The sequence below is a fragment of the Bubalus bubalis genome, chromosome 4, assembly GCF_019923935.1.
Source record: "Bubalus bubalis isolate 160015118507 breed Murrah chromosome 4, NDDB_SH_1, whole genome shotgun sequence".
Classification (NCBI taxonomy): domain Eukaryota; kingdom Metazoa; phylum Chordata; class Mammalia; order Artiodactyla; family Bovidae; genus Bubalus; species Bubalus bubalis.
The window spans coordinates 109,457,569-110,512,206 of NC_059160.1; the positions used below are offsets into that span (position 1 = coordinate 109,457,569).

General features: G+C 38.5%; 6 protein-coding genes, 5 long non-coding RNA genes and 1 other non-coding gene across 21 annotated transcripts; 6 read left to right on the forward strand and 6 right to left on the reverse strand.

Moving 5' to 3' along the window:
- Window positions 1–2,025: 2,025 nt before the first annotated feature.
- Window positions 2,026–24,598, reverse strand: LOC123333350. Its single transcript, XR_006550683.2, has 3 exons — window positions 24,417–24,598; window positions 2,790–2,880; window positions 2,026–2,085 (listed from the first exon to the last, which is right to left on the reverse strand). It is a non-coding gene; the product is annotated as an uncharacterized LOC123333350 (long non-coding RNA).
- LIN7A (lin-7 homolog A, crumbs cell polarity complex component) lies at window positions 23,037–339,683 on the forward strand. Of its 3 annotated transcripts, none has more exons than XM_025284407.2 (6): window positions 23,249–23,650; window positions 73,605–73,723; window positions 121,022–121,093; window positions 123,620–123,829; window positions 167,246–167,464; window positions 339,335–339,683. In XM_025284407.2, exons 1-5 carry the CDS (start codon window positions 23,569–23,571, stop codon window positions 167,462–167,464), a joined length of 702 nt encoding a protein of 233 aa, XP_025140192.1. In that variant the 5' UTR covers window positions 23,249–23,568; the 3' UTR covers window positions 339,335–339,683. The 3 variants fall into 3 exon arrangements, with proteins under 3 accessions (XP_045021429.1, XP_025140192.1, XP_006075212.1); XM_006075150.4 differs by lacking the exon at window positions 339,335–339,683 and adding an exon at window positions 173,969–179,127 and having other exon boundaries at window positions 23,251–23,650; XM_045165494.1 differs by lacking the exons at window positions 73,605–73,723; window positions 121,022–121,093; window positions 123,620–123,829; window positions 167,246–167,464; window positions 339,335–339,683 and adding an exon at window positions 24,594–25,418 and having other exon boundaries at window positions 23,037–23,650.
- LOC123333351 lies at window positions 78,212–82,612 on the forward strand. Its single transcript, XR_006550684.2, has 2 exons — window positions 78,212–79,018; window positions 81,173–82,612. It is a non-coding gene; the product is annotated as an uncharacterized LOC123333351 (long non-coding RNA).
- Window positions 241,699–243,723, reverse strand: MYF5 (myogenic factor 5). The gene is given in 3 exon segments (NM_001290842.1): window positions 241,699–241,889; window positions 242,297–242,372; window positions 243,223–243,723. Coding segments are annotated over 3 exon segments (768 nt in total).
- Window positions 251,593–252,947, reverse strand: MYF6 (myogenic factor 6). Its single transcript, NM_001290960.1, has 3 exons — window positions 252,391–252,947; window positions 252,008–252,098; window positions 251,593–251,792 (listed from the first exon to the last, which is right to left on the reverse strand). Exons 1-3 carry the CDS (start codon window positions 252,907–252,909, stop codon window positions 251,674–251,676), a joined length of 729 nt encoding a protein of 242 aa, NP_001277889.1. The 5' UTR covers window positions 252,910–252,947; the 3' UTR covers window positions 251,593–251,673.
- PTPRQ (protein tyrosine phosphatase receptor type Q) lies at window positions 276,691–559,978 on the reverse strand. Of its 2 annotated transcripts, XM_025284400.3 has the most exons (52): window positions 558,542–559,977; window positions 553,499–553,629; window positions 553,128–553,257; window positions 551,760–551,910; window positions 551,232–551,338; window positions 544,897–544,994; window positions 523,973–524,138; window positions 522,715–522,975; window positions 512,844–513,004; window positions 511,926–512,037; window positions 511,019–511,245; window positions 508,291–508,360; window positions 502,989–503,188; window positions 501,662–501,911; window positions 499,363–499,491; window positions 496,771–496,917; window positions 490,581–490,753; window positions 480,302–480,485; window positions 478,732–478,893; window positions 478,454–478,633; window positions 477,757–477,864; window positions 477,342–477,623; window positions 464,950–465,132; window positions 464,499–464,600; window positions 451,832–451,952; window positions 438,241–438,401; window positions 437,107–437,252; window positions 432,795–432,960; window positions 431,059–431,349; window positions 430,514–430,789; window positions 429,997–430,148; window positions 425,696–425,837; window positions 422,181–422,450; window positions 387,802–388,125; window positions 360,380–360,501; window positions 353,535–353,721; window positions 349,871–350,115; window positions 346,552–346,618; window positions 343,623–343,781; window positions 342,872–343,094; window positions 341,168–341,241; window positions 329,485–329,584; window positions 327,035–327,163; window positions 309,975–310,056; window positions 306,841–306,931; window positions 301,699–301,775; window positions 292,836–292,970; window positions 292,278–292,403; window positions 291,195–291,343; window positions 287,586–287,721; window positions 278,185–278,308; window positions 276,691–277,938 (listed from the first exon to the last, which is right to left on the reverse strand). In XM_025284400.3, exons 1-52 carry the CDS (start codon window positions 558,864–558,866, stop codon window positions 277,901–277,903), a joined length of 8,352 nt encoding a protein of 2,783 aa, XP_025140185.3. In that variant the 5' UTR covers window positions 558,867–559,977; the 3' UTR covers window positions 276,691–277,900. The 2 variants fall into 2 exon arrangements, with proteins under 2 accessions (XP_025140185.3, XP_044797832.2); XM_044941897.2 differs by lacking the exon at window positions 276,691–277,938 and having other exon boundaries at window positions 278,091–278,308; window positions 558,542–559,978.
- LOC112584782 lies at window positions 300,204–300,308 on the forward strand. The gene has a single exon (XR_003109186.1). It is a non-coding gene; the product is annotated as a U6 spliceosomal RNA (small nuclear RNA).
- On the forward strand, window positions 394,584–419,992 carry LOC123333349. The gene is made up of 3 exons (XR_006550682.2): window positions 394,584–394,642; window positions 395,030–395,141; window positions 419,536–419,992. It is a non-coding gene; the product is annotated as an uncharacterized LOC123333349 (long non-coding RNA).
- On the forward strand, window positions 424,270–445,156 carry LOC123465699. Its single transcript, XR_006640971.1, has 2 exons — window positions 424,270–427,258; window positions 443,533–445,156. It is a non-coding gene; the product is annotated as an uncharacterized LOC123465699 (long non-coding RNA).
- A 1,469-nt stretch (window positions 559,979–561,447) lies between the features above and the next one.
- On the reverse strand, window positions 561,448–586,848 carry LOC123333348 (tenascin-R). 7 transcript variants are annotated; one of them, XM_044941901.2, is made up of 11 exons: window positions 585,292–585,577; window positions 583,204–583,251; window positions 581,355–581,489; window positions 580,823–580,982; window positions 580,099–580,353; window positions 577,625–577,839; window positions 573,730–573,919; window positions 573,318–573,623; window positions 571,533–571,808; window positions 566,204–566,451; window positions 561,448–561,642 (listed from the first exon to the last, which is right to left on the reverse strand). In XM_044941901.2, the coding sequence occupies exons 1-11, from the start codon at window positions 585,439–585,441 to the stop codon at window positions 561,466–561,468; spliced, it is 2,160 nt and encodes a 719-aa protein (XP_044797836.2). In that variant the 5' UTR covers window positions 585,442–585,577; the 3' UTR covers window positions 561,448–561,465. The 7 variants fall into 7 exon arrangements, with proteins under 7 accessions (XP_044797836.2, XP_044797843.2, XP_044797840.2 ...); XM_044941908.2 differs by having other exon boundaries at window positions 566,182–566,451; window positions 585,292–585,549; XM_044941905.2 differs by lacking the exons at window positions 561,448–561,642; window positions 585,292–585,577 and adding exons at window positions 562,840–563,160; window positions 586,775–586,848.
- Window positions 586,849–590,167: 3,319 nt separating this feature from the next.
- On the forward strand, window positions 590,168–594,583 carry LOC123333111. The gene is made up of 3 exons (XR_006550263.2): window positions 590,168–591,110; window positions 592,091–592,138; window positions 594,409–594,583. It is a non-coding gene; the product is annotated as an uncharacterized LOC123333111 (long non-coding RNA).
- Window positions 594,584–609,776: 15,193 nt separating this feature from the next.
- Window positions 609,777–808,239, reverse strand: OTOGL (otogelin like). The gene is made up of 58 exons (XM_045165523.1): window positions 808,203–808,239; window positions 807,691–807,817; window positions 785,322–785,370; window positions 779,045–779,111; window positions 777,290–777,388; window positions 772,284–772,438; window positions 766,782–766,903; window positions 762,874–763,079; window positions 756,592–756,719; window positions 756,125–756,231; window positions 748,321–748,427; window positions 747,461–747,586; window positions 746,030–746,138; window positions 744,908–744,954; window positions 744,284–744,429; window positions 743,062–743,185; window positions 739,420–739,597; window positions 735,714–735,838; window positions 732,269–732,478; window positions 728,921–729,086; window positions 728,067–728,141; window positions 725,517–725,569; window positions 723,530–723,692; window positions 709,795–709,902; window positions 708,896–709,034; window positions 697,061–697,195; window positions 691,683–691,832; window positions 690,625–690,744; window positions 685,240–685,356; window positions 684,240–684,396; window positions 683,557–683,583; window positions 676,183–676,350; window positions 674,157–674,435; window positions 671,806–671,923; window positions 666,806–666,885; window positions 666,086–666,127; window positions 661,311–661,384; window positions 655,806–655,983; window positions 655,436–655,578; window positions 655,156–655,179; window positions 654,970–655,062; window positions 648,883–649,072; window positions 646,382–646,596; window positions 639,925–640,066; window positions 637,237–637,422; window positions 635,625–635,837; window positions 635,047–635,151; window positions 633,972–634,079; window positions 630,317–630,418; window positions 629,393–629,497; window positions 629,267–629,307; window positions 624,269–624,332; window positions 622,972–623,150; window positions 622,285–622,389; window positions 619,953–620,072; window positions 618,524–618,569; window positions 612,523–612,602; window positions 609,777–611,629 (listed from the first exon to the last, which is right to left on the reverse strand). Exons 1-58 carry the CDS (start codon window positions 808,237–808,239, stop codon window positions 611,429–611,431), a joined length of 7,080 nt encoding a protein of 2,359 aa, XP_045021458.1. The 3' UTR covers window positions 609,777–611,428.
- Between the last annotated feature and the right edge of the window lie 246,399 nt (window positions 808,240–1,054,638).

Here is a 1,054,638-nt window from a genome sequence, read left to right on the forward strand (position 1 = left end):
ACCACAACTACTGAGCCCACGTACCACAACTGCTGAAACCCAGGTGCCCTAGAGCCTGGGCTCAGCAGCAAAAGAAGCCACCGCAGTGAGAAGCCATACACTGCAATGAAGAGTAGCCCCCGTCTGCCGCAACTAGAAAAAGCCCACAGGCAGCAATATATATATAAATAATTTCTATATTAAAATATATTATATTTTATTTAAAAAAATATAAGGATAGTGTTTGCCAGTAAAAAGGAATTAAGTACTTGTGCTATAACATGGATGAACCTTGAAACACCATGTTAAGTGAATAAAACCAAACATAAAAATGCATATATTGTGTGATTCCATTTATATTATATGTCCAGGTTAGTATATCTAGAGAGGTAAAAGTTTAGTGGTTGCTAGGGGCTAGAAAGGTGGTAATGGAGAGTCGTGATGAACATACTCTAAAATTATATAGAGAAAATGAAAGTGCTAGTCACCCAGTCGTGTCCGACTCTTTGTGACCACCTGGACTGTAGCCCACCAGGCTCCTCTGTCCATAGAATTCTCCAGGCAAGAATACTAGAGTGGGTTGCCATTCTCTTCTCCAGGGGATCTTCCCAACCTAAGGATCGAACCCAGGTCTCTCACATTGCAGGCAGATTCTTTACCATCTGAGCCACCAGGGAAGCCCAAAGTTATATAGTAGAGATGGCTGTACAACTTTATGAATGTGCGTAATTGAATACTTTAAATGGGTAAATTTTAAGGCATATGAATTATATCTCAATGAAACTATTATAAAAAAATTTCACATTGAGGAAATAAAAAAAAATACAAAAAAAAAGGATGAAATTATAAACTTGACTGTTTGGCATTTACAGGACAGATAATTTGACTGCAAGTTAAAAAGTTTTCTGTTAACTATTTTTGATATGTTGATACATAAAATTTCATAATTGTCTTAGTTCATTCAGACTGGTAATAGAATATCAGAGACTGGGTGACATATTTAGAAATATATTTCTCACAGTCCTGGAGTCTGGGAAGTCCAAGATCAAGGTGCTAGCAGATTCTATCTGTGGTGAGGGCCCTCTTTCTTGTTCTCAGATTGCCGTGTTCTCTCTGTATCCTCACATGGTGGAGGGAAAGAGGGAGCTTTCTAGGATTTCCTTTATAATGGTGTGGCTCTCATTCATGAGGTCTCCATCCTCATGACCTAATCACTTCCCAAAGGCCCCACATCCAAATGCCATCATATTGGGGGTTAAGATTTAAATACATGTTGAATTCATTCAGTGCATTCATAACAATAATGAAGTTACAGAGTACAATGTTTAAAAGAATATGACAGTAAAGATTTCAAATAAAATTGATATAAATGCAAAAAAAAATAAGGTAGGAGAGATATGAATAAGGGATTTTATGAGGAAATAGTTTTAGAGAACATCTTGGAGATATTACATCTATGTCCCTGCTTTATACTGGTTTAAAGCTATTACGTTAGAGAACATAAATATGACAAAAGTTACTTTGAATCCAGACAAGAAATATTAAGATAGAAGGAGCCAGCTAAGAAAATTAAAGCATCTGGTCCTTTGCTAAACTTTTCAAAGCAATTTGGGTAACAGAACAAAGCATAAAGACAGAGCAAAAACTAAAGGAAGTCATTCACAGTAGTTGAAATAGCTGAATGTAAAATGCAAATAATTTTTAAGGCATTGGTTCTGCATTTTGAGAATACTTGAAGGTTTTGCAACAGAAGCTAGAAGATGGACACTGTTTAAATGAGTAAAGAGATAGAAATGTAAAAGAAACAAGATTTTCCTCCATCTATGTGGTGCATTCAAACCGCTAGGCAATTCTTAGGACGAATTATATACATCTTTGATGGTGGTGGTGGTGGTTGTTTAGTCACTAAGTAATGTCCAACTCTTGTGAGTCCATGGACTGCAGCCCAGGCTCCTCTGTCCATGGGATTTCCCAGGCAAGAATATTGGAGTGACTGTCATTTCCTCTCCAGAGGATCTTCCCGACCCAGGGATCAAATTCAGGTCTCCTGCATTGCAGGTAGATTCTTTACCAACCAGGGAAGCCCAGGTACATCTGTAACAAAAGCTAAGAAAAACATTTTTGAGAGTGTTAGTTTTCCACAAGTAATACACTGTAGCATCAAATAAATCAATCTCCTCACTGATTTACATTGTTATATAATTACAGGGTCTCTATCTGCTTTGTCCACATTAGAGTCTTATTCAAAAAAGTGTTTATATCAATTCAGATCCTCTTGGCCAGGCAACCTGCGGGCATTTAAATAATTGCCAACCTTGAATATTAATATCAGAACTATCAACATGAAACAGACTGGGATGGCAATAGATAAATTAGTTTTTGAATAGTGGTGAAAAGTTGATATGGTCCATAGCCAGTCTTTAAATGTCATTTTTGGAGGGGGGGACAGGTAATGCAGAATGAGAAAAGGTAAGCTTTGAAATCAGGCTCATGATAAAGCCTGGTTATCTTCCTTAGCTTTTATGGGTATTGATTTTATTATCTGTAAATAAAGAATAATTATATCTTCTTCCTAGAGATTCAGCAAAGATTAAATGAAAAATAGTTACTATTTGTGTGTCCCTGCCACATAATGTGCCCGCAGTCACTATCACTATCATTATATCTGTTATTTTGGAACCTTACTTTATAACTAAAAAGCATCAGTTAAAAGAGAAACACTTTGTGATGTTATAAGATGTCCAGATATTTATAAAAAATCATGATCAGCTTTGGCCAACAGTTCCATATCCTAAAAACTTGGCTCCTACCTGCATGAGAAAAAGTGAGGAAAAAATAATATCTCTATTCAAATAGGCCAGAGGTACAGTGTCCATGAAACAGTGTCTTCTTCATTTTCTCCTTCAAAACAAAAAAGAAATCAGATCAGATCAGATCAGTTGCTCAGTCGTGTCCAACTCTTTGCGACCCCATGAATTGCAGCATGCCAGGCCTCCCTGTCCATCACCAACTCCTGGAGTTCACTCAGACTCACGTCCATCAAGTCAGTGATGCCATCGAGCCATCTCATCCTCTGTCGTACCCTTTTCCTCCTGCACCCAATCCCTCCCAGCATCAGAGTCTTTTCCAATGAGTCAACTCTTCGCATGAGGTGGCCAAAGGACTGGAGTTTCAGCTTTAGCATCATTCTTTCCAAAGAAATCCCAGGGCTGATCTCCTTCAGAATGGACTGGTTGGATCTCCTTGCAGTCCAAGGGACTCTCAAGAGTCTTCTCCAACACCACAGTTCAAAAGCATCAATTCTTCGGCACTCAGCCTTCTTCACAGTCCAACTCTCACATCCATACATGACCACTGGAAAAACCATAGCCTTGACTAGACGAACCTTTGTTGGCAAAGTAATGTCTCTGCTTTTGAATATGCTATCTAGGTTGGTCATAACTTTCCTTCCAAGGAGTAAGTGTCTTTTAATTTCATGGCTGCAGTCACCATCTGCAGTGATTTTGGAGCCCAGAAAAATAAAGTCTGACACTGTTTCCATGGTTTCCCCATCTATTTCCCATGAAGTGACGGGATCAGATGCCATGATCTTAGTTTTCTGAATGTTGAGCTTTAAGCCAACTTTTTCATTCTCCTCTTTCACTTTCATCAAGAGGCTTTTGAGTTCCTCTTCACTTTCTGCCATAAGGGTGGTGTCATCTGCATATCTGAGGTTATTGATATTTCTCCTGGCAATCTTGATTCCAGCTTGTGTTTCTTCCAGTCCAGCGTTTCTCCTGATGTACTCTGCATATAAGTTAAATAAACAGGGTGACAATACACAGCCTTGATGTACTCCTTTTCCTATTTGGAACCAGTCTGTTGTTCCATGTCCAGTTCTTCCTGACCTGCATACAAATTTCTCAAGAGGCAGATCAGGTGGTCTGGAATTCCCATCTCTTGAAGAATTTTCCACAGTTTATTGTGATCCACACAGTCAAAGGCTTTGGCATAGTCAATAAAGCAGAAATAGATGTTTTTCTGGAACTCTCTTGCTTTTTCTATGATCCAGTGGATGTTGGCAATTTGATCTCTGGTTCCTCTGCCTTTTCTAAAACCATCTTGAACATCAGGAAGTTCATAGTTCACATATTGCTGAAGCCTGGCTTGGAAAATTTTGAGCATTACTTTACTAGCGTGTGAGATGAGTGAAATTGTGCGGTAGTTTGAGCATTCTTTGGCATTGCCTTTCTTTGGGATTGGAATGAAAACTGACCTTTTCCAGTCCTGTGGCCACTGCTAAGTTTTCCAAATTTGCTGGCATATTGAGTGCAGCACTTTCACAGCATCATCTTTCATGATTTGGAATAGCTCAACTGGAATTCCATCACCTCCACTAGCTTTGTTCGTAGTGATGCTTTCTAAGGCCCACTTGACTTCACATTCCAGGATGTCTGGCTCTAGGTCAGTGTTCACACCATCATGATTATCTGGGTTGTGAAGATCTTTTTTGTACAGTTCTATAGCCACCCCAAATGAGATCATATAACAACTGGTAGAATGAGAAAAAACTCAAACTGTTTTGGACCTTCTCTTCTTCATAGATGAAAAGTGGAATGCAGAAAAATGTTGATTTTTCAAATGACTACACTTGCCACTCAAATACAAATAGTGCCTATATCAGAATACTCACAAGTATTTCATAATTATGCAGGATGTATTCCAGTCTTGCTATCCTACAAAAGAAAGTTAGCTAAAGCTTTGCTTTGATGACATATATTATGGCAAATTGTCACTAATATAATTTTCATTCTTTCTTCCCAGCTCAAAGGTGCCATGAGATCAGTGTACCTTCTTCACCTATCAGTGTCCTAAGTGTACCATATCATCCCTGGTGTGCTGCCATACTGTCTTAATACTGGTTGAATGAATGAAATATTCAGACTAGGTATGCAAGGAACACATCTGCTACCGTGTTTCAGGAGGAAAAGATACAGGTTGTCCTTATACACATGCAAAGGCAGCACTCCTCAGGGAAAAGCTCAGTGGAGGTGATATGACAAAGGGGTAGAAGTCTGGGCTTCCTAGGTGGCGCTAGTGGTAAAGAATCTGCCTGCAAGTGCAGAAGACTCAAGAGATGAGGATTCAATCCCCAGATTGGGCAGATCTCCTGAAGGAGGACATGGCAACCCACTTCAATATTGTTGCCTGGAGAATCTTGTGGACAGAGCAGCCTGGAGGGTCACAGCCATAGGGCTGCAAAGAGTCTGACACGACCGAAGCTTAAGAAACTACAGTTACAGAGGGTGTGTGTGTGTGTGTGTGTGTGTGTGTGTGTGTGTGTCTGTGTTAGGTAGGGAGGTGCAGAGTAGATAATGGAACCAGAGACTTTAAAGGCAGAACACCTAGAGAAAACATTTTTTGGAATTCTAGCTGGGGCTAATATGTGATTGAAACTTGGCCAGGTTGTAATGGTAGAGGAGGCTCTTTGGTCAAGTAGCCAAAAAAAATATATGGAGGAGTGAACTGGTACATTTTAGTGCAGAAGAGTTATATTAATAGGAATACAACTTTTGAGTAGGATTTAGAACCTAACCCTCATTTAATTTGCATTTAATGCCTAAGCACATGAGACTGATTCCTGTTCAGTGAGGCCTCAATAGGTACTGACAGTCTGGAAAGACAGATGTAAGCTGTCAAGGTCATCGCCCTATCTTTTTCAAAAATGGTATGCATGTCCAACCGCTCACATGCAAAATTTTGGTTAAAATCCAGTGAGCGTTGCCTACTGTGTGCCAATGACACTTTATTTTGTTACTTCCTCCTAAGACACATTTATTTACATTCATTAAGTTTACAGAGGCTGATTTATTAAAACAGAATGGAGTAAATCCTTCAGGCAAACAAAAACATTTTATAATTCTCATCCATCATTTGTTCTCTATTAGGAATTTTATAGTTGTCATAAAGTCAGGAAGAATAGCAAACACACTTACTGCATGCCAGACTATTTCAGTTTACACAGATTATCTCACTTGACCTTCATAACAACCTATTAGGTTCATAACAACCTATTAGGTAATCCAGTTTTGCAGATGTGGAAACAGAGCAAGACATACTGTCATTTAGCCAAGGTCACACAGGTTCTAATCACTGGACCTAGGATTCACACAGCAGGCTGGTATCAAAGCAGAGACTCTTAATCTTGAAGCCATCCTCTCACTGAGCACTGAGTCATTCACTCCTGAGGGTTTCAACTTTGTTTTGACTTAAGTTTAGCACAGTACTCCTAAAATTTAAATGCATTTAAGAACTACAGTATCAGGGTGAAAGTGTGTTAGTCACTCAGTTGAGTCTGACCCCATGGACTGTAACCTGCCAGGCTCCTCTGTCCATGGAATTATATAGGCAAGAATACTGGAGTGGGTAGCCATTCTTTTCTCAGGGGATTTTCCTGACCCAGCAATCAGGCCCGGGTCTCCTGCATTGCAGGCAGATTCTTTACTGTTCTGAGCCACCAGGGAGGCCCACTATATAAGGATATAGACCCCAAATCAAGTTTTATAGATGATAGAAAGGATTTTTTCAAGGGCATTTTTTGCCTTAGTAGCTGACTTTAGAACTTAACCCTAGAAAGAAGCAATCTCACTGTAATTTGCAAGATCACTGCCAGCCTGTGAAGAAAATGAAACATAAGTGGAAGTCAGTCCTCCCTAATAGGGTGCTGGGATATGCCAATTACAGATAACTTATCTATTCATTGGGGCTCAGAAGTTTTTAGGTAACACTAGTCTACTTGCTGTATTGCACTTAGTGTATATTTAAGATATAAAAGAAATACTTAGAAATATTTTTATTAGCAGTGTTGCCTTTTCAGACAAGTTTTGATCACTCTTCATTTGTTTGTTCATTCATTTGTCCCTTTCCTCTTTTCCTTCCTTTATCTATTTATTATTCATTCACTACTATATGTTAGGTATGCGGACAAATTAAAACAAAAGAAAATGAAACTCAAACGTGGTCTTGTCCATGTTCAACTTATGTCCTTTAAAAGAATAAGGAGCTTTCATATTTTTCAGCATTGGCTTAACTCTTAGAAACATGCCTAGTGTTCATTAATGGAACTGGATCCTTTGCCTAAAACCACAGAAAAATTTTAAATGCATAGGATTATGCTTTCATATTAATATTTTAGAACTCTGATGGGTAAAAACCACAGAAAAATTTTAAATGCATAGAATTATGCTTTCATATTAATATTTTAGAACTCTAATGGGTAAAATTCTGGTACAAGATAAGGATTATAAGAATCTTATTTGAATTTGGTAAATGTATTTGTCTGTCATCACAATATTTTCTTTTAATTCTAGATAGTAGAAATAATGTGTTTAGCCCTAAAAATGTCCATCTTTTATCAAGCTAGGGAAATTAGTTTCAGTTGTCTATATTCTGTTTTTATATTTCTACATTTAAAATTTTCTTAATAAAAATTCCTGGATTTTAGCTTCTAAACTGTTCCAATGATACAAATAAAATCAGACAAGTTTGATGCCCAAATGCTACCATGTACAAGTGAAAATTTCTAGGACATGAGTGACATGAGTAACATTAGAATATTATTAAATAAACTCTGTAGGAGATGGAGATTCTAGACCAATAAGATGAGGAAGTTCAACCTACATCTCATTCTGGAGGAAACACAATTACAGTTCTTCAATGCCATAAAGTAACGCCCATCTGAGAAGATCTCATTTAATGGAGGTGTTGCCAAGTTTTAGAAAGACATCTTAACATATTTAATTTGTTTAAATTTTACAATGAGCTTATATGTTGTATATCCAGGAAAACGAATGTATGACTTATGGATTCTATGAAGTTAAAAGAAAAATGAAAGTCACCGATAAGCCAGTGACACAAATACAACCCTTTTTACAATAAAATACATTCAGGTTTGTTAAAATTAAAAGACAATTTTCATTGATATTTTAAAAATCAAAATAGACTTTTTCTGTCAAAAACTTAAATTGTGTGATAAGCAAGGTAATGATAAATTTATACACATGTGCATTTAATGCTTAAAGCTAACAAACTTGGTTTGTGTGATTGTTTCACTAAATTACACAATAAAATTTGTAACTTGATGGAAAGTTGTTTTCCAGAGCTCTCTTTGAAAGGTGAAGGCACAAAATAAAGTTTTGTTTATTCTTCTTTAAGAGGACTTTTTGCATTTAATAAGCATGACAACTTAACAGTCCATAAAAGGTTTTATATTTCTTTCTGATACCTTCAGTTCTCTCAGGATTTGTATAAATGTTTTCCAAATTTAGCAATGGAATATCTCAAAAAATTTTCGAAAGACAGTATTCATATTGGTAAAATAACCTGAGTGAAAATAAAAGCAAACACAGAAGTCGAAAATTTGAAGAGTGAGAAGAATAAAATGATACTCAAGAAGACAAGACGCAAAATACAGGCATTCTTAATCTACACAAATGTTAACTTTCTACATTAACAAAGTAGTGAAAGAACACTGATAACAATTTAAAGTCTCAAATGTGAAGACAATTGCTACCTGGAGCTGGTGATAATTAGGCAGTAGTATCCTTGACACATTATTGTACTATAACCCAGCTCTAAATCACACTGTGAAGATGAGAGGTCAGGGAATACAGAGGCCGAGTTCCTGAGGCTGCATATTTGGAGTCAGAGGTTCTTTCCTTACATAGAAGAAACTAATAGTCATTGAGAAGGTGGATCCCAAAGGACTAGAAAACTACTAAAAAAGAAAAATGACCTGTTGGATTATAATTAAAATACCTGCAGGCCTACCAGTGACGGCATACCGCAGTCCCTCGCTTGCCAGAGAGGCATGTAGGAAAATACCTCTTTCCTCCCAAAATCTACTTTTCAATCAGATTACTTGGCAATATTTTCTGAGGAACTATATTTCCAACACTGTATTGAAAATGAATCGATGACTGGCATTTTCTTTATTTTTAAAACACCTTGAAAGTCAACTTTATGGACAGTATTTCTTCAATAACCTAAAGGAGTCAAGGGAGGAAAAACTTCAGACATGGGAAATAAATAATAACGAGTGAAGAAAACACAAGTATAGAGATGAAGGAAAATTGAAGGGCAGAAATATAAATGCTGCAATTTTATCTCCACTTTTTCTCCTGAATGATGTTGAATGCAACAATTAACCTGGCTCTAACCCCCACCCACACCTCCCATTGACTCAGTGGGAGCTCTTCACAGAGCTACAATTATGAGCTGCACATAACACAAAATTCTTAACTTGCTCATTTACCATCTCCCCTATTCCCTAAATATTTTATCTCATCTCCTACTGTAAAAGTTCCACTGATATCAAATACAGATACTTTAAGTCTTAAGAGTTATAACATTTATATATACCTCATATGAAAATGGAGAAGGCAATGGCAACCCACTCCAGTACTCTTGCCTGAAAATCCCATGGACGGAGGGGCCTGGTGGGCTGCAGTCCATGGGGTCACTAGGAGTCGGACATGACTGAGCAACTTCACTTTCACTTTTCACTTTCATGCATTGGAGAAGGAAATGGCAACCCACTCCAGTGTTCTTGCCTGGAGAATCCCAGGGACGGCGGAGCCTGGTGGGCTGCTGTCTATGGGGTCGCACAGAGTCAGACACGACTGAAGTGACTTAGCAGCAGTAGCAGCATATGAAAATAGAAGATTAAAAATCTCATATCTATGCTTAAAATATGTCTTACACACCTATGAATCTTAATTTTCTATGACAACTAATCTGGATAAAAATGCCAGTCACTATACACTAACACTATGACGCTGAAAATCAAGGGTGGGAATGTTGTTCAAAAAGACTTGGGGTAAAGAAAGGAAGATACCTCCCACCTGATGTTATAATTTCTACAGGCTCAGTGACATATTCCATATTTTTCTTCAGGGTTTGTCTCTAATTTTAAAACTGGTGTTAATAATCATTACAATGGACATAAATGCCAGTATAGACACCACCATTTAAATCCCTATAACTGCTCCCTGTCCTCATCTAGTTCATTTCTTCAAAACATCTCAACTCAATGAGCGTATTATTACTTCAAAACTTATATTGGAATGAACAAGTTTCCTGAATTAGTCCCTAAAATCTGTCCTAATGAATATCTTCTTATTGATGTAATAGCAGTATCTGCATCACATTCTATCTATAACAAAATCTCTCATATTTTTTCCTGTTACTTCATTGTTCTTTTTAGACTACTTGAAGATAAGCTAGTTAGTCAGATCAGATCAGATCAGATCAGTCGCTCAGTCGTGTCCGACTCTTTGCGACCCCATGAATCCCAGCACGCCAGGCCTCCCTGTCCATCACCAACTCCCAGAGTTCACTCAGACTCACGTCCATCAAGTCAGTGATGCCATCCAGCCATCTCATCCTCTGTCGTCCCCTTCTCCTCTTGCCCCCAACCCCTCCCAGCATCAGAGTCTTTGCCAATGAGTCAACTCTTTGCATGAGGTGGCCAAAGTACTGGAGTTTCAGCTTTAGCATCATTCCTTCCAAAGAAATCCCAGGGCTGATCTCCTTCAGAATGGACTGGTTGGATCTCCCTGCAGTCTAAGGGACTCTCAAGAGTCTTCTCCAACACCACAGTTCCAAAGTATCAATTCTTCGGCACTCAGCCTTCTTCACAGTCCAACTCTCACATCCATACATGACCACAGGAAAAACCGTAGCCTTGACTAGACGAACCTTTGTTGGCAAAGTAATGTCTCTGCTTTTGAATATGCTGTCTAGGTTGGTCATAACTTTCCTTCCAAGGAGTAAGCGTCTTTTAATTTCATGGCTGCAGTCACCATCTGTAGTGATTTTGGAGCCCAGAAAAATAAAGTCTGAGACTGTTTTCACTGTTTCCCCATCTATTTCCCATGAAGTGACGGGACCAGATGCCATGATCTTAGTTTTCTGAATGTTGAGCTTTAAGCCAACTTTTTCACTCTCCTCTTTCACTTTCATCAAGAGGCTTTTGAGTTCCTCTTCACTTTCTGCCATAAGGGTGGTGTCATCTGCATATCTGAGGTTATTGATATTTCTCCTGGCAATCTTGATTCCAGCTTGTGTTTCTTCCAGTCCAGCATTTCTCATGATGTACTCTGCATATAAGTTAAATAAATAGGGTGACAATATACAGCCTTGATGTACTCCTTTTCCTATTTGGAACCAGTCTGTTGTTCCATGTCCAGTTCTAACTGTTGCTTTCTGACCTGCATACAGATTTCTCAAGAGGCAGATCAGGTGGTCTGGTATTCCCATCTCTTGAAGAATTTTCCACAGTTTATTGTGATCCACACAGTCAAAGGCTTTGGCATAGTCAAAGTTCATAAAAGAGCAGAGAGTTAATTGGGGTATAAACAGTGATGTTTTAGGAAAGATGTGTGGTGTTAAGAAATCCGGAGTCCTCAGAATTTCAAATTTAAGCCACTGATCACTTTTCCTTTGTATACCAGCATTACTTCTATTTTTTGTTGTTGTTTAGTTGCTCAGTCAAGTTCAATTCTTTTGAGACCGTGTGGACTCTAGCCCATGAGGCTCCTCTGCCCACAGGATTATCCAGGCAAGCATACCAGAGCGGGCTGCCGATCTGCCACGATGACAATGAAAAAGATGGCACTGAGCGCTCTCCAACCATTCCACCAAGCTATAGTTCTGTGTGAAGGCCTGTCTGTGTGACCTCAGAATGGATCTGTTCTCTTTATATGTGACTAGAACATCATCAGTTGATATGGATAGTTTTGACTTTCTGCTACTCTATTCAGCCTTCCCTGGTGGCTCAGACGGTAAAGCGTCTGCCTACAATGTGGGAGACCCGGGTTCGATCCCTGGGTCAGGAAGATCCCCTGGAGAAGGAAATGGCAACCTACTCCAGTATTCTTGCCTGGAAAATCCCATGGATGGAGGAGCTTGGTTGGCTACTGTCCATGGGGTCACAAAGAGTTGGACACGACTGAGCAACTTCACTATCACTATCACTTTTCAGCATTTATAATCATTTTTCTATAATAAATTTTAATATACTATTTCAAGAAGAACCTCATACCACCTGCCTGCTTAAAAAGCTTTAATGGCTTTCTGAACACATTCTGAATTTTTTTGAGTGACTTCACAAGCCCTCCAGGGTACCTGCCATTCCTTTTCCCTACCAGCTTCTTCCTGATTTTACTATTTTGCTACTTCCTTCACGTCTTCATACTGTTTCAATAATAATCTACATGCCATTGCTTTCTGATGCATACATTTATACATTCTGTTCAGTTCAACCGAAAGTCTATTCAGTTCTACCTCCACCTAAGAAATGCTTTTGTTGGGATTTCCTTGGTGGTCCAGTGGCTAAGACCCTGCCCTCCTAATGCAGGGGACCTGACTTCAATCTGTGGTCAAGGAGTAAGATGCTACATGCCACAGCTAAGAAATCCCACATACAACTAAGACCTGAGGCTGCCAAATATACAATTTTTTTTAAAGAAGGCCTTTTGTTTTTAAAGACCCAGGATAAATGCCTTCTCTTTCACGATGCCAACCATGTTCCATGAAATCCTTTGTTCATGTTTTACTGTTCTGGCATTTATCAAGCCTTACATTTCTCAGGAGAGACAGAGCCAAAGCAAAAACAACACCCAGTTGTGGATGTGACTGGTGATGGAAGCAAGGTCTGATGCTGTAGAGAGCAGTATTGCATAGGAACCTGGAATGTTAGGTCCATGAATCAAGGCAAATTAGAAGTGGTGAAACAGGAGATGGCAAGAGTGAACGTCAATATTCTAGGAATCGGCAAACTAAAATGGACTGGAATGGGTGAATTTAACTCACATGACCATTATATCTACTACTGCAGGCATGAATCCCTGAGAAGAAATGCAGTAGCCATGATAGTCAACAAAAGAGTCTGAAATGCAGTACTTGGATGCAATCTCAAGAATGACAGAATGATCTCTGTTCGTCTCCAAGGCCAACTGTTCAATACTGTGGTAATCGAAGTCAATGCCCTGACTAGTAATGCTGAAGAAGCTGAATGGTTCTATGAAGATCTATAAGACCTTCTATAACTAACACCCCCAAAAGATATCCTTTTCATTACAAGGGACTGGAATGTAGAAGTAGGAAGTCAAGAAACGCCTGGAGTAACAGGCAAATTTGGCCTTGGAATACAGAATGAAGCAGGGCAAAGGCTAATAATAGAGTTTTGCCAAGAGAACGCACTGGTTGTAGCAAACACCCTCTTCCAACAACACAGGAGAAGACTCTACACATGGACATCACCAGATGGTCAACATTGAAATCAGATTGATTATATTCTTTGCAGCCAAAGATGAAGAAGCTCTATACAGTCAACAAAAACAAGACCAGGAGCTGACTGTGGCTCAGATCATGAACTCCTTATTGCCAAATTCAGACTTAAATTTAAGAAAGTAGGGAAAACCACTAGACTATTCAGATATGACCTAAATCAAATCCCTTATGATTATACAGTAGAAGTGAAAAATAGATTCAAAGGATTAGATCTGATAGACAGAGTGCCTGAAGAACTATGGACAAAGGTTCATGACACTGTACAAGATACAATGATCAAGACCATCCCCATGGAAAAGAAATGCAAACAAGCAAACTGGCTGTCTGAGGAGGCCTTACAAATAGCTGAGAAAAGAAGAGAAGCAAAGAGCAAAGGTGAAAAGGAAAGATATACTCAATTGAATGCAGAATTCCAAAGAAGAGCAAGGAGAGATAAGAAAGCCTTCCTCAGTGATGAATGCAAAGAAATAGAGGAAAACAATAGAATGGGAAAGACTAGTGATCTCTTCAAGAAAATGAGAGATACCAAGGGAACATTTCATGCAAATATGGGCACAATAAAGGACAGAAATGGTAGGGACCTAAGGAAGATAGTAAGAAGAGGTGGCAAGGATATACAGAAGAACTATACAAAAAAATCTTCATGACCCTGATAACCACGATGGTGTGATCACTGACCTAGAGCCAGACATCCTGGAATGTGAAGTCAAGTGGGCCTTAGAAAGCATCACTACGAACAAAGCTAGTGGAGGTGATGGAATTCCAGTTGAGCTATTTCAAATCCTGAAAGATGCTGCTGTGAAAGTGCTGCACTCAATATGCCAGCAAATTTGGAAAACTCAGCAGTGGCCACAGGACTGGAAAAGGTCAGTTTTCATTCCAGTCCCAAAGAAGGGCAACACCAAAGAATGCTCAAACTACCACACAGTTGCACTCATCTCACACGCTAGTAAAGTAATGCTCAAAATTCTGCAAGCCAGGCTTCAACAGTACGTGAACCGTGAACTTCCAGATGTTCAAGCTGGATTTAGAAAAGGCAGAGGAACCAAAGATCAAATTGCCAACATATGTTGGATCATTGAAAAGGCAGGAGAGTTCTTGAAAAACATCTATTTCTATTTTATTGACTATGCCAAAGCCTTTGACTGTGTGGATCACAATAAACTGTGGGAAATTCTTCAAGATATGGGAATACCAGACCACCTGATGTGCCTCCTGAGAGATATGTATGCAGGTCAAGAAGTAACAGTTAGAACTTGACATGGAACAATAGACTGGCTCCAAATAGGGAAAGGAGTATGTCAGTTCATTTCAGTTCCTCAGTCATGTCCGACACTTTGCGACCCCATGGACTGCAGCACTCCAGGCCTCCCTGTCCATCACCAACTCCTGGAGTTTACTCAAACTCATGCCCATTGAGTTGGTGATGCCATCCAACCATGTCATCCTCTGTTGTCCCCTTCTCCTCCTGCCTTCAATCTTACCCAGCATTGGGGTCTTTTGAAATGAGCCATATCTTTGCATCAGGTGGCCAAAGTATTGGAGTTTCAGCTTTAGCATCAGTCCTTCCAATGGATATTCAGGACTGATTTCCTTTAGGATGGACTGGTTGGATCTCCTGCAGTGCAAGGGACTCTCAAGAGTCTTCTCCAACACCACAGTTCAAAAGCATCAATTATTTGGCACTCAATTTTCTCAGTAGTCCAATCCTCACATCCATACATGACTACTAGGAAAACCATAGCCTTGACTAAACAGACCTTTGTTGACAAAGTAATGTCTCTGCTTTTGAATATGCTGTCTAGATTGCTCATAACTTTCCTTCCAAGGAGTAAGCGTCTTTTAATTTCATGGCTGCAGTCACCATCAGCAGTGATTTTTGAGCCCCCCAAAATAAAGTCTGTCACTGTTTCCACTGTTTCCCCATCTATTTGCCAGGAAGTGATGGGACCAGATGCCATGATCTTAGTTTTTGGAATGTTGAGCTTTAACCCAAGTTTTTCACTCTCCTCTCAAGGCTGCATATTGTCACCCTGTTTATTTGACTTATATGCAGAGTACATCATGTGGAATGCCAGTCTGGATGAAGCACAAGCAGGAATCAAGATTTCTGGGAAAATATCAATAAACTCAGATAAGCAGATGACACCACCCTTATGGCAGAAAGCGAAGAAGAACTAAAGAGCCTCTTGATGAACGTGAAAGAGGAGAGTGAAAAAGTTGGCTTAAATCTCAACATTCAGAAGACTAAGCCATGAAATGAAAAGATACTTGCTCCTTGGAAGGAATGTTATGATCAACCTAGGCAGCATATTAAAAAGCAGAGACATTACTTTGCCAACAAAGGTCCGTCTAGACTTTGCCAACAAAGGTCCGTCTAGGCAAAGCTATGATTTTTCCAGTAGTCAAGTATGGATGTGAGAGTTGGACTATAAAGAAAGCTGAGCATTGAAGAATTGATGCTTTTGAACTGTGGTGTTGGAGAAGACTCTTGAGAGTCCCTTGGACTGCAAGGAGATCCAACCAGTGTATCCTAAAGGAAATGAGTTCTGAATATTCATTGGAAGGACTAATGCTTAAGCTGAAACTCCAATACTTTGGCCACCTCATGTGAAGAACTGACTCACTGGAAAAGACCCTGATGCTCTGAAGGATTGAAGGTGGGAGGAGTAGGGGACGACAGAGGATAAGATGGTTGGATGGCATCACTGACTCTTGATGGACATGAATTTTAGTAAGCTCCAGGAGTTGGTGATGCACAGGGAGGCCTAGTGTGCTGCAGTCCATGGGGTCTGCAAAGAGTCTGACACGACTGTGTGATTGAACTGAACTGATGCAAGTCAATGCTTTGAGCAAGAAGTAAAATTAAAAATCTCTGAAAGAGGAAATTTCTCAGGGATGGTATTTCAGTAAGTGGATCTACCTTGCATAACCGTGGACTCAGGGAATGGCACAATAAGACTATAGGCAACAGAAAGATTCACCTGCATGAGAAAGGGGATGAGAGTTATTCAAGGACCAGGAAAGGAGGGAAGACAGAGAAGCAGAGAATTGGGCATTTAGTTTAATAAAAGCATAATCTCACCCTACTGAGAAGTTTAGGAAATTGATCTTTATGCTTCAGTTTGAGCCCCAGAAAGATCATATTAAACCAATTAAATTTGTAATCATTTTTGCTTAGAGCATTGGAGGATAAAAACAAGAGTTTATAACTCTCTCCTGAACATGCTGTCCATGCTAATGTTGCATTTTGCTCTCAAGCTTGCTAATTCCTGGCAGTATGGCCCTCAGCACACCTACAGTAAATTCTGTTACTGCCTTAATTACTGTACACTGTCACAATCTGGGAAGAACTTGAAGATGCCCTTTTCATCTGTTCCTACTATTTCTAACTAATTCCATAATACCAGAATTTGAGAGAAATGAATAAGTTGGGCAGGATTAAGAAAAAAAACGAAAATCAGGAATTAAGTTAAAAAGAAAAAGCCATCGAAACCATATTTTAAACAAAGCCAAAGTCCGAAACAACTAAGCCTTAACCATCCTTAGTGTCCTTTTAAGGGTCAAGGCAATAGAGTTCTCCCCTCACCATGGTAAGATTCTCTAGCAACAAAGACACTCAATTATAATAATCATGTCCCTCCTTTTCTTTAGTTCTCAGAAAATCCTGTAGAAGATCCTGGTCCACTTGTTTAGCAATCTTTTGATTCAAAATCGCACAGTGTAGCTTTCTCCTCAAAGATGTGACATTTTATTATCTGCATACAGGAGAGAAAATACCTCCAAGTTTCCTCTAAAAGTGCTTGTAAACTGCCTCCAGGAAGCATTCAAAGAATCTGGACTTTCCTTTGATTCTGTATGCCTTTAACACATAGAGATTTATACTACCATTTATTCTTGTTGATATATCATTGTGTAATTAAATCTTTGATTTTCCATTGATGCTTCTATTTTCTTTCCAAATATTTTGTAATTCCTCAAAAATAACCTGAATGTCTCCTATTTCTTCTAATTCCATCCCAGGTCCAGCATCCTAGTCAATACTCCATCAAATACTGGATGGATATGTTATTTTTGAAAATTTTCTATCAAGCACAATGTGACTTATTTTCTGATCATTCTAATGTTGCCTTTTCCCTGCTGCATATTTCATCACAACTTTCTATTTTATTTTCTTTGTGGACTTTATGGTATGCTGGTAAATATTTAACAACCAGCTTTCCAGAAGAAAGAAAGCAAGCTAAATACTCCTACCTTGGCCAGATTAAAGACACCAATGTGATGTCACAAAAAATGATATTGGGACAAGAGGCACACATTATGGGCCTTACATAACAGTGTAAACAGGCATGCCACTGTTTCTGGTTCTTACCATTGCCTAAAATTATCTTGTTTATTGTTTACTTATGTTTTATCTGTTTCCTTCATAAAAACTAAGCTCCATAAGGAAAGGCATTCCCTGCGTTTATCATTGAACATAGAACAGTGTCTGTTATATACCAGGTGCATCATAAACATTTGCTGGATAAAAGCATAACTATAGACTCAAAATTGAATATACTAAAATTTTTTAATGTATTGATAATAAAAATATTTTTAAAAAACCATTAAAATTTGTGGGTTCTAAAAGTTCAGAAATATCTCCTGAGTAGATGTGAGAAAGAGATGGGTCCAGTATCACCTTTGAAAGTCATTTTATCTTGCCTCTCTGTGTCTATTAGGCTTTCCCAAAGGTGGAAATATGAGGATAGAATGCATAAAGAAAATGAAGAAAATGATAAGCTTTGAATTTAAATTCATTATAAAATAGCAATCATAACTTCTAACTGTGAAGGTAGAAAAATGTTCATTTCAAAATGAAACAAAAACATCATTTTATATTTTATGAGTTAAACAGGCATAAGTAAAACATTTTATTACCAGGAAGCCTTTGCACTTATTATATGTGGTATTGCCTACAGAAGAATTAGAGCAAACATTATTATATTCATTATTTGTATAACAGATAATGTAAAATGATGCAAATAAGACCCTCAAGTGAAGATTAATTATTCAGATTTCATATTTCTTTCAGAGTTTTAAAAAATTTCTTTTGAAGGAAATGAAAAATAATTAACATTGACATTTTATATTTTTATTGCATCTTCAGTTTTCTAACATCCAACACTGAATTAGTAACTCATTCTGATGTTAGTAATTTTTAATCTAGATGCTACAACACAATTCTTTCCTTCTTAGCCTAGATGGTCTTTGTACGTTTCATTGTATGATGGGCACAAAGCAATTCATGAAAGGTTCATTACATTTCTGTTAATTACATTATCTGTCACAACCTGACTCTCCATGGCCCTCTCTAGGCTCGTTTCTTATGCTCCAAATTGAACTGGCTGCTTTGCCCAAGCATACACCATGTCCGCTTTTCCATCCCTGGCTTTTCTCTCCTGTTTCTCAGAATGCCCCTTTCCCTTATCTCTGTCTTTTGTAATCCTGACATTTTTCTAGATTTAATTCAATCTTTATTCATTCTTTGCACAACACATAGTCACTAATTAATCTCTTTCTTGTTTGTTTCTTAGTTTGTTTATTGTCTTTCTCCCCTTATAGAATATAAGCCATGTGAGAACAGGGCCTTTTCGTGTTCGCTACAATATAGCAGTGCCTAGAACAGCATCTGCGACATAGTAAGTAGAGTATTTACTGAATGAACAAACAGATAATAGTTATTAAACAAGTCTAAGATTCAGATATTTTGCCATGAACATATTTGCCACTCAGTTTTAAAAAAGTCTAAGGAAAAATAAATATAATAAGATTCTCAATGATTATTTAAAAAACACACACAAACATTTATATTCCAAAGTATAGGTTGGCACTTCATCTTAATCTAGCACTATTTTGACTAAGCTGTGAGAATTAAAGAAGATAACGTGATATCTTGAATCAGTCAAAAATAATTTCTAACACCCAAGGCTGAAAGAATTCCAGTTTGAAGGTGCTATTTTCTTCATATGAAACTGTGCTTATTATACTACATTTATAGTCTAACTAAACACATTTTCTTAGTATGCTAATGCTTTATGCAAACCTTCTCTTGATTTTGTCATATAATTCACAAAGATTCAAATAAGTGAAACAGACCTTAACGTAACTTTGAATGAATTTTTTAACAAGAACAGATTTTATATTCAAAGCAGATAGTCATTTTAATATTAACCTGTATTTATATAAAATGCAACCAGTATTGTAGTTCTTTCGTTTGACCTAAATTTCCTCCATGCATTTCTCTCTTTGAGTATATCTCAAGCATAACATGAAAAGATAAAGGATACACACACACACACACATATGCACACACTCTGAAATAAAAGGCTGAAATCACTAAATCTTGAATAGTGCAAGATGAAGTGTGTTTTTCAGTAGAACAAACAGGGGCTCTTGAATACAGGTGCCACTATTTTTAAGCAAGTTGCTTAGCCTTTCTGAGTCTCAGTTTATTTATCTATAAAATGGGATAATAATACCTAATCCTCTAGGCTGAAAAGATAAGGAAAGAGAAACCAACCTAGCCCCAAGCCTGGCACACAGAAAGTGTTCAGTAAGTATTTCTGAATTAATGAATTTCATTGAAAATAAATATGCCACAGAAGTATATATATGCTACATATAATTTATTCATATGTATAATTTATTTATAATTAATTAATTTATAATTATATGCTACATATAATTTAATGAAAAAGTGCATTGACTGTGTAACCAAATAGCTAAGATAAAAGTATAATCACAGGTGTCTTTGATAATTTCCTAATTAATACACAATCAGCAAAGCATATTCAGTATACTTGAATAGATCAAGTGTACTGACGTTGATGAAACACTGTGGCTGGTACAGGAGTGATCCAGACAGTTATTCAAGCAACCTAAGTATGGCTTCCCTGGTGGCTCAGACGGTAAAGAATCCCCCTGCAATGCAGGAGACCTGGGTTTGACCCCTGGGTTGGGAAAATCCCCTGGAGGAGGGCATGGCAACCACTCCAGCAGTCCTGCCTAGAGAATCCCCATGGACAGAGGAGCCTGACCAGCTACAGTCCATGGGGTTGCAAAGAGTTGGACACGACTGAGTGACTAAGCACAGCACAGCACACAGCACAAGAATGGTAATTATCTACCAAAGCAATAAAAGAGATTAAGGACTTTTTTAAAATGTTTATACATATCTCAAATCAGTTCAGTTCAGTTGCTCAGTCGTGTCGGACTCTTTGCAATCCCATGGTCTGCAGCATACCAGGCTTACCTGTCCATCACCAACTCCTGGAGCTTGCTCAAACTCATGTCCATTGAGTTGGTGATGCCTTCAAAACATTTCATCCTCTGTCATTCCCTTCTCCTGCCTTCAATCTTTCCCAGCATCAGGGTCTTTTCCAGTGAGTCAGTTCTTCACATCAGGTGGCCAAAGTATTGGAGTTTCAACTTCAGCATTAGTCGTTCCAATGAATATTCAGGACTGATTTCCTTTAGGATACACTGGTTGGATCTCCTTGCAGTCTAAGGGATTCTCAAGAGTCTCCTCCAACACCACAGTTCAAAAGCATCAATTCTTCAATGCTCAGCTTTCTTTATAATCCAACTCTCACTACTGGAAAAACCACAGCTTTGACTAGATGGACCTTCGTTGGCAAAGTAATGTCTCTGCTTTTTAATATGCTGTCTACGTTGGTCATAGCTTTTCTTCCATGACTGAGTGACTTTCACTTTACATTTATACATATCTCAAATAGAAATTCACAAATGTTATTGGAGAGACAGTAGCTACTCATCCTTCATAACAGATAATAAATTATTTACTATTCATTTTCTACACCTGTGCAGACATAAGCTAAAAGCATTGAATTTGCCACTACTAGAAACAACAATGAAAATGTCCAACTCTTTGCAAAGATACATGGTGATTTGTTCTTCCTCTTACTTTCTCTTTCAATTCTTAAAAGAACTCTCCAGAGTCAACACAGAGGGAGAATGGTAGAATAAATTTTCAATTAGGGAGCTCAAAGCCTAAGTCCAGAAACATGCTATTAAATATTTGGTGCTGAGAATACATCAGGAAACCAAAAGACAAAAAGCCAACTTTCTTGGACTTCACAGTCTGGGATTTGCATTGAAATGGCTTTTAGAATTATGAATCAAGCCACTCAAATACATATTCATGATACCATACGTTTTTAAGAACTACTCAAGTGGCCAAAGTATCTGTATTTTCACCCTAAATGATTGAATGAGGTTTGATATTTTGTGCAAAGCCCTGGCACATACTCTGTTGCTATTGTCCAACTATTCAACTTCTTTCTATTGTTTGATTTAGGGGATGTGAATAATGATAATCAGGCAGAATTGTTGCTTCTTCTCTCTCTCCCAGTATAGCCTTTCCATGGTGCTTAGAGTACTTACTGCTCTCATTTTTGCTCAGAGCTTACTCATATTCTCACAGCCTGCTCATTATTTGTCTCCCAACTTGTACTGAGCACTGTCTAGAAAAAGGGCCATGTCTTATTCATCTTTGTTTGGCTAGCACCTAGCACAGTGCTTGCCATACAGTTCAGGTGGGATGTGTGTTTGTTGTATGCATATATTTGTATATATTTTACTGTTTTCAAAGCACATACATGTGCATGATCTCATTAGACCCTCACAAAACTCAGTAAGCTTGCAGGCAAGAATTAATTCCCTCATTTTACAGACTCTCAATAAGCTTGAAGATTAAAAGTGTCCTTGTTTGACAGATGAAGAAACTGGGGATCAGTGAGAGATTATGTGGTTTCTGGAGAGCATATAACTAAGACTTGAATTTCAAGATCAGGGTTCTTTCTAGACACTAAATGAAAATATAAGCACGCTATTATAAGCAAGAACTATTATTTTAGGTATGTCTTTAAGGTCTGTTAGGGTTTGACCAATCATCTTTGACTTTCTCAAATCACTCGTGACATCTTGTTTGTTTGTTTTTTCAAACATAAACCATGAGATGGGAAAGGTCTTCAGAAACCATCCATATTGTAATCAGAAGACAATGATGTAGATTATGTGCAAATATTTTGCTATAAAACAGTGTCTGTCTTCAGGAGTATACTGCTAGCCAAAACAATTCTGCTCTGTCATAATGACAGGGAAGGAGGCAGCTTTGTCATTTTCAATCCTGAACTCATAGTCATCACCATTTTGGTTACATAAGATATCTATATCTTAGTTTCTTGATCAAAATGAGAGTCCCCATGTGGCAAGACAGTGAAAGCAATCTGTTAGGTGAAGGGGTCACAACCAATATTTGAAAGTTCTAGTCATTGAATCTTGATTGACTGACTCTAAAGTCACCCTTTTAAAAACATCCTCTCCCACTAGATAGCTGGCTACTGGAAGGCAGGGACTGTACTGAATTCCCCAATTCCTGTCAAATATGTTAATTAACCAGCAAGTGGCAACTCTGAGTAACCACTGGCTATAGAACAAGCTGGAAAAGTGCTAGGTACGTGTCTTTCAAACTTTGTGATAGAAACTTCTCTTTGCGATTTTTAATTTAAAACCATTTTAAAGAAGTTTACTTGTAAAATAAGTTGTTTTCTAGGCAATATACTCAGGTCCTTAATGGAGACCTAGTGGTGATGGAACCCTGGCTTTACGTCAGTTATCTTGTGTACTGTTAAGAGTCAACGTTCCAAAATAAACTTTAACAGAAATTAACAGCAACCACAATTAAAACCCAACATTTCTGAACTAGAAGCATTTTCTCTCTAGGGGGATGGGATTACATCCCCTCGATTACAACTAGAGGATTGACAAACTCTCTTAATTTAAAAAAAAAAAAAAAAAAAACCCAAAACCCATCTCTCTGCCTCCCTCCCCTCTATCCCCTTTCATTCTTCTCCTTTCCCCCGAACGCCCGCACGCCGTTACCATTTTATTCGAGTGGAAAGTTGAAAGAAAGCAACACACTAGCTACACCCATCCGGCGCTCCTCGGGTGGAACAGCAAAGTTCCTTTCCAGAGCCAGCGAGGCATTCGCTCTCCGATACCTGCTCAGCTTCACGCCGCATCTGAAGGTCTGCCCGCCGCGGAACAGTTGCGTCTCCATCTGGCTGCCAACCCACCCAGGCTCTCTTCTCCTCCACCACCACCACCACCTTCCCTCCTCCCCCTCCTTTCCGTCTTCCCTCACCACCCCCGCCCCCAATCTCCTCCTCTTTTTCTCACTACAAGCGGTTGCTGATGCTGAAGCCGAGCGTCACTTCGGCTCCCACGGCAGACATGGCGACATTGACAGTGGTCCAGCCGCTCACTCTGGACAGAGGTAAGGGAGCGGCTCGCCCTCCAGGCCGCTGCGTCCCCCGCCAGCCTCCTCCTCTGGCGCCTCCAACTCCCACCCGGACCGCAAGGCAGCGCTCGGGCAGGGGGAGCAGGGCAGCGAGGATCAGCCTCGGAGAGGGCTTTCGCGCCGAGAGCAGGACACTTTCTTCCCCTTTCTCGCCCGCCACGTCCCCGCTGCCCCTTCGCGCTACCATCGCCCGGCCCAGGGGTGCCTCTGCGGGGCTCTTGCAGCCCACTGCGCCCCTCTCAGCCCCTCGGCGGCTCGCCTCCGGCCGCCGGCTTTGTTGGAGCGGAGGCGCGGGGACCGCTAGGCGCTCGCCCGGGGCTCGGGGTTGGAGAGGGGCAGGGAGGAAAGCTCGCACTGCCGGGCGAGGGCGCCTGCAGCCGGAGCCCAGGGAAGCCTGCAGAGGGAGCCGCCTGGCAGCCTGCGCGGCTGGGGGCCCAGGACGAAGGAAGTTTGTCCCGGCGCCGGGGGGCGAGGGTCGGTCCGGCTGCGGAGAACCTGGCAGCCTCCCGGGAGCGGGCCAGGCGTACCCCGGGGCGGCCGGTGCCGGGGCGTACGGCGGCTGGGCTGCGGCGGCTGGGAGCTGCCCTCCGTGGAAAGGGCGAAGCGAAGCGCGGGCAGCGGGGCCGGGGCCGGGGCGCAGCGTCGCGGCAGCCGCGCCCCGCTCTCCCGGCTTCACGCTCGGACGGCGGCGGGGGTCGCGTCTGCCCTCGCCGGGGGCGGCTCTCCGGTTGTGGCAACTCACAGTTTCTCCTGCCCCAGCCAGCCTTGTTCTCTCCTAGCCCGGTGCCACGGCGATACCCGGGCTGCGGAAGGCGCTGGGACGTAGCGCTGGCTGGGTTGCAATTCAACTTCTGACCTGCGACCCTGTGCGTCCTGCTTTCTGACTTGACTGGGAAAGCAGCGTTTGCTTCCTTTCTAGGACCTCCCCAAGCCCAAGGATGGAATCCTTCGCTGCGATCGCGGCCTCTCCCGCGCACGGGTGCGGGGTTATACCTGTCCTTGAGTGTTCGACTTTTCTTTCTGGCTTTCCGACGTCCAGTTATGAATGCTCAGGAGTCCCACGACTCTGCTGCGGAGGACACCTGCTCGTCCTGGTCCGCAGCGGCCGGATTTAGGACCCTGTGCGGCCATTTGGAAATGGTGTGCTCAGATGAAAATGATTCAATCCGATGTGCCTCTAAAAATATTCTTTCTGGAGGATTAAACCGGACTGTGGGGCAAGGCAAAAGAGCATCCTGCTGCGAGAACAGTGAAAAAGCCAGTGCAAAGTTAGGGAGGTTTTTTAATTTGGAGAGATTGTGGGGTGACTTTAACGCAATCTGTTGGCGCCAGAAGAAATGTTATGTGGTGCCCATAGCAACCTTACTCGGGGTACGAGTTGAAAGACAAAAAATAATTGACTTTATGTTGGGAAATGTTGGTTTGCCAGCTAGTAAATTAATAATATAGTTAAAGAGTTCAGAAATCTATTGCATAATCCATGATTTCTCCCCAGTATCATCATCTCCACTAAGCAGGATAAATCCACTGCCTCTAAGAACCTAACAGATGGCAAGCTATTAGAAATTATGGACTCCCAAGTATTTCTGTTTTAATGTAATGAGATCTTATATTGTCCCATTCCTATATCACCGTTTTTAAACATCCCAAGTAAAAGGACTACATTAGGAAAGAAAGGGGGAAAAAAAAAAAAGCAAGCAAACTCCAAGAAAATTGCATACCTGAGCAATTTTATATACTACTACTACTAAAAACATTTCACTTTGAAGGGCTTACCTTAAATGCCTGATCAATTGTGGAGAGGAAGTGCAATCAGATTAAGATCTGTTCTTAAAGTTTGTTCTTGTTCACAGCCAGACTGTACCTGTCCTTCCCAGTTGCGATTCAGTAGCTCAAGAGGCAAGTTGGGTGAGACTGAATGTACCTGAATAAATTCACCAGCAGCTTACTTTGAGGTCTTGTAATTTATGGATGGTGGGTTATTGACGTCATTACTGTGTATGAAGTCAATATATATCCATAATTTCCCCTCTAAGTTGTTTTAAAGTATGATTGTTAATTATATAATAAAATTGATAAAATAAACTGATGAGAAATTTCCTACAAAAAGTAAAAAAATCTCTGAAAAGATAGTACTTATCTGGTTTCTGGGCGTAACTCTGATACTCACTTTGGAGGAGTTGGCCCACTCTTTGGGGAGCAGTTTTCCTTTTTGGCACATAAGGAGTTTGGAGTGAAGGATTCAGACAATGTGCAACTCTAAGAGCCTAGAATTCGGTGAATTAAAATTAGGACTCAGTTTCTGGTCACCTACTGGAGGATTTCACAGATGACTTCCTCGCCCACCTCTTCCAGGTGTTCTTTGACGTGCTCTGAGGTCACCCACTACTTTGGCTTCATCCAAGCATTTCTCAAACTGTTGTATCTATCTCCTTTCAAACGGAACTCTCTGAGGGAAGGGACCATTTCTAAATTCATCTCTGTATTCTCAAAGCCTTCCATAGTCCCTGATCACAGTAGAAAAAAAAAAAAAATATACGTGAACTAAAGGATTGCAACAACTTAAGCACTGTTAAAATACAGGGATTTCATAGTGAACAGAAAAGTACAGGTCATAGATTCACAACATTTTAACCCTGGGAAGAAAGGCAGGAAGAACACAGGCCAATGATTCTTAAGCTTTCTTTCCTCCCATGCTCTTGACAGATTTCCATCAGCAACCAGAGCTCTGTGATTATTGAGCAAGGAGGGTCATGGCAGGTGGGCGAAGGAGAGAAAGAGAAGAAGATGCCTTATAAAGCCCCCTTCCTAGGCATCTTATCAAGCAAACCCAAATACATAATCAATGTGTATTCTGCAGGTTCTTTTCTAGCATCTTCATTTTTCAGGTGAAAAACATGAAAGAAGCAATGATAAAGAGATGTTTTCAAGGTTACTCTGCTAGTCAGTGGGAGATTTTATGCTAAAATCTAATTTTTCTTGTTTGATGCCCTTTGGCATTATCCACAGATTCATCTGGAATCTTTAGGGCAGCAGTTTTAAGCAATCAGATCACAGCTAGAGCTTGAAATTAAGATGGAACACCCCCAGAATTCCAAAGATATCATCTGAAAGTAAAGCTCAGTAGTCTGCACTAGCTTCCTGGGTCTTGTCCGGGAAGCAAGCCCTTGCCGGAACCTGGATGGCCCCTGAAAGGGCAAACAGGATGGCTTCACATTTTCACTACTCTGTGTATATCCTAAACTCTTTTCCTTCTGTGACTAAGACCTCAGATTAACTCTGTGGGGGCCTCTTGGTGGCTTTGGTCATAGTAAGTTCCTGTTCCTCCTTGCCCCTGTCCTTAGGATTACTCATTGAGTACTTACAGCAAATCAGACCCTACTGTGGGATTGCTGCATATTGGTGAGCTGAACAGAATACCTCATGGTCTTCATGGTAGTTAGAATCTAAGGAGGGAAAGAGATTTAACACACACACACACGCTCATGTAAATCATTCATTCATTCATTGAATAAATATTCATTTATCACCTTCTGTATACAAGATGTTACAGGAATGCCAGAGACAAAGTTTCCGCTTTTATGGTCCTTAAGAATCTAGTCATGGAAATATATCAGTAAGAAATTCATTCATTCCACAACTAAGTATTGACTGTCAGCCTTTTGGAAAGCACTGTTTTAAGCAATGTGGTGGTCCTAATGAACAAAGTAGATAAAGGCTAATGGAGTTGACATACCAATGAGAGCCACACACTGAACACGTAGGTATATGAGTGCTAGTGAGAAGAACTAAGACTGGGTCAAAGAGAGGGATGTGGTGCTACTTGAAACTTGATAGTCAAGAATTGGTGCCATGGGAGGAGAGACCTGAGGAAAGTAAGGAAGCAAAATTTACAGATATCTGGAGGAATGTGCTCGAGAGAAGGACTTCACGCGTGCGTCCTGGGAGCATCAAGAAAGTCAGTGTGAAAATGTGAACACAGGGAAGAGTGGCAAAAAGCCAAAAAAAAAAAAACCAAAAAAAAACCCAGCAGAGGGTTTGTGAACTGGCCAGGGGCCAGATGATGTAATTTATAATTAGGATTTTAGGTTAGTTGAAAATATGATGCGCTTGGAAAACAATGAACATGACACAAAGATAGAGAATAATGAGGAAGGACCTACTTAGATGGCTCACTGAGAAAGTAAAATCTAATCTGAGTTCTGATGTGTTAATAAGACCCTTAGGAAAAACATTATGAATAGAGCAAAGAATACATGAAAGAGCAGTTCTACATCTGCAACTTGGCCACCATCCCATGAGTACATCCATAACCAAGCAAATGATCGGAAAGAAAAACCACCAAGAAATAACAACACTAAGGATGTATTTGGAGTAGGCATTTGGTTATAAGTATACCTCCAGGCAAGAACACTGGAGTGGGTTGCGATTTCCTTCTCCAATGCATGAAAGTGAAAAGTGAAAGTGAAGTCACTCAGTTGTGTCCGACTCCTAGCAACCCCATGGACTGCAGACCACTGGGCTCCCCCGTCCATGGGATTCTCCAGGCAAGAACACTGGAGCGGGTTGCCATTTCCTTCTCTGATACCAAGAAAATCTATAGAGCAACTGGTTGCTTCTTATTGCTAGACTAAAGCACTGTATATTATAATTAGATTTTCAAAGATATCCTGAACATTATAATGTACATGTCACTATGTGTAGATTTACATGTGGAACCCAAGTGGTGATGAGATATATTCATTTTCAGTGTAATATTTTATATTAGACTGTGATGTAGAAAGTAGTAGCTGTAATTTACCCTTGTGGCAAAGAGAAGATGCTGATAAGGAGATTAGTATGAATAGTCTCTTCCAGAATAATGTTCAGTGTAATTCCTACACCTTTGCCCAGATTTTAATCTCTACACCAGGAATGACCTTCAACTAAAATCAAGGGAATAAGCAGTGTCCAATCCATGTACTTAATACCATCATAGCAAAGAACATAGGAATACCTCAATGTCTTAAGAATTGCATGGATTCAGGCACTTTTCTTAAGTCCAGTAGCTCTAACTCTCCTTCACTTTCCATCTCAAGGTCAGAAAAGATAATACAGTGGAATTCTTCAAAATTTTACTTCAGCTTATCTTTTTACCCTTATTTTTAAGCAGAATTTTTTTTTAATCATGACTTATAAGGAAGTGTTTACATGACTTATAAAGTAGACTCAAAAAATGAACTCTTGGAGAAAAATGGATAATTAAAATAGTTTCCAAGAGTAATTGAAGTTGTGTAATATTCAATACTTGAGACCTTATAACATGATCAGTGGTTTACAGTCTGCATTTAGGCACCAGTATAAAATAAAATGCTGGTGTTACAGCCACCAAACTTTTCCGTGAGTTAAATTCAACTTGGATACCTTGCAAAAATGTAAGTATAAATCTTGATTTCTTGAATTCTAAAATAAGTTGTAATCTAAAATATTGATTAAACAAATTTTGATGTGTTTTTTCTGTAAGAAATTAAAACTTTTGTCCTTTAAAAATTCTAATAGAAAACCAAGAGCTTTTATTTTGTGGGTTTCAACCTTATGAAAAAGAAATGAGTGCAAAAGTTGACTGCAAATGAAAATCCCATGAGTGCCACACTTTTCATAAAATTTGTGATACATTAAACTTTTTCTGTCTTCCCTTTTCCCTTTCCAAGGCAAGCAGAGCTTATTACTTTATGTATTTCCCAATTCAAGCCTTGGGCAATTTCTAATCAGCTATATTCACCAGTTTATATAAAATCTGTATTTGCCTGAAAATTACTTTTGTTCACAGTCCCATGGACTTTCCTCTTCCCTTTCTCTCTTTGTTTTTTATTTATTTAGTATGAGGCGAGATTAAGGAAGAAGGAAAGTAAAAATTAAACTAGTCTTTATGTTGTTTTAAGGTTGTATGTCCTGATAGTTGTGGTGGGGAGGACAGAAAGAGGGTTTAACTATATTTTCTGACTCTTGTCCTAAAACCTTTTTACAGCCAGGTATATTTCAGTCTACAAACATTAAGTATTTGCACTCTTTCTCCTGTTTTCCATGTTTCACTAAACACTTTAAATATATACATGTATTGAATTTTCTTTGGAAATCAATATTTGAGTTTCTTTTTCCACTATACTTAGAGAATATTTTCCAGGAATCAGAATTGTTCATATTCATCTTTTCTTTTTGTCTGATATGAAAAGTTGGAAAGAGAAGGGACCAAACTTCTAAAAAGTCTTGATTATTGAAAAAGGTATTTTCAATTTAATGAGAATTTTAGAATTGAAATTGAAAATTAAGGATCAAACTTCCAGAAAAAGAAACAGAAATTTGGTGAATACCTTCTAGTTTCCTACACCAGCCATCTAAGCTCTGAGGTGTATTTGGTGCACGCTGGTCATTTACGAAAGTAATGCTTTTGCTTTTGGAGTACTTTTTCAGAATTGCTAGGTAGAGTTTAGCTATTTATTAGGGAATAGAGAATATTTGGAGAGTAGTATCAAATTGGAAGATATATACTGAGTTTTAGGGGCGCTGTTATAAGCTTTCTCTTGGAGAAAGCTCTTTACTTAGTTCTGACACTTGTCTATTAGGATGAAGTCTTCATTAGGTCAGAGACTATCCTGAATTTGTTTGAATAGAGCTCAATGCATCGTCTGGTACATGGTTGGTGCACTCTTCATATTGATTGATTGAATAAATGGATGAATGAAATTGACTTAGTTGGACTAGCTAGCTTAGAGTCATTCTTAATGCTAAAAAAAAAAAAAAAAAAAAAAGCCTTCCAACCTGTAATAATGTAAAAGTGGTAGCTACCATCCTTAATCATGTTGCTGTGTGTGTGTGTGTGTGTGTGTGTAGCAGACCTAAATGTGGAATGCTTTCCAGGGCCAAGAAGGGATGTGAGTTACCATTGTTGAGGCTTGTAGCCCTACCTCCATTGCCGACATCCACCTGCCATCTTAACTTGTTAATTTAACCAGACAAGTTAATGCCAGAAGACAACTGAAAGGGTTAGAAAAAGAGACAGGATGAGAGCCAAGCAGAATCCACCTCTTCCCCTACCCTCAACCCCAAACACACATGTAAACTATACTGCCCTATTTTTCTTTTAACCACAAGTGGATGAATGATAGAGCTGTGTCCTGATAAGTTAGAATGGCTTTAATTTGAAATCACTCTGGGTTGGCAAATGAAAACACAACCTTTAAGTCATGTTGATTACATCAGTGTTACCAAAGGTAACTCTGGTCTAGGTGATAGAGTTGTTTTTTATTCCCCATGACTGAGTTTTACTACCTAATGTGCTAGCTGAATTTGAAGATTTGCCTATTAAAAGTAAATATGCCCAAAGACTACTTGAAAAAAGTTATGCTGAACTGAAACTTAAACTGAAGTTATACTCAGATGGTATCTATCTTGGAAAACAAGGGCTTCTAAATTAAACTGGTGGTTACTTCCCTGGTGGCTCAGATGGTAAAGTGTCTGTCTATAATGTGGGAGACCTGGGTTCGATCCCTGGGTTGGGAAGATTCCCTGGAGAAGGAAATGGCAACCCACTGCACTACTCTTGCCTAGAAAATCCCATGGACGGAGGAGCCTGGTGCAGGCTACTGTCCATGGGGTTGCAAAGAGTCGGACGTGACTGAGTGACTTCACTTTCACTTTCAAGTTCCTCTAGAAACACAGTAGCTATTTCAAGTCCAACTGGTTCTGCTATATTTGTTTATTTGCCTATTGTGGTGATAGTTAATGAAATTGCAGTATGATCTGTTTTTTTTTTTTTTCTATCCAAGAATCATCTTTCACCAAAAGAAGGGAAGGGGATAGAGCAATGGGAATTACAAATGGCAATAATATTTAAACTCAAGTTAGATGGACTTTAAATGAGTTAATATGTGCAAAATACTTAAAACAGGCCTGACACATGGGAACCATTTAACAATGATAGTTATTTTTTCTGAGTCCTCAAAGTCCAGAAAGGCATCCTTTGATATCCGCAGGGCATTGATTCTAGGACTGCCTGCAGATAACAAAATCCTTGGGTGTTCTAGTCCCTTATATAAAAAGGTGTGGTACAGTTGATCATTTGTATCCTTAGGCCCTTATGTTCTGCATTCCTAGATTCAAGCAACTCATCTGTGATTCAACCCAGCTGAATCCACAGACGCTGAACCCCCAAATATGGAGGGTCAACTGTACTCCTGCCATACTGCCAGGAGACAGGGGCAGATAAGGTTTGTTATCTTCAAGTGTACGGTACCAAGAGGCAGTTGTTGTTCAGTTGCCGAGTCGTTTCCTAATCTTTGTGACCCCATGGACTACAACATGCCAGGCTTCCTTGTCCATGGATGGTTCTCCATGCTATCTCCTGGAGTTTGCTCAAACTCATGTCCATTGAGTCAGTGATACCATCCAGCCATCCCATCCTCTGTCAGCCCTTTCTCCTCATGCCCTCAGTCTTTCCCAGCATCAAGGTCTTATTTACAATGAGTTGGCTCTTCTCATCAGGTGGCCAAGGTATTGGAGTTTCCGCTTCAGCATGAGTCCTTCCAATGAACATTCAGGGTTGATTTCCTTTAGGATTGACGGTTTGATCTCCTCACTGTCCAAGGGACTCTCAAGAGTCTTCTTCAGTGCCATAGTATTTCAAAAGCATCAATTCTTAGGCATTCACCCTTCTTTATGGTCCAACTCTCACATCTGTATATGACTATTGGAAAAACCATAGCTTTGACTATATGGACCTTTGTTGGAAAAGTGATGTCTCTGCTTTCTAATATGCTGTCTAGATTTGTCATAGCTTTTCTTCCAAGGAGCAAGCATCTTTTCTTTTCATGGCTGCAGTCACTGTCCACAGTGATTTTAAGAAAATAGTCTGTCACTGTTTCCATTTTTTCCCTATTTGCCATGAAGTGATGGGACTGCATGCCATGACCTTCATTTTTTGAATGTTCAGTTTTAAGCCAGCTTTTTCACTTTCACCTTCATCAAGAAGCTCTTTAGTTCCTCTTCCCTTTCTGCCATAAGGGTGGTATCTACATTTCTGAGCTTATTGATATTTCTCCTGGCAATCTTGATTCCAGCTTGTGCCTCATCCAGCCCAGCGTTTTGCATTTTGTACTCTGCATATAAGTTAAATAAGCAGGGTGACAATATACAGCCTCGATGTACTCCTTTTCCTATTTGGAACCAGTCTGTTGTTCCATGTCTGATTCTGACTCTTGTTTCTTGACCTGCATGCAGGTTTCTCAGGAGGCAGATAAGGTGGTCTGGTATTTCCATCTCTTTAAGACGTTTCCACAGTTGTGATCCATGCAGTTACAGGCTTTAGTGTAGTCAATGAAGTGGTGGATTTTTTTCTGGAATTCTCTTGCTTTTTCTATGATACAACAGATGTTGCCAATTTGATCTCTGGTTCCTCTGCCTCATCTGAATCCAGCTTGTACATCTGGAAGTTCTCAGTTCACATATTGTTGAAGCCTAGCTTGAAGGATTTTGAGTACTACCTTGCTAGCATGGGAAATGAATACAATTGTATGATGGTTTGTACATTTTTTGGCATTGCCCTTCTTTGGGATTGGAATGAAAACGGACCTTTTCCAGTCCTGTGGTCATTGCTGAGTTTTCCAAATTTACTGGCATATTGAGTGCATCACTTTAACAGCATCATCTTTAAGATTTGAAATAGCTCAGCTGGTATTCTAGCACCTCCACTATCTTTGTTCATAGTAATGCTTCCTAAGGCCCACTTGACTTCACACTCCAGGATGTCTGACTCTAGGTGAGTAACACACCATTGTGGTTGTGTGGGTCATTGAGACTTTTTTGTACAGTTCTCCTGTGTGTTCTTGCCACCTCTTCTTAATCTCTTCTACTTCTGTTAGATCCTTACCATTTCTTTCCTTTATTGTACCCATTTTTGCGTGAAATGTTCCCTTAGTATCTCTAATTTTCTTGAAGAGATCACTAGTCTTTCCCATTCCATTGTTTTGCTCATTTCTTTGCATTATTCACTTACGAGGCAGAGACCATGTTTATTTTGGTATTCTGTAGAAGCAAGGAGCACTTGGAGATGCCTGGAGGTCAAAATAAAAAGTTTCCTGTACAATTACTAATTTGTCAGCTACCTCTTTCCCCAAATCAGTTCTTTCTTGATGCTTCTGTTACATTATTTTTTCATAACTGTACCACACAATATAGAAAAATTTCATCTATGCTACTGTTGCCCTAGCAGCATAAGTTATTTATATTCATCTTTGTGTATGTGTTGCCTATCACAGTGCCTGAAAGATAAGTGCTCAAAGGTGTGCTGAATAAATTAATTTTTTTTCATTCAAATACCGCATAGCTTCAGGGGATAAACCTAGGTAAGTTACCAAAGGATACAGGATGACAGAATTTTTATTCAAGAAAAAATTTCCTGCATTTATTCTGTTTAAAATTAGAACAGGTGCCTTCCGGGAATTCATGAACATCCTATTACTGGATTACTGGAAAAGTACAGGCAAAAGTTGAATGACAAATTGGAAAAGTTGTTATAGATGGACTTTTAAGATTCAGTAATTGTTAAGGACATGGACCAGAATTTATGTAGATGTTTGGGGGTTTTCTTTTATTCTATTTATCTGCAGATATCAAAAGTGTACTAACATAGATGGACCATGAGATTGTCATACTGAGTGAAGTCAGATAGAGAAGGAGAAGTATCGTATGACATCCCTTATATGTGGAAACTCAAAAGAAATGATACAAACGCACTTATTTACAAGACAAAAACAGATTCACAGACTCAGAGAACAAACTTATGGTTTCCAGGGGAGAAGAATGGGATGAAGGGGTAGTTAGGAAGTTTGGGTTGGACAGGTACGCAGTGCTGTGTTTAAAATGGATAACCAACAAGGTCCCACTGTATAGCACATGAAACTCTGCTCAATAGTATGTGACAGCCTGGATGGGAGGGGAATTTGGAGGAGAATGGATATATGTACATGTATGGGCGAGTCCCTTTGCTGTTCACCTGAACCTATCAACACATTGTTAATCAGCTGTACTCCAATCAGCTATTTTTAAAAAGTTAAAAATAAATAATTAAACAGTTGACTGTGGAATATATAACCAAGAGTGACTCTCTGACTCTTGTTTAGTGCAGTTTAATTGTGAAGCATCCCATGATGCTGAGAGAGGCATACAGGTGCCAGTCAGGGGTGCGAGCACTAGATCCAGACATCTGGGTTCAAATTCTACCTATACCTGCCCCTTCCTTTGCTCTGTAATCTTAGCCTGTTAAAATCTTCTCTTTCCTTTCCTTTTCATCTATAAAGTTGCAAATAATAGTAGTCTCTTCCTCCTAAATTTACTGTAAAAGTGAGAAAATGTATTTAAGTGCTTAGAACACCACCAAGTTCATACTATTAAATAAGCTGCTCAATATTGATTGATTATTCCCCACCCCCTTCTCCCCAGGGCATGGATTTTTCCCAGTGCAATAAATGTGAAGTGCACAAGCTTCAGATTTAGACAGATATGGATTTGAATTGCAGTTCTGCCACTTACTATCTGTGGGAGCTTAGAATGCTGCTTACTTTCTCCGCATTCTATTTCTTTCAGCCTTAATATAGCAATAGCGATGCCCACTTTGTATGGTGATGCATTCCTTTGGTTCTTCCCTCTCTTAGCCATGCAAGACAGAAGGAGAATCTGCCATGTGCCAGGCACAGAGTCCAAGGCTAGGGGTAAAGCGTGCAGCCCAGGGTAGACAGACATTATCAGATAATTTATGATAACATAATTTGAGTATTTTAGCAACAGCTCACACATGTTGAGTATTTATTGCACACCAGGCATTGTGCTTAGAGGTTCTCATATTTGATTTCAGTCAGTCCTGAAGACAAACCTCTGGTGTTGGTGCTGTTAGTATTTTGAAGACGTAGGAATTGAGGCAGAAAAAGGCTAAATAAAGGGATTGGAACTCAGGCTGGTTGGTATTGAGGCCTTGAGCTTAATCTCTGTGCTACACTGCAGAGAGCAAGTACACGGGCCTATAACAGGGTCTGTAACAAGCCTTGGGGAACTTGAACTTGTAAGGCATGGCAGGCACAGAGGTGCTTGCAGAGGCTTCAAAGAGCAGACAGACGGGTAGGAGGTACCACCAGGAGAATCCGTTGTCCAGACAGAAGGGAAAGTCAAAGCTTACAGAAGGGACATATACTGATGTTGGTAAAGACTAATTGTGATGTATTTTAAAAGTCTAGCACAATTATTTGAAAAGAGCACGTGTTTCATACACGGTTGTGCTTACTCTTAATCATGTTTATTACTTTCTTAGTACAAAAGATGAGAATGCCAGTATATGAAATTATAAGAAAGTACTAGCCGCATTCTGGCCCTTCTTTCCATGCTGGGCCAATGAACCAAGAGATAATGACTGTGACATTTGGATTTTCTTTCACTGATCTGTCATGCACAGGTGAAACTTCTTCACAGACTTGGAGTGTTGGCAGGCTCACAGAGGGAGCTGAAAAAGTGATAACAGGGCCCCAGGTCCCTTTCCCTACAATCTTTTCCTTTAAGTGGAACAAGTGCGGCACAACCTGACTTTTCAGGCACAAAGAGAAAAATTGTGACTTCTTTTTCTTCCTTCAAGATTGGCTCTAAATATCCTGAAGGGTATAAACACACTATGCTTACCCATGATCATTAAACTAAATGCCTTGGGGTTTTAACGTGTTTCAGCGGCCCAAGCTATGCCATATTTGTCTACCACCTAAGCAAACCTCCTGTGAGGCAACTGAAAATTACTCCTTTAGGCCAAAATTGTTAATTTTTTAACCATTTTTCACCTGAAAATAAAGGATTTATTTCCTTCTCTTTTCTGGGTACAGAAAATGTTCTCTGGAAAATGAAGTTTTTGTAAAAATATAGTGGAAGATAAAATAAGTAAAGCAGTACACCAGTGCATGTTACTAAAGGAATGATGAGGTTTTATTTGCATGGCTCAAAGGGAGATTCTGCATCCCACTAGCTTTTCAGACTTGTTTTAGTCCGTTGAGGTTGACAGATACACACCTCTGGATACATAAGGTATTCTAGATCATGTAGACACTCATTTCTTCTGATGACTTACATTTTCTAAGTATTCACAGTTTGGCATCAAATGATAACTTCGTGTAGCAAAATATTAAGATTGTATATGCTATGGACTGCAGGCTTTTGTCTCTCCCTTTCCCATTCATATGTTGAAGTCCTAAGCCCCAGTATCATTTGGACGTGGCGCCTTCAAGCAATAATTAGGGCTAGATGAGGTCATGAGGGTGGAGGTCATGATGTGACTGTTGTCGTTCAGTTGCCAAGTCGCGTCCAACTCTTTGTGACTCCATGGACTGTAGCACACCAGACTCCTCTGTCTTCCACTGTCTCCCAGAGTTTGGTCAAATTCATGTCCATTGAGTCGGTGATACTGTCTAACCACCTCTAGAGCGCTAGGGCTCTCCCTATCCTTGCCGTGTGAGTGTGTATACATCCGGGAGGCAGATGGCTGTCAGCTGGGAAGGGATTCTCACCAGAAGCTGAATTTGCCGGCACCTTGATCTTGAACTCCCCAGACACCAGAACTGTGAGAAAAAAAAGGTCTGTGTTTTAAGCCACCTAGGCTATGGCAGGAGAAGGCAATGGCAACCCACTCCAGTACTCTTGCCTGGAAAATCCCATGGATGGAGGAGCCTGGTAGGCTGCAGTCCATGGGGTTGCTAGGAGTCGGACACGACTGAGCGACTTCACTTTCACTTTTCACTTTCATGCATTGGAGAAGGAAATGGCAACCCGCTCCAGTGTTCTTGCCTGGAGGATCCCAGGGACGGGGGAGCCTGGTGGGTTGCCGTCTCTGGAGTCGCACAGAGTCGGACACGACTGAAGCGACTTAGCAGCAGCAGCAGCAGCAGGCTGTGGTGGTTTGTTATAGCAATTTAGGCTAGGACATTGTAGCACTCATCACATGATCTTGGCCTCAGCAACCCTCTATCCTAAGTAGCTGAATAAATTAGCAGTGGGTAAGATTAGCTGTACACAGATATACACTGAAGAATGCATGATTTCCTGCTTAGTTTCATTTCTCCCCTCGGTGGGTTTAGAAATCTTTGTCTTGAGACTTGCCTGGCAGTCCAGTAGTTAGGACTTGAGCTTCCAGCACAGGGGATGCAGGTTTGATCCTTTGTCACGGAACTAAGATCCCACATGCCACACAGAACAGCCAAAAGGAAAGAAATCTTTGTCTTACAAGTTCTAACATGTTTTCAAAGCTTCTTTTCTTGGATTTTTCTCCATTGTTTTCAAATACATTTAATTATTTAAATACATTTAATTATTTTTTTCTTACAGGTTTCTCCTGGGTATCTTTCAAGGTGAAATTTTCTGTTTGTAAATTATGCCTTTTCCAAATGTAAAGGAGCTGTAACTAAGCATATTACATTCAAATAATATTTTACTGATCTAATATTTATATAAGCCTTTGCTTATTTTGGGCTTCCCTAATAGCTCAGTTGGTAAAGAATCTGCCTGCAATGCAGGAGACTCCGGTTCAATTTCTGAATCAGGAATATCTGCTGGAGAAGGGATAGGCTACCCACTCCAGTATTCTTGGGCTTCCCTTGTGGCTCAGATGGTAAAGAATCTGCCTACAATGTGGGAGACCTGGGTTGATCCCTGGGTTGGGAAGATCCCCTGGAGAAGGGCAAGGCTTTTTGCTGTAAGTCTTTCTTTTAATGTTGGGGGTAGAGTTTATGGTATTTGTCTTTAACTTGTCACAGCCTTCCTTAATATATTTCTGGCTGCTCCCTCTTGGTTTTTATGCTATTGCTATTTCTGTGTCATAAATGCAAAAGTCAATGCTACTAATCGTGCTTTAAACCAGGGCTTGGTTATAGACCCGAAACCAAATTCAGCCTGTGAGCTAAAAATGATTTTTTTTTACATTATTTTAAAATGGTTGGAAATATAAAAAAGAAAAATATTTTGTGATACATGACAACTGTTTTAAATTCAAATCTCCATGTTTATAAGTAAAGTTTTATTGGAACACAGCCATGCTCATTCGTCTATGGCTGCTTTTCGGCTACAGGGGCAGAGTTGAATAATTGCAACAGAGGCCATTTGGTCTGTAAAGCGAATACTATTTACTCTCAGGCTCTTTACAGACAATGCCTGCCAACCTTTCAGAGCATTAAAGAAATAGGAAAGAGAGAATGGCTTTTAAGTTTGCATTCAGTTTAACCATTTGAGTTGCTTGAAACTCAGCTTGCAGTCTTCCTTGTACAGTGTCCCAGATGGCTCTTGCTCTTTGCTCTCTCCAGTCCCCCAGAGGTAGACTACTGTTGCTCAAGTCTTGGTACTTGCTAGCCCGGTGGTGGGAGACAAAGGAGCTTCTCTGTTGTCCCAGCCCAGCCTTGGTCTCAGGAAGACCCTGTTCCTGCGTTTCAGGAATGGGTTTTCTCAGTGATCCTCTCTCTTCCTGGTCTACCAGACTAAACCTTTCCCTCATCCTTGGAGGGTCTTGGTGGGAGAGCTCCCTGTCCCTTCTTCAGTGGTAGAGGACTGCTAATAATACCGGTATAAGATCGCAGAGTTAGCACTCTTTCCTGCCTCCCTCTCATTCCGCCTGGGGTGGGTGCATGTATGCATGCTCAGATGTGTCCAACTCCTTGAGACCCCATGAACTATAGCCAGCCAGCCTCCTCTGTCCATGGGATTTCCCAGGCAAGAATACTGGAGTATACTGGGGGAATACTGCCATTTCCTCCTCCAGGGGATCAGGATTCTTTATCACTGAGCCACCTGGGAAGCCCCCACCTTGGGGTAGAAGTGTTTTATCTGTCTCCTAGCTGTAATGGGTTTTTACTTTTACTCTTAACTGTGATCCATTCTTTCTCATCAGCTCCTAGTAAAAGTTTGTGAAAAAAGCATGTGAAAGACTTCCCTGGTGGTCCAATGGTTGAGATTTTGCCTTCCAAAGCGGGGGTTGCCAATTTGATCCCTGGTCAGGGACCTAAGATCCCACATGCCTCGCAGCCAAAAAAACCAAAACATAAAATAGAAATATTATTGTAACAAATTCAATAAAGACTTGAAAAATGGCCCACATTTAAAAAAAAAAATCTTGAAAAAAAGAAGGTCTGGAATTATTTGCCACTCCCAGAGGTTTTATATTGTCATGTTAGCTCATGTTTGGACTCTCCTCAGTCAGTTAAACATTTTAGCTAATTCTCTTCCCCACCTTGTATGGCACCTAGTGTCTCTCCTGCTGTGCTAGGTGTGAGCCTGGCTCACCTTCCCTCTCCGCTTGGATGGGTTTCTATACCTTTTACTATTACTGTTGTGCAAAGTTAACTCATCCTTATGTGAGCTGTAATTCACACTAACCTAATTGAGTAAGAAAGTGTATTCCCAGTTGGGGAAATAGACTTTGAAAGCATTTTTGCAGCCTGGCTAATATTTGGTATTTATTTGCACTTCTGAGCAACTATTTGGTTAGGCAGACTGTCTTTATGTTGTTGCTCACATTTCAAATTAAAGTTCTATTTAGAGACTAATTTGAGTGAATCCGTAGTATGGCAGACTGAGCTAACATAGAACCTCTCCGATTACAAACATCAAGATGTGCCAGATAAAAATCTAACAATTAAAAAACTCTCTATAGTTTGGATTGCAAGTAAGAAAGCGTAATCTCCAGGTGCCAGGAATGAAAGGCTATGTGAGGCTGTAATGGAATTGATATCGAGCTGACATCTTGGCAGGTGAGGACAGAGGGAGATGAAGTGGATGCCAAGTGGTCATAGACTGAGAAATAAGCCCATGGCTAGGGACAAAGCAGGTAGTGGAGGAAATATGTTAAATTTTCATTATGCCCGTACCCTAAACTGTATTACTTAGCTTGGAGTCTGAATATATACCACTGAGTTAGTTCAGAACACTTTCTCTCGAGGAACTTAGATAAAATGAATCTAAGCCTAGGACAGACTAGAGGAAGTAAAATGAAAGCACTCTTAAGAAACATCCAGTCACACTGGTTTCTCATCAAAGAAATAATCCCTGCCAAATGGGAGCTCACAAATAAACATTAGAAACAAATGAGGAGAACATAGGAATGAGTCAGTGCTGACAAGTCAGGGGGTGAGTGAGTTCTGTGTTTTGTGCAGAAGGAACAGAAATTCATAGAGAAGAATGGGAAATATAGAAGAAATCAGAAAGAGACCATAAACATATTTATAATGATTTAAAAGTGTACTCTAAGAAATAGAACTTATAAGGAAAGAATATGACACTGAAAAATAGTAAGTATGCTAAGAAAGAAGACTTTTAAAAAATAAAATGACATTAAATTATATTCAAGTTTTGAAAAACTTGAGAACTTCTATTTATAAGACCATTTAAACAATTTACATATAGGAAAATTAGCACTGTTTTGCTTTATCTGATACTATAGGCTTATATTAGAAATGACTGTGGAACCTGAATAGAAGCTATTGTCGGTTAAGTATCAAAACAACCAGGAACTGGGGGTTAGCTTTATGTTTAGTTTTGATTTTCTGAAATGTGAAAGTGATCATGTCACTCTTTGCATTAAACTCTTTGGTGGCTTATCATTTTCCAACATTTTAAATATATCTTAATATGTTCTTAATTTTATGAACTGACCATATGCTGAAAATAATTTATGTATGGCCTTTCCTTTTTACTATGTATGTCCCAAATGCCTAGAACACAGCCTGGCACATTGCAGGTGTTTAATGAATGTTCGTTGAATAAACAAACTCAGAGTCTTAGCCCTGTTCTCTTTGTGAGGAGAAACTTTCCCTTCTTCTTCCTCCCTTTTCTTGGCAAATTCCTATTTGTCTTTTTAGCATTTGGGTTTCAGATTCCACAGTCTTTTCTTGTTCTCTAAGACTAGTTTGGTTCCCTCTGTTTTATGCTTCCTTAGCAGTTTATAATGCCCTTTTGTGTGTGTGTGTGTTCAGTCACTCAGTTGTGTCTGACTCATTGTGGCCCCATGGACTGTAGCCTTCCAGGCTCCTCTGTCCATGGGCTTTTCCAGGCAACACTGGAGTGGGTTGCCATTTCCTACTCCAGGGGATCTTCCCGACCCAGGAATTGAACCCACGTCTATTGCATCTCCTGCATTGGCAGGATTCTTTACATTTGAGATATCTGGTGAGCCCACCCTTTTGTACATTCACTCAGATACTCACCCCAGTATTTCTTGAGTGCTTACTAAGTCTTAACTCCTGTTCTAGGTCCTGGGGATTCAGCAGTTAACACAGACATAATTTCAATTCTTGTGAAGCATATATTCTAGTGAGGTGAGGGTGGAGGGCGCACAAGACAAACAAGTGAGTACATAGTACTTTCTATAATTTTAAGTCATCTGGAGAAACATAGGGCAAGGAAAGTAGGGGTGGATCTGAGGAAGTCCTCCTGCATTAGATATTAGTAAATAAGGAGTTTTCCCTGAGGATAAGTGGAGAAAAGTGGCCCAGGGGAAACAGCAAGGGTAAAGGCCTTGAATGAATAATATTCTGAAAGTATTTTAGGAAAAGCACTGAGGCCTGGTATGCCTGGGGCAGTCAACAATGGGAAGGGTAGAAGTCCATGAAGATAAAGAGACTTTTGGGTCTCCAGTTTTTTTTGGAGGGGGCGGGGGATAAGGGGTCTTCCCTGGTGGCTCAGATGGTAAAGAATCTGCCTGTAATGCAAGAGACCTGGGTTGCATCCTGGGGTGGGAAAGGTGCCCTGGAGGAGGAAATGGCAACCCACTCCAGTATTCTTGCCTGGAGAATCCCATGGACAGAAGAGCTGGCGGGTCACAGCCCATGGGGTCGCAGAGTCGGACACGACTGAGCACGAACTCGCACTCGGACAAGTGGTGTCGTTTTAGTTGTCAGTTACGTCTGAGACGGGCAGGGCGGAGGGGGAAGGCGCAGGGTGTGGGTGGGCTCTGCACGGGGAGTCCTCGGAAAGCCAGGTGCAGCCCCAGGAGCAGCCGCGAGGCGGCGCCAGGCCGCTCCCGGAAGTGCGGCCCGAGGCTGGGATCCGGGATTGTCGGCGCCGGCAGGCCTAGCCTCCCGGCGGGTGGGCCCGCAGACGGACCAGAGGGGCTTCGCGTTGGTCGGGGGTCCGGGGCCTAGCCTGGTGGCGCCCATCTGTCTGAGGGACAGTTTGGTTGTCCCAGCCCAGCCTAGCCCCCGCGGCTGAAGGTCTGCACGCAGCAGTTTTCAGAGCTGCCAGCGTGGTTGGGGCAGGGTCCCAGGCCGCCCGGTCAGCACGCAGGTGCTGTAGGTAACCCGCCGCCATGCGGGGTGACTGCGGCCGCTGAGGCCCGTTTGCCGCCTCAGGTTAGACTGTGGCGTGGACGAGCGAGCTCCGGAGCGAGCGTGCAGGTAGGCCACGGGCCCTCCGCCCCGCGGAGCCTGAGGTAGGCCACGGGCCCTCCGCCCAGCGGAGCCTGACGCCTGCTGTTTTGAGGACTTTGACTTTTATTCTTAAGATGATAAAGCTACAGGCGGTAGGGTTTTTAGTTTGAACGGGCTCTCGCAGCTGCGTTGACAGTAAGGGTAAAAGGTAGACGGGGAGATTAGAAAGTAATTAAAAGAATCCGTCCATATCAAAGATGATGGGGGTTCAGAGCTGGGTAGTAACAGGAAAGGTAGTGATAAGTGGTCAAATTCTGGACTTGCTAGGAAGACTTAGCCAGCAGGATTTGATGAAGGCTTGATTGAGTATAAGGTGTAGGAGAAACAAAGCGGTTAATAGGGAATCAGGTCTTTGGTTTGAGAATCAGACAAGATGCCATTTCACCTGATATTGAAAAGACTCCAAAAGAACATAGAAGGGAAGGGGTTACATCCAGGAGAAATACCGAGTTTGGACTTGTAGAGATATCTATTAGACACTCCAGTGGAGAGTTTGAATTGGCAGATGTATATAAAACTCTGGAGCTCAAGAGAAGAGGCCAGGATGGATATACAAATATGGGAATTATCAACATATAGATGGTATTTTGCCTTGAGAATCCAGGGATGGGGGAGCCTGGTGGGCTGCCGTCTATGGGGTCACACAGAGTCGCACACGACTGAAGCGACTTAGCAGCAACAGCAGCAGATGGTATTTAAAGCTGTCTGGGATCCGTCTCGTCAAGGCTATGGTTTTTCCAGTAGTCATGTATGGATGTGAGAGTTGGACTATAAAAAAAGCTGAGCACCAAAGAATTGATGCTTTTGAACTATGGTGTTGGAGAAGACTCTTGAGAGTCCCTTGGACTGCAAGGAGATCCAACCAGTACATCCTAAAGGAAGTCAGTCCTGAATATTCATTTGAAGGACTGATGTTAAAGCTGAAACTCCAATACTTTGGCCACATGATGTGAAGAACTAACTCATTTTAAAAGACCCTGATGCGGGGAAAGATTGAAGGCGGGAGGAGAAGGGACCGACAGAGGATGAGATGGTTGGATGGCATCACCGATCAGTGGACATGAGTTTGAGTAAGCTCCAGGAGTTGGTGATGGACAGGGAAGCCTGGTGTGCTGCAGTCCATGGGGTCACAAAGAGTTGGACACAACTGAGCAACTGAACTGAACTGAAAGGCATATGGAGAATGCAAAGATGTGATGTTTGACTCAGCTCTGGGTAATTATAACACTTAAAGGTTGAGAAGATGTGGAAGCAACAGCCAGGGAGGAAAACTAGAGACAGGTGATCAGAAGCCAAGTAAATAAAATCTTTTTAAGAAGATGGGAAGATTTATCTATATGAAATGGTATTAATAACAGGTGAAGTAAGACATTGTCTGGGAATTGACCATTGTGGTTAGCAGTGTGAAGGTCAATGATGGTCCTGACACTTGTTTGAAATAGTGGTTGAAATAGTGGTAAAAGCTTCATTGGTATTGGCTCAAGAGAGAATAAGAAGAGAGATGTTAGTGACAGTATGGACAACTTTTTTGGATAACTTTTGCTTTCAGAGAAATAGTATAGTAGTAGCTAGAAGGAGATAAAATACTCAGCATGCCTGGAACTCCTGTGTCTGTAAGAATGGTAAGAACTACACTGATAACAACTGCATCTATTTTATTGACTGCTTTTTGCCTGGTACCAATGCCTGACCAAAAGCAAAAGTACAACTAATTATTTCTTGAACAATAAGTACCATTTTGGTTAAAATTGTAATTAAAATTTTGTAAGGTTTAGAAGTATTTTCAGGAGATGTTACTTTTTTTAAATTGGATAAGAATATGTATTTTGACACTGGTTAAGAAATGAAGTGATCACAGATAATGTGATCATTCCACATCTACTTACCAATTTCCCATCTGGCTTAGTTAATGCTAAGTACCACATACCACCTTTATTTTAGGAAAACAGTGCAATAATGACAAATTAATTTGCTAAAAATATTCAGTGCAGGTACTTTGGCCACCTCATGCAAAGAGTTGACTCATTTGAAAAGACTCTGATGCTGGGAGGGATTGGAGGCAGGAGAACGGGACGACAGAGGATGAGATGGCTGGATGGCATCACTGACTCGATGGACGTGAGTCTGAGTGAACTCCGGGAGTTGGTGATGGACAGGGAGGCCTGGTGTGCTGCGATTCATGGGGTCGCAAAGAGTCAGACACGACTGAGCGACTAAACTGAACTTTATCTAGAGTATAGTTTTTTTAAATCATGGAGACAAGAAAGGAAATACATTTTTCTTTAGCATAGTAGCTGCTGCTGCTGCTAAGTCACTTCAGTCGTGTCCGACTCTGTGTGACCCCATGGACAGCAGCCCACCAGGCTCCGCCATCCCTGGGATTCTCCAGGCAAGAACACTAGAGTGGGTTGCCATTTCCTTCTCCAGTGCATGAAAGTGAAAAGTGAAAGTGATGTCGCTCAGTCGTGTCTGACTCTCAGCGACCCCATGGACTGCAGCCTACTAGGCTCCTCCATCCGTGGAATTTGCGAGGCAAGAGTACTGGAGTGGGATGCCATCACCTTCTCCGTAGCATAGTAGAGAAACCATTAAGTCTTTAAAGAGATGTTCATAGTATCAGAGTTGTGTGTGAAAGGTTGATTTGTTGCTAAATGATGGTATGCATTTATTTGATGAAACACATTTATTTGGTTTGAAGATGAGCAGTTATAGTACAGTAGATCCTAGGCTTGACATACGGTGAACTACAGAGATGAGTGAAGTCATGGAAGATAAGATTAAACATGTAGGTTGCAGTGAGAGGCGCTTAGCTTTGTTTGATGGGTAATCTAGAGCAAGGAAAATTAAAAAAAATTTTTTTAAACTTTTGAGCAGGGAAGTGAAATCATCTGAGCTTATATTATTATCATATTTGTTGGTTAGTTTGAAAATTGGCTGCAAGATTTAATATATGGGGAAGATGAATGCTTTACAAACATAACTGGAAGATTTTATTGGATGCCCTTTGAAAAACTTTCCATGGTAAAATGAATTAGGAAATACTGGGTTTCCCAAACATCAGACTAAACAAACTGAAAAATGTTTCTTTAATGTGTAGCCTTTAAGATACTTTGTGAATCTGCAAGTTGTATGGAATATGCAGATCATGGAACTCTTTATTCCAGGAACCCTGTTGTTCTTTGAAACAGTTGACAATTTTGGACTATCGTCATATAACCGTTGTAATCTGAATGAGCTTACATGAATTTGACAAGGAGTTTTGAGAATGGAAAAGAAGGAAGAGATAATGATAGGCATGCCTTATTGACTAATAGGTGGTAAAAATGGGAGAGGAAAAAGTCAAAGGGAAAATGTGGGTCCACAGCTTTGATGAGCTTAGCTTAGCACCTAGTAAACTTTAAGATGCTGGAAGACAACCAAGAGTAAATTAGGGTTCCTCTCCCCCGAGAATACGTTTATTGTCTGAAACCATAGGTTCATGATTGTAATGAAAAAACGTAGCAATACACTATGCAGCACACTTGAAACCGATATAATATTGTAAATCAACAATTAAATTAGGGCTTTAACCTGGAAGGCTTGATTCAAGGCTGGAAACAAGTTTTAGGAGCGCAGATACCATGTAGCATATAGTGCACGAGGATAATCTTGAAATGAGTAGAGCATGAATTAGGGATACTGAAGAAGTATAGCTGCAGGTTTTCTTTCTTTCTTTTTTTTTTTTAGAAAAATAACGTGGGGTACGGCCAAAGACTAGTTTTAGAAAAAATGCGGCAGCAGGTACTTGAAAGTAAGCATCATTTTCAGTATTTAGACTGAGATATAAAAAGATAACCTATGTAAAATCTGTTTTTATTCTTAGCATATTAATTCCCCATGTCAATAAAGTGTGATGCTTCTTTCAGAAATCCGGAAGGATGTCAGTTAAAATCCTCTGCATTCTTGGGTAGTCGGTATATTGTGATAAGCTGGAAACTCCTCACTTTTTCAGCTTTGTCATCTGTCCATTGTGTCAGTATGAGTACTGTCCTAGGTTTATGGCCCCTTTCCTTGACGTTCTCACGGGTCTGCCTTTGGGCCTCCTTGTGAGCCTCTCAAAGAAACACTTGTTCTCTAGAACTATGCTGTCGGTACTTACAGGTGTATCATGGAAAGTCTAGGAATTTATAAAATGGTTGTGAAAGGCTGAAAAAGTATCAAATAAAACCTTTAAAAACTCAGAAAATTGAGATTAAATAAACTACAAAACACAGTATGTCCTTTGTTGTATTAATATCCTTTGCATAATTGCATCTGCCTGCATTTATGTTCAGAAGGAGGTGCACATAGCAAAACATGTAGATGTACTTTCAAGGTCAGAATGTGGAGTTTGGAAGAAAAATATGGAGCAGACGGTAAGCTCATAGGAAAATTAAGTCAGCCAGCTCTCCCCAGATGGTCATCTTTATACTGGTTTTTTCTTGTAGTTTGCGAATTAGGCACCTGTGTTTTCTTCAACTTACTCTGTGCCATGTGAATTCTTACATTTGACATTTTAATTGCAAATAAAAACAATAAGTTCTGATTTTTTCCACCAAAACCCCCATATTTTTAATTTTTTTTCTTGAAATGAAATAACACTTATTCATATTTTGGAATTCCTAAAATGCTTATTTGAATTTTACAGTTTATTGCCTGGTATGATAGTGGTTCAACTCACATAAATCATTTCTTTTTGCACTTCTCAGGACACTGGCTTGAGTAACTTTTAAGAACTGTTCAATTGTGTATGTATATGTAATTTTTTTTTCTGTAGAATATATTTTTAAAGGAAATCTGTACTGATTTCATATCTAATTTAGTTTAAAATGTTCCTGGATTGTGACAGTCTGATGTTAAGTACATCAGACTGTCTCATATATAAGAAGAACATAATGCCTTTAGATACACAATGATTTTCAGGTAAACAATATGTTTTTCTCAGCCACTGCTTTCAGACTTCTATGGCATTTGAACTGGCATGCTGTTATTGAAATGTCAGATAAAAATAGTAACACTACCTCTATCCAAGCTTAATAAACCAACACAATTTCCTCTTTCTTTTGCTTCATTTATATGCAGTAATAAGTGTTGACATTGAGATGCATGTAGGAGAAAAGGATTCCTAAGAGAGACATGTTTATCTTTTTCCTTTCCCATTAAAGATATCCTTGATAAATGTCACGAGAGTAAGTTTGTTTAAAGCATTAAAAGAATGTGATGATGTTCTTGCACCTGAGTTAAGGTATTCAGTGTATGTATAATTAAAGATAAAATAAAACTACTCAGGAAATTATGGCAGGTGTGGCTTATGTTAATGACACTTGAAAAATAATGCCTTTCAAATTAAACTTTTTAATGTAAGAGTAGCTTGTTTTGCATTAAAACATGTGAATTCATACTCAGATTTAAGTATTGGCATATTATCTTATTCAAAAGATAAAACAAAGCTAAGCTTATTTAATTTTCTCTGAAATAGAACAAAACCCAGCTATTTCCTATAAATTCAAGACCTTGTTGAGCAAGTCATTTCAAGTTTATTGCATTTGTCTGTTTGTTTTGAGGTCAATTAGATCCTAATGACTCATGAAGTAGAAAAGGTACAGGTATAATTTTAAGGGCATCTAACGGTCTAATGGTCTATGGAGAAGGAAATGGCAACCCACTCCAGTGTTCTTGCCTGGAGAATCCCAGGGACAGGACAGCCTGGTGGGCTGCCGTCTATGGGGTCGCACAGAGTTGGACACGACTGAAGTGACTTAGCAATGGTCTATGGGATTAATTTTTTTCATCTGACAAGAAAATATTGTTATTTTAGTCTAATATGAAGTTGCAGCATCTGTTTTTATCCAATTAAATGTTTTATTTGTGAATTTTAAATTTAACTCCTCATGCTTAGAGTCTGCATCCCAACCTCCAAATTCCATCTCCTAGAACTTCCTTAGAATTGTGGTTGAAAACTGTTTCTGATACATTTTCATGCATACAGCAGTTAAATTATGGTTACAGAGTCAGTGGAACAGTCTGTTTGTGCAGTGTGTTGAATAGCATTATATAAGTCACCCCTACTCCAAAATGTTTCCTCCATCTCTGGACATGTATTTTCTTTGGGCTCATTTGTTTATTCAGTAAGTATTTAATGAGTACCTACCTTGTTAACAGCCTTCAACTGGGCATGGACAGCAAAGAAGAACAGAAACAATCATGGTTCTTGTTTTCCTGAAGGTTACAATCTACAGGAGAGGAGTAGTGGTCAAATAATCCTGGAGATAAACATAAAATTATAATAATGATAAGTACTAGGAAACAAAGATGGACTATGAAAGAACCATGGCACAGAGTAGGCATTTAATAGTAGGTACTTCATATTTGTTGGCTGGATTAATGAAAAATAATTGAATGAAAGGGATAACATGGAGAATTATCCTAGAGAAAGCTTCCCCTAGGAAGTTATATTTGACCTGAGATCTGAAGCATGAATAATCACTCAGTTGGTAAATAGTATAGGAAAAAGAGTTTCAAACAAAGAGAAAAACAAGGTTTTGTGGCAAGATGGACCATGGCAAATAAGAGAGTGAGCCTATAATCAGTTCAGTTTAGTTACTCAGTCGCGTCGGACTCTGCGACCTCATGAATCGCAGCACGCAGGCCTCCCTGTCCATCACCAACTCCCGGAGTTCACTCAGACTCACGTCCATCGACTTAGTGATGCCATCCAGCCATCTCATCCTCTGTCGTCCCCTTCTCCTCCTGCCCCCAATCCCTCCCAGCATCAGAGTCTTTTCCAATGAGTCAACTCTTTGCATGAGGTGGCCAAAAGACTGGAGTTTCAGCTTTAGCATCATTCCTTCCAAAGAAATCCCAGGGCTGATCTCCTTCAGAATGGACTGGTTGGATCTCCTTGCAGTCCAAGGGACTCTCAAGAGTCTTCTCCAAACCCACAGTTCAAAAGCATCAATTCTTCGGCACTCAGCCTTCTTCACAGTCCAACTCTCACATCCATACATGACCACAGGAAAAACCATAGCCTTGACTAGACGGACCTTTGTTGGCAAAGTAATGTCTCTGCTTTTGAATATGCTGGATCATGGTAAGAGTTCAAAATAGAACATGGTGCCAGAAGACACTGGAATGATTAGTCTTCATTCACAGACAAAATGATTGTCTGTGTAAAAAATCCTACATGTATGCATGCTGTCACTTAAGTGGTGTCCGACTCTTTGTGACTTTATGGACTAACTATACAGCCCACCAGGCTCTTCTGTCCATGGAATTCTCCAGGCAAGAAGACTGGAGTAGGTTGCCATATCCTCTTCCAGAGATCTTCCTGACCCGGGAATTGATTGAACCCATGTCTCATGTCTCCTGCATTGACAGGCAAGTTCTTTACCACTAGTGCCACCAAGGAAGCCCCCTAAAATGAATAGATGACTTTAGTAGGTGAGAAGATGTAAGGTTACCAGGAAAATATCAATTGTATTTCTATATAACAGCAGTGAGCAACTGAAAACTAAAATTCAAAAACAATAATATTTATGATAGCATCAAAATCATGAAATACTTAGAGTCAAATTTAACACAATTTGTGTAAGAACTGGATTCTAAAACATACAAAATGTTGCTCAGAGAACATAAAGATTTAAATAGAATGGTATACGATGCTCGTGTGGTTAGGGATTCAACACTTTAAAGATGTCATTTTTCCCCAAATTGTTACACAGTTGTAACACAATCCCAGTTAAAATGTTAGTGATTTTTTTAATTGATAATTTAATTGTAAGATATATATGAAAATAAAGACAGGATAGACCAGGTTTGATGCACGATACTGGATGCTTGGGGCTGGTGCACTGTGACGACCCAGAGGGATGGAATGGGGAGGGAGGAGGGAGGAGGGTTCAGGATGGGGAGCACATGTATACCTGTAGCAGATTCATTTCGATATTTGGCAAAACTAATACAATATTGTAAAGTTTAAAAATAAAATTAAAAAATAAAAAAAAGAAAATAAAGACAGGATAGAATAGCAAAATTGAAAACCAAGAACAAAGTTGGAAGGTTAATGTTGCTACTTCATATCATAACTTGCTATAAAGATATAGTAACCAAGATGATGTTAGTGTAAGTATTGATATGCCGAGCAATGAAATATAGGATAGAGGTCAGAAATAGGCTCACAAGTGTGTGGCCAACTGATATTCAATAGTGGTGCTGGGGAAACTCAGTGGAGAAAGGCTAGTCCTTTTAGTAAGTGGTACTATAAGAATTTGATACTCTATGCAAAAAATCAAACCTGACGCTTCCTATCATACTCAAAACTCACACTCAAAACTCAATTCAAAAATGCACCATAATTCTAAATGTAAGAGCTAAATTATTATACTCTTTTAAAATATAGAAGAAAATGCTTGAGAGCTTGGGTTAATCCAAGATTTCCTAGACTGAATGTAAAATGCATGAATGATAGTAGAAAATGATAATAAATTTTAAGTTGTTGGTATTGTCAAGAAAGGTATTGTTAAAGAAATTTTCAATTAAAAGGTATTGTTAAGAGAATTAAAAACAAACTCAAGAACCAGGAGAAAATATTCACACAATATATCTGTTAAAGGATTTGTATCCAGAATAGCTCAGATGGTAAAGAATCTGCCTGCAATGCAGAAGACCCAGGTTCGATCCCTGGGTCGGGAAGATGCCCTGGAGAAACAAATTGCAACCCACTCCTGTATTCTTACCTAGGAAATCCCTGAGAATTGAATGAAATGAAATCCCTTTTCATCTACTGAGAAGACTGGCAGGTTATAGTCTCTGGGGTCGCAAAGAGTCAGACACCACTGAGTGACTAACACTTTCACTTTAACCCCAAATATATAAAGAACTCTTAAAACTCAATAATTTAAATAAATGACCTAGTTAAAAAACCCCACAAAATTTAGATAGACACCCCAGAAAAGAAGACGTACAGATGGCAGGTAAACATATGAAAGGATGTAGCAGATATGAGAATATTGATTTCAAAAATGTTGCAGTCATTTTCATGAATTGTACAGATTTGCATATACCTGTAAGCTATTTTTAATTAGGACCAAGTGACGAAGGCAAGTCTGAACAATTTCAGTGAAATATTGAGTAGTGTAGTGGATAAAGATCAGGCCTGGGGTTCAGAGTATGTTACTCCTAATTCTGAGTTCATCATTGACATGTCAGACTACAGAGAAAATAGCAAATGTAGCTGAACCATCACATCCAGTGGCAAAGCATCCCTCTTCCTCCTTGCTGAAGTGGCCATTCTTCAGGTACTTGCATACCTAGTCCTGGAAATAGACTTTTAGTATTAGAAACTGTATTCACTGATGAATGGGAATGCCTGTTTGATTATGGAAGTATAATACCATTTAATCTGAATCCTAAAGTTAAATATGAAGTGGAAACAAAAAAATCACCCACTCTTTGAGGACAATTTTTATAAAGGCACCTATGTCAGAAAATTACTCAGAAAATAGAGTTAATAGAATAAGCAATACATGCTTTAACAAGTATCAGAATATCAAGAAAATAATAAGCTGATATGAAAAACAGTCATAAAGAGAAAATTTGGAAATAAGGAGATGGAGAATGCCATACCAGGGAAAAGTTAGAACAAAAATAGGCAGAATGATAATAGAATTCAAGCCAAAACTAATTATGACAAAGGATGATATTTAGTAGAGAAACATTAGTAAGAATCTATTAGAATCCTAAACCTAGCATCAATTTAGAAGTATATGTGTATGAGTCAGAAACTGTTAGTGGAAAAAAATCAGCAACTCAACACAATTTTCTCAGAGATTGACAGCTAATAGACAATAAAAAGACTATTTGAAATCTCAGTAAAACATTTAACAAGCTCAAGCACACATTTTATATGTCTGTATCTGTATTATCTCTTATTTTCAACCATCTGTGACGTATTTACCATGTATTACTCCAAAAATTTGTTAAAATGTGAAATGAGAACTCACACAAGTAATTTTCTCTGATCAATATATGATGCAATCAAAAAATAAAGAGTAAAGTACAATTCTCTTAAAAGCGTTCCCTTGAAAACAGTCATTTTTCTGTTAAGTGTTCATTTTAATAAATCAAATGGTGGGCTACAAAGAAATGATCTGTCAAAAGAAGCAAGATATTGGTATAATGGGATTCTGAGAAAAAAGTAGGGTCATTAAAACACACAGATTCCCTGGTGTCTCAGACTCACCTCTAATGCAGGAGACCTGAGTTCAGTCCCTGGGTTGGGAAGATCCTCTGGAGAATGGGAATTAAAACACACACACACACACACACACACATTAATAAATCTAAGCAAATGATAAAGAAGGAAGCTATATAGATAAAAGCAGATATTACTAAATGGTGATGAAACAAAATATGTTTTATAAAATCAAATGCTGGATCTTTGAAAAGACCAGAAAATGAATAAATATATTGCCATGTTTGATCAAGGAAAAGAGCAATGTTATAAATAACTTTGAAATAAGAATTAGAACATAGCTGTAGATATTGAGTTTTTTTTCTTAAGTATCAAGCGGTGTATACAATCTTAGAGCAAAAAAAAAAAAGAAAATTAAGATGAAATATATATATATTGTAGGGGGACTTCCCATGTGACTCAGTGGTAAAGATCCACCTGCCAAAGCAGGAGACACAGGTTTGATCCCTGGGTCAAAAAGATCCCCTGGAGAAAGAAATGGGAGCCCACTCCAGTATTCTTGCCTGGAAAATACTACGGACAGAGGAGCTTGGTGGGGTATAGTACACGGGGTTGCAAAAGAGTCAGACACAACTTAGTCACCAAACAACAACAATCAATACCTTGTAGGACCATAAAAATTCTTTACATTGACCATGAAGTAATAGAAAATCATAACAGCCCAATAACAGAAAAAATTGAAAAAATAAAACTTATCTGTAAGAAAGGCCACAGGTCCTGATGAATTTACAAAGATATTTTTCAAATAACAGAAAAATACTGTAACTATTCCAAAGTATATGTTAAAATTAATGGAAAATATTTGGTAACTCAGTAAGTAAAATACTAGATAGAATTCTATTATATAAAGGATGATCTGAATATAAAGAAAATGATTATCATAGAACTAAAATTTTAAAGAAATGAAATCGCCATATACCCATGATTAAAAGTCTTTGTAAAATAATGAATTTGGGGGCTTAGAGAAAAATAAAAAAGCTACTTCAATCTTAAGCTACAGTTATTCACTTAAATTATTTTGAATCATCTTTGAAAGTTTTAATTTTAGAAGGATTAGTGATAGTCTTGATAACATAATAAACATTTTACACATTTTTTAAAAATACCTAAAGCCTAGGACTAAAATTCATATTTACTTGTAAACCACCCTGAGAAGTGAATTATTTTGTAATTAGAGGGAAAAGTAGCCATTTGTTTCTTGTCATCTTTAAATTTATTCAATAGATCGTGTAACTATCAGTTCAGTTCAGTCACTCAGTCGTGTCTGACTCTTTGTGACCCCATGAATTGCACGCCAGGCCTTCCTGTCCATCACCAACTCCCGGAGTTCACCCAAACTCATGTCCATCGAATCAGTGATGCCATCCAGCCATCTCATCCTCTGTTGTCCCCTTCTCCTCCTGCCCCCAATCCCTCCCAGCTTCAGAGTCTTTTTCCAATGAGTCAACTCTTTGCATGAGGTGGACAAAGTACTGGAGTTTCAGCTTTAGCATCAGTCCTTCCAAAGAACACCCAGGACTGATCTTTAGAATGGACTGGTTGGATCTCCTTGCAGTCCAAGGGACTCTCAAGAGTCTTCTCCAACACCACAGTTCAAAGGCATCAATTATTCAGCGCTCAGCTTTCTTCACAGTCCAACTCTCACATCCATACATGACCACTGGAAAAACCATAGCCTTGACTATATTCATGACCAAATAGCACTTTATTAGTTACTATTAGTTTGCTATGCAAATACAGTAAGTTACTCAACAATTATTTTTCCTCGTCCTCCATTCCCAAGATTTGTTTTAGAAAAGAAATATCTATGAAAAGTCTGACAAAGCAGCCACAGGGAGTCTAACATAATGAGGAAGAACTCATTATTTCATCATTTTTAGTTGGAATTTTAAGTCCTCTTTTGTACAGCCTGATAGTAATCACGTTCTCAATAACTATTCATTCACCATAGCAATTGCTGCAAACACCAAGCTTCACTTTGTCCTCTAATCATCTTTTAAAGACGAAGATAGCACCACACTAACCTCACCATACAATTCTCAAAGTATCTAAATATCCGAGTGACAGTATGATATAGTAGTGATACTGTAACAGAGGAAACATATTATTAAGTAGCTTGATAGCAGAAGAATATATCAGAGTGTCAGTTTAGATAAAAACATTCATCTGTTCTCTAGGAGATATTTGAGGACATGAAAAGTTAAATTTGTAAGATTTCTTTATAATGAGCTCTTTGAAAACACCCAGCTTGATTGGGTGTCTCTCCAGCAATTTCGTGATAAAATTTTTCCCTTCCAACTTCCTGAGCACTTTAAAAAGGGGAATTGGAATGTACTAGTAATACTTACCAGGAAAAAAATCCAGTTTTACCATATACACAGGGGGAATCAGGCTTCTCAGGTGGTGCTAGTGGTAAAGAACCTGCCTCCCAATGCTGGAGACCTGAGAGACACAGGTTCGATCCCTGGTTTAGGATGATCCCCTGGAGAAGAGCATGGCAATCCACTCCAATATTCTTGCCTGGAGAATCCCATGGACAAAGGAGCCTGGCAGGCTATGGTCCATAGGGTCACAGAGAGTTGAATACGACTGAAGGGAGTTAGTACTCCTGTCTCCTTCATTGCCAGTTACTTCAGGTGGAATCACTACCAATGTAAAAGCTTGGTAATTTTTGATGTACTATGCTGGAGATATATTAAAACTCATAGAGCCTAAGGATCCATATCTTTTTTGTGTCTAGTATTTTAAGATTTGCTATTCAGTTCCTCAGTCCTGTCCAACTCTTTGCAACCCCATGGACTGTAGCACGTCAGGCTTCCCTGTCCTTCACTATCTCCTGGAGTTTGCTCAAACCCATGTCCATTGAGTCGGTGATGCCATCCAACCATCCTCTGTTGCCCCCTTCTCCTCCTGCCCTTAATCTTTCTCAGCAGCAGGGTCTTTTCCAATAAGTTGGCTGTTTGTATCAGGTGGCCAAAGTATTAGAACTTCGGCATCAGTCCTTCTAATGAATACTCAGAACTGATTTCCTTTAGGATTGACTGGTTTAATCTCCTTGCTGTCTAAGGGACTCTCAAGAGCCTTCTCCAGCACCACATTTTGAAAGCATCAGTTCTTTGGTTCTCAGTGTTCTTTATGGTGCAACTCTCACACCTGTACATGACCACTGGAAAAACCATAGCTTTGACTATACAGACCTTTGTTGGCAAAGTAATGTGTCTGCTTTTTAATATGCTGTCTAGTTCTTCCAAGGAGCAAGCATCTTTTAATTTCATGGCTGGAGTCACCATCTACAGTGACTTTGGAGCCCAAGAAAACAAAGTCTGTCACTGTTTCCATTGTTCCCCATCTATTTGCCATGAAGTAATGTGACTGGATGCCATGATCTTAGCTTTTTGAATGCTGAGTTTTAAGCCAGCTTTTTCACTCTCCTCTTTCACCTTCACCCAGAGGCTCTATAGTTCCTCTTCATTTTCTGCCATTAGGATGGTGTTATCTACGTATCTGAGATTATTGATATTTCTCCTGGCAGTCTTGATTCCAGCTTGTGATTCATACAGCCCAGGATTTCTCATGATGTACCTTGCATGTAAGTTAAATAAGCAGCGTGACAATATACAGTATTTTGAGATGTTGGACAATAATGATTTAACTTTTTATTGAGAAACATTAGGTAAAGAGTTATGAAAGCTTTATGAAAAGTTCAATTTAAAGCTTTTTGAAAAGTGTTTTTGTTCTTTCATCCAATAGCATCTGAAGTCAGTTGAGGTCTTAGATGAAATATAAATAAGGGATAGTGGATGGACAGGCTGGTTAGCTGTGATGCACTATTGAGGTATCATCTTGCTAATCTGTATGTGCTAGTTGTATTCCTGAAACTATACTCCCAGTACTTAATTGGCTAATGAAGAAACACGCATTATATTCATTTTTAAAGAAATTTCAGAAACAATTTGTCTGTATATACAATGTAGTTTTGACAAAGTATTTTAAAATACCTCCCAGAGAGTTAAAAATAAGGCTTCTCTAAAAATTTTCACAAGTTCTAAAATAAACTCTGATCTACTTTCCAAGTCATCCCCATGGTTCTTACTCCTCCCATTTGTAGAAGGTTAAATTTGATCTTTATAAAAAGATGGAGTCTACTCCCTTAAATCCTAATTTTCTCCAAATTCACATTTTGTAAAAAAATCTAAATCTTGTCAAATCGGGCTTGATATAGTATCATTGTTAACTAGTGAGGACAAATACTTATATAATATTAAAAATATATAATATATACTACTTATCTCACAACAACATCTAATTCCTCACAATCAGTCTTATTCAGCAACCAGTTTTTAAGCGCCTACAATTATCATGATTCTGTAGTGGATACAACAGAGCATACAGAAATTAGTAGGACCCTGGTGTTCTAGTATTTAGTGTGAAAAAGGGCTGTAGATTGTCCTGCTTCTTTTAGACATGCAAGAATAGATTACATTTTGGCCAGGTCTAAGTCCTCATATATTTCCCCAATACAGTCAAATCAGGTGTTCATTTTTGTAGCTGCCAAGAAGGCTGGAAACAAGAGAAAATGAGATGAGCTAATTTCACCGTCATTAGAAGTTAAGGTTATAAGTTGGCTTTCATTATGTGAAGACATGGAGGCAAGATTAAAAAGAAAAGTGAGGTGAAAATATAGAAAAAAGGGAAAGACATCACATATAGTAGAGATAAAGCTCAAACAGAAAAGGAAGTTGAAACTTTTGATTTCCTGAGGTTTCAGGTAATGGTAGGCAAATTAAGCTTCAATTTTAGCTGCCTGGGAAAGTTAGATGAATTTTTTTTTGAAGGAAGAAAAGAGAAGAAATATAGCTGAATCGAATATAGTTCCTGGAAAAACTGGCAACATGTTGTTCATTCAGACCATGTAACAGGGATTGTTTGACAAAGAAAGCTGTATCTTAAGCTTTGTATACCTAAAGATTTGTTTATTGAGTAAGCAGTCACTTTCAAATGAAACAGGTACCTACTACTTCAGAGAATCGCTTGGTAACTACAGCTTTTCATTTTGTTACATAAAGTGTTCCTCTGATTGCAGTAGGTTTGGCACACACTTTGAGCAGAGTCTGGACCAGGGTTTTTCACTCTATAAATTCATGATTTTAAGATTCTAGTATTGTCAGACTTCTTTGTGGTGGCACTTCAGTGTCGTCCCAAATCCTGGGAAGAGAATTCATTCAGCTTTTGATAATAAATATAAAGTGGGATTATTTTTTAACAGCATACTAAGTAAGGTTTTTAATTTGAGCACATTTAAATTGAGCTAGTTCATCCTGCTGCTGCTGCTAAGTTGCTTCAGTCGTGTCTGACTCTGTGCGACCCCATAGACGGCAGCCCACCAGGCTCCCGCGTCCCTGGGATTCTCCAGGCAAGAACACTGGAGTGGGTTGCCATTTCCTTCTCCAATGCATGAAAGGGAAAAGTGAAAGTGAAGTTGCTCAGTCGTGTCCAACTCTTTACGACCCCATGGACTGCGGCCCACCAGGCTCTTCCATCCATGGGATTTTCTAGGCAAGAGTACTGGAATGGGGTGTCATTGCCTTCTCCGCTAGTTCATCCTAAGGTTTACCAAATTGTCTGCATTTAAAAAACATGGCAAGTTGTGAGTAGATCCAAACAGAGATGAGTGTCAGATGAGAAGGACCCACTGGTTGTCATGTCTCATTTATAACTTGTAAATTGGCAGAGTTGCTTTCCATATCAGAGCAATGCAAGTGCAAAGCATTATTATCCACATATATTAATTCGTTGGTACACATGCTTTGTTGTACAGCATTAGATTTTTGAACTGGATGTTCTTTGATCCAATTTTTGGGTACTTCATAAAGCTAATAATCAGTCAGTGTTTCGTGTACACTATTTAAAACGTAGACTTAATAATGACTTCTCTAATACTGTACATGAAATACTAATGTATGGCTAAATTTAGTTGTTCAAAGCCATCTTATTTACACTCTGTTGGTCAGATATGGGTATGTCTTTAAAAAGAGGACATCTACTCACCTTTTCAAAGGAAATTTGAGTAGCATAATTTCATTCCTATAATTTAACATTTCCTCTTCAAACATTTCCACTAAATAGAACAGGAAGTGAGAACTCATAGAAAGAAAGGGTTAGAAGTATAGATCTCATATATATAGCTCGTGTGCCAGGCACTCTCTATGAAAATCTCATAATTATATTCTCTTTCAGACTTCATAATAGCTATATGATCAGTTATACCACATTTTATAGTTCTCAGGTCTCTGACTTTTGGGTTTACATCCATATTCTCCAACTGCTTGGTGCAGTGATAAAACATTTTACATAATCCCTAACTGACCCTCAGTGGAGGGATCTTATATGGACAGGAAGAGGCTAAGCCGGAGAGAAAATGCCACCCTGTTATTAATGTCTATTTAAAATAATTTTGTCTTCAGGGTTCTGATACTTCTCTTCTACCTTGTTACTCTTGTTACTTGTGAAGTTTGTTGACACCATTTGCTCATGGGTAAAGCAGCAGGCATAATTATTGATGAAGTAGGCTAACATGTATGACTGTATTCACTAATAAATCCTTTTCTGATAAAGAGACATTTTTTTGAGACCTCATCATACAGATGTGCATCCCCTTGGGGCTCTGATTATTCTCCCTTCCTGTGCTGTCCATGTCTTGCTGTCCCCGCTGCCACCATTTAATCTAAGTTTTCACCATTTCTTGCCAACGCCACAGTTATAGCCTTCTTTCTAACTGGTTTTCTTTGTATACCATTGATCTGCTATAACTATAGCTATATCTATATATAGATATAACTATATAACTATATCTGTATATAGATATAACTATATAACTATAGTTATATCTGCTATAACTATAATTTCAAACAGTAATCATAATATTTATTAAACATGAATCAAATTATATCATTCTTCTGCCAAAAATTCTTCAATGACTTTTTTTAGTAATTACATGAAAATAAAATCTTATTATTAGATCTTTGCATAAAGTCTAACCTCTGTTTCCTATACAGTGGTGTGTTGGAATTGGTACTTTCTGCCTTGTGAGAGCTGATTGTTAAGTAGTCAAGAATTCTTTAAGCCAATGTTAACATGTCAGTAGTTTGAAATTGGTCATGGTAAGAGTATTTGCACTACAGAGATCAGTTGTTGTTGGAGAGTCCCTCAGTCATGTCTGACTCTATGATCCCATGGACTGCAGCACACCAGTCTTCTCTGTCCTTCACCATCTCCCAGAGCTTGCTCAAATTCATGCCCATTGAGTCAGTGATGCCATCCAACCATCTCATCCTCTGTTATCCCCTTCTCCTCCTGCCTTCAGTCTTTCCCAGCATCAGGGTCTTTTCCAATGAGTCAGCTCTTTTCATTAGGTGGCCAAAGTACTGGAGCTTCAGCATCAGTCCTTTAAATGAGTATCCAGGACTGGTTTCCTTTAGGATTGACTGGTTTGATCTCCTTGCAGTCCAAGGGACTCTCAAGAGTCTTCTGCAACACCACAGTTCAAAAGCATCAATTCTTCAGCACTCAGCCTTTTTTATGGTCCAACTCTCACATCTGTGCATGACTGCTGGAAAAGCCATAGCTTTGACTATATGGACCTTTGTTGGCAAAGTAATGTCCCTGCTTTTTAATATGCTGCCTAGGTTGTCATGGCTTTTCTTTTCTTTTTTTTTTTTATTTATTTATTTTTTAAATTTTATTTTATTTTTAAAATTTACATAATTGTATTAGTTTTGCCAAATATCAAAATGAATCTGCCACAGGTATACATGTGTTCCCCATCCTGAACCCTCCTCCCTCCTCCCTCCCCATACCATCCCTCTGGGTCGTCCCAGTGCACCAAGGAGCAAGTGTCTTTAAATTTCATGGCTGCAGTCAGCATCTGCAGTGATTTTGGAATGCAAGAAAATAAAGTCTCTCACTGTTTCCATTGCTTCCCCGTCTATTTGCCATGAAGTGATGTGACTGGGTACCATGATCTTCATTTTTTGAGTGAGAACCCCATGAACAGAAATCAGAACGTGCTACAAATAAGAACTTTTTCTGTTTCGTGTTTTAGAGAACTGGTGGTTAATCATTTACCAGCATACCATTGTGGCTGTTGCTTCCTCCTGTCTCACATAGCGCTCCGCTGACACTGGTTTTATCTATTCTAATATGTAGGCTTGTTCCCTTCAGTTCAGGGTCTTTACTTGCTCTTCTTGTCTGAATATTCCTCCTTTGGATTTTCATATGGCTGGCTCCTTGTCACTATTCAAGTCTCAGTCTGGTGTCACCTTCTCAGAGAGGCTTTCCATGACCATATTTTTTAAAGAATATATTTATTTGGCTGTGTCAGGTCTTGGTCGAGGCATGCGGTGTCTGTAGTTGTCGCATGTGGGCTTAGTTGCTTTGCAGCATGTGGGATCTTAGTTCTCAGACCAGGAATCAAACCCATATTTTCTGCATTGCAAGGCAGATTCTTAACCACTGGGCCACCAGGGAAGCCCCTCCGTGACTATCTTAATCAAAGGACCACCATCCATGTTTGACCACAGTTTCTGAATAACATCAACCTTATTCCTGCTAGAATAATGCCTTTAAAGTCATTTCATTTGGTAGTAGTTTGTATTTGGCTGCAGGTCACAGAGAACCAAATAGTTAAGCATGTATTTTTCGCATAGACAAGAATCATGGGGTTGCACAGTTCAAGGCCAGTGCACAGCTTGGTGATGACATCAAGGGCTTGGTCCCATCCTTCTTCATACCCCACCTTCCTCAGCACATGATAGTATTTTCATGATCACAAAATAGCCGGTTCACATCTCAGCAGATTTGAGCCTGGCAAGAGATGGGGAAAGAGTAAGGGTGCAAAGACCAAAATGCTGAAGCATATGCCAGCATTTTATCCATTTAAGAAGCCTTCCTGGAAGCCAGACCCAGTGACTTTACCACTTATAACAACTTGGCCAAATGACAGAAGAGTCTGGAAAGAAAAGTGTGTTTGCTTTCCAGCTTTTGTAGTAGAAGAAGGCAAGGAACATGAGGGTTTGGATGACTTTGGGGTAAATAATTCATGTTGTTTGCCATAGTACTCAATAAATTTTTATGAAATTTGTGATGATATGTCTTAAATGACCCAGCTCCATCTTCATCCAAGTTCCAGATGCAAATGAGTCATGGTTAAATTCTGCAGTCTAAATGTTAGCAAAGTTAATAAAAAGTCATCATTAAGGAAAGAGAAGATGATAATTGAAGTATTCCAGATGACTGGAAGCTCCTCCCACTTAAGTTTCAATATTTTGTTTTTGGTTATGATATTCAATTATTTTAAAGGAAGTTTTTCAAGAACATGTTATCTTACTATCATCAGGCAGTTGATGATGATTTGATCATTTTTGATGGTTAAAACATGTTATCAATATGAGCACATTGATTATCAGTTCAGTTCGGTCACTCAGTCATGTCTGACTCTTTGTGACCCCATGGACTGCAGCATGCCAGGCCTCCCTCTCCATCACCAACTCCCAGAGTTCACTCAAACTCATGTCCATAGAGTCGGTGATGCCATCCGCCATCTCATCCTCTGTCGTCCCCTTCTCCTCCTGCCCCAATCCCTCCCAGCACCAGGGTCTTTTCAAATGAGTCAGTTCTTCACATCTGGTGGCCAAAGTATTGGAGTTGCAGCTTCAACATCAGTCCTTCCAAAGAATATTCAGGACTGATTTCCTTTAGGATGGACTGGTTGGATCTCTTCTCTAACACCACAATTCAAAAGCATCAATTCTTTGGCACTCAGCTTTCTTTATGGTCCAACTCTCACATCCATACATGACAACTGGAAAATGAAAAGCTTTGAGTAGATGGACCTTTGTTGGCAAAGTAATGTCTCTACTTTTTAATATGCTGTCAAGGTTGGTCATAACTTTTCTTCCAAGGAGTAAGCATCTTTTAATTTCATGGCTGCAATCACCATCTGCAGTCATTTTGGCGCCCAAAAACATAAAGTCTGTCACAGTTTCCACTGTTTCCCCATCTATTTGACATGAAGTTATGGGACTGGATGCCATGATCTTAGTTTCTGAATGTTGAGCTTTAAGCCAACTTTTTCACTCTCCTCTTTCACTTTCAACAAGAGACTCTTTAGTTCTTTGCTTTCTGCCATGGTATCATCTGTATATCTGAGGTTATTGATATTTCTCCCAGCAATCTTCATTCCAGTTTATGCTTCATTCAGCCCAGCGTTTCTCATGATGTACTCTGCATATAAGTTAAATAAGCAGGGTGACAATATGCAGCCTTGACGTACTCCTTTTCCTATTTGGAACCAGTCTGTTGTTCCATGTCCAGTTCTGTTTCCTGACCTGCATACAGGTTTCTCAAGAGGCAGGTCAGGTGGTCTGGGATTCCCATATCTTTAAGAATTTTTCACAGTGTTTTGTGATCCACACAGTCAAAGGCTTTGGCATAGTCAATAAAGCAGAAATAGATGTTTTTCTGGAACTCTCTTGCTTTTTCCATGATCCAGCGGATGTTGGCAATTTGATCTCTGGTTCCTCTGCCTTTTCTAAAACCAGCTTGAACATCTGGAAGTTCATGGTTCTCGTATTGCTGAAGCCTGGCTTGGAGAATTTTGAACGTTACTTTACTAGCATGTGAGATGAGTGCAATTGTGCGTTAGTTTGAGCATTCTTTGGCATTGCCTTTCTTTGGGATTGGAATGAAAGCTGACCTTTTCCAGTCCTGTGGCCACTGCTGAGTTTTCCAAATTTGCTGGCATATTGAGTGCAGCACTTTCACAGCATCATCTTTAAGGATTTGAAATAGCTCAACAGGAATTCCATCACCTCCGCTAGCTTTATTTGTAGTGATGCTGCCTAAGGCCCACTTGACTTCACATTCCAGGATGTTTGGCTTTAGGTGAGAGATCAAGCCATCGTGATCATCTGGGTCATGAAAATCTTTTTTGTGTAGTTCTTCTGTGTATTCTTGCCACCTCTTCTTAATATCTTCTGCTTCTGTTAGGTCCATACCATTTCTGTCCTTTATTGAGCCCATCTTTGCATGAAATGTTCCTTTGGTATATCTAATTTTCTTGAAGAGATCTTTAGTCTTTCCCATTCTGTTATTTTCCTCTATTTCTTTGCATTGATTCCTGAGGAAGGCTTTCTTATCTCTCCTTGTTATTCCTTGGAACTCTGCATTCATATTCGTGTATCTTTCCTTTTCTGTTTTGTTTTGCGCTTCTCTTCTTTTCACAGCTATTTGTAAGGCCTCCTCAGACAGCCAGTTTGCTTTTTTGCATTTTTTTTTCTTGAGGACAGTCTTGATCCCTATTTCCTGTACAATGTCATGAACCTCCGCCCATAGTTCATCAGGCACTCTATCAGATCTAGTCCCTTAAATCTATTTCCCATTTCCACTGTATAATTGTAAGAGATTTGATTTAGGTCATACCTGAATGGTCTCCTGGTTTTCCCTACTTCCTTCAACTGAAGTCTGAATTTGGCAATGAGTTCATGATCTGAGCCACAGTCAGCTCCCAGTCTTGTTCTTGCTGACTGTATAGAGCTTCTTCGTCTTTGGCTGCAAAGAATATAATCAACCTGATTTCAGTATTGACCATCTGGTGATGTCCATGTGTAGAGTCTTCTCTTGTATTGTTGGAAGAGGGTGTTTTCTATGATCAGTGCATTCTCTTGGCAAAACTCTATGAGCCTTTGCTCTGCTTCATTCCATACTCCAAGGCCAAATTTGCCTGTTACTCCAGGTGTTTCTTGACTTCCTACTTCTGTATTCCAGTCCCCTGTAATGAAAAGGATATCTTTTTTGGGTGTTAGTTCTAAAAGGTCTTGTAAGTCTTCATAGAATCGTTCAACTTTAGCTTCTTCAGCATTACTGGTCGGGGCATAGACTTGGATTACCATGATATTGAATGGTTTGTGTTGGAAACGAACAGAGATCACTCTGTCGTTTTTAGATTGCATCTGAGTACTGCATTTCAGACTCTTGTTAACTATGATGGCTACTTCATTTCTTCTAAGGAATTCTTGCCCACAGTAGTATATATGATGTTTATCTGAGTTAAATTCACCCATTCCAGTCCATTTTAGTTCGCTGATTCCTAAAATGTTGATGTTCACTCTTGCCATCTCCTGTTTGACCACTTCCAATTTGCCTTGATTCATGGACCTAACATTCCAGGTTCCTATGCACTATCCATTTACAGCATCAGACCTTGCTTCCATCACCAGTCACATCCACAACTGGGTGTTGTTTTTGCTTTTGCTCTGTCTCTGTATTCTTTCTGAAGTTATTTCTCCACTGACCTCCAGCAGTATATTGGGCTCCTACCGACCTGGGGAGTTCCATCTTTCAGTATCCTATCTTTTTGCCTTTTCATACTATTCATGGGGTTCTCAAGGCAAGAATACATTGATATACTGTAATGTATTGAAGGGTTATCTTCCAGGACTTTGAGCAGTGTTATGTCTGTTTGCCTCAGTTTGCAATGATGCTGTATTTAAAAAATAAATTTGCAATACCTTTATTGTTTTATTTCTAATCCTTTTTAATGGCAGGATAGAAAAATAAGTAAGCATGGGCACTGGAGTCAGACGCATCTGATCTTGAATCCTGATTCTACCATTTCCTAGCTGTGTAGCCTTGAGCCAGATAATTTTTCTTTCTCAGCCTTAGCTATTTTTTAAAATATTTCTTTAACTATTCAATGAGGACAGTAGTAAGTAATCCTTTTACATGTTTTTGAGGTTTTTATAAGATGATCTAAGTAAGGCAAATAAAAGTGAATGATGGTCTTTAGCTCACCTTTTTCTGGATCACATATTAAACTATCATTAACCTACAAAGTGCATTTGTGGACCACTTTCTGCATCAGCACCACCCACAATGACTACTAAAAGAGAAAATTTCAAAGTTTACCTGTCAGTCTCTTTTTTAAAAAAATCTTAATTTTTAATAAATGGTACAAGGTTAATTTTTTGTTGTTGTTGACTAAAATTTGAGAACCACTGATTTCAGTCCCAAGCAAGGATTTATTGATCAGATTAGCTTAATCTCTGTTAACAGGCTTGGATAAGAAGTGCTGGGAATGATTTTAAGAATATGCTTTCCTGAGCCATGTCTTAAATGTAGTCCAGATTCTAGAGCCATACTGCCAGGATTCAAATCCTAACTTGACAACTTACTAGCTGTTTCTTCAGAGAAGTAATTTTAACTCTATGGGTCTCAGTTTCCTTTCCTGTAAAATGGAGATAATATTACATACCTCATAGTGCTCAGAGAAGGAAAATGTTGAACATTCATGCTATACCAAAGTCTATACATGACAGCAATTAGTATTATAAGTAACATTGTTTTTAGAACCCATAGGATGCACCTTAGAGGACATATCAGTGATTCTCAACACAGCCACACATTATATCACTGGGGAGCTCTGAAGATTCTGATGCCCAGGCCATACCCAAGAACAATGAAATCAGAAATAACATGTAGCTAGGATCTATGTATCTGGTTTTTGTTTGTATGTTTGTTTATTTTCAGTTCCTGCAGGTGATTCCAGTGGGTAGCAAAGGCTGATAAAAATTCTTCCCTCTCATTGAAAAGCTCTCCAGGGAATTCCTGGAAGTTCAGTGGTTAGAACTCAGTGTTTTCATTGTCAGGACCTGGGTTCAGTCCCTGGTCAGGGATCTAAGATCCTGTAAGCCAAAATAAATAAATGAATTAAATAAAAGCTCTCCAGATAATTCTGATGATCACTGAATATTCCTTGAGAGAGGTATACTGGTAAATGAATTAGAGGTTAGTTTTTATTGAGAAAGGGAAAATAAGAGCTCAGCCTCTGACCAAGAAAGCCTGCAGGACACAGGGCTTATAAAAGTATTGAATGTTGAAGGAAAAAGCCTCTAAAAGAAAATCTATTACTGGAATAAAAATAAAGGGCACAGGGTCTGGAATCACTTAGATCCAGACTCCAAACCCAGGTCTCCTGTTTGTTAATGAAATACTTAATATCACTATAAGCCTCAATGTTCTCATTGTAAAATGTGAATATTTACTACCATGTAAAGTTGTTACATGGAGAAGGAAATGGCAACCCACTCCAGTGTTCTTGCCTGGAGAATCCCAGGGACGGGGGAGCCTGGTGGGCTGCCGTCTGTGGGGTCACACAGAGTTGGACACGACTGAAGCGACTTAGCAGCAGCAGCAGCAGCAAGGTTGTTACGGGCTTTCCAGGTGGCTCAGTGATAAAGAACCCTTCTACCAATGCAGGAGACGTAAAAGACAGGGTTCAATTCCTGGGTTTAGAAGATCCCCTGGAAGAGGACATGGAAGCCCACTCTAGTATTCTTGTTTGGAGAATCCCATGGACAGAGGAGTCTGGCAGGCTACAGTCCATGGGGTCACAGAGTCAGACATGACTGAAGTGACTTAGCAAGCATGCAGCACACAAGGTTGTTAGAAGGATACAGTGGGTAAAGAGATGGAAAGCTCTTGGCTAGTAATGACTCCTACTCCATAGATATTAAATAAAGGTTTATTGTTATGGTTGCTTTTTGAAGTGAGATTAATGGGATCCAGAGTGTGAAGGAGAGTGAGGAGGGGCAAAGGCTATGCCCAAGTACTGTGCTTAGATAATAGGATAGATAATGGAGGTGTGAACCTGAGAGTTGGTAGACAAGAGGAGGAGTTCATTTCAGGAAAAACTTCTGAGATCTTCTTGCTTGCTTAGTGTTTATCAAGCAGCCTCCCCAGTCCTTTTCTAATATTCCTTCCAATGTGAGCTATCCTGGTAAACCCAGACTTCTGTGTTAGTAACCAAATTTTGTATAAAATTTCATAAAGTGAATGTAAGGAAGTTCTTAGCAAGAACCTTAAGGGGACTTGTAAATAAACTACACACAATTTATTGTAGTTGTTTTAAGAACAATTATTTCACTTATTGAAAGGTTTATTTGACTTCCGTATAGATCTTGGGTCTTGCAGGTTTCTGGTACTTTTATAGAGCTAAAGGGAATCAGAATTAATTTTAAACTCCATTTAAACTGCATTTTAACATCCAATTTGTCAGTCACCACATCTTTGCAGCACCAGTCAGACCTAGGCTGCAAGGACCCGATCTCTGCCATTCTTAGTCTCGGGGCTTCTTTTGGCTTTTACCAACTGCCGTATAACCCCATGACCTCACATTGCTAGACTCGCTGGGTGTGTGCCAGCGAGTTGGCTCTGGTGCCAGTGCTCGCCACGTCTCCGCCTCTGACCAGATGGGCAGGGGCAGGCAGATCACCTGAGCGACCAGGAAAGCAGTTGTCTCCCTCTGCAGGCGACCCCCAATGCCTGCAGGAGCACTCCTTGCTTGGCTCATTGGAGAGAAGACCTAATATTTTGTCCAAAATTAATGAGTCAACAATTCTTCATACATTTTTTTTTTCATCTCACAGTTACCTCTTCATACATACTGGAAAAGGCCTATGGTATAATGTAACAGAACTGGCCCAGCTTTTAGTAATTTTTGGTGGAGTGAAGGGTGACTAGTTTCTTTGATAGCTCATTTTTGAACAGTACGTCTCAATTTTGAATTGGAATTTTGAATTTGTCACAGGAATCATCTGGAATCTTAAAGAACCTGATGACCAAATCTCATACGCAGAGATTGTGAATACAATTATACAAGTTTGGGGAGCAGGCTGACTTTACGACTCCACAGAGGTCAGGGTGACCAGCCTTTGCTAGGAGCAGTGTTGCAGAATAGGGTAGATACTTGATACTACTTACTTTCATTTATGCACTTTTATCAATAATTGCAGACTCTCAAAAGAATCCCATTCAGTATCCTGTTATAGAGGGTGTCAAAGAATAATAAAAAGTGCAGGAGTTTTGGGAATGCTGGGACGAAAGGAAACCTGAACTATCGTTCATATCTCTTTGAAACAGGATCTATGAAACAACAACTTTAGACTCACTTGAATCTTGGGATTGACATATACACACTACTCCACAGAAAACAGGTAACTGAGAAGAACCTACTGTATAGCACAGGGAACTCTACTTAATACTCAGTAATTACCTATATGGGAAAAGAATCTTGGAGTGGATATATGTTTATGTGTAACTGATTCACTTTGCTGTACAGCAGAAACTAATACAACATTTTAAATCAACCATACACTAATAAATTTTTTTTATAAAAGCTAAAACTAAAAAAAAAAATCACTTGAATAATTTTAAAATTCCTGAGCCTTATCCTCATGTGTCTTTAGTCAATGTCCCTCAAGTGGCAGTGGGGGGGGGAATGTCAAGAACCTATATTTTAATACATTTCCCCAGGTGATACTTAGGCACCATTCATTTCTAGCAGAGGTTCTCAACACACACATTTGAATCACATAGGGCTATAAAAACACCTGTGCCAACTAACCCAGGAGTTCTCAAACATGGCTTTTATCAACCATTGGCATCACCTTGAAGGCTTCCAAAAGCCCTTGCTCAGGCCCCACCCTATGCCAGTCACACTGGAATCTCTCTGTGAGACCCAGGCATCCATGGTTGTCGAAGCTGTCCACGTGGTTCCATTCTGAAGCCAGGATTGAGAACCACTATACCATATATTCTGGTTTAATTCATTTGGGGTGAGTCTCAGGCATTAAAAACTTATTGTGGCAATCATTTTGCAATATACACATATCAAATAATTATGTTGTACATTTAAACTAACACAATGTTCTGTGTTGACTATGTCTCAATGAAACTGAGGGGAAAATAAATAATTTCTAAATGTACCCCAGGTAATTTTAAAGTGCAGCGCAAGATAAGAACTCCTAAATAGTCATTTTCAGCTTTCTGAATTTCCAGTTCAGTCACTTGATACCCTTCAGCCTACACATTCAGGCTTTCATCCTTCCTGCACATCAGACCCAACCCAGTCTTGACCAAAGCTGATAGTGATCTGGAGACTTATTCTCATGAGAAGTTAGTTATATGTCTACCTAGACATAGGCCTTGACCCCCTTCTTTTCTAGTCTCATCAACTAATCTATCATTCATTCAACAAATATAAACGCCCAGTATTTGTCAAGGACTCTTCACTGAACTGTAGATACGATGATAAATAATACACTGCTCCTGACCTCTCAAAAACCTTATGTATTTGCAGGGTGAATGAGGGAGACATACATACAAAAAGAGCAATAGCAGAGAGTAGTAATTATTACAATGGATAAGTGAACAAAGGACTGTGGGAATACCAATATGATAGCAACTAAATCTGCCTTGGAGAGTCAGGGAAGACATGTCTAAGGAGAGGCTATCTAGGCCAAGTCTTCCCTGCATGACCTGTCACACCCTCCATGATGTGATTCCTCTCTACTGCATTTCTTGCTACTCTTGACCTGGTTTCAACTTCGATTACATTAAACTCTCAGTTCTTTGAATGCCCCACACTCTCTTGATAAAACTTCAGTAGTCTGTGTTTGTTTGCCTGGAATTTTTTCTCCTTTTCCTCATCTGTACCTCCTACCCAGGGCTCAGCTTAGCTGTTATTTTCACAAAGAGCCCCTCACTGACCTCCTGGATGATGATACATGTCCTGGTTAGACATCCGTGTACTAGCCTATAGAGCTGCTTTTATAGCTCATGCCCACTTTATTAGGTATCTGTGATCCTTCAGACCTGTGAATGCCATGAGAGCAAGAGCAACCGGTGGTCTCTACTGCCAGTGTCTCTCATGCCTGGCACTACTGGATGAATAAATTATTGCATTCCGGGAACGGGATGATATGTTCAAAATCACAGAGACACGGTGTACTGTGTTATGTTCTAGAATAGCAAAAACTTTGGATAATCAATGTATAGGTTCGCCAGGAGGAGGTTTTTAGAGATGAGTCAGAAGAGGTTGATTGTTAGGGGCTTTGTATGTATTCCTAAATGGTCTGAACTTCACCCTGTGCAACAGGAAGCCAGAAATAGGTTTTATGCAGGGGAGTATAATAATGAGGTTTATCACTCTACGAGCAGTGTGGAGAGTGGACTGAAAAAGAAAAGCCATTTAAAGAACATTAGGAGATATTCTAGTCCCTAGGTGAAAAATAATAAAGGCTTCCCTGAAGCAATAAAGCACAGGGTTTCCATTCAAAAGGCACTTTGGGATTGAACCTATAGCACTTGCTGACTAATTACATGTGGGGGTGAATGTAAAAGATGATGCCATGGTCTAGCTTGGAAGACAGGCTGGGTGGAGATGCTGTTAATGGAAATACGGCTGGGTGGAGATGCTATTAATGGAAATACGGAGTGTAAGAAGAGAAGAGCTACTTTCAGGAAAAAATATAACAAGAACAGTTTTAAACATGTTGAGAGTTCCAAGTGCCTATTGAAATCTAGAGAGTCTTTCATGTAGTTAGAAGTGCATACAGTTCTTAGCTTGGTATCTTATTGATTGTGGATGCAACTGGTTTTGTCCAACTGACTATACTGACTTTCAGTTAATGTACAAAAAGACAGATTTTTGAAACTGGCAGTGTCTTACTGATTTCATTATTTGTGCTTCCTTGGGCCACAATTGGCAATACTTCAAGGGAGTCTCCATTAAAATTACTTTTTGGTTCTTGTCTTTGATTACATACATAAACCTATGCCAACCCCACCTGAATTTTTAGGTGGTAGCAATGCTCCCCTGATAGCTCAGTTGATAAAGAATCTGCCTGCAATGCAAGAGACCCCAGTTCGATTCCTGGGTTGGGAAGATCCCCTGGAGAAAGGATAGGCTACCCACTCCAGTATTCTTGGGCTTCCCTTGTGGCTCAGCTGGTAAAGAATATGCCTGCAATGCAGGAGACTTGGTTTCAATCCCTGGGTTGGGTAGATCCCCTGGAGAAGGGAAAGGCTACCCACTCCAGTATTCTGGCCTAGACAATTCCACAGACTGTGTAGTCCATGGGGTCACAGAGATTCAGACACGACTGAGTGACTTTCACTTTCAGTCTTATTATGGGTGACTATACTGTTATATTTTTTTCCCTCATCTGACTGTGTGTTCAGAAAAGAAGCATGTCTTATTATTCTTGTCAGTCTTAGTGCCAAGTATACAAAGTGATGGATGGATGGCTGAATTATTTATTTAATTAATTAATAATCTGATGGCAGGGATATGGGTACTTCCTGGAGTTAATCACGTAGGAATTGAAAATCTCTGTATGTAACGTCTCAGTGTCTTTTCAGTGAGTTATTGGCCATAGCAACAGAGGTAGAAGAGATCACTGTAAATATTTTTTAAATGGCCTTCATCTTATCATTTTCTCTTGACAGTACAAAACCGTCCTGGGAATTTTAAAGCTATGGTTATAAACGACTGTGTTTCTTGATATATATCATCAGGTGAAAGAGAAGCATTTAAGCTAACTGTTGTTGAAAAACATATTTGGTGCTAAGAGACGGCTAGGTGGGTACATGATCAGATTTTTATTTTCAGAAGATAACTTCATGGATCATATGAAGTGGCTGGAAGAGAATAAATGATTCCAGTTGGACAGAGGACAGAGCATGTTGAGGGTCTGCATTAATGCAGTGGCAGTAAAATGGAGCGTGCTCGTTCATTCATTCATAAATATGAAGTATTTATTTACTGTTTTACACCAGACTCTGAGGATGCAGTGGTGAATAAGCCCAATTAAATTCTTACCCTCAAGGAGATTATAGACAAGTAGAGAAGATGCACATAAATCAGATCATCATACTAATAAATGTAAAAATGCAGGTTTGATAAATTTGGAATGAGAAAAGAAAAACTGAAAAAAAGCCTCTCAGAGGTAAAATGGACAGAACTCATTTCGTTATTGGGGTATCAGAATATACAAAAGACCTGCTTCCTGCTCTTCTTTTTTGAAAGAATAGTCAGACTAATTTGTGTAACAGAAATAACATATGAGAAATACCATTGAGGAAGATGTATTATGTGACAAATGGTGTGGAACAGATTTAAATGACCTTTTACCAAAAGATGAGATCAAAAGACTACGAATTGTAAATTCTGATTTTGCAATAAATTCCACTTACTTTTCATAGTCACTGTTTAATTGGAATAATGGTACTTTTTGATACGATACAGTTTACTCCATGTCTCTCTCCATTTTGATTTTTTTTTTTTTTTATTCAGATGTTGCCAGAGCAATTGAATTACTGGAAAAACTGCAGGAATCTGGAGAAGTACCAGTGCACAAGCTACAATCCCTCAAAAAAGTGCTTCAGAGTGAGTTTTGTACTGCTATTCGAGAGGTATGGGACTAATATTTTTATAACTATATTCTGCTCTATGCCTTCTGAATAGAAAGCATGGTCTTTTCCACACAAACAGTTGAACTAGTTAAGAATGTAACTGCATCTTAAGCTTCCTGTTTTTAACTGCTTAGACAGATGATAAAATATAATTTAGTCTGCTGAATTCCAGAATTAGATCCAGTTAGGATTTATGCATTCATGTAAAAGCAAATGTTGAGCTTATGGTACCCATGAAGTGACTACTTCAGTGGGGACTCTGACACATAGTCTAAACTTTTTAGTAGTCACTTGAAGTCATCTGGAAATTCAGGTGGAAGTAGTCATCATGAATGGGGACTGAGCTTTTCTTAAAAGAACACTCGACTAAATCTTTCCCAGGTAAATCTGAAAGAGTAGCTCACTACTGACTAAAGTTATAGTTATCTGAAAATTACTGTCTAGTGAAGTAATGGGAACAGGCTGATATGCTCTTCAACAAATCTTTGTAATGCTTTCCTGTTAATGGTTTCAAAAAGCCTGGGGTAGAATAAGTGTGTTCAAAATGACCGTTTGAATGTTTTATTAATTTGTGGTGAAACTGACTCGTCAGTTAATGAATTTCACTGGTTATAAGATAGTTCACTTAAGGTATATACTCTACAACGCTTTCTTCAGTAAGCCCATCACCTCTTCTGCATTTAATTAGCACCTAAAGTGCATATATCCAGCGTTATTTATCCTGCCCGAAGGCCTCAATAGTAAATTACGTACCGTCATCCTTTCCAAAGTCAGTTGAACCCAATGGCTGCCAAGAGGGTCTGTGTAGCAGAGGGCATGGATCTCTCAGAGACACTTGTATCAACCTTCCTCTTTAAAAAAAAAAAAAAAATTTTACATAAATGCATTGCTATATTTATTTATTATTTATATATTTATTTTTGGCTGCACTGAGTCTTTGTTGCTGGTGGACTTTCTCTAGTTGTGGAGAGCGGGCTCTACTCTCTAGCTGTGGTTTGCGGGCTTCTCTTGTTTGTAGTGACTTCTTGTAGTGACTTTTCTTGATTGTAGTGACTTCTCTTGTTGTGAAACATAAGTTCTAAGGGTGCCGGCCTCAGGAGTTGCAGACAAGGGCTCAGTAGTGTGACTTGCTGCCCCGCTGTGGGCTTCAGCAGCTGTGGCACAAGGGTTCACAAGTTGTGGCTCGCGGGCCCTAGAGAGCGCAGGCTCCAGTAATCATGGCGTGCAGGCTCAGTGGCTGTGACTTGCAGGCTCTTGTGCGCCAGCCAGTAGTGGCACATGGGCTTCGTTGCTCCATAGCATGTGGGATCTTCCCAAACTGGGGATTGAACCTGCATCCCCTGCATTGGCAGGCAGCTTCTTATGCACTGTACCATGAAGGAAGTCCTCAGCCTCGCACTTTGCGACTGTACTTGTGGTGAATGCATGTGCTCCGCCTGAACAGCGCTAGTTTCTGAGTGGTCGTTCAGTAGAAAGCCCCATGTGACATTAAAATACACAAAACCTGTCTCACTGCATATTTAAGCCATGCCTACCCAATGAGGTTGGTATTTGAATTTTGCTAGGATTTTACTTAGACGGTGCTTGTGCTAAATCTTTTTTTTTTATTTTTTTTTTTGTGCTAAATCTTTACTACGTGAGGTTGTAAACTACTTAGTGTTTACAGTGAATGCAGTTTAAGGAAGTAGCCATAATTCTATCTCTAAATTTTAATCTGTAAATTGTACCAAAGACTAAAAGAAAATTTCTCCAAGTGTATGAATTCTCGGCCATCCACTGCTCAGTGCAAAAGGTATAAGATACATAGAAACCCCACGGGCCTCCTGCAGTCACTCTGTAGACTAAGGCTACATCCCCTATACACTCTTTTCTTCCTTCACAGAGTGCTACTCCCCTGTGATTTGGTGGCTGACTTTTCATCTTATTCTGTCCCCTTTCTACTTTCTACAGAATTAAGTAAAGAATAGTATCCATTAAATATATGTCTCTGCTCACTGGGAATTTGGCTTGTGATCCATGTAAAGTCTCTACTTTTACGGAACTTAAATTCCAGTGCAAGAATGATGATTAATAAATATATAATACAATGTCAGAAAATGGCACTATGGAGAGAAGTGAAGCAGGATTAGGGGAGTACAGGTAGGACTCTTAAATTAGAGTGGTCAGAGTATAACTTAAGTCATGGAACAAATCACACAGGTATTGGAGGGGATAGTGTTCCAAGTAGAGCAAACCACAAGTGAAAAAGCCCAGAGACAAGAATTATCTTAATCCATGGAAGCAACAGTCCAAAAGCCAGCTATGCCTTCAGTGAAATAAGAAAGGTAGGCTTCCTAGAGGCAGCTGCTGCTGCTAAGTCGCTTCAGTCGTGTCCGACTCTGTGCGGCCCCATAGACGGCAGCCTGCCAGGCTTCCCCGCCCCTGGGCCTGGGAGCAGGAAACACAAGGCCTCACAGGCCATGGTTAGAACACTGGATTCTATCCTAAGCATGATAGGAAGCCCTTGGAGCATTTGGACCTCACCTGCTCAACTTTTTAAAAATGTTTTTCTGACTGCTGCGAATACATGGGTCTGTGCAAGAGTAGAAACAAAGAGATCAGTAATAAGGTAACGAGCAGTTCAGGAGCTGAGATGATGGCAGCCCGGATGAGGGTGGCGACAGAGCAAGTTGTAGGGAGTTGTCAGATTCAATATATATGGTTTTGAGAATAAAGACAGTAGGAATCGACATACAGAGTATATCAGTGAGAGAAGTCTCAACGGATTCTTACATTTGGACCTGAACAATTGGATCAATGTGATGTAACGAGATGGGAATCCTCGGGGGTGGACGAGGTTTGGAGTCGACTATACAAGCACTCTCTTCTGGATATAGCAAACTGGTGATTCTTTTCAGAAATCCACCTAGAGATGTCTGGTAGACATCTAAGTCTGAAGCTTAGGGGAGAAGCTGATGCTCGAGGTGTAAATGAAGTGTCGATACCTGTTCAAATAAACACACAGGTCTTTTTCTTTAAAGAGTTTGCTAAGGAAAGAAGATTCGAGTGAAAAAAAAATGTAAAGAAATGTGGAGCTATTGTATAGATATTATAAACACATCTTACAAACTCTGTCGTAAAGTACGCTATCATTAGTGGTCCTTGGAATTTATAACTGATGTATAACCAGTTCAGAAGTTTTCCAAGGGAGAAAAAAGATGATATAATTTCTCTACCTTATATTTTATAAATTTCACTAATAAAGTTAGTTTATATTCACATTACTGTCCTTAGTAATAATTTTAAAGGCAATACAAAGTCAAGGCTATGGTTTTTCCTGTGGTCATGTATGGATGTGAGAGTTGGACTGTGAAGAAGGCTGAGCGCCGAGGAATTGATGCTTTTGAACTGTGGTGTCGGAGAAGACTCTTGAGAGTCCCTTGGACTGCAAGGAGATCCAACCAGTCCATTCTGAAGGAGACCAGTCCTGGGATTTCTTTGGAAGGAATGATGCTAAAGCTGAAACTCCAGTACTTTGGCCACCTCATGCAAAGAGTTGACTCATTGGCAAAGACTCTGATGCTGGGAGGGATTGGGGGCAGGAGGAGAAGGGGACGACAGAGGATGAGATGGCTGGATGGCATCACTGACCCGATGGACGTGAGTCTGAGAGTTGGTGATGGACAGGGAGGCCTGGTGTGCTGTGATTCATGGGGTCGCAAAGAATCGGACACGACTGAGCGACTGATCTGATCTGATCTGATCTGATGTTATATAAACATTGATTTGGTCCCTTCATCTCAGCTAATATTTCATAGTAGTTGCATGGTGTTGTTTATATTTAAGTTTGGAATTTTTAGTATCCTCATAGTATTTTTATGTTAACCGTATGAAGTAATGATAAAAGTAGCCAATGTGTATACAACAATTCTGATTCATAGAATAACATTGTGACCTCATCTAGTGAAAGTTCTTCAGTAAAATATAAGATATGAATGCATGTTGATGGATAGGTAAATCCACAAGCCAGTAAAGTAAAGTACAACTAAGAAGTTATGATGTAAGATGCTAACTACCTGAAAATTAGCTTTAATTTTACTCCTGGTCTCTTCAGTTTTGACTGTACGCTGGAGTGAAACCACTGAAGTGTGGGTTTCTTATTCGTAATAGGAATAATACTCAGAGTCTCTCTGATTAAATTATTTGAGTTTTCAGAAATATTTGCCAGTTAATACTTTCCAGTGTGAAAGTTATAAATGTTGTCATCACAGGAGGAGAAAGAACTAGAACTATAGAGGCATCATTCTTTTTTAAAATGTATTTGTTTATGTTTCCGTTGTGTCGGGGTTCTGCTGCTGTGTGCGGGTTTTCTCTAGTTGCAGTGAGTGGAAGCTCCTCTTTCTTATGGTAGACGGGCTTCTCATTGTGGTGGCTTCTCGTTGTGGAGCACAGACTCTAGGCTTCAGTAGTTGTGGGTTGCAGGCTCTAGAGTGTGGGCTCAGTAGTTGTGGTACAGGGGCTTAATTGCTCTGTGGTATGTGGATTTTCCTGGACCAGGGATCGAACCCACACTTCTTGCACTGGCAGGTGGATTCCTGTCTGTTGTGCCACCAGGGAAGTCTGAGGCATCATTCTTAGTTGCATTCACTGGAGCAAAAATAGGTACAGGTCATACCATTGCCAACAAGACTGTAAAACCCAAATTATGCTTAAAAAGAAAGCAGAACAACCTATTGCAGTTTTTTATAGGGTTTTTTTTTCCCCCATACATAAGTGTTAATAGTAATTATTATTTTATGTTGAGGCAATCCCATATTTTGCTTTACCATCAGATAAAGCCACTGAATCAGCTTCTGGCATATGTGCAGCAATTATATGGGGAGGATAATTTAATGAAATTTAATTTTTTTTATGAAAATGGATGATTAAAAGAGATTACATGTTTTCTCTGCTTAACTAATTTTATTTAGTCTGTAAAAAAGACTGAAAAGGTTTTGTTGTGATCAGTACTGAAATAAGACCATCTGTATATACAACAAATAAAGCACTGATCTATTAATAAATGAGTTACACTTGAATGACAGTGCATGCAGAGCTTTATTCATAGAATACAGATAGTGGTTGGCAATACTTAATCTTGATTGTGTTTTTTTGCTCAGTGATTTTAAAAGGACTGATTGATAATTTGCTTGTACCTATTCAGGACAGGTAATTTTGGAGTACATGACAGAAAACTGGAGTGACGGGTGATGCTGCTTTTCCAAAGTGAAAGGCACTGGCACACAAAGAAAGTTCATACGAAGTTTAGAATGAGAGGTGAAATTTATAAATTTATTCTCCTTACATTCCCAGCAAAAACTATTTCTGTGACTTTAAGTGGCTTTCTCAAGTTTTAGTTCATCCCTGTGTTAATTAACTTGAGTGATCCAAACTTATAAATTAAAATATAGGTGAATATAAGGATTGAAATAAAAGGATTATTAAATGTTGATTTTTTGATAAGAGAATTTCCCAAGATAATTGCAATGCAGTTTGAATAGTTCAATTGGCAAGATATGGACTTTCCCCCAACACTTTGTATTCTTTGTGCCTCAGAGTAAGAAATCAATAGTATCAGTTTAGTTCAGTTCAGTCACTCAGCCGTGTCCGACTCTTTGTGACCCCATGAATCGCAGCACACCAGGCCTCCCTGTCCATCACCAACTACCGGAGTTCACTCAAACTCATGTCCACTGAGTCAGTGATGCCATCCAGCCATCTCATCCTCTGTCGTCCCCTTCTCCTCCTGCCCCCAATCCCTCCCAGCATCAGGGTCTTTTCCAATGAGTCAACTCTTTGCATGAGGTGGCCAAAGTACTGGAGTTTCAGCTTTTGCATCAGTCCTTCCAGTGAACACCCAAGACTAATCTTCTTTAGAATGGACTGGTTGGATCTCCTTGCAGTCCAAGGGACTCTCAAGAGTCTTCTCCAACACCACAGTTCAAAAGCATCAGTTCTTCGGCACTCAGCCTTCTTCACAGTCCAACTCTCACATCCATACATGACTACGGGAAAAACCATAGCCTTGACTAGACGGACCTTTGTTGGCAAAGTAATGTCTCTGCTTTTGAATATGCTATCTAGGTTGGTCATAACTTTGCTTCCAAGGAGTAAGTGTCTTTTAATTTTATGGCTGCAATCACCATCTACAGTGATTTTGGAGCACCCAAGAATAAAGTCTGAAGCTGTTTCCACTGTTTCCCCATCTATTTCCCATGAAGTGATGGGACCAGATGCCATGATCTTTGTTTTCTGAATGTTGAGCTTTAAGCCAACTTTTTCACTCTCCTCTTTTACTTTCATCAAGAGTATAGGAATGGTCATATTTTAAGAGGACATCCAATTTCTGCAACAGAATACCAAAAATTTCTTTCTGAAACTAAAATGATTTAAAAAAACAGAATTAGCCGTCTATTTGCTACCATTATCTTCCAAGTTTTAAAGCATTTAGGCTTCCTGCTCTTCAGAGTCATGTGCTTATTGACCTGGTGTATGCAGACTGTGGTGAGCACTCACTTCCACTATTATGCCTGTCACTTGCTTATTTGCACCAAATACACAGAACTGAATGACATAGTCACCAAAGACTGCCTTCCTTGGGCGATCACCAGATGGTATGCGTTAGTAACGTCTAATGTAGTAGAACTATAGAATAAGAAAATAAAACCGAGTATACATAGCAGCTATCCTTCTGTGATGGTGGATCTTAGCCCATGATGCAGCTGGACTTCCCCATCCTCCTTTAAGCTCCATGGGGTTATGGGAACCGCTTTGGCTGAGGAAATGTGAGTAGAAGTTACGTATGCCATTTCCTCATGGAAGCCTTTGAGTCAGTGCAGTATTTGCTCTGTCCCCTTCCCTTTTCAATGTGACCTAATGGACATGAGTCTGAGCAAACTCTGGGAGATAGTGAAGGATAGGGAAACTTGATGTGCTGCAGTTCCTGGGTTTGCATAGAGTTGGACACAACTTAGTGACTGAACAACAACAAAGTGATGTTTTATGCGATAATCAATCATCCTGGGTTACAGAGTGAGAAAACCAGAAATACAGGTTTAGCCAACTCTTAATGAACATATCGGCTCAGCAAAAACATAAATCTTTGCTACTATACGCCCCCACGACATTGGGGTTATCATTACCACAGCAATACCCAGCTATCCTGATTGATACTAAAACAGTTACAAAGCCAAATTTACCTTGGCAAAAGGTTATAAGCTTTTATCAACCCTTTCACTGCTATAAAACAAAGTTAATTTTTAAAAGCTAGGTTGTATGTTTAGTGAGCAGTGATAAATTGTTTTGAAACTATGTAAAATTGGTATCTGATATAAGGACCAGTGCACATTAGGTGTCTCATACATTTGGTCATATTTTGTTTGCTTCTAGCTCCCATTTGCTCTTACACTCTTTTTTTTTTTTCTTCCTTAGGATGGAGCTTACTAACCTTCCAGCACCACCTCCCACCCCATCTAACTCCCACTGCCATGTATTAAATTGAGCCATTGCATCCTAATTCCACAATCATATGGGTCATAGCATTATGACACAAGTGCTTGTTCTATCCTCTTTTGTTCATCTTAATTTACTGTGTGGATGAAAGCACAAACAGCAAACGTAATTACCTTTATGAGAAGGCTAATGATTGGTCATCTAATAGCATATACATTTCTAATTATCTTAAGAAAACATATCCTCACATCAATAGTGACAAGATGAGATGAAACAAGGATACACAGAAGGAGAAAGAAGAGTTGGAGAAAGGGAGAGTGAGAGGAATGAAGGAAGAAAGGCAAGGAGGGAGGCCGGTTGATGTTAATCATGGCATAGTGTGCTATAATGGAAAGACCAAAGGAACATTGCATGGAGTCAGAACATTGACAATGCATTCAGACAACCTGGATTCAAATCCTTGCTTGGCCACTTAACTGTGTGATCTTGGGCAAGTTACTTAAACTCTGTGTCTTGGGTTTGTTTAGCTTTTCTTTCTTTCTTTTTTTTTTATATATAAAATAAGGTAACTTCCTAGGACTGTTGGGAGGATTAGATCAAATAAGATTAAAAAAAAAACAAAAAACTCCAAAATACCTTGACTAATATACCTAGCTAAAAGAGGAAGTAGTTAGGAAATGGTGCTTATTTTGGTGAAAAGTTTAGTGGTTTTAGTGATAATACAAAACTTTAATATGTTTTAATAGAAACATTATTTACAAATATAGAGAATAATAGTTCTATAGTTATCAATCATCCAAATGTAGAATTTTTTTTCCTTAGGAGGAGGATCCACATTTTAAGTTAAATGTTGACAGTCTAGTAGTGTTAGAATAAACAAATATAGTAAGGAATCTGGAAACCTTGCCGTATGATGAGAAGTTAATAACAACAGGGGTTATTTGGTCATATTTCAGGTTGCTTTAGAACAAGAGTTTTTAACTTAATGTAATATATAGACCCTGGTGGCTCAGAGGGTAAAGAATCTGCCTGCAGTTCAGGAGACCCAGTTTTGATCCCTGGGTCAGGAAGATCCCCTGGAGAAGGGAATGGCAACCCTCTCCAGTATTATTGCCTGGAAAATCCTATGGACTGAGGAGCCTGGCAAGCCACAGTCCATTCTGTTGTAAAGAGCTGGACACAGCTGAATGACTAATACACACCATATATAGGCTTCATGTTGTAGATGAAGAACAACTATATATTTTTTTATTTCTTTCCTTTTATTGGCAAAAATTTTATGGCAAAATATGTTTTTAAAGTTTTACTTCAAATATAAATAGAGTGGCATGGATTCATTGTATAAATTTATCATCCTTGTTATATAATGGCATCTTGAATAGCATTACACTCATCAGAATTAAAAATGTATCTGAAATTATGTTTATGCATATCTTTTGTTTGTATTGAACTTAGCAAAAGTTGGCAGATGACAAAAAAAAGAAAGCTTGGTCGCTCTTACATTTCCTTTGATTTTGTTTGCATTGCTAAATATGATGGGGCACAGAAGTCAACCTTTCTTTTGTGATAAGTTTCCTGCCAATGAGAGCATGAAGTCAAGGAAGCTTATTTCTGAGCATCTTGAAAGTACATTACACATTATAGAATTTTTCCTTTTTTTACAGAAAAAGCTCAGCTTTTAAAAACTGAAAATTTAACTAAGACTTCTATTTTTCCCAGTGTATCTTGACACATTTCCAAGCAAAAAGAAACCACTGAATAATTGGAAAAAGCTTGATCAAATCATGTACTCTAGAAATGTTTGAACTGGTGGGTTGCTCAGAAAAACAACAAAAAAATGTAAAGAGTGTCTGTGTTCACTTCACCTAATTCTGAACTTTGACACTTTGCTAATATTTTGTAGCCAGTTATGGTGAAAATAATAGCTGTATGTTTCCATTTGGCATGCAGTTGGGTGAAAACTATGATTGCTTCAGTGAAGTTCTGATTTTGATCTGTCTCGTGAATGCTGATACCCTAATGTGTGTGTGTGTGTTATACCCCGTGAATATTTTCAAGGCCAGTTGTTCCAACAGTGAAAAGCTTCTTTGTCAAGCAGAATTTCTAATGGGAGAAAACTCTTTGATACTGTGTGCACATGTGGAGTTCATATGGAGTTTCTGGGTCCAGCAACCAGCTTGCTTGCTCTGGTAAAGATAGGCATTCCCACTTTATTCATAGAGACTTACTTCTTTTAACATCAGGGTAAATTAGTGTCACAGACTCCGATAATTATCCTAAAAGATGCCTGGCCTTCCCTGCTCTGTGGAAAGTGGTCCAGTAATTTCACAGCTCTAGCCTGGAATGTATATTTTCAAGTTTTTATTTAGGAATGGAGCAAAATGTTTTCTTTTTATTTGACAAAAGATTCTTGGCTTTCCAGAAGATAAGTGTTAATATGCTTGGTTGCACTTGGGTCAGAAATTTCAGTGTTTATTTTTCTAAGTAAAGGATTGCTATATCTTAGCAAAGTGTGACAGAAGACGCTCATTCATGGCTGGATTTTCTTGTAGCAATATTAGGGCATAAGAAGGAGGCTGTGGTCCCTAGATTCCAGGTTTGCTGATCTTATTGTGGTTACTGTTGGAAACAGCTGCCATTTTGGCGGGAGAGATTTAGAGCTGAAAATTCGTGATGTTTCCAGTGCTAAAAGGGTATCTGTGAGGGGAAGGGAGTTGAAAAGGAGAAAGCCTTGTCAGTGTATCCACAGGGAAGATCTGCAACAACTGGAAAGCCTGCAAAACTCTTGTAAAGGTTATTTCTACTTAGATTTAAATGAAAAAAGGATTCAAATGTCATTCTTTGCTGACAGAAGCCTCCTTGCTGATGCCAGCCTTTCCAAAGCTAACATCACTTGACCTGATGATAAAGGCTTTGCTTTGCTAGAACCTGATTCAACCTGAAGTGTGTTAGAGAAAGCTCAGGTGTCAGTAGAAGTCCTACTCTGCCCTGATGAAGAATTTAACCCACTGCTGTTGAAACTGATCTGAACCGAAGCTTTGAGCACTTGCTGCTATGAGAACAGACACTAATGGATTGGAAATTAAAAATGACCTAAATATTTGTAAAAGATGAGTCCAAATTTTCCCTTTTTCTAAACAAATAAAGCAGTCTTCTTATTGAAGCATACTTTAAGTAGACACAAAGTTTTCCTATTTTATATGAATTGTTTAATTTGGAATTATTATATTTTTCAGGAAATGATTAATTTTTACAAAAAAAAAGTCATAGTATCGTTTGTGAAGTGATTCAATGTTAAAGGCAAAACAATATCATTAACATTTATTTACACGTCTGTTTTTCTTGGGATAACACCATATACTTCATTAGACTCTCAAAAGAGCCCATGATATGTCCTCCCACCTCACTCCTCAAAAAAATGAAGAAAACTCCCTAATAGAGGGTGATGGTATCAGTTGAGAAATACTACATGACTGGTTCATCTGACTTAAGGTCCCTCTAATTCTATGAATCCATACATAGTTATGTAGCAAGTAATTAATGTTTTCCTTGGTGTAGATTATATGGAATTATGTAAAGTTGGGCATGTATATATGGTAGGAATATGAGACTATGTGAGACTCTGTATCAATTAGATATGGGAAAGACAGATACCATGAAGATTTTTAAACTGATAAAAAGAATAACATGTGTCCTCATTTGATTGAGTTTTTTTGGAGAACCTAATCTATTAATATCATTTTATCACAGGAAATTACAAAAGCAATGAGAACAGAATTTGTAAACTACAGTTATAGTTCTATTCCTGTTGCTTTTTCAGAGAGAAGACACATTTTAAACAATGTGAAGAGTGTTTATAGCATCAACATGTCACTTTCTGGTGGCAAGAACAGGGTCTGTGTGGCCGGAACCATTTTAGACTTTAATTGCACTAATGGGTCATTGATCTTACAGATATCTAAACAGACCCTTACAAATCATCTGTAATGACTCTGAAGGCTGTTAGCCTCAAATACTCAGCTCCATCCTTTCTATTTGCTGCTACAAATGATAAAATAAACAGTACATATTTCCCAAAACTTGTAATTACATGTAATACTTACACAGTAGTTCAAAATAATAGAGTCTTCAGAGAAGTTGTGTTTTATATCAGTCAGATAAAGTGAGCATTTCTGTCTTCTGTTGAGATCATAGGACTGGAAATCAGAACTTCTATTTTTGGCACCAGTGATGATAAAGTTTTTTTTTTTTTCTCAGTGAGCAAATCATTTAACCTTTCCTTGCTTCAATATTGCCAACACATGTGGAGACAAGTCCATTTGTACAAGCCATCTAAAATGAATGTTAAGTTACAATTCGTGTTTTTAACAAGATTGCTGTTATCCCTGAGTGTGATTTGCACGCAGAAAAGGGAATGAAATTAGTATCACTTATAATTCAAATATATGCAAGGCAATTACTAACTTCCTCCCTCTCTTCTTTTTTCCCTTCTTCCTTCTTCTTTTTTTTTCTTTCATACAAGATTTAGGGCTGAAAACTGACCACTGCATCTTGTATGCATAATTTCCTTGATTTTTATATAGTCTGAGTGCTTGTGTTTAATTCTGAAGCACATTTATTTTAATTTTATGTGTTTAAAATGTTATAAAAAGGTATCATGCTGATGAAATCTTTAGGAATATATTCTTCTCCACTTAAAGTGAAAGTGTTAGTCACTCAGTCATGTCCAACTCTTTGCAAATCCATGGACTGTAGCCTGCCAGGCTCCTCTGTCCATGGAATTCTCCAGGCAAAAATACTGGAGTGGGTTGCCATTCCCTTCTCCAGGGAATAATATTATAGGGCTTAAGTTCAAACTTTTTTGTGTATATTGCTGTGATTCACTTGTTTTGACTATTGTGTGATAGTCCATTGTGTAAATGTTTATTCACTCTCTCCTTGATGAGGATGTGAGTTGTTCCTACTTTTTCACTTATGATCATTGGTGCTGCTATTAACATACATGTATTTATTAGATGATTAAGACTTTTCATGGACATATATGTAGATATAGAATTTCTGGATCATAAGGTATAAAATGTTCAACTTTTTATGAGATAACACCAGTTTTTAAACTTGGTTGCTCTAATTTATGCCCCAAATGCAATATAGAAACTGTGTACTCACATTACCTCTAATCCTTGGCATATGAAACATTTGAATTTTTACCAACTGAATATACTAAAATGGGATCTCATTGCAGTCATCATTTGCATTTAATTGATCATTAAATTGTTGAGTGTCCCTTCATTGGTGATGTATGTTTCTTTATCTGTGAAACATCGGTTTATATATTTTCATATTAGTTTGTGTTTTTATATATGTATGTATATATACATATATATTTAGTATATTCTTGTCTTCAATTCTTTACTGGTATATATAGTGAATATATTCTGCTACTTTGTATCTTATCTTTAAGATGTCTTACAATTGTTAATTTTTAAATATTCATGTTGATCATTTTTTAGATAATCAGTGCTTTTTTGGTATATCACCTCAGATATCTGGTATCTCACCCCAGGTTCTAAAAGATATTGCACCTGTATTTTCTATTAAAAGTAAAACTTTTATTTTTAAAATCTGTGTCCTTAGTATGAGGTAGGAATCCAGTGTTTTTAATATGTAAAGATGACTTTATTTTCAGCTCTATTTATTAAATAATTCATGGTTTCCTCTGATTTAGTGCATCATTATATAGCAAAAACTATACACATGGATCTGTTTCTGGTTTTTCTGATTCGTTGGTCAGTTTACATTATTTCCCTGTTTGCTCATTGGGAGATCCAAGGCAATAAATATGGAGGTGGGGAGAACAGGGAATGAGGAATAGTTTCAATTCTATCTAGTTTTGATCCTAGCTTTTGTGTGTGTGTGTAAAAGTAAATTAATAAGAGCAAGCCATTCATGGATCAGAGGACAATGATGAGTATATGCCATAAATTAAAGGTTATGATAATTCCAATTCTGGTCTTTGCATCTGAGGTCCAAGGAGGGAAGAAAGCAAGCAAGCACACAGCCAAATGGTCTCAGAGAATAGTTTCACACTCAGGATTTGTGGGTCTCTTTCTGTTTCTTTCATCAAGGTTAATTAAAGTTTTAACTAAAGTCTTACTAGAATGAAGTAAGAGAATGTCCGTTTCAATCATCACAGTACAGTTAGCATCTAGTATATAATGTGTGCCAAATAATGAGTATTTATAATTATTTGTTGAGTGCATGAAGAAATTCATTAAGATGGCTTCGATAAACATATATTTTATTTTCATAAGTCTTAAATTTCAAATAGGACTCTGAGTTCTTACAAATCCCAGCTAAAACATGTGTTTCTTACCTTTAGGAAGTTATAAACTTCTTTGTGATTCTGATGATTGTGAATCTGGTAAAATATATGTGCGATTTTTTCCCAGAATATGTAAATGTACAATTTTTTTTTTTTTTTTTTTTTTTTTAGTTCAGAGGCTGATAAATCCTCTATAACTGATCCATTTGGGGTCTTTATCTTTTTAAATCTCTTAATTTTACAGATGAGAAAATAAGATCTGTAAAGTTTACATTGTCTTTCAAGCTAATTAGAGCCTGAATTAGTATAGAATCAAATTTCATGATTCCTAGTCTAATCTGGTTTCACTTGTGAACAGTGGCAGAAACAGAATATTCTGAAATGTGGAAACAGTGAAACATTTGTTTCACTACTTATTGGTAATGAGCTAAAATAATTGGAAAATTGCATCATGCATGATTCCATTTCCATAATTCCTCTTCATATCATGTTCCATGTATGCCAACATCATTATTTAAAAATTTTGTTTCCAGTTATTTTCTTTGCTTCATTTAGCATGAGACAATGCATGGTGTTTTCATAATGTATTATATCATATATTTATTATACAAATTTCCAGAAGGCAGTGTAAAAATTTAGTTACTAATCATGGCATAATTGGCATTATATCACCAAAGCAGTTATGACATTCCCAGAAAATTTGAGTCCCTTCTGGAATAACTTAGGGTTTTGGGGGAACCATAGCTGATTTATAATAATATTAGTTTCAGGTGCACAACATAGTGATTTGATATTTTTATAGATTATACTCCAAAGTTATAAAATATTGGCTATATTCCCAGTGCTATATATTGCATACTACATTCTTATAACTTATTTACTTTATGCCTTCTATAAAACTGTATATCTTAATCCCCTTCACCTATACTGTACCTTACCCAACCTCTCTACCTTCTGGTAACCACTAATTTGTTTTCTAGATCTGTGAGTCTGCTTCTGTTTTAATTTAGTTTTTAAGATCAAGCTTTAGAAAGTCTTTAAGGATATATCACACATATGCATGTCTATTCAAATGTGTCCCTGCTGCTGCTGCGAAGTCGCTTCAGTCATGTCCAACTCTGTGCGACCCCATAGACGGCAGCCCACCAGGCTTCCCCATCCCTGGGATTCTCCAGGCAAGAACACTGGAGTGGGTTGCCATTTCCTTCTCCAATGCATGAAAGTGAAAAGTGAAAGTGAAGTCGCTCAGTCGTGTCCGACTCTTAGCGACCCCATGGACTGCAGCCTACCAGGCTCCTCCATCCATGGGATTTTCCAGGCAAGAGTACTGAAATGGGTTGCCATTGCCTTCTCCGAATGTGTCCATAGTCCTTTTCTAAGTTAGCTCTATGCATGCATGTGTGTGCTAAGTTGCTTCAGTCGTGTCTACTCTTTTGTAACCCTATGGACTGTAGCCCACCAGGCTCCTCTGCCCATGGGATTCTCCAGGCAAGAATACTGGAGTGGGTTGCCATGCCTCCTATAGGGGATTTTCCTGACCCAGGGATTGAACCTGTGTCTCCTGCGGCTCCTGCATTGCAGACAGATTCTTTACTGCTGAACCACTGAGGAAGCCTCAGCTCTACCTACAGGGAAGCCATTTCAACCAATAGCCACAACTTTAGGGAGAAGGCTTGCTTTCCTAGATAAAGAGAAAAGAAACCTGTTACCGGTAATCTTATCTTCCAGAACTACATTGTATCCTCATGTGTGCCTGTTAATCATAAGAGACCCCTAATATTTATTAAGCCTGATACTTGAAAACTTTTGAATTGCATTTTCTCTCTGGTGCTGTTTCCCATAAATCAGCAGTAGCACATCCCAGACTTGGCTGACTGGCTAAAGTCCAGCCAAAAATTCCTTTGCTCTCCATTCCCAAATTGCCAGCAACTGGAGGTGAAAACACAGCATCTAGTCCTACCAGTTAATAAGCAAGAAACAGCAGTCATATTAATTAGTTAGTTAATTATTTTTATTGAAGCATAGTTGCTTTACAATGTTGATGTTTCAGCTGTGCAACAAAATGATTCCATTATATGTACATAGATATCTATTTTTTTCCTATTCATTTCCCTTGTAGATTATTATAAAACACTGAGTATAGTTCCCTGTGCTATAGAGTAGATGCTTGTTGGTTATCTATTTTCCATCAAGTAGTGTATATAATTTAACCCCAAACTCCTAATTTATCCCTCCCCTGGCCCGTTCCCCTTTGGTAGCCATAAGTTTGTTTTCTCTGTCTCTGGGTCTGTTTCTGATGGCAGTCTTTTTTTGACAACAGTCATTTTTAAAGGCATCTTTCCAAGTTTCTCAGGGGCTATGCAAAGACATACACAAATATAAAAATCAAATAAACAAAGAACTAACTAGACTACAGCAAAAACAACTCAGTAAACCATTAAGGCCTTGCTGTCACACACTCTCTTCCTCTCCTGTCTTGCTACTGGAAAGATGGGACTTGCCAGAAATACCAGTAATGAAAAACCATGGACTTCTGGATAGCTTACAAAAGCATCACTTTGATGATAGTGGACAGATGTGTACCTTCTGCACTAAATATAATAATGTTCCTCTTTCTTTAAGGTCAAGAAAAGAAAGGGAAATTAGCCTCTCTGGAACACCCAGTAGAATGGATTATTTCTCTTTCACTGATTTCTTGATATCATTTTCTCTACACACCTTGATATACAATTTTTAGATCCTGTCCACTTGGAAATATCAGTAGGCATGCAATTGCACAAAGATGACGGGGCTGTACCATGTATTTCTTAAAGAATATGCAGGGCTAACTATTCTGAGAACTACAAACTCATATGGAGTCAACGTGGGAAAGGTTACTGGCTGTGTAGTGAAATTAAAGAATACTACCTCCTGAAGTTTCTGATTGAAAGAGTATTCTGTTAAATTTACTCTGTGACTACTTACTTAACTGCCAGATACTTTTGAATCCTTATTTCAGAAAGTGAATTATAACTGGATTCTATTAAAAATTTCTTTGAAAACCATTCAATTTCCTTACAGATGGGACAGCAGTTACTTTTGTGTCTAGGATAGAGATTAAATAACTATCACTGCACATTGAGAGAATTGGTATTGCCAGACATTAGCTAAGTAAATTAGACTTGTGTCAACAAGCTATAAAATATGTCCTTCCTCCAGATATGACAAAGACTCATGTCACTTATATTTCAATAAATAATATATCCAAAAATTAAGTTGGAAGAAATTAAAGGACTTAGAAAATTATAGAAGCCCTATAATAGTTTGGTAGAATTTATCAATAATAAATACTTTAAATGTTCGAAGATAGTCCCATGAGAGGTCAGTAATGTATTAATTACTGTGGTTGAAGAGTTTGTAATCATGAGTATGATTTAAATCCCACTGTTGATACTTCATGCAAAATACCTTGTCAAGAATAGGCAATTATTCAAACAATAGTTAAAGAAGAAATCCATTTAGAATGTTATTTTGCCTTGATTAATTGTATCACAGAACTACAGCTGAGGGAGGAATTATCAAGATTTCTATGACTTAAGGACTTAAAAGTAATAGAATTGCTGAATCATACCTGTTGCCAAAATCTTGGCTGTCTGTGGGCCAATGCCAAATAGAAATATAGAGGCAGAGTTACGGAGGAGAAGGAAAGAGTGGCTTGATTACTTTACCAGGCAAGGAGGAAACACAGTAAGTAGACTAGCGCCTCAAGAACTGTTCCGTTCCTCCCCCCACCTCCTGAGAGTTTATATAGTCTGGGGAGGAGTATGTGAAAAGGATCAAGGCAGTAAGACTCTTGTATTTTTTCTTCTGCAAAGTTTCAAAATGGTGAGGTTGCTGACAAGAACAGGGTGTGTGCAGGGTCTTAGGTGATCAGCCTCCTAATCTTGGTGAGATTATCTGGTCCTTTAGTCTTGCCTCAGATGGTTTCCTGGCTGCTTCTCCTTTGATTAGGAGCTGTTCTGCCCTTTGGAACTTGGGTCCTGAAGTCTAGAGTCTTGCCTATAAGAAATGGGGGACAAAAAGACCTTCATGTGTAGGAGCCCCACAGGGCCCTGCTCTGCATCATACCTGATGTTCAGATTTTCATCTTACAAAGAATAAACTTGGGTAATAAAGAATCCATATAAAATATGATTTAGTCATCATGGTATAAAAATAAAAGCAAATGAAATTGACTGTTATTATAATTACTTTAATAGTATTTGCATTGCCAAATACAAAGACAGATTGAAGTGTCCAAATATTTGAACATATGACTACACACATGAATTTCCCCAATTTGAACTTCTGTATAATTAAAATTAGACCCTGTGATGTTAATAGCTTAAAAAAAATTCCCATAACATTTATTCTATCTTTAGTTAGCTAGTTGTAATGATCTAATAGTGAGAAAAATAAATATTGACTATGTGATTATATTTCTTAAAATACTTGCATTCTGTAGAAGATAAAATGTTTTTCAGTCATTGAACTTCTAGTGATTTAAATGTTTACATTTGTTCATTTATTATAAGATTCCAGAAAGTTTCTGACCATCAAATACTTATATATAATTTTGAGAAATGTTTTACAATGGATGCTTAATTAGATATGAGTTTACAGGCAAAAGACTTAAAAGTTAATCATTTATCTGGCTATTTATTTATTTAATGTTAAATGTTCAGATGTTTACAAATATTGGTTTCCTTTGAGGAAAGCAGTATTTTCAATTACTAGAAAAACACATGCTTATTGAACTATATTTCAATGTGTTTGGTATCAATGTACATTGTTTTGGTTTTCAGTTGCTAAGTTGTGTCTGACCCTCTGCGACCCCATGGACTGTGTAGCCCACCAGGCTCCTCTGTCCGTGAGATTTCCCAGGCAAGAATACTGGAGTGGGTTGCCATTTCCTTCTTCAGGGAATCTTCCTGACCCAGGGGTCGAACACACATATCCTTTGTCTGCTGAATTCCAGGCAGATTCTTTATCACTGCTTTGGAGAAGGAAATGGCAACCAGTCCAGCATTCTTGCCTGGAAAATCCCATGGACAGAGAAGCCTGGCGGGCTACAGTCCATGGGGTTGCGAAGGGTTGCACACGACTGAAAGACTGACACACACACCAATCTTTATCACTGAGCCACCTGGGAAGTATGTCAATGTACGTATTAGCAAAGAAGCAAAAAGAGAGTTTTCCTCAAGTCAATGGCTAATTTGAATATATAAAACTATTTAACTGGATTCAGAAGTAGTTGCCTGGTAATTAAGCTTGTTGATTTACTTAATAATTCCTCTATTATTCCTACTAGAGGAATAACCTTTTAGAGATATCATTTCAGATGCTTCAATTCAACATGTGTAATTTTATATTAATGGAGCAAGTTATTTAGGAAATAAATAACATAAACTATATGCTGTGTTAACTCTGAGGGACATTTCCTGTTTCCCACTCTTCTCCACTTCTCCATTCACTTGGCTTCTGAAAGCCTAGAAACCACTGATATATTCTCTTTACCTTCCATCCTCCCAAAGCCTTTCCTGTTAGTGTCTGGAAGAGGGAAACAAACAGAATGAGATGGGTGCACTCCCCTCCAGCCCACCTCCACTCTGTTTTTACCTAAGGTTCTTTAATTCTGTGTATGATAGTGGTTCCTCCTCTTCTTTTTTAATGTAGCAGTCCTGCTTTTCTGACCTTGGGGCTTAGATCATTTTTTATATGAATGCTTTCTCCATTTATAGCTGAATTTTCCATTGACCTTTCCTAAAGTATACACGTAATTCCTTAGAATCCTTATTTGATGCCTAAAATGATACAGACATATTACATTTACACTTTTCATATACAACAGTAATTTAGGCTCAAGATTAGTGAATCTGAATGTGCCTATGATAGTGCAAGAAAAATATTATACCCTATGCAAAGGAATACTAACTTTCAGTATGCAGCTAGTAGCTGGAGGCGCTCTTGGTGTGAAGTTCATAACGCATCTCTACACAGCCTGACCATAGTCTTGGCTCAGTTGAAACTTGGAGAGTTACCTCCTGCTCACAATGTCTAGTTACAGAAGGGCTTTGTCTTCCTTTGTGGCCTCCCAGTAGGCCATGGATGATGGTGCCAAGCGTGGTAGGTGTTTGTGATGATAGCTATAATTTAGTGCACCTTTAGAACATTTCTTGAGTCCTCTATGTTTGCTGTGCTCCCCACTTCTGCTTATTGTGCAGCAACTGCTTGTCCTTTGCCTTCTGCCCAGTACTTCTGGGCACCTTTTGTATGTAATGTCAGTTGTTACAGGATAGCAGGATTCACCCTTCTTTTTATTGAAAAGGAGAGTATATTTACATTAGTAAGTCTCCTGAACATGGTACTGTCAAGAGTACCATGTAAAAATGTGCACTGAACTTTTTAGGTGCACCATTCAATTTTGTGGTTGTCCTGAATTTAAATATCATTACAATTTCCTGGCAGATGGCTGTGTCTTGAGGAAGGGCCAGCTATTTCTAATAGGCACAGAAGCACCAATTGCGCTAAGAATAGGACTGGATTTCTCGTAACATTTTCTTTGTCTTGTTGTGCATTTATCACAAAGAGGCAATACTATGTACATTGACGTTCTAAGAGAGACCCCAAATTAGGGTTTCGCAGTTCTTGGGGCCTTGAAACAGGCAAGTTTCCTCTTCCTGATTTAAACATCATTTCTTTTAACTTTCCCCTTACAGCATGGTGTCCCTTCCTTTAAATCATCTAGTTATTTATTCTCCATGAAGAACTCCAAAGTTTATGAGAAATGCTTACTGGAAACATTTGATTCTATAATTTTCTATTTTGTATGATTGTTTTATGTACAGCACAGTTATATAATTCACGTCCACTTACTCTCAGTAACCCACGGGCCAGATTTAAGAGTATTCAAATAAGACCTTCTCTTAGACTGAAGAAAAGAAAATTTGTAAAAAAAATAATAATAATAATTGCATAAGGAATAATTCAATTGAGTTAGGCTCTTAGTAGCTGTATAGTTGTTTAAATTTATAGCAATACATATATTGTTTGGAGCTTCTCAGGTGGTGCATTGGTAAAGAATCCACATGCTAGCGCAGGATGCGTGAGTTCCATCCCTGGGTTGGGAAGATTCCCTGGAGAAGGAAATGGCAACCCTTTCCAGTATCCTTGCCTGGGAAATCCCATAGACAGAGGAGTCTGGTGGGCTACAACCATGGAGTCACAAAAGAGCCAGACATGCTTTAGCAACTAAACAACAACAAAATACTATTGTATGGCTATCAACTTCTTAGAATCTTCCAAAGTGTGTTATGCAGTGAAATCACACAGCAGTTTTAAAATTAAGGATATGGCTATTTGAGGATACTTGAAAGGTGAATTAAAAAAAATAAAAAGGTGTCAGCAGATTTGGTTTTTGACCTAAACTTCTGAGACCCTTCACCAAGCATATCCCATGTTGCTCTTACGGAGTACAGTGCCTTCTACCTGAGGATGACTCTATACACAGCACACTAAACACTCTGACCATTCTGACTGAATTGGGTATAAAGGGTGGACAATCCAGATGTCCACAGAATGGCCTCCACTGAGGAATCCTCTAATCAGATTGGATGCTCTGTTTATGTGGGACCAGAAAACATATGCATTGCTGAATGCCAGCATCCTTTCTCTACCTAAGCCACAATTTAGGCCACCTCCAGTTCTCCTTATGCTTCACCTTGCAGCTTTTTGCTGGGAATTGTGTCATTGTTTAGATTGGGTATCACACCCGTATCAGTCTTCCTAAGTTGTCAAGTGCAGAGCAGTTGAGATACAGTGAGTAGGTTTTTTACCCTGGAGACAGTGTCTTCTCTAGGGTTTCCTAAAGGGTGTGCGTGTCCTGTGACTTGATAGCCATTATGGTTGATCGGAGCCCCTCGTGAAGCCAGCCCAGAGGCAGGTGCTGCCTCCAGGGATCTCATCCAGTAGGTTGTATATGCTCACTTAGTAAACTAAAGCTCAGCAGTGGGTCTGCTGAGCGCTGTGGCGGGTAACATTTCTGATCTGTCTTGTCAGAGGACAGTTCAATGAGATACTACTAGCCACTTTTTTAGTTTCTGAATCTGTTAGTTCCTGGCAACTTTGACCCCAAATGATACCAAAAGACAAATAACACACAGTTGTGTAACTCCGTCAGTTTCTGTCATTATCAGCAGGGCTAGTGTGTCTTTATCCTTGAGTAGACAAAACACTGACATGTTGGAATAACTTTGTGAATGATTACCTTGCTCCTAGGCGAATGGCCTCCCATAATTATTATTACAATCTTGTGGGAGGCAACTTCAGCATTATCAGAGGGAAGAAAAGTTACCAAGGTGCAGTCAAGTTGCTAACCATCCATAATTTCACCACACGGGGCTTAAAATAGCTGTTTCCAGCTTTCCCTTGCTCTGCTCTCAGTGTAGTAACACTTCAGAGATAAGTATTTTCATGTGGACTGTAAATCTGAAGTATGCTTAAGAGAAAGTTGAAATACTACTAATATGTTAAGTTGGCAATATAAGATGCATGCAGCGAAAGTGTTTTACACATTTCTGGGTGTGAAGAGGGTAGGTTGCAAGTACTAGAAAAGTGTAAACTGAAAAGAATGAAAAATTACTATAATAAGCCTTCTATCACGGAAGCATTTTTTGAGAATGAGACGTTCTAGGTGGTATTCCTCTGAGCCCTGACGTCTTTCTGATTTCTCATGTTTATGGAGCACACTATTCATAGAAAGAAAGGAGTGTAAGGGAAAAGTGCACAGAAGTCTTGCATAAGAGGAAACCAGTCGAGGTAGATGGCATGCTGTGAAGTAGAAAATGGAAAAAAGGAGCCCAGCAGATCCTCCAGGCTTCCTACCAAACAACTTCCCTCACTTCTCTCTAACTGGCAGAAATACAGTTTCCTTCCGGTGCTGCACCCCTACCTGTTTACTCCTGGCCCAAGAAGGACTCAGGAAAGAGGGATCCAAGCCCCAACTAGAAGGGTCAATACAAGGCAGATGCCACAGGGGTATCCCTTGTGAGCGATTAGTTTAGCAAGGCAGTAAAGTGAAGTCGCTCAATCGTGTTCAGCTGTTTGCAGCCTCATGGACTGTAGTCTACTAGGATCCTCCGTCCACGGGATTTTCCAAGCGAGAGTGCTGAAGTGGGTTGCCATTTCCTTCTCCAGGGGATCTTCCCAACCTAGGGATCAAACCCAGGTCTCCCGCATCATAGGCAGTTGCTTTACTTTCTGAGCTACCAGGGAAGTCCAGCAAGATGGGAAAGTGACCCTAATCTAGCCGAAGTGGCATGAGTCAAAGTCCAGCAACGAGATTCTGAGAAAGGTATCAATGCTATTAAAAAGAGACATCCGAGCAAGTAATTCCCTCTTTTCTACTGGATACTATCCTGTCTGGATATAATTTTTGAAACTATAACAGTCATTTGAGGATTACCAAGAGAACAGGCCTCCAAAAGACAAAGCTGACATTCTGAGCATGCCAGAGGAGTAAAAACCTGGGTCTCTGATGACAAGATGAAGACTCTGTACTGTCTAGATTCACCTTACCTTGAAATTTCTTCTTACTAGATATTCTCAGTGCTTAAGTCCATGGTTGCCAAATTTCACTGCACAATGAGAATTACCTGGAGCACTTAAAAAAATCCTAATGCCCGGCTCTCACCCCACCGAAGTTTGATCAGAGTGTTGGGTAGGAAGCCAGACATGAGTATATTTTAAGGATTCCCCGGTGATTCCATCATGCAGCACCATTTGGGAACCATCTGGTTTGAGCCATTTTGAATTACTTCTTTTGTTATTTCCACCTGAGTGCTCCCTAACTGAAACAACAGAATTTAAACTAAAAAAAGTTTAAAAACATAATTTGTATGAATAACTATACTGGATTACAAAAAAAGGAACAACAGTAAGAAAACTATAATAAAAAGTCAGAAAAATGCTTTAATAGTTTTCAAAAGGAACTTAGCGAAAGGAATTGCAAAGTCAGTTACTTAGCAATCTAATTGAACTATATTCAAATGTAATTAAGTACCTACAACTCTTGATAGAGTAGTCTAACTGATTATTTCCTATTTTATAAGGCTTTGTATCTGTTTGATAACCTGAAGTTTAATTTATGTAAAAATAATTAAAAGTGAGAGAATCCTTTCATCTTTATTACATTTAGTCTTTGAAGAATATGTCTACATAATAGAAACAAATATGGGCTTTTATTATATGTAATTTCAAGAAAGGTAGATTTATTTTTCTTGTCAGCTGTTACCAATCTCCTCAACCACACACACACACACACACACACATACATACACATACTTTTATTTGACACTGGTGAATTAGATTAAGACTGTATGATATCTTCTTACCTGGCCCATGCTTATCATAATATTGAATTTAGAGAGCATCTAAGAAATGGTCCACTGTGACTCATGCCCCATGTCGGGAGACACAGGCAGCAATCCTAACAGCTCAAGGTGAATCGTGGCCACAGTTTTGTGACTCAACCACTTTATAGAAGAAACATTTTCCACTCTCTGGAAGGCTGCACTTCCTCTTATATTGAGGAGGGTAGTTTCTTGTCACCTGCCTTTACAGGGTGGAGATCACAGAGGAATAACTCTTTCAGTTCATCTCCGTATCTAAGAGCCAGAGAACAGCAGCCTGTTTCTCTTCTCACACTTCCATAAAACACTATGCTTTGAACTCCGAATCTTGCTGAGAATTCAGTGTCACCTTGTTGTGTGGGAGTAGGTATTTTGGGCGCTCTTCATCCTGACCATGTATGTGATAACACCACATCATGATCAAATATGACAGCTGCCAGAGCAAACTTCTGGTTTCTTCAAAGATGTTCTTGATATCCCACAGCTAACATTGACTCCATCCTTCTTTTCCACTGCTCAGTCACTGTACTGGGGTTTTGATTTCTTTGTCTTCATGTAAGATAATAAAAACTATATAGATATTATATAATAAGTAAGCATCTCTAGTCTCATTAGACAGCAGAGAATACACCATTCAATTTAAAAAAATAAGCCTGGTAAATTGACAGGTATATGGGCTTTTCATTTTATTAGTCATATTAATGTAAAATTTCTTTAATTTTATAGTGCATAGTGATAATTTGCTTAACAGAGGACAGAAGTGACTACACAACCTTATTCTTTAAATACTTTTAAAAATATACATTTATATAGGCAGTAAGAAAATAAAGAGGACACTACTGAGTTTGAACCAGGCATGGATTCAGGTTGTTTTCCTCTGATGCTCAGTTATGCTGACAATTATCTCTGATAAAAATGAACAAACAATGTGATGGGAATAATCAGTGGCTGAGAAAGAGATTCTTCGCATCACCTGATTAAAGGTAGATAGCAATGAAGCACTTCAGCCTAAATAAAACTTTCTGAGCATTTCCACCCCGCCCTCCTTTCAAGAGTTAGATTCTTATAGGATTTAATTTGAAGGATATGAAGATACAAAAGCAGGTTTTTGTCATGCCTAAGGACAGGTTAATTATGCATTCAGATTCAACTCATCTTCCACATTGATAAAATTGACCTACTTTTTCTTTTCGAGAGAAAATGCCTTATGAAATATTTTCACATAAAAAATATTGCATTTTGGTGTCTTTCTTCTTACATTCTATAATTAAACCTGGCATATCACTCCCAAAAGTTAAATGAATTTCAGTTCATTTTTCAGGTCTGGGCTTTTTAATGAGTTAGCATCTCTGCTGCCTGAGACAAGTGGCCTTCACTGCTTTGCATGCCATAGAGTTTTTCTGACAGAAGTGGTAATGATGCAGATGTTTGTCTTTGTGGGAATGTTCCAACAATATCCATAATGAAAATGCATGCCTACTTCCTGGCAAATAAAAACATACCATTTTTTCAAAACAGGAAAATTCAGATGCCTTTATCCTAAGATGGCAAATGTAAACAGTCCATTACTTTCTCCACATCATTTTTGCTGTATTCTGCTGTAGCCATAAAGTCATTTTCTGAAACTTCTCTTTCTGGTGTTGATATGGAACCAAATTCTCCAAAATCTTATGTAGTTTCCAAGTGGAGTGGGAATATTTATAGAGCCGTAAGGTTATAATGTGGATGTGACTGGTGATAGAAGCAAGGTCCAATGCTTAAGAGCAATAGTGCATATGAACCTGGAATGGTAGGTTCATGAATCCAGGCAAATTGGAAGTGGTCCAACAGCAGATGGCAAGAGTGAACGTCAACATTCTAGGAATCAGCAAACTAAAATGGACTGGAATTTATCTCAGATGACCATTATATCTACTACTGTGGGCAGAAAGACCATCCCCATGGAAAAGAAATGCAAAAAAGCAAAATGGCTGTCTGAGGAGGCCTTACAAATAGCTGTGGAAAGAAGAGAAGCAAAAAACAAAGGAGAAAAGGAAAGATACAAGCATCTGAATGCAGAGTTCCAAAGAATAGCAAGGAGAGATGAGAAAGCCTTCCTCAGTGATCAGTGCAAAGAAATAGAGGAAAACAACAGAATGGGAAAGACTAGAGATCTCTTCAAGAAAATTAGAGATACCAAGGGAACATTTCATGCAAAGATGGGCTTGATAAAGGACAGAAATGGTATGGACCTAACAGAAGCAGAAGATATTAAGAAGAGGTGGCAAGAATACTCAGAAGAACTGTACAAAAAAGATCTTCATGACCCATATAATCACGATGGTGTGATCACTCACCTAGAGCCAGACATCCTAGAGTGTGAAATCAAGTGGGCCTTAGGAAGCATCACTATGAACAAAGCTAGTGGAGGTGATAGAATTCCAGTTGAGCTGTTTCAAACCCTGAAAGATGATGCTGTGAAAGTGTTGCACTCAATATGCCAGCAAATGTGGAAAACTCAGCAATGGCCACAGGACTGGAAAAGGTCAGTTTTCATTCCAATCCCAAAGAAAGGCAATGCCAAAGAATGCTCAAACTACTGCACAATTGCGCTCATCTCACACGCTAATAGGAGAAGGAAATGGCAACCCACTCCAGTATTCTTGCCTGGAGAATCTCAGGGACAGAGGAACCTAGTGGGCTGCCGTCTATGGGGTCGCACAGAGTCGGACACAACTGAAGTGACTTAGCAGCAGCAGCAGCACATGCTAGTAAAGTAATGCTCAAAATTCTCCAAGCCAGGCTTCAATAATACATGAACCGTGAACTTCCAGATGTTCAAGCTGGTTTTAGAAAAGGCAGAGGAACCAGAGATGAAATTACCAACATCCACTGGATCATCGAAAAAGCAAGAAAGTTCAAAAAAACATCTATTTCTGCTTTATTGACTATGCCAAAGCCTTTGACTGTGTGGATCACAATAAACTGTGGAAAATTCTGAAAGAGATGGGAGTACCAGACCACCTGACCTGCCTCTTGAGAAACCTATATGCAGGTCAGGAAGCAACAGTTAGAACTGGACATGGAACAACAGACTGGTTCCAAATAGGAAAAGGAGTACATCAAGGCTGTATATTGTCACCCTGCTTATTTAACTTATATGCAGAGTACATCATGAGAAATGCTGGGCTGGATGAAGCACAAGCTGGAATCAAGATTGCCAGGGGAGAAATATCAACAACCTCAGATACACAGATGACACCACCCTTATGGCAGAAAGTGAAGAGGAACTAAAAAGCCTCTTGATGAAAGTGAAAGTGGAGAGTGAAAAAGTTGGCTTAAAGCTCAACATTCAGAAAACAAAGATCATGGCATCTGGTCCCATCACTTCATGGGAAATAGATGGGGAAACAGTGGAAACAGCTTCAGACTTTATTCTTGGGTGCTCCAAAATCACTGTAGATGGTGATTGCAGCCATAAAATTAAAAGACGCTTACTCCTTGAAAGGAAAGTTATGAACAACCTAGATAGCTTATTAAAAAAGCAGAGACATTACTTTGCCAACAAAGGTCCATCTAGTCAAGGCTATGGTTTTTCCAGTGGTCATATATGGATGTGAGAGTTGGACTGTGAAGAAAGCTGAGCACCAAAGAATTGATGCTTTTGAACTGTGGTGTTGGAGAAGACTCTTGAGAGTCCCTTGAACTGCAACGAGATCCAACCAGTCCATCCTAAAGGAGATTCAGTCCTGGGTGTTCATTGAAAGGACTGATACTGAAGCTGAAACTCCAATACTTTGGCCACCTCATGCAAAGAGTTGACTCATTGGAAAAGACCCTGATGCTGGGAGGGGTTGGGGGCAGGAGGAGTAGGGGACGACTGAGGATGAGATGGCAGGATGGCATCACTGACTCGATGGACATGAGTTTGCGTAAACTCTGGGAGTTGGTGATGGACAGGGAGGCCTGGCATACTGTGATTCATGGGGTCGCGAAGAGTCAGACAGGACTGAGCGACTGAACTGAAATGAACTGAAGGTTATAATTAGAGCATGGCATCAATCTTTGGGAATTGAGTCTTGAAATTGATTTGTCATGCTATCTTGAGCCTTATGTATAGGTAAGCTCATTTGGTTTCAATAAAGAAATAAATACAGTTACTCTTAGTATTATATCCTTAAACTTAAGAGTGTAACTTTGTCTTTAGAGATTTGCAGAGATGGAAATAATGAAAGATCTATGTAAATAATCTTAAATAACTTTTTTTAAATTAAAGTATAATTGATGTATAATTTAACAAATCTTTTTTATTTTTTAAAAATCTGAAATTTTGCAAAAATGCAACTGAGATTTTTCCAGGCTAAACTCTAGATATATTTTGGTATTTAAGTGAATGTTTGCTGTTGCCCTATCCTCAGAGGAGCATTTTGAAGTGTTCTCCCAAAAGTTAAGTGAAGTGAAGTTTATTTTCAGGTCTAGGCTTTTTAATGAGAACTTGGAATTCCTATACAGTGTTAGTGTGTTAGTGAGAATGCAAAATGGTGCACTTGCTATGAAAGACAATATGGAGCTTCCTCAAAAAATTAAAAATAAACTACCATATGACCGAGAAGCCCATCTTCTGCATATTTATCCAAAAGAATTGAAATCAGAATCTTGAAGCGGTATTAGCACTTATCCTATTCATAAGCATTGTGCACGCCTGAAAGTCATTATAGCTTTATTCCTGATCATCACCATAAGCCTGACCAGACCCCCAGATGGGGTACAGGATGGATGAGCACCAGAGATGTGCATTATACCCACTGTTTGGTCATTTTTTAAAAAAATAGTGTTTTCTATTTACTTATCTATGTTATAAGATTATGTCAAAATGGACATCAGATGGGCTGCATGAAAATATTCTCATTTTCAAGACTCATTTGCTGCCAGGGGGTTATTCTGAGCCTTCTTTCTCCTTCGTTGTTGACAGCGCAATCATAGTCATCAGGACATATTACATAAAGAGCTCATCAGAGTAGAATGGGAAAGAATGGGAAGGGACCTGAGCAGCCTGGATAACTCAAGTCAAATGAAATCTGCCATCAGTAGCAGCTTGGTGAAATTCATGTGCATCTATGGGTAGCTGCTGTCCAGTGTTCTTAAGGACAAAAGCTATGAGGTAGCTTTCACAGAGAATGTTCTTGCTAGATTAACTTTGTTTAGGCATGAGTTATAGTGCTGTTAGCCTTGAGTTTGATATTAACGATCAACAGTATGTATCAAATAAGGTGTCTTTAAACAAAAACTCACATAAAAAGACTAATAATTGCTTGATGGAAATGTAACCAGAGGCTTGTAGGATCCCAATTCTGAATTTTCCATAGGAGCAGTGGTAGAGCATAAGTTCAGCCATGAAATTAAAAGACGCTTGCTCCTTGGAAGAAAAGCTATGACCAACCTAGACTGCATATTAAAAACCAGAGACATTACTTTGTCAACAAAGGTCCATCTAGTCAAAGCTATGGTTTTCAGTGATCATATATGGATGTGAGAGTTGGCCTATAAAGAAAGCTGAGCACCAAAGAATTGGTGTTTTAGAACTGTGGTGTTGGAGAAGACTCTTGGAGTCCCTTGGACTGCAAGGGGATCCAACCAGTCCATCCTAAAGGAAATTAGTCCTGAGTGTTCATTGAAAGGACTGATGCTGAAGCTGAAACTCCCAATACTTTGGCTACCTGATGCGACTCATTAGAAAAGACCCTGATGCTAAAAAAGATTGATGGCGAGAGGAGAAGGGGACGACAGAGGATGAGATGGTTGGATGGCATCACAGACTCGAAGGACATAAGTTTGAGCAAGCTCTGGGAGTTGGTGATGGACAGGGAGGCCTGGTGTGCTGCAGTCCTGGGTTCTCAAAGAGTCAGACATGACTGAGCAATTGGACTGAACTGAGTGGTTCAGTATTTGCTAATTCAGTGTTTCCATAGACTTTATAGACTAGAAATATTGCAACTAAAGGAATCAGTGGTGCTCATTTTCAATATAATCAATCCAAGAAGAGAGATCAAACCTAGGAAAGCAGTTGTATAATATAAAGAATCATAATTCATAATTCTCCAGATAGCTGGACATTGTGAAACATGATTACGCTATTTTTGTAAGGTCCACAGAGATTACCAAAATGTGCCTCACTGTAGGGTTAGTGCACGCTGAAGGATTTGGTCACAACCGAGACAGTTATAGCTTCTGCCTGATAACTTATTTGGAAAAGGACTAAATCTTCTGCTTCTCTGTTTTAAAGATCTACTTTGAAGGCTACACAACTACTGTCTAAAAAGTGTTTAAGTGGTGAGTTAGCACATGTTTTAAAAACACTTTCTAAATAGTAGGAGAATCTGTAGAACCTTTGGAAAGTTTAAGTGATGATGAAATCATTTGGTATTAAAATCCAGACCAGAAGTCAGTATTCTTTTTTACTCATTTTCAACATGATAACCTCTTCCACTCTGAAGCTTTATTTATTAGATAGTCTTTCTTTGTACTGACCTCATTTCAGAAATAATATGTTTTAGTAATTTTCAGCATTTAATTGTTACAGAAAAATTTATCTATCACGAGCATTGCTTCCTGTGTAAGTATATAAGAACTTTGTTCCTATGTACACATAATTTGGCAGAAAATCAGATAGGGAATTACTTGAACTATAATTTGTTAATATCTTCTCTTCTTATTGACCTGTCCATAACTCCGTTTTAACTTCATTTAACTTTCAAGTAATCAAAATAGAAAAAAAAGCAAAACAAAAATAATTAGTAGTTTATAAAATAAGTCACACAAGCTGATTCTAATAATTGGGGGTGGGTGGGTTAGGCTTAAAATTCTGTAGTTTAAAAATCTATGTCTGTCTTCAGTAGGGTTTTTCCTAATTCACATTTTCTTATGACTATCAGAAGAAATCATATCATATCAGTCATATTTTCTTATGACTATTAGCATGTCTGTGCCATTAGGATTCTGATGAGTAATGCTTAGAGATAGAATTTGGTTTTACTTTTTAATGATCTGGCTCTGATCTAATTGGTGAAATACTGAGTTAAATTATATAGTGTATACTTTTACGCTCAGGAGTTAATATAAATTTGGCAGTGAATATGCTAAAGTAGATCAGAAAATAATTATGAATACTGTTTCTCTTTTTTATCAGTCCCATCCCATTCTTTCATTTTTTATCAGGCTTCTAGTTACCACTAGTAAATGGGCCTGTATTTGCTTTAGTCTGTCAGAACACAAGACAGAGGTAGGAATAACCGAGTACGAAGTATATAAACTATGGTAAAGGGGTAATTGATGAATGAACAGATCTCCCACATAAACAGATGATAAGATCTACACATAGACCGTCTTTCGTTTTTCAGTCGCTTTCATAAATACACGTGGCACATATGTAAGATTAAATATGATGGCACCTTAAAATAATATAGAAGAATATTTAATACATGGGGAAAATGTTTCCAGTATTTTAAGTGAAAAATCAGATTATAAAAGATACTCAGTGACTGACTTGGTACTGATTTCTTAAAATCAATAAATAGAACAGACTAGAAATAAATCCCCCAGAATGTTAATGGTGGTTATACCCTGATACGGAATTATGAATAATTTTAGTTTCTTGTACAGTTGTATTGTACAAATTTTCTGTAGTGTATATTGATTACTTTTACTGTCAAATCACTTTTTAAAGATTTATCTCTTGATATTCCCTTTTTCCTGAATATATTTTGAAAAAGGTAAATATATGAGTTATTTAAAGTCAAAAAGAAGCCTTGACTCTATAGGTTAAATATAAGACTAAGGCTTAGTATAAATTACATAAATAGAAGTTGGATCCCTCAAGACCCTCACATCTTCTGACTCTAAGTTTCTCTCAGAGGATAACATATACACTAAGGACTTCACTTACCAACTAACTAAATAGATAACTCACAGATTATATCTTACAGCCCATATTCTTCCTCTGGTCTTCAGACCTACATATAACTGTCTACTGAGCATCTCTTGGAGATGACACAGTGATTTAAACTCATTATCCTGCATCCATGCCCATGCCACCAAACTAGACCCTCTTCCATCTTTTCTTACCCGTAGGCTTCCAACACCCAGTTCTGTTTGGTTTACTCCTTAATTGCATTTAGCATCCTGCTCTGAAGTATATCCAGCATCTCATGCTTGCCAGAAAATAATAGTCTCATTTTCAACCATAATCCGTTTACAACAACTTAAATATTGCACAGAACATACTTTAACTAAAATTTTATTCATTGTTTATCTGAAAATCCAGTCTAATGAGGCATCCTGTATTTTCACTTTTACCTCTGGCAACTTTATTATGAGCTATAATAATTTTATTCCAATCAACTGAATAATCAGGCTGGCTTTTACTGGGTTAAGTTTTTCTTTACTATTCGTTCGATTAGCTGAAATGACTCATATGACAATGACAGTATATACCTAATTGATCCAAAATGTACAGTTCATTTTCCTGATAAATGCATAATTTAAAAAGTAGAAATTGATTTTACAAATCTTGCAGACTTGTAAGTACACTGGTAAATTTCAAGTCTGCTTAGCCAATATCCTAGAATTTTGGGATCCTTAATGAGATTTCACATTGTCTTAATTCAATCAGAAAAAAAGATTTTAAGCCCGAAACTTTATTTGAATTTTACCCAAAATAAGCACATAGAGATTATCCAGTGCCTTTGAATGGTGCTATACTAATCGGAAATGACATCTTCCCAAAATTTTGTTCAGGCGTTTCCTGTCACAGGGGACTCTGGCTGTGTAACAAGGACAGTATGGGAACAGCTGCCTTAAGGGATTTCTTTTTTAGACAACAGTAAGGAAGGATATTTCTCCCTGGTGGCTTGGCCACCTGTCATGTGGACCCTGTGGAAATTCTCCATTGTGATTTCATTTTTTCCTTAAAGTTACTAAATAATTTGTACAAAATATTTAATTTGTTCAACCTTATGAAAGTTCTGTGTGTTAAGAAACCACTAGGAAATATAAACCAATTATAAAAATAAATAGAGACGTTAATAGTTAACGGCATAGTTTTTAAAATTATAATCATCCTTCACTTTTATAGTTTCACAACTAATGCTTCTGCTTTTTATAACAGAATAATTATAATTGGTTTTGAAACTATAAAACTGAACAAAATATCATCTGTTCCTTTTGGAAAATTTAAGTATATTCAGAATCATTTTAATTCACTTACAACAAATGATATAACTAACTTATGGTAATTTTAAAAATGATGGAGATTCTGAAGACTGTGATATGTAACTTAAACCAATAGTTCTATGCCTCCCTACTGAGTCCCTCCAGAATTAAAACAAGAAAAAAATACAATATGCCATCTAATTACCATCAGGGATGAGAAGGCATTTAATCCTCTTTAGGAAGTGATCCAGCATTACCCTCCTTGAGGGTCCTCTCATCCTTGCCACATCATTTGGGAAGTAGAGTGCTAGAGAACTTTCTTAATGTGTACTTCTCATTAGAATTAGCCCATGAATAACATTTTAGAAAAAGTTCCCATCCCTTTAAAACTTGCCTAGGAGGATGGATAGGTGTTTAAAGCCATCAATTTTACCTTCATCTATATCTAAGCATTGATGATCACTTGCAATTTGAGACTGTATTTTCCTTAAGCCTGGTAATACCGTTTTCATAAATTCACTGTAACGCACGAGTTAGGTCACAAATTATGGACCATTTTAATCTGGCTTTTCTGCTGTTGTAGCCTCCTTGTATCCTTTAAAGCAAATCGCAAATGGCTTGTATCACATTGCAGCAGAAAGTCTTGAGTTACGAAGTTGAGTTTTGAAATGAGATTTGAAATGAGAACCATGAGAAGTAGACTTGAGATTTCAGTGCTATTAAGATGATAGCATCCTGGAGAAGGAAATGGCAACCCACTCCAGGACTCTTGCCTAGAGAATCCCATGGACACAGGAGCCTGGCAGGCTACAATCCATGGTGTCACAACAGCTGGGCACGACTTAGTGACTAAACCACCACCACAAGATGGTATCATAGCCAGTGGTCCAGGAGTGCTCAAATCCTCTCCTGCATTCCATCCATCTTCTTAAAGGGGTACCAACCCAGGTGAAAGACTCAAATAGAAAACAAATGACCACTTTGTTATTGGCATGGAAAGCACCCAAATCCTCTCTCTAGCGTGTCTCTTTCCGGTAAAAGGTAGATTGGAGAATGAAGTCTGGGCCTAGATATCCAAATGAATTCCACATTTCCTCCAGTCTGAATCTGAGATGTCAGGTTTGGCTTAAGAAGGTAGAATAGAAAATGAGAGGAACAGGTCCATCTTCTCCAAGCCAGCTGCCCCTACCTGAGTTCCCATGACATGGGTGCAAAAAGAGCAGAAGATGGGTCTCATGGCTCCTGACCTTTTAGAGACTCTATCAGTAACCATAACCTAATAATAGTTGACCAGTCACATGAGCAGACAGGTCTTTCCCTGGGGATATTGAGGCAATAAGTAGACAGTTGTACAGAAGCTAACATGTGGAAGGGAAGGACCAGAAACATTTAGTTCCCCCACATGTCACATTTGTTTTCAATCTTCAAATTCAGCATTTATTATTTTGGTTTTGTTTATAAGTAATGCCACGATTTCTGGCAGGAATGTCAGTTGACATATTGATTTTACCATCAAACATGTGCTTTAATGACTGAACCCTGTTTTTAAATCATTTCAACCTAATAGAGGTGTATTATCTCTTGCTTCTCTATACCTGTCAATATTTTTCTTGTCCAAAAGGGTGGTATGTTTTCATCAAAGTTGATAGTCCTAGAGAGATGTAGCGTCCCCACTCCAGTACTCTTGCCTGGAAAATTCCATGGATGGAGGAGCCTGGTAGGCTGCAGTCCATGGGGTCCCTAAGAGTCGGACACGACTGAGCGACATCACTTTGACTTTTCACTTTCATGCATTGGAGAAGGAAATGGCAACCCACTCCAGTGTTCTTGCCTGGAGAATCCCAGGGACGGGGGAGCCTGGTGGGCTGCTGTCTATGGGGTCACACAGTCGGACACGACTGAAGTGACTTAGCAGTAGCCGTCCAACTCTTTGCAACCCTTTGGACTATAACCTGTCAGGCTCCTCTGTCCATGGGATTTTTCAGGCAGAGTCCTGGAGTGGGTTGCCATTTCCTCCTCCAGGGGATCTTCCTGACTCAGGGATTGATCCTGTATCTCCTGCATTGTAAGCGGATTCTTTACCCACTGACCCATCTGGAAAAAGACATTACTCAAGAATTTTTTTCACAGGATTGGTTTGACCCTTGATCTTACTGTAGTAGACATGACTTGTAACCAGTGTGTGCTTTTTTCTTTTCTTTTGAAAAAGTGGTTGGTTCTAGACATTAAATTTTATACCCTAAATTTGTGGTTTATAGGAATTCTAACACTGTGATTTTAAACAGAACATTACCACGGTTAGAAAAGCATATGGGGACTGTATCTATACATGGATAGCTATAGATTTAAATGTGTACAATTTAATTACAGCTACTGTTTTTCCAAAATGAAAGAAAAAATTCTAGACAAAAATTAGATATTTAAAAAAAATCTCCTCCTTAATAGATGGGCCACTTTCAATTGACCTGAAATTACTTCTACAAAACCTCCTAAAATAAGTAGACTGTGTATTTGGTGACATTATTTCTATTTCTATTTTATTCTAGTCACATCTAGTACAGTATACTTATTCACATCAGGGCACTTGATTTCTGCATGCATGGACTCCATTAAATGCAATTAAATTTAGAGCCACACAAATTGGTTTTATATATTAATACCTCCCTTGGCCTAAAATTTACTAAAATAAAAACTGCTGAGTTTATATTTCGATAAGTACACTGGCTTAGCATTGTGAATGTTGTCCAAAAACCTAGGTGACCTTTAATTATATAAGAACATGAGATATCTCAACCTTCACTTTTAATGTTATGAAAGTATTTAATGTTTTAAAATCAGAGTCCACATCAAATAATTTTTCTTTATTCAACTCTTATCTGAGTTTCCAATTCTGAAAAATCAAGAAATTCATTTAAAAATTATAGATAGCTGTAGATATAAGTATCAGTCTCAGTACTCACATGGCATTTTTTTTTCCTGCTTGCTTTTTAATAAAAGCTTACATTTAACAAGCTTTAATGAACACGATAATATGGTAGGAATTTGGGCCGTGTAATTTTCCCATTTAGACTTTTTTCATTCGTTTTCTGTAATCCGATCTCATGTCTTCTTGCTTTTCTCCCTCTTGAAGTTTAATGTCATTTTCATTTTTCACAATGTTGCTGTAAGTTTTCTTTCTTTTTTCCAGTCACTGATATGGAGGAGTTTATTTAATCTTGACTATAATTCTATTGACATTTTAGTAGATAGCTTGTCTGTAATCAGGCACTGGAGTATTCTATGTTTGACAGAGATATTACCATTCATTAAAGTATGCCTTGCTTTCCACATTTATAAATTTTGAAGAATGGGGACTAATGTCATCTTCTTCTTATAATAAATACTTTCTTAAATATATGTAGGGCTTCCCTGGTGGCTCAGACGGTGAAGAATCCGCTTGCAATGTGGGAGACCTGGATTTGATCCCTGGGTTGGGAAGATCCCCTAAAGAAAGGAATGGCTACCCACTCCAGTATTCTGGCCTGGAGAATTCTATGGACTGTATATGTATAGTCCATTGGGTTGCAAAGAGTTGGACATGACTGAGTGACTTTCACTTTAAATATATGTAGGTTTTTGTGTTTTGAAGTTTTTATTTTTAGTTTCCAAAATAAAAGTTAAGTTTCTGAATATTTTCATCTCTTAAGAAATATTTTCTGCCTTTTTAAAAATCAGGCTTATAATTGCCATAAAGTGATACTTCCCCTTTTCAGTGTAAACTTTCAGAGCTTTAATAATCCCATGTAGTCATCTTAACCATAACCTATATCAAGGTATTAGAACAGTTCTAACAACCCCCCCCCCCCAATTTTCTCATGCCTGGTAGTCAATCTATTCCCACCCCCAACTACTGACAACCTTCGATCTGTTTTCTGACCTTGTTTATTATTTTGCCTTTCCCTGAGTGTCATATAAATGAAATCATTAGAGAGTCTGGCTTCTTTCACTGAGCAGCATGCAGTTGAGATTCATCCACACGGTTGCATGTATGAATAGCTTGCTCCTTTTTATTGCCCAGCAGTATTCCATTGTATGGATGTGCTTCCATTTGATTATGCATCTACCTTTGAAGGCTATTGAGTTGATACCAGTTTGTGGTGATTATGAATAAAGCATGCTTGCATCTCATTTTTATATGAATTTACATTTTTATTTATCTTGAATAAATAGCTAAATGTAGGCAATGAATCTTACAAGATTAGGTTTAAATTTATAGAAAGCTATTGTTTTCTCAGGAGGATGTGGCATTTTCCATTCCCACTAGCCATGTACAAGATTTCTAGTTATTTAACACTCTTGCCATACTATTTAGGAGAAGGCAATGGCACCCCACTCCAGTACTCTTGCCTGGAAAATCCCACGGACGGAGAAGCCTGGTGGGCTGCAGTCCATGGGGTCGCTAAGAGTTGGACACGACTGAGTGATTTCACTTTGACTTCTCACTTTCATGCATTGGAGAAGGAAATGGCAATCCATCCAGTGTTCTTGCCTGGAGAATCCTAAGGACGGCAGAGCCTGATGGGCTGCTGTCTATGGGGTCGCATGGAGTCGGACACGACTAAAGCAACTTAGCAGCAGCCGCAGCCATACTAGTTATTGTCAGGATTTTTTGAAATCTCAACATTTTAGTAAGTGTGTACATGGATCTAACTATGGTTTTAATTTGAATTTCCTAGTGATTAATGATGTTGACTATGTTTTCATAGTTGCCACCCATGTATCTTCCTTGATGACATGCCTGTTCAGATACTTTACCCTTTTTGGTTTTTTTTGGACTTGCTGGGAGGCTTATGGAATCTCAGTTCCCCAACCAAGGATTGAATCTGGGCTACAGCAGTGAAAGTCTGGCATCCTAACCAAAACTCTCTCTATTTTACCCAGTTTTTAATTGGATTGTTTTCTTGTTATTGACTTTGGAGAGCTCTTTATATATTCTGGATAGGAGGCCATTTTTAGCTATGTATTTGCAAACATTTCCTCTCAGTCAGCTTGTCTTTTCATTTTCCTAGTTATTTTCTGCATTTTTAACTATATTTTTATTCTTTACTCTTAGTTTCTAAACCCTCATATTAACAAATTTACTTTGATTTCTAACAAAACTTGCAACTTTTGGAATTGGAAGAGGCTAGAAGAAAACAGACTCCAAATATAGCATAGTTACATATAACATTTACTTGAATAATATAGCAATGAGGAATTCTCTTGGCTGAAAATAGCATAAAATCCAACTTGAGTGGCTTAGACAAATAAGACTGTTTTTCTTCATTACAAGAAGTTGAGAGTAGGCAGCTGATCACAGAGATTCAGGAGTCCCATGTGATCAGAGCTGATGTCTATAGGTTTTGTTGGCCTTTCTGTTGTAGTTAAAGGTTGCTATCACAGCTGATAATATTCACTCAAATAAGAAACAGAGGGAGAAAAAAGGACAGTACTTGTACCAAGACAGCAACACTTTCACAGAAACCTCTCATCTACTTCCGGCTGAATTCTCACTGGACAGAACTGGGTCGTGTGTCTAGTCAGGGCTGGGAGGAGGGGGTTGAAAATAGGGCTGGCATAAGGCAAGCCTTTCTTGTGTCTATCTCATGCAACAACTTTAATATAACACCCAAATGCACAAGTCAATAAAACTGTCTGCAAGAGCAGAAGATAACAATCAGAATCTAGTTTTGAACTCAAAAGTTTTTTTTCTATACTTGCTGGCCAAGCAGCTAAACTCTAATGGCATCTTTCCAACTGAATCTTAGACATGCATGTAATAGTAATAATAAAAATATGGCAGCTATTATAATAAAAGTATAAGAATAAGATGTCATGGTTCATGAGGCCACATAACTTTTTCTTCTTTGGCTAACTCTTGAAGATAGTGTTTTACATAGTAGAAAAGTAAGATTCATAGATAATACATTCCTTAAAGTCACATTGAAAAGGGACTGAGAACAAGAAACTCATGATATAGAGTGGTCATCCCTTTCCTATATCTCTGTACCAATCAGAGTTTTCAAGATCAAGAACAATGATTCAATGTAAAGTTCATATTGATACTGTCTACATAGTCTATGACGGAGAAGGCAATGGCACCCCACTCCAGTACTCTTGCCTGGAAAATCCCATGGATAGAGGAGCCTAGTAGGCTGCAGTCCATGAGGTCGCTAAGAGTTGGACACAACTGAGCGACTTCACTTTGACTTTTCACTTTCATGCATTGGAGAAGGAAATGGCAACCCACTCCAGTGTTTTTGCCTGAAGAATCCCGGGGACGGGGGAGCCTGGTGGGCTGCCGTCTATGGGGTCGCACAGAGTCGGACATGACTGAAGCGACTTAGCAACAGCAACAGCAACATAGTCTATGATAAATGAAAGCTCAGAGGCAAACCTCTTGCACTTGAATTTTAGCTATTTGTTTTAACTCTATCTAAATGGGAACTATAAACTTGGTACACAAGAGAAGTTTTTGCTATGTTTGCATTTGTTATTCTCTCAGAGACATTGTTTCTCTCCAGAAAAAGTAAACTATCTGCTTTTAAATATAAAGAAAAAGTAAAATTTAAACTTTTCACTTAAAATATTTTAAAATAGCCCCTCTATGGTAAACATTAATATTAGCTCAAAGTTTTAGAAGCAGCCAGTATTTTTTTTTTTCATATTTTGGCCCATATGCCTAACATACTGAGTAGAATAGCCTATAAGTGAATATTAGCTGAATGAATTAATGAATGAATCTTTTTGAACCAACTCACTACACTTCCAATGCTTTTATTGAATTAATCTGTATTTGTTGATTTTCAGTATGTTAGAATAGATTCTGGGCTTTCCTGATGACTCTGCCTGCAATGTGGGAGACTTGGGTTCAATCCCTGGGTTGGGAAGATCCCCTGGAGGAGGGCATGGCAACCCACTCCAATATTCTGGCCTGGAGAATCCCATGGACAGAGGAGCCTGGTGGGCTACAGTCCATGGGGTTGCACAGAGTCAGACACAACTGAGCAACTAAGCAGCTGTGCTCACGACTGAGCACAGCACGGCAGAATAGGTTCTAAATACACAAAATGCGTGTTGAATTTGTGGGATTTACTCAAGGTTACGGAATTATTGATTAAAATGTAAAGTAAAACCCTGTAGGAAGAGTTTCTATAAATTATTTTTTTCACTAGGAATTAAATGTATCATATCCAATAGAATATGCTTAGAAATAGTGTAGGTAAAGTTTGCCAAACGTCTGGGGACCCAGAAGATTCCGAGGACCATAAGCCCCATCCCACTGTCCCTTCAAGAAGCCCATAAAAGGGTTTTTTGTTTCCCCTTCAGAAACTTTCTCAGGGTATCTGGAAAGTACTTGAGCTTTCCATAACAACTTTCTTCAAAAATTTATACTTTTACAGTTGTCCTTGAAAAGTAAGATAGGCAGGGATAGGCTTTGCCCCTTAGGACATAAAAGGCTAAGAAATGTTCATAAGATGACACAGCTAATGAAAAGATAATTAATGTCTCCAGGCTTTGACTTAGAGCATGACCTTTATAGCTCACTTTTGAAAGCCAAGTAATCAGAATCTATTGTATTTTATAGGATGAAAGCTGACAATAATACTGGATTTCACTTTGTATGTTATAACCAGAAAAGAGGATTAAAATGCTGTTTCACGTTCATTTGGAGTGATATATTTGTTGATTTCAGAACCATATTGTAAGTTTACAGCTACCTCTTGTTTAGTGGTATAAACATAAAAAATTCAGAAACTTTTATTCTGAATATAAGAACTCGTGACAGCTGCACGTCTGTTTCAACACATGCTGTCAAAATAGCAGTGGTCTGATGTTGTCTCAATATAAGAAAACTGATGTGGTTAAAAGAGGAAATATTTGGGAGGCAGTGAGATATGAATTTCTGTACCAAACTGACCACTGACTAGCTGTGTGATTGTGGGCATGTTGCCATCTCCATGGCTGTTTTCTTGTGTGCAGAATGCCTGAACCACAAGTTGTGAGAATGAAATGAACTCATGAATATAAAATGCTTAGCACTACACTTGGCCTATACTTGATATTTGACTCCAAAAATTATTTATTGAACATTTAGAAGACCTTTTACTCAGTGCTATACAAGTTACATTTTCCAGCTCACAAATTATTACATATCAAAAGAAAATAGGTATCTCTGTTTATTAGTTCAGGGTTTTCCAATCTCAGCTTCATTGACATTTTGGTAGGTAATTCATTATTGGAGTGGGGGCAGGCTACCCTGACCATTGTAGGCTGTTTAGCAGCATCCCAGGCCTCTACATACTAGAGGCCAGCAACACCATCACTCTCCCCATTTGTAACAACCCAAGATGTCTCCAGACATTGCTCAGTGTCTCCCGGAGGTGGGGGCAAAATTGTCCCTTGTCGAGAACCACAGTCTTGATCAGTTCTTCCTAAAAGTGTTCACAGCCTCCTATGGGTCCTAGAAGATTCTTCCTCAAAGTTCCCAGGGTCAAATACATTGGGAAACATTAAATAGTAATAATAGTAATTAATTTCTTATGCGTTTACTATATCCCATGGACAGCTCTTATCTCACTGAATCTTCACAACAGAAGAACTACAAGTTAGTTGCTGCTTTAAGCACATTTTTCAAATTAAAAATTGAGCCCAGAGAAATCAAGTAACTGATCAAGGCTTAGGGTTTGTTTCCTCCAGAGTCCATGCAGTTATCTATACACACTACTTTTCTTATAGAGCCCGTTTTTAAATTCACAATTCAAACTGGGGTGTTAAGGATAATTATTCTTAATTTGTATGTATCTCAGACTCTTAGAAAATTATTTTTTGCTTTTGTGCTTCAATTTTCCTCCTTTTATTTTTTATTGAAATATAATGGACATATATTAGTTTCAAATGTACAACATAGCAATTCAATATTTGTCTATACTGTGAAATAATCACCACAGTAAGTCGTTAGCATCCATAACTGTGAATAGTTACAAATTTTTTTCTTCTTTTCCTTGTGAGGAGGACTTTTATGATCTACTCTGTTAGCAACTTTCAAATGTACAATACATAGCTCCATGGCGTCACAGTGAGTCAGACATGACTAAGCACGCATGTATACACAGTACTGTTACCTGCAGTGACCTCGCTGTCCACTGTATTCCCATGACTGGTTTTATAACTGACGTTTGTACCTTGTTGCCCACCCCAACCCCCCTCTCTGGCAACTACCAATCTGTTTTCTGTATATATGAGCTTGGTTCTATTTGTTTGCTTGTTTTTTTTTTTTTTTTTTTTTTTTTACATGCCACATATAAGTGAGATCATATGGTATTTATCTTTCTCTGTCTGACTTATTTTAGTTAGCATAATGCCTTCAGGATCCATATACTTTATTACAAATTGCAAGATTTTATTCTTTGGCTGACTGGTATTCCATTGCCTGTTTATCCATCGATGTCTACTTAGTTTGTTTCTAGACCTTCAGTTCAGTTCAGTTCAGTCGCTCAGTCGTGTCCGACTCTGCGACCCCATGAGTCACAGCATGCCAAGCCTTGGCTCTCCTAAATAATGCTGCATTGAACATGGTGTGTGCATATATCTTTTTGAGTCAGTGTTTTCATTTTCTTTGGGTAAATACCCAGAAGTGCAATTACTGGATCATAATATAGTTCTATTTTTAATTTTTTGAGGAAATTCCACAATATTTTCCATAGTGGTTACACTAATGGGACTTCCCTGGTGGCTCAGGCAGTAAAGCGTCTGCCTACAGTGCGAGAGACCCAGGTTCGATCCCTGGGTCGGGAAGATCCTCTGGCGAAGGCAATGGCAACCCACCCCAGTACTCTTGCCTGGAAAATCCCATGGATAGAGGAACCTGGTAGGCTACAGTCCGTGGGGTCACAAAGAGTCAGACACAACTGAGCGACTTCACTTTCACTTTACACTAATTTACAATTGCATCAACAGTGCATGGGGGTTTTCTTTTCTCCACATCCTCTCCAACTCTTGCTTTCTTCTCTTTTTGGTAATAGCCATTCTAACAGATGTGAGATGATATCTCATTATGGTTTTGATTTGCATCCCCTGATGATTAGTGATGTGTTAGTGACGTTGAGCTTCTTTTCATGTGCCTGTTGGCCATCTGTACGTCTTCTCTGGAAAAATGTCTATTCAGATACCCTGTCCATTTTTTAAATTAGATTGTTTTGTTTTTGCTGTTGAGTTGTATGAGTTCATATATTTTGAATATTATCCTCTTATCAGATATGTGATTTGCAAATATTTTCTCCCTTTCAGTAAGTTGCTTTTTCATTTTGTTGATGGCTTCCCTTGCTGTGCAGAAGCTTTTTAATTTGATGTAGTCTCATTTGTTCATCGGAGAAGGCGATGGCACCCCACTCCAGTACTCTTGCCTGGAAAATCCCATGGATGGAGGAGCCTGGTAGGCTGCAGTCCATGGGGTCACAAAAAGTTGGACACGTCTGAGCAACTTCACTTTCACTTTTCACTTTCATGCATTGGAGAAGGAAATAGCAACCGACTCCAGTGTTCTTGCCTGGAGAATCCTAGGGACGGGGGAGCCTATTGGGCTACCGTCTATGGGGTCACACAGAGTCGGACACGACTGAAGTGACTTAGCAGCAGCAGCAGCAGCAGCAGTAGCAGCATTTGTTTATTTTTGCTTCTGTTACCTTTGCTTTTAGAGTCAGATCCAAAAAATTATCTCTGAGATCACTATCAAGAAGCTTACCACCTATGTTTTCTTCTATGAGTTTTACAGTTTGAGGTCTAATATTCAAGTGTTTAATCTATTTTGAATAAATTTGTGCGTATGGTCTAAGATAATTGTTTAGTTTCATCCTTTTGCATGTGGCTGTCCAGTTTTCTCAACAGTGTTTATTTGTAAGACTGTCCTTTCCCTATTGTGTATTCTTATTTCCATTATCATAAATTAATTGACCATACACTACAGGTTTATTTCTGGGCTCTCCATTCTGTCACATTGATCTATGTCTGTTTTTATGTCAACACCATACAGTTTTGGTCACTACAGCTTTGTAATATAGTTGGAAACCAAGGTGGATGATGCCTCCAGCTTTGTTCTCCTTTTTCAAGATTGCTTTGTCTATTCAAGGTCTTTTGTGGTTCCATATAAATTTTAGGATTATGTTCTATTTTTATGAAAAATGTCTTTGGAATTTTGATAAGAATTGCATTGAATCTGTTGATTGTGTTAAACTTAGATGAGAGTCTTCCTGATGGAAGGGCATTCCAAACAGAACACACAGCATGTGCAAAGGCCTGAACAACTCAGAGGGTGTGATATGTTTGGTTAATGCTCAGAGAGGAGGAAAGGAAGTACGAAAACAAGACTAAGAGAACAGACTGGGTTCTGCATTGTTTTGCTAGCCGGACTTTTGTAAGCATTTGACTTTGCAACCTTTACTGTAAGGGCAACAGGCAGCCAGGAGCACCGAAGCAGCATGGTCTGGTTGATGATGATAACTAAAGTCCATAGTGCTTTGTTGGTGGAAAGACCCAGTTGACATTAATGCAGTGCTTTGAGCAACAGATAGTAAGTCAGGATGGAGCAAAGGGGTCAAATGTGAGAGAGTTTTAACAAGTGAAACAGGCTAGAGAAAATCTTCCTCTTAAATAGGCTGTAAGAGCAAATAAGTGGCATTTGTGGAAGGGCTATTTCTAAAAAACAAAATGATGTACTGTCTAGGAAGTAGCATGGAAACATGTATAGCAGCTATTTTGATAATCTGAAGAATTTGCATTAACAGGTCCCAGTTCCACAAAATGTTCTTCAGAAAACTGTACTCCTCCCTGTTTAGATTTTCTACAGAAATTGGATACCATGGTTATTTAGTGGAAGTACAAGATAAAAGGTAGATTCTGAGTAGTCCTCCTGCCCTTCTAGTCCAGACTGTTTTATCTTTCTTCTCCTTAAATATGCTACCTGGGGAAGATGAATCAGCATTAGTGGGGAATTCAACCAAATCTATTTGAGAAAGGAGCCAATAAAAAAATGTTGGGAAATTAGTCCCAGACACTCAATGAATGGTTGTTGAATTAATCAACTTTTGAATTGACCTTAATAACTTTTAACTTAAGCATATAACGTATGATTAATAGAAAAGAAAAGAAATCTTCAATTTAAATTTTCCTATTTTATCTTTTATTGGTATAGTTTATGGGTCACTCCTGAAATATACTCCAGTATAATACCAAATGGACTTTTACCTTTGTGGTTTGCTGTGCTGTGCTTAGTCGCTCAGTCATATCCAACTCTTTGCAACTCCATGGACTGTAGCCTGCCAGGCTCCTCTGTCCATGGGATTTGCCAGGCAATAATACTGGAGTGGGTTGCCATTTCCTTCTCCAGGGGATCTTCCTGACTCAGGGATCAAACTCGGGTCTCCTGCTTCGCAGGCAGATTCTTTACTATCTGAACCACCATGGGAAGAGGGAGGTGCCACTTTGAGGACACTGAATCCAGGAACAGACCTAAGCTGGGAGTATGAGAAAGACAGGACTCTTACTTTAGCAACTTAAATGAGAGGCTTGATGTAGCATGCATGATCAGTTCCCACTCTGGGAAGATTTATTATTTAAATCTTCAAAATGAGCATATAATCAAGCATATTTAATCATGTTATTTTTCAAAACATCTTCTTCAAACTGTCCTTTAAAAGTTATCTTCTACACTTCAGTTTATTTAAAATTAAGCAATATATTTTAGCAACTGATTTCCTAACCCCATCCTTGGTAGTTTAGAGGAAAAACAATATTTCTGTTATGTTTCAACAGTCTCTATAGTTGTGTCTCAGTTCAGTTCAGTTCAGTCGCTCAGTCGTGTCCGACTCTTTGCGACCCCATGAATTGCAGCACACCAGGCCTCCCTGTCCATCACCAACTCCCGGAGTTCACTCAGACTCACGTCCATCGAGTCAGTGATGCCATCCAGCCATCTCATATAGTTGTGTCTAGAATCATACTTAGTAATAATATGTTCTGTCTAAGAAGTAACCTGTTGGGGTTGGCATTCTGAGAGTGTTATTTCAGTAAAAGGATCCATACAAAATAATTATTATTTACTCATTTTTCAGATGGACAAAAAGAATCAAAGTGGTAAAGTGGTTCAACCAAGACCTCATAGTTCCCAAATTATATTAAAAGGCTCAAACACAGGTCCACTAGTCAGCAAAACCTGTATGCTTACTGTAACATCATTCTAGACTCAGATTTTACCCTCCATTCTTTCCGTTTCACCTAAGTGTTAACATGAACCTGTAGTGGATATGTTGTTCTGTATACCAGTTCCGAGAATCTCTTACTTTACTTGTCTTTGCTCTTGAATCTTTGTAGTTACAAATTATGACTGTGTATCAGTAACACATTCCAACATGCATACCTTCCAGTGTTCAAAGAAAAGATATTGTAATCTCAGTGTTGTGGAATATTAATTTTGAAAACTGTTTTTAAAGTATCACCTAGATTCAGGAAATAACTATATACATCATTTTTATTACATATTTGAGAGCTAGAACTGTAAATAATGGTAAACATTTTTACCAAAGGGTTTTTTATAAAACCAGATATAGAAGTTTTATTACTTGATAAACAAGGAATGCCAAATTTAAAACTTCTGAATAAAAATGATTGCCTTATCTTTTCTACAGCAACCTCCTCCAACCCATCCAAAAAAATAGGAGGGATTTTTAGATCAAATCATCAGGATAATCGATCCAGACCTGTTTCACTTTGTGATAGGGAACTTCTGTCTTAACAATGAAAATTTATTGTCCTATCTGCAATGAAAGAATTGATATTCTTAATGTTCTTACACATTCTTTTTTTATGTGAACATTTTAGGTGTATCAATATATGCATGAAACGATAACTGTTAATGGCTGTCCCGAATTCCGTGCCAGGGCCACAGCAAAGGTAAGACTTGAGTAACTTTAAAAATATACTTAACCCCAGTGATCTAGTAATTGATTGTGCGCGTGTGTGTTTCAGGTATTCTCGTGTGTACACTGTAAGAGAATTTAGACATCAGTGGCAGCCCAGAGTCTAGAACCAGTACTACTTCCCAGGTAAAAATCCTAATGGAAAAATTGAACGTTTCTGCTGCTTCTGTAGCTTAAGAAAGGAGAATGATTTCATTAAACTCACTAAATGTTCATTTGGCACAAGCAAATCTACTGGTTCATCGTATGAAATACTTCTTGGTTTTTTGACACCTTCTTCTGATCCAAAAGAACCTGTTCACTATTCAATGCATGGAAATTTATTTGCACAAGTCCAAAGGTTTGACTCAAGCTAGACATGGCAAGAACTCACCCGATACCCACTGATGCAGGATTTTTCCATGTACTACTCAGCAGAGCAGCTGAACGAATATGATATTGACCTAAAGGGAAGGCTTGTCGGCTATTGTGGTAGAGACTACATTTGCTCTTGAAAAACTCCAATCCAGAGATTGCAGAGACCCTACGAATGAAAATGTTACAGCAGTAGGATCGTGAGATTATATGAAAATAGACCATAGGAAATAACAGTTTTAACCTAAAATTACTACTGCAGTTCTTATTTTATAAGTGCAGAAATGTTATAGTAGATATACATTTGCTTTTTAAAAGCTTTTCTCTTTCTAATAATACATACGAAATAACTGTTGGGAATAATCAGAATTTTCCATTTAATTCTTTTGTGTTACATCACCTCTTACTTGGTTTCTTTCCTGACTTTTAAGTTTTCATTCTGTAACTGAACACTGTAGACTTGTGACTATTTTTTTCGTGTTTTTTTTTTTTTTTTAACCCAGGCACAAAAAGGGTATTATTATCATTACATCATGCTTTGCTTGTACTGAAGTGAAACACACACAGAAAAATGATCCCTACATGGTTTAATTAAGGGGAAAGTGAATTATGTAGTATTTTACCATTCTCATTTCTTATTCATGTAGAACAGCAGGATAGCAGCATAATGTTGCAATAGCACAATATTTTCTGGTTGTTTCTGGGCTGTCTGCATTGCATCCATGTCAGCCATTAAAACCTATGCATGACAACAGGGTTTGCATGAGCAAATGCATGTAGCTAAAAACAAGCCATTATTTCCATTTCATTCACTATCTTTCACTAAATGCAGACAGTAGCATAATGCTAAGTTGATGTGTTAACGCTGTGTGTGAAAAAGAATGTACAGATGTTGGGAATCAGTATTTTCACAGTGTTGAGTAAATCGCTTTATAATAGACATCTAACCAGCTGTGGTTAAGGCAGGTTACTGGAGGTGGAAAATAAGAAGCAGGCAATATTCTTACTTTATTTCCATGGAAGGGAGGGGGTGAAAACTAATGGTAAGTTGTTTCTTTAACTTATTTTTTAAAACTAATATATATGAGTTTTAAAATAAACTTATGTCCATGTTAAATTATATTTTGTACATCTAGGTATAAAACCATGGACTTCTCATTTTAACTACATTGCTAAAGTAGTTGCAATATTAATTTTAAATATAGGGGGAAAAAACCTGTGCCAGATAAGAGGACCTCTCATAATAATATGGAATACTGATGTGAAATAATTATAATCTGTTTGAATCTATTATTTTGTTTTAGCTTTTTTTCTTTTAGGCATTTTCAATTTAGGAAAAAAGTACTAAATTTGCTAAGCCAGTGGTTTTGCAATAGCAAAATTCTAGATCTATTCACCAGGATACATGTATATGTATATATATGTATGTGTGTGTGTGTATATATATATATATATAAGTGCTCCTTGGTGTATTGAGTAAATATTTATGAACATTTATCAGGTGTTGCTAGTGGTAAAGGAACCGGCCACCAATTCAGGAGACATAAGAGATGCAGGTTCGATCCCTGGATCAGGAAGATCCTCTGGAAAAGGGCATGGCAATCCACTCCAGTATTCTTGCCTAGAGAACCCCATGTGTGACCCCATGTGTGACCATAGGGTCACAGAGTCAGACACAATTGAAGCTACTTCATGCATGCACTAGCACCAAGTTAGACTGTGTAATACAAAAAAGTGGAAGCCACAATCTCAGCCCTTAAGGTGCTGGTGATCAGCATGTATATAATATATGCAATAATTATAGTTTATGTACTGTATGTAGGTATTATATGCACCAAAGCTATTTGGAATCCAAGGACAGGAGGAATTGCATCTAACCAAGGTCTCTGGGAAAGATTTTTATGAAAAAGGGAAAACTTTGTCATAATGGGTAAGATGTAGAAAGGTGGAAATAGTTGGGCTGAGCTTTGCCAAAGAAAGGAATTATAAAGGACATCTAAATGAAGAAAGCCCCCTCCCTTTTGTATTCTTTCTTTCACAGGAGAATGCTATAAAATAGGAGGAGTTGCCTGGTCTACGCACTGCAAATCGTGTGAATAGCCTTATTTCCCTCGTTTTATCACCAAATGATCATCTTTTCTTTCAGGCTACAGTTGCAGCTTTTGCAGCTAGTGAAGGCCATTCCCACCCTCGGGTAGTCGAACTGCCAAAGACAGATGAAGGCCTTGGTTTTAACGTGATGGGAGGAAAGGAGCAAAATTCTCCCATTTATATCTCTCGCATCATTCCTGGAGGGGTGGCTGAAAGACACGGAGGCCTCAAGAGAGGAGACCAGCTGCTATCAGTGAATGGAGTGGTATGTTCATAACATAATCAGAGGTTTTTCACTCTGAGTACATCTTCCCCTCCCCCCAACGCTGTTATTGAATCAGTATTGAAATCCTAGAGCAAATCTTTATATTGTGTCCAAACAACTTCCTAAGCATTGATGGATATCAAACCTACAAAAGAGATAATTTTATAGCTTTGATTTCTCATTTTGTCTTATTCAGGGATAATAAAGAGGACCTCCTGGGAAAATCATCCCAAGATATTATTCCAGCTAGTAGAATTTTCCCCACATAATACTCTAATTGAATTAATACTTAAAAGAACATAATTTCAAGTTACTTTTATTCAAAGTTTGTTGTTGTTCAGTCACTGAGTTGTGTCTGACTCTTTGCAACTCCATGGACTGCAGCATACCAGACTCTCCTATCCTTCATCAGAGATATGAATGAATTTCCTCAAATTCATCTTTAATCTCAGAATTTGCTCAAATTCATGTCCATTGAGTTATTCAAAGTTACTGTAGGCAAATATACACATTTAAAAAATAAAGCTAGAACTTTTACCCTATTTATTTTTCATTTTAATTATAGAAAAAGGATGCCTTTAATATGTATAATAACAACATACATGGAAAAGGCTAATGCACAGGTAATTCTTTAAGCCAAGTAAACAGCTACAGTAAAATAAAAATATATTAGCCCCTTTCCTGAAAAAAAAAAAAAGTGGGGGATTATCTATTCATTATATTTATCTTAGTTTTCACATGAAGTGAAAAGTATGAACATATATTTTTTTCATATCTCATATTCTTTGGATGCCATTACCTTTACATGTAATAATGAGTTGTTAATGAAATGGCTTCATGTGAAATGCATAATTCTTCCCTTCTACTTAAATCAAAAATAATAACCCAAAAGCAAAAATTTCAAAAGTATGAATAGAAACATATCAAAGCTTACTTTTCTTTTCACCTTGGATCTGTCTTCTAAGAACTTAAGGTTTAAACAAATAAATTAGATTTGTGTTCTTTGTGGTCATAGTGATTTCTGCTAAGGACATAATATCCAAAATAAATGCATTTGAAACGTGATATTTTGTTTATAGCCATGGAATAAATTCTTCTGTATTTATATCTTGCATTTTTTTTGGCATGACTACTAGTTTTATAGAACCCCAAATTATTCAACTCTGCAGATCTCTCATGTACATCAAAATCACCAATCCATGAATATTTTATTTCCCTTCAGCATTCCAATTCTAAAATTACCATTTCATTTACTTTTTTCTATGCAACAATGCTTTAAAATGAGCTTTTTATTGACCTTTAGATAACTAGGACTTTTTCAAAGCATGTTTCAACTGATAATTTCATAGTTAAGTTTTCTAGGGGAGGACTCTAAATCTAGGTCATGCAATTATGTCACAAAGTAATCTGTGCCTCACTGTGTGAATTTATGATTTCTCTGAATGTATTGGGTAGATCAAAGGAAGAGTATATATATTTTTAAAAGAACCAAAAATATATTCGTAGTAAGTGTATTTATGTAAAGCTACAGAAAATTTATATTAAATCAATATTTGGTTGACTTTATTTAAGCTATCTGTCAAAAGGGCAAAAGAACCTTTGTTTAACCCATAAGTTTGTAGGGAACAGAGCTGTTGGCATTTAATAATCACTCCACTATTCCTTGCAATGATCTGGGACTTTATCTGGCAGATTGCGGGTGCAATGGAATCAGACACATCAGACTCTACCTCTCAATATCCATGGATTTGATAGATTGTTGTTGTTGTTGTTCAGTCACCCAATCATGTCCAACTCTTTGCGACCCCATGGACTGCACCATGCCAGGCCTCCCTGGCCCTCACCATCTCCCAGAGTTTGCCCAGGTTCATGTCCATTGCGTCAGTGATGCCATCCAGCCATCTCATTCTCTGACATCCTCTTCTTCTGCTTTCAATCTTTCCCAGCATCAGGGACTTTTCCAGTGAGTTGGCTGTTTGCATCAGGTAACCAAAATACTGGAGCTTCAGCTTCAGCATCAGTCCTTCCAATGAATATTCAGGGTTGATTTCCCTTAAGATTGACAGGTTTGATATCCTTGCTGTCCAAGGAACCCTCATGAGCCTTCCTAGTTTGCAACCATCAATTCTATGGCACTCTGCCTTCTTTACAGTCCAGCTCTCACAACCTTACATTACTACTGGGAAGACCATAGCCTTGACTATACAGAGCACACTAAGTTTGTCGTAGCTTTCCTGCTGAGAAGCGGTCGTCTTCTCATTTCATGGCTGCAGTCACCATCTGCAGTGATTTTAGAGCCCCAGATAGGAAATCTGTCACTACTTCCACCTTTTCCCCTTCTGTTTGCCATGAAGTAATGGGGCCAGATGCCATGATCTTAGTTTTTTTAATATTTAGTTTTAAGCCAACTCTTTCACTCTCCTCCTTCACCCTCATCAAGAGACTCTTTAGTTTCTCTTCGCTTTATGCCATTAGAGTACTATGATCTGCATATCTAAGGTTGTTGATGTTTCTCCTGCCTATTTTGATTCCAGCTTGTGACTCATCCAGGCTAGCATTTCTCATGACGTGCTCAGTGTGTGTTAGTCGCTCAGTCGTGTCCAACTCTTTACAACCCCATGGTCTGTAGCCCGCCAGGCTCCTATGTTCATGGAATTCTCCAGTCAAGAATGGTGGAGTAGATTGCCATTCCCTTCTCCAGGGGATATTCCCGACCCAGGGATTGAACCCAGGTATCCCATATTGCATCCTGAGCCACCAGGGAAGCTCAGTGTGTAGGTTAAATAAACAGGATGACAGCAGGCAGGCCTGCCGTGCTCCTTTCTCAGTCCTGAGCCAGTCAGTTGTTCCATACAGAGTTCTAACTGTTGCTTCTTAACTCACATACAGGTTTCTCAGGAGACAGGTAAGATGGTCTGGTATTCCCATCTCTTTAAGAGCTTTCTGCAGTTTGTTATGATCCACAGTCAAAGGCTTCAGCATAGTCAATGAAACAAGGTAGATGTTTTTCTGGAATTCCCTTGGTTTTTCTATAATCCAACAAATGTTGGCAATTTGATCTCTGGTTCTTCTGCCTTTTCGAAACCCAGCTTGGGCATCTGGAAGTTCTTGGTTCATGTAATGCTGAAACCTAGCACACAAGATTTTAAGCACGACCTTACTAGCATGGGAGGTGAGTCCAATTGTCCAATGGTTAGAACATTCAAGTACTACCCTTCTTGGGAACTGGGATGAAGATTGACCTCTTCCAGTCAGTAGAAAAGGATTTAGTTAATGGATTAATAACCCCTAAACTGAATTTCCTAATCTGAATAAGGCGAGCAGGGACTAATTTTAAGAGGTCGAATGAAAATTAAAATGAGGCAAAATGTCTGTTGAGAACTATCCTGTGATAATTTGGTCACACACAAATTAAGTGTGTAAGTGTGGTTAGTGAAGAAACTTGAAGAGAGTTAGCAGTCCCCCTATGATATTGCTAATGCTAGTTATGTAACTTTTAAAGCAAAGTCTGCTGTCCATAAAAGCATATTTTAGCAAACATTTATTAGCAAAAAGGCATTAATAGACTCATACAACCTCTTCTGTTAAGTTTGATAACATCCTAGTTTGGTCCAGTCAGATGTTCCAAACCCTGAAACCTTGAAACCTTGAAAAAAGAGTTTATTTGAGGCAGATGAAACAACATTCCAGAGCCAAGATTTTTGTTATAGTCAGCATCAGAGAACCAGAAATTCTATTAAACTGGCAGTTGGAAATAAGAAGCTTTAGTGATCAAACTTATGCCACTAATCCTTTGGTGCAAGCTGTGAGCCTCCTTAAGATTTTTGCAACCTGGTCATGCAAAGGTGGGAAATATCTCCAGAATCTTTAGTATTCCACTTATATTTAAAACCTTTAATTTTGTTGATTAAGTTCTATTTAACATGCTAATTCGTAAGTCACTAATTTTGCCAGTAAGAATCCATTTCTGACAAACTGTTGCTAATAAACAAAACATCCTTAAGATGGGTATAACAAAAGCTTTTGTAGTGCGACCAGCCTCTGGAGTACCTCTCTGATGTAATGTTTGCTGACCACCTAGACTGATTTAGGCTTCTCAATTTGTAATGTAAAATATTGCATATCTATAAAATCAAACTATGCATTATAAACTACCTATTTTAAAGTACCTAAAGGTAAGTTATATACATTTTAACAGCACCTAGTATTTATCAGGTATTCATCGAAAGGTAGTTTTCGTTCTGTAAGTGAGAGATTTCATGACCCAGTGGGTTTCCAATTGTCAGCCAAAGTAGTTAATCCAATGCAATAACCCTGGGCTGCTAACACTGAATCCACAAGTCTTCTCAATATAAATAATTCCAGGCAGATAGCAGTATTTAATGGAAAAAAAAATTGTTCTGTAATGGAAGGACCACAAAAGAGAAAATGTTAGCAAATGATCAAGTTTACACTTTAAAATAAAGTACCATTTGGGAAAATTAATATGGAATATTTTCAGAACATACCATCCTAAACTGAGAACAAATTTTGTAAGAGTGATTTGAAGAGATGAAGCAAACCTTAATACTTCAGTACAAGTCTTCTTGAGAAGATTTCCTACTGCCCTACTTAAAAAGTAAGGAAATTGTTGCATGGAACTTTTAAACATCTGAAAAGACACCTGAAAAGATGTCTTAATTATGTATGTTTGTATTTATGCTCTACCTGCATTTAGGAAGGATATATCATGATTATCTGGGCTTCTGTGGTGGCTCAGATAGTAAAGGATCCTCCTGAAGTGCAGGAGACCTGGGTTTGATCTGGATACCCACTCCACTGTTCTTACCTAGAGAATTCCATAGACAGAGGAGGCTACAGTCCAAGGGATTGCAAGAGTTGGACATGATTGAACAACTATTTTTTTTTATCATGATATCAGTAATCCAAATCCATAAATGCCCCAACCAGTAACACTGAAGAAGCTGAAGTTGAACGGTTCTATGAAGACCTACAAGACCTTTTAGAACTAGCACCCAAAAAAGATGTTCTTTTCATTATAGGGGACTGGAATGCAAAAGTAGGAAGTCAAGAAACACCTGAGGTAACAGGCAAATTTGGCCTTGGAATACAGAATGAAGCAGGGCAAAGACTAATAGAGTTTTGCCAAGAAAATGCACTGGTCATAGCAAACACCCTCTTCCAACAACTCAAGAGAAGACTCTACACATGGACATCACCAGATGGTCAACACCGAAATCAGATTGATTATATTCTTTGCAGCCTAAGATGGAGAAGCTCTATACAGTCAACAAAAACAAGACCAGGAGCTGACTGTGCCTCAGATCATGAACTCCTTATTGCCAAATTCAGACTGAAATTGAAGAAAGTAGGGAAACCACTAGACCATTCAGGTATGACCTAAATTAAATCCCTTATGATTATACAGTGGAAGTGGGAAATAGATTTAAGGGCCTAGATCTGATAGATAGAGTGCCTGATGAACTATGGAATGAGCTCAGTTCGTGACATTGTACAGGAGACAGGGATCAAGACCATCCCCATGGAAAAGAAATGCAAAAAAGCAAAATGGCTGTCTAGGGAGGCCTTACAAATAGCTGTGAAAAGAAGAGAAGCAAAAAGCAAAGGAGAAAAGGAAAGATATAAGCATCTGAATGCAGAGTTCCAAAGAATAGCAAGAAGAGATAAGAAAGCCTTCCTCAGCAATCAATGCAAAGAAATAGGGGAAAACAACAGAACTGGAAAGGCTAGCGATCTCTTCAAGAAAATTAGAGATACCAAGGGGACATTTCATGCAAAGATGGGCTTCATAAAGGACAGAAATGGTATGGACCTAACAGAAGCAGAAGATATTAAGAAGAGGTGGCAAGAATACACAGAAGAACTGTACAAAAAAGATCTTCACGACCCAGATATTCATGATGGTGTGATCACTGACCTAAAGCCAGACATCCTGGAATGTGACGTCAAGTGGGCCTTAGAAAGCATCACTACAAACAAAGCTAGTGGAGGTGATGGAATTCCAGTTGAGCTATTTCAAATCCTGAAAGATGCTGCTGTGAAAGTGCTGCACTCAATATGCCAGCAAATTTGGAAAACTCAGCAGTGGCCACAGGACTGGAAAAGGGCAGTTTACATTCCAATCCCAAAGAAAGGCAATGCCAAAGAATGCTCAAACTACCGCACAATGGCACTCATCTCACATACTAGTAAAGTAATGCTCAAAATTCTCCAAGCCAGGCTTCAGCAATACGTGAACCATGAAATTCCTGATGTTCAAGCTGGTTTTAGAAAAGGCAGAGGAACCAGAGATCAAATTGCCAACATCCACTGGATCATGGAAAAAGCAAGAGAGTTCCAGAAAAGCATCTATTTCTGCTTTATTGACTATGCTAAAGCCTTTGACTGTGTGGATCACAAGAAACTGTGGAAAATTCTGAAAGAGATGGGAATACCAGACCACCTGACCTGCCTCTTGAGAAACCTGTATGCAGGTCAGGAAGCAACAGTTAGAACTGGACAAGGAACAACAGACTGGTTCCAAATAGGAAAAGGAGTACATCAAGGCTGTATATTGTCACCCTGCTTATTTAACTTATATGCAGAGTACATCATGAGAAACGCTGGACTGGAAGAAACACAAGCTGGAATCAAGATTGCTGGGAGAAATATCAATAACCTCAGATATGCAGATGACACCACCCTTATGGCAGAAAGTGAAGAGGAACTAAAAAGCCTCTTGATGAAAGTGAAAGTGGAGAGTGAAAAAGTTGGCTTAAAGCTCAACATTCAGAAAACGAAGATCATAGCATCCGGTCCCATCACTTCATGGGAAATAGATGGGGAAACAGTGGAAACCGTGTCAGACTTTCTTTTTTTGGGCTCCAAAATCACTGCAGATGGTGACTGCAGCCATGAAATTAAAAGACGCTTACTCCTTGGAAGGAAAGTTATGACCAACCTAGATAGCATATTCAAAAGCAGAGACATTACTTTGCCAACAAAGGTCTGTCTAGTCAAGGCTATGGTTTTTCCTGTGGTCATGTATAGATGTGAGAGTTGGACTGTGAAGAAGGCTGAGTGCCAAAGAATTGATGCTTTTGAACTGTGGTGTTGGAGAAGACTCTTGAGAGTCCCTTGGACTGCAAGGAGATCCAACCAGTCCATTCTGAAGGAGATCAGCCCTGGGATTTCTTTGGAAGGAATGATGCTGAAGCTGAAACTCCAGTACTTTGGCCACCTCATGCGAAGAGTTGACTCATTGGAAAAGACTCTGATGCTGGGAGGGATTGGGGGCAGGAGGAGAAGGGGACGACAGAGGATGAGATGGCTGGATGGCGTCACTGACTCTATGGACGTGAGTCTGAGTGAACTCCAGGAATTGGTGATGGACAGGTAGGCCTGGCGTGCTGCGATTCATGGGGTTGCAAAGAGTCGGACACGATTGAGCGACTGAACTGAACTGAACTGATCTGATAAAAAGTAAAATGTGTTAATGAAGAATTATTAACATGGCATGTTAGGGAAAAAATCAATAAGTATAAATTTTTAAAAGATACAGCAACAGAGCAAGTAATATTTTTTTCTCTTAGTGTCTTAGAAATCAAAACAGAAGGAGACTTATACCAGCTCAGCCATCATTGGTAGAGACTTTTTTTCTGTCCCTGAGCTCCAGAGAAACTTCCCCTGGGATTTTTACAAATGAGATATTGAATTACCTAATACAATTTTATGGAAAATGCAGAGGCCTTTTGCGCTGGGCTACTTCTTAGGTCAAGCCTCAATAAAAACTTAGAACTGAATGTTCAATTAAACTTAAAGTTAACAGGAAGTCAAAATGTTACAGTTAGAATTTATAGCTTTCTAATGATCTCCTTTTTACTCTTTTATACCCAAGTGTTTCATCAGCAATTTCAAGAAGGAACTAAAGGGCCATATATAAAGGTTGCAGCCAGCAGGAACAGTAAATACATTTAGTGATTGGGTCTGGATATATATATATTTTTTAAATGCCAATGGAATGGTACAATAAGCTGAATTCAGGAAGAATCTATGTGAAGTCCTGCCCATTTGCCAAACATTCTACCTTTGTGCAGAATCAGCAAGTGTGTCAGTAGTTCCGTTGTGTACAACTCTTTCCCATGGACTGTAGCCCACTAGGCTTCTGTGTCCATGGAATTCTCCAGGCAAGAATACTGGAGTGGGTAACCATTTCCAGGGGCTCTTCCCAGCGCAGGGACTGAACCCGGGTCTCCTGCACTGCAGGCAGACTCCTTACAGTCTGAGTCACCAAGGAATCAGGCAGGGAAAACCAAAATTAGGCAGAATCAGGAAGGAATGGTTAAATATCAAAACCTGAAGGAAAAAAACAAAAAACCTGAAGCAAAAAACAGTCTAGGGGGTTTCAATTGATTTCCAGAGAAATCTGAAGCAAGTCAAGGGGAAAAAATATGTCATTATAGGGGCCATTAATACAAATATGTATGAACATGGAAGGAAGAAGAAATTGGTTCAGCTCTGAACGGGCTGTTTGGCTCATACCCCACTGTGCTCTGATCCTGATTCCATCTTTGCAAAGAACAGTGAGCTTGTCCGGAGTCGAGCAGTCTTGTACAGGAAGAAGGACTTGACTTGCTTGGGACAGAGAAGAGGCTCAGGGCAGCGATGGCTGCCTTCACGTGTCCTCCACTGTGTGAGGCAGCAGGTGGCAGAGCCCAGGCCGTTGGGCAAAGCCACAGGGAAGGGCTTCTGGTGAGAAAGAGCCATTAGACACATAGGGAAGGACGTAATCATAAGTCATAGTGTGCCCATCATTTGAAGTTTTAATCAAAGATTAGAGGACCAACTGGCAAGAATATTTCAGATTATGAGTACAATATAGAGGGCTACAACAGTTGACCCAAGGTCCCTTCTAACTGTGACTCTGTGTTTCCAGATGGTATTTTGCTGAGGCTCCTGTATACCCCTCCACACACGCAAACACACACACTCTCCTTATACACGTAAGGAGGCTCTCTGTGTACCTTCCTAATGAGAAATTTTTCTTAAACAGAAGTATTAGACATGGGCTACAATATAATTGTTTTTTAATTTAGTACTTTACAGTTTATGAACAGTATTTACCTAAGATTCTCTCATCTGTTCCTCAAAAAAGTCTTACGAATGGATAGGGCCAGAGTTTGTTTTCTCTCTTTCTCTTTTACACATACATACATGCACGCACACACAGAGATACACACAGAGAAATGTGTACACCTTTGCACACCAAAGCCCACACCAAATACATACATAAACAGTGAATTTCAGCGTTTATTATGACCGTAACTGATGCTTACCAAGTGTAATAATTGGTTACTGAAAAAGTAAACCCCAGTGAAATCTGAGTGAGCTCCAGGACTGTGCCATGATTTTAATACTATACAGTTGTTTTTCACAAGATGTTTCTATTGAGGAAAGCTGGCTAAAGTGTCCACAGGGTCTCCTTGTACATTTTTTTTTCAACTTCCTCTGACCTAATAATTATTTCCTAGAAATATTTTAAAAGGGAGAAAGTCCAAAATAATCAGTATGATAGACTCCCATACTGACGGGAGAGAAGGCAGGTGGGGAACAGGGAGGCTCAGGATAGAAAGATAAAATAAAAGCACAAGAAATTTAAAACTATGTCATAGTGAAAAAGAGACCTTCATTAGCTCCTGAAATCCAGGCATTGTTTTTGAGCATCATTGGTGGGGAAATTGCAGTTAAATTTGCCCAGCTCTATAGTTAATCCTAAATAAAGCTTTCGATACAGTGTATGATCAGTGCTAATTGATTTTTAAGCATAACAAATGAATGAGTAAAAGTTGAGGGATGGAACAGAATAAATTGTTTTCCTGGAACCTGGCTTTTCTCCCATTTTATAAATACTTCTGCCAAGTTAAGGGTGAGTACTCATAGCCCATATTATTTATGCAGAAAGGCTGTCAGATGTGGAATGAGGATGAAACAAAAATTAGAACTCTCTAGATTTGAGCTTTGTGAAACTACAGAGTCCAGATGAGAAATCTATGTTAAATCTTATTTATCTATTATCTGAACAAAGAGAAAATACAAAGATGCTTTTAAATTACTGTGAAATGCACTATAAGGTTTCTGTGAAAATTTAAGCGCTACATTGAAACGCGTGTCCCACTGATAGCAATGGTTTTGTTCACTGCTTCTCTGCAGTCTTAGTGCAGCATGCAGGTGTGCTCAGTCGTGTCTGACTCTTTGCTACCCCGTGGACCATAGTCTGCCAGGCTCCTCTGTCCATGGGATTCTCCAGGCAAGAATACTGGAGTGGGTTGCCACTTCCTTCTCCAGGAGATCTTCCTGACCCCGGGATCGAACTCGCATCTCCTTTTGGCAGGCATCTTCTTCACCACTGAGCCGAAGCCCGCTTAGAACAGCAGCTATCTATATAGTCAAAGCTCCATATGTATTTACCTCCAGGCAACGTTCTGAGCACTTTACATATTGAATTAATTGTTTCCTCATAATGCTCTTTTGTGTTAAGTGTTCTTATTGTCACTCTCATGAATGAGGGAACTGAGGAAGAGAGAGACCAAGTGACTTGCCCAAGGTTGTATGGCCAACTGAATGGCAGAGCTGGAGAGTCTAATCTGGGCAGTCTGGCCTTATTCATCCTAATTTAAGGGTCAATCTCTTAGTCCTTTAAAGACTAGTGTTTTCCTGTATGGTATAGAAAAGATCAAGGTTTTTTCACTTTTATAGGTTTGCATAAGCAGTTTTGGTTGGGTTGAGTATTGTTTTTCTGTTTCTTATAAAGGGCTTTGACTTTTAAAAAGTGGAGAACCATTCCTAAAAATAGTCACATTTTGGAAAAGGAGACATTTACCTTAGTATTTCTGAGGTATGCTTGTGTACATATAAATGTATATGAAACTGTTGACATAACCACCACTTATCCCAGCATAAAGGAAAGTCTCCCAGAGATTCAGTTCAGTTCCATGCTGATCATAGTAATGAGATTTTTGCTCCATGTGTGTATTAGTTTCTTATGGCTGCTGTAACAAATTACCATATACTTGATGGTTTAATTAACAGAATTTATTCTCTCATAGTTCTGGAGACTGGAAGTTAGAAATCAGCTTGAATGACCCCAAACCAGGCTGTCAGCCAGGGCTATACTCCCTCCAGAGGCTCTGGTAGACAGTTCTCTTCTTGTGACTTCTGTGTGGAATCTCCCCTGGCTTCCCAGGTGGTGCTAGTGGTAAAGAACCCACTTGCCAGAGTAGGAAACATAAGAGACGTGGGTTCAGTCCCTGGGTTGGGAAGATCTCCTGGACTAGGGCCCGGCAACCCACTCCATTATTCTTGCCTGGAGAATCCCATCGACAGAGGGGCCACAGTCCATAGGGTTGCAAAGAGTCCCATCAGGACTGAAGTGTCTTAGCATTTAAATAAGGTGGGATAATCTCCTTATCTCAAGATCAAGATTCTTAAGTTAATTACATCTGCAAAGACTCTTTTCCATACAAGGCAACGTTTACAAGTTCCAGTGAATAAGACTTGGTCATGGAAAACCGTTATTCTAAATTCAGAGGACTTGTGAGCTTCCAGGACAGTCGAAAGGGATCAGTTGTCCACAGCCCATGAGCACACTGGTTTTTCTACCCTCAGGATAGTATGTGCTGAGTATTTTCCACTCTACTCCTGGTTCTGACAATGCAACTTCCTTTTCCCCCTCCCACTTTGAGTACTTTTCTGCTTTTACTTCTGCCTGTACAGTCAGTGAAGCTTGTCCTCCTTCTCTTCCTCCTTGCCCCAACCCCAGCCTTCACCTAGCCTTTAGATAATGGGGGGAAAATGCAACTCTCTCCTTCTGCCTCAGCTAGGTTTGAGTTCTGTTTGTTCCTAGGTGTGGGCTGACAGAAGCAAAAGGGGCGGGGAAGTACATAAAAAACCCACAGATTTATACTTCATAGTATAACACTGCCTCATAATTAAATACTATAAGAAGTGTTAAAGGGGGAAAAGGAGAAGAAAACAAGGTGCCATGTAAAAGAATAAGAGCAGCTCCTTTTGATAGTGTTAGGAATGGCCTCTTTTAGAGGAGACATTTAAGCTGATACTAAAGGCAAGGACAGGGCTTCCCAGATGGCTCAGGTAAAGAATCTGCTTGCCAATTCAGGAGACGCAGGTTTGATCCCTGGGTTGAGAAAGACCCCCTGGAGGAGGAAATGGCAACCCACTCCAATATTCTTGCCTGGGAAATCCCATGGACAGACGATCCTGGTGGGCTATAGTCCATGGGGTTGCAAAGAGTCGGATATGACTTAGTGACTAAAAGCAAAAAGGGCAAGGAAGAGTCAGTCATCATCATAAGAGCTGGTGTGAAGTTACAGGTAAGAAAGCCTATGACTTTCGTGTAGGACTGTTACCAACCAGGATTCTTGGCCTTCCTTACTACAGATTGATAAGAAGCAAGAGAAGAAATCCAGGAAAGCCTTCACTGGGGCCTTCGCTGCAGCAGTGGGGTGGTGGGTGTGAAAACAAGTAACAGGTTCCCTCGCTCACTCCCCCAGGCGGCGAGTAAAGCCAGCTCCTTATATAAGGTGAGGGCAGGGGTCAGGCCAGAGGGGTGGATCAGGGGGTTTGGCCACCTGTCCTCATGATGTTGAGTGCAGGGTTCATGCTCAGGACCCTGTTTTTAGCTCCCAGCAGCTTGTTTTTGCTCCTGGCTCTTCAAAAGTGGCAGTGTGTTTTTGGTCTTTTTATAGTTAGTTGTCCATAGTCTGCCCCAGTTGTTCACGCACACAGTTATTTTTAGTCCTTTATAGTTTCTTTGTGTTTTGTTGCTGGAGGAGACATTTGTCCATTTGCGAGACTGAAGCAAGGGGTCCCAGGTCCCAGGTTGTCTCAGCCTTGGCTGAAAGAAGAGCGGGGGGGTGGGTCATGGAGAGACGGACAAAAGGAGCTGAGGAGTGGTGGGAGCCAGACAGGTCTGATTCTTAGAGGTGCTACCAGAAAGGTTATGTTTTATTTTAAGGGCACTAGGAATCTCTGTGTTGTCCATCAATCCTAAAATCTGGTCATGTGCCAAGAGTTTCTGATACCTACCGTGGCCGGTCGTGCTGCAATCCATGGGGTTGCGGAGACATGACTTACAGACTGAGCAACAACAACTATGGCTAGTCACTACAAAATGAAATGTATTATAGATTTTCTGTTTTAGTATAGTATTATTATTTTTTCTATATTGAAATTTTCTTTATAAACCCTTAAACCACTTGAATAAGATCTAGTGTCTGATAACAACTTTACAAGTCATTTTCTTTCTATTTCTACTTTCAATGAAAATTAGAAAGCCTTATTGTCAATTGCTATTTTCAAATTTTCAAATGTTGTTACATTTAAAGTTTTTGAAGAGTTTGAGGTTAGTCTAACTATAATATGACTATTTACAATTTGGGGACTCTATTTCATCATCTGTAGAACAGATAATAATATCTTTCTCTCATGGCTGATCTGAAGGTTATATAAAAGAAAGTATGTGAAAGTATCTGCCACTGTGGCAGATAACTTTTATAAACTCAATAGCTGCTGCTGCTGCTGCTGCTAAGTCGCTTCAGTCGTGTCTGACTCTGTGCGACCCCATAGACGGCAGCCTACCAGGCTCCCCCGTCCCTGGGATTCTCCAGGCAGGAACACTGGAGTGGGTTGCCATTTCCTTCTTCAATGCATGAAAGTGAAAAGTGAAAGTGAAGTCGCTCAGTCGTGTCCGACTCTAGCGACCCCATGGACTGCAGCCCACCAGGCTCCTCCATCCATGGGATTTTCTAGGCAAAAGTACTGGAGTGGGGTGCCATTGCCCTCTCCGCAATAGCTGCTAACTATTAGTTATTATTAACTGTTAATGTAAATTTCTTTTCTGTAAGGAGGTAATAGTCTCCTTCCTATCTTACAATTTTGTCTGCATGTAGATTTAAACTTTTAGCTCAGACTAAGTGATTTCCTCTGCTCTCTGTTTATTTTCAAGAGACAATAAAAGTCTCCCATTAAAGATTCTAATTTCAGAGGCAGTTGGCTCCCACTTGTGTGCTGTTGATTATTGGCAAGTCATTGAAATTTTGGATGTCCTTACATCTGCAAAACTGATGTAATGACACCTGTTCTAACTACCTTTCCTAATGAATATAAAAGGGAATTGATAAATATAGCACTGGAAAAAACATATGACTTTCTCTTTCCACAAAAATAAAGCATTATTGCTGTATATCATTATAAACAGCCTTTTCATAAAATCCCCAGTCTTTGTATCTTTTGTGGCAGCAGAGTCTTAATTTTCAAAAGCAGAAAATGTAAACAGAGCAAGGACCGTTCTGTTGGCTGAGAAACAGGCAGTTCAGTGTGAAGGAATACAGGGTTTGCCCTCAAGTTTTGTGCTAGGTCACTTTCTGGCATCATTTATTCTTTATGGAACTCACTAAACCCAATTATCAGTTGTTGTTTTAACCATTATTGGAGAAGCCAATTTCTGTTGCCTAAAAGCTGTTCTTTATGATTCGATTTAAGCCCAACTTGCTTGAGAAGGACCATTCTTCTAACTTAACTAAATATTGGCCTGGAGACTACTGGTACCAGCCTAAAGCAAAGTTGGAAAATTTTTAATAGCCATAGCTCCATAGGTCTACCCAATAAAATTCAAACCAAGTTAATCTCAGAGTTTGTACAGTTTTCTAGAATGGATTTTGATCTTCTCTTGTTCTCGAAGAAACAAGAACTTCCTTCTCTTGTACTCAAAGAGAGATGACACCGATACAGATGGGACTCACATAGCACTGCATGAGTGATCACACTACATGTGATCACTGAGAGGCTCACGCCTAAGCTTTAAGTCAGATGTTAGTTGCTGAGTCTCAGACATGGGAACCTCAGTGAGAGAGTCTTGGAAGTTGTGGTACCAGAACCACACCTTTCTAAGTTCAGTCATGGGGTGTGGACAGTCTTAATACAGTTGCAAAGTGTGTCATATTGAACCATAAGCCTTCCCTCCTTGGTTTGCTCTCTCTTCTCTCATGGAGGCAGAATCATCCGTTGGTAATTTTATCACTGTTGACTTTACTCTGAAATGTAGATTACATTGTAGGTCTTCAGTGGCATCTAAAGGCTTCTCAGAAATCTTGTTTCTATTCATAGGTGTGTCCGGCATCACCAGCAACTATGCAAATGTAAGGTAGCTTAAGATTTAAGAATGTAACTTTGAATATGAAGCAAGGCTTGAAGCTTTTACATCCTGGAGTTAGAGTCTGAATATGTTGCAGTTACGTTTTTGATGAAATAGGAACTTAAATCTTTCTTTGATTGGTATACACAAGATTTGATCTCCTAGCATCGGCCTGAGCCTAGTTCATCACCCAGCACCAGCGTCTCAACTCAGTTTTTTGTTCTGAGCTCATCACCACTATGCAGCAGTCAGTCCATATTCAGAAATTTAGTAAACTGTGACATTAGAAAACTTGAGGCTTCTAGGCCGTCACTGAGCTTCTACCTCTGAAAGCCAATGGAGCGTGATGCACTAGTAGACTTGGTTTTGTAAGAGTACGTTTGGCTTCCTTGAAGTAGAAGTAGGAGTGATAAATGTAACCACAGTGAGGACCAAGAGGAGATTATGTACATAAATGGGGATGACCAAGTGGGAGCTGCGGCAGTCCGGAGAGGAAATGCCCCATCACAGTTCCAGCGAGTCATTGTCATTGGACAACATGGACAGGGTTGGCTAATAGTTCAGAATTCCTGAAAACAAAAAAAACACCTTCTGGCTTTGTAGAAGAGATGATATATAAATAAAATCTTAAAAGGATAAATAGTAGTTTTCATTCCAATCCCAAAGAAAGGCAATGCCAAAGAATGCTCAAACTACTGCACAATTGCACTCATCTCACACGCTAGTAAAGTAATGCTCAAAATTCTCCAAGCCAGGCTTCAGCAATACGTGAACCGTGAACTTCCAGATGTTCAAGCTGGTTTTATAAAAGGCAGAGGAACCAGACATCAAATTGCCAACATCCGCTGGATCATCGAAAAAGCAAGAGAGTTCCAGAAAAAAACATCTATTTCTGCTTTCTTGACTATGCCAAAGCCTTTGACTGTGTGGATCACAATAAACTGTGGAAAATCCTGAAAGAGATGGGAATACCAGACCACCTGACCTGCCTCTTGAGAAACCTATATGCAGGTCAGGAAGCAATAGTTAGAACTGGACATGGAACAACAGACTGGTTCCAAACAGGAAAAGGAGTATGTCAAGGTTGTATATTGTCACCCTGTTTTATGTAACTTATATGCAGAGTACATCATGAGAAATGCTGGGCTGGAAGAAGCACAAGCTGGAATCAAGATTGCCGGGAGAAATACCAATAATCTCAGATATGCAGATGACACCACCCTTATGGCAGAAAGTGAAGAGGAACTAAAAAGCCTCTGATGAAAGTGAAAGTGGAGAGTGAAAAAGTTGGCTTAAAGCTCAACATTCAGTAAACGAAGATCATAGCATCCGGTCCCATCACTTCATGGGAAATAGATGGGGAAACAGTGGAAACAATGTCAGACTTTATTTTTTTGGGCTCCAAAATCACTGCAGATGGTGACTGCAGCCATGAAATTAAAAGACGCTTACTCCTTGGAAGGAAAGTTTTGACCAACCTAGATAGCATATTGAAAAGCAGAGACATTACTCTGCCAACAAAGGTCCGTCTAGTCAAGGCTATGGTGTTTCCAGTAGTCATGTATGGATGTGAGAGTTGGACTGTGAAGAAAGCTGAGGGCCAAAGAATTGATGCTTTTGAACTGTGGTGTTGGAGAAGACTCTTGAGAGTCCCTTGGACTGCAAGGAGATCCAACCAGTCCATTCTAAAGGAGATCAGTCCTGGTGTTCATTGGAAGGACTGATGCTAAAACTGAAACTCCAATACTTTGGGCACCTCATGCGAAGAGTTGACTCATTGGAAAAGACTCTGATGCTGGGAGGGATTGGGGGCAGGAGGAGAAGGGGACGACAGAGCATGAGATGGCTGGATGGCATCACTGACTCGATGGACGTGAGTCTGAGTGAACTCTGGGAGTTGATGATGGACAGGGAGGCCTGGCGTGCTGCAATTTATGGGGTCGAAAAGAGTCAGACATGACTGAGCGACTGCACTGAACTGAACTGATAGAAATGTCAGAGTGAGTAGGATGATGGAGGGTTAATCCAGGAAGAGGAGAAAACCTATGTACAAACATATAAGGAACAGCATGATGTTTGCAGTTAAAGAGTAAGGCACAGTGTGGTGGGATTGGTCTTGGAGGGATGGGCCAGGGCTATGTTGTCGTGTGCCCCATAAGCCACGATAAAGAGCCTGGACTTGTCATTTGAAGGTTGTAGAAAATGGCCAGCATCACATGCTTTTATCTGCATTTAGATAATTGTTCTGGCAACTGCCAGCATGTGACTGTGGGAGTGTGTGAAGGAGTGGAGAAAAGCTGGATGTGAGGAGATCAACTAGAGAACTCCTATGAGATAATGGTACTATAAGCAAGACCTGGTGGTTGACTGGATGTGAGAGATAAAGGAGAGGGAATTACCAAGGAAGTCCCAAGCTTCTGGCATGGATCCTGCCTCCTCCTGGTACAGGAGAAAAGATGTTTCATCCTGAGCTCTCAGTGGCCTCGGATCAGAGGCAGGAACCCACAGGCATCAAGGACAGATGTAAAGAAAACTGCATTTCCAGGCTAAGAGTACCTTTCCACTTGTTGATGATCCAAAATGTGTTCTGGTGACTTGGCAATTAAAAAGAAAGATGTTTCAGGTAAGAAAGTGAGAAGCCCAGTACTCAGAAACTGTGGTATCTGTGGGTCATCAATGTGAAAGTGTACAAAATAGAATGAGTCATCTGGTTTTGGAGAAGGATATAGATTTTGGGCCATGGGTAATTTTAAATGCAGTAACTGAGTTCTAGCAAACTGGCAGCATTTTAAAGTAGAAAACTTTATTTTTTAAAAATTCTACTCTGTAAAGTTTTCTCTAAATTTGCCTTAATCAGAGTTTCTCAGCCTTTGAACAGTTGAGGTTTTAAACTGGGTAAGTCTTTGTTGGAGAGGCTGTGCTGTCTATTGTAGGATGTTTGGCAGCTCCCTTGGCCACACTCCGCTTTCCAATGGTGACCATTGAAAGAGTCTCAGACATTGCCAGCTCTCCTCAGAGCGGTCAGGTCATGCCTAGCTGAGAACCATTTCCTTAAACTAAACTGGTACAATTTCCTGGAGACTGATAAAAACCAAATATTAGCTGCACCGTTAAAATCTAAATTGCGTACATTATACACTGTATGCTGTATGCGAATAGAATGGACTTCTCCCAAATCACAGCACGCAGGGGATTCCACAAATGACTGCAATTCTTGCAAAGAGACTTTATCCAAGGCTTGTCTCTGAACTGAGGATCTGTGAGGAAGAACCCTGCAGTTGATCCTAATTACTGTCTATAACAAAGGCAAGGAGATTGACAGCCCAACATTATTGAACCTGTCTCTACAGGCAAACAGTACTTTAAGAATACCATTTTAAAGGCTTCATTCAGACTGCCAAAAAAAGAATTATTAACCACATGCCATGTGCTTGGCACTGGGAAGGGACAGTTTAATAAAACATACATCATACCTTAAAGGAGCTCACTTTTATTGAATTCTCCTAAAACCTCAATTTAAATTTTTCATAAATAGAGATGACCATATTACTCATAATTGGCCTGAGCTGTAGCTTTGGGTGATTTGTAGAAATTCTGTGTCAATATGTCATAAACAGAAATATAAGCCCTCACTACTTTTCTGCTTAAGTCTAGAAGGCACAGTATCTATCTGACTACTCAGTAAAGCCAAAAGTGAAGTTTACAGGGAGCCTATGAGCCCTCTGAGTTTTACAATGGATCTGAAATAAGGCAGGCCACAAGGCTAGGAGGGAGACATCTTCTAGTCCTGAAATTCTCTGTATTTTGGTGCCCATAATCTGTTTAAATTATTTTACAGCTTATATGAAATGATCACTATTATATTGCTCTTCACTCTTACACAACCTTAGAAACAGTTTGAAATATTACTGACCAGTCTGTAGCAATTCCCAGCTAATTACCACAGGGACCTACTATGCATACCTCTTTTGTTGGGTGCAACTGGCAGAAGGAATAATGCAAGAACGTTCTGATGCTGGTTATCAGATCTCACATCATTTTATGGTGTCAACATCTACAGGTATTAAAATGTAATTTCTCCCAGTTGCATTGAATATAATTTTGCACATATTTTGAGTGTTCCACAAAGTCACCAACCACTTTAACCTTCTTCACCTCTAATAAACTTATTTAATTTTTAAGGAAATTATCAGGGTTTAATTATGTTCAATTTTTAGTAAGCATGTTCTATTCTATGAAGAAAACAAGTCAAATATAATCATTAAAATTCCCTTTGACACAGTTTTTATTACTGATACTTATAGGACCATGGGTAACCTATGTTGAACTTTTAGCTTTACCTTTCTTGGTTGTGTTATTCTTCCTAGATCAAAGCTTGAGCACCTGCTCAGCTATTTACCAAACCCTAAGTCTCAGAGCTACTGAATAGGGCAGTATGTTGACAAAATATACATAAATACCCTGTTTCAGGAGCACATATGTAGCCAAATGAGGTTATACAACATTGCCTGGACATAGGCAATATTCATCCATTCATTCAAAAAGTATTTATTATCAATTACACTTCAATTAAAATAATCCTCCCCAAAAAGGCCATTGAAAAAAATTTATTAGGCATCTCAGTGTACCAGGCATTACTTGAGGCAATCTGGATTCTTCAGTGAAAAAGAAAAAAAGAGATAAATCCTTTCTTTCTTGGAGTCTACATTTCAGTAGAGTAGAAAGCAATAAACATGTAAATAATAAGTGTGTGTATAATATATATATAGTATATATACATACTATAGATATATATATAAAATGTTTGATGGTGGCAAGTACTAAGAAAAAAGAGAAATCAGCACATATGAAGGAGGGCAAGGAGTGACAGGGTAGAGAGGGGAGGATGTGATGCTGGGCAGAGTAGCCTCAGTGAGAAGGAGATATTTGAGAAGAAGAATCAAGATGAAGGAGGGCAGGGAGTCATGTGAGTATCTAGGGAGAAACGTTCCAGGCAGTGGGAGGAATCAGTGCAAAGACACTCAGATGGAAGAGCACTGGCATGTTGGAGAAGCGCCAAGGAAGCTAGAGATGAGTTCAGCAGTAGCAGCTCACATTTTTCATTTTTAAAGTTTTTTCTAATTAAAAAAAAAATGCAACTTTTAAAATATGTATCTTCTACTCAATATATATGCCACATTTAGCATCGTAGTTTGAAGATCCCCAAAAATTAGATTTAGAAATAAAGCAGGCAGACCCAAAGTGTAGTAACAAAGCTGATAACAGAAGTAACAGAAAAGAGTTCCTCTGAGAGCTTACAGGCCAGGCATTCGCTCAGCACTCTAAATGCACTGGGCAGTCTAAGTCTCATAAACGAATTCAGTGTAATTTATGAAATTTGAGGAACAATCTGGTAACCTCTCTAAACCTTAGTTTCCTCCCTGCTAAGAGATGATAGTAAGAGTGGCTACCTTGTTTGTATGCTTTGGGGGTTACGTGACATAATATAGTTCCTGACCCATAGTAGGTACTATGTAAGTTAGTTGTATTGACTGTCACGAGTTCATAATTAAGGGAGTAGCCACTGGTTTAAATTAGAAATCATTATGTTTTCTCAGAGAAGTGACAACATAGTTAACTTACAAGCTTGTTGATGAGATTTAATCCATAAAACTTAGATATGGATTCATTGATTCATTTGGCAAAGTATTATTGGGCCTGGTATTGTTTTAGTCACTGGTGAAATAAAAAAATAAATACCCCTGATTTCACCCTTACAAGTATGAGGAGAAATACGCAGGGAAGAAGATTATCTTTGCAACATTGGTTATTTTGTAAATAAGGTTAAGTATAGGGTTCCACGGGAGATCATAAAAGAGGCATCTCACCTAGGCACGGGAGGGCCAGAGATGGTTTATTCTGTGAAGAAAATTGACAGGCAAGTAGCTGTTGGTTAGGGGAATGGAGGCAGTAAGTAAGGTGAAAGAGCCATGTCAGAGCAAACAATCCTAGAGTCCAGACATGAGGAAATTGCCAGTTCATCTCTTTGGACCCTTTAGAGTTGGCCAGTGAGGCTAAAAATATAAGCAGGGACCAGATCATAATACAAAGCAAACTGGACTGCAACCCTGGGGCTGTATCTGAGCAATATGGAGATTTGGAGGCTTAGTCTCTCAGTGGTGTCCAATTCTTCATAACCCCATGGACTGCAGCCCATCAGGCTCCTCTGTCTGTGGGATTTCCCAGGCAAGAAGACTGGAATGAGTTGCCATTTTCTTCCTCTAGGGGATCTTTCCAACCCAGGGATCAAACCCGTGTCTCCTGTGTCTCCTGCATTGCAGACTGATTCTTTACCCACTGAGCCATCGGGGAAGCCATATGGGGATTAGAAGAATTGTAAGCAAGAGAATGACATGATCACATTTGCATTTTAGAAAGATTACTGTGAATACAGTCTGAGCAGTGGTCTAGAAGAGGCTGGAATTTGAAGCAGGGTAATCGGAGAAGGCAATGGCAACCCACTCCAGTATTCTTACCTGGAAAATCCCATGGATGGAGCAGCCTGGTAGGCTGCAGTCCATGGGGTTGCTAGGAGTCGGATACGACTGAGTGACTTCACATTCACTTTTCACTTTTATGCACTGGAGAAGGAAATGGCAACCCACTCCAGTGTTCTTGCCTGGAGAATCCCAGGGATGGAGGAGCCTGGTGGGCTGCCGTCTATGGGGTCACACAGAGCCGGACACGACTGAAGTGACTTAGCAGCAACAGCAGCAACCCAGGGATAGATGTAACTTAATGTTGAATGAGAGAAGAAACAGATATTATGAACCTGTTATGTAGGTAACAGCTATATTTATTTGTTGCAACCCATTGTTATTTGGGGAAATGGGAGGAGAGGATCAGAGATAATCATACCAAAGAAAAAATATAAAACCAACTCCTTTCATTTTCAAAAGAATTTCTAGGTCAACTGATTTGTAACTCACTCTGGGATCTCACATCCATCAAGCTTAAAGTCACTGTAGTTTTTCATTTCAGGAGTCATTAGTGAGAAACAAAAACTTGGCCGTGCAGTATTTCATAATCCTTCCTCACCATCTCTCGTCACACGTCACCCTGGATTTATAGATTCACACTTAAGCATAGTGATGTAGCAAGCCATACAACTGAAGCTAGCATGGACAGATAAACTACCAAGAGGAAATGGAGGGAAGGGAAAACTCAGGGTTCAACAAATTAACAGTGATGCCAGAAGAGAAAGCATTCAGTCATGACTGTTTGAATGGGATCTCAGTGGCATTCCCTTACAATTGGGGTTTTGAAGCTCCCACAAACCACTCTTCTGTGTCTATTATCTCTGAGGTAATGTCATAAAAACCCCTTCATTTCACCTAAATTGCCCAGGCAATTGCAGGTAGAATTTACTTTTTGCTCAAATTACTTCAAAGCTGTGCCTCAAAGCACTTTTAAAATTACCCTTTGTCCCGCCTTCTTCAGTTTATCCTAGAATGCCTTTCCCTCTCACTTTCCTCATGATGATTCTGGGATACTGTATCCGAACAAATTATACAAGAAATATGTTGAATGAATCCTTATAAATTTCCAAAGAATTCAATGTTAAAACACTAAAATCTGATTTTTTAAAAGCCTCCTTAACCATTTTCCTTTCCGTCACTCCATTCCTGTTCCTTTCCCCCATGAGGAAACACTGTGTGATGTGGGTATTTATTCAAGTGTTTTCCTTGGTACTCAAGTCCACACGCACAGACACACACAGTCAATTGTTCATTTCTAGATATGAAATGTAAAAGACAATACAGAGCCATAAGTAAGGCCAGGCTTGGCGACACATTTATTATCCTCTAATGGTGTGCCCATGGAAACTCACTGTGCTCCCGTTTCTTCATGTATAAAATTGGGAGGACAACATTACATACCTTACCAGGTTGTTAGGAAGAGTAACTGTTTTGATAAATTTAAATCACTTAGAAAAGTACTTGATAGAAGTCACTCTTCTATCGAGAATATTCTTACTATTTTAAGTTTTAAAAATACACGAATATGTCCATATGTACTTTGCTATGGCTTGCTTTTTCAGTTAGAACTACCTTGGATATCTTGTCTTCTTATTACATACTCAGTGTTTTCTAATCTGCTGTAGAGTATTCCATGGTATGTGGGTAGCAGAATTAATTCAACCATCCCCCTGTTGATGGACATTTAGCTTGCTACCCAACTGAGTTTTTTTGTTTTGATTTGTTTCATTTTGTTACTGTAAACACTGCTTCAGTGAAAATCTTCCTGTGAATGACTGTCTTCGGCTAAATAGGTGGCAAACCAGGTAAGGAGAATATGGACACACTTTAATAGATACTGCCAAATTGGCCTCCAACTTATATTTCAGTTGTAGGAGAATACGAATTTCACCAAATCCTCAGCAGTACCTTATCGATTTTTTAAAATACGTGAACAATTTTTATTCCATTCTGGATTTAATCTGGATCTCCCTAACTAATAGTAAAGTCAAACATCTTTTATCTGAGAATTTTATGAGAGGGAGCTAGTCACACAAAATCCTGGCAGGAATGAACCAGGCATGTACAATACAAAAAAGAACTCCAGTTTAATTTGGAGTTTGAATGAGGGGAAAGAAAGTCTTAGAAGGTAGAATTGGAGAGGCCAGTTGGGAGTGGAGAATGAAGGTCCTTACAGGCTGTCATAATATGGTTACACTACTTTGAGCAAGAAAATACCATATTAGAGAGTAAGTGCTATTTGGAATGGACTTTGAATGATTAGTGGAGGTTTACTAAGACAGGAGAAGGAGGCAGAACAATCGAGTCTGAGGAAATAAAATGAGAGATTATAGAAACACAAAAATATGTAGTGAACTCAAGAGCATGGTGCTCAGGCTCATGTTGAAGCTGAGTATAAGGAAATACGAGTTGGGCATGCCTGTGTGATGGAAGTGCTTTGCATGCAGCAGGATATTTTTATTTTCACTTCCAGAAAATGGAGAAATATTCATGGGGTAAGGCAAGGGTCCTGACCCATGGGCCGTGGACCAGTACTGGGCCGTGGCTTGTTAGGAATTGGGCTGCACAGCAGGAACTGAGTGGTTGTCTTTCACAAAACTGGTCCCTGGTGCCAAGAAGGTTGAGGACCACTGGGGTAAGGGGACCCGCATTTGTTGGTGCATTCTGTGGGCCAGGTATGTAGCACTTGGCACTTTACATGGGTGGTTGATTAAATCTTAAATGACATGTTTAAAGGCAGTGTTATTCACATTGTTTTGCATGTTGGGAACTGAAGTTCAGGAAATAACTTGCCTGTCTTGAAGTACAGCTGGTAATCTTTGGGCCTAAGCTTCAAAGCCAGTGCTCCCCAGACTGGTTGGGGACTATGCGGTGTGCTGAGTTCTGGGGAGAAACAGTCAGTGTAGATCAGTCCCTGCCTTCAAGGACAGAGTCCACCAGAGCTGTATTCTTTCTGCCCTAACCCTAACCCTAACCCTAACCCTAATATATTCTTTGAAATTCCAAACAACTGAGTATTTTTTTTTTCTTAAAGAGTGGGAACCGGATCATGGTAAGTTTGCTCTATAACAGCGGGAAGACCAAGTGACTCAGGCTAGAATCTGGAGAATTTAGACGAGAGAGAAACTGAAGGATGTATTAAAATCATAAGAAATAAGAGGGAGGAGAAGAAGAGATGAGATGGTAAATGGGGAATAAACATCAACCAGTATCCGCGGTTAACTGTGTGTGGGTGGAGGGGAGCGTTAACAGCGCCCCCTGGAAGCCTGGTTTGGGTGGCTGCAAGGTAAGTGATGGGCTTCCTTGAACTCTGCAGTAAAGAATCCGCCTGCCAATGCAGGAGACACAAGTTCCATCCCTGGGTTAGGAAGATCCTCTGGAGGAGGAAATGGTAACCTGCTCCAGTATTCTTGCCTGAAAAACCCCATGAACAGAGGAGACTGGTGGGATCCAGTCCATGGAGACGCAAAAGACTTGGACATGACTGAGGGACAGGGCACAACTGTTCAAAAAGAGAGGTTTGGTTAATTATCATTTATCCACACAATGAAATGCCATATAGCAAAATCATGTTGAACTGTGATTGCAAATTATTTTTAGTAAGTAATTGGCTAGTGACAACAGGAGTCAGAGGGGAGGGGTAAAAATAATCTTTGGAGGATAGACCTAGTTAGAGCATTTAAAATCAGTAAAGTTGTATTTTTTGGAGTTACCTAAAAAACTTTAAACCTGAAATATCCCTTAAATTTTCACTCCTCCTCTTGCAAGAAGGCATCTGTAATTAGATTAAGCTATAATGCTTAATTATAGCTAAATTATAGCTAATTATAGCTATTGTTAATGTTTATTATTCATGATTCACTTCAGTTCAGTCACTCAGTCGTGTCAGACTCTTTGTGACCCTATGAACTGCAGCAGGCCAGGCCTCCTTGGAATTCCATCACCAACTCCCGGAGTCCACCCAAACCCGTGTCCATGGAGTCGGTGATGCCATCTAACCATCTCATCCTCTGTTGTCCCCTTCTCCTCCTGTCCTCAATCTTTCCCAGCATTAGGGTCTTTTCCAATGAGTCAGCTCTTCACATAAGGTGGCCAAAGTATTGGAGTTTCAGCTTCAACATCAGTCCTTCAAATAAACACCCAGAACTGATCTCCTTTAGGATAGACTGGTTGGGTCTGCTCGCAGTGCAAGGGACTCTCAAGAGTCTTCTCCAATACCACAGTTCAGAAGCATCAATTCCTTGGCACTCAGCTTTCTTTGTACTCCAACTCTCACATCCATACATGACTACTGGAAAAACCATACCCTTGACTAGATAGACCTTTGTTGACAAAGTAATGTCTCTGCTTTTTAATATGCTATCTAGGTTGGTCATAACTTTCCTTCTAAGGAGTAAGTGGTCTTTTAATTTCATGGCTGCAGTCACCATCTGCAGGGATTTTGGAGCCCCAAAAAATAAAGTCAGCCACTGTTTCCACTGCTTCCCCATCTATTTGCCATGAAATGATGGGACCAGATGCCATGATCTTAGTTTTCTGAGTGCTGAGCTTTAAGCCAACTTTTTCACTCTCGTCTTTCACTTTCATCAAGAAGCTCTTTAGTTCTTCTTCACTTTCTGCCATAAGGGTGGTGTCATCTGCATATCTGAGGTTATTGATATTTCTCCTGGCTCTTGATTCCAGCATGTGCTTCTTCCAGCCCAGCTTTTCATGATGTACTCTGCATATAAGTTAAATAAGCAGGGTAACAATGTATAGCCTTGACGTACTCCTTTTCCTATTTGGAATGAGTCTGTTGTTCCATGTCCAGTTCTAACTGTTGCTTCCTGACCCACATACAGATTTCTCAAGAGGCAGGTGAGATGGCCTGGTATTCCCATCTCTTTAAGAATTTTCCACAGTTTATTGTGATCCACACAGTCAAAGACTTTGGAGTAGTCAATAAAGCAGAAATATATGCTTTTCTGGAACTCTCTTGCTTTTTCCATGATCCAGTGGGTGTTGGCAATTTGATCTCTGGTTCCTCTGTGTTTTCTAAAACCAACTTGAACATCTGGAAGTTCACGGTTCACATATTGCTGAAGCCTGGCTTGGAGAATTTTGAGCATTACTTTACTAGCGTGTGAGATGAGTGCAATTGTGCGGTAGTTTGAGCATTCTTTGGCATTGCCTTTCTTTGGGATTGGAATGAAAACTGACCTTTTCCAGTCCTGTGGCCATTGCTGAGTTTTCCAAATTTGCTGGCATATTGAGTGCAGCACTTTCACAGCATCATCTTTCGGGATTTGAAATAGCTCAACTCGAATTCCATTACCTCTACTAGCTTTGTTCATAGTGATGCTTTCTAAGACCCACTTGACTTCACATTCCAGGATGTCTGACTCTAGGTGAGCGATGACACCATCGTGATTATCTGGGTCATGAAGATCTTTTCTGTACCTAGCAACATCAAAGTCCCTGCTGTCTTACACTGTACAAGAAACACATTGGACAGCTCTGGATTCAGGCAACTTCTGTGTAGATTTGTTGTATTTCTCCTTTATGCTTTATATAATTGGTAGGGCCTTTAGGATTCTGGAACAGGTTTGGTAGTAAAGGGCACCCTTTGATGAGTTTGTTGAATAATTTCAGGTACCTGTTATTGTCTCCATGATACCCCTTAGAAAACAATGGTGTCTGTGAAATCACTAGAATAAGATACTGAAGGAAAAAAGAAAGCTATTCTGCTTGACAGAATCCTGATACAGTTGACATCTAGGGAGAGAAGATGGCATGATGTATGCCATACTTAGTGAAAATTCCCAAAACTTGTGATAGGCTAAGCTTTTGTCTAGGTTGCAAACTCTGTCAAAGAACCTTCCAGCGTTAGTCCTGTCTCCAGCACATCAGAACACACCTGCCATAAAAAACAATGGAATCCATCTGAGGGATGGGCTTTGTCCTTTGTCCTTGGGGATCCAGCCTGTGTCCAGCATGCCGCCCTGATTCAGCAACATTTAGCGAAGCTGAATCTGGGTACTTCTTCTAAACTAGCTTTGCCATTTAAACCAGACACCCCGGGATTTAAACCATTATCCCCGGGATCCTGCACTACCAGAAGGTGAGGATGCTCCACGGTATTAGTTCTGTCTTTAAGGTGTTTGCAGAATTTCAGAGTAAACAAAAATGACTCATCTGCCCTTGAACCTATTCTTCCAAACCTTTCTTTTATCTCGGATCTCTCCTTCCCTTTCTTCATACTACCTACCCTTTGGGGTTCAATAGACCCTTCCTTCTTTAATAAAACTGCTCCCCTTCACATCTATTGAAAACTCAAATGCCACAAGGGAAACTGTAAAGACAACATTTATTGAAGAAATAGCATGTACCATGCATGGTTATGCATCCTTCAATCATTACAGCCTGTGTCTTAATCAGTGACCCACTGTTTAGGCTTGCCCAGGACCAAGGCATTTTGGGGGACTTTCAGTAGTAAACTAGGACAATGTCCATCTGAGACCCGAAACACAAAGACGAGAGGTCATTTTCTAAAGGTCACACTCTTCAACAGTGACCTGTTATGACTCAAACCCCCGGCCTTTGGGGCCTGTCACACTCTCACACTGGCTGTACTGAGGGCTGGTCTGATGATTTGATTAAGGAGTCACACTTGATTTTAGTGACTGAGATGTATTTGCAGGTCTAAGTGGAGCTGTAATAGCGCCAAGTATGAGTATGAGGGAGGTAGTTTTAGGTGGGTATGTTATCACCACCCCCAAAACCCCGCTCTTATGCCAAACCAGTTCAGCTCAGTCAGTTCAGTCACACAATCATGTCTGACTCCTTGTGACCCCATGGACTGCAGCACGCCAGGCCTCCTTGTCCATCATTCTGTGATTGTGGTTTTCAGTCTGTCTGTCCTCTGATGGAAAAGAATAAGAGTCTTATAGAAGCATCCTGATGGAAGAGACTGACTGAGGGGGAAACTGGGTCTTGTTCTGATGGGCGGGGCCATGCTCAGTAAATCTTTAACCCAATTTTCTGTTGATGGGTGGATCTGTGTTCCCTCCCTGCTATTTACCTGGGCCAAACTATGCTGGAGGTAATAAAGATAATGGCTACCTCCTTACAAAGATCACATGTATGTACTGCTACACTCACTGCCCCCAACCCTGCAGTACACCACTGGCCCACCCTTCTGTTGGAGACTACTGGACACTCCTAGCAAGTCCTTTTCATTATAGGGGGCTGGAATGCAAAAGTAGAAAGTCAAGAAATACCTGGAGTAACAGGCAAACTTGGCCTTGGAGTACACAATGAAGCAAAGGCTAATAGACTTTTGCCAAGAAAATGCACTGGTCATAGCAAACACCCTCTTCCAACAACACAAGAGAAGGCTCTACACATGGACATCACCAGACGGTCAATACCGAAATCAGATTGATTATATTCTTTGCAGCCAAAGATGGAGAAGCTCTATACAGTCAGCAATAACAAGACTGGGAGCTGACTGTGGCTCAGATCATGAACTCCTTATTGCCAAATTCAGACTTCAATTGAAGAAAGTAGGGAAAATCACTAGACCATTCATGTATGACCTAAATCAAATCCCTTATGATTATACAGTGGAAGTCAAAAATAGATTCAAGGGATTAGATCTGATATACAGAAGGCCTGAAAAACTATGGACATGACTATGAACATGATGAATTATGATATAGGACAGTAGGCAGTGAACAAGGCCACCCCCAGGAAAAAGAAATGCAAACAGGCAAAATGGCTGTCTAAGGAGGCATTACAAATAGCTGTGGAAAGAAGAGAAGCAAAGACCAAAGGAGAAAAGGAAAGATATAAGCATCTAAATGCAGAGCTCCAAAGAATAGCAAGGAGAGATAAGAAAGCCTTCCTCAGTGATCAATGCAAAGAAATAGAGGAAAACAATAGAATGGGAAAGACTAGAGATCTCTTTAAGAAAATTAGAGATACCAAGGGAACATTTCATGCAAAGATGGGCTCAATAAAGGACAGAAATGGTATGGACCTAACAGAAGCAGAAGAGATTAAGAAGAGGTGGCAAGAATACATAGAAGAACTATACAAAAAAGATCTTCATGACCCAGATGATCATGATAGTATGATTACTCACCTAGAGCCAGACATCCTGGAATGTGAAGTCAAGTGGGCCTTAGAAAGCATCACTAGGAACAAAGCTAGTGGAGGTAATGGAATTCCAGTTGAGTTTTTCAAATCCTAAAAGATGATGCTGTGAAAATGCTGCACTCAAATGCCAGCAAATTTGGAAAACTCAGCAGTGGCCACAGGATTGGAAAAGGTGAGTTTTCATTTCAATCCCAAAGAAAGGCAATGCCAAAGAATGCTTAAACTACCACACACTTGCACTCATCTCACACGCTAGTAAAGTAATGTTCAAAATTCTCCAAACCAGGCTTCAGCAATACGTGAACTGTGAACTTCCAGATGTTCAAGCTGGTTTTATAAAAGGCAGAGGACCCAGAGATGAAATTACCAACATCCGCTGGATCATGGAAAAAGCAAGAGAGTTACAGAAAAATATCTATTTCTGCTTTCTTGACTATGCCAAAGTCTTTGACTGTGTGGATCAAAATAAACTGTGGAAAATTCTTAAAGAGATGGGAATACCAGACCACCTGACCTGCCTCTTGAGAAATCTGTGTGCAGGTCAGGAAGCAACAGTTAGAACTGGACATGGAACAACAGACTCGTTCCAAATAGGAAAAGGAGTATGTCAAGGCTATATATTGTCACCCTGTTTATTTAACTTATATGCAGAGTACATCATGCGAAATGCCGGGCTGGAAGAAGCACAAACTGGAATCAAGATTGCTGGGAGAAATATCAATAATCTCAGATATGCAGATGACACCACCATTATGGCAGAAAGTGAAGAAGAACTAAAGAGTCTCTTGTTGAAAGTGAAAGAGGAGAGTGAAAAAGCTGGCTTAAAGCTCAACATTCAGAAAACTAAGATCATGGCATCTGGTCCATCACTTCATGGCAAATAGATGGGGAAACAGTGGCAACAGTGACAGACTTTATTTTTTTGGGCTCCAAAATCACTGCAGATGTTGACTGTAGCCATGAAATTAAAAGACGCTTACTCCTTGGAAGAAATGTTATGACCAACCTAGACAGCATATTAAAAAGCAGAGACATTACTTTGCCAACAAAGGTCTGTCTAGTCAAGACTATGGTTTTTCCAGCAGTCATGTATGGATGTGAGAGTTGGAATATAAAGAAAGCTGAGTACCAAAGAATTGATGCTTCTGAACCATGGTGTTGGATAAGACTCTTGAGAGCCCATTGGACTGCAAGAATATCCAACCAGTCCATTCAAAAGGAGATCAGTCCTGGGTGTTCATTGGAAGAACTGATGTTATAGCTGAAACTCCAATAATTTGGCCACTTGCCGCGAAGAATTGAAAAATTTGAAAAATCCCTGATGGTGGGAAAGATTGAAGGTGGGAGGAGAAGGGGACGATGGAGGATGAGATGCTTGGATGGCAAATGAAACTATGAGCCATGCCATGTAGGGCCATCCAAGATGGATGGTTCATGATGAAGAGTTCTGACAAAATGTGGTCCACTGAAGAAGGGACTGGCAAACCAATTCAGTATTCTTGCCTTGAGAACCCCATGAACAGCATGAAAAGGCAAAAAGATAGGACACTGAAAGATGAACTCCCCAGGTCGATAGGTGCCCAATTTGCTACTGGAGATCAGTGGAAAAATAACTCCAGAAAGAATGAAGAGACAAGAGCCAAAGCAAGAATGACACCCAATTGTGGATGTGACTGTTGACAGAAGCAAAGTCCAGTGCTGTAAAGAGAAATATTGCATAGGAACCTGGAATGTTAGGTCTATGGATCAAGGTAAATTGGAAGTGGTCAAACAGGAGATGGCAAAAGTGAACGTCAACTTTCTAGGAATCAGTGAACCAAAATGGACTGGAATGGGTGAATTTAACTCAGATGACCATTATATCTACTACTGTGAGCAAGAATCCCTTAGAAGAAATGGAGTAGCCATTATAGTCAACAAAAGTCTGAAATACAGTACTTGGATGCAATCTCAAAAATGACAGGGTGATCTCTATTCGTTTCCAAGGCAAATCATTCAATATCACAGTCATCCGAGTCTATGCCCTGACCAGTAATGCTGAAGAAGCTGAAGTTGAACAGTTCTATGAAGACCTACAAGACCTTCTAGAACTAACACCCCCCAAAAAGATACCAAACCAGACCTGGAAGCAAATATTGAGAGTCAGCAGTTTTGATGTCCCTGCTTCTGAACATTTGCAAAAGGCTCTGCTTGGGGTTGGTGTCATGGCTTGGGAGAGTGTAGGTGGGCAGACTGTGTATTTTGGAAGTACGAATCAGTATGAATCATGATTGGTAGGGTTCCTTGTAATTTTGACTTCCCACATGAAGCCTACACTCAAAAATTAACAGACTGATTTAAAGATCTCATTTTCTAGGAATATTTTTCCAGACAGCTTTGTTCTGGTTTCACATCTCTAGTGTTCACATTTGTACTCTTGAAGATGGCTATAGGTATGTGCATGTATGTGTATGCATGTGTGTATATGTGTGCGTGTGTGTATATGTGTGCCTGTGTGTGTGCTCAGTCATCTCTGACTCCTTGCGACCCCATGGACTGTACCCCCTCAGGCTCCTCTGTCCATGGAATTTCCAAGCAAGGATACTGTAGTTGGTTACAATTTTCTGCTCCAGGGGATCTTCCCGACCCAGGGATTGAACCTGTGTGTCCTGAGTCTCTTGGTTGGGAGGCAGATTCTTTAACACTGAGACACCTGGGAAGCCATTTATATGTTTTGTTGTTGTTCAGTCGCTCAGTCATGTCTAACTCTTTGTGGACTGCAGCATGCCAGGCTTCTCTGTTCTTCACCATCTCCCAAAGTTTACTCAAACTCATGTGCATTGAGTCAGTGATGCCATCCAACCATCTCATCCTCTGTCATTCTTTTCTCCTCCTGCATACAATTTTTACCAGTATCAGGGTCTTTTCTAATGAGTCAGCTCTTCGCATCAGGTGGCCATATTATCGGAGCTTCAGCGTTAGTCCTTCCATTGAATATTCAGAACTGATTTCCTTTAAGATTGACTGGTTTGATCTCCTTGCAGTCCAAGGGACTTTCAAGAGTCTTCTCCAGCACCACAGTTTGAAAGCATTAATTCTTTGATATTTAGACTTCTTTATGGTCCACCTCTCATATCTGTACATGACTCTTGGAAAACCCATAGCTTGGACTATACACAACTTTGTTGGCAAAGTGATATCACTGCTTTTTAGTATGCTGTCTAGGTGTGTCATAGCTTTTCCAAGGAGCAAGTGTCTTGATTTCGTGGCTGCAGACACCATCTACAGTGATTTTGGAGCCCAAGAAAATGACTTCTGTTACTATTTCCACTTTTTCCCCATCTGTTTCCCATGAAGTGATGTGATCAGATGCCATGATATTCATGCTTTGAATGTTGAGTTTTAGGCCAACTTTTTCACTCTCCTCTTTCACTTTCAAGAGGCTCTTTAGTTCCTCTTTTGCTTTCTGCCGTAAAGGTAGTGTCATCTGCATATCTGAGGTTATTGATATTTCTCCCAGCAGTCTTGATTCTAGCTTGAGCTTCATCCAGACCCGCATTTCGCATGATGCACTCTGCATAGAAGTTAAATAAATAGGTGACAATATACAGCCTTGATGTACTCCTTTCCCAATTTTGAACCAGTCCATTGTTCCTTGTCTTGTTCAAAGTGTTGCTTCTTGACCTGCATACAAATTTCTTAGGAGGCAGGTCTGGTGGTCTGATATTCCCATCCCTTCAACAAGCCTCCACAGTTTGTTGAGATCCACACAGTAAAAGGGTTTAAATGTAGTCAATGAAGGAAAAGTAGATTTTTTTCTGGAATTTCCTTGCTTTTTCTGTGATCCAGCGGATGTTGACTATTCGATCTCTGGATCCTCTGCCTTTGCTAAATCCAGCTTATACTTCTGGAAGTTATCAGTTCATGAACTGTTGGAGCATAGCTTGAAGGATTTTGAGCATTACCTTGCTAACATGTGAAATGAGTGCAATTGTCCGGTAGTTTGAACATTCTTTGGCACTGCCCATCTTTGGGATTGGAATGAAAACTGACTTTTTCCAGTCCTGTGGCCATTGCCAAGTTTTCCAAATTTGCTGGCACACTGAGTGCAGCATTTTAACAGCCTCAGCTTTTAGGATTTGAAATAGCTTAACTGGAATTTCACCACCTCCGCTAGCTTTGTTCATAGCAATGCTTCTTAAGGCTCACTGGACTTCACGCTCCAGGATGTCTGGCTCTAAGCGAGTAATCACGTTGCTCTCTTGCAGTGTTTGGTTCTTTAATAGTTCTCCCCTCTCAGGTTTGCTCACGTTATGCACCCTCCTATCAGGTGAATCTCTAGCACACTCTTTCTTTCCCTAACAAAGTGTGGCACTGTGGAGGGACTGAGAGAGCAGTTTTTCATGAATTTTCATTTTTAATTAGCATAACAGTTGTTATGTAGGGAACTGGTGCTTCTAAATTGACTGTGATTAGAAGCAGTTGATTTATGTAAGTAGTTTTAAACCTGTTTCCAACAAATTCCGTATATTATTTATTAATCTAGTAAATACATTTTTTTTACTTCCTAGAAAATATAAAAGAAAATTCTACCTATTCCAAAGGCAAATTATATTTTGTTACTTCTGTTGTCCTTGAATTCCTGAAGCCCTACAGTAACATGATCGCACAGGAAACAGTTCAGCAAAGAGCCAATGTTTGTTGGACCCTTTTAAAATGCGGGCTTTCTTCCAGGTGCTTTGTGTATGTTAAATGTAAATGATTCTATAAAGTAGATACTCTCTGACACCCCTTTTACAGATGAGAAAATTGAGACTCAGGGATGCTAAGCAGTTTGTCTGAGCTCACAAAGCTGCTATGTGAAGAAGCTCAAATTCAAACCTAGGTGGTACTGGCTCCTTAGCTTAATAGGAAATATATATGTGTGTATGTATGACTTATTCATTGACTAAGTATTTATTGAGCACACAATAGATGCTGCACAGAGATAAATAAGACTCATCCTGCTTTAGGATGGTCTGGTGTCAGCAGAATGATTATAAACTGATGAATTACAGTGTACTGAAATAGATATTAGCATTTGGGCAGGAACAAAGTACTATGGGAGAGAATTAGCATGTATTTTCCAAAGGCTAAATGTAATACTTTTTATACTTGCCACTTTTCTTCAGGAAAAAAGAATACATTTAGAAAGGATATTAACCTATTTGAGGAAAGGAGAGGATCAGAGAGTCATAAAAGTGTTTTTTTTTTTTTTTTTCCTGAATATATCCTATAACTTATGTGGGGATATTCTGTTCTTAATTAAACATCCAATCAATATGCCTTTTTTAAATGACCAAAAATACTGACTACACCAAGACAATATTATAAGATTTCCCTCACCTACCCAGACCTCTCTCCTGGAGTAACATAGTAAAGGAACTGTTAAAGAGGACATTTACTATTCGAGGTAGTTATAGTCAAGGGCACCGTGTCTAAACACTAATCTTCACATCAATGACTAGCTGGCTGTATCAGAGTTTTATGATGTCACACATTCCTAGGTCATACTGCTGTGGATCTTGATATGGCAAGTCTAGGGTACAGCCTAGGTCTTTGTATTTTATAAGTGCTTAAATTGATTTCTGTGTACATTCAAGTTCAACTGATCTGAAAGTACCCATGAAAAGGAGAGCCACTGATATGATATTTACTTTCTATTATCTTGTTCAAGGTTATGGATTAGTCAGTAAGAGTCTGGTCTCTGAAAACAGATCTCAGTAAGTTCAATCTGTTTCACTGACTAGTTGGGGACCTGGGACAAATTTCTTAAGCTCTGTATTGCCTTTCTTATAGTGTTATAAGGATTAGATATAATGCACACAAAGCAGCTAGCAGGGCCTTGCACTGAGTACATACTCAATGAATGTTAGAATACACACACACACACATACAGGCTAACATACACACAGGCTCACACACATATACCCATGTTTATTATGTATAAATGATCATTTCATTTCAAATGAAATAATTTTCCACAATTTCCATTGTAGGAAAGAAGTAGGTCTGTGGCCATAGAGGGCCTTTTCAATGTTGAGAATTATAATCCACTAATAGTGAGCATGTAGTTTCTTAGTGCTTCTTCGCTAGCCAACTTTATATGCTTTAGAGCTGGGAGTGGACACATCTTATACTTGTCATTAATTCCTATCCTTCACATCCTGTAAAAACTGACCCACCACAATCTGAATTAGTTAATCCTGAAAAGCAGAATGATATTGTTAAAAGAGCTGTCATCAAAGATAATGAGTTCTAATCCAGCATTGAAACTAACAAATTTATAAAATGGGCCAGCTCACGGCCACTCTTAAGTCTTTATTTTCATATGTATTAAGATGCAAGGAGACAAATGAGGTGGTTTCTAAGGGCCTTTACAGCTAGAAGGTTCTGGGTTTCTGAGATGCTTAATTGTACCAAATATCGTAACCCAATATCCTTGATATCATCTCTTTCTTGATGACATCATTTGGCCTTTAATCCAAAAGAGTGGCTGATGTATTTAGGAGCCTAAACATGAACTTGGCTGTAGATATTCCTACAGTAACTGAGAGGTATAGCCAACTCTTGGTTATCCAACAGAGTGTTTAAACAGCTCATCAGCAAGCTGGGTCAGGATTGTGTCCGTGTAATCCTCACAGAGAAAGAACTCCATGGAGTCCTGGGTGCCTCTCATTTGGCAGTTGATTGTGCTCAGATAATGAGGTCCCTTTCCAGGCAGGCATCTCTTCCACTGGAGGTCTGAGATCAAAATTTAGCAGCTAGTTTCTCTATAGCAGGGAAGAGAGAAGAGAGTGCCTCTCATGAGCAAGTATGCAATGTAATCCAGAGCTCCCTCTTTTTAAGATTCTTAATCAGTCAGGACACTGAGGGTACCAAGAAATAGCAGCCATTTTGATAACTCACAATGTGTGGAAATAAAAACTAGTGAAAAATCGGAACATGACCATGTTGAAAAGTTGGTTCATTCACCATCTACTGATTTGTTTTTTTGTTTTCAGTCAGATTAACTTTAAAGCTTTCCAGAGCTCTCTACTGCTGCATGAGATTACTAATGAAACAAATATGCATCTCGTTACTTACTGAGCTAATTTTTCTCACATTCCTGAATGAAAATATATTCCTTTATATATTAACATTATAGAAGATCCAGTTCTTAAGCCTTTGGAAATGGTAATAAAACCATTTGAACTCTCCTTTTCATATTGATTTCTACGTGTACTTTCTAAACGTTAGCAAGGGAAAGAAGTATTTTCAAGATGGGAATGTCCATCCCTTCTTGTGCACTTCGATTCAGTGAAGGCCCATGTCCAGACTAGGTGCTTCTGTGGGGTAGGTAATATTTTGGGGGGCTTTTCTCTTTTTGGACCACTTCTCTTTGGTCTGAATATTTCCTGGATACCTAGTTTACCCCATGCCTTCCTCACCACCCCTCACCTCCTTCATGACATACATCTTTTATCAGATGTCTGTTGGAAAGCTTTGTTAACTTAATCCATTCTAATGACTTCCTCAGATTGCAGTAGGTACAACAGAACTCTTAAAGCAAGAGGATGAAATCTAAAATTGCAAAATTTGTTTTAGAAAGTATGGAAAGTTCTTATGGAAAGTATGCAATTTTGGGTTTTTTAATGGAGGAGGGGATTCCACTTTAAAATCAGAAGTTTTCCTAGGTCTCCTCAAATCACATAAGGGCCACGTTTTCATCCTTTGTGAAAAGCTAGTGCTACAGGTTTTCAGTGACTTCTCAAACTGGGCTAATTTTTATAAAGGACAATTCCTGAATCAGGAGAGGGTGGTGTGTATGTATCTGTGTGTGTGTGTGTGTGTGTGTGTGTGTGTGTGTGTATAAAATATCTGTGATAGAAAGACAGCTCAACTGTTTTACAAATAAACTATCATATTTCAAAACATGTTTTAAATACTTAGCTTGAAATAAGGCTTAGTTTTATGAAGAGTGAGAAAAAGACAAAGTCAAAATTAGGAATAAATGATAAACTGTCAGGGCTAGGGAAACCTATTGACGGGTGTTTTTTCCTCAGCATGTGTATCCTAACAGAGCAGACAGCTTGACCTTTTCTTAATTCATGGAACAGGAACTCCATTGAAAGGTTGCCTGCTTTTTTGTTCTTACTTTAAAAGGGAAAGAAAGGAGAGAAAACTGCCTTATTCTTATTACGAAGTTATACTGATGGACTGAAAGCACTTCAGAGATAAATTTTAGATTAAGAAGACAAACATATGCCCTTAAAAATATTAATAAAGTAGACAAAGCCAGTGGAAAAGGAGAGACACCCAGAACAGTCTTCTAGATCCAGATTTTCTGAAAACAGTTTAAACAACAAAGTTAACAAGTGTTTGAAATGATACATTCTACAAAGATGCTTATACTTCTTCAAGTCTCTGAGTGACATCTTGGTTTCTATTATACTGCTTAATCATGTAATGTATATTATTTTTAACATAGCATTTTTAGTAGTGGAAATGTTGAAGCGTGACACTCTGACCATGTGGATTCTGTGCCCTGGTGGAGAAGACAGTGAAAGGTACATTCAGACCAAGAGACCCCTTAACTCTGCTGAGCCCCCAAAAATCAGAGTCACTATCTGAGCCAAAGATAGAGCATTGAGACAAAAAAAAAACAAACTCTGGATTCAAAGAACATTGGAGTCTGCCTTTTATCAATTGCTAAGTGTGTGGTGGAGAGCAGATGGCACTAGTGGTAAAGAACCTGCCTGCCAGTGCCCATGCAGGAGATGTAAGAAACGGGGTTTGATCCCCAGGTGGGAGATCCCTGGAAAAGGAAATGGCAACCCTCTCCAGTGTTCTTGCCTGGAAAATCTTTGGACAGAGGAGCCTGGCAGGTAGCCAGGCTAGTCCTTGGACTACCAGGTAGGTAGTCCTTGGGATCGCAGAGTCGGACATGACTGAAGTGACTTAGTATGCAACCACGCACGCGTGGTGGAGAACAGGGCTGAGGGTGAGTGGGGTAGCCTTGCCAGTTCTGCAGGGCGGAGTATGAAACCCCAGCCATAGTTCTCTCAGCCATCCACTGTGGTGAGAGCCTGATGGCTCCATGTATTAATCCCACAGCCCTCTGGGGGCAACTCTAAACTGTAGGCAGAGTGCCTACCCGGGGATAATGAGCATCTAAAGGTCTGACCTAGAATTTCCAACCTTATTAAATGAAAGCAAATAGGACAAAAGCCAAAAAGAAGTCTGGAGACTAATCATCTGGCCTAGAAAACAGATGAAGCATTGTTATTAAAACATAGAACTTGTTAGTTTTAATATTAAAAGAGAAATTAGGGAAGGGTATGAACAAGCAAATCATCCAGTTTTCCTTTTAAAGGGGAATTCCATACATTAACAGTTCACCTTGGGGCAAATTACAAAGAAATTTCAAGTACACTGAAAGAGAATTTATACTGTACAAAGTTGTCAAAGTTTTCCCCTGTGCATGTTCTTCCAAAGAACTTAGTAGAGTATAAGTAGTGAAATAAATGCTTAATAAACATCGGTTGAATGACCAAGTCAATGACTGAGTGAATAGTTAAATGAATAAATTAATCAGTGAATACGTCTATTTTCCTAGGCTTCAGCCACAGATGAAAATTCACTCTGCTCAACAGCTATTTATTACCCCCTGCTCTCTAGTTAGTCCAGACTTGGCAAAGGAGTGGTTATATAAGTTGCCTCCAGGGCTCTCCACAGTCATTTCTTAAGTCCTTTAGTATCTGCCTGGCTCCCAGACAGATGACTGAAGGCTACCGATGACATTGTTTAACTCAAAGGTTTTTTTTTTCTCCTCAGTCCACGTCCACCTTGCTGAAGCAAATGATAGAATGGAACACAATTTCTTAAATCTTCAAATATGTATGATAGTTATAATTATGAATCTCAAGATATAACTTGTGTGCTTAAAATGAAAATTATTTTTTGGTAACTCAGTGTAATAGTCGAGGCTCCCTTCTGCTTGGGCTGTGAAAATGTAACCTAAACCAATTTTGGGGCGGCCTTTTCTGCCACTTCAGTGCCACTCTTCAGTGTTCTGGCAGTATTTAAGCCTGTCTTGATCCCTATCCGTCACATCACACACATATCTGTGAGCTTTACCTGGGAAACAAGTCAAAAAAGGCCTTTGTACATTGATCCTATAAATAGAGGTTATGTCATCTGCCCTGGGGGTCAGCTGAGAAGAAAGCACTGTCTCCTCTTCTCAGGGTTCTATGATGTCTGATTATAATTTTCTTCTGTTTTATTTCTCCCTAATCCCTTGCAGCTTAGTCAGTAAAGAATCTGCCTGCAGTGCAGGAGACTTAGGTTCGATTCCTGAGTCGGGATGATCCCCTGGAGAAGGAAATGGCAATCCACTCCAGTATTCTTTCCTGGAGAATCCCATGGACGGAGGACCTTGGCAAGCTATAGTCCATGGGGTTGCAAGAGTCGAACACAACTTAGCGATTAAACCATCAATCCCAACCTAGAGATACTTTTGAAGCTCTGGGAGAAGCCTCTTGGTGTTTACTTACAGTAAACTTACTTACCCCAACTGTTGTTTATGCCATTATGTTCAAAAGAGTATTTTGAGATTCAAAAACTGAGAATTACTTTTTGTTTTGTCTTCTGTCATATCATATCTGTCTTACAGTTATGTGTGTATGTATGTATGTATGATTTTATCCTTAGTACATTTCTCTAAAGTAAAATTCTTTATTTATAAAGGGTTTTATCCATTGCATAACAACAGTGCCCAGCAGAAAAGCTGTACTAGTTTTTGTCACAATATTACCAGTGTATGAGTACCTCTTCCCTACATCCTTGTCAATACACCATATTTTAAAATACATCTTCACCATTTTTAAATTAAAAACAAAATATTTTTTCATCTGCATTTGTTTGATTATGAGGGAGGTTGGGCATTTTTTTTCATAGATTCATTGACCATTTTAAAAAATTATTATTTGTCCAAGAGCTCACTTGGCTCATTTTGCTTAGATCTTTATTGACTTCTAAGATCTCTTCCATTGGTTCATTGAAAAAGCAAGAGAATTCCAGAAAAACATCTACTTCTGCTTTATTGACTATGCCAAAGCCTTTGACTATATGGATCACAACAAACTGTGAAAATTTTTTAAAGTGGTGGAAATACCAGACCATCTTGCCTGCCTCCTGAGAAATCTGTACGCACATCAAGAAGCAACACTTAGAACCAGACATGGAACAATGAATTGGTTACAAATTGGGAAAGGAGTACATCAAGGCTGTATATCGTCACCCTGTTTATTTAACTTACATGCAGAGTGCATCATGTGAAATGTGGGGCTGGATGAAGCACATGCTGGAATCAAAATTGCCGGGAGAAATATCCATTACCTCAGATGTGCAGATGATACCACCCTTATGGCAGAAAGCAAAAGAGGAACTAAAGAGCCTCCTGATGAAAGAGGAGAGTGAAAAAGCTGGCTTAAAACTCAACATTCAAAAAACTAAGATCATAGCATCTGGTCACATCACTTCCTGACAAATGGACGGGGAAACAGTGGGAACAGTGAGAGATTTTATTTTTTGGGGCTCCAAAATCACTGCAGATGGTGACTGCAGCCATGAAATTAAAAGGTACTTGCTCCTTGGAAGAAAAGCTATGACCAACCTAGACAGCATATTAAAAAGCAAAGACATCACTTTGCCAACAAAGATCCATCTAGTCAAAGGTATGGTTTTTCCAGTAGTCATGTATGAATGTGAGAGTTGGACTGTGAAGAAAGCTGAGTGCCAAAGAATTGATGCTTTTGAACTGTGGTGTTGGAGAAGACTCTTGAGAGTCCCTTGGACTGCAAGGAGATCCAACCAGTCCATCCTAAAGGAACTCAGTCCTGAATGTTCATTGGAAGGACTGATGCTGAAGCTGAAACTCTAATACTTTGGCCACCTCATGCGAAGAGTTGACTCATTGGAAAAGACTGTGATGCTGGGAGGGATTGGGGGCAGGAGGAGAAGGGGACGACAGAGGATGAGATGGTTGGATGGCATCACCGACTCAATGGACATGAGTTTGAGTAAACTCCGGGAGTTGGTGATGGACATGGTGGCCTGGCATGCTGCGATTCATGGGGTTGCAAATAGTCAGACATGACTGAGTGACTGAACTCAACTGAACTGATAGTGTGTGAGACATATAAACTTACATTTTTTTAAAAAAAGCTTTTTATTTTATATTGAAATATAGCCAATTAAAAATGTGGTGATTTCAGGTGCACAGCAGACACAGGCGTACATATACATGTATCCATTCTCCCCCAGACTCCTCTCCCATCGAGGCTGCCACATAACATTGAACAGAATTCTCCGTGATGTACAATAGGTCCTTGTTGGTTATCCATTTTAAATACAGCACTGTGCACATATTCAGAAAAGGCAATGGCACCCCACTCCAGTATTCTTGCCTGGAGAATCCCATGGATGGAGGAGTCTGGTAGGCTGCGGTCCATGGGGTCGCTAAGAGTCGGACATGACTGAACGACTTCCCTTTCATTTTTCACTTTCATGCATTGGAGAAGGAAATGGCAACCCACTCTAGTGTTCTTGCCTGGAGAATCCCAGAGAAGGGGGAGCCTGGTGGGCTGCCATCTATGGGGTCGCACAGAGTCGGACACGACTGAAGTGACTTAGCAGTGCACATGTTGATCTTCAACTCCCTAACTACCCCTTCCTCCCACAAGTCCCCCCTGGTAACCATAAGTTTTTTCTCTTCAGTCTAAAAACTTCCAATTTTTAAATCTGATTTTGTGGCGTGTCTTTTTTGGTATTTTTACTTAAGAATTACTTTTACATTGCAAGATGATGAACACTGACCTATGCTTTATTTTAGTTGTTTAATGGTTTTATTTTTACATTGAAATTGTTAATCACTCTGCTATATGTAGCATAGACTGTGAGACTGGAATCCACATTCTTTTGTATCATTTAATTATTATCTGTTCCAGCATCATTGTTTAACAATCCTTTCTTCCTTTAGTCTGAATTTCAGATTTATCATGTAACATATGTTTTATGTGGTTGATCCGCTTCTAGATTCTGTCTTGTTCTCCTCTTACTACATCAGTAAGACACTACTTTAAGCATTGTAGATTCTTTTTAAGTGCTAATACCAGATAGGAATTCTTTTTTGTTATCCCTCTTCATTATTCGTTTTAAACTTTTCCTAAGGTTTCTGGACCAGTGAAATTACTCTGCCAGGTGAAATTTAGAAGTCCTGTTCTAAATGTTAGTGTTATCTTTCAGGTCTTCATTATCTGTCCTCCTCCTGTCCTGACCCTCCATTCCATCCATCCTGTATCTAGTGCAGCTAACCTGCTCGTGGTTCAACTACAAATGCACTAAATGATAACGTTGAGGGCATAAATCTGCCATCCCTTCTTTCAATTTCCAGTTGTTAGAGGTTGTACTATAATACTCATTTTGCATTTCGCTCCAGAGAAAAGAACATGGAAACTCTCCCCTTATGAGATATCATTGTTGTTTCAGAGTGTGGAAGGAGAACACCATGAAAAAGCCGTAGAACTGCTTAAGGCTGCTAAGGACAGCGTCAAGCTGGTGGTGCGATACACCCCGAAAGTCCTAGAAGAAATGGAGGCTCGCTTTGAAAAGCTACGGACAGCCCGGCGTCGGCAACAGCAGCAGTTGCTAATTCAGCAGCAACAACAGCAGCAGCAGCAACAAACACAGCAAAACCACATGTCATAGGTAAGAGGTGCCCTCTACACAAGGAAAGCCCCATACGCACAGAATTTGGTTTTTTAAAAAGTATAGTTTCTTAGACAGCTGGAATGTAATCATTAGATTTAATAATCCAAAAAAATTAATCAAACAAAAAACAGTGACCTCAGAAAATGTTAATGAGACAGTTGCTTATATTATGTTTCATTTAGCCATATTCCCTGGAAATGTACGCTATTTTGAAAAAATTATATACTTGAGGAGGACAGGTACAGACGATACGATGCCTTTGTGCAGATTACAGAACTGCGGCATCTGTGCAGACGCACATCCTCTGGCACACGTCTTCATGACAAGAGTGTGGGCCACATTCCAGCCCCGCTTGCCTCCCTGGCTAGTTGCCTTTGCACAGTCTACAAACTAATCAACCATATAGTGCTAGTCCTGGGGAGATCCCCTCTACCATACTGAAACCGTTTACTAGAAGACTGCTCCAGTGAAGAGGACGAAGTAGAGACCTGCCAGTGTTTAATTATGCTCTGAGATTTTGGAATTCTCTTTGGGTCTTCATTAAAATGTGTCTCAGGTATACCTGTCTTTCTAAATTCCACTTTGTGACAAGGGTAAGTCAGGTTTTGCTTCATGTTTTTAGAAAAATTCAAAAAAAAAAAAAAAAAAAAAGAGAGAGAAAATTCAGGAAAAATTGTTAAAGAGTCACCATCTCTGAAGTGCCTGCTGTGTGCTAGGCCCTTCTCACGTGTTATCCCTAATCCTCAAAAAACCCTTCACAGCAAGTATCACTGAAACACCATTTTTTCAGATGAATGATATGAAGCTGCCATAGTTTGAATGAATTCCCCACAGCCACACTTACAAGTAGCAAAGAATTATTTCTCCTTCTTACTCTGCCAAGTAATTCATCTGCCAACATTAGGAATTCTGGAGTTACATACATTTTCCTTGCTATCTTTTGGAAGAGACAGTTTGAATCTTTGATACCTCTATACTATAATGTCTGCAAATGTGTATTTAAAATGAGGTTTAAACATTCTTGGGAAGATGACAGTGGGTAATGGTGGTTTTAACCCATTCAATATCAGATTACTATTTGCACAACAAGAAACACTGGATATGAGAAGAGATTTTCAATTTTTGGTGACACTCATGAAAAGAAGCTACATGAGGAAGTTAAATAGAGTATGGGACTTGTTCTCAGAGGGTCCTGGGAATTCAACTATCTTTCTTTTATAACCTGCTAGTTTTATTACAGATACCATAGTTTGGTGTCTTTGTCTGAAATTACATTCCATTCCAAAAACTACATTTACTCAACAATAAATATCTATTTGTTACTGGGAAGGGCCAGGCACTATTTAATGGGCTTTGGAAGCAGCATGAAGAAATCACAGTCCTTGCTATCCAGGTGCTTACATTATGGTTGGAGGGGATAGTTAATTAACAAGTAGGTAAAAATATCCTATTGAGACCAGTACTTGGTAGAATCAAAATAGTGTGTTTTAATAGAGACTGGCCAGGTGATGACTTTCTGGGAGGTGATCAGGCAAGACGTCTCCAAGGAGGCGACACTGAAGCTGAGGTTGAATGACAAGGAGAAGCCAGGACACAGGCGTCAGAAGAGAAGGAAACAGGCCAGTGCACTAGCTCTGTGGCAGATACGAGGCTATTTGATGTTTGAGGAATAGAAAGAAAGCAGAGCTAGTGAGGCGATAAAGAGTGAGGGGGATGGTGAGACGGACAAAAGCCAGGTTACAGAGAGCTTTCCAAACCACTGAGGGAAGTTGGATTTTATTGCAGTAGAAACCACTGAAGGTTTTTAAGCAAAAGAGCGACATGATTTATGTGTTAAAAGAGATCACTCTGGGTGCTATAGGGAGAATAGATTATTGCAGGATAAGAGTGAAAGTAGAGACAGTTAGGATACTATTATATAATAGGCAAGAGATATGGTGGTTTGGACTGGGGTGGTGGAATGATTTGGATGCATACAGACAAGTCATTTTGTCCATCTCCTCCTCCTCTCTAATCCATTTCAAATATAAAGGTACTGAACATTTGTACTTCCAGAATCCTTTCAAATGTCTTTTTGCTAGTAATAACAATTCACTATTCTTCGGCCAAACATTGGCATTCTTTTCCTGAACTCGTTTTTTCTTCCATTCTCAATAACACGGACTTGTAGCAATTCTCCTAACTGTTTTACCACACTGGCCCTTAGTAAAATTGTTTAAAAGTGTTTTGAAAGAAGTATGTGCCATTCAGACTTCTAAGATCTTACTAAAAGCTTCCTCTTATGCTCATTCAGTCATCTTTGGAAGTATACAACTTGGCCATAAATACTGATGGACCATTTCTCTGTCCCATCAGTGTTCATGAAATCACTTGAGAATTTCCTACTGTCTCATTATCAAAGACTAACAGTTTTAATAAAAAGCATTTAAAACCATGTTTTTTTGTTACACAGGATAGGGTAAAGTTCTATTTAAGAGAACAAGAAATTTATATTGCCAATTTATATTGAAATTTATACCTGCCAAGGTAGCACTTGCAATATACGATATAATGGCCCCTTGAAATGAAGCTAGTGTCCATTTCAAGTACAAGCAAAGTACAACTAAGTCATATCATCCATGGATTTTATGGTGGATTCAGTCAAAGAGACTTACATTAGCTCTTATTCAACTTTTAATTAATTAGATTTTTAGGGATTAAATGGGATTCGTTACACTTGCTAACTCGTATTCTGGTTGCTTTTGAGAAGAGATCTGAAACTGTTTACTCTGAATAGATTGCTAATTTTTTTTTAAATTTTGACAAGTCAAGCAAAGACCAGGTAAAGCAAAATTGTCAGATACTATCTTATTTTTATCGCATGAAATATAATTTCTATTCTGTAAATTAGAAATAATATTTTTATATGAGATGGTAGAAGTTATGAAATAACTAGCAATGGTCAGTGGTGCACACAGATGGAAAACAGGTTTAATGCAAGTAGTGTGTGGACAATGCGTCTTATGCCTACTTTTAATTTTAAATTCCCCTGAAGTACATTTCACTTGTCTTTTCCCTAACTTCTATCTTTGTTTATCTGGAAGAATAGATTACATTTTCTAAAATGTAGTAAGTATGATCACTTTATAATTATATTATAGAAACCTATGAATATAGGATTTTTTAAAAAAAATACTATAACCACTTTTTTTGAGAAGCAGTATTATATTTCTTTAAGCATTTTTTTTTAATTGAAGTGTGGTTGACTTTGATTATTAGTTTCAAGCAAACAACATAGTGATTTAACATTTATAATACATTACAAATTGATCATCACAATAAGTCTAGTTACCACCCATCCTCATACAGCCTTATTATAGTATTACTGACTATGCTTCCTGTGCTGTACATTATATCCCATGATTTATTTATTTTATAACTGGAAGTTTGTACCTGTTAATCCCCTTCACCTATTTTGCTTTCCATCCCATAAGCATCTCATTTTTAAAAGTGTGAATCTATGTAAATCCATATTTCACTCAGATTCTCAAAGAATAAATGTGAGAAGAACAGAGAAATTCTTTTCGAGATGTCAGCATTCTGAGGAAGTCAAGACCAAAAGCTTGTTTAATGTCCCTGACCTTCTGCTGGCAGATCCAGAGTTCATTTACATTCAAATACAGGCAGCTTCTTAGCAAATCTGTTAACACACAGCAGCTGACCATTGGCAGTAGCCTCACTGACTCTTGCTCCTCCTGCTCTTCAGGCCCCCGCTTCCCTTATTGTACCCACTACTTCCTGTTCTGTACCTTCCTCTGCCACAGTCACGGGCCTTGTGGTCTGATCCTGGGAACCACTGCCAGAACTGCCAGCCCACTTATTGAGAGGTCCCAAAGGATGACTCTGATAAACACTGAATTTAAGGAACCCAGACTCATCAAGCAGAAAACTGAACCAGGACATAATCATAATGCTGGGTAAAATTTGTTAAGGAATCAGGGTACACCAAGAACTTTTCTGAATGTTTCATATATGCAAAATTACTTAACCTTTACAATAATTCTTTGAGTATTAGGTACTATTTTAAATCTCATTTTAAAGAAGGAAACTGAGTCATGTAGGATTTTTTTTAAAGTCTACTGATTTCACAGGTAGGAAGTTATAGGGCCATGATTCAAATTCAGAGATATGGGCTACAAAGCCTCTTTCTTTTCACAACTGTGCTGTTCTACCTCTTTATTCAGTGACACCTGCCCTTACGTGTCCCATCCCTCATTGTAGACACGTTTGTATGACCTTTCCAGGAATTCAGTCTCACACTGCTCCTAGCTGACATTAACCCTCACCAGTTGCCTCTAAAATAGTACCTTATACTTCAAAGTACTTCATCATCACAGGTCTGTTAGTTTCCTATTGCTGCCCCCCAAATCACTACAAACTTAATGGCTTAAAACAGGGGTCCCCAACCCCTGGGCTGTGGACCAGTACCAGTCCATGGCCTGTTAGGAACCAGGCCACACAGCAGGAGGTGAGCAGTGGGGTGAGTAAGGGAAGCTTCATCTGCTGCTCCCTATAGCTCCCCATCACTCACATCACCACCTGAACCACTCCCCACCCCCGTGTGTGGAAAAGCTGTCTTCCGTGAAGCTGGTTCCCCGTGCCAAAAACGTTGGGGACTGCTGGCTTTAAAGAATACAAATTAGTTTTCTAGCAGTCTTATAAGACAGAAGCCCAGCACAGTCTCACTGGGCTTTCAGAGACTCCAGAGAAGATCCATTTCTTGCCTTTTCCAGTTTCTAGGGGCTGCCTGCACTCTTTACCTCCTGGTTCCATTCCCCATCCTCCAAACCAGCAGTGACAGGAGAGTCCTCACATTGTACCCACTCTCACCTCTGCTTCTACCATCACCTCCCCTTCCCTGACTTTCTTCTCTCACTTTCTTCCACTTCTAATTACAAGGTATGGACCCACCCGGACAGCTCAGGACACTCTCCCTATTTTAACATCAACTGTCTAGCAACCTTACTTCCATCTACAACTTTAATTTCCCTCTACCATGGAATCTTAACACATTCACAGGTTCTGGGGTTTTGAACATCGACATATTTCAGAGGTCATTATCCTGCCTACTATAATGGCTCATTCAAAAATTGGAAAGCAATTTGATCAATAAAAATTTAAACTGTGTGGGAAAGGCATTTTTTTTTAAAGAATCATTAATCTGTTCAATTATAAATCAGGAGAATGAGGGAAATAGAGAACATTCTGTGCAGGTGGTTCTTCCCAGTGGGTATTTCAGTGATGCACCCTTCAGAGGCCCAGCGTTCTCTCGGCTGCTGGCATATCCCATTGGCCTGCTTCCCCTCTGGGTAGATGAAGAGACCCAAGCCTCTTACTAAAATTCATCTGCTGAGTCCCATTCCCTTGGGACATGTAACTCTATGATAAGTTAAGTAATTAAAAACTCAATCATTTGGTAGCTCTGTCACTTGGAAGCTAAGGGACTCGGAGGAAGTTATTCAATGTAAGATTCATTAAAATGGCCTCTTAAGGAAATTAAATAAGAAAAAATAGGCAAAACTTAAAATATGTGGCAATTGATGAGCACTCAAGAGTAACAGTAGTCGTGTTGGTATAATAGTCGCAATATTAATGGCAGATATTTTTATGCAATATCTTGTTAAGTGATTCCTGAAGAAGTACAGGGGCCTCATGCTCGACTTTCAGTTCCACTCTGTAGGCCCAGGGTGCTTTTGGGCATTTCTCTAGAAGGCTTCGAGCTGGAGAGTGCTGATGCAGAGGAGGCAGATTGCAAACCTACACCCAGCGTACACTTTCACATCAACCCAACCAATTCCTTAATTTTTTGTTTTAATACAGTGTTCTGCATTCATTGAAAGAAAAATATCCACAGCTTTAAAAACAAAGATTGAAGCCACTATTTCTGAAAGAAATGGTCCATGACAGTGGGAAGGTGACAGGTCTGGGGGCGTGTTCGGGGAGGCTGCTCCCGCAGGTCTGACCACCTGGGGCATCTGCCTCCTCTGCTCCACTCTGTGTCAGGCTGACCTCTTGGGAGGAGAAGCAGGCCCGGGGGCTGCGTCACAGGAGGGCTATTGGTAGGATCGGCCTGTCAGAGAGAGGCTGTGCTTGCGTGTACCTCAGCAGGGGCGCCACTCAGAGTCAGAACATATAAAGCGTATCTCTCCTCTGCCTTCGTGAGGAAAAACAGAGTCATCTGGAATTGAGAGGAAAAAATGTTTTACTTTTGAGATGTTTCCAAACTGATTTTTTAAGAATTTAATCTTAGGGAATAACTGTGTCTTTTCCATCCTCATTTGATAATTGCTTCCTTTGCAAACATCAATTTTTTTGCCTGTGGAAGACTGCATGAATGATAGCGCCTAAAATACTCCTTGCTGTTCTCATAAAGCAGGTGCTCCTTTGATATTTTTAGCATATTGTAGTTGACAAATGGATACTAATCACTGGTCTCTCTTCACTCTCCCTCCACCCTTTCAGGTCCTTGACGCTCCTTGATCAAACACTCGATTGTCACAAATTTGAAACCGTGCTTCAGAATCCCAGCACATAGTAAAGGAAAAGACAACACTAATTATACCTGTCAAGAAACTGTGAACACGTGGTGTATAAATTCTTTACCAAGACAACTCGACACCTTCTTTCTCTGGGGCTGAACCCCCGCCGCTCACGTGCTCTTTCCACACACCGACCTTCCATTCACGGCAGTGAGAATTCTCAGTGTGTGAAGGGAGAGGTTTTCCAGTCTGCAGACGGAAACAGTACAAGAAGAATAAAGTCTGTGACTTTCACATAAATCACCAAGGCCAGGGTTAAGTGAATCTTGGGTCTATAGCTTTTCCAGAGATTAATAAATCCCTTAGTAGGCTATAGTTCAAACTGCATCAGTTCAAGGTTGTCGCTACTTAAAAGAAAGCTACACATTGCCCCTCACCTAGACCTGTTCCGCATCTGTAATGCTGAGTTGTCCGAATGAGAATTCCAGTTAATTGCAAATTCAACCTCTGTTCCCTCCTGAAAATGGCAAGTTATTATACTGTATTTATAATCTATTCAGGTTCTAGAATCAATTGGCTTTTTATTTTCCATTTCCATGAATTTTATTATGCATTAATAGGCAATTTCAGCTCAACTTTTAGTTTGTTAGAAGCAAGGATAGAAAATGCTAGTACTACTTGTTTTTTTATTTAAGTTTTGTATCCTTATTAGTTCTAACAAGATAATGTTTATTTATTCCACAAAGTAAATATTATCAGAGTATATTTGCTACAAAATTAGGTCTTTTCTTACCAAGTATTATGAATCTGGCAAGAGAATACAAACAAGGATGAACGGATCCTCATATAATATTTATATATAACCCTTCTCTAAATATTTTTTGTTAACTTTATATTTTTGACTGATAAACCGAAGAAATCTCAACTCTTTTTACCTACACCGATATTTTAAAGCCTAGGGCTTTACAAAACTAAATTATAGATGTGCATATATATACAGAAATACATCATACAAAATCTAGATCAGTTTTCTCAAATATACAATGGATATTTTTGGCAATATAAGATCAAAAGTGTAATTCCTTTTCAAATTAGGCATATAGAAACCAGTGATATTAATATTGTGAGTGAAAAGTTACTGCTGCTTCCAGGGTGAAGATATACCTACTTCATTACACATGTTCATGTAGGTGAATGGATAGTGAGACATCTTCTTTCAGAAAGTATCATATACTGGAAAATTACCTGTTGGAGGCACCTATACTGATCATAACTTTTAACTTGTGAATCTAGGCACATAAGTCTGATTTTACTTTATGGCATTAGCAGGAAGCAATAATTATTTGGGCACTTAAATACCTGAGCCACACACATGTACCCGAAGAAAGAATAAATGTCCAGTTGAAACATTCTAGAGAGATCATTAACACGGAGGGAAATATTTGAATATTCCTTTTCCTCAAATGCAGCCATTGACTCCCCAAGAGACAATTATATTTCACATTTCAGATAGTCCCCCAAATTAGAAATTTAAGCAGCTCAGTTTAGGAACTGTTTTCTTGAAAATAAAACCAGTTGGAACCACCACACATGTTTCATTTTGCCCTTTCCGGTGGTCATTACAGTCAGTATCAAATTCTCCTATTCATAGTCCATCACTCAGCAGAGGACAGACAGTAAGGAAACCAGGAGGTGAGCCTATTTCAGCAGTGTCCTGCCATGGTAACAGATTCCCATCCCTGCACACATAGCATTTTTTACTAGAGAGAATGGAGCTGGGGGAGTGGGGGGAGGGGGGCAAGGGTGAGGACCCTGAATGTTATGTAAAATAGGTTTACAAAAGAGATAAGCATGACTAAAGGGAATGAATGGAGAATATGTGAGTAGTATTCAGTTTGAAAGAGGTAGTTCTCATTTTTATAAGAAAAATTTAATAAAACATATATTTTAGTTATCATTTAACAGAAAAATATTAAAGTTATTCAGGCTATGCCACATACTCTCATAAAGGGAAATCATTGCACCCTTATAATGAGGAAATGGTCATTTCAACACATCTCAGTACATTGTATAAATTTGGAGCTTAAGGTATATTTTCATTTAGCTGTAAGTGGTTGGTTAATATTAAATTATCATGTGTTTTCACATCAGCATAAATATTGTCATGGTGTTACAGAAGCAACTGTCAAATGAGCAGATAGCTTACATTGGTGTTTTTAGAAGTCTTTGTATTTTATGCTTCATTTGCATAATATTAAGTGCTAATAAATGTATGCCAAGTCATCTAAGTGAAGGGGTAGTCCGTCACACCTAAGGCATCTAAGGGCACATTACATGTCACATTGGTTCTGCTTACAAATGACCAGCCAAATGGCCAGTTTTCTTTAGTAAGATCTAGTTGTTGAAATGTAAGCCTTCCTGTGAAGTTTACATCAAAAGTAGCCATCCCTAAGACTTAGAGAGATCCCTTGTGGTTCCCTAAAGGTTCACTGAAGCCAGAGGGAAAAGGAAAAAAATTACTACAACTTGTATTAATGCTTTTTATTATTACTGATCACATTAGAGCCACTGAGATGTCCAAAACCATATCAAAATAAAGACATAGGTTGCTCCTATATGAAGCTCAAACTTTAATATCATAAACAAATGAGGTATTAAAAGGGTGAAAATGTTTTGTAACTATTCATCAGTGAAATTTAGTGCTTTCCCTTGACCTGGTTGGTAGCCAGATTTTTCTAAACTCTTTCCTGCTATAATTTTTGAAGGCAAAATACACAAAGCATAGTTCACTGAAAGAATCCTCAAACCTTTTCATTGAGGCATTTACATTTTGATTCTGTTGCTATTTGAAATAGAACATCCACAGGGAGATAATGGGCTGAAATTACAATTGACTTTGGAAAGAATAACAGATTTTGTGCTTCCTCAATCATATAATCAATAGGGAATTCTCTAGTTATGTGAACTACCACTATCTTTTAAGACAATGCTGAGATCTAAATGCAAAATCTATCATTCAGGAGCCTTTTAAGAATTCAAGGCTGTCTCTGAGGAACTTAGCTAGAGATGGATTACACTAATTACAAATGCAGTTTTCAACCGTGACAAATCAAAGTGATCTGATCTCAGTTCATTTTACTAAGCTGTGCCCATAGGACTCTGAGATATTGAGCTATTTTGTCTACATTATTTTTTAACATCTATAGGTATTTGTGGATATGTCAATAATGTCTGCATTTCTCATCTTTTGGCTAGTTTGGATTTATCATGAACACAGGTTTTTAGTAAGACCAGCTTTCATAGCATCATGAAGTAGAAATCAATGCTCCAGAGATTCAGGGAGACCAACATAAGGGAAAATCTCCCAAAACATGGAGGTAGTCTTGCCCATCTCATCCCTCTCTAGATTATAAAATCTCTGAGAAAGGGCTGTGACTGCCTTGTGGACTGCTGTCTCCTATCATCTGGAAAAATGCCCAGCACAATAGAGGCACTCAGTTAATATTTATTGAATGAATAAACAATTACATAAATGAATGAAATTAAATGAGTTTTACCTTTTGATAATTTGAAAAAAATCACCAATTTATTTTATACTGATGGGCATTATAATTTCTGAATTACATAATTAGAACCAGAATTGACTCTTCATACTTTTTAGATATATGAATTTGAAATCAGTTACTTCCAAGGGTTCAAGGGTTTGAGAACACTTAGATAGGCATGTTTGCATATTCAGAGTTTTTACAATGAATAAAACTCAGCCTTTCTTGTTATTTTTGAAAGCTCCCTGAGTTATGATCCATACATGGAACTCCATTTATAAACTTTGTAAAATATAATATTTTAATTTTTAAAAAAGAAAATTTAAATTATCAAGCATATTATTAATAATATGTCCTTCAATGTTCATGAACAACTTTTCTCTAAGGCAATTCATTGATTAGAGACACCATCTCTAAATCTCCTGCTTTCAAAAAAATCACTTTTCCTTTCTCATTTGATCCTTAGAATATATATGAGCTAAAGATTAATCACATAGCAATTAAGACTTTTCCATGTGTTTATTCATCTAACAAACATTTATTGTGTGCCTACTATATGCTAGGTTTTGGATGTAAAATGGCAAACAAGACAGATCTAGCCACCCCTTGGAGTTTGCTGTGAGGAACTCAACACTTGGTCTAGCAGTTAACTAGAGTTTACCATCTCATGGTTCCTTCTTCACAGCTGATAGGAGAAATGAAATCCCTTATGCCATGGAAATCATAAAAGGCTCTCTGCACATATTTATGTAAGCTTGTTTTTCTAAAATACCACACAAATATGCTGCTCAAGGAATCCAAAACCATAGTTAGATGCCACTGAGGTAGGTACTAATTTATTCATGACTGACACATAGCTCTTAACTAAGTTCTGTGCTCAGGACACTCACAGACTCTCTCACTGAATCCCTTCAACAACTCTCTTTAGTAGGTTCCATTTTATCGACAAGAAAACTAAAGCACAGGTATGTGACCTGTCCAAGGTCACACAGCAGATGGAACTGGGATTTGAACCCACACAGTGTAACACAAGAGCTCATATGTCTTCGCATTTTCTGTGGCTTGGGGGATACCATTACATTAAAATAAATGTGTCACTGTATATAAGAAGTACTTTGAAATTGTAGTATACAAAGAGATTAGTGAAGTGTGATCAGCAAACCACAGCAGTGGCAGAAACAGAGTGGGAACTCAATCTTATGTTGCAGCTTACTCTCATGAAGGATATATCAAGCCAGGGAAATGGATAAACATACAGATTCAGACAGTTTCTGACATGCGATAAATATTGCAATGACTTTTCAGAATTATTTATTGTTAGCCACTGTGTCTATTTGGTGCTACAAAAAAACCTGAAAGAAACAAAATCCCTTGCTATAAGGGCTTATCATAAATACACAGTGTGGAGATGAGTCAAGGATGTTTCACATTTATGGGGAAAGATTGGGCGATAGTAATACTATTTTCTCACCATTGCATGTGATTGTGTCTTTCTAATTGTTTTCATTATTTTTCTGAAAGAGCTGCAAAATTGTGCAGTGGTTCAACCTGACCAAAGTGGTATTATGCTGCTGGGAAGTAAAAGTACTAGATACCAGATTGGAAGTACTGTCTTCATTATCAAATTTAAATTCTTTTAAAGCATGAAGATAGAGGGATTTTTAAATGCTCCAGACGTCTACCTGATTATTTGGATGTTAAGTTTTTCATGTTTCTCCTTTACAGACCACACTGTGAGATCATGCTACTGAGGGGTTAGGTTCTAAAACCAATGTGAAAGGCAGAAATTGAGATTGGGCTAACATTATTACCACAATCATGTAGATCAGTGTCCATACTTCGCGAGGTGAGCAAGAACTGACGCCTTTGGGAAAAGTAAACTCACAGCTCCCATCTCAGTCATCAAACAAGAGGAATCATATTCATTATTTAAATTTGTTCTCTCTCTGGCCACTCACAGTTAAATGAGCATGTGATGCAACTTAAATGCTGGTTCCTATTTGTGGAAGCAAGGAGTCTTCTTATGAAGATTTTTTATTATCTCCTCATTCTTTCCTATTACCAACTAATTACTCCTTTAAATAATTAAAATTTTGGAAAGTTTAATTTCACATGTAATACAGCACTAAGGAAACTCATAAGCCTTTTGTCTAAAGCCATACTTTATTTCTACTTCTCTCAACACCTTTATTTTTACTGGAGATACTGCTATTCTCTGTACAGATTTACTGATCTTCCTTATTTGTCATTCACATCAGTTCTTAGATTCTTTAGATTTTTACTTTGGGAAAGTCTCCAACTGTCTTCTCTTACACATTTTTTAATATTCCTACCTATGAATGGGATTCCCTGGTGGCTCAGATGGTAAAGCGTCTGCCTGCAATGCAGGAGACCTGGGTTCGATCCCTGGGTTGGGAAGATCCCCTGGAGAAGGAAATGGCAACCCACTCTTTTGTGAGCTTTAAACTCTTTTCCCAATTAGCATGTATACCCATATATATTTCCCTATATCTTGATGCTTGATAACCCCCCCTGCATTTATTCCTTTGCTCAAAATCCTCTAAGGGGGCCCTCAAAAAAAAATGTAAGATTTCTACTCAAGACTCTAAACCAAAATACTAACATGATGATGGAAAAGAACTTTATAGTGTCATCCCTTCACAAAGGTAAAACATAGAACATGAAATGTGATGGTATGAAAATCTGGTACATGGTCTATGAAATACCATCATGGGGGTTCTATGACACTGAAAAATATTGCAAGTTTTTCTTCAAGATGAAATCAAATGCAATGAGAGACTACCAGTGTTCTGTGGTGAAGATACAGGACTATATTAGATTATGACCTAAAAATTCCAAAATATTTGCTTGTGGTGGTGATGGTTGTATGTGAGAGAGAGAGAGAGAGAGAGAGAGAGAGAGCGCGCGCGCATGCAGGGTTGGGCTAAGATGCTAACCTTTGTTCAGTTGCTAAGTCATGTCTGACTTGCTTTGACCCCATGGACTGTGGCACAGCAGACTTCACAGCGTTCTCCAGGCAAGAATACTGGAGTGGGTTGCCATTTCCTTCTTCAGGGGATCTTCCTGGATCAGGGGTCAAAGCCTCCTACATTGGCAGGCTGATTCTTTAACTCTGAGCCACTAAGGAAGCCCTATGCTAACTTTTTTTTTTTTTTTTAAGTCGCTCAGTCATGTCTGACTCTTAGCAACAATTCTCCAGGCCAGAATACTGGTGTGGGTAGACTTTCCCTTCTCCAGGGGATCTTCCCAACCCAGGAATTGAACCCAGGTCTCCCACATTGCAGGCGGATTCTTTACCAGCTGAGCCACAAGGGAAGCCCAAGGATACTGAAGTGGGTAGCCTATCCCTTCTCCAGCAGATCTTCCTGACCCAGGAATCGAACTGGAGTCTCCTGCATTGCAGTTGGATTCTTTACCAACTGAGCTATGAAGGAAACCCCATGCTGCAAGACAGAGAATGGGTAAAAGCGGTATCTAGTTGGGAAATACGCATCTCAAACCATACTTGGGCCTAATGCATGGTTTGAGATGCGTATTTCCTGACTATATTGCACTGTTTTTACCCATTCTCTGTCTTGCCATCCAAGTTGACCACTACCTATTCCTGGAAACTCCCGAACGTTTCTTCCCCTGAGCTTCTGATTATTTCTGAAATGCCTCTCCTTCCCCTGAAAAACAATCCTCAACTTTCATGGCCCATTTCAGATGGTGCTTCATCCACGAAGCTTTTTCTAATTTTTCCAGGTCTGATGTTATCTTCTCCATCATCAAATCTCATTGTGGTGTCTGCGCCCCTCCTTAGTGGTTTTCTTTGCTTGTCTTACGTATATCCATTTGTGTCTTTATATCTCGATTTCCCCTGAAATGACTAATTACGTATGGCATGGGTGCTTAATATTTCATAAAAGAAATTTCCTTTCACTCGTCAACTTCACAGAGTTGCTTCCAGATTATTTTGGGGGCTTATCTCAATTCTCAGTAGCTCACTCATGAAGTACATGTGAACTGAGAACTCGACACCAGAACTTTTAAAGAGAAAAAAGTCTTAATTATTGAGAAATTTTTATTTTTTTTAAATAGAACATAAATATAAAAACAGAGGCATCACTTTGCCAACCATCACTAAAGGTCTGTATAGTCAAAGCTATGGTTTTCCCAGTAGTATGTACAGACGTGAGAGTTGGACCATAAAGAACTAAGCACTGAAGAATTGATGCTTTCAAACTGTGGTGCTGGAGAAGACTCTTAAGAGTCCCCTGGACTGCAAAGGGATCAAACCAGTCAATTCTAAAGGAAATCAACCCTGAATATTCACTGGAAGGACTGATGCTGAAGCTGTACCTGATGCTGATACTGGCCACCTGATGCAAACAACCACCTCACTGGAAAAAACCCTGAATCTGGAGGTTGATGTAAACAATGTAGATGACCATCACCTCCACCAATCCCTCGGCACACGTACACAATGTTTTATTGCTGGCTTATCCCCACATATTTGGTTGCTTATTCCATGGGAGAAATGATGAAGGCTAAAACTGGGTTTAAAGTCAACAGCCAAACAAGATGGGCACCATGGTACCACTTCCAACTGGACTCTAGTCCTATATTAATGGTCCTCTCCATGGCTGCTTTCCAAAGGAACACAGAACTACCTACTATTTGTTAGTCCTTCTACACCTCCAGACTCTCCCAAATCACTGCATTTGGAATGGGGGTTAGAGAGAATAATTAGTATTGTCTCAACTGCTTTCAGTTCAGTTCAGTTCAGTCGCTCAGTCGTGTCTGATTCTTTGTGACCCCATGAACCGCAGCACGCCAGGCCTCCCTGTCCATCACCAACTCCCGGAGTTCACTCAGACTCATGTCCATCGAGTCGGTGATGCCATCCAGCCATCTCATCCTCTGTCGTCCCCTTCTCCTCCTGCCCCCAATCCCTCCCAGCATCAGAGTCTTTTCCAATAAGTCAACTCTTCGCATGAGGTGGCCAAAGTACTGGAGTTTCAGCTTTAGCATCATTCCTTCCAAAGAAATCCCAGGGCTGATCTCCTTCAGAATGGACTGGTTGGATCTCCTTGCAGTCCAAGGGACTCTCAAGTCTTCTCCAACACCACAGTTCAGAAGCATCAATTCTTCGGTGCTCAGCTTTCTTCACAGTCCAACTCTCACATCCATACATGACCGCAGGGAAAACCATAGCCTTGACTAGATGGACCTTTGTTGGCAAAGTAATGTCTCTGCTTTTCAATATGCTATCTCAATTGCTTTAGCTTACCCTGAAAAATAAAAGTTAATCAAAATCATAACATTTCACTAGTGTTAGTCACATATTTGCTTTTTTTTTTTTTTTTGGTGTGGTCAGCACAAAGTTTTATCTGTGTGTGACATTTATATAACAATATGTTCAACATTTAATTTAAATATGATATTTATTTAATCCCTTCCTCCCAACCCCAAAGGAAAACCCACATATCCCTAAAGGAAAATTCCCACACTTAGACTAAGAACTACACTTCTTTTTTTTTTTTTTTTCTTTTCTTTGTGTTAGAATGATTACAAACAGAACTTCAAGAAATATCCTACATGAATACAATTTCAAATTTCAAAGTGTTTAATTGCTACCTGTCCAATAAGTCTTGCTTCCTATGGGCTTTTTTTTCATTAACTGTATTGTATCTAAAAGAGCTGTAATAGTGAGAGGCTAATGGCTGCCACAGAAGGAGACCCTTACCGGGTCTATACCTGAATTTTTGATAACACAACTTTTCCAGCATCTGGTCCTTAGCTTTGCAGACCCAGGCTCATTTTTTTGCCCCCTAGGAAATCTAGGGACAGTCTCAGCTAACATCTGTCTTTTCAGAATAATTACTAATCAGATCAGATCAGATCAGTCGTTCAGTCGTGTCCGATTCTTTGCGACCCCATGATTCGCAGCACGCCAGGCCTCCCTGTCCATCACCAACTCCCGGAGTTTACTGAGACTCACGTCCATAGAGTCAGTGATGCCATCCAGCCATCTCATCCTCTGTCGTCCCCTTCTCTTCCTGCCCCCAATCCCTCCCAGCATCAGAGTCTTTTCCAATGAGTCAACTCTTTGCATGAGGTGGCCAAAGTACTGGAGTTTCAGCTTTAGCATCATTCCTTCCAAAGAAATCCCAGGGCTGATCTCCTTCAGAATGGACTGGTTGGATCTCCTTGCAGTCCAAGGGACTCTCAAGAGTCTTCTCCAACACCACAGTTCAAAAGCATCAATTCTTCAGCGCTCAGCCTTCTTCACAGTCCAACTCTCACATCCATACATGACCACAGGAAAAACCATAGCCTTGACTAGACAGACCTTTGTTGGCAAAGTAATGTCTCTGCTTTTGAATATGCTATCTAGGTTGGTCATAACTTTCCTTCCAAGGAGTAAGCGTCTTTTAATTTCATGGCTGCAGTCACCATCTGTAGTGATTTTGGAGCCCAGAAAAATAAAGTCTGACACTGTTTCCACTGTTTCCCCATCTATTTCCCATGAAGTGGTGGGACCGGATGCCATGATCTTCGTTTTCTGAATGTTGAGCTTTAAGCTAACTTTTTCACTCTCCACTTTCACTTTCATCAAGAGGCTTTTGAGTTCCTCTTCACTTTCTGCCATAAGGGTGGTGTCATCTGCATATCTGAGGTTATTGATATTTCTCCCGGCAATCTTGATTCCAGCTTGTGCTTCATCCAGTCCAGCGTTTCTTATGATGTACTCTGCATATAAGTTAAATAAGCAGGGTGACAATATACAGCCTTGATGAACTCCTTTTCCTATTTGGAACCAGTCTGTTGTTCCATGTCCAGTTCTAACTGTTGCTTCCTGACCTGCATACAAATTTCTCAAGAGGCAGATCAGGTGGTCTGGTATTCCTATCTCTTGAAGAATTTTCCACAGTTTATTGTGATCCACACAGTCAAAGGCTTTGGCATAGTCAAGAAAGCAGAAATAGATGTTTTTCTGGAACTCTCTTTCTTTTTCTATGATCCAGCGGATGTTGGCAATTTGATCTCTGGTTCCTCTGCCTTTTCTAAAACCAGCTTGAACATCAGGAAGTTCACAGTTCACATATTGCTGAAGCCTGGCTTGGAGAATTTTGAGCATTACTTTACTAGCGTGTGAGATGAGTGCAATTGTGCGGTAGTTTGAGCATTCTTTGGCATTGCCTTTCTTTGGGATTGGAATGAAAACACCTTTTCCAGTCCTGTGGCCACTGCTGAGTTTTCCAAATTTGCTGGCATATTGAGTGCAGCACTTTCACAGCATCATCTTTCATGATTTGGAATAGCTCAACTGGAATTCCATCACCTCCACTAGCTTTGTTCGTAGTGATGCTTTCTAAGGCCCACTTGACTTCACATTCCAGGATGTCTGGCTCTAGGTCAGTGATCACACCTTTAATGCTCAAAAGTGCCCCAATTTAGACAACACAAGATGTTGTCAACCTATTTAGAAATGATAAAGCCCTAAGATGATGATTCTTATTAACCTTCTTCAATTCACAGGTTGACTGAGAGGATTCTGTTTCATTGCAAGTAAACAAAACAAGATTCAATAGAGCTTGAGTGAAAAAGGAATTCACTACTGGCAGAGCAGGTCAGGTCCGAGATCTCACTGTTGACAGAATCCTCAGCTCTTCTCAGCTCTTTCCTAAGCTCTGCTTGTCCCTCCTCTTTTTGTTTGTGACCCTTGTTCTCCTTGCAACTTGGTTTCTCTTCCTTGTCTGTTCCTCCCTGAGTCTTTGCACAATCCGGCATAGGTCCTTATAGCCCTTAATCTAAAAAGGAAACTGGATTCTTATTCTTACAGTCTGTGTCATATAGGCAGACTCTGAATGGCCGTGCTTGGCTCTGGTGCTCACCTCCTGAGGCACTATAGGAAAAAGGTGGCATGACTGGCTAGCCTAGGTCACACCCACATGCCTACTGGGTATCATTTGTAGCTGCAGGAAATCCAGGAAGAGTAGCATACTAACAGTTCTATTCAAGACAAGTTAGGAAAAGAACCACAAAGTAACGCAGATAGCAAAAAGGGGGTTCACCTACAGGTGAGATAACACAATACCCAGTGAATTCGAAGAATCTTCTTAGATACCAATTTAAATGGATGGTAAAATCTGAGTAGGATTTGAGAGGTATGGAAGGAGTCCGAAATAGCTTTGAGACAGACATTGCTTGGAGGTGGAGCACTATCTCCAATCTTGGATTAAAACAAGAATCATGCATCAGTTTTAACTCTGAAGCCCACCAGCTTACACTGAGCTCCGACAGGAAGTCCTTGTAGGTTCGGCTGTCTGCGGTTCTCCAAGTGTCCGTAATCAGTCACCCATCGTCTCAGTAGCTGAGGTTCTAGGTTGGTTGACTCCCAACTGAGGTGCCTCGGCAGTCCTGCACAGGTGTCTTATCCTCCAGCAGGATAGTCTGGGCTTGGCAAAGGGAAAGAAATAAAGAGATAGCAGGGAGGTGGGAGGGGGGTTCAGGATGGGGAACACATGCACACCCATGGCTGGTTAATGTGAATGTATGGCAAAAACCACTGCAATATTGTAAAGTAATTTGCCTCCAATTAAAATATATTTTTAAAAATGTAAAAAAAAAAGAGAGAGAGATAGCAAAAGTCCACAAAGCCTTTTTTGAGAGTTAAGACTCAGACTGACACAATGTCACCTCCACTACATTATTCTGACAAAAGCAAGTCACAAGACCATCCCACGTCCAAGGATTAGGGGTGAACTCTATCTTTTGAAAAGAGGAGTTCATTGCAAAGGGCATGCATGCACAGAGGGACAGAAAACTGAGCCATTTTTGCAGTCAGTCCACGAGTACCCTTTCACTGAAATAAGATGATTGGAAACGCATCCTCAGTAGACAAAGTTAACAGAGTTAACAAGTAACATTTATTAAGTGCTTACCATGTTCCAAGTACTCTTCTAAGAGCTTCATGGATATTAGCACATTTTAATCCTTGCAAAGTCTTTCAGAGAAATAGACTGCCTGCATATGGAAGTCTAGATATGGCTTCCTTATTAGAAAAGGAAGCAGCTGAGTAAAGGTCAGGAATTTTCTGGACTCTGGATTGCTGTCCCGCATCAGAAGTTAGACTACTCTGCATAGCTGCTGCTTGGGTTCCCAGCTGCCTGTGTAGAAAGCAACAGCGAACAGGATGATGTATCGGTCAGGGTTCTCCAGAGAAACAGAGCCAATAATATAGATATATATCAGAGGAGACTTCTTATACAAATTGGCTCCTGTGACTATGGAGGCTGAGAAGTTGCAAGACTGGCCATCGGCAAACTAGAGAACCAAGAGCACCTGTGTTAGACGCTAGGCAAAGACAGATGTCCCAATTCAAGCAGAGAGTAAATTCACCCTTCCTCTGCCTTTTTGTTCTACTCTGGCCCTTAATGGATTGGATGGCTACCCACTTGCACAGATGAGAGTGATAATTGCTTGGTTTACTGATTCCAGTGTTAACCTTTTCCAGAAACACCCTCACAGACGCACCAGGAAACATTTTAGCAGGTCTCTGGGAACTGCTTAGTCCAGTCAAGTTGACACATAAAATTAATCATCACAGGTGGTTTCAACCTTTTCTTCTCAAACAGAATGCAATCCACTAAGGCAGATATAATAGGATGTTGAGAGAATTTGGTTTTCTGTTGGCTAGAATTATGGCTAAAGTCCAAAGCTGAAATCAGAAATTACCATATGGTCCCATAATCTAAAGAAAACCTTGGACTTTCTAAGAGGTAGTAGAATTAGCCCAACTTACTTCAACCCCTCAGGTACCACCAAACAGGGGAGAGAGGGAAAGAGAGATATAGGAAATGCAGTTTTTGGAGAGAAAGCTTTCAATCTCCACCTCCATTCTTAACCAGGCCAAGCTATGTGAGAGAGGGGAGCTTCAAGACAATCTCTCATAAAGAGCAGAGGTGACTTTAAGGGAAAAAAATCGCTAGAAACTCACTCCCCAGCTGGAAGATTGCAGAAATCTATCATTCCCCAATGTTGCCATTGTTTCTGCAGCTGAGTGCCCTGAGAATTAGGAGAATTTTGAGACAGTTTCCTTGAGGAGTGTGGACATACATAAACAAAGAGACTGAAGATTGTGGGGCCCCATGCAAGGTTTGTGCCAGCAGGATTTGCAGGGAATGTGGTACCTGAGAAGAAGGTGCGGACAAATGTCCACTTCATCCCAATTCCCTTTGACCCTCAAGGTTCACAGATGAGGGCCTCAGAAGTGTCACTTTGTCCATGTGATGAAGTGTGGAACTTAGAGGAGGGGCTTGGCTGTTACATCAGCGTCAGGTCACTATGTGCGTGCGTGCTAAGTCGCTTCAGTCCTGTCCAACTCTTCAAGGCCCTATGAACTGTACCCCACCAGGTGAATCCTCTGTACATAGGATTCACCAGACAAGAATACTGGAGTGGGTTGCCATTTCCTTCTCTAGGGGATTTTCCAACCCAGGGATCCAACCCAAGTCTCCAGCAGCTCCTGCATTGCAGGCAGATTCTTTACTACTGAGCCACTGGGGAAACCCTGTCAGGTAACCTTACAAGCTGCTAAATGCTTATTCTCACTGACTTTGCCTCTGACCAGTAGCAAACCTCATGGGCCAGAAAGAATCTATCAACCACACTTTGAACATCAACTTATGTACACTCTGTAGAATTGTGTACCAAACATAAAGATTACAATTTTAAATAAAATCAGATTTAATTTCAATAAAATAAGCTACCAGAAAATTGTCGATTCTGTCCATGATATTGCCAATAAGGACTGCAAGGGGGAAAGTCACCAAAACATTTCTGGGACAAAAAAAAAAAAACCAGATTAGAAACAAAAAAACCCCACAAGGTATAGAGATTCTTCAATAAACCCATAAACCTATCATAATTGTTACATTCTAATTTTGAACTTTTAAAAAATCCTTTTGTGAGTGCTTGAGTGAAGTGAGTGAAGTCACTCAGTCGTGTCCAACTCTTGGCGACCCCATGGACTGTAGCCCACCAGGCTCCTCAGTCCATGGAATTTTCCAGGCAAGAGTACTGGAGTGGGTTGCCATTTCCTTTTCCATTGTGAGTGCTTACCTCAGATTAAAGTCCTAACAAAGGACTTGCTTCAAAACTTAATCAATCAGGTAACAGTGTGACCAAACCAAGGGTTCACTGCCAGAGACTCACAGAATCCAGTATTATGGCACTGGTTTTTGAGAGGTCCACCTGCAAGGAGACGGGAGGAGGGGCTCAAATATGTCTTCCCAATCTGGGATGAGGTCAAGCATATTATGAATTGGAGAGCAGGGCTAGTATGCAGAAGCACTGGAGGGGCAGGTTCCCACTGGAGGGCTTTGGGATTTGGCCATTCAGTGACTAAACGACAACATAGTAAAGAGGCTTCAGCACACAATCTTCTGAGGTTTCGGACCATTAACTTCTTCAGGCTCCGGTCAAGTTCTGGACCTTTGGCTCCCCAAAACTTTGGTTCCAGGTAATGTTTAAGGTTATAATTTGTCCTCCATGCATGCTCCAGCTGTGTGACTTGCAATTTTGTTGTTTTACTGCAAAATACTGCAGCATCTTGTTAGGAACAGGACCAAGCCGATTTGGGGCTGGTTCTGTGGTTACTGTGGTAGCTGATCCCTTTTGGATCAGCTGGTTAAGAATCCGCCTGCAACGAGGGAGACCTGGGTTCTATCCCTGGTTGGGAAAATCCCCTGGAGAAGGAAAAGGCTACCCACTCCAGTATTCTGGCTTGGAGTATTCCATGGACTATATAGTCCACTGTGTCGCAAAGCCTTGGACAGGACTGAGCGGCTTTCACTTTCTGTGCTTACAAGAGCCTGTTATGATGTGATTTCCATTGTGTTATAATTTCTACTCATCGTGTGTGAAACTCAGAGGATTTTAACTGAGTACAACAATAATTCAAAATGGAGTCACAGCGGTCAGTGTGGACTGCCATTGTTAGTTGTTTTGAAATGTCCAGTATAGGACAGTGAGGGTGTTGTTTTAGAATAATAAATTTGTCCAATAATGTCCATGGAAAGACTTCACTGAAACTGAAGGGGATCTCATAGAGGCAAGACCCCGGAGGGCATAATTGTTTCACCCTACAAGCGGACTCGTTACAACGAGGCCATGAACAAATTGAGCAGACTTGAAGCTGTTGAGAGCTGTTCCAAAGGGATGCTGCCGGAAGCTCTGTCGGTACAGAAGGCATCTTCCGGATGAGCGTGAGACCTGTTGCTGAACTGGAGACCACCCGTCAGGCTGAGACGCCACTTCCTGGATCTCTCTCCAGAGTGGTTCGTAACCTTGTTTTCTCTTTTTCTGCATGACTAACTTTGTGCAAGGTTGTGTGATTATGTGCCATAAACTGAGTATATTGGTAAATTGAATATTCACTGCACTTTGTATATTTCTGATCTCCTGATTCTTACCTCTGGGTCCTGTAACATAGCCCTGAATGATATTATTTATAACAAAAAATACAGTTATCCCTCCATATCTTCTAGGTCTGCATCCAAGGATTCAGCAACTTCAGATAGAAAATATTGGGAAAAAACTTTTCGTAACGTTAAAAAATGTAACCCTCAAGTTTGCCACACACCTGCAACTATTTCCATAGCATTTACATTTTATTTACAACTATTTCCATAACATTTACATTGTAATAGGTATTAAAAGTAAAATATAGGTGGTTTAAAGTGAATCAAATGATGTGCTGCATAGTTTATATGCAAACGCTACACCATTTTATGTGAGACTTGAGCGTCCTTGGGTTTTGGTTTCCTTGGGCGTCCTGGAACCAATCTCTCTTGAATACACAGTTAGGACTGTATTTGGTCTTTAACCCCCTTCCTGGCATAAAGCCCCTAAAACCCTTGGCGTTTCCTATGATGAGAACAAAGGTGTCTTTTGTTATGTTGATGAAATAGTTTTTGGAAACAATTGGATTTTTTAAAAACTTTTTAAAATTGTAGTTTTTTTTTACAGTACTTCAGGTGTACAGCAAAGTTGATTTCAGTTATAGATCTGTTAGAATCTTTTTCAGATTCCTTTCCATTATAGGTTATTACAAGATATCAAATACAGTTTTCTGTTCTTTATAAATCTTTATTGTTATCTATTGTGTGTGTGTGTGTGTGTGCTTTCCAAGTGGCATTAATGCCAATGCAGGAGACATAAGAGACTCAGGTTCTATCCCCAGGTCAGGCAGATCCGTTGGAGGAGGGCACAGCAACCCATTCCAGTAATTTTGCCTGGAGAATTCCATGGGCTGAGAAACCTGGCAGGCTATAGTCCATTGGTCACAAAGAGTCAGACACAACTGAAGTGATTTAGCATAGCACATACACGTGTGTGTGTGTATTAGTATATATCTGTTAATCTCAAATTCCCAATCCTCCCCTCCCCATTCCACTTTGGTAACCATAAGTTTGTTTTCTATGTCTGTGAGCCTGTTTCTGTTTTGTAAATAAATTCCTTTGTATTATTTTTTAGACTCCACATGTAAGTTATATCATATGGTATTTGTCATTGTCTGGCTTAGTGTGATAATCCATGTTGCTGCAAATGGCAGTGTTTGGTTCTTTTTGATGATTGAGTAATATTCCATTATATATATGTTTATATATCTTCTTTATATATTCATCTGTTGGTGGAAATTTAGGTTGCTTCCATATCTTGATTATTGTAAATAGTGCTGCTATGAACATTGGGGTGCATGTATTTTTTCAGATTAGAGTTTTCATCTTTTTTGGATTTATGCCCAGGAATGGGATTGCTGAATCATATGGCAACTCTATTTTTAGTTTTCTAAAGGGAATTCCATACTATTCTCTGTAGTGTCTGCACCAACTTACATGCCCATCGACAGTGTAGGAGGGTTTCCTTTTCTCTACACGCTCTCCAGCATTTATTTATTTGTAGACTTTTTGATGATGGCCATTCTGACCAGTATGAAGTGGTACCTCATTATAGTTTTGATCTGCATATCTCTAATAATTAGTGATGGAAGCCCCCTGGTTTCTCTAATGCATGAACTTGAAAAGTGAAAGTGAAGTCGCTCAGTCGTGTCCGACTCTTAGCGACCCCATGGACTGCAGCCTACCAGGCTCCTCCATCCATGGGATTCTCCAGGCACGAGTACTGGAGTGGGGTGCCATTGCCTTCTCCAATAATTAGTGATGGAAGCCCCCTGGTTTTTATTCTTAGAGGAAATTAATTACTATTGAGTGTGTGAGAGAGAAAGAGACCTTGCTTTATAAGAATTGAGAAGGAACTTATTCTTGGTAACAATTACAGTGAAGGTGTATATAAGGGTAGATCCTGGTTTTGAGGGACCTGAAACTTTTACTGAGGAGAGTTGGAAAACAAAACTTGTTAAGAAAAGTAATTTAAAAACTATGTGAAAAGCTGCATATTTATTTAGGGTGAGAATAGAAATCACAAGAACTTATAAAGTTTCACAACTTGACAAATACCATAAAATCCAGATATTACATAATTCCTAACTTTCCCTTTCTTGATCTTTTGTTCTTTTTCTTCTCTCTCTTTTTTCTTTTTGGTGTCTACTCTTTGAATTGCCTCATGATACAACATTGATTTAAAAATGTTTTCCATGAAAAAAATAGATCTTTCAGCCATCTCCTGGAAATTTGGTTGATTAAACTTTGTTTTGTTTTGTTTTTAAATTTTTGGAAGTTGAGATGAATTTCTTACAACTTTATAACATATTTGGAACATCAAATTAATTTTTTAGGGCTGTGATTAATTTGGAAAACTTTCTGTCATATATAAGTCATAAATTCACAGGACAGTTTTTGCTCAGTGATTTATCTTAATATTAATTCTATTTGAATTGAAAATACTCATAAAAAAGTTAACAAAGAGAAACCTCAGTTACACAGAGTCTGGAAACCAGAACAGGCGCTCTCATGCCCTGCAAGTATAGCAGAGCCCATCTGAAAGGAGAAAGACTCCCCTTCTTTCTTGGCAGAGGGCTTCAGCCAGTGAAAAGCTCTGGACTCGGCCACAGCCCTCCAGACTTCCTTTTTCCCTCTGTGCTCTTCTCTTGCTATTCAGGGACTTGCATGTGGCTCACCATGGTTGCAGACCCCAAATTGCAATTCTCTGCTGATCACAAATAAACTCATCCTTGCTGTGGAAATACCTGGCAGTTGATTGATTTTAGGACAACAGTGTGTAAACACTTTGATATCGGTGTCCTCACTGTGATATAGTGGTAGTACATTACAAGTTTTTAAAGTTTTCTTCTTCTGTCAGTGTTTCTTATCAAATCTACAAAAAAACAAATCTTTTCCCACTCTGTTCATATGAAATATTAAAACATTCTTTTGATTGGATTATCTAGCAAGCCAAGAGCTTACTTATTAATTCCATTCAAGCTTATCTTTATCTTTACCTCTTAATGAATTGCTTTTTTGGATAGGATCTGATTTTATTGTTTCTGTTGCTATAATTTTCTCTTCAATGTCAGATTAAATGGTATTGATTTTAATCACTCATTTTTGTGACCTTTTCTTTTCATATTTCAGTCATATGAACTGGAATGTCCTCTCAGTTCATTATTAAATACATTTTAAAGTGACAAAATTATATCCATAAATATCCATATCAAGAGTTTATAATTTCTCGCTTTAGTGAAACATTCCAAGCTGTCTTTATAAATTACAGATAAAATGGAGTATCTGTAACTCAACGTACTCTTGGCCTAAACTCAAAATGCCCAAGGCCACTGGAGGGGAAATATAAAGAAGGACCAGTCATAGTGAAAAATGGTTTTAACAGCTTACATTAAAAGACTTTATTTTTTGCAAATCGTATAGAAACACATGATGGTATGGAAACGTTTGCTAGGGCCTCTTGCAGGGCTGGCTGCTGTGGGAAGCCCAAAGCTTAAGTCTCATTAATTTCACAGTCATCCTGCTTCTGCTTACAGATTTTCAGAGTTACTTGCATGTGGGTAGGGTAAGCCTACCTCCTGTTGGGTGTGCATATGATTTAGGGGATTTCCGGACTTAACTTATAGGATAGAAAACCTAGAGAGGAGAAGCTGATGCAGTTGTCTTTCTAGGAATGCTGGAGTAGACTCAACAGTTGCCACAGTGCTTTAGGCCTGGATATCAAAATGGAAAATCATAAAAAGTGAATAATTACTGCCAAGAAAAGCCTTTCCTTTGTGTGTGTGTGTGTGTGTGTGTGTGTGTGTGTAGTATAAAGAATATGAACCAGGGAAAAGCCTAGATCTTACCTACCATTCCAGCAATTCAGAAACGTCTTGTGAAACACCAGTCTTCCTCCCAGTTCCAAGAATGACTCAATCTCTCTTTTCCCCGTTTTGGTTCCCTAACACCTGATGTCCCAGAGGATAGCTCTGTACACTAAAAATGAAACAAAAATTTATCTGTATACATGTTAGGATATTATAATGAAAGGGATATTTGAAGCCTCAGTGAAATTAAAACAAAACAAAACAAAACAATGATTTAACCTAATGCAGGACCCACCTGCTGATAAGATGAGAGACAATGGACCTCTAAATGCCAATTTGAAATATTATTATTATTTTCTAATGTGGTTCAGAAGACATATGATTTTTGTGTTTGAAAGTGCAATTTTCTGTCTGACCACCAGGTAGCAGACAAATGCCTTGCAAGAAAGGCTCTTCAATCACTTGAACATAAAATGTCAAAAACTTCGAACAAAAGGAATGTAAATAACGCCAAAGACATAAAGTGATTGATAAACACAGTGGCTCTTTCATTTAAAAAACAAAAGATGCCAGAAGGCATATGCTACAACAAAACACCTCAGCCGTTTTCCATCTTAAATATATTTAAAGATTTTATCAACTGTCATTTACTCTGTGGGTCTGGGTTAAAGAAGTGAGATTTCCTCTCTCTGAAGGTGAGCAAGTACTGATAAAAGGAATGATGTCCTGTGTTCGCTGCCTGCTTCCTGGAACTACCTGACGTGTCTAAAGACGGTGAACACCGTGGGTGTCACCGTAGTTAATCTATTGACAGAGACTGCCCTAGAAGTTCTCTTTCATCATAATAAAGTGAAAAATGAAAGCATTAGTTGCTCAGTCATGTCCAAGTCTTTACAACCGCATGGACTGTAGTCAGACTGTAGCCCACCAGGCTCCCCTGTCCTGGGATTTCCCGGGGAAGAATACTGGAGTGGGTTGCCATTCCCTTCTCCAGGGATCTTCCTGACCCAGAGATCGAACCCAGGGATCGAACCCAGGTCTCCCCCTTTGCAGGCAGATTCTTTGCCATCTGAGCCACCAGGGAAGTCATAATAAAGCTAGCTGTAAAAAGAGAAAAAGGGAATTCTCAATAAACCTAGTGTGTAAGTGCTAATAAAGGGTTTAGCCATTGGCAGATTTTAAATTAGACTCCAGTTCACCAACTGTAAAATCAATAAAATTTCAGTATAAAATTCTTCTTTCTAGGTAACTTTAAACAAATTATCCTTTTATACACAAGTTCACCGTGTATGTACTTTTCATTAACTTAAAGGACAGGCATACCTCATTTCATTGTGTTTCATTTTATTGTACTTTGTGGATACTGCTTTCTTTACAGATTGAAAATCCGAGGCAACCCTGAAATGAGCAAGTCTGTTGGCACTGTTTTTCCAACAGCATTTGCTCACGTCATGCCTCTGTGTCACTTTTCAGTAATTCTGAAATTTCAAACTTTTTGACTACTGTTATTAGTGTATTTGTTATGGTGCTCTGTAATCAGTGATCTTTGATGTTGCTATTGCAAAAGGATTATGACTCACTGAAGGCTCAGATGATGGTTAGTAATTTTTAGCAATCAACTGTATTTTTTGATTAAGATATGTTGTTTTTTTTAGACATAATGCTATTGTACACTCAGTAGTATAAACATAACTTTTATATGCACTGGGAAATCAAAAGAATGTGTGAGTTGCTTTAAAAATTATGTGACTTGAGTTGCATTTTTTAAAAAAATCTGTGACTTGACGTGGGGTGGAGCTGAACCTGCAATCTATCCAAGGTACGATTACAATCACTTAATGTCATAAAAACCTCCCCTGGGTTTTACTGAAACAGGCTTTCTCCAGAGGACAATTAATCTTAGGTAGAATCAAGCTGAAAAACTTGTCTTTGATATCTGGGAGTTCTAATCTTCCCCTCCCAGGTCTTTAACTCTTATACTCTCTGTAACCCCACCCCCATCTTCCCTGAGTGCCAACTGGTCACATGCTTGCTCCTCCCGCCCTCGCAGCACCTGTTGTTCTAACCTCAGTTGCCATAAAAGACATGGTGACTGGCTTTCAAAGTTACCTTCTGAGTGCTGACTGTATTTTTACAGGTCTTGAACACTTGAGCTGCAGGGAGAAGGTGCAAAACTTTTAGACTCAAAAGTCAGAACGTTGGATTTAAATCCCAGCTCTGTGCCTTACTAGCAAAATGCTTAACTTCTATGTGATTTATTTTCCTTTTATGTAAGCTGGGAAATAGTTCCAGGACCTAGTCACAGGACGGCTGTGAGCCTTGACTGAGATCATGGGACAGTGTGTCTGGCATGATGCAAACTCTTAATGAGTGCTAGTTGTATGTCTTCATTACAAGGGGCTTTTCATAAGCCCCTTCTCGGGTGACTGGAATCATTACCCCTGACAGGTTTTCCCTTAAATAGGTCAGAGGATTCGGACCAAGGCTATGACTTAATGCCTAGATTGCAGTTTGAAAGAACAACTGTTCATGACAACAATCGTCATGCTTTGGAACCCTGCACAAGCCATCTAATCCTTTCTACAAATGAACCTCTTACTTTGTGAATACATGTTATTGATTAGACAGACAAATATTCTATTTATTGTAATCTCAAAGCTGTTTTTCAATTAAGAAGTTCAAAGGTAAATTCTCAGATGGACATCTCAAACCCAGCACATCCAGACTGAACTGACCACCTCACCCCCATTCAGCACCCTCACATCATAATTTATGGCAGCTCCAACCTGCCAGTTTTGTAAGCCATATGCATTGGAGGGACCCCCTAACTCCCTTCTTTCTCTCACATCTTACATTCAGTGTGTTAGGTAATTCTGTTGCCTGGACCTTCAGAGTATATCCTAAAGCTGACCACTTTTCACTAATTATATTCCCATCATCCTGGTCCCTGCCACCATCTCTCACTTGAATTACTGTAATAACTTCCTAACCAGTCTCTCTGATTCTGCATCGCCAACCCCAGTCTATTCTCAACACAGCAGCCAGATTCTTTAAATATCCAAATCCGACTGTGTCATTCCTCTGCTGAGAACTCTGTGATGACTCTTCACCTAGAATTGAAGCCAAGGTTCTTAAAATGTCTTTCAAGGCTTCCTGTGACCCAGCTCTCACTTCTCTGCCTTAAGACCTACCATTAGCTCACCCCTCTTTGACCACATTGGCTTCTGTGCTGTTCCTCAATAATATCAGGCATGGCCACCTCCAGGCCTTTGAGCTAGCTATACTCTCTACCCAAAACATTCTCCCCTCTTTGACCTATTCCTGCAGATCTTTCTTTCAAAACTGTGTTCAGATCTTATTTTCACAGTGTGGTTCACTCTAACCACTTGATTTAATATTGCCACTTGCCTGTCCACACCCCTCACATCCCCAGCCCCTAGTTCCCTGTTTTACTTAATCGTTTTTTCCTTGGTATCATACATTTGTGTCTATATTCTGTCTCTCCCTCTGTTTCTCTCTCCATCTTTTATGCTGCTTATTTTCTTTTGTCTATTTCCCTCCACTTGACTGTAAGTTTCACAGAGGCAGGTATTTTTCTTTTTGTTTTATTTATTGATGTGTCCAACTACCTCCAATACTCATTATTTCCCGAAACTAAATTGGAGTGTAGGGGGAAAAGTAGTATGTAGAGAGGAATTAAGATACATTGAAGATTTATTGATCATCGTTCTAAGCACTTCCATATACAAATTCCCTTGGCTTCCTCTTTTATGTGAGATTGGCAAAAGTCAAACTTCTGTTAACACAGATTCTTATTATCATTTCTTGCCAAGGAGCTGCTTTTCAGATGCTGAAATACAGTAGTCATGTTTTATATATAGCTGGGACAGAACAGTAACAGTAACAAGAATGGGAGGGGATAAAAAAGAAAAGAACATGAAAAATTATTTGAAAGGGGTGTGCGTTAGTACAGCCTTACAATGCTTCAGAGTCTAGCAGTTAGGTTCGTCAAATCCAAGCTCGTGCTTATAAAGTCATTTTCATTTCCTTAGGAAAACTGGTTTGGATCCAGATTATTTTAAAAAGTCTCAGCAGAAGTTAAGCTTGATAATTTAAAAGATAACTGAATGCTACAAACAGTGAGTCCGTATTGAGTGGACATTAGGTATAAGCAATGTGTGGGTGACAAGTAGGATAAAAACAATGAGGATTTGTCTTTTCTCACTAAGAGGTTATAATTGAGTAGGAGACACAAGACATGTAACACTGATAGTTATAATTCACTGCAGAAAGTGATAAGTGCTATCATAAAGGTACAGCATACAATAGAAAGATAAGGATAGGAATGAATAAATACTTAGAGATATTCACTTTTAAATTTCAGTTTAAATTTGCGTATGTGTTTATCACAAGATGCTTGCAGGATGCTTCAACTAAATTGACCTCTGCCAACTACCAATAATTGCTGTGGGTTTTATATTATGTTATCAGACTCTATACTCTTCATTTGTCACTACCTCAATTTATTTAAGTAATGCTTTGCAAAGTCCAAAGCCCTGAATCTTGGAGCTTTAAAGATTATTTTTTTAATCTAGTAACTTTCCATAATCTAAAGTGCTAACTGGACTCAATTTAATTCATCATTTTATGTGAAGTTGAAATGAATGAGAAAATATAGAATGTGAATTCCATATAAGACATAATTCAAGCATCTATTGATAAAAAATACTAGAGTGTTAACATTAAACATTGCTGTCTGAATGCATTTTATATAGATAATAAATATCATAAATATATAACCAGGTCAAAAATGATGAAGAAATTCCCATGCTAATATTCACTTTTTTAGTGAATGATAACATCAGAATCAGAAACCTAGAATTTTCTTTGACATCTCTCTATCTTTCCTCTCATCCAATAGCCAATCCAGCATCAGATCCTGTAGACTTTTACCTCCAGAGTGTCTTTTAAATGCATCCACTTATCTCCATCTCCACTGTTATTCTAGTCCCATCTACCATATCTCGTTTGGACAATTTCTATGGATTCATATCTGGATATTTTACATTGACTCCTTCCCCAACAAGTCATCCTCCACTCTGTGGTAAGAGTGATTCCTGATGGTGTGTGTGGTTATTTTGGGACCCCAGGTGTGGAGAATCGGGTGACTCATATTTCTCAGTTCATGGCACCCTGTCATCATCAGTCCCTGTAATGTGCTTCTCTTATTTCATATTTTATTATTTTCCCCCTGTACTTCCCATTACCATTCTTTTCTTCCCTAATTCTGCTAATTCATGTAGGTAGATATACTTGTTAATAAATATGATATTATTTCAATGCAATGAGTTTAAAAACTGTATAAACATCACACTGCCCTATTCCATGCCCTGAATCAAAATTCTTTCATTCAGCATCAATTTATTGAGCAACAGCTAAGGGTCAGGCAATTTTCTAGGCCATTGGAGATAATAAGAGGAAATATAGTGGACAAAAAATGTCCTCAAGAGCTTATATTTTAATGGTATTATGTGCTCAGTAATGTCCAAATGTTTGCAACCTTATGGATTGTAGCCCACCAGGCTCCTTTGTCCATGGGATTTGCCAGGCAAGAATACAGAAGTCAGTTGCCATTTCCTCCTCCAGGGAATCTTCCTGACCCAGGGATTGAACCCATGTCTCCCATGTCTCCTGCATTGCAGGCAGATTCTTTACCACTGAGCCACTGGGGAAGGCCCATTCTAGTGGCAGAGACAGATAATGAACAAGATAAATAAGTAAATAACCTTTCTATGCCTCCATTTCCTCAACTGTAAACTGGGGATAATAATAGTCCCTATCTCATAATAATCATATTAAAGACATTAGCAGCAGCAGCAGCATAATAATCATATTAAAGACATTAAAATATGTAAAGAACTTAGTGTTTATATAATACAGTGTTTGACATATAGAAAGTGCTTTGTAAGTTTTTGTTAAGTAATTAAAATAATCAAGGTTATACCAGTGGTAAGAAAAAAAGATAAGTAAAATATAGATGATGTTGGATGGTGATAAATATTGGAGAAAAATAAAGCAGGAAATGAGGGGTAAGATGTGTGCAAGGATTAGGGATGTCAAGCACCTCTGTGTTCAGAGAAGGTAACATCTGAGTTAAGGCCTAAAGGAACTGAAGGTGTGAGCCACATGGGTATTTGGAGGAAGATTATTCTAGGTACAGAAAAACTTAAGTTCAAGTCCCAAGGTAGGAGTGAACAAATGTGTGCAATAAACAGCAAGGAGAGGAAAGAACAGTACAGGTAAGAGAAATAACATGGAAATGCCTCTTCAAGGACATTGTAGATCACTTTTGTGCTGAATTATATGAGAAACTATTGAAGTATTTAAGCAGAGGAATAACACTTTCAGATGTATGCTTCATCAGGAACTTTCCGATTAATATGTTGCGAATAGACTGAAAGAGGCAAGGCAGGAGCAAGGAGACTAGGTTGGCAAGTGTTGAAATAATCTTGTGTGAGAAAATGGTAATTTAAACCAACATGGTACCAATAGAGATGATAAGAAGTTCTTTGGGTTTTGGTATATTTAGAATGTGGAGCCAACAGGATATTTTGATAAGTCATTATAGTGTATGAAATAAGAGTCAAAGATTACACAAAGAGTTTATTTTTCTTTTTTTGTCTGAGTAACTGAATAATGAATTGTCGTTTACTGCATGAGGAAGATAAAAAATTGTGTCTGTCCATGTGTAGTTTGAGATGCCTATTAAGCATCTAAGTAGAATGGTCCATCAGACAGTTGGATTTATGAACTTATAGTTCAGAGGGAAAAAGCTAGACTAGAAAGAGAAGTTTGGGAGCCTTCACCATTTGATAATGTGTTAAGCCATGAGATTGAATGATTTCACTAAGGGAGTAATTATATCAATATAAAAAGACACTGATGCCTGAGTTGCTCTAACATTTTTAGATTAGAGAGATGAAGAAAAACCAGCAAAAAAAAAAAAAAAAAGTAAAGGGTGTCCTGGGAGGCAGTTCTTCATCCAGTCTAAAAGAGATTTTCTTTTGGATCGCAGCCATTCTGACTGGTGTGAAATGGTACCTCATAGTGGTTTTGATTTTCATTTCTCTGATAATGAGTGATGTTGAGCATCTTTTCATGTGTTTGTTAGCCATCTGTATGTCTTCTTTGGAGAAATGTCTATTTAGTTCTTTGGCCCATTTTTCGACTGGGTCATTTATTTTTCTGGAGTTGAGCTGTAGGAGTTGCTTGTATATTTTTGAGATTAGTTGTTTGTCAGTTGCTTCATTTTCTATTATTTTCTCCCATTCTGAAGGCTGCCCTTTCACCTTGCTAATAGTTTCCTTTGATGTGCAGAAGCTTTTAAGTTTAATTAGGTCCCATTTGTTTATTTTTGCTTTTATTTCCAATATTCTGGGAGGTGGGTCATAGAGGATCCTGCTGTGATGTGTGTCAGAGAGTGTTTTGCCTATGTTCTCCTCTAGGAGTTTTCTAGTTTCTGGTCTTACGTTAGATCTTTAATCCATTTTGAGTTTATTTTTGTGTATGGTGTTAGAAAGTGTTCTAGTTTCATTCTTTTACAAGTGGTTGACCAGATTTCCCAGCACCACTTGTTAAAGAGATTGTCTTTAATCCACTGTATATTCTTGCCTCCTTTGTCAAAGATAAGGTGTCCATATGTGCGTGGATTTATCTCTGGGCTTTCTCTTTTGTTCCATTGATCTATATTTCTGTCTTTGTGCCAGTACCATACTGTCTTGATGACTGTGGCTTTGTAGTAGAGCCTGAAGTCAGGTAGGTTGATTCCTCCAGTTCCATTCTTCTTTCTCAAGATCGCTTTGGCTATTTGAGGTTTTTTGTATTTCCATACAAATTGTGAAATTATTTGTTCTAGCTCTGTGAAGAATACCGTTGGTAGCTTGATAGGGATTGCACTGAATCTATAAATTGCTTTGGGTAGTATACTCATTTTCACTATATTGATTCTTCCAATCCATGAACACGGTATATTTCTCCATCTATTAGTGTCCTCTTTGATTTCTTTCACCAGTGTTTTATAGTTTTCTATATATAGGTCTTTAGTTTCTTTAGGTAGATATATTCCTAAGTACTTTATTCTTTCCGTTGCAATGGTGAATGGAATTGTTTCCTTAATTTCTTTTTCTGTTTTCTCATTATTAGTGTATAGGAATGCAAGGGATTTCTGTGTGTTGATTTTATATCCTGCAATAAATGCTGGAGAGGGTGTGGAGAAAAGGGAACCCTCTTACACTGTTGGTGGGAATGCAAACTAGTACAGCCACTATGGAGAACAGTGTGGAGATTCCTTAAAAAACTGGAAATAGAACTGCCTTATGATCCAGCAATCCCACTGCTGGGCATACACACTGAGGAAACCAGAAGGGAAAGAGACACGTGTACCCCAATGTTCATCGCAACACTGTTTGTAATAGCCAGGACATGGAAGCAACCTAGATGCCCATCAGCAGATGAATGGATAAGAAAGCGGTGGTACATATACACAATGGAGTATTACTCAGCCATTAAAAAGAATACATTTGAATCAGTTCTAATGAGGTGGATGAAACTGGAGGCTATTATACAGAGTGAAGTAAGCCAGAAAGAAAAACACCAATACAGTATACTAATGCATATATATGGAATTTAGAAAGATGGTAACAATAACCCTGTGTACGAGACAGCAAAAGAGACACTGATGTATAGAACAGTCTTATGGACTTCTGTGGGAGAGGGAGAGGGTGGGAAGATTTGGGAGAATGGCATTGAAACATGTGTAATATCATGTATGAAACGAGTTGCCAGTCCAGGTTCGATGCACGATACTGGATGCTTGGGGCTGGTGCACTGGGACAATCCAGAGGGATGGTGTGGGGAGGAAGGAGGGAGGAGGGTTCAGGATGGGGAGCACATGTATACCTGTGGCGGATTCGTTTTGATGTTTGGCAAAACTAATACAGTGTTTGAGGTTTAAAAATAAAATAAAATTTAAAAAAAACACTAAAAAAAATAAAACCAGCTTGAACATCAGGAAAAAAAGTAAAGTGAATTAGCTATATTAATAAAAAAAAAAAAGAGATTTTCTAAAGGCATGTCATTTTTTAGTCAATGGAAATACACCTCAGGTCAAAACAAGGACCTAGGTTTGGGGATTTGATGAGTTGAAAAGACCAAGAGAAATTGCAGATAAACACCACTGAGCTCAAAAAGCTTTCACTTTTTAATAATTTTGTAAAGAAGCTAAGCAACATCCACAAGCAAGCAAAGTGGAACGGGGTAGAGGGTACAAGACACCTGTCCAGTGATTGACAGTCTTTCTCACTAGCTCAGCCATTGCTCACTTCCAGCAGATTTGTCTCCTGGTCTTATTGCAAGGCTCACCTGATGGTCTGCATGTGGTAATTTGTAGGTGGCTCTGCACATTCTGGAGGCTTCAGGGAGTCAATGTGCTTCCTAGTCTGGCCAGGAGACCTATATGCTAATTGGGGGAACTGGGCACTCTGGAAGGGCCTCATATTTGATTAGTTTGCAGTTGTATCAACCTCATTTTGATTGGTTAGACCCAAGGTTACACAAGCCATTACATCATTGATTGTATAATGTTTTTGCAAGTTATATCACCCCTTATAATTATATTCCAGAACGTTCTTTACTTTTCAAAATATGTTTACATCTTTGAGGCACAGCAGATGTTTATCTTCTTTAACTGAGGTGCTCTATGCTCACCCAAAATGAGGTAAACATGTTTACAACTTCAACAACTAGTGAGAAAAACATTTTTATAAGCAAAGAACACTTTTGGTGGGGAAGTTTGTTTACCACTTTAAGCACAGCAAAAGAGATTTTTATTCATTTGATTAAAATGAAGGATGAGGCATACTTAACGAAACATTATTTCAAACATGACACATCACTGACCATATTATCATTCTTCTGCTTCAAATTCTTCAAGGGTGTACTGCTCTTCTTAAGACAAAGACCGAAATATCTAAAGTGGGTACCAGGGTCTTACAAGGTCTGGCTTCAACACACCTTTACCTCACAATGATCCTTTTCATCCATCCTGCCCCTTTTGATGGAACCTTATGCAGTTACTCTGCTTGGAAATCTCTTCCGTGACCCGACGCCCCAGCTACCCTCCATTCACCCAGCTAACTCCCATAAATCTCACAGCGTTTATTTCTTCCTCAGAGAAGCCTTCCCTGACTTTTGTCACTTACTCTTAAAGCACCATATGGTTTTCCTTTTTAACCATTGTATCCTTTGTAATTTAATTTTTATCTGAATCATTATTTGAGCAATATCTTCCTACTTAGAAAGTACGTCCCATTTCATTCCAGCAATGAGCATAATGACAGTTTACATAGCAGGTTTTTATTAATATTTGTTGAGTGAATCAGTAAATAGAAAGTACTTGTCATTGTGTTTTAGTGGAACAGAAAACAGCTTTCTTTTCCTCCTCCTTTTGCATTTATTCTTTTCTTCCCTTTTAAAAAATAATTTTATTTATTTACCTATTTTTGTCTGCTAGGTCTACATTGCTGCTCAGGCTTTTCTCCAGTTGTGGCAAGTGGGAGCTCTTCTCTGGTTTCAGGGTGGGCTTCTCACTGCCGTGGCTTCTCGTGTGGCATATGGGCCGTAGGGCACACGGGCTTTGGTAGTTACACCCTGGGGCTCTAGAGCACACGCTCAATATTTGTGGCAAATGGTATATGGGATCTTCTCAGATCAGGGATCAAACCCGTGTCTCATCACCACAGTAAGCCTAACATCCATCCACATACATGGTTGCAATTATTTTTTCCTAGTGATGAGAACTTTTAAGATCTATTTTCTTGGCACAGCGTTCTTAAAGTGCTTATTTTTTCCACTTAAAAAAATCCAAGTTGGAAGCAGCATGTTATATTAAGAGATTCTGCATGTAATATGGGCATCTTAAATTTACCATGAAACTGAATTTTTTGCCTTAGAGATGCAGAAGCTAGAATAATGGATATTATAATTCATGTTCAGTGATGCTTCAGACAACAAATGTGACCTGTTGTTCGTCTGAGTATCTAAAATCTATACATTACTTTTTGGAAAAGCACAGCTTACTAAGAAATAAATGTGAGTGGAATTTTACTCATCCTTAGTTCTTATAATAAGTTTTGGGATTTTTATAGAACATAACCACAATGCCTGTGGATATGAGTCATGAAATGCCTGAATTGAATATGCTCACATTCAATCAAAGAATTTTGACAACTCTGTTGACACTTCAATGCTTCCACTTGATGTTTTTAGATTGTAATATGTATTCTGGGTTGACTAGCATCCACATTCCTTGATTATTGTTAAATAGGTTTGCAGAAGAACTTCAGACTGCCATCCATCTCATGCTACCCAAAGATTTATTACATGTCCATGTCGAAAGCCACAGTATTGTTTTTCCCATCTAAGAAGACGACGCTGTTGCTTCAGTGCCTGCTGACTGCCCACCCCCATAACCTATTTTTTTTTTACTCTAAGCCCAATCATAACACACTTTTTCTTCATTTTCTTGTCTTCTCCTTGCATCATTTGATTCGAGAGACAAAAGAGGGTACAGCTTCTATGATAAGAAATTTGGAGCTTGATTTTAGGCTCCAATGAGTAAGAGGAAGGGATCTTGTTGATTGAGAGTAGAAAAGGGAAGAAACGTTAAAGAAGGCAGAGGATGGGGCAGCAAAAGACTGAAGACATTGTCCAGCTAGAGCAGCATGCCTTCCAGAAGACAGCTGTAACACTGAGTAAGCTGCAGGCTGGAGAGTTGAACAGAATCATTTAACAAAATTATAGTTTTGATTTGTTAAACTTTGGAAAAGTTGTACCCATTTTTGCCTTTATTCATGCCCTCTCACATATGCTGTTTTATTTTCATCATAGTATGTATCACTATCAAAAATGTTCTTATTATTTATCATTTATTTGCTTATCAGTTTGTTGTTTATAGTTTCTTTAGTCCTACCCTGTAAGCTCTGATAGCAGAGACCTTGATGGTTTTGTTCTGGACTGTATGCCCATCACCCAGAGAGGCATACAGTACTGAGTAGACCCTCAAGGAAACTTTTCTAAATGAATTAAATAATGATTAAAGTCCCCACAAATATTTCTTTCTTCTCTGTAAAGCCTTTCCTGATTCCTTTAGAGGAAGTAAGTCATTTGCTCCTAAGTATATTCTTAAGTATGTTTCATTCACCCATGCAGTCATTCATTCATATATTTATTCATTCCTTTGTTCTTTTGTGTATTCATTCTTGTAACAATCATTCATTGATTGTGTGGGGGTATACTCAGCACTGTGAGAAGTAAGAAGGCTCTATGGTTGAATAACCCTGGCTGCAGTTACCGTTTAGAGAGGACAGAGGAAGTGCAGGCCTGTAGCAGAGATGTGCACAGACATTTACTAGGGTTCATAGGAAAGAGCTATTAATCCAGCCTTGCAGGGGCAGAAAAGGCCTTCAGGAGAAGAGATCTTTTAAGCTGAGGTCTAAAGAATGAGTAGAAGGGAATTATATTACAGAAAGAAGAAACATCATTTGTAAGGTTGAGAGGCTGAAGAGGAGCATGGCAGATGTTAAGAACTGCATTTTTCATCTGACAGATCCCAGCAGAGAGACAACACTGTGCAACCAGTAAGTACTCAGTAAAGGTTTACCCCAGTGGTTGTATGGTTTCTTCATTGAAAAACATAATAGTTATGGAAAAGAAAAAATCATCCATAATTTGAGTTATGCTGTGCTTTCCTTACCTTGATTTAAAATCAGTATCATTTCTGTCTCCTGCTACATCAATACACAGCTGAAATAGCATTAATTCCTACCCATATTCTATTTTAAATGTCATAAAGAACAGAATCCGTGTCTTTGATGTGGTACCATTACTGCACCACACTTCACATTTGAATGGCACTGCACCTCCTGCGTGGGTGGCAAAAAGGACATGCTGCTGCTGCTAAGTCACTTCAGTCGTGTCCAACTCTGTGTGATCCCACAGACGGCAGCCACCAGGCTCCCCCATCCCTGGGACTCTCCAGGCAAGAACACTAGAGTGGGTTGCCATTTCCTTCTCCAATGCATGAAAGTGAAAAGTGAAAGGGAAGTCGCTCAGTCGTGTCCAACTCTTAGCGCCCCCATGGACTGCAGCCTACCAGGCTCCTCCATCCATGGGATTTTCCAGGCAAAGTACTGGAGTGGGGTGCCATTGCCTTCTCCGAAAAAGGACATGAGTACCAACCATTTCCCCATCCTAGACCCCAATTGTTTGTTGTTTAGTTGCTAAGTCATGTCCAACCCTTTTGCAACCCTATGGACTGTAGTCCACCAGACTCCTCCATCCATGGGATTTCCCAGGCAAGAATACTGGAGTGAGTTGCCATTTCCTTCTCCAGAGGATGATCTTTCAGAGCCAGGGATTGAACCAGAGTCTTCTGCATTGACAAGCAGATTCCTTACTGCTGAGCCACAAGAGAAGCGCTGTACCCTAACCTACTCTATGTCTAAAAGGAAAGTTTCATCCACCTCTATCTTGGGAGAAGGAAAGCAGGTGCTTCATATCTATCAAAAAGCTTTCATTAATCTTTGGCAAAAACAACTACTCGATTATTCTTTCAGTCTTCTGGGTCTTCAGTATATTCCATGCTGGTTAATACAGAATAACTTTGGAGGGTTTCTTGGCAAACGTAATTCATGGCTGGCTTCTCTCTGTTCTTTATGATTTCTAGCCAAGTCCCATCTGTTTTGTAGTTTCAGTAGGAACTTGTCATAGAAGAGATTCACTGCCCACCTAAGATTTAAAGGAGTGTCACGAAAGCTGCAGAGAGATGTTTCACATCTCAATCTGCAAGAAAAATGTGAATGCTTGTACCCAGGGTACATATGAAGCCTGTTAGAGACAGAAAATGTGCTTTATTATTGAGATAATGAAAAGACATTCAAAATAGATAGTTCAGTAATTACTTCACTCTAAAACAAAACCACCAAAATCATATGGCATATAACAGGATCCCGAGGAAAGGGGCTGCCAGGACAAGGTCAGCCGTGAACCTGCGTAACATTTAACATCCTACCTGAATGGCCATCTCAACCCCACAGCCTTTAATCATGTCTAGTTCATCCCTTTCCTCTCTTTTCCTTAGCATTCCCTCCCTTTTCCTGACAATGCACATACAAAATTAGAAACTTTAACACAATTTCATTTAGTTGACACCATTTAAAAATATGACAGTTTTACACAACAATTGAGATTCTTAGTTTCTCTTGAAAAAAACAGGCCTTCATTCTTACTTGGTGATAATTAGAGCTGACAGTGTAAACTCCCTGGATTCTGTATTTGCCCCGATCCTCACTAATCCCTTCAATCACACACAGACTCTTTTACATGTTTACATTATGTTTACATTATGTTTTGTTTCTATAGGAGTTTGAATTTCTTTTCTGATTTTCTCTTTTAGTGCCCGTATCTCTCATGTATCACAGTGCCTGCTCTTGTTGTCAGTATACGAGTCCTTCCTCTTGTTCAACTGTTAGCTCTATAAGATCTCTGCTTCATTTTTGGATTTCCAAAGGGCCTATAATGATGTTCAATGAATATTTGATGAAAAGTTAATACAGTAGATTAGAAAGTGACATGGAGTGAAGAAAGGACTGGTTAAGACATTTGGCTCTTCTGTTAATGAACCGTGATCTTCAGCAAGATGCATCTCCATCTGGGGTCTCAGTTACTGTGTTTTTAAAAATAGGAAATTTAGTTTAGATGACCATAACTTTCTCTTTGCTCTAGACTTTTATGACTCAGGCGTTCTTTGAACTGGACTTTCCTTAGTTTCTACAAATTTTCCAGCTGGGTGACAAAATCCCCACCCTCTTCGCCATTGAATATGAGTGAGGAATTATTCTGATTATAGTTTTGCAAAGGCAAGCAAGAGAGCATGTCAAGGAAAATAATACTTGGCACATTGTGAATGAGGTTTTAAACCAAATATTTTTAGACTGCATTTATTCTTTGATGTGCCGTTATCTAAATCCTCCTTGCAGGGCTTTCATTTCAGATGTGATTTAGAGTTAATAATATGGTAGGAATCAAGCAATTCTGTCTTCCCAGCTATGCCACACGAAAGGGGAAAATACAGGCACCAGAGAACTCATGAAGAAGAATACGCCGAGTCATGTGTTCCTTTATGTTCTGCAGAGCAGAGAGAATTCTGTTGCCATTTGGAAGATAAATAATAATAATTATAGTAAGTTCTTCTTTATCCCCAGCAGGGCTGTCAGAATCTGAACAGTACCTTTTACAATCTTGCAATGAGGGATACAGGCTCCCTGGTGTTTTGGGGAGGCTCAGAATCGTGTCAGGATTTATTCTGTTTTCCCTGACTTGGCCTCAGACTGATGTCTCAAGTAGAGGAAGTGACATCTTCCTTAAAATTTACCACTATAGAAATCCATTGTGGACATTTTTAATATAAATAAACCTTCATATTTTTGTAAACAGAAATTTTAGAATTAAAATCGACTAAAAATATGCCATGTATATAGCTCCTTTTAATAATTTCAAGTGCACGCATAAGTTTGAAAAGGGTATTTGCCGTGTTTTCCTCTAGTGTCTTTCCCTTTCCTCTCAGCATGGCTGTCTGTGGAGTGTCACGTCTGACTCCCCTGTGTGTAACGTCGGTGAGATGGCGAATTTGCTATTAGAGAGAAAAATCATTTCCCGACTTTTATATTTCTGTATGCAGCCGTCTTCCTCAGCACCACTGACATTTTGAGCCTGAACACTGTTTGTCGTAGGAGGATGTGGTTTGTAGGATGACGAGCAGCATCCCTGGCTTTTGCCCACCAGATGCCAGTAACAACCTCCAATTTTGACAACCGAAAATTTCTCCACGTACTCTCACGGGGGCAAAATTACCCTCGGGTGAGAACTAGCGGTACCGTGTCTGACTGTGCTGCAGTAGAATTCCAGGCCTCTCATAAAGGAGGAGTGGCTTGGCTCTGTGGAGACTTGGAGGGAAGGAATGGAGCATGCGTGGCCTGCATCTTCTGGATTCCCTTTGGGATCTGTTTGCCGCCAGAGAACATAACCATGGTCTGCTCTTACTTCTGGTACTCCAGCTGGAGCTTGCAATTTTGGTGGTGATTTACTTAATCAAGTGTTCATTTTGTCAAAGCTAGCTAGTAGTCAAATCTGTACTACCATGGCATGCTCTAAAGGTCACACTGGCTTCCCAGGTGGCACCCGTAATAAAGAACCCACCTGGCAATGCAGGAGACGCAAGAGACCTGAGTTCAGTCTCTGGGTTGGAGATCCCCTGGAAGAGGAAATGGAATCCACTCCAGTACTCTTGCCTGGAAAATGCTGTAGGCAGAAGAGCCTGGTGGGCTACAGTTCATGGGGTGGTGAAAAGTCAGACATGACTGAGCTGCACACATGCATGCACAGTTGACTTTATTTTAAACTGGCATGATTTAGGTGAGTGGCTTTAGGACTCGGGATTTTGTGAGTGCAGGCTCCATGGCTGTTTTGATCTTGACAGGTCATCGCAGCATAAGGTGGCTTTATCCGCAGTCAGTTGACTGTATCTCAGCAAAAATGGGCCACGATGGCCTTGTCACATGTTGACTGCTTGGGCTCTAGAACGCAAGCTGCGGTGTAGCTTGACTGTAAGCAGTATGCTGCCATGGCACTGCAAAAGAGACGGAAAATGCCTTTGTTATTGTCTGCACTTCAATAAGGAGAGAACGTTTACCACTTATATTCTGCTTTTTCAGCCAGGCCTTCAGATTGGGACTTTGAATAGCAGAGGCTCTTGAGTTCCAAATGAACTACACTAATGAATTTCAAACTTTAAATTATTAGTGCCAGGCCTGAACAGACAGTGCTAGATCAGCCGCCTGAAATTCCATCCTTCTTTTTGTGGCCTTAACTGCATTCCTGGAAGAGGAAGAGCTAACATTTTTGATTTGTGTTCCTTATCCACATGTTCCTGCATGTGCACCCTCTGTTACCATCACCACATGGTCTCAAAATGGCTGGGCCTTTATTTTGCTTCACTTTATTCATTACAGAAGTTCTAAGCTTAGTTTAAATTTCAGAGGCCCAAGCTGATTTTATTTATATTAGGTTGGTCAATTTTGGAAATTATGGAATTAAAAAGTAAAATTAAGTAGTTTTTTTTTACTTTAAAGAGAATATTCCTTCTTCTTTGTCGGAGGCAGAAAAAAACCCAAAGAAACATTGCAAAACTAAAAGTTATGTAAGTAATTAAAGAGGCCTGTGCCTGAAACAGCATATCTTGGACTCACAGTTCCCAAGAAATCAAGAAATGGTTTGGAAAAACAGGTTTCAGATATATACTCAAAAAGGAGCAAGAGAAGAATACAAGTAAAGAACAAAGGCAAATAAGTAAACTTGAGGAAGAGAAAACATTCTTTAATTTTACAATCATAGATGATATTCTAGACAGGAAGAGAAAAATGGCATTAGATCTTCAAGGCTACAATAAACAGATATTTTAAAAAATAAAAGAATATGCTTCCTGGTCTCATTTCTTGAGAAAGTATAAAATAAAAGGAATTATATCTATTACTCACAAGGAGTAACTAGGATCAGGTAACGTCTAATAGAGGAAGAGGGGCAAGATCTTAAGGAACAGGTTAAAATGCTACACCAAGAGAAAGTGAAAGTGAAGTCACTCAGTCGTGTCCGACTCTTTGCAACCCCTTAGACTGTAGCCTACCAGGTTCCTCTGTCCATGGGATTTTCCAGGCAATAGTGCTGGAGTGGATTGCCATTTCCTTCTCCAGGGGATCTTCCCAACCCAGGGCTTGAACCCAGGTCTCCCACATTGTAGACAGACGCTTTACCGTCTGAGCCACCAAGAGAAGGATCCAGTAAATTGTTGACGTTGATCAGCACAGTTACTCAAGTAAAGCTACACAAAGTGAGCCCACCTGGACACACTCCTGAATAGCTGTATCAAACAGTTTTAATATAGAGGATTTGGACCTATTGAGAAGAGCCACTTCCCTGGTGATTTCACAAGCCTAAAAATAATACAACGAAAAGCAGTGAGAGCAACCACTATGCTGGACCCAGGAGGAAGTGGAGACTCAGTCATTTAGTGTAGAATCACAACATGAGAAGCACAGATTCTAGTGGGAGATGGAAATAAGGAACTTTTGAATATGCTGAGTAAAAACAAATTAGACCTGGTCACTGGGAATCCCACATTGCAAATTTTTGAACTTTGCAATGAAATAGCAGTATCACTGTGTTTAGCCAAGCATTTGCCAGGTTAATTAGAAAGGAAGATTTTTCCAGAGAGAGGGAACAGTGTCTTCAAGACTAAGAGGCATGAGATAAATGTCACAATTGGAAGATTGCAACTAGGTCAAGTGATGGAATAAAATAATGACCAGAAATGAAGTCAGAGGCTAGATCTCATGTTGAAAAAAAAAAAAAAAAAAAGCCTGATCTACAGTATGTACACTCAAGTACAACATACTGAGTGTATGTTAGAAGGGAATATGAAGCCAAAAAATAAACATTTTTTAACATAAAGTTTTAATAATGGAAATATTTTCTTCTTCAGGAAATGTCTTGGGAAAAGTGGCAGTTAGCAATATTCACAGTAAGATTGATAAAACTGAGCTGGGAAGGGAAGAGGTGTTACTGGCAGTGGCAAGTATATATAGTCTGCTATATCTGTTGTCTGTTGCTGCAGATCACTGTGCCCCCCAAATTTAGTAGATTAAAACTACAGAAGTTTATTACTCTATGATTCTGTGAGTTGGGTGGGTGACTTCTGCTGGCCTCACTGGAGCTTCCTCACGGGACTGTATTCAATTGATGGACTGCTTGGGGATTGTGCTTAGCTGATGCATCTGGAATGACAGGCACTTTCTCTCCATGCACTCTTATCTCAAAAAGGCTTCATAGAGCTTCTTTATGGAGTATTGGATTTCCAAGTGTGAGGGGGCACAGCTACAAGGTCTCATGAGTCCTAGGTTCAAGAACCTGTACAATATCACTTACATGACATTTTATGTGCCAAAACAAGCTACAAGATCAGCCCACGGATGATATGCGGCAAAATATTGTGGCCATATTTTCAGTCCACCCAATCAGCTAATAAACTGTTGACATTTTGTGGTCAAAATCAGTTGAGAACTGACCTCCAGTATCTGAATTAAAATCCACCTACCAGCCTATGATGTCATCCTCCTAGACTTAAGTCTTGGGGTTCTGTGAATGCTGCTCACAGAGAGGTCCCATATCACATAAATTATTCTCTCCCCTCTGCAAAATATTTGTTTTCCATAGAATTCATTTCTGATTTCTTTTATTCTTGTGTGATTTTTTGGGGTACATATTTTATATTAAGTTCATCCATCCCCACTCTCCCACATTATTTTTTCTCGATATATTTAAAACTAGAAGGTATTCTCCAGTTTTCTCTTCCTGAAGATATTTACTCTGGTGAATCCTGACTTGCTCCAATCTGATTGGTCAGAAGAATGGCTGTCCCCTTGAAATTTCCCCTTAACCCATTCTTGTGTTTGTTTCTCCCCTTCATGGATATTATCTTTTTCTTAGAAAACTCCCTCCTACTAGAGAAATGCATCCTTTAGAAACTTTTTGCAAGATGGTGAAATTTTGAAGCCATGCGTGAAATGCCCTTTTTCTACCTTCACACTTAATTGAAAAAAAAATCTAGATTAAAAATAATTGTACAGAATTTTGAAAGTATTGTTCTGCTGTCTTCTAGATTTCAATATTACTCTTAAGATGTTTATTGCCTTTTAGATATTCGATCATATGAATAAATCTCTGTTCTGTTGGAAGGTCTTAGAATCTTCTCTTGCCCTCCATCTTCTCAAACTGTAATACTGATGTTATTTGATTTGGGCTCATACTCACCCATTGAGTACCAATGTCAGTTCAATTTGACAAACACTGTTCTTTATTTCTGAGGAATTTTTTCCATATTTTTCTTCTACTGCTTTCTTTATTCTCCGTTTTTAGAATTCTTATTATTTGCATGTTAAAACACTTGGTTCAAAAAAAGGTCTAATCTTTTCTATGCTCTTTTCTCTCTTTTCCACTAACTTTAATTTTCTTGTTCAGTCCTTCTCTTAAAAATTTCATTGTTATGTTTTATGTTCCCATGATCTCTTTTACTCTCCAAATATTCCTTTTTTGTAGGACTATTTATATTTCATGGTATACTAATTTCTAAGAATCACAGAGGTTGGACCTTTTTGTCTGTTCTACTTAGTACTGAATTCATAGTGCCTGACACATAGCAGGCACTGAGATAGTTGTTTAATGATTGTCCACGGACATAAGAAGAACTTGTTGATGGTAGATTTCCTTATAGGATTAGTCAAATCGAATTTAAAATATTCAGTCATAGTTTTTAGCATGCTGCTGCTGACTTCAGTCGTGTCTGACTCTGTGCGACCCCACAGATGGCAGCCCACCAGGCTCCCCCATCCCTGGGATTCTCATTTACTTAATTTAATCGCAGAACGTTCTATGTCATGTGGAATATATTTAAATTTCTCATTTTAACATGTTCAATCATTTTCCCCATCTTCCTGAATTCCTCTTAATCCTTACCATAATAGTCTACACAAAGTGGGGTCACATCAAGTGCTTCATCTCAATTTTCCTATGCAAATATATTCATATAAATATCCAAAGACCTATATACAAAACAGTATACATTACAGTATACATTGCACTTGCTTTGTAAACAAACAAGTGCCCATTAGTTTGTAAAGTGTAAAGTATATGATGGTATAGTCATATAATGGGACACTGTACTGATTTTAAAGAGCACGAGGAAGACCTACATGTGCTGATATGGAAAGATGTCTGAATTTTAAGCAAGGTGTGAAACAAACAAACAAAAAAATAGGTGGTATTCTACTTGTATAAAAAATGAATAGGCACAGAATTTATTATCCCATTCATACAAATAAAGCCCGGGTTGTTGTCAGAGGTGGAGGGAACACAGTCTCTGCCTCCTTTGGTACCTTATTATAGGAATTAATAAAACTTATTAAAATGAAATTTATTCTAGGAATCAATAAAAAATATATATCAATAAAACCGTTTTCTTATTTATGTAAGACAAATTTTAAGTTATTTCTTTATATATTACTCACTGTATTTCAGGTACCCTTTTATGTACATAGGTACTTCAAGTACTTTACAAGTATTCCCTTTAATTCTTACAATTCTCACCATTATTGTCTGCATTTCTAGAAGAGGATTCTGCGACACAGAGAAATTAACTAGTCTGCATAAATTTATTACCTAAGGTTTGAATCTAAAAGATTCATGTTCATAGCCTGTTCTTTGACCACTATACTATCCATTTCTTTAACCATTCTTTCAGCCCAAAGCATTTCTAGCTAGTATATGGTTGGAAGAGCCAACCTTGATCACTTTAAAGTTATAGTTAAAAATTATAGTTGGTTATCCCAGAGAAATTGGAGGAGAAAACGGCAACATTTTCTAGTAGTCTTACCTGTAAAATCCCATGGACAGAGAAGCCCGGCTGGCTTTAGTCCACGGGGTTGCAGACTTGGACATGACTGAAGCAACTGAGCACATTCCAAAGAAAGTGAGTTTTTAAACCTTTTCATCAAACTGCTATTTAATATGCACCATTACTCATATCTTCCTCTGTTAGATTACAGCTCTTAATGGTATTTCATTTTTATATCTGCATCTTTATAAAGTCATAAATTCCAGACTTGCATTTCTCTCACCTGGTGCTGAAAGCAGCCAAGAAATATTTGTAAACTTGAAATCTAAGAGGTAGATTTTCACCACAAGAAAAAAGAAAATGGTAACTATGTGAGGTGATGGATTGACAAATATTTTAAATTATCTTGATTGTGGTGATCACTTTATAATGTATACATATATCAAACCATTAAGCAGTACACCTTAAATATAAACAATCTTTATTGGCAATTTTATCTCAATAAACCTGAAAAATACCTTCCTTTGTACTTCTGTACTTTTCCTATTGTCTTCTTTTCTGTAGCTAGAGATACAGTCAGCAAACGGACAGATTCATCATAGCATGAGTTCAGACTAGGCTTAGGAAATAGATTCTCCTGCATACCCTCTCCTAGCCCTCTGAATTAAGCCAAACACTCCTTTTTAAAGCTTATAAAGTGTACCATTGTTTAGTTACTAAGTTCTGTCTGACTCTTTGCAACCCCATGGACCATAGTTTTAATTAACTCATATTTATATATTATTACTGGCATGCCAAATTTATTTCATTCCTACAACATTAAAGAAAATATAGATTAGAATAGTATATTCTTAAACACTCTAGCTGGGGGACTTCCCTGGTGGCTCAGCAGTAAAGAATTTGCCTACAATGCAGGAGATGCGAGTTTGATCCCTGGGTTGGGACGATCCCTTGGAGGAGGAAATGGCAACTCACTCAGAAGACTTTGCCTGGGAAATCCCATGGACAGAGGAGCCTGATGGGTTACACAGTCCATGGGGTTGCAGAGTCAGACATGACTGAGTAACTAAATAACAACAGTCTAGCTCAGTTCCCATTCTCGTATTTAAAAAAAATTATTTTATGAAAGGGACAGGTAGATGGTTGATTTTAATTTTATTCATTTTCCCTAGAAGCCCCTGGGAACCCTCCTGTCTGTGGCCTAGTTTACCCTTCTGATAAACCCTTACTAGCCCTTTCTATAGCATTGTCTCCTACTGAGAGAAAACTGTTTCAAAGGATAGTGGGCATCATCAGTGGTACTCTAGCTCTACCCAGGCCCCCTCACATTCCTGATCTGTGCGTCCATCTCCAGGTTCTATGTGCCTTTCCACACAAAGTGCGTGCCCTGTCTAGAACCACTTTCCCTGCAAATGCAGAGAGCAGGACGTTCCTGGGAAGTCACCAGCAGAGCCCTTAGGCAATGACTGACTTGTTATATGAAAGCCAGTTATGTAAAGTTTAAAAATAAAATAAAATTTAAAAAAAAAAAAAAAAAAGAAAGCCCAGATCCTCTGCCTGCAGTGAGGACAAATTCCGAGATAGAATTTACATTCCAGAGATCCCGATGAGATCAGGTATGACTGGAGCTTTGTCTGAAATCACACCCTTTCTTGGCTTCTTCCCTTTCCCTGTTCTGATTCTCTCGCTCCATCCACATTTTTCTGGGAACACTTCTTCAATAAACTACTTGTACATGAAGCCCTATTTTGAGATCTACTTCTGGAGATGCCAACTTCCTAACCTAAGACATGAAAGAACAGATCTTCATCGAGCTTATTTTTTTTTTTTTAATTTGACATTCATTTTTGTCTGCGCGGGGTCTTCCTTGCTGTATGACTTTCTCTAGTTGTGGTGACTCCTGTCTAGTTGCAGTACTTGGGCTTCTCACTGAGGTGGCTTCTCATTGTGGAGAGCAGGCTGTAGGTACACAGGCTTCATCAGTTGCAGCAATGGGCTCAGCAGTCGCCTCTCATAGCTCTAGAGCACAGGCTCAGTAATTGTGGCACAGGCTTAGTTGCCCCACTGCACGTGGGATCTTCCTGGACCAGGGATCCAACCCGTGTCTCCTGCATTGGCAGGCAGACTTCCAACTGCTGGACCACCAGGGTAGTCCTTTTGTTATAAGACTCTTACAAGAGTCTTCTCAAACTCAATGTTCACCTAAGTGTCTGTGTTTTTGAATGAGCTAGATCTGTTTGCTTTCGTAGGATTTTTCTCCCCATCAACTTAGTTCATACTATGGTGGTATATTTGTGTTTTTGTTTCTTTTTCTTGAAATTTATTTCTCAAATTTAGGGTTCTTCTTGCTACTGACTGTGTCTTGCACTCCAGGGCCTCCTAAAAACTGTATGATTCACTATCAATTCTTCCTCAAGAGTTCAGGTTGATTCCCAAATAAATGTTTTGAGATCTTAAATAATTTTATGCATGCATACACATACAAGTGCATGTATGTTAAAATATCTGTTTGGTAGGACAAAGTCCTTTAATCTTTCACTCTTTCTGCTCCTAGGTTACTATTTCTGATTATGTGGATTGGTGTATCAGAATGACCTGAATTAGGGTGATTTTTGCTGTTACTCTCACATGAAAATTATTTTACATCATGATTCGTTATACACATAGATACCCACACATTCCTACAGGATCTTCCCAACCCAGGGATCGAACCTGGGTCTCCTGCATTGCAGGTGGATTCTTTAGCGCAGAGCTACCAGGGAAGCCCATAGATGTATACACACACATATAACTGAAGTAGTGTTTTAAAGAAAACAGTACTTATTACATATAGTATGATCTGATTATATGTAATAAGAGTAAGTATTGTTTTCTTTAAAATGCTATGAAGTAGTATTGCATTCTACTTTGTATTTTGACTCCACTTTAAAATACATTAACATTAAAGCATCCCTTTTTTCTCAAACTTCTTGCTTCTATTTATTTTGTTCATATAATCTTAATGCATTGTAATTGTTATGATTCAGTGTGCTTTATTGATCTTACTTTTACAATTTTCTGCAATAAAGGTACATATAAAATTTAAATTTAAAAAATGAGACTTCCTCTGACTATAAAATCCTTTTAAAATTTTTATGTGGGATTAAGTTATGATTTTACAACTAGTAGTAATGCATAATTGATGAAAATAGCTAATGTTTACATATTTTGATAATTCTTAAACATAAAAAGTAAAACTATATTGTAAATATCCCTTAAGTGAAAGTCTGAGCCACCAGGGAAGCCCAAATATCCCTAATGAAGTACATACTTGTTTTGAGGCAGTCATTCTTGTCAATTCATATATCCAAGAATGACTATTATTTATCACTAAATAAAACGGGATTCAGATCCATTTTTTAATAAAAATAAGCACTAAGACATTTTATTCACTTAAGTATGAATGGAAGAAGGTAACTAATAGCTAATGTATTTTAGTTCATTGAATTGTTTCTAAGTTATATATCAAAATCACACAGTGATCTATAGTAAAACACTATTTTAATGACCTATCAATAAGTGTCTTAATTAGATCCTCCATTAAATAAGTGAAAGGGGATGATTAGAAACCACCTGTCATCATAAGGCTGTCTAAGTCAGTCATTACAGTCATTCAGTGAATATACAACAGTATTTAAATTTGTTCCATTGTTTGGCATCCTGATGACTTTTATACCTGGGGTCAGTGTACCCTAGTAAGATTCAGGATGGATGAGAGGATATCTTTGGCTCATAAAATGGAAGACAGATTGTTGTGAGAGGAGAGATGGAGAAGAACACATCAGAAACTTGCTGAGATGTGTTCTCATGCACACATGGTTTAAACAAGTGGGCATATGGGAATTAAGTATCTGAAAATCTATTCCTTTGAAATTATCTTGAAAAGTCTTCATATACTTTGAGATACATGAGTGACTCAGCCTGAAGACTTCTGCCCTGGGGTTTGTATACTTGGGAATGAGATTGTTTTATCATAACAATGTGCATGATTAAGATAATTATTTGAGGGACAAGTGATTGTCAAATAGTTATTCTAATTTACACTCCCACCAACAGCATTTAAGAGCTCCCAATAGCCTACATCCTTATCAACACCTGAGACTGTCAGATTTTTCAACATTTGTCAATCTGGTATGCATAAAATGAGAGCCAATTATAGTTTCATTTTGTATTTCTTTGATTACAAATTAAGTTGAGCAGCTTTCTATGTTTATTGGCCATTCAGGTTGCCAATTTCCTTTTTTAATGATTTTTCAGGGTTATATACTTTGTCCAGTGTTTGATTGTCTTTTTCATTATTTATTTGAAATATTTTAACATGAATATATAAAAATCTGTAGTATACTTTTATGTAAGTATATTAGGTGCAATCCTTTATTGGTTGATGTGTTATAAAACGTTCATATTTGTGGCTTATATTTTCACTTTCATATCAAGTTTTTTGATGAACAGTACTTAAAATTTTAATGTAGAAAAATGTATCACTTTTTCTTTTTGTGTTATGGGCCTTTTGTAAGAAATCCATTGTTATCTGAACATCATAAAGATATTCTTCTATATGTTCTTCTAAAAGCTTTACTTTTCACATTTATATTCTACCTAGAAGCATTCCTTCCTCCTTCCTTCCTCCCTTCCTTTCTCTCTCCTTTCTTTCTTTCCTCTATCTCTTTCTTTTTCTCCTGGGATAATAAAATGTCCAGGCACAATTTGTCAAAGAGCCATTTCACCACTGAATTTATGATACCACCACTTTTATACGTGAAGGGTATGACACTTCCTCTGCCTCCGTGCTCTATTTGCTTCTGAATCGATACCAAACTGTCTAATTACTATAACTTTCATAGTAAATATTAATATCAAGTAGAGCATGTAACCCCACCTTGGGCTTCTTCACTTGTATCCTGGTCATTCAGCATAAATGTTAAAGTTATGTCATATTATTTCCCAATGAAATTATATTAACTCTGCTGCTGCTGCTAAGTCACTTCAGTCGTGTCTGACTCTGTGTGACCCATAGACAGCAGCCCACCAGGCTCCCCCGTCCCTGGGATTCTCCAGGCAAGAACACTGGAGTGGGTTGCCATTTCCTTCTCCAATGCATGAAAGTGAAAAGTGAAAGTGAAGTCACTCAGTCGTGTCCGACTCTGTGTGACCCCATGGACTGCTGCCTACCAGCTCCTCCATCCATGGGATTTTCTAGGCAAGAGTACTGGAGTGGGGTGCCATTGCCTTCTTATATTAACTCTAGAGGTTAAATTTGATAAAAATTGACATTAAAAAATCATAGTCCCCTATTTTTGAATATTGTATACCTTTATTTTTAGTCAGATACGTCTGCACGTCTTACAGGACAGTTTTATAGGTTTCTGCCAAACAGTAAGGAATTGTTAGATATTGATCTTACAGTTAGCCACCTACCTGAACTTTAATAATTTGTATATTTAAGTTTTATATACAGTCATCTTCTCTCTGCAAACAAAGGACAGGTATATGACTTCCCAGGTTTTTCTATGTCAGAGTTGAAACCAGAAGTTCAGCTCTTTCTTAGAGCCCTGTGCTGCTCACTCCCCTGCCACCCGTTTTATAAGGGATCCACTCCCAAATGCTATTTACCTAGAGGCATTTTGAGGGCTTCCCTGGTGGCTCAGACAGTAAAGAATCTGCTTGCAATACAGGAGACCCAGATTCAATCCCTGAGTCAGGAAGATCCCCAAGAGAAGCAATGGCTACCCACTCCAGTATTCTTGCCTGGAGAATTCCATGAATGAGGAGCCTGACAGGTCACAGTCCACCGGGCCACAGAAGAGTTGGGAACGACTTGGTGACTGAGCATGAGAGCGAAAGGCATCATGGAGCACAGGCTTGGCAATAAGCTCACATTGACTGCACCATCAAATCAAGATCAGCTGCTACTCTAACTTGCCACAAAACCAAACGTAGTACAACAACCTCATGTATTATATCTGGACCCATGGCTTTCATACAACACTTTCCTAATTTTCTTAAACTTCTCAGACTGCTCTTTCCCAGCCTCCTTCATCAGTTTCTCTTCCTTTCCTTGAAATATTGGCAGTCTTAAGATCCTTAAAAGGATCCTTCATAATCATTTTCTCTAAGTTACACTCCTTTTGGTATCTTCATCACTTCAGTGAATATTCAGCTAATTTAAAATCTCAAAATTTTACTTCCATCCCAGTCCTTTTTTAAAACTTTAAACATATAGATCCAATTGCCTTTCATCATTTCATCATTGAATTTTTAAGAAACATCAGTAAATACTTTTGATTGATGGAGTGATCAAAGAGTGTTCTGAGCTTCTTTTTCCTACAGTGTTATTAATCAGTGAGTTCAGTAACTAGTGCTTGAAGATCATTGTTAGAGTCAGGATGAAGCTCAAAGGCAAAAAAAATGTCTTGTTTCTTTCCTCCACATGTGATTGTAAACATCTTGAAAATACAGTAGATACCACAATTTTTTCATTCTTAAAGGGCTCGTAACATGTTTTTTAACACTTGAATAAGGTTAACTTGTTAGGGAAAAAAAGTGCCCAGAATAACTAATTCTTCCTTTGCACTTATTTTACCTGTTTCTTGATGTGCACAAGTCAAGTAGCACTGACATCACATTTATGTTGGCCTTAAAATTATGAATTGATGAGATGAGGTGGAGATAATGAAGAGGAGGCGGTCAGAACTTGGAAAAGTGGAAAGAAAAAAAAAGATCAAAATGTAGATTATTTAGATAAGATATAATTAGATTTACTCTGCCTTCTTTTGAATGTAAATAATCTAACTGTAGGAAAAAAGGAAGGGATTCTGTCCAACACCTTGAGCTTGAATGCTAGTCTGACATTTGAGTAAATTTCTTAATCTAACTAGCTTTATAATGTGTAAAGTAATGCATGTATAGGAATGATGGCAGTAACTCTCCTTAGGTAAATTGTCAATAAATATTGAAAAAGCAAGAGCGTTCCAGGGAAACATGTACTTCTGCTTCATTGACTACGTGAAAGCCTTTGACTGTGTGGATCACAACAAACTGGAATATGCTTAAAGAGATGGGAATACCAGACCACCTTAACCTGCCTCCTGTGAAACCTGTATTCAGGTCAAGAAGCAACAGTTAGAGCCGAACATGAAACAACAGACTTGTTCCAAATTGGGAAAGGAGTACATTAAGGCTGTATATTGTCACCCTACTTATTTAACTTATATGCAGAGTACATCATGAGAAACGCTGGGCTGGAAGAAGCACAAGCTGGAATCAAGATTTCCAGGAGAAATATTAATAACCTCGGATATCTAGATGATACCACCCTTTTGGCAGAAAGCTAAGAGGAACTAAAGAACCTCTTGATGAAGATGAAAGAGGAGAGTGGAAAAGCTGGCTTAAAACTCAACATTCAAAAGACGAAGATCATGACATCTGGTCCCATCACTTCATGGCAAATAGATGGGTAAACAGTGGAAACAATGACAGACTTTATTTTCTTGGGTTCCAAAATCACTGCAGATGGTGACTGCAGCCATGGGTTTAAAAGACGCTTGTCCTTGGAAGAAAAACAATGACAAACCTAGATAGTGTATTTAAAATCAGAGACATTACTTTGCCTACAAAGGTCCATATAGTCAAAACTATGGTTTTTCCAGTAGTCATCTATGGATATGAAATCTGGACAATAAAAAAGGCTGAGCATGGAAGAACTGATGCTTTTGAACTGTGGTGTTGGAGAAGACTCTTGGAAGTCTGTTGGACTGAAAGGATATCCAACCAGTCAATCCTAAAGGAAATCAGCCCTGAATATTCATTGGAAGGACTGATGCTGAGCTGTAGCTCCAATACTTTGGCCACATGATGTGAAGAACTGACTCATTGGAAACGACCCTCATGCTGGGAAAGATTGAAGGCAGGAGGAGAAGGGGATGACAGAGGATGAGAGGTTGTATGTCATCACCGACTCAGTGGACATGAGTTTGAGCAAACTTCAGGAGATGGTGAAGGACAGGGAAGCCTGATGTGCTGTAGTCCATGGGGTCACAAAGAGTGGGACAAGACTGAGCGAATGAACAACAAATTAAAACAAGGCAGACCATTAAAGTCCTACAGGATGTAGGTGTATAAATAGTGTCAAAAGTTAAGGGGTCCAATTGTCCACTTATTACTGAAGTTATTGAACACCAATTTAGAATTATTCAATCAGACTTGCTTTCAGGTTTTTAACATTTCCCAACCAAATTCTTAAAGACACCCCTGGAGAAGGGAAAGGTACCCTACTCCAGTACTCTTGCCTGGAAAATCCCATGGACAGAGGAGCCTGGGAGGTTACAGTCTGTGGGGTTGCAAGAGAAGGACACGACTTAGCGACTAAACTTCTTAAAGGAACAGAACACTTCTTTAGTCCTTACCTGGGATACAGAATCAGAAGATAGTTAAAAGAAGTAACAGTTTTCTTCTTTAGCTCCTAAGGCTTTTCACCAGACTGATACATCCTGAGCTTTAGGTTTCATGCACACTTCACTGAATTAGCCTGAACAGTTTGAAAAGAAAGACTGTCTTCTAAGACAAACAAGAAAACTACCTTTAAATTCTCTCAACTCTGCCTAGCCATTGTGGAATCAGTTTAATATTCTGAAGATGTACTATTCAAGAAGATGTATGTCCAAAGTTAAACCTTCATGCTACTCTGGTTTCTCCAAGAACAGTTCCTTTTCCCCTAGTAAATGCTGCAAAAATGTACAAAGAGTAACTAATAACCTGAGATTGTTTTTATATATTATTTGTTGCCTGATTCATTGTGGTCAGATTGCTTCTCATCCTACAAAAACCTAACCTCCTCATGGGCAGCCCTGTATTGCCTGATTCTTTTATGCCTCCACGTATGTTTTCTGCACATTGATGACTCAATAAAGACCTGACAACTGGTTATATTTTAGGTTCGTATATTCCAAGCAGAGGCATAAAGAGGCATTTTATTAGAAAAACTTCTGACTGAACAAGCATAGCCTTTTAAAGAAGGAACATTTGGGAAATATATTTGTTAAAGAGACACTCAAAGGTACCTCATTCTAAAAGGGCGAAAAAAAAAAAAACAAAAAACCCTGAAGCCAGTTGCATATCAGAAATGGCATCCATTAATCTCTTTGCCAAACAGCATAAAGCAAAGGGGCCTTTGAAAGCAGTTGCCCTTAAGAATGGAGTCATGGTTTAATGTGTTTGGTTTGGAGCACCTTGCTTTTAGGGGCCAGCACCTGCACCAGACTGACAGAGCCACTGCTTCTGGGAGCAGATTGGGTAATGATGCTGATGACATTTATGGTCCAACATTTCAAGAATTAATTTACAATGGAAATAGTTCTTAGTATGGTGAATACATCATTGCAGTGAAAGATTGACTCCCAGTTTATCAGCTATAAACTATGCAGCCCAGCTTAAGTCCTTTAGAAGCAAGCATTAGAGATATTACTCAGAGCTATTTAGGGTTCATAATTCACTGAGAGAATGTTTGAAATGTGAGGGTATATGCCACTACAGTAAAATCCAGAGCAAAAACATAGGAAGGGATTTGGTAGAGGAGAAGAACAATGAAGAAATGTGTTCCAGGTGGCTCCGTGTCTCTTCCCTCCTCTGGTCAGACTTTCTATGAAGCCATGCTATTTCATCTGTGATAATCCCCTGTATTTTACTTCAGCAATTCCCATGAAAAAATTTTTCATCATTGAGTTTCTCTTCTTTATCACTAATTTATAGCCAGCCCATCATTTTTATTAAAAAACTTCTGTAAATATGTTATGGAAAGTAACATAAAGTGTGCATCTTCATATATTACTTTAGAATTTTGTTAAAGGTTTACATGCCCTTCATTTCCAGTCTTCAGCAAAGACTAATATTTTCCTAGGACTTCTGGAATATTCTCCAAATAACTCTGACCACCCATTTTTTTCAGGGGGAGATGACTGTCTACTGAAAAAAAAATACATGAGGGAGGAATAAAGTTGTAATAAATTGTACATCTAAATGTTAATTAAAGTATGGCTGTAGGAATGAAGCTTGTCTTGTAATTGTAAAAATTAATATAAATTATGCAGAGGGATTGGCATAAACTATCATACTTCAGTAAGCTAAAACTAATGATTGCTAAAGGCTAAATATTGAGAGTCAGAGATAGTGGAGTGGCAAATTACGAGCACCTATTCTTGGCCCTGAAATAAACCTGGAATAAGCTCTTGGATTGAAATCATTATTTTCATGTGTCTTTACCATGGTCTTCCTCAAAGATGTCTTGAGTATGAATAATATGTGGGAAGTGTCAGTTTTATAGGGGCGCTGTAAATGATCACTGGGGCAGTAGGGAAAGACGTATACTCCAATTAGCCTTCACGAAGCCCTTTGTCAGAGTTCTGTATGAACTTGATGGGTTTTTAGTAAGTCTGGTAAGTATCCTTCGTATACACCTTCCTGCTCTCCCAATCCATCCCAACCCTTTCTTCTTTTGGTCAGATCTAGTGAGAGTAGATATGTCTGTGTGCAAACACATGTGAAACATTAGGGCTGCTTCCAAAAGCCAACAGATTGGGTAATATTGATAGAAGAAGAGTTTATATACGTTGTTATGCACTGGTGTGGTTTCTTAATTAAAGTGTCTATTTAGAAGACTTGGAAAAACACTAAAAAGTAAAAAATTATGAAGTAATCAAATTCATAGTTCCCTCATCCAAACATACTATCATTCTTTGTACACTAATACTTAGAATATACAGTACAAGTACGGCATGGAGGAGTTTGTAACATTCTATAAACTGCCATTCCTTTTGACTGAACATTTACTGGGAGCTAATACATAAAGTAATTGAAAAAAATACCACCCATAAAAATAGAAATCTTTTATATAACTGACCAGCAAGTGATATGGCTCAGTGAGTAAAGCTAGAATGGGCATACCGGAGATACTCAACCCTTTGTCAGTGTTCCCAAATGCCACAGTAAATATAACACAGGAAACTTGATAGCCATGATTTTATGAATTAACCTCCGGAGAGGATTATACTAATAGTTAGAATCCTATGCATTTTCGTTTCAGCAAGCTCTAAGTCTTGCCACTCTACTTTTGTTATACCTTGACTTCAGACGGGGTGATTTTGCCTACCATACTTGAGCAAGAGTTAAGATTGACATTTCCACGTATGGTGAAATAGCCATATTAACATAGGTGGATTGAAGAAAACTGAGACTGCAATATACCAATCACTGGTATATTATTTCCATATATAACTCAGATATTTTTCTCTAAGGATTATTAGGAACTAGTTTTTGTAGCACTTTTGTATCATATGCTCACATATTTGTTCATATTTCAGAATTTATACTGTGAAAACATTTTAAAATTCTATCTTTAGTTATTCACTTGAAGAATGAAGGCCAAAGTTTAGAAAGAAGATGGAATGGAGGAGATATAGTCTCTGGAGTTATGAAAATAAGATTTAATTAGAATTTGTAAACTAATCAACATCAAAGGAACAGTGATTTTGGTTAGTTTATTTAAATAACTTATATAACATTATGTAACTTCCTATGTAAACAGTAGTATCTGTTTGAAAACTCTAGAGTTTGTCAAACTGAGCTTGAAACAATTTACCTTGGAATTTTGATTAAATATTTGTTGCTAGGCAGGAAAAAAAAGGAAAAAAATCAGTATGCTTATATTTTCGCTGGTTCCACATAAATATAACTTCTGGCTATGGTATTTATTTTAATCTATCTCTAGTGCTGTAATGTCTTAAGTTAAATCAAGCTACCAACAACTTGTCAGATCCCTAGGTTAAGAATAATTTAGTGTATTAGGAAATAATTTTCAAAATCCCTGGCATTTTGTATGCATTTTGCTGAGTGTTAATAGGCAAAACAATCTTTTCCATGTATGGTATGTGTTCTATATACTAAGAATTGATTTCAGAGCTAATACATGTATATCTATGCTGCTGCTGCTGCTAAGTCGTTTCAGTCATGTCCGACTCTGTGCGAACCCATAGACGGCAGCCCACCAGGCTCCCCCCGTCCCTGGGTTTCTCCAGGCAAGAATACTGGAGTGGGTTGCCATTTCCTTCTCCAATGCGTGAAAGTGAAAAGTGAAAGCGAAGTCGCTCAGTGTCAGACTCTTCGTGACCCCATGGACCACAGCCTACCAGACTCCTCCATCCATGGGACTGTCCAGGCAAGAGTACTGGAGTGGGGTGCCATTGCCTTCTCCATGTATATCTATAACTAACCTTAAAAACAGCTTGTAGAAATGGGTGTTAAGAACGCTGTTATGACTGAAGAGTATAAAACACAGGGAATGTAGCTTGATCAACTTATAAGCTAGCAACTTGTGACTCATCCAAAGTCACTCTTACTTCACAGGTCATTCCCTTAACTACCATACACATATCTTTCTACATTCTTTATGTGGGATAAGAAAACCACCAAGAGTTTACATGTGATAAAGTATTAAAGACTTCTTGAGCTGTTGAATCACATCATGAATTGAGTTGGTTATACCAAGATGCCTTTTGTGGTCATCAAGTATACTGGAGACTTTATACCAGTACAGAACACTTAACCTTTTTGCCTGGCCAGAAGTCTAATTTGAGCAGTTTTACTTTGATGCTCTATTTTTGATTGGTTAAGCCATTCATCCTGTTTGACATTGTTGTGTGGTGTTGCTATGCTTACTTGAACCAGCTGTCACATTCCAGCCTAGAGGTGGGTGAAATGATTCGTGTTTATATGTAATTCTGAAAGGGCTTTTAGATGCTTTGAGTTGCCAATATGTCAATATAAAAGACATTTATCCTTCCAGCATAGCAAGCCTGAAGACTTTCAAAACTCTTCATGTAACTTTATAAACGTTTCTTTCTGCCGTTTAAATGTTGGCAGACTGTTCTTATGCAATTATTTCTTGCTCTGTTATTAAGCCTGTGATTGTAAAGAGATGTCTTTGTAGCAGATACTCATTTCTTCATGTTGAGTTGATTCTAAATTTGTATGAGACTATTCGTGTCATATATCCTGTCTTTCTGAAAGAGATTATAACACGTAAAGCAGGATAGATGTTGTGATCTACAATGAGATACGGGAAGAAGTTTGAACTCCTCCAGTAGAGGTTCTGCACAAGAATACAGATTAATATGAGAATACAGAACTTCAGTGAACTTTTACTTTATACTCTTTATATGCCTGAAGCTAGTCCAAGTGCTGGGGATACACGAATAGTTCTGCACTGGGAGGACTCATAACCTAGTAGCAAAAAATTCAAAACCCACATACTTTTAGTATTCCTTAGCCACAAACTCACATTCCTTCCATAAAGTATTTATGGCTTAAATCAATGGAGTTGTGGGTATTGCTATCCAGGAAGTCATCTCAATTCTTTGTCACTTTCCTGTATAGAAAGTTTTATCTTCCAAGATAGTATTATCCCTGTTCACAAAATGTAAAGCCAACCAAGTGATTGAAAAAGTAACTTTAAAAATCAGTAATTTCTTCAAGAAAGAAAAAATGGCCAACTCCGTATCAATCAGTTTCTTTATCATCACACAAAACACACAGCTTGCCAGTTGTTTTACTCAAACTTTGACTTACAAGTCAGGTTAGCATTTGGACATAGAATGAATATTATTCAAAGTCACTGTCTTCAATGATAAACTAATATCTTTATTTTCAAGTTATATTTAGTTTGGAGACAGTTTTCAAAGAACAAAGGTATGTTTCTGTTATCATTACTTAATTACAGAAATGATTTTATCAAAGTTGGCATTTCAAAAATACATTATTATCTTTCAAAAATACATTATACATTACTATTATAATACATTATTATATTCAAATTAGTTATTTAGGAGGATAAAATCTACTTTTAGTGAACTGAATATGATATTGCAGTGCTTCGTTTTTATATCACATTTTAACTGTGCACAGAAGGAGAGTGTTAACATTTAATTGTCTGTGAAATATTTTCAAGGAGTTAGCTTTGATGTGAAAAAATAATAGTTACTTAGCTGAAATGCTGTAAGCCTGAGACACCCAACCCAATGAAAATTTTTCAAATAAAAAGAGTACATCCACAACAAATAGTATTTAAAATGCATCTCTGATCATATGAAGCTTTTACTTTCTTCACTGTTTACTAGTTCTCATTTAGTTCAGTGTTCACCTCTTTACCACTATTCCTATTTTAATGATTCATCAGCACTGGCAACCTGAGTAACCATTCCCTAATTAAAAAAAAAAAAAAGCAAGGAATAATGATTGGTAAATGCTCAAGCTGAGTTAACTCAATGCTGTTTGTCTGGATGAAAAATAAGAAGGGCGGTCGATCAGTTAAAAGTTCTAAATGTTTGATGGTGATGTATCATGTAACCTTACCATCTGGATGACTGGATTTTAGTCTTTATATCCAGATGTTTGGCATCATGCAGACACAACCTCAGTGGTTCAATCATTCGACAGTTTTCATTGAGAACCCCACCACCACCCTTGTGCTGGACAACTCAGCAAGGGCTAAAGGAAATGTTCCCTCATGCCTGGGCTATTACAGTATCCTGTTAATTAGTTCTCTTAACTTTACAGTCTGTTCATTCCAAACAAACCAGAATACTAAAACACCAGTTTCAAGATCTTAGTAACTTGTTCAAGAGCCTTTTGCCTTGCCTCAGGTTTTCACTGAATTCTAGTTGCTTCATAGGAATGTAATAGTTTCCAACAACTCTGCTTATAAATTATCATGTTATTTACCTCTCTGTGTGTAAGCCCTCCCTCATCTGTAGCCTTGAGTGGATAATACTCAACTCTGTGAGCTGTTTTTATTCTTAGTTATATATTTTGTGCATCAGACTTAGATATCTGTTACTAGGAACATGAATGGAGGTAATTATTTTTTATCTACTCACGATCAACATCAAAAATCCATGTAAAATTCAATTTCTAGTAGGAAAAAAGTGATGAATAAATGTTCCTTCTTAAACTTCATTTACATTTAATACTTACCCTAAAATACGTTGATTATAAACTGTCCAGTTTGTAACTTTTTGAGAAGAGGAATCCTGTTCCACTATGTGTAGGCAACTACTTTAATAAATTATAGTGTGGGAAATTATGCTTATTATTATGGAAATACATTATTGTTTCTACTGCCACTACTTCTATAATTTTAACAATTTCTTTTTGCATTATGATCTAGAGAAACTAAATTAATTGTTTTGAGGGGACGGGAGGAATCAAAAAAATTCTAAAATTTCTGGCACACTTACTTATACATGTGGTACCATAAAATGAAATAGGATATGTAGGAGTAAAATATAAGTTCAATTTTGTCCATATTGAGATTACCATCAAGAGAGAGAGTCTGTTGTTCACTGAATATATGAATAGCCTTCTGAAGAAAAATTTGTAGATTAATACATGGAGAATGTTTTATTGATTCTTTCATTGTAGCTCATATATGACACATGAAAAGTAAAGGAATCACTTGAGCCAGTTAGTTTAGTCCCTCAGTTGACTCCGACTCTTTGCGACCCCATGGACTGCAGCACGCCAGGCTTCCCAGTCCATCACCAACTCCTGGAGCTTACTCAAACTAATGTCCATAGAGTCAGTGATGCCATCCAACCACCTCATCCTCTGTTGGCCCCGTCTCCTCCTGCCTTCAATCTTTCCCAGCATCAGGGTATTTTCTAGGGAGTCAGTTCTTCGAATCAGGTGGCCAAAGGATGGGAGTTTCAGCCTCAACATCAGTCCTTCCAGTGAATATTCAGGACTGATTTCCTTTAGGATAGACTTGTTGGATCTCCTTGCAGTTCAAGTGATTCTCAAGGGTCTTCTCCAACACCACAGTTCAAAAGCATCAATTTTTCAGCACTCAGCTTTCTTCATAGTCCAATTCTCACATCCATACATGACTACTGGGAAAACCATGGCTTTGACTAGATGGACCTTTGTTGGCAAAGTAACATCTCTGCTTTTTAATATGCTGTTTAGGTTGCTCATAGCTTTCCTTCCAAGGAGCAAGCGTCTTTTAATTTCATGGTTGCAGTCACCATCTGCAGTGATTTTGGAGCCCCCCCCCAAAAAAAAAAAATAAAGTCTGTCACTGTTTCCATTGTTCCCCCATCTATTTGACATGAAGTGATGGGACCAGATGCTATGATCTTAATTTTTTGAAAGTTGAATTTTAGCCAAAATTTTCACCCTCCTGTTTCACTTTCTTCGAGAGGCTCTTTAATTTTTCTTCACTTTCTGCTATAAGTATGTCATCTGCATATCTGAGGTTATTGATATTTCTCCCAGCAGTCTTGATCCCAGCTTATACTTCATCCAGCCCAGCATTTCGCAGGCTGTATACTCTGCATATAAGTTAAATAAGCAGGGTGATAATATACAGCCTTGACGTACTCCTTTTCCTATTTGGAACCAGTCTGTTGTTCCATGTCCAGTTCTAACTGTTGCTTCTTGACCTGAATACAGATTTCCCAAGAGGCAGGTCAGGTGGTCTGGCATTCCCATCTCTTTAAGAATTTTCCACAGTTTGTTGTGATCCACACAGTCAAAGGCTTTGGCATAGTCAATAAAACAGAAGGAGTGGTTTTTCTAGAACTTTCTTGCCTTTTTGATGATCCAGTGAATGTTGGCGATTTGATCTCTGGTTCCTCTGCCTTTTCTAAATCCAGCTTGAACATCTAGAAGTTCACAGTTCACATACTATTGAAGCCTGGCTTGGAGAATTTTGAGCATTACTTTGCTAGCATGTGAGATGAGTTCAGTTGTGCGTTAGTTTGAACATTCTTTCAATGGCAACCCATTCTAGTACTCTTGCATGGAAAATTCCATGGATGGAGGAGCCTGGTGGGCTACAGTGTGTGGGGTCACAAAGAATCGGATGTGACTGAGCGACTTCACTTGAATATTCTTTGACATTGCCTTTCTTTGGGATTGGAATGAAAACTGACCTTTTCCAGTCCTGTGGCCACTGCTGAGTTTTCCAAATTTGCTGGCATATTGAGTGCAGCGCTTTCACAGCATCATCTTTTAGGCTTTGAAATAGCTCAACTGGAATTCCATCACCTCCACTTGCTTTGTAGTGATACTTCCTAAGGCCCACTTGACTTTGCATTCCAGGATGTCTGGCTCTAGGTGGGTGATCCCACCATCATGGTTATCTGGGTCATGAAGATCTTTTTTGTATAGCTCTTCTGTGTATTCTTCTATGTATGCTTCTGTTAGATCCCTACCATTTCTGTCCTTTATTCAGCCCATTTTTGCATGAAATGTTCCCTTGGTATCTCTCATTTTCTTTAAAAGATCTCTAGTCTTTCCCATTCTATTGTTTTCCTCTATTTCTTTGCACTGATCACTGAGGAAGGCTTTATTATCTCTCCTTGCTATTCTTTGGAACTCAACATTCAAATGGGTGTATCTTTCCTTTTCTCCTTTGGCTTTCACTTCTCTTCTTTTCTCAGCTATTTGTAAGGCCTCCTCAGACAACCATTTTGCCTTTTTGCATTTATTTTTCTTGGGGATGGTCTTTATCACTGCCTCCTATACGGTGTCACGAACATCTGTCCATAGTTCTTCAGGCAGTCTTATCAGATCTAACCCCTTGAATCAATTTCTCACTTCCACTGTATAATTGTAAGGGATTTGATTTAGGTCATATCTGAATGGTCTGGTGGTTTTCCCTACTTTCTTCAATTTAAGTCTGAATTTGGCAATAAGGAGTTCATGATCTGGCCACAGTCAGCTCCTGGTCTTGTTTTTGCTGACTGTATAGAGCTTCTCCATCTTTGGCTGCAAAGAATATAATCAATCTGATTTTGGTGTTGACCATCTGGTGATGTCCGTGTGTAGAGTCGTCTCTTGTGTTGTTGGAAGAGGGTGTTTGCTATGACTAGTGTGTTGTCTTGGCAAAACTCTATTAGCCTTTGCCCTGCTTCATTCCGTATTCCAAGGCCAAATTTGCCTGTTACTTCAGGTGTTTCTTGACTTCCTACTTTTGCATTCCAGTCCCCTATAATGAAAAGGACATTTTTTGGGGGTGTTACTTCTAGAAGGTCTCATAGTACTTCATAGAACTGTTCAACTTCAGCTTCTTCAGCATTACTGGTTGGGTCATAGACTTGGACTACTGTGATATTGAATGGTTTGCCTTGGAAATGAACAGAGATCATTCTGTTGTTTTTGAGATTGCATCCAAGTACTGCATTTCAGAATCTTGTTGACTATGATGGCTAGTGGCTCAGCTGGTAAAGAATGCACCTGCAATGTGGGAAACCTGGGTTTGATCCCTGGATTGGGAAGATTCCCTGGAGAAGGGACAGGCTACCCACTCCATGTTCTCACCTGGAAAATTCCATGTACTGTATAGTCTCTGGGGTTGCAAAGAGTCAGACACAACTGAGTGACTTTCACTTTCACTTGAGACAATGGTCACTAAAGCAGGAGGACTTCTCTGGAATCAAGATAATTCTAAAGATCCCTATATTAAGCATTTATGAGTCTTCATGCTAAGTCTCAATCATTATACTTTTTCTTTTATTACCAATTTTTTGAGTTTGTGTTATGTGTTAGGCACTAAACTAAGCATTTTGTATGCCTTTTGCATGGTCAGTTGCTCAGTTAATTTCAGTTGCTCAGTCATGTCTGACTCTTTGCAACCCCATGGATTGCAGCACGGCAGGCTTCCCTGTCCATCAGTAATCCCTAGAGCTTACTTAAACTCATGTCCATTGAGTCGATGACACCATCCAACCATCTCATCCTCTGTCGTCCCCTTCTTCTCCTGCCTTCAATCTTTTCCAGTTGCTCAGTTGTGTCCAACTCTTTGTAATCCCGTGGACTGTAGCCCACCTGGTTCCTCTGTCTATTGAATTTTCCTAACACGGATAGTGGAGTGGGTTGCCATTTCCTACTGCATTTGTATGCCTTATGTCATGTAATTATCACAAAAAGTCTTGTGATTTATTCTATTATAATCCATATCTGTAAGTGAGTACAGGACTTCCCTGGTGTCTCAGATGGTAAAAGCGTCTGCCTACCATATGGGAGACCCAGGTTTGATCCCTGGTTTGGGAAGATCCCCTGGAGAAGGAAATGACAACCCACTCCAGTATTCTTGCCTGGAAAATCCCATGGACAGAGAGCCTGGTAGAACAGTCAATGGGGTCGCAAAGAGTCAGACATGACTGAGCCACTTCACTTATAAGCAAGTAAACAGCTTTTGAGAATCTAAGTAACTTACTTAAGTCCCCTCAGCTAATTAGGTGGGAATCAACTTCAACTCTTGCCCAGGCCTCATGAAGGTCAGAAATAGTTCTGTTTCTGTGTTCACTGTATCCCACTACCACTTGGCTTCTCTGGTTTACTTAACTCAGATTGTCTCATAATTTCAGCCTGAGTATGGCCTATCACAAACTCTCCAGTCCCATCAACATCATGACCTTTCAGTTTAGTTCCCACTATTAAGTGGTGATTTATTTTTCTTAGTCTGAACTCACGACAATAAGTATTTATTTATCTCAATGCAGTATTGAGATCAAGCTATGCACTTCATAAATGTTGGTCAGTCTTTTGCTTGGTTGCCCTCGTGTAAGATCCACATCCCTGATTGACAGTTACTAATAAGGATAACCAGGACAAGCAGGATGCATGTGGGGCAGCTTCCCTTAGGAGATGAATGGCTGAAGCAATTGTAGAAGCATCTCTACCAAAAGAACAGGTAGGTAGGAAAGGTCCACAGTAAACCAAAAGAAAAGAGGACACGCAATAGAACCATAAGAAATAAATATCTGAAGACTGGCCAGCATAAGAGAGGTCGGTATAAGAAACTGACATAAAACAGAAAATTAAAAGAACAGCAGAAAAATAGAGAATAATGTCAAGGAATTGCAAAGAGAGTTCGAAAATTAAGGATGCATTGCACAGCAACAAAACCTTCAGCAACATCAATTCTCACATAGTTCAGGGTTGAGCAAGAACAGGTCCTTGCTCTTAAGGTAGAGGAAACAAATGGTAGTAATCACAGAAATTAATATACAATTGCAGTTCTGAAACATGTGACAGAGAAGAGGTATATAGTATTTTGAGATCCTAGAGCAAGAGGACTTGATACCATGAAAGAATTCAAGAAGATCTTGCTTAGACTTGATGCCTGAGTTGAGATCTGAAAGGAGTGGGAATGGGCTAGAAGTGGAAGTGAAAGGAGCCCTGCAGACAGAGTGTGTAGAGTGGCTTTGGCAAGAGGGAATGTAGTGACTCAGAAGTCTCCTGTGTGGCTGGAGTAGAGACAGCAAGGAGTTGACCAGAAAGAGGTAATGCTAGAGAGGTAGACAGAATATGGACACATGCAAGCTTGAGGGTCATGTTAACGAGCATGTTCTGTGCAAATCCTACATTCGGTAAGCTGGGAGGGGAAGGGGGATGCTGGACACGATCGGATGAGTATTCTGAGATGGTTGCTCTGGCCGCAGTATGTTGTTCAGTCACGCAGTCCTGTCCGACGCTTTGTAACACCACACACTGCAGCACACCAGGCTTCCCTGTACTTCACCATCTCCCGGAGTTTGTTCAAACTCATGTCCATTAAGTCAGTGATGCCATCCAACCATCCCATCCTTTGTGGCCCCCTTCTCCTCTTGCCCTCAATCTTTCCCAGCATCAGGGTCTTTTCCAGTGAGTTAGCTCTTTGCATCAGGTGGCCAAAGTATTGGAGCTTAAGCTTCAGCATCAGTCCTTCCAGTGAATACTCAGGGTTGATTTCCTTTTAGGATTGACTGGTTTGATCTCCTTGCAGTCCAAGGGACTCTCAAGAGTCTTCTCCAGCACCTGTTTGAAAGCATCAATTCTTCAGTGCTCAGCCTTCTTTATGGCCCAATTCACATCTGTACATGACTCCTGGAAAAACCACAGCTTTGACTATATGGATCTTTGTCGTCAAAATGATGTCTCTTCTTTTTAATACCCTGTCTTAGGCTTGTCATTGCTTTTCTTCCAAGACTGCAGTACGTAGTCAAAGATCAAAGAATGACGTTATGCAAGATTCTTTGTTTTAGTTAACAAAGCTCCTACTCATACTTTTTTTAAAAAAAAAGATTTTTGTTGGCACCAAACTTTTAAAGCATGATCACCAGCAGATATTTAGGCATTTTTCAATCCATATATTTAATAATGTTTTCAGCAGTATATCACTCTACATCATAGGTCTGATTTCTGTTGCCTTGACTTTATTTTTAGGCAGGATCTCCTCTACTGGAGTGACATGGAAGCTTCAGCCTAGAGAAAAAAACTCTCATATTATTTCCCTAGCAAAAATAGAACTTTCCCCCTACAGTTCCAGCAAATATTTCAGGACTGACACTTACTGAACAACTTGGTCACACATCCATTCATGGAATAATCGTATGGTCAAGGACACACTCATGGTCAGGCTCACGAGATACAATCAATCCCACCTGAACCATGTGGCCTGAGGAGAGGAAAGGGACAGTCCCCAAGGACAGACTTGCATGCTGTCTCCAGAAATGAGGGATCCAGGGAAGTTATGGGGGACAGGTTAAAGTCTTATGATATTCCTGGATCAAAATAGCCATAGTTTGGATTGAGGGGAGAGATTTGAGAGGTATTTAAGGAGAATAATTTTACAGGATTTTGTAATGAATTAGACAAGAGGTAAGGGAGATTGCTCCTTGGAAGGAAAGTTATGACCAACTTAGATAGCATATTCAAAAGCAGAGACATTACTTTGCCAACAAAAGTCCGTCTAGTCAAGGCTATGGTTCTTCCAGTGGTCATGTATGGATGTGAGAGTTGGACTGTGAAGAAAGCTGAGTGCCAAAGAATTGATGGTTTTGAACTGTGGTGTTGGAGAAGACTCTTGAGAGTCCCTTGGACTGCAAGGAGATCCAACCAGTCCATTCTAAAGGAGATCAGTCCCTGTGTTCTTTGGAAGGAATGATGCTAAAGCTGAAACTCCAGTACTTTGGCCATCTCATGCGAAGAGTTGACTCATTGGAAAAGACTCTGATGCTGGGAGGGATTGGGGGCAGGAGGAGAAAGGGATGACAGAGGATGAGATGGCTGGATGGCATCACCAACTCGATGGACATGAGTCTGGGTGAACTCCAGGAGTTGGTGATGGACAGGGAGGCCTGGCGTGCTGCGATTCATGAGGTCGCAAAGAGTCAGACACGACTGAGTGACTGAACTGAACTGAACTGAAGGGAGATTGAAATATCAGGAGTATGTCCTAAGTTCCATGTTTGTATAACTGGTGATATCTGTCATTCACTGAGAGAATGACAGGGCACCAGGTTAAGATGTAGAGACAGAGTAGAACAGCATGAGCTTAATTTGGAATATGTTTACCTGGAGGTAACATTGAGACATTCAAGAGATATTAAGAATCTAAAGATCAGTTGGGTATGTAGTTGGATATACAGGTCTAAAGATCAGGGAAGACATCAGGGCTGGAGGATAAGCTTGCCCAGGGTTGGAACAGTCTAATTATTTTGAAGGTTGTAATGACGATGGAAAATGATAGAGGCAGAGCCAGATTCCCATCAGTAGAATGGGAGAATGGTAACAAAATTGTGACTGCAAGTATATCCTAGTCATTATGGTAGATTAAATATGGACACAGATTCATTACTACTTCATCTATTGAAAGTGGAGTTTAGTTTGCTTCTCAGTGATTCTTGGTTGACTTTAGTAACTTTCTTGACCAGAAGAATGCAATAGACATAATTTTCTGGGACTTTCCATGCTAGATCATAAGGTGCCTTGTGATTTCCACCTGAGCCTCCTAGAGTATGTTGTATGAAGAGGCCCAAATAGAGTGTTCTTGGGAAAACATTAAAATCCATAAGCCTCTATTTCTTTATTTGCATAGTAATACACACTCAGTAATTTTTAGTTGCTGGTTTATCATTAGTGTTCGCTTAATCTGTAATGAAGGGAATTAAGTAGCATAAAAGGAGGTAAGATTTGGCTCTCCCTTTACAATGGATTATTTTTATAAGATTTTAATACTATAACAATTTTAGTGACAACCATTAGTGTTATCATAAGCTATCATCGTGGCAAGTAAAATTAAAAGGAGAGCAATATGTTAATAATTTTAGATCCAGTTTAGACTTTGCATTAAATTTTAGATCCTTTGCTCAGCAAATGTGCTGTGTGAAACAATTAAATCATTAGTCCACTAAAATCAAACCAGAATTCTTAAAGAAATAAATTTGATGTTCTGTGCTTTTTGTGACAGTGTGGGAATATTCAGTGGTGATATTTTCAGGGATACTTTGCCATTTGAGCAGGGCTTTTCTGAAGTTACAAATAGCTGTACTCTAATACCATTCCCAGAAATACCACCTCTGAAAGTCAGAGAATTGAATTACTTCATTAATCTAGTAACTGTTGTAACCTCAAATAGAGAATTTCAGGAAATACCACTCTCAGATTAGGAATGCCACCTTAAAGAAGAATTTAGGGCTATAATAGAGCCAATAATTTTATTTGACTTGCATTTTTCAGATGAAAAAAAAAGTAGGAGCAATCAAGACACCTTGATCTATATAACAGCTTGCTTCCAAATAGTACTTCCCAATTTCCATAACCTCACTGGACTCAGTTTTCCTATGTAGCCCAGTGAACTTGCCTTTCTTAGGCATAAGGAGAAAGGAATCTCTTTTGACTCTCATTTCCAGAGAACCCCCTCCCAATCAGACTACAAATGGGAAAGGGAATATTTTCCTTGTTTTCCTATAAATTGACTGTTAGTGGCATGTTTTCCAGCAGCGGAGGTGGGTCTGATGTAGTCTTAGTGGCAGCCCACCTGTTCACTCCAAGGAATTTGTAAGATGGCAAAATCCTGTCCTTACTTGAATATTTTGTCGCTATCACTGTTTCTCTGCTCTTCTCCCCTACTTTATTGGAGAAGGGAAGATTTTTCTGGGTCTGGATTACTGTAACAAACTCCCAAAGGCCCTTGTCAAAAAGTATATATGACTGGATGTGATGTGTGTTGTGCTGAGCTGTTTACTGAGCAGATACCAGCCTTCACTGTTAGTCCACTGGAAATGAGATTAATTAAGCAAAGCTATCATGGAAAGTATTGTCTTTAATCATACATTGATCACCATCTGTATTGAATCCAGAGCACTGAAAAACTAAATACTTTGAGGCATTATTATATTAATTGAGAATATCAAGTACATTTGCAAGCAACTGGGGTTTGGTAGTAAAATTAATTTTTATTCACTTGAATTAAAAATTACATAGCTTTTCTGCTTACTTTTTAAAAATGCAACAATATGGTCATGCGTTTTAAAATTGAACTTAAAAAAAAGTCTTTAGATAGTTCCTTTTTTTCTAGTTCTACTTGGAACAACAAACTTCCAATTTCTTCATAGAAGTAAGAGACACTGTTTAACAGAAGTGAATCACTCAAACTGAAGTTGAAATTATATGTGAATCTTTATAATGCCCTCTTGGATTCTTTCTACTTCAAATCCTCACATTATCAAATCATGGATAAAGAAAGACTTATCTGTGTGCTAAAAGTCAGCATCCCGTATCAGGGCATGCTGCTAACAGAGTGGCAGTGGCTACAGCATTTTTTGAACCCATCCTGTCTTCTCTCCTTTTCTTTATGGAATAATGTCTATTCTTTTAACTCTGGTGACTGGACGAGCAGGAGAAAAAGCATATCAAAAATAAGGGCAAACCTTCCTGAGAACAGTACAACTGCCAAACTCCAGCAGAGCTCATATGCTTTGGCTGATGAATACATGTAACTGCAAACCCTTAGATATTTTGAACCGATTAGAGGAGAAGACAATTATCTTTATCTGCTCTCTATGAACAACCAACTCAGATGCTTCAATGATATTTCCTTTTCATCTCTCTCAAAGGTAATAAATCTTGTGAGAATTCTTCCAATGATTGACTACCTAATTTTCCACTTAATTGTTGTATTTTCATCTCAATTTCTAAAGGAGATTTATAAGTGATAAACAAAAAGGTACATGTCCATCATGCACACACAACACAGAATCATAAAATATAATTAATAAAATAAAAAAGGCTGTGAAAAGGAAGAAGGTAATTTAGAGTCTGCTTCACTTTACTATACATTGTGTAAATTTTCTTATGCCAGCACTTTAGTGATAGGAAAAAACAGCTCGATACCTTTAAATATTTTATTGGCAATAGTAATATACTAATGTATCAAGGTATTTTCAGGAAAATAGATATATATCACCTTAACTCATGATTTCTAATATACTATAGATATTATAATGATGTAATGTTGCACATTCTTTTTGTTTAAAAATCTGTTATTGTCCTGAATACCTTCTACCTTTGCTCCACATACACACAACTTTATGTTATATGATACAACATTAAGATAAAAGAAAAATTTTGGTTAGCAGACACCTTTGAAAGATGCTTGAAGTAGAAATGTGGTCTTTTCATCTGTGACACCAGCAGGGCCTGAGCTGAGTCCGCGAGATGCGATTCAGATTTATCTACAAAACCCACTGTTTCAGTACTTTCAGCCCCGCCTTAAAGACACCATATTCCATTAGGAATATGAAATAGGAATAGAAAAAGACTGCCAATTCCATTAGGGGGTTCTTTTAACAAAATCATAAACCAGAATATTTCCTCACTTAAACAATTTTATTTATGGTGGAGTTTCCAAAAATCTCTTATATCTTGAAATCATCCACAAAGTACTATTTTGTGCTTAGATTAAAAATGTATTTCTTATAAGAAAATGTTAAAATATATACCATTAGGCAGTATTGTTATATTTTATTTAACACAATATAAATCAAAAGATTAAAGAGAAAAGCAAGACAGTTAAATATATTTAAAACTCCCTATAACTGATTTACATCTATTCTAATGTTTTAAAGAAAAAAAAAAGCACTAAACATCAGAGGTAATATTTTGATAAGCAATATTTATAAAAATATATAAGTTAAGCATTGCAACAAACTACCTTTGATGAACGGCCCCTATAAGAAATAATATCATTGGAACTATATATCTAAAGCAAAGATGAAGGAAAAGAAGAAAAAAAGAAAGTATAAATTGCAATAATGACTTTTTAAATACACTTTCTTATAAAGTGGCAAGATACTATTTACAAATTTACAACAGAAAAGAAATGTTTATTTACAGGTTGTCTTGCTTTGGGGTTTTTGGTACCTCCTTCCTCCTGTGTAATAGGCCTTCTGGCAGAACTGATCTAGATTTTTAGTTCATAGCACATGATAGATAAGCCTGGAACTAGAGGCCCCTGGAGTTGCAGGTTGAGAATCGGTGCTGGCAACTGGGGAGAGAGAGGCTGGATCCTGGAGAGGCAATCCAGGTTGCTCTGAGTTGGTGATCCGATCCACTATGCTGGATAAGCAATCCAAGCTGGATAAGGAGCTTTTATCCGTGGCATATACTAAGGACACAAGGAGAAAACCATTAAAAAAAAAAAAAAAAATCCTTGCTTATGCTGCCGCTTAAACTGCAGGTCAGCTCCTTCGAAACCCAAAGGTCAGGTAGTCACAGAAAGCCTGGTAGAAATTTGCAACAAATATCTAGCAATTCATGGGGATGAAGTTGGGGAGTGGAGAAGCACCTGGGTAATATTTCAAGCAAAAGCTCACGTCTGTGTGTATACGCATGGATGTATCTGTTAGGAGGATTTTGAGCAGAAGATGTGTGTTTATTTTGCCCTGCCCAAACCCCCATAAATACCATTCTGTTCTCTTCCCAGTACTGCATGGAAGAACAGACTCTACTTTGATAGGCTAAATTCTGAAGTTGAACTGGTCTTTAAACTCCTCTGAAGTCATGGGTTCTTACCATTTGGTACATCAGGACAGTAGACGCTGTCAAAACTGCTGCTCTTTCTGGACCAGATAGGGCTGTTACATTCAGGCTATAATAAAAGACACAGAAGAAGGCGTTTGTTTTCAGGTCTTGGCAAAAGGTGCTCCAATCTCGGGTGAGGCAGTGCTTGCCCACCAGCTCCATAAACTGACCACTCTCAATCACCTTTATTGCCTTGATTTAGGAAGGGCTAGCCTCACCAATCGCAAGGGCACTGAGGTCAATCTCTGTGCTTGGAGAAGAGGAGAGAGGCAGCAGAAAGAAGAGGGTGGAATTCAGCAGCAGTGTACACTGGGTTAACCATGCAAAATGGATTGGAGTAGAAGGAAGCCACACCAATTCAGAGAGAGAACACTTTCCCAAGGCAGAAACACATTAAAACCTGGCAGCGTTGGAGCAAACGCCCTCTGAAAAGAATGCATGAACATCTTTCAGCCAGGCATCAGCAGAGTAGGGGCTGGGGCCATGCAGGCATTTCTTTCTGTTTCTCCCTTCAGTTACAAACGGTGGGACAGTGGAGGCCTCAGACAGTTGCCTTTAGATGTTAGTGTATGTCAAGGTCCACTGGTAGTATACACTGGAAATAAACTGAGTAATGGAGAAAACATCTGACTGATCATTCACAGCCAGCTATCTCAAGTGACAACCTGCTCCTTCAGTGTGCACCTAGAGTAGGTAGGAAGTCAGGACAAAATCCTGTTCAACAGCTGTGTGCTGGCATCTGTCTAAATGTGGCATCTCTCTTCTCATCTAGATGTGGTGAGCCCCACCCCGCCCCCCAATAGCCAACTATCCACCAGTAATCACTGAATATCTGGTTGCTACACCTGGTCTAAATGAGATGTAAGGATTTTTATAAAAGTTGGGAAGGTCCTAGCAGGTACAGAGCCATCTCTTACCATGCCATCAGAGCAACTTGAGGTGGGGCTGGTGGGCTCAGAGCAGCTCTGCCCCGGCAGGCTATAGTAGTTTTCCACCTGTTCCCTTAGCAGCTCCTGCAGACTCTCAATGTAGCGAATGGCATTCCTGAGGATCTCCACCTTGGGCAGCCTCTGGTTAGGGTTGGTCGTGGTGCATCGCTTGAGCGTGTCGAAAGCCTGGTTGACCTTCTTCAGGCGTCTCCGCTCACGCATGGTGGCCGCCTTCCGCCGATCCATGGTGGTGGACTTCCTCTTGCATGCTTTGCAGGCCCACATGAGGCAGTGGCCGGCCTGGTGGTGGCCCGTGGGTGCTCGCACGTGCTCGTCCTCGTCTGAGCCTTGCAGGTCTGCCTTGTGAGCCCCGAAAGCAGCCACTCGCGGCTCAAACTCGTCCCCGAACTCGCCCTCGGGGGATGGGATGCAGGAACCGTCGTAGAAGTACTCAGAGGGCGAGAACTGGCAGCCGTCCATCATGTCCATCGTCTGCAGAGAGGCAGGGGGTGGGCCTGGACAGCAGAGAGATAGATAGGGGAGAAACCGGAGCCTGGCGCCGCTGAGGGCAGGGAAATCCCGGGCCGAGCTCCCTGGTCGGTATCTCTGGTAATTAACAAGGGCAGACGCCTGGCGGCCTGGGTCTGCCGCGCTGGGGCTGGGGCTCTTTATATATTCTTGGGGGAGGGAGGCCGGCCCCTGTGGCCCCGCACTATTAGCATATCCCACCGCAACCCCCGCCAGGGCTGTCTGGGCAAACCTCCGCCTTTTCTCTAGAGACAGTTTGCTGTTTACTGCCCCTTTTGACGCTAATGGTTTTACTGCGTTTCTGCTGGGGCGGAGGTGATGGCTCCCCAATCCGCTTACTTGCACTCTTTAGATTACCTAAACCAAGGGACACTTAGAGGGTGTCACAGACAAAAGCAACGAAGGAAATCCAACTTCGTACAATTGCTCTCACATTTAAAAAGAAAATCGGTAAATACAGCTACCCATTTCAGTTGACACCAAAAGCGGACCCGTGTTCCCAATATGAGACATGAGGGACCAACTTTATTTTCAGGTATTTCTCTTTTTCGTGAACTTTAGTTGTGTCAGGAATTTTTTCAGCCAGTAGGCCAAATAACAGTTGCTAAAAACTTCAAGTGGCACTTTCAATAATGAAGTGGCTCTAGATTTTTTTTTTTTTAATCTGATTTGTTTCTCTTCAGATTGCCATTATGTAGGCTCTGTGTTATTGGGGGTAACCTGGCAGGTTCCTTTTCTCCAAAAACAGCTTGCTCTGAGTTTTCTCTCTGCTCATCTGAATGGCGTGGGCACAGGAGGGCCAGGTGACCAGGAACACACCTGGCTTCCTCTCCTTCCCGCTTATGCGCCTGTTTGCTGAGTGCCTCCTCCTGTGATGGACCTGAGCAGGCGGAAGATCCACCCTGACCGCGTCTCTAAGATTTGTATTCTAAGAAACCAGGTTTTAGATGATGAACTCCTTCCCAGGGGCTCGTCTCCCTTCTCCCTCTTTCTGCCCCGCCCTGTCATTTCCACAGTCTAAACAGCCAAGCTGGGCTTCGGGGTCGCTAATTTTCTGCTTTCAGGCAAACTAACACCGTTACAGATGCGTCCCAGCTGCCGGCAGGGCAATCTTTCTTGGCTCGTGTAAAATTTCCAACTCCTTCGACCGGAGTAACTTCACACACTTTGGCGACAAAAGCCTTACAGAAAAGCAATCACAGCAGGGTCTTTGAAACTTCATGGCTAGAAGGCGGGAGGGGAGGGCTTCCATTTAAGTGACAATGACCCTATTAATCAGCTTTTGTCAATCCTCCTCCACCCTGGCTTAACTCACTATCAAAATCACTTGCGGTAGGGGGTGGGGAGAGGATAGTTTTTATATATGGGAAAAAACTATTACTTCAAGGTCTACACAAATAGACTTGAATATTCTGAGGTTTTGGACCAGGCTTGTGGACTCATTAAAAGAAGCGAGTTCGCACCTTGATCTTGGGTCACAGTCCAGTAAACTGTTGTGACTCTGAATTAACAGGGGCTGAGGGGCCTTCCTTTCTATTACATTTTTCTAAAATTATTTCCTGAAAGCAACCCTGGCAGGCAGATTCCCCCATCTTCAGGGGCCAAAGAAGTATTAACTTTCAAAAGGGTGAAATATGCTCTCCAAAGTGAAGGCCCCAAAAAATCAGGGGTAGGAGAATGTCAGTCACTGAAGTTTGCTACAAACGTGCCTGCCGCTGTCCCCTTTCCCAAGTTCTGTCATCTCCAAGACAAAGACTCTACCTCCACCACCACCATCACCACCCCACCCCTTGAAAATCTGGCTCCTTTTCATACCAATGGACAGCTTAATTGGGCAGTGGGAATTCATCTGCACCTTATTTTTAGAACTGTTAACAAGTAGATGCCTTTGAAATGAATAGGTACCCAGGGCTACACCAGATAAAAGAATTGAGTTCCTAAAGGACCCATCCAGGGGAGTGGAAACATTCCAAAGTGTGCACGTTGCCACCTCAGAAGCACAGTAGTGGGTAGATATTCTCATCCAGAAATTCTCAGCCAGGGACCACAGGTTCTGGTCAGCAGCGATAGTAGCACTTTCTTTAGCTCTGTAGTCCAGACTGTCACACACTGGCCAAAGCAAATCAGACCTGTGTGCAAATTGAAGATTCGGGCACAAATAAATTTGCTCCTTCAAGTTTAAGTGGAAGATAGAAGTTATGCTTCTGGCTTGTCTTTCAGGCGATTTCTTTCCACAAGGCACCTAATGTGCTTTTCCCCAAAGTTGTTAAGCGTGGGATATTTGTAAGCAAACAATTAGGAAGAGTTTTCTCTTGAGAAGTACTGTTCCCAGCGCTTGCTATGTATGCACTCAGTTATGGCTTCTAACAATTCTGTGGCAACTGTAACTGGACCCATTATTAAAAGAAGGTAGCCAAGCTCGGGGAGTAAGTCATTTGCCCCAGGTCACTCAGAATTGGAAACTAGGCATCGCTTCTGGAGGGCTTGAGCTCCTAGAGGTGAATTTCATTTGTTTCCTTCTCCAATCAGTTCGGGCTCCGTGCGCGCCGTTAGCGCTCCAGAGCAGACACTCGCAAACGCAGGTCCGGGGAGCTTTCCCTCCGCTCCCGGCCTGAGAAGACGCTGTCACTCAGGAGGCCCTGTCAGGAACCAGAGGTTAAGGCTGTCTTTGGTAAGGTGATCTCAAAACAAATTTACCAGAGTGCCGCGGGCCAGTGGAACTAAAGAAGCCGAGAAAACACAAGCGCCCGGCGGCTTAATGGAACTTGGTGCGGGGGGGAACAGGGTCCAGGGTTGAGGACCCTTGGGACCTAAGCGCTGAAAAGAGGATCTCAGAGCACCAAAGTTAAAAACCGAGACAAAACTTTGAGACCTCTGTCAGGGGCTAGAGGAGAAAGAGATTTAAAAAAAAAAAATGGGAAGCAGGCTACAAAGAAGGTAGGAAGCCAATGCGTTCAGAGATGCCTGGGCCCCCCAAATAAGGAGATAACCCCCCTGTTCTTTTCCCAGGAGAGACCATGGGAGGGGAAAATGGGAAACTGAGTAAGAGAAAAACAGTTTTTTGGGTTTTTTTTGAGGGGGGAAAATTGAACAGAGAAGTATAAAAAAAAAAGTTAAAATTGACTTTTTAAAAAAGGTCTTTTCCATTGCTCTTCTACTCAAGAGAAGAGGGTGGCCTCTTCTCAAAATCAGACCATATTGGCTTTTGCTTCTCATAGAAAAGACTGAAAATACAATCTGTTTTACCCTATTTCTCCAGGGATGTGGATGTCTTCCATGATCCACCACTGACTCTGCTAGGAAAATATCACAGTAGGCAGAAGATGAGAGGAAAAGTCAGTCCAGCTGGGTCATATAAATAAATGCTCGCTAAGATTCTGATGAAGCAGATATAATGGTTTTTAAATTTTTGAGTTATTTTACATTCTGAAGCAAAATAAACACATACTTTTCTTACAATTTAGACTTACGAGCAGGTTTTAATTGCAAAGACCTTTAAGTAATCATCAACTTTTTTTTTTTTTGAGAGCCTATTTTAGTTTGAGCATTATGGCAACAATCCTAGTGTTGATGGACAGACCACACCAGCAAAATGATGCTCAGAGCTTCCTTTTCTAGTAAAAGTTGCCCACCCTAGGAATTCTGCATGATTGAAAATTCTCCGTGTTTCTCTCAGCAGGAGAAATTAAATATACATAGGAAGATAAGTTCATTTCAATTCACTTCTGCCCCTACCTGAGACCTTATCAACTCCTGGATAATGGAAGTTGTTCTTGAAATTTTGCTCATTATATTTGACATAACAATGTGCTGAACAATTTCAAACCACTATTAGTTCCGGGAACCAGGCACACCTAAGTAAACACATTAGTACCTGCCAAAGCTGCTGGAAGAATTTGTGGAGAAGACAGCTGAGGAAGACATCGGCCTCTGCCTAGTTCGAAGACTCCCAGGAGAGATCAAAGGCCTAAGTAAGGACTTTAAGCAGCCTTGAGAGTAGAGAAAGTAGGCAGTCTTTGCAGCATTGTCTTTGTTCCAGCACATGGCATAGGCATTCCATCTCACAGGCTGACTCTGAACTAGGCTTGCAAAAAATTGCTTTTTCAGAATGAAACCTCTAGGAAGGAGGGTCATCTTTTGTAGCACTGCTGACTCTAAGGGAGTGGCTGGAGGAGTCTGTTGGAGAAATGCCTTGATAGCTTGGCTCTTTAAGGAAATGTCATGTTATCGCTAATTTACAAATGCATTAGATTTGGAGATGGGATATTCATAGTTTGAACTAAAATTTTTTAAAATATTTTTTCCAGATAAGGTGTTGTAGGAGCAAAGTTTTGAGATGAATAAAGGGGACAAAATATTACTAAGAGAAGAGCACAGATGGGTAAATTCTAACTTTGAATTTAAATGTCTTAATAAGGGTGAAGGTCACTATAGCAACCCAAGACTTCTGTACCAATCTCAAGAGGAGTTGGGATCACTGATTTTTAGCATCATACCTCCACCCCCAAATCATATGAAAGAGTCTGAAAAAAAAAAAAAAGAGTCCTTTAGACAAAGGGTATTTCCACTATTTTCAGGCTTGAAATTCAATGATCCAGGTGTGATGATTAAAGTTAGTTTAAGAAAGCTAACATTTGATGTTCTACAGATTATTTCTTTGGTAACATACAAGAGAAAATCACTTGTTATTTTATACTTAATAACCTCTGAAATGAGGCTCCAGTTTAAATCTCAAATTGCTTATCTTTACTGAGTTATTAACATCTTGATTTTCTGTTTCCACAGCCCTGTTTGTTTTGGCTTTGGCCTTAGTCAAGATTACCATCATTAATATCAAATAAAAACATTTTAATTGCAAACACACCAAGGATTCACTGGGAAGCCTACCATGTCAGTTGTAGCAGTGGAGGTCACATGAAGTCTTTGGGAAATATTTGCTCTATTTAATGAAGAGACTTTCTATGGGCAAACTTATTCCAAACAATTTCTCAGGTTACTCAACTAAGAAAGATAAAGAGGATTTGGTTTGCAAAGACCAAATAAAATCTATCAGCAAGTAAAGTCCATGAATTGATAAAAAACATTCTGCTGCTGAGCAGCTTATAACACAAATCTTATTATAAATATATGTGCAATTATAAAGTTAAATGAGTTTACCTGCTCGGTTATGATATCTTATTTCAGTTGAGGCATGAATCTGATTTTCTAAAATATAGAGGTGTGTGTATGTGTGCATGTATATATATATATGTATATATCCCATATATATATATTAGGAAATCACTATTGATTCTCAGAAAAAATCACAGATACATAAAAAGCATGATTAAGAGGTATACATACAATCAAGACATTTTCATTCACATGTATTCAGATTAGATAATTTGCAATGCTTGACCACATACATTTTAATTAAATGACTTCTCTAATTTGGAGTTTACTAGCTAATTACTCTCGAGAAAGAGCTTTTGAAAAACAGTTGTCAAATTCAGTCCAATTATCCTACAGACCATAAATGTATCTTCTCCTTTCTCAAGGCTTCTCTTTCATGATACATAAACGATTAAGGGAGGAAGTTGGAAGCCATTGTTGTGGACTGGCTCAAAATCCTGTCTCTCTGCCAGAGAGAGGAAGACTCTCTCTCTGCTCCAAAGTATCCTTTTCTCATAATAAGAAATAACAGCAGGACTTCTCTCACAGATCTTTGTAGGATTATATGAGTTAATAGGTAAAGTGTTAGGAATGGCTCATTCATCTGGCTGTTGGTCTCATTGTTATTAATACTCTCCCAGCCAGAGCCTGAAAAGTTAGACAACTAAATCTGAAGGAACTGGGACTTTTAGTGGAAGAAAAGCTGCTCACTTTTCATTAGTGACTAGATGGTAAATCTAGTCACTAATGAAACATAAAAACAGCTAACATTTAATGTTTATTTTGTGTCCCATTTTGGTTAAAGACTTCACAGTGAACCTTCACAACCCCAGGAATTATATAATGAGGAAACAGGACAAAGAGGAGCAGCAACGATTCAATCCAGTTATCAGCCCACAGACGTTCAGCAGTTTGCCTCCACTCACCCTCCCACCTGCTGCGTTCACACTTTTGCGAGGGATCATATGTCCAGATCAGTTTCCTCTATGTAGCTTTCTACATTTTAAGAGTATTTTAGGAGAAACGAATTATTCATGCGCCCAGAAATTTGCGTAACTGTTATAGGCAGGCAGAGGCCTTTTGAAATGCTGAAAGGGCAAGATACTGCTTCTCGCCTGCAGGGGGCGCGGTCTGTGGCGGCATCTGGGACTTGAGTGGTGGGCGTCAGGTCCAGGCTGGGGCATTGGGTAGCAAGGTTGGGCTAGGGGATGCTGGGTTCGATTTGATTTTTCACATTTTTGAACTGGACAGTAGCTGTGGAGAAAAAGAGGAAAGGAAGCAGTTAAGGGAGGAGGGGGAGGGAGTGAAAGTGCCATCTACAGAAGGAGAGAGAGAAGTAGCGATTCCAAAGCAATGATTTGCCCTCCTCCTAGGCTTTGCTTCCCACCGCGATTCTTGGTGGTCGCTTCTTCCTGAGGTTACAGGGTAAACAAACCTGGCACACGTTGTAAAACCCTCACCGTGAGGGGCTCCTGGGGCTTCAGGCCTCTCTGGGGCTTCGCTGTTTAGTCCAGCTAAGAGGTTTCATGTGTGCTGTGGTCTTTTGCCCTCAGCCAGTTAACCCTTACCTCTCTGGAGGCAACCTTCCATCAAAGACGCCTACCCTACCTCAGGAGACAGATCGTCCCCCTTCTTTTATCTTTCTATTTGGAAAACAAACCCAAACCACAAGAGGCCTAGAGGATATTCCAGTCTTCAAGCCACCAGTCTAGTTCAAGAAAACCAGGCAGGGACCAGAGACCTTGCTTGGAGGCCAGGGCAGTCCTTGGTACACCATGTGAATGCTTCCTCAGGAAGGGCGCTGCCTGTAGCGTCAAAGAGGGAAAGTAACTGGGGCAAAATTAGCTGAATTTTTTTTTTTTTTTGGTGTGTGTGGTTATTTCTTGTAAGGATGAGACTTTCTTGGATTGAAGGATTCAGTTATTAATTTTGATAAAGTAAATCTCACCCAGATCTCCAGGTAAAGGGCTCTGTGTTTTAACTAAAAGAAGAAACGGGATGTTGATAAAAGGGAAAAGGACGGATTCCTTCCAAATGGTCTTCACTTCTAACCACAAATGTGAGATCTACATGAGACAAAAAAATGAAAAGTTTAATTCAGGCACAGGAAAACAACTCATTTTCCTCCTTTTAAATCGACCCATAGGTCAAATAAATGGGTTTGGGTGGTGTCTAAATTAAAATGTGGTTCACCTTTATTTATGCCCTCTAAACATATTTTTTTTCAGTTGAATCAAATTAGACCAACTTTTGTTCATATAGAAACTTATATTTTAATATTACAATACCAGGATCCTCGCACATTTTATATACAATATGTCACTCCACATTTAAAATATATTTCTTAGGTTTACATAAAAAATGAAAGTACTAATGTTATTTACAAAAATACATTCAATACCACTAACATTTAGATGCAACGTTCCCACTTTGCTTTAAACAGGAATGAACTTCTTCTGAACATGGCACAAAAGGATCACCATAATAAAAGTAAATATGTTACAAAACCAACCAAACACAAAGTAAAACCGCTGATCTAAGCCACTCGCGGTTCCCAAGATACAAGCCCAAAGCCGAAAGGCTTTTTCATCCGAGCGTGCACAGCAGTTTCCAAAAAGTTTCTTTGTGAATATGTCTCCTTCCCTATCATAAACTCCTGGGTCTGGCTTCCTAAATATTAACGTAACGTGATCTAAAGGATTAGGCGAAGCAGGGAGGGTGGGATCTTCCTGCTCCGTGGAGAACGTCCGGACCACTGAGTTACTTCTCCACCACCTCCTCCACGCAGGGGAGTTTGTGTTCCTCCGAGGAAATGCTGTCCACGATGGAAGAGAGGCATCGAAGGCTACTCGAGGCCGATGAATCAATGCTTGTCCCTCCTGGGAGCAGAAAATACACAGACACATAAACATACTTCCCATGGAAGGAAGGCAGCTCTGCTCCCCGCGCGAGGCGCGGTCCCCGCGTTGGGAGCGCCAGCTCGCAGGGCACATCCCGGTTCCCGCTCGGCTCCGAGCATTGTTTTCTGCCCCCACAGAACTTCCCAGCCCCCTCCCGGGAGTTTCTCTAGTAGCCCTGTGCCCTTTTACTTTACCTTCCTTGGCAGTTATCACGAGCCCCCTGGAATGATCCGAAACACTTGGCCACTGGGAGCTGCAGGTGCGCAGGAAATCCGCACCCTCAAGCTGGAGGAAAACCGAGGCAGCAGATTAGTCAAGAAACATGGGTTCCGGGGGTGGGTTAGGGGGCCGTTGGTGGGGGTGTCTCCCCTGTTTCCTCAGGCCGGGTACGAATTTCCTGCCTCTTGCAGGCACCCCGTGTTCACGGGTCACCGGGGGTTCATTAGAGAGGGAGCGGGAGGGGAGGGCGAGGAAGGGGGCCGGGAACGGAGACCGAGCAGCTGGAGGTTAAGGCCCCGAGGAAGGCACCTAATCAGCCTATCCATTCCCCGGCCCCGGCGGCAGCATCTGGGCTCACATTTTCTTGCTTGGGTCTGTAGCTGAAGGGGTCCACCCCTAACTCCTGCATTTTGTCCTGCTGATCCAGCCGGTGCAGCAGGTCCTGCAACCGCTCGATGTAGTTAATGGCGCTCCGCAGAATCTCCACCTTGGGCAGCCTCTGGTTGGGGTTGGCCACAGTCCGTCGCTTCAGTGCCTCGAAGGCCTCGTTGATTTTCTTGAGCCGCCGCCTCTCGCGCAGGGTGGCGGCCTTCCGCCGGTCGGTTGGGGCAGATTTTCTCTTGCAGGTCTTGCAAGCCCAGATCAGACATTGGCCGGGACAGTGGGGAGGCTGCAGGCCTGGGGGCGCCAGGACATGTTCCTCTCCACTGCTGTCGCTCCCGGCTTCTGGGGGCATTTGGTCCTGGCAGGGCGACAGGGTACCATCACTCCCTGGATACAGAGGAGAGCCCTCTGCTACTTCTAAGGGCTGCAGGGTAACATTTTCCCCGTCCAAGTAAAAGAAATAGGAGCCAGTTTCAAAAAGGTCCATCATCATGTTCTCTTCCTTGGCCTCTGACTTGGTCTGAACAGGGTGATGGGCTCAAAAACTCAGAAGGTTCTGGGTGGTTACCCAGATGGCATTTAATTAGTGCGGTGACATAAGTCGCCCCAGCTTTATATATAGTAGCTCCTGAAACTCAATCCAACTTTTAGCTGTCATGGAGCATCAGTCTCTCAATGTGATTACAGCCAGTGCTCTCTAGAACATCTAGTTTGAAAGAAAACTGAGAACTGTCACCTTCAGAATGATGTGACAACCTATATGCAGGACAGGTTAAAACAAAATACATAGACTCCTAAATTTAAACAAAGTATCGAACACTTCAATTGGGGACACTTTAGAGACCAACCTGCTTACAGGACAAATTCAAAACAACTGGGGATTAACACTGCACTGTTCCCCTCCCCCAGGCTCATCTGAATTCTAAGTATAGACCCATGATGAAAGATTTCAAAGGCAATAGCCATTGCTCCAAAATAGCTTGGTTAATATTTGCAGAGTGGTTCAGCTCTTTTCTCTCTCCTGCCTCTCAAAAAGATGCTATTCCTGTGATAAAACCATTACAGTCCTTCCAAGGTTATACATGACTTTCAGGCTTCTGCCTCCATAGCAGCAGGTAAATCTCTTTCCTCTCTTTTACTAAGGTTGTATGACAGTTTGGGAGCTGGAAGGGGTGGCTAGAGGGTGCTCAGATTCCTTCCTTGGCTATCTTTTTCTGGAGGGTGGCAACGTAAGATCTGAATTCCATACCCCTCCATGGTGGACCAGTAGTACCTATAAGGTAAGGGGTGGGACTGAGGATGGGGATGCAATGAATGTAATAATGTCTCTTGAGTAATAGTTTTAGTGGAAATAAGACTCATAGCTATTTGATATTCCAGGATTCAGTGTGGCACTTTAAGTTTCCTCTGTTAAGGCTCCTATTCTACACTGTGTGCTCACGGCTTTTTCATTCGCTTTCTTGGCACCGTTTGATGCCAGATAAGTCGTTTCATGGGATTCAGCTGAGAAAGGTAGCAGCGAAGACACAAACCAAGGACGAGTGTGTTTACCTGCAGCTTGCCTGTGGTTCAGCGCACACAAGTATGGTGGTTGGGGAGGTAGTACAAGAGAAGGGTGAAGTGCAAGGCCCCTAAGTTGCGAAGAAGTCCCTTCAAGTCCTCGCTAAGTTAATTTCTGTTTCTGTGTGCCTAGGTAATACTAGGTTTCGATTTCTCTTAAGACAACAATGGTTGCCTTATGGAATTTTGGGGACAATTCAATTAATTGATCCCATGAGTGTGAAGCATATAACCTTACATTAGCTGGTTGATGAACATTAGTTATCATGGAAAGCATAAGGCTATGTCAAGGCTAAGACCGTTTCTTATGAAGGAAATGAAAGCACAGCTGTAGCAGATAATTTTTCCTCCTATTGAAATTGTTTTATTTTGTTATACCCTTTCCTTTTCTCTTCCCTTTCCTTTCTTTTCCAGAGCTCTGGAAGACTCTTTCCAACTATAAATTGCCTTTGGGATGACAGTCACCTCTGGTTTTGGCCATTAGAGTCAGTGCCTAAAAAACCAGATGGAAACATAATATCTTCTTCTTCTACCCCAAGCAGTGATAATTATAGGCTACGCTCAATATGATTTCTTTTTTTAAAATGAATAGGCTGAAAACAATGTCCTTGGACTCAATGGTCAGACAATGTAGAAACTAGTTACATTTTTGAGTTAAGTCGCTTACTCCATAAGATAAATCTTCATTATTTTCTGATCAAGTCATAGACCTGAGATGTTAAGTTTTGCCATTTTGTGCTGTTTTTACATTTTTGTTATTGTGCAGCTGTATATTCCTTATGAAGTATGCGAACCATTTTTCAGTTTTTAAAAAAGTAGGAAGTACAGGGAATAATAAGAATCTAATACTTTTGTGCAGTTTCTCCTATTTCTGCCAGTCCCCTGGTTGCTAATATCAGCAGTAGCGACTACAGATTGGAGGCTCCAAGAATTCATGGAATAGCCTTGAATATATTATGGAAAATAACCCTGTGCTCTTAACTTCACTCTGTGCTGCATCTTCTAATGAGAAGGCAATTTGAAAAGTCATTTTAAGCAGTAAAATTATATAGCATTATTGCTAAGATTATTAAGAAAATGATATCTGAAATTCATTTCTTCAACATTTTTGAGTAACTGAGTGCCAGATAGTGTCTTGGGTGCCAAGAATAAAGCAGTGAAAAATGATCCCTTTTCTTATGGAGATGGAATCTAGAAGGGTGAGTGAGACTGACTAAGCAATTTAAAAAATGGGAGAAATAGCACTTGAATTGGGGTGTAGAAGGCCTAGATCACAATTACTTTGGGCCTCTGAGAACTTAGTCAACCCTAATATCTCAAATTCTCAGTTTTTCACCCATAAAGTACATAATGACAAAGATATCATATTCTCAAAGGTCATGATAAAGTTTTTAAAAATGCAGTCACTTCAAAAATGTTGCATACCCAAAAAGAAAAGTATTTTAATTACTGCAATTAGGTTTACAGAAAAAATGAGGTTAGAAAAATATTGCTTCTCAGAATTTTGTTGCTTGGATGATAGAAGTAACGTGTAAGGTGATAACGATTCTCAGACTCACCTCTGATTTTAAGACGTTTCGGGCAGATCTGAGACAGTCTATGCATTATGAACCTGCTAAAGAATATGGAAGTGCACTTTCTCCTTTATTTTTCCCTTATTTAAATATCACCACTGGAGAAACAGTGAGTTCAAAACATAGACAGAGAAGATTCTAGGAAGAAGAGGAAAAAGCTTTGGGGTGCTAATCAAGAGCAACTTCCCAGATAGGCGTGGCATTTCTTTGTGTGAATTCAGCTATCACTACTGAATTGTCATTTCTTATTAAATTACAAAACCCCTTTAACAACATTCTCTAGAATTCAGGCCAATAATATTAGTCTTGTTATTCACCTTGTTCAAACAGATTTTTCCCTTTTTTGTTGTTTTGAGGGCTGATGTAGGGATGGGAAGAGAGAAAAAAGGAAATGCCAACTTGGGAAATAACCATTTTTTATTAGATTAGGTAATGGGAAAATACACAGTGATTCCAAACAACTAACTAGTGAACTCTTGGAACTCAAACTGTTTACAGAATGTGAGATGCCTGTAATTGCAATTATATTATTTCTCAGTACAACATGGGAGACACAGATCTTGACAAGTGGTCAAAACGGGTTTATCCTCCAAGCTTTAGATAGTTCAAGTGCATTTTTTAATTATGAAAAGAGTAACTAATAAGAGAATAATAAAATTAAATATCAATAAGTCACTTCAGGGGCCTAGAGTTCATAACGAAATGTGAAAGTAAGTTAGTGATAGAATTGAGAGTTTTCAAATAGTTTTCAAATTATTCTTACTTCATGCTTAGTTATTTGTAAACGCATTTTCTTCCCATCATCTCCACAAAATCTTGAATATGTCCAGCTTTTCCTCTCTGTGAAAAAGTGTAGGAGGAAAAGGATTATAGTTAGTCCAGCCAACAGTGGGTTTCCGCTGTGAGCCTTTGGGAAGGTGTTGTATCTGGTGGCAAAGCAGAGTCTTGGATAAGTCAGAAACTAAGTTCTAGCCATTCATAATTATACATTCCAGGCTTATTTTAAAAGAGATCAAATGGCATATACAATACATACATCATAGATTTGTTGTTAGCATAAAATGGAAAAATATATGTTGAGTCCATATTATTGAGTGGGCACTCAAAAATGTTAATTTCCTTCCTTCCCAATTCATACGGCTTCTGATTGAAATAGCCAAAGGGAATTAATTGAAGTATGCAGATCTGTTAAGACAGATGTTTAGGATAAATTTAGGGATTTATTTGTGTTAATTGTGTAACAGAAGTGAAAATATTAGCACTAGTATTAGTTGCTCAGTTGTGTCCAACTCTTGGTGACCCCATGGACTGGAGCCAGCCAGGCTCCTCCGTCCATGGGTTCTCCAGGCAAGAATCCTGGAGTGGGTTGCTGTTTCCTTCACCAGGGGATCTTCCTGACCCAGGGATCCAACCCAGGTCTCCTGTATTGCTGGCAGATATTTTACCGTCTGAGCCACCATGGAATATTAGCACTAGGGACTCCAGTAATTGTGTTTTGTGTATTTATGCCCTCAACAAATTTCTGTTTACTAGGGGGACAGACTCTAATTTAAAAAAAAATTACACAAGTGACTAGGAAATTGGAGGAAGAGAATGTGGTTTCTTGTGAGTGTGTAACAATGAACAATCTGTCACGAATGGATGGAATGGTCTGGGAAGTTCCTAAGATGTTGGGTTGGTATTTCTAGGGAGCAGATTTGAAGATTTTTAACAGACCTGACGATTAGGGTAGTGGTGACCGTAGGAGGAAGTTCAGGGAAGAAGTAGACACAGCATGTCAGGAACTGATGAAGAGGTTTTCGTGGGCTATACCTAGGGACTTTGGCTAGATTGTTGCATTTGTTGCTCAGTGACTAAACCCTGTCAGACTCCTGGCGACCCCCTGGCCTATCACACACCAGGCTCCCCTGTCTGTCACCGTCTCCCCTAGTTTGCTCAAACTCATGTCCACTGAGTCAGTGAAACCGGGTTCATAAAAGCAGATTCTGTTATAGCTGAAAAAGCAGAACTGAGGGCCAGATAGGAAATAGTTATACTTTTTCAGCAGCGGAAAGAAAGAGGAGGAAAGGGAATAAAAGAAAGAGGGGCTGGAGGAGGAGGAGCAGGGAGAGGAAGAAAATGAACGGCACGAAGTCCAGCTTGTGGGGAGAAGAAGGGTCAGCTAGCAAGGCCAGGGAGTGGCCCTAAAGAATAGAAGGTGAAGGAAGGGCCACTGACTGAAAGGGAAAATTCAGAAGAGGCAGATTAATGCTCTCAACTTGTGGCTGCTAAATGAGTAACATGAGCCCGGGCACCTGTAATTTACCTAATCTTCAGACAGTTTGTGCCCAGAGATTCCCAAACACCATGGTAAATATAGCTTGCGTTTAGACTGACAGAACGTTCGAGTTACTGCTGAGGACAAGGGGGAGGGGCCCAACCACGCAGAGGAGAAGGGAAGCTTTTTTTTTTTAATTCAATAAAGATTTTATTTGTAGTTATAAACATTTTTTTTTTTTTGAATTGGAGGAAAATTGCTTTACAGTGTGTTGGTTTCTGCTGTACAACAATGTGAATTAGCTATATGTACATTCCCTCTCTGGTCAGCTTCTCTCCCCTTCCCTATCTCACTCATCTAAGTCATCACAGAGCACCAGGCTGGGCTCCCTGTGTTACAGAGCAACTTCTCAGAGCTGTCTGCTTTACACATGATAGTGTGTCTATGTTGACGCCACTTTCTCCATTTGTCCCAAAGGCAAATCCCCTGCAACCTCCAGATAGCAGCAGTGAGAAGTTGGGCAGAGAAAAGCTGGGCTGGGCAGCGGCCTTTTTCAAGCAGCTCTGAAGAAGTGTGTCTAAGACAAGCAGAAACGAACCAGAGAGGCTGCTCTTCAGATGTTTCAAGAAATTTATTTTTTTACTCTTTGCTCTCAATCCCCATATAACCTGTGTTCAGTTCATGCGCTAGACACAAAGGGCTACTGAAGGAAGCTGCAGCTCATTTATTTTCTAGGCACAACATCTAGGGAAAGAGACAATAAATAGGAGTGTTTCTCCTCTACCCCAGAAACACTCATTCCTTGGTGTTTAAAAAATGAAGTTCCCTTTAAAATTCTGCGCACTCCCTGTCTTCACTCAGATTGAGGGATTTTAGAGCAACATTTGTGAAACATTACAGTGTTTCTAGGTTAAGTGTTCCTACCCTGTGGGTTGCCAACTGGGGAAGGTTTGCTTAGGACAAGTACACTGAAGGTCCTGCTTTCGGGACTAAGCTTGGGAAATCCCCAGGCAAATCAGAACAAGCTGTAAGCATCTATCCAGGATAGATGGGTAGAATCTATTCATAGATATGAGCAATGGACAGAGTACAGGATGTATAGGCTTTTTTCTTTAAAGAGAATTATAGTGATTACAAGTATGGGATTTGATGTTAGACATAAGTTCTAGATTCAGCTCTGCCACTTGCTAATATTTGACCTTGGGCAAGTAATTTTAACTTCTCTTAAGTCTCAGCTAGTCCATAAGATGGAAATGATATTACCTTATAAGGTGGTTTTAATGATTAAAACAATGTTAATAAGCACCTAATATACAGTATCCAGCACACAGTAAACAATACAAACTGGTATTATTTCAATTGTTTGAAGAAAAGAAAAATCACCCATCTACCTCTTGCCTCAATAAATCATACTTTGGTTTTTTTGTCCTACATATGACCAAAAATTTTATATTATGTAATATTATATAATGTAAATTTTATATTAAATAATTTTAAGAATATAAATATAATATCATGTATATATGGTCTTTTTCACTTAAACGTAATAGTTTATGTAATCATAAACTTTTTTCATGATGCTCCTAATAACTGTTTAAAATGTCTAAGATATATGGAATGGCCTTTCAATGTTGTTTACATCTTTTAAAAACTAAATGATTGTGATCTTCAGATGAGCCAAATTATAGTAGGGTCTGGTGTTACCAGCTTGCTAAGCTAAACAGATGTCTCTAGTATAGAATGGTTAGCCAAGTATTTTGTTACTGCCCTCCAACTGGCTGGTTATGACATATTGTCCAAAATAGTTGGTGCTTTAAAGCCTATGTCAGAGCCTACTGTGACAAATAGTCACCACTGTACAAACACATTTATCCCATAAAGTTTCTCTACCGGTTTGGAAAAAAACAGTTGTTTAATCAGACGTACACACACATTTCACACTTTTTCAGAACTTCAGACATTTCACCTTGAGATAAATACATGTTAGCTTTTAGGATGGTAAGTGGCAGAAGCATGCCAAAAGTGATAAAATGTTTAAATTGCATATATCCTGGTGCTTTTTAAGTACAGGAATTATTTCAGTGTGTTGCTAGTCACATAAAAATTAATCATGTTAAGTTTTGTCTTCTCTAATTTCAAGATCTGGGCTAGGTGTTGTGATTGGAAAAGCCATGCTATATAATTTCACAATGTAAGCACAATCTTTTTATTAAGTTTTTTTTTTTTTCTGTTTAAGTATAAACTATATGAGATTAAAAGCTGTTTGACACTGTAATATTCCAGGATTTGTACTTTTAGAGTATAGCATAAAGAGTAGCTATATATAATTTATTTTGTAAAGTTGTAGCCATTAGTCAATTTTGAAAAAAAAAAGTGGCAATTCCTGTGTTGAAGCACTTTAGATAAATGATTTCATTATATATCACAATATTTTGGGCTTCCCCGATAGCTCAGTTGGTAAAGAATCCGCCTGCAATTCAGGAGACCCCAGTTCGATTCCTGGGTTGGAAATATGCCCTGGAGAAGGGATAGGCTACCCACTTCGGTATTCTTGGGCTTCACTTGTGTGGCTCAGCTGGTAAAGAATCCGCCGGCAATGCGGGCAATGCGGGAGACCTGGGTTCAATCCCTGGATTGGGAAAATTCCCTGGAGGAGGGAAAAGCTACCCACTCCAATATTTTGGCTTGGAGAATTCCATGGACTATATAGTCCATGAGGTTGCAAAGAGTCAGAGACAACCAAGTGACTTTCACTTCATTTCACAATGTTTTGCCAATATGATTTATCTCCATTTTAAAAGGGAATAAAACAATGAGAAATTAATCTACTCGCCCCAAATCACATGCTTATTAACTAAATTCTGACTCTTAGAGCACCTCTTACAGCTCATAAATTGATTTATATAATCAAAAAGAAGTCCTTATTCTGAGTCTCCTTACAGTGCCCAATAGAAGAGTAGCCTGCAATGGAAAAGAAAAGTCTAAGGGCAAGTTAACTTAGAGGACCTTTCAGTGTTTATCTGGCCACGCGTAGGATAACTTCCGTTTTTCTAGTGACCAAAAGAGGTACTGTTGATAGCTGTTGGCTGAGATTTGGACCTGTGTTGACCCATTGGGAAATAATGATGCAATGGTATTTTCCATGTACAGTGCCATCCTGTCCCAGAGGTCATGAAATTGCTTCTCAAATTCAAATGCTTGAAACCCATGGTCTATTGTTACTTTAAAATACACAGTAAGAAGGAAAGAGAAAGACAGTGTAGTTTAGCACACTTAGGACAGGGTAAAGGTGGAGTGGAGAGACCTTACTATCCAAGTCTTGAGTTACACAATGCGAATGTGCGTGTATGCGAAGTCGCTTCAGTCATGTCTGATTCCTTGCAACCCCACCAGACTCCTCTGTCCATGGGATTTCCCAGGCAAGAATACTGGAGTGGGTTGCCATGCCCTTCTCCAGGGGATCTGCTCCACCCGGAGATTGAACCCACATCTCTTACATCTGCATTGGCAGGTGGGTTCTTTACCACTAGCGCCACCTGGGAAGCCTACACAATGCATTTATGTCCTGTATTTCTTCCTTCCCCCTCAGTCTGCCCAGTAGACCAGTACAAGGACCAGAATTGAGGATGAGCAAGGAATTTCACCAGATAGAAGGTGTCTGAACAAATACACGGATGCTCTGTATACCTAGTCAAAACTACAGCTCACCTATAGGGAGCTGTATCTACTATATCTACGGGGCGGCTAGCAGATTATGTGGACCAAACTGGACGTCACCAATAAGTAGTCATTTTAAGACTTCTTGAAATGGGGTTTCTCAGGTACATTTGGTTGTTTGATGCTTAATTGGCCCTCCAGCCCTTTCTGTGTTGACAAGCATAGGGTGAACTCACTTTGTCTGTAACCTGTTTTCCTAATCATTTGTTTTTATATATAGTTTCATCTACTCTCTTATACTCTATAGTAGGATTGAATATTCTTAAGTAACAGCAAGTATATATTATAGCTCCTTTCAGAATAGTTCTTTACATGTTTTCAAATATTAATAGAATTGCTGTTGCTTGATATTTTCTAGTATCTTGCCTAACTTCTTTGAATTCTTTAACATAAATCTCTCTTTATAAAAGTTTCATAATCTCTAATTTCTATTTGCCATTTACCATCTCTTGTTTTTTGCTTCTTTTTGAACATTGTTAAAAAAATAGTTTGGGCTTGAAATGTTCTTTTAAAAAAAAAAATGGTGAATATGTTTTGTTCCAAGAATTACCACATCAGCTGAGTGTAGAATTTCTTTCTAAATTTGTTTTCAAGAAAACAGACGATCATATGCTTTTGGAGCTCAACAAGGTAAGGTGCCTACATAGCCCTTAAGAAAGCATTCTTTTTCTCAAAACACAGACTAATGTGAATTGTGACAAGCATGACTCTTATGATGGATATTTGGTGAAGTATGATTTTCTTTTCCTACAAACCAGGCCTCTATTAACATGGTTTCCTCAAGTCCACTTCTCACTTTCAAATCCTCTAGGAATTGACACCAACTGCCCATTTTGACACTCGCTCATTAATTTCCTTTCAATAGGACGATTCTCTCAGCTGTTGTGGCAATTGACGGTTTTACCAACTCTTCTGGTACGGCTCTTTGTTGACTATTCTTTCTGTGTTCAGGAGACGGTACAACACCAGAGGCCTGCAAGTGTGTCACAGAGTCATTAGGTGTAGTTTACCACTTGTTTCATTTCCACTCTCACCGAGGGAGACTTTGGCTGAGCCCTTAAAAAGTCAAAAGAACAGAATCAATTAGTTCTCTCCAGCAAGACTGAATGGGCTTGATATCAGGTAGATCCATGCCAGTGCTTTCTTCCCTAGCTTGCACTGTTCCACACACCCAACCTGACTGGGTCCAATAGATCTCTAGTTCACAGATTTTTTTTTTTTTTTTTCACCAATTGGGAGGTGTGTGTGCACACATTGTGTGAGGGAGGTCATTTCCCTGCCATGATTGGAAGCACTCACAGAACCCAGGGAACAGAGAATGCCTTTTGTAGCCCCTTGTGAAATATGAACGACCTTGCTAATTTCTATTCGTGATTGGGAAACCCCCAGTCACTTTGAGGATTAAAGAGCATAAAAATGAATAATAGAAGGAACGGCTGTAGAAGAGTACAGTATTTGTTTTGTAATAAAATGAAGTGGGACTGACTGTATGACTTTTCCGTGGTGCAAGTTCTTTTCCTGTGTGTCCAGTTTTGTTTTGGGTTAGTGAGAAACAGCACGTCACCAAGAAAGAATGCAGGAATCGCGGGCTACTTTATACTTTACCAATCTGTTGTGCTGTTCCTGGAAATGTTTGTATTTGATGTTTTCCAGAAGGTAGCAAATTTGTGTGTGTGTGGCTGCTATGCTTAAAGATAAGTGTAATGTGATATTTGAGTGTTTTATTTTACCTTTGTATTCAAATCAGTGAACATGGTTTAGTCCTTCAGATTTTGTTTCATCTTACAATATAATAACACTAAGAACATATGCCGCTTTAACTAAGTAATTTCAAGCTATTCATTCGTTAATATTCCCTACATGATTCTACAACAGCTAGACTTCTTATGTTTCAAACTTTATTTTTACTTCTTGGAGTGTTTGGTATTTTATATAGCTTTCTAAAGCTCCCATAGCAGAATTTTTTCTTTAATCTTATTCATTTCAATTCACTAAAAAGCTTATTTTTTTTTCTGACTTTGAAGAAAATCCCAGTCTTCTCTATGGAATAAGTTATCTTTTGAAGATTAAAGTGATGGTTAAAATCAGCTTTAGGACATATGATAATACTATAATACTATTTTTGGCAGTGGTGTGTTACTTAAAATGTTTTATAAATGCATTATCTTAGCAATAACTTCAACCACAGGAAAAAATGAAGCACGATCTTATAAGATTAGTGTGAGATTTCCTGAGGGTGCAGTAATTTAGCTCTACTTTCAGAAGTGGGCAGCAAGACTTTTCTGGGGCTCTGGGGTTTTTAATAGTCTATCTAGAATAAAGACAAATAATGGAGCCAGAGGAGGAAGGAGAGGGGGAGAGGAAGGAGAGAGGAGAGAGGGAAAGGAAAAGCTAGAAGGGGAAATGTAGGGTTATAAAATCATTCTGAGTTCAGAATTGACCACTTGGCTTCTATCAGAATCTATTCTTTTTATAAAACAACTCACAACGTTTTGAAAATCAAAGGCCTTAGCCGAAATCACGTCTTTTTAATAGTATGCTTCCTTGGTAATAGAATCTGGTGAAAAAGCACAGAATCACAGGAAGCTTGGGAGCACTTGATTTTGTCTAGTATGTTCCTATTTCAAAGTTTATGACTGTAAGAAAATACTCACAAGGGACTATTTATGGAGTGTGGATCATCAGGCGATTTCTATTTTTCTCAACTGCCTCTTTTCCTATGTCTCATATTGATTACAGCATTTTCTCCTGTGGTTATTCACAACCAAGCTCTTATCACATTGCCCTCGAGTGCTTATTTGCTCATGTAGTCCACCCTGGAGAGCAGGAACTATGTAATCATCAGTGCTTAGAAGACTCCTTGGTGGAAAGCAGGGACTGTGTAAGATCTGCTGAGTGAGAACTGTCAAAACCCTCGTCTTCCCTGAGATGAAGTAGCATCTTTCCTTATCAGATACTTATTCTTTTATTTCTATTTCTGTTTGTGATTTGGTGCTTTGCCCAAAACATTGTGCATCCAGATCAGTCAAAGATACAATGCTCATCTTATTTTAGTAGAAGTTCCTGGAAACTTTATTGGATAATAGGCACTCTGCTTAAAAAAAAAAAAAAAGAAAAAATTATATAGCAAGCTTTATTTTTGGAGCTGAAATTGCTAAGCCTTGGATACTAAATCTAAGTAATTAATTGCTTAGTCTGGCTGTCACAACAAAATTAGAGTACATCAATTTGTGTTTAGGCACTCGTGCTATGTAAGAAGACAGTATGGTAATTTATTGGCCACTTGTTTTAAAAGTATTGGTGGGTTGCTTGTTCCTAGTCACCCAGCTCCTGAGTACCTGGTCATCCTCTTTGTTCCTGGCTTCCATGTCATGAGGGTCTGCCAGCTGACCCTAAGAGTGAAGGCCTTGGGACATATGGTATCTTAGTGTTGGCCATTCTTCTGGACACTCTCCAGTTGCCACCATTTCATTTCCTGAACTTTACTTGTTCAGAGTTGCCTGGGTTCCTGAGGTAGAATAGTATGGAACCCAGCACTGGAACCAATAATCCTTAACTCCCCTCCTTGTATCCTTCAACTTTCTTCTTAATAAAGTCTTAGCTTTATAATAATAAAAATATTCTAATTTACCTTGAAATAACTTAATTTTGTACAACATTTTTTAGTCTAATATTAATACTTATTTTTAAAAAGTGGTATCTTAAATGTTTCATATCATGTAACCCATGTAAGGTGGCTCAAGACAGTAAAGAATCTGCCTGCAATTCAGGAGATCTGAGTTTGATCCCTGGGTCAGAAAGATCCTCTGGATAAAGGAATGGCAATCCACTCCTGTATTCTTGCCTGCAGAATTCCATGGACAGAGGAGCCTGGCGAGCAATAGTCCATGGGGTTGCAGAGTTGGACGCGACTGACTAACACTTTGACTTTCACTTTCTTTTCAATACATTTATGACAACTTTGAAATGATCACAGTAGTCTGTCTAAGGTGCTGTTGAAATAATCAGGCCTCAATAAACTTCTTAGAACAGAACATGTAATAGTGGAACACTTAGTAGAGCAGACCTCTCCTTTCGTGTGACTTAATTAAGATCTTTTGATGAACTCACTTATTAAATATTTTTTTTGTAAATTACATGTAATTCAGGCCTAAACTCTGAGAGTGAAATGGTCATACTTCTAGCCAATGCCATTAACTCCCAAATTGTCTTATTAAATAGCTTCATGAAAACATATTTATGGTTGAGCTGGGTCTTCATTTTTGCTAGTGGGCTTTCTCTAGTTGCTGTAACTGGGCGGTTACTCTTTGTTCTGGTTCCCAGACTTCTCACTGTAGTGGCTTCTCTTGTTGCAGAGCACAGGCTCTAGAGCATTTGGGCTTCAATAGTCGTGGCTTGTGGGCTCTAGCACGGGGCTCAGTAGCTGCGGGGCACAGGCATAGTTGCTGTGAGGCGTGTGGAATCTTCCCAGTCCAGGGATCAAACCCGTGTCTCCTCCATTGGCAGGCAGGTTCTTTACCACTGAGCCACCAGGGAAGCCCTAAAGTTCACCATTTTAAAATGTGTCATTCAGCAGTTTATAGTATTTTCACAAAGTTGTACAATCATCACCACTATTTCCATCACCCCAAGAAGAACCCTTGTACCCATCAGTAGTCACATCCCATTTCCCACTCCGTTCCTGGCAACCACTAATGAACTTTCTATGGATATGCCTATTTTGGATTTTTAGTTTAAGTGGAATAATTGCAATATGTCTGGCTTCTTTAGAAACCATGGGCGAAATGGCACTTCACTTACCTTCTCTGATGAAGGTTTTAAGACTTTCACGTCCTCCAGGCAGCATGCAGCCTGAACAATAAGATGCCCGCATGAGTTGTTTTCCAGGAACTTGGAGTCAGCTGCATCTAGTTCAGGCTGAGCCAAGAGTCAGCTGTGTCTAGTTCAAGCTGCGCTCCTTAGGGCTAGAAAGGACCCCTGACCGCTGGTCTGGGCATGTGCAGGCATGCGCACTTGTGACCTTTAAAATGTGCAGAGGCCTGTAGCTTAGTTACGCCAGTGCGGTACAAAGATTCTCTTGGCTTCTCCGAGATGATTTGACACCTATTTGCCCATCTCCTTGCTTTGCTGCAAACCTCGGCGTCTCACCGTTTTGGCTGGCTGCGAGTCGGGTGAAACAAACCGGTGAGTAACACCTTCACTTAGCATAAAGTTTTCAAGGTTGATGTTTGAATAAGTACTCCATTCCTTTTTGTGGCTGAATAATATTCCATTGTATGCATGTACCACATTTATTTATCTGTTTTTTTTTTTGCTATTATGAATAATGTTGCAGTAGAAACTTAAATGTGCGACTGTTCGTGTGGAGCCATATTTAGTTTGTTTGAACTGGTACCATGAGAAAGCCACCACGATGTGGTTAGTTGATAAATCTTTTAAGTCTGCATGGTTCCTCCTCTACAGCTTTATATCTTTTCCAAATTTTTTAAAGAATTGAGTCATTTGTCCTGTATGGTTTTCCAAACTCTGAATTTTGTTGATTGCATTTTTGGGCATAATTTAACATGTTTTTCTAGTGTCTATAATTTCATCAATTGGTAGCTTGAATGTAGATGCTTGATTGGATTCAGACTCGATGGGGGAGAGAGGGCTGGCAAGATTATATTGTACTTTTTTTATTCTACAAACCTATCTCTCTCTTTTTTTTTTTTTACTATTAGCAGCCATGCATGATCTTTGCCTAGATACATTACAGAATGAGAGGTTGTGATATCTGTTATTTATTTATTAGCTAGAATATAGTATAAAGGAAAAAAATCTGCCCTCAAATATTTTGTTTTAAAAGTGATTTTTATTTTACTTTTACTTTCTGATATTTCATTATTAGTGTAAAGAAATGCAACAGATTTCTCTGTGTTAATCTTATATCCTGCTACTTTGCTGAGTTTATCACTTCTAGTAGTTTTCGTGTGAAGTCTTACAGAGTTTCCTATTTAAAGTATTGTATTATCTGCATATAATGACAATTTTACATCTTCCCTTTCAATTTGGATACCTCTTATTTCTGGCATCACCGACTCGATGGACATGAGTTTGAGTAAACTCCGGGAATTGGTGATGGACAGGGAGGCCTGGCGTGCTGCGATTTATGGGGTCGCAAAGAGTCGGACATGACTGAGCGACTGAACTGAATTGAGCTATTTCCTCTTGGATACCTTTTGTTTTGTTTCAGGGACATACTTGTTAGAATTCTTATAAATTTTGGAGAAAATGTAAATGTTTTGCATTTGGTTAATATGACCCACTTGGCATTAGAAGTTGGTGTTTATCCTGAAAAGGTGAAATTATTTATGATTTTTTAAAGGAAATTAAGACCAAAGGAAATAAGGCATGGAACATACTAAGATTTATTCACTCCAACATCCATCTTGGTTTATCGCGAGGGGGTTAAATTTGACATGATTGCATTTTTTTTTCCCCCCTGGCAGCCAGTTTCCCTGCATCATTTCTGAATAGCAACATATCTTTTCTTCCTTGGTGGGCGATACTTTCTGATATATTAAAATCTTATGATGTGGCCTGTATTTGAAAACTTGTATGTTTCATTAGGTATTGCTTCTTATATTAGTTACACACTTCAACTTTATTTTTATAATAAAATATTTTAACATATGAAAGGAAAGTTTTCTCATCACTCTTAATCACATAAAAGTTTCTCAGTTACTTATTTCTCCAGATGTTTTCATAATGTGAACTTAAGATGTTTTCATAAATATGAAATAATCTAACACTATTAAAGATTTTTAAGTTGCCATGTTAAACTTATGAAGTAATTTTGAAAATAACCTTGTTTTTAATAATAGGCTTCCCTTACTGAAAAATCTGATCATATCATAGATTTTCCTGTTCTATAGTTTTCTTCAGAAGTACCCTCTGAGGTTAGCCTCTTGGTACTTCATGTTTTGGATGTTATCAGTGAACTAATTTTTCCCATTATTTCTTATCACTCATTAATTGGTTGTTATCATTTTTGAATATTTATTTTGTGATCACTTGTATTTGAGAACCTTTATAATAAAGCCTTTCAGTCTACTTATTTGTATCTTCTAGGTATGCAATATTTTTGTATCAAATAATGACACTTTTGACTTGTTATTTTTGTTTTTCTTATTGCTTTGGTTAGATAAGCAGTATATATTTTTGGTACCTGATTTTAATAAAATCTTTGTCTCTCAAATCTTTAGTGCCTTAGTTATTTAAAGCCTGTATGTATTTTTCATGCAATTCCCATTTATTTAGTACTGTTAAGCCACACTGAGGAGTGATCTAGAGATACATGTGTTTGTGTATCTCTGTCTAGATCTGTCTTCAGAAAGTGAGGGGTTATTGAAGCCAGCCTGAGTCTCTACTTTGTGTCTGCCCCCGAGGAAGGGCGATGCTGCTAAGCCTGGCTGGCCAGTAGGACCCTGACCCCTCATGACCCGCTTCCCTTCCTCCAGCTTTCCTGGATCTGAGCGGTGCCAGCTCCTGGCTTCTCTTCAGCCTTGCCCCACCTGCCCGCTATGATGCGATGCCTCCTCCCAGCCCACCCGCGTGTGTCCTGCCTGCCGGACTCGCCACCTGTTGCTGCTTACTGTCCTCTCTGGCCCCGGTGGCTGCCTCCGTGTGTGTACAGATTGGCAGCTGAGTCCAGACCCGCCTCTGCATCTCAGCACCTGTCTCACCTCGTGGAATATTTGGTTCCAAGTTTCTTTTGAAACTGTGCCTCCCTGCTTTTATAGTCTAATTAGTTTTGATGGAGTCTTTGAGGTGGGGGGAAAAAACATGTTAAACCTCTACCTTTCTCCTTACGGAGTAAATATAATGTAATTTAAAAAATGTTTTGAGTACTTTGGCTGTAATATTTCAGTGGCTGTTGAAATATGTTGCATTTCTATAAGTGTCCTCAAGTTTTATGTTTTGAAGGCTTACATGCTTTTAACATGCCGTTAGGAAGTGAGATGTGTATTGGTATGCACACAATATAAGGATATTGGCCATTAACTCTGCTGTTTACAAACGGCTGTGTATAGGGAAATCATATTTGTTGAAGTGTCTATAAGACAAAAAATACTGTTGAACTCGTTTTTAGTATGTTGTCTGATTGTACAGAATTCCTTTTTGTCACTTTCAGTTGTTCAAAGGATTTTTGTCTGCATACTGTTAAGATCTTAGTTTCATTCTGGGTAACTGGTGATCCTGAATAAATGACAAATTACTGTCTGCTCATTGTCTCTGCTCCCCTACTTTCATTTATCTTTGATCCAATAGTGCTTGTTTGCTCCTTGAGAAGATACTTTAGCAAATGGAGATTGGTAGGAAAATACATTGCCGTGTAGGCCATATTTTACTTCTTCTAAGGGGAACTTTCCAATTGCACGTATTAGTTCAGGTGCATCTCATACAGAAGATGATGATATACGAAATGCAATGAGGTTAAAATTGTGAGAAAAAGTTAGTCCTTATTCACAAGCAGCTGACAATCTAGTAAGAGGGGGAACGTGAGTGGAGGATAAGATCTGTTGAGAATACAGGAGCTAAAGCATGGTATTGATAACGTGTAGGGTGTGTTAAGGCAGGAAGTATCATAGTTTGGCTTAGGTCTGCAAAATTGGAGTAAGACTGGGAAAAACACTTTCTGAGTTTAACTTAATAGGCAATGTCAGGCTGCCAAATGGATGGGTAAAATAATAGAGCTGAGAGCTGGGGAGAGAAATCTGGCAACGAGTTCCTGAGATTTGGGAAAAGAGTACATCTTGGTTTGAATCAATACATATTGGAGGAGGCAGCAAATTGCAGAAAGAATATCAAACATGATATTTTAATTCAGAGGGTAGCACTACCACTGGCTGACTATATTGCATGAAAAACTTGCATAAAAGGTCTTATTTTAGATGATATTCAGAAATGTCTGTTCTTGAGGATGAGAGTAATGAGTGTTCACATGTATGTTCTGTGTCCAAATAGGTGAGATCAAAGCCACTGTGTATCTGATGGTCTCGAGGTGATGCAGTGGTGTGTGGTAGCGATGCTGTAGCCTCTAACGTCAGATTTCCAGTTTCAGTTCTGGGCTGTTTCACCTATTTGATGTGTAAACCTGGGCAGGTTATTTAACCATTTTTTTCGCTTTTGTTTTCTCATTTGTAAAAGGCAAATCATGATACCTACTTCCATGAATTGTCAGGAGATTAATATTTATAAAATCCTTAGAAGAATGCTTGGCACATAATGATTCATTAAAGCTATTATTATTCATGGTAAATGGAATTATAAGTCTATTTCATGCAAATGATTCATATCACAATTGTAAGTGTATTCTTTAAAATATAAATAAGTAAAAACTCTGAGGTAATAGCCCAGAGAAGCAGATGTTGATCCTGTTAGAAGGCACCAACTTTATGAATGTGGTGCCCTTAGATTGATGAGGCTCTGTTTTCCAGTATAAGAGTCCAGCAAGTGGATTTATATCTTCCATGGCAGTTCACCTGAAACTATAAATACTAAGTGAATACGAATATAGTTTTTAGTGAACTATAAATACTAAGTGAATAAGAACTAGTGAATCCTGTGGAAAGCACTTGCAGTATGTCAGGTTTTGTTTTTAATGTTAAAACACTGATTGCTAGTCCTTTGGGAATGGAGTAAATAATAAACATTTCGCTTCATATTGCCCTCATTCAAGCAGATGAGCAGGATACTTTGATAGGTTAGTGAAAACAGTACAGAAACATTTACATCATGGTAATAAGTTACTAAAGTTTAAATTATACTCACTTTTAAAATTATGAAATATTTCAAACAAAACTTTAAAGAATAATATTTTTTATTCATTACTTAATTTTAACAAATCTGTGTGGCCGTATAAGCTTTAGACTTTAAAACAAAATTTACAAATGTGTTTGAAACCCTTCTGGGCCCCTTGATTTCATGGCAGTTCATCTTCCTTCCTGAGTTCCTCCCATGTCAGAGGAAATCACGATTCTGATGCCCTTACATTACTATTTATGATTTTACATATGTACTATAATCAGTGAATCCATTAAATATGCACTGCTTGTATTTTAAAAATGTATGAGTAACTTTAAATATCTTAATAATTTTTTATTCTATTTTTAATCAACTTTATTGAATTATAATTTACATGAAAAAAGCATTCATTGTATGTATACAACTTAAAACATTTTAACAAATAAATACACCTGTATAAATAACACTCTACTCAAGATATAGAACTTTCAGCAACCTCCAGAAGTTCCTTTTTGTCCACTGCAGTCAATTCCCCACATAAACTCCATTCCAGGTAACCACTGATTTGATCTCCATCACTATAGATTAATTTCACCCGCTCAAGAACTACATCTAAATGGACTCTTCCAGTATGTATATTCCCCTATATTTGTTTTCTTTTCACTCAGTATAATGGTTTTGAATATTTTTTACTGTTCTCATGTGTATCAATATTTCATTTTCTTGTCAAAAAATGCCACAACTTATTTGCTCATTCCTGCTGGTGGGTATTTGGATTCTTTCCATTTTTGGCCATTGTAAATAAAGTTGCTAAGAGCACTATTAATACAAGTCCATTTCTGGAAATATATTTTAACTTCCCTTGGATAAGTGAGTAGGAGTGGCAGTACTGAGTAATATGGCAATAGGGTATTATCTTTGTAAGAAACAGTCTGTGTTTCAGAGTGGTTGCACCATATACCACAGCAGTTCCAGCTTCTCCAAATTTGTGCTGGCATGACTTGATATTACCTGTCATTTTTAACTTTAATCATTTATTAGCATGGTTACTTCATTCTGATTTGCATTTGCATTTTCTTGAGGACCAATGGTGTTGAGCATCTTTTCATGTATTGTCCATTTGTGTGTGTGTTATTTTGTAAATATACATGCATTCTGGATACCAATCCCAGGGCTTGCATCTTGTCACATTTGTGAATATTTTCTCCTATTCTCCCAGCCAGTGGCCTGAATTTTCATTTTCTTCATAGTCTTTTGAAGAGCAGAATGTTATAATTCTGATGAAGTACAATATATCAGCTTTTTCTTTCATATTTCTTTGTACTCTAAGACATTCTTTGCATGTCCCAAAGTCATGAGGATTTTATTAACTTTTTTTCTATAAGCTTTATAGTTTAAGCTTTACATTTAGGTCTGTGTTGAACTTCAAGTTAATATTTGTGTGTGTGATATAGGCTAGGGATGAGGCTAAAGATGAAGATTCATGTTTTCCAAATGGGCATCCAGTCATTCCAGCACTATTTATTGGGAAGACAGTCTTTTCTCCATTGAATTACTTTGTCACCTTTGTTGACACCTAATTGACCAGCTATGTGAGAATCCATTTTTTTTACTTTGTATTTTTTTTAATAGAAATGCTATAGATGTATACATCAATGCAGTGTAAATCATTCAGCAGTATTCTATTTGAATACTTTGGCTATTCTAGATTTTTTTTGCATCATTTCTATATAAACTATAAGCAAGTTTATTGATTTCTAGAAAAAAAGCCTTATGGGATTGATATTCCATTTAATCCATAGATCAGTATGAGGAGAATTGATGTTCTGAGTTCATGGACATGCATTATAAAAATTTTATTTAAGCCTGCTTCAATTCATATCAGTATTGTTTCTAGTGTATGTTTCTTGCAGATACTTTGTTAAACTTATTCTAAGCATTTCATGCTATCTTTAATGGCATTTTAAATGACCATTTCCAGTTGTTCAGTTGTCAAGATAAAATTGATTTTTTTTTTGTATCTTGATCTCATATTCTGTAATATGTTTTAAAGCTCTTTATTATACATAGTGATTTTTGTAGTTTCCTCAGGAATTTCCTCATAAATAATTACACTCATATAGACAGTTTTGTCTCTTCATTTACAAACCTTTTTCTTGCCTTAGTGTAATGACTAGGAACATCAATGTGGAATAGAAGTTGTGAGCGCATACTCAGTTGCTCTGTCATGTCTGACCCTTTGCAACCCCATGGACCGTAGTGTGCCAGGCTCTTTTGTCCATGGAATTTTTAAGCCTAGAATACTGGAGTGGGTTGACATTTGAGATCTTCCCTGAAGTTGTGAAAGTGGGCATTTTTGCCTTTTTTTTGCCCTTAGAGTGAAGGCCTCTAATATTTTACCTGGTGACTCAGGCAGTTAAAAGTCTGCCTGCAATGCAGGAAACCTGGGTTTGATCCCCGGGTCAGGAAGATCCCTTGGAGTAAGAAGTGGCAACCCATTCCAGGATCCTTGCCTGGAGAAACCCATGGACGGAGGAGACTGGCGGGCTACAGTCTATGAGATCACAAAGAGTTGGACAAACTGAGCGACTTTCACTGTCATGACACTATGTAGCTTTTTGTATTTGCCTTTAATCAAATTTCGGTGGTGCTTTGAGCACTTTGAATATGTTGTTTCATTGTCAGTTGGCTTGCATTGTTTCTAAATAGAAGCCAGGACATTATCTTATCTTGAACTCCTCAATAGGTCTATTTTCTTTGTGAGGTTTACAAATTTTATCTTTTTCATTGGCTTTCAGTGACGTGATTATGATATGCAGCGTCCATCTTTACTAAATGTGGTCTCAGGTGCATCTAGTAAGCTTTTATTATGTTTATCTGTGATAATGGACACAGTAGAGGAATCTAGAATCTTAGAGGAATTTATAAGGATTAATCAGGTATAAAAGTATTATGGGTGTAAAAGTATTCTAAAAAGTTTCTAATTTACTAAAATGACTTCTCAATCTAATACTTTCAGTAAAAATGAAAATAATTTCAAGCTTGCAATTCTAAAGAAACAATCCCATTAACAAGGGAGAGTAATGCTTTTCATCTGGAGAAGGAAATGGCAACCCAGTACTCTTGCCTGGAGAATCCCAGGGATGGGGGAGCCCGGGTGGGCTGCCATCTATGGGGTCGCACAGAGTTGGACTGAAGCGACTTAGCAGCAGCAGCAGCCAGTACTCTTGCCTGGAGAATCCTATGGATGGAGGAACCTGGTAGCTTACAGTCCATGGGGTCGCAGAGTTGGACAGGACTGAACAATTTCACTTTCACTTTCACTCTATTGAGTTAATTTTATTTTCAAATGACTGTATTTCAGACACTGATTTGGTATGTCCATTTGAAACATCTGAAATGGAAATTGTCTTCATTTGTTTTCCAAATCATATTTTGTCATTTGTATACATGTTTATCTGTTCACTTTAGTCCAAACATTCCTTGGGAATGCTCTTAGTCATTCATGAAAAGAAAGTATCACTGGTCTTATTTAGCAGAAGTCAATAAATCTGCTATAATTTTCTCTTTAGTGCATGTGACACAGACATACAAATGTGGAACTAATATCACAAGGTACAATACAATCGTAAAGCGGGCTGTGTTATCTTACTGATAAGCGTACACACTGTCCAGCCGGGATAAAATATTGTAAAAAATTATCTTTGTGCGATTCCTTGTGCTTTTTGAAACACTTTGATATGTGTGGTCTCATCTGTTCTGTAGAACATCTTCATGAACTGATGGGTATATGAGTTTTGATTCCAAATGGTATCTTTATGCGTTTATGATGTCATTTACCACACAGTGATCCTAAGAAGGCAAGCCAAGATTATGCTTTATAAACATTTTTATTCCACATTTTCACTTTTTAGTATCAGGCAGTTGGGAATTTCAGATCATTTTGTGTTACTGGCATCATCAAAATTTTTACCATGAGTTTTCTAAAAAGTTGGCCTACAGAAATGGACCTGCAACAATAATGTCATGACATAGAGAGTGCTGAACTTCATTTTTAAAATCTAGTGTTTGATACCAGATGTGAAGAGTGAATCGCCATCTCCTCTACGAAGAGGGCAAGGTTTCATTAGCTTTTTCAAAAGACTTAAACATTTCACCTATAAAGTGAAAGAAGAAAATTATGCGTTTTAAAGCAGCATGAAAGTAGAGGTGATACCCACAGCTGCTCTCATTTCTGACAAACAATTCTGAGAGGCTCCAGTTTCATTTGGTTCAGATGAAACACATGTTGCTCATTTATTGTACGTATGCTTCAATGTATTTTGACAAATCGGATCTAAAAATGTTACAGATGTCCCTCACTATTTTAATTTGCACTTAGTAGCCACCTATAACACTTGGCTGTAAACTAGCCTTTTTCACAGTATAATTAAGAGAAAATTTAGCTATCTTTAATATGTGAATTTCAATTTAGTTTCAGTTAGTTTTGTGATGCAACTAGTGAACTATACACTTAACAGGTGCTCTGTTACAGGTGTTTTATATATAACGAAGATGAATCTTTTTAGACATGTTTCAAATAATTTCAGGTGGAAATAGTTATTCTAATCCTGTCTTTTAGAGATTCGTTATTCATTGTACGGCCTGAAATCAAGCAGCAATATAACTTGAGTACTTTCAAAGTGATGAGTCTTAGGTCTTATCCTAGACCTGCTGAAGTAGAATCTACCTTTTAACACAATCCCCAGGTGATTTGTATGCACAGTGAAGACTGGTAAGCACTCTTTTAGAGGAGGCTTTGTTTCAAAACTTTGTTTTATATGCACATATGCATATACACGTGGGCCAACTCTATTCTGCACTCTGCTTTATATAGATACTATTGAAAATGGACTTGCTTGTGGATTGAACTATTTCTTTTCTTATTTAATACATTTAAAAGTAGACTTCCAGTACGTTCCACAGGTCTGTCTTCCGTGAATACAAAAGTTCACATTCATAAGTACTGGCTTACCACATGTTTTCAATGAGTGACACATGAAACAAATTGAAGAACTTATTTTTTACTGTTTTCTCTAACTTTCTATAGTGTAAACTTTCTGGTTGGAACATTAATATTTTATTTACACACTCTTGCCATTAAAAAGCAGAAAGTGGAATTGCTGGGAAAACTAAAGGATTTAATTTCTTGGGTGATAAATTCAATTTTTAAAATTATTTACTATTTTTGAGTACCTTGGGAAATGATCGTATATTAATTATACTACATTACTGTAATTATATATACTTCATGTTAAGATAATCACTAATTATATCTTAATATGTGATACAAAATCAAATTTTTGTTTATAAGGACCTCTGAAATCATGCTTCAAAGTAACAATTCCTTAAAATTCAATTTTATTGGCCATTACATTTTCTACATGTGTATTCCAGCAGAAATAAACATACTATGATTCTTACCATAGAAGAAATAAAATAATACTATTTTATGACCCTTAATTGAATCTATGACAATAATTTCATATAGTTCAAAACTTAGCACATTGTTACTATCTAACAAAAGGAGGGTGAATTATTTTCTTTAAAAAACTCTCTAATTTGCTATGGTCTAGTTAATTTTTTGTGTTCCGTTCCACCAAATATACTCCTCAATCATCAGCCTTAGGAAATGAAGTCAAGACCGTTTTCTGTAGTCTGTTCAGAAGTGTCTGTTGGCACCACGGCAGCACATCCTGGGTTTTCAAACTTGAGACTCATCACCTTTTTATTACTGTTTTCAAACATTTCTGCTGAAAAAATCCTCCAAAATTGTTATTAGGTTGAATACATATCTGTGGACAAATACTGATACATTTAACCCAACAGTATAGTGGTACAGCTTGTTCCTGAAAACATACAGATATAGACAGGCTAGAAAAGTACCAGACAACTTCATATGCTCCATCGCACTGTCTAATTTTTCCTTCTGTTTTTTCAAGCTAAAGATTACAGTGCAACTGAAATAGCCCTAAGTGTACCCGAAGAGCTACCGTGTGTTGTATAAAGGCTAAGTAATCCGGGGAGTGTCAGGGGGTTACTGTCAGCTGTTTGAGATCATGAGATGGTATCTCAGCACTCATAAAACAGAGGATTCAAAACACAGGAGCATACATGGAAGTACAGATCATTATGACAGTCCTGGAAGTTATCCACGAGAAAAGTCAACACCCTGGAGGCCAAAATAACACTACTGAATCAACATTTACAACTTCTGTTCAAGACCGAATCCAGTATGTAGGGAAAATTCACATTGAAACATTAAATATAATTTTATATTTGGCTCATTCTCCAAATACAGAATGCTTCAAAAATCTCTGGGATATCTCTTCTTAAACAATTTAAGTTTATAATATTCTGTACAAAACAGACAACTATCTTGAATTAGCTATTTCCTAGGACTATTCATAAAATATAAGTTTAGTAAGGCACAGTAAGGGCAGCATAGAGATTTACTTAAGGCTATACATTTCAAATCAGAAGAATAAGGGGATAATTTTGGCCCCTGGGGTTTGAAAATATCTTCCAGTTGTAATCTTTGGTCTGAATATTTACATGGTGGTTTCTTCCCATTCAAGCTCAACATCACCTATAACATAAAAACATGCCATAAGAGAGAATTGAAATTAACAGTTCAAAAGATTTAAATGTTTCATGATAAAAATATAATGTACATGGAAAGGCTATTATCCTAACTTGGATTAGAGAGAAATTAAAAAATTGATATGTTTGCTAGCCAAGCTTCTAAACCATTTTCAGTAAATGGTGATTATTGAATTACTGCTCCTGTTATAGGTGGTAAACTCGTACGTTGATATACAGTGCCTCTGTTTACCTTCCATGGCATCCAAAGAGTCCATCTTCTGAAGTGCTGAATAGTTAACAAAACAGATGAGCTGATTATTTCCTTTACTTGATAGGAGATCCAGAACGCACTGATGTAAAAAGATATACTGTGCCTAGACACCAAAGAAAGGGTGGTTAAAAATAAATAAATGGGGTGGGGATTTTTCTTACAAGGAGGGGCTATACTTTTTACATTTAAAAGTAATAATGAATTCAACAAATGTTCAACAGCTAAGTTAAAGGCACAGAATTTACCAAGTATATAAATGATTTTCTATCATTTCAAACATAAGGTTTGCTGAACTCCTGTGGGGTTTTTTGTAGCTTCCAGTTTTTTTTTTTCCTTAGTACTTGTTATTAAATACCAACTGTTCATATGTTCTTTCTTGCTGTGATTATAAAAACTAAAAAAAATTATATTATTTAAATTTGTTTATGTTTTTCTTTTAGGGCATGATTGAGTAATTTTTCTTATACTTTTCTTGTTAGAATGGCTTTTGGAATGTAGATGCTAAATTTAGTTTCAAAAGCTGTGGCTGAGCATACCTACACACCAAAGGCACATGTAGAGTATGGTTAACAATTCTGTTACTCACCCAGCATTTGGCCTACTTAATGTCAAGGATCTAGTCTCTGTAAATACAAGGCAGTTGACCATTGAGATATTCAAAGATGTGTAACATTTCGTCTAGTGTTTGGAATAGATTTAGTACCACCTGAGTTCTTTAAGTTTATTCAATATAATTCAATGACCTGTTAGCATTTCTGGGTTTGGACTCTTCCAAAGGTTATTTAAGGTTGCAATCATAGTAAAGCACCCTCATTTTCACATAGGAAAGGTACCTGAATTTAAAGGAATATAACCAAATGTTTAAGATAACACACATACATACTGACAACTGATTTAAATATAATGTCCTCTAAGTGACCATCTTAAGAAGTTATATCTATTGCTAACTATACCTCAAAACCTTTTTGGAATTACACTAGTTGAGACACTCTTCAGAAATCGCTGGTCATTATCAGGAATACCTATTTCTTCGTGGATTACAAAATGTTTCCACAGACGTCTCATCAGTGGAATGTCGGTTCTGTGAGGACAGAACTCGGACATATTCACTGCTATATTCCCATTGCTTGTAATAGTGGCTGGAATGTGGTAGTTGCGTAATGAATGTTTGTTGACTTAGCCTCATGTAATTCTCACAGTTAGTCCATCTTTACCATTTAAGGACAGGCTTGATTTGGAGAGCATACAAAAGTCATTAGAGATCAAGTTTGTATGTAAGAGGGATGATCAAGTTACATAATTCAATTTTGGTGAGAAAGGAAGGGTTATAAGGGAATAAAAATTCTATTAAAATTGCTGTTAACATTCTTCTCAAGGTAATTCTAAAAGAGTATTTTAAAATGTACATCACACAGTACATTTTAAAATACTATTAGCAGAAATATGTTGACATGATATAGTTTCTTTGAAAACAGCATTCATGTAAATTTATGATTTCCGTTATTTGAAAAAACACATTTGAACTTGAAGTCACATTTGATATGTTCTGACTGTCCAGATCTCATCTTCTCCACTGGAAAGAATGATGGGCGTAAACTCTGCCAGCAGGGCAGGCTGAGCTCCATGGGGCAGTGCTACATGTTCCAGGATCTCTCTGCAGTGGTGTGTTATTGCCAAAGAGTCAGTGAAGAATTCAGTTCCAGTTTCTACCCTAGATAGTCCTGTTACCATAAGAATTACGTTTTTCTGATGTTTGGTTTCCTCATCTGGGGGATCAGAAAGGCTATAAGATTGAAGGCTAGCCAGATAGATAAATCAATCAATTGATCGATGGATCTGGCAGCAAAAAGAAAAACTAGGCACCAAAAATAATTCTTTTTTTCTTTTTCTTCAGGAGTTTACATCAGTCAGTTTTCAAGAGATCCAGAGCAGGAAAGGGATTTCATCCAGACTAACCTTATTTGAGGCAGGAATAGTATCTCAGGATATTATCTCACTGCAGAGTATTCTCTGACAAGGCTCTTTCAGATCTCTTGGGGCTGCTGTGAACTGTGGCTTGGTACACAGTGAAAGAACTTTTGGTTCTCCTTGCTTAAACCCCTCGGGTGTCTTTTCATGGTGCTATGTTGCCGAGGTTCCCACCTCCCCACCCCTGGCCATGGCTACTGCAGTCTGTGCTGAGACAGCGTTCTTCACAGACGTTGGGATCATTCCCAAGTGCCAATAGGAGAAAATAAGAAACCACTCTTGTGCAAGGCAATGCTGATTTGTAAGGACTGGAGCTAAGGTGTGGTCATTTCCCTTTTTTTCATCACAGAGAAAAGACAGTAGACAGCTTCGCTTCTGGGAACAAAGTTAGGTGAAAGACAGCTAGCTGTGCATACCATGTTTTAAGCAAGGATCTGAGAATGGTGAATTACACGGTTTACAAAGTGGAGGCTAATTATTTAGTAAACATGGATCTATCTTAATTTTATAACTTCTTATGGAAAGGGTGGAAGTGAAAGCGTTAAGTGCTTAGTCGTGTCCGACTCTTTGCAACTCCATGGACTGTAGCCCACCAGGCTCCTCTGCTCATGGGATTCTCCAGGCAAGAATACTGGAGTGGGTAGCCTTTCCCTTCTCCAGGGGATCTTCCTGACCCAGGGATCGAGCCTGGGTCTCCCGCATTGCAGGCAGATTCCTTACCATCTGTGCCACCAAGGGAAGGTTACCTATATTTTTATGGATACTGATGAAGATGTGTCTTGTGCTCAGTTGTGTCTGACTCTTTGTGACGCCAGCCAGGCTCCTCTATCGAATACTGGAGTGGGTTGCCATCTCCTTCTTCAGGGGATCTTCCCCATCCAGGGATTGAACCTGTGTCTCCTGCATTGCAGGCAGAATCTTTACCTGCTGAGCCATCAGGGAAGATGAAGATGTATTTATCTCAAATATCCCAACTAATATTCATGATTTCTACCTATTGATTCAGTGACTTTTATCAGGATTTTAATGACCCGCCACCTTTTTATGCCAAAAAGCAGTTGGCACAACAATATTGTCAGACATTTACTGCATGTTTGGGGCTTTCAGATACTTTCTTTTATTTAATACTGACAATAAAATTATGTAACACAGCTATTTTACAAAAGAGAAATAGCTTAGAGAAGTTAACTAAACAAAGTCACAAAGCCAGAAATTAGCAGGACTGGAATCTGAACTCAATTCTCTGACTCCAAAATTCATGCTCTTTCCATTCCCCTACCCAACCTACAACAGTTTCCTCTGGCTGGTTATTCCAGCACAATGTATGAAGTTTACGTATGAAGTGTATGCTGCTGCTGCTGCTAAGTCACTTCAGCCGTGTCTGACTCTGTGCGACCCCATAGACGGAAGCCCACCAGAATCCCCCGTCCCTGGGATTCTCCAGGCAAGAACACTGGAGTGGGTTGCCATTTCCTTCTCCAATGCATAAAAGTGAAAAGTGAAAGGGAAATCGCTCAGTCGTGTCCGGCTCTTTGTGACCCCATGGACTGCAGCCTACCAGGCTCCTCCATCCATGGGGTTTTCCAGGCAAGAGTACTGGAGTGGGGTGCCATTGCCTTCTTCAGTATAAAGTGTATATGGAGTACTAAATTGTGTGAAATTATTCACAGGCATTCTTGAACACACTTGTTACAAAGTTTGGTTCCATGAAGCTGTACAGCTTGACAAAATCCAACTTTTATTATTTGAAGACTGAATCTACTCTCTAGAATGAAAGAAATCTCACTCATTCCCATCCTTTAACTCATCCAGGAAAGTCAACCCATCTTGATCAGTGCCAAGAACATTGCTCACCACATACATGTGTACACCTAGGAACATGGAGGAAAATGTTAGCTATTTATCCTATTCTCATGTTTTAATCATCACTAATAGTTGTATTGATATCGAAGCCCTTAAAAGATCCCTGGATAAGAACCAGCTACAAAATTTATGGGGCTCACTACAAAGTGAAGATGCGAGCTTCCTTCATCAAAACTGGGGCTTCCCTGGTGGCTCAGATGGTCAAGAATCCTCCTGCAATACAGGAGACCAGGGTTTGGTCCCTAAGTCAGGAAGATCCCCTGGAGAAGGGAATGGCTACCCACTCCAGTATTCTTGCCTGGAGAGTTCCAAGGACAGAGGGGCCTGGTGGGCTACAGTCCATGAGGTTGCAAAGAGTTGACTAACACTTTTCCTCAAAATTAATAAAGACTTTCAAAACAGTGACAGCAGGCATCAAATCAAGTGCAAGGCCCTTTTGAGGGTGGGGACCTATGAGTTTGAATAGATTGCATACTCATGAAACTGAGCCTGGCCACAAGTCACAGTCCATTTCTAAAGTTTTGGAAGGGAAGAATGATACTTCTCTCATGTGTTCCCTTTCAGCATTTAAAGGAATGCATATGGATGACAGTACTTAGCTTTACCTAGCCATTACATAATTAAAGTGGCTTTAAAAGATTCCTACAAAAAGACTCGGGGTCATAGATATTATTTATCAGCAAAATACAAATGAATGACAAGAAAACGGCAGGACTGACATTTTTCATACCCCTAGAATAACTGTCTTATAGCCATACTATGAGGTGATTACAACAATGTAATCAGATCTCTCAGTGAGCTAGACCACTTATAAAAACTATAAATAATTTAAAATATATATTTGAAGACCACTATTGAAACAGAATTATTTTCTGCTAATTATATATTTTATCTTTTGAAAATACCTAATGATAACATGAGTATTAGTCACTTTGTTGTTGTTCAGTCACCCAGTCGTGTCCGACTCTTTGTGACCCCATGGACTGTAGCACACCAGGCCTCCCTGTCCATCACCAACTCCTGCAGCAAGTTTAAACTCATGTCCATCGAGTCAGTGATGCCATCCAACCATCTCATCCTCTGTCGTCCCCTTCTCCTCCCACCTTCAGTCTTTCCCAGCATCAGGGTCTTTTCTAAGGAGTCAGTTCTTCACATCAGGTGGTAAAAGTATTGGAGTTTCAGCTTCACCATCAGTCCTTCCAATGAACACCCAGGACTGATCTCCTTTAGGATGGACTGGTTGGATCTCCTTTCAGTCCAAGGGACTCTCAAGAGTCTTCTCCAACAGCACAGTTCAAAAGCATCATTTCTTTGGCTCTCAGCCAAACTGAGAGTTTTTACAGTCCAACTCTCACATCCATCATGTGACATGACTACTGGAAAATCCATAGCTTTGACTATATGGACCTTTGTTGGCAAAGTAATGTCTTTTTTTTTTTTTTCCTGATTCTTTTTTAAATTTATTTTTTAATTGAAGGATAATTGCTTTACAGACTTTTGTTGTTCTTTGTCAAACTTCAACATGAATCAGCCATAGATATATATATAGCCCCTCCCTTTTGAACCTCCCTCACATCTTCCTCCGCATCCGACCCCCCTAGGTTTTTGCAGAGCCCTTGTTTGAGTTTACTGAGCCATACAGCAAATTCCCATTGGCTATTTTACATATGGTAATGTATATGCTGGCTAGGTTGGTCATAGCTTTTCTTCCAAGGAGCAAGCGTTGTCTTTTAATGTCATGGCTGCAATCACCAACTGCAGTGATTTTGGAGCCTCCCCCCCAAAATAAGCTCTGTCACTGTTTCCCCATCTATTTGCCATGAAGTGATAGGACCAGATGCCATGATCTTCGTTTTCTGAATGTTGAGCTTTAAGCCAACTTTTTCACTCTCCTCTTTCACTTTCATCAAGAGGCTTTTGAGTTCCTCTTCACTTTCTGCCATAAGGGTGGTGTCATCTGCATATCTGAGGTTATTGATATTTCTCCCGGCAGTCTTGATTCCAGCTTGTGCTTCATCCAGCCTGGCATTTTGCATGTACATTTTATATGTACACTGCATATAAGTTAAATAAGCAGGGTAACAATATACAGCCTTGATGTACTCCTTTCCTAATTTGCAACCAGTCCATTGTTCCATGTCTGCTTCTAACTGCTGCTTCTTGACCTGCATACAGATTTCTCAGGAGGCAGGTAAGGTGGCCTGGTATTCCAATCTCTTGAAGAATTTTCTACAGTTTATTGTGATCCACACAGTGAAAGGCTTTGGCATAGTCAATAAAGCAGAAGTAGATGTTTTTCTGGAACTCTCTTGCTTTTTCTGTGATCCAGTGGATGTTGGCAATTTGATCTCTGGTTCCTCTGTCTTTTCTAAATCCAGCTTGAACATCTGTTAGTTCATGGTTCATGTACTGTTGAAGCCTAGCTTGGAGAATTTTGAGCATTACCTTACTAGCGTGTGAGATGAGTGCAATTGTGCGGTAGTTTGAATATTCTTTGGCATTGCCTTTCTTTGGGATTGGAATGAAGACTGACCTTTTCCAGTCCTGTGGTCACTGCTGAGTTTTCCAAATTTGCTGGCATATTGAGTGTAGCACTTGCACAGCATCATCTTTTAGGATTTGAAAGAGCTCAGCTGGAATTCCATCACCTCCACTGTATTTGTTTGCAGTGATGCTTCCTAAGGCCCACTTGACTTCTCATTCCAGGATGTCTGGCTCTAGGTGAATGGTGACACCATCATTGTTATCTATCTGACTCATGAAGATCTTTTTTGTACAGTTCTGTGTATTCTTGCCACCTCTTCTTAATCTCCTTTGCTTCTGTTAGGTCCATACCATTTCTGTCCTTTATTGTGCCGGTCTTTGCATGAAATGTTCCCTTGGTATCTCTGATTTTCTTGAAGAGATGTGTAGTCCTTACCATTCCATTGTTTTTCATCTATTTCTCTGTATTGTTCTCTTTGGGAGGCTTCCTTGTCTCTCCTTGCTATGCTCTGGAACGCTCCATTCAGTTGGATACATCTTTCCTTTTCTCCTTTGGCTTTCACTTCTCTTCTCAGCTATTTGTAAGGCCTCCTCAGACAGCCATTTTGCCTTTTTGCATTTCTTTTTCTTAGGGATGGTTTTAATCAACACCTCCTGTATAATGTTACAAACCTCCGTCCAATAGTTCTTCAGGCACTCTGTCGATCAGATCTAATCCCTTGAATCTTTGTCACTTCCACTTTATAATCATAAGGGATTTGATTTAGGTTATACCTGAATGGTCTAGTGGTTTTCCCTACTTTCTTTGATTTAAGTCTGAATTTGGCAGTATGGAGTTCATGACCAGAGCCCCAGTCAGCTCCCGGTCTTATTTTTGCTGACTGTATAGAGCTTCTACATCTTTGGCTGCAAAGAATATAATAAATATGATTTTGGTATTGACCATCTGGTGATGTCCATGTATAGAGTAGTCTCTTGTGTTGTTGGAAGAGGGTGCTTGCTATGACCAGTGTGTTCTCTTAGCAAAACTATGTTAGTCTTTTCATGGTTTCATTTTTTACACCATGCCAAACTTGCCTATTACTCCAGGTATCCCTTGACTTCCCACTTTGGCATTCCAGTCCTCAGTCATATCCAGCTCTTTCAACCCCACTGAACATAGCCCGCCAGGCTTCTCTGTCCATGGAATTCCCCAGGCAAGAATACCAGAGTGGGTAGCCATTTCTTTCTCCAGGGGATCTTCCCAACCCAGGGATCAAGCCCAGGTCTCCTGCATTGCAGACAGATTATGGACTGAGCCATGCCATCTCTATCAGCAAAGTTGTCAAAATTGCTTATTTGACCTTTAACTCATGGTTTTCAATTTATTTGTGTATACTTTATAATATACATAATGGCTCAAACTACATTTTTAAAATATATATATGTATTTTTATGTGTGTACATGTATGTCGCTCAGTCATGTCTAACTTTTTGCCACCCCCACGGACTGTAGTCTCCCAGGCTCCCTTGTCCATGGGATTTCCCAGGCAAGAATACTGGAGTGGGTTGCTATTTCCTTTTTCAGGGAGTCTTCCCCACCCAGGGATCGAACTTAGGTCTCCTACATTGTAGACAGATTCTTTACCATCTGAGCCACCAGAGAAGCCCAGGAATTGAATGCTTAAACTTTTCTCCTCAAAGGGATGTACATTTTGAAAAGTTTGGTTGTCTCTGGTCTAGAGCCACATCTTCCTAAGAACATTAATGTTCCATGACTTGGCGTTACATGTTTTGGGGTCAAAAGGGTTCAAGGATACCATAGTCATATAAGTTTGGGAAATGTTGTTCACAAGGGCTCTGTATTTATAAATGTCAATGCACATTAGCATAGAGGCTCTAAGAAATTTTCTCAAACTTATTTTAGCAAAGAGCCGGTTTTCTCCCACCTCTAACGGCTATATAGCCACTTATGTTTTCTAGTTGGTACCCTAGAAAATATCATTATAGAAGATCTGCATATTTACTGTGAGAAAAATCTGTATAGTATAAAAATATCAATCCAAAGATATGAGAAGAACATTTTAGTATAATTAGACAGAATGGGGTGTGAATTTTGGCTCTGACACTTATAACCTTTGAATATCACTTAAATTCTTGGAACATCTGCTTCCCTATTTGGAAAGAAGAGCCGGTAATACCTAGCCTATTGATGAGTTTCATTGGACCTGCTTTACAATTAAATGAGATAATACATGAAAATCATCTAGTATAGTACCTCCTACTAGACACTCAGCAGAGGAGCCTCAGTTTCATTACCATTATACTATGCATTTCTTTTATGACTGAAATCTAGATTTTAAAAATACTTTTGCTTCCAAACTAAAACAACCAAAGACTCCCAGATAGTTGATGATATTATGTAACAAACATTATTAGTACTGATATACAAAAGGTATAAATATGGACAAGTGAAATACATAGACCAACATCATAGTTAATATTTTAAACTTTTCCCAATTACAGCTTCTAGCATGTTTACGAAAGAAATTAATCTGGTTCATTTTCTGTGCTTCCCAAACACTAAAGACAAATCTCTCTTACGAATTATTTTCTGCATGCCTATCAGCATAAACAAGTTAGGATGAGTCGTCAGTAACGGTGCTGAAGGATGACTGGGACATGTGGGTCAGTTCTCCTATGATCTCCATCAGCTGCCAGCCCCAAGCCCTCGCCCCCACCCCAGAGGTTTATAACATAAGAAAAGAGTGTCTGCTTTGTAGCCATGCTATGCTATGCTAAGTCGCTTCAGTCGTGTCCGACTCTGTGTGACCCCATAGACAGCAGCCCACCAGGCTCCCCCGTCCATGGGATTCTCCAGGCAAGAACACTGGAGTGGGTTGCCATTTCCTTCTCCAATGCATGAAAGGGAAAAGTGAAACTGAGGTCGCCTAGTCGTGTCCGACTCTTGGCGACCCCATGGACTGCAGCCTACCAGGCTCCTCCGTCCATGGGACTGGTGCTACTAAGGTCCTCCCAGGAGAAATTCTCGAGCTGACTCTGCTTGCAGTTTTAGATCGTCTTACCAGGTTTTGTACCATACACATTCTTTCACTTCTCAGTTCAGCTACTAATCCATATATGTCCACAAAATCGTGATCATTTATATGTTGTGTTAAGTGGTCCAGAGCAATAAAAACTCCAGTTCTTCCAACTCCAGCACTGTAGGAAGAGTGAAATTACATGCAAATTATTCAGCAAAAAGGTTGTTCATGTGGATGGTGATGAAGAAGAAAAACTATGGTAGCAATAAATTACATATAGTTTCTTTTCTTATTTGGAAGTGGATTTTCTTTGGAGTTTCTTTGTACATATATTGTTCCCAAGACTGTTTAGAAGAAGTAAGATGATTATCTTTAACACGCTATCAAATACTGGAGTTTTTTTTTTTAAAACCAGTTGAACTTTTCCTCTTCTTTCATAACGTTTTAAGAGGTGTAGTTGGAGAAGTACAGGAAATGTTTTTAAAATCACTGAAAAGTCTTAACACCAGAAACTTTGAATATATTTTTGGTTACAAGTAGGGATGCTAAACATGGAAAATGTCAACTATTTAGCCCAGATAGCACTTCTTCTACATCGTATTGATAAATAGACTCTTGTGTGTTCTTATTCACTTTCCCTAGAATTTCCTTTTCCTTCCATAGATAATGACATTGGAAAGCGGTTTCCTTTTAAGAATTTAGTTTAATACTGAAGGACAGTATGTGCTCCATATAAACTGTTAATTGATAAACCTGACAAGATTTATTCAGAAATTCCAATTAGACAAGACTCCTATGTACTTAAATGGTTAATATAGGAAGTAAATGTGGAAAAAAGGGCATTTGAAAGGTCACCTAGTCTTACAAATGTCACTTTGAAAAATACGAAACAATACAGAAACTACTTCTGTAGGTTAAGAATAGTTGACTGTGTACAGTGCCTATGAGTCAACCTAAGAAATAGCATCACAACATAACTCTGAACACAATAACACATAATATGCCCCAGCAGAGTAATCAGTCATTACATTGTTCAGTATACTTTGAGTGTCAGACACTGCCCTAGGCATCTGGGGTACAGGAGCGAACCACACAGACTCTCCAATACTTATGGAGTTTAGATTCTAGAGGAGGGATGATGGGAATCCACACAAAAGAGAAACATGCATAAGGTATGCCCAGTGGCGATAAGTGCTGTGTGTATGTGCTCAGTCATGTCCGACTCTTAGGAGCTCCATGGACTGTAGCCTGCCAGGCTCCTCTGGCCATGAAATTTTCCAAGCAAGAATATTGGAATGGGTTGCCATTTCATAATCCAGGGGATATTCCCAACCCAGGGATCGAACCGGCATCTCTTGCATCTCCTGCATTGGCAGGCAGATCCTTTACCACTTGCGTCACATGGGATGCCCAATAAGTGCTATGGTGAAAGATAAAAATTAAGTAGATAAAAGGTGATAAGGTAGGACAGGGTCATCAGAAAAAGATTCTCTGACAATGAAACTTCAATGGGGTTAGAAGTGCACCTTGTTGGTACACAGGAGAGGAGCATTGTGGCCAGAAGGTGAGTGAAGAGAACAGATCCGAGTGGGAGGGTGTTCTGCATGTTCAAAGCAAAGCAAGGAGACCAGGGTGGGGCGAGTGTGTGGAGAGGTGATGGGGCACAGGGATCAGAGTATTTGCTATTGGAATGGATGTAGAATGTGAGAGGAAGTAGAGAGTCGAGGATGAGTCTTGGGTTTCTGGGCCAAGCAGAATGGACTGCTGTTGACCAAGATGGGATGAGGAGTGAGTTTGGAGACGGGCCCAAGCATTCTGTTTTGGACACCTTTTTAGAATATTGTGGTCATTTATTAATAGGTTGTCATGTTGAACTGGAAGCTAAAAGTATAGGTCAAAAGCTAAGGTGAGAAGTTACAGTTGGACATGATCGTTTAGGAGAAAGTTTTAAAATGATACTTAAAGATTATTAATATAAGCATACTTTTTCCTTCATGTTTATCTGTAAGTCACAAAGGATGAGGCTACACTTTTTGAGTCTAAAAGAGAGAAGGTACTTTACTTTTCTAGTGAATTTTTAAATCCACGATTATAATCCAGTGGCAATGTATATGTAAAATAGGAAGACATTACAGGCAGCTTACTATCCACTCTAATCATCAATAATGCCAATTTAAAATTAATCACGGACTTTAAAAGCAAAATGTTACTGTATTTATACTATATACCAGTCTGTTAAAATTTTTCTGTGTATGGAGAGTATATGGAATTGGGAAGGTAAGAATGAGGCTTTTACTTTTAATTTTATATGTTTTTAAATGTGAAAAGATATCTCATAATGCATGTATTACTCTTACAATTTAAAAAATCTAAAATATTCCTGGAAAAGAAAATGTAGACTCATTTAAATTATGTGTTGAGTTTCTTCATCTAAATAAAAGTTTAAAAACTGGATGGATTAATATTTTCCTAAATATTAACTACATTAATTATTGTATATCCCCATTAGAATATTTATCCATCAATTGATTTTGGAGTTACTATAATTAATAATTACTTTATTAATGTGGTTAAAAATCATTACTTAAATGTTTATTGTAGCAAAAGAAAAATGACAAAATTTACCATTTTAATTATTTAAATGCACAGTTTAGTGGCATTAAGCACATTCAGTCTTATGCAACCATCACCAATATCTGTTTCTAGACTATTTTCATAATCCCAAACAGAATCTCTATACCCATTAAATAGTAACTCTCAATTTCTCTAAGTCCCTGGAAACCACTTTCTGTCTCTATGAAGTATTTTAGGTACCTCATGTAAGCAGAATCATAAAACAGTATTATCTATCACCCACTTTTTCTCTCATTTACAAACTACAACTGTTGAATAGACTCATGCTGAGATTAATTTAGATAACATGTTAGAAAGCATAAATCATATCAGTATGTCCAGAATTCTGAATTCTAAACAATTATGAGCTTTATTTATTTTTGAGGAGAAGTATTGGTGTTTCAGTGGTATAAAATACCAATGAAAATAAAAGTGAAAACCTTAATTTATTATATTTATCATGTTCAAAGAGCTAGGTCAAAGAAAGATATTTGAATAGTTTGCAAAAGTTTGGAATCATGCTTGGGTTGGTCACTTAATTTGATCTTTATTTTAAAGTTCATTTTCTTTATTCTTTGTAACTCAAATCTCAGAAGTTGTTTTTACAAAAAAGTTTAAGTTATTATAGTAGACTAATCTCAATTGAAATAATGAAGGATCAAGAGTTTATTCATAAAACTCAAAAGATTCCACACTCCCAGACTCATTCACATCAGTAGTGGGCTACAGTTTTTTATATATTTTAAGGATTTTGAGAGGTATAATCCACTAAAGAAGTCATAAAAATTCTTATACCAGGATATATATTTTGTCTTCCTTTTAGCCACAGTCATTACTCATTTGATCTCTGCCATCTAACCTTTTATAAAACTACATCTTGATTTGTTATAACCAGTAAAATATCTGACAACTAAAAGCTGGATTGAATCTACATTAATATTCTACTAGAAAATCAATAGTGTCATGATAACATAAGGTCACGTTGGGTTTAAATCCCATTTCGAGTATTTCATAAAAGGTTCTGAAAACCTTTCTTACCTGCAGTGAACAATCATGGGTGTAGTATCATGTGCCCTGCTTGCTCGAACCAGCTTCACAAAGTGGACTAGAGGGGCGCTGTTCTCAGGAACCCCGTGCTCAGGCCATGCAGTAAAGTTGCACTGTCGAATGGTCATGCAGTCCCCGTGCTAGACAGAATGACGTATTAAAGAAACATGATAAAGTTATTTAAGTATCACAGCGAAGTCTGAATGTAGCTGACTCCCCAGGTTTTCAAGGTGATCTTTTAAAATGATAGTTTACAAAACAAAGACACTGTGGTTTCTTGATTTCCTATAAGAGAAGTCTTCTGCTATTGCTACACTACAGAAAATTACCTTTCAGTATGAATGCAAACGATGAGCATGATTGTTGCAAATCTTGCAAACAGATGATTATGTAGGGTATTTATATTCAATGTAGTGTAACTAATACAGTTATGTAAAGTTTAAAAATAAAATAAAATTTAAAAAAAATAAGAAAAAATAAAAAAAAAATAAAAAAAAAAACGTTTTTTGTAACACCAGAATAGTAGATTTTGAACAGTTTTGACCTAGCAACTTAAATAAACACTCACAAATTATTCATAACATTGGTATTGGGTATCTGATAATATTAGAAAGTATAAAGGTCCTTATATCATTTTCTATGTGTATAGGTATTTACATAATAAAGGTGGGATCTCTATGTTATTGATTCTGTATTCATTCTGGATTAAATAGAAAATCCAACGATTAAGATACAGATAGAGACACATGATTTTAGAAATTCCTGTTTTAAATAAAATTTTACAGTTTCTTCATAAAATAAGATAAACCTGGTGATCTAGTTGTTTTCTCTTGTTTCCTTCCTTGTTTACCTAAGAATTTGATATTAACGAGTTACTATAAACTTTAAGTAATTTGGAATTAAACATAATGATATAGATATTGAAGGCCAATTCAGAACTTCTATTTTGAAGATAATAGAAAAGCATTACTAAATATATAGAAATATGTCTAGAAATTAATTTTACTTTAGACATTTAGAGCATTCATATTTTTTATTATGTTTGACTTCCCCTCCTCCTTGTTTTTTTTTTACCCTTTCAATTTTCAGATCTCTGATGGTCCAGTCTATTTGAACATCCTCCATTAGTTTTGTAATCACTATATCTCCGAAGACAGTAACTGGTTTGTTGTCTTCTGGCCAATATTGATGACATCTGATCTGCAGTCAAGAGAAAATTCACCAGTTATAAGAATCATTATATATATATATATATATATATATATAGTTCAAAGTTATTGCTACAAAGGTACAACTGCCTTATACATGCCCAAGTCATTGATATATCAGAGTATTAGCTAAAATCGTCACACATGTGACATTTCAGGCGTGTCTGACTCTCTGCAGCACTATGGACTGTAGGCCACCAGGCTCCTCTATCCAAGGGATTCTTCAGGCAAGAATACTGGAGTGGGTTGCCATGCCCTTCTCCAGGGGATCTTCTGGTCCAGGGATTGGACTCTCATTTCCTGCATCTCCTGCTTTAGGAGGCATGTTCTTGACCACTAGCGCTACCTGGGAAACCCAACATCACACATAAATTAACACAAACGTAAAATAAAGGTTTTGTGAAAAACTTTCTAAATAACTTACCCGTCCTTTTTCAAAACACTGTGTTAGCATTACTAATGTTTTTGCTCTGGTTTCCCACACCATTCTCCAAAAGTCCCCAACTGTTCCTGGTAATGGACCTTGAGTAGCAATAAATTCATTTGGACATAAGTAGCCCTAGAATGATATAATTACAACATTGCATCAATATTTACATATATATATAATATTTTTTAGCTTTTGAGACATGAAAAACATACTAGTTGTAAGATTAATATTCTAAAATACTGCATTTTTTTTTAATCTTGTAATTCTTTTTTTTTATTTTATTTTATTTTTAAACTTTACATAATTGTATTAGTTTTGCCAATTATCAAAATGAATCCGCCACAGGTACACATGTGTTCCCCATCCTGAACCCTCCTCCCTCCTCCCTCCCCATTCCATCCCTCTGGGTCATCCCAGTGCACCAGCCCCAAGCATCCAGTAAAATACTGTATATTTTTGAATGCTAAAAGATACTCAAAATTTCCAACATTAATTTAAACCTCATAATGTAATATACAACTAGCTGTTTTTAAAGTTTATTTCTAACTTTGAATAAAAGAGTGAAAGTGAAGTTGCTCAGTCATGTCTGACTCTTTGTGAGCCCATGGACTGTAGCCTACCAGGCTCCTCTGTCCATGGGATTCCCCAGGCAAGAGTGCTGGAATGGGTTGCCATTTCCTTCCCCAGAAGATCTTCCCGACCTAGGGATCAAACCTGGGTCTCGCACATTGCAGGCAGATGCTTTACCATCTGAGCCACCAGGGAACAGTAAGGCTGAATAATAATAATATGTTTTATGGCAGACAATATGTTAGGCATCTTTCAATTAATCTATTTCTTATAAAAACCTTATGGATTAGTACTATTATTATCCTCATTTTACAGATGAAGATGGAACCTAAGAAATGTGAATTTGCTCAAGGTCTCACAGTAAGATAGTCTGGATCCAGAGCCCACTGTCTTACCCACTCCACTAGCTATTGTTATAAATTTAAAGAATGTGCAGATGTTTTCATATATCCCTGCAAGAAAGTATCTACATAAATGATGGTATTAGTAATTATTCTCCAGAGCTTAAAACCAAGAGTAATGTGGAGATAAGAAGAAGATTCATCTAACTACTGTAGGACCTGAGGTTTGTCTCAACCCTGTTATGGCAACTCTTGTACATTTTATCAAGTCATTCTAAAACCCGGTCTGTTCACCTGGAATGTAAGCATGCCACGTGAGGAGCATCCGTGGATGTTTCTTAAGGTTTATGTGTAAATTTCTAAAAAGTGATGGAATTACATCTATTTCAAACATCAAAATATTTTGAAGAGTGAGGTTTAAGGGTGAATTTTATTTTTAAATGGAATTGTCTCAGTAGCCAGAGAATATAGTATTATACAGAATAGTATACATTTTAAAGTTCAAGTGGTCCTAAAATCTAATCCAACCAGTTTGTTTTACTTTAAAGAATGATGAGCCACTTTAGGTGATTTTTCCCAAATCACAGTGCTAGTCAAGGACAGTTTCTGGAACAAAACCTTCAGTCTGCTGAAAACAAAAACTATGTCCTAAAGCATTTCTGTGTTTCCAGTCTCAGTTGAAATACTTGAGTATGTAATTATTTACATTGTAAAGGGTTTTTTATTTTTTAGTTTAAATAGTACTATACAGTCAATGTAGAATGTTAGGAAAATTCAGAAATATATATTAAAAAATACGGACTTCATCTGTAATCTCACTATCCAGAGTGAAGCACCATTAGTATTTTAATTTCTTTACAGCTTTTAAAATGCACACTCCTCCATTCAAATAATATTTATGAGTGCTTACTGTGTGCCAGGCACTAGTCTAGGAACTGAGGATTCATCATTGACTAAAATTCCTACCCTGATTTGTCTTATATTCTAGTTACGGGAAATAGACATTAAATCTGTTAACAGGTCTATTAAATGAGCGATTTACATAGCTTTTTTAAAGTGATAAATGCTATGAGAGAGAATTTCAGAAAACAGGGTGTTCAGAAAAGGCTCATTGGTGAAATCTGAGGAAAGACTTGAAGCAGAAGGAGGTAAGCCCTTCAAAATTTGGAGAAAAAGTGTTTCAGGTAGAAAGTCAAGTGTAACAGCATTAAGAGAGAGATGTGTTGTAGGAACTGCAAGTAGGGACAGTAGTAGAAGGTAACATTGGAGAGAACAAGAGAGGGAAGGGAGCAGTGCTTTAGGCCCTGGAGCAGGTAGTTTTACGAGTTTGGTTTTCACTCTGGATGATAGGGAAAGCCATTGAAATATTCTGAACATATATAGAGTGCGTTTAATAGTTTCACTCTAGTTTCTATACAACAAGCTGATAGTGGTTAAAAAAAAAAAAAAAAAAGGGAAAGGAGGGAGAGTAGTTGGAATATTGCAACAATCCAACCAAGGAATGCAATTTGGGTGATAGGAATGGGCATTGTGAGAAGTAATAAAATCTGGTGTATTTTGAAGACAGAGCCAAGAGAATTTGCTTATGGATTACATACTGGGTATAAGAAAGATAGGAGTCAGTAATGATTCCAAATAAAGATGGGGGAAAAAAAAAAACTTCAGTATGAGCATACTTTAAAAAATTTGTTTAATTAAAATATAGTTGATTTACAGTGTTTCTGGTGTAAAGCAAAGTGATTCAGTTATACATATATATATTCTTTTTCATTACAGTTTATTGCAGTTTATGGAAAATCATTCCCTGTGCTATGCAGTAGAGTTTGTTGTTTATTTATATAGTACATTGTATCTGCTAATCTCAAAGCCCTAATTTATCCCTCCCCACCCACTTTCCCCTTCAGTTCAGTTCAGTTCAGTCACTTAGTCGTGTCCGACTCTTTGCGACCCCATGAATTGCAGCATGACAGGCCTCCCTGTCCATCACCAACTCCCAGAGTTCACTGAGACTCACGTCCATCGAGTCAGTGATGCCATCCAGCCGTCTCATCCTCTGTCGTCCCCTTTTCCTCCTGCCCTCAATTCCTCCCAGCATCAGAGTCTTTTCCAATGAGTCAACTCTTTGCATCAGGTGGCCAAAGTACTGGAGTTTCAGCTTCAGCGTCATTCCTTCCAAAGAAATCCCAGGGCTGATCTCCTTCAGAATGGACTGGTTGGATCTCCTTGCAGTCCAAGGGACTCTCAAGAGTCTTCTCCAACACCACGGTTCAAAAGCATCAATTCTTTGGCCCTCAGCTTTCTTCACAGTCCAACTCTCGCATCCATACATGACCACAGGAAAAACCATAGCCTTGACTAGACGGACCTTTGTTGGCAAAATAATGTCTCTGCTTTTGAATATGCTATCTAGGTTGGTCATAACTTGCCTTCCAAGGAGTAAGCATCTTTTAATTTCATGGCTGCGATCACCATCTGCAGTGATTTTGGAGCCCCCCAAAAATAAAGTCTGACACTGTTTCCACTGTTTCCCCATCTATTTCCCAGGAAGTGATGGGACTGGATGCCATGATCTTCGTTTTCTGAATGTTGAGCTTTAAGCCCACTTTTTCACTCTCCACTTTCACTTTCATCAAGAGGCTTTTTAGTTCTTCACTTTCTGCCATAAGGGTAGTATCATCTGCATATCTGAGGTTATTGATATTTCTCCCAGCAATCTTGATTCCAGCTTGTGCTTCTTCCAGCCCTTAGGTAACCATAAATTTGTTTTCTATGTCTGTGGGTCTATTTCTGTTTTGTAAATAAGTTCATTTGTATCATATTTTAGGTTACACATATAAGTAATATCACATGGTATTTCTCTGAGAAATTTTACTTAGTGTGACAATCTCTAGGTCCATCCATGTTGCTGCAAATATCATTATTTCATTCTTTTTTATGGCCAATATTCTGTGTGTACTTATATATACACACTTATATACCATATATGTGATATATAAATACACACTCATCGCATCTCCTTTATCCATTCCTCGATCAGTGGACAGTGAACACTGGGGTGCATTTATCCTTTCAAATTCCAGTTTTCTCCAGATACATGCTCAGGAGTGGGATTTCTGGATCATATGGTAACTCTAATTTTAGTTTCTTAAGGAGGCTCCATACCATTTTCCATACTGGCTGTACTAATTTACATTCCCACTGACAGTGTAGGCAGGTAGGTTCCTTTTTCCCCACACCTAGCATAAGCAGACTTAAAAGGAAAACCAAGAATTCACAATGGACATATTAAACTTGAAATCCCATTTGGATATTCAAGTGGGAATGTCATCATGGCATTGGGGGATATGAGTTTGGAGCTCAGAAAGAAGTCCAAACTAGAAACATAATTTTAAAGTAGTCAGCGAATAGATCTTACTTAAAAATCACAAGAATGGTTGAGATCATCAAGGAAATGAGTTGGAAAAGAAGCAGCAAATTCAAGGAATGGGCTTTAGATAATTTCAGTGTTTGGTAGTCAAGGAGATAAGAGAGAACCAGAGAGACTGGGATGAAAGAGTCAAAGCTGTAGATGGAAAATCAAGAGAATGTGGTCCTAAAAGTTGAATGAAGAAAGTGTCTTAAGGGTGAGGACAATTAAGTGTAATTTATCAATTTATAAAATATATCTCCTAGTCATTTGCATTTCCCTGTTTCAGGGATCTGACGTCCTTTGGTACTATAATCTATCAGCGTAGATCAGATTTGATGTTTCTGATATGTTTATGGCTCATATGCATCATAGCCTTTAATCTTCAGTCTAACTATAGTAAAAGCTATCCTCAAATTGAAGTAATTTCAGGCATCTTAGGTTGACAAGGGAGATAATTTGGATTAGCAGGTTGGAATCTTCATCTTGTCCCATTACATAATGTTCTTGTTTGCTCTTTTGAAAACATTTCTAAACTCACTTGTACAACTATACCACTATTGGCTATTTACAAGGATGCAGTACTTATTTTCCTCTCTACCTTTCTCCCACGGTCCATCCTTAATCAAAAATTTCCAGCTTCTCGTTGACTCCTAGCTTCAGGGGTATAATTCCCAAGAACAGCCAAGGCCCGAGAGGTAAACAAATAGTAATCTAATTACAGATCCTGGCCTGGTGTTTCCTAGTCTCAAAGCACATACTTCAGACCACCTACTGGTATTCCCTTTTTCCTTTTTCAGATTTCATTTCTTCCCCCCATCTAAACACTACTTATCTTGTTTTCTTCTCTCACTCTATAGTTCTTCTCCCTTTTTCCTCTAGCATCCAAAGAAATAGGAATCTAGAATCCATTTGTACATGGCCTCTATCTTTGGCTCCTGGAGCAAGTTGTTCATGAACTTTCACATGGAGGTGCCATGGAAGAAAACCAGGGGGTGGGGAGAAGCTGCGGTGTCCTTCACTCTGAGAAGTCTTTACTGTTTGTGAAGAGAAGACTGCCTAACCTTGGGGATGGAAAAGTGAGAGGCCACTACAGTATTATGAGTTTATTTCCACCTTCTCCCGACATCCCAGACAAAGGAGATTGCCCTGTAAGTAAAAGCAATAAATATACTGCCCACTTTAATACTGAAAGTGAAAGTGAAGTCGCTCACTCATGTCCGACTCTTCGTGACCCCATGGACTGCAGCCCACCAGGCCCTCCATCCATGGGATTTTCCAGGCAAGAGTACTGGAATGGGGTGCTATTGCCTTCTCCGTTAACAGCGGCTAGGCATATTACATTTACTTGGAGCTGGTATACTTGGTGACAGCCTTAGTGCCCTGGGACACAGCGTGCTTGGCCAGCTCCCCAGGTAGCAGCAAGCGCACGGCGGTCTGGATCTCCCTGGAACTTGCCTTAAAGTAAAGTGCTTTCCATCCGCACCTGCTTACTATGCAGCTCAGTAAGGATGATGCGTATCATTACATATGGGTCATGGTGACTTTGTTGTAAGGTTTATTACATTACAACATCACTTGACCACAGAAGAATGTGTATATTCTGTATATATTCAGGCTTAGTTTATTGTTCATTCTGCATTATCTTCTTATGATTGTCTCCCGATAACTGGTAATATTTAGAGGGAACACTGGGACTTCATTAATATTCCTTTGTTTATGTAGAGGGAACACTGGGGGTTCATTAATATTCCTTTGTTTATGTTATCTGTGTGGTTCAGTTATACCTCCTAAAACTGTCTGGTTGCCTTCCTAATCATGTTCATATCCTATACTGTCATCCCATAGCTAGATGAACCTTTTACGCTATGAGGTATTCATTTGTGTCTACTTAATTGGTAGATAAGAGTCGAACTAAAAAGCCTCTTGATGAAAGTGAAAGAGGAGAGTGAAAAAGTAGGCTTAAAGCTCAACATTCAGAAAAGCTAAGATCATGGCATCTGGTCCCATCACTTCATGGGAAATAGGTGGGGAAACAGTGGAAACAGTGTCAGACTTTTTTTTTTTTTTTGGCTCCAAAATCACTGCAGATGGTGACTGCAGCCATGAAATTAAAAGATGCTTACTCCTTGGAAGGAAAGTTATGACCAACCTAGATAGCATATTGAAAAGCAGAGACATTACTTGGCCAACAAAGGTCCGTCTAGTCAAGGCTATGGTTTTTCCGGTAGTCATGTATGGATGTGAGAGTTGGACTGTGAAGAAAGCTGAGTGCCGAAGAATTGATGCTTTTGAACTGTGGTGTTGGAGAAGACTCTTGAGAGTCCCTTGGACTGCAAGGGGATCCAACCAGTCCATTCTGAAGGAGATCAGCCCTGGGATTTCTTTGGAAGGAATGATGCTAAAGCTGAAACTCCAGTACTTTGGCCACCTGATGCGAAGAGTTGACTCATTGGAAAAGACTCTGATGCTGGGAGGGATTGGGGGCAGGAGGAAAAGGGGACGACAGAGGATGAGATGGCTGGATGGCATCACTGACTCTATGGACATGAGTTTGAGTGAACTCCGGGAGTTGGTGATGGACAGGGAGGCCTGGGGTGCTGTGATTCATGGGGTCGCACAGAGTCGGACATGACTGAGTGACTGAACTGAACTGATAATTGGCATTTTGGAGTAATCACTAACCAAAGTAAAATTTAGAATGAATGAATTCTTTTCCCTCTTAACAGAGGCTTGTGGGGAGTGGGACACAGGACAGGTTATGTTTGATGTTGGGGAAAGGATGGAGCAATACAGAAGCAGAGCCCCAGTGGGACCAAATGAAATGGCAGGCCTAGGTGAGAAGATGATGAATAAGAAGAAAATTTTTTTAAAATGGGAGTATGGGCAGTATAGGAAAGCTTCAGGTATCTGTAGAATCACAATGAGAACCATGGTTAACCTTGCTACCTATTAGAATTGAAGTAGGTACTTCACCACCACTGAAGATTTAAGAGTACACATCTTGTTTTTAAAAAACTGTATGTGCTTGCTTTGGCAGCACATATACTATAAGCAAGCACATACACTAAACTTGGAAAGATACAGAGAAGATTAGCGTGGGTGCTGCACAGGAATGACAGGCAAATTCATGAAGTGTTCCGTATTTATATTTGATCAAATTATGTATACAGTTCTTTCTAGAAGAGGTGGCTTATTAACAGGGAAGAAGATTGCTATATTAACAGTTGTAAGAATAGCGTTAGGTATTTTAGGTTTTCTTTTTCATAATATTGAAGATTCAGCCATCAGTGGGGTAGTTTAGAATCCCAGGGATCAGGATGGAGGATCAGTCGTTTTTTTTTTTTTTTTCTTTTAACAATAAAACGTCTTCAAACTTTTTGCCTCAACCTCTGGCCCAGGCCTGCCGTTTCATTTGGTCCCACTGGGGCTTTGCTTATGTGTTGCTCCATCCTTTCCTTTCCCATCTAGAAAAGAGTTCGTTTTCTTAACTCAAACTAGTTAAATATTCTGGGTGAACCACATCACTGATTTGCCTATTACCTTTGAGAAAAGTTGTCATTTTGTTAAGATACTGTACTTATTATTAATCTGAATTTGCATTGACTATGTTTTAGTGTATTTATACATGGTGAACTCAGTTTCTGAAATTAAGCTTTTTATTTGCAGTTTTCTAAAAACAAACCACAACTGTATATTTGATTAGTTCAGAGATAGAATCATCTGCCTTAGGGAGAAAGTAGGTGAGTCAGTGCCAAGAGAGGCTAATCTCTAATTATCAGTAATTTTTCAGAAAGATTTTCTAAGTGACTGGATTAAATAACCACAAGAGCAATTCCTCCTCTGAGGTTTCATGGTTGTGTCAACCCAAGTGGAGGTCTTGGGTGCATATAAGGTTTCTGTGTTCCTAAGATAGTGGTGACCATTGAGAGAGCAAGAGTCATGGAGAAAGATCTCCTTGGAACACTCTGGTTATATTCCATTTTCGATCCTATGTGGCAAGCATTTATTATCTGTGATATTTATCACAGTTTATCCCACATTGGTTCACTTAAGATATGTTTATTGAGTGGCTGCAAAAGAGTACACATTCTCTAAGTAGCAGAGGATGGAAAGAACATGGCATCATAGTCCCCTTGAGGGACTGAAAATCTCGAAGGGAAGAAGAGCACAATGGGTTTTTATATAATATGGACATGACTATCCATTTGACTAATTTTCTTTGAAAAATTGGCTGACCTTATTGTATTCAGAGGATCTTCTGACAAATACTGGAAACAGTGGACAGTCCAGGGGATATGTAGTTTGAAGTTGGACATCTGCTGCTTATTAGCGAAATGATTGTTGGGTAAATTGCAATCTCTATTTGGAGCTTCAATTTCCGCATGTATAAAACATCGTATATATACTTAATGTTGTAGGGAACTGGTACATTAAATCTATGGAGGTTGTAATGAATTTCTTGTTTTCAGTAGTTGGAAGAGTAACATTATTGTAGTATTTATGTTTTATAAAAAATATATATAAAATAGCAACTTACAGAAACATAGCTGGCATTAATATAATCTGATCCTGGAATACTAGCATCAGCTGTCAGCTTCACTCTGTTATTGTTGTCTAGAAGGAAAGATAAGATACTAATATTAATTTACTTTTTAAATTACCATTACTTTTTTCTATAAAATACAAAGAACTTTCTGATATTTGAAAATTACAGATGGCTGTAAAATTTTAAAGTAAAAGTTCTCTCTTATTCCATATTTCCACAACCTAAAGACAATGACTGTTAATATGTTCTCATATTTATTTCCAGGATTTTCTATACGTAGTCATATAAAATTAACCACAAATGGGGTGCTAGTTCCTCTATTCTGCAAAAAATTTTATTTAGCTATATCTTTCCATATTAGTGCAAATAACAATATCTATTGAGTTGTCCATAAAGTTTGCTCAAATTTTTCCATAACATGTTATGGAAAAGCCTGAACAAATACCTTTACTGACCTAATAGTTCATTACTTTAAAAGATCGTATAGTATTTCATTGTGAATATAACATACTTATTTAGCTCTTCAGGATGATTGAAAATCGTATCATTTTGTTATTGTAAAATGCTGAATAAATAACTGAAATTTTGCATATATGTTGGAGTCTATTTGTAGAATACATTACTAGCAGTAAAATTCCCAAATCATATTGTGCTTCTCAAATTTTGAAAGACTGATGAATTGTTCTCAAACTATATCAGTTCACTCTGAACAAAAGTGTTTGAACAGTTTGAACACCACCATGAGATGCTACTTTGATATTTGGCAAAACTAATACAATTATGTAAAGTTTAAAAATAAAATAAAATTAGAAAAAAAAAAGCAGAGATTACTTTGCCAACAAAGGTCCATCTAAAAAAAAAATAAATAAAGAAACGTTTTAATTTATGACCTTCTGAGAGACACAGATTGATTTAGTATTTATTTTGATTGCCTTAACTATGAGTGAAAGTGAGCGTCTTTGCTTGTGTATTGGCCATTTTAAATATCTTTTCTGTAATTGCCTTTTCATATTATACTATTTTTATTTTTTAAAATATTTTATACTAAAAATGTTACATGTATTGAAAATTTTTTTGTCATTTGTCTTTGACTCACTTAATTTATCTGTTAGCTATCTTGCCATACATAAAATTTATATGTATTGTAGTCAAAGTTCTCATTTTTCACTGTGGCTTTCTGCGTGATACATACAAAAGGCTTTGTCACACCAATATTCTTCACGGATTCATTCATAGTGTCTTCCAGAGCTTTAATAGGTTTTATTGCTTGTTTTAAATATTTTGATTTTTGATCCATTGGGCTTCTTTTATTTGGGGACAGAATGAGGGAAAATCTATGTTTTATTGTTTGTTGCCATTTAGAACAATAAATAGTGCATGCACCCTTACCCCCTTATTCAAAATACCACTTTACCATATACTGGTTTTCTCTGTGTTTGGGTCTATTTCTGGAGTTCTTTAATTTAGATGCCTATTCCTTCTTTCACACCAAACTTTGAATTACTGTTATTTAGACTGTTTTACAGTCTAGCAAAATTAGATAACCGTTTTCCCATTATTTTTCTTCAAAGAAAAGTATCAAAAATTATTTTTCCTTGAGAATCTTTGCCAAATTGGTTTTACAGTTGAAATGTCCAGTGCTAATTTTCATTAGACAAAGAAATGATACAAAGTTATCTGTCACTAAATTCTTCTGAGGTTTTAAAACAAACCTTCCTGGGAAGGCAGTGAGCAGTGGAGCAAAAATGAGAAAGTGGGTTTGAGTGGGAATCCAGACGCTCTATCTGCCGTTTATGGCCTTGGGTGAATTGTTTCCCTTCTCCGTTTCTTTGTTACCTCAGCTATAACATATAGTTATAATATTTATTTTGTAGAATCCTCTGAGGAAAACATATGAAAGTTTACAAAACGTATAGCTCTGTATGGAACACAGAACACACTCTCAAGTTCTTAGAATTAAGCACATGTTATATGTGAAATGACTTTGCTGTATCTTTAGGTAAGTATAATGACCCAACCAATGTGTTTGAATCCAAAGAAGGGGGATCATTCAAGCAGATTACGCAAACCATTTCTGTCCCAAAGATTTTAAATTTGGTATGATGTGCCAATCTTAATGACGCTGTGGCCAGTCATGCAACTAAGAAAGGGAAGCCATCAGTTTTCTGTTCACTAAATATCTGAGTGAACTCTCCGAGTCAACTGAACTGAGTCAACAGCAAGCTAAACTTTTCTTCATGGTGTTGGAACGCTTCTCAAGGTCACAGTGTCCTGTCAAACAGAGATTTGGAAATCTCTTCTGCACACATTTGCTGCTAATTCTAGTATCTTAAAGTCCTGTAAGCTAATATGTTCTAAAATGTACTGTGATATTTGAAATCCTTCTTTCTACATTACTCAGGGGAAACAGTGGATCTCACTTAGCTGGCTCCAGCTAAAATTCAGACTCCACTAAAATGAATTCATTCTCTATGGGAGAAAAAAAACATTTCTTCACCTTTATGTCTTCTCTGCAAACACAATGGGAGAATATATTAGTTTAAATATTGCATTTTCTCTCTGTGTGTGTGTATGTGTATATGTCATGGTGGGAGGGAGCTGGGAGCATATGGGTCTGTTTGCCCGAATGAGAGGATGTGAGTTTACAGCTTGTCTTCCGACCCAGATTAGGGAAGTAGGTTTGTTATCTCCAGACCATAGACCCTAAGGGCCTGTAACTAAATTTTAGTCACCCAGAAACTTAGAGGCTTTTAAAAATAAGCAATTTACTGATTACTAACAACCATAAGAACTAATATTGATTGAGAGCTTCCTGTGTTCTATATTGGGTAAAGTGAGTTACATGATTATTTTATCTAATCCTTCAAGTTATGCGGTCGACATTACTAAATAATATCCAACAACTGAAGTAGTTGTTAGGTAAACAGAAATGCAACCCAGGAAGTTTGATTAGAGCCCACGTTTTTAGTCATTTTACTATATGGCAGGTAGTATGTACTAGTTGAATTAATAAATTCTTAATAAAATTATTGAAAAGTATAAAATTATGCCTAGTAAAATTATTTCTTATAGAACTTCCAGTTCTTTAAGAGGACAGTTAAGAAAAAACTTTAGCCCAAAAACCCATTAAAGGATATCAGATGTGGATGTAGAATATTATTTGAAAAATTACTAAGTTTTCTGTACTGAAATCAAGAAAAAACAGAAAATAATTGGATATTATTCCTTTGGCTCTAGCAAAGGTGGAAAAAAAATGTATGCAATGCTTATGATATTCCCAAACATCCTTGATTTACAGTTATTTCTTGTCTTACCCATCACAAGTTATTTTTGTCTTAGCCTCAGCTATTGGGATTGTCTTACTCCTCAGTTCTCCTTATTTTAAGGATGTTTGTTTAGTTATATTCTCCTTATGCTGTAAGTGCTAGCAAGCTAGCACTGTATGACTTTAATGGCCATTATCTGAACCCAGAAAATAATGCACTGAAATCTTAATAACAAAAGATCAAAATGTTACATATAAAAAATCTCACATATCAAATTTTTATATATTTAAAGTCAGATATGCTTCAATCTTTGGAAGTAAGCTAGGTATGTTTTATCTACCTATATATAATTATATACAGTGATATACATTACTTCAGCCACATACACTATTGCAAATAAATATTAAATATTCCATAGTAACTGTCCTTCAATCAGACAGTTTGTGTATTTATTTTCACAGGATATCATTAAGCATGAAGCAGAGAATCTGAAGGACATTTAGATATGGATGGATATAAAAACCTGAGACTTTTCGTATCTCTTAAACTTAGGATGTATCCCACCCAGGTTAACTCTCTGAAAGGGAAAACAAAAGGACTTACTAAGAAAGGTCATGCCAGAGGGATTTAAGGATGTAATACTAACATTCCTTGTTTCCTACAAAGATGCCTTATTTGTCAACTCACTCTTAAAGCCATTTACCTATGATTTGTTTTGTTCCGGGAAGGATTTTAGGTGATTAAAGCTATTTGTATTTTCATCCTTTTCTAATTCTTGGGAATTAACAGATTCCATTAGGTTACTGACTTCTAGATCATGTTTCCCTAAATTTGTTTACTTCATGCCTCAGTTATCCTCTAGTTCTAGAATAACACAATATGGTCCATTTTTTGGGGGGGCTATCCATATCCTTATGATTTTACCTTCTGTGATGACATATTTCTCAAAGTCTGTGCCTTTCTAGACAGAAGAGTTCAATTTTTATATGTATGGAATTTTCCCCAATACAGTTTTGAAAAGGCATAGAACATAGAAAAATATATATACACTAATATAAAATTAGGAATATTTTTAAACTCTAGACTTTAAAACAGTATTGACAACATTTCAGAACTTAACATATCACTTTTTAATTTTATAATATAAAAATGTATTGAATCAGAATATACTTAGTAGGATAACATGTTGAAAAATATAGCAAACACAGCATTTAAAGAGGGATGCTATGTTTTTTCTTTCATATTACTGCTAATTCTTACATCAATAATATGGTTTGCTTTTTCCACATCAGTATACACATTTGTTTTAATGACATTTAAGGACATAATAACAGCGTGGCATGTACTACGGTTTCTTACTGATTGAAAAATGTTGTCTGTGGTAAAGCACAAGCCTGCCTCCTTTGTAAAAACCAACTCTGGTAATCACACATTTACTCTGATCTTCAACAAATATTTTGCAATGCACTTTTTTATATTCCTTTACAAAGCACTGCCATGCTCTTAAGGAAAGTAATGTGCACAGTTACACATGAACTTTCTCTCTTCATTTGAGAACTAGGTCTATAGGAAGATATGAGAGAGGTTTGTTCCTGGGGTTAAATTACAAAGCTCAGAAAGTACTGGGGCTACAGTTTCTTACACCTGCATGAATAAACCTTGTGTGAACAAGCTGAAACCCATGTACATTAACTTTAGTCAATATTAACAAAGCCAAAGAAATACAATTTATAAGTTGCTGCTAATAAAATGCATTATTATAATTCAATTAATATGTAACACATATTTAAGAAGAATGCTGAAGTGCATTTTGCGCTCATTTGAAAAGCTTTCAGTATCTAAAAGCAGAAACAGTATGTACACATACATGGTTTTATGTTTGGAAAGCGGTTTTTTGCTCTGTTCCAAGGCAGATCAGCGTCAGTTGAAGAGAGATCCTGAAGAAATTTTGGTAATTCCTGTGGATTGAAGTCATTGCAAAGTTTAGATTTATTTCAGAAGTCAACACGAAGTTCCACTTAGTAAAAGACTATTCTAAGTCCTTTTATTTTTAAAACGAAAACACTTCTCATAACTGCAGAAGCAAGGTCAAGTGAACAGTAAAGAACTTAAATGAACTTACACTGAAAATACCCCACATAGAGCTGGTCCTCTGGGCTCCTGCTTTCTCTGGCATGATTTCTCTGTCCTCTGTGAAGTCTGAGGTGCGGCAACCATGCTAGCGACTGACTCCCTTCATACTTTACTGATGGTTTCATCAAATATTCCCTGTGTATTATTTAATATTTCAACATCTACTTAGTAGGGGAAGGGAGTTGGTGATTTATTTTTTGTTTTTTCTCCTTGGGCAGTGTGATTTCATGCCTATTAATTGGTACAACATTGGTCAGTTTGAGAAGATGCCAAAGGTCAATTGCTGTTCTCAGTGGGCATTGTTAAATCGATAGCAGAATGCAAAGGTGTGATTAAGAAATATCAGACACTGAGGGATTGTCAGGGAGCTCTGTTATTGATATTTTAGTGGAAAATGATGATATCCCTTGATCATTTAAAAAGCTGTGCAAGAAAATAGGTTATTTTATCGAGCTGATGATTTACATTTATGAAATTTATAGTTTTCCATATTAGAAATGTCTCAATTTACCAGAATCCCTTAGAAGTGCTAAAACTGGGGGGTTTGCAATTTTTCAGCATTATTAAAAATTATTTTTTTAATTGGATAATTTTCCCTTCTCCCTTATTTTTCCTCCGAGAATTCTGGACAGTCTTTTGCATGTATGTATGTGTTAGAGAAGAGGGACAAGGTTAAGCATCTGAATTCTGGTGTTCTGGCACCAAAGGCTTCGAAAAAATTTTTAACCAATTGAGGAATCCTAGAACAGCTTCCTTGTGTTAGGTTTTGGGAATATATATCAGCATGTTTATATGAGGCAAATAGAGGGGAAAAGAAAGGTGAATTGGAATCACCTTCTATTCTGTGTTTACAGAAGTTTCCATTTATAGATTGAAATGACTCTGGCCTTGATAATCAATATTCAGTTACCAGGTCGATTGTTTGGTTAGTAATATTACACTCAGTGGCCTTCTTATCAGGGCACATGGGGCTTCAACCAACCCTCCTAAATACTTAGCTCTTTCTCCTTCTGTTTCTGCTTGTTAGTGGATCACAGCTGAGTGAGACTGTTTTGCATCCTTACGCTTTTGCATTCCCTCTTTCTCTCTAGAATACCTTTTCCGCTTTCTCTACTCATTGGACTTCCGCTGTCTTAAAGTTCATCTGGCCAGTCACTTTTTTGTAACGTCTTTTCTGATTGCTCTGCAGACAGAGTTGAGGCTCACTTCTTTCTGCGTATCTCTATCAGGACTCTGTGTATTTGTGATTTCTTAGACACGTCTGCAGTTCTTATCATAAATATGAACTTCTTTATGGTAGAAATCATCATTGTAATAGCAAATGCTTATTGTGCCAGCCACTGTTCTTAGTATTACACATCATTCAATCAGTTTAGTATTCACAACTCAGTAAGATAGGTACAGATGGAGGACACCGAAGAACAGAGAGTTTAGGTAATTTGCCCAAGGTCACCTAGCTATCAAATGCTGAATTGACATATATCAGTGCCTAGTTCAAGTAGGAGCTTATTGATATTTAACGTGTAAGTGAATATGACCTGAGTTACAAGGTTTATCAAATATATGCCTCAAAGATGCATTTGTTAAAAAGTTTTGCTTTAAAAATTGACACAGCAGTAGGATTGAAAGCAATTAAAAAAAGCCATGTCCTTACATATTTATATCTATTTACTTAGTATATACACACAACATATATAAAACCCAAGTACTTAAAACCATGATCTCCAAAACAGTTAAACCTTCTCAGTATATGTGAAAATGTTATTGCTAATAAAACTTTTCAGATGCTCAGTCATGTATAATGGAACTATATTCGCTACATTCTAATGAAACTACCCTTTGGTTCCTGAAAAGTTGAAAGCTCTTGCTGTATAAATGCTAAGAAGAGTTTTATGGTACCACTGATTTTGTTAAGTCCAGATCAATATTTAAGAAGCATAACCAAAACTGTAGGAGATACCATTAATCTTCTCACATTTTTGTTATTACTCCCTGAGAGACTGAAATATTACAGTCCTGAATTATCCAAGCCAATTGTTTGAGTTTTGTTCACACACTAAAACGTTCATGAAAAAACAGTAATATTTGGTAACATTTAGAAATCTGTTTTTATTTTTCTCATACAAAATAAGTCAGGAAAGGGGCTCACAAATTTTAAGATAGCTTGTAGATCTAAGACATGCCTTATGTTCTTAATGTAATTTCAATTTTGTAGATATATAAAATGCTAAAAGCAATAAAATTAATGTTCTAACTTTCAAATAGTCTTAAAGTGACAAGTTCTTAACTTCATATATTCTCTTTAATGTAATAGAGTACTTATTCCATGATTTAAAAATAAGCCTGTAAAGCACAGGTGTTATTTATCTATTTTTGTACAGTTCTAAAAAACATTGTATTTTATAATTTCTGGAAACATCAAATTCTGTTCTCAGGCTCATCTATACCACTAACATAAACTAAGCAGGCAAATAGGAAATGAACTTATTTAGTTTCTAAATCTAAAAGTTATTGAAATATATGATACCACCCAAACCTTGCACACACACAAAAACCAATGCGTCCAGCATTCTAGGGTTGCTTCTACATCTGGGTGATGAGCAGAGAGCAAACGGGGCCAGGTTGCCCTTGCTGGGGGAAGTCTGAGGAGCAGCACCTTTTCCTGACACAGTAGGTGAATAATTCTGTTCAGGTTGCACCAGAGGCTGCTCAGTGTAATGTTACTACCCAAACAATCAACCTGGTAATTGGGTATTGATTATCACGGCCAGAGTCCTGCATGGCCTTGCAAGCTTAAACGGGACATGAAATGTGACACATGAAACGACTGGAGGTCTGGCAATGTTGTGACAACTGCTGGAAACATACCGAAAATTCCTCTTGAAACTTTAGGTTGTTGTTTGTGCAAAGCTCTTCAACATGTTGCAGGAAGGATTTCTTGCTTATCGGCCTCCAAGCAAAGAAAGGTATAAAATGGAGTTAGGTTCAGTTCTTTTCCTTTAGTCTGGACACTGCCTTTATAGTTGACCAGTTAAGAGCACACAGGACATTTCAAAACCACACAGCCCTTTAAAGTCACCCTGTCATATTTACAAAATTAGCTTTCCCTCTTTGAGTTCACTTTCCCTGTATTTCATGGTACAGAAATCCTTCAAATTTTAAGTGACTTTAAATGAATGATTGCACATTTTAATGAAGAAAGTTTTTCAAGTAAATGTAAGGGCATAAAGTTATCATTGAATCCTAATGCATATAATACCTCTTTGTCATACAGAGAACATTTTATACATTACAAGGTTTTAGAAGATATAAAATATTGCAGTGACCTCATTCTCATAATGACATGGTTTCTAAACCCTAAGGAGTTTAGATATCCCTGTATTACTTCCCAAGCTAAAATACAGACATGCAGGCTTCACCCCAGAGAGAGAGAAAGCATTTCTCCAGTTACCATGCAATTAGTCATGCTTTTATGATTTATATCCAGCTTGGAGGTTTTTCTACCAAACATACAAAAAAGGAACCACACATTAAGATTCATTGAATCAGGGAATCTAGAGTTGGTATTCAAAAAGAAGAAAAGATACTTAACAAACTTACTTGATGGATTTTCTATAACTAAGTAACCTGCAACAGAGATTGTATTAAACGCATTATGAGTTGAGGGTACAGCTCTTGAGTTCTGGATTAAAATTAGAAAAACATGGTAAACCAGCAATTATAACATGCTATACCTTTAACTGATATGTGATTATTATTTTAAATTCTACATCATTTTTGAAATTATATTATTTGGACCCAAATATGGCCAAATAATAATTTGGCTTTTCTCTCAAGCTAAGAAGGTAATGTTTTATATTGCTAGGCATTTGGGGCATCACATCAGTACAGGTCACTTTTTAATATATTGCATAGTATTTATTGCCCTAAAAATGTAAATGTGAATGAAACTTTTTTCTTTGTCCTTGAAGAATGCTGAATAAAGGAGGGTGATTGAAAAATGACATCAAATTGACTAAATCTTGTTTCCTGAGTGAATCTTTGTGAATATATAACCATAAAAAATGACAGTCATTTCAGTTACTTTAGATATACATTTTTGTGACAGTTCATTAGTCCAGTTATTTATACTCTAAAAATTGAAAAAATTTTAAAGCTAAATAGACTGTGCAACACCCAAATTCAGAGATGGGTGTATCTTTAATAACACATTTGTCATGTGCAGCAAATTAGCACTGCAAAAAAACACAACAGGCACCAAGTACGAAATAAAATGAAGAACATACACCTTTATCAAAGTTTATAATTTTAAATATCAGGGATAATTTTACCAGATTTCTTAAGTGACAAATATAAGAGGATGTGGATTTTGAAGTAAAGGACAAATGAAAAAATAGATGGAAAAATGTGGCTTAATAAATACTATGAAAATGGTCACAAAGGGAAGCGTTCAGTGAAGAAAACATGAGTCAGAGTACATTTTATTACAGTACAGGAATTGGTGAAAAATACAGGGGTGCTGCAGTAACTGTTATCAAGAAGAAAGATGGAATTCTTCGTTAATGCTGTAGGAGTCCCCAGGCAGAAGGAAGTATCTCTCAGCTCCGCAGGGTATAACGTAGTAGAGCAGCTCATCATCAGCATGGCATCACAGTGATACATAGCATTACTAGAGCAAAGACTTCCCTGGTGGCTCAGACGCTAGAGCGTCTGCCTACAATGCGGGAGACCCCCGTTCAATCCCTGGGTTGGGAAGATCTCCTGGAGAAGGCAATGGCAACCCACTCCAGTACTCTTGCCTGGAAAATCCCATGGATGGAGGAGCCTGGTAGGCTACAGTCCATGGGGTCGCAAAGAGTCGGACAAGACTGAGCGACTTCACTTTCACTTTCAGAGCAGTGTCTTGGTGGATGAGCTAGTGGGCTTCTCACAACACCTTAGAGTGATTCTAAGGAGGCAACAGAGAAATCCTGACCAGATAGATGGGCTTCCCTGCTGGCTCAGATGGTAAAGGGAGACCTATGTTCAATCCCTGGGTGGGGACGATCCCCTGGAGAAGGATGGATATGGAGATGACTGAATGAGATATTGAAACAGAAAATTCCTTAATTTGGGGATAGGAAGATGAAGTATATGAATTGGGGGTCCTGACTTCCGACACATGCAGTGGGAACTCGGGCAGCAATCAGTCCCATAGAAAATAATTACCCCTCAGCAAAGACCAGCAAGAAAAGGCAACCATGAGCTAGATCCACACCAATTCAATGGCCATGAATTTGGGCAAACTCCGGGAGATGGTAAGGAACAGGGAAGCCTGGTGTAGTGCAGTCCATGGATTGCAGAGTTGGACATGATTTGGCGACTGAAGAACAACAAAGACCCACACTACCCAAGCTCTTTAAGGTGCTTGGTACCCTAATGTTCTGATGCCACAATACTCTTCAGAAACAGGAAAGGAATGGGGGTCAGGCTGGGCAAATCTTCAGAACTGAGCTTAAGATAGAAATGAACGAGATACTTGAATTAACAAGATCGATGTCTCTGTTACCATGCAGAACGGGAAATTCTTGTGTAGAGATCACTTTTCTAATATCAGGGAACATTATTCAGTTTATGAATGGTGGAGTTCAAACATCACATCTGCTTTAGTGACAAGCTTGTGATTCATCTTTTTAAGGACTGTCAGATAGCCATGCTGTGGTGGGGAGATTTTCTTTTTCCAGAGGATCCAGGGTTATTTGAGGTAGTACTGGCAAAAATATTTTTTCTGGGCTATCTAGAACCTGAAATAGAGCTAGTTTGTAGAGCAAGAAATAGCTGAAGCACCAGATAATTATTACTCAAATCCTTGTTCTATTTTTACTAATGATCTGTTCTTATTTAAAAATTATTAATATTTTATCTTTAATAAAGTCAGTGTCTTTTCAGTGAAGAACTCTACAGAAGGTTGATTTTATTATTTTACATTTGAAAGATCTCTCTAGAGATTACAGATTTTTTTGTTTTTGTTTTCTTTTTTGGAGTATAGTTGATTTACAATGTAGTGTCAGTTTTAGGTGTATAGAGATAGTGATTTTAAACTGTACCTGGCTAGTTATTAGATTTGGGTGAATATTTGTGAATTCTTAAAAAACACAGTGTCCCTTTTGGCTTCAAATACCTGTTCCAACAATTACCAGCTATATTATTTTGAGTAAGTTACCTGAACCTTTCTTAGTTCCTAGTTTAGACAATAGGGCAAATATATGTAAAGCAAGCTCATATATGTAAAATGCTAGGAAATTTCTACCCCTGACTTTGGAAGTAAATGTTGTTTGCTATCATTGCTATTATAATTACTAGTTCTAGTTTTATTGTGAAACTCAAGTTCCTTCTACAGATCTATTCTACAATTGATACTGATAAAAAGGATGAATTTTTTTTTGTTTCTAAACTGATAAAAAGAATGAGGTTTTTTTGTTTCTAAAAGAATATCCTAAATTTTACTCAAAACTGGGAAGACTAGATTGTGCTAAATTAAGCAGGGAGATTTCCTATTCTTCCTAATCAGAGTCCCAGAATAAAGAGTGATCAAAAGGTCGGTTTCCTAGTTCTCAACTCAAATTATAAGTTAATCCCTAATAGTATAAAGGCTATAATAATTCTCTTTTCATATTATCATGTGAAAGCATTTCTAACTGTGCCTGCATTTTTTACATTATTCTTTATAGCTACCCCTCACATTACCCTGTTTACCCCACAGATATTTTCTATTAGTTTCTCCATTCCAGGTGTCTTACCACAACCAGATGCTGCTGATTGCTTAATAGCTAATTCAGATGTTAACTCCTCTAAGGACCTTACCCTATTCTATTACAGAGAACATAATTTCTTCCTTCTATGAAACTAAACTTCTATGGACAAATCACCTTCCATCTTCTATCATGGCTATATAAGTACATGTATTAAGGACCCATGCATTGAGGTTCATGTATTACTTGAAGGCAGGGGCAGGCTTAACATTTGGCTTAACTGCAAGCTGCTCATAAACTTATTTGTAGTAGACAGTGAATAAGTCATTGTTAAATATACAACTGTGGATGAATTTAGACTAAAGATAAACTAAATACAGGTGCTCTGATTATTATGAGAGAATATCTGAATTAAATGAATTTCCCACAAAGATATTAATTGAGAATTCTCATGAGATGCTGCTCAAGGGCTTAAATATGATCAATAGAGGCATCAGTAAACAGTATACAGGTCTAAACAAAGCCATATCAAATCCTCTCACAACAGAAGTTAACAGGTGCTAGATACTCAGGAAGTTACATGAACAATAAAATTGCTCTTGTCTGCACAAGTAATTTAGATAATAGATTTAATAAAACATGATCTGTTTTGGCTTTGTTTACTTTTCAGTATCTCTCCCTTAAACCCAGTCATTTTACATACGCTATTCTTCACATTTGTTTTTACATAATGTGAGAAACAAGGCGTCTCATAGTCTGTTTTTACGAAATTTTCCAGTCTGTGCTTATCTCACAATTATGTGTGAACTGAAATAAATACCTACCTAGACAGCTTAAAATTGAGAAGATATTTTGGCATAAATTACCTGTTTCAAATAACAATTAGTTTTTTTTTTTCTTGTTTTTGTTTGTAGTCTCCTTGTCATTGCCCTGATTCTTAGCCTCATATTGAACAAGTGTATTTTTCTCAAGTACTGACTGCATTCTAAATTTTATTTTTCTTTGAAGTTTTAAAGTTTTACTTGTAAACAGGGAAAAATAGTAATTTGGACAATTATGCAGGGAAGTGGAAAAGGAGATGGCATTTACTATGAAGAAAATGCACTGATGAAGAAATTAAATCCCTTTATGGAAAATTATTTGGTTAGATAAGCATAAAAACTCACAGAAATGAATGTGTATGAAAATCAACAGTGTTATTTCAGGAGTGCTATTTCAAATAAAGTGATCTATAGACATACTCAAAGAGACTCAAAAATACTTTTTATTAACATTTTAAAAACACTTAAAAACTGGTTACATGGAGAGTGTTTTAGACACTTTAGTGAATAAGAGTACTTATTCACTCACAATAGTGAAGGATACTGTCAAATCATATTCATTAGTGTGTAAATCAATTTGGGAATTGTCCAGATTTCAGTAAGATAACCGACCAATTTCTAATATAAAGGGCTAAACACGTTTTATTACATGAATCTTAGCTTAAATCCTATGCCCTTTTGTTGAAAAGGGTATTATTTCATGTCTGGGCTCATTTTTTTTCAAAGTCTATCAAAAACTTAAATTCCACTCAGATTACTCTTGATAGATCCAGAGAGGAACCATTTATTTATGTTGGCAGTGGTGATTGAAGACCATATTGTCACAGAGACTCAGCTTTCCCTCAAGGTCAATTAGTTGAAATCTATAGGGAATTAAAATATAGTCCAAATAGAGAGCTACAGATGATAGCCTAGAGATGGGCAGCTTAACTCAGCATTACCAGTGGTGAGAAGCTGTGTTTTCTACTTAACCAGTTTTAAGTTAGGTTCAAAATTTTACTGCCTTTACTGTAAAAATATGTACTTCTCACATTAATATGTACTTCATTTTCAACGAAAATTTTTGAATAATCTGGTAAAACATGTTAATTGATTTTTCTAAGTTTCGTAAAATATTGAGTGTGAGGTTTTTAGTTTATGTATTTCAATTCATTAATTTTTCCAATGTCCACATTTATTTCTACAATGACTGTGTTACTTATCCAAAGCATTTACTGTAATGCTTTCAAAAGGATCTTAATTTTTATTTTTTTCTATTGTTTTTATTCATTATAGGCTTTAGTATTCTTTCAGACTCTTATCAAATCAACAATGACTTTTCTCTGGTCTTTAGTACAGATTAAAAATATTATCCCAACCAATGGCTAGGACTGTACAGCTGACTCTAGAACTTCACTTTATAAGGTAAACATGCCACGTTAGTAAGTGAGTAATGTAATTTTTTATCACAGTATTCAGACCCTGGCACTTGTAGAGGCCCAACTGATATTTCTTTCATGCAAACAAGGTGAAATGGATTCTAGATGCATACAGGAAGGCAATGTTCTTGCTGTCGTCAAAAAGGTGATGTCAGATTTCCAGGGTGGCAAGAGTTGAATTTTCCTTATTACTAAGCACAGGTGAAAGCAAACTCTTGACAGATTCTTATTTTGTAAACCATGTATTCTCAATTAAAATTGTAGTCCTAAACCTGGTTACCTCAGGGGCAAGAGGGCAGACGCAGTAAAGAGGATGAAGAAACTGCCGACAGCTTTGTGGGGAGGTCGGCAGAGGTTCTCAGGGAGAGACTTAATGAAGAGCAGACAGATGACATACCACCATCTAAAAGGACGTCCTGACCGCCTGAACAGGCAGGCAGGTAAGCACAGAAATTACTCTCTCAGGGGTTAGCAGGTAACCTCAAAAAACCAGATTTGAAAGACTGCTGCTGCTGCTAAGTCGCTTCAGTCGTGTCCGACTCTGTGCGACCCCATAGATGGCAGCCCACCAGGCTCCCCCGTCCCTGGGAGTCTCCAGGCAAGAACACTGGAGTGGGTTGCCATTTCCTTCTCCAATGCATGAAAGGGAAAAGTGAAAGTGAAGTCACTCAGTTGTGTCCGACTCTTCGCGACCCCATGGACTGCAGCCTACCAGGCTCCTCTGTCCATGGGATTTTCCAGGCAAGAGTACTGGAGTGGGGTGCCATTGCCTTCTCCGATTTGAAAGACTACTATATCTATTTTAACTGTGTTGATTTATGTAGAGGTGTTTAAAGATTCTGATTAACCCAAACTATATAGTTCTATCAGAGTAGGAGCTCTGACCAGAGGACTGTTGACTGATTCTAGGAGAAGAAAATGTGGTTATAGAGGAGAGAGAGTGAGGGTTCGATATGCTACTAATGGCATATCTGGTAAAGAATCTGTCTGCAATGCAGGGTACCCAGATTCAGTCCCTGAGTCAGGAAGATCCCCTGTAGAAGGGAATGGCTACCCACTCCAGTATTCTTGCTTGGAAAGTCCCATGAACAGAGGAGCCTGGAGGGCTATAGTCCCTGGAGTCACAAGAATTGGACGCAACTTAGTGACTAAGCCATCACCACTAATGGCATAAAGCCAAAAAGAAAAAGGAAAAGGATTCTGTTTAATGATGACAGAGAAAGGCATTTAGCAGAGTTTGTCAACCAGACCATTTGTGAGCCTGGAACACTTGAGAGGTCAGCTTTGAGTGCTGGTTGGAAATGGTATTTTCTGTGTGATGTGATCACTGAAATCTTTAGCTCAGGAGTGTTTTTGGCAGATGTATGAATCTGATCAAGTAGGTCCTTTGAGGAAAATGTATCTCCATGAAACTATTTTAATTCTGTCAATGGGAACATGGCAATTAGTTAATAAATAAAACAGGGGTTAGCTATGATTCCAAAATGTGAAATGTGGTTAGAGTAGCCATGGGTCTGCCTTCCTCTGTTTGAATTATTACTCTGAGTACTGTTCACAGTCAAGAGAATGTCAGGAGTCTTGGCTCCACCCAGCTTTGTGGCTCATGGAAATTGAGTCCTCTGTCAGAGATAGATCTGGGATTCTGAAATCAAATGCCTTTTCCTTCTCTACCTCCATTCATATCCTTTACTGAAGAAATTGAGTATCTCTGCCACACTCAATTGCTGGGTCCCTGCTAATGCAGTCATTTTGCTATGCTCCCCTTAGAATATATACAGCAATTTTTATCCTAGGATAAAAGTGGCACTTCTGGGCATTAGGGGGATGTCTGAAAGCGTGCACAGTTGGCTGTCCATTGGGTAGGGTAGAAGTCAAAATTCTATGAAACGGAATGTGATCGTCTTGGCTCTCACAGATTCCTGCCTGTAGTAGTTGAAATGAGCTTGTGTGGAATGTGAGCCCAGGCTCCACCCATCAGAGAACTCTTGTGTCATCGTAATAATAGGCCAGGAAACTTGTGAAGAAATCTAGGTAAAAACTTATTTTACAATCAGAGTTAACACAACATGATAACACAGCAGATTTCTCAGGCCATGCACATTGTGCATCAATGTGCATTTTGATAAGGTTAATTTACAGTAGCATGCAGTATCAGAGGACACTTAGGAAGGAGAAAGTTTAGAGTACCTTTAACTGTTTTTTGTCTTTGGAAAAAAATAGCATATTAAACAACAAAACACTTCTTATCATGTATTTTAAAATATAGAGCACACCATCTGAAAAGATTAATCACAGCAGAGCTCTGCATCGCCACAGTAACTTACTGGATGACAAAAATCTCCTTTCGTCTAAAGAAAAATGAAGAGTATCTGGAAGTAAAGATTAATTTTTTAGTACAAAAGCACATACTGCATTGTTTTTTACTTGCTGCTGGAAGAACATGAGCATGAAATATCTTGAATTTCATTCTACTGCTGGACATTTCTTGTCCCAAATTCACATTTTGTTCAGACATTCCTTATCTGGATTCATATGTTTTTGCCTTTGCTTGCAAAATAGTTTAAGACAGAAGTAAAATTAATGACCAGAATCTGTCAGAGAACTGCTGGAAATTAAAATGCTAACAATTTTACAAAGTATTTCATATATTGGTCAAATTTTGTGTAGTATTAGTGAAGTCACAGGAATTGCACAACTAAATACTTTTCAGTTTCTGTAAGATTGAACCTATACTACAATACTATCATTCTTTTCCCCATATCACTGGAGAATCACAAAAGAAGCAGTTCTTAGAATAGAAAAGAAAATACTACTTGAAAGAAGAAAATACTCTGCATAGAAAATACTACTTGAAGAAGGATATCACGGGCCCTTGTCTTGTCCGGTGTGTTTGTGTTGATCCCATGTAGCATGCTTCAGAATCAAATACATGCACACAATTATAGGTGTATGTTGATGCTTCAGAATCAAACTGACCTGCTCCTGTCATCTTGGCTGTCCTGTTAACTAGATGCATGCCCTTGGACAGTTACTTAAATTCTCCAGGCATCTTTTATTTTTCATTTGTAAAATGGAGATAAGGAGTACCAACCACAAAGATTAAATGACTTGGCTGAGATCATTACATACAAAATTTACCACATGGTTCAGTTCAGTTCAGTAGTTGCTCTCAAACAGTAGCAAGTGTATTATGTTAGCAAATCCTACATGTGAAAGTAGACTGGGGTCATTTTTAATTTTACAAATATTATAAATAACAATAATAATACTGAATGTATTCTGATTTACAGTTTATAAAACACATTCATAGGATTCTTTTACATGGTAAACTTCTGAAGGCATAATATATATTTAATAAAAATTCAGCATGCAAACTTCTCAAGTTATTCATGAAAGATACTCTTAAAATAGCCATTCAGTTGTTTGCTTCATTTTGTTAGAATTTTAATTCCACTCATGATTACTAGATTGGGTCTTGGTCTTAAGATAATGCACCATTACATTCACTCAACTAAAATAGGCAAGATAATTAGTATGGAATGATGCCCAGAATTTGAGGGGAAAAGTTGAGGACTGGAAGAAAAGGAGTATTTGTCAAATAAGAATATTAGTGACACTGATTAATTTTTTCTATTTTTTCTGACTTAGTCACCAAAAGAAACACGGCTTCTAAATTCAGTTTAGAAAGGAGACAGTGAAAATTAAAAATTATTAGCCAGTCGTATCTTTTTCAAAATTCTGTTGGCTTATTTAATTTTGTGTTATAACTCCTGGAAAGCCAATCTGTGTTACAGTTAAATTAGTTCAAAGCAAACCACAGGGCCAGTTAGGCTGAGCAGTGTTTTTTTCTCTTTAAAATTATATCTTTATTCCTTTAAACTTTCCCAAGAATTTAATCCTAGATTTAACATAGATTTTTTTTCCAGGAATATAGATAATCTATACAATTAAAATATTGCATTTTTTTCAACTTCATTGGAACTTTTAAAAAAAACTGAAACATAGTTAAATTACAATGTTATGTTAGTTTCAAGTGTACAGCACAGTGATTCCATTATATACATATATTATACTTTTTTCAGATTCTTTTTCCTTAGAGATTATTACAAATACTTAGTTCCCTGTGCTATATAGTAGGTTCTTATTGGTTATCTATTTTACATATGCTGCTGCTGCTAAGTCACTTCAGTCGTGTCCGACTCTGTGCGACCCCATAGATGGCAGCCCACCAGGCTCCCCCGTCCCTGGGATTCTCCAGGCAGGAACACTGGAGTGGGGTGCCATTTCCTTCTCCAATGCATGAAAGTGAAAAGTGAAAGTGAAGTCGCTCAGTCGTGTCCGACCCTCAGCGACCCCATGGACTGCAGCCTACCAGGCTCCTCCATCCGTGGGATTTTCCAGGCAGGAGTACTGGAGTGGGGTTCCATTGCCTTACATATAGTAGTCTGTATATGTTAATCTCAAACTCCTAATTTATCCCTCACCTTTCCCTTTTCCCTTTGGTAACCATGAGTTTGTTTTCTATGTCAGTGAGTCTATTTCTGTTTTGTAAATAAGTTCATTTTGCATCTTTTTTTTAAGATTCCATATATAAGTGATATCCTATGATATCTGTCTGGCTTACTTCACTTAGTATGATAATTTCTAGGTCCATCCATGTTGCTGCAAATGGCGTCATTTCATTCTTTTAAATAGTCCATTATATATATGTATCACATCTTCTTTATCTGCTGATGGGCATTTAGAGTGCTTCTGTGTCTTGGCTATTGTAAATGGCGCTTCAGTCAACATTGGGGTGCATGTTATCTTTTTTAATTAGAGATTTCTCAGGATATATGCCCAGGTGTGAGACTGTAGGATCATATGGGTACTCTTTTTAGTTTTTATGGAACCCTCCATACTGTTCTCCATAAGGTGGCTGTACCAATTTACATTCCCACCAACAGTGTTCCCTTTTCTCCACCATCTCTGGCATTTATTGTTCGTAGATTTTTTGATGATGGCCATTCTGACTGGTGTGACGTGATACTTCATTGTCATTTCTATTTGCATTTCTCTAACAGTGATGTTGAGCATCTTTTCATGTGCTTTTTAGCCATCTGTATGTCGTCTTTGAAGAAATGTCTATATAGATCTTCTGCCCATTTTTGGATTGGGTTTTTTTGTTTATTTTGTTGATATTGAGCTGCATGAGTTGTTTGTATAGTCTGAAGATTAATACCTTGTCAGTCACTTGGTTTGCAAATATTTTCTTCTATTCTGTGCACTTTTTGTTTTGTTTATGGTTTCCTTTGCTGTGCAAAAGATTTTGAGTTTAATTAGGTCCCATTTGTTTATTTTTATTTCCATTTTATTTCCATCTCTCAAGGAGATGGATCAAAAAAAATATTGCTGTGATTTATGTCAGAGAGTGTTCTGCCTATATTTTGCTGTAAGAGTTTTATAGTATCTGGCTTTACATTTGGGTCTTCGATCCATTTTGAGGGGTGTGTGTGTATGGTGTTAGAGAGCGTTCTAATTTCATTCTGTTATATGTAGCTGTCTAGTTTCCTGGCACTACTTATTGAAGAGGCTGTCTTTTCTCCATTATGTATTCTTGCCTCCTTTGTCATAGATTAGTTGAGCATAGATGCATGCATTTATCTCTACTTTCTACCCTGTTCCACTGACCTATAGTTCAGTTTTTCTGCCGGTACTATACTGTCCCCATGACTGTAGAATAGTCGGAAGTCAGGGAGGCTGATTCCTCCAGCTCCATTTTTCTTTCTCAAGATTGCTTTGGCTATTCAGGGGCTTCTGTGTTTCTGTACAAATTGAAAATTTTTTTTATCTAGTTCTATGAAAAATTTCATAGGGATTTGATAGGGACTGCGTTGAGTCTGTAGATTGCCTTGGATAGTACAGTCATATTCACAATACTGATTCTTCCAATCCACAAACATAGTATATCTTTGCATCTCTTTGTGTTGTCTATGATTTCTTTCATTGGCATCTTATAGTTTTCGGAGTACAGGCATTTTTGCCTTCTTATTTAGGTTTATTCCTAGGTATTGTATTCTTTTTGATGTGATGGCAAATGGGACTGCTTCCTTAATTTCTCTTTCTCATCTTCCACTGTTAATATATAGAAGTGTAATAGATTTTTGTACATCGATTTTGTATCCTGCAACCTTGCTGAATTCATTGATGAGCTCTAGTAGTTTTCTGGTATAATCTTTAGGATTTTCTGTGTATAGTATCATGTCATCTGTGAACAGTGACAGTTTCACTTTTCCAATTTAGATTCCATTTGTGTCTTTTTTTTTTTTTTGATTGCTGTGGCTAGGACTTCTAAAACTATGTTGACTAAAAGACATCCTTGTCTTATTCCTGATCTTAGAGGAAATGTTTAGCGTCTCACCATTGAGTATGATGTTAGCTGTGGATTTGTCATATTTGGCCTTTAGTATGTTGAGGTATGTTCCTTGTATGCCCAGTTTCTAAAAAATTTTTCTTGTCATAAATGGATGTTGAATTTTATCAAAATATTTTTCTGTATTTATTGAGATGATCATTTAATTTTTATTCTTCACTTTGTTAATGTGGTGTATCACACCGATTGCTTTTTAAATACTGAAAAATCCTTGCATCTCTGGCATAAATCCCACTGGATCATGGTATATGATTCTTTTGGTATACTGTTGAACTCAGGTTACTGGTATTTTGTTGTGGACTTAGTGATATTGGTATGTAGTTTCTGTGTGTGTGCCATCTTTGTCTGGTTTTAGCATCAGGGTGATGGTGGTCTCATAGAATGAGTTCAAAAGTGTTCCTTTCTGTGCAATTTTTGGAAGAGTTTCAGAAGGATAGGTGTTAAATCTTCTCTAAATGTGTGGTAGAATTCATCTGTGAAGCCATCTGATCCTGGACTTTTGTTTGTTGGGAATTTTTAAATAACAGATTTAATTTCAGTACTTGTAACTGGTCTGGTCATACCTTCCGTTTCTTCTGGTTTAGTCTTGGCTGTACCTAAGAATGTGTCCATTCCTTCTAGGTGGTCCATTTTATTGACATATAGTTGCCTGTAGTAATTTCATATGGTCCTCTGTACACTTGTGCTGTCCATTGTAACTTTTCCTTTTTCATTTTTAATTTTATTATTATGGGTCCTCTTATTTTTTTCTTGATGAATATGGTGAAAGTTTTATTAAATTTGTTTATATTTTCAGAGAATCAGCTTTTAGTTTCATTGATCTTTTCTATTGTTTTCTTCATCTCTATTTCTTCTCTAATCTTTGTGATTTCTTTCCTTCTACTAACTTTGGATTTTGCCTGTTCTTTCTCTAGTTGCTTTAGATATAAGGTTAGGTTGTTTGAGATTTTTCTTATTTCCTCAAGTAAGTTTGTATCATTAAACTTCTCTCTTAGAATTGCCTTTGTTGTGTCCCTTAGGTTTTGGATCATCGTGTTTTCATTTTCATTTGTCTTTCTGTTTTTTGATTTCCTCATGATGTCTTCTGTGATCCAGGCTCAGCAATTTTAAAGAGACAGGTCTGTGCTACCAGTTGCTAATATTTTCTCCTAGAAACATTTCTCACTTCAATGTTTTAATGACGAAAGAGCCATCACAAAACAATGTTTTGTGAATTTGTTTATCAAATAGAAAATCTCAGTATTATCTTCTAATCTGGTGAATGCAGAATAGATGAACACAAATATTAAATATTCTTCCTAATATATATAGCTTGTGTTCACTAAAAATATATAGAAAATGGTATAATGAAATGATACCATTATCATTCCAAACAAGAATTTAAAACATTTTCTTTGCATATCATTGAATGTACTCTTGGATTTATAGAGTACTAAATCTTTTAATTTCATTAGTTTTCAAGAAGAAAAAGAATGAGAGAATTTGTCTTCAGGTCCTTTATGAAACAAGGTATAATATAATCAAATGATATGAGTTTACATATGTGGAAATTATAAGAAGAATCTTAAAAAATGTATATAGCTATACATGCAGATATAATATAATTTCTTAATTACAAGACCCAAAGTCCTAAAGTTGATTTAATATCAATTACTGTAATGACCATTTTTGGTCAATTAGATAACTCCATTAAAATTAATATTTTAACTGCTCATTAGATACTTTATCATTTCTGTTACGGACAAGCAACAACATATAACACTGAGGAAAACTGGCAGTCCAATTAGCATGAAGAAAGTGGGCAGTTTGGAAGGAAAAGAATTTGCCTAAACCTCAAGTGGAAAAAGCATATGTTAGTTGGGTAGATTTAGTTGGGTAGATTTAAAGGAAATGGTCTAAGTTCCTTCTTGTAAATGACAGACACATGGCATAAGTTATGCAGCAGTTTGGAAGCTAACTCAAACTCCTTGATTCTTCACTCTCAGAATCTACCATCAGTCTCTGTGGCTCAGTCCTCATCAGACATGTGTGGCTTTTGATAGCTTTAGACTTTCCCATACCTGAAATACAGGTAAAGAGCTTTAGAGCCTCATGGCATGCATGCATATGTGCACATGGCTACTTATGAATCTGTTACTATTTTTTCTAGTCCTACCATCTAATGTATGTGACTTTATTAACATGAAAAACCTTCAATAAAAAAGCTGGAGACAGTTATTTTAATAAATTCCTGTAATCAAGCAAAGCATATCATATTAGTATGTGACACTGGAATTACCAATAAGTATTACAGTTATGATTCCTAGAGTCTTAACAAGGTAGCAAAAAGCATTGAAAACTAAAACTTCTAACTTTGATATGACTAGCAGTAATATATACCAGTTTTCTATGTGAAAAAGTAGATAAAAATTATTTGAAATATACTTTAAAGACAATTCTATATCTATTTACAAATAAAGTAACATATATAAACAAACATGGAAGCAGGAAAATGAGTTAATGTTAATTGAGGCTGTCCTTGAATTTTAAGTACCCGATAATAAACAATCTATACAGTCTTTGCCCACCTTTTCTATTAGCTGTCATGACAGATATATATCTTAACCCTTTTTGATAATGGCTATGTTCAGTGGAGTAGGGGGCAAGCTGTGAAAACACAGAGCTTAGAGGATCTGACCTCACATAGCCTCTATAGAATGGTAACCTTCTTGAAAAAGAATACTTTCTCCAATACTGACTGGCTTTTTTCACTGTATTATAACTCCTGAAGATCCACATACTAGAGAATTTTGGGGGATTAATAAACATTCTTTGGTTTGATTCCTGGGTTGGGAAGAGCCACTGGAGAAGGGATAGGCTACCCACTCCAGTATTCTTAGGCTTCCCTGGCGGTTCAGCTGGTAAAGAATCCACCTGCAATGCAGGAGACCTGGGTTCAGTCCTTGGGCTGGGAAGATCCCCTGGAGAAGGGAAAGGCTACCCAACCATTATTCTGGCCTAGAGAATTCCATGGGCTGTGAAGTCCAGGGTCACAGAGAGTCGGACATAACTGAGCAACTTTCACTTTAAAAAAATACTGTAAACACGTTTGGATGCTTAAAATTCACATGAACAGATTCAACTAAATTGTTCAAAACACTAAAATTAATTACACTCAGAGATTTGAAGTTTCATTCCTTTTACGCTTCACATGTAGAATAAAGATGGAGATCCCAGTCCTTAGTTGAGAAGGGTGTGGAAAGGGAGTTGGGCCCACAGGGGTAAAGGAGAAGAAACTTCCTTTTTCTATGCAGCAGGACCCTTAAAGAACTGAGGCATAGCCTAATACTACTGATGTTCTATTGTTGCTATGATAGGCTTTAGCTTGGGCAGGTTACCCTGCAGGTCTATTGATCTTTTATGTGGTTTAAAATATAACTATCTTACACACAGTCTTTGGGGCACTATCCATTTTAGATAGGAACAACCTGTATTAGAACATAAACAAATGTAGATAAATATTAAAGGAATTTTCATATCCAATGAACCAAAGTACTTTGTAATTTACTGATAACACCAAATAACTTTCATTTTGTAGCATTCGGAAGGACTCTGCTTATCAGATGACACTTCGATCTATAGCACTTATTAGATGTTTTTAGACATGCTGGAAATATTTGTGCAAAGTCAGTCTATTAGGTAAAGACCAGCTTTGGTAAATGACAACTATAAATGATTAATTCTTTTTTAAGTTTCAGACCTTTGGTGCCATATTTTCACATGCTAAGAGCATCATAAAATACTGAATCTCATAAGAATCTAAAACTTTCTGATGATAGTTTTTATTAAGAATTTGGTAAATTATCTTAATAGAAGTTTTTCAAATGTGCCAACATTTTGAAAAACTTATGATTTTAAAAGAATATAAAATTACTTAACATTTACAATTAAGTACTCTTATTTCCAAAACATACTGATGGCACATACTTAGTGCAGACTTTAAAATTTTTCCTTTCAAAGATAAATTTTACTTTCTATTTAATCCTAAATACTAAGCAATTTAAAAAATGAAGTGTTAATATATAATTTTGACTTTAATGTAACTTTACATTAACTAAAATAATGTTTTACATTAAATAAAGAGCTTAAAGAAGGCTTTTATAAAAAATGATAAAAAGAATATCAAGCAGTTACAAATTTGAATAAATATGTAATTTAAAACGTGGACAGGAAGAATCCACTGTAAAAAAAATACTATCATATGTAGTGAATTATTAGACATAATTTTAAAGATTTAATGTATATAAATATTGTTTCAGGAAGAAAAAAAAAGCTTTGCCGAACATTATAGACCCAGGTTCATATTGAACTCAAAGTATTAGGAAGATTAAGTGATTCTCTGAACACCAGTGAGAAGTGTGTGGAAGATGGAGGTCACCCTTTGAAAGAAAATCTCTGTGACCTGTGTAAATAGAAGCCCCACAAACACTTCCAACAAGTACAGGTCACAATAGGGTCATGGCTCCGGGCCCTCTGGACCACTGTTCGCCCAGAGGAGTGTGCTCACCGCGTTAATCTCTCGTCCTTCAGTTCCAAGTCCGCCACAGTGATGAGCTGATCCAGCTTGAATTTAGTGTCAATAATTTCTGCATCCCGAGGAGAGTATGTCCCACCTTCTTTCTGCTTCTGTCGAATTCTAAAAGTAAGTGTAGTAAAGTCCAAGGAGGAACTAGCATAGAAAGCATGCATTTGTATTTAGATTTCTTTTTAAGACATTAGTCAAATAATTTCTTTGTTGGGATCACTTCTGTGAACACATTGCAAATTTACAGCTACTCAAATTCTTCTCCCTGTTTTAATTCCACAGAATATATTCTACTATAATTTTTTAACATGCTATTTTTAATGAGAATTAGTTCTTCAAGGCCTGAGTCACTGACACATTTAAAGTATAGAGTGAATGAGATGGATGTTGTGAGCTTGTTTCTCCTCCCTCAAGCTGTCCCATAGATTTATCATAAAAAGGAATATGCCAATGTGGACACAGCACATTGCTATCCGCACCAGTTCAAATAGACAACCTTCCACTGTTTTTACATACATAAAACACTTACATATGACAAGATACATAAGTTTTATAAAAATATTGCCAAGTATGTATATCTAATTATATATTCTTTATATAATCTAAGAGTATAAAATATAACCAGAAAACTCAGGTTCAAAAATAGAAGTCACATGAATCTGCAAATCAAATTTATGTTAAATACAAAGTAATATTTAGCTTTTATATCTTGTATGCAAATATTTAATACTTATTATGATTTATGTGTTGAGGATGATACAGAAAGTAGAACATATGGTCCTTATCCTCAAGGATATAATTTAGTTGAGAAGGATTGGAATGTAGAAAAGGCATACAGAGGAAAAATATTCAAATTACAACTTGTAAAACAGTAATTGATGGGTTATGAAATGATATGTGATTATAACTATTGGCACTTAGAAGAAATAAAAAGTAGAGTTTGACTTGGGTGTTGCAGAAGGTGGAGGAAGCACATTTACAGTGGACTGAACAAAAGCAGCAGTGTGTGAATGCGTAGGGGATGTTCAGGTGAGATTAAACTCTGGTGGCTGAACAGCCACATGAAGGAAAGTTGTAGGGAGTAAAAGGGGGCCATTTTCTGCCCATTAGAGGAGCTCATCCTATAAAGAAATGATTTGGGAGCAGAACAACATTGTGAATACAGGGATTGCATGTCCCTTGGGGACAAGGACCATAGCTTGCACAATATAACTCTCACCGTCTTCTGGCTGAATCTGAGAACACTTATCTAGTGGAAGAAAAATATCAAGAGCCCTTCAAATTTTCTATCAAAATGATAATTTAAAAGATTCAAGATGAAACAGAGGATGCTTGGCAAACACAATACAGGAAAACATTCTTCAGATAAAACAGAGCCTACTGAGCTACTTAGGAAATTAGTATACTGGTTATTTTTACAAATGGAAGGTCCCTTTAACTTGGCAATCTATCTTATGAAACTGGATTTTAGAATCACAACTAAGATTTCCCCTGTGCGGTGTGCCGTGTTTACTTGCTCAGTCATGTCGGACTCTGCGACCCTATGGACTGTAGCCCGCCAGGCTCCTCTGTTCATGGGGATTCTCCAGGCAAGAATACTGGAGTGGGTTGCCATGGCCTCCTCCAGAGGATCTTCCCAACCCAAAGGTCAAACCTGATTAAAATCTTTTTAATTAAACCTATCAGAGTTATAAATATTCAAAGATGTAGAAAGCCAGGCACCTTCCCCTTTTGTGAAAACTTGTCTCTCAGTCCTCTACCTCTTTGTCCCGCTTTGAGATATTGGAGCTAGACTCCTTGGCCAGCTGGTGGGATGTTGAGCCTTCTTAATAGAGGACGCTAGTCATCCTGCAAGGCAGTAGGGACGGGGCGATACTGCCCTTGTGTGTTCTAGGGCTGCATTATTATGGTTCACTGTGGAAGGCCAGTAGTCCACCTAAATGAGTCCCAGCTGCTTCTAGAGTTCATGCTGTTGCCATCCCATCAGTGAATGATGCTAAGTAGCTTCAGCCCATCCACAATCAGGCAGCAAGGACTGCTTTCACTAATTCCAGGCTGCCTACCCTCCAGTAATGACAGGCAGCTTCTCCGGACCAGCTCCAGCTGCTTTCTCTGTCATATTTCTTTGCTCACTGTAATAGGATGCATGTGCCTGTGGCGGCCATTCCATTCTTGGGAGCGAGACAACTTCTAGTTTGTTCACCTATTGTCCACTTGCCCTTAGACTAGAGAGCACAGCTTGGTTGCAGTTGCTACTTTTGGATCCCTTAGTGTTTTCTTTTACTCCTTTTAATTGTAAACTATTTGTATTTGTTAAGTTGTTATTATTAAATGCTTCCTATCCTAGTAACCACTGTGGGCTTCTGTCTCCTAATTAAACCATAACTGTCCATAAAGCATCTTCGGAATAAGTCTAATGCAAATAGTCTTACCTTGCAAACGCAAACACAGCTGTTCCAAGAAGAATGATGGAAAGGATACACAAAGTGACTGAAAGTATAATCTCTACAGTTCGTTCTGAAAGTCCTTCACCTGAAGAGAAAGTGTAACATGATCATTAATTATTATTATATGGGATACTTTGTTGGGTCTACAATACAGAAAGATATACTTTGGCCTATTTCTCAGTAACATTAACAACATGTACACATGTGTTTATCTTCTAGATCTTTTAACTTTGGGGCTCAATCTTTGGTCCTCTTTCTCATACCCCTGGTGTACTCATGCAGCCTCATGGTTTTAATTTTCATCTGTATGATGTCTACTTAACTGTAATCTAAGGAACTCCCAATTTGTATATTCAGTTGCCTACTACATATCTTATATAGAAATGTAATTAAATTTTAAAAATCAGAATGTCCCAGACTGAACTCCTGTCTGTCCCTCCTTTCAACTGCATCTTTCTTCTTCTTGGTTGATGGCAACTTCATTTGTTCTAGTCGCCCAGTCCCCAAATCTTGCAGTCATACTTGACTTTCTCATTCGCAGAACACATCCAAAATCTCTGAGGAAATCCTGTTGACTCTATCTTCTAAGTATACACACTTTTCACTAAAAGAAACTAGGGAAAATTGCAGAGAGAGTAATCCCAAATTGCGATTAGGGCACAGAAGGAATTTGGGACATCTAATGGGGCACGAAAGCTAAGAAACTGTCAAAGGCAAGTGGTATAGAAAGAAGAAAAGGTCATCTTTAAGAGGTCCTACTGGCCAAAGATGGAACATTTTAAACGTTATGATGAATAAAAACTGAAACTGATAAAAATATATTCAACATCAGTATAAAAATCCATGAGTTCTAATATTATTCAATGAAATAGAAATGAAAATTTAAAAAATACTACTTTGTAAGCTCTGGTTTTAGCTAAACTGCTTTTCTTTCACTCTAAAACTTTGAAATTAAAGGGAGAAAATTAAGCATTTTTTCCCCTGGCTTTCTATTTTTATGAATTAAAAAAAGCCCTAGTTAAGGAGAAAAAAGCTCCTTTTTAGAGGAACTGCTACTGCTGCTGCTAAGTCGCTTCAGTCGTGTCCGACTCTGTGCGACCCCATAGACGGCAGCCCACCAGGCTCCCCCGTCCCTGGGATTCTCCAGGCAAGAACACTGGAGTGGGTTGCCATTTCCTTCTCCAATGCGTGAAAGTGAAGTCACTCAGTCGTGTCCGACTCTTCGCGACCCCATGAACTGCAGCCTACCAGGCTCCTCTGTCCATGGGATTTTCCAGGCAAGAGTACTGGAGTGGGGTGCCATTGCCTTCTCCATTTTAGAGGAAAATTCTGTTTAATAAATGTGGAAGAAAGAATAAAATTGGAAATTAATTTTGCATTCCTAATGAAATAACTGACTCAGGTAACAATCACAAATGCATCTTTAAATGACTAGGAGGTTGATAGGGACTTAAACATTTAGGGAATGTCAGACTATCACCTCACAGATTATTTGCTGGTTATAACATGGGAAAAAAACTTCCAGTGAAGAATCATGCTGTCACTATCACTAAATTAACTGATCAATTTTAACGTCACAGAAAATGTGGCGAGATGAGATATTATATACCTCCTGACATGAGGTATTTTGATCTACACAGCAACACTTGTAAAGTATTCCTGCCAAAATGTTAATTGTACATATTCAGACCTTTAGATCTTATCTCTTAATTTATACAAAAGTAGTTCAAGAATAAAATGACATCAATAAAGAGCAATGAGACAAATTCAGAACATGGAACCACTTACAGGACAGCTCATCTAGTTGCCTAAATGAGTGTTTGGTGTAGGAGTGGGGAGGTGGGAGGAAGAAGTCTCTTCTAGATGAAAATAGACTGAGAAAGGGTGAAAACTGAAAATGTTAGTCACTCAGTTGTGTGTGATTCTTTGCAACCCCATGGACTATAGCCCGTCAGGATCCTCAGTCCATGGGATTTTCCAGGGAAGAATACTGGAGTGGGTTGCCATTTCCTTCTCCGGGGTATCTTCCCAACCCAGGGATCTAACCTGCATCTCCTGCATTGCAGGTGGATTCTTTACCATCTGAGCCACCAGGGAAGCCCAGATTAAGAGAAACAAAAATCAAAAATACTGTGTGAACCTCTCCTTTGATCCTGTTTCAAAAAAGTTATAAAGAAAAAAAAAATTAGAGGATGTTTTGAAAGTAGGTGGTTTTACATAATATCAAGGATTCAACATTAATTTTGTTTAACTGCAACAATATAATAAAAACAGACTTATTAGAGAAATAAGCTAAAGTATTTGGAGTGGAAGATAACGCTTCAGAGATAAAATGACAAATGCACAAATAGTGATGTGGCAAACTTAATAGGTACTTGGGGTTCGTTATACTATTCAAAACTTGTGTGTACTCTCTATTCACCTATTACTACCTCTCTGCAAGTAACCTGATCAAGGCTGCCATCCTGTTTTGCATGAATTACTGTATGGACACCTAACAAGTCTTCCTGTATCTATCCTTGTCTTCTATGTATTCTCAGCATAGTTAAGCAAGAATAATGCTTTTAAAATATTACCTCTCTACTTAAAATCCTCCTCATCTCTCTCAGACAAAATATAAAGTCCTTCCAGTGGCCTCTGGCCATAGGTTAATGGTCTCTGGTCCCTCCTTAACACTCTGGTTCCCTGTTCTCTCTTGACTTCCCTTCCAGTCGCCGTCTGGCTTACTGCTTTGGAGCCAGACTGTCTCCTTATTGCTCGTGGGATACGCCAGGTCACTTTTGACATAGGGCTTTGTCCAGCTTCTTCCTGTGCCTGGAAAGGGATTTCTCTTGTAGATCTTCCTGGGGAGCCATGTCATCACCTTCAGGAATTTTCTCAAATATCACCTAGTCAATGAAGCGTCTTACAGACTGAGTGTGTGTGTCCCTCCAAAACACATGTGCCTACACCTTAACACAAGTACAGGGTGACAGTATTTGAGTAAGGATGAAATTAATGTTATTTTAGGTCTTAAGGGTTGAGCAGAAATAGTGTCCTTTTAAGAAGAGAACACCAGAAGCCTATTCTCTCCCTCTGCGTGCACATGCTGAGGAAAGGCCACAGGAGGACACAGCGAAAAGGAAGAGAGCGCTCAGCACGTCCGGAACCGGCTGGAGCTCTGTGCTGGACTGCCTACCTCCAGGACTGTGAGAAAGTAACCCTGTTGTTTACGCTATGTCTATGGTATTTGTAATGGCAGCCCAAGCGGACTCAGACATTACCCTATTAAGATGGAAAGTTACAGCTCCTCCACCTCCTGTCTTACCCCTCCTGCCTCTTCTGCACTCTGTTCTACTTTTTTTTCCCCTCCATAACCCTCTTAACGTATCTTAAAATTCATTTATGCATTATCCTATTACCAGTCCAGAAGTAGGATTCCTGAAACAGGTGTCTTTATTTTATTCACAACTGTATGCGAAGTCTGAGAATAATATCAGGCACATAGCAAATATTCAATAAATACTTTCTAAATTTACTGATTAAAAATTCAGTTTTGAAGTAGAAATTAAAAGTTTCAGGTTGAAGATTAGGCATTAAGCCATAATAACTATAAAAGTGTTTGTTTTTTAATATAATTAGTAATTATCAATTTTAAGTTATATAATTTTACTGTAAAAAGTATTAAAAACAAGTGACAACATAGGTTAACTGTGTGTAAAATATACAGGGATTAATCTTTTACCTTTATTCCCCTGGCTTGGTGCTTATAAATGTTAACAATCTAAGAGTTTCTATGGCTCCTCTGCATGGTGGATTTGAATAAATAGTGAATCTTAAACATTTATCAGAGTTTCATGGTCACCTAGAATCTTCACCTAGATTTAGAAGACACTAAATGAGCATATAAGAGCTCATCAAGTATTTTAGATACACCTTTTTTACACATTAAAATATAAATGGCTTGTTTCATATATTTTAACATGCTCATTCCTAATTGGATATGCTTGAGAAAGGAAACATGAAGATGAATAAAGAATCATCTTTATCAGGTAGCACTGAGTCACTAGACCTTGGAATCTCAGTTCAGTTCAGTCGCTCAGTCCTGTCCAACTCTTTGTGACCCCATGAACCGCAGCACACCAGGCCTCCCTGTCTATCACCAACTCCCAGAGTCCACCCAAACCCATGTCCATCAAGTCAGTGATGCCATCCAACCATCTCATCTTCTGTTGTCCCCTTCTCCTCCTGCCCTCAATCTTTCCCAGCATCAGAGTCTTTTCCAATGAGTCAGCTCTTCACATCAGGTGGCCAAAGTATTAGAGTTTCAGCTTCAACATCAGTCCTTCCAATGAACACCCAGGACTGATCTCCTTTAGGATAGACTGGTTGGATCTCCTTGCAGTCCAAGGGACTCTCAAGAGTCTTCTCCAACACCACAGTTCAAAAGCATCAATTCTTTGGTGCTCAGCTTTCTTTAGGGTCCAACTCTCACATCCATACATGACCACTGGAAAAACCATAGCCTTGACTAGATGGACCTTTGGAATGTCTCTGCTTTTGAATATGCTATCTAGGTTGGTTATAACTTTCCTTCCAAGGAGTGTCTTTTAATTTCATGGCTGCAATCCCCATCTGCAGTGATTTTGGAGCCCAGAAAAATAAAATTAGCCACTGTTTCCCCATCTATTTCCCATGAAGTGATGGGACCAGATGCCATGATCTTTGTTTTCTGAATGTTGAGCTTTAAGCCAACCTCTTCAGTCTCCTCTTTCACTTTCATCAAGAGGCTCTTTAGTTCTTCTTCACTTTCTGCCATAAGGGTGGTGTTATCTGCATATCTGAGGTTATTGATGTTTCTCCCGGCAATCTTGATTCCAGCTTGTGCTTCCTCCAGCCCAGCATTTCTCATGATGTATCCTGCATATAAGCTAAATAAGCAGGGTGACAATATACAGCCTTGAAGTACTCCTTTTCCTCTTTGGAACCGTCTGTTGTTCCATGTCCACTTCTAACTGTTGCTTCCCGACCTGCGGTTTCTGAAGAGGCAGGTCAGGTGGTCTGGTATTCCCATCTCTTTCAGAATTTTCCAGTTTATTGTGATCCACACAGTCAAAGGCTTTGGCAGAGTCAATAGAGCAGAAATAGATGTTTTCCTGGAACTTTCTTGGTTTTTCCATGATCCAGCGGATGTTGGCAATTTGATCTCTGGTTCCTCTGCCTTTTCTAAAACCAGCTGGTTTTAAAAGTTCTCTGGAAGTTCACGGTTCACGTATTGCTGAAGCCTGGCTTGGAGAATTTTGAGCATTACTTTACTAGCGTGTGAGATGAGTGCAATTGTGTGGTAGTTTGAGCATTTTTTTTGCATTGCCTTTCTTTGGGATTGGAATGAACACTCACCTTTCCCAGTCCTGTGGCCACTGGTGAGCTTTCCAAATTTGCTGGCATATTGAGTGCAGCACTTTCACAGCATCATCATTCAGGATTTGAAAGAGCTGAACTGGAATTCCATCACCTCCACTAGCTTTGTTTGTAATGATGCTTCCTAAGGCCCACTTGACTTCACATTCCAGGATGTCTGGCTCTAGGTGAGTGATCACACCATCATGGTTATCTGGGTCGTGACGATCTTTTTTGTACAGTTCTTCTGTGTATTCTTGCCACCTCTTCTTGATATCTTCTGCTTCTGTTAGGTCCCTACCATTTCTGAGCCCATCTTTGCATGAAATGTTCCCTTGGTATTTCTAATTTTCTTGAAGAGATCTCTAGTCTTTCCCATTCTATTGTTTTCCTCTTATTTATCGCTGAGGAAGGCTTTCTTACCTCTCCTTGCTGTTCTTTGGAACTCTGCATTCAAATGGGTATATCTTTCCTTTTCTCCTTTGCTTTTTGCTTCCCTTCTGTAATCTTGTGGGAAAAAAATGATTTCATAGACCATAGAAATTTTCCGATTCAATTACCATTTCAAAGCACCAGCCAAGTGAAGTGAATAAATGACAAATAATGTATTAATAAACAGTAGGTAATGCTTTTGGCACGTGCATTACAAATGTACTACTAGGAAAGGACAAAATGTACTGTGGTTGTCCAGGACAAATGTTGACTCACTGCTATGTATGTACCCATCGCATTACCAGTACAGAATGAAGTTATTCTCTAAGTCCTCTCACAGAAAATGGAACTCTTCTGCTTGAAAGTATAAGCATTCTTTTTGTAATTTGTACAAGTCATTTCCTAACAAGACTTAAAATCCTGTGAAAGGTCAAATCATTTTATTTGCATAACAGAATGTTCTACTGTAATTAATCAAATCATAATTATAAAGCACTGATTTTTCACAAGTATTATCTTTTGATTAAAATTATCATTACTTAAACTCAGCCTATGGATCTGACTTTTTAAGCTACTTTTTTATATTTCTAAGAAGAAGCTTGAATTTAAATGAGTTATATAGCTCCTAGGACAATGTCTGTATCTTGTTACAGATACATATCACATAAGAGAATGTGAATTTGAGCTTTTAACTCATTTATTATGACAGAACTTCAGTTAAAAGAGTTTTCTTTCAGCCCTGTACTAGCCATCCAGAATATTTAAATACTGTACAAAGATTTTACCAGAAGTCATTCTATGTCGTAAGTCAAGAAATATCTATTAAAATACCCTAAATAAATGTTACTTTCATATATCAGCTATGCAAAATATTAGAATTAGATACTAAACAATTGTTTCCAGGATGTAGAGAAAAGTCACACTTATTGTTTACAAAAAACAAAAGGAATTACTGCATTTTTATGTGTAAAAATAAAGCATACTCATGTATTAATGTTTGCCTTAAAATGCTGAGAAGGTGAAAAGAGAACAGCTAGAAATAGTTTAAAATATTGAGAGGAGAAAATGGTACAGCAAGGATAGGAAGTATGCAGGAGCAGAAAAATTAGCAATAGTAATGAAAGCTGCTTGGGCACTTAGTAATTTCTAGGCAACACAACATTGCCTGAAGTCAGGTTGCCTGGGTCTAAAAGCTGGTGGTGTACTTCCCCAGCTCTGTAACCCTGGGCAAGCTGCTTAAAGACCCAGCTTCATATTTCTTAGCAGTGTATTAGGGATACCCATAAATAGGAAATCACATTATAGGGTTGTAGTGAAAAAATACATGAGGCTATATAGAGAAAAACACTCGTGAAGGGCTTGGCACATAAGTAAAAAATGTTTCATATATTTATTAATAACCTTATTCATTAATCTGTCGGAGAAGGCAATGGCACCCCAACTCCAGTACTCTTGCCTGGAAAATCCCATGGATGGAGGGGCCTGGTGGGCTGCAGTCCATGGGGTCTCTAAGAGTCGGACACGACTGAAGCAACTTAGCAGCAGCAGCAGCAGTAATCTGTACATTCATCTGATTTAATCTCCCAGTTAAGTTATGAAAGTGTGAAGTGAAAGTGTAGGTTGCTCAGTCGTGTCTGACTCTTTGCTGCCCCATGGACTGTAGCCTGCCAGGCTCCTCTGTCCATGGGATTCTCCAGGCAAGAACACTGAAGTGGGTTTCCATTTCCTTCTCCAGGGGATCTTCCCAACCCAAGAATTGAACCTGAGTTTTGTGCATTGCAGGCAGATTCTTTACTGTCTGAGCCACCAGGGAAGCCCAGTTAGTTTATGAATTGGGTATTATTCTACTTTTGGAAATGAGACTGCAGAGGTTAATTTGTTAAGTGACTAATTCAAAGTCACAAATTCCATATATGCCAAAATGGCCTGAAACATGCTTGTCTGGCTGCAGAGTTTACGGGCTTCACTATCACATTACTACTACCTGTGAACATCATAAAACTTCCCCCCATTCCTTTTGTCACAAAAAAATATATAGTGACCCCTTATTTTTCTTCCCAAGTGAGAATACTGGAACTTTTCATTGTTAGTACAGTAATTAAATGAGGAGTGTTATGACAAAAAAAAAACAACCACCCATCACAGAGTGCCTTTGCCACGGAGTTTGTTTCCTCTTGTTCAACTTTAATGAAGCCCTGTGAGGTATATAAAGGAGTGTCTGCTGTTCAAATCACAGGACTCCTCTATAATGAAACCATGTAATCAAAACATTGCCTGCAAGCAGTTTCCATAAACTTATATACCTAAGGAGGAGTTTTTAAAAATGAATTTAAGAATTCTTATGAATTTGGTTAATAAAAATTCTAAAGCTCAGTCCTGAATGCAAATAAAAGCAAGTTGTAAGTATATCTTTAGGATTAAAATGATGGCACGTGTCATTTTGCATTATTCCTACAGGTCATCAAGACTTCCCCAGGTGTGATTCCTCTTCCACCTTATTCGTCTTTATTTAGCAAAGCCCTGTCTGGCCCCTTCTCGCTTGTCCCGCTTTTAGCCTTTTCACTAATCTTAAGCCTTTTAGTTCATCAGTGATTCTTTGCCCCTAATTTAACCTCCCAATAATAATATCTCTACAGTCGCAGCCACTATCAAAATGGCCAGTCTTATAAGTGCCTGTCCTATACTGATTTCAAAACACAGCCTTCAAAAGGTGCTTAAATCCTGAAGACTGTGCTGATGGGTAACTCAACTTGAAGCTCCTTGCCTGTGGTGTGCAAAATACCAGTGAATGTACATCCAGTGGTGGTTTGATGATCTAGATGGGACCTAGACTTCTTTGGCTAAAGTGTGAGATACACCCAAGTATTGGGCAGGCTTGTGAGAAATGCTGGGAGCCAGTAGTCCTGCATCCTAATACATGACATATTAGAGACAGAGGACTCAGCGTGCATCCTTTGTACTCTTATGACCCCAGGGATATTATACCACTGCATTTACTGTCTGCTGGCCCCTACTCTCACAGCCGTGAAATCATTCTTGCCATTGATCACTGCCCACTATAGAAATGGTCAACTTATTTCTTTTTTTGAGTCCTACTACTATATCCTCCTCAGCAATGTTATTCTTCCAAAAACTATGACTTCGTGGCCTTTTATGAATATCAACTGTAGGCCAGCACCTTTTCTGGAGGGTGCACTTTAGTGCCTGACTCCTCAGCGTGAACCGGACAGACCCAGAACCACAATATCCTATAGCTAGGTAAAAATAATAATAATGTGAGGCCAGAAATTAATGGTGTTACATCCATTCACCAACAGAATGACTGAGCTACTTTGCTCTAGATCAAAGAATTCTGCTCCAGTGGTGCATGACACATTACAAATCTGAACATTTCATTTCACCATAACTGAGGGTTGCACTCCTTTAAACTCCATCTACTCCTGCCCAGTACTGTTTTACTAGCTACAGATAACTAGGTAGCAGAATTCCATGTGGTCAGTCAGAGTGAGCATTACAGAACAAAAGCCTATTATCAAGCTGCTGTCTGCCAGGAGAGAGCCCACTGAAGGCCACTCTACGGAGGAACCTGAAAGGCTATCCTTATGTCACGGGTATGCATGCTCAGTCGCGTCCGACTCTCTGTGACTCCGTGGACTGTGGCCTGCCAGGCTTTCTGTCCATGAGATTTCCCAGGCAAGAACACTGGAGTGGGTTGCCATTTCCTTCTCCAACAAATAACATGAACCCTGAAAAACTGATTGTAGATACCTACGACCCTTCCCTGTCACTACCCCTTACCACCCCAACGGCATTCCACCTGCCGAGTCCAGTCTGGCTCCCAGTCCCTCCTTCTCTAACCTTGGTAAGATCTGGTGCTCTGCCCTTCCTTCTATATCTTACATCCTCTGACACTCCTGCTGTTACCAGGGTGCACACACATTAGCACCTGGGTGACTGGGGTGGTGGTGGAATCAGCAGGAGAGGAATCAGAGAACTTAACAAGCGTATTTCTCCTGCCTTCTAGAATTACTTATTGTATGCCACTGCCTTGGCTGTGAGAGACAGGAAGAAAAAGAGGAGACCATCGCTGAGAAACATCTTGAGACCACCTGTGGCCAGTGCTGAATGCGGAACATCGTGGCCACAAGGATGCTGTTTTGCAGTATCTGAGGACTCGCTCACGTTCCTGCGCACTATGGTTCCTTATGCTTGACTTTCCCTCTTCTTTCATTCCTACTAACCCAGATGTGTCAACTTTACACTCCAGATAACCAGTTGAATATGCTGTCCTCATATCAATAATCTATATAAACCCAAGAAGCTGTGAGATGAATAATACACAGCAAACAATACAACAAAGTAATCTCTTTTTAGCACTGTATCTACAGAATGTCATTTCTCTAAGCCATATGAGCAGAAACTGGCTTTTTATACAATTAATGGTCCAGAACCAGATGAGAATTTCTAACTAAAAATGCTGGAACATTTTCTATCTTCTCTCAACCATAACTCTCACTGAAATCTATTGCACTGGTGATATATACTGTGGATCTGAACAACACACAGAGTTCCACAGGCTCAGAGACGGATACACAGGAGACACAAAGTTGTGAATTACTCAGAGAAATCATAGGGAAAGAATTGCTCCCAAGGAAGTATAATTTAAAATCTTTCATTATAACCTATCAAAAAGAAGCTATTAAGCATTCAGCATTTTTATTAACTATAAAAGGTTAATATATTTACCCGTGTTGTTTTACATAAATCTTTCAAGGCAGATAATATCACCATTTTCCAAATAAGGAAACTCTGAGGGTAATAGAAATTACCACTTGAGAAAAGAGAGTCAGGATTTGAATCCAGATCTAAATCCTGCATTTGCAGGATGGTTATAAAATTTGTGCTGGTAGAGCCACTTAATTACTGAATCTGGGCCATGGGTTCCTCATCTGCAAAATGGAACTAACATTAGCAACCTAACAGGGTTTCTGAACCTCAGCACATTGATTAGGGGTTAGATAATTCATTACTGGAGGGACCTGCCTACGCCCTGGAGGACAGGCAGCCGCACGTCTGACCTCTCTGCCCACGGGATGCCACTAGCTCAGCCCCCACACTTAGAGGACAACCCAACCGAAAATGGCTCCAGACATTGCCAAATCCCCAGACAGTAAAATCAGTCCATTGAGAACCACTGACCTAAATTAAAGGATCGTGAGGAATCCATCAGTTAATACATACTAAGGACCTCAGAGTATGTCTGGAGCAGAATATTTGATGTTAGATATGTTGATGGTGAAGGAGGCGGAGGAGAGAAAGAGAAGTAGCAGTAGGAAGGGGAGGAGGGGGAGAGGAAGGAGGAGAAAGAGAAAAGGAGGAAGTATACTTGCATCTGACTGAATGGTACTTAGGTTTTATCCAGGCCTGACTGGGTGGATACAATTGAAAAACTCAGGATAGCACTGATCAGACAGAAAACTTAAAAAGACTGATAAGCTTCTAACTTTTAGGATTATTTCAGAAAAATTTCCTTAATCCTTTTTCATTTTTATGAAGTAAAAATGTTTTACTTAGAAGATTGCATATTAAAAAACCAAATATTTTCTTCGTGTAATGTCCATACACATCAGCCTAGACCGAATACCATATTGAAATCTATGTCCAAATTTGAATAGATGCAGCCCATCACTTAAAAGAGTATTATAAATAACTGCTTTTTCCTTAGTCAACATAATTAACCTTGAAATGACTTTATACTTGAGAACATTCAGTCATGGAATACATTTACTAAGCAACATTACAGCTATGATTAGCATGTTGAGATTATAAATGAAATTAAACTACAAAAATGTCTTACTTAAAGTCTTAACAGGATCAGAGTAATCAGAGTCAGTAAATTGTCCCATGACATTTGTGGCTCTAAATTTAAATCTGTGGAAGAAGAAAAACAATTTACATATGACTTTTTTCCTATGTATAATTTAAACAAATAGCTGTGGAAAAATACATTTTTGTTCAGAGAACATGAATTTACAAAAATACATTTTTGTTCAGAGAACATGAATTTACAAAGTGTATAAACTTAGAAATCTGCCACCACTAGAACCAATAGTATCTTTACGTGAGATGAATAATTATCCTGGACACAGACCTTTTCAACTTCATCAGTGTGATGAAAAATTTGACCAGATTCATGAATAGTCAGCAGTTAATCAGATTAAGTAGATCATCTCTCTCATAGATTTGTTCAGATGAAATTAATTAATGTCAGCACAAAACACAATTTAAATTAAACATAACTACTACACTTTAGCCACCTTTGAAAATACCAGTAAGTCAGATTTAGAATGATCATATAAAACTTACCTTGTTCACATGTAAATAAATAATGCTTATTAATTCTGAGTGTGCATAGCTATATTTTCACTTCTTTATATGCTTCCATGACATACAACATAGAAAATGGGTACGGAAGAAAATCAACCTTAAAAATGGCTGGATAATTCTATCACCACAGAGACAACCAAAATTTACCTTATTTTAAAACTATGAACATACAAGAATTTTAAAATATAACATCAATCTACATTAATAATCTCTGCTGTTCTCAAATTATGATTTTATGGTTTATATGAAATGATTTGGTAAAATTATGCAAAATCAATAATTCTTGGATATAAAACTTTATAGTATATCATATCTGTAACTATTATTGTATGATGATTAATCTCAGGGCATAATTTAGTAACCAAGTAAGTGTTCTTAATAACAGATAATAGACATTTGTAAAAAACAAAATGCTCTAACTTCTCTTTCTAATGTTAGGTTGCCCTAGGATGTTTATGAAGAATTTAATAACGCTTTAACTAGTAGGTAAAAGTGAAATTAGCTGTATTTTTCAAATTTAGTATTAAAATTATATTTTGGAAATTAAATTTTTAAAAATTATAGTCATGATATAATAGTCAACTTAGTAGGAAAAAAGCCAAATTTAGCAAAGCATTTAATAGAGCTAAAATATCAACATCTGTTTTTATATTCGACTATTATAATCTACAGAATACCAAATACTAAAGTGAATTATAAATATTTTAATACATCATCTAGATGTTTGATAATATGAAGAGCTGAAAATGATTGTTATAACTGAAGCAAAGGGAAACCACAATTAACTGGAAGACAAGGATAGTGTTTCTAAAACTGTACATACATCAGCATGCATGGCAGAATAATGAGAAAGACAAAACATCACACATTAGTCACAGAGCCCTTGACGAAAAGAATTAAATTCTCCTGAGTTCTCCAATTTGCACAATATTCATATTGCCCTTAGTTGCTTATTTCAAACCACAGTTACTTATAAGTTTGCCTGTTTTCCCTAGAACTGTACTTTTACTGAACGAAAGGACAATGCCTTGTTGATCTTTATCATGCATCAGGTCACAACACATTATGGATATCCAGTACTTACTGGAAAAAATAAGAGGAGGAGTAGATGGATGGGTTAAAAATGTCAACTAGCTTGCTATCATGATGCATAGTAAGCATAAACTATACTTACAAGTATTGCTTTTTTGGTTTCAGAGGTCCATTGCAGATTTTGTCTTCATTACCAGGAATCATACACGCATTATCAGCACCTATGATGTAAATTTCTTCATTGCCACTAAACTTTGCCTTTCCCTCTGTACATGGGGGGTTAGGAAAGCCTTCATTTGTAAAATATGGCCTTGGTTTATTAAAATATGCATCATACCACTTTGTTACATTTCCATCATGCTGAGCTATTTTCAGAAAAAAGAAGAATTATTACAAGTCATATCCAAATGTATTTTCACTTTTATAAAAGGCGTTTCTATAATTGCATGAGGAAAATCTGGATGCAACATCTTTCACTTTCTGAACCACCAGGGATGATTCAACTGATCTACCTGGATAAGCAGGTAACCCTATCCATCCCATCACACATGAATCCATAGACACTATTGTGGAGAATGACATCTCAGAGAAAAAGCATTCTTCAGTCAAGAGTGATTCTTTCTCACCTTCAAAGAAGCTATCAAGACTGCATCCTGCCAAAATCCTACCAGCATATAGAATACATAAATGTTTTAACCACATGTCTTTTAATTTTGATAAACTATTTAGGCATAAATTAATGATCAGTAAAATTAATGATAATATTGACAATCTACTAAGCTCAAAAGATGTGTAATAATCGAGAGTCTATCTTATATTACTAATTTTGAATCTTTAGCATTCAGCAGTCCACACTCCACAATTTAACAAGATAACCTGGCATGTGACGGTACCTCCTGCTTCTGCTACAAGCACTTGTACATTTTTGATTGGTCCATGGTCATCATTGTAGTAACATATTGGCATTCTGATTGTGATCGTTGTTGAAGTCACAAGAAGTTTTCCTGTGGCATCATAAATAGGGGTTGGTTTGGTTTTTGGTCGTGCTGGAGCTATAAACATGAAGAAGAAATATCACTACCTGTTGATTTTTTGTTCTTACAGCAAAAAGAAAGTCATTTTAAGTTCTCCTTTCATGCAGGTCATTTACAGATAAAGTGATGACAGACCTAAATAACATGAAACATTTTTGTTTGGATACAGCAGATATTTGGCAATTATTACCTCCTAATGATATAATTATATATTTGAGACTTGTCTGAGATAATGGAGCCCAGGTATGATTTTCAGACATCTGATTCCTCTTCACGTATTAAAGAAATTCAAACTATATATACATATATATATAAAATTTTCACAAATGTATTAAATCATACTATTTTAGTGTTTTTTTTTTTTTCTCTTACTTCCTTTAGCTGGTTCACTACTTTCTGTTCTAGGCATACCAGGAGCCCTGCCCTCCAACCCCACAATTATCCATACCAAACAACTAAATGATATCCTCTCATATTTTTCTTTATGTTTATGTAATCATATAAAAATACATAAAGTCATACATAATGGATTTTTCTCACTGATACGTTTTAATGGGGCTCTGTTAAGTAGTATAATTACACCACATATTGCTTTTTATTATAATGACTGTGTAAATCTTTTCAAGTCACCAAGTTCTGGGTTAATTCATTATCCTTAATAACTATATTATATGTCACGGTACAACTGCGTCACATTTATTCAGTCATTCACCGAGTGATGGGAATTCACTTTTCCTTCAGTCTTTGAACATTTGCTTCACTAATCAGCCTTATATCTTAAGTCTTACTCACTGATTCTTTTATTTCTATAGAATATATTCCCAAGGGCAGAATTTCTGGGGCAAATGATACATGTACTTTTAACTGTAACATATTTCCAGAATAATTTCTACAAGTGTCATAATTCACATTTTACCGTCAATGCATACAAATATCTTCAAAAATAATATTTGTAGAAGTTCTGCTTGTTTCATCTTAGAGCTCCACACACTAGCTGTTTGAGCATTAGTAAGTTGCTTAGTCAAACTTCAATTCTCATATTTATAAAATCTTTTAAAAAAGCCTCTTAACCACATCATAAAATTGGCAGTATCATTTCCATTTGATAAATGAGGAAAACAGCCTTATGCTACATAGCTGTGAAAGGGAAGTATCAAGACATGAACCAAATCTTTTTGACTCAGTTCTTTAGCTCACTCCTCTGAGATGTCAGGGTTATGATGGTATTAGATATGCAGGAAGTTTACTGGGGGAAATATTTGTGAAGAATAGGGGAGCAGGGAGCAACACTAGGTGGCAAGATCACAGTTCTGATGTGTAAATGAGGAGAAGGAAGGAAGAAAGGATGTGGCAGGAACAGCCTTCAGGTTCGAGGGAGGCCACTGGGGAGCCCCCAAGACAAAGTTTCCAGTTATAGGAATCTGTCATTGGATGGTACTGTCCAAATTGATACAATTGTTAATCCAGTGTTACTCCATGTCATTAATAAAATTATGCATATTATTGGAGAAAAATTCAATTTTTTAGACCCCATCACTGCTACCAGTACTCATCCATCTTCTCTAGATAACTGGTCATGAGTCTATCTGCTCTATATAAGGTGTGGGAAGTCAGAACTAGACATCTTTTCCAGAGGATGAGCAAAGTATCTGAAATGGGAAATTTTACTAAATATAATGCATCTATTGTTACATATTGATTATATGAGTAAGTCTGCCACTGAATAACAAAGAAATAGTATTACAGTTATATAAACTACCCAATGGTGAAAAAATAAAATTTATCAGCTTCATCTTAAGTGAATATTTCTTATTGTTAACAAAGCAAGTTTCTAGACACTGTGGGTTTTTCAGATTCTCTCTCAACCCTCACAACACGAGGAATGAACTAGTATTATCTCTATTACACAAGCTTAGAGGTGTTAAGAAACTTGTCTAAAGCCAAACAAGGTAGCAAGTGGCCAACCCAGGATTCAACCTCCGCGACTTGGTCCTCGACCAGCCTAAAGATGGCATTTTAATCACTGAGCTGCCTGTAGTTACCAAAGACTGAGAGAAGATGGTTTTCATTTTAGAAAGAGGATCCGGTGTAATTCTATTAAAGCTCTGTATAGTTTTTAAAAAAATCTCTCTGCAGGTTTTACACAGGTTTTTAGAGAAGTGACAAAATTGTGTGCACGTTTTCATTCTTGAGAAGGCACCCTGAGTAACTGAGTGGCCCTAAAGTCCTCTTAATAATCTTCTCTGGGTTTTGTGGAATTTGGTGAGGGAAGGGAGTCTCTAAATTTTTATATATTTTCTATGAAAAAAATCCCTGTCAATCATGAATTGATAGATCTACTTTATAGCCAGAATCATAAAAGTTGATTATATGGTAGTTCAGTAAACACCATTTTATTAACTTAAAGGAATCTGACTTTCACAAAAAGATGAGTCAGAGAATCTACTTAGAACTAGTCAAAGTCCAGTCATGGGCAATTTAAAGAAGTTTTCTTTTCAATAAAATTAAAAAAACAAAATACAATTATAAAGTTGGTCTCAGCAAAATTTCAATTTAGCGGAAAAGAAATATAGCAGACAGCCTCTGTAATTAACATGGTAATTTGCCTCGTGATTTAGGTATTTTAATTATAGCTTTAATAAGCATATATTGCTACTTATTACTTAATGTATGCTTACTATATGTATATGCATCATTTAAAAACAACTACATCCATAACTCCAATACAGAATATAAACTATAATTACTTTTAAGACAACAGCATTTCACGGGACGGCAGCTCATGTACCTTTAATATCCATGGTTATTCTCATTTGAACCTTTGGCCCTGCGCCGGCACTATTGATCGCATAAACCTAAAACAAAGAAGCATCTTGTTATTTTCAAATTATTGCACAGGGGTATGTATAAGCAATTATGATTATATGTCATTTAAAAATTATTCTATTTTTTAAAAATTCATAGTCTATTTTCTTTTACTCACATTTATATAATATATGGAGGAAGACTGTTAGCAATAAACTAGTTCTTACAACTGATACTATGGTCCTAAGCCCTGAGAACAAAGGCTCAGGGACCTAAACAGCCCTATCACAGAGACTAAGAAAGATGTGGCTTCTGTTTGAACCCGTAGGAGGAGAGAGCAGAAGAGTCACTGTGTCTACACTCTCTCGCCATTTTCTCTAACATCTGTTCCTTTTCTCTGGAGCTAGGTAACTCCAGCTTTCCTTAAATCCATATTGAAGACTCTCTTTTTTTTCCTTCTGAGATGAAACCCTATTCCCTTAGCCTCCCAGTTTTCCTGTATTAAATCATCCCTCTGAAAGTTGGCCTCTCTGCCCTGCTTCACCCCTGCCCCTAAGTATCTGACGCTATAACCTGCATAATGCAGCATATACACATAAAGCATTTCTGTCTGTATCTGCAGAGGGTGATTTACACAAATGTGAATCCTTTCAATCAACTTTGTGCTTAGGCTCTTTTTTAATTCACTGTATCTTGATATGTATTAATAAAATAATGACTATGTTCTTGCCAATTTCATTATATTCAATAAACACAATTCAGAATTCATCTTTATTGGAATTAATAAATTTGTTTCATACATTAGTGGTCCCTCCACCCTATGCACAGTTTAGAAGTATTTTGATTGAATTAAAATAACATATATGATGCGGCAGGTATAGTAAATAAACCAAGCCTATAAAATGTAGCTTAAAAAATATATAAAGGAAATATTTACTGGTGTATGTAAACTTCCAAAAGAAAGTATTTAAAATGAAAAGTGATGCTACAATGTGTTTAATTATTTATATTTCTTTACAACCTAACATTTTGTGGAATACATTTGGGCAGTGAGGAAAGAAGTCACTCACAAACCCTGGAAAATGAAAATCTATAGATTTGGATTCATTAGGTTAGGACCCATGTGAAAGTTACACATTTCTAGTAAATTCTCAGGTGTTGAGGACAATGAAAATTGCACCTTGCAAATAATCCAAAGATTGATTTTTCTTTAAATTATGAACTAGTCGATTTCCCTGGTGGTACAGTGAATGACAGGCCACACACCAGTGCAGGGGACACAGGTTTGATGCCTGGTCTGAGAAGATTCTACATGCCACAGGGCGACTAAGCTGTGCCACAACTACTGAGCCCGTGCTCTAGACGCCGTGAGCTGCAGCTGCCGACGCTCACACAGCGAGAGCCCGTGCTCGGCAACGAGAAAAGCCACTGCACTGAGAAGCGCATGCACTGCAACGAAGACCCACTCATAATTCAAAAATTATGAATTAGTTGTACTTTCTTTCCTATTTTTCTTTTATTTGCGAGAGCCAAAACATTTGTTTCCTACCATCACTATTAATATCCTATATAGAAATTACTATTCCTAATTTTTCAGATAAGGAAAAAGAGCCACAGATTTGCAGAAACTGCCCTGAAAGAAACTAGCAGGGCCAGAATTTGAATCTAGGTCAGTTCATTCTCTTAACTACCACCTTCTCTCTAACAGATCTTTTAGAATGGGGGTCCATTTAATGGTATGTGTAACAAGAGTCCTAGCAAGTCAGATTATACAGTGAGTGAGGGAAATAACAAATTATTAATGATGTTTTTCTGATATAGAGAGTTTGTTGGAAGATTAGTTACTTGACTGTTTAGTTACTTGAGCTACTTGAATGCTTAGGGTGAATTTCAGTTCATTTCAGTTGCTCATCCGTGTCTGACTCTCTGCGACCCCATGAACCGTGGCATGCCTGGCCTCCCTGTCCATCACCAATGCCCAGAGTTCACCCAAACCCATGTCCATTGAGTCAGTGATGCCATCCAACCATCTCATCCTCTGTCGTCCCCTTCTCCTCCTGCCCTCAATCTTTCCCAGCATCAGAGTCTTTTCAAATGAGTCAGCTCTTCCCATCAGGTGGGTGGCCAAAATATTGGAGTTTCAGCTTCAGCATCAGTCCTTCCAATGAACACCCAGGACTGATCTCCTTTAGGAAGGACTGGTTGGATCTCCTTGCAGTCCAAGGGACTCTCAAGAGTCTTCTCCAACACTATAGTTCAAAAGCATCAATTCTTTGGTGCTCAGCTTTCTTTATAGTCCCAACTCTCATATCCATACATGACCACTGGAAAAACCATAGCCTTGACTAGACAGATCTTTGTTGGCAAAGTAATGTCTCTGCTTTTAATATGCTGTCTAGGTTGGTTCTTGGAGAAGGCAATGGCAATTCACTCCAGCACTCTTGCCTGGAAAATCCCATGGACAGAGGAGCCTGGTAGGTTGCAGTCCATGGGGTCGCAAAGAGTTGGACATGACTGAGCGACTTCACTTTCACTTTCATGCATTGGAGAAGGAAATGGCAACCCACTCCAGTGTTCTTGCCTGGAGAATCCCAGGGATGACAGAGCCTGGTGGGCTGCCGTCTCTGGGGTCGCACAGAGTTGGACATGACTGAAGCGACTTAGCAGCAGCAGCAGCTAGGTTGGTTCTATGTTGCTTAATAGATGATTTTCTGAATTATATAGTTTTTTTTGAAAATTCCAAGACATGCTCTAAAAATAGTGAAAGAGTGAAACAAATTGTATGTGTATTATGTCTGTGTGTATGTATATGAACTCACATATATATTTACTTTCCAAAATAGATAATTTAGAATTAAGATATAAAATGCTTTTAGCAATAGTTGTGTGAAATACATGTGAATTTCAATCATACAAATAGTTATTTCTGCCCTTTGCTTTTGCTATTTCCTTTTCCATTTTCCATTTATAATCACACAGAAACAGTCTCCCTTTAGGCAGAACTATCTATATATCACTGCTCTTTAACTTTTAGTGTGGATTTTCTTTATGCTTTATTTTTGGATTTCCACTAGAATTGTGCACACTTTTCTGTTATTTACATATTTTCACATGACTTGCTGTATTACAATAGGAAATCAGCAATTCTGTTTCCCCAAATCTTTTTCACTTGGCATGTCTTAAGCAATTCCACCAAGAGATAAGAAAAATGTAGTATTACATAAGCTGCAGTATTTTTGCATGCTGAGTTTTTCTATCAACTTTGTAAAACAGATGAATAACTAGAAACTGTGTACACTTACACTGATGTTGTACGTATGTCCGCCTTTTAGCCCTTCTAACATTGCAATGACAGATGTGTCCGTTTTCCGGATGATACTGAGGTTGTGAATCTGGACAGCAGTAGGATCATCTTCTCTGTAAACCAAAGCTTGATACACTTGGATATTTCCATTTGGTTGAGAAGGAGGAAGAAATGTTAACTGAAATTTTGTAACTTCATCTGGTATCTTCTGAAATGTCATGTTGTTAGGTGGATCCTTAGGGACTAAAAGTATTTAGCAGTTAAAATTATTTAAAAATTTGTGTTCATTTTGATCTCCATATAAAACTGATTTGCTTCAAACTTTTCTCAAATTTCTCTTTACAAAGAGTATTACACAAATCATTTAATTATGCAAAGCAAAATGGGTGGTTCATTATAGAATCATTGACATTTATAGATCACAGAAACCATAACAGTGATCCAATTTATTTGCTTATATATTTAGCCTCTTATATGTATGTGTCTTACACAGAATGAACTTCTATGACACTCTGAACTTAAAAATAATGTAGACTCACAGGAAGTTGCAAAAATCATACATTCAGTTCCCTGTTACGTTCCCCCAGCTTTCCCCAGTGGTGACATCTCATATAACTGTAGTTAAATATCAAACCTGGAAACAGAACTGGCACAATCATATTAACTTGACTATAGGTCTTATTCAGTTTTCACCACTTTTCATGCTTTCCTGTATTTTTTGTATGGTTCTATGCAATTTAATTCCATGTATAGACTCCTGTAACCATCACCAGAAACAAGGTACAAAACTCTTCCATCACCGTAAAGAAAAGTCCTCTTGTTCTCCCCTTATATTGGCACTCCGTGACTCCTCGACACTGGTCAGTCTCCACCTCCATAGTTTTATCAGTTGCAAAAGACAACAGCACGATGACCTTGAGACCAGAGCTGCTGTGTATAGCAACAGTTTATTCTGTCTTCATTGCTGAGTAGTGTTCCGCTGTACTAGAATTTGTTTATCATAAAAGCATTTGGGTTGTTTCCAGTTATTTTATCATTATTCCTAATAAGCCTGTTAACATTCATATAAAGGTATTTGTATGAACATTAAGTTTTCAATTGTCTGTGATAATAGCCTAAGATTGTAACTTGTGGATCTATGGTGAGTGCATGTTCAGTTTTACAGATTACCAAAATACTTTTCCATTGTATCAATAGCTATACCCTTTTGTATTCCCACTAGCAATGTATGAGAGATCCAGTCTTCTTGGACTTTTTCCAGCATTTGGTATTATTACTATTTTAAAAATTATTTTTTCTGTTCTAGTAGATGCATAGTGATGTATCATTGTGGTTTTAATTTACATTTTCTTAACAGATAATAGTGTTGAAAAAACATATCTTGAGTTTATTTGCCAATCATATTTCCTCTCGGGGGAATTATCAGTTCATGTTCTTTGTCAGTTTTCTTTTCATTTTTTTGGCCATGTGGCACGTGGGGTCTTAGTTCCCTGACCAGGGATTGAACCCATGCACCCGGCAGTGGCAGCTTGGAGTCCGGAATCCTGAACTGCCAGGGAAGTCCCCTCTGCAATTTTCTATTGGATTCTTTTTAAGTATTGAATTTTAATATTTCTTTATATATTCTAGATATTCCTGTTTATTTTTGATCAATAAAAGTTGCCCTAACATATAACTAGCCAAATATCAATAAATTATTATGAAAAATAACACAGGATAAAATTATTTTATAAATGTGAGAACTAGTTCTTGTCAAACTATATAATTAGTATTTTTAAAATAAATTTAATGGTTGCATGAACATATTTATTTTAATCACATTGAAATGTATATATTCTTCCATTCTAGGTAACAAATTTCCATGAAGAAGGCTGTTCATATTTGACCATGAATAGCTCAGATATTCATATACACTTGTAGAGATATCTAGAGATAGTTCCCTATGGCAAGCAAAACATAAGTAAATAAATAACAGAAAAAAAGAGAGAAGCAGATAAATATGTTATTGTGCAAATATCACAATGTGAAGAAATGCATAGCCGATATAAAAGTTAAATTGGTTCAACACACATTTTCACAATTACTATTATACATTTTTATGATATATAAGAATATATATATTTCTTTTTATGAAAGATGATTTCCTAAAATTAGGATCAGCTTTAAAGTTGAATATGTGAAAAAATTATCTGAATGTTAGAAAGAACTTCCTATCCTCCAGATATCTTTGTTTTCATATCTAAAATCTACTTTTAGAGGTTTAATAAAAATTTATGAAACTACAATATCCTTGGAAAAGGTGTCACATTAAGATTGTTGATCAAAGTTTTAGGGTATGAACATGAACAAGTTTAGCAGCAACTTTTCTCACAGATGGGCAGGATAAGGGAGAAGTGCAAAAAGCAAAATAAGAACCTGAACTAGACATGGCAATTAAATGGAAACAAGTAGAATTTTATGGTGCTGAGGATAAGATGCACCTTTCAATTTAGAATGGTAAGTCTATAGATAATAGAGTATACAGCATAATGAAAAGACTAATTTTTTTTTTTTACCTCCTATACTTACCTTACAGATAGCAACAAATAAACTATAGCAACACATCCTTCATGTGCTCTTTCCAGAGATATATCTGCTGGCAAAGAACATCAGGAGTCTGAAGGAGGATGGGGCAAGCGAGTTCTGGGAAGTTGACTTTCCACGGTAATTTCTCCCAGGTTACAATCTTACTATCCACTCAGACCCTGTTCATACCAACTTGAGGCAATCTGTACAGATTCTGACATTAATCCTTAGATTATATAATAAAACATGCCACTTGACTAAGTGAAGAGAACAGATATAGTAAACATAGCTAGGGGGTTACTTGGCTCTTCTGTCCATAGGATTCTCCAGGCAAGAATACTGGAGTAGGTTGCCATGCCTTCCTCCAGGGGATCTTCCCGACCCAGGGATTAAAACCAAACCCATGTCTCTCACGTCTCCTGCATTGGCAAGCATGTTCTTGGCACCTGGAAAGCCCAGATAATTTAATAATAGAGTGGTGGTGGTTTAGTCTCTAAGTAGTGTCTGACTCTTGCAACCCCATGGACAGTAGCCTGGGCCAGCCTCCTCTGTCCTTGGGATTCTCCAGGCAAGAATACTGAAGTGGGTTGCCATTTCCTTCTCCAGGGGATCTTCCCAACCCATGAATTGAACCTGGGTCTCCTGCATTGCAGGCAGATTCTTTACTGACTGAGCCCTCAATAATAAAGTATCATTATTTTAATGTACATTTAAACAATGGGACATAAATAATTAAAACAGAATTTAAGGTGAAGCTTTATTGGCTATAGACAGTTGGAAAAATCATTTCTTAGGCAAGGTTGTCCAACTTTTAAAATACTTAGTGTTGAAATAAACACACAAAAAATACATTTGGATACCTTATTATGAACTAATTTATTTCTGTATTTACAAGTATTGACTATATTACATAATTCCATTTTGCCTCAAAAATACAAATACAAAGCTTCACTTTTGTCAGCCCCAGTGAGTCATTGAATTTTATGCTTATATGCTTAAAATTTTCTTGAAACACATATGCTTTGTAGGGTAGAGTGTGAGAAACTGTAAGAAAGACACTTAGTCAATTTTTAGCAATGATGAAAAATTTACCTTACCTGATTCTAAAGTGGTAACAATTATTTCAGCACATGACTTTCCGTCCACATATGCAGCACTGATATTTCCAGTGAATGCAGTGATCACCACGGAATACCTTGTGAAGATTTCCAAATCTTTAACTTCCATGGTTTTATTTTCTTCATTTGACTTGATTAAGGAAATATTAAATTCATCACTATCTACCTATAGGAAAAAAAATAGCTAATAGAGGAAGCAGCACTTGAGTTACAAATCACTAAAACATATTAATAGAAAGCTACAAGTGGTATATCTTTCTAGGCAAGATTTAAAATTTCTTTTATTTACAGTCAGATGGTCCTGGGAAATCCAAAGTGCTACTTTGAGTCTACTACCTAGCAGTTATTTCAACAGTTGAAAGTAAAAGAAAAAAATCAACCACAATAATCAGAAAAAGCAAAAACCATCTCTGTAGTCAATGAAACTTCTACTCCAGTGTTTTACAGAGGAATGAATTTAGTCCTCAAGGGTTCAGATCCCAACCTGGTCACTTAGCAACTTCCATTCTATAAGTCATTTATGCCCTGTGTCTAACTTTCTATGTATGTAAGATCAGGGTGATAGTATCTAAATAATTATAGTATTTTGATGATTTAGAAAAAACTGATCTGAAGTAGTTAGCAAAGAAATTTGTGGGTTTTTTTTTTTATCATGACCCACAAAAGTGAAACACATTTGGCAACATAATGTCCATACACATTCAGGATGTATGTGTGTGAATGTGTATTCTTTATAACTGCAAACTGCTTTTCAGAAATACAACTTCTAAAATGCACTTTGATATTTTCTGCTCTTTTAAATTTTATTCTGATTCATTTTTAAAATGCTGGTCATAACTGAAGTTTGAAAAACTGATCTAGCACCATGCATGGTACTAAATAAGGAATCAATTAATATAGATGCAATTATTAAATGTGTACAAATGAGTATGCTTAGGTATAATAAATACAGTTGTACTATTTATTAAAACAGTCTGTCTTTGATGGAGAATCTGGCCTACTCACTGTAGGGACTAAACATAGCTAACGTATCTAGCACTGAAGAGAAGGACTTTTCCTGAGATGAACAAAAAATTCAAAATCCCCTTATGCCAGCTTCTGTCAGGTACTTGACTTGAAACACTTAAAAATAAGTTGGATACACTGTCCTCACAAGTTCATTTTCAACTTGAACCTTTCATATAACTTTGAAAGATGTATTTTTGTTCAATATGTTCAATTTTGTTCAATTTCTTCAAATTCTCTTTTCTAAGTTTTTTAACTGAAAAAGATATTGCTATAAGAAGCACAGGAAAAGCAGATACAATATCAGTATTGAAAAAAAAAATCAAACAGATCGAACCATCTTGAGAGAGAGCAGTAGGGGAAGATACTCCACTGGCAGAAAAACAGATCAGCAGGAATCCAACTGATCAGCTTCATGTATCCGCTGGTAGAAAGTGTGTGTTTAATTGGTTGTCAGCATTTAAATATCACATACAAATCAGGCTTTTTAAAGTTCCCCTAAGACTAGACTTCAATGTATGCTGGCTAACAATTATCTAAAGATGAATGATGGGTAACTCTTATAACGGGGTAGGGGTCTCCAGCTCATCACTGCTCACCACTTAGCTTCACGTTCCTTAGCTGACTACTAGAGCTATTTCAGTTCTGGTTTTATAGAGTTGGGCTGAATTTCTCAAGATTCCATAGCTGCTTGGGAACTGCGATAGGATTTGATCCCAGGTCTTTGAAGAGTTCAGACCTCTCTGCTGCTGCTGCTAAGTCACTTCAGTCGTGTCCGACTCTGTGCGACCCCATAGATGGCAGCCCACCAGGCTCCCCCATCCCTGGGATTCTCCAGGCAAGAACACTGGAGTGGGTTGCCATTTCCTCCTCCAATGCATGAAAGTGAAGTCGCTCAATCGTGTCCAACTCTGTGCAACCCCATAGACTGCAGCCTAGCAGGCTCCTCCTTCCATGGGATTTTCCAGGCAAGAGTACTGGAGTGGGGTGCCATTGCCTTCTCCATCAGACCTCTACACTACCACAAGGTCATGAGACCTGATCTTATAAAGTAAAATTAAATTATTCCAATGCCTTCATTAAAAAATGGTAACAGCAGTTAGTAAAGTAGGAAATAAAATGCATGTGATGTACCATATCTTATAAAATATATAGTAAAATTCCAAAAGAATGCTGTGCCCTCAAAAAACAGCACATACAAAAATTCATTTTCTGTCTTCACTAAGCCTACTAAATTTAACCTTCTCTGTACAGTCTCCTCTATATATTATGTACCCTATAACAGAAACTTTAATTGTAACATTATATTCCAGAAAGACTGGATACCTCATACTCTATAATTATCTATATTCTGGTGTTCTAGACTGTGAGTTACTTGGAAGCAGAACTTTACGTTTTCCATCTTTGTCTTGGTGAAAAGAAGCTACTAAGCATTTGGTAAGTTAAAAAAATAAAAGGAAACTCTTAGAGGAAAACACAGGCAGAATACTCTATGACATAAATCACAGCACGACCCTATATTATCCACCTCCTAGAGTAATGGAAATAAAAACAAAAATAAACAAGTGGGACCTAATTATACTTACAAGCTTTTGCACAACAAAGGACACTATATAAAGGATTAAAAGACAACCCTCAGAATGGGAGAAAATAATAGCAAATGAAACAACTGACAAAGGATTAATTTCCAAAATATACAAACAGCTCATACAAGTCAATACCAGAAAAACAAACAACTCAATCAAAAAATGGGAAAAAGGCCTAACCAGACATTTCTCCAAAGAAGACATACAGATGGGTAACAAACACATGAAAAGATGCACAACATCACTCATTACTAGAGAAATGCAAATCAAAACTACAATGAGATATCACCTCACACCGGTCAGAATGGCCATCATCAAAAAAGTCTACAAACAGTAAATGCTGGAGAGGGTGTGGAGAAAAGGGAACCCTCTTGCACTGTTGGTGGGAATGTAAATTGATACAGCCAGTATGGAAGATGGTATGGAGATTCCTTAAAAAACCAGGAATAAAACCACCATATGACCCAGCAATCCCCCTCCTAGGCATATACCCTGAGGAACTCAAAGTTGAAAAAGACACATGTACTCCAGTGTTCATTGCAGCACTATTTACAATAGCTAGAGCAGGAAAGCAACCTAGATGTCCACTGACAGATGAATGGATAAAGGAGCTGTGGTACATGTACTCAATGGAATATTACTCAGCCATAAAATGGCGTGCATTTGAGTCCGTTCTAATGAGGTGGATGAACCTAGAGCCTATTATAAAGTGAAGTAAGTCAGAAAGAGAAAAACAAATACCATATACTAACGCATATATATGGAGTCTAGAAAGGTGGTACTGATGAAATTATTTGCAGGGCAGCAATGGAGACATAGACACAGAGAACAGACTTACGGACTCGGCGGAGGGGGGTGGGGGAGGAAGGAGAGGGTGGGATGTATGCAGAGAGTAACATGGAAGATTATATCACCATATGTAAAATAGACAGCCAACTGGAATCTGCTGTATGGCTCAGGGAACTCAAACCAGGGCTCTGTATCAACCTAGAGGGGTGGGATGGGAAGGGAGATGGGAGGGAGGTTCAAGAGGGAGGGGATATGTGTATACCTATGGCTGATTCATGTAGATGTTTGGCAGAAAACACAATTCTGTAAAGCAATTATCTTTCCATTAAATAATAAATTTAAAAAGGAACAACAAAAGGCTAGAAAATGCAATTCCCAGTAGAATCATCCAGGGTGATATCTGAGCCCATGTATCTTTATTGTGCTGTGCTTAGTCACTCAATCCTGTCCAACTCTTTGTGACCCCATGGACTGTAGCCCGCCAGGTTCCTCTGTCCATGGGGATTTTCCAGGCAAGAATACTGGAGTGGGTTGCCGTGCCCTTCTCCAGGGGATCTTCCTGACCCAGGGATCGAACCCAGGTCTCCTGCATTACAGGTGGATTCTTTACCATCTGAGCCACCAGGGAAGCGCATATGTCTTTATTAAAGAGTGTCAATTTTTGCTTCAAGTCTTTTAAGGGAAGAGCTATATGCCCTTGTGGCTGGTATTTAGCAGAGGCCAGGGTGCAGCATAAATGTTAAATTCAAGGGCACGTGTTCTTTGGCCTGGGAGCCAATGCTTCTGGGCTTCTCAGGTGGTACTAGTGGTGAAGAGCCGCCTGCCAGTGTAGGAGCCATGAAAGATGTGCGCTTGACCCAGGACCCAGCACAGTGCTGGCATTTGAATGTATTTAAAGTTGTACTGGGAGTTTGAGATTGACATGTGCAGATTACTATATTTAAAATAGATAACCAACAAGGACCTACTATATATATAGCACAGGGAACTCCAGTCAATATTCTATAATAACCTAAATGGGAAAATGATTTGAAAAAGAACAGGTACATGTATATGGATAACTGAAACACTTTGCTATATCCCTGAAGCTAACACAACATTATTAATCAACTATGCTCCAATATAAAACAAAATTTTAAAAAATAAACTAGAATTGTGTTGAAAGAATGAAGGGAAGACCGCTTTAGTTCCAAGAATCCTAGGGAAACTGTGAAGTGTTAGAATCTGTTTGAATTTTTGCTGTCTTTGATCCAAATGTGTTTTGGTGAGCACATATTTCAATTTGGCAAATTTTATTTGCTTTTTTGATAGTTTTTCCTATTTCCATCACACCATTGTGCTGGTTTTAGCCAGGTCTTAACTGTTTGAGAAGTTTTTGTTTTGTTTGTTTTTTAATCATCTCTGTGCCTCAGTTCTCCTATACGCAAAAGTAAGATTATACTTACATCAAAATGTTATGATACAATAATACAATGCATATGAAGAGGCTAATATGTAGCTGAAACAAACTAAGCAATTACAATAGTTATCTTTCCATCCTTCTCTCTTTCCCTTACTCAGTTTTAATCTCAGTAAGAATACTGAGAGAATTAGATGATAAATCACCTTTTTTTAATGGTTTACTTTTCCCTCCTTTCAACACAACCAAACTCCATGAGAGAGCTATTTTCCCTAATAAAGTATCTTCTAGTTAATAGAGCACAGTGTTAACATTTTATAATTTGCTTTTAATGATATTCCTGGAGCATTTGTCATTCATGTTGATTGTTTTTGGCTAATTATGAACTAAAAGTCTTCACAAATGTGCTCTAAAAAAGGAGGATCATAAACTGAAGACTGGGAGAAAAAAATGTACCAATAATCCTTTAAGTTTTCCTTTAATCATGACGGGTCTTTTGAGATAGAATTACTTTCACTTAAGAAATAATATAAAGGCATTTTAAAAAATCATAAAAGTTAAAGAAGAGATGAATAAATACAGCAAGAGGAAGAGGAGAATTCACCATGGATTGCCTAATTTAATGCTTCAGACACCACCAGAAGGGACTGCTCATCAGCTCCAGTAAAACCCAAGCAGGATGCCAGGAGAAATTTCCAGTTCTAAGCCTAGCTAACAACTCTGCATTATTCACACTGTGGAGCACCCTGCTGTAGGCAAGAGGCTTGACTCCCATGCTTGCATTTCCTGTTGTCTGAATGGCTACTCCAATTCAGTGTTTTCAGGTCCCTTTTACTCAAATGTTTTTATTCCCCAGGACACTTTCTTCAGGTTAGTCCTTACAGAAGAGTTTCTTACCCTAAATGTTTCATAGTTAATCTCATCTATTCATATTATTTCATCCATCCAATACCAGCGCTTCCCAAATCTGGAAATACAAACTTCCTCTCCTGAGCTACAGATCCATGAATGATCCTGTCAATGGGCATCTTCACCTGGGGACTCCCAGGCATCTTAGCACATCTAGTTCTGAATCCATGCCTTTCCTCTACAAATCCGTTCCTCCTCACAAGTTTCCAAATCATATCTCTTAAAAAGTCACCCTTGATTTTTATTTTCACTCACCATCCATGGATTTTTTTCCTCCAGATCCTGTAGATTTAAATTATTTTTTTATTCTGTTACCCTCACTCATTTCTTTATCTCTTCTTGCCCAGTTTTACTCTTATGGTTTCCTGCCTCCTTTAATTTTGTACCCCCAGGACTGGTCTAAAACTATGCTTTACAATGTGATCATACTGATTCTGTAAAATAGAAATCTGTATCCCAACACTGCTTTATTTCCACAATTGGCCCCCCACTGAACTTACCATGACCCACACTCCACAATAGGTTTTAAGTTGGCCCCCGAATTGAGCCTCATCTCTCAGGCCTTTTCTTTTCAAATGTTCCACTAAGGATGCCCAGACTACTTGCTTTTTCTTGAATGAAGCTAACTTTTTACACTTATATTTCCACTACCTTTCCATGTTCTGCTTCAATCATTTTCAAAGTTAAGCCCTGATATTGTCTTATTTTGGAGCTATGTCTCCTAATGCTTTGGCCGTTCTTTTGTATTTTAAGTTCTTTTTCACTGTATTTTAAACCGATATATTACCGTCAACTTGAACTCAACTTAACGTCATTTATCTATATCATCTATACCCTGAAGATAAATAACAATAAGCATGATGACAATATTTTGTTTGCACTTCTTGAATATTTACTAGGTATCAGGCAATGTTTTAAGTTATTTATGTATGTTGACTAACTTAGTCCTCACAAAAATGCTGTACCCTGGGTAGTATTATCTATCTTTATTTTACAGATGTGGACACAAACATAAACAAGTAAAGGAAGCTGTCTAAGGTCTAACAGAGCTAAGAGTAAAATTCAGTCTGGTTGCAAAACCTGGATTCCTAACCATGCTCTATACTGCCTTTCAGAGAAGATAAGACAGGTCTTACTGATTTGACGTCTATCAAATAGAAGGTTGGTCCGGTAATGACAGCAGGTTCACTCCAGCTGATGTTGATGCTGAAAGGTGATGTTGCTACTACATGCACATTTTCAGGAGGACCGTCTGGAGCTACGAAAATAGAAAAAATTCAGTTACCTTTCTACATTTCAGCTAGTATTTGCCACAATATGATGACAGAAAAAAACAAAAGAAGGATAATGATAATGAATTATATATTATAGTTCACAGCATACTAAAAGGCATTGCCAGATCAAAAGATGTAATTTCTTTAAAAATAATTACTATACATAAAGAACTTCCACATGAGAAATTACTGATCATAAATACATGGTTTTTAATCTCAAAACAACATTTTGAAAAGAAAGCATTACTAATTGCTAAAATCTATTTGAATAAATAAAGTTTTATTTTTAAATAGCCTAATAATGTCGTTTTAAGAAACTTGCAGGAATGCATTTGACTACAGAAAAATGCAACCTGTTCAAGTGAATTATATTTAAAATGTATTTTCTTACAAATGTAAATTGGATTGGTTTATTGTCTTCACTGAGGGGATAACATAGGAAATAGGTTATACAACTGATCTTATCATTACAAATGTAAATATTTCCTGAATTCATTTTGATTCCAAACAAATTCTTTATTTTGTCCAACTTTTAATATTATTGTCTTTTCATCAGGAGTGCAGAACAAGGGATAACATTTTAACGAGTTGACTGCTGAAAACTCTTGTTTAAATTTTAATTTGTGAAATGACTAGGAACTACAAGAGTTCTCAGTTTGTTAAGAAGGAATTAGTCACAGTTAGTTTGACATAGACATTGACCTAGAAACACTCCTGTACACATCTCTCTCCTAGTATGGCCCCTCCTCAATACTAGGGAGATGAGTATTTCTCAGCACTTCTGATTTTTAAATCGACATAAACATTACTGAACAATGTCATTCCTTAGATCCTGAGACGGTGTAAAGAAGAAGATAAAATACTCCTTTCCTGAAATAAATTTGTAACAGCAACAAGCTGTATAATCTTGGTCCAACAACAAAACTCCTGGACCTCAGTGTCCTCTTCATATACAGATTTCACAGTGCTTTAAAAAGAGTTACAAGCCAGCGAGCAAAAAATGTGTGAAAGTAGCCCGTTAGTGTCTGGTCCTTTTTGTCAATTAATACAAAATATTATCACAAAGGGCAAAGGAAAGATAAGAACTAATTAGAAATACAAATAATCTGCTATGAGAGGGCAGAGGACACCGTGGTGAGTACAGAAGGGCAGGGAGCCAAGGTAAAGTTGCAGAGATGGGGATTGAAGGGACTTTGAAACATGAGAAGGATTTCAGTAATCAGAAGGGCAGGCTCAGGGGCACTTCTTTGCTAAGAGGGTCATAAGCAAAGCCACAAAGATATAAACAATGGGGTCCACAGACAGATAGAATTTTACTTCTGCAGCATGGCTTTCCATGGTAATCTTATGTTTATTATTCTATACACTGAAAAATATTACTCTAGGAAGGGGTCCACACACTTCACCAGACTGTCAAAGGAACCCACGGTGCAAAAAAATTTCAGAATCCCTATATTTGAGGAATAGAGATATCACAGAAAGACCAGTGTTCATGAAGGGGTGGGGTAGGGAGCAAGCCAACTAGTCATTGGGGAACTAAGTTAGGCAGCACTCGATTATGTTAAAGGGTTTGAAGTTCACTCTTTAAACAATGGGATGTCACTGAAAGCTCTGAGAAGGCAAGTACTTTTCTAATGATTTAGGAGGAAATCTCAGGCAGCTATGAAAAAGATAAGCGCTCTGAAGCAGTGAGTTCAGACAGGTTATTTCCAAAATGTCAGGTAAGATCTGATGAGAGCCGAAAGTAGAAAAGCGACAGTAGGTAGAGAAAGGAGATGAACCCCAGAGTCCTGAGAAAATTTAACAAAAAGAACTTAAGGGATGACTAGCTGTGAGACAGAGGGTGTAGTAAAAAGCTAATTCATGTATTAATACTGGGGGAGGGCTGATAGAATTCACAACAGCACCTTCAAGAACAGATACTAGTTTTGATAGGGATAAGACCTTGGCAGGGGATGCTAAATTTGGATCTGTACTCATTAAGCCTGAGATACTCACAAGGATTGAGATGCCTACCTGGCAACTGTAAAACGGAGTCTAGAACAAGGGAGATGGGACCAAGATGAAAAGAGTTTGTTAACAAATTTCAGGTAATTCCTTACAAATTGAGATAGTATCAATATGGCAAGTATATCTGGTTCAGGTGACTCACAGGCTCTGAAGAAAGCCAGGTTTATTTCAACACTGCTGCTACTAAGTCACTTAAGTTGTGTCCGACTCTGTGTGACCCCATAGATGGCAGCCCACCAGGCTCCCCCGTCCCTGGGATTCTTCAGGCAAGAACACTGGAGTGGGTTGCCATTTCCTCCTCCAATGCATGAAAGTGAAAAGGGAAAGTAAAGTCGCTCAGTTGTGTCCAACTCTTCGCAACCCCAAGGACTGTAGCCCACCAGGCTCCTCCGTCCATGGGATTTTCCAGGCAAGAGTACTGGAGTGGGGTGCCATCGCCTCCAACACTAGGTAAATATTTAAGATGCTCATAGTAATGACAGTCTTTGGACTATTAATGAGTTCTCGGTACTTAGAACATTTCCAAGAGAAATGATATTATGTGTTTGGAATTTAGGTGCCCAACTCAGCCTGGATTCTTCACCATCTGAGCCACCAGGGAATCTCTCAACTCAGTCCATAAAGTACTTTTTAATAGTAGCATTGACATAATTTAAAGAAGTACTCAGATGTTACTATAGAGGATGTATAAGAAATATTATGTGGGAGAATGGCTTGCGGATGACAAACACATCCTTCTATTTGTATCTTTACTGAATTTTGTGCAATACTCTGAACACTGACTCAAGATGCAGTCTATATGACACCGAGGGGAGAGAGGGAGGAAGGGATGCTCCAGGATTCCAAGGTGTGATGAGCTGAGGTGCTAATAATAATGATAGAATACGGTACATGATTTCTCCGGTGATTAGTGTAGAAGAGATCATGGAATCTCAGCACATTAGCACACGCTGCATATACTGAAATCTTCGGTCATATTCTAATTTTAGGGTCCTAGATTTAGGAACACTGCCTCAAATTGTAGCATAATTCATTTAGATACCTGGACATAACAAATGATAGCGATGAGAGGGCTCTGCCACCAACATAACTAATTGCTTTTGGATTATGCCTCACGGGATAATGCTCTCCATATTCAAGAGTGGCAGTCCTGGGCTCTCCTGGAGGTCCGGTGGTTGGGAATCCACCTGCCAATGTAGGGGACACAGGTTCAGTCCCTGCTCTAGGAGGATCTCACACTCTGCAGAGCCACTGGGCTGACGTGCCACAACTCCTGAGCCCACACGTGGCAGCTGCTGAGCTCACATGCTGCGACTACTGAAGCCTGTGCACCGAGAGCCCGTGCTGCCGCTCGGCACCCAGAGAGCCACCAGGGAGCAGCCCGCGCACCACAGCAGAGGGGCTTCGGTCCACCATAACTAGACAAAGTCCGTGTATACCACAAAGAATGAAGACACAGCACAGCCAAAAAATAAATATATGTTTAGAAAAAAAGAGTGGCCACTTCTTTCCTTCCTGGATATTGCCTAGAAATGTCATATCCACCTTAACAAGTAGTAGCTTCACAAATAGCAGCTCTGAATCTCTGTATTTAACTGTTAAGTGAGGAGTGGACAGGCTTTAGGATCAGGTACTCCATTACTCATCATCATTATATATTTTCCTCATGGAGAAACCTGCTTTGAAAAGTGGGTTGCAAAGGCCTAACTCCTGCCATTGACTCTAAAAGAGGATGGGTCACACCTCAAAACAGGGGACACATACAGACTGAAAGTGAAGGGCTGGAAAAAGATTTTCCATGCAAATAGGGACCAAAAGAAAGCAGGAGTAGCAATACTCATATCAGATAAAATAGACTTTAAAACAAAGGCTGTGAAAAGACACAAAGATGGTCACTACATAATGATCAAAGGATCAATGCAAGAAGAAGATATAACAATTATATATGCACCCAACACAGGAGCGCCGCAATATGTAAGACAAATGCTAACAAGTATGAAAGGAGAAATTAACAATAACACAATAATAGTGGGAGACTTTAATACCCCACTCACACCTATGGATAGATCAACTAAACAGAAAATTAACAAGGAAACACAAACTTTAAACGATACAATAGACCAGTTAGACCTAATTGATATCTATAGGACATTTCATCCCAAAACAATGAATTTCACCTTTTTCTCAAGCGCACATGGAACCTTCTCCAGGATAGATCACATCCTAGGCCATAAATCTAGCCTTGGTAAATTCAAAAAAATAGAAATCATTCCAAGCATCTTTTCTGACCACAGTGCAGTAAGATTAGATCTCAATTACAGGAGAAAAACTATTAAAAATTCCACCATATGGAGGCTGAACAACATGCTGCTGAATAACCAACAAATCACAGAATTAATCAAAAAAGAAATCAAAACTTGCATAGAAACGAATGAAAATGAAAACACAACAACCCAAAACCTATGGGACACTTTAAAAGCAGTCCTAAGGGGAAAGTTCATAGCAATACAGGCATACCTCAAGAAACAAGAAAAAAGTCAAATAAATAACCTAACCCCACACCTAAAGCAACTAGAAAGGAAGAAATGAAGAACCCCAGGGTTAGTAGAGGGAAAGAAATCTTAAAAATTAGGGCAGAAATAAATGCAAAAGAAACAAAAGAGACCATAGCAAAAATCAACAAAGCCAAAAGCTGGTTCTTTGAAAGGATAAATAAAATTGACAAACCATTAGCCAGACTCATCAAGAAATGAAGGGAGAAAAATCAAATCAATAAAATTGAAATGAAAATGGAGAGATCAAAACAGACAACACAGAAATACAAAGGATCATAAGAGAGTACTATCAACAATTATATGCCAACAAAATGGACAACGTGGAAGAAATGGACAAATTCTTAGAAAAGTACAACTTTCCAAAACTCGACCAGGAAGAAATAGAAAATTTTAACAGACCCATCACAAGCATGGAAATTGAAACTGTAATCAAAAATCTTCCAGCAAACAAAAGCCCAGGTCCAGACGGCTTCACAGCTGAATTCTACCAAAAATTTAGAGAAGAGCTAACACCTATCCTGCTCAAACTCTTCCAGAAAATTGCAGAGGATGGTAAACTTCCAAACTCATTCTATGAGGCCACCATCACCCTAATACCAAAACCTGACAAAGATCCCACAAAAAAAGAAAACTACAGGCCAATATCACTGATGAACATAGATGCAAAAATCCTTAACAAAATTCTAGCAACCAGAATCCAACAACACATTAAAAAGATCATACACCATGACCAAGTGGGCTTTATCCCAGGGATGCAAGGATTCTTCAATATCCGCAAATCAATCAATGTAATACACCACATTAACAAATTGAAAAATAAAAACCATATGATTATCTCAATACATGCAGAGAAAGCCTTTGACAAAATTCAACATCCATTTATGATAAAAACTCTCCAGAAAGCAGGAATAGAAGGAACATACCTCAACATAATAAAAGCTATATATGACAAACCCACAGCAAACATTATCCTCAATGGTGAAAAATTGAAAGCATTTCCTCTAAAGTCAGGAACAAGACAAGGGTGCCCACTTTCACCTTTACTATTCAACATAGTTTTGGAAGTTTTGGCCACAGCAATCAGAGCAGAAAAAGAAATAAAAGGAATCCAAATTGGAAAAGAAGAAGTAAAGCTCTCACTATTTGCAGATGACATGATCCTCTACATAGAAAACCCTGAAGACTCCACCAGAAAATTACTAGAACTAATCAATGACTATAGTAAAGTTGCAGGATATAAAATCAACACACAGAAATCCCTTGCATTCCTATACACTAACAATGAGAAAGCAGAAAGAGAAATTAAGGAAACAATTCCATTCACCATTGCAACGGAAAGAATAAAATACTTAGGAATATATCTACCTAAAGAAACTAAAGACCTATATATAGAAAACTATAAAACACTGGTGAAAGAAATGAAAGAGGACACTAACAGATGGAGAAATATACCATGTTCATGGATTGGAAGAATCAATATAGTGAAAATGAGTATACTACCCAAAGCAATTTATAGATTCAATGCAATCCCTATCAAGCTACCAACGGTATTCTTCACAGAGCTAGAACAAATAATTTCACAATTTGTATGGAAATACAAAAAACCTCGAATAGCCAAAGCTATCTTGAGAAAGAAGAATGGAATTGGAGGAATCAACCTACCTGACTTCAGGCTCTATTACAAAGCCACAGTCATCAAGACAGTATGGTACTGGCACAAAGACAGAAATATTGATCAATGGAACAAAATAGAAAGCCCAGAGATAAATCCACGCACTTATGGACACCTTATCTTTGACAAAGGAGGCAAGAATATACAGTGGATTAAAGACAATCTCTTTAACAAGTGGTGCTGGGAAAACTGGTCAACCACTTGTAAAAGAATGAAACTAGAACACTTTCTAACACCATACACAAAAATAAACTCAAAATGGATTAAAGATCTCAACGTAAGACCAGAAACTATAAAACTCCTAGAGGAGAACATAGGCAAAACACTCTCTGACATACATCACAGCAGGATCCTCTATGACCCACCTCCCAGAATATTGGCAATAAAAGCAAAAATAAACAAATGGGACCTAATTAAACTTAAAAGCTTCTGAACATCAAAGGAAACTATTAACAAGGTGAAAAGGCAGCCTTCAGAATGGGAGAAGATAATAGCAAATGAAGCAACTGACAAACAACTAATCTCGAGAATATACAAGCAACTCCTACAGCTCAACTCCAGAAAAATAAATGACCCAATCAAAAAATGGGCCAAAGAACTAAATAGACATTTCTCCAAAGAAGACATACAGATGGCTAACAAACACATGAAAAGATGCTCAACATCACTCATTATCAGAGAAATGCAAATCAAAACCACTATGAGGTACCATTTCACGCCAGTCAGAATGGCTGCGATCCAAAAGTCTACAAGCAATAAATCCTGGAGAGGATGTGGAGAAAAGGGAACCCTCTTACACTGTTGGTGGGAATGCAAACTAATACAACCACTATGGAGAACAGTGTGGACATTCCTTAAAAAATGAAATAGAACTGCCTTATGATCCAGCAATCCCACTGCTGGGCAGTTGTGGACCTAACATTTAGAGCTTCTAGTACTGAACATCTATACTGAAGGCCTTTTCATACTGTTCATGGGGTTCTCAAGGCAAGAATACTGAAGTGGTTTGCCATTCCCTTCTCCAGTGGACCACATTTTGTCAGAACTCTCCACCATGACCTGTCCTCCTTGGGTAGCCCCACATGGCATGGCTCATAGTTTCATTGAGTTAGACAAGGCTGTGGTCCATGTGCTCAGTTTGATTAATTTTCTGTCATTGTGGTTTTCAGTCTGTCTGCCCTCTGATGGATAAGAGGCTTACGGAAGCTTCCTGTTGTGAGACACTGACTGTGAGGGAAACTTGGGTCTTGGTCTGATGGGCAGGGTCATGTTCAGTAAATCTTTAACCCAATTTTCTGTTGATGGGTGGGGCTGTATTCCCTCCCTGTTGTTTGACCTGAACCAAGCTATGGTGGGGTAATGAAAATAAAGGACCTCCTTCAAAAGGTCTAGTTGTATTCAGTGCCCCTGACCCTGCCACAGGCCACTGTCAACCCACGCCTCTGCCAGAGAATTCTGGACACTCACAGGCAAGTCTGGGTCAGTCTCCTCTGGGGTCACTGCTCCCTTCTCCTGGGTCCTGGTGTGCACAAGGTTTTGTTTGTGCCCTCCAAGAGTCTGTTTCCCCTGTCCTTTGTAAGTTCTGTAATCAAATCCCACTGGCCTCCACAGTCAAATTCCCTGGGGGTTCTCAGTCCCTTTGCCAGATCCCCAGGTTGGGAAATCTGTTGTGCATCCTAGAACTTTCTTAACAGTGTGAGAATTTATTTGGTATAATTGTTCTGCAGTTTGTGGGTCATCTAACTCAATGAAACTTTAACAGTGAGAATTTATTTCATATAATTGTTCTACAGTTTCTGCCTTGTCTAACTCAATGAAATAGGAGCCATGCTGTGCAGGGCCACCCAAGACGGGCGGGTCATGGTGGAGAGTTCTGACAAAACAGGGTCCACTGGAGAAGGGAATGACTAATCACTTCAGTATTCTTGCCTTGAGAATTCCATGAACAGTATGAAAAGGCAAAAAGAAATAACACTGAAAGATGAATTCCCAGGTCAGTAGGTGCTCAGTATGCTACTAGAGAAGAGTGGAGAAATATCTCCAGAAAGAATGAAGAGACAGAGCCAAAGTGAAAACAACACCCAGTTCTGGACGTGACTGGCAATGGAAGCAAAATCCAATGCTGTACGAACAAGGCAAATTGGAAGTGGTCAAACAAGAGACAGCAAGAATGAACAACGACATTTTAGGAATCAATGAACTAAAATGGACTGGAATGGGTGGCTTTAATTCAGATTACCATTATATCTACTACTGTGGGCAAGAATCCCATAGAAGAAATGGAGTAGCCCTCATAGTCAACACAAGTCTGAAATGCAGTACTTGGGTGCAGTCTCAAAAATGACAGAATGATCCTTGTTCATTTCCGAGGAAAACTATTCAGTATCCTAGTAATTCAAGTCTATGGCCCAACCACTAATGCTGAAGAAGCTGAAGTTGAATGGTTCTATGAAGTCCTACAAGACCTTCTAGAACTAACACCCAAAAAAGATGTCCTTCAATCATGGGGAACTGGAATGCAAAAGTAGAAAGTCAAGAGATACCTGGAGCAACAGGCAAGTTTGGCCTTGGAGTACAGAATGAAGCAGGGCAAAGGCTAACAGAGTTTTGCCAAGAGAACATACTGGTCATAGCAAACACCCTCCTCCAACAACACAAGAGACGACTCTACACATGGACATCACCAGATTGTCAACACGAAAATCAGACTGATTATATTCTTTGCAGCCTTAGATAGAGAAGCTCTACACAGTCAGCAAAAATAAGACCAGGAGCTGACTGTGGCTTACATCATGAACTCCTTATTGCCAAATTCAGACTTAAATTGAAGAAAGTAGAGAAAACCACTAGACCATTCGGGTATGACCTAAATCAAATCCCTTAAGTGGAAGTGACAAATACAATGGAAGTGACAAATAGACTCAGGGGATTAAATCTGATAGAGTGCCTGAAAACTATGGACGGAGGTTCATGACATTGTTCAGGAGGCAGTGATCAAGACCATCCCCAAGAAAAAAAATGCAAAAAGGCCAAATGGTATACTGACGAGGTCTTATAAACAGCTGAGAAATGAAGAGAAGCTAAAAGCAAAGGAGAAAAGGAAAGATATACCCATCTGAATGCAGAGTTCCAAAAAATAGCAAGGAGAGATAAGAAAGCCTTCTTTAGTGATAAATGCAAAGAAATAGAGGAAAACAACAGAATGGGAAAGACTAGAGATCTCTTCGAGAAAATTAGAGATACCAGGGAACACTTCATGCAAAGATGGGCTCAATAAAGGACAGAAATGGTATGGACCTAACAGATGCAGAAGATACTAGGAAGAGGTGGCAAGAACACACAGAAGAAGTGTACAAAAAAGATCTTCGTGAACCAGATAACCATGATGGTGTGATCACTCATCTAGAGACAGACATCCTGGAGTGTGAAGTCAAGTGGGCCTTAGGAAGCATCACTATGAACAAATACAGTGAAGGTGATGGAATTCCAGTTGAGCTATTTCAAATCCTGAAAGGTGATGCTGTGAAAGTGCTGCACTCAATACACCAGGAAATTTGGAAAACTCAGCAGTGGCCACCAGACTGGAAAGGGTCAGTTTTCATCCCAATCCCAAAGAAAGGCAATGCCAAAGAATGCTCAAACTACCGCACAATTGCATTCATCTCACACACCAGCAAAATAATGCTCAAAATTCTCCAAGCTTCAACAGTACATGAACCAAGAACTTCCAGATGTTCAAGCTGGATTTAGAAAGGGCAGAAGAACCAGAGATCAAATTGCCAACATCCATTGGATCATCAAAAAAGCAAGAAAATTCCAGAAAAACGTCTACTTCTGCTTTATTGACTACATCAATGCCTTTCACTGTATGGATCACAACTGTGGAAAATTCTTCAATACATAAGAATAGCAGACCACCTTACCTGCCTCTTGAGAAATCTCTATGCAGGTCAAGAAACAACAGTTAGAACTGGACATGGAACAATGGACTGGTTCCAAACAGGGTAAGGAGTATATCAAGGATGTATATTGTCACCCTGCTTATTTAACTTAAATTCAGAGTACATTGTGGGAAATGCCAGGCTGGATAAAGCACAAGCTGGAATCAAGATTTCCAGGAGAAATACCAATAACCTCAGATACACAAATGACACCACCCTTATGGCAGAAAGCGAAAAAGAACTGAAGAGCCTCTTGATGATGGTGAAAAAGGAAGAGTGAAAACATTGGCCTAAAACTCAACATTCAAAAAACTAAGATCAGGGGCTCTGTATCAACCTAGAGGGGTGGGATGGGGAGGGAGATGGGAGGGAGGTTCAAGAGGGAGGGGATATATGTATACCTATGGCTGATTCATGTTGAGGTTGGACAGAAAACAGCAAAATTCTGTAAAGCAAGTATCCTTCAATTAAAAAATAAATTTAAAAGACTGTAATATCACACACACATAAGAACCAAGATCATGGCATCCAGTCTCATCACTTCATGGCAAATAGATGGGGAAACATAGGAAACAGTGACAGACTTTATTTTCTTGGGCTCCAAAATCACTGCAGATGGTGACTGCAGCCATGAAATTAAAAGAAGCTCACTCCTTGGAAGAAAAGTTATGACCAACATAGACAGCATATTAAAAAGCAGAAACAACTTTGCCAACAAAGGTTCATCTAGTCAAGGCTATCGTTTTTCCAGTGGTCATGTATGGATGTGCGAGTTGGACTATAAAGAAAGCTGAGCCCTGAAGAATTGATGCTTTTGAACTGTGGAGTTGGAGAAGACTCTTGAGAGTCCCTAGGACTGCAGGGAGATCAAACCAGTCCATCCTAAAGGAAGTCAGTCCTGAATATACACTGGAAGGATTGTTGCTGAAGCTCAAGCTCCAATACTTTGGCCACCTGATGCGAAGAGCTGACTCATTTGAAAAGACCCCGAAGCTGGGAAAAACTGAAGGCGGGAGGAGAAGGGGATGAAAGAGGATGAGATGGTTGGATGGCATCACCGACTTGATGGACATGGGTTTGGGTGAACTCCGGGAGTTGGTGATAGACAGGGAGGCCTGGCGTGCTGCGGTTCGGACACGACTGAGCTACTCATCTGATCTGATACTCAAGGCAGCCATTTTTGAGGTCTGAGTTAGAGGGAAAAAAACAAAATTACAAAGGTCACAGGACCTCTATTTCAGGAGAGGCAGAAAAATATATTATAAAAATTTAAATATGTAACAAATAATTAAATTATATACTGTTGGGAAGTGATATGTACCATGACAAAAAATGAATCAGGATAATTGGAATGGGAAGGTGGATAGGAGTTACTATTTTAAAAAATATGGTGGTCAGGCAATGCCTCTCTAAACTGGTGACATTTAAGCAAAGATGTGAAGGAGGTGAAAGAGCATGGGAATATTTGAAGAAAGAGTGTCACAGGGAGGAGAGTGGCCACTGCACAGTCTCTGAGACAGGATTGTACCCGGTGTGTTCTAGAAAAACAGAGATTCCAGTGAGGCTGGAGCCAAGCAAATCAGAATGAGAGTCAGAGAAGAAATGGGGCCAGATCGTTCAGGGCCTTTAATGCCATGGCTAAAGTCTCTGTAAGAACTGCCTTCACAGACAAGAAAGACAAAAGCCATAGTTTAATAAAGGAACACCATGAACTAGAAGAAGCCTCTAAAGGTTTTGATGTTCGGTATCTAACTCCTACCAGGATGATGGACAAAAAGTCATTCTATCAAGAGGACAGATTATCTCCAGAAATCTGATTCCTACAGCTTTACAACATATATCAACTCAGTGACTGTCGGGACTATAGTTAAACCTCACTCATTGTAGCAGACAGACAAGGTGGTACATTACTGTTGCCCTGATAACACGGACAGCTTACTGAAAATTTCCTGTGATAAGAAAGTTGACGAAGGTTTTTTCTGTGATTAAGTTGATGGTAGCATGTTTTTAGAAATATTTTCAGGAAATAATTCTTTTCTGTCTGTGTTGTCTTTGCTCTGCACTTTAGATCTTTGAGGTCTCGAATGAGGACAGATCCAAAACATTTCCCAAGGGAAACTTACAGCTAGTCTTGCAAGTGTGTCTGTAGACCAGCTCAGAAAACAGTGTGATGCCTTGCTTCAACTTCTCGTCTTTCATAGTAAAATGTCAACCCTGCACCCATTCTTTAAGAGCAATCAAAGCCCTCGTCAGGGAGTGTCTGCTACCCCAAGCAGAGCTGAGAGGAAAATGACATTCAGGGAGCATTCATGGAACACAGTAACTACTTGTACTTGAACTACTAAATATTTTAAGTTCTGTACACAAATCAGTCATTATAGAAAGGCAAGGCATTTACCCCCTGGCTGAACTGTGCTTTAATTCTTGAACTTGCCTAAAGTCTTTTTTTTCTTTTTAAGAAATAATCAGTTCTAATGAGGTGGATGAAACTGGAGCCTATTATACAGAGTGAAGTAAGCCAGAAAGAAAAACACCAATACAGTATACTAACGCATATACATGGAATTTAGAAAGATGGTAACAATAACCCTGTGTACGAGACAGCAAAAGAGACACTGATGTATAGAACAGTCTTATGGACTCTGTGGGAGAGGGAGAGGGTGGGAAGATTTGGGAGAATGGCATTGAAACATGTAAAATATCATATATGAAACGAGTTGCCAGTCCAGGTTCGATGCACGATACTGGATGCTTGGGGCTGGTGCACTGGGACGACCCAGAGGGATGGACTGGGGAGGGAGGAGGGAGGAGGGTTCAGGATGAGGAACACATGTATACCGGTGGTGGATTCATTTTGATATTTGGCAAAACTAATACAATTATGTAAAGTTTAAAAATAAAATAAAATTAAAAACAAACAAAAAAAACAAAACAAAACAAAAATAAATAATCACTGTTAATAATATTTGCATTTTCAGGAAACTTGATGACATTTCCTGTTTTGTTACATAAGTGTTCCCTGTGTTAAATCTTTTATGAAATATTTCTCTTAGAACATATTAATCTATATTCTTGAAGAATTACAATATGATGGAAAAAGACCTTCTGAATCTGAGATAAAAAATAAACATACCTATCTAAACTTAAATATGAATATACTATATGCATGTAGTATATAACTGAATATATATTTCATGTTTGTAGAGCACTGAAAGATAAACATCAGATTAATTCATGTATATTTTAAGAGAAATATTTAGAACACCAAAATGCTCAAAGTATATTATAGAAGAGCATCTAATTATTTTAATATTGTACAAATATTATAGTGTACTTTTAAGCAAATAACATTTTCAAGTTTCTTTTAGACAATTTTCTCTTGGAACTTATCAAAATTCCAAAAATGCATAATGGGGGAATACAGAATTATCATTATGAATGTCAACTACCAAAATAAAGGCAACTGAAAGCAATAAAGGTATGGGGAGTTGAAAATATGCCATTTTAAAAGCTTAGTAATATATAAGCATCTTTGGGAGACTTTGTTTGTCTCCCCATAAACTGTCACATTTTGATTTAAGATTGTTTGTGAAATGAATCTAGTCAGTAATGGGCCAAGATATCACTATACCCTTTCTCTTATAAATCACAGCAATTTACTCAGTAGGAATGATCTATCCTTATTCTCTCATTCCCCATAATCCAATCACTTCCTCTCATAAGCACTTTTCCCCTGGTTTTCACAATAATGCATTTTCTGTAACTAACAACCATCATTTCCTGATTATCATGCTTCTATCCTTGCACAGGAATGTGGGTCCTCTATGGGTCAGGGTCACCTTTCCCATCCATCTGTGTCCCCATGTTAAGTGTGTTAGCTGAAAGAGGAGTCTGGATACACCATCATTTTGCCTAGTTCATATAAAAGTTTGAGTGCCCCCAAGTCTATGCCACTTTGATTAAGAACCATCAAGTTTTGGTGTGTCTAATACTGTGCTTTCAGAATAAGCACATTCCAAGACTTATTAGTAACTTTGCCTGCAGCAGATCCCTGTACATTAATGATGAAAATGTTGTAGAAAATTCTCTATGGTTTTAAATGCATGCTGCAGTGACCTTCCTAAAGAATAAACATAAATAAATGACAGCAGCTCACAAGACAAAAAATCTTGAGTTCCATACACATTATGATTCAAACTACCCACACGTCTATTTGAATTTAAGTTCAATTTAAGTTTATTTAAAGGCCCTTCACTCCAGGGTGTTTTAGTTTCAGGATTTGGTACCCTGGACCACCCGAGTCCTAGCTGTTGTCATCACTAAATGAAGGACTCCCATTCGTTCTTAGCTTATACATTTACTAGGTTATACATACTACTAGGTATTAACAGCCTCTAAGACCGTAAGTTGCCATACCTGAAAGAATTTGCCTTAAGTTTTACATGCCTCTCAGGGCTAAGGGGAATCTCACTGGCTGGGTGGTTTGGGTGGATTCCTTACATCTTAAACAACTCAGGGCATCAAGAGCCCTGAAAGAGTTCAGCAGTGAAACTGACCATATTGATGTGGGCCAAGAGCATCTCAGGACATATTCCACTGGTTACAATACTGCACTAGCTGGCTATCCTTCCTGGTGATGAATGTTTCCCTAGAGCCAAGTGACTTCACTGCCCAGTATGAGGCACTGCTGCTGCTGTGTGAAATATTTCCTACCACTTTACAAGACTAATTTTGTTCCAGGAGGAGCGAGATTTCCCAACAGCAAGATGGTAGCAAAAAAGGGCAAATATTACAAGCATAGGAATCTGACCTATTAGACTGATGAGTACTGAGGATGATTCGTGGATGCCTACAGTATTAGACCTCATTGTAGGACTATTTTCTTTGATGCTGAATGAGTAATTTTCTGAATCATTTCACACTGGCTTAAGTGGGAAAAAATAGAAAATACCAAAAAACCCTTACTTCCAATACTAGCCATGCCAGGTAAGGAATGGAAATATTCTCATATTAGTTCCATTGCTTTTATAATCAGATAATATGAGTTTTTCTAGAATTGCATTATGTTTACAAAACAACTGTTTATAACAGTGGTTCTCAAAATGTGGTCTCCACAATAGCAGCATCAAGATTACCTGGGAAGTTGTCAGAAAAGCAGATTCTGAGATCACATCCCTTACCTACTGAATCAGATGTGGGGAGGGCTCAGCACTCCATGCTTTAACAAGTCCTCCTAACAATTCTAATGCCTGGGGTATAAGTTTAAGAGCCACTGCTCTATAATATCAATGTACAACTGGAAAAAGCTGTGGCATGGGCCCTTCAGATTAGAACTTGTGATAACAAGGATGGAAAGGCGGATTAAACTATTGCTTCTGTGAAGACTAGGGATGTAGTTAGAGGTGAAGGGCTTGGGAGCTGGTGATAAACATGGAAATGTGCATCCAGCCAATAGACAGACACTCCACACACTGGCTCCTTGTACCTTTCATGTATTTGAATTCTGGCTGAACTATATAGAGAATTCTCCCTACCATCACTCCCTTCTATTTCTAAAGTTTCTAGAGTAGTTAGAGGTTATCATGTTCCTTAAGAATATAAGACAACATCAGTTCTAAGGTACCTTGAAGCTACATGCAGGAACAAGCTGGAATAATTTAGATAAGGCCATCACCACAGCAAAGAGGTAGGACTGAGAAAAGTGTTGTACTTCATTCTCCCAAGCATTACATGTAGGTATAATCAGTGTATAATAGCTACCAAGGGTATAACTAAAGAGAAAAGAAACCAAAAATATAGTTAGAGGTCATGGTGTACTAGGGCAAGTCCCACTCAATTTGTTTGAGAATGGAGACAGGTGGATTGTAATTAGAAACTTGCATAGTATCTCTAGGTCTTTCTTAGATTTGGTTTTCAAAGCTAATAATATCACATACTGATTATCCTTTAAATTTCCTTTAACTGTTTGGTTTTTAGTTACTTGCTGAAAGACATCCAGTTAGTCATGCAAATGCAGACTTCTAATTATTTTTATTTATAATCTAGAAAACTTGCTTTAACAAGCTAACTGGCTTAACACCCTGGGAAAACTTTTTTGACATTAAATATGGAATTGGTTTCATCAGATGTATAAGCTTTTGCATGGTAAAGAAATTATAAACAAAAAGACAACCTACAGAATGGAAGAAAATATTTGTAAATAATGTGACCAACAAGGACTTAATTTTCAAAATATATAAGCAGCTCATACAATTCAACAACAGAAAACCAAATAACTCAAATGAAAACTGGACTACTACTACTACTAAGTCACTTCAGTCGTGTCCGACTCTGTGCGACCCCATAGACAGCAGCCCACCAGGCTCCCCCGTCCCTGGGATACTCCAGGCAAGAGTACTGGAGTGGGGTGCCATTTCCTTCTCCAATGCATGAAAGTGAAAAGTGAAAGTGAAGTCGCTCAGTCGTGTCCAACTCTTAGCGGCCCCATGAACTGCAGCCTACCAGGCTCCTCCGTCCATGGGATTTTCCAGGCAAGAGTACTAGAGTGGGGTGCCATTTCCTTCTCCGGTAAACTGGGCAGAAGACCTAAATAGACATTTCTCCAAAGAAGAAACACACATGGCCAAAAAGCATTAGAAATGATGCTCAATATCACTAATTAATGAGAAATACAAATCAAAACTTCAGTGAGGTACCACCTCACACTGGTCAGTGTGGCCATCATTAAAAACTCTATGAACAAGAAAATATAGAAAACAAGAAAAATGCTGGAAAGGATGTAGAAAAAAGGGAACCTTTCTACACTGTTAGTGGGAATGTAAGCCACAGTGGAAAACAGTAGGGAGGTTCCTCAGCTAAAAATAGAGTTGCCATAAGATCCAGCAATCTTACTCCTGGGCATATACAGACAAAACTCTATAATTCAAAAAGACACATGCATCACTATATTCATAGCAGCACTATTCACAATAGCCAAAATATGGAAAAAACCTAAATGTCCACTGACATATGAATGGATAAAGAAGCTATGGTCCATGTATACTGTAGAATGTTACTCAGCCATAAAAAGGATGAATGAATGCCATCTGCAGCAACATGGATGCAACTAGCGAGTATCACACTTACGTAAGCAAGAAAAAGACAAATACTATACAATACCGCTTATATGTGGAATCTAAAATATGCACAAATGAACCTATGAAACAGATTTACAGACACAAACAGACGTGTGGTTACCAAGTGCGAGGAGACTGGTGGAGGGACGAAGTGGGAGGTTGGGGTGAGCAGATGTGAGCTACTATATACAGAACAGATAAACAACAAGGACCTACTGTATAGCAGAGATAACTATATTAAATATCATATGATAAATAATAGAAAAGAATATGAAAAAGAATACATACATACATGCATAACTGAGTCACTCTGCTGTACAGCAGACATTTTTAAAATTTACTTTTAATTGGATGATAATTGTTTTATAATATTGTGTTGGTTTCTGCCATATATCAACATGAATCAGCCATAGGTATACACGTATCCCCTCCCGTTTGAACCTCCCTCTCACCCCATCCCACCCTTCTAGGTTGTCACAGAGCACCAGATTTGAGCTCCCTATATCATACAGCAAATTTCCGCTGGCTGTCTAATTTTACATATGGTAATGTATATGTTTCAATGCTACTCTCTCAATTTGTCCTACCCTCTCTTTCCCCCACTGTTTCCACAAGTCTATGCTCTGTGTCTTGTACAGCAGAAACTAATGCAACATTGCAAACCAACTATATGTCAATAAAAAATTAAAAAATACAGTGATATTTAATTTTTTTAATTAAAAAATAAAAATACTCTGTATTTTTATATTATATAGTTTAATTTTATTATATATAGCTTTAATTTTATTATTTATATAGCTTTATTATATAGCTTAATTTTATATGCATGCTATCAGTCCAGTTCAGTTCAGTCACTCAGTCGTGTCTGACTCTTTGCGACCCCATGAATTGCAGCATGCCAGGCCTCCCTGTCCGTCACCAACTCCTGGAGTTCACTCAAACTCATGTCCATCGAGTTGGTGATGCCATCCAACCATCTCATCTTCTGTCGTCCCCTTCTCCTCCTGCCCTCAATCCCTCCCAGCATCAGAGTATTTTCCAATGAGTCAACTCTTCACATGAAGTGGCCAAAGTACTGGAGTTTCAGCTTTAGCATCATTCCTTCCAAAGAAATCCCAGGGCTGATCTCCTTTAGAATGGACTGGTTGGATCTCCTTGCAGTCCAAGGGACTCTCAAGAGTCTTCTCCAACACCACAGTTCAAAAGCATCAATTCTTCAGTGCTCTATAATTTCCTTTAAATTATGATTTTACCTATCTTCCCTTTGTAATCCTACTTAACATCTTCCTCCTCTTAGTACTTTCACACCACCATGAGGCTTTGCTAGTCAAGATCTAAGAGCACAAGCTCTATCCTAGAAATGAATGAGGCTCATGAATAAACTGATGTGTATAAAGATCTTAGACTAATACCAGCACATAGTAAACCCTTGCTAAGCTCAGTTATTGCTGTCATTATTAACTATCCAGCCAAGGGGTCTCAGCTCAGTTACTGGGCCCAACCAAAGAGTGCTCTACCATAGCAGACATAGCAATCCTATACTTTCTTCAGAAATGGGAGTTTTCTGTAGTCAAATCCCCACTTCTTCTATAAATGCAGAAGAAAAGAGAACTGAAAATTTGTTAACTCAGGCCCTAATATTAAGGCAGGCCCGAACTGAGGTTAATGACCAGCAATCACAAAGAACTGAACTTACTTCACAATTCTTTCTGAACCAAGAGAAAGAAGAGTCTCAGAAAAGTCAAAATAAGTTCAACATGATATTTGAAGCTTGAGATGAGAAAGTGGGAGAATTCATCAAATTAATAAAAGATAAGATACTGCTAACCATTATTGGGAGAAACATTTTTTTCTTTTATCCTTTTGATAAATCAGATTTCCTATAATACTGATGATTTAGAAAAACAATATAATAATCATTCTTATCCTTTGATTTTTAGTGATTTTACTGAAAAACATATTCTACATGCTTAAGTAATAGGATTCCAAAATATTTTTATTTATATTCTGGAAAACTGTTAATAACCTAGCAAATGTTCTTTTAAATTAAATATACAGTTGAATCCTTTAAAAATAATTTTATATAATCACTGCCATAGTTCTTTAAACTATGATTTCACCTAAATATCCTTTCTTTCTAAACATACTTAGTAGCCCAAATTTAGACATTGTTCTCCTTTGCCTTCTTAATGAACTATCAACCTATTATATTCCACTTAATAAAGTCATTAAGAATTTATTATCTCAGTTAATTATTTAGATACTGTTAAAACGTCAATTCACTCTGAAATTTATGAAGAAATTATTTCTTTCACGATTTGAAATCCTAAATTTATGTCCATACTTCTTCCTTGTAAGCAGTAATTCATACTTATGTTAATGAAAAAACACATTATCAACAATATAAAATATACTGGTTTTGTGAAAAAGAAGCTGAACATGTCACACATGAATAGAAACTGACTGGAAGAATTTTAATTTTGACAGGCACCATGCAAATATTTGAAAGACAATTTGACAAAAAGAAAATTTGAAGAAAATGAGTATGAATGATTTTGCAATGGAGAATTTTGACACTGAAATACTTTCACATTAAAGTCAATGCCTTCCTTGAGTCCAAATGCCACATTCATTCAGTCTTAAATACTGAGTAGGCATAAAGAGTAGAAACATACATAAGATATGATCACTGGTCAACTCTGCCTTTAAGGAGCTCAGAGTTCCACAGAAGAGATTAATAATTATGTTGTAATAGGTTCAGTGTTTAGAAACAACTTTTGGAAGCTGGGAGTAGAAAGAGGAATTGACAGAAGGCTTTGCAGAAGAGATATTTGGTGTGAAACATAAAGAAAAGGCCTTTTGGTCTCCAAAAGAGGACAGGAGGGACAGTAAGAAAGAGCAGCAAAGATTCTGGAGCACAAAGAGGAAACAGCGAGGGGTGTGTGGGGAATATAAGCAAAAATCATAGGTAATCTTATCAGTTCAGTTCAGTCGCTCAGGTGTGTCCAACTCTTTGCGACCCCATGGACCGCAGCACGCCAGGCCTCCCTGTCCATCACCAACTCCCGGAGCTTACTCAAACTCATGTCCATTGAGTCCATGATGCCATCCAACTATCTCATCCTCTGTCATCCCCTTCTCCTCCCACCCTCAATCTTTCCCAGCATCAGAATCTTTTCAAATGAGTCAGTTCTTCGCATCAGGTGGCCAAAGTACTGAAGTTTCAGCTTTAGCATCAGTCCGTCCAATGAATATTCAGGACTGATTTCCTTTAGGATAGACTGGATCTCCTTGCAGTCCAAGGGCTCTCAAGAGTCTTCTTCAACACAATTCACAAGCATCAATTCTTCGGTGATCAGCTTTCTTTATAGTCCAAGTCTCACATACATACATGACTACTGGAAAAACTGTAGCTTTGACTAGACAGACCTTTGTTGGCAAAGTAATGTCTCTGCTTTTTAATAAGCTGTCTAGGTTGGTCATAACTTTTCTTCCAAGGAGCAAGCATCTTTTAATTTCATGGCTGCAGTCACCATCTGCAGTGATTTTGGTAATCTTATAGAGCATATCAAAAGGAAACAGAAAACTACCAAAGATTTTAGACAGAGAAATAACAAATAGGTGTATTCAAAATCTAGGTTTAGGTGGAGGGTGGAGAAAATGAGAACAGAAAGACCATTTAGATATTTTTTGTAATAATCTATGAGGTGTATTTTAACAGTATGAATTTAGAGACCTGTCACAGAGAAACCTAAAAAATTCAAGAAATATTTAGAAGGGAAATTTGGTTCAGGTATGGACTGAAGGGTGGGGATGGCTAAAAAGAATTAAGAATGATTGCTAGATCCCTGACTTGAACACTTAGATGAACAATGTATAATACACTGAAACAGGGAACATCTAAATCAGAGAAGGCATGCAGTGGGGCAGAAAGAGTAGTAATATGGGGTTCAAGATGCCTGTGGAAACCTAACTGGTCATACTAGTAACTTCAATCTATAGTCTAGGGGAGAGAGATGTAATCTTGAATTACACATTCGGGAGACTCGGGTAACTAACTTAGAAGACTTTTGACACCAACTAATTAATTTTGCAGAAGTACAACCATCATGCCTAGAATAAATTATATTCGCTTCATCTACTGGCAACAGGATAGAGCCTATTGTAAAAACCCACTGCCACCAATTGGGCTTCTTCATGTCATGAATTATATTTTCCTATTTATGGCTGACATCTCTTATCAGCCATAATTGCTTCTTTATAGAAAGTAGAATATATTCCTCTATTATGATAGCATTCACATTGTAAGTTCATTACACCATTTAGAAGATATTAAGAAAAACAATTGAATATATAACAATGCATCAACAATGTCTCATTTTTTAAGATGTTAAAGAGTGCTTTGCCCTCTCATTTGGCTTTCTTCTTTTTAAATCATAAAAGTTGCATTCCTTGGAAGCTTCTTTGATGAGGCATGTTTTCCTGAATTTTTTTTTTAACCTAACAGATGTTTGGGTAGTTAAAATTCCTCATGAGTATGGTATCCCGTGGTTTTCACAACCTAAGTGCTACCCCAGGAATTTTCCTTTCTTGCTGGTTTCCAGTCTTGGTGGTCTATAGGAGATGCACATTATGAGAGTCCCATTTCATTCCATACTAATTTCACACCCACACTCTTTTAAAATTGTACATTTCCTCAGCATTATAAGTACCTATTGTGGACCACAGAGAAATTTAACAAATTTCCATTCTCTATTCCTCCCACACACACAACTTATATCCCTTTTGAGTCTAAGGACAATCAAGAGAAGAGATGAGTAAAATAATCTGGAAGACTTTCCTGTTTCAAGTTAAATATTTCTGCCATTTGTAATTTCTGTGCTTATGTTTGTAGCTATGCATACTCAGTGTGAAGAAGACAGCAATAGCTATTATACAGATGATTTAAGGAGAAAAGGAATTTGGCTTCAATTATCTAGATCAGAGTAGGTGGGAGAAAGAAATGTTTGCTTGGGTTGGCTGAATATTGTTACTTTTATTTACTTCAGTGTACAGAGGTAGATCCAGATTCAGAAAATAACCCAATTTAATTCTCAGCTTGCATTCTAACATTGTTCCCTGCATCTTCAATTTGAGTGCTCTTCTTTATGAGCTCAGAGAAAGTTAATACAATATATATTCTTATTCTATAAGCCATTTTAGAATATTTTACAATATTATTCCAAGTGGGTGGTCTTTTTATTTGAGCTATTCAAATGTTGAATCATTTGACCTGAAACTAGCCAAAAATTACTAGCTCCTTATCAAAGAAGCTCCAGGTTTTGATTAAGAGGTTCTGGTAGTAAGTGCTTAGGCACAACTTGATGCCATTAGAATAAACTGCATGAATTTTAAATACTGATTTTATATTATTTAGTGTTTTCTTTAATTCACAGAAATGACTCATTTTCATCATTTTATTTTCTTATAAAATGACATAATAATTTTTTGAATCAATAACAGATAAAGATACTTAATAAATTTCTTCATCCAGATTACCTTTTGTTTGCAAAATATCTGTAATGCTTTTCAACTTTGGTATGCAGAATCAACATCTAATCCTATTTACTTTATTTAATCTTAAAAATATTACTGCTCTTCAAGATTTTTGTTGCTTGACTATTCTAATTTCTCTTATTCTTATACAATATGTTAGCTCACTATATATACTGTCTTATAACAATATATATGGTGTGTTTTCATCTTTCATATCAAATGCCACCTCAGAGTATCTCTCCTTGGCTTAATATAATAACATGTTTTTTACTGTACATTTATAAAATTCATTTATCATTAGAAAAATGTCAACTTCATTTATGAAACTAAATGAAAAGTGTCCAACTCATTCTTATAACTTTAAAAATTAATTTATTATTCCTACCCCCATATGAATACTCAGCTGAAAAGGCCGTAAGTTTGAGAATGCCAGGAAAAATAATATGTCTGTTGTCACAAATTCTGAAATATACTAATACTTTCACTTTCCTCCCTTAATCACAGTGGTAAAAATGCAACTGTATTCTCTTTTCTATTTTATTGATAAACTGAGTAGAAAATGAGTTCTTAAGGATAAAGAAAAAGAAAAGGGGATAAAAGTAGTATAGAAAGTCTACTTAACTATTAATATTTTTCACAACCAGTTATTTTCTGATGGATAATTTAAATTGTGGCGATAAGATACTAGACTAAGAGAGAGGAAAAGTGTCAGATAAAATTCACATTGGTACTCCATACAAAGGTACTCTTTGGATTAGTCATCTAGTAAAGATCTGGGAGTTGGAGTGAAAAAAGTCAAGATTATCCTCTCCATTGCATCAAGAACCAACAAACTAATCAACCAACCACCAATGGCAAAGGAATACCTCCTAATAAAATGAGAAAAATAATGCTATTTAAAAAAAAAAAGCTCACACTAATTGTGACATATTTGAAGTAGTCTACCACCATTCTTTAGACCAGAATGAGCAAAGTAGCAGAGCAGAGAGCTGAAAATGACCCAATTCTAGTGAGTGGGTCGTAGACCTTAAGGGTGGAGAGGGAGAGAAGGGATTCTGGTAGAAGCAATGGCACTCAAGTGGAAAGACTCCCCAGTTTTCAGGATTAAGAATGTGGGATTCTCACCTGTCAATGCAGGAGACACAGGTTCGATCCCTGATCCAGGAAAATCCCAGAGCAACCCAGCCCATTCGCCACATCTATTGAATGTGCTCTAGCGCCCAGGAGCCGCAACTACTGAGCCTATGAGCCACACCCACCGAAGCCTGCATGCCCCAGAGCCTGCGCTGCGCAACAGAGGAGCCGCCGCAACCAGAAGCCCCCGCACCACAACCAGAGAGCAGGCCCTGCTTGCTGCAACTAGAGGAAAAAACCTGCATGGCAATGAAGACCCAGCACAGCCAAAAATAAGTAAATACATAAAATTATAAAAATTAAAAAAATGTTTAAGTGTGTAACTTAAAAAAAAAAAGAATGTGGGATTCTGTAAAAATCCAACTTCCTAGTTTCCTTTACCAGCTTTTGAATTGATCAGGTAAGTCATTTAGTGCTAACCGAACATCTACCACCACCCTGTCTAGAGTGCTCAAGGAGATGAGGCATTTACAAACTCCAATTCCTGGCTCGCTGTAGGAGGAAGAAGCAGCTACTATCCAAGGGAGATGCTCAGGAGGAGGAGGGCAGGAAGCCTCAGTGGCAGCAGATATACAGGGATACGGTCTATTTTAACCCAAGTAAGTAATGTGAAATGTGAGTCACCCAGTCTTGCCCGACTCTTTGCAACCTATGGAGCCCACCAGGCTCCTCTGTCCATGGGATTCTCCAGACAAGAATACTGGAGTGGGTAGCCATTCCCTTCTCCAGGGAATCTTCCCAGCCCAGGGATCAAACTCAGGTCTCCTGCATTGCAGGCAGATCCTTTACTATCTGAGCCACCAGGGAAGCCCATTTTAACCAAAGATAGCAAATTAGTTGCCCACAGGCCAGATTTGGACTACTGACATGTCTGGTTTGAAAAACTGAAAGTTTTTAAATTTAAAACAACTTGTTACAACAAGAAGTTGAGTATTTTCACCATAAAAAATTTAGCTTTCCTATTTCTCTGAACACGTCCTACATTCTAATAGCATGACTTCTCTGTAAGACAGTAATCAGCCAGGGCTGAGTAGAGGCTGCCCCATAGACAGCACCTTTTGTTAATTTGCCATGGTGTTCACCTCTCTCAATCACCTTACATCAGCAGTCTGCTCCATTCATTATGGTACCTGTATGATGTCTTCAGTAACAGTTGTCCCTGTGATTTTAACATGTATTAATTCAGTGTTCCATTCTCTCACTTGTAATTCTAATTATTGTTATTGGCTGAAACAACTAAAATCCCTCACTTTACCTATGTTCTAATCTCTAAGCATCTGTTTCTTTCTGTTTTCTAGTCACTTAGATTGTAAGAGTTATTTCTTCTCAAAGTTAACAGAGTAAACATAACTATACTTATTGACTAAACAGCTTGAACTTGATTTTTTCCCATATTTTCCTTTTCTTTGTTATGGCTCTGTCATCCTCTCTATTCCCTGCTTTGGAAAACAGTTCCTGCTCCCTCATCCATTTTAGCTTATTCAATCAAGTTTAACTCCTTCAGGAGATATTTATGGAGTGCCTCCTGTTGCCAGGTACCATTCTAGGCAACAAGGAAATAGTAATGATCAAGACAAAATCTAAAAATAAGCAAATACATAAAAATAAAAATGATCGGGTAATTATAAATTTTCATTAAGATGATATTCTTGAAATACACTGTGTGGCTGTTTTAGATTGGGTGGTCAGGGAAATTCATTCTGAGTAGGAATCATTCAGCAGAAGTATACATTATAAAAAGCTGCTCATGCAAAGATGGACACAGAAAAGCATTCCGATGCAAAGGAACAGGGCATGCAAAGCCCCAAGTTCTAGGACTTCAGTGTGTTCAAGCAACACAAAAATTATCCATTATGAGTGGAGGATAATGAGTAATGGGGAAATGATAATGGATGAGGTTAGAGAGTTAGGTAAGAGTCAAGTCACATAAGGGCTTTGTTAAACATATTAAGAAATTTGAATTGTATTCCAAGAGCAACGGAGATTCATTGAAAAGCTTTATACAAGGAAGTGACATCATCTGATTTACATTTTAAAAGATGAGTATGAAAGCCAAGGAGGTCAGTTAGGTTAAGGCAGTGGGAGCAGTAAAGAAGGACAGGACTAATAGTAATGCAAAAGGAGGGATGTGTTTAGACAGTATGGTAAAAATAAGTCATTAGCAGAGTAGAGGAGGAAAAGAACAGTGCAAGATTCTCATTTTCTACATTTGGATGCTGAGAAGGCTTAGTGTTTAGATCACATTAATTTTGAGAGGATATTACACACATCTGCCCAATGATGTCAGTTCATCAGGTACATATACTGATCGGATTCTAGGGAGCAGTCAGACCTAAAAATAGATATTTGAGAATGATCACTATATAAGGAGACTTTAAAGCCATAGGACAGGATAAAGTCTCTTAAGGTAAGATCTCCTAGGTATTATGCATTGATAAAGAAAAGGGCCAACTGTGTATCTTTGAACACTCCAACATTTAGATTAGAAAAATGAGAAAGAGAGAGAATAAGCAAAGGAAACTGAGAAAGAGCTATCAGAGAGGTAAGAGAAAAGCCAGTGGGCAGACCTTACAGAAACGGAGTCCGAGTGCCACAGAGGAGAGGGTGGACAATCGTACTGAAGGCTGAGTTGTCTGGATTCTACCACAAATGCTTAATTGCATTAACAAACATTCATTGAATATTTACTATACAAACATTATTCTAGGTACCCTTGGGAATAGTAACAAGAGACACATTTAGTGACCCCCCAAAAAAATAAAAGCTCTGGATCAAAGTTTATTTCACTATTTATAAAGATCTACAATAGCATCAATGAAACTCCATGTGCCTGTGTATAAATGTGTGTGTGTGTGTGTGTGTACGCACGCACGTGCGCGCATAAGCCTACAATCACTGACAAGGTGGTAAAGCCTGACTTAAAAGCAGCAGAGCTTCCAGGTATGAAGGGAAAATGTAGGCAAAGCCAAAGGGTACTCAGTGGCCATCAGTACAGCCTGATGGGAGACCACAGAGAAGACCATAATGCTTTGTTGCAATGTAAGACTCTATGACCTTGATACAATTCTGCAGTTTGAGAAAAGCCCTAATAATGGCTGAAACTGAACTTCCCATTAGCATTCAATTCAATAAAAATTAAATGCTATGATGGTGATGATGTTATTTAAGCAAGTAGGGCAACCAGTTAATTTTAAAATATACAACTAAAGTAACAAGAGCAATCTTTACCTATATTCTGAATGACTCCTATGGAAAAACACTTAAAGAGCTTTTTCTTGAATCCAAAATTAATATCTACATACATACACAGGACAATACTTACGACCAGGCAGGGTTTGGGTAGATATCCAATTTGAAGCATTGCCATAGCCAGCATTGGTACTGGCAGCCACTTGGAATCTATACCATCTAAATTTCTTCAATCCATATACTGTCTCTTCAGTTAGGTCAGCTTCATAGAGGTACTGAATTTTTTGATGTTCAACACAGGCTTCAGAGTCCCATTCTCTGCATTTTTTAGCTCGAAGTTGAGTGGTAATCTTGTAGTTTTGGAAGTAGCCAAAGATACTGTCAGGTCTCATCCATGTCAATGTGGCACTAGTTGACTGAACATTAGAAAAGGCAATATTCATAGGAACACTGGGAACTACAAATTAAAGGGAAAAAATGAAAACAATTAGAATTACTGAACACTGTGTAAATGGGATGAAGAAACAGGATTTAAAAATATTTTTTTACTATGCACGTAGTGGTGATCTCTTATTACAACTGCCCTTAGATTAATATGCCCACATTTAATGAGCAGAAACTTACGGTGAGGCTTCAGAGAGCAACCTTAGAATCCTAAGGGTTAGGGGACAAAACAATTGTGATATTTTTATTCCTAATTTTGCTCCCAAATTTACTCACAAGTTGCTTATAAAAACTTACTTTAGTTCCTTATATAAACACTGGTACAAAGGAAAATTGCATGCTTATATAATCCTATGTATTTTCAGAGGTATGGTCTGAGTTTTGCTATTCAATTCCCAAGAAAGACATATTTAAATGACTAGATAGATATAAGCACATCTTACAGTAAATGCTGATTATAAAATAAAGAAACATTAGTGACTGAATTAATAATTTATACAATTGGGTAATTTTTATTTTATGTTGCACATATTTAAAATTAGTAAAACTCTTTCTAGAACATCATCAACCACACTGACATTTACACACAGAATAAGGTATCATCTACAATCATATTGTCCTACTTGGGATCATTATCAGATTTCACATTATCTACTGGTTTGCTATATGCATACTACGTGTCAGGCTCTGGGGTTGGTGTTAGGAAATCAAAATACCCAGGCTTATGTTTTGTTTTCAAGAAGTAGCCACTTATTAGACAAGAAATTTAAGTGTATTATAGTGGGAAATATAAAAGAACAATGACTTCAGTGATGCGGCACTTTCTTTAGCCATGCCTGCCCTTGCATATATGCAAGGACCTTCGCTCAGAAGGCTGAGATAGGAATGATACCAATGATTTGTATGAAAATTACACTATTCATAAAACATTATGTTAATGTATGCATTAAAGATAAAATTAAAAAATAAATGAGTTAGAAAATTATTCATTAAAAACTCATTCATTCCTAAACATATCGTATTCTGATTTCAGTAAATACCCCCAAGAAGCCCAACAAAACATACAGTATTTTGCATGATGATTGCATGAGTGTGTGCTCAGTCTCTAAGTTGTATCCAACTCTTTGCGACCCCATGGACTGCAGCCCACCAGGCTCCTCTGCCCATGGGATTTCCTAGGGAAGAATACTAGAGTGGGTTGCTGTGTCCTTCTCCAGGAGATCTTCCTGACCCAGAGATCAAACCCATATCTCCTGCATTGGCAGGAGGATTCTTTACCACTGAGTCACCAGGGAAGCCTGCATGATGATTACTGTTATGGAAAAAAATAAGAAAGGGAAGAAGAGTTCCCAAGGATAGCGAAATTTTAAGCGGAGTAGTCAGAGAGAAAGCCTCACTGATGAGGAGACATGAAGTTCCTGATGAAGGCAAGGAAGCTAACCATGTGCATATTTTGAGGAAGAACATTCCCAGCAGAGGCAAATGCATGACGGCACTCCTAGGCTGGAATCATGCCTGGTAATATTTGAAGAATAAAAAAGAGGCCAGTGGGCTAGTAGGAGGTGAGATCTGAAAAGAAACACTGAAGACTTGATTGTATATGACCAAGTGTAGAACATTGGTATGACTCACTTGAGCAGGAGTAATTATGAGTTGTTTTTTTTTTTTATTTTTAAACTTTACATAATTGTATTAGTTTTGCCAAATATCAAAATGAATCCGCCACTGGTATACATGTGTACCCCATCCTGAACCCTCCTCCCTCCTCCCTCCCCATTCCATCCCTCTGGGTCGTCCCAGTGCACCAGCCCCAAGCATCCAGTATCGTGCATCGAACCTGGACTGGCAAGTTCTAACATACATTTTCACAGAATCACTCTAGCTGTTTTGTTTAGAATGGACAAGGGAGAGAGGGTGAAAACAGAATAATTAGTTAGCAATTGCAGTGTCCGCATAAGACATCATGATGGCCTGCAGCAGAACTGAAGCAGCAGAAATGAAGTATTCAGATTCTGAATATATTCTGAAGGACAGCTGATGATTTGCTGACATGTGACATATGAGGTATAAGAGAGAGAGAGGAGTAGAGGAAAGCTCTAAGGTCCTCAGGTGCAAAAAGAAACATAAAGTCACTATTCACCAAGAAAGGGATGACTGTACAAGAAGTAGATGGTGCAGAGCAAGACTAAGGATTTCTTTTGAGCATGTTAACTTTGAATTGCCTATCAATACCCAGAAGAGGTCAAATAATAGATGTATGCAGGAGTCTGGAGTTCTGTAGAGAGGTTTGGACTTGAGTTAAAAAATTTGAATGTTCTCTTAAATTTTTTCAGCATTATCTGCAATTTTTTTAATGTGAATATTAATTGTATTACACAAGTCAATACCACAAAGAGCTATATCAACATTAAAAAATTTAATAAATAGCCAAATCATTCTGGATTGAATTGTCTCATCCAATAATAGTACATCACAACTCTATTTCCATGGCTCAAAAACAGCAAATCAATTTGGTCGAGTCAAATAAAAGTCAAAAAAGTTTTTTTTTTTTTTAAAAGATACAAACTGGAATAGTTGATATCATCCTGTACAGGCATAGCCTAAAATTTGATATTTATTTCTATTTGTTTTACAGACCTATAGATTATATCTTCATATTGCCTAAATCTGAAAAGGGGTTTCCCAGGTGGTTCATTAGAAAAGAATCCACCCGCCAATGCAGGAGACACAGAAGACATGGGTTTGAGCTCTGGATCAGGAAGATCTGGAGAAGGATATGGCAACCAACTCCAGGATTCTTGCCTTGGAAATCCCATGGACAGAGGAGCCTGGCAGGCTAGAGTCCATGGGATAGCCGAGTTGGACGCGGCTGAGCAACTGAGTACACACACATGAAACTGGAAGAGAAGAAATAGTCTAATGCAATAGAAAACAAATAGTAGATTACTTAAAGCTATATGATCATATACAATTAGCCTGTTTTCAAATATTTAATATGTTTTATCATATCTTGCTGTATTTAATCAAACATTAACCTCTAAAAAAGTAGCCTTACAAACAGAACACTTACTAGACTATTTACAGCACATGCCCTCTTGTATGTTTAGTTATGTATAAGAGCAATTAGAGAAAAAGTTATTTTTAAGGAAATGTACCTTTTCCTTAAAAATAAGGAAAAAAGAAGTTCATAATTGGCTAAAAAGTAGAATTTCCATTATTTATTGAAATCCTTCAGCCACTAAATTTTAATTCAGAGCACTTCATGATAAGATACATTTCTTTTTTTTTTTTTAATTTTATTTTATTTTTAAACTTTACATAACTGTATTAGTTTTGCCAAATATCAAAATGAATCCGCCACAGGTATACACGTGTTCCCCATCCTGAACCCTCCTCCCTCCTCCCTCCCCAGTCCATCCCTCTGGGTCGTCCCAGTGCACCAGCCCCAAGCATCCAGTATCGTGCATCGAACCTGGACTGGCAACTCATTTCATACATGATATTTTACATGTTTCAATGCCATTCTCCCAAATCTTCCCACCCTCTCCCTCTCCAACAGAGTCCATAAGACTGTTCTATACATCAGTGTCTCTTTTGCTGTCTCGTACACAGGGTTATTGTTACCATCTTTCTAAATTCCATATCAAACTAATCTAACACAGAGCAGAGAAACCTGACTGATTTGGGGGTTCAGAAAAAATTTTAAGAGGAAAGGCTGCATATGAACAGAGAAGATTTCACTAACTATAAAGGCAGAGATTCAAGGAGAGGAGGGTAATGTGACCCAAATCAAGTTCACTATGGCTTATAATTCACATTGGCAATAACAAAGAGAGTCTGGGGACATACTACATCACAAGATTATAGATCGCTTGTCAAGCAATAGAAAGCTGTATCAAGCTGTCAGAATGAGATGTTCAGAAGTACATCTTTTCAAATCCAGTCATACTCGCAAATAGGTAAAGGGACAAATTCATAGACCATTTGATTTGTTCAGCAAAGAAGAAATAAGATGGTAGCAATAGGAAAGAAGTGAATTTTTAGATCTATTTTGGTGGTAGAATCCATAGAACAGGCAGATGAATCAGAAGATCACAGAATCAGAATTTGATGGCAGCTCAGAGATGATCTCTGTCAACCTGTCTTTTTACGTCTGACCTTTATGGAGGCAGATCTCCCTAAGAATTTCAGTACATATGCCTTCTTCCAGGCTTCCCTGGTAGCTCAGACAGCAAAGCATCTGCCTGCAATGCAGGAGACCCAGGTTTGATCCCTGAGTGGGAAAGATCCCCTGGAGAAGGAAATGGAAGCCCACTTCAGTATTCTTGCCTGGAAAGTCCCATGGATGGAGGAGCCTGGTAGGCTGCAGTCCATGGGGTGGCAAAGAGTTGGACACAACTGAGTGACTTCACTTTCTCCTTCTTCTATGCCTTCTTCCAGTTTTTCAACCAAACACTGATATAGGCGCTGATGCAAAAAAAAATTTCCAGCTATAATTAAGAATCCAAATCGGTTTACTTTAAAATAAGGAGAGGGGACTTCCCTGGTGGTCCAGTGGCTAAGACCCTGCTCTCCCAATGCAAAGGACTTGGGTTCAATCCCTGGTCGGGAAACTAGACCCCACATGTCACAACTAAGACCTGGAATAGGCAAATAAGTAAATAAATACTCTAAAAATAAAGACTAAAACAATATGTATTAAAATAGAGATTATCCAAGGGCCCTGATTTTATAACAAATCCTTTAAAAGCAGAGAGGTGTTTTTTTTGGGGGGGGTGGGGGCAGGGCTAGTTACCAAAGAGGAAGTATTTTAAGCAAGAGATTAGATTCAATGTATGAATATTTCCCAACTACTGGCTTTGAAGAAGGAAGGGACCACCTGACAAAGAATTCAGGACCTCTCTAGGAGCTAAAGACAGTCCTTGGCCAAAAGCCAGCCAGGAATTGGGGATCTTAGTTCCACAACTGTAAGAAAGCGTATTCTGCCACAACCATAGTAGCTTGGAAGAGAACCTTCACCCCACATGAGCACTCACCCCATGGAAGCTTGATTTGACCTTCTGAGACTTTGTGAGACTCTGAGAATCCAGGCATAGCACACCAGTAGGACTCTGACCTACAGAACTGTTCTCTAATAAATGGGTGGGTGTTGTTTTTTAAATCACTAAGTTTGTGATAATTCATGACCTACAATAGAAAAGTAATACAACTTTCCACTAACAAATGACCAGTCTCTACTTATCTAACCTGTTCTTAAACACACAAAGGCAAACTCAAAATCTTGAGGGGCTTTTTAAAAAATTGATTCCAGAGCACTCTATTAGTTTGTACAGCCTTCCTTATTTTAAACTGATATCTCCTATAAATCCTAGTTTGACACTGAAAATCCACCATAAGCAGGCCTAATTCTATTTTCATTTCCACTTTACATCAACATTTATACCAAAGATCTATAAAGGTTTTTATTCTGCCTTCATATCAATAAAAAAAGATTGAGCAATTACTCCAAATCTATTTATATATTATATATATATACACACACACACACACACACATACATAAATGCCAACCTACATGTTAGATTGTGTCTCTGAAGGTCTAGACTAATTCTTGGAACAAAACAGGCATTTAAAAAATATTTCTGAAAGTATGAACAAATGAATAAGAGGGTATTACAGGAGATTTGATTTAGATAGACAGTCACCAGACTGTTCCTGATGAATTATAATTTAATCGGAGATCTGACAGATAAGATGTAGCCTCCCTGGTGAAAAACATCATGTTAAGACGCTTGAATAAGAAAACACAGCACAGTGGGAACACGTAAAGGCTGCTGGCTATACCAGGAGGTGAATGGGAAGACAGAAAGTTACAGGTGTAGGCCAGAATCAGATAATGTTGAGCCTTGTAGGCTAGATTCAAGATTTTTAGTTTTATCCCAAGTGCAGTGGGAATACTTGATAAGTATTGTATTGCCTTTTAATTTGCATTAAAACCATTGACTGCTTTTCTCCCATAAGATCCAGTGTGTATGATCAGAAATTTCCTTTCTTTCTAGTCCATCACCAACTACTCCTTCCCTGTTTCCTTTACTGAGGGTTTACTAAGCAGCTAGAGGTGGGAGGAAAAAAGGATGCATTCTCTATTTAGGAGCTGGAGAAGGCAAAAGAGGCTACCCTTTCCTTGTATTTCAGCAGAAGGGATGATGAGATGCACATGGCTCTCTAACTTTTTTATTCCCTCAGATTTCAGGAAAGAAGACTTTAATGGCAAAGTCTGTGGCACAGTAAAAAAAAAAATGCAGCAGATTAATATTGGTCCACAGGCTCTACATTCTGTAATGAAGTTTTGCAGACAAGTAAAGGTCTAGATAGGACAGTACTTTAACTTGGCAAAGAAGCAAGATCTATACAAGTTATTCTAACCTAACTAAAGGAAGAGTAACAATAATTGCAATTGCCTTCTTTATGACAGGCACAGGGATGGGCCTTGCACAAGACACCCAGAGTCTGGCATGGATGGGCCACTCAGTAAGTGTTGATATTTGACTAAATTATGGTTCATAACACAGTCCTTTGGTTTTCATGTGCTACAAAAATTTGTCCACACTTTTCACTCAAATGTATCTAGAAAGATGAACCAGAAATAAATCTAATCTGAGGCCAAATATATAGATAACTTCATAGACAGTTTTTTTTTTAACAAGGCTACCTGATGTGCATATAAATAACTAGCAGTAAACTTCATTTATATCCAGCATCTTCTCTTTTGATGAACTGTGTGTTGAACTAGACTATTTCAAGGCAACTGCCCTATTGAATTACAGATACAAAAAGGATTACACTCATTTTAGCATGGAGAATCAGATTTCCATTCTTTAAGAATGACTAAAAACCTCAAACTTTTTCTATTCACAGATGGTACTCATTTGAACACATCATTCCATGCTTCCTGGAATAATCACGCAGCTTGCTTAGATTTTCTGAACATGACTGAACTGTGATGAAGCGATCAACATTCTCTGCCAAGGTATTCCGTAAATTATATTTTTATTCATAAATTATTCTTATCAGAGAAATACTTTTATCACGGTTGAAATGAAGGTCTACAGATCTATACAAGTAAAATTTGTTACAGTTTAAATGCATATCAGCTTTTAGTGATTACTTAGTATATCCCACTTAGAAGGTGAAAACGTGTATAAAATATAATTACTCTCTAAACATCTGAATATCAGTTATTAGAAGTTGCTACACTCTTAGGATGGTAGCATTAACCTGGTTAACTGTGGTAATATGGAGACCAAGTTTCCTTAATTCTTAGTCATGACTGCATACATTTATCTTCAAGCACTGATACACTCTCTTTTAAGCAAAACAAATGTCTGAAAATTTTATATTTATAAATATCTATAAAACTTACCAAAGTATCAACACAATCTTTCCTAGTTTAGGAATATTTTTGTCTGTACTAATTTTAGATAAACTACGAAACACAAGGTACAAATATATGATCTAAGCATAAACAAACAAAAATACAGTTTGCTAACACCAAAATAATATGGCTCAATATAAACACAGAAATACCTGCAAAATTAAGTGCAAAAAAATTTTCTCATACCAGATAAATTTTGCACTAACTTGAATTTAATCAATATCATTTACTAGGCATTCAAATTGAGTGGTGTGCCAAGTCTTAGGGTATAAATATATATAAAAGTAATTTAGCCAATAGAAACTGTCACATACAGGTGATGCCAAAAGGAAGATTCCAAGGAAAGAGAAGGTCTGGGAGGTATAACCTGAAGGAAGAATTGATGACTGGTAGAGATGAGGGAGAAATAATGTTTAAGTAGATTAATAAGGAGAGAGATACATTACGTAGCAACAAGATGTCTGTCATGGGCTGGGAAATATACCGGACTGGAGAAAATAAATTGTAAGGAAGTCATAAGAAAAAAATGGGGGTGGGGGTGGGGGAGGGTGGTGGTATTAAGTGTGGTGTTATTAAAAGGCACTGCAACTTTGAGAGATGAGCTTATATGACTGTTGCAGAATGCAGAGAACAAGGGACAGAGATTAACTGGTAAAGTATAAACTTAAAGACAATCCTGAGCCTCTGTATAATAAGTTATATAAGGTAAACTTAATAGAAACTGGTTAGATACCACATATATCCAAGACAATGTAAGTTACAATGATAACAAAGAATAATTAAGAACAGAGCTAAAAGAAAGAGGCAAAATAATATTGGCCCAAAATGTGATGATAAAGTAGGCAGAGAAAAAACAGGGGTAAACTAGTGGAATAAACCCAAGAATTAAGTTAATAGATCAAATGTACACTTACACTTCCTAGAAGTAGGCTATGATATGGCTCTCATGCAACAGAAAATAATACAAAGGAAAAAATTAAGATGGTAAATCTCTGTGACCATAAATAAAGGCAAATTAAATGAACAGGAAACATGCAATAAACTCTGATATTGAGATCAAAGGTGTTGCTCTCCCACCTCTCCCTGACGCCCACCAAATCACACAAACAATACCATATAATTTAACGAACAATGTCATCAAAAACATCCTTACATAGGAAATGCTTAGTATGTTTAACTTGGCTCTTTTGTCTCTCAGTGTAGGTGGGTGGAATAATTATCAAACACATTTATGTAAACCTATTTCTTCAGAGGTTCTAATTACTCAGTTTTAAGTACACTTCTCTCTGGCAGTCTTGCTTAAACCAGAGATAGATTCTGCAGTAGCTGAAACAAAATTTCCCAACATTTGTTATGTAAATATGATTTTAGGTGATACTACAAAGCTGATAATATGGAATGACGAACTCTTATTAGTATGCCAAGTTAAATCATGAAAATGTCATTTTCAGGAAGGAGAACTGAGAAACTATCCATAAACAGGACTAAGGTTTTCTAAAAAAAATTTAAGTGTCTGTCACGGTGCATCTATAGGTAGACAATTAGGGATCCAAAATTCTATGGACCACAGTTATAACTGTTTTTAAACCAAATATTATTAAAAACATAAGATTCAGAAAAATATCTCAGTAAAACTTCAGGGTGAAAATGTCACTTTCTTGGGGAGAACTCAACAAGAAAAATGATGACACATTCTATTTGGAGGCAGAGTGAGTTGATTTGTTTTATAGAGTCATTAGTTTGAAAGCTCTATATAGCAGGTCATCTCACGAGAATATCTATCAAAATGACAACTTCGATTTGAAGTAGTTTATCAGAAGCAGTTCTTAGGGGAGTAATTATATAGCAGAATTAATTGTCTATTAAGACCACTCATATTAATACCACCTGGAGACTAAGCTGAACCTACTGACACTGAAGAAGAAATGAGAATGATGTACTGGTTAGTGCTGATTTGCTTGAGGATGGAATTTGAATAAATAAAATGCTAGTTTCAAATCTTGTTAGCATGAATATATAGAATTGTCTTGAGAGGAAAAGCTTAGGTTAGAGTAAGAGGTGAAAGAAAGAAATTCTGAGACCAGCAAAAACCAAGAGAAAAGAACATATTTTAACAGAAAGAAGCAATTAAGGAATTCTACTCAAATCTTGAAGAGTTGTGAAATGAAAGTCACTCAGTCGTGTCCAACTCTTTGCGACACCATGGACTATGCAGTCCATGGAATTCTCCACACCAGAATACTAGAGTGGGCAGCCTTTCCCTTTTCCAGGGGAATCTTCCCAACCCAGGGATCAAACCCAGGTCTCCCATATTGTAGGTGGAGTCTTTATCAGCTAAGCCACAAAGGAGTAAGAGGTAGGAAGAAACAATTTGGCTTTGAATCCATGAGGGTGAATAAACATTTAAGGGGGATGGTATTTATAGTATCAGAATAGCAGATGACCAAAAAAAAAAAAAAAATTGAGTCTCAGTCAATATTTAATCCAGGGTAAATTAGAATAGGAAAAAGAAATTATAAAAATTAAAAAAAAACTCATGTAAGCCAATAATGTCAGGCACACATTGGTACATAAGAAATATTTAACAAATAAGTGAATATGTGAACAAACTAGTGGATGGATACATGGATGCATGGGTGAATACGTGGATTTCAAGAAGAAAATACCACCAATGCCATCACCAATATTGACTGATGAACAAGTGTCACCAATGCTGATTACAATCAGTTCAGTTCAGTCGCTCAGTCGTGTCCGACTCTTTGCGAGCCCATGAATCGCAGCACGCCAGGCCTCCCTGTCCATCACCAACTCCCGGAGTTCACTCAGACTCACGTCCATCGAGTCAGTGATGCCATCCAGCCATCTCACCCTCTGTCGTCCCCTTCTCCTCTTGCCCCCAATCCCTCCCAGCATCAGAGTCTTTTCCAATGAGTCAACTCTTTGCATGAGGTGGCCAAAGTACTGGAGTTTCAGCTTTAGCATCATTCCTTCCAAAGAACACCCAGGGCTGATCTCCTTTAGAATGGACTGGTTGGATCAAGTGCTACTTAAAACCATTCTTTTTTAAAGACTGGCTGTATGGAAAACCTTGATCGAGTAAAATATAAAAAGACTCCTGTATCAAAAGTTTGGGGAAAGTTCTATAAGTTAGATGGATTTGGGTTGTTTAAGGATTCTGAGAGAGAAAGAATAAAAGGAGAGAAGTAGGGAAAAAAGTCAAGAGGAGAAAGGATCAAAGGACTGAGTGAGACTGGAGACACTGAAATAATGTTGTTGTTTAGTCCCTAAGTCACGTCCAACTCTTTGGCAACCCCATGGATTGTAACCCACCAGGCTCCTCTGTCCATGGGATTACCTAGGCAAGAATACCAGAGTGAGTTGCCATTTCCTTCTCCAGGGCATCTTCCAGACCCATGGATCGAACCTGTGTTTCCTGCATTGGCAGGCAGATTCTTTACCACTTAGTCACCTGGGAAGCCCATGAAATAATGTAGCCAATAGAAAAATCAGTTACATTTTGGATTGCCAAAATATTTAAGAACAAAAATACCATTTAAAGTCATGCATATTATTGCAATGTAAACCCTTCCTTTATGTATTCACAACATGTTCAGTAAGGCTATTATATATAAAAGTGCATGGTGTGACTAGAATTGTCAAAATCATGCAAAAATTTCCTGAAATAGTCAAAAAGTTATATAAACACATTCTATTATCCCAACCTAATAAGTTTGAGAGATCTCTTCTGATCATGCCAGAATAGCTAGTGTCCCACTGATCCTTCTGCAGATAACAACTATGACCTCTGTGGGCAGGGAGGGACAGCTTCTGGCTTATGGTGTCAGGGATGCAGGATTGCCAGAGTAGTTGCAAAAGGAAGAAGTCACTAAGGGGTCAGACCCAAACTCTGGGTCTGAACTCCCTAGAAATCCTTGGCCATTCTCATAATTGTGAAAGTATATAGGGCATGCCAAGAAGCAAAGTGGAAAGAAACAGATGAAAACCTTACTAGAAATTCTAGTTGCTTCCCAGTGCAGACGAGATAAAATTCAGAATTTGAATCACACCAAATTAAGGAATTAGGTAGCAAGCCTCATTTCAAAATCCCAAAAGGATCATACATTTACTTTTTGCTCTACTGTCCCAGAATTAAGGAATTCTCTCCACAGATAAGGTTGAAACCATAATCACACATTCACAGAACTATAATACAATAATTTAATGGCTTGTTAGAATGAAAAGTCAACACTCTTCAAAAGAAGATAACAAAATCCAGAGTTTCTGCACAACATCACCAACAACATAAAATTTAGGTTTAAAAACTACTATGCAGACAGGAAAATTTCTACTGACATAAAAAAATGTATCTCATAGTCAGGAGGAAAAAGTGTTCAACAGAAAGATCATGGAATAACACAGGTGTGGGAATTAACAGAAAACTAATTTAAAGAAGCTATGATAAATATTTTATTTGACTTAATGGAAAACAAAGCAAATGAGGAATTTCAGCAGAGAAATGGAGATAAGGAAACAGAACTAAATGGAAATTATAGAGTTTATAACTATAATACCTGACATGATACTGAATTTGTTTAATACCAGATTAAAGATGGCAGAATATAGTCAATGAACATTATGGCACATCAATACAAACCTGATCTACAGAATAAAGGGAAAAAAAGTTAGAAATTTTAATAAAGCCCTGTCCTTTAAGAGGTATGGAATTAGAATCCCAGAAGAAAAGAATAGTAAAGGGCAGAAAAAGAATTTAAAAATAATGGCCCCAAATTTCTCAAATTTTAGAAAATTATTAATTTACCAATACAGAAAACTAAATGAACTTGCAGCAAAATAAATGCAACAGAAACCACACTAACCATATTATTATAAAATTGCTTAAAAGAAAAAATCTTTAAAATTGCCCCTTAAATAACTTTTCATACATAATAGATAGTGATATAAATAGTAGTTAACATCTCATCAGAAATAATAAGAACCAGAAGACAAAGGAAATACATCTTTAAAGAGAAAAATATTGGGTTGGGGAAACTATCAACCCAGAATTCTATAATCCACAGAAAAAGTTCCTCAAAAGTGAAAACAAAATAAATCTATTTTCAATGAAGTAAAATCTGAGAGAATTTCATTTCAGCATACCTGCAATAGCAGAAATTCTAAATGGAGTTCTTTAGTTGAAGGAGAAATGATGTCACATATAACTTTTAACTACTGGAATAGAAGATACCAATAATGATAATTATATGGGAAACATATGGTCTTCATTTATTTTAATGTCTACTGGCTATACAAGTAAAAGTAATACCATAAATTGTGAGGTTTAAAATGTAAATATATGTAAATCACTTAAAACATATAGATGTCAAATGTATGACAATATATATGTAATTATACTTTTACAAAGTTCATATATTTTATGTGAAGTTGTACAATATTAATTTAACTACAATAAACTCAGGAATTATATTGTAACCCCTTGATCAACCACTAAAAATAATGACAAAGAAGTATAGATAAGAATCTTATAGAGAAATTAAAACACAAATCTAAAACCTCCAATTAAGGAGGCAATAAAGAACAGAGGAGCTAGAAAACAAATAGCAAATAGAACTAACCTCAACTAATTCAATTTAGTTTAGTTCTATTTGCTATTTGTTTTCTAGCTCTTTCTTCCTCTGTTCTTTCTTGAATGGGCTTCCCAAGGGTGTCTCAGATGGTAAAGAATCTGCCTGCAATGCAGGAGACCCAGGTTTGATCCCTGGGTCTGGAAGATCCCCTGGAGAAGGGAATGGCAATGCCTGGAGAATCCCAGGGACAGAGGAGCCTGGTGGGCTACAGTCCACAGGGTCGTAAAGAGTAGGGCACGACTGAGCGAGTAACATTTTCACTTCCAACTTATTTAATTACTTTAAATATAAATAGATTAAATGCTCCATTTAGAAGACAGTGATTGTCAAATAAGATAAAAATGAAAGACCCAATTATCTGCTGCCTACAAGAGAAAATTTGTACACCAGACATACAGTTTAAATATGATACAAATAATTCAAAAGTGAAGATAGAAAAAAACATACAAAACAGGAGAGCATGTGCCTATATTAATATTAAAGAATCTTTAAGGCAAGGAGGGTTTTAAAAATAAAAGAGATAATTTGTAATGATTAAAGGGTCAGTTAGGAAGTTGTAACAATTATAACTATGTATGTGTTTAATAAATAAAACTCTAAAGTATATGAACAAACTACTGACAGACTAAAGAAGAAATAGACAAATCCACAATATATCTGGATATTTTATATTTCCTTATCAATAACTGATAGTATAATTTTTACTGAAAAGTGATAAGAATATAGATTTGTAAAACATTATCATATTGAACTAATACCTAGAAAATTTATGGACAACAACTGAAAAATAGACCTTATTTTCAAATATGCATGGAAGAATATTCAACAAGATAAATTAAATGCAGAGCCATAGAAACTGTCCCAACTAATTTTTAAAAATTAACTGTTATAGACATATTCTCTAACAATGGCAAAAAAATTAAAATTTGATAATATGTAGATATCTAGAAAAATACCAAAAATTAGAAATTAAATATATTTTTAAATAACTATGGCTCAAAGAAGAAATTTCCAAGGAAATTAAAGACTATCTTTATTGAAAGAGTCAAAATTTTTGATATATAATTTTTTATATAAAAGGAGATTTATAGCTATAAATGTTTATATTTGGAAAAAAAGGAGGCTTAAATCATTATGTTAATAAAAATATGCTAGACACAAAAAGATAAATACTATAAGATTGTATTATGTGTGGACTATAAAATAGGCAAGTTCATGGAAACAGAGTGGAGCAATGCTTGCCAGGCACTGGGGAGAGAGAGGTGACGGAGGATATTGGTCAAACGGTACAACATTTAGTTATATGGATAAGTTATAAGAAACTAATGCACAGCATGGTGACTATAGTTAATTATGATGTACTGAATACTTGAAAATGGTTAAGAGAGTAGATCTTAAGTGTTCTTACTACACATAAATAAAAGGTAAATATGTGAGGTGATGGATAGTGTGATAGGGGGAATCATTTCATAATGGATACATATATAAATGCACTGCACTGAATAACTTAAATATATCCAATATTCATTCATCAATCATACCTCAATAAAGCTGAAGAAAAAAGAAAGTAAAGAAAAAAACTATGATCTATATCCTCACCATAAAAATACAGAAAACAGAAGAGCATATTAAAAGTAAAATATTTAGAAGGAAGAAAGTAACAGAGATCAAGACTCAATGAAATAAAAAATAATAAGAGCATATTAAAAATGCAAAAGTTAGTTCTTTAGATAAATTAATAAAATTCACAAACACTTGTCAAGCCATATACAAAATGATAATGCATCTGATCAAATGTGGTGCATCCCAGGAAGGTAAAGTGAAAGTCGCTCAGTCGTGTTCAGCTCTTTGCAACCTCATGGACTATACTGCTGCTGCTGCTGCTAAGTCGCTTCAGTCGTGTCCGACTCTGTGCGACCCCATAGACGGCAGCCCACCAGGCTCCCCCGTCCCTGGGATTCTCCAGGCAAGAACACTGGAGTGGGTTGCCATTTCCTTCTCCAATGCATGAAAGTGAAAAGTGAAAGTGAAGTCGCTCAGTCGTGTCCGACTCTTAGCGACCCCATGGACTGCAGCCTTCCAGGCTCCTCCATCCATGGGATTTTCCAGGCAAGAGTACTGGAGTGGGGTGCCATTGCCTTCTCCCCATGGACTATACAGTCCACGGAATTCTCCAGGCCAGAATACTGGAGTAGGTAGCCTTATCCCTTCTCTAGGGGATCTTCCCAACCCAGGGATTAAACCCAGGTCTCCCGCATTGCAGGTGGATTCTTTAACAGCTGAGCCACAAGGGAAACCCAAGAATACTGGAGTGGGTAGCCTATCCCTTCTCCAGGGGATCTTCCCAACCCAGGAATCAAACTGGGGACTCCTGTGCTGCAGGCAGATTCTTTACCAACTGAGCTATCAGGGAAGCCCTCAGGAAGGTAAACTTTACTTAATATTTTAAAAATTAATCATATACCATAGTAAATAATAATTTACCATAGTAACAGAATATAAGAGAAAAAAGCATATGGTCAAGGGCATCTACAGACATCCTACAGTACACATCATACAAAACAGTGAGGGACAGATGCTTCCTCTTTCAACTGGGAACAATGCAAGGATATCTGCTTTTATTACATCCTTTGATACAGTATCAGAGTCTAGCCAGTGCAATGTGGTAAGGGAAAATAAATCATGGGGTTTAGAAAGAAAGAGATTAAAAATTACTTTAATTGTAGATGAAATGATATTTTTAAATGCAGAAAATTCTAAAGCAATATATACAATCTTCTATGTCCAATAAACAAATTTAGCAGTTATAGGATACACTATCAAAAAAACAAAAATCACCCATATTTCTAGATTCTACCTCAAACAACTGGTGACTAAAATTAAAATAACTCTACTTCCAATATCATAAAACATTAGATAGGAGTAATTTAAACAAAAGATGTAAAATTCATTTGCTGTGAACTACAAAGCGCTGCTGAAATTAGAGTCTAAAAATGGAGACATATACCATGTTCATGGATTACTTACTATTAAAATGACACTTCTCCCTAAATACATGAGCAGATTAAATGCAATCCCAATGAAAATGCCACAGGGTGTTTTGGTAAAAATTAACAAGGTGATTCTAAATATAAAATTTGTATGGAAATACAAAGAACTAAAATAGCTAAAACAACTTGGAAAAGAACACATTTATGGAAGTCACACTACCTCATTTCATGACTTGTTTCCTACAAAACTAATAAGCACAATGTGGAATTCACGAAGGCAGACAAACGATAGACGAGGATATATTTCAGAAAGAGAGTGACGTGCATATGGTCCAATATTTGATTTTTGACAAAGCTACCAAGGTAAGTAAATAAGTAAAAAGAAACTTTTTAACAAAGGGTTTTGGAAAAATTGAGCAAATATATTAAAAAGGAACTTTAAATCATACCTCATGCTATGTATATATACAAAATTCTATAGTGATTTATGGATATAAATATTAAAGCTAAAATGATAAACTTTCTAGAATAAAAGGATAATACTTTCATGATCTTGAAGTAGGCAATTATTTCTCAGGACACAAAATGTACTAATGTGAAATTAAAAACTGCTGATTTGGATTTCATTAATATTAAAATAATCTGCTATCAAAAAAAAATATTAAAATAATCTGCTCATCCAAAGGTACCATTAAGGAAATAGTCAAGTCGTTGACTAAAAGATATTTGTTATACATACATCTAATAAAGGATGTGTATTCAAAATATATAAAGGATTCCTATAACTCAGCACTAAAAAGAAAAGCCACTCAATAAAATATAGGCTAAAGTGTTGAACAGAAAGCTCCCCAGAATGACAGACCAGTCCTCACTTTGCATGTTCTACTATGTCTGAATTTCTGTTTTTATGGTTTAATTAAATAACGCCTAACTGCCCAAAACAAGGGTTAAACTTTGTTACCTTTATATATTAACTATGAGTAATAGTTATTGCATAAAGTGCTTCACTGCTATTGGTTCTGTCCACAAAATCGTTACATAAATAGTAGATGTAGGGACTTTCCTGATGGTCCAGTGGCTAAGACTCAGCTCCCAGTGCAGTGGGCCTGGGTTTGATCCCTGGTCAGGGAAGTAGATCTCATATCCCACAACCAAGAGTTTGCTTGCAGCAACTAAAAGATTCTGCATGCTGCAATGAAGACTGAAGATTCTAAGTGACGCAGCTAAGACTTGGCACAGCCAAATAAATAAATATTAAAAAAAAAAAGACAGATGTACATTATAATGTGAGACCCAACATATCCTTTCTTTTGAAACTTATCATTGGTTGGTCACTGTGCATCTATTACTTAGTTCATGCACAGGCAGCAAAGTGTGTAGTTACATTGCTTCCTGTCTTCCATGTGCATATGTCACATGCCTATATGCATGTTGGAAGCTAATCTGAACTCTGAAAGGAATATAAAAATTTGCCAAGTCATAGAAAAGATGCTCTCTTATATCATAAACTGAACAGTGAGAAAAAGAGTGCAACCACTCTTGATATGTTTTTAATAAAGAAAGTGAATACTTTCATTCTCAGTATTTCTAATGTTTTAAATTACAGTGTACTAAATATTGCTTTTATTGTTTTTTCATTTCCTATGTATTTGTAACTGACAGGAACAGAGTTTTTAATGTAGTGGCAAACTTTTCTGAAGGTTAGGGAACAAGCATCATTTTCCCCATTGATTATTAAGGTTGCTTGCACACATTATACAGACAGCTTTGCACTCATCTTTATGGCCCCACACTACCAGGCAAAGCAAAAACTGCCTTTATATGAAGCATCAATAGCCATGTTAAAGGAATTAACATCATTAAACATCACTGAGATGAAAATTGAACTCATAATAAGAGAGAAGTTCTTTTATACCAGCTAGACTGTCTAAAATTATAAAGACTGATAATGCCAAATTCTGCTGACACTGAGAAGTATGACGTTGGGTGAGTATTTAAAATCATACAAGCACTTGTTAGTTTCATGAATAGTTAAAACATGAATCTAGACTATGACCCCGGAAGTCCAAAAAAAAGTTTTATATAAAAATATCGATAGCACTTTTATTCATAACGCTTAGTTTGGAACAGTTCATGTGTCAATCAAAAGAAAGTGAAAGTGTCAGTCGCTCAGTCGTGTCCTGCTCTTTGCAACCCCGTGGACCATAGCCTGCCAGGTTCCTCTGTCCATGGAATTATCCAGGTAAGATACTGTAGGGGGTTGCCATTTCCTTCTCCAGGGGATCTTCCCGACCCAGGGATCAAACCCAGATCTCCTGCATTATACACAGATTTTTTTTACCCTCTAAGCCACTAGACATACAAATAATGGAGTATTCAAATGATGGAAATTGACTCAATAATAAAAGAAACAAATTGCTGAACCCTCAACAACATGAATTTCACAATTATGTTGAAAGAAATAGGCCAAATATAAAAGAGTACAATAGGTGAAGAACAAGTGAAACTAATCTATGTTGACTGAAATCAGGATAGTGGGTGTCCAAGGGAACTTTCTGTGGAAGATGGAAATGTTCTATATGGTGTTGAATGGTGGTGGTTAAAAATGGCTGTACGCCTGTGTGGAAACTCATTTAATTGTACAACTAAGTTCTGTGCATCTCACTGTATATAATTTCCCATAATTATAAAATGTTTAAAAAAAAGAAAAAAGCTTTCCCATTAGAATGTAATGATAATTTCAAAATAAGAAATTTAGAATAAGAATTCTAAGTTCAAAATTTAGAATAAGAATTCTAAATTCAAAATAAGAAATATAGAAAATTAAAATACTAGATACTGATACACTAATATTTTATAAATCTAGATATTATGGAAAAAATCATGAGCTTTATTGTATTTCTCATATGTCCATACTAGAAAAGAAGCCTTACAGATTAGTCCAAGAATGTCAACAACTACTTTCAATTCTCTTTTGGTAACTGGTCAATCTTCAGGAAGATTTCCTAATAGTACTTATAATAATAGCATTCTATCCAGTTTCTAAGGAGTATGTCTCACACAGTTAACAATTTCTCTGTAATAATGTCCTAAATACAAAATTAGTTTTCAATTTCAAGTCTAAACTTTAAAAATGTTAGGCTGCCATACATAACAAATATTAATGTATTATTAATATTAATAGTAGCATTAATATTAATATTAATAGTAGCATTAATATTTAATTGTTACCTTTAATACGTTACTAATAGAATCTTGGCTTTAAAAAAAAAATCTGATCTAGAGCCTCTGTGGTAGCTCAGTGGTAAAGAATCTGCCTGCTAATGCAGAAGACAAGGGTTCGATCCCTGATCCAGGAAAATTCCACATGCCATGGGGCAACAAAGCTTGTGCATCACAACTATTGAGCCTGTGCTCTAGAACCCATGAGCTACAACTGTCGAGCCCACACACCACAACTACAGAGTGTGTGCTCTACAGTAAGAGAAGCCATTGCAATGAGAAGCTCATGCATTGTGACTAGAGAAAAGCCTGTGCAGCAACAAAGACCCAGGACAGCCAAAGGTAAATAAAATAATAAACTTTTAAAAATCTTATCTAAAGTAGACCAATTTAATTAGTAATAAATGTCAGAAGGGCTGCCCTGGAGGCTCAGACGGTAAAGAATCTGCCTGCAATGTGTGAGACCTGGGTTCGATCCCTGGGTTGGGAAGATCCCCAGATGGAAGAAATGGCAATCTGCTCCTGGCCTGGAGAATCCCATGGAGAGAGGGGCCGGTCAGGCTACACTCCATGGGGTTGCAAAGAGTCAGACATGACTGAGCGACTTTCACACACACAAAAATGTCAGAAAATTGAGCTACTGGATTTTACCATAGCCTTTAATTGGTATAGATTTCATTATTGTGATCCATATGGATTTATACTATCTTTCTAACCTTGCAAATTGTTTCTAAAGTAATAATTCATAAGGTATCCAGGCACTGAATTAATGGGTGATTCAAGGATGCGGTGAATAGGGGGTAGTGAATATTTAAATTACAACAATAAAATTAATATACTAAGAAATGTTACTTGATCTGAATTCTGAAAGTGTTTCATCATAGCGTGGATCCTATTTATGCACATCTTATATTTACAAAATGGCTTCCTCCTCAAAAGTTGTTTTATTATATACCATGAAAAATATTTGAAATTCACTAAGTTGAGGTTAACAATAATTTGTACAACCTACTATTTGCTTAAAGCCTTTTCTTTATATTCATACTGCACTGATTTTTTTTTAATTGTCTAAATTAATGTAATATTGTTAATGACATTGCGCTATCATTAAAACCCATTTATTCTACATTTCAGAGTTTTTTCACCATTAGTAAATGTTTTTTCCTGAAGGTTATAATCTCATAAATATAAGGAGCACATTCCTGAGCTTTTAAGTCAAAAGGTTACCAAAAAGAAAGAAGAGGGGTTTTTGCATGTACACACACATGCATAATTTACTTCAAAAGGGAAGTAAAAGAAAATAAGAAAAAAATGAGGTGAAATTGAGGAGGAGGTTGATATGTAAAGGCTGTTATGAAAAGTATCAACTACAGCTGCATAGAACAGGAATGGAAAATAGGGTAATAAGATATGCCCCAATTCCTAAATAAGTTAATAAAAATGTTGCTTGAAGAACAGCTGGCTTTAGCTGGAGCTGGAATGAAGAAAACAGTGGTTGCCGGGAGTCCACTTAATGAAAGGTATTAGAACATCAGTGGGGTCAAGGAGAATTATGCAGAGTAACTCAGATTCATTTTTTTTTTTTTACAAAAAGGAATTACATTTAAAAGGACTTTTAAACTTATAATTTAGAATTTGATACCTATAACACAAATTCATAATGGCAAACATTACACCTTTGGAATTGATCCAGGATAAAAAATGTGATATGTGTCTAGAAACTATAAAATTTCCTAGAATGGCTTCAGTATTTCATAGATCTTATTAACTCATAGTATTCTTAGTATTATAGGTTAAGCACATATATGATCATAGAAAATTAGTTTTCCTAAATTTTAAATCCATATTTGGACAGAAGTATATAAATATAGTTACAACATAAACATCCCTGCACAAATTAATGAAATTCATATTATATTCCTGAATTTCCCTACTCCATAATGACTCTATTTAGATATTGTGAAATAATGAGAAAAAATATTTTCATTCCAATAAGTGCAAATGATCGGGTGAATTTCTAAGGTAAGTGAAGTATCATAATATAGTAGAAAGAGTCCTGGATTTGCAACAGTTCTGCTAATAATTAGCTAAAGCAAACTCAGTAGATAGTAAGCCTCTATGCTTCATTTCCCAAATTTGCAAAATGAAATGACTGATGGGATTATCTCTGAAATCTAATGAAGACCTAAGATTATATAATTCTAAATTTTAAAAGCATAAGAAAATAATTGTTTTGTAATAGTTTTCCTAGTAGCCTCTGACAGAGTACTTCGTACATATTAAATAACTTTTTCTTGAATATATGGATAAAAAGGGTACTACGCTTGATATTCAACAAATCCTCACAAATGAACTTCAGGCTTTCAAGATGGAGTAGATATATTCACCCAGTTCCCGCCACAAAGTACAACTAAAACCATGGACATTAAACATAAAACAAACATAAGATTCTGAAAGGTGGTGAGAAGGCAAAGCAACTAAGGAACTCAGGACCCAGGGAACAACGCAGCAGTGAGCTCCCTGGGTTTTCCTTTTTGCTGCGTATATCCCCAAAGCCAGCAATCCCCAACTGCACCCAGCTCAGACTGAAAAAGCCTCAGTAAAAGCTTGTTCCCTCTAACAGAAAAAAACAAACAAACAAAAAACAGTGCAGCCTGGGCAAGATAGAAAATGTTTAGACAATAACAGCTCTACCCAGAAACTACAGAAAAAAGGCTGTGGTCCCTCTTCCTCCCATGACAACAAAGGCCAAATGAAGAAACTAGTGTTCTGCCTTCACTAGGCAGTAATCCCCACCGTCCTTGATAGAGCGAGGCAAAATAGCAAGCCAGAACTTTCACCCTTTCCAGAGGGAGTATCTGTCCACCATGTCAGTGGAGGATATGGGGGAAGCAGTTATGAGGCACTCCTGCTCTTCTTGGTGGAAGCCTAGTGGGCAGCCTTCTTTCTCATGCTCACCCAGCATCCTCCCCTTGGGTGTCAACAAAAGGCCAAACGGGAAACTTGGATTTTTCCCCACATCTCGCAGTAATGGAAAGGTGCTCTCATTTTCTCTACCAGAATGCTATCAAAGGAAACCATCACAAATTTAATATCCCTAGGAGTTATAGGACTATTCAAAGCATCTATTAATAATTCATGTTAGCTGAGCTGTGGTCATTGTGATTTTAAAGAGTAAGTTCATTTTATCCAAGGTGCAACATTGTTGGTATTATCCCCTTATTATCCTTTTGATGTCTGCAGTGTCCATAATGATCTCATTCCTAAATATTGGTAATCTGTGACTTCTTTTTTCCTTTCTTGGGCTCACTAGAAGCCTGTCAATTTCATCTTTTCAAAGAACCAGTTCTTTGCTTAACTAATTTTTCCTCTTGCTTTCTGTTTTTTATTTCATTGATTTTGTTTTTAGTTTTATTATTCACATCCTTCAGTAGATTTTCCTTTTCTTTTTCTAGACTCTAGTTGTGCAGGGGGTGGGGGCGGGAGAATTAGATTATTAATCTGAGATGTTTCTTCTTTTCCAATGTATGCATTTAGTGATAGAAATTTCCTTCTCTTCACTGCTTTAACTGTTTCACACATTTTGATATACTGTGTTTTCATATCATATCAATTCAACACATTTTAGTTTACTGTATTTTTTATTTCTCTTTTCTTTTTGACAAATGTATTATTTAGAAGCACCACTTTTTACAACTGATTTGATATACATTTCACCTCCCATTTTGCATCCTGAGAGCCTTAAACTTAATTTTAAAACTCCTCAAAAAGATATCTCCATGCCTAGATGGTTCCACTAAAGAACGCTACCAAATGTTTAAAGAAGAATTCCCAGGGGGCGCTAGTGGTTAAGAACCCGCCTGCCAATGCAGGAGACTTAAGAGACAAGGGTTCGACCCTTGAGTCGGGATGATCCCATGGAGAAGGAAATGGCAAACCACTCCATTATTCTTGACTGGAAAATTTCATGGACAGAGGAGCCTGGTGAGAATAGAGTCACAAAGAGTTGGACGTGACTGAAGTGACTACACACCACACAATCTGTTCCAGAAATTAGAAGAGATTTGTATTATTAAGCTAGTATTCCCTGATACTGAAACTAGACAAAGACAGTGAGTGCATCACGGAAAAAAGGGAGAGGGCTCAGATCAATAAAATTAGAAACAAAAAAGGAGAAGTTACAACAGACAACACAGAAATACAAAGGATCATGAGAGACTACTACAAGCAATAAATGGTCAACCTAGAAGAAATGCACAAATTCTTAGAAAGCTATAATCTTTCAAGACTGAATCAGGAAGAAATAGAAAATAAGAACAGACTAATCACAAGTGGGCTTCCCTGGTGGTTGAAATGGTAAAGAATCTGCCTGCAATGCAGGAGACCTGGGTTCAATTCCTCAGTCAGGAAGATCCCCTGGAGAAGGGAATACTACCCACTCCAGTGTTCTTGCCTGGAGATTTCCATAGACAGAGAAGCCTGGCGGGTACAGTTGATGGGTTCTCAAAGAGTCAGACACAACTGAGCAACTAAGTCGGACACAATAGAGTGACTAAAACTTTTTAAACTACAAATATTGAAATGGAAACTGTAATTTTAAAAAAACTCCCAACAAATAAAAGTCCAGGATCAGATGACTTCACAGGAGAATTCTATCAAATATTTAGGGAAGAGTTAACACTTATTCCAAAAAGCTGCAGAGGACGCAATATTCCCAAACTCATTCCATGAGGCTACCTGATACTGCCTGATACCAAAACTAAACAAAGACAGTGGGGAAAAAAAAAACCTCCACAATACTACAGATCAATATCCCTCTTGAATATAGATGCAAAAATATTAAACTATTAACAAAAAGAAATTAGTAATAAATTTTAAAAAGTACACCATGATCAAGTGGGGTTTACTCCAAAGACCAAAGGATTGTTCGGTATTAGAAAATCAATCAATGTAATCCACCATATTAACAATCTGACAAAGAAAATTACATAAACATATGAATCATTACAAAATAATTTATATAGCATTCTTGAAATGACAATATTACAGAAAATAGAGAAGAAATTAGTAGTTGTCAGAGGGTTGAGAAGTACAAAGATGAGAAGTACAAGGAAGTTAGGCAGGAGTTGAATGTGGCCATAAAAAGACAACAGGAAAAATTATCCTCAGTGAAATATTCCCTATATTGATTGCATTGATATAAATAAGGTAACTGTGATACTGCACTATAGTTTTATGAGATTTTTTCCACTGGGGGAAACCAAATAAAGGAAACATGGGATTTCTCTGTATTATTTCTTATATATGCATGTGAATCTATATCTCAAAATTAAAAGTTAAACTAAAAATATATCACAGAAGACATGCCTTTCTTAAAGATCTACCACATAATTTTCTAAAAATATTTTGGGGCTGAAATTTTCTACTTAAGGCACCTAAAGTATGGATATTGAGTATTCGCCATGTATCTATCTCTCTTCAAGGCCTATAAATTGATTGTTTCATTCATTTTTTCATAATACATAATTATTGAGTATCCCTATATGCCAGACAGATTTCTGGGCATTGAAAATACATGTGAACTGCACAAGGAAAATTCCTATTCTCATGGAGCATGCAGTGTAATGAGGACAGATATCCATAGACAATGGCACATACAAAGTAAAGCAGGAGAGAACGATAGAAAATTCTAGCTGGGATGAGGTTCAATCATAAATAAGTCAGGTCCTCTTTGAAGTTGTAGCACTTGAAGGTAAATTTCAAAAGATGAGGGGCTTCCCTCATAGCTCAGTTGGTAAAGAATTCGCCTGCAATGCAGGAGACCCTGGTTTGATCCCTGGGTCGGGAAGATCCACTGGAGAAGGGATAGGCTACCCACTCCAGTATTCTTGGGCTTCCCTTGTGGCTCAGCTGGTAAAGAATCTGCCTGCATTGCAGGAGACCTGGGTTAGACCCCCGGGTTGGGAAGATCCCCTGAAGAAGGGAAAGGCTACCCACTCCAGTATTCTGGCCTGGAGAATTCCATGGACTGTATAGTCCATGGGGTCACAAAGAGTTGGACACGACTGAGCGACTTTCACTTTCACTTTCAAAAGACGAAGGGGGAGACACATACATTACTTAGGAAGAGAATCAGTTCAGTTCAGTTGCTCAGTCGTGTCTGATTCTTTGCAACCCCATGAATCACAGCACACCAGGCCTCCCTGTCCATCACCAACTCCCGGAGTTCACTCAGACTCATGTTCATCAAGTCGGTGATGCCATCCAGCCATCTCACCCTCTGTTGTCCCCTTCTCCTCCTGCCCCCAATCCCTCCCAGCATCAGGGCCTTTTCCAATGAGTCAACTCTTCACATGAGGTGGCCAAAGTATTGGAGTTTCAGCTTCAGCATCAGTCCTTCCAATGAACACCCAGGACTGATCTCCTTTAGCATGGACTGGTTGGAACTCCTTGCGGTCCAAGGGACCCTCAAGAGCCTTCTCCAACACCACAGTTCAAAAGGAAGAGAACACTGGGTTGTAAAAGGACCTTATGGGCCATTAAAATGACTGTGAATGTTATTCTTCATGATTTTCCAGATTCAGTAAGTTATTGGTAATAACTTACTAAAAGAGTAAGTTTCTTGCTTCTCTTTCTCCGTCTAAAGAGATTACTGCAGTGTTTAGGAAAATGGCCAAAAAAGCATCACTGTTTTCAGAGTCAATGTATGTTGCTTCCTACTCTAAATTTAGTTAAGTTCCCATTTTTCCATAATATTGAATTCAAACTTCTGGTATGATTACAAAGCAGAGTAAGGTCCACTTGAGTTATTCAATCTTACTTCTTATCCTCTTCAATACAACACTATCTATATAGGCTTCTATCTCAGCCTGATCCCTTGTATTACAATCCTTTATTCTACTTCAGATCTTCCCAAACTCCACCATCTAAGACTGCTGAAATAAAAAGAAGAATGTTTTTTTGATATGTACAACTGACGTTTTCTCAAGCATATTGAGGAGCAACAATAAAGAATATTTAGAAAAGTTAGCTAGTTTATTGATCTATATAGGCAACCTAACTAAACATTTGATTAGTACCTGATTATGAAATTCTAAAATTCAAAAACATATCATCATCTTCTAACTAGGTTACAGCATCTAAACTTCCCCCATAAAGCAGTTTTGAAGCTACCAATGAGTAATATCCAATTGCTGTTCCATTTTTTCATTACAACCCTCAATAAAATGTATTTCTCCTGAATTCCTATTTGATTCTTCAGTCCACACAATTCAATACATACAACTAAAGGTTTGTGTTTAATTGTTTTATATTTACTAAATGTGTTTTCACAATATGGTAGAGTTATTTGGCAGAGAAGGCACTGGCAACCCATTCTAGTACTCTTGCCTGGAAACTGCTATGGATGGAGGAGCCTGGTAGGCTGCAGTCCATGGGGTCACGAAGAGTCAGACATGACTGAGAAACTTCACTTTCACTTTTCACTTTCCTGCATTGGAGAAGGAAACGGCAACCCACTCCAGTGTTCTTGCCTGGAGAATTCCAGAGACGGGGTAGCCTGGTGGGCTGCCATCTATGGGGTCGCACAAAGTTGGACACGACTGATGTGACTTAGCAGCAGCAGCAGCAGAGTTATTTGGACCTACAGATTTGAGGTCACCAATTCCATTTGGGATTCAAACAGGTCTTGAACCCCAAACACAGAGCCTGGGCATGGTGGTGGTGGTTTAGTTGCTAAGTCATGTCTGACTCTTGCAACCCCATGGACTGTAGCCTGCCAGGCTCCTCTATCCATGGGATTCTCCAGGCAAGGATATGGAGTGGGTTGTCATTTCCTTCTCCAGGGGATCTTCCTAATTCAGAAATCAAACCAGGGTCTCCTGCACTGCTTCAGATTCTTTATCGACTGAGCTATGAGGGAAGCCTGGGCATAGTAAGCATTAAATCAGTAATATATTGGTCAAATATCCAACACATCACAAGTATAAAGGATGCTTTTAATCTCATGCTCACTTTTAAGGAAAGTATCCTATTTAGAAAAGGCAGAGGAACCAGAGACCAAATTGCCAACATCTGCTGGATCATGGATAAAGCAAGAGAGTTCCAGAAAAACATCTATTTCTGCTTTACTGACTATGCCAAAGCCTTTGACTGTGTGAATCACAAAAATTGGGGAAAATTCTGAAAGAGATGGGCATACCAGACCACCCGACCTGCCTCTTGAAAAACCTGCATGCAGGTCAGGAAGCAATAATTAGAACTGGACATGATTTCTTTCCTGGAGAATCCCATGGACAGAGGAGCCTGGCAGGCTACAGTCCATGGGGTTGCAAGAGTCAGACATGACTTAGCAACTAAACCACCACCACCATGTCCAGGCTCTGTGTTTGGGGTTCAAGACCTGTTTGAATCCCAAATGGAATTGGTGATCTCAAATCTGTAGGTCCAAATAACTCTGCAGCTGCTGCTTCTAAGTCACATCAGTTGTGTCTGACTCTGGTTCCAAATAGGAAAAGGAGTATGTCAAGGCTGTATATTGTCACCCTGCTTATTTAACTTATATGCAGATACATCATGAGAAACACTGGGCTGGAAGAAGCACAAGCTGGAATCAAGATTGCCGGGATAAATATCAATAACCTCAAATATGCAGATGACACCACACTTAGGGCAGAAAGTGAAGAACTAAAGAGCCTCTTGATGAAAGTGAAAGAGGAAAGTGAAAAAGTTGGCTTAAAGCTCAACATTCAGAAAACTAAGATCATGGCAGCATCAGATCCCATCACTTCATAGCAAATAGATGAGGAAATAGTAGAAACAGTGCCTGACTTTATTTTTCTGGGATCCAAAATCACTGCTTATGGTGATTGCAGCCATGAAATTAAAAGACGCTTACTCCTTGGAAGGAAAGTTATCTAGTTACCAACCTAGACAGCATATTAAAAAGCAGAGACATTACTTTGCCAACAAAGGTCCGTCTAGTCAAGGCTATGGTTTTTCCAGTGGTCATGTATGGATGTGAGAGTTGGAACATAAAGAAAGCTGAGCACCAAAGAATTGATGCTTTTGAACTGTGGTGTTGGAGAAGACTCTTGAGAGTCCCTAGGACTGTAAGGGGATCCAACAAATCCATCCTAAAGGAGATCAGTCCTGGGTGTTCATTGGAAGGACTGATGCTGAAGCTGAAACTCCAATACTTTGGCCACCTCATGCGAAGAGCTGACTCATTGGAAAAGACCCTGATGCTGGGAAAGACTGAGGGCAGGAGGAGAAGGGGAGGATAGAGGATGAGATGGTTGGATGGCATCACCGACTCAATGGACATGAGTTTGGGTGGACTCCGGGAGTTGGTGATGGACAGGGAGGCCTGACATGCTGCGGTTCATGGGGTCGCAAAGAGTCGGACACAACTGAGCAACTGAACTGAACTGAATCCCATTTAAGTCTGTATGACATACATTGTAAAGCATTTGAACTTCAATTAAAGTACCAATAATAGTAGCTATTTCTCTTTGATCTGTGACAAGCAATTATAATGGCTTTTGTGCTTTATGCAATTACTGACTGGTAAGTAGAATGTGGCAATTCACATGCTTAAGAACAAACAGGATTACACAATTTGCCTGCATGTTTGACTTCTCACCTCAACTGAGGAGAGTGATGTCAGTGGGATGCAGACAATGGAAAAAGTAAACTTTTGAATTTGTACATTAATTTGCAACACTTTTACCACCCACATTCACTCTATTAACTGGTACTTAAGCGTGGTCTGATTTCTTCTATATTGTATAAATATTTCACTTTTTATAAAAGCTGGTAAATGGAAGTCAGATTTAGTCATAATCACACTTTTCCCAGTCATCTTGACACTGCTCAGAGAAATCCACAAAATAAGCTACCAAAGAAAGTACATAAAAACACATTTCTTAAAGAGATCTTAGGGGAATGGTGGTCATGGCATTGTGCAAGGGGACGGACAGTTCACATGTATGCTATTAAGCAGTACAGAGACATTTGAAAGAACCAAGAATACAAGGGAGGAAACAGGGAAATTAAACTTTCCTATTCAATGCTGATCCACTTATATATGTGAAAGCTCAGTGGACTTCCTCTAGGTACCTAATACTTAGTATTAAAAACTAGTAAAGAAATCACTGCCAAGACTTTGTTGGTGGCCCGGGGGTAAAAAATCCACCTGCCAACACAGGGGACATGGGTTTGATCCCTGGTCCAGGAAGATCCCACATGCTGTGGGCCAACTAAGCCCATGCATGGAAAATACTGAAGCCTACACGTCCTGGAGCCTGTCTCCCCAACAAGAGAAGTCCTCGCACGCTGCCACTAGAGAAAGCCCAGGGACAGCAGCAAAGACCCAGCACAGCCCAAAATAAACAAACACAGTTTTAAAAGGGAAACAAAAAAATAAATCACTGCTGAAAAGAACACCCTAAAAACCACAACTGCATATTTCACTTTCCTTCTCCTAAGTTTTGGGCATCCAAGGAATATAACTTCTTTTCCTCTTTGGATTCTAAATTACTGAACCTGGGAGACCTTTGAATAAATCCAAACTGAAAAACTAACTTCCAGCAAAAAGAACTTTTCAAACTCAATAGTAAATAACCATATTTACTAAGATTTGAAAATAATATGGAGAAGAGTAAGCATTTTGAAGCAATTTGAGATTTTAACAGTTAAGTCTTGTATTCACATGAGCTTGCTATAATATTTTTATTGGTAAATATAATATACTTGGACACAAAATACTATTAAAATCACTAGGTTTGGCTGCCTTCGTCTATATATGCCCTATTTCAACATGTTTGGCTGTGACGATGGAGCCAGTTCAGACACTGAACGCTAGTCTCCTCATAAATTCAGTCATCATGAAGCGTGTTTAACTGCGCCCAGATATCACCAAGTTTACACTGAGCAAAATACCCAATGATCTCTGGAAGGAATGTTAAGGTCAAACACTAGGCAACAAGGGCGTGAGGCAAATTTGACTTTTCTTCATGTCAAAAATAAGTACAAAGTCAGTGACTCAGAGCTGATTTTACACTGTGACTAATCTAAGACCACCATAAATTAGAAGTTTGCAACAGCTATAAAACTGCTTCCATTCTGAACAATGAATCTCTAGTTCTTACTAATGTCTCATCTACAAACAATTCATGTGAACCCAGATAAAAGCAAATTATTTACCTCATAAAAACTGTAATCATAAATACAATTATATATTAGATCTGGAAATTAATTTCTAAGACAAATTATTTAAATATTTTTGAAGCAGCAATACTCATATTTCACCTGAATGACTCTCCTTAATTTACTGTAAATAAATTTACATTTACTGTAGAGAAAATATCTATACTTTTGCCTGATGGAAATGTGGACATAATGTATCAGACTGGAGTAAAACCCTTATAAAAAATCGTGAATTTCATGAGAACACAATTCATTTCTTTCTTTTACAAAAATCTGAGTGCCTAGAATGCCCATGTCTATCTGCTATGAACTGTTAGTAAAAGCAAAGACAAGTAAGACAGTCTCCACAAGCAAAGAGTATACATACACAGTGGAATAGAATGGTTCTCAAATTTCAGCACTGTCTCACCCACCTATCTTGTTAAAATGAAGATTTGTGAGTTTTATTTTCTAAACTCTGATCCCATAGGTCTAGAGTAGGGGCCTCAGGGATGTACAGGTATGTTCTGATGCAGGGAGTTGGAAGTCCAAACTTTGAGAAACACTGTCTTTGGTGACAAGGGAGCACAGAATACTTAGTACAATATGTCTAATACCTGCCTAATTCATTGGTTTAGAATTCCGGCAACCTCCATTCCTGTGGTCTTTTAATCCTGAGTTAAAATCGAATTCAAATCTTTAATTACAGGATTTCTTTTTTTACAAAGACCCATCCTTAAGTTCAGGTGGCTCTACATCAAGGGTACATACTTTGATTATGTGTCTCTTCTCATTGAACTTCTGCTTCGTTCCTGTGACTGCGCAGCCACCTGGAGTACCACTGGGATCAATAATAATAATGAGTCCTCTGTCTTGTTTTCTGAGTCTCAAAGCTCTCATTTATCTCAGAATTTCTGTCCTGTCTTTTGTTGCCCTTTTTCTTAGACCCAGCTCCCGCCCAATGATCAGGACCACTTTACCTGGTACTAGACCACCCTGGTGGAGACCACCTGCCTGGATGTGAACATATATCCTTCTCTCAGACTCTGCATGGTGATGATCTGCTGCCCACCCACTGAGGAAACACCTGCCACCCCTTTCTGGATCTCTCTGACACTGTTTGCCTGTCCTCTCTGCTACATATCACCTGCCATCAAAATCCCTAGGTCTTCTAGTCCTGTCATTCCCAAAATTTACAAAGTCATCAGAGAGAAGCTTCAAAGTATAGATTGTTAGGCTTCGTTTCTTGGGATATTCAGCCAAGTCTAGGGTGATGTCCAGGAATCTGTAGTTTTAATGCTGCTGCTGAATCGCTTCAGTCGTGTCCAAGTCTGTGCGATCCCATAGACGGCAGCCCACTAGGCTCCCCCGTCCCTGGGATTCTCCAGGCAAGAACACTGGAGTGGGTTGCCATTTCCTTCTCCAATGCATGAAAGTGAAAAGTGAAAGTGAAGTCACTCAGTCGTGTCCGACTCTTTGTGAACCCATGGACTGCAGCCCACCAGGCTCCTCCGTCCGTGGGATTTTCCAGGCAAGAGTACTGGAGTGGGTTGCCATTGCCTTCTCTGAGTTTTAATACGTAGTATATCATTAAATACTTGTATACAAGAGTAAGTAAAACTTCTGGAGTATTCTGAGCCATCTCTTACACACATCAACTTTCATTATCACCTCTGTGCTTCAGATACTTAAAATCTGTACATTTAATTCTTATCCTTTAGGAAATAAAATTCAACAGCCAACACATAAAGGTTCTAGATTGAATATTAGAGCCAATTCAATCAAAGTAAGTGGGTGGAAAGATGGTACTGATGGGCAGGCTGGATAAGTATGGGTGATAAGGCCACTTTAGGGTATTATTATAGGAAGCAGCAAGTCTGAAATTAAATGGGGACAGTCAAGTTGAAGAAGAAGGGGCAAACAGCAGAGATTGAATTGATAAGCCCTGATTATATGTAGGAGAGGTGGGAGGAAGAATCACATTAAAAATATGAGGCTTTGTCCCCAACTGATTATAAAGAACAGGTACAGAAAAGTGAGGAAGAAAAGGAGAATCCACATTTCATGAATTCCACTTTGAATATAGTTAGGGCTGATATACCAACCAGGGCCTCAGTTGAAATTTTCTAACAATTGGTGGGATTGTTGGTGTGTGTGTACACACACAGAAGAGTGAGAAAGAAAATAAAGTGTATGAGAAAGTAGATCAAATTGATGGATCTATGTTTTAGAGGAGACATGAGTTTGAAACAAAAATGAGCAGTTAGATTCCTGCAAACAGAAAGGCAGTGACATCCCCAAGGGAGGATATTTTGAGATATAAATAAAGATATGGGTAAATTTTGAAGGAAAGCAAATCAATATCTTTGATGCTATTAGTAAAATGGATAAGAACATCAAAGATGGATGATACTGGGGGTAGATTATGTTCTGAATAAGAGCAGAATTTTCCTGTGGAAAATTGATGAAATGTAAACCAGGGATGTACACTGTATAGCAGATTGTAGGGCAGTTGGGAGAGTTAGAAAATAGCTCAACAAGGTAGAACCATTTACATTTTTCTCCAGCACTGTTCATTAGCCAGCATCTAGTGAAAACAAACAGTGAGGTCCATTCAGAGTAGGGAATCTCCTGGAAGATGAGTCACAGTGACATATTTTGAGATGCATCCATTCCAGATGAACAGGAAAACCCTGAAGTCTCAAGAAATGTTGCCTTAAAGGATGCTGACCTGGATGCTTAAATCAGAGAGAAGTCACACTGTGTCCTGAAGCTCTGTGGTGTACAGCCTTGAAGACAGAAAAGTTGAGAAAACTGGGTGATGCTGATTTCAAAAGGAGGAAAGGGCTAAAAGATGTTTCCAAGATAAGGATCTAGATGTGCCAGAGGTAAACAATTTTGTCAACCCCACAGTCCCCACTAGAGAGGACCTCCAGAGAAGTGGTATTACCAGGAAGGAATCAGGTTTTCATTGATACAAAGAAGTATAATCATTAGAGATGGTAGAAGATGAAAGAGATTATGATATAGAAGATCACTGTTAGGGAGGGTGAGAGTTTTCTTCTTTGAAAACTAGAGCTTAGTGACCTAGATATCTTTATCCCAACAATATAAAGATGAAGGCCCTTATAAAGAGAAGGAAATAGAAAACAGTGAGCTGACACTGCAACTATGGAATTCAGAGAAGCATTAACAATGCCACAAAAATCAACTTTAAAAAGATATTATATATTTATCCCCTATTTTAAATTACGATAAGACATAATTCAATGTTTGGTGTTTATATAATAAGAAATACATTCTTGTAAAACACAAAAGATTTTCTCTTTTTTCCTCCTTTCAATCTCCCATCGCTGTGGAGGTGGTTCAATGTACCACGCAGCTGGTCCTTACGTAACATGTGGGATAAAAAAGTATGTGTTCTATTTTTTAATATTTCTTATATAGTTTTGGGCAAATATGCTCTAAAGATGACAAATGTTATTGACAAACATAAGACACAGTCCAGGAACAGTTATGTGTTGCAGGCTAGTTCCCTTTTGCAGGTAAATGACTGGCTTCAGGTCAATTACCCGTTACACATTAGTTACCTGTCTCAGGTAGCGTGCTGACGTTGCAGGTCATTTCATTACCTTCACCAGCGGAGGTTGAAGCTCTTATTTCAAAGACATAAGAGGTGTTGGCAAGAAGTTTCATGAATGTATACATGTGATCTTGGGGAGAGATGTTTGTAGCATTCCTTTCAACCGTTATCGTATAATGTGTAATTATTCCATTTGCTTTTTTGGGTGGATCCCACTTCACTGAAGCTGACTGCCAGCTAGTTGCCATACACTGTATGTTCTGTACCACATCTGGAACTTAAGAGATAAGCAAATGCCCAAAGTTAAAATTTATACACATGTAACAGATACGTGATTTAATTATGTGATTGCTAGATAAAATCATGTTTAGGAGTAGACACAGAATAAAAATGTAACATATCAACCTTTCAAGTGTGTTAGCCGCTGACTCATGTCCAACTCTTTGCAACCCTATGGACTGTGGCCCACCAGGCTCCTCTGTCCATGGAATTCTCCAGGCAAGAATACTGGAGTGGATAGCCATTCCTTTCTCCAGGGGATCTTCCCCACCCAGGGATTGAACCCAGGTCTCCCACTTTGCAGGCACATTCTTTACCATCTGGGCCCTTCAACATGTACTCAGAAACTTCTTAACATGGACTGAATCAAATGGGCCATTTTCTATGTAACCATGTCAATCCTTACAATACTGAATCCACCACTGAATATTTTCTTTCCTAGGCGCAACATCAACACAACCTCAAATACTCAGAAGCAACTGGGTAGCCAGCTTCAAGTTCAGGCAGTGGTTGAAGCCTGCCCTATTCATCGTTTAATGGGAAGGAGCAGTCTTAGCCATACTTTATGATGGAACTTTCTAATGCAAAACACCCGAGGTGGCTTAAATGGGTAAAGAATCTGCCTGCAAGGCAGGAGACGTGAATTCCATCCTTGGGTCAGGAAGATCCCCCGGAGAAGGAAATGGCAACCCACTCCAGTATTCTTGCCATGGGAAAATCCCACAGACAGTGGGGCCTGGTGGGCTACAGTCCATAGGGTCTCAAAGAGCCGGACATGACTGAACGACTAAATACGCACACATAAATATAGATGCAGGCGCCTCACCCATGTGGCCTAACAGCACTAGGAAACATGTAACTAAATGTGGGACTTTGCTTATATATTCAGATGACTTTTTTGCAAAAATTGTGAAGACCTGATCCCTCAGTACTTACAAAAAAAAAGGACTGAAGATGGAAACCAGCCCCAGTTTTTAATTCAGTCCCAGTTTTTTCTAGAACTTCCCTAAATTTACTTGGAAGTAGGCACTATATTTGGCAGATCTAGTTAAAGAGAACTACCCCAGGCCCACCAAAGTGACCCTAAGAGTAGGTACTTCTAGGGAAATATCTGATTATCTAAATGTCCCTTCGTGCTGGCATAGCTTATCTTGTTACAATAAAAAGAGGATGCTGTAAAGAAAATTTGCATATTGTCAGTTTGTGGATTATAAACAAGCAGTAAAAAGAAAAATCCTGTCATTATGGGGAAGCAGAGTTATTTAAAGAACATTCAAGTCATATTTAACTTGCCTACAGTTCTCTCCTCTGGCCTAAATTTCTATCTTTACAAATCCTTCATCCTCTGTAAGACAAAGGCATCAGAACTAAAGGAGAATAACTTAGGGAGGGTGTGTGGCATTTAAAGAAAAGATGATTCCTCTGTTGATCCAAGGTTCTGGCAGTTACATATGTTTAATTATTTGCTTTCTTATTTTCAAAAACATATACCATTATTTTCAAAAGTAAATGAACAAGAGACAGTTGATAATGTGCTTAAGTGTAGATTATAAACCTAGATTTTGTGAACATCTGTTTTACTGACTCTATAAACCTAAAAACAATTAATTAACCAGCAGATATTATAACACTTCAAGTTGAAAATTTTATTTAACCTATCAGGGCATAGGGTTTTATGGAATTAGTTTATTTCACTGGTAAAATATATTTATAGGTTTTTAGAACACTGTCTACAAGATTAGCCTTAATCTTTATCAGTGTAATATGCGTGTACATGGTTTAAATGTTTCTTTTTTCTTTATGGGTTCAGCATTTTTCCATAGTATCACTAATTTATGATACATATTTCCTGCAGTCATGTCCACTTGTCACTAGAGGTCAGAGGCTGGGGTTTCAGTTCAGTTTTTTCACTAATTTTCTCAGCCCTTTTCATCTCACTGCCTGGATCATGGCTTCTTCATCTGAATTATGGGAACAGGGCATCAGTAACATTTTTTGAGTACTTGTGTGTCCAACACTCTAATTATAAAGTGCTTTATATGGATCTCTTCAAATATTTTTTCATAACAGCTATGGATGGCTACTGATAAAATATGTTTCTTTTTGGTTAAAGATACAGAGGCTCAGAGGAGTCATGTGCCTTTGCCAAGGTTTTACTAGTAAGTCGCAGAGCTTGGATTCAAATCCAGACACTGATTTCAGAGGGTGCACTTTTATCCACTATAAATACTATTTACTAAGCATGTCTTAGGGGCATGCCATGAAAACAAAGTATCAGGTATTCACAAATTAATGTGAAATGATTATCAGTGAGTGGTCTACAATTTCAATTTAGGGATTCACTAAATGCATCCAGACCTACAGGGAAGAAATGATTAGCACAGAGTCAACTGCTTAATCAATTAAGGAAAAAAAAAAAAAAAAGAGAGAGTGAGGAAGAGATGCCTTTAAAAAACATGTGCTTCCAGTTGAGAGAAGGAAAAGTATTAAATCTTTAAATCAGTTCTATATGAAAACTATGCAACACACAAAATTGAGCTATGGCATGTCACGACACACAGGTAAGTTGTTTAATTAGACCAATGGTATTTCATAGTCTTCATAGTCCCCACCACATGTCACAGATGAACTAGGGAGGAATACAAGCTTACATCCTGATTGCTGCTGCTGCTGCTAAGTCGCTTCAGTCGTGTCCAACTCTGTGCGACCCAATGGACGGCAGCCCACCAGGCTCCCCCGTCCCTGGGATTCTCCAGGTAAGAACACTGGAGTGGGTTGCCATTTCCTTCTCCAATGCATGAAAGTACTCTTCAAATGTCACAATATACATTATTGTATATATAGTAACAATATTTTGTACAATATACAAAAAAAATCATAGATTTTTTTCATGAAAATATGAATCAACCAGTTAAAGGTGATTAATGGCTTTTCTCTTTTTTTCCCCCCAGCAATCTCAGGTAGTACTAGGAATTGGGTAATTTTCATATATATCTAGTAGTGTACTTTGCTCCTAAACTAGTCTTTTATTTCAACTTCCTTGGTCCAAAATGAAAAAACATGCATAAATATATATCTATTTGATTGCAAACAACAAGATCCAGTCTAGCCTGAAAGCACTAAAATTCAGCTTCTTTGAGTGAACAATTAAATATTGATACTTAGTCACGTAAACTGAGAAAGGAAAGGGAAAAGTGTTAAATACAAAATCAAACATCTTAGGATCCAAAAACCACATCTAACCTGATTCTTGGGTTGTAAATTTTACTACGTTACTAAATTGATTGCCATTTCCAACTTTAGTAAAGGCAGTTATACTGATGGAATAGGTGCTGACTGGTTCCAGTCCAACAAGCTTGGCTTCAGTTTGAAAACCTGAAATATTCTGAAAAGCAGGAAAAAAAAAAAAAAAACCTCTTAGTTACAGTGCAGCATTAAAAAACTTATTTATAATTGGAAGAAATATTTTTAATACATAAAAATTATGTCTTCTGTATTTAACCTATGATTTAATAAGCATGGGTATTTTTAATTAAAAATTCAAAAATTAAACAGTTTTTGTGTGTGCCCCAGGGTATGCTCAGGTACAAGGTTGAACTGGACACCCATCAACACTGAAGAAAAGCATAATTGCCATTGGTTTTTAAAGCTGAAGTATTTTGTTTTTATTTTGTCTGTCTGATTTTTACTTAGAATTACATATGATTACTTCCTTTAAATCTGCTAAAATTAAAGTCCTCAATTGGAATCCAACTTATGAGCAGTCAGTGGTACTTTATTTTTCTTGAATTCATCAAAATTCATTTTTTAGTTCTCAGTAACATTCTCTTTGTAAATTAATGTATTCATCAGCTGTTATATGCGAGGAACTGGGAACACAGCAGTGCATGAAACAACCTCTGCTCCTATGAAGCTAAGCTTCAGAAATTATGAGATTTTCCCAGACAATTCCTAAATTTCTAATTTTATTCAATCTCTTAGGAAAATGAAAAAACAAACAAAACAATTATCACAGATATACCAAAAAGGATATGGTGTCTCACAGAAAATTTTACCATCAAATACAAAGACTTCATTCAAAGAGGACTGTTCTAACAGAAAGAGCACTTAAGATTAATAGTTATCCTATGGGGAAAAAAAGACAACCTCTTATGTGGTATAATTTTAAGAATACTGTATTATATCTGATCCAAAATATAAACCAGTTTGACTTATACATTAAACATTTCAGTGGCAGAAATTTAGCAAGAATACTAACTCTCGGGGCATTCATAGTTAGAATCATATTTTAAATTAATCTCTTACAAGTTATTGATATCCTTTATGAATTCACTGTTATACAATTTTCTTTCATTCTTTCTTAATTACTATTTACAACGCACATGGTTAGATAACCAGGAGATTATAAAGATATATAAGACCTGGTCCCTGTCATCCAGCAACTGTTATATTCATTAGAAAAATCTACCAACAACTGTATACGGAGAAAAAAATTAAACACAAGCAGATAAATTTTGACTTGGGTTAGGAGGGGGTGAGTGAGTATGCAGAGAAATGACTGAACTCAAGATATTATAATAAAATATAGTGAGTAGCTTATTGGATAGTAGATAGTAGCTTATTGGATAGTAGACAGACTGACAAAGTAAACTGTAAAAGGGAGAGATGAGTAAGGAATATTTTCAAACATATTTTTAGCAGAACTTTCTCTTTCAGTACGTGTGAGTGACCTGACTGGGACGGCAGGAACATTTGGAGCGGTCCAAGAGTTACTATGCCTCCACAGACGCACATATCACTGGGAAGGTAAGAGAGAAAAGAAAGTGCTGTGTGGGACACAGAGGGAGCTGAAAACAGAAGGGAAAACAGGACACCACACTCAGAAAGAAAGCCACACAGTGGGAGGAAAGCAGATGCTAGAGACTGAGAAAGGAAAGACGATGGCATAGGGCACATACAACGGAATCTGAAAGATAATAGGGCGATGAGCATTCGTAGAAGACAAAATAGACATAGAAAGGAATAACTAAAAGCAGTAGCAGATTTTAAAGGAAAACTACTCTTTCCACCTCAAAAAGGATATATTTAATACTTTATGGTATGCATATTATGTTTATAATATAAAAATACTTATAGTGAAATTTCAATGGTAGCATTAGGTAGATAAAGAAGATATATATGTTAAAGATTAATTGCAAGGGGATAAGAACAGTAGGAAAACTAAACAAAGAAATACATGTAGATAAAATAATAATAGATTAAAAAATTAAAAATTAAAATTAAAAGAGAAAAGAAAATAAAAAAGGAAAACTCCACAGAACTGCCAATGCCCAGCACAGGGGCAGAGGTTTATAACAATAATAAAAAATGTGACTGTGAAAAAAAAAAAAAAAAAACTCGAAGGCTTAATTGGATTTTATAGTCCTATAAAATGGAGAAAGACAACAGAGTGGGGAAAAAAGGGAAAATCCAAAAGAATCTATAAAACAGTCAAAACATAAGAGTAAAAAATGTTTTTCTTGAAAAAAAAATAAATGTTTGATATAGATTTTCCTCTTACTGCTTCACTTTTTAATGGCTGCATATTTACAAATCCCATTTTGCACTTGAGGAAACTTGAGTCATAAGAAGTTAAGGAACTACCCTAAGGGAACATAGTAAGTCTTGAAGGCAGGGTTGCAACCATTTGGAAATTATTGCAAATTATTCCAACCAATAATTTGATGCCAGAGTCCTTAGTTCATGACTATGCTAATGCTGTTGATGGTAGACATCTCTGCTCTGAGGGAAAGATCACACAAATACATCCATGCTTCAATATTCATGTGTGTTTATCCTAGGAATGGCCACATTCCATATTATTTAAATATAATAAAAATCATTATTACTTATGCCATAGCATTACTCACTTTGTAAGCTACACATACTATAAGAATAATTTACCATCAACAATAAATTATAATGCATATAATACTGGGGACAATGTTTATGCAGAATTTTTGCATCCTCCATGCTGTAACTGAAAAGCATTCCAGTACTTCATTTGCCTTTGGGGAAAAAAATAAGAACACTTTCTCAAATAAATGCTAGTCTATTACAGTATATTTTGGCAATTAAGTGCTATAAATCATACAGGTATATTTGAGATCCTTTGTTACATTAGTTCTTTGGGTATGTTTCATTGATTCTGAAACCTAAAAATGGAGGAGTAAAAGGGTGTTTAGAATGGAAACTAATTAGCATTGAAGGAAAAAGAATAATGATATATCTTAAAAGACCAGTTAGTGTGAAATTATACTATATCTGGGAAGGTTACTAGAAGTCCAGAATAAACACATCTCTGAAAAGGTTAAAAATATTCACTTGGTACTTCTTGTAACACTTGGTAGTTTTCCCTTAGTTATGGTTTCATTTTCCACAGTTTCAGTTACCTGCAGTCAAGCTCAATTCAAGATACTAAGTGGAAAATTCGAGAGACAGACAATTCATAACTGTACATTGTGAGCTGGTCTGAGTTGCGTGATGCAGTCTCCAGGCATCCTGGGTGTAAATTATCCCTGTGTCCAGCATTGCCTGCCTGCTAGTCCACAGGCTTTTTGGTTATCAGATCAACTGTGGGGTAGGTAGCACAGTCTTGTATTCAGTACACCCTTATTTTACTTAATAATGGCCCCAAAGTATAAGCGGAGTGATGCTGGCAATTCAGAGATGCCAAAGAGAAGCTGTCAAGTGCTTCCTTTAAGTGAAAAGATGAAAGTTCTCGACTTAAGGAAAGGAAAAAAATCGTATGCTGAGGCTGCCAAGATCTGTAGTAAAAACGAAGCTTCTGTGAAATGCTGTGAATCGGGGAAGAAGGGAAAAAATTGTACAAGTTTTGCTGTTGTATCTCAAACTGCAAAAGTTATGGCCATAGTGTATGATAAATGCTCCGTTAAGATGGAAAAGGTGTTAAATTTGTAAAAGAAGATGTTTTGAGAGAGAGACAACATTCATCTAACTCTTATTACAGTTTAATTTTTTAAATTTTGTTGTTAGTTATGGTTGTTAATCTCTTACTGTGCCTAACTTATAAAGTAAACTTTATCACAGCTATGGATGTTTAAGAAAAAAACAGTACATATAGGTTTAGTACTATCCTTGGTCTCAGACATGCACTGGCGGTCCTGGAATGTAACCCTTGCAGCTTAGGGGGATGAATGCAGAAATATATTACACTTAAGACAATAACAGGTTATAAACAGTCTGAAAAAATTTACTGTATACTTTTGCAGCAGTAACAAAATGGTGTAATTATTTCTTAACTTGCAGATATCTAAAAACTTTAAATTCTATTAAAATACTCTACAAAGCACTTTACTTCCATATCTGACAAATGTTTGCTGTGTTTTCCTCAAGCATCCTTAAATTGTGGGAAACCAAAGAGATTTTTTTTTAAAAAGATGGGTTTTGTGTTATTTAAAACAGTCCATTTCCCCCCACATGTCAAAATATTTTACAAGAATTTCTGTTTTTGAAATAAACATATGGTGTTATAATCAACCTACCTTATAAAATATAGTATCAGTTTCATGTTCATGAATTTTTAAACTATATATTTTAACAATACCGCCTGGAACAGGACTTGGGCTCCATTTCAGCCATACAAGGTCTGAAGTGTAGTTGACTAAAGTCAAATTTTGAGGAGGTGCTAAAGGCACTGCAGGAAAACACATTACAAAACTTACATTCATAACATTTTTAGCAGAAAAAATCATCGTGACTCTAGCTTCTGGAAGACACTAGTTAAGAAAGATTTATAAACGGATCATATTTTAATTGCAGAAATAAAGAGCATAAGTCGTGATGCTTTGTACTTGGAACTCAGAAGTTCCAAAGTAGCTTTAAACAGAACAATTTGTTCTGAAATTCAAATGTAAAATGTTCAGCAAAGCAGATGAATAGTTGTCAGCCTGTTACAAATAAACAATCAAATATCCTTTCATATTCCATGCTTTTCCTTAAAAAGAGACAGCAAGTGCTGCAACAGTAAAATCATTGGAAGAAACATGGATTCTGGCTTACCTGACTCATCTGTGTAAAAGAAAAGAACACTGGAAGGACCGAGTCCTTTTACAGTTCTTGCTGCAGCAAAAAAACTATATAATGTAAATGGTGAAAGCTCTTCCAGTATTACATAGTTATCAGAAGTAACGAAAGAATAATTCTCACTTGGTCCTTGTAAAGTTAAATCATAACTTATTATTGCACCATTTGGTTTTACTGGGGGATCCCACGATAAAAGAACTGAGGTAGAGGAAAGGTTTTTAAAAGTGTTGATTATTGGTGAAGTTTCTGGGACTATAAAAGAAAAAAAGAATATTAAATGAAACAAAAGTGAATTAGTATCAAAAAGAAGAGGCTTCATTAATAATGGGACTTAATTTTATCAACAGGTAATTATTTTAATTTTAAGAAACTGTAAACCTTATTGTGTTTATTGAAAGGCTAATTACTTAGGAACAAACAGAATCTATGTAGTGATAAGAATAACGTTTTCTAGCAGAAAGCAATCTAAATAAGAGAACACCAACTATCTGTGTAATAGGCAGTAGAAGGGTCCAGCCTACCATCTTCTTCAGTTCTGATGTGTAGTTGGGCAGTATATGTATCAGAGAATCCCTTTTCTGTTGATGGAGTGACTTTTAAGATATAGTCAGTATATTTGTCCAGATTATCAAAATACATGCTTCTCTCATACGTAACTAGAGGTGGTCTCACGTGGCGCGGAGTCTGCTGGGAGCTCAGAGAAACATAGTAGAAGACTAGACCATTGGGTTGAGACGGAGGGCCCCAGCTGACATTTACTGCAGTCGACGAAATGGACTCGTAAGTCAGGTTTCCCACAACTCCTTCAGGTACTATGATAGGTAATGTGCAAAACAGAAAAATCATCAGTCACCCTAAGGTAAAACGGAAGTAAATCCACAAACCGGAGACTCATTGTTGAAGGGCAACGACTCCCTCACCAGCTTCTAGGGTGTTTAGATCCACACGTGGTAACACCATCTACTGCAAAATACCTTCTAAATAATTACATTACAATCATGTTCAAATCATTCAAGGTAAACCTTGTCATCTCTAATATGTGTGAATTGTTTTATACAATACTCTCTTGGCTTTTCTTTCCTACAAAATGGGTATTATGAGTCTGTAGATTTTGAGTATGCGATGGAAATTATGTGTATGAGACTACGAGTGTGCAAGTATGGATATATACATGTATACTCAGATTTTTAATTTCTTTCTTCTGGAGATTATCATTATTGTACATATGAAGTCACCTAGGACCTCTCACCAGGAATAGTGCACAGGGTTTATTATTTATGGTGCTATAATATTGACTGATAAAACATTATAGGTTGGTGAAAATCTTGGGAGAGATCTCCATTTAAAGAATGCCTGAAATGATGTTGACCACATACTGCTCTAAACATTTTAGCTAAAACTCCCCCAAACTTATATATTCTGCATATTCTATCATAGCTACACTGCTCATCAGTGAGTAAACAATTTGAAAGATTATCCCAACAATGGGGAAAGCATTCACTCTTCATACTTAAAGTGTCTGTCAATTTATAATCTTCAAATAACAAACATGAAGTTTTACTCTCAGCAGCAGTTTAGGTCAATATTGTTTCTCAATAAGAGACTAGCCTTTTAAAAATAAATGCACCATAGAAACAACCACAAGAAGAAGTAGGCAGTGATCCATGCATCACTGTATTCTCAAAACGGAAACCTAAAAAACAAGAGCTTCAGTCATTATAGTTTTCTGAATACTCCGCACAAACAGGATTCTGCAGAATCCACATAAGAGGAAACTGCCAGAGTTAAAAAAAAAAAAAAAGGTATTTGGGACATATTAGTCATAAACACAATAAGAACAAAATGCTGCATAAAGTCCTTTGTGAGTTCAAAGACTGAAAAGGAAACAAGTTGCTAGAGAGAGGAACAATGTCATTTCTAGAGCAAATGGATATGAAGTATTGGAAAATCTGTCCACACATGCAACAATATTTTTCACGTCCGTAACCGATGTCTGTGATATCTTTTGAAGCAATAAAGGTGACAGAATTTTTATAAATGGATGGTAGCAGTTTCCATGAATAGAAAAGGTTGTTACTGTTGTAAATAGGTTTACAGCTATATTAATGCATTTTCAAATTTCTCTGACTAGTTAAATGTGCCTAAATAAAATACAGATTTTTATCACCAATACACACACATAGAAAAAGATTCTGAAAAATTATAGAGTTTTTAATTAATCCTATTAAAGATTAACAAATGCTTTTCATTTACATACTGTCTTGATCTGTGTATACGTGAACTATGCCACTGCTTTTATTCCCATTTCCAACTGAAGTACTTGCTGTTACCCAAAATGTATAGTAGCTGAATATTGCCAGTTTATCTATTATTGCAGATACGGTCATATTGTCAAAGTCATTTACTTCATGGAGTGTAAAATTCTGAAAAATAAACATATTGTTTTTAATTGTTCAGAATATATTTTTAGTATACATAAGCATTTCAAAGTATCATAGATTGGTTGCCTCATTGTTTTAATATGTTAATTTTTGAGGAAAATCAACATAGAATTTTTTAATTGCAATAATTAAACTGGAAATATATTTGTACTAAAAGAGAAATCAGTGGTAGCAGTTTTATTAAAATGATACACAGATTAGCAAAGAGTTAAAACTCCAAGCTTAGCTGGCAGTGGGGAAGGTCCAGTAGTGAACTGAAAATGCTACAATGTGCTGATCAGTATAGTCGCTTACAAAACATTCAAGTATTTTTCAAAATTTGGCTATATATTTTTAAACAAGTTTGGGAATATTATAAAAATTTTATTTTTTTCCTTCCTATCAACAAGGTAGGAATTATGAAAATCTTCACCTCTGTGAGTTCAAATGGTTATAATTTCCTTTTCTTTTCCTTTATTTTTCCTTTCTTTTCCTTTTCTTTTTTTCCTTTCTTTTCCCACACTCATGTAGAGAAATAGGAAAGCAGTTGGATACACTCTCACTTGAGCTAAGAAAAAATTTTAAATTCTCTTGCCTGACTCCTAGTTATATTTGTTCCAAGCCATTTTCTGATAATTAAAGAATTGTAATCATTGCCCCCTTTACCAAATTTTAAATACAAAACATGGTCAAAATCAACTCTAAAATAAAGAAAAATAGACTTTTAAAAAGGTCATGTGTGTTGGAAAAGGCAGTGGCACCCCACTCCAGCACTCTTGCCTGGAAAATCCCATGGACGCAGGAGCTTGGTGGGCCGCAGTCCATGGGGTTGCTAAGAGTCGGACACGACTGAGCGACTTCCTTTCACTTTTCACTTTCATGCATTAGAGAAGGAAATGGCAACCCACTCCAGTATTCTTGCCTGGAGAATCCCAGGGATAGGGGAGCCTGGTGGGCTGCCGTCTCTGGGGTCGCAGAGTCGGACACGACTGAAGCGACTTAGTAGTAGTAGTAGTAGTAAGCATTAATAATTTTATAATAATATATTTCTATACAGAGAAATCTGATTCATTCCAATCTGCACAAAGTCCTTAGAGTCCAAAGACCTGTATTCAATATGGACAGAAGTCCTAGATAAATCATCTGTTCACAAAACTTCTCATCCTCTAACTGTAAAATGGAAAGAACCTCTTCAAAAGCCTTAGATTAGATTATATGAGGCAAATAAAACAACACCATCTCTGGCACATGATAAAAGAAAAGTAATAAATAGTAAAAGGCTAATTTAAATTAATAACATAGGATAATCAATTTGACTAAAATTTATAGTTAGCATGGTTCTGTGATGTATCAACAAACTAAATTCTGCAAAATCTTGTGTTTCTTTGACAGTATGTGGGGCAGTGAGTGTCATGAAAGATCTATTTCAATTTTGTGGCAACATATTAAGTAATAGACAAGATAAGATATTATTAATCTCACACAAAATATGATCTGGGAACTTTAATATCTTCTAACACATATACTTTACAGATGGCATAACTGGCTTATATAATTTATCTCTTAAAGTATTAATGGAGCCTTTCTATTTTTTTTTGCTATAACATTTACTCTGATTACGTATGAGTCTGATGACAATTAAGTAACAAATTACTCTGAATCCTCCAGAATTTATTCATGCTGAGTGTGAGTAAACATGCACAGACATGTAGCACATTTAGAACCAGATCAGTTATCCAGATGATTATCCCATTCATCTATTTATTTTGAGGGGGAAAAAAAATCTTGTGGTTCAAATTATCTAATTAAGGCTTATTCTTTGAGAATATAAATACAGTCAGAAGGTATTTAGTAAAAACTTCTCAAATGTGATTAATCAAACCAGTACTTATTTAACACTTTTTAATAAAAGACACTGTGTCAGGCACACGGAGGGGACAAAAGTGGGTAAATGTTAAAATGGAGAAGAGTTCATATGAAACCCAATGGGCCACAATTGGAGGAGGTACAAGATGGATTGCCACGTTGTAGCAAGGAGCTTAAACTCCACAAAGTCTGAAGGACAGATCACAACCAACTCAAGTGCTCCAAATCATAACTAATTACTGACAATAATGTTGATCTGCTATAATTATTTTTATGTTCTCTGATTAAACATTTCTTGAGCATTATGATACAGTAGCAGAGGATATCAGGGGATGGAAAGACAAGAGTCACACGCTATCCTTTTCTTCACATCATCTGCTATGGGATGAGGGAGCTAAGACAAGTAGCAGACACCAGGAATAGGAAGTAGACTATGATGTGTCAGGCATAAAGGATACTACAAAGGTCTATGGGAAGAAGAAAGAGAAGGAAGAACATAGCCATACATCTGTCCTGCTACATAATTTTCATTTTGATGATTTCTTCTACTACCAATCCAAAATAGAAAATTAAGTAGTGAAGATTTTTATACTATATTTAACTAATTTTAGAAATATACTAAAGCACAGATGAACTTCAAGGAATATGAGAAATGTTTTAACATCATTAGCCTGTGCCTTCTTGCAGCTGTCATACTTAAAAGCATTCTTAAGATAACTTAATAAAAGATTACATTTTCTAAGACAGATGAACTGAAAATGGGATCATATTATGTGCTCAGGTTTGAATAAGAAAGTTCATAAAATCACCTTGAAATTATAGTTAAACTTTTGCCCTTGATTACTTAAGATGTGGACAAAGAGAGCCAAAACAGAATCAGACACGAGCGTGAAGTAAACTGTAGTGGAGACAAAACCTTTGCTAAAGGTTCAGAACTACTGAATTTTGAATACTGAATATTGGTTAAATGCATGAAAAAAAATCTGCAATTTGAATGGCCTGATGACATAATGACAAATTATTAAATTTATAAACAAACTGGGTAAAAATGCACGTTAAATTTCCATTTTCCTTCCCCAAATAGAGCAGAACAAAAAGCAGCAGCAAAAATTGTTTGATGTACAGAGTTAAATAAACAGATTGTCCTTTCTTATGCAACCTCACTCTTACAGGGCCTGGAGCAGAATATTAAAATTCAACCAACCTCTGGACTGTCTTTTACTCACTGCTGGGTAAGGCCTAAGACAACGTGCAGAATTCTGCTCTGACTCTTCACTAGCCTAAACTGCACTAAAGCAAGTCATACTTTAGAGAGGCTTCTGCTCACAAGAACTAACTCTAGTGGCTAAACTTGGGTTATTAATCACAAATTGAATTAGGCAACTTAGAATTAATAAGACTCCTCTCTATTCTCCTTCTACTAAAAAGGATACAATGACTTAATAGTGGTCAGAGTAATAATTAACATTCAGTCAACAGTTCCTAGCAGTAAGGTACATATTCTGTAAGTGTCCATCAGTGTTTTCCAAATTATATTCCAACTCTCTGATTCCTGATCCAATCACAACTGTCCAGAGTTTTATTCTTTTCAAATGTTAGAGTTCTGTGAAATAGTTTGGAGAAGTAAAGGAATCTGGTTGAAGAACTAAAAATATTTCTCTAAATGAAAGGCACTTTAGCTATTTTAATAACTATTTTTGTTCATATTTCAGAACATATCCATCTGAAAATTATGCAACCCTGTAACCTTGCATATCACAAGTTTAATAAGCACATTTTGGTACTTTCATTACATCTGATACTAAGTGATAATAATGATGATGATGATGATGACCCCCTCCTACTAACAGTGGAAAAATTTTAGACTTGAAGAAAAGTACACAAACACATCCAAGCATGAAAACTATTATATACAAACAAAGGGAAATTCTTTTTTAGCTGAAAAACAATTGAGGGTAAGTGAAACCATCAGTTCTCTGGAGGAATAGCACCAAGAGCCACATTTATATACAGAATGTTTAAAAGGTGGCAGCTTCGTTGTTGGTAACACATTTGAAGCTGATCCAGAGACGTGTGTGTGTTTGAGTGCATGTCTGCACGCATAGACAGACAGATTAAAATATATTTATTTCTCCACCACATTTTTCTACATCAATGGGAGTTTCATAAAATGTCTATACATAATTCTCAATGTAAGATAAGAGACGTTTTCTACTATGCCAAGTCTTTATCAACAGAGCTGAGAGATGTAAATAAAGAAATAGGAGAAAACTCAGGTCTTACCTGGATGAAAGTACCTGAACTATTTCTGTAATAAACAGAATAATATTGTATAATCCCATTAGGTTTTGAAGGAGGTGTCCAAAAAAGAAGTATTGATGAAGAACTGAGGTTTGAATAATGAACATCTTTGGGAGGATCACTTGGTGCTAAAAAACAAACAGTTGAACACAAAAGTGTACCTGTGTCTCCAAATAATGTCTGAACTGTTCTAAATGTTACCTGTGTCTAAGTTATGACTGTTAAAAATTAAGAATATCTAATTAGAAGTCAGAAATGAAATCCTGCTCATTGGGCCATCCCCATTAACACTCTACCACAGGAATATCCAAGCAGAGGACAAATGGATTTCTTATTTGTAAAACACTATCCCAGTTCTAAATCAGGCCAGTGCTTTGGATTTGAAAAAAACATATGACAAGTTTCCAATGCAGAATGCATACTATGAAATTCTAATTTAACTCAGCATTTTGAAGCTGAATAATGGAGGACAAAGGCACAGAGCTGACTTCATGCATTTTATTTTGCTTCATGAAAAAAAAAAACAAAACCCTAGGACCTCCCTGGTGGTCCAGTGGTTAAGAATTTGCCTGCCAATGCAGAGGACATGGGTTCAATCCCTGGTCCAGGAAGCTTCCACGCATTGCGGGGTAACTAAGGCCATGCACCACGTCTGCGGAGCCTGTGCCCTAGAACCCAAGCTCCACACTGAGAACAATGAGCAGCCCACACACCACAACCAGAGAGGAGCCTCCACTACCTGCAACTAGAGAAAGCCCAGGCACAGCAGTGAAGACCCTGCACAGCCAAAGATAAAGTAAATAATAAATTAATAAAAAAATAAAAAGCACACTAAATGCTAAGTATTGGGTTTTGTGCTGAGCGCATTCACAAATATAAATTCATTTACTCCTCAAAAGGACCCTAAGGTAGGTGATACACTGATTCCATACAAATGGGAAGTTGAGGCACAGAGAGATTAACTAACTTTCCCAACCTCACACAGCTAGAGGGACCACAAAGCAATTTTGTGTGTAACTTATGACAGATATTAGGCTTAATAAGACATCTTTATATTTAATGCATTTTTTCTGAATAGAATATTCTTTTACTTGGGCTATATTCATAAGAACTCACCTCCCTCGGGTGTTCGGAAGTTGATGATATTGCTTCTCTTTTCCCCATCACCAAATCTGGTACTAGCTGTTACATAAGCATTATATTCAACATTGTGGTCCAAATCTGAAAACTCTAATGATGTTTCAGTTACATTAACAGTTTTTAATGATGATCTGTCCCTAAAAGGAAAAAAAAAATTATCTGTACAACTGACCTTTAAACATTATATATACATTTTCAGCACAAGTAAAAATAAGCAATATTTATGCATATTTATTAATCCAGACTGATAGAATAAAGATGCTGCTGCTACTGCTGCTGCTAAGTCGCTTCAGTTGTGTCTGACTCTGTGCAACCCCATAGATGGCAGCCCACTAGGCTCCTCTATCCCTGGGATTCTCCAGGCAAGAACACTGGAGTGGGTTGCCATTTCCTTCTCCAATGCATGAAAGTGAAAAGTGAAAGTGAATTCGCTCAGTCGTGCTCAACTCTTAGTGACCCCATGGACTGGAGTCTACCAGGTTCCTCCATCCACGGGATTTTCCAGGCAAGAGTACTTATCCTGAAATGCTGAAAAGAATGAATTTCACAATAATTCAATACATAAGCTTCTTTTGCTTTCAAGTATATTCAGAAGTCCAAGTAAGTATTACTGGATGTTCATATTAGAGTTTGCTTAGACTGATTTTAATAGATCTCTAGGAATTTTGTATATTCAAAGTAATTATAGCATCCTTTTCACACCAGTGTTTTAGTGTTCAAATATTTGTTCTTTTGAAGTGTAGGCATAATCTTATTCATACAGCATATTTATCAAATCCATTTTATAAATATTATATAACAATAACATTGATTTCAGACCCAATTCAAATAAACAAATTAAAAATATCTGAATAGCTATATCTAAAATAATGAGTATGGGTTATTCTTTAATTAGAAGCAAGATTTAAAATAATGGATGTAAAACATAACAAGAAAACAAAAAAGTAGAGCTTATATCTCTTACTCAGCTAAAATCTTAAATGTATCTCAAATATTACTTTGGTAAAGAAAGTAAATATTGATTCACACTCTTCAAGTAAGTACCAAAGTCCCAGGAGAGGGGGGAAATGTCAAAAGAGCATACTGTTGCTAAGCAACATGGTACTACAGTTCATTTCAGATATGTTACTCCAGATTCCATAGAACTGGATGCAGATTAGAATCTAAGCTAAAGAATATGTATATAATAGTACTGAAAACTGTGCACTTTAAAAACAAATTTATATTTTTAAGAGCAATACAATTAATTATTAAAGGATTTAGATAAAGAAATATGATTAACATCACAGAAAAGATACATATCTCATGTAATGTAATGTCTTTTTTCTTCTTTAGAAACACATGGCATCCAAGAGGTAAATGGATATTCCCTCTGAACATAAAATTCTTTTGTTTCTCTACCACTAAAATATATGAATCCTGAATCATTAAGCAGAATAAAAGATTTTAAGTGAATTAAGGGTATACACAAAGAGATACATTTCAGCCATAGTTTTACCATTACAAAAGCATCAACTCACTCTAAATACAAGAATGGTTATCTGAAAATAGTTGGAAAGCTTACCATAGTGAGAATTATGCATTCAGAATATGCAATTGGAGACAGGCAGGATTAGCCAGGCTATTCAGTGATTTGAAACAGTTTCATCATCCTTTTCCAGAAGCCATAGGGAGAACTGAGTTCTCTCTTTGACTTTGCTGAGACTACATAATATCTTTTAAAACTTAATGCTATAGCTGTTAGGCTATTAGTCTGAGAAAGATGCCTTGTTGTAGAAACTACCCAATTCCAGACTCTTGGATCATTAGAAAATCACGATATAGCTAATCCAGTTCAGATCTCTAAAGCTATGAAATTAGCTAAAGCAACCTAATTGCATTATCTATTTCAAAAATTTCTCTTGCAGCATATTTTTAATAATATCTGCTGCCCTGTGTGACTATCTTCTTGCCCTGATCTTCACAGCAAAACCTTGTAGATAAGTATCTGCCTACAATATACAAAGGACTTCCCTGGTGGCTCCGTCAGTAAAGAATCCTCCAGCAATGCAGGAGATTTGGGTTTGATCCCTGGGTTGGGGACATCCCCTGGAGAAAGAAATGGCAACCCATTCCCATATTCTGGCCTGGGAAATCCCATGGGCAGAGGAGCCTGGTGGCCTATAGTCCATGGGGTCTCAAGAGTTGGACACAACTTGGCAACTAAACCACCACCACAGTAAGGAAAACCCCAATTTTGTTCCATAGATAATACAGAATCAAGGCAATCACTTGGAAAATGCAGGTCAAACATAAATTTTGTCTTAAATATCTGGGTATTTCAGTAAAAAGAAGGCAGTCTTTATAAGTTATCTGAATAACAAAGTCAATAGTCCATCTCAGTTAGCATATACAAATATAGTATACACATCTACTCTAATTTATCTCCAGAGACAAAACAATGCTAACAAAAAGGTTTCATGTACTGATAAGTCTTGTCTGTTTGGGGCTTGTTTGTTTCCTTTTGGAGTTAATTGTGGCTGATATTTGAATAACTATGGTAGAAAAATATCTGAGCATAAACTTCAATGGGAGCTTCAACTTCTGATACAAGCTCAGAATGCATCTTAAGTTCATAAGAAATGGCTTGCTATTAAACTGAGAACCAGAAGTAGGAAAAGGAGAGAAAATTGACACTGTTCCCGAGGATCTGACTTCACCCTCTTTGCTCTTATGCTGTTGCCAGACTGGAGGAAACACACAGAGACCTTTGGGCCGAAGCCTGAGCTCTCTGCTCTCTGAACAGCCATCTCATGCACGATCTTACAGTTCAGAGGGTCACTCCCTCCCGTGCATGAGAAACGCAACTTTGATGCTGCTACAATCAGTTTTTTCTCCTGGTTTTAACTGGTTTAGTTTAAAAATCTGTTTTCTTCTTATTAGTTTAAAAATAGTTTATTTCCATTTATAAAAGTATGTTTTATATAAGGCTTTCCTGGTGGCTCAGTGGTAAAGAATCTGCCTGCCAATGCAGGAGACGTGGGTTCAATCCCTGGGTTAGGAAGATCCGCTGGAGAAGCAAATGTCAGCCCACTCCAGTATACTTTCCTGGGAAATACCATGGACAGAGGAGCCTGATGGGCTACAGTCCATGGGGTTGCAAAGAGTCAGACAATTTAGTGACTAAACAACAGCATTTTATATCTTGACTTTTCACTTATGTTAAGAACAATAATCTACATCATTATTTTTTTCTAAGTTGCTTAATTTGGATATATCATAGTTCTTCAGCCTTCCCTCTATAAGTTAACATTTAGGCTGTTTCTCTTTTTTCTTTAGTTATTACTAACAATGATGCAGCAATCATTATTATCTTTCCATAACAGTACTTTTATTTCTACAGGCTAAATTCCAAATAGTGTGATTGAACCAGATTTTTTTTTTTTTTTAATTTTTAATGATAAATCATTATGATTTGGAATCACAGCAACAAGTGTGCAAACTCACCACTAGTCTGGATAGTAATCTTAATTTCTGCAAGTTCAATTTACCAGAAACTTTAATTTGAACATCTCTGACCATGAGTGAAAAAGAATTATCTTATTGGTCATTTACAGTCCTAATTTTGGAATAATTTATTTACAATTTCCTTTTATATACTTTTAGTCCCTTAAATGGAAAACAGCATATGTTGAGGAGTTAGGGAGACATTTTTCTTTTAGATAGTGTTCCAAAAGAAGAGATATCTTCATAAGGGGAATCACATATTCCCTATCCTTTCCATATTTAGTAATGGTATGTATACAATCAATATTCAACAAAATTTACTGAGCACCTATATTATGTCAGGAAAGATGTTAGGTGCAAATGAGAAAGGCATAGGCCCTACCCTCCAAATAGACAAAGCAGTAAATAATTAAACAACAATTCATTAATAACAATAGTTTTCCCCCTATCAGCTAAAAGCAAAGAAAAAAGAGAAAGGGATGAGTGAAGAAATTAATTGGGACCAAAGAGTAGAAAAGGAGAATAAATCATAGCCTCCACAGCTGCAGAAAATGTTCACTAGAGAGCGAGTTTGTAAGATTTGAGAGAAGAGGGAGTTGCGTGAGATGGGGAGAGGAAGAGAAAAGGCCCTTTGACAGAGCAGGTCTAACTCTTAGGTATCCAAAGTCATAAACTGCATGGAGATGGAAGGAACATAAATGGCACACAATACTTAGAAAATCAGTCAAACCTCTCACACAGTGCAGATTATCACACTGAGGGGAAAAAAAAAAAACAAAACAAAAAACAAACTCTTCAGAGTGTTGAGTGCTATTATTTTACTGATTTAATTCTATAAACTAGAATATAAATTAGAACATTTTTAAAGCCTTTTGAATGAGAAATCAAGACTTTAATGACTGAAATTATTCTGAATAAATATAAAATTATTCTGAATAAATTTCTATTCATCTACACTCATTGGTAACAAGAAAATGTCTTGAAATGAAATTAATGGAGATTTAAGACAAAGTTATTTCCTAGTTAATTTACACTTCTTTTCAAAAGACAGGCCACATTTTGACATCAGGGCATAAAGGAAATTCTAGAGCTTAAGAGCAGTTTCTTTGCTCTGCTTTACCAATTCCTTTGCTCATTTCTTATCACATCAAGACTATGCCAAACAACAATTACCTATGAGGAATCATGAACACCAACACCATATGGAAAGATTTAAACAAAATTTCCTATTTTCCCAACTGTGAACATGAATGGTTTCCTAGACAAAGTTTGAGACTCTTTGAAAGGTCATAGTCTTAATTCTAAATTTCATAATTTGATATTTTGTTCCATGCAGGCAACCTAGCCTAATGAAACATCTATTCCTATACATTCCTATGAACTTATTATAAAAATTTTAATCTATTATCTAAATATTCTACATCAATCCTTTCACTCACCAGATACCATTCCCCAAAATAAAGAATTTCAGTGCATTTACTTGACTCTACAAAATAATTTTCCCCCTCACATGACCCAGCAATTTCACTATGGTCTTCTATGTTGCATTTACTCTAGAATCTTTACACAGCTGAATTGTATCACTAGTTTAATAATTATCAAACTAGCATGGCATAAATAGCTACACATCTATGATCCTAAAGCTTTTCTAGAGTCTCAGAGAAAGTTTGAGTCTCAGTGGGGTATTCATTTATTGTTACTCTTACTCCTACTCTCAATATTTGCTTAGCTGGTTGATTTCACTTGATTTGGTTTGACTTTGTTTTGCTTGTTTGCCTTTAGCAGAAAAGACACACTTATAACATTAGAAGAAAAAGCCACTATGGAGAATGAAGTTGAAGCTCATTTATACACTTATAAACCATCCTCTTGAAGCCAACATAAGGAATTAGGATCCCGAAGACAAGATGAGGGACTGTACTTAAGCTGGAGGAGAAAGATTTCAACCACTAAGAATGAACACAAATCCCTCAGACCAGAATAAAGAGTTTGGGTATTATTCCAAGAGTAAAGTCAAGTCCTTTGAATGTGTTCTCCTGGGTTTAATCTTTCGGTGAATGATTAAAATAAAATTTAAAAGTCCCATTTAAAATGAGATGCATTCTTCTCTCCAGATAGATAGATAAATAGATGGATAGACAGATCCTTATTTAAGCCTCAAGTCTCCATGTATCTGGTCCGCCCACCCTTCTAGTTTCATCCCTCTCCACTTGCTTCCTCTGCCATTATATTCAAGACACAAGGCTATCTCGCTATTGCCCACACGAAGCTTCTTGCTGTTAACCACACGTGATGAAATTATTTAAGTTCCTATATCCAGTTGGTGTAGCCCTGGACTTCTCAGCTAAATATATCATTGTTTTGTTTAAGACAATTTAAGTTGGGCACTATAACTTGAAATTAAAAGAATCCTGGCTAACACTTATTCCCATACTTTAGTATTTTCTCATATTCCTTGATCCTGATTATTTCCACCATCATCACTCCTTGTTGAACAAGCTCACTTTTTGTCTATTTACCATTTAAACTGGGGAACCAGTAATTCAACTGATTTACACATAAAACTGTATGATTATTCTCTCATCAGGGATAAAGTCCATCAACTGTATGTGTGTTGGTTGCTTAGTCCTGTCTGATTCTTTGCAACCCCATGGACTGTAGCCTGCCAGGCTCCTCTGTCCATGGGATTCTCCAGGCAAGAATACTGGACTGGGTTGTCATTCCCTTCTCCAGAGGATTTTCCCAACCCAGGGATCAAACCCAGGTCTCCTGCATTGTGGGCAGATTCTTTACCATCTGAACCACCAAGGATAAAGCCCATCAACTAATGTAGACCAATATTAAGCCAGTGATTTTTTTCAGTAGAAATATGCCATAAGAGTTAATTCACTAGAGTTTAATCTACCATAACTCCATTAGTCTTTATCACAAATACTGTTATCAAACTAAGACTTCTCTAATCCTATAAGTATACTGTTGAGTTTTTAGAACAAAGGCCAATATAGAGAGCTGTCATAGCTCAGTCAGTAAAGAACATGCCTGCAGCACAGGAGACCAGGGTTCAATCCCTGGGTGGGGAAGATCCCCTGGAGAAGGAAATGGCAACCCACTCCAGTATTCTTGCCTGGAAAATCCCAAGGACAGAGGCTACAATCCATGGGGTTACAAGAGTCAGACACGACTTAGCAACTAAACCATCTAGTGATTTGGAAAAAGCATGATTTGGGCTTAATACAGATCTAGTTATGATTCCAGCTCTATCATCTTCTAGGTTTGTAACTTTAAGCAACACTTTAACTTCATCAAGACTTAATTTCCACAACTATAAAATGGTGATAATATTCTTTGCTCTATGGCATTGTTGTGAAAAACAAATAAGGATATATAGGGAAGATACCAAACACAACATTTGTCCCCAAATATTAACTACTACAGTATCTCTCAAGTCCTTTTCTTTAGCTCTCCAAGATGTTTTGTTCCCCAATCACAATCTTTCCTAGTTTTGTACATTTCACAAATGTGATGAAAAGAGCCCTGAAGGTATTAAAACTCAAGATCCACACAGGCAAAATAAATGACTAAATGAATTTAAAAGAGAATAAAAGATTGTGGTCAGAAAGATAAACACCGAAAGAGTATATCAATGCATATATAAGGAATTTACAAAGATGTTAATGACGACACTATGTGTTAGACAGCAAAAGAGACACAGATGTAAAGAACAGACTTTCGGACTCTGTGGGAGAAGTGAGGGTGGGAGGAGTTGAGAGAGTAGCATTGAAACATGTATATAACCATATGTGAAATAGATGCCCAGGTCCAGGTTCGATACATGAGACAGGGCACTCAAAGCCAGTGCACTGGGACAACCCTGAGGGATGGGATGGGGAGGGAGGTGGGAGGGGGTCCAGGATGGGGGACACATGTACAACCATGGCTGATTCGTGTCAATGTATGGCAAAAACCACCACAATATTGTAAAGTAATTAGCCTCTAATTAAAATAAATAAATTGAAAAAAAAAAAAAAAAAAGACTGTGATGGGAACTAAGTTAAACTGCAAAGCAAATGCTCCACCTAAAGACAGCCTTTATTCAACTCCAGCTGATTTTTTTTCATGAGGAACATGGCAAAAGTATTCTGATTTTTGTAAGAAACAAGGGAAGCTGAAGTTTCACTAGATACCTTCTCATTTAAAAATACTACAAAATTCTGTTTAGAATTTATTAACAGTTTCTTGGTCCAGCAAAACATGAGTGGCCTACTGCTAGCCTGCTTGTCACCTTGGTAACCAAGCTTCATCTAATTCATTCATGAAGATGATTAATAAAAAAGAACTAAGACAGAGCTCTTAACATCCCACTAAAAAACTCAAGAAGTCAAATGATCAAAAGCACCCTTGTGCTAACCACTCCTTCCATCTCTGTATCTCCCACCACCCTAATCCAGCTCCACTATTTCATTTTTACAATACTACGTATCTACCTCTTGACACAGTCTACTCACACTACTTCCACGCCTTCATAGACCATTCCCAGTCTGAGATGTTCCCCTAAACTAATCTGTCTTTACCACCTTCATTTCAAATGTGAGATAAACTCAGGAAATTTGGAATGGCCCCCTTCCCACTCTGATTATTGATCTATATCATACATTGAAACCATTAGGCAGTTTTAATAGAGTGAAAATCTTTCCAAAAACTGAAGGAATAGGGCTAAACATACCTTTTTAGCATAACAAAAGCCATTTCCAAAATTAAGCTTTTATGTTACAGGAGAAATCATTTGACCAGTAACATTTAATAAAAATTTACAGTAAAACTGTTTTGACTTCCTAATATATTGCTCAGCAAGCATTTTTAAATTATTTCACATGGGCATATTTTATCTCTAATTAGTCTACAACCATTTTAAGATTGTATATATTTTTTATCTCCCCACAGAGTTTAATAAGCATTTCTCAGACTGACTGATTTAGAATTGTTTCTCACAATGATGACTAGGAAAACTGAGAAAAGTTTAAAAGCCAAGGTCTGTGTATAAGCTAGAATTTTCAACATCATTTACATTCCAGTCTTTTAGCTATATCTTATGGACCATTCACTTAAAAGTTTTATGAACAAGGAAGAAAACTACTGTTAAAGTTTACTGACATTATAGAAGTAAAATTGCTAAACAAATCCAAGTTGAATTCAACTATAAAATAAATATGTTGTATAAATCAGTTTACTATAATACCACACTTCAATCCAAAGTATATTAAAAGAATACGCTTAGAGGGCTCCAGTAGAAATGCATTTATCTAACGGTGGTTGCCCTAGGAATGAAAGGATGGTTTCTCATTTGAAAATGTATAAACATAATTTACCAGTATAACTGAGGAAAAAGTGTTACTTAGATGACAAAAATTATTTTACAAAGCAAACTCTAGAAGAACACATTATTTTAAAATGTAATGTGTTAAAGAAGATTTCTGAACACACCATCTACAAATCAAATATGGCTCGCATAATAGTGGTTATAAAATGATTACACAATAACCCTCATGAGCTATTTTGTAAAGAAATACTCATGACAAAGAAGTCACCAGTATAACAAATATAGTAGGTAACCTGCAATTTGCAGACACACTGAAAATAGCAAATATCCAAAGATGATGTTTTTTAATTTTCCAGGCAAGAATACTGGAGCGGGGTGCCATTTCCTACTCCAGGGGATCTTCCCAACCCAGGGGCTGAACTTCTCTTGAGTTTCCTGCATTGGCAGGTGGATTCTTTACCACCAGCGCTGCCTGGGAAGCCCTAGTGTTGAAGCAAGTTCCCAGTTATCCAGGCTAAAGCCTCGTAGGGCGTTCAGCCGCTTCCTGTTTTCTTCCATAATCACTTGTCAGATTCTGTAATGGTCTCTGAGTGTTGTCATTAGAGATTTCTGTGAAGCATCAATCTCCGCATTTGTATTAGCACTTTTCAACATTGTCCTAAACCAGGCTTTCACCTTCTCATGTGGGGACTATATCACTGCCTTCCAATTGGCTCCTCAGTCTTCATCATATGCTTCAACACAAAACTCTACTTGAACATTCTTCATAACTCATGAGATGGAACAGCTTGCTTCCTTCAGAAAGATGTTGTTTTTTAAAAGAAATTGGTAGTTAGTGAAAGAACGAAAATAATGGAAATTGAGTATTGTGAAAGAAATGTGAGCCCCTGAAACAGGAACTCTGCTAATGAAAATAGAGACCACTTACACAGTGCTTTAAGAGAACACCACAGACAACTTAGTGGCAGAGTCGCCATTCAAACCTATGTCTCTCTGCTCAGAATGTGCTGCATGGTATCATGATACATGCCTCCTATCCTCCCCAATTAAACTGATATGGCAAGAGTTCCAAAAAACCATTAAAAAAAGGAAGTGAGGTCATTCAGTCATGTCCGATTCTTTGCAAAACCATGGACTGTTGCCTACCAGGCTCCTCCATCCATGGGATTTTTCAGCCAAGAATACTGGAGTGGGTTGCCATTTCCTTCTCCAAGGGATCTTCCCAACCCAGGGATTGAACCCGGGGTCTCCCACATTGCAGGCAGATGCTTTACTGTCTGAGCCATCAGGAAAGCCCCCCAAAACCATTACTGATTAGTAACAGTGATAAAAAAAAGGACCCTGGATCATGATATCCCTTTAACTACAGAGGCTAAAGCTTCCAGCTTAGGTAAGAAGATGCTGGAAATTTAAAAATCTCTCTTATGTACTTCATTACCATTTATATCTTTCAGTCTATTACAGATGATATTCTTAAACATGTTACGATGTTTTTCTTTTTTGTTCTTTCTTTATCAGACCTAACTCTAGTCAACAGAAGGTGTCCACTGTTTGGAAAAGCATCACTGCTTTTATGCCAGAAATGAAAAGATAATAAGTCTCTACTAAATTTTTAACTCTTAAAATATACTCTGCATTCAGTCATTCATTCAGCAGATGATTTAGTTTCAATTATGAGCCAGGTAGTTTCCTGTTCCAACACAGCGATGAACAAACCAGAGCTTGAAGCAGATAGGATCTTCATCTCTCTGCCTCTTTCACACTCGCCTCCTCCCTATGTGTGGTGTGTGTGAGAGAGAGAAAGAGAAATAAAGCCAAGTTCTGTTGAGGAAAAAGCATTTTCTATGTTCTCTTTCCACAGTAAGAGTCAGTCCAGCATGAATATAGGCCATAAAGTTTTATAATAATTCATGGTGTAGAAAGGAAGAATTACATGCAAAAAGAAAGCTTTCAGCAGTCAAAAAGAAAAAGTTTTGCACTACTAAGAAAAGGTGAGAGAAAGAACAGGACAAAGCTGTCCTGGGATCTTAAGTTGAGGGTGAAAGTGAAAATGTTAGTCGCTCAGTCGTGTCCGACTCTGTGACTCCATGGGCAATAGCCTGCCAGGCTCCTCTGTCCATGGGGATTTTCCAGGCAAGAATACTGGAGTGGGTAGCCATTCCATTCTCCAGGGGATTTTCCTGACCCAGGACTCAACGTGGATCTGCTGCATTGTAGGCAGATTTACTATCTGAGCCACCAGGGAAGATAAGTTGAGGGTAGGTGGTGAAGACAAGTGAATAGTTTGTGAAGGAAGTGCCAACATAGAGCTTCTCCTTCTTAGGATAGAGAGGAAAATGGTAAACCTCTTATAGAAAATCTGTCTTCAGTATGGCATTACTTATATCTAGTTAAGTAGTTAGCTCCAGTGATTATTAATACTTATGTCCTTAGGTAAGATCTAAGGGCTCTTCCAGCAGACCACTGGAGCTAAGGAACAGTGCAGAAGCCACCTTCCAGTCCTGCACACTACAGATTAGTTCAGAGAAAACAACAGAGAGCATATAGCTACCTGAGGGTTGAGACAGACATGCTAAGAGATCCAGAGCACTAGAATAAATCTGAGGTTGGATCAAGGCTAAAACAGAAAATAAAAACCTTGAAACTGGAAGCTATGATGGCAGGGGTGGGTGTGGAGGGAGTCCCAGAATGGTTCCCAACAGTCAAATGAGGTGAGTCATGATATCCCAAACTTGGGATCCCCTCATCCTACTTTCCACGGTCTCTCCTATACCTACAGTCCATCTTAGGAAGTGAGACAGAAATGGGACACCCCCTGAAAGAAGAGAGAAAAAAGTACTGCTGGGGAGTTGAATTCACACAGCATAATCACTATACAAAGTAATGATACCATTTATCAGAGTAGGACCGGAAACCCAACCAGAAAAGTCTTGATCCTCATTAACTTTTTTCACTGTCAATTTTTTTTTCTAACTCAGCAAAACAGTGTTATAAATCTCTGAGTATTACCTTTGATTCAAAAACCCAGAAGTCATCATTGATTCCATTGATTTCTCTTTCTTTCCATTCCCATAGCCAATCAATCCATCACTGGGTCCAAGCAACTTTTCTTCCTAAGTGTAATAAAAAAATGCCACTTCTCTCCTCCATCCCAGGATCATCTATAGCCCAGATTACTAAAATAATCTCCCACCTAATATCCCTGCTAGCACTTTTCCCCCCTACAATTCTTTCTGCATAAAGTACCCAAAGTGCTTGAATAATGCTTTAATAACTGTGCTTTAATAATTCCCATTACAACTGAAATGAAAACCAAATCCTTATGATGGCTTAGCTCCTGACCTTTGCCAGCCTCCTACTCTCCAGTATAACTCTCCTCTGTCTCTCCATCTGTGGCAACACTCACCTTCTCTATGGTTTTCAAAACAAATGTGTTTCCTCACAGAGCCTATGCACTTGATATTCCCTCCTCCTGCAGATCCTGACCTGACAAGAAGCTCCTTCCTGTTTAGATCACAAGTAAAGGCCATCTATTCTTTTGGCCTTTTCTTTGGCCATATATTCTTTTGGAAGCATCCTATCAAAAGTAACCCTCTTTCCCCTGATTCCTTCTCTTTTGCTTATTTATGGGTATATAACCCAATTATCTCTTTAGAATGTAAGCTCCTTGAGGGCAGGGGTCTTATGTGTGTCTTGCTCACAGGTACATAGCTCCTCTATCAATATTACTGAATGAAGAAATGAAACCATGAACTGATAAATGAAGGGGTCGGGTAATAAAGGGGAATGGTTACCTTGTCTCACTGCCACTCCTCCCATTATCATCCCTCATGCCACTCCTAATTTTGTCAAAGAGTAAGCAAAGGGACTTGGAATCAGGCAATGAAGAATACAGGAAGGGTAGTCCTAAGGAGCAGTATGCAAAGGGTTTAAAGAGGGACTGGGGCAGGGGGGAGTCTTAATTTAGGAAAGAGAAGAGTAGACTTCTTAAAAACATCATACATAGCCTTTCACTCAATGCTGGACCTTCCAAGTAAGAAATATAAAAGAAAGTCTATATAAAGCATTATGTAAATTGCATTTTCAAAGTTGAAATATTTAACACATTAGGAAAAATGTTATATCACTTGTGAATCCTTTTACCAGGATTTATAGTAGATCAAAGTGAGGCTTCTAATCTATTGAGTTTCCATGAAGCAATATATTAATACCATGTTGTTAATCGATGAGAAGCACTATAGGATTATGTCTTTTTTCACAACTGACTCATAAATAGGCAAGTAGGGTAAAGGTGATCAGTAAAAAATAACTACACTGCTTACATTTCAATGGACAATTGATCTTAAATAATAGAGTCCTGGAGAAATATCTTTTAGTTAAATTTTGTTTAAAATATTCTGCTCAAGGAAACTTAAAAGGAGAGTGGCATAGAGAATATTGGAGTAATATTCTGAAAGCTTTTCACATATAATTACATTTGGAGTCACATGAGCAGTCCATGATGCTGAAGAGCAGGATTCTAGGGTAATTACACATAATACATTTATTTTGTTTTGATTACAAAATTCACATTATTTGACTATGCTTGGACCTCCACATAATATGGGAAAAAGTTGTTTCCTAATAAAAGCATATAAACTAGCCTATTAATAATCAGATTTCTAATGTAGCTTCACAATCTGAAATTTTAAAACTGCATTCCTATTATGTTACACATTAATACTGGTTCTCAGAACTATTTCCAGAAAAGAAAAAAATTCTTACCAGACATAAACTGTGTAATAGAGGATAATTCCATTTGGCTCCAGGGGTGGTTGCCATGACAACTTCACCATGACCCCAGACAACTGTTTTACAGAGAAGTCTTGTGGGGGAGAATCAGGAGCTGAAAAGTTAGGGTATACGATAATGTATTAATATTTTATTAAACATACATAAGCAGCAGCTAAAATAGAAATGCACAAAATTTTTATTTTGAACTTTCTGGTAAATGAATTGAGTACAGGGCCTTTCTCCATGGGCTGGAGAGGCTGTTTACTTTCAAAATGAGATGATAAAAGATTTTGCATGGTGGTGTTAGAACATCTGTTTCTGTGATTCAATGGAAAAAAATATTTCATGAGAAAAAAAGAACAAGGGTTATGACACTGTGATTCACCTACCATTCAAGTATATCTTGGTAAATTATCCTCTAATAAAAATAAAACTACTGGGGTGAGTAAATATACAATAAAAGAGCTCCCCAAACAATAAAAAGAATCGGGGGGAAAAATCACACATCCAAGAAGTGGTAAAGTGATAAGCATAGCATTGTGAAAGCAACCGACTGACCTCACAAATGAAAACTATACTCCTCAATTTCATGTGTGTCACTGAACTGCAAAATAGCATCAAAATGTGTTCACTAAATCTTCAAAATTGAATGGTTGACAAAGGAAATGCCAATGTAGCACATAAACAAGTATATAGACATTTTAGGGTCTATTTCTAATTGTGCTATAATAGTGTAAGGATTCAAATATTTCAGCCATTCTGCATTAAAAAATTCTGTAAACACTAAAAAAATACTGTAAACTAATTATCAAGTATATATTTCAACTTAGATAAAAAATTTAGAATGCTAGTTCTCAGTTGCTACATAATAGCAGAGTAATGTTTTAAAATATTAACATTTTTTGCATGTAAAGGGGTATAAATTACTACAATTTTGATCACTGTTTTAGTTATACATGGAAACTGAACTCACACCTAGTAGAAATTCTGAGGATTAGTTCAGATTTCTTTAAACAGTTTTAATCTATAGATTAGTATTGTGCAGATCACTTTTTTCCAGTAATTTGAAGATGCTGCTTGAATTATTATATTTTTCTTCTAACTTTTGGGATAATCCCAACTATAGTGTATATGTACACATACATGTGTGTTTTGATATTGTTTGATATTGTTATTCTGATAATAACAATTCTTCAAAAAAGAGTTTATTGAGCAGAGAAAAGCTTTATGAAATAAGTTCCACAAAATAACAGTAGCAGCTGTATTTATATTTTCTGTTGATATTCTCACTGGCACCACAATAAAAATGCTATCAAACCTGATTATCACAGAATCCATATATCACATGGAGGTGTTTGTTTCCCAAGATATGAATTACCTCTAACTGAGGTAATTCTTTCATTTGTGAAAACAAAAAAACTGTGATATTTTTCTAAATATCACTGCAAAACTTTTGTTTATTATTGGAAAAAACGAATTTTAATCAAAACTAGCACTTATACAGAACACTGTATGTTGTAACTAAGCATTTCTCTTTAATAATATGCTTTATGCTTTAAGATGTTTAAGTGGAATATCAGCTCTTGGTGTTTTATATTTAATCTTCAATATATTCTTGAGTAGTTTCTTTTTTATGTCAAACTTTTTATTACTAAAAAAGTGTGATTAAATGCCTTTTTAAGTAAAATACTGCATATCTATGACAAAGTTTTAACCATTTTAACATTTGTCAAAATTACTTTTACACTCTTCAGAAATAGCTCAGTTGATAAAGAATCTGCCTGCAATGCAGGAGACCCCGGTTCAATTCCTGGGTTGGGAAGATCTGCTGGAGAAGGGATAGGCTATCCACTCCAGTATTCTTGGGCTTCCCTTGTGGCTCAGCTGTTAAAGAATCTGCCTGCAATGCAGGAGACCTGGCTTCAAACACTGGGTTAGGAAGATCCCCTGGAAAAGGGACAGGCTACCCACTCCAGTATTCTGGTCTGGAGAATACCATGGAAAGTTGGACACAACTGAGTGACTTTCACTTTCACTTCAGAAATGCAATTTTAAAAAATGAAATTGGAAAAACTAGAATAAATAAATGCAATATCTTTTGCAATCTATCCAACTCATCATGACAGAGATATGAGTATAGATAAGAAGGGTCTTCATAAGGCTTTTACTTTCTCTGCTTGGCATGATCATTCCTATTCCTAACCCTCCCTCTACTCATCTTGCTTCAGGTCAGAGCTTAAACATAATCTGCTACCTTTTCCTGGACACTCAGAGTAGCTAAAATTCTTTTTTTTTTGTCCTGATGAACACTTCTACCAGTAATTATAATTATCAACATTATTTGTCTACACATTTGTCAAATTTAGATCTCTTCTAAAGAAAATAAGGAGTTCCTAATACCCAACAATAAGCAAAACTTCTGAGGCCTTTATCCATCCTAGGTTTGCTGTAATTTTTCTATAAGGGGGTTTGTTCTTTACCCTGTTTGTTAGCAATTATGTCAGTGACTGAGCCAAGGACTTAGATGGATGTTTACCATGACTTCATATTTTGAATAGTCCAGGTATAATTTGAAACTATTGACGTGAGCAGTAATGAACTGACTGCTCAAAATAATAACATATGTTGTCTACTGGTCTAGGTTCCTTCATAAACAACCTCAAATTCTTACTACATGGGCTATTTAATTAGATTAGAAATTAAGAAGTGGGTACTCTAGTAGGGCATTGCTAAAATGATCTAGTACATCTTTCTGAGACATTATCTAAGACAGAAGACAGTCTAACCTTCTACCCTGGCCTTTAACCACTGTCCCACAGGGAAAATTCATTTATTTGGTAAATTTTCACTTTGAGAGCAAGAAAAATCTAATTATGAAAAAATGAAAATTTGGACAGGTAAGTTCTGAAGAAACAAGCATAGGAAGCAGAGGCAATAACTAAGGAAGACTAACCCATGAGAAGACACAGAAACTGGGGCGCCTGGTGAATGACTGTAATCTCAACATCCACAAAGCACAGTTCAATGGGAAGATGGGGAAAGCTTGAGAGGGTGAAAAAAGATATTCTACAAACACATGTTACATCCAGAACTACTCCTCCTGGCAATGGTACTGACTTTTGCAGCAGCAGCAGAATACTCTCAAAATATACAATGTAGAAAACATAAACGGCAACTCCAAATCCAAAATGCATCTCTCAAAAGTAATTTTCTTTTTAGCATGATAATATGCCTACAACTTGGTGAAGCAGCATTGTAAAGTGGTCTCAGTAGTAAAGTTGATTTTATCCAAGTTAGGAAAGGTAAGCTTAAAAGTTGAAAATGAAGGCTATTAACATTCAGGAATAGCATCTTGGCAAATTATGGAGAGAAATCTGGTAAATAGCCTGAACTCATTAGCAAGCTAATCTTAACAACATAAAAAAATGCTGCAGGCCCTTCCTGATCCCAACACTTTGTTTCGGATTCATTGACTTATTGTGTGGTGAGCAGAACGAGCTTGGACTCTGTAAAGGTCACCCTGGGCATGAAATGACACATGTATGTAATATACCTGGCACAGGATAAAGGTTATGAGTTCTGTTCTCCTGGGATGTTTTTGCTTTTAACAGCAACAGATTAAAAAGCAACTTAAGGAGAGAACAAGAAGGTGGAGGAGTAGGTGGACGTGGAGTACATCTCTCTCCATGGATACATCAGGAACACACTGTCAGACACAGAAGTCCATGTGGAACACCAGCTGAGAGCCGACAGGAGTACCCGACCAGTGGAAAAGAACATATAGAACCATGCAAAACTTGGTAGGGTGAAGGAACTAGGGGGAAAAGCAGGAGTGTTAGAAGGACTGGACCTGCCCTCAGCTGGTGGGGGAACTGAAGCCAGGGTCCGATCCCCACAGTGGGACAATTGTCTGAGTCAGAGGAGAAACATTTAAGGCTGAGAGTGAAACAGCTGATCTGTGGCAGCCATACACCCCTTATAGGAATGCTGGTCTCCTGGAAGGCACAGCGGCTGGGAGTTGGAGTTTAGGGACTATGGAGCAATCCCAGGACGAGGGCTGCTGTTGACTGCAGTGAGACAGATCTAGGGAATGTGAGGGAGAAGACTGTGGTGGGAAATGTCTGTGGAGGAAAGCCAGGCAGCCATGGAAGCAAGGCGATACTGCTGAGTCACGTGTAGGGGGTGGAGTCATCGCCATGGCCTCTCTTCCCCCACACAACAGCATCAGCAGCTGAACAGTAGAGAGGCTGGCCCATCAAACGCCTGAGGCACTGAACTACCAAGTAGGACCCCACCCAGGGTGCTCCTTTAAGTGCCTGATGCACTGATCTACAGAGTAGGACCCCAGCCAGGGGGGCCCCCTCTATGTGTCCGACACGCCTAACAACAGAGAAGGACCCCAGGCAAGGGAACCCTCCAAGTGCCTGAACAGGTGGAGGTACGGAGAAACACTGACCAAAGAGGCCTTCTGATCACCGGCTACAAGAAGCTTGAAAAAAGATGCTGACAGGGCCATAACTCCTGCAGCAGAGGCAGTCTGTGTCCCTGCACACTTGGCATCACCTGGGTCCCTGCAAGCCAAGCAGCTGCACCACCTTCACACTCAAACTCTCACTTGGGCAAAGCTGCCACAGGCAAAAAAAAAGTCTTGCCTCTATGCACACAGGGTTGCTTCATTTATGTCCGACGCTTTGCAACCCCGTAGGCTGTGGCCTGCCAGGCTCCTCTGTCAGAGAGAGGGTTCTCCAGGCAGGAATACTGGAGCGTATTGGCCAATAGTGGTTGCCATACCCTTCTAGAGCACTGTATTCCCTGCTGCCCTAGCCGCCAACCCCCCTGAGTACCGGTGCTGCCAGAGCCCCTGTGACCCAAGCAGCTGCACCACCTCCACACCTGGCCCTCATGGGGCAAACCCAAGCCCTCCCGGCCAGCCTCAGGAGCTAAACCCTTGTAGATGACCCACATGTAGAGGTGGAAATAAAACCACAATTGAAACCCAGGGGCAGTGTGGCTAAGGAAGAAGACCCAAAACCTTCCCCCCAGCTATACAAGCTGCAGACTAAATCCACATGGTCAACTGGCAAACTCTGTCTATGGAATATATAAAAGGTCATTGAGAGCTCCCACAAAAGAAAACACACTAGCTCTGATAGCTGTGGACACTGGAGGCAAGAACACACAGAAGTCGGACCAGATTAGAATCTGAGCTGCCCCCACAGCAGGTCCAGAGATCAGCACAGGTTGGAGGGCATCCTAGGGAGGTGAGGTGGACTGTGACTCCCAGTGACGGAAAGGACTCTCACAGCAGTGACTCAAGAAAAACATTTATTATTCTTATGTTTTGACTTGTTCCTGTAGATTTTTTTGGATTTTTTCTTTTTTTTGTTTCTTTTTCCCCCCTCTGTTGTAGTTGTTGATTTTATTGGCAATATGAAATCTAATTAAGCTTTTGAGCTTTTTTTTTTCTTCTCAGTCACATTTTTTATAGTTGTTATAAACCTCTGTCCCTACATTGGGCTTTTGCAGTTCTGTGGAATTTTTTTCTTTTTTAATTTTAATTTTTTAAACCTATTATATTTTTTCTACTTTTATTCCTTTGTTTGCTTTTCCTACTGTTCTTTTCCCCTTGCAGTTAATCTTTAATGTATATAAATCTTTATCTATCTCTATTTAACTTTTCATATCTATTATTTCTTTCCTTTCCTCTTAACATATTTGTTGGTTTTATTTTCATTGCTTTATTCCTCAATTGGCACCTTGCTTTAGTTTTGTTTTCCAGTTTGTGCTTCAGTTAGTTTTGTTCTGGTAGATATAACTTTTGCTTTCCTTTGTTCGCCAGGTCAATCTATTGTACTTTATTTTTGTTGGATTGTTTTGATTTTGCTTATGGGTATTATGTATATGTGTATATTCAGTCACACTTTTTATTGTTGTTATAAACTTCTGCCTCTACGCTGGACTTTTGCAGTTCTATGGAATTTTTCTTTTTTTCTTTTTCTTTCTTCTTCTTCTTTTTTATAATTTTAATTTTTAATTTTTTAAACCTATTATATTTTTTCTACATTTATTCCTTTGTTTGCCTTTCCAACTGCTCTTTTCCCCTTGCAGTTAATCTTTAATGTATATAAATCTTCTTCATCTACCTCTATTTAACTTTGCATATCTATTCTTTCTTTCCTTTTCTCTCAACATATTTGTTAGTTTTGTTTTCATTGCTTTATTCCCCACTTGGCACCTTGCTTTAGTTTTGTTTTCCAGTTTGTGCTTTAGTTAGTTTTGTTCTTAACAGGTAAATATAATTTTTTATTTCCTTTGTTCGCTGGGTCAATCTACTATTTGACTTGGGTTTATATGTATATGTGTATATTCCATTATTTTAAGTATTATTTGGCTGATTTTGTAACTGTCATTTTCCTGGGGTTCACTTTGGTTTCTCATTTTTGGATATTTGTTTTAATCTCACTTAATGCCATAACAAACCACTTGTGGGATCTTCATTCCTGACCAGAGATCAAGCCCTGAGCCTTTGGAGTGGGAGCACTGACTCCAAGACCCTAGACTACCAGAGAACTAACCCTGCTGCTGCTGCTGCTGCTAAGTCGCTTCAGTCGTGTCCGACTCTGTGCGACCCCATAGACAGCAGCCCACCAGGCTCCCCCATCCCTGGGATTCTCCAGGCAAGAACACTGGAGTGGGTTGCCATTTCCTTCTCCAATGCATAAAAGTGAAAAGTGAAAGTGAAGTCACTCAGTCGTGTCCGACTCTTAGCGACCCCATGGACTGCGGCCCACAGGGTCCTCCATCCATGGGATTTTCCAGGCAAGAGTACTGGAGTGGGGTGCCATTGCCTTCTCCGGAACTAACCCTAGGGAGTATCAAATAGTGAGAACTCACACAAAGGAAACCATTTGAATACAAGACCCGGCATTACCCAACCACCAGTAGCACCCTGTGCAGGGCACCTCATCTAAAGGACAAACAAAACAAAAATACAAACCCAATCATTAGGAGACAAGATTACCACCTCACTCAGCCTTGCCCACCAGAGGAAAAACAAACAAACAAACAAAATCTCAGCACAAATCTCACCCTACACAAACCACTGGACCAACCTTGGGAGGGCAGAAACCAAAAGGAAGAAAGAATTCAACCTTGAAGACTGGGAAAAGGAGACCTCAAACACAAAAAGTTAAAAAAAATAATGAAAAGGCAGAGAAATACTACATAAATGAAGGAACAAACTAGAAACACAGAAGTCCAAATAAAGAGGAAATAGACAAACTACCTGAAAAAGAATTCAGAATAATTATAGTAAGATGATCAAAAACTTTGAAAACAAAATGCAGAAAATGCAAGAATCAATTAACAAAGACCTAGAAGAATTAAAGAATAAACATACAGAGACAAACAACACAATTACTGAAATTAAAAATACTCTAGAAGGAATCAATAGCAGAATATCTGAAGCAGAAGAACGAATCAGTGAACTGGAAGATAAAATGTTGGAAATAACTTCTAAAGAGCAGGACAAAGTAAAAAGAATGAAAAGAACTGAGGATAGCCCAGAGACCTCTGGGAATATATCAAATGCACCAACTTTCAAACTACAGGAGCCCCAGAAGAAGAGAAAAAGAAAGGATATGGAAAAATTTTGAAGAGATTATAGTTGAAAGTTTCTTCAACATGGAAAAGGAAATAGTCACTCAAGTCCAAGAGGCACATACAGGATAAACCCAAGGAGAAACACGCCAAGACACATACTAATCAAACTAACAAAGACTAAATACAAAGAAAGAATATTAAAAGCAGCAAGGGAGAAGCAACAAGTAACATACAAAGGAAACCCCATATGCTTAACAGCTGATCTTTCAGCAGAAACTCTGCAGGCCAGAAGGGAATGGCAGGATATATTTAAAGTACTGAAAGGGAAAAATCTACCCAGCAAGGATCTCATTCAAAATTGATGGAAATATAAAAAGCTTTTCAGACAAGCAAGAGAATTCACTACCACCAAACCAGCTTTACAACAAATGTAAAAGGGACCTATATAGTCAAGAAGTACAAGAGAAGAAAAAAGATCTACAAAATCAACTCCAAACAAGAAAATGGCAATAGGAACATATATATCAATAATTACTTTAAATGTAAATGGATTAATGCTCCAACAAAAAGACACAGACTGGCTGAATGGATTCAAAAACAAGACCCATATATATGAACTGTCTACAAGAAACCCACTTCAGACCTAAAGACACATAGAGATTGAAAGTGAGAGGATGGAAAAATATATTTCCTGCAAATGGGAAGCAAAAGAAAGCTGGAGTAGCAATCCTCATATCAGACAAAATAGATCTTAAAATAAAGAATATTACAAGAGATAAGGAAGGACACTACATAATGATCAAGAGATCAATCCAAGAGGAAGACATAACAATTGTAAATAATCTATGCACCCAACATAGGAGCACCTCAATGCATAAGACAAACACTAACAGACATAAAAGGAGAAATTGACAGTAACACAATAATAGTAGGTGACTTTAACACCCCACTCACACCCATGGACAGATCATCAAAACACAAAATTAATAAGGAGACACAAGTCTTAAATGATACATTAGATGAGATGGATCTGATTGATATCTTCAGGACATTCCATCCAAATGCAGAAGAATAAGAATACACCTTCTTCTCAGGTGCACATGGAACATTCTCCAGGATAGACCACATCTTGGGTCACAAATCACACCTCAGTAAATTTAAGAAAACTGAAATCATATCAAGCATCTTCTCCAACCACAACGCTATGAGACTAGATATCAATTACAAGAAAAAAAGTGTAAGAAACACAAACACATGGAGATTAAACAAGACATTTCAACACATAATCACCAACAGGTTACTGAAGAAATCAAAAAGGAAATCAAAAAATATCTAGAAACAAATGATGATGAAAACATGACAACTCAAAACCTATGGGATGCAGCAAAAGCAGTTCTAAGAGGGAAGTTTATAGCAATACAATCCTACCTCAAGAAACAAGAAAAACATTGAACAGACAACCTAACTTTACACCTAAAACAACCAGAAAAAGAAAAACGACAACAAAAAAAAACAAAATTAGTAGAAGGAAAGAGAAATTTATTTCTGAGCAGAAACAAATGAAAACGAAATGAAAGAAACAATAGTAAAGATAAATAAAAATAAAAGCTGGTTCTTTGAGAAGATAAACAAAATTGACAAACCTCTAGCCAGATTCATCAAAAAAAAAGAGAGAAGAATCAACAAAATTAGAAATGAAAAAGAATAGGTTACAACAGACAACGCAGAAATACAAAGGATTAGAAGAGACTGTTATGAACATCTATAAGGCAATAAAATGGATAATCTGGAAGAAATGGACAGATTCTTAGAAAAGTTCAATATTCCAAGATTGAACCAAGAAGAAAAAATTATGAACAATCTAATTACAAGCACTGAAATTGAAGCTGTGATCCAAAATCTCTGAAAAAACATTAGCCCAGGACCAGATGGCTTAACAGGAGAATTCTATCAAACATTCAGAGAAGAGCTAATGCCTATCCTTTTAAAACTCTTTCAAAAAATTGCAGAGGGAGCAACACTACCAAATTCATTCTACAAGGCCACGATCACCCTGATACCAAACCCAGACAAAGACAACACAAAAAAAGAAAACTACAGGCCAATATCACTGATGAACATAGATGCAAAAATCTTCAACAAAATTTTAGCAAAGAGAATTCAGCAACGCATCAAAAAGCTCATATACCATGATCAAGTTGGGTTTATTTCAGGAATGCAAGGATTCGTCAATATACGCAAATCAATGTGATACACCATATTAACAAATTGAAAGAAAAAAATAATATAATAATCTCAATAGATGCAGAAAAAGTCTTTGACAAAATTCAGCACTCATTTATTATTAAAACTCTTTAAAAAATGTGCATAGAAGGAACCTACCTCAACATAGTAAAGGCCATAAATGATAAGCCTACAGCAAGCATTATTCTCAATGGCGAAAAACCAAAAGCATTCCCCCTAAGATCAGGAACAAGACAAGGGTGTCTGCTTACACCACTATTATTCAACATAGTTTTGGAAGTCCTAGCTACAGCAATCAGAAAAGAAAAAGAAATAAAAAGAATCCAGATCAGAAAAGAAGAAGTAAAGCTCTCACTGTTTGCAGATGACATGATACTATACATAGAAAACCCTAAAGATAGAATTAGAAAATTACTAGAGCTATTCATTGAATTTAGCAAAGTTGCAGGATACAAAATCAATACACAGAAATCACTTGCATTTCGATACACTAACCTTGAAAAATCAGGCAGAGAAATTAAGGAATCTTCACCATTGCAACAAAAAGAATTAAATATCTAGGAATAAACTTACCTAAGGAGACAAAAGCAATGTACACAGAAAATTATAAGATACTAATGAAAGAAACCAAAGATGATGTAAACAGATGGAGAGATATTCCATGTTCCTGGGTAGGAAGAATCAATACTGTGAAAATAACTATACTACCAAACACAATCTACAGATTCAATGCAATTCCTATAAAATTACTAATGGCATTTTTCATAGAACTAGAACAAAAAATTTCACAATTCATATGGAAACACAAAAGACCCCAAATAGCCAAAGCAGTCTTGAGAAAGAAGAATCAAGCTGAAGGAATCAACCTTCCTGACTTCAGGGTATACTACAAAGCTACAGTCATTAAGACAGTGCGGCACTGATACAAAAACAGAAATATAGACAATGGAACAAGATAGAAAGCCCAGAAATAAACCCATGCACCTATGGGTACCTTATTTTTTACAAAGGGGGCAAGAATATATAATGTGGCAAAGACAGCCTCTTCAATAAACAGTGCTGGGAAAACTGGACAGCTACATGTAAAAGAGTGAAATAGAACACTTCCTAACACCATACACAAAGATAAACTCAAAATAGATGAAAGACCTAAATGTAAGACCAGAAACTATAAAACTCTTAGAGGAAAACATAAGCAGAACACTCAACAACATAAATCAAAGCAAGATCCTCAATGATCCACCTCCTAGAGTAATGGAAATAAAAACAAAAGTAAACAAGTGAGACCTGATTAAAGAGGAAACTATAAGCAAGGTGAAAAGACAACCCTAAGAATAGGAGAAAATAACAGCAAATGAAACAACTGACAAAGGATTAATTTCCAAAATATACAAGCAGTTCATACAACTCAATGCCAGAAAAACAACCAACCCAATCAAAAAGTGGGGAAAAGACCTACACAGACTTTTCTCCAAAGAAAACATATGAAACAAACACACAAACATGGCTAACAAACACATGAAAAGATACTCAATGCCACTCATTATTAGAGATATGCAAATCAAAACTACAAACCACAAAATCAACTCATACTGGTCAGAATGGCCATCATCAAAAAGTCTACAAACAATAAATGCTGGAGAGGGTGTGGAGAAAAGGGAACGCTCTTGCACTGTTGGTGGAAATGTAAATTGATACAGCCAGTATGGAAGATGGTACAAGATTCCTTTAAAAACTAGGAATAAAACCACCATATGACCCAGCAATCCCATTCCTGGGCATATACCCTGAGGAAACCAAAATTGAGAAAGACATAAGTATCCCATTGTTCCTTGCAGCACTATTTACAATAGCTAGAACACGGAGGCAGCCTAGATTTCCATCGACAGATGAATGGATAAAGAAGTTGTGGTATATATTATTCAGCCATAAAAAGGAATGCATTTGAGTCAGTTCTGATGAAGTGGATGAACCTAGAACCTATTATACAGAGCGAAGTGAGTCAGAAAGAGAAAGGTCAATATTCTAACACATATATATGGAATTTAGAAGAATGGTACTGATGAACTTATTTACAGGGCAGCAATGGAGAAACAGACAGAGAATAGACTTATGGCCATGGGGAGAGGGGAGGAGAGGGTGGGATGTATGGAGAGAGTAACATGGAAACTTACATTACCATATGTAAAATAGATAGCCAATGGGAGTTGGCTGTATGGCTCAGGAAACTCAAACAGGGGCTCTGTATCAACCCAGAGGGTGGGATGGGGATGGAGATGGGAGGGAGGTTCCAAAGGGAGGGGATATCTGTATACTTATGGCTGATTCATGTTGAGGTTTGACAGAAAACGACAACATTCTGTAAAGCAATCATCTTTCAATAAAAAATAAATTTAAAAAATGCTGCAGGTTGACATAACAGAATCTACTACAAAACTTATTATAAATGTCTATTCTTATGAATGTTCAAAGTGAAAAACATGGTCATAACATACCCAGATTGATGTTCAAGCTATTTGCACCAAAATTTTAGCCTTAAAAATTCCCATGGAAAAAAAAATTACTGATGTTTTACAGAGTATGAATGACTTAAGAATTAAAAAATGCATTTTACACCTGATTTTACTGAACATAAATATGACTTTGCAAGCTTCTTTTAAACCATGACAATGAAATCTCCATATAAAGCTGATGCAGCACATAAGTGCTACTCAAGGCAAGGAGAATTCTTATACTATATCTTCATTTTATATACATGTTTTTTGAAACGTGACAGATTAAACATTTATCAACTCTTCACTGCTATATTTACCATCTTCTTCAGTAAGCACATTTACGGGTGCACTCCGAATTCCTTCACCTTTGAGTGTACTAGCTGACACCTCAATTGTATACTGCGTGTACTTCTTCAGTCCTAAATAGAAATAAGATAGATAAGACTTACAAAATAACCTTTAATTATATGCAGGAAAAAAAACTATGAAATGTTTCTTAACAACCTTCCAAAAGTAAAAACTAAGTGAAAATGTAGTTCTTAGAACAGTAACTCCTATTATGAAGACAGAACAATATAGAAAAATGTGGAAAAGAACTGAGCCTTCTTTCGTGTGATCTGCAATAAACTCCTACCTTATTGAACCAAGGAGCCGGAACTGTTGCATTCTGTATAAAACTAACTACACTTCGCACTTACAACAACAAGCCGATGATTTGTGGTCACTCGGTCAAAATAAACATAAATATCCAGCATTATATTTTTTTACCTTTAATATTCTGGATCAAGGAAGTTGTGTTTATCGTTCTTTCCTCATTTCCATTACTTTTCATTAGATAAATGGTATATTTTTGTATAATTCCATTGGGAATACTTGGAGGGAAGAATGACAGCTCAATCTCTCCAGATGAAATATTTTTGTAAGTAATATTTTCTGGTGCACTATCAGGCACTGAAAAAAAAAATTATATATATACAGCATAAACAATTCTACGCTAATCATGTATTCTGCTGACGTTTTCACCCCAATGGTCTATGAGACACACACATACACACACTTGTCAAGTCACTTCAGTCATGTCTCACTCTTTGTGGCCCCAGGGACTGTAGCCTGCCAGGCTCCTCTGTCCAAGGGGATTCTCCAGGCAAGAATACTAGAGTGGGTAGCCATGCCCTCCTCCAGGGGATCTTCCCAACCCAGGGATCGAACCTGCATCTCCTGTGGCTCCTGCATTTCAGGGGGATTCTTATCGCTGACCCACCAGGAAAGCTCCCCCCGCCCTCACACATCAGAAGTTTCACTAGAATGCAATTATAATAAATATCCTAAATGTAGAAAAATATGGGTATATTATAGCACTTGCAACTGTTCATACTACAACTCTACAGAATAAAGTTTATTGGATGTTACTGCTGCTGCTGCTGCTGCTAAATCGCTTCAGTTGTGTCCGACTCTATGCGACTCCATAGATGGCAGCCCACCAGGCTTCTCTGTCCCTGGGATTCTCCAGGCAAGAACACTGGAGTGGGTTGCCATTTCCTTCTCCAATGCATGCAAGTGAAAAGTGAAAGTGAAGTCGCTCAGTTGTGTCCGACTCTTAGCGGCCCCATGGACTGCAGCCTACCAGGCTCCTCCGTCCATGGGGCTTTCCAGGCAAGAGTACTGGAGTGGGTTGCCATTGCCTTCTCGTATTTTTTATCAAAATACTTGAGACTATACTGAACTGTCTTACTGAGCAGAACATGCAGATACAGTGGTCCCATGGTACATGCAGGGAAATGGTTCCAGGGCCCCCATGCCCCCACCCCTTTCATGGATACCAAGCTCCAAGGATGCTCAAGTCCCTTATATATAATTGCACAGTATTTGCATAGAACCTAACAACATCCTCCTGTATACTTTAAATTGTCTCTAGATTATTTATAATACCTAATACAATGGAAATACTATGTAAATAATTGTAAATACAATGGAAATGCTATGTAAATAGTTGCCTGCCAGCATGCAGGAAATTTAAGTTTTGCTTTTTAAAACATTTTTTCTGCAACTTTTTTTCAAATACTTTCATTGCACAATTGGTTGAATCTGTGGATTCAGGGCCCACAGGTACAGGCTAACTGTACAAGAAGGAGAACTTGAAAACACTTAAAAATTGATTCTGTCTTTCATTAATAACAACATATAAATGGTTTATAGATTAGTTTTGATATACAGTATGATCTATGACAAGGCAAGGATTCTCTGCTAGATAAAAGGAAAGGATATAATGACCTGGTAACAAACAGTCTCCTAAGGATGTGTGTGCTTAGTCACTCAGTCTTGTCCGACTCTTTGTGACCTCCTAAACCGTAGCCTGCCAGGCTTCTCTGTTCATGGGATTTTCCAGGTAAGAATACTGGATGGATTGCCATTTTCTTCTCTAGAGGATCTACATGACCCAGGGATCAAACCTGCATTTCTTGTTTCTCTTGCATTGCAGGTGGTTTCTTTACCCATTGAGCCATCAGGGAAGCCCAAGGATACAATTTATCAATAAATAAAATACCCGTTTCCTGTATCTATTAATGCTTTTATTATATTGAATGTAATGGCCACAAAATGGTTCTCTACGTATAATCAACTATTAATACTACATGTGGGATTCCAAGTCTAGAAAACTGGATATTGGAAAAGCTACACTAAATGAATGATCATTATAATTAAAAGAGGTAAAACTTTACATAAAAATTAACCTTTTTCTTGTAAGGAATTGCAGAGCTGGCAAAGAAGTAAGAAATCTATGGTGGACCAAAAACAAATACAAAAAAAAAAAAAAAAAAAAACAAAGTAAAAATAGGAGTCCTGATATGAAAGCTGGAACTAAAGCCTGCTCTGACTTACAGGGTAATGGTCAATCCTGGTGACTTTGAGTTTCTGTATTAACTGCTGTGTGGAGAGCCAGAAAAAGAAGATAAAACCCTGGGCCAGTAGAAGGGTAAAAAATATCCCTGCATCAAGTGTTGAATCCCCAAAGAATACAATTTCAACAAGACCCATGACACGGGCCAATTCTGGGGGCACTTTGAATTCTTCAGAAGAGTTGAAGAGAAACTGAGCGGTTCTTCCTAGACTTGTGCAATGCAGTATGTTCTCTCTCACAGAACAAGGAGTGAGAAGGAAACCTACCAAGAAAAAGAGGACAGAAAAGTAACTTTTTTCCTCTTATAATGCCTCTGGATGAGAGGTGGAATAGTAAAAAAGAAAAAACAAACAAACAAAAAAAAAACTATGCATTGTTGGAACTGTAAGCCTATCCCTATGAGCATACGTGGCTCAAATCCATGGAACATATATAATCACTTAGAACCAACATGGAACAATGGACTGATTCAAAATTGGGAACAGAGTATGTCAAAGTTGTATAGTGTCACGCTGCTTATTTAACCTAGATGCAGAGTACATTGTGTGAGATGCTGGGCTGGATGAACACAACCTGGAACCAAGACTGCCAGGAGAAATATTAATAATCTCAGATAGCCATTTGACACCACCCTAATGGCAGAAAGCAAAGAAGAATTAAAGATACTCTTGATGAAGGTGAAAGAAGAGAGTGAAAAAGCTGGCTTACAACTCGGCATTCAAAACATGAAGATCATGGCATCTGGTCCCATCACTTCATGGCAAATAGATGGGGAAACAATGGAAACAGTGATAGACTTTATTTTCTTGGGCTCCAAAATCACTGCAGACGGTGACTGCAGCCATGAAATGGAAAGATGCTTGGTTTTTGGAAGAAAAGTTATGACAAATCTAGACAGCATATTAAAAAGCAGAGACATTACTTTGCCGACAAACATCTATATAGTCAAAGCTATGGTTTTTCCAATAGTCGTGTATAGGTGCGAGAGCTATACAATCAAAAAGGATGGTGGTGGGATTTAGCTTCTAGGTCATGTCTGATTCTTGCGACCCCATGGACTGTAGCCTGCCAGGTTCCTCTGTCCATGGGATTCTCCAGGCAAGAATACTGGAGGGGGTTGCCATTTCCTTCTTCAGGGGATCTTCCTGACCCAGGAATCAAACCCAGGTCTCCTGCATTGCAGGAGATTCTTTACCTACTGCAGACTGTTTACATTTACCATTGCAGATGCTTTACCAACTAAGCTACAAGTGAAGCCCAAGAAAGGATGAGTGCCAAAGAATTGAGGCCTTCAAACTGTAGTGCTGGAAAAGAATTAGAGTCCTTTGGACAGCAAGGAGATCGAACCAGTAAATTCTAAAAGAAATCAACCCTGAATATTCATTTGAAGGACTGATGCTGAAGCTGAAGATCCAATACTTTGGCCACCTGATGTGAAGAGACAACCTGTTGGAAAAGATCCTGATGCTGGGAAAGATTGAAGACAGGAAGAAAGGGGACAACAGAGGATGAGATGGTTGGATGGCATCACCAACTCAATGAACATAAGTTTGAACAAGCTCCGGGAGTTGGTGATGGACAGGGAAGCCTGGCGTGCTGCAGCCCACGGGGTCACAAAGAGTCGGACACGACTGAGCGACTGAACAACAAATATAGCCTGAAAAGACCTCTACTTTAGAATAGAAATAAAGATGAATTTGTAATACTGAGTTGCCATTCAGTTCAGTTCAGTCGCTCAGTTGTGTCCAACTCTTTGCAACTCCATGAATCGCAGCACGCCAGGCCTCCCTGTCCATCACCAACTCCTGGAGTTCACTCAAACTCATGTCCATCGAGTCAGTGATGCCATCCAGCCATCTCATCCTCTGCCGTCCCCTTCTCCTCCTGCCCCCAATCCCTCCCAGCATCAGAGTCTTTTCCAATGAGCCAACTCTTTGCATGAGGTGGCCAAAGTACTGAGTTTCAGCTTTAGCATCATTCCTTCCAAAGAAATCCCAGGGCTGATCTCCTTCAGAATTGATGGTTGGATCACCTTGCAGTCCAAGGGACTCTCAAGAGTCTTCTCCATCACCACAGTTCAAAAGCATCAATTCTTTGGCACTCAGCTTTCTTCACAGTCCAACTCTCACATCCATACATGACCACAGGAAAAACCATAGCCTTGACTAGATGGACCTTTGTTGGTAAAATAATGTCTCTGCTTTTCAATATGCTACTGCTGCTGCTGCTAAGTCACTTCAGTCATGTCCGACTCTGTGCGACCCCGTAGATGGCAGCCCACCAGACTCCCCCGTCCCTAGGATTCTCCAGGCAAGAACACTGGAGTGGGTTGCCATTTCCTTCTCCAATGTGTGAAAGTGAAAAGTGAAGTGAAGTCGCTCAGCCGTGTCCGACTGTTAGCGACCCCATGGACTTCAGCCTACCAGGCTCCTCAATCCATGGGATTTTCCAGGCAAGAGTACTAGAGTGGGTTGCCACTGCCTTCTCCAATATGCTATCTAGGTTGGTCATAACTTTTCTTCCAAGGAGTAAGCGTCTTTTAATTTCATGGCTGCAGTCACCATCTGCAGTAATTTTGGAGCCCAAAAAAATAAAGTCTGACACTGTTTCCACTGTTTCCCCATCTATTTCCCATGAAGTGATGGGACAAGATGCCATGATCTTCGTTTTCTGAATGTTAAGCTTTAAGCCAACTTTTTCACTCTCCTCTTTCACTTTCATCAAGAGGCTCTTTGGTTCCTCTTCACTTTCTGCCATAAGATTGGTGTCCTCTGCATATCTGAGGTTATTGGTATATCTCCCGGCAATATTGATTCCAGCTTGTGCTTCTTCCAGCCCAGCATTTCTCATGATGTACTCTGCATAGAAGTTAAATAAGCAGGGTGACAATAGACAGCCTTGACGGACTCCTTTTCCTATTTGGAATCAGTCTGTTGTTCCATGTCCAGTTCTAACTGTTGCTTCCTGACCTGCATACAGGTTTCTCAAGAGGCAGGTCAGGTGGTCTGGTATTCCCATCTCTTTCAGAATTTTCCACAGTTTATTGTGATCCACACAGTCGCCATTACTTAAAAGCAATTAGCAGAAGCAAACACACATTCTCTCTGAAGAAACTCAACTTTAACTTAAGTCACAATTAGAAAAGTGATACCAATTGAAAAACTACTGGAATTCTCTACCCAGAAAAATTAACAAGAGCAAAATACCAACACAGTCGGCCAATCAGAAACAGAGAGAAAGCCGTCAGTGTAATCTCACAGCTGAAACTGTAAGCAGTGAATTTACACAGAAGCATACCTGCAGCAGGTGAAAGACCATGGTTGGAAAGATAATGGTTTAAAATTGCCTTCATAGAACAATGATGATTAACTTGCGGTTTAAACAATATAAACTAGATATATATTTTTTCATTGCCAATACTCATAATGCCATTACAAGTTCTTTTCCTTCAAGAGAAAGAATTCAACCTTTTTATTGGTATTCTAAATACAATGGATATAAATACGCTACTAATATATTTAGTAAAATTCAGAAGCCTTGAAAATATAGAAAAGTACCCCTCACCCCGACTCTTACCTGTTATGGAGTGTATTGCATCTAAGGTAGACTTACCAGGAAAATCTTCCATAAAAATGCAGACATTTCTAAAACTTTGGGAAGAACTTTAATACAGCTTGATATAACAATATAATCCTACAATCCCTCCCCAAATATTCAAAATCTTCCCTAGTATCTTCCTAACCAATTCATTAAATTGAGAAAAATCCTCAACAAGTACTCTGGCTCCTTAACCTTCTGGCTCTTAGTGAAATCTTAAAACAGCACTCGGGTTGGCAGCTATTTGTTTTTTTCTCATCATCTCTGTAACCATAGGGCCTAGAACCCTTTCCGTATCAAGATCTGTTCTTTCCTCTTCCTGAAAAACTCTAGGTGTTACCCTTCCTTTAAGACAATCATCCAGTGGTTCTTTGCCATTTCTCTAAACATCTTAAAAATGCAGTCACCTGACAATTGACCTCCTCTCTACCACTGTGAGATGTCAAATAGATGGAAATAACCCTGTAACTCCCTAGACTCTGAATTCCTTGAGCTCCACAATTCCAATATTTTTTTCCTCTGCCTCACTCTAATCAGCAGCCTTCATGGCAACACCTGAGGCCTTCATTACCAATAACTACCAATAGTCTTCTCTTTGGCAACTATCTATGTCTCCAGCTGACCAACCACTATATTGTCAATTCAACAAGTCACTGACCCTCATCAAGTCTTTACTGTCCATCACCACTCTTAACATCCTCACCTCCCTGCTTACTCAGGTCAGACAGCCTATCACTAAAATCACTCCCTAGCAATCTCCATCAACTCCTTTTTCTATCTTACTTTTCTGGCAAAATTTCAACGTTGGTTAAACTGAACTCAGGGCTAGTCTACATCCGCAATGCAACAGGTGAACATTTCTGAATAAAATTCCACTCCATACTGACTAGCCTTACTTTAATTTAATTTATTTAATTTAATTAATTTATTTAAAATTTATAAAAATAAAAATTTTTATTTTTATATAAAAAATATAAAAAAAATAAAAAATTTATTTAAAATAATTAATTTAATTTAATTAACCTCAAAGCTCAATCTTTTTCCATCACTTGGCAGCCTATCTATTTTTCAGTTAATCAGTCTTCTACTCTGTTATGCTTGTTTTCACCATCTTCTTTCTCCACAAACATCCAGTATCTCCTCCCTCTCCTTATTCAAATCTGATAAACCTGCTTCTAATTTCATCGAGAAAATAAAAACACTCAAAGAGGACTATATATTTTCCTACCACTCATCTTCAACTGCCTTCTTATCTAAAACCTAGTCCATTTCTGCACTAAATTCCATTCCATCTACCTAGTTAGACTTTAGACTTGACGTTTTTTCCTCTCTCTTGTATTTTTAGTTTTTCTCTCATCACTGAATTATTTCTATTATGATATATACATTGTACGGGGCTTCCCTGGTAGCTCAGCAGGTAAAGAATCCACCTGCAAGCAGACCCTGGTTCAATCCCTAGGTTGGGAAGATCCCCTGGAGGAGGGCATGGCGACCCACTCTGATATTGTTGCCTGGAGAATTCCATGGACTGAGGAGCCTGGTGGGCTATAGTCTAAGGGGTCGCAAAGAGTCAGACACGACTGGGTGACTAAGCACAGCACACACACACATTGTATACACGTGAACACACATCAGTTATTGCTCTATTCTGTCCTCCACTCTATATCCACATTTCTCAAATTTTGCCTTTACCCATTTTCTCCACTTTCTTGCCTATTGTGCTCTTTTAGTCCCACTTCAATTAGGCATTTTCTCCTCATTTTTAACCATGAAGCGTACTCTCATGGAGTCATCAATGACCTTCATCTTGCCAAACCACTAATCAATTGTGTGCCATTGCTTCACTGTCAGGGGCTTCCCTGGTGACTCAGTGGTAAAGAATCTGCTTGCGATGCAGGAGACGCAAGTTCAATCCTTGGATCAGGAAGAGCCTCTGGAGAAGGAAATGGCCACCCACTCCAATATTCTTGGCTGGGAAATCTCGTGGACAGAGGAGCCTGTCAGGCTACAGTCCATGGGGTAGCAAGAGTCAGACACGACTTAGTGACTAAACCACCATCACTTCACCGTCAGTAGCACTTGACGTAGGAAACAAATTGCTTCTAATTTAAAATATCTACTCATTTGACTTCTAAGACATGACCTTCTCCTGACTTTCCTCTGATCTCACCGGCCACTCCTGCTTAGTCCTTGACTGGCTCCTCCTTGACTTCCCAAAGTCTCCATGTCCTATTACCTGAGGACATAGCTGTATGCTTCTCTTCAACTCTATCTGCACTTACCCTGATGTGACTTTATCTCAACCTTGAATTTGAATACCCAACATATGGTGATGCTTTTAGATTGTATATTCAACCCTGGATCCTTTCCATGAGTTTAAAACTTATTGCCCAATTGCCTTCACGACAGGCACTTGAGTATTTCAAACATGTTCAAAACATGAACTCCTAAGAGTTCTCCAACCTCATCTCCTCCCCAGACTTCCTCATTTCAATAAATGGCACCTCATTCACCAAGATGCTTAGGCCAAAACCTGATAGGAAATCTTGAGTTTCCTCTTTATTCCCACATCCAATATATTCAGAAGCAATCTTCTAAAACTGCAAAACATACCAAATTCTCATCGCCTAATTCTCCAATAGCTTCACATTAAAATTAAACATCACATTCCTTAGTATGGCACCCACGAAGGTATGGTCCACCTCTGCCTCTCTCTCTCTCTCGCATCTGCTAATTCTACCCCATAGCTCACACTGCTCAAATGAGAGAAATGATCTCCTCTTCCTCAGACATATCAAGAGCCTTTCCTCTTCAGGAACTTGGTAATTGCTATTCCTCCTCTGGAACATTCTCTTCCTTACCCTCATCTAAGTAAATCTCACACATTATTAATATCTCTAGGCAAATATAACCTCCTCAGAGAGGCGTTTTCTCAGTCTTCCATCTCAAATTGCCTGCTCATTCTTCCATAACTCTCTTTTCTTTCCCTGATTTTTTTTTCAAGGAATTTGCCAATATCAACAATCATATATATTATTTGTTTACTGGTTTATCTTCTCTGACCCTTCTAGAATGTTAAGTTCCAGAAAGACAGAAATGTGGCCTTATTTACTGCTGTAACTATAGTGCGTAATTCAGTGGTAGTTCGTGATATGGAATCCATAAAAAGTCTGTCCAGTGAATGAAAACCTGTGCTCAAGGTGGTATAGAACATATTTAAAACAAAGGAGAAATTTACATCTAAGGAAAGTAAGATTGAATTGAATAGCTCTTTAATTGCAAGGGAAAAAAGGAATTAGTGATGCTATGCTTGAACTTTATAAATCAGTATAACTTGGGATTTTGAAAAATTCTCATTGGAATTCGCTAACTTGTCCCTGTGGATGTACCTGCCTACCACCAGTAGTCAGGATATAAATATGCAGCCCTGACCCCAGGCTGACATCCTATACGTTTTTATTCATTTCTCCTTAGGGGATAACCCATGCTGTATCTTCAGCATGGGTTATCCCCTAACCTTGCTTGAAAATAAAGCAAGATAGATTTAATGACTTGGTGATTTTGGAGAGTAATCACATATTTAAATTTTTCTGAAATGGCCTGGTGCTTCCAATTGTCGAAGTACCATGTAAAATGGATAACTCATGAATGACAAGTAATTATTATATCAGTTGGAATAAGCTAGAGCTATTAAAAACTAAAATTAAAGAATAATTTAGTTCATGATTATCCTAAAATAGTGGGGCATTATCCTGGGCATGCCAGAAGATTATTGTTTGGCATAGATAGTTTTAATGTCACATAGAGAAAGTAATAAAATGCCTTTCATTAACATGAATAAATTTAAAGAGTTCCACACAAAGTTTTGATCAACAACTAAATTACAATCCCCTAGTATTATTGCCCCAATTCAGACTTACTCAAGGCAGTGGTTAAGGCTTACTGTAAAGAAAATTATATCTTAAAAAAAGAAAGGAAAGAAAATATACATATATAGATCATCAAAGGGTAATCTGTATGGGAACTTAAAGTTCTTTATGTGATTATTGTGCCCTAAGTATGAGAAAATATAAACTAATCTCAAGTTTGTTTATTAAGTGCACATTCTATACTTAAAACACACACACAAGATCAATCCTATATTGATTTTTCCTGCTTGACACATGAGGATTTTACTTTCAAGCATTATAAACTCTAATTCCCCAATCAAGATAAAACATCTGAACAAATAATTTACTCCTATTTGTAACTAGCAGCATTAACACTAATAATTAGCTGTAGTTGGCTTTTTAGTTAGCTGAGTTAGCACAGCTCTCAATTTCTCATGAAACAGTATTGAAAGTGGGATCTTGATTTTTAGAGTAAGAGTAGAGAGTGTATTTATTGTATTTAACAAGAACATTGATCCCTGGGAGTAAACAGTTGCTCCTGAGTACATCCTGCTTCAAATGACAGCTTGAGATTGTGTTTAAAATTCCAGCTACCTCTGTTGCAAAAAGAACTCAAATTGGTGGTTCACTTGTATTAGACATGATCTAGAGGAAAAGTCACTGATGCAGATTCCACTGCCCGTGAAACACCCAGTAATTAATATTAACTTTAGGAGGGTGGAAATTCATTTTCTTGTACAGTGCTAATAGAGCCCAGGGAAAGGTTGCCATAGTATAAATTATTTGCTGAATATTTCTGGAAAGGATGAACCTTGCAGACCTCAGTTTTTCATTAGGAATGCAGATAATAATACGTTATCACTTTATTTTAGAATTAAAAAGGCAATTTTTGTGAAAGTCAAGAAGAATATGTTGCAGGTACTTAAAATATGCTTCTTTCCTTGATGTGGTGCAAAATGAAACCAGGTAGAGACTTTTCTCAAAAATACTTATTTTCCATATATTTATAAAAGCAATGAAGCATGCTAATATATATAATAACAATTATTTTGCACCATAATATACAATTTATGATGATTTTAAAAAAACGCTCTTTTCATTACTCATTCCTGCCATTACGACTGTTGTCATCCCCTATGGACCATTTTATGTCATTTCATTTTATTAATTTATGTGACAGTCTCAAGAGGATGAAAAGTGCAAAAAAAGTGTCAGTCGCTCAGTTGTGTCCGACTCTTTGTGACCCCATGGACTGTAGCCCCCCAGACTCCTCTGTCTGTGAAATTCTCCAGACAAAAATACTGGAGTGGGTTGCCATTCCCTTCACCAGGGGATCTTCCCAACCCAGGGATCGAACCCAGATCTCCTGCATTGCAGATGGATTACCATCTGTGTCATCCTCTCTGGTCAATTTTATATCAATTTATTTTATTAATTTCTGTGACCAGTCTCAAGAGAGTATTTTTGCCCAAAGGTAAGCTGGTCTACTAGATCCCTGATTCCTCAAGGTCAGAGACAGGGCCTCACCTACAGCATCTGGATGAACCATAAGAAATTGCTGATATTTAGCTAATTATGATGTATAGGAACATTGACTCCAATCGTCAGCCAGTAGCTAGTCAACAAATATTTGTTTTTTTAAATGTAGGGATAAAATAGTAACTTTACATTTAGTTTTAATTCTAGGCATGTGCTACAGAGTTGGTCTAAAAGTGATGCTCCAATATATGCTTATAAGCATAATATAAACAATGCACTAAGATCATCCAAATGTCTTACTTTGTGCTATTTGCTCTTGTACACTGAAACTGAAACACTATTAGTTCTCTGCTTACATTATTTCATTTATATGGGATACACACCCTGGCCACAACAACCTATATAATGTCCATTCCACCTGATTCTTTAAGATTAAGGTCAAATGCTACCTCCTTTGTAAGGCTTCCCAGGCATGTCCTTTTTGTGCTCAGACTCTACACCTCTGGCTATATATATATACACTCAAGAATGTATATAGATATACACACATACATAGACAGATGTATAGAATTTACATGTATTAAGTCTATATACATCTATGGGCTTCCCAGGTGGCTCAGATGGTAAAGAAGCTGCCTGAAATGCAGGATACCTGGATTATACATCTATAGATATATATCTACTTACATCTTTACATATGTGGCTCAGACAGTAAAGAATCCACCTGCAATGCAGGAAATGTGGGTTCGATCCCTGGGTCGGGAAGATCCCCTGGAGAAGGAAATGGCAACCCACTCCAGTGGTGGGCTACAGTCCATGGGGTCGCAGAGTGGGACACGACTGAGTGACTAACACACACACACACACACACACACATTTATACATATATATGTATAAATTTAGATATATCTATAGATAGATGCATATGGATGTATACAGAATTTATATAGATTATATATAGTATAGGATTCTATTCTTATGAATGTGTCTCTGCTATTCCTAGTTTCAAAGCAACCTAATTTATAGGTACACTGAAAGGACTTCTGATTTCTCAAGATACTTCCTTTGAAAAAAAAAAAAAAAACACTGACTTTTATTCTGGAGTTCCCTTATATGTAAATCAGATTTAAAAAATTTACACAGCAAGTCTTTTCCCACATCTTCCCACAAAGATCATATAAAGTCCTGGATTTTACAGAACAGAATGACAGACTTCAGGGTATGTAAAATATAAAACAATATGACAATTACTGGCCATGTTTACTTCATTAATATGTATGGGGAAAAAAACTTACCAGTCTCAGAAGTTCTCACAGAAAGTACAGAAGATAACTGATCGCCATGGCCAAATCTGGTATATGACCTTACAGAAACGTTATAGAGGGAGTAAGGTTTTAAGTCTCTTAAAATTATGTTTGTTGTTGAGGTGTTCTTCATGAATAAGGAATTTACATTTCTGTAGAGCACTTCATAGGCAACAATAATCCCATTGGGTTTCTCCGGTGGCGACCACTTCAAACTTATTTCACTAGCGGTAACATCGCTAACTTCAACATCTTGAGGTGACGACTCTGGTTCTGGGGGAGAAAACCAATGTGTGTATTTTTTCATGTCTATTGCTTCAGACACTAAAGGCAGCATGAGGGAGATGACAGTAAGCATGCAACACCACTTGCTTCTTTTTATTAAAACTGCACCTAACATTCTTACCATCTTCTGGAGTTCTCACGAAGATGTCATTTGCTTCGGACAAAGAACTTTCTCCAACAGTGGTTGAGGCAGCCACTCTCATTTTGTATCTTGTGTATTTCTTTAACCCTGTAAGGAAAATAGGCCATTTGTTCAAAGTCCCCAGAATACTATTCCTGGATTACTGCCATTTAACACAAGACTAGTGAAAATAACTTATCTGGGAGACTGGTTCTTTAAATCAGCCTCCTATAATCCCAATCTCCCAAGCTTCCTTGGTATGGGAGCCTTCCATCTTGATGAGGTTTTAGTTCTCTCCTAAAATATCAAGGCAGTGGTCTGAGCCTGAAGAAACAATTTTTGGCACACTGCAAGGAATGTAGCTGATTTGGCACAAACACCACGTCAGCTCAATTACTTCAGCTGATGGTCACATTCAGTCAATACTGAGTTATTTTGATGCACCAGGCATAAAATTCCGTAGGTCAAGTATATTCTTAGGATACCTGTGGTCTGATGACTTTATTTGCTGATAAATATAGTGAAAGAAAAACAACATTTAATGAAGTTATTTCTGCAAGTATTTTTAAAGATATCCATGGGAGCATAGCACAACAAAGTCTGCAATGATGCAACATGTACTCCACAGTGTTTAATGGCATAGAGAGATGTGCATTTTCCATCAGAATAAGAATGTCAAAACAAAATTCTGTTCTACCTGTTATGAGAAAGTTGTTATCTATAGTAGTCATCTGGAATGCTCTGTTTGTATCCAGTTCCAATGCATAAATTGTATAATGAGTTATTTTTCCATTAGGATATTCTGGAGGATCCCAATATAACAAAATAGATGAAGAACTAATATTTTTATAGTTTATAACTTGAATGGAGCTTGGCACTTGAGAAGAAGAATGAAAAATTAATATGAATGAAAAGTATTACAATGTACCAGAGAAATATCTGCAGGTAACTATTTCAAAGGAAATATATTCTTACCTTGCTCAAGCGTCCTTACATTGAGAACCGTTGGTGGTCCTTCTCCCATGATGGTGAAAGCAGATACACTAATCATATGCTCGGTGAAAGGTACAAGTCTCCTGATAACGTAGGACAGCTGTTCAGCAGCAATGTCAGTGATATACTGATTCCTTGAAGTTCCTATTTGAAATCAGTTTTTAAAAAATTTAACAAGTGTTTGGCTTTGTGATCAAAATCATTTTTGCTTCCACAGTGAAATTTTAAACCCAATTTCACATTATCCATTAATCTCTCCATGTAATCCCTTATATGAAAGGTAGATACACAATTAATAATAAATATACTGAATGTACTCCAATAACATATATAGACACTTTGTGTTCATAATATAGTTTTGCTAGTTGTTATACACTATCCCAGAATAAGAGATTAGTGTTTTGAGAAAATATAACTTTCTAAAAAAGACAGGTTAGGAATTCTTTTCCTAAAAAACAACTGGGCGATAATATAAACTGAAATATTATATAAGTCAGTGCTGCATTATGATATAAAATCATGGAAATAAGATTTTATTTGGACTCAAAACTCACCACACATTTGTTAAACCCATTAATGATTTAAAGCAAGCATGCTTATAAAACTGCCACATAAATATATCTGGACAAGGATTTCAAAAAGTCCCTATTTCAAAAAATAGTTTTGTTTCGTTTTTTTAACTTATTTAAACTGTGCACTTCCAACAGTGATAATTAGTGCTTAGGCCAAACAAAGTATTTTAAAAAAATCTGTATTGGAAATCATGGGCCTCTTAATTTTTAGTGTCTTCTAAAAGTTGTGTTCTTTGCCAGGAAAAACATGTCAGTAAATGAAATAAGCATATATTGAATGCAATGTGATACTTTTGCCAAATCCCACCATCAATATAACAAATTTTAATTTGGAAGGGAACAAATACCAAATTAGAGAAAAAGCAACAAGAGAAACCCTTTTTTTTCTCACTTAGCATTTTAGAAAAAACAGATAATTTAGATCTGTTTCTTCTAACCAAATATTTTTAATTCACTATATATGACACTCTCCTTATAGTAACAATAAGATCCCTTGACCCTGAATAGTAAGTGTATACACTAATGACATCACCACGTCACTGGGGTCACCTCCACCTGTTGATCACCCCATGCACTCGAGTTGTAACTTTCTGACCTATTTACCTTCAGTGACATTTGAAAACCTATTAGTCAAAAGCTGCAGAGAGTGTGAGGCCTGTGAATGATTTGAAGATATGTTAATCCTTTCCCATCACACCTGCTTTGGCAACTGTAATAACTGATTGTCTCTGCAGCTTGGCTGGAGACTCTAGGGTGCTACTTTCTCTGGAGGAAGGTCAGATGGGTTAGGAGGGGCCAGCTCCTGCCTGTGTGGCATTTCCATTTGCCGCATGAGGTTATCCAACAGTTAAAGAAAAAAATTTGACTCCAGCCCATGGACCATTAATAATTGGGTTGAACTCTGAGCTAAGGTTCATATCTGTGCTAGCTAGTGCTGGTGGTTTAAATACATTTCAGACAGAACAAAAAAATGTACCTACCAAATGTTGAAGGCTGGTCTTCAGCTCTGCCCCTCACAGGAAAGTAATCATGTGGATGGCTGTTATATATAACTGAAGCAAGTGAGTACAGGTCAGAAGACATCTCAGCTGAACCCTCCAATAATCCTGCCATTGACTCTCCTATGCTCACAGTTTCTGGAGCCATGGGGTTTATATACTGCACCTGAAAACAGATATTTGCAAAGACAGTGATGGTTACATTTAATAATGGCTTCAATCAAGTACTAGTTTCAACAACTAGTAATTTTGGAATGATAAATTTTTTAAAGGTAATATTATTTCCATGACTACTGTCTCCCTTACACTTCAAATTTTCATTCTGAAACTATTAAAATCCTGCATCACTGTAGCCCATTATGATCAATTCCGTATCTTAAAACTCCATACTGTATTGTGCAAAAAAGGAAATAATTTATTTCTGACTCAAATATGGTTAAAAAAAAAATAGCCATCCTCATGCAAAGTTTCATGACTAAAATATTTTAGCTGCTTACCACCCAATAATAAGTTGTCTAGGCCTACTGCCTTATTAAAATGTGTTTTGCTTTGCCAATTTATGTCCTCATTTGTACACCAGGTGTGAGCAGCCTGCATGCCTACTGGGTATATGTCAATAATAATAACCTATAATTGAGTGAAGTTACAGACATGAACAAAATTACATGGCAATAGTTTTCAAACAGTTCAAGACAGACCTACGTAAGGCTATGGGTCTAAGGAATATTTTAGGTAATTGTGATTGTTCCAAGATGCCGTAATGTACCTCACATGAATCGAGTCCACCCAAGTAGCAAATAATGACGTGAAATAAAACATCATGAGCATATTACAAGTATATACAGTAGAGTTTTATATTAGGATGGCAAGAGAACTCTCTCCATTCTTTCCACACAGCAAAACAGATTGAAACAAAATGAAAAAATCTGAAAATAATCTAGGTTTAGATGATACCAAGACAATATTAGTAAATGTGTCGCTTGTGATAATGGAATTACATAATGAATTAGAATTTCAGTATTTTTTAGGAATCCATACTTAGTTAGGCATGTAAAAGCAAAAAGATATGAACTCTGGAATTTATTTTAAAATATACCTGCATCAACAGCAAAAATGAGAGATGGCAACAAAGACAGCATGTTGATAATTATGGAATCCAGGTGATAGGTTAATGGATGCACATTATACTCTTTTTTCTTTCATTTATACCAGTTAAAATTTTTCAAAATGAAGTATTGGGGAAAAATAGACAATGTTTTAAGAACTACTCTTTTTTTGTCAATTTCTTCAAGACTCACCTCCAAACCCTTTTTTTTTTTTTAGAATATTTTTTTCAAAGAAGAAAATCACTCTATTCCTTCCAAATCCATGTTCTTGCACCTTCAGAATTTCTAATTCATAATATAGATTTTATTTATTTATAAATTTTGATACACCTATCTTTTAATAATTTTTGGAGTTGAGCCCAACACAGGCTTTTAATTCCTTATGAACATAAAGCACTTAGTATTTTTTTTTAAAGTAGATGCTCAGAAAAATATCAGGAAGGCAAGGAATTTTAAGGCTGCTTAGTTATTTAAGTAGTTACAAAGGCAGATCATTTGAATATTAACTTTTCCAAGAAATAAAATCGAGAAAAGATGCAAAGATATATCTAATTCTCCAAATGATATTTATAAGATAAGATTACCTAAATCTTATTTCTTTACCCAGGGAAGTATTGTGATGAAAAGCAGGGAGATATCAATAATATTTACTCCAAAAATATCATGATAAATCACTCTGCATAAGGAACCATACTTAGAACAAACTAAAGATCTTCCACCTTCCAAGGCACACTTCAACTTTACTTCCACTGGGAAGTCAGAGAAGGCATGAATCACAAACACATAACTCAGAGATGCTCTGGTATTCCAGTCAATAATTTATGCCTGAACCACACAGCTGTTTCCACTATCAATCAACCACCCTTTGAGAATACAGTGTGAACTACAGAGGGTACAACGGGGTAATACAAAGAATTTCCCCTGAACTATGATTTTGTGTTAAATCTCACAATATTTTATACCAACGTCAGATACATTTTTGAGAGTTCAGCCATAGTATCCCATCAATTAACTAAGTTAAGCATCTCTGTTGACAAATTACTGTTCCAGCCTAAGAGGTGACTGAGTAATTTTGACTATCTGAACTTCTTCCACATACACTGGAACGACCCTAACTATAAGTGATTTGAACTGGTTTTGTAAAAATCCAGAATGTTACTAATTATCACCAAGTGTGTCATTTTGTGAATATTTCTCACACTTTGCCTCTTTAAAACAGGGATTAGGTTTTTCAAAGGATGAAAAAGAAATAATTTTAAGAGTAAAAATGATAGGAAAGAATTAGAACTTAAGAAATAAATGACAAGTGGCTGAGAAATTAAGAAACAAGAGTGGAAATGAGTGAGAGAGAAGGAAATAAAGGCCTATCACAACTCCCCCAAGTTTGGCCTCATTGAGTTAGTCTAGTATTCTCAACCCCAGCACTAATGACATTCCACGTTGGAGAATTTTTTTGTTATAGGGAGCTGTGCAGGGCATTGTAGGGACAGCCTCCCTGGTCCCTACCCCCTAGAAACATATTCCCTGTGGCGACAATGAAAACTTCAGAGATTGCGAAGTGTCTCCTGGAGCAAAACCGCCCTCGATCGAGAACAACTGAGTTAGGCAATGTCGCAATTCATCAACACGAAAGCCTTCTCATATGCTACCTAGGAATCTTTGGAATTGATATGAAAGAATTAGAAGTCTTGAGAGTTCAGTTCCTAATCCACCTGAATAAACCAACCTGATTCTACATGTAACAGTCTTCATTATAGCTAATATGATTGTATTTTCAAAAACTTTACTATATGTATCAATTTATACTTTCTGGAAGTCTACTCAATTGGTTTAATGAAAACGTTGGCTTATTCTTAAGAAACGCTTCCATATTTTATTATAAACTATAACATGATTTGTACTATTTTCAACCACTGGTAAAAAGAATTTTATAATTAGTATATGTTTGGAAGCCTTCTAATGGAAACTGTATCATTCTCCACTTATTTGGGTGAGAACTCTATAAGGCTTGATTCTGTCTATGTTCCTAATGCTCAACAAAGTAAACATCTCTAGAATTCCTATACTACTTTCGAGTCTTGTCCTCAGCCTCATTCTGGAGCCAAGCATTTGGCTTACATTCTTATGTTCACCACTGACAAACATTTATATACTTGAGAAATATGTTGGATGAAAAGATGTATCTATACAAATCTCAGAAATTTGTGATGCTACATAGCAAGATGTCTTTGGGGAGAAAATCCCTCAGGATTTGATCTGAAAAACAAGTACAGAAGTACAGAATGAGATCTGAGTGTGAAATTCAACTACAGAGCAATTAATGAAGAGTGGACTTTAGGATTTTTTTATACTTTCATCTAGGTAAAATAAGTTTCCCAAATAATTTTATTCTTTGCATTGATAGAAGCAGAAAATTCCTGCTAAAGGAGAAAATAACTCCACTCAATTTGGCTCTAGTAAAACTATATATGGAATATAGTGTTCAGCTGAGAAAGAGGCTCATTGATAAACTGGAAAATAAATACACAGGAGAGTAATCAATAATATGAATGACTGATGAGAAACTGAGGATATTAAGCCTTAGGGAAACCATGACCATTATTTTCAAATGATAAAAAGTTAAATCATTGTATATTGTTATTACTAATGGAGACACCAACATTTAAAGCTACTTTGTGTCAAGTACAGTGATAAATATTTTTACCCATGTGATCACTTAATTATATCCCAAAGAAAAAGGTATTATCATCTCCATTTTACAGTCAGCTGTTCATGTTCATAAAATTAGTCATAGCAGAGATAGGACTGGAATACATTTCCCTGGTTGCAAATCCCAGACTCTAAGCTACTCTAAGCTACCGTGTGGGTCTGGACAGAAGAAATGGGATAAACTGGTAAACACTAGAGAACAAATACTTCAGTTCAAAACTGTTAAAGAACATGGTAGTTTCTTATTTATATATGTTCTGGACCTGTCATAGTGCCTGGAACTGTATAGCTACCTAATAAATGCATGCCTGTGAGACCACAAAGAAGCATGGTTAAAGCTTATAGAACAGGAGCTGATTACATGCTCGTGGATACCCTATTGTCAGAGTTGATCAAATATTTTAGCAGAGGCTGGATTTCCAATCATTTATTAGTCGTGTTATTGATTACCTTCATATATAAGCTTGGAAGTTGAAATAAAAGTCCTCAAACCCTGAGATTAAATTTTCAATGTTTTTTTTTTCAAATATGTGTTTAAATAGTGAGAGTAAAATCCTATACATATTTCAGCATGCTTAAATAACTCCTGTCTATTAAGAAACAAACAAGTCATGAGAAGTCACTGGAAAAAATTTCAATAAGGGTGATGATATCAGAGCAAATCTAGCATAGGATGATTATATTTTAATACATCAAGATATATGCAGGCAGCTAAAAATATAAGAGATGATGACGGATTTTCAATGAAAATAATATTTTCCTGTCTGTAGCTTTCCAACTGCAAGTCTTACTCTCTAGAAGAAACTTTTTTTGGAGATTTTGAAATCAATTGTTTATTTTTAACTAAGATATAATCAACACATAACATCAAATTACTTTCCAGTGTGCAACATAATGATTCAATATTTGTATATTTGTTGGAAGCAACACCTTTAATCATTTCAATTTCAGTTCTTACGGTGTTACTTCTAAAATCACTAGGTAATATGTTTTACTTTTCCGTTAAGGGTCACTTAGGCTTCCCTTGTGGCTCAGCTGGTAAAGAATCTGCCTGCAATGTGGGAGACCTGGGTTTGATCCCTGGGTTGGGAAGATCCCCTGGAGAAGGAAAAGGCTACCCACTCCAGTATTCTGGCCTGGAGAATTCATGGACTGTATATAGTCCATGGCGTTGCAAAGAGTCACTTACTTTAGACAGTATCAATTGACTTTCTGCTACAATAGGAAAGCATTAATTACTAAAATAGATGCATATTCATGTTCCAAGTCCATTCTCATTTTTTATTTACTTTTATAGTTTAAATGCATTAATACTTTAATCAGGATGGATTGTAACCCAGAGACTGCAGAGCAATGCCTCTCTCATGATCTTTCTACTATCCCTGACTCATGCTGTTCATGCTTTCGTATAATCCCTTCCTCTCGCATGGGAAGTGTGATTTTCATCCAACCAATGGGCTAAGGGAAAGGTGATGGGATGTCACTCCCATGGTTACATCATATAGATTGTCCTTGCTGGCTTGATGAAGTGGATGGCCATGTTGGGAAAGTTCTGTGGCAAAAAACTGTGGGGGACCCCCATGAGCTGGAGCTAAGGATAGTCTCTAGTCAAGGGGCCAGCAAGGACCCAAGGCCCTCAGTTTTAGAATCAAAAGGAAATTCAATCTGCCAAAAATCTAACTCAGCCAAGAAGTAGATTCTTACCCAGTTAAGCATCCATATGGGAACACAGGAAGGAAAGACCCTTAACTGAAGCCTTATGAGACCCTAAGCAGGGAACCTACATGAGCTGTCTGGATTCCTGACCCACAGAAACTGCGAGATGATAAATGTGAATTGTTTTAAGCTTGTGGCAAGCTGTTATACAATGGAAACTACTAGTGTCTTAAGCTAACAAAAATAGTCCAGGCAATCCTGAGCTGGTGAGGACACAAGCATGGAATACAGAGGTATGAAGGTTACACTTGGAACTGGCCTTAACACTGAGTGGCTATTAAATGCCACTATTAAAAGTATATTATATAATATATATTATATTTTAATAGCTTATATTATATATAAGCTATTAAAAGTATAACCAAAGTCAGAGGTAATCCCAAGATTCTAAGCCCTCACGAAGACAAGATAATGGTGCCATTATCCAGAAAGAGAGATATCAGACATATAAAAATGCCACAAAGCACCAGTCCAGGTTCGATGCATGATACTGGATGCTTGGGGCTGGTGTACTGAGATGACTCAGAGGGATGGTACGGGGAGGGAGGAGGGAGGGGGGTTCAGGATGCGGAACACGTGTATACCCGTGGCAGACTCACGTTGATGTATGGCAAAACCAATACAATATTGTAAAGTAAAAAAATAAAAATAAATCAATGAGGAAAAAAAAAAAGCCACAAAGGCCCCCCAAATGCTTCGACAATGACTTTCAGATCAGAGATCTGTGGTGTGACCAATCCAAGGGGATAGGGAATTCTAAGCCTGTTTTTTCGTATCTGGGTTTCAACTCAGTCTCTCTCCTGACCTTGTTATTGATCATGAAAACTATCAATTACCCTTACAGACTTTCTTCTTCTGTCCCACAGGAAAATTAATAGGTCCCTATCACTGTCCCAGGATTTCTATCTACCGTCTCCTCCTTCCAATCAAGAACCAAGTCCTATTATCTCAAAAAAGATGCTTGTTTTGTTGTTTTATGGGGATAGATGAGTTTAAATGTGATGAGTCCTGGCAGAATTTCCCCAGAAATGATTGTAATTAGGGATGCAGAGTGTCAGAAAAATCATCATGGAAAACGAGGTGAAAGAGTCATGCAAATAGGAAGCAGTGACTGAAACTGTAACATAGCTGAAGACAGAACTCTCTGGAATACCCTTATAAGGAAGGAATTAGAAAGAGTAAAAGAGCTAGCTTTCTTAATTTATTCATTTTTCATAGTACAAGGCCAAATTCTTTTTGCAAAATTGCACTATATAACGGTGGAGCAAGTACCAGGGAGAAAATGGTTGTGTCAAAAGCTGGAGAGGTGGAGGTAAAGGAATGGATTTCGGAGGACACAGGGAAGATGAGGCAGTTAAAAACATATATCCACCTTATTTGACATGTAGGAGGTCACTGGTGACTTCTAACAAGACTTCAAGAATTTCAAAAATTCTTAGGACACGGTGTGGAGGCTATACTCTGAGAAGTTAAAGAGTGAATAGAAAATTCCTTATCCTACACCAAGGTCAAGGAAAAGGATACATACTAAGCCAGACGTTTTATCTGTTATCTCCTTTACTCCTCATCATACCCATCAACAGAAGGCAGGCATATAAGCTCTACTTTAAAAATGAGGGCAGCAAGTCTCCAAAAGTTGACTCAAGGTCATAGAAAAGGAGGAAAAGGCAGAGTCAGGGTAGGACACTGGCTCATTGGGACCTAGAGTCTCTGCCACATGTATCTCCCCACGCCAACCTCCTGAAAGGCAAACCCAAACACCAATCACACAGGAAAGCAGAAACATCAACAATGGGCCTGATCTAATGAAGAAATATACAACCACAGAAATAAAGTATAATGTCTCCTTTTATTGAAACTGAAGGAAACTAATATAGTGTCCCAATGAGGGTGAAAGGTCCAATGCCATGATTAATAATTACAACAGGTCACAATTATTCAGGTCACCAGACTTACCATACACCAGGTGGAGTTCTAAGCTCTTCATACATTAATCCATTAAATCCTCACTAACAACTCGGTGTTATACAGACTCTTAAGAGTCCCTATCTTAAAGAGGAAACAAGTTCAGAGAGGTCAGGTCTACTCTTCCAAGGTTAAACCATCAGTAAGGGCAAAACCAAGGTTTAAACCCAGCATTCTGTCTCCTAGGTCCATGCACTTAACCTCTCTGCTGTAAAACACACTGCTGCTGCTGCTGCTGCTGCTAAGTCGCTTCAGTCGTGTCCAACTCTGTGCGACCCCATAGACGGTAGCCCACCAGGCTCCCCCGTCCCTGGGATTCTCCAGGCAAGAGCACTGGAGTGGGTTGCCATTTCCTTCTCCAATGCATGAAAGTGAAAAGTGAAGCCGCTCAGTTGTGTCTGACCCTTAACGACCCCATGGACCGTAGCCTACCAGGCTCCTCCATCCATGGGATTTTCCAGGCAAGAGTACTGGAGTGGGCTGCCATTTCCTTCTCCAGTAAAACACACTAAGTGACCAAATTACGAATATAAACCCAGATTTGTATATACCAAAGCTCATGTGATCTCTATTATGTCACAGGGATTGTGGATCATATCACAAGAAGTCTTTCCTGAATCTCTTAGTTTCAAGAGAAAAAGAGGCGTGGCTTATCATTCAATAGATATCATTAGCAGAAGTGTGAAACCTGCCACACAATCCTAAAAAAGTAAAATATCTAATTTAAGGCCATCTCAGCAGGAGCAGAGGGTTAAGCTTTTGCCCTGTCCCTGAGCTGTCGACTAAAGTATCAGAGAAAGCATAACTCAACATCTTTTACACAAGAGGAATGGAGTCAACATTGGATTAAACTATAACCCTGGGCCAGAGGTCAAACAACTTGTACTAATGAGTCCTGGTTGGGCAGAATGCACTTAGCACATAGTAAAGTAGTGAAAAAGTTGGCTTAAAGCTCAACATTCAGAAAACGAAGATCATGGCCTCTGGTCCCATCACTTCATGGGAAATAGATGGGGAAACAGTGTCAGACTTTATTTTTCTGGGCTCCAAAATCACTGCAGATGGTGATTGCAGCCATGAAATTAAAAGACGCTTACTCCTTGGAAGGAAAGTTATGACCAACCTAGATAGCGTATTCAAAAGCAGAGACATTACTTTGCCAACAAAGGTCCATCTAGTCAAGGCTATGGTTTTTCCAGTGGTCATGTATGGATGTGAGAGTTGGACTGTGAAGAAGGCTGAGTGCCAAAGAATTGAACTGTGATGTTGGAGAAGACTCTTGAGAGTCCCTTGGACTGCAAGGAGATCCAACCAGTCCATTCTGAAGGAGATCAGTCCTGGGTGTTCATTGGAAGGACTGATGCTGAAGCTGAAACTCCAGTACTTTGGCCATCTCATGCGAAGAGTTGACTCACTGGAAAAGACCATGATGCTGGGAGGGATTGGGGGCAGGAGGAGAAGGGGACAACAGAGGATGAGATGGCTGGATGGCATCACCGACTCGATGGACATGAGTTTGGGTGAACTCCAGGAGTTGGTGATGGACAGGGAGGCCTGGCGTGCTGCGATTCATGGGGTCGCAAAGAGTCAGACATGACTGAGTGGCTGAACTGAATTGAACTGAAGGTGACTTCCAGGTGGGTATCAGAAATGGAGGAAGTCTAGGACTAGGAATAGAATGGACAATATACGTTGAGAAAAACAAGAGCACAGCTAGAAGAAGTAATGATTCTGGACCAAACAAGTGGAACCTAATTGCTGAATAACCAGCAGGTAGGGCTTCCAAGTTGCAGTGTGTGCTACACTCACTGGTCTTAAATAGATGTATTTTTTGTGAGCCCCCGGAACCACCAATATCTGGATACAATCAATTTAAAGTCTTAGGAGGGTTCAGGATGGGGAACATGTGTATGCCTATGGTGGATTCATTTTGATATATGGCAGAACCAATACAATATTGTAAAGTTTAAAAATAAAATAAAATAAAATTGAAAAATAGAAAAAAAAAAATCGTAGAAGGATTTCCCAGGTGAACAGCTGTCTGGATGAGGTAAATGAAGACAGTGAAGGGAAAATTAGTGCTGCCTATATTGGTTTGGCAAAAACGTTCATTTGGATTTTTCCATAGCATCTTACAGAAAATCCCAAACAAACTTTTTGGTCAACACAACACTTTCAGATAGAAACAAAGTGGGGGAAAGAAGGCTTCCAGTGTGACTAGAAACAAACACTGTCCTCTTATTTTATATTTATGAAGTGATTTCATCTCTTATTTATTTCTTTAGTCAAATGTATATTGCTTATTTTTAAATGAGGTAGCTTGGAGAAATCTGGCTTCCTAAGACTAAGGAGGACAAAACCATTTGTCAACAACAGTTACTAAAGTTATTGTGTCTTTCTTTGGCAACTATTCCAAATTGCAAGCACAACCTTAGGAGGAGTATTTAAATCTTAACAGGAGTTTCCAAACAATTCATTAACTTTATTACCATAATAACATTCACTTATGGAAGAACGTTTAGTCCCGCTTAATTGCCCAATTAACATTTTTCATATGCTGAAAAAGAATAATACCACTTAACTAATAATAAATGTCTTGAATTGAAATATGATGAGCTAGATTATCAGCATAGCTAAATTTACTTCACTTTGTACTTTGAAGCTTGTCAAATATTTTATGTTTGCATGTTGGCAAATCTCCCAAGTTATCTGGGCCAAGACCAGGTAGAAAGGGCTCAACACAATAGGAAATTCAAGGGCAGTACCTCATCTTTTCCGATGAGCAGAGTATCTTCTAAAATCACTCTTGTCTCGGAAACTAATACTCTCACTCGATATTGGTTAATGATTCCATTGGGTTGTCGTGGTTTCTTCCAGGTAATTCTTATTTCTGTGGCTTCTACTTCTGCAACCTGCAAATCAAATACTGCACCTGGAACTAAAAAAGAGAAGAAGAGGAGGGAACTTTAAAAATACATTCTCAAATTTCTAAAAATTCCTGAAGTCAGCTCATGACTGAAGACATATAAGCAATTCTGTTAGAAAACAGACTAAAACAATTTGTATCAGACCCTTTAAAAACACAGATAGCTAATGTTAAATTTCTATACATTGCTCCCCACATGTACACAGGAAACAGAGTAACATAATTTTCCCAAATCAAAATGCCATAACATTTGTTCAGAACAAATTAATTTATAAAAATAACTTTCCAGGGAAAGTTGTTTATGACTGGTGAATTCCAAGTGGAAATCTTGAAGGCTTTACAAAAATTAAAACATACCAAAAGATAATATCTGGAATACTCTGAATGCAATTACATGTAGCTGGTAAACTCTAGTAGTCAATTTTTAATTTGTTTGAAAAATTAATTGACTTTTGTCTGCTGATTTTATAAATTTTGTGAATCTCAAATTTCAGATGCCCTTACTCTTTTCAGAAGTAAAGAAAAAGAAGGAAAAACAATTGGTTTTAGATAACGTACCAACTACTTAAATTTCAGTTAGAAAGTCACCAAGTGGTGATCATTTTGTAATGAATAAAAGCATCAAATTACTAAATAAATACACAAAATAAATATTTGTATGTCATCAAGAGCAACTACTAGGAAACCTCCCAGTACAACAGGACCAATCAACCAAGAAAAATTCTACTTTGGGCACTTGTCCACTTTTAGTTTATATTTCATTCCTCCCTCCACATTTAGTCTCCCTATCTATAAAATGGGTGTCATTAAATCTTTCCTATCACTATACAAGATTACAATAAGGAATAAATGGTTCAAAAGACTTTATAATATGTTGGCTGAAGAAAGAGAAAATGTGACATAAAAATACTGTTCTTTATGATTAGGATGTGGTCATACATTAAATTTATTTCCCTAAGGTAAAATATTTCACAGATTTAGCAAACTCCAGTTGGAAGAAAGACATATTAAGAGTAAAATACAAACGAAGAATGATTCTATTCTTCTTTAAGATAACAGAAAGGAATTAATGTCATAACTCCCATAAATATTATTTATAATTAATGAACCTAATTAAGCTTAAGTTAAACATGAAGTTAGCATAATCATGTAGTATTTCATCTTAGAGATTAAGAGTTGGGTTTTTTTGTCCCTATAAAGTAATCAGTACAAAACAACTCCTTAAATATTTTAATAGTGAAAATATTTCTCAATGTTTGTTGACTAGTGAATGACTAGATAGCTGAACTCTGAATCTCAAAACCACGACAACCCAATGGAATCATTAACCAATATCAAGTGAGAGTATTAGTTTCCGAGACAAGTATTAGTTTCTGAACTCTGAAATTAGAAGCCTATTATTTGATTATTGCAGTCAAGTCTCCAGAGTCCAGTATGGGTAAAACCTGTGCTCAAAATTAAGAGATAAATGTTACATGGGTACACTCATAACTTGTCAATTCTTTCAATCTCCTTTGCTAAAAACATTTCGGTGTATCTCTATACAGAAGGATAATTCTTTACCTTGATTTCCCCACAGGTATTCTAATCTGAAGGAAAAACAATTTAATTTTTGAAAGATGGAGGAAGAGTTCTAAATTAGAACCCCACAATAAACAATTTATTCATTTGTCATTCAACAGACTGAGGACTCATCATATGGTCACTGTTCTAGGCAGTTAAGGATACAGGGAGGAAGAAGACAGATAAAAAGCCTTTGCATAGGTCACCTCTTATATAAGATTTATTTCATTACCATACATTGTTGCTAAACTTATGTTTCTTTCATATTTATCATATTTACATCATTCAAGAGTAGAGAACCTTTCCAATTAACCAGAGTATGAAAACAACACAGCTATTTAACTGGCAAAGCTCCATTCCACCTTTCTTTGACATTTCTAGGGTTGCTATGTGGATGAAGTCTTAGTCAGTACTGCATAATATAAATCAGAGAAGAGATCTGGCATTTTCCCACTTAATTTGAACTCATGTAGAATCTCAATTGAAGAAGCCAGTTTAATAACTATATTGATCAGAGTCATCAGATAACGAAACCCCACCTACTATAAAATGACTGAAATGGTCAGTACCATTTGATGCAACAAAAATTACCCACAACAGTATATTTAAATTGTATTGTCTCTTATTCTGTTAGCCAAACCTAAAAATAATAGACATAGTTTATCTTCTAATTTATAGTTTTCAATATAACTTAGTAAGTATTGCCCCATAACACTAATGCTTCACAATCACAGTCCAAAGTTAAGTGGTTCTCTATTACCCTAAAAATGTACCCCAAACTTGTGTAAGAACAACTGTAAGGCTCTCTCTCTTTTATGAAAGAAGAATAAAGCTTATAGGGGATAAAGGAAATGAAGGAGACAGCATTGTATCTTGTCTTTGGAAAGACACTTGATATGTTACACCAAAAATTCTCATGGAGAAACCAGAGAAGTGTGGATTAGATCAAACTCCTTTAATATTGATACCAAATTAACTAAAGAAAATCAAACACACAGGCAATTATTCATGGTTCAGCATTAATTCTGAAGGTGTTGTCTATGAGGATGACCTATGAATCATTCTCAGGCCAATACATCTATAAATTTTACTAATAAATAGGAAACAGAGTATACATATAATTGGTAAAAAAAAAAAAAAATTCCAAATGATTAGTAGTATACCAGTGGCTTATTTATGTTGATGTATGGCAAAAACCATCTCAATTTTGTAAAGTAATTATCTCCAATTTAAAAAAAATCAACTTCAAGAAAACAATGGAGACAAATGGTATTGGGGTAAAGAAAATACATTAAAATAATTTTTGCCCTTATCTAGCAAATTAAACTCCCACTGGAAGTGAATTTTGTAAAAATCTACTGAATCTGAAAATTTGAAAAATAAAATCATGGAGAATCCTGAAAAATACAAAGTTGACAGTTTCTTAGTGATCTCCCTACAAAGATGTTACTACTATTTGCAGAAAATAGCAAATTGAAATTACTGAGGACAAGTCTTCACTTCAATAGTCTATTTATGGGGGAGCAAAGATGGATTTCAATACTTTTTTTGCTTTTAAGACATGATGTAAACTTCCTTAAAAGATATTCGACACTAGTCATAGAGAAGTTTTAGGGGATTTGAAGCAGCAAAATTTACTTAAGATTTTTTTAACCCACATAAAAATAACAAGCAAAAATCTGTTGTCATTGCTATATTTGGCAGGTTGTTTCATTCTGGAATGGCAACTATGACATTTTGTAACACTGGAGATTATCATCATTTTTTCCAAAACCATCTCTTCTTCATGCCTAAGTAGAAATCTGCTCAGTAAAATATTAAGGGAAATGCAGAAAAATTATGAAAAACATAGGATAACTGCTTTCACAACATCATGTTGATTTTCTTTGACAGACAATGGACCATATCATTCTCAGTATTGATGAAATCAGCCCTGGTATAATGTGATAACACATATTTCCTATAAGAAATAAATTCAATATTTTTCTATGAATATCTGGAGATTTGTTAGAACCTTGGTTGTTTTAAAATATATTAATTTAAAAGCTGGCTCTAATTGATTTCCTAATTAGACTACAGACTATTTTTAAAATATGAAGAATAAAATTGAGTAACTAATTAGAATATGAAGAACCTGTTATATTAATGAATAAAAAGAATACTAGAAAATTAAAGTATCAATTATAACTCAAAGTGTGTATGTTCTAATGAGTTATTTGATTGTTCTCATATAGCTTAAAGATTCCTTTATGGCAAATTTTTAATCAGTGGGACCAGGATTAATTAATGTGTCAGAGTCTACATTCACTGCATTTGCCCCAGTATTTCACTGAGACCCCTTTGGCTGAACTGTTCCTTGAGAACTGCATGGAGGAAGCAGGCACGCAGAGAAAAGAACCATGCCACGCTTGCCCTTACAGCAACGAAGGCCACCTTAGTTTCCAGTGGGTTCTGAGAGCCACTTGGATGTGTGAGCAGGTGATGAGCAGTTCAGGAGGCAGTAAGACAAAACTGAGGTAAATCACTGGGTATACAGGGCAAATAGAGTCGTCTATTCAAAAAGATTTGGCGTCAAAAACAACCCATGTGAAGTACGTTGAACAATGTCCTTAAATATTCTATTTATTATTTTGTAAATTAAATAATAAAGACATAAGAAAGGGAAATAAATGTTTTAGTGATATCCTAAATAAAATGGCAATGTGGCAGTGTATTATCTGGGCTTCCCTGGTGACTCAGATGGCAAACAATCTGCCTGCAGTACAGGAGACTCAGGTTCCATCCCTGGGTCAGGAAGATCCCCTGGAGAAAGGAATGGCAACCCACTCCAGTATTCCTGCCTGGGAAATCCCATGGACACAGGATCCTGGTGGGCTACAGTCTTTGGGGTTGCACAGAATTGGACATGACTTCACATCTAACACACACACACACACATACACACACACATTATATTATCTAGTTCACTGTTTTGGTCAAATGCTGTAGGCCAAGAATGATGACAATAAAACAATTATTTTAAATTGTGGATTCAGTTTAGGAGCACCAAAATCAGCTTGATTTTAAATAAGATTGAATTTATTTAACTGTACAACATGAGAATAGAAATTGGTCAATTGGGTTGGTCGAGAAAAGACCAGATTCAAGGGCTCTAAGTCTGATAAAGGCCACGTTGCTGGCATGTTGTGTTTGGCAAGCATACATAAATCTGTCTGGATTTCTTGAAAATTCTTAAGAGCAGGTTTAGGTAGAAATTTCAGGTCTATGGGAGAAGACATACATGCTAAGACTCTTCTAATATAAATGCAAAAGAGAAATTCTGGCATGAAAAAAATAAAAACACTTTATTATTTTTTGTTTATTTTATATATGGTGCTTCTCTTTAATCTGTGTATTGAAACCATGTACACATTACTATTTTCATTTGAAATCAATGTAACATAAATTTTACATTCTTTCAATAGCAAAAATTCTCAAGGGTCATTCTTTGAAATGGGGGAGAAGTACAAAATTCCCTAATAGTTGCTGCCCTCTCATGGTCAAACACTTGAATGATTTATCTGATGAAGGTATGCCCAACCTTGTTTGTGAGTGTGCATGCATGTGTTCATGTGCACACATGTTTGTTTAACTCACAACTCACTGAATGTTAGCTATCACATTAAAAAAATCTGTTTTATCAAGTGTTAGTGTGATTGTAAAAAAAAATTGTTGAATTCTCCTAAATAAGTACAATATATAAAGAAAGGCATTGAGCAAATTTGGTGTGGGCCCAGAAAACAGGTTGTGAAATGGCATGGTAATATTTTTTAAATACTACAGTTAGCCTTAGACTGTGGTATTTAACATATACAAATAAGTTTCTTCAGGAGAAATTTTGAAAATAATTTCAGTCTATTCTGGTAAATTTATATTATGCACCTTCCAGGAATCCTCAATTGCTTAGAATAGCCTTTTGATTATAAACAGCATCACTGACTCAACAGACATGAATATGAGCAAACTCTGGGAGACAGGGAAGGACAGAGGAGCTGCATGCAGTCCATGGGGTCGCAAAGAGCTGGACACGACTCAGTGACTGAGCGGCAACACCACCACAGGCATTGTGGGATATATGGATTTCTCTGAACACTATTTTGTGGAAAAACAGAATATACAATAAATAATGGGGTTTAAGCCATGTTAAATGTGTTTAGTCTTGAGATTCTGCCAGTAGTTCTCATTGTGAAGATGCAGGCTGACACAGCGTGTAACGTTTGCTGTGATGTTCACTTGCTCTTTGGTCCCTCTTATCACGAGGCCTGCTATGAGTTTAGTGTTCTGAGGACACATATTCAGAATGTACTAGGGAGTCATCCGATAAGGAAATAACATGAATTAGATAAATATCAACCAAAGAGTTTCTAATACAATGTGTAACTGAGTCAATAAAGTTCCCATTCACACACTAGAGGAGATGCTCTTACCTTCTGGAGGAGTGAATACTGAAATATTTGACTTAGGTCCGATCCCCGCACTGGTTTCAGCCGCAACATAAGCATCATATACTGTAAACGGTGTTAGATTAGTGAATGCAAACTTAAGGTCCTTAGTGCTGTTATCTAAAATCCGACCTACAAAAAGCAAAACGTAACTGTGGATTATGTATTCTTCAAGCATGTAATCATTCTCACATTAAGTATAGAGTAATTGAAGTGTTAACCTATGCACTGACATTCACTATTACAATTTTAAAAGTGAATATATGTTAAACATTTCGCTTAGAATTGCACTGGTGTCAATTTTACCAAGATGGAAAAAAATAACAGAAATATTTCGTGTTTAAAATTACTTTCATATTCATATAAAGCCCTATTGAACTGTTAGGTTATTTTTCGGCATATTTTAAAGGAATATGTTAGGTTTTACCAATATAAAAACAATGACAGTGTTTCATACTCAAATTGAAAACGATATATTTAGAAATGTTCTGTAGTTTAGTTTCTGAACAAAATTTCTTAACTGGGCCATCATCAAAATTCCTTACATCCTCAACTTTATTTCTGTATAGCTTTTCCCCCTTCTTGCTGTAACTGAAACCTAGCTCTCCCCTGAGACCACTGATTCTGTTCCCTGCAGATCTTCCTCAAGGGTGGCGACAGACTGAGTCCTTTCTCCCCAGAGCCCTCAAGTGACTAGGTGGTCAGGTATGATACGTGTTCTCCTTGTTCCTCCTTGCTCTGTCTGAGACTATCGCTAATGACTTCCTCGTTGCTAAAGTCAATAATTAGTAGATACACCTTCTTGAGTTTTTAGCCTCACAGATGAAAGAGTACCTTGTCAAAATTTTCAAAAATAACACCAAATAGAACAGGGGGTATCTGGGTATCCATGTGTGTCTGTGTATTGGGCAGGGAGGGGAGAAAAGGACTATCATATTTTTAGGCCTGAAAACATTTCAGAACTTTAGGAGCCTAAATACTGTATGTTGTCACGCTGCTTATTTAAGTTATATGCACAGTACATCATGCAAAATGCTGGGCTGGATGCAGCACAAGCTGGAATCAAGATTGCCAGGAGAAATATCAATAACCTCAGATATGCAGACAACACCACTCTTATGACAGAAAGTGAAGAGGAACTAAAGAGCCTCTTGATGAAAGTGAAAGAGGAGAGTTAAAAAGCTCACTTAAAACTCAACATTCAAAAACCTAAGATCATGGCATCCAGTCCCATCACTTTATGGCAAATAGATGGGGAAACAATGGAAACAGTGACAGACTTTATTTTCTTGGGCTCCAAAATCATTGCCAATGTTGACTGCAGCCATGAAATTAAAAGACACTTGCTCCTTGAAAGAAAAGCTATGACAAACCTATACAGCATATTGAAAAGCAGAACTTTGCCAACAAACGTCCATCTAGTCAAAGCTATGGTTTTTCCAGTAGTCACGTATGGATGTGAGAGTTGGACCATAAAGAAAGCTGAAGGCCAAAGAATTGATGTCTTTGAACTGTGGTGTTGGAAAGACTCTTGAGAGTCCCTTGGACTTCAAGGAGATCAAACCAGTCAATCCTAAAGGAAGTCAACCTGAATATTCATTAGAAGGACTGATGCTGAAGCTCAAGCTCCAATAGTTTGGCCACCTGATGCAAAGAATTGACTCATTGGAAAAGACCCTGAAGCTAGGAAAGATTGAAGGCGGGAGGAGAAGGGGACGACAGAGGATGAGATGGTTGGATGGCATCACTGACTCAATGGACATGAGTTTGAGTAAACTCATGAGTTGGTGATGGACAGGGAGGCCTGGCGTGCTGCGGTCCATGAGATCACAAAGAGTCAGACATGACTGAACAACCGAACTGAACTGAAGGTACTCAGGGATGAGAAATAAAGGTTACTCACATGATTCATGACAGATTCCTAGAAATTTCAAAATGATTAATTTGGACCTTTGTCTATTTTTCCATTCTTTCAAATAAATGACAATATGTACATTTATGTTATTTCATTACTATTTGAAATAAATTTCTTTCATAGAACCATAAAATCTTGGATTAAGAATTATAGAGCTTAACTTGCACTAGTATAGTTTTTGAAGCCCTCAAAATATCCGACAAGTAGATGTCCAGCTCTTGCTTCTTCATAAAGATGTGACCTCACTAAACTATAAAGTTGCTCATATTATTTTTAGAGACCTCCAATTATTTGAAATGGTTTATTTGTTCTAAGCAGAAATCTGATTTAATATAACTGAAGCCCATTTTTCTTCCTAAATACATTTGCAATCAGAGCAAGTCAAGATCCTCCTGATCAAATTTTTGAAAAAATGTATCTCTTCTAATGTTTCTCTTCTTGAAGGGGTCCCTCTCATTCTTTCAGCCGTTTGTCATGAAATACGGAACATGGACAAGGCTTTACCATCCTTATTTATGGCTTTAAACAAAAGTTTTAAAGAGTTTCAACATTGCTAAGGGTCTTTTAAAAAGAGTTCAGTACTTTTTAAAAAGTTTGAAATAGTAAAATATTTTATATAATTCTTACTCCAAAAGATAAACATAAAATTGATTAAGACTTACCTGATGGCCCATATAATTCAACTCTGTAACTAAATTTTCCTGTTACTACAGTTGGTGGGTCCCATGATATTGCAAAGGACTTCCCTGTAATGTTGCCTGTTAAACAGTTTTGTGGTGGTCCTTCAGGCACTAAAATTATAGGGAAACAATGAATTAAAAGTACCTTATTAAATACAGAAAATACAAAGTCAGAGAAAAAATATCACACAGTAAAGCATTTTTTCAACTTGAAAAAATAGGCTATAATTGAAGAATGCGAATAAATGGTGGATCATTAAACTCCTTATTTGTAACCATTACTATTTTTATTTAATGTTGCACATGACTGCACAGGGTGTTTCATTGCTATGCAGTTCTTTGTGCAGTTACGTTGTCCTGAAGCATATATATTAATAAGTATTGCATCAACAAGCCCTGAGCATCTGGCTTGATAAACCCGTTCCCTCTGCTGTACACAGGTGGAAGGGCCAAAGTAGTAACTCAACCCTCGGAATGTACTGGCAGTGATTTTACTTTTTCTGGTGGCTCAGAGGTTAAGCGTCTGCCTCTAATGCGGGAGACCTGGGTTTGATCCCTGGGTCAGGAAGATCCCCTGGAGAAGGAAATGGCACCCCACTCCAGTATTCTTGCCTTGAGAATCCCATGGACGGAGGACCCTGGTGGGCTACAGTCCACGGGGTAGCAAAGAGTCGGACATGACTGAGGCACTTAACTAACTTTAACTTACTTTTTCTATCAATACCTGTATTTGGTTCTGAAAGGAAATTTTATAACCTACATTCCAATGCAATATTGGTGACATAAAAATAATAATGATGTTTAAAAGTCTGTTTTTCATTTTTTGTTGTTCAATCACTCAGTCATATCGGACTCTTTGCAACCCCATTGACTGCAGCACGCCAGGCTTCCCTGTCCTTCACTATCTTCCAGAGTTTGCTCCAATTCATGTCCATTGAGGTCTATTTTTCATACATGTATCTAATATTTTAAAACATCTTTAATTGAAATAAAATATTCCAAATATTTTTTAAAACAAACTTCTTGTCAACCAAATTTCACTTTGTGTGACTCTCATGAAATTATTTCTTTTTTTCTTAATAAGAAGTAAGGAGTATGGAAGAGGAAATGGTCTTCTTCAGAGATTTTTATTTAAGTTAAGGTAAAAAACCTTCACACTTACATGTAATGAAATGACAAGACCTAACACCTACATCATCAGAACAAAAACACTATGCTTTAGTGAAATTACCCTACCAGGAATAATGCCCACTGATATGCCCAATGATAACCTAAAAATTATCAATCATAACTGAATGTCTGCTACTATATATTTTGTCTTGTAGTGTGTAATACAGGACATAACAGTATCTCAGCTGGTAAGAATCCGCCTGCAATGCAGGAGACCCCAGTTCCACTCCTGGGTCAGGAAGATCCCCTCGAGAAAGGACAGGCTACCCTCTCCAGTATTCTTCAGCTTCTTTGGTGGCTCAGATGGTAAAGAATGGGAGACCTGGGTTGGATCCCTGGGTTGGGAAGATTCCCTGGAGGAGGGCATGGCAACCCACTCTAGTATTCTTGCCTGGAGAATCCCCATGGGCAGAGGAGCCTGGCAGGCTACAGTTCACGGGTTGCAAAGAGTTGGACACGACTGGGCCACTAAGCACAGCACAGCCTACATAATATAATTAAATATACAAATACTATACCTAGAAATATGTACTTAGAATTTAGTAGTAGTAATATCTAATAATGCTCATTTAGTACTAACACCATATCCACAATGAAGATGACTCCATTCATCACATAAAGAAACCACAGTACAGAGAAGATACAGGTAGGTAGGCATTTTCTAACTACTGTTTTTATCTGATACTGAACGTTAATCACATGATACTTCTGCTACTGCAGGTGTGATCTCCACATCTGGTAACAGCAATATCAGTGACAGAAGTCATCATCAGATGATAATGTAAAATGTAGACGAACAGAGGCAATTATTAAAAATTCCTGAGATCACAGAATGATAAGAGCTGATCTTAGGAGCATGGGTATTAGCTCAAGAATCTTTTCTTTCAAATCTCCTTTCTCCTTTTAGATGTTTATGTCCGTATCTTAGAAGAGTATTGAAATTGAAGATGCTCCAAATGGCATGCCTATTATCCATTATTAGGGAGAAAAAAGTTACTGAAAGAGAAGGAAGATCTTTAACAAAAAGATCTACATGAATAAAAAAAGAAAAGAAAGAAAGATTATTCTATGAATAATTTAACTTTTTTTCCTACCAAAAAAAAACCCATACCTGATTCCGGTGTTCTGACAATCGTACTATCAATATAACCTGCTTCAGTTGTAACAGCAGAAACTTCAAAAAGATACGTCGTGTAAGGTCTCAAATGTGTCACTACAAAACTGATAGGCTCTTTCCAGACAGAGCTAATCTTACTCTGTGACAACATGCTAGATGAATACGTCGTACGTGGTGGAGGCGTGACTCTCCCCAGGGTTGGTGAAGGGCTGGTTGTACTCCATAAAAAAGATTCATTATTCTCCTAGTGAATAAAACAAGCATAAATGGGAAAATAATGTAACACTTGGTAAAGATAAGAGTGATTCATTTTTTTCTTTATATTACAAATATTATTTTGTGCGTGTACTACTCATTACAGCTACAGATAAATCTGCTAGATTTTAATTATACCCATTTATTATCTACAGTTACATGATTAACACCATTGTCCACAGTTTCAGAATAGAATGTTTATTTATACCTTAATCTTTCTTATGAATAGGATTTCATGTGACTTTGAATAAAGGTATAACTACAGCAAAATGATTATTAAAAATTTTTTAACTCCACATTAAAAATTTAAGAGCCAAAAAGATAAATTTTTTTTTTCCCTTTGGTGAAATTTCAAATATACATCACTGTCTTAATATTATGATCATTTTTCCCCATAAACATTCAAAAGATAACACCAAAAGAACATATGGGTGTGTGTTTATGTATACTAGAAATATATCTAAATTAAAAATATTTGTGGCTTCCATTAACTTAAAGCATTTTTTAAAAAAAGTAATTTTGCTTGTCTTTTCATCAATAGTATCACAGTGATCACCAAAATTAATTTTTAAAAAGCATAATTACAGTACTTCCAAGGATTTCACATCAGTGCTTAGAGTAGTAACAAATTCTTCACTAAAGATAAGATACAACAAAAACAATCTAATTCCACAAGTGTAAACTTTACTATTTTGTTCCCTTCCTATCCTGTCACGTGGAAGTATTATCTTTTTCCCAGTGATACCCTATGCTTTCCTACTTTAAGGCTTATAAAGTATCCTCCACCCTCACATAATCACCTACTTATTCCAAGGCCTATCACAAATGCTATACCTATCAAGTCTTTCCAGAGCTCCCTAAGGGATTTTTTATATCTCACTGTTGAATTCTGAAACTCTTCTCTTATTTTACCTTGACTATAGTCAAGTGTATATAATATGATACTATAAGTAATCAAATAGCTAATAATCACTTTGGTAAAAATACATAGTATCCAGATGCAGGGCGTTTCAAGATGTAATTTACCTAAAATTTTGAGACACAGAAAACGTTCCATGAGACTTACATTACATTCTGGCAGCTTCCCAGTCAAAATGTCCTCTACTCTGATTGAAACATCCTTCACAACTATCCCACTTCTGGCATGTTTAACACTGATCTTGAAGCTGGTAATTTTGCCATTTGGTTGCCGAGGTAAATACCAAATCAGGTTTACTGCTGAATAGTTAAAGGCCTCGACGGTGAGATTCACCACTTTTCCTGGAGCTGGGGACGTGTAAGGGATTGAAGGAAAAGAAAAATATTGTTATAAAACTTAGAATGGCATTTATATAATTCGGGGATGTTACAATGCCCATGTTATATAAAATTAAATATGTAATACACATTGGATAAAATCTATTTGGGTAATACTTCTTAAAATATATATTTGGGTATACTTTTTGAATTGATTTTGCCTAAAATAACAAATCAGAAATTGGGCCCACAGACTTGTGTTTAAGAGGCAAATAAGCTTTTTTCAGGATTAATAGGTCAATAAATCCATCAATAAACTATTTCAAATAAGTCTGAAAAATATTCAATCAATAGTTGTTTGTGGTTATACAAATTTGAATAATGATTATCTTGCTGTAAGCTGCTAAGTCACTTCAGTCGTGTCCGATTCTGTGCGACCCCATAGACAGCAGCCCACCAGGCTCTCCCATCCCTGGGATTCTCCAGGCAAGAACACTGGAGTGGGTTGCCATTTCCTTCTCCAATGCATGAAAGTGAAAAGTGAAAGTGAAGTCGCTCATTCGTGTCTGACTCTTCGCGACCCCATGGACTGCAGCCCACCAGGCTCCTCCGTCCATGGGATTTTCCAGGAAAGAGTACTGGAGTGGGGTGCCATTGCCTTCTCCGAATGACTATCTTGCCATCTGATATACTTTGGAATTATATAAATTCCTTAGATAATGAAGAAGTAGCAAATTCTTAGATAATTAAGAAGTGGCAAATTCAAACAATTATCCAACCATTTGCACAAAAATCACATTTCTGGAGTGTAAGTAAATAACCAGTGTCTAATATTAAGTGGATAGCACCAATTGGTTGTGATTATTATATTTTAACCTTTATACACCCTCAAAATCAACTTTCATCAGAACTCATGATACCTTGTTATTAAATATTAGTAATCTGCATAATAAGCTGTGGGCTATTTTAATTGGGACAACTGTTAATTTAAGGTTAGCTGTGGAAAACTGACAAAGTAAATAATCAATGTCCTTTAGAATATAAAACAACCATGACAAGTCACTGCCAAAAGAAAAAAGAAAATTATGAGATGTTTGAGATAAAACATGCCTAGTATTAAGAAATCAAATAACTAGAGTTTAGGTGTACACTGTAGAGAGGAATATGAAGATGTTATCTGAAAATGAAAGCCATATAAATAATATAAGAAAGTTAGGCCCTGGGAAGGAGAGGTGTATGTGAATGATATGAATTAAAGAGTAGTAAATAAGAAACTTAACAATAGCTGCATTTTAACAACAACAAAAAAATAACAACTTGGGATGATGACTAATCATTAATAATGGATGACATCATGGATAGAAGTTTTTTTCTTCAAGGGAATTTATCAATGGAATTAAAGCTTAAGAAGAACAATGACAATATGATAAGTCTCTAATACTAAAGATTTAGCACTAAAATTTCTTTTGGGCAGATAAAATATAATAAAACAAAAAGTCTGTCAAATATCTGATGCTATAGACTTATAAGAACCAAAGCTTTTGCCATTAATATTAATCATTGTTTTAAATTCCTTTGTCTAAAATATGTAAATTTTGTAAAAATGCCTGAAGTTTTTATTAATAACAGACTGCATACAAGCTGGCACATTTCCAAATTGGCCTTAGCAATCATGAGAATCTGCTCAAGTGCAGAGAAATTTGAATTTATAAGGTAACCAAACTTTATAAATTCTAAAGTATGATTTCAAAATATCTTTTAAAGCAAACTCAATATAATAGATAAAAATTAATTAAATCTGTTAAACAACACTTAGTGAAAAAGAGGTTTTCTTATGAACTTTACATTATTTTTGCCCCAGTAAAATCTATGTTTTCTTTTTTTGACTTGATGGTGTCTGAAGACTAATTCTGGCTCTTTTTTGTAGCTGACAGGTCTTCCTGTATTTTAAATACTCTAGCTTCTACCTCTGGACTTTTAGGTACCAAAATCCCATCATCTCTTGATTTTTATAGAGGGAATTTATCTATCTTGCTCCAAGTAAAGATATGATACTTAAGTATCAAAAAATTCTATTTATAAAGTCACATATTTCAGGTAAGCCTTTCACACACTTTGAGGTCATAGCTAAACAAGTAAATATACAAGTATGTGAAACTAAAACTTTTCAAAATGTTCACTATACAAAACATACATTTTCTTGAACCAGAAAAAAATCTTTTCTAAATAAAATACAGAGACTTCTATAAAGAATTTTCCTATATTACTAAGGATCCATCAAGTTAAAAATGAAGCTACAAGGGATATTTCTAATATTTTAAAGCTAAAATAAATTCTACATTTGTCTGAAATAATGCTGCATGGGAAGTTAAAAAAGTTGAGATTTTGCACTTGTGGATGTAATATCAGCTTAGAATGGTATAATGGGCTAACTCTGTTTGAATACTTCCAGAGTATTTTTATTCATGGAGAGAGAAGTTATTTCTGGCTTAATCATTATAAATGCAATTTATTTATTCCACAGAAATTTTCATTAAATTCGAGTTCTGCGTAACATAAATAATAAAAAGGAGGCTTTGGGGAAAAAAATTGGAGAAAACTATCTAACTAAACTTAGATTTACATTTTTAATCTCAACATTTTTTTTAAATGATAAGGTAAGAGTGATTAAGGGATTATGTAATTTCTCCAAGAAAACACAGCAAGTCAGAAACAGAATGAAACTCCTGTTCCAGGATTATTTCCATGCCAATCTAGAGTTTTAGTTTGTCCCAATAATAATTTGCCAAGAGAGAGAATGACTCTAGAAATTATGTCAGTTAGCAGAATATAAAATATATAAAATTCAAAATACTGTCAAGTTGGAATCATAATCTGACCTCATAATGTACCAGGCTTTACCAAGATGAGTGTTTTTAAAAAAGACCAAACTATTTGTTAAGTCATCCAAAAATTATTCCAATTATTTTCCCTAAAAGTGTAAGTCATAAATTGTCTTTCATTTCCTAATGAATATTTAATCTTAAAAATAATAATTTTCTCAATTTTTAGTTGTGCTAATAATCTGAATATAAGTAGGTTCAATATCAGTAAAAGATTTCAAGAATCATTACTTTCTAATTTTAAATAAATTTTAGGATTTTCTCTTCATTCTTCCTATGGCATAGAGCACGTATTCACCCGCTTCTCTCAATGGGGTCTCAAATAAGAACTGGCCATAAAGCTTGTCACATGCTTCTTTTAACACTGACAACTGCATAATCCTCTCGAGATACCCAGGGTCCATTTCAGTTTATCCCTCTGGCAATGAACTGCTGGAAGATTTTTATGTTTAAATATACAAAATATTTATAGTTATATAAAATTATAGAAACTTTTTTATAGCACTTCTCTAGTCTATTACTTGGGCTTCCCTGGTGGCTCAGATGGTTTAAAGAATCTGCCTGCAACGCAGGAGACCTGAGTTCGATCCCTGGGTCGGGAAGATCCTCTGGAGAAGGGAATGGCAATCCACTCCAATATTCTTGCCTGGAGAATTTCATGGACAGAGGAGCCTAGTGGCTACAGTCCATGGAGTTGCAGAGTTGTATACTACTGAGCAAGTAACACTTCAATCTATTACTTAGTAACCCATCTGTTTATCTTATCCCACTAGAAGATAAACTTCACTAAAAATATTTGCTATTGCTTGGAGATGCTATTATTTACTGTTTTTCTATTTATCAGTTCTGTTTGCTGTTATGAATAAACAGCCAAATTACTAACTAAATAAATTACCTCCATTCCATAACAGCTTATTTTTATCACAAATGTTATATTCTACTAGGCTAATATATACAATAAAAAGCAAGTAAATTAGTTATATGTCAAGCTATTCAAGTGCAGAAAAATTAATTTGTTGGCAATAAAGATGGATAGAAGGAAATAGGGGTTATTTTAGAAGGTGTAGTCAGGAAAGGTAAATTGAGATTTGCATCAACTGGGGAGAGAGTTCTATGGATATCTGCTTAGTCACGTCTGACTCTTTGCAAAGTGGGTTGCCATCTTCCTCCTCCAGGGAATCTTCCCGACCCAGGGATTAAACCTGTGTCTCCTGCACCGCAGGCAGATTCTTTATCTGCTGAGCCATTGAGGAAGCCCCTGTGGATAATTTAATGGAGGAGTACTCCAGGCAGGAGGAACAGCAAGAGAAAAGACCCTAAGGTGGAAGATCAGTGTGACTTGAGTGGATGGAGGGAGATGGAGAATAGAAAGAGATGATTCAGCGAGGGTTAAGGGCACCCAGAGCACTGTAGGTCATGGGAAGGACTTAGGTTCTTGCTCTGAATGAGACAGGAGCCATGTTAGGAAGAGAGAAGTAACGATGGTCTAGCTTCTGCTTCAAAAGATGATGTGACTCTTGTGGGAAGAGTACACTATAGGCAGGTAAGCTAGAAACAGGAAAACCAAAGAGGCTTTCAAATGATCAGGCAAGAAATGATGATAAATTACACAGGGTGATTAACAATAGGGGTGAGATTCAGGATCTATTTTGATATAATGCTGGCAGGATTTCTTGATAGATTATACAGTACTACTGATTGATTACAATCAAGGATGATGTCAAATTTTTCTTCTCAGTCACTGGGAAAATGGAGGTAGCTTGTTAGTTTGGTAACGACTGCAAGGTATGGAATAATATGATAACTATTACAATATCCATGTTTCCAAAACTCTAATGTCATAAAAATACTTATGATTTGATTTTAAAATGCAGGATGCAAATTTGCACAAATGGCACAAGCCTATTTTCACTAACATATAGTCACAAAGACATATATTCATAGGAGAAAAAAGATCAGCCCGAAATGTATGTTTTTATATAACAGGGCCATGGATAACTTTCTTTTTTTTTTTTGTATTTTGGGGTATTTTTAAGTTTTCTAGATAACAGTGTTTTTACCATCAGAAAGAATAATTTATATTTTAATGAATAAATTCACTATCCAAGAAGACTCTAAAAGTAATTTAATTACCATGCTGTTGATAATTTTATGCATTTTAGTGCCAGATTTTGTTTATATCCCTATTTATTTTAAATGATAAAAACTCGGAACTAAGTTAATTCAGAATAAATGATTTAGGAAAATTACCACTTTCTGCAGTTTGGAAGAGAAATGGGTCACTAAACACTCCAATGCCAGCACTGTTTTCTGCAGCAACCTAAAATAGACCACAAAAATTACACAAGCTTTATACTCTAATTAAACAGAGTCTGAAATAATAAAACTTTGATTTGTCCATTAGATACATAATAAAGATACTTTCCCCTCTAATTCCTAACAATACTCTCGAAGCAGAAGCAAATATAGAGCTATTCAGTATTTCCATTTCCCTTAAGTGAATATTTGCAACATAGCCTGAATCAACAGATTTCTCAGATTCCTGATAGAGAAATTAATAATCAAGTTTAATGTCTATTAGTAGCAATAACAATTTCAGTTACTATTTATTAAGCAACTTCTGTACACTCAGAAATTGACTAGGGATTTTACACATCTCATTTTATTCACATAATCAAAATACAAGGAATTATTGTCAATATTTTATATATGAGAAAACTGGTTGAGAGAGGTCAAGTAACTTGCCCCATATCACAGGAATAAGTGGCAGAATCAGAATTCAGTTGAAGTTGTGTTTATTTCTAAAGCTCAATTTCTTTCTACTATATTCACTCTAAGACACCATGATTATTTCTGTAACGAACATGGGACCATAAACACAGTGTCTGACTTTAGAGTTTACAATCTAATTAGGCAAATTTTAAAAATAAATAGGTAATCATTTATACTAAATATTCTAGAATTTAAAAGATAGAAACTATTTTGGCTTGAAACATCTAGTCAAATACACTAGAACAGACAGAGAAAGTGTCATAAATGAGAACTCTTAAGCTTTTACAAATGCCATAACTGGAATCAGACAGCCTTGGTTTAAATTGCAGCTCTACCAATTCTCAGATAAAAAGGTTATCTTATTTTCCTTTACTTTAAAATGGAAACAATATATCTATGTCATAAGATTATTCTGAATACTAAATGAAATAACACATGTTAAATACTAAACAGGATTTTCCCCATATCATGTAGATTTGATATTGACATCTGAAGAGATCAAATGCACCATGTCAAATGCCCTTTGAAATTCTGCAATGGCTAACATATATTTGAACAGAATAAAAGTTACAACAGTGGTCAATAAAGTGTGAGGTAAAAAAGAGAATAGGGGCTTCCCTATAGTCCTGAAATAAGAGAATTCAAAGGAACAAAAATTTAAATTTTGTAAAAATTGATCTAAGCAGAATGAGGTTGGCTAAATTACCTTTCTATCAGTAAAAGCTTCTTATATCACATTGACTCTGTGGGAGAGGGAGAGGGTGGGAAGATTTGGGAGAATGGCATTGAAACATGTAAAATATCATGTATGAAACGAGTTGCCAGTCCAGGTTCGATGCACGATACTGGATGCTTGGGGCTGGTGCACTGGGATGACCCAGAGGGATGGTATGGGGAGGGAGGAGGGAGGAGGGTTCAGGATGGGGAACACATGTATACCTGTGGTGGATTCATTTTGATATTTGGCAAAACTAATACAATTATGTAAAGTTTAAAAATAAAATAAAATTGAAGAACAAAAAAAAAGAAAAAAAAAGAAATAAAAAAATAAAAATAAAATAAAATTTAAAAAAAGATAATCTTTATTATTATGAATAGTATCTCTTAACATAAATTAATTTGAATTAATATGTGAGCTTATGATAGAAAATATCTGTGCCAAATAATTTACAGGTGTCAGTTAGAAAAAGGTTGCCTACTCTTCAAGGTATGTTTCTGCAGAGAAATAACCATCAAATCTTTGATTTTTACCACTGCATTAAGTAAAAGCCTACATTTTTCTTTTATCATTTGGGGGGTGCCTACTCTTGGTATGCCTACTGTCCTGTTATTATGATATTTGATTCTGCAAATGGGCATACTTGCATTTAGATGGTCATCTCAGTTATGCATGATCACATATTTACACAGCTTTTTCTCTTGAGTCAAGACTAAAGAACATATTGACATTATACTGAAAATAGGGAGGAATGAGAAAATGCCTGTATTCTTTACTATCCCCTGCAATACCATGTGTGTGTGCATTGCTCTGTCGTCTCCAGCTCTTGGCGATCCCATGGACTGCAGTCCGCTCGTGTCTCCTACACAGGCAGGCGGGTTTTTTGACCACTAGCGTCACCACGTCTCTTAACTGTAAACATTTTCACATGACCTACCTAACGTAAGACTGCTTTTTGTATGCTCTTCTTTAATATTTTAATAAAGTGTTCTTAGATTTTGTATATTATTGCTGTAAAGGCATAAATTTTTTGTAAACATAAAAGAGGTCATATGCATCCAGGAAATATTTGTTGAATGGAACCAATTTGAATTCGTTGTTCTTTGAGAAAATGGTTCTTCAGAAACCTTCAAACCATAACCCAACATTACAATAACATGGAAATATAAGCGGATTAAGAGAAAAATTACAAAGCTAACTTCAAATTTGATTTAAAAGTAGAATATATGTGCTTGTAAAACCTATTAAACTTTATTTTTTTAAAAGTCACTAAACTACTGCTTTCTAAAATAGATACATTATATAAACACACACACACACAAAGATTATAACATTTGTTCAAATTTTAAAAGCCCAGATGGGGAATGAGGACATGATTCAGATGATCATTCTTCAAGTCTCTTGCTGCAAAAGCTTGACCTGTTGGGATAAAACTCCTTCGCTTTTAAAATGAATGAAATATTTTAATACTATTTACAAAATGATTACCTTGATTTCATATGTTGTTCCAGGATTAAGATTAGTAAGAAGAACTTCCAGACTGTCTGGTTTTGTTCTAACTTGTGTATACGTTGCCTGCATCCATGGACAAACTTCCTTATATTTTACAATGTAAGATATAATTCTCCCGTTTGGATTAGGTGGTGTATTCCAAGACAGAAGAATCCCAGCAGATCCGACTCTTTCCCCTGCCAGGAAGACTGGAGGCCCTGGTTCTATTTTTCCAAAAATGCATGTTGTTATAAGGTCAATCAATTATTGTATTTTCACAAACAAATGTAAGAAAAATATTTACAAACTGTAGACTTTTAAAGTTCCCAAAGACTAAGTGTCTCGTAAGTGTAAGTTTATCTTCCCTAGAGCTTTGCTACCAAGAGAAAAAATGATTAAATGCTATGGGGAATACCAAAAACATTCTTTTATAAGAATGTGAAAAATGGAATGCTACTAAATACTACATGCCAAATACAGTTTTAATGCCAAATCATTTTTTATAAACACTCACTTAACGCAAGGCTTATACTCAAACACTAAAGAAACAAGAACCAGCCTTACAAACTGAGTAATTCTTTTGGAGCAAGTATAGTGAGTTTATTTTCATGGCTTTGTATTATTTAAATATCACCATTAACAGTGTCCCCGATCCATTTCACAAACAGTATGGAAAAATTATCTTTGCTCTTTGAAAGTAAAGGAAGATAAAGAACCAGTAGCATGCAGGTTCTAAACAGATCACTTTCTTAAGTTTCCATTTTGCTTTAATTATTCAACTGTTTTCCTGCATTCAATGCACATATTACCAATGTAAATAGTCCCATCCAATAGATTTATAAAGGGTCCAAATACTTTGTAAGAAAAAAAAAGGAAAGAAAGAAAATGGAAAACATATACTTACTTGTCACATTTGTTGTCACTGTTCTGCTAACAGGTGAGCTGTATGTTGTAGCAGAAATGGAAGAGATGGTTACCTCGTACCGTGTACCAGGAACAGCATTAGAAACATCAGCCTAAAACACCAAAAACAGATGACTGGGTTAAAAATTCTGAAATGTAGGAAAGCTAAAACAATAAATCTATCACAATCAAAAAAAGTAAAGTTAGCACTTTACTGCATAACTCTGTACTATTTATCACAATGTGTTTCTGATTATTGTAAAAATATACATTTGTTATAGCAGAAATATTTACTAAATAACATGCAATAAAAACCTACAAAACATACTACATTATCAAAGACTAAATCAGTATTTCTATCAATCCCAGTTCATTGTCACAACTCTTTAAGAGTCCTAAGAAATCTATAGTCCATTGATTAGCCCTGGTATTTAACAGTGTGTGTAAAATACCTGTGTCTCTGAAGTTCCAATAAAAAGTAAAAGAAAAATGATAAGAAAATCCATCATTATCACATTTTTCAGGCAGTAGAATCACATTGATGGCTCTAGAGAGAAATGTTGCCTGCATTAATGATTTAAAGACTGATCCTCCTGGCAAGTGCACAATTAATGAGCCTGGATTACTCAATAGCTCTGCCCTTTCTTTGTTAAACTATTCATGAACCCTTGGATGGTTGGCTGTAGGTTCAGGGTAGACTTAAAAAAAAAAAAAACAGACATCGCTAAGGTAACAGTCCACCAGTACTGAAACTTACACGCATCAATTCGGCATCAGTGTTTTTGTCTTCATCTTATGCTTTTAAAGAGGCTCAAAGAAGGAAATTTTCATGGTGGATGAGTTTCATAAAGAACTTTCCTATTTGGACTAAATATAAAATATAAGTTGGCTTGGCCAAGTATGCTAATGAAAACAATACCTGATATTCTCCACCTCCAAGATCTCTGATAGTAACAAAGCCACTGTCAGGAACAAGATCCACATGAAACCTGTCCACGTGGCCAGAGGGTAGGCTCCAGTGCAGAGAAAAGGAATGTGCAGAAATATTGAAAGCTTTAAGTTTCTTGGGTTTTTCCGGTTCTGGTATTGAAAAATAGAGGTTTAGAATAGAGTTATTCTCCTAAACTTTCAGAGGAAAAAGGAAAATCAAAGGTTTAAGGGCCAAGTTTCAAAAGAACCACATTGTTAGAAAGTGTCAGAGTCTTTACATTATCACTAACCCTCTGCAGGTATTAGGCACGTATATCTTTTAAAATATCTAGTTTTAATTATCAGAAATAATATATCAATTTATGTATCTGTTTCTGGATATTCCTTATCTACTAAAATCTGTTGGTTGACCAGATTGTTTTTTAAAGCTTATGTTCTAACTAAAAAATCAAATCATTTTAAAAACAAGTAGGTACAAAATACTTATGCAATTCCCTGGATATTTATCAAACAGAAAATAATTTGAAAAAAAAATAACAAAATATGCCAAACATTTTAAAAGATGAGCATTTCTGATGAATATTTAGTTAGGTGTTTTTTAAAAGAAAAGTTTTCATATTGGAAATGAAAACAAGATAATTTTTAAACAATAACTAGTAATTGTCCTGGCCATTGCAACTATATTTTTTTCTACCTTTTCTTTCACTATTTCCAAAGTTGTGTTTATGCTGCCTGTACCTACTTGCAGGGAGTTTTCCACATAAAGTTCTTTGGATTGGTTGTCAGAGAGTCAGGTTTGCACGCTTATCTTTAGTGCAGATTCCGGTTAAACAATATAAGGGGAGGGAGATTATGAAGCCAAGCATATGAAAAACATCCTGATACAGATCCACTCTAACAACCATTTCCAAAAGAAAGGAGTCTGGAATTAGTCCTTGAACTCCGTTTATCATTTTAACACTCCGTTTTCCACCAGAAGTGATTTGAAAATCTATATATTTAAAAAATGAATTGTACATTTCCTAACATAACTGATAAGTTACATTGCATAAAATACATATCTTAACAGGCAATCTCCTAGTATATTTGCGGGGGATTTTTCTTAGAATGGTTTTTATCTCCTTCGAAAAATTCCTTTAATGGTTATAATATAACCATCTCACTAGTGCATGCTAAGTCGCTTCAGTCATGTCCAACTCTGTGTGACCTTATGGACTGTAGCCCCCCAGGCTCCTCTGTCCGTGGGATTCTCCAGGCAATAATACTGGAGTGGATTGTTGTACCCACCCCCCAGGGATCTTCTCGACCCAGGGATCGAACCTGTGTCTCTTCTACCTGAATTGGCAGGCGGGTTCTTTATCACTAGTGCCACATGGGAAGCCCAGTGACTGAAGATAATATTGATCAATTAATTTTCACATGACATCCTCAAAGACACAAACATTTCTAGGCATCACCTCCAAGCTGCCTATGCAGTGAGCACCACAGTTTCATAATAACTCTTTAGAAATACGGCACATCTAAGGTGAAAGATGTGCTTTCTAAGGTGATCAGAGAAATACCCAGTTTGTGATGGGTATAATTTCTTCGTTGGGCACAGCTGCTGGCATTTTTCCTGGATGATTCTGCACACAGACCCTGTATTCTCATGCTTGAGAGAAAAGGCCTTTATTCTCCTCACCAGTCCACATCAAAATAGACAAAAGTTTAACGTGACACAAGTCCAACCACTGTTCACACTTACTGATTGTGAGGGCTAATACTATTTCTTCAAGAGTCCTAGAAAAGTATCTAACATTCAAGGAGGCTTAAGAAATTAGAAAAAGAGCTGGGACAAGACTTCGAAAGAAAAATGCATATAGAAATAAAGGGCTGTTTACTAAGACCGTGGTGATGGAGAGAGGATGTCGTTTCCTGGAAGGTCTACGATTACACACTGAAGGACTCTTGGCCAAGGATGAAGTCTGTCTCACTAAGAGGAGGAAGAATATATTTGTCTGGATATCTTCCAATCTGATAAAAAAGGGAAGGCCTGAAAGCTTCAGGACAGTTTGGTAAAGGCCTCTCAAAGCAAAGTGAATAGAAGCCCTGCAAATGGGCAGAAAATAAAATGACTGAGGAAAACCAGCCTGAGTTGTGGGATTATTTAGAAAAGAACAGCCTGATGGTCATGCATGCCGCAATAAAATTTTAGATTTTTTTCCCACCTAAATGCAATGGAAAACATTGAAAATGTTTAAGCAGAAAGTCAATCTGACTTATTTTTAATTTTAAAAGATTAGCCTGGAAGATGGGAGATAAACTGGTGAGAGGCGAAAGGGGCAGCATGAGGCCAGTTAGTAGGGTACTGTGGTTCTGAACTGAGAGCAGGGAGGCCCACCCTCAGGAAAAGGGAGGAGAGACGAGGTGATACTTAAGTCATTGTGAGAGCTTTCTGGATAAGAACGGGAAGATTCAATTAATGAAACAGATATAAGTGCATCATTTGTATTCCATGGAATTTAACCTCTGAAAAGGTAGAAAAATATGAAGCAAAAATATTATTCTCAATTTAATTGTTACTAACCAATAAAATCAAATTGTGTGGAGCTTTGAGTTATATATATGTATCTTATATATATATATCTTATATATATCTTTGAGTTATATATATATATATCTCACATTGTGTTCAATTTAATTAATATATATATCTTATATATATATATATATACCATATATATCTTTGAGTTTTACATATATATATGTATATCTCACATTGTGTTCAATTTAATTAGGGCTAGCAAGAGTTATTCTAGGCCTAGTTAATTTTTTACACCAGAATTTTCCAAAAATTAATCCTTAGTACCCTCAATCCCTAGAATTTAATAGATGTCAGTGATCAAACCATTTTGTCCAATAATTCCTTTTTTACATGAAACAGCTTCCTTTATTGCAGGTTAACTCAGTCTTAAATAAGTTTAGATATGTGACTTGTGCTTCTCTAAAGCAGCACTATCTGATAAAAATATAAGATAAACCACATTAAACAAGTAAAAAGAAAAACGTAAAGTGAATTTTTAAAATATATTTTATCTAACACAAAATTTCAAAAAATATCATTTCACATATAATCAATAGGAAATTATTAATGAGATAGTCACTTTTTTTCATACTAAGTCTTTGAAATCCCATGTGTCTCTCACATTTATTGCCCATCTGAATTTGGACTAGTCCCATTTCAAGGCTCAATCGTTATGTGTTGCTAATCACTGCATACCGGACAGTGCAGTTCTAAAGCATTTCTCAACTTTTCCCCTTGGTATTTCAGTAAATTTACCTCCACTGCATTTTGAGAAGCTGAGAAAAAACACAAGTATGATCCTATGATGTCTATATAGGAAAAGAGTTCAAAAGCGTTAAAAGGACCACACATACTAAGTTCTGATACAAACTATGGTGGATTAACCTCTGAGACAGAGAGTAAGAAGAGGTTCCAAATAGAAAAGCAAGCTTCTTAGGCAGCTCCTCAGTAGATTCTGGTTCTTAAAAGAGTGCATACGAAATGAGAGCACGAGGGTACATACCTTGAGATACCCGTAAAGAATCACACAAGCCTATCAGAACAGCGCTAAGGAAACAAAGTCTACAGTGGACAGATATTTTAAAAGAAAAAGTGGAGATTTAAAAACACACCATTATTATTAACTTTTATTTATACTTCCCCATGTCGGAGAAGGCAATGGCATCCCACTCCAGTACTCTTGCCTGGAAAATCCCATGGATGGAGGAGCCTGTTAGGCTGCAATCCATGGGGTCGCTAAGAGTCGGACACGACTGAGCGACTTTACTTTCACTTTTCACTTTCATGCATTGGAGAAGGAAATGGCAACCCACTCCAGTGTTCTTGCCTGGAGAATCCCAGGGACGGCGGGCCCTGGTGGGCTGCCGTCTATGGGGTCGCACAGAGTCGGACACGACTGAAGTGACTTAGCATAGCATAGCATACTTCCCATGTACCAACACTGTATATGATAAACTTTCAACATCACATTTAAGTCTTTTAATGATTTATCATAGGTTGGGCATAATATAGCTCAAATGGTAAAGAATCTGCCTGTGAGGCAGGAGACCAGGGTTCAGTCCCTGGGTGGGGAAGTTCCTCTGGAGAAGGGAATGGCAATCCACTCCAGTATTCTCACCTGGAGAATTCCATGGACAGAGAAGCCTGGTGGGTTACAGTCTGTGGGGTCGCAAAGAGTCAGACATGACTGAGTGACTAACACAACACAGGGCATGATATATGTTCTGACCGAGGAAATATCAGACATGCAGAATAGTAAGAAGTAAATCCTATCCAGTTTATGGCACACTGTGCATATTCTAAACGTTTTCTCTAATTGTTATGTAACAGCCGTAACAAATCATAAGGAGATACTATGATTACTGCCAGTTAAAAAGGAGAAAGTTGAGGAACAAAGAATGTAGGTAACTTCACTGAGGTCTCAGGGAAATAGGTAAATAGTAGGTCCAGGACTTGGACCCAGAAGCAACATCTTCAGAGCTTGAGTTTCAGTCACCATGAGAACTGCACTCTTGTAACCCTCACAAAGTGGCTTATGAACAATAGCAGATGAAAAAATTCTAAACGTATTAGCATTTTAGAAAGGATTCAAGCATTAAATAGGATGACCTAAAATTTTTCTTTCAAATCTAAGATGATTAGTTGAGGTGTCCTCAACCGTCAAAATACATCCTACATCAAGGCAACATATATTTATCAAGTTCCTGTAGTTTCCTCATACTGCGAAAATGGGCTAGGTATAAACTGTAAACAAAACAAACATTTTGAGACTTGCCTGGCAGTCCAGTAACTAACACTTCACCTCTCAGTGCAAGTTTGATTTCTGGTTGGGGAGTTAAGATCCCCCATACGTTGTGGCCAAAAAACCAAAACAAAATAAAAGCCATATAGTAACAATTTCAATAATTGTTTTGATATAGACCAATTTAAAATGGTCTGTATCAAAAAATCTTTTTAAAAATATTGATAAAATAACATATATCCTCTACTAAATCAGCATCAAATTAGGTGCAACAGGTGTCTTAAAAAAATCCATTTTTAGTAAGGGCACTGGTCACAGGCCCTATAACTGGATGTATACTGTGCTTAGTCACTAAGCCATGTCTTACTCTTTGCGACCCCACGGCCTGTAACCCACCAGGCTCCTTTGTCCATGAGATTTCCCAGGCAAGAATACTGCAGTGAGTTGCCATTTCCTTCTCCAGGGCATCTTCCCAACCCAGGGATCGAACCTGAGTCTCCTGCATTGGCAGGTCAATTCTTTACCACAAAGCCACCTGGGAGCTCCCCTATTACTGGGTAACTGGGCTCAAATTCTAGCTTTGCTACATAGATTAAGAATTTCAGCAAAATCCTTAACCTGTCTGTACCTCTCTGGCCTCACCTAATGATAATAATCCTCTTTGCCACACATTTATGTGGGAATAAAGTTAATACATGTAAAAGGCCTAGAACAGTGGTCTGAACATAGCATGAGCTTAGTAAAGGCAAGCTATGATTAAAAGCTATTGTTCTTTCTGCTGTCTTTCCTTACAAACCCTCATCATCTCTCAGTAAAACCACGCTTTGCTTCCTTTTCACTTCTCAGTTACAGCTCTCTGCTTATATCCACTCAGTGCTCTGCCCAGCTCTGCATCTTTATTGCCACTTTTGTGCCAGAGGTCTGTCAGCAAACCTAGGTACCTTCCTTTTCCATTTCCACTTATCTGCTCACCTCCCAAATCACTGCTCTCCAATACCTGCCTCTAATCTCTCAAAACCATCACCTACACCACATGATCCAACCACAACATAGAGTTCCTGCTATTTCACAAAGTGCTTTCATCTTTCATTAAAATGGCTACTGATATTCCATATCTTCCACTAAACTTTCTTATTTGGGCATTATCTTGCTCAATTTTTCCTCTGACCAAATTCTAAGTGAGCAAATCCGGTCACTCACACTATCTCCTTGACTTGTGCATAAATAAAACATTTTATTTATCATATCTTTGCTCAACACTTTCTCAGTGCTTAACACAGACCTACTGTGCTTTTGCCAATTTTTGGCAATTTCTGGACTTCTGGGGATTGCTAGGAAAAATATTTGGTTGTCACAGTTAATTAATTCCTTAATTATCACAATTAAGAGGCAAGCTATTTCAAATTCTAAAAGATGATGCTGTGAAAGTGCTGCACTCAATATGCCAGCAAATTTGGAAAACTCAGCAGTGGCCACAGGACTGGAAAAGGTCAGTTTTCATTCCAATCCCAAAGAAAGGCAATGCCGAAGAATGCTCAAACTACCGCACAATTGCACTCATCTCACACGCTAGTAAGTAATGCTCAAAATTCCCCAAGCCAGGCTTCAGCAATACGTGAACCGTGAACTTCCTGATGTTCAAGCTGGTTTTAGAAAAGGCAGAGGAACCAGAGATCAAATTGCCAACATCCGCTGGATCATGGAAAAAGCAAGAAAGTTCCAGAAAAACATCTATTTCTGCTTTATTGACTATGCCAAAGCCTTTGACTGTGTGGATCACAAGAAACTGTGGAAAATTCTGAAAGAGATGGGAATACCAGACCACCTGACCTGCCTCTTGAGAAACCTGTATGCAGGTCAGGAAGCAACAGTTAGAACTGGACATGGAACAACAGACTGGTTCCAAACAGGAAAAGGAGTATGTCAAGGCTGTATATTGTCACCCTGCTTATTTAAGTTATATGCAGAGTACATCATGAGAAACGCCAGGCTGGAAGAAGCACGAGCTGGAATCAAGATTGTCGGGAGAAATATCAATAACCTCAAATATGCAGATGACACCACCCTTATGGCAGAAAGTGAAGAGGAACTACACAGCCTCTTGATGAAAGTGAAAGAGGAGAGTGAAAAAGTTGGCTTAAAGCTCCACATTCAGAAAACGAAGATCATGGCATCTGGTCCCATCACTTCATGGGAAATAGATGGGGAGACAGTGTCAGACTTTACTTTTCTGGACTCCAAAATCACTGCAGATGGTGATTGCAGCCATGAAATTAAAAGACACTTACTCCTTGGAAGGAAAGTTATGACCAACCTAGATAGCATATTCAAAAGCAGAGACATTACTTTGCCAACAAATGTTCGTCTAGTCAAGGCTATGGTTTTTCCAGTGGTCATGTATGGGTGTGAGAGTTGGACTGTGAAGAGAGCTGAGTGCCAAAGAATTGATGCTTTTGAACTGTGGTGTTGGAGAAGACTCTTGAGAGTCCCTTGGACTGCAAGGAGATCCAACCAGTCCATCCTAAAGGAGATCATTCCTGGGTGTTCATTGGAAGGACTGATGCTAAAGCTGAAACTCCAGTACTTTGGCCACCTCATACGAAGAGTTGACTCATTGGAAAAGACTCTGATGCTGGGAGGGATTGGGGGCAGGAGGAGAAGGGGACGAAGGATGAGATGGCTGGATGGCATCACTGACTCGATGGAAATGAGTTTGAGTGTACTCCAGGAGTTGGTGATGGACAGGGAGGCCTGGCATGCTTCAATTTGCGGGGTTGCAAAGAGTCGGACACGACTGAGCGACTGAACTGAACTGGTATCCAGTGGGTAGAGGTCAGGGATGCTTCTAAACATCCTAAAATGTACAGGACGGATTCCCATAAGAGAGAATCACCCAGCCCAAAATGTCAACAGTACGGCAATTAAGAAAACTTGTCATAGACTAAAACTTCTACAGTGGGTCCAGTTTTAATGTGTTTGATTATATACTTTACCTATCATAAAATCTTGAAGAAAAAGACATTCAATACATCATTTAACACTTGCACTTTTTAAGAAATATTATTATATATATAATATAAAAATTAAAATGTAATAAAAAATTTAAAAGTCATAAGGAATCTCAGGGATCATCAACTTTAATTCTAAGTAACTTGCCCAGTAGTATTCAGTTGATACTGCTAAGTCACTTCAGTCGTGTCCGACTCTATGCGACCCCATAGACGGCAGCCCACCAGGCTCCCCCGTCCCTGGGATTCTCCAGGCAAGAACACTGGAGTGGGTCGCCATTTCCTTCTCCAATGCATGAAAGAGAAAAGTGAAAGTGAAGTTGCTCAGTCGTGTCCAACTCTTAGCGACCCCATGGACTGCAGCCTACCAGGCTCCTCCGTCCATGGATTTTCCAGGCAAGAGTACTGGAGTGGGGTGCCATTGCCTTCTCCGAGTACTCAGCTAGCAAGTATCAAATACAGGAATGCAGTTGGTATATGAATTGCAAACTCTGCCTGTTTTCATTATCACACAAATATCACATTTAGGAAAATAGTATATAAGATAGATAGAATAATGCCCCCTTCAAGGATGCCCACAACCTAAACCCTGTAACTTGTGAATATATTATATTCCAGGCAAAATGGACTTTGCAGATGGAATTAAGAATATGAACCTTAAAACAAGGAGAGCAATCTAGATTATCTAGGTGGGCCCAATCTAATCATAAGGCCCTTAAAAGTGGAAGAGAAAGGCAGAAGAGTCTGATGTAACAGTAAAAATGTAAAGAGAGTTGAAACACGAGTGCAATCCAATTCTGTTTTATTGTCTTTGAAGATAGAGGAAGAAGGTCACAAGCCAAGGAATGAGATATTCTCTAGAGGGGGATCAGATCTCAGCTGCAGCCAGCAAGGTTTAACCTGTGTATAACCTCAGTCCTACAGCCACAAGAACAGAATTCTCCAAATAACCTGAATGATCAAAGAAAAGGACTCTTCCCTAGAGCCTCCCAATCTTGATTTTAGCCTGATTAGAAACCATGTCAGACTTATGACCTATAGAACTCTGACAGTCAATTTGTGTTATTTTAAGCCACAAAGCTTGTGGCAATTTGTTACAGAACCACAAGAAACTAACACAGTGTGACATCCACATAACAAATGTCTATAGACTGAGTTATCATCACATGTCTGCTTTGGCTCATCTGTCATATGCATAGCCTTAAAGGTCATTTAAATGCAGTCTCATTGGTTATCAGTTATTACTGCAATCTTGTCCTCTTATGAAAATTTAAATATTAATAGGTTTAACAACTTCATTTGGATATAAAAAATGATGCTTTAAATTACTCAGAATAGGATTTTGTTCTCTTCTCATATAGAAACAAAACCTTGCAATGCTGAATTGCTTAAAATTCCACAAACACACCATATCATTTACACCTCCATAATTTTGCACAGACTATTCCCTCTCTCAGAATCCTCCTTTCCACACACCCCACATGCCCCCTAGTTTGATTAGGAAACTCCTTATCTTTTTGCAGCCCTGGAGAGACTTTTCCATCCGTTCAGTAAAGGTAATCATTCCCTTGCTGTGCAACCACAATAAGACTGAAATACTTCCACTGCTTCACCTCTTAATTTGACTTATACTGTATGTATTTCCACGCTCATAATCTTTACTCCTCTCCACACACCCTAATACTGTACTTTTTCATATGTATAGTACATAGTAGAATATTAAAGACAAAGAATAGAGTTGTAGGAGAACAGACGATCCCCAAATCAATCACCTAATTCTACTAGCTGGACCTCTCATTCGATGAGATATTGTATATAGCATTAGGCATATTTATTGAGTACTGACTATGTGCCAAAACTCTGTTATCCAATTTATATCTTACATATATTATCCCCAAAATCCTTAGAATACAATGAGTATTTTTACCCTCTGAAATATTCTATACATTGTAAAATTTCAAATTTCAAAAAAATGAAATTTTATCTTAAGCAGCACAATATGCAAAATGTGAAGGTTTTAAATATCAGAAGGAATTTGTAAATATACCTGCAATGATTCTGATAAATGTGCCAGATCCTTCAACACTTCCTCTCACTCTGTATACTGTGATGTTATATATTCCACCAGGAGTCAGATCTGTAACTGTGTGCTCAGTCATCACGCCCCAAATAAGATATTCTTCTGCAAATGTTCTGTTTGATATATAAATCTTGTAATGAGTGAAATTGGTCTCTGTTGGATTCCACCTTAAATGTGCAGAAGAAGTATTCACAGCTTTCAAGGTTAAGCCACAAATCCTGGATGGTTCTATTGAAAAGGTAAATATATATAAGTAAAAACTGCACACATATATGAAAAAATAAAGCAAACATAAATAGTATAATTTACAAATCTATGTAATAATCCTTGAATTTATTCAAGTATAATGTCTTACATGCTCAGCTCTGCAAATAGAGAAATAGGCTATTATATAAACATGAGTTTTAAGTGACTCTAGTTCCCAAATTTCTTTCCTTAATCAAATCATGAATCACTGCCAATAGACATTCCTCTAGAATTATGCCTCCTGTGTGTTCACAACCAAAAGTATCCTTATATGATACAGTTACAGGTTTGTTAGCTACCACCTAGCAGATAGCTAAAATAGAGTAACTTAGAGAGGCAGTGAGGGTCAGAAGTAAGGGCATTTTCAAATGTGGTTCTTTCAATTACAAAGTTTTCAGCATTTCTATATTGCTGCATTTTTAATCAGTTCATCTGGTAAAGTAATATTGTTTCTTGCATTATCATTTGTTCACTGAGAAGAGATCCTGTAAGCATCACAGATTTTCACAAGAACTGTTGGTGACGTATACTATCACCCCTCCCCAATCAAAAACAATATGAAACTGATTTACAATGAATTTACGAACATCAAGGAAGGAAAAAATAGTTTTCCTCTTTATCAAACCCCTACCTCAATAGAAAATGAACTGTATTTATAACATTATGACATGTTATATAGCACATGTGTGTGTATATATATATACACATATATTCCATAAATGTGGCATACATGATATACACACACACACACACACATGTTTGCTTCAGATTATTAAAAAACTCTATGTAGTTCCCAAAAAATTTAGAGAAAGACTTTAAGTTCACATATTTTTGAGAGTTTCTTAATCATATCATGATCATCATTATTCCTTAATTATCAAGCTTTATGTTTAAAAATAGCTTTAATTATCTGGGGTCAAAATACTTTCAGTTCTCATAAAACTATAATGTAAAAATTTTATTTATGATATTTCCTTACTTGTAGCCACGTTTTTCATTACAGATACACTGTAATCTTTGCCTCTAACCGTCTTCACATGGAACACATAGTCCATACCTGGAGTCAGATTCTTTACTTTGGCTTTGTTGGTATACACGATTACTTGGAATAGTTTTTTCCTTCTAGATGCCATACAATAGGATGTCTAGAAAAAGAGATAAATTCATATTTTTCATGATTTAAAAAGGATCTGTCATGAACTCCATACTAGTCACATCACATAAATTAATACTGCAAGACAGGGGTTGTAATACTTCCTATCTTCACCAAGAAGTAATTTGGAGGTAGTTGAGATAACTACCTGGATAACTTAGTGACATTCATATAGCAATAAGTTTAGTGAACCAACATAGGAGTTTATATACTAAAAGACCAATAGCCTCTAAATTTCACATATAGGGGTGTGTGTGTGTGTGTGTGTGCATATACAAACACATGATTTATTTATATATATACATATATATATATGCATAATATAATAGATGTGAGACTTTACCTGTTGGTCCACCTGAAAACAAAAACTGTTCTGTAACATTTCATGCATGCCTGTTCTCCCAACTCCAGGTAAGCAGAAGACTAGAGGAAGTGAAGGCAGATATTGCTGCAGTCCCAAGTTTCTGACCCTGTGGAAGATGCCATGGCTTTCTCCTGGCTGCCTAAGGGATGGAAAGCGGGTGCTTCTGCCCCCAGTCCAGCTAAATGAGGAGGGCCCTGTGGGTATCGTAACCATGCATGGAGGATGTCTGCTGGAGAGACTGACACATTCTAGTTAGAAGGTAAGAGGCAGCCAGCTTCCCACTCATGTGTCTGGTTGACCAGAGAAAAAGGAAACTGAAAAGAGCTGAGAGTAATCTGTGCACCCACCTTTGCCCTGACAAAGATACCACAGTCTCCCGTGGGTCACGTATGACCACACAGAGTGATCAGACTTGAACCAACTTACCAGTACCTCACCCAGGAAGTCTGACCTCTGTGCAAACACACCCGAGCAGCAAAAAGTAGTGGAAGAACTGAGAAGGGCTGGAAAAGATAGAGCTGGACCTGGGTCTGTCATGTCAAGGACATGGGTAGTGTGGGTAACCCCCACTTCTCTCACAAAGAACTCACATATGTGTCCCAGCAGAGAGACTGTATTTTATGGGCTGCTAAACAGGTATGAGTGGAAGCCAGTCAGTGTTAGTCAAGGGAGTAGTGAAAAAACAGCAAGAGATAAAACAACAAAAATAAACACCTGGCAGAGAGGAGGCACTTCAGTTTTTGTTGACTCAATGAATGATGTGTCACGTTCCATGTCAGTTTATCTTTCATTATAACCATCTTCCATTACAGCCAGTTACTCATTAAAACTTTCAGAACTGGCACTGCCTTTACAAATTTTCAGTGGACTGATCTGATAGTCCCAGTACTTTGGGGATTTTTTTTTAATTCATTAAAAGCTACTTATAACAATCTTTACTCCTCTTCATTCCATATTTCAAGGTGTAAAAGAAAAAGAAAGATACATCTAAATGAAAGTAATCACATTCATTTTATAATTTTAATTATATTATCCTTTAAAAACCACTCGTTATGTGGTAAGAGTCAGAGAAACAAATTTCCTGGGCAGACATGTTTATCGCTGTCTTGTAGGAAGAGTATTTTGTTACTGAAGAAAGATAATCATGAGGTCTAGAAGCATATCACTGCTTATTGATTTATAAGGTGTCACTAGCAATTACCTTGTTTGTCCGGCATATGGTAAGATAGGAAAAGTGAACAGAATGCTGAGAACTTCTGATATGAAAAAGGATGGTAGGAGAAAGTACCATGTAGTAGAGGAAGAATATAACCTTAATGAAATGGTAAACTCAGACATACAAAGAATCATAGCAAGGCATTAATGAAGGACTGAAGGGAAAAGAAATCAATTGCAGTGATCCAAGATAAAATTATGAAAATTTTTAAAATAAATTTGTAAACTAGAGGTTTGTCAAGTTCCAACTATGTGGATTCCATATATCTAATAGAAACCAATTGAAGAAAATGCAATTTGTTCTTTTATTTCTACCTTTAAAGCAGAATTTGAAGACCTGAAATGATTAATTTTAAATGATTAGGAAAATGATCCCAATTATGCATGTACACTTTGCTAAGCAACCAGGATACTGTTGCTTAATGCATTAAAATTTAACAAATAATCTCATTGGTAGACAAAGACTAGAATAACTATTAGAGATAGTTAATATAGTTAATAAATATAATCTGAATCCAAAAGATTAACATGATTTCTTGAAATAAGTTTTACTTCATACATAAATTACAATCTCAAAAAAAGTGTTCATATAAAAATAGTAAAAAGTAATTCTAGGAGTATATATTTTATCTGACAACAAATAATTTTATGGCCTCAGCCAACCCAAGAAAATATAATCTTTTTTGCCATTTGCCTTGAAATATGAGAATTAGGACAAACAGATAAGGGTAAAAAATGTGCATCTTCTACAATTAATATTATAAATACCTAGAATTTTCTCTAGGAAATACCTATACTAAGTACAGGAATGAATTAAATCATTCTAGAAAGGATAGAATTTCTCATGAATCATTTATAAATCAAGATGCCCCAATCATTGAATGACGTTTACAAATGACAAACAGAATGCTCCCCCTAGACTTGCTCATGTAAAATATCCTCTTCTCTTTTCAGTGAGTCTGAATCTTACCCGTTCCCAAAAGTTCATCTCAAGTTCTACCCTTTGTTGATAACTGTGTTCAGGATTGATACCTTCCCTCCAGCATCCCAATCATATATGGCAGGGGTCCCCAACCTTCAGGCCATGGACCAGTACCTCCTGCCAGATCAGGGGCAGCAGTAATTAGAAATAAAGTGCACAATAAATATAATGCCTTTATTACATGCATTATGTACATCATACATACATAATTACATGCATCATCCTAAAACCACACCCCTATCTCCAGTCAGTGGAAAAATTGTCTTCTGTGAAATTGGTCCCTGGTGCCAAATAGACTGGGGACCACTGATATATGGGAACACTGTTATACAAAGTTTTATTTATTTACTAAATATTTATTGATCATCTATTACAGGGAAAGCATTATTCTCAGTACTAGGTATTTTACAGTAAACAAGACAAAAAAGGCTTCCCATTGTAGGGAAGTTACACTCTAAGGGTGACGCCTAACAACAATCAACTCAATAAATGAATGAATGAAATAATCAGCTACATCTCAGATGAAACAAAACAAACAAACAAAGTTTTATTTAGAGTAGGTAATCAAGCAAGGAGATGAGAATATAAAACGAAGAATTGCTCACAATTGCTCACAAAGATTAAGTCATTAGCCACTGCAGCTATTCACCTGCAGCGCACCCTGAAAGGAATTCAGGATGCAAAACAAAATGAGGCATTCTGTACTTTGGATAAACAAGCCCATCAGAAAGTTAGATGTATATCTCAGGAAGAAATTTTATGAACCAAGATTCTTACATTTTCCCATACATAGAAATCATTCTAAAATCATTAACTAATATATCTGTGTCTTGTGACTAACAGTGACCTTTTACTGAGATGTATGCTTGACTGCATGTATTTCTTAGCCCTAAATCATATTAGGGCTTCTCCCCTACTTCCCCACAACAGTTCCCTCAGACCTACGGAGAGGCTATTTCCTAGGCTATAGCTCTCATAAATTCTATGAATAAAACTGAAACTCCCAACTCTAACATTGTGCATTTTTCTTATAGTCAACAAATGATTCTGGAGCTGAGAATCCAATGATAGAAAAAAGTCGACCAAAACTGAAGGCGATATGATCCAGCAATCCCACTGCTGGGCATACACACTGAGGAAACCAGAATTGAAAGAGACACGTGTACCCCAATGTTCATCACAGCACTGTTTATAATAGCCAGGACATGGAAGCAACCTAGATGTCCATCAGCAGATGAATGGATAAGAAAGCTATGGTACATATACACAATGGAGTATTACTCAGCCATTAAAAAGAATACATTTGAATCAGTTCTAATGAGGTGGATGAAACTGGAGCCTATTATACAGAGTGAAGTAAGCCAGAAAGAAAAACACCAATACAGTCTACTAACGCATATATATGGAATTTAGAAAGATGGTAACAATAACCCTGTGTACGAGACAGCAAAAGAGACACTGATGTATAGAACAGTCTTATGGACTCTGTGGGAGAGGGAGAGGGTGGGAAGATTTGGGAGAATGGCATTGAAACATGTAAAATATCATGTATGAAACGAGTTGCCAGTCCAGGTTCGATGCACGATACTGGATGCTTGGGCCTGGTGCACTGGGAAGACCCAGAGGGATGGTATGGGGAGGGAGGAGGGAGGAGGGTTCAGGATGGGGAACACATGTATACCTGTGGTGGATTCATTTTGATATTTGGCAAAACTAATACAATTATGTAAAGTTTAAAAATAAAATAAAATTTAAAAAAAAAGAAGCAAATAGAGAAAAAGAAAACTGAAGGCAAAATACCCATGCAAAATGAATATCAAGTACAAAAATTCTGCAGCGGGGATGTGCATGGCATGCTAAAGGAGCTAGAAAGAGAGCCCAATACGCTAGCAGCATAGAAACCAAGAAGGCAGCATAATTAGATGAAGGTCCAATCAGGTGAGCTCTTGGAGACCACTTTAAGGTTACATAAACACATAAAGTTTAGACTTTAAGTGATGAGCAATGGAAATCTAAAGGAGCTTGTTAAATCAATGAGACACACTATATCTCTGTCACCTGCATTCTCTCTGGCCACTATGTGCAAAGTAGATAATATGGAAATCAAGAACAGAGACAGAGGACTTCTCTGGGGTCTAGTGGTTAAGCATTTACCTGTCAATGCAGAGGACATGGGTTCAATCCCTAGTCCTGGGAGATTCCACATACCATGGACCAACTGAGACCATATGTTAGAACAACTGAGCCTGTGTGTCAAAACTATTGAGCCTATGCTCTAGAGCCTGCAACCCATAACTCCTCAGCCCATGCACCTAGAGCTTATGCCCCATGCTCCACAAGAGAAGCCACCGCAATGAGAAGCCTACAGACGGCAACTAGAGTAGCCCCCACTTGAAGCAGTGAAGACAGACCCAGCACAGCCACAAATAAATAATTAATTTTTAATTAAAAACATGTATGTTTAAAAAAAGGATGGGGGGGCACAGTCTAAGATGGCAGAGGAATAGGATGGGGAGACCACCACTTTCTCCCCCAAAAATTCATCGAAAGATCATTTGAATGCTGAGCAAATTCCACAAAACAACTTCTGAATGCTGGTGGAGGACACCAGGCACCCAGAAAGGCAGCCCATTGTCTTCAAAAGGGATAGAACAAAATATAAAAGATAAAAAGAGAGACAAGAGAGTTAGGGACCCATCCCGGAGAGGGAGTTGTGAAAGAGGAGAAGTTTCCAAACACTAGGAAACCCTCTAACCGGTGGGTCTGTGGGGAGTTTTGGAATCTCAGAGGGCAACATAACTAGGAGGAAAAATAAATAAATAAAACCCACAGATTATGTGCCTAACCTCAACTCCCAGAGGAGAAGTAGCCCAGATGCTCGTGTCCACCACCAGCAAGCGGGGGCTGAACAGGCAGGCACTGGTTGCATGCTTAGGGTAAGGACAGAGCCTGAGTGCCCTGAGGGCAATCTGAGGGAGCTAACGTGAGACAGCAACCCAAACTGTGGGATAGCCAGAGAGAGAGAAAAAAAAATAAGAGGGAAAGAAAGAGAGAGAGAACTTTCCCATGGAAAGCTCTAACCTAAGGCACTGCCAGCCCGCTCACAGAACAAAGGACTGAGCGAATACCAAAGGAGAGCTAGCAGGCTACGGACTGGCCCCTTCCCACGCTGGAGGCAGAGAGTCAGGCAGGCGACAGCCAGAGCCAGAAGGGGCAATCTTGGCCCCAGAGATGGCATCCTCCACCAAACTGTGAGCAGGCTCCTAGCTGCTAACCAAGTCTTCCTTTGATCCTGGAAGGTTGACATCCCCCAGGACGGTCGCAGGAAGAGATCAGCTCCCCAAGGAGATACACAGCACACCTGAGACAGCACTCCCGCTCTGCACCCAGGAAAACAAGTGGCTGGGACCAGGGAGGTGATAAGACGCACTGCCCACCTGGGGAGAGTGCACTCGCCAAGCACCTGGTCGCCTGAGCTGCTTGGATCTGTAAAGGGCATAAAATGCAGGCCCAACCGAGTCTGTGCCTTTGTGGAGTACCCAAGAACCTCAACCTGAGCGGCTTAGACCTGGGAAGTGCCGACAACCCAGGGCCCGCCTCAGACAGTTCACCTGCACAGCAACGTGGAAACTGAACAGTGTAGTCCAGGAAAGCACACATGTCGTGAGCTGGGGCAAACCCAGTGTGGCCCAAACACTGCAAGAACTCCCCACACACGCCAGTGATATTTGTTTGCACTGTTCCTCCCTCTCCACAGCAAACTGGATAAGTGAGCCTTAATAAGTGACCACCTTTGGCCCCTTGTGTCAGGGTGGAAATTAGATACTGAAGAAATTTGCAAATAGAAGAAGCCAAATAAACAGAGGGAACTGCTCTGGAAGTAACAGGTGAAACAGATTAAAACCCTGTAGTTAGTAACGACTACATTGGAAGGGGCTTATAGACCTTGAGAAAAAGTATAAGTTGGAAAAAGGAACTATCTGAAACTAAACTGACTCCACATTGCTGCAACAGCTCCAGAGAAATTCTAAGATATATTTTACTATTATAATTTTTTAAATTAAAAAAAAAATTTAAGTCCTTCATTTCTCCTTTAATTTTCATTTTTATAACCTACTCAGTTCAGTTCAGTTCAGTCACTCAGCTGTGTCCGACTCTTTGCAACCCCATGAATCACAGCACACCAGGCCTCCCTGTCCATCACCAATTCCCGGAGTTCACTCAGACTCACGTCCATAGAGTCCATGATGCCACCCAGCCATCTCATCCTCTGTCGTCCCCTTCTCCTCCTGCCCCCAATCCCTCCCAGCATCAGAGTCTTATCCGATGAGTCAATTCTTCACATGAGGTGGCCAAAGTACTGGAGTTTCAGCTTTAGCATCATTCCTTCCAAAGAAATCCCAGGGCTGATCTCCTTCAGAGGACTGGTTGGATCTCCTTGCAGTCCAAGGGACTCTCAAGAGTCTTCTCCAACACCACAGTTCAAAAGCATCAATTCTTCAGCGCTCAGCTTTCTTCACAGTCCAACTCTCACATCCATACATGACCACTAGAAAAACCATAGCCTTGACTAGATGGATCTTTGTTGGCAAAGTAATGTCTCTGCTTTTCAATATGCTATCTAGGTTGGTCATCACTTTTCTTCCAAGGAGTAAATGTCTTTTAATTTCATGGCTGAAGTCACCATCTGCAGTGATTTTGGAGCCCCAAAAAATAAAGTCTGACACTGTTTCCACTGTTGCCCCTGTTTCCCCATCTATTTCCCATGAAGTGATGGGACCAGATGCCATGATCTTCGTTTTCTGAATGTTGAGCTTTAAGCCAACTTTTTCACTCTCCTCTTTCACTTTTATCAAGAGGCTTTTTAGTTCCTCTTCAGTTTCTGCCATAAGGGTGATGTCATCTGCATATCTCAGGTTACTGATATTTCTCCCGGCAATCTTGATTCCAGGTTGTGCTTCTTCCAGCCCAGTGTGGATGTACTCTGAATATAAGTTAAATAAGCAGGGTGACAATAGACAGCCTTGACAGACTCCTTTTCCTATTTGGAACCAGTCTGTTGCTCCATGTCCAGTTCTAACTGTTGCTTCCTGACCTGCATACAAATTTCTCAAGAGGCAGGTCAGGTGGTCTGGTATTCCCATCTCTTTCAGAATTTCCCACAGTTCATTGTGATTCACACAGTCAAAGGCTTTGGCATAGTCAATAAAGTAGAAATAGATGTTTTTCTGGACTCTCTTGCTTTTTCCATGATCCAGCGGATGTTGGCAATTTGATCTCTGGTTCCTCTGCTTTTCTAAAACCAGCTTGAACATCTGGAAGTTCACAGTTCATGTATTGCTAAAGCCTGGCTTGGAGAATTCTGAGCATTACCTTACTAGTGTGTGAGATGAGTGCAATTGTGTGGTAGTTTGAGCATTCTTTGGCATTGCCTTTCTTTGGGATTGGGATGAAAACTGACCTTTTCCAGTCCTGTGGCCACTGCTGAGTTTTCCAAATTTGCTGGCATATTGAGTGCAGCACTTTCACAGCATCATCTTTCAGGATTTGAAATAGCTCAACTGGAATTCCATCACCTCCACTAGCTTTGTTCATAGTGATGCTTTCTAAGGCCCACTTGACTTCACATTCCAGGATGTCTGGCTCTAGGTCAGTGATCACACCATCGTGATTATCTGGGTCATGAAGATCTTTTTTATACTGTTCTTTCATGTATTCTTGCCACCACTTCTTAATATCTTCCGCTTCTGTTAGGTCCATACCATTTCTGTCCTTTATCGAGCCCATCTTTGCATGAAATGTTCCCTTGGTATCTCTAATTTTCTTGAAGAGATCTCTAGTCTTTCCCATTCTGTTGCTTTCCTCTATTTATTTGCATTGATCACTGAGGAAGGCTTTCTTATCTCTTCTTGCTATTCTTTGGAACTCTGCATTCAGATGCTTATATCTTTCCTTTTCTTCTTTGCTTTTTGCATCTCTTCTTTTCACAGCTATTTGTAAGGCCTCCCCAGACAGCCATTTTGCTTTTTTGCATTTCTTTTCCATGGGGATGGTCTTGATCCTTGTCTCCTGTACAATGTCATGAACCTTAGTCCATAGTTCATCAGGTACTCTATCAGATCTGGTCCCTTAAATCTATTTCTCACTTCCACTGTATAATCATAAGGGATTTGATTTAGGTCATACCTGAATGGTCTAGTGGTTTTCCCTACTTTCTTCAATTTAAGTCTGAATTTGGCAATAAGTACTACATTACAAAAAAAAAACAAAACAAAAAAACCCTATTTTTTAACCGATTTTCATATATACTTTTTACAATTTTTGTGATTTTGTTTTTTTAATATTGCATTTTTGAGACTCTAACCTCTACTCTAGATTTTTCATCTTTGCTTTTTGGTATGTTTTTTTATCAATTTTGTACCTTTAAGAATCCAATCTTCAGTACCCATTTTTACTTAGGAGTGTGATTACTGGCTTCATTGTCCTTTCTCCCTTTTGACTCTCCTTTTTCTCCCCCAGGTCACCTCTATCTCCTCCCTCTCACTTCTCTCCTCTACCTAACTCTGTGATTCTCTCTGTGTTTTCCGGGTTGGGGAGAACACTTAGGGAACTGATACTGGCTGGATCTGTCTCTCTCCTTTTGACTCCCTGCTTCTCCTCCTGGTCACCTCCATCTCTCTCCTCTCACTTCTCTTCTCTATGTAACTCCGTGAACCTCTCTGAGTATTCCATAATGTGGAAAGCACATAGGGAATAGATTACTGGCTAGATTTCTCTCTCCCCTTTTGATTCCAGCTCTTCTCCTCCTAGTCACTTCTATCTCCTTCCTCCCTCTTCTCTTCTCTGTGTAACTCCGTGAACATCTCTGAGGGATCCAGGCTCTGGAGAGCACATAGGGAATTGATTGCTGGCTAGATTGCTCTCTCCCCTTTTGATTCTCTTCCTTTTTGATTCTCTTCCTGGTCACCTCTATCTCTTGCCTCCCTCTTCTTTTCTCCACGTAACTCTGTGAACCTCTCTGGGTGTCCCTCACTGTGGATAATCTTCTCTCCATTAACCTAGATGTTTTATCATCTGTGCTGTATGGATGGAGAAGTCTTGAGGCTACTGTAAGAATAAGACTGAAAACCAGAGGCAGGAGGCGTAAGTCCAATACCTGAGAACACCAGAAAATTCCTGATTCCAAGGAACAATTAATCGACAAGAGCTCATCCAAAAGCCTCCATACCCACACTGAAACCAAGCTCCACCCAGAGTCAACAAGTTCCAGAGCAAGACATACCATGCTGATTCTACAGCAACACAGGAACATAGCCCTGAGCATTAATATACAGGCTGCCCAAAGTCACACCAAACCCACAGACACCTCGAAACTCACCACTGAACACTTCATTGCACTCCAGAGAGAAGAGATCCAGCTCCACCCACAAGAACACTGATGCAAGCTTCCCTAACCAGGAAACCTTGACAAGCCACTTGTCCAATCCCACCCACAGGGAGGAACCTGCACAATAAAGAGGAATCACAAACTTCCAGCATACAGAAAGGCCATCCAAAACACAGCAATCTAAACAAGATGAAAAGGCAGAGAAATATTCAGCAGGTAAAGGAGCATGATAAGTGCCCAGCCAAACCAAACAAGAGGAGGAGATAGGAAGTCTACCTGAAAAAGAATTCAGAATAATGACAGTAAAAATGATCCAAAATCTTGAAAACAGAATGGAGTTACAGATAAATAGACTGGAGACAAGGATTGAGAAGATGCAAGAACTGTTTAACAAGGACCTAGAAGAAGTAAAAAAGTCAATCAATAATGAATAATGCAATAACTGAGATCAAAAAACTCTGGAGGGAACCAACAGTAGAACCAACTGAGGCAGAAGATAGGAAAAGTGAGAAAGAAGATAGAATGGTAGAAATAAATGAAGCAGAGAGGAAAAAGAATTAAAAGAAATGAGGACAACCTCAGAGATTTCTGGGACAATGTCAAACGCCCCAACATTCAAATCATAGGCATCCCTGAAGAAGACAAAAAGAAAGGCCATGATAAAACACTTGAGGAAATAATATTTGAAAACTTCCCTAAAATGGGGAAGGAAATAGCCACCCAAGTCCAAGAAACCCAGAGAGTCCCAAACAGGATAAACCCAAGGCAAAACACCTGAAGACACATATTAATCAAATTAACAAAGATCAAACACAAGGAACAAATATTAAAAGCAACAAGGGAAAAACAACAAATATCACACAAGGGGATTCCCATAAGGATAACAGCTGATCTTTCAGTAGAAACTCTTCAGGCCAGAAGGGAATGGCAGGACATACTTAAAGTGACAAAAGAGAAAACCCCACAACCCAGATTACTGTAAACAGCAAGGATCTCATTCAAATATGAAGGAGAAATCAAAACCTTTACAGACAACCAAAAGCTGAGAGAATTCAGCACCACCAAACCAGCTCTTCAACAAATGCTAAAGGATCTTCTCTAGACATGAAACACAGAAAAGGTATATAAACTCGAACCCAAAACAGCAAATTAAATGACAGCGGGATCACACTTATCAATAATTACCTTAAATGTAAATAGTTTGAATGCCCCAACCAAAAGACAAAGACTGGCTGAATGGATACAAAAACAAGACCCCTATATATGCTATCTACAAGATACCCACCTCAAAACAAGGGACACATACAGATGGAAAGTGAAGGGCTGGAAAAAGATATTTCACGCAAATGGATACCAAAAGAAATCAGGAGTAGCAATATTCATATCAGATAAAATAGACTTTGAAATAAAGCCTGTGAAAAGAGACAAAGGAGGACACTACATAATGATCTAAGGATCAATCCAAGAAGAATATATAACAATTATATATGCACCCAACATAGGAGCACAATATGTAAGGCAAACACTAACAAGTATGAAAGGGGAAATTAACAGTAATACAATAATAGTGGGAGACTTTAATACCCCACTCACACCTATGGATAGATCATCCAAACAGAAAATTAGCAAGGAAACACAAACTTTAAATGATACAATGGACCAGTTAGACCTAATCAATATCTATAGGACATTTCACCCCAAAACAATGAATTTCACCTTTTTCTCAAGTGCACACGAAACATTCTCCAGGATAGATCACATCCTGGGCCATAAATCCAGCCTTGGTAAATTCAAAAAAGTTGAAATCATTCCAAACATCTTTTCTAATCAGAAGGCGGTAATTCAATGTCAACTACAGGGGAAAAAAACTATTAAAAATACAAACATATGGAGGCTAAACAACATGCTTCTGAATAACCAACAAATCACAAAAGAAATCAAAAAAGAAATCAAAATATGCATAGAAATGAATGAAAATGAAAACACAATAACCCAAAACCTATGGGACTGAGTAAAAGCAGTGCTAAGGGGAAGGTTCATAGCAATATAACCTTATCTCAAGAAACAAGAGAAAAATCAAATATATAACCTAACTCTACACCTAAAGCAACTAGAATAGGAAGAAATGAATAACCCCAGGGTTAGTAAAAGGAAAGAAATCATACAAATTAAGGCAGAAATAAATGAAAAAGAAACAAAGGAGACCATAGCAAAAATCAACAAAACTAAAAGCTGGTTCTTTGAGAAGATAAATAAGATAGATAAACCATTAGCCAGACTCATCAAGAAAAAAAGGGAGAAGAATCAAATCAACAAAATTATAAATGAAAATAGAGAAATCACAAGAGATAACACAAAAATACAAATGATCATAAGAGTCTACAATCAGCAACTATATGCCAATAAAATGGACAACTGGGAAGAAATGGACAAATTTTTAGATAAGTAGAACTTTCCAAAACTGAACCAGGAAGAAATAGAAAATCTTAACAGACCCATCACAAGCACATAAACTGAAACTGCAATCAGAAATCTTCCAGCAAACAAAAGCCCAGGACCAGAAGGCCTCACAGCTTAATTCTACCAAAACTTTAGAGAAGAGCTAACACCTATCCTACTCAAACTCTTCCAGAAAATTGCAGAGGAAGGTAAACTTCCAAACTCATTCCATGAGGCCACCATCACCCTAATAGGAAAACCAGACAAAGATGCCACAAAAAAAGAAACCTACAGGCCAATATCACTGATGAACATAGAAAAATCCTCAACATGCCAAAATCCTCAACAAAATTCTAGAACATATTAAACACATTAAACAACATATTAAAAAGATCATACATCATGACCAAGTGGACTTTATCCCAGGGATGAATGGATTCTTTAATAGCCACAAATCAATCAATGTGATATACCACATTAACAAATTGAAAGATAAAAACCATATGATTATCTCAATAGTTGCAGAGAAAGCCTTTGACAAAATTCAACATCTATTTATGATAAAAACCCTCCAGAAAGCAGGCACAGAAGGAACATACCTCAACATAATAAAAGTCATATATAATAAACCAACAGCAAACATTATCCTCAATGGTGAAAAGTTGAAAGCATTTTCCCTTAAGTCAGGAATAAGACACAGGTGCCCACTCTCACCACTACTATTCAACATAGTTTTAGAAGTTTTAGCTACAACAATCAGAGAAGAAAAAGAAATAAAAGGAATCCAGATTGGAAAAGAAGAAATAAAACTCTGTTTGCAGATGGCATGATCCTCTACATAGAAAACCCTAAAGACTCCACCAGAAAATTACTAGAGCTAATCAATGAATATAGTAAAGATGCAGGATATAAAATTAACATACAGAAATGCCTTGCATTCCTATACACTAACAATGAGAAAACAGAAAGAGAAATTAAGGGGAAAATTCCATTCACCATTGCAAAGAAAAGAATAAAATACTCAGGAATAAATTTACCTAAAGAAACAGAAGACCTATATAAAGAAAACTATAAAATGCTAATGAAATAAATCAAAGATGACACAAATAGATGGAAAAATATACCGTGTTCACGATCATTAGAATCAATATAGTGAAAATGAGTATACTACCCAAAGCAATCTATCAATTCAATGCAATCCCTATCAAGCTACTAATGGTATTTTTCAGAGAACTAGAACAAATAATTTCACAATTTGTATGAACATACAAAAAACCTCGAATAGCCAAAGCAATCTTAAGAAAGAAGAATAGAACTGGAGGAATCAACCTGCCTGACTTCAGGCTATACTACAAAGCTAGTCATCAAGACAGTATGGTACTGGCACAAAGACAGAAATATAGATCAATGGAACAAAATAGAAAGCCAGAGATAAATCCATGAGCCTCTTGATGAAAGTGAAAGTGGAGAGTGAAAAAGTTGGCTTAAAGCTCAACATTCAGAAAACGAAGATCATGGCATCCGGTCCCACCACTTCATGGGAAATAGATGGGGAAACAGTGGAAACAGTGTCAGGCTTTATTTTTCTGGGCTCCAAAATCACTGCAGATGGTGACTGCAGCCATGAAATTAAAAGACGCTTACTCCTTGGAAGGAAAGTTATGACCAACCTAGATAGCATATTCAAAAGCAGAGACATTACTTTGCCAACAAAGGTTCGTCTAGTCAAGGCTATGGTTTTTCCAGTGGTCATGTATGGATGTGAGAGTTGGACTGTGAAGAAGGCTGAGCGCTGAAGAATTGATGCTTTTGAACTGTGGTGTTGGAGAAGACTCTTGAGAGTCCCTTGGACTGCAAGGAGATCCAACCAGTCCTCTGAAGGAGATCAGCCCTGGGATTTCTTTGGAAGGAATGATGCTAAAGCTGAAACTCCAGTACTTTGGCTACTTCATGTGAAGAGTTGACTCATTGGAAAAGACTCTGATGCTGGGAGGGACTGGGGGCAGGAGGAGAAGGGTACGACAGAGGATGAGATGGCTGGATGGCATCACTGACTCTATGGACGTGAGTCTGAGTGAACTCCGGGAGTTGGTGATGGACAGGGAGGCCTGGTGTGCTGCGATTCATGGCGTCGCAAAGAGTCGGACATGACTGAGTGACTGATTTGATCTGATGGACACCTTTGACAAAGGAGGCCAGAATATACAATGGAGAAAAGACAATCTCTTTAACAAGTGGTGCTGGGAAAACTGGTCAACCACTTGTAAAAGGATGAAACTAGAACACTTTCTAACACCATACACAAAAATAAACTCAAAATGGATTAAAGATCTAAATGTAAGACCAGAAACTATAAAACTCCTAGAGGAAAACATAGGCAAACACTCTGACATAAATCATAGCAGGATCCTCTATGACCCACCTCCTAGAATAATGGAAATAAAAGCAAAAATAAACAAATGGGACCTAATTAAACTTAAAAGCTTTTGTATGATGAAGGAAACTATAAGACAGCCTTCAGAATGGGAGAAAATAATAGCAAAGGAAGCAACAGACAAAGAATTAATCTCAAAAATATACAAGCAGCTCCTCCAGCTCAATTCCAGAAAAATAAATGACCCAATCAAAAAATGGGCCAAAGAACTAAACAGACATATCTCCAAAGAAGACATACAGATGGCTAACAAACACATGAAAAGATGCTCAGCATCACTCATTATCAAAGAAATGCAAATCAAAACCACAATGGGGTACCATTCTCACACCGGTCAGAATGGCTGCTATCCAAAAGTCTACAAGCAATAAATGCTGGAGAGGGTGTGGAGAAAAGGGAACCCTCTTACACTGTTGGTGGGAATGCAAGCTAGGACAGCCACTATGGAGAACAGTGTGGAGATTCCTTAAAAAGGTGAAAATAGAACTGCCATACAACCCAGCAGTCCCACTGCTGGGCATACACACCAAGGAAACCAGAATTGAAAGAGACATGTACCCCAATGTTCATCGCAGCACTGTTTACAACAGCCAGGACATGGAAGCAACCTAGATGTCCATTAGCAGATGAATGGATAAGAAAGCTGTGGTACATATACACAATGGAATATTACTCAGCTATTAAAAAATGCATTTGAATCAGTGCTAATGAGGTGGATGAAACTGGAGCCTATTATACAGAGTGAAGTAAGTCAGAAAGAAAAACACCAATACAGTATACTAACGCATATTTATGGAATTTAGAAAGATGATAACATTGACCCTATATGCAAGACAGCAAAAGAGACACAGATGTAAAGAACAGTCTGTTGGACTCTGTGGGAGAAGGCGAGGGTGGGGTGATTTTAGAGAATAGCATTGAAACATGTATATTATCATATATGAAACAGATTGCCAGTCCAGGTTCAATGCATGAGACAGGGTGCTCAGGGCTGGTGCACTGGGATGACCCTGAGGGATGGGATGGGGAGGGATATGGGAGGGAGGTTCAGGATGGGGAACACATGTACACCCATGGCTGATTCATGTCAATGTATGGCAAAACCACTACAATATTATAAAATAATTAGCCTCCAATTAAATAAATTAATTTTTTTTAAAAAGGTGGGGGGCTTCACAGATGTTGCAGTGGTAAAGAGTCCACTTGCCAATGCAGGAGACCCAAGAGATATGAGTTCAATCCCTGGGTTGGAGAGATCTCCTGAAGAAGGATATGGCAACCCACTCCAGTATTCTTGCCTAGAGGATCCCTTGGACAGGGGAGCCTGGCAGACTACAGTCTATGGAGTCAAGCATGACTGAGCACTCACACACACACACACATCTTAAAAGAAAAAAAAAATAGGAGGTAAGAGACTGTCATCTGTCACCTAGGCTGTTGATCTCAGTAAGAAATGAGGACGAGGGTGGTATAGTGGAGATAGAGAAAGCTGGACACATTAAGAATCCATTTCAGAGGTAGAAGTGGCAGAACCCACTGAAAAACTGAGGAATGAGGGAATGGGAAGAATCAAAGATAACTGAGCAAGGGATTTCAGGACATGGTCCTTTCCTGAGATGGGAAAGAATGGAGGAGCTGTAGCGAGGTCACCAGGGACAGGCAGAGCCTAGTAAGCCATGGTAAAGAAACTCTTATGCAAAAGAATGATATTTTATTAATACTTTTAAGAAAGAGCACTCAATGCTGTATGACAAGCGAGAGGTTTAGTTGCCCCATGGCATGTGGAATCTTCCTGGACCAGGGATCGAACCCACGTCCCTTGCAGTGGCAAGAAGATTCTTAAACCACTGGACCACCACTGATGTCTGCAAGGCTACTTCAGCAGTGATAAATTTCTTTAGCTTTTTCTTGTTTGGGAAACTTTTTATCTTTACTAATTTCTGATTAATAACCTTGCCAAATAATGTATTATTGGTTGTAAGTTTTTTCTCTTTTTTTTACTTTCAGTAATTTTAACATATCATGTCAGTCCCTTTTGGCCTATAAAGTTTCTGCTAAAAATTAATCAGTTGAAAGGAGGGTTCCCTTTTAAGTTTTTCTCTTGCTGCTTTTAAATTTCTAACTTCTGACATGTTAATTATAATGTGTCTTGATGTGAGTCTCTTCAAGTTCATCTTGTTTGGGTGTCTGTGTTTTCTGGACTTGGTTCCTTTACCAGGTTGAAATTTTTCTCAGCCCTAATTTCTTCAAACAGGTCAACTGGAATTTTCTTTCTCCTACTGGGACCCCTTGAAAAAAGTAAATATTGGTATGCTTAATGTTGTTGCAGACATTCCTTAAGTTACCCTCATTTTTAAAAATTCCTTTTATGTCCTGACTGGGTGATTTCTGCTACCCTGTCTTTCAGACTGCTGATCCATTCTCCTGTATCCTTTAATGCATTGTTGATTCTCCCAGTGTATTTTAAATTTCAGTTATTGCAGTCTTTAATTCTTACCAGTTCTTTATATTTTCTACCTCTTTGTTTAATTTATCACTGTATCCATCAGTTCTCCTCAGTTCAGTGCACATCTTTATGACTATTACTTTCAATGCCCTTTTGTTAAATTGTTTGCCTCCATTTCATTGAATTATTTTTCTGAAGTCTTGTCTTGTTCCTTCATTTGAAAGGTTTGCCATTGTCCCCCAAGTTTTCCTGTGTTTGTTTCTATTTATTAGCTTTACCTAACAAATAGAATTGATGCTTCTGAATTGTGGTGCTAGAGAAGAGAGTCTTAAGAATCCCTTGGACAGCAAAAAGATCAAACCAGTCAATCCTAAAGGAAATCAACTCTAAATATTCATTGGAAAGACCAATGCTGAAGCACTAATACTTTTTGGCTACCTGAAGCCAAGAACCCACTCACTGGAAAAGACCCTGATCTGAGAAAGATTGAGGGCAAGAGGAGAAGAGGGCAACAGAGAATGAGATGGTTGGATGGTATCACTAACTCAATGGACATGAGTTTGAGCAAACTTCTGGAGACAGTAAAAGACAGGGAAGTCTGGTGTGCTGCAGTTCATGGGGTAGCAAAGAGCTGGACACGACTTAGTGACTGAACAACAACAATCAGATATATAGTTACATCTCCCAGTCAAGAGGGTTTTCCGTGTTGCTCAGTGGCACAGTCCTCCCAGGTCACCAGAGCCAGATGCCCCTGGAGTGTCTTCCATGTGAGCTGTGCGTGCCCTCCTTGGGCCATGCTCACTGCAGGCCCACTGTGGGTGGGACCAGTTCCCAGTGTGACTAGCTGTGAGGCCCAGTTGCAACTGCTGCAAGTATACTGTTGTACAGAACTGATCCCCCAGGCGGGGGTTGCTTAGGAGGGGCACTGGGGCCGTCCAAATCCACTGCTATATGGAACAGGTTAGGAGTCACGTTGGAGAATCTAGCCATGGTGGATGGATGAGCAGGACTGACCCTCAGGGAACACTGGGGCAGGGCATATGGTGTTGGTTAGGTTGACTGAGAGTGATAGAAATGGTGTCTGCCAGCACCTGCCCAGCTAGGTGGAAGGACAGTTTAGGGAAAAAAAAAAAAAAAGCTGCACCTACCAGTACTTCCATTCCCAAAGAAAGTTCCACCAGATCCCTGCCCTTCCAGAACACACCCTAATACTAGTCAATGAATCTTCTCTTATGACCTAGCTGTTTTTCAAACTACTGCCTCTTCCCTGGGACTCAGAATCAGTGAGTTTGTGTGAGAGCTCTTCAAGAGGAGGGTCTCAATATTCCACAGCCTTCTGGATTTCCCAGATATAAGCCCTGCTGGTTTTCAAAGCCAGATGTCATGTGGCTCTTCTACCCATTCAGGTCCCCCAGGCTTGGGAGCCTTCCATGGGGCTCAGGCCCCTTACTCCTCAAGGGGGACCTCTGTTGGGACAGTACTCCCCACTTGTGGGTTACCGCACAGGGCGTGTGGGTTCTAACTAGACTGCATCTCTGCCCCTCCTACCCATCTCAATGTGGCCTACTCTTTATATCCTTAATTGTAGAAAATCTGTTCTGCTAGTCATTACGTGACTCTCAGAGATAGTTATTCTATATGTAGCTGTAGTTTTCGCGTGTCTATGGGAGGAGGTGAGCTCAGGGTCTTCCTACTCCACCATCTGGATCCAGACTCTATAATCTCTCTATTTTAAAACCTGCTAATTAGCCAATTTAATTCCATCTGCTTCCCCTTTACCATGTAATATAACATATTTCAGGTTCTGTGAATTAGGCTGGATCTTTGGAAGGTCATTATTCTGCCCACTACACAACCCTCTTTGTCTTTAGTACCAGCTACTATAAATAAATAAATGTGGATTCTTTTTATGTCTATCATATAATAACTATTATCTTGTTTCTCATTCTGAACTGTAATTGTTAAGAAATTCAAACCCAGATATAAAACTCAGATGTACTAATTAGTTCATTTCAAATGTCTGGCAATTTTACTGCTCTGGTTCCTTTTAGATGTATTGAGTCTATAAATTATTAAATTATATATTGCCTTTCACTTTCAGGAAACACCTTTTGTTGTATCTGCTCAAATTCTAATGACTCGATAACCCCCACCATCCATAGATCCAGAACCACCATTTTCACACGACACGGGGCCTGCAACAGTTGGCTGAAACTGGACTGGGTGTCTAATATTTGGAATAATCACAATCCCTTCCTTGGGAATTTAGGGAGCACCTGTCTTTTCTGTGGCTCATAATATACCATTTATGCTTAGAAGTTGTGCATGGCATTCTTCCACTCATCCCATGGTTTGCTTAGCAGAGAAAGTTGGTCATCAGGAAAAATGAGTAAAAATAAATTAAGGCTAATGAGCAGAAAGAAGTAGACAGACATTAAGAAAACAATCCCTGTGGTCTCAATGGCCTTAAATATCTGATTCTGATTTTTCCAAACACCCAGTCTTTGCCTTTGTCTCCATGAGGCACTCTTTCATTAATATGATAAATTTCTTAAGTTGTTTTCTGTTCTTTATAACTAAAATCACCATCTCCTACTACTATGAAAGTGTGGAAAACTTGTTGGCCCCCATAGATTACAAAGCAACAGTGCTATCCCCAAGGACTTCCTTGGTGGTCCAGTGGCTAAGACACTGAGCCCCCAGTGCAAGGTGGGGGCTGGGTTCAATCCCTGGTCAGGGGACTGGATTCCACATGGTGCAACAGGAATTCACATGCTGCAGCTGAGAGTTCACGAGCTGCCTCTAAATATCCCACATGCCATAATGAAGATTAAAGACCTGGAGCAATCACATAAATAATTTTTTAAAATAAATAAATCATTTTAAAACAAAAAAATAATGCTATCTCCAGAAGCTTACTCACCCTGAAAACCATACAATGCAGGATGTTGGGTGTATATAATATATTCTCACTTGATGCCAGGTTACATTATTAACCACAAAGAGTAGCAAAAAAAATGCATACATTTATATCACAATTAAAAAGCAGCTTCTTTGTACCTCTTTCTCTCCTACCCTCTGGGTTGCAAGTCTCCACTCAACTCCATCCGTAGGATGGAGCTGAAAGGAAGATCGTAGCACATCACCAGCTTTAACTTCTGGAATCTTTGCTGTGACTGGCGCTGTCACAGAAGCACTGTCCTTCAGCACCATCATTCCTTTATTCACAACTTTGTACTACACATGCACACATCTGTCTCCACTGGAAAACCCAAAGTTTTCCAATGTACATTTAAAGTCAAGTACCAGCTTTTACTCAAATTCGAAAAACTCCCATGACAATTTTGTACTTATAAAGCAACAAATAGAAAACTTATTTTGGAGGAAAACCTTACAGTAAAGGAGAGGCATCATAATTTCTTAAGCTATTAATGTAAAATGAAGGACAAAAAAGAGTGAAATCATGCATGACAGCAACTTTACCTGAAACTTCTCAAAACCTCCTTGTGGGAGTTTCCAAGACAAATATATTGTGTTTTCTTCCTGCCCCAGAATCAGTAAATCTGATGGTGGGTCAGGATCTAGGACAAGGAAATAAAATAGGAAAATAAATCTTAAAAACAAAGAAACAAGCAAACATTTCTGTCATCATGTTATCTACACTGGACTGATAACCTTGACCCTCACGCTATGGAAGAGAGGCAGGGTAATCAGGTTTTTCTAATCAGGTTTAGCACCATGTGAGAGTCTCAGTCTCCTCATCTCTACAATGGTGGAAGAAGAAAAAATTTTCTAGAAAGCCTTTTTTCACACTAAAATTATATGGATTTCATATTTATTTTTCTCATAGCAGAATTCAGTATGAAATTATTAGAAGTGAGATTTTTAACTGAGAATTTTATGCACTGCATAAATTAAGAGCTATATCTAACCCCCTTAAGTTTCCAAACTCCTTTTTCCTTTAAACATTTTATCTGAAGAGGTTCTAGAAACTTATTTTTCAAATCAGTAGTATATCCCTACTTCTAATTTATATTTCAAACTGAAGTGTGGCATTTCTTTCCTTAACTGGAAGAAATATAATGCTAAAATTTTATTGGAATAATCTCATCTCTAAAATTCAAATTTTATAGGAATTCTTTTTATTACTTATAGATTTAAGTTTATATGAATTCAATCAGTGGTAAATTTACACCTGTGTCACTGATTGACAGTCCTTTTTACTCTATTTTTCTTTTATGCATATTCCCTTTCAGCTGGAATTATTAATAACTGCTTACCATCCCCCCATATTCCCGTGATATATCTAGGTTTATTTCATATCATTATTAATACCCCATCTGCTTCCAAATGGATTTGAGGTGGCTTGCAAAAAATGAGAGGCATAAAAAGACCAAAAAATATTAATTGACAGTGAAAGACAAAAGTCAAATTGTAAAGTGGAGAGAGTGCAGGGATGGGGAGAAGGTTGCCAGATTTGTTTGGGAAAACATAGCCAAAGCAAAAACCTCTTAAAACGCAGAATGTACTGTTAATCCCAGGGTAGAAACAACGAGCTTGAGGTCCAAGTAGAATCGTGATACAAAGCCAAAGAGCCAAGAATGGGAGAGTCAGAGTCCTTCCTATGTCATAGTGGCCTTTCCACTAAAGCAGAATGGTTACAAGGACAGGATGTGATGTCAGGGAAATGTGGGTTTGAAGCTCTATCATCCTATAAAAGCTACTGAAATTCTCTAAACCTCAGTTTCCTCATCTGTAAAAAAAAAAAAAAAAAATGCATCTCAACATGACTGGTAGAATGAAGGTTGTGAAGGTCGTGATGGAGAACTAGGTGACAAATAGCACAGAAACTGCTTAGCAAAGCTCCTGACAAAGAACAAGCACTCTGTGATAACCAGAGTGATGCCACGGATGCCAATGGCAATGATGACAGTAACAATGATAATAACACAAACAAATCTAAGCAGCGATCTAAGATGCTTTCTCCAAGACAAAACAATACAAGGCTTTTTTTAAAAATGCCTTTTTCCATCTATTTCTGATGTTTTAGGATGATCTTTGTGAGAGGCAGCAGAGTGTCATCTCAGTCTGAGACTTAGATACCTGGGTTAAATCTCACACCTCTGAGCCTTAACCTACAGTTTAGGTCACCCAGGGAGATTAAACACAGTGGTGGAGAGATCTGACAGAATGTGGTCCACTGGAGAAGGAAATGGCAAACCACTTCAGTATTCTTGCCTTGAGAACCCATGAACAGTATGAAAAGGCAAAATGATAGGATACTGAAAGAGGAACTCCTCAGATCAGTAGGGGCCCAATATGCTACTGGAGATCAGTGGAGAAATAACTCCAGAAAGAATGAAGGGATGGAGCCAAAGCAAAAAGAATACCCAGCTGTGGATGTGACTGGTGATAGAAGCAAGGTCCGATGCTGTAAAGAGCAATATTGCATAGGAACCTGGAATGTCAGGTCCATGAATCAAGGCAAATTGGAAGTGGTCAAACAAGAGATGGCAAGAGTGAATGTAGACATTCTAGGAATCAGCGAATTAAAATGGACTAGAATGGGTGAATTTAACTCAGATGACCATTATATCTACTACTGCAGGCAGGAATCCCTTAGAAAATGGAGTAGCGATCATGGTCAACAAAAGAGTCCAAAATGCAGTACTTGGATGCAATCTCAAAAAAGACAGAATGATCTCTGTTCGTTTCCAAGGCAAACCATTCAGTATCACAGTAATCCAAGTCTATGCCCCAACCAGTAATGCTGAAAAAGCTGAAGTTGAACGGGTCTATGAAGACCTACAAGACCTTTTAGAACTAACACCCAAAAAAGATGTCCTTTTCATTATAGGGGACTGGAGTGAAAAAGTAGGAAGTCAAGAAACACCTGGAGTAACAGGCAAATTTGACCTTGGAATACAGAATGAAGCAGGACAAAGACTAATAGAGTTTTGCCAAGAGAATGCACTGGTCATAGCAAACACCCTCTTCCAACAACACAAGAGAAGACTCTACACGTGGACATCACCAGATGGTCAACACCAAAATCAGATTGATTATATTCTGGCAGCCAAAGATGGAGAAGCTCTATACAGTCAACAAAAACAAGACCAGGAGCTGACTGTGGCTCAGATCATGAACCCCTTATTACCAAATTCAGACTTAAATTGAAGAAAGTAGGGAAAACCACTAGACTATTCAGGTATGACCTAAATCAAATCCCTTATGATTATACAGTGGAAATGAGAAATAGATTTAAGGGTCTAGATCTGATAGATAGAGTCCCTGATGAACTATGGACTGAGGTTTGTGACACTGTACAGGAGACAGGGATAAAGACCATCCCCATGGAAAAGAAATGCAAAAAAGCAAAATGGCTGTCTGGGGAGGCCTTACAAATAGCTGTGAAAAGAAGAGACGTGAAAAGCAAAGGAGAAAAGGAAAGATATAAGCATCTGAATGCAGAGTTCCAAAGAATAGCAAGAAGAGATAAGAAAGCCTTCCTCAGTGATCAATGCAAAGAAATAGAGGAAAGCAACAGAATGGGAAAGACTAGAGATCTCTTCAAGAAAATTAGAGATACCAAGGGGACATTTCATGCAAAGATGGGCTCAATAAAGGACAGAAATGGTATGGACCTAACAGAAGCGGAAGATATCAAGAAGAGGTGGCAAGAATACACTGAAGAACTGTACAAAAAAGATCTTCACAACCCAGATAATCACAATGGTGTGATCACTGACCTAGAGCCAGACATCCTGGAATGTGAAGTCAAGTGGGCCTTATAAAGCATCACTACGAACAAAGCTAGTGGAGGTGATGGAATTCCAGTTGAGCTATTTCAAATCCTGAAAGAGGATGCTGTGAAAGTGCTGCACTCAATATGCCAGCAAATTTGGAAAACTCAGCAGTGGCCACAGGACTGGAAAAGGTCAGTTTTCATTCCAATCCCAAAGAAAGGCAATGCCAAAGAATGCTCAAACTACCTCACAATTGCACTCATCTCATATGCTAGTAAAGAAATGCTCAAAATTCTCCAAGCCAGACTTTAGCAATACGTGAACCGTGAACTTCCTGATGTTCAAGCTGGTTTTAGAAAAGGCAGAGGATCAGATCAGATCAGATCAATCACTCAGTCATGTCCAACTCTTTGTGACCCCATGAATCGCAGCACGCCAGGCCTCCCTGTCCATCACCAACTCCCAGAGTTCACTCAGACTCACGTCCATCGAGTCAGTGATGCCATCCAGCCATCTCATCCTCTGTCATCCCCTTCTCCTCCTGCCCCCAATCCCTCCCAGCATCAGAGTCTTTTCCAATGAGTCAACTCTTTGCATGAGGTGGCCAAAGTACTGGAGTTTCAACTTTAGCATCATTCCTTCCAAAGAAATCGCAGGACTGATCTCCTTCAGAATGGACTGGTTGGATCTCCTTGCAGTCCAAGGGACTCTCAAGAGTCTTCTCCAACACCGCAGAGGAACCAGAGATCAAATTGCCAACATCTGCTGGATCATGGAAAATGCAAGAGAGTTCCAGAAAAACATCTATTTCTGCTTGATTGACTATGCCAAAGCCTTTTACTGCGTGGATCACAATAAACTGTGGAAAATTCTGAAAGAGATGGGAATACCAGACCACCTGAACTGCCTCTTGAGAAATCTGTATGCAGGTCAGGAAGCAACAATTAGAACTGGACATGGAACAACAGACCAGTTCCAAATAAGAAAAGGAGTACCTCAAGGCTGTATATTGTCACCCTGCTTATTTAACTTATATGCAGACTAAATCATGAGAAAAACCGGGCTGAAAGAAGCACAAGCTGGAATCAAGATTGTCAGGAGAAATATCAATAACCTCATATATGCAGATGACACCACCCTTATGACAGAAAGTGAAGAGGAACTAAAAAGCCTCTTGATAAAAGTGAAAGAGGAGAGTGAAAAAGTTGGCTTAAAGCTCAACATTCAGAAAACGAAGATCATGGCATCCGGTCCCATCACTTCCTGGGAAATAGATGGGGCAACAGTGGAAACAGTGTCAGACTTTATTTTTTGGGGCTCCAAAATCACTGCAGATGGTGACTGCAGCCATGAAATTAAAAGACGCTTACTCCTTGGAAGGAAAGTTATGACCAACCTAGATAGCATATTCAAAAGCAGAGACATTACTTTGCCAACAAAAGTCCATCTAGTCAAGGCTATGGTTTTTCCTGTGGTCATGTATGGATGTGAGAGTTCGACTGTGAAGAAAGCTGAGCGCCGAAGAATTGATGCTTTTGAACTGTGGGTTTGGAGAAGACTCTTGAGAGTCCCTTGGACTGCAAGGTGATCCAACCAGTCCGTTCTGAAGGAGATCAGCCCTGCGATTTCTTTGGAGGGAATGATGCTAAAGCTGAAACTCCAGTACTTTGGCCACTTCATGCGAAGAGTTGACTCATTGGAAAAGACTCTGATGCTGGGAGGGATCGGGGGCAGGAGGAGAAGGGGACGACAGAGGATGAGATGCCTGGATGGCATCACTGACTCGATGGACGTGAGTCTGAGTGAACTCTGGGAGTTGGTGATGGACAGGGAGGCCTGGCGTGCTGCGATTCATGGGGTCGCAAAGAGTCGGACACGACTGAGCGACTGAACTGAACTTAAGCACCTGGGCTTCCCAGGTAGCACTAGTGGTAAAGAACCCGCCTACCAATTCAGGTTAGATGTAAGACATGCCGGTTCGATCCCTGGGTCAGGAAGATGCCCTGGAGAAGGGAAGGGCACTCCGTGCCAGGATTCTTGCCTAGAGAATCCCATGGACAAGGAAACTGTGGCTAGGGCTCACAGGGTCGCATAGAGCCAGACACGACTGAAGCGACTCAGCGCAGCCACCATGCTGGGGTACGACAGCGCTCAGACTTTTTCAGTTTATTTTCCAGAATTGTGTTGACTGTGGCTGCATTTTCCAGTGTTTTCTCTTCCTCCACACTGCAAACCCTGATACGAAGCCTCCTTTCACACTTAGGGCATGGGTACTTGAGCACACATTTGTGTGACTGTGACCCACAAGTAACTGGGCGCTTTGGAACATCCGCGTGTGTTCAGGGCAGGCAGACGTGTAAGCCATGCTAACAAGGTCAGAGGGTGCAAACTGAACCCAATAAACGCAATTGAAAAGACAACACCATCTATTTTTTCTAGTCTCAGAGTTTCATTTTTCATAAAATATTAATAGATATAGTCAAAATATTAGAAAAATATTAAGTAGTTCATGATGACAATACCTTAGGGTTTTAGAGTACTCTGAACTTTTCACAAAAAGCTTTGCATTTGATTTTAGTAACAAGAGTTTATACCCAGGCAGGAATAATTATTCTCATTGTTTAGGTGAGAACTTCATAGTTTTGCCCAAGGTCACAATAAATGACAGAGGAAGGACTATAATTCAGGCCTTCTCCAAGTGAAATGCCCCATCTCTTCAAGCCATAGTGTCATAAACCGCTTCTATTTTAATTGATGGTTAACTAGATATTGGGGTTTCCCAGGTGGCGCCAGTGGTAAAGAATCTGTCTGCCAATATAGAAGATGCAAGAGCCATAGGTTTGATTCCTGGATTGGGAAGACCCTCTGGAGAAGGAAATGGCAACCCACTCCAGTATTCTTGCCTGAAAAATGCCATGGACAGGAGCCTGGTGGGCTGCAGCCCATGGAGTCGCAGAGTCAGACACAACTGAGCCTGCACACACACACAACTAGTTATTGACTTTAAACACAACAATTTCCCTTCTTTTCTCTTAACCCATGAAAAGTTAATCAAATATAAAATGGACTTACAAGTGCTAACCATGAGGACAGTAGGCTGGCTTCTCTTCAGTCCCTTAGTAGCTACAATGCTAATTAAAAAATCAGTCCCCGGAGAAAGTCTGTTAAATGTGAATGTCCTACACATTAAAGAAAAATCACGCATTAAGATATTTAGCTCAGAAACATTTGGACTTTTATGTATTTTTTAAAAATTTTCTATTACGGACACAATTTTCTATGCTTAAACATGAATGGCTATTTGGAAATCATAGCTTCTTAAGCGGAGAAATTTAAGTCAAAAAGTGTATATGTCATGCATACAAGCATGATGATATCCTGAATTAATTCATTACTATCTATCCACATACATAATTTGGCACTGTACATCAGATTTAGTTATTCTAATCACACTACAGTCCAAAAAGTTGTCCTGAAAACTCATAAATTCTATTTATACTACGCTACTAAAACAACTTTCTAAAAGCACATATAAAATGTTAATTTTGTGTTTCATGTAACTTAACATGATATGTTTTAATCTTTTTAATGTTTTCATACCTTTTTGTGGAAGGCAGGATTTCTTCTTTCATTAAGCTTTCACTGGATATTGAAACAACATATCCATCCAGAAGACTTCTGGCTGGAGCCCAACTAATGGTTACTGCATTTGCATTCCTACTATGATTCAGAAGTTGAACGGCACTGGGGGCTGTATCATTTAAAACATACACATAAAATAACATTTTCTACCATACAAAGCACCGATTTTAAAACTGCTTTGGACTTCTTTGACTCTGCAAACTTTGAGGGTAACCAAGATATATTCCTTTTATTCCTCCTGGTAGATATGAGAAGTTAAAAGTCAAGAGAGTGCAAAAAAAAAAAAAAAAAACCAGCAAGAATCATTTAAACTTTGAAACAGAGCTTATGTGCACCCCAGCAGAGTTGCATTCAGCATTTACCCTGCCTCTGTAATGTAGAAAGAGGTGGTATCTTGGTTTAGTGGAACCGCCCACCTCAGAAATGCTTATAAAGATTTTCAAGGCATCATTCTAGTTAAATACCAAATAGTAACAAGGTCAGCCAATAGGAAAGTTCATTGCCATCTAAATATGAAATACTTCCCTTAATTTTCTGAAGAAAAATGTTAATATAGTATATATGTTTTATTTCTCCTTTAAAATTCTTCCATGTATGGGAAAGTGAAAAAACTGCCAAGATATTCTCTCTCATGTCTGCTCTTTATTATTACAATAAAAGAACACCAGACGTGACCAGTTTCTAAACACATAAATCAGTCTTCCCATGCCATCAGTGTCAAGAATAACTAAAACAGTTATTTTAGTTGAACAGTTGACAATTTTACTTAACCTAGACTTGAAAATGTACACATTTTGCATACACCCTTTCCAATTATCCTTTATTTCATTTGACTACCATGGAATAAGTCACCATCTGCCATTGGGAATAAGTTGCTAACACTGGGGAAATGGCACACTCCATTGTCTGTTTAACTGAACAGTGGAAACATTAAATCACAAAGGGAGACTCTGGCCAGAACCCTGGCAGTTAGCAACTCTATTGTCTGGAAATACACATAACAAAAGAGGCTGTGTTAATTCATACAAGGGGAAGTAGAAAAAGAGACAAGAGGCAATACTGCCTGCCCATAGAGAAAATTTGTAAAGAATGAACTGTTTACTAATTCTTCTCTATAAGAACCAAATGAATATTTGAACATTGAAACTTATAAAATGAAGTCAATGAAACCTGGATAAATAAATTTTTTTAAAAAAAGAAAATATATAAAACAAAGCATTTTTATGGAATCCTTCTGATTATATTAATAAAGTATTTTTGAAAAGCGGAAATTTTTTAAAAAATTGAGCATTAAAATAATATAAAAAATTCTTACACAAGCTGTACCTGTCTGTATTTCTTTTATGTAGGGAGAACTGTCTTGAAAACCTTCTTTTTCAGTGCGAATTGAAAAGGTGTACACCGTGGCAGGATCCAGGTTAGAGAAGATTGCAGCTTCTTGAGATACCTTCTGGACCTGACAATCCAAAAGAACAACTTACCAAGTGCTCATTTAAGAAACATTCCACAATCAAACACAAGCAAAAAAGAGAAAAGATTGGGGGTTATTTAATTTTACCATCCAACATGTTGTCGTCGTGTCTGACTCTGTGACCTCATGGACCTTAGCACGCCAGACCATCTGATCTGATGGAAGCATGAGTAATCTTGGTTTCAGCATGAAAGTTTAGTTCCTCTGAGAGTCCCTTATAACGTACCATGAAAGCAGCAGCACAGTTTACGCATGTGATTTCATAACGCTGAAAATTCCCATCAGCTCGATTCCAGAGGATTTCAATGGAAGAGTCCGTAACTTTGCCCTCATGGAGATTTGATGGTGCTTCCAGACCTACGCAAAACACATAAAACACTAAATTGCTCCTGGATGTTTTTTAACCAGCGTTTTCTTTTATTTGTCCCTTCAAAGACAGTAAAAAGCACAGCACACAAAAAAAGGACAATGTAGTTTATTAATGAATTATCTCTATCCTAATTAAAAACAGTTGTCTATACATTTAATAGCTTATAAAATATGATACTCAATTGTACTCATAGTCACTGGAAACACCATTACATGCAGCTCACTCTGATGCTACAGCAAAAACCAGGTGAGAGCAAATTCATAGGAGCAAATGCACAATATTCAAAGGAGGAAAATGAAATTAAAGCTTTCTAAAACTACTAAAACACAACAGACACAGAAATATGAAGGCTAGACAAAGAAGTAAAAGAATTCCTTTGTACCAAATATTGGCTGAAGTTAAAAACAAATTTTATCTGATGAGTTTTAGTGTTTCATTTTCCCAATTTAAAGATTTCATCCAGCATAAAGGAAAATTATTATTTTTAAAAAACTGAAAAATGTCAGCTTTAGAGTATTGTCTTATATACTGGTATTTCTGCTACTGATACAATGATATTGATATAGTTAGAGGATCAAGTATTACTTATTTTTAAAGACAAGAACTGTAAAACAGAATGTTGCCCACAATGATTCATAATATAAGAGGCAGAGAATATAAATATTAAAAGTACATAAAAATTACAAGCAAAAGTAAAACATAAACATATATCTGACCCGATTATAGATATGTTAAAATGCTATTAGAATACATGACTTATAACATCAGTTTAAGATTACTTTGTGGAAAAATTGAGTTTAAACAATAATGGAAGGGCTACAATTTGGGGGGAAAGATACATAATACAATATAGTATAATAACATATGTGAAGATGTGTAATCAGGAAAAGCAAATCATTAAGAACCTTTACACTTATTTACATTTATGGTCAGAAATATGATTTTAGGACACCATGCAATTTTTGTCTGGCATTTATTACTGCTTGCCATCAATTTCTACATCAAGTGGACGCATGTGTGTGCTCAGTCATGTCCAACTCTTTGTGACCTTATGAACCATAGCCCACCAGGCTCCTCTCTCCATGGGATTTTCCAGATAAGAATACTGGAGTGGGTTACCATTTGCTCTTCCAGGGGATCTTCCCCACCCAGAGATCAAACCTGTGTCTCCTGTATCAGCAGATGGGATCTTTACCACTGAGCCACCGTGGAAGCCCTGGAGGAAAGGGACCCACATACACTGTCCATGGGAAAATACATCGGCACAGTCACTATAAAGAACAGTCTCTGAAAGCCAAAAAAAAAACCACTGAAGAATGCTAAGCCTAGGATGTGACATTCCTACACCTGGGTCTATATCCCAGCAAAACCATAGTTGAAAAAGACACATTAACCCCAACTTTTACTACAGCACTACTTACGATAGCCAACACACAGAACCAGCAAAGTGCCCACCAACCCACTCGAGCTCAGAGAAGCTGTGGTGTGGACTACTACTCAGGCACAAAAAACACATGAAATTATGCCACTGGTAGCCACAGGGATGGACCTTGGAGGATGACACTAAGTGAAGTCAGCCACATCGGAAGGCATACGATGTTCCGTCTAGGCAAATGGAAAAGGAGATACAAATAAACTAATTTCAAGATTCTGAGAATTCAACATAGGATTCAAAAAAAGTAAAGGGCCAGGGATGAATTAGGAGGTCAGGACTAACATCTGGAGGTCCCCAGGGGCTCAGTGGTAAAGAATCCAAGTGCCAAAGCAGGAGATGTGGGTTCGTTCCCTGGGTTGGGAAGATCCCCTGGAGGAAGGCATGGCAACTCATTCCAGTATTCTTGCCTGGAAAATTCCATGGACAGAGGAGCCTGGAGGGCTATAGCCACAGGATCGCAGAGTTGGACACGGCTGAAGCAGGTGAGCATGCATACACACACACGCACGACTAACACGTACATGGAAATCTGTAACTGTAACAGATAATCCACAAGGATTATCGTCTTTCCTTCTATCCTCCCAAGGACCTGATGTTCAGCACAGGGAACTCTGCTCGACCTTCTGCAATAACCTCTATGGCAACAGAATCCAAAAGAATAGGTCTGGTGTTTGTATTCATACACATGAACTGACCCAGTTCACACACCATAACTGAACCAGGCGGTTGTACACTAACAAGAAGCACATTAGAAATGAACTATACTCCAACACCATCAGCCTGAAATTAAAGAAAAGGAAAAGAAAAAAAAGCCATGCCTAGTTTATCCCCTCTGACCTCCCTGACTTGGGCTGCTATCCTATATGCTGGAGCCTGAGCAGGCTTGGGTCCCAAGACTGGACTGGGGGAGGTCAAGACAGTCAGTCAGGGTGTCTTTAATTCAGTCTTCTTTTAAACCTGGATGATTTTCTCTGGCTGGGACCAGAGTCCATAGCACACCCAAAGGATGGTGGCCTGACACTCTGGCCTTGGGGACCTTGGAAAAGTCACCCAGCCTCTACATCTCTTGGTGCTTGGGTTCCCAGTTCAAGCTTCCTTCCTGAGAGTGCAGCCTCCTAAAGCTCAGGCAGCTAAGCATCCTCTGCAGGGTGATGTGGTCCGGGTTGGGATTAGTCCGGATAAGGGTTTGAAGCTTTAGAAGAAGGAAGTAGTGAGTCACAAGCCCTTGGGTGTTGGCTCTAATTTACAGCCCAGGACTTTCCCCGGGGCTCTGCCATCGCCGTGTGGGCACTCTCTGTAACTACAACTTGACAACAAGTGCTTACTGGACCCTCCAATCCCTGGAGGCTCAGATGATAAACAATCTGGCTGCAAATCAGGAGACCAAGAGTGTGATCCCTTGGTTGGGAAGATCCCCTGGAGAAGGGAACAACAGCCCACTCCAGTATTCTTGCCTGGAGAATTTCACGGACGGGGAGCCTGGCAGGCTACACTCCATAGGGTCGCAAAGAGCTGGACATGACTAAACTATGGGAGTTGGTGATGAACAGGGAGGCTGGGCGTGCTGCAATTCATGGGGTCACAAAGAGTCGGACACTACTGAGCGACTGAACTGAACTCAAGAGACTAACACTTCCACTTCCAATTTACAGGGCCTGGGTGGCTGCTAATGACAGCTGCCCTCAGGAAATGTCCTGGGGCAGATATTACAGAAATAAATTCCAAACGCTACCGACTTTTACAAAGCCAATCGCAACAGGTAAAAGTTCCTCACTCCATTTAAGGAAAAAAGAAAAACCACCCAAACTACCAAAGGACAAGATGCTCAGCATTCCTAATTATTACAGGAATGCCAATCAAAAATTACAATGAGAAATCAAATCCCACCAGTCAGAATAGCCATCCTCACAAGTCTACAAACAATAAATGAAGGAGAAAGCCTGGAGGAAAGGGAACCCACATACACTGTTGGTGGGTATATATATTGGCACAGTCACTATAAAAGACAGTCTCCGAATGCCAGAAAAAAAGAAAGAAAAAAAAAACAAACAAACAAGAGAGCTAAGCCTAGAATTTGACATTCCCACACCTGGGCCTATATCCCAAGAAAACCATAATTCAGTAAGACACATGCACCCCAACGTTCACTGCAGGCTACTTACAACAGCCAAAACACAGAACCAGCAAAATGCCCCCCACCCCCTTCAAACTCAGAGAAGATGTGGTGTGTGCATACAGTGGACTGTTACTCAGCCACAAAAACACATGAACTTATGCCACTGGAAGCCACAGGGATGGACCTCGGAGGATGACACTAAGGGAAGTCAGCCACACAGAGGAAGACAATAGCATATGATGTCCCCTCTAGGCAAAACAAAAACAGATACATATGAACTAATTTATAACACAAAAAGAAACTCTGAGAATTCAAACATAAAGTTCAAAAGAAAAAAGAAAAAAACTGAAGGGCCAAGAATGAATTAGGTGTGTGTGGACTAACATATACGCAGAAATCTGTATCTGTAATATATAATCCACGAGGATTATTTTTGTTCCTTCCACCCATCCATCATCCATCCATCCACAAAGAACTAATGTTCAGCACTTGGCACTTTGCTCAAGCTTCTGCAATAACTTCCAAGGCAAAAGAATCCAAAAGAGAATAGCTATGCTATACCCATACGTATCATCACTGAACCAGGAGGCTATACACTGAAAACAAGCACAATATTGCTCCAACATACTATCGGCACAAAGTTAAAGAAAAGGAAAAAAAGCCATGTTTATCCCTCCAACCTCCCTGAGCTGGGCTGCCATCCCATCCCTGGAGCCTGAGCAGGCTTGGGTCCCAAGATTAGACTATGGTGGGGTCAAATTTCAAGTATTCCAAATGTTCAAAATTAGTATGTGTAGAATTTTTGAGTGACTTAAATCAAAATCAATGTGAATCTCAAAATGTAAAGTATTCGTATGTACACATATTATACATAATAATTTAAAATATTCAAAGAGATGAAGAAAATATACACTAGTTTTTTCTAGACAAATGGCAGCATGGGGAGTATACACTATAAAAGTGTACATTTATAATGTACACTTATCATGTGCTTTAAGAGACACCATCAGGGCTCCCAGACTCACAAAGTATGGTCTAGTTTTCATAATTCGCCCAAAAATTACTCACATTCCTCACTCTTGGATTAAGCCACTGAAAGTTCCAATTAATATGCACATGTGGTTTTTTGGTGATAGATAAGAAAAACTTTGTGACTTCTCAATTTTAAACAAGGTTAGCTCTATCTGTATACTCGGCAATTACAGATCAGGCTCAGTAATGAGGTTTTTGCAATTGTTTTAAAGGACCTTTGAAATTGATTGCATTACAGTGAATACAGAGTACTAATTTGAAATGGCACACAAAAGCAAAATCGAGAAGCACCTTAGGCAACTCCTAAAATACTTACATGTTTTTACTGCAGGTACATAATATATATTACTTAATTTAGTCCCACTGATGGTAGAAACAAAGAAATTATATTCTGTGCCTGGGGTTAAATTGTCAACTATTATTTTGTTGTCTTGTTTCAAAAGCCTGGTTACGTTTGGGCCTCGGTCACTTGCAATATGTATGCCATCAAACACTCCAGTATCAGGCATCTGAACAAATAAGGTTACAGAGGTACTATGGCTTTCATAAGGGATAACAATCTGAACTGGTTTGGGCTCTGAAAGATAAAAAGAGATATTTGTAATTAAAATTGTCTTAAAACTTTCATATTTGTCTAACATGTTCTAGAATTTGTGAAACAATTAAATGCTTATGTAGTCAACTTACATTTACTAGGCTAGCATTGGACAGAGAAACAAAGAGGACATTCTGACAGATCATATATACATATATATTGAAAGGGCCTAATTTTCATTTTTTTGATTCTCATTAATAGTCTAAAAAACATAAAAATCTGAGATCTACCTGTTTTTTACCTTCTTATCTATTTATTAAGAAAATACTTTTGAAAACCTACATACCAGAAGGAATGCTCAAAGAAAGTAAATAAGGCCAGATTCCTGCTTTCATATAATTCTCAAACTCGGAACTTGTGTGTTCCTATGCACCTACAGATGATGCCTAAGTATACTATTCATTTGTGTGCTATGTGATTCATAGATTCAGTTTCATCCTTAGGATGGGGTTTGTCCAGTTCTAAAAGAATCACCCACATATAATGAAATTTGTCATTATTTAAAAAAAAAAAATACGAGCAGATCCCTAACTAGAGTCCCTCATGGTTAGAGGGACATGAACAAAGGCTGTTGAGAACAGAGAGAGAATTCTAGCAGAAGTAACAATACTGGGGAGGGCTTTCCAGAGTCGAGGACAATGTTTTCTCTCTTACGGGACGGAACAAGTCTCCCGGAAGGAATGTGCAGGGCACAGGGAGGCAGTCAGGAGGGAATCCCAGACCAAGAGCAAAGCATCAGCAAGGCCTGGGAAAACGGCATCACTGTGTATCCAGGGAACACCAAGCTCTTCCAGCTCTTTACTAGCAGGGTTAGTCACTAGTCCTTGGCAACTAGTTTCCAGTTACTAGTCTTTAGCAAGTCTCTTAGTCACGCTGTGCCTTGGCTTTTTCTAAACTGCTCAGGCACAGGCAGGCACTCAGGGTGGTTTCAAGCACGGGGTGTGTTTGAGCAACAGGGGGCGGGCAAGGTCCAAGGCTGATCACTGTCCACGAGAGGCTCTGCCTGCCATGCTCTGGTGAAATCGACTCAGTCGTGTCCGACTCTTTGGGACCCCATGAACTATACAGTCCATGGAATTCTCCAGGCCAGAATACTGGAGTGGGTAGCCTTTCCCTCCTCCAGCGGATCTTCCCAACTCAGAGACTGAACCCAAGTCTCCCGCATTGCAGGCGGATTCTTTACCAGCTGAGCCACCTGGGAAGCCCATGCTCTGGGGGTCAGACTATTCTGTCCGCACAGGGATTTTGAGCAGATAGGAACGTGGTTCTGGCAAACATTTGGTGGAAGGATTCATTCACATTTTATTTTCTCCCTGATGTCTGTTAAAGAGCCTTATTGCGCTACTAGAGCAGATTAAAATTTTAGACAATTTCTATCCACATTATTTTTTCCTCAGATCAATTTTAATTTCAATTCTATTTTTAGATTATTGGGATGCTGTCCAGTATATCCTTAGGTCTGTCTTTCTTCCAAACAGATATCTTCTCAAATATACATTCTAAAAAAGTTTTTGTTTTCCCTCTCCAGAGAATAAGTAGATGGCCTTCTCTGTTTTTTTTTTTTTTTTTTTTTTTTTTTGGTGACATGTGGTTTGAGGCCATGGAACTTGTTCTAAGTCACTGTTAAATATCTGACTTTACCCAGAGGCAGTACTATCTAAAAGGATTTAAACACACATCTATAATTAGAAATATAGAACATAAAACCTGTGCACTATCTCCATCAATTCATTCAGCTGTAATAATAGAAGTTTCCTCTTCTGTTCTTGGAATATTTATCAGGAAATGTTCACTATACTAACCATAACACACTCCATATAGTATATTACTGGGTTTCAAGGCACTTTTACCATGTTTTTCTTTTTCCAGTTGTATTTACTTTTCTTCTGTCATTACTAACATCTTTGGTGGGTTTCCTCTCTAAATTCCATGCAGCTTGGAAAGCTCTCACAGTACGTAGGACTTTTCCAAGACTAGCATGATATCCCACAAGTATCCAGCCCATCTGAATCTATGGGCAATGATCTGTGAACACGTCTAAAGATACTTTGAACAGAAATTAAACATCTGGGGTTTGGAAATGACTGACTGATATACTCATGGAAACAATCACTTCCAGCTTCTTGGGTACTGAAAACATTTTCTAGGGAGGGTCAGTGCTTTAAATAGGCCTTGTTTACTGTAGGCTCTGAAAGGATACAGCTGGAAACACTCCCTTCAGTGGGTAAATGTGAAGCTTTACATCAATTCCACTTGTCCAGGCAGATGTAGCCAACAGTATTAACGAGTGATGTGTTAGAGCAGAGGGGCACCAAGGCTGGAAAGGGGTAGAACAGGATAAAGCTATTCCTTCTCTTCAGAACTATGCCGCAAAGTTCTGAAACCTCAAGTGGGAGCAGGTTACACTTTAAAAAAAGAAAAAGAAAGGCATTGCTGTTTCTGTTGGATTCCAACGAGTCTCCACCTCTGTGACCAGGACCTCCATCCTTACCTATTTTCCTGCAAAATCTTCAGAGGAAGTGGCAACCTGAGGGCTGAGTGAGGTTTTTTCAATATGAGATAAACTAAACCAGGCCAAATTCAAAGGCTTTTTATCATAGGTTTGTTAGAATAAACGCACAGGGATGCCCAGTCTATCTTAAAATTTATTCTTTTGTGAAAGGAAAAAAAGAAAACTCAAACACCAGCTCTCTTATAGCTCTCCTTCTGTCAAGAAAAATGGGTTCACTAATTCCTCTGACAAAAACAGACACATACACAGCTAGAACAACTTCACTTCCCATTACAGACGGCCAAAGCTCCTCAGTGCCGCCGCTCTGCTCCTGTAGAGAGAAAAGTGGCAATAATCACCAAGACTCTCAGAGTGTTTGCTTGGTGTCTGAGCCTTTAAATTACAGTAACTGCATAACACAGGTAAGATTATCATCACTCCCATCTTAGGGAGAAGAAAACTGATGACCAAAAAGAGTGAATGACTTTCCAAAGGACATGAACTGGTCATTGTGGAGCTGTGATTCTAACCCAGGTAATCTGGTTCCAAGGTCTGTTGTTGTAAGCACCACCTTCTCCCAAAGGGCACATTTTATAGATCAGGTGCACACTAATAACATCAAGTTTCATTACCAATAGTTGCTTTCGAGATAACACAGACAGATGGAGAGAGAAGGTTCAAAGGAAAAAGCATTGTGCAAATTAATTTTTTTTCCTACATGTCTGTAACATGTAGAAGCTCATTAAAAGGTAAAAGTCCCTCTATGCTTGGCTGCCTCAAAGTGTATGGAAAAAAGAGCGACAGGATATAATATTGGGCTGGCCAAAAAGTTCATTTGGGTTTTTCCATAAGATTGAGAGCACCCAAATGAACATTTTGGGCCAATCCAATAAAGGGTAATTATCAGTAATTATTTGTTAAATGAATACAAGGAGAGAATGTCTACCTATGCACCTTGGGATAGGCTAATATTTGCTTAATCATCTTGACACAAGTGAAAATGATGAATGATAAATAATCGGGTGATGCCAAAAGTGATTATAAAGTTTAAGGACTGAATAGAAAGACCGACAGGATTATATGAAACAGTGGAGGGCTTCCCTGGTGGCTCAGAGGTTAAGAATCCACCTGCAAATGCAGGAGGACAAGGGATCGATCCTGGGCTGAGAAGATCGCATATGCCATGGAGCAGCTAAGCCTGTGCTCCCCAACTATCGAGGCTGTGCTCTAGAGCTGCAGCTGCTGCTAAGTCGCTTCAGTCGTGTCCGGCTCTGTGCGACCCCAGAGACAGCAGCCCACCAGGCTCCCCTTCCCTGGGATTCTCCAGGCAAGAACACTTGAGTGTGTTGCCATTTCCTTCTCCAATGCATGAAAGTGAGAAGTGAAAGTGAAGTCGCTCAGTCGTGTCTGACTCTTAGCGACTCCATGGACTGCAGCCCACCAGGCTCCTCCACTCATGGGATTTTCCAGGCGAGAGTACTGGAGTGGGGTGCCATTGCCTTCTCAAGAGCTGGGGAACCGCAACTACTGAAGCCTGAGCGCTCTAGAACCAGTGCTCCTCACAAGAGAAGCCACCACAATGAGAAGCCCAAGCACTGAAACTCAACAGTAGTCCCCACCCATCACAAAGAAAAGCGTCCCCAGCAGTGAAGACCCAGAAGAGCCAAAGATAAATAACGTGTTTGTTTGTTTGTTTGTTTTTAAAGGAAGAAATAGTGGAGTATTTGAAGGAGAGGAAATATAGACACCACGAGCACCTAATGGGCATTTCCAAACTTGACGTCCTTTCACATGGATCAATGAACAGATCAACTTTGTGACACTCTGGAGTAACAGACACAGCTCCAAGCTAGACGGAAATGATAGAGGTGCATTACACAATGATCAGAAGAATGGTATATCCTTGCTGCACTGGCCAGAAGGTCTCTGTTTTTGAACTTTAAAACAGTTCAAAAAGAAAAAACTTTCAAAACGTTAAATAGAACTTTAAGCCCTAAAATTCTATTAGCCTTCCTCAGATTTATATGTTAATCCACGTTTCAGCATTCTTGTTAGATACTGACTTTATCAATAAGTATCTGAATTAAGCAGAGTTTAGATCTATGTTTGCACCTGAAGACAGACATCTGCATAAGATTTCAAAGGAACTGACTATCTAGAAAGGATGGTAAGGTGTGTTTTTAGATGGTTGCTGCTGCTGCTGCTGCTAAGTCGCTTCAGTCCTGTCCGACTCTGTGCGACCCCGTAGATGGCAGCCCATCAGGCTCCCCCGTCCTTGGGATTCTCCAGGCAAGAACACTGGAGTGGGTTGCCATTTCCTTCTCCAATGCATGAAAGTGAAAAGGGAAAGTGAAGTCGCTCAGTCGTATCTGACTCTTATCTGTAAATGGGTTGAATGAGTTCCCCAGAGTCAAACAAGAATAGGACTTTACAGGTGAAAATCAGTTTAAAAATATATTCAGTGATCTAAATCTCATGGAGCAAAAAATTAGACCCAGAGACAATATGGGGAAAATCTAACCCCATTCTGGTAATGATTGTGGCTCTAAGACAACAGTTCATTTCTCATCTACACATTTGAGTTTTATACTTCCATCCTGCATATAAATTTATGTTGGGTTGTTTAGCAGATATAAAATAGATTTTTTAGCAATATATCTTGCTTAATTATCAAATTGTCTTATTTTTCATAACTTTCCTATGATAATTATCTTTAGGTAGTTTTTTCTCAAAAATTTAAGTATGGAACTATGGAAATAAATTTCAGTTTAGTCTTTGAAAGATAAAACAGGAAGGTTTCATGCTGGCTTAATGTAGACACTGCTAACACATTTTTTTTTTAATTAATTCATTTTTCCCAGCAGACTACCCTTATTGTTAGCTAAAAGGCCTGTGAGGTCCAATGGTCTTTCCTTCCTCAGAGTCATCACTATTCACCTAAATTAGTCAAGTCAAACACCCAGTTTCTCCCTTCCTCTGCTCATGATCAGGAGCTTCCCTGGTAACTCATGGTAAAGAATCTACCTGCAATGCAGGAGATCAGGGTTCGATCTCTAGGTTGGGAAGATCCCCTGGAGAAGGGAATGGCTACCCACTCCAATATTCTTGCCTGGAGAATTAATTCCAAGGACAGAGGAGCCTGGCGGGCTACCATCCACGGGGTGGCAAAGACTCTGACATGACTGAGCGACTTTCACTTACTCATCATAAGCACGCCAACATGAAAGCTTGGACTTTCATATTGTAAAACGTGGCCACTACTTTCCAGCTGCACTTCCCTATCTTTCTCACCATAACCTTTTGCCTCGACTCTACAACACCCTGGAACCAGTTTCCCAGTTCCCTTCTCGCCTCTAAACAAATCATTCTTTGCCCATATCAGAAGGACATTTTTGTGACAAGGTGACCTCACCCTGTCACCTCTCCTGCATAAACCCCTCAATGACTTTCCACTGCCCTCAGAACAAAGTCAAAAGCACAGCCTGCAGGCTCCCTGTGCTCTGACCCTGAATCCTCATGCCATATCATTTCCTACTACCCTTCTCCCTCTTCCTTATCCTGGCCTTTTTGTTCTCAGACACCAAGTCTGTCCTTGTCTTACATTCTTCATGATAGTTGTTCATTTCTAAAGTACCCTTCCTCCATCTTGTTCTGCTCTGGCTCCTCCTTATCATTTAAGCCTCCATCAAATGCAACTCCTATTACAGTCCATCTACAGTAGCATCTCCATCCCTCTTCAATTACTCTCGTAAACCAGGTGTGTCATGGCCACACTCTTCTAGCAAGGGAACAGTAAATCATTAGTCACTGCCCTTGCTGACCTACAACACACCCTTAAAGGAACTCAGGATGAAGAACAGAATGGAGCACACTACGCTTTGTGAAAACAGGCAGAACAGGCCCTTAAACAGTTGGATATGCTTCAGGAAAAATGTTAATGACCCCATATTCTTACATCTTCCCATACTTGGAAAAGCACTAAAATCATGAACTGAGATACCTGTTCCTTGTGACGAGTAGTGATCTTCCACCATGGCATATGCTTGCTTGCATAGGTCCCTTAGCCAAAATCACCTGCATACTGGCCTCTCCCCTGCCTCTTTGGAGCAAGTTCCTCAAAGCTCTCTGAGAGGCTGTCTCCCAGGCTACAGTCCTCACCAAGATCCCTGAATAAAACTGCAACTCACTGCTCTTACGTTGTGCTTTTTTTTTCAGTTAACACCCTCATTGACATAATTTTTCTGCTTTCCTTAAGGTTTATCACAATTTATAAATATCTATGAATATTATTTAATGTATTTACTTTTTTCCTTTTCTTTCTTCCTTATTACATTTTTAAAAATTATTGTTCACTGAATTAATTGTTTGAGAAATGAAAAACTTTTTGGCCCTAAACCTTTTATTTCAATATTTCTTTCTGGTATGCTACAGCATGCCTCTGTGGAGACAATAAAAATTACAAACAGTGCCTATATGTCAGGCATTGTTCTATGTCCTTATATTTATTAAATCAGTTATTCTCAGGACAACCCATGAAACCTACACTATTATTTTCACTTTACAAATTTGGAAACTGAAGCATAAACAGGTTGAATGCATTGCCCAGGATTAGTGAAACAGCTAAACTCAGATTCAAACCTAGACAGTGTGACTTTGGGAAGAAGTTCCTAAACATAAACAGTGCTGCCTTTATTCAAACATAGGACACTTGCAAGATACAATGGATGGAAATTGCTCCAGATCCTGAAATACACCAACAATCTATTTAAAAAGGTAAAACCTGCTACCAGAGAAATCTATCAGAAACTATTTTATAATACCCCCAAGTCAGGAAATATCTGTTAAGAAATGAAAAGTATCTGATTCTCACTTAGAGTTTGTTGAATAGTTACCAGCTCGCTCAAGTTCCCACTCATTATTGTTGCCATTCCAATGTTGTATGTCATTCCAGGGGTTAAGTGATCAATCTTGCATCTATTAGCATCCTTTACAAAAAGCTTCCTGATTTCTCGTGTATTTGCTATGGATTTGATTTGAATGTAGACCTCATGGCCATCTTGTGGGGGTTCCCACTGGAGAATTATACTGTCTTCATCCACATCTTCAGGTTTTACACAAATTTTCTGAGGTGGATTAATACCTTTGAAAAATACATAAATACATACATTTTATTGTCTGTTATTACCCATGCTGTTGAGTAAAAATATCTCAATTTAGTATTAATTCATGTTTAAAGTAAACAAATCCTCATGTCACCATGTCTTGAAAAGGACTAAATTTTAGGGGAAAAAAGGTGTCTTTGTTATTACTATTCAAGTATTGGAGAATGTTCTTGACTATTTTTGTAATAACCGAACAAAAGACACTAGTTTTTCTTCTTACACAATTTATTTGAATATCACGCCTTACAATTTTCACTACTATTCTCTGGAAATTGTAATGCCTTCCTTTTAATCACATTGTCTTATGTTACAAGCCTCCCCTAAACTTTTGATAGTTCTAAGGCACAATGATCAATAATTAGTTCATGTTTGTAAGGATAATTATGCAATTTTAAACTGTTCAATAGCTTTACCTTGGTTTGGTGGTTTAGTCTGACTCTTGCAACCCTATGGACTGCAGCCCACCAGGCTCCTCTGTACATGGGATTTTGTACCCTCTGTACATGGGGTTGTACATGTACAACCCACTCGAGAGTACTGGAGTAGGTTGCCATTTCCTTCTCCAGGGGATCTTCTCAACCCAGGGATTCAACCCAGGTCTCCTGCACTGCAGGCAGATTCTTTACCGACTGAGCTATCAGAGAAGCTGTACCTTAAATAATCTTTAAAGAATTCTCCATGATTTTCCAATCCCATTCACCATTGCAACAAAAAGAATAAAAGATATAGGAATAGACCTACTTAAGGAGACAAAAGAACTGTATACAGAAAATTATAAGACACTGATGAAAGAAATCAAAGATGACATAAACAGATGGAGAGATATTCCATGTTCCTGGGTAGGAAGTATCAATATTGTGAAAATGAAAATACTACCAAATGCAATCTACAGATTCACTGTGATCCCTATCAAATTACCAATGGCATTCTTCACAGAACTAGAACAAAAAAGTTCACAATTCATACACAAAAGACCCCGAATAGCCAAAGCAGTCTTGAGAAAGAATGGACCTGGAGGAATCATCCTTCCCGACTTCAGATTATACTAACAAAGCTACAGTCATCAAGACAGTGCGGTACTGACACAAAAACAGAAATATAAACCAATGGAACAAATAGAAAGTCCAGAAATAAACCCACACCTCTCTTGTTACCTTATTTTTGACAAAAGAGGCAAGAATATACAATGGGGCAAAGATAGCCTTTTCAATAAATGGTGATGGAAAAATTGGACAGCTATATGTAAAAGAATGAAATAGAACACTTTCTAACACCATGCACAAAGATAAATTCAAAATGGATTAAAGACCTAAATGTAAGACCAGAAACTATTAAACTTTTAGAGGAAAACATAGGCAGAACACTCAATGACATAAATCAAAGCAAGATCCTCTATGACCCACCTCCTAGAGTAATGGAAATAAAAACAACAGTAAACAAGTGGGACCTAGTTAAAAGCTTTTGCACAGCTGAATAAACTATAAATAAGGTGAAAAGATAACCCTCAGAATGGGAGAAAATAATAGCAAATGAAACCACTGATGAAGGATTAATTTCCAAAATATAAAAGCAGCTCAAACAACTCAATACCAGAAAAACAAACAACCCAATCAAAAAGTGGGAAAAAGACCTAAACAGAAATTTCTCTAAAGAAAACATACAGATGGCTAACAAACACAGGAAAAAATGCTCAATATCGCTCATTACTGCTGCTAAGTCACTTCAGTTGTGTCCGACTCTGTGCGACCCCATAGACGGCAGCCCACCAGGCTCCCCCGTCCCTGGGATTCTCCAGGCAAGAATACTGGAGTGGGTTGCCATTTCCTTCTCCAATGCATGAAAGTGAAAAGGGAAAGTGAAGTCGCTCAGTTGTATCCGACTCTTAGCGACCCCATGGACTGCAGCCTACCAGGCTCCTCCATCCATGGGATTTTCCAGGCAAGAGTACTGGAGTGGGGTGCCATTGCCTTCTCCATGCTCATTACTAGAGAAATGCAAATCAAAACTACAATGAGATATCACCTCACACCGGTCAAAATGGCCATCATCAAAAGTCTACAAACAATAAATGCTGAAGAGGATGTGGAGAAAAGGGAACCCTCTTGCACTGTTGGTGAGAATGTAAATTGATGCCGCCACTATGGAAGATGATATGGAGATTCCTTAAAAAACTAGGAATAAAACCACCATATGACCAAGCAATCCCACTCCTAGGCATATACCCTGAGGAAATCAAAATTGAAAAAGACACATGTACCCCAATGTTCACTGTAGCACTATTTACAATAGCTAGAACATGGAAGCAATCTAGATGTCCATCAATGGATGAATGGATAAAGAATTTGTGGTACATACACACAATGGAGTATTACTCAGCCATAAAAAGGAACACATTTGAGTCCGTTCTAATGAGGTGGATGAACCTAGAGCCTATTATACAGAGAGAAGTCAGAAAGAGAAGATAAATATCATATACTAACGCATATATATGGAATCTAGGAATATGGTACTGATGAATTTATTTGCAAGGCAACAATGGAGAAACAGACATAGAGAACCGACTTATGGACACGGGAAGAGGGAAGGAGAGGTGAGATGTATGGGTAGAGTATGGAAATTTATATTACCATATGTAAAATGGATAGCCAATGGGAATTTGCTGTATGTCTCAGGGAACTCAAACCGGGGCTCTGTATCAACCTAGAGGGGTGGGATGGGAGGGAAATATGAGGAAGGTTCAAGAGGGAGGGGACATACGTACACCTATGGCTGATTCATGTTGATGTCTGACAGAAAACAACAAAATTCTGTAAAACAATTGTCCTTCAATTAAAAAATAATTTAAAAAAGAACTCTCCATGATTTTCATAGTCATTTTGTTTTCAGAAACTATAAGTTGATTTTCAATATGTTTTGAAGTTAATTTCCTAATCAACAAAATCAAACACTACATTTTAACTTCTTAGGAAAATATTCTGGGTCTATTCATTTCATAGTAACTTCATTTCACAAAACTGAAGCTAGCTTGACTCTAGGTGTTGACATCGATTATGTAAAATTATCAGGAAATTTCAGAATAGTTCCATTAGAAAAACTGTTAAAAAGATTCCATGGTGAAACAACTTAGATATTTTTTCTTACACACACACCTACAAAACTAAGGAGTCTGTTATAGTCCTATAGTTACTCAAAGAATTTTCTATACATGCCTGTGCATTTTTATGGGAGAAAGTCCATTATTTTTTCCACATTTTCAAAGACTCCATTAACCCAAAACAGTTAAATTTTAATGAATAAAATGTACTCCATCAAGTCTCTTCCTGTTGAGTGCTTAGCTTACATTTTCCAGACCTTCAATATATGTCCCCCTGTACTCCAGCCATGCCAATCCACTCATCATTTCCTAATGTTCAGTTGTCAGTCTTCAGAAAGCCTCCTCTGGCTTTCCCCGTGAGAGCCAGGTGGATGCCTCTATTCCGGTCCTCTCCGTCTGTTCACATGCTGCTTGCCCTCCTCGTGGCATGCTTCTGGATCCCCACTCCTTCTTGGCTCACTCTCATCTCCCTTCATGACTCAGTGTATCACCCCTTCACAAAGATTCTCACAGCTATCCTTGTACCCCGGTCTGAGTTAACTGATCCCTTGCTATGCTCTTATGGTATCAACAGCATAAGCCTTCATAGCAATTATAACACACAATCATTATTTTTAAAAATTTGTTTCACTCCATTAAGATGTTAAGTCCTCTGAAGGTAGATCCTAGTCTTATTCATCTTTGCATTTCTAGTCTCCAATGCAATTCCTGACACTAAAACATAATCTATTGAGTAAACAATGATTGGGGGGGGGGGAAGGAATATTGCTTCAACCATAGGAAAGTAAGAGGACTGGATTACTAAATCCTTAAACACGCACTGCTTCATCAGTTTAGAGTCAACATACATAGCAAGTCACACAATTAAATGTGCAGACTCACATGAACCTTTCTCCTGTCCCTCTGCTACACAAATTGGTATATCCCACAGAAGATTTTAATCTGATTTAAAAATTAAATCTGTGAGAAATCCTCCTAGTCTGTCAGTTAAAAATGAAAGCATCTTCCTTAAGTGTCAGGAACTCACTCAAGCATGTATCAATTGACATGCTTTGTCTGAGCCTGGGGATAAGAAAACATCTGCTCTCTAGTATCCAAGTGGAAAAATACTTCTGATTAGGATTTGCAACACTGAATGCATGTATCCTAAGTATTTGCATTCAGTAAGCATGAAATGATGTACTTTGTTATTTGTTTTACAAATCATCATCATCGTCATTGTCAAAGAATCCCGAGTATTCCTAAGTATGAGAAGGTTAATTAATCCGTGGCTGTGCACATGCAGGCTTTCCATTCCTCCTCCCTCCGTTCTCCTGTTTAAATTTTAGCTGGTGAAATTTCAAAGAACCTTGCGTATAAACGTGCTAACTACACATTGCACAAACGATACAATGTGCTGAGTTATGTGCTTTCATGAATCGAGTTTTTTCCTTTCAAAAAAGACTGACTTTAGGGGGTAAATAGAATGATTAATTAAAAGATAAGTTACTTTAATGATTATGTTAGACAGTGATTCAAAAACTGCTATGCCCAGGTGAGTGTAGTTTAGAACCATCTTCGCCAGAAGTCCTGGGGTGACACTGCCCCCTAGAGGCCAACGCATAACATTGCACAGGAAAAGAGCATGATTAAATGTGCAGACCTACTTGCTGGGTCTGAAGCTATCAAAGAGAACTGGGTAACTAATCCTCATCTTTTAGGATAATTTATTTTCCAACAAAGGCTATGGTAAGAAATATTCCTTCAAGGAATCTGGTAGGAAAAATGCAGATATTTAAGGAGTTTGTGTAAATCGAAATTAATTTAGTATTTAGAATCCATGCTTAGAGTCATGATTCAACATCTAGACAAATGTTCAACTGTGATCATTTTGTACTAATGAAGGATCAACACAATTAAATTTCAGCAAAACAGTATTTCAAAGTATGCAGTTTGTACTGATCAAAAGGCAAAATGTGCCCATACCTGTAATGGCTGAAATAGGTTTCTCAAAGTAGCTTAGAGTTCCTCTTTCTGCCACACTGAATAGATAGATCAGATAATGATGGAAAAATTTGAGATTTCCAATTGTTGTGGATGTGTTGGGTTTTTCAACAAACACTTCTTCTGATTTAGCATTTTCAGCATCCAAAATAACCACAAGATAATGGTCAAAAGATACAGGATCTGGAGCATCCCAGTGTAAAAATATTTCTGTTGGGGTCACATGAGTAACTGTGACATTTTGGGGTGATAATGGACCTAGTAGATAAGAAGAAACCAAAAAAAAAAAAAAGACATTATACTAGTAATACGGTTTGGCAGAGTAACCTCTTCTCAGTACTTCCATGATACTCTCTACATTTGGAGAGAAAAGGAAAATTAGATTTGAGCCCTGACCCTTCCAATTTGTATCTCCAACTTCCTGAGTGAATTACTTATTCTTTCTGAGCCTCAGGTTTTTTGAATATAAAATAGGTATTACAGTAGTACTTATGAAGATTAAATAAAATGTGGAGGGTAAAGCACTTGTCAAAGTGTTTGACACACACTACTGTTCACTTTTATTACAAGCGTGACCGAAATGCTACTTCTGGCACTCAGCCATCATGTTATATGTGTCTTTTCTTTCTGCCTTGCGACAAGAGGGCGGGGACCTCATATTATTCATTCTTCATCCCTAACATCACTGGAACTCAGGCATTCATCCTCTTACAGAAATATTTCCCAACTCCAAATTGTTTCATCTGGTGCCAGTTATTTCCCCCGTTAATCCCTCCATATTAATTTTCCTAAAACAGCACCTTGCAATTATCAGCCTCAAACCTGTATCCGTTCCCTACCCTCCCAACACACAGACATGCACACACATTCTTTTTGATTCTTTCTTTAGAAGCAATAGTTCAACAGTTAAAATAAGACCATCTGGGTGCCTGGATTCCTGCACGGCTTAACAAGCCATGTTAGTCTCGTCAGTTGACTTCTTTCTGAAGCTCAATTCTCACTTCTCTATAGCTATTCCAAACGCTGGGAGACAGACTGTAGAATAATGCATTAAAGTACTTGGAAAAGGTAAAACAAGGCTTAGAAACCATAGTCTTCATGGACTTCCTTCATTTCTAGGGTCAAGTCCAACCATCTAAAAGGAAACTGCTGGCATGCCCAGACCTGATGCCGCCTACTGCTCAAACCACTGCTACCTCATGCCTGGATCTCCAGTCGATCCACACTGTTCTTTTCCTACAAATTCACATCACCACACTTTTGCTCACGATGTGCTTTTCTTCAAGTTTGAATCTAAACCTATCCTTTCCATAATTCTGCCCCTATCACTCACCCTCTGAATTCTAAAAAGCATTTATTAAATATACCATGGACTGGGAATTTGGGTAATTACACTTTTCTATACAATTTTGTTTGCATTTAATTTTATTCCTTACTAATTCTCTCCATTGTAAGTTCCTTATAATTCAGGATGCATGTCTGTTTATCTCCTGCTTTAGCACATCAAAAATTCAGCTTCCCCCAAACTTACTACCTACTGTGAACTGGGAACCGGTCTCATTACTGTAAATAAGATATAGTTCCTGCCCTTCTGGGTATATAGTTTAATAGGAAAGCCAAACACATAAACAGATTCATTGTAATTTTAAATGGTTAAAGAGAGATTTCTCAGAATCTTATAAGAAAATAGCAGACCCTCAGGAATTACATGCTAATGATGATATTAAATATTTGAAAAATTATACTTTCATATATCTTGTAACTTACGTGTTTCAACAACGAATACTGGACTTAAAGTAGTTTTTGCCTCCCATTCATTTATTGCAGAGAATAAAAATCTGTAAACACGGCCAGGATACAACTGTGTAATTGCTTTCTCTGTAGTATCTGGGGGCATGCTTTCAAAATGTTGCTCTTCTGTACAATCTAAATAATACTTAATGATAATTTTATACCCAAGTTTCAGCCACTTATTCAAATTATTCCAAGCACTCAAATTATTCCAACTAAATACAACTTCAGTTGTTCCAACATCCTTTATATAGAACAAAAGGTCTTCCTGCAGAGAAGGTGCTAAAAGAAATAGAAGAGAATTATTTTTATTAGAAATTATAATTCTGTCTTTAAAGTAATAAAAGAATAAGATGCGTGAATAGACAAATACTAAAAAAATAATTACATTCATATTCACAAATATATGGCAACGGAATATAACAGAAAAATCCTGTAAAGAAATAGTTTGATCCAGTTGAGTTTTGCTGTAAAATGTAGCAATCTGTTTCATTCTTGGGTAGTAGTGGGAAAGAAAGTATTTCATTTTCCTTAAGGTCAAAAGATGATCCATCTGTCCACGTGAGATGACCTTCTTTCTGTAATAAGATGTACAAATTAAGCCAATTTAAAGGAAAAGTCACATTTCAAATATGTGTATTTAAAGATTTGTATTAGATATCTATATTATAAAATTTTCTAAGATTGTTTAATCATCAACCAGTGTCATATTTTCATGTAGATTTCTTTCATGATAAAGATTCTGAGCTGGAGGCAGAGTTCATTTTCATCCATTCATTAGCCATGTCTTCAGGAGAATAAATTTTCACATTAAACCTCTGTTTTCTCATCTGTAAAACAGGTGTAGTGATAGAAACTACATCTAATTTGTTGTGAGTATTACCGGCAGTGCATGTGAAGTGCTCAAAACAATGCCAGGCACAGACCCTTTATTCTTCAGAGGTTATTTTGATTCAAGTCATCACATAAGTCTTAAGCATCAGAAGAGGTTTCAATTACCATTCCGCTAAGGATGTCAGTAGTGAGTATTATCAACCTCAACTTTCAAGGGTAATAAATCTCCCTCTAGGTAGTGGATACTCTCCTTGAAAGGGGTAGTAGGAAAAGTGGAAGCTTTGACAAAAATACACTGGATTCTAATCAACAGTTTTGCCACTTACTATATAAGTAACAGACAACCGCTGACCTCTTAGAAATGAAATATTTTCACCAGTGCAGTGGAGCTCATCAGGACCACTCTGCGTGGCAGTCCACAGGTTTAGAGTATGAATGCAAGAGACCAGGCACATAACAGTGCCTCAAAATCAAATACAATTCTTAGAGACAATGAGTTCTATGAAAACTGAGACTATGTCCATTCTGTGTTTATGACGCCATCCCCAGCATCAAGCAAGTGCCAAGCTAGAGGCATGGATGAAAACTAAAAAGATCTGCTCCCTGCAGATATTCTAAAGAGATTTTAAAACAGTAGATTCCAATTCCATCAAGTAGAAGGCAGGAATATAATTTCCTTACAGAGCCTGCTGTATTGCATATACTCTACTGCCATTTTGAAAACAGACAGAGGCAGTATGGTCAAACGATTAGGGCATGAGTGTTGGTCAAACAGATACAGGTTTGCGGTCTGGCATGGCCATTTATTAGCTATGTGACCCAGGATATTTCTGAGTTCATTTTCCTTATCTATAAAATGAGAATAATTACATTGCCTATTCATAAGGCTGTTGCGAGAACTCAATGAGAATTACCTATGTAACCCTTCCAAAAGTAGAATATAGAAATTATTAATCTTTCATTAAGTTCCTATTGAGTGGCCAAGTCCCATTTGGAAGCTAGGATGTAATGATGAATCAGTCTTTTTCTATGACATCCAGTAACAAACTTACCCTTACTCAGCATGGGTTTACTTAAAGGGGTGATGACTTTCTCAATCTACCACAAGGATTGACCCAGAAGTTAACTCTGATGTCAACCTCAAGAGACCAGCTTTAAAGGTCATAGAATATAGTGGTTAAGGTCAGACTCTGATGCCTGTCCACAGGTGTGCTAATTTCCTCTGTCATACAAGTAAATCATATAGAACTACACTTAGCACTTAGAAGATATTATAGGACTCAGCTATTATTACAAAGGAAGTTTTTTTGAAATTGTTACTTTGATGTTTCACTTACTTTTCAAATTATTTTTAAGTATCTTAAAGCAGAATCTGTATCTTAGATGCTTTAGAAAAATTCATAACCACCACAAGGATGCCTTGAGAGCCTCACTTTGCCTCTCACAAGCATATGATCTAACTTCATAACAAAAACCAGTAACCATAACTATTGGAAGACAGCATTCTAATTTAAACAGTTCAGAACCAACATGCCAGAAGCAGGAAAGAAATATATGTATATAACTGGCCTACTGGAAAGACTAGCACACTGGAAGGGGGACTTCTAGATGAACTGTGGTTTGAGGAATCTTTATTAGAATTTCCTTCGCTGCCCATTAAAAGATAAAGAAATCTCATTAAGGGAATGATAAAAATGCAGTTAAAGATTGCCAACAGTTTCACCCAAGCTTACACAAAGTTCCAAAGAAAAACCGGTATCAAAACTGATAGAATTTGCCTTGGGTCATGAGAGATCAGGGTATCTCATGGAGAACAGAGTGGCAGGAAATAAAAATAAAATGGAACACCAAGAAGAAAACACAGATTAGACAAAGGTAGTGTTAGGTCTCAAGCTTTCCTACAAAACTTTAACCAAAATGAAATTTCATGAGCTATTCCACAGGGGTAGGAATGTTTGGAGAAAAATGTCACTCGCTCCTTATCTCACTGGTATTGACTAAAATCTTCAGGTTGTTCTGTATCTCTTTTAGTAAAACTGAGCTCTAAAACCTGGATATCTACAGTGAAAGAAGTGAAATGGAGACCTCCAAGCTTTCAGGTTCATATTACTGTATTTTCACAGAGGTAAGAAATAGAGGCAGTGGAGCAGGTTTGATGGGAAGGATGTGACAAGTCAGTTTTGGCAATATTGAAGTGTCTGTGGAAAATTTCAAAAGGGATAAACAAACAGAAGAAAACTAGATATATGTCTGAAACTTTCTGAACTGTGGTGTTGGAGAAGACTCTTGAGAGTCCCTTGGACTGCAAGGAGAGCCAACCAGTCCATCCTAAAGGAGATCAGTCCTGGGTGTTCATTGGAAGGACTGATGATGAAGCCGAAACTCCTTAATACTTTGGCCACCTGATGCGAAGAGCTAACTCATTTGAAAAGACCCTGATGTTGGGAAAGATTTATGGCAGGAGGAGAAGGGGATGACAGAGGATGCGATGGTTGGATGGCATCACTGACTCGATGGACATGAGCTTGGGTGGACTCCAAAGTTGGTGATGGACAGGGAGGCCTGGCGTCCTGCAGTCCATGGGGCCACCAAGAGTTGGACACAACTAAGCAACTGAACTGAACTGAACTGAAACTCATAAGAGGAAAGTGGGCTTGAGAACTGGTTCAGGTGGAAAAAGAATAAATGAATAAGATCACTCGTATTGAAGAGGGGTCTGGGAAAAAGCAAAATTAGGTAAAGAAATGAATGCCTACAAAAGAGATTGGAGGAGGTGGGGAAGGAATGAATAGCCAGGGAAAAGAGGGTTTTTAGGACAAAGAAAATACTTTGTACCATACTAAAATGATGGATACATATTATATTTGTCCAAACCCATAGAATGAATGAAACCAAGACTGAACCATGATGGAAACCCTAGGCTTTGAGTGATGATGATGTATCAACACAGGCTCCTGGGTTGTAACAGATTACTATTCTGGTTGGTGATGCTGCTAATGGGGGAGGCAGTGTGTGTCTGGAGGTAGAGGGTACATGGGTAATCTCTGTCTTTCCTTCAATTTTGCTGTGAACCTATAAATACTCTAAAAAAGAGAGATACTGGAAAAATAAAGAGAAACAGTGTCTGGCTTATAGGAAGTGAAGTGAATGTCGTTCAGTCGTGTCCAACTCTTCGCGACCCCATGGACTATACAGTCCACGGAATTCTCCAGGCCAGAATACTGGAGTGGGTAGCCGTTCCCTTCTCCAAGGATCTCCCAACCCAGGGATTGAACCGAGGTCTTCCACATTGCAGGTGTATTCTTTACTGTCTGAGCCCCCAGGGAATCCCCTACTTATACGAAGTACTCATTAAATATTTACTGAATTAAGGTAAGAAGGAATAGATGAATGAATGAACATAGGTAAAAACAGTTTTATCACAATACATATTCTTTATATCTACTGACCTTAAAGTCGTTAAGACCAGTCCATATTATTATTTGATTCTTTGACCTGAGATGTGAAAATACAAATTTTTTTTCCTCCTCATTTTTTATATCCACCAGGTGTGCAGAACTTAAGGACAACTTACAATATTGCTGGGCTATATTCCATGGCTTACTCTCTTTGCTAATTCTATAACAGCTATTTTTTAATGCTACCCATCCTTGTGAACATGAACCTACCAAAAGAAAAATGCTTTTGTTAAAGATGGATTCAGCAATATAACATTTCATAATTCTATTTCTTAACATCTACAGAGGTTAACTCCAAAAACCTCATAGTATTAACTGTACACTTTCCCTATATTTCTCCCAAACCAATAAAAGTGCTAAAGCTGCTTTATTCTAGTAGTAAGTGAATTACTACCAACTAAAATAGTTTTAAGTAGCTTTAAGAATTAATTATACAGAATTATTGCCCAATTACAACTTAACACAAAACCACAAATATTTTTCTTCCTAAATTACTTTAGGTTACCGTTCCTTTCCTTTACTCTTATACTGCTAGAGAACTTTTTAAGTAAATTTCAGGCTTTTTTTTTTTTTAATTTAGAGGCTCTCCTGGAGTAGGAAATGGCAACCCACTCCAGTAATCTTGCCTAGGAAATTCCATGGAACAGAGCCTGGCAGGCTATGGTCCATGGGGTCACAAAGAGTCAGATATGACTCAGCATACATGCACACATACACAAGACACCATGCTTGCTATGAATTCTGCTCTTTGTCATTTGACTTCAAATGGGTTCACTTTCCAGAAAAAAAAAAAAAAAAACAACTGGAATGGCTAGCCATTTAGTCCTTTCTCCAAGATTACACACCACAGAAAGACAGGAAAATATCAGCCTGTTCAGAGTAAAAACATGCTGAAGAAGCATCAGTGACCAACACAACATATTAGGAAGATGTAAGAAGGATTTTTTTTTTAATTGGAGTATAACTGTTTTGCAATGCTATGTTAGTTTCTACTGTACAACAATCTGAATCAGATACACACACACACACACACACACACACACACACACACATATACACACACACATATATCCCCTCCCTCTCCTAGCTCCCTCCCATCCCCCTCAGGTTACCCCTCTAGGTCACGGCAGAGCACTGAGCTGAGCTCCCTGTGCTATACAGCAGCTTCCCACTGTCTATTTTACACATGGTTGTGTATATAGGTCAGTGCTACTCTCAATTCATCCCACCCTCTCCCTCCATGTCCACAAATCCATTCTCTATGTCTGCATCTTTATTCCTACCCTACAAATAGGTTCGTCATCAGAACCATTTTTCTAGATTTCGTATATATGTGTTATATATTTTTTCTTTTTCTGACCTGGTTCACTCTGAAAAGGATATTTTGAACTGTTGTCTTGTTTTCCTTGGGGAAGAAGTATGAGAGGAAATGCTTTAACTACCTTATTGTCTTTTTACTAACAAAATTTATTATAAGAGATATTGTGATTCATTTAATGTTCCTGTACAGGGTATTGAAATGGGACTCAGCCCATCACAAAAAGTGCATTGCCCCTATTAGCCATCTAGGACTCTGTCCTCAAATCTACGTGTGAGAAGGAACAGGAAATAGGAAGACACCAAACAGGAATTGAACACATTCAGCTCCCCCTTGCAGTATTTCAAATTTAGGTCAGGTCTGATTGGGGATGAGTAATGGAGAAACTTCAAATAGAATGAAAAATTTATATACTTTTTTCCTCTTTCAGGAAAGATAGATTTATTTGACACAAATTCTTAAAAGAATTTTCTTCTTAGAGATACAATCCGTTGACATACCATAAAGCAACCATTCTGGACTAGGATCTCTCTAAATGTCCTAGCATCCAATCTGATGCTATGTTTCTGAAAAATAACTTGAGACCAGAGGAGTTGGTAGTTAGAACTCTAAGTCTGCTGAGCTGTATTTTTCACCTTGTATTATTTATGAGGGTCCACTGCATTCTGGATGTACTAATGAAATATTTCTATGCTATCCTATATTTTATTGATAATTTAATATCTGAAAATGAGACCATTCATTGATATATTTAAGTTACCTAAAAATTCATGGACTCTATATGTTGTTCAGTCACTAAGTCATGTCCAACTCTTTGCAACCCCATGGACTACAACACGCCAGGCTCCTCTGTCCTCCAGTATCTCCTGGGAAATCTATATGAACCATTGTCAGAGTTAAAAGAAAGAGCACCTACTTGGTTCAGTTTAAAAGAAGTGATGGAAGAAAAATTATCTTTACCGGCTAAATTCGGCTTGTTCAATAAATCAGTCAAATATCTGAATAATATAGTTAGAAAAAGAGGACTATGCTAATTCATTTACAAGTAGTTTACACTGGTTAATACTTGGCTGATTCACTTTTTAAAAGCTACCAATTTATCTACAAGATACATAATAAATACATAAATTAATAAATATCTACATACCTGTTTCAATTTGAATATCCAATCTCTGAAGTATACTTATAAAATCCAAATGCAACTGTTTAAATTCAAGTGTAAAAACATATAAGGTGGCAGGTTTCAAATCATCCCACTCATAAAACATGACATTCTGCATAATTTGTGAAGAATTATTAAGCGATATTGACACCAAAATGTCATTGGAAGATAGCACACTCCAGTTAAAAGAAACACTCGTACTTGTTGCTACTGTTTTAATATTTCTAGTTGATACTCCACCTAAAAGATCAGGGCGAATAATTAGCAGAGTTTCAAATAAAACGGAATGAAACACAAAGGATATTGAATTACCAAAGATTCACCATGATGGAAAAACTTGACCTAACATCTTTCCTGGATTATATGGGAGTTTCTGGTACTCTATTTAGAATGAATGAATCACAGCAGATTACAATCCACATTATAGTTTGTTAAGGATAATCTGGATTGTATGTAAATCTTCACTAAACCTATCTACCATATTGGCACACATTAAATGCCAAAACTGAAAACTGTATTCTTACTTTAGCTTCAATTTCCTTTAAATTTTGAAAACTAAATTATAATCAAACAAAATACTATCATGATGTGATTTTTGATTACCGTTACATATCTGTTCATCATTGTAAAATTCAAATTATCTGGTAATAGAACATTTTTCCTTTCAAGACTAGGTAAGATAGCTGAACAACACATACACACTACTTACGAGTTTGAAATGACTTTTCACTTAAAATTTGTCCATATTTTACAGACTGTATAATGATGTCATAATCTTCATTTTCTTCAAGTGTTAGTATTGATTTTGGAAACTTTCGTGATTCTGCAAGAATCTTTTTAACATTCTGTAAATAAGGAGATTCATTTGCCTAAGAAACGTTTATTAACTACATAAGATACATTATAATTAGAAGCTTGACTGCTGTATATCTTCATAGCAGTTTTTCCAATATGAAATCCAAACATAAATTATTTTTACATAAAATATTACTTTTTAAAATGCTGTGTAGTATATAAATTCTATAAAGGAAAATTCATAAACATGCTAATGATGAAATAGTCAAATACTATTTTGATCTAGTTATTAAAGATAGTTCATAAAATGCTAGAATTATATATATTAGTAAAATTAAGTAAGAAATTGCAATAGCTATTAAATTCCTATTTATGATGAGGCATTTAGTTATAACAAATTTACTATGATCACTTTTATCAGAGCCATAAAATAAAAGATGCCTTACTTTTTGAGCAAAATTATTAACAAGTTGGTATTTTAAAAAATAAAATTCAGGACTTCCTCCCTTAGGAAATTCATCCCATTCAATAAAAACTGTTGTTTCTTTATTCTTTGGTGTATAGTGGAAACTTCTTGAGATCTGAAATGAGAAAGAAAACTAATGCTGAAGAAAAATTAAAATGCATTCTTGGTTATTGTTTCATAAGCAAATTTACAAAAATGAAACCTAGACTATACCAAATTATAATTTTAAAATATTTTAGAAACATTAATTTCTACACATGAATTAAATAACATCCATTGGATACACTATTTATAAGCACAGTTTGGGAAAAAACTTAAAGGCCAGTAAACATAAAAAAAAGAACAAAATAATGCCATTTGCAGCAACATGGATAGATTTAGAGATTATCATACTAAGTTAAGGAAGTCAGAGAAAGACAAATATTGTATGAGTATCGCTTATATGTGGAATCAAAAAAAGAATGATATAAATGAACTTATCTACAAAACAGTAAAAAGAGTCACAGATGTAGAAAACAAGTTTATGGTTACAAGGGGGAAAGGTTGGGAAGGGATAACTGGAAGGATGAGATTGACATATATACATCATTATACACAAAAGAGGTAACTAACAAGGTCCTACTATACAGCACATGAAACTCTGCTCAACACTCTGTAAAGACCTATATGGGAAAAGAATCTTACAAAAAGAGTGGATATATGTAGAAACAATTCACTTTGCTGTACAGAAGGAACTAACACAACTCTGTAAATCAACTATAATAATGAGTAAAAGAAAGGCAAGTAAAATGAAAGCAGGCAAATTTTAGATGCATGTGGGCTGCAGTCCATGGGGTCGCTAAGAGTCAGACGTGACTGAGCGACTTCACTTTCACTTTTCACTTTCATGCATTGGAGAAGGAAATGGCAACCCACTCCAGTGTTATTGCCTGGAGAATCCCAGGGACGGGGGAGCCTGGTGGACTGCCGTCTCTGGGGTCGCACAGAGTCAGACACGACTGAAGCGACTTAGCAGCAGCAGCAGGAAATACCATGGGCTTCCAGGTGGCTTGGTAGTAAAGAATCCGCCTGCTGAAGAAGGAGATGCATACTCGATCCTGGGGTTAGGAAGATCCCATAGCATAGCAAATGGCAACCTACTCCAGTGGCCTTGCCTGGAAATTTTCATGGACAGAGGAGCCTGGTGGGCTACAGTCCACAGGGTTGAAAAGAGTTGGACGCACTGAGCAACTAACACACTCAGCACAGTAGGAATCTCGGTGACTCTGGGGTCCACGGGGATAAAGAAACAAGATCCCAGCACACCGTCCTAGCACTCCAAACTGTGTGCCTCGATGATAACAGATTCTTGACAACACTCAGAATGAACCTACGTTTGAATGCAAAACACTTGACTCTAATTTTAAAACCTTGGTTCATTTGTAGGTAAAGAAAATATTAGCAATTGAGGCAAAACAGCCAGACCACATTATCAGAGACCTATATGTTCCCTAGACAACAAATAAGAATTCAACTCTCAAGAGAATGAGATATTCATCAAACTTCCTACCAAAAACAACTTTAAAATGGTTCACTATTACCTGGTCTTTTACCAAGTTCTGATCGCTCCTTCTCCAGTGATTATCCCCCCAATCTGCAAGCAGTGAAAACAGCTGCCACCAAATATGCATATATTTGCAGAGCAACCTAGCAGACATTTTTTCTTCGGTGCTAAATCTAATATTTAGTGTTATTTCTCTTATACTCTACTTTCCAAAATAGATAGACTCAATGCAATAACTTCTTGCCCATTCGTTTTTCCAAAAAGGGTACATTAAAAAATGTCTTACCTTAACAACATATTGTATGCAGAGCAGTAGAATAATTGATTTCTCCATCTGCAAAAGTATCAGATCAGATCAGATCAGTCGCTCAGTTGTGTCCGACTCTTTGCGACCCCATGAATCGCAGCATGCCAGGCCTCCCTGTCCATCACCAATTCAGCTCAATTAAACATGTATATTTTTAGCTTCAAAATTAAACTATTGAACATTCCTTAGGTTGTGCATGTATCACTTTAAAATCAGGTCTTTATGATTTAGACTGCTCATCCAACCAAACATTAAGGCATTGATAAGTGCTTCGTGATATTGTCCACCCAATAAAACTGGATACATCAATACTTTTCAACAAATGACAAAGAGCCAAACAATTTTCTTCTAGGAGCTGCCATAATTAAATACAAAGGAGGTGTTAGCAATCAAACGAATTATCAGGCAATTATACAAAATTACATTGCATTGTGTGAAAGTATTTAAGCTTAATTAATGAAAATCTAGAACACCTACACAGTGCTACTTTGCTGGAAGTAATTCCTCACATTTTAAAATTATACCATCTTTCTGAAAAATATTTCAAATACTGTGGATGAAATTGAAACTTAAATGGGAAAAACAATTCAGTATTCAATTTCTTTTGTTTTAAAAATGCATTGATTCAAAAAGCTTGTGTAACTTGTCCCAGGAATCTTAATTGCTGGGGACTTAACTCTCATATTCAACTTGAGGTATAAAGAAAGAAAAAAAAAAAAGAAAATTTGTTTTTTCCCAAGAAATACACGTCTAAAACTGAGAAATACCATTAATAGCAAATAGGTCCCCAGGAGCAACCTTAAAGCTCTGTAAAGCCTGTTCTTTTAAAACACGTTTCTTCCTACAAAATCCTCTGTAGGTGTTCTTAAATCTTAAGCAGATGTTCACCTCAGATAAAATGCAGCCTGGTTAAAAAATACCTAATCATTCAATTCACAGGCTTGGCCACAAAACTGCAAAGCTTTAACCCTCTTCATTTTTCTCAGCAACCTGTTATGAGCTTTCCCTTGGCGGGCTGTGTTATTAACTCCCCTCTCCCCCAAATCTAAGCAGTCAAGTAGAATTTCGAAGGTTTGTGTGCTATACAAAAACACCAAAGTGCAAATATCGCTCCCAGCTGCCTGTTCAAGTCCAAAAAGTACGTTGGTAGTCACGTCGGGCTTTTTTGCGACCCCATGGACTGCAGCCCGCCAGGCTCCTCTGTCCATGGGATTCTCCAGGAAAGAGTACTAGAGTGGGTTGCCAGTTCCTTCTCCAGGGGATCTACCCGACCCGGGGATCCAACCTGGGTCTCCTGCGCTGCAAACGGTTTCTTTACCGTCTGAGCCACCACAGAAGCCCCAGTGTTAATTGCTCAATCGTATCCGACTCTTTGCGACCCCATGGACTGTAGCCCACCAGACTCCTCTGTCCATGAACTTCTCCAAGCATGAATACTGGAGTGGGTTGCCGTTTCCTTCTCCAGGACAGAAGCCCACTCAAATTCAGCTCTTAAGTTTCAGCCGTTGCTCCCAAAGTGAAGGAAAAAAATAGCAGCAGCCCCGAGGCGCGCCGTTTTAGCAATAGTCCGGAACTTTTGAACAAAGGAGGAAAGAACAGAGTTTAAAGGAAAAGACGGGGATTTTAAGAATGGTTAGACTGGTGGACAAAGAAGCAAGATCAGAGACCTGGGAGCCAAAGCGCGATGGGTGCTCAGAGGAGGAACCTGCGGGTGCCAATGCGTCCCCGCAGCCCCGACACCACCCAGACCTTGAGCCCCCGTCGCGTAGCCCGCGCTTTGCAAGTTTCGCGCGACACGTGCTGCGCCCCGGAGACCGGGTCCCGGAGGTGGGGAGCCGCCCATCGCCCCCACCTCGCGCCTGCTCCGTGCTTCTCTCCGCTCAGCCAGCCCTCGCTCCTCTCCGGCTCTTTCAGCAGCTGCTCGGGTGGATTCTGTTCCCTCGGGCAACGCCCTCTCTCTCCCTGGGTTAATTAAGTGATGGTCGCCAAGGAAATGGCAAGTAGAGGGGAAGGGGAAAGGAGTGGGAAGTGAGTCCCTCAAATCAGCGATTTTTGAAGGAGACTTACACTACGTAAAAGAAGGGAGTAAAGGGTAGGGCGGTGAAGGAGAACATGAATTGGCTTCTTAGGAAAAACAAGTCGACTGGCCTTGACTGTGAAAAAAAATCCCAGTTTTAAGTTCATCCTTGGGCTTTGTATGAAGCCACCTTCCTTCATTGTTAACAGCTGTGTGGGCTGCTTGCTTGTTTGGTTTTTGCACTGTTTGACAATGTTGCTGGAGCCCTTCCTCTATCCTCAGGTCTTCTCAGTTAGCTTTCCTGACATCACTCTCTCCTGGTTCCTCTATCATCTTAGCCAAGTCACCCTTGACATTTGCAACTTAAAAATTGTTTTGACTTATGATGTCTTCGGGCTTCCCTGGTGGCTCAGATGGTAAAGAATCTGCCCACAATGTGGGAGATCTGGGTTCCATCCCTAGGTGGAGAAGATCCCCTGGAGAAGGGAATGGTTACCCACTCCAGTATTCTTGCCTAGAACATCCCAGGGACAGAGGAGCCTGGCGGCCTAGGGTCCATAGGGTTGCGAAGAGTCCAACTCGAAAGTGACTAAAACACAAGATGCCTTTGTTACTACTAGGGTCCTTAAACTCTATAAATGCCACCAGCCAGGGTTCTTGGACTTCTTAATCAGTAAAAACTGATAAAAAGCCAGATAAGAAATTCAGACAAGGCTTTATTGGCACCTGTGTTGCAACAGGAGGGAGCGAAAACAAGTAACAGGTGTCCTTGCTCCCTCCCTAAGTCAGGCGAGCTGCTTCCCTACATGGGGTGAGGGTCTGGGGGTCAGGACAGGGTGGCTTAGGTGGTCTGCTCCTCCCTTTGCTGGGTGCATATGTAGTGCCCTGGGGATGCCCTGCTTTTGCTCCTGAGTCCTCAGAAGTGGAATTGTGTGTGCATACACCTTGTTGTTTATGTTTTTTCCCAATTGCACATGCACGCGGTTATTTTTAGTTCCTTATGAGTTTTTTTTGTATTTTGTTGCACAACGAGACATTTGTCCATTTGCAAGCACTGCAGCAAAGGGTCTCATGTCCCAGATTTCAGGTCCCAGCCTGTCTCCTAATCAGAAATTGTTAAGAGGCCAGATGAAGAATTCAGACATGGCTTTACTGGGACTCTTGCTGCACCTGGAAGAAGTGAGAGCAAGAAACAGGTGCCCTTGCCCATCCCTGGAGGGGGAGTGGGAAGAGTCGGTTTCATAAAAGGAGGTGAGGGCAGGTTGGTGGGGCCGATGGAGGGGTGGCGTTGGTGGTCTGCGCACACCCTCAGTGGCTGTGTGTGCAAGGATTACACACAGTATCCTGATTTTGCTCCTGGCACCTCAGAAATGGCCGCTGATGTGTGGCCCTTTTGTGTCTTATTGTTAATATTTGCCCCATCCCTGCATTTATGCAATTAATTTAGACCCTTACAGCGTCTTTGTATTGTTTCTGTAAAAGATGTTGGTCTAAGTGCATGTGCCAGCACTCCCAGTTCCCACCCTGCCTCACCTTCCAAGAGTTGGAGTTATTTCATTCCCTTTCATGATTTTCAGCCATATTCAGACTCCCAGTCATTCCATCTTGGATCTCATTTCTTTCCAGCGCTTCAGAGCACTATATACTGGTCTGCATTGACCATTTACACCTGGCTGTCCACCATAGGCAACTCAGAACCATCCTTCCAAAACTAAATTCATGATCTTCCTTCTCCCAGCCCTTCCTGCAGAGAGAAGCCAACCCCCCCCCCCCAAAATCACCAACTCTACATGCTCAGATTCTTTCACTTACCACCCAAGAACTCAAAAATCCTTTTGGTTCTTCTTCTAAAACATTTTTAGGATGATAACGTCCTCTCTATTCCCGCAATCAAAGGCTTAATTGAAAACCAAATTATCTTTCTCTCTGGAAAATATATGCCATGTTTAAGATAGCTGAACCTCAGTTCAGATCCTATGGCTCCATTTAGTAGCTGGTAATCTCTCTGAAAAGAATTTGATGGTGTGAAAGATTGAAGGCCAAAGGAGAAGGGGGTGGCAGAGGATGAGATCGTTGCTGCTGCTACTGCTGCTAAGTCGCTTCAGTCGTGTCTGACTCTGTGCGACCCCATGGACTGCAGCCTACCAGGCTCCTCCGTCCATGGGATTTTCCAGGCAAGAGTACTAGAGTGGGGTGCCATTGCCTTCTCTGAGGTAGCACTGTATCTGTGGTTTATTTCCTCCCTCCACTACTGTCTCTCCCCTCCCTGTAATTCCCGCCCTGCCAATATTGTACCTCAGTCTTCAAGGAACACAGAACCAAAGACTTCGAGAAGATCTGTCTACTCACAAACATAACAGCTATGGAAAGTCACTAATTAAAAACTAGGTAAAGATGGTTAGATAGCATCAACCACTATGAATCTCAGCAAACTCCAAGAGATAGTGAAGGACAGGGGATCCTGGAGATAGTGAAGAACTTGGGGTTGCAGAGTCAGACATGAATGAGTGACTAAACAACATATCTCTAAAAATTTATTGTGGCCAATAGTAAGCTTGTAAAGTGTTTAGTAAAGTATAAATACTTAATAGAGTAACAGTTAATGAAGTTCACTGGCATTACGGCAGGTAAACTCATACTTGGACTTCCGTTTATCTGATATACCCAATCTTTCCTCCACACTGTTACCTACTGTGATCTTTCTGAAATAAACACATGAGCAAATGGAAAAGCTTCTTTTAGGTGCCTACTTAAAAGTCTTTTCTGATTCTTGGCCTCTTACAATGTGGGTGCTCAGTCACTCAGTCGTGTCTGACTCTTTGTGACCCTATGGACTGTAGCGCATCAGGGTCCTCTGTCCATGGGATTTTCCGGGCAAGAATACTGCAACAGGTTGCCATGTCCTCCTCCAGGGGATCTCCCCAGTGCAAGGATCAAACCTGCGTCTCCTGTGTTGCAGGTGCATTCTTTACTGCTGACCCACCAGGAGTGCTGCTGCTGCTGCTAAGTCGCTTCAGTCGTGTCCGACTCTGTGCGGCCCCATAGACGGCAGCCCACCAGGCTCCCCCGTCCCTGGGATTCTCCAGGCAAGAACACTGGAGTGGGGTGCCATTTCCTTCTCCAGTGCATGAAAGTGAAAAGGGAAAGTGAAGTCGCTCAGTCGTGTCTGACTCTTAGCGACCCCATGGACTGCAGCCCACCAGGCTCCTCCGTCCATGGGATTTTCCAGGCAAGAGTACTGGAGTGGGGTGCCATCGCCTACTCCGGCCACCAGGAGTTACCTCTGGCCAAATTCACTTAACAACTTCACCTCTTTCCACTCCTCCTTGGCATCCTAATTTATACCCTCAATGAAATAACAAGCCATAAACCTCTGCATCTGTGTTTTCCTATAGAACTTTGTTTATACTTTAACATAAACATTTCCTTTTTATGTATTCATGTTCTTAGCCAGATTAGGAACTTCATGATGACACAGACTATGTCTTAATTCAGGCAGTTATAAATGTGAACTATACTTATATTGTTTTAATTCCTGGGGGCCCTACATATATTTAGTCTCTAAAAATGGAACGTTTCAAGGCAATATATAACAAAAGGATTCCCTTGCCAATGAGTTAGCTTTTAGTCTTTGAGAAATATGATCAAATTAAAAAGCCATCAAGGACATTAACTAAACTTGTGGTAATCACCTCACAGTATATACATATATCAAATCATTGTGCTGCACATCTTAAACTTATACAGTTTAAGTTTAAACTTATAAATCTTGGGGGATAGAAAAATCAGGAAATTGCTAAAAATACATAAAAACCCATCAAGTGAATTAAATAAAGTGTATATATTTCAATATTTTTTTGTCACACATTTGCTAGGCAAACAATTGCATTTTAAATAAGCAGCCATCAAAAACACTATCACCTTTTGTAGTTACATCAGTCTCTCCACTAGGTCTTTGACTATGTAGATCACCACAAACTGTGGAAGATTCCTAAACAGATGGGAATACTTGACCTCCTCACCTGCCTCCTGAGAAACCTGTATGCAGGTAAAGAAGCAACAGTTAGAACCATACATGGAACAACAGACTGATTCAAAATTGGGAAAGGAGTACATAAAGGCTATATATTGTCACCCTGCTTATTTAATTTATATGCAGAGCACATCATGCAAAATGCTAGGTTGGATGAAGCACAAGCTGGAATCAAGATTGCCAGGAGAAATATCAATTACCTCAGATATGCAGATGACACCACCCTTATGGCAGAAAGCAAAGAGGAATGAAATAGCCTCTTGATGAAGGTGAAAGAGCAGAGTGAAAAAGCTGGCTTAAAACTCAACACTCAAAAAACTAAGATCATGGCATCCAGTCCCATCACTTAATGGCAAATAGATGGGGAAACGAGGGAAAGAGTGACAGAGTTTATTTTCTTGGGCTCCAAAATCACTGCATATGGTGACTGCAATCATGAAATTAAAAGATGCTTGCTCCTTGGAAGAAAAGCTATGTCAAACCTAGGCAGTGTATTAAAAAGCAGAGACATTGCTTTGCGGACAAAGGTCCGTCTAGTCAAGGCTATGGTTTTTCCTGTGGTCGTGTTTGGATGTGAGAGTTGGACCATAAAGAAGGCTGAGCACCGAAGAATTGATGCTTTTGAACCGTGGTGTTGGAGAAGACTCTTGAGAGTCCCTTGGACTGCAAGGAGATCCAACCAGTCCATCCTAAAGGAAATCAGTCCTGAATATTCATTGGAAGGACTGAAGCTGAAGCTCCAATACTTTGGCCACCTGATGTTAAGAGCTGACTCATTAGAAAAGACCCTGATGCTGGGAAAGATTTAGGGCAGAAGAAAGGGAAAACGGAGGATGAGATGGTTGGATGACATCACTGACTCAATGGACATGAGTTTGAGTAAACTCCGGGAGTTGGTGATGGACAGGGAAGCCTGGTGTGCTGCAGTCCATGGGGTCGCAAAGAGTCAGACACGACTAAGCAACTTAACAACACCAACTGACAACAACTCCAGTAGGTCAATAAACTTGGTAGCAAGTTAACCAATGGGCTTTCCTAAAAAGTTCTCCTTCCTGAAGGGTTATCCTATAAAGTAGTGTGGCCTTTTTCCTGCCTTATCTTTTCATTTGGCCTAGGAACTTAGGTATAGAGAAAGAAACATGACACACATATAAGTACACATGATACCCTCCCCTTCCTCATGTTTAAATTCCAGTGATTCATTTAGTTGAAAATACTGAGTGCTAAGCACTGAGGACCAGCAACAGATGTGGTTACTCCTTCCTACGTGGAGCTTCAGTTCTACTGAAGGAGTTGCTGAGGGTTGGGTACTCTGACTCTGGGCATAAACTTACTCCTCTTGGGTGCTGCTGCTGCTGCTGCTGCTAAGTTGCTCTATCTAAATTCATCTAATCTTTTGGGTTCCTGAACTGAATTCCAACATGTGAGGTGTGTATGTGTGTGTGTTAGCAGCGGTGAGGTGGACACATCCCCATAACACCAAGCAAACCTTGGGATACCAGCCGGGTGTCCTACAATTCAATCCATTCTGACACTATCTACCCAGAGATAGCATCAGATTCCACAGGTTGAGGGTTCGGTCCTGTAAGACTGACCCCCACCCCCAGATGGCAGTCATAAGCCCAGGCTGTTAACTGTGCTCTGACCAACCAACTACAGATTGGAGGTTGCCACAGACCCTTCCTTGAGTTTAATTGATTTGCTAGAGTGGCTCACAGAACTCAGGAAACCTGTTATATTACTGAACTTGAAAGCTAAGTCACTCAGCCGTATCTGACTCCTTGCAACCCCATGGACTGTAGCCTGGCAGGCTCCTCCATCCATGGGATTATCCAGGTAAGAATACTGGAATGGGTTGCCCTTTCCTTCTCCAGGGGATCTTCCCAACCCAGGGATCAAACTCGGGTCTCCTTCATTGCAGACAGACTCTACTGTCTGAGCCTGTAAAAGGGTAGAATTTAGGAGAAACCAGATTGAAGAGATGCACGGGGTAAAGCATGTGGGAAGGGGAGTGGAGCTTCCATGCACTCTTGGAGTCACCTAGTCTCCCCAAATCTCCATGTGTTCACCAATCCAGAAGCTCTGCAAGCCCTGTCTTTTGAGGTTTTTATGGAGGCTCCATTACATAGGCATGATTGATTACATCATTGGCCATCGGTAATTGATTTAACCTCCAGCTCTCCTCCCCTCTCCAGAAGTTGGGGGCAGGCTTGAAAGTCAGCAAGCCGTCTAATCACATGACTGATTTTCTGACAATCAGTCCCATTCTTAGGTCCCCAAATTACCTTATTAACATAACAAGAGACAGTTTTAACATGCCTCTTATCTTTTTAGTAGCTCAGTCTTATCCGACTCTTTGTTACCCCATGGACTGTAGTCCACCAGGCTCCTCTGTTTATGGGATTCTCCAAGCCCATTCCCTTCTCCAGGGGATCTTCCTGACCTGGGGATTGAACCCAGCTCTCCTGCATTGCAAGCAGATTCTTTACATCCCTACTTTAATCCATTTTCAACTGTCTTAAGATTAATCTTCCTAAAAGTCAGTTCTAATATTAATTTCCTATCAAAAGAACTGTGATGGCTCCTCAGCATTCCTCATTCCTTACTCGGCCCACTGAAGTCTTCCAGAAACATTTTCAGTTCACTTTATAAGCACTTTCAGTTCTCTGTATTTTCCCTTAAAATTTCCCTTCTACTTTACCTTTTTCATGAAACTTTTCCTAGGTACTCTCTACAAGAGTCCTATCCCCTTCTCAATGCTTCTCTGGCACTTCATGCCTCTAATGGATGATTCACTGAATTATATTTTTATACAGTTATCTGTGGACATCTTGGCACCTCTACAAACTATAATCTCCCTGAAGGTAAGATTTATATTTCATTGATCTTCATATTATCTATGGAGTCAATCATAATACCTTATATGGTTGATACTCAATAAATATTTTTTGAATAAATACATGTTGAAGTAATATTATGAAACTCTACTCTCTCCCTTTTCTAGGTGGCACTTGGGATTTACTACATTGTAAAAATTAAAAATGCTTTTTGGAAAAAGCAAATAGAAATTTTGACATGAGTCATGACACTCTGGAAAAAACTCATGCACAATTTATAATATTACTGTAAACTTCTGGTTTTCTCTTGAACTCTGTCTTTCTGAACCCTTTGCAATGTTCAGGAGAATCTTTCTTAATGTCATTAAAAACAAAACAACAGGCCCCAAATGGAGTCACTTATGTTAAGCTCCACATCACCAAATTGATGCTTAATTGTGGTTTCAGCTTCCCCAGAAATGGAATCTTAAATCCATCAATCAGGAATCACCTGATCAGCACTAGTGACGTAATCTAGACCCCTGCCATTACCTAAAGGAAAGGGACCTTGTCATAACCATCTGCTTTTTTGTCTAGTATAACTTCCTTGTTCCTGATTCCTTTTATCCAGAAGAATCTTTCATTTTATGTAGCTTCTTGGAGTTCCTTTCTGTCTGCTAGATTGGGTGCTGCTCCTTTCATGCGTTCATAAATAAAGCCAATAAGACCTTTAAAATTTGCTCAGTTGAATTTTGTTTTTTAAACTATGTGTTAACCTTTAGAGTGGCCAAAATCTATTCCATTCCCGAGTGTAGAAATGTGTACTGTGTTAATATTTAAATAGAACCGTACTTAAAAATTAAAGATCAACATAAAAAAACATTTTTCTTTAAATCTTCTGAACTGGAAAAATTAGTACTATTGGCACTATTTTTTGTCTTTCCTTATCTCATATCTCCTGTTCTTAACAGATTTTTTAAAATTTCCTCTTTCAAAGACGATATTTTACTAAAATTTTCACACAAAAATAACACTTTTAATAAGCTGATATGTAATCAAAGTGAGCCATATTTCTACCACTATTTAATGGAAAGACATTGTTGATATAGAATTCCTAAGCTTTATTTTGCTGGCATGAGTTAAAAGAGAAAGAAAATAAAAGATGGATTAGTAGCATTTTTCATCTGTATTTGATTTCTTAAATGTGATGCCAAAAAAATCAGCTTTTTAGTTCTATACTTAGGATTGGTCTTTTCTACATTATAAAATTTCCTTAAAATATATGGTATTCTCTTTTAGCATATTCACTTATATAATATGAAAAGTTGTTATTTTTATCTTTTATGAAAATATTTAATTATCCAAAACAATCCAAATTAATTTACTTTGAATGAAAATGTTATGTTCAATAAAGAGTTTTTGGCTATGCTTCAGAATCCAAGATTAAAATTTATATTTCTCTATATCCATTTGTGTGGACTAAACAATGAAAATGTCATGTTGAGAACTGGGACTAAACAACAAGGATCTTCATCTCCAGGATGGGGGTGGTTGTGAAGTAGTTCAGAAGGCTGGTTCATGAAGTTTATGGCTTTCCTACTAGATTTGTTAACAAGCATGCCAGGATGGGTGAGAATTTACTTCCAAATGAGATTATCAACACATTTAATATATGTAATGAATTCAGTTCAGTAAACTTTTACTGAGAAGCTTTGATGAAGAAAGTATCTTAGATGGAGGGAAAGGAAAGGACACAGAGTAAAATCCTGACTTACTGCAACGGCTTTTTATCCAAAGGAGAAGGTCCATTATCCTTACACTTTGAAAAAGTTGAGAAAAAAATTAATGACCAACATAAAAGCATCCTTACTTAAATCTTCTAAGCTGGATAAATTAGCCCCTCTTTATAGGAGAGTAGAGGATGACAGAGCTCTGTAAGTTCATAGAGATGACCAACCATCCTGGCTGGTCCAAGCATAATACTCTAAGCCTTACTGTAAGCAGAATTCTAGGATGACATCTAATATTCTCAGACCCAGGTAGTCACATCTTCTACTGTCCCCTCACCTGATGGTTGATGGGACCTGTAAAAACAGTAGTCAGTTCCATGACTGTGTTGCATTATACAAGACTTGATTTTAGCAGAACAAAGAGGGAGTCTCCTGCTGGCTCTTAAGTAAGCAGCCGTGATGTGAGAAGGCCAAGTGGTGGGGCATAAGCGTCACCTCCAATATCTGAGAGTGTGCCCCAGGCCTCAGCCAGCAAAAAAACAGGCCTCAGTTTTCTGCAATCACAAGGAACTTAATTTCTGCCAACAGCCTGAATGAGCCTGGAAGAAGGGGCCCCTAAACCTCACAAGATGGATCACAGCTCCAACTAACAAGTTAATTTCAGCCTGGTGAGATCCTGAGCAGAATGCCCAGGTAAACCCTGTCCAGACTCGAGACCCTCAGAAACTGTCAGTTAATAAACATTCTGCTCCAAGCCACAAAATTTCTGGTAATTCATTTCTTGGCAATAGAAAGCTAATTCACACCCAGCAGTCAGTGTAATCAATGGGCTGATAAGCAAGAGCTCAGAGGCAGATGCCCATTTGTCTTTGTCAACAAACATAATAAAGACCATTTCACCAAAGCTGCGTGGTCAAGGCTGTATATGCAGTTATCAAAGTTGCACATGGAACAGCCTTGGGTGCAACCTGGGAGAGATGAAGCTGGCAGAGTAAGGGAAGCAGAGATTAGTGCATTCAAGTCCCAGCATTTCATTCTCTCTTGCCCACCTCAGAGTCTTTTTATCTTAAATTCTTTGAAGGCATCCACTGGATTGGCACTCATGCCATTGCTCCTCCTCCCAGACTAGTAAATAACATCACTGGAATTTACGCAGTCTAGTGCCCAAGTCTGTTCTCCTAACCATTAATCACAAAAAGAGCTTTAGGATCTCCTTGCTCATTGACTCATTGGAGAAGGCAATGGCAACCCACTCCAATACTCTTGCCTGGAAAATCCCATGGACGGAAGAGCCTGGTAGGCTACAGTCCATGGGGTGGCTAAGAGTCAGACACGACTGAGCGACTTCACTTCACTTTGCTCACTGACTAAATAATTAATTTTGCCTTATTTGATATAGTTTAGAGCAGCTGTGGCTAGGCCAAGGAGATGAATATAACTTAAAAAGTACAGATATTTAGGTACTACCTTTAGCACAAGTCCAATACATGTATATCCTATGTACTTTCTAAAGTTAAGAAATCATTTTCTAAATGTTGACTTTATTGTACTCTTCTCCTAATTGAATAATTACATATTTGGCTAAGTGTTTTTTAACTTAATATTATAGTCAGTTTATTTCCTTAAGACATCTTTTCAAAATTGTATTAACATTTTGTGTAAAGTTGCTGTTTGCTTTCTGCATTTGTACTGTGCTAAAGCACAATCAGTGATAAGATCTGAGTGCAAAAAGTATTGTGTATTGATTATGGAATTTATAGTTCCAATCCAGGAAAGGAAGGACACAAAAAATAAGTGTTCATCACAGATGAGGAAAAAATGCAGTGATCTATTCCAATTTCATATGTCACATAAACACACAGGATATGCCTGCCATTTTAGCCAAAATCAAGCTGCTGAATATGGTCATTTTTTGACAATGATAGATACAGGCAGTGGTCCTCCTCAGTGTTTTTTAATTCTTAAGTGAAGAGAAGCAATTACCACGTTAGTAAATCTTGAAAGGCTGGTGGGAGTTTTTCTTTTAATATAAATAAACATCATTCTTTTAAAATATGGGCCACAAATTCCACATGAATTAGAATAGAGACTCCTTTACTTCTTTAACCAACCAGTTTTCTATTTTTCTCTTCTATTAAGTGTTACAATGTTTGTTTGAGGTTTATATTATTCAAAATGCCTAATTCTAAAGAAAAGCGCAAAGAATGAGTAGAATTCTTTATGCACTGCTTAAGTAATAAAATTTATTCTTCGGGGTAATTTTTATTTTTTCATCCTATCTACCAAAGTTGTTTCTCTAAGGACTTCACTTTTTCCTTTAAAAATAAATCTATTTTTTTAAATCCCCAAAGAAACACTTGCTTTTAAAGAGAAGTATATATTTTGTATACATCTTTGGTATGCAGATGTGTACAAAAGATGTATATCTCTCTGTATACATGGAAAATTTACCATAATTTTCCATAAATTTACCCATAATCCCATCAGCCCAAGATAATGAGTGTTGAAAATATTTATCTGTTTCTTCCCAAGATATTGTTTGTGCATATATATCTTTTCAGCAAAATTGAAATTATCTACTTTTATATATTGCATTTGTTCACAGAACATGCTGCTTCAATAAAGAATTTTTGAAAATATAGCCCTGAATTATGCATAATAATCCAATTTATGGATATCACATAACTTATAAAACAAAATCCAAACTTTAGAATTGTAGATTATTTAAGGTGTTTCCAAATTTGGGGCACTTTAAAAAATATTTAAATGGATCTTCAAGTTTAAAATGGTGTATCATCAGCACTTTAATGTATCCCTAGCTAATGTTTCTCTAACCAGTGAAGAAACAAAAATATAAAAACAAAAATTCACAAATTGAAATTGTTTAACAGAACAAAATTGATTTCAGAAGAAATTCTGTTATTATAGACAGACCAACGTCTCCCAGGAGAAAGGAAAGGAAATAACTTACATCTCTCCCATTTCCTATGCCTAAACTTAGGGTTTTGAGATCTGTAAATACCAAACACTGTTCAGGAACCATATTATTACAAAACTGCACCTTTCAAAAGTAGCTAAAGTTCCTTTAACTGTCTCTCTGGTCTTTCTATACCTATTCAGACATAGTAGCTCCCAGGAAACAACAGATTCTATCAGTACCCCACAGTATTTTATGAGTGGCCATCACAAAATAAACAGCATAGATTAAGAACAATGGCCAACAACAAAAACAATTGTTGTGAAAGAAGGAAATTGTAGCTTTTCATGAATTTTGATAATTTGAGCAACAGAGAAGCATGAAAGTATATAAGGAAGAGCTGCCACTTCTGCACAGTTGAGAAATATTAGAAAATACCAGCCAGAACATGGGAAGTGAAATAGGATTTGACTTTAGCTGGAAATAGGAGAAGAAAATTTTCACTATTCCTCAAGTGGTAATAGAGTATGCTGCTGCTGCTGCTGCTAAGTCACTTCAGTCGTGTCTGACTCTGTGCGACCCCATAGACGGCAGCCCACCAGGCTCTGCCGTCCCTGGGATTCTCCAGGCAAGAACACTGGAGTGGGTTGCCATTTCTTTCTCCAATGCATGAAAGTGAAAAGTGAAAGGGAAGTCGCTCAGTCGTGTCTGACCCTCAGCTACCCCCATGGACTGCAGCCTATCAGGCTCCTCTGTCCATGGGAGTTTCCAGGCAAGAGTACTGGAGTGGGGTGCCATGGCCTTCTCCGGTAGTAGAGTATAACCAAGAGCAATCCCTGGGGCTTCCCTGGTAGCCCAGTGGCAAAGAATGTGCCTGCCAATGCAGGAACCACAGGTTCTATCCCTGGGCTGGGAAGATCCTCTGGAGAAGGAAATGGCAACCCACTGGAGTATTCTTGCCTGGAAAAATCCCATGGACAGAGGAGCCTGGCGGGCTATCGTCCAGGGGGTTGCAAGAGTCGGACATGACTTGGTGACTAAACAACAACAAAGGGCAATCCATATAATTTATTAATAAACAAAAGTGACATGAAAATAAGCTATGAGACCTATGAAAAATATTTCAAAGAATATCATTGTAAAAAATAATGACAGGAAGAACAGCCTGGAGAATGCAAGCACCCTGTTGCAAAATTCAGAAAAAAAAAAATCAGGAAAGTTTTGGGTTTTCTCTAAAGCTTGCAAAAAGACATGATTTTCACAGAGGTATAGAGAAAAGTATTGAGAGGAAAAAAATGGTGTGGTATAAATAGAAAACAACCTGAAGTTTAAAGATGGTTAAAAGGCGAATTTGATAAGAATAAATGCAAGGAAACTAAAAATGTATTCATAGAATTATAATCCATGGTGATGGAAGCACAGCAAGTATGAATAACTACTATGGAAGAAAAGCCTGAAAACCTCTACAGTTATGTAGAGCAAAAACACAAATAGATTATGGCATATGAGAGAAATGTCACAAGTGTAAGGAGAAACAGCATGCACATAATTCATATTCCTGAATATAAAACCAGGTTAAAGTTAAGCATAACAAATAAAAATATACCAGCAGTAGAAGAAATACTTCTTGTGAATTTTAGAAAAGGATTCTGTGAAGATTGGAGGATCTCAAACATCAAAAGAATACCAACGAACCGTGCCTATGTACATTTTCACATTATCAAAATTCAAAACTTGAAGGAAAATTTTAATATGCAATCATTCAAAAGAAAAAGGGAAAGAAACATGACGGTACCAAATATCAGCTAGAACCAAATGTTTCTTTTGCAACATTCAATGTCTAAATGCAGTAAAACCATACTTACAGTTTTGAAAGCAAACTATAACCTCTAACTTTTATACAAAGTTATTTGTATAAAATAATATACAGTTCAGTTCAGTTCAGTCGCTCAGTCGTGTCCGACTCTTTGCGGCCCCATGAATCGCAGCATGCCAGGCCTCCCTGTCCATCACCAACTCCCAGAGTTCACTCAGACTCACGTCCATCGAGTCAGTGATGCCATCCAGCCATCTCATCCTCTGTTGTCCCCTTCTCCTCCTGCCCGTAATCACTCCCAGCATCAGAGTCTTTTCCAATGAGTCAACTCTTCGCATGAGGTGGCCAAAGTACTGGAGTTTCAGCTTTAGCATCATTCCTTCCAAAGAAATCCCAGGGCTGATCTCCTTCAGAAGATCTCCTTGTAAAATAATATACAAATCCTTTTTAAAAGATGATAAGTGTTTTGCGAGCATTAGTTCCGTTAGCCTTACACTAGCCCAGTGAGAAATTTGAAAAATATGAAGTGCAAAATTGTTAAATTTACTTAGAATCACAGGAAAAGAAGGTGTTAGTATTGGAATTTGTACTTCCTTGGTCTGAGAGCCCAAGATCTTAGCTGTCATGATACACTGTGAGTAAAAACTTGGAAGATATACAATCCATGTACTTTTCTTGAGAAAATAACTTGGAGATTGAAATTAAACGGCCAAGAAATAAATCAAACATAAGAATTAAATAATGGAGCCACTGACACCGATGGTAAGCATTATAGTTTACTCCCATGTAGAACTATTAAAGTGGGTTACAAAGCTAAAATGTATTTATATATGTTTATAGTTTTAATAGAAAAAACAGACACATAGTTTTGACACAAAATAAATTTGATTGAGAAGGCAGGAAACTTAAATTCCATACTTTTCAGTAGACATAATTTTCTTTACATCTTCTCAAGGATTGCTAATCTCTGTATTTTCTGGTAATAGATAACATTTTTGATAAACTAATAATATAATATTTTAGCCAGAACTTCAAGCCTTCAAATTAGCAGTCATTAGTGAAAAACTCTGAATTTTTTTTCCCCCCACACATCTAGAGGCGAGATTGCATTTCAAGCAATATAGCCATTTTTAAGACTTAATTAGAAAGAAATGAAAGCTGGGAACAGAGAGATGCTAACCTTTGTGCAAATTATCAAAAAGTGCCTACTAATGGCAGGTAGAATTGGACTATAAAGAAGGCTGAGCACTGAAGAATTGATGCTTTTGAACTGTGGTGTTGGAGAAGACTCTTGAGAGCCCCTTGGACTGCAAGGAGATCCAACCAGTCCATCCTAAAGGAGATCAGCCCTGGGTGTTCATTGGAAGGACTGATGCTGAAGCTGAAACTCCAATACTTTGGCCACCTGATGCGAAGAACTGATTCATTTGAAAAGACTCTGATGCTGGGAAAGATTGAGGGCAGGAGAAGTGGACGACAGAGGATAAGATGGTTGGATGGCATCACCGACTCGATGGACATGGGTCTGGGTGGACTCCAGGAGTTGGTGATGGACAGGGAGGCCTGGTATGCTGCGGTTCATGAGGTCACAGAGTCGGGCACGACTGAGCGACTGAACTGAACTGAACTGAATGGCAGGTATATTAGAAGAAGGCACAGTGTCTGATGGATGAATTAGAAAATGCCTCCCCTTTCTTACCTCAGGAGTTATTAGAACAGGCTCCTCCCTCTGGCAAGATGCAGTCCCAAAGATGGGTGTGTGGTTTGGCAAGAGGCCAGTGCCTTTGTGCAAAGAAAAAGGAATTTCATCTTCTGTGCAGAAACAGCATCTATCATGCTGTTCATGAGCCGGCTTGAGGAACCTGAGTCAGATTTCAGCATATCCTCCCCCATCAGATGAGCACTTTAATACAGGGACCAAAATGTAAAATGATTGACAGATATACTACTTGGCAATATTAGCATAAATGTGGATCCTAATCCACTTGGGCTCCAGACCCTCTGATCAGAGTCCTCCTTACTGTATATCTTGGAGTCTTTTGACTCCATATATTGTAACCACACATGTTCTCAATAGCTTAATTTGAAGAAATTGTTGAGATATCTAGATTTCACTAGTGTTATTTTCTGTGTACTGTAAATGTTAATCTTGAAACACTGTACGGTAATTAACAGCATAGAAAAAGCTCAGTGACTTCCCAACTCCCATTCAGAGGCCTCTGTTCTCCTTTTGGGTATCAGAGCCTTAGGGGACAGGTTTGTTTCTTTTTTTTTTCCAACTTCATTGAATAGAATATATAAGCAGTTTATTCAGATTCATCTCTTAAAACCAACATGAATAAGAGGTTTGTTTTATTAATGAAAACTTAATTTTTTAAATGGAACCCCAAATCCCAGAGTGTATTAATTATACTGCAACCTTAAAGGTAGGGACAGGTAAGTTAAAGCTTGTCAAATTATTTCTCCTGATAGGCACACTGTGAAAGTACCACTAAGAAAATGCAAAAAGAAAAAAATAGACAAGATAAGAAATAAAACAAGAAAAATATTTGAATTGAGCAGCACACGCAGACACATATACTAATGTGAACAGACGTATTCTGCTTACTGTATCAACAAGGACAAATTTCTATGCCTATCTAATGTTGATGATGATGATAAAGGATTAGTAAAAAAAAAAGTCTTATAACCTTCTTGTGGGAGGAATAAGTTGATTCAGCAGTTGTGAAAGACAAATAAGGAAAGACATGTGGAAAATTCGTCAGCACATTGATCCTATTTGATCCCTCAGTTCCACTTCATGCATAAGGATTTAAAATATAGAAAATTAGAAACAAATTTAGTACCTATTATAGACTGGTTAAACAAATTGTAATATTTACTTAATGGAATATGATACTATACAGCATATATAATTTTAACTGCAGAAAAAGTTCAAGAATATAAAATTTCTTTTTTATTGAAGTATAGCTTATTTACAATATTATATTAGTTTCTATACAGTCAGCAAAAATAAGATTGGGAGCTGACTGTGGCTCAGAGCACAAACTCCTTATTGCAAAATTCAGACTTAAATTGAAGAAAGTAGGGAAAACCGCTAAACCATTCAGATATGACCTAAATAAAATCCCTTACAATTATACAGTGGAAATGACAAATAGATTCAAGGGAATAGATCTGATAGAGGGAGTGCCTGAAGAACTGTGGACAGAGGTTCATGACATTGTAGAGAAGGCAGTGATCAAGACCAGAAAAGGAAAGATATACCCATTTGAAAGCAGAGTTTCAAAGAACAGCAAAGAGAAATAAGAAAGCCTTCCTCAGTGATCAATGCAAAGAAATAGAGGAAAACAATAGAGTGGGAAAGACTAGAAATCTCTTCAAGAAAATTAGAGATACCAAGGGAACATTTCATATAAAGATGGGCACAATAAAGGACAGAAACAATATAGACCTAACAGAAGCAGGAGATGTTAAGAAGAGGTGGCAAGAATACACAGAAGAACTATACAAAAAAGATCTTTCTGACCCAGATAACCACAATGGTGTAATCACTCACCTAGAGTCAGACACCCTGGAATGAGAAGTCAAGTGGACCTTAGGAAGCATCGCTACAAACAAAGCTAGTGGAGGTGATGGAATTCCAGTTGAGCTATTTCAAATCCTGAAAGATGATGCTGTGAAAGGGCTGTACTCAATATGCCAGCAAATTTGGAAACTCAGCAATGGCCACAGGACTGGAAAAGGGCAGTTTTCATTCCAATCCCAAAGAAAGGCAATGCCAAAGAATGTTCAAACTACTGCACAATTGCACTCATTTCACATGCTAGCAAAGTAATGCTCAAAATTCTTCAAGCCAGGCTTGGAGAATCATGAACTTCCAGATACTCAAGCTGGATTTAGAATAGGCAGAGGAACCAGAGATCAAATTGCCAACATCTGAAGGATCATCGCAAAAGCAAGGGACTTCCAGAAAAACATCTGCTTTATTGACTACACCATGCCTTTGATTGTGTGGATCACAGCAAACTGTGGAAAATTCTTCAAAAGATGGGAATACAAGACTACCTTACCTGCCTCCTGAGAAATCTGTATTCAGGTCAAGAAGCAACAGTTAGAACCGAAAATGGTACAACAGATTGGTTCCAAATCAGGAAAGGAGTACATCAAGGCTGTATATTGTCACCTTGCTTATTTAACTTCTATGCAGAGTACATCATGCAAAATGCCAGGCTGGATGAAGCACAAGCTGGAATCAAGATTGGTGGGAGAAATATCAATAACCTCAGATATGCAGATGACACCATCTTTACAGTAGAAATCAAAGAAGAACTAAAGAGCCTCTTGATGAAAGTGAAAGAAGAGAGTGAAAAAGTTGGCTTAAAACTCAACATTTAGAAAACAAAGATCATGGCTTCTGGTCCCATCACTTCATGGCAAATAGATGGGGAAACAGTGGAAACAGTGACAGACTTTATTTTGGGGGGCTCCAAAATCACTGCAGATGGTGACTGCAGCCATGAAATTAAAAGACACTTGCTCCTTGGAAGAAAAGCTATAACCAACCTTGACAGCATATTAAAAAGCAGAGACATTACTTTGCCAATTAAGGTCTGTCTAATCAAAGCTATGGTTTTTCCAGTAGTCATGTGTGGATGTGAGAGTTGGACTATAAAGAAAGCTGAGTGCTGAAGAGTTGATGCTTTTGAACTGTGGTGTTGGAGAAGATGCTTGAGAGTCCCTTGGATTGCAAGGAGATCCAACCAGTCCATCCTAAAGGAGATCAGTCCTGAGTTTTCATTGGAAGGAATGATGCTGAAGCTGAAGCTCCAATACTTTGGCCACCTGATGCGAAGAACTGACTCCTTGGAAAAGACCCTGATGCTTGGAAAGAACAAAGGTGGGAGGAGAAGGGACGACAGAGGATGAGACGATTGGATGGCATCACCGACTCAATGGACATGAGTTTGAGCAAGCTCTGGGCATTGGTTATGGACAGGGAATCCTGGCATGCTGCAGTCTATGGGGTCACAAAGAGTTGGACACAACTGAGCAACTGAACTGAACTCCTATTAGTTTTAGGTGTACATCATAGTGATTCAATACTTTTATATTTTAAACTTCATTTAAAGTTTTATTATAAAATATTGGCTATATTCCCTGTGCTGCATATTACATCCTGTTTCTTATTTATTTTATACATAGTAGTCTGTACCTCTTGGAGAAGGAAATGGCAACCCCCTCCAGTGTTCTTGCCTGGAGAATCCCAGGGATGGGGGAGCCTGGTGGGCTGCCGTCTATGGGGTCGCACAGAGTCAGACACGACTGAAGTGACTTAGCAGCAGCAGCAGCAGTGTGTACCTCTTAACCCCTACCATTATCTTTTTCCTCATTCTTCTCCTTTCCTCATTGGTAACTGCTAGTTTGATTTCTATATTCATGAGTCTGTCTCTGTTTTGTTATCTTTGCTCATTTCTTTTATTCTTAGATTCCACCTATAAGTGATAATATACAGTGTTTGTGTTTCTCTGTCCAACATTTAATAAGCATAATACCATCCAGGTCCATGCATATTGTTGCAAATGGCAAAATTTCATGTGGCTGAGTAATATTTCATTTTGGGCTTCCCAAGTAGCTCAGTAGTAAAGAATCCCACCTGCAATGCAGGAGACTCAAGTTTGATTCTTGGATTAGAAAGATACCCTGGAGAAGGAAATGGCAGCCCACTTCAGCATTCTTGCCTGGGAAATCCTATGGACAGAGGAGCCTGGCAAGCCACAGTCCATGGGGTCACAAGAGAGTTGGACATGACTGAGTGACTAAACAACAACAGTATTCCATTGCATGTATATATCACATCTTTATCTAGTCAACTGTTGATGGAAACTTAGATTGTTCCCATAACTTGGCAATTGTAAATAATACTGCTGTGAACATTGGAATGCATGTATCTTTTCAAATTTGTGTTTTCATTTCCTTTTTTTAATTAACTAATTTATTTTAATTGGATGATAATTACAATATTGTGATGGTTTTTGCCATACATCTACATGAATCAGCCATGGGTGCACATGTGTTGCCCAATCCTGAAGTCCCCTCCCACCTCCCACCACATCTTATCCCTCTGGGTTGGCCCAGAGCACCGACTTTGAGTGCCCTGCTTCATGCATTGAACTTGCATTGGTCATCTGTTTTACATGTTTCAATGCTATTCTCTCAAATCATCCCACCCTCACCTTCTCCCACAAAGCTCAAAAGTCTGTTTTTACATTTGTGTCTCTTTTGCTGCTTTGCATATAGGATTGTCATTACCGTCTTTCTAAATTCCATATATATATATACACACACATATATATACATTAATATACTGTATCGGTGTTTCTCTTTCTGGCTTACTTCACTCTTTATAATAGGCTCCAGTTTCATCTTCCTCGTTAGAACTGACTCAAATGCATTCCTTTTTATAGCCAAGTAATATTCCACTGTGTATATGAACCACAACTTCCTTATCCATTCATCTGCCAATGGACATCTAGGTTGCTTCCATGTCCTGGCTATTGTAAACAGTGCTGCAATGAACATCGGGGTACATGTGTCTCTTTCAATCCTGGTTTCCTCCGCATGTATAAACAGCAGTGGGATTGCTGGGTTGTATGGCAGTTCTGTTCCAGTTGTTAAAGGAATCTCCACACTGTTCTCCACAGTGACTGCACCAGTTTGCATTCCCAACAGTGTAAGAGATTCTCTTTTCTCCACACCATCTCCAGCATTTATTGCTGGTAGACTTTTTGATTGTGTCCAATCTGACCAATGTGAGATGATATTTCATTGTGGTTTTGGTTTGCATTTCTCTAATAATGAGTGATGTTGAGCATCTTTTCATGTGTTTGTTAGTGATCCGTATGTCTTCTTTGGAGAAATGTCTGTTTTAGGTCTTTTTCCCACTTTTTGATTGGATTGTTTATTTTGTCTGGTGTGTTTTCATTTTCTTAGGATATATAGCCAACAGTGGCTTGCTGGTTCATATGGCAGTTCTATTTTTAGCTTTTGAGGACTTTTCATCTTGTTTTCCATAGTGGTTGCACCAATTTACATTCCCACCCACAATGTACTAGGGGTCCTTTTCTCCACACTTTTGCCAACATTTCTTATTTGTAGACTTTCTGATGATAGTCATTCTGATGGGTTTGAGGTAATATCTCATTATAGTTTTGATTTGCATTTCTCTGATGATTAGCGATGTTGAGCACTTTTTTCTCAAGGCTAATATGCCTGTTAGCCTTCTGTATGTCTTCTTGGGGAAAAAAATGTCTATTCAGGTCTTCTGCCCATTTTTAAATTGGGTTGTTCATTTTTTTTTTTTTTACATTGAATTGTATGCGCTGTCTATATGTTTTGGATATCAACCCCTTATAGGTCATATCATTTGCAAATATTTTCTCCCCTTCAGTAGCTTGTCTTTCTCTGTTGTTGATGCTTTCTTTTGCTATGCAAAAGCTTTTAAGTTTAATTAAGTCCCATTTATTTTTGCCTTTGTTTCCTTTGCCTTGTGAGACAGATTCAAAAAAAATATTGCTATGATTTATGTCATAGCATTCTGCCTATATTTTCTTCTAAGAGTTTTATGGTTTCTGATCTTCCATTTAGGTCTTTAATCCATTTTGGTTATTTTTGTATATGCTGTGTGAAAATATTCTAATTTTATTCTTTTGCATGGATGGAGGAGCCTGGTAGGCTGCAGTCCATGGGGTCGCAAAGAGTCGGACATGACTGAGCGACTTCACTTTCACTTTTCACTTTCATGCATTGGAGAAGGAAATGGCAACCCACTCCAGTGTTCTTGCCTGGAGAATCCCAGGGACGGGGGAGCCTGGTAGGCTGCCGTCTATGGGGTCGCACAGAGTCGGACACGACTGAAGCGACTTAGCAGCAGCAGCAGCAACAGTCCAATTTTCCCAGTACCATTTATTGAATAGACTGTCTTTTCTCCACTGTATTTTAATGCCTCCTTTGTCATAAATTAATTGATCATAGGTGTGTGGGTTTATTTCTGGGCTCTCTATTCTGATACATGTATCTGTTTTTGTGCCAATACCATATTATTTTAATGACTGTAGCTTTGTAGTGTAGTCTGAAATAAGGCAGCATGCTAACTCCAGCTTTGTTCTTTTTTCTCAAGATTGCTTTCACTACAAATCCTTAAAGAAATTAAAAATTATGCTTAATTTAATATCAGATCAGGAGAGGCAGGGAGAAAAACCAGCAAAATAACAATAGAAATTATTCATATGCATGTTTTATATTTTTTTCCTACAAACAATACAAGAGAGTTTGTTATTTACTCTTCTTTCCAACATGACAATAAATCAAACTCCGTTGATTTAAAGAGCTATAAATCACAACTTGTAGTTTTAATGTAGTTTGACAGCTGTTTGACAATTGTTATTTACTGAAGTGAAGAAGACTCTTGAAGGAACTGATTTAAGGAGAGTGAGACAGAAGAGGAGCAAAAGCTAATACAAGTCCAATTGTTATAGAGCAGGCCACTGCTTATAAAAAACACAGATATATCTGGAAAGGCCAGATGGAACCACACATCTTGGAATAGTCATTGAGGATGAGGAGTGACAGTGAGCAGTTTACCTGCTGGTTCCTGGACCTGTCCTTCATTGATCAAAGTTTATCCCACAGAGTATTAATTCCCCCCCCTTTTTTTTTCCCAGGCTGCATTTCTCAGTTCTTCAGGGTGATCAGGGGGTGTAGTGCTTTTTCTAGGCTCATAAGTGGTGGGAAAAACCAGATCCCCTATGGAAGGCATGGGGGAAGGATGCAGTCCTTTCTCCCCAGAAGACTGAGACAGTGGTCAGAATAAGGCAAGGAGGCAGATGGGTGAGTCTGCTGTGTTGTTCCTGCCTAGGTGCCTCAGGCTGTCTGGGAGGAGAAACTACCATGGAGATGGGAGTGGGTTCAGCTGCATAAACATAAGCATGTATCTGACCGAATCTAGGTATGAGTACATCACGAACAGTGCACATACTGAGTCCAATTAATCATCTACTCATCACCTTTCAACTCATTTGCAATGGGCTGAATGTTTATGTTCCCTCAAAATTCATATGTTGAAATACTAACCTTTCATATGATGGTATTAGAAGGTGAGCCCTTTAGGCAGTGAATGGAACATGAGAGTGGAGCCCCCATGAATGGGATTGGTGTCCTTTTATAAGACACCAGAAAGTCCTTTAACCCTTCTGTCATGAAAGGATATAGCAAGAAGACTGCTGTCTTTGAACCAAGAAGCAGACCACTCAGTTCAGTTCAGTTTAGTTCAGTTGCTCAGTCGTGTCCGACTTTGCGACCTCATGAATCACAGCATGCCAGGCCTCCCTGTCCATCACCAACTCCCGGAGTTCACTCAGATTCACATCCATCGAGTCAGTGATGCCATCCAGCCATCTCATCCTCTGTCGTCCCCTTCTCCTCCTGCCCCCAATCCCTCCCAGATCAGAGTCTTTTTCAATGAGTCAACTCTTCACATGAGGTGGCCAAAGTACTGGAGTTTCAGCTTTAGCATCATTCCTTCCAAAAAAATCCCAGGGCTGATCTCCTTCAGAATGGACTGGTTGGATCTCCTTGCAGTCCAAGGGACCCTCAAGAGTCTTCTCCAACACCACAGTTCAAAAGCATCAATTCTTCGGTGCTCAGCTCTCTTCACAGTCCAACTCTCACATCCATACATGACCACTGGAAAAACCATAGCCTTGACTAGATGGACCTTTGTTGGCAAAGGAATGTCTCTGCTTTTGAATATGCTATCTAGGTTGGTCATAACTTTCCTTCCAAGGAGTAAGCGTCTTTTAATTTCATGGCTGCAATCACCATCTGCACTGATTTTAGAGCCCAAAAAAATAGTCTGACACTGTTTCCACTGTTTCCACATTATTTCCCATGAAGTGATGGGACCAGATGCCATGATCCTCGTTTTCTGAATGTTGAGCTTTAAGCCAACTTTTTCACTCTCCTCTTTCACTTTCATCAAGAGGCTTTTGAGTTCCTCTTCACTTTCTGCCATAAGGGTGGTGTCATCTGCATATCTGAGGTTATTGATATTTCTCCCGGCAATCTTGATTCCAGCTTGTGCTTCTTCCAGCCCAGCGTTTCTCATGATGTACTCTGCATATAAGTTAAATAAGCAGGGTGACAATATACAGCCTCGACATACTCCTTTTCCTATTTGGAACCAGTCTGTTGTTCCATGTCCAGTTCTAACTGTTGCTTCCTGACCTGCATATTAGGTTTCTCAAGAGGCCAGTCCATTACCAGATGCCAAATCTGCTGGCACCTTGATCTTGGACTTCCCAGCCTCTAGAACTGTAAGAAATAAATGTCTGTTTTTTTTAAGTTGTTCAGTTTATGCTGTTTTATTATACCAGCCCAAACTCAGATGCCACTTCATTTTGGCTTTTGTTCGTAAAAAGAAACTCAAATGAATTCCATTTCTATAAATCAAATGACTCATCAACATTTGACAGATCATAACTCCAATCCTTTGTACAACCTTCTATTTCCTTGGATTCTGTGGTTGCTTCACTGAGGCTCTGAGCTTAACTCCAAACTCAATGACTATTCTTTCTCAGTCTCCTTTCCTGACTGTTTTTTTTCTAAGATCCTTTATACTTATAGCTAACTTAAAATGAGGAATATATGATACAGATATAGTTCAAAAGTCAAAAAATATATTGTTCTACATGGAGAAGTTCATATCTCAGACTGTATTGACCCTGAGTTAACATCTCTTTATTCAGATTACTATCCAGTTGTCCCAGCACCATTTATGGAAAGTCTATTTGTACCCCCTCTGCTGATTTGATGGCTACCTTGAACTAGAATTTGGGGTTCTCCTTCATGCACTTTCTCCATAGGTGTGCTTATTTATCCAATACCTACCTTCTTACTTGACTGTAAGTGACATGAGGGTAAGCACGGTGTCTATTTATATTGCCTATATTCTCAGAGCTTAGAACAGTGCGTGGTACATAGGAGGTGCTCATTATATGTTTGTTGTATTTAGAATGTTTATGCAGTCCTAGGAAAAGGTTTCCCTTTTTCCCACAAATGTGTTTAAAGATAATTAAGTACTTTAATATAATAGTAAATATTTAACAGAACATGAAAATAAAGAAATCATGGTAGACAATATACAATATTATGTGCCTCATTTGAGGTCCATACAGTTTCCCTTAAGCAAAGTGTGAACATATTTTAACCAAAAGCATTTGATTCAGTCTGGATGTTAATAGGAGTCAACAAATATTGAAATGTTAATGTCTTAGAATACTTCCAAGTGTTATTATGCACAAATAAGATAAAATCAATTTTTATATACAGTAGATACCGGGGCTTTGAAGATGAAATATTCATTTCATTCTTTTATCCATTTCTAAGTAACCTTGGAGGCCCCAAAATATCTAACCTGTTGTAATTTTTCTGGGTAGCATGATTTTGTAATAGAATCAAATCACCTAGCTCAGCCTAGTCCACCAGGCTCCCACATCTGCTTCTCAGTACAGTTTTACTGTTCTCTCACTCATGTTTGACTTCATTTGATCCTCACAACAATCATACTAAGTGGGGCATTCTCTCCTCTTTATAGATAAAATCAAATATAACTATACATTATGAGTGGCAAAGAATTGGGAGATTTGTAAAAATCTCAGAATATATTCTTTGTAAATGTCAATAATCTACTGTATTTAAAAAGTACAGAATTCCATTGTAGAATTATTAATACATTCAAACAACTTTATTTCATCCTTCATTGGCAAAACAGCAACACGAACAGAAAAATAGCATGCAACTTCAATAATTAGGCAAATATTGAATATATCTCAAAAACCAGACATCTAAGAGTTAGTAAATAGCTAACTGAACATTAAATAGTAACAACCTATTTTAAAACAATTTTAATGGTAAAAAATAAAAATAAAACCCCAAGATCTCTCTCCTCTATTTAGCAACTGATACTCTATTTCCCTATTCCTTATTATCCAGCTAACTATTATATGGATGTATATACATATGTACATGTGGCATTTTTCCTTTTTTTAAAGGCACTGAATTTAAAGTTCTTAATTCTAGGCAAAGCAAACTCTTTAAGAATAAAAGGTTCTGTGATACACACCTTACCATACTGTTCAAAAGAAAAGAACACATTACTGGAAGGTAAAAGATGTAGACTTAATCCAACTGCTAACATGCATTCATTATGTTATTATACCAAATGAATTTGTACAGGTCATACAGCTTCTCTGGTTATGTGATAAACTTGCAAACTAAGGGAAATTTGCAATTACATCCTTAATGTCCACTCAGAATTTAAATAATCTAATATCCTATTGTTCTATGATCTGTCTCTAAGCAGACTGCTCTTTATGACTATCTAAATTAAAGTTGTCACTATTAGCTGATTACATTTGCCAGAATAAACACTAGCAATAAAAGAGTATCTTAATTTTAATATCTATGGCAGACTTTTTTAAAAAAACAAATAAAAATTGAATGAACTGAAAGAAACCTACAAAACAACTTTCTAATAGATGAGAATATAATTTCATATTGCTGTTATATACATAACAGAATTTCAGCTGAACACCTTAAGTTCATTTGATTCTGTAAAATAGACTAAATCAATAAACCTAATTTCTCTTGGAAATTGTATAGATTTTGCAGCAAGTGTTAAACTGCCATATCCAATAGTCTGAAAAATACATATTATTATTAAACAGTATAAATCTGCCAGGCGCCTTAAAAAGAGCTGATAAAGTCAACTCCATTTGACCTTATGATGCTGCATAGAGTTCTTGGAATGCAAGCGTTTAATTCCACTGGCACGTGCAGTCTATTGGTTCCTGGAGAGTGTGCAGGACTTCCGTGCCATTGCCTGAGCAGTAGAGTGGGACCGTCAAGTTGCGCACCCCGTTCTCACGGCAACACTTACAGAATCTTAGATGGCTCTCAATATTGATGTTATATATGGTAGCTGATGGGCATTTTCCATCGCAAGATGCAACATTTATCTGTAAGGAGAGACAATGAGAAAAATGTCTTAAAACTTTTTAAAACAGTGATATTGATTCCGCTAAGGTAGAGTCCCTTGGACAGCAAGGAGATCCAACCAGTCCATCCTAAAGGAAATCAGTTCTGAATAGTCATTGGAAGGACTAATGCTGAAGCTGAAACTCCAATACTTTGGCCACCTGAAGTGAAGCACTGACTCATTTGAAAAGGCCCTGATGCTCGGAAAGATTGAAGGCGGGAGGAGAAGGGGATGACAGAAGATGAGATGGTTGGATGGGATCACCGACTCAATGGACATGAGTTTGAGTAAGCTTCAGGAGTTGGTGATGGACAGGGAGGCCTCCCATGCTGCAGTCCATGGGGTCACAAAGAGTTGGACATGACTGAGCAACTGAACTGAACTGAAGGTAGCATATTGATTGTCCAAGTTTTTTGGCAATTTGACATAACTCAAAGTATGAAATGTGCACACATAACTAGACAGATCTATGGAATGTATTGATCACAATCTAATGATTCTATTTAAGTTGTATTATATCACAACTAAGTAGGCTACAGAGTCATATAGGTCTTATAAAAGTGGGCAAACTTAGACATAAAACTATTTTTGCTAATTAAAATTGCATACTTAAGACAATATATGGTCAAGTATATTTAGATTAAAATTTCCATCTCTCTGCATTGAAATTATCATTCAGAACTGTTGATTATTTCTGCCAAGAATAAATTCACACTTCTTCACAAACAGAATATTTCACTATTAGAATGTAGGGATAATCTCAAAGTTAAATATTTTAAGTGCTGGCATTTTGTTTGCTTACCAGTGCTGACACACATATACTTCTGGAAAGACATCAACCCTTTACATAACAAATTATATTTATCCACTTACAGAGCTTTGACTTATACAGTCCTGCTTCCTTATAACTGACTTGATAATCACCTTCTGGCATATTCTTTCTTCTCGTTTACCTGATAAAACATAGAATGTATTTATTCATCCAAAGGTTCATGTCAAATTGTTTCTTAATTAATTAAACATATGAATATATTTATAATTGAAAACATATTGATATGAAATGTATTTCTATAATGAGATAGTTGAAATTTTATTATTATGTAGTCTATGGTCAATATTTATTTTCAATTTCTAAATAGATTTTCTCACATATTTTCTAGCCTTATATTTATCTTTTTACCTTATTGTCTTACAATAATTATTATGATCATAAATCAAACATATTCTACACATGGAGTAATGCTAACATCAATCTGTGTGTGCGGTGTATATTTTAATATTTTATATATTAAAAAATCAACCATGTTATATATAGGTAAATATACATGTACATAATTAAGGCATACATACATATATACATCTCTTTTAAAACATAAATTGATAGATTTAAGGTCACTTTGTCTCAATGGATATTAATGTAAAATTATGCATAAATGTAACTGAATTGTTACCAACCATGTTGAAATGTTTGGATGACTCATACTTGATTTTATGGCTCTGAAATGATGTCACAATTTCTAATGAAAATGCCTTATATTAAGTAATATATTATTATGCCTCTATGTGCATGATGAATTATCACTTGATAATATACCCAATAATATATATTTAATGCTGTATGATAGTGGATGTAATCCCTGAATCAGGATGCAAAACAACCAAGGTTCTTATCTCACCCTGTTATTATTAAGAATTTGCTTTGTCACTTTAGGAAAGCCATTAAACCATTCTGCTGAGTTTCCTTATTTGCAAAAGACTGGAGTTAGAGCTCAAATCTTCAAGTGAGTTTAGTCACAAAATCTTTATTTAAAATAAATGCTTGTATGAAATCCATGAAGTATATAAAAGTTAAGCTATTCTGTTTGAAGTATAGATGGGTAGCAAGATTGCCTGAAATTAAGCTGTTCTTGCCATCCATGGCCTTCAGTTGCTGTATTCAAAGGTTATGTCTGTTCTCTTCCTACTTGACTTCTCAGCAACATTTGTGTCAATCCATCAGTCTTTCCTCCTGGATACACTTTCTGCACTTGGCTCCAAGAGCACACTCTGGTTTTCCCCCAGTCTCTTTATGTCTCCTCATCAGTCTCCTATTTTTGCATGTTCATGCTGTTCATGGGGTTCTCAAGGCAAGAATGCTAAAGTGGTTTGCCAGTCCCTTCTCCAGTGAACCATGTTTTTTCAGAACTCTCCACCATGACCTGTTCATCTTGGGTGGCCCTACATAGCATGGTTCATAGTTGCATTGAGTTAGACAAGGCTGTGGTCCATGTGATCAGTTAGTTAGTTTTCTATGACTGTGATTTTTCATTCTGTATACCCTCTGATGGATGAGGATAAGAGGCTTGTGGAAGCTTCCTGATGGGAGGGACTGGCTGTGGGGAAAACTGGGTCTTGCTCTGGTGGGCAAGGCTATGCTCAATAAATCTTTAATCCAATTTTCTGCTGATGGGGTAATGCAGCTAATGGTGATTTCCTTCAAAAGCACTTATGCCAGCATGCTGCTGCTCTAAGACTGTTGTAGTCAGTACCCTTGACCCCACGGCAGGCCACTGTCAACCCACACCTCTGCTGGAGACTCCCAGGCACTCATAGGCAAGTCTGGCTCAGTCTCTCATGAGGACACTGGTCCTTCATCTTGGGTCCTGGTGTGCACAAGGGTTTGTTTGTGCCCTCTAAGAGTCTGTTTCCCTGGAGGTTCTCAATCCTTTTGCCAGATCCCCAGGTTGGGAAATCTGTTGTAGGCCCTACAACTTTTGAAACAGTGTGAGAACTTTTTTGGTGTAATTGTTCTCCAGTTTATGGGTCGTCTGCTCAGCAGCTCTATAGTGGTGCTAATGGCAACCATCTCCAAGAGGACTTTTGCCACACGCAGTGTCTCCCAGGTCTGTTGAAGCCAGAGCCCCTGTCCCTGCAGCAGCTCATTGCTGAGCTGTGTCTCTGCAGGAGACACTCAAACACTCAAAGGCAGGTTTAGCTCAGTCTCTTGTGGGGATCACTGCTTCTTTCCCTCGGTCCTGGTGCACACAAGGAACTTCCTAAATGACCAATGCAAAGAATAGAGGAAAACAACAGAATGGGAAAGACTAGAGATCTCTTCAAGAAAATCAGAGATATCAAGGGAGCAGAGGGATACTTCATGCAAAGACGGGCACAATAAAGTACACAAATGATATGGACCTAACAGAAGCAGAAGATATTAAGAAGAGGTGGCAAGAAGAGCTATACAAAAAAGATCTTCACGACCCAGTCAATCATGATGGTGTGATCACTCACCTAGAGCCAGACATCCTGGAATGTGAAGTCAAGTGGGCCTTAGGAAGCATCACTACAAACAAAGCTAGTGGAGGTGATAGAGTTCCTGTTGAGCTATTTCAAATCCAGAAAGATGATGCTGTGAAAGTGCTGCACTCAATATGTTAGCAAATCTGGAAAACTCAGCAGTGGCCACAGGACTGGGACAGGTCAGTTTTCATTCCAGTCCAAAAGAAGGGCAATGCCAAAGAATGTTCAAACTACTGCACAATTGCACCCATTTCACATGCTAGCAAAGTTTTCCATGCCAGGCTTCAAGAGTATGTGAACTGAGAACTTCCAGATGTACAAGCTGGATTTAGAAAAGGCAGAGTAACCAGAGATCAAATTGCCAACATCCACTGGATCATATAAAAAACAAGAGAATTCCAGAAAAACATATACTTCTGCTTCATTGATTATGCTAAAGCTTTTGACTGTGTGGATCACAAAAACTGTGGAAAAATCTTCAAGAGATGAGAGTACCAGACTACCTTACCTGCCTGCTTCAAAACCTGTATGCTGGTCAAGAAGCACCAGCTAGACACAGATATGGAACAATGGATGGTTCCAATTGGGAAAGGAGTACGTCAAGGCTGTATATTGATTGTCACCCTGTTTATTTAACTTACATCTAGAATACATCATGTGAAACGCCAGGCTAGATGAAATACAGACTGAAATCCAGATTGCTGGGAGAAATATCAATAACCTCAGATATGCAGATGACACCACCCTTATGGCAGAAAGGAAAGAGGAATGGAAAGAGCCTTGTGATGAAGGTGAAAGAGGAGAGTGAAAAAGCTGTCCTAAAACTCAACATTCAGAAACCTAAGATCATGGCATCTGGTCCCATCACTTCATGGCAAACAGGTGGGGAAATAAGGGAAACAGTGACAGACTTTATTGTCTTATGCTCCAAAATTACTGCAGATGGTGACTACAGCCATGAAATTAAAAGATGCTTGCTTCTTGGAAGAAAAGCTATGACAAACTTAGACAGCATATTAAAAAGCAGAGACATTACTTTGCTGACAAATGTCAGTCTAGTCAAAGCTATGGTTTTTCCAGTAGTCATGTATGGATGTGAGAGTTGGACCATAAACAAGGCCGAGCAGCAAAGAATTGATGCTTTTAAACTGTGGTGTTAGAGAAAACTCCTGAGAGTCCCTTGGACTGCAAGAAGATCAAACCAGTCCCTCTTAAAGGAAATCAGTCCTGAATATTCATTGGAAGGACTGATGCTGTAGCTGAAGCTCCATAACTTTGGCCACCTAATGGGAAGAGCTGCCTCATTATAAAAGACCCTGATGCTAGGAAAGATTGAAGGCAGGAGGAGAAGGGGATGGCAGAGGATGAGATGTATGTGGGATGGCATCACTGACTCAACAGACATGAGTTTGAGCAAGCTCCAGGAGATGGTGAAGGACAGGGAAGCCTGGCATGCTGCAGTTCATGGGATTTCAAAGGGTCCAACATGAATGAGCTTCTGAACAACAACAGTCTCTTATACTTGGTCGTTCTCATTCCTGGACCTCCCAACTACAGCATGGCCTGAGGCTCAGTGCTGGCGACAGAGGGCAAGCTGTTTCGTGTCTTACGATGCTTTCACACATTGGTTACTTCATTAACAGTTTTATTGTCATACGAGTTTTAAAAGAAAGACTAGTCAAGAAAGAAACCTCTTTAACACGACCTATAAGTCCTTATCCTCTTCTATCACTCTAACCCCTATGCTACGACTGCACCTGGCCACTTCCTCCACTTTGAACACCCTTCACTCCTCCCGGCTGGCTCCCAAGGACATTCAGTCCCTACTCAATGGACACCTCATCAAAGAGGCATTCTCTAATCACCCACTTAAATGAACAACCCAATGCCCCTCCCTCTCCATCCCTTGTATTCTGCACTGTTGTTCTTTATGCCATGCGTCAGTACCTGACGTAATGGTGTATATTTACCAGTTATTGTTTCCGCCCCTTCTTGATAACATGCACTAAGCAGGCAGAGGTTGTTTCATCCTCTATCACAGTCCCAGTACCTAAAAGAGTGTCTGCTACATGAGAGGCGCTCAACAAAAATTTGTTTATGTTCATCCATTCAATAAATGAAACTGGGACATCCTAGTTGACTGAATTTGTTTGTGCCAAGAACCATTTTCTATTCATTCCTCAGTGTCGTTATAATTGTAACACATGTTGTTTAGCATAATACCTATGATAATAGCCAACAGCCGCAGTCTTTCTGATAAAGCCTGGTCACCCAAGAGCAAAGACTACAGACAGGGGTTCTCTACTGCCAAAGCAGAAACTACTTCACAGGTTCTTACACATCAGATTAGAGAAAACGAGGCAGCTTGTTACGATTCTGCAACTTCAAGGAGCTGGGCCAAACTGAACAATCCTGATGCCAGGCACTGGATAGACTTAAGTCTATCACTGATTATGAGTGTAATCCACTTTTCTGAGCCTTCATTTCCTCAACTGAAAGGGAAATCATACCTATTTCCCCACACACTTCCCAGAACTGTGGTGAAGACTGGTTGCAGTGTTATCTGCAATGGGTTTAATAGACTGTTGGTGTGTGGCTGACAATCAATAGTAGTAATATGGTCAGTCAAACAGATAGTCCCTTGTCTTCCCTCAGATAACATAAATATACTCACTTCTCTAATAATAAAACATGGGGTTATAGAATTCTTGTGACTAAGAATCCAGTGCTCCACAATGGCATCATTAACCTGAATCATGTTGAAGTCTTTTTCCCAAAAACTTCTCTAAACAATATTAAAATTACTGTTTATGCCAACTTTTCTAACACTTCTATTTTTAACTTGACATAAACTCACAAGTAGTTGAAAAATAAATTCATAAGCATACAAATAAAAATTGCACAAATACCGCTGTATTCTATTTCATCTTTAACATGACCTTTAATGTCCTTATCCTCTTTTATCACTTTTATCCCTGTGCTATGACTGCGCTTTGCCATTTCCTCTACTTTGAACACTCTTCAAAGGGTGCTATAAAGCACTATGAAATAAGCCATATAATTCAAATAAATATAAATTTATGTATAAGTTTATTTATATTTATGGGATATCTTATATACATATTATTTAAATATAACTCACTAAATTGGTATTTCTCAAATGTATTAATTATATAGAACCATAGATTTGTTCAAATAGGTTTGGAAAATATCATACTCTCTATGTCCTTATTGGAGTCTCATAACAATTTTGTGTAGTTTAAAGCACATTTGGCCATAGAGTACTTTTTAAACTTAAACCCTACTGAAATTCTGTGCAATACCTTTGGAGAACTGCAGCAAGAAAGACACTTCTAATATTTAAATTAAATTTAGATTAAAATTCACCTACATTAAAAACTGTATTTATGTTCCAGAAGATAAAGACTAAATTACAAAATAATCAACCACTTGCCATAAAAACATTTAAATAATATACATTAAAAAATACATTTCCCTCATTGCAACCTAAGAAGTGAATCTTATGAGAAAAATCATAGTCATGAACAATTAAAACTAATCAAATTAATATATATAATTTGTCCTCACTTACAGATCCTGCAACAGCCTTCATTATAAAGCTTCACAATCCCTTCATTCTAGGATGAGAGAGGAACAGTGTTAAAACTCAATGTTTGTTCATTTCCTCCTAGATTAGAAATAAAAAACTAACTTTTAAATATATTTACTAAGTATCACAAAGACTTTTATAGAAAAAAGATTGAAACAACTATATCTAATAACAATTTTTATTTTTAAAATTAGGAGCAGATATTTTAAATTTTTTAATTGTTATTTCTTCATAAGTACTATGAAAAAGAGTGCAAAAAGATTAACTTAATTAAAAGAACACATTTAAAATAAAACAAAAGATTTTCTTACCAAGTTGAGAGGTACTCTAAACAGAGATCAGTGTGTTTTTTAGACTCCTTGAAATAAACTACTTTTCAAGACTAGACTGAGTTCCTGAATAGAACTGAATGTTAAAATGATATCTCTTTTTCTTTAATATTTTATGATTTTAAACAAATCTTCTACTTCTGAATGTCTCTTGCCAAAGGCTAAAGCCATTAAGAAAATTTCATTGATTATCTTTTGGAATTCTTACCATAATTGCCTGATTGCTTTTAGTAACTCGCTAATTATAATTCAAATAAAAGAATAATTTATTCTATAAAAATGGATTTGTGAAATAAGATGATGCCTAAGATTCTTTAAAGAGCTAAAATTCTATTACCTTGGTACATACAGTATCTTGTTATTCAGCCAGCTAGCTAACCATCATCACTAAAAGGGCACATGTTGAAAAAAGTCAGTGAAATCATGCTATTTCTTTACACTGAAAGAAAAATATTGCCTCACACAACAGAGTAAAGTTTACTTTTCATTAGGGATTATTATTTCCTAAATAATTAAGGCTACAAAGAATCTTTTAAAAAACTATGTGACTTTCAAAAATCTACTGTCCCAGCAGGCTCTTCTCTGAAAGAATAAGGAATTGGAAGAGCAAAACTGAACGATCGGCTGTGCTCTGGCATAAGCTGAGCTTCACAGTGGTCCATACTCAGAGAAACTCTGGCCTCCCTTAGGCCAGCTTGCATCAAAAAGCAAATGACATCAAAAGTCTGCTGTGGGTTTAAGAAAGAGAAACTTGACCAAGTTCAGATCAATTAGTTTATTAATCCATATTGAAAGAGAGGCTAAGTCAGCTAATCAAAAGATTTTTAAATAATTCTTTGGTCTGCATATTAAAAACCCAGAGATAGTATCATGTCCATTCAGGGAGAGTCAAAATTATTTGGAGTGCCATATACAACTCAAACTGCCAAAGAGGAAATATAATCAAACGTTTATGTATATATGAAAATAAACATCTACCAAAATAAATAAAGCATGTATGTATGACCTTGGAAAACATATTAATGTGCATTTTAAAAATTATAGTTAATGCTAAATTTTCTTGGCTATAACAAGGTACAAACCATTTTGCATTCAGTCTCATTAAAAGGGGGACAGACCATACTGTAGTTAAGAATCATTGCCCCTTCATCAGTCTTAACGCATTCAAATGTTGTACAATTATAGTGCCAGGTGCTCCCCTCCTAAAAATAAAAGAGAAAGATTCTGTTTGCTTCTTAAAATCTGCCATATTTCATAAGTAGAATGTTTCCTATCTTACTGAATCAAAAGTCAAGTCAAGATTTAGAGAGCTTCTTGTGACATAAAATGTCTGTCTAGAACTGTACCTAAACTTATCTAAAATGATTAAAAATACATGTATGTGGCAGGTGGGTGGGTGTGTTTGATTTCATACTAGAACTGAGATGTCAATGTGGAACAAAACAATAGAGAGGGAAGAAGCAACTCAGCATCTTTTTCTACTACAAAATTAATTATCTAATTTGGCCAAGTGTCAAAGGTCTTGCTCTAAAATTCCCTCACTAATTATAAAACAACAAATCATATTAGTTAGTATGACTCCTCACTTGAGGCTTGTTTGTTTTTTCTTCTACTCCCTAATCAACAAAAAATTTAAAAATCTTTGGATGATAGTGATTATTCACCCATAGTTCTAGTTTTCTATACCTTCTGGTTATTTTAAAATGTATCCCTATTCTTTAACAAATTTTTAAGATAGTAACTGTTTATTTCACTCCTGATTTCAGAATTCCTATTTACAAATAAAATCAGCTGAAACTAAGTATAATATAACTATTAGGCTATAATTTTTAATCTATATATTTTTATAATCTGAATTTTAAAATGTTAATCAATCTCTGACTTGAAGATTCTTTGTGGACCAGCAAAAATTCTGACAAGCTTCCTTTTCTGTAGATACTATTTTAATTCATAAATGTCTTCAGGTCCTTACGAACCTCAACTGGAAAAGATCTACAAGTCCAGGTCTAAAATAAGATAATATGTTCAAAATCAAATATTAATTCTAATATTCAATTCAAATAGTATGTTCTAATTTATCTGGAATCAAAAATTAGTTGTTCCATAGGAATTAGATTTCTAGATAAATAAAACTTATCTTTGAAAGAGCTAAGAGTTGTTATAACAATCTTGATGAATATTTACCTATATTGCTTGTGTTCACAATAAATATTCTAAACATAATTTAATATTTTATTTAAATATCAGGGTTATCACTGTGAATACTGATTATACACCAATAGTTCCTGGCTTATTGACATCTATAGAGTTCATGTTGCTCTTTACTAAAATCCCCACATTACTATATATTTTCAAGTAACTTCTGATTCATTTTCTCTCACTGACACCTGTCTCCTCATCATTTTTATAAGCTTGCTTTTTCAAGACTCCCTCTTTAAAAAATATAATATGAAGCAGAAATATTGCTATGATTAAACAGATAAATAATATCAACATTATTTAAATCAATAACACTATTTTCACATAATTATAAAACAAATGGACAACAAGCATATGTTATATTGTTATAAAATAAGATAATTGTTAACACAGGATTGGAGAAATCTGTTTTTCTTTTGGATATATAGTTAATTCCATGTAATTAAGAATACCATAAATAAGACCTCCATATAATTAAACTATTAATGGAAAAAACTTAAGAATAGCAATAATAAATTGGAACTATCCTCACGTAATGCAAATTATAATCAGAATTTGTGACCCTCCCATATCTGATGACATCACTAATAACTGTACTAAAATTACATGGTTCCCTTCTTCTGTTCTAAAAAAGGGAAAGAGTAGGTCAGTCTGCAAACCTCCATAGAGTTATTATGAGATAATGGAAGAATTCTGAATAATTATATTGTGGAAAGATGTGATACAGCATTCATTACTCTTGAAATCTTTTAAAATTTTTCAAATATCTTAAATCTTTTCTTATATTTACCTACTGAAATCTTCAATACCTAAAATAAAAAGTACTAACATCTTGAGTTTCAGAGTTTTGTTAAAATGCTTCATTTCAAATGAGTGAATAACACTCTTTTCCTTTGTTCTAATGATTGGAAATCAACATTTCTCGAAGCCCATTCCTAACATCTGGGGGAAATGTAAGGATCTCTGATAAAATAAGTTTGAGAAACCAGTTAAATATGCTCCTTCGCAAAAGGACTCATGGACTTTAAACTGTTAACTATGTCTTGCGTCTAAGTGTGTCTTGCAAGTGTGCTCTACGTGGGTGTGCTTCTTGTATGTGGAATACTGTGTGTGAGAGAGAGAGATTTTTCAAATTTATGTGAACACCTTATTCAGAAAATAGCACAGAGAGCTACCCTCCAGAGAAATACATTTTAGGAACGAAGTAATTCATACCTCATATATAACTGTTGTTCCATTTTCCATTTGAAATTTGCAGGATATATTTTTGCAGGTACCACAACAATCATAATCACTTGGAGGAGGAGTATATACCTGGTGCTGTGCATAGTAATAATCGTTTGAATTAGCCAACAAGAGTACTGATATTTTCATTGAATTAGTTCTGAAAGTGCTTCCCATTATAACATAGGCTCTCAGAGGGAGGGTCAAGAGGAAGAGGACATATGCGGACTATGGTTGATTCATGCTGATGTATGACAGAAACCAACACAACATTGTAAAGTGATTATCCTCCAGTTAAAAATAAATTTAAAAAATTATGCTCTCTTAGAATATCTGTAAACATTTCTAAGGTTGAATTTGAGGCACATCAAATAACTTTATACAGCTGTATTAGAGGTGAAGTAGTTGTTAACCTTTACATCTCGCAGACAAGATTCATCAAGCAGATGTAAAAAGCTCAAGTCAAACAAGCTGTATAGAAAATAAGACTTCTGAAATTCAAGGTTATACACAGGAAAAGGATACTGTATTATATAGATACATTACAAATTAATAGATTATTAAAGCACTATTCAAGTGTATATTTTTAAATTATAGAGTATTTACTTGTTCAAATTCTACAGCTGCCATTTTAAGATTAATGAACTTGTACCAGAATGACTTGGAAAAAATACTTACAATATCACATTCTTTTGAACAATTCACCATTGTAAAGTTCAAAGTGTGGAAGCCTGTATGGTTATCTTTTTCTTCGAGACACTCTACCATGTAACAAAAATCCCCTTCCAAATATCTTATCATAGATTGGCCAGGATTCAATACTGATATTTCTTGAAATACACACACATCATCCTTTTCTAAGAAAAGATGAAAAAGTCAACAAAAAGTACAATATTCAGGTTTTCTATTAATCAATCAATAGAACTTTAATTTAAGACTATGTTTTTATTGTGATGTGCCATTTTTTAAAAACCAATAAAGATCTTTAACTTTATATATTGTTAATAGCTCAAGAGTTCACTTAATAATGAGTGTGACATTTATTCCTTAACATACAGTAAGAAATTATATAGAAACTCAACTATTATTTACTGTTTGAACTTTCTCTGAAAGCTATAATATATAGCAGATTCTAGAATTAACTTAAAGTAATCATCAAGCTACTTGCTGTTCCCTCTTCTGGAAACATAACATGGCAATTTGGGGGAATGGATACAAATGAAGGCAAAAATATGAATCGATAACAGAAGGCCTCTTCATGAAGGTATTGTGCAACATTTCATGTTTGGCATTTTGAAAGAAAATTTTTCAATTTTACTGTGCTGCAAAATATATAATTATATAAGTCATCCTTTACGATGAAGGTAGCTGATACAATGTGCTATCACATCTTTGAAAGTGGCTTTAGGTAGGCTGCAATAACACTTTGTGCCTTGCCAATGCTGGATTTAATTCTTCTCTCATATAAAAATACCAGAGTTTCAAGATATTGAACAACTGTTTATTTTCTATTAACCTACTTAATATGAAGATTTGTTATTTCATAGAAAAATCAACCTTATGCCATACAGTGTTAACATCAATAATTATAAAAGAGTGAACAAAAATCTCTCACTTGTAGATGTTATCTATTTTTAAGTTAAATTATATACACAAAAAAGAACATTGGCATCAACTTTAAATTCTGTGAAGCCTTGGAAAAAGAATCATTTTTATGTCTTGTTATGAAGTTTCTGAGCAACTTCACTTATGAAGTTTCTCAGAACATTTAGGAATATTACACAAGAGAAAATTAAAAAATAAAAAGTACAGTTTTTATACTCAAAAACTGGCAAATGGCTTAAAATGTATAATATATCTCAAAAATAATTTTTTAATTTTTAAAAACTAAAATTATTTTAATTTTTAATTTTAATAATGAATAACATATACCAATAATATGATTATCATTTAAAAGTTTCAAAGACATAGTTACCACAGAGATACTGTACACATCCACAGTCACTCTGAAAGTTGTAGTCTATTGCAGTAAATTCTCCCTATTAGAAAGATATTATTATTATATGACTTACCAACATAGTTTATTGTATTACCATTGAAAAAAATACACAATAACATCTAATAAGTATCCTACCCCACAAGCACATAGCAACTTCATAGTAAATATTTGATAGGAAACAAGCTTTGGTTAACCCAGCAGTCATTTAATTAGTAGCCTAAGGAAAAAAACTCACAATAAGCAACATGATCATAGATCACACAGTCTGTCTAAACTTTAATTTCCTTATCTATTAAATGAGTGAAGATGGATAAGATGATCTTTATGGATTGTCCTAACTTTAAAATTATACTGTTTGACTCCAAGCTTCTAGTGGGCAATTCAAGATAAAGAGAATGCTTGCTAATCCTAGAAACTTCTCTTGAGGAGAATGTTCTTGATCTGCTCTACAGAGGTGGTCCAGAACTCTGATGTATGCACAGAGCAACGCTGCTATAGCATATAAAACAAGAGCAGAAGAGTGAACGATTAATAACACAGGCTCAGGAACAATACCGCCCTTCTGCCAATCTTGCTCTGCTACTTACTAGCTGTGTGATCTAGGGCAGGTTACTTAACCAGTCTCCTCCTCACCTTCCTCATTTAAAAAATGGCGATAATAATACTGTCTGCCTCTTAGAACTGTTGAAAGAAACAAATGGATCAATATATATAAGGGCTTCAAATAAGCTGATGTGCAGAAAGTGCTATAATCTTTCTCTCTCTCTCTGCTCTGCTCTCTGCTCAGTTATGTGTGACTCTTTGCAACCCCATGGACTAGAGCCTGCCAGGCTCCTCTGTCCATGACATTTTCCAGGCAAGATACTAAGTAAATTGCTGTCACAAGCAACACTTAAACTTTTCTTTACTAGGAAAATTGTATTGGTTCTTCTCAAGTAGGACTCAGGCCTAAAGTTTCACGAATGTATTTAAACATCAACTTTTCCCGGGTATCTTTAATTTTCATATGACAGTAAAAACACTAATTTGATTATCAACACAAAAAAAATTCAGATAAATTCATAGTAATATATAAAAGGCACTTCCTCCATAATTATTAATATTCTACTTTTTATAGTGCTTTATGGGTTGCAAAGTAATTTCATAAACATTAACACATTTGATGTTTTATGACTTTTAGCCATTATACAATTCCAATGGGACTGGAAATAAAATATTAGAAATATACAGTTTAAAATAGTAATAAATCAAGCTCTCTCACTGCATAAACTTTTCCAGAAGATTAGATAAGGAAGTAGGCTCTCACTAACTCTTTGAAGTCACTTACCTGTTTTTCAATAGTTAGAGCACAATGCCCAGAGTGTCCTCTTAAGCTTAGGCTTAAATCTTCTTATCTTCCTTCCTAACTTGTTTCCTCTGAGATCTTAGTCACGGATTTGGTTACACTTTTATTCTCATAAGTACCCAATGTCAATCAGAGGAAATAGCTCCTTCATTGTTCTACCAATACTTAATATTAATCAAGTATGATAGTATTTTGTTTTTATTCTCAAGCAAGCATCCCTCTCCTTTACAGTTAGTAGGAAAATCACCTCAAGATGTTTCCACTTTTTAGGTATTATGAACAGTGCTGCTATGAACATTGAAGCTTTGTGGCAACGTATGTTTTCATTTCTTATGGATATATACCTACGAGTGGAATTGCTGAGTCATATGGTGGCTAGATATTTAATCTTTTGAGTAATTACCAGGCTGTCATCCAAAGCAGCTAGTTTTGCATTCCCACAGCAGAGCATGAGGGTTCCAATTTCTCCACATCCTTGCCAACATGTATTAATATCTGTCATTTCAGTGAGTGTGAAGTGATCTCTCACTGTAGTTCTGATTTGCGTTTGAAAAAGTGAAAGGGTTAGTCACTCAGTCGTGTCTGACTCTTTCAACTCCATGGACTGAGCTGCAAGCCTCCTCTGTCCATGGTATTCTCCAGGCAAGAATACTAAACTGGGTCGCCATCCCCTTCTCCAAGGGATCTTTCTGATTCAGGGATCAAATTCGGTCCACATTACAGGCAGATTCTTTACCATCTGAGTTACTAACTAATAGCTAATAATGTTAAGGAACTCTTCAAGTGCTATTGTCCACTGTATATTTTATTTGGACAAATGTCTGGTTATATCCATAAAATGGAATATTATTTAAGAGTAAAAAGGAAATGAAGTACTGATACATGCTACAACACAGATGAATCTTGACAACCTTATGCTAAGTGAAAGGAATCACGAAAGACCACGTCTTATATGATTTCATTTACATGAAATATTAAGAATAAGAAAATCTATAGAGATAGAGAGTATAATGTGATTTCCTAAGTCAAGGGACTTTTGAGGGACACAAGTAACTCCTAAGAGGTACAGAGTTTCTTGGGGCAGAGGATCAATTTTCTAAATTGATTGTACTGATGCTTGCACAATCTGAAAGCAAAATAAAAACCATTTAATTTCACACTCTAAATGGCTGAATTGTATGGTATGTGAATTATATTTCAATAAAGCTGTTACTAAAAAAGAAATATATTATTAAAAATTTTTTTCAGTGTCTTAGACAATGTACTTAAAAAAAGAAAAAAACACTGTGGACTGTAGCCTGCCAGGCTCCTTTGTCCATGGCATTCTCCAGGCAAGAATACTGGAGTGGGTTGTCATTTCCTTCTCCAGGGGATCTTCCCGACCCAGGAATTGAACTGGAGTCTCCTGCATTGCAGGCAGATTCTTTATTGACTGAGCTATGAGGGAAGCCCAAACATGTCTTCTTTGATAGATAAGGCCAAAAATATATTATCTTTCTCAAGTCTTAGAGGCATATCATAGAGGTAAATATTTAAAGAAAAAAAAAGGACTTGCTAAGTGTCACATCCAATGGTTATCCATACAGTAAGTGTCCATCTAAAATAGTTAAATAAGTGATAACAGAGTTATAATTATTGTTTCTATAAGTTACATTTTTGTAATTCCTAGAAGATTTGCATGTTCATAGATAACTCCTAAGAAGGTACAGACAGCTAGTTACCTATTTACACCTCCTCCTCCTCTGAAACAAATGCATTGTTAGTACATTTTCTTAAAGAATCACTGGGAACACTTTGAATATTGAGATAATATATTTTCAAAATTGTGCTTCATTTTAGACCAGTGAACTTATGTAGATATAAGACTGGTAGATTCAGTCACCAGTGGAAAAAATAACATTGTGTGATCACTTACCAAGAACCAGACATTCTGGAATGTGACGTTAAATGGGCCTTAGGAAGCATCACTACGAACAAAGCTACTGGAGGTGATGGAATTCCAGTTGAGCTATTTCAAATCCTGAAAGATGATGCTGTGAAAGTGCTGCACTCAATATGCCAGCAAATTTGGAAAACTCAGCAGTGGCCACAGGACTGGAAAAGGTCAGTTTTCATTCCAATCCCAAAGAAAGGCAATGCCACAGAGTGCTCAAACTACTGCACAACTGCACTCTTCTCACATGCTAGCAAAGTGATGCTCAAAATTCTCCAAGCCAGGCTTCAACAGTACATGAACCATGAACTTCCAGATATTCAAGCTGGATTTAGAAAAGGCAGAGGAACTAGAGATCAAATTGCCAACATCCGTTGGATCATCGAAAAAGCAAGGGAGTTCCAGAAAAACATCTACTTTTCCTTTATTGACTATGCCAAAGCCTTTGACTGTGTGGATCACAACAAACTGGAAAATTTTTAAAGAGATGGGAATACCAGACCACCTTACTTGTCTCCTGAGAAATCTGTATGTAGGTCAAGAAGCAACAGTTAGAACTGGACATGGAACAACAGACGGGTTCCAAATAGGAAAAGGAGTACGTCAAGACTGTATATTGTCACTTTGCTTATTTAACTTATATGCAGAGTACATCATGAAAAACACTGGGCTGGATGAAGCACAAGCTGGAATCAAGATTGCTAGGAGAAATATCAATTACCTCAGGTACACTGATGATACCACACTTACGGCAGAAAGTGAAGAAGAACTAAACAGCCTCTTGATGAAAGTGAAAGAGGAGAGTGAAAAAGTTGGCTTAAAACTCAACATTCAGAAAACTAAGATCATGACATCTGGTCCCATCACTTCATGGGAAATAGATGGGGAAAGAAGGAAAAGAGTGTCAGACTTTATTTTTGGTCTCCAAAAGCACTGCAGATGGTGATTGCAGCCATGAAATGAAAAGATGCTTGCACCTTGGAAGGAAAGCTATGACCAACCTAGACAGCATATTAAGAAGCAGAGACATTACTTTGCCAACAAAGGTCCATCTAGTCAAAGCTATGGTTTTTCCAGTAATCATGTATGGATGTGAGAGTTGGACTGTGAAGAAAGCTGAATGCCGAAGAATTGATGCTTTTGAACTGTGGTGCTGGAGAAGACTCTTGAGAGTCCCTTGGACTGCAAGGAGATCCAACCAGTCCATCCTAAAGGAAATCAATCCTGAGTATTCATTAGAAGGACTGATGCTGAAGCTGAAACCCCAATACTTTGGCCACCTGATGCAAAGAACTGATTCAATGGAAAAGACCCTGATCCTGGGAAAGATTGAAGGTGCGAGGAGAAGGGGAAAATAGATGATGAAATTGTTGGATGGCATCGTTGACTCAACGGACATGAGTTTGAGTAAGCTCTGGGAGTTGGTAATGGACAGAGAAGCCTGGCGTGCTGTAGTCCATGGGGTGGCAAAGAGTCGGACACAACTGAGCGATTGAACTGAACTGAACTTCCTATCTCTAGCAAAATATAAAATGTTGACTGCTCCTTATATCAAAGCAGATCTTTTAATTTACTTAATTACAACTTAAAGAGATTAATTCCATTTACTCTGAGAAGAAATCAGAAATTAAAGAAATAAAGGAAGAAAAAATTGATTTATATTATATTAAAATTTAGTCAAAATATGTGCTCTTACCACTTCACAAGTTGGCATAACAAGATTTTCACAGCTACATTCTAAAAGGCAAAAATCAACATGTTTATATTGATCATAATATACTAATACAATGTAATAAGAATTTAAAATATAAATATTAGTTACCACAATGCCATGTTGGACAACATTGACCAGATACATTTTCTTTCACAAGATTCATATCTTCTGCACAGTTGAATAGAGGCATAGGACAAAGATTTGGCTCACACACTAAATTAAAAAAATAATACGGGTAAAGATTAACTTCATTTAAATGCTAGTTTTCACTAGCTATCATTCACTGCCATTACTGATGTAGTGGGATCTCCCCAGAGCTGCCCACCCACCACCCAATTTCAATGTGTCGCTAAGGACAGAACAAAGGACTCACAAGCAGATACAATACTAGTACAGCTAGGACATGCTCCTTTGGTCAAGAGCCCTGAGAAATGGCAAGGGGGCAAGAAGAGAAAGGAATGAAAAGGGTATGGAATCACTTGGAAATCTGGAAAGTCTAGGATGAGGAGAAACGTCATAGCTAATCTATTTTGGGGAGGTAACAAAATTGTCCAAGAAGCACACTATATTTAATATGCTAGAAATCAACTAAGGTCTGATATGACCGTGCGACTAACATGCACTGGCCTGAGGCTTCCCTGGTGATCCCGTGGTTAAGAATCTGCCTGACAATGCAGGGGACATGGGTTTGATGCCTGGTCTGAGAAGATCGCATATGCCCTTGGGCAACTAAGCTTGAGCGTCAACTACTGAGCCCACACGCGAGAGCCCATGGGCCACAACGAATGTGGCCTACAGCCCATGCTCTGTAACAGAAGCCACCCCAATGGGAAGCCTGAGCACTGCAGTGCAGAGCGGCCCTTGCTCGCCACCACTGGAGAAAGCCCGCAGGCAGCACTGAAGACCAAGTGCCTCCAAGACTAAACAAATCAAATAATTAAAAAGTAGCTTTAAAAAATTTTTTAAAGAGGTGCTGGACTTCTTAAATGCCAAACATATCTCAATATTTGTAATTAATTAAAATATACTTACCACAGTTATATTGAGGACAACAGAAGTGTGTAGTATTAAGATCCACAGTGAGAAATTCTCCGTCAGTACACAGTGGAACAGGTTCAGTGCAAGGTTTGCACACTAAAGATGAAACAAAAAGGCCAAGTCATGGTTGAGCTAAAAATAAACTAGTTATAAGTTCAAATTACTGTACACATATAAAATCAAAATGAAATACATTATATAAAACAAAACAGGAAACAAGGAAAACAAACGTTTTAAAAACAGATCTGCTTATTTGGTCATAAAAACAATACTATCTGAATGTATTATTTTATACTTTCCCAAGCACAGTGATATAAAAGAACCATCTTACCAGAAGTATAGGACATTGAGATTTCAGGAATAATTTGTTCTTACTGATGGATCTCAATCAGTGGTATTGATTGATACTATCAACTGATGGTATCTCAATGGATCAAAATACCATTGATTTACTTAAGTTTTCTTAATTCACTACTCTTGATTGCTCCAATTTATGGATGAACAATATAGTAGGCACATGTTCTTCTGAACTCTTAGTATCCTTCTTCCAACTTTGATAATAGATCAGATCAGATCAGATCAGTCCCTCAGTCATGTCCGACTCTTTGCGACGCCATGAATCGCAGCACACCAGGCCTCCCTGTCCATCACCAACTCCCAGAGTTCACTCAGACTCACGTCCATCAAGTCAGTGATGCCATCCAGCCATCTCATCCTCTGTCGTCCCCTTCTCCTCCTGCCCCCAATCCCTCCCAGCATCAGAGACTTTTCCAATGAGTCAACTCTTCGCATGAGGTGGCCAAAGTACTGGAGTTTCAGCTTTAGTATCATTCCTTCCAAAGAAATCCCAGGGCTGATCTCCTTCAGAATGGACTGGTTGGAACTCCTTGCAGTCCAAGGGACTCTCAAGAGTCTTCTCCAACACCACAGTTCAAAAGCATCAATTCTTCAGCGCTCAGCCTTCTTCACAGTCCAACTCTCACATCCATACATGACCACAGGAAAAACCATAGCCTTGACTAGACGAACCTTTGTTGGCAAAGTAATGTCTCTGCTTTTGAATATGCTATCTAGGTTGGTCATAGCCTTCCTTCCAAGGAGTAAGCGTCTTTTCATTTCATGGCTGCAGTCACCATCTGTAGTGATTTTGGAGCCCAGAAAAATGAAGTCTGACACTGTTTCCACTGTTTCCCCATCTATTTCCCATGAAGTGATGGGACCAGATGCCATGATCTTCGTTTTCTGAATGTGGAGCTTTAAGCCAACTTTTTCACTCTCCACTTTCACTTTCATCAAGAGGCCTTTGAGTTCCTCTTCATTTTCTGCCATAAGGGTGGTGTCATCTGCATATCTGAGGTTATTGATATTTCTTCCAGCAATCTTGATTCCAGATTGTGTTTCTTCCAGTCCAGTGTTTCTCATGATGTACTCTGCATATAAGTTAAATAAACAGGGTGACAATATACAGCCTTGACGAACTCCTTTTCCTATTTAGAACCAGTCTGTTGTTCCATGTCGAGTTCTAACTGTTGCTTCCTGACCTGCATACAAATTTCTCAAGAGGCAGATCAGGTGTTCTGGTATTCCCATCTCTTTCAGAATTTTCCACAGTTTATTGTGATCAACACAGTCAAAGGCTTTGGCATAGTCAATAAAGCAGAAATAGATGTTTTTCTGGAACTCTCTTGCTTTTTCTATGATCCAGCGGATGTTGGCAATTTGATCTCTGGTTCCTCTGCTTTTTCTAAAACCAGCTTGAACATCAGGAAGTTCACGGTTCACATATTGCTGAAGCCTGGCCTGGAGAATTTTGAGCATTACTTTACTAGCGTGTGAGATGAGTACAATTGTGCGGTAGTTTGAGCATTCTTTAGCATTGCCTTTCTTTGGGATTGGAATGAAAACTGACCTTTTCCAGTCCTGTGGCCACTGCTGAGTTTTCCAAATTTGCTGGCATATTGAGTGCAGCACTTTCACAGCATCATATTTCAGGATTTGGAATAGCTCAACTGGAATTCCATCACCTCCACTAGCTTTGTTCGTAGTGGTGCTTTCCAAGGCCCACTTGACTTCACATTCCAGGATGTCTGGCTCTAGGTCAGTGATCACACCATCATGATTATCTGGGTCGTGAAGATCTTTTTTGTACAGTTCTTCTGTGTATTCTTGCCATCTCTTCTTATTATACTTTGATAATAACTCTCAATGAATTTGAGGAAATACCCCACCCACACAGTCTTAGAGTGACTCTTAGTAAAGGTGCTTCACTCTTATTGGTCTTTGTGTAGGAAAAAAACCCACTTTAGATAAGTCAGAATATCTTTCTATAGCCTTTGAGTCATAGAGGCACATCAAGACAGGAAATAAATGGATGTGGCTGACTCAATCATTAGTGACTGCCACCTAGAGAAGCTGGTTTCTCTCCTTCCCAGGGTTTGGCTGTTCTGCTTCATCTCAATCCTACGAAATCTTGATCCCCCAATTCTCCCAATAATTGGCTGTGTATAGGCTATGCAGAGGAGAAGGAAATGGCAACCCACTCCAGTACTCTTGCCTGGAAACTCCCATGGATGGAGGAGCCTGGTAGGTTGCAGTCCATGGGGTCGCTAAGAGTCGGACACGACTGAGCGACTTCACTTTCACTTTTCACTTTCATGCATTGGAGAAGGAAATGACAACCTACTCCAGTACTCTGGCCTGGAAAATCCTATGGATGGAGGAGCCTGGTAGGCTGCAGTCCATGGGGTAGCTAAGTGTCCGACATGACTGAGCAATTTCACTTTCACTTTTCACTTTCATACATTGGAGAAGGAAATAGCAACCCACTCCATTGTTCTTGCCTGGAGAATCCCAGGGACGGGGAAGCCTGGTGGGCTGCTGTCTATGGGGTCACACAGAGTCAGACACGACTAAAGAGACTTAACAGCAGCAGCAGCAGCAGGCTATGTAGAATTAATCAGTTGTTGCCATTGCAGTCAAAGAAACTTAAAATTACACAAAAAGAAGTGCTGTGATCTATATGGGTTTATCTGAAACCTACATTCATCACCAGTCTTTGATAATTCCCCAACGGAATGGAAAAGAGAGAACTGTTTATTTTTGAAAGTCCAGTTCATCAGACAGAATATACAGCACCAAATATAGTCATTTTCTAGACACCTTTCATTTCTTTTACGAGATCACTGTGCTTACACATCCCGTACATATCCTATACAGCAGATGAAGTTTTAAAGAGTTACTCTGATATTCGGCAAAACTAATACAATTATGTAAAGTTTAAAAATAAAATAAAATTAAAAAAAATAAAAAATAAAGAGTTACTCTGCTTAGTAGAGTCCTTTATTTACTTAGTTCTTCAGGAAAGTCAGGACTAAATTTTTTCTCTAAAAAGAACTATGTGTTAGCTTTAACTTCTAATTGATTATATTATATTTGATTAGATTTTGACTTATATACATAGTATCTGTCAATAGGGAAAAGTAGTACTAATTGTAATAATTATCAATAATCATTTAAAATGCTATATCTTTTTTTCTACCACTCTAATTAAGTTGAACTTTATTTGGTTACCATGAGTTCCATGAATTCACACCAAATAAGAGATTTTCCTTTGATCTTTCCTCTTCTTCCAAGAAATGATCTCACTTACCACAGAGAGGAGAAAAGCAGCAAGTCTCTTCCTCTTGAACCTGAATCATGAATTGATCTTCTCTGCATTCTGCTATTGAAATTTGGGGGCATTTGAATGGGTCACATTCTGCAAAAATGCAAAGATATTTGGAAATTTATATAGAGTAAAATGAATAAATGAAATAGTGTGGTTCATTTCTCTTTGAATTTAGTAATAATTAGTTCATTTAAAAAATCTTAATCTTAGAAGAAATATATAGGCAATAGCAGGTTATTAATACAAAAAATAAGTATTTTACATAAAAATATATGTAAATAGACATTTAATATATATATATATACTTTACCTTAATCATATATACATGATTAATCATTTATATACTTGTATATGTTTGTGTATATATATGTATATATACTGCTATAAAATCTCAGAAGAAATATATAGGAAATAGCAGATTTTTTATATTTAAAACATACAAATGTACACAGTTAAAATACATATTTCTACTAAAATTAAGATCTTTAAAATAAACTAATTATATTGATGCTTTTGAACTGTGGTGTTGGAGAAGACTCTTGAGAGTCCCTTGGACTGCAAGGAGATCCAACCAGTCCATCCTAAAGGAGATCAGTCCTGGGTGTTCTTTGGAAGGACTGATGCTGAGACTGAAACTCCAATTCTTTGGCCACCTCATGTGAAGAGTTGACTCATTGGAAAAGGCTCTGATGCTGGGAGGGATTGGGGGCAGGAGGAGAAGGGGTCGACAGAGGATGAGATGGCTTGATAGCATCACCGACTCGATGGACGTGAGTTTGAGTGAACTCCAGGAATTGGTGATGGACAGAGAGGCCTGGCATGCTGCAATTCATGGGGTCACAAAGAGTTGGACACGACTGAACTGAACTGATAATCTATATAATAAATATAATTAAAGTTCATATACATACATATTTACAAAGAAGTCATAGGTTTAAAAAGAAACCTACAAGACAGTTCTACAATCTGATAAATTTTTCTGTAGACACAAAAATGAGAACCTAATCCACTACTCTGAGTGAACAATGCATTTCACTTTTCCTAGTTCATTACTCACCACATTGGTACTGTGGACAGCAAGAAACGGAGCTATGGCCAACAACCAGTTTTTGACTATTTGTACATGTTGGAATGGCAGTTTTACACAAAGTCATGTCACATCCTGGAAATAATCAGAAATATAAAAAAATTATGTGCACAACTAAAATCCTGAGGTTCTAACTTAAAGAAAGAAAAGGATTCTCAATATACATGTTTTTACACTGCAATTAAACCCATTCAGCTCACAGAATGGTCATATGTGAAAAGGCAGCAGATTTAAGGTTACCGATTGCTGTCTTTGACTCTTGGTTATCCTAAGTCAAAGACTCCCAGACCCTTTATTTTGTCATGTCTTTCAGAATGTTATTAATTTATAATAGCTAGAGTTTTGCATGTCTGTTTGCAAAATCAACAAAACTATAATGAGGTAAAAGTTGCTTTGAGAAAGTGTAAGTGACATTTATGGCAATAGTTACTTTAACCCTGTACTTTTTTTTTTAACACCAAGCATCATGCATGCCCTGTTTTTTCTCAAAGAATATCAACATATTTTGTGGCATTAATAGACTGTAAGGCTTCAGCCTGAATACATACTGCAAACTTCCTTTGAACAGCAGGTCCACCTATCAACGAAGCCCAGGATGACTTCAGCTTCTCGTTCACAAACTGGCGAGGGCTGTTCATCGCACTCAGGTTCTATGGGAATAATGCTTCCATTCGCGAAACATTTGTACAGGGCACATTCGTCAATGCCCCCATTCCAAACTTCACCAGCAGTTCGAGGCTGGTCTTCACTATCAGTGCATGCTTAAAAAGACAGTCAATGTTATATCACTTAGAACTTGGGCACGAAAATAAATCAAGCTGCGATGTTTTGATTTCAGACTTGACTTGGTCCATGGGCACAGATAACCCGTCATGTTATCTACCTTTTCACAGCTTCTTCTTTTTGTTCATCAACTACTAGCTTACATTTTTCTTTAAAGAACTTTTTGTAGTCCATGGAAAATATTTTTCCCTTCTACAACTGTCTGTAAATTTGCATGACCTCTTCTATAAATAAGATGATCTGCTAATTATTTTGTATTCAAGTCTCGCTAGTATAATTTATTTAGCTTAAACAAACTCAGTACCATAAATTTAAATTAGTTTTAAAATATTAACTATAAAAACTGAGCAGTATTAGAAAACAAGGTAGTCTCTATCTCACATTAACATGTTTGTCAAAGCAAAATTCAAAAGATTCCAGCTTTAAAATCTAAATGTGAAAAGTAGGCAGTCAAGCAAATATTGTTTAATGACTGTTCGTTTTATTATGAACATTTTACTTAATGACAAATATAGCCCTCTAGTAGTTCTTTAAGGATAATAAAGATAAAGGAAGTGATCACCATATTCCAAGCTTCCAATGGACTTTTCTTTATTAATACCAAACCAATCTTTCAGATCCCTAAAAACAAATATAAGCATGCCTGTGTAGTCTCAAATCCTTCCACAAATATTTTCTCAATGGCAAATACAAACTTGTTTCTGAAACTATATATGCATTTTGCTTCTACTTGCCTTCCCCTTTAATTATTATCTTTACTTTTGACCATAACAAAGATCCCTGTGATAGATAAAAAGTGCTGTATGGCAATTTTCTCAATTTTGCACTTTTTCAAATCCACAACCACCATGGAGACTATGTGTCAAAATGGGTTGAAAATGAAAGCAGAAATACTCAATGTTTTCTCCCAGATACTAACACTTTCTGAAACTTCTTGAGTGCTTATTTTTCCCTAGGCACTGTTGTAAAATCCTTTCTATTTTTTTGTGTATCCTCACACTAACCTTGTGGTATAAGTCCTATTACTTTCCACATTTGCAGATGCACAACTTCAGGCTCATGTAAAGCAGAGTGATTAATACATGAAATAACTGGAATTTCAATTCAGTCCACATACTATTCTCTTCATTCTTAATTTGCCATATTCTTTTCCAGTTATTATAGGCATAAGTAGAAATAAAACATATTACCACCGAAGCCTCCAATTTTGACAACTTTGATTGAAATCATATTACAATCGAACAACATACTTGTTTCCTTCCCAACACTTGGGCGAACTTTGATTAATCCTTTCAGCACATTTCTCCATGATTTAAAAAAAGTCTTATTTGTTTATTTCCTGGGTCCCTAAGGTGTTGTTTTCACTTTTCTGCTTACCACATTCTTTCTCTGGAATACATTGAGTTGAATCTGGCCTGTGAAGAATGGTTCCATTTTTGCACACACAGTCTTCTCTTAAATTCAAACATGAAGAATGTCCGTAGAACCATCTGTTCAGACATGTTCTTGCTTCACAAGGTCGCACACAGGGTTGATATTCCTTCCCCTCTGGACAAGTCAGAGCTATGAATAACCGAGGACAGAATTTGCTAATGATAAAAGTGACCTATTTGAATTCTAGTAAGAGGAAGAAATGTCAGTTTTCTCTCTGAAAGTAAATTTTTACCTCTTTCAGCCTCTGCCAAATCCATTTTTCAGTATTATGTAACCATAAATTAGAAACAAAACAATCAATGAGTATTTCTGAGCATCTTCCATGTGCCCAGCTAGTATTATGCTACAGTAGGGAAAGTTCATCTGATTTATATCAAATAAATACTACCAATAGGCAGCCCAAGTTTGGCTGGCATAAATATAGAGTCAACTATTATGAAGTTACTGCTCTGTGCAGTGGGAGGAGATCCAACAGTCCACTCAGAATAAGCACAGAAATATGTTTTAACTATGCAACTCAACCAAGTCCTAAAAAAGAAAAATGCCGCATATTTAGGCTTAATCCTTCACTGTCAAAAGAATCTACTCTTGCTGAGCAGTTTCTAAACGATGTTTCAGAGAATACGTGTTGCTTTTACATGATCTTAAAAAGTCATACTCACAAAAAAAAAAAATGAACATGCAGATGGTAGGGGTGTAAACTGGTAAGATATTAGTGGAGAAAAATTTCACAATCTAGTGATATTGAAGATGGCATATGTTCCCAGTGAATCAAGCAACCCCACTCTTGAATAGTGATTACCTCTGGGGGAAAATACCCTGATCCTGGGGAAAACTGAAGGCAGGAGGAGAAGGGGACGACAGAGGACAAGATGGTTGGATGGCATCACCGACTGGATGGACATGAGTCTGAGCAAGCTCCTGGAGTTGGTGATGGACAGGGAAGCCTGGCGTGCTGCAGTTCATGGGGTCAGAAGGAGTCTGGCGCAACTGAGCGACTGAACAACAACAGCTGGGGCTGTGGGGAGAGGAGAGGACTGGAGAGAGCGCACCAGGAGCTGCTTTATTTCCGAAGTGGAATCATGTGAGTAGAGTCTCCAGTATATTATTTTTCTACGTATTTTTTCTAATTGGGGAGGCGAGAGATGGAAAAGTTTCACTGTTGAGTGTGGTGTTGGCTGTAGTTTTGCCAAATGTGGTCTTCATTCTGTTGAGCTGTGCTCCCTCTGTACGCAGCTTGTCGAGAGAGCTTTATCATCAGTCGATGTTGAATTTTGTCAAAAGCTTTTTTTTAAAAGAAACCATTGAGATGATTTTTACTCTTCAGTTGGGTAATGTGGCTTATCACAATGCTTGATTGCAGATACTGAACCATCACTGGCATCCCTAGAGGTAAATCCCTTCATCACAATGCACGATTCTTTTAACGTTTTGTTGAATTCAGTTTGCTACTGTTTTATTGAGGGCTTTTGTATCTATGTTCATCGTGATATTGACCTGTAATTTTCTTTTCTTTGGTGTCTTTTTCTGGTTTTTGTTATCAGGGCACACTTCTCTCTGGCCTTTAGAGCTCTAGGAGCGCCCCCTACACAGCCTGTGTGCACGCCTCAGCTGTGGCAGCGCCCACTACTGTGGGTGCCCTGGTAGGCCAGGCTGGCCCTTGGCAAGGATGCTGCAATGCCAGTGTCTGGGGGAAGCTGGAGGCTGGGCAGGCTTTCTGCATGGCTGTCTGCAGATCCTGAAAGGCCTGAGGCTGGGTCTGGCTCACTGGAGGGCAGATAAGCTTCTGGAACTAACAGACGAGGGGAGGATTCCAAAACAGTCTTTTGCCAATGCCAGTGTGATCACAGAATCAGCTCCCAAAATGGATGTTGTCAGCATCTCCACCCCCAGGGGAGTCCTAGGTGCCTCCTGCCTCTCCTGGAGGCTCTCCAACATCAGCAAGTCATTCCTCCCCAGGGTCCTTTCAAACTACTTCCTCTGCTCTGGGACTGGGAGCACAGGCGATTTTTGCATTTGCTTCAAGGGCAGAGTCTCTATTTCCTATAGCTCCCTAGCTTTCTCAAGCATAAGCCCTACTGGTTTTCAAAGCCAGAAGTTCTGAGGACTCGTCTTCCTGGTGTAGAACTTCTTGGCTGGGGAGGCCAAAGTGGGGCTTAGACTTCTCACGTCTTAGGAAGGAAGTCTACAGTTGTGTATACCTTCTGTTTGTGGGTCACAGACCAAGGGGTATGGGTCCTGACTGTACTGTTTCTCTGCCTCTCCCACCCATTCTGTTGTTGCTCTTTTCTTATCTCTTTATCTGTGAAATATCTTTTCGGCTAGTCTTCAGGTCAGTTGCATAGATAGTTCATCTGTATGTAATTGTAATTTTGGTACGTCTGTTGAAGGAGGGGAATTCAGGGTCTTGCTACTCCACTTTCTTGACCCTCCCCCTTACTTTAAATTTATACCAGGATAAAAACAGAAGTTGCTTAAGGGGGAGCGATGACCTCTAACTCTAGTTTACATTTACATTCATTTTATTCTTACAAAATTATTTTGTGATGAAAATAAAAAGAAAGACATGAATGCAAAAAGAACTGAAATGTTGGCTTGTTGGAAAATACAGTTTGCAGTTGTGCTACTCACAGCAGTAATCAGGTGTCCTCCAGGGGATACAAATGCCAAACTGGCTGCATACAGCCGCATATGCAGAAAGGGCCTCACACTCGTACTTCCACAAATAGGTGTAATTGATCCACATCTTTTCACAAAAGTCTCGTGGCGAAACCTAGAGACACATTGTGCCCTGGGATAAGTTATGTTATTTTATGTATCTGATGACCTAAATCAAATCCCTTATGATTATACAGTGGAAGTGACGGATAGATTCAGGGGATTATGTCTGATAGACAGAGTGCCTGAAGAACTATGGACAGAGGTTCATGACATTGTACATGAGGTAGTAATCAAGACCATCCCCAAGAAAAAGAAATGCAAAAAGCAACATAGTATACTGAGGAGGCTTTACAAATAGCTCAGAAAAGAAGAGAAGCTAAAGGCAAAAGAGAAAAGGAAAGATATACCCATTTGAATGCAGAGTTCCAAAGAATAGCAAAGAGAGATAAGAAAACCTTCCTCAGTGATCAATGCAAAGAAACAGAGGAAAACAATAAAGTGGGAAAGACTAGAGATCTCTTCAAGAAAATTAGAGATACCAAGGGAACATTTCATGCAAAGATGGGCTCAGTAAAGAACTGAAATGGTATGGACCAAACAGAAGCAGAAGATATTAAGAAGAGGTGGCAAGAACACACAGAACTATACAAAAAAGATCTTTATGCCCAGATACCCATGATGGTGTGATCAATCACCTAGAGCCAGACATCCTGGAATGTGAAGTCAAGTGGGCCTTAGAAAGCATCACTACGAACAAAGCTAGTGGAGGTGATGAAATTCCAGTTGAGCTACTTCAAATCCTGAAAGATGATGCTGCAAAAGTGTTGCACTCAATATACCAACAAATTTGGAAAACTTGGCAGTAGCCACAGGACTGGAAAAGGTCAGTTTTCATTCCAGTCCCAAAGAAAGGCAATTCCAAAGAATGCTCAAACTACCACACAATTGCACTCATCTCACACTCTAGCAAAGTAATGCTCAAAATTCTCCAACCCAAGCTTAAATGTTACATGAACCATGAACTTCAAGATGTTCAAGCTAGATTTAGAAAATGCAGAGGAACCAGAGATCACATTGCCAACATCTGTTGGATCATCAAAAACGCAAGAGAGTTCCAGAAAAGCATCTACTTCTGCTTTATTGACTATGCCAAAGCCTTTGGCTGTGTGGATCACAACAAACTATGGAAAATTCTTAAACAGATGGGAATACCAGACCACCTTACCTGTCTCCTGAGAAATCTTTGTGCAGGTCAAGAAGCAACAGTTAGATCTGGACATGTAACAACAGACTTGTTCCAAATTGGGAAAGGAATACGTCAAGGCTGTATATTGTCACCCTGCTTATTTAACGTATATGCAGAGTACATCATGAGAAACCCTGAGCTGAATAAAGCACAAGCTGGAATCAAGATTTCTGGGAGAAATATCAATAACCTCAGATATGCAGATAACACCACACTTATGGCAGAAGAAGAATCAAAGACCCTCTTGATGAAATGTAAGAGGAGAGTGAAAAAGTTGGCTTAAAACTCAACATTCAGAAAACTAAGATCATGGCATCTGGTCCCATCATCTCATGGCAAATAGATGGGGGGACAATGGAAACAATGAGAGACTTTATTTTGGGGGGCTCCAAAATCACTGCAGATGGTGAATGCAGCCATGAAGTTAAAAGATGCTTGTGACTTGGAAGAAAAGAAAAGAAAAACTTAGAGTGTATATTAAAAAGCAGAGACAGTACTTTACCAACAAAGGTCCGTCTAGTCAAAGCCTTGGTTTTTACAGTAGTCAGGTATGGATGTGAGAATTGGACTATAAAGAAAGCTGAGTTCCGAAGAATTGATGCTTTTGAACTGTGGTGTTGGAGAAGACTCTTGACAGTCCCTTGGACTGCAAGGAGATCCAACCAGTCAATCCTAAAGGAAATCAGTCCTGAATATTCATTGGAAGGACTGATGCTGAAGCTGAAACTCCAATACTTTGGCCACCTGATGAGAAGAACTGACTCATTGGAAAAGACCCTGATGCTGGGAAAGATTGAGGGCAGGAGGAGAAGGGGACAACGGAGAATGAGACTGTTGCAGGGCATCACCGACATGATGCACATGAGTTTGAGTAGGCTCCGGGAGTTGGTGATGGACAGGAAAGCCTTGTGTGCTGCCATCCATGGGGTGGTAAAGAATGAGACATGACTGAGCGACTGAACTGAACTGAACTGAAGGCCCTAAGCTAGATTGATTTTTGATTCTCCAAGACTAAAACTATTTGGAGAATCAAAAGGTAGTCGCAAGTCAATATTTGTTAACAGTTCCTCTTTGACCTTAGATCTTTAAAGTTGCATAATATTAGATGTAACTTCTGAATTTATAATTGTTTAAACACACAGTTTAGATAAGATAAATGTTATCTGTGCATGGTAAGTTGCTTCAGTCATGTCTGACTCTTTGAGACCCTAGGGACTGTAGCCCACCAGGCTCCTCTGTCCATGGGATTCTCCAGGATAGGATACTGGAGTGGGTTGCCATGCCCTTCTCCAGGGGATTTTCCTGATCCAGCAATTGAACGCGTGTCTCTTACATCTCCTGTACTGGCAGGTGTGTTCTTTACCATTAGTGCCACCTGGGAAACCCCAAATATTTTCTGTACTAATGTACATAAACCTATTATACAAAAATGGAAAAGAAATAGAGTATGTGGTCCTAGCAATATCTATATCTTTCTAATAGCAAAAATCTATTTCTGATATTACATTTTGGATTATAATACTCTTTTTTATATACTGAAAAAGACTTTGATCCACTATAGATAAAATTAAAAGCTCCAACAGCTTTCTTCCCTGGGGGCTCACACAGTAGAGAATCAGCCTGCAATGCAAAAGACCTGAGTTCAATCCCTGTGTCAGGAAGATTCCCTGGAGAAAGGATTGGCTACCCACTCCTATAATCTTGCCTGGAGAAATCCATGGACAGAGGAGCAGGGCAGGCTACAATTCATGGTGTCGCAAAAAGTTGGATGCAACTGAGTGACTAACACTTTCACTTTTTTCAGTTTTCTTAGATGGCATTGCTCATTAAATGAGACTATAAAAGCTTCTCCAAAAACTGTGGACTAATATTGAACATTGGTCAAACAATTTGCATAATTTATCATGCCTCAACTTAATTAGGAACTCATTTTTTTCTACAGATTATGTTTCATTTTGATCTAGAGATACCTGAAATCTAAATCATTTAACTTTTAACAATATTACTCCATTATTTTCTACCTATTTATTCCGCAAACATTCTGAGCATCTACATTCAGATGCTCTATTTGGACAGGGCAAAGTATCAGGTAAAAGTACTTTATATTTTTCATATCCCATTATTTCTTCTCCAAAGTCCATATCTATAAAAACTAAGACATTATCTCCTTTTTAGTCTCAACTATTGAATCTTCTCAGTTTCCAACCATTTTATTTTGCATGGAATACTTGCTTTGATCATCAAGAGGCCCCCTACTTGCCAAATCCAGGGAACACTGATATTGTAAACCCTCATCAACCTCTCAGAGGCCTCTGATGCCATGCACGCCCCCTGTTTCTGGACCCTCGCCTTTGACTTTCACAGCACCACATTCTGGGGCCTTTTCATCTGTTCATTGTTGTCTCCTCTTCCTGCCCCATTCTGAATGTTTGTCTAGACCCTTTCTTCCACGCAGTGTGGGGGATGCGAGTTCGATCCCTCGGTCAGGAAGATCCCCTGGAGGAGGAAATGGCAACGCACTCCAGTATTCTTGCCTGGAGAATCCCACGGACAGAGGCTCCTGGCAGGCTACAGTCCATGGGGGTTGCAAAGAGTCAGACATGGCTGAGTGACTTAATACTTTCTTCCATAGCCCTGTCTACTCACTACAAATGCTCTTCCTGGGCTCATCCATTTCCCCAGTTTCTACTACCATCTTGGGCATTTATATCTTCATCCCAGTTTCTTCATAAGTTAAATACAGTTAATAAAAAAACCTACTACTACTTAAGACTGCTGTGAGCTAATATACGGAAAGGGTTCAAAGTAGACCCTGGCACATCATACATGAGTTATTGTTATTTTAGAAACCCCCTATACTAATAACTCCCCAAATCTGATCTCTGGACTCAACTAGTCTCTTCTGAGATGTAGAATACCTTCAGTTTTTTTTTTTTTTCTTCTTATTTTAGCCTTAAAGTCCGACACAACTTAATTTGCCCAATATGAAAAAATTGTATCCTTTCTCTACTAAACCCACAAAAGCTGATTCTCCTGTATCCTCCATTCATCCGTTGCATCCTTCCACAATTTCTTGGGCACCTAACTACATATCAGGCACCCTACAATGCATAACTAATATAAAGGTGACTAAAACAGACCTGTTCTTGTGGATCTCATAGTTAAAGCCTATATATAGAAGCAAGAGGGGTCACCATGCTTAAAGAGATCAGAGGCGGGCAGTGTTCCAGCTTAGGACACTGCAGGCATAAAAGCCCATGCACAGGAAAATCTTGAAATAGTGAAACAGTTGAAAGGAAACTGAAATGCCTGGACCTTAGACAACCAGAAAAGTGTAGCACAAGAGGAAGCTGGAAAAGCAGGCAGGCCAAAGCACAAAGGAAATTATAAGCCCTGATGAGAAGTTAAGAATGAATTCTAAGAGTAAGTGAAAGACCCCGAAGGATTTTAGGTAGAGAAATAATCCAATTGTGTTTCCATTTTCAAAAGATCATCTGCCGACTATGTGGACATTTGCAAATGAGGATGAATATTAGAAGTAGGAAAACTAAATAAACAGTACCCCTTCTTTTGCTGTCAAATTCACTGGGACGATCTGAAGGGAAAGCTGGGACTATCAGAGATTAAATAATATGTTGGGTTGCTTCACTATGCCTTGAATAGTCAAGCTGAAAAGTCTCCTGATTTAATAATCAATCTTATAAGTTCCCAGTTAAAAAAGCAATTTTTTAAAGTTGCTATGCTTTAAAAAGATAGATTACAATGGCACTGAAATGAGTTTAAAATTATTTGCAATTTTTTTCATTGTTATACACATGCACTTTAAAACATAAACATTTAAAGTGTATTTGCTTGCCAATCTCTGAGTAAAACTGAAGCCCCAGAAAGATGCACCATTTTTATCCCATGACTTTCCCTCAGGAAACTCATAGCACAGGCTGAGATCTATGGCGTCCACAGTCAGTGGAGGAGCACAGAAGATCCTGCAGAGTGAAGTCCTTCTGCTTTGACAGTTCACTCGCTCTCCTTCCCAGACTCCTCCCCGTAGTCTTACATTAAGCTATTTCAATGTTTTCCTAACACAGTCATTTCTAGCAACCCAGCTCCTGTCATACTGTTTTCTTTGCCTCGGTCTCCCTTCCTCCCTCTTCTCTCCTGGCAAACATCCTTCCAAATAATTCAAATGTCTGAAACTCTGGGAACTCTTCTAATGTGGGCTCCTATTCATCTCCACAGTGTATACTGTGATGAATCTGTTCACGGACTTGCCTTCCTTCTAAACTTTTTGAGAGCAAGGAGAGGGTCTTACTCATCTTTGTATCACAGGAGTTATACTAGGAACACAGTTCCTAGTAGGTGCTTGGTACTCACAAACTTTTCATTTAATGATTCATGAAATGCTGTATTTGCTTGTCTTTTGTTTCTAACAATGAATCCTTTTTTTCAACAATACAGGTTGTTTAAATATCTACTATTCTAAAGGAGATCAGTCCTGGGTATTCTTGGAAGGAATGATGCTAAAGCTGAAACTCCAGTACTTTGGCCACCTCATGCGAAGAGTTGACTCATTGGAAAAGACTCTGATGCTGGGAGGGATTGGGGGAAGGAGCAGAAGGGGGCGACAGAGGATGAGATGGCTGGATGGTATCACCGACTGGATGGACGTGAGTTTGAGTGAACTCCGGGAGTTGGTGATGGACAGGGAGGCCTGGCGTGCTGCAATTCATGGGGTCGCAAAGAGTCAGATATGACTGAGTGACTGAACTGAACTGAATTGAGTCACCTAAAGTCAGGAAGTTAGAGACTAACAAAGAACAATTAAATTGAATATGTGGCAGATTCTGTTATAGTCTACACCTGAGAGTTGACTAAAGCCTCATTGTCTTGGGTTTTATACTGAGTTATCGCATGGCATTCATCTCTTTCCTCTGTAGGAATTTATTCATAGGACAATGTTTCATTTTTCTTGAAAGCTGGAGATACAGGTCATTAAAATACATGGGAGAAAAGATAGTTATTCTTCCTGTTCTGTAAATTCAATAAACAGTGAATGATTTTGAATTCCCCTGGGGATAAACTATTCTTAGTGGAAGAACATCATGGCAAGAACAAGAATTTATTGGCTTTTACTCTCAACATATCTGACACAACAGTTCTGATTTATGGTTGCTTTCAACTTACTGCATCATGGCATGGGGTGAAAACTCTTCTATTTAATAACTCAAAGCAGTGACTGCAGTCTTGCTCAGTACAATTTCTAGCAGGCCTTCTTGTTGTTACTTTAAGTGATTTCTCAATTTCCCAGCTCTCAATAAACAATTCTATGTCTTCCATATTTGTAATGATTGTGCCGTTTTGCATCTTTAGATCGTCATCTGGATCTTCATTGCAAATTCCTAAAAAGATGTGTGACATGTAGAAGAAAATGCTTTTCACTTTAACCTAGTATAGCCAGCAGAAATAAACAACTCAATAACTGCTTTAACATGAATAAATAATTTACTGAATCCAGTACCAAATTTATGTCCTTTGACTCTAATGTTGATGGATTTTTTTAAAAAATTGCACATGGATTAAATAGTGTAGACCTTTCTTAATCAGGTAAGAAAGAAACCATGATCCTAGAAGTCAAGATTTGTGAAAAGATCATAGGAGAAGAAAGAGAAGATCGATTCTGTCTCAGTGCTCTTTCGCTATTACCACTATCTCCTAAGCAGTTCTTAAATCTGACAAGGTATTCCCCAGCCTAGTGGGCATAACTTACTTTTTATCTAGTCAAGTGCAAAGCCAAGGGAAGTAGAAAGAAATGAACCTAGATCCTGATCATACCTTACCTGAATTCCACTCTACTCTAAGATATAATTTTTTCTTAATTCCTAAGACTCCTAGCTATAAAAAATATGAGTTAAACATTTTTTTCAAGTATCAAATCTTAATCCTCAAGCAGTTATATCAAGATCAATAAGGGTTTCAGCTGCCATAGTTGTGCCATACCTGTAAATATACAGGAAACTGAATAGGGTGAAAAAAAATAACCAAAGCAAACAAACAAAAATAAAAATACCTCAAGTTAAGCCAACTATACTGTAAAACAGCTATTTTAAAAGTCTAAACTCTCCTGGGGAAAGGTAATTGCTAGTAAAAATATGTTTTCATTGCACCTCCAGCCACCACTCCTGCAGACTTCATAGTTCTTTGTAGAACAAGTTGTCAATATAGACCTCCCATTCTGGTGTCCAGGCTCAATTTGGGTCATGACAACTCTATCAGCCAGCACCCTGCTTTTCTTTAAAGAAACCACCACTCTCCCACTGTAGAAGTTTAGAGGGTGATCTTTGTTAGCAAAAAGGTGACCCTAGCCCCTTCTCTGTAATGATTAGTTAAGAATCCAGTTAGCACACTGTCTCCATAAAAGACAAGGTGACCGTAAAAGAAGAAAACAAGCATGAAAATCAAACAGAAGTCATAGCATACAGAAGTGATAAATCAGAAAACACGCATTCCCAATGTCTCTGAGTTATTATTCAGTGATACCTATTCAATTTTTATGCATACACAATGCAATGCATACTCAATAACTATTTCCACAATGATGACTTAAGTCACCAGAGAAGGTTGTGCTATGTTTAGCATGCTGTAAGCAGGCAAGGAAATTATCAGCCACTTTAGCCAAACTTTCCACTAAAGGCTTTACATTTTTGAAGAAGAAATTTGGGTATTTCAGGCAGTTTGTTGAGAGCAAGGACCTGGTCTATTTCTTTTGAGTCATCGGCATGAAGCATAAGGTCAGATGCTCAGAAACTCATCCATAAACTTTTACTCAATTAATATTTAGTGAGCTTAAAATAGGTGTATTTGTGCTAAGCTAATATTTATTGACTGTATTAAACAATGTCTTCAGAGTTTTACGTTAACTTTCACATTCAATTCTAACAACATTCTTGAAGGTGGATTTTACTAATCCCATCTGAAAGATAAGGAAACTGAGGTTCACTTAAATATCTGTAAAGAGGATATCCTCTAGCAGACACCAGTCAGAATTTTTTTTTTAATGTACCTAGAGATATTTCTAATTTGTTTCCTTTGGCTTGTAACTGTGTATCTATATAACATATTGTGATATGAAACCTAAGTATAAAGGCACATCTAGGCTTTACACTTCATAACAAAACTGGGACTAACATTCAGAACATTGTGCTCCGTGAATATACCTTTCAAGATGACTTAACTAAGGTTTCTTTGATGTCAAACTTTAAAAAGTAAGTAAGAAACAAAGTTTTTCATCATTCTATGCCTCATTTTTATCAGTTATAAATTAACACTGATGCCTACTTATTAGGGTTACTGCTAGAATCAAATGAGTTAACATTTGTAAAATAATGCCTGAGACTTCATTAATGCTTAATAAAGATAAGATAGTAGGAATGCAAACAGTATTGTAGCAACAGTGGTAAGCATGTATCTCTAAAAAACACCCAAGTTGAACTGTATTATCTTGCTTCTTCCTTTCCATTTATAGAAAGACATTGTTTCCTTCAGTATTCACTTGAGGAGGCACTGAAAGTTAGTAACATCTCTTCAGTCCAAACAAAGCAGGGAATGAGGGGCCAAAGCTGTGTAATGTGAACAGGAAAAAAAAAAAAAAAAAAAGAAGAAACAGATATTTGAAAAGCAGTGCTCACCACAAAGTCCTTCTGTGTAGGATGACAAATTAAATTGAGAGCCAAAATGAATGTCTACGATCCCCGTAAGATGAGTCCACTTTATGATTAGTCCAGCTGGAGTAGTAATCACATACATTGAACCAGAATCCTCTATGGACAGATCTTGATTAGAAAAGGGCAAAGGCACAACAGCAGAATCCACCTCTACCTAAAATTACATGATGCATGTGCACCTGTTAGAGCGATGTTTACGTTTCAATATACACCCTGCTGCTGTCACAGTTTCTCAGAACTCCTAATTCTTTTATTGTTCTTTCGTGTCTTGTTATAGTCAATATCTGGGGGCGTCCCAGGTGGCTCAGTGGTAAAGAATCCGCCTGCCAATGCAGGGGATGTGGCGGGAGCCTCGGGGTCAATCCCTGGGTCGACAAGATGCCCTGCAGAAGGAAATGGTAACCCACTCCAGTATTCCTGCCTGGAAAACCCCAAGAACAGAGGATCTCAGCGGGCTACAGTCCATGTGGCCACAGAAGGGCCAGACACTACTCAGTGACTAAACAGCAACATTGCCCTTTGTTTTCTACAAAACAAAGCCTTCCTCTAAGTTATATACTATTTTAATTTGCTTCCCTCAATATATGTTGATTACACTATTACTTCCTAATATGAATTTAAGATAAAGCTTTTTTTCAGGAGGTTTTCTTTAATCTGGGTTCTCTCTTTGATCTAAATCAGTGTTTCTTTACTTATAATGTTCATAATAACCACCTGTGAGGCTTGGTAAAGATTAGGATGTGCAGAAATTCTACTTTCCAGGTTTCAGCTGGATTCTAGATTTTATATTTTTAACATGCTTTCTTTGTAATACTACTATAAGCAATCTAAGGATTTTACTTTGAAAACAGTGCTTTAACTAACAGTGATGACAATGAACCATGAGCTATATAACTATCCGTAAAATTCTCAAATTTATACCTAACTAACCATCCGATTTCTAATCTTTAAATTTTCCTCATACTGCCACCCTCAAGCTGAAACATCCTTTGCCTGCTGAATTTCTACTCATTCTTTAAGATTTATCTCAGGTGTCACCTTCTCCAAAAATATCTATTTGACCCTCCTATACACAGCATTTAAATGAGCCTTATCTCTGTTTCCATGATATCTTGGTCATGACTCTTATCATTTTGGCTCCTGCTGCCTTTAGTTGGCAAAAAAATTACATGTATGCACCCCACACACAACTGCAAGTTAATTGAGATCAGGAACTGTTTCATTTTATCACATAAACTCACTAAATGAATTTTTAAGTTAGTAAGTTTTCAACTGAATACATGACCAATCAGCAGTTCAGCTGAAGCTGAAAATAAGCCCTTCCACCCAAATGTTCACAACCATAGTGCTGACCAGGTTCAAGCTTATTTCCTACCCACTATTATATACCAACCTTATGAAAGTCAAAGATATATATAGATATTCTAGCATACAAAAGAGCCATGCATTCAACTGTAAGTTTCAGTTCAGTTCAGTTGCTCAGTCATGTCTGACTCTTTGTGACCCCCTGGACTGCAGCACAGCAGGCTTCCCTGTCCATCACCAACTCCCAGAGCTTGTTCAAACTCATGGCCATCGAGTGAGTGATGCCATCCAAGCACCTCATCCTCTCTCGTCCCCTTCTCCTCCTGCCTTCAATCTTTCCAAGCATCAGCATCTTTTCCAATGAGTCAGTTCTTCACATCAGAAGGCCAAAGTATTGGATTTTCAGCTTCAGCGTCAGTCCTTCCAATGAAATTTCAGGACTGATTTCCTTTAGGATTGACTGGTTGGATCTCCTTGCAGTCCAAGGGACTCTCAAGAGTTCTCCAACACTATCATTCAAAAGCATCAATTCTTTGATGTTCAGCTTTCTTTATAGTCCAACTCTCACATCCATACATGACTATTGGAAAAACCACAGCTTTGACTAGATGGACTTTTGTTGGCAAAGTAACGTCTCTGTTTTTTAAAATGCCATCTAGGTTGGTCATAGCTTTTCTTCCAAGGAGCAAGCATCTTTTAATTTCATGGGTGCAGTCACCATCTGCAGTGAGTTTGGAGCCCCAAAAAATAAAGTCTCTCATTGTTTCCATTGTCTCCCCGTCTATTTTCCATAAAGTGATGGGACCAGATTCCATGATCTTAGTTTTCTGAATGTTGAGCTTTAAGCCAACTTTTTCACTCTCCTCTTTCACTTTTATCAAGAGGCTCTTTAGTTCTTCTTCACTTTCTGCCATAAGTGTGGTGTCATCTGCATATCTGAGATTATTGATATTTCTCCCAGCAATCTTGATTCCAGCTTGTGCTTCTTGCAGCCCAGCGTTTCTCATGATGTACTCTGCATGTAAGTTAAATAAGCAGGGTGACAATATACAGCTTTGATGTACTCCCTTCCCAGTTTGGAACAAGTCTGTTTTCCATGTCCAGTTCTAACTGTTGCTTCTTGACCTGCACAAAGATTTCTCAGGAGGCAGGTAAGGTGGTCTGGTATTACCATCTCTAAGAATTTTCCACAATTTGTAGTGATCCACACAGCCAAAGGCTTTGGCATAGTCAATAAAGCAGAAGTTGTTGCTTTTCTGGAATTCTCTTACTTTTTCAATGATCCAACAGATGTTGGCAATTTGATCTCTAGTTCCTCTGCCTTTTCTAAATCCAGCTTGAACATCTCGAAGTTCATGGTTCACATACTGTTGAAGCCTGGTTTGGAGAATTTTGAGCATTACTTTGCTAGTGTGTGAGATGAGTGCAATTATGTGGTAGTTTGAACATTCTTTGGCATTGCCTTTCTTCGGGATTGGAATGAAAACTGCCTTTTTCCAGTCCTGTGGCCACTGCTGAGTTTTACAAATTTGCTGGCATATTGAGTGCAGCCCTTTCACAGCATCATCTTTTAGGATTTGAAATAGCTCAACTGGAATTTGATCACCTCCATTAGTTTTTTTCATAGTGATGCTTCCTAAGGCCTACTTGACTTTACATTCCAGGATGTCTAGCTCTAAGTGAGTGATCACACCATCACGGTTATATGGGTCATGAAAATTTTTTGCATGGTTCTGTGTATTCTTGCCACCTCTTCTTAATATCTCCTGCTTCTGTTAAGTCCATATTGTTTCCTTCCTTTATTGTGCCCATCTTTGCATGAAATGTCCTCTTGGTATCTCTAATTTTCTTGACGTGATCTCTAGTCTTTCCCATTCTTGTTTTCCTCTATTTTTTTTGCTTTGGTCACTGAGGAAGGTTTTCTTATCTCTCCTTGCTATTCTTTGGAACTCTGCATTCAAATATGTATATCTTTCATTTTCTCCTTTGCCTTTCACTTCTTTTCTTTTCTCAGCTCTTTATAAGGCCCCCTCAGACAACCATTTTGCCTTTTTGCATTTCTTTTTCTTGGGGATGATCTTGATCACTGCCCACTGTACAATGTCAGGAACCTCCATCCACAGTTCTTCAGGCACTCTGTCAGGTCTAATCCCTTGAATCTATTTGTCACTTGCACTGTATAACCGTAAGGGATTTGATTTAGGTCATACCTGAATGGTGTCATTGTTTTCCCTACTTTCTTCAATTTTCGCCTGAATTTTGCAATAAGGAGTTCATGATCTGAGCCACAGTCAGCTCCCCGTCTTGTTTTTGCTGACTGTATACAGTTTCTCCATCTTTGGCTACAAAGAACAAAGTCAATCTGATTTCAGTATTGACCATCTGGTGATGTCCATGGGATGTCTAACACATGTCTCTTGTGTTGTTGCAAGAAGGTTTTTGCTATGTCCAGTGCTTTGTTTGACAAAACTCTGTTGGCCTTTGCCCTGCTTCATTTTGTACTCCAAGACCAAACTTGCTTGTTATTCCAGATACCTCTTGACTTCCTATTTTTGCATTCCAGTCCTCTATAATGAAAAGGACATCTTTTTTTGGGTATTAGATCTAGAAGATCTTGTAAGTCTTCATAGAACTTTTCAACTTCAGCTTTTTTAGCATTACTGGTTGGGGCATAGACTTGGATTACTATGATATTGAATGGTTTGCCTTGGAAACAAACCAAGATCATTCTGTCATTTTTGAGATTGCACGCATGTTCTGCATTTCAGACTCTTTATTGACTATGAGGGCTACTCCATTTCTTCTAAGGGATTCTTGCCCTCAGTAGTAGATATAATGGTCATCTGAGTTAAATTTGCACATTCCAGTCCATTTTAGTTCACTGATTCCTAAAATGTCAATGTTCACTGTTGCCATCTCCTGGAAGTTTGACCACTTCCAATTTACCTTGGTTCATGGACCTAACATCCCAGGTTCCTACGTAAGATTGTTCTTTACAGCATCGGACTTTACTTTCATCACCAGTCATGTCCACAACTGGGGGTTGTTTTTTGCTTTGGCTCTGTCTCTCCATTCTTTCTGGAGTATTTCTCTACTCTTATCCAGTAGCATAATTCTCTACTCTTCCCCTACTGACCTGGGGAGTTCATTTTTCAGTGTCCTATCTTTTTGCCTTTTCATGGGGTTCTCAAGGCAATAATACTGAAGTGGTTTGCCATTCCCTTCTCCAGTGGGCCACGATTTGTCAGAACTCTCCACTATGACCCGTCTGTCTTGGGTGGCCCTACATGGCATGGCTCATAGTTTCATTGAGTTAGACAAGGCTGTGGTCCATGTGATCAGATTGATTAGTTTTCTGTGATTGTGGTTTTCATTCTGTCTGCCCTCTGATGGAGAAGGATAAGAGGCTTATGGAAGCTTCCTGATGGGAGAGACTGACTGAAAATTGGGTCTTGTTCTGATGGGTGGGGCCATGCTCAGTAAATCTTTAATCCAATTTTCTGTTGATGGGCAGGGAGGGCTGTGTTCCCTCCCTGTTGTTTGACCTGAGACCAAACTATGGTGGAGGTAATGAAGATAATGGCAACCTCCTTCAAAAGCTCCCATGCACACACTGTCGACCTCAGTGTCCCCCACCCTGCAGCAGGCCACCACCAACCCATGCCTCTGCCGGAGACTCCTGGACACTCATAGGCAAGTCTGGGTCAGTCTCCTATGGGGTCACTGCTCCTAAACTTTCTGATATTTTACTGAATATAGACTTGTTTTAACACTGTTTCCAGTTCAGAATCTATGGCCTGTGCTAACAGAATTATTTCTGAAAAACACATAACATCTCAGCCATTTTGAGCTAAATCTTTACATATTGCTTTCTTCTATTTTTGAGAGCACCATGTGTTATCTGAGGGCTTCCCAGGTGGCGCTAGTGGTAAAGAATCTGCCTACCAATGCAGGAGATTGGGTTTGATCTGTGGGTTGGGAAGATCCCTGGAGGAGGAAATGGTACCGTATTCCAATATTCTTGCCTGGAGAACCCCATGGGCAGAGTAGCCTGGTGGGCTACAGCCCACGGGGTTGCAAAGAGTCAGATATGACTGAGCACGCACTGCACTATATGTCTGAGTGAGTTATCCAGCTCTCAGCACTCCTACTGGGGAAGCATAATTCCTTGGGATAAAGGTTTTCCCTGTAAAATCAAAAGGCTCCTTTCCAGCTTTTAAATGATGCATTGTTCTTCTCCCATTTATTTCAATAAATTTAAATATTCCTTCATTTTTTTTATTATTTTAGCTATCACTCAACAGTATCAATATTTCAAAACTACTCTTTCTATTTATTCTCTCCATGGTCTTCATTCTGGTATTCTTGGCTGCCTGCTACTCTTTGCAACCTTATGATCCCCTCTTTCACCTCATTTCCACTTTGTCTAATTTGAAACACTAACATTAACTCTAACACTAGGAAGCTCAGCAACTCACATTCTCGAGAGAGCTTTAGAATGTTTAACATGGCGGTTTCAGTTAACCTCACAAAAGGAGAAACATTTGCAACAGTTGGGAGGTTATGGTAGGAGATATATAAGATTATGAAACACATTTTTATACTGTCTGTAAAAAGAATGATTAGACATCGTAGCAATGGAAATCCACTGATATGCTTAATTCCCCTCTTTTGGGAAATAACTGTACTTACATAATTTCTCAGTTTCATCTAAGGTGAAGACATGTTTTAACTTTGTGTTCCTACCTTTCTTGCTACCCGATTGACAAGTACTTTATGTAGAGATGTGGTCAAATTTAACTTCTTAAAACAAAGTCCAGAGACTCTTCCAGAGGAAGCCTTCATTGCAAAAAAAATTGAAACTTTATGGAGTTAAACATAATTTTAGCAATAAATAGAAGTAATTTTACTAAACATTTTCCAAATACTCACTAGCTTTTTAAATGAATTTCCATTCTGGAAAAAAAAAAAAAAAGGTATAAAGATAAAACACTTAAAAAAAAATACACTACTTGACTTTTAAAAACATTATTTGGATTAATATTATATGCTTCTAAATATATTCACTTCAAATATATTCATGTTTTAAGTACCAGAAGATAAATCTCAATGAATTCTTGAGTCCCTTCTTATTGTGGGAATACCTAATGTTGCAACATACTTCAGCTGCTAGATTTATGAATAAATGACACAAGAATAAATTATGACTTACCTGATTCATGGAACATTTTTCAATATGAGCAACTATAACTTCCCCAGGAATTCTTACTAAGATATAAGAAGCCATACTATATAATGCTGCATTATTTCCATCAAAAGTAATAATGCTAAGTTCTGACAACATGGAACACCGACCTAAAAAGTGATAGAGAGTAGATTTAGTCTATTAACTAATTATTTGTATTACAGTAATAACTTCTTCTTTAAAAACATCTTTCAAATTGGTTTTATTATGTTTGACAAAAAGCAACTTTAAAAGTTATTGGAAGCCAAAATCATAAGTCAAATGAACTTTGACTTGATGAAGTGATAGCTTCAAAAAAATAACCATCTCCCCCTGATTTAAAACTGATAAAACTCACATGGACATTCCCACTCAGGGCAGCAGATATCACTATTTACTTGAACAGGTCTTCCCCGGAAACCACAGTCAGGCATTTCCAAGTCCTTTGGGCAATTAAGAGACCAGTTGTACAACTTCCATTCCATGTTAAGACATATATATTGGCTACAATTATAAACAGGATCAAATTGTTGAGGCTGTTAATAAAAAAGAAAATTAATGCATTTTTTTCCATTTTCAATTAATGTTTTAAATTTCCCATTCACATTGCCTATAGTATACACTTACTAAATACAAAATCTTTTGAAAGATGAACAATGAAAATTTCACAGTGGCTTTTGTTGAGGTATCTTCTCTAAAATACTCAGCAGTATGATGCATTTAATTTTACCTTAATATTGATTTGATATCAGAACTGCCCACATACTCAACTTCTGAGAAAACTGAAGTCTTGTCCTAAATTGTCTAGATTAGTGTTTTGCAAGCAGACTTAAAACAGTGGCAGTTGACCTTTCATATTATGTTGTATAAAGCTAGTATGATTAAGGCTTCTGTTAATGTCAGTTTAAAAAATAACAACTTAATATTATCCAAATATTTCATTAAAAATCAAATGTAATATCAGTTGGGCAGTATCTGGATAGAATCATTAAAATTTATTTTTTTACATATAGCTTACATACTTCTAGATAAAGTTGAAGATTTTTCAAAGCTTATAAATTATATTCTATATAAATTATACTAATAACTGTAGCATCCACTTATTATGCTCCAGACATCGTTCTAAGTAGTCCATTTTATTTCCACAAAAACACCCTCTGAGGTAGGTATTAAAATTTTTCCCTATTTCGTAGACAGAAAATCAGGTTTAAGGTCAAACTAAATCCCGAAGAAAGGCAGTGCCAAAGAATGCTCAAACTACCGCACAATTGCACTCATCTCACACGCTAGTAAAGTAATGCTCAAAATTCTCCAAGCCAGGCTTCAGCAATATGTGAACCATGAACTTCCAGATGCTCAAGCTGGTTTTAGAAAAGGCAGAGGAGCCAGAGATCAAATTGCCAACATCCGCTGGATCATGGAAAAAGCAAGAGAGTTCCAGAAAAACATCTACTTCTGCTTTATTGACTATGCCAAAGCCTTTGACTGTGTGGATCACAATAAACTGTGGAAAATTCTTCAAGAGATGGGAATACCAGACCACCTGACCTGCCTCTTGAGAAACCTGTATGCAGGTCAGGAAGCAACAGTTAGAACTGGACATGGAACAACAGACTGGTTCCAAATAGGAAAAGGAGTGGGTCAAGGCTGTATATTGTCACCCTGCTTATTTAACTTATATGCAGAGTACATCATGAGAAACGCTGGGCTGGAGGAAGCACAGGCTGGAATCAAGATTTCCGGGAGAAATATCAATAACCTCAGATCTGCAGATGACATATGCAGATCATATAATTCATCTGCTCAAAAATCTCCCTTTGCTCTTTCGAAGTCACTTAGAATGAAAGCCACAGTCTTTACAATCATCCACAAGGCCTTACATAATCTATTTCCTATTATTTCACTCCGCACTCGCTGCATGACCTCCTTGCTATTCTTTCATTTTTTTTAGGTTGTTAGGTACATTCTTAGCTCAGGGCCTTTGCACTTGCTGATCCCTCTGCTTGGATTGCTTTGCATGGTTCTTTGCATGGTTCACTCTCTCAACTTCTTCAGATTTTTTCTTTAAAGTAACAGTTACTCTATTAATGAGGATCAGTGAAAATCATTTCATTGAAAATAGTTTTATTTTTCTCCTGAGCACCAATCTCTACAATGTTTTATATAACTTGGCAAATTAATTTTGCTTATTGTCTACTTTAGAATCCAATACAATGTAAACTCTGTAAAAGCAGTAATTTACCTGAACAGCTCCTAGCCAGCAATAGTGCTGAATAAATGTTAGTTGGATAAATAACTGGTTTATCAGAACAAGTGGCATATTTGGAGTAAGAAGATAATTTCTAAAGTCTCAGCCAAGACAATTACTAGCTCTGGGATTCAGTGAGCTTATCTTGTACTCGTATATCTTCGTCATTTTCCTCAGTGCCCCAGTGGCTCAGCAGGTGAAGAATTTGCCTGCAATGCAGGAGATGCAGGAGATGCGAGTTTGAGCTCTGGGTCAGGATGGATGATCCCTTGGAGGAGAAAATGACAACCCACTCCAGTATTCTTGCCTGGATAATCCCATGGACAGAGGAGCCTGGTGGGCTACAGTTCAAAGGGTTGCACAGAGTTGGACATGACTGAACATGTGCACAGATCAACAGATGGTATATAGTAGCTGCTTGATAAATATTTTTGAATGCCCAGTTTATAGAGAAACCCGAAATATACCCTATTATTATAAAGAATTATCATCATTAAAGAATTATTAAGGAATCACATTTAATTATTATTGTAAATTAACAAATTATCTAATTAACACATGTAATTATTATTATACCTAATTATCACAAAATTATTGTTATTAAGGACTCATCTTTAAGAGGTCATTTGCATTTCATTTTGTTTTTCTTAGTGTAACCAGAATCTAATTATTAAGAAATATTTGACAGTTAGAAAAGGCAGAGGAACCAGAGATCAAATTGCCAGCATCTGCTGGATCATGGAAAAAGCAAGAGAGTTAAAGAAAAACATCTATTTCTACTTTATTGACTATGCCAAAGCATTTGACTGTGTGGATCACAATAAACTATGGAAAATTCTTCAAGAGATGGGAATACCAGACCACCTGACCTGCCTCTTGAGAAGCCTGTATGCAGGTCAGGAAGCAACAGTTAGAACTGGGCATGGAACAACAGACTGGTTCGTCAAGGCTGTATATTGTCACCCTGCTTATTTAACTTATATGCAGAGTACATCATGAGAAACACTGGACTGGAAGAAGCACAAGCTGGAATCAAGATTGGCGGGAGAAATATCAATAACCTCAGATATGCAGATGACACCACCCTTATGGCAGAAAGTGAAGAGGAACTAAAAAGCCTCTTGATAAAAATGAAAGAGAAGAGTGAAAAAGTTGGCTTAAAGCTCAACATTCAGAAAACGAAGATCATGGCATCTGGTCCCATCACTTCATGGGAAATAGATGGAGAAACAGTGGAAACAGTGTCAGACTTTATTTTTTGGGGCTCCAAAATCACTGCAGATGGTGACTTCAGCCATGAAATTAAAAGATGCTTACTCCTTGGAAGGAAAGTTATGACCAACCTAGATAGCATATTCAAAAGCAGAGACATTACTTTGCCAACAAAGGTCTGTCTAGTCAAGGCTATGGTTTTTCCTGTGGTCATGTATGGATGTGAGAGTTGGACTGTTAAGAAGGCTGGGCGCTGAAGAATTGATGCTTTTGAACTGTGGTGTTGGAGAAGACTCTTGAGAGTCCTTTGGACTGTAAGGAGATCCAACCAGTCCATTCTGAAGGAGATCAGCCCTGGGATTTCTTTGGAAGGAATGATGCTAAAGCTGAAACTCCAGTACTTTGGCCACCTCATGCGAAGAGTTGACTCATTGGAAAAGACTCTGATGCTGGGAGGGATTGGGGGGAGGAGGAGAAGGGGACGACAGAGGATGAGTTGGCTGGATGGCATCACTGACTCGATGGACGTGAGTCTGAGTGAACTCTGGGAGTTGGTGATGCACAGGGAAGCCTGGCGTGCTGCTATTCATGGGGTCGCAAAGAGTCGGACACGACTGAGCAACTGAACTGAACTGAAGGCATCCTAAAGGAGATCAGTCCTGAGTGTTCATTGGAGGGACTGATGCTGAAACTGAATCTCCAATACTTTGGCCACCTCATGTGAAGAGTTGACTTATTGGAAAAGACCCTGATGCTGGGATGGATTGTGGGCATGAGGAGAAGGGGATGGCAGAGGATGAGATGGCTGGATGGCAGAGGATGAGATGGCTGGATTGTTGGGGGCCGGCGTGAGGCACTCCGCCCATGGCAAAGGTCATGAGGAAGGAGGCTCGACATATGAAAAGGCAGGATCGAGCCTCAGGAGTCCCCCTGGAAATCCTCGAGCATCTACCCCCATAACCAGAGCCTGCCTACTTTACTACTTTGTGCTCTCACCTACACCTCTGACTTTATGGGGGGCTGTCCCCCACCACCTCTTTCGGAGAAGGAGTTAACCTAGAGCTCCAGTTAATAAAAACTCCTGGGCATGACAAGAGTGTTTTAACCTACAAACTCCTCTGAAGGTTCTCTAGCCTGCCTGACAGGCTTGTCCGGCCACATGTGATTGCTCACAGCCTCCCAACCGTGAGAGGCAAGAGACGCTTTAAACCTTCTAAAAGCAGGTTCCTTAGAAAAGTTAGAAAACCATTAGTATAAGTATAGTGGGCTGATTAGAAATTGTATTGGTGAAGAGTTTTTCATTTGTTGAGCCAATGTTTGTTGCTAAGTCTCCATATCCCCTGCCCTTACACACATTAATGAAATATATAGAAGAAATAAGTATTAACCTTTGATATTAATCACGTTAGACCTTAGGCTAAGTAAATTCTTTCCTTAACTAAAACCCACTACACCCTCACCCTATAGGAATGTAACTTTATTTGGGTGGCGTCTGTTTTAAGAATAATCACCCCTGGAGAAATAAGTGTTGACTGACCGCTGTCACAAGGAGAGGGTCATAAATTGTCAGCAGGCCCCCCTAGCCAGAAGATGATGTAACACCCCTAAGACCTCTGTATACATCTGTATGAAGCACCTGACTTTGATAAAAGTCAGGACTGCTGACCCCGTGTGACTTTTGCATAACATCTCAGTGTATAAAAGTAGACCATGGAAAATAAAGAATCGGGATCAGTTTCTCGAAATTCTGGTCTCCCCATGTCACTCTCTCTCTCACTCTGGCTGAGTCTCCATCTGGAGCGCAGAACCCGCCATGCTTACTAATTATGCCTGGGCTTCTAAGATCCGACCGGGGAGGCCTCAGTGTCTCCTCTCCTTCGGGAGAACGGAAGGATGCCTGCGGCCTACGTAAGTGGTGCAAGCTTCTTGTCTTGAAGTTTTATTGGTCTCCCGCGTAAACCAAGCTACTCAGCCTCTTTTCTCTAATGAATTTTCCTACTGAGCTATCCTCATTCTATTACCCTTTACATCTCTAATTAATATCTAATTGAAGCTATTGTATCCTGATCCTCGCCGACGCCGTCCCCGCTTCGAATACCCTGGATCAGCCAGGGCTGGACCCCAGCACTGGATGGCATCACTGACTCGATGGACAAGAGTCTGAGTGAACTCCAGGAGTTGGTGATGGACAGGGAGGCCTGGCATGCTGTGATTCATGGGGTCGCAAAGAGTCAAACATGACTGAGCGACTGAACTGAACTGAACTGAAGGCATACTTAATTTAACAAAGAAAGACTTGAGAGCATACCAAAAGAATTTTAATAGTGTTTGGATAGTGATACAGAAACATTAATAGACACAATCAGGAAATGAGAGATAGCTGAAGATATCACTCAGTCATACCTCACATTCCAAACCTGTCGTTGTTGTTAGCATGTCAATTGCAGTGAAGTCTGATGGAGTAATCATTTCTGGACCTGAAGGAAATAAAGAGGTGCCCAACATTGGTGAAGTGGTATTGATCATGTATAAAATTCATTTGTGACAGACACCATGATCAGAAATTGTATACAGATTATTTCACTTAATTCTAAGAAGAACCCTGTGAAGTATAGATAATAATATTATTGTCATTTTACAGATAAGGAGACTAAGCTGTAGAGAAGTAAGCTGGTAAGTATCAAAGGCAGAATTTGAACTTGGGAATTCTGATTCCAGAGTACTGGCTTTGAGGCACCATTCTATAAAACACCTTCACTGCCTTGATGGTGTCAACACATTTGTTTGAACTGGTAGAAATATCAACAGTATCACTAAAGACTGCTCAGGAGTTACAAATTTTGTTGAATTCTTAAAACACATAGCGAGGTTGATTCATTTCCCGGTGAATCTCTAAAATGTTTTCCTTGCAAGCAGAAAAGATGATGCTATGGACTAATCAAGACCCCAGTTGAGGATGTGGTAAAGAAGGTGTCCATTGAAAGGGAAAATATGACGGGTAAACATTCAGAAAATGAAGATCTTGGCATCTGGTCCGAACACTTCATGGCAAATAGATGGAGAAACAATGGAAACAACAAGAGACTTTATTTGAGGGGGGCTTCAAAATCACTGCAGATGGTAACTGCAGCCATGAAATTAAAAGATGCTTGTTCCTTGGAAGAAAAGCTATGAGCAACCTAGACAGCATATTCAAAAGCAGAGACATTACTTTGCCAACAAAGGTCCATCTAGTCAAAGCTATGGTTTTTCCAGTAGTCAGGTATGGATGTGAGAGTTGGACTATAAAGAAAGCTGAGCGCCAAAGAATTGATGCTTTTGAACTGTGGTGTTGGAAAAGGCTTTTGAGAGTCCCCTGGACTGCAAGGAGATCCCACCAGTCAATCCTAAAGGAAATCAGTCTTGAACCTTCATTGGAAGGACTGATGCTGAAGCTGAAACTCCAAAACTTTGGCCACCTGATGCAAAGAACTGACTCATTGGAAAAGACCCTGATGCTGGGAAAGATTGAAGGCGGCAGGAGAAGGGGACGACAGAGGATGAGATGGTTGGATGGCATCACCAACTCAATGGACATGAGTTTGAGCAAGCTTCGGGAGTTGGTGGTGGACAGGGAAGCCTGGCATGCAGTAGGCCATGGGGTTGCAAAGAGTTGGACACGACTGAGCGACTGAACTGAACGGAAACATACTTGTAAGATGCCTTCTAAAGTTTTTCGTTAGTAATAAAGATGTCTCCAAAATATTCAAAGTCTGAAGGACTGTTGTTTTTTAGTCACTCAAGAGTCTTCTCCAACACCACAGTTTGAAAACATCAATTCTGCCACACTCAGCCTTCTTAATGGCCCAACTCTCACATCCATACATGACTACTGGAGAAATAATTGCTTTGACTATATGAATCTTTCTTGGCAAAGTAATGTCTCTGCTTTTTAATATGCTGTCTAGGTTGGTCATAGCTTTTCTTCCAAGGAGCAGTTCAGTTCAGTCGCTCAGTCGTGTCAGACTCTTTGCTACCCCATGGACTGCCGAATGCCAGGCTTCCCTGTCCATCACCAACTTCCAAAGCTATCTTTTAACTTCATGGCTGCATTCACCATCCTGGAGAAGGAAATGGCAACCCATTCCAGAATTATCGCCTGGAAAATTCCATGGACAGAGGAGGCTTATGGGCTACATTCCATGGGGTTGCAAAGAGTTGGACACGACTGAGCACACACACACACAGTCACCATCTGCAGTGATTTTGGAGCCCAAGAAAATAAAGTCTGTCTCTGTTTCCATCGTTTCTCCATATATTGCCATGAAGTGATGGGACCAAATGCCATGATCCTTGTTTTTTCAATGTTGAGTTTTAAGCCATCTTTTTCACTCTCGTCTTTCACCTTCATCAAGAGGTTCTTTAGTTCCTCTTTGCTTTCTGCCATAAGGGTGGTGTCATCCAAATATCTGAGATTATTGATAATCTCACAGCAATCTTGATTCCAGCTTGCGCTTTATCCAGTCCAGTATTTCACATGATGTACTCTGCATATAAGTTAAATAAGCAGGGTGACAATATATAGCTTTGATGAACTCCTTGTGCAAAAATGAAGGGCTGAAATTTTGTCTAGATGTAATTGAAGTATCCATTGTTGATACTATCTAAAATGACCATATTAATTTCCTGTGGCTGCTATAAACAAATTATTACAAGTTTAGTGGTTTAAAACATCACCAAATTATTATTTTGTGGTTCTGGAAGTCAGAAGTCCTAAAATCAAGGTATCAGCAATGGCTGTATTCCTTCTAGAGTCTCTGTGGAAGAATTTGTTTCCTTCCTTTTCCAACTATGGATTGCATGAATATATTGATGCATCATGGCCCCTTCCTCCATCTTCAAAACCACAGAATAATATTTTCAAATCTCAGTCTCTCTCTCTCCCTTTTTCCCCCTTTCCCTTTGTCCTTCCCTGCTAATTTTGACTTCTCACATGCATTATCTCCTCTGACTCTGACCATCCTCCTTCTCTTTTATAAGGATCTTTGTGATTACACTGGGCTCACACAGATAATTCAGGAAAACTCCCCATCTCAAAATTCTTAACTTCATCACATCTTTAGCATGCAAGGTCCTATTTTCACAAATTCTGGAGATGACGACATGGACATCTTTGGGCAGCCATTATTCAGTCTACCACAATGACATCAGAGAATTAAATAAATTTTATAAATAACTTATTTAATATATTCTAACAACTTATCATAAAGTAGAATAAAAACTTCTATTGCTTGGTCCTAAAAGCTGGGTTCATGGTTTATTAGATGTAACTTCTACAGAATATGACATTTTTACAGACTAAAATGGGATTATAGTTCTTGCTTCTTCTGTCTGCCCTCTGATGGATAAAAATAAGAGAGGCTTATGCAAGCTTCCTGATGGGAGGAACTGGCTGTGGAGAAAGCTGGGTCTTCCTCTGGTAGTTAGGGCCATGCTCAGTAAATCTTTAATCCAATTTTCTGCTGATGGGGGAGGCCCCTTAGTTGCTTGGCCTAACGCAGCTCAGTCCTGGAGTCCACAGTCTCTATGGTAGGGCTAATAGCAGCCTCATCCAAGAGGATTTATGCCAATATCTACTTCTGCTTCACTGACTACGCTAAAGCTTTTGACTGTGTGGATCACAACAAACTGGAAAATTCTTAGAGACGTGGGAATAAGAGACCACCCTACCTGCCTCCTGAGAAACCTGTATGCAGGTCAAGAAGCAATAGTTGGAAATGATGGGCTTCCCAGGTGGCGCTAGTGGTAAAGAACCTGCCCACCAGTGCAGGAGACGTAAGAGATGAGGGTTTAATCCCTGGGTCAGGAAGATCACCTGGAGGAGAAAATGGCAACTCACTCCAGTATTCTTCCCTGGGTAGTCCCATGGACAGAAGCCTAGTGGGCTATAGTCCATAGGGTCACAAAGAGTCAAACACAACTGAAGCAGCTTAGCATGTGTGGAACAACCGACTGGTTCACAACTGGGAAAGGAGCACATCAAGCCTGTACACTGTCACCCTGCTTATTTAACTTATATGCAGAGTACAGCATGAGAAACGCTGGGGTGGATGAATCATAAGCTGGAATCAAGATTTCCAGGAGAAAAATCAACAACCTTAGATATGCAGGTGATACTACTTTAATGGAGGAAAGCGAGGGGGAACTAAAGAGCCTCTTGATGAAGGTGAAAGAGGAGTGTGAAAAAGCTGGCCTAAATTTTAACACTCAAAAAATGAAGATCATGGCATCTGGTCCCATCACTTCATGGCAAATAGATGGAGAAACATGGGAAGTTGGCAGATTTTATTTTCCTGGGCTCCAAAGTCACTGCAGATGGTGAGTGCAGCCATAAAATTAAAAGACACTTGCTCCTTGGAAGAAAAGCTATGACAAACCTAGACAGCATACTCAAAAGCAGAGTTATCACTTTGCTGACAAGGTCCATTTAGTCAAAGCTATGGTTTTTCCAGTAGTCATGGATGGATGTGAGAGTTGGACCATATAGAAGGCTGAGTGCCGAAAAATTGATGCTTTTGCAGTGTGGTATTGGAGAAGACCCTTGAGAGTCCCTTGGAGATCAAACCAGTCCATCCTAAAGGAAATCAACCCTGAATATTCATTGGAAGGACTGATGCTGAAGCTGAAGCTCCAACATTTTGGCCACCTGATGCGAAGAACTCACTCACTGGAAAAGACCCTGATGCTGGGCAAGACTGAAGGCAGGAGAAGAGGGCGACAGAGGATGAGATGGTTGGATGGCATCACCAACTCAATGGACATGAGTTTGAGCAAACTCCGGGAGATGGTGAAGGACAGGGAAACCTGGTGGGTTGCAGTCCATGGGGTCACAAAGAGTTGGACATGACTGAGAGGCTGAACAACAACAAATTCTAGGCAAAAATGCGAGGGGCATTCTCATTATCTATACTAACTGAAATGGGACAGAGGCAGACCAGATGCAGAAACCATTCTGAAAATGCAGCTCGTTGATCCAGTAAACAGTTCCTTAGTGAAACACAAGTGACTGCTGGGCTCCCCAGTGGGTTGGGTAGAACTAACCCCAGCAGCTGTTTAAGTGTGCCAAGATCCAAATTACATAATGCTAAGTTTAATGTCTAAAATTACAAGACTTATAAACATGGGTAGAGATGGCTTACCTGGTGAAATTAATGCTGGTTCTGTGGGAATCAGAGGTATGCCTACAAAGAAACAAAGATACTCTTCTTTAATCTGTTTTGCTTAAAGTGAGACCCAGACAGTTCATATAAGAATGTTCATATAAGGAAAATGTTTTGGGAGAGAGGATGCAAGAGGAAAGTAAGAAGAAAAATTTGCATAGTTTTAATGTTGGAGAAGACCCTTGAGAGTCCCTTGGACTGCAAGGAAGTCCAACCAGTCCATCCTAAAGGAGATCAGTCCTGGGTGTTCATTGGAAGAACTGATGCTAAAGCTGAAACTCCAATACTTTGGCTACCTCATGCAAAGAGTTGACTCATTGGAAAACACTCTGATGCTAGGAGGGATTGGGGGCAGGAGGAGAAAGGGACGACAGAGGATGAGATGGCTGGATGGCATCACTAACTCGATGGACATGAGTTTGAGTGAACTCTGGGAGTTGGTGATGGACAGGGAGGCCTGGCGTGCTGTGATTCATGGGGTCGCAAAGAGTCGGACACGACTGAGCGACTGAACCAAACCGAACTGAAAAGTAACTCAGAACCAAAAAACTAAAACCCACTTTGAAAAAGACAATGAAGGAGAATCTTATGAAGGTTTATTGTTTGTCTAAAATGTCTGTTTTTATAGTTACTTGCCACTGTATAAATATATTCATGTATTTTACACTTCAGAATAAGTTAAGTAAGATTCATACTTACAGTCTTCTGGATAAACACATTTGAGAGTGACTTCATCAAGGATCATATGTTTAGGGCAGTAGGGAAAGCATCCTTCAATCCTTCACATGAAAAAAATTAAAGAAAAAAATTTAATATAACAATATATGGCATTTAATATATGCAATTAAGATACAGTTTTCCTAAAATTCTTCTATTTGCCTTGTCAAACACTAAGGATTGCTCCATTTGCTATTATTCCATCATACCTCATTGTATGAAACCAAAAGTTAGTGGATGATAATGAAGTATTCATGATTGAGGCAGAATTTGAACACAGAACATTCAAAACATACACTTAAATTTGGCACACACCAAGGCCACATTCTATAAATTACTGGAAATGCAGAAGAATCCTTTATTGTGATTTTACTCTATGTTCATCATACCATTATTTTCCTACACTCCCTCACATATAAGAAGATAAGACACGCTATTTGAATATTCATAAGGATGTTGGTAGAACCAAATCAGAATGTTCAGTGGCTGTCTCTGCCTATTATTAAGCCCTAAAGTCATTGGAAAGTAATTAGAAATCTCTGGGTGGCAGACATGGAGTCGGGACATGGTTGCTCTTGGAGGACAGGGAGGGGAATGGCAGAGGCTACAGTTCTCCCAAGAGCCTCAGGGCCTGTGTCTGAAATAGCAGCAGTGCTCAGAGAGGGGGTGGTTGCATATGAGCCTAAGGAGATTGAATTTCAAGCTCCGAAACATCTGGTCTTTTACGTGGCACATTGCACTTTCAAGAATCCCAAATTTCAAGAAGAATGGATTTGGGCATCATCAGCCCAAAACAGATGAGGCCATCCTGAAATGCTACTGCTCTAAGGGAATGAAGCCAAGATGATGACTGAGACTACATCTTCCTTTTCGTTCAGTTGGGTCTCAGAGTCCAATTTATTTTGATTCAAAAGAAATATACCCTTCAAGTACAGCCAGTTCTTAGACTCACACATACTAGAGAGAATTAACATACTTACGGTTTTTAAAAGGCTTGCTTGTCTGCCTCTCAAATACACCAGCAGGCTATAATACTATTTTTAATATTTTACTTATTTAAATAAATTTTTTTTGGCTATGCAGCATATGGAATCTTAGTTACTTGACCAGAGATTGAACCGGCGCATTCTGCATTGAAAGTGGAATTTTAACCACTGGACAGCCAGGAAGATCTCTCAGTAATTGTAAAATATTTCCAATTGCCTTAACTATAAAGTAAAAGTTTGGACCCAAACACTCACAACCCCTTTCCAATTCAGTGTGGATATGAACTAACTTGATACTCTGGGCACATGTTGCCACCAGAGGGCACTTGTTCATGGAAGGAAATTGAACCCAAGAAAAGCTAACTTCTCTTTTAACAGGAGACTGCGTGGTTGCCTCTTGGATACTTCCTTTACAAATTTTTTTAAGAAATACTTACAGCTTAGCTTATGAGACCAATTATTTATTTCATAAAATGAACTTAAATAATCAAACTTTAACCAGTATATGATATTCTTATCCTACTCTAAACTTTGTCAAGCACATAAGAAAAAGCTACTAAATTACTGAAAATATTAGGGACAGCTGGCTATCCTCAAATTAAATAAACACCACTTTTTTATGCAACTCAATTATTTTGCAATTGCTTTATGCAAGTCAAAACCACAGCTATTCTTTTAAAAATATCTTCCTAAACCCAGTAACTTGTTCCGTTAAAATGTCTTTATGGTTGCACACAGCAGGGTTCCCTTTACTCTGTCATACAACTGGTAATTTAGTCAACTTCTGACTGATAAATATGCCTCAGATGCAAAATAGTTCTTATAATAGGTATATTATGTAATAGGAATAACTCTACTTACATATGGGCTCTATGGCATGCTAGTTGGCATCTTTTATGAAACTTTTCATTTCCACTAGATATTTTTATTTTCAACACTTGCTATGTGCCAGAAACTGAAATCCTCTAGAACCAGCGTGGTGGTGGGGACTTGGAGGGGGTGTGCAGGGCAATGCTGACATGCCACCCCAGTACCTGAGCCTCCTCTCAGGACAGCAAGGACCAGGAGCAGCCACAGTGAGGTGCCTCAGCCAGGAAAAGGGGAGCAATAGAAAGGAAACAGTGATGAAGACAGAGATGAGAATTGGCTTGGCAGGGGTGAAGTTTCATCCTGAGTCTCTGCTCCACGCTCTAATCATACCAAAACAGAAACTCCGGGGGATCTACAGACCAAACAGTGGAAGCACTGACGATCTGGGTTCAACCACCCTGGAGACTGTGTATGCCACAGGAAACAAACTAGCCTAATGCCATTTCAAGTATAGCTCCATTTCCTTCCCAGTTCTAGGCTGCTCTTGTCCGCCTCTCTTTCTCCCTTCCTCCCCAGCACTCCCCAGCATGCCCTCCTCCCTATGAAGGCCCTGTTATCTCCCGGCCTCCTGATGGCTCCCAGAGGAGACAGGAAATAGGTTTGTGAATGTGAAGGGTCCAAGTGAGTGGTGACGGCTTCTTTTCAGAAAGAACTGGTTGTTTTCATTTTTAAGAAAATAAACAAAAGTAACCTAGACAGCATATTAAAAAGCAGAGATACTACTTTGCCAACAAAGGTCCGTCTAATCAAGGCTATGGTTTTTCCTGTGGTCATGTATGGATGTGAGAGATGGACTGTGAAGAAAGCTGAGCACCGAAGAATGATGCTTTTGAACTGTGGTGTTGGAGAAGACTCTTGAGAGTCCTTTGGACTGCAAGGAGATCCAACCAGTCCATCCTAAAGGAGACCAGTCCTGGGTGTTCATTGGAAGGACTGATGTTGAAGCTGAAACTCCAATGCTTTGGCCACCTGATGTGAAGAGCTGACTCATTTGAAAAGATCTTGATGCTGGGAAAGATGGAAGGTGGGAGGAGAAGGGGACGACAGAGGACGAGATGGTTGGATGGCATCACCAACTCAATGGACATGAGTTTGAGGACACTCCGGGAGTTGGTGATGGACAGGGAGGCCTGGCGTGCTGCAGCGCATGGGGTTGCAAAGAGTCGGACACGACTGAGCGACAGAACTGAAGTGATCATTTCCTTCCCTCTGTTCCCGTAGCACATGTTGCCCGACAGGATGTCGGTGTTCAAACTCTGGCTCAGCTGCCTGAAAGCTGTGTGGTCTGAGGCAAGCTGCTTAACTTCCCCGTGCCTTGGTTTGTTTTCTCTTCTGACAACGGGAACAATGAGATTACCCATTTGTAGCACTTAGCACAGTGAGCGTCATGTTATACATAAACACTTCAGTGTGCTGCGCTTGTGGCATGTATCCCTCTGGTCCTCTTTTCCCTGTGCGGTCAGTTATCTGTTGGTGTTCCTGTCTTCCTCCTAAAGACTTTGAGCTCTTTGAAATAGGGACTGCATCTCACTTATTCATATGCCAGAACCTTCTGTAGTACCAGTATTAGTTGTAGAGCAGAAGCTCATAAATAACTAATGGAATATGTTTCATTTAAAAATATTCCCTCCTACTACTGCTGCATGTCTCTGTCCTCCTTTACAACAAAACTGCTTTAAAAAAAAAAAAAAAAGCTGTTACACTATCAATCTCCATTTTGCCTCTTCCTGTTCTCCAGATTACCAAATCCAAAGAATAATTTTCAGTCTCAAGTTTAAAATCCTTGAAACCAAATTCCTGACTTTTCCTCTAAACCTCTCCTCCTAATATCTTCCTTATCTCAGTAGCTGGCAACTCAGTCCTTCCATTAAATTGAATCATTTGAGTTTGTTGATATTTGAGCAGATTTGACCACAAAAATGGCAATTTCATATGATTCTGAAATCAATGAAATGCCGAGACCTGACCTGGAGCCCTTACCTCCTCTTTCTCTCGTGTGCATGCGTGCGTGCTCAGTCACTTCAGTCGTGTCCGAATCTTCACGACCCTATATACTGTAGCCCACCAGGCTCCTCTGTCCATGGGATTCTTCAGGCAAGAATACTGGAGTGCATTTCCATGCCCTCCTCCAGGGGATCGTCCCAACCCAGGGATCAAACCCATGCCTCCTGTACTGCAAGTGGATTCTTAACCACTGAGCCACTGAGGGAGCCTCTTTCTCTCATAATTGATGTTAAATCTCTCAGCATCCCTATGGCCTTAACTTCAAAATGCAGGCAGAATCTGTTCACTCCCCCGTAAGCTCCAGGGCTGCCACCCAGTGACATTCCCTTCATGTCCTCTCTGTGTCACTGCCCACTTCTGCCCTCGTTCTTCCCCTCCCCCGAAGCCAGCGCAAGGGCCAGTGTAAGCCTGGGAAAGGACCAAGGCCACTCCTCTGCCCCGAAGTACACCAGGCATTACTCAGAGAAAAAGACAAAGTCCTCACGACAGGCTACAAGGCCCTGTGTGACTTCCAGCCACTTTTTCTGGTTTCTTCTCCTATGTCTCTCAGTTTTGTTCACTTTGCCCCAATTAACTAGCCTCCGTGCTCATCCTCAAACACACCAGACGTATTCCCACACTGGACCTTTATACTTCTCTCAGGTTGAAAGGGTTTTTCCCCAGACACCCACATGGCTAGTTCCCTCACTTCCTTCACATCTCTTACTAGACCTTGCCTTGTCAACCTGTTCTTCCCTGACCACCCTATATTAATGAGCAAACACGCATATCTGTTTTATGCTCCCTTTTCCTTCCTTTATTTTTGTCCATTATAAATCCATCTAAACAAAAGTTCACATTATATATGTACATTTTAATTTTTTATTCTTTGCCTCAGTGCAGCAAAATGTTTAAGCTAAAGAAAGGTAAGTACTTTGTTCAATACTGTATCCCAGCAGCTACAAGAATTGCTGGCATAGAGCAGACTCTCAATAACTACTGCTTGAATAAAACGAAACAAATTCATGAATGAGTAACTAGAATAAATTATTCTTGAGAATTTTTTTTAGCTAAAAAAATAATCACTGGGAACAGAATCTGCTAATGCTAGAATCTGTTCATTAGTGGTTAAACGTGACTTACGGTGGAAGAAATTTACACGCGAGAGCTTCAGGGTCACTGCAGGTTTTAAAACAGGGAGTGGCACAAGGTTCGTATTTCCATTCACACATCCTCCTGTAGGGCACTGCTGCCTGGATTTCTGGGGAAAAAATGAAGTTCAGATTGTGTATATTTTTAATGGGCAGCTTGGAATGCAGTGATTTATAACAGTAAACCCTTTAGGGTTTGAAACTTTTTTGATTGAAAAGACGGGGCGGCAGAGGTTGGGGGCGGGGGGAGGAAACGGCGTAACTGCTTGGTGATCAAAGCATTTCATGCTCAGGTCGAACATCAAAATCTTAGTTCTTCTTCCAAATATTTAAAAAAGCAAGAGGTAGGAGGAGACTAAGGACAATTCTAAATCACCTTCCTTTATTTATGTTTTGCTGGTGTTCAGTGATCTACATATCATAATAGCACACACTTGTTTAGAATTTAAGTTTTTGTAAAATAGCTTTTTGTCCATTATTCTATTTTATCCTTGCAACGACCCTGTTTTGTGAATATTATCTCCATTTTATAAATGAGGGAATTGAGGCTAACAGGAGCCAAGTGACATGCCAAATTCAATTAGGAAAATGGCAAGACCAAAGACATATTGCCTGACATGAAGCTTAAGGAGAACACTCCATCTTTGTTCTTCTCATAGAATTTAACTCATTGCACATGGTATTATCTGATGACATAAATGAATGAATTGATTTGAATAATACATGCTCGTAGTTACAAAACTTCCCTTAATGGAAGCTTTTTCTCCTGCAAACTCAGCTAATACTTTCCCCTTCCCCTGTCACAGAGCAGTCCTTCTGCAGCAGTCCAAGATTATCTCTGAAGAAGAGAGCTCTGTAAGGCAGAAAGTTCAGGAACACAGGTTATGTTACTTGGACTTAAGATATGGAATTTAATTCCAAGGTATGAGAAGGAAAATGAGGCTTTCTGGAAGGCACTTAAGCATCTCAATATTAAAATAATAGTTAAGCCTGGGTTCCTAGAATCATGGATCATAAAAGAGGATTGGTTCCAAGACTAGAATAAACCAGAGTGTCTCCTAAGTTCGGGAAGCCCACAAAGATGAGTTTCTGAGATTCGGATGATGCCATTGACTGCAGTTGTCCAAAGCTCAGGTAAGGGCACTGGGTCTGGTTATGATGGAGTGGATTTGAGTAATGGAGGGGAAATAGAGGCTCGCAAAATTCAACTTTTAATTAAACTCAAGTAAAACTATCACACTTACTCTACAGAATATTGTATATACATGTCAGTGACTCTTTCTCATGAGACCAGGAACCCCATTCAATAGGCAAAAATTTGAAGCTCAGTTTGAAGTTTCTTGAAACTTTCTTGAAAAAATTTGAAGCTCAGTTTAAATTTGGACTTCACTGGTGGCTCAGATGGTAAAGCATCTGTCTACAATGCAGGAGACCTGGGTTCCATCCCTGGGTCGGGAAGATTCCTTTGAGAAGGAAATGGCAACCCACTCCAGTACTCTGGCTAGAAAATCCCATAGATGGAGGAGCCTGGTGCAGGGTCACAAAGAGTCAGACACAACTGAGCGACTTCACTTTCACTTTGAACTTTCTAACATCCAAACAAATTTATAGAAATTTAACCACAACAAAAAAAGCAAATGATTGGCTTTCTTAGAAATGACTTAGAAAAGTTGATTAAAATGAAAAAATTTGGGAGACTCAAGGCAAATATTGAGCTCTTAGGTTTTGAAAATAAAGCATGACTTTTAACCACTGGGTGAGGCAGTGAGGATTCCTCTCTGAAATTTAGAAAATTCAATAGTTTAGAACTGCAAGGATCTCTAGAAATAAGACGGGGATTCTGCTGAACCAGAAAAATCTAGAGGTCAGTACAATTGGACTCCAAAGTATTCAAAGAACACATTCAAAGCATTCAAAGTATTTGAAGTATTCAAAGAGATAAACACATCATCTTTGTCATAAAGAATCAGACTAAGTGAGAAGTTGCCTTCTATGAAAGAAAAAGTAGATACAAAACTCTACAAGAAGACATGGGTAAGCTCTATTTCCAAAGCTCAGACAGTACTGAAAGTAAAAATTGAGGCAATCCTAAAAAATAATGTCATTTAAGGCTATTCTAAACAATTTATTACATTAACTTATGTAACAAAATAACCCTATAAAGTAGGTATTATTTCTTCCATGAGACAGACGTGTAAACTTAAGGATAGGGAGGTCAAGAAACTCATTAAGGTCATACAACTAATTATACACATTAAAATAATTTTTAAGTTAAAAATCTAATATATTTTCTGTCACTCCTTAAATTATCTACTTAATATATGGACATCTCAGGACACATACCTTCCACACTGAAGCTACTTAAGTGTTTAAATTCTTCAGAATCATCATATTTTGATGCTTTGGCACTAGAATCTGTCAATATGATGAAAAAGCCTTTCTTGCTGTATAACTCAAAAGCGCTGTACCCAGGAATCCAGAGGTCCTGATGGTGAAAAAATGTAGCTCTCCGATGAAAGGCTGAATTCGCTTCCCACAGTTTCAAACTAAGAGTGTCGTCATCGTGGACACAGAGAAAGTAGTTGGGCCTTTCGGCAGATTCCAAGGAAATGAGTGCCAATGCTGGAAAACAGAGCAGTCTGTTTGACAACTCCCCGAGTTCTCTGGAGAAGCTGGATCATCAGCACTGGCATTGTAAAATTCATGTATAAGGTGGACAAAAACAGAACCATGCAACTGTCATGAATAGTTAATGCCATTCTCAAAGATTTTAGGAATGAATTACAGATCTCTAAAGGAAAAAAAATTATATTTTCATGCAATGCATTAGAGTGACAGCTCTAAAAATATCAGTCTTTCACAAGTTCTGTGTTTTAAAATAATTGATCATGTTCGTGGAGGAAGAAAAAAAAATAAAGAAATGTCAACCTAGGACCCCAGAATGTACAACTCTATACAAATAGTTGAATAATTAATTGGACATACATTTGCACTTGCAAGCTTTAGCATTTTCAAATGTACAAAATCTACAAATGGCTAAATTGGATGATAGAAAAGAAAAAGAAATAGAGAAACAGATCAATTTAGACATGTCACTGCATTTCAATATCACTGAATTCTTAATGAGCAAATGTTCTTTCAAGTGATTTTACTGCATTAAGAAATGACTGTTTGCTCAACCTTATTGTCTTATTTCCCTAGAGATGATCAAAAAGCTAATGAACAACTACAAAGCATTTGAGCAGTGTCATGCTTTTTTGTTATGTGCTTTAAAAGTTTCCCCTATATCTGTAAAACCCATGGTTAATTGGTTTAATTGAGCTCTTAGATTTAATTTCTTAGGCATTAATTTCTTTAGGTCTTACTTAATTTGACCTAAGGATTTTTCTATTAAAAACATTAATTATTTTAAGTTACACAATAAAGAGCTCTCTCAAGTCCAATAAATGATTCAAAAAGCATTCATTGTGTCCTAAAATATACAAACCCTTCTATTGAGCACTGGAATATAAAAGAAGAATTTAAAAATTATAAAAGAAAAAATATATAATGCATACATGAAAACTTAGACTGTGATAGGTGTTTTCATAGATTAAAAGAAATAAAGGAGCTCTTTTTACAAGAATAGAGTAATTTATTTTAACTGGAAAATCAGGAGAGTTCTCTAAATTAGTAAAAGTTAGGTCAGATTCATTCATTCAATAAATATTTCGTATGTTTATAGAACACACCATGCATGGTTCTAAGCAGGGTTAGAATAGTAACAATGTACCCTGAACATCACGCATCAGAAAGAGACACAGATCATCAGTTAGAATAGATGCCAAGTGGATACAACCAGTGTAAATCTACAGGGGCAAGCCAGTAAATGTGGACCCAGGTACCAAGACAGACAAGGCCACATAAGGATAACAGTCTGTCTCAATGACTGTCTAGACTTTGATTTATGCTCTTAATTTAACTTCCTTGATATTAAATTATGACTTTTTTCTTTAATCTGGCATTAAAACCTTTCACATGTTAATTATCAGCAGACTATTTTAAAAATAGTCAAAAGTTTCAAATTAAATCCTGTGACCAATAGAATGAAAACTGAAGCTGTGCTTTACCAAGGGCCAAAAACCCAACCAAACAATTACAATTCTAATTGCATCTATATATATGCCAATAGATAAACAAAGAAATGATTTTATACACAAAAGAGAGAGCTGGTTCGTGTGCCAGTGTCTTATTTTATTTCAAAAGGTTTAGAGCACCTACAAAGATGTCATAAACATATTAAATTCCCCAATTAATATTTACTGCATGAATAAATGAAAAGGGTCAATGGTAAACTACATCCTTATTTTCAGTTGCAAATTCTACTTACATGATGCCTTCTCTTTGAAAAGGCCTGGAGTGATCATAAAATTAAAAAATAAACTGCCATGAATACTACTTCTTGGCAAGGAGAAAATGCTTCCACTGGTTATATTGGCTCCCAGAATAAGGCCAGTCTGCCCATAACTTGCCAGCATATATGGTCCTTCTCCAAGCCCTAGTCAAATGCAAATGAGAGAATTATAAATTTGCATAGGATTTTTACATTTCAAGCTGTCATTTCAATGGAATAAATTTTAATAACAAAAGTCCTCCAAAATCATTGAGCATTTAAACATTTATCATTAACAAAATAACTGAACTCTTTTCAAAAAGACCATATCAGGGCTTCCCTGGTTGCTCAGGGGTAAAGAATCTGTCTGCCAATGCAGAAGACTCCAGTTCAATCCCTAGTCCGGGAAGCTCCCACATGACCCAGAGCGACTAAGTCCATGTACCACAACTATGGAACCTGTGCTCTGCAGCCCTGGCGCCACAATTACTGAGTTCACATAGCACAACTGCTGAAGCCCGTGACCCCTAGAGCCTGTGCCACCACGACGAGAAGCCCACATAGTGCCACTCGAGAGTCACTCCCACTCTCCACCAGAGAATAGCCAGCACAACAACCAAGACCCAGCAGACAAAAATAAATGAGTACATAAAATTACTAAAAAGGTTACATTATATTGATCTGGAATATATACATATGTATTTAGAATGTGTAATTTCTTTTGATGTGGACCATTTTTTAAAGATTTTATTGAATTCATTATAATATTGCTTCTGTTGTTTTTATGTTTTGGTTTTTTGACCATGAGGCATATGGGATCTTACCTTCCTGACGAAGGATTGAACCCCTACCCCCTTCATTGAAAGGCAAAGTCTTAACCACTAGATCACCAGGGAAGTCCCTAGAATATGTAATTTAGAATATGTATGTACATGAATGTGTGTGCATATGTATACATACACGAATACTCAGCAGTGATGAATAAAAGGTTGACAAGATTTCTAGACCTCAAATTCTCTCACCTCTGTGAAGATATTTGTCTAGGTAAACTTTCACTTTGATATTTTAATATTCTACTGTCCATAAACTTAAGTTTAGTTCTATCAATGGAAGGTATTTTGTTAGTCTTCTAAACATCATTTATCCTTAGTAGGTTCATTGCATTAAAACAGAATTCACAGATATGATATATAATATTTTACTGTTGGGGAATTATTGAATGTCATCAGTGAGGTATGTCTATAGAGAAGAAAATAAGATGACGCTGAACAGAGACGTCAAGTGTCATTTTACTTATGTTATCATTTCTATGCACTTATATCACTTCATATAAAGTGGAAAATACTGTAGTAAAAAAAAAAAAACTAGTTAGTATAGAACTAAACCTGAAACTCAAAGTAATATTTCTAAGAACTTCATCTTACAAAGAAAAGTATATAATTTATTTTAAAAGCTCACTGATATTCAAAATAAACTTATGCATTGTTTCATGACAATAAGGTCAGTTTACCTTCAACCCAATCTTTATGACGTTTAACATTTTAAAATAAGTGAGGTACTATAAAATTTTGATGTTTCTTCTGAATTATCAAAATTAAATTACATAATTATTAGCTGTGTACTTTCTACAGTTATATCTAGATATTTTTGTTGTAGGTTATATAAAATTCTAATATAGGTGTGGTAGGTGATTTCATAAAAGATCAATCTGGTTGCCCTCAGTGAATTTCATTTTTCCTCTTTTCCCTAGTTTTTATCTCAAGGACAGTTTTCCTTTCCCAGCCTATTTCTATGGAGGGGGAAAAAAATTAAAGAAATCAACCACCTGTGTTTTTCCCCTTTCAGGACCAAGACCAGGCATAAGAGAAGGGGAGAAGATAATTGAATTAGAGGGTTTAAAAGTCTCCCAAACAGGAAGGAGAGCAAGACCCAAAATTTCCATCACAAGGGCCAGGAGAAGGGGTTGTAGAACAAGTCATTCTCAAGCACTGTCCCATCCACTGACTCGTCAACGAGACACTTTGAGGAGCTGGAGACACTTCTAAGCCATGACGGAAGAGCTTTAGTAGGGACCCAGACACGGTTGGGCTTAGATGGTCAAAAATCCACCTACAGTGTGGGAGACCTGCGTTCAATCCCTGGGTTGCGAAGATCCCTTGGAGAGAGAAACAGCTACCCACTTCAGTATTCTTGCCTGGAGAACTCAATGGACAGAGGAGCCTGACAGGCTACAGGCCATGGGATCGCAACAGTCAGACACTACTGAGCGACTTTCACTTTCAGACACCTTGAGGACACATGGAGATTTGAAAATCTTTGCTCCCACACCAAGATGGAACTGATCAGATGCAGTAAAGACTTTATGAGCGGTTACAAATGCATACCCTGCACAGTTTCTCTGGGAGCTAATACCTATAACATCCAAAGAGAACTGCATCATCATCTCCACCACCTACAAGTTCATTTTCTAGGAAAGACAGAAGTAACCTAGACTTTTAAGAAGAAAATATACATAAACATAAATACATAGATTTGTGTCTATGTAAATAATGTACAAATGGGTACATAGATGTATAAATTATGAAATTCAATTCAAAATGAAGAAGACATATACAAATACAGCTTGTGAGCTCCAAGCACCCTCAGGCACAGATGTCCAGGAGGAGAATGGGAGAAAGGAGACAGACCACTAAACAAAATATTCTCTCCCCTACAAGACAAGTGCCTTCCTACAGCAATGTGAAGAGACAACTGTCATCTGAAAAATCCATTTGTATAAAAATTGAAAGCTTTTGAATCGACTCCCAGTTGATGGATATCTTGCATGTGAATTATTTTCCAGCATTTTCACTAGCAATTGAGGGCAAAAGTCATTGACTTTATCATTAATCTTCTGTAGGGTGAATTATAATATCTTATACTAAAAGCAATCATTTCCTGTATTGATTATTTACACAGTATTAAGTATATTCAAACCCCTTCCAGTGTTCTTGCCTGGAGAATCCCAGGGATGGGGGAGCTTGCTGGGCTGCCGTCTATGGGGCTGCAGAGTCGAACACGACTGAAGCGACTTAGCAGCAGCAGCAGCAACAAGTATATCCGATCCAACAAAATCACTCTGAACTTAAATTAAACTTATGTAACAATTTTTAGCAAAATATTTAAGTCTTCTACTCCTTATAGCAACAGAACCTTTATATTTTTAGCAAATTCCGTAAAAATGAACATGAAAATATTATAGAAAGTCATTGTATGAGGGGTTATAACTCATCTCAGCAGCAACCTCTCAAGTTTCCTACTTTTAAAAACATTTTCTCCTACAGAATCACAGTCTTTTATCTCTGCATTTGCTTTGAATAATTTAAGTATTTTAATAACATAGTGTCCTTGACTAGCCTTGACTAGACAAACCTTTGTTGGCAAAGTAATATCTCTGTTTTTGAATATGCTATCTAGGTTGGTCATAACTTTTATTCCAAGGAGTAAGCATCTTTTAATTTCATGGCTGCAGTCACCATCTATAGTGATTTTGGAGCCCAAAAAAGTAAAGTCTGACATTGTTTCCACTGTTTCCCCACCTATTTCCCATGAAGTGATGGGACCAGATGCCATGATCTTCGTTTTCTGAATGTTGAGCTTTAAGCCAACTTTTTCACTCTCCACTTTCACTTTCACCAAGAGGCTTTTGAGTTCCTCTTCACTTTCTGCCATAAGGGTGGTGTCATCTGCATATCTGAGGTTATTGATATTTCTCCCGGCAATCTTGATTCCAGCTTGTATTTCTTCCAGTCCAGCGTTTCTCATGATGTACTCGGCATATAAGTTAAATAAGCAGGGAGACAATATACAGCCTTGACATACTCCTTTTCCTATTTGGAACCAGTCTGTTATTTCATGTCCAGTTCTAACTGTTGCTTCCTGACCTGCATACAGGTTTCTCAAGAGGCAGCTCAGGTGGTCTGCTATTCCCATCTCTTTCAGAATTTTCCACAGTTTATTGTGATCCACACAGTCACTTTGACTTTGGCATAGTCAATAAAGCAGAAATAGATGTTTTTCTGGAACTTTCTTGCTTTTTCTATGATCCAGCGGATGTTGGCAATTTGATCTCTGGTTCCTCTGCCTTTTCTAAAACCAGCTTGAACATCTGGAATTTCACGGTTCACGTATTGCTGAAGCCTGGCTTGGAGAATTTTGAGCATTACTTTACTAGCATGTGAGATGAGTGCAATTGTGCAGTAGTTTGAGCATTCTTTGGCATTGCCTTTCTTTGGGATTGGAATGAAAACTGACCTTTTCCAGTCCTGTGGCCACTGCTGAGTTTTCCAAATTTGCTGGCATATTGAGTGCAGCACTTTCACAGCATCCTCTAGTCAAGGCTAGGGTTTTTCCAGTGGTCATGTATGGATGCGAGAGTTGGACTGTGAAGAAAGCTGAGTGCCAACGAATTGATGCTTTTGAACTGTGGTGTTGGAGAAGATTCTTGAGAGTCCCTTGGACTGCAAGGAGATCCAACCAGTCCATTCTGAAGGAGATCAGCCCTGGGATTTCTTTGGAAGGAATGATGCTGAAGCTGAAACTCCAGTACTTTGGCCACCTCATGTGAAGAGTTGACTCACTGGAAAAGACTCTGATGCTGGGAGGGATTGGGGGCAGGAGGAGTAGGGGATGACAGAGGATGAGATGGCTGGATGGCATCACTGACTCGATGGACATGAGTTTGAGTAAAGTCCAGGAGTTGGTGATGGACAGGGAGGCCTGGAGTGCTGCGATTCATGGGGTTGCAAAGAGTCGGACACGACTGAGCGACTGAACTGAACTGAACTGAACATAGTGACCAGAGAAAACACCAGCTATGACTGGGCAAAGACTAGGTAATTTTACGACAGTTGTGAGATTGAGATGAAACAAATTAAGGATAATCATTTTAAATGATTTGTTTTTATTAGTATCAACAATTTCCTCAACTCTCCCTTCCCCTTCAGTTATCTGCCTTAGGCATTGCATTACTTTCACAATCTCTTCCTCTCCTTGGTAGTTTGACTCTATCCCCTATTACTTGGATCACAGGAAACAGAATCTCTGTCACCCATGAAAGCAAAATGCCCCTTGCTCACCCTCTGAATACTACCAATACAGTGTTAACAAATGAAACTAGAAGAACTGGTTTGAAGAATCTTGTAACACATTAGAAGAAAGAAAGGCAGCAGATTTATTGACAAAAAGCAGTACGTCTGAAGCAGCAAGAGGTAGAAATTCAATATTCATAGAAAATTCTGCTTCTGTTTCCAAGAGACTACAGAAGGAACACCAGAAAGTACAAAGGCACAGATGGAGATTTTTCACGGCAGATCTGTATGAGGCAGGAATTCCTCAGTGAGGGAGTTACTGGCGCATTTTCTCATATTACGGTCTGTACGTTGTGTTAGAGCATATGATAATGATGTGCTGTGGTCATCCCTAGACTAGGACGTGCTAACCATTACCAGACAATGCAGCACAGAGACCAAGCTCATTGGTTCAGACTTAGATTGTTCATAAATCCATTTACCACATTTTGGCTATGTGACTTGGACTAAGTTATTTCATTCATCTATGCTCAATTTCTTCCTCTGTAAAGTGTTAATAATGATAATAATAATAATGTTATGCTTTTCAGGCACATTTTCAAGCTTAAATTATATGATAAAGATGTCATTAATGCAACAAAAACTATTGTTATTATTAGGTATTTGTTGTTCAGTTACTAAGTTGTGTCTGACTTTTTGTGACCCCATGGACTACAGCACAGCAGGCTCCTCTGACTAAAATATCCATTTTCTTTTTAATTTATCATCTCTATTTCACTAAAATTTTCCCGCTTTCTTTGTACTTTTATAGTTGACAGATTTCTCCCTGGCTCAGTAAGTCACCAAAAACACTTTGGATTGGTGGTTTGGGTTTTTTCTGTAATGGGTCAGCTCTCCTATAACTGTAAATCTAACCTATTCATCATGGGTTTTTGCCCAGTTACTAATAAAATGGACACCTCCCTGGAACATCTTTTTTTGTCTGAATTAGGTTTCCGTGACTAGGCCTTCCTCATCAAATAAGTTTGACAAAAAGCAGCATCGGTTCTGCTAATGTCTGGCATTTTCAAAGAGGATATAATGCTCAGTCTCTTACATCTATGTCTTGGTTTTAGGCAGCACCTCCTCTTAGACTCATTGACTCATTGGGAAAGACCCCGATGCTGGGAAAGATTGAAGGCAGGAGGAGAAGGGGACGACAGAGGATGAGATGGTTGGATGGCATCACCGACTCGATGGACGAGTTTGAGTAGGCTCCGGGAGTTGGTGATGAACAGGGAGGCCTGGCGTGCTGTAGTCAATGGGGTCTCAAAGAGTCAGACATGACTGAGAGACTGAACTGAACTGACTCCTCTTAGACTTCCGGTTGCAAATTTGAATGCTTGGGGGACTAGGATACTTTCATTATTACTAAATCAGTAAGTTCTCATTCTGATAATATATAAATAATTATTTTCTGTAAAATGATGGCTAAATAAATTTCTATATTATTATTTCTTTCTTTAATTAGAATAGAGTTCAAACATATAGCATATAACATATAACATAGCATAATAGAGTTCAAACAATGTCCATTTTTATTCATAATGCTAAGAGGTATGTATATCCTTCATCCTTTTTACCAAAAAAATTAGCTAACTTTACTCATTCATTCATCCCTTCATTCTAGGACTACTAAGAGCTTCCTAGGTGCTGAGAACTTAGTTACAACACTATTATTTTTCAAGGGAATAAATTTTAACACAAATACTTAGAAATTTAGATACATTTTAGAAGGCAATGGCTTTCACTGAGTCATACAGTTGACACAAACAACATAATTTGAACTGTGCAAGTCCACTTCTAAGCAGATTTGTTTCAACAGTAAACATATAGCACTGTGGGGCTCCCTGGTGGCTCAGTGGTAAGAATCTGCCTGCCAACGTAGGAGACGTGGATTTGATTCCTGGGTTGGGAAGATCCTCCAGAGAAGGAAATGTCAACCCATGCCAGCATTCTTGCTCGGAAATTCCATGAACAGAGAAGCCTGGCGGGCTACAGTCTATGGGGTCACAAAAGAGTTAGACTCAATTTAAGCAACTGAACAACAATACAATCCATGGTCAGTTGAATCTGAGAATATAGAACTGCAGATACGAAGGGGACCAATTGCGGAGGGTTCGTGCCCTCAACCCCCGCCTTGTTCAAGGATTAACTGTATGACAAATTATGAACTACTTATACTCTGTTCCCAGAAAAGTTTTTCAAAAACTGTGAATCCAAAGAGACATTAATAAAATAGTATCCTGATACTCTCACATACCTTCATTGTAGTATTCACAATCAAGTGCTAAAAAGATAAAAGAAGAAATGTTAAACTAAATAAGAATCTGAGCACTTAATCTTGAATATGTGGAAAACATGATTTACCAATAGCCAGGTGAAAGAACTCAGAATGACATCATTATTTGGGAATTTTCTCTAAGCTAAGAGGATTCTTTAAGAGTACTATTAATAATTTATTAAATTTCCTAAGATTATTTTATAGGTAGGCAAATACATTAGCCAGTCTATAGTCCGCTAAAAGGGTTAAAATCATAAGCTGTTTATCAGATGATGTACTATCTATAGGAGTAAACGAAAAGTTTAAAAGGTCAATCTGAATACAAATTCAAAATGTTTTTAAAACAATGTTTCTTATTACTAGAACAGTGGAATTTCATAGCCATAAGAGAGTTATAAACAATTTCTCCAAGGATGGTATATAATTTATAGTTCAAATGTTACAGTGATAAGTCAAACACAGAACAGAAAAACTTACTTCAAAGTTTCTTTTATAAGTCCTTTAGCTATACTACAATTTATATACCTCATCAAAAGAGTATAAAATTTACTTATCTTAAATTTGATTTCCATGAGTTCCATGGTATCATTTCTAAGACAAGACAACATGAATCTCCTTATAAGCGTCCCACCTAATGATGATGTTCTAACTAGGGTACTCACAACAAAGAGTAGATGATCTCCAGTGAACAGAAACCCCTTCCTGACAGCACCTGTATGCATACGCTGCTATGCTTGTGCATAAACATTCACAATCCCCACCAAGATTACAGTTACACGTGTCTTCATGACAATTTTTAGCAAAAGAAGTGACATCAATCTGAAATGAAGTAAAAGATAAATTAATTTCAAAATGTACTAACTACAGTTGATAAAATTCAGCCTTCTAAAAGAAAACTAACTGGTAGATTTTCAAAATTTGCTATAATCAGCTTAACACTGCCACCTAGAGAGTTCTAAATATCTCAAACCTCTATTTGCCCAAATGAAAAAAGAATTTATTCGGCAAATGTAAGATCAAAGAACTAGCAAAACAGGGAATAGGACTGACAAATACAATTTCAATATCTTCAATACAACAGATTCATATTTTGTTTCATTATTGGCATATTTGCATGGCATTAAAAGAATGTTCTGCTTCCAAACGTACTTTGTTTTTAATAATATCTTAAGCTACTTTTAAAATTTCTATTGGGACCTAAAATTGTTATGTTGGAAAGACATTTAGAAAGTTAATGTCGAAATAAATTACATTCCATCTTGGGATGTGCTTCTAAAACTATTTTAAATGTGCCACTAATAATCATTTTAAACTATACTTTGGGTTAAGGAGAAGAATGCCATTCGGTGTTGTTCTCCAAAGAAAACTAAGGATTTATAGTTTTGATAATGGACATAAAAATGTTTCGTAACCTGAAAAAGACCATTAACAAATATTATGTACAAATGTACTCTGTTAATAAGATGACATGAGGAAGAATGTAAATTACCTAATGTGCCAGTTCTACAGAAAAACAAATGACCAAATTGGTCTTCCTAATAAGGGTTAGGTAGTATACCTAAAAAACCAATGGGCAGCTAAATTATTTGTCCAGTTAATCTCAGTATTATAGACACTGCAGTAGTTGTTTAAGTTGGAAAGTTTAATAAAGTATTCACTCACCACATTGCGACAAGAAGCAAAAGCATCGCTGTACAGAATGGAGCATTCTTTCTTGGCATAAGGAAATTTGTTCTGATGTGCCTCGCAGGGTTTAAATGATTCAACTGGGGTTTTGCACTGTGGAAAAAGTTAAGGGAGAAAAGAAAGTTTCCAACGAGGAAATTTCTGAAGCTGAAACCAGAGTAACCTAATCTGATTTCAACCACTACAATCATATCTAATATATTCTCATTCTTTTAGACAGACTTTACAGAAAGTACCTGTGCTCAGCCGGCTCATGTTAATAGCATATGTTATTTTTGAAAGTAACTAAATTTACTATTAAAGCCATGACAATATTAGAGAGTGAAGTTAAATAATTTTTAAACTGTCCACTGTAGTGTTACATGACTAAAAATTTTCCATAAGCAAATTATTCTTTTTCCTTTAATTTTCACGTCTTTCATTTCTATCACAAGCCATCCTCTGAGGACTCACATATACTCAAGCAGCTACAGCTTGCCTCCCGGATACTCAGCAATTTGGTCTCTGCCTCTCCTAATCCACCTCCCTCAAACCGGCCTGGAAAAGGTGATCACTGATCTCCTCATTACTAAATATAAAGGCAACGTCTCAGTCTTTGTCTCACCTGATCTCTCCCTGTCTCTGACTCTGTTTAGTACTTTACCCTTCTTACATGGCTCATGTGTTTCTGGTGGCAACATTTTCCGGTGGGTTTCCTCCTGATTCATTCGCTGCTATTCCCCATCCTCATTCCACTTCCCTTCTCTGCAAGGCTTGACCTTCAAGTCTTTATTTTTATCATTCTATACACTTCTCAGGCCTTCAGCAGACTCTGTGACCCCATGGACTATACAGTCCATAGAATTCTCCAGGCCAGAATACTGGAGTGGGTAGCCTTTCCCTTCTCCAGGGATTCTTCCAAACCCAGGGATCGAACCCAGGTCTCCTGCATTGTGGGCGGATTCTTTACCAGCTGAGAAACAAGGGAAGCCCCCTGTATATAATAGTAACTGCTGAATCCCAGATCTCTTTTCTGAAATATCCAGACTTGGACATTTCCATATTCCCATCCCAGATCTCTTTTCTGAAATCTCATTTCCACATAAAATCTCTGTCACTTCTCTCTCAACATATCCTGACCTGTATTTTTCTTTACACCACTGTCTTGTCCCCACTGCCCCCTACCACCAACTTTCCTCTTTGCCCTGTCTTGTAGAAGAGCACCAGTGTCTAACCAGTAATCTAAGAAGACAGGAGACTTCCTTGAATTCTCCAAATCAATCCTTCATTTGGCAATCCTTTCAACAGAGTCTGATGTTCAGGTCTCTCAAATTTGAACAGTTTTCTAAATCTTCAAAATGTAACATTTCTTAGTTGGATTATAACCACCTAGTTAACAGCCTTCTAGTCTAGATCCTAGCACACAAATATCGCAGCCCTGTATTTTGCATTCCAGCCATTCCCTACTTCAGACCATTACCACAGCCATAATGAATTACATAAAATTCCTGTAAGGTACCATACTCAGATTATGAACTCCTTATTGCCAAATTCAGACTTAAATTGAAGAAAGTAGGGAAAATCACTAGACCATTCAGGTATGACCTAAATCAAACCCCTTACAATTATACACTTGAAGTGACAAATAGATTCAGGGGATTAGACCTGATAGACAGAGTGCCTGAAAAACTATGGACAGAGGTTTGTAACATTATATAGGAGGCGGTGATCAAAACCATCCCCAAGAAAAAGAAATTCAAAGGGGAAAATGTTTGTCTGAGAAAGCCTTACAGCGAGCAGATGAGAGAAGAGAAGCTAAAGGCAAAGGAGAAAAGGAAAGACATACCCATTTGACTGCAGAGTTCCAAAGAATAGCAAGGAGAGATAAGAAAGCCTTCCTAAGTGATCCATGCAAAGAAATAGAGGAAAACAACAGAATGGGAAAGATCTAGAGATCTCTTCAAGAAAATTAGAAATACCAAGGACTCATTTCATGCAAAGTTGGGCACAATAAAGAACAGAAACAGTATAAACCTAACAGAAGCAGAAGGTATTAAGAAGAGGTGGCAAGAATACACGGAAGAACTGTATAAAAACAATCTTCATGACCCAGATAACCACAATGATGTGACCACTCACCTAGAGCCAGACATCCTGGAATGTGAAGTCAAGTGGGACTTAGGAAGTATCACTACGAACAAAGCTAGTGGAGGTGATGGAATTTCAGCTGAGCTATTTCAAATCCTAAAAGATGATTCTGTGAAAGTGCTGCACTCAATATGCCAGCAAATTTGGAAAACTCAGCAGCAGCCACAGGATTGGAAAAGGTCAGTTTTCATTCCAGTCCCAAATAAGGGCAATGCCAAAGAATGTTCAAACTACCACACAATTTTACTCATATATATGCTAGCAAGTAATGCTCAAAATTCTCAAGTCAGGCTTCAACAGTACATGAACCAAGAGCCTTCCAGGTGTTCAAACTGGATTTAGAAAAGGCAGAGGAATGAGAGATCAAATTGACAACATCCGTTGGATCATAGAAAAAGCAAAAGAGTTCCAGAAAAACATCTACTTCTGCTTCGTTGACTACCCTAAAGCCTTTGACTGTGTGGATCACAACAAACTGGAAAGCTCTTAAAGAGAAGGGGATACCAGACCACCTTATCTGCCTCCTGTGAAATCAGTATGCAGAACAAGAAGAAACAGAACCAGACATGAAACAATGGACTGGTTCAAAACTGGGAAAGGAGTATGTCAAGACTGTATGTTGTTACCCTGTTTATTTAACTTCTATGCAGAGTCCAGCATACGAAATGCCAGGCTGGATGACTCACAAGCTGGAATCAAGACTATGGGGAGAAATATCAATAACCTCAGATATGCTGATGACACAATCCTTATGAAAGAAAGTGAAGAGGACCTAAATAGCCTTTTGATGAAGGTGAAAGAAGAGCATGAAAAAGCTGGCTTAAAACTCAACATTCAAAAAACAAAGATCATGGCATCCAGTCCCATCATTTCATGGCATATAGATGGGGAGACAATGGAAACAGTGACAGATTTTATTTTCTTGGGCTCCAAAATCACTGCAGATGGTGACTGCAGCCATGGAATTAAGACGCTTGCTCCTTGAAAGAAAAGCTATGACAAACCTAGACAGCAAAGTACAGACATTACTTTGCCAACAAAAATGTCTGTCTAGTCAAAGCTATGGTTTTTCCAGTAGTCATGTATGGATGTGAGAGCTGGACCATTAAGAAGGCTGAGTGCTGAAGAACTGATGCTTTTGAACTGTGGTGTTGGAGAAGACTCTTGAGAGTCCCCTGGACTGCAAAGAGATCAAACCAGTCCATTCTAAAGGAGATCAGTCCTGAATATTCATTGGAAGGACTGATGCTGAAGCTGAAGCTCCAATACTTTGGTCACCTGATGTGAAGAACTGACTCTTTAGAAAAGACCCTGATGCTGGGAAAGACTGAAAGCGGAAGAAGTGGACGACAGAGGACAAAATAGTTAGATGGCATAATCGACTCAATGGACGTGAGTTTGAGCAAGCTCCAGGAGATGGTGACGGACAGGGAAGCCTGGCGTGCTGCAGTCCATGGGGTCGCAAATAGTCAGACATGATTGAGCAACGGAACAAAAACAATCACTATGCTCAGGCTTCCCAGGGGGCGCTGCCGCTGCTGCTAAGTCGCTTCAGTCATGTCCGACTCTGTGCGCCCCCATAGACGGCAGCCCACCAGGGTCCGCCGTCCCTGGGATTCTCCAGGCAAGAACACTGGAGTGGGTTGCCATTGCCTTCTCCCCAGGTGGCGCTAGTGGTAGACAACCTGCCTGCCAATGTAGGAAACGGGAGACATGGGTTCAATCCGTGGCTTGGGAAAATCCCATGCAGGAGGGCATGAGAACTCACTCCTGTATTCTCCCTGGAAAATCCCAGGGAGAGAGGAGCCTGATGGACTATAGTCCATGGGCTTACAGAGTCGGACACAACAGAAGCAACTTAGCACACAGGCACCATACTCACTCTAGTCTTCCTGATGCCTTCTAAAGGGCTGCTCCTTCCTTTGCGGCTACCCTCTTTCTCATCACCTTCAGTTTTATAGTGCCTGTGAGTCTTGTGAGAATCAACTCAATGGCATCTTCCTTTGACCACAAACTCCATGCTGTATACACCTATATCAAAGCACCTGTCTCATAGTGCCATTGTTAACTTTTCTACCTCATCTGCTAAACTAAATTCCCAAGGTCAGTGGCTGTTTTAATCACATAATGTGTTCATATCTCTTGGAAAACATTAAGTGCTAGCCAGAACTTACTGAATGAAATTTTTTTTTTCAGCTTTGTCCATTAGGTATAAATGAGTTTAAAATTCTTTGGTCTAAATATTTAAGTATGATTATAAATTAAGTATTCCTTAATTCATTTTATATCAAAAAATAAAATCTTTATAATTTTTAATGTAGACCACAATGAAATATACTGCTTAAATTTTACTAAATTGGGTGAATGTTTAACCCCAATCCCCTTTTAATTTTTTAAAGAGATTTAGATATATTAGTAAACTAGGCAAAATAGTAAAACAACTAATCAAATAGTAACCAACCAGGAAATTGTAGTTGCAGACTCTATTTTTAGTTATAAAAAATAGGTTTAAAAAAGAAGAAAAGAGTAGAACAAATTTCCATTTAGACTGTTTTCTTAGTTAAGTGTTTCTCAGATTGTGTCCCATAGAAAACTATTTCTTTGAGAACTGATATACAAAAACATAAGCTCTGTGTCAGTAAATTTGGGAATCCTTCAAACACATCGCTGTCCTGAAGGCATATAAGGCCTCAAGAAATCCTTCAAAAAAGAAATATGCCTGACTTAATTCATCCTAACTGCTCCCTAAGGTAGTTGGCTATGAATTCACTCTTTACCCCACCCCACACACAGCTATGTCTGGAGAACAAATGTTAAGAAATTCTTTCTTCATTTATTCATTACCTTGAGTTGAATAAAGATACATCATTAGAAATACAAATACATTGAAAGAGCATTAGAAAGGAAAAGCATGAGATTAGAAGATGAAAATTTGAACATCATCTCTGTGACTTTCTGGATACACAATAGTAGACAAGGAATTTAACCTTCCTAAGCCTCAATTTCTTCATCTGTAATATGCAGTCAATACCCTTTATATTATCAGATTGTCACAAGGATTGCATGAGAAATTAAATGTAAAAGCAGTTTGACTTTGTCAACTATAAATTACTACACAAATATTACATAAAATAGTATTACCTAAATAAATTTTCCTGTAAGCATAAAATGTTTTAGTGGATAAGTACACCAGAAAATATTTGTTTTGTTCTAAAATATCTATATTCCACTTACCTGTCCTAATGCCCAACTATCTCCAAATACCTGGGCATTTCTCACTTCCAAGTTATTGGATGTGGTCATATCATTTGAAGTACATTTGTCAAAGTTTCCACATAATCCAGATAATTTGTTCTAAAGGAAAAGAAAATTACCATGAAATATTCTATATTCATTTCAACATTTAAGGACTAAAATTTTAAACATCTAAAATAATAAAAATATCTAATAATATTTAGCACAATATTTAATAATAAGCAATCATTAAAACAATGTAAAATATAAATTGAAAAGAACTGTAAACAATCCAGACTGAGTATTCAACCATTAATGGATCAAACAAACTAGTATACCCATACAACAAGAATATCACACAGCAGTAAACAGGGGCAAACAATTAATTCATTGAGAAATATGAATGAATCTTGAATGTGTTTCATCAAGCCAAAGAAGCCAGACCCAAAGGACTATATATTGCATGATTTCATTTATACTGTATCCAGAAAAGGCAAAACTATGCAGTGGTTGCCGAGGGTGAAGGGTAAGAAGTAACCATTGACAATAAAAGAGCAACACAGAATAAATTTGGAAGCTGACAGATCTGTTCTTTCTAGAACTGTGGTGGTGGATACACAGCTCCATGCATTTGTTGAAATACATAGAATTACAATCATAAAAATAAATTATTTTACATTTTTAAAGAATTTTACTATATGTAAGCTTAAAAATATCTGGAAAATGGAGGAAAAGATGGAACACAAATTGTAATAAATCCAACTGTATTACAAACAAGATCATATAATCATACTGTAGGGAGTGGGAATAAAAGCTTAACTAAGTAACTTTGGAAAACTGGATACTGTAAAGTTGAAGTTAAGAATAGTATGCAACACATGGTAAAGTTATTCTTCCCTGGGATCTGAGTTAGTTATTCTAAAAATATAACATGTCTCAATCATTTGAGAAATATCTCATTTCATCAATCGTTTTATTTCCATAAAACATTAAAAAGTCCAATGTAATTTCATTTCTTGTATCTCATTTGGATTGACCTACCAAATAGGTAGACCTACCTTCCACCGTGGTCCAACTTTGATATGGATGGTTGTCTTTTTATCCCAAAGAATAGTGATGTCTTTCTCTGGAAAGTATACTACCATGCAGTACCCTGCCTTCCACAGCTGATATGTTGGTTTATTTTCCAGAAAAAAACCTGATCGTTTCTTCAAAAAAAAGGGAAAAAACATAATAAAGAAAAAAATGAATTTCTTATTTTCTCACCAAAATGCAAACATTAATTAAATTAATATCTGTCAATAAATATCTATGTACTAGAATTTTGGCTTACCCCTATCCTTCCTTAATTTTATAACAAAAGACAAAAACAAATGAATAAAATAGGAAAAACATAAAATTGATAACAAGACACAGTAGGTAGGCTCAAGATAGATAAATGGGCAAAGAGAAAAAGGTATTTCAGTTATAGAGAAGAGCAGTCAAGGCATGGGCATACAGTACATTAGGCGGATTTGTTAGGGGAAGCACCCTGACTGAAACCGCCCACCCTGGCCGGGCACCATAGTAACCATTTGCATGAGCTGTTTTACCACAGGAGGTCCTGGTAAGGAACATGGAACTAATAAGCTTCCACCAACTGGAAGAGTTCGGGAAAGGTCGAAAGGAGACACCACATGTCCGACCACCTCCCAGAAGCCTTCACTCTGGCATCCATCTTGGCTGAACAAGGCTTGCACCACCAGGAAGGACTCTGAGTCAGATGATTGGCCAAAGACAACCCGGAAACTAACCCCATCACCATAAAACCAGAGACTGCAAGCCATATAGCAGAGCTGTTCTCTTGGGTTTCCTTACCCTACTGCTCTCCACTCGGGTGCCCTTTCCCAATAAAATCTCTTGCTTTGTCAGCACATGTGTCTCCTCGGACAATTCATTTCCAAGTGTTAGACAAGAACCCAGTTTTGGGCCCTGGAAGGGGTCCTCCTTCCTGCAACAGATATACCTGCTGACCCAGCAATTCTATATTGATGGCTAATAAATATGATTGAGTACCATAAATGTCGATGGACATGAATCTGAGCAAACTCCAGAAGATAGTGATGGACAGGAAAGCCTAGTGTGCTGTAGTCCATGGGGCCACAAAGAGTCAGACAGGACTCAGAGACAACGACAACCAAAAATGTATGACTTTGCATAATTGAAAAGAATAAGCACAAAATGTGTGTGTGTGTGTCTATAGAGAGAGAGAAAGAGTTGCTAAGGAGGATGAGGAGATGAATTTCCATCAAAGGAACTTAGGAAGGCTTCTTGCAAGAGGTAGGACATATATTATTGATCTGTAAGAGATCATAAATAGGAAAATAAACAGGGATGAAAAATGGAATGAGGAAAGAAACCATTGGGAATAAAGGCTTGGGGGGCCAGAAGTTCAAGATTTTTACAGAACTAGAGAAAGCACAGAGAGCTACAGCACGGATTCCATACAAGCATAGTCTGAGACCCTTTGCCATCAAGTTACCCATTAGAGTCAATGGCTGTTATTTCATGTGCAAAATGCCTTCAACAGAGGATTTGGAATACTAAAGTGACAGATGATGTTTGCGTTACTAAAAGAAAATAATGTGTGTGCTAGAAAGGATAATAGCAGGGAGAAACTAGAGATGGAATCCATTGGGAAAATTTAGAGTACCTTCAACCTAAAGTGAGAATATGCAATGTTCTTTATGGGTAAGAGCTATACCCTGTAAAAGACTATGCTGACTCTAACACTGAAATTAACTCACACAATAATTTTTAAAATACATGGTTAAGTCAAAGTAAATAAAGCAAAATTTTAACTAGAAGCAAAATTTAAATTGTGAAGGAGATATGAAATCCTTTGGCTATTTTTTCTCCCAAGTAATAACAAAAGCATAGTTTGGGAAACACTGTACTAGAGTGTACATTTTTATAAATCTTTCACAGGGGAAATTAAATAAACTCATATTCACAAGAAGTTTTCAGTCTCCTAGACCAACATCATACTTGCAAGTGCTCAGTATATTATATAGGACAGTATATATTTTGTTAGTGAACTCTACCTAACCTCATTCCTTTCTGCTTCCAAGTGCCAAGTTGGAGTTATGGGGCAATGCCCTCAGTACCTGTAAGGGTCTGCATTCAACCTGGAAGTATACTTGTATCCAAGTAAGCAAGGCATTAAGTAATAAAGAAAAAACACTATGGCAGGTCAAGAAAGACTACAAAACAAAGGGGAAAAAAATCCCTGTTTTTATCAAAGGGGTATACATTTTCATTTCACTAGGTCCACAAAATGTAGCATACCAGGCTGCCATATCACTCTCTGCCATAGAATCTATTTTTATCATTTTGATTACACTTTTCAGGACCTTTCATCATCTGATTTGTCTTTGGCTTTATTATCTGTCTTCCTCCCTTTATGAATGTTAGCTCCTAGAAAGATGTACTTTGTCAAGTTTATGGCAGTATCTGCACCTTCTAGATCAAGGGTAACTCACATATTTTTAATACCTTCTTGCACTGGCCTACTTATAGTTCTCAGCTTCCAGCCTGAGCAGCAATAATCAAAGCAAGTAAGTGAAATGTTTGTGGCTTATAGCTCCTTTTCAATCTATGAAATACTTTGTCATGTATTTTCCTATTAAACTTCCCTGAGGCTGGTTGACATATCACTGGAACATAAAATAAATTTTTGGATAAGATTATTGGACTTCCTTCAGATTGGTTTTGTATTAGTTATCCTGATGTAAAAGCGCATCCTCTATATTTGCCTGTAGAGCTAAATCCTTCATTTTTATTAGACAGGGCAGTTTGCTACAAGAGAACAATCCTCTTTGGTCAGAAGGAGATACTATACTTCTTTCTTTTCAGATTAGGAAGCAAAGATGTTTCTTCTTATAAGAATTATTATTATTATAAGAATTATAAGAAGTATTATGCATTGTCCAAAATAGAGACCTCCACTTCAGAGGAGAATTACAGCACTGTAAATAAACTCTAGTGATGTTAGAAAAATAAGTTATAAAAGTGAAGAATTAAAATTTTTAAAATACAGCTTAAATAAACTCATAAGATATTGATATCCTACATACTTGATAAAATTAGAATTGTATATTAATTGAAAAAATAACAGGTTTTTTTCCTTCTCCTAAATGAGAAATCCATCTGCCATAAAATAAATGGTACTTATTTTCACTTTTCATGTTCAAGAAAAAATATTAACCAGGGATTTGTTAGGGTCAAACTATTTTTATGATTTTTCTTCATCTTCCTTTATACTTCACAGCTGATATGAAGGAGATTCATCAACAGCTCCATTCAGGTGAAAACTGGAAGACGAAAGCTACACAGAGCCGCAATTACCACTTCAAAAATGTGTCAAACAGTCTTTATAAGAGCACTTACTATTTTCAGTTTTTCTTTTTTAAAAAAACACATCCTTTTTCTTAGAGAAAACTTTCACCGATAAATGAATATGCAGCTGAAGGCTACCTCAAACTGCAGTAATTATTTCAAAAAGATGTCAACCTGACTTATACAAACTCTGTTTTACTCAAGTCTTGATCACTGCCTGGTTGGTCTCAACATTTCTGACTAGGACATGAGCTCTGATGTAGGGCACCAATTCTCAAATGTTAGTGTACAGAAGAATTTGAGATACCATTAAAATATCGATTGTCATCAGCTTCAGCCATTCTAATACCTGGGTGGAGTTCATGAACCAGCTCTTATAATTAATATTCTAGATGATTCGAATGCAGAATTTTTGCAAACCAGATTGAGAAATGCTAATCTAAAAATTCAGAAATAGGCCACTTTTAAAGGCCACATGTCAGATTATGTTGCTTAATTCCAAAATGTCTTCATTGTAAAGTAAGTTCAAATACATTACACAGCCATCCTATCAACTGCCCTTGTCCCTGAGCTTCTTGTGTGAAAGTCAGTGTGGACACCCCTCCCCGATCTCTTTGCCTCACCCTCCCTCCACCATCCCCATCTACCTCCACCAAACTAAACTGCTTGAGTTCTCCAAACATGCCATTTTATCTTTCAACTCTGCTCCTTTCGGCATGACTGTTCCTCTGTGCTATCTTTCTATGCTCTCTCCTCACCTGGCTAACACCTGCTCAACCTTGAAAGACTCAGTTCCAATCCTTTTCCCCAAAGCATGTCTTCAAAAATAAGGAGGATGAAGGGGAGGAGGAGAGGAATTTCCTGAAATACATCTTTCATTTAACTCTCATATGAACTTAAGAAGTGGGTTTCATAATCATCCACATTTACAAATGTGAAAGCTGCAGCCTGGAGGGGTTGCCCAAAGTGACGGAGTTCGCAGGTGACAGAACAGGGGTTCTCAGTGAGTACTAACTGACTGCAAAGGCTACGCTCTTTACAACTACCCTCAACATGCCAAGTTGGCTTAGGTCTTCCTCTTAGGGATGGTCCTGCTTTCCTAAGCACACTCCTACCATCGCATACCACACCGCACAGTCTCATTTACTTGAATGGCTCCCTCAACTGAGTACAAGTACCTTAAAGGCAAAGCACAGTGGCTTTTCATTGTTGTGGCCCCGATAATTAACACATATTTTGGTACAAAGTAAACATTTGGAATAAATGAATGAGTGAATGAAATTTATTCATTCTTTCAAATTGCACTGACTCCAAGTATACAAGAGTGAACAAAGAAACAGTGGTCTCAATTCCCACAGAACTCATAGACAAATAGAAAAGACAGACCACCACACAAGGAATTGCACCAAAGTATGACGCACGTGCTGACAGGGAGCTTAAGCACACAAGGAGGATCTCCTTGAAGGAGATAAGACTTGTCACACAAGAGTAGGTTAAATGGAAAGGTTGATCCAGGTAGGAGCAATGGCATTCATGAATAATCAGAGGGGAGGGAAAAATATAGGGCATTTGAAGAACTGATAAAAGCTCCAATTTCTAGAACATGGGCTCGAAGCAGAAAGTGATGAGACACGCGGCAGGAGAGGTGACCATGGCCAGGTTGGGGAGGCCTTGTAAGGGCAAGGGGAGGTTATCTGAAAGTTTCAAAGCACAGGGGTGACAGGAGATGAGATATCCATCTCAGAAAAATCACCCTGGCCGCAGTCTGGCGAGATGGATCAGAGGGGAAAATCTAAGACTGGAGGCTAGCTTGGATAGCTTGGATAATGTTGAAATACTCCAGGTAACTGATGGCAGGGAAAAAATTGGCAAATGGAGATGTAGAGTATAAACAAAAGAGACAAATAGAGTATGATTTACTGAAACCACATAAAACGACAAAGAAAAAACTCAAAACCCAGTAACTGCTTATAAAGAAAAGTACCTCAAACTGCTTCTATTTTCTTTTCAGTATACTCAGGACAAGTTAAAATGATTTTACAAAAAATAATTCACTAACCTGTTTGTAAGGAGAATCATTCAGGTAAATTTCAGTGGCCCCAACTGAAATCAAAACACTTTTAGAACAAACAATTTCATTGTCAAAGCATTTCTTGTTCTGGGCAATGACAGATATATCTGAATCATCTGTACTCTGAAATGTCAAAAAATATTATATTAATATAAATCTATACAATACATAATTTTTACTTACTTTTCATTAAATCTTAAAGAATTCTGAGATTTATAATGAATTGTATTGAAAATGAAATACAACTTGCTTCTAAAATAAAAATCATTTTTGATCTCAAATGTAAAGAATTTAATAAAAATATAGCAAGTTAGCTCAATCTTTAAACTTTTATCTATATCTCCTCTTAAAATGTTGTTCCAAGAAACCTTTCTTTCCATTTTATTATTTGTTGTGCTTGTTCAGTTGCTTAGTCATGTCCAACTCTTTGCAACCCCATGAACTGCAGCACATCAGACTTCCCTACCCTTCACCATCTCCTGGAGCTTGATCAAACTCATGTCCATTGAGTTGGCAATGCCATCCAACCATCTCATCCTCTGCTGTCCCCTTCTCCTCCTGCCTTCAATCTTTCCCAGCAGCAGGGTCTTTTCTAATGAGTCAGCTCTTCACATCACGTGGCCAAAGTATTGGAGCTTCAGCTTCAGCATCAGTCCTTCCAATGAATATTCAGGATTGTATTCCTTTAGGATTGGCTGATTTGATCTCCTTGCAGCCCAAGAGACTCTCAAGAGCTGACTCCAGCACCACAGTTTGAAAGCATCAATTCTTCAGCATTCAGCCTTCTTTATGGTCCAACTCCCACATCCATAAATGTCTATTGGAAAAACCATATATTTGACTACATGGACCTTTGCTGACAAAGTAATGTCTCTGCTTTTTAATATGCTGTCTAGGTTTGACATACCTTTTCTTCCAAGGAGCAAGTATCTTTTAATTTCATGGCTGCAGTCACCATCTGCAGTGATTTTGGAGTCCAAGAAAATTGTGCCATTGTCTTAACATTCTTTGGCATTGCCTTTCTTTAGAAGGCACACGTTTTCTGCTGTGCTTTACTAACTCTACAGTGTGCTTGTGTGAATGAATGACATGCCCTGCGTGAAGCAAGTAAGAAGCCCTGCTCTGCGGTTCCACGGTGATCTCATACGGCTTATGGCAGAAACCTGTTGGGGCGTTATACTGACCTGCCAATGCCAAGAGGCACCCAATGTCTCCTTGAGGAACCGACCAGAAATGGGCAAAGCATGTGGACCGAACTCTCCTTTCTCGGTCAAACTTTTCGGTCTCTTTGACCATTTCATAACTCCATGGGAATTAGAAGTACTAACCTAATCTATTGGAGAAGGCAATGGCACCCCACTCCAGTACTCTTGTCTGGAAAATCCCATGGATGGAGGAGCCTGGTAGGCTTCAGTCCATGGGGTTGCTGAGAGTCAGACACGACTGAGAGACTTCACTTCACTTCTTTAGAATTGGAATGAAAACTGATCTTTTCTAATCATGTAGCCACTGCTGAGTTTTCCAAATTTGCTGACATATTGAGTGCAGCACTTTCACAGAAACATCTTTTAGGATTTGAAACAGCTCAGCTGGAATTCCATCACCTCCACTAGCTTTGTTCATAGTGATGCTTTCCAAGGCCCACTTGACCTCACATTCCAGGATGTCTGGCTCTAAGTGAGTGATCACACCATCATGGTTATCTGGGTCATTAAGATCTTTGTTTGTATAGTTCTTCTGTGTATTCTTGCCACCTTTTCTTAATGTCGTCTGCTACTGTTAGTTCCATACCGTTTCTGTCCTTTATTGTGCCCATCTTTGCATGAAATGTTCCCTTTGTATCTCTAATTTTCTTGAAGAGATCTCTAGTCTTTCCCATTCTATTGTTTTCCTCTTTTTTTTTTTTTTTTTTTTTTTTTTTTTTTTTTTTGGCATTGTTCACTTAGGAAGGCTTTCTTATCTCTCCTTGCTATTTGTTGGAACTCTGCATTCAGATGAGTATATCTTTCCTTTTCTCCTTTGCATTTCTTCTTTACTCAGCTATTTGTAAAGCCTCCTCAGACAACTATTTTGCCTTTTTGCATTTATTTTTCTTGGTGATGGTTTTGATCACTGCCTTCTGTACAATGTTAGGAACCTCTGTCCATAGTTCTTCAGGCACTCTATCAGATCTAATCCTTTGAATCTATTAGTCAGTTTCACTGTATATTCATAATGGGTTTGAATTAGATTGTACCTGAATGGCCTAGTGGTTTTCCCTACTTTCCTCAATTTAAGTCTGAATTTTGCAATAAGGAGTTCACGATCTGAGCCACAGTCAGCTCCCGTCTTGTTTTTGCTGACTGTAGAGCTTCTCCATCTTTGGCTACAACGAATATAATCAATCTGATTTCGGTGTTGACCATCTGGTGATGTCCATGTGTAGAGTCATCTCCTGTGTTATTGGAATCGGTGTTTGCTATGACCAGTGTGTTCTTTGACAAAACTCTGTTAGCCTTTGCCCTGCTTCATTTTGTACTCCAAGACCTAACTTGCTTGTTACTCCAGATACCTCTTGACTTCCTACTTTTGCATTCCAGTCCCCTATGATGAAAAGGACATCTTTTTTGGGTGTTAGATCTAGAAGATCTTGTATGTCTTCATAGAACTTTTCAATTTCAGCTTTTTTAGTATTACTGGTTGGGGCATAGACTTGGATTACTGTGATACTGAATGGTTTGCCTTGGAAACGAACCGAGATCATTCTGTCATCTTTGAGATTGCACACATGTTCTGCATTTCAGACTCTTTATTGACTATGAGGGCTACTCCATTTTTTCTAAGGGATTCTTGCCCACAGTAGCAGATATAATGGTCATCTGAGTTAAATTCACCCATTCCAGTCCATTTTAGTTTACTGATTCCTAAAATGTCGATGTTCACTCTTGCCATCTCCTGTTCAACCACATCCAATTTATCTTGATTCATGGACCTAACATTCTGGGTTCCTATGCAAGATTGTTCTTTACAGCATTGGACTTTACTTTCACCATCAGACACATCCACAACTGGGTGTTGTTTCCACTTTGGCTTAACCATTTCATTCCTTCTGGAGCTATTTCTTCTCTCTTCTCCAGTAGCATACAGGGCACCTATTGACCTGGGGAGTTCATCTTTCAGTGTCATATCTTTTTGCCTTTTCATACTTTTCATTTATCATTACAGTTCAAATTTATCAACCAGTTTCTTCCCATCAAATATCCAATAAGATATGTCACTTAAGGAAATTTTAAAAGATGTTTTTCATTTAGACAATATCTTTTGTTGTATTTTCAGGAGTTCTCTGGCTAAATAATTATTTGCCTAAAGATAAAATCAAAATAAATATAAAACTTTGATACTGTGTTAGTAAATAAAATAATGCATATGATATGAGGGCTTACTTTGAACTTTACATGCATGATCTCATTTAAGTCTTATCACAGTTCTTGAATTATGTATTATCTCCATTTTATAGATAAAGAAACAGAGGTTAAGGATAAAATGAATGTCCAAAGTCACTTAGCTAAATAAGAACAGAGTTCAAAACCCTGTTTTTTCTTAATGCAACTTCTAGAGAAATTAGGAAGAGTTTAGAAATGGTTGAGGAGAAAATTCAACTGTAGGTTATAGGGAATGTTTAGTTTCAGAGAATGTTATGTAATCTCTCACACTCTAAATATAACCTGCTCTCTATCTCCTCACCCTCATCTGCCTTCAGCTACTCCCCTCTCCAATCTACCAAGAACTCACTCTCTGGAAACACGATTTCTGATTTTGTATCCCATTTTCATGAATTGGTTTAAATAGTTCTATAGATCCTGGAAGTTCATTGTAAAAGATTGTTTCGAGTATGTGTAATTTTCTAGGAAGAAAGGCCATGGTTTTCATTATATCTTTGAAGTCCTTATCGCTATGAAAGTTAAAGCCCCAATGCTCTGAGTCCTTCCACTAACTTGTAGAAGGTGGGATATCATAGAAAGGAAAGTGACAATTCTCTAAAATGTCTGGAAATCATATAGGTCTTGATATAAATTCTCCATACTTAGTTTCTTATATCACCAACAATATGAATATTAGCACAGCATATTTCTTGGTTTGGCCAAATTCTGTCTTATTAGTAATTACTATAGCACATTGCCTAGAAGACAGGTTTACAATGAATGCTGTTGACAGAGTAATTAATGTGTCCCTTTGTGACCCAGTTTTCTTTACTTTATAGGAACTGAGAACTTTTTCTTCTTAACAATTCTTTTCGAAAGTATTGCCTAAATTTTGAAAAGAAGAATAGTAAGGGTCATTAAGATGATTATGGCATTGTATTACTCAAAAAAAACAAATAATGCCATACTTTTCTGCCCTTATGAATGATTTTCAAAGAAGAAATATATATATATATAATCAGGGTTTTGTTTTGCTTCCTCTCTGTTGTTGTTATTCAGTCAATCAGTCATGTCTGACCCTTTGTGACCCTATGGACTGCCGCACACCAGGCTTCCCTATCTTTCACTATCTCCCGGAGTTTGCTCAAACTCATGTCCATTGAATCAGTGATGCCATTCAATCATCTCATCCACTGCCATTCCCTTCTCCTCCTGCATTCAATCTTTCCCAGCATCAGGGTCTTTTGCAATGAGTCAGTTCTTCGCATTTGGTGGCCAAAGTATTGGAGTTTCAGCTTCAGCGTCAGTCTTTCCAATGAATATTCAGGATTGATTTCCTTTAGGATTGACTGGTTTGATCTCCTTGCAGTCCAAGGGACTCTCAAGAGTCTTCTCCAACACCACAGTTCGAAAGCATCAATTCTTTGGCGCTCAGCCTTCTTTATGCTCCAACTCTCACATCCATACATGACTACTGGAAAAGCCGAGCTTTGACTATAAGGACCTTTGTCAGCAAGAGTTATTAGATTAAGGGATCTGAAAAGCTGGCAGCAAGGATTTCTATTGCCATTACATTTCCATTACTATTAATTAAAGTGCCTCAGTATTAGCTTTAGTCTGTATATTAACTCAGAAATGCCAAGAAGTAGTCTATATTGTATGGTCTGCTTGGTAATATCAAGTTATGCTGACAGTAACTTGAAACAATATCGATTCCTATGAGCCATGTTTCTCCAATTTCCATTTCTAATATATTTCAAGCTAATATTAGGTTTGAAGATAATGCTACAGAGTTGCTAAGCAACACAGTAAGAAATGATTACAAAACTAGAGTAAAAAGGTCAAGAGCCACGTGCCACATGGATTCCTCAAAACTTCTATGTTTAGGTACTGAAAACATTGATAGAGAATATTCTCCCAACTGATTCTGAACTATAAAACATCAGTACCTCTCAAGGTAATATATTATTTTACTTGACATGTCAGTTTAAGACTTGTCATAGTCCCAGCCCCTTTGAAGGATAACTATACCACGGAAAGTCACTGCTGATACAGCAGCCTCAGGCAGCCATGCTTTATCTTCCACAGCTGAATGGCCTCAAAGCAGCACTTTCTTTGATGGGCCAAGGGACTGTATTGCGCACGCGTGTGCACGCGCGCGCAGACACACACACACACACACACACACACACACACACACACACAAAGACAACTCTAGCCAATTAGATTATTTCTCACATTTGACCCAAAAGGAAGGGACAGGAAGCAAAAGATCATATGCTTATTTTTTTAAAAGAAATGCTTATATCTCAACTCTACAATGTGTTTTGGTCTTTAGTCTGTTCTTTACTTTTATCATTTTCTTTTTCACTTACTTATAGTCCCTGAATATACATTTAAAATTTTACTAGTTAATTCCATCATCTCTTTCATAACCTCTGGAAGGCAGAAAATATTTTTATTTTATGGGGAATAAATTTTATTCACAGTGAAATTTTCATATAATGTTTACATGCTACTTCTTTTTCTCTCTCTTTTGAAGTGCCACACTGTTTTATAATTACTGTGCCATTAATTTTCATTTTACTCTTATTTGACAGAGAAAGCTCCATGTAGGTCTTTATATTTGCTTAAATAGAGTGTAATGATTTCCTTTGACTTCTTTTCCTCTCTGTTTTCATTTCCCTAGATAGACAGATGGATTGATGATGAATAGATAAATACACGCACACATATACAAATACATACAAGTCTACCCTTCATGATATTATGAGATTACAGACAACTAAGAATCTTATAGAGGAGACAGACATGAAAATGTGGAACTTGTGAGATCTAGTGTTTTAAGAAAGACCCACCAGAAGAGACTGAGGAGGGGTCAGAGACAAAGACCAGCAGAGGCAGCAGAAATAGCTCAGAGAATACAACGCAAGAACTACTTCCAAAAAGGAGGATAAGCATTAAAAAGTTTCAACTGGATTTTGCAAATGTCATCATTAATTTTACAGTTGCAATTTTATATGAATCTTATGATTTGGTGATTTAGACAATGGCACCCCACTCCAGTACTCTTGCCTGGAAAATCCCATGGATGGAGGAGCCTGGTAGGCTGCAGTCCATGGGGTCGCTAAGAGTCGGAGACGACTGAGCGACTTCACTTTCACTTTTCACTTGCATGCATTGGAGAAGGAAATGGCAACCCACTCCAGTGTTCTTGCCTGGAGAATCCCAGGGACAGGGGAGCCCGGTGGGCTGCCGTCTCTGGGGTCGCACAGAGTCGGACACGACTGAAGCGACTTAGCAGCAGCAGCAGCAGCACACCAGTCTAAATTTTGAAGGAGCCAAGACTCACATCTATGTTGCACATCCTTTACCTTCACTTTTCGGCATAGGTCCTGACACACAGAAATCACACAGAAAAATAATGATATGAAAAATGATGCAAGGTATAAACATTTGAGAGCAGTATCAGAAGGGTTTTCAGAGACAAGGAGAGCACCAAACATTTGTGGTATCAACTGAACAGAATGCCAAAAAATCAAATCTAGAACAAGTTATAGAAGAAAACTAGCAGGGGCTGTGGCTTCTCATAGATAATGGAAGCAAAGTTTGACTCTGAAATCTGGGAGTTGGAATATTAAATTTCTCACTTTTGCTGAAAACACCCAATGTTCTCTTTCTCTGAGCTTATAGCACAGGTCAGGTTGCTATTTGCTTTCTCAACTCTCTTTACTCTTAAAAAAGTCTTAGCTCAGGAAATACAATGATGACTTTGTCATAGGTCTGCTGCACTATACGTAAAAAATAATGGGCTATATTCCAAGTGCTATTTACAGTATACTACAGTATAACATAAACAGCCTCAAAATGAATAAAATAGCAGAGAACCTGAATTTTTAAAGTTTGATAAACATAAACAAAGATAGGGTAAGTATTCGCTTGGAACTGTTTCCTAAGACTCCACAATCCAGAGATTAAAACACAGGTTTACTATTCCTTTGAATGTCAGAGTCAAGTAACATTATACTTTAAGATAAAGTTGAGTAAGTATTAATTTTTAAAAGTCCAATTGGCAAATAAAAGTGAAATTTTTATGAATTAGATTACTATATCCTTCACAGGGCCCAAAAAAGTAAATGATAAGTTTTACCAAATAAAAATGCTTTACAAATGACAAAAATAAAGCCTAGAATTTGTAATCAAGACAGGGAGGAAAGAGAGCTGCCTGACAAAGAAGGAGGAATTAAATATGCTATCCACAGAAGTGAATGCTGCCTCTGAAAAAGCAGCAAGTCAATGGATGGTGTTGGCAGTCATTCTATCCTTCTCAAAGGAAATGCTGATTCTCAAAAAAAAAAAAAAAACCTTCCCATGAAAAAGAGAAGCAGATGGAATAAGAAAAAAAAATTATAAAACTATTGCAGTAGAAAATCTCAATCATTGAAAAATTTACTATCTGATATGATAATATTTCAAAGCCATGACTACTAGTTCCATTTGTTAATCACTAATTTGTCTTTGGTGTGAAATAATTATCTCCTCCGTGGTCAAATAAAATATTTCTTGGCTTGTCAAAAATATGTTGGTCAAACAAACCCATCCATTCTGGGGTCCTGGTTCTGGTTTATTAATTTCAATAAATATGTTCATTATAATACAATCAATAATTCACTAGTATAATTCTAATTAATTACTAATATAAGTTTTATTTTCTTAATTTTCAAAGATTATTTTTTGTAAGCACATTTTCTTTTTTTTAAAGAACATTATTAAATAAAAAAGAATAATTCTGCTTTGGCAGAGGAAAAAAAACATATACCATCCTAAAACTTAAAACTTTAGATTTTTCATACTCTTTATACCTAATTTTTGCCACATGAACCCTAATGATAGATCTTAACCCAGATATTTAACATTTTATCCAAATGTTGGACTAATACTTCCTGTGACGTGTCTTCTCACTTACAGGTAGGCATATCTCATTAAAACTTGAGACTGAATATGATGTATGTATTTTTACAGAAGAATATAGCAGCAAATTAAAGTGATGAGAGGAAATGGGGTTTACAAACCTGAAAACCAAACTTTAATGGCTCTCGCCTGCCAAATAAAATGGCACTCTTATATTCAGTACCAATAAAAATGACTGTTATCATCATTCAGCATCAGACATAAGAAGATAATTTCATTTTGTCAGGAATCAGAGTTGAGACAAATATTCTACTTTCTGCACAATCACTTTTCTGTATACTTGAAACTAACATAATATTGTCAATTAATTATACTTCAACTAAGAAAAATCATTATTTGAAAATACAATGGAAAATACTATGATTTCTCTACTGCAATGACAGATGAGGAGTTAAGGAAGAGCCAGGCAGATCAAATAAGTAGTCATTAAGAGTTTGCTAAATGCCCAGCATTCTGCAAAACAATGGAGGGGAAGGAAAAAAGAAATATAGAGTATGATCCCTGTTTTCAAAACTTCAGAATTTTCTTGGAGAAATCTATCCTAATATATACAGAAGGAACGTCTTTGCTAACACAGTGTACATTTAATAGGCCCTGAAAATTGTGTATTAAATGAATGAAATGATAATATATGAGCAAAGACCACACATTGGAAAATGTTTACAAAGATGGTAATACATGGACAAGGTTTAAAATGCTTTTAGTAAATACTTCTAAATAATTTTTCCATACACAAAGTGAAAACAAAGTTTGGCAGAATTTTTGCTTTGCTACTTAAAATGAAACCACAAAAAGCATCATTAATTAACCTTAATGATATATTCAGTGTTTGATTCGGTATTGTCAACGATTGAGAGTCATATTTGATACAGTATTGTCAATGATACTTTGATTTTTCTAGATATGACAAAGTTTACTATTCAGAAGAAGAGGAGAATTTCAAAAATAGTTACAATTGGTGTTTTAAAGAAGGAAATGATTTACATTCTTCCTATTCAAAGAGTGGACAATGGACATGAAACATCAGAGTAGTTTATTTCAAATTGCAGACTCCAAGATACTGCTCCAAACACATAAAGTCAGAACCTAGATTTTACCAAGATTTCCAAGTTATATGCATACATAATCAAGTTTAAGAACACTGCTCTATATACTTCATGTTGAAGGCATGTGTATGCATGTATAACAAATATAAGATTACTAATTAAGTGCAACTTTTTGAATTCTACCCTCTTAAAAAATGGTTAAAAACAGAGCAAGTAATTTTTTTAGCTCTTATAATACAACCATAATTGTGCTAGCCCTAGTGAGGAACCCAAAAGAAGTGTAACACAGAACTCTGACATAAAATGATACATGACCTAACTGAGCATATAAAATAATCAGAATATAATGGGTTGCTTACTTTTGACACGAGGACTATCAAATATTGTAGGATGAGTAAGAACAGAACAGATAAATATGAACTAGAAAAGTCAGTTTGAGGGGGTAGAGCCAATCAGGTACAGAAAAATACCCTGAGAAAGACCCTTGAAGGATTATCCTGAGAAGTTCAGTTTTATGGAAGCCAGTAAATGGGAGTCAGCTGTAGTTTTTAAAAAGCAATGACATGATAGCAATGTGAGTCTTAGAAAGGTGAACAGAACGAAAAATATGTATTATTATAGGGATGAACTTGAGTCAGAAGACAGCGTAGAAGTTGAAGGTCAGAGCTGTCCATGTCAATTTGGAACTCATCAGCTTGTAGGTGAGGTTAAGATTAAAGAGGTGGATGAACCTAAGCATTAGGAGAAAAGGAGAGAGACCCAAGCACACACATCCAGTTCAGTAAACATTCAGTGGACAAGTGTTGCCAGCATGGTGCCCAGCGCTACTAAAACAACGGTGACTAGGGTTTGGTCCTTGCCCTGAAGGGGCCAACTCCATCATCCATGGTCTAGGACAAATGCAAAAAGAAAAGGCAACAAAGAGACAAAGGAGAAACCACAAGACAGTGAAGGACTACAAGAGCATAACAGCCAGAAATGCAAAGGAAGAGGGTTCTTAAGGAACATCAGAGACACCTAAATATCAAGGGAAGCAAGGATTTGGTATAAAATCAGTCTAAAACATTATGAGGGGAAAAAAAAAAAGTATCAGTTTATGCATTCAAATCTCTAAATTGCTTTTTACTTTTCCAGGCTTCTCAATTTACAACCTAAACCTCAAGAGGTAAGAAAATCCTCATATAAAATTATTTGCTAAATACTTGTTTGAAGAGGACAAATACTCATAGAATGGATATGTATCACTGTGCCTTTCCTGTGCTCCAAGATAAGACCACACACACACACACACACACACACACCCTACAGGCAACTTGTCATCTTCTATAATTTTCTAACTGCCAAATTCATTCCCAGGGATTTATTCTTTAAGAAACTTAAAACTGTTCATAAAGGAGGCTAAAAATAGTACTGAAAGGGAAACTCAGTGGTTTCCCTTGAAACATAGCAGGAGATTTGCTTAAGTCTGGAAGGCTATAATTAACTGTTTGTTTTTTATTTAAAATAACTAATACAAAATGGGAATGTGCCTACTTTCCTGACATATGCTAAAAACATAAAAGCCTTACCCAGAAGAAAACACACATTCAAGAAAAATCACAGGTTACCTTGCTGGATGAAAAGATGTTATTTTGCTTAATCTTGGGCAACTTCTTCCTAAAACTTTTAAGGATTCTATCAGATATACAAAGCCCAGGGTTTAACCAAAGCATATCAACAAAATAGCATGTCTAGAAATGAGAATAATGTCATGTTAATTGCTACAACTATAAACAATACATGATCCAATACATGATTTAATGTGCTATATTTACATTCACCAAATTAAACCAAGAAAAATAAAAATGGTTGATATTTACTGAGCAGTTACTAAATAGTAAGTACTATATGCAAGCTTTACATATATTTATCTCATTCAACCCTGAGAACTACCCCTGGGAAATAGGGACAATTATTATCCTCATTTTACAAATGAGAAGTCAGAGGCACAGAAAGGTTATGAAATTAGCTCATCACTTACAAATAATAAAACTTTACAATTAGTTAAGGAAATTAATTTAAAATTGCTGTAGCTTTTAGAAGTTTTACTAATGATATGTGGATGTGATATGTCACAGGTCTACTGTACTTGTTTTTACACGCTCTACATAACTGTAACTAAAACAAGTAATCGTGACATTGGCTTCCCAGGTGGCTCAGCGGTAAAGGAAACCGCCTGCAATGCAGGAAACCTCGGTTTGATCCCTGGGTCGGGAAGATACCCCAGAGAAGGAAATGGCAACCTACTCCAGTATTCTTGCATGGGAAATCCCATGGATAGAAGAGCCTGGAGGGCTATAGTCCATGGGGTGGTGAACAGTCGGACATGACTTAGCGACCAAACAACGATAACAACTGTGACATACCTTTATCAAAAATACCTGGCAGTCACTGATATAATCATATTCCAGTCCGTCAAAAGAATGATAATGCCGGTCCCCGTATATTGTGCATACTGCTGGGCATGGATAATACGTGCAATTGAACATTCCTCGTCGACAAACGCTATTAGAAAACAACATCAACATTGTTACCTTTCTAGGACACGTGGCTCTAATCAGTATTTTTCAGGGAGCATAAGTATTGGAAGGTTTGTATTCAAGGGTATTCACTATGTCAATAGTTCTTATAAATATAGCCAATTCTTTCTGATAACATTTTATTACAGTGATAGATAGGGCATATATTTACCACTCTATCTTAAGACATCACCAACAAGCCTAGAAGTTGTGCCTGGGTCACTTTGAAAACAGGTGATGGAATGAAAAACTAAAGATACACCTGCCGGTTGCCAAAAGACTACAATGCTATCTCCTTTACTTGAGTCCATTTCAATATCTTTTGTTGTTATTGTTCAGTCACAGACAGGACTTATTCACAAGCTTGAATTTTTATCCACATTTCAAGGAAACTGTATTTTAATTTTATTTTATGGTATTCTTTTGGATTATTTTCAAACAAAATTTTCCACCAAATATGACCTTCTCTTTGGAACATTTATTATTTATAAATTTCAGATATGTTTTTCCTATTATATTTTCAAATTATCATAGTTCATTTTTTACTTCTTGGTCAAACAAATAGGCATAAAAATAATGATCCCCCTGTAAGTAGTAGCTTCCCATTAACTCCTGAAGGCCTTTAAACTCTTATTTACTCAGATTTGGTTTGCTTTCTAATGAAATTCGTCATATTAAGTAAATACAACATGAGTGAAACTAGCACAATTTCTTAGAGAAGTTGTGAAATAAACAGATCTCATTACCAGGTATAGCATGGTGTAGCAATCACTTCTCCTGAGAGGTACTCCCAATCTTTCCAAATACAGGGACAGCTTTTAGGAATGTAACACTTTCCTTTGTGCTCTGCCATCCTTTCAAGTGAAGAAGCAAATGCTATTTAATATCAATTACCAATTTCAGTTTTTTAAAAAATCAGCAATCTTGTCATATTCAAAATCATCTATATTGGTTACAACAGTTGTAAGCATGTTCTATCTAACCTATGGAAGAGTCAAATCCAGTCTTTCTCCCCTATTTTACCACACAGTATCTTTCACATCACAGAAATAAAGGCCAGGCAAATGACTGGATGCAATATTTTAAACTTTTTGCTATCGCTTAGTACAATAAAATGGAGACAGGAGCCTAAATTTCTGGGTAACATGAAGTATTCTGAAAAGACAATTAAAGAGGAAGTAAGGCTACCTTTCTTCAATATTTGCTTCAAATATTAACACAGAAGTCAGGAATCCTGACTTCTTGCCTCCGCTCTCAAATATAAATAATCACTTATGTTCCCCTAGTTCTCTGCTTCCTCACTCACAGTTCATCTAACACAGTAAAGTGAGTCTTTATTCGATGTGTGTGTTGTCCACTTGACTTTAAGTTTCACTCCAAAAGACCATGAATATCCTGCTAATGGTTGTGTTCCAATGTCTAGCACAGAGCAGACCCTCAGTAGTTGCGTAAAGGTGAAGGAGTGAAACTATCTATATGAATGATGCATCATCTCATTCAGTTTGCTTTCTTTAGACAACAGTGCCCTGGAGCCCATAATTTCTCCCCTTAACCTTCCCAAACTTTCAGTCACTTTTCCTGAGCACAGCATCTTCTGCCTAGAAAACTAAAAGATTTTTTTCTCACCACTAAAGATCCAGTTTAGTGCAATCTTTTTAGTGCATTCTTTTATGTACCACACTCCCTATACACAGCAATCTATACAAACCTTTATTGGAGGGTTCGTCCAATGAACTGCAAGTAATTCATTAAATGTCTTATAGAGAAAACAATAACAAAAACTAGTATTTTTGAGTGTTAACCGTGGCCCAGCCATTGTTTCACTCACTTTACATGTATCATTGACTCATCTAATCCTAATGACAATTCCATAAGGTAGATTCTATTGTTTTCTTACATGTGTGTGTTCTAGTACTGTCTTCCCTATATCTTAACAAAATGTCCCACACTTTAGGTAATTTGTAAACATTGGATGTTGAATTTTTTAGATAAGGGATGCCTCACTGAACTGCACCACATTTTTTTTTTAATTCTCATTTCTTTTATTTCTTAAAGTATCATTCACTTCAGTTGTTAATTGAAGTATAGCTGATTTAATGGCCATATGGTGATGTCCATGTAGAGTCACCTCTTGTGATGTTGGAAGAGGGTGTTTACTATGGCCAGTGTGTTCTCCAAGCAAAACTCTGTTAGCCTTTGATTTGTAATATTATATTAGCTTCTGGTGTACAGCATAGTGATTGAGTATCTTTGTAGATTATACTACATTAAATGTGATAAGTACAATTCTTATACAACCAGCCAAAGCAGTGGTTTTAAATGGTTATGCTGATGACTGATGAGTTTTTCATAACAAATAACATAATCAAACATAACATAACATAATCAAAACTGGAAGAAGGAAGAAGAGAGCTGTAAATCACTATGAGTTGTCTGCTTTAAGCAGGTTTGGGAAGTGGGGTTAGTCATAAAATAAACATTTGCTGAGCACCTACCATATGACTGGTGTGCTGCATATACTCAACCATCTATGAAGTAGATAGTACATTTGTTTAAAAACAAAACAAAACAAAGTTGAGACTCCACGTGGTTAAGATTTACCCTGAGGTACTTTAGCTAATAAGAAAGAGGATCAGCATTTTATCCTGGTTTTGTATGTCTCTTTCTGCTATATTATTTTACATTTATTTAACCCACAGTGATTTCTAAACTAAAGTTCATTTGTACTTGAAAAACTGCTGGGACTATAAGAAGCCACACAAAAACAAGTGATACCAGGCTTATGGTCCTAAAATAAGCCCCCCAAGTTACATGGAAGTCAATCCAAATCATAGTACCATAAGCAACTTTATAATAGAAAGTTCTATGTTACAAAATTATTTCTAAACAGGCAGAAGACTCTTAGTCAATTGAAACTTTATTTATTTCAATAAAACAAGAGAAGGTGGAAGAAAATTACTTTAAGTTTTTATAATAAAATTTGACCAATAAATTAATTAATCATTATTGAAATAAAAGTCAAAGAGGACAGCAAATAGATGTTTTCTAAAATAATAGCATCAACCACAAGCATATGAAACAAAATTAGGACGTAGTTTTATCTAATCAGCCATGCATCCCTGAGTCATAATCAAGTCAAATAAGTCAAGTAATGTTGTATGGCTCAATTAGTTTACTATAAAACAAAAGTTTTATTTCCTTTGTCCTTTTTACTAAAATGCCTTCCTTGCTTGTCTGCTCTATGGTCTGATTTCTACCTGCCTTTATTTTCCCATGCAAGGCTTTGTTCTTCCACACTCCTTCTGTGTCCTTTCTTTAATAAAGAGATTGATACAGCCCCAAGTTACTTGTCTCTTCAACCTATTTCAGGTGGGGACCATTTAGACAAATGTGAATCTCCTGGGAAACAGACCACAAAACCTCTCTCTTCTTTGCTCCTGGCTGATATGAATTGAGCTCAGAAATCACTTTGTGTGAATATGTTCATCGAGAAAGAATGGGTGACCTGTTTGCCTTAGGTGGCTCTCCCTCTGTGCACTGCTTCTATTCATCATCAGAAGAGGGAAGGCCAGTGAGGCCAGATTCCACGTGTGCCTGTGAGGAAGTGAATAGCCACCAGATTCTGTATTTACCTTCCATGAGTACTAGGGATTTCTGCTACTAAAGGAAATTTACAAAGGTAAGAGTAAATTATGCTGCCATAAAAGAAAAGTGAAAGAAAGTGAAAGTCACTCAGGCGTGTCCAACTCTTTGCAACCCCATGGATTATACAGTCCACGGAATTCTCCAGGCCAGAATACTGGAGTGGGTAGCCTCTTCCTTCTCCAGGGGATCTTCCCAACCCAGGGATTGAACCCAGGTCTCCAAAATTACAGGCGGATTCTTTACCAGATGAGCCACAAGAGAAGCCCGCCACAAAATAGTCACCCATATTTATTGAGTATACACACAGGTGCACAAATATACAAACATGCCACATTTCACAATGCTTAATTGGGTCTTTAAAGGAACTTGCAGAAAAAGCATTCAGCTAATACCGACAGGGCTGGGATCTGAAACAGGTGTGTCTGAAGCCAGAGCTCCCACTGTTACCCACTGCCCTAAATAACCTCAACACACCACTTTATGTAACATCCATTAGATAAGGAAACTGGTATTAATAATATAACTTAACATCAACAACAGTAATAGCCAACAGAATATACAAAAGAGGGGCAGTCCCAAGATGGCGGAGGAATAGGATGGGGAGACCACTTTCTCCCCCACAAATTCATCAAAAGATCATTTGAATGCTAAGCAACTTCCACAAAACAACTTCTGAACGCTGGCGGAGGACACCAGGCACCCAGAAAGGCAGCCTGTTCCCTTCAAAAGGAGGTAGGACAAAATATAAAAGACAAAAAGAGAGACAAAAGAGAGGGATGAAGACCCATCCTGAGGAGGGAGTCGTGGAGGACAAGTTTCCAAATATCAGGTAAACCCTCTCACCCTGGGTCTGAGGGGAGTTATGGAATCTCAGAGAGCAACATAAATGGGGGGAGAGGTGGTGTGGAAAAAACACAAAATCCAGAGAATACGTGCCTAACCGCAACTCCCAGCAGAGAAGTAGCCCAGACGCGCGCATCCGCCACCCATGAGCGGGAACTGGACAGGGAGGCACAGGTTGCATCATTGGTGCTTAGGGTAAGGACTGGGCCTGAATGCCCTGAGGACAACCTGAGGGAGCTAATGTGAGATAGCAACCCAAACTGTGGGATAGCCAGAGAGAGACAGAGAAAAAGAGAACTTTCCCGCCAAAGGCTCTAAACTAACACGCAGCCTGGCTGGCTCACAGAACAAAGGACTGAGCGAATACCAAAGGAGAGTTAGCTGGCTGCGTGCAGGCCTCTCCTCTCCACGCCTTCTGCCAGAGGTGGAGAGGCAGGCGTGCAACAGCCAGAGCCAGAAGGCAAGGGGCAATCTCAGCCTCAGAAATGGCATCCTCCACTAAACTGTGAGCAGGCTCCCAATTGCTAACCAAGTCTTCCTGGGATCCTGGACGGTTGACATCTGCCAGGAGGGTCGAAGCCTGAGATCAGCTCCCCAGAGGAGACACGGCACACCTAAGACAGTGCTCTCGCAGTGCACCTGGGAAACTGAGCGGCCAGGACTAGGGAGGTGATTAAGATGCACAGACCGCCTCAGACAGTGCGCTCGCAAAGCAGCTGGCTGCCTGAGCTGCTCAAACCTGGGAAAGGCACAAAACGCACACCCAACCAAGTCTGTGCCCTTGTGGAGTACCTGAGAACCTGAACCTGAGTGGCTTAGACCTGGGAAGTGCATGAAATGATGGGTCTGCTCTGGACAGCACCCCTGCAGAGCAATCTGGAGCCTGAGCAATGTACACCGGGAGAGCACACGCTCCATGAGCTGGGGCAAACCAAATATGGTCCATACACTGCAAGCACTCCCCATACACGCAAGTGAAATTTGTTTGCAGTGTTCCTCCCTCCCCACAACACAACTAAACAAGTGAGCCTAAATAAGTGACCACCTTCACCCGCTTGTGTCAGGACAGAAATTAGACACTGAAGAGACTTGTAAACAGAGGAAGCCAAAATAAACAAAGAAGAGGGAACTGCTCTGGAAGTGACAGGTGCAACAGATTAAAACCCTGTAGTTAACATTGACTAAGCATTAAAAGGGGCTTATAAACCTTGAGAAGAAGTATAAGCTGGAAAAAGGAAATATCTGAAACTGAACTGACCCCACACTGCCCACAACAGCTCCAGAGAAATTCCTAGACATATTTTTACTATTATCATTTTTTATTTGTAAAATTTTTTTTATTTTTAAGTTCTTTATTACTCATTTAATTTTCATTTTTATTACCTATTATTACCTTGCAAAAAAGGCCTAATTTTTAAAGCAAATTTCATATATATATATTTTTTATAATTTTTGTGATTGATTTTATCTTGTATTTTTAATATTATATTTTTGAGAGTCTAACCTCTAGATTTTTAATCTTTGCTTTGGGTATTTGGTATCAATTTTGTACCTTTAAGAATCTAATCTTCAGTATCCATTTTCACTTAGGGGTGTGATTACTGGCTTGATTGCTCTCCCCCTTTTGACTTTCCCCCAGGTCACCTCTATCTTCTCCCTCTCCCTATCTTCTCTACTTAACTGTGTGAATCTCTCTGGATGTTCCCAGCTGTGGAGAACACTTAGAGAACTGATTACTGGCTAGATTGGCCTCTTCCCTTTTGACTCCCCCTATTCTCCTCCTGAAATTGAAAGTGAAGTCACTCAGTCGTGTCCGACTCTTTGCTACCCCATCGACTGTAGCCTACCAGGCTCCTCTGTCCATGGGATTTTCCAGGCAAGAATACTGGGTTGGGTTGCCATTTCCTTCTCCAGGAGATCTTCCCAACCCAGGGATCGAACCCAGGTCTCCCACATTGCAGGCAGATGCTTTAATCTCTGCGCCACCAGGGAAGCCCTCCTCACTCTTCTCTATGTAACTCCATGAACTTCTCTGGGTGTTCCAGATTGTGGAGAGCACATAGGGAATTGATTGCTGGCTAGATTGTGCTCCCCCCTTTTGATTCCCCCTCTTCTTCTCCTGGTCACCTCTATCTCCCTCCTCCCTCTTCTCTTCTCCATGTAATTCTATAAACCTCTCTGGGTGTCCCTCACTGTGGAGAATCTTTTCACCATTAACCTAGATGTTTTATCATCTGTGCTGTATGGATGGAGAAGTCTTGAGGCTAATGTAAGAATAAGACTGAAAGCCAGAGGCAGGAGGCTTAAGTCCAAAACCTGAGAACACCAGAAAACTCCTGATTCCAAGGAACATTAACTGACAAGAGCTCATCCAAAAGCCTCCATACCTACACTGAAACCAAGCTCCACCCAAGAACCAACAAGTTCCAGAGCAAGACATACCACACTAATCTCTAGCAACACAGCAACACAGCCCTGAGCATTAAACTATAGGCTGCCCAAAGTCATACCAAACCCACAGACACCCCAAAACTCTCTACTAGACACTTCATTGCACTCCAGAGAGAAGAGATCCAACTCCAACCACCTTAACACCAATGCAAGCTTCCCTAACCAGGAAACCTTGACAAGCCACTAGTCCAACCCCACCCACAGGGAGCAACCTTGACAATAAATAGGAACCACAAACTTCCAGCCTAAAGAAAGGCCACCCCAAACACAGCAATCTAAACAAAATGAAAAGGCAGAGAAATATTCATCAGGTAAAGGAACATGATAAGTGCCCACCAAACCAAACAAAAGAAGAGGAGATAGGGAGTCTACCTGAAAAAGAATTCAGAATAATGATAGTAAAGATGATCCAAAACCTTGAAAACAAAATGGAGTTACAGATAAATAGACTGGAGACAAGGATTGAGAAGATGCAAGAAATGTTTAACAAGGACCTAGAAAAATAAAAAGAGTTAATCAATAATGAATAATGCAATAACTGAGATCAAAAGCACTCTGGAGAGAACCAACAGTAGAATAACCGAGGCAGAAGATAGGCTAAGTGAGGTGGAAGATAGGATGGTGGAAATAAATGAAGCAGAGAGGAAAAAGAATTAAAAGAAACAAGGACAACCTCAGAGACCTCTGGGACAATGTTAAACGCCCCAATATTCAAATCATAGGAGTCCCAGAAGAAGAAGACAAAAAGAAAGGTCATGAGAAAACACTTAAGGAGATAATATTTGACAACTTCCCTAAAATGGGGAAGGAAATAGCCACACAAGTCCAAGAAACCCGGAGAGTCCCAAACAGGATAAACCCAAGGCAAAACACCCAAGACACATATTAATCAAATTAATGAAAAGCAAACACAAAGAGCAAATATTAAAAGCAGCAAAGGAAAAGCAACAAATAACACACATGGGGATCCCCATTAGGATAACAGCTAATCTTTCAATAGAAAGTCTTCAGGCCAGAAGGGAATGGCACGGCATACTTAAAGTGATGAAAGAGAAAAACCTACAACCCAGATTACTATACCCAGCAAGGATCTCAATCAAATATGAAGGAGAAATCAAAAGCTTTACAGACAAGCAAAAGCTGAGAGAATTCAGCACCACCAAATCAGCTCTTCAACAAATGCTAAAGGATCTTCTCTAGACATGAAACACAGAAAAGGTTTATAAACTCAAACCCCAAACAACAAAGTAAATGGCAATGGGATCACACTTATCAAAAATTACCTTAAACGTAAATAGGTTGACTGCCCCAACCAAAAGACAAAGACTGGCTGAATGGATACAAAAACACAGCCCCAATATATGCTGTCTACAAGAGACCCACCTCAAAACAAGGGACAAATACAGATGGAAAGTGAAGGGTTGGAAAAAGATATTTCATGCAAATGGAGACCAAAAGAAAGCAGGAGTAGCAATACAAACCTCAGAGAAAATGAATTTTAATTATTTCAAAGTAAAGACAGTGAAAAGAGACAAAGAAGGACACTAAATAATGATCAAAGGATCAAACCAAGAAGATATAACATTATAAATATATATGCACCCAACATAGGAGCACCGCAATATGTAAGGCAAATGCTAACAAGTGTGAAAGGGAAATTAACAATAACACAATAATAGCGGGGGACTTTAATACTCCACTTACACCTATGGATAGATCATCCAAATAGAAAATTACCAAGGAAACACAAACTTTAAATGATACAATGGACCAGTTAGACTTAAATGATATCTATAGGACATTTCACCCCAAAACAATGAATTACACCTTTTTCTCAAGTGCACACAGAGCATTCTCCAGGATAGATCACATACTGGGCCATAACTCTAGCCTTGGTAAATTAAAAAAAAATTGAAATCATTTCAAGCATCTTTTCTGATCACAGTGTGGTAAGATTAGACGTCATCCCAAAGAAAAGAAATACGAAAAGGCAAAATGTTTGCCTGAGGAGTCCTTACAAATAGCTGTGAATAGAGAAGTTAAAGACAAAGGAGAAAGGGAAAGATATACCCATTTGAATGCAGAGTTCCAACGAATAACAAGGAGAGATAAGAAAGCCTTCCTCCGTGATCAATGCAAAGAAATAGAGGAAAACAATAGAATGGAAAAGACTAGAGTTCTCTTCAAGAAAATTAGAGATACAAAGGGAACATTTCATGCAAAGACGGGCACAATAAAGGACAGAAATGGTATGGACCTAAAAGAAGCAGAAGAGATTAAGAAGAGGTGGCCAGAATACATAGAAGAACTATACAAAATGTTCATCATGACCCAGATCATCATGATGGTGTGATCACCAACCTAGAGCAAGACATCCTGGAATGTGAAGTCAAGTGGACCTTAGGAAGCATCACTACAAACAAAGCTAGTGGAGGTGATGGAATTCCAGTTGAGCTATTTCAAATCCTAAAAGACAATGCTTTGAAAATGCTACACTCAATATGTCAGCAAATTTGGAAAACTCAGCAGTGGCCACAGGACTGGAAAAGGTTGTTTATTCCAATCCCAAAAAAAGTCAATGCCAAAGAATGTTCAAACTACCACATGATTGCACTCATCTCACATGCTAGTAAAGTAATGCTCAAAATTCTCCAAGCCAGGCTTCAACAGTACATGAACCATTAACCCCAAGATGTTCAAGCTGGATTTAGAAAAGGCAGAAGAACCAGAAATCAAATTGCCAACATCCATTGGATCAACGAAACAACAACAGAGTTCCAGAAAAATATCTGCTTCTGCTTTAATGACAATGCCTAAGCCTTTGACTGTGTGGACCACAACAAACTATGGAAAATTCTTCAAGAGATGAGAATACCAGACCACTTGACCTGCCTCTTGAGAAATCTGTATACAGGTCAGGAAGCAACAGTTAGAACTGGACATGGAACAACAGACTGGTTCCAAATTGGGAAAGGAGTACATCAAGGCTGTATATTGTCACCCTGCTTATTTAACTTACATACAGAGTACATCATGAGAAATGCCAGGCTGGAGGAAGCACAAAGTGGAATCAAGATTGCTGGGAGAAATATCAATAACCTCAGAGATGCAGATGACACCACCCTTATGGCAGAAAGTGAAGAACTAAAGAGCCTATTGATGAAAGTGAAAGAGGAGATGAAAAAGTTGGCTTAAAACTCAACATTCAGAAAACTAAGATCATGGCATCTGGTCCCATCACTTCATGGCAAACAGATGGGGAAACAATGGAAACAGTGACAGACTTTCTTTTTGGGGGCTCCAAAATTACTGCAGATGGTGACTGCAGCCATGAAATTAAAAGACACTCCTTGGAAGAAAAGCTATGACAAACATAGACAGCGTATTAAAAAGCAGAGACATTAATTTGCCAACAAAGGTCGGTCTAGTCAAAGCTATGGTTTTTCCAGTAGTTATGCATGGATGTGAGAGTTCGACTATAAAGAAAGCTGAGCACTGAAGAATTGATGCTTTTGAACTGCGGTGTTGGAGAAGACTCTTGAGAGTCCTTTGGACAGCAAGGAGATCCAACTAGTCCATCCTAAAGGAAATCAGTCCTTAATATTCCTTGGAAGGACTGATGTTGAAGCTGAAACTCCAATACTTTGGCCACCTAATGCAAAGAACTGACTCATCGTGACCAAGTGGGTTTTATTCCAGGGATGCAAGGATTCTTCAATATTCACAAATCAATCAATGTGATACACCACATTAACAAATTGAAAGATAAAAACGATGTGATTATCTCAATAGATGCAGCAAAAGCCTTTTACAAAATTCAACATCCATTTGTGATAAAAACCCTCCAGAAAGCAGGAATAGAAGGAACAGACCTCAACATAATAAAAGCCATATATGACAAACCAACAGCAAACATTATCCTCAATGGTGAAAAATTGAAAGCATTTCCCCAAAAGTCAGGAACAAGACAAGGGTGCCCACTCTCACCATTACTATTCAACATAGTTTTAGAAGTTTTAGCCACAGCAATCAGAGAAAAAAAAGAAATAAAAGGAATCCAGATTGGAAACGAAGAAGTAAAACTCTCACTGTTTGCAGATGATACTATCCTCTACATCAGTTCAGTTCAGTTCAGTTCATTCATTCAGTCGTGTCCGACTCTTTGTGACCCCATGAATCGCAGCACACCAGGCCTCCCTGTCCATCACCAACTCCTGAAGTTCACCCAGACTCATGTACATCGAGGCGGTGATGCCATCCAGCCATCTCATCCTCTGTCGTCCCCTTCTCCTCCTGACCACAGTCCCTCCCCAGCATCAGGGTCTTTTCCAATGAGTCAACACTTCACATGAGGTGGCCAGAAAACCCTAAAGACACCACCAGAAAATTACTAGACCTAATCAATGAATATAGTAAATTCAGGATATAAAATTAATACACAGAAATCCCTTGCATTCCTGTACACTAACAATGAGAAAACAGAAAGAGAAATTAAGGAAACAATTCCATTCACCACTGCGACAAAAAGAATAAAATACTTAGGAATAAATCTACCTAAAGAAACAAAAAACCTATATATAGAAAACCATAAAACACTGATGAAAGAAATCAAAAATGACACAAATAGATGGAGAAATATACCGTGTTCATGGATCAGAAGAAGCAATATAGTGAAAATGAGTATACCACCCAAAGCAATCTATAGATTCAGTGCAATCCCTATCAAGCTTCCCATGGTATTTTTCAGAGAACTAGAACAAATAATTTCACAATTTGTGTGGACATACAAAAAACCTCGAATAGCCAAAGCAATCTTGAGAAAGAAGAATGGAACTGGAGGAATCAACCTGCCTGACTTCAGACTATATTACAAAGCTACAGTCATCAAGACAGTATGGTACTGGCACAAAGACAGAAATACAGATCAATGGAACAAAACAGAAAGCCCAGAGATAAATCCATGCACCTATGGACACCTCATCTTTGACAAAGGAGGCAAGAATACACAATGGAGAAAAGACAATCTCCTTAAGAAATGGTGCTGGGAAAACTGGTCAACCGCATGTAAAATAATGAAACTAGAACACTTTCTAACACCATACACAAAAATAAACTCAAAATGGATTAAAGATCTAAATGTAAGACCAGAAACTACAAAACTCCTAGAGGAAAGCATAGGCAAAACACTCTCTGACATAAATCACAGCAGGATCCTCTATGACCCACCTCCCGGAGTAATGGAAATAGAAGCAAAAATAAACAAATGGGACCTGATTAAACTTAAAAGCTTTTGCACAATGAAGGAAACTATAAGCAAGGTGAAAAGGATAGCTTTCAGAATGGGAGAAAATAATAGCAAATGAAGCAACTGACATAGAATCAATCTCAAAAATATACAAGCAGCTCATGCAGCTCAATACCAGAAAAATAAATGACCCAATCAAAAAATGGGCCAAAGAACTAAACAGACATTTCTCCAAAGAAGACATACAGCTAACAAACCCAAAAAAAGATCAACATCACTCATTATCAGAGACATGCAAATCAAAACCACAACGAGGTACCATCTCACACCAGTCAGAATGGCTGCTATCAAAAAGTCCACAAACAATAAATGCTGGAGAGGGTGTGGAGAAAAGGGAACCTTCTTATACTGTTGGTGGGAATGCAAACTAGGACAGCCACTATGGAGAACAGTGTGGAGATTCCTTAAAAAAACTGGAAATAGAACTGCCATATGACCCAGCAATCCCACTGCTGGGCACATACACCAAGGAAATCAAAACTGAAAGAGACATGTGTATGTCAATGTTCATCGCAGCACTGTTTTAATAGCCAGGACATGGAAGCAACCTAGATGTCCATTGGCAAATGAATGGATAAGAAAGCTGTGGTACCTATACATTATGGAATATTACTCAGCTATTAAAAAGAACACATTTGAATCAGTTCTAATGAGTTGGATGAAACTAGAGCCTATTATATAGGAGATGGCAATGGCACCCCACTCTAGTACTCTTGCCTGGAAAATCCATGGACAGAGGAGCCTGGTGAGCTACAGTCCATGGGGTCGCTAAGAGTTGGACATGACTGAGCGACTTCACTTTCACTTTTCACTTTCACACATTGGAGGACATGGCAACCCACTCCAGTGTTCTTGCCTGGAGAATCCCAGGGACGGGGGAGCCTGGTGGGCTGCCATCTGTGGGGTCGTACAGAGTCAGACACGACTGAAGTGATTTAGCAGCAGCAGAGCCTATTATATAGAGTGAAGTAAGTCATAAGGAAAAACACCAATACAGTATATTAATGCATATATATGGAATTTAGAAAGATGGTAATGATGACCCTATATGTGAGACAGCAAACGAGATACAGATATAAAGAACAGACTTTTGGACTCTGTGATAAAAGGCAAGGGTGGGATGATTTAAGAGAATAGCATTGAAACATGTATATTATCATATGTGAACTAGATCACCAGGCCAAGTTTGATGCATGAAACAGGGCACTCAAAGCCGGTGCACTGGGACAAACCAGAGGGATGGGATGGGGAGGGAGGTGAGATGGGGGTTCCGGAGGGGGAACACATGTACACCCGTGACTGTTCATGTCAATGTATGGCAAAAACTACTACAATATTGTAAAGTAATTAGCCTCCAATTAAAATAAATTAATTAATTAATTAAAAAAAAGAATATACAAAAGAAATGCAGTTCGAGTATTTTGAATGCAAAGTGGCTCACTGTCATTTTCCCAAAATCACAGTTGGATCGGGGATAAATGCTAAGTCCATCCTGAAATGAATGCTCCCCTCAATTAATTATAATTAACTGCATTAATTATATCATGTACACAACATATCGTGACATTATTTAGTCATGTGTTCTATGTGGCATGCATCTCACACATATGTGATATGTCCCATGCTGCTACTGCTGCTAAGTCACTTCAGTCGTGTCCGACTCTGTGTAACCCCAGAGATGGCAGCCCACCAGGCTCCTCCGACCCTGGGATTCTCCAGGCAAGAACACTGGAGTGGCTTGCCATTTCCTTCTCCAATGCATGAAAGTGATATGTCCCATGCTGCTGCTAAGTCGCTTCAGTCATGTCCAACTCTGTGCGACCCCGTAGACGGCAGCCCACCAGGCTCCCCTGTCCCTGGGATTCTCCAGGCAAGAACACTCGAGTGGGTTGCCATTTCCTTCTCCAATGCAGGAAAGTGAAAAGTGAAAGTGAAGTCGCTCAGTCATGTCCGACTTTTAGCGACCCCATGGACTGTAGCCTACCAGGCTTCTCTGTCCATGGGATTTTCCAGGCAAGGGTACTGGAGTGGGGTGCCATTGCCTTCTCCAATGCATGAAAGTGATATGTCCCATAAGCACAGACAAATACCTACGGCAATAATCTAGTTACCAGTTCAGAGCTAACCATCAATCAGAACACAATTTTAGCTATTTCTATAAAGAATGTTCTAAGTGCTCTTGTGTTTTCTATCAAATCCTAAACATTCTGTATTATCAAGGAAAATAATGTGCTTACCCTGGAGCACAAACACAGCCACTTATGCAGGGTGACGATGGGGCGCAAGTGAAGTTCATAGCCAAATTTGCACATGTAGTTTCACAGTTTATACCACCAGCTGGTAATTGAGGGTCAGGAAACCTACAGTCGAAATACTGTTTTCCCTCAGGGCAGATGTGAACTTCAGGAACAAGGCACAGACAAAATATGTTTAACTTTGTATTTGCTCCATACACACAATCATATTTACATGCGTTTGTCATTAAAACTCAATTAACTATAGAACACAGTATATTTTACCAGTAATTACTGATGACCCCAGTAATAACTGATTTTACTCTGTGATGTTTGGTTCATGAGCTTAAACCATTCTCTAGCCAGATTTCCTTTAATCACCTAAATTTCCAAAATCTATATTGAGTTTGAAAACTTTAGCTGCCTTCCATAAGAAAACAACTAAACAACTAGTATATACCTTCCTGAAATCAAGAAACAGGGTACTGTGATTAATCTAAACATATATTATCATTTTTTGAAGACTGACAGTACCATATGTTTAAACTTTTACAAAGCTATGTGTTTACAACAAACATGTGATACTTTTAGGTCTTGCTTCATCCCTGAGTCACTATTTATGTTACTCCTTCCTGGTGGCTCAGACGGTAAAGGATCTGCCTGCAATGCAGGAGACCCAGGGAGCCCGGGATCAAATCTGGGGTCCCTGGGTCTCAAGATCCCCTTGAGGGGGCATGGCTACCCCCTTGTACTCTATCCAGTATTCTTGCCTGGAGAATTCCATGGACAGAGGAGCCTGGCAGGCTATAGTCCATGGGGCCACTAGAAGTCAGACATGACTGAGTGACTAACTCCTTTCACTATAATGTGGAAGTGCAGAAAATGGACATAATTACAGGGGCTACATATTGCTCCAGAAAGCTTTTGAGTTCAGAGGGATTGCCATCTCTTATGTGGGGCCAAAAGGAAACTTGGGGATTCCTCTGTGAGAAGCCTGGCCACCTGGGCTTCCTTTTCCTCAATTCTGAGCCACCCGATGCAAATGAATCAAGGCGGGGAGGGCCCAGCAGCTTCCAGATATGTGTGCAGTCCATGAACATACCCTGTAAATAAGCCCTAGACAGCCTGAATCCTAATACACTGAATCAAGGGCATATAATTAATTCAAAGCTAATTTAGAAAATTTATAAATGTGCAAATAAATAACAAAGCAATAGCTCACAATTGGTTTTATCAGCCTACACTCTTGCTACCCATTAAAATCAACAGAAGGTAGCTTTGTTTAGTATTTGCCTAGAATTTCTCCACAGTGACCATACATTTGAGGCTTTCTGTGTGGTGAAAAACAAATAATATAAAGGGTCTCCTAATATATATGATCTTCAGGAATGATATGCAATCATATTTCCAAAAGAGATGGCAGTCAATGTCATTTTACATATCATTGCTAATTGATGGCTAGTCCTAAAGCTTTGCTACTTAAAATGTAGCCCTGAACCCCGTATCATTAGCATCACTTTGGCATCAACAGAAATGTTGCAGGCATCACCCTGACCTACTGAATCAGAATCAATATTTTAACAAGATCCCTAGGTTTTTTGTGTGTACATTCGGAATCTAACAATTGCTGATTGGAGTAGGGTTTCCCAACTGCTGTTGCACAAGTGACTTCCAACAGGTGCCTGGATACATATCCCGAAAGCGTTTGGCAGACCTGAGGTGGTGCTGGGATAGGGAGCATCAGGCAGCCTCCCTGGTTGATCAGCTCTGCCCTAAGCAGCCTTACATGTTCACCCCACACTGTCCAACAAATATTATAATTCTGGAGGTGAAAAAGCTAGGAGGCACCAGAGCACCATGTAGAAAAGCATTCCTAAGGCTATTCTTCCATGTGCATTTGCAAGGAGGGCTGTGATGAATTCATAACTTCTGCCCTAAGAGTAGGGACAGTACTAGAGCCTCCTAAGAAAAACATCTATCTAGATCTTACCAGTAGAGGGCGTTGCTAATTCATCACATTTCACAGTCCCATTTGAACACTGGCTAGTAGAAGTAAACAGATAGTTAATTCATGAAACAAACCTCAAGACTTTTCTGTTTAAAAAACAATATAACATGCAAGAATTGACAAAAAAGATTTTTTTCCCCAGAAGTTTTTGTAAATAAGTTATTGGTTTAGAACTGATTTGAAGAGAGCTATTTCAGTTCAACACATTTTTATCAAACACTGGTATCTGTGTGAGGCACTGTGATTAGCACAGAGAATTCAAAGACCAAAATTCTTAGTCTTTACCCAAGCGCCTACTACTTTCCAGTAGGAGAGAAAGACATACAAATAAATAACTGAGCCAGTGTGACATGAAACATACAAATGTTTAAGATATATTAACACAAGTAAAGCTCGCATCAATGTTTCGAAATCTGTTAGCAATTGACATTAGGGCAGTCAAAGAAGATAAAGTCTGCAAAATTTTGAAGACAGGATGGAGGTTACAATATAGATAAAGTGGGAATGTTGTCACACTGAGTGAAGATGTAGTAAAAAGTCACGTGGAATAGCTTTCTATGCAATGTAACCGGAGAGGCCTTCAGCAAAGTGTCAAAGACCAGCTTCTATTAGGACACTAAGGCTTTATCCCTGAAGTGAGTCACTAAAGACCTTAAACAGAGATGTTATATTGTTGGTTTGAATTCTAGGAAAGTCATTCTGGCAGCAGCGTGGAACAGACAGTGGAGTCATCTCTTAAAACCTGAGTTCCAAAGTCAGGGCATAAGGCAAAAACCAAATTCAGGCAATATGAATTGTGAAAATCACTTAAGGAGTTATCATGATAAGGAAAGATTTTTACACCAATTCTCAATAAGCCCAACATAAACAGTTTTGCCTCGAGCTCTGGACCAGATCATGTTTTCTATATTTGAGCCCAGATGAAGAAGCTGACTAACAGAGAAGGGCCATGTCATACAAAAAATATGCTTCTTCCTCATCTAACACTAGGATGACCCTCAGAAATATGACTCACACTGCGAACGGCAGACAGGAGCCGAGACACAGGGATCTCAGGTCACAGAACCAGGATCTCAGGTCACAGAACCAGATTCTGGGACACGGGCTTTTTAAGAGGAATGGCAAATGAGACCATGGGACAAATGGAATTTTTTTTTCTCACTGAGGTGGGAAGGTTCCTTTGTTTTTGCCAAGTTTACTTAAATTCAATTATGTTAAGTTTAAGAACAATATAGCATCTTGGTAGGATGGAAGGAGACAAAACTAAAGACATCCAGGGAAGAGATGCTGAGAGGCATTGCTAAGACAGTGGTGACAGAAAGGAGGAAATGGATTCCAACTGCATGGAGAAAATAAAATCTAAAGTCATTGGCAGTGTTCTGGGTAGGGGTGTTGAAGAGGAGGAGAGAGTCAAAGACGGCTCCCAGATTTGTGGCTTGGGAAACTCTGGCTAATAGCACAACCTACTGTAGACAGAGCCAAGAGCTGGTTGCCTTTGCATCTCGACTGAGGGAAAGGAAGGGAGATGCACATAGCAGTAAATACAAATTGTGCATAAATAGTATTCTGCCAGGATACAAAATAAGCTGCAAAGCAAAACAGACAACAGAGCAAGCACTGCAGAGCCAGGCTGTCCAGGAATGAACCCTGGCTTTGTTACCAAGGTGCTTAACTGTCTGTGCCTCATTTCCTCACCTGTACACGGGGGCTGCAGCAACTGTACCTGCCTCTTAGGGTTAGAGTGATGGGTGTTTTAATAGATGCAAAACTCCTAGAATGATACCAGGACTACAGAAAGTGTACAGGAAAGGGCAGATATGATTATTGCAATGCTTATTGTTACTACCCTCTTACGTCTGTTCTTATCTGTGGGTTCTATGATGCAACTAAAAGGAGGTTAGGAGTTGGATATAGATTTATGAAGACTGCTGCATGGACATGTCTGCATTTTTAACAGGTTACAACTTGAAGGAGTGTTTTCTTATGAATAAGCATTTTCTCACTAGAATGGCTGTCCTTTGGGAGGCAGCACTCTGACTCCAGAGGGTGACATGGTGAATTCCAATTTGAAATTGCATTTTCTGAGCCACTGGATAAGCCACAAAACTAAAATGCCTCAGTTACCTACAGCATCTGACCATTCATCTCACCCTTAACTATTATTTGAGAACTAAGGTAAGAGCCATCTCACCCTTAACTATTGAGAACTGATCAGAGGCATTCCATTTCACTGTTTGACACTTTAACTCATAGCTCTTTTCTGCAGTTATGAGCACAAGACTTAGGCATTCCATGTTGAAATGAAATATATATATATATATATGTGAGTGTGTGGTTTAATGAACATATGTATATATGTATATATTTGGGTTAAATATATATAAATGTCACACATATGGTTTAAAAGTTTATATATTAAGGTTATCTGTATTTTTCAAATTACGGATGTCATATTTCAATTTATGGATTTGGTTAAGAATTTACATCACTCCAAGTTATTTGTCAAGAACAATCACCGTTACTGAAATCTACCATAAGCCTGAGGGTGTTGGGATGAGCTCTCCAGGTTGGTAAATACTGCCTCTGTAATGACACCGGCAGTGAAATCTGTAAGGGGGGAAAAAAAGGTTAAGTTAACAAAACAGGATATATTTAAGAAAAAAAAAAAAAACACTGAAATTCAAGCAGACCACATGCTGTATTGGTTCTTTTAAGGCACAGTCTAGCAATGACATTACTGCACAAAATTGCATGCAATTCTGTAAAACAAATGTGAAATCTTGTGCAGCTTTAGATTTTGTTTCCCACAACTCATACTCTGTATTGTTTTCGTCACAGTACAGACTATGTTGTCTCTGTCACAAAAATGTCCCTGGAGGCACTTCAGAGAAATACAACCAATCTATCATGTAACTCTATGTAGACAACAAAGTCTTTATGTCATGTGAGATTTGAGAAATCTCTGAATGCTGAGAGACATTACAATCCTGCTACTACAATTTGCCACATGACAAAGAAACATAAACCTTGCTATGATTATTGATACGGCAAAAGCACATGGGAATGAACTTCGGGGTTACTCATCAGATTCCTTAGCTCTTTCTGCAGCGATTTGTGAGCACATACAGGGTTAACAAATAAATACATAAGAGTAAGGGTATTAAGAAATATTAAAGAAACAACTCACAAGCAGATCCTTGCATATATGCCCACTTATTTTATGGAAAAAGTAACATTTAATAGTGGAAAAAATTTATGGTTCTTAGTCGATTAGATTTTTTTTTTAAAAGACGGGGAGAAAAGAAACAGGGACGACAGCCCCTTTATCCTGTAAGGGAGATAAGAGGTTAAAAACTGGATGCTGTCAACCCATTTCTGGGACGTACATGGGCACACAAAAGCTCAGCGTGTCTTCATAGTATTTGCCTTCAGGACAGTTGCAGCCTTCCGCACAGTCATCGTGGCACTGCTCTGGGGCGGAGAGGGAGACGCAGGAGCGGCGGCAGAAGGAAGCGCAGTGATGGTACATCATGCCTTTCTGACACACCAGCCCTGAGGACGGAGAAGCAGCAACTGAGAGAGAGCGCACAGGCCCCAGCAAGCTGTGGTGGGAGACGAGTCCATGATAGACACAGATCACGAAAGCAGAAGGTCTGCCACACCAGTAAACCGAGAACACTACCGACTGCTCTAACATAAATAAATAAGCAAGCAACTCTTTGTCTCAATAGAAGTTTAACCAGAGAAGAATAAAATTTCTATGTGAACTATATTTAAGTGTGACATATCATATCATTCTTTTACAGCCTGTGCTATAATTTTCTTGATATATTTAAAGTATTTTATCCGTCTAAATAAACCTACTGTCCTCACATTTTAAACTTGTTTACTGCTATGTTGGCATCATCTTCTTTATGACATTATTTAATCCTAAGTAAGCTTTGTCATCTACAAGTAACACAAAACTTGATTTTATTGATCTATGCTCACAGATCCTGTTTTTTGCCTATTAAATCATGTCTATATCTTTGGCTAAATCCTTCCAATTTCTTTTTAGAAAAAAACTGAATTGATTAAAGTAGGCAAACTAAAATATTCTAAAAACACACTTGCACAGACACCTCAGAAATGCTGGGTAAAACAACTGAAATAATGTTAATCGTACAACTGCTCTTGTGAGAAAAAAAAAAAAAAAAGCCGGGGTTGGGGGGAGTGGAAGATAACTTCTTTGGATGACAGTGGTAAAGAGAGAAAAAAAATCCAAAACTTGAAGTAGAGAAAGCGAGGGTGGGTCACAGTGATTTTCGACCTTATATTTAACTCTTAAGGAAATGGAAAATGAAAGTTGGTCCTTCTCAAGGCAAGGAACTGATAGGCTCTTAACTGATGCCTCCAAAAAAATCATCTAACTCAGCTGAAAAGATGGACTACAGCAGAAGTCAGCAAACTTTTTTTGGAATAAGCTAATGGTTCCAGAGAATAGCAAGGAAGATAAGAAAGCCTTCCTCAGTGATCAATGCAAAGAAATAGAGGAACAATAGAATGGGAAAGATTAGAGAACTCTTCAAGAAAATTAGAGATACCAAGGAAACAATTCATATAAAGATGGGCACAATTAAGGACAGAAATGGTATGGACCTAACAGAAGCAGAAGATATTAAGAAGAGGTGGCAAGAACACACAGAAACTATACAAAAAATATCTTCATGACCAAGATAACCATGATGGTGTTATTACTCACCTAGAGCAGACATCCTGGAGTGCAAAGTCAAGTGGGCCTTAGGAAGCATCACTATGAACAAAACTAGCGGAGGTGACGGAATTCCAGTTGAGCTACTTCAAATCCTAAAAGATGATGCTGTGAAAGTGCTGCACTCAATATGCCAGCAAATCTGGAAAACTCAGCATTGGCCACAGGACTGGAAAAGGTCAGTTTTCATTCCATCCCAAAGAAAGGCAATGCCAAAGAATGTTCAAACTACCACACAATTGTACTCATTTCACAAGCTAGCAAAGTAATGCTCAAAATCCTCCAAGCCAGGCTTCAACAATATGTGAACCGTGAACTTCCAGATGTTCAAGCTGGTTTTAGAAAAGGCAGAGGAACCAGAGATCAAATTGCCAACATCCACTGGATCATGGAAAAAGCAAGAGAGTTCCGGAAAAACATCTACTTCTGCTTTATTGACTACACCAAAGCCTTTGACTGTGTGGATCAAAACAAACTGTGGAAAATTCTTCAAGAGATGGGAATACGAGACCACCTGACCTGCCTCCTGAGAAACCTGTATGCAGGTCAAGAAGCAACAGTTAGAACCGGACATGGAACAACAGACTGGTTCTAAATAGGGAAAGGAGTACGTCAAGATTGTATATTGTCACCCTGCTTATTTAACTTCTATATAGAGTGCATCATTTGAAATGCTGGGCTGGATGAAGCACAAGCTGGAATCAAGATTGCTAGGAGAAATATCAATAACCTCAGATATGCAGGTTACACCACCATATGGCAGCAAGTGAAGAAGAACAAAAGAGCCTCTTGATGAAGGTGAAAGAGAAGATGAAAAAGTTGGCTTAAAACTCAACATTCAAAAAATGAAGATAATGACATCAGGTCCCATCACTTCATGGCATATAGATGGGGAAACAATGGAAACAGTGACAGACTTTATTTTGGGGGGCTCCAAAATCACTGCAAATGGTGACTGCAGGCATGAACTTAAAAGACACTTGTTCCTTGGAAGAAAAGCTATGACAAACCTAGACAGCATATTAAAAAGCAGAGACATTACTTTGTCAACAAAGGTCCATCTAGTCAAAGCTATGGTTTTTCCAGTAGTCATATATGGATGTGAAAGCTGGACTATAAAGAAAGCTGAGCACCGAAGAATTGATGCTTTTGAACTGTGGTGTTGGAGAAGACTCTTGAGAGTCCCTTGGACTGCCAGGAGATCAAATCAGTCAATCTGAAAGGAAATCAGTCCTGAATATTCATTAGAAGGTCTGAGGATAAGCTGAAACTCCAATACTTTGGCCACCTGATACCAAGAACTGACTCATTTGAAAAGACCCTGATGCTGGGAAAGATTGAAGGCAGGAGGAGAAGGGGACGACAGAGAATGAGATGGTTGGATGGCATCACCAAATCAATGGACATGAGTTTGAGCAAGCTCTGAGAGTTGATGATGGACAGGGAGGCCTGGCGTACTACAGTCCATGGGGTCACAAAGAGTCGGATACAACTGAGCAACTGAACTGAACTGAATGGTGAATAGTTTCAATTTTTCAGGCCATAATGAACTGAAATGGTGAATAGTTTCAATTTCTCAGGCCATACAGTCTCTGTTACAACTACCCAGCTCTACCCTTGTAGCTAAATATGCAAACATATGGGCAATAAAATTTATTTACAAAATACAGGAAGCCCAGGGGTTTAATTTGCCAACTTCTAGATGAGAAGAAATCTGCTCATAATACAGGAGAAGCCAGGATAGCTACACTCTAATTTTGCTTATGGTAAAAAGAGTCAAAAGGTATTGTCTTATGTAACAGAGCACCAATTTTAAGAAATAAAGTAACCCCCATTTTTTTCATGTTGACACATTATATTAGTATTTCAAATAACTTAAGCAAATGTTGACTTTTTACTTAAAAAAATAGCAGTCATTACAAATGCAAAAATCTCTGAAGTGCTATTTGATCATCTTCATCAGGGCCACTGCCATCATACTCACCACAGAATGAAACCTGAGCTCTGAAGTCGATGGGAATGCCACGCTGGCCACAGAGGTAGGCATAGTGGGCAAGCGCGTTGCACAGGCAGGCGCTTCCACACTTGCAGGCGTCGTGGCGGCACAGCTGATAGTATAGCCCAGGGCTAATGTAGATGTGGCAAGGAGCAAAGAGCTCCTGGTGGATGACATCACAGTGTGCTGCATATCCAACTAACAAAGAAGAACCCCATTAGCGCTTCATTTACTAGTCTAGCTAGTATCAAATACCCCTAAGTATCAAATTCCAGCACTAGCCAAGGCACCTTGCTTTCCTAGAAATACACTGTACTGCGCATTCAATAAGAGTATCTTCAGCTTATACTTCTTTTGGGGGGGCCGGGGGTATTTTCAGTAATATTGGTAACAGCACTTACTCCATATTTAATATTCTTTTAGCAAAAAAAGATATTGTGTCATACCTGAATAACTTGAGTATCAGAAGGGTTCACTGATAGAAGTGGCCTGTTACCCCATTGCCTGCAGATCATCTTGGGAAATCACCCCAATTTTGCTATAAATAATTGATGAGTATTAGAAGGTTTATCTCCAGACAACCATACATGATAAAAGTAGTGTTAGGTTATGGATGTTACAGCAACTCCCTGGGATACATTATCCAGGAAGGACTGGGAATCGTCTCACCCCAGTGGAGTCTCTGAGGTAAATGGCAATGAGGTGGATGCCACATAATCATTGAATGCAATATCCACACAGGCACAGTGCTCAATGTCTGGTAAATATTAGGAGCTCAATACTGTTTGATAAATGAATCTGTGAATAAATGAATAATTAATAGAAATTGATAATGGAGCATATGCTAAAGGTTCTGAGGTACCACTACCAAGTCATTTGAGGGGATATGTGTAATCAGATCTTGAATTTGTTGACTTTTTCCCTTGAGAAAGACTGATCAGATATAATTCTCAGCGGGAGCAACCAAGTTTGACAAAACAATCTAGATTTCATCTTTCTGAAAAAAGCCTAGGGTGATTTCTTGGTGTAATGGACCTCAATTGCATTGATTTCCTCAGGGAAGAAAAATTAATCAGTCTTGGAGTTGTCATTGTCTTTGAGAGACAAGATGAGCTGCTAGAGTTTTAGAATTTTTTTCACTATTAAGGAATTATGCTGAACTTATTTTGTGAAGTATTTTAAAAATATTATTGGAAACACATGCTAATTATGAGTAGTCACCTGAGTATTATATTTTTGTATTGTTAAGAACATTATATATGAAAACAAATGATTTAGACTATGTAACAGTGTACTATTGGCATGCACACTTCCAATTACCAGGATCTCCAAGCAAAGACTTGTATCATATGCTCTAAGGATTTGTAGATCAAAAAATATTTCTACTGACATTAAGTGAAAGGGTGACTCAGAAAATCTTTGTTTAAAAATATCCTTCAGAATACACATTAGAATTGACTTTTGTCTATTTACTTTACTTTCTTGGGATTTTTTGAATTTACCTATTTGAAACTAAAAAAAAAATAGTTCAAGGCAAACATGAAGAAAAAGAATATCTAAAACATATAAGTCATAGAAGATATATGATATGGGGACAAAAGTGATAAATATATATATGTAACAAAATAACAGGTAATAAAGGAAGTCATTAAAGAAACAACCAGAGAAAAACTGAATTCATCAACTGGACTCTACTCCAAATTTTACATGCTGTTTTTTTTTCAAGAGATCAAAAATAATTTAATGAAGAAAACTTGAAATCTAGATAGCTTCCTTGGTAAATTCAATCAAACATTCAATCAAAGTCTAGATAGCTTCATTGGTAAACTCAATCAAAATTTCAATCAAACATGCTGGCCACTTAATTTTAGACTAGCATAACCCTGATACCACAAATCTCACAGACACTGAAAGAAAAATATAAACAAATATCCTTCATAATATAAGTAAAATATCTTCAACAAAATAACAGCAATCTAGTAATACATACAAATGCTAATGATGATGCTAATCCATCATCACCAAATAAGGTTTATCCTATGAATGAAAGTTTAGTTTAGTATTTGAAAATAATCAATGCAATGCAACAGAGTAATGGAATAAAAGATAAGCTTAATAAATAAATTAATAAAAGGTACATACTAATAAGAACATTAAAAATATATTTATTGAATTATCAAGGAAGGAACTGAAAAATTTAGAAACAAACTGAGCAAGAAAAATGAAATGAGAAGGACTAGATCTATTAGTAAAAAGTTGAGGAGAGAATGGGAAGGAAAGTGTTGTTAAATGGAAATGAGGTTAAAAGCATTAAATCATAGAAAGCAAAAGACTCTAGTCTATTCCTCTTACTATAGATAGGAAAAATGACCCAAGATGTTAACAAACTTCTTTAAGTTTAGAAGTTGACCTAGATAAAAAGCCAGTAGTAAAAGAAGATGCCTGGAGTAGGAAATGGGAAACCACTCCAGTATTCTTGCCTGGAAAAATTCCATGGACTGAGGAGCTCTGCAGGCTACAGTCCATGGGATTGCCAAGAGTCAGACATGACTGAGCACCCCCCACCCCCACCCCCCCACACATACACAAAATCAAGATTATCTTGTGTTCTTTCCAGGACACTAAAACCACAAGTTAATAATAAGGACCAAAGAACAATAAACAGAATCCCTCTGAAAAACCACCACAAAATAACAGTAAGCTAGCCAAAATAATTAAAGGAACAATATTAAATTATAAAAATGTCTATTTAAGCATGTACATCAATTTTTTTCACAAAGTGATTTTACCAAAAAAAGTGCCTTATTTTATTGAACAGTAAACCAGCCTTTCCCACGGTCTGCTGTGGCTTTAGTAAAAAAAAAAGCCCAGCCCCAAATTATTGGCATGTGAGTTGCACTATCGCTGTAAACGGAAACTCTGGAGTGTGAGCATCTCACAGCCTTGCACACCTGAAGGCACAAAGCCTTTCCGGATCACTGGCCTCCTGCTTATGGAGCGGTAATATGTTCTGTGAGTAGGAACTCATCATGTGACGGTAATAAACAGGAATTCACATGCACTGTCATGCTGCGGAACCAAAACTGAACATCCCAAGATTATACGAGCATTATAATACTCCAGAGATTTTTCTTTAGCATTTAAAGAATCTGAAATATACAAAATGCTAGGTCACATTTGAGGACGACTGAGGGATTTCTGAGCACCTAAAACAAGGAAATTTATGAATGCAGAATAATAAATGAAATAGTCATCTTCTGGAGTTCTTTTTTAAAGTAACCTAGATTGCATAAAGACGCATATGTATTAAACAAAAATACATAAGGAATGGCATTGATTTATCGTAAGAAAATGAGAATTTAAAATCACTAATTTTACAAAATTACAGTAATAAAGAGAACTTTTTCCTAGGTTTACATGCAGAAAGACTTACTGTTTTGTTGATTAACGTTGCAGGGGTCCACCATAGGAACATGAACAGGTGCAAAACAAGTTGAAGAAACTCTCCATGCATTTGCATGAAGTTGTGGGGTAACTTCTATCATGCCTGATGGAGAACTAGAAAGCAAATATTCTCTTAGTCGCTCCCATTTATTTCCTTCCTTCAGAGTCTTCAGATATTGAAAAAAGAATACTACTTTTTTAATCTACAAGGATATCTTAGAGTTTGAAATGTTTTATTACATTTTAAAATATACATGGTTTTAGCTTCCTGTTATTAAGACTTTATACCATGTCAAATCTTGGACATATATGATTTTATTTAATAATCACTTCAATAAGCCTTGTGAAGAAAACACCTTTATCCCCACTTTAGAGAGAAGGAAAAGCAGAAGCTTAGAGAAAATATTAACGTTCACTCAGCTGGTAACACTCAGTGTCAAAGAGTGGAGATTCAAATGTAATTCACACCAACTTAATGAAAATGCAAACAACCAAAACATCAATGTGTTTAGGGAGGTAGAGGTAGGGAGCTCACATGATTCTTTTCAAGGTAAAGACAAATGTCCTAAACAATATATAGTCTATACTTCTGGGATACTTCAATTTTCATTATGAGGCCTGAAATGCTGAGGTTCCATTATGAAGCTGGGCAAACAAACAAAATGAAAATTGAAGAGAAATGGTATAAGTGGCACTCTTCATCCAAGTTTACTCAACAAACCAAAATGGAATAGAAATATCTACCCTTCAGGCTTATAAGCCACAACAGTGTTTAAGAGTCTGACACTAAAACGATCCCTCCAGTGGTCAAGATTTATTAACTCTTCAGACGCTAGATACTGAGAGACAATCCCTACTGGAACTGGGTCAAATACCATCAGAACCACTTAGAGAATCAGGTTGGACTAGGTTTCCTGTAGGAAGATCTGGCCAAGCAAAACTTTACTAACGCAAGCCATAACTGCATTAATTGCTACAGCATGGCCAAACAGTAGAGCAGCATTTATCTTGGCCCTTTTCGTGTCTTAGTAAGCATAACTACTTGGCTTAGCATTTATTTCAATCACTATTACAAAGCTATACAGAGCTTCTCACCACAGTGACTGAGACAGGAGAAGAAAAGGGAGCCACACAAGTCACTCCACAATCCTTATTCCTTATATCCATTCTTTCCTTCTTTTTAGCTTCCCTCGTGGCTCAGATGGTAAAAGCATCTGCTTGCAATGCAGGAGACCCGGGTTGGATCCCTGGGTGGGGAAGATCCTCTGGAGAAGGAAGTGGCAACCCACTCCAGTACTCTTGCCTGGAAAATTCCATGGATGGAGGAGCCTCATAGGCTACAGTCCAAGGGGTCACAGAGTCAGACACAACTGAGCGACTTCACTTTCCTTCTTTTTCCTATCCCTCAAAATAAAACTATTCTAAACTATATAGAATTATAACAAACACCCAATCCAAAATCTTATTTTGCTCCCAACGAGAACACAAACTCACAGAAATTGCATAACCTGAACTAGGTCTTCTCCTTCTTTGCCTCTCCATCCCTGTCTACCCTACAAAGCACAATAAGATAACTGGTCAAGGTGATGGTGTACTCAGGGTTCCCAGGACGAACTGACTCAGAGCTTGGCTCTTTTATTTCACTTAATTCACTTAAAGTAATAAATATCAAAAAATAGGAGCTAAAATGTAGACCTATTTATTTACGGCATTTCGTTTTACAAAATAGCCTTTCAGTTCACCATGGTTAACTTACTAAAACAAGCCATACAAAATAAACTTCCAAGCAATTAATATTTCACATTCCATTATGTTTGCAGATTCACATTAACTTTTGTGATGCAAGGAATTTTAACTGCGTATGCTGGAAAGCTAAACAATGTTTGAAAATTATCTCTGAAATATTATCCATCACTGTTATCAGGCCTGAATGTTTATACATGGTGCCTTAGAAAGAGGCAGACATATCTACCATCTGTTAAACATTGACTACTAACCCATTCTGACAAACAGGAAGAGAAAGAAAGCTTAATGCCACTCCTGTACATCTTAACCAAGTCACTTAATATATTTCTGTTTCACAAATGTGATAAAGATATCAATATTCTGACCTACCTATAAATGAAACAAAAACCTAAATGACCTAAAAGCAAATAAATTACACATGAGAAAAGATAAAAGAAGCTCTCTTTTGAAATTAAAAAAAATTTAAAGCCCTTTCTCTTTGCTGATGCAATTTTCCTTCTTGGTACTGTATCAAAGGTCCTATCTCTATTCAGCTCAACTGTCTAGGGCATACAAGGTTCTATGCTAGTTAAGAATAAAGAGATTTATTAAGGATGTGGTCTTTATTCTCAAAGCTCTTGCAGTTTCAAGTGGAAATCAGACAAATCAATGACTGATGTTCATAGATAATAGAGTCAAAATTAACTTTGATGGGATATAAACTCACTTTTTGAAGCAAATAATGACTGTATTGGTTTGAAAGATAAATAGGAGTTAAGGAGGAAGATTAGGAAGGGAAAAGAACCCAAAGCAGGAAAAATATGCAGAAGTGCTTTTTTAAAAATGGCATTTGGAAAATGGCTCCTTCAGGAAATGTTCCCTGCCTGCCCAATCCACACTCGCCTACTTAAAATTCTGCTGTGCTACTAGCCACGGCCACTCAGGTCAACACAACTTTTTGGAATTACCTCAGGATTTATGTGTTTGTATGTGTGTGCGTGCATGCATGCATGATTAATACCTTACCTAGAACAAACTGTTTCTTTTTTAAAGACTCTTTTTACCTGGACCTTTTTAAAGTCTTTGTTGTATTTGTTATGATATTGCTTCTGGTTTATGTTTTGGGTTTTTTTTGGCCATGAGGATGTGACATATTAGCTCCCAGTTTTAGGATCAAACCCACACCCCCTGCACTGGAAAGCAAAGTCTTAACCACTGGACCACCAGGGAAGTTCTGAATAAATTACTTCTTAAAGATAGCTATCCCCTCCAGTCTGCAACATCAGCTCCTTGAGAATGGGGACCACATGTTACTACCCTAATTTTCCCACAGTGCTTAGCACAATAACAGGTGTGCAAAGCATTTATATTAAGCTATACTCTGGGCTTTTCTACATGTAGGTGAAAGTGCTTTGTCAATACAAGGGATATAAATGTATTTTATTGCTTTTCTTCCCTAATAAAACACCAACTATGACAAAATCCAGTTAACTGAGATGCCACATGTTGCTTTAGAGATATCACTCATACCAAGTGATATCAATATTATTAAAGTATAATTTACTGTCATTCATTCCAAATGATACTAAGGCTTTTTTTAAGGCAGCAGTTTTTGAAAAATAAAATACTGTTAAGCTTGACAGGTGACAGAGAGAGAATAGTGGGAAGTTATTCCATGGGTAGCCCTCAGGCTCTGAGTCTTGGTAACTAAATTCAGAGTCAGCTCCACTGATTTGAGCTAAGTGATTTTGAGCTATTTATTTGTCACTTTGGTGTTTCAGTTAGCTTCTTTATCTATAAAACAGTGTGACTAATCAGGGGATTGCTACAATATTTAAATATGATAATCCATGTCAAGCTCTTGGAACAGTGATGACTAAGCTGTTATTAGTTAAGTAAACATTTTTAATGTAAGAATTTATATCCTCTAAGTTACTAGTCATCACATCATGTTCAGAGATCATACTTACAGAAAATCATCCCTTATGTTCCCGTTAAATGTGCCACACAGACCTAATGTTCTTCTTTTCCACGCACTAGTTAGCTGAATATAAATTCTTTCCCCATCTACAGCGAACAGAATCTTTAAACCAAATGTGGTTTTTAGAAGAATAAATAAGGATGACAGAGTCTGGATTTCAACAATTCCTGCAGGAAAAGAACATACATAAATCAGCTCTGAGATTCACAGGCAATGCTCTGAAATGCTAATATGCAACATCAGGGATCTGCTTCCAAAAGACTTCTTCCCAGCTCTCTGTGCCCCAGGGCCAATTTTTGCCACCCTGTGCCTGCGTTCTTTTCTTCCATTTCCCTTCTGTCCTTTCTGGAGGGGCGGATAATTTTAACAGAATGTCAGGTTTACGTGTAATTTCAGTTGGCAAGCATCTCATAAGGGGTGAGGGTAGACAGTCAGACATTGTTTTTTTTAATTTATGTATTTTAATTGGAGGCTAATTACTTTATAACATTGTAGTGGTTTTGCCATACATTGACATGAATCAGCCGTGGGTGTACATGTGTCCCCCATCCTGAACCCCCCGCCCACCTCCCTCCCCATCCCATCCCTCTGGGTCATCCCAGTGCACCAGCCCTGAGCACCCTGTCTCATGCATTGAACCTGGACTGGTGATCTATTTCACATACGGTAATATACATGTATCAATGCTATTCTCTCAGATCATCCCACCCTCTCCCTCTCCCATAGAGTCCAACAGACTGTCCTATACATCTGTGTCTCTTTTGCTGTCTCATATACAGGGTCATTGTTACCATCTTTCTAAATTCCATATATATGTGTTAGTATACTGTCTTGGTGTTTTCCTTTCTGACTTACTTCACTCTGTATAATAGGCTCTAGTTTCATCCACCTCATTAGAACTGATTCAAATGTATTCATTTTAATGGCTGAGTAATATTCCATTGTGTATATGTACCACAACTCAATAGTCAGACATTTAAAATCAGATCTATGTTCCTTTACTTGTGTGTGTGTGTATGTGTGTGTGTGTGTGTGTGTTATGGCCCCCAAATTGGTCATGATTCAATAAGGAAGTGGCACTTTTTCAAAAATTCCCCATTCCCTCTAGACATTCAGTGAAAAAGAGAGCACAGCACTACAGAAGCATCATTTTATGAGATATCTTTACAGAAGAGAAACTTGTGTTCAAGATTCATGTTGATGTATGGCGAAAACCATCACAATATTGTGGAGTAATTATCTTCCAATTAAAATAAATTCAGTTCAGTCGCTCAGTCGTGACTGACTCTTTGCGACCCCATGAACCGCAGCACGCCAGGCCTCTCTGTCCATGACCAACTCCCGGACTCGACCCAAACCCATGTCCACTGAGTGGGTGATGCCATCCAACCATCTCATCCTCTGTAGTCCCTTTCTCCTCCTGCCCTCAATCTTTCCCAGCATCAAGATCTTTTCCAATGAGTCACCTCTTTGCATCAGGTGGCCAAAGTACTGGAGTTTCACCTTCAACATCAGTCCTTCCAATGAACAGTTTTTAAAAATAGACCAAACTTGACTTTTGCCACCATAAAAGTTCTTCCTGCAGTCCCTATCACAATTTCTGTCATCAGTCTGTCATCAAACCCAGAAATCTGAGGATTATTCTTTGAACAGATCATTCTTCTAATTGCCCTTCCATCGCCAAGCAGATAACACTTTTTTTCCTAACTAAAAGTTCAATCTGTTTTCTTCTTTCCCTCTCTACTGTCACTGCCTTGTATCAGTTTCTCCTAAAATCTTTATATGCTCTACTCTGCTGCTGCTGCTGCTAAGTCGCTTCAGTTGTGTCCGACTCTGTGCGACCCCATAGACGGCAGCCCACCAGGCTCCCCCATCCCTGAGATTCTCCAGGCAAGAACACTGGAGTGGGTTGCCATTTCCTTCTCCGATGTATGAAAGTGAAAAGTGAAAGTGAATTCGCTCAGTCGGGTCCGACTCTTAGCGACCCCATGGACTTCAGCCTACCAGGCTCCTCCATCCATGGGATTTTCCAGACAAGAGTACTGGAATAGGGTGCCATTGCCTTCTCCGATGCTCTACTCTAATAATGTCCTGACTATTCTCCATGTCTCCTTTCTAACATTTCTCAAATCCATGTCCATAGTGTTGTGATAATAGTCTACCAAGTTGTACACGAATAAGGTCAAATAATTGCATATCAATTTCATATCAAGTTCAATCAATACCCTTGGATGACACTGAGTGTGATCATGTAATTTATAATACAAATCAAGCACTTCTGAAAGCAAAAGTGACTGTTATAAGTAACCACACTAAAACACGGGCATGAACACAGCCTCCCAGGAAATTACAAAGTATGAATGCCCTATATATAAGGCCTTCCCCATGAGATTAAGAGATACAAATTACTATGTATAAAATAGATAAGCAAGAAGGATGTATATTGTACAGCAAAAGGAAATACAGCCATTGTTTGTAATGGCTTTGATCTATTAAAATATTGAATCACTATGTTGTACACCTGAAACTTTAAGTCAGCTATACTTCAACCAAAAAAATAAGACCGTCCTCATTCTCATGCCCATCCCTTTCCCTGTTCTGATCTCTGGACATTCTATACTTAGCTTCTTCATGCTGTAGCAATGCCAAGCTAGTTAAAATTCCCCTTAACATACTCCATAGTTCTCCTCTTTGCTATGCCTAGAACACTTTCCCCATCTCCTTCATCCTGGCAATTCCTCAGCTGTAAAAGCTCAACTGGATATCCTTTCTTTAAGAACAGCTTCCTGACCACACCAGCACACTCAGTGCTGGGTGAGACATACCTAATCATTTAGATTCCCGAAGTCTCTGTGCATATCTTTGAGTTTATCATATTTTTAAGTGGTCATTTACTTGCATCTTTCCTCTTCCAAACTCTAGGCCACTTGAAGTGAAGTGAAAGTTGCTCAGTCATGTCCGACTCTTTGTCACCCCATGGACTATACAGTCCATGGACTTCTCCAGGCCAGAATACTGGAGAGGGTAGCCTTTCCCTTCTCCAGGAGATCTTCCCAACCCAGGGATCGAACCCAGGTCTCCTGCATTGCAGGCGGATTCTTTACCAGCTGAGCCACTGGGGAAGCCCAAGAATACTGGAATAGGTAGCCTATCCCTTCTCCAGAAGATCTTCCCAGCCCAGGAATTGAACCAGGATCTCCTGCATTGCAGGAGGATTCTTTACCAACTGAGCTATCAGGGAAGCCAATCTTCAAAACCTCAAGTTATCTCCATTTTCACTTGAGCTCCCTAGCCTCTTTCAGTGTTTTTCAGATGGCTACCACTGTTTCAGCATCAAATCCAAACTGAAAATATCCAGGCACAGCATTACCCAATAGAACTTTATGCAACAATGGAAATACTCTGTGTCTGCCCTGTCCCATACGACACTAGAGATAAACACTAATGCCACTTGAGATAAACACTAAGCCCCATAAACGTGGTGGTCTCCACTAAGTTTGGCTGAGGACCTGGAAACACATAGGCACTCCATAAATGTTAGGTTCGTCAGTTAATGGGAGAAGACTCCATTTAGGTTGTGTTGTTGTTATTGTAAGTGTAAGAAAAGTATACCACTGGCATTGCTTCTTACCATTCAGATTGAAGCCTTGGTTGGGACTGGTGAGGATCTGTCCTCCCCTACTAAGGGTCACTTGTTTGTTAAAATCATCCTCCAGAATCAGAGTTACAGACTGAAGGCAGACCAAGCCAAGGTTCTGCATAAAAATCAAATTATCAGTTAAAGCATTGAGAGAGAAAAAGAGAGACCTAGTCAGGGACAAGGACAACGGAAGAGAGAAATGGGAGAAGGTGAAGGAGAGAAGAAAGGAGAGAGCGCACACAGATAAAAATTTCTGGTATACAGACGACTAGAGAATAAGCAATATTATAAAGTAGTCACACATTTTATTGTGAATCTCATGCAGCCCCATGACTAATAAACTATATTTTTACATTAAATATACCTTGTGTATATATATGCCTTTCACAGATTATTAAATAGAAATGTTTTCAATAAAGTGCGAATAATTACTTTTCCATAGAATATAAATGCCTTTCCAAATTCATCTGTGGTATTTAGATGTAAAAAATTCAGTACAGAAAAGAACCAAGAGAATTACAATTCCATGTAGAAAGCTAATTAAGACTCTGACATACTGCACAGAAAAAAAAAATCAAACTAAAAAAAGCTCATAAACTAGATTGGAATTTTGTTGAAAACAACCATTTTATGTTGGAATAAAAATAGAATAAAAGATTTTTGCAAAATTTTGACTACTTGATTTAGAAAGAGAAATGAAAGACCTGTGTTTCTTTGTTTACAAATTATAGATGTGCTTATTTCAAGAAAAGGTCTAAAATAAATATTCCCATATGCTAAAAAAAAAGCCATCATATCTATTTAGAATGATGTGAAACTTGTTAAATTCTGTCAAAAATCATCTTTAAGATAGCAGTTTTGAGGCAACAAAAAACAATGCTTATTGTGCAGTCATGCATGAAATGTTTCAAAAATCTATACATACAAACACTATTTTTAAGAAAGAAAATGCAATAAATATATAGTATTTAAGACTTTTTGATATCTTTGAAATCAGGATACATGATATAGTTAATAGCATACATAGATCAATCATCAACATATTTTTTTCATTGTGGTATACAGAATGATGATGCATCTTAACAATCAATGGTATCTGATTTTTGAAGAAAACAACTATACCCATTCATGTTACTATTTTTAACCTAGATAAGATGTTTGAGCCAAAAAAAAAAAAATGAACACTCCTCCGATCATTTTGAAATGTTCTTACCTGTTCACAGTGAGCTTTCTGTAAAGTAATTGTGAATTTATCTTTTCCAGTTCCTTTTACAAGGATGTATTGGCACATTCCAATGAAAGAATAATGTCGACCATCAAAAGTCGTAAAATGAGAATCACCTACAACGGAACACTGAACTAGAAGAAGGAGAAGCAGGGGTGGGGGTAGGAAGAGAAGAGGAAGGACAAAGGAGAAATGGAGGAGGAGGAAGAAGTTATGTTTATTCTTAAAAAGCAGCAGGTCAAAAAAAGCAGTAGGCCAACTTAGAGTAACTATTCAGGTATCAAAAAGAATAGTTAAAGTGTTTAAAATTTACTAGTTTGACAAACTTGCTAAATTATATTATTTGATTAAATTTTAAATTTATTTAATGTTGGGTATTCCACTTTTTTTTAGAGTTTATAATATTTGTACAATTTTCATACATTTTTACCAAAGTTGTCTGCTCAGAGCTATCATTTATTCAATTTTCCACTTATCCTCTGAATATCTGGATTTAAAGATCATTACATCTCTTGTTACATATGAGAAGACCTTATAAAACATCAGTGCAAGCTTCCTCCTCAGTTTCAAGAAAATCAAGACATTTTCTCTAAAAACATTTTAAAAGATTACCTGGGCAGTCATGCTCAGTGCAGTTCCAAATTCCACCAACACACACACTAAATAAAATGATAAAAATATTAATCTAACTGCACAGAGAAATTGTATGAATGTTTGCAATAATGTATTGGTTAACGTATCGAATGTATCATGTTTCTTAGGTTCAGAATAATCTGAGAAAAAAATCTCTCCAAAAGTTCAATTAACTGATCAGCTTGGACTGGCCAGCACCTAAATATTATTTATTGCATGCCATATTTAAAAATCAATGAAGATGATGCAACGGTAGTGCAGATTAGTCAAGAACAAAAGTACTAAGCAGAGAACTTCTGTTTCTGTCCTTCCCTCATTGCTTAAACCAAAAAAAAAGGCCACACACAGTAAAGCATTTGCCCGTATCATTAGAGAAATACATACAACGAGTTAAGATTAATTAGTCACGTCATCTACTAAAAACTTTTAAAGTTGGCTTTGCAGATCATCAGACATTAAAAGAGAGAGAAAAGATGTCCCCTTTGTAAGATAAATTCTACCTTCTACCACCAAACAGGTAATGAATTTTGGAGGAAAGAATAATCTCTGAAAGGCAGGAATTCAAATCAGTATCTAAGAACAGGGTTAGTTTTCAACTTTATTTCAGTTATATACACAGACAGCAAAGGGAAAATTGCCTAATGACATTTATACCTCTACTTCTTTTTAGACTGCCCTGGAGGAATTTAATCTTTGGCTATAGTAGCTAACTAGTTAGCTAGTTTAAGAATGTTGAAAAGTCTCTAATCATGGCCCTAGATTGGTGATATGAAGAGTCACTTTTTAAAGTACTCAATACAGAAGGACAAGAGAACTGTCAAATCCTATAAGTAAAAGCAAGTGCAAATTAGTGATTATTCAACAGTGTATCACATGGATATAAAAATTTATAGAATTACCAACGGAAGTGAGAAGAGTTACATCATAAAAGAAAATATAGATGGTCCCTCCTACCTCCCAAAGGCTTTAGATACAATGAAACTGAGTCTCATAATTTTTGGAAGAAAAATCAGTAAAAAGTATATTTCCTTAAACATATGTCAAGGTAAAATTGTCACCTAGTCGGTACCCAGAAATAATTAGCTGTAATTGATCACATACCATTCAGTACATTCTTGTTCAATTTTTGAGCCAACTGAATAAGCTAATCCACGAAAATTGCATGGGCAGTTTTCCAAGGAGATGCAAGTCCCATTTTCCATTATGAGGCCTATTTAAGAAAAATATATATCAAATGCACAAAAGAAATAAGAAGAATGATATTCTTTGAATATAATAATTCAGCCAACTTTTATCGAACACTTGCTTTCACTAGGTGCTAGAAATAACAATTACTTTTAAGGAGGCTGGCTCTATCTCAATCAGTAGCTCAGTTGCTCTGACTCAATCAGTAGCTACCTTATAAGGGTCTACTTCAGAGGTTTTCAACTTTATTATCCCATTACCTGCTATCAAAATGTTAAGATTCACAACACAGAAATAGGGCAACTAATGTCTCTTTGCTTTTGAGAGGAGAGGGGAGGAGAGGAGGGAGAAAGTATTGAATTTATTCTGTTTAATTTCTGTTTATGTGAAAATGAGAGATACACTATCATCACACAGATAATAAAGAGCCAGGAAACGCTTCTCAAAGAGCTAGTACAGTAGAACTGCATTTGTTACTTCTTTCTAATGAGTAAAGGTGGTTGAACCAATGTTACCAAGCACATTCTTTGATGCAGCTGATCATTTTTCAGAGTAAGCCTTTCTAGTCAAAGGAATTATATTCTGGTGCATGGATTTATGTTCTGGTGCAAAGTCCTTATCACATCATTGACTGGGAGCAAACAGTTCAGGCCTGGCACTGGTCCAATGGGCTTTGAGTAGCATTGACAGAACAATGGCCCGAGGTCAATAGATCTGACTTTAAGTAGTCCTCACTCATGTTAAGTGCATGACAGTGGGGAAATCAGTTAACATCTCTGGGATTCTATTTTTTAATCTGCAAAAATAAAAGAGTTTGGATAAATCCTCAGTGTTCTTATAAATATCTATTAATTTGTATTGCAGATTTAAATCCCATCTCTATCATTTGCTATGTCACTTCTAATTACAAATATTAAAACTACATCAGGACTAAAATATTGTACTACCAAGATATGAAGACTTTTTTTCTGAATTTGATTTTGTCTTAAAAAAATGAGAATATATAAATTATTGTTGCTGTTGTTTCGTTGCTGTCATGTCCAACTCTTTTGTGACCCCCATGGACTGCAGCCCACCAGATTCATCTGTCCATGGGATTTCCCAGGCAAGAATACTAGAGTGGGTTGCCATTTCCTTCTCCAGGGAATCTTCCTGATCCAGGGATCAAAGCCTTTTATTAAAGAAAAGCATCCATTCCTTATAGTCATTTCAAGGATCAAATCCTAAAAGGAGAGAAAATTTGCAATAGCCCTAACATCCCAAAAGAGGACATTAAGACATGAGTCTTGGATCACAGGGTACTAGTCACAATGAGTGCAGACACAGTTTCTTTCACGAAGCACTTACCATCTGGGCAATAACATCCATCAAGACAATGGAGATTGCTCCCAAGACACTGTTTCTCAAACGTGCAGGTTGGTGGGCAACAACTGATGCAATCCCGATGGACAAGGCTGTCATCACACTTGTCGACTAAAACGGGCAAACAGGTGAGCAGTGAGTCAACGCTACTCAACTCTCTTTGAAAAAGATTACAGTGTTTTTTTGTTTGTTTTTTAAAATTCTTTTATTGAAGTACAGTTGATTTACAATATCGTGTAGGTTTTGGGTGTACAGCACAGTGATTCAGTTATATATATATAATATATATCATATATCATATATATATAAATTCTTCTTCAGATTCTTTTCCCATATACATTATCACATAATACTGAGTATGGTTCCCTGTACTATACTGTAGGTCCCTATTGGTTATCTATTTTATACATAGTAGTGTGTATATTTTAATCTCAGCCTCCTGATTTATTCTTCCCCCCACCTCTCTTTTCCCCTTGGTTTGTTTTCTGTGTCTGTGAGTCTTTTTCTATTTCAGAAATAAGTTCATGTGTTTCTTTTTATCTTTTAGATTCCACATGTATACATTATTGCATGGTATTTATCTTAGAATATTACTCAATCATAAAAAGAATGAAATAGTTATTTGCAGCAACATATGTGAGAGATTATCATAATAAGTGAAGTAAGCCAGATAAAGACAAAGATTAGAGTGTTTTAAAAGTATTCAAAAGTTTACCAATATTATTACATCAATAACAAGTCTTTGCAGTTCACTAGTTTTGGCAAGTAGGGTAAGTTTTGAGTACTAGGATAAGCCTAAAATTAACAGAAGTACACAGGCATGGCTGGAAAATAAGGAAACATACTGCATGCTGGAAAGTCATCTCTCCAATCTTGAATAGGGTAGCCTGCATGGGAACAGGCTCTAGCATACTCAGTGGCCGCTCGACAATAGGTTTCATCATCATGAGTTCTGGAAAGTGAAAAGACATCAAAAATCATACAGGAAATATTGACAGGAACTGTGCCCTTGAGCTCTTGTTCTGGAGAAAAGCTGACTATGTAGTGAATATTCTAATATTAGTTGATGTCAGCTTATATATATGTATATAATGTATGAAGTGAAGTGAAGTGAAGTCGCTCAGTCGTGTCCGACTCTAGCGACCCCATGGACTGTAGCCCACCAGGCTCCTCCGTCCATGGGATTTTCCAGGTTAGAGTACTGGAGTGGGTTGCCATTTCCTTCTCCAGGGGAAATTCCCGACCCAGGGATCCAACCCAGGTCTCCCGCATTGTAGGCAGACGCTTTACCGTCTGAGCCACCAGGGAAGCCCCAATAATATAGAAAATATATAAACATGGGATCCCAGATTTAAAAGACTAAGTAAATTGTTTCATTTAAGTCTTTCAATAATTTGGCCATTTTTTCTTTGGATTCAACGGAGAACCATACTGAAAAAGATTTCTATTTTAATTATGACATTTTTTTCTAGAATCTTTGTATTTTTTTGCTCCCACACAAAGCATCCCAGACCTTTCAAAATTTAATAAATCTTATCAATATTATTTTTAATTAATCCTATTTAATAATTCTATCACAATAAAAACATAAAATATGAAAATGATTTCTAAGACACCATGCTCTTGATAGTTTACATGCTGGAATAAAATCAATACTAATAATATGCACTTGTGAAGGATTAAATAAACAGCATTTCATTTGAGATTTAAAAGATTTTTAATTCTCTCAGGTTTAAATTACTAAAGCCAAAAAAAAAAAAAATAAATTACTAAAGCCAGTTACTTTGCTAATGTTGCCAAGAATGAATCATCTCTAAGTATTTTTTTATAATCACCTTAGAAACTCCCCCAAACAAATATAAGAGGTCAGCCAATTCCCAAAGCAGATTAACAAGGCATCTATAAAATCAACAGTGTTTATAAGATAGTGGGCTTGTTTTTCAACCCAAATGAAAGTCTAAATAGCCAAATACCTTTACACCCTTAAGAATGTTGTATTTTGTGGACCTTCGCATTTTCAGTATTTCTATTGTAAAAACCACTGATCTCAAATTGCCCTTATCCCGTGTTACTGTAACTGGAGTCATGCAGATTATCTAGTCCAATTAACTAAGCTTTAGGATAAAAAAAAGGACTGAAGACTTCAGAAGCACAGAAAATATTCTAAATCTCCAAACAAGTCTCTGAAAAACAGGGTAAGTTAAAATCGTTGAATTCTTCGAAAAACGTTAAATTTATGATTTACTTTAAACATATGCATTTCTTCCTACAATTAATGGAGGCTTTGAAGGCTAATAAAGTAACTGAATATTGGTTTTCCAACCTAACGCAACTATTATCCAAATCGTTTATTGTGTCTGTGTTACACTAGGAACTGTACTAGGCACATTACATATGGCATTGCATAAAAAACAACAGTTGGGCAACAAATTATTTACTGAGGGGAAAATTAGCTTATTTTTCCATTTTGGATGTTAACTTTAATAAGGAAAATACTCATTAAGTAACGGTTGTTTTTAAATCGATTGACTTGTGTGCGGCAAGATTAGAAGCATTTCCTTGCTGCTAAGTTCAGCATTATTAGAAGCAGAATGAGGAGGACCTGAGTTCAAGGACTGGTATTGTATCATCCTTCAAATTCCAAGCCAGCTATCATTTTCTCTAGGCACTCCCTGAGGAGGTTAGTAGTTCTCTCCTCCACACTCACCGTACTTTGCACTTAAAGCATGTACAATTGCTGAGAACCTGTTTTTCTGCCCCATGAGAATCTGAGTTCCTACGACAGGGACTATTTCTAAAGTGTTTCTGTTTCCATGGCCAACAGACACCTGAAAGGATGCTCAACGTCACTAATCATCAGGGAAATACAATGAGATATCACTTCACACCTGTCAGGATGGCTGTTTTCAAAACAACAACAACAACAAATAACAAATTGTTGGTGAAGAAGTGGAGGAAAAGGAACTCAAGTGAACTGCTGGTGGGAAGGTAAAACGGTGTAGCCACTAGGGGAAAGAGAATGAAAATTCCTCAAAAAACTAAAAATAGAATTACCCGATGATCAAGCAGTTCCACTCTCGGGTATATATCTGAAGAAAGCAAAAGCACTAATTCGAAAAGATACATGCTTATCAATGTTCAAAGCAGCGTTAATTTTTCATCAGTAGAAGGCATTCATTTTTTTCAAGCAAAATTTATCAAGATCAGAACCAGCTTCATGGGAATGTGGCCTGTGCCATCAGTCACACAGGCTCTGCTCTTAACAAGGCTGCCACTTAGTTGGATCCTGTGCTTGTTTAACACTCTGCTGTCACGATCTTGAATGCTTAGCAATTTTTTTTAACAAGGGGCCTTGCGTTTTCATTTTGTACTACCTCTCCCCCCTTGATTTATTACATTCTAAACAAATTAACTGACATTCTAACATAATCCAGGCTAAAACACAGTCAACCTACCTGGAATAAGCAGAAGTTAAGAAACTAGGCAAAAGGCAAATTCAGATCTCCTGAGAATAGTCAGGTTATATGAAATAAGATCAAGCAAAAATTCATACTCCTTACTATGAGCTCTAAGACTCTAGGTAATCTAGACCCTGCCTACTTCTCTAACTTCATCTCCTCTCTCTCCCATTCGCCATGCTCCAGCCACACTTTTTGTGCTCTGGAAACATCCCAACTTTGTTTTGCCATACTTCCCAGGAGGCACTAAAAGTGAAAGTGTTAGTTTCTCAGTCGTGTCTGACTTTGTGACCTCAGGGACTAGAGCCTGCCAGGCTCCTCTGTCCATGGGATTTTCCTGGCAAGAATACTGGAGCGAGTTGCCATTTCCTTCTCCAGGGGATCTTCCCAACTCAGGGATTGAACACAGGTCTCCTGTATTGCAGGCAGGTTTTTTACAGTCTGAGCCATCAGGGAAGTTAGTAGTAAAGAACTCGCCTGACAATACAGGAGACATAATAGATAAGAGTTTGATCCCTGGGTTGGGAAGACTCCCTGGAGGAGGACACGGCAACCCACTCCAGTATTCGTGCCTGGAGAATCCCATGGTCAAGGAGCTGGCAGGCTTCAGCCCACAGAGTCAGACATGACTGAAGCGACTTAGCACATAGCATTATTATAATAGCCAAGATATGGAAGTAACCTAAGTGTCCATCAGCAGGTGAATGGATAAAGACAATATTATATATGGAATATTATAAATGGAATATTACACAGCCAAAACAGGTAACACAATTTTGCCATTTGCAGAAACATGGATGGGCCTGAAGGATATTATGCTTAGTAAGAAAGCAAATACTGTGTGTTTTCACTTATAGGTCAAATTTTTAAAAAATAAAATGAATAAATATAACAAAAGAAAAACAGAGAACAAAACTAGTGCTTATCAAACTAGTAGGGAGAGGGGCTGGGGAGGGACAAAATGGGAGAAAATAGGGGTTAAGAGGCGCAAACTACTAGGTATAAAATAAACAAGATACAAGCGTGTAATGTACAGTGTAGAGAATATAGTCAATATTTTATAATAACTCTAAATAGAAAATAATCCATAAACATAAGCAATCACTGTTATATACCTGAAACTAATATAATATTGTAAATCAATTATACTTCACAAATAGAATTTTATTTTTTTAATATAAATTTATTTATTTTAATTGGAGGCTAATTACGTTACAATATTGTATTGGTTTTGCCATACATCAACACACAAAAAGAATTTTAAAGTAAAATAAAAGAAATGAAAAATCAACATAATAAATTGTTTCTATTGCGCCAAGATTTGACATAATGCTCAGCTCAGAATAGACACTCAGGAAATATGTATTAAATTGAATTCAATATACTATCCTAATCCAAGCAGGAAATTTGTATTCAACAGATTCATAATTATATAATCATGGTATAGAATCCCTGTGAGGCAGTCCTTTAATATAAGAAATGAACAGAATCTACTTTAGGGGAAAAAGAATGTAGGTGGGTGTAGTCCTGGATGGACTATTGAGGAGACTGAAAGGCCAACTCTGGCACCTTCCCTCTCCCACTTTATCAATGCACACTTATTCACTTGCATAGTCTTTTCTTTGGTTTACACGCCTGCTTTGCCTGGCTTCTTCAGCTCAAATACATATCTTAAGATGTCAGTTGATTTCAACAAGTAAAGGTGTTTCACTATTCTGCTGTTTTTATTTGCTCTAAAGAAAGCAACTAGGTTTCAAAATTCAAAGCATAAACACAACAAAATTTCAAGAGACAAAAACGTTAACTTCTTAATGATGAAATTTCAGATGAAGCAGGTACAATAGGCTACATTTTGTGCCCAGTTCCCTCTTCCTTTTAATATTAGAACCTGCAAGTTGCTGCTGGGCATATGGCTGCCCAGCCAAAGACAACATTTCCCAGCTGTCCTTACTTCTAGGGGTGGCCATGTTTCTCAGTTCTGGCCAAAGGGTTAAAAGTGAAAATGTGCATGAAACGTCTAGATCTCGTCTTAAAAATGCTGGTGGTGGTGGTTTAGTCGCTAAGTCCTGTCCAACTTTTGCAACCCCATGGACTGTAGCCTACCAGGCTCCTCTGTCCATGGGATTTTCCAGGCAGGAATACTGGAATGGGTTTGCCATTTCCTTCTCCAGGGGATCTTCCCGACCCAGGGATTGAACCCAGGTCTCCTGCACCACAGGCAGATTCCTTACTGACTGAGCTATGACAGTTCTTTATTTCCTTTTCTTCCTTCCTAAGGGCTAAAAGATGGACATGGCAGTGGTGAGACAGTTTTTGACAATGAAATTGAGAATAATACCCTAGACCCTGAGAGATAACATAGCCAATAGTATCACTGAGTCAATGGAAAACTCGTGGAGCAGACACACTCTATGAACCCAAGACCACTTGCCAGCCTGGACTTCACATGAGAGAAATACAAGCATTCAATTTAATGGAAGCCCCTGATATTCTGCCAATTGAAGCAGCCTAACAATATCCCAACTAATAAATGGAGAATGACTTTTCTGGATCTGCCAGAAATAAGGGCAATGGACTACCTACAGATCCCTCCAAAATAGACCGATAGAACAGAGATATAACAATACAGCACTTAAATGAAAAGTAAAACCAAATAGAGAACAGAATGTTGTTAAATATAAAGAAAGGTCAGCACTCAATATTTTGGGCAGAGGGAATATTCTTTCAAAGCTCCTGCATTAGTTAAAAAATCTCTGAAATTTAGACTATACATACAAATAAAGGTATAACTGTACTTAACTCAAAATTAACAAGCATCCCAAACAATCTCATTTTATTATCTGGAAAATATAATTGCATTCATTATTTTTATAATTATCTTAATCTAGTTAAAGGCAGAGTAATTATGCTGCTGCTGCTACTGCTGCTAAGTCGCTTCAGTTATATCTGACTCTGTGCGACCCCATAGACGGCAGCCCATCAGGCTCCCCGTCCCTGGGATTCTCCAGGCAAGAACACGGGAGTGGGTTGCCATTTCCTTCTCCAATGCATGAAAGTGAAAAGTGAAAGTGAAGTCGCTCAGTCGTGTCGGACTCTTAGCGACCCCGTGGACTACAGCCTACTAGGCCCCTCCGTCCATGGGATTTTCCATGCAAGAGGACTGGAGTGGGGTGCCATCGCCTTCTCTGAGAGTGATTATAAGTAACATAATTTCACAGTACCTCAACCTTTCCTTTTTGTTTTTGCCTTTGGTAAACTTAAACCTCCTAACAAGCTACCAGGATTTAATTTCAGAGGTTTTATTCAAACAAAAAATTAGCCTGGTCTTTCACAACAATGTTTCCATGTACTATTTATACTTCTTGGAATACTTAAAAAATAAAAGCATATTAAACATTTCCTGAGATACTCTCTAACATTCAAGATAGCTAATCAATCACATACATTTGGTAATTTTTTTTTAATTGAAGTGTAACTGATTTACAATGTTGTGTTAGTTTCTGGTGTATAGCAAAGTGATTCAGCTCTACATATATACACATTCTTTTTCATTTTCTTTTCCATTATGTTTTATTACAGGATGTTGAATACAGTTCCCTGCTCTATTCAGCAGGACTTTGTTCTTTATCTATTTTATATACAGTAGTTTGTATCTGCTAATCCCAGACTCCTAATTTATCCCTCCCCACAGCTTTTTGCCTTTGGTAACATAAGCTTGTCTTCTGTGATTGTCTGTTTCTGTTTCATAAACATGTTCATTTGCATAATATTTTAGGTTTCACATGTAAGTGATAGCATATGGTATTTGTCTTTCTCTTTCTGACTTAGCCTGATATTCTCTAGGTTCGTCCATGTTGCTGCATATGGCATTATTTCATTCTTTTTGTGACTGAGTAGTATTCCGTGGAATATATAGATATGTCACAACTTTTTTCTTAATTTAGTTTGAATCCAAGGATATTTGCTTTACAATATTGTGTTGGTTTTTGCCATACATCAGCATGAATCTGCCATACATATACATATGTCCCCTTATGCCACATCCTCTTTATCCATTTATCTGTTCATGGACACTTAAATTGTTTCCATATCTTGGCTATTGTTAATAGTGCTGCTATGAATATTGGTGTGCATGTATCTTTTACTTGTTAAATTTTTGAAAAAAATAAAAAGACTTCAATAATGGTAATCTATATTGATGAATATATTATGATGAGTCTCACTGAATTTACTCCCTAGACAACCACCTTTGTCTGGTGTTCTTACCCCAGGAGTGAATGCAGGAGCCTGTAACCTTGGTGTGAAAAATATTATATGTTTATTTTTCCTAATTTTCTACTTATATTTAGCATTTCTTTCAGTTATACACATAGGCAATACATAAGGCAATGGTCTTAGCAGAATCTGTAACTTTATCATCAATATAACTTGTATCTCATTTTTTCATATTTTCATTATTATTTAGACTCTTTTAGTTGGAGTTTCAATATCAAACTCAAAAATTAATAGAATGAATATACAGAAAAGTAGAAGGATATGGTAGACCTGGAAAGCATCATGAACCAATGAAAAATAATTAAGACTTATACAATTTTCATACAACAGTAGGGTACAAATTCTATTCAAATTCCCATAGACTATAAATTAGGAGACACTGGAACATATCCAGGGACATAAAACAAGCTGCAAGAAGTTTCACGGCCTAAAGGTATTGAAATCATACAAGTATGTTCTCTTATCACTGTGAAATTATGTTAGAAATCAATATCAAGAGCTATTTCAAAATAACCCACATATTTTCAGGCTTCCCTAGTGGCTCAGCTGGTAAAGAATTTGCCTGCAATGCAGGAGACCTGGGTTCGATCCCTGGATTGGGAAGATCCCCTGGAGAAGGGAAAGGCTACCCACTCCAGTATTCTGGCCTGGAGAATTCCATGGACTATACAGTCCATGGGGTTGCAAAGAGTCAGATACGACTGAGCAACTTTCATCACCATCATCATCATTATCATCACATATTTCCAAATGCAATGTGACTATTACCCAGTAAGTTTCTAATAGCTCTAGCACAGCTTATGTTTTACATTTCCCACTACATCCCGTCAACTGCTGAGATAGTAAAGTTATAGAATGGTTTTTGCTCTTCTTTTGGATAAAAGAATTCATTATAAATGCTAATTATTTCACTTACTTGCAAAGATCATTAACACAGCTGGCAATATACAAATATGGATCAATATATTCATGGCAGCTCAAAAAGGGAAATTGCAACAGGATCTGACACTTGAAGAAGATTGCCTATGCAGAAAAAGATGGCAGTCACTAGAACATACTAAATGATATGCATGTACTCTCATTTTTTTTCCATTGATCTATTTGCAAGATTCTCTGTTCTTATTAGGAAAGAGAAGGTATGTAGGCTTATAAATTTAAACAACATTTTCTAACTATTTTCATAATGAGCACCACTTTTATGAAGCTCGTTGCATTCATCGTTTTGGAAGTAAACACAAATTTATTCTTCTTGCATTACATTTCTGGAATTTAATAGTGTTTAATTATGTTGTGTTTACACTAAAAATGCTTAGTGTGAAACATACAAATACAATTATACGTGTGCTGTATCCAACATGCCAAATTTTTTCACATCATATTTACCTCAAATGCTGGCATTCCGCTGGAGCAAGGATTTGGAAAATCTGAGGGTGTGGGTACACATTTGGTATCATCTGGAGTTTGCACCGACCAAGTATTTGCAAACACAGCAATGTCTTCTGTATAGTCCTCTATTTCACACAAACACACACACAAAAAAATATGTGTAATAGGATCACTTTCCACAAACACACAGTTCACCAACATAAAATTTCTGGTCAAAAAGCTAAACTCAGTAACTTTATAATTACCAATGATATTAGACTATAGAATTACTTTAGCATAATATCCATAAAAATACACTGAACAAAGTTTAAGTACCAAATACCAATAATACCATTGGAGTAGAAAAAGCAAACTTCACTGAAGGAACATGGGGGAGGGTTGAAAGTGAGTGGCACCACTTGCATACCAGTAAAGTACTAATTAGCCTGTAGTGTATACTGCAAAGAGGAGAAAAGTATGCATAAAACTAAAAACATAAGTAAAATTGGGTATAAAAATTTTCAAACAGCCCTTTCATTCTAGTTGACATTAGTCAGAACCTTACTAAAATTGTAGCTTCATTTAGGCGGTACCTAGCGCCCTCGTGGAGATGTCAGAGGATGGTCATACAGGCAATGAAAAACTGGAAAAGACAGCTGGAGAAGAGGGGACTAAGAAGTGAATTCATTTCATGTGAATATGATGAATAGTGTTTCTAAAGATGCTCAAGACAGATTAAGAATCCACATACCTTCCCAGCATTATTCTGAAGCAAGATTCAGGAGCCATTGTACAGCAGCAACAAGCAGACTGTTGCTGGAGAGCACTCTGGGCCGTCTACCCGTCCGAGGACAAGTTCAGGGCCTGACATGAAAGTGAATTCTGCCCCATATTCAGACAAGGGCAGAATCTGAAACCATGATTCCTTAGCAGATCCAAACATGATGACATCTTGAAGTTCCATCTAACAGCTAGCCTTCATGTCTGAGTGTTAGCTTCTCCACCACTGAGATATACACAGCCACATGTCTACCATGCAATACAAGTTACTGCACCAAGAGAATCAAATATAGCAAGTCGAGTGGTTCACTACTCTCAGTTTCTTCCAGACAGGAAGATGTCTACTTACTACTACCAATTGTTGGAAAGATTGTGGAAGTTTATCCATAAGAAAGCTTTGCTCTGTTAGTATAAAATCCCAAACTTTACTGGGGCCTGAAAGACTTTCTGATCTTGCCTCTGCACTCCCCCGACTCCCTACCTCCTCATCCACTCTATCCCACTCCAACTCTCTTACATCTTCCACTCCTATTCTTGGTCAACCAACTCCAACCTTTCAGGCTTTATACCATTCTTCACTCATGCTCATTCCCACCCTGCTTCTGCTTTTGCTCTTGCATCTCCTCCTTCAAAATCACTCTTCCCCTCAACTTTCCCTCTGCTCTCTCCCTGACTTCATGTGGAATTCTATTCAGTATGACCTCCTCAGAGAAGCTTTCTCTGGCATGTGATCTAGATCCTCTAAACAAACACTGGTCTATCAGTCTCCTTTCCCCCTTTTTTCACAGCTGCTACTGCTCACAAAAATTGTGTTTTAATTTGTCTCTTTATTTATTTTGCCTTCTACTAAATGAAGGGGGAGAGCTTCTCTAAGCTATCCTATTGCTGGATCCCTAGTTTACTATCTTGTATAGAGTGGGTGCTCAAAATATATTTGCTAAATAAGGGAACAAATAAATACAAGGAAGTTTGCCATGTTTATTAAATAGATTATTAGAATCCTAGATGTTTGATCCACCTCATTCTCTGATATTGTTGGAAATGTGTCATACTCCACAAAGTATAGGTTGGATCTAACATACTTAATTTTTTTTTGTTGTTCTTCAATTTTATTTTATTTTTAAACTTTACATAATTGTATTAGTTTTGCCAAATATCAAAATGAAGGGAAAACTAATGTTCCTTTTAAATAAATTTATAGTCACATTTCATTTCAAAGCATCATCATAAGTTTTTCCTTCAAAGGTCTTTTTGAAAATATGTATTTATTTATTTGGCTGCGTTGGCTTTTTGTGCTGCACTCAGGAGCTTCCCTGGTGGCTCAGACGGTAAAGCATCTGCCTGCCGTGAGGGAGACCCGGGTTCTATCCCTGGGTTGGGAAGATCCCCTGGAGAAGGAAATGGCAACCCACTCCAATACTCTTGTCTGGAAAATTCCATGGACTGAAGAGCCTGGTAGGCTACAGTTCATGGGGTTGCAAAGAGTCGGACACGACTGAGCGACTTCACGTTCACGTCTGGACCTTCGTTGTGTCATGCAGATCCTTTGTTGCGGTGCGTGGACACTAGTTGTGATGCACCAGCTTAGATGCTCCACATGGAGGATCTCAGTTCACCTACTCGGGATCGAATCTGCATCCCCTGCACTGCACGGTGGATTCTTTTTTTTTTTTTGCAAAGTGGATTCTTAATTGCCAGACAACCAGGGAAGTCTCCAGCATATTTTAAAGGTCTGAAGAATCAAAAATATGTCCTAGGGCCAACTTTTTTCCATATTTATAAACAAATTTTAATGTAACTAAACAACCTGGGCAATCCTGTAGAGGTCATTTTAATTCCAACTTTTAACCACATATTCAGCTATTTTTATTACACTGCATTGCATTACTATGAGACTTTAAATCCAAACCAACTGGTGGTCTTGAAGCCTGCAAAACTAAAATTAAAATGCTTCATATAAAATGTGCTACAAACGAAGTAATTTATTGTCCATATTGGGACACTTGTGAGAGTGAAAGAGAGACACTATTAATTATTATGCTGGAAAAACAAGAGAAAATCAGGGGTTCTATGATGATGTGTAGCTAGCTATAGACATGAATTATGGAATAAGAATCTCAACTAGACAACAAACTTAAATCTTTCTATATCTACAGAAATTCTGAAAAGGCTCATTTCTTTGTGAAATCATGCCTGAAGAATGCATAGGAATGCACAGAGAAATACAATTTTAATCACTGTTAAGAAACGATGAATTCAATCATATTCAGTCAAACTCCCGCTCTGCCTCTAAAGATTTATCTAATCAGCAAAGAACAGACTGTTTCAAGAAAATACTAGGTATCTTTTTTTTTAATTTATTTTTTATTGAAGAATAATTGCTTTACAGAATTTTCTTGTTTTCTGTCAAACCTCAACATGAATCAGCCTTAGGTACACGTATGGGAGATGGGAGGAAGGTTCAAAAGGGAGGGAATATATGAATACTGGGCATCTTTAAGCTAAAGGTAATACAGCTCAACAACGGACATCTTCTTGCATTATTACAGTATGGAAGAAAATCAATAGGCAGGTTCTAGTCACATCCTTATAAATTATTGCAAGTTAGTTTTTTAAATAATTCTGCTTTACACTACGGCGTGCCAAGTCGCTTCAGTCATATTCAACTCTTTGCGACCCTATGGACTGTAGCCCACCAGGCTCCTCTGTCCATGAGATTCTCTAGGCAAGGGTACTGGAGTGGGTTGCTGTGTCCTCCTCCAGGGGATCTCCCTGACCCGGGGATTGAATCCTCATCTCCTGTATCTCCTGCATTGGCAGGCAGGTTCTTTACCACTAGTGCCACCTGGGAGCCTGCTTTACACTATACACTAAATAAAATTGTGAAAAAGCTGACATCTCTCTCCAGGCTTCTTCCACATACTTTCCAGGATCCTTCTTGCCTACTGCCAGCTCAGCCATAATTCAGTCCAGTTTCCTCCTTCTGGTCTTCTCCCACAAATAACCTGCTAACAGTCCTCTACATGCAGCCCAATTATGTCACTGCGAGCAACCATTCCATGTTCCAGCTTACCAAAGTCTGTCTGATTTTTCACTCAAATCCTAATCTGAATCTCTCTGCCTCTAACAAGAGCAGATGCTATTTTCCACCCTAGTTTCTGGACCATGCTCCCTAAATGTTCCCGGGGAAGTTACCCATAGCAGTCTTCTTTAACTCTTTTCTCAGCAATACTCATAAAGCTTTGATACAGAAGAAAAAGAAATCAATAATTAACATCTAATTGGTTCTGCCTGGGTCCAAAACCCTACTTCCTAATATAGTCTCAACATGCCAACTTTGTGAACTCTCTCATTTCTAAATACCCAACTGGATGCAAAACACCATTTCAGGATGATCTCTCTGCTGCATATTTGTATTGTGCTCACTTTGAAACACTTTCATTTACATTTTCTCATTAGATCCTCACAATCTGGAAAGGCCTCAGGGTTATTATTATTATCTCCATTTTTTATGTAAGAAAACTGACTCCCTGAAGCCCTGCTCTTTAGCTACTAGTAAACTAACACTGATGAAGCAGTATCCATCCAGGGAAAATGTTAGCATATTAACAAGGGCCTTTTAAAGCAATGTCTTCAATCAAACATTTTCCTGTTAGCTCCATTATAGGCTTATTGAGAGCACTTGGAGATGACTATAAATTAGCCAGTAATTAACAGTAATTAATAATAACAGTAAATAATTAACATAATAATTAACAGTAAATAACAGTAATTAACAATTTGCCAAGCCAGGCACTGTACTAAGTATTTTACACAGATTATCTCATTTAAACCTTGCAACTCTATGAAGTATACACTACTAGTATACCATTAAACTTAGAAAGTTTAATAAGTGGCAAAGCAGAATTTGATTCCAGAATCACACTCTAAGTAGGACTTTCATTCCCTTAAAACACAACATATGGGCAACTCTTATTAATTTTATAATGTAAAACAAAAAGTATTATATAACAGTTTACAGATTAAATTCAATATCTCTCATGTTTATCTAGGCATAGCACTGGGAGCGAGTTGGAGCTATAGCTCAATTCTGATAGCACCATTTACAAGCTGTGTCACATCAGGCACATCTCCTTGTGTCCTCACTGTACAATTAAGAAAATACCACCCACCTTACATGGCTCAGCTGGTAAAGAATCCACCTGCAATGCAGGAGACCTGGGTTCGATCCCTGGGTTGGGAAGATCCCCTGGAGATGCGAAAGGCTACCCACTCCATTCTGGCCTGGAGAAGTCCATGGACTATATAGTCCATGGAGTTGCAAAGAGTCAGACATGACTGAGCGACTTTCACTTTCATGAATGATGTTGTAAGAGTTGGGAATAACATAGCTATGTAATCATATTGTTTTTGTTGTTTAGTCACTAAATCATGTCCAGTTTTTTCTGACCGCATGGACTGTAGCCTGCCAGGCTCCTATGTCCAAGGGATTTCCCAGGCAGGAATATTGGAGTGGGTTATCATTTCCTTCTCCAGGGGATCTTCCTGATCCAGGGATCAAACTCACGTCTTCTGCTTAGCAGGTAGATTCTTTACCACTGAGCCACCTGGGAAGCCCATGTACTCATATTAACTATTACTATAAATAGTAGGAATCTATGTTATTATTATTAAGAATATTGTGAGTTCCAAATTATTTTAATCCCTATTTTACAGCTGAAGAAACTATCAGAGAGATTAATTGAGATGCCTCAAGTTATAAAACTTGTAAGACTTAGAACAACATTCAAAGCCAGGTCTGCTGGCACTAAGCACAGCATTCTTTTTTATTACACATTTATATGTGGCTGCAAATCATGAGTGAGTCCTGTAATTCTATCTTGTTGCCACTGCACACTAGTACCCATACTAAAACAGAACCTGTTTTTAATAGCTCACCAAGATTCGTTTCATGACTTAGAATGAAGTTGAGTGAATGATGTGTACATCATCATACATGATAAAAAAAATCTTTCCAAGTTATTTTTCTACTTTTATAAATTCTGCTTACATTTTATTATATTCACAAAACTATTGTGTGGCAATCATTTAATTTATTCCTATCCAGACTAGAAGCAAAATATGCTTTGTCCAAAAGTAGACAAGTTTGCCCCAAATGGGTTTGAATCACTGAAATATAAGCCCCAAGAAGGGAGGAGTTTTTGCTTTGTTCCCTGACATATCCTAAGCTCCTATAACAGTGCCAGACACAAAGTAAATGCTCAGTTAGTATTTGTTACATGAGTAAGACCTGACTTGTATTAATTTAACAAATGTAAATTAGCTCATGGATTTCAAGAATGACACAAAAACATTTTCCTGTTCAAATGTCACTTAAAATCATGTAGGCAGGCAAGTAATAGCTACCATTTTTTACCCAACCTAGAACAAGTTTTGTACCCTTCTGGGTATATAAACAGAGTGATAGGTACAGAAAGACCTCAGAGGTACCCAGCCATTTCTCCTCCTCCCCTGGCTCACCTTGCTGAATGATGAAATCATCAGATTGAATGCCATTGTAGTTTGCACACAGGCCACATGATTTCCCTTTATGCTCCTCAGACAGCTTCAAGTAAATTCCAGATATTCCATCCCAAGCCAATGAAAATCCAAAGGTTGTTTTCACCAGAATATAGTCAGCTAGTTTCTCAATGAAAACCTGTCCAATTGTCTGAGGCAATGTTAAACTTGAAAAACAGAACACAGGCAATCTAAGAATTATGATGAAACATCAATTACAGATGATCTATTTCTTCCTTGAAGTGACTGAGAAATAAAAGATAATTATTATTCAAAATTGTTGAATAAACCATGCAATTAGATTTCCCAAGGAACCACCCTATAGAAAATCTCAACATTTTTGAAATTTTAACATTGAAACAAATGCAGGAAAAATTATACCTATTTCTGCATACGTATTTAGATTTTATACTTCCAGAGAGTTTAAGATAATCTAAAAATGCTGCTCAACAATTTTGAAGTAAGAATAAACAATGCTCAAAGTATGTAAACACATTGCTTGAGTGTGATTTTGTTTAACTTTGTTTTAAAATTGGCTATAAGGAATTAAGAGCTCCTATCCCCAAAATATCACTTTGATACAACTCATCATTTTCCCACAAAAAAAGTCTAGGCATGATTAATTATGATTTACAGCTTTAATGCTGCAAAGTATATCTTTAAGAATAAAGATACTTTCCATGCAGTATTGCATAGGGATTATATTCATAATTTTTAAGTTGCATACAATTTGATCTATTTAAGCAAGGGTCACACTGAATAGTTAAACTCCTGATCCAATGTTTAGTCTTTTCATTTTTCCCAAACACGTACACATACGAGAGAACCAAGAGACATAAGAGAACTGAAGGAAACAGTTAGGCATTGTAAAAGCACAGTAAGTCACCTAGAATGCTTTTGAAAGAACACTGTCCTCCTTCCATCAGAAAGTATTACAGGAAAGAGCAGGTGTTAGTAATTAAGCAAATGAGGGAAAAAAATCATTTTTACTAAAATAGCCATGCTAACTGAAAATTACAAACAATAATGTGAGTAAGATGAGAGGTGAGTAGGTATGTTCAAATATTTCTCTCAAAAATTTTAAATTATTGAGTTCCTCTCCAGGAAGTGAACATGGCTTCATGAAATAAAAACTATAAAATTAAGAATACTCATTAACAAAGGGATAGGCGTCTATGGGGTTGCACAGAGTCGGACACGACTGAAGCTACGTAGCAGCAGCAGCAGTATCAGTCCCCAAAGAAACGATTCAAATGTCTGTAATCGTTTGCGCAAGCATGTTTGTGGATAATTATCTAGTCATAAGATTTCATTTTAAGAATAAGAAAATAACTAAAATTTACATCGAAGAATAAATAAGAAGACTTTCCTGTCATAATCTATACTTATTAAAATTAAAAACACAAGAAATTCATTTTAAATTGAAGGTAAAAGTTAGTATGAATAATATTTTTGAAGTTTGCAAGTTTACAAAAGCTATACTTGAGAAAAATGAGTCATGTTTTATAAAGATATTCCATTGCCATGGGATGCTCACTGCAGGGAGGTACAGTTCTGCTGTGCGTATTCCTTGGTTTAGTCATTTGTCACGTGATCTCTTTCACAGTAAATTTGATTAAGTACACAATTTTTTAAAACAAAATAAAAGATGCTGGTAGAGATGAGTGGTGATTCTAAAGATTTGATAATATCCCATAAATTTAAGAAAAACCCCTTGCAACCCAGGCAGGAGACAATAACAATGCAAACTAAAATGAATGCACAGATTCATTCTGAAAATTATTCACAGGTGCATATGTACCAAAACCCTTCGTTTCACAGGGGAGGCAACTGAAATCGAGAAAGGTAAAATACGAGGTGCAGGTCTCACACATTTGATTTCCTTTTGGTAAACATTTCTCTAGCACCTGCTATGAGATAGGCCCTAGGCCAAGAAGAGCATTATTATAAGCAATTTAGCTGAATAATAAGGAAACCATCTTCTTTTTATTATACAAATGGAAATCTTCAAAGAAATATTTTCTCTGAGTTAAAATTTAAATGTGATCTCCTAGATTTAACAAAGAATTAGTATTCTTGAAAATCTAGTTGAATGACACTTATGTTTTATAAAACTATTATTTTAAGTGCCCACTGCTGCTGCTGCTGCTAAGTCGCTTCAGTCGTGCCTGACTCTGTGCAACCCCATAGACGGCAGCCCACCAGGCTCCCCTGTCCCCACTATGCTACCCCAAATTCCATATAAAAATCCTAAACCACTATTTAAATTCAGCTCTAAGAAATACATATGTAAATATATTATCTTCCCATTCAAATGGATAAGCTTTCTTTTATAAGAAATTGAAAAGTACAGAACCCAATTGATCAAGAAAATAAGCCCAGGAGGGGCTGCTTGGGGTTGTCCGCCTATGACAAAGCCTGGGTCAGAGCCTGCCTCCCCTGGTGCTTCATCTAAAGCCTTTCTGCTGCCACCTGCTGCCTCTTGAGGAATCTAAATTGAGAAAGAAGCTCATAGGCTAGTACAGCTATTGTAGCAGAAAGAATTCCCATGGTTCAAACACTTGCTGGTGAATTCTGAATGATGGATAGAATTGTTCTATCACATAATTTACTTTTCTTGACAAAGTAATGTCAGCCAAAACAGAAAAAAAAAAAATACATGCCCTCATAAAAAAAATGCCCTATTAGAGGAAAACAGTTAATAAAATTTATGACAAAATATAACTAAAATATACACTATGCTTGATGACATGAAGGAGAAATATCAAGCAGAGAAAAGAGAGAGTGTCAAGGGTTGAGAGGCAACTTAAAATTGGGTATTTCTATACTTATTAAGCTTGGAAGATAGATTATTACACTGGACTTCTACTTTAAAATGTACAAAACCTTCTATCAAATAAATTCCTTCTATCAAATAAATTAACATCCATTTCCCCAAAAGTTTCAATTCTAGAAGTGGGGCCCTCTCTTATCTATTCAAGGCCAGTTATTTATTGACCCTAACTCTAACCGAAAATCCTGACACCTAAACTTCATTTACACAACTCGGAAAGGATTTTCAGAGGTTTAGTTTTATTTTGATTGTTTAAAAAAAGAAGAAGAAAAAATTTATGAAAGATGGCAAAAAATAATTTAAGAGTTGAACTATGAGGATTTCTCCTTAATCTCTCTTACAAGTAGATGTAACAATCTTATTTCTACCAATGTAAGTGTATGTGTATCCTGCACAAACGTTAGGGAGACTAAACTGTTAAGATTTCTTGTTACCTGGCTAGCTTTAGAGCTACTGAAATTTTGATGTCTGTATGCTCTAACTTAGGGTTTCCCTGGTGGCTCAGTGGTAAAGATTCCACCTGCTACTGAAGGTGACATGGGTTCAACCCCTGGTCAGGAAAATCCCCAGAGAGGGAAATGGCAATCTACTCCAGTACTCTTGCCTGGGAAATTCCATGCATGGAGCGCCCTGGTAGGCTATAGTCCATGGGGTCGAAAAGACATGACTTAGCAACTAAAGGATAACAGCAAATGCTATAACTTGAATGTTGCTGTTGTGTTCGACTCTTTGCGACCCATGGACCAGAGCCCACCATAGTCCTCTGTCCATGGAATTTTCCAAGCACGAATACTGGAGTGGGTAGCAGTTCCCTTCTCCAGGAGATCTTCCCAACCCAGGGGTCGAATCTGTGTTTCACACGTGTCCTGCATTGGCAGGAGAGCTCTTTACCACCAGCACTACCTGGGAAGCCTAACTCAAAGGTTACTGTTGAAGAAATCCTCTCTTCCCACTCTCCACATTCAGTTCCAGAGTGAGATATTTAGAAATTCTGTTAATCTGTGATGATTTCACTATATCATTTATCATATCTTACCTGATCCCATTCTTTTTTATTTCATGCCCATAAATTCGAATTTCTTCTTGGTCTGAAAAGAACAAGCTGATCGAGCGATAACAATAATACACTGAACCAAGGCATTTAGGGCTATTATGAACCTTAAAGGGAGAAAAAAAGAGAAAGCACAGAAACCAACAACAACACATATACATGCTTTCATTTGCGTTATTAAGTCCACAATGCATGTCTACAGTGTTATGGCATTAGTTCCACGACCCTTTACAAAATTATAACTACATTTAGGATTTCCAAGAGAAAAAAAGATACTGACCTCAGAAATCAGACAACAGAATTAGTTTCATAAAGTACAAGCATAACTTATTTAAATGAGCTGAATCTTTACATGCAGGATGTAATATTCTAAAACTAAGTGGTATGTACTGGAAAAAAAAAAATAGTTCTGATAGGAAGACAGTAGGGCACCACCAAGAAACACATTTGTAATTTTCATGTCCATAATTTTTACCTGTTCATGAAACAGAAAATCATGAAATAGAGCTTCAAGTTCTACATAGAGTAATGTTTAAAGGTTGCAAAAGTAACTAAAACTCTCTAAAAATAAAATTGTGTGGGCACTTTAGGAAAGAGCAATTATCAAAAATTTGATGAGAAAATTAGTTTACTAGTAAAAAAAAAATCTCTTTAAGTAAGGAAGAAAAGAGAGGGGGAGAGGAAGAAAGGAGAAGAGGAATATTCGATTCTCTTACTCCACCACGAACATAAACCTCTAAAGGTCCAAATAATAACACCAGAAAATAACTGAAAAAAATATAGGTAACTACAGATAGATACTATAGTAGTATAGATACTACTATACTATCTATAGCTACTACTATAGATAGGAAAGAACTTTCAAAGCTTAAAAGTGATAAGGAAAATCACCAATGATAATATGAAATTTTAATATTGCAGGAATGTAATATATATTAATTTAGTGATTAATAGGCAAATTTTACCGATCACTTGTGTACTGAGGACTGTTCTAGATTCTGGAGATGTATTAGTCAAACAAAACAGACTAAAATACCTGTCCTCATGAAATGAATTTCATTAGAGGAAAACAGTCAATAAAAAATAAAATTACATGTAACTGAAATATATCCTGGGCTAAATGACATGGAGAAATATTAAATGGAGAAAAGAGACAAAGAGCGTGTGTATCAAGGGTTGTTGGCAGTGGGGTAGGGGGAGTTTAGGTTGAATGGCCAACAAAAGCCTCACTGAGAAGAGGAAATTCTAGTAGTAAAGATGAAGGAGATACAGGAGCAAGCCATATGGATATTTAGACTATTCTAGGCAAAAGGAATAGCAAATGCAAAAGTCTAAAGCAGAAGTATAACAAAAATGTTCTCAGTATCCAGGAATCCAGACACAGGACTTCAGGCAGGATAATGGAAGATTTTCCTTAAAGAAACAAAATGGAAAAAGATGTACAGATTCTAATGAAGTGAAAGTAAAAGTTGCTCAGTCATGTCTGACTCTTTGCGACCCCATGGACTGTACAGGCTCCTCTGTCCATGGAATTCTCCAGGTAAGAATCCTGGAGTGGGTAGCCATTTCCTTCTCCAGGGGATCTTCCCAACCCAGGGATTGAACCTGGGTTTTCTGATTGCAGGCAGATTGTTTACCATCGAAGCCACATGGGAAGCCCCACAGATACCAATATCTGAGGCTTATTTAATGAAACTAGAGGTTCTCTGCTCAGTCTCCCACTAGGCAAGAAAGTCCCCATCCACATATTCAGAGCTTCTAACCAGCTTTTAGAACTTAATACTCAAATGTGAATAAACATTCATGGATCATTTGATGAAAGCCTTCAACATTAAAGGTGGATGCCAAATAAACCAAAATAAGGAGACTAAAGGAGTCAAAAACAATTCAGAAAAATAAACTTTCAAAAATCCATAATTGGTATCTTTAGGGAGAAAAGTGAGAAAATGCCATTTATGAAACAAGAAAAAAAAATGATGCTAAAAGTGAAATTCAAGGAATAAAAATAAGCGATTAGATATTGATAATATAGGAAAAACTTATAATTGAAATATAACTATGGAAAATAAATATCTAATAATTGGAAAGAAATATTAAAACAAAAAAGCAAAAAGATGGAAAAGAGAAATGAATCAGTGAGAAAATTAAGGAATCAGTCACTCAGAACAGGAGCTCCAATATCTGAGCTACAAAATTACTAAAAGAGAGGAAATTAAGAAATAAATCTTACTCCAAAACTGAATTGTTTGAAATGCTAGAAAGGGCTCATCAAGTACCCAGCACAATGTATGAAAAAAAGAGCAACTCACATGACATCTCAGAATGTTGGGGATAAAGAGAAGAACTAAAAATTTCTGTAAAGAGAGGGTACATTTTAAAAGATCATACACAAAATGATCAGAAATCAGAAGGAATTGAATTTTTAAATTCTGAAAGTGATTTGCAAGACTTCAAAAATTTCTCTCCTATGCACTTTGAGATGTGAGTAACCACTAGTCAAATCCATCACTTGCCTTCACTAATCAAGGCCATCTTAATTGTTGCTACAAAAGATAGGCATGTACTCCAAGGAGCAGGTAGTCTAAACAATAAGATGTCTGCCCAAGTTGTTTTCCAGGAACTTGAAATCAGGGGTGTCTAGTTTGAGTTAAACTGGTTAAGACTGGAAAGGATTCCTGCCCCTTCAAGTGTCCACACACAAGTGTCCCTCTCCAGAAAGCACTACGAACAAGCACTGTCCACGTGAGCAGAGCATCCAACAAGCTTTTCAGAGCCTATGTCTCAATTATAAACAAAAATTCAAGAACTGCTAGACATTTCACAGGACCTAAGAAACAAGGGTGGCTCTAGGGGTAATCTGCCTGTCAATGCAGGAGATGTAACAGATGCGGGTTCTATTCCTGGGTCAGGAAGATCCCCGGGTATAGGAAATGGCAACCTGCTCCACTATTCTTGCCTGGAAAATTCCATGGACAGAGGAGCCTGGTAGGCTACAGTCCACTGAGCCGCAGAGAGTCAAACATGCCTGAGTGACTAAGCACAAGAAACAAGGAATCCAATACAGGAGAGAGAAGAATGAAACTCACCAGGAAAATGTGAAAAGAAATTCCAAATGCTAGGTGTACAGTAGGCTCAAAAGCAACCAGTCCCAATTGGCACAGGAGAATGAAAAACTGAGACAGGGATAACTCGTGGGAAGGAAAGAGAAGCCAAAACAGCCTGATTTATCTGACCATATTGAGAAGAGTTGGAGGAAAAAAATGATTAAAGTATAGAAAATGCAGTAAAAAAAAAAAAAATGAGATAATTCTATAAAATTGTACAAAGAGATATGAAACCACAATAACATTAGGCTTGGCTCTCAACAATACTTATATAGCTATTGTTCATATATGTAAAATATGTAAATGACAATAATATAAAAACCACATATGATGTAACCAATAACAGTGATAGAATTCCATTAACAAGAGGGAAGGAAAGTGTGAGTGTGAGTGTATATGTGTGTGTGTGTATAGTAGAGGCAGGAAGGATAATGTGACAGATGACTTTCCATTTTCCACACTAAAAAGTGAAGAAATAAATCCTAACTTTGAAAAATAAAGAAATAATAGCACATTTTAATGTGTTAGGTAAAAACAAAAAGAAATAGCTAAAAAAATGAAGCAATTGCCTTTGGAGAGTCAGATTTTAGCTGGGGTCAAGGAGTGAAGGAAAGAGGGGCTATTTTTACCTTCATGTATCCTGATGCAATCTTTTAAACTAAATATATTATTTTCATAAAAATAAAATTGAATTTAAAGAAAAAGAGTCAAAAATATAAAAGTATATAGGCATAAAGATGTTTATAAATACATGTCTTTTAAAATACTGAAATATTTTAAAATCTAAATATCTAAAACAGAATATAATTAAATAATTTCATTACTCCATAGTTGGAACAAGTACAGCTAACAAAATTTGTGTTTGTCAAAAACATTTGACATGGAAAATAGTTCTTAGGCGAAATTGTGGGGAAGAAAATTATACATAGTAAAGTTTCAACTTTATAAGTGTGTATAAAGTCCAGAGGAAAAATTTAGAGGGAAATATATGAAGCCATTAACACTAGTAAGTCTTGACTGATAATTCTAATAGTATTTTTAGACTTCTTTGAAGTTTTCCAGTTTTCTACAAAAGAGGTGGACAACTTGCCAATCAGAGAAAAGATGACATTTAAAATAAATGGATTTGTTGATGTGAAAACAAATTCCACCAACCAAACAGAGCCAAGTAGAAACAATATCTATTAACTCTGAAAGCACAGCTGAGCTTTGTGTGTTATTATCTCTCAATTATCTAGTTGACACCTTAGTCCTCAAAAGGGCCACTGGACAAGAACATTTCAATGAAAGAGTCAGAAGGTGTTTGAGTGATAAACTCAGTAACTCCTTCCCAGAGTGGAGGAGTAAAGGACAACAGCGAACTGAGAACAGGAGCCCTGTATGAACTAAAAACGTATATCACTAACTCCCCTATCTAAAGAGACCTCCAATTTTTTATCCCTATGTCCCATAAGTTAACTTTCAATAGACTTCATTTGCTTTTGAGGTCATAGGGATTTGTTACTGTTAAAAAGCATCAGGACTGAATTTTTAACATTTCCCTTGTCTAAGAGAGGAGGAGATTCAGGCAACTCCGACACATCAGAGAGATTCAAAAAGAGCTTCAAACACATGATGGTTATGGAGGGTTTTAGATTTAGAACAGGACAGCACTCCGGTTTTCTGGTTTTGCTGAGATATCAGAAAATTCAGAGGAAAACGCAGGCAGGGAGAAAGGTCCCTTCCTGACTTCCTTACAACAGCCAGAGGCACTCTGAAGCTTACATTTTGAGATGTTTCTCCTATGAATTCTTCTGAAGCAAGAATGCTGCAACTAAGAACTAACTCTGAGTTCAATCATATAGTATAATCTACCTAGAAATTAGCTACCTATCCCCATATCCTCTAGCTTGTGTTTATGTAATTCATACACTCCATTTCATAAACTCCAGTCCCCAGTTCACAGTGAGATATGTCTTTTAAGGAAATCCAGATGACCATCACACTGGAAATGTCAAGAAGGAAGCATATACAAGTAACATGATGGATGCCTGAAGCTACCCTCTCTTTTTTAATTGATTAAATAAAAACTGAAAAATGAGTATATCAACTGGAATTGTTATTACGATATCCATGATACAGACATTCCTGCATTGCCTACATGTCCCTACCTTATGGATCCAAACCAGTCTTCTCCCAGTCCTAGGGCCCATCTTCATAGAAACATGCTCAAAATAGTTACAAATTTGGCCCTTCCCATTCAGAATCAGCCCCCTCCTTCCCTAATAAGAGCACTAAGTATTCATGCTATGATTACTATATATTTTTCATCATCTGTCTAGTACTTTAAAAATACAGACTTGGCCATAAATAATTAAATTAATTATGTCGTAGGATCACCTACCCACACAGTATACTGAGGCTCCAAATTACCACAGTCCTTTGCAAAAATGTAAGAACAGTTTCCTGGGAAATAATAGTAGATGCCATCAAAAGTTTCAAAGTGGTATTGCCCCCAGGTTTTGCAAATCCCATCTCTGCCATTGCCCATGTTTGGCACTGAAAAGAAAGAGGATAATATTTAATAGAATAAAACAAATGATACCTGTTTCTTACAAAGTTCAGTCATGGTTGCTGCTGCTGCTACCAAGTCGCTTCAGTCGTGTCCGACTCCGTGTGACCCCATAGATGGCAGCCCACCAGGCTCCTCCGTCCCTGGGATTCTCCAGGCAAGAGTACTGGAGTGGGGTGCCATTGCCTTCTCCATCAGTTGTGGTATGTGATTCTAATTTTCATTAAAATAAATGTTTACTTCTTTGGTGGACAATATCACAGGAAAAAATACCTAACATAAAGTTCTCAAAACTATCAAATTCCCCTGAAGAAAAACATGGTCTTCAAGTTGAAGAAAGAATTTATGTTATAAACTTCCTTAATTTTTGCTTTCAAACAAAGAGTTTGGAGGTGAGAAAGAGAAAGAAGAATGATACAGTAAAAGAAGGTGATAGTGATAAAGCAAATATAATGGCTCTAAAAAAGAGAAATGTCACCACAAAGTATCCTAAAAATTAACACTGGCAGCATTAGAATGTTCTGGTCTCTGCAATTCTTTGAAAATAACTTAGGATCCACAGAGAAAACTAATCATTGGCCAAAAAGTCATGTTTATAAATCTGGAACCTGGGAATGAGGAGCATTAGTCACCCAAAGTATACTGGAATTCATGACCTCAAACTGGTCACATTGTAAGTAGTGTTTGTCTTAAAGCATGCAACTTCATCTGCTGTTGCCTTCATGTCTATCTCCCTTTACACCTTTGTGGATGGCCCATTTTTATTTTCTCTACCCTTCTTTCTACATTAATATGGGAACCAGTGACATTTACTGAGCATTCATTGATTAAGACATTAGAGTATGTTAATATACTTTATAGGTAGCATAGAGAGAAGGCACAATCGTATCTTTTCTTTTTGTAATTTATGTAAATATATTAGCTTTCACCAACTTAGACCTGTTCAGGAAAAAATACAGAGCTAGCTATTCATTATTCAGGCAGTCTTTTCTGGTAGTATGCCTTATGTCTGTTGCATATTTTCATAAAATCTTGCACTTTATAGCACATCATAAATGTAATTACTGTTATCTTATATCCTGGTCCTCTCCTCTAGACTATAATCTCCATCAGGGCAGAAACATGTCTATAGTATTCACTTTTCCCAGTGTCCAGCCTGGGATCTAGTAGATGCTCAGTAAATACTCATTAAACAAATGGATTTTATTATTTATTATTGATATAGGCTCCTATATTAGATACTGTGGATTAAAAAAAAATGTTTAAGAACCCTGTGCTTTGAAGAGTTCTCAATACTATTTCTCTCTTAAAAAAAGTGTGTGTGTTAGTTGCTCAGTCATATCTGACTCTTTGTGACTCTATGGACTGCAGCCCATCAGGCTCCTCTGTCCATGGGATTCTCCAGGCAAGAATATCAGAGTGAGTAGCCATTCCCTTCTCCAGGGGATCTTCCTGCCCCAGGAATTGAACCTGGGTCTCTGGAATTGCAGGCAGATTCTTTACTGTCTGAGCTGCCAGAGAAGCCCATGTACAGAATATGCCATTAATTCAAAGTCAGAAAAGAATGAGTGGCTTCAAATAACAAATCTAATTTATAAAGCAAAAGAAAGATGAATGGAAACCTGGTTTTAATGGGGCAATGCAATTTTTAAAATGGAAAAAAACACTTGAATCACATTTTTTAAAAGTACTTTAGGAATAAACCTGACTAAGGAAGTTTAAGACTCATACCCTGAGAACTATAAGATATTGCTATAGGAAATTGAAGACGATTTAAAGAAATGGAAAAATATCCCATGCTCTGAGGTTGGAAGAATTAATATTGTTAAAATAGCCATACCACCCAAAGTGAAATACCAATTTAATGCAATCCCTATCAAATTACCCATGACATTTTTCACAAAACTAGAACAAATAATCCTAAAATTTATATGAAACATAAAAGTCCAGGATTGACAAACCAATCCTGAGGAAAAATAATGAAGCAGGAAGCCTAACCCTCCCAGACTTGAAACAATAGCACAAAGCTACAGTAATCAAATCAGTGTGGTGCTGGAATAAAAGCAGAAAGATGGATCAGTGTAACAGAATAGATAGCCCAGAAATAAATCCACACACCTATGGTCAATTAATCTTTGACAAAGGAGGCAAGAATATACAATGGGGAAAAGACAGTCTCTTCAGCAAGAGGTGTTGGCAAAGCTGGACAGCCACATGTAAATCAATGAAGTTAGAACACTCCATACCACATACAAAAATAAGCTCAAAATGGCTTAAAGACTTACATAGAAGATATGACATCATGAAACTCCTAGAAGAACACAGGCAAAGCTTTATTTTATATAAACCATACCAATATTTCCTTAGATCGGTCTCCCAAGGCAACAGAAACTAAAGCAAAAAATAAACAAATGGGGCCTAACCAAACATAAGCTTTTACACAGCAAAGGAAAGCTTAGAAAGAAAAGACAACCTATGGACTGAGATAAAATATTTGCAAGTGATGCGAGAAACAAAAGCTTGATTCCAAAAATGTACAATCAGCTCACACAGCACAATACCAAAAAAACAAAACAAACAACATGATAAAAAAAATGAGCATAAGACCCAAATAAACATTTTCTAAAGAAGGCATACAGGTGGCCAAAATCACTAATTATCAGAGAAATGCAAATCAAAGCTACAATGAGGTACCATCTCACACTGGTCAGAAAGGCCATCATGTACAAGTCTACAAATAACAAATATGCTGGAGAGGATGTGGAGAAAAGAGACCCTTCCTACTCCACTGGTGGGAAAGTAAATAGGTACAGCCATCATGGAAAACAGTATGGAGGTTCCTCAAAAACTAAAAATAGAGTTGCCATGTGACCCAGCAAGCCCACTCCTGGGCATATATCTGGAAAAAAACTATAATTCAAAAAGATACATGCTCTTCTATGTTCATAGCAGCACTATTCACAATAGCCAAGACATGGAACAACCTAAACGTCCATTGACAGATGAATGGATAAAGTTGTGATATGTATATACAATGGAATACTCCTCAGCCATAAAAATAAAGGATAAACTAATGCTATTTACAGCTACATGGATGGACCCAGAGATTATCACACTGCGCAAAGTAAGTCAGAAAGAGAAACACAAATATCACATGATATCACTCACATGTAGAATCTAAAATATGACACAAATGAACCTATCTTCAAAGCAGAAATAGATTCATAGACATATAGATTCATAGACATACAGAACAGACTTGCGGCTGCCAAGGTGGATGGGAACAGGGAAGGGATGGACTGGGAGTTTGGGACTAGAGGATGAAAACTATTACATAGAGAATGGGTAAACTAAAAGGTCCTATTGTATAGCACAGCGAACTGTATTCAATATCCTTGAACCATGATAGAAAAAATATGGAAAAAAAACAATATAATACTGGATCATCGAAAAAGCAAGAGAGTTCCAGAAAAACATCTATTTCTGCTTTATTGACTATGCCAAAGCCTTTGACTGTGGATCACAATAAACTGTGGAAAATTCTGAAAGAGATGGGAATACCAGACCACCTGACCTGCCTCTTGAGAAACCTGTATGCAGGTCAGGAAGCAACAGTTAGAAGTGGACATGGAACAAAAGACTGGTTCCAAATAGGAAAAGGAGTATGTCAAAGCTGTGTATTGTCATCCAGCTTATTTAACTTATATGCAGAGTACATCATGAGAAACGCTAGGCTGGAAGAAGCACAAGTTGGAATCTAGATTGCTGGGAGAAATATCAATAACCTCAGATATGCAGATGACACCACTCTTATGGCAGAAAGTGAAGAGGAACTAAAAAGCCTCTTGATGAAAGTGAAAGTGGAGAGTGAAAAAGTTGGCTTAAAGCTCAACATTCAGAAAATGAAGATCATGGCATCTGGTCCCATTACTTCATGGGAAATAGATGGGGAAACAGTGGAAACAGTGTCAGACTTTATTTTGGGGGGCTCCAAAATCACTGCAGATGGTGATTGCAGCCATGAAATTAAAAGACGCTTACTCCTTGGAAGGAAAGTTATGACCAACCTAGAGAGCATATTGAAAAGCAGAGACATTACTTTGCCAACAAAGGTCCATCTAGTCAAGGCTATGGTTTTTCCAGTGGTCATGTATGGATGTGAGAGTTGGACTGTGAAGAAAGCTGAGTGCTGAAGAATTGATGCTTTTGAACTGCAGTGTTGGAGAAGACTCTTGAGAGTCCCTTGGACTGCAAGGAGACCCAACCAGTCCATTCTGAAGATCAGCCCCGGGATTTCTTTGGAGGGAATGATGCTGAAGCTGAAACTCCAGTACTTTGGCCACCTCATGCAAAGAGCTGACTCATTGGAAAAGAGTCTGATGCTGGGAGGGATTGGGGGCAGGAAAAGAAGGGGACGACAGAGGATGAGATGGCTGGATGGCATCACTGACTCGATGGACGTGAGTCTGAGTGAACTCTGGGAGTTGGTGATGGACAGGGAGGCCTGGTGTGCTGTGATTCATGGGGTCGCAAAGAGTCGGACATGACTGAGCAACTGAACTGAACTGAACTGAAGTCAACTATACTTTAAAAATTAAATTAAAAATCTAAAAACAGAAAACATACTTGAACTAGTAGAGTTCAATGAGAAGTGAAAGAGGGCATACCCATTTTCTTTCACATTGTTTCAAAATTACTGGAAATAAATCATGGATACTCTAGTTAATACACAATATGATTGTCCCAAATCCCAAAGGATGAACACTAATACAGCATATTATGCCTTCATGCTCTCTGTAGCACCTCGTAATTCTCTCAGAAGTATCCCTGAAACTTACCAATCTGGCACCGTGTCCCAAGAGCCTGAAATATTTGACAGTCACATGTACCAGCCTTAGAACAAAAAGCTCCGTTAAGGCATTCATGAGGACAAGAACCTGAAGGGCAAAAAAAAATTAGTTATCTTCTGGCATGCATCAGTTTTTATAAACACAATCTGTCAAGATTTAGCTTGGACTAACTGTAACCTCTGTTAACTCAAATAGAACCCTGGGCCTATTGCCTTGATAAGCTAAAGAATTAAGCTCCTCAAGTCTCTATCTAGTTCATTTCATTATGTGTGCTGTGAAACAAGAAAGACAGGCTTTCACATCTCAAACTACCCTGAGAGCAAAGGTTAGCCTCCTTCAAGCAATTGAAAGGTCAAGTTCCCATGTAAGGAATCCCTGTCCCAGATGATGAGAACCAGAAACACACAAGCTTCAGATGATTCCCTTGACAGACTTTGGCACCAGCTGCACAACTGATCAGCTACTTCTCCAGGAGCAAATGTGGTATTAAAGAAAAACATCCATCATTAGCTCAAGGGATCAGGCACAATATAGAACTCGAAAAGAAATTCTTATTTTTTAAGAGAACGATTAAATATTCTATTTGAAGTTGTGCATTAATCGTCAGGCTTAATTGCAAATGACGCATTCTTTGTGACCCATAGCTAATTTTAATGGGGCAGAAGCCAAAGCTGCTGCTGGTTGTCACGAAAAATATTTTTTCTTTCACGGAAAGAAAAATCACCCCAAAGGATTATGTTGGAAAGAGAAAGAAAGAAACTATGAGCTCCTGAGTGAGTTTGAAAGCTGCAAATGAATCACAGTGAAAATCCCTCCTCTAATAAGGAGAGGACAAGAGACCCTGGCAAACCTCAACAGGAAGGATTTAAGCAACACATCAAGAGAACTAGAGAACATCTTTGAGGGACCATAAAGTGTTTACTAAAGACTGGCTCTCTTTTGGAATATGGTAAGGTCATGAAAGGCACTAGTTTAATTGTGGTATTTTAACCACAGTTCTGCAGAAGGCAAGAATTTAAAACTCTATTACCCTTGCACCTTAAGATCCATTGATCTAAAATGTCTCCACTTTTAAAGACATACAACTCTCTAATTATATCTTAACTGAGGAGAAATGAGCTGTTTTAATTTTGATCATAAATATAGATAAAAATGACATTTGTCATAAATTTAAATGCAGTTCTCTTTTTCTGGTGGGGGTACATATATACATATATCTTCGAATTTTATCTTAAGTCACAAATATTGTATTTTTCCAATCAATAAATGTCAAAGTAATTACATAAGCATACATAATTATCACCTTCAAAAATTTATTTACAACCCTGTTTATTCTCCTGGAAACAGATATCAAAACAAAACTGGTCAGAAACCCCTGTTTTTGTAAATACAAAAAAAAAAAATCAAATTGAATTTCAAACTACCATTAGCATATTGCTAAATGGAAATGAGAAATTGGTAAGCGAAAAGAGCAAAGTCAAAGAATCAATTGATTCAGGAAAAAAAAAAACGTCTGATATCCACTGATATCTTTCCTGGTCATACAGTTATGAGCTTTGTCTGCTTAGCCTTGTTTGTTTCCAAATATAATTCATATTTCTATGTGAAGTAAACTTAAACTGATACTATTACCACCCTGGCTCAGTTCCAGCATGCATTATATGGAAATTATAGAGTTCATTCACTATATGCCCCAAAGGGGTCTTTTGAGAAGCAAATACAAACCATAGCGTTAGCACTGACCTTTTATTTTGCTCTCACCCCAATTAAGAGCTTCATGGAAGAAGTATCTTGGAGAAGTTGCTTCAAACTTTAAAAGAAAGAAATCAGAATTCAAGAGAATGAAATTACTTAATTCAAGGCGAACATGCAAATTGGAAAACCTGGAAAACAGCTACAAACACAGAAATCATAAAGAGCTGACTCCATTTTTCCTTGGACAATTAAGGCAAAATCTTGGAGCAGCAGAAAGGGCTCCTCTTGGGTTGTAGTTAGATTTGACTTCAAGGTTTGGTTTTGTTTCCTGAATCGGACAAGTCCTTCATCCTCTCTGACTTCAGTTCTGCCTCACTGCCCTCTTTGGAAAAGAGCCTGGTCAGAATCTAATCTTTGCATTAGCTGACTGCCTTGCCTGCAGAAGTAGCAGTTTTTAAATATTTCCAAGTACAGATGAGTTTGGAGAAAATGCATGGGACTGAAGGACCAACAGACAGGGATGTACCCGCTGTCTGCAACCTATCTGCGCAAGATATCATCCACAGAAGCCTCAGCCGCTGAAGTGTGAGCGTGCCATCCTGAGTTTCCAAAGAGCTGCCAATTTAAAGTTCACAGAGCAGTTAAATGTATCTTTTTATAGAGCCCAAAGGACATCAGGGTATTCATTAAGAGCATGAATTACAGAATCAAAAGGTTCTGGATTAGAGGCCTGATTCTGCCACTTTTTACTCCAAGGCAAATTTCTTAACTGCTTAGTGCCTTCTTTTACTTGTCTGTAAAATGGGAACAATGATATATACTTCACTGTGTAGCTCCAGCATAATACCTCACACATAGAAGATTAGCAAGAAAGAGATTTATATTAATCTAAGGAACCCAGATAAAATTATAAGATTTAGAGAGGTTAATATGGAGTAGTTGGAAAAGAAAACGGCAACCCACTCCAGTAGTCTTGCCTGGGAAATCCCATGGACGAAGGAGCCTGGTAGGCTACAGTCCATGGGGTCGCAAAGAGTCAAACATGACTGAGGAGTAGCAGTAAATACTTGTGGATTATTAAAACTAATCGATTATGGCTTTTTATTCCAATTTAATGCCAATTTAGTGTATGATCTGGGGCAATGTCCTTTCCAACAGGATTTTTACATTCACCAGAAGAATACATATTCCCCAAGTTTGCCACATAATAGTTAAATTGACTACCAGAAGATGTTAGAAAAACTGGAAAGAGTGAAGGATAAGAAAGCAGGATAAAGATTGTGATTTCAGGTACAAAGCCCTTTTTCAACAGATTCTGGTCTCCTTTCTACATGGTAACATCTTCTTTTAATAGGCAAAGCTGCCCCATGGCAGAAAAAAGGACACCCACACTCAACATTTCAAAGCTCTTTTCTAAAGTCTTTGGCCTATATCACGGCTCCAAGTTCACTGCTGTCTGCTTTCATTTTTCCAAGATTTTGTCCTCACTGTTCAGCCTCCTCTTTTTGCCTTTTCCTCTCTCTTCAAACTAAGTCAGACTCACAACCATCTACGACCCAGATTCCCCCAAGAGAAGGCTTACGCTCTCTCTAGCCATATTGTCTGGGACTGCCTAAACCTAACACAACCACCGATATTACCGGGCACCGAACTCTTCTCGTGTGGGTGCTAATGAATCATTGCTGGTGCTCACTAACAGTATATATTGATTTCAGCTGTGGCTCATATGGGCTCATTAATGAGAACAAATTATTTAACCTGCTCAGTCTCAGTTTCTCAATCTGTAAAATGTAATAAACAATAACTGTCTCACAGAATTGTGAGAATTAAATGAAATGAGATAAGTAAAGCACCAAGAATGGTGCTAGGCACATAATAAGTTTTTGTAAATGTTACCTACTTACATTATTAAGCAAAAACTGATTAAAGTTCACTAATTACACTGGATAACACTAGACCAAGACAAAAATACACAATTTGTTTTTCACTCAACTTAGGCTACACCTCCTCCATGGAAATCACAGTGACTACCTAGGACACCAACCTCCTGGTCACCACAACATCCTATTCACTGCGACATTCCATGCATCATGTTTCACTAATGCTAAGATATGACACACAGCTTTTATTTTTATAACAGATCTGAACTCAGAATGGCATAGCTTATGTCTATAATTGGAGGGGTTTTTTTTTTTTCATTTTTCATGTTATACAAACAATAGCAAATAATGTGTGGTGTCTTAGATTCAATGAACAAGTTACACAGAAAGGACTTCTTTACAGGTCTGCCTCCACTAGACACTGAGTTTCTAGAAAACAAGCACTGCTGTTCATGGTTATATCTCTAGCACGGCCCCTTTTATGTTGTCAACAAATACCAACGGAACCAAAAATAGACCTTACGCAAATGGGAGTGATCTGCCTCCCAAAGTTGTTTAGAACCATGACTACAAAATGTTCTGTTGATGCCCCTCCTCACATCCTCTTAGCCCATCTTGAACTTTCCCTGCATCTGGGCTTTTGAGCACATTGAAACTCTCAAGCACCAGCTTCTTTTTGTCTCTGCCTTAGGGTAGAGTCCAAGCAGAACAGACAAGAGAAATGCCTTTCAGGAGATTTAAGTGCCCCCAGAAGCTGCCCTCCACCAATGAGAGGCAGGTGTGGGTGGTAAGTATCCCAGCTACCCTATTCCTTGGAGAAACAATTCTAAAACACTCTACACAGTTCCTCAGAGGGGTGCCCGCAAGACTGAGCCCCAGATGTTTAAAGCAGAAAGACCCCTCATTGACAGAGATGAGCTGGATTTTCTCCCTTCCCTGGCTCCCTTTCCTCCCCTACCCCGCCCCTGCACATACAAATTGTCCGTACCCTCTAATAAACAATTTGCCTCTGCTTTCAGGAGAGTTTTGAAATGCGACACAAATGCAAAGAAAAGTTACAAGCTGTGGGTGCACGTATTCACATAACTGATGAAAGAGGACAGCCCATTCCTCTTCAGTGCCAATTACAAACCCACAGGAGGGCGCGAAGCACAGAGAAATCACTGCAGTGCACAACACACAGGCACAGTTGCACAGGGCAGCACAGGGACCGTGCACAGTCATAGGGGCACTGAAAGAAGTGTGTGTCTACCCTTCTCTGCTCACTGTTAACTCACTGTCAACATACTCCTGGGTCCTTGGGTGCACAGATCAGTCCGTGTTCCTAGAGTGGGGAAGTGAATCTGTGGACAAGAATGGCCTTTGTCACAGATGAAATTTCAGCCCTAAACTGTGCAAGGCATCATTGCAACCTCATTGCCCTTCTTTAACATTTCTTCTCTTAGAGTTTGTTCAGATGTTAAATAATGTCGGTGCATGTTCTCCAGCTACAGGAAATAGAAGTGTCCAGCTCTTCAGTCTCTCTAAAAGAAATCAAGACAAGTGCATTTCTCACTTATAAACAAAATGCAGGCATTAACATACCTCTGGGGGGTAAATTATACAAATTCTACAAAATCCAAATGGTCAATAGAATAAGCCCGTCCATAGGCTGCTTAATGTGACAGCTGTGGGGTATGTTTCACAGGTTCTCCAATCTAGTAGGTTCTACCAGAATGAAGTTTTTCTCAAAATTAAATTTTCTTATAGATCAATGGAACAAAATAGAAAGCCCAGAGATAAATCCACGCACATATGGACACCTTATCTTTGACAAAGGAGAAAAGAATATACAATGGATTAAAGACAATCTCTTTAACAAGTGGTGCTGGGAAAACTGGTCAACCACTTGTAAAAGAATGAAACTAGACCACTTTCTAACACCATACACAAAAATAAACTCAAAATGGATTAAAGATATCAATGTAAGACCAGAAACTATAAAACTCCTAGAGGAGAACATAGGCAAAACACTCTGACATACATCACAGCAGGATCCTCCTATGACCCACCTCCCAGAATATTGGAAATAAAAGCAAAAATAAACAAATGGGACCTAATTAAACTTAAAAGCTTCTGCACAACAAAGGAAACTATAAGCAAGGTGAAAAGACAGCCTTCAGAATGGGAGAAAATGACAGCAAATGAAGCAACTGCCAAACAACTAATCTCAAGAATATACAAGCAACTCCTACAGCTCAACTCCAGAAAAATAAATGACCCAATCAAAAAATGGGACAAAGAACTAAATAGACATTTCTCCAAAGAAGACATACAGATGGCTAACAAACACATGAAAAGATGCTCAACATCACTCATTATCAGAGAAATGCAAATCAAAACCACTATGAGGTACCATTTCACGCCAGTGAGAATGGCTGTGATCCAAAAGTCTACAAGCAATAAATGCTGGAGAGGGTGTGGAGAAAAGGGAACCCTCTTACACTGTTGGTGGGAATGCAAACTAATACAGCCACTATGGAGAACAGTGTGGAGATTCCTTAAAAACTGGAAATAGACCTGCCTTATGATCCAGCAATCCCACTGCTGGGCATACACACTGAGGAAACCAGAAGGGAAAGAGACACGTGTACCCCAATGTTCATCGCAGCACTGTTTATAATAGCCAGGACATGGAAGCAACCTAGATGTCCATCAGCAGATGAATGGCTAAGAAAGCTGTGGTACATATACACAATGGAGTATTACTCAGCCATTAAAAAGAATACATTTGAATCAGTTCTAATGAGGTGGATGAAACTGGAGCCTATTATACAGAGTGAAGTAAGCCAGAAAGAAAAACACCAATACAGTATACTAACGCATATATATGGAATTTAGAAAGATGGTAACAATAACCCTGTATACGAGACAGCAAAAGAGACACTGATGTATAGAACAGTCTTTTGGACTCTGTGGGAGAGGGAGAGGGTGAGATGATTGGGAGAATGGCATTGAAACATGTATAATATCATATATGAAACGAGTCGCCAGTCCAGGTTCGATGCATGATACTGGATGCTTGGGGCTGGTGCACTGGGACGACCCAGAGGGATGGTATGGGGAGGGAGGAGGGACGAGAGTTCAGGATGGGGAACACGTGTATGCCTGTGGCAGATTCATTTCGATATATGGCAGAACCAATACAATATTGTAAAGTTTAAAAATAAAATTAAAAAAAAAATTAAATTTTCTACTGAGTCGTGTGGACGTCTTTTTGTGGCTAACATGGCCTACTGGTAAACATGTACTTAACATTTCTCAGAGAAAAACCACTTTAACCACTTCACATGATACATTAAGTACTTACATACGCAAAATACTTTTTAAGAAATAAAAAGTCCCTTTCAAAGACAATTCTTTGCCTGTGCTAGTACAAAGAAAGATCTTCATTCTTGTTGAGGATAAATTAGTTCTGTCTTCTGAATTGTAACAACAGCATATCATATCTCTTTTTTTTTCCAATTATCTTTAATTAAGTTAAATTATATATAAAATATATATAATATATAATAAAATATATAATGTATTTAATATAGAAAATATATAATTTTATATTAAAATATATTAGATATATTTATATCTTTAAATATAAAATAATTAGGCATCCATCAGAAAATGCTAACAGAAATTGATTACAATTCAGCATTTGACAAAGACCTTGAATATATAAGCTGTCTGCTACATAAATACTCAAATCGTATTACTTTCCAAAGAAATACCTTTATTGAGTTAGGATTCTCTATCTTACCGTCCATCTTTAACAGGGAACTATTTTTTAAAATCCACCCATTTAAACATTCCAACCATAATTTGAAGATACTACGATTATGTCACGAAATATCATTTAGATAAAAGGACTCAAGCAAAAAGGTGTCCTCAAATTCAGTGCTACTCAACCCCTCTAAAAAAAGAGAAGTCACTTCTTCATCAGTGCCTGTAATTTGGATTTATTAGATAATATAAAACCTGTTTGTCAGGACGTGAGGACACTTCTGGGGCCCTTTTGTGGTACTCAGGTCATGCACACCTTTCTCTGCTCCTGTTTGCTCGCATCTGTCCTATTTTCACTGTCCTCTGATATTGTACTTAATTTTTAAACCAATTAAAACGTCCTGGCAAGTAATGAGATTAAATCTCTCACAAATTGTGGTAACCTATCAGTAGGGAACTGAGATGAATAGCAGAAAAGCATTTGACCACAAACAAGTAATTGTGAGCTAAGCCTGAACTGGAGCATCACAGAACAGCGCCGGAGAAGTTACTTTGCCTCTTCGTCCTCCTTCTTGTCTTGTTTTTAGCATTTTATTTGCCTCCACAAAGGTCTCATTGTTGAAGTGACAGCAGAGGCCCAAAGCAGAATGGATTATTTCTCAGCTTCTCTCTCCATCTGAGGCATAACCTACCTGGGCTGCTAAAAGAGCTCTTTTCTGTAGATTTTCATTAAACCCGTTTCTGGAAGAAAACAAAAAGAACCTGTATAGTCAAAGGCCCCTAGGCAACCTGAACAAGCCTTTCCCAAGAGAGAGCTGATGTTTTCCTCCAGATTTCCATCACTTTATCAAAGAGGTCTTTCTTGGTTTAACATTGAAAAGGTCCCCCTCCCCCTTTTGGAAGGGTTAGATTTGTGTGGTGGCGATGTCTCATTTTACAAAATTCGGGAGTGTCCCCAGATCTCTTCAGTCGCTGATGTAAACTGCATTTTACGAAGGAACTTTGAGATAGAGAAATAAACAAAATAGTGTAACACTGTAGCACCAACATGCACGATAATTGCTCCACATGCCTTCATAAAATACTTCATAAGTTTCCGGCAAGGGCACGTCCACTTTTTTCAAATGGAATACTCAATTCTCTCTCTTTTCCATGTCTTCAGATTAACATTACTGTGAGTAAGTGCATCAAACCACATTATCAAAATAAATGGGTAGAATTCTGCTTTTCATTAAACAGATCAGTCTAGTCCAAAAAATAATTTTCATTACTGACTGCTAGAACCATTTTATTCTTTTTATCATTAAAAACTGCTTTAATCTGTTAAGAATATTGCACATTTCTAATCAATGATGCATACTAATGATAACAATAGGAAATTACTGAATATATTAATAACTTCTTTTGAAATGAAAATAATATCTCCTTAGTATCCACAGTCATTGGATATCACCAAAATTCCTTTTATAATTAAAATAAAAGGAAATAATTTTGTCTGTTGATAAGGAACTAAACACTTAATAATTTTTAATTTGTGGAAATGTTTAAAGAACTACATCTCATGCCCTTGTTTTATAAAATATTGCATTAATTTTTTTGAAAGCAGATACACAGTCTGCTGAGTTTGGCTCATTCCCATTATCTTTATGTTTCAGAGAACATGAAGAACAAGAAATACTCACTCTGATGTTCTCGTCAAGATGGATGATGTACAAATATAGCCTGCCAGAGATAAACATATGTGATAAGAATGAAAAAATTATCCAAATATCTTGGCCACATGTTCTGATTATAAAACAAGTTTAAATGTAATTCTAAAATACAGACTGAGATTTTGACCAGCAAGTTCCTTATGAGCCATCAGGGTGACCAGTAACCCAGAAAGAATGGGCAGTGTACATATAAGGGCATGATACAGTGGAATAAGCACTAGTCTTGAAGACAGAGATCCAAGCTTTAGTCCCATCCTACCACGTAGCAAATACCGAAGTTCAGCAAGCGCATCACAAAATGATGGTGGGGGCCAAGTTGATCTTCAAAGTCCCCTCCAGCTCTCAACACTCTAAGACTATTTTTTCTTGGAGTTTCAGTCACTACTAGGATTGGAAGATAGTGTCTGTAACCATGCTAGCTTTTTACCTTTAGTAATTTTTCCCACTTCCTCTACAAGTCCCAAAATATACAGCCTTTTTCAGTGATTAAATGTAAATAAATGTATGGCTAAATGTGAATAAATGCTTTCTGCCATAAAAATACTTTATAAAAATTAATTTATAAATATCTTGATATAATTGAAAATCAGTTCTTAGTCTCAAATGTTAAATCCTTCTTAAGACATTCTTTTGCCATTCTTTGACTTGATGACATCAAGAAAGTTTAAATACTCAGTGTCTCCTTGTCTACTGTAAAATTTCAAATGTTTAATTTATACAACTATTTTAAACCATTATTTAGAAGAGAAAAGGAATCAGAGCTTCTTCGAGTACAGTTTTATAGCATAATAAAATCGTGATTTTAACATTTTAAAAAGAGACTCATAAATTTAAAACTAAAAGTTCCAAATTATCCACATTATTGAAAAGTTTCCCAAAAAATGATCTGAGTGTCATTTAGTATATACCCATTCTAATGACTTCAAAGTGTTTTACAGTATAAGAGGAAACAGTTTCCACCATTCACAAGCAAGACTAAAAAACAATAAAATAAGGTAAAAGTTTAACATGAGTTCTTACCTTGTAATGAAAACAGCAGTATATGAAGCAAGAATATACTCCAAGGTATCATTAAATTGAGTTTTCTCACAATGTTCATTTCAGTATAGCCTTTTCCCCTGAAATGTAACTAAATTGTTGGTCTTTACTATGATGGCATCTTAGAAGTATGAGTATTTGTAGAGGGCTCTAATTCTTATAAATATAGCTTTGTAATAAAGGAATTAAAAAAGGAATTCCAGCCTTTCTAACCACATAGAGCACCTGAAGCTTTGGAACTTGCAGGCAGCCCTGGGGCTGAGTCTCTCATTAGCAATGCATGGCAGCTTCTTACCTGAGCCCGTGTGTGTTACACCCTACCCCACTCCCACACAGCATACCCTTTGTAGCCTATATTATTAGCCTTTTATGACTTCGAAAGACAGTAGCATCAAACAAACAAAAAACACTATTATCTCCTGATGTCATGAGAGATAACCATTATTCCTAACTGTTGATCTCTTCCATGTTTTATTCATGAAATAATTACTGTCCTTTGAAGGAAGATGAAATACAATCCTATCAGTCATTCCCAGAATGTCTAGATGTTCTCATAAACTTTTCTGTAAGATTTATAAGTAAACTAAAATTATGTGCTTATATTTTCAACTCTAGTCCCATTACAGAGTAGTTTAAGTTGACCTGTTCATGTGCCCACACATCTTTCTGTTAAATATTCCTCAATTGAAGCAGAAAATAATAAGATGATAGTCTAATATTTGATTTTAAAAAGAAAATAAAGTAACTCACTTAATCCTGAAAACCTTCCTTCACACCCTGTTTTTCCATCCTCTATGACATGCACCCAATTAGACAACAAGGAAGGACTTCTTAATTCAGCAGAAAGTGCACTCTTCTCTGGAAGTGACTGATTACCTGGATTAGTATCAGAGAACAGCTCTAATATTTCACAACCAACTTCAAAGAAATGAGCTAAGCCCATAAATGAGTGAAGGCCATGATTGTACAGTGGGTGCACATTTCCATAACAGATCCCCTGTTTGCTGCACAAGTATCAGACTCACTCAGCAGATGGGTCGCAGTAGGAAAGAATCTAACCACACAGGAACTGCCTTGAGACAAAAATACACAGCAGTTCTTAATATCTTGCTGTACTCAGACACTTTTTATGCAGTGACTTCCAGGTCTTTTCTGTGAAAATATCCTTGATATCCTGATACATTGCATGCCCAACACCTATTATATAAACAGTTTCTTGTCTATGTCTCAAACTTACTAATCTTTTACTCTTGTTTTACATGATCTTAATGCCTTTCCACTGCCTATATAATTGCCAGCTCTATGAGCCAAGAGAAGATGTTTCCCTTAAATTCATGTTTTAAGCATGAAGAAACACATAAACTCCCTCAAAATATAAGTAGCTCTATGCCTACACACACACACATATATGTACCACTCATTTTAAAATTTTGATGAATTACTTTAAATAATTTAAGTGTAGTATGTGTTTAATAAATATTTATTAAAAGGTTATTGGTCATTACTCAAACTAATTAGACAATAAATTAATATAATTCTAAACAGATAGACCTAGTTATTTATAGTTACACTCTAATTATTGGTCTAAAAATATGGACCTTTTAAACTTAATATTCCACACACTTAAGATGTGAATACAGAATAAATTTTAAAGCTTGAAATTTGTTTAGAGAACAATAATTTTCCTACAAAAAATTTTTTAATTCAATGCACCAAATTTGTTTACACAAAATATTTATTACCTCTTTCTGAAAAGCATGAAAATGTATATAACAAATACACATTACTAAGTTCCCTCCTTAATTTAAAACCATTTCTCTTAGCTTCATAGTTTCCTATAAAAATCAACCTAAAATGTGAAGATTCTATAAATCATATTTTAGGATTATTTTTTCCTCACTCTGGTAACTGCTTGACTTAAAACTTTTCACAAGTGTCATAGAAAAATAAAAATGACAGCCAAAGTTAAATTTCATGGTTCAAAAAAGAAACATTTTGATAATGTTTACAGTTATTTCTAAATACTACCAGAACTTGGTGAGGAAGGATAAGTAAACAGCAATATAAAGCCTGAGAAAAGTATTTCTTTCTAATATAATACTTAGATACTTTACATACTTAATTCAAATGTAAGAACTCTCAACTTTTCATCTCAAATTTCATAGAGTATCTTTAAACGTTCAGTTCAAAAGCATCGCAACTATTTTCACGAGTTAAAGTTCAAAATTCCAAGGCTGTATCATCTGGCATTTTTATTACTCTTATTCTATTTTGAACTCTATGTATTTAAAACCTATAAATTAAATTGTCTGGTAAAGAAAACAGTAGAAATTATAGTGGGACTTCTCAGGGTGACCATTCTTTTATAGCTAGAGGTTTAGTGTATGCTGATTTCTATTCTTCCTGCATCCAGGTTTAGAGGAGGTGGGAGATTAGTAGAATGAACAATGGCAGAGAAAACAATACCAGAAATTGCAAGTTCTTTCTCAACTAACTGTTTTATGAAGTCATTACATTAAATAGTAGGCTGCATGAAATAAGCAAAATAGACTTCCATGGATAGCTACAATAGAGAGTTTAGATGAAAGATTAAACCCAGAACCACACGCAAAAGAGGAATTTATAACTGCTGCCACATGAAGTTATTACTGTCAAAATTTAGTTGACAGCTTTTATATTTCATTCTGCCCTGACAAAGGAACTCTGGCAAGGAGTGAGTCACTCGCCTGCTGGTGAAGAGATATTAAGTTCATAAGAAGTCTGAGGCGACTACATAATGCATGGGATAAGCAGTTCCCTTTCTGATTTTCCCACATGGAATATGATCTTTCGAAAGCTGACACCTGACAAACTACTGGCTTCAACACATCACATTTATACCTGTGGGGATTCATTTTGATATTTGGCAAATCTAATACAGTTATGTAAAGTTTAAAAATAAAATAAAATTAAAAAAAAAAAAAAAAAAAAAAACAACTGGCAGTATGGGGAGCTGTTGAGCTTACAGTTATCCATCAATAATAGAGGAACGTTTTTAATTAAGTGTATCATCTTTAGGAAAAATTCACTTCTCTGGTGATTCGTATAGCACTCATTTTTCATTCATTGAAATCAAATCTAAAATAGATAACATTTGATTCCCATCATATCACATTCTACTAGAGAAATGCAATTATTCCTCCCTTGCTTTACTAACCCTAACACATTTCAGGTTAGTGATTTTATCCAGAATTACGTTATCATTGAGCAGCAAAACGAATCCTATATCTTTGGTGTGATTTTAACCACTCTGAACGTAACTGCCTTGTTATAAAGTAGTTTTTCGGTGTTCTATTTATGCTTTCACAAGGTGCGTTGCTTGGCACTTGCTGGTATTTCTTGTAATTTAATTTGCAGATGACATCTATCTTAGCTTTTCTAAATACAGGCTGTGTGTCATGAGTAGATCTATGTTGGCCATAATTTCAATTTAAAGCTCACCCACAGAAGTTACTGTATTATTTTATAGGGACATTCACTTTTCAAGTTGCTATGGTGCCACTATCTTTCATCTTGAAAGAAGTAGTGTTCCTACAAGTAAAGTTTCATCTTGCCAACATTTTAGCATCAAGTTCAAGATATAAAACCAGTATTTCCTATAGTTCTTTTTTCTAAAGTACTTACATACTATAGCACATTGCATGTGCATTTATAATATATCGTGTAATACACAATACCCTATATGTATGTATAACAATATAAATTAAGTTCGTTTCTCATGTTTTCAATTCCATTTTAATCTTTGATCATTTTGGACTTACTTATTTTAGAGTTGCTGAGGGATAAAGTTACCTGAATTTCTCAAGGGGAGGAGGTTCCTAACCTTGTTGCTGGCTGTGTTTGCTTCTCAAACTTAGGGTAAGTTACCTTATAGATTTTGGAATTTTGAATTCGGGGTCCATGTGTGGTACAACATTTTCTATGATGATTCTTTACTGCCAAGGGTGAAAATGTGCTCCTCCAAAAAAGAGTTTCTATCTGCTTCTGCCAATTGCTGTAAGGAATTTCATGCAAATTTCTCAACTTGAGAGTTCCCAATGTTCTGAGTATAAATTCAGATCCAAGACTCAAAGTGAAGGAATGCCAAATCTAGTTTCTGCTTTGTTTTTGGCCTCTAGTAATATTCCCTACTTCCATCCAATCACTTAGATAGATGACTACTTTTTTATTCAGCATGACCAGGTATTTAATAGCTGACAAATTTTTAGGTTGTTTAATCGGCTGTACTGCCAAAAACAGAACCACCAACAATCAAAAATTATATGCTCTTATTTTCTAGGCTACTACTCTGTATATTTGCAACATACATTCTCAACTGAATTAGACTTAAATATAGAGGCATCTATGACTTTATTTTTCTGGGCTCCAAAATCACTGCAGATGGTGATTGCAGCCATGAAATTAAAAGACACTTACTCCTTGGAAGGAAAGTTATGACCAACCTAGACAGCATATTGGAAAACAGAGACACTACTTTGTCAACAAAGGTCCGTCTAGTCAAGGCTATGGTTTTTCCAGTGGTCATGTATGGATGTGAGAGTTGGACTATAAAGAAAGCTGAGCACCAAAGAATTGATGCTTTTGAACAGTGGTGTTGGAGAAGACTCTTGAGAGTCCCTTGGACTGCAAGGAGATCCAACCAGTCCATTCTGAAAGAGATCAGCCCTGGGATTTCTTTGGAGGGAATGATGCTAAAGCTGAAACTCCAGTACTTTGGCCACCTCATGAGAAGAGTTGACTCATTGGAGAAGACCCTGATGCTGGGAAAGATTGAGGGCAGGAGGAGAAGGGGACAACAGAGGATAAGATGGTTGGATGGCATCACCAACTCAATGGACATGGGTTTGGGTGAACTCTGGGAGTTGGTGATGGACAGGGAGGCCTGGTATGCTGCAGTTCATAGGGTCACAAAGAGTCGGACACGACTGAGCGACTGAACTGAACTGAACTGATGATTCACGGGTAAATATTTACCTCATTAACTCTTGTATTAATTATATCCAAGTTATTCAAAACAACTACAAACTTACAAAGAAAGCATATCAAAACATCTCATCAGTTTCAGTTCAGTCGCTCAGTCGTGTCCGACTCTTTGCGACCCCATGAATCACAGCATGCCAGGCCTCCCTGTCCCTCACAAACTCCCAGAGTTCACTCAGACTCAAGTCCATCAAGTCAGTGATGCCATCCAGCCATCTCATCCTCTGTCGTCCCCTTCTCCTTCTGCCCCCAATCCCTCCCAGCATCAGAGTCTTTTCCAATGAGTCAGCTCTTTGCATGAGGTGGCCAAAGTACTGGAGTTTCAGCTTCAGCATCATTCCCTTCAAAGAAATCCCAGGGCTGATCTCCTTCAGAATGGGCTGGTTGGATCTCCTTGCAGTCCAAGGGACTCTCAAGAGTCTTCTCCAACACCACAGTTCAAAAGCATCAATTCTTCGGCGCTCAGCTTTCTTCACAGTCCAACTCTCACATCCATGCATGACCACAGGAAAAATCATAGCCGTGACTAGACGGACCTTTGTTGGCAAAGTAATGTTCTCTGCTTTTGAATATGCTATCTAGGTTGATCATAACTTTCCTTCCAAGGAGTAAGCGTCTTTTAATTTCATGGCTGCAATCACCATCTGCAGTGATTTTGGAGCCCAGAAAATAAAGTCTGACACTGTTTCCACTGTTTCCCTATCTATTTCCCATGAAGTGATGGGACCGGATGCCATGATCTTAGTTTTCTGAATGTTGAGCTTTAAGCCAACTTTTTCACTCTTCCTCTTTCACTTTCATCAACAGGCTCTTTAGTTCTTCTTCACTTTCTGCCATAAGGGTGGTGTCATCTGCATATCTGAGGTTATTGATATTTCTCCCAGCAATCTTGATTCCAGCCTGTGTTTCTTCCAGCCCAGAATTTCTCATGATGTACTCTGCATATAAGTTAAATAACCAGGGTGACAATATACAGCCTTGAGGTACTCCTTTTCCTATTTGGAACCAGTCTGTTGTTCCATGTCCAGTTCTAACTGTTGCTTCCTGACCTGCATACAGATTTCTCAAGAGGCAGATCACGTGGTCTGGTATTCCATCTCTTTCAGAATTTTCCACAGTTGATTGTGATCCACACAGTCAAAGGCTTTGGCATAGTCAATAAAGCAGAAATAGATGTTTTTCTGGAACTCTCTTGCTTTTTCCATGATCCAGCGGATGTTGGCAATTTGATCTCTGGTTCCTCTGCCTTTTCTAAAACCAGCATGAACATCAGGAAGTTCACGGTTCACGTATTGCTGAAGCCTGGCTTGGAAAACATCTCATACTTGGATCAAATTATTTAAAATACATCAAAACCTGTCAGATCCCTAAATGTCATGGTTGAGATGGCTTCATATAACACCAAGATTCCAACTCAGACACTGATGAAAATTTAGAATAGCCACTGCAATCTTCAGTCAAACATCAGCTTATCATCTTCTACCTTTACTAGGCTGGCAAGGTTAACACAGAAAAACTGCCTTTAGAGACATGGCATCATTGTGGTTTTCAGCAGAGCACAAATCAATATGAAAACATAACTCAAAAAAAAAAAAACCTAAGCCCTTCATTGTGATTTGAGAGTCACATGAAGGTCAGATCAGCCCCAAAAATTGTTTCCCCCTTATCTTGACATGACCTCTTCTCTGGCTCCCAGCCTGAATTAGTCTTACTGAGTTACATGCAAAATTGTTATCAGTTTCTCCCAAAAGCTGCAGTGAAAACATACTAGTTCCCTTGGAAGGTTTTTTTCAGTCTTCTCTTCTAACAAGATAAGTTTATCAACTTTACTGTAGAATACAGAGGTGGTTCTCAAACTTTGGTGTACGCGAGAATCACCTAGGGAGTATATTATAAGCACAGATTCTCAAACCCAGCTCCATCACATCCAGTGTATTCTGATCCATGAATCTAAGGAGGTTAGGCATCTGTGTTGTAAAGGGAATCTAGCTTTGGGGAGATTAATACCAAACTAGTCCATTCTATTCCAAAAAAAGAAATGCAAGTGAATTACAAATATGGAGACACTGACAGATCCCCTGGAGGAGAACAAAACAGAGGTTGGAAAAATTAAGTGGAGGTGGAGAGCCAGCCCCATCACCTACTAGTAAACAGTCCCTTGTTTGGGAAGATGAAATGGGTCTGTTATTTAATTTGCTAATTTGCTTCCTCCTCTTTCCACACTTCTTATGCAGAGGAATTCCTCCCAGAGGCTACATAGCTTCTGCTCCATTGGGATCATATCTTTGCAGCTCTCACTAGGATAGGTGGAATAATGGCTCCAGACATCCATGTCCTAATTTCCAGAGCTTGTGAATTTTGCCTTACACTGCAAAAGAGATTTATGGATGAAATGAAGTTAGCTAATTTAGTTCCCTGTGGGCCCAATGTAACCACTGAGTCCTTATCAGTGAAAGCAGAAATCAAAAGAATTGGAGTGCAAGAGAGATTCAAAGAGGGATGAAGCAGCCATAAGCCATGGATTTCAAGGAGCTTCTAGAAGCAGGCAATGGAAAAGATTCTCTCCTAGAGCTTCCAGAAGGAATGCAGTTCTGCCAACATCTTGATTCTAGCCCAGTGAAACTCATTTCAGATTTCTGACCTTCAGAACCAAAAGATAACAAACTTGCGTTGTTTTTAGCTATTTAGTCTGTGGTAATTTGTTACAGCAGCAATAGGAACTAATATGCCCTTACATTCTCTGGCCACTAGGGACAGGCTGCTGCTGCTGCTGCTAAATCGCTTCAGTTGTCTCAGACTCTATGTGACCCCATAAGATAGCAGCCCATCAGGCTCCCCCGTCCCTGGGATTCTCCAGGCAAGAACACTCGAGTGGGTTGCCATTTCCTTCTCCAATGCATGAAAGTGAAAAGTGAAAGTGAAGTCGCTCAGTCGTGTCCGACTCTTAGCGACCCCATGGACTGCAGCCTACCAGGCTCCTCCGTCCATAGGATTCTCCAGGCAAGAGGACTGGAGTGGGGTGCCATTGCCTTCTAAACAAAATAATACACGGTGGTCCTACAATGGATCCAGTTTTCTTTCTCACGTATTGAAACACAAACCATAGAGACAAAAGTCACATGTTGTCATAAGGCTGTGGGCCCTGGAACATTTTGTTCACACAGAATTAGAGATGGAAGCTATTTTCCAGTCATGTATGTTGTTACATAAGCAAAGAAAGCTATTCTGCAAAAAGAAATAGGAGAATGGAACAGATGTTCCAAAGGAAGCAGAGAAAGTGATAGCGAGGATGCTTCACCACATTTTTAGTTTCCATGACTACATCTACCCAATCACTTCCTTTTTTACTTTAATTAACTTGGTTAGGGTTTTATTCCTTGACATGCAATGATCCATAACTGAAACAGAGGAACTAAGAAAATGGAGGATGGCCATAGCTGATTTTATGTGTTAACTTGACAGAACCACAGGATGCCCAGATATTCAGTTAAATATCAGTAGTATTTTGAATGTGTCTGTGAAGGTATTTCTGGATGAGATTAACATGTGAATTGGTAGACTGAACAAAGCAGATTGTCCTCCCCAGTGTGGGTGGGCCTCAAGCCAACCCACTGGAGAACTGCATAGAATAAAAAGGCAAGCAAGGAAGGATTCATTGTCCCTGCCTGACTGTTTTGAACTGGGACATGTGTCCTCTTCTGCCTTCGGATTCAGAATTGGACAAGAACTATATCATTGGCCCTCCCAGGTCTCTAGCTTGCCAACTACAGATCTTGGGAATGACCTCCTATTAACTGTTCAGTTCAGTTTAATCGCTCAGTCGTGTCCAACTCTTTCAGACCCCACGGACTGCAGCACACCAGGCCTCCCTGTCCATCACCAACTCCCAAAGTTTACTCAAACTCATATCCATTGTGCCGGTGATACCATCCTGCCATCTCATCCTCTGTCGTCCCCTTCTCCTCCTGCCCTCAATCTTTCTCAGCATCAGGGTCTTTTTAAATGAGTCAGCTCTTCGCATGAGGTGGCCAAAGTGTTGGAGTTTTAGCTTCAACATCAGTCCTTCCGATGGACATTCAGGATTGATCTCCTTTAGGATGGACTGGTTGGATCTCCTTGCAGTCCAAGGGACTCTCAAGAGTCTTCTCCAACACCACAGTTTAAAAGCATCAATTCTTTGGTGCTTAGCTTTCTTCATAGTTCAACTCTCACATCCATACATGACCACTGGAAAAACCATAGCCTTGACTAGATGGACCTTTGTTGGCAAAGTAATGTCTCTGGTTTTTAATATGCTGTCTAGGTTGGTCATAACTTTTCTTCCAAGGAGTAAGGGTCTTTTAATTTCATGGCTGCAGTCACCATCTGCAGTGATTTTGGAGCCCCAAAAAATAAAGTCTGCCTGTTTCCACTGTTTCTCCATCTATTTTCTATGAAGTGACAGGACCGCATGCCATGATCTTAGTTTTCTGAATGTTGAGCTTTAAGCCAACTTTTCCACTCTCCTCTTTCACTTTCATCAAGAGGCTCTTTAGCTGTTCTTCACTTTCTGCCTAACTGTAAGAGATACTAAAATTAGGTGTGGTCTACTATTCCAAGGTTCCCAAAATGTCTGCTTAGACAGGAGAAAACTGGAGAACTAGGATGTATATATACCCAAAGATGTTACATTTTCCCCAAAAAGCCTTCTTGAAAAATATTAGATAAGAGTGGGAGATGAGAGTTATGAGTGATAACCCCAAGAGAAACAGAAGTAAGGCAACATGAAATAGATTTCACCAAGCAGTGTGCTGAATACAGCTATTCTCCTGCTATCTGAGGGCCAGATCCAGGAGAACCTCTAGGTTATACTTCTTTTACAGTACCCCACTGGTAGGAGCCGTGGCAACTTCAATGACACAGGGAAGTTGTGACAAGACTGGGGATTCGAGAGACATTTTTCAGCACTGTAGCTTGGAGATGAAGGCTTTCATCTAAAAATTATGTGGTATATGCAGACAACAGGTAGGAACACCCTTGGGTAGATTATTGTTTCCAGTTCTTCATTCATATTCTCCGAGTTACAGAATCATGTCTTCTCTTTTCTGTGTGTTTTTGCAGGACCTCTCACTGGAGTAGTAGAAGTGTATTTCCCCTTAACACTGATGTTTGAGTTGGTCACATGACTCTCTGGCCAATATAATGTTAGCAGACATAACTCCAGCTGAGATGCTACGTGTACTTCAGAGTTTGGGACTGTTTCCTTGCATTTGCACCATCCCGCAGACAAAGAATATGTCCTGGGTTGCCACTAGTCCAAAAAGAATGAGGAAATGTATAGAGAAGATTCCAGCATAAAATGGCCTCAAAGTGCTGAATCACAGGGCCCAAAAAAATAAATATGTACTGTGCCATTAAGATTTGGGGTTGTTAGTTATTTGCAACAATATTAGAGCATCATTTAGAAGAATTAGTAAAAGCTCCGTGCTTCAGTAGAGCAGTTAGAGGTGGTGATATGGTCTGTCCTTGGCTGGCACTTGGGAGGGCTTCCTCTTCAGGGTGGTCTTTCACCAGGCTGGAAGAAAGCGTCCAGTTTCACTTTTGTTCACAGGTTATGCCTAAGAACTACTTCTTCTGGGAAAACAGATGGGACAATACACAGGATTAGACATAGGGGACCTAATATCCACTCTTTTCTGGTAGAACAAAGCTAATTCTTGAGTTTTTTTCTCCCCCATACCACACAGCTTATGGGATCTTAGTTCCTCAACCAGAGATTGAATCTGGGCCCTTGGCAGTGAAATTATAGAGTCCTCATCACTGGACCACCAGGGAATTCCCAAAGAATTTCACTCATCTTCTGGATTAATTTAAACATCACCTCTGCTGTATAGCCTTTCTCCAGTAATAATGTGCTCAGTCCTATCGTCCATACCACTGTCATTGCTCTCAGAACAATATATTATTATATATTTACTGGTCTGTCTCACCTACTGTGGGGTTTTGAGGGCATGGAACACAGTTCAATCCCTTCCTTTCCTCCTTGTCTCAAAACTATTTGTTAATTAATATATGCCTCTGCTATAAGACCCTTAGGGAAGTAGAGTTTTCAAAGGCTCTTTTCTTTTGTATTTTAATGCATGGCATTATCCAACGGATCTCGTTAACTCCACCATGCGAATGAATCCAAGCTTTGCTCTCCACGTCTAAGTGGAGTTTGTAAAGTTAGTGAGCGAAGGGCTCAAGGAGTCTTGGATGAGGCCCCATTGGTCACTGACAAATATCCGTTTCTTTGTATCCTGAACTCAGATTATGATTGCAATAATTTTGAAGATGAGGAAGAAGGAAGATTACACAAAGCAGTGGATAAATCATAGGACTTATCTTTGAAGAAATAGGCAGAACATTAAGTATCTCCTCCCAGAGTCACATTTATTTGAGGAAAGATAAAACCAAAGTAGAGCGCCCAGCACCTCAGGAAATTGCACTCCTGCTCTCAACCACTATTTGGCACTTGCTATTAAACTAATTTATATTGCAATTTATCTTTCATATTTGTCACTTCTATTAGATTAAGAGGTGATTGAGAGCTGTGATTCTGACTTACGTCTTTGTATGTCCCCACAAGCCCTCACACAGTGTTTGATATAAACTAATTCCTAACAAATACTGTTAGTGGGGATGGTAATAATGATGTTGATGATAATCTCCCTTTCCTGATGCATGGGTCTGGTAGGCAGGATTGCTGGGCAGGATGAAGCGTGATGAAAATGAAGTAAGGAAAGGAGGCAAAGTCCAGATCATGGAAAGCCTTATGTTCCATGCTAAATATAAGGGATTTGCTCCTGGAGGCAACTGAGACCTCCATTAGAAGGTCCAAAGGACATTTTCTTAAAAAGTCTCTGATAGCAAACTGCTACATGAAGTTGAATTCAATATTTCAGAATCTAACACCTGGCTTACTTTTTGGTTCGAGTTTGATTGCTTTGATCTTCACAGAAGTATCTCACAAAGAACTCTCCTTTTCCTATGGATGAAAAGATAGCAAGAGGCAGAGGGGAAAACATAGAGAAAATAATTATTTGTTGGTATAAGTTTTAGGACATTTACTGGGGGTAAAACACTATGTTAGCTAGTATGAAGATAAAACACTGAAAGCATCTCTTCATTGATGGGCACTATAATTAAAAGGGCACTATAATTCTAGGCAAAAAGAAAAAAAAGAAAAATGAATATGATAGTCTCTTTCTTCAGTGAGGTAAAAAAACATTAAAATAATTATGAAATTATGCAATTGCAATATGTGCTCTTAAAGAAAGCACAAGATGTCTTGAAAGAGACTTGCAGGAAAGGGGAGGGTCAGAAGAGACTTCTAAGAGAAGGTTACTTTTAAACTGAGAACTGGAGTTAACCAGAGAGAACCAAGGCTTTACCAAGCAGAAAAAAACAGCTTATGTAGATGCCTTAAGAAGGAGAGAGAACAGGAAATTTGAAGAAATAAGAGGTTTAGTGCCTCCAGACAGAGTGAGCCAGGGAGAGAAGAAAACAAGATTGAGATCTGGAAGCAGCAAAGAGAGGTCATTCAAGTGCTTTGGGAAGAAGAAGTAAGAATTTTTACGCTTTTGAACTGTGGTGCTGGAGAAAACTCTTGAGAGTCCCTTGGACAGCAAGGAGACCAAAGCAGTCAATCCTAAAGGAAATCAACCTTACATATTCATTGGAAGGACTCATGCTGAAGCTGAAGCTCCAATACTTTGGCCACCTGATGTGAAGAGTCAGGTCACTGGAAAAGTTCCTGGTGCTGAGAAAGATTGAGGGCAGGAGAAGGGGACAACAGAGCATGAGATGGTTAGATAGCATCATCGACTCAATGGACATGAGTTTGAGCAAACTCTGGGAGATGGTGAAAGACAGGGAAGCCTGGCATGCTGCAGTCCATGGGGTCACAGAGTTGGACACGACTGAGTGACTGAATAACAATAAAGAATTTTGGACTTTATCTTCAGAAGAATAGAAAATAGTGGAGAGTTTGAAGCAAAGGAGTAAACATAAACAGGATTTTATATATATATGTGTGTGTGTGTGTGTGTGTGTGTGTGTGTGTATGCAGGCTTCCCTCATAGCTCAGTTGGTAAAGAATCTGCCTGCAATGCAGGAGACCTGGGTTCGATTCCTGGGTTGGGAAGATCCCTTGGAGAAGGAAATGGAAACCCACTCTAGTATTCTTTCCTGGAGAATCCCATGGACAGAGGAGCCTACCGGGCTACAGTCCATGGCGTCACAAAGAGTCGGACATGACTTAGAGACTAAAACACCATGTGTATGTATACATATGTATGTATGTGTGCACATATAATAATATATACACATAAATATACACACATGCATACAATAAATTGTATTTTTTTATTTATCTGTTTGTTTTAAGATTACATTCATTGGGAACAAAAGCAAATGCAGGGAAACAGCTGCAAGAGACCAATGTTAAGAAATGGTTAAGAGATGATAGTAATTTGGACTAGGGTGAAAGATGTGAGAAGTGAGAAAAAGAAATTAATTCGAGGAACATTTGTAAGTAGAGAAATAGAATTTGCTAGTTAATCAGCCATGGGGCATGAGAGGAAAGAAGGTGTAAAGGATGATGTTATCTGGCAAGACTGAGTGGGTGGTGATGTCTCTAGAGATAGGAAACACTAGAGGGAAAGCAAGTTTGACCCTATGTGAAGCCCATGTAGAGTTTGCTTATTTAAAGGGATACAGTTACTTATTTAAGAACTGATAGGGATAAACCACAAAGAGGGAGTTACTAAAAACACAAGCCCTAAGAGGGTGCTCAGAAGAGAACAGATCTTGGGGAGTACCCTGGCGGTCCAGTGGTTAGGTGCCTTTGCTGCTGTGGCCCCCAGGCTCAATCCCTGGTCAGGGAACTAAGACCCCACAAGCCATTAGGCATGGCCCAGAGAAAAAAAATTTTTAATTAAAAAAAAAGAAAGAACCGTTCTTGAGCCATAGGAGAGCCTTCTTTCATGAAGTGTACAACCCAGAGGGTGAGCGAAGTGACAAGTATGTAACGGGGATAATGTTTTAAATATGTTATCAATAATATGTTTTATTCTTTTGCAATTTTATGTGTATGACCCTTCCCAAGTTAGAAGGAGGTGTACATCCGCATTTGGGATTTCATATTATTCAGAGGGAAAAGGGGAAAATGTAATATTCAGTTTCAAGCCTACAAAATAGGATATTTTGTCTGCAAAAGATAATAAGTTTAAAAGCCAAGGTTTTCCAACCACGAAGGAGATTTTCTATACTACAGACACTTATTTCCCACTCTTACATATTAAGAGGCAGGACTAAGGAATTGGGTCATAGAGTTTTATATAGGGTTCCCAATGTGGCAAGAGGAAAGAGTTACAGGTCATCACACATATCCAGAAAGACGGTGGGGAGGAGAAAGAACCAATGGTAGGAAACAAGGTGGCTCCACAAAGGACATGCTGAAGGTAGGAGCCAAGCTGGAGTAAGTCAAGGGCGGACCTGAGTGGCGCTCTCCCAGCCACTGGACAGATGCCACTTGACAGACGAGACCAGGCCTCCACGGGAATGCTGCGGAAGGTTGTTGAGAGGCTGACTTCGGAACCTTCAAGACGGTAGTTTTCTGAACTACCTCAGAAGCAGAAGTCTGCGGGTTGGACTGCATGACCATACTTTCAGACTTTAAAGTATTCCGCAAAGCCAGTGAGAGCTGAATCAGAGCCCAGTACCATCAGAGAAAACAACCAGAGGAACAAGGCAAGAGTTACAGAAGCTTCCATAAGCAGCTGCAAACATCAGAAAAACATGAGGGATAAGACTGATTGTATAGCAAAGATCGCTGAGGAGTCCAGACCAGCGACTCCTAGCAGAGACCTGCACTAGTTCAGAGAACGCTGCACAAATCTCAGAGTCCCACAGACAGTCTAAGACAAGTGCACCCCCACACCCAGATGCCAGCTGGGGAAGGAACTGGCAGTCTAAAGGACATTAACCTAAGCCAACCAAGGAGAAGCCCTGGATGGTGTTCATAATAAGGTCAGCTACAGAAAATAATTAAGAATTTAATTTTTTATTGCACATCTGTGTGTGGTGTTCATAAAACTGAGGCCCCATCACATTTATAAATAATATGATTACATCAATGCCAAAAGGCATGTGAAGTGTGAAGCAGAAAGGCTACAGCATTTTACAAGACAGAACTAAGACAGGTTAACCTCACTTGGGACAATCTCATTTACTACATCCTGCGAAAGATCAGAGGGGAGAAAATAAACAACGGATGAAGGGAGAGGGGCGGCAGTCCAGCGCTCACAGACACACGGAGGCCTGCACTCACTGTCTCACCCGCCCAGCCCCCTCCCCACCAAACCCCACAGGTATTCCAGAGCCATCTCCAGACCCCACCTACCTGATGGTGGAGCAAGAGCCAAACTGACCTCCCAATACTGAATACACTGAAACCAAATCTTCAGGAACGACTTTCTGTGCGCTCAGCCAAGCTGGACAGAGGCGGCATGTATGGGCCTGAAAATGGTGTGAGATGGCAATGATTCTCAAGAAAATCTCCCCGTTTTCAAATCAATATATCCAGTGATGTGCTGGTAAATGTTTATCAACCAGTTCAGCAGGGAAAGGAGGGCCCAGATTTAGAGTGTTTACAGATTTCCATCATGTAAATACTCCCACCATCGCCAATTTTGAGCTACAAATGTGAAACCAACTGACTCATTTTTGTTGTTGCGTCGCTATGTCATGTCAGATTCTTTGCAACCCCATGGACTGCAACAGGCCAGGCTTCCCTCTCCTTCACTGTCTCCCTGAGTTTGCTCAAACACATGGCTATTGAGTCAATGATGCCATCCAACTATCTCATCCTCTGTCACCCCCTTTTCCTCCTGCCTTCAGTCTTTCCCAGCATCAGGATCTTTTCCAGTGAGTTGGCTATTCTCATCAGATGGCCAAAGTGTTGGAGTTTCAGATTCAGCTTCACTCCCTCCCAGCAAATAATCATCCACTTCCACCCCTAATATCACAGAATACAATTTTATAAAGGAGTTTGATGTTTACAAAAGTTTTTTAGGCTATTATAACTAATCTTTGGAATAATGCAGTATGATATGGTTTATAAACAGACGTGTCATGTTTTAACAATGAAATCTACTGGAAATAGGCCATTCTTATCTTAATGACGTATTGAGACAAAATTTGCAGTTTGGCTCAGGTTGTGAAACAGGAAAAGAATGCTCCAAAGCCTGAGAGCAGGCACATTGGCTTTCAAAAGTAAGCCAGCAGAGGGTGAATATCCAGGTTTGATTTCCTTTAGGATTGACTGGCTTGATCTCCTTGCAGTGCAAGGAACTCTCAAGAGTCTTCTCCAGCACCACACTTCAGAAGCTTCAATTCTTCAGTGCTCAGCCTTCTTTACAGTCCAGCTCTCACATCCGTACATAACTATTGGGAAAACCATAGCTTTGACCATATGGACCTTTGTCAGCCAAGTGATGTCTCTGCTTTTTAATATGCTGTCGAGATTTGCCATAGCTTTTCTTCCAAGGAGTGAGAATCTTTTAATTTCATGTCTGACTCATTAAACTCCTGCAAATTTAATAATAGTCTTTCCTGTGTCAGGAGGACCTGGCTCCAGTGCCACTCTAGTGTCAGTCACAGCAAGACACTCCCTGTATCCAAATCTAATAGACGTGGACCCCACAGTCTGCACTTCTACCCGATTAACACACGCTGCGACCTTCAAAAGAATGTTACAGTAAAAAGTCAAACATTAGGTTGAGATAAATCATGTAAATTTCAATCTACAACCAGCCTCTCTATCTAATTAGGTAGCTTATATCTAGGAAATTGACTTCCCTTTAATCTGAGTTTATATTTTATGAGGTAATTTTTCTTCAATTGCACTGTAAATCTGCCATTAACAAGGCACTCGCAGCAAGCCCAGAAAGCCCTCTGCTGGTGCACTTCAGAAAGCCAGTGTGCCTGCTCTCAGGCTTTGGAGCATTCTTTTCCCCTGTTTCACAACCTGAGCCAAACTGCAAATTCTGTCTTAAAACGTCATGAAGATAAGAATGGCCTGTTTCCAGTAGATTTCATTGTTAAACCATGACACTTGTCAGGTTATAACTCATATCATACTGCATCATTCCAAAGATTAGTTATAATAGCCTAAGAAACTTTTATAAACATCAAACTCCTTTTAAAAAATTATATTCTAAGATACTAGCCAATGGGGGTGGGGTGGAAGTGAGTGATTACTTGCTGTATATATTAAAAGAAATTACATTAGAAAGAAAAATGAGGTTTTTATACACATTTTTGACATAGCACGGTTAAGCCAAATGCTTTTCAGAAGGAATCTGAACGAGGAAAATATCTCAACAGCCATAATATTTCACTGTTATTTTAGTCTGACTCACATACTTCTATAGCTTACTATTTGTACAACTTTACCAGTTTGGAGGATTTTTTTCTCATTTCTAACAGGAAAAGAGGCAATATTCATTTTACATAATTTTTAGGTTTAGGAAAAAGCCTGAGCAAAATAAATCTGTATTACTTTTATCATCAGAAAAGAATGTGAATGCTGTCTTAAATACAATTTTAGAGCATTCTCTAGTATAATAGTACATAAGGGAAAACTTTTCTTACTGAGGAAAGAACTATTTACTACAATAGTGTTGTCAGGTTAATGACTAGAATTCAACTTTTGCCATTGTTCAAAAGACCTAGAACATAATATTCTGATTATGTTCCTGGTCAAGGCAATTAGATAAGAGTGCTTTAATGTTTCCTATACAAATCAGTCTTAAATACTCTTAAATTATTCAGTTAAGGCAACTTTGCTGGGTGATTTAAATTTAAAAGTTCATTATTGAGTAGATGGTAATTGCTGGAATCACAAGGTTCTTTAGTTACAAGTATCAGAAACTAACTCTGGCCAACCAGAGCAAAAGGATTACTGGACATCTCACAGAACTAATTGGAAGGTTGAAGAATCACGCTTAGATTTCACAATGTATATGGATTTCAAATCCTTATGCTATGCGCCTTAAGCTTACACAATGTCAGTGATATCTCAGTAGAGCTAGGGGAAAAAAGGATCATGCTTAGTAAAATGGATATTAGCTGATAAGGTTACCTAAGAAATGAACTCACAGTTTCCTATCTAAAAAAGAAAAACTCTATTCAAGATTTAAGTTCCTCAAACACTAGGTCACATGACTAAACCTTGGCTATACAGAAGGAATTTCATGGTACATGTCAATTTCCATCGTGAGAGTTCATACACTTCTGGGAACATAATTCCCAAAGGAAAATGTGCTTTAGAAGAAAATGTGTTTTCAGACATCTAAAACCACAAAGCTTCATTCAATTTTATCTGTGATATCACTAATCCAGTTCAGTTTAGTCGCTCAGTCGTATCCTACTCTTTGCAACCCCATGGACTGCAGTATGCCAGGCTTCCCTGTCCATCACCAACTCCCGGAGCTTGCTCAAACTCATGTCCATTGAGTCAGTGATGCCATCCAACCGTCTCATCCTCTGTCGTCCCCTTCTCCTCCCACCTTCAATCTTTCCCAGCATCAGGATCTTTTCCCAATGAGTCAGTTCTTCACATCAGGTGACCAAAGTACTGGAAGTTCAGCTTCAGCATCAGTCCTTCCAGTGAATATTCAGGACTGATTTCCTTTAGGATGGACTAGTTTGATCTCCTTGCAGTCCTAGGGACTCTCAAGAGTCTTCTCCAACACCACAGTTCAAAAGCATCAATTCTTCGGTGCTCAGCTTTCTTTATAGTCCAACTCTCACATCCATACACGACTACTGGAAAAAACATAGCTTTGACTAGACGGACCTTTGTTGGCAAAGTAATATCTCTGCTTTTTAATACTGCTGTCTAGGTGTGTCATAGCTTTTCTTCCAAGGAGCAAGTGTCTTTTCATTTCATGGCTGCAGTCACCATCTGCAATCATTTTGGAGCCCAAGAAAATAAAGTCTGTTGCTGTTTTCATTGTTTCCCCATCTATTTGCATCAGGCTAAAAGAAAGACATCTACTTCTCTAGGTCTCAATTTCTTCTTTGGCAAAATAAGAAGAATGCGTTAGGTGATTTCTAGCTTCCTTTCTATATTTCACATTCATGCTTACTTCTTCGGTACACATTGCAGCCACCTTTGGAGATGCTTCTGTCTAGTAAAGGGCCGTTTCCTGACCCCTGTGGCTCTAAGCCTTCACCATCCCCCCCTCATACTCACACTCAAGTCTTTAGAGAACATGTGCAGCTTTTCTGGCTCACGCATATGCCAGAACTCAGTGGATCTCACTTAGAGAATTAAAAATCAAACACATTTTACGTGTAAGGATAAATGGCCTGAAATACAACATTTCCTTCATCGAATAGTAGGTTTTCCAGGTAATACATGCCAAAGTTAAGAAAAAGTTCCTTATTTTCTGTTTAAAATGAAGTCCTGGGGTTCCTTTTACAAAAATAAGACTTTCTTATCTTAACAAAGGAAAGTCTTGGTGCTCCATCTAGAGGACATTTTATATTTTCCAGATTAAGGGGGTTAGAGGGTCTATTACAGATATCCAATTATCTAAATGTTGCTGCTATAACTCTACCAATAATTTTCTAAAACAACAGATATGTTTTAAAAATCATATTGAATAAGCCCATACTGTGTAACAGTGAAGAGGACATTTTCTCCGATTTCAACTGATAATCAAAGTAATAATTTTCTTTTTATTCTGAAATATTGAGATATATACTATACACTCCCTGTGCTTACTTTTAGGAGTTTAATGGTTAAAAATTATTAAACATAATTTCTAACAACCACTTACTAGGTTTTAATTATTTTCATCAATTATCAAAGCTTTTGATTTGACAGCTATTTCCCTCACTTAAAATGTAATAATACATTGGACAAAAATATACATATCCTTTTTCACATAGGATTACACAGCATTTTCCTTCAAAAAGACCTATTAAGAGTACAGGCTATTTTTATTTTAAGCAACAAGAGTTTCAGTTGGGTAATGCTTCAGAGAATCTTGGAGAAACTTCCCTTTTTATGTTAAATCCAGGACCTTATTTTAGACAAAGCAACATTTCCTGCATGGAAATTCACTTTTAACCAAATGGAGCACACACGTAGCCTCTATTTTCCCATAGAGTTCTGTGAGAAAGTAAGGTCATATGGTTCAGCAAGGAAGGAGGGACTAGAGTAAGGCTCTGAGAGAGAATTTGGGGGGGCGGGGGTGACCGCTGATCTTGGACCGAGGCCATCCCAGTCAGGGCAACGCAGCGGACGGTGACTGCACACGCAGGCCGGGCCCTCGCGTCACTGCGCTGGTTTTGCTGGAGGTAGAAAACCAGCTGCACAGCAAGGTCTGTGAGAACGGAAACAGTCGCCAAGCAGAAAGTCTGGCTCTGGAGTCTGACTTGTCACACTAGCTTCATCAAAAGTTTGCCATATGTCCTGAGAATATCCAAGAGATACAAAATCATGTATCAGAACTTCCAAGAGACACAGGCCAGGAAAGCTGATTTTTCCCATAGAAGGAAAGAGCGAGGGTTGGGCAGGGGGGGTCGGTGGGGGTCCATCTTGCTACCTCTTTCACAAATAATTTGGTACATATTCTTGAGCATAAATTGTGATTCTTCTAAGTGACGACTACTGTAATCATTTATACAGAGATGAATGTTTTGAAAGCAAATCTGTATGAAATTTCGTTTTAGAATTTCCTCAGTGAAATGCAAAGTGTTGAAGTGCACCATAGTATTTAAAGTCCGTGTAGCAGTTCCTGTGCATTCTGTAGCTCTAGGAACAGAGATCAAGATGATTTGCTGGTAATGTCACAGACCTAGTGAGTAGAGGAGCTGGGACCAGAACTCACTCACACTAGCTGGCCCTGAGCACCACTCTTGTATATTATGTGTTACAATGAATCTTTAGAAACTAGTTTAACAGCAAAGTCTTTAAAGAACCAATTGTCAAAAAGGTTCTTAATATGCCATCTCAATAACAAGTTAACTGTTTGGATCTGGCATTCTTATTTTGAAGGAGAGATAACAAACAGAACAAAACTTTAGGAATTAAATTTGAGTAAATTTAAATGTATTAAGCAACACATCGAGTGGTTTTCTAAAAAAAAAAAAAAATTCACTTAGCACTTCCCTGCCTTGTTCTAAAATAGGTATCTGGCAATATCCAATATTTATAAGGCCATAATATAAATATAAACTTAAAGTGTGTCTTATGGCCAGAACGGATCTGTCCTAAAAAGTAAAGAGGTAGTGGTCTCACGCCTATGGATGCAACTACCCCCAGAGCAGTCTTCCCAGTTCAGTCCCTCATGCTAACAGAGTCTCTGAGCAGAGAACTGGCTGCCTTAGGTAGAGAGCTGTACTCTCCCTCTTTGCTATAGCCTCACCATACCCCTTCACACCAGCTTGGGAAAGTAAAGGAAGAACTATTCTTAAAGAGGAACCACTAAGAATACTAACACTAAGCGAAACTTGAATTAATTCTCATACCAAGCTACAAGGGTTCACTCTGTCCATGGTTTTGTCATTAAATAAACTCCTGAATAGCTTCTTACCAAACTGCAAACATTGACCTGATGCCAGTGATATCTTCTTGTCCAGGAGAAAAAGTACACATCAGCTTTAACTATTTTTTATACTCCTTTGAATGTCTTTGTATTATTTCTAAGCATTAAAGTATTTAAAAATTGTACTAGTTGAAGTATATGTTTTACTGGACCCAGGAGGCTCTTTTGTGGGTCACTTAAGAGGCAGGGCACATTCTGTTCCCAAACAAATAGCTCAGCAGATATCAATGTGTGCATAAGTCACATCCAAATATAATTTCAGTGAAGATGCTTGCTATTAATGCCATTGTGTGCCAAAATAAATCATAAAAACAACAGCATTGTTACACTGTTGTTGTTTAATCGCTCAGTCATGTCTGACTCTTTGAGACCCCATGGACTGTAGTCCGCCAGGCTCCTCTGTCCATGGGATATCCCAGGCAAGAATACTGCAGTGGGTTGCCATTTCCTTCTCCAGGAGATCTTCCCGACCCAGGGATCATATCCTGCCCTCGCAGGTAGACTCTCTGCCACTGAGCCACCACCTGGAAAGCCCCCAGCATTGTTATACATCCAAATTTAAAAGGCAGAGTCCATAGTATTTCAACTGGCTATGAAAATGGTGCTGGAGGAGCTGGGGCCAGTTCTGGCAGGGGGCCATGGTCAGAAGGCCCTGTCAATCTATGTTCCTTCCATACTTCCAACCACCCAAGCTTTACTGGAGGTCTAGTCAAACCTAAGGGAAAAAGTGGAAACAGGTTTTGAGTCTTTTCACTACATTCAGCTGTTTTCTATCCCTCCTGAGCCTCATTCGATACTGATATCTGATTTCTTAGCTTCACTTAAAATTATTCCTCAGAAGACCACCCTAGCAGAAAGACTGGAATCCACAAGCTCACTGTCCCTATGGAATAAGGTGCATCAAACAGTAGTTCTCAAACCTGGCCTGCATGTTTAGAACTATTTTAGAGAGCCCAACCCTGACCAAAGAAATGCTACTTTTGGGGTGTGGGACCCAGGCAGCAGCATTCATCTTTAAGATTCTAATACAGCTTTGCGGATTGAGTCACTCTCTGGCCAGCATTCAGTGAATAAGACTTCTGTGACCAATCCCTTTTGGTCTTCTAGACAAACATATTCTAGTTTCAGAAGCCTCCCAGAAATTCATTTCTTCCATGAAATGAAACAATACTAAACAATTTCTACTAAAGAGGGCAGGAGAGGTTAAAGAAAAAAGAAAAGCAGAATAAAGCTAATTTCACTTTTATGAGACAACCAGTTTCCCAGCTGGTGGGTCTTATTTGGTCAATTGGTCAAAGATAGGATTTTCTTTGTTTTGCTAAGAGACATGCTTGATATTCATCCCTCAAAGAAAATAAACATCAAGTTGAAGACAGTGTTAAGTAAAAAGATTATTCAACTGGGAGTCACAAAATCTGGATCACGTTTAGTAGTTAATAGTTGTGGTACGTGGGACCTTGAACTTATCCCTTCAATGTCTCATTTTCCCATCAGAAAAATGGAATAATATACTTCCGTCTTCCAAACTCTCTTAATCTGAGCATCTATTTGTGATCCATTCAGCAAAATACCTAAAAGGATCCATTTTTCTTTACATTAATAAAAGTGGTGGGGTAGACTTTTCCCTTATATACCCACAATAAAACATTAGATTAGAGAGACCACATTATCAAGCCCTTAGAAGATTAAAACCAGATAAAATAATTAAAGTAGTGCTGTGGGAAAGCACCACTCAAACTTACATACTGAAATTTCTGGGAGGATCAATTGTTTATGATCCTGTTCTCTAGAGACTGAAATTCTTTGGATACACCAGATGGCTTTATTTATATAGCAAAAGTTCAACTCTAGTGAGGTGCTGCTTGCAAATTCACACAGAAATAAAAGAAACTGTATTTATGGCTTTGTACATATCCTTGTTCACAAGAAGGATTTTTCCATTGTTTCATACAGACCTTTGAACAAATTTTAAATTTACAATGTTAAAGAGAAGGTCCACCACATTGGAAAGAAACAGCAGCCTCCCAAGACAGCACAGTAATCCACAACCTAAAATTTAACATGGAAAAGGGGCAGACTTTTGGGGATCTCCTCTACCCAAATGCAAGACAAATCTCATTTATCAACAATCTACTCTTTGATGTTCTTATACAATCCTATCTCCTCAAATAGCATTCCTGAAAATGAAAAAGAACCCGACCCACTTTCCATCTGAATATTTCAAGCTGCATCCTGTGTCTGCTCCTGGCACTGAGTCAGTCTTGTCAGCCCAATTTAGAACACGTGGCAGTGATCCAACTCATTGTGGCTGTTTGTGGTCCCCAGATCAGGTTTCAAAAAAGAAGGGGCAGCAATCCGGTGACCTTCTCAAGATAGTAAGGAATAACTCTGGTCATGACTGACACCTGATCTTTCTGCTAACATTAGCTCCTCATCAAAGATGGTGCCAAGATTGCATTAGGCAGCAGCCCACAACCTTTCCATCCTCCTCCGAGAGGTGTGGAGCATCCTGTCACCTGCTGAGTTTCAGTGTTAGAAGGCCTTTCCCTTTCAGATCCAAGGAAGTTTGGTTTTACTGACATCTCAGATAAAGCAGAAGGCCTGCCTTAACTGAGATTTCCTATTCTTTACAGTGCATACTTATCTACTATTCGTATTCTTCGTACCTGCTGCTGCTGCTGCTGCTAAGTCGCTTCAGTCGTGTCCGACTCTGTGCGATCCCATAGACGGCAGCCCACCAGGCTCCCCCATCCCTGGGGTTCTCCAGGCAAGAACACTAGAGTGGGTTGTCATTTCCTTCTCCAATGCATGAAAGTGAAAAGTGAAAGTGAAGTCGCTCAGTCGTGTCCGACCCTCAGTGACCTCATGGACTGCAGCCTACCAGGTTCCTCCATCCATGGGATTTTCCAGGCAGGATACTGGAGTGGGGTTCCATTGCCTTCTCCATCTTCATACCTAGTGAGGTTCAATGTGATTCACTACAAAGACATGCTTATAAAGCTCTAAAATTAATAGCCCTAGACATTCATACCATAATCAAGGACCTTATTCACTTGGGATCTTTTTCCTGAGCATCTATTATCCTGTCATCCCTTATTTAAAATATGACCATCTTTCTTATTAGACTTGGAGTCATTCTCCCTCTCTACTTCTTCTGGATCTTCAAGACTGGCTCAGGTGAGGTCACAAACTGGGAACCCAGCAAGGCCCTGCAGAAGTACTCATTATCAGCAAGAACCTACCGGATAGCTCAGGGAACTCTACTCACTACTCTGTAATGACCTATATGGAAACAGAATCTAAAAAAAGAGTGGATATACGTATATGTGTAACTGACTCACTGGACAGCAGAAACTATCACATTGTAAATCAACTATACTCCAATAAAAAAATTAATTTAAAGAAATAAAGGAGAAATACTGTTTTTATTCTAGGGCAGGTCACATTTTTTCTTACTTGATCAAACACCAAGTGTCAGCGTGAAAAACTCACCTTGCTACTCGCCTCAGTATCCTTTTAATCTGGAGCCTGTCCTTAACCTTAGAAAGCCTTCAGGGAATATATGTTCTTTGATCATCCCCTAATCTTTACATAAAAGTCTATGTTAAAATCTGAATATTCTTGGAGTTCTGGAAATGTTCAAAGTACTACTGGCTTTACTCCAGCTCTGAGTTTACATATAATATATGATTTTGAATCAGTAGAGGTCCAAGTTTTCTATACAGAATTGTTTCTTCTTTCTATCTTCCTAAACAAACAATCTGTGAAGCTAGATAAAATGAGAAAAGAGGATGGAATTATTTCACCCTGCCTTGTTTGTTTCCATGAGGGTTCTAACCAAAAGGAAAAGATGAGTCACTCAGCATCATGCCCTATTTGGTGGTTTGGACCCTGGGCTACTGTAACCAAAAGAGGGCAGCACTCCATGGGTTTTGAATTCACAAAACACAAAACTCCAGTGTTTAGCTGAACTCTCTACCTTAAGCAAGGCATTCTGCTCTGTGTTTCACAGAACACAGAGACAATTAAGACATTGCTCTAAACATGCAGGAACAGGAAAGAAGAAAGCACTGGGGGAGTAATTAGAACACAGCTATGTGGTGGAACATGGTAAAAGATAAATCTGGAAATAAAAAGTGGGATTCGATTGTGAGCATCCCTTGAACATCAGGTGTTTATCTTTTACTTGGAATGCAATAGGGAGCCACTCAAAGCTTTTGAGCAAGTGGATAATAGCATTAGAACTGTTTGGGGAAGCTACATCTGGTAGGGATGTTTTTATCAGAGAGACTGACATAGGGTAAAATCAAATGGAAGAGGGGAAAAAAACAGGGAAAGAATAAAAGGACATCCAGGAAATGATGAAGATCTAAACCAGAGGGATGATGGTGAGAATGGAAAGGTGAGATCTGATGGGAGAGGCACTGCAAAGGAGGAAGACACGGAGGAGATACAGGGAGAAAGGAACCCAGATATGCCCAAAGTTTTACTTCTGAGCTGGGCATATGGTAGAACACATAATCAAAATTGGGAAGACCAGAGAAAAGACCTTTCTGAAAACATTTTCTCTTCAAGAAGAGTGAAACGTTACTGCCAAGATGCAAGGAGTGCAGAGTGAAAATATACAAATGCCATAACCCCAGGAACTATCTTCGAAAGAAGGAACAGACCAAAACATATACTCCACTCTTTTTACTTTGATAAGTTGAATTACAGCCACTTGCAGATATAGTATTGGACTTTATGGCATGTGATTCTGTGTCTCCTTGGCTTTATATGACTCAACTTATTTGTCCTTTCATTCTGATCTCTTTATATTTGATGATAATGCCACATCAAATCCTTTTATGAATAAATTAGAAAAATTATCAATTAATTAATTATAGTTACATTTTCCTTACAGACTGTAAAGACATAGCCACCGACAGCAAGCACGTAATTCCTTATATAAAATGCACATCACTCGCATTTGCTAAAAACAAATGTGGTAGGCACTAAATTAAAAGTTTTATACACATCACTTCATTGAACCCTATGATTAATAAAACAACTCTATGAGGTCATTCCATTATTGTCCCATCTTACAGATGAGGAAATTGACTCAATGACATGAATTAACATGTTAACATAGCAAGTAAGAGGCAGAGCTTGCATTATAAGCCAGGCAATCTGATCTCAGAGTCAAGGTCCCTAACCACTTCGCCCACTACTTCTCTGTCCTGATTTCCCTTATCACTGCGTTATCCCCATTTTGCTGGTTCTTCTCTATATGTGCCATATTCCACTTTAGGATGCCTCATTCTCATGCTGAAGGAACACTGGCCTCCAGAGCCAGTGTCTTCAACCAGGAGGTTTTGTTGCCTCTACATAGAGAGTATGAATTAGTAGATTCCAGAGAACGCACAGTGCTTCATTTCTTCAAAGCTGAATTAAATCTGTCTCCAAGCTTCCATACGTCAGGGTAGAAGAATGACAATCTGATACCAGTTGTTTGGGAGACTCAATTTCTCCCCGGATAAAATCATACAAGAACCATAAGACAGTATCAGAAAAAATGGGAGAAAGAGATGAAGGAACCATACTTACTTTTGATTCTTTCAGCCATGCAACTTCCTGTAATTAAGCATGACATATTATCATGTCTTTTCAGTTCAGTTCGGTTGCTCGGTCGTGTCTGACTCTTTGCGACCCCATGAATCGCAGCACGCCAGGCCTCCCTGTCCATCACCAACTCCCAGAGTTCACTGAGACTCATGTCCATCAAGTCAGTGATGCCATCCAGCCATCTCATCCTCTGTTGTCCCCTTCTCCTCCTGCCCCCAATCCCTCCCAGCATCAGAGTCTTTTCCAATGAGTCAACTCTTCGCATGAGGTGGCCAAAGTACTGGAGTTTCAGCTTTAGCATCATTCCTTCCAAAGAACACCCAGGGCTGATCTCCTTCAGAATGGACTGGTTGGATCTCCTTGCAGTCCAAGGGACTCTCAAGACTACCAATGTGTTGGTGACTATTAAGTCCATGATTTAAATCTACTTTTTTGTCTTGAGTTCCAAATCAACATATCTAACTGCCTGTCCATGTGCGCTAAGTCGTTTTAGTTGTGTCCGACTCTACAACTCTATGAACTGTAGCCCGCCAGGCTCCCCTGTCCATGAGATTCTCCAAGCAAGCATACTATGCCCTCCTCCAGGGAATCTTCCTGAACCAGGGATCAAACCTGCATCTCTTATGTCTCCTTCACTGGCAGGCAGGTTCTTTACCCCTAGCATCACCTGGGAAGACCCTAACTGCCTATGCTGCTAAGCTGCTGCTAAGTCGCTTCAGTCGTGTCCAACTCTGTGCGACCCTATGGCGGCAGTCCACCAGGCTCCCCCATCCCTGGGACTCTCCAGGCAAGAACACTGGAGTGGGTTGCCATTTCCTTCTCCAATGCATGAAAGTGAAAAGTGAAAGGGAAGTCGCTCAGTCATATCCGACCCTCAGTGACCCCATGGACTGCAGCCCACCAGGCTCCTCCGTCCATGGGATTTTCCAGGAAAGAGTTCTGGAGTGGGGTGCCATTGTCTTCTCCTATAGGTAAATTCAAAAACACTACAAATTCTGTATGTCTAAAACTAAGCCAAACAATCATTTCCTAAAACATCTCCTCCAACTACCACCCTGTTTCCTTTTTTAATTTTTTTCCTTAGTCCACTTTTGTTTCCTTTATTATTATCCATTTTAGTAGATGACACATTATCCACCCATTTCCCAAGGGACAGGAGCCTTCTTAAGAGTCCTACTCCTTTTTCAAATTTTACATCTAGAATTTCAAGTCTGAATAATCATAGATCATCAAGCCCTTGGGTTATATCATTTTATAGCGTTGCTACTGGCTTTAACAGATAATAGATATGCATGCTCACACAGGTTGTGCTCTGCACATTCACCACACTTGAGATTGTTGATGAAGGCACCATTTACTTTATGAGCATTATATACTTATATGTTTTTTTACAAAAGTTTCTCACTTCACAATAAAACATCCACTGTAATCAGCAATGTGAATTTTCCAATAAATAAGATAGCTTGAGACAGGATTGTTGTTGTTCAGTTGCTAAGTTGTGTCTAACTCTTTTCAACCCCATGGACTGCAGCACCCCAGGCTTCCCTGTCCTTCGCTCTCTCCCTGAGTTTGTTCAAACTCATGTCTATGGAGCATATGATGCCATCCAGCCATCTCATCCTCTGTCATCCCTTTCTGCTCTTGCCCTCAATCTTTCCCAGCATCAGGGTCTTTTCCAACAAGTCAGCTCTTCACATCAGGTGGCCAAAGTATTGGAGCTTCAGCTTCAGCATCAGTCCTTCCAATGAATATTCAGGGTTGATTTCCTTTAGGATGGACTGGGGGTCTCCTTGCTGTCCAAGGGACTTTCAAGTCTTCCCCAGCACCACAGTTCGAAAGCATCAATTTTTCAGTGCTCAGCCTTCTTTATGGTCCAACTCTCACATTCATACACAAATACTGGAAAAACCATAGCTTTGACTAGATGGATCTTTGTCAGCAAAGTGATGTCTTTGCTTTTTAATATGCTGTTCAGGTTTGTCATAGCTTTTCTTCCAAGGAGTAGGTGTTTTTTAATTTTATGTCTGCAGTCATTGTCTGCAGTGATTTTGAAGCCCAAGTAAATAAAATCTGTCACTGTTTCCATTTTTTCCCCATCTATTTGCCATGAAGTGATGGGAATGGATGCCATGATCTTAGTTTTTTGAATGTTGAGTTTTAAGCCAACTTTTTCACTCTCATCTTGCACCTTCTTCAAGAGGTTCTTTAGTTTGTCTTCACTTTCTGCCATTAAAGTAGTGTCAACTCTATACTTGAGGTTGTGGATATTTCTCTGGGCAGTCTTGATTCCAGCTTGTGAGTCATCCAGCCTGGCATTTCACATGATGTACTCTGCATAGATGTTAAATAAGAAATAAGCAGGGTGACAATATACAGCCTTGATGTACTCCTTTCCCAATTTTGAACCAGTCCATTGTTCCATGTCCAGTTCTAACTGTTGCTTCTTGACCTGCATACAGGTTTCTCAGGAGACAGGTAAGGTGGTCTGGTATTCCCATCTCTTTAAGAATTGTCCACAGTTTGCTGTGATCCAGGATACCATTATCTAATTTGCATAAAAGTTTTACATGGGCTAATAATAGCTTGGGCCTCCCTGCTTCTTGACATTCCCCCTAAGCCATTCATATACTGCTGTAGTACTGATCTTCCACATGCAAACTTTAACATGATTTTCCTTCAGTGGAACATAAAGCTCTCCATTTTCTGCTTTAGCCTAACTGCTGTTGTGAATGGTCTGCTTCAACCATCCTGAGCTTCTTATAATTACTTAAAGGTACTATTGCGCATCTTTGCAGGTACAATTCTTTCAGCTTATAATACCAATCCACCCCATCCCTACTCCATCAGTTTTCCACCTGGCAAACTCCTAATCTTCCTTCCAGAACAACTTAAGTGTCCCCTTCTCTTTAAATCTTCCTCTACCCTAGAAAAGATGATTACCCTCCCTTTTGTGCCTTCATCCTACTTCTATGGGTACCAGCCACACTGTAATATAGTTATTTTTCAACTGATATACTATATCAAGAGCTCTTTGTTTCAGTATAACCATGTACTATTGACTTTTCTATTCCTATGCTGATCCAAACTGGTATAAAGGGAATGTATTGGATCAAGCAACTGGCTCTGCAGCCTGCTATCTAGTATGTTCTTTGAGCTTTGCTGCTGCGTGTTGGCAAGCTTGCACTCTGAGCTGTGCTGCTCTGTGCTGCATTTGCTGTGTCCTGCTGAGCCTCTCTGATTTAACTGACCTAAGCACAAAGTTTTCAAAACTAACATTTAGAGACAGGAGTATAAGTTTGGGGTCCTCCTTAAAGATACCCTGGGTCATGTGTCCTGGACCAAATCTATCTGTGTATCTCAGACTGAATCATGAGTTTGATTCCAGCATAAGCTGTGACTGGCTCTAAACTCAGGAGAATGACTCTTACCCTGTGACCACCGGATGTATGTCTCAACCAGGCATGGGCCCCAATTTTAGACAGCACTCTGGAGAAAGGCTGATACATTGTGCACTATACAGGCCCACTCCTGTTGTATACAGACCACTTATGGTCGGTCACTTATGTGAGGAAGTCGTCACTGCGGTACACACCGCTGTCACATCCCAGCCACTCCATCCCAGCACTGTCAAGAAACAGCTGTCCACCCTCTAGGCACCCACAATGCTAAAACAAGCTCAACATCATTTAAGCCTCGTTAGGTTCTGATGGCAACATATTCCTCACTTAAATCTTTCTTAATCTCATTTATGTTGTTTTTCCCAAATTGACCCACCTTCAATGAAGAGTCCTCACAATAAAGGCTCTAGGATCTGTCCAAATAATAATACTAGAGCACTCTCCTTAGTGTTCCCCCAGAGACTCCCCCATATTGAGGCTTTAGCCACTCCCTCTATTGCCTGTTGAAGTCTAAGGACCATCCATGATGGCCATAAGTCACCCACAGACTTCTGGGATAAAATATTGCCCTCCTCAGCCATATCAGATTGTTGCATTAAAGGGACAATCATTGACCCTATTCTGGGTCATCCTGGAAACTAAAGCTCTCACAGGCCTTGACCATGATCCTCCACACCCGGCTGCCCATTATCCTTTGGGTTATGAATACAGTGCCCTGCAAGCTAGGCAAGGCCCCCAAGGCCTCTCTGCTAAAATAGAAATGGTCTCCACAGGGTAGAGACAAACTTGGCCTTTCTAGCATATCTTACCTACAGGAGGGGCTGTCTTAACTACAGCTCTTACCCTTCAGTACCTGGCCATATAAATATGCCTTATTTCCAGAGAAAGTTAGCCCTCTCAAAGATCCCCTTGTTATCTCAGGAGCCCCTTGGGAACTCAGTTAAGTTCAGTCGCTCTGTTGTATCCTACTCTTTGTGACCCCATGGACTGCAGCACACCAGGCCTCCCCATCCATCACCAACTCCCGGATCTTACTCAAACTCATGTCCATAGAGTCAGTGATGCCATCCAGCCATCTCATCCTCTGTCATCCACTTCTCCTCCCACCTCCAATCTTTCCCAGCATCAGGGTCTTTTCCAATGAGTCAGTTCTTCATATTAGGTGGCCAAAGTATTGGAGTTTCAGCTTCAGCATCAGTCCTTCGAATGAATATTCAGGATTGATTTCCTTTAGGATTGACTAAAGGTTGGATCTCCTTGCAGTCCAAGAGACTCTCGAGAGCCTTCTCCAACACCACAGTTCAAAACCATCAATTCTTTGGTGCTCAGCTTTCTTTATAGTCCAAATCTTACATCCATACATGACTACTGGAAAAACCATAGCCTTGACTAGACAGCCCTTTGTTGGCAAAGTAATATCTTTGCTTTTTAATATGCTGTCTAGGTTGGTCACAGGTTTTCTTCCAAGGAGCAAGTGTCTTTTAATTTCATGACTGCAGGCACCATCTGCAGTGATTTTGGAGCCCCCCAAAATAAAGTATCTCACTGTTTCCATTGTTTCCCCATCTATTTGCCATGAAATGATGGGACCAGATGCCATGATCTTCATTTTCTGAATGTTGAGTTTTAGGCCAACTTTTTCACTCTCTTCTTTCACTTTCATCAAGAGGCTCTTTAGTTCTTCTTCCCTTTCTGCTATAAGGGTGGTGTCATCTGCATATCTGAGGTTACTGATATTTCTCCCAGCAGTCTTGATTCCAGCTTGTGCTTTGTCCAGCCCAGCACTTCGCATGATGTACTCTGCATATAAATTAAATAAGCAGGGTGACAATATACAGCCTTGACAAACTCCTTTTCCTATTTGGAACCAGTCTGTTGTTCCATGTCCAGTTCTAACAGCTGAGAGAATAGCAAAGGAGGTGGGGTTTTTTTGTATTTTATGAACAGTGCTTTAGGAATACCAACACATGATGGATGTTCACTGAAGGGTTGCTGCTTTAACTAGGATATCTCAAAGCATGGAGAGAACCCAAAAGCCAACACAACCGAAAATTTCATGTACAGGATGCCCTGGAAAAATTTGGGCACCATTTGTACATTTCTAAAACCTGTTTAGTCAGTATCATTAATCTGTTCATCTAGTCCAGCAAGAACAATTTCTTACTCAAGGTTACTTTCTTTTTTTTTTTTTTTCCGTTACTTTCTTTATTTAGAGTAAAGAGCTTTGGAAATATCTTGCCTTGTATATACCCAAAATATAAACTAAGATTTCACATGTTCTGCACACACTTAAAGCCACAGTACAAGGCCTCACTCCCTCAGCCCCATCAGAGTTCCAAACATTACTGAAAGGGATCAAAATGCTCATTTCCCTTCTCAAAATCACAATGCTGGCTCTTGCTGGGCATTTAATAAAGCTTTTACCTCCCTTACTGACCTGAGGCTAGAAGACTTATATAGAGCCATAATGACTTACTTTAAAAAGGTCAAGTTCAATTAAATGAAACATGACTCTTTTCAGTCATCAGCCAAATATGAGAGTGAGTTGTAAATTAAGAGTATGACTCCATTTTTGATGTTTGAGTGTTGACAGCTTTCAAGCCTCACCACTCCCACGTCTTCTTCTGTACCACATGTGGGCAAGCTGATAAGAGAGCTCTCCTCTGGCTCCAGCACAAGTTCAAACCATGTAAGCCTGCCCCAGGGTGAGTAGTCCCACCCCGTAATCAAAGTAAAAGCCAAGCCCATCTCCTTTTCCCTGCTGGCTCAGGGCATTTTCAGACCTACTTGGCGCCTGCTTTACTTTTCTTAGAAAGCCACATTTTGTGATTAATAAGCCTTCAAATGCACAATTGTTTCTATATTATGTCTCAGTTCTCTACCGGGATTCAAGTTTTACCTGAAACGTCTACCTCAAAAGCAACCATTAAAATTTAAAAGTCATAATTTACATACTAGGAAGAGATATAACTTTCAAACTAAAGATGTACAAACGCCTCTTTGTAGGGGAGGAACAGAGTCACAGATGTAGAGAACGGACTTGGGCACCAGCCGGGGAAGGACGGGGTGGAACGCACTGAGAGAGTAGTGCTGACTTATGTATACGACCATGTGTGAACTGGATACTGAGTAGGCAGGGACTGTATAGTAGGGGAACTCAGCTGGGTGCTCCGTGATGACTTGGGTGGGATGGGGCTGGGTTGGAGGGAGGCTCAAGAGGAAGGGGTTATATGTATACTCATAGCTGATTCTCATTGTTGTACAGCAGAAACCAACATAACATTGTAAAGCAATTATCCACCAATTAAAATAATAAAAATTTTTAAAATGTACAAATGCTAAAAGATAAGGGGTAGAAGGAATATTTTAAAAGTAATATTACTTCTGTTTCTGGCAAAACTGGAGTAACAGGGACCAGATTTAACTTCCCAATTGAAACAACCAAAAACCTGTACAAAATGTATGAAGCAATGGTTTTCAGATACCAGATGTCAGGTAACACTGGACAGTGATCACTGAGAGAGACAGTATTGAGCATTTCGATTGCCTCAGTCTAGCGTCTGAGTAGAGATGGGAATCCCAGGCAAAGACTGGTGATCTCTTTGAGTTGAGAAGACAAGCTGAGAGATGAAGCAGGCTGAGACAGGCAGAGTTTGCAAGACAGAGTACTGAAGACTGGAGAGCATTCCTGAGACCTGCAGAAAGCCCCCCTTAAAAATGCAGTTGAGTATTGGTTAGTATACGCATGCAACTATAAACCATTTGATGCCAGCAAAAACAACAACAACAAATAAAACCCACCTAGGGCTAGGAAGAGTTCAAGTTCCCATAAGACACAGTGGAAAACTTTGTAATTCACAGGGTACTGGGTAAAGTATTCGGAAGAGTATCACTTCAGTAGTGAAGCAAATTAACCTAAGGCTAAAGTTTGCTCTGATTTATTCTAACAAAACTTAAGAACAACCTCAAAGAACAAACATAATATGCATAAGCTCCGTACATTAAAGACTTCAAAATATTCTGCAAAAATTAAAAGACCTAAGTAAATGGAGACATGCACCATATTCATGGATTGGAAGATTTAATATTGTTTGGATGTCATTTTTCCCCAAATTGATCTATAGATTAAATGGAATCCCAAAGTCTCAATACGCATTTTTGTAAAACTTCAAAGGACAGACAACCACCAAAACAATTTTAATAAAGAATGTTAAAAAAAAAAAAAAGAATGTAGTTGAGGGATCTGTCTTTTCAATTTCAAGGCCTATTATAAAGTTACAATAAATAACAACATAGTATTATTGAAAACACAGACAATAAGCTCAGAAAAATGAAATAGAGAATACAGAAATAGATCAGTACATATATGATCAATTTGTTTTCTACAGCTGTGCTGCTGCTGCTAAGTTGCGTCAGTCGTGTCTGACTCTGTGTGACCCCATAGACGGCAGCCCACCAGGCTTCCCCGTCCCTGGGACTCTCCAGGCAAGAACACTGGAGTGGGTTGCCATTGCCTTCTCCCCAGCTGTGCTAACGTAATGCAATTCAATAGGAAAATGAGAATCTTAACAAATGGTGCTAGGACAACTGAAGAGCCACATGGTTAGGGAACTTATACAAAATTAACTTGAACTGGATCATGAACCTTAAATTAAGAGCAAAATTTTCTAGCAGAAAATTCAAGAGATCTTCATCACCTTGTTTTTGCAAAGATTTTTTAATATAATACAAAAGCCACAAACTATAAAAACATCACATTTTATTTCATCAAATGTAGAAACTTTTACTCTTCAAAAACTATTGGGGAAAAACATTAAAAAAAACATTTTTCCAATAAGGGATTGATCTAGAATGAAAACATATATGTGTGTGCATATATACATATATGTATTCCTTATAACTCAATGAAACAAACCAACCCAACTTTTAAAGATGGAGTAAAAAACTGAACAGACTTCACCAAGAAAGATAAAGGAAGATATATCGATGGCAAATAAGCACATCAAAAGATGCTTAACATCATTTGTCACTAGGGAAAGACAGATTAACATTAAAAATTCCAGAACAACTGGAATTCTCACACACTGGTACTAGAAATGTAAAATGGTACAATTACATTGAAAAACAGTTTGACAATTTCTTTAAAAGGTATTTTACTCCTACTATATGATGGAAATTTTCTATTTCCAGGTTTTACCAAAGAGGTATAAAAGTATCAATCCACACATAAACTTATACATGGATGTCTATGGAAGTTATGACTTATTTGTAATAGCCAGAAACTAAAAACAATCCAATGTTTTTCTCTTCTCTAATAAAGAGTGATTATTAAGTATACATATTGTAATTGGGAAAGGAGTACGTCAAGGCTGTATATTGTCACCCTGCTTATTTAACTTATATGCACAGTACATCATGAGAAATGCTGGCATGGATGAAGCAAAAGCTGGAATCAAGATTTCCAGGAGAAATATCAACAACCTCAGATATGCAGATGACACCACTTTAATAGCAGAAAGCGAAGAACAACTAAAGAGTCTCTTGATGAAGGTGAAAGAAGAGAGTGAAAAAGCTGGCTTAAAACTCAACATTCAGAGAATGAAGATCATGGCATCCAGTCCCATCACTTCATGACAAATAGATGGTTAAATAATAGAAACAATGACAGGCTTTAATTTCTTGGGCTCCAAAAATCACTGCAGATGGTGACTGGAACCATGAAATTAAAAGACGCTTGCTCCTTGGAAGAAAACCTGTGACCAACCTAGACAGCATATTAAAAAGAAGAGACATTACTTTGCCAACAAAAGTTCATATAGTCAAAGGTATGGTTTTTCCAGTAGTCATGTATAGATGTGAGAGTTGGACTATAAAGAAAGCTGAGCGCTGAAGAAGTGATGTTTTTGAACTGTGGTGTTAGAGAAGACTCTTAAGAGTCCCTTGGGCTGTAAGGAGATCAAACCAGTCAATCCTAAAGGAAATCAGTCTTGAATATTCATTGGAAAGACTGATGCTGAAGCTGAAACTCCAATACTTTGACCACCATTACAAAGAACTAACTCCTTAGAAAAGACCCTGATACTGGGAAAGATTGAAGGAAGGAGGAGAAGGGGACAACAGAGGATGAGATGGCTGGATGGCATCACTGACTCTATGGACATGAGTTTGAGTAAGCTCTGGGAGTTGGTGATGGACAGGAAAGCCTGGCGTGCTGTAGTCCATGAGGTTGCAAAGAGTCAGACACGACTGAGTGACTGAACTGAACTGACTGCAATTTGTCACTTATAACCCTATATTTACTATTTTAAAACTTTAAATTACTGATAGCTTTATACTGTGTCTTCAGAATTGACCTCAGATATTCCAAGTCTTATTTTAAAGAACTTCATTTGGCCATTGTTTAAATAGATATATATGTCTGGGTTGTTGAAATGAAACTTCAATCTTCATCTCGGTATGGACAAAAGCTAAAAGAGCAAGCCAGGATAACAGTCACCTTAGTATCGGTTCCATCATTACCCCCAGACAAGGACCACACCTGGAATGGAGTTGCCAATCTACACAGTCTGACACATGGTATGAAAGAAGTGTTCAATGTGAAAAAAAAAAACTTAGGGGCAGAACCTAAGGATGCATGAAGAGAAGGATTTACCTTCCTAGCTGAAGGAACACAAGTTCCCCTGAGTAAAAATGTGAATCATGCTTATTCCTTTCAGCTCTATAATCTTACTAAAGAGTCTTAATCTGAGAAGCTTCTAACAGAATAATGCCATGTTCAAAGTAACTTTAGTTAAGTCTTCTTGGACCAACACTGATTTGCTTTTAAAAACACAGTTCAGCACATTTTCCTGAATAAAAATGTTTTGTTTTAAATAATTTTCTGAGTCATTTTAACATGACAATTGTTTTCAACTTGATTCATTGTACAAGAGACAGAGATCAAGATCATCCCCAAGAAAAAGAAATGCAAAAAGGCAAAATGGCTGTCTGAGGAGGCCTTACAAATATCTCTGAAAAGAAGAGAGGCGAAAAGCAAAGGAGAAAAGGAAAGATATAAACATCTGAATGCTGAGTTCCAAAGAATAGCAAGGAGAGATAAGAAAGCCTTCCTCAGTGATCAATGCAAAGAAATAGAGGAAAACAACAGAATGGGAAAGACTAGAGATCTCTTCAAGAAAATTAGAGATACCAAGGGAACATTTCATGCAAAGATGGGCTCGACAAAGGACAGAAATGGTATGGGACCTAACAGAAGCAGAAGATATTGAGAAGAGGTGGCAAGAATACACAGAAGAACTGTACAAAAAAGATCTTCATGACCAAGATTATCATAATGGAGTGATCACTCACCTAGAGCCAGACATCCTGGAATGTGAAGTCAAGCGGGCCTTAGGAAGAATCACTACGAACACAGCTAGTGGAGGTGATGGAATTCCAGTTGAGCTATTTCAAATCCTGAAAGATGATGCTGTGAAAGTGCTGCACTCAATATGCCAGCAAATTTGGAAAACTCAGCAGTGGCCACAGGACTGGAAAAGGGCAGTTTTCATTCCAATCCCATAGAAAGGCAATGCCAAAGAATGCTCAAACTACCGCACAATTGCATTCCTCTCACATGCTAGTAAAGTAATGCTCAAAATTATCCCATCCAGGCTTCAGCAATATGTGAACCATGAACATCCAGATGTTCAAGCTGGTTTTAGAAAAGGCAGAGGAGCCAGAGATCAAATTGCCAACATCTGCTGGATCATCGAAAAAGCAAGAGAGTTCCAGAAAAACATCTATTTCTGCTTTATTGACTATACCAAATCTTTGACTGTGTGTATCACAATAAACTGTGGAAAATTCTGAAAGAGATGGGAATACCAGACCACCTGACCTGCCTCTTGAGAAACATGTATGCAGGTCAGGAAGCAACAGTTAGAACTGGACATGGAACAACAGACTGCTTCCAAAAAGGAAAAGGAGTACATCAAGGCTGTATATTGTCACCCTGCTTATTTAACTTATATGCAGAGTACATCATGAGAAACACTGGGCTGGAAGAAGCACAAGCTGGAATCAAGATTGCCGGGAGAAATATCAATAACCTCAGATATGCAGATGACACCACCCGTGTGGCAGAAAGTGAAAAACTAAAGAACGTCTTGCTGAAAGTGAAAGAGAAGAGTGAAAAAGTTGGCTTAAAGCTCAACATTCAGAAAACTAAGATCATGGCATCTGGTCCCATCACTTCATGGCTAATAGATGGGGAAACTGGAAACAGTGTCAGACTATTTTTTTGGGTTCCAAAATCACTGCAGATGGTGATTGCAGCCATGAAATTAAAAGACACTTACTCCTTGGAAGAAAAGTTATGACCAACCTAGACAGCATATTAAAAAGCAGAGACATTACTTTGTCACAAAGGTCCGTCTAGTCAAGGCTATGGTTTTTCCATTGGTCATGTATGGATGTGAGAGTTGGACTATAAAGAAAGCTGAGCACCGAAGAATTGATGCTTTTGAACTGTGGTGTTGGAGAAGACTCTTTAGAATCCGCTGGACTGCAAGGAGATCCAACTAGTCCATCCTAAAAGAGATCAGTCCTGAGTGTTCACTGGAAGGACTGATGTTGAAGCTGAAACTCCAATACTTTGGCCACCTGATGCGAAGACCTGACTCATTTGAAAAGACCCTGATGCTGGGAAACATTGAGGGCAGGAGAAGAAGGGGATGACAGAGGATAATATGGTTGGATGGAATCACCAACTCAATGGACATGAATTTGGGTGAACTCTGGGAGCTGGTGATGGACAGGGAGGCTGTGCGCTGCGGTTCATGGGGTCGCAAAGAATCAGACACGACTAAGCGACTGAATTGAACTGAACTGAACTGATTCATCTGAGAGCTTCACACCCAAAAATGAGAAATTTGTATCTAACACTTCGATTATAGGTATGTTTTTAAAGCCTTAATTCTCATAAATAGATATTAAGTTAAACACTTCATATCACCTAATTCTACCATATATATCTATATGAGAGACTTAGATACTTCCTTGTTTTATTTCCACTGAAAATGTATTTGGTGAATAGAAAGTAAACTTACAACATTTTGGATAACTACTGTACTTCTTTCATGCATTTTATGTATTTGAAGCCAAATCTGTATTTTCAATAAGGCATCCTTTTGCATTTTTTGCCTCAACAGGTTGGCAAATCAGATTAGATTTTCTTCAGTTTGAAACTTTCCCAGGTATTTTACTTGTTTTTTATTAAACTGTGTCTTATCTGTAATCATTCATTTTCAATATTATTCATTAAAATGTCCAGCACCATGTTAAGTAATGATAAGTGGGCAACACATGAGTAAAAATATGTATGTGTGTATACAAACAATATCATATGTGATGGAGAGCCTTTCCTTCTGCTCACTGTAGTCAACAGGTAGGAGAAAAGAAACACAGAAATTTAGAAAAAGTAATTAGATAATGTATCTTCCAAGACTAAGGTAATAGAGTTGAGAGATACATAAAAGAGAGTATTTAAATCTTAAAAGATAGCTATTGATGAGAACTCAACCTGAATGATGTTAGATCATGTCCTTTTAAAAATACTCAGGGAAGGCAGAAAAAAATAAACCAGGGAGAACAAATGCAAGTCAATGTAAAAGGCAAGTCTGGCTCAGCCTCTGTGGAGTCTGGGTCCTGATGCACAGGAGGTTTTGTCTGAGCCCTCCAAACATCTCTGGCGGGTATGGGGTTTTGATTCTAAATGCGATTTTGCCTCTCCCACCATCCTGTTGGGGCTTCTCCTTTGCCCTTGGATGTGGGGTATTTTTTTTTTTTGGTGGGACCCAATATTCTCCTGTTGATGGCTGCTCAGCAACGAGTTTCAATTTTGGAGTTCTTGCAGGAGAAGAGCGCACATCCTTCTACTCCACCATCTTACTGATACATCTGACTGATAGAGTTGCCATATGATCCAGCAATCTCATTCCTGAGAATCATGGTTTGGATCTGGGACAGAGTTTTATGCACAGAGCTAAGAGAGAGAGCCAATTCTTATCCAAGAGCTTTCCTGGTGGACTGAACCTGAAAGTGTCTTGGCAGACAGGGCAGATGGCCCGCCTGGGCAGTCCCCTGGTGAGCATGGGTAGCACATGCCAACTGGGCAGCCTGGCTGAGGAATGCTCCATGATGCACAGGGCATCCTCTGGAGCCACAGCCTGGAGAAGCAGGTGCCCCAGGGCTTTTCAGAGACCCAGGGGGCAGCATTTCTGGAGGCAGCAAGCGGCGCCAAGGTGGGGGCCCTGGAGCTCAGGGGCCGCAGGTGCAGATCCAACCAGCTGCCTGCTCACCAAGGGCACAGAGAAACTAAAACTCTAAGGTTCTGTTAGAAGGCTAACAGAGTTTTGCCAAGAAAATAGCAAGCACCCTCTTCCAACAACACAAGAGAGGACTCTACACATGGACATCACCAGATGGTCAATACTAAAATCATATTGATTATATTCTTTGCAGCTGAAGATGGAGAAGCTCTATACAGTCAGCAAAAACCAGACCGGGAGCTGACTGTAGCTCAGATCATGAACTCCTTATTGCCAAATTCAGACTTAAATTGAATTAGGGAAAACCACTAGGCCATTCAGGTGTGAACTAATTCAAATTCCTTATGATAAGAACTGCCATACGACCCAGCAATCCCACTGCTGGGCATACACACCAAGGAAACCAGAACTGAAAGAGACACGTGTACCCCAATGTTCATCGCAGCACTGTTTATAATAGCCAGGACATGGAAGCAACCTAGATCTCCATCAGCAGATGAATGGATAAGAAAGCTGTGGTACATATACACAATACTCAACCATTAAAAAGAATACATTTGAATCAGTTCTAATGAGGTGGTTGAAACTGGAGCCGATTATACAGAGTGAAGTAAGCCAGAAAGAAAAACACCAATACAGTATACTAATGCATATATATGGAATTTAGAAAGATGGTAATGATAACCCTGTATGCGAGACAGCAAAAGAGACACAGATGTATAGAACAGTCTTTTCAACTCTGTGGGGGGGGGGGGTGATGATTTGGGAGAATAGCATTGAAACATGTATAATATCATATAAGAAATGAATCGCCAGTCCAGGTTCAATGCAGGATACAGGATGCTTGGGGCTGGTGCACTGGATGACCCAGAGGGATGGTATCGGGAGGGAGGTGGGAGGGGGCTTCAGGATTGGGAACATGTGTACACCTGTGGAGGATTCATGTTGATGTATGGCAAAACCAATACAATATTGTAAAGTAATTAGCCTCTAATTAAAATAAATAAATTTAAAAATAAATAAATAAATGAAAAAAAATTCCTTATGATAATACAGTGGAAGTGACAAAGAGATTCAGGGGATTAGAACTGATAGAGTACCTGAAGAACTATGGATGGAGGTTCGTGACATTGTACAAGAGGCAGTGATCAAAACCACCCCCCCCCCAAAAAGAAAGGCAAAATAGTTGTCTGAGCGGGCCATATAAATAGCAGAGGAGAGAAGAGAAGTGAAAGGCAAACGAGAAAAGGAAAGATATATCCATTTGAATGCAGAGTTCCAAAGAATAGCAAGGAGAGAGAAGAAAGCCTTCCTAAATGATCCATGCAAAGAAATAGAGGAAAACAATAGAATGGGAAAGACTAGAGATCTCTTCAAGAAAATTAGAGATACCAAGGGAACATTTCATGCAATGATGGGCACAATAAAGGACAGAAATGGTATGGACCTAACAGAAGCAGAAGATATTAAGAAGAGGTGGAAAGAATACATGGAAGAACTATACAAAAAAGATCTTAATGACCCAGATAACCACGATGGTGTGATCACTCACTTAGAACCAGACATCCTGGAATGTGAAGTCAAGTGGGCCTTAGGAAGCATCACTACAAACAAACCTGGTGGAGGTGATGGAATTCCAGTTGAGCTATTTCAAATCCTAAAAGATTATGCCAGGAAATTTAGAAAACAGCAGTGACCACAGGACTGGAAAAGGGCAGTTTTCATTCCAATCCCAAAGAAAGGCAATGCCAAAGAATGTTCAAACTACAGCACAATTGCACTCATCTCACATGCTAGCAAAGTAATAATCAAAATTTTCCAAGCTAGGCTTAACAGTACATGAACCGAGAACTTCCAGATGTTCTAGCTGGATTTAGAAAAGGCAGAGGAAATCAAATTGCCAACATCCATTGGATAATCAAAAAAGCAAGAGAGTTCCAAAAAACAACTACTTCTGCTTTATTAACTATATCGAAGCCTTTGACTGTGTGGATCACAACAAATTGTGAAAAATTCTTCAAAAGACGGGAATACCAGACCACCTTACCTGCCTCCTGAGAAACCTGTATGTAGGTCAAGAAGCAACAGTTAGAACCAGACATGGAACAACTGACTGGTTTCAAACTGGGAAAGGAGTATGTTAAGGCTGTATATTGTCACCCTGCTTCTATGCAGAGTACATCATGTGAAATGCTGGGCTGGATGAAGCACAAGCTGGAATCAAGATTGCCGGGAAAATATGAATAACCTCAGATATGCAGACACCACCCTTATGGCAGAAAGTAAAGAGGAGCAAAAGAGCCTCTTGTTAAAAGTGAAAGAAGAGAGTGAAAAAGCTGGCTTAAAACTCAACATTCAAAAATGATGATCATGGTATCTGGTCCTACAACTTCATGGCAAATAGATGGGGAAACAGTGGCTGAATTTATTTTCTTGGGCTCCAAAATCACTGCAGATAGTGACTGCAGCCATGAAATTAAAAGATGCTTGCTCCTTGGAAGAAAAGCTATGACAAACCTAGACAGCATATGAAAAAGCAGAGACATTACTTTGCCAACAAAGGTCCATCCAGTCAAAGCTATGGTTTTTCCAGTAGTCATATACAGATGTGAGATTTGGACTATAAAGAAAGCTGAGTGCTGAAGAATTGATGCTTTTGAACTGTGGTGTTGGAGAAGATTCTTGAGAGTCTATTGAACAGCAAGGAGATCAAATCACTCAATTCTAAAGGAAATCAGTCCTGAATATTCATTGGAAGGACTGATGATGAAGCTGAACCTCCAATACTTTGGCCACCTGTTGCAAAGAACTGACTCCTTAGAAAAGACCTTGATACAGGGAAAGATTAAAGGCAGGAGAAGAAAGGGAAGACAGAGGATGAGGTGGTTGGATGGCATCACCGACTTGATGGTCATGAGTTTGAGCAAGCTCCAGGAGTTGGTGATAGACAGGGAAGCCTTGCATCCTGCAGTCCATGAGGTAACAAAGAGTTGGACATGACTGAATAACTGAACTGAACTGAATGTATGAGGCAATCTACCACCCTTCCCTACCTCTTGAGCCAACATCTACCTCTCCAGATCCAGTCATAAGAAGAACAGTGACTCACATTGCCAAATCTTCATCCATATGATTTGGGGTTTTTTCCCAGCTTTATTTTTTTTTATTAAAGTATAGTTGATTTACAGTGTTGTGTTAGTTTCAGGTGGAAAGCAAAGTGATTCAGTTTTACATGCATACATACATATTTTTTTCAGATTCTTTTCTCTTATAGGTTATTATGAAATACTGAACATAGTTCCCTCCATCGTACATTACATCCTTGTTGGTTATCTATTTCATATACAGTAGTGTATGATTTGAAAGAAATAAGATGAGGGCCTTGTTAACTACTGGGAGAAGGGCTGTGACTTGAACAGGCAGAAAGGTAGAGACTTGGAGCTACAGAAAAGAAGGAATAAAAAGGACAAAAGCAGAGTGTGTTAGAAGGAAGGGCAGTGGTAGAGGAAGAAAGAGAAGCCTTGAAGAAAGAGAATGGATTCTTATTTGGTATATGGGCATGAGTTAGACTACAGGTACAACACATAATTTTTCACAGACATGCCAAATGTGTACACTCTAGATTTTTTATCACTGGAAACCCTAAGCAAAGAACAGGTTAAATATTCTTCAGCATTCTGGGTGTAAGTTTAGCTGGCACAGAAGAGTCAGCAGATGCTGCCTCTATCCTCACCACATAATTAGGTATATTGGCATCTGTAGGAGTAATCAAGAACACAAAGAAACCATTTAGGGATATTCTGCAATCAAAAAAATCTGGAAAACTGTTTTCTCTGACCACTGTTTGCCTTACTCAGAGTAAAGCTACCAGTGTCCTCTAGAGCAAGGGTTCCCAACCTCCGGGCCACGAACCAGTACCTCCTGTCAGATCAATGGCGGCATTAGATTAGAAATAAAGAGCACAATAAATTTAATGTGCCTGAATCATCCGGAAACCATTCCCACCCCACTCCCAGTCTATGGAATAATTGTCTTCCATGAAACCAGTCCCTAAGTGCCAAAAAGATTGGGGACTACTGCTCTGGAGCCAAAGAAAATGGGTAACTCTAAGGAAATAATTATTAAATGACATAAGCAAGGCACAATATACTTCAGGAGCTCAAAAGAGATATTGCTTTGCCAGGAAGTGGTCAGAGAAAGCATATAACATTTGAGGAGGATAATACTGACAGATTGAGCTAATAAAAAGGATATTCACAGTAACAGAAACATGAAAAGCAAAGGAACAAAAGCATAAAGTCAAACAAGTATATATAAAGTGCCTACTTCATCAGCTGACAAAAACAGTGTTTTAGAAAAAGTTCTAAAAATTTTTAAAGTTCTAAAAGTATTTTCTTTACTAAAATACCTGCAACACAAGATAGTTAATACATGAGGGAAGTGTTAGAAGATAAGGCTGCAAAGGGAGGTTGGATTAGAAAATATTTTTAACAAAATAAAAATGAAAATAAATAAAATATATCAAAATTTGTGCGATTCAACCAAAGCATTTCTTGGAGGAAAACTTACAGCATTAGATGCCTATCTTGGGAAAAAAGAAAGGTCTAGTGTCTATCTTAAGAGACTTGAAGAGCAAACTAAATCCAAAGCAAGTAGAGGAAAGGAAATGATAAAGAGCAGAAAGCAGTGAATTGAAAAGCAAAAAACAATGCAGGACATTTGTAGAACAAAAAATGGTTCTTTGAAAAAAATCAAACAAATTGATAGCCAAACCAGCCAAACTGATGACGAATAAAAGAGAGAAACACAAAGAATTAATATAAATACTGAAAGAGGGATTGTCAACACAGCCCCCACTGATGACCTTCAAAGAATATTAATAGTAAAGGAATATAATGAACAAGTTTATGTCCTAAAATTTAACAATTTAGGTAAAATGGGCCAATTTCTTGAAAACAATTTCTTGAAATAAGAAATATACTAAAACTCACTCAAAAAGATATAGCTAACCTGGATAGTCATACAACTATTAAATAAAATTCAAAAACATTCCAACAAAGCAGAGTCTAGGTGCAAATGGTTTCACTGCCAAATTCTACCAAATCTTTGAGGAACAAATAATACAATTTCTCCACAGTCTTTTCCAGAAAATAAAAGTAGAGATAATACTTTCAAGCTAATTTAAGTGGGCCACATTATTCTTATACCAAAGTGCAAAACAAAATTACAGAACTATATGCTTCATGAATGTAGATACAAATATCTTAGGAAATTGAATCTAGGAATATTTTAAAAAGATAATACATCATGACTGAGTGTGATTTATCCAGGGAATTCAATGCTGGATCAACATTCAAAAATCAATGTAATATATCTTATTAACACACTAAAGAAGAATGACCACGCGATCATATAAATATAGGCAGGAAAGGCTTCCACAAAATTCAAACTTATTCATGATATTCATGATATTTAAAAAAAATCTTTAAAAAAGTAGAAATAGAAGGAAACTTTCTTAATCGATTAGGGAATCTGCAAAATACCAAGTAATGTAATACTTAGTGGTAAAAAACTGATGTGCTCTAAGATATGGAACAAGGCAAAGATGTCTGCTCTCACCATTCCTTTTCAATATTCCTGGGATTCCAGCCATAGCGAAAAAGCAGGAGAAGAAAAAACAAAAGGTATTCATTTAGTTTGGAAAGAAAGAGAGAAAACAAACTCTATTAGCAGAGGACATGATTTTCTACATAGAAAATCCCAAGGTATATTTAAGGAAGCTCCTAGAACCAAGAGTGAGTTCAACAGTGTCACATCAATATAAAAATCCATCCCTGCTTCTATATACCATGAATGTACAAATAAAAACTAAAACTATAAAAAGTACTATTTACAACAACTCCAAAAATGATGAAATACTAAGGTGTAAATGTGATAAATACGTGCATGATATGTATGCTGAAGACTTCAAAACATAGATGAAAGAAATTGAAGAAGATATGAAAAAACGAAGAGATATACAGTATCCATGTATTGGAAGACAGAATACTGTTAAGATAAGGATTCTCCCTTAATTGATCAATAAATTTAATGAAATCCCAATTAAAAACCCAGAAGAAGCATGATTCTTCTTCCCAGACAATATAAACAAGCTGATTTTAAAAGCTTTCAAGGAAGTAAAAGAACTAGAATAACCAAAACAATTAAAAACCAAAGGAAGATCAAAGTTGGAGGAATCACAGTATCTGATTTTTCTGACTTACTATATAAAGCTTCAATGATCAAAACAGAGTAATGGTGAAAGAGCGAAGGTCAGTGAAACAGAAAAATAAACACAAGTACAGTCATCTGGTATTTGGCAATGTGCAAACAATTCAATGGAGAAAGGATTTCTCTTCAACAAATGATGCAAGAACAACTGGACATCCATATGCAAAAAAAAAACAAAAATTACCTTAACCTGTACTTCCACTTTATACAAAAAAAAAAAAAAAAAACTCAAAATGGATCATAGACCTAAATGTAAATATAAAAGTATAAAAGGGTCAAGGAAAACAAAGGAGAAAAGGGGAGGAAAGATGATGGCAGAGCCAAACTAACATCTGCTAGAGATACATATTCATTTTCCTAATTGCTTAAAGATGGTCTGTTTACCAAACTAGAGAGGGGCTTCTCAACAACTCTTTCTCCGGCCACTGAAAAAAGAGATGATAACATCCAAGATACGGCACTTAGCATTGAAGTTCATGATGAAAATCTATCAAGAACACTTAGAAAAATCTATTAAACAATATCCTTCAGGTCAGCCAGAAGTTACTACCAAAATAAAGTTACATATTACCTTCCAGAGTAATTCATATTTTGCCAGGAAAAAGCTTACCTTAGCCTTTGCTCCATACCTTTTATGCTCCAAGCCTTTTAACTTCATACCTTTTTTGCTATGACTCTTGTTGATGACATGTTGCAAATTGATCAGGAACATTAAATGCTGCCATCACTTATCATTTTCATATCTTAATTCTTCAGTATAGTTACTCTGAGAACTCTCTCAAAAAAATCAGCACAACTTAATAAAACATGACATACTCTGTTTGACCTATATTTGAACTAATTGTCTTCAAGGATGCTTACTTGATTAGGTAAATCAGCATTTACTGCTTATGGCATGTATTTTTTTTAGCTCTCACAGTCAAAGACTGTTGCTAAGTCAACAAATGAAAAAACTAGACTAAATGAGTTAAACAGTCATGTGGTGGAGGAGCCTTCTACTTATTAGGGTTGAAAAAGTTTGTAAAGTATTGGGAGGCAACTCTTGAGTAACTGGGAGATACTTTCAATTGCTCAGGCTTTTTGCACTTATTTTGTGTGTATGTGTGTTTCACTTGGTGGTGACATGTGAAACAATATCAACTCTGAGGTTTATGCTGTTGATTTTTTTGAAAACACATAAAGCAATGTTCATGAGATCAGATACTATGGGATGGAGATGTAAAGTTGCACTTTACCATCATTTTACAGTTTAGAGTAAAATAAAATATTAAAAAGTAGAAGATAAGATGTTTTTTCTTTTTTTTAATTTAAATTTATTTATTTTAATTGGATGCTAATTACTTTACAATATTGTATTGGTTTTGCCATATATCAACATGAATCTGCCACGGGTGTACACGTGCTCCCCATCCTGAACCCCCCTCCCACCTCTCTCCCCGTACCATCCCTCTGGGTCATCCCAGTGCACCAGCCCCAAGCTTCCTGTATCCTGCATCAAACCTGGACTGGCGATTCATTTCTTATATGATATTATACATGTTTCAATGCCATTCTCCCAAATCATTCCCCCCTCTCCCTCTCCCACAGAGTCCAAAAGACTGTTCTATACATCTGTGTCTCTTTTGCTGTCTCGTATACAGGATTATCGTTATCATCTTTCTAAATTCCATATATATGCGTTAGTATACTGTATTGGTATTTTTCTTTCTGGCTTATTTCACTCTGTATAATAGGCTCCAGTTTCATCCACCTCAAAAATCTTGGACAAATTAGCATCCCATGAAGAAAGAATTAATTATATAATTAATAGAGAAAATTTTAATTACAATTAAATATAAGATCATATTACTCCCAATTCATAACTATCTTTTAGGCTTTTAGTTAGATTTTAAATATTAATCTTATTTGATGAAACCAACTGTTAATTTATTGCCACATTCAAATCTTACCCCCTCCACTGAGTAATCTATAAACAGATTTTTCAAAGTTTAAATCTGATTTTACCACTCTCAATTTTTCAAAAAGACTTCCAAGGACTATTTAAAAAAAATCAAAACCAGAATTTCTAGTCTGTTACTCAGTCACTTCACAATCCAGCAGGCGCCATATCTTTGGACAGTCTCCAACTCCCCACCACTGATATCAATTCACACTTTTCACTCTACTAAACCTAAACTGTCATCTTTCACTTGAAAAGTTACTTCAAACACAAAGTTTAAAGGGGCACCAAAAAAAAAAAAAAAACAACTAAAAAAATCAAGACAAATACTTTAATGTAATATTTTTAAAATTCTAAGTCAAGGTACTTTCCTGGTGGTCCAGGGGTTGAGAACCACATCCGGGGCAGGGGATTCGGTTTCCATCCCTGGTCGGAGAACTAGGAGCCCACAGGCCACATGACATGCCTTGCGGGAGCCTGAATGCCTCGACAAAGATCCTGTGTGCTGCAACCGAGACCCAACGCAGCCAAAAAAGTAAATGCTTTCTTAAACGTAAGTCAGTGCATAATAAACAAACTACCAAAATTTTAAGTAAAGTATCAGTTATCCCTGCCTGAATTGCATTCAGCTTAGGAGAGGCTAAGCTGAATGGCAATGGCACCCCACGCCAATACTCTCGCCTGGAAACTCCCATGGACGGAGGAGCCTGGTAGGCTGCAGTCCATGGGGTCGCGAAGAGTCGGACACAACTGAGTGACTTCACTTTCACTTTTCCCTTTCATGCATTGGAGAAGGAAACGGCAACCCACTCCAGTGTTCTTCCCTGGAGAATCCCAGGAACAGAGGAACCTGGTAGGCTGCCGTCTATGGGGTTGCACAGAGTCAGACACGACTGAAGCGACTTAGCAGCAGCAGCAGCATAGAGCTCATGGAGAAGGCAATGGCACCCCACTCCAGTACTCTTGCCTGGAAAATCCCATGGGTGGAGGAGCCTGGTGGGCTGCAGTCCATGGGGTCGCTAAGAGTCAGACATGACTGAGCGACTTCACTTTCACTTTCACTTTAGGAAAGGCTTCAGATCAGATCAGATCAGATCAGTCGCTTAGTCGTGTCCGACTCTTTGCGACCCCATGAATCGCAGCACGCCAGGCCTCCCTGTCCATCACCAACTCCCAGAGTTCACTCAGACTCAAGTCCATCGAGTCAGTGATGCCATCCAGCCATCTCATCCTCTGTCGTCCCCTTCTCCTCCTGCCTCCAATCCCTCCCAGCATCAGAGTCTTTTCCAATGAAGGCTTACTTACATTTAAAGACTAACTGGAATGTTGTCTCTCTTGGGGGCTTTCTCACAGCTTCCCAGAGGGCAGGCACTTTTCCTTTTCTCTCCCTCTAATTCTACTGCCATTTAATTCTTCTCCAGTTGTTGGGTTTATCTCTCCACATATGCACCATTTCCACTGAACTGTGAGAATTTTTAAACTGTCTCTGTATACCAGTGATTAATACATACGAGGAGTTCCACAAACATCTGCTACATGAATAAATAGGTTATGGTAAGTAGAGAGAGACACACAAAATTTAGAGTCAGAAACAGAAATTTCAATTCCATCTGCACAGCTCACATATTTATCAATTTTATGATTCTGAGTATATCTCTGAACATCAGGTTCTCCATCTTTGGAATGAGAATAACTTTCCTTCCATAGGATTTTTGTAAACTAGGTGTTTATTGAATTTTCTGAGAGGTCAAATAAAGAGACTAGATATTTGTTCATTCACTTGCAGTAAAGAAGGTGATGAGAGAGAAAGGGGAGCATGGTTTACTCAGCTGAAAGAACTATATGTTTGAAAGCAGAGGCAGGGACAGCACTGTTTGAGGAACTGCAAATGGTTCAGCCTGGCTGCATGTGACTGAACATCAGAGGATGAGACAGGAAACAACGCAGGCAGGATCCAGACCCCAGAGCAGGCTCTTGTCTGATATCCCATCCAGGAATATATGGCGTAACTGTGGTACTCTTGCATTTAAGAATGAGTTTCTGCTAGAATTGTACATGGGATTGGTGAGCTAAGTTGAGTTTGGCTATGAAGAAAAAAACCTAATTAAGTCATCATACATTCAAGTTTGTGTTTATTTCAAATGCACCATAGAATAAGATTTTAAGACGAATGTAGATACAGAATCAAAGAAAATAAGTTCTTAAGATATCATGGACTGCAGCCCACCAGGCTCCTCTGTCCACAGATTCTAAGGCAAGAATACTGGAGTGGGTTGCCATCTTCTCCTCCAGGGGATAGTCCCGAACCAGGGATCAAATCCAGGTCTCATGTCTACCTGCATTGGCAGGGAGGTTCTTTACCACAAGCACCACATGGGAAGCCCTGAGATATTGTAGAAGTAATATATAATTTGGCAACAGACTGCAAGGGGGCAGGGAGGTCATGGAGAGTGAGGTATTTAGGTTAGAAGTATGTCATAAACAGTATAATGCATAAATAGAAATGCCAGCACTTTAAATTTTCCTAATATAAAGTGGGAACCAAATTATCTGACTTCTTTCCACAAAACACCAGCTCTATAGTTTTGTACAAACATTGCTTCAATTTCAAATGTCATCTCTTTTATCTTTCTGTGCATAGCAAGTAAACAGAAGAAGAAAGGAAGGAAGGAGAAAAGGAGGGTAGAAAGGAGGAAGGAAGTAAAGGTAGAGGGAGGGAGGCGAAAAGCCACTATACTACACAGTACCTGCTGTCTTCTCTGTCAGAGATACAAATAGCCCCGATGAAAGCATTTTCCAAGCAAAAAGGCAAATGTATGAAATATATTTTTTTTAAATAGGATATCACTAATTCAGCAAAGCTTCCTTTTGGAAAGAGCACATTAGTACCACCTGTCTCTCAACTTCCATTCTGACTTTACGGTAGAAAGGTGTATTGGGTCAGGGTCCTGAGGGACCCTGACATAATCAGAAGTGAAGAAGGTTAGTGAAGGGGCATCTGCAAAGGTGTGGGTGGATTAACCAACAGGTACTGATGAGGCACCCCAGGCTTAGTCACACTGAGAAATCATCACCAGCTCTAGGCCTAAAAGCCTAGGAAGGAGCACTTACCAGAACTCAGGAGAAGCTGGATACATACCTCCTAGGAAAGGGAACAGGAGCTCTGACTTTAAGGAGTGTGTGCTCAGTCATTACAGTTGCGTCTGAGTCTTTGTGACCCTATAAACTATAGCCCAGCAGGATCCTCTGTCCATGAGATTTTCCCAGCAAGGTTGCCATTTCCTCCTCCAGGGGATCTTCCCAACCCAGGGATTGAACCCATGTCTCCTGGGTCTCCTTCATTGCAGGTGAATTCTTTACCGCTGGGCCACCAGGGAAGCCCTTTTATGGGTGTAGCCAAAGCCAACTGACAAGCCTGTAGAACAGGAACCAAACTCTCTTATCTCCCAGTCTCTGACCTCTTGCTAATAGTTTATTGAGAACTCCTTTGGAAGCCAGAAAGCAAGACATCAGCCTTAGAGACAGTGCAGGAGAAAGAGAGGAGATCATCGGGGGTGGGGCAAATGGAGAATATGCAGCCCCCTGGTAGCAGAAACCATTTCAGACATCTCTGTAAATATGTCCTCCACCACCACCACCACCACTCCATCACCTCTACTCAGCATTAGGTACAATGCCTTGCACAGAGCTGGTCATCGACAAATGCTTTCCAAATAAAAACAAATAATGCCACATGCATTCTTAGCAAGGGTTAGAATAAGCAGTGAGAAAAGACCAGAAGACAGGCGAGAAACAAAGCATATCTAAGCCCAGCCTCCTTGAGTCCTCTCTTTACAAATCCCTAAAAAATCCTAGGAGAGGAAAGGAAGAGACCAGATGGAAGTGAGAGAATTTTTTCAAAAATTTTTAAGGACCCACCTGGGACTGGCCTCTTACTCTAGTCTCCCACATAGGGGAAAACACTGGAGTGAGACAATCTTCTAAATATGTTCATTTTGACATAATCCCCACATTTTGTTTTTGTTTTATTGTCCTCTACCCTTGGAATACCCTCTCCAGTCCTCTCTGTTAATCTTTTTTCTGTTATCTTCTTCAGGCCAAGAAAATTTTCTCCTATTTTGTTCCTCTTCTATATTAAAGCACTACTGTATATCGGTACCCTGTGTGTCTATTCGTCTTTTGCTTTGTAACGGTCTTTTTGATTTTTAGGGATGTACACCCCTAAAGTACTCTGAAAAAGAGGGAAGAGACCTAATATAAGTTCAAAATATACTACATGATGAATGTTTTATAAGTGCTTCCTCTTTATTTTTTACAATTATCCAATAATAACAGATATCATTAATCCCTGCTCATAGATAAAGGAACTAAGGACAGCCAATTTTCTCAAAAATGTGCAGTAGAGCCAAGATTGCATGTACCTTATTCTTAGCCAAAAAAAAAGTCATGAACTCCCACCCTCTATTTCACCCTCCCCAACATTCATCACTTGCAGTAGTTTAAAGCCTCAATTCTTCATAACCTACCCCCCATATCCATGGCCTTTGCCATGTAACTTCTCAGCTCCTTTCACTGAAGAGGAAAAATAGATCCCATCCCTTCACCTTGAGCTCAGTCCTTTGACGTCACCAATGGAATACGACATAACCAAAAGCTTGAAAGAGCTTGCACAATTGGGCTTGCTCTCTTGATCCTTTGTCATTGCCACGAGAACATATTCAAGTTTGCTAGGAGAAAAATGAGAGACACGGCGAACAGTCAAATCAAAGTCAAGTGCAGCCTAGCTCAGCTGACTTCCAGATGTGTGAGCAGAGCCCAGACTGTCTCAACAGAGCCACCAACCATGTCCAGCTGAGAGCAGTCAACCCTCAGTTGACCTACAAATCTTGAAAATAAATGATTACTGGTTAAAAAAAAAAAAAACAGCAACAGAAAAAAAACTGATTTCAAAAGGCCTGCACCATGTTACTAACTTGGTCCTATGATCTCAGAAACATTGACATCTTTGAACCTCAATCCTCTACTGTAAAAGGAGAAAATAAACTTCCCACTTACAAGGATCTCCAAAATCTCTAAGTTATAATGTTCTATGATATCATTTTAATTCTATTGATACAGGATTCTATTATTCATTTTTCATCTCCTCTTCCTTATTCTTCCCCCAAATGATAATGCAGTGCTATATAACAGTGTCATTTGCTCATTAGTTTACTCATTCATTTGACAGACTTACTACATAGCAAGTGTAAGACAAAGCCCTGTCTTTAGAAACTTACAATTAAGGAAATAAAAAGTTAAGACAAATACTTAAATGAGGTAAAAGTACCTCTCAAAACATTTTCCATATCAAAGTTATTGGTTTTAATCATAGGTAGACAATTATGTTGTATCCAAGCTCTAGTTTTTTGGAGATAATATCTTTATTCTAAAAGTAAAGAGGACTCATTCAGGAAATAATCATCTTTCATTTATTACCAATTTTCCTCCTTGAAAGAGCTGTGCCTGCCTACCAACCAGGAGGTCTTTACATCTGCTCAGCAGCAAGCTTTCTATCTAGTTCTCAAGAAATTCCAGAGCCTTTCTCTAATATTTATCTATATTCAAGTGGGATTTAGGAGCACTTGAGTCATAGGAATATACCTTACTTACGAGGAAGTATTCTTATGGGTTGAATTGTGTCCCCCCCACCCTGCCAAAAAAAAAAAAAAAAGATAGGGTAGACCCTTAACTCTTGGTGCCTCAAAATGTGACTTTATTTGGAGATAGGGTCTTTACGAGGTAATCAAATTAAAATGAGATCATAAAAGTATGCTCCAATCCAGTATGATTGATGCCCTCATGAAAGGGGAAATCTGGACACAGATAGACATGCATAAAGAAGACAGCCGTTTATAAGCCAAGGAGAGAGGTCTGGAATAAATCCTTCCCTCACAGATCTCAAGTGGAACTGACCCTGCTCATACCTTGATATGGACTTACAGCCTCCAAACACATGAGACAGTAAATTTCTGTTGCTTCGGCCACTCCATCTGGGGTATTTTGTTATGGCAGCTCTAAAGACGCTAATACAGGTGTCTTTGTGTGTATTTACCACAGTTAATTCCACTCTAGCCACAAGGAGACCCACTAAATGAAAAGGAGCTAGATGTAAATTTGAAGACTGTTTGCCTTTAAGCAAGGCACTTTCTCTATAATTAGAGAGGGCCATCTGTTTCTGTGACACTGCGGTTTCAGTGGTACTTGAGCAATGATGAAATATGCTTGTGGTTTTGTGACTGACATGTCACAAAAAAAGTGATAAATGTCCACTTTATAAATTACTTTAAAAGAATAAGAATTTTCATATCACCTTAAAATGGTAATTCCAAATTCACAAGAAGTGAAAATCATAAATATCACTCTGGAATTTTTTTCATAATTATGGGTTCATTGAATTTATAATTCTGGAACTGTGGCACATTTGCTAGAGAAATGGATTGTTAACATCAGAATGTAAATTTCTAGTTTTACCTGAAGTTCAGTTCAGTTCAGTGGCTCAGTCGTGTCCGACTCTTTGCAACCCGATGAACTGCAGCACGCCAGGCCTCCCTGTCCCTCACCAACTCCCGGAGTTCACTCAAACCCATGTCCATTGAGTCGGTGATGCCATCCAGCCATCTCATTCTCTGTCGTCCCCTTCTCCTCCTGCCCTCTATCTTTCCCAGCATCAGGGTCTTTTCAAATGAGTCAGCTCTTCGCATCAGGTGGCCAAAGTATTGGAGTTTCAGCTTCAACATTAGTTCTACCAATGAACACCCAAGACTGCTCCCCTGAAGTATATATATTTAAATTCTAGCATTGCCAAGGCTTTTGTTTTGAAGAGGATTACCACAGCAAACCCATCAGTTCAGCAGTCGGATTTCTACACGTTAATTTCAAATGAAAAACATACTCAAAATTGATTTTCTCAAAGTCTCATGAATCCATAAATGACTCTACCAAAATTGATATTTACTTGCCATCTTCATAAATATCTGTTTTTTCATAAGTATCTTATCATTTCCAAATTGCTTTAATATTTGAGTCTCTCAATATGTCATAACTTAAACATACTATCTTCCACAAAAACTTGCTCCTTTTTCTGCCTCATGTATGTATACCTGCTAAGTCAAAGTCCTACTCTTTGCTACCACAGGGACTGTAGCCTGCCAGACTCCTCTGTACATGGAATTCTCCAGGCCAGAATAGTGCAGTGGGTAGTGGTTTCCTTCTCCAGGGGATCTTCCCACCCCAGGGATTGAACCCAGATTTCCCACACTGCAGGGAGATTCTTTACTGTTTGAGCCACCAGGGAAGCCCAAGAATACTGGAGTGGGTAGCCTATCCCTTCTAACAGCAGCACTGTTCTTTCAATTGCCCACACAAGACCTTAATTATTCTATATAGCCTTCTGTAGTAGTCAAGATTCTCCAGAGAAACAGAATCAATAGGTTATATAAAGGTATACAGAAAGAAATCAATTATAGAAAGCCCACAATCTGCAGTTTGCAACCTGGAGGGCCAGGAAAGTCAGTGGTATAGATCCAATTCAAACCCAAAGGTCTGAGAACCAAGACAGCAGGTCATTGCTGGCCCAAGTCTAAAGCCCTACGGATTGCCAAGGGCAGGAGAAGACGGGTGTCCCACGCCATGCCCTTTCTTGGTCTTTCTGTTCTAATCGATCTTCAGTGGACAGGATGACACCCACCCATATTGGTGAGGGCAATCATCTATGCTCAGTCTACTGGTTCAAATACTAATCTCTTCTGGAAATATTCTAGAAATAAAGTTTCATCAGCTATGTGTGCATCCTTTAGCCCAGTCAAGCTGACACATAAAATTAACCATCATGCTTTCTCTTCCCCCATATCCAATTACTTATCAAGTCCTATAGATTCTATATTTGTACTTTGTTTGGCATGCCACTATGTCACTTCAGTTGCACTTACTCATCCTGTTAAACTAGTCTGTTAAATGCATCTCCATCTCTAAAAGGTTTTTTTTGTTTATGGTGGACTACCTAGATAAATACTTATTTAAGCACAATGTTTATTTAAGTCATTCTTCTGCTCAAAATTCAATGGCTCTCTATTTCTTAACAATAAAATCCAACATTTGAAGATTTTTTTATAATCTGTATCCTACTTACTCTTTTTTCCTCCTCCTTCTCCTACTTACTATTTTTCACATTCACCTTATTTTTTTTCTTTTTTCCACATTTTTCTTTAGAATTGCCTTTTTACTCAGAATTCCCCATCTCCTGTCACTTCCATTCTTCAAAGCCATTTCAATTTTTTTTTCTTTTTCTGAAATCTGATATGACCACACAATCCCCTGTTCCAAATCCTTGGGTCCAATGAATTTCTGAATTCAGAATTTTGGGGAGTTTATATAGAGAATATATGCACATACCATTTGTTACATAACATTCCCAGTGGGGCCTGATCAGTCTTCTATGATTAAAACACACCCATGTTATGTGATGAAACATGCCAGTTCATTGTAATCAAATGAATTTGCCACAAACTTATTTTTTAAAAACTCAGGTATTCAGAGATTTACAGATTTTGGAACTGTGGAAAAGGATGCTGTGGGTTTTTTCCTTATACTTAAACTGCTTACAGATTTCCTCATTTCTACTTCCAAACTGCTTCCAGATTCCTCATTTGGCTTATATTTGTTTATGCCTATCATCTAAGGAGAAAATACTATTGGCCAGGCAGTATACTAAATTTTTATATACATGTAAAGAACCTACCGGGAAAGCAGAAACCATGTTAAGAATTTGTGACAGATAAATTGATTTAGGGAATTAGTTATACAAGTGATTGGAGGGACAGAAACTCAAACAGGGAAGAGTGAGGTAAAGTCAGAGAGCAGTAGTGGCAGAAAGCCACCATAACCCATACGATGGAGAGAAAATGGAGGAAGGACCCTAGAAGCTAGGGACACCTGAAGGAAATAGGAAGCAAGATGCATCTGTCCAAGCAGGGGCTGGTGCCATGAAAAAGATACAGCTGTTGCCCAAGAATATCCCTGACATGTAGAGTGTTATCACTCAGTCGTGTCAGACTCTTTGCAGCCGGATGGACTGTAACCCGCCAGGCTCTTCTCTCCATGGGATTCTCCAGGCAAGAATACTGGAGTGGGTAGCCATTCCCTTCTCCAGGGGATCTTCCTGACCCAGGGATTGAACCTGGGTCTCCTGTTTTGCAGGCAGATTCTTTACCATCTGAGCCACAAGGGAAGGAGAAATGCCTTGGCCTCTCCCTTCTTTGTGAATGTGATGTGAAAGTTGCTCAATTGTGTACAACTCTTTGTGACCTCATGGACCATACAGTCCATGGGATTCTCCAGGACAAAATACTGGAGTGGATAGCCTTTCCCTTCTCCAGGGCTCCCTTCTTTCCACCTGCTCAATTTTTCACCAATCAGCAGTCTGCTGACACAGGAGCCTGGGGAAATGTAGCTCCCAGGAGTCAGCCTCTTTAGGACACAAAGTAGAGCTGGGGAAGGGCAAGGAATAGATCTGAACACAAACAGTTCCCAGACTATACATTATGTTCCTTAACTCTATAAGGAAGGCACTAATATTATATTTTACAAATAAAAGAGCTGAGATACAAAGACATCAAGAAATTACATGGCTAGTTAGCAATGGAACCACAATGGCAACCTAGTTCTATATTAAAGCCTATCTTTCTGAACAAGGGAATTCCAGAAAAACATCTACTTGTGATTCATTGACTACAGTAAAGCCTTTGATTGTGTGGATTACAACAAACTGTGGAAAATTCTTAAAGAGAATACCAGAATACTAGACCACCTTACCTGTTTTGTGAGAAACCTGTATGTGGGTCAAGAAGCAAGAGTTAGAACTGGACATGGAACAACTGACTGGTTCAAAATTGGAAAAGGATTATGTCAAGTCTGTATATTGTTACCCTGCTTATTTAACTTATATGCACAGTATATCATGCAAAATGCCAGCTAGATGAATCACAAGCTGGAATCATGATTGCCAGGAGAAATACCAACAATCTCAGATATGCAGATGATATCACTCTAATGGCAGAAAGTAAAGAGGAGCTAAAGAGCCTTTTGATGAGGTTGAAAGAGGAGAGTGAAAAAGCTGACTTGAAATTCAACATTCAAAAAACTAAGATCATGGCATCTAGTCTCATCACTTCATGGCAAATAGAAGAGGGAAAAGTGGAAACAGTGACAGACTTTATTTTCTTGGGCTCCAAAATCACTGCATACAGTGAGTGCAGCCATGAAATTAAAAGATGCTTGCTCTTTGGAAGGAAAGCCATGACAAACCTAGACAGCATATTTAAAAACATCATTATGCCAACAAAGGTCCATATGGTCAAAGCTATGGTTTTTCCAGTAGCCATGTGCAGATGTGAGAGCTGAACCATAAAGAAGGCTGAGTGCTGAAGAATTGATGCTTTTGAACTGTGGTGCTGGAGAAGACTCTTGAGAGTCCCTTGGACTGCAGGGGAATCAAACCAGTCCTAAAGGAAATCAGTCCTGAATATTCATTGGAAGGACTGATGCTGAAGCTGAAGCTCCAATACTTCGGCCACCTGAGGCGAAGAACTAACCCACTAGAAAAGCCCCTGATGCTGGGAAAGATCAAAGGCAAAAGGAGAAGAGGGCAGCAGAGGATGAGATGGTTAGATAGCATCACCGACTCAATGGACATGAATTTAAGCAAACTCCAGGAGATAGTGGAGGACAGGGAAGCCTGGTGTGCTGCAGTCCATGGGTTCGCAAAGAGTTGGACATGACGTGTGACTAAACAACATCTTCCTAAACATCACAATGTCCCAGATCTTAATAGATGCTCAAGATGTTTGTTTTGTAGAGTCTGGAGATACAAATATGAACAAAAGCCTGAAGTTGGAATACTATTCAACTCATCACAATTCAGCTCAACCAATACTTACTTCAGAAAGCAGAAAAAAACAAATGTTGACCCTCCATAATTTTGACAGTAGTTCTAAAGAAGAGCACATTCATAAACTCTGTCTTCATGCTACATTTAGACATAATGTTGACTCCTTATTCCATGTGAGGAAAATTTCCAGATAACTAGCAACAATTTCTGAGGAACACATTAATTTCTCACTCAAAGACCAGCATTAATTGATAGGTAGATATAAGAAAAACTTTATTACCATCTATAAAATACAGGTCTCTGAGAATGACTACAATTTAGGAAGGTCAAACAAACCCTCCTCTAATCTCTTGAAGTCTAACTTCCTTCCCTTTACAACAACAACAACAAAAAAAACTCACTTCTTGAACCAGGTAATATATATAATGAAAAGATAAAATAGAAAGGAATCTTACTATTAAGTGACCCACCATTACATAAGGCTTTCTAGGAATGTATAATCATACTATGTCATCCAAAATTAAAAGATATACAAATATGTTGCAGACTTGTTGTAACTACTACTACCCTGGTCCTAGCAACAGTCAGGGGGCTGTAATGCAATTAGTTTTAAGAACAGCCAAATGTGACTCTTTCTTTTCCTCCCTCTCCTTTCTTATAGGTCCTCTGTCTTCCCTTAACATTTGAGTCATGGAAAGATGGAGCAGGGAGCAGAAATCCAGCTGTCTTTTACAGATTAATATTATTTAAAGAGAAAAAAAAAGTTTGCAACATCTACAGCTGCTAAAGTATCTTGCCTTAATTGCTGCATTTTAAAAACCATCAGCAAAAGTACCTTTTCACCTATATACTGCTTATCTTTGGGTGAATATTGCCACTGTTAAAGACTCTATCAAAATTCTTTTTTTCTGATAGTTTTGTAAGTTGACTGAAAAGTGTGGAATAAAAGAACTTAAAAGTATCAATCCAAAGCCATTCTAACCTTCTATTTAAAAAATCTAGAGAACCATTTCTAGTTTAGCAGGACAGAAAATAAATAAACATACACTTTCCTGTAATCCTCATTCAAAAACTTAATTTCTATTTAGGAAAAGTCCATAAAACGTCATCTGTTAAATTATTTGAAAGAAAACTAATTTTGTTCAACTATATTATTGGTTTTGGGTATTGGTCTGTGATTTTCTTTTCCTAAACTAGTGGTATTTAACTTATAATGGATTAAAGTCCTGAATAGGCAGGCTGGTAGCTATATCTGTAAGAATTCTTGTGGAATATCTGGGTATTGGTTGAGCTTTCTGGAAATCTAGTAAAACTCAATCTGAACCGTCAAAAACACAATAAGTCATAATATCTAACACAAAATACTCATTGAACATTTGTGAATTGATTGCTTTAAGTAGAAATAAAAACAAATCAGCAACAAATGTTGAACTTTGTGTTAACAGGGAAGTGGATTTGTTACCTGTCCTCAAACTCTGGAACACGCAAGGGTCATCTGTGACTATAAATTGCCTTAGACCCGCAGACTATTTTATTCTCGTGTTCCTTCAAGACTCTTGGATGAGTGCCCTCCAGTTCCTGCTATTTATCTGCATCTACTCTGTCATGAGGTTTAGAACATACTGTGCCTTGGTCACTATTTGTTCTAGTACTTCTGGCCTTTCAGCTTCAAACTGGAATTGGGGAGGGAAAAGCTTCCCAGCATCTTCTTTAGTAAAGAATGAAGCACAAGACTGACTGGGCCTCTGCTTTTTTATTTTATTTTATTTTTCTCATTTCTAAAGACCCCTTCTAGCTCATCATCAAACTGTGCTATGTTAGAGTAGGCTGAGAGAACTGAGAAGTAAGGATTCTATTTTCTTTTATTTTTTAGGATTCTATTTTCTATGTTTTTTGCTGCCAAATTCCCAAATCCCAAGAGCCACTATTCTCTATCGACCATGCCCCAGTGATCCATGCTTCTTGGAGCTTAGCACACTTGTGTGGCCCTGATCCTTCCTGCCCTAGAAGAACTCAGTTTCATTTTACAAATCCTTACTGATAGTGATAACCAGACCAATGCCTGGAAGTGTCACTATGTGGAATGTATTGTTCTCGATTGAGTCAAAAGGAGGGAAATAAAAAACTTGAGGTCCCAGATTTATCACAACGAGGATGTGGGGGCAAGTTATTTGACTTCTCTGATCCTCATTTCCTCATCCAAAAAATAAGAATGGCAGTAATAACCACCATGTGCATTCGTGCTAAGTCACTTCAGTCGTGTCTGACTCTTTGCAACCGTATGGCTCCTCTGTCCATGGGATTCTCCAGGCAAGAATACTGGAGTGGGTTGCCAGGCCCTCCTCCAGGGGATCTTCCCAACACAGGCATTGAAGGCACATCTCTTACATCGCTCAGTCGTGTCCGACTCTTTGTGACCCCATGGACTGTAGCCTACCAAGCTCCTCTGTCCGTGGGATTTTCCAGGCAATAGTACTGGAGTGGATTGCCATTTCCTTCTCCAGGGGATCTTCCCTACCCAGGGATTGAACCCGGGTCTCCCACATTGTAGACAGAGGCTTTACCATCTGAGCCACCAGGAAGTCATGCTGCTGCTGCTGCTGCTGCTAAGGCGCTTCAGTCGTGTCCCACTCTGTGCGACCCCATAGACGGCAGCCCACCAGGCTCCACCCTCCCTGGGATTCTCCAGGCAAGAACACTGGAGTGGGATGCCATTTCCTTCTCCAATGCATGAAAAGTGAAAAGTGAAAGTGAAGTCGCTCAGTCGTGTCCAACTCTATATGACCCCATAGACAGCAGCCTACCAGGCTCCTCTGTCCATGGGATTTTCCAGGCAAGAGTACTGGAGTGGGTGGAAGTCATAGCTGGTTGTAAAAAGAATAAAATATGAGTCATTGTTGTTGAGTCGCTATGTTACATCCAACTCGTTTGTGACCCCATGGACTGTAGCCCACTAGGCTCCTCTGTCCATGGAATTCCCCAGATAAGAATACTAAAGTGGGTTACCGTTTCCTTTTCTAAGGGATCTTCCCAACCCAGCAGTTGAACCAGTGTCTCCTGCATCGCAGGCAGATTCTTGACCACTGAGCCACTGGGGCAGCCCAAAAGGGAGACAAAGACAATAGCTATGAAAACTGCCCAGAAAGTGAATTTCGAGGCCCTAGAAAGTTAATGTTTAGATAGCGTTGCTGGATTCCATAAGGCATGGAATTCAGTATGCTCCTTCAGTTCAGTTCAGTTCGGTCGCTCAGTCGTGTCTGACTCTTTGCGACCCCATGAATCACATCACGCCACGCCTCCATCACCAACTCCCAGAGTTCACTCAGACTCACGTCTATCGAGTCAGTGATGCCATCCAGCCATCTCATCCTCTGTCGTCCCCTTCTCCTCCTGCCCCCAATCCCTCCCAGCATCAGAGTCTTTTCCATTGAGTCATCTCTTCGCATGAGCATGCTCCTTAGTTAACAGTAATTCTTAAATATCTTTTAAGTTGGAGACCATGCACAGAGATATTACTGCCTGGTTACCTGCCGCCCTGACCTCTCAGCCCCATTATTCCCTCCACTCTGCAGCATACACCATCCACAGGAAGCGTATCTAAAGGAGATAGTGAATATTCAAAGGTCCAAACTCATGCTGTGGAGCGGCAGCATCAACTCAAGTATGAGGAAGGTGGTTCTACTCCCACAGAGGCTCTTTTGATAAAATTCCTTCAGTGTCTCCAGATAAATTGACACTTTAGACCTTGGAAAAATCTCAAGATGGTCTGTCCTGCCAGGATTTTGAAATTAATCTTATTGTGATTCCTATTATCTATTATTTCAGTCACTTACAATTCCAGAATTTAAAAACTGACCATTACTTTTTCTTAGCAATTTCTTTAAGATACAGATACAAAACAAAGCATTATATTCCAGAACAGAGTTTAAAAGTAAAAAAAAAAAACAAAAACATATTTATACTTGCTTCCTATGCTCTTCTCTTTCTAGAATTACTCTGTGTATAGACATAGGCTTCAGAGAACCCATCCACTAATACCTAAGTCATGAAACACTGTGTGTGCATGCATCTTTCTGGAGAAAGGGTCCTTACTCTTCTGTGGTGAGATGACTCAGCACAGGCCAATCACTACTGCTCTGTCTGGTCTCTGACTGAAAACCAATCACGGTAGTTGTCTATAAACTGAAGGCCTACTTTAGAGTTTTCTCTTATCGACCACAAGGCTGCAGGTCTTTTCTCCAGTTACTATAATATTTGTTTGCTGCCTTAGAAACAGTAAAAGGCCAATGACTGGCACATTACTCGCTGCCCAGATGAAAGATAAATGCAAATGGATGAGTCCTGAATGTTACCCTTTGATCTCCCGGCTTGCTGGTGTATCTCTTTGGAGTTTTCTTTGCAGGCCATTTGGAAGTTTCTTCTGAACAGCTTCATTTTTTCATTTTTATTGGATAAGAAATTACTCAGCATTCTGTTCAGCAAGGAACACATTATTCTGTCATTGGTACATAGAAAGAGAAGCATTTTCAAAATGAATATCACATAGAAGAGATATAATTCTTGAAAGAAGTTTGGCTCAGTAAGATAAACAGAAAAAAATAATCTGAAGATATTTGTGGGGAACAAAGACTTTTGGTCATGCAGGACTCTCAATTTCAGAGAGAGCAAACTCCTTCCTAGAGTTTGCATCAGGCATTATATAAAGAAAGATACAAAATATCAGAGTGTTGTGGATGCCTCTAAATATACCCAAGAAATATATACATCTCTGTGGCCATGTATCAATAAATTATTCTCTGGGTATATTTAGTTCAGTCACTCAGTCATGTCTGACTCTTTGTGACCCCATGAATCGCAGCTCGCCAGGCCTTCCTGTCCATCACTAACTCCCAGAGTTTACTCAAACTCATGTCCATCGAGTCGGTGATGCCATCTAGCCATCTCATCCTCTGTTATCCCCATCTCCTCCTGCCCCCAATCCCTCCCAGCATCAGAGTCTTTTCCAATGAGTCAACTCTTCACATGAGGTGGCCAAAGTACTGGAGTTTCAGCTTTAGCATCAGTCCTCTCAATGAACACCCAGGACTGATCTCCTTTAGAATGGACTGATTGGATCTCCTTGCAGTCCAAGGGACTCTCAAGAGTCTTCTCCAACACCACAGTTCAAAAGCATCAATTCTTCGGTGCTCAGCTTTCTTCACAGTCCAACTCTCACATACATACATGACCACTTTTAGCCCCATCTAATCACTTACTTCGGAGAAGGCAATGGCACCTCACTCCAGTACTCTTGCCTGGAAAGTCCCATGGATGAAGGAGCCTAGTGTGCTACAGTCCATGGGGTCGCTAAGAGTTGGACATGACTGAGCGACTTCACTTTCATGCATTGGAGAAGGAAATGGCAACCCACTCCAGTGTTCTTGCCTGGAGAATTCCAGAGACGGGGGAGCCTTGTGGACTGCCGTCTATGGGGTCGCAGAGTCGGACATGACTGAAGTGACTTAGCAGCAGCAGCAGCAATCACTTATTTATGGAATCTAAAATATGACATAAATGAACTTACCCACAAAACAGAAACAGATTCACAGACATAAAGAACAGACTTGTGGTTGCCAAGGGGGTGGGGAAGGAATGGATTGAGAGTCTGGGATTAACAGGTGCAAACTATTAGATACAGAATGGATAAACAACCAGGTCTTAGTGTATAGCTCAGGAAACCATATTCAATATCCTGTGATAAACCATAATGGAAAAGAATATGAAAAAGAATGCAAATATTAATACATATTTATGTACATGCATTTTTTTTCCCAGTAGTCATGTACAGATGTTAGAGTTAGACCATAAAGAAGGTTAAGCACTGGAGAATTGATGCTTTCAAATGGGGAACTGGAGGACTCGTGAGAGTCCCTTGGACAGCAAGGAGATCAAACCAGTCAATCCTAAAGGAAGTCAATCCTGAATATTCACTGGAAGGACTGATGCTGAAGTTGAAGCTCCAATACTTTGGCCACCTGATTCGAAGAGCTAACTCACTGGAAAAGACCCTGATGCTGGGAAAGATTGAGGCCAGGAGAAGGTGGCGACAGAGAACGAGATCATTGAATACCATCACCAACTCAATGGACATGAGTTTGAGCAAACTCAGGGAGATAGTGAAGGACAGGGAAGCCTGGTGTGTTGCAGTTCATGGGGTTGCAAAGAGTAGGACATGACTTAGTGACTGAATAACAGCAGCAATGTATATGTATGTATATAACTGAGTCACTTTGCTATATGGCATAAATTAACGCAATACTGTAAATCAATTGTACTTCAATCACTTAAAAAAGAACACACAAATTAGTAGCCCCATCTAGAGAACTGTTAACTCTTTTAGATGAAAGAGTCTCTAGATTTAGATAGTATACCTGAATAGCATACTGCATGAGCTGCTTACTCTTCCAGCAGGATTAGAATCACTATGCTATAAACTATAAACTAGTCACTATAAACTAGTGACAGATGCATAATATTAGGCACATATTTACTGCCCATGTTCTGCTTTCTAGACGCCTTCAAGGTCAAGCAGCACATTCAAACATAATCAACCTGAGTCAATCTTCTCTTTTGCATCAGAAAAATTCTGAAGTGAACTTCTGATTAATAGGAACTCTTACTTTGAGACTCAAGAGTTTGTCCTAACTGTCCAACACTGCTTGAATTTTATGTGGAGACCTATACACAGCCCTATAGGACTTCAGAGGTACAAGACAAACAACAAAGAATGAAAGATACGAGGGCTGCTAAGGAAAAGAGAGAAAGAACATTTGTTCAGTCACCACAGAAGAAGGGGTGTGTCTGTAAGCAGAAAGCTGACAAGCCAAGGCTGTGATGTCAGGCTTTTTAGGAAAGCTTTTCCCATTCCTCCTCCCCCTGCACTCACCCTACCTTCAATCCAAATTCAGGTCGACAGTCCCTTACTGGAAACTCAAGAGGCCACCTGGAATTTGGGATTCTAAATTTTGAGGACTTCGAAAAGTGAAAAGTGCATATACTTTATATTATGTCACATCCGATCATGGGGTCTGAGGGAGCACCCCATTATACATTAATATTCCTGCTATGAAATACATGGTAGTCATCTTAAATGTAAAAACAAAGACTATAAATAACCGTATGTCAACTCATACCAGTTTTGTATGCAAACCTGTACTATACCATATTGTCGACCTGTAATTTAGTTCTGGTCAGCAAATTACTTTCCCAAGATAGAATATTGCTATGTTAATTCATCCTAGGTACACTTTCTCAGATCTCACACCTATGCCTTCCCATAAAAATTACTACTTGTTTGAATGGTATGAACTTCTCCAAAATTAATTTTAGTACTTGAATAAAAATGAGTCAAGTTCCCATCCAATACAGAGTGGGAAACTTGCCATATTTCCAAGGCTTCTCTGATTTGTCCTTTCAGTTGGGCTCTTGTGAGATTTCCCTATAGCCCAGATGGTAAAGAATCTTCCTGCAAGGCAGGAGACCCGGGTTCAATCCCTGGGTCAGGAAGACCCCCTTGAGAAGGAAATGGCGACCCACTCCAGTATTCATGCCTGGAGAATCCCATGGACAGAGGAGCCTGGCAGGCTATAGTCCATGGGGTCACAAAAAGTCAGACATGAGGCTGGGTTCTTACCTCACTCACATCTGTTTTCTGATGGCTGTTTTATTTCTCTGCCTTGAATAGTTCAACTGTGGAACGCAGCCCCTTTTCTTTGTCGTGTACAGTGCAAACAAAGCAAAGTGGAGATAGAGGAGGAGAGGAATACAGGAGATGTTAAGGCTGTAGAATGAATGAGACTTGGCTTTATCAGACTTCTGGAAATGAGGGGGAGGCATTATGTTCCTGGCTTGGGTGAATACTTAAGAAACTGTACTCCCGCCAATACAGATAAAAATAAGTTTCAAAAAAATACCCTACATACAATTACAGCACTTTACTGAAGACACAGGGATGGTGGAGAGGGGTTAAATCTTGGCAAAACACAGAAAATGAATTAAAGTTTTTAATTTAAGAACCCTCATCTGTTCCCACAACTCAGAACTGTAATGATGCTAGGGCTCCTCTCACTAGATTGTGCTGCCCAATATAGTACTCACTAGCCACATGGGCCACTGAGCTCTTGAAATCTGGCTAGTCCAAATTGGGACATGCTGTTAGTATAAAACGTGTTATTAAAATTAACTTCACCATTTTCTTTTTAAGTCTTCCTACTAGAAAATTTTAAATTATATATCTATATGACATATTATATTTTACATATAATTTCAAATATAAATAATAAATAAATACAAAAATATTTTATATATATAGTGCTGATCTAAATCTTTCTGTTATCTTCCTCCTTCTAAGAACTTCTCTCCTTGTCTCGCTTGATCTTCTTTCAGAAACACAAAGTTCTCCTATCCTTATACGAAGTGAGCAGTGCAGATCCCCCTGATCTCAGTCAATCCTACCTTGACCAAGCCCATAGGAGAAAAAAGGAGGAGAGTGAAAAAAGTGAAAGCTGGGTGTGTCAGGGGCAGTTTCTCAGATCATTCTCACAGTGACCATGAGGGTACTTTCTTAAACAGAGTCTATCCTTCCCCCAAATGAATTCTGAGGCAAACTGTAAAACAGAAATATTCTTTCTACTACAAATCTATATATATAGATAGATAGATTTATCAGTCATTAACTTTGAATATTCTACATAGAATGCAAGCAACCCGAAATTCTTGACTTTTATGTCTGTTTGTTGAACTGACATAAAAAATTTTGACTGGTGCCTGACCCTTTCCTTGAGTCTCAGAGATCCTAGAGACAAGACCGGAGAAGGAAAGCAAAGGCAGCTGACATCCCTGAGGAAGATCAGTCCAGGGCAGGGCAGGACCTGATACAGCAAGCCTGCCCGCTGTCAGAGAGCCTCTGTGCTTACTCAGTGAACCTGTGTGGCGCACCTCGGGAGTGGAGCAGAGGGAGCTGAGCAGGGAGCTCAGAACACCCGCGTTCTCTGGGGGCAGCGCTCCTCACCCCCAACACCAAACGCCAACAAAGAAGCACCGGATTTCCTGTGTATCCATACCCGAGCACTTTCACCTTCTGATCATATATCTTGACGTTTGAAAAATGAAACATTAATAGTCACCTTTCCATTAGAGGAGGAAAAATAAAGATAAGATGTTAATGTTCCACAAACAGGCTAACCGACAAAAAAGAGAAGATTCATTCCACAGCCTACTTTAACTTCTATAGCTAATCAAAAATATCTTGACTTTCTTTCTTTGAAATCATCACCCTACTTTAAACAATTTAAGAACTCAGGAAATGTGACAGAGTATTAATTATCTACTTCTTCCTTTTAAACAAAAATTATAAGAATAAAAAATCATTAGGTTCCAATAAACATCGGTAAGAGCTACAGAAAGATCACTTTTTTATTACTCTTGTGGAGCAAACTATGTTATATTAAGAATTATCTGAATAATTTAATCTATGTACACTGCTTTTATTAGGTGAACTCAAAAAAGTTATTCTATGTATGTTTATTTCACAAATGTGGAAAAAAAATATTCAGTTACTAAAATCACTGAAGTCCAAGTTTTCCCAGAAATACTAGTTGTTCTCTTTTAATAAGTCAGAATTTCACATCATTTAGACACTTTAATGTTCAAGTTCACATTTAACAAATTGGAAAAATATTAATAACAGCTGATGCCATATATTTTCCAGTGGTCATGTATGGATGTGAGAGTTGGACTGTGAAGAAAGCTGAGCACCGAAGAATTGATGCTTTTGAACTGTGGTGTTGGAGAAGACTCTTGAGGGTCCCTTGGACTGCAAGGAGATCCAACCAGCCCATTCTGAAAGAGATCAGCCCTGGGTGTTCATTGAAAGGAATGATGCTAAAGCTGAAACTCCAGTACTTTGGCCACCTCATGCGAAGAGTTGACCCATTGGAAAAGACTCTGATGCTGGGAGGGATTGGGGGCAGGAGGAGAAGGGGACGACAGAGGATGAGATGGCTGGATGGCATCACTGACTCGATGGACGTGAGTCTGAGTGAAGTCCGGGAGTTGGTGATGGACAGGGAGGCCTGGCGTGCTGCGATTCATGGGGTCGCAAAGAGTCGGACACGACTGAGCAACTGAACTGAACTGAACTGATGCCATATATGTACCACAAGCAAGGAACCATTCTAAGCACTTTATGTATACTACTATTCAATCCTTACAACAACATTCAGAGGAAGATATTATTATCCCCATTTTCCAAATGAAGAAACTGATACACAGAGATATTAAGAAACTTGCCAAATGTCACCAGGCTGTTAGTGGCAGAGCCTGGGTGATCCCAACTCAGTTATGAGTGTTGAAAAATGACATTTTTCAATATTGTACTCTGCTTCTTAACAAAGTAATAACAATAATAATAATAGTTGACATTTGATGTGATTTATTTGTTTAATTAATGATGATAAGACTGTCTGAAAATGTACACCTTGCTGGCAAAACTGGGCACAAATAATTAACAAGGCAGACATCAAAATCAACCTTAAAACTGAACTCTAGGGGCAGCCACTTTCAAGGCCAGACCCGGTGCCATCCACCTCTACAGCAATCTCAACCAGAAAAATGGATACTCCTTGCTCTTCTTTTCATGGCATAATTCAGGTGCAAATTCAAATCTTATACAGGTTCAGCTGACTGATAAAACCTAAACTACACCTGGCACTCTCATTATTAAAGGAGTCGAGGAGAAATGGTTTTTAGCTTCCCAATCTCTGCAATACAAAGGGACACATTGAAAGAAAGTTGGAAAAGATACAGGTAGGACAATCTATGTCTGCCACATTGGACATCTTCATAGACTTGTAACTAGGCTAGGTAGCAACCATCTTCCCACCAAATAATTTACTCACTCACCTCCCCCAAATTTCTGTTATTTATGTGCCACCTGTTAACATTAGTTTTATACTGCTACCTTCACGCTAACTTCTATTTTCTGGGTTTCACATCAATTAACTATTCAACTACGGTCTGTAATTATACTCTTGTCGTTTTTAAAATCTAAGTAAAAATGACTTAATATTTTCTTGATGTTTGCTTTTATTGCTTTACAATTCTAATTTAGCTGTTGACTTTCTATGTTGGAGTTACCTATTAAAGTAGTCGATGTCCTTATCTTGCATCTGGTAGCAAAAGCTCTCATAGCCGATCTTTGAAATATAGGGGATGAAAAGAATTCCTCACTATCGCCATTGTATTCATCTGGAGAGCATATGTTCTCATCTTCATTTAATAATCATCATCATTTAATAATGGCTCTGAGGAAAATGAGAAGAATGACAATACAGTCATTTAGTACTTGTCATGTGCCAAGCACTGTTCCAAACATTCAACCTGAGATTATTGTATTTAACTCTTATAACAACTTTGTTAGAGATTCTACAATGATCACTATTGTACAGATGAGGAAACTAAGAATATGAAAGAATTTTTAAAAAAGCCTCATCAACCAATTGGCAGTTTTAACCAAGTATAATTATACTTCTAAGCCTCTTTTTCTAATATAAAGAAAGAAGTCCTTGCCCAAGGACAGGATACAGTAATAATCCCTTATACCCAATAAGGAACACATGGATTTTGATACACAACAAGTTACTCCACATATTTATAACTGAGTGTGTGGTTGTCTAGCAAAGTGATACCTAACTTAAGTCTATTCTCCTGGAGAAGAAAATTCTAACTCTGTAAACTATAATACTCCATTGTACTAACATCAGAACATGTGGAACTCTTTATTTTTCCATTAAGCATATTATTTTAGCCCCTCTATCTATAAGGTTGGGGAAACACCAAAATGATGCTTCTTCCTGAAGGACAGAAACACATGTTAGAGCTCCATTGTTTATCAATGGGAACCAGGTCTTGTTTCAGACCCTGGATTTTAACAGGGAAGTCTCCAGTCATCACAGCAGCATCCCCAGAAGATAAATTATATTCCTCAGGCCTAGATTCCTGGATTATGCTGGCATCAAATCATGACATTTATAAACTTAGAAACATGAGCCAAGAGTGCCTGGCACAAAGTCCCAGTATGCTGTTAATTTGTGACACAGCTTTAAATAAGCCATTTAACTTCTTCCCCATTTGCTTCCTCATCTGTAAAATCAGGATTAAAAATAAATTCTCAGGATTTGGTTAGCATTTAATGTTTTGAAAGCCTATTAAGGTATGAGCATTGAGTAGAATAATATTAAAACATCTAAGTCAATGTCCTGATGTGTCCTGGCTCAAATATCTAATTGGCAAGAGATTTTGGTCACTGCCATTTCTCAGAAGTTCATCAAAGTACTGTTCAGGCAGATTAAAGTGGTCTGTGTGAAACACCACACCAATGCCTTTCACTGTGTAAACACACAAATAAGTACTCACAATTGATTGTGCCAGAAGCATAGAGAAGCAGATGGTAATCGAATTGTCAGCATATATCAATTCAGTGATATTTTTTTATTTGCTGCCTCAAAATTCCTTTATAACATAAAACTAGAGTAACCACTGGGATTTCATTATAAACTGGCAGTTGCAATCAACTTAATAGGATAAAGTTTGAGGGATTAAATATTTCTTGTTGATCATATTTTAAGCAATCTTGCTTTGTTGCCCCAAAGGGAAACAGCCTTTTTGCATTAATAAGATTTCAGTTCTGAAAATGACCACAAAGTGCACTTTTTTCCTCTGACTGGGAACATTAACTCAGTTAACAAATACTTATTTAACGTTATCATGTGCCATGCAATATATTCCTGGTGTTGGGAGTTTGTTAGTAAAGAAAATAGATCAAGATCCTTGTGAAGCTTATATTCTAATGGAATGGGAGGAGAGACAGAAAAATAAGAAGTGAACATAAAGAAATAAAATAGTATTGCAGAGGATGATAAATGCTATCTAAAAAAATAAAGCGGGAGAACTATTACAGGGAATGATGAGACATTGGGAAGGATTAGAGCAGGGTGAAGATAACAACTGTAAGCAGGGTGGTCAGAAAAAGCCTCCCTGATAGGGTCATTTGAAAAAAGACCCACAGTTTCCTTTGTGGCTGTCTGAAGAAAATATGGTCCAGGTAGAGGGGTGAGCACATCCAAAAGCCTGAAGCATTCCTGGAATGTTTGAAAACCAGCTAAGAACTAGGAACCAAGTAGCAGAAGAAGTCAAAAATATACCACGTGGTACACCTCATGAGGTCCAAAAGGTATCTTACTCTCCATGTGGACGCAGGGAGACCTGGTAGGCAATGGTGTTACGATTTTTAGACAAAGTATCCAGGATAGATCTGCCATCAACAGAGACTGGAAAGATTTCAAGAAGAGCACACTTTGCGGAAAAGCTGGAGTTTATTTTCAGACAGGTTTAATTTGAAAATGTTGTTAAATATCTGAATTGAGGCAACTGAGTAGACACTGGATATTCAAGACTGGAATTCAAGGGAGACATCCAGGGTTACGAAACAAATTCAAGCCTCACAAATGTATACGTAGAGAATGTTTAAATTCATGAGATTTTATGAGTGCATAAGAATGAGAATAACAAGAAAGTAAACAAGATAATTCCTTTGCTAAAATGTAAATGCTGGGACTGCCTTGATGGTCCGGTGGTTAAGAATTCACCTTCTAATGCAAGGATCCAATGCACCCAGGGATGCGAGTTCAATCCCTGGTCAGGAAACTAAGATTCCACATGGCACAGGGCAACTAAGCTTGCATGCCACAGCTAGAGAGAAGTCCGCAGGATGCGGCAAAAGATTTGGCATGCTATAAATAAGACCGATGCAACCAAATAAATACATATTTTTAAAGTAAATCCTTATCTATTATAAAAACATACGTATCTTCAGGAAAGCATCAAAGATTCTGACTTCAAATTATTTGAGTAATCCAGAAAATCTCAATACTGACTCTGAATTAAGGTGACCCTAGATTGCTAGTGCCCTCAAGAACTTCATAAAAACTCTTAGAGCCTATATCAAAGAACCTAATATATACATCGGCCTCAAAGTATTCTACAACCAACTTCAAATATAATATCTGATACACAATCAAAGACACTAAAGTACACAAGGAGATATGGCAGAAACAGTACACAGTAGAGAGATCCACCAGGGTTCCAGATGTTGAAATTTCCATAATTAGACCTTAAGACAATCATGTTTACTTTATTCATAGAAAGCTGACAGCTGAAAACCATAAAAAGAAATCACAGCAAGTTTGAAAACAGCTAAAATTATAATTACCAAGATTAAGAAATCATGGAAGGATATAAAAGAAAATTATACCAGACTGAAAAGAAAAATAGAAAACTGGGAAAGTTCACAAAAAACAAACTAGAAAAGAGAAATCTAGGCATGTGTTAATAGGGCTACAGGGCACTGTGAAAGCTAACATATATAATTGGACTTACAAAAAGAAGAGGACAGAGGCAATAGTTGAAGAGACGATAACCAATAATTTTTCAAACCTAATGAAATATATAGATCCATAAATTCAAGAAGATGAAATGTTCTAAGCAGAATAAACAAAAATAGAGTTTTCACTGACTAAATGCTGGAGAACTTCAATATTTAGAAGTTGGAAAAATCAACAGATGAATGAATAAAGGGGATGTGTGTGTATATATATACTTATATGTATACATATATTTGCTTCAAAAAAGTGGAAATCATGCCATTTGGACAACACAGATGGACCTTGAGGGCACTATGCTTGATGAGACACAGATAAATGTTGTATGATATCACATATCATATGATATCACATATCACAAGCTTTTCTGTATAGAGACTCTAAAAAACCAAACAGGGAACAGAATGCTGGTCACCAGGGGCTGAGGCACAGAAGAACAGGGGAGATGCTAAAGTCCTTGGGAGAAACCAGAGCCCATCACTTGGAAGGAAGACAGTAGGTCTCTAAAGAAAGTGACATTTGAGATGGACGTTGAAGGACAGATAGAATTTCAGTAAATGGAGACAGACTACTTATCTGGACTTTATTTGAAGAATAATATGAAACCACTGAACGGTTTAGAGCAGGAAGATTAATCTGATGTAGTACATAAAATAAGTTGAAAGGAAAAGAAATTAAAAGTTGGAAGACTTTTCTCAGTGGTCTACAGCAATACTACAGGTGAATAATGAAAGAAAGAGGATGGTAGCATTGAGAATGAAAGGGAAAGAAAGAAAGGAACTGATTTTATCAGTCAGCGATTGCTGCGATAACGCTGTTTAACAATGCTGAAGTTCAGTGGTTCTAAAAAGCAGCATTTTTTTCTTGATCACACATCTGTGCATGGTCTGTGGGCTGGTTCATCTAGCCTAGGCTTTACTGGGTTTAGGTCCAAACTGTAAGTTGACACCAGGGATTCTCCATGTGCGTCTCATCTTCTTGGACTACTGGGATATGAAGGTCAGAAATAGAAAGTATTTTACTACGGGTAACAAAAAATAAAGAAAAAAATCACAAACCAATTAAAAATTGATTGAATGATCAGGCTGTGGAGAGACCAAAGACACTATATATCGGATGCTAGTATAGGCAGTTCGGAGAAGGCGATGGCACCCCACTCCAGTACTCTTGCCTGGAAAATCCCATGGACGGAGGAGCCCGGTAGGTCGCCGTCTATGGGGTCGCAGAGAGTCGGACACGACTGAAGTGACTTAGCAGCAGCAGTATAGGCAGTTACAGCAGAAAAAAAAGGTAAGATAATGAGCATTTTTTGAAAAGTCCATAGTTCAAAAGAAAAGGCAGACATGTAAATAAATAATTATAATGTAATATGACAATATGGGCTTCCCAGGTAGTGCTAGTGGTAAAGAACCTGCCTGCCAATGCAGGAGACATAAGAGACATGGATTCTACCCCTGGGTTGGGAAGATCCCCTGGAGGGGGGCATGGTAATCCACTCCAGTGTTCTTGCCTGGAGAAACCCATGAACAAAGGAGCCTGGTGGGCTCAAAATGCTGCAATAACAAAGAAAACCAAATATTTAACTTGGGTGGAGGGATGGGAGAAACATGGTATTCTTAAAAGAATGTTTTATGTGGTTGAAGTACATGTGAGCAGTTGAGGTTGAGTCAAAGAGAAAAGACATTCCTAAAATAGGGATCATCAGAAGAAAAGTAAGAAAAAGCAAGAAAGCATATGTTCCAAATCAATAGCAGTAGAAGGGGAAATAAAAGGGGGAAATTGGTAATAAAGTTGGTAAGGTAAGAAAAGAGTCAGCTTGTAGAGTCAGAGCTATCTATGTTGATATTTTATCTTTTTCCTAGAAAGAATGAGGAACCATTAACAAGTTTTGTTAATGACAATCTTAAGCAGCATATTAAAAAGCAGAGACATTACTTTGCCTACAAAGGTCTATATAGTCAAAGCTATGGTTTTTCCAGTAGTCACTTATGAATGTGAGAGCTGGACAATAAAGGCTAAGTGCCTTTATTAGGCTGTGCTGCTGGAGAAGACTCCTGAGAGTCACTTGGACTGCAAGGAGATCCAACCAGTCAGTCCTAAAGAAATCAACCCTGAATATTTATTAGAAGACCAATGCTGAAGCTGAAGCTCCAGTACTTTGGCCACCTGATGCAAAGAGCCAACTTACTGGAAAAGACCCTGATGCTGGGAAAGATTGAAGGCAGGAGGAGAAGGGGATGACAGAGGATGGGATGGGTGGATGGCATCACCGACTCAATGGACATGAGTTTCAGCAAATTCCAGGAGATGGTGAAGGACAGGGAAGCCTGGAGTGCTGCAGTCCATGGGGTCACAAAGAGCTGGACACAACTGAGCAACTGGACAACAACATTAACAAGTTTTAAGTACGGGGGAGTAGTGTTTATATTATGGCCAAATTGGAATTTATCCGGAGAGTCATCCTTGATTCTATTCCCTCACTCACTCTCATTACCATCTAGTCAGCACCATATCCTAAAGATTTTAATTCCTATGGGTTTCTTATGTCCATATCTTTCTCTCCATCTCTGTAGCTGCCAATCTAGTTCAAATGTTCTTTATACTATTTTTGTAAACAGCCCTTCAGCTCCTGCATTAGTTATCTACTGTTATATAATATACTATCCCCCAAATTAGGAGCTTAAACTAACAATAAACAGAATTCCTTTAGTTCTGAAAACAGTTTCTTTAGTTCTGAAAAGCTCTTTCTTTTTTGTTGCCTTTGCTAAAGATTACCCCTGGTAATCTTTTCCTCTAGCATCCATGTCCAGCCTGACCTTCATCTTCTTCCCTAAATCATCTTGTATTCATCTTTCGAGATGCCTTACAGGATATTATTTTGCCCAACAAGTTTTTCCTAAATCTCTCTACCAACTCACTGCTCAAGACTCATTTTTCCTTCTTTAATACTGTGCACATATTTTTATCCTTTTACATATTACACTCCATAATAATTGTCCAATTATTCGTCTGTCTCCTCTGCCAAATAGGAATATTTTGAGGTTTTAGACCTTGCCATATTCAAAGAAATATTCACAGCACAAAGCATCTGGGAAAACAGTAGACATGCAATAAATTTTTGCTGAATTAATCACTGACTAGATTTGCATGTTGGAAAGATCATTTTGATAGTGATAAAAATACATGTGCACTAAAGGCTGGAGAAAATGAGGTCAGGGAAACCAATTAAGAGTTCTGTTAGATACTTAGGCTGAAAGATGAGTAAGTCAGTGATGATAGAGCAGTAAGGATAGATTTAAGGGAGGTTTATAAAGCTGAGTCAATAGAAATAGGTGACACATTGTCTAGAGAATGAAAGTCTCAGTAGAAGGATGATCGTTGAACCAGGGGAGTAGGAAAGATTACCATGAATAAAATAGTTTGAAAAAAGAATCTGAAGAAGTAAGTACAATTTTCCAAGTGATACTGAGAAACCCAAGTAGTTAATGAAGAAAGTACAGTTCCCGGGACAGAAATAAATGCTCAACAAATATTGTTGGCTTTTCTTTTCTTTTTTCATAATTAAAGTGGAGCTGGGAGCTGCAGAAGGAGGAAGGGGGAATGAAGGAGGAGAGACAGAGGGAAAAGAAAGATCTTTTTATTAAGTAAATTTTAAATACAGAAGCAAGATCCAAGTGATAAACATTAGGGTCGTTTCCCTTAAACACACAAGAAAAAAAAGTAACTAAAATCTTGTAAACTAGTTTAGTCACTTTACTTGTATTTTAAATTCAAAAATCAGAATAAATGAACTGAGTTAGACTCAAGTAAAGTACACTTTTATTATAAATATAACATGAGAGCTGCATAAAAAGAAGGGAAATTATTCACTTTGCCATTTCTGACTCATTTCCCTGTTGAAAATGGGAGAAAACATTCATAAAGCCTAACATTATCTTCAAAACCAACTCCATAAGGTTCAATGTGTTTGATATGCAGGTGAGAAGAGCAGGGCAGGAAACGTTCATCTGGAATAGACACCTCGTCCTGAAAAGCCTGATGGCTAAAATGAGCTGCAGACAACCATTATGTTTTAGAGAAGAGAGGATGAACATTAGCTCATGTATCATCAAATCTTGAACATCTGGGCAGATTTCCAGTGAATCCCAGGTATACTTGAGAGATGTAGAAACAATTTATATGCTGCCATCCTTACCGATGTCCAGCAAAGCTTGGAAGAGAAGGCAATGACCCTCTCTTTTACCAAGGTAAAATCAATGACCAAAACGTTTAGCTCCTCTGACAAAGGGCATAAAGTGGCAGAGATAAATCTTTCCCGAATGGATTAAGTTTTGCTTCTCATTCTGCTTCCTTCCCAGTAAATACAAAATGTCCAGGACCCTGTGAAAACAGATCTGAGGCTTATCCTGAAATATAGTAACTGGCATTCACGTAAGTACACTCAACATACAATATTTTTGTGCTTTTTATGTGAGGCCTCATTCACCAAGAGCAGCCTCCAAGAATACACAAGACAAATTAAAAATAGGAATTTGAAAATATAAAGGAAAATTCAAATACAGTTTAAATGATGGCATATAATAAAATACAATACATAGACTGCAGGCATTCAGCATGAATTATAAATAAGTATAGAGCCATGGAAAGATACTGACAGTGAGAGAGAAGACAAGCTAGCAGTTCTCAAGCCTTAACATTCATCGGAATCATCCAGATCTTTTTTGCTTAAAAGAAATTTGGGGCTCCCACTTGTAGAGTGTTTGATTCAGCAGGTCTGTTGTGGGGTCTGCAAAATTGCATTTCAAACAATTTTCCAAGTGATACTGAGAAACCCAAGTACTTAATGAAGAAAGAGATGAGATGTGTATTGAAATTGTATGTTCATTCAACATTTATTCTTGCAGTTTAAGCAATGCAATAGAGTAAAAGCAGATTGAAAGATTTTTGAGGTCCACCTCTACACTTAACTGCTGTGAAACTTAACACTTAACTTTTAAAAATTAAAATTCTCTAAGCAACAGTATCATCACATCATCTGTAAAATGACCAAAACTATGAGACCTATCCCACATAGTCGTTATAAGGAGTAAACGAATAATGTATATAAATCACTTCATTTCATGCAAGGCACAATAAATCTAAATAAAGGCCAGCTGTTCTTATTATTATTACAAGAGAAAATTTGCATGGTACCTAACACACGGTAAGTGTGAGGTAAATGCCAGTTGCCCTCTCCTGGTTCATCCCACATTAGACTAAATAAAACATGAAGCTGATTCTCTTAGGACACCGTCCATTGGAAATGAAACAGATGATCAATACCACCCTTTTAAAAAAGCACTTAGTACATGCTGTGTGCAGAGTCCTTTTTTGAGTGATAGAATACAAAGATAAGGTTTCTGCCCTCAAGGTCTTTCAGTTCAGTTCAGTTCAGTTCAGTCACTCAGTCATATCTGACTCTATGTGACCCCATGAACCGCAGCACGCCAGGCCTCCCTGTCCATCACCAACTTCTGAAGTTCACTCAGACTCATGTCCATTGAGTCAGTGATGCCATCTAATTATCTCATTCTGTCGTCTCCTTCTCCTCCTGCCTTCAATCTTTCCCAGCATCAGGGTCTTTTCAAATGAGTCAGCTCTTCGCATCAGGTGGCCAAAGTATTGGAGTTTCAGCCTCAACATCAGTCCTTTCAAAGAACATTCAGGACTGACTTCCTTTAGGATGAACTGGTTTGATCTCCTTGCAGTTCAAGGGACTCTCAAGAGTCTTCTCCAACACCACAGTTCAAAAGCATCAATTCTTTGGCACTCAGCTTTCTTTGTAGTCCAACTCTCACATCCATACATGACCACTGGAAAAACCATAGCCTTGACTAGAAGGACCTTTGTTGGCAAAGTAATGTCTCTGATTTTTAATATGCTGTCCAGGTTGGTCATAACTTTCCTTCCAAAGAGTAAATGTCTTTTAATTTCATGGCTGCAGTCACCATCTGCAGTGATTTTGGAGCCCCCCAAAATAAAGTCAGCCACTGTTTCCACTGTTTCTCCATCTATTTGCCATGAAGTGATGGGACCAGATGCCATGATCTTAGTTTTCTGAATGTTGAGCTTTAAGCCAACTTTTTCTCTCTCCTCTTTCACTTTCATCAAGAGGCTCTTTAGCTCTTCTTCAAGGTCTTTACATCTTCTTTAAAAAAGGATACATAGTAATGGAATTAACTGTTGTGGATTACACAGCAAATGAGTGGCAGAAGGGGGAAAAAAGCTTTAAGGAGCAAAGTAGGCACTTTGAGCTGGCTTATATAGGAACAGTGGAGGAAGTTGATAGTGGAAATACATCACTTGGGGGTTCTCCAGCATGTGACCCTCCTTTTCCTAGCATGTAGTGCTGTGCTGTGCTGTGCTTAGTCGCTCAGTCGTGTCTGACTCTTTGCAACCCCATGGACTGTAGTAGCCCTTGAGGCTCCTCTGTCCATGGGATTCTCCAGGAAAGACTACTGGAATGGGTTTCTACGCCCTCCTCCAGGGGATCTTCCTAACCCAGGGATCAAACGCATGTCTTTTCTGTCTCCTGCATTGGCAGGTGGGTTCTTTACCACTAGAGCTACCTGAAGGGCCCCTAGAATGGGCTAGGGAACAATTAATTACATTCATTTGGTTAAAACAATTGGTCCATATAAAGGAACTCATGGAAGAATCACCCTCCTGCAAATCAGCCTAGGAAATCCTTAGCCTATTTCTTTACTCCATAAGCAAAAATCACAGCAGATAGTGGGACGTTACTATAAAACACAGGGAGTCCAACCCAGTGCTATGTGACCATCTAGATGGTCGGATGGGGTGGAGATGGGAGGGACGTTCAAGAGGGAGGGGACCTATATACTTGTGGCTGATTCATGTTGTTGTATGGAAGAAACCAACACAACATTGCAAAGCAATTATCCTCCAATTAAAAGTAAATTAAAAAAAGAATGTGTTAGGAGAAAAAAAACAATAAATTAGGGATTTGGGATTAACATACAGGCTACTATGAATACAATAAAAGAGGACCTACTGTAAGGCACAGGGAACTATACTCACTCTCTTATGACAATCTACACTGGAAAAGAATCTGAAAAAGACTAAAACTAAATCATCTTGCTGTACATCTAAAACTAACACAACATTGTAAATTAACTGTATTTCAATAAAAATTTTAAAGATAATGTATTACTCTATGTACTGAAACAGAAAATTTTTTGACATATTAAGTGGAAAAAAAAAAAATCCCAGCAGAAACTATAGAACTCAGTTTGACCACTGCCCCTTCATCTGCATCATCTCTAGCAGTATAAGAATGAAACTTGGTTCAACACAGTCCCTTGATTGGCTCTTTCCTTTGAACACGTGCCGTAATACCTACTCTCGTTTGTCCTCAGACTTGCCTGAGTTTTCTGCTTTAAAGCCCCTAATATTATTCAACCCAGTTCTGCAGAAGCTATATTTCACCCTTTTAATTGCCTTGATTGCAGAGCCCTGACCTCTAGCCTACGGAATCTGACTCCGAGCATCAGACTAAATTGGCCCACCTCAGCATTTGCATTCAAGACAGTCACTGATCTGCATCTTCACTGTAAGTATTTGTCTAGTTTTAAGGGAAATACATCTCAAACAGATGCATTCCCAAATGGCTTGAATCCAGCCACTTTCAAGCACAGAGCCTGATGGAGTGAGTTGTTTAAAAAAAGTGTTTGGGGGAAAAAAAATCTAGCAGTAGCTTAGTAACAGTTGGAATGAGGAAAAACTGAATACAAAGAGGCCAGTTAAGAACAAGCATGACACAGAACTTGGACAAGAGTGATAACAGTGGGATTTGGAAGGGAAAAAGGAGAAATAATATTACAAAGGGAAAAAGTGAAGACTTAGTAGAAAAGAGACGGAGGTGAGTACAGAATAACTTTAGGGTTTTACGCCATAATCAAAATAGAGAAATTGAGCCTATCTGCTGGTTTTGAGAATCAGTCTTATATAGTATCACAGAAGAGAGCAAAGGAAGAGTTTAAGGCAGTGGGGGCAATCAACAAAGCAACCGTCACAGGAAGGTCCAAAAAATGTCAGTTTTAAGAAGTCTTTACATGTGTTTCCTAAAAGGTTACTAGTGACTAACTGTGAAGAAAATTTTAGAATAGTAGGGGGGCTGAATTAAGACCACAAGAAAATAAGGAATGAATAGGAAGGAAAGAGAGATGACAAATATAAAATATTGTAAAGAAGTTTGGGAGTAAAAGAAAAGCCAAAAATGAGACAATGATCCAAGATATTAAAGCTGAGAAAGGGCTATCCCACCCTCATTATAAAGCTCTAAGGAAGCTGTAAAATAGTCTTTTCTACTAACATATTAAGTCAAGATTTTTAGCCATAAAAGTCAATGTATCCTAAAAGCAATTGGCATAGTTTCTTGCTGTTAACACCTGTTGGCTTGACAGGTTATGACATAATGGCTGATTATATAGAAGCTGTTCCAGAGACATAGGAAAATATACTTAAAACACAAAAATACTGAGGTACTGACAAGTCTTATTCACACCTTTCTACTCTCTAAATGAACTTGGCTGTGTCTGATAAGAAAGTAAGACACAGAGAAAAGCATTTTCAATTCAAAGCTTACATTCGCTTCTAAGAGCCTGTCTAAAACTAATTGCTTTATTAAGTCCAGGGTGCAAGCAAGGACTTGCGTTGCAGGGCAACTACATGGATTTCTGCGTTTGGAAACTTGGTCTTTCCAAGTCATAGAAATGAAAACAAAGCACATATGAAAAATGACTGCCCTGCTCTTATTTGAGAGTTTGCATACTGTTTCCCATAAAGGATCAGAAACCCAGTGTCAGCCTTGTACATACTCAGAAAGGTAAAAGATAACATCTCAGGAATGAGACTGGAGAAATGTGACTCATCTCTTTTGTTCCCTGCCAAGCTTACCTTGACATTTACTTCTATAAACATAGTCAGCAAAGATTATGCAAAGAAGTTATCTTCTGAATCTACATCTGGATTCTTTCTCCACTGCCACATCTTGACCAGCTAGCAGAGTTCTCCCCTCTTCCATTAAATAATTGTGCTGGAAATTACCAAGGCATTGTATACTGTATTGTCCCTTACTTTCAACTTCCTCTTTGCCTGCTGTTTCATGTTTGCCTTGCCATAACCCTGTGAAATAAGCAAGGACGATCAGTTTTGCCTTTCTTGATTATCAAGGTATGTCATAATGGCCATGAAGAGGGAACATGGAGGCATTTCAAATTATTTTAGTGTTGGATGACTGCATTTTTTCTCCTTTGTTGTGGGAATATTATCTTATTATGATCTCAAGTATATTTTTTTTTCTTTTTAGCTATCTACATAACTCAAAAATAAAGAATAGTTTTGACAATGTTTGAATCAATCTTAAATTACTTAAATAAGTTCATTAGAGCCTCAGATATATTTTTGGCTTGAGTTATTTATATTAGCTGTATGACAATTTTGCAGCTATGTCTTTCTCATGTTTATAAAATCATGTTCTAAGTACAAACAATAAGTATGTGTCATCCCATATATCCTCTGTGTATTTCTTGTAGTCTTACTCCTCAGTAACTCAAGCACACTTCTAATTACTGGAACTCAGTACAGACTGTTCCTGTTTAAGATTACCGAGGGACAGAAGGACTGGTCTCTAGCCACAGAAACCCAGAAAGAACTCCCACTATGGATATACACTGGATTGGCTAAAAACTTCCTTCAGTTTTTAAGTAAAAATAAAAGACATATTGTTTCCTTTTCCCCAGGAACTTTACTGAACTATATATTCACTGTTTTGTTCACCACTACATTTGCCACTTCCAAGCAACTTCATAATTCCATATTCCTAAAACTTTTTACCTTTTAGAGCAAAGAACTGTTCTAAGTGTCTTTTACAGTCTTTCAGGGAATTGAAATTCTTTCCATTTAGAGAACTTTGTAAAGACCTAAATAAATGGAAATCTGAAGGTGCAATGTCTGGTGAACACGATAGATGAATCAGAACTTCCCAGTTAAGTTGTAAGAGTTTTTGCCTGGTCATCAAAGAAACATGTGGTCTTGCATTATTCTGATGGAAGATTATACATTTTCTGTTGACTAATTCCAAATGCTCATCAAGTGCTACTTTCAGTTGGTCTAATTGAGAGCAGCACTTGTTAGAATTAATCATCTGGTTTTCTGGAAGGAGCTCATAAGAGAAGGCTCCCTTCCAATCCCACACAACATCACCTCCTTTGGATGAAGACAAATCTTTGGCATGGGTCATAGTGGTTCATTTCTCTTGCCCCCTGATCTCTTTCATTCCACATTATTGTACAGTATCCATTCTTCATCACCCATCACAATTTGTTTTAGAAACAGAATGTTTTCATTACATCTCAGTAGAGAGAATAGTTAGTATGTGGAAATACAGTCAAGAAGGTATTTTTTTTTTCTTTTTTTTTCTTTTTTTTTTTTTGCTTAACTTATGTGGAACCCAAACATCACAGCAATAAACATAACCAAGGTGGTGCAAATGATTTTCAAAGCTTGATTAGATACCTTGAGTATGTTGGCTATCTCTCAAGTTGTATAATATTGATTCTTTAAATTTGTTTATTTTTAATTGGAGGATAATTGCTTTACAATATTGTGCTGGTTTCTGTCATATATTGACATGAATCAGCCATAGATATATATATATGTCCCTTCCCTCTTGAACCTCCCTCTCACCTCCATTCTCATCCCTCTAGATTATCACAGAGCACCAGATTTGAGCTCCCTGTGTCATACAGCAAATTTCCACTGGCTGTCTAATTTTACATATGGTAATGTATATGTTCCAAATAGGAAAAGGAGTACGTCAAGGCTGTATATTGTCACCCTGCTTATTTAACTTATATGCAGAGTACATCATAAGAAACACTGGGCTGGATGAAGCACAAGCTGGAATCAAGATTGCCAGAAGAAATATCAAAAACCTCAGATATGCAGATGACACCACCCTTATGGCAGAAAGTGAAGAGGAACTAAAAAGCCTCTTGATGAAAGTGAAAGAGGAGAGTGAAAAAGTTGGCTTAAAGCTCCACATTCAGAAAACTAAGATCATGGCATCTGGTCCCATCACTTCATGGGAAATAGGTGGGGAAACAGTGGAAACAGTGTCAGACTTTATTTTGGGGGGCTCCAAAATCACTGCAGATGGTGACTACAGCCATGAAATTAAAAGAGGCTTACTCCTTGGAAGGAAAGTTATGACCAACCTAGAGAGCATATTAAAAAGCAGAGATATAACTTTGCCAACAAAGGTCCATCTAGTCAAGGCTATGGTTTTTCCAGTGGTCATGTATGGATGTGAGAGTTGGACTGTGAAGAAAGCTGAGCACCAAAGAGTTGATGCCTTTGAACTGTGGTGTTGGAGAAGACTCTTGAGAGTCCCTTGGACTGCAAGGAGATCCAGCCAGTCCATCCTAAAGGAGACCAGTCCTGGTTGTTCATTGGAAGGACTGATGCTGAGGCTGAAACTCCAATACTTTGGCCACCTCATTTGAAGAGTTGACTCATTGGAAAAGACCCTGATGCTGGGAGGGATTGGAGGCAGGAAGAGAAGGGGACAACAGAGGATGAGATGGTTGGATGGCATCACCGACTCGATGCACGTGAGTTTGAGTGAACTCAGGAGTTGGTGATGGACAGGGAGGCCTGGCGTGGTGCGATTCATGGTGTCACAAAGAGTCGGACATGACTGAGTGACTGAACTGAACTGAATGTATATGTTTCAATGCTACTCTCTCAGTTGCTCTCAATTAATGTCTCGATCTGATCGCTATCAACTTTAACTGGTCTGTCTGACAGCGGCACATCATCCAGTGACAAATTCCCAGTATGAAACTTCACAAACCACTTTAGACATGTGTGATCAATTATAGCACCTTCTCCATACACTGTACAAATCCTTTTTTGCATTTCAGTTGCTTTTTTACCTTTTTTGAAATAATATAGCATAATATGTTGAAAATATTTTTTTCACCTTCAATATTAAAATGGCTATACAAAAATTCACCAATTTTTATGTTTTCTTAAATGCACGGTGATTCAACAGCTGTCACAATACAATCTATTGTAACAAAATTGTTTTGTTACTATTAGAACCATCATACAGTTGGTTTTGGGGCCAACTCAATATTTTCTTTTTTTTTCCTGTGGCTGTGCAGCATGGCATGTGGGATCTTAGTTCCCTGACCAAAGATTGAACCCATGCCCCTTGCAGTGGAAGTATGGTCGCTTAATCGCTGGAGCACCAGGGAAGTCCCCAAATTAATTTTTTAGGGAATTATTATTATTATTATTATTCCTTCTTTAGGGAAGGAATCAGTTGTGAACCGTCAACAGCCGACGTTCCCGGCCCTAGAGCAAATGAGGGTCTTGGTGCTGAAGGCAGGATCAGGAGAATGCACCACAGTACGCGCTGCAGGGGGCTTCCCAGCGACGCTTGTGGTAAAGACTCTGCCTTCTGATGCAGGTGACGAAAGAGACGTGGGTTTGATCCCTGGGCTGGGAAGATTCTCTGGAGGAGGGCATGGCAACCCAGTATTCTTACCTAGAGAACCCATGGACAGAGCAGCCTAGAGGGCTACTGTCCATAGGGTTGAAAAGAATCAGACATGACTAAAGCAACCTTGCATGCATGCGCGCATACACTACAGGGGTAGATAACAAAGATTTGAAGAGTTTAAAGGCCACCCCCTTTCCTTAGCCTCAAATAATCCTTTGTTCCACCACTGCTGAAGGACCCCAGAGCTCAAGAACACATTTTTGAATTTGCTACTTTGAAAAATGCATTCATTCACTAATTTTTAAAATGTTTTTATTTATCTGTTACTGCCAGACACTGTCTTGGAGAGCAAAAATAGACAGCTTCTGTCATTTCAGTTATAACACTGCAGCAAACTGTAGGTGACCTGAAGCTCGGTCAATCTGCTAGCAATGGGACCAGCTAAGAAGCTGTTGCATGTATCCTGCGGAGAAACGATGAAGGGGAGAGAACAAATTTAAGAGACAGTTGGGAGAGAGTCCTGCATTCTTCACAGAACTCAGAATCATATTTCATTTGCCTTAGGAAGATTTACCCCTGATGCACTGCAATCCTAATTCTAAAATCTTGGATTCTTGGACTGTCAGCTGGGTCAAAAGGTCAGTCCCTTGATGCTTTTTCCTCTCTTCTTCCCACTGTCTTTTCTGGAGTATAAATAATCATGCTCCTCACATTCCCATCAAATAGGAAATTGTGATTCCAGGGAAATGGGCCAAAATTAGCCAGCTTCCTCCTTATAAGCAGCCTCTTCTCAATAAATAAAAGCCTATTTACTTTGAAACCAGAAACCTTGTTTACTATCCAATATCAATATCAAGAGGCAATCTTGTTCCTTTCCTTAAAATGATTGAAAAACAGATCTAAGATTAAACACTTCTTAAGACAAGCATTTTTAGGATCTCTCTCAGTCAGAATCTGCCTGATAAAATGACTTTTCCAGGTTGCTATTTTTAGCCATAATCTTTTTCCTACCAAAATATATTCTCACTAGTACAAAATGTTAGCTTATATGCAATAAGTCATTTCTCCCCAATTTTGTAATTAGTAAAAATAACTCCATCCAAATAAAGCAAGTGATAGCTGAGTGTTTGAAATTGTCAAATAATATTTTACATTACTCTAAAGGGCTCTGGTAGAGATTTATTGGTTGAACTACTGTTTACCAAATTTTTTAAATGTAATTGACTTCAGTTGTTTGTAATTAAACATTTTTGGTACATGAGATTCAATGTCCCCTTAACCTTCCTAAGCCTTCAGGAAAAAGAAGACATTTCTTCTGACCCTTTCCCAGTCCTGCCAGATTATCCAAAATAGCAGATACATACATAGTCTTTGCAAAGTTGATTAGCATCAGTCTGTCTCAGTCATGCTTCATAGCCTGGTGGCAGCTGAGAAAGATCTTTCTGTAGGCTTGTATGGTCAAGGAGCTCTATCTAGGAATACAGAACATGGTTATCTTGTTCTGGAAATTGGAGCATAATCACCTCCAATTTCCCTCATCTGAGCCTTCCAAGTTCACCTCTTCCCTCCCTTGGGCTAAGCTCTTAAACTGGACAGCAACTCAGGATGTGGCACTGATAACATAATAGCCCCATTGCATGTACACATACACGTGTACATGCACACACACACACACACTCCCCACCACATACACACTTTTCCTTAAAAGAAGGTGAAAAAGGAGCCCAAATCAAAAGTGAAGAACACAGAACACCCAGGCAAGAGATGGGCTACTGGTGATGATTAAAACAGCAGGCCTGATGATTCTGCCCATTCTTCCTGAAGGAGATAATTTTAAAGATATGTTTTGGGGAGGGAGGAGGGAGGAGGGTTCAGGATGGGGAACACATGTATACCTGTGGTGGATTCATTTTGATATTTGGCAAAACTAATACAATTATGTAAAGTTTAAAAATAAAATAAAATTAAAAAAAAATAAAGATATGTTTTGAAGGAAGGTGAATATTTTCAAGAAACAGCAGTAATAGAAAGGGCATAGGGCATGTAAGATTGAGGGAAATATTTTCCATAGAAGACATACATATGGCCAACAGGCACATGAAAAGATGCTCAGAATCACTAATTATTCAGTTCAGTTCAGTTGCTCAGTCATGTCCGACTCTTTGCAACCCCATGAACTGCAGCACGCCTGTCCATCACCAACCTAATTATTAGAGAAATGCAAGTCAAAACTACAAAAAGATATCACCTCACACAAGTCAGAATGGCCATAATCAAAAAGTCTACAAATAAAAAATGCTGGAGAGGGTGTGGAGAAAAGGGAACTCTCCTGCACTGTTGGTGTGTGTGGTAGTTGCTTAGTTGTGTCTGACTCTTTGCAACCCCATGGACTGTAGCCCACCAGGCTCCCCTGTCCATGGGATTCTCCAGTCAAGAATACTGGAGTGGGTTGCCACTTCCTTCTCCAGGGGATCTTTCTGATCCAGGGATATCCTGGATATCTCACATTGCAGGCAGATTCTTTACCATCTGAGCCATCAGAGAAGCCTGCACAGTTGGTGGGAATGTAAATTGGCACAGCCACTATGGAGAACAGTATGGGGGCTCCTTTAAAAATTAAAAATAGTGTTACCATATGATCCAGAAATTCCACTCCTGGGTATATATTTGGAAAAAAAAAAAACAAAAATGCAAATTTGAAAATTTATATGCATTCCAATGTTCATAGCAGGTTCATGTCTATTTACAATAGACAAGATACGGAAGCAACTTAACCATTCATTGACAGATGAAAGGATAAAGAAGATATGGTACATATCTGACTGCAGCAACTTAACACTCACATACATACAATAGAATATTGTTGTTGTTGTTGTTCAGGCTCCCGGTCATGCCTGAACTCCTTGTGACTCCATGGACTGCAGCACACCAGGCCTCCCTCTCCCAGAGTTTGCCCAAGTTCATGTTCATTGCAGCGGTGATGCCGTCCAGCCATCTTTTCCTCTGACGCCCTCTTCTCCTTCTGCCCTCAATCTTTCCCAGCATCAGGGACTTTTTCAATGAGTCATCTGTTCGCATCAGATAATCAAAATACTGGAGCTTCAGCATCAGTCCTTCCAGTGAATATTCAAGGTTGATCTCCCTTAAGATTGACTGGTTTGATCTTCTTGCTGTCCAAGGGACTTCCAGGAGTCTTCTCCAGCACCACAGTTCAAAGGCATGAGTTCTTCGGCCTTCCGCCTTGTTTACAGCCTAGCTCTCACAACCGTATGTGACCACTGGAAAGACCATAGCCTCAACTATAGGGACCTTTGTTGGCAGAGTAATGTCTCTGCTTCTCAGCACACTGTCTACGTTTGTCATCACTTTCCTGCCAAGAAGCAATTGTCTTCTGACTTCATGGCTGCACTCACCATCCACAGTGATTTTGGAGCCCAGGAAGAGGAAATCTGTCACTACTTCCACCTTTCTCCTTTCTATTTGCCATGAAGTAATGGGGCCAGTAACAAAGGTCCATCTAGTCAAGGCTATGGTTTTTCCTGTGGTCATGTATGGATGTGAGAGTTGGACTGTGAAGAAGGCTGAGTGTCGAAGAATTGATGCTTTTGAACTGTGGTGTTGGAAAGACTCTTGAGAGTCCCTTGGACTGCAAGGAGATCCAACCAGTCCATTCTGAAGGAGATCAGCCCTGGGATTTCTTTGGAAGGAATGATGCTAAAGCTGAAACTGCAATACTTTGGCCACCTCATGCGAAGAGTTGACTCATTAGAAAAGACTCTGATGCTGGGAGGGATTGGGGGCAGGAGGACAAGGGGACGACAGAGGATGAGATGGCTGGATGGCATCACTGACTTGATGGACGTGAGTCTGTGTTGGTAATGGACAGGGAGGCCTGGCGTGCTGTGATTCATGGGGTCGCAAAGAGTCGGACATGACTGAGCGACTGAACTGAACTGAACTGAATGGGGCCAAATACCATTATCTTAGTATTTTTAAATATTTGGTCTTAAGCTGGCTTTTTCACTCTCCTCCTTCACAGATCACAGTCATGGCAAAGGGGCTTGCATAACTAAGTGAAGCTATGAGTCGTGCCATGCAGGGCCACCCAAGACAGATGGGTCATAGCTGAGAGTTCTGACAAAATGTGATCCACTGGGAAAGGGAATGGCACCACCCCAGAATACTTGTCATGAGAACCTCATGAACTGTATAAAAGGCCAAATTAAATACTACTCAGCCATCAAAAGAATGGCATAGCACATCTGCAACAACATGAACAAACCTAGAGATTATCATACTAAATGAAGTAAGTCGGACAAAGATGAATATTATAAGATATTACTTATATGTGGAATATAAAAAAGATGATGCAAATGAACTTACTTACAAAACTGATTCACAAACACACAGAAAAACTTGCATGTACCAAAGGGGAAAAATTTGAGGGAGTATAAATTAAGGAGTTGAGGATTAGCAGATACACACTACTATATCTAAAACAGACAAACAACAAGGACTTACTGTATAGCACAGGGAACTATATTCAGTATCTTGCAATAACCTATAATGGAAAATAATCTGAAAAAAAATGGAATCATTTTGCTTATACCTGAAGCAAACACAATATGGTAAATCAACTATGCTTCAGTTTTTTAAAAAAAAGATTGAAGAAAATATGAGCAAGGAATAACATCAAGAAAACCCAGTATATCCAAGAAAACCTGTGAAATCTAATTTTGTTACAATCGGATACATGGATATTAGCAAAACAGAACCAGGTAGATAAGGCAGGTTTAGAAGGTTCTTTCTCGAAGGTTCTTTCTAACCTACAAAAAGAAGGTTAAATTTAATTTGGTAGAATTTTGGAAGTAATTGACATTATGAAGAAAAACATTTTCAGATGCTTTAGGAAGATTACTTTGGACTGTTTTCAGAACGAACAAGAGAAAGAAGAGGTGGGAAGTACAAAAAACATCGGGTGGCTATTTCAGGCAAAATGTGCTCAGCCTGAATTAAAGTGATGGTGTTGGAAATTACATAACAGATTCGAGAGCCACTGTGGAGTTAGATTCTACATGACCAGGCTTTTAACTGTCATTGCACAGTAAAAAGCAGCAGGAGTCAGAGATAGCTCCAAAGTCTTAAACCTAAATAAGAACAATTCAAATGTCATTAATGAACAAAGTAGAGTCAGAAAAATGACTTGTCTTATAGAAGACATGATGAGTTTTATTACATATGCAACAGGGCTTCCCTGTTGGCATAAATATATGCTACCCGTAGGTAATTATTATTGCCTCTATTTTAAAGATATAATTAAGATGATAAATAAGATTCGGAGATAAAAGTATATTTCATATGCTTCACCACATCGTCTTAGCCCCATGTGTCTTTGGGGTCCTTGTCCAATTGGTCCACCCGAACCTTCACTTTGACAATCAATTCTATATGGATTCCAAAGTTTAAGCCAACAGCATCAGAGCATTCATGTCAATGAATATATCTTTCATCTCCTAGCCTAGGGCTTTTCTGTTGCCACCGAGGTATAAAGACATTGCCTCGCTTGCCCAAACCACACACATGCAAACCCCAAGTGCAGAGCAGCTAGCACTTTATGAAGTAATCCTTTGAGCAATGGAAGATGGGAACTGAGGGATAATTTCTTCTTTCTAACATGGGCTGGCTGGCCAGGGATGTGATTCAACAGGCTCTATTGTAAGGAAGCCTTTCAAGAGTGAGAAATCATTTGCATTTGATATCAGGTGATATTATGATCAGCTTAGAATATACCCTCATCTAGCTCTCACTCCTTCTCTGCCTCATTCTCCTCTTAACTCACACCAGCTTCCCGGTATTCCCTGATTAAAAGTTTCACATACACTTTGCCTCAGGCTTTGTTTTCTGGACAACCTAGTCTTAGAGAATAGCTAAAGCCTTAACAAAGATTGCTTGGTTGTATATTTTATAAGCATTTTTGGTCACTGAGGTTAATGTTCTGTCATCGGCAGTATTCCAGTTATCCTTCTAGGCCTGTAATAGATTTCCACTTCTCTCATCCCTTAAAACTGGGTGTGACAAATCAAGGGTTTTGTGGAAATAATGAAATGAAGATTGATAGTATATAGGTCAACTCAGGCTTTAAAAGCTTGAAAACACAGTTCATAGTTTTCTGTGTCCCCACAGAATAATGAAGTCTTAATCCAAATTTGTCTAAACATTCTTTAAAAAATCATATGGATCAATAAGGACAGCAAATAAAATGTCTCACAATGCATGTTTATAGCATAAGTCAGAGACCAAAAAAAATACTATGAACTTAAAATTGCATGATAAAGCAAATGAATAAATACATTAATGTTTGGGGAAACAGAGTTTTCACTGAGGGAGAAAGAAGATGCAAATGTGGAATGGAAGAAGGAAAAGCTCTATTTTGATTGATTCAAAATATTGATATCAATATGAACTCATTTTTTAATTTTAATTTATTTCCAGTTCTGACCTCTCTAAGGGCCTAGAAACAACAGCCTAGTGGCAGTGAAAACACTTAGCATTAGATTTTTGCTTCTAAATACCTTTCCGCGCCAGTCTTCTCAAAGAAATTAATGGTTCTGGATCTGAGGCAGAGAAAGTACCAGATGAGCCTGGGTATTTTACCACGTTATAAAGCAAAGAAAAGCTCAAACCTGATAGAAACAAGTCAGAGGACACAAGAGCTATCCTAAAGCTAAATCTGTGATAATTTAAACTCAGAAAGAATAACAATGATAGTGAGTTATTTTCAAAAATCCAATTATCCAAAGTGATCCTAAGGAAAGAGGAGTGGGAGAGAACTTCTTTATAGAAAAATGCCAGCTAATAAATGTAGAATTAATACAAGAATTAGAAAAACACCATGGCGGTCCCATGATTAGGACTCCGCACTTCCATTGCCAGGAGCCTGAGTTTGATCCTTTGTTGGGGAACTAAGATCTCACAAAGACTTGTAGCATGGCCAAAAAAAGAAAAGGAAAGAAAAGCCTTTGTGAAATCAGCAAGGTAATAATTTAAGCAAAAATCATCAATGGATGTTAAAACCACTGGTTGACAGTTTGTTGGACAGGATATTTACGTATTCTCATAGCATTTCCCACGTGGATTGCTATGGTTTGCAACAAGGAAAAAAATGCAACACAACAATGGCAAAAGCTAGCAAATGCCACCTTAGCCACGAGATCAGCTTTCATATCACCAATTAGGAGACAAATTGGCAATGTGTGTACCTCTCAATATGATTCACAATGCTTAGAATTTGTGTTAAGGTATACATGTGTTCCCCACCCTGAACCCTCCTCCCTCCTGTGGCGGATTCATTTTGATATTTGGCAAAACTAATACAATTATGTAAAGTTTTAAAAATAAAATTAAATTAAATTAAAAAAAAAATACTCTCAAACTCCAAAAAAAAAAAAAAAAGAATTTGTGTTAAGAAAACTGGATATGACTTCACCTACTTTCCATTACAAAGTGAAAAATTATTCAGAATTATTGCAGAATAATAATCAGATTTACTGTAAAGTTCAAATGATGTAAGGTATCTGAAAGGAAAGCACATCGATATGCCAAAAATAAAATTTTCTAAAGTCACTGAAAAAAAGTTCACTGAAAGCCAATCGGTCAAATGACTGAATTATAAAAGTCCATTTTCCAAGTTCCCAATATTAGCAATTTACAAAGTGTATGTTTCTTTTAACTATTTTAATAACATTTCACTAAATTTGTGGTAAATTTTTACAGCAGTAATAGGAAAATAATACAGTCATTCTGTAGTCTACATGGTACAGTCCACATCCAAGCTGTCTTCTGAGCTCAGACACTTAAGCAAGTCAGCGTCAGCCAGATATTAAATCACCCTTTCCTTTATAAATTGCTATAACACTTATAAATAATTAAAACACACCTATATTTGGTAAATCGAAGCACTTGGTAAATTTGTCAACTTGGTAATTCAATGTAATTTTTCGCAATTTCACTGAAGTAAAATATACTTCAAAAACATATTATTTTTCATTATATAGAATGACAGAAACTATAAATAAGGGTTTAGTGTCCACTATTATATTTCCTTCTGTAATGATTAAAATCATATATAGCCAAAGAAGTTATAAAATAAGGACTGACTCAATCCTAATCATCATACTAATAAGGACTTACGAGTGAGGCATAACAGAGAAGGTGATGGCACCCCATTCCAGCACTCTTGCCTGGAGAATCCCATGGAAGGAGGAGCCTGGTAGGCTGCAGTCCATGGGGTCGCTAAGAGTCGGACATGATTGAACGGCTTCACTTTCACTTTTCACTTTCATGCATTGGAGAAGGAAATGGCAAGCCACTTCAGTGTTCTTGCCTGGAGACTCCCAGGGACAGAGGAGCCTGGTGGGCTGCCGTCTATGGGGTCACACAGAGTCGGACACGACTGATGCAACTTAACAGCGGTGAGGCATAGAGTACAGAACTGTGTGTTGAGGGGGAGGGGCATAGTACATGTGAATATGCATGTGCATATGTGTCTTTCACAAGATGGTTGCAGAATCTGCATGCCCTACAGAATATGTGCCAGTTGCTTGAAAAATCTAAGAGTGTGCATCAGCTTAAGAAATACATGGAGAAGAGAGAAGGAATTAGTAAAAACAGATGGAGAAAAGCAGAGGGAAGATAAAGGAAAGGGAAATAAAGAATATGGACACTCAATCTTGGGAGAGAGAAAACAGACACAAACACGGTCACTACTCCATTGAGAAATAAACCTAAACCAGATGGACAAAGCAGTGACATGGGACCCTGGACATAGGCTGTGAAGACCTTGAAGATACAATGGTGTCAGCAAGAGGTAGTTCCTGGTACTGTAAAGGCCATTCTGTTCCAAAAAAAAAAAAAAAAATAGGAAGAAGTGATGATGTCATAAGAAGATGAAGCTTCTAAGAGCTAAAAAGCCTTCCTTCCCTGGTCACTGGCTCATGTGTAAACTTTGCACACACAGACAGTGACTGATGACATCTGAATCTAACAACTGACCAGACACCATGGCCTTGACGGCAGCAAATGTTTTCATCAATCAGCCCAGTAGTTACAGTTTGCATCCCTCCATCCTTGTGGGTCTTGGAATGATTCTCTTTTATTTTTAAAAAGACATCTGGTCTTATGACTAACTCCGAAGTCATCCAAAAAAAGTCTGATCATATTTTGATGGAAATGTTTTTATCTGCAAATGGTTAATGCTATTTTTCCCAGTACCGTTTAGAACCAAGCAAGTCATGATTTCCATTGTGAATACCCTCTTGTATTTACAGTAAAGCTCCAGGGCTTTGTAAACTTGTCCATAAACCATCTTCAGAAATAGTTATTTAAATGCAGTCATGCCAGGGATGTCAGTGTATCACTTCTTATTCAGGATCATAAAGTCTGGGTAAAAAAAGCAGGTTAAGTATGCAATGACAAGATTTGGGGAATAGGAAAGATAAAAATGTTATTAGCAATTTTCACTTTTTGCATTAAAATAAAGTTTCACAATACTTGCAATTCCTAATATATATTCAAACATTTATATAGGTTGGGCTAGAAACATTAATACTTGTACTACTTTTACTTGTCCAGATGGAAAAAGTCTTTAGTAGAAAAATCTGAATACTGTCTAAGAACAATAAAAATATACAGTGCAAAGATAAAATTTGTGGGATATCTTGAAATAACATTTTCTGAATTGATATCACTATTTCCATTTCCTTCAGAAATTTAGCTGGTATATGAGAACTCTTCCCAAAACAGTTAGCTGTGTGACCTTAGACAAGTATCCTAACTTCTCTTTAAAATGAAGGATGGGGCTTCCTGGGTAAAGAATTCTCCTGCCGATGCAGGAGACACGGGTTCGATCCCTAGTCCGGGAAGATGTTACATGCTGTGGAGCAACCAGGCTAGTAGTGTGCCAAAACTATTAAGCCTGCGCTCCAGAGTACAAAAGCCGCAACTACTGAGCCCATGTGCCACAAATACTGAAGCTCGCACACCCTAGAGCCTGTGCTCCACAAGAGAAGCCACCACGATGAGAAGCTTGCACACCACAACTAGAGAGTCGCACCTGCTCACTGAAACTAGAGAAGAGCCCAAACATCAAGGAAGACCCAGCACAGCCAAAAATAAACAAGTAACATTTTTAAAAAATGAAGCATGAACCCCGGGATGTCTTTTACCTCTTGCATTTTATGACTGAGTGAAAATCAAATTTATTTTCATTTTTTCCTCCACAGATGTTTTAAACCCACAGTTACCTCTATTGCATATATTCTTAAAATAGTTCTAAATACATTTTACCCAAAGATAGGACATTTCTGCTTCAGTCACAGATTGTTTTTTCTCAGCATGTTTTATTAATTTTAGTTTTATTTTCTAACATTTCTGGTTCATAATTATATGTTATATGAATTCACCAGATTTCTTAAGAGACTGATGGTACACAGTTAGTACTAACGCTTTTGTGTGACATTATCTATAGACACCTGATATAATGCCTCACCCTTAAGATGTGCTTAATCAGGCAGCTCCCCTCAACCTCACCCACACCCCTGCTCTTACCTCCCTGATCCAAGATATGCTTTTTTTAGAAGAATAAGGAAGGCAATGAAGAAGACACCGTGGTCATTTTTTATTATTAAATGTATACTTGGTCCCAACTAGCCAACAAAGCTAGGTCTCTCCCCAAGTTAGGTTAAGTGCTTGATGCCACAATTGGCACCGAATATGCCTCTCTTGAGGCTTCCTACATGGCTCTGTAAAGAACCTGCCAGGCACTGCAGGAGTTGAAAGAGGCTCAGGTTCGATCCCTGGGTCTGAAAGATCCCCTAGAGTAGGAAATGGCAACCCACTCCAGTATTCTTGCCTGGAGAATCCCATGGACAGAGGTGTCTGTGGTGGGCTACAGTCCATAGGATTGCAAAGAGTCCAACACAATTGAGGCGATTTAGCTCACATGCATGCCTCTCTTGGCATCTTTGATTTAACTGGTCTTGATTAGGGCCAAATTATCAATTTGTTGGAACCCCTGGGGTGATGATGACGAACAGCATATTTTGAATCACTGCATCTCATGGCTTTTCTGAGCACCCCTTTCCAGAGTCTGAGTTTGGGAGAGCTGTGAAGCTGGGACAGCTGTTGGTGGGCAGTGGTTGGCCTCGAGTTTTCACATGGTACATCTATCCTGTGCCCCATTTAGAGGAGGCTGGTTACCATAATATCAAAGCGATGGCATTATACATACATTCAACAAGTATTTTCTGCATGCACACAATGTAGGAACTGTTTCATTTATTAAATAATCTTGTCTTCTAGTGCCTTCCTGCCAGGACATGACATTGCATGTACGATATAGAATGTTATTAATGTCACCCACAAATCTCTGACCCCCAAAACATCAGGTAACTATGCAAGTCATGCAAAGAAATAGAGGAAAACAACAGAATGGGAAAGACTAGAGATCTCTTCAAGAAAATTAGAGATACCAAGGGAACATTTCATGCAAAGATGGGCTCGATAAAGGACAGAAATGGTAGGGACCTAACAGAAGCAGAAAATATTAAGAAGAGGTGGCAAGAATACACAGAAGAACTGTACAAAAAAGATCTTCATGACCCAGATAACCATGATGGTGTGATCACTCACCTAGAGCCAGACATCCTGGAATATGAAGTCAAGTGGGCCTTAGAAAGCATCACTACAAACAAAGCTAGTGGAGGTGATGGAATTCCAGTTGAGCTATTCCAAATCCTGAAAGATGATGCTGTGAAAGTGCTGCACTCAATATGCCAGCAAATTTGGAAAACTAAGCAGTGGCCACAGGACTGGAAAAGGTAAGTTTTCATTCCAATCCCACAGAAAGGCAATGCCAAAGAATGCTCAAACTACCACACAATTGCACTTATCTCACATGCTAGTAAAGTAATGCTCAAAATTCTCCAAGCCAGGCTTCAGCAATATGTGAACCATGAACTTCCAGATGTTCAAGCTGGTTTTAGAAAAGGCAGAGGAGCCAGAAATCAAATTGCCAACATCCGCTGGATCATGGAAAAAGCAAGAAAGTTCCAGAAAAACATCTATTTCTTCTTTATTGACTATGCCAAAGCCTTTGACTGTGTGGATCACAATAAACTGTGGAAAATTCTGAAAGAGATGGGAATACCAGACCACCTGACCTGCCTCTTGAGAAACCTAAATGCAGGTGAGGAAGCAGCAATTAGAACTGGACATGGAACAACAAACTGGTTCCAAATAGGAAAAGGAGTATGTATGTCAAGGCTGTATATTGTCACCCTGCTTATTTAACTTCTATGCAGAGTACATCAAGAGAAACGCTGAGCTGGAAGAAGCACAAGCTGGAATCAAGATTGCCAGGAGAAATATCAATAACCTCAGATATGCAGATGACACCACCCTTATGGCAGAAAGTGAAGAGGAACTCAAAAGCCTCTTGATGAAAGAGAAAGAGGAGAGTGAAAAAGTTGTCCTAAAGCTCAACATTCAGAAAAAGATCATGGCATCCGGTCCCATCACTTCATGGCAAATAGATGGGGAAACAGTAGAAATAGTGTCAGATTTTATTTTGGGGGGTTCCAAAATCACTGCATATGGTGACTGCAGACATGAAATTAAAAGACACTTACTCCTTGGAAGAAAAGTTATGAGCAACCTAAATAGCATATTAAAAAGCAGAGAAGTTACTTTGCCAACAAAGGTCTGTCTAGTCAAGGCTTTGGTTTTTCCAGTGGTCATGTATGGATGTGAGAATTGGACTGTGAAGAAAGCTGAGCACCAAAGAATTGATGCTCTTGAACTGTGGTGTTGGAGAAGATTCTTGAGAGTCCCTTGGACTGCAAGGCGATCCAACCAGTCCATTCTGAAGGAGATCAGCCCTGGGATTTCTTTGGAAGGAATGATGCTAAAGCTGAAACTCCAGTACTTTGGCCACCTCATGCGAAGAGTTGACTCATTGGAAAAGTCTCTGATGCTGGGAGTGATTGGGGGCAGGAGGAGAAGGGGATGACAGAGGATGAGATGGCTGGATGGCATCACCGACTCAATGGACGTGAGTCTGAGTGAACTCTGGGAGTTGGTGATGGACAGGGAGACCTGGTGTGCTGTGATTCATGGGGTTTCAAAGAGTTGGACACAACTGAGTGACTGAACTGAACTGAACTGATGCAAGTCACATGTGAAGCTTTTTAAAAAACAGAACCATGGCCCCACCACAAATTTACAGAATCTGGATATTCAGGGGTTCAGATGGTGTAAACAGAAACTTTCTCAAGGTATGTTCTTGAAATCTCACCCACAGCTCTGGCTATGGGAATAGTGAGTGGAAGGTACATTCCAAGGACAGAGTTGGGCATAAGGAGCCTCCAATTGTCCTGGTCCAGTTCACAGGTCAACATCCTCCTGATGACCCCCTCCAGCACTACAGGTGTTGTGACCATCTGGAATGAATATGTGCCAAACCCAGTTACTGCTGCTGCTGCTGCTAAGTCGCTTCAGTCGTGTCCGACTCTGTGCGACCCCATAGATGGCAGCCCACCAGGCACCCCCGTCCCTGGATTCTCCAAGCAAGAACACTGGAGCGGGTTGCCATTTCCTTCTCCAATGCATGAAAGTGAAAAGTGAAAGGGAAGTCGCTCAGTCGTGTCCGACTCTCAGTGACACCATGGACTGCAGCCCACCAGGCTCCTGCGTCCATGGGATTTTCCAGGCAAGAGGACTGGAGTGGGGTGCCACTGCCTTCTCCAAAACCCAGTTAAGACCTTTATATAAACTTTTAAGATTCTGGTAGAGAGACACAGAGGCTTACCTGGTAGCTAAGTTGGTAAAGAATCTGCCTGCAATGCAGGAGACCCTGGTTTGATTCCTGGAAGATCCCCTGGAGGGGGGTATGGTAACCCACTCCAGTATTCTTGCCTGGAGAATCCTATGGACAGAGGATTCTGGTGAGCTACAGTCCATGGGAGTTGCAAAGAGCTAGACACAACAGAACATCTAAGCACAGCACAGCATAGGGAGATGCAGAGATATATTTATCTTGCAGCCACCCAAGACAAGCCTCATATGTAAGTTCTCTTGTTTATCAAAACTGCCATCTAGCAATCTGGAGCTGTCTATCTCTTTCTTTGGTCTCTCTTTGCACACCATGTTTGTGGGTCACATCCTGAACTGACAAATAGATTTACAGGTCTGGAATTAATGGAGGCCTAAATGGCACCCCACTCTAGTACTCTTGCCTGGAAAATCCCATGGACGGAGGAGCCTGGTGGGCTGCAGTCCATGGGGTCGCTGGGAGTCAGACACAACTGAGTGACTTCCCTTTCACTTTTCACTTTAATGCATTGGAGAAGGAAATGGCAACCCACTCCAGTGTTCTTGCCTGGAGAATCCCAGGGACGGGGGAGCCTGGTGGGCTGCCGCCTATAGGGTCACACAGAGTCTGATACGGCTGAAATGACTCAGCAGCAGTTAGAATACATTGTTACATCAAAGAACAAAAGATTGTGTTGCAGAGTTAACAATACTACAGTTGACCCTTGAACAACAAGATTTGAACTTCATGCTGCTGCTGCTAAGTCACTTCAGTCGTGTCCGACTCTGTGTGACCCCATAGACGGCAGCCACCAGGCTCCCCCATCCCTGGGATTCTCCAGGCAAGAACACTGGAGTGGGTTGCCATTTCCTTCTCCAATGCAGGAAAGTGAAAAGTGAAAGTGAAGTCGCTCAGTCATGTCCGACTCTTAGCGACCCCATGGACTGCAGCCTACCAGGCTCCACCATCCATGGGATTTTCCAGGCAAGAGTACTGGAGTGGGTTGCCATTGCCTTCTCCGTTGAACTTCATAGGTCCACTTATATGCAGACTTTTTTCAATAAATAGATTGGAAATTTGGGGGGAAGATTTGCAACAATTTGAAAGAACTCATAAACCAACTGCACAGCATAGAATACCAAAAAAATAAATAAATAAGCAAAAGATATGTCATGAATACATAAAATATATCTATATATTATTTTGTCATTTACTACCATAAAATATGGCCTTCCCCAGTAGCTCAGCAGTAAAGAATCTGCTTGTAATTCAGGAGACACAGAGATGCAGGTTTGATCCCTGGGTTGGGAAAATCCCCTGGAGGAGAAAATGGCAAACTACTCCAGTAATCTTGCCCAGAAAATCACATAGATTGAGAAGCCTGGCGGGCAACAGTCCACGGGGTTGCAGAGGAGTAAGACATGACTGACTAAACAACAACATCACCATAAGATATATAAAGGTCTATAATAAATAATTAAAATTTACCAAAACTTGTCCAAACAAACACAAACTGTACATCAGTTACACTAGGCTATCAATCATTTCACATTATCTTTTTATTTTTGAGGCCTAGTGTTATAATATCTATTGTAATATATAAGATTATATTGTAATATATAAGATAATATTGATGTAGGTACTGACAGACAATTTCTCTTGTAAACAGACAATGTAAACTTATGCTGTCAATAAACAGTATAGTACTTTAAATGCATTTTCTCTTCTTTACGGTTTGCTTACCAATATTTTCTTTTTTTTTTTTTTATTTTTAAACTTTACATAATTGTATTAGTTTTGCCAAATATCAAAATGAATCCGCCACAGGTATACATGTGTTCCCCATCCTGAACCCTCCTCCCTCCTCCCTCCCCATACCATCCCTCTGGGTCGTCCCAGTGCACCAGCCCCAAGCATCCAGTATATAATATATAAAGTATGTATTAATCAACAGTTTATATTATTGGTAAGGCTTCCAGTCAACAGTAGGCTCTTAGTTAAGTTTTGGATGAGTCAAAAATTAAACAGGGTTTTTCAACTGCATGGGGAGTTGGTGACCCTAACTCCCATGCTGTTCAACCATCAACTGTACTTGATTTCAGTTGGTCCTTGGAGATCAAATACTATTTTCTCCAGAATAAAAAAAATGAAATGGAGCAGATTAATCTTAGAGCTCTTCACAAATGACTTTCTGTTAAAATACACTGAAGGTATCAATACCACATCATTTTATCTGTAACAGTTTCCCCTTCACATGTAAATTATGGGACTCAGATAAACATGTACTCCAACCTCAAGTTTCCCTTTTAACTAGCTCTGTGTCCTTGGAAATCTGATTTACCAGTGTTAGTCTCAGTTTTTTCATCTATTAGATGTCCATTTTTTTAAAACTTCTTTCACAATTACAATGCTCAAAAAATATACAGGATCAGGCACTATTTTTTAAAACCAACCCTTCTTATGCTCTCTCCACATGGCCTCCTGATGAATATGTCACAGCAAGACTATAAATAATTATTTTTCTTACTTTATATAAAATGAATTATAATGCATTGTAAGAAAGCACAGACTGTAAACGAGGGGTGAAAACAGTCTCCATTCAGCCTTGTGTTTTGGACAGCATACAAGAAAGAGCCTTAACATCTGAAAGGAGGATACTGTTGGGAAGGGGTGATAAGAAGGAAAAAATTCTAGAATGAGGATGTATGTGATTACCTTGATTCTTACACTAAAATATTCAAAGTACTTAGAACTCTCTGGGTTAAGAATATGCATCCCGCCCACTCACAACCACAAAAAGAACTTAGAGGCATTCGGCCTGTACTGGCTTGTACTACACCATTCTGTTTGAACTCTTGAGGAAACATCAACCTTTCACGTAGGAGGAGCAAGTAGGATTTGTTAAAATGACAAAGCAAGAGATTCTGAGGAAGTCTTAAGTGCTTTTAAAGAAAATATTTGAATCACAGCAAAAGACACTTTTTTTTTTTCTAATTGGGCTTTCCATTTTGCCATTCATTGCATGCTTATCCATAAGTATGCAGGAATTATAAACTTTTCTTCAAGCTCTTGTTTAATGCTTTATCAGTGCCAGCTCTGAACCTAGTGCTATAGGAATATATGCCTACGTAAAGAAAATGGAATAATTACTGAATGTCAAGAAGCTTCTGAGCCAGAGAGAGGAGCTAAGAAAAAGTTGCCTTGGTAACTGAAAAGAATTTTTTTAGTGTACTATTATTTTCTCCATTTGAAATGGGAAACAGCCACAGATGGAAAAAGTGAAAGTAGAGGAACTGGAAAAACAAAAGTAGGAAAGGATTTATTCATCTTAGCACAATGACTACAGTCAGATTGAATCATTCTTCCTTTGCATAAACATTCTAGAGTTGTAAGAATGGCTCACCAAAACCAGTGTGAAGGAAAAAGGAAAAAGATTAACTTCTTTAAAATAATGAACTTGTTACGAGTTTTCCATAACACTCGAACTCAGGTTAATACAGTGAATTCAGTCAGGCACTTTCTAGTAGTTTGAAAAATCATGTTTTCCACAATGTTGAAATCAACTGTAGGAATCGATACAGGACTTCACTACTAAATTTCATACAAACAACATTTTTAAATGAACAATAGTGCCATCAACAGGGTAGCTGAAAGTCCCGAGTTCTTGGACAGACTGTGAGAGTGTCAACCTGTCAAGGGATCATTATTTTCCAGACTCAGGAAGCAGGGAAATTTAGCCCAAGAAAAAAAGGAAACTGGCAGGAGCAGGTGTAATTGACCCCCTGAGAACTGACTTCTGATTAACGAATTATTCCCATTCACAGAGAAGCCACAGCAACAGTGGCCCCAGAGCAGGGGTCCAGAAGTAGACGTCAGAATTGCCAGTTTCCTTCCTGGAAGGTGACTGGAACCAAACCACTGAGATTCCCAACTGAGTGAGCCTCCAGCGGTTCTTAGATTTATCAAAGGCCAAATCATCCTACAGAAGGAAAAATAAACGTCATTCTTAAACTATGATTTTAATAATAATTTTATTTTACCTTGTTGTAGGAAATATTGTAAATGTTTCATAAATCTCCCATTTCGATTAAAGCATTTGAGTAGAAGAGCCAACTACCATGACTTTGAGGTTTGTTCTCTTATAACCACATCAGCCTGTCTCCTCGAGTCTTACCAGGAAGGGACCAGCTGTGGCTTTATCAACCTTGTGTAGTGTGTTTAGTCTCTCAGTCGTGTCCGACTCTGAGACCCCGTGGACTGTAGCCTGCCAGGTTCCTCTGTCTATGGGGATTCTCCAGGAAAGAATACTGGAGTGGGTTGCCATGCCCTCCTCCAGGGGATCTTCCCAACCCAGGGATCGAACCCAAGTCTCCCACATTGCAGGTGGATTCTTTACTGCCTGAACCACCAGGGAAGCCTGGCTTTATCCCTTAAGGATAAAGAAATCCCTTAAGGATTTCTACAGCTCCTTTAATCTGAAGGTCTGAGAGCCCTACAAGAAAAATATCCTTATACAATTTCTACAGAAAAGGAAAAGAACAGTGGCAAATCACTTAATATATCAAACAGTGAGTATAAATCACTCAGTACCTCATCCCATTTTTGCTGATGTAAAGTCCATCTCCATGGAAACAGGGATTAGAAATAGCAACCTATGAGAAACATTGGGTTTATTGGAGCACATGGAAGTTTTAGTTTGGTTCTCAGCCAAATCTTGGAAAAGCAAATCCTTGACTAATACCTACATGCTATTTTCATCACTTTGAGAAGCAATGTTTGAATTACGGATTAAGGGGAAATCATTTTTTTTTCCCACTTAAAGACAATCAAAAATAACATAAACTACTTTGGGTATTGGGAAACATTATAAGATTTGAAAGGCTCTCCTTGATCATCCTCCCCACAATTTTCTCTCTCCTCTGTCTAATGTAGACATATGACAACAAAATAATAACAATAATCTGTCTGGATTTGCAGATTTAGCTGCAGGTTGGACCCAGGGTTTTTAATTGATATCTATCCCCAAGTGTGACATCTCCAGCCTATTTTTATTCATGGGCAAAAGAAAGTTAGTTATAGATAGATATCTGCTACCGCTGCTAAGTCGCTTCAGTCGTGTCCGACTCTGTGCGACCCCATAGACGGCAGCCCATCAGGCTCCCCCGTCCCTGGGATTCTCCAGGCAAGAACACTGGAGTGGGTTGCTATTTCCTTCTTCAATGCATGAAAATGAAAAGTGAAAGGGAAGTCGCTCAGTCGTGTCTGACTCTTAGCGACTCCATGGACTACAGCCTACCAGGCCCCTCCATCCATGGGATTTTCCAGGCAAGAGTACTGAAGTGGGGTGCCATTGCCTTCTCCGAGATAGATATCTAACAATACTTTATTCTATAAATTAGATGCCTCCCTGTGTTTGATTATTAAACTGCTTCTTTAAGAAACAGAAAAAACTGCTTCTGTACAATACAAAATTGAATTCTAAGATTCAGCCTGGGAGACAGCACGATATTCTCGAGTAAGCAAATAACCTGTGGTCAGGAAGAAAAGAGAGTGACTGAAACTAGACTCCATGAAGTTTGGCATCTCTCCTTACCCTATCTCTCCCATCTTTATCTGCTTATCCTGCAAGGACTTCCTCAAAACTCCCCTCTTCTATGAAGTCAGTCCTCCAGATTCACAATATACATTATTCACAGATTCTGGTATTAGCGATGTCACCTACAGTACTGATTGAAATTTATTTGTAACCCTGGAATCAATACTTGTGCTGCTTTCAGTCATTTATGCAACTACAGGGCAGCATGTTTCTAGCTATGTTCAAACAAAACAACACTCTACATGTAGTTTCAGTTGCTCTATCGTAAACGTGTTGTTGTTCAGTCACTAAGTCTCATCTGACTCTCTGTGACCTTAAGGACGCACGCCAGGCTTCCTTGCTCTTCACTGTCTTCCAGAGTTTGCTCAAACTCATGTCCATTGAGTCAGTGATGCCACCCAACCATCTCTTCTTCTGTCACCCTCTTCTCCTCGTGGCCTCAATCTCTCCCATCAGGGACTTTTCCAAAGAGTTGGCTCTTCACACCAGGTGACCAAAGAATCGGAGCTTCAACTTCAGCATCAGTGCTTGCAGTGAATATTCAGGACTGATTTCCTTTAGGATGGACTGGTTGGATCTCCTTGCAGTCCAGGGGACTCTAAAGAGTCTTCTCCAACACCACAATCTGAAAGCATCGACTCCTTGGTGCTCAGCCTTCTTTATGGTCCAACTCTGACATTTGCATATAATTACTGGAAAAAACACAGCTTTGACTATATGGATCTTTGCCAGCAAAACGATGTCTCTGCTTTTTAAGATGCCGTCTAGGTTTGCCATAGCTTTTCTTCCAAGGAGCAACATCTTTTAATTTCATGCCTACAGTCACTGTCTGCAGTGATTTTGGAGCCAAACAATATAAAATCTGCCACTGTTTCCATTTTTTCTCCCATCTATTTGGCATGAAGTGATGAGACCAGATGCCATGATTTTAGTTTTCTCAATGTTGAATTTTAAGCCAGCTTTTTCACTCTCCTCTTTAACCCTCATCAAAAGGCTCTTTAGTTCCTCTGCACTTTCTGCCATTAGAAGGGTATCATCTGTATATCTGAGGTAACTGATATTTCTCCCAGGAATCTTGATTCCAGCTTGTGATTCATCCAGCCCAGCATTTCACATGACGTACTCTGCATATGAGTTAAATAAGCAAGGCGACAATATACAGCCTTGACGTACTCCTTTCCCAATTTTGTCCTTTTTGTCATCTTCTTAATACCATGTTTTTTGTCCTTTTGTGGTTTTTGTTGACAATTTTGCCATTTAAAATGACACCCAAGCACAGTACTGAGAAGCTGTCTAGTATTCCTAAGCATAAGAAAGCTGTGATTTCTTACAGAGAGAACATGTGTCACCTTATCTTACCTCAGATACAAGTTTTATTGATATTGGCCATGAGGTCAATGTTCATGAATCAACAATATATATTAAATGAGGTGGAAACTGTGCCCCACAGAATTAACAGAAGCTGATAACTAATGGAAATTTGTGAGCTACAGGACACCAGATAAGGAAACAGCTTGTTAAAACCCCTTTACTTGTAAATTGCCTTCACTGATTAAGCTCACTTTATTTTTTTTTCCCCCCTTTTCTTTCAATTTTCCCTCTCTTAACTGCACACTTTCACAGCTTCAGGAAGCCCAGTTGTTTTACAGGAACCTGGAGTCAGCCCTGCCAAGTACAAATGGTCTGGAGCTGCTTGGAACTGTAGCCTCTCAAATTGGGCCTACGAGGGTATCCAATGACTTGCTTTTTGACATCAGAAGGCCAGAAAACTCCATTCTTCAATTGTGCTATGCACCTCCAATTTAAAATACGCAGAAACATGTAATTCAGTTGTGCTTGTGCAAAGCATTGATTACCTCATCTTTTTCCTACCTCCAGTCACCTTTCCCCATGCCTAGGACCACCCCACTTATCCCCATAAAGATCCTACTCCCTTACCTTTAGGGAGGTGGATCTGAGACTTGTTGGGCAAATGGACCTGGTTCAGTAACAAGATATCTTTATGTTTTTCTATGCTATTTTATCTTATATTTTTTACTTTATATCTTATATATAAGTTTTTTAACAGATTACATAATACCATCTACAGTGGATTTGAGATCTACTTGCTAGACCTCAGTGAGAATATTTCATTTAGATTTTCTTAACTTTATTTTTTATTGAGCTTACATTGGTTTACATCATTTAAAGTTCGTGTGTGTAACATTATATTTCTACTTCTATATATACTACCGCATGCTCACCACCAAAAATTTAGTTTCTGTCCAAAAATTACACAGGTATCCCATTTACCCATTTCACCCTTTTACTCCTGCCCACTCCTTACCCTCTGCAGCTACTACTCTGTTCTCTATATATCTATATGCTTATTTTTGTTTAGCTCAGTTTGTTCATTTATTTATGTTTGTTTTTTATATTCTACATATGAGTGAAATCATATTGTATTTGTCTCTGACTCATTTCACTTAGCTTAATATCCTCAATACCCTCAAACCCCATCCATGTTGTCACAAATGGCAATATTTCATCTTTTTAATGGCTGAGTAGTATTATATATATATATATATATATATATATGTATGTATATATACACCACATCTTCTTTATCCATTCATCCCTTGATGGTCACTTAGGTTATTTCCATATCTTGGCTATTGTAAATAATGCTGTGATAAACACAGGGGTGAATATATCTTTTCAAATCAGTGTTTTTGCCTTCTTTGGATAAAATACCCAGAAGCGGGACAGCTGGATCACATGGTAGAGTTCTGTGCTCCATTTTTTAAGGAGTCTCCATACTCTTTTCCTAGTAACCCTCTTATTATACAAAACCTTAGACTGTAATTGCTGGTTTTATATTGGCTAGCTCTTTGTGCTGCTGCTGCTGCTAAGTTGCTTCAGTCGTTTCCGACTCTGTGCGACCCCATAGACAGCAGCCCACCAGGCTCCTCTGTCCATGGGATTCTCCAGGCAAGAACACTAGAGTGGGTTGCCATTTCCTCCTCCAATGCATGAAAGTGAAAAGTGAAAGGGAAGTCGCTCAGTTGTGTCCTACTCTTCATGACCCCATGGACTGCAGCCTACCAGGCTCCTCCGTCCATGGGATTTTCCAGGCAAGAGTACTGGAGTGGGGTGCCATTGCCTTCTCCATAGCTCTTTGTACTTTCTGATAAATAATAACCTAACAATAATATCAGCTCTCAGTGACTGAGCTCCCACCCTGTGACAGACAAGGTACTGAAAGCTTTATAAACATTATCCCATTTGTGGGTGATTCATATCCCAGATCCCCTGGAGAAGAAAATGGCAACCCACTCCAGTATTGTTGCCTGGAGAATTCCATAACAGAGGAGCCTGCCAAGCTACAGTAGATGGGGGTCACAAAAAGTCAAACACAACTGAGCTACTATCACTCATATATCCCAAACTAGGCAGCAAGTTCCTTTTAGTTAGGGACCTCATCATTATTTACTGTACAATATTGTCTAGCACAGAGAAAGGCTCATAAAACATGCTGAAAAATTGTGGTCTTGCTGTCTTTATTCTATCTTTATTTATATTTATATCTATCTTTTTATATTTTTTTAATATTTTTATTTATTTTTTTATATTTTTTTATATTTATATCTATCTTTATTTATTTATTTCCTATTTCATCCAAGTAAATTTTCAATTATGGCTAATGATTAAATCATAATAATCATGTTTCTCATCCTTATCACATAGTGAGTACTAATGGTTTTTCAAACACTGTGTTTAATGATATATATGCACAATCTCATTTTATTCATTAAAACCACCCTATGCTGCTGCTGCTAAGTCACTTCAGTCATGTCCAACTCTGTGCGACCCCATAGACAGCAGCCCACCAGGCTCCCCCGTCCCTGAGATTCTCCAGGCAAGAATGCTGGAATGGGTTGCCATTTCCTCCTCCGATGCATGAAAGTGAAAAGTGAAAGGGAAGTCGCTCAGTCGTGTCCTACTCTTCATGACCCCATGGACTGCAGCCTACCAGGCTCCTCCGCCCATGGGATTTTCCAGGCAAGAATACTGGAGTCGGGTGCCATTGCCTTCTCCAAGAAAAAGTGTAAGTGGCTTTCCAAGTCATAGCTCCTTAGAGATGGGTTGGATTCTAATGCAGAGGTTCTCATCCATTTCAAGTATTTTCCTTTTTAAAATCAAATCTTTCTTAAAGTCCCTGTAGAAGCTCAGACATAATAATAAATAAACCTTAAGTGCTTATTCTGAGCAAAGTGCTGTCTAAACAACTTGCATAGATCAACTCATTTAAGGCTCACAGTAATCTTATGAAATCAGTGATATCTTTCTTTTATAGTTAAAGACACTGGGCCTTAAATAAATAAAGTAACCTGCCCAGTGTTTAAGTAGCAGAAATTATTCCTGTCCAAGTAGAAAAAGAGAGCACTATTCAAAAAACCAGGACCAAGAGCCCAGTGAGGTAGCACACTGGAATTTTAAAACCTAATTTTGGAATTAAGACAGCTGAGTTTTAATCCAAAACACAGTTCTGGCTGGCTTTATGACTTTGTCTTAATTACATAATTGATCTGATCTTCTTCTTTTTTTAATGTCTGTAAAATAGAGTTACTGTAAAGATTATTAGGCTAATGCTTCTACAGTCCTGGGACACAGCAGGAGCTCTAGGCAGATGGTCGTGTTTACTGACAAGGGCTGTGTGCCTGTCATTGCCTTGGTTCTGACCACTTTCAGCATGAACCATAAGGCGGTCTCCCTTCACCTGCATCTACACCCGCATCCTTTCAGTGGGCTTGCAGGCCTGCTGGGCAGCAGGACGTCCACAGGTGATTCACGCTTCAGGAAAACTGCACTCTATTCCCTGGTCCTCACCTGCCATGGGGACGCCTTCTCTTCCTTCTTATCTTTCTAACTCCACTCCCTTCGCACCTTCCTCTCTCCAGTTGTGTCTCCATGCCTCTGGTCCCTTCCCCCAACCTTATGTCTAATTTTTGGAGGTGAAAATATGGTTCTGTAGGCAGGTGGCAAAATCTTCGGTCTCACACTTAGGCTAAAGCTTCTCTGAGTGTTCTAAACCAGGGGTACTCTCAGGTACCTGTATGTGAGTAAAGAAGGACTCAAATTTATAGGAAATTAAGAGATATATCCCTTCCACACTTATGTGTGGAAGGATGAGATGGTTCAGTTCAGTTCAGTTCAGTTCAGTCACTCAGTCATGGTTGGGGATCATCAACTCAGTGGACATGAGTTTGAGTTAACTTCGGGAGTTGGCAATGGACAGGGAAACCTGGCATGCTGCAGTCCATGCGGTTGCAAAGAGCTGGACATGACTGAGTAACTGAACTGAACTGACATTTATGTGTGTGCTTATGTGTTTATATTATATACTATATATTTACATATATACTGTTGCTGTTGCTGTTTAGTCGCTAAGTCATAAGTCGCAAAGTCCAACTCTTTGCAACCTCATGGACTGCAGCACACCAGGCTCCTATGTCCACCATCTTCCAGGGTGTGCTCAGATTCATGTCCATTAAGTCTGTGATACTATCTAACCATCTCATCTTCTGCCGCCGTGTCTCCTTTGCCCTTCAATCTTTCCCAGCATTTTCCAGTGAGTCTGCTCTTAACATCAGGTGGACAAAGCATTGGAGTTTCAGCTTCAGTACCAGTCCTTCGAATGAATATTCAGGATTGATTTCCTTTAGGACTGATTGGTTTGATCTCCTTGCACTCCAAGGGACTCTTCTCCAGCATTACAATTTGAAAGAATCAGTTCTCCAGTGTTCAGTCTTCTTTATGGTCCAATTCACATCCGTACATGACTACTGGAAAAACCATAGCTTTGACTATACAGCTTCCCAGGTGGCTCAGCTGGTAAAGAATCCACCTGCAAAGAGGGAGACCTGGGTTCGATCCCTGGGTTCAGAAGATCCCGTGGACATGGGAAGGGCTACCCACTCCAGTATTCTGGCCTGGAGAATTCCATGAACTGTACAGTCCATTGGGTTGCAAAGAGTTGGACATGACTGAGTGACTTTCACTGACTATACAGACCTTTGTAGGCAAAATGATGTCTCTGCTTGTTAGTATGCTGTCTAGGTTTATCATAGCTTTCCTTCCATATACTTATGAGCATATATTTATTATGCTTATATTCTACATTTAGTCATTCATTCATTCAATCACATATTCTCCAAGAGACTGCTATGTGCTGGCCATAATTTTAGATGCTGGGATACATCTCCCACTTTAAAGGCGCTTATAGTCTAATGGGAAGAACAAATAGTTATCAAGGGAAAAAATTGTACATTTATTTACTTGTTTGTTGTCTCTCCTATAAGAATAAATAACATATAGATAATATATAGTTTGTTTTTATAGAAAGAGAGTATGATGGTGTGTTAACCATCTCCTCCACAGGAAAAAGTAACAAGCACCTTCCATTATATTTGACCTTTCCTGTGTGCTCACTCTAATGGTGCTCACAGAACCCAGAGAAGTCAGACAGGAATTAGACTGCCTTCTTACTGGTAGGAGGTTCAGATGTAATTATTTGTCCTTTACTTTGGAGGTGATTCCCCAGTATGGCCCTGACCAGCATGAGTCTTACTAAGGCCTCCAGTCCGCTTGTCACTTTTGGCTCATCTGGTCTTATGAGTTTGCTCATCTAACTGAACTAGCTTGATGTTATCACTGTGGAGGACCATGCAGATATTTGGCAGAATTTCCAGATAATCCAGTTCCCCTTGGACATATAAAGAGAGAGGGGAGAAAGTTAACATAGGCCTAGGAAAAGACCATAAATCTATACTATTATATAAGAACAGAGTATACATTTATAAACAGAAAAAAATATATAACACTTTTAATGTAACAGTCATGTCTTATCCTCCTTTCTATTCCATCACCTTCAAAAGTTAACACATAGGCTTAAAAAAAGAACTCTAAGTAAGAAGATACAGTGCTTTGATTTTTTCATATTATATCATTTGTTTAAAAATACATATTCACCAGCAAAGAATGGACATGATATTCTACTTATTTCCATCCCCAAATTCCATCAGACAATTCAAAATTACTTTGTTGATATTTTATACTCAGTGCTTTCAATGCCACCTTATTTAACTGTTTTGTTGATCTTGAGAATTCTTTGTTCAGTTCAGTTCAGTCGCTCAGTCATGTCCGGGTCTTGCCCATGAATCCCAGCACGCCAGGCCTTCCTGTCCATCACCAACTCCCTGAGTTCACTCAGACTCACGTCCATCGAGTCAGTGATGCCATCCAGCCATCTCATCCTCTGTCATCCCCTTCTCCTCCTGCCCCCAATCCCTCCCAGCATCAGAGTCTTTTCCAATGAGTCAACCCTTTGCATGAGGTGGCCAAAGTACTGGAGTTTCAACTTTAGCATCATTCCTTCCAAAGAAATCCCAGGACTGATCTCCAGAATGGACTGGTTGGATCTCCTTGAAGTCCAAGGGACTCTCAAGAGTCTTCTCCAACACCACAGTTCAAAAGCATCAATTCTTTGGCACTCAGCCTTCTTCACAGTCCAACTCTCACATCCATACATGACCACAGGAAAAACCATAGCCTTGACTAGACGAACCTTTGTTGACAAAGTAATGTCTCTGCTTTTGAATATGCTATCTAGGTTAGTCATAACTTTCCTTCCAAGGAGTAAGCATCTTTTAATTTCATGGCTGCAGTCATCATCTGCAGTGATTTTGGAGCCCAAAAAAAGAAAGTCTGTCACTGTTTCCACTGTTTCCCCATCTATTTGCCATGAAGTGATGGGACCGGATGCCATGATCTTCGTTTTCTGAATGTTGAGCTTTAAGCCAACTTTTTCACTCTCCACTTTCACTTTCATCAAGAGGCTTTTGAGTTCCTCTTCACTTTCTGCCATAAGGGTGGTGTCATCTGCATATCTGAGGTTATTGATATTTCTCCCGGCAACCTTGATTCCAGCTTGTGCTTCTTCCAGCCCAGCGTTTCTCATGATGTACTCTGCATAGAAGTTAAATAAGCAGGGTGACAATATACAGCCTTGGAACCAGTCTGTTGTTCCAAGTCCAGTTCTAACTGTTGCTTCCTGACCTGCATACAAATTTCTCAAGAGGTAGATCAGGCAGTCTGGTATTCCCATCTCTTTCAGAATTTTCCACAGTTTATTGTGATCCACACAGTCAAAGGCTTTGGCATAGTCAAGAAAGCAGAAATAGATGTTTTTCTGGAACTCTCTTGCTTTTTCCATGATCCAGCAGATGTTGGCAATTTGATCTCTGGTTCCTCTGCCTTTTCTAAAACCAGCTTGAACATCAGGAAGTTCATGGTTCACATACTGCTGAAGCCTGGCTTGGAGAATTTTGAGCATTACTTTACTAGCGTGTGAGATGAGTGCAACTGTGCGGTAGTTTGAGCATTCTTTGGCATTGTCTTTCTTTGGAATTGGAATGAAAACTTACCTTTTTCAGTCCTGTGGCCACTGCTGAGTTTTCCAAATTTGCTGCCATATTGAGTGCAGCACTTTCACAGCATCATCTTGCAGGATTTGAAATAGCTCAACTGGAATTCCATCCCCTCCACTAGCTTTGTTCATAGTGATGCTTTCTAAGGCCAACTTGACTTTCATTCCAGGATGTCTGGCTCTAAGTCAGTGATCACAACATTGTGAATATCTGGGTCATGAAGCTCTTTTTTGTACAGTTCTTTTGTGTATTCTTGCCATCTCTTCTTAATATCTTCTGCTTCTGTTAGGTCCATACCATTTCTGTCCTTTATCGAGCCCATCTTTGTATGAAATGTTCCCTTGATATCTCTAATTTTCTTGAACAGATCTCTAGTCTTTCCCATTCTGTTGTTTTCCTCTATTTCTTTGCATTGATCGCTGAAGAAGGCTTTCTTATCGCTTCTTGCTATTCTTTGGAACTCTGCATTCAGATGCTTATATCTTTCCTTTTCTCCTTTGCTTTTCACTTCTCTTATTTTCACAGCTATTTGTAAGGCCTCCCCAGACAGCCATTTTGCTTTTTTGCATTTCTTTTTCATGGGGATGGTCTTGATCCCTGTCTTCTGTACAATGTCACGAATCTCATTCCATAGTTCATCAGGCACTCTATCTATCAGATCTAGGCCCTTAAATCTATTTTGCTTTGACTCCATCCCTTCATTCTTTCTGGAGTTATTTCTCCACTGATCTCCAGTAGCATATTGGGCACCTACTGACCTGGGGAGTTCCTCTTTCAGTATCCTATCATTTTGCCTTTTCATACTGTTCATGGGGTTCTCAAGGCAAGAATACTGAAGTGGTTTGCCATTCCCTTCTCCAGTGGACCACATTCTGTCAGATCTCTCCACCATGATCCGCCCGTCTTGGGTTGCCCCACGGACATGGCTTAGATGCAACATGGTAGGTATTGCAAGAAGGCATCAGAGGGCAGACACACTGAAACCATACTCACAGAAAACTAGTCAATCTAATCACACTAGGACCACAGCCTTGTCTAACTCAATGAATTCTTTGTTAGACTATATGAATATACACATTCCAGATTTGCTTTTGGCTTCCAACCTTACAGTGCTTCTGATTAGTGTTTAAAAAATGTAAAATTTTAACAAAATGTTAGAATAGATTTATTTTTAAAATAGTCGAATTAATTCTCTGTGTAAGTTTGACTTGTCGAATTTATTTGGTAGTTCTCTTTTATTAACAATTAGTATTCTCTGCTAGATTTCTAATTTAAAAATATATATTTGCAACAAGCAACAAAAATTTAATGCACAGGGAACTATAGTCAATGTCTTGTAATAACCAATAATGGAGAATAATTTCAAAAATAACATATATATATATATGTATAACTGAATCATACACACACACACAAAAATTCTACTTTTTGAAATTTAGTAATGTTTATCTTTTTGCCAGTTTTTCTAAATGTCCTATGGACATCTAATAACAGCATATGAGATACAAAATTTTAAATATATTTGTGTAGGATATGATTAATATAAATTAATTAAATATAAATCCATTATATTTAAATTATTAATGACATAGTTCAAGATGCTCCTATTCTTATTTTTTCTGCTCTTGAGAAAATAGTCTCACAAAAACCTTAATATGTCTCACTATGATTAAATATTTTTTCTTTTCCCTTATATTTCTTCTGAGTTTTCCTTCATGTATCCTTTTTTCTATGTTGTTAAGGTGCCTAATGGTTTATGATGTCTATCTTCTTTGTGAATTGTACCTTTTATCATTAAAAATATTCCATCTTTGAAAAAAAATTGAAATATAGTTGCTTTGAAAAAAAAGAATATTCTCAGTGACTGTAAATGTAGTAAGCAGGAAGAATGAATAACATTTTATGTACTTCACTGGCAAGGATGTTTTCTGTACATCAAAGAAATAAATATGGAGACCTTATTTAAGCTATTAAGCAAGTAAAAATGCAAATTGAGAAGGGGCTCATTAAGAAAAAATTTTTACTTGTACATTGGTCCAACCAGTGAACTATTTTAGAAAGCTTCTCAGCCTAGAGTCACAAGTACAGATTCCCACTGCCTGGACTGAAACTCCAGCTCAGTCATTCCCTGACCATGTGGCCTTAGACAAGCTACTCTACTTCTTTATCTGCAAAATGGGGATTATATATATATATATATATATATACTATATAATAGTATATAATCACAGGGTTATTGTGCAGATTAAATGAGAAAATCCAGACAATGGCTTTAACATGGTGCCTATCATTTGATAAAAAATCAATAAATGTTAGCTGCTGCTAGTTAGTATTGCTGTCTGTCAACAATGATATTGAAATTGTTGCTGCTTTCTGTTGTGTGTTGATTTTTTTAATGCATCTTGGGAACATTGCTCTTGGTAATGTCAATCTAGCAATAAAATGAAAATATCATTTAAAAATAAATTTTCTGACCCAATGTTTATTTTTATTTTTCCCACTTAGAAAATAAAGTCTACAATGATCCTAACAGAAAATCTAGATCATAATATCTTACTCAGTGTTTCAGAGAGAGTACTAAAGATTCACTTTACTTAGTATATTTGAGTTTATTATTGGTTTCCTTTTTAAACTATCATAATACTACATTAGTGTATTTATATCATTTAGAAAATCATATTAGCTATAATCTGGAGAAGGAAATGGCACCCCACTCCAGTGTTCTTGCCTGGAGACTCCAGGGATGGGGGAGCCTGGTGGGCTGCCGCCTTTGGGGTCACACAGGGTCAGACACGACTGAAGCGACTTAGTAGTAGCAGTAGCAGCATAATCTGTCCCTAGTCAGCAACATTCTTTCTAGGAAATCTGTTTTACACATTTTTTCTTTTTAAAATATGCACTCTTTCCCTGTTCCCCTATACCTAACCACTGTCAGATATATATTCATAAATTTTTATAAAAGGAGTTTAAAGGACATCTAAAGTCTCTGAGTTTTAAGCCAACTTTTTCACTCTCCTCTTTCTCTTTCATCAAGAGGCTCTTTAGTTCTTCTTTGCTTTCTGCCATAAGGGTGGTGTCATCTGTATATCTGAGGTTACTGATATTTTTCCCGGCAATCTTGATTCCAGCTTGTGCTTCATCCAACCCAGTGTTTCTCATGATGTACTCTGCATATAATTTAAATAAGCAGAGTGACAATATACAGCCTTGACATACTCCTTTCCTGATTTGGGACCAGTTTGTTGTTCCATGTCCAGTTCTAACTGTTGCTTCCTGACCTGCATACAGATTTCTCAAGAGGCAGGTCAAGTGGTCTGGTATTTCCATCTCTTTCAGAATTTTCCAGTTTGTTGTGATGCACACAGTCAAAGGCTTTGGCATATTCAATAAAGCAGAAGTCAAAGTTTTTCTGGAACTCCCTTGCTTTTTCAATGATCCAATGGATGTTGGCAATTTGATCATAGCATCAGGTCCCATCACTTCATGGCAAATAGATGGGGAAACAGTAGAAACAGTAATAGACTTTATTTTGGGGGGCTCCAAAGTCACTGAAGATGGTGACTACAGCCATGAAATTAAAAGATGCTTGCTCTTTGGAAGAAAAGTTATGACCAACCGAGACAGCATATTCAAAAGCAGAGATGTTACTTTGCCAACAAACGTTCGTCTAGTCAAGGCTATGGTTTTTCCAGTAGTCATGTTTGGATGTGAGAGTTGGACTATAAAGAAAGCTTAGTGCTGAAGAATTGATGCTTTTGAACTGTGGTGTTGGAGAAGACTCTTGAGAGTCCCTTGGACTGCAAGGAGATCCAACCAGTCCATCCTAAAGGAGATCAGTTCTGAATATTCATTGGAAGGACTGATGCTGAAGCTGAAACTCCAATACTTTGGCCACCTCATGTGAAGAACTGACTCATTTGAAAAGACCCTGATGCTGAGAAAGATTGAAGGTGGGAGGAGAAGGGGATAACAGAGGAGATGGTTGGATGGCATCACCAACTCAATGGACATGAGTTTGAGTAAACTCCGGGAGTTGGTGATGGACAGGGAGGCCTGGCGTGCTGCAGTCCATGGGGTCACAAAGAGTCTGACAGGACTGAATGACTGAACTCAACTAGCCCCCAATTAAAATAAATTAATTAATTAAAAAAATAAGACTTCTCCTTGCAATGTAGAGGTTTCAGGTTTGACCCCTGTTCTGGGAGCTGAGATCCCAATGCCTAAAAGCCAAAAAATAATAATAATAAAACAGAAACAATATTTTAACAATTCAATAAAGACTTTAAAAATGGTCCAAATTTAAAAAATAAAATGTTTTTAAAAATGGACAAAGGATTTGATTAAGCATTTCCTCAAAGAAAGTATATAAATAACCAACAAGTACATGGAAAGATGTTCAATATTGTTAGTCATCAGAGAAATGCAAATCAAAACTATAAAACAGATATTACTTCACATCTACCAGGATGGCTATAATCCAAAAACAGCTAATAACAAGTGTTGGTGAGGAGGCAGAGAAACTGCAACCCTCATGCACTGTTGGCGGGAATGTAAAATCACTTTGGAGAACAATATGAAAGGTACTCCAAATGTTAAACATAGAGTTATCATATGCTTCAACAACTCTCACTCCTAGATGTATGTATGTGTGTGTATATATATATATACATATATATATATATACCCAACAGAATTGAAAATGTATCTTCATATCAAAACTTGTGCACAAACGTTCATGGCAGCACTAATTAAAATAGTCAAAAAGTGGAAACAATGCAAATATCCAACAATTGATGAATGGATAAACAAAATGTGATATATCCACATACTGGAATATTGTTCTGCCATAAAGAGGAATGAAGTTCTGATACATGCTATGACATGGATAAACCTTGAGAAAATTATGCAAGTTGAAATAAGCCAGACACAAAAGGCTATATACTGTATAATTTCATTTATATGAAACATTCGGAATATGCAAATCCACAGAGACAGAAAACAGATTAGTGGCTGCAAGGAGCAATGGATAAAGGGGAATGGAGAGTGACTGCTAATGGGAATGAGGTTTCTTTTGGGGGTAATGAAAATATTCTGGAATTATACAGATGTGATTATTTGTGACTATACTAAAAACAATTGAATTATATCTTTCAAAAAGTAAACTTTATAATATGTAATTTTATCTCAGTAAAGCTGTTATGGAAGAAAAAAAGGTAAAGGGATTTCATAGTCATTTACATATGCTTTTCAATTACAAATACTTTATCAAAAGATGGGACTAGATGGAGGGAAAATGCAAACATTGAGTGCATTAAATATCTAATAATTACACATTTGTACTCATGTTCATTGGTTAGAGGAATTTATGGTGACAAGCAAATTCAAAAACCTTACTGAGAAGATGTGGCATGCCAGATATGCAGAGAACATGGTGACTGTCCATCAAGATCACAATGGGGAGAGGAAAGCATATTCAGGCAATCCTTAGAGAGTGTTTAAAAAAGAGACCCTTTCCAAAGGAGTATATGGGGTCAAGGGAAAGCACAAGAGATAGCCCAGCATCTTTAGCTAGTAACAGGGGGACATCTTTACCATCCTAAGCTAGAAGGTGTGGGGAGGGAACAATTATCCAAGGCAAAAGGACAGAGTCTTGTGGAGGAGACATCTGATAGAGGTCACAACCTTAGGTAGAAAGGAGTCTCCAGCCCACAGAGGCCCCTCAGAGAAGCCAAAAGGCAATAAATTCCTGACTCTCTTCTCTTTCCTTTCTGCTCTTGCTGGGGCTCCCATTGGTCAAACCAAACCAGAAGCCAAAGGACAAAGACACTAAAACAGCACATACTCACAAGCTCCTAGGGCACAGAGAAGACTGCTAAATAGTAGACAATGGATCTTAAAGGATAAAGAGAAAATATCCAGTATAAAACTGCAGTTGATATAAACATTTTATATTTAATCATCAACTCAAGCTGATTCATTTCCAAATTGTAATCTTCTATAGGACTTGATACCTAGAGACTTTCCTTAATTTCACATGGCAAAAAGGTTTTTTTGCTTAATTAATTCCTTCAAATCTTTACCCAGTGACCCAGCAATCCCACTAATAGGCGTATACCCTGAGGAAACCAAAACTGACAAAGACACATGTACCCCAATGTTCACTGCGGTACTATTTACAATAGCTAGAACGTGGAAGCATCAACAGATGAATGGTAAAGAAGCTGGAATATTACTCAGCCATAAAAAAAAAACACATTTCAGTCAGTTCTAATGAGGTGGATGAACCTAAAGCCTATTATACAGAGTGAAGTCAGAAAGGGAAAGATAAATATTGAATACTAATGCATATATATGGAATCTAGAAATATGATACTGATTAAATTATTTTCTGGACAGCAATGGAGAAACAGATACAGAGAACAGACTTATGAACACAGAGGGAGGGGAGAAAGGAGAGGGTGGGATGTAAGGAGAGAGTAACACATACACATTACCATATATAAAATAAATAGCCAGTTGGAATTTGCTATATGGCTCAGGGAACTCAAACAGGGGCTCTGTAACAATCTAGAGGGGTGGGATGGGGAGTGAAATGGGAGGGAGGTTCAAGAGGGACATATGTATACCTACGGCTGATTCTTGTTAACGTTTGACAGAGAATAGCAAAATTCTGTAAAGCAATTGTCCTTCAATTAAAAAATAAATAAATGTTTTTAAAAAGCTACAAGGATATATTGTATAACACAGGGAATATAGACAATATTTTAAAATAACTATAAATAAAGTATAACCTTTCAAAATTGTGAAAAAAATCTTTACCCAAGTAAATTTTCTCCCTTCCAATGAAAATTTTATCAACTATACTATCAAAATATGCAAACCCTCAATATTCGTTATTGCCTTCTGCTTTATTCATTTCTGGAAGGAAGTGGCAACCCGCCCCAGTCTTCCTGCCTGGGAGATCCCGTGGACAGAGGAGCCTGGGTCTACAGTGCACGGGGTCGCAAAGAGCGGGACACAGCTCGGCAGCTGAGCGCACACGCACGTACCCTAGTGCTTAGGATGGTGCTCGACACAAAAGAGATTTCTCAAATGTCTTATTAACTGCTTGCCAGCTGTGCGGCCTTGGGAGAACTCCCTAACTTCTCTGTGAACCAATTTTCTCACCTTAAAATGAGGATAATAAATAACTACCGTATAGGTCTGTAATGAAGCTTAAAGTGAAGTCGCTCAGTCGCGGCCGACTCTGTGCGACCCCATGGACTGTAGCCTACAACGCTCCTCCGTCCATGGGATTTTCCAGGCAAGAGTACTGGAGTGGGGTGCCATGTCCTTCTCCAGAGGATCTTCCCAACCCAGGGATCGAACCTGGGTCTCCCGCATTGTAGGCAGATGCTTTACCGTCTGAGCCACTAGGGAAGTACTGACCTATTAAAGGTAAAATAAATTATTTAATTAAATAAAGTATTTGAATGTCATCAGCCCAGGATAACAAAACATCACCACTGTTCTTGGAAATATTTGTGTGAATATATACACTGCAGTGGAGTGATTTTGCTCCTTCTCCTCACAGAGACATGAACTGACAAAAATTTCACATTAATATTATTTTTGGCATTCATTCAAAAAAGTAACTTGAAATAGCATTCACAAAATTTCCCAAAGGTTGAATAATCATTATTTTTAATTCCAGTAAATCACAGGATGTTCATCCTTTCTTTTCAGTTACAACAAATCTGCAACAAATTAACATTTTATTGTGAGGTTTTTTCCTTCTCTTTTCCTTTTTTTTGCTACCAAGTACAACCACAATTAATAAAAAAATAATTGAAATTATTGTAACATTAACATCTTTGGGGACCTTTTCTTAAAGCCTCCTTTCATTTCTCTTATTCCTCTATCCCTTTCTCAGCTTTATTATGATCACAGTAACAAACTGTGCATGCACGTGCGCTCATTCGTGTCCGACTCTTTGCAACTCCATGGACTGCAGCCCACCAGGCTCCTCTGTCCATGGGATTTCCCAGGCAAGAATACTGGAGTGGGTTGCCATTTCCTCCTCCAGGGGATCTTCCCGACCCAGGGACTGAACCCACATCTCCGTGTCTCCTGCATTGGCAGGTGGGTTCTTTACCAATAGCGCCACCTGGGTTACACAAACTGTAACAAACTGTAAGGGCCACCAACTGAGTAAGATCATTCATGACGCACTTAAAACATTTTGTACCCTTATATAAGGTCTCTATTAATTCTGTTCAATTTCATCCTGCCCTAAGATCAATCATTATGTATCCCTTCATTTATTAAAAAGCACTGTTCCAAGTAGGGGAGATCTACAGTGAAAATAACAGATACTTTACCTCCCATTCTCACTGCTATGCCTTTTTTCTTCCTTGCTATCTCAATGAAAATAGTTACAATCACCACTTACTGAGAACTTATTAGGCAAAGTTCATCATGATGTGTTTTTACTAGAATTAACTAATTCTCACAACATGACCTGGCAAGTAACAGACACTGCAGTATTTAGCATAGTTCAGCTTCTAGCTGTGTCATTTAGTAGCTGTGCTCCTTGGGAAGCTAACTTAATGTCATCTTTGCTAGCACCAATTTCTCTTTTTTGCAAAATTGGAATAATTATAGTGTTAATATCTTCCCTTTATCTGCAAATTAGTAATCATAATATTACCTAACACAAAGAATTTTTATAGATATTCAGTGTTAAAGTATTTAAGTATGTAGACTAGTGCCTAGGTTAATAAATATGAGCCATTATTATAGTTGCTAGTTTATCAAAGAAGAATTTGATAGATTTAAGTTCAGTACAGTTCAGTTCAGTCGCTCAGTCGTGTCCGACTCTTTGCGACCCCATGAATTGCAGAACGCCAGGCCTCCCTGTCCATCACCAACTCCGGGAGTTCACTCAGACTCACGCCCATCGAGTCAGTGATGCCATCCAGCCATCTCATCCTCTGTCATCCCCTTCTCCTCCTGCCCGCAATCCCTCCCAACATCAGAGTCTTTTCCAATGAGTCAACTCTTCACATGAGGTGGCCAAAGTACTGGAGTTTCAGCTTTAGCATCATTCCTTCCAAAGAAATCCCAGGGCTGATCTTCAGAATGGACTGGTTGGATCTCCTTGAAGTCCAAGGGACTCTCAAGAGTCTTCTCCAACACCACAGTTCAAAAGCATCAATTCTTCGGCACTCAGCCTTTCTTCACAGTCCAACTCTCACATCCATACATGACCACAGGAAAAACCATAGCCTTGACTAGACGAACCTTTGTTGGCAAAGTAATGTCTCTGCTTTTGAATATGCTATCTAGGTTAGTCATAACTTTCCTTCCAAGGAGTAAGCGTCTTTTAATTTCATGGCTGCAATCACCATCTGTAGTGATTTTGGAGCCCAGAAAAATGAAGTCTGACACTGTTTCCACTGTTTCCCCATCTATTTCCCATGAAGTGGTGGGACTAGATGCCATGATCTTCGTTTTCTGAATGTTGAGCTTTAAGCCAACTTTTTCACTCTCTACTTTCACTTTCATCAAGAGGCTTTTGAGTTCCTCTTCACTTTCTGCCATAAGGGTGGTGTCATCTGCATATCTGAGGTTATTGATATTTCTCCTGGCAATCTTGATTCCAGCTTGTGTTTCTTCCAGTCCAGTGTTTCTCATGATGTACTCTGCATATAAGTTAAATAAACAGGGTGACAATATACAGCCTTGAGGTACTCCTTTTCCTATTTGGAACCAGTCTATTGTTCCATGTCCAGTTCTAACTGTTGCTTCCTGACCTGCATACAGATTTCTCAAGAGGCAGGTCAGGTGGTCTGGTATTCCCATCTCTTTCAGAATTTTCCACAGTTTATTGTGATCCACACAGTCAAAGGCTTTGGCATAGTCAATAAAGCAGAAATAGATGTTTTTCTGGAACTTTCTTGCTTTTTCCATGATCCAGCGGATGTTGGCAATTTGATCTCTGGGCCTCCGCCTTTTCTAAAACCAGCTTGAACATCAGGAAGTTCACGGTTCACATATTGCTGAAGCCTGGCTTGGAGCATTTTGAGCATTACTTCACTAGCATGTGAGATGAGTGCATTTGTGCGGTAGTTTGAGCATTCTTTGGCATTGCCTTTCTATGGGATTGGAATGGAAACTGACCTTTTCCAGTCCTGTGGCTACTGCTGAGTTTTCCAAATTTGCTGGCATATTGAGTGCAGCACTTTCACAGCATCATCTTTCAGGATTTGGAATAGCTCAACTGGAATTCCATCACCTCCACTAGCTTTGTTTGTAATGATGCTTCCTAAGGCCCACTTGACTTCACATTCCAGGATGTCTGGCTCTAGGTCAGCGATCACACCATCATGGTTATGTGGGTCATGAAGGTCTTTTTTGTACAGTTCTTCTGTGTATTCTTGCCACCTCTTCTTAATATCTTCTGCTTCTGTTAGGTCCATACCATTTCTGTCCTTTATTGAGCCCATCTTTGTATGAAATCTTCCCTTGGTATCTCTCATTTTCTTGAAGAGATCTTTAGTATTTCCCATTCTATTGGTTTCCTCTATGGCTTTGCATTGATCACTGTGGAAGGCTTTCTTATCTCTCCTTGCTGTTCTTTGGAATTCTGCATTCAAATGGGTATATGTTTCCTTTTCTCCTTTGCCTTTAGCTTCTCTTCTTTTCTGAGGTGTTTGTAAGGCCTCCTCAGACAATTATTTTGCCCTTTTGCCTTTCTTCTTCTTGGGGATGGTCTTATCACTGCCTCTTATACAATGTCACAAACCTCCGTCCTTCAGGCACTCTATTAGATCTAATCCCTTGAATCTATTTGTCACTTCCATTGTATAATCTTAAGGGATTTGATTTAGGTCATACCTGAATGGTCTGGTGATTTTCCCTACTTTCTTCAATTTAAGTCTGAATTTTTCAATAAGGAGTTCATGATCTGAACCAGTCAGCTCCCAGTCTTGCTTTAGCTAACTATATAGAACTTCTCCATCTTTGACTGCAAAGAATATAATCAGTCTGATTTGGGTACTGACCACCTAGTGATGTCCATGTGTAGAGTCTTCTCTCGTGTTGTTGGAAGAGGGTGTTTGCTATGTATAGTGTGTCCTCTTGGCAAAGCTCTATTAGCCTTTGCCCTGCTTCATTCTGTACTCCAAGGCCAAATTTGGAGTGCAGGTATCTCTTGACTTCCTACTTAATCTCTTAACATTCCTAGTTAATCTTATATGTATATTAAATAAGTCCTACAAACATACAAACAAAAAAAAAAAGTAAGCAGTAATGAGAATGAAAATGAGCACAAATATCTTACAATCTATTTTTCTTATTTAATGTTTATTCACTCTACAATTACATTGTAGGAAACCCTTTTCACTTCTATTTAGTGAAAAAGTTTACATGTTTATGTTTCTTCCTACATATATATGTACACAAAAGTATGTATATGCAGGTATTTATGACAGTGATGTATTTTTTAACTAATAAAAAGTAGAATAAAAAAATAAGTCCTAGAGACCTAACATATAGAATATTGAATATAGACAATAATAATATTGAATGATAATCATCAAACTTACAAAATGACTAGATCTTAACTATTTCTACCACAATGAAAGAGAAATGATAATTATGTAATATGACAGAGGTGCTAACTATTGCTACAATGGCAACCATATTACAATGATACATGTATTTACGTATCAAATAAATATGTTATACACCATAAACTCATATAATGTTATATACTAAATATATTTCATAAAAAGCATATTATATACCTATCTATATATCTATTTATTTATCCCATGAAAGAAGATGAACCCAACAAGTATATTCCTCACTTGATAAAATGGATAGAAGAGACAGCCAGAGCATATGAGTGAAGCAACAAGAGGAATTAAATATGTCAGTGAAACACATGAGAGTATTATTTGGGGCATTTTTGCTTGTATATGTTCACATAACATTTCAGCGGAGTAATGCTAGGCTTTAACTTACGCACATCTGTGGGATAAAGGAATCTCTCAAAGAATGAAGAGGCTTTATTCACAAGTATACAGTGGAAATTAGTCCTCACAATGGGCTTCCTTTAGAGAAAACCACTGGGTTAGCAGTATGTTTTCCATCACACATGAATTTCTAGGGTTTGATTCAGCTGGTCCAAGAAGGATAACAATTAGAGCACTGTGCAATAATATTGCTTGCTGTGGCACTAATCACCTACTGTGGCCCTAACTGAAGCAAAATCTACCCTGTCCCTTTTACAGGGAAAATGTTTACGCAAAGGATGCGACTGTGATATCTCTGACTACCATATCCATGAAGAGCATTTAAGCACAGGCAAGTGAAAGGCAGCCACATTCAGAGAACAGTAGTGACTTCTAGCTGATGTGCCCATAGGTTTGGGGTAAAGATAAAAGAGAACAAAGCACATCTAAAAAGAATTTTACTCACAGCAATATTCCACTTTTGCAGTCAATAAAGGAGATAAAAATCCTACCAATATAATAATAAACATAGATCCTGGTACAGATAAAAGTACCCCCCATACATATAAAAATAAATTCTGCTTGAAGGGTACATGTAAGGGATATGATCAGTAAACAAAATCTTTCTATTCTACTAGGAAGATAATCGGCTTTTTTGAGCACACAGGATCTGAAATAGTCAATCATGAAGATAAAAGTCAGTTAGGAAAATCATTTGTCAGTGTCTTCTAATACCACTATAGGCATCCCCCATGACCTGCAATTCTAAACCTCTGTCTACAGCAAACAGAAATGCACAACATGTCCATCGAAAGATGTATACAAGAATATTCATAGCAGCGCTACTTGCTATAGAAAAAAAAAAAAAAATACAAGAGGCAACCCCAAAGCCCATTCATAGTAGAATGGACAGATAGTGGTATATCTACACAATGAAGTGCTAAAATATAATAATGTAATAACAATGAATGAATTTTTCATATTAAATACATATAACTCAATGAATGAACCTTACATATATCCTGAATGATTCCATGATCATGGAATGAAGTTGAAAAACAAGTAAAATATCTGCAGTGTTAGAATTCTAGATACTGGTTATCCTCTGTGGAGGTGTAGTGATGATATGAGGAGGCTTTGGGGGTTCTGGGAACATTCTGCTTATTGATCTATTTTCTGGTTTTACAGATATGTTTACTTTGAGAAAGTTCATCAAGCCATTCATTTTTCTATTTGTATATAATACTTCATTTAAAAGCTTAGCTAAAACAGTACAAAGCAGACTCTGGATTCAAGTCCTAACTCCATGTCTGACAAGACTCATTCTCTTAAGCAAGTTATGTAACCTCTCTTAGCTTCAATTCTCCAATTTGTACAGCATAGATAATTATAGCACTTACCTAAAAGAATATTTGTAATTACATAGCTAATGGACCAGGCACAAAATATGTGTTTAATAAGTTAGTGCATAACATGAGGCAGGTTGATTCCTCAGTGGTGACCTACAGGAGAAAACAACCAGAAAGTTAAAAGTTACCTCACTGGAGAGAAGGCTCATGGCAGACAAGGGAGACGACCATTTCAAAGCAAGGGCCACCAACAATGCCAGGTGCTGCAGAAAGGTCACGGAAGATGAGGAGTGAAAAGATGTGCTTTTATGGAAGTCATTGGGGACCTTTATCTGAGCAAACCAAGTTAGGAGCAGAAGCAGACTATAGTGTGTTGACGTACAAATGACAGGTTAGGAAATGGAGATATCTAAGTAACTCTTTCAAGAAGTGTGGTTGTGAAGGAAAAATAAAGGAGGTGCCACAGATAGAGGAGGAGGATATGAAATCAAGAGAGTTATTTTGAATGGAAGAGAATACACACGAAGAGCCAATAGAGAGGGATTGATAACACAGGGAATAAGATCAACAGAGCAAGGTCCAGAAGGAAGTGAAGAAAATGGAAATCAAAGCACAAGATAGAGTTATTCTGAGCAGGAAGAAGAAAGCCTCTCCTTGTGATGTCTCAAGAGGAAAAGAATAAAGCATGAGAGCAGGTGCTGAGCAACTGGTAGGTAGAGGGGCATTCTGGTTTCAGTTTTCTCAGTGAAGTAAAAGGAAGCATCATCTACCAAGAGTGAAGGTAAAATTAATAGGATAGAGGATATTAATATAATGATATATATATATATATATATAGCCAAGCAGTGTTGAAGTCCCAACTGTTTCATGGCACCAATCCATAAGCTCATGTAATCTCCAGCAGCACTTTCCATCTCTGAGGTATTCTTACAATGACTTTACAATTATTTTTAAGATCCCAGGTGTACAGAGATGACAGATGGTTAGATTGGTCCAGTTATGAGCTTTCTGTAAGACTGGTGCAAAGGCAAGGCTCATACTAATACTTTCAAATGACAGAAACTCAACTCAAGCTAGCTTAAACCTATTTTTTTTAAATGATTAGGCTGTATAACTGGAAACTTCAAAGTGTATCTGGTTCCAGGAGGTTAACCACTGTCAACTGCAACCTTTTTCTCCATTTCTTGACTCTGCTTTACTTTCTGTTGTCATTTTCAGACAAATTCTTCACTGATTGAAAAAGAGAATACTTGAATCTTAATACATTGTTACACTAGCCATCCTCCCAAAAAGGAGAGTACACCTATCCCATTCGTTTCAGAAATAATTACAGGAATGACTCCTTTTGTGTCTTCCTGAATCATAACTGTTGTTCAGTTGCCAAGTCATGTCTGACTTTTCACGACCCCATAGACTGCAGCACACCAGGCTTCCCTGTCCCTCACCATCTCCCAGAGCATGCCCAAGTTTATGTCTATTGAATCAGTGATGCCATACAGCCATCTCATCCTCTGCTGCCCTCTTCTCCTTTTGCCTTCAGTCTTTCCCAGCATCAGTGTCTTTTCCAATGAGTTGGGTGTTTGCATTAGGTGCCCAAAGTACTGGAGCTTCAGCTTCAGCATCAGTCTTTACAATGAATATTTAGGGCCTTGAATCAAAGGCCCATTCCTAAATTAATCTTGTGGCCCTGGAAATGAAGAACTCTGATTGGCTACCCTCGGAGCTGGTAGGTGAGGTCAGTTCTGCTCAAACTACATGAACCACCCTTGTAGGAGGGATTTCTTCTCCTAAAAAAGAAATACAGGAATGGCAATACAGAAAAAAAAAAGGAAAAACTCAAAAGCACATTACTTTTCTTGTTTACTTCACTTTCTAGTGTCTCCTTTGCATTCAGACTAAACATTATTTTTCAATGCCCAGACTTAACATTATACCTTTTATATTTTTGAGTACCCAAACTTGACCTTATATTTTTCAGTTTCTCATTTATACACTTCCATCTTTCTGTTACTTGCTTCTCACCTTCTATTCATCTACATTCAAAATACTTATTAATCTTCACCTTCTTAAATCTTTCATTAACCAAGATTGTTTCTGTGTTTGAAAAACAAAGCCATTTCTACTTTTTTAATGAATTCAATTTACTTACTTTATTAATCATTCTCAAAATGGTGATGAGTATCAAAATTCATTTTCCAAATAGCTCCCTATATTTAAGGACATGGGATGAAAGAAGATGTGCTGATGTTCTACACACATGTATTATTCCACACACATTTCAGTATATAGACATTGGCAGTCTACATTTAGTTGACATTAATCTGAGGAGTTAATACAAGTTGGATCTTCTTGCCTTATCTTTAGAATACTTTAATATTTTGTGTTTCCCTGAATGGAAAGACCAAACAACTTGCCCTGGCATGTGGAGTCCAGTGCAGTCCAGTCCCTGCTGCCCTGCGTCATGTCACGCCTTCCTCGTGCTCCCTTCCTTGTACCTCACTGGTCTTCCTTGAGTTATTCCTACATACCAGGCAACCTCCCACCACAGACTGTCACATAGGCTCTCATTTTTGCCTGGCAAGTTTTCTGTTTTCATTCTTCAGAGCTCTGCTCAAACATCTCATCTTCAGAGGATAGATTTTCCCTGACTTCCTTGACCACAACAATCCACCCTTTAGACTTATTTTCCATTTTCTTGGAACTGTCCTGGGTACCTCTCTTTGACATCTTTTGACCCAGTTGTAGCTTTATAATTGTTCGCATGATTGCTTCATTATAATCTATCATATTTGATGTACTGTAAATGCTAAGATGCTGCTGCTGCTAAGTCACTTCAGTCGTGTCTGACTCTTTGCGACCCCATAGACGGTAGCCCATCAGGCTCCCCCGTCCCTGGGATTCTCCAGGCAAGAACACTGGAGTGGGTTGCCATTTCCTTCTCCAATGCATGAAAGTGTAAAGTGAAAGTGAAGTCGCTCAGTCGTGTCTGACTCTTAGCGACCCCATGGACTGCAGCCTACCAGGCTCCTCTGTCCATGGGATTTTCCAGGCAAGAGTACTGGAGTGGGGTGCCATTGCCTTCTCCAAATGCTAAAGTAGAGACCATCTAGTTTTGCTCACTCTCGTATCCCTAGTTCCGAACCCCAGTTGAATACATTCTTGGTACTCAGTAAAATGAATTTATTTATAAATTTTTGATATTAAAAAAAATCAACTCTTTTCATTTGATCTCTTGGCTTCTGATGAAAGCAAGACTACACAAGAACCTAAAAGAATTTTTACCAAGCTCAGGGTTTTGCTTAGGGGGTAAGGAAAATAATAAGCATATTATGCTGCTAAGTCGCTTCAGTTGTGCCCAACTCTGTGCGACCCCATAGATGGCAGCCCACCAGGCTCCCCCATCCCTGGGATTCTCCAGGCAAGAACACTGGAGTGGGTTGCCATTTCCTTTTCCAATGCAGGAAAGTGAAAAGTGAAAGTGAAGTCGCTCAGTCGTGTCCAACTCCTAGCAACCCCGTGGACTACAGCCCACTAGGCCCCTCCATCCATGGAATTTTCCAGGCAAGAGTACTGGAGTGGGTTGCCATTGCCTTCTCCAAATAAGTATATATATATATATATATATATATATATATATATATATGTACATGTGTGTGTGTGTGTACACACTAACATTTATTTTCTAAACATATGTTCCAACTAGATTTTCTCAAGCCATTTTTCAAGATAAACTGTGCTAAGTAATATGCTTCTCTTCTGTCTGCTATCACTGCAGAGTTACAAAAATTAAAATTCATCCATAATAATTTTAGGCCTTGACCACTGCTTAGCATTGTCTGGTTATATGAAGTACGGTTGTCCATTTAACAGCAAATGCTATGTGCATCTTGGCACCAACATTATAATTTACATATAACTAATTCTTCATGAAAAATATCTCTTCACTTTGTACCCTAAAGGACTCATTATCTCCCCAGGGGCAGATGAGATTTATATATATAAAATGATAACAGCCCTCTTTACAAAATTAAAGATGTTGGCCAACTCCTTCTTTGGCAGCTGTGTGATCTGCATAATTACATTTGCTTTTCTAAATTTCCCCTGAAGCTTCAGTTGAATAAGGTATTCTTTTATATTTGCATTTTGAAAAAGCCTAATCGTGCTACATTAAACAACTGCCCCCAGCTTCCCCCAGCTGCAGTCTCAGACCTGGCTGGTATTGGTGAACATTCTGTGTGTTGGCAAATCACTTTGAGAATTTTCCAGAGGAAAATCATTAGTATTCATGCACTTATATGGGCAAAATATTTAGATTTTGTACAATACCACCTACAGCGAACATTTCTAAGGTAACTTTCCTACAACTCGACTCAGTCAGAGTTAAGAGCACATTCAACAGGGCTTGCTTATTAAAAATCATGCTTAAAATGACACTAATACCACAGTCATGGAAGAAAAGTATGGGTAGGTTTTATTATAGCCACCAAGACTATAATCTAATGTCATTTAATCGCAAATGTAAATAAACTAGGAATATGAAACCAGGGAAGTGCCTCTCATTCTCCAAGACCTGCTACACCCATAGGTACCTTCTGAAAAAGCAACATGTAACTCCTAATGCAAGACTGGCTGAAGTTGGTTGCATGTGATTAGACTACACAGATTTAAACCAACTTCCTCCCCAGAAGCAATGAACAGGCTGAACCAAGAGCTTTTTGGTAGCCTGAAACAAAAAGTTTGCATGATAGGCTCTATATTGGATGGTGGCTGGCAAGCCTTTCAAGGGCTCTAGCTCTGGACATTTACATTCATTCAGTACATATGGATTGAGGATATACTCTGCGTCAGGCAGGGCCCCAAATACTGTGGACAATGAGGACAGCTGTTTTCTGTGCTCATTGAGCTTACTAATGGGGAAGTTAAATATTAGTCAGTTAGTCACATGAATGAGCATACATTTATATTCTAACGCATGTGCTATGAGGAAGTAAAACAATGCTATGAGAGCCCGACTCAGTATGAGAGGCTCAAGAAGACTTATCTGGGGGCGGGGGGGGGGGGGGAAGGTGGATTGAGCTGAGAGATAAAGGTGAAATAGAGGTAACAAGCTGAGGAACTGGAGAAGAATATTACTAGAAGAGGGAACACTACTGTGAGATTCTTGTGAGCCCACTGGAAAATAAGTCAGTCAGTGCCCCTGGAATACAGGGATCAAGAAAAGGAATAGAGTGAGGTTAAGCTAAAGACATAGATAGGAGCCAAACTTCAGAAGCCCTTGTGAGCTATGTTCATTATTTCGATCTCTATCCAAAACAACAATGGTAAGTCCCTAAAGCGATGGGAGTTGGGGACAGAGAGGAGGTAACACATTCAAACTTGTATAAAATATTTCTATAGCTGCAATATAATAAACTGATGAAAGATATAGAGTGGACTTGTACAGACCAAACAGAATAACTCTGCAGGAGTTCAGGCTACAGAAAATAGTAGTACAGACTAAAGTGGTGGCATTAGAAAAGGAGAGAAGTGAGTAGATTAATAAGATATTTAGGAGATAAACTTGGCAAGATTTGTTATGAGGTTTAGAAATGCTGAACTCATGAACTCTTTGAGGCATCCAAGTAGAGATATTGAATAGGCAACTGAGTGTATGTGTCAGGAAGTCAGAGGTCTGGTCTGGATGTATAAATTTGGGAGGCATTAGCAAACTGATGAAAACCGAGCCATGGACATGGAAAATGCTGTCCAGAAAGAGAACTCGTGATAGACACAAAGATGCACCATTTACATCTCCCAACAGACGTGCTCCTGCTTCTGCAGCATCGGCCTCAGCTGAAAGAACCTCCTCACGGGATCTCGTGCCTTTTCTGGACACCTCATTTCTAGGAAGGGAGTAAAGGGAGAGTATGAAGCTCGGCCACTTTAATCCAATGGTGGATGCACCCATGGTTTAAAGTTCCCTCACCTCCACTCAGGTTGGCCAGAGCTTTGTTGAGACTGTGCCAAAGTTCAACTTCTTTCTCACATCTTTACCTTCCTCCCCCAGGTGTTGATTCATAATGAACGACTTGCACACCAAACTCTATCATGACAACACCTGATCTAGTGGACCCAACCTATAAGAGTACAAAACGCAAAGGGGGAAGTGCTTAGAACTAACTAGTAAGAGAAGGATAAGTCTGCAAAGTAACAGAGAAAGAAATGCTAGAAAGTAAGGCGGAAAACTTCGATAACATGGTGCTCTGGAAACCAAAATAAACATGTTTCAAGAAACAAATAGTGGGTAAGAGCTCTGGGACATCAGAAAAAAAATTAGTGGAAAATATCTATTGGATTTAAATCATGAGGTCATGGGTAATATTAGCCATGGTTATTCTGTGCAATGCTAGCAAAAAACCACCATACTGAAAAGAGTTGAAGAGTGAGAGGTGAGGAAATGAACTCACCAAATAATGAAAACTACTCTTTAGAAGCTTTAGATTTAAAGAAATGGAAAAGATTGAAAGGAATTGGAGGGGGAACGTGGAAGTCAATAAAAGAATGTTGCTTTTAAATGGAAAATACACGAACAAGTTTAAATGTAATTGGAAATAATCCAATTTAGAAGGATATGCTGAATAAAAAGCAGAGTGGAGCCAGAGAAGAGGAATTGATATGATTTCTGAAAAGGCACGAAGAGATGAGATTCAAACACAGGGGGAAATACTGGCTCTCAATGACCAGACTATATCCTATACTAAACCAGGAGGAAAAGAGAAGAACATGGGTACAGATAGAACTGTATGAATTTGGTAGCAGGAAGCTGAGGAAGTTCCCATCTGATGTCTTCTATTTTCTTTAGGAAGTAGGAGGTAAAGTCATCTGCTGAGAATGAAGAGGAGTTACAAATATTTAAAGTTTGGCTGGAGTGTACAGTTTTTAAAACAATTTTCCAAAATGGAGACAATTTACCAGGAAGGCATGGAAGAATTGGCAGACTTAAAGAATCCAATATATTGGAACCAATCTGTCTGGTAAGTGACTTTTTTGGCAATGCCAGACTATTCAGTTGTAGGTATAGAGAAGGCACATAGATGCATTGATTCAGAGTTGGGCTTTTGACAGATAAATTTTAAAAAATCAGTGTTTAATAGATGAAGGCACCAGGGACTTAACAGTATTGGTTGATCATGTTATCAAATAAAGCATCTGTGTGATCTAAATTAAACAATGTTGACGAAAGAAGAAAAAGATAAGGTGGGATTGATGGCTGGGGAAAGGTAAAGGGGTTACCACATTAAAGCAATACTTCTTCAGTCTTGAAGTTCTTGCTAATATTTACAGGATATGATTCAAGTTTGAAGTGGGGGGACCTGATATTTGGCATTTCTAAAAAGTTCTAAGTTAGTGCTGATATTGCTGGTCTAAGAACCAGAGTTTTTCTTATTTTTTAATAAAGAACAATTGGTTTATAGAATTCTGTTGGTTTCTGCCAAACATCAACATGAATCAGCCATAGATATACAGACATCCCCTCCCTCTAGAACCTCCCTCCTACCACCCTCCCCATCCCACTCCTCTAGGTTGCTAGAGCCCTGGTTTGAGTTCCCTGAGTTGTACAGTGAATTCCCATTGGCTATTTATGTTTCCATGTTACTCACTCCATGCATCCCACCCACTTCCTCCCGGCTCCAGTGTCCATAAGTCTGTTCTATATGTCTCTGTCTCCATTGTGTGTGTTAGTCACTTAGTCGGGTCCAACTCTTTATGACCCCATAGACTTCAACCCACGAGGCTCCTCTGTCCTCTGTCCTCTGGTCCCATCACTTCATGGCAAATAGATAGGGAAACAGTGGAAATAGTGACGGACTTTATTTTTGGGGGCACCAAAATTACTGCAGATGGTGACCGCAACCATGAAATTAAAAGATGCTTACTCCTTGGAAGAAAAGTTATGACCCACCTAGACAGCATATTAAAAAGCAGACATTACTTTGCCAACAAAGGTCCATCTGGTCAAAGCTAAGGTTTCTCCAGTAGTCGTGTATGGATGTGAGAGTTGGGACCATAAAGAAAGCTGAGTGCTGAAGAGCTGATGCTTTTGAACTGTGGTGTTAGAGAAAACTCTTGAGAATCCCTTGGACTGCAAGGAAATCCAACCAGTCCATCCTAAAGGAGATCAGTCCTGAGTGTTCACTGAAAAGACTGATGCTGAGGCTGAAGCTCCAATACTTTGGCCACCTGACGCAAAGAACTGACTCCTTGGAAAAGACCCTGATGCTAGGAAAGATTAAAGGCAGGAGGAGAAGGGGACAACAGAGGATGAGATGGTTGGATGGCATTACTGACTCAATGGACAAGCGTTTGAGAAATCTCTGGAAGTTGGTGATGGACAGGGATGCCTGGCATGCTGCAGTCCATGGGGTCACAAAGATTTGAACATGACTGAGCAACCGAACTGAACTGATAGTGTTAGGAAGTGTTCTAATTTCATTCTTTTACACATAACTATCCAATTTTCCAAGCACCACTTATTGAAGAGGCTATCTTTGCCCCATTATATATTCTTGCCTCCTTTGTCAAAAATAAATTACTTACAGTACTTTATTGGGTGGGTTTATCTCTGGACTTTCTATCTTGTTCCATTGGTCTATATTTCTGTTTTTGTGCCATTACCATACTGTCTTGATGACTGTAGCTTTGTAGTATAGTCTGACGTCTGTGAGGTTGATTCCTCCAGCTTCATTCTTCTTTCTCACAATTGCTTTGGCTATTCAGAGTCTTTTGTGTTTCTGCATTAATTGTGAAATTTTTTATTCTAGTTCTGGGGAAAATGCCATTGGTAATTTGATAGGGATTGCCTTGAATCTGTAGATTGCATTCAGCAGGACCAGAGTTTTTGAGTAACAAAGCATTAGAAGTTCAAACAAGATCAAAAGTAGTTTTGGATTTGAGAATATGAGATAGAGAGACAGAGAACATGTCACAAGAAAATAGAAGCAATAATAAAAGAGCAGTAGGTTTTGTAACAGAAAAGGAAAGAAGCAGAAAAAAAGGAAAGCTGAAGCATTAAAATTTGAAAGGACCAATGAATGCCCACTTCTGTGGGTGGGCAAATGTCCACGTTACTAAAGATGCTATTAGATCACTAGAGTTGCAGTAACTAAACACTGAACAATGACAAATAAGATTCCACGAGGGACACTCTGTAAAGCTGCTAAGGAGGCTCCCCTTATTGCTATTCATCACCTCACATCTTTTCAAAATATCCTTATTCACATGACATTGCCTGAATGACTCTCTGTCCTGGCCACCTGAGCATATCTAACTAAAGATGACAAATGACACAAACATAGAGGATGTATTTGCTCTTCAACATTGGCTTAATTGGGTCAACCTGAATAAATGAGAGATACAGTCACTCTCGCACCATGACTCACTTTTTAATACGGGAAGCAATAGGTTTTTTCTGAAACTCTACAAATCACATAAACTAGGCAAATGTCCATTCCCTTGCTAGTCTTGGACATCTGTACATTTTTGGATGGAAGTCATTACTTAGTGTAAACCAGAAATTTATTCTTCAGTAAGTATAACAATTGGGCTTCCCTGGTGGCTCAGTCAGTAAAGACTGCCTGCGATGCAGGAGACCTGGGCTCGATTCCTAGGTCAGGAAGATCCCCTGGAGAAGGAAATGGCAACCCACTCCAGTATTCTTGCCTGGAGAATCCCATGGACAGAGGAGCCTGGCAGGCTACAGTCCATGGGATCACAAGAGTCGGACACAACTTAACAACTAAACCAAACCAAACCAAGTATAACAATACTTGGGACTGGCCAGGATTATTCTGGGAAGACTATCTGTGGTAGCTGGACAAAAAAGAGCTGATGACCTAGATTTTTGCATACATGAGAAATTTGATTCTCATAACTACTAAGTCCAATTTAGGAAGAAAAGCTTATCAGTATCATCAAGTGAGTCATTTCTTTATTGAATTATAAAGATCTTACCTTGACAGAAGACTAGATACATGACATTCCTAGCGTTATATTAGTCACTCTGTAACTGCATTACTCGATTCCAGGGCATTCGCAGATATAAACTTCAATGCAGAAAAAAATTTGTAAGGGCAGAAGTTGGCCTAAAATGAACGAGTGTAGTATGTTTGGAAATTTGGGGCTCAAAGATATAGAATAAAAACTTACTGGCTCTCTCTTGCTTCATTTCTAACGTACAATTCAAAATAATCACTGCATTTCTGTTTGGCGGCTTTTGTTTTTTAACCTCTCAATAAATTACCTGATGCGTTAGCTCATCAGGTACCAAAAATATGGATCACAAATTAAAAGACCTACAGGGGGTAAGCAGATAAAGCAAAGGAGTGAAGTCATCTTTCTGTCAAGTTTAAGAAAATGTGCAGTGGTGAGAACTTGGCAACTTGTACAGTAATGGCCAATTGAAGGGTCTTAATATTTACTTATCTCCACTCAGTCGTCACATGTAGAAAAGCAAGCCGAGTGTTGCCAGATGTTCCACATTTTCAAGATAAAGTGTAAATTCGAATTTTTATGTGCTGTCTCCTGGGTATTAAATTTGGCAATAATTTGAACATTATTTGGAAATGCATGGGGACTTCTAATTGAGATAGTTTAGTGAGTTCATAAATCACCATGCGCTTGTTGTTTCAAACCATCAGCCATGATTGGAAATGTATAAAAAGATAAAAGCATCTGACATTAGCTAGGTACAAAATCAAGATAAATATCGCCACAAGCCAGAAACAGAACAGAAAGTCATGCAGTGAGCAAGATTTGGGAGGATAAACTGCCAGATCCAGGCATCCTGCCTAAGGCTGCAGCTGGGTTGGAACAACTATACACATGTAGGATGTTAAAAAAAAAAAAAAACTTACTTGCTGCTAAGGACTGTGGTTTATTAGGATGTGTTGGGTCTGAGAAAGTAGGATAAAAAGAACAGTCTTAAGATCAGAAACTGATTCAAAGACCCCCAGCTCCATAACTGTATCCATTGCTGTTGTTTAGTCGCTAAGCTGTGTCCAGCTCTCTTGCGATCCCATCTACTGTAGACTGCCAGGCTCCTCTGTCCATGGGATTTCCAAGGCAAGAATAATGGAGTGGGTTGCCATTTCCTTCTCTGGGGATCTTCCTGATCCAGGGATTGAACCCGTGTCTCCTGCATTGGAAGGCAGATTCTTTACCACTACGCCACTGCTGCTGCTGCTGCTAAGTCACTTCAGTCGTGTCTGACTCTGTGCGACCCCATAGACAGATGGCAGCCCACCAGGCTCCCCCGTCCCTGGGATTCTCCAGGCAAGAACACTGGAGTGGGTTGCCATTTCCTTCTCCAATGCATGAAAGTGAAAAGTGAAAGGGAAGTTTCTCAGTCGTGTCCGACTCTTAGCAACCCCATGGACTGCAGCCCACCAGGCTGTCCCATCCATGGGATTTTCCAGGCAAGAGTACTGGAGTGGGGTGCCATTGCCTTCTCCAACTAAGCCACTAAGGAAGCCCATAACTGTATCTGTACTATGCCCAGTATTACTGTGGATCAGAGCCCCAAAACAACTTTAGAGATTTTATCAATGTTGTCTACCAAACCAGTATGATAATTACCTAATCACACAAGCTTTTTCATTAATCTACACAATTATATATTCAATAACTATTTATCAAGCAGTATTACATGCTAGGCAGTATTCTAGGTTCTGGAGAAAAATAAATGAACAAAAAAAAGTTCCTGAATATTGCAGTCACATTCTAACTGCAGGAAAGAAAGCAATATGGGAAACAGATTTCAAATACACTTCTTTTGTTAACTTTACTCTTTATATAACTTTAAAAATAAATGTTTTATTTTTTATGCAATTTAAACTGGAATTATTTATTTCCTTTTTCATTATTCATTGCTAGATAACTAGAAATACAATTGCTTTTTGTATATTGATCTCATATCCTGCAATCGTGCTGAATTTGCTTATTAGCCCTAATAGGTTTTTTTTAGTGTAAATTCCTTAGGATTTCTGTATATAACATCATCACCTGCTGCTGCTGCTGCTGCTAAGTTGCTTCAGTCGTGTCCAACTCTGTGCGACCCCATAGACAGGAGCCCACCAGGCTCCTCTTTCCTTGGGATTCTCCAGGCAGGTATAATTTTACCTCTTCCTTTCCAAACTAGATGCCTTTTACTTCTTTTGCCTAATTGCCCTGACTAGACCCTCCAGTACAGTATTGAACAGAAGTGAACTATGTACTTTTTAATTAATTAATTAATTTTTATTGAGTCATTGTTGATTTATAGTGTTGTCTTGTTTTTAGGTGTATAGCAAAGTGATTCAGATATACATACATGTATATATCTAACTTTTCAGATTCTTCTCCCTTATAGGTAATCACGAAAAATTGAGAATAGTCCCCTGAGCTATACAGTAGGCCCTTGCTGGTTATCTACTTTATATAGAGTAGTATGTATTTGTTAATCCCAAACTCCTAATTTCTTCCTCCCCCTCTTTCCCCTTGTAACCATAAATTTGTCTTTTGTGTCTGTGGGCCTGTTTCTATATATAAGTTCATTTGTATCATTTTTTTTGAATAAGTAATATCATATAATATTTGTCTTTGGCTTACTTCACTCAGTATGATAATCTCTAGGTTCATCCATGTTGCTAAACATGACACTATTTCTTTTCATGGCTAAGTAATATTCTATTGTAAAAAATACTACATCTTATTTATCCATTCATCTCTCAGTGGACATTTAGACTGCTTCCATGTCTTAACTATTGTAAGCAGTGTTGCAGTGAACACTGAGGTGCATATATCTTTTTGAATTATGGTCTTCTCCAGATATATGCCCAAGAGTGGAATTGCAGGATCATAGCTCTCCCCTTTATGGACCACAGCCTTGTTGTGGCAAAAGGCCTTATATAACTCAATAAAGCTGTGAGCCATTCCATGCAGGGCTACCCAAGACAGATGTGTCATAGTGAAGAGTTCTGATAAAATGTGGTCACTGGAGAAGGAAATGGCAATCCACTCCAGTATTCTTGCCAGGAGAAACCCATGAACAGTATGAAAAGGCAAAGAGATACGACACCAAAAGATAACCACCCCCATAGGTTGGAAAGTGTGGCAAAGAGCAGAGGGCAATTACTACCAGCACCAGAAAGAATGAAGTGGCTGGGAGAAAGCAGAAATGATGCTCAGTTTTGGGATGTATGTGGTGGTAAAAATAAGTCCTGTGCTGGTAAGAAAAATATCAGATAGGAACTTGGAATACTAGGTCCATGAGTCAAGGTAAATTGAATGTGGTCAAGCAGGATATGGCAAGACTGAACATCAACATCTTAGGACTCAGTGAACCAAATTGTATGGGAATGGGTAAATTTAATTCAGATGACCATTGTCTACTACTGTGCACAAGAATCCCTTAAAAGAAACGGAATAGCCCTTATAGTCAACAAAAGAGTCTGAAATGTAGTACTTGGATGCCACCTCAAAAAGGACAGAATGACCTTGGTTTGCTTGCTAGGCAAACCATTCAACATCACAGTAATCCAAGTCTGTGCCCCAACCACCGATGCTGAAGAAGCTGAAGTTGAATGGTTCTATGAAGACCTACAAGACCTACTAGGACTAACACACACACACACAAAGATGTCCTTTTCATCCTAGGGGATTGAAATACAAAAGTGGGAAGTCAAGAAACATCCAAAATAACAGGCAAGTTTGCCTTGAAGTACAAAATGAATTAGGGAAAAGGCTAACATAGTTTTGTCAAGAGAACACACTGCTCATAGTAAATACCTTTTCCAACAACCCAAGTAACAACTCTACACATGGACATCACCAGATGGTCAATACCAAAATCAGACTGATTATATTCTCTGCAGCTGAAGATGGAGAAGCTCTATAGAGTCAGCAAAAACCGATTTGGAGCTGATTCCAGGTGGCTGAATCATCAGCTCCTTTTTGCAGAATTCAGGCTTAACCTGAAGAAAGTAGAAAAAACCAGTAGGCCATTCAGCTATGACCTAAGTTAAATCCCTTATGATTATTCAGCGGAGGTCACAAATAGATTCAAGATATTAGATCTGGTAGACAGAATGCCTGAAGACCCATGGACAGAGTTTCAAAATACTGTACAGGAGGCAGCAACCAAAACCATCCCAAAGAAAAAGAAGTGCAAGAAGGCAAAGTGATTATCTGAGGAGGCTTTACAAATAACTGAGGAAAGAAGAGAAGCAAAAGGCAAGGGAGAAAGGGAAAGATATACCCAACTGAATGCAGAGTTCCAGAGACTAGCAAGGAGAGATAAGAAGGTCTTTTTAATGAACAATGCAAAGAAACAGAGGAAAACAACAGAATGGGAAAGACTAGAAATCTCTTTGAGAAAATTGGAGTTATCAAGGAAATATTTCATGCAAGGACAAGTATGATAAAGGACAGAAACTGTAACAACCTAACAGAAGCAGAAGATATTAAGAAGAGGTGGCAAGAATACACAGAAGAACTATACAAAAAAGACCTTCATGACCCACATAACCACAATGGTGTGATCACTCACCTAGAGCCAGACATCTTGGAATGCCAAGTCAAGTGGGCCTTAAGAAGCATCACTACAAACAAAGCTAGTAGAGGTGATGGAATTCCAGTTGAGCTATTTCAAATCCTAAAAGATGATGCTGTGAAAGTGCTGCACTCAATATGCCAGCAAGTTTGGAAAACTTGGCAGTGGCCACAGAACTAGAAAAGATAAGTTTCCATTCCAATCCAATCCCAAAGAAAGACAATGCCAAAGAATGTTCAAACTACCACACAATTGCACTCACCTCAAATGCTAGCAAAGTAATGCTCAAAATTCTCCAAGCCAGCCTTCAACAGTACGTGAACTGTGAGCTTTCAGATGTTCAAGCTGGATTTAGAAAAGGCAGAGGAACCAGAGATCAAATTGCCAACATCTGTTTATCACAGAAAAAGCGAGAGAGTTCCAGAAAAACTTCTACTTCTGCTTTATTGAATATGCCAAAGCCTCTGACTGTGTGGATCACAACAAACTGTAGAAAATTCTTAAAGAGATGGGAATACCAGACCACCTTACCTGCTTCCTGAGAAATCTGTATGCAGGTCAAGAAGCAACAGTTAGAACCAGACATGGAACAACAGACTGATTCCAAATTGAGAAAGGAGCATATTAAGGCAGTATATTGTTACCCTGCTTATTTAACTTGTATGCAGAATATATCATGCAAAATGTCAGGCTGGATAAAGCACAAGCTGGAACCAAGATTGCCAGGAGAAACATCAATAACCTTAGATATTGTTATCTGAGGTTATGGCAGAAAGCAAAGAACTAAAGAGCCTCTTGTTGAAAGTGAAAGAGGAGAGTTAAAAAACTGGCTTAAAACTCAGCATTCAGAAAACTAAGATCATGGCATCCAGTCCCATCATTCATGGCAAATAAATGGGGAAACAATGGAAACAGTGAGAGATTTTATTTTAGGGGGCTCCAAAATCACTGCAGATGGTGACTGCAGCCAAGAAATTAAAAGATGCTTGCTCCTTGGAAGAAAAGCTGTGACCAACCTAGATGGCATATTAAAAAGCAGAGACAATACTTTGCCAACAAAGGTCTGTCTAGTGAAAGCTATGGTTTTTCAGTAGTCATGTATGGAAGTGAGAGTTGGAGTATAAAGAAAGCTGAGTGCTGAAGAACTGATGCTTTTGAACTGTGGTGTTGGAGAAGACTCTTGAGAGTCCCTTGGACTGCAAGGAAATCCAACCAGTCCATTCTGAAGGAGATCAGTCCTGGGTGTTCATTGGAAGGACTGATACTGAAGCTGAAGCTCTAATACTTTGGCCACCTGATGCAAAGAACTGACTCATTGGAAAAGACCCCAATGCTGGGAAAGATTGAGGGCAGGAGGAGAAGGGGACAACAAAGGAAGAGATGGTTGGATGGCGTCACCGACTTGATGGACATGAGTTTGTAAGCTCCAGGAGTTGGTGATGGACAGGAAGGCCTGGTGTGCTGTAGTCAATGGGGTCGCAAACAGACACGACTGAGCGACTGAACTGAACTGAACTGAACAGTGCCATAAGTGACAGAGCTAGAACAAAACCCAGGCAGATTGGTCAAGAGCCCTATCTCACATACATCTGGAATGCTGACTCACACATACATTTATTCATCACGTAGCTTAATGACGAAGTTTGAGAAGCATTCTTTTAAATGTCAGCAAAAAGACAGGGCTGCCAGTTATCACTGCTTCTCCTGAACACTGTAGTGTAAGTTCTAAAACATACAAGTCAATAAAAATTTTTGGCAAAATAATTGGAAAGAAAGAGACATGTCTTTATTTGTGGAAAATATGGTTGTCTCCACAGAAAATTCAACAGCCCCTATATTCAGGCATGACAATTTTTAAAAGCCACCAGGTTTATGAATAAAAAAGCAACATACAAAAATTGATGACATGTTCCTAAGTACCAGTAATAATCTATTAGATAATATATACTATTCCATTCAAAACAAATACTGTAAGATTTCTAAGAACAGATCTAACAAGAGTTAAACAAGTAGCGAAATGAAGTGTTTGAGAAAAGAATGTAGCCCAGTGTGACCACAGTACAGCATTTCCTCAGGGCCGAGTTCCACAGGAAACTTAGGCAGATTAAATAGGCTTCAGTGTACACTCCATAGAACATTTCTGAGCAGGGAAGGGGCAAAATTAACGTAATAATTAGGGAAATTTAATCTGACACAAGTTAAACGGAATCCACTGATCTAAGCAGCCCAGAAAATGTGGTGCTGGTATTCAGCTGCAACTACCTTCTCACGTGCAGATTTTTACAGCCAGATCAATCTCAGTGAAGAGCGATATACTGCCACTGGCCCAAATAAAAGGAAAAGTAGTGCTTTAGATCTGATTATATTTTTCCTGTGCAGTAAAACTGCAGGAAAGACAGCTGGCAGTGCTGCTTGTCAGACAAACTCTGTTTGGCCCTCATATTTTCAATATGAGGTCAAATAACAGAATCTTGAGTCATCCAGTGGCCTGGTTAATGATCAGGTCTTCCATCTAATGACTGATTTTGGCATTTAGGAAAAAAGACTAAAAAATTACTGTGAACATTTAAAAAACTGAGACTTCACACTGGTTTCATAAAGTTGTAACGGAACCATGGTAATAAAAGACAATAACTCAGGACTTCACCGGCGCTCCAGTGGCTAAGACTCTGTGCTCCCAGTGCAGGGAGCCCAGGTTTGATCCCTGATCAGGGAACTAGATCCCACATAACATAATGAAGATCTTGCAGGCTGCAACCAAGACCTGGCACAGCCAGATAAATAAATAAAAGACAATAACTCTAAGGGTTAAACTACAGAGTAAGAACATTTTCACATCTGATTCTGATGTTAGTTTGGCACTATATAGGGTCTAAGTCCCCAGCTGACCTATTTTTGCTAATCAGAAGTGAATATATTCAGGGCCTTATCTTTTCTGACTTCTCCATAACAATATTCATTCACCAAATAATTACTGGGCACCTGCTCTCTATCAGGCACAAAGCTAAGTCCGGGAAATCGGCCAAGAACAGAGCAGATGCAGCACCTGCCATCTCAGGGTTTACATTCCTGCCTGAGTCCACATTGTTGCACACACCTCCTGGGCTTCCAAGAAACCGCTCTCCAGAGCTTTCCCCTGCCTCTTTCATCTCTCATCCCTGTCTCTTTAATTGGCTTCTTGTTTTTTTCTTTTCTCTTAATATCTATTGCCTTCATTCCTCAGCCTTCTTCTTCCCAAATATTCTCCCAGGATAATCTCATATACTCCCATTTTTTAATTTCATTTATTCTTAAAATTATATGCATATGGATTTCACATATAGATTAATATACATGTGTGTATTCCTATATGCCAAACTGTTCTAAGCATTTTGCAAATGTTAACATATGTAATCCTCATAACAACCACTTGAGGTAAATACCATTACATTATCCATTTTCTAGATGAGGATGCCAACAGACAGATTAAGAAAGTGGCTGACATTAGAATGGCCATTGTTAAAAAGTCTACAAATAACAAATGCTGTGAAACAGGGCACTCAGAGCTGGTGCACTGGGATGACCCTGAGGGATGGGATGACGAGGGAAGTGAGAGGGGGGTCCAGGATGGGGGACACATGTACACCCACGGCTGATTCATGTCCGTGTATGGCAAAAACCACTACAACATTGTAAAGTAATTAGCCTCCAATTAAAATAAATAAAATAATTTTTTTTTAAATGCTTGAGAAGGTATGGAAAAAAGGGAAGCCTCCTACACTGTCGGTGGGAATGTAAGTCGGCACAGCCACTGTGGAAAACAGTATGGAGGTTCCTCAGAAAACTAAAAATAGAATTACCACATGATCCAGCAATCCCACTCTTGGGCATATATCCAAATAAAACTATAATTCAAAAAGACAGGGACTTCCCTGGTGTTCCAAGGGTTAAGACTTCACCTTCCAATGCAGGGGGTGGGGGTCCAATCCCTGGTTGAAGGGCTAAGGTCCTACATATCTCACAGCCAAACACCAAAACATAAAACAGAAGCGATTTTGTAACAGACTCAATAAAGACTTTCAAAATGGTTCACATCAAAAAATTATTTTAAAAATAATACATGCACCCCTATGATCGTAGTAGCACTACTCACAATAGCCAAGGTATGGAAACAACCTATATAGCCATCGACAGATGAATGGATAAAGATGTCATACATACATACAATGCAATACTAATTAGCCATGCTGCTGCTGCTGCGAAGTCGCTTCAGTCGTGTCCAACTCTGTGCGACCCCATAGACGGCAGCCCACCAGGCTCCCCCGTCCCTGGGATTCTCCAAGCAAGAACACGGGAGTGGGTTGTCATTTCCTTCTCCAATGTGTGAAAGTGCAGTCACTCAGTAGTGTCCAACTCTTAGCAACCCCATGGACTGCAGCCCACCAGGATCCTCTGTCCATGGGATTCTCCAGGCAAGAGTACTGGAGTGGAGTGCCATTGCCTTCTCTACTAATTAGCCATAAAAAAGAACAAAATAATAGCATTTGCAGCAACATGGATTCACCTAGAGATTATCATACTAAGTAAGTCTGAAAGACAGACGAATAGCTTATGATATCACTTATATATGGAATCTAAAATATGTCACAAGTGAACCTATATATGAAACAGAAACAAAAATTGGGGAAATAGAGAATAGACTGATGGTTGCCAAAGGGAAAGTAGGGTCGGAGAGGGTAGGACAAGTGAAAGTGAAAGTCGCTCAGATGTGTCCAACTCTTTGTGACCCCATGGACTATACAGTCCATGGAATTCTCCAGGTTAGAATACTGGACTGGGTAGCCTTTCCCTTCTCCAAGGGATCTTTCCAACCCAGGGATGGAACCCAGGACTCCCACATTGCAGGCGGCTTCTTTACCAACTGAGTCACAAGGGAAGCCCAAGAATACTGGAGTGGGTAGCCTATCCCTTCTCCAGCAGATCTTCCCAACCCAGGGATGGAACTCAGGTCTCCCACATTTCAGGCAGATTCTTTATTAACTGAGCTATCAGGGAAGCCTGGGAGAGGGTCGAAGTGGTTAATCTGTTTAGGATTAACAGATGCAAGCTGATATATATACAGTGGATAAACAATAAGGCCCTACGGTATAGCACAGGGAACTATATTAAATATCTTGTGATAAACCATAATGGAAAAGAATACGAAAAAGAATGTATATGCATAAATGCATGTGTATAACTGAGTCACTCTGCTATTTAATTAACACAACACCGCAGTTCAACTATAATAAAAATAAGTTAGAAAAAGAAAGTGGCAGAACTAGAATTTAAAATAAAGCAGCTATACCTTAAACCATTATGATAATCACAATCCCATGACTTCAGTCTGTGTGTGGACATCTCCATTTTACAGATCATTAAACCAGACGTTCTATTCAGACTCGTATTTTCTAAAGGCTACAGAAATCTCTACCTGAACTTTTCACAGACGACTTAGAATCAGTGTGCTCCATTTCTCAAATCACTTTTCCTTCATGCTCTGCATTCTGTGTTCAACGCTGTTTCAAGTTCCTGTTGTCACAGCCTCCTAACAGGTCTCCCTACCTCAGCAGTTCTCATAAATGATTCAAGATCACTGGGGAGTTCGGAAACCCTTTCCAGGTGTGCACAAGGTCAAAATTATATTCGTAAAAATACTAAGATGTTATTTGCTATTTTCACTGTGTTGACATTTGTACCAATGGTGCAAAACACAACAGTGATACGACTGCTGGAAACCACACAAGCAAGTCAGTGGCAGCAACTCGACTAGAATGTTACTGCGTTACTGCTCCATCGAAAGGTACTGATTTTTCAAAATCTTAACTCTTAAATATGCTGTGGGATTAACTTAAAAGTACATATAAAGCACTTCTGACATATTGAAACAATGCTTGTCTCAAAGAAAAGCAATTATGTGAATCCTTGAGTTTCAAGTTGAATATCTAAACACTTTTTTCATGAATATTAGAAAAGCATGCAATTCATCTTAATTAGGATATTAGGAAAATTGAAATTTTGGAAATCTTACATCTGATTCCGTGAGCCTCACTGCTTCCCAATATTTAAAGGTTTGTGGTTTTTTTTTCTGTTACTGTTAAAAATGATATGAACAAATGTAATCTTTTATTCTGTATATGGAAATGTGTCAGTATTAGGAGACTGACGTAACCTAGGAAACCAATATTTTTCAAAAGATCAATATGTCAACTATTATACATGGGTAAAACAGTTGCTCAAAGATGGTGATAATTTTAATACAATATAGTAACAAATACTGTTTCAGATTCTACATCGCAACTAAGCTCTCTGAAACTACTATTTATTGAGTTCCAAAGAATATCAGGCATCCTGAGCTTGAACTTCCTCAGCTATGACACAAGCCCACTGCAAGAAGAGCGCTGGCCTGGGCTTCTCTGCTTTCCCCTCCTCTGCTCCCCTCCCCACTGGGATTCAGGGAGTAAGAATAATGGATGCAAACAAGAGGCTCATGCTGCTTGCTGTGCTGTGAGTAATGACCCAGGAATTTCAAGTCTTCTTCCCTGAAACTGTGGCAGGCTGATTTGTTAGCTTCTAAGTAAGGTAAAATTTCAGACTAGTCACAGTTCTTGATGAACAATGAATGAGGAGAAAATCTTTTAACTAGGTGAAGTGATCATGTGACACATTCCTGGGGAATAAATTAAAAGGAGTAGGTTAGAGCTAGTCTAAGGAGGACCACTATTACAAGGGTAGGCAATCACTGAGAGAGTTTAGTGTGAGTAAAACATGACAAAAGTGTTATTTGCATAAAATTAATCTGACTGTGGTATGCCAAGGACTAATGTAGAGCTGGAACTAGACCCAAACAGTGACAGCCACAGCAATTAATATTTACTGAATATTCATCGTGAAGAGGACTTCCCAGGTGGCACTAAGTGGTGAAGAACCCGCCAGCCAGTGCAGAAGACTTAAGAGACATGGGTTCAATCCCTGGGTTGGGAAGATCCCCTGGAGAAGGACAGGCAACCCACTCCAGTATCCTTGCCTGGAGAATCCCACGGACAGAGGGCCTGGTGGGCTACAGTCCACATGGTTGTGAAGAGTCAGACAAGACTGAAGTGACTTACTTAGCAAGTATTGTGAAGAAGGCATTATGATACAAATTCTATTTTATTCCCTTTACAGCTGAATAAGGTAATTACAGTATTAACACGTATAGCACTCACTATAGGGAATGGCTGATGCCATGGACAGAGGAGACTGATGGTCTATATTTCATGGGTCACAAAGAGTCAGACATGACTGAGTGACTAACACGAGGCAACAAGGCCAGTAAGAAGTGAAACCAGGAGTACTCTGCTAATTACAAAAAGAGTGAGACTATATAGTCAGTTATATAAATTTCAGTTTGTAGACTTATTTTAGTTCTTATCAACTAACCTTTTTTTTGTTGTTTGGTGCATTTGTTTATTGCAGTACGATCGCTACTGTAGTGTGAGCTAACATCTTTATCATGTCACTTAATTATCACTTCTTTTTTGCATTAAAAATGATTAAGATCTAGTCTCTTAGCTACTTTGACTTTTACAATACAGTATTGATGACTATAATCACTGTGTTGCACACTAGATTTCCAGAACTTATTTATTTACTAGCTGCAAGTTTATACCCTTGAACAACATCCCCCCATTTCCCCAACCCCTAGCCCCTGCTGACCTCCATTCTACTCTCTGTCTTTACAAGTTCAGTTGGTTTAGATTCCACATATAAGTGACTCTGGCTTTTTAATATTTATATCACACTCTTACTAGAGGCAGTTTTTAAACTTAAAATAATATCTATTATTTTTTAACCACCTGGTTTGGCGTTTTTACATATTTTAGCTAATTCAACAAAGTTAGCATTTACACACATACACACACACACACACACACACACCCCATTAAAATGATTGAAGATGCTGAGGTCTAGAGAGATTAAGCAGTATGCCCAAGCTCGTGACCCTTATATGTTGTATAGCCAGAGTTCCCATCCAAGTCTGTCTGACTTCCAAGCCTACCTTAATACCTTATCAGTGTTTGGCTAAACACACACACACACACCCACACACACATCTTAACTGCATCCCTAGCTATTGCACAGTTAATGCTTCTTTTGCAAGACATCAGTGCACAGTCTAAGTAGTAACGTTCACCTCCTAAAACAGTGACACTTTTCTCCTCACACATCCAGCATGGAATTCCCAAACATTCATAATCATCACATTAAGCTACTTGTTTAGAGAAGTCCTCATCTAGAATACTGTGGGCTGTCAAGAACCAGGACAAATTTGTGTTCTCATGGTCCAGAGATGACTTTCTAAAGTTATCTTCAGGAACAAAATCATCACAAAGATGTTGGATGGTGATGAGAAAAACTCTTTTTTGAAATTTTTGTTTTTTCCTACCAAAGAGATTTTCTTCATATATTCTAAAAACCTCATTTAGGGGAGAAATCAAACAAAGCCAACTTCGGGGGGAAATAAAGACTACTAGCTGTTAGACACATCACTTATGTGTCAACACCTCTCCTTCTGGAAGCCATGCTGGTAAGGTTACCAAGAAAAGCAAAAGCAAAAAAAAAAATCTTAAATGAGCCATGTGAATCCAGAAGGGACGACTGAAGAGAATGGCCACACGGTGTTAGCAAGCAGGATAGCTGTGGGTTAGAAGGGAGCCTTGAGGGCGAACACAAAGCTCTGTTTGTATTTCACAATGATGACTACAGAATCATGTGAGATAAAATGCAGTAGTTACTGAAAGCAAAAACATTTATTTCTCTTTTAAAAATCATAAAATAAATGGAGCAAATATGAATGAATATTTAGGTAAATATGAGTAAATTGAGTGAATCCAATAAAATTATACTACAGAAAGAAACACTTCTCTAAATTTTTCTCTGGGATTAAAAGGACCAAAGAGTTTGGACAATGCATTTTTGGGTAATTGTGTTTCCCCCACTTCTTCAGTTTTCTAAAAAAAAGTTGGCATGTACCAGTTGATGTCACTGACAAATCTTGACAGCGCTGAAGAAGAGAAGATAGAAAAGACAGGAAAATAAATTTAAATTGACACTCTCTTAACTTCACCCACTGGCTGAAAAACTATTCTTCTTAGAAAATTGGAGATAATTCACAGCCTAACTGTAATGGGAGAAAAGCCCTGTGATTGCTTAAAGAAATGTGCAAATAGTAATATATGTGTGATGGTTTTGATATTGAATTCTTATATACTCTTATCTGTATGGTTGAGTTCATAAAATAACATGTGTGTATGCTGTGTAAAAACATATATACTCTAATAACTGTAACAGTAACTATGTTTTTTGGTAGGAGAGAACTTATTTGTTTTATGTGTGAGTTTGGGTTTGGTATGTCTGTGTGTGTATTTGTAAGCCATTCAATAGGAGAAAATTTTTTATGTATTCACACAACTAGACAAGCTAATTCCAAAGTTTATATATAAATAAGACATAAAAGAACAGGATAATTCTGCAAAAATATATATAAAGTGGAGGAAATAGCCTTATTAGATATTTAAAATATATAATAAAGCTATGATAATTAAAACAATCTTTACCAACATAAAAGTAGACAGAGAGATCAATGAAACACTACAAAAAATCCAGGATTAGGGTCAAATACATACTAGAATTTAGTGTAAAGGCTAGAATCAAAACTGCCAGAAGAGATATCAATTACCTCAGACATGCAGATGACACCACTCTTACAGCAGAAAGGAAAGAGGAATTAAAGAGCCTCTTGATAAGGTGAAAGAGGAGAGTGAAAAAGCTGGCTTAAAACTCAACATTCAAAAAACGATGATGATGACATCCAGTCCCATACCATGTTCATGGCAAATAGATGGGGAAACAATGGAAACAGCAACAGACTTTATTTTCTTGGATTCCAAAATCACTACAGATGGTGACTGCAGCCATGAAATTAAAAGATGCTTGGTCCTTGGAAGAAAAGCAATGACAAACTTAAAGAGCGTATTAAAAAGAAAAGACATTAATTGATAAAGGTTCATATAGTCAAAGCTATGGTTTTTCCAGTAGTCATGAATGGATGTGGAGAGGAACAATAAAAAAGGCTGAGTGCTGAAGAACTGATGTCTCGAACGGTGGTGCTGGAGAAGACTCTTGAGGGTCCCTTGGACTGCAAGGAGATCCAACCAGTCCATCCTAAAGGAAATCAACCCTGAATATTCTTTGGAAGGACTGATGGTAAAGCTGAAACTCCAATACTTTGGCCACCTGATACGAAGAGCCAACTCATTGGAAAAGATCCTGATGCTGGGAAAGATTGAAGGCAGGAGAAGAAGGGGACAACAGAGGATGAAGTGGTTGAATGGCATCACCGACTCAATGGACATGAGTTTCAGCAAGTTCCAGGAGATGGTGAATGACAGGGAAGCCTGGTGTGCTGCAGTCCATGGGGTCACAAAGAGTCAGAGACAACTGAGGGACTGAACAGCAACAAGTAGCGTTACAAATTGTGGGGAAAGATGGATTAACAAATAGTGTTGGAAAACTAAGTAGTCTTCTGAAAATTAAGTTTATTCTATTTGTTAGCCCCTTTACATAAATAAATTTCAGGTTGATAAATTATAGAAATGTAAAAAATAACTATAAAAGTTAAAGAAACCATGTTGGGTTTTTTTAAAATACAAACTTAGATTTTAAGAGACTTCCCAAGTCTGAATAAAAACTAAACACATAATACAAATAAATACAATTATAAAAAAGAAAAAAATAAAATGGGATAACACAGAGAAAAAAAAAAGAAAAATTTTCAGCATAGCAAAAATTATCATGAGCACAATGAAAACACAAATAACAGACTTGGAAAATACATTTCAACCAATGTTACTAAGAGCTCACACAAGTCAAATAGCAAAGCCATCCACCCAATAGAAAAAGTAAAATAGGAAAAGAGTACAAATAATTTATAAAAAGGAAATAAAAATGAGAAATGTAGATATATTTCACACTGAAATGTCATTTTTCACCTATCACATAGGCAAAGCTCTAGTTTTATGCATAGTCTGTTGGCAAGTATTTGGGATCTGGCACTTTCACGCATGTTGATAGAAATATGTATTGGTAAAAGCTTTTTTGGAGTGCATTACAGCAATGTCTATCAAAGCTACAAGTATATATAAGCTTTAGCCCAGCAAAGATTATCCTATAGATTTACTCACACATAGATTTGAAACATGAAAGCATAATATTATACACTGCAGCTTTAAAAAAAAAATAGTAAATTATTGGAAACAGCTTAATATCCTGTAATATGTGCTGGCAAAGTTTGTATATCTATTTCATTGTGCTTACTTCAGGAAACTCCAAACAACAGGGAGACCCAAAATCCTGGTTTCCAGGGTAGTCTGTGCTTATGCTTTTTGTGCTGGCATTCCATCCAATTAGTACCACCTTTTACTCTCAAAAAAGGATAAGAGGCTTATGGAAACTTCCTGATGGGAGAGATTGACTGAGGGGGAAACTGGGTCTTGTTCTGATGGGCGGGGCCATGCTCAGTAATCTTTAATCCAATTTTCTGTTGATGGGCGGGGCTGTGTTCCCTCCCATTTATTTGACCAGAGGACAAACTACAGTGGAGGTAATGAAGATAATGGTGACCTCCTTCAGCAGGTCCCATGCCGGCACCGCTGCACTCAGTGCCCCCAGCCCTGCAGCAGGCCACCGCCAACCGTGCCTCCACTGGAGACTCCTGGTCACTCACGGGCAAGTCTGGGTGAGTCTCTTGTGGGGTCACTGCTCCTTTGTCCTGGGTCCTCGTGTGCACAAGGTTCTGTTTGTGCCCTCCAAGAGTCTGTTTCCCCAGTCCTGTGGAAGTTCTGGTGGCTCTATGGTGGGGTTAATGGCGACCTCCTCCAAGAGAGCTTATGCCATACCCAGGTCTGCTGCACCCAGAGCCCCTGCTCCCGCAGCAGTCCACTGCTGACCTGTACCTCCTCAGGGGACACCCAAACACAGTTCTGTCTCAGTCTCTGTGGAGTATCTGGGTTCTGGTACGCACAAGGTATGTTTGAGCTCTCTGAGCATCTCTGGCGGGTATGGGGTTTGATTCTAAACACAATTTCACCCCTCCTACCATTTTGCTGGGGCTTCTCTGCCCTTGGACATGGGGTATCTCCTCACAGTTGCTCCAGTACCACGCAACCACTGCTCCAGTGTTAGTCTTGTCTAACTCAATGAAACTATGAGCCATGCCCTGTAGGGCCACCCAAGACAGATGGGTCATGGTGGAGAGTTCTGACAAAGCATGGCCCACCGGAGAAGGGAATGGCAAACCACTTCAGTATTCTTGCCTTGAGAATCCCATGAACAGTATGAAAAGGCAAAAAGATAGGACACTGAAAGACTAACTCCCCAGGTCGGTAGGTGCCCAATATGCTACTGGAGATCAGTGGAAAACTAACTCGAGAAAGAATCAAAAGACAGAGCCAAAGTAAAAACAACACCCAGTTGTGGATGTGACTGGTGATGGAAGTAAAGTCTGATGCTGTAAAGAGCAATATTGCATAGGAACCTGGAATAATAGGTCAAAGAATCAAGGTAAATTGGAAGTGGTCAAACAGGAGATGGCAAGAGTGAACATCCATATTTTAGGAATCAGCAAACTAAAATGGACTGGAATGGGTGAATTTAACTCAAATGACCATTATATCTACTACTGTGGGCAGGAATCCCTTAGAAGAAATGGAGTAGCCATCATGGTCAACAAAAGAGTCTGAAATGCAGTACTTGCATGCAATCTCAAAAACGACAGAATGATCTCTGTTCGTTTCCAAGGCAAACCATTCAATATCATGGTAATCCAAGTCTATGCCCCAACCAGTAATGCTGAAGAAGCTGAAGTTGAATGGTTCTATGAACACCTACAAGACCTTTTAGAACTAACACCCAAAAAAGATGTCCTTTTCATTATAGGGGACTGGAATGCAAAAGTAGGAAGACAAGAAACACCTGGAGTAACAGGCAAATTTGGCCTTGGAGTACAGAATGAAGCAGGGCAAAGGTTAACCAAGTTTTGCCAAGAGAATGCACTGGTCATAGCAAACACCCTCTTCCAACAACACAAGAGAAGACTCTACACATGGACATTACCAAATGGTCAACACGAAAATCAGACTGATTATATTCTTTGCTGCCAAAGATGGAGAAGCTCTATACAGTCAGCAAAAACAAGACTGGGAGCTGACTGTGGCTCAGATCATGAACTCCTTACTGCCAAATTCAGACTTAAATTGAAGAAAGTAGGGAAAACTACAAGACATGTATGCTTGTTTTGTAGCATACTACAGGTATGCCCTAAATCAAATCCCTTACGACTATACAGTGGAAGTGACAAATAGATTCAAGGGATTAGATCTGATAGACAGTGCCTGAAGAACTATGGATGTAAGTCCATACACTGTACAGGAGGCAGTGATCAAGACCATTCCTAAGAAAAAGAAATGCAAAAAGGCAAAATGGTTGTCTGAGGATGCCTTACAAACAGCTATGAAAAGAAGAGAAGCAAAGGAGAAAAGGAAAGATACCCATTTGAATGCAGAGTTCCAAAGAATAGCAAGGAGGGATAAGAAAGCCTTCCTCAGTGATCAGTGCAAAGAAACAGAGGAAAACAATAGAATGGGAAAGACTAGAAAGACTGTTCAAGAAAATTAGAGCTATTAAGAGAACTTTTCATGCAAAGATGGGCTCGATAAAGGACAGAAATAGTATGCCCCTAACAGAAGCAGAAGATATTAAAAAGAGGTGGCAAGAATACACAGAAGAACTATACAAAAAAGATCTTCACAACCCAGATAATCATGATGGTGTGATCACTGACCTAGAGCCAGACATCCTGGAATGCCAAGTCAAGTGGGCCTCCACTACAACCAAAGCTAGTGGAGGTGATGGAATTCCAGCTGAGCTATTTCAAATCCTGAAAGATGATGCTGTGAAAGTGCTGCACTCAATATGCCTGCAAATTTGGAAAACTCAGCAGTGGCCACAGGACTGGAAAAGTTGAGGTTTCATTCCAATCCCAAAGAAAGGCAATGCCAAAGAATGCTCAAACTACCACACAATTGCACTCATCTCACATGCTTGCAAAGTAATGCTCAAAATTCTCCAAGCTTCAACAGTATATGAACCATGAACTTACAGATATTCAAGCTGGATTTAGAAAAGGTAGAGGAACCAGAGATCAAATTGCCAACATCTGCTGGAACATCGAAAAAGCAAAAGAATTTAAGAAAAACATCTACTTCTGCTTTATTGAATATGCCAAAGCCTTTGACTGTGTGGATCACCACAAACTGTGGAAAATTCTTAAAGAGATGGGAATATCAGACCACCTTACCTGCCTCCTGAGAAATCTGTATGGAGGTCAAGAAGCAACAGTTAGAACCGGACTTGGAACAACAGACTGGTTTCAAATCAGGAAAGGAGTATGTCAAGGCTGTATATTGTCACCCTGCTTATTTAACTTATATGCAGAGTACATCATGAGAAATGCTGGACTGGGTGAAGCATAAATTGGAATTAAGATTGCCAGGAGAAATATCAATAACCTCAGATATGCAGATGACACCACCCTCATAGGCAGAAAGCAAAGAAGAACTAAAGAGCCTCTTGATGAAAGTGAAAGAGGAGAGTGAAAAAATTGGCTTATATCTCAACATTTAGAAAACTAAGATCATGGCATCTGGTTCCATCACTTCATGGCAAATAGATGGGGAAACAATGGAAACAGTGACAGACTTTATATTTGGGGGCTCCAAAATCACTGCAGATGGCAACCGCAGCCATGAAATTAAAAGATGCTTACTCCTCGAAAGACAAGTTATGACCAACCTAGACAACATATTAAAAAGCAGAGACATTACTTTGCCGACAAAGGTCCATCTAATCATAGCTATAGTTGTCAAGTATAGATTTGAGAGTTGGACTATAAAGAAAGCTGAGTGCAAAAGTATTGATGCTTTTTGAACTGTGGTGTTGGAGAAGACTCTTGAGAGTCCCTTGGACTGCAAGGAGATCCAACCAGTCCATCCTGAAAGAAATCAGTCCTGAATATTCATTGGAAGGACTGATGCTAAAATTGAAGCTCCAAAACTTTGGCCATCTGATGCAAAGAAATGACTCATTGGAAAAGACCCTGATGTTGGGAAAGATGAAGGCGGGAGAAGGGGATGACAGGGGATAAGAAGGTTGGATGGCATCACCAACTCAAGGGTCATGAGTGTGAGTGAACTCCAGGAGTTGGTGATGGACAGGGAGGCCTGGTGTGATGTAGTCCATGGGGTCACAAAGAGTCGGACAGGACTGAGGAACTGAACTGAATTGAACTTTACTCTCAAGAGTATCCTTGTCTATAATGATAAATAATTTGTCCATCCAAGTGTAATTTGGGGGAGTGAGCGGAAGAAGTGGGGTGAGAGTGAAATAAGTGGGTGAGTTGTGGCACAATATGAGGGTAGACGAAGGGGAAAAGGAGGAAAAGGCAATTTGATGTTTTCCAGGTAAGCGTTGCTGTTCAGCTGCGAAGTCATGTTTGATCTGTGACCCCATGGACTGCAGGATGCCAGGCTGCTCTGTTCTCCACTGTCTCTCAGAGATTGCTCAAATTCATGTCCACTGAGTCGGTGATGCTATCTAACCATCTCATCCTCTGCCACCCTCTTCTCATTTGGCCTTCAATCTTTCCCAGCATCAGGGTCTTTTCCAACGAGGTGGCTCTTCACATCAGGTGGCCCAAGTATTGGAGTTTCAGCATCAGTCCTTCCAAAGAATATTCAGGGTTGATTTTCTTTGGGATTAACCGGTTTGATCTCCTTGCAGTCCTCTCTGGGACTCTCAAGAGTCTTCTCCAGCCCCACAATTTGAAAGTATCAATTCTTCAGCATTCAGCCTTCTTTATGGTCCAACTCTCACATCCGTACATGACTACAGGAAAAACCATAGCTTTGATTACAGTTAAGCTGGTACTACTCAGTTCTTCTCTTACTGCTATTGAGACCATTAAGTTTCTGGAGCCAGACAACCTGAATGCAAAGCCTGGTTTCACTACTGACAGGCTATACGATGTTGGCAAATTTCTTAATTGCTCTCTGCCTCAGTTTCCTCATCTGTAAAACAGGGGTAGTAGTAATGTCTTAAGATTATTGCAAAGATTAGATGAGTTAACATATTTATAGCACTTCACATAGTCTTACACCTACAAAGCAAAACACATGAGTTACTATTATTGTGATTCATAGTTTGCCATAGTCAACACACAAAAGACAACAGCTATAAAAAAAAAAATCACACTTAAGACCTAAATATAAACTAGATTCTCTTGTTCAACAGTTTTTCATTGGGCACTTATACTTAAGGCTCTGAGCTAAGCTCTAGGAAAATAAAATTATATAAAACACAGCAGGAAATTAAGGTGAGCTGGTATATAGCCCATACACATAAGAACTCTTTGCTTTATTATAAGATTTACTTGAGTAAAGCTTTAACTCAATTAAATAAAGCAAAAACAAATGGTCTAGTTTTCAGTAATTTATTAATCTGTTGACTATCTTGCAGTCTTAATAAAATTTCAAAACAGAATGCAAACCTACTAGTATAGACAAATTGGCTAATACTGAACAATAAAAGAGGACTTAAACGTGCTCTCATGGTCATGAACTAGACCTTTGGAACAAAGATAGGCTTAGGTATGAAACTGGTTCTGCCACTTTTCATGTGTGACCTTGGGCAAAATACCTAAATTTCCTATCCATTCATTCTACATATTTAAAATGAGTCACTCTAGCTACCTGCTTCAAGTATAGTTATGAGGATTAAATGTAGGGCATTCACTGAGTGTTCAGCACATAATAAATACTTGATAAATTATTTTTCTTTATCCAAATTTAAACAGTAGTTATCTTTTTAACCACGTTATAATATGTCTTCTCCACCTGATTTATCTCCATTTATCTCTAAGCAAATGAGACAAAAGATAACTTGTTAAATATTCAATATTTTTAAAATATGTTTTCAAAATGCAATGACTTGTGGATATTTCTCATAGCAGAAGTATAAACTCACTCTCCTGTGAGTCACAAGGCTGTCTCTTTGTTTAGGAGATTTCTAGATTTCCTATTTAGACAAGGCCCTGACCTTGAAGACATAACATCTTATAATCCTGCTCTGATAACACAGCACAAGTGATGGAGCGACTACCCCCTCCTGCATGAAACATGTATCTGTAGAATGAGGATTCGGTTAGTGGAAATTCATTTGTAAAATACAACCGCAAACTATTTTGTTCAACACACATCTCAAGCACCAAAACTTTTCAGCTGGATGCCATCTCCCTTACCATTAAGTTCTAAGCCAAAAGAAAAGTTTTCCTAAGTAATCCATGTTTATAGATATTTGACTTGTTATCTTAGAGTACTAACATTTAAAGCAATTTAAAATTATTTGAAGATCTAAAAAGAAAAGAAGTTGATAAATTACTGGTATAACTACTAAATTGCAGCTTAGGAATTTTAAATGTCACATGGTCTAATGGGAAAAAAAGTGTGTTTGAGAACTAAAAAGATTAACCGAGAACTGAACTCAGAGGCAGGTATTTTTAGGAATCTTTGGTAGGGTTTTAATGTCAGTTACTTAAGAAACAAAGTAAAATGTTTGTTTCTCGTGGTTGCTAGGCAACATGTTGGGTTTGATTTGGTTTCCATTTTAAATAACAGTGCCATGATTATAATAATAAATAGCATCAACTTTTTCTCAGTTTAATATTAAAATACTTAAGAACAGTTGGCTTTAGAAGTCATTATTACTTAACAGATTTTTTTTCTTTGTTTTCCATGTCCTTATTTTAGAATCCTAGAACCACATACTGTACTCTTAAAAGAACAACTTACATTCCAACTGTGCATTGGGCTGTATTTCTATTTTAAATCAGAAATTCACATAAAATTCAAGTTACTGAGCTTTGTAAATTTTGTCTGAGTTTCTACCCTAATCATCATATCCCTGTATCATAAAATATTCTTTTTTAAGGCAAGGGGACAGGATGTAACTTTGATTTTCAATCAAAATAACGGAAGTGTTGCTACTGAAGAAGGATAAACTTCAGAAATTAAAAAAGGAACAACAAAACCCACTTATACAAAAACTAATACCCCAATGAAGTTGGAAATAAACAGTTGTTCCAGTTAATGTGTTTCCATGGAGTTTTTAACATAGATAATATTTTTTGTTTTCTTCTAGTTATAATAAAACTTTAAATTATTTTTTGAAGTCAGACACTACAGAAGAGTAAAAACTAAAAAGTGACATCCCTCTTCCTATCTCCTCCTCAAGTTCAATCCTACTTCCCAGGAATAATCACTGCTAACACTTTCTTGTGAATATATATGTTTTTAAATTGTGCTTGGGAACAGGCACTTTAGAGTTTGACCCCAAATTCATCTATTGTTAGAGTTTCAACACAGTGTTAACATTTAACCAAAGCTTAAAAAAAAAAAAAAAAGAGAGAGAGAGAGCAACATTTTCCTAGGAAAAAACTATAACCCTGGACCTAAACTTTTCTCTTCTGGCTCTTCTCTCCGAGTACCTTTCTTCCATTTCTGAACAATATGCACACTCAGTCCAAGGACTCAACCAACTAACCATTATTGGATGGGAATTTCTGGGTGTATGTTTTTAAAAGGCTAATGTTTCTAAAGCAGTTTCCCAGTACTTAGTGTAATCTAAGTTTAAAGTACCAAACAGTTTCTCCCAGCTTCCCTCCTGTCTCCTCCTCTCTTCCCCCTTTCTTTCTCTCTCTTCTTCTCTCCTTCCCCCATCATTCCTTTATTTCTACTAACTTCCTTATGTTTTTATTATTTATCCTCATATTTATTCTCATTTAGACAATGTTTCACACAAAAGTATTATTATGCGAAGGCTGGAGGGCTGGCATGATCTAAGCCCCTTAGAGGTACAGGAAACCCATTCTAGGCACATGTTTAAGTTAAAACTGCACCAAGAAATTATTAAGAGCCTTTGTCTCTGTCCCTCTGTCTCTGTCTCTCTCTCTCTCTCACACACACACACACACACCCCTTCAGAGGGCTTTTCCTCTAAGTACTGTCATCCTCTGGTTTCCAGTTTTCTGGACAGTCTAAACAATTTCTATCCTCCAGCCCAAGGATAACCTACTGTTCTTACACCCATTTTTGGTATCTGGAAGATTAGTTTCTTTCCCATTTAGGACTGGTTTCTATAATGGGAATTCAGTATTCTCTCTGTCTTTTCCTCTCTCACACACACACACCGTTTGGAATCTCTGCCATAAGCTGTTTTTCCAAATGGTTTCTCAGCAACCACACTCTGAATTAAACCTGTCCTGGGTACTCAGCTCACTGCTCGTCATGAACACACTTGCGTTTGCCCAGCTCACACCCTCTTCTGAGAGCTGCTTCATCTGTCTGTTTATATCACACGACCTCATTCCTCTGCAACCAAGAGCTGATTGGATTAGAGTGGACATCTGACCCTTGTTCTGGTCCTATCAGACCCTCTCACTTGAGAACTCGGAACTAAAAACCCAGTAAATGGGAGTCAACTAGAGCTAGAAAGACATTGTACTGGAACAAGGCTGGCCATTTGGGTATAACTGCGCTAATAAGGAAGCAGAATGAACCAGATTTCAGAGAGAAGAAAGCAAGATAACAGATTCAGAAACAGGCAGAGGCATGAGGCCATGTGACAAGAGAAAGCAAAAATAAGACCAGGAATTAAGGAGAGAACAAATCTTTCTTAATTACTGATATCTTTCCATTTCTTCATAAAGCAACAAGTGTATTTTCTTACACTGAATCCTTTAAAATATCCCAGAATTCTTATAATAAACTAACATTACTTTAAGCTACTTGACTCGGCTTTTAAGTCCTATAGGCGAAAAACAAAGTCCCTATGATCTCTCTTACTCTTCTAGTCCCCCACCCCTGTCTCTTTTCTTCCTCGGTTTTTCTTGACCCAAAGGATAATGCATGCCATCTGGATATTTTCTCTTAATCTCTGAATCATGCCCAGAAATTACAGGGCAAATAGTCAATAAATACTGGTAGATTTTTATAGCATCAAGAACACAAATGAGAGGATGATGGAATATATATTGCACAATTCAATATAACCCTTCCTTTTACAGCATAACTTTGAGGCACTGCATCAGATACTATATATGCATCAACTCTTTTCTTAAAGCACCATTCAAGGTAAGAGTTATTAGTTTCTTTTAAAGATGAGAAAACAGGAGTGTGATATTAACAGTGCTACCCCAAAATACATGGCTTAAAAGCTGAAGAATCAGAGCTATAATCCCAGTTTATTGAACTACCAATAAACCCTATACTATAGTAAATCCATACACTTTGTTCTTCAATACAATACACAGACTTAAAAAATCACAGCCCCCACTAGAGTCTTCACAAAAAAATGAATATGAAATGATGAAAGCAAGGTGTCTTAAGCACTATTGGAGCCAAAGAAACAATGCTGCAACACCAGATTATGGAATGAATGAGTTCTGTGCAGAAAAAAGCGCAGCTATGAGAAAATGGACATTTCTTTGCTCCCACCTCAGTGCCAAAGCAGAATAAAAAAATCTGTCCCATCTTATCGGCATATCAGAGAATGTGCAGAACAAGGAGGCTGGCCAAGGATGCTCAGACATCCCCGGAAGAAGGAGCAGTGGTTGAAGACATTTTACAGAGGCATTTTATAGAGCCTATTGTATTCTGAAGGCTTCAAGAGGGCAGGAATGCTGTGCTGCAGCACATAACACAGTGCTTGGCACATACCAGGAGCTCATTAAATCCTACTGAGTGAATGAGCTCCAACTTCTGTAAGTTTCAGCAACTGCACCGATGCAGACAGCCCTAAGTAGGAAGAGAAGTGCAGAAGTACAGTTAGTGTTGAGGACAACTGAAAGGATGAAATCCAAACAAGTGCTGATAGAAAACTGGAAATAACCCTTTGTAAGCTGGAGGGGAGTGGGATGTTCCCAACAACGCAGAGTAACCATTTGGACACAAACAAGAGTAGAGGAAGAACTAGCACTGGAGAGAAACAGTGACTGACAGAGAATCAGGGGAAGTAACTTAGAAAAGAAGACAGAAAAAAATCACCACATTTCTCCTAATGAAATCTCTATGAGAATTTTGCCGTGGGAAGGGTTGGAAGTTAATGCTGTGAATATATATCACACAATAATGATAAGGATCATACATAATAAAAATATAGCTAAATTTTATTGAAGACTTACAAAAGTATTTTAAATAAACTCATTCATTTGAACTTTGAATCCTGACAACAACTCCGTTAGGCAGCTACTATTACTATTACCATTTTTGCAAATAAAGAAACAGAAATTCAAAGAGCAAAGTAATTTCCTTAAGATGAAAAAGCTTGTAAGTAATAAAACCAAGATTCTAGTCCAAGCCATTTTGAACAGTAAGGTCCATTTTCATAACCACTGAGTCACAGTTTATAATCAATGCAAACTGTATGTAGTATATTCTTCAGTGTGGCTTCAGTCATTCTCAGTCCACTGTACTGTCATTTAAAGTTCCGAGTTTAAAAGAACGAAACCCTTTCAGGCAGTTATAGATCATATCTGGATCCAAGTCAGCTCCACTGGACATTTGTAGACTGATACAGTAGCCGGAATATCTATCCACGCTCTGCCTCTAACCACTCAAAACTTGCCCCTCATCACGAGAAATACATTTTTTTATTTTTCTTGTATTTTTTATCTATTTGAGACGATGGCTATTCACTAAACTTATTGTGATAATCATTTCATGAAGTCAGATCACTATGTTGTACACCTTACACACATACAGTGCTGTACGTCAAATTACAACTCAGTAAAATTGGGGAGAAAAACATGTCTATGTTAAAAAAAAAGAACCTGCCTCTCATCCATGACCCACAGGACCTGAACATAAGCCAAAGGCAAGAAGTTACTGCCTTTATAAAGAACTTTAAAATTATTCTAGGCCATCTTCTGGGCATCTCTCATTGCTACTGATTACTATACCTCATTTCCAATTCATTCCTGTTTAAATCTTTCTAGATTCATGGATTTAAAGAGACTGATAGGTAGACAGATTAACACCTGTCTAGTGTTTGAATTATCTTCTTAGCCTTGGCAACTGAAATTTTTGGCTCATGGATTTGAATTAGTAGTTATGTTTCAATTCTATGCATTCTTCCAGTTTTGTTATAATCACTAACTTTGTGTTTTCTGGTTAATTTGATTTGATTTCATTTTTCCATACTTCCTGTTCACATATGACCCATTATCCCATTAGGCGGCAGTTGAGGCAGTTTAGAACAAAGAAATGTCAACATTTAAAACTTTTGAGTCGCTAGGACCTGACGTATACAACTTCAAAAGTAACTAAATAAAGAGCTCAGGGCATACACATATGCTGTAAATAATATCTTTGTGCAATCATATTATCATTTAGAGGCAGTATTTATGACTCTTTTTGGAAATCAGGTCTGACAATGCAGAGAATGAAAGAAAAGAATATGGACTCTGGGTCTCTACAGGAGTCCTGTGTTCTGACTTAGAGTTCAGTTCAGTCGCTCGGTTATGTCCAGCTCTTTGCGACCCCATGGACTGCAGCATGCCAGGCCTCCCGGTCCATCAGCAACTCCCGGAGCTTGCAGAAACTCACGTCCATTGAGTGGGTGATTCCATCCAACCACCTTATCCTCTGTCATCCCCTTCTCCTCTCACCTTCAATCTTTCCCAGCATCAGGGTCTTTTCAAATGAGTCAGTGCTTCACATCAGGTGGCTCCAGCATCAGTCCTTCCAGTGAATATTCAGGACTGATTTCCTTTAGGACTGACTGGTTTGATCTCCTTGCAGTCCAAGGGACTCTCAAGAGTCTTCTCCAACACCACAGTTCAAAAGCATCAATTCTTCGGTGCTCAGCTTTCTTTATCATCCAACTCTCACATCCATACATGACCACTGGAAAAACCATCTAGCTTTGACCAGACAGACCTTTGTCGGCAATGTCTTTGCTTTTTAATATGCTGTCTAGGTTTGTCATAGCTTTTCTTCCAAGGAGCAAGCATCTTTTAATTTCATGGCTGCAATCACCATCTGCAGTGATTTTGGAGCCCACAAATATAAAGTCTGTCACTGTTTCCACTGTTTCCCCATCAATTTGCCATGAAGTGATGGGACTGGAGGCCATGATCTTGGTTTTTTGAATGTTGTGTTTTTTTTTTAATTTTATTTTATTTTTAAACTTTACAATATTGTGTTCGTTTTGCCGAATATCGAAATGGATCTGCCACAGGTATACATGTGTTCCCCATCCTGAACCCTCCTCCCTCCTCCCTCCCCATACCATCCCTCTGGGTCTTCCCAGTGCACCAGCCCCAAGCATCCAGTATCGTGCATCGAACCTGGACTAGCAACTCATTTCATACATGATATTATACATGCTTCAATGCCATTCTCCCAAATCTTCCCACCCTCTCCCTCTCCCACAGAGTCCAAAAGACTGTTCTATACATCAGTGTCTCTTTTGCTGTCTCGTACACAGGGTTATTGTTACCATCTTTCTAAATTCCATATATATGCGTTAGTAGACTGTATTGGTGTTTTTCTTTCTGGCTTACTTCACTCTGTATAATAGGCTCCAGTTTCATCCACCTCATTAGAACTGATTCAAATGTATTCTTTTTAATGGCTGAGTAATACTCCATTGTGTATATGTACCACCGCTTTCTTATCCATTCACCTGCTGATGGACATCTAGGTTGCTTCCATGTCCTGGCTATTATAAACAGTGCTGCGATGAACATTGGGGTACACGTGTCTCTTTCCCTTCTGGTTTCCTCAGTGTGTATGCCCAGCAGTGGGATTGCTGGATCATAAGGTAGTTTTATTTTCAGTTTTTTAAGGAATCTCCACACTGTTCTCCATAGTGGCTGTACTAGTTTGCATTCCCACCAAGAGTGCAAGAGGGTTCCTTTTTCTCCACACCCTCTCCAGCATTTATTGCTTGTAGACTTTTGGATCGCAGGCATTCTGACTGGCGTGAAATGGTACCTCATAGTGGTTTTGATTTGCATTTCTCTGATAATGAGTGATGTTGAGCATCTTTTCATGTGTTTGTTAGCCATCTGTATGTCTTCTTGGGAGAAATGTCTATTTAGTTCTTTGGCCCATGAATGTTGGTTTTAAGACAGCTTTTTTACTCTCCTCTTTCACTTTCATCAAGAGGCTCTTTAGTTCCTCTTCGCTTTTTGCTATAAGGGTGATGTCATCTGCATATCTGAGGTTATTGCTATTTGTCCCAGCAATCTTGATTCCAGCTTGTGCTTCGTCTAGCCCAGCATTTCACATGATGTACTCTGCATATAAGTTAAATAAGCAGGGTGACAGTATACAGCCCTGACTTTTCCCACCACCAAGTCTAGGATTAGGGCAAGGGAAGAGGGAAGATGGACAGTGACAGAGGCTTGAGTTCCCTTTTTCAGAAGATACTCAAGAAACTAGGCAAACTCTGAGATCCTAGCGTTTAGTAAAGCCCAGGACCAGTGTAGTAGTACTGGCTGAATGGAAAGTGCAGGCAGAAGGAGGCTGAGACCACTCACAGGAGTCTTATATCTCATAGAGGGACAACTAGCAAGCAAAGATTTCTCCTTCCCACTAGAGCCTAAGCGAGGGACAGTTCAGCATCAACCTGCGAGTACTGATGAACAGGACCAGACAATGTCCATCTCAGCACATTCCCACACGAATTGGATAAAATAACCCAGGGAAGACATAAAAGCTCCTCACTGCTATGTTGATATTCTGTAAACGGTGTTGCAAACCAGCCACAAGCTTAGGGAAAGGTAGTGGTGGTGAAATCCTGAACTGACTGAGGTGATGTTTCAGCCACTCCATGTAACAATTTTCAAAATGAATATTAATTTCAATTACAGAAAAATTACACAATTTACTTTTCTTACACACGTGTTTGTGAGCTTATACCACTACCCTGCTATAACTCAGCTTTTCATTTCATCCCTTTATTGTGATTACTTTGGGGCACTATTCCTTTCACCAAATTCTGGGTTTAACAAGCATCCACAATTCCCAGAGAAGCCAATCAATACTTTTAGTCTTAATTCTTTGAGTGTTCCTAATAATCTGGTATCCAAAAGAGGTCACTTATCCTATATTACAGAGAAGGCAATGGCACCCCACTCCAGTACTCTTGCCTGGAAAATCCCATGGATGGAGGAGCCTGGTAGGCTGCAGTCCATGGGGTCGCTAAGAGTCGGACACGACTGAGCGACTTCACTTTCATTTTTCACTTTCATGCACTGGAAAAGGAAATGGCAACCCACTCCAATGTTCTTGCCTGGAGAATCCCAGGGATGGGGAAGCCTGGTGGGCTGCCGTCTATGGGGTCACACAGAGTCGGACACGACTAAAGTGACTTAGCAGCAGCAGCAGCATCCTATATTAAAGTTAATATTATGAATGTGTTCTAAAGAAAAAGAGAGAGAGAAATGAGCTTTTATTGAACTGCAAAACATCAAAAATATTTGTATATTTCTGCATCCTGGAGCTATAACTATCATTTGCATTTAAAGGTATAAGAAGGAAGATACACAGAAGTAGTTAAAGTTTTCTGTGGTGACAAAGGTGAAAACTTTCAACAAGATGAAGATTTTTGCTTTTTATAAGATCTAATTTTGTGGATGTGTGGTATAACCCAACAAAAGAAAGGTCAATTAAGGCAGCATTTCAGAAAAGGTTAACTCCTAACAAATAAGGTGGAGTCAGAGCTTGAGGCATGCTTAGAGCAGGCCTGGGGGGATTAGGATGGCCTTGTTCAAAGCTACAAGGATAGGCTGGATTACTAAAAGTCAGTGGATTGTCTAAAATTGGAATTAAGATCAAACACACACACCAAATCCATGCTTCTAATCCACACAGTCTAGGGACCAACAGTGTTCTCCTATAATAAAACAAGTTGACAAAGCTGGGAGTTGAGAAGGGAATCATCAGACTGGATTAGGGCCCACTCTAAAGACCTCATTTTAACTCAGTCATGTTTATAAAGGGCCCATCTGCAAATGCAGTCACATTCTGAACTACTGGGTGTTAGGGCTTCCCCATTTGAATTTGGTGGTTGGGGGAAGGACACAATTCAGCCCAGAACACTTCTCTTATCTAAAATTAGATGAACACTCAAAACTGCAATGCGGTACTACATTGCACCAGTTAGAATGGCCATCATTAAAAAGTCTAAAAATTGCAAATGCTGGAGAGGGTGGGGATAAAAAGGAACCTTCCTCCCCTATTGGTGGGAATGGAAAGTGTCACATCCACTATGGAAAACAGTACGGAGGTTCCTAAAAAACTAAACACAGAGTTACCACAAGATCCGGCAGTACCATTCCTGGGCGTATATCTGGAGAAAACTCGAATTCAAAAAGGTAGACGTACCTCAATGTTCATAGCAGCATTATTTACAACAGATAAGACATGAAAGCAACCTAAATGTCTATCGACAGATAAATGGATATAAAATATGTGGCTCAGTAGTAAAGAATCCACTTGTCAATCCAGGAGACATAGGAGACACCGGTTCAATCTCTGGATCAGGAAGCTACTCTGAAGGAAGAAATGGCAATCCACTCCAGTATTCCTACCTAGAGAATCCCATGGACAGAGGAGCCTGGCAGGCTACAGTCCATGGGGGTCACAAAAAGTCAGACATGACTGAACACATACACACACATGTAGTTGTTCAGTCACTAAGTCGAGACCAGCTCTTTGTGATCCCATGGATTGCAGGATGCCAGGCTCCCTTGTCCTTCATTATCTCTTAGAGTTTGTACAAATTCATGTCCATTGAATCAGTGATGCTATCTAACTATCTCATCCTCTGCTGCTCCCTTCCCCTTTTACCTTCAGTCATTCCCAGCATCAGGGGCTTTTCCAGTGAGTTGGCTCTTTGCTTTAGATGGCCAAAGTATTGGAGCTGCAGCTTCAGCATCAGTTCTTCCAATGAATATTCAGGGTTGATTTCCTTTAGTATTGACCGATTTGATCTCCTTGCAGTCCAAAGAACTCTTAAGAATCTTCTCCAGCACCACAATTTGAAAGCATCAATTCTTTGGCGCCCAACCTTCTTTATGGTCCAGCTCTCACATTTGTATATGTGTACTGGAAAAACCATAGCTTTGACTGTATGGACCTTTGTTGGCAAAGTGATGTCTCTGCTTTTTAATATGCTGTCTAGGTTTGTCATAGCTTTCCTTTCAAGAAGCAAGTGTCTTTTAATTTCATGACTGCAGTTACATCCAATTTACCTTGATTCATGGACCTAACCTTTCAGACTCCTATGCAATATTGTTCTTTACAGCATCAGACTTTACTTTCACCAGCAGACACATCCACAACTGAGCACTGTTTCTGCTTTAGTCCAGTCTCTTCATTCTTTCTGGAGCAATTTCTCTACCCTTTGCCAGTAGCATATTGGACATCTACCAACCTGTGGGGGAGGGCTCATCTTCCGGTGTCATATCTTTTTGCCTTTTCATACTGTTCATGGCATTCTCGAGGCAAGAACACTGGAGTGGTTTGCCATTCCCTTCTCCAGTGGACCATGTTTTGTCAGAACTCTCCACCCTGACCCACCACTGGCCCTGCATGGTACGGCTCACAGCTTTCTTTTCTCACTTTGGCTAGCTTTCTGTGACAGTGGTTTTCATTCTAGAGGCTGTGGGACTGTAGTTCTTGCTTCTTCTGTCTGCCCTCTGATGGATGAGGATAAGAGGCTTGTGTGAGCTTCCTGATGGGAGGGACTAGCTATAGGGAAAACTGGGTCTTGCTCTGGTGGGCAGGGCCATGTTCAGTAAATCTTTAATCCAATTGCTGATGGGTAGAGCTGTACTCCCTCCCTGTTAGCTGTTTGGCCTGAGGTGACCCAGTTTTGGAGTCTACAGGTCTATGGTAGGGCTAATGCCAACACACACCAACAGACATCCCATGCAGAACCAGTTTTAGTCAGTCTTTAGACTAAAAGGAATACAATGTGAGCTCACTCTTTTCCATTTCCTCCCCTAAGGATTTACTCCCCTCCAGAATCTGCCTAATTTCATTCATTTATCAATGCCTTCCGGTAACTGATACTTGCATGTTGTCTAGGATTTATATCTTGTCTGTGAAAGCCAGTCTCATAGGAGCTTACCAGCCGTAGCCAATGCAGAAGATAGGGTAATTTTTACAACCGTTTGAAAAACTATTTGGTGGCATTTATTTAAGGTGAATTGCTTCATATCTTATCAATCAGTAATTTTATTTCCAATATAATTATATATGTATGTTCACACAAAAACTTGTATGACTATATTTATAGCAGCATTATTTGTAATAGCCAAAAACTGGAAGTGACTCAAATTTCTATCAACATTAGAGCAATAAATAAATTGTGACACATTCAAATGATGGAATAACATACAATTAGAATGCTGCTAAGTAGCTTCAGTTGTGTCTGACTCTGTGCGACCCCATAGATGGCAGCCCGCCAGGCTCCGCCGTCCCTGGGATTCTCCAGGCAAGAACACTGGAGTGGGTTGCCATTTCCTTCTCCAATGCATGAGAGTAAAAAGTGAAAATGAAGTCACTCAGTCGTGTCCGACTCTTCACGATCCCATGGACTGCAGCCCACCAGGCTCCTCCGTCCATGGAACTTTCCAAGCAAGAGTGCTGGAGTGGGGTGCATTGTAAACTATTGCCAATGAAACAATATGAATTTTACAACAGAATGTTGAGCAAAGGAAGCCCAATACAAGGGAATACCTACTAATAGAGTCTCTTTCAACGAAATAAAAAAAAACGACAATAACAAAAAACTAATAATACACAGAGTTAAGAGACAGGAATAATGGTTACATTTTGGGAAGGAGAAGACAGAGGTTTTCTAATAATATTCTGTTTCCTGGACTGAGTACATCTAATTACCAAGATGTGTTCACTTTGTAAAAAATACCTTGAACTATCAATATATTATGTGCTATTTGTGTGCTTCTCCATACATATATTTCAATAAACAATTCAAAGAAACAAAATAAAATTAGACTAGCTAAAACAAAATTTTAAAAATAGTCTTTTAAGAAACAGATTTTTCCTAATGTAGATAAACTGTTTTAGGATGCTGTACCGAGAATCTTTCAGATTAATGGTCTCTTAAAGAATACATAGAAACATTTTATCACATTCTTTGATCTACAAAAGTCTGTGCAACTGCCTAAGAACTCTTAAAATCATAAAATGCTTATATCTTGGGACTATCTGCTTTATTTAAAATCATGTTTACTTTGAACACTGTACATTACAAAATTCAGTACACACATTATAATATAAATTCCCCTTAGCTTTCTTTTGTCTCTTAATCTGTTTTCATCTTCTTTCATTCATTTTTGCCTTGGGCCCCCTATTCCCAGGAGTGGGAACTTCTTTTTCTAAAACATATACACTCTTCCTAGGGACTCATAAAGGTTGATTGATAAAAAATGTACTCTCTCATGTTCTCTGCTTGTTCATCCACTTATGATTCCTTCGAGGCCAAATTCTTGTCACTGACCTTCCTCCAGTGAATGTCAGCCCCAGGGAGAGGTTCCATGTATCCAGAGAGGTCATGACCATCCACATTCACTCTTTTATCCTTTAAAACAATGTATTGGTGCTGCAGGGCACCAGAATAGTCAAACCTTTGTTAGAAGACAGATTCATTCTGTGTAAAGCCATTAACTGGATATTAACATTTCGCTTCTGTTTTCCTTCTAAACTTTTTTCCCATTGCTTTTTACAGTGAAGTGGCTAATTATTTTTTAAATGCTTAATGCCTTGCTCTGTGTTTCATACTATTAAATATTTGTAATTCCATCAGAATACACACTGATAGTGCAGAAACAATCAATCCATATACTAAAGCCAGAATTGTTTAAAATATAAATAAAGATTTATCAGGCATCAGACCTTCCATAAAGTGAATGGAAATTTAACTTTGTAACTCTCTGCAGACCCTGCATTTCTGATAAACCACTTGATAAATTTAATCTACTTTTCTCGTTGTTAACCATACTTCAGAAAAGTGGACGATGGGGGAGGGGGTCTAATATTAATAGATTCAGACATTGTCAACACTGCTGCAAAGGAATGATACTGTACATATTTAAAGTCAGTATCCAAATATCTGGAAAGCTGAACCACATAAATATAGAACAGCCTCACATTCTACACCAGTCACTACATAGTTGGGAAACTATGCATCAGTTAAACAAAGAAATTAAACACATAGGGCCTGCTACATTTAAATATTTAAGTGCCATATTTTAAACAAATCATATTACTGTAGGCCAGAGGATTTCCAAGAAAAAAAAGTGAATCTTTGATAGAACCTCTTTTTTTTTTTCTTGAGATTTTGTACTTCACACAATAATGCTTTTCATTGCTGCACTTTCTCCAAATGTTTTCAACTTCTTAGAGGGTACATTGTTTTGTAAGAAGAAAACTGTAGATTTTCCAAAGAGACTCTCTCCCACTCAGCTGCCCTGAGGGAGTTAGAGCCTCTACACACAACTTATTTTCATTTCCCTCACCCCAAAAATGATCAAATAAGGACTGTTTTCCCACCAACATTTCTAGGGCAAGAGGCCTACAAGAGCAACCTTTATCACCACAAACATCTCTTCTCTTTCCTGTTCTGGCACATTCAAAAAGATTATCTAACACACACCAACTGTGTCAGAATCAGGGCTCCTGCAATTACAAAGACACACAAGGTGAATATACAGTTTTAAGCCATTGGGAAGGGGATATCTTGAGTGTCTCTGGAATCTGCCTCTAACAATTGGGAAATCTCAAAAAATGCTATAGAATTAATCTCAATACAATTGCTTTTGAGACTCTGCTGCTTTTTGCCACCAAAATAGACATTTGTTGGCTGCACAATTCTCAGCATCTTGGTTCAAATAAGGATACTGCATATTACATATTCTGTACTATTTTGGAGTTGCCATGGCAGAGAAGAGAAAAGATATTTTGGTTGATGGAATGTCTCTTAACAGAGCTCCTTATTTTGGCCTTCCTGACTTTTTGACGCAGTTTTCAGATCTACTTTAAGTACTTCCATGACCTTCTTTTTTTTCTTAATTATTTGAAACAGTAAACATACCAGTGTCCCAGAAAGAGTAGAAGATACAGTATTAAATGTGCAAATAGGCAGATGATCGGGATTTAAAAAAATGAGATTCAGAAGAAAAGAATGAATAATCTGTCAGAATTTTAAGGAGCTCTTTAACTTTCAACCCGAACTCCTCCTGGTCCTTTCTCAGCTGCCTTTCCCTCTTTATCTTTCCACTGATGTTTCTCTTCTAGTTACTCAAAGTTGCCGTCTTATCATTTAAACACAGAATTAGTGTAATGGATTGGACTAGCTAATGCTGTAATTTGAAAGAACCTTAGTGGCTTAAGATGACAAGTTTCCTCCCCCCCCACCCTCACCCCGCCCAGAGAGGATATCCTTCCTGGATCAGCTCAGGGCTTGGCTCTGCTTCCCTTCCCTTAAGAATCAGGTCTATTGAGTAGCTTTCATCTAGAACAGAAGCCAACAAACTATGACCCGCAGACTAAATCAGGCCTGCTGCCTGATTTTCTTTGACCCAGGAACTAAGAATGATTTTTACATTCTTTGCTGCTAAGTCACTTCAGTCGTGTCCAACTCTGTGCGACCCCATAGATGGCAACCCACCAGGCTCCCCCGTCCCTGGGATTCTCCAGGCAAAAACACTGGAGTGGGTTGCCATTTCCTTCTCCAATGCATGAAAGTGAAAAGTGAAAGGGAAGTCGCTCAGTCGTGTCCGACTCTTAGCGACCCCATGGACTGCAGCCTACCAGGCTCCTCCGCCCATGGGGTTTTCCAGGCAAGAGTGCTGGAGTGGGGTGCCATTGCCTTCTTTAAGAGTTGAAATGATTTTGGAAAGAATAGTATTTTATGACATATTAAAACTATGTGAAATTTCTACTTCGATGTCCATAGGTAAAGAGTTATTGGGATAGAGCTATGTTCTTTCATTTATGTCTTGCCTATGGTTGTTTTCCCACTACAACATAGTTGAGTGGCTGCAACTAACACCATGTGGCCCACAAGTCTAAAATATTTATTATCTGGTCCTTGACAGAAAAATGCTGCCAACTCTTGAACTAGGGCACGGCAGAGAATATAGGAAAGTACGGCAAATCAGGCAATGACTCTTTACGACTTCCACCAGAGGTAAAACACAGACTTAGGCTCATCTTTCATTGTCTAAAACAAATCACATGGGACACCAAATTTTAACAAAGGGGTAAGGAACTCCAATCCTACTCTATGCCTGCTGCTGCTGCTAAGTCGCTTCAGTCGTGTCCAACTCTGTGCGACCCCATAGATGGCACAGGCTCCCCAGTCCCTGGGATTCTCCAGGCAAGAACACTGGAGTGGGTTGCCATTTCCTTCTCCAATGCATGAAAGTGAAAAGTGAAAGTGAAGTCGCTCAGTCGTGTCCGACTCTTCACGACCCCATGGACTGCAGCCCACCAGGCTCCTCCATCCATGGGATTTTCCAGGCAAGAGTACTGGAGTGGGGTGCCATTGCCTTCTCTGACTCTATGCCTAGGAGAAAGCAAAAATATTTTGATGACCAGCATTGATAACTATCACAATTAAGAAAAAATAAATTAAAATTACATACAGGTTAAATAGATTCTTATTTTACAAATAATCTATTGATTGTCCTAGAAAATATGGAAAATTAACATGAGCTTCTGGCTCTCTCTCTAGAAATCAAACTCTGAAGATGCCAAAGAAGTGAGATGGAGGTTAAGGAATCTCAGAATATTGTACAAAAACTATAGAAAACTCTTCGGGATAGAGCTTAAGGCCTGATGTAACTGGGAGCAGAGGAATGAGGGTAAGACAGCAACCAAGTGCAGAAGACTGAGGTGCAGCAACAGGAGAAAGGCTGGCGAAGGGCTTTCTAACACATTGCTCTAAAGTGTCATTGCCCCTCTCCAAGCCAAAGCCAAAAAGATGGGGGAGACGGCATCAGGATAGCACAGGGGTTCAGCTGCAGTTAGAACAAAAAGCTGCAAGAACAGGCAGCCTAGACTCCATCCTCAGCACTCCCTTCCCTCATTTCTTCACTCTTTTTCCTACCCTTTGTCGCCATTTGTCAAATTTTATAGTTACAGCTGCAGAAGACAGCTTCTAAAAGGATCTATAAGCCCAGGGAAGAGTCACTAAATGGGATATGGTCAGGGCGAGAGGACCACATGAAAGAAAGTGGTCCAGCCCAGAGGCTCTCCAATCTGGGATCATCTCTCCTCCCCCAAGGAGAGGAGTATAACCTTTTAAAATTAGACAAAAGAAGAAAAATACATACAAACAATGCAAATACAATAGAGGTCAAAAAATACTATAAATAAGAATATGTCAATAAATATAAAACTAGATGAAATTAATAAATTTAACTTTAAGCTAAAATGTAAATAGAAAGCTTGAATAAATTAATATTCATTAAATAAGTTGAAATATTAATCAAAGACCTTCTTAGAAAACACCCCAAGAAACCCCATGTGCAAATAATTTTTTAGGTATATGCTCCCAAAATTTCATGTAAGAAGTAATCTATTCCTTATACAAATTATTCCAAAAAGTTTTCTAGACTAATTTATTTTATTATTCCAAATAAAAATTTTAAAAGAATACAAAAATAATAATTTAAGTAGATTTTTAAAAAGCATTTTATGGATTTAACACATATATGCAGGAAAAGCTAAGAACACTAGAACTTCATTAATTTTATAAAGAATATCTACAAAAATAACTAAAGCAAACATTACAGCTAATGGTGAAAATTTAGATATATTTCCTCAGGATCCAGAACAAGATAAAGAATAGTGCTATCACTGCTACTACTGAATATAGTACGTGAGGTCCTACTAACAAAATAAGGCAAAAAAAAAAAAAAAATGGGATTGCAAAATAAGAAAATGATTTTTAGAATGGACAAAAAAGGAACTCTATGCTGCCTACAAAAGACAACTTGGAATATAAACACACAGAGTGGGTGAAAGTAATTGGATGGAAAAAGATTTATCGTATAAAAGTGAAAAGTGAAAGTGAAGTCACTCAGTCATGTCCAACTCTTTGCGACCCCATGGACTGCAGCCTACCAGGCTTTTCCAGGCAAGAGTACTGGAGTGGGGTGCCATTGCCTTCTCCAAAAAGTGAGGGGAGGGCAAAACAAAACTCGTTAAATACTATGGAAATTTCCATGGGTATCAAATCACCACTCTGTAAATTGACAATAAAAGCAAAAAAATTAAACATTTATCCTGTCACTCTAAATTTCAGAGAGAGAAAACTATATTTCAAGTATCTTTGGTAGATGAGAACAGGTAGGTCTATTCATCAAAAATATCAGCTAATAAGTGCAGATAAAATGACATATTAGAAACTTGCCATTTGCAAATCTAATGAAGTAATTGATTCAGACTAGGGAAATGGTGATGGACAGGGAGGACTGGCGTGCTCTGATTCATGGGGTCACAAAGAGTTGGACACAACTGAGCGACTGAACTGAACTGAACTGACGCTCCTCAAAGGATGAGAATATCATTAGATTAATGAATGATGGGAAACCATGAAATGAAGGGATCAGACTATTCCTACTTGTACTGATGGGGCAATCTAAACAACATTAAAGTGAGACTGTTGTTCAGTTGCTCAGTCGTGTCCAACTCTTTGTGACCCCATGGACTGCAGCACGCCAGACCTCCCTGTCCTTCACCATCTCCTGGAGCCTGCTCAAACTCATGTCCATTGAGTCGGTGATGCCATCCAGTCAATTGCTCTCTGTCGTCCCCTTCTCCTCCTGCCTTCAATCTTTCCCAGCATCAGGGTCTTTTCTAGTGAGCTGGCTTTTCACATCAGGTGGCCAAAGTACTGGAGCCTCAACGTCAGCATCAGTCCTTCCAAGAAATATTCAGGATTGATTTTCTGTAGGATTGACTGGTTTGATTTCTTTGCGGTCCAAGAGATTCTCAAGAGTCTTCGCCAACATCACAGTTCAAAAGCACCAATTCTTTGGTGCTCAGCTGTCTTTATGGTCCAACTCTCACATACATACATGACTACTGAAAAAACCATAGCTTTGACTATATGGACCTTTGTTGGCAAAGTAATGTCTGCTTTTCATAATGCTGTTTAGATTTGTCATAGTGTTTCTTCCAAGGAGCAAGCATCTTTTAATTTCATGGCTGCAGTCACCATCTGCATTGATTTTGGAGCCCAAGAAAATAAAGTCACTGTCTCCATTTTTTCCCCATTTATTTGCCATGAAGTGATAGCACTGGATGCTATGATCTTTGTTTTTAGAATGCGGAGTTTTAAGCCAGCTTTTTCACTCTCCTCTTTCACCTTCATCAATAGACTCTTTAGTTGCTCTTCGCTTTCTGCCATAAGGATAGTGTCATTTGCCTACCTGAGGTTATTGATATTTCTCCCAGAAATCTTGATTCCAGCTTGTCCTTCATCCAGCCTGGCATTTTGCATGGTGTACTCTGCATATAAGTTAAATAAGCAAGGTGACCATTTACAGCCTTGATGTACTCCTTTCCCAAGTTTGAACCAGTTCATTGTTCCACACCCCATTCTAACTGTTGCTTCTTGACCTGCATTCAGGTTTCTCAGGAGGCAGGTATGGTGGTCTTGTATTCCCATCTCTTTCAGAATTTTCCACAGTTTGTTGTGATTCACACAAAGGCTTTAGCATAGTCAATAAAGCAGAAGTAGATGTTTTTCTGAAATTCTCTTGCTTTTTCGATGATCCAGCGGATGTTGGAAATATATAATCTCTGGTTTCTCTGCCTTTTCTAAGTCCAGTTTGAACATTTGGAAGTTCTCAGTTCACATACTGTTGAAGCCTAGCTTGGAGAATTTTGAGCATTACTTTTCTAGCATGTGAGATGAGTGCAATTATGCGGTAGTTTGAACATTCTTTGGCACTGCCTTTCTTTGAGATTGGAATGAAAACTGACCTTTTCCAGTCCTGTGGCTACTTCTGAGTTTTCCAAATTTGCTGGCATGTTGAGTGCAACACTTTCACAGCATCATCTTTAGGATTTGAAATAACCCTGCATTATATGTTATCTGGTGGAACAGGAAATAATACATGTGAAAAATACACAGGATTATCCAAGATATATTCTTGCCAAAATAATTTGAACCTAACTTTCTACATCTAATTCCAGTCTATAGGAAGTATTACAGACAGAGAAACAAGTTAAATGACATTATAGGAAGAAATGTGCCAAATTCAGAATTTCTCAGGACACCTGATCCAGTTTCTTCAATAAGTCAATAGAATGAAAAACCAAAGAAGAGAGGACTGTTCTGTTTTAGAAGTAACACAAAAAAAGACATAATATCCAAATATAGTGAGACTCCTTTGCTTGGATCCTAAATCAAATTTCCTCCAAAAAGACATGTTTCGATAATTGGGGAAATCTGAATACGAACTGAAAATTTGAAAATTTCATGCAAAGACGTGCACAATAAAGGATAGAAATGGTATGTATCTAACAGAAGCAGAAGATATTAAGAAGAGATGGCAAGTATACACAGAAAAACTGTACAAAAAAAGGTCTTGATGACCCAGATAACTATGATGGTGTGGTCACTCACCTAGAGCAGACATCCTGGAGGGTGAAGTCAAGTGGGCCTTAGGAAGCATCACTACACACAAAGCTAGAGGAGGTGATGGAATTCCAGCTGAGCTATTTCAAATCCTAAAAGATGATGCTGTTAAAGTGCTGCACTTTAAAGGAAGGGCAATGCTAAAGAAAATTCAAATTACTGCACAATTGCACTCATTTCACATGCTAACAAGATAATATTCAAAATCCTTCAAGCTAGGCTTCAGCAGCATGGGAACCAAGAATTTCCAGATGTACAAGCTGGATTTCAGATGCACAAGCTGGATTTAGAAAAGGCAGAGGAACCAGAGATCAAATTACCAACATCCACTGTATCACAGAAAAAGCAAGACAATTCCAGAGAAACATCTATTTCTGTTTCATTGACTATACCAGTCTTTGACTGTGTGGATTACAACAAACTGTGGAAAATTCTTCAAGAGATGGGAATACCAGACCACCTTATCTGCCTCCTGAGAAACCTGTATGCAGGTCAAGAGGCAATAGTTAGAATCAGACATAGAACAATGAACTGGTTCAAAATTGGGAAAGGAATACGTCAAAGCTGTAAATGGTCACCTTGCTTATTTAACTTATATGCAAAGTACATCATGCGAAATGCCAGCCTGGATGAAACTCAAGCTGAAATCAAGACTGTCAGGAGTAATATCAATAACATCAGGTATGCAGATGACACCACCCTAATGGCAGAAAATGAAAAGAAACTAAAGAGCCTCCTGCTGAAGGTGAAAGAGGAGAAGGCTGGCTTAAAACTCAACGTTTAAAAAACTAAGATCATAGCACACAGTCCCTTCACTTCATGGCAAACAGATGGGAAAAAAAAATGGAAATAGTGACAGATTTTATTTTCTTAGACTCCAAAATCACTGAGGACAGTTATTGCAGGCAGGAAATTATAGACGTTTGCTCCTTGGAAGAAAAGCTATGACAAACCTAGACTGCATATTAAAAAAGAGAGACATTAATTTGCCAACAAAGGTCCATGTAGTCAAAGCTATGGTTTTTCCAGTGGTCAGGTATGGATGTGAGAGTTAGACCATAAAGAAGACTGAGCACCAAAGAATTGATGTCTTCAAACTGTGGTGCTGGGGAAGACTCTTGAGAGTCCCCTGGACAGCAAGGTAATCGAACTAGTCAATCCTAAAGGAAATCAACCTTGAATATTCATTGGAGGACTGATGCTGAAGTTGAAGCTCCAATACTTTGGCCACCTGATGTGAAGAGTCGACTCACTGAAAAAGACCCTGACGCTGGGAAAGATTTTAGGCAGGAGAAAGGGGTGACGGAGGATGAGATGGTTGGATGGCATCATTGATTCAATGGACATGAGTTTGCACAGACTCCAGGAAATAGTGAAAGACAGGGAACCTTGGCATGCTGCGGTCCATGGGGGTTGCAAAGAGTTGGACATGACTGAGTGACTGAGCAACAACTGAACAAAAAGCATTTAAAATAACACAAGGTGTGATAATACTGTTGTGATAATGAAGAAAATATCTCCCCGTTTTTGAAACGCATTCTGATATGCATTCTGAGATGTATATGTCATTTCAAAGGATTGAAATGACATGATTCTGAGATTTGTTTTGAAATACTTCAGTAAAAATAATTGGAGGATAGATGAAACAAGTATGTCAAAATGTCTATATTTGTTAAAGTTAAGTGATGGATAATTTTTCATGATAAAAATTTTAAGAGAAGACAAAAGACCTAATATTGTAAAAGTGCCAACCTATGCAAACTGGTTTATAAAATCAAACCTATTATGATCAAAATCACAAATGGATTCTTGATAATATTTTATAAAATCATTCTGAAATTTATATGGAAACTCATAGGGTCACACAGAACTAAGACATTTCTAAAGAAGAATAAGATCAGAGAGCTCTGCCTACCAAATTTAGAGATTTATTGTGATGTAGCCATGAAATTAAAAGACGCTTAGTCCTTGGAAGGGAAGTTATGACCAACCTAGATAGCATATTCAAAAGCAGAGACATTACTTTGCCAACAAAGGTCCATCTAGTCAAGGCTTTGGTTTTTCCAGTGGTCATGTATGGATGTGAGAGTTGGACTGTGAAGAAGGCTGAGCACTGAAGAATTGATGCTTCTGAACTGTGGTGTTGGAGAAGACTCTTGAGGGTCCCTTGGACTGCAATGAGAGCCAATCAGTCCATTCTGAAGGAGATCAGCCCTGGGATTTCTTTGGAAGGAATGATGCTAAAGCTGAAACTCCAGTACTTTGGCCACCTCATGCGAAGCTGACTCATTGGAAAAGACTCTGATGCTGGGAGGGATTGGAGGCAGGAGGAGAAGGGGATGACAGAGGATGAGATGGCTGGATGGCATCACTGACTCGATGGACATGAGTCTGAGTGAACTCCGGGAGTTGGTGATGGACAGGGAGGCCTGGCATGCTGTGATTCATCGGGTTGCAAAGAGTTGGACACGACTCAGTGACTGAACTGAACTGAACTGAATAAAGACAGTGAACTGTCATTGGCATACACATAAAAATGAATTTTTGAAAGAGCAGACTTCACAGAAGGGTGTGAAAGGAAAACTGTTCAATAAGTGCCACAAGGAAAATTGAGAATCTAGTAACACGCATGATAGTGACAAGCGCTCAGTCGTGTCTGACTCTGTGACCCATAGACTGTAGCCCACCAGGCTCCTCTGTCCATGGAAATTCTCCAGGCGGGAATACTGGAGTGGGTTGCCATTCCCTTCTCCAGGGAATCTTACCATCCGGGGATCGAATCTGGGTCTCTTATGTTGCAGGCAGATTCTTTATGGTCTGAGCCACCAGGGAAGCCCAGTTACATACAAAGTCAAATCGAATGCCAGTGGATTAAAATTTTAAAGGTGGGACTTCCCTGGTGGGACCGTGGATAGGAATCCACCCACCATAGCAGGAGACATGGGTTCAATCCCTGGTTTAGGAAGATTCCACATGCTGCAGAGCAACTAAGCCCATGTGTCACAACTACTAAGACTGTGCCCCAGAGCCCGTGAGCAGCATCTACTGAGCCACAGGCCGTGACTACTGAGCTCCCCTGCTGCAACCACTGAAGCCTGTACACCTCGAGCCTGTGTGCGGCCATAAGAGAGGCCACTGCAATAAGTCTCTGTACCGCAACAAAGAGCAGCCCCCCTCACCGAAACAAGAGGCAGACTGCATGCAGCAGTGAAGACCCAGAGCAACTAAAAATAATAAATGAATAAAACAAACAAGTTATTTAAAAAGTTACGGGTGGAAGACAAAACTATGACACCTTTAAAGGACATATATAATGGTAAGATTACAGATAGATCACCATTTGCTTACATTAGGAGCCTCCATTTAGTTCTAACTTTCTATACAACTGATAACATTTCTTGGCAATTGTTCTCTTTCTAGAAAGAGATTTTAAGATGCGGTCTTCATCACTGAGGCCATATGGCCATAAAAGCAGCTCATACAAGTAAATACCAGAAAACAAACAACACAAAAAGTGGGCAAAAGGCCTAAACAGACATTTCTCCAAAGAAGATATACAGATGGCTAACAAACACATGAAAAGATGCTCACCATCACTCATTATTAGAGAAATGCAAATCAAAACCACAATGGTATCATCTCACACCAGTCAGAATGGCCATCATCAAAAAGTCTACAAACAATAAACGCTGGAGAAGGTGTAGAGAAAAGGGAACCCTCTTATACTGTTGGTGTGAATGCAGACTAGGGCAGCGACTATGGAGAACAGCGCAGAGATTCCTTAAAAACAGGGAATAGAACTGCCATACGACGCAGCAATCCCAGTGCTGGGCATATACTGCAAGGAAACGAGAATTGAAAGAGACACATGTACTCCAGTGTTCAGTTCAGTTCAGTTTAGTCGCTCAGTCATGTCTGACTCTTTGCGACCCCATGAACGGCAACACGCCAGGCCTCCCTGTCCATCACCAACTCCCAGAGTTTACTCAAACTCATGTCCATTGTCGGTGATGCCATCCAACCATCTCATCCTCTGTCGTCCCCTTCTCCTCCTGCCCTCAATCCTTCCCCGCACAGTGTTCAATGAAACATTATTTACAACAGCTAGGGCATGGAAGCAACCTAGATATCCATCGGCAGATGAATGGATAAGGAAATTGTGCTACATATACACAGTGAAATATGACTCAGCTATAAAAAGGAATACATTTGAGTCAATTCAATGAGGTGGATGAACCTGGAGCCTATTATACAGAGTGAAGTAAGTCAGAAAGAGAAAGACAAATACTGTATATTAATGCATATATATGGAATCTACAAAGATGGTAAAAATGATCCTCCATATAGGGCAGCAAAGGAGACACAGATGTAAAGAACAGACTTATAGGCTCAGTGGGAGAAGGCAGGGGTGGGATGACTTAAGAAAATAGCACTGAAACATATACATTACCATATGTAAAATAGATGACCAGTGTGAATTTGATGCATGAAGCAGGGCACCCAAAGCCAGTGCTCTGGGAAAACCTAGAGGGGTGGGTTGGGGAAGGAGATGGGAGGCGGTTCAGAATGGGGGGACACATGTATACCTAAGGCCGATTCATGTTGATGTATGGCCAAAACCATCACAATATTATAAAGCAATTATCCTCCAATTAAAATTAATCAATTAAAAAATTAGGTGTTTGGCTCTCTATTGTTACATTTCCACTCAATTAGGGAAAATCTGTGTGGTTTGTTTGTTGTTAGGGATTTCTAATTCAGTTTGGATTTGAAGTTGGGTTCCAAATAACTAAAATGAACATGAGAAATTAAGCATACTTACATATGTAAATATGCAGATCAAATATGTGATGTGATATGGGACATTTCATACATTCAACATGTAACGCAGCTCCCCTCTTCAGCCTTTCGTACCTATTCCTAACTCTCACTCCCCAAAAATATCTACCTGATGTTTCTCAGTGTTCAGTGTACCTGAGATTTATTTGGAATGGTGTGATAAGATGCAAATTCCCAGCTGATACCTAGAGATTCAGATTCGTAGATTTGTGGTAGACTCTAAACATCCGCCACAGCACAATATGAGAACCACAGAGTCAGGCCAAGCAGTGCAAGATGGTGGGAGCAACACTGGCCCAGGGCGACAGAAGTACAGGAAAACACTGAACAAACGCAACGCAGGTGCAGAGAAAAATGACCCTAAGATATTCAGTTTCGATGTAGCAGCTCTACCTAATATCAAACATGTTTATATTGGATACTTGGACTGTGTTACATTGGGACTTTGGAGTTGACCTCATGGTTTAAGGAGAATCTAGCAATTAATTATTACTAACTATATACTACTACTACTAAGTCACTTCAGTCGTGTCCGACTCTGTGCAACCCCATACACGGCAGCCCAACAGGCTCCCCCGTCCCTGGGATTCTCCAGGCAAGAACACTGAAGTGGGCTGCCATTTCCCTCTCTGGTGCATGAAAGTGAAAAGTGAAACTGAAGTCACTCAGTCATGTCCTGCTCTTAGCGACCCCATGGACTTCAGCCTACCAGGCTCCTCCATCCATGGGATTTTCCAGGCAAGAGTACTGGAGTGGGGTGCCATTGCCTTCTCCAACCAACTATATAATCTTGGTCCAATAACCGCATTTCTGAGCCTGTTTCCTCACCCGTAAATTGAGAAAAATAATGCCTATCCCATCACATTGTATTGTACAAATGTATTTTATTTAAGACTTTTTTGGATGGTTATTCTTATGGGGGTCTCTGTTTTTCATAACAATCTTCGTACATTAGTGGGCTTGAGATACACAAAACACACACACACACACATACCCCATTCATTGTGCTACCTTTAAAGGGGCTGTTAACCTCCAGCAAACTTATTCTCTGGGCACCTGCCCCAGCTCCATTTTCAGGGAGGCAGATTGTCAAAACCACAGGAAAGTTCTCTGCCCACACACCATACCTTCTCTTTCATGCTATAACCAGAAATAGTACCAGACACCTGTGGATGCCTAAAACTCTGAGGAATCTCTGCACTCCTCAGTGAGACATTCAACACCTACTTCCCTCTCCCATCCCAGCTTCCCACTGAGTCTATGGAGAGGTATTCCTTGGTTTACATCTTGCATACTCACACACAGATTGCACCTTTGGCTTAGCACCTGCTGCTGCTGCTGCTAAGTCACTTCAGTCATGTCCGACTGTGTGACCCGATAGATGGCAGCCCACCAGGCTCCCCCATCCCTGGGATTCTCCAGGCAAGAATACTGGAGTGGGTTGCCATTTCCTTCTCCAATGCAGGAAAGTGAAAAGTGAAAGTGAAGTTGCTCAGTCGTGTCCGACTCTTAGCGACCCCATGGACTGCAGCCTACCAGGCTCCTCCGCCCATGGGATTTTCCAGGCAAGAGTGTGAGCCATAAAAGAAAAGGATGTTGACCACTGAAGTTTCCATTCTTGTCATTTGCACTTTCTTAAGGAGGAATTTCAAAAGGATCATCCTTGCTTTAAAAATGAATACAAATGATGTTTTGACCAATTGTTATTTTGTTTCTAAAATTTTCTGTGGGAAGAGTTGTCTGCCTGACTTCACTGTTACCATTTGCTGATATACTTTCTCACGCATACTAATGTCTGAGAGAGAGATATCCAAGTCCCATCTCTTTCAAGCAAGATTTCCCAAAAGGAAATCTTATTTTCCCACAAGGAAATCTTATTTGGAAGTTTGGGCAAGTTAGCTGAGTTCCCATTTCTATACATGCAAAATGGAAATAGGGATTATTCACAAGATATGCTAAGTATTATAAAATGAGTGTGACATCATTTTGAAAGTAAGTGCAAGATAAACTCAAGTAAATTCAGATAATGAAATTCAAGTAATGAAATTTCAATTGCATTGGCAACTCAAAGTCTCCTAGTTGGGTATCATAGTATTCTTAGATCTCACTGATTACAAGTAATGCAAACCACATAAAACTAGCTTAAGAAAAATGGAGAAATGCTTTATAAGAATGCTATAGTGTCTTCACAGACCAACAAAACAGAATAGAGAGCCCAGAAATAAACCTATGCAGTTATGATCAGTTAGTCTATGATAAAAGAGGCAAGAATACACAGTGGAGAAAATATAGTCTCTTCAATAAGTGGTGCTGGGAAAACTGGGTAGCTGCTTGTAAAAGAATGATTAGACAATTCTCTAACACCATATACAAAGATAAACTCAAAATGGATTAAAGACCTAAATGTATAACTGGAAACTACAAAACTCCTAGAAGAAAACACAGGCAGAACCTTCTTTGACACAAACCATAGAAATATTTTTTTGGATCAGTCTCCTAGAGCAAAGGAAATAAAAGCAAAAATAAACAAATGGGGCCTGATTAAACTTAAAAGCTTTTGTACAGCAAAAGAAGCCAATGACAAAATGAAAAGACAATCTATACTGAATGGGAGAAAATATTTGCAAATGATATGATCAATAAGGGATTCTCATCCAACATACATAAACCGGTCATACAATTCAACATCAAAAAATATGCAACCTGATCAAAAGATGGGCCGAAGACCTGAACAGACATTTCTCCAAAGAAGACATGTAAGTGACCAACAGGCACATGAAAAGATGCTCAACATCATTAAACATCAGGGAAATGCAAATAAAAACCACAAAGAGTATCATCTCATACCTCTCAGAATGGTAGCCATCAAAAAGAACACAAGTGACAAATGCCGGTGAGGATGTACAGCAAAGGGAACGCTCAGACACTGTTGGGGGGATGCAAATGTGCACAGCAATGATGGTAAACAGCATGGGGAGTTCTCAAAGAACTAAAAATAGAACTACCATGTGGCTGCTGCTGCTCAGTTGCTTCAGTCATGCCCGACTCTGTGCGGCCCTATGGACTGCAGCCCACCAGGCTCCTCCATCCATGGAAATTTCCCAGGCAAGAATACTGGAGTGGGTTGCCATTTCCTAGTCCAGGGAATCATCCCAAACCCAGAGACTGAACCCACAACTCATGCATTGGCAGGCAGATTCTTTACGACTGCACCACATGGAAAGCCATAAAAAAGAATAAAATCTTGCAATCTGCAACCACATGGATGGACTTGGAGAGTATTATCCTATGTGAAATAAGTCGACAGAGAAAGACAGATATGTATGACATCACTTATGGCTTCCCAGGTGGCCGTAGTGGTAAAGAACCCACCTGCCAATGCAGGAGACATAAGAGATGGAATCAGCGATGCCATCCAACTATCTCATCCTCTGTCATTCCTCTGTCCTCTTGCCTTCACCTTTCCCAGCATCACAGTCTTTCCCAATGAGTTGGGATCAGATGGCCAAAGTATTGGACCTTCAGCTTCAGTATAATGGAGCATAACTTTAAAAACTGTGAATCACTATGTTGTACATCTATAACTCATGTAATATTGTACATTAACTATGCATCAATTTGTTAAAAATTAAGCAACAAAAAAACTGCAACCTGTGAATAAATTTGCAATTTAAAAAAAATAGAAGAATACCATAGTATCTGAAAAACAAAACAAAACTAGAGCAGGAAAACAGCAGAAACTTTCAAGGGGCTAGAACCAGCAACTGGAAGATCCATGGAATTTTTTCTGTCATGTCTCTCACTTTATTAGTTCTACCTATTTTCTTCTCCAATATCACCTTTAGACCCAGGCAAGAGTGACCTCTGCCCAGGCCTCAGAGCTTTAGAGACCCACCTCTTGCCCTTCCCAGACTGTGCCCTTTCCCATGAGGCAGAGTCCATGGGGTTAAAAAGATATATCCTCAACACACGCAGAGTCTCTCCCGGGTAAGAATGGGCACAGAGAGTATATAGAAATGCTGCTGTAAGAATCTCGGCTCACTATTGCTAAACATGTACCTAAAACTGCTCTAAAAATAAAGCTTTTTTAAAAAAAGCAAAACAAACCAACAACAACAACATAATACTGTGCCTTTCCAGAGCCCACACAGCCCTTTGAAAAAACAAATGGTCGGGACCCCTGAGGCCGCAGAACTCTCTGCCCCCAGCAGGCCTGCGTTTATTCCCAGGACCTGCACTAGTCTCTTTGGTGGGTCTGTTTTCCTGAGGACAGACTGCTCTGCAGGTGTGCCCCTCCAGGCCCAAAGCGTGGCCAAGGTGGATGGAGCTGTGATAAGCTCCTGAGGTGTTTAGTATATGCAGTGAATGCCCCATGTGGTGCTTGATGGAAAAAGGAGCAGCTACAGACCATCTCTCCCCCAAAAGTCACATTCCTTTGCGGAATTCTGAAGAATCTCAGAACTTTAAATTTTCAAACTTCACCTCCAAGGTTGTTATAAACTATATTTGTCAAGATAAGAAGGTAAAAATACCACATTTCATTGTTTTTTTACTGTATGCCTTTCCAACATTTGGGCTTCCCTGGTAGTTCAGACGGTAATGTTTCTGCCTACAATGTGGGAGAACTGGGTTAGATCCCTGGGTTGGGATCTCCTGGAGAAGGAAATGGCAACCCACTCCAGTACTCTTGCCTGGAAAATTCCATGGATGGAGGAGCCTGGTGGGTGACAGTCTATGGGGTTGCAAAGAGTTGGACATGACTGAGCAACTTCACTTTCTTTCACTTTCTTTCTTTTCCAACATTTAAATATATGATATGAGGGCCATCATTTCTACCCTTGCTCCTGGCCCAATTAATGTTAGGGATAAACCAGTTATTCTTTCCCAAAGACAGGCTGTATTCCAACTCCATGGTTATAAGCAATGGGCCCAGGTGGAGAACAAACTCCAGTCCCTCAGCTTCGATTCTAACTTTCTAGAAGACAGCCTGGTTGGCTCAGCTCAGGTTGGGGAGGAGAGGACAGCTGCAACCCCTGGGTCCAATCCATTGACTATTTTCATGCCCAAAATGGGCATCTTCATAGAAATAAGATTATTATGGGAAGGAAATATCCTGTGGCAGAACGAGCAGTTCCCAGAGAAATGTGGCTGAGTAAATCCTCCACTGAGTATTCAACTCCACGGATAAAATAAATGTATGTTTTATTCCCTTTATAAAATAAATGCATTTATAAAACAAATAAATTCCATTTATAAGATAAATGCAAATTTTATTCCTCTTATTCCAAATGGGTAGAAAATATGGAAAATCAATATATTCCATTTACAAGACAAATTATACGGTGATTTGTTACTTTTTTGTTGTTGACTTTAATAGGAACAACTAATATGAACTAGGGTGGAAAGGAAATTTATGTTCAGAGAAAGTGAAGTTTTCTTAAATAGTGAGGTTCAATCCCCATTCTTATACAGTATTTTTAAAAGGTGATCTGAGTGTTAACACAAGTCTGATACTTTTTTCCTTATTAGAAAATTAAGCTTAAGTGTTTTTTTTAAACATTCCATTGATTTATTCTTCCCAATCTGATTTGTTTAAAAAAAAGCAACAAACCTAATAAGGTATACAACGTTTCATTAGAACATACTTGCCAAGCCTTCTAGCTATCGCAGGATTAATACAGTTCATAATTGGGAATTCTTAACAGTTCTATTTGAAAAAATATAAAAGACTGGAAACTAGTATTTGCTTTGGATACAAGAAAAGCATGTACAATAACATTGTCTCAGCAAGATTATCTCCATGTAACAGTATCAAATATGGTAGGAATGAGAAAATATACTTTCAACCTTTTCTGGGAAAAAGAAAAAAGGGAAAGCTCATTAAAAGAAGAAAAAAAGACAAGCATACATTGTTAGTGTTTCCATATAAGTTTCTTCACTTCAAATAACCTAATATTACTGTTTAGACTTAAACTGAAAGGCTCACCCATTCTACCCAAGTCTGAAGCTTAACTTCCTCTACACCTTATGCAGACAAAACTTCTTCTACTGATTTCATTTGGCTCTCATAGACAATATGAACCATCTGGAAATTATCAGCAATTATAAACAAAGGCATTATTTGCTCTGAGCAACAGTGGGTCCATACTTCTATATAGGAAGGGCTTATGGGGAGTAATCCAGTTACAACAGGCAATAGAAACCGGGTCTTCAAATATTTTTGCTTGAGTATACAATTAAAGAATCCTTAAATACTATGAAGCCGCACCAACATTTTAAAACCTAAATATATAACCTCTACCTCATAAAGTTTAAATAGTAGAAAAAGTTGCAATTCAGACATATTGTACATATTGACATTTTTAATAAAATGGTTATTATAACAACATCATGCAAAATGTCAGGCTGGAAGAAGATCAAGCTGGAATTGAGATTGCAGGGAGAAATATCAATAACCTCAGATATGCAGATGACACAACCCTAATGGCAAAAAGCTAAGAAGACTAAAGAGCCTCTTGATGAAGGTGAAAGAGGTTGGCTTACAACTCAACATTCAGGACTTCACTGGTGGTCCAGTGGCTAAGGCTCTATGCTCACAATGTAGTGGGCCTGAGTTCAAACCCTGGTCAGGCAACTATATCTCATATGCCTCAACTAAGACCCAATGCAGTCAAAAAAATAAATAATATATAAAAATTTAAACAAAACAACTCAATATTCAAAAAACTCAGATCATGGCATCCGCTCCCATCACTTCATGACGGGGAAACAATGGAAACAGTGACACTTTATATTCTTGGGATCCAAAATCATTGCAAATGGTGACTTCAGCCATGAAATTAAAAGACACTTGCTCCTTGGAAGAAAAGCTATGACAAACCTAGACAGCATATCAAAAAGCATACATTTGAATCAGTTCTAATGAGGTGGATGAAACTGGAGCCTATTATACAGAGTGAAGTAAGCCAGAAAGAAAAACACCAATACAGTATACTAACGCATATATATGGAATTTAGAAAGATGGTAACAATAACCCTGTGTACGAGACAGCAAAAGAGACACTGATGTATAGAACAGTCTTATGGACTCTGTGGGAGAGGGAGAGGGTGGGAAGATTTGGGAGAATGGCATTGAAACATGTAAAATATCATGTATGAAACAAGTTGCCAGTCCAGGTTCGATGCACGATACTGGATGCTTGGGGCTGGTGCACTGGGACGACCCAGAGGGATGGAATGGGGAGGGAGGAGGGAGGAGGGTTCAGGATGGGGAACACATGTATACCTGTGGCGGATTCATTTTGATATTTGGCAAAACTAATACAATTATGTAAAGTTTAAAAATAAAATAAAATAAATAAATTTTAAAAAAATTTAAAAAAATAAATAAATAAATAAAAAGCAGAGACATCAGTTTGCCAACAAAGGTCCATGTAGACAAAGCTACAGTTTTTCCAGTAGTCATGTATGGATGTGAGAGTTGGACCATAAAAAAGGCTGAGAGCCAAAGAATTGATGCTTTCAAATTGTGGTGCTGGGGAAGACTCTTGAGATTCCCTTGGACAGCAAGGAGATCAAACCAGTCCATCCTAAAGGAAATCAGTCCTAAATATTCACTAGAAAGACTGATGCTGAATCTGAAGCTCCAATACTGTGGCACCTGATGTGAAAAGCCAACTCATCAGAAAAGACCCTAATTCTGGGAAAGACTGAGGGCGAGAGGAGAACAGGATGACAGAGGATGAGATGGTTGGATGGCATTGTCAACTCAACGGACTTGAGTTTGAGCAAACTCCAGGAGGTTGTGAAGGACAGGGAAACCTGGAGTCCTGTAGTCTATGCAGTCACAAAGAGTCAGACACAACTGAACAAGAAAAACAACTCCTTTAAATGTGTCAAAAAGAATGTAAATAATAATACAGTGATTTGACACCACCATCATTCATTTTAAGAACATGTGAACTAGTTCTTCTTTTACAGTTCCTTTTGTTCCTTGAATTTTTATTTCCTTTTCACTTCCCTCACAGAATTACATGATGTAATATATTTTGTGTTTTCTGTCTCAGAATAATCATCTCCATAATATTTCTTTGCAATAAAACTATGCATAAAAGTTGAAATTAAGTGGCTTTTCCCCTAAAACAACAATGGCCAAAATGTTTCATTAAAAGTCTTCTGGTTAGCATTAGTATTGTTGTTGTTTAGTCGCTAAGTTGTATCCGACACTTTCACAACCCTATGGACAGTAGCCCACGAGGCTTCTCTGTCCATGGGATTTCCCAGGCAAGAATATTGGAGTGGGTTGCCATTTTCTTCTCTAAGGGATCTTTCAGACCGAGGGATCAAACTCACATCTCCTGCACTGGCAGGCAGATCTGCCAACAAAGGTCCACCAGGGAAGCTCCTCATCGTTACTACTGGTCATCAATCACTGCAATCATCATAAAGGACTGCACATTTGCAGTATGCTAGAATGCAGGTGAGCAAATAGTAGACCTTTTTTAGTCAAGTGGGAGGGCAATTTTAAAAGGAAAGGCAGCAAAAGAGAAATATAATGGGAAAAATTCTTAATAGCTCAATTTTTGGAAAGAATAGCATGAAAGTTTAATATCTATAAATAGATCCTCTTAAAGTTATATGTGTCCAAGTACCCACTGGAATATCTTTTACCCCAAGGATTACATATTTTGCTTTGAAGATCTTTGAGCTAGATAAGTTTATATGAGATTTCTTTTACATAGAAAGCGCAGTCTTTTTACATAGATAGCTTCTGCCAATCAATAAACCATTAAAGTTTGCAACAATGCTCTTGCAGAACACTGAGGAAAATCCATTTGAAATGCATCATTTTTTAATTTGGACTTGCTTTGAGAAGCAGTTGGTAGAGACTAACAAGGAACCAAAATCATCTTCTTGCCACTCCTACCATTAACAAACACCTTTATCATTACTAGTTTGGTCTGCAGAATCTGTTGGTTCTTTCAATTCTTCCTAAATTACTCAATGCTTAATGGCTCAGACGGTAAAGCATCTGTCTACAATGCGGGAGACCTGGGTTCGATCCCTTGGTCGGGAAGATCCCCTGGAGAAGGAAATGGCAATACACTCCAGTACTATTGCCTGGAAAATCCCATGGACAGAGGAGCCTGGTAGGCTACAATCCATGGGGTTGCAAAGAGTTGGACACAACTGAGAGACTTCACTTTCACTTAGTAAACTTAGATTTCTGGCCTAGGTAGAAAGAACTTCTCTTTGGAAAGTGCATTCCTTTCCATCTCTGCTTGTAATTGACTCAATCCAGTCTGAATCTATATTCATCTTGAAGATTTTGTTGAAAGAATTAAAGAAGTAGTCAATAGATGCCCGTATCCTGACTTTTTTGTTTGTTTGCTTGTTTTTACCTTTTCTCTTAGAACTATGGTCTCCATGAGTGTTTGGTTCACTATCCAAGTTATTGCAGATGACAGCTTTTGAAATCTTATTCAATTGTATAATAACGATAGTCAACATTCCAGACTGCAATAACTGTGTTCCAGTACCACTACTACCTGATCATTTTAGGTACCAAATTCTGTACTTTTTAAGATACAGGTTCAACGACTATAATAAAACCCAGAATAGCAGTGATTTAAACAAAATAGTTTATTTTCACATAACAATCCAAGTTTTAGCAGAACTGGCTGATATGGCAGCTCCAGGGTATTAGGACCACAGGGCTTAAGTTATCTTGTTTTTCTCCTGTCCTAAATAGTTGCAGTCATCAAATAAATCACAGATCACATTCACATCACAGAGAGCAGGAGGAGACTAGAGATGCAGGGAAAGATTAATGACATGACCCCAGAAACTGTACACATTACTTTGGGTTAAACACATTGACTAGATTATATGGCCACACCTAGTGGCAAGAAAGGCTGAGAAATGCAATCATTGGATGGGGTGGCCACATACTCAACCACATAGAAAAAGAGAGGGGACTGGATATTGGGGGACAACAAGCAGACTCTGCTATAATACTGGAAAAGCTAAGGCCCGTCTAGTCAAGGCTATGGTTTTTCCAGTGGTCATGGACGGATGTGAGAGTTGGACTGCGAAGAAGGCTGAGAGCCAAAGAATTGATGCTTTTGAACTGTGGTGTTGGAGAAGACTCTAGAGAGTCCCCGGGACTGCAAGGAGATCCAACTAGTCCATCCTAAAGGAGATCCGTCCTGGGTGTTCATTGGAAGGACTGATGCTGAAGCTGAAACTCTAATACTTTGGCCACCTCATGTGAAGAGTTGACTCATTAGAAAAGACCCTGATGCTGGGAGGGATTGGGGACAGGAGGAAAAGGGGACAACAGAGGATGAGATGGCTGGATGGCATCACCGACTCGATGGACACGAGTTTGAGTGAACTCCGGGAGTTGGTGGACAGGGAGGCCTGGCGTGCTGTGATTCATGGGGTTGCAAAGAGTTGGACATGACTGAGCAACTGAACTGACTGACTAACTGAAGCATATTACCTATGCAATGCCTGAGGAGTCATGTGGACAATTCCTCTCAGTTGTAATAATAGCAGTAATTGCCTCTTGATCAGGTCATGAAAGATTATCTGTTGAGTGAGTAAAAGTCGCTCAGTCGTGTCTGACTCTTTGAGACCCAATGGACCACTCAGTCCATGGAATTCTCTAGGCCAGAATACTGGAGTGGGTAGCCTTTCCTTTTTCCAGGGGATCTTCCCTACCCAGGAATCGATCGAACCCAGATCTCCCACATTGCAGGCAGATACTTTACCAGCTGAGCCACAAGGGAAGTTAAGAAGTACCCTTCAAATAAAATTCAAAATGTGTGGGATGGCTTTATATCTCATCAAAGAAACTTCTGAGAGCAAGTAGATTGATGTTTTCTCAAAAGAAACACGACTTGCTTAAAAAAAAAACAGATTTTCTTTACATAAAGTTTTCTTTTCATTAGACTGTTATATATAGAAAGCAATTTTTCTTTCCCTTCCTCCTTCTTTCTCTGCTTTTCTCCTTCCTGGATTCATATTAATATAATCAGATACAGAGTACTTATTTATGCCAGGAACTTTCACATATATATTATCCAACTTAAGCTATACATCAATTACATGAAATAGATATTATTCTTAATATAAAAATGAGAAAATTGAGACTTAGAGAAGTTGACTACCTACCTCAGGATCACATCACTAAGTCACAATCACACTATGGTACGGGCTTGTTAGAAACCTCCAGGAAGCCATGTATCTCTGCCCCAGCGAAAAACAGGTGATCTACTATGTAGCTTTCGGTGACAGTATCAAACACTGCAATCCCATCAGTCATCAGTTAGTTCAGTCACTCAGTCATGTCCAACTCTTTGTGACCCCATGAATCACAGCATGCCAGGCCTCCCCGTCCATCACCAGCTCCCAGAGTTCACTCAGACTCATGTCCATTGAGTCGGTGATGCCATCCAGCCATCTCATCCTCTGTCATCCCCTTCTCCTACGAACTTCAATCTTTCCCAGCATCAGGGTCTTTTCCAATGAGTCAGCTCTTCACATCAGGTGGCCAAAGTATTGGAGTTTCTACTTCAACATTAGTCCTTCCAATGAGTATTCAGGACTGATTTCCTTTAGAAGGGACTGGTTGGATCTCCTTGCAGTCCAAGGGACTGGCAAGAGTCTTCTCCAACACCACAGTTCAAAAGCATCAGTTCTTCAGCGCTCAGCTTTCATTACAGTCCAACTCTTGAATCCATACATGACTACTGGAAAAACCATAGCCTTGACTAGATGGACTTTTGTTGGTGAAGTAATGTCTCTGCTTTTTAATATGCTTTCTAGATTGGTCAAAACTTTTCTTTCAAGGATTAAGTGTCTTTTAATTTCATGGCTGCAGTCGCCATCTGCAGTGATTTTGGAGACCAAATAAATAAAGTCTGTCACTGTTTCCCCATCTATTTCCCATGAAGTGATGGGACCAGATGCCATGATCTTAGTTTTCTGAATGTGGAGCTTTACGCCAACTTTTTCACTCTCCTCTTTCACTTTCATCAAGAGGCTTTTTAGTTCCTCTTCACTGTCTGCCATAAGGGTGGTGTCATCTGCATATCTGAGGTTATTGATATTTCTCCCCACAAGTTTGATTCCAGCTTGTGCTTCTTCCAGCCCAGCATTTCTCATGATGTACTCTGCATATAAGTTAAATAAGCAGGGTGACAATATACAGCTTTGACGTACTTCTTTCCCTATTTGGAACCAGTCTGTTGTTCCATGTCCAATTCTAACTGTTGCTCCTGACCTGCATACAGCTTTCTCAAGAGGCAGGTCAGATGGTCTGGCATTCCCATCCCTTTAAGAATTTTCCACAGTTTATTGTGATCCACACAGTCAAAGGCTTTGGAATAGTCAATAAAGCAGAAATAGATGTTTTTCTGGAACTCTCTTGCTTTTTCGATAATGCCACGGATTTTGGTAATTTGATCTCTGGTTCCTTTGCCTTTTCTAAACCAGCTTGCATAGGAATACACAATCACTAAATCAGGGAAACTGATTTGAAGAGCAATTTTAGGACTTCGTTGGTGGTCCAGTCGTTAGAAACCCACCAGCCAATACCGGGAAAATGGATTTGATCTCTGGTCCAGGAAGACTTCCACATGCCATGGGATAACTGAGCCTGGGCACCTGGGCCCCACAACTACTGAGCCTGTGCTCTCTAGAGCCCGTGCTCCACAGGAGAACCCGCAGCAATGAGAAGTCCATGCACCACAACTAGAGAAAACCCACGTGCAGCAAAGAAGACCCAGTGCAGCCGGAAATCAATAAATAAAAAGAAAAAGTTGACATTTCTCTCTTATCTGTCCCTCCCATTTTTTATTCTCCAGAAAAGTTATTGGTCTATGAAATTCAAAAGATTCACACCCATTCAACTAGATTGTATGTTGTCTGAGAGCACGGCCCATGCCTTATATTTCTTTTAAGTATACAATATTATATGAGGAACTGCTCAAATGGATTGATAATGTACATGTTTCTCTTTATAGTCCTAGTTTCTTGTAAACTTGTTGCTATGCCTCCATGGTAAAATGCAATAAGCATATTTCTGTATAGCTATTTGCTTCAGTCAGTTCAGTTTAGTCACTCAGTCATGTCCAACTCTTTGCGACCCCATGAATCGCAGCACGCCAGGCCTCCCTGTCCATCACCAACTACCAGAGTTCACCCAAACTCACGTCCATTGAGTCAGTAATGCCATCCAACCATCTCATCCTCTGTCCCTCCCAGCATCAGGGTCTTTTCCAATGAGTCAACACTTTGCATGAGGTGGCAAAAGTATTGCAGTTTCGGCTTCAGCATCAGTCCTTCCAATGAACACCCAGGGCTGGTCTCCTTTAGGATGGACTGGTTGGATCTCCTTGCAGTCCAAGGGAGTCTCAAGAGTCTTCTCCAACACCACGGTTCAGAAGCATCAATTCTTCGGTGCTCAGCTTTCTTCACAGTCCAACTCTCACATCCATACATGACCACTGGAAAAACCATAGCCTTGACTAGACAGAACTTTGTTGGCAAAGTAATATCTCTGCTTTTGAATATGCTATCTAGGTTGGTCATAACTTTCCTTCAGAGGAGTAAGCGTCTTTTAATTTCATGGCTGCAGTCACCATCTGCAGTGATTTTGGAGCCCAAAAAATAAAGTCTGTCACTGTTTCCACTGTTTCCCCATCTATTTCCCATGAAGTGATGGGACCGGATGCCATGATCTTTGTTTTCTGAATGTTGAGCTTTAAGCCAACTTTTTCACTCTCATCTTTCACTTTCATCAAGAGGCTTTTTAGTTCCTCTTCGCTTTCTGCCATAAGTGTGGTGTCATCTTGCTTAATACCATTAATAATGTTAATTAAGTCAGACTTCTCAAAATTAAAAAAATAAAGAGCAATTTTAGACCACATGGCAGAGATTGCTTGCCATGTGAATTCAATATGAATTCATTTCTTCTCCCTTAGTAACGGAATCTCCAGTTTAGCTGGTCACAAAGTTGGTTAACATTCTTTGCACCCAACTATGACCAGCGTTAGCAAAACTTTTTATCTACCATATAGAAAGTGTCTTTAGAGGAAAGAATCATATCTTCTTTCCTTATTACTTTTGCAGGATGGAAGGTAAATATAATGTTGGAACCTGTCATACTTCCTTCTAAAAAATAAGATACAGTGAATCCCTAACCCTCAGTCCCTGTGGATGATACTTTATTTGGAAATAAGTTATTTGCAGATGTAAACAAGTTAAAATAAGGTTGTTAGAGCAAGCCTTAATCTAATACAACTTGTAAGAGGTAGCTCTGAATACAGACATAAAGGGAACAACACCATGCAAAGACACCCTGACAGGCACAGAAGGAAGAGAGCCAGTGACAACAGAGGCAGAGATCAGACTAATACATCTACAAGCCAAGGAAAACCAAAGAATGCCAACAAGCAGCAGAAGCTAGAAGAGGCAAAGAAGGATTCTTCACCACATGCTTTAGAGAGAGTATAGCCATATTCCTTAATTTCAGATTTTCAGCTTCCAGAACTGTTATACAATGAACTTCCATAACTGTTAGACACCTAGTCCGTGGCCTTTGTTACAGCAGCCCTAGGAAATGAATACAGCACTGAAACAGTCATCTTGGGTCATGAAATGGCTTGCTGCTGCTGCTAAGTCACTGCAGTCGTGTCCGACTCTGTGCGACCCCATAGACAGCAGCCCACCAGGCTCCGTCTTCCCTGGGATTCTCCAGGCAAGAACACTGGAGTGGGTTGCCATTTCCTTCTCCAATGCATGAAAGTGAAAGTGAAGTCGCCCAGTCGTGTCCGACTCTTAGCGACCCCATGGACTCCAGCCTACCAGGCTCCTCCGCCCGTGGGACTTTCCAGGCAAGAGTACTGGAGTGGGGTGCCATTGCCTTCTCCGGAAATGGCTTGCTACAGATGTCAGAAAAGCAGGAAACAAGCCTAGAGTCTTGATGATTTCACAGAATAGGGTCTGAGCTATCTGTCTCTGGATTTTTACATGAAAGAGAAACAACTTTCAATCTTGAAGCAACTATTCTTTTTGGAGTTCTTTCTACTCACAGATGAACCTAATTCTGATATAAGCTACATACCTGTCCTTTAAAAAGATATTATAAATGGCTGTGGTGCCTAATACTAGCCTTCATGGAATATTCTGCTTCTCCATTGATTTTTTTCAGTGGAAACAATTGGAAGTATGATCAATCTAATTACAGATTCCAGCTTTAGCAAGGAAGACAGGAAAAATAAGGCAGTATTTTAAGATTGCTGGGAACTGGAGGCAAATGACTCAGGGTTGAAATCGGGCTATTCAGGTCAAATATGATAGTAGCATAGTATGGTGAATAAAAGAACAGACTGTGGCATCAAACAGTCTTAGAATCCAATTTTACCCCCTACTAGACAGCTAAGTGATTTTGAATAAGTTATTTCACATCTCTACTCCTCAATAATAATTAATAATTAATTATCTATTAATTAGATGATAAAAAGAGGTATGTTAATGTATTGCTTAACTGAGGACAGTGAGCATGAGTAAGAAGATAATGAACTTACAGAATTGTTAAAGGGAATAAGTGAAAAATACACAGGTTTGTTAAGGGGAATAAGTGAAAAATTCAGCATGGCCACAGGACTGGAAAAGGTCAGTTTTCATTCCAATACCAAAGAAGGGCAATGCCAAAGAATGCTCAAAGTACCACACAATTGCACTCATTTCACATGCTAGCAAGTTAATGCTCAAAATCCTTCAAGCTAGCCTTCAACAGTATGTGAACCAAGAACTTCCAGATGTACAAGCTGGATTTAGAAAAAGCAGAGGAACCAGAGATCAAATTGCCAACATCCGACGGATCATCGAAAAAGCAAGAGAGTTCCTGAAAAACATCTGCTTCTGCTTCATTGACTACGCCAAAGCCTTTGACTGTGTGGATCACAACAAACTGTGTAAAATTCTTTAAGAGATGGGAATACCTGACCACCTTACCTGTCTCCTGAGAAACCTGTATGCAAATCAAGAAACAACAGTTAGAACTGGACATGGCACAACAGACTGGTTCAAAATTGGGAAAGGGGTACATCAAGTCTGTATATTGTTGCCCAGCTTACTTAACTTATATGCATAGTACATCATGTGAAATAGCGGGCTGGATGACGCTCAAGCTGGAATCAAGATTGCTGGGAGAAATATCAATAACCTCAGATAGGCAGATGACACCACCCTAATGGCAGAATGTGAAGAGGAACTAAAGAGCCTGTTGATGAAGGTAAAAGAGGAGAATGAAAAAGCTGATCTAAATCCAACATTCAAAATACCAAGATCATGACATCCAGTCCCATCACTTTGTGTCAGATAGATGGGGAAAAAAATGCAAACAGTGACAGACTTTATTTTCTTGGGCTCCAAAATCACTGCAGATGTTGACTACAGCCATGAAATTAAAAAAATGCTTGCTCCTTGGAAGAAAAGCTATGACAAACCTAGACAACATATTCAAAAGCAAAGATATCACTTTGCTGACAAAGGCCCATATAGTCAAAGCAATGATTTTTCCAGTACTCATGTATGAATGTGAGTCGGACCATAATGAAGACTAAGAGCCAAGGAATTGATGCTTTTGATCCGTGATGCTGGAGAAGGCTCTTGAGAGCCTCTTGGACAGCAAGGAGACCGAACCAGTCAATCCTAAAGAAAATCAACCCTGAATATTCACTGAAAGGACTAATGCTGAAGCTGAAGCTCCAGCACTTTGGCCACCTGAGAGGAAGAGCCAGCTCATTAGAAAAGGCCGTGATGCTGGGAAAGACTGAAGGCAAGTGGAGAAGGGGGTGATAGAGGATAGGATGGTTGGATGGCATCATCGACTCAATGGACATGAGTTTGAGCAAACTCTGGGAGAAAGTGAAGGACAGGGAAACCTGGCTTGCTGCGGTCCATGCAGTCGCAGAAAGTCAGACACGACTGAGTGACTGAACAACAACACACATAACGTGCTTCACACAGTTCCAAACATGTATTAGTTTCCTTCCCACTACAAGGTTTTTGCACAAGTAATTCTATTTCCATAGATCCTGTCTTATTGTCATCAGATTCTGGTAAAAGTATACTCTGTATGATTAATTCACATTCATGCAGCAACCTCAGCTCAGATCTCTTATCTTCAGAAATTCCTGTTTTGATCTCCCTTGCAACTAGGTCACATATAATTTGATGACTTCTAATCCTAGCTGTTACTGAAATTTAATCTAGGATAATTATTTGGGTTATTATTTGACCAATTTCCTTCTGTCCTTCAGAGTAGCACTACTCAAAGATGGTCTACTGGCCAGTGCTGATCTGCAAATCATTTATTACTTATCCTCCAGGAGATAGAATAGAAACCAAAATTAAGTATTTAGAAACTTTTATAGCAATATGATGCATAATTGTGGCTTGTATTTTTCATATTTGACTTTTTGTCTTTCTAGTAATTCATTTTTATTATAATGTACAAAAGCATCTGTCCACAATTGACTTTTTAAATTTTTTAACTGATCTTAACAGAAACAACTAATAAAATGGTAACAGTAAAATTTTCCATAGCAATAATTACTTTAAATGCAAATGGATTAGATTCATGGAGGAATGAATAAAAAAACAAGGCCCAACTACATGCTATCTATAAGAAATTCACTTTAGACTTAAGGAAACACATAAGCTGAAAATGAAAAGATGGAAAAAGATATTCCATGGAAATGGTAACCAAAAGAGAACACAGATTGAAAAAGATATTCCATTTAAAAATGATAACCAAAAGAGTCACAAGTGACAAAGGATATTATATACTGATAAAAGGATTGATCCACCAGGAAGATATAAGAATTATATATGCATCCAAGGTCACAGCACCTAAACAATACGTACAAATGTCGACATAACTGAAGAAGAAATAAACATCAGTACAACAAAAGTAGAAGACTTCAATTTCCTACCTTCAGTAATGACTAGAACATCTGAACAGAAGATCAGTAAAGAAATAGAGGGCCTGGGGCTTCCCTGGTGATACAGTGGATAAGAATCACCTGGCAATGCAAGGGACATGGGTTTGATCCCTGGTCCAGGAAGATTCCATTTGTCATGGAGCAACTGAGCCCACGCACCATGACTACTGAGCCTGAGCTCTAAAGCCTGCAAGCCACAGCTATGGAAGCCCACACGCCCAGAGCCCATGCTCCGCAACAAGAGAAGTGACTGCAATGAGAAGCCCATGCGATGCAACAAAGAGGAGCGCCCACTCACTGCAAACCAGAGAAAGCCCACACACAGCAACAAAGACCCAGCACAACTGAAAATAAATAAGCAATTTTTTAAGAAGAAAGAAAAGGAAGGCCTGAAGAACACTACAGAGCAACCATATGCTAAAGGATATATGTAGAACATTCTACCCTGCAAGAGTAGAATGTATGTTCTCCTCAAGCACACACAGATCTTTCTCCTGGATAGCTCATATGTTAGATCGAAAAGCAAGCCTTAACAAACTTAATGAAACCACACCACAAAATATTTCAAATAAACAATCTACCTTTACATGTCAAGGAACTAGAAAAAAGAGGAACAAGCTAACTAGCAGAAGGAAGAACACAACAAAGTTAAGAGCAAAAATAAATGAAATAGAAAATAAAAAAACAATAGCAAGTATATTTAAAATGGATAACCAACAAGGACCTACTGCATAGTACAGGGAACTCTGCTTAATGTCATGTGGCAGCCTGGCTGGGAGGGGAGTTTAGGGAAGAATGGAGACATATATTTGTATGGCTGAGCCATTTTGCTGTACACCTTAAACTATCACATTGTTAAGTAGCTATGCACCAATATAAAATAACAAGCTTTTTTTAAAAAAAAGAAAAACAGTAGGAAAAGATGAGTGAAACTAAGAGTTGTCTTTTTGAAAAAAATAAAGTTAACAGCATTTGGCCAGTCTAAGAAAAAAAAGTTCTAAATATTAAAATCAGAAATGAAAGAACAGGGACTTCCCTGGTGGTCTAGTGGTTGAGAATCCACCTTCCAATGTAGGGGGCACAGAATGCCCTGCAGCTGCTCAGCCTGCACGTTCTAGAGTCTGTGCTCCACAGCTAGAGAAGCCTCTGTGTGCCACAACAAAGATTTTGCCAAAATATATATTTTTTAAAAATTTTAAGAAATAAAAGAAGAGACACTGCAACTGATGCCACAGAAACAAAGGATCATAAGAGACTATGATGCACAACTGTATGCCAACAAATTGGATAACCTGGAAAAAATGGGTAAATTCCTAAAAACATACTACAAATAAATCATGAAGAAATAGAAGGTATGAATAAACCTCTAACCAATAAAGAGATTGAATCAATAATCCAAAAACTTCTCAAGAAAGAAAAGTCCAGGACCAGATGGCTTCACTAATGAATTCTACCAAACATTTAAAGACAAAATTAACACCAATCCTCCTCTTTCAAAAAGCTAAAAAGGAGGGAACACTTCCAAATTCATTTTAAGAGGCCAGCATTACTCTGATGCATAAGCCAGACAAAAACTCCCCAAGGAAACTACATGCCAATAGCCCTGATGTATACAGGTGCAAAAATCTGCAGCAAACTTCTAACAAACCAAATTCAATAGCATAGTAAAATGATTATAAAGCATGACAAAGTGAGATTTATTCCTGGGATACAAGGATGTTTCAATATACAAAAACCAATTGATGTGATACACAACATTAATAGAATAAAGAATGAAAATCATATGATCATCTCAATAGATGCAGAAAAAGCATCTGAAAAAAATCCAACAACTATAATGATAAAAACTCTTAATAAACTAGGTATAGAAAAAAATGTACCTCATCATTATAAAGAATATATATGACAAGCCCACACCAACATACTCAATGATGAAAAGCTGAAAGTTTATCCTTTAAGATCACAAACAAGATAAGGATGTCCACTCTCACCCTTTTACTTAACACAGTATCAGAAGCCTTAGCCAGAGAAATTAGGCAAGAAATGGAAATAAAAGCCATTCTAATAAGAAAAGATATAAATGTGTACATGTTTGCAGAAAATATGATCTTATGTATGTACATGTGTGCATTCTAAATTGCTTCAGTCATGTCCAACTCTTTGTAACCCTATGGACTGTAGCCTGCTAGGCTCCTCTGTCCATGGGATTCTCCAGTCAAGAATACTGCAGTGGGTTGCTATGCCCTCCTCCATGGGATCTTCATGACCCAAGGACCAAACCCATGTCTCCTGCATCTCCTGCATTGGCAGGCAGGTTCTTTACTACTAGCGCCACGTGAGAAGACAAATCTCATGTACAGAAAACACTAAAGATTCCATTCTTTAAAAAATTATTAGAAGGATACATATGTATACTTATGGTTGATTCATGTTGTAGGTCAGAAGCCGACATAATATTGTAAAGCAATTATTTATTGCTCCAATTAAAAATAAATTTTAAAAAAGTTTAGAAGGAAAAAAGCTATTAGAACTAATAAATTCAGTAAAGTTGCAAGTTACAGAATCAGCATACAAAAATCAGTCACATTTCTATAGACTAACAATGAACTATCTGAAAAGGAATATCAGAAAACAATCCTATTTACAATAGCAAGGAAAAGAATAACCTTAACTAAAGAGGTGAAAGACCTGTATACTGAAAACTATCAATACACATCACTGATGAAAGAAATTAATAGGATACAAACAAATGGAAAATATTCTGTGTTTACTGACTGGAAGAATTAATATTGTTAAAATGTCCACACTACCCAAAATAATCTACAGATTCAATGTACTATGAATATACCAGAGGCATTTTTTACAGAAATAGAAAAAGTAATCCTAAAATTTATATGAAACCACAAAAGACAGTGAAGAGGCAAATCAATATCGAGAAAGAAGAACGAAGCTGCAGAATCACAGTTCCTAATTTCAAAATATATTACAAAACTAGAATAATCAAAACAATATGGCACAATATCATTTTAATTAAAACATAAAATCAAAACAGAGTAGAAAGCCCAGAAATATATCTATGAATATGTGGTCAGTTAATATTTGACAAGGAATACACAATGGGAAAAAGACAGTTTCTTCAACAGAAAGTGTAAGAAAACCGGATATCCACATTCAAAAGAATGAAACTGGATCCTTACTTTACATACACAAATATCAACTCAAAATGGATTAAAGGTTTAAACACCCAAACTGTAAAATGCCTAGAAAGAAAGACAGAGGGGGAAAGCCTCACTACACTGGCCTTGGAAATGATTTCATAGGTATGACACCAAAAGCACAAGCAACAAAAGCAAAAATAAACAAGTGATACTACATCAAACTAAGAAGTTTCTACACAGTAAAGGCAGTAATTTCTTTGCCTTCCCTGATATGATAGGTCAGTTGGTAAAGAGTCCACCTGCAATGCAGGAGACCCCCGTTCAATTCCTGGGTTGGGAAGTTCCCTTAGAGAAGAGATAGGCTACCCACTCCAGTATTCTTGGGCTTCCCTTGTAGCTCAGCTGGTAAAGAATCCACCTGCAATGCTGGAGACCTGAGTTCCATCCCTGGGTCCAGAAGATCCCCTGGAGAAGGGAAAGGCTACCCAGTCCAGAATTCTGGCCTGGAGAATTCCACGGACTGTATAGTCCAAGAGATTGCAAAGAGCTGGACACAACTGAACAACTTTCACTTCACTTCACTTTCACTTCACAAAGGCAATAATTAATGGACAACCTATGGAATGGGAGAAAATATTAGCAAATCACATTGAAAAGTGGCTATTCTTTAAAATAACATGAGGAACCCCTACAACTCAATAGTTTAAAAAAAAAAAACTAATAACCCAATTTGAAAATGCACTAAAGGGCTTCCGTGGTGGCTCACTGGTCAAGAATTCACCTGCCAATGCAGGAGACACAGGTCAGATCCCTGATGCAGAGAAGCTGAGCCGTGTGCCACGACTACTGAGCCTGTGCCCTAGAGCCCAGGGCCCAGCTACTGAAGCCCGGGTGCCCTAGAGCCCAGGGCCCAGCTGCTGAAGCCCGGGTGCCCTAGAGCCCAGGGGCCCAACTGCTGAAGCCCGGGTGCCCTAGAGCCCAGGGGCACAACTGCTGAAGCCCAGGTGCCCTAGAGCCCCTGCTCCACAACAGGAGAGGCCACCTCAATGAGAAGCCCTCACACCACAGCTAAAGCGTGGCTCCTGCTCTCCACAACTGGAGAAAAGCCCCCGCTCTCCAAACTAGAGAAAAACCCACATACAGCAAAAATAAGTAAATAATATATATATTTTAATGAACTAAAGACTTAAATAAACATTTATATAAGGAACACATACAAAAGGCCAATGGTATATGAAAAAATGTTCAACATCACTAATCATCAGAGAAATTCAAATCAAAACCACAATGAGATATCACGTCACACTTGTCAAGTTGACCATCATAAAACACACACACACACACACACACACACACACACACAAAGATAAGAAGTATTGGTTAGAATACAGAGAAATTGGAACCCTTGTATGTCGTTGCTGGGAATGCAAAACGGTGCCACTGCTATGGAAAACAATACGGAATATTTCCCTAAAAATTAAAAATACAACTACCATATAACCCAGCAGTTCTGCTTGTGGGTATTAATTCAGAAGAATTTAAATTGGGACCTCTGAAAGACACTAGTGCCTTTATGTTTATTACAGCAATATTTAAAATAGCCAAAATGTGGAGATAACACAAATATCAACCAACAGAAGAATGGATAAAGAAAACGTGGTATATATGTACAATAGAATATTCTTTGACCTTAAAAAAAAGGAAATTATGCAATATGCAATAGCATAAATGAACCTTGAAGACATTATACTAGGAAAAATAAGTCAAGCACAGAAAGGTAAATATTGAATACTTCCACAAATATAAGGTATCTAAAATAATCAAATTCATAGAATCAAAGAGTGGAATGGTGGTTGCCAGGGGCTAGAGAGAGGGGGAAATGGGGAATTACTAACCAATTCCAGTCAAGAAAGATAAATAAGCTCTAGAGATCTGCTGTTCAACACGGCACCTGTAGTCAACAGTAATACGCACTTAGAAACCGGTTAAAAGGGTAGATCTTATGTTAAGTGATCCTCTTACTACAAAATAAAGTACGATCTGTAATAAAAATGGTCTTTGACTATAGATAGTTCAAGAAGCACTGTTCTGGACCAGGGATCAGCAAACTTTTCCTGTAAAGAGTTAAACAGTAAACGTGGGCTTTTCAGGCCTATCAGTCTGTTACAATTGCACAGCTTTGGAGTTATAGCATGAAAGCAGCCATAGACAGTATGTAAGCAATGTGACTGTTTCTAAAATTTTATGTTAAAAAAAAAAAGATGGGCCAGACTTGATCCACAGGCTGTAGTCTGCCCACCCCTGTTGCAGCCATGAACTTCCAGGGAACAGATGTCTCATTTGTTTTACTCTCCTTTTTCTCTTCAGTGTTTAAAACATCCCTTACATAATAGGTACTCAATAATTATACATCAAACAGATGAATAGCCTACTTTATGAAGCAGGTACAAGCCTTGCTTGAACTGACATAGATGTCATATGTCCAGGGCTATCCATGCCATGGATGACAATGGTAAGAATGTTAGGTGACTTTGGTTAACCATGGATAAACAGATAAAACCCTCAGATACTCCAGGGATCAAATATAGTCTGGGAAGCAAAGGCAATCACCAGTTGCTTGAGAGAAGAAAGAAATAGGGTATTGGCACTTGGTAGGGTTTTAAGGAAGCTGTGAAAGTTTGGGAAGCATGGTGCATGTGAGCCAGTCATGTCTGACTCTCTGTGACCCCATGGACTGTAGCCCACCAGATTCCACTGTCCATGGCATCTTTCAGGCAAGAATACTGGGGTGGGTTGCCATTTCCTACTACAGGGAGTTTTCCCAACCAAGGGATCAAACCTGCTTCTCCTGCACTGGCAGGCAGATTCTTTACCACTGAGCCACCTGGGAAACTAACAGTGGTGTGTGATGGACACATCACTTGGCTGAGATTGGAGAGCATGAGCGAGAGGTGGCAATGACCCAGACGGCAGCAGTGTCCTCTAACAAGGCTCTCGACTTAGTGTTCCAGGTAGATTGCCTAGAAGGAAGACTGTTGACTATCTCCTTGTCCTTTTCCTCTTTAAAAACCTCTGATGATACCACAAGAGTGTGATGGAGGAGAGAAACATTCCAAGGCAGCTCCAAGCACCTCAAGTAGACACCACAAGCAAGGCTTACCAACCCAAGTTGAAAAAATATAAGGACAAGAAGTTATCATTAAAATTAAACAGCAGCATATGTGCCCAAGGAGTGTGTGAAGATCACCTCTGGGGCAAGGGAACAATATTGGAAAGGGAATAACAATGCAAGTTAACTGTATTGTCCTCTTATCAATAGAATCCTCAGAAGTATAAATCATGGCTGAATTCAGCAGAACTGATTGCTTCCAAATGTCCCATCTCCAAGCGTTGTGTCTGTCGCTCAATCGTGTCTGACTCTTTGTGACCTCATGGACTATAGCCTCTTAGGCTCCCCTGTCCCTGGAGTTCTCCAGGCCAGAATACTGGAGTGGGATTCCCTTCTCCAGGGGATCTTCCCAACCCAGGGATCGAACCTGGGTCTCCTGCATTACAGGCGGATTATTTAGCACCTGAGCCACCAGCTGCTGCTGCTGCTAAGTCACTTCAGTCGTGTCCGACTCTGTGCGACCCCATAGACAGCAGCCCACCAGACTCCCCTGTCCCTGGGATTCTCCAGGCAAGAACACTGGAGTGGGTTGCCCAGGGAAGCCCCTAAATTGCTAAGGTTGGGTCCAAAATCCTCTAACTGACATCAAACGTCCTTCATCATTTGGTTCCAATCTGCCTTTCTCATCACTTCATGCCAGAAACCCCTTGCCCAGTATATACTGTTCCTAGAGCCACACCAGACCATTTATGCTTTCCCTCAACGTGTCTCTTGCTTGACACCTTTGCTCTAGCTATTCTCTTCCCTGCAAAGCCTTTCTCTTCCTCTTGGAGAACTAGACTGTGAAACCTTCATGGCTCACTTAACCAGACAGTTTCTTGCTCTTTCCACTGCTCTGCCATTACATTCTACCCCAATTATTTGTCTGCACATCTGCCTATGTACTGAGACAAGGAGCTCCTTGAAAGCTAGTTTTAATATATGCTGCTGCTTAAGCAGAATTAGCAAAAGTCAAACAGTCCATGATCTGCATTTAAAGCAATTATAGCTGTATTTTCTCCTGCATTCTCTCTTACTACATTGATTTTCCTTCCTGCATTCATCCCTTCCCAGCTGAATCTTTCCTTTTGCTCTTCTCAGACCCAGACCCAGGAGAAAAATCTGTCTATGCAAGGTTGACAAGCTTATCTGTAAGAAGGGCCAAATAAATATTTCAACTGTATTTTTAAATTACTGAATGTCCAAGCCCACAAAGACATTTTAAAGGACCTTTCAATCTCATGGGCATTTTCAGGGAAGAGTATCTAATATATTCATCTAATATGCTTTTATTAGTTAATTTACATATAACTTATCAACATAATGTACTCTCAGTCATTATACCCCAAATTTAACACATTTCCTTAGGAAGCATAACAATCTATTTTTTGTTTTGGGTGTTGGTTTTTGTTTTGGGTGTTGTTTTTGCCAACTGTAACTTGATATATAACAATATTAATTAAACTGAATTTGCAGTTTCTTCAGAATAAAATTTCCAAATGAGTCAACAGAGTGCAAGATCTGAGTACCATCCATCCGCGGACTACAGTGGACTCCAATGTTATCTTTGCTTCCTTCCATCTTTCCTCGCTTCCTCCCTCCCTCTTTTCTCCCACCCCCTCTCTCACCCGCCCTTGGTTTTTCTCTTTCTTTTCTTTTCTTTCTTTCTTAATTTGTTGTGTCATGAAACAGTTTAATATCCAAACACTTTACTTTTATCTTGATAAAAAATATATTGTAAAGCTATTTGAGGTTACATGGAACACACTCAAAAGCTGTAGCACCAAAATGAAGCAGTCTGGATTTTGCAGTTAATAAACATCGTTTTGACATTTTATTTCATAATAAGTCTTGAAAAAGTAGATTCATTCTTTCCAGATTTTTCTCACTTAAAACACTTATCAAGGTACAGGTTTTCCTTTTGTGACCCCTCAAACAAAATGACAGGTGTGCCAAGCAATGCAGATTAAAATGGGCATGCTTGCTTAGCAACCATTTCCTGAGCAAAGTACTGTGCTGGGCATAGGCAAAGGAAAAAAAGTCTCATGCATCTTGAGAATCTACCAGATGTGGTCCAATTAAGAGCCGAGTAATGAAGGCGAGGCGAGGCTCTGATGATAGGCTCATCCGTGAGAGGGACCTGCGTGCGGAACTGACTCCGCCACAGATGTTGGGAAGACCCCAGTGAGAGAGCACCACTCTATCCGCAACACTGTAGCAAACAGTAAGGGGAAGCCTAGGAGACAGCCCCCCAGGTGGCCGCCACAGGGCAACAGGAGCACTTCTTACCGTGAGGTGCCAAATGACCCGAGTGCGGTCCTCCAGGATTCACAGGAAGGCAAGGAAGTCATGTCAGCAGTACCCGTGAGGCCAGACAATTAACGTTTTCCTAATCGGTATTTCTAGATCCAAGCAAGAATAAGGTGGAGCATCACATTTTCAGGGACAAATTACATCCAGTGGCACAGGCCCCACATATCAAGGGGGTGGCCCATTAACAGAACTGAGACACAAAGTCAGAAGCCAGTTTAGGAGGAAAATCATGATGATGTATCACTGGACGCTTTAGGTTACTGTTCCCTCTTCTCAGTATTGGTCCTGAAGTTCAGGATGAGGCCGAACAGACTTGGGGGTTCAAGTGCAATCAGCAGGGGGGAGGAAAGCACTTCAGAATCCAACAAACAGGGCTGAGAATTGGTCCCTGATGTTATGACTTTCGCTATAAGAACTGAGAGAGGGGCAGGGGAAATGGTCTCCAGGAAGAAATGTGAGTTACTGTTCATGGAGGAAGAGTTCACGGATATCAAGATGGCAAAAAACGAAAACTGTCCTCTGCTGTGAGGTTTAACACACTGCTGTTGTCTAATGAATAAAGAGCAGGAAAATGATACAATTATTCATGTAAGATTTTAAGTATTGGACAGAATTAAAGCTTTCAGTTTGTTGAAAGTTCTAAGTGAACTTTGGACTAATGATTGAGTCTCATGTGGAATACACTAATGAACTTTGCTCTCTCTTGGTTTCTTTCTCTCTCTCCCTCCCCCGCCTTCTCCTCTAGCTACTGAAATCTAAAATCCTAAAGCTATTAAATATATACTTATAGCTGATAGTATACATACAGAATGTGCTTCAAGAACGTGCAACCATTCTTTCCAGTACTGCAGGGTCAATACAGCTAATTAGTGACATCAAGAAATTCTAGAAAGATAAAGAGATAAATGCTATTTGAGATCAAATTCATGGCCATTGTTGATCCAGCTCAGGAGTAGAGAATGGGTTGATTCTATGACAGCAACCACCAAAGCCTAGGAACTGATACCAAAACCATACTCAGCTTCCTTTTACAGCAGGTAGGGATTTTCATCATAAGCCAATGGTATTTTTTTCGAAATCATGCCTTTACTAACTGTGAGTTTAGACCCATAAGTGGGTTTGTAAAATCCTTTCAGTGGATTGGGACTAGATTTTTAACTAAGCTGAAAAGAAAACAGAGCTGAAGCATAGAGAAGACAAGTAAAGACAAAAAAGAAAACATATGTTTTAGTTGTGTGTGTGTATGTGTGTGTGCTGGGTCCCTACACAAATACATTTTTTTCTATGGATTACATTTTAAAAATACAGACATAGACTAGACAGGGATATAAATATATATAGCTATGTAAAAGATATAGCTGGCAAAGTCACCCAAAATACCACCATCAATCCCATGGAAGGCATTCTCCACCATAATATTCAGGAGTATCTACAAAAATACAATTATAATAAAAAATGACTACCTTTGACAAGGCCAGTGATAACTAAAAGTTAAAATTTAAAACAAAGAACAAGTTACTTAGTTTTGAAGACAAACTTCAAACTTAAGCTGAACTTCTCCAAACTTAATTTTCTCATGTTAAAAAAAAAAAATTGGAGATGATTTAAAGAATGTCTAAGCTCTCAGAATACTTGATTCTATTCTTCTGTTCTGCCAATCCCAAATCTAAGTATTGTCATTCACTTTCCTCCAATAGTAACATTCAACATTTTCATACAAAATAAGTACGACGACTTTCTTACCTCAAGGAAGTTTCTTTTTCCCTAAAGAATGAATTTTCATTCAACAAAGAAAATGTGGAAGAAAGAAAATCACTCTGAGGCCTAACATTTGAAACAAATGTTGAAAATTTTTCTAAGCAGCATAAATTATGAAATTCTTTCAGAGAGATTTACTTTAAACTATAAAATAATAACAAGTTTACAGATTACATTATATGGGGTCTTGTCTTTTGACTTATACCTTTCAGTTATGCAGGCTATACAAATGTTTCCTGATAAAATAGAAAGCCAATCAGTATAACACTGCAGTGTCAGCCTGTGTGTTGGCAGAAATGCCCATTGATATTTTAGAGTGGGGGTGAACACTGGAATTCTTTTTAAACAGAGTATCAGCTGCATAATTCTCCTCTGATCTCACACCCACTTGCGCCGATCTTCCTTTTTCTCTGCCCAGGAACAGAGTGGAAAGAGATCAGAACACAAGTCTTAACACTCCCATTCTGCTCAACTCCAGTTCAAAGACAGAAAAGAAATCCAAGCAGGGTGTGGTTACACTTGCGGGATGTGCGTTTGGCCAGAGCCTGAGCACTGTTATCTCATCTGTTTTATCCACTCCCTGTGCTCTCCTATCTCTGATTCATTCCTTCTCAACCCTGTGAACCTTGAACAGAAAGAACTGCATTTTAGGACTAGCGCAGAGTGACGCTGCTGCTGCTGCTGCTGCTAAGTCGCTTCAGTCGTGTCCAACTCTGTGCGACCCCATAGACGGCAGCCCACCAGGCTCCCCCGTCCCTGGGATTCTCCAGGCAAGAACACTGGAGTGGGTTGCCATTTCCTTCTCCAATACATGAAGGTGAAAAGTGAAAGTGAAGTCGTGTCCAACTCTTAGCGACCCCATGGACTGCAGCCCACCAGGCTCCTCCATCCATGGGATTTTCCAGGCAAGAGTACTGGAGTGGGGTGCCATTGCCTTCTCCGGCAGAGTGACGCGCATCATCCAAACCCCAAGTTCTTGCTATGGTCCATAACGTACTCCACCATCAAGCATCTGCCTGTCCCTGTGGTCTCCGCTTCTGCAACCCTTCCCTCCCTTGCACTGCCCTTCCTGTGAGCCTCAGACCCTTCCAGCATCCTCCTGCCACACATGCTGCTCCCTTAGCGTTCTGCATGGCCTAATTCAGATCTCTACTCTACCTCTGAATCTAGAACTTTCTGGGGCCCATCACTCTGGATCCCGTATACCTTGCTCTATTTTTCTTCACAGCATTTCAGTGCTTAGTTTGATATCTTCTGCTACAAAAATGGGCTTCAGGGTCAGATGCACTTAAGTCAGAACTCTGTCTCTGCCTTTGCTCTGATCTTAGACAAATTACATAACCATATAACTTGGAATCCATTTCCTTACTGGTAAAAATAAGTCATTGTATTGTTAAAATGGAATTACATGTAAAAGTTCTGAACTCAATGCCTTATTCATTTAGAACTCAAGTTTCATTAGAGCAAACACTCTGTAGGTTTAAAGCTGTTCTTTATCACCCAGGACACTACCAAGAAGTAGTTTAAAGAATATTCCACTTTGAAGGAAGGAAAAAGGAGAGGGAGGGAAGGAGAGGAGGAAATACAAATGAAGGAAGGAGAAAGAACAATTATGTAATCAATTTAAATTATGATTATTGTTATTCAATTTCTTCTACCAAAGTGGCTCTAAAATGTTTGTCTGAAAGAAGACATGCATGGTAAATGAATACAAACCTAACTTTTCCTAATGGACAAGACATCCTCATCTTCCTTCTCACCATCTGATTCCTAAAGGCTATTCAATCCTTATTTCTAATAACATATGAAAATAAACAAATAAACTAAAACATGAGAAATAACATCCTGATGCTCAAATAGCAGTGGTATAGGTTAGACAGGCAATAGTTGAGACCCAGAGTCTAGAGAGACCTGCTAAAATGAGATGGTCCACATAGCTGATAACCCATAGCTATAAAGGTCTCCAGACAAGAGCATGAATTCTTTGCAAGTTCTATGTTAGAGACTCTGTGGCAGGCAAGCAAGCAAAGCTCAGAATCACAGGTATCTGTCAACAGGTAATGGGAAGAAGTCCAGATAGACATGAAATCAGCATCATGGAAATCTAACAGTGGTCCTCCAGCTAAATGTGAGTTCCATGAGGTCAGGGACTTTCTCTTCCATATCCACAACACCTAACCAATTCTTGGGTATTGTGCATCCTCAATGATTATTTATGGAATGAATAAATTATGAATCAATTAAGATTATTTTTCAATTGAAGGCAACTGCTCTAACTTCTTAAACAAAAAAAATAAAATAACTAAGCAAGCCAGGTTTAGATCTGACTACAGAAGCAGGGCCCAAACATTAACATCAGGTTGTAGTCTGTTCATTTTTTCCTTTGAATGACTTCATTCTCAAACTATCAACACTTCCTAGGGCTGCATGTTTTGTAGACGTGCATCAGGAAAATTCACACATATGAATCGGGTGGGCAGGGGATACAGAAAGCTAAGGAACAAACTTTGTAGGCAGTGGCGGCGGTGATTTAGTCCCTAAGTCATGTCCAACTATTGCGATCCCATGGACTGTAGCCTGTCAGGCTTCTCTGTTCATGGGATTCTCCAGGCAAGAATACTGGAGTGGGTTGCCATTTTCTTCTTCAGGGGATCTTCCCGACCCAGGAATCGAACCTGGGTGTCCTGCATTGCAGGCAGATGATTTACCAACTGAGCTATGTGGCAGGAGCATGGTGGGAGGGTCTGAGGCTCAGAAGGAGGGTGGAGCATGTTGCATTGCCTCTGCTTGGGACACATACCGTTTTTGAGCCATTCACTGGAGCACTCGAGTCAAGGAAATGAAAAGCACTGATTGTCTGAAGCCCCTTAGAGGATAGCATACAGTATTCACAGTAACCACCTGTGCTGACAGAAAAGATTAGAAGGTAGGATAGTAAGGGAAATCTGGTTATGGTTATTGCTGGGAATCACTGTGAATAAATCTGGGCTCCATAAACAATAAATGTAACATTGAGGCAGTGGGACCAGGCACGAGGGTGCCACCCTGAATCAGGGTAGTTCTGTAGCAGGGACCCAAGAGAGAGGTCTAGAACAGGTTCCAGTCTCCGAGAGCACTGACTGGAGGCAATGCTGGAGGTCTTGGAGCGAGACTTAGGTTAGTCACAGAAGTATGACTCAGTCAGGAGCCAACCTGATTAAGAACCATTACTAAAACTAACGGGAAAGGCAAGACTGCAAGTGTAGCTAAAGCAGGATTTGACATTAAGCTCTCAAATGCTTCCCTTGAATGAGAATATGGTTGGCTTTGGTGAAGTTGAAAAGGTGGTAGCATTCATTGATAAATTAGAGTATGTGGGGTATTTCCACTCCAGTATTCTTGTATGGGGGCTTCCCTGGTAGCTCAGCTGGTAAAGAGTCCACCTGCAATGCAGGAGACCCTGGTTCAATTCCTGGGTTGGGAAGTTCCCCTGGAGAAGGGATAGGCTACCAACGCCAGTATTCTTGGGCTTCCCTGGTGGCTCAGACGGTAAAGAATCTGCCCGCATTGTGGGAGACCTGGGTTTGATCCCTGGGTTGGGAAGATCCCTGGAGGAGGGCATGGCAACCCACTCCAGTATTCTTGTCTGGAGAATCCCCATGAACAGAGGAGCCTGGCAGGCTACAGACCATGGGGTTGCAAAGAGTTGGACATGACTAAGCACAGCACATGTTTCTGAATTAGTGAATAAAATTCTATTTTATTGGAATCTTCTGATTAGGCTACATGATTTACTTTAATCAGAGATTACTTGCAGATTAATTACTTTGCAGATCCAGAGGCCTGAGGTTCAGTACATGCAGATTATACACGTGACAATGGAAAAAAAACATTCCAAACTTCGGCTGTCTCCCATAATTATAATTATAGATAGCCTACTTTACACTGTCATTCTGAAGAAGACCCAGAATATCTTTGCATCAATTTGAAAACTCTATCATATAGTGTGACTTTGTGTTACTTTCATTGCTTAATCAATGAAAGGCTCTGGGTAAACAGTGACACAACGTTCTTACCATGAGAAAACAACGAACTTTCTTCTGAATTTATGGATTAATAGACTTGGTTATATGTAATAATTTTGGCTCACCTACTTAAATGGTGCTTTGATTATGTAAGATAATAAAATTTTTAATCATGTTTCTAGGTTACCACATATGTTTATCTTTTGTTTGGATTATGATATATGACCTGCTTTAACTATTCAGTCAAGAGACATTATGTTTATAAGTATGTGTTTACAGTAAAATTGCTTAGATGAATCTATAATAGGATATGATTCTAATACCTAGAATTTTTATTTAATGTGCCTTCTTACTCTTCTTTGCAAAAACCTTCATTTAGGGGGAAAAAGTTATCATTTTAAAAGGCTAAAATTACCTATTGATTTTTTACATTTTTATATTGTAACCAAATGGTTATATTAAAATGGTTGCATTTTAAAATATAACCAAAACCTCTTTTTAAGGACTATTTTTGTCTTTCTGTTTTAAAAAAATGTATCATTTTAGAGAATATGTATCTTGTAATCCAGAAGTGATACTGATGAATCTGCTCAAGACAGAGCCTTAGTGCTGTATGATGAAAAGACTATAGGTAATGGATGCTTTACAGAAACAAGTGATCTACAGTTTAACCAAAAGCTCAAGGGCAAACAAGAGGCACAAGTTAGGGATAATGTTATGTTCAGAAGCATATTGGTATATTTTAGAACTGACCAAATATGCAAAATGAACTGTCAAATTATTCCAAAACGTTTAGAGCTTCGTTCTTTGAAAATAATACATTAAGCTATTTATGAGTTTTTTATTTTTCTGTATATATGCATTATACTTTAATTTAAAAATCTTACTTAATAACTTCACACCCTCTAACACATATAATTGTGTTTGAGCAAGTTTGAGCAAGTCCCCTTGGACTGCAAGGAGATCAAACCAGTCAATCCTAAAGGAAATCAGTCCTGAATATTCATTGGACGGACTGATGCTGAAGCTGAAACTCCAATTTTGGCCACCTGATGCAAAGAACTGACTTACTGGAAAAGACCCTGATGCTAGGAAAGATTGAAGGCAGGAGGAGAAGGAAACAACAGAGGACTAGATGCTTGCATGGCATCACCGACTCCATGGACATGAGCTTGAGCAAGCTCCATGAGTTGGTGATGGACAGGGAGGCCTGGCGTGCTGCAGTCCATGGAGTCACAAAGAGTTGGGCACGACTGAGTGACTGAACTGAACTGAACACATATAACAGGAACCTGATATGATGAATTCTAAACTATCAATACAAAAAAAATAAAACTCACTGTTATTTTATCTTTTTCTCGACATGCAGCACTTAATTCATGGCAAGAACTGCCTGTTTCTACTAATGATTTATAATGTGCTAGCCATTCAGGTATGACCTAGATCAAATCCCTTATGATTATACAGAGAAAGTGAGAAATATATTTAAGGGACTAGATCTGATAGACAGAGTACCTGATGAACTATGGGCAGAGGTTTGTGACATTGTACAGGAAACAGGGATCAAGACCATCCCCATGGAAAAGAAATGCAAAAAAGCAAAATGACTGTCTGAGGAGTCCTTACAAATAGCTGTGAGAAGAAGAGAAGCGAAAAGCAAAGGAGAAAAGGAAAGATATAAGCATCTGAATGGCTGGGTTCCAAAGAATAGCAAGGAGAGATAAGCAAGCCTTCCTCAGCCATCAATGCAAAGAAATAGAGGAAAACAACAGAATGGGAAAGACTAGAGATCTCTTCAAGAAAATTAGAGATATCAAGGGAATATTTCATACAAAGATGGGCTCAATAAAGGACAGGAATGGTATGGACCTAACATAAGCAGAAGATATTAAGAAGAGGTGGCAAGAATACACAGAACTGTACAAAAAAGATCTTCACGACCCAGATAATTACGATGGTGTGATCACTCACCTAGAGCCAGACATCCTGGAATGTGAAGTCAAGTGGGCCTTAGAAAGCATCACTATGAACAAAGCTAGTGGAGGGGATGGCATTCCAGTTGAGCTATTTCAAATCCTGAAAGATGATGCTGTGAAAGAGCTGCAATCAATATGCCAGCAAATTTGGAAAACTCAGCAGTGGCCACAGGACTGGAAAAGGTCAGTTTTCATTGCAATCCCAAAGATAGGCAATGCCAAAGAATACTCAAACTACCGCACAATTGCACTCATCTCACACGCTAGTAAAGTAGTGCTCAAAATTCTCCAAGCCAGGCTTCAGCAATACGTGATCCATGAACTTCTAGATGCTCAAGCTGGTTTTAGAAAAGGCAGAGGAACCAGAGATCAAATTGCCAACATCCGCTGGATCATCAAAAAAACATCTACTTCTGCTTTATTGACTATGCCAAAGCCTTTGACTGTGTGGATCACAATAAACTGGAAAATTCTTTAAGAGATGGGAATACCAGACCACCTGACCTGCATCTTGAGAAACCTATATGCAGGTCAGGAAGCAACAGTTAGAACTGGACATGGAACAACAGACTGGTTCCAAATAGGAAAAGGAGTACGTCAAGGCTGTATATTGTCAGCCTGCTTATTTAACTTACATGCAGAGTATATCATGAGAAACGCTGGGCTGGAAGAAGCACAAGCTGGAATCAAGTTTGCCAGGAGAAAGATCAATAACCTCAGATATGCAGATGACACCACCCTTATGGCAGAAAGTGAAGAGGAACTAAAAAGCCTCTTGATGAAAGTGAAAGAGGAGAGTGAAAAAGTTGGCTTAAAGCTCAACATTCAGAAAACGAAGATCATGGCATCTGGTCCCATTACTTCATGGCAAATAGATGGGGAAACAGTGGAAACAGTAACAGACTTTATTTTTGGAGGCTCCAAAATCACTGCAGATGGTGACTGCAGCCATGAAATTAAAGGACACTTACTCCTTGGAAGGAAAGTTATGACCAACCTAGATAGCATATTCAAAAGCAGAGACATTACTTTGCCAACAAAGGTCCGTCTAATCAAGGCTATGGTTTTTCCAGTGGTCATGTATGGATGTGAGAGTTGGACTATAAAGAAAGCTGAGTGCCGAAGAATTGATGTTTTTGAACTGTGGTGCTGGAGAAGACTCTTGAGAGTCCCTTGGAGTGCAAGGAGATCCAACCAGTCCATTCTGAAGGAGATCAGCCCTGGGATTTCTTTAGAAGGAATGATGCTAAAGCTGAAACTCCAGTACTTTGGCCACCTCATGCGAAGAGTTGACTAATTGGAAAAGACTCTGATGCTGGGAGGGATTGGGGCAGGAGGAGAAGGGGACGACAGAGCATGAGATGGCTGGATGGCATCACTGACTCGATGCACATGAGTTTGGGTGAACTCTGGGAGTTGGTGATGGACAGGGAGGCCTGGCGTGCTGTGATTCATGGAGTCGCAAAGAGTCAGACACAACTGAGTGACTGAACTGAACTAACCTGAACATGTATTAAAAGTTAAATGAAGATAATATCTGTAAAGTCAAGATTTATGTCACTTTCAAATGGGCTGATCTAATAAGTTCTGGAAACTCTAGTCATTCAGTGCTTACTAGGCACCAGCACTGATATACTAGACTGAAGATTATTACAGCTTTATCTGTAGAGATATGGACCCTGGCCTTTCAGATTCTCAATTGCATAGTGACTTCCACCAAGGCATATACGTTACACAGTGCCTCTGGGTGTGTATGCATATGTGTGCCTGTAATGAGAAAGAGAGAGACAGAAGGCAGTTTTTTCCCCAGTGAATCAGTGGTGTTGGGTCAGTAAAATTAACATTACTATCTCACCCATTGAGTGGAAACAAGTTCACACGCCAATGGGTGTGTGTGTGTTGATACCTGGTGAAGCCTTCGTCCAAATATACAAATTATATTAGTTTTCCTAAAAAATATTTAACAAATATTAAATAGTTGTGAGTCTTTTCCTTATTTGTACAATAATATGTGATCATCTACATCTGGCATTCAATGTTTTATGCAGCAGAGAAAGCTGAGAATACCACAGTTCAGAGTAAAGGGTCACAAACTGGGGGCTCACAGGGAAAATCTATCCAGCAGATAGATCTGTTTAACAAACTCTATTATTTTTAAAACTTCCAGTATTAAGTAATTTGGAGGTTTTGTAAAAAAAATCTACATTAGAAGTTTGTCTCAACAAACAAAAGCTCTGGAAATACTGGACACTCACTATTACATGGCTTGAGCTAAATACTGCTTGACGCTTCAGTTCAAGATCGTCTCCATGCTATCCATAGCCAGCTTCATCCACGTAGCCCTGCCTGGCTTCTGGAGACATGTGAGGCTGCAATCTTTGGTTTCCAGGGAAAGTCTAATTTATTCTGGTAAATTGCTTAATCCAAAATTTATCTTCTCTATTTCCTTCCCCCTATGGGCTCCTCCAGCCAAGAATACTGGAATGGGTGGTCATGCCCTCCTCTAGGGGATCTTCCCCACCCAGGGATCAAACACATGTCTCCTGTGTCTCCTGTATTAAAGACACATTCTTTACCCACTGAGCCACCTGGGAAGCCCATAGTGGAGGGTATTGATACCTTAATTAAAGTATTCTGTTTATCAGATTTCAAAATGATCCTTTGTAAGTGTCTTACAACACTGTAAACAGAAACAAAACAAAATCCTTTTCATTGCTTATTTTTCAACCAAACATTCAAGTATTTCTATTTAATCATATATAAATAGAAATAGGGTTATCATATTTTTTAAATATATAACTTCAGATGTCCATATAATTATCGCTTTACTAGAAAAAGCAGTTCTTAACAATAGTTGACAATGTTACCTTCATATACAAAGTGTAGCATATTTTCATGAAGGTAGCCCAAGATCAAAGCACCCAGCCATCATTTTGTGGAAATATCTAGGTGTATTCATATATTCTTCCTTTTATATTATTAAACATGATTTTATTTTTTTTTGTTTTTTTTTGTTTTTTTTTCATTCTAAGATTTATCACAAAAAGAATGTTAAATGAAATAGTGAATAATATTCTTATATATATATATAAAAAAAAAAACAAGGTGAAGGCCAAGTTTGGCTCATGAATTGAATTACTCTGATTTTTACAGTAATATTGGTCATCTTCATCAAGAGTTTTTTTTTTTAAACATGATTTTAAATAATAAAATCAACCTTTTGGGTTTTTTCTTAAAGCATGTAGGAGAAATTCTCAGTATTGAATGATGATGGGAAAACATAAAGAAAGTATTTTTGCTACTGACATCCAGTATTATTATTATGTCCACTATAAAATTACTATTTGTTTAAACACCAGATGCAGGGGAAAACCAATCATAAGAACATTATGGTAAATTTAAACTCAGAAACTTCATAAAACAGTCTACTGAAAGACAGATGTAGTATTCAAGTCTTACCTTAAGGCATTTTCCTAAGGCTGAGTTAGAAACAAGTTCTGCTATGGAAACACTGAGGCATCCTTAGCTAATGTTGGTGGATGTAGCCTGCTATATTTAAAAATTAGGCAATTTTTGTCTCCTTATAAGGATGCAGGAGATTAACATCTAAAATTTTAAAAATAGCTTCAAGATCTATTTAATGTGCATAGAAAGAGAGCTACATGTTTACATGCTGATACAAATATTTTAATAAAGTAATTTCACCAAATGAGACATTTTAGAAGTTAATATAAAAATTGTAATAGCATTAAGTAAAACATTACCAACCTACCTTGAGATGTTATTATGTTCTTTCTCCATAAAGGTAAATCTGTGTGAAAAGAAAAGAAAAAAACTCCCTGTACCAATTAAAGCTTTGGGAAAGAGTTTGAGAAATTTACCATTTATTGTCTCCTACCTCTTACAAAGACGGTTCCACCACCAACGTTGAGTAGCCTTCAGGTGTTCGTCCAGGAATAGGAATGTGCAATGATTTACAATCCTCCCAATGCCCCATGCCACCTGTACTTGGTGACTTAAATTGTGAGTAGGATGTTGATTGTGGCAAGAACAAGAATAATTTAGCAGGCTCTGTAGGGAACTGAATGTGTGACAGAACTCTAACCAGCTGAGTCCACAGGCTAAGGCTAGATAAAACTGCTTATCCGGATAGTATATACTTTAAATTTTCCCTTCAAACCAGATCATCCCAGTCCTGCCATCTCTTCCACCATTCCACAATGTTTTTACTAGTAATTTTTTTCTCAGTATAAAATAGAACAGGATCTTCTTTTTATACTCTGAGTCTGAAAACTCTGTCTTCAATCACATTAGGAGCTGTCTGCCCTTTGCTACAAATACATATGCCATTTCAGCCTCTTCACCTTTGGTTAACATGGTTCACCCACTCATACCCACAAACCCAAAGGTGGGAACACCCAGAAGCTGGAAAGACAGGTAATAATAAATGTCTGTTAGGGCTTTTTGCATAAACTGTGTCCTCTCTATGTTCCACATTACCACACTCTGAACAAAGATTGTTGTATTATTTTTTGTGGATCATAGTACACAGAAGGTCTTTAAACAGATTTGCTGACTTAATAAAAGAAAATAGGGAATTTCATGCCTTAGAGTGGTTCCTAAATTTTAGTATGCCTAAGAAGTTACCTGACCGGGGGTGGGGTGGGGGGGAGGTGGGGGGGGCGAGTTGGGGGCGGGGTGGTTGCTCAAACACAGATTCTTAGGCTCAATCCTAAGAGTTTCTGACTCAGGAAGTCTGGCCGGGGCCCCCAAATTTGTCATTTTACCCAGTCCCCAGGTGATGCTCTTGCTGCAAGTCTCAATATTACACAGTGAGAACTATTACCTTGATCATGAGGATGTGTGACTACTAGACTCCAGGGTGCTCCATTCCGGTACGCATTAATTCCTTTCTACTACTAGCCTAGTTCTTGTTCTCACTACGATAGAAGTGCTACCTAGGACTTAACACACATGTGGCAAGACTATAAAATAAACTGATTTCTCCAAATCACACAAGAATATTTGTTATTTTACAGTAGTGATGATATGTGCTAATCAGTGGTGGTGGTGGAGGGGAGAGGTTGCGGAATGGCACAGTTTGAAAAGAGGGGAAACTGGAGGGTGTTTCTGGGAACAAACAGCCAGGGTGGAGTTGCCAGTGGCAAAAATAGGGCAGTTCTGCTCAGAAGCTATGCTGCCTGGCAGCTTTAAAAGGGTGAGCCTGAATTTTCTCCTCACCCCAAAACAGACGTAGCTGCTCTGCCATCTCCCCAGTTCTCTGTCCTCTGAACCAAGGAGGGCCTTTAGACTAGGCTCTCTCCATTCTGTGGGGAAGGAAGGAATCATATTCTTCTTGGCTATTTCGTCTAAGCCTTAATATAATTTAAGAAAAGTTGATTTTCAGTGCCATTCACTGAGCCCAAAATGCCATAGTGTAACAGCATCAACGAAAAATGACCCAGTTAGAGGTCTAAAGAACATTTGAAAAATCGCGTTAAGGATTAATCTGCTTTCATTGCAAAGAAGGCAAATGCACATTCAATGAGAACTTAATGTAGCAAGCAGCAAAAAGGGCTCAGTGGAAGTGAGCAATCAAAATGCCCGTATTTAGACAGAAACAGTGTCTTCTTTTATTTAGAAAAAGGTCTCCAATTCTAGGTAGAGCTCAATGTTTCTCAAATTTGAAATCCTTTCTCAGGTAAGAAATCGGAATTGTTCCTATGTATAACATTTTTAAAAATTCATTTATATTGAAAAAATGCCTAGACCAGCAGCTCAGCAAGTTATGCATATAAAGAAAAAGGGTTTTCAATAAAACCTGAGGGAAGCAATCCCTGCTTAATCTGTCTTCAAGACTAAAAGGTCTTTCAGGCTTCTCTGATCAAAACCTTTTGGTAGCTACACATTAAAAAATGGCCTTTTCATAATTTGACCTGCCTTCTGGTGTCATTAAATTTGTTCTTTTTTTAATCCTCCTTTCTCCTGTAAAATGGAAATTGTATCTAAAAACTTAATATGGATCAAACATTTTTGACACAGATACTTCATGATACTTAACACTACAATCCTGTGACCACACCTGGAACCATGTAACTCAGCCTGTCTGTCAGTGACACTAGGCTTGACAGCTGTGTTGATAGGCTAACAGGTGATCAAGGGTCTCCACTGCAAAGGTAACGTTTTCACCCTTTGCAAGTAATTCACTGGAAGTAAGTTTTTATTCTCTGTGTAATTATGTTAGCAATTTGATACACAGTCAAGGTTTATTTGTTTCTGTTTCCAATTTTAGAATTTTTCTTTTTAAATTAATTGTGTGTTTCTACCATATAAAATATTTATATGATTTAAAAGCTAAGTTAAATTGAAAAGCACACTTAGATTTCTAAGTCTCATCTCTCCTTTTCCGCTTCATTCCATTTCAAAATCACACTATGGAAAACAACTATCATAATTCTTTGTTTATATTACCTGTGTTTTGTTTTGCAAGAATAAAATATATGCACGTTGATTTTTTTTCCCTTAACTATATATCACATATCTCTGTCTCATTCTTTTTTTAAAGCTGTATAATAATTAAAATGGTGATATCACCACTAATTTATTAACCAACTAGTCACCAGTGTTGATTCCTAGAAAGATACTTTCTGGGTCAAAAGACAAATACAAATATAATTTTCCTGAGTAAGAGTATATATATATTTTTTTAAGTTTTCCAGAAAACTCTAAGAATCAGTCAGGAACCAATAACCTACATATCAATAGCCATTTCAATCAAAGCAACAAGTTTTAACTTGAGACACAACTCTGAACTGAGCATTATGGGAGAACACAAAAAGTAGTATTCTCTTGCCTTCAATGAGTTTTTAAAAAGTAGCTGTCCTGCTCTAATCCCCTTAGGGAGACAAAATTAACATGCAAGGGGAGCATTTAGATCATACCTCTCTCAATGGTATCTCTCATTGCCAGAATTTTCACAATAGAAATTAGATACACAGTACTTGACACTTTTTGCATTTGACTTCACTCAGTGCTAAGAGTTGTATTATTCTTATGAAGGAGAAGCTGTTCTCTGTTGCAGAGATTTTTAACTTGGACATGACCTATTAGTGGGCTATGAAATCAATTCAGTATGTAGTAAACAATATGAAATAGAATAGAATAGAAAGTATCAGAATGTATGAAAGGTAGTAAGAATGAATACTGTTTCTTACATACGTTTTATATGTAAGCACACACGTTTTTAAGAGTACATGTGATGTAAAATTAATATTCTTAAGGTGAACTATAATTTTTAAAAATAGAGAAACACGACTCAACAGAAAAGGAACACCTGTTTTCTCTGAATACGAGCTGCTCAATTTTCATGTTTAATATTGATCGTCACACATTGCCACAACCTAGTCTTAAGGTCTAAAAATATGGGACTGGTGTTACATAATAGGATTTGCTCATTGATTTTCAATTTTGACAAAACAATTTACTCTTTTTAGCTTATAAAAACAAAATATATCTAAAACAGAAATGACAAACTGCTTGACAGTTTTTGACAAAATTTGCTCAGAAGCTAATTCTAGTTTGATCAGTTGAGTGCTTTAAACTTAAACTAGTTTCTAACACTCAAAAAATAGGAAATGTCCCTTAAATTTTGGATTTCCAGCTTCTCAAGGGAAAAACAGATGATGTGGCAAGTCTGAGCCATCCAGAAAGTGCGTGAGATACGTTACCTGCTTCCCAGGTTACCACAGTCTCCCTGTTAAATCCCAACTCTGAGGCTGTCACTTGCATTCACTGCCTTACTCTTGGTCTGCCCCCTTCATTATATTCCCTACAAAATCTAACAGACACTTCAATTTTCTACTCTGGACTTGCCTCAACTATAAAATGGAAATAACAACTGCACTCACCCCACACAGTTGTGAGAAATAATCTTTTAATTCATGAAAGGACTTAGAAACTGCCTCATAGATGCTATCCAGTATTACTGGAGGCAGGTTGTAGAGCATATTGAAATCGCAAAACTGATAATGTAGGCAAAAAGTTCTTAGACTATGACCGTGATGTTAGGGTAAACTGTTAGGCTCAATGCTATGTAAATAAATTACTGAGAGGTTCTTTTCTAGATATAGACCAAAAATCATGGACAAAACCACCTGGAGTTCTCAGGTAGCACATTATTAATATCTGCCGCTATATATTTTCAAAGTGATGTTTCTACTTGCCCGTCATCTTTTACACCATTTATCCACCCAACTATTCCCTAACAGTCACATTCACTCAAATCTTAGTTTGCTCAAAGGTCGTGTTACTGCTTTTTCCTCTTCACACACTATCTCTGGGCCACCTGCCCCTATAGGACTGAAATCATCTTCACTTGAGCTCTGAAAACCTTCAGAAAACAATTTATTCATCTCTACATTATCTAGCCCCAAAGTCTCCATCTGGGGATAGGAGATATCTGCACATGTTGCTTAAATTGAACTGAATTTACAGGGAACGTGGCCTAACCAATTGAAAAATCCCTTCTAGCTGCCCCTTCCACAGCACAGAGCTTCTCATAATCTTTTTGTTCTTATATGAAATTAAATCACTGTTCTATGATGGCTGATTTTCCAGATTTAGCAAGTAAAAATACAGAATGTCCAGTTTGATTAGATTGTCAAATAGATAACAAAATTTTTGCTAGGACTGTTTCACATGAAATGCTAGAGACATACTGATGCCAAAGCATTCACTTATTTTTATTGGAAATTCAAATTTAATGAAGTCTCAGACTGAGCGACTGAACTGAACTGAACTGAACTTGTGTTTTATCTGGTAACCCTAACATGAAAGGCACTTTACCTTTGCTTCCCCTTAACATTTACTAACTTACGCCATTTATGCATGTTCACTATTGTTTCAAGTATCTATCACAGGAAGTTTCAATAAATGCCTTTTACAGTGATAATCACTGGGCTTTCCTCTTGGATTTAGGTACTATCTAAACAAAGCCAAATATGCTATAAAGTGGAGATAATAAATACTTGAGTAATTTTTTTGTATTTATGGAAGATTTATATGCAAACTTGGTAGTTATTTCTATCTCAGTATTTCTAATAAAGCTTGTTGGTCAGCTGCGAGGTTTATTGTTCTCAGAACATGTTCTGTAACTTTTTAATATGGGTTTTCATTCCCTAATGATATGGAGAAATAGTTGTACTCGAAGACACACTGGAGGACGGAATCAGAAACAGGGCATCAAAGCTCTAGCTGTATGAGAGCTTTGCAAGAATAAGGCCTGGCAAGAAACGGTGGTTGGTGAAGGCAATGGCACCCCACTCCAGTACTCTTGCCTGGAAAATCCTATGGACGGAGGAGCCTGGTAGGCTGCAGTCCATGGGGTCGCTAGAGTCAGACATGACTGAGCGACTTCACTTTCACTTTTCACTTTCATTCATTGGAGAAGGAAATGGCAACCTACTCCAGTGTTCTTGCCTGGAGAATCCCAGGGACGGCGGAGCCTGGTGGGCTGCCGTCTATGGGGTCACACAGAGTCGGACACTACTGAAGCGACTTAGCAGCAGCAGAGACAGTGGTAAACATGCTCATCACCTAATATGGGAACATAATTTCAATTCTTTCACATGATTTGGCTCCTGGCTACTCTGTAAACAAGTATAATGTACATGATCATGGATTCTCAGGCTTTTAGAAAAGAGATAAACTTATAGTTGTGTCTGCAGAATCCATTTAATTAGACATTTTAAAATATTTTCTGAAAAAACAAATAAAAGTTAATATGCGCTCTATAAAATACTAGATACCACTTCACCCTACCATGACTTACATTCTTAGTATGCTGAATGTGAGTCACTAAAAGTCATTCAGATCATTTGTACCATAGCAAATCCAGTCATTCAAAACTCAGTATTCCAGTTACAAGTTAGGCTTCCATCGAGTCATACAAACAGGGAACCCTATGGTGGTCCAGTGGTTAGAACTTCAAGTTTTCACTGTCATGGGCCCTGATTCAATCCCCAGTCAGGGAACTAAGATCCTGAAAGCCATGTGGAGTGGCAAGAAAGAAAAAAGGAAAGAAAACTGTGGAACAATTTTTTTTCAAGTTATACATACAGAGTTTGTTTACATTATGGAGTGGACATCTCTAGTTTTATCAGTCCAATATTTTGTGTATCTTTTAGCAACAATACCCTGACTTTCCCTGGGAAGCCACCTTTCCTGTATGGTCAAAACATGTACCCCCAATCACAGCTCTCAGTTCTAAGGACGGATAAATACCATAGAACTGGTCCATCAGTGCACATCATCCTCCTGTCCATCATGAACTATTTAGAGGTGAACATGGAACCCAAGCTAGGCCAATGGGATTCAAGTGTCCACTAAGTTTTAAGTCCAATGGATGAAAACAGATGCCCCCAAGGAAAAACACTATAAAATTTCAGAAAATTAGGAAAAAGGTTCTGGGAGGAAATATCTGGCCAAAAACAAAGGATCAAGAAATAGAATGACTTTGGACTTCTCCACAGCTAACGTAGTCACTCAGCAGTAAAGAATTTGCCTGCCAATGAAGGAGACATGGGTTTGATCTCTGAGTTAGGAAGATCCCCTGGAGGAGGAAATAGCGACCTACTCTAGTATTCTTGGCTAGGAAATCCCATGGACAGAGGAGCCTGGAGGGGCTACAATCCATGGGGTTGCAAAGAGTCAGACATGATTTAGTGAGTAAACAACAACAAAAGCTAACCTAGACACTACAAGATGTTGGGGCAACACCTTCAAAATTATTTTAAAAAATTATTTTCAATGAAGAATGATATAGCATACCAAACTAGTTGAGAGGGCAGAATACAGATATTTTAAATAGGCAAGATATGAAAACTTTACTTTTTGTGCACTCTTTCTCAAGGGGCTATCAGAAGATGTGATCCTCCAAAATGAGGAAGATTTGGATGCAAATTTAGTAATTATTTCTATCTCAGCATTTCTAATAAAGATTGTTGGTCGGCTGCAAGGTTTATTGTTCTCAGAACACGTTCTGTAACTTTTTAATATGAGTTTTCATTCCCTAATGATATGGAGAAATAATTATACTCTAAGACAGCTTCTTGGGAATAAACCAAGAAACAGAAAGCCACAGCACATTAAGAACAGATTCAAGATTCCAGTGAAGAAAAGCCCTAGAATGATAGTTGTCTTCCTGGTAGAGCTAACAAGTCCAGATTAGGGCAAGTCAGAAGACTCCAGGAGAGATTACGTCAGGAGCACAGAAATGAAAAGAACACCTAATCCATCAGAAGGTATCAAGAAGCTAAAAAATTACAGAATATTTCATTTATCTAAAAGTACCGAGTTATTTGGATAACTGTTAGAGAACTGAATTTGAATTCATGAAAAAAACATTCTAGCTTGAATGACACAATACCAATATTTAATAAAAGTGGCGATTTCATATACTTCAGTTTAGTAGAAAGCAAAGGGATCAAAAAGTCAAAAAGTATCTTCAGAGGAAAAGCTTGTGCAGAAAGGCAATGTAATACTAGATATTTTACAAACCTCAGTTATGACTAACATTTTCATAGTCATAATAATGTAAACAATGAATAGTGCCTTAATTAGAATAAAAGTATAAGGATATTGCCAGAGTCAGTATTCAGAAGGAAGTCCTGTGTGTAGTAAGTATGAAGAAGATAAAAAAAGAAAGTAAATCTTCATCTTTTAAAGTGACTAGTAAATAAATAAAGCCTAAATCTGAAAAAGCACGAAGTAGCTATACAAGCTTATTATTACATAAAGCTTGATATCCAAGGAATAAGATGAAAGAATTAAAAGTAATAGACAGCAGGCTGGCAATTTCAAAGATTCAAGAAAGAGATAATGAATAAGGATCCTAAGATATAGGCTTAGAAAGTGGGGGGAAAGAGGGGATGAGAGAAATTAACAGGATTGTATAAATAGCTATTGGTGATTAATTAGAACCCCACATTTCTGGCTTGCTCCATTAGACAGATGATGCAGTTACTCACTGAGTCAGGAAATAGGAGGAAGAGTAGACCCTGGAGTAAGGGGATACAGTATGGGATATGTTACATTTGAGGAACATGGAGGACAAACAGATGGGAATATCATAAAAGCAATGAAAATATGAGTCTGGTAACTCAAGAGTCCATCACAGCCCAGAGCAGCAGATATGACTCCATGTACTGTGACTGGCTTGAGGACAGAGGGAAACCTACCTTACTGACACATGAATGTCCAGCATCTAGCACAAATAGTGCCTAACATGTTTGTTTATTCATGCATTCACTCAACAACAACAACAACAAAGTGTCATTTGAAATATCAAGGCTGGGGAAAATGGAAATGAGAGTAGGAAGTTGAGGGAGTTTATGTGAGAGAAATCATTAATATTTACTCAGTGAACAAGGAAGGCTGGTGGTTTTTTGGAAGGAAAGAGGGCAAGGAGCAAAGGAGGATGAAACAAGAAAAGGGCTGAATTACATAAAGGATTTTGAATGCTGGAATCATCAGCGAAAGGAATGGAAGAAGCTGGGGGATAAGGTCTAAAGTCAGAATGTCAAGAAACACTGTGGGAGAAGCTGAAACTGGATGCCTTATTGTAGTGGGAACGATCCCAAAAGTTACTTTTCTCTAGCACTGCTCTCCCTTTCATCCAGAAGAATCATGCCTCCATGTTCTGCCTTCTTTTAGGACTGTGCTTCTATAGCATTTATCAATATTTTATTATTATTATTGTCTGGTTTATCTACCAGGTGGAACTAGTGATAAAGAATCTGCCTACCAATGTAGGCAGATTGTGGGCGCTGAGTCGGATCCCTGGATGGGGAACATCCCCTGGAGGAGGAAATGGCAACCCACTCCAGTATTCTTGCCTGAAAAGTTCCATGGACAGAGGAGCCTGGCGGGCTAGAGTCCATGGGGCCAAGAAGAGTTGGACAAGACAGCATACACACTATCTACCCTTACACATCACCGTGTATTCCCAGCACCTGGCACAACAACCAATGTGTGTTCAATTGAATACCTAAATCGAGTGATTAACTCTCCTACATATTGTAAGCTGAAAAGCAAGCTAATGAAAAACGCTTGCTTTCAGGGGAGTATTAAAGTGTGGTCTGGGGGGAACCACTGAGGTTTGACACACAACAATTTATGAGACCGATGTAATTCCCAAGGGGTAATCTTCGTTCGGCCTCTCCAAGGACCCCAGCAAAAAACCATGAGCACACGTGAAGGCGCAGCCCTTACCCCCACCGCTTGGCCAAGGACTTCGACAGGGTGAGGGGTCTGCCCGCGGGGAGTTCAGACCTTTACCGGGCTGGGCGGTACCAGTGGGCCGTGCCTGAGGCCCGAAGGATGCGGTGCTTGGGGCCCGCTCCAAGGGCGTCTCCCCTCACACGTCTGCAGGGGCGCGCGCTACCTGCAGGAGCCGGCAACAGCGGGGCTGACGGCCTGCAGGGGGCCCCCGGCAGCGGCGCGGAGCTGCGACGTGCGTGCTGACGCCGCTCGGGCCGGTCCGGAGCGTCGCCGCGGCCTCCCCGCCGCCCGCGGGCCGCCAGCCCCGCCCGTGCGGCCCGTCTGCCGGCGGACCTCCGGCGTTTACCACCGGGGCTTGGTGGCGACCACGGGGCCCCGCGCCGCAAGCTGGGCCACCTCTTAGCGGGGCCCCAGGCGGCGGGAGCCTCCATGTTCGTCGCGAGGGCCCGTCAACAAGGCTGTGACTTCGTCGCCGACCTGAGGGCCCCACACGCGCGGCCGGGCCTCCCTCTTTCTAGCGCCTTCGGACTGTGCCCGCCCACCCATGCGACCACACGGGGCGCCCAAGCCAGGTCGCGGGGGACATGCGCAAGCACAAAGGCATGAAGGAAGGCTTTCCAGCCCGCAGAGTTTCCGGGCCAGATTGTAGGTGGCCTACCCGCGCCCCTCTGCCCGGGCAGTTCTGGGCACAGCACGCGTGTCCAGCCTGAGACCCACACGCATGCAAGCCTGGCGGTCTCCTCTCGACCCCTCAGGAGACTCTCCAGGCCCGAGATGCTCCACCTCCAAGGTTCTGGAAAGCCCCCTGCGCGCCTTCGCTCAATATGAACCCTCGACACCATTTCTTTCCATATCTATTTCAGGATTTCGGAGCAAGCAAGGGCCCTCGCACAAGGCTTTATTTTGCTAGTGGATGTGGCAGAGGAAATGAAACACCCAACATTTTTTCCCCCCCAGAGGGAAACTCAAATATCACCACCCCCCCGCGCCCCGCCCCGTCCCCATCGACCCCGCATTTTAAAATAAACGCATTAGGAGGTTTATTTGGGTTTTTTAAAAAGGGATAAACTTAAAAAAGCAAATACCCTTGTATTATGGATAGCTTTGAGCATGTTTATGGAAAAAATGAGATTAAAAGCAAAGGTTTCTGGACCAAAGTTGCTATGTTGTTGCTTTCTGTTGTATGTAGCTCTATACTTCCTCATGAGATAATCATCAGATTCTGTCACACTGTCTCTTGTGCAATGTCACCGTTAACTCGGTGAATGAGTTTCAAAAATAAAAATGGGTTTACAGCAGAATTGAAGTGCTGTAATCATTCAAAAGGTTGGTGCCACTTCTCATGACCCATCTAAAACTATTTAAAGCTCTTACATGGATGGTCAGCTCCTCTGTCAAAATTTTCGACTCTTCTGTTAATTCAAGAGAGTAAACTAAGATCTTAGGTGTTTATAAACATAGGCGATAGGATCTAATGAAACGGATTGATCCAAATCTGAAAACATTTTCTTTAAGTTTTGTAAATAAAATTCAAATTAAGTTTTTGAGGAGATTATCTGATAGGAAGAAGGGAAAAGAACACTTGGGGAGAAAATAATACCTATGCAAGGGCACCAAATTGTCCAAGAGGAAGGATTGATTCAGTTTAAAGTCACTGATCAGGGACTTCCCTGGTGATCCAGTGATTAAGACTGCATGCTTCCACTGCAGGGAGGTCGAAGGTTCAATCCCTAGTCCAGGAATTAAGGTCACATATGCCACCACCACCACCGGAAAAAAAATTAGGTAGGGCCCTCTGTGATTCTCTCCCTTCCAGAGCTATCATTGTATTAAGCTGGGATTGCTTTATCATGTCAGAGACCTAAACAGCTAGATTACCTTCAACCTCACACTTACTTGTTACATGTGACCAAAATAATGTGGGTGTAAGTGCTAGATGGTACTTTGGCCTAAGGCCATTTAAATCTAACTAGATTAAGAAAGTGGTTGCTCCCCTAAAATAATAGGTCAGAATATCATATTCCTCTGCATTGAGGTTAGGAGTCACAGTGCTGACTCTGTTTACCTTGCCTTGGTTTCTTTTACCTATTTCTGCCACAAGAACTTTTTGGAGGGTGTTGAGTAGGATTTAACTTTTATGCAGATTTAACTTATATGCAGAGTACATTATGAGAAACGCTGGGCTGGAAGAAGCACAAGCTGGAATCAAGATTGTCAGGAGAAAGATCAATAACCTCAGATATGCAGATGACACCACCCTTATGGCAGAAAGTGAAGAGGAACTAAAAAGCCTCTTGATGAAAGTGAAAGAGGAGAGTGAAAAAGTTGGCTTAAAGCTCAACATTCAGAAAATGAATATCATGGCATTCGGTCCCATCACTTCATGGGAAATAGATGGGGAAACAGTGGAAACAGTGTCAGACTTTATTTTTCTGGGCTCCAAAATCACTGCAGATGGTGATTGCAGCCATGAAATTAAAAGACGCTTACTCCTTGGAAGGAAAGTTATGACCAACCTAGAAAGCATGTTCAAAAGCAGAGACATTACTTTGCCAACAAAGGTCCATCTAGTCAAGGTTATGGTTTTTCCAGTGGTCATGTATGGATGTGAGAGTTGGACTGTGAAGAAAGCTGAGTGCCAAAGAATTGACGCTTTTGAACTGTGGTGTTGGAGAAGACTCTTGAGAGTCCCTTGGACTGCAAGGAGATCCAACCAGTCCATCCTAAAGGAGATCAGTCCTGGGTGTTCATTGGAAGGACTGATGCTGAAGCTGAAACTCCAATACTTTGGCCACCTGATGCGAAGAGTTGACTCATTGTAAAAGACTCTGATGCTGGGAGGGATTGGGGGCAGGAGGAAATGGGGATGACAGAGGATGAGATGGCTGGATGGCATCACCAGCTCGATGGACATGGGTTTGGGTGAACTCTGGGACCTGGTGATGGACAGGGAGGCCTGGCTTGCTGCAATTCATGGGGTCACAAAGAATTGGACACGACTGAGAGACTGAACTGAACTGAACTGAGTAGGATTTGGGTAATTGTGCCCTGGCTCAACTACCTCAAAATTAACAAAATTTTTAAAAATAATAACTTCTAAATATTGGAATGCATTTTCCTAGGCATTGGTAATATCCCTGAAATTCTTTCCTTATAGGTTTATTTCCTCTGTAGTTTCAGTTTATTTCAGTCTCTCAGTCGTGTCCGACTCTTTGTGACTCTGTAAACTACAGCACGCCAGGCCTCCCCATCCATCAGCAACTCCTGGAGTTCACCCAAACTCCTGTCCATTGTGTCGGTGATGCCATCCAACCGTCTCATCCTTTGTTGTCCCCTTCTCCTCCTGCCCTCAATCTTTCCCAGCATCAGGGTCTTTTCCAATGAGTCAGCTCTTTGCATCAGGTGGCCAAAGTATTAGAGTTTAAGCTTCAACATCAGTCCTTCCAATGAACACCCAGGACTGATCTGCTTTAGGATGGACTGGTTGGATCTCCTTGCAGTCCAAAGGACTCTCAAGAGTCTTTGTCAACACCACAGTTCAAAAGCATCAATTCCTCTGTAATTTAATAAAATACTAGATACTTTCAGAAAAAAAGACTGTTTTCAGTCTTCTTTATATTCCTAGGATATAACACAGAATGAGGCACATAGCAAGCAATCAAATGTTTGTTGAGAGGGACTATTTGTCCAGTGCCAGTTGTATAATTAGAATTTCTTTTGTTCTTGCAGAATTAGGAACAAAGCTGCACTGACCTCCTGCTATTTTGAAATGCTGACCATCATGGAAATTTTCCTGATCCACTTTGTTGGGATATCCCAGCCATAAGAGCTCTAGTTGATGTAAAAGCTGTACCAAGCATCTTTTGTAAAACCTTGAGGTAGGGATCATGAGGCTATGCAAGGAATACCAAACTTGAAACATTCTCATCTTGGCTCTACTACTTACCTATTGACTATGAGAAAGCTACTTAATCTCTCAGAGGCCTTAATTTCCTCCTGTCTGTTGAGAGATTTATATTAAATTATCTCCAAATTATTTCTCAACATTAACATCCACATTAAATTAATCTTTGTATTCCTAAAACAATGCTGGATTCATAATATGAGCTTAATATTTATTCCTTAAATTAGATTGAAGTTCCCCAGGGTTTCTAGTACATTGCTTAATATTACTTTCATTGTTAAGGTTTTGCAGTTTTTGTTTTGTTTTGTTTTTTGGCGTGCAGTGTGTGGGATCTTAGTGCCCGGCCAAGGATGGAACTGGCACCCTTGCTTTGGAAGCATGGAGTGTCAATCACTGCGCTGCCAGGGAAGTCCCTCAATGTTAAGCTTTAAATTAACTAAATTATCTTAGAGAAAATGTTATTTTCCCCACATTTTTATTTACCCAGCTTATATAAAAAACAGTGAAAAAAATCATAGTAAGTGAACCTGTACTTTTAAAAGTCTGAGTTGACGTATTTTGCCTTTAGTAAGTAAGGGATTCTCTTACAGCAGAGGTCCCCAGCCCCCAGGATCTAATGCCTGATGATCTGAGGTGGGACTGATGTAATAATAATAGAAATAGCATGCACAAGAAATGTAATGCTCTTTACAGCTCATGCAGCTCAATACCAGAAAAACAAACAACCCAATCAAAAACTGGGTGGAAGACCTAAACAGACATATCTCCAAAGAAGATATACAGATGACCAATAAACAAATAAACAGATGCTCAACATCACTCATTATTAGAGAAATGCAAATCAAAACTATAATAAGCTATCACTTCACACTGATCAGAATGGCCGTCATCAAAATATCTACAAACGATAACCGCTGGAGAGGATGTGGAGAAAACGAAGCCCTCTTGCACTGTTAGTGGGTTTGTAAATTGATACAGCCACCATGGAGAATAATGTGGACGTTCCTTAAAAAATTAGGAATAAAACTACCACATGATCCAGCAATCCCACTACTGGTCATATACCATGAGAAAACAATAATTGTAAAAGACACATGTACCTCAACGTTCATTGCAGCACTATTTACAATAGCTATGACATGGAAGCAACCTAGATGTCCATCAACAGATGAATGGATAAAGCTTTGGTACATATACACAATGGAATATTCTGCTGCTGCTGCTGCTGCTAAGTTGCTTCAGTCGTGTCTGACTCTGTGCGACCCCATAGACAGCAGCCCACCAGGCTTCTCTGTCCCTGGGATTCTCCAGGCAAGAACACTGAAGTGGGTTGCCATTTCCTTCTCCAATGCATGAAAGTGAAAAGTGAAAGGGAAGTCACTCAGTCATGTCTAACTCTTCGCGACCCCATGGACTGCAGCCTACCAGGCTCCTCCGTCCATGGGATTTTCCAGGCAAGAGTACTGGAGTGGGTTGCCATTGCCTTCTCCACAATGGAATATTACTCAGCCATAAAAAGGAATGCCACCCTGCTTATTTAATTTATATGCAGAGTACATCATGAGAAATGCTGGGCTGGAGAAAGCACAAGCTGGAATCAAGATTGCTGGGAGAAATATCAATCACCTCAGATATGCAGATGACACCACCTTTATGGCAGAAAGTGAAGAAGAACTAAAGAGCCTCTTGATGAAAGTGAAAGAGGAGAATGAAAAAGTTGGCTTAAAGCTCAACATTAACATTCAGAAAACTAAGATCATGGCATCCACTCCCATCACTTCATGGCAAATAGATGGGGAAACAGTGGATACAGTGCCTGATTTTATTTTTCTGGACCCCAAAATCACTGCAGAGGGTGATTGTAGCCATGAAATTAAAAGACGCTTACTCCTTGGAAGGAAAAGTTATGACCAGCCTAGACAGCATATTAAAAAGCAGAGACATTACTTTGCGAACAAAGGTCCGTCTAGTCAAGACTATGGTTTTTCCAGTGGTCATGTATGGATGTGAGAGTTGGACTATAAAGAAGGCTGAGCACCGAAGAATTGATGCTTTTGAACTGTGGTGTTGGAGAAGACTCTTGAGAGTCCCTTGGACTGCAAGGAGATCCAACCAGTCCATTCTAAAGGAGATCAGTCCTGGGTGTTCATTGAAAGGACTGATGTTGAAGCTGAAAATCCAATACTTTGGCCAGCTGATGAGAAGAGCTGTCTCATTTGAAAAGACCCTGATGCTGGGAAAGATTGAGGGCAGGAGGAGAAGGGGACGACAGAGGATGAGATGGTTGGATGGCATCACCAATTCAATGGACATGGGTTTGGGTGAACTCCAGGAGTTGGTGATGGACAGGGAGGCCTGGAGTGCTGTGGTTCAGGGGGTTGCAAGAGTCGGACACGACTGAGTGACTAAACTGAAAAAGGAATGCATTTGAGTCAGTTCTAATGAGGTGGATGAACCTAGAGCCTGTTATACAGAATGAAGTAAGTCAGAAAGAGAAAAACAAATATTGTATATCAATGCATGGGCTTCCGGGGTGGTGTTATTGGTAAAGAACCAGCCTGCCAATGCAGGAGACATGAGATGCAGATTCCATCCCTGGGTGGAGAAGATCCCCTGGAGGATGGCATGGCAACCAACTCCAGTATTCTTGTCTGGAGAATCCCATTGGATAGAGGAGTCTGGTAGGCTACACTCCTTAGGGTCACAAAGAGTCAGATAGGACTGAAGCGACTTAGCATGCATATTTATGCATATGTCGAGTCTAGAAAAATGGTATTGATGAACCTATTTGCAGGGCAGGAATAGAGACACAGATGTAGAGAACAGACTCACAGACAAAGCAGGGGCAGGGGGACAATTGAGAGAGTAGCACTGAAACATATACACTACCACATGTAAAACAGATAGCTAATGGGAAGTTGCTGTGTAACACAGGGAGATCAATGAGGTACTCTGTGACCATCTAAAGGGATGGGATGGGCTGGGAAGTGGAGGGGGAGTTCAAGAGGCAGGGGACTTAAGTGCACTTATGACTGATTCGTGTTGTTGTATGGCAGAAGCCAACACAGTATTGTAAAGCAATTATCCTCCAATTAAAAATAAATTAAAAAAATAAATATAACACACTTGAATTATCCTGAAACCATCCCCCACCCCAGTTCTTGGAAAAATTGCCTTCCATAAAACTGGTCCCTGGTGCCAAAAAGGTTGGAGACTGCTGCCTTAGACAATGAAATTTCACTGGGAGGAAATCTTTTAAATTACCTGTGCAGATACTGCAAGAAGTTTCAATAGCACATAAAAACATATCAACAATCTATAAGTGAAAAAGTGCTAATTTTGCACCTATAACAAAATGTATTCCCCAAAGGACTCACTGAAAACCCTTCTTATAGTTTAATTATTAAATAAATTTAAAGTAATGTAACTCTCCTTGTTGCTTTTGTTCAGTCACTAAGACATGTTCAATTCTTTGTGACCGTATGAATTGCAGCATACCAGGCTGCTCTGTCCATCACCATCTCCCTGCTGCTGCTGCTTCTGCTGCTGCTAAGTCGCTTCAGTCGTGTCCGACTCTGTGCGACCCCAGAGATGGCAGCCCACCAGGCTCCCCCATCTCCCTGAGTTTGCCCAAACTCATGTCCATTGAGTCAGTAATACCATCCAACCATCTCATCCTCATGTTGCTCCCTTTCCCTCTTGCCCTCAAGCTTTCCCAGCATCCACATCTCTTCCAGTGAGTCAGCTCTTCGCATCAGGGGGCCAAAGTATTGGAGCTTCAGCTTCAGCATCAGTCCTTCCAATGAATATTCAGGGTTGATTTCCTTTAGGATTGAATGGTTAGCTCTCCTTGCAGTCCAAGGGACTCTCAAGAGTCTTCTTCAACACCACAGTTCAAAAGCGTCAATTCTTCAGTGTTCAGGATTGGAGAGTTATGTCCAGCTCTCACAGCCATACATGACCACTGAAAAACCATAGCTTTGATTATACGGATCTTTGTTGGCAAAGTGAGGTCTCTGTTTTTAAAAACATTGTCTAGGTTTGACACAGCTATTCTTCCAAGGAGCAAGCATCTTTTAATTTCATGGCTGCAGTCACCATCCGCAGTGATTTTTGAGCCCAAGAAAATGAAATCTAACACTGTTTACACATTTTCCCCATCTATTTGCCATGAAGTGATAGGACCAGATGCCATGATCTTAGTCTTTCAAATGTTTAGTTTTAAACCGGCTTTTTCACTCTGCTCTTGCACCTTCATCAAGAGGCTCTTTAGTCCTCTTCACTTTCTGCCATTAGAGTGCTATCACCTGCATATCTCAGGTTGTTGATATTTCTCTTGGCAATCTTGATTTCAGCTTGTGATTCATCTAGCCTGGCATTTCACATGATGTACTCTGTATAGAAGTTAAATAAGCAGGGTGACAACATATAGCCTTGACGCATTCCATTCCCAATTTTTACCTGTCCATTCCATATCTGGTTCTAACTGTTGCTTCTTGTGCTGCAAACACAGGTTTGTTAGGAGGCAGGTAAGGTGGTCTCGGAGAAGGCAATGGCACCCCACTCCAGTACTCCTGCTTGGAAAATCCCATGGACGGAGGAGCCTGTTAGGCTGCAATCCATGGGGTCGCTAAGAGTCAGACACGACGGAGCGACTTCCCTTTCACTTTTCACTTTCATGCATTGGAGAAGGAAATGGCAGGCCACTCCAGTGTTCTTGCCTGGAGAATCCCAGGGACAGGGGAGCCTGGTGGGCTGCCATCTATGGGGTCGCACAGAGTTGGACATGACTGAAGTGACTTAGCATAGCATAAGGTGGTCTAATATCCCCATCTCTTTAAGAATATTCCACATTGTTGTGATCCACACCGTCAAAGACTTTAGCATAGTCAATGAAGCAGAAGGAGATATTTTTCTGGATTTCTCTTGCTTTTTCTATGATACAATGGTTGTTGGCAATTTAATCTCTGGTTCCTCTGCCTTTTCTAAATCCAGTTTATACATCTGGAAGTTCTCAGTTCACATACTGTTGAAGTCTAAGTTGAAGGATTTTGAGCAAAATCTTGCCAGCATGTGAAATGAATGCAATTGTATGGTAATTTGAACATTCTTTGGCATTGCTTTTCTTTGGGAGTGGAATGAAAACTGACCTTTTCCAACCCTATGGCCACTGCTGAGTTTTCCAAATTTGCTTTACTTATTTATTCATTTTTATTGGAGTATAATTGCTTTACAATATGGTGTTAGTTTCTGCTGTACAGCAAAGTGAATTAGCTATATGTATATATACATCCCCTCTATTTTGGATTTCCTTCCCATTTAAGTCACCACAGAGCACAGAGCAGAGTTCCCTTGCTATACAGTATGTTCTGATTAGTTATCTATCTTATACATAGTGTAAATACATTTAAAAAAATCTGTAATTCATGCTTTTTTACTAATTCAGGGTTTTTTCCTAACAATAAAATTAGTGTGATTCTACATATTTATATTACACAAAATTATGCAGAATTCTACATGAATATGAAATTAAGTGGTCATTGTTAATATTTTGAGGTTAAACACTCTTCTCAACAGCATTAATGAGTATCTGCTGGATGTAAAGCATCATTATGATTATGAAGAAGAACTGAGATGTTTTTTTAACTAATTACCATATGACAGGCACCTTGCAGTATCACATTTAACCCTCTCAACAATCCTCAGATTATTATCATCTTCATATTTTTAATGCTTAACGAAGTTGTTGTATGCCCCCAGAGAAAGAGTGAAATTCAGTCTTAAGGTTGTCAAATATCAAAGCCCATATGTTCCTAAACAGTATGCTCTATCAACTTAGTTAGATTAACTGTCTTACATAACATTTTCAAGGGGATTCCAGGTGGCACTAGTGGTACAGAACCCACCTCCAATTCAGGAAACGTTAAGAGACCTGGGTTTGATCTCTGGGTCAGGAAAGTCTCCAGGAGGAGGATATGGCAACCCACTCCAGGTATTCTTACCTAGAGAATGCCACGGACAGAGGAGCCTGGCGGACAACAGTCCATAAGGTTGCAAACAGTCAAACACAACTGAAGCGACTTAGCACGCATGCAAGGAAGTATAATACTTTTCAAGAATTCATGAATTTGTCTAACTATAAGTTTATTGAAAAACTTTCTCTAAAATTTAGCTAACTAGGTAGTCCCTTAAGGGTAAAATGCTAATATTTGCCCAAGATCCTTGAGTTACCAAAAAGAGGCTTTAATTTCTAATATGAATGTACCATGTCTTCTGATACGTGATAACCAAACTATGAAGATAAAGAATCATTCTGTCACTGGTAGAGACATTACTAATGCTTAGCACAGCGCTACCACAAAGTCAATTTTGGTTTGGTATTTCACCTTGGCAGATATTGATATTAACACTTTGATAGTTAACAGTTTATTGAGTTTATCCAAAACTTTAGACCACAAAGATTATCAGAAGTTTTTTTACTAAGTAACAGTTTCAAAATACTTGTCAGTGGAGTGCCTTAGAAATACTTCAGAAATATAGTTGTATATCTTCATTATGGCTAAAAGATTAACAGTTCCAAATTAACTAAACAATAGTTGTGTCCCCATAGGCAGTAATATAGTCTGATGATGAATAAATAGGTATTCACTGATATGCTTGGAGCTCAAACTTCTGTTATGCAATCCATTTCCAGGAATTTTCCTTTAAGAAAGATGAATGAAATATGCCCAACTGTGCATGTTTATGACTGAAAATTTATAAGACATGAAAATCATTAAAAGAAGGTTGATGAAATAAAGTACACAGAATGATAGTCGTGTACGGTAGACCTATATTTGTTGATGTGGGAACATATCCATGATACATCACCATGAAAAGATAGGTACTAGATTTATGTATAAAGCAAAATAGCTTCTCTCAGAGTGAGTGATCCTTGAGAATCACAGAGGAAACACTCTGGGATTGCCTCAATACGCTGTTGGTTACACAGGTCAGTCCTTTGGTGATGGGAGTAAACTGCACTGAAATGTGAGCCCAGGCAGTGGGGATCACTGAGGCCATTTTGGTGTCTGGCTCGCTACCCCACTTAGTTAACCAGCTTGACACTGTTAACCAAACTTTAAACTTCTGAAAAGCAAGTGATTGAATATAAGATGGCTTTTAAGAATAAAACTGTTTTCTTTCAAAGTTTTAAAGAGGAGAGTAACTAAGCTATATTGAAGGTTATATTAGTAATATTCACTACCTTAACAGGAATATTATCAACCGAATGTGACTTTATCAGCATTTTTTTTTTTTTTTGGCTGTAACTTTGACAGTCTTAAAACTTAACTCATTTATCTCTTTCCATTTTTTTTTAACCAATAGTAAATCTCACTCTTTTTCATGTAGAGTTCTACAATTTTTGACAAATGTACACTAAAGAAAGGCAATGCCAAAGGATGCTCAAACTACCGCACAATTGCTCTCACCTCACACACTGAGCGACTGAACTGAACTGAACACACACTAGTAAAGTAATGCTCAAAATTCTCCAAGCCAGGCTTCAGCAATATGTGAACCTTGAACTTCCAGATGTTCAAGCTGGTTTTAGAAAAGGCAGAGGAACCAGAGATCAAATTGCCAACATCTGATGGATTATCAAAAAAGCAAGCGAGTTTCAGAAAAACATCTGTTTCTGCTTTATTGACTATGCTAAAGCCTTTGACTGTATGGATCACAATAAACTGTGGAAAATTCTGAAAGAGATGGGGATAACAGACCACCTGACCTGCCTCTTGAGAAACCTGTATGCAGGTCAGGAAGCAACAGTTAGAACTGGACATGGAACAACAGACTGGTTGCAAATAGGAAAAGTAGTATGTCAAGGCTGTATATTGTTACCCTGCTTATTTAACTTATATGCAGAGTACATCATGAGAAATGCTGGGCTTGAAGAAGCACAAGCTGGAATCAAGATTGCCAGGAGAAATATCAACAAACTCAGGTATGCAGATAACACCACCCTTATGGCAGAAGGTGAAGAACTAAGGAGCCTCTTGATGAAAGTAAAAGAGGAGAGTGAAAAAGTTGGCTTAAAGCTCAACATTGAAAAAACTAAGATCATGGCATCCAGTCCCATCACTTAATGGCAAATAGATGGGGAAACATTGGAAACAGTGGCTGATTTATTTTGGGGGGCTTCCAAATCACTGCAGATGGTCACTGCAGCCATGAAATTAAAATACACTTACTCATTGGCAGGAAAGTTATGACTAACCTAGACAGCATATTTAAAAAGCAGACATTACTTTGCCAACAAAGGTCCGTCTAGTCAAGGCTATGGTTTTTCCAGTGGTCATGTATGGATGTGAGAGTTGGACTGTGAAGAAGGCTGAGTGCCAAAGAATTGATGCTTTTGAACTGTGGTGTTGGAGAAGACTCTTGAGAGTCCCTTGGACTGCAAGGAGATCCAACCAGTCCATCCTAAAGGAGATCAGTCCTGGGTGTTCATTGGTAGGACCGATGCTGAAACTGAAACTCCAGTACTTTGGCCACCTCATGTGAAGAGCTGACTCATCTGAAAAGACCCTGATGCTGGGAAAGATTGAGGGCCGGAGGAGGAGGGGATGACACAGGATGAGATGGTTGGATGGTGTTACCAACTCAATGGACATTAGTTTGGGTAAACTCCAGGAGTTGGTGATGGACAGGGAGGCCTGGCCTGCTGCGGTTCATGAGATCACAAAGATTCAGACATGACTGAGCGACTAAACTGCACTGAACTGATACTATTGTGTAACCACCACCATAATCCAAATAGAGAACAATTTCATCAATTCAAGATAGTAATACTCTCTTTTTCTCTTTTCTTCCTTTACCTAGGCAAGAAGAAATGTTCGTCTTCAGAATTAAGTCAATGCTGCTACTGCTGCTAAGTCACTTCAGTCGTGTCTGACTCTGTATGATTCCATAGACGACAGCCCACCAGGCTCCCCCGTCCCTGGGATTCTCCAGGGAAGAACACTGGAGTGAGTTGCCATTTCCTTCTCCAGTGCAGGAAAGTGAAAAGTGAAAGTGAGGTCGCTCAGTAGTGTCCGACCCTCAGCAACCCCATGGACTGCAGCCTTCCAGGCTCCTCCGTCCATTGGATTTTCCAGGCAAGAGTACTGGAGTGGGTTGCCATTGCCTTCTCCAGGAATTAAGTCAATAACATACCAGAAATCTTTACAAAAAGAAAACTATACTTTTATCTCTAGAAATGAGTTAAACAGGGTTCAACTATGATAGAAATGGTAGAGACAAAGCAAGCCAAAGAGAGTGCCACGGTAAAAACACTGAGTGGTTATACATGTACAACACCAATGCTAGAGGAACCAGTTTTCAAGCTTTCATTTCATATCTCAACTCATCTGATGGTGTACCTGTATTTCTTATACCTGAAGGATTAGAACATTGCAATGACTTTTATGTAAATAAGCAGAGGAATGGTTATTCCTTATTAATTATCTTTATTATCTATTCCAGGGTTTCTTTTTAACATATGATAAAGAAAAGAGAAAATCAGCTACCTTCCCATATAGAAAAGCCTTAGCATATTGCCTACTTAGATTTAATTAAAAATAGATATTCTCATTCATAATTCCATATATTTATATCTCATGTATCTATCTACCTACATATGTGTGTGTGTGTGTGTGTGTGTGTATGTGTATCTGGCAACATATATAACCCTCACCCCTCTCAGTATATATTTCATATTTTCTTTTACAACCATTAAGTGTGAATGGAACACATGCTATGCTATGCTATGCTAAGTCACTTCAGTCATGTCCGACTCTGTGCGACCCCATAGACGGCAGCCCACCAGGCTCCCCTGTCCCTGGGATTCTCCAGGCAAGAACACTGAAGTGGATTGCCATTTCCTTCTCCAATGCATGAAAGTGAAAAGTGAAAGTGAAGTCACTAAGTAGTGTCCAACTCCTAACGACCCCATGGACTGCAGCCTACCAGGCTCCTCCATCCATGGGATTTTCCAGGCAAGAGTACTGGAGTGGGGTGCCATCGCCTTCTCTGATTAGTTGCTTAGCAGTGTCCAACTCTTTGCAACCCCATGGATGATAGGCCACCAGGCTCCTCTGTCCATGGAATTCTCCAGGCAAGAATACTGGAGTGCGTAGCCACTCCTTTCTCCAGGGGATCTTCCCAACCTAGGGACATAACCCAGGTCTCTCACATTGCAGGCAGATTCTCTACCATCTGAGATGACAGGGAAGCCCAATCATGTAATAAGTATTAAATTGGTATGAAGAACATGTTATACAATTATGTCTATAAAAGTTAAAAATAAGATATAAGAAGATAAAATTTACAAGGATGAATGTGAAATAGAATTAAATTAAAATGAAATAAAATAATTTTTAAAATAAGAGAAATTACATATAACTTACATATAATATATAATATACATATATATAGTATATGTGTATGTATGTATGAAAGTTTATGAATCAGAGGTTAAACATATGTACAAGGAGTGTAATAACACTGGAGATTTAAGTATAAGTCATATCATTTGGGAAATCTAGAAATATCTAAAATTCAAAAGACACAAGAAGAAAAAATAAGTCACTATGTTTACAACAACAAACCAAAATGAACAGGAAAAAAATGGAAAAATAGAGACTAGGGATAATGTGGAGTATAGTAAAAGAAAATGGAAAGCTGATAGAGTTGGAGAAATTGTCAGGCTAAGAAATCCAGGGTCTATCACGTACCTGTCAAGGCAAAGCATCTCAGAAGAACTTTGTATCTCTCAGTCTCTCTACATTGTTCTGACCTAGCTCCACATTTTAAAGAAATATTTATTTACTTGGCTGTAGCAGGTCTTGGTTGTGGCACGCAGGATCTTTGATGCAGCATATGAACCTTCAGTTGCAGCATGTGGGATCTAGTTCCTGGACCAGGGATCGAACCCAGGCCCCCTGCATAGGAACCTTGGAGTCTCAGCCACTAGACCAGCAGGGAAGTCCCACATTCTTAACAAAGCAAACAAACACACAGACAAATAAACAGATGAGCTTAATTGAACATGGCTCATTTTTCAAGAAACTTTAAGTGTTCACTTGCTTCATGTTCAATTTTCTTTTCTAGACTATTACTCAGAGATAGTGTAATTTACTAGGGATATGTGAAAATACATCCAGTGAACTGATCACTCTGAAAAGCAAATCTATTTAATAATGCAAGAGAACTTATCTTTTCCTAGGAAGTGTGATAAAAACTTTTAAGCAAAATTAGACTATCATTCATTACCTATTCAGAAAATCTCCTACACTCTTCCCATGTTTTATACCTCCCATACAACGGTTAAGTTTATTTCTGGTCCCTCTTCTCCATTGTACTGTCTCAGCTCTGGAGGAGGCTGTCTCCAATGTCAGTCCAGGCCTGAAAAGCTCTTGCCTCCTCTGACCTACCCAGGTGTTTCAGATGGTAAACAGTTTCTGGCTAAGGTAATGAATCTGTTACCCACCTCTGCTCCAGAATGTATAGATTCATTTCTTTACAGCTCCTTTTCCTATGCTCCAGAATCAAACTTCTATTTTTCTTCCAGAATGATCTTTCTGACCCAATACTTGATGATACTACCCTCTGCTAACAGTTCTTCAGTGGCTCTCCAGCATCTGAAGCAAAAGTAGCAATTGCCAACGGCCACAGGGGCCAGGTAGGTAACGTGAGTGACATATGAATAAAGCAGATCAATAGGAACTATTGCAGAGTACTGACAGCAGAGCCTGTCAAATTCAAGGAAATGTGGCCAGAATCCCCAAGTCTTCATAACAGGCTAGAAGTCCAGGTTCATATATGAAACGTCTCAATCTTTAAATGTTGACAACTAACTCCACTTTTTAAAAACAGGGTAGGAGCCATCCCTTGTATAGTCTGTGGGCAATCAACCTGCCAACTCTGACCTGATAGGATAAAATCCAAACTCCTTAACATGCGTTTATGACTCTTCATGATCTATTTCCTTCCTACCTTTACAACTCTACCAATCTTCCTGCCAAAAAAGCATGTAAGCTTCATCAGTTGTGAATTATATTCACTTCCAGGAGAAGTGTAGTTTTATTTGCCTTTGTGCTTCTTCTGTTTCTGTTCTTTTGGAGTCTACTCCTTAACTCACTGCATCTCCCCCTCAAATACTTCATTCAATTCCTCCTCGATTAATTGCCACAGTGAAGTGTCATCTCCTTCTAGAAGCCATCCCTATGCTATCCCTTCCTTCCCTTACCACCTAGGAAAGATGGCTTTACAGTACGTTCCCAAAGCATGAAGTGGATCCAAGTCTATGTGGGAAACTGTTAGATTCCATTTTATAATTGTTAGGCCCAGATATTTCATGTCAGTAAGCTATCAGAGAAGGCAATGGCACCCCACTCCAGTACTCTTGCCTGGAAAATCCCATGGATGGAGGAGCCTAGAAGGCTGCAGTCCATGGGGTCGCTAGGAGTTGGACACTACTGAGCGACTTCACTTTCACTTTTCACTTTCATGCATTGGAGAAGGAAATGGCAACCCACTCCAGTGTTCTTGCCTGGAGAATCCCAGGGACGAGAGAGCCTGGTGGGCTGCCGTCTATGGGGTCGCACAGAGTCGGACACGACTGAAGCGACTTAGCAGCAGCAGCAAGCAATTGTATGGGCTTCCTTGGCGGCTCAGTGGTAAAGAATCCACTTGCCAATGCAGGAGATGAAGGTTCGATATCTGGTTTGCCCCTGGAGAAGGAACTGGCAACTCACTCCAGAATTCTTGCTTGGGAAGTCTCATGGACAGAGGACCGTGTAGGGCTACAGTCCAGGATATGACTTAGCGACTAAAGCAACAATAAGCAATTGTATAAATAGGTACGGAACTTAGATGCAATATCTGGCCTTGAGGTGGGGATCTGAGGAAAGAACTTTGTCAGATGAAACAAAAGAGGGCTATGGATGAAATCCTGTGAAATTAAATGTAGGCAGAGAAAAAGGAGTGTATGAGAGGAGTCTTAAAAGTAGTCAGAGAATTAAGAAGAAAACCAAAGGTAAACTGTGTAATGAAAGATGAGGGGAAATTTTCCAGAAGGAAGAAGTATTCATCATGGTCAAATATTGCAAAACGTCCACTGGACCTAGCAATGACACCAGCGGTCGTTCTGACAGGATCAGCTTTCAAGGAACGGTGACTGTGAAACCAAAAAAAGTGAATTAACCAACGCAGAGAAAATGAGAAAGTTGAAACCATAAACAAATATTACTCTATCAAGGTTTTGTTTTTTTTTTTGCGTATTGAAGAAGATGCACTAGAATAGTATATGGGAGACTTTGGGATGAAGAGCTACTGATTGGTTTATTTTTAGTACTTCTCAACAGGGGAGATAATGGCATTTTGAGAAGTGTAATTCATTGTTGACTGAAAAATTCCCTCACATTGCAAGTTATTTAGCATCCCTGCCACCTTCCTCCCCACCAAATCACAATGCTCCCCAGATATTTTGATAACCAAAAATACCCTCATTGAATTTCCAGATGCCTCTGGGACAGTGATATTGGCCCCATTAGGGAATCCCAGCACAGTCTCCCCAAAAAGGCTCTTTTTCTCCCAACGATTTTTTTTTCTCAACATTTTAGTATGAGAAATTTCTAGCAAAAAGTTGAAAGAATAGTAAAATAAACACTTACACACCCATTCAGTTCAGTTCAGTTCAGTCGCTCAGTCCTGTCTGACTCTTTGCGGCCCCATGAATCACAGCACGCCAGGCCTCCCTGTCCATCACCAACTCCCGGAGTTCACTCAGACTCACGTCCATTGAGTCAGTGATGCCATCCAGCCATCTCATCCTCTGTCGTCCCCTTCTCCTCCTGCCCCCAATCCCTCCCAGCATCAGAGTCTTTCCCAACGAGTCAACTCTTCGCATGAGGTAGCCAAAGTACTGGAGTTTCAGCTTTAGCATCATTCCTTCCAAAGAAATCCCAGGGCTGATCTCCTTCAGAATGGACTGGTTGGATCTCCTTGCAGTCCAAGGGACTCTCAAGAGTCTTCTCCAACACCACAGTTCAAAAGCATCAGTAGATTCAAAAATTGTTAAGATCTTGTGTTTATTTTTTTATTTTGCCAAACCATTTAAAAGGAAGTTGTCAACATCATGACATTTTATACATGCATTTCCTTAAATTAAAGACAGATTTTGTAATCACATTACTACCACACATCTTAGAACACAAATAACAAAAAATTATTAATATCAATCTAAAACCCAATCCATATTCAAATTTTCCCAAAAATCAACTTCAACATTTTTTTCCAAATTAGAAACTAGTCAAATTTTACATGTTGAATTTGGTTGTTACATTTTTCAGGCCCTTTTAATCTAAAATTTTTCACTCTTTAAATTTTTTACATTGATTTTTTTTTTTTTTAAGAGACCAAGCCAATTTTCCCCTAGACTATTCTACATTTGGGTTTTTCTGATTAAATTTTTATGGTTAATTTAATATGTTCTTATTGCCACCCCCCTTTTTTTTTTAATAAAATGATATCTGATTTTAAATGCCTGATTAGATTCAAGCTATTCATTTTTGGCAAAGATATATCATAGATAATAGAAGGGCTCATCATGAAGACCGTTCTATTATTTATGGTGCTATGTTTGATCACAGAATTGAGTTATTGATTGTTGTTGATTTAAGGGGATAGCACTGATACTAGGTTTGGTACATGGCAAGTGATCATAAACATTTGCTGAATGAACAACCGGATAAATGAATGATATAAACTGATTATAAGTGACAGCTAACAAACAATAGGCATTTGCGATCTGATACACAAATTCTAGAATAGCTAGTTATAGATCTAACTGAGGAAAGAAATTATTGAGTATTCTTCATAGTTTAAAAATCTTATCTCATAATGAGAATATAATATTCCACTCATTATTATCATTATGCCAGTGTTCAGAAACACATATTCTGATATCATTTGCTTATGATAAGTGAATGTTTGAAATATTGAACTATGTCCTATGGGGAAAAGATATCTCTTGGTGGAACGAAAGTCCTGGAGAAGTAAAATACTATTAACAACTTTGAAATTCTTCTTTGATGATCTTCACACAATAGCAATAATGTTATTATCAGGCAGAGTTCTTTATTCCAGCATAGAAACTGACTAGTTTTATGCAAAAAAATCAATTTGTTAGGATATGGGATAGTTCACAAAATTGAAAAAAAAATGCTAAGAAAGCAAATAGTACAGGAACGGATGTAGGTGATGACAAGAATACTGGACAGTCACTTTGGGGCATAATCATCTGGACACATCAACTTTGCTAAGTGTAGGAGAGCTAATCTGATTGGCTTCAATGGAGTTAAATCATTTTTCTATTGGTTACCTAGAATCTGAGCACCTTTTAATTGGGGACAATTCCCATTTTGTGAGTCTTGTTGAGAGAAAGGACATGCCACCCACTAGAGAAGCTACATGGGGCTAGACATTCTCTCTTCCAGTTCTTCAGCAGTTAAGTCTTGGGCACCTGAGCTAGGTTTAACTGAGCATTCAAACCAAGGACTTTGAACTTGGAGAAAATGTTGGGAAGTTTGTCTTCAGTAATGGTGGTAGGAGGATCAGCAGACCTTATCTGTAGAGGGCTAGATGGTAAATAGTTTAGACATTGCGTCTACATGTAATCTCTTTCCCATATTTGTCTTTGTTGGCTTAAAACTCTCAAAGATGTAAAGGTCCTTCTTAGGTTGCTGGCAGCCAGAGTTGCAGTCATTTATTTGCAGGCTTGATTGGGGCCAGGGGGTCTGCTTACAAGGAGGCTCATTCATTTGCTGGAAGCTTCAGTTCCTCACCAAGTGGACCTCTCCAAAATGCTGCCCGAGTGTACTTACATGATAGCCCAAGTCCCACAGAATGAGTGTTATTCTAGAATAATCAAGCAACCAAGACTGAAACCACAGCGTCTTCTATTACCTAATCTTAAGAGGGACAGATCACTACTTGTGCTGAATGCTATTGGTCAGTCAGAGCAACACAGGGATGTGAGAACACCATACAAGGTGTGAATACCACAAGGAGAGGATCGCTGGGGCCCCCCTTGGGGGTTGTTTACCAAGTTGTCATAACAATTACTATCTGATGGTGGCACCCGCAATGTCATTCTATGAGAGTTTTCCTACAATGTGATCTTGACGACGTTTGTTATTATTGCCTGGCTTACATTTTTCCTTCCTCATTTTATGGGTTCATTCTCCAGCCTTCTTACTAATTCTGGAACCATTCAATATCCTTTCCATAAATGTCCTTTCTGCTTATGGAATTGTGGTGGGCAAAATTCTAAAATGGCCCCCAAGAGTCTTGTCTCTCGTATAAACCATTAACCATGTATAATCCCCTCATCTTGAGTACTGAGAGGAACTGTGAATACAGTGGATGTCACTCTTGTGATTGTTATATGAAAAAGGTGAAGGAATTTTGCAGGTATAATTAATGACCCAAATCAGTTAATTTTGAGTTAATCAAAAGGAGATTATCCTTTTGTTGGGAATGTAAAATGGTACAGATGCTATGGTGAACAATATGATGGTCACTCAAAAATTTCAAAATAGAATTACCTTATCATCTAGCAATTCCACTTCTGACTATATACCCGAAGAATTTAAAACAGGTGCATGTGTATATCTATGATTTCAGCAATATTATTCACAAGTGCCAAAAGGCAGAAGCATCCCAAGTGTCCACAGATGAATAAACAAAATGTATGAAATCTCATTCAGCCTTAAAAAGAAGGGCTGGATACATGCTGCAACGTGGACAAACCATGAAGATACTGAAGTGAAATAAGTCCGTCACAAAAAGACAAATACTGCATGATTCCTCTCAGATGAGATACTTAGAGTAGTAAAATTCATAAAGATGGAAAGTAGAAAAATGGTTTCCTGGGGCTTGGGGGTGGGGTGGCTAGAGTTATTGTGTAATGGGTACAGAATTTCAGTTTTTCAAAATGAAAGACTGGATGAATGGTGGTGGTGGTTGCACAGCAGTGAGGAATACTTAATGCTGCAAACTGTATACTTGGAAAATGGTTCAGATGGCAAATTTTACAGTGTGTATATTTTAACCCAAAGCATTTTTTAAAAATTGTATTTATTTATTTATTTTGGCTGCCCTGGGTCTTCGTTGTTTCACGGGGGCTTTACTCTTCCTGCCACGCACGGGCTTCTCGTTGCTGTGGCTGCTCCTGATATGCAGCGCAGGCTCTGGCGTGTGGCCTTCAGTAGCTGCAACACGTGGGCTCAGCAGTTGTGGCGCTCGGGCTCCGTGGCACATGGAAACTTCCCAGACCAGATACTGAACCCATGTGCCCCGCATGAGCAAGTGCATTCCTATCCACTGTGCCACCAGGGAAGTCCACAAAACATTTTTTAATTTAAAACTTTAAAATATGAAAAAATAATTTTTTTTAAATAAAGGAGATGACCCTGAGTGGGCTTGAGTTAATAGGGAAAGCTCTTTTACAGAGAGGAACTGGGATCTCCCTAGAGGGAGGTTCTCCTGGTGGCCTGGACACCGTGTTGTGAGCTGTTTATGAAGGGGCCACATGGCAAGGACCTACCTGAGGGTAGCCTCTAGTTGCTGAGAGCAGTTTCTGGCTGTCAGCAAGCAAGAAAATAAGGACCTCCATTCTACAACTAAAGGAATTGAATGCTGCCAATGAGTAGCAAGCTTGGAAGAGGATCCCAAGCTTCAGTTGAGGGTACAAATAGCAACAACTTGATTTCAGCCTCAAAAATCCTGGAGCAAAAATGTTCCAACTCCTGACCCACAGAAACTATGATTTTAAAATCTGTGTTGTATTAAGCCACTGAATTTGCTATAATTTGTTGCACAGCAATGAAAATTGAATACAAATAGGAAGTATCTTGGAGAAGGCAATGGCACCCCACTCCAGTACTCTTGCCTGGAAAATCCCATGGATGGAGGAGCCTGGTAGGTTGCAGTCCATGGGGTCGCTATGAGTCGGACACGACTGAGCGACTTCACTTTCACTTTTCACTTTCATGCACTGGAGAAGGAAATGGCAACCCACTCCAGTGTTCTTGCCTGGAGAATCCCAGGGATGGGGGAGCCTTGTGGGCCGCCGTCTATGGGGTCACACCGAGTTGGACACGACTGAAGTGACTTAGCAGCAGTAGCAGGAAGTATCTTGTTTGTAATCAAGAGTCCTGACTGGTTCACATGTCTGCTCTTGGATAAGAAAACTTGACAGATGATTCCAAGACTGTCCCATGAAATAAACAATTCCTCCTCTCTTCCAAGAAAACTTATGCATCACTATTAATAGAAGAGGAAAGGCATGACAGACAGGTGAAATTAAAAAAGACCTGTTCACTACACTGAGTGTGCATGTGTGTGTGTGTGTGTATATATATATGTGTATATATATATATATATGTGTGTGTGTATATATATATATGTATATATATACACACACACACACACATTTAACTTAGAAGTTAACTAGTTATCTATACATTCTTTTATATCTAGTTTCTCCCAATTTTAGTATTAATTTTTAACCACAAGTCTCCATCATCTTAATAGTGGTATTCTGAGTCTTCATTCATTTTTTATATTTAAGTTATGATGGTAGAGTAGAAATAAATTTTTTCTGTAAACTCCAAGGAACTGTGAGGTCATTTAGTCTAGCCAAACACTTTTGACTAAAGCATAACTGAGGACAAGCCAGTAGGATATGCCTAATGCTCCAAGATGCAATCAGAATGGACAAATGAGCAGAGAAAGAAAATAGCAGGATGCACAGTGCTCATTATCCCATTAGCTTCCCTTTACAAGTCCAGCTGCCATTCAAACTAACCTTTCAAATAGAAACAAAAGGCTTTGCCCAGTCTGGCCTGGATATATGAGGGATGTATGGATGTGAGAGTTGGACTGTGAGGAAGGCTGAGTGCCGAAGAATTGATGCTTTTGAACTGTGGTGTTGGAGAAGACTCTTGAGGGTCCCTTGGACTGCAAGGAGATCCAACCAGTCCATTCTGAAGGAGATCGGCCCTCGGACTTCTTTGGAAGGAATGATGCTAAAGCTGAAACTCCAGTACTTTGGCCACCTCATGCGAAGAGTTGACTCATTGGAAGGGACTCTGATGCTGGGAGGGATTGGGGGCAGGAGGAGAAGGGGACAACAGAGGATGAGATGGCTGGATGGCATCACTGACTCGATGGACATGAGTCTGAGTGAACTCTGGGAGTTGGTGATGGACAGGGAGGCCTGGCGTGCTGCGATTCATGGGGTCGCAAAGAGTCGGACACAACTGAGCAACTGATCTGATCTGATCTGGTGGCTTCATTGCCCTGATGACTTTCCAGTATTTGAGAATTTTCTTTTAAAATGCAATAGATAGGTCACATTTTAAGCCTTATTAGCTAAGATCTTAATTCTCAGTTTATGCCAATGATTGATTACATCTCTAATAGCAAGAATGAGTCATAGGATAAATGCTTGGGGAGGAGAGAAAAGTTCCAAAGATAAGCTTTCTTCACATTTTATCTGGAGCTATTTGAGCTACTCTGAATAACTGTGTGACTCTTTAAAAAATCTGTAATCATCCCCACATTTTAATGATAAATACGCCCCTCCTTCTTTGTAGCTAGGACTTTCTGTGATAAAATTGTTTCTCCAGTTTGTATCCTGCTATGACTTTAATGATGTTTTTCGCTCTGATACTATGTAACTGTCCCTCTTTTTGCCCTTGTACATACAAAATTCCCACTCTCTTTGCTCCCTCCCCTCCCCTTCACACACACATTTGTTTGTGCCTGACCAATTCCTACTCTTCTTTAAGGTGAGTTCAGGTATCACTGCCTTCTCAGATTTCCCTGACAGGCTGTGCCTGTTTGCTCCTACCCTTACTCCCCACCCCCAATCCAAAGTACACTCTTCTGTGCTTCAATAGCACGCACCACTTTATCTGTATCCCTTCCCTTTATCTGTATCCCTTACTTTGCCTTGTAAGGTAATACGTTCATGCAGTGCTTATAACAGGAATGGGCCTTTGTAAATTCTAAGTATCAGCTCTTATCATTGTATTAAAATTACCTATTTCAGTATCAAATTCCTCTACTAAGGTGTAAACTCCTTAACCTAAAGGGCAATGTCTTATTCACTTTCTTTAACTTAGTTCTTGGATTATAGTAGATGATAAAGAAATGTTCAGTGAAACGGAAGATGGTAAGAAACTATTATTTATAGAGCCCCGTGTCAGGCAAGATTTCTAAAATAGTCCCTCAGAGATATTCCTGCTTTAATCCCTGGAACCTGTAGATATATATTATGACTAGGTTCTATTATATGGTCAGTTGATCTTAAAATAGAGAGATTATCTAATCTCAGAAACTCTTAAAAACAGACACTTCTCTCAGGTTGACGACAGAGGGAAAGTCAAGGAGAGGAAGTGAAGTACAAGGAGGAGCTGACACACTGCGGTTGGCCTTGAACATGAAGGGGCTGAGTGTAAGAAGCAAGAGGCCAGGAGGAGCTGCGAGGCATTCCCAGTCCACCAGAAGCAAGGAAGGGGGGGCAGCAGTCCCGCAGCTGCAAAATGACTGAGCTCCCAAGAGCCTCCAGCTAAGAGCCCAGCCCAGCTGAAGCCTGGCTTTTGGTCTCCTGAGCCTAGAACCCAGCTGAGCCCACCTGGACTTCTGACTCACAGAACTGTGATATAATACACATAGGGGTTGTTATGTTTGTGGTAATTTCTTATGGCACCAATAGAAAATGAACTCTATGTCAGCTACATGCAAGACTCTTTATATATGTATCTGGAATGAATCTCACTTAAAGACTCATTTTGCCCAAATTTCTATAAATAACTTAATTTCATCCTACACTCCTGGCCAGTAAGGAATTCTGTATCAGTCCTTCCTGGTGGTCTTTAACCTCCACAGGGCGTGTGCCAAGTTCCTGAGATGATACTACACGTGTTGCAGCCACGTTTACACACGAGTTAACACGGGAGCATCTACCTGAACCTACAAAATCCCTTCAGGTGGCTTCCTGACATTTAAGTTCCAGCTAGGGGAAGATTTACTGTTAAACTTCAGGGCCTCTCACTGGAATAGGTCCCTTCCAAGGCGGAGGTTCCTGGCATTGTACAGGAGTCAGGAATCAAGACCATCCCCAAGAAAAAGAAATGTAAAAACGCAAAATTTCTGAGGAGGCCTTACAAATAGCTGTGAAAAGACGGGAAGCGAAAAGCAAAGGGAAAAAGGAAAGATACACTCATTTGAATGCAGAGTTCCAAAGAATAGTAAGGAGAAATAAGAAAGCCTTCCTCAGTGATCAATGCAAAGAAATAGAGGAAAACAATAGAATGGGAAAGACTAGAGATCTCTTCAAGAATATTAGAGATACCAAGGGAATACTTCATCCTAAGATGGGTTCAATAAACGGCAGAAATGGAAGGGACCTAACAGAAGCAGAAGATATTAAGAAGAGGTGGCAAGAATACACTGAAGAACTGTACAATAAAGATCTTTATGACCCAGATAATCACGATGGTGTGATCACTCACCTAGAGCCAGACATCCTGGAATGCGAAGTCAAGTGGGCCTTAGGAAGCATCACTACAAAGCTAGTGGAAGTGGTGGAATTCCACTCGAGCTATTTCAAATTCTAAAAGATGATGCTGTGAAAGGGCTGCACTCAATACGCCAGCAAATTTGGAAAACTCAGCAGAGGCCATAGGACTGGAAAAGGTCAGTTTTCATTCCAATCCCAAAGAAAGGCAATGCCAAAGAATGCTCAAAAAACTACCGCACAATTGCACTCATCTCACATGCTAGTAAACTGATGCTTAAAATTCTCCAAGCCAGGCTTCAGCAATTCTTGAACCATGAACTTCTTGAACCATGATGTTCAAGATGGCTTTAGAAAAGGCAAAGGAACCAGAGATCAAATTGCCAACATCTGATGGATCATCGAAAAAGCAAGAGAGTTCCAGAAAAACATCTATTTCTGCTTTACTGACTATGTCAAAGCTTTTGACTGTGTGGATCACAATAAACTGTGGAAAATTCTAAAAGAGATGGGAATACCAGATCACCTGACCTGCCTCTTGAGAAACCTGTATGTAGGTCAGGAAGCAACAGTTAAAACTGGACATGGAACAACAGACTGGTTCCAAATAGGAAAAGGAGTACGTCAAGGCTGTATATTGTCACCCTGCTTATTTAACTTATATGAAGAGTACATCATGAGAAATGCTGGTCTGGAGGAAGCACAAGTTGGAATCAAGATTGCCAGGAAAAATATCAACAAGCTCAGATATGCAGATGACACAACCCTTATGGGAGAAAGTGAAGAAGAACTAAAGAGCCTCTTGATGAAAGTTAAAGAGGAGAGTGAAAAAGTTGGCTTAAAGCTCAACATTGAGAAAACGAAGATCATGGCATCTGGTCCCACCACTTCATGGGAAATAGATGGGGAAACAGTGGAAACAGTGTCAGACTTTATTTTTTTGGGGGCTCCAAAATCACTGCAGATGGTGACTGCAGCCATGAAATTAAAAGACGCTTACTCCTTGGAAGGAAAGTTATGACCAACCTAGAGAGCATATTAAAAAGAGAGACATTACTTTGCCAACAAAGGTCCATCTAGTCAAGGTTATGGTTTTCCCAGTGGTCATGTATGGATGTGAGAGTTGGACTATAAAGAAAGCTGAGCACCGAAGAATTGATGCTTTTGATCTGTGGTGTTGGAGAAGATTCTTGAGAGTCCCTTGGACTGCAAGGAGATCCAACCAGTCCATCTTAAAGGAGATCAGTCCTGGGTGTTCATTGGAAGGACTGGTGTTGAAGCTGAAACTCCAATACTTTGGCCACCTGATTCCAAGAACTGACTCACTGGAAAAGACCCTGATGCTGGGAAAGATTGAGGGCGGGAGGAGAAGGGGATGACAGAGGATGAGATGGTTGGATGGCATCACTGACTCAATGGATGTGAGTCTGAGTGAACTCCGGGAGATGGTGATGGGCAGGAAGGCCTGGTGTGCTGTGGTTCATGGGGCCACAAAGAGTCGGACACGACTGAGCAACTGAACTGAACTGAAGGCCCTACATCTAATTTGAGTATTTGTAATTTTATAACCTTTTTCTTAAACAGGAATCTGCAAGTTGCATAAATGTCGGGCACCACAAAACTAGACACATTTTCAGCTTAGAACTTTCCTTGTTAACTAATTAAAGCTAATTTTTCTTCCCTACCTCACATCCCCCTAACTGCCAGTAACTTCAGACAATTTTTATTTTCTCTCTTATCCTAATTTTTTTCTTCACAATACTTAGCAGTAGCTAAATTGATTTATTCATCTGAAATGTGTTCCTTTTTCCCCTCCCTACTAGAATGCAAGTTAATTGAAGGCAGGCATATTGTTTTCTTCCTTCTTATATGCATAGAATGTAAAATGATGACAAATTATAAGTGTCAATATATATTAACTGATCAGCCTCTGGTCTATTAAACCACATTCTGGCTGTCTTCATTTAGGCTGCTATAAGAAAAGAATAGCAAGGAGAGATAAGAAAGGCTTTCTAAGTGAACAATGCAAAGAAATAGAGAAAAACAATAGAATGGGAAAGACTAGAGATCTCTTCAAGAAAATTAGAGATACCAAGGGAACATTTCATGCAAAGATGGGCTCAATAAAGGACAGAAATGGTATGGACCTAACAGAAGCAGAAGATATTAAGAAGAGATGGCAAGAATACACAGAACTGTACAAAAAAGATCTTCACGACCCAGATAATCACAATGGTGTGATCACTCACCTAGAGCCAGACATTCTGGAATGTGAAGTCAAGTGGGCCTTAGGAAGCATCACTACAAACAAAGCTAGTGGAGGTGATGGAATTCCAGTTGAGCTATTTCAAATTCTAAAAGATGATGCTGTGAAAATGCTGCACTCAACATGCCAGCAAATTTGGAAAACTCAGGAGTGGCCATAGGACTGGAAAAGGTCAGTTTTCATTCCAGTCCCAAAGAAAGGCAATGCCAAAGAATGTTCAAAGTACCACACAATTGCACTCATCTCACACACTAACAAAGTAATGCTCAGAATTTCCCAAGCTAGGCTTCCAGAGTACATGAACCGAGAACTTCTAGATGTTCAAGCTGGATTTAGAAAAGGCAGAACTAGAGATTAAATTGCCAACATCCATTGGATCATAGAAAAAGCAAGACAGTTCCAGAAAAATATGTAATTCTGCTTTATTGACTATGCCAAAGCCTTTGACTGTGTGGATCACAATAAACTGTGGAAAATTCTGAAAGAGATGGGAATACCAGACCACCTGACCTGCCTCTTGAGAAATCTGTATGCAGGTCAGGAAGCAACAGTTAGAACTGGACATGGAACAGCAGACTGGTTCCAAATAAGGAAAGGAGTATGTCAAGGCTGTATATTGTCACCCTGCTGATTGAACTTATATGCAGAGTACATCATGAGAAATGCCGGGCTGGATGAAGCACAATCTGGAATCAAGACTGCCAGGAGAAATATCAATAACCTCAGATATACAGATGACACCACACTCAGAGGATGAGATGGTTGGATGGCATCACCGACTCAATGGACGTGAGGTTGAGGAAGCTCCGGGAGGTAGTGATGGACAGAGAAGCATGGTGTGCTGCAGTGCATGTGGTCACAAGAGTCAGGCATGACTGAGTGACTGAACAACAACAATATGACCTAAAGAATTATGAGGGTACATAAACATTCAGACCACAGCACAGAACAAGCCTCAGGCACGTCTACGTTTGGGTAGTGGGATTTCCAGGCTTAGGCTGACTGCAGCATTCAGCCATTCACTCTGAAATCTTGTCACATTCTAGGGACACTTTCAGGGATCAGGGAGTACATCCCATTGCTCTAGAAGCCCACTGACTTCTTTCTCATCCTTTTAGCTTAGGCATCACAGTTTATTCTCGATGAAATCTTTGTTTTCCACAGAAGCACCCAAAAGTGGTTTGGGAGAATCCCTTTGCTTGATTCACCTTTCTCCACCTAAATAGAACTAAATTACATAATATTAGGAAATAACATTTTTTAGAAGTCAGAATAAAAGTCAATTTAGAAAATGTTCCTACTTGTATTGATCTATAATACTATGCAAATATAGCTTCAACAAATCCCTAGCCACCTAGTACACTACTTTAAACCAGATTCTTAAACCAGATTACTGGCCCTAAATGTTATTCAATAGACATTTGGGGTGGTCACTTCAGGCTAGGAAGGAAAGTGTTTTGACAGCAACTTCTGCTTTCTTCCTTGCCACAAACATCCCCTGAGACAAGGAAGCAGAGTTACTATCAGCTTAAATGTAGGGACAGAAAAGAGGCAAATACAAGAAACAAAATCTCATTTTTTTCTTTCTAATATATATTACTCACTTAATCTTAAAATAACCACATGAAGCTGGTATCATTCCCACCTGCCAAAAATGAGCATCGTCTTTACCGGTGATGTTATCTGTTATCTGCACATGTTTCTTCTCACTAATTTTACTCTGTCCTTTTTTTACATTCTGGGCTCTGGAGGAATTTAGAAGATTTTCCCAAGATTTCAGTTGAAGGACATTTCAATAAATCCTTCAGCTAAATGCTAGTGTTCCAAGACGGAGCTCACACGTGTGAACATTCCTCCCAAATGTTGGAGCCACCTACATTATTACATTTTTTTGTTATTTAGCTAATAGAAAACTTGATTGTGAGCATGATATCATATTATATGGACTCTTTATTTATATATTGGTCATGATTCGCAGCATGTGGTATCTTAGTTCCCTGATCAGGGATCAAACCTATGCCCTCTGCATTGGAGGCAAGGAGTCTTAACCACTACACTGTCAGGGAAGTCCCATGGACTCTTTAGATAATGGTACAGAGAGAGTTGTAGAGAGAGAATAGAAAAACAAAACAAAACAAAAAACTAAGGTTTGTATGTGTGTGACTATTTAAATTTTATGATTTAATTAAAATGTCTTCAAGTTGATAACAAGTAAATTCAAGAAAAACATCTACTTCTGCTTTATTGACTATGCCAAAACCTTTGATTGTGTGGATCACAACAAACTGTGGAAAATTTTTAGAGATGGGAATACCAGACCACCTGACCTGCCTCTGGAGAAATCTGTATGCAGATTAGGAAGCAACAGTTAGAACTGGACATGGAACAACAGAGTGGTTACAAATAGGAAAAGGAGTACGTCAAGGCTGTATATTGTCACTCTGCTTATTTAACTTATATGCAGAGTACATCATGAGTAACGCTGCGTAGGATGAAGCACAATCTGGAATCAAGATTGCTGGGAGAAACATCAATAACTTCAGATATGCAGATGATACTACACTGCAGAAAAAGCAAAGAAGAACTAAAGAGCCTCTTGATGAAAGTGAAAGAGCAGAGTGAAAAAGTTGGCTTAAATCTCAACATTCAGAAAACTAAGATCATGGCATCTGGTCCCATCACTACATGGCCAATAGAGGGGGAAACAGTGGAAACAGTGGCTGATTTTATTTTTGGGGGCTCCAAAATCACTGCAGATGGTGACTGCAGGCTTGAAATTAAAAGATGCTTGCTTCTTGGAAGAAAAGTTATGACCAACCTAGACAGCATATTAAAAAGCAGAGACGTTACTTTGCCAACAAAAGTCCGTCTAGTCAAAGCTATGGTTTTTCCAGGAGTCATATATGCACGTGAGAGTTGGACTATAAAGGAAGCTGAGTGCCGAAGAATTGATGCTTTTGAACTGTGGTGTTGGAGAAGACTCTTGAGAGTCCCTTGGACTGCAAGGAGATCCAACCAGTCCATCCTAAAGGAAATCAGTCCTGAATATTCAGTGGAAGGACTGATGTTGAAGCTGAAACTCCAATACTTTGGCCACCTGATGAGAAGAACTGACTCATTGGAAAAGACCCTGATGCTGGGGAGGATTTAAGGCAGGAGGAGAAGGGGATGACAGAGGATGAGATGGTTGGATGGCATCACTGACTCAATGGACATGAGTTTGCGTAAACTCCAGGAATTGGTGATGGACAGGGAGGCTTGGTGTGCTACAGTCCATGGCATTGCAAAGAGTCAGACACGAGTGAGTGAGTGACTGAAAGGAACTGAGGGGATATTGGTAGTGTACTTAAGTTTTGAAAAAGATAAATAGAGATCCTCTACTGAAAATCTCCTCCCTGTAATAACTAAAGACTCCAACATTATTAATGATTTGCTGCAACCAAGGAAAACATTCAGCAATTAATAAACACAGTGTAATTTGAACTTCTATTTTAATGTCTAATTTGCTTTAAATGATCTGAACAGTATCTTCACAATCCAATCTCCTTAAAGGCTATTAATAAATGAAAATATTTGCATTTCTTCAATTTCTTCTTCTGCTTAGATAAATTAAGCTCATTCAGCTATGAAGTGACTAGTGTTGTATTGTTTTTTAAATAAAAAGTTTTGCCTTTTCTTAAAAACAAAAATAAAAAAATGGGGCATAATTAAACGTAAAAGTTTTTGCACAGCAAAGGAAACCATAAACAAGGTGAAAAGACAACCCTCAGAATGGGAGAAAATAATTGCAAACAATGCAACTGACAAAGGATTAATCTCCAAAATACATAAGCAGCTCATGCAACTCAATATCAGAAATATAAACAATGCAATCAAAAAAATGCGTGGAAGATCTAAAGAGATATTTCTCTGAAAAAGACATATAGATGGCCAATAAACACATGAAAAGATGTTCAACATCACTCATTATTAGAGAAATGCAAATCAAAACTACAATGAGATATTAGCTCACACCAACCAGAATGGTTATCATGAAAAAAGTCTATACACATAAACTGACAAAAATTAAAGACAAAGATAAAATATTAAAAGCAACATGGGAAAAAGACAAATAAGGGAAATCCCATAAGGTTGTCAGCTGATTTCTCAACAGAAACTCAACAGGTCATAAGGGAATTGCAGGATATATTCCAAGTGATGAAAGGGAAGAAACTACAACTGAGAATACTCTATTCAGCAAGATTCTTGATTAGATTTGATGGAAAAATCAAATGCTTTACAGGCAAGCAAGAGTTAAGAGAATTCAGCATCATGGGCTTCCCTGGTGGCTCAGCTGGTAAAGAATCTCCCTGCAATGTGGGAGACCTGGGCTCGATCCCTGGGTTGGGAAGATCCCCTGTGGAAGGGAAAGGCTACCCACTCCAGTATCCTGGACTCAACAATTCAGTCCATGGTGTTGCAAAGAGTTGCATGCAACTAAGTGAAGACTCCTGAGAGTCCCTTGGACTGCAAGGAGATCCAACCAGTCCATTCTAAAGGAGATCAGCCCTGGGTGTTCTTTGAAGGGAATGATGCTAAAGCTGAAGCTCCAGTACTTTGGCCACCTCATGCGAAGAGTTGACTCATTGGAAAAGACTCTGATGCTGGGAGGCACTGGGGGCAGGAAGAAAAGGGGGCGACAGAGGATGAGATGGCTGGATGGCATCACTGACTCAATGGACGTGAGTCTGAGTGAACTCTGGGAGTTGGTGATGGACAGGGAGACCTGGCGTGCCGCGATTCATGGGGTCGCAAAGAGTCGGACACGACTGAGCGACTGAACTGAACTGAACTGAACTGAAGTGACTTTCACTTTTCACTTTTCATTTGTTTTACAACAAATGCTAAAGGGACTTCTCTGGGCAGAAAACACAAGAGAAGGAAAGACCTACAAAAAATCTACTAACAATAAATGCTGGAGAGGATGTGGAGAAAGGGAAGCCTCTTGCACTGTTGGTGGCAACATAAATTGATACAAGCCACTATGGGGAACAGTATGGCTATTCCTTTAAAAACTAGAAATAAAACTACCATATACCCTGGGAAAACCATAATTCAAAAACATACATATATCCTAGTGTTTATGGCAGCACAGTTTACAATAGCCAAGACACGGAAGCAATCTAGATGTCCACTGACAGATGAATGGGTAAAGAAGTTGTAGTACATAAATACAATGGAATATTACTCAGCCATAAAAAGGAACAAATGTGAATCAGTTGAACTGAGGTAGATGCACAGTGAAGTCAGGAATAAAAAAACAAATATTGTGTATTAATGCATATATATGGAATCTAGGAAAAAGGTACTGATGAGCCTATTTTGCAGGGCAGGAATAGAGACACAGAAGTAGAGAGTGGACTTGTGGACACAGTGGGCAAAAGAGAGGGTGGAATGAATTTAGAAAGTAGCATTGACATATATACACTATCACGTGTAAAATAGCTCATAGGAAGCTGTTATATAACACAGGGAGCCCAGCTTGGTGCTCAGTCATGACCTAGAGGGATGGGATGGGAGGTGAAGTAGGAGGGAGACTGCAGAGGGCAGAGAGATATATATATAGTTGTGACTGATTCGAGAAACCAATACAACACTGTAAAGCAATTACCCTTCAATTAAAAATAAATAAATTTTTAAAGTTTTCTCTTTTTTGGAGCTAGTGGTAGATCTTCAGTCAGTTTAGTCGCTCAGTTGTGTCCGACTCTTTACAACCCCATGAACTGAAGCACGCCAGGCCTCCCTGTCCATCACCAACTCCCGGAGTTTACGGAAACTTATGTCCATTGAGTCAGTGATGCCATCCAACCATCTCATCCTCTGTCATCCCCTTGTCCTCCCGCCTTCAATCTTTCCCAACATCAGGGGCTTTTCAAATGAGTCAGTTCTTTGCATCAGGTGGCCAAAGTATTGCAGTTTCAGCTTTAGCATCAGTCCTTCCAATGAATATTCAGGACCAGTTTCCTTTAGGATGAACTGGTTGGACCTCCTTGCAGTCCAAGGGACTCTCAAGTCTTCTCCAACACATCAGTTCAAAAGCATCAATTCTTTGGTGCTCAGCTTCTTTATAGTCCAACTCTCACATACATACATGACTACCGGAAAAAACCATAGCTTTGATTAGACGGACCTTTGCTGGCAAAGTAATGTCTCTGCTTTTTAATATGCTGTCTAGGTTGGCCATAGCTTTTCGTCCAAGGAGCAAGCTACTCTATCATTAATTCAAAACATTAAAAAAAAAACTACCTAAAAAGGCAAACAGGTGACAGTTTGACAGCACTTCCAATGAGATTAATACAGAACTTCATGACCCTTAAGAGCTGGAGAAGGAACGCTAACTTCAGTGAACTTTTCATTTATTAATAGCCCAGGTGGGTTTTTATTTTGTTTTGTTTTTGACTGATAGCCTTTGGGAACTGATGCTTAACAATTCAGTTTATTAATAAACTAGTTTTACTTATTAATTTTACATTTTGAAGTACCTGAATCAGAAATAACATATTTCCCACCAAACTCTTGCCCAAATCAAAGCTTGAGATACCAATCTATATTCCAGGGTACTTTTAAGAGCTACCAAATAGACCATAATATTCTTGGGAAATAGTAAAGATAAGGTGTCAATTTTTCTAGGTAGATAGAAGATCTGACAAGGCAATCCTCAAGTTCCTTTCTTTTAGTCTAAGAACTGTATTCTGGAGTTTTTTAAGTGGATAGGAATTTCGTATTTTAGTGTTAGTCAAAGATCTGATATTATCATTGGTGTATTTTAGGTCTGTTACACTCATTTTCTATTTCTACAATACTTTTGGAGGAAATAGTATTATCCTTGCTTGGGTTCTATTACTATTACCCAGTAATTGCTGTTCAGAAAATTTGCTCTTATAGGCAGGTGGTTTCCCAATCACAGTTTACTCATTTTTATTTCTGAAAATGATGACCTGTAAGGTAGTCTTCTAGGGGCTTCCCTGGTGGCACAGTGGTAAAGAATCTGCCTGCCAATACAGGAGATGCCTATTCTATCCCTGGGAGAAGATCCTCTGGAGAAGGAAATGGCAAACCACTCCAGTATTTTTGGTTGA

Coding starts and splice junctions, on each gene's coding strand:
- PTPRQ (XM_044941897.2), bottom strand. CDS start 558,866: ATGTTAGACAAATATGAAAGTTTTAAGACAATTTTAATTACAAATATC. Junction 343,782..346,551: donor AATAACCATGGATATTAAAG/GTACATGAGCTG, acceptor TCATGTTTATAG/CTCCAGCACGACCAAAAACC. Junction 310,057..327,034: donor AAGGACGAGAGATTAACGCG/GTGAGCACACTC, acceptor CTTTGCTTGGAG/GCCGATAAGCAAGAAATCCT.
- OTOGL (XM_045165523.1), bottom strand. CDS start 808,239: ATGCACAGGAACTGCTACACGGACTTTAAATACTATG. Junction 691,833..697,060: donor ATGATTCTCCTTACAAACAG/GTTAGTGAATTA, acceptor TTTTTTTTGAAG/AAACGATCAGGTTTTTTTCT. Junction 655,180..655,435: donor AAAAATGTTCCATGAATCAG/GTAAGTCATAAT, acceptor TTTTTTTTCCAG/AATGGAAATTCATTTAAAAA.
- LOC123333348 (XM_044941898.2), bottom strand. CDS start 585,441: ATGAAGGAAGGTGGCTTCATACAAAGCCCAAGGATGAACTTAAAACTG. Junction 583,252..585,291: donor ACTCCCTTCTTTTACGTAGT/GTAAGTCTCCTT, acceptor ATACTTTTGCAG/ATGGAGAAATCAATTATTCT. Junction 563,161..566,203: donor GTGGGAACTTGAGCGAGCTG/GTAACTATTCAA, acceptor ATTTCCGTCTAG/CTTGGAGCTGTGTCTGTTAC.
- LIN7A (XM_025284407.2), top strand. CDS start 23,569: ATGCTGAAGCCGAGCGTCACTTCGGCTCCCACGGCAGACATGGCGACA. Junction 23,651..73,604: donor GCCGCTCACTCTGGACAGAG/GTAAGGGAGCGG, acceptor TTTTTTATTCAG/ATGTTGCCAGAGCAATTGAA. Junction 123,830..167,245: donor TGCTATCAGTGAATGGAGTG/GTATGTTCATAA, acceptor TTGTTGTTTCAG/AGTGTGGAAGGAGAACACCA.
- MYF6 (NM_001290960.1), bottom strand. CDS start 252,909: ATGATGATGGACCTTTTTGAAACTGGCTCCTATTTCTTTTACTTGGAC. Junction 252,099..252,390: donor ACAGACCCAAGCAAGAAAAT/GTGAGCCCAGAT, acceptor GTTTTCCTCCAG/CTTGAGGGTGCGGATTTCCT. Junction 251,793..252,007: donor CGTGATAACTGCCAAGGAAG/GTAAAGTAAAAG, acceptor TTCTGCTCCCAG/GAGGGACAAGCATTGATTCA.